Genomic DNA, 1,036,107 nt, shown 5'->3' on the forward strand with positions numbered 1-1,036,107 from the left:
TCTCTTTCTAAACACGCTTATATCCAATCAGTTGTAAATAGTCCTAGGAAGAGAGTTAATTTAAAATATGACAATTACAAAACAATGAACTCAATTTTCCCATTGCTTTAAATATCCTTTCAACACATCAGGACAATATTAAAGATATTTAGGTTTTTAAGAACTGTTAAAAGTGAAGATTCATTTTAATCTACAATGCCAAAGCAACTGATTTAGGTGCAAAATTAACTAAAAGAATGAGTTGTTTGACCATTTCAACCAGAGCTTGAAAGACAAGTAAAATTTAGGGTGTTGCCGAGGTCAAGAGGAAAGCAGAAGGTGAAAAGGAGAAGAAATTGAGTGAGTTACTCAAAGACCAGATAATGAGCTGCTGTCTCTTCCACAACTGGCTTTATCATCCCAGTTCTTACTCAGCTACTCAGTTATTCTTTTTGGTTACTGACCTCATTTAATCCCTCTCCTTTTTCCTAAAGCAATTTAATTCATATCCCATTTACAGTAATTTATCTAGATTGATTACCAGGCTTCTATCAAATAAAATTTCTGGAAAACTGAATTTCTTCATTGTTTATGAAAATAAAAAGGTTTGCTGACAATTTTTGTCACAATAAGAAAATGTTTGCAAGCTGCCTAGTCAAACATATTACATCAAAGTCCACATAATATTTTTATAGCTATAATTTCAGTTTATAAGTTGCATATTATTGTGGGAAAATATTCATCTCTGATCTGAGCTTTTATACACTTATTATTATTATTATCAATGTCTATCAATTATTATTATGCTTATCAATGTCTCAGAAAACACACTCAGGGCCCCTGACTCAGGGGCTGCCAAGCATCTCTCTTCACCTAGATAATGTGCCTTTAGTCTGCTTACTTTTTTTCTGATTTATGTTAAATGGATCCTTCTCCTGTTGGAATAATATTGAAAATAATGGAAACAGTCGTATAAATATAAGTTTTAAAACAGGGTAGTGTATGATGTACACTGCACAAAAACCGTGAGTAGTTATGATGAAGAGAAAGCTGAGGGGCTAAGTCACTGACCAGCCTGCATAGTGAGAAAGGCACCAACCAGCACAGAGTTCACATAAAAATACATATAAATGAAATATATTTTTAAATTCTTTTTAACTAGCTACATAAATGTCCATTACCAGAAGACTAAATACAACTTTCTATCATTTCCACCTCTAATAGATGTGCATATGTAAGTGAATATATATATTTGTTTACATTCACTTACATATATTTATATACATATATATATACACGTATGTATATATATATATATCTATTTCATATTCCCCCTTTATTATTGGAAGACTTTGGACAAATATACAAAGAAAATCTAATCACAGAAATTTAGAATTGGGGAAAACCAACGTTCTCTTCACCCACGCCATTTGGGAACCTGAAATTCAACAGGTTAAGGAACCCAGCCAAGATCAGGCAGCTAGTGGATGGCAGAGCCAGCATCAGAAACCCTTCTCTGAACAAACAGTTCAGTGTTCTCTCCACTTGTGGGCTCCTGATTTTATCTTCCCGGTTGTTATTAACTGATTAACCGTTGAGCATGACTTTAAGAATTCAGTCTATTAGTCAGGGTAAAATAATAGTGAAGTGATAAATCTTTTTCCCCTGAAGTCAGTGAAAACCATCTCTATATTTTTTTCCCAAAATTTCCCTTCCGCGTCAACCAGAACTGTAAAAATATTCAGAAGACTGAAAGATTATTTCTTATCCCAGAAGTGCCTAATATTTCCAGGTGTTTTTACTACGTGGGAGGAAAAAAAAATGTTTCTGGTTCTGCAGTAATGCCTGGAAAAGACGTTAACTAGACACCTTTTTATTCCACAACTCTGGCCCAGCTGAAAAGTTATTTTTGTTGGAAATTGAAACTTATTTTTATTGCTGCCCCAGAATATTTAGCCTTCCTGAAAGCTTTGATGTATCTTTTACTATTTGAAAACCTGGACATTTCTTTTTAGCTGCAAATATTATCCAAGTGAGTTTTGAGTGAAATTGTGATTTTTTTTTACTTCAAACTTGACTCTAAGTGATTGAACAATTAGTGTGGCACATGTATGGAGAGATCAGTAAGAGCTGTTGATTACCTGACTCTAGATTAGCTTTCTTGATTTTTTCATGGCAAATATAATTTTCTTGATGATTTTTATATTTTAATTGCCTTAATTTATCTCATAATGGTGTGTTAATTCTTCCCTTCCATTAAACCTGAAAAACCATCCTTTAGATCAAATTGTTGCATCTAATCAAGGTGTATCAAACTTTTAAAAGTCATTCATTCATTCATTCACTTAATCATTCTCTAGGCAAATATTTATTGAGATGCTACTCTGTGCCAGGCACTGGAGTGACAGCCAAGAACAAGGGAGCCAAAGTCCCTGCTTTCATGGAACTTGTATTTAATTGGGGAGAGGTAGATTATACACAGTAGGTGAACAAAGGAAAATCATAATGTTAGATCCTGGGAAAGGTTGCCAAAAAAATAAGACAGAATAAAGGGTGCTTGGTCTGGAGGGCAGCTTTAGACAGAGTGAGGAAGAAGGAAGAAAAGAAGGAAGGAAGCAAGAAAAGAGGGAAGGAAAGAAGGGGGAGAGGAAGGGAAGAAAGAAGGCAGGGAACAGTAAATAAATAAATAAATAAACAAATAAGTAAACCAATAAATACTTCTGAAAAATCTTGCTCAGCCTCACGTCTCACACATCTTGCTGTCTTCAATTTTTGAGACTTTTTCTGCCTTGTCGATGAGAATCACAATGATGGAGCTATCCAGCTCTACAATTTCCATAAGGGAGGTGTGTTAGGATGTCCATACTGTTGCAAGTGGGGATTAGGGTACCATCTTGGATCTGAGGGATCAGCCTCAGGGGAGGCTGTTCCTGAGGCCTAGGGCAATGTCCAGCAAGGGGTGCAGCTGTGAGCCATCAGCGGCTGATACTGCCGTCAGCCAGGGGATGGGTGCATAAGCCCTGGGGAGGGGATCTGGATGGGGCATCCCCCATGGATACCAAACATAAAGTGTCTTCTGTGAAATGCTAGAGTATTTGAGCTTTATACTATAAACAATGGGGAGCTATTAAATATTTTTCAACAGGGAGTGAATGTGATGAAAACTGTATGTTAGAAAGACCTCTTAGGGAGTGGGATAAGGAAAGACACAAAACTCTGAGACTGGATGCAGTGAGGCCAGTTTGGAGGCTATGGCAATGGTGTGCAAAATAAAAGTAAAAATAAAGATGTTGAAGCAGGAGGAATCAACATGGTTCAGTGATTTACTGGACAATCCAGGTAAATTGTAGAGAGGAACCAAAAATAATTCTCAGAATAAAGACTATAAGAATTCAGTAAAATGATATAATTAATAAAAATTGGGAATATAGGAAGAGGATCTGGTTTTATTCGGATTCGTGTTGTATCTGCATGATGGTAGGAGGATACTAAAGTTTGCAAATGCCACCTGGCAAATGATCCAGAATCCTCTACATCACCTGCATCCTTTGTTGACTCCTAGATCTATTATTCATATTGTGCATCATTTCCAATTAATTTATTCATGACAGAAATGTAATATGTATGGAGTATATAATATGTATTGGGTACTGTTTTAGGCCCTGCCAAAAACACGTAAAAGCCCAAGTTTTACCTGGTAAACTAAGATTAATATGGCAACTGATGGGAACCTTCATAACATTCTTGTGAACAAAATGAAGACATGGGCTGATTCCATACAACTCAGGACACTGGTAAGTGGTTAGATTTCATATTCAAAATGTGCTGATAAAGGAATTCTTATTGTCTTGAAGAAAGGTCTCTCCTAAGCTTGGTCCTCAGCCTAATTTTTTTCAACTACCTCATCAGTTATTTGGAGAAAGATACAGAAAGCATGCTCATCATATTTACTTTGGAAAGGGTGAGAGAAATATGAAATCTGTATCCATATTGATTCTGACTGTCTGGATAAAAGAACTGAGCCTAAATAAAATTTAACAAGGATAAATATTGACTTCTATTTGGGGCACCTACACTTGTAACAGCACACGACTGGAGTAATGAGACAGTCAAAAAGGTAATGTGATCTTCAGTTTATTAGCAGAAATATAATATATGAAATAAGAATGGTGAAAGCACCCAGCTGTTTCCAGTTGGTAGAGGTCAAGGTGAGGATGTGACCACCAGTTGACCTGTGAGCCGGACCTCGGAAATCAGAGGCCCCTCCTCTCCTCCTCTGCCCTTGGAATGTACCTTCTGTCCACTTTTCCACAGTGAGAGCCCTTTAGAAGGATGCAGCCTTGAGAGAGCAACGTGTCGTCAAGACCATCTGGACTGTATATGCTCCGTGAAGGCCTCTGCATAAACTTTTAAGATACTGGTGTGCAGGTGCGGAGATCTACTCATTCTGCATCATCCAAGACAAGCCTCATATGTAAGTTCCCTTGCTTATGACACCTGCCCCTTAGCCATCTGGAATGGTCTGCCTTTCTTCGGTCTTTCTCTGCCCTCATGTACAAGGGCCATTTTCCCAAACAGCAGTTCCCCGCACTTTCAACCACACCTACCTTATGGTCTCAGTGGTACCTGCCACGCTTTACAGAAGCATCCACACCAGACAAAGCAAAAACGCTCGGGAAACCAGGTTATTAGAGGCTTGACAGTGTAATACACAAGGGAGAGGTGATGGAAATGGTGATGTGTATCTTGAAAAGGGTAGAATTATTTGGGGAGTATGTGGACAGGTGGTGGGCCTGGGGAACACATATATTAGACATCTTAAAATATTTTAAGCAGCTCATGGCCAGGACATTATTTTAAAAGGCCTCTTAGAGCAGATCTGGAACTAAGGGGTAAAAACTTCAGAGCTGCTCTCAGGAAGGGTGTGTTTCCCTTAGTTTTCATTCTTACCGAGTAGACTCAGTACCTAATCATTTGGCAGGGGTGCTGTACATTGTCAATAAATTTAATTTTGGACTAGACGACCTTTAAAATATCTCTTGAACCCCAGATTCTATGAGTTTGTGACTTGATGACTCAGAACTATATTTAAGGATTAAGATGTTTTCAATCCCTTTGAGCTTGGTTTCAGATACTAGGACACCCCCCAGGCCTTTCCCCCAGAGCTGTCACAGGGTCTTTGGGGCCAGTGAGAAACCCAGGACCTTTCACACAGTAATTGGGTCCTTTCCACATTGGCCCTCAAGAGATGTGTGTCCTCCAGTTTTCTGCAAACTAGGAGAGGGAAGAAAGTAGGTCGTTCCAAGATATTTGGTACTTTGGCAGAAAAAAATTAAACCAAAGTTTGCTAAAAAGTGAAAATGTTAAGTTATTTTCTTTTATCTTGCCAGAATTTGTGTGGATCCTAGACTTTCTACTGAGTTACCAACTAAGCTGCAATATAACTATTTCAACTTTCTGGGAATGTTATTTCTGAGTCGCAGTGATATAATGATCTGAATATTTCAATACTTTCAGTCACCTAGAACATACTATCTCTGCTTCACAGCTGCACGCTGCTCATGATAATATTCCTCATTGCACGGTACACTGTAGGAGATTAAAAGAAATGTTTTAATTCCTGAAAGAAATGTTCAAACACCAGTTCCCTATTCCACAGCGATTCTTTTTTTCCCCTCAGAAAATACGCAAAAAGTAATACATGACTCATTTATTAAAAGTTCCATGTTTTCATTGCAAATTCCTAGTGAGGCTTTGGAATTGATGCTTCCCTTCTATGGTTCCCATATTCTCTGAGTCACCAAGGTTTTTAGATGTTGGCAGGAGAGCCTGTTCTTACATCCTCATAGAGTTACAACGTGGCCAGGAAGGAACAGGATGCCAGGAGTTGAGCTAGGAGTGAGTGTGGCTACCATCCTTAGATCCAGGCATCCGTGGCCCCAGCCCTGGGCCCCGGGGCTTGCAAAGCTTCCCAAATATGATGTGCAAATAGTGTTCTCAGCAGTATTGTTAAAATGTAGCTGGTGATTCTGTAGGTCTGGGGGTGGGGCTGAGAACTTTAATTTGTAGCAAGTCCCCAGGCGCTGCTGCTGCTGCGGCTCATTCACAGATAATCACACTTAGGAAATGACTGGTTTAGTGACTCCCTCTGTCTCTTCTCCAGACATACCTCCTCCCCTACAGGATGAGTAGCTCACGTGATCCAGGGCACCTGCCAATGAGCATTTGCGGCTCCTTCTAAACCACACTGTGGGTACCCATGACTCCAGAATTCCCTGCCCAGACCACTCTCTGGCCTTTGCACACCTCTCCCCAGTCTGTCCTCCGGATGGCAGATCCCTCCACCAGCGTGTACACGCTTGGGCCCAAGGGTCGACCAAGGGTCAGCCTTTGAAGAAGGCTTAGCTGCCTGGGCTAAGGATGTGCCCCAGGCAGAGCCTCTTCTGGTACAGATGGAGTCTGGTGAAGCAGGAGAAAAAGTGTGGGCTCTGTTCAGACCTCCTTTTTCCTTCTTGGTAAATGTTGGGGGTGGTCTTATATCTGTTCAGGTAAATGACAGGAGAGATCCCATCCTGTCATATGATCCTTGATTTTAAGACCAGGGCCACTGCTTGGATGGTTCTATTTCACGAGGATCCACTGCATCTAAAGGTCTTCTTAGGGCAAAGGGAGAATGTTTCTTCCCTTCCCTAGAACCTTCCGCAACACCTCTCCCAGATGACCGCACAATGGAGGGGACAATGTGGGAGCTTTGAGGGCTCACAGCTTTCAGCTGAACCCCAACTGCCTGTGTGAATTTGAGCAAATTAGTCACTTTGAGCAAGAGGTCATCCTTTGCCCTCAGTTTCTTGATCTTTATAATGGGAATAAGAATGCTACCCCACTCTCTGCCACCTCTTCCCCATTTCCACCCAACTTACTTCTATTCCTCCTTCAGCCTTCAGCTCAAATGCCATTTGATTAGATCAGATGCCTGGAGCTAAGCTAGAAGTAACTTTCAACCTTCCTTCCTTTTATATTTGTGATTTTGTTTTATGTCTGCTAGCCCAGTGGATTCCGAGAGCAGGGATCCTCTCTCATTAATTCCCTATCTGGCCCAGAGCCTGGTACCTAACAGATGCTAAACCTGTGTTTGCCTAATGAGTAAACGAATGTGTGGTTATTGTCACAATTGGAGATAAAATATATGAAGTGACTGGCACACAGTATGTGCTTCATAAATGACACTGATGATTCTTCAGTGCCATTGACACAAATCACACATTTTATTTTCTCATACTTGATCCATGGCAGAGAATAGGGTGAACTTGGGACAACTACAGTTTGAACTGTCCAAGTTAAGAAAAAATGTGGTGTGATAAACTACTGGCCCAAACAACTAGAAGCATGACACCCTTTTTAAAGGATTAAGAAACGAGAGACCCATAATTTAAAACAAAGGATCAAAAGTCCAAAAAAGTGCTATCTATCAATTTTGCTTGCCCCTCACAACTCATACCTCAAAGAGTCAAACAGTGCATCTTTTTGAAAAGCATGTGGTGAAACTAATTCCCTCCGCAAGTGTTCTTGCTGACATCACCAACCTCCCCCTTCCCCTTCCCATCGCAGGGATTATTTTATCTGTCCCTTTAACATCAGCCAGCCCAAATATCCTCTTGTCAAATATTTCTGGGGCCTGCACTTGAAGAAAGAAACGATTTTCTCAAATCTGTGAACAGGAATTTTTCTTTCTTTTTTTTTTATGGCAAAATAAACCATCTGCTTGTACAACTGTTTCTAATTACTTCCCTGCCTAGACTCTCCACTTGAGGGGTTTCGTACCAGCACCCCGCCCAGAGCAGTGCTGCTGACTAAATCCTAGCAGGCAGCTCACCCACACCCTTGCAGCTCCAGGGAGAGCCCCGGACCTGCACGCCTGGGTGTCTGTGGGTCCTTCTGCCCGGCCATCTGCTGGTGGCACCTCTGCCCCCCCGAACCTCCCCGACGCCGGCCCCGTGTGCGCCACCTTGCAGCAGCTCTGCTGGCCTCTGCAGCCGGGAAACTCAGCATGCGTCCCGCAGGCTTCGGGAACTTCTTGCTGCTGGCGTCCTCCCTTCTCTTCGTGGGGCTGTCAGCTGTTCCTCAAAGCTTCTCGCCATCTCTGAGGTAAGCCTGATTTGTTTTTCTTTCAGACAGATCTGCCCTGCTTTGCGTGGCAGGACTCAAGCTTCAGGATGGCTGCCCTAAGCCAAGAGCGGTTAGGAAGTTGGACACGGGATAAACTGTTTTCAACCTGTTCCTATTCCTTTCCTTACATCTACACTGTGTATTGCTTTACCCTTGTCCTTTTGCTTTTCCTTTGGAAAAATACAATCATTAAATGAATATATAGTTTCCTCCTATTCCAATACATATCAGGAGGGTTATCTGCCATCCTATGTGTACCTGGGTGTACACACCGCCTATAGGGCAGAGTTATTCCATGGGGTCTGTATTACATTCTGCATTACATTTTAAAAGAGAATTTGGGGCACATCACAATAACCAAACTTTTACATTTTAAAAGTATAGTTCATAAGCATCGCTTATTGCAACTTGAAAATGCATTAGGCACTATGCTATCATAACATGTAAAGCTCTTTCTATATATTCATCTCTTATTTTTCATAAAATAACTGCCCCTGGCCACCAGCTAGCAATGGGACTTCTTAAAGAGAACTGAAAAGTCAGCCAAGGGTCATACTTTGGGTTAATTTGTATTTAAATATGCATGTAAGATTCAGTGGCAAAACGCCAAGAGGCAGGGCCGGATCACCTAGTCCACCTGGAAGACGCGTCCTGTTCTCAGGTGGGCAGGTCACCACTTGGACATTTTGGGTCGTGGTCATTTCTTAAGGGATGGCCCGTGGGTGGTATCAGCTTGGTCCCTAGAGAAACGTGGGGTCCCAGAAACGTTGGTCCTATCCATGGGGTTGCACGTCTCCGTTTGGGATCTGGGATCTGGGTGGACCCTGGGAGGCAACGTGGGCCCCAAGCAGAAGGGGCAGTGTCTAGGCTTGACCGTGGCCCTGCTGTGGTTTGTCGCCCCTGCAGAAGCGGCCTGGGCGCCGCGTGCCGGCTCTCCCGGGCCGAGTCGGAGCGCCGGTGCCGGGCGCCCGGGCAGCCCCCAGGGGGCGCTCTGTGCCACGGCCGCGGCCGGTGCGACTGCGGGGTCTGCATCTGTCACGTGAGCGAGCCCGGCGTGTACTTCGGGCCCCTCTGCGAGTGCCATGAGTGGATGTGCGAGACCTACGACGGGAGCACCTGTGCAGGTAAGGGGGTGGCGCTGTCCCCTCCGCTTGGCCCACCGCGCCCGCTGGGGCGCGGACGCACGCGCACCCGGGGCGAGAGGGGTGGGGACGGCCCCTCCTACAGCCCTGGAAGTTATCGCCGCTGGGGAGGCCTTCCTTTTGCTCCCCAATTCTGGAATCATGTCTCTTAACGCTTGTCTCCGCCCTGGGGTCCAAACTTCAGTGGAAATAATACGTGTAAGATTCATTCGCTTAATTATAAATCTCACTTAGCTTCTACTTTTAGTTCCGTATTACGGACCAAATCTCCCAACTGCCTCGTAAATGGAATTATTTCGCTGGGCTCTCCTACTCTAATCACAAATATTAATCATAATATTTGCAGACTGTAAGCCTGTATTTATTTTATTTTAATTGAAGTATAGTTGATTTACAATCTTGTGTTAGTTTCTGGCCTGTATTTTATTTTTACCAAGGAAACACAGGGGGATATTATTTTCCTAAATTCCAGCGGAGCAGATTGTGTCTTTGAACGTGGACTTGCCCTCTCATACTTAGCATATAGTTCACAAAGAGAAGCACATATCAGAAAACTGTATCTGAAAAACAAGCAGGGCCCTACTTTCTTGGAAGCGATGGCTTTTGTATTGTTTTAGCGGCTCCAGTTTCTCGGCTGTGGTGCAACTTGGTATTTTGTAAGGGTGGCGTGAAAATACATTCATTTCCCTTGCACATTTTTAAGGAGTGATTTGGATTCTGATACTGGAAAGGGTCAAGCTGTTTCTTCATAAAGAATACCCCTAACCTCTAACCAGTGTCACATAACCGAGCTGTTTGCTTAGGGCCAAAGAACCTCAATCAGGTCATTGTGAATGATCCAGACACTCTGTCAGTAAAAGGACTACACAGTGCCTTCCCACCAGGGTTTGGCAAATACGTAGGAAAAAAAAAAAATCTACTTATTTTACCCACAGTGTAGCTGAGAATGAGAGTCCAACACTAACAGAGAGATCACGAATCAGTTTATTGCAAAATGTTTTTTTTTTTCCTTGGCATCTGGGCCCAGAAGTGCGGCGGTGGGGGGGGGGCTACTTAATATGCAGGCTGTTTGGCCATGAAAAAAATATAGTCGTATGAGTAATTTGGAGGGGCACAGGTGCTTCTGAGTGTTTGTTTAGCCTTGAAGACTGCGGCTCAATCCTTCAAACATATTGAATGCCACAACTTATTTTAGCTTTGTCACTCCCACAAGCTGCAGTGTTATTAAGGGCAACCCTTTGGAATGAAAGCTAAGTATTGTCTAATATTTCATTCCAAATTCAACTGCTACCTGGCTTCTCCGGCTTTGATTGCCTCTGGCAAGGCCTCTTCAATATCATGAGTCTGAACACATTTTTCGGGCCTTTTGTATCGCCATTTCATTGGAAAAGTAAGAAGCAAGATGCAGTTTTTCAGCCAGTGAGCTAGTTTTGGTTGCCAGATAAAACTCCCCTTTTGAGGAAGCTGATCGGTTCCCTTTCTGTGAAACTAATGGTGTGGTATGTATACTTTTGTTTACCTCCCATGGGAAATGATTCATTGTTTCCTCCTACCATCTTTGTCACTACGTTCCTTCCTCCTTGGTACAAAATGCGGCACTGAGTCATGCATGGTTTTGTTTGCTAGTGTGTGCATTCCCGTAGAAGGTGAAATGTGTCTCTTTATTTAAGGCTGAATGAAATAACTGTGTTCGTTTTCCATCCTCTTCTGACTGTTTCTCACTGACACCTACTCTCCAGGCCTGGTGCAGAATCTGCCCCTGTGAATGTGCTGGCTACATTTGCAAGGGCAGTGAGGACAGCCTTACACACAGCCTATCTGGTGGTCCTGCCAGCTTGCCTGCCTGTTCTGTGCTTCAAGTTTAGCTACTCAATTACGTCTTCAAGAAATAATTCCTATATTATAGCCAGCAAGATAGAAATGTAGCAGGTTGTCTTTTATGTTTTTATGTGCACCTGGGCCTTTACCTCTATGATAAGCCCCTATAGGTGATTTCCAGAAATAGAGTAGCTTCCAGAGACTTCCCCCACCTCCGTGAAGAGAACAAAATCAGGCTCTGGGAGTGTCTCGTAGAGTGGTTAAGACTATGGGCTCTGGGGGAGATTTTCCAGGATTCAAATCCCACACTTAACAGCTGTATGAACTTGGGCAGTTACATAAACTTCCTGAGCCTTGATTTCTTCATCTGTAAAATGGGAATAATAAAGTACCTACCTTATGGGATTGTTGTGAGGTTTAACACATGCAAAAGACTTAGAAAAGTGTTTTGCACCAAGTGCTCAATACACATTAATATGCTTATATATGTCTACATAACACATTATTTTGTGATGCACAAAAGGTGAGCTGGGATGGATAGATGGATGGATAGAAAGATAGAGAGATTGATAGATACATAAGCTGGCTTTGTATTTGTTGGTCATTTAATGCAGTGAAAGCAATTTTGTTTTGTTAATGTAGTCTGTGCCTGTTATTGATCCAAAGCTCAAAAGGTCAAGTAAGGATAACTATTTTGGCCCAGCCTCAGAGCAGCTGTAGGAGATGCACCATGCCCTTTTAAAGTCAAGTACATTGGGATCCTTACACTGTGAATCATAAGAGACATACTTATTTTAGTTGCGCTGGTTGAGAGTGATGACGTTTACGCTATCACAGGTGGTCTGTTTCTCCGAGTCTCCACTGGCTCCTGGCACATGAATCTTCCTTGGACTTCTGTAGCATAAAGGTCTGGCCCAGCGATTGTTCCTGTGGGTGTGATTATCTAATGAGGAGTACACTCATTTTGGTTCTCATTTCTTTGAGGACAGTCAAATGTTTGGATGCATAAAACAAACTTTCAGTTAGTACTTCAAGGCATCCTGGATAACCCTCTGAATACCTGTGATTACACTTAAATAAAATATAGGTTTCTTAAACATCTTTTAAAATCACTTTTGAAATATATCACTTAAAAGAGTTTCAGGGGCTTCCCAGGTGGTGCAGTGGTTGGGAGTCCGCCTGCCGATGCAGGGGACACGGGTTCGTGCTCCGGTCCGGGAAGATCCCACATGCCACGGAGCGGCTAGGCCCGTGAGCCATGGCCGCTGAGCCTGCGCGTCCGGAGCCTGTGCTCCGCAATGGGAGAGGCCACAACAGTGAGAGGCCCGCGTACTGCAAAAAAAAAAAAAAAAAGAGTTTCAGTTTTAGGAACTTGGAAGAGCTAATTGAATCCAATTTAGCAAATACTATGAAGTGCTGTATGTTTGCTAGACTCTCTGTTTGCTGTTAAAGGTGCTATAAAAGATGACGAATATATTACAGCTTCCCACTGAGTGGGAAGGTTCAGAGAAATACCAAATGCCTATAAAGCAATGCAGACTATGAGTTTCTACAGATTTCTATGAGGGTTCCATTAAGGTAGGAATTAAATATTGTGGTTAAAAGTTCTCTAGAAAAAAGTAGCATTGGACATAAATCTTTAGGTATAAGGAGGTTTTTAATCCAAGAGGTAGACTTTTGGAATTCTGAGTGAAGAAAAATTCAAGGAATGGTTTAGAAGCAGAAATGCACGTGGGTGTGTTTGGAGAAGAGTGAGGGGTTCTGGGTTTGGCTTCGCTGGATCTTAGGGCTGTGGGGAAAGTGGTAGAAGATATATTGAGAGTTATAGTTGGACATGGGGTAGAGAGCTTTGGACCTGAATGTGAAGCTTGTGCTCAGGTAAGTAGCGTATAGGAGCCATGAAGCAGTTTGAACATGGGAGCGATAGATGATTAATGCTTTTGATTCTTGAAAAGTAATATGGTGTCTGGGGGCCCAGCAGGTTGGGGTAGACACTTGATGGGGAGGAACTCAGGTTAGATGCTATTTAAATTACAGTCCTGGGAGAGAGAATAAGAATTATGAGGCATTTTAAAGACTTTTGGAAGGTAGAATCCGCATGCTTTAGTACCCAAGGATGAGTATGATGGTGTCAGTGAGCAGGCCTGTGGCAGAAGTGAGAAGAACCAGATAACTCCTAATCAATGGTGAAAAGTCCCTATTAAATTAAAAACACTTATTTTTATCTGGAATTGCTGTAAAATGAAGAATTATTCCTAGAAGAATGAGTCTGGACTGTATGGTACTTCTGGGGTTGGATAGGAATCTTGTCTGAATTGTTAACTTGGGTTAACTTGTTTCTGTCTGTCACCCTGAGAGTCATTTGATTTTTCTGAAACTTCGTTTCTTTTGCTGGAATGTCTTTATGGAGGTAAAGAACTTTACATTCTGCATGGTATTATTCAGAAGAAATTTTAATATTTATGTATAAATATATTTAATATAATTTATGCATTTATACATTTATTCAGATTATAAAGATCCTTGTAAGCATTGATTTATATATGTAAACACACATGGTATGAAAATAATTAAGATATGTGGAAATGCACCTAATATGCAAATATTAGTAACTTTTTTCTTGCAGATATTTCTGACTTCTACACTGTTAAATAAATAGTATAAGAATTGTATATAATTACTCGTGAGAACTGGACTTTCTGGCTCTTTATAGTCTTTCCTAGGACTGTTTGACCTGCTTTTTCATCACAGTTGCATTTTTCTTAGATTGTTGAATAATTGTCTCCAAGACTACTTTGTGGAATCACCCTTTGGTTTTGCCTTTCTTTGTCAGCTTCCATTTTTCACCTTCTCTTCCTTCCTTCATACCTTGTCCTGTCCTACTTGCCTGTTCCTTTACCTCTGCCTGGGCCCCCTGGTATTTACCACGCTTTACTTCTTTTCAATATGCCCTCTGCCCCTTCACTGAGCACCAAGCACATAAGAGCATTCACTGCTCTTTAGCGCTCTCTCCAGTAAACGAGTGTGTTGAACAGACAGGCTCCAGTTTCTTGGTTGCCTCTTTGCTTGTGTTTTCATCCTGGCCTTCACATGTCTTGAGGTTTTGGAGAACACATTCAAGGAGCCCGCACCACTAGCTTCCCCATGTCATGCAAGCTTCTTTTCTGAGCTCTAGCCTCTTAGGTTCATCCATTTTGGATAAATGCATCTTGTCTTACCCCAAGGGACACATAAAAATAAAAGGTTTTCATTCTCAAAGAAAGTGCCAGACCTGCACATGACTTTCTCTCAACTGTCTGGCTTTATTTGGACCGCACTCTGCAGCTCTACTGTAGACACCGAAATACCTTGGCCTTGGACCAGATCATCTGCACACCTTGATAATCCAGAAGAGCGTATTTATAACATCATAGTGTTGAGATCAAATAGTGTCAATGTGACAAGTTCAGCAGTTATCTTTTAAGTAAAATTTCACCAGAAGGAGAATGGAACATATGGGAACAAATTTATTTGTGATACAGATTTTAAATTTGTAGAGCGTAAACCGCCACTGTAGGGTTCTCAAAGACTTTCAGCATGTTTTGAGACTTGATGCTAAAGCTGCCATCCCATGCTTCTTGGTATCAGAACCCACCCCCTGCCAAAAGCTGCCCAGCTCCCTGGGCCTCAGACACAGATTTTTAAGTCTGATCTGGTGCCTCGTGATGCTCAGGGCCTGGAGGTGGAGGACCATTGCCATAGGAGCAGACATCCCTGATTTGGTCCTTTGACGAATTCCCTGTCTGAGGAGTTATAACGTGAGACCAAACATTTTCCTAAGTTCCATATCCTGCCTGCCGTTGTGTTAGTTTTCTGTCACTGCTATAACATTGCCACTCATCTTTTGACTTCAACAACACAAATGTCTTTTCTTATACTTTTGTAGGTCAGAAGTCCGACGTGGGTCTCCCAGGGCTTAAGGTGTTGGCAAGCTCTGTTCCTTTCTGGAGACTCCTGGAGAGAATTCATTTCCTGGTCATTTGACATTAAGAGAATTTAGTTTCATGAGGTTGTAGGACCAAGGTCCCTATTTCCTTGCTGGCTGGCAACTTAGAGTGTCCCTTATCTCCCAAAAGCCTCTCTTGGGTCCTTGCATACCCATCTGCATCTCAGAACGAACAGCAGGTGTCAGATCCTTCTCATGATGCCGCCCTCTAAGCGTCTTGCATTGGCACATCCCTCTTTCACCACAGCCTAGAAAAGTGCTTTACTTTTTTTTTTTTTAACATCTTTATTGGAGTATAATTGCTTTACAATGGTGTGTTAGTTTTAGCTGTATAACAAAGTGACTCAGCTATACATATACATATATCCCCATATCCCTCGCTCTTGCGTCTCTCTCCCACCCTCCCTATCCCACCCCTCTAGGTGGTCACAAAGCACCGAGCTGATTTCCCTGCGCTATGCGGCTGCTTCCCACTAGCTATCTATTTTACAATTGGTAGTATATATAAGTCCATGCCACTATCTCACTTTGTCCCAGCTTACCATTCCCCCTCCCCATGTCCTCAAGTCCATTCATTCTCTACCTCTGCGTCTTTATTCCTGTCCTGCCCCTAGGTTCTTCAGAACCCTTTTTTTTTTTTTTTTTAGATTCCATATATATGTGTTAGCATACGGTATTTGTTTTTCTCTTTCTGACTTACTTCACTCTGTATGACAGATTCTAGGTACATCCACCTCACTAAAAATAACTCAATTTCGTTTCTTTTTATGGCTGAGTAATATTCCATTGTATATATGTGCCACATCTTCTTTATCCATTCATCTGTTGATGGACACTTAGGTTGCTTCCATGTCCTGGCTATTGTAAATAGAGCTGCAATGAACATTGTGGTACATGACTCTTTTTGAATTATGGTTTTCTCAGGGTATATGCTCAGTAGTGGGATTGCTGGGTTGTATGGTAGTTCTATTTTTGGTTTTTAAGGAACCTCCATACTGTTCTCCATAGTGGCTATATCAATTTACATTCCCACCAGCAGTGGAAGAGGGTTCCCTTTTCTCCACACCCTCTCCAGCATTGATTGTAGATTTTTTGATGATGGCCATTCTGACTGGTGTGAGGGAATATCTCATTGTAGTTTTGATTTGCATTTCTCTAATGATTAGTTATGTTGAGCATCCTTTCATGTGTTTGCTGGCAATCTGTATATCTTCTTTGGAGAAATGTCTATTTAGGTCTTCTGCCCATTTTTGGATTGGGTTGTTTGTTGTTTTGATATTGAGCTGCATGTGCTGCTTGCATATTTTGGAAGTTAATCCTTTGTCAGTTGCTTCATTTGCAAATATTTTCTCCCATTCTGAGGGTTGTCTTTTTGTCTTGTTTATGGTTTCCCTCGCTGAGCAAAAGGTTTGAAGTTTCATTAGGTTCCATTTGTTTATTTTTGTTTTTATTTCCATTTCTCTAGGAGGTGCGTCAAAAAGGGTCTTGCTGTCATTTATGTCATAGAGTGCTCTGCCTATGTTTTCCTCTAAGAGTTTGATGGTGTCTGGCCTTACATTTAGTTCTTTAATCCATTTGGAGTTTATTTTTGTGTATGGTGTTAGGGAGTGTCCTAATTTCATTCTTTTACATGTAGCTGTCCAGTTTTCCCAGCACCACTTATTGAAGAGGCTGTCCTTTCTCCACTGTACATTCCTGCCTCCTTTATCAAAGATAAGGTGACCACATGAGCGTGAGTTTATCTCTGGGCTTTCTATCCTGTTCCATTGATCTATGTTTCTGTTTTTGTGCCAGTACCATACTGTCTTGATGACTGTAGCTTTGTAGTACAGTCTGAAGTCTGGGAGCCTGATTCCTTCCAGCTCCGTTTTTCTTTCTCAAGATTGCTTTGGCTATCCGGGGCCTTTTGTGTTTGCATACAAATTGTGAAATTTTTTGTTCTAGTTCTATGAAAAATGCCATTGGTAGTTTTATAGGGATTACATTGAATCTGTAGATTGCTTTGGGTAGTATAGTCTTTTTCACAATGTTGATTCTTCCCATCCAAGAACATGGTATATCTCTCCATTTGTTTGTATCATCTTTAATTTCTTTTATCAGTGTCTTATAGTTTTCTGCATACAGGTCTTTTGTCTCCTTACATAGGTTTATTCCTAGGTATTTTATTCTTTTTGTTGTAATGGTAAATGGGAGTGTTTCCTTTATTTTTCTTTCAGATTTGTCATCATCAGTGTATAGGAATGTAAGAGATTTATGTGCATTAATTTTGTATCCTGCTACTTTAGCAAATTCATTGATTAGCTTTAGTAGTTTTCTGGTAGCATCTTTAGGGTTCTCTATGTATACTATCATGTCATCTGCAAACAGTGACAGTTTTACTTCTTCTTTTCCAATTTGGATTCCTTTTATTTCCTTTTGTTCGCTGATTGCTGGCTAAAACTTCCAAAACTATGTTGAATAACTGTAGTGAGAGTGGGCAACTTTGTCTTCTTCCTGATCTTAGTGAAAATGTTTTCAGTTTGTCACCATTGAGAACGATGTTGGCTATGGGTTTGTCATATACGGCCTTTATTATGTTGAGAAAAGTTCCCTCTATGCCTACTGTCTGGAAGGTTTTTATCATACATTGGTGTTGAATTTTGTCAAAAGCTTTTTCTGCATCTATTGAGATGATCATATGGTTTTTCACCTTCAATTTGTTAATATGGTGTATCACGTTGATTGATTTGTGCATATTGAAGAATCCTTACATTCCTGGGATAAACCCCACTTGATCATGGTGTATGATCCTTTTAATATGCTCTTGGATTCTGTTTGCTAGTATTTTGTTGAGGATTTTGGCATCTATGTTCATCAGTGATATTGGCCTGTAATTTTCTTTTTTTGTGGCATCTTTGTCTGCTCTTGGTATCGGGGTGATGGTGGCCTCATAGAATGAGTTTGGGAGTGTTCCTCCCTCTGCTATATATTGGAAGAGATTGCGAAGGATAGGTGTTAACTCTTCTCTAAGTGATAGAATTTGCCTGTGAAGCCATCTGGTCCTGGGCTTTTGTTTGTTGGAAGATTTTTAATCCCACTCTCAATTTCAGTGCTTGTGATTGGTCTGTTTATATTTTCTATTTCTTCCTGGTTCAGTCTCTGAAGTTTTTGCTTTTCTAAGAATTTGTCCATTTCTTCCAGGTTGTCCATCTTATTGGCATATAGTTGCTTGTAGTAATCTCTCATCGTCCTTTGTATTTCTGCAGTGTCAGTTGTTACTTCTCCTTTTTCATTTCTAGTTCTATTGATTTGAGTCTTCTCCCTTTTTATTCTTGATGAGTCTGGCTAGTGGTTTATCAATGTTGTTTATCTTCTCAAAGAAACAGCTTTTAGTTTTATTGATCTTAGCTATTGTTTCTTTCATCTCTTTTTCATTTATTTCTGATCTGATCTTTATGATTTCTTTCCTTCGCTAACTTAGGGTTTTTTTTGGTTCTTCTTTCTCTAATTGCTTTAGGTGTTGGGTTAGTTGTTTATTTAAGATATTTCTTGTTTCTTGAGGTAGGATTGTATTGCTATAAACTTCCCTCTTAGAACTGCTTTTGCTGCATCCCATAGGTTTTGGGTTGTCATGTTTTCACTGTCATTTGTTTCTAGGTATTTTTTGATTTCCTCTTTGATTTCTTCAGTGATCTCTTGGTTATTTAGTAGTGTATTGTCTAGCCTCCATGCGTTTGTATTTTTTACAGATTTTTTTCTGTAATTGATATTTAGTCTCATAGTGTTGTGGTCGGAAAAGATACTTGATACAATTTCAATTTTCTTAAATTTACCAAGGCTTGATTTGTGACCCAAGGTATAATCTATCCTGGAGAATGTTCCATGAGCACTTGAGAAGAAAGTGTATTCAGTTGTTTTTGGATGAAATGTCCTATAAATATCAATTAAGTCCATCTTGTTTAATGTATCATTTAGAGCTTGTGTTTCCTTATTTATTTTCATTTTGGATGATCTGTCCATTGGTGAAAGTGGGGTGTTAAAGTTCCCTACTATGACTGTGTTACTGTCGATTTCCCCTTTTATGGCTGTTAGTATTTGCCTTATGTATTGAGGTGCTCCTATGTTGGGTGCATAAATATTTACAATTGTTATATCTTCTTCTTGGATCGATCCCTTGATCATTATGTAGTGTCCTTCTTTGTCTCTTGTAATTGTCTTTATTTTAAAGTCTATTTTGTCTGATATGAGAATTGCTACTCCAGCTTTCTTTTGGTTTCCATTTGCATGGAATATCTTTTTGCATCCCCTCACTTTCAGTCTGTATGTGTCCCTAGGTCTGAAGTGGGTCTCCTGTAGACAGCCTATATACAGGTCTTCTTTTTTTATCCATTTATCCAGTCTATGTTTTGGTTGGAGCATTTAATCCATTTATCTGAATTGTTTTGGGTTTGTTATTGTAGGTCTTTCCCTTCTGTTGTGTTTCCTGCCTAGAGAAGTTCCTTTAGCATTTGTTGTAAAGCTGGTTGGGTGGTGCTGAATTCTCTTAGCTTTTGCTTGTCTGTAAAGGATTTAATTTCTCTGTGGAATTTGAATGAGATCCTTGCTGGGTAGAGTAATCTTGGTTGTAGGTTTTTCCCTTTCATCACTTTAAATATGTCTGCCACAACCTTCTGGCTTGTAGAGTTTCTGCTGAAAGATCAGCTGTTAACCTTATGGGGATTCCATTGTATGTTATTGTTGCTTTTCCCTTGCTGCTGTTAGTATTTTTTCTTTGTATTTAATTTTTGATAGTTTAATTAATATGCGTCTTGGTGTCTTTCTCCTTGGATTTATCCTGTATGGGACTCTTTGCTCTTCCTGGACTTGACTGACTATTGCCTTTACCACATTAGGGAAGTTTTCAACTATAATCTCTTCAAATATTTTCTCAGTCCCTTTCTTTCTCTCTTCTTCTTCCGGGACCCCTATAATTCCAATGTTGGTGTGTTTAATGTTGTCCCAGAGGTCTCTGAGACTGTCCTCTATCTTTTTATTCTTTATTCTGCTCTGCAGTAGTTATTTCCATTTTTTATCTTCCAGGTCAGTTATCTGTCCTTCTGCCTCAGTTATTCTGCTATTGATTCCTTCTAGAGAATTTTTAGTTTCACATATTGTGTTGCTCATCATTTGTTCATTCTTTTTTGTGTTGCTCTTTAGTTCTTCTAGGTCCTTGTTAAATATTTCTTGTATTATCTCCATTCTATTTCCAAGATTTTGGATCATCTTTACTATCATTACTCTGAATTCTTTTTCAGGTAGACTGCCTATTTTCTCTTCATTTGTTTGGTCTGGTGGGTTTTTATCTTGCTCCTTCATCTGCTGTGTATTTCTCTGACTTCTCATTTTGCTTAACTTACTGTGTTTGGTCACCTTTTCACTGGCTGCATGTTCGTAGTTCCCGTTGTTTTTGGTGTCTGACCCCAGTGAGTAAAGTTTGTTCAGTGGCTAGTGTAGGCTTCCTGGTTGAGGGGGATGGTACCTGTGTTCTGGTGGATGAGGCTGGATCTTGTCTTTCTGGTGGGAAGGACCGCATCCAGTCGTGTGTTTTGGGGGTGTCTGTGAACTTACTATGATCTTAGGCAGCCTCTCTGCTAATGGGTGGGGTTGTGTTCCTGTCTTGCTAGTTGTTTGGCATGGGGTGTCCATGGAGCTTGCCGGTCGTTGAGTGGAGCTGGGTCTTAGCGTTGAGACGGAGATCTCTGGGAGAGCTCTCACTGATTGATATTATGTGGGGCTGGGAGGTCTCTGGTGGACCAATGTCCTCAACTCAGCTTTCCCAGCTCAGAGGCTCAGGACTGACACCCGGCTGGAGCACCAAGACCCTATCGGCCGCATGGCTCAGAAGAAAAGGGAGAAAAAAAAAAAAAAGAAAAATAAATAAATAACATAAAGTTATTAAAATAAAAAAATTATTAAAATAAAAAAATTAAAAAGTAATAAAAAAAGAAAGAAGAGAGCAACCAAATCAATAAACAAATCCACCAATGATAGCAAGTGCTTAAAAAGTATATGAAAAAAAAAGGACAGACAGAACCCTTAGAGAAACGGTAAAAGCAAACCTATACAGACAGAATCACACGAAGAAGCATACACATACGCACTCACAAAAAGAGAAAAAGAAAAAAATATATATATATTTATATATAACAAAAAAAAGGAAGAGAGCAACCAAATCAATAAACAAATCTATGAATGATAATAAGCTCTAAATACTAAACTAAGATATACAGAAAACCAGAAACAAATTAGATGCAGAAAGCAAACCCCAAGTCTACAGTTGCTCCCAAAGCCCACTGCCTCAATTTTGGGATGATTCGTTGTCTATTCAGGTATTTCACAGGTGCAGGGTACATCAAGTTAACTGTGGAGATTTATCCACTACTCCTGAGGCTACACGAGAGATTTCCCTTTCTCTTCTTTGTTTGCACAGCTCCCGGGGTTCAGCTTTGGATTTGGCCCTGCCTCTGCATGTAGGTCACCTGAGGGTGTCTGTTCCCTGCCCAGACAGGATGGGGTTAAAGTAAAGTGTTTCACTTTTCAGGGGGCTTGTGATTAGATTGGATCCAACCAGATATCCAGTATAATCTTCCCATCTCAAGATCTGTGATCTTAATTGCATTGGCAAAGTCCCTTTGGTCATGTAAGGTAACATACTTACATATTTATAGGAACAAGGATGTGAACATCTTTTGGGCCCTTCTTTTTCCTACCATAGCCATCCTTCTATAAAGCCCAAGAGGAAGGCCATGATGTGTGTACATAAGGGAGAGAGATTCCAAGGCCATTAATACCTGGCTGTTCTTATGCTCCATCCAGGCTATGCAAGTACTGTCTTTTCCATCTTTCAGAGCTTATCTACAGGATCTAATGTTCCTAGATCCAGACTTTTCCACACCAGTGATGATAAGGAATACCAGGTTTTGGGTCCAGAACATGAAGAGTGACTTAGAACCTCAGCCACTGCTGAGGTTCAATGCCTGAATTATCACTTGCCAGTTGTGGAGCTATGGGCGAGTTACTCAAATGCTTTTAATGTCTGTTTCCTTACCTGTGAAATGGGGACAATAATAGTATCAAACAGGGATAATAATCATGCCAAGCCCATATGAGTGATGAGTAGGTCACTTGAGTTATTACGCTTACTTTTGTCAGATGCCCCTGTTCTACCCTATTGTGATACTTGGTCCTAAGATATTTACTCCCAAAAAGTGATTTTCCTTCCATGTCATATCTTCTACTGGGTCTCAATCTATGTTTCACATTTCCTCCTTTGACTGTCAGTGAGTGTTTGGAACTATCTCACCTCAGACAACAGGCCTGCTCCATAGTGTCAAGTCTGGGTGAGCTTTCAGCCCTGGCCAGCTTGAGGAGACCAAGACTCACTGGGTCATGTTCCAACTCAGTGGACTTCTAGGTTTCTGACCCTCATTTCTGTCTTTATCTCAGAAGCTAACTTTTGTGTTCCTGTCCCTGAAAACTTCACCCCAATTTTCACCATCATAATTGACTTGGATGGAAGTTTCCAGAGCCCTCCCCTCAATACTGTGTGATTAGTCCATGAATCTGGAATTTTCAGTCTTTTTCTTTACTGGAAACCCCAAGATTTCTGCAAATTTGCAAGGCTTACACTCAGTGTGTTTCTGCTTCTGTCTCTTACTTCCACTGAGATGTCTGTATTTCCAGGCTGTTCCTTAATCTCCTCCAAAGTCTTGATCTCAAATAGGTTGATCCCAGAACCCACTCATTCTGCTTACAAAAATGGGAAAAGCAATACAATACAAAACAAAATCAAAATAACTCACTTTCACAGAGTTTTTGAGTGCAGCTGACCCTTGAACGATGCATGGGTTGCTGACTGCCACACAATCGAAAATCTGAATATAACAGTCAGCCCTCCATAGCGGCTGTTCTGTATCTGCAGGTTCAAGCAACCATGGTTCCTGGAGTGCTGTGGTACACGTTTATTGTAAAACATCCACGTTATAAGTGGACCTGTGCAGTTCAAACCTGTGTAGTTCAGGGTCAGCTGTATTTAATGAACATTACTAAATGTTCTAGAGACATTGGGGCGGGGTTGTTTAATCACAGGAATGTAAACACCTTAAGACTGAATAGTAATCATTCTAGTTCTTAAAACCCCCAGGATCCCAGTTGTGTGCCTCTGTCATCCCACCCCTCTTCAGACTCCTGTTTCTTTCACTACTCATAATTTTTATTTCATTTCCAAATTCTGCTCATTTGGGGCAAGGAGTTTAGCTATTATTTTTATCATCTTGTTTCTTGCTCATCCATGGTCTTTGAAGTCTTGGTCTGTATCCTGAGGGTTGATGTCCTCAGGTATTAATGTTATATGTACATTTACTTTTTTTCACATCTTGCTTTATAATGTATGTGTATTTCTAAATAACATAAATAATATAAATAACGAGGCCGGAGATGGTTCTCTTTGTACATATATATTCTGATTGCCCATACAAGCATATATATGTGTGTATGAATACGTATTTTCTACCTTAATTTTATACGCACATGTCATATACATGTGAATACATAAGTATGTCTTCAAACATGTTTACATATGTATGTGTTGGTATCACGTATATGTGAATATATAAATATGTGCACAATCACATTCACATGTATGTGTTTATGAATGTGTGTGCATCTAAATGTTACACATAGAGACACACACACATAACCCATCTTCCTGGGGGACTGCTACCTGCAGGGGGGGAGACATTCCATTTTCAAATCTTTGTAATGCTAGTACTCCTGATAGAAAAGGCACCTTGGGATTGTTATCACGTGTGTAAACCTGCTACAAATCAGTATCTTATTGGGGAATTCTTTTGGCGACTGCCTCTTCAATACATTTCATGAAGACAGTGAGAAATTATTTGGTTGGCTCCTAATTTGATTGTCTTTTTCACTATTCTGTCAATTAAATGCTATTAGGCTGCTGAAGTCACATTTGAATTACAATTAATACTTGGTAAAGTTCTCTTTTTTTTTTTTTTTCTTGGTACGCGGGGCTCTCACTGCCGTGGCCTCTCCCGCCGTGGAGCACAGGCTCCGGACGCGCAGGCCCAGCGGCCATGGCTCACGGGCCCAGCCGCTCTGCGCATGTGGGATCTTCCCGGAACGGGGCACGAACCTGCGTCCCCCGCATCGGCAGGCGGACTCCCAACCACTGCGCCACCAGGGAAGCCCTAAAGTTCTCTTTTTCTAACACTAAAACTTTGTTCAAAGACGGGAAAGATTAAAACATCTTCCTTTCCTATTTTTTATGAATAATAGTACTACTCTTGTCACTAACATATTTTTATCCTACGTACATTTTATGGAGAGTTTGGAAACTCCTCAAAGCCCCCTGTTACATGCTAAAGCCTTGAGTCTAGGTTTGGATGCAAAAACCACTCAGGATTTTTTTATAGCTGGCGGTCTGAAAAATATAAACCAAATTGTAAATTTTCTATATTCTCAAGGCAATAATATCTTCTTGTATGGTTTTGCATATAACAATAAATTCTACTATTACAGAAATTTTATTCTCTGGTGAGTTCATCTGAATTTTCTAATCATACCTCCACAGGGAGAAAAAAGGAAATAAGTACAATGATGAGATAAACCAGCTTTATATTTCTCTGGATTTAAGATCCTCTAACTTAAGAAGCAGATTGCATTAATGGGAAGACAGCTGGATTAGGAGACAGAAGACACAGGGGGAGGTGTTGTGGGAACCAGAAAGGGGCTAACTTGTAGGAGGAATTTGTTTTGCCTTTCCACCTTTCTTCCTGCCTAGATTGCACCTGGAGTTCCAGCAGCCCCCCTTTTTAAAATTGAAGTAGAGTTGATTTACAATGTTGTGTTAGTTTCAGGTGTACAGCACGGTGATTTTCGGATATATATATATGTGTGTGTGTGTGTGTGTATATATCTCCTTTTTTTCCATTCTTTTCCATTATAGGTTATTATAAGTTATTGAATATAGTTCCCTGTGCTATACAGTAGGTCCTTGTTGTTTACTTTCTATATGGTAGTCTGTATCTGTTAATCCTATACTCCTGTTTTATCACTCCCCATCCCCTTCCACTTTGATAACCATAAGTTTGTTTTCTATGTCTGTGGGTCTATTTCTGTCTTATAAATAAATTTGTATTATTTTTAGATTCCATGTATAAGTGATGTATAATATTTGTCTGACTTACTTCACTCAGTATGATAATCTCTAGGTCCATCCATGTTGCTGCGAATGGGATTATTTCATTCTTTCTTATGGCTGAGTAATATTCCATTGTATATATGTACCACATCTTATCCATTCCTCTGCTGATGGACACTTAGGTTGCTTCCACATCCTGGCTTTTGTAACTAGTACTCCAGCAGCCCATTTGAATCAAGGGATGAGTATATGGCCACCTATGAGGATAGCTTAGCCACAAGACAGGAATCTGGATTTTTTTGAGACTGTGGAGCCTGCCACACCTGTACTGGACTGCCTACCTCTGGATTGCTGTTGCACATGAAAATAATAAACTTTTATGTCTTTAAGCCCCTGTCATTTTGGGGTTTTCTGTCATCGGCAGCTAAATATAACCCTGTCTGAAACAATGGTTTTATTTTAAAAGTTCAAGTCTATTAACGTAGGGCGAATAGAATGCGTACAGTGGTTGAGAGCTTGAACTCATGAGACCAGTAGGACTGGATTTCATACCTGTTTACCTGCTCCGTGGATTTCAACAGTTTTGGTAAACTCTGCAAGGCTCAGTTTGCTCCTCTCTAAGATGGGCTCTGATTAACACTCTGGGGAAGGTTATTGTAAAGTTTAAGTGAGAAAATACACATGAAGCAGCTAATGGAATCACTGATGTTTAATGATCACTCTAAATGGTAGCTATTATTACTGTTGTGATTAAACCTGGCATCTCTAAGGGGATTATTTTAAGGCAAAAGGGAATACGTCTTTGCTTTTAAATGTATTTACTAGTAACTAAGTGACCAGTTATGGACATATATTCCCTGTACCTGTTTACATGGTCAACATATACTACTTTTTTGCCTCAAAGTATTTATGAGGTTATTATTTCCATGAGAAGACATAATTTTTAAATGTCTGGTTACCAGACTATAACTTACCAGAGAGAATACAAAAATTGTTTATGTATTTAAATATTTTAAAATTTTCAATTGATTTATCTGTATATTAAAATTATTAAGACATAATACATGTTTGCTACAAAAAGTAAAAAAAAATACTTTTATTGAATAAAAAATCAATACAGAAGTATTGCATCTTAGGCAGAGAACAGGTTCTACGTCACCGCAAAGATCAAACATCTGACGTTTAAATATTACCCTGACAAATCTCCGAGGAAGGCTCCATGTCTGAGTTTATTCCACCATACCTCAGTTAGTATAGCACAGTAAACACTAGTAAATGGGGGTTTACTCCATGGCTAGAAGACATTTTCAGGCTTTGGCTGGATCATTCTTTTGGGGCTCCTCAGCCCAGTAATATACTGACACTAAGAAACAGACATCAAGAAACTCAGCCCCCAGAGGTAATGTCACTTTTCTTGCTCCATTTCATACCCACTTGGGGCCTCCACTCAGTGGATGGAATGACAGAATTTCTATGCTTTTAAATTATTATTCCACCTCCCTGTATTGCCAAATATATACCTTAATTGCCTTGGCACATATAATGGAAATCAAGTAAGTTAAATATACGTGTGCTGTGACTCCCCTTTAGACTTACTTTTAATCATAGCCTCTGGAGTTAATATTAAATTAGGGTGTATACTTCCATATTTTCCCATGATTATATAAGTATGCGTGTTAAGAACACACATACACACACTCACACTCTCACACACACACACACGTAGGTTGTTTCCCTTCCTCTTTCTTGCTTTTTCTCTTTAGGAATACATCATGGCCCTCATTCTAGTTTTTATATATATTTATGATTAGGAATTTTCATAGGTATACGGTGTTCTATATAGTATGGATGTATTACTTCATTAAACTATTTGCCTATTAGTGAACATTCTGGTTGGTTGCGGGTTTTGTTATTTTTTGTGTTTGGTTTTTTGATATGGGAGACTTGAAAGAGCATTCGATTTAAAATTGCTTACACACGCTCACACTCATACACGCACACAGCTCTCTAGCACTCTGGCTCTTGCACAAGCATGTACACATTTCCACTAGAGTGAGTCGGGCTCCAAGACACGCAAGAGGGTATCACCAGTCAACAGAAGTGTTAATAAAAGTGTCTTCCTACGTTGAGGATCTTGGCAAAAGCAAACTTCAAACCGGGTGGAACTGGGAGATCTGAAGCCTTTGTCCTTTGGGAAATTTAGATTCCGAGCCTCATCTGGGATTCAAGGTCAAGAGTCACATCTGAGAAGGGGGAAAAGTATAGGACTGCTGGGACAGGGAGGACCAGGGGGACCTGCCAGGGCATTTTCTGAGCCTCACACAGGTAAATTCTCAAGCTATTTTCCATTAACTCTTAAATTGATAAAGATTGAAAGCTGCAAGAAGGTTGCAAATCTCATTTTCTTTGGAAAAGAGTGCTTTGTCTTTTCAAGGATCACATTTCCTGGCAGATAAGAAACTATATTTTGTAATAGAACTCTTTCTTCTGTCTACTCTAAATCATCTTACTTAAGGCTGGGTAGAATAACGGCTTTGTAAAGGGAAAAGAAAAATAAGACCTTGAGAAGAATGCTTGCTGGTTTGACCTTGTGTAACCTCAGTCCTAATTTATGTGGTAGGACAAGTTTCTATGCCAAAGGCCCTATCATCCTAATTGTACATAGTCACTCATTCAAACATCAAATTATTCCAAGTCAATAGTTACCCACTCCAATTTCCTGTTTTATTATTTTATCTGGATATTTCCTAGGAAAAGCCAGGCTAAAAATTTTATTTTAAAAAGGTCAGTGAGTTTGGTATTGCTTAGAAACTTCTCTCATAGCAAGGCGTTAACATTAATTTGTGATTTAATCAAATGGAGACAGTAAGAAGCCAAAATCAGAAAATCAAATCATGGTAAATGTATTTCCTAACTGGTCATTACTGCTCTTTCAGAGCTGTCATTTTCTGCTGTACAGAACAGTTAGACAAAACTAGTTATTTTTCTAAACAAAACGACTTGGACATTTAATTAAACCTTTTCTTCTCCAAAAGACAAGTTACAGACTGTTTTTTTTTTTTTTTTTTTTTTTTGCTTTCTTGGTCAAATTTTTAAGAAAGAAAGAAAGAAAAATTTGTTTTTAAGAATGAAAGAAAGAAAATATTTGATATGTTAGCTATGTACTGATAGACTTCTTTCAATTGCTTGCTTGGATAGATTTGAGCCCTAAAATTAGTGCTGCATTAGTAATACAAAAGAATAATGGGAAAATATCTATTTATATTTGAGTACTTTGCTGGAAAATATTTTCATATGTATGAATTCATTCACTTCTCATATAACTTGTAAGAGGTAGTCAAAATTATTATTCTCCATCTATCATACTGAGTAACCTGAGAAGAAATCTATCCCCCAAATCAACAGGCAGCTTCTCTTCAAGCATAATAAAGTTGTCCTAAAACCACATATTTAGGGAAAATATTTTCATGAATTTGGAGTCTTGAAACGAAAACATAATTTTCAGGGACCTCATTTTTACATTTAAAATATATCTTGATTTTTTTCTTGGAGAAGCAGATTTTTGACTCTCTGTCTTATGTCAGAGATAGTGGGCATAAAAGCTCAAATACTGGGCAGAAGAAAGAACACCTCATTCATTTAGCATCAAAAGAAGTCCAAGTAGCAGAAATCACTGGGACTAAAATTACTTGTCATACCAACAAAGAGCATTTCTCTTAGCTGTAACTGAAATTCTTAGAGTGATTGCATTTAGCACCAAGTATTATCCAAATAAGAAGGATTCTCTGGAGCCAGCAGTGGGAGAAACTCTTTTACAACCTTTGGTTTTCCTTTTCTATAAAAGTGAAAGAAAACATAGGTAGGAGAGTTGAATATATATTTGTTATTTTCATTGACATTAACTAGTGTTGTTTTGTGTATTACATATTTTGGCTATTATGAACAAATCACATTAGAGATTTTTTATGCTTTTATAAAATTAAAGTGTTCATAATATGAAATCCAGAAATTCAAATACATGTAATTTTTAATAGAGAGAGAGGCTTTTTTATAACAAAGAGATGTGAACTGACAGAAATGCACAGGGAGAGAAGAAAATTGTGTATAGAAAACTGAACAATTTTGATTAGATCATCATGAGGGTTTCCTTTGTGCCTTGAAGGTGGGTATGTCAACCTTTGGGTCATGATATGAGGCTTCTGGGGACATCCTGCATATGTCACTCATCAATCTGCCTGGCGTTCCTGCATGTCTATATCTCAAGTATCCATGCTTATATGCCAAATGAAGAATTTTAAGACTTATGAGTGGCAATACAGTGATCTGTTATTAATAAAGCCTTTGTTGAATTTAATAATCTTTCCTGGGCTTCCCTGGTGGCACAGTGGTTAAGAATCCACCTGCCAATGCAGGAGACATGGGTTCGAACCCTGGTCCGGGAAGATCCCACATGCCACGGAGCAACTAAGCCCATGTGCCACAACTACTGAGCCCTCGCGCCACCACTACAGAAGCCCACATGCCTAGAGCCCACGCTCCGCAACAAGAGAAGCCACCGCAATGGGAAGCCTGTGCACCGCAACGACGAGTAGTCCCCACTCGCTGCAACTAGAGAAAGCCTGCATGCAGCAAAGAAGACCCAATGCAGCCAAAAATAAAATAAATAAATTTATATTAAAAAAAAATCTTTCCTTTGGGAGAGCTAAGTGAGAAGGTTTGGATAGGATGGAAATGCAGAGGCAGGCTGCTCAGGAAAGTGCCTGGGAATTAGAATTAAAAAACAAAACAGGGCTTCCCTGGTGGCGCAGTGGTTGAGAATCTGCCTGCCGATGCAGGGGACACGGGTTCGTGCCCCGGTCCGGGAAGATCCCACATGCCGCGGAGCGGCTGGGCCTGTGAGCCATGGACGCTGAGCCTGCGTGACCGGAGCCTGTGCTCCGCAAAGGGAGAGGCCATAACAGTGAGAGGCCCGCGTACCGCAAAACAAACAAACAAACAAACAAGCTGTTCTTTCTTCACTATTGTCACTTACTGTGTGACCTTGTGCAAGTCACTTAACTTCTCTGAGCCTCAGTTTAATTACATTTAACAAGCATTTATTAAACATCTCCAAAACGATGTCTAGAGGAGGACAGGGCATCAGGAGCTGTGCTCTGCCCTCTCTACTCTGCGAGGTGGGTAGGCAGGAGGGCATTGAGGAGCTGAGGGCAATAATTCTCTCAGCCACAGCATTTAACATAAATATTTGAATATAGTGGCTCTTCAGTGAAATTAATGGATTGATGTGATTGTGAATATCTGATATTTAGATTTAATTGGGAGGTAATTTTGTTTCATTTTTAAGTGTAGCCATATTAAATTAATTACATGGAAAATTATATTGGCATCTTGAGGATTTTTATGAAGAGGCAAGAAAGTTAAAAAGAAAAAAATGTATCTAGAAACTAATATTCAATGAAGGAATTCATATGAATTGCACAAAAAGGAATTCCCTAAATATAGATGTAATGTTCTATGAGTCAAAGGGGGAGTGTTCCTTTCCACTGTTCTTAAATATACCAAATCTGTCATTTTATGGCACCTTCCAACTGATCTTTGGATAAATGCATGTTCCAAATGCCATAAAATACAGTGATTCAATGAAAACCAAACTATTGATCCATGTTACCATGCAAGGAAATAGGTTCAGTGGTTGTCTGTTTCCATGTGCATGTTCAGTAAGCCATTTATCTATATTTTTGTTAAATTACTCTCTTTAATGTTCACACTTATTCTACCTTAGAAGAATATTTTATGTAGCACAATGTGTTTGGCTTTTTGATAAACTATTTTGGGAACTTCTTTTATCTCCTGAGAACTTCAAAAAAGCATTGGAATCAGTCCACGTATTTGGTATTATTCAGATTTCTGTTTTTCAGATTTTTAAACAATGGAATTCAATTTACTTAAGAAGACAATGCAGACAGTTTTAAATTGTGTGAGTTGTCAATACAACCATTGGTTGGCCAGTCAACCATTGTAAACTTGTGGACAGCACTGTTATGTATGTAGTTCGTTAATTTAATGCAGAATATATTTCCTGTTTCTAATGAAGAACTTTAGGTCCTTTAGGGACTAATTTTAACATGAAACTTGATTGATTTTGAAATTCAAAATACAATTTTATTGGAAGTCCATATGAGTATAAATATTTTTGACAAACATGTGTGTAATTATTATTTCTAATGATTTGGAAGTTGGTATAAATTAGTCACTGTCTTTAAGTGTTGAAACTGAAAATGGACTGCTTTTTCATATATAAAAAGCCAAAGACTTACATACAAGTATAAAATTAGAGATACATATCATTTTGTTGTATGTGTCACTGTTCAATCACCAGCTATTTACTGAGCAACTACTATGGGGTAACACCCTGCATCAGTAGCTGTAGGGGTTATAAAGATTAAAATACATGATTATTTTCCTTGAGAAATCTGATAGTAGGTTTAAAACATAGTATAATTATATTATACTATATTATATAAGTATTACAAAGTGGCATGTAAAGAGCTGTTTGGAAAATGTGTAAGGTATATTAACTAGTGTATCTGAGGAGATCAGCATTCTAGCCAGAGGGAGAACATGAGCAGAATTTGAAGCTAGGGCATCGTGGATACCAGTTTTGCTTCTTTAAGTCAGTGGGGTCTTTCAGAAGGGTTCTCAGAGAGAAGCCTGCAGAGATAAGTGGGAGCCTTTCAAAGCCAAAAATATGACTGGATGGCCCTGGGCAAGTAACGGTGAGCAGAGAATTGGCTTTGCACATAGAAATTTCAGGGACACTGCTCTTAGGATGAATGGAAAGGGGAAAGTCTTATATGGAGGGAACATTGAGAAAGCTATTTTAATAGCCAACGGTGAAAACTAATCATGTTCTGAAGTCTGCTGATGACCATGGAAAGAAAGGGAAAGAATGACGCTAGGTACATTGTTATATGATGGAGTTGATAGAATTGAGGGTGGGGCTGGGTGGTGGAGCTAGACCTACCTGTTGAATGTAATCTGTTATGGTCATACTGGTTTTCAAATAAGCCCAAAGCTTGCAACCTCCCACCCCAGCCCCCATTCCAGAGACACCTGGGTCTCTTCATAATTTGGAATTAAAGGGCTAATTCCTGCCTGCCTAGAGAACCCTGCCCTGCTTTGGTGTTAAGCACTGGTTCTTCATTCCTGGTTAAATACTTCAAATACCTTCTACCTGGGAGAGTGGAAGGGGCTATGTTGGGGCCATAAATAGGAAATTGGGAAGGCAATAGTTTTGAGGTCAAAAGAATAAGGAGCAATTGTTCACAGAACAGCCACATCTGAAGGTGGCCAGTGGTGGCCAAAGGACACAGCAACCCCCAAAGGCTGCCAGTTTATCACCCAATGAATTTGTCTTAGGAGCCAGAAGACTCTGAACAGTTACGCTCTTGAGCTCAACTCATTTTCTCTAAAACATCACCTCCAGAGAAGTTTCTAGTTATTGAAATATGTATTTTTATTTGTGGGTGTCTAGGACACTTTCACTCTTTAGATACAGGTGACCATTTCATTAGGGTTGTGAAAGATGAATGAGAAATAAAATGATAGGTTGTATGTTAAACAAATACTAGTTGCAAATCTTGTTATTTTTACTATATCCAAAGTAAAATGAGATCTCTCTGTCTTGTTCATTATATTCCTTATGTAAAAATAGCTTCCATTTGGAACTTCCCTGGCGGTCCAGTCGTTAAGACCCCACGCTTCCAGTGCAGGGGGCGTGGGTTCGATCCCTGGTCGGGAACTAAGATCCCACATGTCACACGGCACAACCAAAACAAAAAGATAGCTTCCATTTAAGTTCATCAAAAATAATATTCCAAATGAAAATATCAGAAACTTCCTATTATAAGAAAAAGAAATCTAAGTATTAAATAGTTTTCATGCGTACCTCCAATATTTGATTACAAGATGTGATGAAATTTAATTGTAGCACAATATGAAGTAGGAATAAACCCTAAATATACTATTTAGGGTTTAAAGTTATTTTGTATAATAATTTCCTTATGACTTTCCTTCATATACTTTTCAGCATATAAATACTTAAATGAGTTGGAATAATTCAGGCTTATATGGGGGGGGCAAATGTATTTCAGATACTCATGGGTTTATCAGGTCGGACAATTTCCTTGGGTCCAAGTAATAGAAAACCCAACTCAAACATGCTTAAGAGAAAAAAAAAAAGACAATTTACTGGCCTACTTAATTGAAATATTTAACATAATGGTTCCCAAGGTGTGGTTCAACTGGGGACTTGTTAGCAATGCAGATTTTGAGGGCTCACCCCAGATTTACTGAATCCAAAACTCTGACTGTGGGCTCAGCCATCTGCTTAAACAAGTTCACCATGTTGTTCTGATACATGGTAGGATTTGAGAACCACTGGTCTAAGATTAAATCTGTCTTCGGGTGCAACGCAATTTAGTGCTCAAAGGATATTACCAGGATCTAAATGTGGGCTCTGCTACCCCAGGACAGCCCCATTTCCAGGCTTCACATGGTAGATAGCCAGTGATAGCTGGAGATACCTGTCATCACAGCACGTTGTCCAGTGGACAAGAGAAATGATTTTACCTCCACAGAACCTTTAATACCAGATGGAAACTTGGATCTACACAAAGGAATGAAGAGAACTAGAAATGGTAACCGTATGGGTCAATATATACGATATATTTTTCTTTAATTGACGTCTCTTTAAAAGAGATGGAGGGAGAAGAGTATGACTGCAATAAGGACAAAAAGATGAGGTACTGGAGAAAAACAGGAGGTTAGGTGACTGGGGATATGAAGTTTTTGAGGAGTCAGGGGAAATGGTAAGTAGTACAGGTCTGCAACATGGGTTTCATATTTTAGAAGTCTAGACCCCTTACAGCTTTAAAACTTTATAAGCTATTTAAATGTCATGTTTAATATTGTAAAATAATGATAATATTTTTTTGCTTTACAAAAGAAGATTTTATTTTATTATTTTATTTTTTTTACATCTTTATTGGAGTATAATTGATTTACAGTGGTGTGTTAGTTTCTGCTTTATAACAAAGTGAATCAGTTATACATACACATATGTTCCCATATCTCTTCCCTCTTGCATCTCCCTCCCTCCCACCCTCCCTATCCCACCCCTCCAGGCGGTCACAAAGCACCGAGCTGATCTTCCTGTGCTATGCGGCTGCTTCCGACTAGCTATCTACCTTACGTTTGGTAGTGTATATATGCCCATGCCTCTCTCTCGCTTTGTCACAGCTTACCCTTCCCCCTCCCCATATCCTCAAGTCCATTCTCTAGTAGGTCTGTGTCTTTATTCCTGTCTTACCCCTAGGTTCTTCATGACATTTATTTTTTCTTAAATTCCATATATATGTGTTAGCAAACGGTATTTGTCTTTCTCTTTCTGACTTACTTCACTCTATATGACAGACTCTAGGTCCATCCACGTCATTACAAATAGCTCAATTTCGTTTCTTTTTATGGCTGAGTAATATTCCATTGTATATATGTGCCACATCTTCTTTATCCATTCATCCGATGATGGACACTTAGATTGTTTCCATCTCCGGGCTATTGTAAATAGAGCTGCAATGAACATTTTGGTACATGACTCTTTTTGAATTATGGTTTTCTCAGGGTATATGCCCAGTAGTGGGATTGCCAGGTCATATGGTAGTTCTATTTTTAGTTTTTAAAAGAACCTCCATACTGTTCTCCACAGTGGCTGTATCAATTTACATTCCCACCAACAGTGCAAGAGTGTTCCCTTTTCTCCACACCCTCTCCTGCATTTATTGTTTCTAGATTTTTTGATGATGGCCATTTAGACTGGTGTGAGATGATATCTCATTGTAGTTATGATTTGCATTTCACTAATGATTAATGAAGTTGAGCATTCATTCATGTGTTTGGTGGCAGTCTGTATATCTTCTTTGGAGAAATGTCTATTTAGGTCTTCTGCCCATTTTTGGATTGGGTTGTTTTTTTGTTATTGAGCTGCATGAGCTGCTTATAAATTTTGGAGATTAATCCTTTGTCAGTTGCTTCATTTGCAAATATTTTCTCCCATTCTGAGGGTTGTCTTTTTGTCTTCTTTATGGTTTCCTTTGCTGTGCAAAAGCTTTGAAGTTTCATTAGGTCGAATTTGTTTATTTTTGTTTTTATTTCCATTTCTCTAGGAGGTGCGTCAAAAAGTACCTTGCTGTGATTTATGTCATAGAGTGTCCTGCCTATGTTTTCCTCTAAGAGTTTGATAGTTTCTGGCCTTACATTTAGGTCTTTAATCCATTTTGAGCTTATTTTTGTGTATGGTGTTAGGGAGTGATCTAAGCTCATACTTTTACATGTACCTGTCCAGTTTTCCCAGCACCACTTATTGAAGAGGCTGTCCTTTCTCCACTGTACATTCCTGCCTCCTTTATCAAAGATAAGGTGACCATATGTGCGTGGGTTTATCTCTGGGCTTTCTATCCTGTTCCATTGATCTATCTTTCTGTTTTTGTGCCAGTACCATACTGTCTTGATTACTGTAGCTTTGAAGTCAGGGAGCCTGATTCCTCCAGCTCCGTTTTTCATTCTCAAGATTGCTTTGGCTATCCGGGGCCTTTAGTGTTTCCATACAAATTGTGAAATTTTTTGTTCTAGTTCTGTGAAAAATGCCAGTGGTAGTTTGATAGGGATTGCATTGAATCTATAGATTGCTTTGGGTAGTAGAGCCATTTTCACAATGTTGATTCTTCCAATCCAAGAACATGGTATTTCTCTCCATCTATTTGTATCATCTTTAATTTCTTTCATCAGTGTCTTATAGTTTTCTGCATACAGGTCTTTTGTCTCCTAGGTAGGTTTATTCCTAGATATTTTATTCTTTTTGTTGCAATGGTAAATGGGAATGTTTTCTTGATTTCACTTTCAGATTTTTCATCATTAGTGTATAGGAATGCCAGAGATTTCTGTGCATTAATTTTGTATCCTGCTACTTTACCAAATTCATTGATTAGCTCTAGTAGTTTTCTGGTAGCATCTTTAGGATTCTCTATGTATAGTATCATGTCACCTGCAAAGAGTGACAGTTTTACTTCTTCTTTTCCGATTTGGATTCCTTTTATTCTCTGATTGCTGTGGCTAAAACTTCCAAAACTATGTTGAATAATAGCGGTGAGAGTGGGCAACCTTTTCTTGTTACTGATCTTAGTGGAAGTGCTTTCAGTTTTTCACCATTGAGGACGATGTTGGCTGTGGGTTTGTCATATATGGCCTTTATTATGTTGAGGAAAGTTCCCTCTATGCCTACTGTCTGCAGGGTTTTTATCATAAATGGGTGTTGAATTTTGTCAAAAGCTTTTTCTGCATCTATTGAGATGATCATATGGTTTTTCTCCTTCGATTTGTTAATATGGTTTATCACATTGATTGATTTGCGTATATTAAAGAATCCTTGCATTCCTGGGATAAACCCGACTTGATCATGGTGTATGATCCTTTTAATGTGCTTTTGGATTCTGTTTGCTAGTATTTTGTTGAGGATTTTTGTATCTATTTTCATCAGTGATATTGGCCTGTAGTTTTCTTTCTTTGTGACATCCTTGTTTGGTTTTGGTATCAAGGTGATGGTGGCCTCGTAGAATGAGTTTGGGAGTGTTCCTCCCTCTGCTATAGTTTGGAAGAGTTTGAGAAGGATAGGTGTTAATTCTTCTCTAAATGTTTGATAGAATTGGCCTGTGAAGCCATCTGGTCCTGGGCTTTTGTTTGTTGGAAGATTTTTAAACACAGTTTCAATTTCAGTGCTTGTGATCGGTCTGTTCATATTTTCTATTTCTTCCTGATTCAGTCCTGGCAGGTTGTGCATTTCTAAGAATTTGTCCATTTCTTCCAGGTTGTCCATTTTATTGGCATATAGTTGCTCGTAGTAATCTCTCATGATCTTGTGTATTTCTGCAGTGTCAGTTGTTACTTCTCCTTTTTCATTTCTAATTCTATTGATTTGAGTCTTCTCCCTTTTTTTCTTGATGAGTCTGGCTAAGCGTTTATCAATTTTATCTTCTAAAGAACCAGCTTTTAGTTTTATTGATCTTTGCTATTGTTTCCTTCATTTCTTTTCCATTTATTTCTAATCTGATTCTTATGATTTCTTTCCTTCTACTAACTTTGGGGTTTTTTTGTTCTTCTTTCTCTAATTGCTTTAGGTGTAAGGTTAGGTTGTTTATTCAAATAGTTTCCTGTTTCTTAAGGTAGGATTGTATTGCTATAAACTTCCCTCTTAGAACTGCTTTTGCTGCATCCCATAGGTTTTGGGTCGTCGTGTCTCCATTGTTATTTGTTTCTAGGTATTTTTTGATTTCCTCTTTGATTTCTTTAGTGATCACTTCATTATTAAGCAGTGTATTGTTTAGCCTCCATGTGTTTGTATTTTTTACAGATCTTTTCTGGTAATTGGTATCTAGTCTCATAGTGTTGTGGTCAGAAAAGATACTTGAAACAATTTCAATTTTCTTAAATTTATCAAGGCTTGACTTGTGACCCCAGATATGATGTATCCTGGAGAATGTTCCATGAGCACTTGAGGAAAATGTGTATTCTGTTGTTTTTGGATGGAATGTCCTATAAATATCAATTAAGTCCATCTTGTTTAATGTATCATTTAGAGCTTGTGTTTCCTTATTTACTTTCATTTTGGATGATCTGTCCATTGTTGAAAGTGGGGTGTTAAAGTCCCCTACTATGAATGTGTTACTGTCGATTTCCCTTTTTATGGCTGTTAGTATTTGCCTTATGTATTGAGGTGCTCCTATGTTGGGTGCAAAAATATTTACAATTGTTATATCTTCTTCTTGGATTGATCCCTTGATCATTATGTAGTGTCCTTCTTTGTCTCTTCTAATAGTCTTTATTTTAAAGTCTATTTTGTCTGATATGAGAATTGCTACTCCAACTTTCTTTTGGTTTCCATTTGCATGAAATATCTTTTTCCATCCCCTCACTTGCAGTCTCTATGTGTCTCTAGGTCTGAAGTGGGTCTCTTGCAGACAGCAAATATATGGGTCTTGTTTTTGGATCCATTCAGCCAATCTGTGTCTTTTGGTTGTAGCATTTAGTCCATTTACATTTAAGGTAATTATCGATATGTATGTTCCTATTCGCATTTTCTTAATTTTTTTGGGTTCGTTATTGTAGGTCTTTTCCTTCTCTTGTGTTTCTTGCCTAGAGAAGTTCCTTTAGCAGTTGTTGTAGAGCTGGTTTGGTGGTGCTGAACTCTCTCAGCTTTTCCTTGTCTGTAAAGGTTTTAATTTCTCCATCAAATCTGAATGATATACTTGCTGGGTAGAGTAATCCTGGTTGCAGGTTCTTCTCCTTCATCAGTTTAAATATGTCCTGCCAGTCCCTTCTGGCTTGCAGAGTTTCTGCTGCAAGATCAGCTGGTAACCTTATGGGGATTCCCTTGTGTGTTATTTGTTGTTTTTTCCTTGCTGCTTTTAATATGTTTTCTTTGTATTTAATTTTTGACAGTTTGATTAATACGTGTCTTGGCGTATTTCTCCTTGGGTTTATTCTGTATGGGACTCTCTGTGCTTTCTGGACTTGATTAACTGTTTCCTTTCCCATATTAGGGAAGTTTTCAACTATAATCTCTTCAAATATTTTCTCAGTCCCTTTCTTTTTCTCTTCTTCTTCTGGAACCCCTATAATTCGAATGTTGGTGCGTTTAATGTTGTCCCAGAGGTCTCTGAGACTGTCCTCAGTTCTTTTCATTCTTTTTCTTTATTCTGCTCTGCAGTAGTTATTTCCACTATTTTACCTTCCAGGTGACTTATCCATTCTTCTGCCTCAGTTATTCTGCTATTGATCCCATCTAGAGTATCTTTAATTTCATTTATTGTGTTGTTCATCATTGTTTGTTTCATCTTTAGTTCTTCTATGTCCTTTTTAAATGTTTCTTGCATTTTGTCTATTCTATTTCCAAGATTTTGGATCATCTTTACTATCATTATTCTGAATTCTTTTTCATGTAGACTGCCTATTTCCTCTTCATTTGTTAGGGTAGGTGGGTTTTTATCTTGGTCCTTCATCTGCTGCGTGTTTTTCTGTCTTCTCATTTTGCTTATCTTACTGTGTTTGGGGTCTCCTTTTTGCAGGCTGCAGGTTCGTAGTTCCCGTTGTTTGTGGTGTCTGTCTCCAGTGGCTAAGGTTGGTTCAGTGGGTTGTGTAGGCTTCCTGGTGGAGGGGACTAGTGCCTGTGTTCTGGTGGATGAGGCTGGATCTTGTCTTTCTGGTGGGCAGGTCCACGTCTGGTGGTGTGTTTTGAGGTGTCTGTGACCTTATTATGATTTTAGGCAGCCTCTCTGCTAATGGGTGGGGTTGTGTTCCTGTCTTGCTAGTAGTTTGGCATAGGATGTCCAGTTCTGTAGCTTGCTGGTCATAGAGTGAATCTGGGTGCTGGTGTTGAGATGGAGATCTCTCGGAGATTTTCGCCATTTGATATTATGTGGAGCTGGGAGGTCTCTTGTGGACCAGTGTCCTGAAGTTGGCTCTCCCACGTCAGAGGCACAGCAGTGACTCCTGGCTGCAGCACCAAGAGCCTTTTATCCACATGGCTGAGAATAAAAGGGAGAAAAAGTAGAAAGAAAGAATTAGTAGAAGTAGAAAGAAAGAAAGGAGGGAGGGTGGGAGGAGGGAAGGAAGGAAAAAAAGAAAGAAGATAAAGTAAAATAAAGTAAGATAAAATATGATAAAGTTATTAAAGTAAAAAAATAATTATTAAGAAAAAAAGAATAAACAAAAAACAAACAAAAAAAAAACGGACGGATAGAACCCTAGGACAAATGGTGGAAGCAAAGCTATACAGAGAAAACCTCACATAGAATCATACACATACACACTCACAAAAAGAGGAAAAGGGGAAAAAAGTCATAAATCTTGCTCGCAAAGTCCACCTCCTCAATTTGGGATGATTCGTTGTCTATTCATGTATTCCACCGATGCAGAGTACATCAAGTTGATTGTGGAGCTTTAATCCGCTGCTTCTGAGGCTGCTGGGAGAGATTTCCCTTTCTCTTCTTTGTTCGCACAGCTCCCAGAGGCTCAGCTTTGGATTTGGCCCCGCCTTTTCGTGTAGGTCGCTGGAGGGTGTCTGTCCTTCGCTCAGACAGGACGGGGTTAAAGGAACCGCTGATTCGGGGGCTCTGGCGCACTCAGGCCGGGGGGGGGAGGGGCACGGAGTGCGGGGCGGGCCTGCGGCGGCGTAACGTCGCGCCAGCGTGACGTTGCACCAGCCTGAGGAGGGCCGTGCGTTCTCCCGGAGGAGTTGTCCCTGGATCCCGGGACCCTGGCAGTGGCGGGCTGCACAGGCTCCCCGGAAGGGGGGTGTGGAGAGTGACCTGTGCTCGCACACAGGCTTCTTGGTGGCGGCAGCAGCAGCCGCCTTAGCGTCTCATCCCCGTCTCTGGGGTCCGCGCTTTTAGCCGCGGCTCTCGCCCGTCTCTGGAGCTCCTTTAAGCAGCGCTCTTAATCCCCTCTCCTCGCGCACCAGGAAATAAAGAGGGAAGAAAAAGTCTCTTGCCTCTTCGGCAGGTCCAGACTTTTTCCCGGACTCCCTCCCGGTTAGCCATGGTGCACTAACCCCCTGCAGTCTGTGTTCACGCCGCCAACCCCAGTCGTCTTCCGGCGCTCCGACCGAAGCCCGAGCCTCAGCTCCCAGCCCCGCCCGCCCCGGTGGGGGGCAGACAAGCCTCTCGGTCTGGTAAGTGCTGGTCGGCCCTGATCCTCTGTGTGGGAATCTCTCCGCTTTGCCCTCCCCACCCCTGTTGCTGTGCTGTCCTCTGCGGCTCCGAAGCTTCCCCCCTCCGCCACCCTCAGTCTCCGCCCGCGAAGGGGCTTCCTAATGTGTGGAAACGTTTCCTCCTTCACGGCTCCCTTGCACTGGTGCTGGTACCATCCCTATTCGTTTGTCTCTTTTTATTCTTTTTTCTTTTGCCCTACCCAGGTACGTGGGGGGTTGCTTGCCTTTTGGGAGGTCTGAGGTCTTCTGCCAGCCTTCAGTAGGTGTTCTGTAGGAGTTGTTCCACGTGTAGATGTATTTCTGGTGTGTCTGTGGGGAGGAAGGTGATCTCCGTGTCTTACTCTAACGCCATCTTCCCGGAAGCCAAGCTCTAATGATAATTTTATTCATTCTTGCTATTGCTGTTCTCAATGGCTACATTACTATTCATTTATTCAGTTGATGCATGTTTAGCACTGTAAGGGGTATAAACACACATCCAGTATTCCATACTTTACTTAGGTTAGTGTTACACACAAAAAAATGGCTATACTGTAGCTTTCAAGTGTCAGCTTTTTTTTTTTTAATGCTTTCGAAATTGCATCAACCAAATGGGGAAAGAGATCTAAAACTACGTGAAGAGCTACTAAAATACATTCTTAGAGGCAATATTTTACAATAAAATTTTCTTTATAATATTTCTTCATAAATCTTGAACTTGTTTTGTGGCTTCTAGGTACTCCCATTAATTTATTGACCTATCTTGTTTTTTGTTTCTATATCTTTCTTAGGTAAAAATAAATCCCAGATTTAGCATATTACTCAAGCACATCAGATTTCACAAGAGAAATGTGTAGTTATAGCTCCAAGGCAGGTGTTATGATCCTGTCTGATTGCTCAAGCTAATTTCGAGCCATGTCAGGGCAGTTGCTGGGAGACGTTTGAGGAGCGCAGGAAATTATATGGAGCCTGTAGATAACAGCATGTCCTGTACTGTGGCCTAAAATAATACCGAACCTGCCCCATTACCAACGCTCTGGCTGAAAGAAAGGCCTGGACTGGAGGTTTACCTCAACATCACTGAAAAAACAAAATTAGGATGCTTTAAAAATATGGTTGTAATTGTTGAAAAGTTGACAGTGAAAATATGGATAAAATTCGCAATTATAATTGTATTGGCAAAAATTTATTTTAAAACATATTTGATGTATAATTAAATTACTTTGGTGTGTTTTCCCAGCTTGGGTTATCGTAAGAATTAGCTGTGATGGCTTCCTGTCATCGGCTTCCTAAGCCCCTCTTCTAGAGAAGTACATTTCATAGATGTGTGTCTTTCATCAGTGTTCCAAGTAATTGTCAAGATCAGACTTATTGGCAAAGAAATGGCCTAAAGTAAGGAATTCGTTTACTTTTCAAGGAAATGAATGTGGGGAGCTCATAGAAATATATCCAATCTCAGCTTATAAAATGTATTTCCTTACAGATTATTCAGGTCAGAAAGAAGGGTTAACCCTCCCTAACTCCACTGGTGCCTAGGAAGATAGATGGAAAGTTAGCCAGGTGCATGTTCAGTGTGTAGTTATCACAGAAGGAGGGCTGCATACAGCTGTGCAGAAAGGTTGGGGCCTAGGAGGTGGTGATGATAGAAATCCTGGGGTTCAGGGGGGGATCATCACAGTGGGCCTTCACTGTGATGGGAGAGGGGACACAGAGGAGGAAATTGGGGCCCCAGTAAGTGGAGATATTGATATTTCCCAAAGGATGTCTGGATGACACCAGCCATGCCTTTCAAACTAAGGAGCCAGCCCTTGCATTGGCATTCGGGGGAGAGTGTGATTCCAGAAGAGGCCAGAGTCACGAGAGCAGTGGCTTTTCGAATTAGAAGGCATGCTCTTTTCAGAGCAATCTTCTCATTCTTCGTTGTCATGTTAAAGGGAGTATGGTTTTTAGCCTGACATACACATTGAACTGACTCTATATCCTGACTGAAAAGAGTGGATTGCATTTCAGAGTTCATTCCTTTACTTTTAAGTAGGGTAAGGACATACGGCTGCTTAGTTTTCCCGTGTCGATTGTAAAAGTGGGATGCCTTCAGGAATGGTCATGGGGGGAGATTCCAGGTCACAGGCTTTGGAACCAGGAAGACTTGAGCTGACTCTTAACTTTACCTTGTGAGAGCTGTGTCAGGATGTAAAAGCTACTAAACCTGCCTGACAACTACCCTCGCCTATAAACTGAAGAATAGGACAACTTAATAGAAAGTGCTATTTACTCAGTATATACTGTGTGCCCAGGCACTGTGCTAGGTATCCTATATATTATTCATGGAATTCTCAGTACAACATTCTGAGGTCAGAGAGAACACAATAGCAATAACTATTAATCTCTGTTACAGGATGTTTTGGGGGTGGTAATCAATGAGATTAGAGACGTTCAACAAACAAAACTCACGTTCCAAAGTAGGGATCAAATTCTACTTCTTTTGAGATATAAACTGTATACAGCTTTGCAATGATAGGTGTTTTTTTTTCCAACTCGCATCCATTAAATTTTTTTTTTTTTGGCCGTGTTTTGTCATCATTGCTGCGCGCTGGCTTTCTCTAGTTGTGTCGAGCGGGGGCTACTCTTCCTCGCGGTGCGTGGGCTTCTCATTGCGGTGGCTTCTGTTGTGGAGCACGGGCTCTAGGCGCGTGGGATTCAGTAGTTGTGGCGCGTGGGCTCAGTAGCTGTGGCTCGTGGGCTCTAGAGCACAGGCTCAGTAGTTGTGGTGCACGGGCTTTCTTGCTCCATGGCATGCGGGATCTTCCCGGACCAGGGCTTGAACCCATGTCCCCTGCATTGACAGGCAGATTCTTAAACACTGCGCCACCAGGGAAGCCCCCATCCATTAAATTTTTATGGAACGCTTACTGTTTCTCTGTTAGCATGTGGCATATAGGAGGTGCTCAATGTGTTTTAGTTTCCCTTCAATACTTTGGCAGATGGCTTGGAAAGACCAGATGATGTAGTTGAATATATATGGGCTTCAGGGTTAAAAATATTGGATAGATAGAATCTTGTCTGTCTTGGATTGGCTGTGCAACACTGAATGGGTTATTTCACCTCTTCTGAGTCTGTTTCATAGGAAGAATGAGAATCATCTCTCTTGTGAAGCTTAAATGAAATAATGTAAGGTGACCTATCACAGGGATTGACAAAAATTGGATCATATTTAAATGAAAAATGTCACACTTGAATGACCATTTGGAGAATAATTCTTTGTAAATGCAAGCCTACATTGTCAGATCTGCAGCAGAAAGATTCGTTTTCTGAAAAGCGTGAGTGGAAATAGTGAGTGGAAATAATGTTAGAGTAGCATTTGGTAAGATCCCTTCTGAAGGAAGAGAGTAAACTTTTGTTTTATTTTGTTTCACACTAGAGGAAAAAGCCTAAATGTACTGCTAGAGATGAGGTCACTGACATCAAAGGACACCAAAATACTGATGCACATGGATGAAATAGCGTTCAGTTTGTCTGACTCACTGGTGAAAAAATAGAAACCATTGAGAGGTGGACTAAAGGTCTTGGTGTGAGAATTGCTAGCTTTTAGAACAAGTGAAAAACAAAATGTTTTCATTTTAGACTTTGTTTCAAGAGCTTACTTGCAATGATGGAAACATTCAATAAGGGTAAACAGACTTCCTGATGGGCTGAAAGTTTGTGTCCCCCACTCCCCTACCCCCGCTGCCCCGTCCCCCAATTCATATGTTGAAACTCCAGCCTCTGGTATGACGGTGTTAGGGAGTGGGACCTTTGGGAGGTGATAAGGTTTAGATGAGGTCGGGAGAGTAGATCCCGCATGGTGAGATTAGTGCCCTTACAAGAAGAGGAAGAGACACCAGAGCTCTTTCCTTCTTCGCCATGTGAGGATGCAGTGAGAAGGCAGCTGTTTGCAAGCCAGAAGGAGGGCCCTCCCCAAGAACCAAGCACGCCAGCCCCTTGATCTTGGACTCCCCGACCTCCAGAACTGTGAGAAATATCAACGTCTGTTGTCTGAGCCACCCGGTCTATGGTATTTGTTATAGTAGCCTGAGCTAAGACACACTTAATGGGCAGCTATTACACACAGAGTTCTCGTAAGCAAAAAAGAATTGTCCAACCCTGAAGCCAACACTGATTAAAATAGTACTACTATAAGCAGAGGTGTGAGTAATTGTTCATGTACTGTGTGAGAAGCCATTAATTCTGCCTGGGATTATCATGTGGGAGGTGGTGCCTCTGAGCTGGGTCTTGAAGAATGAGAGGGATTTGTATCCTTGGGGTGTGATAACTTCAGAGGGGTGAGAAATTACAAATGAGTACAGAGAAGAGGCTAGACTACAAATCAACATATTGACAAAATAGGCCACGCCCAACAAGCGTGGGTCAAGTTAAACGCAGTAGCTCTGGCTCTGTTTATCTTCTCGCTTCCCGTTTTAGTGACAGATTTGCAGAGAAAGAGAGCAGAGTTTCTCGGTCATTAGAGAAATCATCACTGAATAACATGATTTTCTGTCGATGGGCTGGGAATCCCTTGGTATTCCCAGCACCAGCGTTGCCCCAAAGCCAAAGACATTTCCTGACGTTTAGTAAAGACTTCTCAAATTTCATCTTCATATTGACTCCATTGTTAATAACTGGTATACTAGTGTATTGCATATGTGAGATCTTTCTGTTTCTGGGTAAACCATTTGGCTGAAAATTCTATAAAATGATTTTTTGAAGGTTCTAATGACTTTTCTGCTCTGTCATTTGTAAGAGCTTATATACCTCCAATTTATAATTAGGTAAACCACTGTGAGTTAAATGTGTTTGAATTTTGTCGTTAAGGAAGCTCTGTCTGTTTCTCTGTCTCTGATGAAAGATTGTGAATAAAGTTCATGGGTCTCCTTTGCAGATGTTTTCTCCTCTTCCAGGTCAACAGATGGAAGAGCTGATTAGGGCCAAGCTGTCCTTCTGACCATCCTTTTAGATCATCTTACCTTCCCTGTCTCGGCCACAGTTTACCTTATAAAGCTGATAGCTTCCAAATTAACCCACTTTTTGGCTTTCTCATCAAGAGTAAGTTTATATAAACAGGTACAAGCTGTGACATTGAATTTGGATTGTTAACATTGCAAGATATTTTTTAAGGTTAGACAAATGGTAGCAGAGGGTCCATGTCTCCAAATGAATTCTGGCAACTTTCCTTCCATCATCCATGGCCACTTTCTTCTGCCACGCATTCCTTTGATGATTTTAAATATTTCACTTGGTTTAAGCTGAATTCTAAGATGGCAAATTCTGAGTCCCCTGGATGAACGTTGTCCTACAGGAAAATCTGGAGTGTAAGTAGTACCCTCTTTGTCAAGTTCAACTGCTTCAAATATGTGACTGTATTTGTGGTCATGCTTGACTCTTATTATTCAGTTAGGAGGTGATTTTGCTATTTTGGGAGAAGAGAGAAGTGGAATAAATGGGGTTGCATTTAAAGTCCAGATTTGACTCAATGGAGCTGACACACTTTATTGCAGTTTTTAGGGCCTCTTTGTAATTTACGGTGGATACTAATTTCCTGTTCAGGTTTCCTGAGGCCACTTCTGTTAGTCAGAAAGGAGGCTAGGGCTGGCAGTGTTACCAGGAATTTCCTGATAGGGGTTGTCAGAATTCCCCCTACGGATCAGATCTGCTTCCTCTGCCTTCTTTTCTCTGGTCCCTCTTTTCTTTGTCTTTCTTTCACCAGAATTCCTTAGAGCTTGAAAGGATGAGCTTTTCCTTTACTTCCCCTTCGGTGCTCCTGGGAAGTCCATTTAATAAAACACCAGGATTTAATTCAGCAGTCCCAGCGGGTGATAGGTTAAAATGTAGCCACCAAAGGAATTTAGAAAATCTCTTCTAAGATCCTGGCTTTCAAGTGTATTGTCTTGCTATACAATCCTCTTTTGAGTTTCAGAAGCCGAATATTAATTCTTTCATTCTCTTTGCATTGCTTTTCTAATAATCCTGAACCCTTTCACCCTCCAAATTTAAATGGAGATGCTTCAAGCTGCCTAGGGTATAAATGCATTTAACAGTATTAAACAATCTCTCTATGAAGGCATTTTCTGGGAGTAAATCCCAAGGTTTCTGGGATTGCTAAGCACATAGTAGATGCACAAATAAGTAAATATCAAAAAATAAATAGGTGAATGGGTGTCACAGAGATGGAAATGACAGGTTTTGTTGAATGAGCAGATTTCAGGTCATGCTAAGCATTTTCAAAATTTTGCTCATAGGAGTTTCTGTTTAGAGTTAAGAAAGCCTCCAGTAGTTCATAAATAAAGGGCTATTTGAATTCTCTAACTTCCTTCCCTAGCAAAAACAGCACTCTTTGCTTTTTGATCTTTTACCCTCTCTCCCAGTGATTTGATGAAAGATGATGACCCTAATGAAGGCTGGGCAAACTTTAAGAAGACAGCATGTTTCAATTACTTTTTGGAAAAAAAAAACTGCAGCTATTTCGCATTAAATCATTTTAATATGCCTCATGTCCTGTACTCTTTATTATGATGCTCAATGTTGCAGTAAACTGTGTCCTGAGAGTCTTTGACTGAAACGTACATTCTGCGTTCTCTTACTTGGACCGGAGTGGCTCTGACCTGCGGGTGGGAAATGACACCTGCACCCAGGACAGGCTTCAGCCACACGACTGTTCTCCTGAGTGGTATGTGAGCTGGGTCTTCATCACCTGTTCATCCTGCCAATGTATTTTCCACATCTGTCCTCCCAGTCACGCAAAGATTTATTTTACATGCCTGATGGCAAAATGTCCTTGCACCTGGGGGACTGAAGCCCAGGGAACAGCAATCTCATCTTCTTTCTTTGACACTAGTCTATTAGCTTCATCTGTCTCGAGGACAACCCTGGCTAAGAGCCTATCTGATTTTTCTTCTTTGGGGACCTTTCAGAGTTTTAAGGTTATAGAGAAATTGGCTTTGTGCAAAGCATGTTGCCATCTGTTGCTGGTTGCTAACCTCAGATCCATTTAAGAGATGTGCCAGGTTAGATTCATACAGACGTTTTAACTAATGATATTTCCTTGTTCTTAACCCGAGAGCACATATTTAGGTTTGTCCTATCAGTATCATTTATCTAAATATCCCACTACTCCGCCATTTTGGGGGGAACGTAGTGTTTATCTGCCATCAATTGTGACAAGACATAATATGCGGTGTGTGTGTATTGGGTAGTCATGAAATAATAATGCGTACAAATGGAGAGCCAAGAAGCAAGCAGGGGGTTTGGAGATTCCTGTTTTGTTTTGTTTTAATCGAGAAAATTGAAACCCAGAGAGCTTATGTGGCTTCCTCTCAAAGTCTCAAAATGAGCTCATGTTTCAGGTGAAATTTGCCTTCAAGTTTTAAATAGACGATAGCAATGAACTTTGGGTGACTGTTTACTTATTCCTCAGATTTTGTTTGACTCCTTGATTAATAAGTGGCAGTTTTTAAAAGTTATGAGTATAATTTTTCTAGTAAAAATTTGAAAGGGGCTAAAAATTATAACACTTCAATCAGAATATGTAACTATACAACTCTCTATATATATGTATATATGTATGTATACACACACACCCCTATATATATACTCACCTCTATACAAATAAATATAATATTAATATTCTATGTTATGTTTTATGTTATTATATTACATATGCTTCATATTCACTTTTCCTTTATTCACTTTTTCTAAGTTCTAACCTTAGAGACAATAAGGTCTCTTCTAGGAATTTATCCTAAGGAGATAACCCAGGGGAAGGAAAATGCTATATACATGAAGATGCTTAATGCATTGATGCCTATAAAAGCAAAAAGTCATAGGCAAATTATTTATCCAATAGTATAAAATACATGATAGCACATCAAATTAATATGATAATTTAAGTCATTGAAATGATAAGTATGAAGATTTCATGAAATATAAAATCAAGTTTGAAAAACCACAACCACTATTGTATGTCTCCTCTGTTGTCAGCTGTGGGAAAAGTATGTATACATACAGACAAACGTGAAAAATTCTGCCAAAAAACAGGAATAAGTAACAGGAATGATGACTGGGCCCCAAACCTCTGGTGTCCATTACTTAGAAATGTGTGATATTGAAGGGATGGGAATATTAGCAACTGAGCTTGCCATTGGCATAACCATGAAATAGCCCATCTTTGCTGCCAGCCCCCCACACAGATAACACCCAGTCTCTATCCCAACAGACATAACCATAGTTACCTCTTCCCCAGGCTTGATTTTCTTTTCCCAGCCTAGAGTCTTCTTGTCGAAACGTACCTGTCCTCATCCCATCATCTCAAGGATCCTCAGGGCTTAATCTGTGTATGGGTGCTGTTCCTTCAACAGCGCTGTTGCTATGTGTATAGGGGTCTTCGGGGAACACAGTTTTTTTTTGGTAGAAAGAAGTAATAAAGGGAAGATTTTTTTTCAAGCAAATAATTTTTGGTACTTCTCAAGTCATACTGTAGGAGGCGCCTCCCTCACATAGGGTGAGCCCAGGTTGGGGAGGTGGAAGAGGATTAAAAAGGTTTTTACTGGGCTTCCCTGGTGGCGCAGTGGTTGAGAATCCGCCTGCCGATGCAGGGGACGCGGGTTCGTGCCCCGGTCCGGGAGGATCCCACATGCCGCGAAACGGCTGGGCCCGTGAGCCATGGCCGCTGGGCCCGCGCGTGCTCCGCGGCGGGAGAGGCCCGCGTACCGCAAAAAAAAAAAAAAAAAAATAAAAGAGGTCTTTACTTGCCTCTGTCTGGAACATAATTAGGAATTAGATTTTCCATTTGGGGTGGGGGTGGTGGTGGTAAATTTACATGGTTTACATAACCGGCCTAGCTTCCCTTTGTCTTGACGCAAGGATTCTAGGTAAAAGGAATTCATTGAGGTAAAAGTTAATATCTTGTAGTTTACAGTGTGTATTTCATAATAGAGTGGGATATTTTCAAAAGCTTTATTGTCTCATGTCGGTTTTGTTAATACTCTTTAATTTTCCCACCAGCCTGTTTCCACAACTTATCTGCATGCAGATACCCTCCCCCGAAATCTTTGTGTTACATTCTGTATTACTCCACAGTTACTATTTTTCATAGAACATTTCTACTTGAATGATTTACTAACCTCTGAAAATTAACATATTGAAACCAGGATTTAAAACCTATTTCTGTTGCAAGACTACAGATAATACTCGGTATAGAATTTCACCCTCTAATCAAATCCCATTTACTCCAAAGGGAGATAAACTCCCAGGGAGGCCAGTGGCCAGCAGGGAGGGAGCCCAAGGCTGGGAGTCAGGAGACCTGGGCTGGGGTTCCCTCTGTCTGAGCACAGCTCTGTGACCCAGTAAATCATTTAACGTCTCACACTTCACACCAGGGAGTGGCTTGACCTACATAATCTGGAAAGCTTCTTCAAGCTTAAAAATTCTGGTTCTATGATTTTAATATGTCACAATATGCATAAGTGTGCTTGTGCTGCATGATAATTAGGCATGAATGATAAACGGCTCACAATGAATGGCTGTAATTAGTTATAACCTACAGAGAACACATCAATTTTTTCATCTTTCCTCTTCTCATTTTATTGGGTTTTCCAATATCAATAATCAGTATCAATGGTGTTTGATTTTCCCTTGAAACCTTGCATCCTTATATCATTGCCATTCTCAACTTCCTTCTCTCCATTGTTTTCATTATAGTGATCACACATGGACACATATGTTAAAGACTGTGAAGTTGGATATCACTTCCCAAATCCTCCCTCTTCTGATTCTGTGGTACAGTGGTCCTCTCCCATGTCCTTCCCTCTCATCCAGTGAAGATCCTTTGGCGGCAGCTTCCTGCCCTTTCCTGAACAAAGGTTAAAAACCTAGAGATGTGCATGGAGGAATGAAGAAACAGGGTCTGTGCTACAAGAGTGGACAATCTGGGGAGTTGGATTAACGAGCTGCTGGATCACTATCGCCAGGCTGGGTCTGGAGAGCCAGGGAAGCCAAGGGAGCGTGGCAGAGGGCAATGCCCAACCGTGGGAAAGGCCCTGGAAACTGCCTTCGCAGTTGGGAGGTCTGATGCAGAGGGAAAAGAGAGGGAGACTTGGCTTTACAGGATGGAGGGAGCTAGAATGGAGGCCATAGGATTAAGTGGTCTTCTGGGCTCTGTAAGTAAGTTTACCTCATAAGCACTGTATTCATTATTACAACTAATAATAACTGACCACTGCGAATGTACAAGGCACTATGATAAGTACTGTAAAAGGATTCTTTTAGTCCTCACGTTATTCCTTTTAGGTAAATTCTTTTTAAATTCCTAAATCAAAGGTCAAGAGTCCAAGTGCTTAGAGATTTTAGGAAGCTTGGGTTCAGTCACATGGATAGCAGTTGCTAGAGCCAGCTTTAGGAAATGTCTGTTTTAGGCACAAGGAGAAGACATTTGCTTTCCCCTTCTGCTTACCTTATACTACCCACCCCATCCCCCAAATGTATAACTGCCATATCGACTTTTCTTACTGAGTTGGGCCAGGACACTTAAACCAGGAAGGCATCGAGACTCTGGAAGTTCTATGTAATTGGGCAAACTAGTCATAAAGTGAAGACAGAAATGAAAGAAAAACTTTGATTCCACTTGGCATCTTTTAGTTGAAATTGGCCACACGGAAGTCCTGAGCAAAGGTGCTCTGTGACCCAGGTGGCTGGTACTTGTCTTCCTGAGCTGAAAGCACATCTTGTCCCTGGTCCCATGTGACCATGTAGCTTTTCTTAAGGGCTGTTCCTTTGAGTGACGACCGAGTGATCTCTAGAAAAATTATCTGGAAGTTGATTCAGATGCTAAGGAGTCCTTGAGAGAAATAGCGTGTCCTTTTTTTTCAAAGTAATTCAGCTGATAGATATTTTCATTTCAGGCAGGTACAAAATTCCGTGCTGCTCAAAGATGAGTGTTCCTTATGCAGGGTTTGTTACTTTGACAGTTCCAGTAGAGGTCGGGGAGATTTTGATGCCAACCTCTGATTGGAATGTTTTTCCAATAGTAGCATCTGGTTCTGTGGTAGGATTTCAGTTGGTAAGGTTTTCCGTTCAGTCATATGATTAGGTTCTTCTGGTATTTACATTCTCATTTAATGTATCTGACCCGTCATTTAAAATTTTTATTGCACTTTTTTTCTTTTAATTTAGTACCGAAAAAAATGTTCTCTACCTGAGACCTCATATGACTTCCATTGGGAGCTGTTTCCACTTTCAACTTCTATTTCCTTTGAAATTCCACTGGCTGGCCTTAGGTTCCACATGTGCAGATGAGAAGTCTCTTGCATGAAGCCTGGTCATTGTATTTCCTTTGCAGATGTGAGTGCACTTTTTTTTAACTTCTCAAATATGATGCATATCCAAGACGGTTAAAATAATCTGTGATGGTGTGTCTGCAGGTGGAAATTTGAGGCACATTTTTCTATAGGGATATATGTTACAATCATTCTTTTGTATATCATTTAATGCCTGTGAAATACCTTTATAAGTCCATATGTTTCCCCAGGTCATATGGGAAGGGGTGCTATTTGCACTAACTTATGTCTAGAGAGCTCTAGCAAAGTGTTCAGTGAGATTTATTTAGATTCAAGTAATTTTGGCTTATCAAGGCTTTAGGATTTTACAAAAATAAAAGAGTTATGGTGATGGATGTAAACTAGATTTTTGGTGGTAAGCACATTGTAGTGTATACAGTAGTCGAATTATGAAGTTGTATACTTGAAACTTATCTATATGTTATAAACAAATGTTACTGCAATTAAAGAAGGAATTAGATAAGAAGATGTGGAATATCTTTCAGTTTAAAAAATATACAGGTCGTCTAAATAATTTATTCAGATGAATCTGCATACATGTTTGCATGCATGGGTATGGGTATGGTATATATGTCAGCTTATTGAACCACCAATCTTATTTCCTTGAGCCTAGTAGCATACATGGCCCCTTGGTTCCCGAATGTCCTTTACCAGCACAATCTTGCTTTGCATCATCTGTGTCTTTAACTACATACTGGTAATTCCCTGGTTATCCGCAAAAAAAGAATTTCAGACTTCTGCATTTGCCCTGTATCCTTTTGTTATGGTATACATGCTCTACACCATGTATTAAAGAACAGCTGTTGCTAGATATTGGTTCCTACTTTGGTTCCTGCTGTTCTTTTAACTCTGTCAACTCTTACCCCAGATCTTTGCACTTAGAATTACACAGAGGCGCTGGATGCATAATTTATTGTATCAACAGCATAGAAGACTGTAATAGTGATTGCTTTACAGTGGAAGGTTGTACAGTTTTTAATGGTTTTTATCTGGAGAAAGAAAGCAGAGTGTTTGCTAGCACTGAAATATTCTTTTATGGCCTTTATGTTCATATTTTCTCTTTGACTTTCACTATAAAATGCCCCAACTCAGTTTTGGAACTAGATCAACAAGAACAAGGAGAGTTGTCCACAGTTGTCACTTCTGGCTTGGACAAGAAGTTTCTCACGTTGTTCCTATCCCGTTAATGTGAGTTGCCTATAAATAGACAGAATTTAGCAATTGATTTTTCTACTTGGAATCAGGTGTCCCCATAGGGATCATTAATGGATGGCTTTGAAAAAGGAAAACGTTTCTGTGTGTTTGACATGTTTTCATAACAGTAATTGGAAAAAAGAGAAAGAAGAAATGGGATGCAGCTCAGAGTTTGGGGGTCTCTGTGTCCTAATTTGCTCCTCAGATGGAACCTTGTGTCTGGAACACATTCCTGCCTTCAGCTGTTTCAGCTCTTGCCTTTGGCTCAGTTTGGCTCTCCCGGTGGCTGCGTGCTGACCTTGGCCTCCCCGTCACCACTCCTTCCTCTGATATCATCTCCTGGTGCCCCTGTGGGCTACAGGTGTCATCAATAGCACCATCCCACCTACCAAATTGGTCCCCTGGGCACTCTCATTCCCAAAGATCTCTTGGGATAAAACCGTAAGGATGAAGACAGTAAATTCAAAATTGCCTTTATTTGATTGACTGTGGTTAGAATAGTCTTTGATCATGGCCTGCAAGCTTCAACGTACTAGCAGAAAGTCCACTAAAATGTCTCATGAAGTATCTCTTGATAAACCATTTTCTTGAATAGTTATGAACGGAGTCCACTGGATTCCTACTTTTAACAGTGAATTTAACGTAGTGAAATTCCTGCTGACCCATATTGGAAATGAAAGTTTCATTTTTAAGGATGCATTTAAAGCACTGCCAAGTTAATGATGTCATGTCACTCTTTGTCAGTGAGGTTCATTATGTGATATTATTCTATTTGTACGAATCCTTTCTTCTGAGGGGCTTAATGTTCTCTCTGAATGTTAAACAACTGCCACAAAATTCTTGTGAGATTATTATTCTTCCAAATTACATAAAATTAAAAAATTATTTACTAATTAATCCTTCTGAATTTCTCCAAAATAGGGAGAACTCAAGCAGTCAAGAGCCTCCCCCTTTCCAATGTTGGGTTAGTTATTGGATCCCCTATACTTCATGTAAATCAGTCCTAGATGCAGAAGAGGCATTCTTTTGGGGAATAGCTTTTTCAGAACAAATAATAATCAAAACTGGGCACATGTGTAAGCCCTCTGGGAACCCTTTGTCTAGCAGAGGGATTTGAACTGACCCCAATATCCAGTCCGGAAGTGCCTTGGACTTTTCCAGGACAAAAGCAAATAAAGCTTGGCATCCTACCCAGTTGGTTACCAGTTGAAGTCACTCACAATTTATCTAGCCTTATTTTCTTCCCGCTTCCTCTTGACAGTAAATAGAATAATAATTAAAAGTTAGCTTTTTTAGACATAGAAAACAAACGTATGGTTACCAAAGGGGAAAGGGGAGGGGGAGGGATAAATTAGGAGTACGGGATTAATAGATACACACCACTATATATAAAATAAACAACAAGGATTTACGGTATAGCACATGGAACTATATTCAATATCTTGTAATAACCTATAATGGAAAAGAATCTGAAGCTGTACACCTGAAACTAACACAGTATTGTAAATCAACTCTAGTTTCAAAAATGAAGACTCTTTTAAAAAGTTACTTTTCAACAGCGAAGTGAGACAGATCTCGGTGGCTGTTGTTATGATTGTTACCAGGTGCCCCTGTTCTGTTTCACAGCAGGGACAGAGTTTGGTTTGACTTGGGTTCACCTCTCTTCTCCTGCTGTTAGGCTTGATGACTTTGGCCTGTCCTGCCTGGCCTGTATTATAGGTTCTGGAATCCTTTCTAGGAAGAATGCAAGTAGCCTGTATCTGATTACTCTTCTGGAGGGAAAGAGGGTGAGACGGGGAGATGGTAAGAAGACCTTCCACAATTCCAGTCTTTCTGTGGCAGCCCAGCCTTCTGGAAACGTCTGAGTTACATGCCCCCATTGAACACTCACAGCGGTGGTTGACCCTGGAGTGGGGAGTTGTCAGGCGCTGTCCTGCCGTCCACAGTGAGTGCCGCCAGCCATTCTCGGCCAGCTCATCCTCTCCTTCTCAGGGTCCTGATGGGGTGTGACCCTCGTGGCACGCAGTGCCCTGTCACTCTCGTAGTGATTCAGTTTCCAGGCAAAACCGAGGAAGAGTTTTCCCATGGAGGATCCGGCTGTCTGACACTGACATCCTCCCGTGAAATTCACTGATTGCAGGAAACCAAAACGAAATCTTGTGAAAAGGCAAATGACTCAGATATTACCCAGCAAGGAAACCAGAGTGTTCCAGAGAATCGTAATGCCCTATGATAACCCTTAAAGTCCCTCCCCACTTACGATTTGTGATTGAAAGATCTAGAAATGGTGTGTGACCTTAGGCTCTACCCTCCAGTGGGGTCAGTTTCTTCCACAAAATAAGTTGTACTGCTTATTGTTGGGTTCCCGTGAGGTCAAGATTTCTCCAAGGTCCCTCCCATGGATAAACTTTTGGACCAGTGATGAGCAAACTGTAGCTCGGTGGAGGGCACATACTGCCTAATGGGCTTCCTGAAGTTGCTTATCATCTAATTTTTGGAAATCCCTTATCATAAAGACGGAGAAACTGAGGACCAGAGGCTCAAACGTAAGCCAGTTACATCCTGTGTCCTCTGCATTCCTTCTCCCCAAGGGCTCCAGTGATCTGCCTGACCACCAAGGGATGCTTAGATTAGCCCCATTAGTGGAAGTGAATGGATGCAGGCAAAACAAAGTGAGAATGTGTGCTGGCTCCCAAGGAGATACCCTCATTTAAGGGTTGAAGGGATTTCATAGGCATAAGTACACACTTAAAAAAACAGAACTGATGCTCTTTGACAGATGCCCTTCTGTGGGTAAGAGAAATACTTTAAGCTCTTAGCAGTCTTTAATTTTTATATGAATTGGTATATTTATTCTCCAATTACAAAAAAACCTGTATTGTTAAATAAAACATAGATTAAGAAAACCACACATGACCATGTATGGCATAATGAAGTATTAGAAGATTGAATTCTCAGGCCAGGAAATTGAAAACTGCAGGCCCACCAGAAGCCATGTGTCCCGTCCCAAATTTGACCGCACTTCTTCCCTTCAAAAGTAATCATTGACTGGGTGCCCATTCCTTTAGTCAGTTACTCAGCATTTGACAAGCATTTATAGAGTACGTGGCATACACCAGCCTTTTCTCTTCCATCTGAAACATTTAGAATGGCATTTTAGATAGCCAAGACATAGTTCTAAATAAATTTGATTCTCCTGGCCTGGAAACTCATTCTCAAAAACTGCTATTTATGTGGCGACTCTGTAGAGGGGCTGGTTCACACATTTATTAATTATATATGCTTTTATTGATAACTTTTAATATTCAGCACCTTGTGTTGGCAATTATGAGAGAGACAAATATGATTAAATCACAATTTTATTTGTTTCTGTAGTACTTATACTGTAAGGGCAGCAGACATATTGCAAAGGAAATGTTAGTAGTAAAAATGTCAGGGACCCTTTTTCCCCTAAATTCTCATATGCTTTTGAGATGGAAGGAAAAAGAAAAATGTGTTTGGGATGTTTCTTTTCTCCACCAGCCATTTCCTGGGAGAGAAGAGAGAATGAGGCAAAATGAATTGGATTGTTCCTCAGTCTTTTCCCATTTTTCCTCTCCCATCTACAGATTCTATCCTCTAACAATTTCCTTCCTTCTTCCTTCTGATTTAAATGCAGGGCTCCTGGGATCCTGCTTTATGTACACCCAGTAAAACAGCGTTAGTCTGATAGTGGTTTGTTCAGACTGGCACAAAATTTGAAGCAAGTGCTATTTCCAACCTGCCAGGTGTCATATTTGGTAAAAGAAATATGCGATAATCTACTTTATAGTCTCCAGGGTCTTACCATGCTGTGAGATTTAGGGAAGCAAAAATCAGGATTCAGGCAGAAGGATCCAGAACATGAAAAGAAATAAAGTTGTGTGCATAGCCACATGTACATATTCTTAAATGTGTGAACCCACTGTTTTAATGCTATTTGTAGTCGGGGTTAGGGGTGAGGCTCTCATGGGCATGACCACTTCAGACACTGGGATATAATAGGTGTTCACCAGGCGTCAACCCCCCAGAAGGGGCTGCTGGACCTGCGAAGAAATGGTGACAAGAATTTGAGCTGATAGTCAAGGCCTAAAGAATGGAAAATATTATTCTGAAATAATGAAGGAAAACACACCATGTTCCTACCATGGGTGCTGGGATCAAGGAAAGATCTCCAGGAGAGTCAGGAATTCACCCTGTAGCTGGGTGGGTGCAGTGTCCTTTTTCATGGTTAGTAGAGAGCATGCCTTTGAATGTGACACTGATGGACAGCTCTGAAATGACCTCCCATATGGCCCCTGGAGGATGCACCTCAAATTTCTCAAAAAACAAGGAACCATAGAAATTGAGAGAACCGGTTTCCTTTTTTTGGGGGGGTGGGGAGTTAGTTCCTGGTGGGGAAAAATCCTCCCTTGGCCTCAGCAGGTAAAACTGTGGGGAGGTGATAAGTAACAGTGCTGAGACTGCCCTCTTTTGCTGTTAAAGGTGACAGAATAGAGTCTTTCGGCATCAGAGCAACCAGTAACTAAATAGCAGCACATCATATACCATGATGAATGGTCATTGGGAAGAGGAAGTGTATTCAAGTCTGGGTATTCATAAATCCTGAAGTTACTACCCTAACCTGATGGTCATCTTAGGCTAACATGACCTGGTAAAGCGAGGATTATGTGAAAAATTCAGTGTAGCTGAAATACAGGCATACCTTTCAATCTGTAACAGACAAAAGCCAATTGGAAGAAAACATCTGATTTTAAAAGAAAGCATATTTTTTCTGAATGTTGAAATAACTATTAAAAATATTTTACATTTTATAAAGAGTTTATAAAAGTGTATTCCCAGGGGAGCTGTCAAAAGCACTATGGTTAGGATAGATACATGTTTTTTAAAAAAGGAAAATATTTTTGTTATAAAACTGTTCATCCCTCAGTACTTGATGTCTCCATCAAGTACTTGGTCTCCAGGTAGAAACAAAATAGATGGAAGGGAATCAAGTCCTCTGATAGAGTCAGTCTAGTGAGGGATTTGAACATGACAGTATGACTGCCAAGCCCAGTAACTTAATTGCTATTTTATATTACATTCCAAATTTGTTTTGAAGATCAAATAAGATAATAGTACGTTGTAACATTATACACAAGTAAAATATCACTAACTAATAAAGCAAGTGTTCTGTGCATTTCTTTAAATATCTATGTCTAAGTATTCATCAAGAACATCAAAGTGCTACTGTCCTCACTGCTAGTGTTTACAATCAGCATTTTGACAAATTCATTTTAGATATACAACTCTAAGTATGTCCTGTATATACATTTTAATGAGAGGAGATATTAATAAATACTGAATTCAGAATGTTACATGAACATTCCACCTTAGCACCTGTTTTGCAGGAAAATAACTTAAAGAAGCCAAAGTAGTACATGGCAGATGACAGCTGGCTGGCTGGTTCATTGCTTTAACTTGCTCTGGTAGCGGCTGCTTCTATCTTGACTGTGTTTAAGGGGAAAATATACCTAGCACATTTGTCTAATGTGCGTTATACTATGCTTGGAGAAAATGACATCTTCACATAATGTCAAAAAAAACAGTGTCCTGCAGCGTATTTGTACAGTTAGGGATAATTCTATGTAAGTGGAAAACGGTGAGGACAGAATAAAATGTTCAGCAGGTCATCTCTCCGTGCAGTGTTAGTACTGAGACCTTTTGGGTGTCCATGCTGTGTTTTAAGCTATTACCAACTCTCAAGCTTGCCTACTTATTTATTATAAACATTAAAAGCTGAGACCTTCACAAAAGGCCAAAATTAACAGTGAGTGCATTCACACAAAGAAAATGTATTTGAGTGAGATGTCTCCACTGTTAGATGGATCGTCAGTAGGATTGTCTGAAAGGGTATCATCTGTGCTTCTCTCTAAATGACTTGACTTTGACAATCAAGAACATGTAGATACCTGTAGCAGGAGTGTGCACATACATGACATTTTTACCAATTTCATGAATACTCTTTGAGTGCCTACTATGTACTAGATGTTTATGTGTTTGAAGAACTCAGAGTCTAGCAGAAGATATAAATAAATGAATAAATAGAAATACTGTACTTGGTTCTGGGAATACACTGGTGACTAAACATACCAGTGTCAAGAACAGAAAGGATCTGAGACTTTTACCCTCTTTGCAAGCTAACAAGTTAGCCTGGCAGTATCATGAATGCTGCCAGAAGACACAAAATTCCTGGGTCAGAAGCAAAGGACTTTGTTACTCATGTCACAGCAGGCAGCATACATTTCATGTTCATATCAGTTCCTCTTGCTCTCCAAATCTTATGGGAAATTGCAGTAAGGGTCCACGTGGATACTATGTACACAATTGTGAATTTATATTTTCTACTTATTGAGTAAATCTTACTGATTTATACTTTATGTCAAAATTGCTTGTTACATTAAAATGTTTTGAATTGTATTACTATTTATAATTGTATGACAAGTTATCATTGTAATAATAATTACAATTATTAAATAGCCTGTATTATTAGTGAAAAATATTTTAATCTGTATTTACTTTTTATTTTCATCAAGAATTTTATTATTTCATATGACCTTAGTTTTTTGTTCATAAATATCTGAGTTTTACCTTTCCTTTGGTTAGATGTTAAATAACCAATAAATTTTAAATAATTCAATAAATTATTGAATTTATTGATTGATTTTACTAATTTTAATCAATTTATTTTCTATATATTTATATTTTCTTCCTCTGATTTTATTAAGCCTTTGTGTTATTCTTTTAAAATTTTGAGCTTAATTGATTTCCATTCTCCTGTTTTTAACTCATACTTGCTTAACACTGGATCTTATTGTATACTGATTTGTTAGCATGTATATAACAGGCCACAAGGGATGTATGAAATATCTGGCAGGCATTTATGTACCCAAACAGAGAAGTTTAACTTTTGAGCACTAACGATGACATTTCTCTCCTGCCCTTTGCCCTGATGAGTTGGTTTTTGTGATCAGAGAAATGACCTGCTTCTTTGCCCAGAAAGATGATTCTCAGTAAAAGATGATTAAAAAAAGGGTATAAATGGAATATTACTCAGCCATAAAAAGAAACGAAATTGAGCTATTTGTAATGAGGTGGATAGACCTAGAGTCTGTCATACAGAGTGAAGTAAGTCAGAAAGAGAAAGATAAATACCGTATGCTAACACATATATATGGAATTTAAGAGAAAAAAATGTCATGAAGAACCTAGGGGTAAGACAGGAATAAAGACACAGACCTACTAGAGAATGGACTTGAGGATATGGGGAGGGGGAAGCGTAAGCTGTGACAAAGCAAGAGAGAGGCATGGACATATATACACTACCAAACGTAAGGTAGATAGCTAGTGGGAAGCAGCCGCATAGCACAGGGAGATCAGCTCATTGCTTTGTGACCGCCTGGAGGGGTGGGATAGGGAGGGTGGGAGGGAGGGAGACGCAAGAGGGAAGAGATATGGGAACATATGTGTATGTATAACTGATTCACTTTGTTATAAAGCAGAAACTAACACACCATTGTAAAGCAATTATACTCCAATAAAGATGTAAAAAAAAAAGGGTATAATACGTTGAAAAAAATGTAATGTATAAGATATCTTCATTCTTGTATTTTTAAAAAATAACAACACAAATAGATCATTCTTAAAAATGGAATGCAGTAGTGTATAAAGAAAAAAAGTGAGAGTTTCCCCCATGTTCCCTCACTCACTGTGGTAAACTATATTCTTAATTCCCTGTTACCTCTCATGACCATCTGTGATGTGGACAAGAGGTCTGATCTCAGGGTTTTCTCTCAGGCTGAAGGACCATCAGTAACTGACTTTATCATCCTCTTCCCGCTTGCTAACACCCACAGAAGCAGTTATACCACAGCTTTACCCAGCTACTGAACAAGGGAAGTTTGGGGTGGCAGCTTTCCAGTTCTTCAGAAACTATTAAACTGAGGACAGAAAAGAAACTGTCCTTGCTGGACAGTTGGAACTAGGTCTGTAGATTTGAAAGTTGTTTCAAATCTAACTTGCTGGAACTAGGTCTGTAGATTTGAAAGTTGTTTTGGTAGCAGAGCATCAGCGCCTGAGTTCTCTTTTTTGGCTGCATGTCAGCCCCGGATGACAGTGCAGTAGTGACATGAGAGGAATCTATTGCCAAGAGGCCCAGCTACTTCTGAAGAGGTGGGTTTTCCTACCAAGTGAATATTCTTTTGATGGTGCGCCTACTGCAATGGGCTTACTGTGGAAGTAACCTAAGGACATTTGAGAAAACTTCGGATGTCCTAAAATGTGACCATGTCCTGCTGAGCTAAATAAGACATTCCTGATTGTTGAATTTTACTCCTTGGTTTGATTCAGGACAAAATACCAGGGGGCATAACTTTCTACTTTTATATAGCATTTGTGACTTTGAAGATAGAAGAAATGTTTTTTTTTTTTTGGCCATATCGGGTCTTCATTGCTGCACGCGGGCTTTCTCTAGTTGCAGCGAGCGGGCTTCTCATTGCGGTGGCTTCTCTTGTTGCAGAGCACCTAGGCGCGTGGGCTTCAGTAGTTGTGGCTCACGGGCTTCAGTAGTTGTGGTGCACGGGCTTAGTTGCTCCGCGACATGTGGGATCTTCCCAGACCAGGACTCAAACCCGTGTCACCTGCATTGGCAGGCGGATTCTTAACCACTGTGCCACCAGGGACGTCCAGAAATTTTACATTTTTTTATCATTAAAGACAAAAGTAAAATACGTCAACGTCAGTGCCATAGTTTCTTCATTTGTTTATTTTGGGATACATTTCTAGGGTCATGTGTCAGAATAGCAATGGGATTTTGATGGGAGGCATATTTTCCCATGGCAACTGTAAGGGCCACGTGCAGCAGGGTATTGGGATACTTAGAAGATGTGCCAGATGTTCAGGGTGAAGTAGCAGGTGCATAAAAGGGGAAGCAGGGCGGGTTCAGATTAGCAGTGCTGGGTGTGGAGTGGCTCTGCCTTCATGCCCTCTCCCCACCCTCTGCCTGCAGGCTCCACAGAGCATCCCCAAACCTGGAGGGGTTCCTGACTCAATAGGAAACACGAGAGACTCACTAACTGAGATGAAATTTGCTTCAGGTTCAATGTCTTCTTTTTGTTTTTTGGCCTCTGATTTGCATTTGATTTCTGATTTCCTTTGACTTGTGTGACATGTAGGATTCTTGTCTCCTGAGATCTCTCTTGACTCTGAACTGATTACCCAGGGTGACATTGAAAAAATGAAAGGCTTCCAGTTTCTAAGGATTGTGGATATTTAAAGAGAGTCATTTGTTTGTTCAGAAGAGATCGTACGTTTGAAGGTGTAATTGCGAGAACTAAAGTTTTCTGTGCAAGGAAAGAAAAATAAAGACACTGGGGAAGGGACTTCCCTAGCGGTTCAGCTTTTAAGACTCTGTGCTCCCAATGCAGGGGGCCCAGGTTGATCCCTGGTTAGGGAACTAGATTCCACAGGCTGCAACTAAAGACCCCACGTGCCGCAACGAAGATCCCGCGCGCCGTGCCACAGCTAAAACCCGGCGCAGCCAAATAAATAGTTATTTTTAAAAATTATATATTAAAAAAAAGACACTGGGGAAGATCTGAGAGAGGAGGGGACTACCGGGGTTGGGGAAGAGGAAATAAAGGAAACCTTGTTGCTAAAGGGTCTATCTAAAGAATACTCCCTCTCCATGCCCCAGTAGGCTTCCCACGTAATACAGTCAGCCCTCCATATCCGCGGGTGCTGCACCCTCAAATTGGGAACCCACGGATATGGAGTAACGACTATACTACACCATTTAATATTAGGGACTTGAGCGTTGACGGATTTTGGTATCTGTGGAGGCTTCTGGAACCAATCCCCCATGAACACCCAGGAGCAGCTGTATACAGAGTAAACCCTTTTCCTGCCAACCTCGTGAAATCGTTAGGAAGACATCGCTCTCTCATCAATCTGTGGTGAAGTCCGAACTGTCTATTTTCTGCTTTTCCCACCAGAAGCTCTGTAAGGGAGGAAGGACGGCCTTTTCTGTTCTCTGCTTCAGTCCCAACACCAAGGACAGTGCTTGGCACAGAGTCTTCCAGTACTTCTTGAACAAATGACTTATTCATTTAGAAATAAATCATTTTATTTTTATGATAGTATTGACAGGTAAACTATTTTTTCCATATTTATCATCCCACTTCAAATAATATCTATTTCTAGTACATATGGTTTTTAAATTTTTTGTGATTAAAAAATCTAAAAATCCTTCAGTATTTTTAAAATACAGAAAAATGTGGGGCAGGGAAAGCACAATTTCAACTGCCTTAGGAAACCATTAGCTCTTTTACATACGTTTTTCTAGTCATCTTGTGTGTTTTTATATAGCTGATGCTAACTGTAGCATCAGTCCTATAATTAACTGTAGCTTGTGTTTTAAGGAAATATGGATATAGCAAGCTCACAGACCCACGACACAGCTAAGCTTTTGGAAATAACTTCCCATTGATCTTATTTTCTTTCCGAATCTGCTTTATAAAGCTTTGATCTTGTAGAGGTGTTGCTTGCAAGGGAGTCTGGGAAATGTAGTTTTAACGCACCAAACTCTCTCCTGTGTATTATTCCTTGTACTTTTATTTCCTTTGTCTAGAACTCTCCTCTTGCTGCTGTTCACAGAACTGACCCACTGACATATTTTAAGCCTCGGTTCAAAGGTCACCTCTGCAGAGAGACCTCACCTGCTCAGTGACCCCCCCATGTGGCCTCTCTCAATTTATCCCACCACCCAGTTCATTTTCTCTGTAGCATTTCTGACAATCTGTAATTCTTGTGTCTCTTGACTCTCTCATCTCCTAGAATGTAAGCTCCAGGAGGGCAGGAGCTTTGTTTCATTTAGTGGTGTATCCACAGTACCTAGCACTTTGCCAAGACTTAACATATTTAACGTATTTTATCCACATTTGTTATCTGATGGAGCCACCCAAAGTTGTACCTTTGGTTTCTTCCCAGCTTACCACCTTAAGAACTGCAGTGATGGGCATCTTTGCACAAAACTGTCTGTACATTTCTGATCATTTTCTTGGCTTAAGAGAGGATGAGCTCTTGGATAGTCAGGTCTGGAACATTTTACATTTGTTGAGCCGTTTTATAAGAATACTGTTCCAGTTCCCTTTCCTGCCAGCAATGTGTGAGAGCTCCCATCTTATCACATCACCACTGGAACTGAATATGTTCATGTTTAAATCTTTGCTAATTTTTTCCCACTGAAGTTTAGAGGTTTTTTAAAAAAATTATAAATATTTTTCACGTTTGAGGGTATTATGCATATTCATTCATATTTTTAAAAATAAAATAAAATTTTTATTTTAAAATAAAAATTTACATTGTTTTGTTCCATGTTAGAAGTTTTAAACATCTATGTAGTCAAAGCAATTGATTTTTTCCTTTGTGATTTCTTTTACTGAAAGAGTCTTCATCTAGAGACCAGATGAATATCCTATTTTTAATTCTTTGATGTTTTCAATATTTCAGTTCTTTGAGATACTTCCTGTATCAAATTTTATATTCATGAATTATATTTTAAGGGCTTTTAAAATTATCTTCTTTATCAAATTTGAAACTGGCTTATATTAATAGGTAATAAAAAACATTGGCTTAGAAACCAAACATAAATCACAGACAAAAAAAAAGAAAGACCATGAAACTAAAGCTTTTATATCTTATGTATTTGTCTATTCTTGTACCAGTGTTAAGCAAGTCTGAAAATCACATTCAAACACTCATACCCCATTTTAACTGTATTCACAAACCTAAATTACTGGTGTGCCCACCTTCTAAATGGAATGATGCCATCAAACCTGGTTTGCTTAGCACAATGTTGTGATTGTTTCAGTATTAATTTATTGGATAGCATTATTGTTATTGGATGGTAAGGTTTGTACATGGACCTAATTGTAGCCTTGAAACGGATCGCAGTGACTTCCCATAAGTGAGGATGAATGGGGGAAATCTGATTTTAGCAACGCAGGAAGCCCATCCTCCTCAGTGTCTGACTCCCGAGTGAGTGAATGGAAATAGTATGCGCTCCTGTTAATTCTTTTAAAGTGCTAACATATCAGCTGAAGCCCTTGGATGAATCTTTTTGAAAATCCACTTTCTCCAATTTCCTGTTGCTAACTTCTGGTTGAAATTAAAATCACCAGTATTTTGTAACTGTGATTAGTTACTATAATAGTTGATTTCATTTAACAATGTGCCTGTCTAGACACAGATTATGCAGTGACCTTGAAAAAATGAAGAGTACTAAAACAATTAAATATGGCCCATGCTGATTTCTTAGTTTTCCTAATTTATTGGCTTTTTAAACTTTTTGGAATAGTCATTCTCTTCTACTCAATTTTGAAAAAACTCCAGGAATAGGATGGAAGATGATTTTAATTTGCAGAAACTATGGGTTTACCTATTTAGGTATTATAAATGAGAACTGTGAAAGGAAGTTCAGAATTGAATGTATAGGGAAAGTAATTGAGTGTCAGGTAGTGTGACAGACACACCCTAAAGGGAACCCCCAATGAGTCACACCTGTGTATAGTCCATTTCTCTTAAGTGGAACCTGGGCGTTGCCTTTAACCAGTGGAATATGGCAAAAGTGATGGGCTGTCACTCCAGTGATTATGTGAACGTATATGGCAAAGGTGATTTTGTTGATGTATTAGTCCCTAGTCTGTTGCCTCTGAGCCAATCAAAAAGGGAGATTATACTAAGTGGAACTGACCTAATCAAGTGAGTCCTTGAAAGGAAGATTCAGGCCATCCCTGAAGTTAGAGAGTCAAAGCAGCAGAGCTCTCCCCTTCTTCTCTGGCTTTGAAGAAGCAGGCTGTCATAAATCCTACAGCCACCAGGAAATGAATTTCACCAAAAACCAGAGGGAGCTTGCAGGTGGACCCTTCCGTATTTGAGCTCCCCGATGAGAACACAGCCAAACATACACCTTCATTGCTAGCCATCTGAAACTCTGATCAGAGAACCCAGCTAAGCTATGTTCAGACTTCTGATCTACAGAAGATCTGCTTCTGATCTTACATGCCTGTGAGATAATGAATGGGTGTTGTTTTAAGCCTCTCAGTCTGTGGTCATCTGTTATATGCTATAATAGAAACTTAAAACAAGCAGTCTCCTTGATGGCATCAGCTAAGGGAGGGAGAATTTCATTTCTCAGACACAGCAAGATGTGCAGTTTCTCTCTCTCTCAGTTTGCAGATTAATTTGAATATTGTCGTTCTAATTTGAAGTTATGTTCATGCCTGAAGAACAGTCTGGTCTGGTACTCCTATTTCTTTTTTGAGAGTTATGTTTTATTTGATGGACAAAACTGAGGACTTAAGCCCGGAACACAGCCTCTCAGATAGCTCTCCTGTGGACAATTTTTATTAAGGGATGCTGATAAAAATACCAAAGGACGATTCTTGAAATAATACCCTCTCTGACTAATAGTTGTTCTTGTTTCTGTGAGTTTTGAGTTTCCCTATGATTCTATTACTCTTCTAATTTTTGTCTATTCTCATTTAAGCCATTTTGCTTCCCAGTTCAAGTGGACACCCCCTTTCCACTTGTCATTGTGTTTGATGACCTGATCTCCTCTTCCCCTTGTTCTTTGTCCCTTTTCTTTTTCTGGTGATGCTGTGTTTCCCCTTCACTTGTACGTGGTCAGGGTGCTTACTTCAGTTTGCATCCTCTTTCCATTCCCATTCAGGGTCCACTCTTGACCCTTCGTCTTTGCATCTTACCTCTGCCACCCAGTATTTGAGAAATTTCTGCCTCCTTTCCTCCTTAAGGTTTATCTCCACTTAAGGATTTCATTTTCTGCTCAGCAAGTTTCAAATTTAGAAATGTGGAGCTTAGGCCCATTCTTTGTGAGATTCATGTTTATGTTTACCCTGCTCAAGAAGTGTACAAATCAATATGCAACTTAGAGTGAGCACGGGATTTTTCATCATCATTGGGTACACATATGAAAATCTCACCCAAGCTCTAGGATTGCGGACTATTAATTATACGTTGTGAGTGAGCATGAAAACCATTCACAGTGGATGTATGATCCTTTGGAGCTAGAAGTATTGCAGGGAAAGTTGGTTATTCTTTGAGAAGAGGACATCTGTATAGATTGAATATTTGTTTTCCCCCCACCCAAATTCACATGTTGAAATCCTAATCCCGAAGGTGATGCTATTAGGAGGTGGGGCCTTTGGGAGGTGATAGGTCATGAGGGTAGAGCCCTCATGAATGGGATTAGTGCCCTTGTAAAATAGACCCCAGAGCAACCTTGCTCTTTCCACCACAGGAGGACACAGCAAAAGGCAGCCATCTATGAACAGGATGTGGACCTTGTTCAGATACCAAATCTGCCGACACATTGATCTTGGAATTTCCAACCTCTAGAACTATAAGAAATACATTTTTATTGTTTATAAGCCACTTAATCTGTGGTTTTCTGTTACAGCAGCCTGAACAGACTAAGACAATCTCTTTTCTGGAGTATATGGTTTCTCACTCATGATTACCTTCCCTTCAGTTGATCTATGTGCCAGGGTCTCCCCTAGTTCTACATCTGTGCCTCATTCTCAGAAGCTGGGATTCAGAATATATTATAACAGAATACATTATAAGGAGTGCTTGGGTGTTTCCTGTACCAGGACATAGCAGTGGCTTGGTGTCCTGCCCATTTGTGTGACAGGAAATACTTTTATTTGTGCTGGTGAATTCATTTTGTCTCGGACTCTTCCTTCACTAAAAACCTTGCATTCTTTTACTTAACAAACATTTAGTGGCTCATTATGATTTTTCAGGGAGTGTTCAGAGGGCTATGGAGAGCTTATAGATGAAAAAGAGTTACCTTTTCCCTCCCAGATGTAACAAATGTGGAATATACTGGGAAGGTACCACTGATGTCTGGTGGGTACGCATCTGCTGCGGCATAAGGTTGGTACTTGGTAAGGCTAACTAAATGGAAATTTCTGGCTGTGGAGCTTGGGGATCCAAAAAGCCTCCCATGTGATTCGTGTGCACACAAAAGTTTAATAACACTATTACCTAGTGACAAAATAATATCATTGTTGATGATGATGATGATGATGATGAAGAAGAAGATAAGAGAGAATACCAGAAATTCCCTCAATTTCTTATTAAGTCTTTAAGATAATATAATTTTAAAAGAGAAATCATATACTCTTTAAAATTACTTTCACTTATCAAAATTAGCATTTGGAAAAAAAAGAAAAAAAATTAGCATTTGGACTAGAATTCCTGTACCTTTATAATTCTCTTGTACTTGTAAGTCTAAAGCTTTTAATATGGTCTTTTATAATTATACTTCATATTAATTGAGAACCATTGACCCTGTGAAATCAAGTTCTGAAATTGACCTACAAGTAATGAATTCTTAATAAGGATGTATTATTCACATCTGCAGTAATTTTTTTGGACTAATTATATTCTAGATTAAAATGATCTTGGAAAATACCTCACATGCAATACTTCTCAATCTCAAAACATAACTTAATAATGGATAATGTATAGTAACTTTTATTTTTCTGCAATAACTGGGAATGAGGTACTGCCCTGAGTACATATAGATGTACATATATAGCATTCATTTGTCAAATGTTTGAATTTAATCACATGTAATTAATACCCTAAATTAGAATACTTTCTCATTACTAATCATTATCTTGTATTGTGAGATTTTAAACATATCTAAAGTTTAGCATACATTCTTTGTTTTCATGTGATGATATATAAATGAGGACATATTCTAAAATTAGAAGCCAAAGAGCCTATATCTAAATATTCCATCCTGTACATACCCATCTTTTTGCACTGCATGAAGTGTGTTGATTGGTTTATGCCAACTTTGTAATTAAATATACATTTATTGCTGGAATGAAGATAAAAGGAAATGTGCATCTGAAAGTGTCAAAATGTTGGCATCTGTTAAAAACCTGCCAAATTTCGTCATTGACATTACCATGTCTCAGTATCCTCCAGTAAATAGAATAAATGTGTCCCTTGGAAAAAACAAGGCACTTAAAGCACATTAACTCTTCCAGGTCAGCAAGGTACTGTTTCATGAATCACATCTAATTATTTTAATTTTTTTAGTTAGGAATCATTTTTAGGAGTTAATTTCCTAAAGTGTCTCATTTCTCCTTTTGAGGTCATTTGTGTAGTGAGAGATACATGTTTATAAGTGATGATAAATATTAAAACAAATTGCTTATATCTGTTAATAATTACATCTGTTAATATTATGAAATTACAATTTTCCCTCCAGCTGTTCAAAATCACTTGCATTTAATATCTGAATTTCAATTCCTTTGATATTCCTTTTATATGAAAGTTTAAACTTGAGTCTAAAACAACCACTGAAAATATTGCCCTAAAAACTTGAGAACTTGAAGATATGTGAGTATAGTGCGTTTACACCCTCATGTATCTGAACTTGGGTGATTTTAGTTCCTTCCATCTTTGCTTCTGATGCCCCCGGGCTAGAGGAACCTGAGCTCTACTAACATGCACTTTAATATTGGCCGCCAGAGGGCTCCCATATTCCTTCCATCTAAGTGTAAAAATACAAAGTACAAAAACTAACATAAAATTCACCATCAAACAAAAAGCATTGTAGGTATTTATGATAAAGTTATCTTTGGGAGAACATGTTCCAAACCCACTGTGTTCTTATTCAAAATGATTTGAATGAACAAACTTGAGAAACTAAACACTTTCATTAAAACAAAGTGGTGAAATTTTGTGGTTGATTTTGTTTTGTTTCCAGGGACCATAGAACAGACTGACAATACTTAATACTTGGTAACTCCATTTAAAAAACATTGACATTAATTTGTGTATAAAACCATTCTACACTTACGAATGATGTAAAATATGATTCTAGTCATTGGAGTACAATTTGTTTTGTTTTGCTTTGCTTTTTAAATTACAAGCTAGCTTGTAGATTATCCTGAAATAAAACTCTGGGTATTTCTGTTAGCCCAGCTTTTGGTATTTCATGAAACTTTATAAAACAAGACGGTGGGATTTCTTTGGTTGGTCGTTGGTTGTAAGAGGAATAATGTCATAAGCTGTGGATATTTCCACTGAAGAGGAAGGAAAGGATTGCTTCCTTTGTGGGTCTTTACTGGTTCTTTCTGAGTTGTGTTTGCTGAAAACCAGTCCCAGGAGCTGAGGCTTTGCCAGGGTAATTCTAAAGGTTTCTAGAACCAGCAGATGCATTTGCCATTTTCCTATTTTCTTTTATTTATGGTCATTTGTCTGCCTTTGATAATCCAAGCACTGTCCACACATTTCTGCCATGAGATAGAGGGTAGGGTCAACATTTAAGGGAAATGCAATTTCCATTACATGCTTCGAAAGAAGCACGTTTAGGAACTCTTTGAATCCAGGTGAAACATTTCAAAATGAGTCGACTGATTGATATTCGCTGATTTTTTTTTTTTTTTTTTTTTTTTTTTTTTTGCGGTACGCGGGCCTCTCACTGTTGTGGCCTCTCCCGTTGTGGAGCACAGGCTCCGGACGCGCAGGCTCAGCGGCCATGGCTCACGGGCCCAGCCATTCCGCGGCATGTGGGATCTTCCCGGACTGGGAAACGAACCCGTGTCCCCTGCATCGGCAGGCGGACTCTCAACCACCGTGCCACCAGGGAAGCCCTTCGCTGATGTTTTTAAGCTTCAATTCTTTTATCATTAGTCACCGAAAACGCGGTTTAACCATTTTACCTCTTTCAATTACTTTTTTCTCGAAAACATTAGTTATTATTTCTGCACTTAAATGTGCCTCAAAGAGAATAACAACATGGAGGGCCTGATTAACTCAATTATACACCCACACCTCCATGCCGTCTTTTTCACTGTGCGACTGCAATATTGTGTTACAGAAGAAAATAAAAGAATCTGTTCCCCCTTTTATCCGTTATGTTCGTCTGGTCTAAGAATTATTTCGCTTTTTCTCTAGAGAAAGAGAATTTAACAATAGAGCTAATTTTGTTTTATCTTGTACTTATCGAAATAGTTTTAAAGCAGCATTGCAAATTCTGTTTTAATCTGTTTTTTTTAACATCATTAATGGAGTATAATTGCTTTACAATGGTGTGTTAGTTTCTGCTTTATAACAAAGTGAATCAGCTATACATATACATATATCCCCATATCTCCTCCGACTTGCGTCTCCCTCCCACCCTTCCTATCCCACCCTTCACCCCTCTAGGTGGTCACAAAGCACCGAGCTGATCTCCCTGTGCTATGCGGCTGCTTCCCACTAGCTATCTGCTTTACATTTGGTAGTATATATAAGTCCATGCCACTCTCTTCTTCGTCCCAGCTTACCCATCCCCCTCCCCGTGTCCTCAAGTCCATTCTCTATATCTGCGTCTTTATTCCTGTCCTGCCCCTAGGTTCTTCAGAACCTTTTTTTTTTTTAGATTCCATATATATATGTTAGCATACAGTATTTGTCTTTCTCTTTCTGACTTACTTCATCTGTATGACAGACTCTAGGTCCATCCATCTCACTAAAAATAACTCAATTTCAGTTCTTTTTATGGCTGAGTAATATTCCATTGTATATATGTGCCACATCTTCTTTATCCATTCATCTGTTGATGGACACTTAGGTTGCTTCCAAGTCCTGGCTATTGTAAATAGAGCTGCAGTGAACATTGTGGTACAGGACTCTTTGAATTATGGTTTTCTCAGGGTATATGCCCAGTAGTGGGATTGCTGGGTTGTATGGTAGTTCTATTTTTGGTTTTTTAAGGAACCTCCATACTGTTCTCCGTAGTGGCTGTATCAGATCACATTCTGACCAACAGTGCAAGAAGGTTCCCTTTTCTTCACACCCTCTCCAGCATTTATTGTTTGTAGATTTTTTGATGATGGCCATTCTGACTGGTGTAAGGTGATACCTCATTGTAGTTTTGATTTGTATTTCTCTGATGATTAGTGATGTTGAGCATCCTTTCATGTGTTTGTTGGCAATCTGTATATCTTCTTTGGAGAAATGTCTATTTGGTCTTCTGCCCATTATTGGATTGGGTTGTTTGTTGTTTTGATATTGAGCTGCATTCTGAGGGTTGTCTTTTTGTCTGGTTTATGGTTTCCTTTGCTGTGCAAAAGCTTTGAAGTTTCATTCGGTCCCATTTGTTTATTTTTGTTTTTATTTCTTTCCATTTCTCTAGGAGGTGGGTCAAAAAGGATCTTGCTGTGATTTATGTCATAGAGTGTTCTGCTTATGTTTTCCTCTAGGAGTTTGATAGTGTCTGGCCTTACATTTAGTTCTTTAATCCATTTGGAGTTTATTTTTGTGTATAGTGTTACGGAGTGTTCTAATTTCATTCTTTTACATGTAGCTGTCCAATTTTCCCAGCACCACTTATTGAAGAGGCTGTCTTTTCTCCACTGTATATTCTTGCCTCCTTTATCAAAAATAAGGTGACCATATGTGCGTGGGTTTATCTCTGAGCTTTCTATCCTGTTCCATTGATCTATGTTTCTGTTTTTGTGCCAATACCATACTGTCTTGATGACTGTAGCTTTGTAGTATAGTCTGAATCAGGGAGCCTGATTCCTCCAACTCTGTTATTCTTTTTCAAGAATGCTTTGGTTATTCGGGGTCTTTTGTGTTTCCATACAAATTGTGAAAATTTTTGTTATAGCTTTCTGCATACAGGTCTTTTGTCTCCTTAGGTAGGTTTATTCCTAGGTATTTTATTCTTTTTGTTGCAATCGTAAATGGGAGTGTTTCCTTAATTTCTCTCTCAGATTTTTCATCAACAATGTATAGGAATGCAAGAGATTTCTGTGCATTAATTTTGTATCTTGCTACTTTAGCAAATTCATTGATTAGCTCCAGTAGTTATCTGGTAGCATCTTTAGGATTCTCCGTGTATAGTATCATGTCATCTGCAAACAGTGACAGCTTTACTTCTTCTCTTCCGATTTGGATTCCTTTTTCTTCTCTGATTGCTATAGCTAAAACTTTCAAAACTATGTTGAATAATAGTGGTGAGAGTGGACAACCTTGTCTTGTTCCTGATCTTAGTGAAAATGCTTTCAGTTTGTCACCATTGAGAACGATGTTGGCTATGGGTTCGTCATATATGGTCTTTATTATGTTGAGGTAAGTTCCCTCTATGCCTACTGTCTGGAGAGTTTTTATCATAAATCGGTGTTGAATTTTGTAGAAAGCTTTTTCTGCATCTACTGAGATGATCATATGTTTTTTTTCCTTCAATTTGTTAATATGGTGTATCACATTGATTGATTTGCATACATTGAAGAATCCTTGCATTCCTGGGATAAACCCCACTTGATCATGGTGCATGATACTTTTAATGTGCTGTTGGATTCTGTTTGCTAGTATTTTGTTGAGAATTTTTGCATCTATGTTCATCAGTGATATTGGCCTGTAGTTTTCTTTCTTTGTGACATCTTTGTCGTGTTTTGGTATCGGGGTGATGGTGGCCTTGTAGAATGAGTTGAGGAGTGTTCCTCCCTCTGCTATATTTTGGAAGAGTTTGAGAAGGATAGGTGTTAATTCTTCTCTAAATGTTTGATAGAATTCGCCTGTGAAGCCATCTGGTCTTGGGCTTTTGTTTGTTGGAAGATTTTTAATCCCACTCTCAATTTCAGTGCTTGTGATTGGTCTGTTTATATTTTCTATTTCTTCCTGGTTCAGTCTCTGAAGTTTTTGCTTTTCTAAGAATTTGTCCATTTCTTCCAGGTTGTCCATCTTATTGGCATATAGTTGCTTGTAGTAATCTCTCATCGTCCTTTGTATTTCTGCAGTGTCAGTTGTTACTTCTCCTTTTTCATTTCTAACTCTATTGATTTGAGTCTTCTCCCTTTTTTTCTTGATGAGTCTGCCTAATGGTTTATCAATCTGGTTTATCTTCTCAAAGAAACAACTTTTAGTTTTATTGATCTTAGTTATTGTTTCCTTCATTTCTTTTTCATTTATTTCTGATCTGAACTTTATGATTTCTTTCCTTCTGCTAACTTAAGTGTTTTTTTGTTCTTCTTTCTCTAATGCTTTAGAGGTTAGGTTGTTTGAGATGTTTCTTGTTTCTTGAGGTAGAATTGTATTGCTATAAACTTCCCTCTTAGAACTGCTTTTGCTGCATCCCATAGGTTTTAGGTTGTCGTGTTTTCATTGTGATTTGTTTCTAGGTATTTTTTGATTTCCTTTTTGATTTCTTCCGTGATCTCTTGGTTATTTCGTAGTGTATTGTTTAGCCTCCATGTGTTTGTATTTTTTACAGTTTTTTTCCTTTAATTGATATCTAGTCTCATAGCATTGTGGTCGGAAAAGATACTTGATATGATTTCAGTTTTCTTAGGTTTACCAAGGCTTGATTTGTGACCCAAGATATGATCTATCCTGGAGAATGTTCCATGAGCACTTGAGAAGAAAGTGTATTCTGTTGTTTTTGGATGGAATGTCCTAAAAATATCAGTTAAGTCCATCTTGTTTAATGTATCACTTAAAGCTTGTGTTTCCTTATTTATTTTCATTTTGGATGATCTGTCCATTGGTGAAAGTGGGGTGTTAAAGTCCCCTACTATGAATGTGTTACTGTTGATTTCCCCTTTTATGGCTGTTAGCATTTGCCTTATGTATTGAGTTGCTCCTATGTTGGGTGCATAAATATTTACAATTGTTATATCTTCTTCTTGGCTTGATCCCTTGATCATTATGTAGTGTCCTTCTTTGTCTGTTGTGAGTAGTCTTTATTTTAAAGTCTATTTTGTTTGATATGAGAATTGCTACTCCATCTTTCTTTTGATTTCCATTTGCATGGAATATCTTTTTCCATCCCCTCGCTCTCAGTCTGTATGTGTCCCTCAGTCTGAAGTGGGTCTCTTGTACTACCTGGCCTGCAGGGAGAATCCTCAGTGCGACTGTCTGGCTAGGAGGGAGAACCCGTGGCAGCACTGTCAGCCCAGTGGGAAGCACCCCCTATGGGGCCATCTGGCCAATGGGGAGAACACCTGACTGAACCACCTGGCCAGCATGCAGAACCCCAGAAGATGCTGTCTGTCCTGGAGGGATAACCCCAGCAGGGGTTAATCTGTGTTTTTGAAATTATATTTCTCATTGCAGGCTTTCTCTGAAACCTCCTGTATTCCAACCATTCCTGTCTCTCTGTAAGACACTGGTGATTAAAAAACACTGCAATCCTTAGCTAGATTACCATGTCTGAATGAAAGGTGCTTGTGAATTATCAGAGTGTAAAATTTATTTTGGAAGTTCAGGTGGAGTTTGTTATATTTACAGCCACATAGTAACAAATGTAGAGCAACTCACCCCAGTGATTCACTGCATTTGTTTTGGCACAGCTTTTGCTCAAGGAAACTCACAATGTTGCAAGTGGTAGTTAACTGCATTTTCAACCCTGCTTGTCTCTAGCTCAAAACAGCCTACAGCAAAAGAAAAGATAAAAAAATTTGATAGCGACTGTATATCACCGTAGCCCACAGGCTAATTATATTATGTTTTACATTCCTTATGGATGTCTTTGAATTAAAAGGACTTGGTTAGATTTTGCTCAGGAAAGTCTGCTAATTGTCATACCATTTCTATTATTTAGGAATAAATATATCTTGAAATATTTTAATTAACATGTCCAAACAATTTTACATAACATGCTTGGTTCCTGGGTTTCCTGAATAATTACTTCAGTTCTGAAATTCTGTATGTTTAGATACTGTGCCAATTGTATGTATTTACCATTTAGAAAGTTTGTTCCTATCTGGACTCGATGAAATCAAATTGGCATGAAATGAGCTTTGGCTTCTCCTGACATTCATTGACAAAGGTTTCTGTGGCCAGTATTCCTGCAGCCGAGGTGAGGTGACATTAAGCCTCGCAGGTCACTAGGGAGAAATGTGGCTTTTCTCTTTACTCATTCCGGGTATGAGAAAAAAAAGGAACTACTTGAGGAGATGCTAACCTTGATTTTGATTTGGCTCTTTCTGCCCCAAGCAGTACTTGATATTTACATTTCAGCAAATGAGCAAAGAAAAAAACCCTGAATTCCCAGCACGGGGAGACAGTGATCAGGGAGAGAACTTACAATGCTTGGCTCTTAAAACCTACGTTGAGTCCCTCATCCTAAAGCCACTGATAGTATCTAGAGGGCTTCCTTGCTCAAGCTGTTGATGTGTATCATTCTTTTCCCAGGATTTGGGATGTCTTTAACAAAAAAATAAAATATCAACATTTATCTTAGAATATTGGGGCACAATCTTGACTGCCCATGACAGTCACCTGGGAGTACTTTTTAGTTTTTAATACTCAGGCTGCATCATAGACCAGCTGATCATGATGTCTGCAGGTGGAACCAGGCATCCATCTTTTTAAAATTAATTTCTATTGAAGTTTAGTTGCTTTACAATGTTGTGTTAGTTTCTGCTGTACAGCAAAGTGAATCAGTTATACGTTACATATCTCCACTCTTTTTTAGATTTCCTTCCCATTTAGGTCACCGCAGATCACTGAGTAGAGTTCCCTGTGCTATATAGTGGGTTCTCATTCGTTATCTATTTTATACATAGTAGTGTATATATGTCAATCCCAATCTCCCAATTCATGTCCCCACCCCCCACCCTCCCCGTTATTGGCCAAGCAGAAATAGAGTCACAGAGGCATCCATTTTTTTAAGCTCCCAGGTGACTACAGAATGGAGCCGAGTTCAAGAATCACTGTCTTATAAACCCACATCCCCAAATGATGTCATAATCATACATCCTGACATGTGTAGCAGATAATGATCTTACGCTACAGGTACAAATGTTCCAGAAATGCAAGGTATTTTCTTACATTCTAACTTAATTTTGATTATGAGGTGCACACTCCAACTTCTGTAATTCGACCAGTGTGGTAGAGTGTTGGTCTCGGCCAATTTAGGACTCTTTCTTTCCCTGGGATTGCAAGTGAATTGCAAGGGGCTTACATGGTACTAAAGTGACTGGAGAGAGAGCTGGTCTAGGTTGCTACTTAACCACCTGTGCTGGCCTTGCTGAAAGCACACCAGCGTGTCTGTCCCACGATGGGCCGGCGGTCCACCAAGTCCCCACAGCACTGCCTCCAACTGGGTTCCATCCCACCTGAAGAGCCCCTTCCTTCTCCCAGGCCCGGTCATGGTGTGAGACCTTGAGGTGAGCTGGCTGAGTCTGACTTGAAGCACCATCAACATTTCCCCTCTCCCATCTTCTGGACACTTGGGAAAATAGCTCCATGGTTGCTGTTTCGGACAGACTTTGTGTGATGTTGAATGAAAATGTTAAGAAAGGAACCAGAATTAAACTGGAGCTTCTTGTCAGCAAAACCAGAGTCTCCTCTTCTTCTTTAGACAAAAGCCCGTAAATTCCTTTTTAGTGTATAAGGGACTGTAAAATTATGTCTCGTCTTTTTTTTTTTAATATAAATTTATTTATTTATTTATTTATTTTTGGCTGCATTGGGGCTTCATTGCCGTGCGCGGGCTTTCTCTAGTTGTGGTGAGCGGGGGCTACTCTTTGTTGCAGTGCGCAGGCTTCTCATTGTGGTGGCTTCTCTTGTTGCAGAGCACAGGCTCTAGGAGCACAGGCTTCAGTAGTTGTGGCACATGGGCTCAGTAGTTGTGGCTCACCGGCTCTAGAGTGCAGGCTCAGTAGTTGTGGCTCACCGGCTCTAGAGTGCAGGGTCAGTAGTTGTGGCGCACAGGCTTAGTTGCTCTGTGGCATGTGGGATCTTCCTGGACCAGTGATTGAACCCTTGTCTCCTGTGTTGGCAGGTGGATTCTTAACCACTGCGCCACCAGGGAAGTCCTATGCCTCTTGTCTTGAAGCAATTTTTTAGCATGGGATTGTTTGATTAAAAATTATCACTGAGGGCTTCCCTGGTGGTGCAGTGGTTGAGAGTCCGTCTGCCGATGCAGGGGACATGGGTTCGTGCCTCGGTCTGGGAAGATCCCACATGCCGCGGAGTGGCTGGGCCCATGGGCCATGGCTGCTGAGCCTGCGCGTCCGGAGCCTGTGCTCCGCAATGGGAGAGGCCACAACAGTGAGAGGCCCGCGTACCACCAAAAAAAAAAAAAAATTATCACTGAAAAGTATATTACTCTAAAAGTTCAGCTCCAAATTGTTTTGCTAGATACATCTAATTTGTCTCTGTCTTCCTCAGGTACTTTTGTCATCTATCCAAACAGTATGAATCACCTTTAAAATTGTATCAGCTGGTGCCACCTCCAGTGGAACAGGGCAGACTTTTTTTAATCCTATGAGTGCTACCTCTCTTGTCATTCAGAACCTCTCCTTAATTATTGATTTGCATTAATTACTTCATTTTACTGAACCTTTGAAGCTGATTCAGGGGGAGAAGAAGAGTTTATTGATTAGTACCATTATTGTGAGTACATCTTTTCAGTTTGTCTAACTTTAGGGAAACTCTAGTTCTGAATAACCTTGGCCTTCAGAAAATATTATACCCCCTTACAAAGTCCAAGTCAAATACTCATAGCATTTATGTTACTATTATTGTAACCACAATATCCATTAATCATGTGCCCATTCTGTGTTGGACACCACTTTCATACCTTATAAAGATTGTCTTGTTTTGTTTAACAGTCTCCTTTTACAGATGAGGAAACTGCTCAAATCACTTCTCCAAGTTTACTCAGCTTGTTAATCACAGTTAGGACCTGCTTCATGCTCTTAACCATTTTATTGATACTTAGACATACAAATTGAAGGCCATTCTTGATGTTTGAAACTGATGATTGTAAACATACACACATGCACACACACACATACACACACACTAAAATACTGCTTTTCCTAGCAGGTACTAAACTTAGAAAATAAAGTTAGTGGCATGTACTAAAAATAAATATGTTCAAATTCATAATGGAATTTCAAGACAAGCTTGGAAATATTTTGGGAATAAAGCTTTTGAAGGTAATGTGATAGATGCTAGGCCTCCACAAAGTGTCTTGATACCTGTGCCTGATACAGGGGACTGTGCTAAGGGGACCATCGTCTAACCCAGAGCTGTCTGATAGAGCAGTAAGCTTGATGGGAACGTTCTTTATTTGCACTGACCAATGTGGTAGCCTCTCTGCTTTTCTTATCATTTCTTTTTTCTTTCTCTCTTTCTTGCTTCTTATTGAATAAAGCAAATAAATATAAGCTTTGGAGTCAGACAAACAAAAGTTTAATTCCTAATAATAATAATCTGAGTAAATAACTGAGTTTTTCCTTTCTGAATGCAAAGAGTAAATAGTAGCACCTACTTATATGGTTATTTTTAGGATTAATGGGATGAGGCAAGTAAAGCATCCAGTAGAGTTCCTGCTATAAATCATCTGTTGATGGTGATTTGATCATGTGATGGTCATACTGATGCTGATGGTGTGTCGTCCATTTAGCAGACGGGAAGAAAGTGTCATCAGTGTCTCCTGTGCTAAGTCATGCATTTCCGCATTAATAGTAACGTCTGACATGTTGTTAATAATAATGCCACGTGTGTATACAGTAGTTTCAGACTATGGAGCAGTTTATCATCCATGCATATGTACATGTGCTTTTTGAGGTAAGGGTTGAAATATTAGGCTCCTTTTACTAGTGGTAATGTCAAAACTAGTAAGAGAAGGATTTGCTGTAGATCACAAAGAACTTGCACTCATTTCTTTCTGCACTCTCCTATTGCCTCCTAAAAAATAATGTGAAAGACTCTAAGACCTGGTGAAAATAGAAATGTTTTGGGGCTTCATTAAACCTTTCTGACGTGAAAGAAAATAATAAAGTATTAGAATCAGTGGGTTTAGTATGATCAAAATTCCAGAGGAAATGATTTTTCAGTAGTCTCTTCTTTTTTTAACAGACCATTAGCAGTGCTTTTTAGAGAGCAGCATGTATTTTGTGTAATCTGCAATTGGAAAGTTTCAGCCCAGCGCCTGAAATGAGTGCAGTAGTGGCAAGTGGTAGAGGAAATCCAGTATCCTTAGGGGATTAAAAACTAAAGAAGTAGTCTTTTGGCCAGGAAACATGCCAAGTCATGAATCAACTTCCACCCTCCACCGCTGTCAAAGCTCCATGGAAGAGACGGCATGTAATCATGTTCCTAAAGGGTAAATCATCGTTCTGTTCAGGGTGTCCTGCTGACTCCACGGGGATGCTGGCAGGTTGCTGGCAAGGCTGACTCACTGGAACCGAGGGATTTAGCAAATGGCAGGAAAGGAGAGGGAGTTTAAGCTGAGAATACAAGTGATTTGCTGAGATTCCAAAGAAAGAAGAGTGAAACCAGAGGATCGCTGGTACATCACAAATCCATGGGGCTAAGGAAGGGAATACAGGATGTCAGAGGCCAAGATAGGCTTCCAGTCAAACAGGTTGGTGCCTAGGGCTTGAGAAGGAGGTGGAAATAAGGAACAGACAGGAGGATGAAGGATGATGAAGTGGCAAACTCACTGTCGTCTGTCTGCTCTGGTACAACAATCCTTTTGTATCTGACTCCTGTCTTAAATAAAAATGCCACTTGAGAGGTACGATTTTGGCAGAAATGAAAGAAGGGGTTACCAAATGAAGGGATGATAAAAAGTACTGGAATGGAAAGATATTTACAAACTTTGGGTGGACTCAAAAGAACAGAATTTTGCTAATGCTAATGTGGGAGCTGTGTTTGGTGACATATAGCTTGTGGTAATATTGGAAAGTTATCCCGTATTCATTAGTTCATTCATTCTTTCACTTACTCATTTTCAGACACTGTGTTAGAAGTGGGAGTCAAAGCAGCAAATAAAAACTGATAAAATTCTCTGCTCACTTTTAGCTTTCATTGTAATATGGGAAACAGTCCGTAAGCTAGAAAAGAAGCAAAAAATAAAGCATGTTAGATGGTGATAAATACTACAGAAAATTAGATGAAGAAGGGGAGTAGGGATTGTTGGGCTGAGAACTGTGGTTTTAAATCGGGTGGCCAGGAAGAGCTTGCAAATGCAAAGGACCTTCCTTTCTATTCAAGGACTAGCAGGGGGCAGTGCAGTTCCTATGGAAGGAGTGAGGGGGGAGGGGAAGGAGATGATGTCAGAGGAGCAGTGGGTGGGGCAGAGGATGTAGTAAAGTCTGATGGAGCCACAGCAGTAGACCTGGACAAAGGAGATTGCCCCATCACCCACGTTGGCATCAAGAAGGGCTTTGTCCTCCTAGGGATGCTGAAGAGCTTCCCTATCCCTTTTCCTGACATGTTGTCCCTCCACAATGAGCTCAAGTAAAATCGTAATCAAAACATTGTGTTAATTATGTCTGTCCCTCTAGACTAGTTATTTTTCATACAGAAAACTTTTTAAAAAAATTAGTTAATTTTAAAATTTATTTTATTTTTGGCTGTGTTGGGTCTTCATTGCTGTGCACGGGCTTTCTCTAGTTGCGGCGAGCGGGGGCTACTCTTCATTGCAGTGCGCGGGCTTCTCACTGCAGTGACTTCTCTCGTTGCCGAGCACGGGCTCTAGGCACGTGGGCTTCAGTAGTTGTGGCACGCTGGCTCTAGAGCGCAGGCTCAGTAGTTGTGGCGCACGGGCTTAGTTGCTCTGCGGCATGTGGGATCTTCCCAGACCGGGGCTCGAACCCGTGTCCCCTGCATGGGCCAGCGGATTCTTAACCACTGCGCCACCAGGGAAGCCCCCAGAAAACTTTTTAAAACTTTGAAAATGTTTAAAGATGACACTCCCACCATTCTATCCAATTTACCTCCATTGGCCCAGCCCTGGAGGTTATGATTTCTATGGCTCTAATGGCGTTATCATGGAGGAATTTGAGATCAGATGTGAGATGCCAGTAAAGTGCTCTCAAAAGTGAGAAGAGATAGATAAAGCTTCCCCAGAAGCATGATTTGGGAAGAATAATATGGACAACTGCTTCATGGGAGGCAGAAAGATTAGGAGCACAGAGACCATTAGAGCAGCTTTTAAAAGTACTCTAAGAAAAACATGGGGAGGCTCCTAAGTGGGACACTGAGGGAGGTTCATCCGGTCAGGAGAATTTATTGAGCATCTACTATGTCCTGATATCTATGGTGTCACATGTACAGGGTTCTAGGTGCCAGAACCAGTGAGGGCTCCTTGTACTCATGACATTTACATTTAATGAAAATCACAAAAAGTCAGATTTGAGGAGCTTTAAACCCAGGCATGTGAAGACTTTTTTTTTTTTTTTTTTTTGCTGTACGCGGGCCTCTCACTGTTGTGGCCTATCCAGTTGCGGAGCACAGGCTCCGGACACGCAGGCTCAGCGGCCATGGCTCACGGGCCCAGCCGCTCCGCGGCATGTGGGATCCTCCCAGACCGGGGCACGAACCCGTGTCCCCTGCATTGGCAGGCGGACTCTCAACCCCTGCGCCACCAGGGAAGCCCCGGGAAGACAGTTTTTTGATCCAGGCAGAAAAGTGGCAAAGAACAGGAGCAAAGAGTGGCAACGGCATGAAATCTTAGAGTTAGGAAAATGAAGTAATGTCTTCAAAGGAAAAGAGAGTGGTTGGTGATGCAGCTGCAGGCAAAATAGTGCTGGTGGACACAATACACATTCACTGCTCATCCAAAGATTTCACCTCCAATCATGCAGGGATTTTTTTTTCCTTTTGTATAAATTCAAAATGTAAACTAAATGGAAATAATGCTGCTTTATGAAAATTCACTCTTTAGCTACCTTTCCTGCAGCATATGTGTTCCATCAACCAAAAGTGATTGCCCATCCTAGTTGAAATAAATATGGTCCTAGATCCAAGATTTCTTAAGAAATAGGTTTTATTGCTGGAAGTGTTTCAGCAATCTGTGAATGACCCTACATTACCTATTTACAAGAAGGGAAGGCCAGGGCTGGGTGGCAAACAGTAGCCTTGCCGTCTTCCCACAACTTCCTCTCCTTGGCAAACCCTCTCAGGCCTCTTTGTGAGAACCCAATGCTCTGCTTTTCTGGCCAACCGAGTTGGCTTAGAATATGTCCTGGAGCGTGTAGCTTACCACCCACCATATTGGAAACTGAAAGTGTTTTTGCTAACTGAATGTCAAATTAATGAGATTTTACTATCTAGAGAGCATATTTTGACAAAAATTCCGTGTACCTTTATTGACAGGGAGCCTTCTGCTCTGGATTCATGCTCATCTAAGACTGCTTGTTTTTCGTGTCAGAAACCCATAAACTTGCGACTTCTGCAATGTCAAAACCTGAACACATTGCTTATTCACTAGGGGAGTGTGTATAGTTCATATTCAGGGTTGCTTCTTTCTGTTCTCTTGACAACACTTTGAACTTGAAATATGGAAGTGCATCAGACAGTTTGTAGCATGTCTGTGGCTGTAAAAAGAAAATAAAACCCTGTGCTCCTGTGTGGGTCCATCCTAGGAATCTTCAGTTTTGTTCCAGAAGCAGTGTGCATCACTTCCAGTGATTCAGGACCAGCTTGTGGGAGGGACAACCACTCCACGCTGCCATGAGCAATCGCTGCATGGGCCGTGATGACTTCCCCCAAAGCTTTACTCCTCAGACCAGGTCTGTTGTGGTAGAGGTGAAATGTGATGGCTGAGAATTATGGATATGGTCAGCTGAGTTGTCACTCCCTGGTCTAACGTGGGCAAGAAAGAGAAGGTGACAGAACCATTTCTACTGCAGTTAAATGTGATTAATCTTTGTCTTCCTAATGACATTAAGGGTAAAGAAAAACTATTTTCTTTTTTTTCACCACCTCTCCTCTATGCTACAAGTTAAAGTATTCTGCAGAAGTGATCAGCAGGGAACTATTGCTACCTTGCTGGAAATTCTCCCAATTAAAAGTATAGCCTGTCTATATAAAGCAAAAACAATGAATACCATTGATTGTAATACATGGATTATACATCTCAGAGTATATATAATCTGCTCACATTGCCCCAGTTGTGATTTACTTTGTAGAGGAAATAATTCAGTGCTTTTATTGGTGAAAGATAGATTGTAGAACACAACCTTGCCTCATTCATTCTTCTTAAATCAAAAAGTTAAAACATGACACTAGAGCTTGATATTTAAAATCGGGAATGTCAAGAAGAATGAATCCATCTCATGTTTGGGAAGGATGTGGATGGTCATTAGGCTATCATCATTTATTTTGATTTATTTATTTCGATAGCTATCATCACTGATGTAATTTTACTTGTGTTTGTGTGACTACTTGATTAAGAACTGACTCCTATACCAGAGTCTAAGGTGTATGAAGTCCGGAATCACAGATGTGCAGGCTCACTGTTCCCTGCAGAGAACCTAACACGGCCCATGGCCCAGAGCTGGCTCTCGCTTGAATGCTTGTTGAGTTAAAGACTGAAGGAATGAACTAACTACCTATAACTAGAGTTTTGTGCAGTTTCTGTTTAAGGGGGTTGTCTAAATGTTTTGGAACACTTCTAGCAAAGAGGAAGGCTTGCATCACAAGGGTGTCCAATGCATTTTAGACAGTTTTGGCTATTAGAAAGTTTTTTCCTTCATTGAGCTGAAATATGTTGATGTCTAGACTTTATTATTTAAAAATAGAACATGGTATTGTGCAGAGTAGAATGACTGATAGTGCTAATGTCAAAAAATGACTAAGGAAAGTAAACTTACATGTAAGTTACATGTTTACATGTTTGAAAGTATCCTGGGCTTTTTGTTTTTTTTTACTATTGGAACTGTTACAGGTGTTCCAATTCATTCTATTAAGATATATTACAGGACAATCTTGTTGACTTAAAAAACCTTTGGAGGTATATGAGATAAACTTTAAAGGATGGCCGAGTTCATGAAATTCAACTGAAATATTTAAACTATAAATTGATCTTTGTTGATTTTTGAAAATCTTATACTGGTTGGTTCAAATCAGAAGTATTACTTCATGTAATTAAAATGTGACTAAAAATGTTGCTAAATAGGAAACACGAAGAGTTGCTTACAAGGTAAGATTACAGGGCTCTGATAGTTCCACCACCACTGGACTGAAATTCCTTCTTGTAGCTTCAAGTTTCTCTTTAAGCTTTTTGTAATCATTAATATTTATTCACTTATTCAGTTGTTAAGTATTAATTAAGGTCCTCGTATTTTCTTTGGGTTAGATATTGTGCTGTTTTAAATCAGTACTCTGAAGGGATTAAAAAAATTAGCTGTTAACAATAGCTGTGAAGTCAAGCCCATTGAGAAGGTTTTCACAAAATTGGAAGGGTGATAGGTACTGGAAAAGATGCCATGCCCATTTGCTTCATGGTTTTATTGAGAATCTACCTTATCTATTAAGTAATTTAGGCACTTTATTGGTGATTTGGACTTTTCTTGAAGGTTTCATACTTTTTAATTTGCTCTCAAAGATTCAAGACAAATGTTTACATCTTAAAATAAGGCATGTACCCTACTTAAAGAACTAATCTTTCCAAATTATTCCCTAGAAGGCAGCTGTTTATTTGAAGACATGTTAATTTAAAAAAAATGATTCAGGTACTGTTAAGTGCATGTTAAAAAATGAAAAAGTAAATAAGCACTAGAAAATCATTTGCAGTAATTCTCTACTTTTCTAAGATGCTAATTTCTATTTTAAGAGCATACAGAGGATCAATATTCAGTACATTATCTGACAAGTGATATGTTTATTCATTGTAAATTAAAAATCATCAAGTTCACAATTGTTCTGCTTAATAGATGCTTAAATAATTTTAGCCCAAATATATATTCATGTGTATTTTTGGAATTCAGTATCAGTATATTTAGATGCTAATTGCATATTAATCTGTCTTCCTATTAAAGTGTAAGCTCCATAGATTATAAACAGCACCCTTATTGCAGATTTTCTAAACAGTGTATCTCCTGATAAAGTCCTCTTCACTTGCTGGCACTTAAGATTAGGAAAAGGAAATGAAAACTATTGAACATATGAAATTCTTCTCTGAATATGAAATTATAAAGTGAGAATGTACAAGTGCAAAATAATTTTAAACTGTTACCTTGAAAAATGTTTTGTTTTCCATAACACTATTGTAATAAAGTAAAAAGATTGATCAAACTAATGAATCTAAATAATAGCCTTTCACTGTCATAAAGATGATTACAGTTATCAGTAGAAGCCTAGAAGCATTAGGTCCTAACTCCTAACATTAGGTCCAATTTTTATTGCATGGTTATTTAAAGGCATATAATTAAACTAACCTAGGATTATTTGGAATAGAAAAATTTAAAAACCCTGTTTAAGCAGTATTAATAATGTATGACTGAGGTAACATGTTCCCAATGAGTAGGTGTTAATATCAACATTCAGCTGAGTTTAGGCCAACACTGAATACCATCATCATAGAGCAAACTTCTAGAATGACAAGAATAAATCTGAATATTGACTAGTAGTTTAATTCTATTAATTTTATCATTGAAAGGTTTAGTGGTCAAATTTCAAAAGACATACTAGGCAAACTAGCTTAGTTGGAACTTTTAGCCTCATTCAAAATATCTTTGAACCCCTATGAAAATCATAACTGGAGAAATTTCTCTAAACTTCCTTTGACTTGCTGGAATCTATGCTGCCTTGGAGTGTGTTTCTGTGGAAACTTTATCTAAGCTTTAGGTCCAGACTCATTCCGTAAGGGTAAGTGGAGCGCTCTCCTGAGCATCTGAGATCTGTCCAGCAGTGGAAACAAGTTGACACTGATTGTCATAATCTTCACAAACAACAACAACAACAAAACATGTCCCAGACTGTCCTTAAGCTCTTTGAAGACAATTTGATTCCTCAAAACGTTGGTGGAGAGAGTTATAAAAACATTTTCCTTGCAAGATTTCCCAATTTGAAGGCTTTCTTCATAATCATTCTATTAAAAGTTCCAGCTGAATATTTTTCATGTGACCCTGAGGAAGTGTACATCAAACATTGACAATAGGCTTAATTTTTGTTGAGAAGTTCCTAAAGCATATTTCTCATGGTTAGTTCTATAGTTTAGCTTCTTGACATAAATTCTGCCTTTGGTCCTCAGTTTATTTTATTCTCTTGTTCTTAAATATGGGTACCTGGAGAAGGCTGGTGGTCTTATATTTTAAAGGACTCTGCCTGGCAAGTAACCAGAAGACAAGGCTATAATTATTTTCTCTAAGAGCAATATTAATTGCTTTTCTCTCCCCCAAGTCAGGCTTACTATTAGAACAATGTTGCATTTTTTTTTTAACTTCTAGAAGCATTTAGTTTCCAGAAGAGAAAATACATAAACCAACATCCAATTTCTCTAGCATAATCAATCTAGGTAAGATTATATAACACATTTTCTTAAGACATTATTCTAAAATAACGAACCATGGAGTCATGTGTGTACCTGAAAGTTATGTTGGAAAGAGGAAAAATTGAGAGTGAGTGTTGAAGCTGAGAAGTATGGTAGAAATGGCAAGTTCAGGGATACTGGGTTTGAATCAGATTTTATGATTTGAGACAAGCCAGTCGGTCTCCATGGGCCTACATGTTGGCTTCCTCATTCTAAACTCATAAGGTTTTGGTAAATAACCTAATGCTAATGAACATGAAGTACCTAGCATAGAGCCTGACATATAATAAGTACTCAATGAGAATTAATTTCCTCCTTTCTTACCCTTGTTTTTACCTTATGAAAGTTTCTGAGTAAACTGATGCAAGCCCTCTATTATTTTCCCATGGTCATCTCAATAGCAAATATTGCCTTAATCACAGAGGATGGTTTCTGGTCAAATTTTCTTATTTTAATCACATGTTAATAATTGTTCCCTGGAAAACAATGAGGGCAAATGATATTTGTGCATATTCAAGGAACGAATGGCATTTAATAAACTTCCAATATATAGCATTTCTTTGCTTATCTCCATATTGAAGTAGACACTTTTTTTTTCCCTATGGGGAACATAATCTACATTTTCAATAAATTATTTCCTAAACCTATTCTGGCATCCAATGTTCCTTTCCCTGATTATGATCACACATTTTACTAGAACGGTGAGCGTATAGAGAAGACAGGGTTAAAGTGATACCTCCTGTGGTATTCCATGATCAGTCTCCTGAGATATGTGAAATTCATAATACTTTAATCAAGTTGACTATTACAGCCCTGACTATGAAAGAATTATATCAGCTGTGACTGCCAGAGAGCACATCTTGGTAGTCAGACTGGCTCTCCAGGCCCTCCTTGAGACCCCCTCCGTATCCTTTTTTTTTGGCCAAGAAATTTAGGCAATATTTAAAATAAAATACATATATTAAGTGATCAAAATATATTAGATTAAAATAATTTCATGTACAACTTAGTCTTTAGAGATACAGAGCATTTCAAAGAATGGCTTTGAGTTCAGCCATTAGGACTGAAAATATATGGCAGTTTGAGGATGCTGTTGCCCATGGTGTGGCTTTGGCAAAAGTTAAGTTGAAATGAAAGTATAAATTTTGACAACTGGGCAACTTATTTCATTCAACATAACAGCACTATGATAATCTCGCTGAATTTCCTAGATTCAAGAATCCTAATTAAATAAAATTATTAATTTAAAAACATACACATTTTTCATATAAAACAGAAATGTTCCTGTCCTGTCCGACCTAGATAATTAAAGTTGTCATATGGATCACAGCCTATTAAATTTTTATAATCGACTCCCAGGCATTTTACCATAGAATGGACTCTAAATGTTGTCTATATCTTATTTGAAAAAGAGGGATTCTATAAGAGTGTTTGTATTAGAAGCAGTTGAGTTTTAGTCATAATTATCTATAGTTGGTTAGTTGCAGCTTAATCAAAAAAAGAATTATGCAATACTTTTATGAGGGTTTATTAATCCTATGTCAAACTTTCGTTATATAGATAGAAACTACATTTGAACCAAGCTTTAAAATCTCATATGAATTAAAGCTTATTATTAATGTCTATGCAAGCCATACACCATAATTTTGCCAGTATTAGAATGAATGAGTCATTTGCAAATCATTTGAAGGATAATTATAATTTCAAGTATATAAAACAGGTTTTTGACCTAGGCTTGAGTCCTCTAATTTATATTCATGTAAATGAGGAAACTTATTATGAATATATGAAAAAGTATGATTTGCAGGAAGAAAAAACTGGATTCATATGCTACTTTTATTATTTACCAGTAGTGTGCCCCTGGACAGTAATTTGATGCTGCCTTCATTATCTGTGTGTTTGTCAGACTTTTGGCAATTACTGTGTGCCAGAAAATCGGATAGGAACCAAAGATATAAAATTAAGATGACACAGTCACGGTCCTAAAGAAGGTAACTGTTTAGTGGGGGGCAGAAAGCCATGTAAAGAGATAATTATGGGTTAGTGAAGTTATAGATACGTACATAGTATAATGGGAGCTTGGAAATGATTTCTCTTCCAGTTGAGGGTCGGAGAGCATTTCAAGCAGAAGAGAAAGCATAAACATTGCAAGTCAAGAAGAGGCGCTCACAACTGTTGGTGGGAACAAAGTCATTTACAGACATTTTGGAAAACACTATGGGCATATCTGTTAAACTTATATATTCATATAACATTTAATTCATCAAATTTACCTTTAGAAATTAACAATAAAATGTTTGCATGTATGTGCAAAGCAATATTCATAGAGAAGTTCACTTATCTGATTCCTTTCCACATTATCCTTTCAAAAATAATTGTTCCAGGAAAAATCCCTCTCATTCAGTGATGAATAATAACTAAGAAATTAGTATGAGACCTGTAAAAAAATAATATAAGAAATACAGAACATAAATAATAAAACTCAGATAATAAATCAACATCTGAAAGATCGAACTGTGAAGCTGATAAAAATTATGAACAACTTTTCATGTTATGAGATGAAAAAGAAAGGATTCTTTTTTTTTTTTTGTGGTACACGGGCCTCTCACTGTTGTGGCCTCTCCCATCGTGGAGCACAGGCTCCGGACGCGCAGGCTCAGCAGCCATGGCTCACGGGCCCAGCCGCTCCGCGGCATGTGGGATCCTCCCGGACCGGGGCATGAACCCGTGTCCCCTGCATCAGCAGGTGGACTCTCAACCACTGCGCCACCAGGGAAGCCCCAAAAGGATTCTTTATAATGGATATATTGCTTCCAGGCAATGAGCTCAAAGAGCTCATTTCTGTTTAAATGATGCAAGTACTCAAGGAGAAAACTATAGGAAAACAGAGAAAAAAATTTTAAGGATTTAATAAATATTTACATAATGTTTATTATGTGACAGTCACTATCTTAAATACTTTACAGTTGTCCTCTGATTTAATCCTTATAATAACTCTATAATGCAAATACCACTATTGTTCACATTTTACAGATAAGAATTCTGGGATATGTAGAGAGATTAAATAAGTTGCTGACGTTCACATAACAAAGCTATGTAGTGGGGATTTGTACACTAGCAGTACAGTGACAGAGTGCATGACTTTTAGTTTTATACTGTGCTGCCTCTAAGAAGGAGAAATGATCTGACAGTATATGGGGGAGTGGGGGAATATAAGAGAAAAAAATCACAGAAATGAATGTATAGAGAAGAAGAATAGATGCTCCCCAGGCCACTGAGGAACAAGGCACACAGGCTTGAGAATATTAACAATGAAATTAGAAATAAGTGTCGTATCAAAGATTAGGGAGAAAATGGTTTATGAAGAAGAAGAAAAAAAAATGACCCAACATAACCATAATTGGCGTATCTATAGAAGAGGAAAAAAACAGGCAACAGAATGATTTTCAAATAGATAATTCAGGATTACTTTGTTAAAATATTTGCACATTAACCTGTAGAAAGGGAAAAACGTGTCCTAGAAGAAAATGCAGATCAGCCGGCAGTAAAGTATGGTGTGGCAGAATTATTGGACTTGCAAGATAAGAAAAGAATCCTGTCAGAGAACCAGGATAAACATAAACAAGCAAACAAAAATCAACTTCAGCATTTTACTGAAGGTGCTAGCAAGTGAAGTAAGAAAAAAAATAGTATAAGAATTTGGAAGAAAAATATTCTCACTATTGTAGGGTCAATAGTTCTGTATAATTTTAAAAATAAAATAAAACACAAAAAGACCCTATTGATTATAAATTTAAAAAATTTCTCTTGAAACTCTTACAAAAAGGAAAATAAACCCAAACTGCAGCCTACCAAGAGTTTAAAAATAATCAAAATACTGGTTATCAGAATTTATTATCAGGAATATAGTATTTGATAAAGGTGGCATTTTAAATCAATGGGAAAGGAATAAACCATTCATTAATGGTGTTGGAAAACCTCTCTAGCAACATGGAAGAATAAATTTGAACTTTTCTTACCTTCTTACACCAAAAATTTCCAAATTTATGCATTAAAATCAAACTTTCAAGAAGAAAGCATGAGGGTATTTGATCGTATGATTTAGAAGTATGAGAAACAATATATGTCATAAAATATTTGCATTATAATGACAGAAAAAAGACTAAATTATTTAACATAAAACCTAATGCTCCTAAAAATGATGGAAATATCCAATAACCAAAAGAAAGACAAAATATATAAGCAGAAAATTTTAAGAAAATGACACAAAAATGATTTTGTTTATAAAATAAAAATGATTTATAAACCAAAGAAAATATGTTGAATCTCATCCATAATTGACACATGTCAACAAAAATATACAATGTTTAATTTTTTTAACATCTTTATTGGAGTATAATTGCTTTACAATAGTGTGTTAGTTTCTGCTTTATAACAAAGTAAATCAGCTATATGTATACATATATCCCCATATCTCTTCCCTCTTGCATCTCCCTCCCATCCTCCCTATCCCACCCCTCTAGGTGGTCACAAAGCACCCAGCTGATCTCTCTGTGCTATGTGGCTGCTTCCCACTAGCTATCTGTTTTACATTTGGTAGTGTATATATGTCCATGCCACTCTCTCATTTGGTCCCAGCTTACCCTTCCCCCTCCCCGTGTCCTCAAGTCCATTCTCTGCATCTGTGTCTTTATTCCTGTCCTGCCCTACTAGGTTCTTCAAAACCTTTTTTTTTTTTAGATTCCATATATATATGTTAGCATACGGTATTTATTTTTCTCTTTCTGACTTACTTCACTCTGTATGACAGACTCTAGGTCTGTCCACCTCACTAAAAATAACTCAATTTCGTTTCTTTTTATGGCTGAATAATATTCCATTGTATATATGTGCCACATCTTCTTTATCCATTCATCTGTCGATGGACAGTTTAGGTTGCTTCCATGTCCTGGCTATTGTAAATAGAGCTGCAGTGAACATTGTGGTACATGACTCTTTTTGAATTATAGTTTTCTCAGGGTATATGCCCAGTAGTGGGATTGCTGGGTTGTATGGTAGTTCTATTTTTAGTTTTTTTTTTTTTTAACATCTTTATTGGGGTATAATTGCTTTACAATGGTGTGTTAGTTTCTGCTTTATAACAAAGTGAATCAGTCATACATAAACATATGTTCCCATATGTCTTCCCTCTTGCGTCTCCCTCCCTCCCACCCTCCCTATATTTTTAGTTTTTTAAGGAACCTCCATACTGTTCTCCATAGTGGCTGTATCAATTTACATTCCCACCAACAGTGCAAGAAGGTTCCCTTTTCTCCACACCCTCTCCAGCATTTATTGTTTGTAGATTTTTTGATAATGGCCTAGGAATCCAAATCAGAAAAGAAGAAGTAAAGCTGTCACTGTTTGCAGATGACATGATACTATACATAGAGGATCCTAAAGATGCAACCAGAAAACTACTAGAGCTAATCGATGAATTTGCTAAAGTAGCAGGATACAAAATTAATGCACAGAAATCTCTCGCATTCCTATACACTAATGATGAAAAATCTGAGAGAGAAATTAAGGAAAGACTCCCATTTACGATTGCAACAAAAAGAATAAAATACCTAGGAATAAACCTACCTAAGGAGACAAAAGACCTGTATGCAGAAAACTATAAGACACTGATGAAAGAAATTAAAGATGATGCAATGTAATTTTTGGTGCTCAGATTGACACAGTTTACTTGATAATATTCTATGGTGTGTGTTGGCAAGTGTATCCTCACACATTGTTGGTGGGAGTGTATTTAGTATAGTTTTGGAAACAAATCTGTCTACATCTATTAAAATTTTAATGATATGCCTACCCTTTCATCCATAAACTCTGCTTATAATAATTTATCCCACAGATCTATTCACACTTCTGCTTAAAGATGCATGTTTAAGGAAGAATCATTATGACAACATTGTTTGTAGTGGTAAATGACCAAAACTAGTTAAGTGCAAATCAATGAGGGATGGCTACATGTTGTGGTGTATACAGTGGAATATTATGCATCTGTTAGAAAGAGTTAATTAGGTCTCCATGGGCTGGGATGTTGATATAAATAGGTGTTGGGAGACAATTCTCCATGGTCTCTTGTGTTACTGTACTTTTTGTCAACACAGGTACTGATCGCTTTCATTCAAGAATATCTTCTTATGGATGCTTGTACATAGAGCCTTGGAAGATAGACCTGGTGTCTCCCTCTGGAGCAAAGGGAAGTTTGTTTATAGCCTAGTGTAATAAGAGAGTGTATCCTTCTGTGGCAGGTTCAGGCATGCTTACTCCCCAATATAAGGGTCAGGATCCCTATCTGGGAAGTTTCTCTCCCACAGTGCAACCCACCACACGTGCAGGAATCCCCTGCTTCTCCTGTGTTGTTTTGTGGGAACTGGGGTTTAGGTAACTGACTCAAATTGAGATTTCAATTACTGCTACTGATATGAGTAATAAAGTCCTTTGACTCTGACCCAAGAGTCTCATGTCTTCTTCCAGAATCCATGACACAGTGTCAGGCTAATTTGTTAGTTTCAAATAGAGGAAAATCAAATCTCAGCCCCCCTTCGCAGTTCTTGACAGAATCTCTCCAAGATGTATTTTAGGTAGAAAAAATAAAATGAAGGGTAAGAACAAAGTACATCACGAATTTTAAGAAAACTGATAAATGAGTGTATGTGGCAGATTTACCTTTCCATTATTTAACTTGGCTTGAATATTTGGATAAGCAAAGGAAATATTGCTTTTAATTCCTTTTAAAATTTTCTCTGACATTCCTCATGAGCTTTCCTCCTAGTTTCCAACTGCTCACTGAATGCCAATGGAAAAAAAAAAAAAAAGAAAACAATTAAACATGACTTAGTTCAAGCCTGCTTAAAACTTAGTGTGATTCAGTAATGTAATGATGATCTTAGGTGTAATTAACTCTCTTCAGAATAACTATTCCAGTATTTTTTATTCCTCTTATTTTCCTTATAATGTGTAAGATGCACTGGGGAATATGATTTTACTGATGCTGTGTGTTCCGGCATGATGGAAGAGGGCAAGGAGGTGGAGAAGGACGAGGGGGAGGGTGGGAGAAAGAGGGGAAGATGCCAAAGGATTGAGAAGCAGCTAATAAGATAAGGACTTAAAAAAAGAAATAAGATAAGGACTTAAATGTTAATTGAATTAAGGAATAAAAAGCATATTAATTTTTCTTCGTTAGAAAAATGTTAGTAGAATGGTGGGTTTGAAATCGAATTGTAGATAAAAGGTGAGACTGGGAGTGAAAAACTACCTATTTGGAGCTTTGAATAAGGAAGGGAGAATTGACTTGGAATAGAGACTAGAAATAGGGACGTGGGTATAGTAGAGGGAGTGTTGATTACATTTTGTAAAGACCAGGAGACGCTTGTTGAATTTCATGGTATAAGAGGAAGGTGCTAACAATGAAGCTGAGGTTGAACTAGAGGAGAGAGAGGAAGCAGGGCCCCCAGAGAACCAGATGGCAAAGAAATCAAGGCTCCTTGAAAGGAATGGACCTCCACACAGCCTCTGGGGCTGGAGAAGAGGCAGAGTGGATGAGGGTCACGTAAGAGGAAGAAAGAACAGGAAGTTAGGGGATTTCATTCTTGTTCAGCGTTGTGGGTACCCAAGCTGAGTGGGCGACTTGAGAGCTTAGTTAGAAATTTGGAGGAATCATTTAAAGACATTAACCAAGAATTTCCTTTTCTATAAGTGAGGATGGTAATACTGGTTTTCTATTTTTTCATGCCATTTTGATAACCAAATAAGATAATATGAATTAAAGTGATTTGCAACTGAGAAGTTTAATATATATTTGTTATTTTAGGCATTCTGTTATAGTTTGGTAAAGCTATTTTCCAGGGTAAATATCTGTATACCAATGTAAAAAAGGAAGACAAGATACATTATCTAGAATGATTAAAATGGGATATTTTAAAATTGAATGGTAGGTTAGACTTTTCTATTATGAAAACTATAACCTTTCAGAATGGGGAATGACATAGCTCATGAGTCAAGAATAGGGAGGGGGTCCTGGAAGTCGGTAAGTTTTGAATTGTTTATATTTTCTTTCTTTTTTAAAAAAAATATTTATTTATTTATTTTGGCTGCGCCAGATCTTTAGTTGTGCCATGTGGGATCTAGTTCCCTGACCAGGGATCGAACCTGGGCCTCCTACATTGGGAGCATGGAGTCTTAACTGCTGGGCCACCAGGGAAGTCCCTTGAACTGTTTATGTTTTCATGTGAAGATATTCCTCCTGTTTGGAGCAAAGGCTACCTTTGTTGTTATTTTCTTTTCCAGTTCTCCAAATACCTTGACTTTAAATGGTTTCAAAACAAATGAGTGCACTGGCTATTACAGCAACCTTTCCTTTCCTTCTGATACCCTGAACACACTCCTCAGTAAAGTTTGCCCCTCCTCTTCCAATATATACGATTTCTAAAAGAGCTACTTGTCGAAGGAACTGTGTCTAGTTTCTTTTTTCTTCCCGAAATGAGGTAGGGCTATCAGAACAGTGCGACAGAGTATTATATCCTAAAAAACATTGCTTGCCCTCTGGCTTTATTTCCAATTTAATTTTTCTGTCTACTGATCTAGATTTAAAATTTTTTAAAAGGGAACCAAAAGTGACACCTCGTTTAAAAATATTTTACCTTGTCCACAAGTTCCTTTTTTCAATTTTCTAAATGACTTCATGAGCTCCTAAAAAGTTTTAAAAATGAATAATAATGAACTGAATTCAGTCTCCATGCCAACTACTGATATATATTTTTTCTGGTGACTGATCTTTTTATTGTAGAAAACATCATGATTTAAAGTCCTTTTACCTGCTTACAAGAGAGTGGTTTCATTTTTTTTCCAGTCAAGTGAACCAAACTGTCAGCAACTTTTATTCACTATCCACTTTATAATAGCTTAGATCAGAGGGACCCTAGATAGTTACTGAATTAACAGAAGTCCTTGCAGTTAGAGGATTTACATTAAAGTTGACTGAACATGTAAATGTTTGTTAATTTTTGAACTGAGAAGGAAATTAAAAAGTAGTTACCAGCTGCTCCTGTTTAGTTGGATGAGGAGAAAATAACCAAAGAATTGCTTGATCATAACATCTGAAGACCATAAGGTGATCATAATCTTTGATTTTGCCATTGCACAGACTTCTTTAAGGAGCAATAAAAGAGTTCTTTTTAAAAAATAGGGTTTTTAAAAGGTAGATATTATTAAAAGTCCAGGCTTTTTGTAAAGTCCACTTCTGGGCATATTTTGGAAGCTCTGTAGAGGGGAGGCTTTCCACAGCCCACTGGAATTTAATAATGCAACAGGGCTAACAGGAGAGGTGCGGTATTCTTTTCAGACAAAGAAAGTGGTTTTATTTTCTAGAAAACAGGGTTTGGGGAATGGAGGAATCCTAAGCAGAATGATTAGAAAGATAAGCCGTAGAGAATCATTTTGCCCATTTCCCAGTGATTCCATAAGCAGTGTGTTTCATTATATGGGGGTTTCTGTTGAATTCTTTTCCTATTGACTTTTGACACAAGGTGACAAAGAGAAATATATACTTTTGTTTAGAGATTTTTGCCTTCTAATGTCACCTTTAGGACGGTCCTGGGTGTACTAGGTACCATTCAGATTTAGTCATTTCTGCCAAGGTGCAGGTAAATGTCAGCCTTTACTTATGGAGTCATCTATTAAGCATGTGGGTTAAAATGTGCTGACTATGCCAGTGGGTGGCAATTACTTCCTCAGACCTTCAGCTCAGAAATGTAAAATGATACACCTTCATTTTTCTATAATTCTTTAAAACCATACCTTGAGCTTCTGTATTAGTTTGTTAGGGCTGCGGTAACAAAGTACCACAGACTGGATGGTTTACATGACAGACATATTTTGTTTCCCAGTTCTGGGGCCTAGAACTCCAAGATCAAGTTGTCGGCAGGGTTGGTCCCTCCTGACGGTTATGAGGGAGAACCTTTCCCATGACTCTCCCGAGCTTCTGGTGTTTTGTCCGCAATCAGTGGTGTTTTCTGGCTAGTAGAAACATCACCCTGATCTCTGTCTTCATCCTCACATGGTGTTCTCTGTGTGCAGATGTACCCTTTTTATAAGGACACTAGTCACAATAGATTAAGGACCCATCCTACTCCAGTATGACCTCATCTTAACTCATTACATCTGCGGTGACCTTACATTCTGAAGTATAAGGGTTAGGGCTTCAACATCTAAAATTGGTGGGGACACAGTTCAACTCATAACAGCTCCCATTCCACCTACGATACAAATGGTTTTTGGTTTGATTCTGGGTGTACCTGTAGTTGCTGCAGGACAGTGGTGGCCTGTGTCAGGAACTTGCACCTTCACAGCCATTTCTCTTCTATTGAAACTGTTCTAAGATGGTCCAGAGTCAAGTTACATCTCCTGGAATGGGCACAACCCTATCTCTCTGTGTCCTGTACTCGACCCCCCCTGGAGGGGGCAGGGGACAGTGCCTTCTCCTGGAGACCCAGACAGTGCATAGCTCTTCCCTGCACCTTGCTTCCTGGCTTAGCCTGTACCCTTCTGAATAATAGGGTCCTCCCATTCAGATTGGCAGCTACATTCTACCAGCTCTTCACAGACCCTCAGGTTGTAAAGATTAACCCTACTGTCTCTTCCATGCAGTGTTTTATGAATATGAGTCAGGGTGGTGACATCTCCTGAGTGCTGCTGGAGTCCTAAAACAACACTCCTTTTAACATCATCCCTTGTAGGAGTATTGCTTCTAACGGAGGTGTTTTTTTCTTTTTAAAATTTTTGGGTAAAATATGATCATAAAGTATAAAAAATAATTAAAAAGATCAATATTGTGTCTCCACCACCTAGCTTAAGAAATAGAATCTTTCTTATACATTTGCAAATCCATTGCTTAAATCATTTATCTCCAAACTCCTGATCACACTTCAAAAAATTGAATTTACCTATATTTGTGTATTCATTTATAATTTATCTAGAGATGAGCACCGCATTTTGGAAGCCACGAGCTTGTGTCAGGACCTTTGTTCTGAAGCTGAAAAAGAAAGATTAGGGTGGCCCTATCCACCAATCAACATGACTACTGTCCTCATAAGTAGAGAAGAAGAGACACAGGCACAGGGGGGAGAGGGCCATGTGATGGCAGAGGCAGAGGTTGCAGGGATGCAGCTGCAAGCCAAGGGACTCCAAGGACTGCCAGCCCCACCAGAAACTAGGAAGAGATGAGGAAGTCTTGTACACAGAATCTCGAAGTCCATGACCCAGCTGACACTTTTTTTTCCCCATTGAAATGCATTTTATTTTAAATATAGCAGTGTGTACATGTCAGTCCCAAGCCAACACCTTGATTTGGGACTTCCAGCCTCCAGAATAATGAGGACAGTAAGTTTCTATTGTTGGGAGTCACCCAGTTTGTGGTACTTCGTCACAAACCTAGGAAACTAATGAAAAGCCTAAGTATTTGCCCAAGCTTACCCAGCTAGCAAGTTCTGGACGTGGGACTTGAACCTAGGCAGTCTGTCACAGGAGGGCATTACACAGCCCTCTGGAGGACACAGGGCATCCCCATGTTGGCTGTGAGCCGTAAGGGCATAAACAGAGTTTGCTCTGCAGACAACCAGCACAGCTTGAGATGAAGAAGGCTAACGTAACCAGATGGAGCATATTATTAATATTTGTCAGACATACACAAAGTTCTTTTTTAAAAAAACATATTATTTTTATTGATATAGTATTTTTTATAAATTTATTTATTTTCATTTTATTATTTTTTGGCTGCGTTGGGTCTTCGTTGCTGCGCGCGGGCTTTTTCTAGCTGCGGTGAGCGGGGGCTACTCCTCTTTGCGGTGCACAGGCTTCTCTTGTCGCGGAGCACGGGCTCTAGAGCGCACGGGCCTCAGTGGATGCGGCACGTGGGCTCAGTAGTTGTGGCGCATGGGCTTAGTTGCTCCCCGCCATGTGGGATCTTCCCGGACCAGGGCTCGAGCCCGTGTCCCCTGCATTGGCAGGCGGACTCTCAACCACTGCGCCACCAGGGAAGCCCAGCACATGCACAGAGTTCTGAAAAAAAAATCTCGACATTGAGAGGGATGCTGATAAATACCATCCAATCATCCAGTGCTCTTGGTAACCACATTAAAAGACAAAGTTTAGAGTCTTGCTAAGTCCCATATATAAATATACATACACACATATATGTGTATTAATAAACACATACATACATATACACAGACATACATATACACATATCTCCATTGACCAGATTCCTTGACATACATATTTATCTATAATGAGGAGGAGGTGATGGTGAACAGGGAGTTTCATTTTGTTCTTAGTAAAACTGAGGAGATTTCAGTCACTTCTGATCTCCTAGTCTGGTTACAATATTCTGAGATTCTTAGATTCCAGTTCGATTAAGTTCATTTCCATCAGCTAAGAAATACTGTTGATGGATATTGTGTCTAAGGCTTGAGTGGCTTCTGTCATTTGGTGTATTTGAGATGAAGAGACACCCTTGAATAAAATACCCCAAGACAGGACAAAAGACCAAGACAGAAACCAAAGGAAGCGAGGGCTCCTTTTATTTTTCTTTCACAGAAGAAAATGAAGGAATCTCTGTAAAGATTTCTGATGAATAAACTTGTAGAACTGGGAGCTGGAGGAATAGAGGACTGAAAGATTCCATCATCTGGTCCAATTGTCTTTCCTCTCTCTCTTTTCCTTCTCAGGACATCTGAGAAATACAGCACATGCTCTAATTATGGGGCAGAGTAGGGAACACGAGCTTCTCGAGAAATGTGGATGAAACGGCAGAGAAGACAGTTCTAATCATTCCCCCTTAAAGACAGATACTCTGCAACCCTCGAGAAATACTGAGTTTATGTACATGTTTAACTTACCAGACCAAAAAAAAAAATTGAGTCTGAAAAGTTCGAGGATTAACTCACCTGTTGAAGGTCACAAGTCCAACTAGGGCAGAATCTGTATGAACACCTAGGTTTCCTGAATTTCCAAGCTAGTGCTTGTGTCTGAGTGTGTTTGTATAATTCTTGCCTGAATATGATATTATAGGTTTGACTTTATGAAATTTGCCACCTAAGATTCAGCTAAAACATTGTGTCTTGATTTGCTATAATTTATATTTTATGTTTTATAATTGTCTCAGGTTACCAGAATTCTAATGTTAAATCCCCCAATTGTAGCAGTATTCAACCCAAACCCACTTTAAAAATCAACATATCAGGATAATCTGTGGTATTTTAATGGGTACTTTGAATAACAGACAGGATTTTGTTTCATGATTGTTTTCAGTAGCAAACAAGATTTGGTAACAATATCCACCACTACCACCCTGATTTAATATGTTGAACGCCCCATTTGAAGGAACTACTTCGGTTTGTTGTAAGAAAAAGAAAATGATTGAGGCTATAGTATGGAATTTTCAAGATGAAAGGAATCTTTGGGTTATTCAGCCATTTTCTTAATTTTGCAGATCAGCACCCTGAGGTCTAGAGAAATTAGATAACTAGATTCCTGAATTCTTCTATCTGCCATCTTTAGCATTATTTAATTTTAAATAGTGAAATCTGATAATTTTACTGTTAGAATTCTTTCAACGTGTATTGAGTAATCCAGTTCTGAGCATGTGAGTTACAAAAGGAAACAGTGTCATCAAGCCTCTAATCCATAGATTTTACTGGTACCACTTTTCCTAGAGCAAGCGGGTGTTCTCACGTTTACTACGTTGCAACTAAATGGATAATGTTGGCTGTAACAGGAAAAACACAGCTTTTCAGCTAATAAACTGTGTGACCTTGAGCGAGCTAATTACCCTTTGCTCCTCCTATTTGTAAAACAGGGAAACAAAAATCTGTCTCGCTGGCTTCTTATGGCAAAGACTAGCCTGTATAAAGTACTTATCACTCTACCTGCAAACCAGTAATTGTTAGTTTTCCTTTCCTCTCTTCTTTTCCATTTTCCTGATCAAGGTTACGTGGTGGATTAGCATCCAGGCAGGACTAGAGCCCAGATCTTTCCATTTCTGGGGCAAAACTCTCTTCTACACAGAATTCTTCCATCATTCACATAGTAATGTTCTCAGAAATGGGAAACAGAAATATCTAAGAAGTCAGTTTGTAATTAGCCTGAGAAGCAAAATAGGGACTTGTACCTCTGTCTTGAAAACGGTCAAGTTTCTATTGCAAACCATGAAGTAATTGTAACGTTAGCTAAGGGATCCTTGTCTTAGAATTTTAGATGTGGCATTTTTCTTTAGTTTCTTATACCTAGAGAGGCTGGGAGATCTATAGTGGCTCAGAAAGAACAGGACAAAAATTGAGTGTGTCTTTTATTAAATGAACTTGTTTGAATCCACTGGACAATAAGACAATGCAGGTCTTGGGAGTTTACTTATTTGACCAAACCAAATAGATTTGCAGGGCCAACTGAGTGCTCAAATTAAAATATCTATTTCAGGATTACCATGTGGCTCTAGCAGTGGAATACCTAGCTTATCTGACATCCAGAGAGAATCACTTTTTAACATCCTCCTCCTCTAGATAATAAGATTGTTGTCAGTAGTAATCATGGAATAATAATTAATCATCACGATTTGTTTCCAGCTTTATTAAGATACAGTTGACATACAGCGCTGTGTAAGCTTAAGGTGTACAGCATAATAATGTACATATATTCCAGAATAATAACCACAATAACTTTAGTTAACCTCTGTCATCTCATATAGATACAAAAAAAAGAAGAAAAAGTTTTTTTCTCCTTGTGATGAGAACTATTAGGGTTTACTCTCTTAATGTTGGAATATGCTATACAGTATATTTGTATGTATATTAACTATAGTCATTGTGTTGTACATGACATACCTAGTACTTATTTATTGTATAACTGCAAGTTTGTACCTTTTGACCACCTTCATCCAGTTCCCCTCCTATTCCCGCCTCTGTGTTAACTACAAATCTGATCTCTTTTTCTATGAGTTTGGTTTTTATGCTTGTTTGGTTGGTTGGTTGGCTATTTTTAGATACCATATATAAGTGAAATTATACAGTATTTGTCTTTCTGCATCTGACTTATTTCACTTAGCATAATGCCCTCAAGTTTCATTCATGTGTCCCAAGTGGCAGGATTTCCTTCTTTCTTATGGCTGAATAGTATTCCATTATATATATATACTATATATATATATAATATATATACACATATATATTATATATATATATACACTATAGCTTCTTTATCCATTTATCCTATACCTATGCCTACCTATGTCTACATGTATCTATTATCTATCTATCTATCTACCTTTTTAAGACTTCAAAAAGACTTGAAGCCAAAAACATATAGCTAATCCAATAGGCATGTTAATTTTGGCAGTTTATTTGCATCCATAGTATCAGTAGACTTGGAGGAGAGTTAAGTGCCGTCCCCTTCAGCTTTTTTTTGTTTATTCGTTTGGCAAAGAAAGGTGCTATTACTTTTCATTGGTATATGCAAATGGCTAATTGATTTTTAAAAGTTCTTCAATACTGGTAAAGTATTTCCAATTGGAAACAGTTTGTTTTCATTTTTAAAAAAAGCATCAACTTCTCTTCCACCGTACACTAGTGTATCTTATCATCACTCCGAGTGGAATAGATGAGTGTCTGCATTACCCAGGTAAAAGGGATCACGGAGTAGTGGTGGCAGTGCTGCAGTTGCATTGTTTGTTTAAGAGTCACAAACCCCATTCTATTCTGTCTCTGTTGGAATGCCCTTCCTTGCTCAGTGGTGGTCAAGGCTTTAGCTCACCTCGGAAGCACTGGAGCCAGCCGACCAGGCCTCCATATTCTTACCCAAAAAGGAGACTAAACTACTGGACTTTACCCTCCACCGTGACTTGTCTTCCCTTTCCGGCGACTGGCGGCACTACTCACAGCCCTGGGAGCAATGCGAATAGCCTTTGGCTTTTTCATCCTTATTGCTTTGTGGGGGGTGGTTCTGGCATTTCTCTCACATTCTTGTTTTGTGTGTTTGTTTTCTCTTGACTCCTTGAGAACATATTTGAAGGGCAACAGATTTATTCTCAAGGATGTTGGATGGTTCGGTTTAAGACGGTATTTTGTAGTTGTGGAAACAGAGTTATCTGGAGAAGAGCCAGAAGTGGAGTGGTCTAGACAGCCGGGAACGGTGGATGTTCTGCTGGTTAGGACTTCATATTGCCCTGGGCAAGGGCCACCCTTCGAACTGGACAATAGGAGGGGTTCTGCTCTGGTCCTCCTCTGCCATCCTTTCCCAAGGCGGAGTGGGGTGGGATGCCCGAGAGGCCAAGGGGACATCGCCACCTGGAGCCCTGGGCCCTGCCACCTCTGCTCCCCTAGGCTGAGGTGCCTGGGACCCAGGACCTTCTACCCTGAAGGTCCCCAAATCTCTTCCAGAGCCTGCTGTGGCTTTCCCCCCAGTCAGTGGCAGTGCAGATGTCCTGAGGCTGGGCTGGTGGTCAGGGAGCAGCCACCGCAGGTAGAGGGCAGGGGAGGGGCTGGCAGAGCTGTGGAAGCACATGTGGACCTGGGCCGGGCTGTCTGTGGGAATTCTCAGGCCCTCCCTGTGTAGGATAGAAACGGGGATGAGGGGGCTTGCTGCCAGCTCTAGCCCATTTATTTGCATATCTAAGAGAGAAAAATGATCCCATCTCGTCCATGACTATACAGCAGGAAAGAGGCTAATCAGGGCTTACTGTCTGCAGCTGTAGAGGTTTAAATTGTGTGCCCCTAAAAGATGGGTGAAATCCCACCACCAGGCGCTTGTCAATGTGACATTTGGGAAGAGAGTCTTTGAAGGTGTAATTAAGATGAGCCTCTACAGGAGTAGGATGGGCACCAATGACTGGTGCACTCGTAAGGAGAAAGATGTGAAGACACAGACACACAGAGAAAAAAGCCACGTGAAGACAGAAGCAGAGCCTGGAAAGCTTTCACAGCTAACGAGCACCAAAATCACAGGCAACCATCCGTAGGTAGGAGAGAGGCATGGAAGAATTTCTTGCTCAGATGCTCCAGGAGGAATGGATCTGCAGACACCTTGATTTCAGGTTTTGGGGCTTCAGAGCTGGGAGAGAGAAAATTTCTGTTGTTTTAAGCCATTCAGTTTATGGTACGTTGGATGGTAGCCGTAGCAAACTAATACACAGTGGATAAATTATTTTGCAAAACGAGATGTTTGCCGAAGCCATGTTATTGACACTGTAATGGAGATTACCTTGCTTGGATAATACAGCAACCTCATTCCCTGAGGTTGGCCAAAGCTCTTATTAACCTTGGATAAAGAGTAGAAATAGAAGATTATTTTCTTTCTAAAAAAAAATTACACATTTATCTCCAAGTAAGGTTGTACAGGCTATTACTTGGTAATTCTTGACGGTAAAAAAAAAAATCGGTTCTCATTTACTTTCCTAAATGGAGGAAAGTGAATCAAGAAGGCCCTACTGGGCATGAAGATTAGAAAGAACATAAAGGCAGAGGACCCTGTCCTACATTGTCTGTCATCTTTGCCTCCAATCAGATGCTACAGGAAAAGCTGAAAACACACTACCTGACACAGTGTGTGCCCAAGATATTAGTATAAGTTGTAAGGAAAAAGGGCCCCCTAATCAAAAAAATTGTATATGCCACATAAAGTTAAATGGCTTTTTCATGAAAGGACCTCTGACGGGCTTCAGTGTGCTGATATATATCATGGCACGCTAAGAGAAGAATATAGCATGTCTCTTTCCATGTTTATTTTATCATAGAACCTTTTATGGAAGAAGTTTCTGAAACTGGACCTCCATGGACTAACTTTGGGTTGTAAGCACCTAAAATATTGCTTCTACTGATGCTTCATTAGGTCAGTGTGGGATGAATGAGTCTTTTCCTATCATCTGTGTACATTTTCCTTATTTTTCCAAATCTCCCTCCATTTCAAAAATCTGTAACCTTTGACCCACAAACCATTACCCACCTCTGTCATATACACCTTAGTTTGGAGTTTAAGATGTTCTATCCAATATAGAAGAAGCGCTGAGTATTCTTTTATTCTAGATACTTCATTTTCTTCTAAAGCATTTTTATTTTCTTTGCAGTTGATACGGAGCTTTTTTATTGGGATGAACCATGACTGACATTTAACTTATAGAAGTGGCTACTTCATGTGGTTTAACCTAATACACTAATATTATTAAAGAATCGTTACAGTTACTGAGATACTTAATTCACCAAAAGAGGCTTAGCCACCTCAAGAATTTGGCTTAATCCTTTTATAAATAGACTGGATGGTTGGCAGGAGAGATCACTTTTGCTTGTAAATGATACCAAGTTGGCTGAGATTGACAATATCATGTAGGACCAGACAGGAATGCAAGATGATACAATCAATTTGACAGAATAATGTGCACTTGATAAAATGAATTGCAATTAGGGTACAGGCAAGATTTTGTTTGTAAAATAGAATAATTAATTCGAAAAATGCAACAGGAATAGAAACACTTACATGGACTGGGCCCCATGCAGGGGAGTTTTAAAGTCATAGCCAATCACAGATCCAGGCTCTGCCAGGCATGCCCAAATGGCAGGCCTCTGAGCCATTCATTCTGACCGGCCATCTGGATTTCATCATGTGGATTTTGGCTGCCACCTCGAATGATTGTTGGCCCGAGATCAATAATTCCATTCCACTGTGGCTATGAATTTCAGCCATTAAGACGTAGTACTGTTACCTTGAATAATACAAGAATTTTCTCTCTGTAACCCATTCAAACTCTACTCACCTTCCAAGGCCCAGTTAAAAGTCAAGGAAGTGTAGAAAATCTTTCCCCTCTTATTTCTATAGGTTGTAGACTACCTCCCTCAACTTAATATAAGGTCCAACAAACATTTCTGGCTGAAGATAACACAATTCTCTTTGCATATTAGCCTCAACTTTTCAGTTTGTAAGGTCCTTGAAGGCAAAGACCAAGGCTTGTATGTGTTTTGTACTTCTTTCTAATATGTAGTCAATAAAACATTAGCAGGATTCTTCAAGCAGGACTTAATAAAATTAATAACCACAACAATAAAAACAGCAAAATGTTGATTTGAGAGCATGGAAGGTTGAGAAATTTTTGTGGCAGTAGATGAATATGGCTCTTATCCTTTTGACTCTTGAACCAGATTACCCCATCAAGAAACAAAATACATACTTATTTTTCATGTCAATCTTATCCCAAGGTGGTATTTAATATATCTATACAATTTTATTACATATAAAATTCAAATAAATATCAGGCCAATGTTTAGTTTAGTGGAATTTCATGTGTTATAAAATGCAGTTAAATGGAAATTGTTTTTACGGGGCTTTTGTGTCTTAAATATGCCAGTGCTAGGTGGACTTCTTTAAGTGCTAAATTTTCTGAGCATGCGGTTTTTCAGACCTTTGGTTTATTATCTATCCTAATGTCTCTATGAGTTAAGTGAATGTTTTTAGAATGATATATCGAAGTTGATTATGAAAATAAAATCCACATACTTCATTATATGGTATATAAATAGGATTACCCCTCAGTCACTGTCGTTTACCTGTGTTTGAATTGATTATAGCTCGGTCCAGAACCAACATCACTCTTAAGATCCTTAGTTACAGTAATGGTTTCCTTTGGAAAAGAATTTGAGTCTAACGGGATGTTGTTAAATTCTCAGGCCACGGTACGTGTGACTGTGGAAAGTGCAGATGTGATGGAGGATGGTCTGGGGACGCTTGCCAGTACCCAAAGACCTGTGACCTGACAAAGAAACAGAGCAACCAAATGTGCAAGAATTCTCAAGATATCATCTGCTCTAATGCAGGTAAGAATTCCATGCCCTTGAGAATTCTTAAATGAAATAATTTTAATGGTAATATGTAGGCGTTGAGAAATGTTGAACCTCTGAGTGGGACTGCTTTGAGCATGTTTTTTTGAAGTGAAATTCAGATAAATCAATTGGGAAAAATGTCCTCTTGCTGAGACTGGCAAGTCTGATGCTCTCCAGCTGTTCCAAATGCCTTCTTCAAGTAGGATAGTCACTGGAAGCAACACCCTGACAACATTTTAGGTAAATTGTGAGCCATGATTTTGAATGCTGGATTAATCCTTTTAAAAAGGATTTGTATAAACTTACTTAATTATCTTCTGTTACGGATCAAGGGTGCTTTGAATTTATACCTTGGCATCAAAAAGAAACAAACTCTTCAAATCTAATGGGGGTTTCCAATGCCCTGGATGTGAAAACCATTGCAGAATATAGTGATAGCAAGATTTTTGTTTGACTAAAATATTTGTATATCTGGTAGACATCATTTAAAAATATTTCTTAGAAATTTACAGAGGAGCTGTTAAAATTAATTACCAAAATCATATAAAACACAACAACTGTGGTTTTGGTTTCAATGGTGTTCAGCCAGTGTTACTATAATTAAATACTCTTTTAACAGTTGGGCACGTAGAACCTCAAAGTCAGTTTTTTCTCAGCCCTGGTTGAACTTGAGAATGCTCCTGTCCTACACTGGAGGCTCTGATTTAGTTGCTTTGGGGTCTGATATGGACTATAGTGGTTTTTTTTAAAAGTTCTCTGGGTAGTTCTTACATAGATCCAGGGGTGTGAGCCTCTTGCTCTGCATGCTGAAGGCCAGGGTTTGACTACATAAATGAGTATCTTCCCCCCTGAAGCTCCCATTGTTGGTAGAGTCCTTCTGCATTCAGAGCTGGGAGCTTTCCACAGTCTTTGATTGACAGGAGTTGCTCTGTGTAGATTCAGTGCAGTAGGGTGTTTTGCTAATAGCAATCAGGTCTACTGCCAAGGCAAGCTGTGAGTGGAGCAGCTGGGGACCGTGACGAAAGTGCTAATGGTCAGGTTACTTTCTCTGTTCACTGATACTCTCCTGGCTTCTCTCCAGCGCTTCCTTTTTTCTTTTCGTCTCAGTAGAATTTCTCTACTTCCGGTTCATGACACCCTCTAACACACACACACACACACACACACACACACACACACACTCACCATATAGCCGCTTTTGTTTTGAAAACTTCATGCTTTCCAAACTTCTTTCAGTAATAAGACTTGAAATCAATTTCAGTTTTGTTTCTTTGTACTCTATTTTCAGATTGATGGATGGATTAATTGATTGATTGATTGGTTTTCAAATCCAGGATTTTTTTTCTTTTTAATAACACATTATAACCACATAGGGGTTAGTTTAGGAATCCAAAGATGTTTCAGTGTTAAGGAATCTAAATGCATGATTCACCACATCAACACATCTTAAAGGAGAACATTTACAGAATTGTTTCAATAGATGATGAAACACATTGGATAAGATATAGAATACGTTTCTAAGATATCTCTACCTCTATTTTTTTAACATGGACACAATACTTTTATGTAATCTTACTGTCCATATTCCAATTATGTCAATTGACCCAACAATGCCCTTTACATCATTGCGACCACCTCTGTATAGGATCCAGTCTAGGGGCAGTGTTACGTCTGGCTGTCATATCTCTTCGACATCCTTTAATGTGTCTTTAGACAGTTTCCAGAGGCAGCACAATCTTTTTTTCTGTCTCTTACTCTCTTCTCAGTTTCTAAGCCTTTCAGGTTTACTTTGGGGATCTTGCTGTCACAAAGCTTTCTTTTAATGCCTACTTCTACCAGCCCTAGTTCAGGACCACTGCCCCCAAACTGCATTAGTGTCTGAGCTCTCTATACTAAATTTTCCCCCTCATATCGCAGTGTGATTTGCAGGAAGCAGCTTGGAACAGAAGGGGAAGAGGAGGTGTATGGAATGGGCAGAAGACTGAAGGGCAGGGGGAGATGGAGATGGAGCTGGGGACTAAAGGAGTTCCAGAAGTTGACTCCGTAGGGGCGCAGAATGGCAAGGCACAGTCTGCAGAGCAAAGCAAGGCTCCAGCACCATTGCATCAGGAGTATATGCTGGTGTTCAAGACAGGGAGTCATCCTGGAAAGAGGCAGCTATATTAGGCAGAATGAAAAGTCAGAGCTAAAATAATCTAGCATAAAACAGAAGACCAATCCTAGAGACTGAGTTAACTGGCAACCAAGAAAGAGATGCAGGATGACACAGCATGAGCACGCGAGTCTGGCACTTTTGCCTGGGCTTCCATATGCCGTATCTTGGAGCCTCAGTTGTGAATTCTACTTGATGAGTAAGACAGGAAGTCTCTGAACTGTTGTAAACTTCCTGCATCACCCAGGAACAGTTCAGATGTGTGGATTGGAGTGAGCCAGCCTGTGGGGGACGTCAGTGAGAAGTTGTAGAATTCAGAGGCAGAGGCTGTTCCTTCCCATCTTTCCTGAAAACAATGACTGCATACGTAGCCCTAACTATGTTGCACCTCTCTCCCTACCCATGAAGGGCTCCTGGTCTTCCAACAGATAAATTCTAAAATTCTTGACCAATATTCTTGATCCTATACTGTCTGCCTTTAGCCTACCCTTTTTTCCAAACTAAAGCCAGACTCTTCTCTGTTAAATCCTCCATCCCTATTCCTTAGCCCAGGCTCTTTCTTCAACATCACAAGTTTTTTCTCCATCTCCACTTGTTGAAATTCTATCTATACATCAAGTGCCAACTCAAGAACTTACTCCCCTACTGTGCCTTTCCTCCTTCACAGAGCCAGACTGAGGTTTATACTATCTTTATAGCATTTGTCACAAATCTGTTGCAAATGCCTTTGCGTCATCTGGTTTCATATAGATATATGTATATGTAAAAATTATCAATCACCTTGCTCTTTCTTCTTGGTCTATGATTTACTTAGTTTTAATTTTATCCATCTTATTATCTTCTATAGCACTTATGACTTCACCAATAATATAATAAAGCAATGAGAAAATTTAATGAATGGATACGTGGATGGTTGAAAGACAGCATAAATAAATGTGAAAATGAAAAAGATGGATGATAATTAGAGAACAAAATGAGATGACGCAATACCATGAATTGTAGCGTTAGATTGGAAATGACCTTTTATAAATTAAAATAGTTTATAAAACAAAGTTTATAAAAGTTTATAAACTATTTTATAAACTTCGTTTATAAAAAGAAGTTTAATGGAAGTAAAATTCACACAAGTATTCTCAAGGAAGAAAAATAACAAGCTCAAATTCTGCAGAATCACCATTTATATGTGACTGTGAGAGAAAGAACACTTACAGAGAATAGCAAATCACAAGTGACCTGTGTAACAGAATCATGCAGAGAGTATGGAACCAGGAAGTAGTGGGATCCATAAATATAAAATGTGTCTGGAGAAAATATTTGGGAATATGGCTGATACACTCGATGTCTTAATGGGAGATGACAAAGAACCCAACATTTTCTGAAAGTCTACAGTGTGCTAGACACAGTAGCATTTTTAGATAGGTGACTGGGTGATCTATTTATCACTTGATCCACCCAGCAGCTTTGTGAAGAAGAGCAGATAAGGAATTTGAGAGTTAGAGATAAAAGTAATGACCTCAGTTAAAGGTAAAAGTAATGACCTCAGATATGTATAGCTAGTGGGGATTAAGACCTGGATATGCCTGCAAATCTACCTCAGTCCTAAATCTGTGCTCTTCCTGGTACACCACATACAGAATTGCCAGTATCCAGTAGCTCATTTCAAATATCCATATTTCAAATATCCATAGTATCATCTTTGGTTCCTTCCCATCCTTTACCTCTCAGACCCAGTCACCGAGTCATCTTTTCTTTCTCCTGAAAATATCACCACGTGTGTTTGCTTTTTTCTAAACTCACAGCCATGACCTGGGTCAGCCTCTATTTTCTTTCCTGCAGACTAATGAACTAACATTCCCTCATATCCACTTGGCCTCATTTCATTTCATTCTCCATATGACAACCAGGGTAACAGGGTGGGAATGAATACCTGATCACATGACTCCCTTGTTGAAAATATTTCAATGGCTTCTCATTTTTCTGCTTGATTCAAGTTGGAAATCTTTAATGTGACCTCTTAGACTTCCGTAAACTGCATCTTTAGTTGCCTTTTTCCTTTCATGACATTTTCCACTTTATTTTCTGCTATACGCCAGCTGTCTTTTTCTTTTTTCCCTTATTCCCTCTTTTACCTCAGAGCTTTTGCTGTTGTTTCTTGCTGGAAGTGGGCTTTTTCACCTTCTCAATTCTCTTAGCTATTATTTTTACTTTGCTTTCAGTTCTCAGTTTAAGAGCCATTCCCCAGGGACTCTATCTTTGCCTACCAGGTCTCAGTTAAATCCCCTTATTATGTGTTTCTGCAGCAGTTTGCACTTCTCCCCTGATTTTATCACATTGTTTTTTACTCATATAAAACTTTAAGAGGAGGATTATGGCTGAATCCATCTCCTGTTGCATTTCCAGAGTCTAGGATGATACTGGTGAATGGCAAAGTCTCAATTACTCTATGGTGACTGCTGTGATGATCGATTAAAAATTTAAAAATAGGCATTAAAAAGGAAGCTCCTCAAATGGACATTCTACTTCTCAATATCCTTTGAATGCTGTTTTATTGTCAGTGAAATCACTCTTGGGGTTGTAGTCAAATCCTCAAACTTGGCTGGGTATGTTGTGTGTGGTAGACTAGATGACTCCAGTGCCTCTGTATCACCCTGAGCTGCCCTGAGGTTTTGGTGAGGTCCCAGGACTCTATGCATAAGAAAACCCACTCTGGTCCCATAGTCATAATGACATGGCTATCAGTTTAACACTGTGGGTATGAAATTATTAGGGACACCTAAGGTTTTCATTTATGCATTTGATAATGAATTCTACAAATATTCATTATATAAATAATACGTTCAAATATTGTGCAAAGCGTTGAATAAATAACTGGTGAGGAAGATAAGCAAGTTACTTCTCTCACAAAGCTTAGAATTTTCTGCTTTAGTTCACCTAAGACCCAGGTGTAATTAGAAGATACTCATTCATGCATTGATTAGATGGACATGTATAAAGTAGCTCTGCTCTTGGGAAGGTCAGATTCATGAAACTATTAGAGGTCAATCATAATAGCTGTGTACTATAAAACATAACTGCTGGGCTACAATAATCTCAAAGAATGTCATTATCTCATCATACCCACAGTAAAACCTAATTGGAATATTAAATTGATTTAAATTGGCTTTATCTATGAAAGAGATAGGTTCAAATTCATTAATTATAATTTATATGCACTTAAATAATTTTTGCTCTGTTTTAATGGTTTAGGTACATGTCACTGTGGCAGGTGTAAATGTGATAATTCAGATGGAAATGGACTCGTTTATGGTAAATTTTGTGAGTGTGATGATAGAGAATGCATAGATGATGAAACAGAAGAAATATGTGGAGGTATGTATATTAACTTTGCAGAAATTAATAAAAGTACTTGATTTTTTCACCTATTTCATTGCACTTTTATTTCTATGAATTTCTGTGCTAAGTTTACTCATTTAAGTTGAACCTATGTTTATTTGGAATACACTTCATATAGGGAAAGTTAGACTAAGGCGTTCAGAGCTAACTAGTACATCTTAAAAATTTTTTATAGATTTTATTCTTTAACCATTATTTATTGAAGTATAGTTAATTTACAATGTTGTGTTAGTTTCAGGTGTACAGCAAAGTGATTCAGATATATATATGTGTGTGTGTGTGTATATATATATACACACATATATATGTATATTCTTTTTCAGATTCTTTTCCATTATAGTTATTGCAAGATATTAAATATAGTTCCCTGTGCTATACAGTAGGTCCTTGTTGTTTATCTGTTTATACAGTGGTGTGTATCTGTTAATCCCAAACTCCTAATTTATCCCATCCCCTGTGGTAAAACATGTTTGTTTTCTATATCTGTGTATCTGTTTCTGTTTTGCAAATAAATTCATTTGTATAATTTTTTTAGATTCCACATATAAATGATATCATATGATATTTAGAGCAGACTAGTACTTTTTAAATGCAAAATCAGATTGTTCCCCAAGGAGAGCCAGATCAATATGGCGACAGGCCAACTGCATGGTTCTGTAGTGGTCCTAGCTGGACTCTGTCTTCTCTGCTCACCTTAACTGCTTTTATTCTGCTTCTTTTATTCCAGTCTCTCCATTGCATGTTTTAATTGCATTGTCTTTCCCGTTCTGAACCATAAAACTTTGAACAGTCTCATGTCCTACTGGGGACATTGAAGGCCAATAGGATTATTAGCCTAGAATCTATCCCTCCCCACCACACACTCAGATAACTTTTTCATGATTGTTTCTACAGACCACCATGACCTCAGTCCATTTTTCTGTTGTACCAATTATTGCGTGCTTGCTAATGTCAAGCACTGCAATAAGTACTTCACATTCATTGGGTAACTTACCAGCATTTGGAATGACTTACCAGGGTTGAATGGAATTTAGACTCCTGTCTGTCTGATGCCAGAGACTGTGCTGTTGACCCCTCACCACAGAGAACTGCCCTGGAGTTTGGAGCTCCGTGAGAAAAGCCTTTCTCACCACCCGCAGTGCCCTTCTCTTCTGCTTACCTATATGCAAGCTTGTGCCCAGAGAGAGAGAGTTTCAGTCGTGCTGGCACAGGAGAGGAAAGTAAACAGCAGTGAGAATCCCTTCAATTTAGGTAAATTCTTCTCTGCTGTTATTAAACATTTTAACCTGGTTACCTCTGGCCTCATCTCTCTATCCGGCAGTAATTGCTTCTTTCATTGAAATCTGAAAAGACTCCGTGCATGGAATCCTATCGTGCATACCAGATGGGTGATCAGAGGAGTATTTTCCCTTCAAGGATCCGGAGCAAATGGGGCGAGGGGGAGCCAGAGGGCCATACAGTGTCACTAAGCTGTCCTTTTGTTTACAAAAACAAATTGTGGCTTCAATTCCTGTGGTCATCCAGATGCTCTTATTTTAGGTCAGCTTGGTTTTTTCTCTCTGGTTTCCTTGCTGTACAACCAACCAAGATAAAACCAACAAACACGAACCTTCACTTTTCAAGCCAGTGACCTAAGCTGGATGCTGCTCAGACAATTCTGCTAAAGGGCTCATTCCAAAATAATTAGAAAAATTAGATAAGTCTACCCACAGATATTATGTGTTTGTCCTGATATCTTATTTCCAATTATTACAGATCAAAAAAGAGGAAGGGAACATGTGTGGAGTCAGTGTTTTCTGATGCACACCACCAAAGCAAAGTCCATTTGCATGTGTAAATATAAACATTGAACTGGAAACAACAGGAAGTGTTTAACTCTCAAGCTTTCCACTCATTATTTCCGTTGGTTCCAGGCTAAAGCAATTTCATGGTGCAAAGTCTCTGACCACAGATACTTAGCACTCCAGTAAACAGCCTCTGGGGATGACCTTGACTGGGATTCTAGATTTTTCCGTGTGTCATTCACATAAAACCAGTCTGTTGAGAGGTGATCCTGCAGCCCAATAATGGAGCAATTCAAAAGCAGATTTTCTTACACCATTAGTTTGCACAAAGCAGAGAATGATGCTCCTTGTCTGGAGTGTGTATTGTCCTGAGGCTTATATTTTATCTCAATTATTCAGATATGTCTTATTACAGTATTTTCATTTGAGCTATGAATATATCTGCTTAATTTTCCACCTATATCTGCATACAGTATAGCCTTACATGATTTATCCTAGTAATCCTATTCGCCTCTACCTCAGTGATTTTTTAGTAAAACCCCAATTCAATGCTGAATTTTATAAACATACAAAGAATTTGAGTTTGAAGAATGAAGATTTATGATCATTTGTTAATCTCATGGTAAGCCTTACGTAGGTAGCATCTTAAATAAATTTCCTACAATGACAGAGGAATAAATTTCTGAAGATTTCTGAGATTATAGCAGAAATTCTACTTTTTGAAGTTTAAAAAAAAAAACCTGACTCCTAGGAAAAGTTGTCTTGCTTTCTTCCAGTGTAATCCTCAAGTTCCTAAGGCTTGTGATGTAATACTGGAATGTGATTTTTTTTTGTGTGTATACATATAGAGATATTTTGAAGTTTATAAAAAAAAGTATAGCTTTAATATTTTATTATTGATGAACTCATTTGATAGCCTTTATGTCTGCTTAAGTGAACAAATTAAAATTTGCTGTAGAAATGATCATTGTCTATTAGCTTAAAAAGAGGTTTTCTGTGGATACCCCGATTACAGCTTATTTAGACAGAAAACATGGCATGGTATGCTTGGGTCCCTGTCTCTTTCTCTCTATCTCGCTATAGCACTTTCTCTTCATCTCTCGCTCTGTCTCTCTCATGTATGCTTGCTGGCAGGAAGTTTCATCTGAGAGACAAGAATGTCATGAGACCAGAATATTCTACTGTATTTCTCCCTTCATATGTGAGTGTCTCAGGCCCTACTGACACTCTTGCCATTGGCCAGATATGCCATAGTGTTTAGAAAGAAAAATAGCCTCACAATTAGTTTCCCATGGCCCTCTGGGATGATGACTGTTGGAGAAGAGAGAGACAAGAACAAAGACTTTAGCCATAGACTCTGATAAAACATAAATTCCTATAAACCAGAAAGAATAGACTAAAAACCAAAGTGGCCCTGGTTTTCATCAGATTTGCAAGAACAAGGACATACATTCATGGTTGGGTGGCATAACTACAAAAAGGGAGGATATAAAAAGTGATTTGGGATAAAAGGTATTGTCATCTTTTGGGAATTTGTAGGATTGCTGGACATGGGTGCAGGAAGCGATGAGGTGACTGTTCATTACAGATTGTTTGGACATAAGTACAAACAAGCAGAGTAACAGTTTACAGCATGGAGGGAGCTGAAATTGTGTGGAGGCATCTGGACACAAAATGATGGGCTGTCCTTACCTAGCATTTGTACCCTCTTGATAGATAGGAGGGGAATTTGATTGTAAGGCCAAGGGTCCGTGGTATTTTCTTTGTAATTAGTAGTTTAAATGACTACTAAACACTGATTTAGCTGAAAACCTCTTTTCCATGTGGTAAGACACAACAGCTTGCAGGACACAGTTGAATGAAAAGATGAAATATTTTCTCTGGTTTAAGCAATGGCCATTAATAATGTGCATCCAAGGAAGCATGCACCATTGCTTTCTCAATGGTTCATTTCAAATATCAGGAAATGCTCTCAGAGTGAATGCTTATATACATTTGAGTTTGATGTACACATCTGAGATCGGAACATAATAGACTTGCACAGTCTTTCATGCCATTTCTTTAAAATTCTGTCATTTTAATCAGCCACTTGGCTAGGACACGTTAGAGGACGCCTTGACTTGCTTTATGTGTGTAATTAGGTAGGTATAGGCACACCTATGATGTTTTGGGGGCAAACTATATAATATGATTATTTTAAGCAAGGGCTGTGGAGCAGGTGGATTATTTCCAAAGGCAAAAATGATCACCAAGAGGTAGAAAGTTAATTCTGCTTTTAAAAGTTGCTTTTTTCCTCACCGTATAAAATTCATTTTGGGTAAAGGCCACGGAAAGTGTTACTGTGGAAACTGTTACTGCCAGGCTGGTTGGCATGGAGATAAATGCGAATTCCAGTGTGACATCACCCCCTGGGAGAGCAAGCGAAGATGCACATCTCCAGATGGCAGAGTCTGCAGTAACAGAGGTGTGTCTTTCATACTCGTTACTATGTAATTGGGAAAAAAACAAACCTCTTTAATTATTAACCCAGCGCTTCTCTATATTTCCTTCCATGTGGAAGTCATCTTTTATAGTGTTTGATGTAAATCAACATTTCCTATACCAACAAGCTTCTCTTTCTTATTTTTTATTGGGCAGAAAGCAGAAAGATAAGAAAGTTGCTGTCATACTTTCAGCTTCACTGAACAGATAGTTAACACAGGGACTGTAATTTCTTTGGCAGCCATCCAGAAATGGCATAGTACAGGGAAAAGGCAATTCTTGTAGATATTTCTGTTGAATGTCTCTTGACTAACAGAACCATCTACAGCATGAGCATCTAATTATCCGGAGAGCATTCCAAAAAAAACTCTCATCTTAATTATGAGTAAATTGAAGGGCTGTGTTGCGATACAGAATTGATATGGAGTCATTTAACTTTTATATGCAGTAATAAAAATGTGATATTGAACAAAATATAGCCATGTGGAATTGAGAGTGACTTTAAGCAGGAATTTAAAAAATATATTAGTATTGCTAACATAATTTAACGCGAGTTAACTAAGCGTTTGATATCAAATCAAATAGTTTTAAACACTTTTAGGAAAATCCTTGCAAATACTTGTTCTTTTTCCCTTTGTCAGCTGTACTGGTAGATAAAGAGCCATGTTGGACTCTTCTGACTACTTGAAGATATCAGTGAGTGGTCAATTTCCTTCTATACAGTAGTAAAAACCTAGAAAGCTGGAAACTTATTTTTTTTTCATTTCTCTAAATGAATGATACACTTTAATAGGTAATGCTTACATGAAATCCTGGGCACACAACCAACTTTATCTTTTTTACAGGCTGTCATAGAAGAGTGAAATGCGCCAGGTTTCTGTACATAGAGAGAAAGGAAAGCAAAAGGCCTGACCTTGGGACCAAAATTATAAAGAAAAGTCCTCTCTTTAATTTTTGCAGAGTAGATCTGATTATATATCCTGCTAATTCACCTGTATTTTCCTTTAATATATAAGCTCTGCATGGGCCATGACTTCATGAATTCCCCATTGATGAACATTTAGGTCACTAGTGGTTTTTCAATAACATGAATACCACCATATTTAATATCCCTGTACATGTACTTTTCCTTTCCTTTAGATATGTTAATTGAAGTGTGCTGCTATGTTATATGTAACACACATTTAAAAAGTATATGTTGTGAAATTGCCACCCAGAAAGTTGGACATTTTGGACATTTCACCAACTCTTGATCCTAACAATCTTTTTTATTTCTGTCAGTCGTATGTCTGAAATAATTTCTAACTCACTATTGTTTAAAAGTCCCTCACCCCTTCATCATGGTAGCTTGAGTGGTAAACATTTTTATGTTTATCTATCATCATAACTTCTCTCCACAGAATTTCCAATTGGTGTCCTTTGCCTTTGTCTGTTTTGCTGTAGGCATATTTGTCTTTAGATATGAACTCATAAGAATTGTTTATATGTTTGTGAAAGTAGCTTTGTCTTGTACATACATATGACCAGACATATGACCAAACAGTTTTAGCTGTTTTTATCTTTCAGTTTGTTTCTGGTGTCTTGCCGCCAACCCAAATTTTAGATTTTTATGTCATTAAAGCTTTTTCTTTTTTCCTTTAAATAATTTGCTTTGAGGCTTTTGAATAAAAATAAATTTATTTCATATTTTATGGTTCTATTTTATATCCTTAAATCTTTAAGCTAGCTAGAATTTACTTTGATCTAAAAGGTAAGAAAGGGATTTAACTTTTTTTTTTCACAGTGATTAACTGGTTACCCTAAAGATGATTACTAAAATTCACACAAAGTTAATATGATTTACAACTAAGCATTTCTCCTATACAAATCTCCCAACGACCAAAGTTATATCTCTCCGTCTACACCAATGTCCTCTATAACCTGAGCTCATCTGATCCAGCCAACCTGACTTCTCAGTCTTCCTAATATGCACCTTCTGCTCCAATGAGTCAGGTCTACTTAGGATCCCCACGTCCGTTCCCACCCTCCTTTGCTTATTCTTGCTTTCTTGACTTCCCTTGAGTTGTTCTACCTTCAGTCCTCCTAGAACATTTCCCGTTCTCTATGCTTATCCAAGCCATCTACCTTAATTACTTCAGCCCACACTGATTTCCCCTTCCCCAAACTCTTACAGTATTTATGTCCTAGTTTACAAAACATTAGTACTTTAGGTGCTTGTTTGTTTTTCATTAGCGTTTTTTTGATCAAATAAATTATAAGCTTCTTGAGAGCAAGGATTACATCTTACGTTAATTGTGTTGGTATTATCTTGGAGTCAAACCAGCACGGTGCTCATTTCACATCCTGCGATCGCACATAAGTATAGACATAGATAATAACTTTTATTAAAGAATCTCTACTGCTAACTTTAGATGGTGTTTTCCTCTATAGAATATTTTTCCTGAATACGTGTATTTTCCAAATATAAAGTAACAACAGAAAAAAAAAGAGCAATGTGTAAGATGCTTTCTCTCATGATTTTTCTTCACTAGACCCATTTAAAATTATTTTTACCCTCTAGGGATTTGTGTGTGTGGTGAATGTTCTTGCCATGATGTTGACCCGACTGGAGACTGGGGGGATATTCATGGGGACACCTGTGAGTGTGATGAAAGGGACTGCAAGGCTGTCTACGACAGATATTCTGACGACTTCTGTTCTGGTAAGTGCTTGCCTAACTCCTGTTTTTAAATAAGAAAATAGTCATTTCCCCATTTTCAAGATTTATTCGGCTTCTCACAGAAACCGTAAAAGAATGGAATGCGCCTTCTAAAGCATTCGGTATCCATAGGGCTCCTAATAGCAACGTGGAAACTGTTAGAGGAATCACACATTGGGCAAAGATCTGAGAGGAAAATGCACCTGCTCTCTGAAAATTCGTCTAATTCCTCACCAAGAAGAACTATTACCTCCAAGTATTGAATACACAACCGTGAGAATACAAAGCTAGCAGACCTGACCGTGAACAGGAGAGGTACCATTATGGCAGCCATATCAATATAGTACGAGACTTAGGACAATATAGTTCTCATGGGTAGTTCAATGCATTGCTTCTTTGGTATGATTTATATACTAAAATTGTTCTGCAGTGCAGCCTACAATTGAATATCAATTAGTGGTTTCAAAAATTCTATTCCTGGCTTCCCTGGTGGAGCAGTGGTTGAGAGTCTGCCTGCCGATGCAGGGGACACGGGTTCGTGCCCCGGTCCGGGAAGATCCCACATGCCGCGGAGCGGCTGAGCCCATGAGCCATGGCCGCTGAGCCTGCGCGTCCGGAGCCTGTGCTCCGCAACGGGAGAGGCCACAACAGTGAGAGGCCCGCGTATGCAAAAAAAAGAAAAAGAAAATTCTATTCCATGAATTTTTATGGAACAGATACTATTTTCCAGGCTCTCGATACTATTTGCCAGTGGCCTCTGGGCCACTGGTACCAGCAGTGAAGGAGACAAACATCCTTGACATTATGGAGTTTGTAATCTAAATGCAAAGGAAAAAAAAAATACATCCTGCCAGAATTTCTAATAGTGCAAAGGGGAAAAAAAAAAAAAACAGGCAGTCAGATTTATCTGAAAAAGTGTCATTTAGCAAAAATAGAGTTACTCCTTTTCAGTCTGGTTATATTGGACAATCGAGAAGACAGAGACATGGGCATATACACGTCTTTATGCTTGACTGCTTGGTTGGTACAGGGATATAGAGAGGAAACGCCGCTTGTCTCCAGAAAGTTTGCCAGCAAAGGGAGATAAAAGAGCTGCCCTATTTAATTATGATTATGCAACTGCAAAGACTTCTCTGTCCTGGCTGAGGAGAGTCTGCTGCTAAAGCTTCCCACTGCAGAAGAATTTCCCTCTTCTGATGATCCCTTGTGCTTGGGAGAATTTCCTAAAACATTTCCTAAGCATTTTGTCCTTTGGCAGGGCACACCCAAAGAAATTGAAGTATACCATGTAGCTCGTGGGGGCCATATTCTCAAAAAGACACTTCACAAGGCAGCTGCTTTCATTTGTGGTTCCATCCCAGGGCTCTGTGCAGTTGTTGGTGGCACTGTCTTTACTGTCCCACCCCAGGAATGGGGTCAGTCCAATGCCAAAGGCAAGGACCAAAGACTATGCCCTTTCCAGGTTTTTCTGTTATTCATTCTGGGTAAGTGTTCTTTATTATCCTCATTGTCAACACCATGGGAATAAAACAGCTAACAACTATTCAGTGACTTCTGTATGCCAGACAATCTGTAAAGCACTTCCCAGATTTGCATTTATTCTTCATAAAAGACTATGACATAGGGAACATATTTATTCTCATTTTACAGCTGGGGAAACTGAGGTTCAGGGAATTCCATAACCTGCTGCAGGCTCCACCACTAACAGCTAAAATCAAAATGTTAACAAGGTCTCTGAATCTGAAGAAATCTAAAGGTTCGTTCTTTAGTGAATGAATCTTTGTTTAAACTTAAACTTCAATTTAATATAACATTGATTGAGTGCTAATTATGCTATAGGCACTGTGTGAGATATTAGGGGATTAAAATATAAAAAAGCCTAGGCTCTGACCTTAAGAAATTTATTGTTTAGCAAAGAAAACTGCCACATAAACATGCATTTCAATATACTATCGTGTGGGAGATTGGCATATTCATGCATATGTTTACTTATACTGGGGACGTAGCAATGAACACAACAGATAAAAGTCCTCTCCTTGGGGAGTTTACATCCTGGTGGGCCTGGAGAGACAAAAAAACAAACAAAATGTATAGTAGGTCAGTGCTATATATTTTCATGGCCATTGTGCTATAGACTAAAATGAGCAGAGAAAGGGGTTGACAATCTCAGGGCATGGGCTTGTTTGACATTTTAATTAGGAGGGTGAGGCTCTTCACAGAGGTGGTGATGTGTGACATGCATCGCATGATGCTTTTGGATCACTGTGCACATACAGTTCTGCGACGGGCATCCCAGGCAGAGGGGAAAGAGGCATAAGATCTGTGCAGGGGCCTAGAATCAACTTGGTTATTACCAGAATGTACAAGTAACGAAGGGTAAAGCTAGCAAGAAATAAGGACTGAAGGACTTTTTACCTTGCTGCTGAACTAGACTCTGTTCTAAAGGCAATGCTAGAGATGGTTTTAGGCAGTGGAGAGCTATAGTCACCAGGTTTCTAGTCTGGTTGTCTGGGTAAATGTTGGTGCCATTTACTGAAATGGAGAATATAGAAGAACATTGTCAAATTCGTTTCTAGACATATCAGGCATAGAGGACCAATGGCAAACCAAAGCCGATCATTTTTTTCAGCCTGTTGAATACGTGACTCTGAAGGATCAGGGCTGAACATGAGAATTTACAGAGTCATAAACACTGAGTTGTCAGTAGAAAACTATACCGGGGCTCAGGGAACACCATTTAAGGTTGTCATTTTTAAGATTGTGTGATAAAACATGAATTCACATACATTAAAATAGGAAAATAAAGAGATAATCAGACTACATATAAAAATCTTAACTTTGTGATTTTCTGATAGGATGCTTTTTTTTTAAGCATAGGGAACACTCTTTCTTGTTAAACCCATGATCCTGATTTTGGAGTGGGGTTGGAAAATTCAAATTACACTACTGAATTATCACTACGTCATAGTGATAATTCAGGGTCATGTGAGCTAGTCCCTCTCACCGTGAGGAGCGGGGCCGTGGGGTGAAGATGGGCATTGACACTTAGGCTGACACTTGGATCCTTTCATAAGCTCACAATTCCTGATGCACGTTATTTAGGCTTAGAGTTAGTACATAGGTGGGGCAGGTGGAAGCCATTGAGGAGGTCTCCTTGGAATCTGAAATTTTCCACTTCATCTAATCCATCCCTCCTTCCTGCTCCCTATTTTCTTCTTTCTCACATTTTCCATTCTTCCCTATGCTAGAACATTATAGAGAAAGTTAAGTGGTCAGGCAGTTATGGTTGTGTGGTTGGTAGAGTTTCTCATGGGAAGAGTTTAGGAGAGAATTTGTACGTGGTCTCTATGCCCTGGATGTAGACAGGTAGGGGTGGGAAGAGGTGATGGGGTAATAGGCTGTGATTTGAGCAATAAAACATCAGGCTGTGATTATGATTTTTTTATTTATTTATTGAAGTGAATTAAATGTGGACAGTTCTCCACAGCCTGTCTCCCAGACTTAAAATGAGAAATTTAGGAAAGAAGAAACACATTGACAGAGATCCTGCTCTATTAGATACCCATCAAGTTCGTTCACACACCTCATTCCATTTTATGTTCGCCCTAACTCAGAGAAGGAGACATGATTATCCACATTTTTTTTTTCTTAGCCACATTTTAACAGAAGAGGAAATGTTCAAAGAAATTAAGCAACTTGACAAAGTTCACACTGCCCTTAAGCGTCATCTGAAAACACATTACATGAGCCTAAGTACTCATGTAATTTAATCTCCGAGTGATACAAATAAAATTCTTCAATTTTACTTTATTTTGGTAAGGAAGAGCTGTCCTCTGGATGCTCAAAATTCTTATAAAACTAAGCTTCTCTGAACATCATTCTGATCTGGGGCAGGCATCAACCTCTGGAGTATTTCTTCATTCCCACTATATCTGTAGAATTCCATATATGATGCTTAGTGAATTATTAGCCTTCACAGTTTTCCTAATTGCCTGTCGAAGTTGCACCACAGGAAGGGAGCCATGCAGTTGATTACTGAATGTGTTAATACCTTAGTGATAATAAGACGGAAGTACGCCAAGTACATGGCTATTGTCTAGTGATTTATGCCGGGCTGGAGTGTGATAAGGCTCAGATGAAACGCAGCTTTATTTTTAGCTCCCATTCTTGCCCTCCTGAGAGTGTTGAGCTTATTTAAGTCCAAGGGAAATCTCCCATTGGATTATAGTTATCTTGTTTAATTGACCTTCTTATTTTATTCATTCATTCCCACTGTATGCGTTCACCTGTTCAAAAACGCACTTAAATGTAAATATTTTGTGCCTAAGGCATCATGGGTATAGGGGGTGGGATACAAATTTTGAAACATGTTCCCTGCTTCCAAATAAATCAGTTGTATTCATTCTTCGTTTCACTCCTAAATGTTGTTCACTGACACATGAATTCATCCACACACAAACATGACTCATATACCCACAAAAATACACACACACACACACACACACGGCTCAAAGATGATACTGTTGACAACTTTTGAGTGTGACTAAAATGGCAGGGGCATGACCAGCCATCCTGAAGTGAACCAACTACTCTATTACTTCGATTCTATGAGCTGCTCCCCTGATTTGACTTTCTGATTAGGAAGTAACAACTTTATTCCTGATGGCTGTTTATCACTCTGGTCTATTTCCCTAAATCCCTTAATAGGAAAAATATGCTGCAGTGTGACTTTCCACTTTTTCAGCTTGTTCCTGCCTATCAACATGATGAAAATACAAAGTTAGTCCTGGCTTAGAGTTCCTTTGGTTTGGAAAGTGGAATCATTTGATAGAACCATATTACGTGTGGAAATTAGCCTTTATGGATTACCAAAGCATTAAGGAAAGAAACTGAAGGAAATGATTACGTATATCCAGTTTGCATTGTCTTGAAAGGGAAAATAATATATCAAATGGATTTTTTTAAAAAATCAAGTACTAGTTAGATCTAACTTATCCCCCCGCCAACTTTTCTCTCTTGATGGTCTTCATATTACTTTGTAGGAAGCTACTTGTAAATATCAGATTCCAGTTCATGAGCATTTTTTGATCATTTTTAAGGCAAGAAATATCCTCTATGGAAGAAGAGTGTTCTGGAATGGATAGAACTACATTTGTCCTGCATTGATGTTTCTGAGGCTAGATAGCTTAATGCAAAAGAGCTCAATGATTACAAAGAAAAAAATAAGTTTTGGTGTCAGCACGCTCTCCTATAATGTCCTGAGAGCCTTTAAAGCTCAGCATGGGCGTGATGCCACTTGATGTGTCTCTTGCTGCCAAATTCCTGCCCTTGTGATGCAGTTCAGGCTGTGATCCCATTTACATACCAAAACTAGACACCATGTTCTTTCATTGTCATGGATGTGTGTGTGTGTGTGTGTGTGTGTGTGTGTGTGTGTGTTCAAACAATGCTCATAGACCTTTTGAAAGCAGTTCTCTATAATGTATGTTCTGCATATTTGCTATCAGGGATAAACAATAACATTCTGTACCTTTCATCTCTATTTTGTCGATCCTCTGCCTACAGAGTTTAAAGGAATCCTTGTTAGAATCAATGAAATTAACTCCTGCAGGCCAAATATATGTGTATTTATACACACCTAGATTTGACAAACTAGCACTGAAGCATGACATTTCAGATCAGTGTGGTAAAATTCACTTCTTCTAGTTCTCTCATTTTCAAGATAAACTGAGATAAAGGCCAGAAAGATGAACTAGTGACACATGTATTTATTTATTTAGTTAATTTTTAACATCTTTATTGGCATATAATTGCTTTACCATGACATGTTCGTTTCTGCTTTATAACAAAGTAAATCAGCTATACATATACATATGTTCCCATATCTCTTCCCTCTTGCATCTCCCTCCCTCCCACCCTCCCTATCCCACCCCTCTAGGTGGTCACAAAGCACCAAGTTGATCTCCCTGTGCTTTGCGGCTGCTTCCCACTAGCTATCTGTTTTACGTTTGGTAGTGTATATATGTCCATGCCACTCTCTCACTTTGTCCCAGCTTACCCTTCCCCCTCCCCGTGTCCTCAAGTCCATTCTCTACATCTGTGTCTTTATTCCTGTCCTGCCCCTAGGTTCTTCATAACCTTTTTTTTTTTTAGATTCCATATATATGTGTTAACATACGGTATTTTTTTTTCTCTTTCTGACTTACTTCACCTCTGTATGACAGACTCTAGGTCCGTCCACCTTAGTGGCACATTTAGATGGAAGACACAGGCCTCCTAATTTCTTCACTTATGCTTTTTTTCCCTACTTGTTTAGGAAAGACCTTGATATAGTATGTTATGGCAGTCTAAAGGATTTTCATGCTAAATAGATTTTATCATTTCTAAACTCTACTTTATAAATCAAAACCAAGCATTTTCATCTTCATTTTATCGCTATAAAATGATTCCTTCTCTCTCTCTCTTTGGCATAACTTTTATGCTGGAATTGAGAAACTTGTCACCTCAGAAAAGCAATTGCAGTTTCAATTTGTGATTTCCTGCCTTTTCTGAAAGGCTAAATACCTGCTTCAGAATCTGGTATCAATACATTGCATTTCTAACTGATTTTCCTAACTCCACTGATAAAATACCATGAAGGATTTTATAGAAAAAGTACAGTTTCATTTAAAGTGGGATCCATAACATATTTTTGACAACGTGTGACTTTGAGTTATTAAAAGATGTAGAACATATTTAATTTTTGTTACTGTGAAAGTAAAGTTATGTTTATGTTTTAACTTGTCAAATTAATCTCTGATCAACATTTAGATTAGGCAGTACCACTGTCGATACTATTTTTCGTCATGCTAGACTAGTTACTTAAACCTTTTCTCTGTTACTTTTACATTTGCTTCTTCTGTGATCTTCATTGGGGTCTTTGATTTAGGTATTCCTACTTTCCCAAAACGATGACACCTTCAAAAAAACTCTATATGCCACTATTTCATCATTTAACCTGGTTGCCATATATTCACTGACTCTCAGGAATTTCATTAGGGATGGTTTACTTTAAGTCATCCATATTGCCATAACCCTTCTTTCCTCAGCTTGAACTTGTTCAGTGGATGTTGGTTTCTAATGGCAAAGTGTAGAAGACACATAGTGGCTGATTTGAGGAGCAGTGGCCGTCCTGAACTAGGCGATGTTCTCCCACTTTGATACTTTCCTATTTAAAGGCCAAACCTTTTATCGCAAGCCAAACACAGCAATGACACGATCTCATCAGTTCTTTCCAGTGTGTGCACAATTGACTGCAGCTGTTTTTTTTTTTTTTTCGGTACGCGGGCCTCTCACTGTTGTGGCCTCTCCCGATGCGGAGCACAGGCTCCGGACACGCAGGCTCAGCGGCCATGACTCACGGGCCCAGCCGCTCCGCGGCATGTGGGATCCTCCCGGAGCAGGGCACGAACCCGTGTTCCCTGCATCGGCAGTCGGACTCTCAACCACTGCGCCACCAGGGAAGCCCCTGCAGCTGTTTTTGAGAGCATCTTTTGATCAAATGAAGCAGGGGCTGGGGTACAAGCCTGAGGCAGAAGCACGGAAGCTTAGGGATCATCACACACATGGTAAAAGTGAGGACACACTTTATATCGTCTTCCCAACTTTATTTGGAGTTGGTGATGCCTGGAGGTGACGCGGACACTTATAGGAGTAATCCTTGAGAATGTTTGTGATGCTGCATTAAATGCACAGGGAGTAGACGTGAAGACCTTACAGGCCACATTTACCTCTGGAGTTTGTAGTAGTGCACAGAAATAGCAAAGGGATAGAAAAGTGACGCTGCATAACATTAGCGGGGAAAAGCACAGAGATTAAAGACTGAGTGAGGAAGATAGAATAAAAAGAAAACAGAGTGAATATGAGGGCAGAAAGGGGAAAGACTTGCAGAGATTTCTTCTAGCTAGTGCATCTGTACATTTTGCAAAATTTGTTGAAGCACCCACAATTAATCTGACTTCTTTAGATATTAACTGGACCAGATTTTAATTCTAAAAATCTCTATTGATAGCTTTTGACCATGTTCACAGATTTGTTTTATGCCACCACAGTTTTTTTTTTTTTTTACAATGGTGTGTTAGTTTCTGCTTTATAACAAAGTGAATCAGTTATACATATACATATGTTCCGATATCTCTTCCCTCTTGTGTCTCCCTCCCTCCCACCCTCCCTATCCCACTCCTCCAGGCGGTCATAAAGCACCAAGCTGATCTCCCTGTGCTACGCGGCTGCTTCCCACTAGCTATCTACCTTACGTTTGGTAGTGTATATATGTCCATGCCTCTCTCTCGCTTTGTCACAGCTTACCCTTCCCCCTCCCCATCTCCTCAAGTCCATTCTCTAGTAGGTCTAGTAGGACACAGTCTTTATTCCTGTCTTACCCCTAGGTTCTTCATGACAGTTTTTTTTTTTCCTTAAGTTTCATATATATGTGTTAGCATACGGTATTTGTCTCTCTCTTTCTGACTTACTTCACTCTGCATGACAGACTCTAGGTCTATCCACCTCATTACAAATAGCTCAATTTCGTTTCTTTTTATGGCTGAGTAATATTCCATTGTATATATGTGCCACATCTTCTTTATCCATTCATCCGATGATGGACACTTAGGTTGTTTCCATCTCCGGGCTATTGTAAATAGAGCTGCAATGAACATTTTGGTACATGACTCTTTTTGAATTATGGTTTTGTCAGGGTATATGCCCAGTAGTGGGATTGCTGGGTCATATGGTAGTTCTATTTGTAGTTTTTTAAGGAACCTCCATACTGTTCTCCACAGTGGCTGTATCAACTTACGTTCCCACCAACAGTGCAAGAAGGTTCCCTTTCCTCCACACCCTCTCAAGCATTTATTGTTTCTAGATTTTTTGATGATGGCCATTCTGATTGGTGTGAGATGATATCTCATTGTAGTTTTGATTTGCATTTCTCTAATGATTAATGATGTTGAGCATTCTTTCATGTGTTTGTTGGCAGTCTGTATATCTTCTTTGGAGAAAAGTCTATTTAGGTCTTCTGCCCATTTTTGGATTGGGTTGTTTGTTTTCTTTGTTATTGAGCTGCATGAGCTGCTTGTAAATTTTGGAGATAAATCCTTTGTCAGTTGCTTCATTTGCAAATATTTTCTCCCATTCTGAGGGCTGTCTTTTCGTCTGGTTTATGGTTTCCTTTGCTGTGCAAAAGCTTTGAAGTTTCATTAGGTCAAATTTGTTTATTTTTGTTTTTATTTCCATTTCTCTAGGAGGTGGGTCAAAAAGTACCTTGCTGTGATTTATGTCATAGAGTGTCCTGCCTATGTTTTCCTCTAAAAGTTTGATAGTTTCTGGCCTTACATTTAGGTCTTTAATCCACTTTGAGCTTATTTTTGTGTATGGTGTTAGGGAGTGATCTAAGCTTGTACTTTTACATGTACCTGTCCAGTTTTCCCAGCACCACTTATTGAAGAGGCTGTCCTTTCTCCACTGTACATTCCTGCCTCCTTTATCAAAGATAAGGTGACCATATGTGCGTGGGTTTATCTCTGGGCTTTCTATCCTGTTCCATTGATCTATCTTTCTGTTTTTGTGCCAGTACCATACTGTCTTGATGACTGTAGCTTTGTAGTAAAGTCTGAAGTCAGGGAGCCTGATTCCTCCAGCTCCGTTTTTCGTTCTCCACATTGCTTTGGCTATTAGGGGTCTTTTGTGTTTCCATACGAATTGTGAAATTTTTTGTTCTAGTTCTGTGAAAAATGCTAGTGGTAGTTTGATAGGGATTGCATTGAATCTATAGATTGCTTTGGGTAGTAGAGTCATTTTCACAATGTTGATTCTTCTAATCCAAGAACATGGTATTTCTCTCCATCTATTTGTATCATCTTTAATTTCTTTCATCAGTGTCTTATAGTTTTCTGCATACAGGTCTTTTGTCTCCTTAGGTAGGTTTATTCCTAGATATTTTATTCTTTTTGTTGCAGTGGTAAATGGGAGTGTTTTCTTGATTTCACTTTCATATTTTTCGTCATTAGTGTATAGGAATGCCAGAGATTTCTGTGCATTAATTTTGTATCCTGCTACTTTACCAAATTCATTGATTAGCTCTAGTAGTTTTCTGGTAGCATCTTTAGGATTCTCTATGTATAGTGTCATGTCATCTGCAAACAGTGACAGCTTTACTTCTTCTTTTCCGATTTGGATTCCTTTTATTTCCTTTTCTTCTCTGATTGCTGTGGCTAAAACTTCCAAAACTATGTTGAATAAGAGTGGTGAGAGTGGGCAACCTTGTCTTGTTCCTGAACTTAGTGGAAATGCTTTCAGTTTTTCACCATTGAGGATGATGTTGGCTGTGAGTTTGTCGTATATGGCCTTTATTATGTTGAGGAAAGTTCCCTCTATGCCTACTTTCTGCAGGGTTTTTATCATAAATGGGTGTTGAATTTTGTCAAAAGCTTTTTCTGCATCTATTGAGATGATCATATGGTTTTTCTCCTTCGATTTGTTAATATGGTGTATCACGTTGACTGATATGCATATATTGAAGAATCCTTGCATTCGTGGAATAAACCCCACATGATCATGGTGTATGATCCGTTTAATCTACTGTTGGATTCTGTTTGCTAGTGTTTTGTGGAGGATTTTTGCATCTATGTTCATCAGTGATATTGGCCTATAGTTTTCTTTCTTTGTGACATCCTTATCTGGTTTTGGTATCAAGGTGATGGTGGCCTCGTAGAATGAGTTGGGAAGTGTTCCTCACTCTGCTATATCTTGGAAGAGTTTGAGAAGGATAGGTGATAGCTCTTCACTAAATGTTTGACAGAATTCGCCTGTGAAGCCATCTGGTCCTGGGCTTTTGTTTGTTGGAAGATTTTTAATCCCACTCTCAATTTCAGTGCTTGTGATTGGTCTGTTCATATTTTCTATTTCTTCCTGGTTCGGTCTCTGAAGTTTGTGCTTTGCTAAGAAGTTGTCCATTTCTTCCAGGTTGTCCATTTTATTGGCATAGAGTTGCTTGTAGTAATCTCTCATGATCTTTTGTATTTCTGCAGTACAGTTGTGACTTCTCCTTTTTCATTTCTAATTCTATTGATTTGAGTCTTCTCTCTTTTTTTCTTGATGAGTCTGGCTAATGGTTTATCAATTTTGTTTGTCTTCTCAAAGAACCAGCTTTTAGTTTTATTGATCTTTGCTATCGTTTTCTTCATTTCTTTTTCATTTATTTCTGATTTGATCTTTATGATTTCTTTCCTTCTGCTAATTTTGGGTTTTTTTTTGTTCTTTTTTCTCTAATTGCTTTAGGTGCAAGGTTAGGTTGTTTATTCGAGATGTTTCCTGTTTCTTAAGGTAGGATTGTATTGCTATAAATTTCCCTCTTAGAACTGCTTTTGCTGCATCCCATAGATTTTGGGTCGTCGTGTCTCCATTGTTGTTTGTTTCTAGGTATTTTTTAATTTCCTCTTTGATTTCTTCAGTGATCACTTCATAATAAGTAGTGTATTGTTTAGCCTCCATGTGTTTGTATTTTTTTACAGATCTTTTCCTGTAATTGATATCTAGTCTCATAGCATTGTGGTCGGATAAGATACTTGGTACAATTTCAATTTTCTTAAATTTACCAAGGCTTGATTTGTGACCCATGATATGATGTATCCTGGAGAATGTTCCATGAGCACTTGAGAAAAATGTGTTTTCTGTTGTTTTTGGATGGAATGTCCTATAAATATCAATTAAGTCCATCTTGTTTAATATATCATTTAAAGCTTGTGTTTCCGTATTTATTTTCATTTTGGATGATCTGTCCATTGGTGAAAGTGGGGTTTTAAAATCCCCTACTGTGAATGTGTTACTGTCGATATCCGTTTTTATGGCTGTTAGTAGTTGCCTTATGTATTGAGGTGCTCCTATGTTGGGTGCATAAATATTTACAATTGTTATATCTTCTTCTTGGATCAATCCCTTGATCATTATGTAGTGTCCTTCTTTGTTTCTTCTAATAGTCTTTATTTTAAAGTCTATTTTGTCTGATATGAGAATTGCTACTCCAGCTTTCTTTTGGTTTCCATTTGCATGAAATATCTTTTTCCATCCCCTCACTTTCAGTCTGTATGTGTCCCTAGGTCTGAAGTGGGTCTCTTGTAGACAGCAAATATGTGGGTCTTGTTTTTGTATCCATTCAGTCAATCTGTGTCTTTTGGTGGGAGCATTTAGTCCATTTACATTTAAGGTAATTATCGATATGTATGTTCCTATTCGCATTTTCTTAATTGTTTTGGGTTTGTTATTGTAGGTCTTTTCCTTCTCTTGTGCTTCTTGCCTAGAGAAGTTCCTTTAGCAGTTGTTGTAGAGCTGGTTTGGTGGTGCTGAACTCTCTCAGCTTTTGCTTGTCTGTAAAGGTTTTAATTTCTCCATCAAATCTGAATGAGATCCTTGCTGGGTAGAGTAATCTTGGTTACAGGTTCTTCTCCTTCATCAGTTTAAATATGTCCTGCCAGTCCCTTCTGGCTTGCAGAGTTTCTGCTGCAAGATCAGCTGTTAACCTTATGGGGATTCCCTTGCGTGTTATTCGTTGTTTTTCCCTTGCTGCTTTTAATATGTTTTCTTTGTATTTAATTTTTGACAGTTTGATTAATATGTGTCTTGGCGTATTTCTCCTTGGATTTATCCTGTATGGGACTCTCTGTGCTTCCTGGACTTGATTAACTATTTCCTTTCCCATATTAGGGAAGTTTTCAACTATAATCTCTTCAAATATTTTCTCAGTCCCTTTCTTTTTTCTCTTCTTCTTCTGGGACCCCTATAATTCGAATGTTGGTGCGTTTAATGTTGTCCCAGAGGTCTGTGAGACTGTCCTCAGTTCTTTTCATTCTTTTTCTTTATTCTGCTCTGCAGTAGTTATTTCCACTATTTTACCTTCCAGGTCACTTATCCATTCTTCTGCCTCAGTTATTCTGCTATTGATCCCATCTAGAGTATTTTTCATTTCATTTATTGTGTTGTTCATCATTGTTTGTTTCATCTTTAGTTCTTCTAGGTCCTTTTTAAATGTTTCTTGCATTTTGTCTATTCTATTTCCAAGATTTTGGATCATCTTTACTATCATTATTCTGAATTCTTTTTCAGGTAGACTGCCTATTTCCTCTTCATTTGTTAGGTCAGGTGGGTTTTTATCTTGGTCCTTCATCTGCTGTGTGTTTTTCTGTCTTCTCATTTTGCTTATCTTACTGTGTTTGGGGTCTCCTTTTTACAGGCTGCAGGTTCGTAGTTCCCGTTGTTTGTGGTGTCTGTCCCCAGTGGCTAAGGTTCGTTCAGTGGGTTGTGTAGGCTTCCTCGTGGAGGGGACTGGTGCCTGTGTTCTGGTGGATGAGGCTGGATGTTGTCTTTCTGGTGGGCAGGTCCACGTCTGGTGGTGTGTTTTGGGGTGTCTGTGGACTTATTATGATTTTAGGCAGCCTCTCTGCTAATGGGTGGGGTTGTGTTCCTGTCTTGCTAGTAGTTTGGCATAGGATGTCCAGCACTGTAGCTTGATGGTCGTTGAGTGAATCTGGGTGCTGGTGTTGAGATGGAGATCTCTGGGAGATTTTCGGCGTTTGATATTATGTGGAGCTGGGAGGTCCTCTAGTGACCAGTGTCCTGAAGTTGGCTCTCCCACCTCAGAGGCACAGCACTGAGTCCTGGCTGCAGCACCAAGAGCCTTTCATCCACACGGCTGAAAATAAAAGGGAGAAAAAGTAGAAAGAATTAGTAGAAGTAGAAAGAAAGAAAGAAGGGATGGAGGGAGGGATGGAGGGAGGGACAGAGGAAGAGAGGAAAGAAGGAAGGAATGAGGGAAGGAAGGAAAAAAGAAAGAAGATAAAGTGAAATAAAATAAGATAAAATATAATAAAGTTATTGAAATAAAAAATAATTATTAAGAGAAAAAAAACGGACAGATAGAACCCTAGGACAAATGGTGGAAGCAAAGCTATACAGACAAAATCTCACACAGAAGCATACACACACAATCACAAGAAGAGGAAAAGGGGAAAAAATCATAAATCTTGCTCTTAAAGTCCACCTCCTCAATTTGGGAATGATTCGTTGTCTATTTAGGTATTCCACAGGTGCAGGTACATCAAGTTGATTGTGGAGCTTTAATCCGCTGCTTCTGAGGCTGCTGGGAGAGATTTCCCTTTCTCTTCTTTGTTCGCACAGCTCCCGGGGCTGAGCTTTGTATTTGGCCCCGCCTCTGAGTGTAGGTCGCCTGAGGGCGTCTGTTTTTTGCTCACACAGGACGGGGTTAAAGGAGCCGCTGATTCGGGGAGGGAGGGGCACGGAGTGCGGGGCGGGCCTGCGGCGGCAGAGGCCGGCGTGACGTTGCGCCGGCGTGACGTTGCGCCAGCCTGAGGCGTGCCGTGCGTTCTCCCGGGGGAGTTTTCCTTGGATCACGGGACCCTGGCAGTGGCGGGCTGCAGAGGCTCCCCGGAAGGGGGGTGTCGAGAGTGACCTGTGCTCGCACACAGGCTTCTTGGTGGCGGCAGCAGCAGCCTTAGTGTCTCATGCCCGTTTCTGGGGTCCGCGCTGTTAGCTGCGGCTCGCGCCCGTCTCTGGAGCTCCTTTAAGCAGCGTTCTTAATTCCCTCCAGGTACGTGGGGTGTTTCTTGCCGTTTGGGAGGTTTGAGGTTTTCTGCCAGCGTTCAGTAGGTGCTCTGCCAGAGTTGCTCCATGTGTAGATGTATTTCAGGTGTATCTGTGGGGAGGAAGACGATCTCAGCGTCCTACTCCTCCGCCATCTTCCCGGAAGCCCTCCACAGTTTTTTTTAATGTTGACATGTGAATTAATCTCAGATAGAAGGTAATGGCTGCTCTTATACCAACTACAGAAGTTGAGGACGTTCTCCATTTAGTCCCCGTTTCCCTCCTCACAGGTTCCTACTTTATTCCACGTGCCAAGGGATTAGGACCGTCCCTGCCTGTGAATTCCAGGCACCTGCAGCAGCACGTGGCATCCTCTTGGGTAGTCACAGATTTCCTGGCATCCTCACCTACTGGATGTTTTGTCCTAACTTTCACAGCTATTTTGAAGTTTCAAGAGTAAAGCTTTTTTCCCCTTTCAATCTAACTCTGTTTTTCACTTTTATTGTTGAAGTGTCAATTTGTTTTCCACAAATGGCAGTATGTTTTGTACTTTGTCCAGCCTCCTCATGGTAGATCTAACTGCCCTTGAAATGAAACCTCTTGTCTCCAAGAATTTCAAAGCCACTGGCTCCCATAAAACAGCAGAATTGATTGTACTTTAAACGTTAAAGATTTTGTTTTAAAAACTGTTATTTATCTATACATTTGCAACATACCTCTGTTTGCAAATTTTGCTCTAAATTATTGGGTTAGCCAGTGAGAGGCCCGCGCACCGCGATGAAGAGTGGCCCCCGCTCACCGTAACTGGAGAAAGCCCTCGCACAGAAACGAAGACCCAACTCAGCCAAAAACAAACAAACAAACAAATAAATAAATTATTGGGTTAGCCAAAAAGTTCATTTGGGTTTTTCTGTAAGATGTTAAGTGAAAACCCAAATGAACTTTTTGCCCAACCCAATACACGAGGATTGGGAAGATGGGTAGGAACTTCTTAAGCCAGGATAAATGGCAAGAAGCCATGGAACCCAACAATCTCTGCGATATAATTGCTATTAAGTCAAACTATTGTCATAAAAATTCTTATATTTGAAAGTCCAAATGATCATAGTCACGTAATATGTATTTATTAGCAATCAGAAGTTTTTTCCTCTAAGATGATGAGCTCTAAGGCAAAGTATTAACAGCAATTTGTTGTATAGACTTTGTTACGTAGTAGGTGCTCAATAAATGTGCATTGAATTGAATTTAGTGTTAAATGAGAGATGTGGACTCTGTGATCCTTAATAGCTCATCCTACTTTGACCTATGGTTTTATGATTTGTTCCGTGAAGAACCAGATTTATAGATAGTGAAAAGCTTCCTGATAGGTGAATTGTCCAGTACTTCAAACTCAAAAGATGGACATCTGACCACAGACCTCATGGAATACTGATAAAACAGACCAGCCTTCCCTGAAGACTGGTCCATACCGGTTTCCATATTGTGTGATATATATTAATATCAAATGCCAAGTACAGAATAGCAGCGATTGTTATTCATTAGCATTATATTTGATTTGCTTAAAGAAAGTGTAATTCCACTTTCTTTAAAATTCTTCATACATTTTTGGAGAAATTATAGAAATCTACTTTACATTGTATCTGTAATGAGTATCTGAATGGTTATTAGGAGTTAGGAAAAGCTCAGCTAAATTATCGTGCTTTCCTTTCCTTTCTATTTCTACTTGGTTGTATATGTGGGCTCAAGTGAATAAAAATAAAAATTGCTCACTTCTATGTAGCATTTTAAGATATATTATGTACTTCCTGATAAATGTGGGTAGATAATCTGATTTAAAATGAAGAACTAAACCTCAACGAGGTTGTCATTTGAGCAGCCCTACTCTGTAGGGAACAGGGTCAGGATTTGAACCTACTTATTTGATTGATATCTTATGCTATACCATATCAGTACTTGTCACAGTTCTTTACAGGCTCTGTGCCCATGTAAATTTAATATCTTTCCTGACCTCTTTTGTGTATAGGAAATTAGTCTTCAAGGGTTGCGAACTCCACACAGGTTACTGGTTTTAAGCTAAGGGTCTATAGGCTAAGCATGTAATGTGTAGTAAAAAGATAATGAAAATAAAGTGTGAGGGACTCTAGAAACTAAGACCCTGTTTCAAAAACAAATTGTTTTCCATTTCCTATGGCTCTCCTCCACGTGAATTAATTGCCCAATTCATCAAATCCTCCTTTTTAGCAGACTAAATTAGCAGACTGATTCAATCTCATGCACTTGGATTTTGAAAGATTCAAGTTGATAGCCCTATGAACCTGTTTATCTGATCTGGAGTTGTTGTTTTTCTTTCCCCATGATCAATCAATATACCTAGATCAGGTTTTTAAGAACATTGAGAAAAATGGGCTTTTGCCTTAATGTTTTATATTGAGTTTAATTGAGATCGTGACTCATTTGTGACATTCACTGTTGAAATGAAAGTTAATTCTGGCTTTGGTATATTTTTCTCATATACATGTGCATATATATATATATATGTATGGCTCATAAATACAATAACATATATATATTATTACTCCCATTGTGAAGGTCATGGGCAGTGTAACTGTGGAAGATGTGACTGCAAAGTAGGCTGGTATGGGAAAAAGTGCGAGCACCCACGTTCCTGCCTGCTGTCAGCTGAGGAGAGCATCAAGAAATGCCAGGGAAGCTCTGCTCTGCCTTGCTCTGGGAGGGGTAAGTGAGGGTCTCAGGCCTTGTGACCCATCGCCTCCTGTGAGTCAAATGAATTTAGTTCACATGTATCTTATTTAAAAGGTAGTTGAGATTCCCGAATGAGGAAAGATTAGTCTTTTCAGAACTAATAATGACTCCAATATCCATGAGTGAAAGTACATGGAGAAATATAATCTCATTCTTTCTCCCTCTGTTACACACACACACACACACACACACACACACACACACACACACACACACACACACACACACACACACACACACACACACACACGCACGCACACACACACACACACACACACACACACACACACACACCCCATCAGTCTACTTTAGCTCTGAGGTCTGTTCAATTTCTATTCAGTTCAGTGCTACATTAAAAAAGAAAAAAACAGTTTGGATATTTGCTCAGAGCTTTCTCAATAACATCATCTAATTGTCCACTGACATTTCTGAAACTTATTAACAGCCTACTGAGTTGTACTGTTGGCTTTTGAAAATCTATTGTATAGACAGATAGCTCGGAATAAGCTTTTCTTGTCTTAGACGGCATGTAGCCTCAGGTGTGCTCTTGCTATCAGATCAGTACAAATTGGAGGAGAAGGAAGAATTCATCTAGGGGAAAGCTGGTTTCATTCTTTTTGATTTATCAAAATAAGAAATAACAATTTCACCTCTCACATGAAAATGGCAAAGTTAATGTGAAATTTGCTTTCAGAGGTACTGGTAATTGAAGTTATTACAAATTTTATTCATGAAAGAGGAAAAGGAGAAAGATTTCCTTTATCTGAATGTTAGATCAGAAATTTAATTTTATGTTGAAGGGAAACTTTTTTTTGAAAAGCGAATTTTTTAATTGAGATATAATTCAAATGTCATAAAATTCACTCATTTAAAGTATACAACTTAGTGGGTTTTTTTTAGTATGTTCACAGAATACCCAACCATCACCACTGCCTCATTCCTAAACATTTTCGTCATCACAGAAAGAAACTCTGTACCCTTCCTGGGCACTCCCCACTATCCTCTCCACTTAGCCCCTAGAAACCATTAATCTACTTCCTGTCTCTGTGGATTTGCCTAATCTGGATATTTCACATATAAATATGAAATATGTGTTCTTTTTCTCCTGTTTCTTTTTTCACTTAGCTTAATGTTTTCAATGTTGTATCATGTGTCAGTACTTCATTCACTTTATGGCTGAGTAATATTCATTTGTATGGATATAGCACATTTGTTCATCCATTCATCTGTTAATGAACATTTGGGTTGTTTCTGCTTTTTGGCCTTCGTAAATAATGTTCTGTGCATATTCATGTACAAGTTTTTGTGTGGACATGTGCTTTTGATTTCTCTTGGATATCTACCCATGAGGGGAATTGCTGGGTCATATGGTAACTCTATGTTTAACTTTTTGAGGTACCACAAAACTATCTTTAAAGTGACTACACCATTTTACATTCCCTCCGGAAGTGTATGAAGGTTCCAATTTCTCAACATCCTCACCATTATTTGTTATCATATGTCTTTTTCATTACTTATAGTTGTTTTTTTTTGGGGGGGGCTGCAGAAAACTCCTAAAGTCTCCAAGATTACTTGTAACATAGTATTTTCTCATACTCTGATATTCATCCTTAATGATTATAAGGAGAAGGGTAGGATATAGGTAGAAGGAATTTTTAATTTCAGAAGCATTTCTGAATTGCCCCATCTTTCATTAATACTCCCAGGCTGGAAGCAGTGTTCTACCAGCGTTAATAAAATATTGTGTTTATAGTGCTTGAGTAAGCCTATTATGCTCTTAAAATAACAAAGACTAAAAATCACTATTCCTCGGACTACTGGTATTATTTATTGCTAAAAATAACAAATTATAGGACTCCCTTGGTGGCGCAGTGGTTAAGAACCCACCTGCCAATGCAGGGGACACGGGTTCAAGCCCTGGTCCAGGAAGATCCCACATGCTGCAGAGCATCTAAGCCCGTGTGCCACAACTATTGAGCCTGTGCTCTAGAGCCCACGAGCCACAGCTACAGAGCCCGCCTGCTGCAACTACTGAAGCCCACGTGCCTAGAGGCTGTGTTCCGCAACAAGAGAAGCCAATGCAATGAGAAGCCCACACACCGCAACGAAGAGTAGCCCCCGCTCGCTGCAACTGGAGAAAGCCAGCGTGCAGCAACAAACACCCAACGCAGCCAAAAATAAATAAATAAATACATTTATTTAAAAAAATAAATAAAAATAAATTATACAATGGAAAAATTTTAAAAGCATATAAAACATATCTCAAACATAGAAAATGACTTTAAGTAGATATATATATACACACACATATATGTGTATGTATATATTTCCCAGTGGTTTCTCATTTATCTTGAAATTTTTTTATATAATGCTAGTGCAAGAGAATTATCTGTGGACTTTATATATCAGTGTTTAATAAACTCTGACAAACACATATTTGTCTCCTACCTTTCTAGAGATTCATTAAGTTATTTAGCTACCATTTTTAAACAATAGCTTATATTTAAAGTCTTTTATTAAAAAGGTGTTGATATGTATAGAATTGTATTTTTTATTTTTTTGTAATTCATTCAAGCCTTTTGAAGCACTTTACAGATAAATATAAGCTTCTCTAGTTTCCTCACAGGGAAACGGAAGTATTGATGAGTGAAGTGATTTTCCAGGGAACTGTAACAAAATATAAAAATTTTGAGAATGAAGACCAAGGATTTATGACAGGCAGTCCAATGCTCGGACCAGTGGTTAGAGACTTCCTTTTTCATAGGGCTACATCTGCAAACTCCTGGGCACTGGAGATCTTAAAGCAAATGGCCAATATGAAAACTTTCAAAGGATTAGTTTTGCAATTTATGAATGACAACAGCAGCTGTGGTTACATGAGTGAGGAAAGCAATTACAAGGCTCATTGGTTCTCCAGCCGGAGAGCCTCAGCAGCTCGCTAGCTGGGGCCAAGGAAAAAAAACAATTCTCCTGGTAGAATTAGATTAGATTACTTGCTTGTGCTGCTGATGACTAAGTGTGATCATTATGTCTTAAAGGTAGGGGAATAATTTAGAGGATCTTTTAAATTCTCTGAATTCCTGTGATTCCTTGATTTCTGTTCCTTCATTTAGTTAGATGACTCTCATAAAGACAATATTGATATACAGTGATTCATCCTGCCCATGGGGTTGGAAGGTGGGCACAGCTTTCTCAATTCTCCTATCAATGTTCTGCTTAAAAATTTTAAATGGCTTATGATAGTCTATTAGTTTTAAACTCTTCTTGATTAAAAATGCATTTTTTTGTTTTTTTTTTTTGCGGTACACGGGCCTCTCACTGTTGTGGCCTCTCCCGTTGCGGAGCCCAGGCTCCGGACACGCAGGCTCAGCGGCCATGGCTCACGGGCCTAGCCGCTCCGCGGCATGTGGGATCTCCCCGGACCGGGGCACGAACCCGTGTCCCCTGCATCGGCAGGCGGACTTTCAACCACTGCGCCACCAGGGAAGCCCAAAAATGCATTTTATTATTATTGAGGTTCTCCTGAGTATGTGTCTAACTTTGGCCAGAAAATGTGAGCAAAATGTGTCACTTCAGAGTAGAAGTTGAGGCAGTGAGAGATTTGCCATTCTCTCTTTTTCCCTGGCAAGGGGATTTGAAGTTTGAGATGGTGGCAGATCCATTAGCCTGGGTCTCTGAATGAGGATGATCAGCAGAAACCTCTGCTGACCCACCGGGTTCTGTCGCATGAGTGAGAAATAAACCTTTGTTGTTTTAAGCAGCTGAGATATTGGGGTTGTTTGTTATGGCTTCAGAACTCCTGGCTCATGCTCTCTTCTGCATACAAAATTAGGGAACACAGCTAAAGCAAAGCAAACAAACAAGCAAACGTGACAAAAATCACACTCAATCCAAAGAGATAAGCATAAAAAAGTTGAGGTTTATAACTATATATGTATATCATATCAGTATTAATATCTAAATCAACATAAATAACTATATATTTTATAAATGATGTTTTTATACAGTTCTATCAACAGCATTTATGTGCACTTATTCGACAAGTTAAATGCTAAGAGCATTGAATGTATTATCTTTTTTAATATTCCCCAAACACAATGAGACAGGAAGAAATAGAATTCTTCTTTTTACAAAAGAAGAAATTGGAAATTTGAACAGTTTACCATCTTACACAGTAGGTGCCAGATGTGCAACTTTTAATAGGAACTTTTAATACAGGCCCTCTGATGCCTGTATTAAATTTAGGTAATTTAGTTTAGGTTAGGTAATTTACTAACATGCCACAATTTGTTAACGTGTTCTTTTAACATGTCAATTTTCTGAACAACTTGTCATGAATATATTTTCTTGTTATAAAATATTCTTCTGCAAAATTATTGGTATGGCTGCATACTATTCCATAAAATGGTTGTAGCAAAAGAATTTAATCAACCCTCTTTTATTAGACATCTGAATTGTCTCTTATTTTATTCAAGTTATAATTTACATTCTTGAAGTGGAATATTTGCATAAATCCTAAGTATTAATTCTTAGATGTGGATTGCATAGATCTAAATGAATAAAAATATATTAAAACTTTTTAATAAAAACATTGCCCAAACAATTTATAGCCTCTAGAAAAATTGTTCCAGTATACCCTCCTACCAGGAGTGGAAGAGGGGTTCCCTTTGCCCACCAATAGTGACAATTTAAAATAATTAGTTCACTTTTCCTGGTGTATTTTGCTCTTCATGTTGTAAACTTTTACTTTATCAAACTCCTTTCACTGACTTCTATAATCATCAAAACAAATGATTTATCTGCAGGCATTAATATTCAGAAGCTTGTGTTTGCAGTATTTGCCTTCTTTGATCATCATTTGTCCTTATGTCTAAGTCATCTTTTTATTTGGTATTGTACTCCCATGTGTTTTTGTTGTCTGTCCTCTGTGCCCTTTGGTTTTCTTTCATCAGACTTGTTCTAAGAGGTATGGCATATGTTTTGGTCCTTCAACACACATACCCATACAGCTCCACAAGGGGAGGTATGGAGTGGAAGAAGAATGACAAATTGAAGCTAATTATTTAATATTGTGGCTTCCAGAAAATAGGAACCATGTCCTCATTTTTATCAATTAGTATGCTTTAATTAATTAAGCAAGTTGGTTCAATTCCTCACCTAGGAACATACTTTCAAAGAATGGTAGCATGCCAAATTCTCACCATCTGGAGATTTTTCAATTTAAGCTGTAATTTACCTCTCCTTTTTAGTGGCAAAGCACACCTTTAAGTTCTTTTGCTTTTATTAATCAGAGAAGTTTTCTATGATGCATGTATTTTTTTAACCTACGTGTTTTTGACTCTGTGATTTTTTTGGCAACTAAATCGTTTTTTTAATTCATGTATATAGAGATACAATTATTATTTGGAACATAACTTTTGTTCTTTTAATTGGAAGTCCTCTAAAATTTTTTTAAAAATTTTATGGGAGGAGAGTGTTTTAATTTTTTTTAAAATTTTTATCAGCTTTATTGAGGTATAATTGATATACAAAAACTGCACATATTTAATGTATACAATTTGATGAATTTGGACATGCGTATACACCTGTGATGCCATCACCATAGTTAGAGTGATAAGCATATCCATTACCTCCCAAAATGTCCTTGTATCCCTTTGCTTTTGTGTGTAGTGTATGTGTGTGTGTGTGTGTGTGTGTGTGTGTGTGTGTGTGTGTGTGTAAGAATGTTTAACACAAGAGAGATCTAAAATAGTCAAACCTATAGAAGCAGAAAATAGAATGGTGGTGGCCAGGGATGGGGAAAGGAGGAAATGGGGAAGTTGTTATTCAATGGGTATAAGTGTCAATTATACACGGTGAATAAGGTCTAGAGATCTGCTGTACCACAGAGTGTCTATAGTTAACAATTTTAACTTTTTTTGTGTGGTTTTGTGGACTGGAAAACATTTTTTAAATTAATTAATTAATTAAAAAAGTTTTTGGCTGTGTTGAGTCTTCGTTGCTGCGTGCAGGCTTTCTCTAGTTGCAGCAAGCGGGGGCTACTCTTTGTTGCAGTGCGCGGGCTTCTCATTGCGGTGGCTTGTTGTGGAGCACAGGCTCTAGGCGCGTGGGCTTCAGTAGTTGCGGCACGGGGGCTCAGTAGTTGTGGCTCGCGGACTCTAGAGGACAGGCTCAGTAGTTGTGGCTCACAGGGCTTAGTTGCTCTGCGGCATGTGAGATCTTCCCAGACCAGGGCTCAAACCCATGTCCCCTGCATTGGCAGGCAGATTCTTAACCACTGTGCCACCAGGGAAGTACCCTGAAAAATTTAAGAGGGTAGACCTCCAAACATTTTAGATTAAGTACAACACCACCTAGTGTGATTTTGATTATATTTTTAAAATCCCCAGTGGCTTAATTAGATATCTTACTGTAAGTTAACTGAAGTGGGAAATGTGTAGAGTTTTCAAGAGGCAAGGGAACCCAGTGTGTTCTTCCAGTGGTCCTTCGAGAAGGAGAGTGGGATTCAGATTTCCTCTCTTCTAGACATTCAGATTAATTGATCCACTCCATCTGTCATTGCTTGAGAACCCTGGGATGGTCATACACTGAATTATGACCTTTCAAACGTAGTTGTTAAGGATAACATCCAAAGAAGATGAAGAAATGACCCTGTAAAATTAACTGCTTTACTCTTCCTTATCCAGAAAGAATCATCCTGCTTTCAGTGATGTACAGAATGGGGATAAATCAGTGAATTGGGAAATCATGTCAGAAGCAAAAGTCTGTATTTTGTCATATTATAGACATTAGATGATGAGAAATCAGTCTGTGGATCCCAGGGAGTCTTCTGTGGATCTCTGAGCACATCTTAAACTTACAGTGCTCTCTGCTATGGCTCTTATGTGCTCTATTATCATGGAATGACCCACAATAGAAAGATGGTATCTAGGAAGAGAAAAGCCTGCTTGTTATTTGCTTCCTTTGTACTCAGAAAATACGTATTAGAATGTCTTTAAACTGTATATGCAATCCACACTTCACAAAACCTCAGGAATGTAAATGCTCTTTCTTATGACTTTATTGAAGATAGTACAGAGACAAAAAGAGTGGGATCAAGTGGGAGAACTAAATATGGGGCCTCTAGCATCCTTTATGTCCTCGTGATGTGTTGGGACTTCTGTGTGTTGGTGGGGCATTTTCTACCTTCATGAGGAAGCCAAAGGTGCAGGTGCCCAGAACTGGTGTTTTTCTGGATGGTCCTGATTCAATCCAGTATTTACCCTCTCAGTCATATGAAGAAGCAGCATTTACTAAAGGCATAATTTGTGTACATTGAAGGAAACTGCTAAAAATAATGGAAACAAGCCAAGAAAAGATCTCATGCAAGACGGTTATGTGGCACTCCCCTTTCCAGTGGGTAATTCTCTCTCTTCCTTATTTCACCTTCTTTTTTCATCTCGCCTTTCCTCTTGCTATTTTTATATTCAGCAGAGCACAAAGAAAATTCAGAAGCTGAATTTAATAATTTTGTCTATCTTTTAAAAAGACGGTGGAAAATAATTCAATGGAAAATAATAAACATAGTGGGTTTTTTTTGATAACCTGAGTATTTTCTAATCCATAGTCCAGAAAACTGTATCACTCCCAAGACAGAGTGAATATTTTTTTCGTGTTCCAGTCAGCGATCTTGCCTAAATGCTTTATCTATGGCAACAGAACACTTTGTGTCAAAGATAGGAATCGATCCAAATAAAAGGACAATTTTTATTACATTTTGCATAATTTTTATGTGGTAAATTGAAAGCTGGTGAAATTTTTTGGCTGAGAAAACTTCCTAGGAAAGGCTGCAATGAATATTGTCAAAATCTATTTGAAATGAAAGTAGAATATCGGACATGAATTCAACCCCGATTTCTATAAGGGACCTTAAAATGAAACGTGTGACAACTATGACAATTTTGTTACTTTAATTATATATTTCTTTCTATTAAAACATTAAGCACACAGTGAAGGATGTAATGTGGGGCTCTAGTGGTTATTTAATTGATTTTATTCAGTATAAATAAGCAAACCAGATATTCTTAGTGGGAAAAAAAAAATCTCTTCTGCTATCAGCCGTAATCTTCGTAGAACTACACAGTCTACAGACTTTCTTTTTAATAGAAAATCAATGAGGCAGAAGGTCATTATTTTGTCTAGGCGTTAGGGTCATGTAGATGATCAGAACTCTATGATTCCTTTCTTGGATACATAAGATGCCATTAAAAATTTATAAGGCTGGTCATTGTGTTATATTTGCATGATGAATATATATGCAAATATTATATTCAATGAAAATTAGTATGTACAATGTACAGTCATACTAGAGCACACTGACATCTTATGCATCGTATTTTCATTAGTGATGTTGCTCATCGAATTTAATAAATCTAATATTTATTGATCACCTTACCAAGTATCTCTATGCTAAGCTGGGGATCAGGAAACTAGGACCAGGAGGCCCACATTTTGTTTTTGTAAGTAAAATTTTATTGGAACACAGCTATGCTCATTTGTTTACATATGGCTGCTTTTTGGCTATCATGGCAGAGTTGCCACAGAGGCGTACGGTACACAGGGCCTAAAATGTTTACTATCTGGCCCTTTACAGAAGGAGTTTGCTGGTTCCTATGCTAAGCATTTGTGATAAAAGTGCCAAAGAACAGGTTGAGTGTCTTGAGGGTCAGGGGAAGAAGATACTATTTTCTAAATAAATTTGGGGGCATATAGGGCTTCATGAAGTGAGGAAGCTAAAACTGAGTTTACCTGTAAGTAGCATTAGACAGATACTGGTTTAGAAAAAAGAACATTCCCGCTAGAGGGAACACCATGGAGAGAAACACTGAGTTAACGAGGGAATAACTTTTTCAGGGGACAGGAGACAAACTCACTTTTGATGATACATGAAGAATCAGACAGTGGTGGGAAGCAGCCTGGGGACAAATGCCATTTCTCCCATCCCCCATTACCCTCTCTCCATGTTGTGATGGGTTTGAGACAGAAAAAACAACTTCTTTGCAGACCTCTTGTTCTCATAATTGTCATAGGAGGTTGATGTTAGTAAGAAGGACACACATTGTAAGTCCAGATTTTAAATACACTGCAATGATATCATAGAAATGCCAGGTTAACCTTACTTAGTGCCTACCCCAGTGCATCATTGCTAAAATACCAAGTTTAATGTAACTAAAGTGACCAAAATCCAACCTTCCCATACACAAGACAAGTATGCTAACATCCTCTCCTGTGCTTTTCTTCCTCTTTCCTATACCTCCAATCCTATACCTTAATCTACTGAGGGAATAGGAGAAGACAAACACAATTCTGAAGTGGCTGTTATATTGAGTCATTCATATTAGCAAAGTAAAATGACAGCAGTTTAGCAGTTGGATTGGTATTTTGAGGGTCATGTTATCTGTAACGTGATACCTGCATGTTTTAAATGGCAAAGGGACATTGTGTCGTAGTGAGGCAAGATGGTGGGTTATTGGTTTGGGCTGAGAAACCCTAGACTGAGTCTGGGCTCTGCCACTAACCAGGTGTATGATCCAGCAAGTCACAGGCTACCTTAATGGTGACTTTGAACTTAGCTTCTTCAGGCTACTTTTCCTCTCCTTCACTTCTCTCTGCAGCAAGTGAACTTGACTCTGTGTTCTGACTCACTTGGATCCGTAGATTCTGTATGCTCTCACGGGCCCCATGTGTTTCATTTATGACTCACCTTCCTGACAGACTGCGTCTCTGGTTTTGCATAGCTAACTAGATAGCTGACTACTCTTCAGGGGAATCAGGTAACTAGCCAAGCTGTTTTCTGGAGTCTGCTTTCTACCAAGTGACTGTTTTGGGTACAAACTAATATATTCTTCAGTTACGGAATCCTTTCATTTGCAGTGTAACAGTTAAGATGGATGAGATTTTGGTTCTTCATAAATATTTATTTCTTATGTGATGCCTTTCATTTGGATAAAGGAGGAAAGACAGGATTCTTTGGCTTCTTATTTAAGTTTCTAAATAATTTTGGCCTCTTTGCTGCTCAAAATATCCATGCCATGTGGATGCTTGTAAATAGTACCAAATGGTCTGGCATAGTACAGTCTGAGGTTTGAACGTTTGAGGTTTGAATGGTCCCAAGGATGAAACAGAAAATATTTGAGGTCATATGTAAGGTTCTTTGTAAGGACATTAAATCACTTGCCAGGATTTCTTTCTCTGGATTTTTTTCTTAAGGCCCTGTGTTGCACAATAGTTAACTGAAGGAGCTTAAAAGAAATGTAAAAAAAAGATCGCCAGCAGATATAGAGTATACGGTGACTAGAAAGGTGTCTCACACAGCTTCACTTGATTAACTTGCTGGCAGTGTGCGTATCATTAATGTTACTATTAAATTATAGTCATAACAGTGAGATGATTGCAGAACTTATACGCTTGAGTGTAGTTTACTGTAATCATAGACAGTAGCAAAACCCAAGAGGTGTAATTCGTGCTTGACTCTAAAGGCACTGTTCTGGATGCTTCTGCGACATGAAGAGAGAAGCCCAGAAGGATTATTAGTAGATGAGATCCTGGATGGAGTAGGAGGCCTGAAGTCTTGTGGCTGCACAGAGGTGTGACAGGGCTGGAACATGCTGACATTGTTCAACCCTGTTCCCAGATATCACTCCCATCCTTCACTTGCATGGTTGCTGGGAAAACTCTCGACAGGCATCTGCTTCCTGTTTGGGTCGAGAGGCGCACACAATGCTGCCAACTTGTGCTTCCTTTGAGCATCTATAGCCTCATCCAGTCAGTCACTTTCCAATCCTCAGGGCGTGTGCCTCTGCGGGGGCAGGAATTCGAGAGATGACCGTATGGTCTATGAAAGCCTCTCGGGGCAGAAGTGCTCACCCCACTTATTGTTTGTGTGGCGCTGGAAAGTTGTATTTTAGCTTTATGGACCCTCAGTTGTTATCTCTAAAAACAGTATTATTATAATGGCTGTTTGCTCTAAAGTGTTGTGAGGGGCGATTAAGATGGCACATAGGGGGCTTCTCTGGTGGCGCAGTGGTTGAGAGTCCGCCTGCCGATGCAGGGGACGCGGGTTCGTGCCCCAGTCCGGGAGGATCCCACATGCCGCGGAGCGGCTGGGCCCGTGAGCCATGGCCGCTGAGCCTGCGTGTCCGGAGCCTGTGCTCCGCAACGGGAGAGGCCACAACAGTGAGAGGCCCGCGTACTGCAAAAAAAAAAAAAAAAAAAAAAAGATGGCACATAGGAAATTGTTTCGTTAACTTTAAAGCCAGCATGCAGTTGTGAGGGACTGCAAGGGTTTAAGCAGACGACATAGCAGCTGAACTCAAGGCCATAGAATTTAAGAGAGAAAACAAGGTCACTCTCATTCATTCATACAGTCAACATATATTTTTTGGGATCCTACTATGTGCCTAGAACCAGTCTAGGAGCTTAGGATAGAATAATAAATAAGGCAGCCAAAGTCAGGGCTCTCAGAGAGCTTGTGGTAAGTTTGGTCAGAGAAGTTAAACAAGAAAACAAATAATTTTGGTTAGTGCTAGGAGAAGGAAATCAAGATAATTTGGCCAAGGTGGGGTATGGGGCCGGCCCCAGATAAGGTGGTCAGCGACCCTCTCTGAGGAGTCCTGCTTGGCCAGATCTGAGTATTGAAAAGGGGTCAAATACGAACTGAGGGAAGATGGCCGGAAAACAGAAAAAAAAAAAGGTTTATACCAGATTTCATACTCAAGTAATGAAGGTTTTCTGGAAGAGATCAAAGTTGGGTGGGCTTTGTTCTTTAAGAATCTAGAGAGGAGGGACTTCCCTGGTGGTCCAGTGGTTAGGACTCCATGCTTCCAGTGCAGGGGGCGAGGGTTTGATCCCTGGTCTGGGAACTAAGATCCCACATGCCTTGGGGTGGGGCCAAAAAATTCAATTAAAAAAAAAAGAATCCAGAGAGGAGACTTAGAATTTGTTGAAGAAGTATTTTAAAAGTACCAGTGTGAGCTCCTACCTGATTTAATTTGTCTGTGAGATGGCCTGGGCGTCAGGGATTTTAAAAGCTCGCTGGTGATTCTGCTATGCAGCCACATTTAGAATCCCTGCTCTGCAGAGTTGTGTAATGGGCATAGTCCTGCAGCAGGAGGACGGACACTTTTGCTTTTGCCCTACTTCCCGCAGAGCAAACCGGGCTTCAGGGAGTGCTTAAGAGTTGCAGAAAAATTACTGTCCTGTGATGTCTTTGCCTGATGCTCCATTGAATAGATGGGAAAGCAATGAGGCAGTGGGTGGGCGGGGGGAAGGTATGCTCTTGGAGAAAGGGATAAAGAATTTTCAAAACAGAAAGGCCCATCAGGAGGCACAGAAATATGAAAGAAGATGGTATATTTGTTCAGGGAATTGCTCCATCCCCGTTTTTGTATATCTGAGGTGGGAGTGAGAATCTGTATTTTTAAATAGATCCAGTGAAATTACGAAGCATTTGGGTATGAATGCGGGGGGTAAACCTCATTTCACAAAAATATCCTTCCATGGTCCTCAATTGTCCAGAGGCCTAGACCTGCTTTCAAGCTTCACAGATTGTTTTCTGAGAACTAATCTGTGATGTGTTTTTTTCAACCAGAATATTTGTATTGTAATGAGGGATTTTTGGAATTCTATACCCAAGGATTCTTTACCTGAAATTCACACAACTCTGGAGGTTTATGGTTGGGTGCCAGGGCAATAAGCACCTCTTATAATAGCACAAATATATTATACATACCTTTTATATTTTTATAAAGAGAGGGTCTGTGGCTTCTTTTACCAGATTCTGTTGATAAAAGGGCTGCACGATATCAACAAAAGGTGGAAGTGATTTAGAAACCATTGCATAAAATCAAACACTTTTAAAGAGATGTTACAGTAGATTATTAAGGAACGTATTTTGAGGTAGATGTGCCTTAACTAGACATTGTGTAGTTTAATAGTTGAATTAGTAAATTATCCAAATAGTAATCAAATATAGAAATACTTTGTGATATCTAGTTGTGTTTGTAACTTATGATGTGGCTTCTTTTCTTCTTTATTGAGGTATAGTCGATGTACAATATTATGTAAGTTTTGGGGGTACAACATAGTGTTTTACAGTTTTAAAGGTTATATTCCATTTATAGTTACTATAAAATACTGGCTATATTCCCTATGTTGTACCATATATCCTTGTAGCTTATTTATTTTATAGACAGTAGTTTGTACCTCTTAATCCCCCACTCCTGTCTTGCCCCTCCTCCCTTCCCTCTCCCCACTGGTAACCACTAGTTTGTTCTCTATATCTGTGAGTCTGCTTCTTTTCTGTTATATTCACAAGTTAGTTTTATATTTTAGATTCCACATATAAACAACATATAGTATTTGTCTTTCTCCGTCTACTGTGTTTCACTTAGCATAGTACTCTCCAAGTCCATCCCTGTTGCTGCAAATGGCAAAATTTCACTTTTTATTTTACGGCTAAATAGTGTTCTGTTGTATGTATGTGCATATGTGTGTGTGTGTGTGCAAATATATAGGTGTATGTGTGTATATATATGGGTGTGTGTGTGCATACATATGGGTGTGTGTGCATACGTATGGGTGTGTGTGCATACATATGGGTGTGTGTGCATACGTATGAGTGTGTGTGTGCATATATATGGGTGTATGTGTGCATATATATGGGTGTGTGTGCATACATATGGGGGTGTGTGTATATATATTGATGTGTGTGTGCATATATATGGGTGTGTGTGTACATATATATGGGTGTGTGTGTATATACATATGGGTGTGTGTGTGCATATATATGGGTATGTGTGTGCATATATATGGGTGTGTGTGTGCATATATATGGGTGTGTGTGCATATATATACACATACACCCCCCACATCTTCTTTATCCACTCATCTGTTGATGGACTCTTAGGTTGCTTCCATATTTTGGCAATTGTAAATAATGCTGCTGTGAACATTGGGGTGCATGTATCTTCTTGAATTAGTGTTTTCGTTTTTTTTGCGGGGGGGGGGATAAATACCCAGGAGTGGAATTGCTGGATCATATGGTAGCTCTATTTTTAATTTTTTGAGAAACCTCCATACTGTTTTCCATAGTGGCTGTACAAATCGACAGTCCCACCAAAAGTGTACGAGGGTTCCCTTTTCTTAGCATCTTTGCCAACATTTGTTACTTGTGGTCTTTTTGATGATAGCTATTCTGCCAGGTGTGAGGTGATATCTCATTGTGGTTTTAATTTGTATTTCTCTGATGATTAACGATGTGGTGCATCTTTTCCTCTGCCTGTTGGCCATCTGCATTTCCTCTTTGGAAAAATGTCTACTCAAGTTTTCTGTCCATTTTTTAATTGGGTTGTTTGTTTTTTGATGTTGAGTTGTATGAGCTGTTTATATATGTGGGGTATTAACCCCTTATCGGTCATATCATTTGCAAACATTGATATTTTCTCCCATTCGGTAGGTTGTCTTGGCTTTTTTAAAAAAAAAAGTGTTCACAAGATTCAAGTTTGGAACAAAAAGATGGACCAAACCCAAAACCATTTTATTCTAAGTCATGAGAATTTGTCACTGAAGTTTCTTATTAGGATAATTGGAAACACAGATGAAATTTCAAGCAGAGAATAAAAATTAAATTCCTGTTTTTCCCTCAGAACAGAATGACATTTCTTCTATAATGCTCTGGATTTTAGTCTCTGCTCATGACAGGTGTCCAGTCTGATTAATAAATGTTGCTGTCCGGAATGCTCATAAGAGTATAACCTGCCATTCTAGAAATAACAGGAGTATAGGAACAAGAACAGAAGGAAATTTAATTTGTATGCTAATCAAGTTCTATTCGGAATTTTATTAACATATGTAAAGATATAATACAGAAATACAATTGGTGTTTTGCAATACCTCCATGGCTCCAAACTAAGATTTAGCCAGTCTATAAACTTCTTTCTAATCAACATTCAGTCATATTATTACTGTTTTAACTTTGGCTAGTTAATATCCATACGAGTCTTAGAAATATGAGGGATAGGGATAAATTATCAAAGAAAATTTCAAGCAGTGTGACAGAGCACACAACCTGAGGAAACAGTAGAGTAGATAGAAAAACAGGTCATGGAGCAGCAATAACTTCTGTGATTATTAAGCTTGAATGATTCAGGCGCTACCTCCTGGGCTTGTAACTGTTTGTTCATCATATATCCATTCATGTATTCATTTCTTTATTCAATGCAATTAATTATATTGACAATATAAAATGACAAGGAGGATCTCCCTAATATTTACTTTAATGGAATAATTTGGGTAGCTGTTATTTTAATTTTGATGTTGCTTCTAGATTCTGGTTGAATCCAAGGGCTTTATTTCTATGTGTAAACTGGCTTCACTGAGAGAAATGATGCATAATGAGAATATTGGCTATTATCTGTTCAATGTAGGCAATACATTGGGAAGCGTTCACAAGACCCTGGTTGATGCTTACTGTAGATCAGAGACTCTCGGTAACAAAAAGGTGGAGCATTACTGCTGCCAGATTATATTTAAGAGAGATCCCCAGTTGTGGACATATTAAGAGTTGTTTGGTTTTTATGTCCTGAAAGAAATCTAGCTTTCTTGATTATGTTTTCAATTCCTTTGTCATTAATTACAGTGTTGAGGATATAACAATATTACACAACATCTATTTTAATTGAGTCATTTGGATGCAAATGGCAGAATCCCAGTTCAACCAGAAACAAACAAATGAGTTATGTGCTTACCTAACCGAGAAAGATGGGAGTACAGATGACCTTTAGGAGGAGTGGAAAAGGGATTTCTCTCCTTCTCTCTTTGCTCTCTCTCCCTCACACACACACACGTGTGTGTGTGTGTGTGTGTGTGTGTGTGTGTGTGTGCAGGCACATGTCCCCCCTCAACTGCCCCCAGCACACACATTTCTGCTTCTGTCAGAATTTTGCTCTTAATCTTGCCTACTGCAGATGAATTTTTCTCCATGCAGAAGGGTCATGGGTTTTAGCATCACCTAGGGTTGTATTTTTACCGTGCCCTGACCAAGGAAAATAAGAGACTTTGCCTTGGCAGTTCAAGGGAGGAACAAAAATAACTGGCGGATTACCTTAGCTTGGAACCATGATCAATTTTGAGCCAGTTCATATTTCCAAAGAAGGGGTTGATGGAGTATTAAACTTGGTTCAACTTGGGGGCAGTGCTGGAGTGGTGAGATGTAAGATTTTCAGACTTCAAAGAGCCCTTCTGAGCCAACAAAAGAATGTTTACTGGCCATAACTGCATTTCAGGCTGGTATTGGTCTTGAGAATCTTTGATTACATCTAGAGCCTTCTTGGTGTAGCAAGGATGATATATAGCATATTTTCCAGATTCATAACCTAGGGAGAGCACACCATGATTAGGCAATTCATTAATGATTGTGGTAGGCAGAATAATGCTCCCCCAGAGACATTCATGTCCTCATCCCTAGAACCTGTGATTATGTTAGATATAGATTATGTGGGAAAGGGGAAAAAGTTGCACATGGAATTAAGATTGCTAATCAGGAGATTATAGTGGATTATCTGGGTTGGCCCAGTGTAATCACAAGGGTTCTTACAAGGGGAAGAGGAGACAGAAGAGGAGTCATAATCAGAGGGATGTGACATGGTAACTTAACCTTCTGTTGCTGACTTTGAAGATGGAGGGATGGGACCAAGAACCAAGGAATGTGGCTGGCCTCCAGAAATGTGCAAATACAAGGGGATATTTGCCTTTAGAGCCAGAAGGACACAATTCTGTTGACACCTTTATTTTAGCCTAGTGAAATCCATTTAGACTTCTGATCTCCAGAACTATAAGGTTATACATTTTGTGTTGCTTTTAGCCACAAAGTTTGTGGTATTTTGTTATAGCAGTGATAGAAAACAGTGATCTATGGAAATATTCTTTGGCCTAGTTACTAGAATATAAATCAGAATTTTTTTCTGAGTGAATTTTGTATTCCCGTGAATTTTTTAGAGTTCTTACAGACAATCGGAAAAAAAACAATGTTAAAAAGGTATTTCTTTTACTGCTAGTATTTCATCTACCAGCATAAACATAAAAAGCTTAAAGTATAATTTCCTCATTGACTTTCCTCTTGCATCATTTTAAAATAATGGAAGCTAGTTTTTAAACACAACTTCATATCCTTCTTTTTGTAATTATATGAGATTTTACAGTTTATTCCATGTTGTAATATAGTCTGGATATATTGTTTTTAATGACTATATACTGTATTAAGTAAGATCTTTTGGGCAAGAATAATATTCATCTTTATTTCATCATTTAATGCATTATTCAACTTAAATGGCCCATGAACACAATTATACTATTTTAATATTATGGTCTGAATTTTTTTTCCTGTTTCTATATTGTAATTCTGGGTGTACATCATTATCTAAAGTAAATAGATCCAAGTTTTGTAGGGCCTACATTTTGGGAGTCTTTTTTAATAAAATGAATTCAAAATTACAAGAACAAAATTAGTTAAGGTGAATTTTTATTTAGGATGAAAAGGGAAATCAACATACTTTTTTTTTTTAAAGCAGACAAATACCACAAACATTATAAAGTCTGGAATATGATGGAATTATAACTTTATGCATCTTCTGTAAATGGCTCTATATACATCAAAATTTGTTTCTTCTCAACTTCCCTAATGTGGAAGTTGCCAAATGTGGGCTGGGCATTATGGAATGCATCACTGTTATGACTTGATCTCTGGCCTTACATTGTCATGACCCAATACTATTCCTAGTATTCCTAGAAGCCATTCCTACACCCTGAAAAGCCATGGAAATGACTCTCCCCCACTAATCCCAAAGTCGATGTACCCTTGATTCAACTTCGGTCTGGCTGAATCCCCAAAGTGCCACTTGACATGAGGGGAAGTGTGGCTGAGTGGAAGTTGGAATAGAAAGAAAGTGTGGTCTTAATCAATTCAGGTAAAATGTCTTATTTTTTGGAAAATTTCAAAAATATATGTCACCTATTACTAGGGTCCTCCCCAGCACTGTAGAAGGGACCCCTACGTATTTGGGGCTTGTACCCAAAGTAGGGAATAGTGGGTTTCTACGTCCTGTCATTGACTTTCTATGCTTTCCTCTCCAAAAGAATACTAAGCAAATCGTTTGCAAATGCGGAACACTTGCTGTGGCTTCAGCCCTTCTTTTTTTTTTTTTTTTTTTTGCGGTACTCGGGCCTCTCACCGCTGCGGCCTCTCCCGCTGCAGAGCACAGGCTCTGGACGCGCAGGCTCAGTGGCCATGGGTCACGGGCGCATCCGCTCTGCGGTATGTGGGATCTTCCCGGACCGGGGCCAAACCCCCGTCCCCCGCATCGGCAGGAGGACCCTCAACCACTGCGCCACCAGGGAAGCCCAGCCCTTCTTTATGTCACTATAAAAGATGAAGGCCACCTGTAACTGTTGATGATGCTCCCCAAGGGACTGTTGACATCTTTGTGGCCTGACAGCTGTTTCATGATGTTAATATCATAAATATTCTTCTGAACTATTAACAGGAAAGTATCTGTTTAGATAGTTCTATACAAGTAGATGCTTCCAGCCCAGGAATCTTTCCACTCCCTGGGTATGCATGGTATTGGAACTGTTTCTCACTTATCACCTTCCAAATACATTTTTTAAAAACCTGGGAGTGTGTAGCCTGACGCCTCAGTATTTCTGTTTTTGTTTGTCATGCAGGATGCCAATTCGCTACTCATCTCCTTACACACATCAAGATCTTCCAGCAAAATATAATCATGACCTTGAGTCTTGGTTTCACAGTCCATAAAAAGCTAGATTTTAGGTGATGGAAATTCAGAGTTAGAGCCCTTCTATTTTTTCCCCTCACTTAAGAAGAGATAAGGAAGTTGATCCAGCTCAGATTGATGCTAAGCCTAAAACGAGCTTTGCATACTCATTGAAAAGTGTTCCCACACTCTAGAGCCTTTATTCCACCTTTAAAATGCTCCTGTCCATCTCCACAAGACTTCGGAGACTGGAGATTTTCAGAGTCTTAATGCATTGATACGCAGATAATATGAAAAGAAAGCTTTTTCAAAACTCTTTTACTCTCTACGACTTCTCTGGGGGGAAAAAGCAGACCTTTATCTTCATCAAAAGGGAATAAGATTGTTGGTCATGACAAATTCAGGTTTGAGGGGATAATTGAAATCAGGCAGTGGAAAACTTTGGTGGATTATCCCCAAAGCCTGAATCAGACAAGGAAATCAACCAGAGGCAGCACAGATTTAAGTGAAGATGTGCACCCTCAGGTCAAGGGCCTGGGCTGCTTGGGAGTAAAGAAATCTAACAGAAGAAGAAGAAATGGGAGAAAATGTTTTACTAGATAGAAGATAGTGGTGTGTATGTGTGTGTGTATAGGAATGTACTAGACGCTTAAGTATTGATTGAATTAACCTTTCCCCATATGCAAAAATCTGTATGATTCAATTTTTGTTCTAATGCAGTGCATCCAATATTATATTGAAGATTTAATGAGTAATAGTAATTCACATTTGATGAGTATTTACTGTGTGCTGGGCACTGTGCTAGGTGCTTGATATGTTTCACTTAATAGTCTCATGACCTTATAATGGTCGTATTGTTAATACATATATATTATTTAATAAATAATATTTATTAAATAAATTATTTATCTCTACAAAGCTAATAACATCTGTCTTTCTCTGTCAGTATAAATTCTGTTATTTCTATTTTCATCAGTACTATTCTAGTCCAGGTTCTTGTGTGTGTGTGTTCTTCTCTCTGCCTAGGATATCCACGGACACATCATCTGTTGGGGTAAATCAAACCTCGCATGTAGTTGTGATCATATCCTTCTCCGTGCTACAGCTAACCCTGTGTACACTTTTATTTTTGCAACTACACTACTTTACTATAACTATTTGTTTCCATTGGTCTCTCTTATTGTTGTCTCCTTGAGTAGCCATGTTTTTCTTTGTATTTCTAGATTCTAGCATCAAGAAGTGCTTGGCTGAGAGTAAAGAGCAATGATTTGTGAAATAAATGACTAAGTGAACGCACAGACGAATCCAGTGTTTTCTCCTTTAAATAAATGATCATGTACAAGTAATTAAAGAATTGGTTCTTAGACGTATAACTGAATCACTTTGCTGTACACCTGAAACGTTGTAAATCAGCTATACTTCAATTAAAAAAAATCATCTGCAAAAAATAAGACTTCATTCTAAGCATGAGTTCCTAAGCTGTTAGAGAACCATGAATGGAAAATGTTTATTTCAGTGAATACAGGGCCTTCTTCCCATGGGTTTAGTTCTATATTCCTGGCACTCATCTGGAAGGGAAAAGAAAAATTGAATCTAGAATGAGGTTGGTGTGTGTGTGTATGTGTGTGGATTTTCCTGTACTTGTGACTTAATTCTAAAGTCAATTAGCAATAATATGGGAATTTCCCATTATTTATGATTTTTTCTCTAACTGAGAGTAGATTATATGTACATTTTGCAGACAGATGAACAAAATTTTAATTTGTTAATAATATGTTATTTCTATGTCACTGATATTAACATTATTAAGATGGATTTAATTCTCCATTTAACTTGTGTGTTTTAATCTTTGCTATTAAAAATACCTCCTCACAAATTTGAAGAAAACTTAAAAAATTAATACAATAATGCAACCTGTTGTTTATTAATTTAACTTGACCCTATGATATAGTGATCTAATATTTAGCATATGATCAATCTGTAAGAAATTTTTAGAGATTACCTCTTAAATTATTCTAGGGTGTTAACTACCTACTGGTTTCTCTAAAAAAACGTTTGTTTATTGAATCATCTCATATTTTCTTATACTGAAATTCTTTTCTTATTTCTGTCCAAATACCTAATGCAGAGTTCTATTTTATTTCTCACTCCACATAGAGAAACATTGTCATTATTTTTATAAAAGGTATATAAATGCATTTAGTTACTCCTTCAGGTATGGTTCCACACAGATTCCTGACAATATGATCCTATAAAATTATAAAACCTACGTCTCCTGTTGACTTTCATCTAACGACAGGTAATGAGTTCAGCTGTGAGTCATTGTAGTTCCAAAGATGTAAAGAAAATCATTGCAATCACATTTAACCTTCACATTGCGTGCATCTAAGGGGAGATGCAAGATTTTAAAACGGACAATTAACATAAGAACTTTCTCCTTCATGTTGGGTGAGATCATCAGGGCAGTCTAATGAATAGTCTGAATGTAGAACAGTTTATTTTTTATTGCAGTATAGTTGATTTAAAATGTGTTAATTTCTGCTGTACAGCAAAGTGATTCAGTTTTACGTGTGTGTGTGTGTGTGTGTGTGTGTGTATATATATATATATATATATATACACTTTTTTATATTCTTTTCCATTATGGTTTATCACAGGATATTGAATATAGTTCCCCATGCTATACATTAGAACTTTGTTGTTTATCCATTCTTTGTATAATAACTTACATCTGCTAACCCTGATCTCCCACTCCATCCCCTTTGGCAACCACAAGTCTGTTCTCTATGTCTGTGAGTCTGTTTCTGTTTCATAGATAGGTTCATTTGTGTCATATTTTAGATTCCACATATAAATGATATCATACTGCATTTGTCTTTCTCTTTCTGACTTCACTTAGTATGATAATCTCTAGGTCCATCAGTGTTGCTGCAAATTACATTATTTCACTCCTTTTTATGGCTGAGTAGTATTTCATTCTATATGTGTACCACATCTTCTTTATCCATTCATCTGTCGATGGTCATTTAGGTTGTTTCCATGTCTTGGCTATAATGAAAAGTGCTGCTATGAACATAGGGGTGCATGTATCTTTTTGAATTAGAGTTTTGTTCAGATATACGCACAGAAGTGGGCATATATCTGGATTTGTTGCTCTTTGACTACCCCTACCCCTTGCTTCTTCCAGGTAAATTTCACTGGATCATATGGTAATTCTATTTTTAGTTTTTTGAGGAACCTCCATACTGTTTTCCATAGTGGCTGCACCAATTAAAAATGTAGAATAAAGGAATGAGATATTACTTTTTTGAATATATACTCTAGCCTTTTGAGTCTGTTTTAAATTTCATTTCAAAATACCCCATTGCATAAAACAACTAACGGAACAAATTTCATAAATATCCCATTAGATTGATTAAACATGCTCATCTGCAGTCTATTGAAAATAGCAATATATACGGGGCCGTGTATTCATTCAGAGCAGTCATGTGTACAGGGTGGCCCAGAGCCCCCAGGGCTCCTAGAGATATCCTGGAGGGATCCTGGAAAGGTTACTTTGGAGAGAAAAAAAATCTGGATTTGTTGCTCTTTGGCTAGCTCTACCCCTTGCTTCTTCCAGGTAAATTTCACTTATATATGTTTTATTTAGTAAGGATCTATTAATGATTTCATTTGGAATAAAATGTTTCTGCTGGTTTCTTGTTGCTGTTGTTGTTCAAGTGTGAAAACCTTTGCTTTAGTGAAAGCAAACACCCATTTCTTCCTGAATTCATCTCCAGTCTAGGCAAACATTTATATTCTGTGCTCCAGTAACTACAGTGCATTTCATTTTCCCTGCTCTGAGCCTTTCAGTGTTCACCTGAAATTATTTAAAAATAGACTGTCACTCCAAAAGGAAGCAAAGTAAGCGTCTGTGCAAGAAGAGTGGGGAGGGCTGAGGATTATAGATTCACCTGGGGTCGGTCATGGATTGAGACCAAAAGCTGAGGAAGAATAAAATCAAAAGGATAAGAATGAGCGTTTGTGTCCAGTACTGACGCGTGGCTTGAAGCCGCTCTGCATTTTATTCCTCTTAAATCAGTGCCTCTACTGAGACTCAGGCAGGAGAGCCCGGCATCAAGGATTTCCTCTGCCTTCAAATCCTGGTCGCTGCAACCAGCTGGAGCCACCCACAGATTCCTTTGTTGATAAGTGGTTCAGGAAGGGAAGGGAAACCCTCCCCATCAGTAGGCTGTAAATGAACTGAACTGCAGCCGGTTCACGAGGTAGCTAACAGTTACCCTCATTTTTGTAAGGGGTGGAAAAGGCATCTTCTTTTATAGTAATAAGGTGCAGTCTGTGAATCCTGCCATATACCAGATTAAAAGAGCTGCCGGTACATCAGTCCACAGAGAGAAGAAGCAGGTAATTATTCAGAGATAATGCTTCTGGAACAGAATGTTGTCACCCCATAATGGTCCCCTGCTGATAGATAAATGTAGAGGCAGAGGCAGTGTACTTATTTTTTAAAGCCAGAGTTGTTTTTTCGGTGACACAGTTGCAGCTCTTGTGATTATCTTTCCTGTTTTACCAAATGAAAGGTTGTAGGTTTTTTTTTTTTGATATTTTCATCACTTTATTATAAGCAAGTTCAGTGGAGGGGTGTGTCTTATTTGTCAGGTCAACATTAGAGAAATGACGTGATTTCTTTCCAACGATGTACATCTAATAATCTTGGCTGAAGCTTCAATTCTTGTTTTGAATGCTTTTTCCAAGGCTGTAGATTTAATCATCATTGTGTCTGATGGAGAACTGATGTCACAAAGTGACAGAAGGTGACTATACCCTGCAGTGTGCAGACTGACTTAGTAAACAGTCTTGGTGCAGACTTGGAAGAACTGCTTAGTTATAAACGGGTAGATTCTTGATTATGCACCTTCTAAAATTCTAAATTAGTTATATTCCTACCAGTTAAGACTTAATATGTCTTTGCTTTGACAATGAAAATTCAGCTGGGTAGTAACCCATGAGATGACAGATTTCGTTTGATTTCAGGGGATGACACCATTTCATCTGTGGTTCGAGGGTTACCTGTAGGGCTAGATAACTCTATAACAGTATTCTCTGAATGGAGACAATCGCTTTCTCTGATCTTGTATTTGTTAAATAAATGACTTCACCATTATGTGAAGTGGGTAGAAATAAGACTCTGTATAACTTGAAATTTCTGAGCTGGCTGTTAACTTATGGATCAAAAATACTGGGTTCAAGAGGGTTCAAGAGAAATTTGGTGTGGTTTGTTCTCCTGCAATCTATTTGCCCTAACCCTTTTGTAACTGTTAGAACTGGTTTTGATTTTCTGGATGTCACCAATTTCTCCTTGATTTTATCAGAAGTTGCCTTTGCTTCCTGTGATTTTATCATATTTTATCCAAATCCTATTCTCTGTATATATATATATTTTTTTAAAGGAATAGAATATTTGTAAATAAAGGTTTTTATCTTGTGCAAAGCCAAAAAAAAAAAAAAGAGCTCATCTGGCCCATCTTTGTATTCATATCCAATCATAGTAATAGTTAACTTTTACTGAGCATTTACAATATGTTAGACACCGTGCCAAGGACTTCACATAAATTTATCATTAATCGTATAACATTTAAAAAAATAACTCAGGGCTTCCCTGGTGGCGCAGTGGTTGAGAGTCCGCCTTCCGATGCAGGGGACATGGGTTCGTGACCCGGTCTGGGAAGATCCCACATGCCGCGGAGCAGCTGGGCCTGTGAGCCATGGCCACTGAGCCTGCGCATCCGGAGCCTGTGCTCCGCAACGGGAGAGGCCACAACACTGAGAGGCCCACGTACCGCAAAAAAAACAAACAAAAAACTCAGTGGATATTCTCATTCTACCCAGGAAGAAATTACACTCAGAAGAATGACTTGTGCAAGATCTCATATCAGATAAATGGTGGAATTTTGACTGACCAGGCCTCAGCCATTGTACCTTTGCTGTTCAAAGTGTGGTCCTTGGACCAGCAGTATCAGCATCACATCATCTGGGAGCTCATCAGAAGTGCAGGATTCCAGACCCCACCCCAGACCTGCTTAATCAGAATCTACATTGTAATGCCATCCCCAGGTGATTGGTATTCACCACAAGGATTAATAAGGGCTGCATCGTTCCTTTCTTACAGGTTTGCCAACCTGTTTTGCTTCTGTCTAAGAGAGGAAGGGTTTAGGGTGTCTGGGTGAGTGATGACGTCTGCTTTGGAGAATCTGTGACAGATTATAGCAGTGCCTCGAGGCTGAGACTTTTCTCTGAGCCTGGCGGGAAAATGATTCTTCTAGTTTCAATGACAAGGGGCAAAAGAGTGCCCTGGGAAGTATCCCTATGAAACCCTAAAAGAAATTAATGATAATAAATTCAGGAAGATGTATTGAGGTACCCAAGCCTATTTTTTAAATCATTTCCTCTCCTGGCACCACGTGACATCTTTTGATTCTTGATCATTCTACTTCATGTTTTGGCACTATACTCCCTCCCACTGCAAACACATTTGTAAGGTCATTATGAGGGCCTGAATTTAGACCTGATGGAACCAGATTACTGACTAAGGTGTGCTGGGCTCTTCTAAGCTGGACGGTAAATTTGTACAAGAAATTGAAATTTGTAACTTTAATACGCCAGTAATATACTTAACCTTTACGGTCTGAAATGCTTTCTCAAGACGCAACAAAGTAAGGTTGATATTTAAGCATTTGACAAAGTAATGTTTAAAAAGGAGGTCACTTTTTTTTAATTTTGAAAGATTGCATTAATTATTGGAGAGGCCAGGAAATATACTTTAAATGGTTTTTCATCATGGGGTAGTATTTCTGTTCAGTATTTTGCACAGACCCTAGAAGTAACATTTAAATATCAGAAACTAAAGGTGGTATGTGCACATCCTGAAAAATAAGCCTAATTATTTTCATCATCTTTCATAGTATTATGTTTGTTTCACTTTAATTATTTGAACACTCAGTAGAAATTAAACTGATATTTCAGGCTCTGTGATGATTAAAGCTCCTGTCAGCTTTAATATCACCATCCTAATAGAGTAAATTTGAGTTGGAGTGTTCAATGAAATAACCACAAATTGAAACTTTAGAAACAGGTAGAAAAGGCTGGATATCAATTTCCTTGCTGTTGATAGTTGTCTAAAAAGGGACAGCGGTGGTCCAGAAGAGGTGCTTACATCCTGATATGCCTAGCATAACCTATTTTCTGGATCTAAGACATTCAGTGATGAAGCAGACCAATGACTGGCAGTATGTAAATAATGGTTTGGGGAGTAGAAATGTTATATAAAATGTACACATTAAAAAAATTAAAATTAGCAAATATTTATCAATTTTATTATCCACAACAAATCTAAGCCTTCTTCATGAATAGTACCTACAAATTCTTCATAACTTTTTTGCTATTTTAAAAGATGTATCATTATAATCCATACATTTTTATAGCCTTTCCCATAATCCTTGATGTTTTAAGCATTTTGAAAATGACACTCTAGTTTCATGGTGCAAAACAGAATAACAGAATTTTGTGGGCATTTCATTTTTTGAAAAAAAGTGATTGTAAGTGAATAACAGCTTTCTCCAAGACAAGGAGCTGACCTTAAAAGTTAGTCACTGACTGGTGTTAGTACTTGAGTGATGGTCCTTTTGAAGAATCAGTCCCATCTCTCTCACCTAGTTTTTTTTTTTAATTAATTTTTATTGGAGTATAGTTGATTTACAGTGTTGTTAGTTTCTCCTGTACAGCAAATCACCTAGTTTTTAAAAGTACCATCTACTCCAGGAAACCCGGCAATTTCTACAGTTAAAAGCAGTAGAAATTCAAACACATTATGTAGGTTTGAATCTCCAATGCTTTGCAAATAGATATCTCTGATTTTATGTCTCTGAATGGTTACCTTATATTATTTTTAAAACATAGTATAAATTTTTGCAGTTATCAAGGTCTCCAAGTAAATGGTATCATGTGCCCTTCATCTATTGAAAATGAAAGATTTAACTTCATTTTATTTTCCTCTCCTTTTTACTTACAGGAAATTATTATTATAACTTTGGATTTTAGAACTCATTAAATACAATTAAATTACGACTATTTCATAGTGCTTCTGTTTCAAGCACTAATTTTTTTAACATCTTTATTGGAGTATAATTGCTTTACATTGTTGTGTTAGTTGCTGCTGTATAACAAAGTGAATCAGCTATACGTATACATATATCCCCATATCCCCTCCCTCTTGTGTCTCCTTCCCACCCTCCCTATCCCACCCCTCTAGGTGGTCACAAAGCACCGAGCTCAAGCACTATTTTTGACATTTTCATTGAGCTGTAATGGTCATTAACTACTATAAGTAATGATTACAGTGCTTATAACCAGTCCCATTTTCCCCTTCTCCCATATTTTTGATACCTTTTATTCACATTTCTCTGTTATTCTCTTTGAAGTAAATTCTTAAATAATTTTCTTTTTTTAAAAAAATTATTTATTATTAATTTTTGGCTGCGTTGGGTCTTCGTTGCTGCGCGCGGCTTTCTCTAGTTGCGCCGAGCGGTGGTTACTCTTCGTTGTGGTGTGCGGGCTTCTCATTGCGGTGGCTTCTCTTGTTGCAGAGCATGGGCTCCAGGCATGTGAGCTTCAGTAGTTGTGGCACATGGACTCAGTAGTTGTGGCTCCTGGGCTCTAGAGCACAGGCTCAGTAGTTGTGGCTCATGGGCTTAGTTGCTCTGCGGCATGTGGGATCTTCCCGGACCAGGGCTCGAACCCATGTTCCCTGCATTGGCAGGCAGATTCTTAACCACTGCGCCACCAGGGAAGTCCCAAAGAATTTTCTTTGGGTAGTTTATTTTTCAAAACCTTGAATATCTAAGATTATTTTTCTATTGCCCCCAAACCTAAACATCAAGTTCCCTTTAGAAATCATTACCTTGAGTGATAACATTTTATCTCTAAATGTTCCATTTCCTTCTGATATTTTAATTATAATAAATCTGCTCCTTTGTAGGTGATCTACATTTATTTCACATCTGTATATTTAAATTCTATCATTATGTGAATCTCTTTCAATTGCTCTTTCCATGGAGCATGGTGAATTGTTTGTAGCTTCAATATGAGATCTGATTTTGGGGTCAAAATACCTTTGTCAATGATTTCTTCAATATCACTTCTGTACCATTGTACTTGATTCTTCCTAGGAAGACCCATGATTCTTAGATTGGGTAATCCTACAGCCAGCATCATCTTCCAGTAATTTTGTCTTTATTCATTTCCTAGGCATTTTTGGAAATATTGTCAAGTTTCTATTCCAAACCACTGATTAAACTGATCCCCCTTGCGAGTATTGCCTTTTATTGTTTTCATTAGAGACTTTAATATTACAAATGTGCTTGACTTTCTGTGTTCTTCTCCCATTCTTACCCAGCTGCCTTTTATCTTAGCTCTCCTGCATGGCTTTTTTTTAAAAAATTGAAGCTATATCTCTTATTGCAATCAACAAAGAAAAAAAATCTTGTAGGGCTAAAAAAGTTTTTAGAAGCATGTGTTTTTCTGAATTTGACTGTCACTATGCTTGTTCTGTAGTTATTGTTCCTCTGTGGATTACTCTGTCCTCTTTAGAAATACACAACAACCATCATTTTGCTAAAGGCACTGATGCATCCCACAGTAAGGACACTCCTCAACTCTCTCCAACCCAATATCTCCTAAAATTTTAATTGATCCTAGAACAAAACATCTCACAGAGCCTGTTTCATGAAATTATATTTGACCACAAATGGCTAAACATATATCATTATATAATCTGTAAATATCAAGAGAAATCCTTTGATTGCTATAATTATCCACTAGTACTCATTTTCACTTTAGGCCAATTTACTATGATTTTATATTTAGTTAGGGTTTCTTTACAAATGAAAAGAAATAGAGATATGGAGTTGCCCAATGTTTTTTCTTGTTAGGTAAAACTAATATGTAGAAGTTAAGTATATAAATATCTTACAATTCTTTAAATGATGAAAATCATTTAATGAGGTTGTTAGATATATTTTCAGACACCCACAAAGAGAAACTGCAGGAGAAAATTGCAAACATTTATCACACACATCATACTATCCTAGGTCACACTGAAATATTGCAAGAGTGCTAAGAGATGTCAAAGTAACTAATTACAGCACAGGTACAGCTGGCCATCAAGGTGAGCCAATGAGGAAAGGAAACCTTGCAACAAATGGTGCTGGAATAATGGAATAAATGTATGAAAAAGAATGATTGGACACCATACATAATCAAATGTAAAAGCTAAAACAACCAGTTTCTAGAAGAAAACATGAGACGGTTATTTTAGTGACCTTGGGTTAGGCTGAGATTTTTATAGGGAGTGCAAGAACAAAAACTATAAATAGTGATAAATTGAACTACCTCATGATAAAAAAAAAAAAACTTCTAGTTATCAAAAGACACTATTAATAAAAAGAAAAAGAAAATCACACATAGGATAACATATTCTCAATACATATGTCTGACAGTAACTTATTTGTATTTAAAATGTATAAGCATCTTTTATTACTCAGTATTAAAGATAAACAACTCAATTACGTAGTAAAAAGACTTGATAAGACTTCACAAAAGAAGACATATGCTTGGCATAACCATATGGAAAAGTATTCAACATCATTATCAGGGAAATGTTAATGAAAACCCCAGTGAGTTACCCCTGTACAACCAATAGGATAGATGAAATTGAAGAGACTAAAAACACCAGATGTTGGTGAGGATGTAAAGCCTGGAACTCTCATTGCTGTTAGGAGTATAAAATGGAACAGCTAATTTGGAAAAAGTAACTCTATGCCACTTAGGTGTTAACCCAAAATAAATATCTGCAAAAAACACTTATGGGTGAATTAAGGGTGGTAATTCATAAAATGAAATATTACTTAACAATAAAAAATAATACACACTATACATAACCATACGGGTTCTGTGGATGATATGCACAATTATATGGATCTATTTATATGGCTTTTATCTCCACTGAAAAATAATTTTGGGAGGAAAATGCATTATTTTCTTCCTTGAGCTTAGTTTTTCTTAAAACAGACTGTCAGGTTTTCAAGTTTGGAAGTAAAAATGCTGCTCTTCTAAAATATTGATTTAGAAAAGGGCAACTTCTGAGTCACAGACTAAATTCAGCCTTTAGTTTACTTTCCACCTGGTTATATTGTTTTTACATCTGATAATTGCTGTTAATGACAAAGCAGTGGTTCTCAAACCTTAATGTACATCAGAATTACCTGGAGTTTCAGATCCAGCAGGTCTGGGGTGGAGCCTGAAATCTTTCATTTCTCACAAGTTCCCAGGTGATGCTGATACTGCTGGTCCAGGAACAGGGGAGTACTGCTGGATAGTGAAGTTTCTTGGTACTGGTTGAAGAGCTCAGAAGAATCGTTAACTTTCAAATTTGTATTTCAAAGAGTACATGAATATCAGAGTATGATGGGAGAGCCTGCTGGGTCTTGAACTTCAAGGTAGATCACTGATCTGACTACTGTTTGAGTTCTTGTAAGCCACTTAAGGCACATTCATAATGAATATATCTACTTTTGGACGGAGTTTCCTGTTTTCATATCTACTTGGCCGGTGAGGAAGCGATTGTGAAATGTTATTAAGCCATGTCGTTGATGGAGTGGTAGATTTTATTACTGTGCCCAATTCTTCTTTCCATGTGTGTTGCCATGTGACTTATATTGCTGTATGGGGTGGGGACATGGGGAAAGATATATTCCCACTGGACAACAAGCTTAGTTATGTGAGTTGTCTTGGCCAACAAAAAGTGAGTGGGATGTACAGTTCTGAGGAGAAGCTTTGAAAGCCCTCTTGCGTTTCCCCCCCTCTGCCGTAAGAACAGCATGTCACAGATAGTGGCCATTCCGTTGGACAGAATGAGAAAAATACGTGCAGAAGAGTTGCAGCCAACATGTAACCTGAGCAAGAAATAAATATTTGTTCTTGTATGTCAGTGAAATTTGGGGGCTATTATCGCAGCAAAATCTAGAGAAAATTATTGAATACCCCATACCTCCTACTTCATGCCGGGTATTGGGCTAGGCTGATTTTGTGTATTACTTTAGTTTTAGTTACCGCAATAATCCTATTAGTCAGATATTTTCCCTCAAATTATAGGGGAGAAAATAAGGTTTATAGGGTTGACTACATTAATTCTGGTAAGAGATTTCTTTTAATTATACCACAGTGTGGTAATGCATAAAATATTGAACTATAAATAAATAAGATTATGTGGGAAGACAGTAAAGTTTATTAAGAAATATTATTAGTTTGACCTTTCTAATCCCAATATCTCAATCAATGAGCAACTATAGAAAATATAATCTCCTCCACCAGAATTGGTGTTTCCATTAAAAGCTGATTAAATAAAATCTTAACCACTCAATGCAAAAACCTCCAGTTAAAAATGTTCACTCTTCAAAACTCTGAGTAAAATTTAATTGGGTTTTTTGGAGTAGACAGGCTAAGATTTTGGTGTTTCAAAGTAGAAGATAGATCCCAGTAAGGAGAATGAATGGGGAGACAATATTAGCCAATTTAAGAAGCATTTAGTTGAATAAATAAACATGATAACTTGATAGATCATTGAAAGTTTGATTGTTAGTGAGGCAGTAAGTGAGGAATTCAAAGGAGAGATGGTAAAAGGCCTGGAATCCACGGTTTGTGCTTAGGAGGTGTGTGTTAATGGGTAAGCTTAGGGGTATTCAAGGTGAGGTACTTTCCCATTAAGATGGGAAAGATTCCAATCAAGATGTTTTACTAGGAAAGATTAGAGAATCTACTGGGCAAGTCATTTGGGATTAGCTCTCTCAAATGTTTCATTTTTAAAATAAGTGTTTATAGTGCACCTGCTCTCTGCCAGATGTGCCAGGTGTGGGTCATATGCAGCAAACAGGAAATAAACGTGCTCTCACAGAGCTCTTACTTTCCAGCAGCAGAAACAAGCAGAAGGGATGATCTTTTGGAACTCATAAATGCAATGAAGCGAAGATAAGGGAAGAGAGGATTGAGTGTGATGATTTGTGGGGGGCAGGTGGTATTTGCAGGAGGAGGGGGACAGTTGGGGTGAGCAGAAAAGGACATGCATGAGAACTTGATAGTTGAGCTGAGCTCTGAATGAACTAAGAAAACCAGCTGGGGAAAGATTTGGAGGAAGAGTGATCCTGGGTGGTACCAGCGATAGGAAATGCCTTAAGGCAGCAGTGAGGTTCTCATGTTCTGTGATGTCACCAAGGCCAGTGTTTCCTACATTTAAAAAGATATATAGATATAGATCCTTTTGAAAATAAGGGTGTGTGTGTGTGTGTGTGTGTGTGTGTGTGTGTGTGTGTGTGTGTGCTTCCATTGTTGGGCTCCTTTTAAATAATTCATTTTAGGGCTTCCCTGGTGGCGCAGTGGTTGAGAGTCTACCTGCCGATGCAGGCGACGCGGGTTCGTGCCCCGGTCTGGGAGAATCCCACATGCCGTGGAGCGGCTGGGCCCGTGAGCCATGGCCACTGAGCCTGCGCGTCCGGAGCCTGTGCCCCACAAAAGGAGAGGCCACAGCAGTGAGAGGCCCGCGTACCACAAAAAATAAAATAAAAAATTCATTTTATAAGCAAATAGGCTCAATTTCTATTTTAATTTCTTTTTGTCCTTTGTAGCTTCATGGGCATGTCTTAACTGTAACAGCTGTATTGGGAACATGTTAAATTGTATAGTATATAGTCAAAAAGAAAATGAGAATGTACAATTATTTGGGAAGTTTCATATCATTCATACATACTTTTTTTTTTTTTTTGGCGGTACGCGGGCCTCTCACTGCTGTGGCCTCTCCCGTTGCGGAGCACAGGCCCCGGACGCGCAGGCTCAGCGGCCATGGCTCACAGGCCCAGCCGCTCCAGCATGTGGGATCTTCCCGGACCAGAGCACGAACCAGTGTCCCCTGCATTGGCAGGCGGACTCTTAACCACTGCGCCACCAGGGAAAACCCCATACATACTTTTTAAAAACTAATTTTGGTTGCCTAAATTTTCTGTGCATCCTCTGCAAATAAGAGTTTCTCAAGGTTTTGTAGCACAAAATATTCTATGAAGCAAAAGATTTAGTCAATGGGCTATCACCACCCCTGACCCCCCTCCAAAAAAGCTCAAATAAACCAAATAAAAGAGCCCAAAGTAACTTCTATTTCAATAGAATGAATAAAAATATTATCTCTTTGAAATAAACTCCAATTTAGTCATAAGCAAATTACTTATGTTAGTCACAACGTTACTCCATGTCATATAGTTGTATGGAGTAAAAAAAAAAAAACTCTCAAAGCTTATTAAAGACAATATAATTATGTTATGTGCTCAGAGGGTTAGAAATACATAAAATGTGGCCCCATTTCATTTCTTGCTGTTGTATCAATACTTTATTAGTGTAGATGGTGGGAACAGGAGAAACATCCCTTAATCTGAATGCACTCAAGTAGAGAAGATTAAATGCACAGCTCTTTGTATATTTGGATTAGCTCCAATAATGTAAACCTGAACTACATAGAAGTTAGTGGTTATATATGAATAAAGATGGGCATATAAAGCCTTTTCAAATACTCTAAACAGTTCCTGCATTAATTTTCTACTTTCATGTGAGGATCTGAACTGAAAATCCAGACTAAAAAATGCTTCACCATTTATATTCATCATAACTTAATTTTGGCATAATTTGGCCAGTATCTAAAGAAAACTTAGGGGAACAATTATTGTTTGTCTAACCATCAACACCAAAACCAAAAATCTGCTTTAAGTGGCATGTTTTCTAGTGAGCTATTAGAAAATACAGAGCCTATAGAACTCTAAGAATTAACAATTTACTCAGTGATGAGATTGAATGTTTTTTCCAGTGGGTAAGAGACCACATTTTGATAATTTTTCTTCCATTTTATTCTTTTATGTAATACACTGAAAAAAATTCAGAATGTGTTTCCTTTTCAGTTTGTTCCTAATGTTAGCCAAGAGATTCCCAGTGGCAGTTCAGAATAGAAGAACCTGTAAATCTAGAAATATACTTTTGGGAATCGGAAACCTTTTACAGATGCTTTTCTTGTCAGGGAGAAAGGCGACTTCCTCGTTAGGCAGTGGCAAGTGCACCCGTTCTTTGAATCATCAAACATACATCTGCATAGTGGGAAAGTTACCTTAGTTTATTGCCATTTAATCTTACGATTCATTTTCAAGCTGAGTGAATCAGAAATGTGCATGACCTCTTGTTTAATGAAGGGCTACTGGGAGGAACTGGCACGTAGTACTCCCCATAAATATAGATTCTCCATATTTGATTAGAAACCTGTTCAAACATTTTATAGATTATAGGCTTTAAATATACTGCTTATATTTCCTTCTATTTAAAAATTAATTGGAACCTTTTCTTTGACTTTCTTTAGAGTCACCGAGTTAGCAATGCTAGGTTAGCAATTTTTAAGTGCATTGAACCACTTAAAAATAGCTTCAGCTTGTGCTCTCCAGAGATGGGAAGGAGAAGCTATAACGGATCATTATTCCTCACTTCCGCTGTGTAATAAACTGGTCATGATGATTTATAATACTTCAGTGTGTTCCAGTATTTCCGAATTGATATTGCTGTGTCTTGTGCCGGAAATATCATGTCATGGTATTTGTTTGGTTGCCAAAGATTCAGTCTACTGCCTTGATAAATTTTGTCCGAGCTCATTATACCAAATATGTTTTATGAAGGAATTTAATTAGAGTCATTTTATATATGGTATAATTAAATAATCACATCCAACTTAGTTCTGAAATTAACTCTTCACTGAGGCTAATGTTTGAATCTACTAAATCTAGATAATTCCATGAGCACTAATTAGAAAATTTCCTTTTCATAGTCATAAAGAGTTTTATGTATCGATCACCAAAGTAACAAAATGGGAAGATACATCAGAAGTTGTTTAGAGCAGGCTTTGCTAAACAAAAATTTTGGCATTTTCAGTGGCTTAGAGGTGATGATATTTTCAAATAAAATAATTTTAAAACATTTCAATTTAATGTGTGCTTATACATATATAAAAATGTGAATATATGTAAGCATATGTGTGTGTGCATGCATTGGCTTTGGAATCAAGTCAGTGATGGGCGAAGCAAAGTGAAAATGATTGGAACAATAATTTGTTCCATCAATCATTGTTATATTGGCTGTATCACACAGACAGAAGTACTCCCATTACTATATGCCAAGTACCTCTTTTACTCCTGGTTTTCATGGAAATTCCATGTCTGTGTGAAAAGAAGTACATTTCCTGGGAATTGGTACTATACTTTCCCATTCAGTATTGCTAGCACTTAAATTAATCTGATGTCATTTATCTGCTCATGACTCAGTTGAGTTGATTTTGTGCAGTATGACTTAGTTTTATAACAAAAACAAATCCTCACTTACTCGTGTCGCCCCATTTAATTATTACTGAATGAAAACTCATTAAAATAAAATAAAGCCCTTTTTCAAAGGAATATTACTAGTATACCACAAAATATATTACCAAATAGTAATGTAAGGTTAGAAGAAAGGAAGGAGCTGTAATGAAAAATATGTCAAAAAAGATTTTTACTTGTCATGCATGGTATACAATTTCAGGGTGCGTTGAGAGGTCCTGATGAAAGCGTACTGCTCATCATTAGAAGCTTAACTCCCCTCCTCAAAGATGGTCAGGGGCGTTATTTTATAGACAATTTGGTAGGAATGAAATGTACTTTAATGCCTTAAAAAAGTAAAAGCATCATATTTGTCATTGCTACATAGTGGGTAGATTATAAGCTGCTGCTGCCCTTGAGGGACAGCATTTGAAGAACAAAGGGAAGGGAATGTGGTGTCAGGTCTTAGCGTGAGTTGAGAATAAAATGAATTAGCACTTGGCTTCCAATATCCGTTTATCTTCTTACTCAAAAAAAAAAAAAAATCCGCCATTGCATTCGTTTTGCATAATTATGAAATACAAAATGTGGTAGAACTGAAAATCTTTCACAGTAATTTCTTTTGGAGTTTTGGCCAGTGTTCCCCTATGACAGAATTTTCTTTTGTTCTGAGAGTCATGGGATGAAATTGCTTGAACAAGTGGTATTTGAGGGTACCAATGAGTGTTTCACAAGAAGCAAAAATACACATATTTCTTTGTCACTGGGAGTTGAGTGAGTCATCTTCAAATTACTTCATATGAAATATGATCAAGTCAATTATTTAAAGTACAGCCTACAGATATTCCTGAAATTGCTATTCTTTCAAATATATTTAAAAAGGAATTAAATATTTACTTTTAATATTAATTCTAAAACAAAGCGTTTTAGAACAGTGAATAGATACAAGATTTCAAGTTGGGTTTTTAGGTATAAGGAAGGCTTTTCTTCCTGGCTTTTTAGTTTTCATTTTATTTAAAGTTGATTTTATTCTTCTGCATTTCATACACAATCTTCGTGCATTTTTAATTACAAGACATCCTTTCCTTGGATTCTTTTTGCTTTTTACAGTATTTTGGTTTTGTTTTTGAAATATTTTGTGCTTGTCTCCTCTCTAAAATGCATTAACACAATTTCATTTAAATTTCAGATCATCCAATTATCAGAATAGCACTATGTAGACAACACATGAAGAAATGAGTCATCCACCCATTTCCCATCTTTTGTTTCCTCTCCTGATTGAAGGGTTCAATAAATTGCTTCAGCTCATAATGACTATGAAAGTTAAATACTATTTTTATACATTCAGCTGGGTTTTAAATACAGCGTGTGGACCCATCATTCTGTCATGGGCAAAAGCTCTGGAACTTCTTGACAACTTGTAATCTTTCCTACTCATATTCACAAGTAAAAATGATTGTACTTAATAGCAGGAACTTTACACACTAATCTTTGAATCAACTTTCAGAAAGGCAAGAACCCCATGAAAATTTGTGCACTCATTTGCTTTTGGGAAAGTTCTTATCTCAGAGAACAAAGCATTCAGGGTTTAAGGATCAAATGTATTACTTGTTTGTCATAATTTAAAGAATAAAATACATGAAATCTAATTATTAGTGATAACACTTTTGATTTACTTATATGTAAATGTTCTAAGATGAAAGTTGAGTCAAAACATTTGGGAGTCTATATGGTAGAAAACATTATTTCCACATAAGGAAAAGAGTATAACATCCTGGTCCATTCAGTTTAATCTAAATCAAACCAAGCCCTCACACTGTTTATCCCTTACCCTGGTATATATTTTTTCATAGCATTTTTTACTACCTGAAAGTGTATATTTTTTGTTTACTTCTCGAAGTCTCTTTTAGCCATTAGAATAGAAATTATAGAAGAGTGCATGCTTTTCTTATTTAGCCCTGGACTACTAGTAAATGGCACATCAAGAACTGTGGTGTCACTATGGGGTCCCAGTAAATAGTTGATAACTGACTGACTGAATAAATGAATTTTAAAAATCCATTACTTAGTTTATTTAGTAGGAGTGTACATTTTTCTATCAAGTACTTTTCATACCTGGCACCTATGATTAAAGGTTTTGTAATAGTCACCGCAGGACATGGACCTTTATGTCAGTCAGTGTATTTTCTTATGCCTGTTTTCTGCATGTTATTATTTCATAGTTGTTATATATATATGTATGTATTATAGATTTTTTTTCTGCTCAACTAGAATGTGAACATGCTGAAGGCAGGAACTTGTATTATCATCTTATGAGTTCTGTAATGTCCGACATAGGTTAGGAGCTCAGCGACCACTATATGTCTGGATATATGGTGAGTGTCAAATGCTGGTTGTTGAATGAATGCATTTGTTCAATAATAACCTGTCAACCAGTTTATGAATAGAGTAACACTCTCTCCATGTGTATACACACACACGTATACATATGCTTTTGTAAAAAGAATATAAATATATTTCTTTTCATTTCCTCTTTATGTGCATGATAAAGGAGTTAAAATAGATGCTTCTTAAACCCCCTTCAGTTTTTCCATCATTTATTTATGTAATTCTGGTTCTTATTCTCAGTTCTGCACAGAACTCCTTCATACCTTTTTGTGTATTTCTCCATTCTGTTACCATATTTAAAGTCTAGGTCTACATGTGATTTCTTAGTCACCAGTGAGAATGATCTGCTTTCATCCCCCGAAATTATTGGTACAGGGTGTTCATAGCCTGGGGCCTGTGCAGTCACACATTCCCCACCCTCAGAAGGGCTGAGATTAGCTTTTCATGCTCTGCTATCGCTGTCTTGAAATTCCTAATACATTTTGAACAATGGGCCTTGCATTTTCAGTTTGCTTTGGGGCCTGCAAATTATGCAGCCTGTCCTTTTTGTACAATGTTGTAAAGATTAAATTAAATAGTACAATATTATGAAATATTTAGAACTGTACTTCATTAAAAATGAAATACACTTCCCACTTATTTCCTTCTTTTCATCCTAAGATGTATAGATTTGTGTATTTCCACAGACTATTCAATAATCCAATGACCAATAATCCAATCTGAATTAATAATCATGGACTGTATATAATACATTCCTCAATAAATTGGGTAGCTTTCAATGTGGAAAGAGCATTCTTTTATAATTCAGTTAGGTACTTAGAGTTTTGCAAGGGCCATTTTTTTCCTATAGTTAAAAAAACTGTAGAGAAAAAATATTCATCTTTCCTTTCTTAGGATAATGGTTAGTCTTAACTTTTCCCGTCAGACCGTTTCTTTTTGTTTTCTATATCTATTTCTGTTTCATATTACATCTTACACCTAATTATATAATTATATATTAAAGAGAATACATACAAAATAAATGGCTACAATAATACTACCAATAATAGCCAAGTCTCTGTTTTCCATGTTAAAATAATTTTATAAATTAAAATAAATTGGAAAGAAATGTATATTTTCTCTCTTTCTTTTTTTTATTTTTGGCTGCGCTGGGTCTTCGTTGCTGCATGTGGACTTTCTCTAGTTGTGGCGAGCGGGGGCTACTCTTCGTTGCGGTGCATGGGCTTCTCATTGCAGTGGCTTCTCTTGTTGCGGAGCACGGGCTCGAGGCGTGTGGGCTGCAGTAGTTGTGGCACATGGGCTCAGTAGTTGTGGCTCGCGGGCTCTAGAGTGCAGGCTCAGTAGTTGTGGTGCACGGGCTTAGTTGCTCCGCAGCATGTGAGATCTTCTTGAACCCGTGTCCCCTGCATTGGCAGGCGGATTCTTAACCACTGCACCACCAGGGAAGTCCCTATATTTATAAAATAAGTCTTCAGCCTGTAATTAAGCAAAACTAGACAAAATTTTAAAAGAACACAATTACAAATTGTGATAAATAAATATAAATAATGAAAGAAAATCAAAAATTTTAAGTCTATAATAGGTATGTAAGACTAAACCAGAACAAACGAATATAAGGAAAGTGAATCCAAACTGAGAAGCATGAAGTGTCGATAATACAAATAAATAATTCAAATACTGTAAAAATCCCAGAGAGGTTTGCTGTTGTAGTGCAATGAAGGACAGGGTACAGCAGCAGCCAGCCGGGAGAATTCCGAGGCTTCACACGGTCTGCAGAGGAGCCTTGAGCCCCAGGGCTTCAGTTGTCTCATGGGCTTTGGACACAATCAGCCTCTTTCATCTTTGGGGTGTGGCGAAGGGTCCCTGGGAGCTGCACTCCTCTCTGTGTGTGGCTAGGGGTTTGGGGTATTGGTGACCCTCAGGCTCTCATCCTGCCATTATGTGTTCAGCACTTCTTCTGGTTGTGCAGTGAGAAGCACGGTAACTTCTTAATCACTAGCAAGTTTTTTCCCCTCTTCCTGGGCTTGTAACCTAGTGATCCTCCAGATCAGCCCACAGGGTGTTAGCTCCATTTCAGCAATAGAATTGACATCTAGATTTCTAGAAACTCTTGAAAAAGCAGATCTGGCACCACTGAGCCAGATCCCTGACTGGCCGTGTCCACGCAGCTGAGTATGGCTGTATGGAAGGTCAATGCCCTCCCCTTTGGTCTAATACTCCTACCTGCTCGCTCACCTGATCCTTAGTGTGGCTGCCAGTAATCTTCACACTTGTTTAGTTCCATCAGGAGAGAAGAAAATATTTACTCTGTGCCTTCGCTCACTTAATTTACAGGCTTGGTCAATGTAGGTACCTGAATTTGTCCTTTCCCCACCAGAGTGCAAAAGCAGTGGTGTTTTATGTGTCAACTAGAGGAAGCTGGCTAGGTGAAATTCTATCCTTTTCATTGTATTTGGAAGCTGAGTGATATTCAGGGAGAGGACGACCAGGGGATTAAATATTAGAAGTGGTGTCTAATATTTACTACAGGTAATGATAATAGCAAATGATTGTGATATGTATAGATAGATAGATACTGATGTAGCATCAAAGGTATTAAGTAGGATATACTCGGATTTCTAACTACACCCACAAGGAGATTACATCAGGAAAAATAAAATTCACCAAGCCCACGTTGTAAAAGAAATTTTCAACAAAATCTGTCAGATAAAGATTAACATTTCTCTTTTAGGGATTCAGCAGTTACTTAGAAATCAGTCATCTTTGCATGTAAATTGGTAGTAGTGGGTAAACACAACCTTATAGTTTATAAAAGGCTCTGTCACTATTCTATCTTCTGGATATCTTCCTGATTATAACACCAATTTATCCTATATGTTTTTTCCATTTCTGAATTAACCATGCCTCTGATTTTCCAGTAACTCTTTTTCAAATGAGCAATAAGTATTTAATCATTTACATAAATAAGCAAATAAAGGAATAAATTAGATGATGTGAAGGACCTGATTAAAAATTTTAGTCTGTATAAGTAAGAGGGATTTCTAAGTCATGTGAAATGTTAAGCACCAGATTCTGGGAGAGAATATTTAGTCAGTTGCAGAGGAAAGGATGCTAGATAGAACAAAAAAATAATCAAAATAGAGGAGCAGCAGAGGAAAACAGAGATGAGGTAGTTGAAGGGGTACTTCAGGAATTCCATCAGTCAGGAATAACTTTTGCCTCTGATTAACAGATACCCCTACTCCCAATCAAATAGTAACTTCAGTGAATGTCGGGGGCGGGGAGTGCCTCATTTTAAAGGAGTCTGAAGATGGGCAGTATAGGGATAGTATGACAGCTTTACAATGTCATCAGGGGCCCAGGCTTGCTTTGGTTTTGTGGTTCTTAGGGTGGGACCACCTTTGCCCTCATGCTTTCAAGGTATCTACTGAGATGCCAGACATTATGCCTGCGTCTCAGGAATGATGGAGGTGAAAAGCCAAGGGCAAAAAAGGTTGTTTGCCAGCTTCACTTCTTTAGAGGAGTTTTCTCAGGAGCCTACCCATGGGTTCTGTTTTTATCTCATTCTACTATATCTCATTGGTTAATACCTTTTTAGACAGGATGCTATCATACCCAGCTACAAGGAAGCCTTGGAATAGAGCTTTTTATTTAGACACATTGCAAACATGGATAAAATAGTTTTGTCCGTAAGAAGTTAGGGGACCGTTCTATTGTATAGACCACTAGCATCATGTCACATTTCTCTCATTCAGGGAAGTGAAGTATAATAATACCTTGATGCATAATTGGCAGTCTTTTTGCAACCTTATCTGCTTTGAGCCTGGTAGTATCCATGTGAGTGAGTCAGAGAGTCTGAACACAGGCTCTTAGAGAGGAAGATGGGTTATAACATGGCCACCTCATGACTCGGACCTTGGGACTGCCTGATGCAGGAGGGATGAATGGTCGTTTCGGACACATGTATGAGGACATTGAATTTTGGTAAATGTGTTTTATAAGTGAATCTTTCATTTCTTGTCTTTTATTTGCTGGGATAGTTTCTTTTCATTTTTTGAAAATTAAATGAGAGGAAATCCTAGTGTTTAGCTTTCAATATTCGAGTTTTCTCTCTTCCTCCAACTGGACGTCTCTTCAGCCTGACTCCAGAAGCAGTCTCTAATTTTGGTGCAGGAGCGATACAGTGCTGTTCTCTGCCTAATGAAAGCAGAAAATAATGATTAATGCCAATGAGTGTGTGCTCAGTGGGAGGAACAGAACTACTGGGTGTGGTCCTCAGCTGTCCTTTAGATTGAGGTGTTTCCATTGGCTTTAACCCTCCATTTCCTTACATGCACAACGGTGCGAACTTTAAGCACCATCTGGAGAATAACTTGCCTTTTGTTGTTTGGCACCAATTTAGTGTGTTTTCTACCACTCCACTGAGTTTCTCAGTGAATGAAGCACTGTTATGGTAACTGGTGTAATTACTTTCCCTAGATGGAGTTCAGTAGGAAAAAAAAGTTATCATTTCTAATATGAAAAAGCCTAAATATTATATGAAAAATACAAATTCTACAAAATATCATCAAAGTATTTAAACAACTTAGCCAAAGAAAAAAAATAATGAAAAATGTATATATGAAAGTTTCTTTAAAATGGAAATTTAAAGAATTTGTTTACAACTTATTTACAAATTGGAAGAATGTTTTTATGCTATTCAGTGTTTAAGGATTCATTATGAGTAGCGTGCTGTAGCTTAAAGTGTCTTAGGGTAATTTGCCAATGAATTATAAGAGCCTCAAAAATTTATATCCCTGACCTAATACTTCTATTTCAAAGAATTTACCTAAGCAAAACCCCCAAAGGTGCAAAGATTTCATATATAAAAATAGTCTTTGCAATTTTATTCCAATAGTGGGAAAAAGGAAGACAACTTAAATATCCGATAATAGGATTAACTGGTTAAATGCAAAAGGATGAAAAGCCACACTAAAAAAAAAAAAAGTTTTCAAAGGATAAATGAAAGACATGGACAATGGTTGTGATATAATAAGTGAAATAAGCAAGATTTAAAATACATCCTCAAGTTTGATATTATATATATTGTATATAATCTGTTATAAAGAAAGAATGGAAACAAAGAAGCCAAAAATGTAAAAGTGATAAGCTCTGAGTGATGGACTTATAAATTTTTATTTTCCAAATTTATATTCACTTGGTCACTAAAATGTGATGAAATATCTTTGTTAGCATGATGTTTATTCTTCACTGAATGATTAGAAGGCAATTTCTGGAAATGATATTGAAAAATGCCACATGATTATGAGAATAATTTTTGAGACCTCTATTTGCCAAAATTATAGAAATCAATTAATGTTAAACAAGTGATTCAGTAGTAATAGAAATAGTTACCTAAATTAATATTTTCCATTTTCAGAATCCTCTGTGATGAAAAAAAAGAATATTTGCCTATAATTTATTTGTAATAAAATATAAAATTTTGTGTGGCAAAAATTCATTGTAAACACATTTTAGAAATTAATAAATTGTTCTATTTCTCACTATGATTAAATAGTTTTAATAGACCAATGCAGTGGCCAAAGACAACAAGAAAAGCTGCAGTGATACCAAAAAAAAAAAAAATACTACTACTATTTGAAGGAATTGGGATGCTGTTGAGACAGCCAGGGCTTGAGAAGCCAGGTTCTCATAGAGAAGTGATTTAGGTGTGAACCTGCTATTCTGTGCAATGCTTTCCCCTCAGATCATTTGCTGATTTTTACCTCATGCAGGGAAAGAGGGTGAGAAGCCAGCAGAGGGCTTGGTTACAAGAAGAGGAGACATTTGAACTTTCTGGAATCTGAAAGGGAAGGAGACAAAATACAGCAGGTTGAAACTGCCAAGACTGCCAGGACTTGAAGGGTCATGATCTTGGAGATAAGGGAGGTACAGAAAAGTGAGCCAAATATTCCACCTTAGCTTCTCTCCAAGGTGTTTACCCATTCATGAGCAGTGAAAGATTAAAGACTAAGAAGGCAAGAAGAAAGTGACTAAGAAGCTGATTAGAACTTCAGAGAGTCATGTGGTGCTTGGGAAACAAACACTGAATTTCAGGACCCACTGAGGTCATGGATCACAGAAGTCTACAGAGGTGTTGGGGAATTAGAGATCAGACCTAGCAAAGGCTGCAGCTTAATCAAGTCAGCTCAGTCCCTGATTGGACTGGCGAGATCTACCTCTAATTTTGGTACCTGCCTGCTAGAAAATAAGATAAATGATTTCAGGAGAAGTATTACACAAGAGTTTCTTCAGTGTCCTGCATTTAATAAAAATGTGTCAAAACAAACAAACAAAGAACAACCAACTAGGACCATTTGGAATACAGACCCAGAGATGCTACTGGAATATCAGATATATATGATCTACGTTTAAGAAAAGAGATGGCAAGATGTAGAATTTCAACATAAATTTAGAATCAATATAAGAATACAGTTACTAATATTGAGAACTCAGATGGTGAATTTAATAGCAGGTTGGGCACAACAGAAGAGAGGACTAGTCAAAAAAATGAAAAATATATTTAACAGTGAAATGTTTAAAGCAAGACAAGGATGCCTGATAGTACCTCTTCTATTTAGCATAGTTTTAGTGAACCTAATCAGTACATAAGAGAAGAAACTTATAAAAAGACATGAGGAATGAAAAAGAAGAAATAAAACTATCATTATTCACCAATGACATGAATATCTATTTAGATATTCAAAAGAATTTCAGGCTAACCATTAAAAATAATAAATGAATTTCAAAAATTCCTAGAAAACAAGAATCTAAGAAAAAATAAGTTTTAAATCTTTATCCCAGGAACAATGCTAGACACAAAATAGTGTATTCTATGTGATTCCATTTACATAAATTTCAAAAAACTACGGATCTAGTATAGTAGTAGTAGAAACTGGTAGTTGTGTTTGGGGGCTGTTGAGGGGCATAGTAGAGGAACATCTGGAGGTGTAGATAAAGTTATATGTCTTCATTTGCGTGTTACATGGGTCTGTTCCCTTTATGAAAATTCATTGAGTCATAGGCTCATGACTTGGGCACTTTTCTGTACGTATATTATGACTTTAAAATTAATATACTCCAAATACGAGACACCTACATAAGATTTTAAATATTGAAAAGAAGAGCCATAGTTAAAATTATGATTAACACATTTTTCCTCTTAATAAAGAGGAGTATACATATGAATCAAGAAATGGATAATTCTAGATTTAGAATCTTGTTGGCTTTTGAACATCTGTTCACTTTCATTGTTCACAGGTTTTTAATTTTTATTGAAATTCACACATGAAAATACATCTGTTTCTCTGATTCATATTTTTATGGTGAACTCTGAAATGAGATAATTGTTGTGAACCCAAGAAATCATTCAAAACGCAAGGGATGTGTCTTCATATTATTTATGGGGAAGAAGTACCCAGTAAAGTCCTGAAATCAGCAACTTGTATTGCTGGCTGGTTTACATGAGAATTTATATTAAATATTTACATTTATACTTGTGTATTTCTGTCTTTTTCAATTAGAGTATAAGACCAACGTAAGTAGGGTCCCTAAATAAGCAATTGAAAAAAAACGAAAGCATGAATAGCTGGGTTATCTTTTGAATTAGAAATAGATTTTAAAAAATATTTTAAGATATTGGCTCTGTGGATGATAATATTTCTTATGGGAATTTTATACTTCTGTAGTTATTTTCCTTTTCAGTCAAATGAAGAAATGTCAGATGCTCTGCACCCCTCTGTCATCCCCTCCCCCAGATCATCATCTCTCATTGCTCTAAGAACCTCTCACCTGGTTTCTCCATCATGTGTCTTATGTACTTTGATTCAGGTTTTCTCCATACCGCTGTCAAGGTAATCTTTCCAAAATTCAAATTTGAGTTTCTAATTTTCAAGCTTAATGCATATTAAACCTTTAGGGAAAGTCCTGACTCCCTTCCTCTCCCACATCCACTTAGGCTAACTTTAGACCTCACTCACGTGTTACTTTTTCTAAGAAGCTGCCTGCATCTCCGTGTTCCCGCACCTACTTTTATCACATTCTTAGCATACTGTGCTATAACGTGTAGGTTTCTTTGTCTGCTCTTCCCAGTAAAGTATAAGATGGCTGAGGAGTAGTGAGAGCCAGAATGACAGAGAGAGAGAGGGAGAGAGACAGAGAGTGTGAGAGACTGAGATACATAGTTGGCTGTTTTCCTAAAAATGCATGGCTCTCTTAAGTTCACGGTACCATTGAATCTCAATATTCTCATCAGATCCTCAAATGCCCAAAAGATTTTTCAATAAGGTAAATATAATCGATGCCCCACACCATGGTTTTATATTTTGTCAGATATATACTAATAGCATCGGAAGATGTGCCTTATTTTCTTTCCTTTAAGAAGAAACATTTAGTTTGTTTTCAGAATGAACAAACTGGTTTGCAAATGTGTTTTGTAAGCAGATGATACAAAGTTTTTTCCCCCAGGCCTGATGTTATTAGATACTGTTTGTGTTAGACCCTTCCCCAGTACCTCCCCTTGCGTTTAGACCCTTTCCCAGTACCTCCCCTTGCTTAGAGTAATTGTTACATCGTGACCCTTATTTCATTCTGAAAAGCAAGAAATACATTTTATGCAAACTGATAATATTAATTAATTGTGGCATTTGTCCAATCAAGAATAAGTATAACCCAGTGATTTAAACTATACATTTGTGAGTAAGCCAGATACTGAATTGAATCCTGACTCTACTATTCACCGACTGTGTGACTTCCAGTAAAGTACTTAAACCTTGTAAGTCCGTGGGCCTCATCTGCTAAACGGACAAAATCAGGAGCTTCTTCCAAGGGGTCATGGTGGAGAAGAAATCAAACAATGGACAGAGAATATTTAGTACAATACCGGGAAATGCGTTGAGTGGTTGTAATCACACAACTGCCTCAGGGTAGGACTGTTTTCTTGCAGACTTGTAGTCTTAGGACATTGTCAGGAATTCCAACCCCAAGGCCAACCAATGTGTGGAAAATCCAAATTCATTGCCTAAGGACAATGAAGGTCTCAGTGAATGTCTTATCCCCTGTAACTGCTTTGTTATAATTAAATGTATCTACTACTAGATGGGAAGAAATGGGAGAATGCTCAGGAACACATAGAATGCATGAGAAGGAAATGGACACGCCAAAATTACCACTTTGGTGGCATAGAATAGGTGTTTGGTTTATCTTCTCTATTTTCGTATATGGGAGAAGTGGACATATTGCAAAAAGCAGTTGTTAGACGTGCATATTTAAATGTAGCGAAACAAGGTGGTAGATGAGATAAATTTAGTCAAAATAGTGCACTAATAATTCATCCTCAGAAAATGCAGATCCTTGTTGTAGTTCCCTTCCTCTTCCTACATATGTAATTAAAGCACTCATAATGTAGGGAAACCACGGACTTGAGAGCAACCTGGTGTATAATGAAGGAAACATTGACAATGTTATTATAACTTTCTCCTCTGCTTCTTAATTAATATTTCTATATCTGTAAACCCAATTTTTGCATCCCCTTTCTATCATGCTAGTTGCTCAATCATCTCTTTGCCTACGTTTGAAACAAACATCCACTATTATGTCTAAAATTCATTTGCTTCCCTGTTGTTAAGTCAGATGGTTGCAACCTCCCACTATATGCCATGTTCAGGTACATGAGCTGACTGGATGTTGGCAGTTCTTGTTACAGTGGCCATACCTTTTCCCATCAATTGCTGCAATTGATAATTGGTAGCGCCCTTAAGATAAGCAGTTGGAAGCCTTAATATCCAGAGAATATGATGTATATTCACAGCGGAATTTAAGGGCCATCAATGTCAGTGTAACACCCTACTTTTCAAATTGAACTCATGTTTTAATTTGTTTATAATAATTGGCAATATTTTCCTTTCCTTTGTGGGTAACTAACCCTCACCCTTATTGAACATGTTTTGGGGGAATAGTTTAACATTCTTTGCAGCACCACGTGTACATAATATATTTTCACATCTTTCTTACTTTTTTTTTGTCAATAAAATATATCTTAGATATATATTCAGGTTCCTCTTGTGCTCAGATAGTGCTGATTAAGTTGATTAGACTGTATTCCCCATATTACCTCTGATGGGAAACTAGCCCAGATGCGGAAAGGAAAGTGCCTTGACGTGGCCTTAAACATAATGAAGCTGATGTAGTGTGTGTGGGTTAAAATGTGAGTATGAATATAATTGCTACATTTAGGTTGTATTAAATCAGTGAGCTTTAAAATTATGCTTAGCCCAGTGTACCTTCAGTTTTTAATTCGAGTTGCATAAAAATTCATCATTTGCTTTTTAAATAAATTATTTATTGTTAACATTTCATTTAATTCATTGTTTTAAGCCTTTATCAAACCTGCCACCTCTCTGATGATCTGATGATATACTGATCCTGGTAAACAGCCTAACACATACACCAAATCCATAAACAAATTACACCAAAGGTATAATTTTACTTTCCTCCTCACTTGCCCATCACACATAAAATAAAACTTTTTAAAAAACATCTTATGATACGTTCTTATCCCCATTCTGCATGTTACTGTGGGCCCCTTTCTTTCATTTTTATTTGTTTTATTTTGTATTACTCCCCTTACATGTTAGCTAAACCTGCCCAAAGTACAGTAGTAGTTTTCTTTATAGTTACAAAATACGTTGAGGTCAGTTTTCATTCTGTGGAAATTGGAATTCATATTGGAGGGTGACTTTCTCTTCCTTGGGGCCATCAGTCTTCATAGACTCATCTATTTGATTTAGATTTTAGTCTCTCTCCCTCTGTGTTCCATACAGCACCTAGAATGCTGTTCACGTGGTTGAATATTAATGATCGTCTCCACAGATTATGAAGCAGAGAACAAATGGTTCTCAATTGAATAATCTGCATTAGTACAACCCTGAGTGAAGGGGGCAAAGGAAAGACTTCCCCCCGACCTTTCCATCTCTTCTCATCCCTTGGGTGGCACGCATGACAAGGAAGCTCATTTGTAAGAGTTCATGAGAAATTTCAAAAGAATAGTGTAGAAAGATGAATTTCTTCTCCCACAGATGGTCTACTAACTGATTTTTAAGTGACTAAATCAGGATTCTGTCTCTACGCAGAGAGAATGCCCAATAAGTCAAGTTTTAAGTAAATTAATCTACTTGAAATTCTGACAGCAGGAGGAATTCAAGTGTGTGCTGTAGAGGTTTGGGCTGGTACCAGATATATCTGCTCTTTAAAAAATATAATACCATACTTTGGGATTAAGTCCAACCATAGCTTAGGTCATGGGAAGGGCTACTGGAAGAACGATCTTAATTAAAATGAATCCTTTACAACATGCTCCTAGCTAAAATATTTATGTTATAACTTGAGATAAAATTATATTGCCTTGTTTACTCATATATGTGAAAATAAGTGTAGATGAAAGTCGAGAAGGAAATTCATTACAATGTTAACAATAATTGTCCCTGGAGCTGAGTTCAACGGAGGATTTCCTGCCTTATATGTATTATTTTATTTTCATTTATCATGCATTGCTTTATAATTATGTATTGCCTTGATAATACTACATTTAAATCAGTTAAATCATAATTTTAAAAGTAAAAGGGACTTTGTGTTAGTGTGTGGTATTTAAAAATCTTGATTTGAAACTAGGGAAGTGATTTTTTAAATAGGGGATAATGGGAGAATACATTTAAAAAATATAGTGAGTGGGAGTCTTAGGTAATGGCATAAAGTTTTAACGATTTGCATAAAAGCTGAATACAGATGCAAATGAGCAGCCTAGATTAAAAACTGTAAAGCAGACTCAACACCATGGAGTATATTTTAGATCAACCAGTATCTGTTTAGATTGATCAGTATCGATCAGTATCAGGCTAGAGTGCTGCCAAGGTTCTGTTTTAAACATCATAGTGATGCCTAATCAAGCCTTCAGTGGTGGTTGTACATGGGGACTGAGGAAGTGGCAGACAATGCTTCTTAGAGGGGGTGACAATGATCAGTCTTAAAGGAGGAAGTATAGACTTGGGTGGGCTAATTTTCATGTGAGTGTCTATATGTGCACATGTATGTGTGTGCATGAGTGCAGATGCCAGTGTGTTTGGACCTCTTGGAAAGGGGAGGGGTAAACAAGGAATAAATGCAACTTAGCCTCAGGGGAGCTCATCTCTGTTTGGATTAAGGTGATCTGCCGTCACTTATCTTAGGGTTTCTCAATAGCAGCACTATTAATATTTTGGGCTGGATAATTCTTTGCTGTGGGGCTGTCCTGTGCTTTGTAGGATGTTTAGCAGTGTTTCTGTTCGTTACTTATAGATGTCAGTAGCACCTCCAACCCATCATTACAGTCAGAAATATCTCCAGACATTGCCAAATGTCCCCTGGGGGGCAAAATTTCCCCAGGATGAGACACATTGCTGTATCTGCTTACAAGAAGTGAACTATTTCTGGGGAAAAGGCTATCATCCAGAGGCTCTGTAATCTTTCCATATGCAATTTCTGACATTCAGTCAGAGAAATAAGAAACAAAACCAAGGAGACAACAACAACCAATAGAAATACATGCATAAATGACCCATTTATTGGGATTATCAGATACAGATATTAGAGTCACTATGGAAAATATATTCAAGAAAAAAGATAGCAAGACAGGCTTCTAGACAATATCAAGTCTTTAGCACAGAGCTAAAATTAATATTGTTTTTGCTGGCTTTCACTCATGGTGGTTTGTTTCCTTGTGTGTACCTATTTGTTGGTCTTCAGTTGTAAGCTTATAGATGGTTTATTCTAAACGCTAGAAAATCTTGAAGTGTAAATTCAGGACACTTTTCTTCAGTGAGGATTTGTGTTAGATTCTCCCAGGATATTACTGATCTTGGATCTCTTTAGCCTTCTTTCCAGAGTCCCCAATTTACTCAAGGAGTCTCAAATTCAACTTCTCCACTTTCATTGCTTGAAGTGCTGATGTAGGCTTTTACCCTCAGGACCTCTTTCATATGGGCTTATGGTAATTGCCCTTGTTCCAGCTCATAGTTTTTTTTTTTTAATAAATTTATTTATTTTCTTTATCTATTTTTGGCTGCATTGGGTCTTCATTGCTGCACGCGGGCTTTCTCTAGTTGCGGTGAGTGGGGGCTACTCTTCATTGTGGTGCTCAGGCTTCTCATTGTGGTGGCTTGTCTTGTTGCGGAGCACGGGCTCTAGGCTCGTGGGCTTCAGTAGTTGTGGCTCTTGGGCTCTAGAGCACAGGCTCAGTAGTTGTGGCGCACAGGCTTAGTTGCTCTGCGGCATGTGGGATCTTCCCGGACCAGGGCTCGAACCTGCATCCCCTGCATTGGCAGGCAGATTCTTAACCACTGTGTCACCAAGGAAGTCCCCAGCTCATAGTTCTTGAAGAATTACATGAATTCCCATAAGCCCAGCAATGGAACAGACACTTTATTTTAGGTCCAATATTTTTTTGTTTTTCATATTGCTGGAAGCTAAAGCCTACATACTATGTACTTCATTGTAATATATCTTTTGTAATACTATTTCAAAAAGTGAAAGTTAATAAAAACTCATATTTAAAATCATATCTCCCCACCAAAGATAAATAAAATTTAAAATTAAGTGGAGGATAAACAAGAAACTTAGATTTGGAAGAGAATAAGTTTAGAATGTTTATTAACTATACTTCCCACACAGCAGTTGTCATTTGCTAGAAGAAAAAAAAAAGGAATATGCAAATTAAAATTCCCAGTGGAATTAATGCAGTTTCTCATTACATAACACATCATGGGCAAGCAATCAATCCTTCGGACTCTCAGGCAATCGGATGTATTTAAGCCAAAGATGTCTCAAGACAAGAGTAATCAGGGTTCCTCCAACACTGCTTTTTGTGTGATGTAGAGTTTATCATTGTTTAAAGCATCTGATCTCATAGGCTTTCTTTGTTTTCCTTTATTACCTCATTTCATTCCCTGAATAGCTTTTGCAGTAGCAATGTTAACTATTATTGCTATAAGTGATTGAATGGCCTATTTCTTTTGATACATCAGGTGAAAGCAGAAGTCATTTCACTGAAGAGCTGATATTGCAATTTCCTGTTCCTTCAAAAAAGACATTGCTTTTCAAGCAAGGGCATAAATGTTTTTGACCATTAGCAATTACATGTGATTTTGTTTTGTTTTGTTTTTATTATTTTATATTCATTCCTTTGATTTTATTGAAGATTTGAATAAGAGAGACACATAAGCACAGATTAACTCATAATATGAAGGGACCCAAAGTAAGATCAGGTTTTATTTCACACAAACTACTATTTCTCCTACATTTCCCTATAGTCAGGGAGATGTGAAGGTTTGCATAAAAGATCTGCATTTCCAATACCTTTATTTTCTGACCTTCTTTTCCGTTGCTAGTACAAGCAGATAATCACAGGTATTTGAGTTCTTTCTCTTTTAGCACCCTCCTTCTTTCCTCTTTCCCTTAATTGGAGGCATATTTCTCTTTCTTCCTACATCTCTACACTACCATGTGATACTCTTATCAAAATGAAATGTTTCCTCTTATCTGGTAGTGTCCAAGAAATGTAGAGCACCCTCATCGATTTGGTCATCATTCAGTTTTTCTAGGTAGCTAAGATTAGCCATGAAGTCTCTATGGTCTCTGCTATGACTAAGTATTTCATTATCTTGAAATAATGAAAAAGAAGGTCAAGCAATTTTTCTCATACGTCTTCCCCCAGTCTGAACTGTTTCCATGACTTTTAACTACTGTCTTTTTGCCTTTACAGGCAATATTCATTAGGATATACTTTGAGAATATATCTGTATTTCCATCAGTCTGGATCACTTATGACCCTAGTAAGTTCCATTATTTGGAATTATGTTTCTATATTTAACTACTATTACTTTATAGCCAATGGTAGGAAGTGTTGGTCTTAGTTTCTCTAGAAAATGAATTGATTTGAAGGGAACCACAAGCAACTTTCTATTTGTGATGGAAGGCCATAATTTAAATATTTAGATATAAGTTATATAAATTAGTATGATTTTTATATTTGCATTGCATAGTAACAGTCTTAGAGAAGAATACTGCAAGTAATACCTTGGTAGCTGCCGTTAGAGTCTAACAAATTATACAACTTGACCAGTCATATTTGGAACATTTAACTAGAAAACAAGACTGGTAGCTACAATTGATGATTTATGAATCAAATTCTGTGAATACATCTGCGACGCTTTAGAGATCATTTAGTTCAAGAGCTTAGTGTAACAATATGTGAGAAGAGAACAGATAGCAATTTCTGAAAAGCAAAAGTGACTAGTCCAGGCTAGATAGAACCACTTATTGAAAAATCAGCCTTTCCCCACTGTACTGTGATGTCACCTCTGTCATAAATAAAGTGACCTTATATTGCATGGGTCTTTTTCCAGTGTTTTTATTCTGTTCCATTTGTCTATTTGTCTAATATTTTACCAGCAATACACTCTTAAATGCTATAACTTTATAGTATGTGTTAAAATCTGGTATTGTAATTTCTCTACCCACTTTTCTCTGACAATAATGCTTTGGCTATTTTTGTCCCTCTGCATTTACATACCATTATGTTATCAAAATTATATCTTTTAAAAATTCTTGTCCTTTTTGTTTTTGCTATACAAAATAGAACTAATTTTTTTATATTAACCAGTTGTGTCTCATGACCTTGCTGAATTTACTTCTTAATTTTAATACTTCATATGTAGGTTTTTTGGATTTTCTACCAACATAATCATGCATACGTGAATAATGACAGTGTTATTTCTTCTTTCTTTATGCATCTTCTTTCTTTCTTTCTTTCTTTCTTTCTTTTGCTTTAGAGCACTTGATAAGAAGTCTGTACAATGTTGTTTAGAAAAGGAGATAGTGGACATTCTTGTCTTGCTCCCAGTCTTGAGGGAAGTGGTTTCAATATTTTACTTCCAAATGTGTTGTTTGCTGTAGATTTATTTTAGATTACCTTCATCAAAATTAGGAAGTTAGCTTCTATTCCTTTATTCTTTCCTCATGAAGGAGTGTTGAATATTATCAAATATACAGTGTGCATCTATTTAGATTATAATATGTTTTTTTTTCTGTGAATGTGGTGAAATATTTTGATGGATTTTTAAATGATTAAACCAACCCTCTAATCCTGGACTAAACACATTTGGCAATGATTTTTTGAAAATGTTGGATTTAAAGCTCGTGAGAGATATTAATCTGTAACATCCTTTTCCTGTAATGTCCTTGTGTGATTTTTTTGTCAAGGTTATTCTAGCATTGTGCAATTTAAGTTCTAGACTGACTTTTACAAAACATTATTTTAATTTTGCAGAGTTTTTTTCATTTAGATTTCCCTATATTTACTTTCATTTTCACTATTTTCTTTATTTTAATGTTTATGTTCTGGATGGATCATTTTCTTTTTGTGTGAAGAAATGTTTTCTTTAATATTTATTCTGATAAGGCTCTTCTAGTGACAACTTATTTTAGTTTTTGTTTGCCTGGAAACGTTCTCATTTTGTAATCAAATTGGTAGGATATTTTTGTTAGGCATAGAATTCTAATTTGGCACTTCCTTTCAGGATTTTAAAGATGTCATTCCATTGCCATGTGATTTAAGCATTTATTTTGGTAATTCAGTTGTCAATCTTCTTGTTTTTTTCCTTTGAAAGTAATACATCTTTTTATCTCTAACTATTTTTAAGATTTTCTCTTTGTCTTTCAGCAACTGACTATGCTGTGTGTCAGCGATGCTGTGTGGTTTTCCCTTTATTTATTCTCCTTAGGCTTTATGAAGCTTCTTGAATCCATAACTTAAATTCTTTGGGCATGTGTATTAGTTTGTTAGGGCTGCCATAACAAACTACCATGCACTGGGTGGCTTAAACAATAGAGATTTATTTCCTCTGGGCCTGGAGGCTGGAAGTCCAAGATCAAAATGTGAATAACCTGGATTTATTCTGAGGGTCTCTCTCCTTGGCTTGTAGATAGCCATCTTCTCTTTGTGTCTTCACATGGTCTCCCCTCTGTGTGTGTCTGTGTCCTAATCTTCTCTTCTCATAAAATCACTAGGATTGGGGCCCATTCTAATGACCTTACTTCACCTTAATTACCTCTCTAAAGATCTTATCCCCAAATATAGTCACATACTGAGGTACTGGAGATTAGGATTTCAACATGTGAATTGGTGGGGGTGGGGGGACACAATTCAGTCCATTATAGCACTATTGGAAGTGTCTTATCTATGACCTCTTAAAATATTACTTCTGCTTCATCCTGTCTTTTTTTCTGGGTACCCAATTAGATGCTTTGGATATTATTTCATGTCCAGTGTATTTCTTAAGCTTTTTTTATTCATTCTTTTTGTTTTCTATGCTTCAGTCTGGATATTTTCCACTGACCTATCTTCCAGTTTACTAAGCCTCTTTTCTCCTGTGTCTAATTTGCCACTGACTCTCTTTATTCAATTTTTAATTTCAGTAACTGTATTTTTAAATTCAGAATTTCTACTTCATTTTTTATAGATGATTCTCTGAATAATTTCTCCATTTAGTAAAATAGTTTTTTGAATATATTAATCATAGTTATTTTAAAGTCCATTACTGACAATTCTAGTTTGGTCACCTGTATCATTTTTAGACCTTTTTGTATTGTCTATTTTTCTCTTTCCTTTTTAGTCATTCTGTCTTGTCTATTGATATAACTATTTTTTAATTGGGTATAAATATTGTTTAATAAAATTGGTAGAAATTTGTGAATGATGTTATCTTCCATGAAGAGATAATTTACTTTTTGTCTGGCAGACATATGTACAAAGGCAGATAACCTCAATCCAATCAGGCATTAAAATGATTTCTAAAGTGAAAACCTGGGATGTTTATGTTATGTTTATCAATGCCCTCCTTCTCAAAGGTCCCTGAGTTCCAAGTACTGTCTTTCCAGCCAGATGAAAAAACCAAAAGCTCTGTTTAGTTTATTCATCTTCTAGATGTTGCTTTCTGCTTAATGCTTTATCCTCTTGCCCTAAAAAGTTTCAGTCTTGACAAATGGGGATTATTTGTGTATTGGGTAGAACTCACTACCCTATGGTTCCTTTTTCTCTAGGATCTTGGCCACTTAAATCCAGGCTGCCTTAGGAGGCTTTGACTTATATAGTGACGTTTTGCTAGTCAAAAATTATTTCTGAGGCTAGAGACAAAACAGAGGTAGGACTTTCAGGTGCCATAGGAGTTTGTTGAAAAATAATGTCAGAATAAAATACCTTTTAAGAAGTAGCATTACTTAGTACAGAAACCATAAGTTATCTGAAATACATTGTTGGCAGAGCAAAAAAGGAAGTAGACATTCATATTGAGGGAGAAACAGATTAGCTGTGAAAAAATGGTGTATTACTTCCAGTTATATAAAATTATAATATGTGGTTCTATTTGTGGAAGCCTTTTACTCTTCAAGTTATACATTTATTTATTTTTTTCTTAAAGTTTAAACACTATGCCACAAACAGATATCACAGTGGTACTTAGGAAATCCAAACAGTAATACTTAAAACAATATATTTCTGTTTTGGTGTCTTTAAAGTTACTTATTAAGTAGGTATTGCCAATTTTGAAATTTTTAAAATAGAAAGGTTTAGTTATTTTCTAAGATTATAGAGCATATAAGTGGTTGATATTAAATTCTATCTTAGGTCTTTCTGAATCCAGAGCACAAACTCTTAACTCTTATCAAAGACGGCCTTCTTGGCTTCAATTCCTTCAGTGATGGAAGCTTACTCCCTACCATGGCAGCACATTCCATAATGGACTACTCTGATGTGTATTATGTTATTTATTACAGTATATTAAACTCTGTTTCCCTGTAACTCTTACCTATTAATCCTGAATATGTTAACTGTGCTATAAAATGACAGAGTTAAAGCAAGTCACTATAGCCTTAAATTTTAAGTTTATTGAATTTCTGACATTTTTGACTACATGATTCCCAGACTCTGCATATATTTGACATTGCTTTACTGAAAAAAATTGGCTTAAATCCTGAATATGACATTAAAGGATACTTTCCAAAAGTGAATGTAAAACATGTGGCTAAGTGTATACATAATTATTGATAAGACTTTATTTTTTAAAAAACATTTAGCTGCATAGATAAGTTATGTTTAGAATTTTACTTGCATATTTTTAAAATTTTAACTATTTTTATTTTGAGATACTTTTGATCTTAGAAGACTTAAGAATAGTACAAAGAACTTTTTTTACATGAGCCATTTGAGGATAAGTTGCTCACATGGAGTTACAATAGCTTCAAATTTAAATGTACGTATACTCATACATTCTGATATATGTATACATTTACATATATACTCAATGTTCTTTCTAATGTTTTATGATTTGGGAAAACTAATATTGGTAGATTCAGAAATAAAGACTAATTAAAAAATAAGTTATCAGGAGAAAATATTGCTTTATGGTGTATTTTTTCTTCATTTTAAAAGATTAGCTTGTTGTTGATGGAAATGTATTATTTATTGTTAGATGGATTTCATTGTTCAATTTGTAAAGTAAATTCTCTGATTATCCCTGATGTGGGAAGAAAGTCCACGCTTGTTTCAAATCAATTTAATTAGCACTCCTGAAATGTGTGTTAAGGAAGTGATATGTTCACTCACACTTTTGAATGTTTTAAAGTAACAAAACCAGCAAGAATTTAAAAGTGATTAAGGCCTGATTCTACCTTATCCCTTTTTTTCCCAAATATAGTTTATCTTCAAGAAACTTTCTATAGAAACGTTTCTCTGTATCAACTCTTTCACTAGTGAATAGCATTTGTTGTCTGTTTCTATCTTTGACATTTGTCCCATAGAGTCTTTCATGGTGAATTACAATTGCATGTGTTTATTTATGCCCTATGGAATCAATAATTCAATACCAGGCATAGGCCTGGATGTGATAGGATTTTTGTTTGCAGAATCCCAAAACCTTGTTTCTGAAGCAAGGTACTGCCCACTGTCCCGTGAATGGGTTTATCAGCCACAAAGAATGAGATTCTTACTCTAATTTATATTGACTCATTCAGGATGGGCCACATTGATTAATTACTTAAGCTCCACATTTCCAACCTCATTCTTTCTCTGATTTTTTAACCTTGGGTCTATCGCATAGTTCCTGAGTTATATTGGTAAACACGTATGATATTGCTACCTAATTTATAAAATGTTTATTAGAAATAAATGAATTGAGTAATTTTAGTTATTGTTATAGAAACTAATCTTAAGGTTGAAATAACGAGATACTCTTACTTAGAGGTCTAATAGACTTCCTCTGTGAAGTTCTGCTCAATACCTTGGAAAACCTTTAGAGAAAAGTGAAGCCTGCTACTCCCATATCCCAGTTTCAATTTTAGACACTCTAAGGGCAAACAACAGAAAACTATATCAGTACAACATTTGCTTAAATGTCTTATTTCCTCACAAAGGTCTGTGATTGATTACTTTAATCCTTGTATACTAAGAAGACACAAATAGAAGGATTGACATTTATCCATGTTTTGAAAAAGTTACGAGCATCTCTTCCTTGGCTAGCAAATGTAGTGTCAAAGTGTGGCTTGAATTATAAGAAGTCCCACTGCTCATTTTGAAATGGAAGGTGAAAGTTGCCTCTTCACTTTCAAATGTCTGATTACTTTATTCTCACACACAAAATATTTGTACTTAGATGAAATGGTACAGAATATTATAGTTCTGAAGTGTTTAATTCTTTCTCATAGAAATTTCAAGGGAACTTTGGATGCATTTGGCAGGAGCTTTTCCTAGTACAATCAGGTTGCTATGGTAAACCTCTTATTTTAGGCAAAGGAGGACTGTGTTAGTAAAGTGCTAATCTCTTTTCTGTTTTATGTGAGCCTCTAATTACTCTCCAAATATTGAGCATGTACTGCAAGTGTGGTTTTGCCCTTTTAAAAAGTGGAAGAAAATAAGGTTGTAGAGAGTGTACCTTCTGTTCCCAGGCTAGCAGGTGCATTTGATGATATGGTGTTCTTAAATAATCTCATTCTGGATCAGGAAATACAGTTGGTTTATTTTTGTAGAGAAATAGAATCAGAAAGTAAAGGAATGGATTTTATGTGAGTTACTGAAATTCAAGCCTCCCATTATGTTTTTTTAATTATAAAAATAGAAATAATAATATCTGTTATTTGTGGACCACTTACTATGTGTCAGGTCCTGTCCTATGTACTTGATACGTATAATAATATTTAGCCTAACCAAAATCTTACGTGATCAGTGTCATTATTATCCCCATCCTGTAGCCGTAATAAATGAGGTTTAACTTAGTCTTCCAAAGAATCACATTTAAGATTGGATGTGCCAGGATTAAAATCCAGATTTATTTAAAATCAGAGCCCATTCTTTTAACTGAATCTTACTTTAAAATTTATTTTCTTTCTTCTTTGCCTGATTAACATTTAAGACTCATTCCGAATTCACCTTTTCCAGGAACCTTCTGTAACCCTGTAGGGTGTGTGTGCTCATGTACTTTACCTGTATTCCCTCTACTATTAAAAGTTTTTAAATGTCTTTCTTAATTTTGTATCTTCAGGATAAACTAGATGAGCTGTAAACTGTGCTTTTTGTCCATGTTCTGACTTAAAGTTTTCCTGTATTTTGTAGAAGTGTCAAATTTGAAATGCTTAAGTAAAATCTGTTTTAATCAGAACTTCTACGTATCTGCTTTACTTCATTACCCTTCTTTGCTAGTGTATAATAGCCTTTAAATACAATTCATAGGGATTGCAATCCATTATAAAAGTATGTCTTTGGACTAACTTTTTGTATGTCCTTAAAGGTTAAGTTTATTAAAATGTACCTGGAGTGGGCAGACTCAGTGTAAATTTCAGTTAAGTTTTGGTTGGATGATATTGATGATGTTGACTGAATTAATTTCTTTTCAGACAGTTATTTCCATCCTTTTCATCCTGTTCCTGGATTGTCTTTTTAAAAATTACTTGGTTTATTTGCATTTTTGAATATATCTTTCTTTAGATTTTCCTCTCAATTTGTTATATATAACAGAGTACTTGCTAGTGCTAGACCTGCAAACTTCCATTATCCTTCATTCTTACTTATCAGAATACTAATTGGATAATCATTTGAGAATCCACAGTTACATCTCCATAACATTAAACTAATCATTGAAATACTACCATTTAGTAAATAAAGGAGAGGAGACTCAATTTCTTATATTTTTTCTTTCTGAATTTGTTTTTATTTTTTTAAGTGTTTTATTTTCACATCTTTATTGGAGTATAAATGTTTACAAAGTTTTGTTAGTTTCTGCTGCACAACAAAGTGAATCAGCTATATGTATACATGTATCCCCATATCCCCTCCCTCTTGAACCTCCCTTCCACCCTTCCTATCCCACCCCTCTAGGTCCTCACAAAGCATCGAGCTGATCTCCCTGTGCTATGCAGCAGCTTCCCGCTAGCCATCCGTTTTACATTTGGTAGTGTACATATGTCACTACTGCTCTCTCTCTTCATGCCAGCTTCCCCTTCTCCCCCATGTGCCCTCAAGTCTGTTCTGTACATCTTTGTCTTTATTCCTGCCCTGCCACTAGGTTCATCAGTACCGCTTTTCAAAATTCCATATATGCGCGTTAGCATAAGGTATTTGTTTTTCTCTTTCTGACTTACTTCACTCTGTATGACAGATTCTAGGTCCATCCACCTCACTACAAATAACTCAGTTTCGTTCCTTTTTATGGCTGAGTAGTATTCCATTGTATATATGTGCCACATCTTCTTTATCCATTCATCTCTCGATGGACATTTAGGATGCTTCCATGTCCTGGCTATTGTAAATAGTGCCACAGTGAACATTGTGGTAAATGTATCTTTTTGAATTATGGTTTTCTCTGGGTATATGCCCGGTAGTGGGATTGCTGGGTCATATGGTAGTTCTATTTTTAGTATTTTAAGGAACCTCCATACTGTTCTCCATAGTGGCTGTATCAGTTTACGTTCCCACCAACAGTGCAGGAGGGTTCCCTTTTCTCCACACCCCCTCCAGCATTTATTATTTGTAGATTTTTTGATGATGGCCATTCTGACCGGTGTGAGGTGATACCTCATTGTGGTTTTGATTTGCATTTCTCTAATGGTTACTAAGGTTGAGCATCTTTTCATGTATTTGTTGGCCATCTGTGTGTCTTCTTTGGAGAAATGTCTATTTAGGTCTTCTGCCCATTTTTGGATTGGGTTGTTTGTTGTTTTGATATTGAGCTGCATGAGCTGCTTGTATATTTTGGAGATTAATCCTTTGTCAGTTGTTTCGTTTGCAAATATTTTCTCCCATTCTGAGGCTTGTGTTTGCTACTACCTCAACAGAGAACTTTGCTGGCTGCTAACAGGTTACAAATCAGCCTGGACCATAAATAGATCACTATTTATGGTAGGGTTCTGGCATGTATTTATTTAGTATAAAGTGTGCATTCACTGATCTACTAACGGTGTGAACCAAGTACTGTGGGATCAGAGAGAAGGAACAGATCTTCCAGGTGACCATACAGGGATGGCAAGGAAGGGTTTATAGAGGATTTCAGATTTAAGCTGGCTATTGAACACTAGGTTGAATTTTATAGAGAAAGTTGTAGAGTGCATGGCAGAGAGAAGAAATGGAGCACAAAAACAAAGTCTCTGAACATGAGTGCACTGTGATTGTTGGGTATAAGCTTAGGAAGGTGAGTTGGATCTTGTGTAGAAAGCCCTGTTGAGAAATTTGATCTCTGCCTTAAAGATCATGTGGGACCATCACGGGAAGGGGAGTTCCATCATCATAGCTATGTTTTAAGAAAGTAGATTTTATGAAATTTGAAATTGAAAGGAGAAGAGTGGTTAATTAAAAGAAGGAAGGCATCAAGTATGTCATCAAGTTTTTTCAAGACTCAGTGACAGATTAAATGAATAGCGACCTTCTCCGGGATAAAAGAATGCAGGAAAAGGAGTAAGTTTGTGAATAAAGGTGATGAATTTGCTGTGGAACGTATTTCATTGATGTAACTGTGGAAAACACAAATGAAGGTATTCAGGTGATTGGAAATGCCTTTGCATTCCAGGGAGAAACGTCTTATTCTAAATTCAAGTTCTTCCATTAAAGCTCACGCTTTGTGTCAGTGTTACCAAACTATTTACATGTGATTATTATTTAGTGCATCTGTACAATAAATATTGGTTTAAACATTATGAGGACACATGAGAAGTGCAGTTAATTCTGATGTTTTTGTGAAGATGAGTGATTAGGGGGGTGCAAGTGTCATGGATTTGGTGGAATTTACTTTGGATCTTAAAGGATGAGTGGAAATTCACCTGGCAGGTCTATGTCCTGGTAGTGAATGGAGTGAAGTTGTGAACTGAGACAGCAAAATAATGCCCTTTAAAATGTGGACCACATGAAGAATTTACTCTTCTTTACCTTTCTGTGTGTGACAGATTAGCCTTTCTTAATGCTTTGCCATCCCATCAGAATCTTCTGTATCCTAAAAACTAAATTACAGCTACATACAAAAAGTTAATTTAGCTAGTATTTGCCTTAACATATTTTTAAAACACCAACAGACACACGGCCTAAAAAATGAATTGCAAAATGGTTAATTATTGTCTGATATTTTAAACAGATGCTTGAATTACAATCTATCAGGAAAAAAAGGTACCTAGGACCATATATTAACACTTTGCTATCCAACTGTATAAAAGGTGGGGGGCGGATAAATTGGGAGATGGGAGAAATAGAAGACCCTATCCAGAATGAAAACAGTGAAATGGAGATATTTAAACACATATGCCAGTAGTTAGTTCATCCATTTCAAAGAAGCCAATAATACATATTCAGGAAACTTCCTGTATGCCTCAAAATGCTAATAAAATGGTCAGCATAAATACATATGCCCTCACACTTAAAAAGTGTTGTTTCTTGGTAACTGGGAGTGGATTACCTGTCAGGAATGATGTGGGTGAAGTTTCCCACATCTGTCCACCATGGACTAGTTAACCATACAGGGCCACACTGCTGACGGTCCTATATTTTGCCTCTCTCCACGATCTGGATCGTTGTTGTCCTTCACACATCTCCCTATGAGAGAACCAGTGTGTTTATGCACAGCAGGGGATTAACCAGGGCTCAGAAAATCTGGGTTCTAGGACCAATACTGCTGACGTCTACTTTGCTGGCCTTAAGCACATCTTTTAGCCTCAGCATACTTGAGTTTCCTCATCTATTAAATAAACTGCAGAAAGTCATGGATCCTCCTGACATTTTATAGCAAATAAACACGTGCTGGTATATTTTTCCAGGGAGAGATCTGGGGTCTACCAGTCAGAGTTCTTTCTTTTTTTTTTTTTGCGGTACGTGGGCCTCTCACTGTTGTGGCCTCTCCCGTTGCGGAGCACAGGCTCCGGACACGCAGGCCCAGCAGCCATGGCTCACGGGCCCAGCCGCTCCGCGGCACGCGGGATCCTCCTGGACCAGGGCACGAACCCGGGTCCCCTGCATGAGCAGGCGGACTCCCAACCACAGCGCCACCAGGGAAGCCCCACCAGTCAGAGTTCTTGATTGCGTACAACAGAAACCGAGGTCATTAACTGGGATGAAAAATCATTTTATTAGAAGAGTTTAGGCTCAGAACACAAGCTTGGACAATCAGTTCATGCAGCACCCCAGCGAAGCAAGGCACTGCCGAGAACCAGCCCCTGCAGCCATCACGTTTAAACTTCAGCCTCTGTGTGCCGAGCTCTCCTACCCCTGGATGCTCACTGCTGTGCTGTTACACTTGGCGTTCTGCCACAGCCCTGTGCCTTGCTTTCACCCTCATGAATCCAAGCCCCGGCCAAGAGCGTCTGGCGTGTCTCTGTTCCGTCTGCCGGTCCATAGGAAGAGGGGGTATCATTGGGGAAAGAGGAGGGGCTCTGACTCCTGCTGAACTTGGCACTGCCTCCAGGTTGGAGGAGAGATGGGTTGAAGGGTGGCCAGAACAACATTATCTATCGCCATATCTTTCACTGGATTCTCAAAGGGACCATAACCCCGCCATTTCTGCCACAAAAGATTATGAGTCACTGCGTTAGATTATGTTTAATTACAACTCTGAAATTATATGATTCTAAATACTAATTTTTCTTTCTTCCATCATATCCCAGCTCAGAATTTCTTTAACGAGATACAAATGCAGCAACAGAATGACTAACAACATTGCAGGGTCAGCCCTGAAGTATCTTATGATCATTTCAGTGGGTGTGTAATTATGATGGTTGGGATAATGACAGAGAGTAACAGATGTCTCAGAGTAGTCACTCAGCTGAATTTCTGGCAAACCAGTACCAATTCCTCAGAAAAAAGAAATGTACTTTCTGGTGCTGCATTATGAGTATATTAAGATACAATATGGCTTAATGTTTAGATGCACAAACTTTAAGTGTAATGAGAATGGATATAAATTTTGAATCTGTCCCTTAAGAACTGGTTCACCAGGGAAAGTAACTTGGCCTCAGTATGTCTCCATTTCCTGTTTAGTAAAATGATAGTGATAATGCTAGTCAATGTGTGGTATTATGAAAACAAAATGACAGAATTGAAGGAATTATAGTGTTTGAGGCATAGTTACAGCTCCAGAAATAATAACAAATAACAAAAGACATAAAGATAAAGACTTAACTGTTTATAAACATAAAGATATATAGTTAAGAAATCCCCAAACTATGAACCAAACTCATTCCAAAACATGTTTATACTTTTCAACTTTAAGTCAAGGATAATAGATATTTAGGACATGCGCTCGGACATGTGTTCCATGTTGAAATGACTTCTGTGAACTCAAAAATTGATGCCAAATCATCACTAAAATATCAGGTTGAAATGTACCTATGAACATTTTTTTTCTGATGTGGCAGACAGACCCACACTAAAAATAGTTTTTTAAATGACCACATTATGGCAAATTATGTCAAAATATATAAAATTGACTCAGTTATGTTAAATGGTCTCATCATAAGTGGAATATGAAATACCCAGAGAGTTTAATAGTTGGATTATTCTTCAAAAATGAATGAAACAAAAAAATGAATGAAACAGAAAGTGGAAAGTAGAAGATGGGAACGACATGAGCCAGGAGTTGTCACTTCAGCTCCCACCGACCTCCTTGGCATTTGCGCCTGACCTTCAGCTTAACCTTAGGGAGGTAGGAAAAGGTATTTGCTGAGCTATTATCAGCCACAGACTAGAACTGGTCCAGGAAGTCTAATAGGATGCTTGCTTCCTTTCAAAGCCTTCCTGATTCTGTGAGCCTCCTACTGAGTGCACTCTGCCTTTGTGTTTTGCAGGTAAGTGTGAGTGTGGCGAATGCACTTGCTACCCACCGGGAGGCGGCAGGGTATATGGCAAGACGTGTGAGTGTGACGATCGCCGCTGCGAAGACTTGGACGGCGTGGTCTGTGGAGGTGAGCAATTCTCACAGCCCTCTGCTCCCTACGTGCAGTCTGCTTCACCTGCCTTTCTTATCCTACTTCTCCTTCTTTTTTTAAAAAAGTTCTGTTACAAAGACGATAAACAAAAAGCAATACACAATTAGACCTAAAAGCAGTATACCGTTAGGTTGGTAAGGACCTTGGCCTCTTGATTTAATCCACGTGTATGTATGTGACAGGATAAAGCATGCTATTGATAAAAGATGGTGGAGACTAAACCAAGTCCTCTGAAGACAGTGAAAGGGTTTGCTTCAACCAGTTTACAGTTTCGATTACTGATAAAAACGGATCGGGGAAGTATCACCTGAGACTTGGAAAATAAAGCAGTAAGACTATATTCCAAGTTAATTACACAATCACAAGAGATATACACTCAGTTTCCATGATGGCTCTGAGACCCCAAAACGAACTTACTGAAGTAATAAACAGTGCAAAGGAAGAATGAGGCAGATGAGGGTCGTCACGAAGGTTAACACAGCAGAAAGGAGAGTCCCAGGGGTAGAATGTTGCCAGTGTCCACCTGAGCTTCATCCAGGGGAGGGAAAGGGGGTCACCATGGTTCTAGTTCAGTCTTGCAAAGCTCCGTATTGTAGAGAGGGTGCATGCCGATTGCGGTTCCTTCCAGGTTTCCAGGACAATTGAGGTGAACTGGACATGGAATCACACTAAAATAATATAACTGTATCTCTTTAAGATAATTATCATAATGCAGTTGGGCACTATTGGGGGAGAAGCCCGCATATGTACATACAAGTGATGGAAGGCTGGTACACCACCCATCTCTATCATCTCTCTGACCTCTATGTATATCTGTCTAGCTACTCTCTCTCTAACCAACTATAAAACACTTGGAATTTGATCAAAAATATTTTCTTCTTTCCTTTCTCTGTGAGCCAAGGGAAAAGGCCCTTTTTAATAACTGTTGGGCTGGGTGGTTTCTCTCTTGCAGTTCCCATGACAGACATCCTCAGAGATAGTTCCTGCTTTTCTCATTTCACAAATGGAAAAGTGAATGAGGTTTGAGGTGTTAATGTCCCATCACTGAAAAGTGCCAGACTCAGGGTTGGAGCTGTGGAGTTCAGTTCACAGATCTCTCTCTAAACCACAATTTCCCCCAGAGTGATATCCCGCTGTTTTGACTTTATATCAATATTATTTTTAGTTTAGAGTCTCTTTTCACTCGTGTTAGTTATCAGACATATCTAAACAGATTATAGTCCTTTTTATTGTTGTTGTTAAGTACTTGACATTTTACAAACCTGTCATATCTACATACCCATTAAATGACCAGTCCTCCCTTCCCCCAGCGAATCTCTCTTTCTCTCTATCTTTGGGGAGGAAACCAAAGATGAAAGCAAATCTATATATCTGCTTGTTAGAAGAGATCAAATGTTTACTAGGTAAGTGAGAAAGCATCTCACAAAGGGATAATTTTTTAGACTGATTCTTGACTCTGCGTGTCTACACTCTGGATTTGTCCATCTACCCAGAGTCCTCTGTGTCCCAGAGGGCCATGACTCCCATTAGCCAAACTAGTAAAAGACCAATGTACAAACAAGAACACCAATTACTTGATATACAATCAGAAATATAGTTGCCCCAGAGACTAGAATTTTTTTTTTGTAGAGAAACTCTATGAGAAGTAAGAATCTGAGATAAGGATTTGGATGCAAGTCCTTGGAAAGGGGAAGGAGTTTCTGGTAGGAGAGTGGGAAAGTGTGGCATGGAGGAGGGGGCAGCCGATTAAGACTGTGCTGTCAACCCAGTTACTGCTGTGGTCAACTGGAGCTTCATCCCAGCACAGAGGATGGAACTCTAGGAGCCCGAGTAAAACACGCAATTCTTATATCATCAGTCATTGGTTGAGGAATGCTTCTAGGAGACGTTAACTGCCAGGCCACATCCAGCATGCCTCACAGGTACAGGATCAGAGCAGGCTTCTGTGGCTGGAGGAAACCTCGGGGCAGAGAACCCAGGGGGTGCCAAGTGAAAGTCATCATAACAGAAAGGATGACGTTGCCGGGGGATCCCTGCAGAATACACATGCGGAAGGACCGCAGCTCTCACGCCGGGTGGTCTATCCTCTCTGGATAGTGCAGATTCTTATTCTTTACCACTGGCTAATTTTCCTACCGACAATCCATCCTCTCTTTGATTGGATACAGGATGTGGCACAGTAGCCTAGGCAGTAGCCAGAGACAGGCTAATATATCTTATCCTCCTGGTAGAGCCTTGGCTACGATTTGGGAGATCCTTGCTTACACATTTAGAGATTAATTCTTAGATGGTTGATCTTCCCAAATATAGATGATATTGGAACATAATTATCAGAGCACAAACGTGTTTTCAAAGTTGGGAAAAACTTTGCTGCTTCTCCTGTGTCAGCTAGCAGCCAACAAATATTAGTACAATAGTAATCAGATAAGCAAAGCATCTTTGATCTCTATAATTGGATGGATTCTCTTGGTGTTTCTTCTTAAATTTTAGCAACCAGCTCTAGGAAATCATCTATGCATTTTAATTTCGTATTTTAGATTGTATTAAAGACATTTTACTGACCGAAAGATCTTGGAACATTTTTCAAGTAGGTAAAGGAAACACACCTTGGAAATTTTTCTTGAAAATATTTTGTGTTGTTATTCTTAAATTTCACTTTGACATTCAGATAATGTCCTTGAGAGATTTAGGGTTAAGATAATACCAGTAATTTCTTTCTTTTTTTTTTTGGCTGCATTCGGTCTTCGTTTCTGCACGCGGGCTTTCCCTAGTTGCGGCGAGCGGGGGCTACTCTTCGATGCGGTGCATGGGCTTCTCATTGCGGTGGCTTCTCTTTGTTGCAGAGCCTCGGCTCTAGGCACGTGGGCTTCAGTAGTTGTGGCACGCGGGCTCAGTAGTTGTGGCTCGCGGGCTCTAGAGCGTGGGCTCAGTAGTTGCGGCACACGGGTTTAGCTGCTCTGCGGCATGTGGAATCTTCCCGGACCAGGGCTTGAACCCATGTCCCCTGCATTGGCAGGTAGATTCTTATCACTGTGCCACCAGGGAAGTCCAATACCAATAATTTAAAAGGTTGTCGATTGGCTTCACTTACCTTCTCCTGCTTCATCTGAGCTCTGCAGCCCAGTTGACAGCCTGGAGCCTTAAATTCTGCCACAGGTTCTGCACTAGGGCCTATGCACACATCTGTACACATTTCAGTGTGTAGTTTTTTTTGTGACTCTTTACTCTGATAGTCAGTCCTATTGCTTGGAGGGAGATAGTTCCAGGAAGGAGAGGGAGAGAGATGTCCCCCTCAGTGGTCAGCTCATGTGTATCTGAAGCGACATGTAGCTAGAAAAGCTGCCCATAGCTTACAGTCCACACTGATGCTCTGTTAGTGTTCCTCAACAGGATAAGTCTAGTCTTGGTATTCATGGTGGCTGCGGTCTATAAAGTTGTCTTGAACAGGGATTTGGCAAATACTCACTGCTCCTGAGGGAAATACGGGCCTAGCTAGGTTCCTGCCCCTGTTTGCAGCATTTTTATCAGCCAATCAATACATAACCTTGTTTTATGTGTGTGTCTATGTAAAGACATATTGTGTCATATGTAGTTGATTTATTAACATTGAACTCGGCCAACAGCCCTATAACTCACGCCCGAATGAAGATTATTTGGCTCACGGATTTTCTCCGTAAGGCACATCGCAGCCTTTTTTGCACTTAGGGACACTGGATAGCACTTCAGCACTGTACTTGGGAGCCATCTAAAAACATTGAAATCGCCAACAAAAAGCACAAAAATGCAAAATGTACAGCACCAAGTATATTGGGAAAAGGACACTTGTTTACAGTGTAAGAGCTGAACAAAGAAGGCAGAGTGTGACCTTCTTTGATCTTTGCTGGGAATGTGAACCTCAGGCAACTCAATTTTTTTACCATTCGGCCCGTGTTCTCAAATGACCTGGAAAGCTTCTCGAGTGTTGATTTCAGGAATACAAATAAATTTTAGCGAGTAGGCAAGTTATCAAATATGAAATCTTCGAATAGTGAAGATCAACTGTAATTCATGTGTTCTCACTGGAAACATCACCTCCCACGTGAGTTTTGCACTTGGCCTCCAGTACTCAAGGTACTGTGATTTTTAATTTCTCTATTTTCTGAGCACTGCTTTATGGAAGGAATTATTTGAGCCTTGGCTATTATAGCCTTGAATTTCATTTATGTCTCAGCTGCTCTCTGGACAGAAATTACAAGAAACATGCCATTAATTAACAAGTTTGAATGTAAATAATTTCAGTGTTAAAGTATATGACATAGTAAACCCGCTGATAAGGGGATCACAGGTTCCTTTCACAAACATTTATATAAATGTACTTAACTATTTAGAAATGTAAATGACAATATAGTACAGTAGTTAAGACTACAGACATGAGGCTTTCTTGGTTCCAACCTTGGTTCTGCCACTTACTCCCCATATGACCTGAGGCAATTTACATAACCCCCATTTCTCACCTATAAAAGATGATTATAATATATGTCTCTTGTAGGGTTATCGTGAGATTAAGTGAGTTAATGTGTATAAAGTACTTAGCACATGTGTCATATGTTATATACATTAGATATTATTATCATTAGTGTTATATACCTATAGAGAGAATGATAGACATAACCTCTCAGGTGGAATTTTATGCTGTGGATTCCAGTAAACTCTATGCGACACAGAACAGAGCTCCACGTTTGCTTGGTTATTCCTTTTGTAGCCACAGTTTATTCAGAATTGTGACTGTCTTGTCTTCAATTTTGGACGGCATAGATGAATTCTCCTGTCTGTTGTTTTTGCATGGTGCAGTTTCTATCCTCACACTTGCCACTGAGCTACCAAATCAAAGTGGCCATGTGCATCTCAGAAGTATTTTTAGTGGCTCTTACTCAGCAGGGCACCTTCCATGGAGAAGCTTCTCATGGGTTTGCAAGCAGGGAGGAGCACAGGTAAGAAGACACTGGCCGTTAGGGCTTGAATAAGAGCATGCATCGCCGAAGTTTCTGTATTTCTCAGTCTATCTAAAAATATCCGTTATCATAAGAACATCTCTTCTTATTTAATAATATCCTATCATGTAATAATTAAATCAGTAAATACGCATTGCATACTTACTCCGTGTAAAGGCCAGCACTGCCCCTCAAACACAAGCATGTCCTTAAATATTTTTGATCTCCTTGATGCCTTTACCTCTGACCTGTATGTCTGCATTCCTCTTGGTTCAATCTTCAACCCATGGAAACTTGCTCTGTCTCCCACCATTCTGTATAACTGACTCCCTGGGGTTTTTCGTAATTCTTAGTTGCCCAAATCCAGGGTGCCATTCAGGTCTCATTCTACGTGACCGCTTTTCAGCATAGAGCTGTGGTTACTCAGAATCCCCCTTGACATGGTCTCCTGGGCCTCAGAAACACCTTCCCCCTGTTTCTTCTCTCACTTCTCTCATAACCACTTGATCTTTTTTCTTACTCATCTCTCAGAGCTTACCAGTAAATCTTAGCACTTCCCTAGAAATGGCCTTTGCCTGTCTTTTCTGCTCACTGTTTACTGTCCTCGAGTAATCTCCGCTTCTTTCTTCCTCTTTTATCTTGAGGTCAGTGTCTGCCAAGATGATTTCTTAGCATCATTCCCTCCTGGCTTCATACTCTTCAAATTCGAATAAATATTTCCAATGTGGAAATTCCTCCACATTCTGCATGGTTGAAACTGAGGTAATCGTTTATTTTTTTCTTTAATTCAAGAAATATTTGTTGAGCTCCAGCTCAAACAGCTCAAAAACTGTTTGCCAGCCCTGGAGATTCAGTGGTGAATCTATTGGAGTTGATGATTATGCTTGAAGGGTAACATTGAGAAAGGAAGGGTAATGAGGTGGATGGTCTGAAAGAAGAAGCACTAGTTCAATGGAAACATACATGATAGGGGCTTTGACATAGACTGGAGGCTACGGAAGGCTTCGCTAATGCCTTCACATTTGGTAAAAACTATATGATGCATGACATGTGCTTGACATGTATTAATCAGCTAAGCATCATGACCACCATACTTGGTAATTGAATGCATAGAACGTAGCCAGGTGAGGAGAGATGGGTGTGACCCAGGAGTCACAGAACAGTGTGCCGAGGCATATGCGGGAAGGGAGGGTGACATGTTCAAGGGGTTTTTGAGAACTGGAGAGAAACCCTGTGTGATAGGAGATGAGAATGCAAAGGGGAGCAGGGTATGACAGATTTTGTAAACCGTGTTAATGATTTGGGGCTTTACTCAAGCGATGATCGGAAGCCATACAAGGAGTTTACACAAGACAATAGCGTTATCACTCTGTTTAAAAAGTACCTCTGGCTGCCAGGTGAAGTTTGGATTGCTGGGAGGAGTGTGTATTTGTGGGGTTGGTGGGTGAACGTGGATTTAGGAGATGAGTGGTGAGAGATGAAGGTGGTTTAGCTAGATGGAGGACGGTAAAGATGGAAAAACTTGGATGTATTGGAGACAGTATTAGAAATAATATGGACAACAGGCTAACAAAACCCTTTACCTTGCTGCAAGAGACTCTGACCCTCTGTTAACCTCCCCACTCCAGCTCCCTGGAAACAGAAGAAGATGGTAGATGCCAATGTTACCAGGCAACATTGCTCATGGTAATGTGACCTATGATCGATAAATTTCAACTAGATTGGGAGGGATTGTGAATGAACTATGAATGTCTTATGGGAATGCCATGGTTTTTGGCTTCCATGAGTGCTGTGACTCTGCCACCAGGCATGTCCCTTGCAGGTTTTCTGGAAGCTATGCTTAAGGAATAGTTAGAAGAGATTTTGGGCTCCTATGGGGCATAAGACTTCTAAGCCACAGAAGCCTCAGCATCTGTGCGATACGGAGTTCATTGAAGTGTCCATCTCCAAAACAGGACAAAAAATTACATCTGTTTTAGATTTCTTGATTCACCAGCTACAGAATGTTTTGGAAGGAAGTTGGCATCATACGAATCAGCAGTTCTGTGCCTTGAGGAAGGATGGCAGCTACTTTGTTCAAAGCATTTGGTCTCCCCATCATGTGGCAGCCAGTGGGGAACGAATCTCACTACTAGGAGTGTGTGAAACACATTAACATCATCCCTCTGGTGTAGCTTCCGAGAACAAAATTGACATCACTAATATGGGTAATTTTCTCAGTTCACTGCCAGACACCGAGCCATAGTGTCTGTGACCTTTCACCTGGAGGGACGGACAAGAAGCACGTTTCTACCGTGTGGCCAGAGATCAAAATGCGGGTCCCTGGCTCCAAAGCAGGGACTCCCTGAGCACTTTAGCAAACAAGGAATAAGTAAAACCAAAAATAACTGTAAACCTACCGAATCAGCAGGCTCATGAGACCTAAGAGCCAAAGATTTTTATCCACCTTCCCAACAATAAACGCTGAAAGCGATTAAACCAATTCTGGGAGGCTGGGATAAATTAGCAGCTGTACCTGAAGGTGAATGTAAGCAATTACATAATTTTAAGCAGTTCAGTTTTGATTACACCAAAATTACAACCTGAAAATGAGGGTCATGACAGTGACTGGCAAAGAGAAAGTCAATAGGAAGTAAGACCATGCCTCACTTACTTACTGGTAAGTCATGTTCAATGATCATAGACCACATGTGGATCTTCTCAAAACATCCCTATTAACAATAAAAATTTTATGTGACCTACAAATGCATGGATTTTTAAAATCAGATGTCACTACTGAAAGAAAAACACACTTCATCCAGAGAGGTAGTCCCTAAGATGTATTCATTTTTAGGGTACTTGATTTTAAGATTTCATAAGGAAAATATATCTACATGTTGGCTCACGTGTGTTTAATTGTTTTGAACTAATATAAGCTAAACCAGAGATCTCCCTCCTGTACTCCACATACCCAGGATGAGACTAAGGAGTGGACTGGTTATTGCTTTTCTCTGCTTTGTCCTCTCTGCTTCTGAAATGAGACTATGAGTACAGTTTAAGAACAAGAAGGGATAATGAAGAGCCACCTATTAATTATACAATCAGTTCACATTTCATTTCTTCAGGGAGTTCTTTGGTTTGTAGCTGCAATTTGAAGAAGATCAGGCAGCCTGAGAGTATGAGTGCAGTGACCACCACCCCCTTCCCAGGCATTGCTGGAATTCTCACATTGAGGAAGGTTCAGACCACTCACTCAGGCCACGCCTTTCTTAGCTGGACAATGTGGGTAGCAGTGTGATTATCTCCAAATTACATCTTAAAATCACAAACCTCTTTCCTGAGTTTGTAAGTGTACCAGTGTTGGGATGCACCCTGCAGGCCTATAAGCTTTGTAGTTGCCCAACCTGGAGACTGAACAAAGAGACATCAGTCGTTTATCGGGCAGGGGATCTTACAAGTCTGCAGCAAAAGGTCCTGGAGTGACACCGCACCATTTATGGCCGACATCAGGACATGGCAGCAATTTTTGCTACTCCAGGGAGGAGGAGGTTACCATTTATGGGCGGAACTGATGTCAGGTTGGCTCATCAGTTACCAGGGAAACCAGTGGCTGGGGCAAGGGGCCAGTACATATACAGTATGTTTATTAAGCCTATAATTAAGAGGATTGGATGGTCAAGTGAGTGAAGGAGGGACTGGTCGAGCAGGGGATGTACAGAGAGCAGGGGCGCAGCCATCCTGAATGGCCTCACCACACAACCAGTTAGGACTGTGTTCAGCTACAGGCCTGCAGATTGTCACTTCAGGGATGGATGGATGGTGAGGTAACTACCTGAGAGCCGTCAGAGTCCCACACACCCTCTCTCTTCATTTCCTCTCTGCCCTTCGAGTATGACTTGTTGTCATGCTCCTTGAAAATCTCCCATTGTGCTCATCTTCCAGGAAAGAAGAAAGGGAAAATAGGACAAAGGGCAAAGGGTAACATGCTAGCTGAGTCTGTTCCATTTTCTTTGGAAGACAATAGCTTTCCTGGAAACCTCACCCAAGAGATTTTCTCTTATATCTCACTTATTAGAGCTAAGTCCTAGGGGCACCTCTAGGTCAAAAGGAGCCTGAGTAATCAAATATTTTCCAGATGAACTATTATCACCTCTCTGAAAAATAATGAGGCTTCCCCTAGTATTAACAATGGGAAAAGAGTATTGGGCAGGCAGTATGTAGTATCTGATGCAATTAGATACCTTCATGTGTCAGTTTCCTAATTGAGAACCGTCACTGCAGTGTATTGAGGAAGTGTGTCTCAGAGCCCAGGGATTCATTGGAAATGTCATTGTCTAGAGCATCACTGTTCAATAGAATTTTCAAAGATGATAGGAATGTTCCACATCTGCCTTATTCGATACAGTAGCCACTGACCACACATGGCTGTTGAACACTTGAAATGTGACTAGTGCAACTGAGAAACTGAATTTTAAATTTTACTGAATGTTAATAAATTTAAATGGTCACATTGACTAGTGATTACTACATTGGACAACACCTATCCAGAGCATTCTTGGTGAATATTTTGGTGTGGGGGAAGGGAAGAGAATAGGAAGAAAAATTTCTGTTGCTAGGGGGGAGTGCCAGATGCCAGGAGGTAAGTGTCAGGGAGAGGATGAATGGCAATGGAAATGAAAATTGAATGGAAAATTGCTCGCCTGTATGAAGAGTTGGGAAGTTACATGAAGGCAGATTTAGTGGACTTCAAATGATTCATTTAGGCTGGTTCTCTCTACAGGTTCATTCTTGAATGATCTATCACACACTTATTATACACAGATAACCTCACTGTGGATTCTACCACCAAGCAGAGATGTTGTTCTCACTGAATGGTGCATATAGATGATTCTCCCAGTTCTGCTACCCCTGGATGTTCCACTCATAGGCCTAAGAGACAACTTAGTAGGGTTGGTCTGGCAAAAGTTGACTGAAACTACTCTTCTGACCTTTATGGTCTTTTTTTTTTTTAACTCCAATTTTCAGGACCATTCTACTCAATAGGCCTCCTTTATGGAATATGCTCCTTGTCATCTTACAAGACAACACAGTCATCTCATCTTTCTTCTTCTTGACTGGAGGACGCTACTTGTCTGGCTTCTCCCCTCTATCCTACCCTAAATATTGGAGTTTCTCAAGACTTATCTCTCCCTAGGTGGGCTCATTCACTTCTAAAGCTTTAAATGCCATCTCCTTTTGGAAACTCCAACACATACAGACCTAGCTCCAACCTGTCCTCAAACGCCAGGTTTGTGTCAGCTGCTTACTTGGCCTCTCCTTGGTTGTCTTAAGAGTATCTCAGACACACAAGGTTCAAAATGGAACTGATTTTCTGCCCTCAAACTTTCCCTCCTGCAGCTTCCATATCTATTAGACAGCATCGTTATTCACAGGATTTCTTGAGTCAGAAAACTAGTCCTTTCTTTGTCTCACCTGCCACGTACAATCCAGCAGCAAGTTCCATGGGTACCCCCATTGACGTAGATCTCCAGCCACTTCTCCCCATTTGCACTGCCACCACCCTGCTTGAAGCCTGCATCACCTTTCACTTGGACTCTGCAATACTCTCTCACTTTCCCCATCCTCACTTCCTCCCAACACACCTTAATTTCTCCCACCCAGTTGCCAAAATGAATTTGCAAACCATAAATTATAACACATCCCTCTCTCGCATAACACCTTTCTATGATTTCCCCTTCCTCCTGGAATAAAATGTAGACGCCTTACCAAGAAAAAGTCATTTTCTATGTTCTCATTCCTAAATATTTCTCCAACTTTATTATTTTTTCATTTTTTCTTACTCATTACTCTTCAAATACATTGGCCTTTTTTTCACTGCCTATAACACGTGAAGCTCTTTCTTATTCCGAGGATCTTCATTAGCTTTTCCAGAACGTTAGCTATCTGGCTCTTTCTCAGCCGCTGGGTGTCAGAGAGCTGGCCACTGCAGTTAATAATGTTCTCTCTGCTGAATCTACCAACACCCTCCTTAATTCTTCCATAGCTCAAGTGTATTTGTTTCCTCGTTGTTATTTGTTTTCTCCCCTGGTAGCCTATAAGCCCATGAGAGTAGAGCTAGTAAAATGCCTAGTACATAATAAAAAGTTCTTGAGTGGATGACTAAATTATTAGAGTTTATAAAGAAGATATTATTGAAAGCCTTAAAAAAACATTTTTTAAGTAAAGAGGAGTCATGTAAATAGCAAAGCAAAACATTTAAATACCAGTGCATTTTGACCATTGTCTGGGCTAGATGCCAACTTAACTCTCTGGAAGGATGTGATAAATGAGCTAATAAGTGAAAAACAATCTCCTATTTCCTTGCATATAAATGTTACATTAAATTACTTGTGGTGAGGCATCATTTAGTCATTCTCAATGAGATCCTAAATCAAAGGCAGAATGTCTTTCTCCGCCATAGAGATTAGATTATTCCAATTATGTCAAATGATGGTAATTCTTACTAACCCAGGGCTCGTAAGAAGCATAAACATTTGAAAAGCCCATAGCTGGCTGGTATTGATGCTAAAAAGCTCTCTTTCTCTTCCTCCTCCTCCTCCTTCTTCCTTTTGTATCACACATTATCTGCCTCCAAAGGTGGATAACTTGGATAACTTGTTTTGAACTTCTTAAGTAGGCTTCACTTTAAGTGGACTTTTGTTTTATTGGAGAAGTCAAGATAGAATCAGTTTCATAACGATTCATCGAATATGTAACTCTTACACAGATTTGCTAACTTCATTCCACTCTAAGGCCATAGAAATAAAACAGAGCCATCTAAGAACAGTCCATTGACTTTGAAGGACAGTTTATTAGCCAGATGACCTGTAAACATGTCCTGTATTCAGTTTATGGTTGTCAGTTGGGATTTGTGGGAAAAAATAAGAAGGGGATTTTGTTGAAAACTAACCTTACTCTACAAGTGTTTTTTGAGGATCTGCTATGTCTAAGGCAGTGCTTGGCACTCTGGAGACTATAGTGATGGATCAGACGTGATTCCTACCATCAGAGAATTCAGTCAAGTAATGGGTCTATCTGATACATAACTGCATATTACGAGGTAGAAGACAAAAATGTTACACAAGAGGTGAAAAATAAGATAGTATAGAAATTCAGAGGAGGGGAAGATGAATTCCACTTGGGGATATTAGAAAAATCTTCCAGAGGTGTAGTCACTTTCCCTGAGTTTTGAAAATTAAGCAGGATCTCGTTGTGTAGAGTAGAAGGCATGGATTCCTGTCTCACCAAAGTCATGAAGTCTGCAAAACACCAGAACTATGTCGGGAAAGATGAGTGGGTCAGGAAGTGTATGAAGGGGAGAAGAAGTAAGACTGGAGAAGCAGCTGGGAATCTACTTCAGGAACCTAAGACATAAGGAAGGTTAAAGTAGGTGAACTTCATCCCATAAGCATTAGGGAGTCACACAGTCCTAGATCTCAAGGCTGTGATGTGAGTAGAGTCATGTTATGGGAAGCTGAGTGAGAATATTGGAGAAAGACGTGATAGAAGGTTTCTCAAAGGTCTCTGATGGTGATAGGAGTGGAAATTTTGAGGTGGTTTCAACACGATCTGGCAGCTCTTTGGGTGAGGGAAGTGAGAGAGAGTCAAGTATGATCTGAATCATTTTGAACTGGTTGGCTAGAAGGAGAGTTGGGCTGTTAAAAGAGATGGGTGATACAGAAGAGTAGCTTTTGGAAAGAAAATTATACATGCAGGTCTCAATGTATCAATTTCTGATGCTAGTAGAATACGAAGTATGGAATCACGGGAGAGGAATTTCAGAGAGATTGAGGGGCTGGAGATAGAGCCCTGCAATCATTGTGCTTATCTGAAATCCTATGATTTGATGAATTTTTCAAGAGAGAGATGGTAGAGAGATAAGAGAAGATGATTAAGGATAGACAATCAGGGGATTCCTACATTAATCGGGTGAGACAAAAAGTAGAGGAATAAGTAGATGAAGGAGGAGGGTTGAAAGGGTCAGGAAAGTCCAATGTCATGAAAACCAATATAGGAGAGACTTCTTAAGAAGCAAGTGCCCACGAACGTCAAATGTATACCTTCATACTATGCGCAGTTTAAAAAGACAGGAATTAAGAAAAGGCTCCTACGTGTCTCAGATTGATAGTCATTGTTTATTTTCCAAAATGAAATATACAGTCAGTGTGACGTGGAAAACGAGGGGACATTGAAATTAGAGAAAACTGGAGTCAGGTTCTGATCCTGTATGGTTGAGTTGTGTGATTTGAGGAAAAATAACTTAATCTCTCTGAGCCTTAGTTTCCTGACTGTAAAATGGTGATAATGCTTGACTCAAAGGGCTGTGGTGAGATGCAGTTCAATAAATCAGCATATGGACAAGAAGAGGCTGGCAAAAATAGGTCTGTTAATCCAGGTGTCTTCTAAGTTTGCCTCCCATTTGCTTTCCATTCGCTTCCAGATGGTCACGTGTTACAGAGAAATATCACTTGGGTCATGAGTACTTAGGTTTTTTAATCTTAAAAATGAATTGCAAACAATTAAATATTGGCCCCCAATCCCTCCTTGTGCAGAAATGAGTGTAGGAAGAGGCAGATGGAAGAAATTTACTATTGAAGATCCTGCCAGAGCAAATGGTCAAGGCAGAATGGTCTCAAAAGATGCAGTGGGGTTGAGCAGTCTGAATGACGATTTGATATGTCCCTGCAAGTAAGGCAGGGACCACCATGTCCATCATATTTGATTTTGCATCCCCTGATGCCTAGAAAAATGCTCTGTTCATAGTAATTAGTAAAATTTTGCCAAACAAATAGCTGTTTTGTTTGTTCTCTTTGGAGAGATCTGGCTGTAAGGTAATGCACATATAGAAAAAGAATAGAGCATTGATGGGAAGAAAGAGAAATTAACATGGAAGAGGATGCAATTGAATGGAGTGTTGGTGGCCAGAGACTAGTCAGATGTATATGCCAGTGTATAAGTGTCACAGATATAATGTTGCGTACACACCAAAGATAAACATCCCCAAACCAGGAGCCAATGACAGAAACAAAAGGGAGGAAAAGATATGAGTCTAAGCCTCGTGCTGTTTTTAACTTCTATACAGCGATAGGGAGACACCATTACTTACACTTATATCTGTTCTTATTAGCAAGCAGAGGAGCACAGGGAGAGAGTAATATAATACCAGATGCCATTTGTCTGGAGGTGAACCTTTGGTTTTTATTTGTAAGTGATAGGAGAGTAATCAATAAATGGGGCAGGCAGTGGTGACGTGACTAGCCTTGCAGATTGGTCTGGGTGTCAGGGCGTGCACAGTGAGGAAAAGCCTGAAGACTCCATCCTGATAAAAATGCAAATGGGGAAGTATTGTGTATCAAGAAAGGATGGTCACAATCCACTTTAAATTGATTCAAGCTTTCTTTTCTCTCTTGAATCCATCTCTGATGCAACATTCACGACATTCAAGAGGATTGTGTTCAGCTAGAACTCTGTTGCGAAGTTCTTTTAAACACTCACACGCCAAACTGTGCGTAAGGAGAAAGTGTGTTGTCTTGATAGGAAATGAGATACTCTGGTTTACATATTTCTTTCCTAAAGACTGTGACTCAGCTGGCTCTTTGCCCATCTACTCCTTTCACCCCACCCTGTGGTTGCCTCGCAGGCCACGGCACGTGTTCCTGCGGTCGCTGCATTTGTGGGCGAGGATGGTTCGGGAAGCTCTGCCAGCATCCGCGGAAATGTAACCTGACGGAGGAACAGAGCAGGAGTCTGTGCGAATCGGCAGATGGCGTACTGTGCTCGGGGAAGGGTGAGTGTCCGCTGCAGCTTTGGACAGAATCCCTGTTCTGACACGTGGTTTATACGGCAGCACGTACAACCAGCTTCTGCAGACTGCACTCTGCAGAACGCAGACCCCTCTGTCCTCTGCCCGGACCAGGCTTTAAGCTTGGAATTTCTCCCATTCAAACGATAATGGAAATTATTATCAAAAGGAGAGTCTCAAATATTCCTGTGTGCTGCTTTCTTTAGTTGTAAATGAATTCGTGATAGAAAAATGGGTTTATCTAAAGCTCCAGGGACTACAGCTCACATGCACACACCTCCTCTGCGTGTGTGGATCTAAATAAATGCCACTATAAATGAAAATGCCAGAGATAATAAAATAATTAAAAAAAAAAGTTGCCAAATGAAGTTCAGGGCCTGAGAAAATGAAATGCATGAAACAGGTTTCATGTGAAAAGATCCCTGGGCACTTGCTATGTTCAGCGTCACTGCTGAATAAAAAGAATTGATGATTGTATAAAGAAGAAAACCAGCAAGATAGACCGGGCACTGAATGGGCCAAAAAGGCAAAAGGATAATTGTTGGGTTCACCTGCGAAATGGCGCAGTCAAGAATCGCAGAGAAGTGATCACAAGCGTCTAAACTGCCAACAAATAGGCTTTGGGAATTTCAGAGGCTAAATATGTAGATGTGTGTGGAGGAGGGGAGGGTTAGGGATGTGAGGCTATAAAAGGAGACTACATATTTCATTTCATAAAAAGGGAAGGAAAAAGTACTCGGGTCTGGGCTTCCCTGGTGGCACAGTGGTTGAGAGTCCGCCTGCCGATGCAGGGGACACGGGTTCGAGCCCCGGTCCGGGAAGATCCCACATGCCGCGGAGCGGCTGGGCCTGTGAGCCGTGGCCGCTGAGCCTGCGCGTCCGGGGCCTGTGCTCCACAGTGGGAGAGGCCACAACAGTGAGAGGCCTGCGTACCGCAAAAAGAAAAAAAAAGTACACGCGTCCCAAAGTTCTGGTATAATTTTCTTTGGTCTGAAAATCACCAATTTTCCAATCACACATGTGTAATCTAATATAAAAAAAAATTAAACCTTCAAAGTGGTTATAATCTTCAAGTTGATTGAATAGGAGCCGCTAACTCAATCAAACATTTACTGCAGAAACAGATTCTAGAAGAAAAGCCACCCCACCAGTGCCCCTTCCCCAGCCCCAAAAGGGCAGAACAGGGTTTTTTTTCCTGAGCAGAGAAAGAATACTAATTAATAGATTGAATTTTAGCTATCTTGATGTTGATGCTTCTGTATAAATTCTCCAAGAGACTTTAAAATCCTGCTCTCACAGTGCCTATGGGCCCATCTAGGAGGCTGTCACATTCCTCTTTGCTAGTGGCTAGGAAAACACCTAGGAAGATTCTGGAAGTGCACGGATTCTCACTAAATTTTCCGGAGCTGCCCTGCAGGGAACTAGATGTCCTGGAGCTTCCCAGCTCTCTTCTTCAGCTCACTAGCCTCCTTGCAGAACAGATGATGCCCCCCCACGCCCCCCCGCCCCCCGCCCCTTTCAGACAGGGCAAGGCTCTAGCTGAAGTTGCACTTACCTTGAAACACCTACCCTGGGGCAGGATTAGCAGGTAAATATCTTTCTGAAGAAGACACAGGGAAGAAAGGGAATCTCTTAATACCAATGGAGGAGCCCTCAGAAACAGGATGTGCCTCGGAGATGTGCCCCTAAACAGTGGCTGTTGCTTCACCTCTCTCTCAAGGCTGGTGCTGCCAGGTTGAAGGGGGCTTCTTCACACAATTGCAAAGATAAAATCTGATGGATGATGTGACCACATAGGGTGCGGGGAGGAAGGCTGAAAATTGATACAAGCATGATCATTTCAATAGAAAACAATGTTCTTCGTTTCCAGGAACCCTGAATTTGTGTTTTCATTGTTCAGGCAAGGAGGCCATGCCCTCAACCTAATGCAGTGGCTCTCAAACGAGTTTAAAGCAATCACTGTGTACCCAGTTTGTTCTCCCGTTAAATTCAATCTAATTCCAAGTCCCGAACAAATCTCGTACCAGTTTGGTTCTCGGGGGGGCCTCAGCTCCTGGAAACACTTTGTTTTGGGTTCAGGCTCTGTTGGGAGAAACAAAAAGGAGGAAAGAGAGGTTAAAAGGAAGACAAAGGGAAGGAACTGAGGAGGAAGAGATTAATAAAGAAAACGGAAGGAGGTAGGGATGGAATTAACCTTCAAAGATGAAACAGGAAAGAAGAAAAAAATGCTATCAGATCAGAATGGAGGGTATAAAAGAGTACCGAGAATGACTAATTTGTCTGAATTGGATTTTTTTGAGCATAGGTCCAAACACAGCATCACAAAGTTTAGGTACTTTTAGTTGGTTTTCCATAATGGCATTATCCTTAGAATAAGGGTATTAGCTTTTCGTATAAACTCTACTGAATGAAGAAACCCATTCATATTAAAAAATTTGTGTGCTTCTTTATATTTATTTTAAAAACCAGCAATTGTGTGTGTGTCTGTTTACTAGACACACTATCACATCATTAACAGTGTCCCTAAGCAGGTCTTGGCTAAGTTATGTCCAGTTGCGGGTACTGGAAGAAAACACAAAACCATGCTCACTGGACTAGTGAATAGCACTCTGTCATTGCCCAAACTGAATTTAATTCCGAAGGAGGAGTTGTCCCTTTTCAAGAAATAAACATTCTTATTAAAGTCATTACATTCATAGGAGAGTGACTCATTTTTTAGCCTCATAAATGTAGAAAATGTAAAAAAAAAAAAAAAAATAGGTTGACTAAATATTGGCCCAAAGGCATTTCCTCAAAATGAAACAAAACAGAACAAGAAAATCTCTCTAGTTAATGCCTTTTCAAATTGTTTGCTTTGGGTGGTGGGAAATATATCCATGTATCAATGAAGAGTTGACAGCATATTTGTCTAAACTATTTTTTATCCTTCAACGGGTAGAGAGTTTTAAACTCGGAAGGAAATGTAAAACCTGCCTCGAGGCTGTACGTTTTGAGATTGCTGTTAGTGATGATACTGGCATGCCTAGTGTTGGCAGCAGCTGGCTGTGGGCTCCTTTCTTCTCTTCTATTCTGGAAGAATCCATGCTGGACTATTAAATCCCTTCCAAGTTATGTAAACTGGGGCCATAGACTAAGGGTCTTCAACATGGTGGCAGAGAAGGAAATCCCTTCTGAGTTATTTAAACTGGGGCCATGTATTTCTGGATACATCTCATGGACTTGCCAGAATGCCATGTACTTTGTCCTCAAATTTGTAAATGAAAACCCCTCACCCCGATTTTCACAAAGGGAATCGAGTCTTTTTCTTTCTCCGATCACGGGGCAGGTGTGAGTAGTGGGCCTGAGATCCCCAGGGCACAGCACTTAGCAGCCTAGACCCGGCTGAGTGTTTCCAGCAGAAAAAAACGAGGCTGAAATGTGTGCTCCCCAGGAGCTGTGAATAAAGCTGTCACCTCAGGAGACGATGAAGAAATAGCATTTTATTTCTTTACAAATTTATAGCCAAGACAATAAATCACTCCATAGAAAAATTTAAAACAAGATACACATTGTCGTGACCCTCATAACAGATGGAAGAGTTAGTACAATAGTGAAATCTGCCTGCTGGGATGTCGGGTTGCAGCATTTTGTCAGGCTTGATGGATGAAAAAGAAAGTCCGACTCTGTTAATGGGGCAGCTAACAAAGGTGCCTCGCCCTTATACTCAGTTGTTTGCGGGAATAACCAGAGATGATCTCAGAGCCAGGTCTCCCCTAAACTTAGCTACCTTTGCGGAATATGTGATATAATTTATAGGCTGTTTGTTTGGGGATTTATTTATTTGGATCCAAGAATACACAATAACCTTCTTACCCTGATAACTTCAACCCAGATCTAGGTGATCCACTCTGATATCCTTAAAGATGCTTTTGTGTGACAATGATTAACTGCATGTCTCTCAATGACCCCTTACACTCTTACGTTGATACTCAAGTAATGCATCGTCCAGATTAAGTCCACGGTACCTCCACCACCTATCCCTCCCCTCCACCCGACCCGTTCTCCATCTCTGGAAAAGAGAAAGGGTGAAAGTCATGGTTCAAAAACCAGTCTTCACTCCATGCTCTAGTTGCCTCACCGATATGGCTGTTGGGGCAGATCTGTAGGACACACAACTCATTTTTTGAAACTATATGAAAGTTTTTTTTGTTTTTGTTTTTTTTCCCCGGGAGAGGCATCACAGGTAGGTAGGTACAAGAGTAGATTGAATCAGATAGGAATCTTAGGTTAACTGATGTACTTTCATTTTCTCATCTTTGAAGGCAGAAGAATTTCATTTCTTTCCCCTTCTTGTGTCCTAAGGATGCTCTGAAGACAAATGAGAAAATGTGGCTGATTCCCGAGGAATGGAAGCCAGTGGGAAGCACAGAAGGGAGATCAGAGCACTCTTTAGGGTCCTTATACTAAGAAAGACAATAAATGGGTCAGTGATATTGTGGTCGTGAACTTAGTACCCTAGAGATCCTGCCAAGATGAGCCAGCTTCTCCCTATAGCTGGACTGGGTCTCATGGGTGTGAGTGGAGCCCGGCCAGCTGAGCTGAACAATTGCTCCCCTCTTGGCAGTCATGTGGCCTGTGCCTGACTGATAGAATCCTTTGCCTAAGTTTTTCCCTTTCTAGAGATGGGCAGTTTGACCCCCAGTTACTGATGAAAACAGCACTTTACAACCAAGGCGCTGCTATAAGAGGTCCTAATAATGATCACGATGTGTTACTATTACATGCTATTCCTAGTTTCACAAGCAGAAGAACTTCCTACCTCTGAGAGACACAAACAGTAAAGAACAACACAGCTGGGAAAACGCTGACTGAGAAAAGCTACTTTTTCATAGCACATACAAAAATCAGTCCCCATTTTTCACTTTAAGTATTTCAGTGACTAGTAGACTTTTGGAACTGGAATTTATTTGTCAAATGGTCTCTCCATGATACCATATTAACTTTAGCTGAGCTTACCAGTTTTAGGAAAATACTTTGCTATAGACTGAAGCTAAGCATTCCAGAAGCAAGAGCAGTAATTAAAATAGTTCCAAGGCCAGAGGTTAAGTTTAAAAATGAAATGTGAGATGTTTTCATGAATTGTGACAAAATACAAAAAAAATATCCTAGGCATAAGATGTGACTATCATGGACAGATAAAGTCATTTACTTCTGCTGCTTTGTAGAAATAATTTTGGAATGCAAAGGAAATACTATTTTAGAAACAACTGAAAACAATCCAGTTCTTCCAGTAATTACTCATGGAAATAAAGCACGAAATATGGTGCTTTCTGAGGAAATTTCAATGAAATGTCCCAAGTTGTTTTTTTGTTTTTTGGGGTTTTTTTTGCAGATATGTTGCTAACCATTTACTAAATGAGCAGTTGAATGGTGAACACTTCCATGCCTAGAAATTTGAAAGAAATCTTTAAAACTAGGATAAATCTCTAAAATAAGGTAACACTGTACCTGAATGAGACCGAGAGGGAGCCAGCCTTCCTCACAGACTGAGCCGGAAGGCCTCGCTCACTGGTTCCTAAGCAACCATCAGGCTGTCAGTCACTCATCAGAACTGAAAGTTGTCTAGATTTTACTCAAGAAAATGCAAAGCAACCAAGACCCTCAGGAAGGCAAGTCAAGACTAAATGAAATCATGCTGTGCTTAAGCAAGGACTTAACAAAGGTAAACCCAGCTCTGAGCACATAACTAGTACTCCCTTACTTTCCACATGACAAGGAATGTGGAAGGTTTAACTTGGCCATTGGGGATTTTTGCCACTAAAATGCAGATAGTCATTTCCATGATATGAAATACCACATAGTGCTTAATGCTCGAGATACGTTTATACAGATCCTTTCCTGATTCCATGGTATGAGGAAATCCTTTTCTCTAGCCACTTTACTCACTCAGTTTGTTAACTCATTTTTTAAGCACTGTGCTTCCTAGAGGCACTAATGATTGATTCCTGCCCCTCTCCGACAAATTTTGAACTTACCGAGTCTGGAATTTTGTTAAATAGGTCAAAGTACTTTTTTCTACTTCACAATCTCTTAAGGTGATTTTTGACCAGAACAATTTAGTGATAAGCATCTTTCAGTAGAAGGAAAGCATGTTTGGAAAGACTAACCCGTCCAAGGAAATAGAAGGAAGGGAAAGTCCTTTTTATGTGTTTTCCTTTAAATTTTAAAGGTGTCTTTACTGTGGTTGTAGACGTAATTTTGCCATGTGGGGTTTTATGGGCCATCAGATGAAGACATTTAGACTGTGAGAGCTTTCTTCCCTTTGTGACACCATTTAATCCATATATTTTCTCTTCTTTTAAACATATTTAAATAATAAAATTATTTCTCAGCAAACCAAAATGTTTTTAATAACTAGAGGAATTTTTTAATTAGTGACATTAATTAAATAATTAATTAAAAAGAGGGGATGTGTAAAGTAATGGAAAAGGTGGTTGGACCTAGAGCCTCATAAAAGATGAACATTTTGGGGAGATTAGAGCTATCCTTGATTATGGCAGGAAATCCTGAGAATGAAATCTGATAAGTTGAATATACATGAGTTATTATGTGTGTATTTTTAGCACTTTAAAGAGCTACCCAAGGGCTTCCCTGGTGGCGCAGTGGTTGAGAGTCCGCCTGCCGTTGCAGGGGACACGGGTTCGTGCCCCGGTCTGGGAAGATCCCACATGCCGCGGAGCGGCTGGGCCCGTGAGCCATGGCCGCTGAGCCTGCGCATCCGGAGCCTGTGCTCTGCAACGGGAGAGGCCACAACAGTGAGAGGCCCGCGTATCACAAAAAATAAATAAATAAATAAAAGAGCTACCCAATATACAGGTGTGTCCGTATTTTAAGAAAATCATGTAAACAAAAATCCAGAATTGTAAGCACAATAATTTAGTATTTCTTTTATTAATAAATGCATCCCCTCTTATTAGAACTTGCTATTCAATTCCTTTAAAAACAAGCACCTTTAAAGCATGATTCAATTCAGAAAATAAAAACATCTATTTTTGAATACCTTTTTTGGAAGGCCATCTATAAGAATCAACCACATTCTGCTCTCACTGACATTTCAACCAGGCTGGGCCATGGAACATTTGCTCAAGGCTAATTGCAACTGTCTAGATCCATAATGAAGCCTTTCCTGGATAACCTTTACGAATTACAGTAAGTCAGGCTCCCCTCTGAGCGACCGGCTATTTCAATAAACTTTTCCCTTTGGAGGATAGGTTATTAGAAGTCTGTTGTCGCTGCACTGATGATATTCTGTTCTAGACGGAAACCTTTAGTTAAGTGGTGACAGCAAGTAGTGCCCTTTGTGATTTCAGGTTCTTGTCACTGTGGGAAGTGCATTTGTTCTGCCGAAGAATGGTATATTTCGGGAGAATTCTGCGACTGTGATGACAGGGACTGCGACAAACATGATGGTCTCATTTGCACAGGTGCAGTATCAACCTACCCTAACTGTTCTATGTCACAGCTGGCAATAAAGACAGATGATACCCACCACGTACTGCCGTAGACAGCTGGGCAGGAGAGCGTCTGTGTAATCAAGACCCACTATTCACAGGAAGTCACCGCAGAAGGGGAGTGGGCATTGGCCGACAAAAGTAACCACGCCCTCAACTCACACATATGCAGTTATATGTTGAAAAGAGAAAATAATCGTCTGGACAACCATTTTACTTTGAGCCTGGTGTAGGGAATGGAGTATTATTTTAAACAGGACCCAGGTACCACTAATTCAAAGACGATTGATGTATTGGTTGGCTGCAAGGAGTGGGGTGTGTGTGTTGCGGGGATGAGGGAGACTTAGCAGTGTCATAGCTACTGCTCTCCCAAGTTATTGAATCCTGATAATTGGTTATAAAATACATCTGCTTGAACAAGTTACAGGGGAAAGGGAGACACGTTATGTTTGTTCTCCTTGTTTCTAGTTGAAGGTAAAAGATGAATGCTTGTGTATGTCATTAAGCTAGACATTCACTGTCTGTCCGTCCCTGTGGCACAAGGCTTCTCTTCTAGCTGATTCCTCAGCTTACCTCATTCTATGTCAGGAGACTTTATGGTTTTTAGCATTTATTCATAAGTCAGACATAACTTGCTCTCTACAGGAAAACAAAATTATGACATGGAAGCCACCTGGAGTGACACAGGATGGTCACTATTAGATGATACACAGATGGTAGCATCAAGCAGATGCCATTAATTATGTGAAAAATCACATTTCCCATCGCTGCTAAACAAGATAATGGTAAGATGGCTACAGAACAGAATAAGAAAATCTGCAGAGGATGAATGAAATGGTCTTGATTATGAACTGCTGTGGTTTAGAATAACATATTTTAACTTGGTGACTTTCGATCATGATAACGACTCCCCTGTGTACTTTATTGCAGGGAATGGAATCTGTAGCTGTGGAAACTGTGAATGCTGGGATGGATGGAACGGAAATGCATGTGAAATCTGGCTCGGCACAGAATATCCTTAATAATCCATGGCAGAGAACTGGATTCTTATTTTTCTAGGCCATTAGAACATATAAATGCAGAGGGAACCATATATAATCATCCCTAGGACAGGTCAAACAGACCATTGTATGTTTTTCTATTTCTGAATGCCTCAGTGAAATCTGGGTACCCATTAAAGATGAGTTAAGCAAATTCTGATGTAAATAATGCCAGAAAAATTTTTTTCTACCTTAATTTACATCAGTGGTTCTCAACAAGGGCAACTTTACCACCCAGAAGACATTTGGCAATGTCTACAGACAATTTTCATTGTCCCACTGGGTGGGGTGGGAGGGCGTGCTGTGGGCATCTAGTGGGTGGAGGCCAGGGATGCTGCAAACATCCTCTGGTGCAGGACAACCTCCCACAGCAAAGAATTATCTGACTTCAAGTATCAGTGGTGCCTGAGCTGAGAAACCCTGAGTTACACGGTTGTTAGAAATGCACACCCCTATACAAGAAAGACCATATTGGAGTCTAAGGAGAAGATATATCCTCACATAAATCCATTGACCATATTTTGCCAGTATTTCCTATGGAGACATGAGGTATGTGGTATACAAACACACATGGGCTAGGGGAGCAGGCAGAAACTACATAACCAGTGCTTTTGAAAAAAAAAAAAAACTGGTCATTTTAGCCATTAAGTCATTTGTCATTTGTCTAGTCCCACTTTAAATTCACAAAAGGGACTTCCCTGGCGGTCCAGTGGTTAAGTCTTCACCTTCCAATGCAGGGGGTGCAGGTTCAATCCCTGGTCGGGGAGCTAAGATCCCACGTCTCATGGCCAAAAAACAAAACAAAACCAAACAAAAAAAAAAACAAAACATAAAACAGAAGCAATATTGTAACAACTTCAGTAAACACTTTACAAATGGTCCACATCAAAAAAAAAAATCTTTTAAAAAAATTAAAAATAAACTCCAAAAAAGACTCTTAAGATTAAGGAAGATATGAAAAATGCAAAATTTGACATTTTTAATAAATGGTGACATAAGTTGCTTATATTCTGTGTCAGTATATATTTGCCTACTGAGGATTAACCCCCAAAATGAATTTTTATTCAGGGGTATCTATTTTCTGTTTCTAGAACATTTTTAAAAACTGGGCAAGGGTTACATATACAAGAAATACGGTTTTTTTTACTGTTTACTCCATGGTAACTTGCCTTTTAAAAAGACAACATATAGTTAGATATATGATGGGCCTGAAATACACATTCACTTCTCTTAAAAGATTCTTATTTATAAGGATACACGACTTACTGGAAAAGTAGGGACATGCAAAGAAATCAAGAAGAGATACTATAATAAAAAGTCTCAAAAGCTCAGAGGATTTTTAAAAAATCCAGAAATGGCTGAAATAGAAATTACAAATATTCACTCAATAATAAGAACAAAATGTTTATTTTCTTAATGGTGAAATTCTGCTCTGTATGAAATTCACATTGCATTATGAAAATGTACAATAATTTGGACTTCCCTTACATATTTACAGTTAAGTCTACTTATACACATTAGTTTAGGCAACCTTTAATTATTTAGAGCTAATAAAAACCCCACTTTTTTTCTAAATGTGATTTATATTTTGTAAAATCCTAGAATAATGTAACAAAATCATTTCCATATTGTTTAAGATGAAAATTTTTGCTTGGAAATTTTACTTGATGATGTAAATATTCTAGAGTCGTGGCTTGGACTTTTCTAAGTCAAATCACCAAAGGTAAGGAAAATATGTATCTGCTGAGTTACTTAAAAATTTGATATTGAAAATTATTTAAGAGAAAATTTAACTGATGCTGATTTTTATAGTACTAATAGTGTTCTCATACTTGAAGAGATTTATAAAATTGTCATCTCTATCCTGAGATTAAGGAATGCAACCATGTAAACTGTATCTCTATTATTAAGTATGTCAATTGATATATCAGTTTTTATAAAGTGAGGGGACCATAAGGAGTCAAGAAATGATAGATTGTACTCTTTCCTCTCCTCTATCTAAACACTTTAAGCCTCAAACAAATCTGTTATCATTGTTCAGTTGCAATTTTGATGCCTTATGTGATGATGCACAAACATTGGAATTCATTACCTTATCCAGCCATCATAATACAAATGACTTTCAGTTTCCCCTCTTGCAGAACCCTGCTTTCTATAAAGGACCAGATAGTAAATATTTTAGACTGTGGGTCACATACATCTCTATAGAAGATTCTTGTCTGTTCACGTTTAATACTTTAAAATGGAAAAAATAAAAAAACCTCATTCTGAGCTCCTGGGCCATAAGAAACAGATTGCAAGCTGTATTTGGCTTGCAGCTAAGCAGTAGTTTGCCATCCTGCTCTACTGGTACGGCCCTTAGTTTCCTGTCTCATCACGTTACCCTAGGTGTGTCTTATGTTTCTTCTCATTCTCTATATTTGTTATCCCTTCAGCAAGAATGCTGCTCTTTTTATATTTTCATGTAAGAAAAATGTCCTCAGCATTTATGCTCTTTAAGAAGTTTAAATATGGAGAAATTACTTTATTATAAAGTTCAGAATGTGATTTGTCCAAATTTTTTGACAAAATCTATTATAGTCAGCTATATTCTGTGGTTCATTTAGCCATGAATTATTGAACCAAAGCTGAATTATAGCATAAGTCACATGGTACCTAAACTCTAATGAATATTTTTCTTTTAAAACAGAAATATTTTCTTTTTACCTCTTTCTGTCTGCTATAACAGTTCTTGTGCGTGTTTTTATGTGTGGTTTTGTCTCTAGCAATGAAACATCAATAGATCTATTAAGAAGTGATTTAATTTACATGTTTAAGTTGGAGAAAAATAAACATAGTTACATGTAAAGACATAGATTCTAACCTTCTTAAATGTTATTTTGTACTTTGACTTTTGATTCCATTACTAAGATAAAAACTCCCTCTTCAAATAAAAGGCAGGGCAAGAACAAACTTGTAATAGGTGGAGGGAAAATATGCAAATTTTGTTGGCTTGTTCAAGTTGGTCGGCAGTTATGGTGGGATTAATGTCCACTGGGAAAGATGTGACAAGTTTGCAGATGGTGTTGGCACCAACCCTGCTTGCTTGGCTAACCATCACTGAGGAATTCTTCCATAAAGGACTTTTTAATAAGATTCTACTAATGTCCTAAGATCTAAGAGAATCACTATATCCTGTTGTCTTCCTGGACTCTGAGCTAATCTAGATTCCTACCGCGCATTGGAAGGAATGGCCTCCACGACCTCAAATGCAAACACAACGTGGGAATTAGACCAAATGATAGAGAAAACCAGGTAAAAACAAAAACATAACTCAGTCTTTGTTTGCAGATTCACTATCAAACCTTTGAAACCCTACTGAGTATTCGAGAGAGTCAGCAGGCCCTGTGTGCCACTTTGTAAGCTAAGAGAGCTACACTATGAAATGTATTTCACTCCAAAGTAATACTCTTCACACCTGGAGTTTGATATGCCTGCGTTTAGCTCAAAAGCTTGCCCTGGGTATAGTCTTGTTCTGAAATAACATTGAAAATAATTTTTAATGATTTTCAATTCCTTCTAAAATGGATTTCTTAGTCAATCTGGTCTCTCCTTCAAATGTTAACTCTCACTCTAATATTAGGGAGAAAACTTTAAATGAAGTGATACATGTCTAACTTAAAAAGAGAGAAGTTTTTTTCTTGTTGTTTTTTAAAAAAGAACCAAATCTGATGTTGGTCATCCTGAAAACAGCAGACTGTTGTAGTGCTTTAGGCATTCATTAAGCAACTGGCCAGGTGTGATAAAGAAACTCTTCTTACTCTCCAAGAGGCAAACAATTAGACGGACTGCAGCAGTCTTGTGGGCCCATCTTGAAGCCAGCCCTTACCCCAAACACTCAGGGCAAGGGAACATTTAGAGCACGAATCTCTAAATTCTCCAAGATTTGTAATGACATGACGCTCAGTTCCATTTTACTCTTTATATAGGCTGAACCATTTGCATCTCTTCTATAATTTTTCCAAGTAAAGTTGTAGCAAAGTATTTTAGAAAGCAAACTTACAGGAAAATAAAATGACGTCACCTGAAATATCAAAACAATGAACATTCCAGAGCGTTGTTGAGGAATGAATGGAACAGCTACCATAACAAATCAGTAGACATAACCCTCTCACACCAGATATGGATGCAAAAGGAATGTGATATTGGAAAGAGTTGATAAGATCGACATATGTACATGGAGGTACAGAACATGTGGTGTTCTCTAAATACAAATGAATTCCATCAGATTTACTGTACAGAACACCAAAGGTGACAGATTGCACTTACTTAAAACAGCAAACAGTTTTTGAGGGGAGAAAATGGTGGAGTCTTATCCTGGAAAAATAGCAAGAGAGGTATCATCAAAGAGCTAAAATTTTCTTTGGCATGGTAAAGGGGGAAAATGAGTTTACCAAACTTATTTACATGACATTTCTCTATGTGGGTGATGCAATGCCATTTCATTACATAAAGTTGTTCAATGTTTTTGAATATGCCGTCATATAAATATTTTATTCAATATGTTGTATTTATGAATACAACAAATGATATTCAACACAGAAACTGTACAATGCAGACAAACTCTTTGTATGTAGATTAATACACACCAATGGTTCTTGATACACAGGTCCTACAACATGCAGTTCATCAGTGCTGTCCTCGTTCCATGCAACAGGTCAGACCAGACACAGAGGAAATGATCTAACTAAATCACAAATAACAAGGACCCCTCTGCAATACGTCTAAACATATATTAGAAGAAAGTATTTTGACATCCATTCATAGGGATAAATGCCCTTATCGATAACTCATGTAAAAAAACAAAACAGAGATACACATTTACTGAAATCTCAGTCACTTACAAAAATAAATCTTGTCATAATTTTAACCAATAAACAAGCTTACAGGGGAAAAAGAAACCAGCAAGTAGGGCTGATTACCAAAAACATAGGTGGGGTTGTTTGTTTGATGTGTGTGTGTGTGCCTGTGCGCAGTAGGGTAAGTCCATCTAATTGGAATTTCAAGTTGCCACATATTATGGAATATATGTCTTCCCTAAACAATTGGTTAATGAAATTCATCTAATGTATTTTAACTTAGCCTGTTAAAAATAATAAGCTTTAAAATGGTGTAACAAGAAATCAAGAGAGGTCAAAAGAAGCATTTTGTTGTACTTTAGCACTATCATCGACAATAAATCTACTCAAACGTTTATGCTAACATTTTATTAAAGTGGAATTCAATACGAAAATGAAATAAGCATAAACAGTTAAATTGATAGTAAATCTTTAATCAGCTAAGCAGGCCAAAATTTTTAAATGCTGGGCAAGGGCTGTCATGGAGACTTAGGAAAGCAGTGACAAAATAATTTCCCAGTAAATACAATGCAGATGGGAGAAAATGGCGACTGGGTCATCCTTCCACATGGAAATAATAACAAGAGGCCAGTTCATTGATCCCACGTATAGTTTTCTATAAATGAGGTTCAGTTTGGTCTCAGTTAACTCTTCTGAGGAGAAAACATTGAAATTTATTAAGTATACACAGAGTTAACAAATATATTTCCAAACAGCTTAGTATCAAACATTTGAAACTCTTTATATCCAATATTGAACATTTTGCATGGTTTCTTCACTGTGGAGTCAGCTATTCATGGACTTTCTTAGTCGTTGTCTTCCCTAAGCTCAGAATTCAGCAGTATTAAATTCCAAAGGAAGTTAAGCAAAATCAAAGAACAGCAAAAAAAAAAAAAATCAGATGGACCGAAAACCTGATGTTTGAACATGTTGGTTTGTCTTTAGTTTTAATCTAGAATAATTCAACAGACTGCATTCTGAGATCATGGCAAGGCACCTCTAACTCAGCCATTGGGCCACAGGGGCCCGAGAAGCTGAGTCAGAGGTATGGACTGGTGAATTACACAGTACCTGACTCAGCATGCTGAGCTAAAAAAAATATTTTTTTCCTAATATGTCCAGTTTAAAAACTTGTTAAACACCAAAAATATTAAAGTCTAATTTATAACTAACGTTTGCATTGCTGCTGCAGAAAAGAACACAACAGCCGCCTTGCCCATGCTCTGCTGAGTATGAGTGGAATGCAGCCCAAACCAGGGATGGCATTAAGTTTGGTTCATTAAAAACAGGAAGGATTCTATCTGAAATGGATTTAGGTAGCGCAATTCTTGTAGGTTGTAATTATTGATTTTTTTTCCTTTTTTCCAAATAATGAGGATTCATAGATGAAAATGAACCTTAATCAGGCCTACAAGGCCTACAGAGTTCTTTGGACCCACTTTCTCAAAAACCAGTGGGTCTTGCTCGCTGGGCAAGGCAAATGTTACCATTACCAGTAAGCTTGTGATATGTATAAAACACACACACACACAAAGAAACTAAGGGGGATGTCAAACCCAGATCATAGAGCGCTTCCCATGACTGCGTTTGACCCCATTTCTCAGCCCGGCCACGCGGCCTTGGGAGCACAGTATCTGCTACTGGACAGAGCATATATGTGTGTTTCATCAGTAGTGTGAGCCAGAGACAACACTCTTAATCGTTATAGATGCAATGTGTCATAATAGGTTTAGAAGGCTTTCTGTTTCCCTGATCGCTCTCCAAACTAAGCCAACCGCTACAAGTTACGATTGAGAGGAACACAATCCCTGCAAAAGGTCACAGACAGTGGAGCCAGCAGCCCTGTAAAAACGGGAAGAAGAGAACTCCATAATAGCACAGGTTTACAGCATCTAACTAGAAATTACTCAAGAGTATCTGTGTGCTACAAAATCGAACTTAAACACATGGAATTCGCCGAAACGGGACTCAAAAAGGAATATGGGGAGCTGTCAGCAGGCAAGGTATCGAGTGGACTTGTGAAGTAGGTCATTCACGTGAAGTGTCACAGTCACAGAAAAGATATTAAAAAGGCATTCCATATCTGGTAGGGCATTCCATGGTCTGAGTTGAGCTGGTTATCCAGGTGTCTTATTGTTGTGAGGGCACAACACGTTGAGATTTATCCACTTGCGACCAAGAAGTTCGAGCCAGCGGGGAGCAAGCGTCTGCTTACTGCCAGCTGCTCCTGGGCCCCGGAACAGGAGGCTGTGGCCAGGATAAATCACTCAACGGTGCTCAGGGCGAGTCAGTCACAACACCTGTGAGGATCTGGCTATGTCGTCTTACTTTTGTTGACTGGTTTGCCTCCATTCATGATTGCAGACGCGCTTGTGCTTTTACTCGGCGTCACCCCGGCTTTTGGGACCGTTTCTCCGACGTCATGCAAAGATGGTTCTCGGTACATGGCAACTAGTGGCGGGGAGGGCAGGAGGAAAAGGAGATGTTACCTGGTTAGCTTCACACACAGACCTCAGCCGTTGGCCCAGTCCCGTTTTCCCTGAAGTCAAGTAACCCCATCAAGAGGGAATTCCTGTTTTAAAGCAGTAAAATCCGGTCCCCAAACAGAAAATATTACTTCCTTTGCATTTTCTGGTTTGTGTATCCAAAATACGCACCTGGGGGCACGTGCATGTTTGTCTAGGAGAGAAGGTTTAAATGGGGGATGTGGCCACACACACACACACCCCACAGGGACTATGTGAGAACGGCAAGCCTTTAACCTAATTCTCTTTGTTCAGCAAGAAAAAGACTTTCCTTCCACTGCACGCTGTCAACACGTGGAACTCATTCTCACTCATCTTTTCCATTCTAGGTATTTACACCCCAGGTCATTAAATAATTTTTCTCTCAAGTGCTTCAAAGGCAATATAATCACACTACTCTCAGCTTCAAAGCCATAAAAGCAATTCAGACAACTCCCTTTCCTTAAGCCAGGGTCTTTCAGAGATCATTGTTTAGATTTCCTCTCCCGAAATCATGCAAAGAGACCCTTAAATAATTGAAGGCAAGTGTGGGGTGTTTTATATTTTTTATGCCTCATTTTCAGGTATAATCATGAAAATCTGTCATTGATGTCATATAAGGCAGAAGTACAGAATGGCAAGAGGGCAAGTGGGAATGACGTCTGAGGAAGCTCTGGGGAATTGATCTGGTGATATCATTAATCACAATAGTTCATGTGGCTTTTCTGCAAGTGATTCCAGGGAATCCTGGGAAAGGATATTTCAGGGTGACTGATGCTTGGGGAACACTGAGTTAAAATCATCTGCCATCAGAAAGACAAGCGAATTAGAGCTGCCCAACCTGCTTTTTAGGGTTTTGAAAGCCTATATTTTACGAAGAGAACTTAAGCTTTGTTAGGAGGAACCACTATATGCATTCTCCATGTTCAAGGTGGTAGGATTTCACCTTTTGCAAATGCAGCGTGAGACCTTTCAGCAGCACACAGACTTGAAAGCACATGCGTATCAGACCTATCATAAAGGACTTAGCAAGTGAAGAGGATTAAGAGATTAATCCATATCCTTGACAAACTTTCCAGTCCCTCACTCCCACCAGGCGTTTAGTTAGGCGACAGCAGCATCAGAGTGCTAATCTTGATCGTCTACGCAGTGAAGCTGTGTAAGAAATATGAAGGCCCCAGAGCACCAATAATTCATCAAGAATCTAATTTGCCCTAAGAATTCCAATGATACAATTTACATCCTGTATGGGTTTTGAAAGTTTGAAATTCATTTTCCTTATTAATTACACTATGTGATAACCTGTCTTTATAATACCCCCTTGTCTTTAGAGTACTTCTGTCTGCTAGTTTTTTGAAAATTCTATTTCTCTCTTCTTCATGTATACATAAACACACAACAAACACATATACACACAACAGTTCAGTGTATTAATAAAATGCAGAGTGATATTACTACCCCATATCTTTAGGGTCTCAGATATTTCCTGCTGGATATACTAAATAGCTGGTTTCCAGATTTTGCCTGATTTTTGTAGAGTTGCTACGGACTTAGTTTTTAAATTTTTTTCACTCGCATTTGAATATCTGACGGTCTCAAAGTTCACTTGAAGTGGTAAAGCCAAATCATGGATATGTTATTTTGGAAGAACAGAGAAACCCTCTAATTTCTTATTTTTATTCTCATTTTCCTTATGATCTGTCGTAGAATGAGAATAAGTCACTCATATTTCAGACTGGAATAATTTTTCCTTTCCTAGATAGGCCCTGGTGGCTAATTGTTTGCGTTTCAATGACTCGTTGTAGAGGCAAATTTAGTTAAGAGTGATATAGTCAATATCACTGACATTATAAAGATGGTATTAACCAACAAGACTGGTTTTCCAAACCTAGGCAAACTGAAAGCTGAATTATATACCACAGATAATTAACTTCCAATATTTCAAATTATCTTATTCCTATAAAGACAATATGGATTATAAAACCAATATGCGTTTCTCTTGATGGCTAATGCTTTCCTGTAGGAATAAGAAACAAAAAGAAAAATCGAACCGTGTAAGCTGGCTTCAAACGTTTACTTAGTTATTGCAGGTCTGATTTTCTGCAAAAGGTAAACAAAAGCATTTGAATAGAAAAACACTTCTGAAAAGCCTCAATATCAATTTCTTTTAGTAGTTCCTAAACAAATGTTACACAGATAAAATTCCGGTAGAATCCTTAATGAGAAATGTGCAGATGTTTCTGATCAATTAAAATTTTGTAGCCTCCTCTCCAGAAATCCAATCAAAGTAAATCTGAAGGCTTCATTGCTTACAGCTGAGTGTAAAAGCAGGTCAAGCCACATTTGAATTTACTAAACAATTATGCAGCTTGGAAGGGAGATATCTAATATCAACAAGTTCTTTAAAGGCCAACTTATTAACTCTTTATATTTCCTGTAATTATACTAATTCACAAATACGTGGTTACTTTCAGCTAGATAATAGCAAAATGGGCAAATACTCAAACATTCCATAATACGCAAAACTTAGTTTTTCTAGTATACCTACTGTCATAGTCACAGCTTTATAATGTCATTGCAGATTTTAAATTTCTTAAATTAAAATTATTTAGGGGCTAGAGAGGTTGGGGTAGTGAGGATCTGAGACATGAGAAATGAGTATGGACACATTTAAATTAATGGAATATATGCGTATGTGTGTGTATATATACATATATACATAATATACACACATATACATATATACAGTAAAGTGTACAAATCTTAGATGCACAGCTTATGAAGACACCGTGAATCACCACTGAGATCAAGATAAAGAACATTTCCAGTGTTCCATGAGGGCTCCTTGTGGCCATGGTAGAGTCATCAGTGTGAAAGATAAATGTGTGATAAATCTGATAAGGATAAAACACCCATAACACTCACCTTCCAATGGCTTGGGTAGAAAATGAGCTGCTGCCTTGGTTTTCTTTACTCTGTTTCCTTTCATAACTTGCCCTTCCTTGTTCAATCCCAAAAACCAGGCTCTACCAGATTCCTGTTGTCTGTACAGCATCGATGAGTAGATTACATAATAGTTTTCAAAAACAGATTCTTTAAACTTGCATTCAGGGGTAAAAAGTTCCTGTTGAGAGAAAAGGAAGAAATGAAAGAGGAAGGAATGGGAGCTTCCTCATGCTTCCTCTTCCTTCTTCCATAAACTTGCCCACAATGGCCAACGAGTCAGCCCTTGGGCAGGGATGGCCAGATGTACCTCTTCCTGCAGGTATTAATTGTCCATATACATTTATCAACATACAATGAATAGAGAAGAAGTTGCTACTTTCGGGAATATATACACACACACACACACATATACATGTATGTGTGTGTGTGTGTGTATAGGCAAAAGTATGGATGTCCTTTAATTAGAAATTAGAATACAGGAGCAAACTCAAAATAATTTCAGTTGAACAGAATACAATTCAACCAGAGTATAAACAGAAACAACAGGATAAAGTAGCATCCTGTATTCACAACAAACTAAACAAAATAAAATATACGTGTAAGGTATAGCCTACTTTCAATATTTCCATAGGAGTAATTACATGATACCCTGTTGCCAGTTGTTCACTAGGTCACTGATATTACAGGGTGATACATTTTACCTACAAAGAGACAAGCTGACACCTCAAACTAAGTCCCTGACAATCAGCTGGCATACAAACTAGCCCCTGGAGCAGAGGCCAGGTGTCATATTAGCTGGTCGCAGTGACAGGAGCTCAAAATCACGACCTAATCCATGGTTCAGAGTCCCCCTGGAACTCTTGAAGAGAATCATCAACAGCTGCCCTGAGTAAAATTTTTGGAGGGCTTCCCTGGTGGCACAGTGGTTAAGAATCCACCTGCCAATGCAAGGGACGCGGGTTTGATCCCTGGTCCGGGAAGATCCCACATGCTGCGGAGCAACAAAGCCCGTGTGCTACAACTACTGAGCCTGCGCTCTAGAGCCTGTGAGCCACAACTACTGAGCCCACGTGCCACAACTACTGAAGCCCACGCGCCTACAGCCCGTGCTCCGCAACAAGAGAAGCCACCGCAACGAGAAGCCGGAACACCACAACAAAGAGAAGACCCCACTCGCTGCAACTAGAGAAAGCCCGAGCGCAGCAACGAAGACCCAACGCAGCCCAAAAAAAAAGAAATTTTGGAACGAGTACAATGAGTTAACGACTCTCAAAGCCATTATCTACACTGATTGATGAATAACACAAAGCTTGCTACCTTATGGTTATCATTAATAACACAAATATTCATAGATGAGTTTTACATACTTCTGAAATTTAACCTACAAAGGCATTTCAGATAGACCTTTGTGAAAAATAATTTTAAAATTCAGCCTTCCTAGTTACAGACCATGGAAGTCACTTAACTAGTTTTTGTGGCTATTTTAAATAGGCTCAACACTGTGCTCGTCCATGTTTATGAAATACAGGAGGCAAAACAGAACTTTATTGTCATTATCTTCTTAAAAATATCAGGTAGTTAATTTTTTTTTCACCTTAATAGATTTTTATGACTACAAAAAATAGTAACTTTTGTTTTTCTTTTAAAAAAGTTATTTTCTATACACATTCTGAAAAATATATCCTTTAGGGTCTAAAAATATAAAACCTTTAAGAGTTAAAGTTATGCTAGCCATAATAAGGAATGTGACATTATTGTCTGTAGAAATGTTCTTTCAGTATTTCCCATGAGAGTGTTAACTGCAGGATGCAATTTATTGAGAGTGCCCCATAACTTTAATTCACTGGAAGTTAAATTGTTTTCCAAGGGGAACAGGTTTTGTTAATGGCAGGTGCTTTTTATGACAAAGATGATAGTTCCAGTTATTAATTTGATGAGATTAAAACAGCCAGAAGACAGGTTTAGCCCCCTCCCAAAGGAATTTATGTAGACCTTCATTTCTTCGAGATGATGCTACCTCAGGTTTGAATTAGATACCATCCAAATAAATATTCCGGTCTTCCGCAAAGTTTTATTTCTCCAAATATCCTCCTATTAGTTCTCTGACTAATAAATGATAGTCTCGGTGAGTCAGTCTCCAGGCCCTACTTCAGAGGAAAGACTGATAAAAGGGTCTGTGTTCATACATTTGTGGTGAGGAAAATAAAATGGAATGCTCTAAGACTCATAAATATAAGATATTGGTTGAGCGTGTACCTTCTAGGACAAACAGATTAGACTTTGGCACGTCCTTTGTCTTTTTATTGAGACAAGCCAAGGCAGCTAAGCATACTATTGATTAATACTAGTTAAAACCGGTCTTAGAATCAGCTGGGAGTGGGTATGGTAAAGGCTGACCCAGTACGTCACTCAGTGGGGAGAGGAGCTGGCACCTGCTGACTAAGATATCAGGTCTCTGCCCAGAGCCTTACCTTATTAAGAGGACCACTGAAGACTGACCTTAATCTCGAGACAGGAAGGCCTCCAGCTTTGGAAATGCAGGTCCATAGGGTGATCAACCCTTCCTTATAATCAACGGATCCCCCCTGCCGTAATGTACGAAACATGGAGGATGCTGCCTGCCTTACCATCAGCAATTAGAAGTGTATTGTCTCTACTCTAAATTGACTAAGTTGAATATGAATGAGAATGAAGACCCTTGATGTGGAAGAAGTCGTTAGGTATGTCTCTGTCACTAAGTCTTTTTAAATCAAATGTTTGCATCTTAAGACTCCAAGCAAGTCAATAACACATCCCCTTTCTACAAGCTGTGCCAGTAACTTCAGAGGGAGGTGATTCTGTCTTCCACAGTGAGAGCCACTGCCTTCAGGTGGTTGTGATGGTGGAGACTGGCTGGTACTTTTTCACCCTTCTTTATTCTTGGTTAAATAATTAATGTGCATACACATGCTTACATGCATACACACTACATTCAAAGTTACTATTGTCTAATGCTTTTTGCTAGACTTCTCTAGACATTTCAAGAATACAATCTGCTCATGAAATACTGGAGTTCAAAATAATCCCATCATTCTCATGAGAACTGGTAGGACTAATGGAAGTTGAGATTGGTTACTACTTATTTGCTGTCATGAGGGACAAATAGACTTTCAATCTGCAAATGGGAGACAGGGTGACTATGAATGTCATCTGTGGAAACAGACCTCCTGGGGTCAACCCTGACCCCACTCCTTCCTGGCTGTGAGTCCTTGGGAAAATTACTTAATCCCTGGGCTTCAGTTTCCTCATCTCTAAAATGGGAACAAAAATCATAGGATAATATGGTGGTTGGGAGAATTGAGTGAATCAATACACGTTACATATTTAGAAGAGGACCTGGCATATAGTAAGCACTCAATATTTATTCTAAAAAGGCTTTCCATTATTTATAGTCAAAAATAACCCTGTATCAGTTATTTCAATTCTATCAACAATTCTGCAAACCAAAGTTTAGTTAAATGATTAGTCAGTGAGAACAATTTTGTATGAACTGTTGGGCTCAGCCTCAGATGTACCAAAATGAACATATACAAAATGAACAGGATTCTTCCTGGAAGAATTTTATTAAAATTTTTGTGCTTAAAAATGCTAGTACAGTGCAGTATTTGCTGTGGTAAACTTACCTTCCTAGAGGGACTATACGTGGGGTAAATGGTACTGTGAAGGACAAGATGTGGGTAATGCCATGATACATTTGGAAAACTATCATTAGTCCATTACTGGGACTCTGTGAGGACCGAAGTGCAGAATGATGTGCTAGGTTACAGAAATGTAATAAAGGGTCTTGGGCACTCTGATAAACAGGTTAGACTTCTTATTATAAGCAAGAGGTAGATATGCAGAGTTCTTGAATAAGCAAAGGAATGATAATATAGTCTGATTAGTGTTTTATATTCTGTTGTCTTTGTGGAGGATGGTTTGAGAAGTTAGTAACACTTATTATATACTGATGTGTTGAAGCCCAATCTCCTGCAAAATGGACTTGAAAACTGTTTGTAGGACATGTGCAGTTGTGTATTCATGTTAGTAATTAGTATTAATTTAATAATCAAGGGCGCATAAAATAAGGAGAGAAATACCACCAGAATTATGACACATTATTAAACTGAGTTCTGAACTTCCTGGTAGCTGAGACAAAAAGAGAAAGGCTTTATGTAATACAAATTATTAAAGAGAGAAAATCTTTTCTTTTTCTTGGCACTAACTTCTACAAGGTATTTCCTTGCAAGGAAAATGTGACTTTGACCAAATAAAGAAAACATAACACACATAACCCAAGCAAAAATGCTCTTGATAGTAACTGTACAATTGATAGAGTCATAGTTTTGTGTTTGAATCCTACAATATGCTTTAGAGGGATAGATTGAGTGAATAGTCCCATAGGTAGGATTGGAAAAAATTGTAATTGATGGGCTTCCCTGGTGGCGCAGTGGTTGAGAGTCCGCCTGCCGATGCAGGGGACGCGGGTTCGTGCCCCGGTCTGGGAAGATCCCACATGTCGCGGAGCGGCTGGGCCCGTGAGCCATGGCCGCTGAGCCTGCGCGTCCGGAGCCTGTGCTCCGCAACGGGAGAGACCACAGCAGTGAGAGGCCCGCGTACCGCAAAAAAAAAAAAAAAAAAAATGTAATTGATGAGATCCCCAGAGATCAGCTTTGTGGCTGGAGCCACAAACTCAAATGCCTACACTGACCAGGCAGATACGAGAGTGAAGCAGGCTGGCGGCATCAGAGCACCTAGCCTCTATGATCAGGCCCCCCCAAGATGGCTGCTTTCCTGCTCTCAGGACATTCCCCGCTGGACCAGGGCCTGCTTCACCTACACCCTACTCACCTGATTGACCTTCCTACATACTTGCCCCTGTCCCAGCTAGTGACTGTTCTAATCTTTAGATCAAAACATCTCCGCCCTGATAGCTTATCAAAGGGGCGGGGAGAGGCATGCCCCTCTGCTAGTTTCCCTGGTAACAGATGAGCCAACCGAATGTCATTTCCCCCTATAACTGGTAACCTCCCCCTCCCCCCAGGGGGCAAAGACTGCGGCCCTTCCTGCCTGCCATCTGCCAAACACCGTGGGGTGTCGCTCCAGGATCTTGCTTCAGAGGTGTAAGATTCCCCCTGTCCATTAAACCATTGATTTCTCTATCACTGACTCCGGGCTCTTTCCTAGGTCTAGAAGCTGAGCAAGTACAACAGGGCTTGCAGGCCTGCAGGCTGCAGCCCAACACAGCACCATGTGAGGATAAATGCCCCTTACTCAGGCTCAGGGCTGAGGGGATGGACAGAATGGCAGAAAGGATGACCGTTTTCATGGGAAAATAAAAACCTTAGATCTGCAAAATTTCTGCCTGGTTTTTCAAAGGAAGTAAAAAATCCAGATTTCTGGATAAAAATCTCCTTTGTATGGTGGCGGCTATTTCTTTGTTCTTTGTTCCTGTTTTTCAGTGTAGCACAGACCAATGGTCTGAGGTGGACCCCTGAGCACCCAGTGTGAGACCTCCAATGTAGAGTGGCAAGAAAAGTACTAAAGAAAGAAGGAACCCCAGGTGGCTTACCAACGCAGACCTAACCTAACTGATGGTATTTATCTATTTGAGTCATACCACGACTGTGCCAGTGAAACATTCTAAAACTGGCAGTGGTAATATGAGAAGACTTATTTAAATTTAAGCTCAAATATAAACTCTTTGAAACTGCCAAAATGAAATAGATAAGGAGTTTGATGTGTCTTTTTCTCTTCTTGCCCAGCCTATACTTAGAACCACCAACACCATCACAACAGAAATCAACAGCAGTTGAGTTCCAGCAGAAGCTTAAATATTAGTTTGTAACTTTGCCAAACTAAATCATCAAATAACAGAATAGAAAAACACAACAATTAAACAAAAATTTCATATCTCCTTTTATGTTGCGGTTGTTTTGAAATGAAAGGACCATCTGTGGTGTACTTATTATCTTAACAGTAGCAGCACAATTCCTCTTCTGAGGGAAATGTCTTTGTTTAAGAAAATACTGTGATGGGCCATTTGCATGCACCAAGCAGGGCTTCTCAGTTTAGGATGAGAGGAGGGGGTGGAGAGAATAGAGGACCCATGTTCCATAATTTGTAACCAATAAATAAGCCATAAACCCAGATAATTCGGCATAATCATAACCTAATAGCTAACAGTGACCTTGAGAATCTAACCCAGTGGTCGGCAAACTACAATCCATGGCCAAATTCATGCTACAAAGTGCAGAGGAGAGTTGTTGAGATTGTATGACCTGCAAAAACGGTGGTATTGACTGTATGGTCCTTTGCTAAAAAATTTTGCCAACTGTGATCTAAGGTTGTTAATCTAGTTTCAAATGTTCCCAAATTAAGCTTGGATTGCACTTATGTTCATGTATACAAATGCATACAATTTGAATCAGCATTTTCATCAGAGTTTCATCCCTGGAAAAGCCTTTACGGTGTGTTATGAGCCTGGGCTTTCCTGTAAAAGTAGTTAGCTACGTAGTAGTCCACAAATTCCATTTAGTTGCTACATCTCTTTTGTTTTTATCTACAACTACATGAAAATTATGTTTGGTTAATATCTACAGGTTTGCCTAGTACCAGCACCACCACCGTTTCGAAGGGAAAACATAAAAAGAAGCATTCCAGACAAATTTATATTCTAACTATGAGTCTGCCACAACTGGGACCCAGTGCAGCCAAAGCAAACAAACAAATAAATATTTAAAAAAATAAATAAAATAAAATTAATTATATCCTTTAATGATACTGTTCTGACACTACCCAGTTTTTTAAAAAAGAAATACAGAACACTCTTAAGATTACATATAAAGGGAAGAATATTCTGACCTTTTGTAAGATTTTATAGTCATGAATTTTGAAACAAAAAATAATTTGTAGTTAACGCTCAAACGTAGAAAATTTAGTTGACTAATGCATTTTATTTATCTGAAATTCTACATAATCAAATATGTACAGTATCAGGCTGTGACTAATGCCCACAGGGAGAAAAAAAGTATAATGTTTTACATGTTTAAGAGGCAGCTTTTATTTGATTATAGGACCCAGTGATTTTGAGTATATTCCCACCAACAAAACAGTCTCCACAAGTCCCTGTATTTATAGGACCAGAAGCTGTTACTTAGTTTCTGAGGAAACAAAATTGTAAATGAAGGCTTTGTTTTGCCAGTAAAGACCTTATTTGACATTTAGAGATGTTTGATATATATCTCTTTAGACATATTATTTCGTTTACTAAATATTATATTTTAATTTATTATGTTATATTTAATATGTATTTTCTTTTTATGACATTATGCTTTTAAACAATTGTGGCAAGAACAACTTTGTTATGATTCATATTAATTTATTTTATTTAATGTAAATATATATATTTTTATATATATTATACATACATATATATAATCTTAAATATGTCATTGCTACTTAAAACGTGGTATTCAGGGATCAATAGCAACTTCCTCACCTGGGAAGTTGTTAGAAATGCAGATTTCCAGTCCCCACAGCTGACCTATAGAATCAAAATTTGCATTTTAACAAGACCCCAGGTGATTCGTATGCATATGAGAGCTTGGGAAGCATTGGTATATGTTCCTGTTACCATACAGAACAAATTAATATCAATATATGATCACAAAATTTTAGTAAATATCAAATAATTTGGCATTATTCATAAGCTTTCTACCATCTTAAAATTAGTATAAAATTTATTAAAGCAAGGAAATGGAAGCAAAAATATAAAGTACTTGCAGTATATCTTTAAATAAGAAGCTTTAAGATTATAATTAAAACATGTGCCAACTAGTTCTATAATGTTAAATCTGTTTTCTCTAGAATATAGACATGTGTAATTCCTAAAATAATAATGCTTGTAACATGAACAGATGGTATCAGTGCTATAAATATTAGCAAAAAATCACAAAATAAATATGCTTAAAAAGTATTAATACAACCACATACCATTCTTACAATTTGTCAGTGCTTAACAGTGATGCCTCAAAATAATAATGATGATGATAATGGTAATAATAATAATGTTAATAACTACAGCTAACAGTCAAACTGTGCATACGTCTATACCAAGCACTGTTCTACACATTTACCTAATCAACTAATTATTCCGCACTATAATCCTGTGAGATTGGTACTATTATTATCCCCATTTTAGAAATGAAGAAACTGAGCCCAGAGGGTTTAACTAACTTGCCCAAGTACATTTATTTTCATCAAGATGAATAATTTAACTATTCCTACTCACTTGTCATTCAATGGAAGAGATGCACTTTTTTAGATATGTGATCAACTGCAAAAAATGGCCTGAATTCTTCACCCTCCCTGGATCAAAGCTCTCTTGCATGTAATGTGACGTGTCTTCCCACTATGAGCTAAGGTGAAGGAGGCAGAGGCTTGACAAGCACTTGTACAAGTGGGTTTGTCTTCTCAGCCTCATCCACTGCCCTGAGAGCACCCCTGGGCTAGCCTGCCAGAGAAAAGACACACGTGGAACACAGCCAAGTTGCCCAACCTAAACTAGTCTATTTCCAGACAGGTGATCAAGTCCTACCAAGATCTACAGAGCCACCTAGCCGATCTCCATATGACTCCAGATGCACAAGCATTAATACACTTAACTGCTATAGGCCGCTTCAGCACTCGTTGTTTGCTACATGGTGTCATTAAGGAATTGATAACTGATACAGATAATTAATTCAACTGAATTATTCAGTTAAAACTGTACCTTATACAGCTGCTCTTTATCTACACGTAACTACATATGAAAACAAACAGATGGAAAACAGTAATGAATGACATATGCTGTCATCTTGGCAAAAGTGTCACATGTCTTAGGATATAATTGTTAAGGGGGAAAAAGTATATTATTAAAAGAGTTTAAAAAAACAAGAAACAAGAATACATAGAAGTACTCAAAATGAATCTCTTCTCCCCTTTACCCAAGCGTACTTTCCTCCCCCCACCACTGATCAATTAAAGAAACACTGAACAAAACAGAAACTGAGTTGGCTACCCTCTGTTGCCAACCACCCCTCTAACTCACTGCAGTCTTATATTCCCCAGGGAAAGGTTGGAATGGGATGAGGATGTCATGGTGGGGCGTCTCGTGATTAAAAACTGAGCTCTTAGATCAAATGTGTTCTGGTGTTTTGTCATACATCAGCTCCTCAACAGAAGACTTCTCCAACATGTGTAGGGTCAATTGTATATAACTTTGCCTAAAAGAGAAACATAAAACTGATAGTGCTTTATGTGAAAGGAATCAGACTGGATGTATGTGATGAAACCCAGGAGAAGTGCTGCCATGACTTTTTAATAATTTTCTGAACAATCAGAGTGAATAATGTCATGATAATAGCAGATGCATACTGTAATATGCAAAGCGTTTCTTGGTCTGATGAAGCCTCTGAGAGGCTTCATCAGAGATTAGTAAATGTCTCGAAGTCGGAGTGTTAGCATTACTTCATCCTTTATTTTAAGGATTTTTCAGATTCAGTTAGTGACGTGTAGTTTTGTTACAGCACACGTATTACATAAAGTCAAATTTGTATATATATATATATATATGTACACTAAGCATGATAATACCAGTAAGCATTTGAACATCTTAGAAATGAGGTTACCTCATTCAAAAGGTAAATAATAAAGTCTACTGCACAGTCCACATCATAGTAATAGCTAAAGCATGATCCACGAACTGGTACCTATCTACAAATTATTTATTTCTGGTCTGCAATGAAACAAGTACAAAACTGAGCAAAGAACACTTACAAACTTCTATAGCAATTTAACAAAATATTTTTACTAACTGTTGAATATAAAAATAAAAACTCTGGACTTTTATTTTGTACTTAAAATATTTTCTAGTAACTTAATTTGATTATATTTTCTGAAAGTGTATCTCTGCAAAAGATTGGAAAATTAAAAAAAATACTATCCTTCACCACAAATAGTCTAGGGACCATCGCTCTATTATATACAGGGTTGGATGTGACTATAAATCTAATTAAAGGAGAACTAAAGTGAGAATTAGTGGCAATTATTATTTTTTTATTAATGTAAGCCAGTCACAATGCTAAATGCCTTACACAAATTACCTCATTTTATTCCTTTTAACAAAGTATGATGCTAAAGTTAAGTATCTTGGTGAGAATTTATATAGCTAGTAAGTGGCAGCGCAGGAATGGATCCTAGGCTGTCTGAGGTTTTGACCTCGGCTCGACCTCACTGGTTATACCTGGTCAGCCTAGTATACATAACTCTAAAACGGAATCAAAGACAGGAAATGTGGCTTGACAACAGGCAGGGCAACCGCAAGGGAAGTAAAATACTTCCAGAACAAAATTTCTCCAATGAATCACCCTCAAGGAAGGAGTAGAAAAGATGAATAAATCCACTGGATAAATTACTTAAAATTATCAGCCATATTAGTGTTTATTTTATTTTCCATTTCATTCCATTTCCCTAATGTCTTTTGAGTGTTGAGTTTGGATTAGGACTTGATCTGGTGTGACCTTCTACCTGGTCTAGGTCCCTCAGACATTTCATATACCAGAAATAGAAGGAAGAAATCAAGGGAGATAGCATTTAAGAAATGAGTGCATAATTAAGGGATTCTAAAGCTTTGGGGGAAAAAACCAAAAAAAACCTGTGTTCTTAGCCATCAGGGTACTAATGGTGGTGGTGATGGTGGGAGTGGGGAATGGTGATGCAACAAAGATTTCCTGAGTGGAACAAATGCTGCAGAAAATATTCAGCTCTTTTATATTTAACCAGACCAAGATATTATCACATACAGTAGCAAACATTTTCAATTCATATTGCACTAGAATTTTTTGTTAGCCAAAACAAGAGCAGAATTTGCTGTGCAAAAACATTAAGTTTGTTAGTTTTTGTAGTTAGATCAATTCAGTATTTTACCATGCCTACCCAAACTGAGTCTGGTTGCTTTATCTTCCTTTATCAACGTTTTCTTTCATCTCCTTGTAAGTTTTGGCCCGTGTTATCTTGAGAAACTGAATATAAAAATGCCAAATATTTAACTGTGACTTCCACTTTGCCAAATTCTATGAGTGAACATGGGCTTGTTTTCATCAGTTTTTTTCTTCCGCCTAACTCCTTGAACTATGTTTTAAAACTATTTTTACAGCTCTGCATGCTTCTCTCCTTAGGCCTATTTCTACATGCATCTACAAGCTTTTTCTACTTTCTTTTCTTTAAGCTCCACTTTAAGTTAGAACTTTCCATAAAAGCTTTTTTTGTGTGTGTTTGCATTGTGGATTTTTCCTAATAAAAACGTACCCAGTCAAAACCACTTATTTGTATAAACAAAACCAAAACCAAATAGATAATCAAAACCATCCATTTATCCAACCTATAAAATGCAAGCTTCCATAGAAAAATGAAGGAAGTACAAGTAGGTTCTACAATATTCCTAAAATGCCATATTCATTGAATAATATTAATTTGTATTGAGCTTTACGATTTTCAAAGGCCATTCACATATATTTTGTTTGATTTAATAATGCTGTTAAAAATGCTTCAAGAAGAACAGCATTATCCCATGTCATCGATGATGATTTTACATCTCTGAGAGCATAGGTCCTCATAAGGAATGGATTAAGATGTTTTTATTTCTATCCATGTGGTATTTTATGTACATACTGCTGCTACTGAGCAAGTAATTATTAATAATAACAATGTTGAAAATATGAACCAAATGTAAGAGGTTTAATTTTTTCCCCCAGAATATCAAATAAATCATCTTACTGGGATAAAAGAGGTCAGTATCTGATAAAGAATCACTAACACTAACGAAAAGAAAAAAAAGAAAAGGAATCATCATCAACACTGAACGTGTGGCATACAGAGGAAGCCCATGTGGTGCTGAAATGATAACCTGAGGATTGCTTTCCTTTGATTTTGCTTTATTAGCTAGAAACACATTGGCCATGACTTCCCAGATTCTGGTTGCAAGCTGTTCGATAATTCCAAAGGTTAACACAAAAGGACAAACATGGAACACTGAAGAGAAAGGTCAGGAAAGTAAGAAAAGAGGCAATAGCAACACTTCCTGGGAAGAAGAGTGACTGGGGAGAGGAAAAACATCAACCTATTGGCTAAATGACTCTACCCAGGTGAAGCTGTCACCATGAAGCTCAATTCTGCCATGGATTTAATTGTCTAATTGCCACTGGATTATTTTCATGTTGTATTATGAAATTTTACAGGCATTAATGAATTAAATGGTTTTACTTTCAGGTTGTTGGTTGAGAATATAACACTATGAAATGGAAAGAATTATATTAATTATAAATAATACTAATACTAAACAAATACTAAACATTCTGCCCCAGATATTACATAATAAATTTGAATACTGCAAACACATGGAAACATGTTTCCATTATTCTATACTTAATAATATCTAAAATTCATGCATTTATTTATGCATTGTTTATTGGTTAAATAAATGCATGAATTTTAGACATTATATACTTGCCAGTGACTGTCCTTGATCTGGAGATATAAACAATGAGCAAAAATGATATAGGGTTTCCCTGGTGGCGCAGTGGTTGAGAGTCCGCCTGCCGATGCAGGGGACACGGGTTTGTGCCCTGGTCCAGGAAGATCCCACATGCCGCGGAGCGGCTGGGCCCGTGAGCCATGGCCGCTGAGCCTGCGCGTCCGGAGCCTGTGCTCCGCAACGGGAGAGGCCACGACAGTGAGAGGCCCGCGTACCGCAAAAAAAAAAAAAAAAAAAAAAGATATAGTTGGTACTCTTGGGGCATAAAGTCTAGGGGAGGAGACAATTATTTACACTACTGATCATATCACTACAAAATAAGACAAGTTCCTACAAGAAAAGGAATGATTTCCATGAGAACACGTAACAAACATGTCTGACCTAGCCTGAGTTGGTACGGAAAAACATTCAAATCGGAGCTGAGGTCTACAACATCAGCATGAGTTCACTAGGCCTAGAGAGGGGTGAAGAGTATTCCTGCAGAGGGCAACATCATGTGCAAAGGCCCTGGGGCAGAAGCAGAGACAGACCATTTGGAGGACAGAAAGAAGACCAAACTGGAATGCAGAGTGTGAAGGAGACAGCAGTAGGAGTTGAGATCTGTGTGCTAACCACGTGCCAAACTAGATAGTCACGTTAAGAGTTTAGGTCTTTCCATAGAAACACTGGGAGAACGTTAAAAGTTTTTATGCAGAGCATGTCACAATCGGGTAGGCATTTGGAAAGACCACTCTGGCTAAAGTGTGAAGAATGGAAAAGAGAGCCAGTTTGGATGCAAGAATGCTGGTCTGTCTACCGCAATACCAGGCAAGACTTTGGTAGTGGAGTGGAGTGGAGAGAAGAGCGCAGACTGAGGAAATATTTAGGAGGTCAAATAGTCAGTACCCTGTGATTGTACCTGGCAGCTAAGGGAGAAGGAGTGTCAAGCAAAGTGTGTAGGTTTTTTGCTTGTGGAACTGGATGACATTTGGTGTGTGTTTATTGCTGTTTTTGAAAGGTCAAACACTGCAGTTCTGTATTCTTGGGCAAAATAAAGCTTACATGTATAACGTAAGTGTACATAGTACTTTCTGTCCTTTTATAGAACATTATTTCAAATATTTAGAGGGTAATTTTCCACAATGTTTTATTTAACTTGTTTCCCTTAAGTAGCTTGTGTGTGTGTGTGTGTGTGTGTGTGTGTGTTTTCAGGAGTTTCAATTTCCTTTTAGTAGAGGGGATCAATATTACGTTAGCAATCACGATACGGAGCTTCCCATGCTGTGCTGAAGACATAAGAGGCAGTCTAGAAGAGGAAATAGCTATTCCTGCCTTGGAGAAGGGGACAAGCTTTTGAAACATGATGTTATTTAGCTATAGGTTTTGGGTTTTTTTTTTTAACATCTTTATTGGAGTATAACTGCTTTTGAAAGGTGAATCGGAGTTTGTGAAGGTGAAGAAGAAAGAGAAAAAGCATCCCACTTGGAAGGAAAAGAACTGCCTTCTAGAAATTATGAGAAGCCCCTTGAGGTAGGAGTCTTAGACCAGCGTGGCTGGAAGCTAAGGTCCGTGTGGTGACGTGAAGCTGGGATACACGCTGGCCATGCCGTGGGGTTGTGACTTTCTGATCAGCAAAGATGAGCCCCAGAGATTTTCAAGAAAATGGATGAGGTGCTGAGATTGTGTTTTAAAAGATAACTGGGGACTTCCCTGGCCGTCACTGGTTAAGACTTCGCCTTCCAAGGCAGGGGGTGCGGGTTGGATCCCTGGTCGGAGAGCTAAGATCCCACATGCCTCACGGCCAAAACAACCAAAACGTGAAACAGAAGCAATATTGTAACACATTCCATAAAGACGTTGACAATGGTCCACATCAAAAAAATAAAAATAAATAAAATAAATAAAAAGAGAACCTATCGTATGATCTAGCAATCACGTTCCTTGCTATCTACCCAAATGAGGTGAAATTTGCATCCTCAGAGAGACCTGCATAGACTTTATTCGTAATTTCCAACTATTCGGAGCAACCAAGGTGGCTTTCAATAAATGAATGTATAGACAAACTGTGGGAAATCCATACAGTGGAATATTATTCAGTGATCAAAAGAAATTATGAAGCCATGGGTTATCTTAAATGCATATTACTAAGTAGAAGAAGCCAATCTGAAAAGGTTGTATAGCGTATGATTCCAACTCTGTGACATTCCTGAAACGGCAGAATCATGGAGTGAATAAAAAGATCAGTGGCTTGCAGGGGCTGTAGGGGGAGGAGTGAAGAGGTGCAGCACAGAGGACTTCGAAGGCAGTGAAATCATCTGTATGATTCTGTAGTGGTACATGTCGTTGTATATGTCCTACATTTGTCAATATCCATAGGAGGCACAGCACAAACAGTAAATACTAATGTAAACTATGGACTTCAGTGAGTAACAGTACACCAACACCAGTTCATCAATTATAATCTTTGTACCACACTAATGCTAGATGTTAATAAAAAGGGGAACTTTTGCGGGGGGAAGGGGTTTATGGGAACTCTCTTTACTTTCTGCTCAAGTTTTCTATCAACCTAAAATTGCTAAAAAAGAATAAAGTCTATTCATTTACAAAATGAAAAAGAGAGATAACTCACTCAGGGTAGAGGAGGATTTTAGTCCAGGGGCAGAGATCTGCAGCATCTGCATAGGTTCTCCCATTAATGTCTTAATAAATTCCACGGTACGAATAATTTGCACTTAGGCATTAAGGAAGATATATGTATCAACAATGCTCAAGAACAATACGTGCATGCCCAGGATGGGGAAGCAAAAATGGAATGTCTAGATCAGGGATGAGCAAACTACAGTCCCCAGGCCAAAGCAGGCCTGCCAAATACAGTTTTATTGTCACACAGCCAAGCTCACTAATTTACATATTGCCTGTGGCTACTTTTGAGTTACAACAGCAGCTGATTGTATAGCAATTGAGACCGTGTGACCTACAAGCCTAAAACATTCATCTGGCCCTTTACAGACTAAGTTTGCCAGCCCTTGTGATAGACTCTCACTGGGACTGGCTGAATATGTATAGCTTTCATAGGATTCCCTCATTTCAGAAGAAGTCATATTGAGATACAAAAACCTTCTCAGAAAAGGAAAAAAGAAAGAAAGAAAGAAAGAGAAGAAACAATTCCATCTATGGACAGATCCCTCTGAGAATATCTGAGATTTGGAGATATGATTCTGGAGAAGGTTTTCCACTTTGATCTATATAGATAATATAGTATTCATGTCGATCCACTATTACTATTACTATTTTGCTTATCACACCAATATACTTCAAATTCTATCAGCAAAGTTACAGAGGCACATTTCTAATGAAATCTGTGATTAAAGTATCGACAATTAAAGAGAAAAGTAGAAATCTGAAGCGTTTGCTTTTGCCTAACCACAAACAACATGTTTTTTTGTTTTTCTTTTTTTTGCGGTACGCGGGCCTCTCACTGCTGTGGCCTCTCCCATTGCGGAGCATAGGCTCCGGACGCGCAGGCTCAGCGGCCATGGCTCATGGGCCCAGCCGCTCCGCGGCATGTGGGATCTTCCCGGACCAGGGCACGAACCCGTGTCCCCTGCATTGGCAGGCGGACTCTCAACCACTGCGCCACCAGGGAAGCCCCACAAACAACATTTGAAAAATAGATTTATAGCATGTTTATCTTCTCAATGTTCTCATGCACTGCTAATCAGAGAAGTAAACATAAGATAGTTAGAATCTGATGTAAATAAATTTTAAAAATGTTTAATATAAACTTTAATCAGTTATATAAGGTACAGAAGGAGAGCAGTAAAAAAGCCAAACAAGCCTTATTATAATGAGTGATGATAAAATCAGCACTTATAAGAATAACTAAAAATACTTGGTAAAGTCAGTCTCTGTATCATTTCAGAATGTGTGCAGCTACAAGGAGCAAAGAACAGACTATCTAAATTGCAGTGGCTTAAATATTAGAATTTGAACTTCTCTCTCATGTGAAAAGTCTGTAAGGGTTTGTGCTTCCAGCTTTGGATCAGTGCCTCTGATTTCACCAAGAAAATATACATATATATATATTTTTTCTCTCTCTCTCTCCTTTCTGCCATGTTGAATGGATGTGTTGGTGATTTTCTCTCACAAAACATTGCTGTAGATCCAACCATCACATGTTCATAGAACAGAATCCCAATTAACATGGAAGAGGGTTGGGGGATAAAAGGGCTGTCTCTATTTTTTGAGGAAGGAAATATTTTCTCAGAAGCTCCTTAACAGAGCTTATTATTTATTTCATTGGTCAGAATAAGGGCATATACCCACACCTAGAATAACTGCTGGTTAAGTAAAATGGGGCTGCTATGATGGGTCTAAAATTTTAGCCTTAAATCAAGCATTATTAATTTCCTGGATTAGAGCATATGGCCCACTCAAATAAAAGGGGGATTTTGTTATCAAGGGAGAAGAAATTACTTTGGAATTGATTAACATTAAACTAAACTTTTTCTTTCTCTTGCAATATTTTAAATATATGAAGAATACATATTTAATGGCATGATTTCACTATGTCTAACCCAATTTTAAACATGATGTGCAAATGCAACTCAGTAATACCTTATATTGTGTATGTGCAAATACACACACACATACACCATACATTACATATTTGCACATATATAATAAATGGTATTATACATGTCTATAATTTAACCTGTGATAAAAGGGGACCTTAATTCCATTTTACTTCTCCCTTCTCAGCTTAAAATATTAAAGAATTTTATTTCTAAATATTGCTTTTGTTCCCTTCAATTTTGTGGTTTGCAAATTTTTATTATTGTTGAAAAGTTAATTAAAAAAATTCTTACTAGTGGTTTAAAGGATGCTAATTCCTAAGATATTCGGTGCACTTTGACAACATGAATCACTCTTTCTGGATACTATACTTAGTTCTACTCACATAAAAGATACAAACAGGAAGAATTCTATTATAAAGTTAAAAATCAGAACAACTCATACACTGCCACAAAACTTTTAACAAGTGTCGTTCACTGAAAGAAATGAAACATATGTTCATGGTTGAAAGTTATGGCCATGAACTTACTATTTGCTACTGATTGAATATTTTGCTCCTCTTGCCCCAAATTCCTATGTTGAAATCTGATCCCCAATGCGACCATATTTGGAGGTGGGGCCTTTAGGAAGTAACTAAATCATGAGGGTGGAGCCTTCATGAATGGGAGTAAGGCCCTTACAGGGAGAAGACAGAGACCTAGCTCACTCTTTCTGCCAACTGAGGAGACGGCAACAGTCTGCAACCCAGAGCAGGGCCCTCACCAGAACCCTAACCTGCTGGCACCCTGACCTTGGACTTCCAGCCTCCAGAACGCTGAGAAATAAATTTCTGTTGTTTATAAGCCACCCAGTCTATGGTACTTAGTTATCGTAGCCAGAACTAAGACACTACACTATTTGAGAAATCTCTGTACACGGGTGAATCCTGGTGGCATATGTATTTCAAATAATATCTAAATCAGTAGAAGTTGGTTATGTGGCATTTGTTTAACAATAGAAATACTCATTTACTCACTCACCCTTACAAACAGTTCCTGGGTATATTCTTTCAAAATAACTTTAATTAGTACATTGGTATTAAAAGGATTTTCTTTTTCCCAGTAATTTTCAGAAGATAATGCCATTATATAATACACAGAAGTCATCAGGATAGTAGATACTAATAAACTAAGAAGTTAGAGACCTAACTCAGATTATCCAATTTAGGAGTTGGCCAACTATTTTTTGTAAAGGGCAGAATAGTAAATATTTTTGGCTCTGTGGTCCATACGGTCTCTGCAGAAGTACTCAACTCCCTTCCAGCGTGAAAGTTGTCATAGACTTAAATAAATAGGTGTGGCTTGTGTTCCAAGAAAATTTTATTTATGGACACTGAAATTTGAATTTTATATAATTTCATGTATGACAAAATATTATTCTTTTGATTTTTACAACCATTTAAAAATTTAGAAACTATTCTTGGCTCTTAGGCTGTACAAAAACAGAGAGGGAGGCCGCAGTTTGCCAGCTCCTCATTCAGGTATCTCAATCAGGAGCGCTTAATTTGTCAGTAATTTGGGTTTGGACTGCACGTGGGAGTCCATGGCTACCTGTAACTTTCTAAGACAGGGAGAAGCTTGCCCTTCCCTCCTCTTCACTCCTGCTCTCCCACTAGAATCTGGAGATGCTCAGGAAAAACAAACTTGTGTCAGTATCAGTCTGAGCAAACAAGACTAGTACCTACACCTCTCCCCAGTTTTTGCAGGTGATGACTAGACATTGCAAAGCCAAAGCTATGAACTATATTTGGATTGTTTTCTGATACTTGCTTTTCTTTTCTACATCTCTCCAAGCTCCTGCCATTAACCAGGAGTTGACCTCAAGTGAGTGCTGCAAAGAGAATGTGAGCCCTATCCCGGTAAATAATTTAGGAAATGCTAAAGGCAGCCAACAGGGGGACACGCAAATATAGATGCTTCACATCACTCTGTGGCAGAGTAACTGAAAAATAAAAAATTGAAAATATTTCAAGTAAAGGGTGGACATCAGGTCAAATCAAATATGTTACTAAAAACAAAAAACAAAAACACAAATTCAGTGAGGTCTCCCCTGCACTGTTCCACTTGGGTGTCATAATTAGTGGACAATTATTTCACTCTAATTGGCTTATGCAGACACAGGGCAAGTTATGACAGCTTCCACTGCATCCAGTCTCCTCCCCGTACCTCACTTCCTGCTACTCTCACCTCCTTCGCCCCTGCCAGCCACACTGGCTCCCCTGATTTTCTTCATTCATGTCAGAGACTCTCATACATTAGGGTCTCAGCTCTGGTTATTTTCTGCCTGGAATGATCTTCCCCAGATACCTGGATGGCTCTCTCTCTACATTCTTCAAGTCTTTGCTCAAATTTCACCTCAAATTGGCCTGCCCTGACCACTCCATTTAACACTGCAACCCACTTATCGCTTCTGCAGCACACCCCAAGCTCTTTCCATGCTCTTTGTTCTTTTTCCTCTCTTTAGACTTTTTGCTTATTTTCTACCAGAATGTAACCTCCCTGAGGGATAGGACCTTTGTTTTATTTCCAAGTATGTAGGTGAGTTCCTGGCACATAGTAAGAGCTCAATAAACATCCTCCAATTATCAGGCAGGGAGCACGGCCAGGAGACCTATATTTGGAAAACCTAACAGTATGGTGACTCTACACCCCAATGTCTGAAACAATCCTGTTTCTTTGCCTTATATACCAGCTAGGTAACTTTTACTCTTAAAACTGCCTCTGGGCTTCCCTGGTGGCGCAGTTGTTGAGAGTCTGCCTGCCGATGCAGGGGACACGGGTTCGTGCCCCGGTCCGGGAAGATCCCACATGCCGCAGAGCGACTGGGCCCGGGAGCCATAGCCGCTGAGCCTGCGCATCCGGAGCCTGTGCTCCGCAACGGGAGAAGCCACAACAGTGGGAAGCCCGCATACCGCAAAAAAAAAAAAACAAAAAAAAACAAAACTGCCTCAGTTTGCCCACTGACAGATGATTGGATAAAGAAGATGTGGTATATATACACAATGGAATACTATTCAGCCATAAAAAAGAACTAAATAATGCCACTTGCAGCAACATGGATGGACCTAAAGATTATCATACTAAGTGAATTAAGTCAGACAGAAAAAGACAAATACCCTATGATATCACTTATATGTGGAATCTAAAATACGACACAGGTGAACTTATTTACAAAACAGAAATAGACCCAGGCATAGAAAACAAACTTCTGGTTACCAAAGGGGAAGGGGGGAGGGACAAATTAGGAATTTGGGATTAGCAGATACAACCTACTATATATAAAAGAGATAAACAAAAAGGTCCTACTGTATACAGCATAGGGAACTATACTCAACATCCAGCAATAAATCATAATGGAAAAGAATATATATATATATACACACACACACACACACACACACATATGCATACACACACACACACACATATATATTCCCTGCGCTGAAGCGCCTAGGGACCCAGGTCCTTGCTCAGGCTCCCGGGCTGGCAGGGGCTAGTCCAGGATGCTGCCTTCCGGAGGACCAGCATTCCAGGGCAGATGGTTGGTGACACGGGGCAATCTGAACACATGTGCCTCCTCCTGCCTCAAGGTAATTATGTATCAGGTAAAATAAGCAGAGAAGAACCGTCTTCTTTGTTGCTGAACTTTCTGCCCAAAGGGTATCTTTCCCTGCTGTCCTCTCTTTTTCAGTGTTTTTAATGCTTTTACACCATATAGAGTACACCTTAATTCTAATGATAAAAAATAGGTTGTCTTTTCTATAAAAATAATCTGGGCTCCTCTGGTGGCGCAATGGTTGAGAGTCCGCCTGCCGATGCAGGCGACACGGGTTCGTGCTCCGGTCTGGGAAGATCCCACATGCCGCGGAGCAGCTGGGCCCGTGAGCCATGGCCGCTGAGCCTGCGCGTCCGGAGCCTGTGCTCCGCAACGGGAGAGGCCACAGCAGTGAGAGGCCCGCGTACTGCAAAAAAAAAAAAAAAAAAAAAAAAAAAAAAAAAAATCTGACATTGCCTATAATTTCCATTCTGTAAATGGAGAAACTGAAAATCCAAAAGGCACTAATAATGGTGAAGAGGATGACGGTAGTGCTTAAACCTGGAGAAAAATCAAAACCAATTCTCCTCATTTAACTGTAAACCAGAGTTAAAATGCTAAGTGGAATACACTTCCCAGGATAAATGGAAGTTAAATAAAATATCTTTCTGTTTAAGTAGTTAGGCAGAAGATATTATATATGCCAGATCACCCTGGCTGGAATAAAACAAAGAAATAGATATCAAAGTCTACACATGTAAACCTAGACAAACACTGTAGAATCATTACTATTTATAACATAGAAAACATAAAAATGTCTGGAAAACATAAAAATTGCAACATAAATGGTTGAAATTATTTCTGAATTTTGCGCACAAAGAATGCAGAAGAGACATTATAGTAATATTAGGAATAGCTAAAGTTATCTATATTTTCTCATATAGATGGACAAGATAAGAATAAAATGAGAATAATTCTCACTCCACACTCCCCACCCTCTTAACCCTCATAAACTCCCTTCTAGCTAGCTTTCTTTATGTCTGTCAATTGCCTCTTAAACTTTACCTTAAAAAGGAAGAATCAAAACAGTTGGCTAAAAATGAATAAATGAAGCCTTCAACTTTCAAGGAATTCAGAAAAGTTCAGGAATCTCATCTTAAACTGGGGAGAGAATTGAAGATTCTGCCTGATGAGTGCTCTCCATATGCGCACAAGCTGTCAAAGCTTACCAGGTGATATAGACAATTAGGCAAATTAGTCATATAGTTTAGTCGTAGTTTGCAATCGGAAGGCAAGTCTGAGTGGCACCATCAGGAGGGAATTAAATCGCATGTCCCTCTTCCAATTCTAATTTGCAAATGAGAGTTTAGGTCCACATCATTCTTAGACTGGGGTGGTTATAAGAGTGTATGCTTATACATAACCCCACGTAATTTTCAAGAATGTCTTCTATAGTTTTAAAGTGGGAGTTGTTTAATTAATGGAGAAATACCTAATTTTAAACATAGGCTGCCTAATTTTAAAGATGGGGTAAACCTTTACAGATAAGTAATGCACGAACTTTTAATGTGTGAGAATTGTAAAAGGCATCAGAGCAGTTCTTAACGATTGTATATAAAAACATATGCAATTGCACAGAGACACTGTTTTATTGTAAACTCACAGCAGGCTTATTTTTCTGGGAAGGGAGGTTTCGATTCAGGCTGTGATCTCTTCTTCCAAGAGTATATAAACAATAAAAACACCCATCCTTCAAAGAAAGACTTACTTCTTCCAAAGGCAATCTCTTCTCATGAACTTAGATGCAAGATAAAAATGGATTCAGACTAATTCATGCCACAGAAAAACCTTTCCTCATGTTTTAATAGATATGCATTTTATAAGACAGTGTTTTTCTGGTTTATAGAGGTGGATAAAAATTAAAATCATTTGTATGTAGGAACCCAAGTTTAATTACTGTAGTCTTTTTCTGCATGAGGTTAATTGATTTTGTCAGTGCGACAGCTATCCTGTGCTCTAGAAACATCCTTTACAATAGTTTGAGAAAAGAAGCAAATAGTACAATCTACATATTTTAATAAAAAAATTGGCACTATCCTATGCTAAGATTTTCTGTTAAAAATTATTAAACATCAAAGTAGAAGAAGTCAAGTTAATATATAAAGGATGTAGAACACATTAAATATTACCTGAATTCATAGTGTTGCAAAAAGCTGAGTTAATTTTAAATGTTATAAAAAGACATTTACTAAGATAGTTTTATTTTTATAATTTTATTATTTTATTTTTGGCTGCATTGGGTCTTTGTTGCTGCGCACGGGCTTTCTCTACTTGCAGCGAGCAGGGGCTACTCTTCGTCGCGGTGCGTAGGCTTCTCGTTGCGGTGGCTTCTCTTGTTGCGGAGCACGGGCTCTAGGCGCACGGGCTTCAGTAGTTGTGGCTTGTGGGCTCAGTAGTTGTGGTGCATGGGCTTAGTTGCTCCGTGGCATGTGGGATCTTCCCAGACCAGGGCTTGAACCCGTGTCCCCTGCATTGGCAGGTGGATTCTTAACCACTGTACCACCAAGGGAAGCCCTAAGATGGTTTTTTAAATAACACTGAACTCTGATGTTTAATTGAAAGGTTTTTAGCAGAGTTATTGTTCTAATATTTACACATATTTTATTTCTTAAATCTAAACTATGAAAGCGAAACCAAATCTGGTGTTCAGTATTAATTTCTTAGGGTTTTATCTAAACTGACTCTGAACACAGTCTGAACATCTTCATTGCGCTGTTCTTTGGTATCTAGAGAATCTGTTTGTCATATTTTTAAATCACCAAATGGAACTTTAAATCCTACAGCCTTTTGTTTTATTTTGTTTTTACAAAACAGAGTTCTCTTTCTCTATTTTCAGTAGTGTTTTATTTGGTGGGGGGGACAGTGGGCATTTGAGAAGCAGAATCGAAACAGCTAAAGAATTTTAAAAATTCAGACTTGCATTTATTAAGAAGGAAATTCACCCTAAATACAAACTGAGAATATGCAACAGCTCAGTTTTCAATGTCTTCGGCAGACTCTACTAGATCATTTAGAAACGGGTTTGAGTCGGCCTGACGTGGTGCCTTTCCCTTCTCCCCCACCTTGAATAAATAGCGCAACGAGATGGCCACAGAGGATGCCCTTAGCTTATCTGTACCCTGACTCAAGATAAAGGTCACCCTCTAGTGGGGCTGACACGTATTTCAATCTCAATCCCCACTCTTGGAGAAGTGTCACTCACCATGCATTTGAGCTGCGAAACGATTCAGTTTGAAAATCTAATGCAAGCCCAGATTCAGCAAGTTTTATCTGGGTGTCAAGGATGACGAGGTAAAGATTATTGTACTTTGCCCTAAGAAACTGGCCCCCACCTGAGATTAAGAAATTGAAAGTCCCACTAAGCCTATTAATGCCATGTTAAAGTTACTCGTGAATAAGTCTTAAAATGGCTTTAAGTGACAATAGAAAAATGAATAGTCCTGTCCCTATTTTAAGAATGGGGAACGAAAAAACCCTCATTTCCCTTAAGTACCACAATTTTACAACATCTGGATTCCTTCTATAACCATCATATGTAACATAATATGACTGCTTATATTATAGGCAACCAATGGATTCACTGGGAAGTATGCAATGAGAAAATAGGAGCAGCTTGAAGAAATTAAACATAGACTCAATGATATTCCTACTATGTGTTCAACACTTTCCTTGGGCCGAGTCCTTTTTGTACATTAGCTTAGTTTCAGAAAACAATAGAAAATAATATGAAGGATAACTATGAGGTATGAATTATTATTGTTTTTATATTACAGGCAAGGAAGCTTAGAGCAGCAGTCCTCAAACTTCGGCATGCATCAGAATCATCCAGAAAGCTAGTTAATACATCAGTCTGGGGATGGCGCGGGAGAGAATTTGCATTTCTAACAAGTTCCCGGGTGATACTGATGCTTCTTGCCTGGGGACCACACTGAAAATCACTGCACCAAGTTAAAATGCATATGTGACTTTTGCAGTGGGAATTCCTTCAGCATAGATAGGATGAGTGCACAGTAGGAACTTAATATATTTTAGTTTTCTGCCCTTGCAGAGCATAAAGACATAGTAACCATAAAGACAGTAACTAAATAATTTCAGGGGCTTCAAACACTTTCTCCCACTTCTGGATCTACATGCAGAACTTTCTAGTTCCTTATGTGACTGGCAAGAAGTCGGCGGGGTGGTGGGGGGCGCGGTTGGTGAAAGTATGTAATGCCCTACAGGAACACAGATATGAGACCCTGAGTGTAGCTCAACGGTCCTCAGAACTCAGTGTGCATCCTTATCTGGGCCCTGCGGCTTTGGATGGGGTATCTGCTTTAAGCACCGAGATGATTCTGATGCATGCAGTATCCCAACATGCTTTGAGAAACTCTGACTTACAGGTTTTTTGTTTGTTTGTTTGTTTTTTGGCCGTGCCACATGGAGCATGCGGGATCTTAGTTTCCCGACCAGGGATCGAATCTGTGCTCCCTGCAATGGAAGCACGGAGTCCTAACCGCTGGACTGCTAGGGAATTCCCAGGACTTACAGGTTTAACAGACATCTGGTTGCTTCTGACATGAGAAAAACAGTAACAATGGCAATAACCACAAAAATGCCTTTTCTCTAAGGGCTGCAATTTTGAGCCACATCTTGGTTCAAGCTGCCTGACCAGTGACTGCTTTAGGAGTCACGTGAGAAACAGAGCTACATGCAAAAGTGTGCAGATCTGTGCTGGGCACTGGTCATTTGACTACTCCAGACCTGGGGAGAATCTCAACAGAGGCAAGAGGCAGGGACCCACCTGCCTCCCCTCCCCCGCATCTCCCCATCCCAGCCGCAGCCACACGGGCACCGCCTAGGATCTAAGATGGCCAGTCAGACACGCTCACGTGGGGGTCTGAATCTACAGGGCATGAAGCACATACTCAGTGTATTGGGGAGCCTGGTCAAGTAGAGATTGCAGTAGTGAATAGAGCAGGTGATGATCGAGGCCGCTAAGGACCGTAAGGACATCAGAGGGCAGCAGAAATGGTACCAGTTACCCATCAGATGCAGACCGCTTCCGGCTGGGCTGTGCTGCTCTTGGCTCCCATCAAAGCCTGGTTATCCAACATTCGTCTACGTCCTCTGAGAGCCCACTGCACTGCTGACACATTTCTATAATTCTTAACCTCTGATCTCTAGGTTGGAGAGGCAGGTTTACATCACCCATTTCAGTTTTACATAGGATCTTCCTACCCGTGTTCCTGTTGGGGAAATAATTTAATTTTTTGGTCTCATTGTGCTCAGCTGTGAAGTTAAGAGGAAGGACCCAATGATCTTTTTTTTTTTTTTTTTTTTTTTTTTGCGGTACGCGGGCCTCTCACTGCTGTGGCCTCTCCCGTTGCAGAACACAGGCTCCGGACGCGCAGGCTCAGCAGCCATGGCTCACGGGCCCAGCCGCTCCGCGGCATGTGGGATCCTCCCGGACCGGGGCACAAACCCGTGTCCCCTGCATTGGCAGGCGGACTCTCAACCACTGCGCCACCAGGGAAGCCCGGACCCAATGACCTTTAAGGCACTTCCCAGTCTTCATGATTTCATCCTATCCAGACTTAGAATAGATGCCCTTGGGTGGGAGCTACTACCGTGGAGGAAAGAGGACGAGATTTATTAGCTGGCTCTTCTCTGCAGAAGCAGAAATGAAATTTAGATAAACGAGAGCATCCGTCTGGAAGCTTCAGACACCGCTCCCATTTCTCCTTATAAGCTAAACTTAGGGGAAGCTAAATAACCTAATAAATTCCTAAGAGGAAAAAGGATTTCCCAGCTGACAGGGAAACCTCACATCTTTTCATCTGATACCGACCCCTGAGCCTACCAAAAATAAGGGTGATTCCAGTGGTTCTTTTTGCACAGACTACAGCACTAGCAGCTAAGGGAAAATCTACTTTTTTAGTCAAGGTAGGTTAACAAAGTGTCCTTAGATGAAACTGTTTTTGACAGAGATAAATCTGAGTGAAATATGAGCCAGTACTCAGAATGAAAGGCAAAACTCTTCCAACTAAATTGTTTGGAACCATTTAGTTCCCGGGAAATAAAATGTATCTACTTGGGGCTTACTCTACATTCACTGCTTCTTGTCTAGCCTGTATCCTGTATTAAAAAGCCCATTGTTTAAGACCTCAGGTTGTCAGATACTCATCCTATCAACACCTATTGTCAAATGTTGCCTCTTCACCTAATTTTCAGAGTCACAAAGACTGTCACAGGGAGAATTAAAGTGCTAACAAAATCTATAAAAAGTAAGCAAAAGTGCACTCTCATTGCCCTTTTTTCACTCCATATGCTTTAAGCTATCCATTGAAAGACTAACAAGAAATATAACCTTAAGTAACACATGTAAATATAATACCAATTCGTGCCTACTGTAGAGCACAGGGAACTCTGCTCAATATTCTGTAATAACCTAAATGGGAAAAGAATTTGAAAAAGAATAGATACATTCAGAATATAACTGAATCACTTTGCTGTACACCTGAAACAAAACATTGTTAATAACTATACTCCAATATAAAATAAAAATTAAAAAATATGTAAATATAATACCAATTCAGCCAGCTGTTGTTCACCTGTGTGATTACACAATATGGGTGAAGAAGTTATAAAATGACAAAACCAGAAGAGCTGGCCCATCGTGCACTGTTGTAAACGCTCCCCTAGTAAACCGGAGAGAACCACAGTGCAGTCAACGTAATTTTAACCCTTCTCTTTACACTTCGATGCCTGTACACGTTCCATACACTTAAATACCTGTCGGGAGCCGAAATGTGCGTCTTCTTTGAACTCCAAGGTATTAGCAATTGTCACATTTCATTTTCCCAAATCTGTATCATGTCAAACCCTCCCTCCTGCCTTGTCGTATTTCTCTTCTTGCCCCAAGGAATATTTCCATGCTAGTCCAGCAGTTGTATTTTGGCAGGCTGCCGACACAGCCGGGGGGAATAGCTTCTAGTGCTGCACTAGACACACACCTCAACTCCAGCCTCTAGCCTTCCATCCCATCGTGAACAGGTCAGGGGCTACCTTCTGGACTACCAACTGCCAGTTCCCCTCTCATCGAAAAGAAAGTCAAATGTAGGGCACTGAGTGTGTTGGAAGATTGTAAGAGGCACAGCTAAGAGCATTTGGTCTGATGGGTTTGGTGGGGTTTGAAGTTGAGAGAGTAGTGGGGAAATGGAAGGCACAGCACAGGGGCCTGTAATTACAATTATAACACATTATTTTACCTGTGACAAAATAAAAGACTCATAAAATTCCCCCGGCCAACTGTCCCCAGAATTGGTAAGGCCAGCAGAAAGGCAGGAAGAGCCTTCTAGATCACTGATTTGTAGAAAAAGGTTAGTTGACTCAGCTGTACTGAATGTACCAGTATTAATATGGAATCTGCCCAAACTATTTGGATTTAACCGTATTATTTATTTATTTATTGCGGTACGCGGGCCTCTCACTGTTGTGGCCTCTCCTGTTGCGGAGCACAGGCTCTGGACGCACAGGCTCAGTGGCCATGGCTCATGGGCCCAGTCGCTCCGCAGCATGTGGGATCTTCCCGGACCGGGGCACGAACCCCTGTCCCCTGCATCGGCAGGCGGACTCTCAACCACCGTGCCACCAGGGAAGCCCGATTTAACGGTATTTTAAGGGCCTAGTTCTTCTTTCCCTAGACAGTTACAAAACTTCAGTTATAATATTTAGACTGGGATGGTAAAGGAGCTTTGTGTATAAAGACGACAGATGCGGAATTTGATACTATATCTATGCACTCCCGTTTCCTCTCTAGTTTTCATTTGGGGTAAATGTACTCAATGTCCCAAAGCAGTGGAAGACTAAGACTGCAGGGCTAGGACAGGTCTGTCTCATGGGAAATAGTGTTTCATCGTTGACCGTGTTTAGAAGGATAATTCAAAGCAGTCAGTTTCAGTTGGTTTCATTATTATTACTTCTTAATTCTCTACAGACAGTGCATTGTCCCGCTGCTGGAACCCAGGGACCTCTCCCACAGGCTGCACACCCTCCCTTAGTGGGTCTCTAAGCTGTCTCTCCGCTTCAGTTCTCTAATCTGCATGCGACAAATTGAGGACCTGCTCCCACCACCACACAGAACTGTGAACATCACATGCGATAATGGGGGAGAGGGTGTGGAATTGTCAAGCAAATTGCAGCAGTTAAGCTCTTGATTATCTCAAGGTGTGGAGCAGAGAGAATATGATGGGAAACTGAAACTCACTGGTGAACTCCTAACCCCATCTCTGCTCCAGGTGTAGAATGGTCCTCCACCCCACAAGTGAGTAACAATGAAATGAGACTGACTAGCTTGAAAGCCAGCTTCTTCCTTCTCCCTCTCCCTGTTTATTCCAAAGCGGAGTCTCTCAACATGGGCACGACTGATACATTATGTTTCTTGATGGTGTTCATGGGAGCAGACTGGTGCCTTGCTGCTGTGTGCAGGTGAGTGACATGTACCCTTTTTTCTTTTAATTGAAGTATAGTTGGTTTAAAATGTTGTGTTAGTTTCAGGCGTATCGTAAAGTGATTCAGTTATACATATATACATATATATTCTTTTTCAGATTCTTTTCCATTATGGTTTATTGCAAGATACTGAATATAGTTCCCTGTGCTATACAGTAGGTCCTTGTTGTTTATTTTATTTATAGTAGTTTGTATCTACTATTCCCAAGCTTCTAATCTAACTCTCCCCTCCCCTTTCCCCTTTGGTAACCATAAGTTTGTTTTCTATGTCTGTGAGTCTGTTTCTGTTTTGTAAATAAGTTCATTTGTATCATTTTTTTAGATTCCACATATAAGGGATATCATGTTGTATTTGTCTTTGACTTATTTTACTTAGTATGATAACCTCTGGGTCCATCCTTGTTGCTGCAAATAGCATTGTTTCATTCTTTTCTTATGGCTGAGTAATATTCCATTGTATATATAGACCGCATCTTCTTTATCTATTCATCTGTTGATGGACCCTTAGGTTGCTTCCATGTCTTGGCTATTGCAAATTGTGCTAACGTTGCGGTACAGACATGCATCCTTTTCTTTCTCTCTTCCTTTCTTCCAGTGTTTCCATGAGGCTGAAACCATATTAGGTGCTCACATACAGCCTGAATAAGCCACTCCCCCTGCCCTCTAGGATTTCACAGACTGTGGGAGAAACAGTTATAGAACAGACTTTTGCAACATGGTGTTAGGGATATTATGACAGAAGTAAGCAAAAGATGCAATACATAGAAGATCTGGCCAGGGGGCGGTTTAGGAAGAGCGCTGAACGACATCCAAAGCTGCAGAGAAGTCAAGTAGTAACGAGCACTGTACTGGGCTCACAGTCTCCCCGAATTCACATCCACTGGGAACTTCATGTTGTGCCTTGACTTGGAAGCAGAGTCATCGCAGATGTAATTAGTCAAGTTAAATTGAGGTCATCCTGGATTAGGGTGAGCCCTAAATACAATGACTGACATCCTTATAAGAAGGGGTACATGAAGACATATGTGCCCATGGAGGGGAGAAGGCCATGTGAAGACAGAGGCAGGGATTGGGCTGTGGAATCCACAAGCCAAGGAATACGAAGGATTGCAGGCCACCAGCAGAAGCTAGGAGAGGGTCAGGGAACAGATCTGTCCTCAGAGCCTCCAGAAAGAACCAACCACGTGGACACATGGATTTCAGATTTCTGCTTCCAGAACCGTGAGGGAATAAATTCCTGTTGTTTTAAGCCACCCAGTTTGTGGTCACATTTAACAGCACCTTAAGGAAACTAATACTAGGACTAAGACGAACTTTCTCTCTAGTGACCCTATAGAGAAATATTCTGAATTAAAAGCAGAATTTTCCTATATTATACATGACAGTCCTTACTTTACTAAACTAGAAACACAATTTATCACTCTCCTGGAATTATTGTCTGTTTGTCCTCAATATATATCGACAGAAGGTAAAATAAGAGCTCTCCTCAAGTAGCCAAACTATCGCCGGCCTTCACGTCTCCCTTTGTCCCCAAAACTTTCCTAGCACCTATGTGATGATGAATTAATACAGACCATGATTAATATGTATAAGCAAGCAGCCTGTTGTATTGTCTGGAGCCATGGTTTGACACCATCACTACATTTGAGAATCACCTGGGGAGCTGTTTTAAATACCGATGCTGGAAGGCTGGTCCCTAGAGATTCTGATTTAATTAGTCTGGTGTGATATTAGGTCATGCTTTTTTTTAAAAGTCTCCCCAGAGTTTCAAAAATGCAGCCTGGCTTGAAAACCACCGATACAGAGCAAGACTTTCCTAGAAGCTGATATGCTGCAGCAAAGGATGTTAAATTACCTCCTGAAGGTACTAAACTGAAAATACAAATAAAATTCAAGAATAAGCTCTAAATTTGTGTTTATGCCTTACTAAATCTCTGTTATAAACTCATACAATATTTTACCCCAATATGATTTCAATAGTAACTGGGGAAATTAAGGGAAAAAAAAAAAGGAATGTGACCTGAATCAGAGAGATAGCAATATCATTGATGTGGGGACAGTTGGGGGTAGAGGGAGTGGTCCTCCCAGAGTTCCAGAAATAAGGGGGTGGAAATTTAAAAACAGTAATAAAACCATTATGGCCATGCTACCCTTTTGGGACAAACCTCCCCAGAAAAAGCAACTAAACATAAGAGAAAAATGGTCACTTTTGTTACCAAATGTGTTCTTCTAGAAATGACTATATTGACTTGTTTACATTTTTAAGTGTGGATTTAAATTTAAGTATCTTGTTACACAAATGAGATACTTTTGAATACAGAACTGAGAATACAAAATTGAATAAAAAAATGACAACCTAAAATATCTTTCTCATTTTCCTCTTTGATGCCCACATTTACATCTTAGTGTTTATACAATTTAGAGGAAAGCACTGTTGGTTCTAAATCGGAAATTGGTCAAAGGAAACCATAAAAGTCAACAACATGTAGACATCTTGGTGTGAGCAGGTAAGTCTCTAACTGCACATATGATAAAATATCTGTTATTTTGAGAATCATACATCCTAAAAAAAATTTTACTCCAAAAAGAGTGAATCAAGCATTAAAAATGTGCTGAACATCCATGTGAAATATTAGGAAGAAAATGTTTTTTAAAAGTATATTTATATAGAGGTTTTTATTTCTCTGAATTTTCCTACATTCATGATGACAGAATAACTTATGAATGGTTGAATCTGACCATAACTTTTGTCCAAACCATTTGCTAGGGACTAATTGGTGTTGACACATTCAGAATAAGTGATGTTAGGAATTTCCCCATCTTTGCTATGTATTTGTATTTCTGTCTTGTCACAGTACATGTTATTAAAACACTATGAAAGTACTCCAGTATTTTACCTGGAATATTAACTAGTGTTTATAAGTGGGATTTATTAAGACAACTATTTGAGTAATACATGACAGTTTAAATATTATCTGATTACTAATAAAGTAAATGTTATATTAAAAATATTAGCCTGAAATACTGATGTTAGTTCTATTTCCTAACCTCAGAGCTGTGAAGAGCTAAATTATTAATAATACAAAACTTAACCCTCTAATTATTTTCTTGTAGGATACGTCTGTAACTATAAGAAAAAAATGTAAGTCACATATTGATAAGTAATTACTATGAAATTTCACAGTCAAAAATACTAAGAAGCTTAAAATAACTGAAATGACTTAATTTAGTGGCTAGATATTAAATCTGATGCTTTAAAAACTTTTTTGTTGATTTGAAGAACGGATAGAACATACTACATTTCTAAACAACCCAGTCAATAGTATCAAAATATATAGTCCAGTGTGCCAAGAACATTATTTGGAATCAAATAATGACACAGAAACAACTATCAAGGAATTCACTGGGGAAATATGTAAGAAATACAGTCAGAAACAGACACAGATTTAAAACTACTTGAAAATTAAAACAGTGCATCAAATGTATTTTCAAACTGCCAATATGATATTTGTTGGGTCTATGGAATTTTAGGAGATGATTAAAAGTGCATAAATATCTCAACATATCTATAGTGAAGAAGGATGTTTTGGTGCAAATCAGCATGAATCTTCATGTTGAAAGACTCAAGTCTCCACAGGCTTAACTTTAGCAGGTAATATATTTCACTCACACATATAGTGCATTAGCATTCTGTCTCTATAGGCACAAGGAACAAACAGGGTTTAACAAAGCCTTGGCAAATACACTGAGGCTAATAAGACACATGATGAAAGGTTAATTTAGCACGTTGCAAGGCTTTAATTATTTAATGTGATAAATGGCCCTTTTTTTCAAGTATTGACCTGAAAGAAAAGATTTCTTCTCATTACAGTTAGGCTAACAACATAAAAGCATTAGTAGATAATTATCATTTATGTAAGTCTATTCATGCTACCAGAATGAAAACTTTGAACATGACATAGAGAACTTCATTGAAATTATACTGACTCAGAATTGTGGACTTTAGACAAATACCTTGCTTTTTACTTAATAAGGTTGTTGTAGTATTGAATACTTATTTGGTCCCCAATGTATAACAGATAGCCCAATTCTCTGATCTGTGAATTTAAGGCATGGGCTGACAGAACATTTTCATGTAAAACTCTCTAAAGATTTTCAACTTGAGTTTTATGAAACTCTAGGGATTCTATATATTTGGTTATAACTCCTGCTTTCAAACCACATTTTAATAATGTTCAAACTAAGAATATACATAATCTAAGGGGAACCAATTTTAAAAAAACCTCTTAAATTGCTAAGTACTTGTATCACCTTGACTTTGCACGTACATTTATTTAAAAATAATGCTATTGAACAGATACGATTTGAGGCCAGCCTTTGATACATTTCAATAAAATGCAGTAAATAAGAAATAATATATTTGAATACAGTAGCATTCACAGCTTCAAGGAAGGAAAGACATTATTGGAATAGAGCAAGGATTATTGTATTGACAAGGACACTGGGGAAGTTCCCTCAACCAGCAACAGCCTGGATACATTATGAGAAGCCTTTGAAGAACTACGTAACAGAAGAGTGCCAATCTAGCAGCTAATTCATTGTTATTTGTTATTTGTTAATTAGTCCTCCACGGTTTCATATAATTAACACAAAGTCATCTTTAAATGGAGAAATAAAATGTTTCCAATATTGCTGACAGATGCGCATTCCAAATAGTTTGTCTTTCAACCACAGTACCAGGATAGAACTTTCTACACTACTCATTACATCTTGGGGTGGGTACCCCCTTTATTTCCTCTCCTCTCAGAATAGAGAGGCTTTGGTTTCTGTAATAACTTCCCATTTATCTCTGGTTGAAAGTGGTGGAACTTTTTATTAATTAAATTTGAATTCTCTCTAATTAGCAAGTTTAAGATAATGACAGGAATTGTACCACATATTGCAACCCAAGTAGGGCTGATGTAAAACAGATACATTATGTGACTTAATGAAGCAATATTAAGAAAAAAGAATCCAGAAATTACTCAAGTTCAAAGACACAAATAAATTGTAGCATTAAAGTTAGAAGATAAGAATTTCCTTTTGTCAGGCAGATTTTGGAAAGAAGCCTGTGAGGGGCAGCTCCTGTAGAATCAAAGATAATTTTCCTACATAGAGGAGAAAAAGGGGACTCACTGAAGACCCCAAATTACAGACTATTCTCAAATAAATATTAGTTTTTATAATGTCTGTTCATTGTTGGTTTCTAAATATTTTTGAAAAATAGACAGCAGAAGAGACTGTTAGGGGCTTCATGAAGCCATTGTCTTAGATTAAGACAAGGTTTGACAACTATTACACTTTGGTCGTTTAGTACGGCTTTTGGGCCAGTATTTGCTGATTTGCTTCCTTTCATTAGTGAAGCGGGGGGGAGGGGGTGCTACCAATCAGTTCATATTTTGCATTTCTTTTTTTCCACACCAGAAGAAAAGTATTTTAAAACTCAGCATAATGCTTTAAAACATACTGGATCATAAAACTTTTAACACAGGGAAATCCTTTCAGCATTCTCTAGCCTAGTTTCTTCATTTCACAGATGAGTAATCAGATGCTCTGAGAGAGGATGTTGTTTGCCCAAGGTCACTTAGCTGACAGGAAATCTAATTTGCAACTAATGACAAATTTCTTTCACACAAGCACTTGTGGACATTTTTTCTGCCAGTGATATAGGTGAACACAATTTCATAAAACTTGCAGATAAACAGAAACAGGGAGAACTAATATGTTAGAGATGATTAAATAAAAGTTCAAAAGTATGTTGGCTAGTTAGAGTGATGAGAAAAAGTGGCAAAATGAGATTTGATAGAAAATTGATGTTAAATTCTCCTCTAAGTTGACTATACTTGTGTAGACCCCACCCAGTTCTACAGTTACAGAAAGGAGAGGATCAATCTAAAAAAGAGCTCATGCCAAAAAGACTGGTTGTCAGACACACTAGTTTAACTGACTTCATTAATATATACAAATGAATGTCCATTTCAATGAAGGCAATAGTCCTACTGAATGTGTTTAGAGGCAGAAGACTTGTACTAAAGTTCTACCTCTGTCCCAGTTGTGACTATTATCTGAGTATCATCTGTAGTGATTTTTTAAATGTATGCCATTTCCACTAGATTACAAGAGGTACAGGAGTGGCACCATATTCGTTTTATTCCCTCCTATATCCCAGAATTTTGCACTGTGCCTGGCATATAGTAGGCCCTCAATAAGTACTTGTTGAATCAATTATTAAGGTATGTGACTTATCCTTTCTGAGCCTTGGTTTCCTCATTTGTAAAATTAAGAAGCTACAGTTGTTGCTGTGCATGTTGCATAAGAAAGTATGTAGAAGGGCTTTGGAAACTCCAAAGTGCTATAAATAAATAAGCGGTCACTACTATTATTGATAAATGCTACCAATGATGCTTAAAGAAACAAACAATTTAGCTTGGAAAAGCCAGGGTTAGTGGAATGGTATAGCTGCCTCCAAGTAACTGAATAAGAATTATATTAAAAAGAAATTGGACCCTCTTCTTATGTTGCTGCAGAGGAGCCAGTTGGCCAGGCAGGTGTGTCTCAGTGTCAGGACAATCTGTAACCACGAGAACGAATTCTAATATCTTCCCTCTATCACTGGAAATCAGCTGAGATGTCAGAATTTCTCAATGTAGGGGCTTAAAGGGTAGAGCAACCTGGTAGACTGGGGAAGGGGACTTCAAGTGACCCCATCATGAAGCAAGCCCAATTCATCACATGATAAGCTCAGTATTTTGCTTTGCTTTTACATGTATTCATTGTGCCCAAAGTGGTTGAAGAAGATTAGGTTGATTCTGAAGTCCTGTCCACCCTGACCCTCACTCCTATCTCTGGCCACACTTTGACACCACCATTGGGGAAAATGTTTAAACAAAGGCTAATATAGATGATAGAAGGAATCACTCATTGGGCAAGAGAGTGGACTTTTGAACTTCAGGGTCACATCCAATTGCAAGTTTCTGGATATATGTTGGAGAAACTAAAAATTTGGATTTGGTGATGAATAAATGAGCTTAAAAAGGACTGGAAAAAAGGGATACAAAATCCTCTTTTTGCTTCCCTGTGATAGAGAAAACAAAATTTAAGCAATGATTTATATTGGCTACACCTTCTACCTTCCAAAAAAAAAATCACTATATAAACTTCTATATAGGAAACAAATATAATTTTGTATTAATGTATAAATATGACAGTTTGTATCTATAACACACATACCTACAAACCACACACACATATAATACAATTATATAGAACTGTTATCTAATTTACATATCTCATTTTGGCACTTATGTGAATTTAGTTTTCAAATGCATTAACCAACAGAAACTCTTAGCGATCTGATGAACCTTGAATCCACTTAGAATCTGTCTTCTCTGCTAGAAAAAAAAAGAGTATGTTTTTAGAAAAACATTTGGCCCAAAGATGATATAAGGAAAAGCTTTCCCCATTTAAATAGCTGCTATTTTTATAAATGGAACCAAATCAACTTCTCCATAAGGAGAAAACACACTTGTGAAGAGCTGAGAAACTCTGAGAGGCTGGGGAGAGGGAAGGAGGAGTTCGAGTTGCTAAGTTGTTTTCTCTTACATGTAAGCAACATATCTTAGGGAGGAAAAAAAGAGATGCACTGAGACCTATTTCCTTGCCTCTGTGTAGATTAGTATAGCAAAGAGTGAAGTCTTAAGGGAGGATGAGGATACTAGGGAAAAAGTGCAATTATGCCTAAAGGATTTCGTGTAAGTCGACAGGGAGTATAAAATGAAATTGGAAAGGCAAAGAGTCTGTGTTCCCCTTGACGCCAATATGTGCTTTCATTTGATATTAATAGTCACCGAGCCAAGGGGAAAAAGCACCTTTACCTTTTGCAGTTATTCCTAGCTACCAATTATGTACGTGAGCTGGAATACTCAGGCCACATACACAGACTTCTCAATTAGAAACACTATATTTCTAAGAGTAATTATAACATACATCGCATGGCAATATTTTTCCAGGATGATGGAAAGTTCATGAAAGCATTATATAATTCCCTGAAATGAAAAACCAGCTCAGTCAACAGGGATTACTGAACTTCTATCTTCTTATTCACATGACACATTTGGTAGTTCCATTAATATGGCTGGAAATTATGCACAGGTAACCAGAAAAGATGTCTCAGACCTTCCACGCCTTCCGTTATAATCAGTGGGGAAATCAGAAGGCAGTTTTCTTTCTGAATCGTTTCTCTGAGTGAAAGCTAGTTATTTAACTGCATATATCGGTTAATCAGTCAGAACCTGAAGATATTAAAATTTAAAATTTAGAACGGGGCTCCAGAAAGGTAGTTGTTTTGTGAAACACCAAAATGAAAATTGCTTGGTGTTATTACTGCCGTCTTAAGTTGAAGCCATAATTATTAGGATGCCTTTCTCAAGGGCAGTGTCCAGGGAGCACCCAGGTCATTATCAGAGTTTATTTTCTCCTGAAGCTTGCCATTCAGGGACTCTGTTTTCAGTTCAGGGACATTACAGTAAAACCCTCCCAATTTCTACAGAACAGTGTCAGATCTCAGCTGGCAAAAGGCAGCTTTCAAGCTGACCTCTTCAAGATGCAGAAGGCCATAGCTCCAAATACGGTCACTGACAGCTGAGAAGAGCTGAAGGAAAACTCAGCTCGTGAACAAACCCCACACTTCTTCAAAGCACATCCCTGTGTCGAGGTCTGGTCACATGCAACATGTCCTAAAGCTGTGCTTCTGCCTCCCCGCCGACCTCCCACCCCCATAGCTCCCGTGTGCTACCAGCCTCACAACCTGCAATACTCCTCCCATGGGAGTACCTGGAATTAGAGGCCAAAGAACAAGACCAGTGACAAAACAGCAGGCTCCACGTTCTTCCCCAAGCAGCTTGATGGCCAGGTCATTGCAAATCTCTCAGAACATTCTCATGAGTCCAAATGCTGCCCAGAAGAAATATGAGAACGGGCACGACCCTTCCTAGCTACACACTGTTGTGGAGGGTTAGCCATGCTTGGAGGAAAAAACTGACAAAATGAATGAAAAAAGTATGCACTGGTTCATGAGTCACCAGACTCCACAATTACTATAAACCAACAAGCTGAAGAGACGACTGACGATCTACAGCAGAATAAGGCAAACAGCTTTCTTCCTGAAAGGAGAGCACTGACAGCAAACTCCATCCGTCTCACACTTAGAACAACCTGGCTCGGCAAACTCTTTTTCTTTCGTGTTCCTTATCGTATCTCTTTTTTTTTTTTTTTAACATCTTTATTGGAGTATAACTGCTTTACATTGTTGTGTTAGTTGCTGCTGTATAACAAAGTGAATCAGCTATACGTATACATATATCCCCATATCTCTTCCCTCTTGCATCTCCCTCCCTCCCACCCTCGCTATCCCACTCCTCTGGGTGGTCAAAAAGCACCGAGCTGATCTCCCTGTGCTATGCGGCTGCTTCCCACTAGCTGTCTATTTTATATTTGGTAGTGTATGTATGTCAATGCCACTCTCTCACTTCGTCTCAGCTTACCCTTCCCCCTCCCCGCATCCTCGAGTACATTCTCTACATCTGCGTCTTTATTCCTCTGCTGCCCCTAGGTTCTTCAGAACCATGATTTTTTTTTAGATTCCATATATATGTGTTAGCATAGGGTATTTGTTTTTCTCTGTCTGACTTACTTCACTCTGTATGACAGACTCTAGGTCCATCCACCTCACTACAAATAACTCAATATCGTTTCTTTTTTATGGCTGAGTAATATTCCATTGTACATATGTGCCACATCTTCTTTATCCATTCATCTGTTGATGGACACTTAGGTTGCTTCCATGTCCTGGCTATTGTAAACAGAGCTGCAATGAACACTGTGGTACATGACCCTTTTTGAATTATGGTTTTCTCAGGGTATATGCCCAGTAGTGGAATTGCTGGGTCATATGGTAGGTCTATTTTTAGTTTTTTAAGGAACCTCCATACTGTTCTCCACAGTGGCTGTATCAATTTACATTCCCACCAACAGTGCAAGAGGGTTCCTTTTCTCCACACCCTCTCCAGCATTTACTGTTTGTAGATTTTTTGATGATGGCTATTCTGTCCTGTGTGAGGTGGCACCTCACTACATAGTTTTGATTTGCATTTCTCTAATGATTAGTGATGTTGAGCATCCTTTCATGTGTTTGTTGGCAATCTGTATACCTTCTTTGGAGAAATGTCTGTTTAGGTCTTCTGCCCACTTCTGGATTGGGTTGTTTTTTGATATTGAGCTGCATGAGCTGCTTGTATATTTTGGAGATTAATCTTTTGTCAGTTGTTTCATTTGCAAATATTTTCTCCCATTCTGAGTGTTGTCTTTTCATCTTGTTTATGGTTTCCTTTACTGTGCAAAAGCTTTTAAGTTTCATTAGGTCCCATTTTTTATTTTTGTTTTTATTTCCATTACTGTAGGAGGTGGGTCAAAAAGTATCTTGCTGTGATTTACATCATAGAGTGTTCTGCCTATGTTTTCCTCTAAAGAGTTTTATAGTGTCTGGCCTAACATTTAGGTCTTTAATCCATTTAGAGTTTATTTTTGTGTATGGTGTTAGGGAGTGTTCTAATTTCATTCTTTTACATGCAGCTCTCTGGTTTTCCCAGCACCACTTATTGAAGAGGCTGTCTTTTCTCCATTGTATTCGTGACTCCTTTATCAAAGATAAGGTGACCATATGTGCACAGGTTTATCTCTGGGCTTTATATCCTGTTCCATTGATCTATATTTCTGTTTTTCTGCAAGTACCATACTGTATTGATTACGTAGCTTTGTATATAGTCTGAAGTCAGGGAGCCTGATTGCTCCAGCTCTGTTTTTTCTTTCTCAAGATTGCTTTGGCTATTTGGGTTCTTTTGTGTTTCCATACAAATTGTGAATTTTTTTTGTTCTAGTTCTGTGAAAAATGTCATTGGTAGTTTGAGAGGGGTTACATTGAATCTGTAGATTGCTTTGGGTAGTAGAGTCATTTTCACAATGTTAATTCTGCCAATCCAACAACACGGTATATCTCTCCATCAGTTTGTATCATCTTTAATTTCTTTCATCAGGGTCTTATAGTTTTCTGCGTATGGGTCTTTTACCTCCTTAGGTAGCTCTATTCATAGGGATTTTATTCCTTTTGTTGCAGTGGTAAATGGGAGTGTTTCCTTAATTTCTCTTTAAGATTTTTTTGTCATTAGTGTATAGGAATGCAAGAGATTTCTGTGCATTAATTTTGTATCCTGGTACTTTACCAAATTCTTTGATTAGCTCTAGTAGTTTTCTGGTAGAGTCTTTAGGATTCTCTATGTATAGTATCATGTCATCTGCAAACAGTGACAGTTTTACTTCTTTTCCGATTTGGATTCCTTTTATTTCTTTTTTGTCTCTGCCTGCTGTGGCTAAAACTTCCAAACTATGTTCGATAAAAGCTGTGAGAGTTGGCAACCTTGTCTTGTTCCTGATCTTAGTCGAAATGGTTTCAGTTTTTCACCATTGAGAACGATGTTTGCTGTTTGTTTGTCATATATGGCGTTTATTATGTTGAGGTAAGGGAACATGCCTACTTTCTGGAGAGTTTGTATCATAAATTGCTGTTGAATTTTGTCAAAAGCTTTTTCTGCATCTATTGAGATGATCATATGGTTTTTACCCTTCAGTTTGTTAATATGGTGTATCACATTGATTGATTTGCGTGTACTGAAGAATCCTTGCATTCCTGGGATAAACTCAGGAATGATCATGGTTTATGATCCTTTTAATGTGCTAGTATTTTCTTGAGGATTTTTGCATCTATGTTCATCAGGGATATTGGCCTGTAGTGTTCTTTTTTGTGACATGTTTTTCTGGTTTTGCTATCGGGGTGATGGTGGCCTCGTAGAATGAGCTTGGGAGTGTTCCTCCCTCTGCTATATTTTGGAAGAGTTTGAGAAGGATAGGTGTTAGCTCTTCCCTAAATGTTTGATAGAATTCGCCTGTGAATCCATCTAGTCCTGGGATTTTGTTTGTTGGAAGACTTTTAATCACAGTTTCAATTTCAGTGATTGTGATTGGTCTGTTTATATTTCCTATTTCTTCCTGGTTCATTCTCAGAAGGTTGTGCTTTTCTGAGAATTTGTCCATTTCTTCCAGGTTGTCCATATTATTGGCATATAGTTGCTTGTAGTAATCTCTCATGATCCTCTGTATTTCTGCAGTGTCAGTTGTTACTTCTCCTTTTTCATTTCTAATTCTATTGATTTGAGTCTTCTCCCTTTTTTTCTTGATGAGTCTGGCTAATGGTTTATCAATTTTGTTTCTCGTCTCAAAGAAACAGCTTTTAGTTTTATTGATATTTGCTATTGTTTCCTTCATTTCTTTTTCATTTAGTTCTGATCTGATCTTTATGATTTCTTTCCTTCTGCTAACTTTTGGGGTTTTTTGTTCTTCCTTCTCTAATTGCTTTAGGTGTAAGGTTAGGTTGTTTATTTGAGATGTTTCTTGTTTCTTGAGGTAGGATTGTATTGCTATAAACTTCCCTCTTAGAACTGCTTTTGCTTCATCCCATAAGTTTTGGGTCGTCGTGTTTTCATTGTCATTTGTTTCTAGATATTTTTTGATTTCCTCTTTGATTTCTTCAGTGATCTCTTGGTTATTTAGTAGCATACTGTTTAGCTTCCATATGTTTGTATTTTTTAGGTTTTTTTTCCCCTGTAATTGATATCTAGTCTCATAGCATTGTGGTTGGAAAAGTTACTTGATACGATTTCAATTTTCTTAAATTTACCAAGGCTTGATTTGTGACCCAAGGTATGATCTATCCTGGAGAATGTTCCATGACCACTTGAGAAGAAAGTGTATTCTGTTGTTTTTGGATGAAATGTCCTATAAATATCAATTAAGTCCATCTTGTTTAATGTATCATTTAGAGCTTGTGTTTCCTTATTTTCATTTTGGATGATCTGTCCATTGGTGAAAGTGGGGTGTAAAAGTCCCCTACTATGATTGTGCTACTGTTGATTTCCCCTTTTCTGGCTCCTAGCATTTGCTGTATGTAGTGAAGTGCCCCTATGTTGGGTGCATAAATATTTACAATTGTTATATTTTCTTCTTGGTTTGATCCCTTGATCATTATGTAGTGTCCTTCTTTGTCTCTTGTTAATAGTCTTTATTTTAACGTCTATTTTGTCTGATATGAGAATTGCTACTCCAGCTTTCTTTTGATTTCCATTTGCATGGAATATCTTTTTCCATCCCCTCACTTTCAGTCTGTATGTGTCCCTAGGTCTGAAGTGGGTCTCTTGTAGACAGCATACATGTGGGTCTTGTTTTTGTACCATTCAGCCAGTGTATGTCTTTTGGTGGGAGCATTTAATCCATTTACATTTAAGGTAATTATCGATATGTATGTTCCTATTACCAGTTGCTTAATTGTTTTGGGTTCGTTATTGTAGGTCTTTTCCTTCTCTTGTGTTTCCTGCCTAGAGAATTTCCTTTAGCATTGTTGTAAAGCTGGTTTGGTGGTGCTGAATTCTCTTAGCTTTTGCTTGTCTGTAAAGGTTTTAATTTCTCTGTCAAATCTGAATGAGATCCTTGCTGGGTAGAGTAATCTTGGTTGTAGGTTCTTCCCTTTCATCAGTTTAAATATAAATATGTCCTGCCAGTCCCTTCTGGCTTGCAGAGTTTCTATTGAAAGATCAGCTGTTAACCTTATGGGGATTCCCTTGTATGTTATTTGTTGCTTTTCCCTTGCTGCTTTTAATATGTTTTCTTTGTATTTAATTTTTATAGTTTGATTAATATGTGCCTTGGAGTGTTTCTCCCTGGATTTATCCTGTATGGGACTCTCTGTGCTTCCTGGACTTGATTGGCTATTTCCTTTCCCATATTAGGGACGTTTTCAACTATAATCTCTTCAAATATTTTTCCAGTCCCTTTCTTTTTCTCTTCTTCTTCTGGGACCCCTATAATTCGAATGTTGGTGCACTTAACGTTGTCCCAGAGGTCTCTGAGACTGTCCTCAATTCTTTTCATTCTTTTTTCTGCTCTGCGGTAGTTATTTCCACTATTTTATCTTCCAGGTCACTTATCCGTTCTTCTGCCTCAGTTATTCTGGTATTGATTCGTTCTAGAGAATTTTTAATTTCATTTAATTTGTTTTTCATCATTGTTTATTTGCTCTTTAGTTCTTCTAGGTCCTTGTTAAACATTTCTTGTATTTTCTCCATTCTATTTCCAAGATTTTGGATCATCTTTACTATCATTACTCTGAATTCTTTTTCAGGTAGACTGCCTATTTCCTCTTCATTTGTTAGGTCTGGTGGGTTTTTACCTTGCTCCTTCATATGCTGCATCTTTCTCTGTCTTCCCATTTTGCTTAACTTACTGTGTTTGGGGGTCTCCTTTTCACAGGCTGCAGGTTCGTAGTTCCTGTTGTTTTTGGTGTCTGCCCCCAGTGGGTAAGGTTGGTTCAGTGGGTTGTGTAGGCTTCCTGGTGGAGCGGACTGGTGCCTGTGTTCTGGTGAGGCTGGATCTTGTCTTTCTGGTGGGCAGGACTGCATCTAGTGGTGTGCTTTGGGGTGTCTGTGAACTTACTATGATTTTAGACAGCCTCTCTGCTAATGGGTGAGGTTGTGTTCCTCTCTTGCTAGTTGTTTGGCATGGGGTGTCCAGCACTGGAGCTTGCTTGTTGTTGAGTGGAGCTGGGTCTTAGCGTTGAGATGGATCTCTGGGAGAGCTCTCACCAATTGTTATTATGTAGGGCCAGGAGGTCTCTGGTGGTCCAATGTCCTGAACTTGGCTCTCCCACCCCAAAGGCTCAGGCCTAACACCCGGCCAGAGCATGGAGACCCTATCATCCACATGGCATAGACAACTGTGGTAAAAATCTGACTGGTGTCTTGGATTATCTTTGCTGGGCGATTTATCCGAGCCAGGTTTCCTTTGTCAGGAACACAGTAGGCCAAAACGCTGAGACATCCAAGATTTGCAATGAAGACAGGGCTTATTCATAAGGCAGCCAAGGAGGAGACAGGAGAACAAATCTCAAATCTGGCTTCCAGCAGACAAGGGGCTGGGGCATTTATGGATAAAGAATAACGCAGCAGGGCCATCTGAGGCGTAGGGAGTGTGGGGAGCATCTCTTTATTGTATCTCTTCGTCTAACTTTTAGCTTCCCGGAGCAGAGCGCTACTGTTTGCAGCCCCTCTTCCACTGACACCTCTCTAGATCAGAGTCCGTGGAAACCTGCTTCGTTACAAAAAGGATTTGTTCTGCACTAGTGAATGCAGGAGGGACAGTCATTAAGAGGGGTCATTTGTTAAAATGCCAGTCTTCGTTAGACAGTCTTTGTAATATCCTAATTGGCAAAATTCAGAAATTGATGTGAGACCTAGTGTGACCATGTTACACTCCAGGGCTGTCACCAGAGTCAGGCTGACATCTGAATTTAACTGACACTGTTTGCTTGCTTTGAGGCTGCCTTTCCGTTGTGTCTCTAACTGCAAAGGAGAATGAATCCCTGAGGGAAACCTTTGGGATCGCAAATGCATAAACATCTGGGATTCAAATCTCTTTCAATTACATTAATGATCTAATATGTGCAGGAGAAAGTTTTGAGTCTAAAATAACATTAATTTAGTCTCAAGGTTAGAGAGAGAGATTTCAAACTTTCTGTAAACCCCACATGCCCTTTAAAAGCCCAGAGGGGAAAAATCTATATGCATCCTGTAATGAAAGTGTGATTAGACATGTGAAGGGAACCATATCCTTGAGCTGCTTGGTGAGAGTAGCCGATAGAGCAAATGGCTTTGACTCTTGCCTCTGTAAATCAAGAAAGTCCAGGCAGCCAAATTATTTACTTAAGAAGTGGTTGTAATATGTTATTCTACCTGAGAGCAATCGTCTGCCCACAGCACTAGCTTAATGATCAAATACAGTTAAATTTTGTTGGTCCTTTAAAATCTCACTTGTGTTTTACCGACCTAATATTCTCCATTGCCATTAGCTAAGCCAACCTATTGTCCACTTCTTGCCAATACTACCCACATCATGGGACTATTACAGCACCACTTCAGCATGGTTCTCCTTGTGCAAACAATTCACGCATCAGAGAAAGCCTAAACCATCAGCAACTGGCCTCAACTTGCAGCCAGTGCTTTTTCCCACTGTTCCTACAGGAGCCTCTTCCAACAGGCAGGCCGGCCTCCTTGCTGACTCACTGACATTGACCTACGATATGCTCATTGACTCCTATCTTTGCATTACCTATGCTCTGCTCTGCTCACTTCTTCCCTGCTCCCCATTATCAAATGTTCATCATTCTCAAGGCACAGTTCAAGTTCTTGTCCATTTATGGACCCTGGCTCTTTTGGTTCATACAAATCTCCCCTTCTCTATAGAGTGTCTATAGACTGTACTATGGGTTTTGAATATGGTTGCGTGTATTTGTATACATGTGTGAACACATGCGTATTTATGGATACACAGACAGTAATTTCTTAAAGAAAGTGGCTTCTACTCTTTCTGTTTCTTCCAAAATATCTAAGACCAATCTGTAAATTTCCTCTGTTCTCATAAGGTATCCCTGGCAACCAAGGATTAGTTATACGTGTTAACCCTACTGTCAATGAACAAAAGACGAATGACTGAAAAAGTCATAGAAAATGTCAAAGCGTCATCGTCTCTTCCCCTGGCCTCTTAATCCTGGTACCTCCCTTAGTTATCTCATCCCTTTATCTTTATATGTTATTAAAGAATCCTTTGAAAGGGCCAGAGACTGCAGCTGGGACCAAAAGTCAGGCAGACAACAATGTCATTTGTACATACTACTACTAATAAAAGTTTCTTCCTAATTCAGAACATGGCTTCACTATAATCCAAAAAACAATAGCAGACCCAATACTCAAAGCCTTAGAGAGCTTCAACTATTTTAATCTATTTCGGGGACTAATAAAACTTTCAAAGAAAAAACAATTGAGGGAAAAATGTGCCTCAACAATACTTTCAGATAAAAATATGCTTAAATTAATATTAATTCCATTTGAAATACTGCTCAAGTGTTTCTCATAAATGTAAAAAATGCTGAACATAAAAAGCATATAAATCAATGAATTTACATGTATCCAATAAGAAGCTATAAATATTTGGGGTTTGAACTGTTGGCCTGAATATTCCATGGAAAACACTCCTATCATTATTATTGTCTTAATATGCTCATTTAATGTCCAATGGTAATTTGATTTGAGTACTATATTTACAAAAAGAAAAACTGACATTTTCTTTTCTGTCAAATGATAACGTTTTGAAGGAGCAATGAGATAAATTATATGAGCTATGTGTTTCCCTAAGAAAACATTTTTTAGCACATAAAGTAGTATTTCTTTATTTTCAATAAATGTAATGCCCTGAATGACCTCCCACTCTGCTGTTCTGTGTAAGATATTAAGGACACAGACTTTGGAAGCTGATGGACTTGAGTTTAGTCGTGGCACAACTACTTATTAACGGAGTGGCACTGGGCTATTCCCTTACTATCCTGGAGCATTGGTTTTGGTATCTGGAATGGACTGAGTGACAGTGGTTCAAAACTTACTATTCAAAGTTAAGATGAAGCTAAAATAACTCATTGCTAATAAGTTGTCGCAGTCATTTGATTGAGAGAATTACCATTACTAGCTAAGAACCAAGCTACAAAATACCACCAACTGTGCGGAGTTATGAAGGCGCTTGGTTTCTTTGTTACCCTCTATCTTTCAGAAGCACCTGCCACAGTATCTCAGCAGCCAGAAATATTGTTGCCGATTTTGTGTTTTTTCAGCAAGCACTTGTGAAGCAGCATATGTTCTAATTTTTTTTCCTAAGAAATTCTTGCAACATTTCACAAAAAAGGATTCACTATGTGCAGGCCAATCTACAACTTAAAGTCTCTGCTACTTTTGTACTTAAACATGAAGTCAAAGTCTCCATCACTAACTTGTAAAGACTGGTGTCTGTCTAAATAAGGAAGCTGTGTATAATGACATATCCTGAGACTTTCTTTTGTTCGTTTGAAGTAGGGTAAAGGAAAAGTACGTGCCCTGGAAATTTGTTTCATCATTTCTTTTTTTTAATTCAAATCTTCTGAAACCCTTTAAAATTGTGCGATTGTTTTCCCCTCGCTTCAGACTTGGAAGGATCTTTGCTGCAGTTCACCGTGAACAGAACTCAAAGCACAGCATTGATACACAGGCCATGGGCTGGGGGAGGAAATGAGAGGCTTAGAGAAGCACAATGTAGAGACTTAATAAGCATTTCTCTATCTGAATTTAGGAACTCGAATTTTCCTTCAAAACAGATGATGCTACCGCCTTGCTCTGAAATCGCCAATGGCATCTCATCCCTCAGAGAAAAATAACGCAAACTCCTCATTCTAGCTCAGAGGACCCACATGATCTTACCATTGCCCGCAGCCCTGACCTCTGCCCTTGCCCATGCCACGCCAGCCACAACAGGTGTCTTCTTCCTGTTCCTCATATTGTCCACTCAGGGCCATCGCATGGACCCTGAACTTGCTGTCCACGCCCCGCACACTCTCTCCCCAGCCATCTCCCCAGGCTGATGCCCCCTGCCCCCCATTTCATTTAAGTCTTGTGTCCCTCGAGTATCGCATCTAAAATAGAGCTACTCCCACATAAATCTTGTCATTCTCTTCTGCTGCTTTATTTTAATTCAAAGAGTTTTTCACTGCCTGAAGTTATATATATTTTCAGTTTACTTGTTTAGGTCTCTTTCCGCCACTAGTCTAGGAACCCTAAGAAGATGAGAATCTGTCACGCTCTCTGATGTATCCTCAGCATCTGGAACATGTGTGATCATGGTAGCAACTTTAAGTCTAAATGAATGAATGGGTGTTACGCATGACTACTGAATAGTGGCCTTTTCAGGTTGCATTTTCTAAGGAAGTAGGGAACAGTCGGGACTAATACTTAGTTCCCTGGCATAGCCTCTTTATCTGCATTAGCACATTTACTTTATCTCTCTCTCTCTCTCTCTCTCTCTCTCTCTATCTATCTATCTATCTAACAATATTGTGGAGTATCTTTCATCCTCATTTTTTAGCTGAAGCCTCAGATTTTAGAATTTGCCCAAGGCCATATACTCAACAAGTGATTGCCAGAATTTGAGACCTGGTTTTTGGATTCCAAATTTGTTAATTTTGTCATGACACAGACGTAAAATAAGTCTTAAAGAACTTTAAAGAACTTAAAAGACTTTGTTAATTCTTAGGTAAGTGTTTAATATTATAAGGGAACTCTGATTCAGAAGCTGGGACGTGAGACAAATAATTAAATAAATGTTTATATAAGGAAAGAATCAAACCACCATGTGAGTTAATAAAACCTAAATATTCCTCATTCTTCTCTGGCTCTCCGTCTCTCCAATTTCCCTTGATTATAGGTATGTCTTTAAAATTTAGTATGTGTTCTTTTCAATCCATCGTTTGCCCTTTAGAAAATTCATCCTTTCATATGGCTTCACAACTTAATTCTGCATTTCTATGACTGACCTTGCACTTGAACTCCAGTCCTGTCTCCTAATATCTAGCGAACACTCTCACATTGTAATCTAGCCATCATGTCCCTGAGCAAAGTCAACAGACTTCCATGTCCCCGACTGGCTCCTTGTCCTGAATTTTCTCCACCAATGACATCATAGTGCAGACACTAAGGATTTGCCATATTTAACTACTTAACCAAAAAGGAGTTATATTCTATCAATTCTTATTTAAATTACATCTATGCCTTGTTTTCATCTTATTTTTACCATTTTCTTTGCCAATACTATATTTCAAACCTGTGTGGAATCATCTGGGTTATGAAATAGCTTCTTAATTGATTTATTTCTTGTGTCTCCCTATTAGAATTCATCCTGTACATCACTACACATTAGTATTCCTTACAGAGTTTTCAAAAAGTTACCGCCTACAGTTCAAAGTTTGCACACTGTAGCTTGGAAGTAGCCATGTACAATGTGGTCCCATTAATTCTTTTCATACTAACTCTTACTATCCTCTAGTTCAGGGAAAGCTTCCAAATATATGCCCTACTCAATTTTTGTTGCCAGGACTCTTCCCACACCCTCCCATTTCTTGGGATGCAGCCCCTTCTTCTCTCCATTTACGCAGATCCCTCAAGGCTCAGCTAATGACCTACCCTCAGGAAACCTTTCCTGACTGAGTTGCGACGTGGCTCAACTCCAGAAGACACCGTTGACAGGCTTGTGCTCTGGGGTGCATATTTCTTTTTCACTCTTGGACATTAACCTTTCTTCCTTTCTTAATCTTAGGTAATGCTTAATTGATGCCATTCTGAAGATCTTTCATCATTCTAACGCTTGAATTGCACCACATCCTGAATATAATCTTCCGGTTCCCCAACTACTTGCTCACTCCTATCTCATCTTCCCCTTGTCCTGCTTGTCCATTTCCCTCTTGGGTCACTTTCCCTCTTGGCTTTTGGGGCTCAGTGCGTGTTTATTAAACACCCGCTGCTGATCTTGGATTGTTTCAGGCAATGGGTATGCAGTGGGGAACAAATCAGACTGATGTGTGCATCCCTCACATCGTTGCACATTAGTGCATGCAACCTACAAGACCAAGTGCTGAGGGGCTGGAGTATCTGATGCTCGCGGAGCTGACCAGTGGGTTGGTGGGGTCACGGAAGGTTTAGGCTGGGTCTCCGCCATCTATGTCATAAATAGCCCTCAGGATCCCCTCTAGCTTTACTCATGCTCTTCCCCATGAAAAGAGAAAGGCAGATTCCACGTGTGCTGAAATATGTCCATTTTCCCCCATTGCCCCCAGGATGCCCTATCTGAGCAGGGGGACAAGTGAAATCATTGCTCCTCTACATAAAAACACAACTCTCCCCGATACCCGCATGCAATGTGCACATGGATGTGACACTGACATATCTGGAGTCTTCATCTTTTTTGAATTACGTATAGATATAGAAACTACTCAAAGGCAGAGAGCATAGCTTCTCTTTGCTTGGATGACACATTCAAATAGGGGTCAGCAATCACAGCTGATGACGACTGCCTCCACTCACATATTCACAGTTGCAAAGGTCAGCTTCCCTCACAAGCTAAAAGGAAGACAGGAAAATCAACCAAAAATATAAAGTAAAATGATATTATTTTTCAGGGCTGGGCAATTTGACGTATAGGTTTTTGCAAATTAAAACATCATTTTAAGCCCTTCTTGACAGTAGTTTAGTACCTGGGCACTGCAATTAAACATATCTACCTTTAAATTAAAATGCCTTATGTATTGCTACCTTATTCCATTACCCCATTCCGTTATCAAGGTAACTGACATGATAGTAATATTGTGTTAAAGGACTTTTTCCTCCTTTCGTAAATTGTTTCTGGGTCTTTTATAGGTAGTAGAAAGAATTGAGTGTCAAAGATTAAGTTAATTTATTGTAGTTTTGTTTGTTTGTTTGTTTGTTTTGCTTGGGCTTTTCTTTGGCTATCAGCATGTTCCTGATGTTCTAATAGTAATGCTATGAGAGCACTACTGCCCAGGCTTGCGAATGTAGACTAACCACAGCTTTTATCTAAAGTTTCATTATTACCTCTCGTAGAACTGTACCGGACATAAAATTGATCAGTGATCTGAAAGCCCCTTCTCCAATATCTGGCTCACTCCCTGAGTCTGTGTCCAGGAGCCTGGCTGATAAAACCAGCCACTGGATGTCACCCTTACCCTACACCAGCTGGACCAAACTGGCTGCTAATAATTCCCATCAACGTGCCATCATTGGCCTGATATCCCAGACCAAGGCATTGGCTCATGGCTCAGACTAGGTGTTTTACCCCATTTCACAGAATTATAAAAGTACCAGTATTTACTAAGTATCACGAACTGTTTATTCCTGTGTATTTCACCCATTTCTCTACAACAACAGGGATTTTACATAGGCAAAGACTTAACTATTTGCATATAGAGAGTTCCGTTGATTTTCACAATGAAGAGAAAATGCTTTTTGTATTCGTTTTCTGGGGCTGCCATTACACAGCACCACAGACTGGCGGGGCTTACACAATAGAAATTTATTTCCTCACAGTTCTGGAGGCCTGAAGTCTGAAATCAAGGTGCTGGCAGGGTTGCTTTCCTCTGAAGCCTCTCTCTTTGGCTTATGGATGGCTGCCTTCTCCCTGTGTCTTCACCTGGTCTTCCCTCCTGAGTTACTGTGTCATAACCTCCTCTTTTTATGAGAACCCCAGTCATATTGCTTTAGGACTCACCCTAATGGTCTCATTTTAATTTTACTTCTTCAAAGGTCCTGTCTCCAGATATAGTCACATTCTGAGGTTGTGAGGGTTAGGATTTCAACACATACATTTTGATGGGACACAGTTCAGCCCATATACTTTTCTTTTCCCAGTTTGTCTGATTCTTGGGATTCCTCCCATGGTAGCTGACTATTCAACCAAATACCATTTATACTGACTGCTAGAAGGTTGATGGTGTGCCTTTTGAGAAACTTAAATAAAAATCAACTGTCTCCATGATGGATACACACACCAGGAAGGTCAATGCTAATAGCTTCAGTTACATTGCTAATTAATCCTGTTCATCTGCAAATATGCAATCTGTTTTGTCTTCCTTATTATACTATGTTATGTACTATCTAAAAGCCAGAATCCAAGGATAATTCTGCTTTTGAGTCTCCAAGTAAATATTCAAAACATACAATAAACAGCGTGGAAAAACCACTGGACTACAATTTAGAAAATACGGCATCACCCATTTTACTAATTAACTGTGTTTTCTTCAATACATTGTTCAAGTGTATATTGTAAAACTAAGCCAATAACACTTTCCCTAACTTTCTAATACTGTTCTAACAAAGACAGTGAGAATCTATATGAATGTCCTCTGAAAGCCATAGGCACTATCTAACCTACTGGATAGCCATTATTATCGGTTTTTGTGATCATCATTGTACGAGTGAATGGATGACCTACTGTTTTTATACCTCAAGCTCCATTAGTTGTGCCTCCCATGTATTCCCATTATGCTCTCCACTTACCCTTATTATGGTATTCATTAGACTGTATTTTTTTTTGAATTTTATTTTTTTATAGAGCAGGTTCTTATTAGTCATCCATTTTATTCACATCAGTGCATACATGTCAATCCCAATCTCCCAGTTCATCACACCACCACCTCCACCCCCTGCCGCTTTCCCCCCTTGGTGTCCATACGTTTGTTCTCTACATCTGTGTCTCAATTTCTGCCCTGCAAACCAGTTCATCTGTACCATTTTTCTAGGTTCCATATATATGTGTCAATATACGATATTTGTTTTTCTCTTTCTGACTTACTTCACTCTGTATGACAGTCTCTAGATCCATCCACGTCTCTACAAATGACCCAATTTCGTTCCTTTTTTTTTTTTTTTTTTTTTTGCGGTACGCAGGCCTCTCACTGTTGTGGCCTCTCCCATTGCGGAGCACTGGCTCCGGACGCGCAGGCTCAGCGGCCATGGCTCACGGACCCAGCCGCTCCGCAGCATGTGGGATCTTCCCGGACCGGGGCACGAACCCACGTCCCCTGCATCGACAGGCGGACTCTCAACCACAGCGCCACCAGGGAAGCCTCTCTCCCTCTTTTTCTTGATGAGTCTGGCTAAAGGTTTATCAATTTTGTTTATCTTCTCAAAGAACCAACTTTTAGTTTCATTGATCTCTGCTATTGTTTTCCTTGTTCTGCTCTGATATTTATGATTTCTTTCCTTCTGTTAACTTTGGGTTTTGTTTGCTCTTCTTTCTCTAGTTCCTTTAGATGTAAGGTTAGATTGTTTATTTGAGATTTTTCTTGTTTCTTGAGGTAGGCATGTATAGCTATAAACTTCCCTCTTAGAACTGCTTTTGCTGCATCCCATAGGTTTTGGATCGTGGTGTTTTCAGTGTCATTTGTCTCTGGGTACTTTTTGATCTCCTCTTTGATTTCTTCAGTGATTTCTTGGTTATTTAGTAACGTATTGTTTAGCCGCCATGTGTTTGTGTGTTTTACGTTTTTATCCCTGTAATTGATTTCTAATGTCATAGCGTTGTGGTCAGAAAACATGTTTGATATGATTTCAGTTTTCTTAAATTTACTGAGGCTTGATTTGTGACCCAGGATGTGATCTATCCTGGAGAATGTTCCATGCACACTTGAGAAGAAAGTGTAATCTGCTGTTCTGGGATGGAATGTCCTATAAATACCAATTAAATCTATTTGGTCTATTGTGTCATTTAAAGCTTGTGTTTTCTTATTAATTTTCTGTTTGGATGATCTGTTCATTGGTGTAAATGAGGTGTTAAAGTCCCCCACTATTATTGTGTTAATGTCGATTTCCTCTTTTAGAGCTGCTAGCAGTTGCCTTATGTATTGAGGTGCTCCTATGTTGGGTGCATATATATTTATAGTTGTTATATCTTCTTCTTGGATTGATCCCTTGATCATTATGTAGTGTCCTTCCTTGTCTCTTGTAACATTCTTTATTTTAAAGTCTATTTTATCTGATATGAGTATTGCTACTCCAGCTTTCTTCTGATTTCCATTTGCATGGAATATCTTTTACCATCCTCTCACTTTCAGTCTGTATGTGTCCCTAGGTCTGAGGTGGGTCTCTTGTAGACACCATATATATGGGTCTTGTTTTTGCATCCATTCAGCAAGCCTGTGTCTTTTGGTTGGAGTGTTTAATCCATTCACGTTTAAGGTAATTATCGATATGTATGTTCCTATTACCATTTTAATTGTTTTGGGTTTGTTTTTGTAGGTCCTTTTCTTCTCTTGTGTTTTCCACGTAGAGAAGTTCCTTTAGCATTTGTTGTAGAGCTGGTTTGGTGGTGTTGAATTCTCTTCGCCTTTGCTTGTCTGTAAAGCTTTCGATTTATCCATCAAATCTGAATGAGATCCTTGCTGGGTAGAGCAATCTTGGTTGTAGGTTCTTCCCTTTCATCACTTTATCATGCCACTCCCTTCTGGCTTGTAGAGTTTCTGCTGCGAAATCAGCTGTTAACCTTATGGGAGTTCCCTTGTATGTTATTTGTCATTTTTCCTTTGCTGCTTTCAGTAATTTTTCTTTGTCTGTAATTTTTGCCAATTTGATTACTATGTGTCTCGGCGTGTTTCTCCTTGGGTTTATCCTGCCTGGGACTCTCTGTGCTTCCTGGACTTAGGTGGCTATTTCCTTTCCCATGTTAGGGAAATTTTCAACTATAATCTCTTCAAATATTTTCTCAGGTCCTTCTCTCTTTCTTCTCCTTCTGGGACCCCTATAATGCGAATGTTGTTGCGTTTAATGTTGTCCCAGGGGTCTCTTAGGCTGTTTTCATTTCTTTCATTCTTTTTTCTTTATTCTGTTCTGCCACAGTGAATTCCACCATTCTGTCTTCCAGGTCACTTATCTGTTCTTCTGCCTCAGTTATTCTGCTATTGATTCCTTCTAGTGTAGTTTTCATTTAAGTTATTGTATTGTTCATCTCTGTTTGTTTGTTCTTTAATTCTTCTAGATCTTTGTTAAACATTTCTTGCATCTTCTCCATTTTTGCCTCCATTCTTTTTCCAAGGTCCTGGATCATCTTCACTATCATTATTCTGAATTCTTTTTCTGGAAGGTTGCCTATCTCCACTTCATTTAGCTGTTTTTTTGGGGTTTTATCTTGTTCCTTCATCTGGTACATAGCCCATTGCCTTTTCATCTTGTCTATCTCTCTGTGAATGTCTAGACTATATTTCAACTGTACGTTTATTCATCTGTTTTCCCACTGGATTATAAACCCCTGAAGGAAAGGATCATGTTCGCAAGCAGCTTTGCTTCTTCAAGGCATAACTTTGCATGGTTTTCAGTAGAGACTCTCCGTGCCCTCTGCTTACTGACTGCATCTCCTCAGGACACGTCAGCCTTATTTTCATTCTGGGGAGCATGCATCCTGTCCTCTTTCCTTCCTGCTCTCCAGACAGCTCACGGCCTCTGTCCATCGGTGGTGGTTGTCTAGGCCCAGTTCCAGGGCTCTTAAACAGTCACTCCACCGTGTGTGGGACTGTAATTGGGTTTGGTGTTTGTTTTCACCCATTGCTCGCTTCTGCCCACTGAGAAGGTGAAATCACATAGAAATACTTGGCTGCTTCCAATTACCTTTTTGGCTCTGAAATCACCAGAGTGGTTGTGCTGGCAGGTAGAACATGGGGAGTGCAGGCACACTAGTGTTGGGTGCCTCAGTGATCTGGAAAAACCACCCAGCTAATTTGAGGTTGCTGAAATGTCTGCCTTCTCATTTCCTGTTTAGGTCGCTGCCGTCAGATTAGAGAAATTAACTGGTAATTAGGAGTCTGAATGGGAAAATTAATTTGGGTGACTGTAGTCATCCTCCTCCCTCTAGGAAACCTATACGTGTGTGTGAGCACTGAGGAAAATTGTGAAATATCTGCTAGTGTAATAAAAAGCAGCAGTCTTGAGATGGAACCCTTGGTTAAATTAACTTATTATGAACCCAACGCATGTAGTTATCAGAGACCTAATCAATTCCTTTAATGTGACTGGGACATTACATGCTTGCCTTCCTTTCTTACTTTGAATGTGATCAAATTCAAAACCAAATACAAGGGGGGAGAGACGTAGACATTGATTGGATTCTTCCGAGTGCATTTTCCACAGAATTCCCTATTTTGTGTTTGTCATATCAACCAGAAGGATTTAAGTTCTAGAAGTATCAACAGCCTCACCTGTCTAGAGTTTTGAATATTTCTTCACTTTTTGTTTTCCTCCAACATGCTCCCTGATTTAAGAGAAATCCTATTCCTTCATTGTTCTTTGCACCTTTTGGACTATATGTTTTCTGACTATATTCACTGTGAGACCTTCTTCCCTCCTATCGAAGGACCCATGATTTGCCTTGCCTTCTCCTCTATACACACCCTTCTTTTAGGGGTTTATTCGCCACCACATTTTCAATCACCATGACTCAGAAATGTCTCTGATTGCACACCTCCCTTCTTCTCTGTCGCTGTGGTGTAGTTGAACATGCCCAGAAGGTTTTCGATTCTAATGTCTCAGTAGCTAGAATGAAGTGTATCTGGAATGGAGCTCTCTTCCCTAAGAAAACATTTCTCCTAATTTTTATGCTTCCCATCATTCTCATTGCCCTGTTGTGTCCTCAGGCTTGTAATTCTGGAATCCACTGGGAGTTCTTTCTCCCTGCATTGCTCCTGACAGGCACCAAGTACCAAATATTATTTTCTTTCAATTTCCAATACTATCAGTTTTTCAGAGTTTCACATGTACCCTCATACCCCCTTGTCTGATCTCCATGTCTTCTAAGACTTTGCCTTCTTTTCCCAGCTCAAATCACAACTGGGAAACTGCCTAGAAAACCATGCTCTTTACTGTGCACCAAATGCAATCCTCTCTTCTACAAATCTTTCAGGTTCCCCAACCAACCTGAAGTTGATTCATATTCTAAACTCTTCTCTCGTTATTAGGATCACTTCAAAATTTAAAGCACCAACTACCATTCCCTTGAGATTAATGTGTTCTCCAGTTTTAGAAGATTCCTGTAAAATTCTAAGATTCATAGGAACTTAACATATTATATAAAACTATGGTGAAAGACTAATTTTTGGAATGAACATATGAAAGTCCTTACAGATGTTACTAGTTTCCTAAGATGGAACATCAAAGAGCATACTAAATGAAGAAAATGTAAATTATGTTTTATACGTACCAAATTTATGATAAAAGAACTCTAAATTTTAAAAGATTTATCATCCTGGATCATCAGATAGTTTTCAGAATCTCCCCACCTCAATGCTTCAGTGAAACACCTCCACATTACTACTTTAGTTTTATTACAAATAATATACCTTTCAAGGCTCCCCTTCCCTGCTTTTGGCCTTCAACCAAATGTTAAATGTCATTCTGATTTTATGAACCTTATATTCTGCCTCCTGAGCCCCATCTCCTTCATCTGCTCTTATAACTGTCTTAGCTTGTTCTCTGGATGAAGGTCTAATTCTAACATTTTCCTTTTGTTTTTCTTTAATTTTCCCCAAATCTCCTTTTTACAAAGATTTGTTTATTTATTTGCAATAACCTCCCTTTACTCTCTGCTACCCACTCTACCTCTCTTCTTTTCAATTTGTAATCCAGGAGTTCCTTCCTTTTTTTTTTTTTTTTTGCAGTACGTGGGCCTCTCACTGCTGTGGCCTCTCCCGTTGCGGAGCACAGGCTCCGGACGCACAGGCTCAGCGGCCATGGCTCACAGGCCCAGCTGCTCTGCGGCATGTGGGATCTTCCCGGACTGGGGCACGAACCCGTGTCCCCTGCATCGTCAGGCAGACTCTCAACCACTGCGCCACCAGGGAAGCCCCCTCCTTTTTCTAAAAATATCCAGTAGGAGTTACCACTATAAATGTGTGAGAACCAATCTGCTTCTAATTTCTGGAGAGTAGCTACAACTACATTGGAGGGACAGGAACTACAACATGGGTAGTGTTATTGGCTGACTTCATTAGTTTTCTTTTAAATATCTATATTCACTGCAAAATTAAATGTAAGTTCACCCATAATACATGAAATACCTATACTCCATAAGCTAGCTGTATTTCTCAGACTTCAGTGTGCCTCACTTTTGGGAAAGTGTTTAAAGGCTTAGCGCTGGGTCCCACCATGGACAGGTTGGTTAAATAGTTTGGGGCCTTATGGTCGGGAATAAGTATTTTAAATAAGGATCCAAAAGTTATTTTGATGTAACTTGACTTGGGATGTGTTATGATAAATGCTGATAAAGGATTAGAGGAGAACAATTAGTTGTACATCTTTAGAGTATCAGCACTTTGTCATATTTGTTTTCATTATACCAACTACAATGTGGATTTGGTATAGACATTTGTGTCAAAGAACTCTTTGCATTTGAAAGCATTTGCTATTTTTTCCCTTGCTCAGTCAATAAGCCAAATGAAGGGAAGGACTGACAGTGTTGATGGAAAATATTTGCTGTGACCAGCACACAGGTTAGCTATTCCTGAGGGTGGCTATGAAGGGGTGCTAGGTGTGCAAGGAAGTCCTGGGCTCCATTTCCAGCCCTTTCTTTTTCTATCTGGGTGGGCCTTGAAGAACACAACATCTCTCAAATCTCGTTTCCCCTGAGTGTAATATGGGAACAACACCCCTTCACTTCAAAGGGTTGCTGTGAGCATTAAATGAGAATGTGATACAAAGTTGTATGAGCAGGAAACACATGTTAGACATTAATATTTTAGAATGTGAAGCAGTGTGAAATTTAATATAGTAGATGAGGTCCTCTGGTCCTAGGGAGCTGACAATTTTACTCTCCTGCCATTCCTACAACCCCCCCACCCTGCACTACCTTTAAATTATAATTTTTGTAAGTTCAGAAATCTCATCTTACTCCTTGGGAACTGTGTGACATTTAGCAGTCTGTATAGAACAGTTTTTCAATAAATGTTTCAAGTGAGTGATTTTACAAGCACATCTGCTCTTCGGGAAATATCCTCTTCTCACTAGTATTATTTTCAACCCCTTTCTCCTACCAGAAAGGGGATTTTTATTAGTGTGTCTATCAAAACCTTCTGCAGCAGCTCAAAGACAGTAGAATAGCAGATTTCTAGAAGCCATGCTCCAGTCAAGAGTTGACCTACCCTCTCATTCCCCCAATAGTGTTAAAATTAACACTTTCACAGACAATTTCAAGCAAGGTTTATAAATGTTCAGTGAAACCCACAGTATAAAAAGGTATCCAAATATTAGGATTTGTGAGCACCAAGGGAATGAGGCAACTGAGTCCAACTCATCCATTTAGAAAGTAAAGTTCTCTGGATGTCAAATGACAAGCTGGATGTGTCCATACATTGGCATTTAAACTCAAAATGAACACAGCATTAACACTTCCTAGAGGATGAGTGCAATGAATTACAGCACCTACTAAAGGTAAGTAGAAAATGTTATTGAAGCCTCGTTTAGCCTTTATTTGTGACGAATGAGAAAAGAAAGTGTAAATTAAAATGGTTACAGATAAAAGATCTGGAACTGTCACAGGGAATAATCTTAAAACCGGAAGCCACCTTCCTAATAATACAGAGTCTAAAAAGAATTCGGGTAGAATAAGTAAAAAGAAAGAAACAGAATTGGTGAAGACGATAAAAAGATGACCAATTACAGTGAACTGTAAGCTATTTTCTTATTGTCAGATGAAATCCTTAGATTGCAGGTAAAGAGCCCTGATTCACATCCAGACACCACCATCTCTTTGGATCGCTGAAACAACAGGAAACAAAGCAAAGAGGTTTCTGGTACAAAATGAGAGCTTCTCAGTTTAGTGTCACTTGGGTTGACAAATGATATACAGGACACATGTCACAACTCATCACTGCCTATCTTGCAGATAGGGGCCTTGGAAGTTTCCAGCAGAAAAGGAAAACTCAGAACAACACAGTGAAATCTTATTTCATGAGCTGAGCTAAGATCAAGGCCATTTTTGTGAAGGAAAAGAAATATAGAAAATAGTTACTGATTTATGCCCCAGACTGCCATTGCAAGAGGGCCATCAAAAATCAGCCTTGTTGTTAGTTGTAAATCCAACATCATAAAACAAAGCTTGTGCACAAATATTTTCTTTTCCCTTTTCATTGTTTTTTTTTTCTAACCAATTGAACCCACATTTAAAAATCAGGAGAACTCACATAAAATTGAGATTTCTAGCTTCTCTTGAAAAATCAGAAGATTTCGCGGCACAGGCCCTATATACCTTTGACACACAATCAGATGGCGCTGAGAAGCTGCCCCTGTTGCCACTACGGCCTTTTGCTTCCCTATAGACAGACTGATTGGCTCATTTGCCTGCCTGAGGTTATGGACATTGCTAAACCATAGAGCTGTTCTGTGATCCGTTGACTCTACATTTTATTAGGAAAATGATCAATTCACTGAACATATTAGTGGGACTTTAATGTTAGAAGCTCTGTTGACCTTAGGTGATAAGGCTTCTTGGAAAGATGTAAGGAGACACATGGCGATAGGTAAATACACTGAGAGAGAACTGGATGCTCCCCATATTACACACACACACACACGCACACACACACCCCTCCAATGTCACATCGGCAACTCAAGCAGTTATCTCCTTGGAAGAGGGTGTAGTCTGCTTCTAACCACATCCACTCTGTCATTCTTTTGACTCAACTTCTTTCCTTGCTTCACCTGTTTCTGCTTTATTTGCTCTCTCTCTCCCTCCTTCCTCCCCTCGACTCCCCCTCTCCAGCTAGCCACTACCCAGGCTCTCAGGAAGCAGAGGCATGCTCTCCCTCTCGGTAAGTCTCTAGGCATTCCTGACACTTGCAGTCTGCCCTTTTCTCTCTAGTTCTTAGCTCTCCGGGGGAAGTGTGTGCTTGGTCAGCTGTCGGTCCGTCTCAGATAGAATGGTCCTCTTGGCAGACTTCTCACAGAGGCTTGGAGGAGCCTGGACACAGCTGCCAGCGGCCCAGCTCTTTCCTGCTCCCAGTCAGAGGCGGCTAAGATAAATGGCCACAAGGTGCAAAACATGGCGATTTATGTACAAGGAACTGCCAGTGGTCTTTTTTTCCTAGTGCCAAATAGCAAGCATTTTGACCCCTGTCCAGTGAATACATGGACTGTGTTTCTACATTTAATCAGCAGTTCAAAGCCTGAAGTTTCTATTCTGGTGCACATCTTTGAACCCCTGGGGCTTAGAGCTGCCTAGCAACAGGGCACGCAAACAACAACAACAACCCATGTTATATTCAACTCGATATTCTAATGTGTTTTTTGTAAATTTCAGCTCTGTTGAGGTATAATAGACTGTCTTACAGAGTGAAGTAAGTCAGAAAGAGAAAAACAAATATCGTATATGAATGCATATATGTAGAATCTAGATCTAGGAAGAAATATCTACAATAGTGGTAATTACGATGGGTGGATGCAGCCTAGAGGTATTTTGGGAATTTGTTGGTGTGTAGAAGTAAGTGCTGCTGGCATTTAGTATATAGGAGTCACAGATGCTGTGCCCCACAGTGGGTGAGATAGTCTCACAGGACAAGAAGGAATTATTCTGCGTCCTACACAACTGGACATTCCATAGGACATTCACATAGATGAAAACACTGTTTCTAAATATTGGCACTTAAATCACGACTCCATTACACATACACAGACATACTCACCTCCTTAAGGTGATTTATTTTTCTTTCTCTGGAATAAAATACCATTTATAATGTTCTGCATGAGCTTCTATCCAGCCTAACATAGCCCACTAAATTCAGAAGGAGGAAGAGGCAGGGAAGATTATAAAGAAAAGCAAAAAAGAAGAAATGGTGCAAGAAAAAGGACAGAGGAAGAAAAGGATGCGTCACGACCTTATTCACTCCAGACAGCACATCACTTGTAGTGGACTAACTGCCAAGGCTGAACATAAAATTATATTTTTTATCAGTTCCTGGGACATAACCAAGACTCATTCCCATTGCAATTCTTGAAGAAAACTAGAATTGCATCAAAATATTGAACTTATTTCTTGAGCAAACCTATAACCTGATCAATACCCCTCAGTTGCTAGTGCTGCAGAGCAGAATCAATTTCTACTTGAGTACAGAAAGTAGATAGACTCAATGGCTTTGTAACATTATGATTTTTCCTGGATCCTACAAACAGGTCTGGCTATCCAATAAACACATTTATTCCTCACAGCCGTCCTATAAGGTGTTTCCATTGTGATCCATGTTCTGTAGAGGAAGAAACTCTTGAAGGCCAGACAACTAGTCAGTTAGGAGTGAGTTGGCAGAGCTTGTATTTGAATCAAGAGTTGGACCTCTTAACTAATTTAGATTGTAAACTTCTGGAAAACAGAATCTACATCTTAATCATTTTTGTACACCTATGGTATTTATAAGTTAATAGGCCTTTGGTTATTGTATATAATTGTTCTAGGACATGATTTCAAAAATCCCACTTCATTATTATTTTCCAAATGTACGTATTATAATAATCACAGCTCTTTCCTTCCCCAAATTCATTTCAAGTGAACAAAACCATAATTCACTTTACATGCTGTTCATAGCATTAGATACAGCATACTTACTGGGCAATCTACCACCGCCAGTGACCGCATCATTGCCGTGCCCTGGATCTCCTACTCATCTAGGCCAGATCCCTGTCTCCTTAGCAGGCGTCCGCAGGACTTCAGCCCTCTCTCATCCCGGCCCTGTTCATCCCCGCTTACAGCCTTCTCCTCACACCCCAAGCCTGCTCCGACACTGGGGTATCACCAACCAACCCTCAAGGGGGCTCCTTCTTTAGGCTGGTTCACAGTTCATTCCTATAGACACGGATGCTTATTTTACAGTTTCCAAAGTATCCTGTTCTCAAATATTTCTGACTTTTTTGTTTGTTTGTTTTCAGAGAAATCTCTGAATCCTGTCCTTTTCGTGATGAGGTGCTGAAGGGCAAAATTGGAAGAGCCTGGGCCATCTCCTAACAGTGTGACCTTGGGCATGACACAGTTTCTAAGAGCCTCCCTTTTTCATCTGTAAAATGAAAGGATTGGCCTAAATATTTAGGCTTATCTTTTAGGTCTCAAGTTTGAAGGTCTCTAACAAGCAATTTTGTTACTATCTGAATTACACAGTGAAAGATGAACAAGTAAATTTGTTATTTAATTTCCTACATTGAGGGATGATATGAAAAAGGGTCCCAGAGATTGTTATTAGATTTGATACCAAACGATTTACCATTAGCCAGTTATACGACTGCTAAACCACTTCAACTTTATCTAAGTTCCCTCATCTACAATAAAAGTGATTAAAAGACACTCATCTTCCCCAGTAGGGTTGTTCTCTGTAAAACATGTGATAGCATTCTGAATTATTTAACGATGTTACGTGATTGGAAACTCTTTATATTATTACCCAAATCTTCATCAGTTAATTGGTAAAGTTGAGATCTTGGAGAGTTTCTAGGGAAGATGTTCTTAATCTGGGGACCACAGACTCCCAAGCAGTGAGTGAACAGGATACAGAGTCTTTGCAAACTAAAATGGGAAAGAATGCATCTTTCGTGTCATTAATCTTTTACTGAACTTTAACATTTTCTTCCACGATGCACATAGGCAGCAAACCACGGTGGTATTATCCATACCTAACATTTTGTTATTAATAGAAAGTATAGGTATTTTCATTTTGTAATTAGTTGCAGAGACCTCAAAATATTTATGCTCATCACTATTTAGATTGGCCACTAGATCTTATTTAATATGTTAATTTGAAAAAAACACATCACTATATCATTTTTTATATTTTGAAAAATGTATCAATGTAATTGTTTTCCTTAGCAATCTATGGACTTTTATTTCATGCATTTCAAAATGCTTTTCTTAGGAGAGGCCCAAAGGCTTTAACAGACTGTCAAAGGGGAGAGGTTCATGGCAAAAACATTTCTAGTTTACAGGTGAAGAAAGATGTGATACCATCCTCGCAGCAGTACATACAGGCAGCAGCAAAACCTCCAGCCGCACCCAGATCTCCTGAGTGTCAGACCAGTGTCCTCTGTCCCAGGCCATGCCTTCCCTCTAAGTCACCACTACAATGTCCTCGGTCTCTGAACCATAAACACTATATGGTCAGGAAAAAAAGAATTTCAAATTGACTCTGTATAAAGTCTTCTAGAAACTGATATATTTAAAATTAAAATAGAAAAGAATATAAAAAAGAACGTACATATATGTATAACTGCCTTTTCTGTAGAGCAGAAATTAACACAACATTGTAAATCAAATATACTTCAAAAAAATAAATAAAATGAAAATAAATGTTTCATGTATTTGAGTTATATTACCTCTAATGGAAAAGTGTATGTAGGTAAGTCACTCCTTCAGAACTCTATTCTCAGAGACACTTGCTCCTAAAACAATCTTAACGACAGGACTTTGATGAGGAATCAGAGGAAATAAGATGATCTTTGGGCTTAATTTAAATGGCCACTGAGAGCAGTACAAGGTAGCAACCTACATTTTAAAGGTCGAAGGACTTACATACTGACATAGCTACAGAATTTAATCATCAAACAGGTTCTTTCCATACCATAAGTTGTCGGATGAAATGATGAATGTTTCTGCTTATTTGTCATGGAAGTCAAGTAATGCTTAAAGGCCAAGCAAATGGAGAGACAACCAAACACTTCCTACAAAAGCATGGTCCCCCACCAGAAACACAGGCATCACCTGGGGGCTGGTAAATGCAGAATCTCAGTTCCCACCCCAGAACCATTGACCTAGAATTGTTTTTTAGCAAGATTCCCAGGTGAGTTGTGTGTGCATTAAAGTTTAAGAAACATTGTCCAAAGAAGGGGGATCTGAAAAAAAAAAAGTAAAATAGACCTACGCAAAAGTATAGTTTTGAGGACTTAAAAAATGTATCTACACCATTTTTAACATTTTTAGTAAAGTAGAATGGGTGAGATAGGGAGGGTGGGAGGGAGATGCAAGAGGGAGGCAATATGGGGATATACGTATAGCTGATTCACTTTGTTATAAAGCAGAAACTAACACACCATTGTAAAGCAATTATACTCCAATAAAGATGTTAAAAATAAATAAATAAATAAATAAAAGAAAAAAAGAAAAAGTAAACTGTAAAAAAAAAAAAGCAGAATTTATATACCATAACAGTTACCCATTAAGGGTGTAATTCAATGAGTTTGGTAAATTTAAACAATCATGCAATCATACCCACAATTTAGTTTTAGAACACTTCCATCATCCCTATAAGTTCCTCAGGTCTCTTTACAATCTATCCTCTTCCACACCTGGTCCTCGATAACTACTGATCTGCTTTTGGTGGCTGTAATTTTGTGTTTTGTAGAAATCTCATATAAATGGAGTCATATAATATTTAGGGCTTTTTTTTTTTTTGGTCTGACTTTTTCACCTAGCATGATGTTTTTGAGGTTAACCTAAGGGAATCAGTAATATGTTTAATGTGTTTCTTTTTATTGTTGAATAATATTCCCCTGTATGGATACATTGCATTTTGTTCATCCATTCACCAGTTGATGGATATTTGGATTGTTTCCAGTTTGGGACTTACTGTGAATAATAATGCAATGAACTTTTGCATATAAGTCTTTGTGTCTCCAAAATGGTTTTGATAACTATCAATCAGCAATCTGATTTATAAATAATGAGCAAGCAAAAAAAAAAAAAAAAAAACTAAACAGACTTATTAGTCTCCTAGACAGTTATTCTTACAATAACCATTTATACCAACAAAGCGGGCATCTCCTAATGTGGAGAGAGAGCCCAGGATGTCAAGTAGAGGAAAGAATGGAGTTGCTGTGTAACTCTACAGGAGGGTTAGAGGAAGACTGATTTCCCTACTAGATCTGGATCCTGATAATTGGGCTGGTAGAAAGAAGGTGAAAGTAGGAGTCTGTATTAAGCAACAATGTTTATGGGAAAGTCCAGTAATAAGATTGTTGTGGTGAGGAGGTGAAAGGGTGGAGTGAATCTTAAGTCTGGGAAACAAATGGTAGATGTTTGTGAAAGGCAATAGAAGAAAGGTACTCAGAAGGTAATTGTAAGATGAAAGGTAGGTTTATGAAGTGTGTGCAAGTCTTAGGTCTTGAAAGAATGCTCATGGACTGAACAATATGGTACCCCAGAGGGCTAATCATAGAGAATCTCCATCAGCTCATAGAGAACCACCTGCAATTCTTTCGTGCTGTTGCAGCTACCAGGGCTGTGACCCAAGGTACTTGAGGCTGCCCTTAACCTTATATTTTAAGAAGCACTGGAGACAAGGGAAGAGCAGGTTGGAGACACTTTGGCAAAAGCAGATGAATGAAGCCAAATGAGGGACATCACATTGTTAATGCCCTCCCCTCATTGACTTAAAAAGGATGTGTTTGTCTGCTAGGCAGCTCACCCAAGATACTAACCAGTTACAGCTGGAGGAAGAGGATGATGTAGCCAGTGGGGTAACACTCCCTTATGTAGATTTTTCCTAGGCACTTTTCCAAAAAACAAAAAACCTAGGTGTGAGCTGGGAGGAAAAGGTTCCACGTACCTGAGTATGCAAAAGTCAAGGCTGGCTTGAGAAGGAAACTAAGGAGAGTAGTGCCGACAGGTGGGTGGGGGGTTATTAGCAAGGGATGCGATAAGCTCTCTTAGCTACAGAACTCTAAAGGGAGATTTAAGGTTTAAAAGTTTTGTTTGACATATACATCTTTGACTTTTGGAACTTCTTGCTCTCCCTCCCCTACATAGCATGGCAAAAGAAAGGGATTAAAAATACATCTATAAGTGAAATGATACAATTGTCTAACAAATAACATAATATCAATTTATTCCCTAAGATAGAATTACCCGGGTCACCATTTTGATATGTCATTTATGAAGACAAGATTATGTAAAAGCCCTACAGCTACAGAGATTTGAAAAAAATTACAGAGCATAAACAGTACTTTAGTTTGACTGGATTAAAAAATTTAGTCTATCTCAGCATGATTTTTGCATATTTTAATAAAGAAAAATATGCTATTTTTATACTTCATTAACCTTCTTATACCCTCATTCATACGTCCTATTCTATTGTATATATGTCTCATTTCAAAACTCTAGGTTAAAACAGAGAAATCCAATGTACTATTTATAATACTTATTTTTATCAGAAAATAAAAGACATACATTCACATATAGAAAGTATATTTTTAAATTATCCCTATTCCTACAATGCATAGATAATCACTGTTAGTAACGGGAAACTTTTTTATTGTAATAGTAGGTATAATTGTTATTTTGCTAAACTCAAATTCTTTATCAATTCTGACTAAATGGGCAGGTTTTAAAAACTATGTAAAATCATTTTATCTTCTTTCAAAGAAACATGTTTAAGGTCACATCTCACCTGCTTCTTCCTCTCATCTTTAAAGAATTTCGTACGAGGAAGAACAGAGAATTCTTGTTCAATTATTCTAAGAACTTAAGTGGCTACTTCCAAACAGGTCCATGAGTTAACCCATGGTTATAATCTTCTCTCAGGATCCTGGTTTCTCAACGGGCATCTGGAATTCTGGCAATGTTCAGGCCACACTCACTTCATTTAATAATCAAGTTTCTACTCCCTTCCCCCACCTTGTTTTTCTGGTTCCATCCTTTAATCAATAGATGTGAAGTTTTTCTTTCAATTCATGAATTAGCAAAAGAAACTTTGAAGTGCCTGAAACATAAATTTTAAAAAACACAAAATAGGGCTTCCCTGGTGGTGCAGTGGTTGAGAGTCCACCTGCCGATGCAGGGGACACGGGTTCGAGCCCCGGTCCGGGAAAATCCCACATGCCGTGGAGCGGCTGGGCCCGTGAGCCATGGCCGCTGAGCCTGCGCGTCCAGAGCCTGTGCTCCACAGCGGGAGAGGCCGCAGCAGTGAGAGGCCCGCGTACCACAAAAAAAAAGAAACCACAAAATAAACCTTAAATACAAAATTTTCTCTAAAATATAAACACTGATTAATTATTTGGGACTTTTCTATACTTAAAAAATGACACATTATTCAGAAGAGCAAGGCACAGACAAGCTATGCTCTTTGCTTCTGTCCGTTACAGCCTCAGGCACACAATTTCATCATTACTAATGCTACTACTTGGTTTCGCAGTATCTTCTTTGAAGAGAAACTTAATCTTTTATTTTCCATTTGAATTCATTTTCTCCCTCTTACTAGCAAGGCATTGGAGAAATAAGAGGTTAAATTTACCCTCTTTAGATCTGAATAAGGATGTTCTATTAAGTTAAACTGCCTGCCTTTCTTCCTGCGCGTACTTAATCAGTACCCTGGATGCCATCAGGATCTAGCTCTTGCATGAGCATGAGTTTATGTACAATAGAGAAAACAGTAAAACTTGCCTAGCGAACATAATAGTCTGAGAAACGTCTTGAACTCTTTGGTCTCATAGAGGATTGTCAGCTATGGTCTTGGTGATCAAAACAACACAAGAGAGAGAACCAGAGACTGTAAAAAATCAGTTACCGTGCACAAATGTATAGAACATACATGATCTAAATAAAGTGTAGGTCATCCTCATCATTCTTCACTCACTTGCTCATTGAATCCCTCAGCCAAGATGCATTTATTGAGTGCTTATCATACATTAGGAACTGTATGCAAGGCTCCTGGAAAGTCGAGGTGACTAAGACATGAACCCTGACTTGAAAATGCTCTTTTTTTTCAGCTTCTAACCAAAGCCTTTGTCTTGGGAAAAATATCCACGGCCCCATGAAACCTTCAGAAGCTCAATAAAGCCTGAATCCACTAAGAATATTCTGTGTCAGAGTGTCAGCAGTGAACGATTAGTTTTTGCCTCTTTTGTTATTTTCTTAAAACTTCTTTAGATGGAAATATTCCTGGACCAAACCCAAACTTAGCAATTGTGATAAAGAAATCATTCCCGAACAAACTATTCATTTCTCTGTCAGCTTTGGTGCTTCCAAAGGACTTGAGCTTGGATGCCTGGCAAAGCAGGTCTTCCCTCTGCTGTGCAGGGTATTTTGGATAATACACTCCCATCCTAGTTCCTGTTAATCCTCTAGCTTTCTTATAATGGTGAAAAGCCATTGAAAAAGACATATATGTATGTGCTGTGGTCCAACTCAAACAAGACCGTCACAATGGGGGGGTCCCTGTCATACCACAACATCAATTTGAAACCCTCTTGGCTTCTTTTGAGGATCACAACTGTACTCTTAAGTGTTTGGATCATTTGGAGAGTTTCATCAGTATTTACGAAGAGGTATCTTAGGCAGAATTGCAATCTACCAATAACGTTTCCCAATAAATTATATTTCTAGCCATTCTAGAACTCTTTATAAGCTTTCAGAGAACTACACAACTTAATCAAATTAAGACGAACAAAGGTCTATTTTACCAAAGGAAGTGCAACATGAACCTGTAAAATATAAGTATCCCTGTGTAGAGCTAAGCCTACCTGATTTGTTTTTACTAATAGGATTTCCAGTCTACCTATCTTTCCCAACTTTGCCTTGACTAGGCACTGCCCATCTGCTACTCTAAGTCAAAAGGATGGATAACCTCTTTAACCTTTCTTCAGTTCACTTCCTGTGAGGCTTACTCTCTGGGTCATCTTGAGTAGTTATCAATTAAAAACAAATTGGAAACATGATAGCAGCCATTTGTTGTGTACTTACCTTATGCCAAGTGCTTTGTACCCACTTATTCCTCATAATAAGCCTATAAGGTAGGGAGTACTTATCCCAAACTGAAAGGAAAGGAAAGCAAAGCTCAGAGTTTAAGAAACTCATCTAGTACTTCGGAGCTCTTACATTAACTGAAGTGTTAAATTAATCCATGACAAATTAAATTATTGAGAAGGGCAACGAGAAGGAAGAAGGGTGATAGAAAAACAGCCAAGATCCCTCCTTTACAGGCAGTTATTTTTCTTAAGAAAAATCAAATAGACTCAATTGAAAGACCCAGAAGGGGACATGGATTCGCCCAGAGGCCCATTGTGAGAGCTGTGTGTAGCAGTGGGAAGGCTTGCATCAAAATTAAGTCCAAGGACTTGGGGTGAAGAAGAGAGAAATCTGTGTTTTAGTAAAGAAATAACTATCTTCCTATCATTAAATTTAGCTATCAATAATTTAAAAGTTAATCTATATTGCAGACAAATAGGAAAGGAATAATATGGTATATAATTCTGGTACTTAAAATAAGAATGTGAAATTGAATATTTTAAGTAAACTGCAAAGCCAATGATCTGCTTAATTTAGACTCGCACATTGGAAACAGTGCAGGTGTCTACATCTTTTCTAGTACTGTCCTCCATCCATGCCCAAATCTATCATAATAATGGATTTTTAAACTTTTCATGAAGAGACATGGTAGATCAACTACAGTCAGAGAGAAAACATGCCTTTACATCTTCCATCTGGGGACCTGAAATCCTTGCTTTGTAGACATTCATTTGTCCCTCAAATGTGGGGACGCCCCCTTGATGTGGGTGACTGACAGCTGTGCCAGGACACAGGTGTATAATTAGAAAAAAGGAGCGTGCTTGAGACTCAACAAGTACACTCATCACTTCTGTCGTCTAAAATCTACAAATTTTGGCAAATCAGCTTTTCATAGCTAGTTCTTGGCTGACAGCAGGTGAAAAGATTTAAGATGAGAATTAATTACACCCATATAAAACTACCAAGGGACACCCCGGTGGGAGATGCTCACTGGCCCCAAAGGATATAAAATGTCAGAGAAACAGCAGCTGCAATTTATCAGTGGATGGATGTTTCTGATGCTTGACAAAACACATTATGTCAATAAAAGACATATGTTCTGTCATGAGATTGTATAAGAAAAAAACAGCACTTTTCAGCAGATAGACTATTTAAAACAACATGGTTTCTTTATGTATAGCACTGGTGGCCAATCGATGAGTCCTATAAGGTTTTAATATTTTTGCTATTAAAAATAATGGAAAATAAATTAGAATAAAGTAAGCATTGACTAATAATAAAGTTAAAATTATGAAATAGGACCAAAATTAATATATCCAAGGGGTAGGTGAAGACTTGGTGTTCAGTTTATGATTCTGAGTTGAGCTATCATAGCAAAATCATATTTAACATTTTAGAAGGAAATCTGAATTTGAATTTTGAAAAAAATACTCTGTTCCCGATACCAAAACTTATCAAAATGTAGCCAGGTCATTTTTTTTTTTTTATATATAAGTGGAGAAAGAAGCTATGGCAATGCAAGGGTGATTGTGAAAAGGAACACTGAAAGTGCTTTCTAGGTCATGTTTACTCCCTCTTTTTTCTTTTTATTGAAGTATAAGTTACATATATTAAAGCATCCAAATAATAAGTTTTGTCTACAGATTCATTATATACACATACATATATACACATACACACAACAAAGACTCACACAGACACGCACATAGACACATGCATGTAACAAGCATACACACAGACACAACACATACACTACATATAAACATATATAAAAACCTACATACACACATAGCTACCAGATCAAGATATAAAGCATTTTTTGCACCTGAGCAGGCTCACTTGTGCCCCGTCTAATCAATAATCTCTCCCTGAAGGTAATTACCTTTGTGACCTCTATCATCAAAGACTAGATTTGCCTGATTTTCAGTTTCATATATATATATATATATATATATATATATAGAATCATTCAGGATGTACCCTTTCGTGTCTGGCTTCTTCTGCTTCTTATTATGTCTGTGAGATCTATCCGTATTCTAGTGAGTTTATAGTTTCATTGCTGTGTGGTATTCTATAATATGAATATATTATAATTTATTTATCCATTCTACTTCTGATGGACATTTAGGTTGTTCCAGTTTGGGGCTATTATTAGTAACATTGCTATTAACATTTTCATACACATCTTTATGCTATAAATAAACATTCCTTTCTCTTGGCTATCAGGAATGGAATTGCCATTCTTTAAGAAATAAGTATGTTTAACATTAGTAGACCTTGTCAAAATGTTTTCCTAAATGGTTGTACTAATTGGCATCCCAATAGCGATATATGAAAGTGGGATTTTTTGCTGTTGTTCTGTGTCATTGCCAACACTTGGTATTCTCAATAGTTTTAATGTTAGCCATTCAAGTCAGACAAGAGGCATCACTTTATCACTTTAATTTACATTGTTCTGATAAGTAATGATTCTGAGAGCCTTTTCATAAGCTTATTGGCTATTTGGATATTTTCTTTTGTGAAATGCTATTCATTTCATTTGCCCATTTTTAAGTAAATGATGTCATCTTTAAAAAAACAGATTTTATATAGCACTAGAAGATGTCCTTTACATTTAAAATGCAGATGGCTTGGTATTGATGACAAAACAGTTACCAGAGGTAATACAAACATTAATAAGTATTCAACTCTTAATTAATTAAGGATAATAAAATGTTGTATCAATCTCCCACTGTTCCAGTAGTTTGGCATTTCAAATGAAATGTGTTTTTGTATTTATATTTAAAAATGTATTGTATAATTCTTATTAATAGCCATCTAAGGCTTATTTTCCATAAATTCTCCTACAGGTGTTTTCTACACTTCCTTCAATCTCCAGAAAGAGTAAATCTCTTCATAAGATATGTATGAAAATATCTGTGAAAATATGAACTTACATTCATTATTCCAATTATTTCTTTGTAGCTTATTTATAAAGAAAAATCGAACAATGAAAACAGTATGCTTTAACCTAGACTTTTGTACAACTCAGATTGTCTATGAGTTTAAGACCATTCATGGTAACCTTAGTTATGGAATATGAAAATAATCACTGCACACTTAGTTGTAGTAACACCAAGGTACAATGTTTCACTTTAGTTGCACTGATTAAATCAAGCCAATATAGATCTTTACTATTATGTCACCCTCAAGTGCTCAGAGGCATTAACCTGAATCATTATAGATGAATTTAAACAAATCACCTGTAAATTTGACTACTTACTAAAGAAAATGTGGCACTGTGGTAGGCTCACCCTAGGAATGTCAAAAATACAGATTTCAGTGTCATGTCTGAATTATTATGAAATCTACTCTATTCTCCTATCCCAAGTGTAACTCGTTTAAATAAATCATTTGTATATTATAAATGAAACACATTATATATATTATACATTGTATCTCCTATATGTGTAATATTATGAATATTTTTAAAAGATTAAAGCCACAATGAGATGATCTGCAATTGTTTTAATGCAGTAGTTGCGCTACCTATGCATGTCAATTAGTGAACCTCAATGTGTCCAAAATGCCAACAGTTTTGCTCCTCCATGGCTGATTCAAAACACAGTACAGTAAATCATTTCCATAAGACGGACTTGGAAGCTGCTCATTGAGAACTGAATATCCCCACTAGATCCTCCAAACCATTTAAAATGAACACATTCATCCCTGGTAACTGTTGTTGTCACTGTATGACGCTCATTAACTGTTGAACAATTCCTAGAGCTACTTCAAAGACTTTAAAAATAAAACAGACTCTTTTATTTTTGGCAAGGAGATGAGGGCAAGCATGTTTACTGGGTAATCAATGTTATCATGAAGTTTCCAAACTGAGGATTGCAAGGAGGTCCAGTATCCTTAGTATTCAGCACAGGGCACTGAGCTTTACACAGGCACACAGCTAGCACTGAATTTTAGATTAGATCCGTAATAGCCATGCTATCCTGAATGGACAGGTTTAATCCATGGATTAATTCAATTCCTTACATGCTCTAATTTTATTCCATTTATGCTTGCTGGGTTGAGATAAAAATATCTCTGGCTTAAAAACAAAGAAGTAACACATTTTAAAGAAACCTCTACTGATTTGCTTTTGTTGCATTCATTTTTACATACACACTCAGGAAGGGAAGTCAAAGAGTGGAGCCTCTCTCATACCTTTCCTGTCTTCTCAGTGGAAACGCATTACCAGAATCACAGTGGGCAACAGAAACTCCTGATGGCAACTAAGTCAAGGTCAAGGAAGCTCATTTGTGGTCTCTGCCCTTCAGGGTCTGAACTGCTGTGTTCCTGGTGCTTCCAAATTCTAAGCTTTGCTATTTATCCCCGGGCTGAGACACAGATCTAATTGCAGGTGGGCATTGACATCAAAAAAGAAAAAAAAAAAAAAAGAATTGAGGAATAATATTATTTCCATCCAAAATTCTTTACAGAAAGCACAAATGAATTAAGTTGGAAAATGAACCAGCTAGCTCACAGCCAGCCTGATTCTTATACATCCCTGTGAGGGAACCACCTTTAAAAATGCAGATGTCCAAGAGCAGGGAGATAACAACTTTGACTGAAGCTCTGCAAAATCAGTTCCATGTAATATGACAAGGTGCTATCGTAGGGTTCTCCTCTGTTTAATTTATATAGAAATGCCAGCCACAATAAGAGAGAGAATAGAAATTATATATTTACAAACAATGAGAGCCTGAAAACAACGATTTTAATAGTGGTTTAAAAAGTAGTGAGTTAGGGCTTCCCTGGTGGCGCAGTGGTTGGGAGTCCGCCTGCCGATGCAGGGGACACGGGTTCGTGACCCGGTCCGGGAAGATCCCACATGCTGCAGAGCGGCTGGGCCCGTGAGCCATGGCCACTGAGCCTGCGCGTCCGGAGCCTGTGCTCCGCAACGGGAGAGGCCAAAACAGTGAGAGGCCCGCATACAGCAAAAAAAAAAAAAAAAAAAAAAGTAGTGAGTTACATGTCTTATACCAATTAAGAGTGCATTAACCAGTCAGCATTGCCAAACACTCTTCAGAGTGTTTACTATTCAATTGTTCTGGAGGTATTGGGAATAAATAAGAGTCTACCCTAACTAAAACCCATTTCTGGCATTATTAAAAAATCTGTGGTCTGTCAGGGAAACTGATGACCCAGGGCTAAAGTAAACACCAGGATCTTTCCAGGATGGAAGAAATTCAGAAATTACCGCCTTGTCTGAATGGCCCCATCACTAACCCACAGTAGATTCTAGATCCTCTAGAGGATAAGATTTCCAAAACTATTAACATTCAGCTAACTTCTACTACAAGGCAAACATTTTAGTGCATTACCCTATTTAATGCTCATGACAAATATACAAGGTGGGATCTTTACCTTCATTTTGAAAGTATTTTAAATGAGGCTTAAAATAGTTAAGTGATGTTTCCATGATCTTTAAGTATCGACTTAGAATCAAACCAGGTTTACAGATTCCAAAACGTTTGCCTTTTTCATTGTAGCACAAGGGGCTGGATGAGAAGAACAAGTGGTCCTTATTACCACCTCTCACTCCCTGGGGGGGTCTTAGGCAGGCTACTGAATCTCCTTGAGCATTAGTTCTCTTCCATGTTAAATGTATATGCCTGCCTATTGCATAGAGTTGTGGTACCTGAAATAAAATAGTGGCCATAGTAGAAACCTGAGAAAGCAAACAATAGCTACATAGAAGTATAGCATCACCATTTAATTCTTCCTCCACGTCAATACCATCATCATCATCATCATTTTGGAAGAGGCTCTTGTAGGCATCTTGTAGAACTGTATCTCTTGTAAGGACTGGGGAGGAGCTGGCAGTAAAGAGAAACTGCGATGATGAAGGACAGAAGGGGAAGAGGATCAGAGATGAGACAAGGTGTAGACAGGGCTGTTTTTTCTTTTGGAGACTCTAGGGGATAATCTGTCTTCTTGCTTTTTCCAGCTCCTAGGCTGCCTGCACTCCTTGGCTTGTGGCCCCTTCCTCCATCTTCAAAGCCAGTAAGGGCAGTCAAGTCCTTATCGTCACCTCACACTGCTCTCCTCTTCTCCTCTCTTTTCCACTTTTGAAGATTCTTGTGATTATACTTAGTCCACCTGGATAATCTGGGATTTCTCATCTCGGGGTCCTTAATCACATATGATATGTCTCTTTTTGCCATGTAAGGTAACACGGTCACAGGTTTGGGGAATTAGAATGTGGACATCTTGAAGGGAGCATTATTCTACCTCCTCCACCACCTCACGTGGTTTGGTGAGAATTAAGTGAGCTAATATGTCAGGCACTTAGAAGAGAGCTAGACATGGAGTAAGTGCTATGTATGTTGGTTACTACTGAATTCTCAAGAGAGAGAGTGACCAGATGTTCCTGTAATTGCATCTTCCATAGGATGCTTCCTAAACATTTCCTGTTGTAGAAAACCCAGGCTCATTAAAGGAAGAGCTTGGATTCAGGGGCATTGCCATGCACGTACAGGGAGATTCTGCAGGTCCAAGATCAACCTGGGATCCTAGGTCACTAAAAAGTGAATTTCCCTAGGAGACAGAAAGTGTCTGGTGTCCCAAGGATTTTCTGGATTTGGCAATTAACTCATTCATTTACTCATTTAATAAGCATTTCTTTATTTACTGTAATGAGATCTTTGCCTCAATTCACCTGTTAAGTAGCTAGAAAGTTGGAGGATCAATTCCTGGATTAAAATAAGGTCAATTATCAGTGCATTCTTTGCCAAACTCTAATAGAAAGGCTGGTCTGCACTAGAGTAAAATCTGCGGGATTATGCAGAAATGGGTAGCACTCCATTGCTGCCAGTGAAGGCTTGGTAGAAATTAACTCTCCCATATTGGGCATGGCCGTGTTTGCTTGGGCAATACAGTAAGTTCAGTAAAGGTCAACAGAGATATCATGTCCTAATCCCTGGAATTGGTAAATGTCACTTTATAAGGAAAAAAGGACTTTGCCTATGTGATTAAGTTGAGGCTCTCGCCATGGGGAGGTTATACTGTATCATCTGGGTAAGAACTGAGTTCCGTCATATGCCTCCTTGTAGCAGAGAGACAGAGGGAGACTTGATGCACACAGAGAGGAGGGGCAACGTGACCATGGAGCAGAGATTGAAGTGATGTGGCTTCAGGTCAAAAGATGTTGGCAACAACCGGAAACCAGAGGCGGCAAGAAATCGATTCTTCTCTAGAGCCTCCGGGGGAACGTGGCCCTATGAATACCTTGATTTTGGCTCAGTGAAACTGATATCAGACTTCCGGATTCTAGAACTGTGACAGAATAAATGCCTGTGGTTTTAAGCCACCAAGTTTGTGGTAATTTGTTACAGCAGCCTGGGGAAACTAATACAAGCAGTATTGATCAGATGGGGAATTTAGATGTTTACAGGGACGGGAAGTCATTAAATCTAGGAAGAAGGTCGAGTGAGTGATTTCTGAAGAAATTTTAGAGATCAGCTGGTATTTGTAGAAGAGGCAAAACAAGAAGAGAGACCAGGATGAGGTACGGAATGGTTGGCATCTCTTAACCACAAAAACTATGGGAAGAATAGAAGAATAGAGTGGAAGTAAAAGCAAGTAGACTTAAGGTAGCAGCCGAGACCAAAATCATACTACCTTCTCCGACTTCTGTGTACCCTGGAAATGAGACCACTGCTCCATGATCATGACGTTATGAGGAGAAAAAGTGTGCTCATTTTTTTTTTTCTCTTTCAGGTTCTTTTTTTTTTTTTTTTAAATTGAAGTATAGTTGATTTACAACGTTGTGCTAGTTTCAGGTATATAGCGAAGTGATTCAGTTATACACATATATCTATTCATTTTCAGATTCTTTTCCATTATAGGTTATTACAAGATATTGAATGTATTTCCCTGTACTATAAAACAGGTCCTTGTTTACCTATTTTATACAATATAGAGTAGTGTGTATCCACTCCCAAACTTCTCATTTATCCCTCCTCCCCTTTCCCCTTTAGTAACCATAAGCTTGTTTTCTGTGTCTGTGAGTCTATTTCTGTTTTGTAAATAAGTTCATTTGTACCATTTCTTTAGATTCCACATATGAGTGATGTCACTTTTAAGTAAACAGTATGATATGGAGCCACAGAGTCCCTGAAGGAAGCTTGTAGGAGTCCTGTGAGATGAGTTCTATCACAAAAATTAAGAGAAAGAAGAAAGATTGGAGTTATTCATAAAATGGTTTGGAATCTACATTCTTACAAAGAACTTCTCAATACTGCTGTTCTCCTGTGCTTTTTTTTTCACTAATTCTGGTCAATTCCATGTAAGTATTAATAAATGAAAAATTACTTTGCCCAATCTCATTGGCACTGCTGCCAGAAAGCAGTGGCCCACTGTCCCAGGGTTCCAGCCTGGCTGTAGTAGAGGTGTTTTCCCATCCTTGCTCTCACTCAGGATGGCTGAGTCAGACCAGTTTGGAGAGAAGATAGAACCCTTTCACACGGTACACAGACCCTTTTCTCACACTGTCCCAAATAGGCATGGCATTAAAAGCTTATTTGTTTTTAAAATATAAATGCAGCCTTGATTCTCAACTATCTTTATACAGAAGTACTTTTCATAATGGAGAACTTTTGGTAAGTGTTAAGTGCCCATAAAGACAAATATTTAGCAGGTCTGTTGTTATTTTATATATACTTTTTTTTTTAATTGTGAGAGAAAAGAAGCAGGATTCCCATTTAAGAAACATTTTCAGGGCTTCCCTGGTGGTGCAGTGGTTGAGCGTCCGCCTGCCAATGCAGGGGACACAGGTTTGTGTCCCAGTCCGGGAGGATCCCACATGCCGCGGAGCAGCTGAGCCCGTGAGCCATGGCCGCTGAGCCTGTGCGTCCGGAGCCTGTGCTCCGCAATGGGAGAGGCCACAGCAGTGAGAGGCCCAAGTACCGCAAAAAAAAAAAAAAAAAAAAAAAAGAAACACTTTCAGCTGTACTGACTGGATAGTTACTATGGGCATAAACTACTCAATGTTTGTGGATATAGAGATGAGGAAGTAGGATTCTTGTTCTCCAGAAAAAAATATAGTCTGTAAGTTTAGCTAATTTATAACTGGACAACTGGAAGGCAGTCTCTCAAAAGTTGTTCAGTTACATGAGATACTTGCATTTTTAAAAGGATTAGATAGTATACATAGTACATATAGGATTATATAGTATACACAGGACTATTGATATATGTACATCAATAGAGGAAACCATAGACTATTTGCTTTATGTTGGCTACTCTGCACACAGTTTAAATCTGTAAGTAATTCATCATCTCCACTGGTTTAATTACAATTCAGCACCCTGCCAATTGCCATTAAAATTCAAAGGCTGTTATTGTGTCTTGATGCTTAATTGTAGACTTGGGGAAACCAAAATTATGCTGAATGCACAAATAAACAAACCACCTAAGTTGATGAATGCACTTTGTTATATCCTGACATAAATTCAAGAAATTTAATGGAATGTTCCATCCAAACAAGATCATAGTCCTAATTCATATGTAGTGCTATTCAAAATTTAACACTTAGCTATTTTATTTCTCAAACCAATAATATATTTCCCTACTGATCAAGCAATTACCTCTAAGTGAGAGTATGACTCAGGTAGAAAGATGTAAAATATTGGAACTTGAACTGAAATGCTAAAGTGTTCCTAGCAAATTCTGATAGTGCATCTTTATTAAATATACAATCTCTTCGATTTTGCAAAACTCATTCATTCAATTTTGCAGTCGCCCATTATCACATCACCGTGTTGATCTCCAGATACTTTCCAAATTTGTATCAAAGCATTGTTATAATCTAAACATTTGGGAATGTGGGTAACTTGAAGCTGTCTTCTTTAACAAACAAAATGAGACATTCCTAATCAAACAATAAGCAAAAGGATGACAAATACAAGGTGGACCACGTTTACGGATATGCACTACTACAGATGAAGGCTTTTCATTAATTCACTGTTGATTCCTTAAATGAAGTCAAAACGTTTTTCCAAAGACCCACTTATACGTGCTAAGTAGTAGGCAGTATATATTATTATTTTCAACACTAAAATAAGACTGACTATCATTTGTCATAAAGTAGGACTTCAAAGAAAGATCTGGTCAAAAAACTGAGTACTTTAAGATCTCTGTTCTCAATGGAACAACCACATGCAATGTAATTCTTTCTTTCCATTACAGACAATTCAAGACAAAACAGGACTGGAAATGTACTGTAGGAGGCAGTTAGTCCCTCAAAACCTCCTAGATGTCAAGGTGATAAGGCACGAATAAATATATGAGAATCAAGGTTCATAATTTTACCAGCACAAGAGTCATATATGAGAAATGAGTTAGAGACATAAATACACTGGTTAAGATATCCTGGTACCATAACTTTCTTGCTAATTTTGATCAAGCCAAAGTAAACATGTATTCCTATAAATAGTACTCATATTCACAAGCCACACATGGACTAGGCAGAAAATATTTGTTGCTGGTTCCACAGGAAGAATCAAAGTTTAACTACAATGGCATATAGACATTTGGAAGCAAGAGAAAGAATTATGTTAATTGTGACAAAGAACTGTACTTTAAATCATTTACAATAAATCTATATTCAGCTTCTCTTATTGTTTCAAAATAAGAAAGCTTCAAATTTTCTCTTTAGATTGGCAATAAACTTTTCTGAAGATAAATAGTGTTGCTCAGCCTTCCTAGGGAGGTGGTGTGTGTGTGTATGTGTATGTGTGTGTGTGTGTGTGTGTGTGTGTGTGTGAAATTTATTTTTTTCTTTTTCAATATATTCAATATTTAAACAAACTTCTTCTAAATTAACCCAGCCAAGATCAACTTAGATAACAAACTTTTTGACTCCAAGAGAAACATAAAGCATTGCAAAACCAAATATGACTTCACAGAGACATATTAAAGCTTTCCAAGTTTATTAAAAAGAAGGGTAGAATTAGACAACAACTATGAAAATAGTAAAAGAAATGTACAACATTCTAGCATGTCGTAAATCAGCTGCACTGGTGATAAACCTTACAACTTCAGTTCTGATCTTCCCCTTGGGTTGGTGTCTCCCCACACCCTGTGTGCACACATACAACTCCTCGCTAGGACCCAAGGGTCTTAAGGACAGTGACATATGCCTATTTTGGTCACTACTGTATCCTCAACACTATGAGGAGTGTCTGACACGTAGTAATTTCATAAACACATAAAATATAAAGAAATATTTGGTGAGTGAGTGAGGGAACACATTTCTCTGTATAAAGTCAAGAATCTGAACATGAAAATTGCACATGTTGGTCTTCAGAAATACATGTTTCATTGGTGTTGACTCAATAAGAAAGACAAGAACTTATTTTGACTTGCTTAACTCCCTGTAACATAGAAGATATCTGAAAGGTTTTATATTTTTTCTTTCTCTATTTTGGTATACAGTTAATGAAAGTGTTTTTTTTTTTTTTTTTTTTTTTTTTTGGTGGTACATGGGCCTCTCACTGTTGTGGCCTCTCCCGTTGCGGAGCACAGGCTCCGGACGCGCAGGCCCAGCGGCCATGGCTCACGGGCCCAGCCGCTCCGCGGCATGTGGGATCTTCCCGGACCGGGGCACGAACCCGTGTCCCCTGCATCAGCAGGCAGACTCTCAACCACTGCGCCACCAGGGAATCCCCTGAAAGTGTTTTTTAAGACTATGTTCAAATGAATGTTGCCTAAGTAGTCATTTAGGAAGACAGTGGATTCATTCTAATCATGCTGCCATTGAGCTAATGTTTTTTTTAATGTCTTTCCTTCTCACCATCTCTCTGTCACTGTCTCGGTCTCTGTTTCTGTCTCTCATCTTAATGTAGGCAATTCTCAAAATACTCATCCAGTCCTGTCTTCTGATCGACCTCCTATTTTACATTCTCATTTCTTATAGCCGGGGCCATGCTACTGCATTCTAAGTATATACATTGCAAAAATAAAACATCTGGTTGCCCAAGTGCAGGTTATTCATGATCTTATTTCAGTCTTAATTAAGTTAAAGTTTCTGTGCCAGGTAACCAGGTTCCCTCTCTATTTATGCTATCTATAGCTGTTCTGTCTGTCTCTGTCTCTGTCTCTCTCTCTCTCTCTATCTATTCTGATTGAATAAATCAGGTATATCAAATAGATCTTATGTAAAATACTGACAGATTGCATTTATGGGGACTGTGTGCACTTTAATATGTTTTATAACAAAGTAATCTTATATTTATATGGGAAGAACCCACAAAACTTCAACAAATCTTATATTCTTGGTTCATTAATTACTTTATGCTAAGATAAAACATCTGAGCTCACATTTTTTATCAATAAAAAAATTACACTGCATATTAAAAAACATGCAGTGAAAGTCAATACAGACCTCTATGAGTATACTATGAACCACCGAAGTAATTAGAGATCTAAGGAATAGTTCTCAATTTATTGCCAGCTGGGACCAATAAAACCTTTTAGGTTCCAAACAGGATCAGCTACACATTTCAGAAAAGTTTGTAGCAAAAAGTTTGGGTATAGCCTGCCAGAGTTCTTTGTGAAAATAAGCAGGATTGCTCTTTACCGCATTTAAGAAGAAAACCAGAATATTTCATCATTATGTGCCTCAAAACAAAATACAAACAATAATACTATTAAAATAAACAGTCCAAACTATCCCATTAAATCAACCATCCATTTTTTTCAGTAATATGTATTTTAATAGTAATTGTCTTTAAGCACTGGGTGCTTCTAACATTCTCCCAACTGTAACCTAATTTGCAGAAAGGTGGACAAAGGAAGAATACAAAAATTTCCCTCACTCCCCTCACCCAAACAAAGGAAACAAACAAAAACAAAACAACAGGGCTTCCCTGGTGGCGCAGTGGTTGGGAGTCCACCTGCCGATGCAGGGGACACGGGTTCGTGCCCCGGTCCGGAAAGATCCCACATGCCGCGGAGTGGCTGGGCCCGTGAGCCATGGCCGCTGAGCCTGCGTGTCCGGAGCCTGTGCTCCGCAACAGAAGAGGCCACAACAGTGAGAGGCCCGCGTACCGCGAAAAAAAAAAAAAAAACAAAAACAACAACCAAAAAGAAAACCAAACAAGGAAATGTGGAAAGAAATATAAAATTCTTAGTGTTGGATCAAAGATTCATACTAAGTCATTCTTTTGATTTCCAAATTTCTTTATTTTCTTGAATTATTTAATCACTTTAAACCACATAATCAATTAAGAACACACTTGGACTGCCTTCTTTGTATAAATTGTTTGGGGGGATACAAATGATGTGTTGGACATATTTAAGTGAAAAAATCACAGATTTTCGGAATGGAAATGACCTTACAAATGAAACTTCCTAATGTTGCAAACATATAAACAGCCATACCTAAAATCTGCATAGCACTTTGCAAATTACACAGTACTACCACGTATTACTGCCTTATCCAAATCACAAACCTAAGAGGCCAATATTAAAAACTACCATTTCACATATGAAGAAAGCTCAATTAAGTAACCTACCCAAGGCTAGACAGACAGTAATTGTCAGAATGTTAAATGTTCTGAGATAGTTTAAGAAGCTTACCCCTACACCTCAGTTATTGATTAAACACTGCCAAGCGATTTAGTAGCATATGTAAAATTACAAACCACTTCTGCTCTACCATACTATCTCAGTCCTAATGGAGAAGTCAGTGGAAACAGGAATGCCTAGTATATTCCTGAACCTACACAAAACAAATAAACACATACGGTGGTTAAATTTGGAAAAAAAATAGTGCCATATTTACACCTAAAACACGAACCATGGAGGCAAGGACAAAATCGTCAAATAGTAGAGACAATATTTCTTGGAAGAAAATATCACACAGTAAAACCAGTGGTTATCAAACTTCAGTGTGTCTAAGTATCATCTGAAGTGCTTCGTGAAATGAAAACTATAAGATTCCACCCCCATCTGGAGATTCTAATTCAATAAACTGGGTAAGATTTAAAGCAATGGTTCCCAAATTTTGCTGTAAGTGAGAATAACGTGGGTTGCTTTTAAAAGTCCTAATGCCCAGGCTGCATGCAGAGCAATTAAATCAAAATGTCAAGGGGTAGGAACCACGCAGTATTTTTCTTTTTAGGTATTTTTCTCATGGATTAACTCAAAATTAGTATTTAAGAGTATCTGTTTTGAATAAAGATGAGAAAATTATATATATAATTATACCAATATATTCTGAAATATATTCTAATTTTCCTCAATAGGAATTTCATATTAACTGTGTTCGTATTTCATTTTAAAAGGCCATATCTGTGACCCTGCAACTTTTTGCATCTCTGGAGAGTTTTGTTCAATAATGTCCTACTTCTCCTACATCTGGAATCAGCGGGCTCCCTGGTGATTCCTGGTTGCTCCTTGGATGCTCTGCTCCATCCCCGACAAAGATTTTGCTACAGGAACAGGGATTCATCCTGAAGCCTGAAGCCAAAATGTGTGTGGAAGTCACTATTCGAAGATTAACATTTATATTTGAAAGAGAAATGCTGGTAGGACTAATGAGTGCTTATGCAAAGAATTTTGGTTGCTTGGTAATCACATAACTTTCAAAAAGAACTCTTCGAAGCTAAAAGTACTTTCAAGCATTCTGCTCTTATAAGGATATAAAGTAAATAGACAAGAAGTCTGGTGCTGTGCAAAGTAGACAGAAAGGAAAGTCCTCACATAAATACATTTTGGCATAACGAGCTTAAACTAAGCAAGCAACTCAGTAAAAACACAGTTATTCAGAAAAAGAAGCTGCAGATGGCACACATGATTTTTACCTAATTACCACTCTCAAATAATGAGAAAGTCGATAAGTAAAGAATATCTAAGCAAAATATCCAAGGAACATGGATGATCAGTGGAGTGAGAATTTATATTTTCCAATTGTTCTCAAATAATTTTGTTTGTTTGTTTGCTTTTTGGCTTGTCTACTGTTAGAGCCATAAGCAGATAAAACCTGAGATATCTATTAAAAATTAGTTAGAGAGCTTTCAAAATGATCAACTGAAACACCCATACCTTTTCCCAGAACAGTTATATTCTCAGGTGGTGCAGCCAGGCATTAATATATTTTAAAAGTTGCCCAACGTGTAGCCAAGGCTGAAATCCACTGCTCTATAGTAATGTGAAAGATACGATAATACTAATAATGGTGTATATCTATTAACAAATAGAACCTAAAAATTAACACTTCTCTATTGCTCTGCACTTTGCAGTGTCTGATGAAATCTACAATTTTAATTTAGTATTGCAAAGGCTTTTATGAACGTTAAGTTGAATGCAAAGGTAGATTCTCTTTGGTTGCTTCTAGTGATAATGGACCATGAAATACAATGTGAAATTTAATTTGTAGCCCATATAGCACAAATGCAATACAGAGAAGAGCCTTGGCTTTTGACTTCAAAGAAATTAAAAAATTCAATATGTGAAGAGGATATTTAGAAATAAAGAGAAAGATGAAATTATGACTCACAATGAAGGTAAAATTAGTGTAAAACTCAACTCTTAGAATTTCCAGCTTAATAAAGGCCACAACAAACTGTTAGATGAGCTCAGGATAGTCTCAAAAAAACAGAATTTGAACATAAGGCTTCATCTAAGTTTTGGCCACTGTGTTTTCCCAATTGCTCTCTTTTATTGTTTAAACTGAATTACAGTTCATGATATATTAAAGAAAGTCCCAGGTAAATAACACATGATTTAGAATATCACTTCATGTGTACAGACGCAAAATAAAAAAAAATTAATGTTTGTTCTAAGCTTGTAAAACCTAACAGATAGTTCTTCTTCACTCTAGAGATGTTTATCTAAATAAGAACCTAACCTCCTGGACAGAGCTGGGAGCAAATAAAATAAGTTCTACTCAGGAGTAACAGCTGATATGTTTTTGTGTCCCTTTAACACTGGTAGTTTTATAAATACTTGTCAAGTTCAATGCCCAATGAAGACATTATTGAAGGAAAACCAAGCCTCAGTCTCTTCTTGGCAAAAGAGAAATAATTGTCCTAAAATGTAGATACCAGTTCAATTAACTCCAAGGTAAAGTGCATTCCCATTGATATTTTGAATCTGATTTTACAGAAGAAATATTGACTATATCTATTTAAAAAGGATTCTAAATTTGTTTTAAATTGTGGAATGATCTGCAGTTCCTCTAGTCTATTCTTTTCAATTCACAGAAATTAATGCAGTCATTTTATATATATATATTTAAAACTCATTATGGAGGGGCTTCCCTGGTGGCACAGTGGTTAAGAATCCGTCTGCCAATGCAGGGGACATGGGTTCGAGCCCTGGTCCAGGAAAATCCCACATGCCGCGGAGCAACTAAGCCCGTGCGCCACAACTACTTGAGCCTGCGCTCTATAGCCTGCAAGCCACAAGAGTCACAACTAATGAAGCCCACATGCTACAACTACTGAAGCCCGCGCGCCTAGAGCCTGTGCTCCACAACAGGAGAACCCACCGCAATGAGAAGCCCGCGCACTGCAATGAAGAGTGGCCCCCGCTCGCCACAACTAAAAGAAAGTCTACATGCAGCAAGGAAGGCCCAAGGCAGCCAAAAACAACAACAACCACAACAAAAATACAGAAAAACACATTATGGAGAAGAAATTCCTAATTTCTTATATCTTATCCTATTGCTTGAAGGTAACTTTTCCTTACTTCTTTATTACTTAAAATAGGCATCTTAAGTGCCAATTATTTAATTTCCCTCACAATTTAAAAATATTTATGAATGTCTTTTCAGTGAGGTGTAGTAACTCTCTTAATCCACTAATATAACGATACACTTTCTAGTAAGTTGTCTGACCCTATTATGTAAATAAAGATGCACATTTACAAACTGATAGTTAAAAGATGCACAGAAGGATATTATTGAAATAATACTAAAAGAAATCATGGATTTAAGTCAAAGAATTTGTCACCTGTATTGAGGTCTTTCATGCAAAGTAGCAAATGCAGTGTTCTGTACCATGTATAACAACCAAATAAATATTGGCTTAAAAACACACAGGTAGGGCTTCCCTGGCGGCGCAGTGGTTGGGAGTCGGCCTGCCAATGCAGGGGACGTGGGTTCGTGCCCTGGTCTGGGAGGATCCCACGTGCCGCGGAGCGGCTGGGCCCGTGAGCCATGGCCGCTGAGCCTGTGCGTCCGGAGCCTGTGCTCCACGACGGGAGAGGCCACAGCAGTGAGAGGCCCGCGTACCGCAAACAGGTAATTACGCATTTTTCTCTAAAATGGCTTATACATTTCTATTGTCATAACCTTAACTATTCAAACCTATCTATATCTGAAGACAATCAAGGATATGTGCCTTTATGCTTTAATAAATATTCTAACCAGGGGCTTCCCTGGTGGCGCAGTGGTTGAGAGTCCGCCTGCCAATGCAGGGGACACGGGTTCGTGCCCGGGTCCGCGAAGATCCCACATGCCGCAGAGCGGCTGGGCCCGTGAGCCATGGCCACTGAGCCTGTGCGTCCGGAGCCTGTGCTCCGCAACGGGAGAGGCCATAACAGTGAGAGGCCCATGTACCGCAAAAAAAAAAAAAAAAAACGGAAAAAAAAAATTCTAACCATAGTTCCGTAGTTAAATTTTTTTTTCTCTAGATAAAAGATGGATTGAAACAAATCTATTATTATTTGTTTATCATCTGGATTTCCGTGTAATAAAGAGTTTACACTTTCAAGTGTGGGGCTGTTTGCAATTTCAGGTGTGGGCCTCAAGTGTCAAAGTCCTACTGGGTAAATATCATGGGATACTTATATGTCCCACTGTGGACACTATTAAATCAGGGAGTCCAAATAATATGTAGAGACATTGCACCCTATTGGTATTTGGCATCTCTGTCATTAGAAATAGTTATCCTTTGATTTTAAAAACAATTCTCTGTGGCATACACAATAAGGACTGATAACAATTAAAAAGACATTAACATTGTTTATTATACTATTTTGGTCTCTTTGCACGATGTTATCCACTAAGAATACTCTGTAGGGGACTTCCCTGGAGGTCCAGTGGTTAACACCCTGCGCTTCCACTGGAGGGGGCACAGGTTCGATCCCTGGTTGGGGAACTAAGATCCCACATGCTTTGCAGCGTGGCCAATGAAATAAAACATAATAAAATAAAGTATTAAAAAAGAAAAAAGAGGCATGGCCTATGGGGAGAGTGGTTTACCAGGAAATACCCCAAGGGCCACTGATTGAACTGAGGAAGGTAATTCCATAGACTCTCATTCTAGTTTCAAGAAATCAAAAAACATGTATGGATTGTTTTTGGTTCCATAATCTGAACTGCCTTCCAAGTCAAAGGAATTATGAGTTAGTCCACTGAAGTTAGATTTTAGCTAATAGATTTCTTCTCTAACATAATTTATTATTAAGCATACATACTATTTCTTTAAAGCATACACAATGCAAAATCCCATCATGTTAAACTCAAACCAACTGAGCCTCTTTCCATGAAATTATGCAACCCAAGACTAGGAGCAAGACAAGTGTCCAGGGAGGGAATCAGTGGCCAGAGTTTACTGAGCATTGGAATGGTAGAGTGTCCGTAGAATTAGGAGCTAGGAAACCAGTGGTGACCCGATAGAAGCTGCAGGGTAGCCATGTTCCCATGACTCCTTTTCCTGTAGAGCACACCAACGGTCATTACTGTCAACTCTCTGAATCACACTCAGACTCTACATTGGACCAGTGGATATTTTGATAACCTGAGTGCCCCTGGGTCACAAACAAAAGAATTTCTGCTTCTTCCAGGTCTCCTCTGAACTGCCCACCTTTTTCTACAGCAGACTCCAGAAATGTACTGTTTTGCGTGTGAAAAGCATACTCACTATAGTTAGTTGTGTGAACAACTGGGTTACTAAATATACATACAACTAAATATACAACCAGTTTTTATTATTTCAAGTTTTCCTTGTAAATATTATGATCTGCTTATGGTAACTCAACTATAGATTTTATTGCTCTTTTGGTGTAGTTTTAGGATTACATCTCACCTTTTCTGAGGAACCTTGGAGGCACAGTGGTTGGAAAAAAGCAATTAAGTTCTGTCAGGTGCCAAATTCCTCCTGTCCCTCTTCCAATATTCTCCTCTGCCCTCAGACAACAGGCAGGGGTGACTTTTCTGGCATCCTCCTTTCACCCTTGTGTTTCTTCTCTCTTTCTCTACTCTTTTCATCTTGATAAACCATCTGGTACTTTTCTCCCTTCTTACCAGCACATTAGCAATTCTTTTCATAAGGTAAAGCTTTACTTGTCAGTGTTATTACCTGTGAAACATTAGTTTTACAAATGGTAAATGGAGCAATAAAGATGCTCCTGGACACAGAACCCCTCAGGGCAAGGTTACTGATAACTTCAATAAGTCAAATCCAGACTCAGAAGAAAGGACAGGTGAACAGATGCCAGCACATCTTCAGGAAGCCAAAGGGTAAATGCTACTTGATGACTGTGTAGGAGATGATTAAAATGCTCTTTGGAAAGAAAAGGGCTGTGAAAGACTATTGTTTCAGAACTGCCCGTTTTATAATACACGGTACTCTGGGCTTAGCATGGGTAGTGCAGTTATGCTTCTCCCCTTTTATAATTCCCAAACATTAAGTGATGAAATCTAATCAGTACATAATTCTCAAAGCACATCCTTACTAACTTTTGTTTTAGGAGGAATATACTTTCCCTAAATCATGTGCAGCTATTTGCTTGGGTGATATTTCCATAGAGGTACATGTGCGTTCTTGAATATACCTTGGCAAATTCAGAACAATTAACTCAGAGCAGAGTTGTGATGTTGAAAATCCAAAAGATTGTACTGCAGGTGCCAGAAATCAACATTCCCATCTCCTCTGACATTGGAGAAATTTACAGGAATGGATTCAGATCAAGAAAATCTTTGTTTTGGCTGACTCTCTCTAGATTTGGTAGAATAATGGAAAATCTCTATGATCTACCTAAAATGGGAAGTCCCAGCCTGGAAGTTCTTGTTTTCGGAGATCCTTATCACCATATTGCTGCTGGTACTTTGTAAATGTCATGTAATGGCAGACATGCAGAAGACAGAAAAAAAATTTATAAAGAAATTCCTTAGGCAGTTATAAATATGATATTTTAAGGTACAGTGACTTTTTTTAAATGTCTGCAATAAGAAAAATTGCTATGGAACTTGTAAGTAACACAACCTTCATGAGTGAAAACAAAATTTCTTTAAAAATGTAATATCGGTGGAAATTTAGCTATGTGTTGGATTTTCCAATAATCATCACAACAGCTTTCACAAACTGTTGCATGTTGAAAGCATCTCTAATCCAAGACCTTAAGTGTGTTGCTTTAATAAGTCTTTATGTGTACATAACTTACAAAACAACAAATAACAGCTCTAATCTGATAAGAAAACTTGGGGAGCAATTCCTCTAATTATACAAGCTGGACAGGGAGAATTACTGCTGGCATGGAAAAGAACAGACTCTAAAGTGGCCATTTACAAAGATACGTGTGAAGGTGAATGATTAACTTGAAAATATCCAGTGGCAGAAACTAATTATGATTTGGGGGTAGTGGCGAAGGTCACAATACAGAGACAGGGAATCAGAGAAACAACAGTGCAGGCATGCTGAGAGAGACAGGAAAGAAATCAAGGGTGAGAAAGAAAGAAAGTGACTTTTCAAAAAGGTAGCTTGAGAAAATCTCTGTCTCTAAGCAAAGAAAAATGGCATCAGAGCCATTAGTGAGGCGCAGGTAGCATGTTACAGGTGTTTGAAGAAGAGAAAAGATTTCTCCTTGTTCGGGGGTGTGATGGGTGTAGGGGCAATGGATCAGGGAGGCTTCAGAGTTTAGGTTGGCAGAAAGCTTTGAACTCCAGTGCAAAGTGTCCTGACTGTCCCTCATGCGGCAGAGGTCAGTGTATAATTATAAAACAGCACGGAGAGTGGACATCTCCAGTCAACGTGCCAACAATCTGGTCAGCACGCAACCATGTGTGTACGCAACCATGTGTGTCTTTTCAGCGTTTCCCTAGAGTGCTCTGTGCTGCTCCCTTGCAATTCTGTGGACAGCAGCTTGATCTGATAGGAGTTGTGTCTAATTTATTTGCCGGGTGTGCACAGTTCATTACTAGTGCTGTCATGATACCTAAGACAAAAGTAAAAGATTAAAAAAAGGATACTAAAAGTAAACTATATGGTCCAAGAAGAATGACATAAACATACACAAGCCGAAGTAGTGCCTTATTTCTCCTGTAAATATTATGATTATTTAAAAAATCTATCAGCATCTGGAGAATCAATAATGAAGGATGTAAAAGTAGAAATCTGTACAAAGACTAAGTATCTAACAAGCAACCTCATCAAGGGTCTTAGCAAGAACAAAAATGGAAATGGACTGAAATATTATTATCTGGGAACCCCCTTCCACCTCGAAGGCAGTAGAGCTGAACCAAGGACATGTTTTTCCCCTTCATTTTTTTTCAGTATCTTGGACAAAGAAAACATTAACGTTTCATTCATCTTGGCAATCTGGATATCCAGAAATATCCTTGGTTGTTACACATACATTAAATAGGATAAAACAATTATATACTTCTTCATTATGACAGCATTACAAATGCTAAATGGAAAATATACTGAGAGCAACCTCACAGCTAAATATGGATGAAATGTTTTTCTCCTAATATATACATATCAGCACCTTGAAGGCTAGTATTTTCCTTGCAATGGTGTTATTTCTTTCACACGAATATGAATAGGAATATGGTTAACTTTTCAACAGATGGTCACTGTTAGACGCAGAAATGTATCACAATTAAATAAAATATATTTTCAAAATCATCAATGTGATGACACACATTGTAATCATGTGTATCTTTCCAAGAAATTAAGTTTGTCTTTTCCAAATAAGGTGATAAAATGGCCCTCTTAAGAATATGACACAGGATACATATTACTGCAGGTTGAAAGAAAAGTTTTCCTAAAATCATGACCAAAATGAAGTTATAGTCTGTGTTTAAAAACTGTAAAACCCACAGAATGAATGAATTTAGTTTTCAAGGAAATACATTTAAAAATCAGTAACAAGTTCCCCTTAGAATCATGCATAAACTGTTTATTTTTATTACATACTTATTATACTGTATTGACATTTAATCTAGTTTTAGGACATAAAAAGGTGCCATGGAAATGTTATTTTATGGGATCTACTTTCATGGGATTGTTTCTAGGTCATTTCAGTGACAGTGTGAAAGCAATGTGACATTAAGAGAAAGATAGTAATAACAGTTGTAGGCATGAGATAAAGAAACCCTGAGGGCTACCAATGAAGTGAACTGAGCTGTAAATCCTTAAAAAAAAAAAAAAAAAAAAAAAGAAGAGAAAAGGAAATATTTTTACCCCAAAGCTCCAGATTTTCCTTCCTACGAGCTTGTTGCTTTAATAATTAGAAAATGACCTCAGAAAGGTTATTTCATTTCTCTTTAAAACTCATTAGACTTTATGAAACTTAGAAAACCAGTATATTTGCAGACCTCTTACAAGAATTGACACTGTGTGAGCACGAATCTGAAGAACCATGTACTTAAGTGTAATCTGCATTTGAGGTGATGACAAGTATGTACATACACTGATGGATCAATAGAAATGCCCTTTGCAGGTATCATAATTTTAGTCTTTTTAAAATTTTGAAGAGAGATCCTGGGACATAAGCAGAGAAGAGGAAGAATGCCCCCCTCTTTCCCTGCTAACCCAGCGCTTCCAAAATGGGATCTCTCTGCGGCAGAAGAAGTGTCAGAGAGAGAATGTCGCTGCTGGCACTGTGCCCACCAGGCCAACCACACAGCTGGGGAAGTCCCGACTTGTTCGTGATGTGTCTGTGATAGGCATGTCGATGTCTGCTGACCTTACGTAATTAGTTGTCATCATTCTGCCAGAACATAATCACAATATCTGAAGATCAAAGAAAACAGGACTGAGTGTTCCATCTATTTCTTGGAAAGCGTTTCAAATGTCATCATCATGTTATAAAAAGTCATTCAGAATTCTCAGAGCCACCAAGAGGGCCCAAATGCTTCAATTAGTGCTGGTGGCATTGACAGCCCTCAGTCTTCTGAACTGGGTATTTTCTCCTCCCATTATACATGTCCACCTACCAATCCCACTCTGTTGTCCATCTAAGAAATGAGTTGTAGAAGAAGAATTAAAAGAAGAACTCTTTGAAGAATTAAAAATAACTGGATTGGGCTTCCCTGGTGGCGCAGTGGTTGAGAGTCCGCCTGCCGATGCAGGGGACACGGGTTCGTGCCCCGGTCCGGGAAGATCCCACATGCCGCGGAGCGGCTGGGCACGTGAGCCATGGCCGCTGAGCCTGCGTGTCCGGAGCCTGTGCTCCGCAATGGGAGAGGCCAAAACAGTGAGGGGCCTGCATACAGCAAAAAACAAAGCAAAACAAAAAAAACTGGATTTGTGAATTACAAATTCTATACACTATCCATAAAGATTGATTTTATGTTCATAGGACTTCACAATGAGTATTCAGAAAAATACCTAGATGAGAACTAAGAGAAAATAACCACATTTACATATCAGAATACTAATTTCTATGTGTGTACCCTTTTCATCGTGTAGGAAAAGAGTACGTGTTAGTAGTTTGTGGTTATAGAACAGCTAGACACAAACACACACACACACTAGACAGAGCCCCCAGTACAATAATTCTATTTTTCCCCTGTGGTAACATATACTCAGGTATGATGCAGTCATCCCTAAAGATTATTGAGTTACCCTTGCAAAACTCACTTTGAAGTGGGATTAACAAGATTAGTTCATTAATACATAAAACTCGGGGGCTTTGCAGTCTGTGCATTTCCAGGACTTGGGCATTATGTTTCTACACCTTTATCTTGCTGTTCTCACCGTTACGGCCTCAAATGTAAAAACCTCTCAAGTAACCGATAATGCATTTCTACCACTTTCTTTCCAAAGTAAAAAATTATTTTAAAGGACAAAATACTTCTAGGTAGAACACTGACACCAACAGAAAATACAATTAAGTATTGAGCAGAATGGTTGAGGTAATTTTAACATGCCACTGGATCAATTAGTACACAGTAATTTGCCAGATATTCAGTGTTTCAGCAAACCCTTGGGCAAAGTCTCTTGTTAAGCAAATGACTGGAATATTAAATAATTGAAATGAAGTGCTACAATGTACCACATTCCATAGTTTTCCCTAGTCACATTAGGAACAGAATGTCTAATGAAGTTATTATTCATTAAAAATTTAAATAACATGGTATTTTAGTCCTGGTGGTTAATGGTTTAACAAGTCTGAGGAATTTCTAACTGGTCCCAAAGACTGACCATCAGGAATAAAATAATAAAATCAGGGTATTTCAGGTTTTCAGGGCTCAGAGAACCGAAGTCTGACACAATCAAGTTTTCCTGACATGGTTCCTTTTTCCTTTTCTTGGTTATTGTTATTGCATAAATGATGCATAAAAATTAATAAGAACTTTGCATTCAAATTCCTACAAGGTGTTCTTTGGTTTTTTTAGATAAACACAAGGGAACTACTACCCAAGGCAATTCTTCTGTCTACCCATTTCAATGTACAAGCATTCTCACATAATGTAATTTTAAATTAAAGGCTCACTGCTATTTCTCCTGGGTATACATTTGGCTTTGCTAAGTCTATAAAAACAGTCTTGTAAAGGACTCAAACTGCATTAGAAAAATAGTTAACCCATTTATGGTACCTGTGGAACAATTTCTTAATAATTTCCTCCTTTATATTAATATGATATTTCACATTAGAGTTTATTTCTCCATGGACATTAAGAGAATGCCTCTTACCTCATCCCTAGGTAAAAGTTGTCTAGAGAACTTTTGAACAGTTTGAAAGTTGATTTTTTCTGTTATTAATATTGCAAGAAACATAGAATTCTAATTGAAATTGGAATAAAACCAATGTAGGAGTTGGGTATATGGTAAGTAGAGTTATCTAAATTGCAAGTTCTTAATACAAAAATGTTTTTCCATTGCTTCTATCGATAACGTTAATTGCTGGTTATAGGATAGAAAGCAAAACGTTAAATGGCAATATTTAAATAATGAATAATGCAGGTGTCATTATTCCTTCTGAAGTTACATAATTTTTTTTTACCATTTAACACAATAGCAAAAATAATGTGAGTAATAAGTACTGATTGCAGAGGAGGTGCTTGCAAATGAATGTGCATCTTCGCACTGTGAGCATTTTACGTGCCTCCTAATAAATACAGTTGTTTCCATACCACAATAAATATGCAGCTCTTAAGGGAAAATAATTGGCCATGACAAGGATCTGGATCTCTTATGCACTCAGCCTCAGGTTTAGAGAGTGGAAACAGTGTTATAAAGGGTTCAGAGTTGAGAGACAGATGAGTTAACTGGAGAATGTAACACAAATGGGGAGTCAGTGAAGGTCAACCCCCTGTCACGATGCCCTTGTGAAAGGCATTCACAGCTAATTTCTTGTGTGACATGGATGCAAGCTCCTCCTCTCATGACATAAACCAGTATTCACCATTTGTCAGGCTAGTACCTTTCGGTACTATTTGTACCAGCATAAGAGTAAAGTAGAATAATGTTTCCTGGTTGTCCAAATACCTATTTCTGCTAAATAGTGCCCTGGATCCAGGATTAATAACCAAATAAAATATCTCCATCTTGTCAGAGATGTAGCAATTCCAAAGCCTCACAAAAATATCTCGTTCCCATTCAGTATCTTTCTCTACTGGGACAGCAAATAACCAATTATGATGCTTTTGCATGGGTTGAGATGTACCTATTAACAAGTGACTCATCTCTTCATTTCATGTAGTTGTCAGATCTTAAAACCAATATCTAACTCCAAATAAAACTCTCAAGAGATCTACTATGTCCTTACTCAGAGGTACACTATGTACCTTTCCACGAACTTGCAATCCAAATTGAATACATCACCTTAAGACAAACAGCCAACATTCAGCGAAACCCTAAGTAGCTCAGAGCACAAAACACCCTTCCATAATATAGAGAAATAATTCAAAGTTAAAATGTATGGAGTTCACATATACAAAAACTATATATGTGAACAATATAGTTTTCACTATAGGAACAATTTTTCCAATTTTAGTAAATAATGTGAAGAAAAACAGCCAATTTGGTTTTTCAGTAATGGTAACTATAGTAGTTTCTCTGGAAAAAAATGAGTCATAGTTTTATGAATTATTTTCTAAATAATATTTCTTTTTTTTTGCAGTACACGGGCCTCTCACTGTTGTGGCCTCTCCCGTTGTGGAGCACAGGCTCCGGATGCGCAGGCTCAGTGGCAATGGCTCACGGGCGTAGCTGCTCTGCGGCACGTGGGATCTTCCCGAACCGGGGCACGAACCCGTGTCCACTCTCAACCACTGCGCCACCAGGGAAGCCCTAAATAATATTTCTTATTAATTCCCAGTAACTAAGAAATGGAATGTAAATTACTAAGAAATGGGCTGCATTGAAGAAACTGATAGAAACACCCAATTTCTGTTCAGAGCCCACCCTGAACTCATGGATCATGGGTTCTCAGAGTCCCTGGCAAGTAGCTTACATACAACCCCATTCCCAGAAATAGAATTCTCTAAAAGTAAAATATGTAATCAGAAACAAACTCCTTCAACTTTACTTGGGTGGATGGTGTATACAATTTCAATAAGGAGGCATTCCACATACACAATTTTTTAAAGAATCACAATTTTCCCCCAATTTTAGTAGTATTAATTACTGCTTTAATGTTAGAGCTGATTTGTCATTCATTATATGGTATATCGGCCTTCTTAGCATTTATGTATTTGGGGTTTTTTTGCAAAAGTTTTTTCATGGTGTGGAGAATGAAAACAAAGAGATAGTTCGTTCTCAAATATTATCTATTGATTTAGGACTCAATTTTTCAGGTAGTGTTTGAAATTCCTTACATATAAAAACTCCTTTCACCATCTACCATCCATCCTCTACAAATAACAGGTTTTTAAAAAATTGAAACATTTAGATCTAACCTAAATTTTGTTTCTATCTACAGTATTTTATAGTTTTCACCCTAGAGTAAAGTAGGATAAAATTGCAAAATGCAATGATATTTTTTCTTTGACACTACAAGTATATCATTTATGAACATATAGAAACAATGAAGTCCTTTCTCTAATTATCATTATTCATGCTCTTGCTTTAAATTGTTCAAGTGGTAGCGACAATTTACTAGAAATCAGGGTTTACTTTTTTGCCTTGAGATTCTTTTTTAAGGTGAAGACAGCATTACCACTCACCCATTAATGTAAATATGACCATGTTACAGAGGCAGACATTGCATATCCGGGTTCTGCCTCTGTGAGTTTATCATGCCCTTTCAGGAAAGGAAATGTGTAAATAAGTGCTTTTCTGCAATTCTAACTCGAGAAATTAACAGACTCCTATCTTCTTTGCTGATGCTTAATGTTTTTTTGTGGGGAAAAAAGATAAGTGGAATGCATAATAAATAGCATGAACAAGGAAGGCACTCAAGGAATAGATTCATAAAATTTGCTGGTGAAACTGATTCCACCTTAACAATAAGCAATCAAGAACTACAGATTGAAGACGTGCTACGTACCCACCACTATCAAAGGAGTGATAGGAAATGTACAAACATAATCATGGAATCGCAGGTTCGGAGAAAAGACTCTTAGAATTCATCTAGTGAAGATGCCCTCTGAATGATTTCCTCATATCTATTGGACTTTAGAGGGTTTTGGTTGTTGATCTGTTTGTTTTTAAATCGGGAATTTTTCACGTATCTTTGAAGCTCCAGCACATACATACAGCACAATAGCTGTCAGTGGGAGGCATACAATAATACTGGTTGATTTGAATGAGCAAATAAATGAATTTATGATTATACACAACTCTACAGAGTGCTTGATTCTTCAGCCTATATTTAAGTGCTGAACAATTATACTGAGCAGAGATGATCTTCTATATATTTCTTGCACACTCTTGTTATCAGACATATGTGTTTAATTTTTGTGAAGTGTAGGGGCTTTGGTATAGTTAAGAAATTTATATAATGGTGGGCCCACATGGGATCACCCCACTCTCTTCACAGGACCCGGAAAAGAAGCTCCAAGCATCAAGAACCTGCTGATTGTCTAGGGCAGAAGGAGGCCTCCTTTGTTCCAGAAATGGGACTTGTGTGGGAAGGTCCTGCTTAGAGGAAAACAGACTTGTCTCCGAGGAAACAGGGGCTTAGGAAAAATACACAATTTATTAAATACAGATATATTTATTTTATAAGTAATTTTTTTAAAAAAATCCTAAAAAGAGTTCACTTCTGAAGCAACCCAGCTTTCTTGTCATTGAAAACCTGCTCTGACAGGATGTCCTTGTTCTGAGCCAGCCCTTCAGGTCAGCAGAGCACGATGGCCCCAGGCTGATCATCTCAGGGGGAACCCCTGAGCTTTTCACATGGTGAAGAGACTAGTTTTCTTTCAAGTTTGCAAACCAGCTGTTACTAGTTGCAAATTCAATGTCTTCGTTTCTATTTCTCTGACTTCATTTTCTCAAGTCTCAGCAAGATTCCTGTCTTTCCCTGTATTATCTTGGTGCTCAAGGACACATTTCTTGTCCTATTCTTTCCAGATTGAGCAGAGTGATCACAGCTGGGTCTTTTCTCTGTGCAGTTCCTCAAAGGCCAGCTCATTTGATCAGTGGGACAGGCGAGCACTACTTATGGTCACATCATTCTGCTTACTTCAAAGGGGCTTGAACTGGACCATGAATTTGTAAATAACAACAATAACAATCATCATAAAGCAATGGTAAATATAAAATCATGTCATCTCAGAGTCACAGCTCCTGAGACAGTGATGCAGACCCTTGTTTATCAAGGGGGACTCCTTCAGGCACGTGTGTTAGAAATGCCTGGGACACATATTCAAGATTCTGATTTTGAGGAGTATCGAACTCACTGAGTGGGAAACTTTTAGGTTAATGTCCTGGGATCTGGATATTTACAATGCTATCTGAGTAAGTCTTATGTATAATGAGGATTGCGAGTTACTATAAGAATCTCCAAAGGCCTGATACTTTGTTCCCATATTATTAGCAGCATTTCTGTAAAGGCACAAGTTATGAATTTACTCAGCTAGTCCACTGCTCTACTACCTGGTGTCCAAAATTGCCTCTATCGATTCCGTATATTTAGAAATCAAGCAAAATATACTAGAACGCTTTTTCAAGAAGTTATGATACTTAATAATGTTCTTTCTAATATCTAACTTCATCCATGCAGATGCTGTTGACCCTATTTCTGCAACTTGTCTGACATTCAGCAGGAAAAGGAAAACAATCACCATCCGTCACAGAACAATTCTTTCTCCATCTGCACACCATTCTTAAGCCAGCCCTTTGGTGTGATTCTTCCAGGATACATGAGTCAGCATCCAGCAGTGGGATTATAACCCACCTGGAAATCCTGGTTCCAAAACTGAATGCAGCATCTTCCTCCACCCAGGCTCCCTCCTCCTTCTGGGTTTTGTTTTCTTCCAGGGAAGCGTCACAGCTCACCAGGTTCTGAGTTAATCATACCAGAGTGAGCCGTGATTCCGTCACCTCCCCTACCCAGACAACTGCAGAGTTCTTCCCATAACTCCCCAAGAACCACTTTCAAATATCTCTCATCCTTTCCAGTGCCTTAATTCCCAGGTTGCCAACACCAGTGTCTCTAGGCCCAGAAACAAAGTTAACATGTGTGTAGAAACAAAGTTACTGTGTATATAGTGTCTTCCCTTAGAAATGAACTTATTTACAAAACAGAAGTAGAGTCACAGATGTAGAAAACAAACTAATGGTTACTGGGGATAAAGTGGGGGGAGGGATAAATTGGGAGATTGGGATTGACATATACACACTATTATATATAAAATAGATAACTAATAAGGACGTACTGTATAGTACAGGGAACTCTACTCAGTACTCTATAATGGCCTATATGGGAAAAGAATCTATGTATATGTATAACTGATTCACTTTGCTGTACACCTGAAACTAATACAACACTGTAACTCAAATATACTCCAATAAAAATTAAGAAAAAAAAGGAGTAGTTGTCATTGTGGCCAAACTGTAGACTGTAGCGTACTTGCCCAACCTAAAGGCATTCAGATCACAGTGTGTGTGTATGTGTGTGTGTGCATGCACAAACACACACACACACACACACACACACACAGTCTGTCCAAAGAAAACACATGTTTGCAGTTTGCAATTTCTACTTAATTCCCTCTTTTTTCTTTCTTTTTCTTTTATTCCCCCATTCCCCTACCTTCTTGCCCCTGGCAACTGCAGTTCAAGTCTCTGCTTCTATGTATTTGACTTGTTTAGATTCCGCGAGTGAGATCATGCAGCTTTTTTCTTTATGTGTCTGGCTTATTTTACTTAATATAATGCCCTCCAGGTTCATCCATGTTGTTGAAAACGGCAGGTTTCTTTCTTTCTTTAGGCTGATAATATTCCATTGAATACACTCAGCATCCCTCACCTGGACTACTGCAATGGTTTTCACACTGCCACTCACCTCTTTCCACTAATTCTTACAGGTATAATCCTTTGGAAGTTAAATACAGCTACAATACTAACCAGGCATAGCTACCATTCTGGAAGGGGAAATAGGTGAAAGTGGTTATGGGGATAGAGAAGAAAAAATATTTTAGGTGTGATTGGAAACTCCAGACTGTGCTTCTAGAAGGAGGATTTTGTTTTCTCCACCCCATAGTGGGAGCCGGAGCCAGGAGTCAGGTGGATTCCAGGCATGTGATGGAGGGAGTGAAGGTGTGACCTGCCCTCTCTCCCCTCCTTGTGATGTATCTTCCCCATTTTCTTCCCTTGGCCGTTTCCTTTTCCCATCCTCCCTTCATTCTCTTTCTTTTCTCCCCCTTTTCCCCAATGCTGCCTAACGCATCTTCCTACTGCTGATTTATTATCTCCTTTTCTTTTCACTTCTCTTTTTTTCTCTCTTCTTCCTATTAGTATCTTCTCCATCTCAACCTCAATTCCTTCCTCCAAATTCCACAAAATGGCACTGGAACTTGGAGAGCCTGAACGTCTATTTATTTATTTTTATTGCCTACTATCAACCTAACAGTAGAAGAAAAGGATGTTTCACGTTTTCCTTTTGTCCAAAGACGACTTAAAATTAGTTATATGTGGTCTACCATTTGCTTTTGTTTCTAAATTGTTTTTTCCTTCTGGTAAGTGACCTTAAGTAGAACGACGGCATTCTTGCCTTTGTCATAATCAATCATATTCTGTGCATCAGTATTCAGGGTCAGAGGAACTACATGAATGCTGGAGAGAAATTAACTGAAGCACTATAGTTGCTTTCTTATTACTAGAAATTATCTGAGCCAAAATACCAAGAAAGGATAATAGCCATTTTGAGCCTGGATGATATATCCAACTGAGTCATAATGTGGAAGAGACCATAGGAAAACTTGATAAAAAAAAGAAATATATATTCAGCATGGTAAGTAAACCTTTAGAATAGGTGTAAATTTTAAAACTATTATTTAACATTTCATACAAAGAAACAGAAACACTCTGATCAGAACTGTAATCATGGAAATAAATGTGTGTGTAATTTAGGCACAATGTGTAATTCCACTGAAACACATACAAACTAGATACACACAAATTATATATATATATATATACATACACACACACACACACACAAACACATATATACATTCTCAAAAGGTGTTAGATATTGTTTGTGCTGAAAAACATGCATATAGAGTCATAGATTCTTAGAATAACAAAGACATTAACAATCATCTCAAATTTAATATACTTTTAAGATAAAGAAATTGACTCATTCAGAGAGACGAAGAATGAAAGATGAAAAATGGAAGGGGCACCTCTGTGTAACCAGATGAATGGAAACCTGCTCAGTTATAGTTTTGCCTCCCAGCTCCCAGGGGTCACATCAAAGAACAAAAGGCTGGTCCCCAGGATGAGCAGTCATCAGATGCTACTGAGGCCCTTGGCTCACCTGCAATGGATAGTGATGGCCAGTGACAGTCACTGTAGCTCAGATTACATGATTAATCTCATGTACTGTCTGGTACCTAACGAAAATCAGAACACTGGGAGGCATGGCTAGGGTACCCCACCAGCACTGGGATAAACAGTGACCAGTTTCCTGAGGATGGATATCCAGAGATGCTATTCAGAGACAAGATGGATATCAGGGATGAGCAAAGAACTCACACATCACTCCATGGGCACAGAAATACAAGTGCACTATAAATGGTTTATAGTTGGTCAACATGCATTTTTCCTAAATATCATTTTAAACTAATTCTTTAAAAAAGTATTTCCTTGTCAGTTTCTGTTCTGTGACCATGCAGCCTGCATTCTATCTTCAAGCAAACTGTTTGTATCTAACATCAAATCTCTTGAGAGGCATCTTCAAGAAACATATTACAACCATTATGACCACAAAAGAAATGACTCTTGTCATGTTGAAGAGGAGATTCCACAGGGAACAAGTACCTTCAGCATCGGAAATGTGATTATTTACATCTCAGTCAAGATACCTTCTTTCATCCCCCTGAGGTGGAATTATCTGACAAATTAAATATCTTTATTTGGATGGCAAGGGATTATGAGAGTCACTTCCTGAAATACAAATAGAGGAATATACTCTCCAAGTCAGATCCCTAGTGTGACCTTCATTTAACGGAACTCACTTTGAATGATCTGAGTATTTTATTGCCTACATTCTAAATTTATAGATCCTCAATGAGAGCGGTCTCATATCAGACACTAGTCTAATTTGATCTTTTTAAAGTGGGCATAAGCTTAAAACAGATTCCTTTGTTTCTCGGACTTCAATCTTCATTAACTTTTTCCTTTAAATCTTAGCTTGAGTGGAGTTTTCCTTTTCAAAAAGCTATTCAGCTTAGTTCGAAACTTCTTAGTTGGGTTAACCACGTCGGCTTTAAAAATTTAAGCTCAAACGTTACCTGTGATACATTTTAAGAATATTAAGCACCCAGTATATAATATCAACCTTTCCTCCGATAAATATCGTTTTCTACGATTTTTTAACTTGAGAATCTCCAAAGGAAACAGATTATATTTCAAATGATACTTCTTAATAATTGAAATTAAGTTTCTTCCCTAGGTAACATTCTCTAAAGACTTTTATTACATCATCTTGTGTTTATAACTTCTTCTTAGAATGGGTGCCAGACCATATTATGAAAACTGTTTGGCGCATGAAAGCAGTACAGTGAAACAGTTAAAAATGTAAGCTAATGAGTCAGACTAATAAGGCTCAAATCCTGTCTTTGTCTACTCCCTGGGTGACTGCACAGATTCTTAAGCTCTCTGTTCATCAGGATTATCATTTTAACAATATTTCCTTAATTGGTTGGGAGAATTAAATGAGCTAAGACTGTAATGCACTTAGAACAGTGCTAGGCAGAGTGCACTAGATACATATTAACCATTACTATTATTACATATTATAGTAATTGTTCTATTGTGTTGTTCTAGATTATTATTTTAGTAGGCTCTCAGAAACTAATTATGGAATAAAGGACTGAATGTGGGAAAACATTCTTTTTCCCTGAAATATTTGAAGTTCAAATTTCATTACCTTGAAATAAACAGAGCACTTTAACCGTAGAATATTAGTAAAAACTGGAAATCGCATTCAATTTTTATCTAAATCCTTTTCCTACAGGATGCTGGGGATTCTAAGGACCTGGCCTGGGCAGGGGACGTTTTAGGGTAAGGCTGGGTGAATAGAGCGCTCCTTACCAGGTCCTGGGTTCAGAGCAAAGAGTCAAAAATAAGAAGAGGAGAAAACCAAGATCTGCAAATCAGAGAATCAAGACACCAAAAGGGAGGCACAGAAGCCAAGAACCTGGAGAATCTGGAAGGTGAGAGTAGAAAACAATGGGTCAGATAAAAAGCTTGATGGTGTTACTGGGACTAATCCTAGGGCAGGTGCTGCCCACAGATCTGATTTTTGGGTGGAAAGGCCATATTTAAGGTGCCGAGGACTGGACTGGGCAGCTAGCTCTGTCCTCACTCTATTCTTGCTGCACCACTTAGACTGCACTGAACAGAACCAGCACTTGGATTTTAAGCTAAGACACATACTCACGATGATATTCTCTACCTTTTAGAAAAACGGCATACATGTGCAACCTCATCACAAGAAAACAGAAAGCATCTCAGAAGCAAAAAGATCAAACAAACATTTACATTTCCCCTACATCAATGCATATACCTCAGCAGGACAACATGATAAAATCATCAGCAGAAACAGAACTAGAAGCTATGGCAGAAACTGCATCTAATAATTTTTAGGCATCTCAGAGATTACTTGCGGGTAAAAGAAACAAAAATAACAGAACAAATGTCAAATCAATGAAACTGACTTTTATCTGAAATAAGGTATCTCTAGAAAATGATCTTTATCTGAATCGAATTCTTCCTAAAGGGGAGATAGGGAATTCTAGCTTCCTCTTGCTCCCAGTATGTTGAATATTCATCTTGTGAAACAGAATGCAATTTGCATAATGTAGGGCCCAGGTCTGTGTGCAGGAACACCCTTCAGGGAAGGTGGAGGAAGGTTCCAAATGACAAGAGTATTTCCCAGCTCACCACGAAGGGAATCTGCAGCTCACATTTCATCTTCTTTGACAGATTCCCCGGATTTGCTGAAGAAAATATATCACATTGCATGGGAGGCCCCAGAGGATGCTTCTTCTCTGCTTAAGTTTTAGGTGTGTGTGTGTATGTATGTATGTTTACATGTGGTTTTTTTGATGATGATATTTAACAACAGAGTTTTAAAGAATTTATACTAAGATGACATGCAAACCTAAATAAGAGAATTTTCTTTGAGGCTCCATGATTTTATCCACTTTTGCTCAAGGAATAATGGAAAGAAGTATTTTCATCTAAGTCTCTATTGCTTGGACTTGTGACAGATATGAATTCTAGCTGCATTATAATATATGGATACAGTATACCTGGATATGAATTATTTGTAAACAGTAAATATTACAGAAGAGACTAGAAGGTGCCCAGCTACTAGCACACATTAACACAAAACCAAGACTTGCTTAAATTTAAATGCAATATCCATTTTGATAATAGAATTATTTTCCCAATAAAGCATTTCCTCAATCTGAATTCTCACTTTTAAAAGAACTAATCTCTCCTAAATTTACTTTTGTAGAATTCCCATTTATTCTGTTTCTTTTTATAAAATAATCTTTTACAAGAAACTCCCTAAGACAAGCACAATTCTAAACAGTAGAAAAAGATTATATCAATATCAACGCTTTCAAAATTGCTCAATTTTCCGTGAACTGGGACATATAAAAATATGCAAATGCACAATTTTAAGAGGTGATATAACTCTTCCACTTGATACACTGATATTATCAAACATTGATGACTAATGAATTAATAGCTCCTACAGCACTGCAGTAAAGGTCAAATACTAAAGCAAAAATGAGAGTCATGAGACAGAACTTTCTCACTTTTGTGGTTGATGCTCTCGCTATTTTGCAGACATTGAATGAACGGCCAATATCTTGGGCATGCTACTTACCGATGGGTAGAGGTAACCTTCTCCATTCATGGCTATATACAACCCTGTTTTCACTCCCTGGATGGCCACGACGCGCAGTCCCACTGGTATGAGGTTGAACAGTGCTGTTAAGAGAAAGATAGTCTGTCACCAAAGGGCAGGAAGAAGCGAAGCATCCCCATCACTTTTCTCTGTCTCATTTGTTCTATTTGAGAAATATTATGTTTCTTACAACCTTCTGAGAAGTTCCAATTCAGTAACTTTTATTACTCTATTTAAGAAGTTTCTGTTACAAGTAAAATTTGCACTTGAGCTCCAATTTATAGATCTTAGCAGTCTCCCTATAGCATTCTGAAGAACTGATGGCATAATAAACAGAATCAAGCCTGTAATTGTGATTCTAGAATCAAACCTGTAATCATGATTATAGTATCACAGTCTCTGACACCATTTGATACCAAAAGAAATAAACTACGAAGATTCTGAAAAAGCAGAATTTTAAGAGCCCAAGTTGAGTGTTTATTCTGGTCTTTTAAGTAGAAGGTTTGCTTCATCACTGCAATGTAGGACAGGCAAGAAGTTTAAAAGGTAATTCCAAAACTAAATTACTCTTGCAGAACCAACATGATATGCCAGCAGAGCCCAGAAATGATGTGCACCTGCCAATGTGCTAAATTTAGAAAGAACTAATCAAACTGAATGGCATGCAAATTTCATAGATAATTTTCTTTATTAATAGTTCATAAAACTATGAGTGAAAACTAAAACAAAGAGGGAAAAGTATTCAATTTTACCCACGACAGAGATAAAAACTCATGTTTCCATGTTCTGTTTCTTCTCTTATTGACAGAAATGTATTTTTACGTATATTTTACATTGTGCAGACAGCAATGTTATCACTGATTTTTTTTAAAAAAAGTCTTAACATCCTTAATAATGCATTTCCATGCCATGGTTACATGTGAGTGTGTAGCGGGTATTCTAGCACCATTCTTGGTGAGAATTGCTGGATGATTTTGGAGATTTTATCAGAGACACATTTATAAGATAACTGTTAATTATGGGAGGTTATCTGCTCCCATTCTAGTTCTTAATTCAAGTCTAATTCTAAGTAATAGAACCAGGCCAGAAGAGGCAATGAAAACACTAAAATGTCGCAGTAAATGTACAAGTAAAATATCTTAGGTTAAGGCTCTCACCTTTATTCCACAAAAGATACATAGTTTCAAAAATGTGGGCAATTTTGACTTAAATCGATAGGTTTACTCAGTACATAATTTTAAATGGACTTTCTAAATTGTGTTCTATTTAATTCCAAGGCACATGTTTTCTCTGAATAGGGTAGGGGAAAATTATGCCCTCTCTTCCAATTATTACCTATTACTGATCTTGAGATCTCAAGATGTCTATGCTACTCAGATGATGAAAGGAAAATGGCAGGCCATGGCCCTAGAAAATTATCCTGCAAGAACACTCAGGGGCATATATGGTTAGGTGGATATTAGCTTTCATGATGCAAACTAACACTGGACTGTCTTCTGTTGGATTCTAGGGGCTTATGATATCCTTATGGAGGAACAAGGCTTCTGTTTGCTTATTTCTATTAGTTAATATTAAACGTGAGTGTGGATTTATTGAGTATTTGTGTCATGGTAACTCTCAGTATTCCTTCTTCATGGGAGAAAGCCATTGGCCATTTTCACTGTTTTCTATAATACCTGAACTGTCCCATCTCCCTTACATTTTGAAAGGATGGGCATCATAGGGTAATTCCCGATTTATGTGCAAAAGTTTTTTTGAAAACCATAATTGTACATCTATCCATGCAAACTATTCTATCCTAACCTATTCAAACGTAACTATTCTAACCTTCATACATATCTAATGGTATTTGTAGGTACCATATAATTGATATAGGCCAGATGGAATAATCCTAGAAGGTAAGTGCATCAAGAACTCACTAAAATAATACAGTATGGGAAAGAGTAAAATTATAGAAGATAGTCTAAAATGACTGTACTAAAAAAAAACTGTCCCCCTCCCTAGGATTTTGGTTGTGACCTGAATAATAATTAAAATAATAGTTATTACAATTTACAGGATGAAAACGGAAAGTGAATCCACAGAACCACCGTAACGTGGAAGCCTATTCAGAGCTGACCATGACTGAACCATGGCGCTAATCAAAACCACAGATACCCACATTGAATGAAACATCATTACGTTTTTTTCCCTGTTTTTGTATATAACATAATTATAAAGCAATATCACAAGACCTAGGGGAGTAAGAATAATGAAGATGTCCATGCTACTTTGTTCATTCTGTGGAACACTCCAGTCTCCATAGAATAGTGAATTTCATTCAACCCTGGCTGCACTTTAAAACTAGCTGTATTCATAAAATAGGGTGGCCATGCCCAACTCCAGACCAATGGAATTAAATCAGTCTCTGGGAGTGGGTTTAGGGCACAACGAATTTTTAAAAACAAACGCTCCTCAAATGACCCCGACCTACAGCCAAGGTAAGAAACACCCTCCTAAGGCCTTTCGGGGAGTGGGCACTGTGAGTGACAGGCCATTTTCAAACAGCAAGTTATCAGGTTGGGAACTTCTAAGGTGAGAGGGATTGGTTTGTATGAGGCTTTGATCTTGCAATAGTTATTGCATATGGATATTTCTATAGTCCTCTTCTGCTTGCAGTATCTGGTAATGGGGACAAAGAAGTTTAAGAGCACAGGAAAAACCCCGGGGCATCCCCAGAAGCAAACTGGGGAAGCAAACCACTCCCTAATCAAATACCATAGTCATGGTAATGCTGACCTTTAGTAGATAGAAGGGAAACTCTAAGAATTTTAAAGAAACACACCCCGGAAAATGAGTGTGGTGATGAGGTAAGCCAGGTGCTCACTACCTTTTGTGAAAAATCTTTCCGGGGCACGTGCAAGCCTAGGTAAGCAGGTGAGTTGCTCCAGTACCTCTCTACTAGGACCATTTTCTTGCCCAGATAGTTCTAGATCTCAGGCTGTTAAGCCTGAGAGGACGTTAGTATCAGGTTCGCCTGCAGGCCTTTCTCCTTCCCAACACATTTAAATTTTTTGACAAAGGAAGCTGAGCAGGTTGGTTCGACTTTACCTAGTTTTAAGTAATCTCATATTTAGTAGTGGGCTATTTATTGAGCTCAAATCACGAAAATTGGAAGATTCAAGCCTCAGTTTTGTCATTTGATGACTTTTGGGATGGCATCAGGGTGACGTGTAGGTTATTTCTCTTTATTTTTCCTATCTATAGATGACTAATCCTTGTTTTGCATTCAGAGAAATATAAAAAAATGGAATGTGTTTGTGAATTATTACATCATAGCCTTCCTCAAGAAAAAAGGGCAGTGCTCTAATGAGGACCTGTCTGTCAGCATCTCTGATGCTCACCTCCATTTCTAAAGAACACTTTTCAGGGCTAACCATTTCCCTAGGAGTAGAAGATTACTGTGATAAACCAGAGAAAAGAAAATACCTTAAAATTCATCCTAAAAAACTGTGTTTTTCAATTAAGATGGTGATAGTACACAAAGTAGAGTTAATTAGTAATTCCCGTTGCTTTTATAAAGCTGCTACAATCTGCCAAGTTTTATTAAATTTTACAATCATCCAATTTTTATAACCTTTTGAGAAGGAAACATTTATCTCAGACTGTTTTATTCTGTTCTGCTTTGTCTTCGCAAATGTTGACATGGTGAAGAAACTAACCTAACTGGCTTAAAGGGCACATAAAATGCAATGGTAACTTGTAAGAAAAGAAACCGTGGGCCAGATCTTTGCATAGGAATCAAAATCCCTCTAGTGAGGTCACTCTGATTTGGTTCTGATTTGCTTGTCCACTGGGGCTCCTGTTCCTGCTTGGTTCCCAGAACTGTTCCTCACCAGTATCTGAGGGGATTAGAAAGGATTTCACGAGCCACCCAGAGATTCTTGTTCCTCCGGTGCAGTTACACAATAGGAGGAAAGAAGCCTCATACATTCAGGAACAGAAGGTCTAGTATCTTTTACTATCTCAGCTTTCCAGTCTAGTGTTTAATATTATGCAGATAACCAGCTATAATCACTTGTGTGTATAATGTCTACATCTGTACTTTCACAATTTAGGAAATACTGTGCTGCTTACTCAATTGTGAAGCAATATGCTTTTAAAAGACAGTGTCTACTTGACACTTCTTAACTCGATATTGAGTCCATAATGAAAAATAACCAATTTGTCTGGCATTACAAAAACAAAAGGAGAAGGTAGGGAAAAAACTCATAAACCATTTGTTTGAAGGAAATTATTTTCCCAGGAAGTCCAACTAAGCAGCATTTTCATACGGCTATAGTATATTTCCTTTCTTGAAAACTTTGTCAAAATGGATGGCATCAACCTCTAGTCTGATAGATCAGTGTCATAGCTCTTATCATAACCATAGTTATGGAAAACTTGTTCTTGTGCTCTACTAGACTCTGGCTGAAGAAAATCAGAGGACACTGAAGACATCAGAACTTAGGAGTCTCTAAAGTCCATGACCCCCATGACTGTAAGATGTAAGAAAAAGAGAATGCGTTTTGTCAAAGAATGGGTAAGGAGTTAAAAGTGGGGAAAGGAAAATGAGCAGATATATATGTATTAACATGAATCAGAAGAAACTGACATCTTTTGTAGGTCAAAGATGGTCAAGTGCTGATGATTTTAAAAGTTCAACCTAATATCAAAATCCCAAAAAGTAAACAATGTTTGACATCAGTCTTATGAATAAAAATGTCTTCTCTTTCTTCTCTGTATCTGAATTGCTTTACCTTCTCTTTTTCTAAATCAAAAGAGGAAATAAAGTGAACAAAAATCAATGAACAAATATGACAGGGAAAAATTTAAAGTACAAAAGGACGACATAATATAAACAAAGAGAGGAAAAGATTAAACATTGAATAGGAGGGGAATGTAGATAAACAAAGAAAATATTTAAAATTGAAAGAAAAATTAAAAATGAAGTGACATCCAAACTCTAAAATATAAACACAATGGCTGGGAAAATATTGATATTTCACTTAGCAACACCAAATGCAAAAATAGTCTATATCATTAGCTGCTCTCAGAATCAGTGCTTCTCAAAAGTTGATTACTAGACTTTAAAACAGGAAGAATCTATAATTTGGTTATATGTATTCAAAGCCTCCTTCTTTCCATAGAATGATGTTCTGTATATGAAGGATAAATGATAAATCAATGAAAAGATTCATATCTACTAGTAATATGGGATTAAATATTTCTAATAAAATCAATTTTTGCTTTTCACTAATTCTCCTGAGCAATAAAAAGTGTGTCTATTTTAGAACTGATGTGCTAAACTAAAGGGAATCAGAGGCCAATATGAACAGAAAATGGGAAAGGAAAACACAATTGAACAAGAGGGCTGGGCACCAGAATAAAAATACAAAGAAAAGTTATATATAAAGAAATAGTAAAATGAAGACAGACATTAAAACAAGGGAAAGTGGGTGGCTTTTTAATTTAAAAAAGTAAATAAAAGCACAGACCCAATTTTATCAAATAAATAATTTGTACAATGCATTTAAAAGCACACAGCCTTCATGTTCTCTCTATAAAGAAAGATATTATCTTTTCTTGTTGAACACAAAGAATTTTAAAAATAATATTTTTATTATTTGAAACATAACATTTCTATTATTTGAAACAACTAATCCTTGTAACTCTTGAATTTCCAGTTATCATTAAGAAGCTACAGGCCTAATAAAGATAAAACTTCCAAAGTAAACATGTAATCAACTTTCACCTGAATGTGTTAGTGTAGTTACTTGACTTTGATGATAATGAGATTAAAGTAACAATAATGCTGGATATGACAATTGTTTGGAAAAAAACCTGAAAAGATTAACTAATACGTCTCTTAAAATGACAGGTTTCTTTTGTGGCTCTATGAATATCTCCAGCCATGTGGTCCAAGTAAAATTGTCAATGGCATTCTATTGTGTAACATTTGTAAAAATGAATGAACATAACCCAATATTTGCAAGTGTATTTTTAAAAGTCATTTAAGTAGCAGTGTATCTTCTACCAATTGTGTTCACTGGTGGCCTGAGGTTGTCACTTACTAGAATTAGTGCTGTCATCCTTGGTTCCATCGAGAGCTCCATCGGGGTGCATTTGCAAGTAGTAGCCTTGCCTGCAATATAACCTGGTCACTATACCCTTGAGCTGGGGATCTGAAAGGCAAACATAGTGGTCATAAGCCTCACAATGTGTCACAATTGAATTTCTTTTTTCTTTTCTGTTTCTTTTCTTTCTTTTTCGAAGTAAGAGGGTATTTTATGGACATAGCACCTTTTATTTTATGCTTCCCAGATGTCTCTGTATTTCTCAAACCTGGAAGATGCTAATCACAGAAGGTGAAGAAACTGCAGTCATCAGCTGAAGCTAATAGGTCATTTTATGAAACTGATATGTGTGTATTTAAATGGTTGGTTACTTAAAAGATTAAACTACTTAATCTGTTAGTTTAGTTATTAATTAAGTCCTAAACTAACTAGCTTAATAGTTTAAACTAATATGATTCAGGATGGCAGGACAAGAGTTTTGCAAACTTCTGGCTTTAAGAAACCTTGTTAAAGGCTTCTTAACCTTGTTAAAGACTTCTTTAACAAGAAACATTGTTAAAGGCTTTTTACTTAATTTGACAAGGAATTCCAAAATGTGAAAAAGCTGTATTAAAAAAAAGTCACACTAACATTTGGTACACATTCTTAGAAAAAGCCCTGATATGGAGGGTGTTTCCTTGATGTCTAAATGGTCACCCTAACTTGCACAGAAACATCTGTGTACTGATGTGTGATCCATAGGAAAATGTGTAAATCAACTTCTGAACTCAGGGCAAGACACAATAACAAACCTAAGCTCTCTGGTCATAATCTAGACAAATTGAATGAATTAAAAAGATAATCCTATATAACTTATACAACTAAAAAGGACAGTAAAATTGTACAATATGGCTTTTGATTCTTGGCCCAAATGGCTTGAGGTTGAGGGCAGTGGAAGTTTATTAAAACCAAAAGGGGACAGATACACCAGAAATACATCTACACGTGGAACAACTCCTACAGAACACCTACTGAACGCTGGCAGAAGACCCCAGACCTCCCAAAAGGCAAGAAACCCCCCACGTACCTGGTTAGGGCAAAAGAAAAAAATAAACAGAGACAAAAGGATAGGGACGGGTCCTGCACCAGCGGGAGGGAGCTGTGAAGGAGGAAAAGTGTCCACACACTAGGAAGCCCCTCCGCGGGCGGAGACTGCGGGTGGCGGAGTGGGGGAGCTTCGGAGCCGCGGAGGAGAGCACAGCAACAGGGGTGCGGAGGGCAAAGCGGTGAGATTCCAGCACAGAGGATCAGGGCCGACCGGCACTCACCAGCCGAGAGGCTTGTCTGCTCACCCGCCGGGGCGGGCGGGGCTGGGAGCTGAGGCTCCGGCTTCAGTCGGAGCACCGGGAGAGGACTGGGGTTGGCGGCGTGAACACAGCCTGCAGGGCGTTAGTGCACCGCGGCTAGCCGGGAGCGAGCCCGGGGAAAAGTCTGGACCTGCCGAAGAGGCAAGAGACTTTTTCTTCCCTCTTTGTTTCCTGGTGCGTGAGGAGAGGGGATTGAGAGCGCGGCTTAAAGGAGCTCCAGAGACGGGCGCGAGCCGCGGCTAAAAGCGCGGACCCCAGAGACGGGCATGAGACGCTAAGGCTGCTGCTGCCGCGACCAGGAACCCTGTGTGCGAGCACAGGTCACTCTCCACACCCCCTTCCGGGGAGCCTGTGCAGCCCGCCACTGCCAGGGTCCCGTGATCCAGGGACAACTCCCCCGGGAGAGCGCACGGCGCGCCTCAGGCTGCTGCAACGTCACGGCGCAACGTCACGCCTGCCTCTGCCGCCGCAGGCCCGCCCCGCACTCCGCGCCCCTCCCCCGCCCCCCCCCCCCCCGGCCTGAGTGAGCCAGAGCCCCCGAGTCAGCGGCTTCTTTAACCCCTTCCTGTCTGAGCAAAGAACAGACGCCCTCCGGCGACCGACACGCACAGGTGGGACCAAATCCAAAGCTGAGCCCCTGGGAGCTGTGAGAACAAAGAAGAGAAAGGGAAATCTCTCCCAGCAGCCTCAGAAGCAGCGGATTAAACCTCCACAATCAACTTGATGAACCCTGCATCTGTGGAATACATGAATACACAACGAATCATCCCAAATTAAGGAGCCGTGTGGATGAAAGGCTCTTGGTGCTGCAGCCAGGAGTTAGTGCTGTGCCTCTGAGGTGGGAGAGCCAATTTCAGGACACTGGTCCACAAGAGGCCTCCCAGCTGCACATAATATCAAACGGCGAAAATCTCCCAGAGATCTCCATCTCAACGCCAGCACCCAGCTTCACTCAACGACCAGCAAGCTACAGTGCTGGACATCCTATGCCAAACAACTAGCAAGACAGGAACACAATCCCACCCATTAGCAGACAGGCTACCGAAAATCATAATAAGCCTACAGGCACCCCAAAACACACCACCACGTGGACCTGCCCACCAGAAAAAGACAGGATCCAGCCTCATCCACCAGAACACAGGCACTAGTACCCTCCACCAGGAAGCCTACACAACCCACTGAACCAACCTTAGCCACTGGGGACAGACACCAAAAACAACGGGAATTACAAACCTTCAGCCTGCAAAAAGTAGACCCCAAACACAGTAAGATAAGCAAAATGAAAAGACAGAAAAACACACAGCAGATGAAGGAGCAAGATAAAAAACCACCAGACCTAACAAATGAAGAGGAAATAGGCATTCTACCTGAAAAATAATTCAGAATAATGATAGTAAAGATGATCCAAAATCTTGGAAATAGAATAGACAAAATGCAAGAAACATTTAACAAGGACATAGAAGAACTAAAGATGAAACAAATAATGATGAACAACACAATAAATGAAATGAAAAATACTCTAGATAGGATCAATAGCAGAATAACTGAGGCAGAAGAACGGATAAGTGACCTGGAAGATAAAATAGTGGAAATAACTAATGCAGAGCAGAATAAAGAAAAAAGAATGAAAACAACGGAGGACAGTCTCAGAGACCTCTGGGACAACATTAAATGCACCAACATTCGAATTATAGGGGTTCCAGAAGAAGAAGAGAAAAAGAAAGGGACTGGGAAAATATTTGAAGAGATTATAGTTGAAAACTTCCCTAATATGGGAAAGGAAATAGTTAATCAAGTCCAGGAAGCACAGAGAGTCCCATACAGGATACATCCAAGGAGAAATACTCCAAGACACATATTAATCAAACTGTCAAAAATTAAATACAAAGAAAGCATATTAAAAGCAGCAAGGGAAAAATAACACACAAGGGAATCCCCATAAGGTTAACAGCTGATCTTTCAGCAGAAACTCTGCAAGCCAGAAGGGACTGGCAGGACATATTTAAAGTGATGAAGGAGAAAAACCTGCAACCAAGATTACTCTACCCAGCAAGGATCTCATTCAGATTTGATGGAGAAATTAAAACCTTTACAGACAAGCAAAAGCTGAGAGAGTTCAGCACCACCAAACCAGCTCTACAACAACTGCTAAAGGAACTTCTCTAGGCAAGAAACACAAAAGAAGGAAAAGACCTACAATAACGAACCCAAAACAATTAAGAAAATGGGAATGGGAACATACATATCGATAATTACCTTAAATGTAAATGGACTAAATGCTCCCACCAAAAGACACAGATTGGCTGAATGGATACAAAAACAAGACCCATATATTTGTTGTCTACAAGTGACCCACGTCAGACATAGAGACACATACAGACTGAAAGTAAGGGGATGGAAAAAGGTATTTCATGCAAATGGAAACCAAAAGAAAGCTGGAGTAGCAATTCTCGTATCAGACAAAATAGACTTTAAAATAAAAACTATTAGAAGAGACAAAGAAGGACACTACATAATGATCAAGGGATCGATCCAAGAAGAAGATATAACAACCGCAAATATTTATGCACCCAACATACGAGTACCTCAATACATAAGGCAAATACTAACAGTCATAAAAGGGGAAATCGACAGTAACACATTCATAGTAGGGGACTTTAACACCCCACTTTCACCAATGGACAGATCATCCAAAATGAAAATAAATAAGGAAACACAAGCTTTAAATGATACATTAAACAAGATGGACTTAATTGATATTTATAGGACAGTCCATCCAAAAACAACAGAATACACATTTTCCTCAAGTGCTCATGGAACATTCTCCAGGGTAGATCATATCTTGGGTCACAAATCAAGCCTTGGTAAATTTAAGAAAACTGAAATTGTATCAAGTATCTTTTCCAACCACAACGCTATGAGACTAGATATCAATTACAGGAAAAGATCTGTAAAAAATACAAACACATGGAGGCTAAACAATACACTACTTAATAACCAAGTGATCACTGAAGAAATCAAAGAGGAAATCAAAAAATACTTAGAAACAAATGGCAATGGAGACACGACGACTCAAAATCTATGGGATGCAGCAAAAGCAGTTCTAAGAGGGAAGTTTATAGCAATACAATCCTACCTTAAGAAACAGGAAACATCTCGAATAAACAACCTAACCTTGCACCTAAAGCAATTAGAGAAAGAAGAACAAAAAAACCCCAAAGTAGCAGAAGGAAAGAAATCATAAAAATCAGATCAGAAATAAATGAAAAAGAAATGAAGGAAACGATAGCAAAGATCAATAAAACTAAAAGCTGGTTCTTTGAGAACATAAACAAAATTGATAAACCATTAGCTAGACTCAGCAAGAAAAAAAGGGAGAAGACTCAAATCAATAGAATTAGAAATGAAAAAGGAGAAGTAACAACTGACACTGCAGAAATACAAAAGATCATGAGAGATTACTACAAGCAACTCTATGCCAATAAAATGGACAACCTGGAAGAAATGGGCAAATTCTTAGAAAGGCACAACCTGCCAAGACTGAATCAGGAAGAAATAGAAAATGTGAACAGACCAATCACAAGCACTGAAATTGACTGTGATTAAAAATCTTCCAACAAGCAAAAGCCCGGGACCAGATGGCTTCACAGGCGAATTCTATCAAACATTTAGAGAAGAGCTATCACCTATCCTTCTCAAACTCTTCCAAAATATAGCAGAGGGAGGAACACTCCCAAACTCATTCTACGAGGCCACCATCACCCTGATACCAAAACCAGACAAGGATGTCACAAAGAAAGAAAACTACAGGCCAATATCACTGATGAACATAGATGCAAAAATCCTCAACAAAATACTAGCAAACAGAATCCAACAGCACATTAAACGTATCATACACCATGATCAAGTGGGGTTTATTCCAGGAATGCAAGGATTCTTCAATATACGCAAATCAATCAACGTGATACACCATATTAACAAATTGAAGGAGAAAAACCATATGATCATCTCAATAGATGCAGAGAAAGCTTTTGACAAAATTCAACACCCATTTATGATAAAAACCCTGCAGAAAGTAGGCACAGAGGGAACTTTCCTCAACATAATAAAGGCCATATATGATAAACCCACAGCCAACATCATCCTCAACGGTGAAAAACTGAAAGCATTTCCACTAAGATCAGGAACAAGACACTCCCATCACTCTTATTCAACATAGTTTTGGAAGTTTTAGCCACAGCAATCAGAGAAGAAAAGGAAATAAAAGGAATCCAAATCGGAAAAGAAGTAAAGCTGTCACTCTTTGCAGATGACATGACACTACACATAGAGAATCCTAAAGATGCTACCAGAAAACTACTAGAGCTAATCAATGAATTTGGTAAAGTAGCAGGATACAAAATTAATTCTGGCATTCCTATACACTAATGATGAAAAATCTGAAAGTGAAATCAAGGAAACACTCCCATTTACCATTGCAACAAAAAGAATAAAATATCTAGGAATAAACCTACCTAAGGAGACAAAAGACCTGTATGCAGAAAATTATAAGACACTGATGAAAGAAATTAAAGATGATACAAATAGATGGAGAGATATACCATGTTCTTGGATTAGAAGAATCAACATTGTGAAAATGACTCTACTACCCAAAGCAATCTACAGATTCAATGCAATCCCTATCAAACTACCACTGGCATTTTTCACAGAACTAGAACAAAAAATTGAGGCTATGGGGAGGGGGAAGGGTAAACTGTGACAAAGCGAGAGAGAGGCCTGGACATATATACACTACCAAACGTAAGGTAGATAGCTAGTGGGAAGCAGCCGCATAGCACAGGGAGATCAGCTCGGTGCTTTGTGACCGCCTGGAGGGGTGGGATAGGGAGGGTGGGAGGGAGGGAGACACAAGCGGGAACAGATATGGGAACATATGTATATATATAACTGATTCATTTTGTTGTGAAGCTGAAACTAACATACCATTGTGAAGCAATTATACTCCAATAAAGATGTAAAAAAAAAAAAAAAAACCAAAAGGGAAGTTAGATGGTAACATACTTCTCATTTGATGATTCATCTAAAAGATAGCCAGTCTAGTGATCCGATGCCTCACAAAGAGCCAATTGTACCTTTGAAAATAAACATTTGCATGTGGCTTTTCAAAGGCCATCCTCATCTCATGACTAGATTTGATGGGGGGCATCAGAATCCCCGCCATGGCAACTGGCATCTCTCCACAACCCCTGAATAGGACATGCAAATGCGACCATGCTGTCAAAACAGGAGGATATTACAGAATGATGAAACAGAGCATCTTGTACTCAATCATAAAATGATGGACTTCAAACAGCTGAAAACACACAAAAAAAGCCACATGCAAAAACAAACATAAAAAGCTATTCAAAACAGAATATCCTCAGCCTTATGTTTAGTTCTCAAGAAATTAGAAAGTGAGAGCATCTGTTTCTATGTATATCTGAATTTGAAAAATGACCCCATGGTACACAGATTTTCTTCAAAGATACTATGATATTGAAGAAAACCTGGAAAATAATACATGAAAATCACAGCATTCATGTGATCAAGCATGTTAGAATACAGGTGTTTTTGGAAGAGCAGGATTTTGAAAAGAAACATCTACGTGATTATTAGGATTGTGTCATGTATGTTCCTTACTCTGTAGTATATAATTTTAAAAATCACATAATTCTAAGATGTGCATTAGTGGAAAAAATTACTCTTGTGCCTTAATCTGCCCATCATCCAATAAGACTTGGCTGGGCTACTGACCCTTTAAGTACTGAGGACTTTTCCTAGTTTTGCTGCATCATATTTTTGCTTGTCACTGAAAATAGGTAGCACAGAAAAGGAAGGGAACAAAGGCGCGGACAAGGGTAGGGATTGTTAGTTGCCATGAAAACATATAGAGCATTTTAGAGATTGACAGTTTTTCTGCAAAACCTTTATGTTCTGGATCACTTATTTTTAGTGATCCTATATCGTAGCAACTATATCTTCTGCACTTGAATTAAGTACATCAGGCAAGGCAGTGAGAAGACCCATAACCCCCGCAAAGTCCCTTTCACACGTACACAGCGAGAGCCCTTCTCTTTTGTTTTTTGTATTAAAAAAAGATAAGAGAGAACAAACATTGGAGAGGATGTAGAGAGGATGTAGATGCTGCATTGCTGGTGGGGATGTAAAATAGGTGCAGTCCCAGTGGAAAACAGGATGGAGGTTCCTCAAAAAATGGAAAATAAAAATATGATCCATTTGATCCAGGAATCTCACTTCTGGGTGTACATGCAAAGGCAGTGAAATCAGGATCTCAAAGAGATATCTGCACCCCCATGTTCACTGAGGCATTGTTCACAGTGGCCAAAGCATGGAAACAACCTAAGTGTCCATCAGTAGATGAAGGGATAAAAAAAATATGTGGTGTAGATACACAATGGAATATTATTCAGCCATAAAAGAGAAGGAAACCCTGCCATTTGTGACAACAGAAGCGAACCTGAAGGACATGAGGTTAAGGGCCTAATTTGTCATCATCACACCTCATGTCTGATACGAAAGTACCAGTAAAACATGAAATTGTGTTTTTGAGTTCTTATTTAATTTTAAGACAAGAAAAACCAAATTGATTTCTATTTACATAGTTTCACGTTATTTGTTTGTTTGTTTTAGAAGCCGTAATAACATCGACTGTGTTCTTCTCAGGTGCCAGGATTGACTCATTGAATTTTCACCACAACTTACTTAATAGGAAGCCCATTTTGATGATGAGAAAGTGAAGACACAGAACAATGAATTAATTTGACAAAGAACATATGACTAATAAGTGCAAAGCTGGGGTTGACATGATCCTGCCCACTTAACTACTAAATTATGTGGCCTGTAAAAATCGAACAATCGAATTAAACATCTTAAAAACTTAAAATACAAACTCATCTGCTTTTTTAAACTAGGTTCTCGAAGGTTATCTCTAGCTGTGTCTAACCCCTAACCCTGCATACTTGGAGCTGAATCTATAATATAAAGCAATAACATAAAGTTAGAAATGACCAAATTTCTTGAAAATCTCTTCTAAGATCTGCCCTACTTTGCCATTGGCCACATTTCCAATAAATCTCTACCCATAAAACCCTCACCAAAATTATAAATTTAATAATGTATACGTTTAAATTCCTACAGTATCATTTTCACTTTAATTCCCTCATCTCCACCAACTTCAGCCAGAAGTCAACTCCTGACATGACACTGATGTTAACAGTGTCAACCCCCTAAGACCAACACCACGCTTGCCTTTTTTATTCCACCTAATGGGTTGTCCAATTCCTACAGATGCTGTCTTCAAAATCTCCTTCACTCTTTTCCCTTTTTCTATTTTCACCGCCAGCAGCAGTTCAGCCCCTAGTGGCCTCTCCTAGGTGGTCTTAAAACCTGCAGTATGCCTGTTCCAATCCATCAGATGAGGAAATATGTAGCCACTCTCCAATACCCGCTGAATTACTCACACCCTGCAGCAGTGGGGCACCATCCTATCTGCCCAACCTTGGTTTCTACTGTTCCCACGCCATCCTCAGTGCATAGCCCAACCTGGGTCACTGTGGGCTGCCTACAAAGATCCCATAATCTCCCACCTTTATCCTGTTCCCTCAACCTTACGTGTCTCAAATACATCCACTTCCCTAGAGATGCTCCCCTGCGCACCTGTGCACACAACCCCACGTGCACATGACTTTGCCTAGTTACTCCTTTTTCTTCTTCCCAAGTTTGACTCCATCAATACTTCCTTTGGGGCACTTGCCTGACACCTCAGAAGACGTCAGACTCCTCTTTGGAATGCTTTTATGGCAGCATTCTTTATAGGTGTAACATTTTGTAAACATCAAAATGATTTCATTTTGAAATATTAATACATTAAAAGATAGAGAAAGCAACACAACCTACATCCATGCACCCACCGAGATTAAACAGACGTTAACATTCTGCTCTATAATTCATAACTTTAATTCCACGTTTATTTGTGCACTTGTATCACTGATGTCTGTCTCCAACCTGGACTGTAAGTTTCATAAGGAAAACTGAAATGTACTATATTGCTCACCATGGCATTTCCTGGGTATAGATAAATGAGAGCTATGCAATGTATATTTCTTGAATGAATATTGACAAAGGTGTAGTTTTCCAGTAATTTCATATTGCAGGTAAAAGTGAAAACTGGAACAACAACATGACAACTAAGACACAAATCACAGAAAAGCCTTAAAAATGTCTACAACTTTTGATCAGGTAATTGTACTTTCTGCACTTCTAACCCCAAAATAAATCCTCAGCGTGGTATAAAGTTTTGTGTAACAACATATGTATATATAACACGATCATGACTATGTAAAAAATACTATCCATAGAGAAAATGGGAGAGGATGTGCCAAAATGTTAAATATAACTCTATTTTGATGGTTATTGGAATATTTATCTTTCAATATTTTATTATTTGCAAAATATCCTATCATGATGGCATGCTAATTTTATAATGCAAATGCAGAAATTTTAATAAATCTATTAATGCCTTTGAGAAAGAATGAGTTAAAATAGCATTTTCTACCTACTTGCAAATAATATTGGATACATATATGCAAGTAAACTAAACACCTATTACTGTTGTAGATTAACTGGTGGCCCCAACTTTTCAAGAATTCCACTTAATATTTTCTCTTTGCACATAATCACATGTCCATAAAGCCTTTACTGTGATCCTTATTTATATAATTGGCCATTGTGCAATGTGGCCATTTATAGCTTAAAGTCAGTCTTTCAAATAATTCAAACGAACAAACAAAAAAACCTTTTCTCCCTAAGCCTAAAGTATACAACCAAATAATCACAGCAAAAACAAAACAAAACAATTTTACTGACAAAACAACCTCATCAGTTATGTGCGGTCACACAAAGGTATGACTAATCTTCTGGATCTACTGTGAATAGAAGGCTCTAACCCTTCATTTTCTCGCTCTACTTCAATACAAGTCTCAACTTCAGTCTAATATGTGCTGGACAGATAACTTACATGTATTATTTGATGACTCTGTGAGAGAAAAGTTGACAAAGAAGGACCAAGAAAATCTCACATAACTGCCGGAATGGATAGGACCCAGACTGTGCAGCAATTTAAAGCAACAGCGTCCAAAGTGGAGGGCCTCTCCTGGCCAAGGGGATTGTAGGACAGTGCACTGCAGTGTATGAAGACCCAGTATTAGAACTTACTATTTTATTATCTCCAAAAATGAGAAAGAACTTAAGCTTCACTAATACTTAACATGAATTGACATCAGTGTCTTCAGAGTCACATGTCACATTAGGTCCTTGAAGTACCTGAGGCAGGTGGGGCATCCCATAATGCTGAGGGGCTGGCCCTGTGACCCTGGCTCTCAGTCACTGTTCCCAATGAATGCTTTACAGTATGTTGAAATTTATGTGCTCCTGGTTAAGCGGGCTTATAAGTTATATTATTTAGTTTAACTAAAGTTAGGATAGTGTAGGGGAAAAAAATCCCAGAGGTAGTATGGATCAAAGGTGATACAAAAAAACAAAAAAGCAAGCAAAAGCTTAACATGAAGAAAATAACAAAGATGACATATCTTCTACATGGATTATGTGGTTAAAAATAAGCATGGAAGTATCAAAACAATGATAATCTATTCAAATCTCACATGAAGTCAGCCAAAAGATTTTTAAAATGTTTAGAAGATGATCTGAAATACATCTACTGTGATAAGAATGGAACCTCACCCTAAATGAATATTATGCCTTAGGATATAAAAGAATGGAAATATTGCTTGTGTGAAACAAACTTATATTGAGGTGCATGTTCACATTTTTCTCTAAACTAATGGGATAAGAAAGTTTGGTGACAAAGTGCTACAAAATCAATGATCTTATTTGCAATACCAATATAGCCCAAACTCCTACAACTTGGACTCTCAATTAATAATTGAAGGATGAATAAAAATATCTGAAGTCCCACACCTATATTTTGTTAGCCATATAAAAAATGCAAAATATTTTCCAACTTATAAAATTGTTAGAGTTCTTTATTCTCTTTTAAAATACTTCTGCATTCAGAATATCTACTCTGCTTAAGAAAATATGAAAACTTAGCCTGTCTTAATTATCCTTTTCCTTTTGTTTTGTCTTTTATATTTACTGTGGCTGCACATTTTACTAAAAATGTTCTGAGGATACTCCTTGAGTGAAACTCTAACTATGCTCTCTGATATTAATTAAAATAGAAATAATGAAAGCTAATGTGCATGTATATCAAGGAAAAAAAAAGATGTTTCATAATATATTAGCCTCAACACTTAGAACTGAGAGGAATGCAAATCAGTCCAACTGCCTTCAGGTACAGGGGAAAAAATACCCAACATTTTTAATTAAAACAATCACTTTCTCAGAAGTGGGTTCATTTAAATCAATCACTGTCACAAATTATTTTAATAAAATGTACAGACTGACAAAAGAGAAATCAGGATAACTCTTAGAATAATGTATACATAATGTAAATCATTAGTTAAACTGAAAAACATACACTATGGCATGGATTTTTATATGTCAAATACATAAATGTATATACACACATACTATGTTTATTTACACATAAATCTCAGTACTAATTATAAGCATAGGTTCTTTTTTTTTAACATCTTTATTGGAATATAATTGCTTTACAATGGTGTGTTAGTTTCTGCTGTATAACAAAGTGAATCAGCTATACGTATACATATATCCCCATATCCCCTCTCTCTTGCGTCTCCCTCCCACCCTCCCTATCCCACCCCTCTAGGTGGCCACACAGCACCGAGCTGATCTCCCTGTGCTATGCAGCTGCTTCCCACTAGCTATCTGTTTTTCATTTGGTAGTGTATATATGTCAGTGCCACTCTCTCACTTCATCCCAGTTTACCCTTCCCCCTCCCCGTGTCTTCAAGTCCATTCTCTGTCAGCGTAGGTTCTTAAATGTCACTCCTCTATTAGCTATGGGAAATCATATATTTTTTTAACAGGGTAAAAAGAAATTTTTGGAATATATATTTTTGTGGTAGCTCTAATTAGATTTTGGCACTCCTAGTAAGAGAAAATAGTATTGTGAATAATTTATCCAGTCATAAATTATCATATAGTCCAATCATAAAAATAAACCACGCCTAGGAACTCTTCTAAAGAGCTGAAAAAAAGGGTGAGACAAGGGCACTAAGGAAAATGATAAGTAAAACTAAAGGTGTGAAAATATGCTATCTCTTTCTGTTAATTTCTGAGAATGTCATTCAATTTCCTTCCTGCACTGGCCCCATGCTACCTCCAGAGCCTCATGCCTCTGGGAACCTTGTTTCAGCCATTTCAGAACTGTTGCTGAATCCACCACCCCAATCCAATGCATTATCATGTCTACTGAATTTTAACTGCAGATTCTACAGCCTACAATAGCCTCTCCACCTTTGCCTACCCGATCCTTTGCCTGTAGGTACTAGGGATACAATCTGGCCTAAAAGTACAGTTCTTGCTCTCAAGGAGCTTGCTGTCTATTGAAGGGAGAAGAAGAGAACCTGTAATATGATTTTATGCCAATGAATCATGAGTTAAATTATTGGGTTTACATGTCTATCTGCCTGAAAATAAATTATAAATCTTTTGATAATTTGCATCATTATTATTCAAAATAGACTGTCACTAGGCTTTACAGAGAACAGCTGCTCAACAAATATTTATTGAACTGAATTCACATTCTGTTTTTTTTTAAAATCTATATATGTTTTAAATGGAATTAAAAGCAAAATGCATTTTTGTATCTTACTTAAGAATTAGAGGAGCAGAGTATACTTGAGATAAAGATAAATGTGGGTTTTGAAAGGGAAAGATCAAAAAATTTAAAATTTATTTTCCAAAAGTTATTTTGGCCAAAAAATTCCCTCTAGGTAAAATATATTAAGAAAACAGCAGTAGGTAAAGCCTCTTCCTGGGGAAATGTCTGAGAAGATCATTACAGGAAGGCAAGCAGTGAAGATCCTGTTTAATATTTGACCCTAAGCTTCAAGGAGCAGACAGACCTTGAGCAGACCTAGGTATCTTGGGATTCCTGGTGCAGCACTGAACTTTTCAAATATTCAGGGTCTATAAGCTCCAGAAAGAAGCCTATCTTTGAAGCTCACTTAGAAAAGCACCCCATTCCAATGCTATTCAAAATCTTAGCAGTAGGGTTTCCCTGGTGGCGCAGTGGTTGAGAGTCCGCCTGCCGATGCAGAGGACGCGGGTTCATGCCCCGGTCTGGGAGGATCCCACATGCCGCGGAGCGGCTGGCCCGTGAGCCATGGCCGCTGGGCCTGCACGTCCGGAGCCTGTGCTCCGCAACGGGAGAGGCCACAGCAGTGAGAGGCCCGCGTCCCACAAAAATAAAACAAAAAAAAGAAAAAAAAATCTTAGCAATATAGTTGCAGTAAGCACATATTACTAAATATGTTAAATTGCCAGAATATTCCATGCTCACTTAGCCAGTGTCTCAATATTTAATAACAACCTTCTTTCTATTTCTTATTACAGGATTATTTTTAAATAAGAAAACCACTACGGCAAAAACTGCTGCAGACCTCCTTTGGAATGACAGATTCTGAAAGCAAACTGTAGCATCTTGAAATACTCACAGGTTCTTTTTTTTTTTTTTTTACATTTATTTATTTATTTACACAGCAGGCTCTTATTGGTTATCTATTTTATACATATTAGTGTATATATGTCAATCCCAATCTCCCAATTCATCCCACCAACAACACCACCCCCGCCGCTTTCCCCCCTTGGTGTCCGTGCGTTTGTTCTCTACTTCTGTGTCTCAATTTCTGCCCTGCAAACCGGTTCATCTGTACCATTTTTCTAGGTTCCACATATATGCGTTAATATACGATATTTGTTTTTCTCTTTCTGACTTACTTCACTCTGTATGACAGTCTCTAGGTCCAACCATGACTCTACAAATGACCCAGTTTCACCCCTTTTTATGACTAATATTCCATTGTATATATGTACAACATCTTCTTTATCCATTTGTCTGTCGATGGGCATTTAGGTTGCTTCCACGACCTGGCTATTGTAAATAGTGCTGCAATGAACATTGCGGTGCATGTGTTGTTTTGAATATGGTTTTCTCTGGGTATATGCCCAGTAGTGGGATTGCTGGGTCATATGGTAATTCTGTTTTTAGTTCTTCAAGGAACCTCCATACTGTTCTCCACAGTGGCTGTATTAATTTACATTCTCACCAACAGTGCAAGAGGGCTCCCTTTTCTCCACACCCTCGCCAGCATTTTTTGTTTGTAGATTTTCTGATGATGCCAATTCTAACTGGTGTGAGGTGATACCTAATTGTAGTTCGGATTTGCATTTCTCTTATAATTAGTGATGTTGAGCAGCTTTTCATGTGCCTCTTGTCCATCTGTATGTCTTCTTTGGAGAAATGTCTATTTAGGTCTTCTGCCCATTTTTTGATTGGGTTGTTCATTTTTTTAATATTGATCTGCATGAGCTGTTTATATATTTTGGAGATTAATCCTTTGTCCGTTGATTCGTTTGGAAATATTTTCTCCTATTCTGAGGGTTGGCTTTTGTCTTGTTTATGGTTTCCTTTGCTGTGCAAAAGCTTTTAAGTTTCAATAGGTCCATTTGTTTATTTTTGTTTTTATTTCCATTACTCTTAGGAAGTGGGTCAGAAAGGATCTTGCTGTGATTTATGTCAAAGAGTGCTCTTCCTGTGTTTTCCTCTAAGAGTTTTACAGTGTCTGGTCTTACATTTAAGTCTTTAATCATTTTGGAGTTTATTTTTACGTATGGTGTTAGGGAGTGTTCTAATTTCATTCTTTTACATGTAGCTATCCAGTTTTCCCAGCACATTTATTGAAGAGGCTGTCTTTTCTCCATTGTATATCCTTGCCTCCTTTGTCATAGATTAGTTGACCATAGGTGCATGGGTTTATCTCTAGGCTTTCTTTTCTGTTCCATTGATCTATATTTCTCTTTTTGTGCCACTACCATATTGTCTTGATTACTGTACCTTTGTAGTATAGTCTGAAGTCAGGGAGCCTGATTCCTCCAGCTCCATTTTTCTTTCTCAAGATTGCTTTGGCTATTTGGGGTCTTTCGTGTTTCCATACAAATTGTGAAATTTTTTGTTCTACTTCTGTGAAAAATGCCATTGGTAGTTTGATAGGGATTGCATTGAATCTGTAGATTGCTTTGGGTAGTATAGTCATTTTCACAATGTTGATTCTTCCAATCCGAGAACATGGTATATCTCTCCATCAGTTTGTATTATCTTTAATTTCTTTCATCGGTGTCTTATAATTTTCTGCATAGAGGTCTTTTGTCTCCATAGGTAGGTTTACTCCTAGGTATTTTATTCTTTTTGTTGCAATGGTAAATGGGAGTGTTTTCTTAATTTCACTTTCAGATTTTTCATCATTAGTGTATAGGAATGCAAGACATTTCTGTGCATTACTTTTGCACCCTGCAACTTTACCAAATTCCTTTATTAGCTCTAGTAATTTTCTGGTGGAATCTTTAGGATTCTCTATGTATAGTATCATGTCATCTGCAAACAGTGACACTTCTACTTCTTTTCCAATTTGTATTCTTTTCTTTTTCTTCTCTGATTGCCGTGCCTAGGACTTCCAAAACTGTGTTGAATAATAGTGGCGAGAGTGGACATCCTTGTTTTGTTCCTGATCTTAGAGGAAATGCTTTCAGTTATTCACCATTGAGAGCGATGTTTGCTGAGGGCTTGTCATACATGGCCTTTGTTATGTTGAGGTAGGTTCCCTCTATGCCAACTTTCTAGAGAGTTTTTATCATAAATGGGTATTGAATTTTGTCAAAAGCTTTTTCTGCATCTATTGAGATGATCATATGGTTTTTATTCTTCTATTTGTTAATATGGCATATCACACTGATAGATTTGTGTATATTGAAGAACCTTGCATCCCTGGGATAAGTCCCACTTGATCATGGTGTATGATCCTTGTAATTTGTTGTTAGATTCTGTTTGCTAGTATTTTGTTGAGGATTTTTGCATCTATATTCATCAGTTATATTGGTCTGTAATTTTCTCTTTTTGTAGTATCTCTGTCTGGTTTTAGTATCAGGGTGATGGTGGCCTCGTAGAATGAGTTTGGGAGAGTTTCTCCTCTGCAATTTTTTGGAAGAGTTTGAGAAGGATGAGTGTTAGCTATTCTCTAAATATTTGATAGAATTCACCTGTGAAGCCATCTGGTCCTGGATTTTTGTTTGCTGGAAGATTTTTAATCACGGTTTCAATTTCATTACTTGTGATTGGTCTGTTCATATTCTCTGTTTCTTCCTGGTTCAGTCTGGAAGGTTATACCTAAGAATTTGTCCATTTCTTTCAGGCTGTCCATTTTATTGGCATAGAGTTGCTTGTAGTAGTCTCTTAGGATGCTTTGTATTTTTGTAGTGTCCATTGTAACCTCTCCTTTTTCATTTCTAATTTTGTTGATTTGAGTCCTCTCCCTCTTTTTCTTGATGAGTCTGGCTAAAGGTTTATCAGTTTTGTTTATCTTCTCAAAGAATGAGCTTTTAGATTTACTGATCTTTGCTAATGTTTTCTTTGTTTCTATTTCATTTATTTCTGCTCTGATCTTTATGATTTATTTCCTTCTACTAACTTTGGGTTTTGTTTGTTCTTCTTTCTCTAGTTCTTTCAGACGTAAGGTTAGATTGTTTATTTGATATTTTTCTTGTTTCTTGAGGTAGGCTTGTATAGCTATAAACTTCCCTCTTAGAACTGCTCTTGCTACATCCCATAGGTTTTGGATCATCATGTTTTCATTGTCATTTGTCTCTAGGTAGTTTCTGATTTCCTCTTTGATTTCTTCAGTGATCTCTTGGTTATTTAGTAATGTATTGTTCAGCCTCCATGTGTTTGTGTTTTTTACGTTTTTTCCCTGTAATTTATTTCTAATCTCATAGCACTGTGGTCAGAAAAGATGCTTGATGTGATTTCAATTTTCTTAAATTTACCGAGGCTTGATCTGTGATCCAAGATGTGATTTATCCTGGAGAATGTTCCATGCACACTTGAGAAGAAAGTGTAATCTGTTGTTTTCGGATGGCATGTCCTATAAATATCAATTAAATGTATCTGGTCTATTATGTCATTTAAAGCTTGTGTTTCCTTATTAATTTTCTGTCTGGATGATCTGTCCATTGGTGTAAGTGAGGTGTTAAAGTCCCTCACTATTATTGTATTACTGTTGATTTCTTCTTTTATAGCCATTAGCATTTGCCTTATGTATTGAGGTGTCCCTATGTTGGGTGAATTTATAATTGTTATATCTTCTTCTTGGATTGATCCCTTGATCATTATGTAGTGTCCTTCCTTGTCTCTTGTAACATTCTTTATTTTAAAGTCTATTTTATCTGATTTGAGTATTGCTACTCCAGCTTTCTTTTGATTTCCATTTGCATGGAATACCTTTTTCCATCCCCTCACTTTCAGTCTGTATGTGTCCCTAGGTCTGAAGTGGGTTTCTTGTAGACAGCATATAGATGGGTCTTGTTTTTGTATCCATTCAGGGATCCTATGTCTTTTGGTTGTAGCATTTAATCCATTCACATTTAAGGTGATTATCGATAAGTATGTTCCTATTACCATTTTCTTAATTGTTTTGGGATTGTTTTTGTAGGTCCTTTTCTTCTCTTGTGTTTTCAACTTACAGAATTTCCTTTAGCATTTGTTGTAGAGCTGGCTTGGTGATGTTGAATTCTCTTAGCTTTTGCTTGTCTGTAAAGCTTGTGATTTCTCCATTGAATCTGAATGAGATCCTTGCTGGGTAGAGTAATCTTGGTTGTAAGTTCTTCCCTTTCATCACTTTAAGTATATAATACCACTCCCTTCTGGCTTGTACAGTTTCTGCTGAGAAATCAGCTGTTAACCTTATGGGAGTTCCCTTGTATGTTATTTGTCATTTTTTCATTGTTGCTTTCAATAACTTTGTTTGTCTTTAATTTTTGTCAGTTTGATTACTATGTGTCTCGGCGTTTTTCTCCTTGGCTTTATCCTGCCTGGGACTCTCTGCACTTCCTGGACTTGGGTGGTTGTTTCCTTTCCCATGTTAGGGAAGTTTTCTACTATAATCTCTTCAAATATTTTCTCAGGTGCTTTCTCTCTCTCTTCTCCTTCTGGGACCCCTATAATACGAATGTTGGTGCATTTAATATTGTCCCAGAGGTCTCTTAGGCTGTCTTCTTTTCATTCAGTTTTCTTTATTCTGTTCTGTGGCAGTGAATTCCACCATTCTGTCTTCCAGGTCACTTATCTGTTCTTCTGCCTCAGTTATTCTGCTATTGATTCCTTTTAGTGTATTTTTCATTTCAGCTATTGTAGTGTTCATCTCTGTTTGTTTGTTCTTTAATTCTTCTAGGTCTTTGTTAAACATTTCTTGCATCTTCTTGATCTTTGCCTCCATTCTTTTTCTGAGGTCCTGGATCATCTTCACTATCATTATTCTGAATTCTTTTTCTGGATGGTTGCCTATCTCCACTTCATTTAGTTTTTTTCCTGGGGTTTTATCTTGTTCCTTTATCTGGTACATAGCCCTCTTTTTTTTTTTGTCTATCTTTCTTTGAATGTGGCTTTTGTTCCACAGGCTGCAGAACTGTAGTTCTTCTTGCTTCTGCTGTCTGCCCTCTGGTGGATCTGAAACACTCACAAGTTCTCTGTTTAACTTATGATACCTTGTTACAGTAAAGACACACACACACACACACACACACACACCCCAGATAGCACAGAGTGACGAAAAAGTTTTCATTTCACCATATAATGTGGCCAAAATCACACCGCTTAATTTTAACAGACAATCTTTCACTTTCTGCTGCCCAACACTGACGCCACTTTATACTTATTATAATACAAAATATAATTGCATATTATAAATATTAATCATGCTTCTCCCTATGTTCTTCATAAAGTTTGAGGCTAATCAAATGTAACTGAATGGCTTAAGGAACAAAGGCCCAAGAGTATTATTAACATTTGCTAACATTTTGTAGTCAAACACCATAATGAGCAAATTTCAATGCTGGAAATATGACTGAAAAATAATGTGAATGCTATATGAACCATATACCACAATCTGAGAGCTTAATAATTATGCAGACTTTCTTTAAACGCTGAAATGACTTCTACTTCTGACCAAGATAGAGTAATGAGGACCATACATACTCTCTCACGTGAAACAACAAAAAATTGACAAATTAAACTTTGCAAGACACCGGACACCAAGAAATGAAAGGCAGAGGTCTCTGGAAGACGGGAAAGAAATAAGGTGAGCTCTACTATTGCCTGACTTTAAAGCCTGAGAGATATTCCAGTACACAGTGAAGGAAGGTGAGCCCAGTGGATTCTCTAAATTGAGATGGAGGTGAGTCCAGGGAGAGGAGAGAGCTACAGAGAGAGAAAATTTCTAAGATCTACAGAGGGTCCCCTCGAGTATTCAGCTGAGTACTAACGAAAAATTGCATATGAGGAAACCACTCAAGACTGGGGAAAATCATCTGAGAGGAACAGAGGTAACAGTGCCTCAAACACACACACACAAGTATGGGCACAGTGCCTATTCCCGCTAGTCAGACTGGAAGAATTTGTAAATCATGGGACATTGAGCAGAGTATAAATAAACGTCTTGCCTTAGTATGGGGGGGATTAGCTTAGTTTGAGCAATGCTTCAGTCTCACCTAACAAATTCTGAAAGCAAGAGCATATTGTTTCCAAGTAACTTAAGTGCATCCCAGAATAAGCTCGAGAACATTTATAGGAATACAAAAAATATCTAACATCCAAAAATGTAAAGTGAAAAATATTTGGAATTCAATAAGAAAATTACCAGGCATGCAAAACAGCAGGGAGGTATGATCCATAACAATGGGAAGAATCAATAAATCAAAACTGACCTAGAGCTGCTGGCCCAGATGTTGGAATACCAGACAGGGACATGCAAACAGCCCTTAAAACTGTATACATTCCATACACTCAAAAGTTAAGTGCAGACACAGACAATATAAAGCCAGCCCAAAACAAACTTCTATAGGTGAAAACTACAGTTTATGAAATGAAAAAAATACATGGAATGAGATTAATGACAAGTTAGATTAACTGCAGAAAAAGAGTGGTGACCTTGAAGACATAGCAATAGAAATGATTTCAAATGAAACCCACAGAGAAAACAGTTCTTAAAAAAAAAATTAACAGAGCCTCAGTGGGCTGTGGGATAACTTTAAATGACTGGATATATGTCTAATTGGAGACTCCAGGGGAGAGTGTCAAGAGGGCAAGAAAGAAAAAATTTGAAGAAATAATGGCTGGAAAATTTCCAAATTGGTGAAAACAATAAAACCAAAGATCCAAACAGCTTAACTCCGAAGACCAGAAACATAAAGAAAACTACACTAGGACACATCATATTGAAAGTACTTAAAACCAGTAATAAAGAAATAATCTCTTTTTTTTCCCCCAGATCTGTGACTGCTTGGAGAGTGGTAAAGGGTCAGTGAGGAGCAGAAGGTCGGGAGTACAAAGGGGCACAAGGAAACTTTTGGGGTGACAGACATATTGATAATGTTGAGTATGATGATGGCTGCATATGTTAAAACTTGTAAAATTGTACACTTTAAATATACACAGATTATTTTATTATCTTTTATACCTTAGCAGAGCTATTAAAAATGAAAGTAAAAGGACAGAAAACAATATACCATGCTAGCAATAATCAAATGGTATTAATAAAGGACAAAATAAATTTCAGGGCAAACAGTCTTACAATGTATAAGGAGGGATCATTTCCTAATGATAAATAAGTCAATTTACTAAGAATCCATAATGATCCTGGCTGTTTCTGTATCTACTGACAGAGCTTCAAATACATGAAGCAAAAACCAGTGGGACTTGAGGAAGAAATAGAAAAATCTAAAATTAAAGTCAGAAATTTCAACTCTCTTCTCAAAATATATATATAACAAATAGAAAATCTATTTTCTGAAAAAGAAAAAAAGTAGGAAAAAAGTCTAAGGCTTAGAGTATTATATGTTAACTTTAACACACTCAGTTAAAGCACTAGAAAGTATGATTCACTTCTCCTTCCAGAAACTAGAAATGGGATTCCCTAAATTTAAGGAATCTGAAAAACAACTACAATTTGACTCAAAGACTTTTTACAGCCAGTTACACCTATAGCAGACCATACTGAGTTGCTCTCCAGTCGTCCTTACATTATCAGAAGTTAAGACTTAGCAGAACAAAAGCTATGATATTAAAGAATCAAGGGCATCTGTTGAAATTAAAGTGCACTATTGTTTAATAAAATTCAACATCCAAAGCCCTTCAGTGCAAGTTAACATTGGAGTCGGGCTGCATCCTATTGCACGAACCATGAAAACAAGAATCAGAGAAGATGTGTAGTTTTATTAGCTTTCTTATGAGAAAGTGTAGAGCAGTAAACTGGGAACCTTGCCTGAAATGCAGTGTTTTCCACGTTTTAGCACACATTTGCTTTAGAGCCAGGAAACACTTCCCTCAATGTGTTATGCCAAGGCAGTAATCAGGACAGTGGGCAAATTTTTAAAATAACTGCAGGTAACAAGGACAGGTCAATACATTCGCCAGGCTGAGGCTTATACTTTTGAACAGTGTTTCACAGCAGGTATATAAAACCCACTTTGCCCATTCACATCCAGAACTATGGGGAGACCTCCACCCAATGGGTAGAACTGTAAGAACAGATGAAAATGGTACTGCTAAACACTTTGTTTACTTCTATTTAAGGAAGGTGCAAATATCGGAGGTCTGCTTCCTTTTAAAGTTTCTCAGACTTTGTCTCCCAGCTGCTTCTACGAGGAGATGAGCCTTGTAAGAACCCTTTTGCTAACAATGTCAGTCCTCCAGAAACTCCAGAGAAGCAGGCTAAGAGGCAGGAAGGGAAGACATTCAGAGGTACTTACTCATTATAAGTTGCCATTGTCTTCTTCAACTACAGAGGGAAAACATTTAAGCCAGTGGTTATGAAAATAAATTAAAACACACACACACACACGCACACACACACACACACATGCACCCTCCTGGAAGTCAATGTGGAAGTTCCATGAAGGATGATGTAGAATATGGTCTGGAACTTAGAGTGCAACTGGGACCAGATCTATATACACTGAAAACCCAAACCTGCGTATTTTATCACAAGAAGTGGTGCCTCTCCACCATTTTTAATTAAGGCTTAAAATGAATGGCAGTTTATAACAACTTTTTCAAAGAAGCCTTAACGGCACATCAGCCACTAAAGTTTGAGAATATAGCTACAGGAATATATCATTTCACATGGGAAAATAAGAGGAGAAATCCTTCCTATGTTCTGTTTAGGAGTATTCTCAAAAGCCAAGATATTTAGCCAGCATTTCTTGAACATGTACTCTGCCCCAGACTCTTTGCTGAGCTGAGAGGAATCTGTAGCCAAAGTAGATTACTGTCAATTATCCCCAGCATTGGTAAACCAACATATGATGTGAGTCCTGAAATAATGAGGCTGCAGGAACAGAAAGGTTATTCCAACATCAATTATAACAATAGTAAGAATAACAACTATCATTTGCTGAGCATATACTTTGGGCCAGGAGCTACTCTAAGTGCTTTACCTATACTAACTCATTTAATCTCATGGCAACTTTTTGAGGTAGGTGGCATTCTTAGTCTCACTTTACACAAGAGGAAACTGAGGCACAAGGTGGTATGTGACTTGCCCAAGAGAACACAGCAAGGAAATGATGGAGCTGGTACTGAAACCACTGGAGTCTGGCCTCCTAGCCTGTCCCTGTACACTGAGCCCTGCTCTGGTTGAGGACCCAAGTGAACTCAGACCACACAGAGGTCACAGTGACTTGCTGAAGGCACACAATGAGGGGACACTGATGGCTTAGAGCTCAGTGACTGACACAGTGAACAAAGAATGTTTAATCTGAAAAAGGCAAAAATCAGTCATTTTCCAATATTTGTCAATCTGTCATGAAAACAGTGGAATTTATTTGGAAGACAGAAGTAGGACAAATAAGTAGAGGGAAGCCTAGATTGAATGCCCTTAAATAAGGACTGTGATTGTCATATCTTTGGTCACTACTATATTCCAGGTGCCTAGAACAGTGCCTGTCATATAGTGGGTGCTCAATAAATATATGATTAATATATGAATAAATTAATCAATAAAGATGGAGAAGTTCCCAACACTCTTAGCTGTCCAGCGAAAGAGAGAACCAACTCTCCAACAAAGTGATGGGTTCCCTGGCCCTGACAGTGTCAAGAAGAGGTTGGATGTTCATCTATTAAGGGAATTGGGAAGAGAATGCTGCTGTGCATGCTCTAATTTCAAGCTTGCTTTTAAAAGAAAATCATTTAACTGAAGATACAAATCAAATAAGAGAAAAACTCAAAATTTATTTTTAGAAGAGTGGAAGTCCAGTACCGTTTGAAAGGACAGGTTTGGAACCACTACCCTCCCCCCATACAATGAATAAGGCAAGCACTGCCCTTTCCTCTCCCTACAGGTTGGGCCAAAAGCAATCAGGAAGTGAGGAAGAGTAGGCACTTGTGAGGTAGCAGGAAGGAGACAAGGAAACTACTTCTTACTAACTTGTTGAAGAAAATCAGACAAGCCTTGCTTATTAGAGCACAAGGTAGAAAGTGGAAATCTATAGCGGTGGAAAGGTTGAGAATGTTTGCATACCTCATGAAGGAAACTGTGGGGTGTGGAGCTGTAGACAAGCCAGGCGTATTTTTTTTAAATTTAAGTATAGTTGATTTACAGTGCTGTGATAGTTTCAGGTGCACAGCAAAGTGATGATACTTTTCCATTATAGGTTATTACAAGATACTGAATGTGTGCTGTGGTATACAGTAGGTCCCTGTTGTTTACCAAGCCAGGCATGTTTTAAAGGGAGTTTGACCTACTCAATTCTGGGAGAAAATTTGCACTAGCTTATGTATTCAATTTTCATTTTTTTAATTTGAATTTTCTTTAAGTTCTACTTTAACTCTTTCACAAACACAGTTTCAGAGTCAGAGTGTGCTGATTTAATAAATGATCTCGCAGTTTGGACATGTTTTTGGGGTGCCAGGTGGGCAGGAGGAAGAGAAGTGGGGAGCTGGTTGAGAGTCATAGCGTCCTTCCACCTCCCGCAACTCTTCCAAGTGCACACTTGAGTCTTAAGCCTTGATTTCCTTTGCTTAAATTGGATTTGGGGTTTGCAGCTCTGGCATCAGATCCATACTTTTAATTTCTAAAAAAAAGAAATAAAACCGCTGGGAAAGGCACTACTCAGTGTATTTTAGCACAGCTCCTTTAGAAATGGCACAGAGAATGACTTATTGGCTCATCCCCACGGGTTCTGCACCCTCACATCTACTCGCCTGCTCTCTTCGGGGCATAAAGTTCCTCTTCACCCCAAAGCCTTTCTGACCTGTAACTGACTTGCTACGGCCCCTGAAAGAAATCACAGTGTGCTGGAGAAGAACCAGAGAAGTAGAGTAGCCGGGAGCCACAAAGGAGGACACAATCTGGAAGGTTTGCAGTCACACCTCAGTGAGCCTGGTTTCAGGTAACAAAGAACAGCGCAAACAAAACGAAAAGTCAAGTTTGAAATCACTGCACTCAGAAACACCACTTAAGCATGTGCCTGCCCATGCCTGTTCCTTTCTTTTTACTTTTATAATTTCGTACAGAATAGAAATTCCAACATGGTTACCAATTTTTAAATCCTAGTTCAGTCTTTCAGCACACAGGTATGGAAACAAATGAAAAAGTCTTCATTTCATTCCAACTCTGTACAAAAGACAGTGTTAAGACCCAAATCTACTAGAAAGTTTAAGGTGTCTTCCTCCTTAAAGAATTTAGTTTTATGTGGACGTCAAGGTAGCTTAGACAGAAACAGATCAACAATAATTAAAGACTTGGGGACCTCCCTGGTGGCGCATTGGTTAAGAATCCGCCTGCCAATGCAGGCGACATGGGTTCGAGCCCTGGTCTGGGAAGATCCCACATGCCGCAAAGCAACTAAGCCCGCGAGCCACAACTACTGAGCGCACGCACCGCAACTACTGACGCCCGTGAGCCTAGAGCCCGTGCTCCGCAGCAAGAGAAGCTGCCGCAATGAGCAGCCCGCACACCGCAGCAAAGAGTAGCCCCTGCTCGCCGCAACTAGAGAAAGCCCGCGCGCAGCAACGAAGACCCAACACAGCCAAAAGTAAATACATAAAATAAATAAATTTATTTTAAAAAATAATAAAAGACTTAATATTCATTTATAAATGCCACTGGCCAAAGAAGATGGCCATCCTTGATAACTAGCTGAAAAATATGTGGTGGAGACATACACACTAAGAGCTGTCCTTCTAATCCACATGGTTAATGGAAGACTTCAGAGACAAAGCAAGGTGTGGGCCAATCAGAGATGGCCAGGATGTGGGGTATGGAAGGAGGCGTGGGCTTCCCAGGTCAGGGGAAGGTGATTATGGGGCAAGAGGTTTCTGAAGACCTCTTGACTGACAGGCTAGGTTTGGAGGGTGTGAGGGTGATGCTAGATAAGGCTGGTTGCAGTCTGCAGGCAGCTCTGGGCATTCAGGAAACTCAAGGTGAGCAGTTGGCACATTCAACAGTGGAGAGACAGTCAGCCTGTTTTGTCTGGGTTATTTTTTCCTTAATTGAAAAGTGATTTGATGTCATGACATTTTAGAGAACGCTATCAGCTGCAAACTATTACCTTACATACAATGAAAGCTGGGGAAAATAAATTTTAAAAATGTAACCTGAGAAACTTATTGGGTGTGTTTCTAAATTTCCAAATCCAAAATTCTAAGCTTTGCTGTAGTGAATGTTAGCAAGTTAGCAGTGTGTGTGTGTGTGTGTGTGTGTGTGTGTGTGTGTGTTTAAGGCTGGTTGTAGTCTAGTAATGGAAGACTTTTTAAATGCTGTGACTTTAGGTCATTCAAGATCATTCCTACTGACATTTCCACCGAGGATTATTTTAAATAATATTTTAAGCAAGCTTACTCTGTTGCTTCGTGAAGGGAGGGAATGTAACAAGATCATTAACAGAAAAAATAACGCTTTCAATCTTTATCAATATTTTCCTGAAATGTGTTCATATAAGCTAAATATATTAGTATCTCCCTGATCAACTCAAAGGGAGACAACTTTAAAAGTCCATGTCTTCTTTTGGATGAGAAACACCAAAAAAAATACATCTTAAGAGATATATTTCTACTTACTTATATACAATAATAGGAAAGCCCCACAGTATCAAATGACAAATAAAGTTTAACTATCGTGATTATTGATTTAGTGTAGAAACAGATGAAAAAAATCCGAGCTGCAATTTCCACCTCCCTGAATAGCTGTTGTCTTTTCTCATGTACTAACATATTTGAAGAAATGAATTTGATGTAAATTTTGTGTCACAATATCCATACTGTAATGCGTTTTCCAGAGTTTAAAGGAGTTACAGAATTATCTTATGCCCCCAAATTTAACCACAAGATACAGAAGTAGAGAGTAAAGACACAACTGAACATGTTTACAAAACCACAATTGAGGAAGTCCACCCATTTCTATGTTAGGAAACAAACCACTGATCAAAAAGAAAATGTTAAGGTGATGTTTCATCAGATGAAAGAAAAGGGGAATAGAGTCTTCCTATATGTGTACTAGACCTAGAAACTTGAATGCACATGATTTATTTTAACCTTTAGCCTAACCTGTATAATACACAGAGAAAACTTGAATCTGAAAATGTACAGCATTTGCCCACTCTTGTCCAGTTGGTGAGAGATGGAGTTGATTCTAAATCCTAAAATGTTTGGGGACCTGAAAATGTCTTTGCCTTGTGGTGCTGCTTTGGTTACACATACACATATTTATTATACACATCTTTAACCAAACTATTTCCTCTACTTCTATGCCTATCAAAATACTGCCCTACATCAAAGCCTTGCCTAGATATCCCACTGCTTTTGAAATGGTCTCTTACCCTCCCTATGGGGAAACAGTCTTTGTTTCCTAGATTTCGATATTTTAGTAAATCATCTTTGTTGAGTTTTTTTTAATTTTAATTTTATATTGGAGCATAGTTGATTAACACTTGTGTTAGTTTCAGGTGCATAGCAGAGTGATTCAGTTCTACATATACATGTATCTATTCTTTTCCAAATTCTTTTCTCATTTAGGCTATTACAGAATATTGAGCAGAGTTCCCTGTGCTCTACAGTAGGTCCTTGTTGGTTATCTATTTTAAATATAGTTTGTTGAGTTTTAAAGCTCAATTTATTTAGATAACACAAAGCAAAACAAAACAAAAACATAGCTCCTCTCCAGTGAAAAATGTTAGAATTAAGTTCATAAATCTTGACTTATGCCAAGGCCCTCACCATGATGTGCAGATTTCAGAGCCTTTCTGGGGAGGAGGTTTGAGGCATTCTTGTATGATGGCTTGTTTCTATCCTCATCAGCCTACATCTGTGGAATACCAGTAAGTTCCACTTGCAAAAAGTATTTCCTGACTTACCTGAGAAGATACTGATTTTATAAAATGGACTAGTGCCGATTTCTAGGATTCTGGTATGAAACCTTTATATCTGTTTTGCTCTGCCATGTGTCAGGGAGAGCCATTTGGTGATTGCTGTTCATTTAAGTCCCTCTATTCAAATGAGATCTGTAGTTTATAAGGTCATCCCAGAAAGGCAAAGCTTGAAATACAATTGGAACTAAAAAAGAACCCTCAAATCTCAGAGAGGACAGAATGCACTAAGTTATAACAATATGAGTTGTAACAACAATGCTCTACTCCTGCACAGCCTACGTGCTGGAACAAAATGTTTCCTAGTCAGAGAAGAGTCTACTCTTTTGCACATTCATGAACGCAGACCCCGTTAATGGGGACCTCTCCTGAATAAATGCCTAACCTTTCAGAGACTGTTTTCTCATTCATAAGAACACACGTGGAATAATGTCAAACCGTCAAGGTAAGACCACTAATGAGATCGGGTGTATATTGGTTTAAGAACCGCATCTGGCACTTAGGAGAGGCTAAGCAGAGGTTAAATTTTCCTTCTTTTCCACCATTTATTTCTTCTGCTCTTTTATAAAAAAGAATTTAAATTAGAATCCCCAATCTCCAAATCTATGGTGAAACTGGAAACAATAATACAGCAAGATGGGTAGTTTGTGTGGGGAAATGCTCTACCCTTTTTTCTGTGCCTCTTCCTCTACGAGAGCGTCTCTGGTCAGACACTCCAGACACCTGGACCCTCACAATGCCCTCACGCACCCCTCTCCCCAACTGTGTGGAAAATAACCCGATTCCAGATGCTCCCCCCTCGAGATGGGTCCCCTTGACTCCCAGCGTTCAGACGGGAGCATCCCAGAGGAATAATTCACAGCAAATACATGGATTCTCCTCTAGAGCTTCCAGAAAAGAATGTAGCCTTATTGACACTTTGATTGTAGCCCAGTGAGACCCACGTCAGAATTCTAACCCACAGCACTGTAAGATAATACATGTGTGTTGTCTTAAGCCGCCAAATTTGCAGTCATTTGTTACAGCAGCAGTAAGAAATTAATATACCTGCACTAGAGTGTTAGCATTTCAATGGGAGGGACTGTATCTCTGACCCCCTGAGGCATCACATAGTTGGCCCTCTGTGTCTGTGAAAGCACTTTCACTGAATCCCACAGCCTCTCCCAACCTCTTCTGTCCTTTCTAAAGCACTTTCCCCCCTTGTGGAGATATGGAAAGATATTTAAGAAAGAATCTGAACAACAACAGGCTCCCTTTGCCTTTGGGATGGCCCTACAAAAATTTAAAGGCGCTTTCATACACCTTAACTCAATTGAGATCTACTAATTCCAGCTAAGATTGGATTGTATCCACATTATGATTAAAATAATGTACAAATATGGAAGAGAATACAGAAAAATGAAAATGGTTGCATGAAAGTAGTAACACTTCGTTTTGTTTGCTGGTACTACTAATTGAAGAAACACCATCTACATAAGGCCACTGTGGTGGGAGACAGTATCTTAGGGGTTATCTCTTAGTGCAGTGAACCCCACAATTTTCAGAGGAACTGAGACCCATCCTTGTCTGGAGTACAAGGAAGCCGGATGAGAAATTAAGTACTTCTCCACACCCTGGGCTGCTGCTCTGAAGCTGCGAATAGGAATATCCACTCACACTTAATACCTGTGCCAAGATGCTCTTCATAACACATTGTGTCACTTACCATATACCTGTTGACGGACTCTGTTATTAATTGAGTTCAAGTGGGTATCAGTTGGGAAATTGAGCTTCTCAAATCTCCTATAACGGTTTTAGATATTTATAAGTTTCTCTTTAAGATTTAAAACAAGAAGGAATGAAAATGAGGAGGAATTCTACTCAGTAACAGTGATGTCAGTAATTGAGACTGTCAAATGTATTTGCACTTCTTTATTCTAACACTAGTCATCTTTTAACTTTGCATTTCCAACACAATTTGCATTTGCATGACAACCTAGTACGGAAAAAGAAAAAAATATTAACTCTACTGTAACCAAAGACAACAAAGTCAAGTAGATGATAAATTTTTTTTTCCCATTTAAGGGCCACATAAAGAATATTAATTTATCCAGTATGGAATTTTTTTTTGGACATCATTAAATCTGGGACTCAAAATACATTCTTTCCTTAATATAACTTTGATAAGTCAACTTTTAAGACTCAGTTAGTATTAATATCTATCTCTGAATTTCCTTAAATCAAAGTCTAAGTATACTTCCTTTTGTATGATTCAGAGATCTTACACACCTTTAATCTCCTAATGGCTGCTTGGGAAGGATCATTTTACTTTTTCCAAAGTACATGAAGTCATATTTTTAAAGAAGCCATTGGATTTTCAACAATTTTTGAAATCTGATGATTTAATATCCCTTCAAATGCTTTGAGTCCTTTACAAATACAAAGTAAGGTCATCAATTTCAGTATATAATTCTACCAGATGAAGCACTTTATACATTTCTTCTCCATTTCCTCCTTTATTTCCTCCCCCTGTTCATTCATTCAAAGTTGGTTTTACACAGTAAAAATGCTTCTTTCTTATCCTGGATGTGAATATAAGATATTCTTTCATGTTAGGCAAATTTGTGAAACATTTTAAAGCCAGATGAAAATTAATTACTCTCATTAGAAGGGCCATGACATACAAACACAGCTTTCCAAGAGAAGTAACTTTAGCAAATTAAAATGTAGAAGAAAAGAATGCATCAATTTGCAAAGAATCAACCATCTATACTTCACACTAGGAATTAGAAAGGGCAACATCTGACATTTGTTATTCAGAAGGTCAGAGAGTGAAAGGAAGGATTTGTGAGAACTATATAGGGTGCCTAGATATTCAACAACACAAATGTTCCAATGATTCTCAAACATTTTTACTTAAGTACTTTTAAGAGCAGAGCAAAATAAGTTGTCATATTTACTGGTGAGTCTGTGGGAAGTAGCCTCAAATAGCACCCAGTAAGCAGGAGTTTCTTTGGAATCATGTATTCTACTCAAAAATTTGAAATTTGTATTCTACTCAATAATCTGTTTTTGCTTGATATAAAATATTTTAAATTATAACTAAAACTGATGTTGCACAAAGATATAGCTATGGGCTCCCACACCCCCATATATTGCTCTGTTCCGCAAGAGTATCCGTACCCCTTTGCAAAGTATGCTGGCTAGCAGAAAACATTTTGTCTACCATTGAGGCAGAACAATGATGGTCCCTGAGCATTATCACTTTGTGTTCATGTTACCAAGTCTCATCTAAATATTTTGCCTTTTATTTTCAAATCAATCCTCCCCACATCCCGGAGTACAAAATGTAAAGCTCTGACACACACACTAAGGTGTTGTGCCTTTTCTTTCTGTACTTGACTACTTTCCAGAGCTTTCTTCTCCATTTTCACCCTCCTGTACCCTTTCACTTCTGCACATCTAGCATCACTCTCCAGCCACCACACTGTTCTTCAATAGGTTTATGGATCCTTTTCATAGACTTTGGGCTCTAATAATCAGATCTTAACACAGTGTGACTCCACGATGGAGAAAAATATGCCAGCTGAGAGTCAGCAAAAGATTCCAACAGGAAGAACTATTGCCTGAACAGAGGGGTATCTGAATGGAAAGGAAATCCACTTTGTAATGAAGGAAGAGATATGAAATGAAGTTAGATCTTTCAGCACAGCCTGAGAAAAGTTTTCGTTTTTTTTTGCGGTATGCGGGCCTCTCACTGTTGTGGCCTCTCCCGTTGCGGAGCACAGGCTCCGGACACGCAGGCTCAGCAGCCATGGCTCACGGGCCTAGCTGCTCCATGGCATGTGGGATCTTCCCGGACCGGGGCACGAACCCGTGTCCCCTGCATCGGCAGGCGGACTCTCAACCACTGCGCCACCAGGGAAGCCCGAAAAGTTTTTTTTTTTTCCTGTACGTACATGTGTGCACACAGGCAGACATGTGTGTATCTGTGTGTATGTTTTATCTGAAATGGTGCAATGCTATGTTATACTCATAGTACATCAACAAAACAAATTAAGATAATCATTTCTAATCTGGCTCTGACAATGACTAACCATGAGCCCATCATAGGAAAATTTACATATTTGGGCTTTATATTTGTGGGTTACCTTATCTATACAATAAGATTAATGAACTGGATGATTTTTTTAAAAAAATCCTTCTAGGAAAGACATAGGAAAATACACTATAGCCCAAATAAAGATAAGAAATGTGAAGGTAAGTAACCAATAACCTTTACCTTTTCCTCCCAGCCTAGATTTCCAAACTGATTTATGTTAATATTCCTGGGAATGAAACTAGAAACATAATGCACTAGGAGATGTGTTGTTATGCATGCAGAAGAGGAGTGCCCTGATCAACAGAGGTACTGAATGATTTTACTCAGGCCCTGGGTTTGCCCCTCATTGTACGTATACAGAGTTTGGCAATTTACAAAGCACCTTCACGTGCATGATCTCATTTGAGTCTTACTTTTGAGACAAGCAAAATTGGTATAATTATATTAACTTACTTCACAAATAAAGGTACTGAAGCATGGAGCGACTGAGTTATTTATTCAAAAATACACTTCTCTAATCTGAAAGAGCTCTGCAAGACCAAGGCAGTTCAGGGTGGGGCATAAGCTAGTACCAGCATCAAAGCGTCGTACCATAGGATTCAAGCAAGGATATTCTTGTCAAGTGTACTCCAGCCTTTCAAAGGTGTTTGTGAACACAAATAAAACTGTTTCCCAGAGTTATAGTAGCTGGGAGCATGGGATCTGCCATTTCATCTCTCTTGTAAACTTTAAGGACAAAGCCAAAATTAGAACACATACAAATCTTTATGTTATTCTTTGCAAGCCCACAAACTTTTAACATTCTGGAAGCTGGTTTAATGATCTACAACTTTGTTGCTGTTAGCAACTGCCAGGAAATGAATTTGGAAACTGAAAAAAACAACCCCATTTTTACAAGAGAACACTAAAGCCTTAAAATACTTAAAGCTGGCACTACAAGCAGTATAATAGCATGACACAAATAATACACAAAAGGTTTATATCCAGAAACAATTATTGACAAAAACAATCCACCATTGCTCCAGATTTTATTAGAAATTAGAACTGAAAATGAATTTAGTCAGTAGATAATGTTGCAAAAGAGGAAATAAAATAAAAAGCTGGTCAAGAATTTTCTTCCAACACAACGAGATGACTTAGAAGAAAATCTGTAACTGAATTGTTGATCATACCTATGTACCTCAACAACTCTGTTAATTTTTGTCAAGATAGTGATATTCTTTCTATATTCAGGAAACGGGAACCAAAAAGTGAAATAGTATTTCTGAACTGCCAGTTTCTCTGAGAGTTAGGATTTAAAATTAGGAAACCAATTTCACTGCTAGTTATGACCAACTCACCAGTACAAAACCAACTCTCTCATCATATGTGAAAGCTAGATACTTCTAAAAAGTAAAGAAAAGAAAAGAAAGAAATTTGGCTGAAGGCCCTGGAGAGCTTCCCAGGCAACCAGGACTTGAGGGGCCAACATCCCAAAAGGAAACATGGAGCCAAGCATGGTATTGTGCTTCAATTGTTCTCTTGGAATTTGCTGCTTCAGAAGCAGAGGGAGGAAGAAGGCTGAAAATCAGAGCAGGGCTTTTGGCAGTCCACAATGCTAAGGAGACAAAAATTGGAGCTCAGGGCTTGCCAATGAGTAGTAGCCTTGGTAAACGTCCAGGCTTTCGGTTGGAACCCCTATAAATCTTTGCCAAAATATAATCTAGAAATAGACAAGCTAACACACACACACACACACACACACAGAAACCCACAAACACACACTTGAAAATCAACTTCAAATATATTTCATACTAGAATAAATTGGGGTTTTCTGCCCCTACTCTAATTACCTGCAAAAAGAAAAAAAATATGCTCTCCAAAGAAGATAAAATCATAGGCAGCCTCTATGGTTTTCTACCCAAAATGTTCAAAATTCAGTAAAAATTGCCAAATTACCAAAGAAAATACAACAAGATCCAAGAGAGAAACAGAAAATAAAAAGATTCTTAGGTGTTCCAGATAGTAGAGTTAACAGACACAGACTTTAAAATAACTGTGATTGATATGTTTAAGGAAAGAGAAGAAATGATGACAATCTAACCAGAGAGCTGAAATAATCAAATGAAATTTCTAAAATTGAAAAATATATACAATAATGGAAAGAAAATCAATAGATTTCTGTCTAACAGCAAAAGAAGACAGGATTAAGTAACTGGAAAATTTGCAAGCTAAAGCACAGAGCATAAAAGTGTACAAAATCTGGAAAAGGGAGTAAGAACGTGTGAGACATCATGAAAATGACTAACATAAATGTAATTGAAGTCCTAGAAAGATGGAAGTGAGACAATGGTAATATTTGAATATAATTTTAAAAAATTCTGAAGCTGACATAAAACCTTATACCTCAGGCTCAGAATGTGCTGCAAACCTCATGCAAGAGAAATACAGATAAAACTATACGTAGGTACCTTGCGATAAACTTGCTGAAATAAAGGATAAGAGAAAAATCTTTTTTAAAATAGCCAGAGAAAAACGAATGCATATTCCCTTTTAATGAGTGACAATTAGATGACAGCTGAATTTTCAAGAGGAAATAATGGAAGCCAGAAGACAATAGAATGATATCATTAAAGTGATGACAGAAAATAACTTCCAATCTGGAATTCTATGACCAGTAAAAATACTATTCAAAAATAAAGACAAAATAGATAAATTTGCACACAAACAAAACTGACAGAATTCATAGCCAATAGACAACGTTAAAATACTACTACTACTACTACTACTACTACTAAAAAAGATGTTTAGGCAAAAGGAAAAAAATCACAGGTGGAAACACAAGAATGTAGGAAGGAATAAAGAGCAATGAAAAACACAGTTATCTAAATAAATATTGAGTGCATTAAACAATAAAAATAATTTCTTATGAGTTTTACATATACATAGAAATAAAAGCATGTCAATAGGAAAGAAAAAGCTAGAGAGATTAAGTGGTAAAGTATAATAAGATTCTAATATTTTATTAAAAGTGGAATGATTCAAATTTATGTTCGACTCTATTAAGTCAATATTAAATGTGATGATATCCAGGGCAATCACTAAAATATTTATAATGGATATATAAACCTCAGGCTAATAATGGTGGAAAACAGAATAGAAAATATTCCTGACACATTAAAAGAATACAAGAAAACAACAACAAAAAGAATATAGAATAGGTTGGACAAAGAGAAAACAAATGATGGGACTTCCCTGGTGGCACAGTGGATAAGACTCTGCACTCCCAATGCAGGGGGCCTGGGTTCGATCCCTGGTCAGGGAACTAGATCCCATGCATGCCACAACTCAGAGTTCACATGCTGCAACTAAAGAGCCTGTGTGCCTCAACTAAAGAGCCTGTGTTCCACAACTAAGGAGCCAGGGAGCCAAAACTAAGGAATCCTGGAGCTGCAACTAAGGAGCCCCCCTGCTGCCACTAAGACCTGGCACAACCAAAATAAATAAATATTTGTAAAAAAGCAAATGTTAAGATGGTGTAATTAAACTCAACTATATCAGCAATTTCATTAAATGTAAATATACTGAATATTCCCATTAAAAGTCAGAGACTGAGTGTATTTAAAACAAAAACTAAAGTAAAACAAAATAAACTTATGTTTATAAGATATCAAGATTAAGTATAAGTATATAGAAAAGTTAAAAGTATGAAAAATAATCACCATGCAAATATTAAACCAAAGAAAGCTGGTGTAGTTATGCTAATAGCAAACAAAATAAACATTAAAGCAAAAAAAACAAGATGTTATAATAAAATGGTATATCTATCAGTAAGATATAATAATTTTATATTAACCTATAAAGAAAAAAGGCAAAAACTGACAGGTCTAGAGGAAACACAGAAAAATCTACAATCATATGGGAGATTTTTAATATAGTTGCCTCTGTAACTGACAAAAGTGGAGAAAAAAATCAATTGTTAAAAGAAAAACTTTGAACTACATAATTAACCAAATGACGTAACTGATACAAAGAAAACGTTCTACTTGTCACCTGAAAAAATATAAACATTTTGTTTTCAATCTGCGTATTTCATTTGTTCTCTGATTACAGTGGCTTTAACCTAGAAATTTAGTGATTCACTTTTATAAAAAACTAGACAATCCCTAAATGTTTGAAAATTAAACAAGCACTTCTAAATAATCATGAGTAAAAGAAGAAATCACAATGGGAATTAGAAAATATTTTACTAAAAGGAAAATTAAAATATAACACAGCACAACTTGTGCAATACAGCTAAAGGTAAATGCTTACAGGTCCATGTTTACAGACAAATTTATAATCTTATACGTATGTTTAAATACTTAAAGCCTTAATGAACTTATAATTTATACTCTCAAGAAGTTAAAACAGCAAATTTAATCTATAGAAAATAGAAGGAAATAAGGTTAAGAACAGAAGTTAATGAAACAAAAAAGATACAATAGAAAATATCAACTAATCCCTAAGTGTCTTTTTTAAAAAAGACTAATAAAATATAATACATGTCAACAAAATGGGTATTTTGTATGTACAAGTCGTATGTATTTGAGAAAAAAGACACAAATTATCAATAACAGGATAAAGGGAGACATTGTTACCGATGTTATAAATGACTCCCAGAGATAATATTAATAAATTTTCAAACGTGATTTGAAGTAAAAGAAGGCAGACACAAAAAGCACATGCTGTATATTTTTATAAAGTTTTGAAACAGTGAAAACTAATATATTGTGTCAGAAGTCAAGATACTGCCTATATTTAGGGTTTACTGATTGGGAAGGCGTATGGATGGGATTTCTGGAGCGTTGCTTTTTTCTTGATCCAAGTGATCTTTACACAAGAGTATTCACTTTGTGAAAATTCATTAAGTTGCATGTGATTTGTGCACTTTTCAATGTGCATGTTATACTTCAATAAAATACTTATTTTAGGGAGGGAGATGCAAGAGGGAAGAGATATGGGGACATATGTATATGTATAACTGATTCACTTTGTTATAAAGCAGAGAAACTAACACACCATTGTAAAGCAATTATACTCCAACAAAGATGTTAAAAAAAAACTTATTTTAAAATTGAGATACCATTTTGAACATAAAAACTGCTATAAAATTTATGAATTGAATTAGATGACATACATATCATCTTCAATCTAAAGGTCATTAAATAAGCCTTTGGAAGTGTTTCACTCTAGGGATTTTTAATGCCTTCTTCTGTAGTATTATATGAGAAATACGGAGAGGATTTTCTAATCAATAGAAAAACAAATGTGTTTTTGAAAAACAAAACCTTAAGATGGACAAAAAGAAGAATCATGGTGTTCCCCAAAAGTTGGGGAAGAACACTCATTCTGTTGGATTGTCTCCTGGATTTTACAGTCTTGCAAAATTCATGAAGCAATAAAAGTGAAGAAAATCTGTCTGGAAAAAAAAGTGGAGTGGAATTGCCCATAATTAAATAGAAGCATGTAAGAGAAAGAAGAAATGGGAGAAGATGAACTAAAGCCACAATTCTTAGCATCTCCCTCCGACTTCCCAATGGGTAACTTCCAACCCTGGTTAGGAAGAATGTTCTCAGAACTTGCAATTGTTCTCTAGTTGCAAAGAAGGTTCTCTGTACATTTTTCTTATTCATTATGAAGAAACTTCAGGGGAGAAGGCAGCTGTATGATAAAGGAGCAGCCCTCACAGTAGAAATCCAAAAATACAGGGTTTCAATCCTACTACTCCTATAGTATAGACTATATCACCCTGGAAAAATTACTAATATCTGTAAGTTTCCATTGTTTCGCTTAAAATTAGGCATGATGTTGTCTACTTTGAAGAGTGTTTATGAGTTTCAATGTAGATAATGGTAAAGTTTGATGAGCTAAGATATTGGTTGCCTTATATTTATTATACTTGCAACAATAGGAGTATCTCAGGTTTATCAGTTTAGCAACACCCTTAAATTACCCAAGGCAACAAATGCTTAAAGAGAGCCAGACACTTATAGCCACTGTGGCAGCAGAACACCTGTAAGATAGTACGAAGTCTCAACCTTAAGGATTCTGCTTGCTGACTGAACCTTCTACATTTAGAGGGCTTTCTCTCTCTCACACTCTCTTTATATTCTCTCTTCTGTCTTTCTGTTCTGTCCTCATTTTTAGCTTCCTGATGGTAATTGTTTAAATTTAAGGCTTTCTTTATGGTGTACAGATGTATTTGAATTAATAGGGTTCATATATTTCTTAAGAATAAACCCAACAGACAAGTATTACAAATTCCGTTTTTTATTGTGTAGTTTCTTAGCTGCAACTTGAAATCCAATAGTGGGATATGCATGAAACAAGATGCTTGCAGCCAATATTGATACAGCAGCTGTTAAACCAGTACGTTTAATCAAACCACTCATGTAGAATGCACTCTTTAAATGGAATCACCTTGGATCCAAGTGCCAATAACCACAGAATAACCAGCTCCCTGAAGAACAAAGGAATTTTCTTGACTTATAGTTATTTTCTTCACTAGGAAAATTACTATTTACTGAGATTTTTACCAAAGAATGTTTTTTTTCTCTTCCACTCTGTCATGGTTTTTGAGAATCTTGAAGTTTCACCGGCTGATTGCTAATCAGAAACGCATTAGTCTAACCTACTTTCAAAACCAGCACTTTTGATACAAATCCAATAGCTTTAGTCCTATGTTTGACTAATTCAACTTCTTAAAATTGAGAACTTCACTGATTTAGTGTTTCTCCCTCTCCTCCAAAGAAAGCTTGCTAAAACAAAAACAAAAACAAAAACAAAAACAAAAACAAAGAAAGCTTGCTGCAGCGATCAATTTCAAGTGGTTACCATCCAATGGTCTTATTTTCTCTAGTCCATCCAATGCTACCATGTAGATTACTTTTTCCAGTTTTCTGTTTGCCTTTTCTTTCTCATTCTCTGTAAAGAGTTCTAGTTGCTATTTAGGGACATGGTATGCTGCTCTGGATGAATGTGTTCAATATTTAAGTTGCAGATCATGGTTGTGGGGTGTGTGTGTGTGTATGTGTGAGTGTGTGTGTGTGTGTGTGAATTTACTTTAGTTACACCTTTTTTCTTCCAAGCTTGTCATTGTTTCCATATTTCCTCATTGAAACTTCATTCTTCTCAAATGGGTTTTGGCTTAGTACCTAGTGTGACTGGGTTTTATCTATCAAAGCTCTAAATTAAAAAAAAAAATTCTGGGCAAATGTCAACCTCAGAAAAATATAATGAGGTTTGTTAAGGAAAAACAGAAAAAGATGTCTGAAAAAATTGAGTTCTAGAAGTACTGGGAGGCATTAAGCTGACTTTTAGTAGGGACCTGCGTAGGCTTCTTTTAAATTTTCTGTCTTAATCGTCACAAGTGTGAGCACGTCAATTTTAAGTGTATGTGTGTGTGTATATATATATGTGTGTATATATATATAAATTTAGAATTGAACATACTTAGTACTTACTTTGTTTTTATGCCTCACATGATATCTGCATCACATAGCTTCACATAGCATCACATAGATTAATGCTTCGCGTTAATCTTTTATTTACACACAGACACACACATACACCCAAAATATTTTCTCTCACAATCAAACAAAAAGAGAAAGAGAAAAGGAGGAAGGGAGGTGGAGTAGCTGCAACTGTCTCAAACCTGAACAACAGATAAGGTTGTAAATGTTTGGATTATAAGAGGCAAAATAAATATAAGATACACAGATAATTAACCAATTATCTTCAGGCTATATTTAGTGAACAGCCAACAGGAAACATGGGGCCAAAGCAATTGAGAAAGCACATGGGGTGGGGAAGTGTGAGGGGCTGGGATTCTGGGGCAGGAAGACAGACACTGAGAACAGACCATTGAGAGGACAATTCTGCTCTGTAGATGGCCTTTTAATATAAATATAATCCCTGTGGCAAAGGAACGTAGCTCTGTCTTGATTTTCTAAGGCCTACTATTGGGAGTTTGGGATTGACAGGTACACACTGCTATATTTAAAATAGATAACCAACAAGGACTTACTGTATAGCACAGGGAACTCTGCTCAATATTCTGTAATAACCTAAATGGGAAAAGAATTTGGAAAAGAATAGATAGATGTATATGTAATTTTTTTTAATTTAAAAAAAAGGTATTCATGCACCCCAATGGTCAGTGCAGCATTATTTACAGTAGCCAGGAAATGGAAGCAACCTAAATGTCCATCAGAGGAATGGATAAAGAAGATGTGATACATATATACAATGGAATATTACTCAGCCATAAAAAGAGTGAAATAATGAATGCCATTTGCAGCAACATGGATGGACCTAGAGATTGTCATACTGAGTGAAATAAGTCAGACACAGAAAGACAAATATACGGTATCGTTTATATGTGGAATCTAAAAAAAAAGGGTACAAATGACCTTATTTACAAAACAGAAATAGAGTCACAAATATAGAAAACAGACTTATGGTTACCAGGGGGAAAGTGGGGGAGGGATAAATTGGGGGATTGGGATTGACATATACACACTACTACATATAAAATAGATTAACTAATAAGAACCTGCTGTATAGCACGGGGAACTCTACTCAATACTCGGTAATGATCTATATGGGAAAAGAATCTAAAAAAAAAAAAAGAGTGGATACATGTATATGCATAACTGATTCACTTTGCTAGACACCTGAAACTAACCCAACATTGTAAACCAACTCTACTCCAACAAAAATTTTTCAAAAAAGGTGTTCTTCCAAATCACCTTGCCTGGCCTGCTCCTTGCAGAGGTCTCTGCATATCAGTAGAGTTTGCTCAGCCAGAAAGAGGCAGAGTGAGGCTCCGAGGCCCCAGTGTCTGAGTCCACCACACTCTCCCCATTACCGACCACACCATGGAGAGGGGTGTGATGTGAGGAGCTTGGGGCTGTATACTGGTGGTGGTAAAAATAGTGATGGGAGTGAATGAGAGAGGCAGTGCAGGGGAGATCTGGGGGATTTCCTTGCGTTCACTTTTTAAGAAAAAAATCTATGGGCCTACCTCAGAAGACAACAAAGGGCACTGTGTAGGGGGTAAAAGAAAAAAAGTCACAGCGGTACAATGCCAGCCAACTATGATGACATATTGCAAGGTGCTGTGTTTCCTTTTGAAAAAGTGAACAAATAGGAATATTTATAATTCATGAACTGAGGGAGACTGTTGAAATAATCCCTGGCTGCTACTATCTCAGGGCAAAAGAAAAACCCAAGCAGATACGAAAAGTTTACCTCTAGGCTGAGATGTTAGTGTAGATGTTGCCAAAAAGTGCTTATTCTTGTACAATAAGTCTCAGTTTCACTTGACCCTACAACAATGAACCATCCAGACAGTAAAAGGATGACAGTCATGGGAATATCTGGATACCAGGGACATTTCTAATGATAAAAATTGCATCAGCTCAGCAGCAGTAGCAGGGGAAGAGGAAACCTGTGCTTATTAACTGCATATTCTTGACACTTCAGCAACTTTTATTACTTTTACAACTTTCCAAAATGCAAAGGCCTTGGGATGAAAAATATAAAAGTCTGACATACATAAAATACTCCAAACCTTACAGGAAAACTTCATCATTGCCACACCATCTGGGATAGCTTACTCCAAAAGGAAAGTCTAAGAGATTATGGAATGAACCCATTACAGCTTAGCACCCGTTGTCCCAAGCATTGGAGAGAAATGGAAAAGTGGAGACAGAGCTGGGGACACACTTCTGAGTGAGGGCGTTATCCTGTGTGGAACGTCGCTGGTCACAGCGGCTGCTGGAGCACCCAGGAGAGAACACATAAAACCGGTAAGAATGAACAGGGGCAAACACTGTGGTTGACAGTCTAGCCCATCCCAGGGATGGATCCAGAAAGATACTGGAATATAATGCTGAATTTTATTGTTATTTAAGATCCACTGAGTTCATTCTAAAAATGTTCACCCTGTATCAGTCAGATCAGCATTCAAATACTACTTCTGCCAAGTACGAGTCTGTGGCAAAATTACTTCACTTTCTCTCATCCGTGAAAATAAAAATAATGCTCCCTATTTCCTGCGATTGGAAGAAGTAAGAGATAAGATATACAACGCCTCTCATCCTAGCAGGCTCAGTGAAGATGTTTGATTACTTTCCCTACAGTCTCCTTTAATGTGTCAGGCATGAAGCCAAGACAGATCCTTCTGTATTGCATAGATTTGTCCAATCTCTGCATCCCTCCATTCAAGTCCAACCCCACCCCCAGAGAGAAGGTCTTCTCTACGGCAGATGTGTTCAGTCTTCCCTACAGCAAGGTTGGCCTCAGCATGAAAACAGCAGTGATCTCATTTGCCGGAATAAGGATGAGGTAATTATTGAACAATCGAAGCCACAGAAATGATTAAGGTGCTGGTGGCATTTACTTATGCAGAAACATTAATAGAGTTAAACAATTGTAAGCTGGCCAAATGGTAAGGAGGATAAAAAGCCGTGAACAAATATTTAAAGGGCATAATGTAACTCAGGCTAGGCAGGAATTATTTACAGAAATTTAAAGAGCTACAATGAGGCATGTGGTAGAATAAAAAGACATCAGGCAATGAGATTCTGACTATTTTCAAGACCCTTTCAAAATGGAGAGAATTGTTAGATTCTGGAGAAAACAACTGTCCATCAAACATTCAAGATTTCCCTGTGAAAAGATAACATATTCACGTAGTAGCCACTGAACCCAGTAGTTGCATATCCCCCTGGAGAAACTAACAAGAAGAGATAATAGAACTCTGTCTATAAAATTATTCCTAAACTCTAATTGCCAAAACTTCACCATTTCCCATACCTTAGATGTCCTCTGTCACTCTAACAGGATATTTTAAAAATTCAAAAATGCAAATGTAAAAAGTTACCTTAACTTTGTCACCAGAGCTAATAATTATGTATCTTTTTTTTTTTTTTTTTGCGGTACGCGGGCCTCTCACTGTTGTGGCCTCTCCCGCTGCGGAGCACAGGCTCCAGACGCGCAGGCTCAGCAGCCATGGCTCACGGGCCCAGCCGCTCCACGGCATGTGGGATCTTCCCAGACCGGGGCACGAACCCGTGTCCCCTGCATCGGCAGGCAGACTCTCAATCACTGTGCCACCAGGGAAGCCCCTATGTATCTATTTTTAATAGAGAGATACATAAGAGAACATATTAGCATTACTTGAAATCAAATATTATCAGTGAAAACATTCCACATACAGAAAATAAATTTTGTTAAATAGCTCTCTTACATTTAGGACTGTTTCTTTCTGTACAGTGCTTGAATTTGATGTTGAGTGATTTTAGTTTGCCAATTATTATTGACTATGATAGCAATGAAAGAGTTTGAAAAAAGAGTGATTACCTAGTCACAAACCTGTATTTGACAATAAAGACAAAAATTTTAAAAACTAACTAACTCTTAGAAAGACCATTCAAATTCTTCTCTGTACTTTGTAGAGGCAAGTCACTCAGGCCCAATACAAATGCATGTGATGAAAAGGATCTTCTCCCAAGTAAGAAAACACCATTGCCTTCTAGTGGTACCTGAGGACCAACTGAGTACCTACAGTGTCTGGCAGGCCATCACGGGGCATGACGGCAATAGTTAACCCATTAACATATTTAGAAATCCAAATATGCCATAACTATGAAAAGATCACATGAATGGCTTTAGTGGTGTAAATGGCATGTTAAAAGTATTTTGATGCTAACTTTACCCACATTATAGTGAAAAATACAAATTTATTGTGTCAGTTGAATTCCAAATGCTGTACCAGTAGGATAAGGACTGAGAAGAAACCCTTGGATTTGACCACTTGCAGGTCCTTGGTGACCTTGACAAGAGCAGCTTATTGGTGGGGACAGAAACCTGATTAGAAAGGGTTCAAGACAGAGTGGGAGGAGGGAAACTGGAGATTTCTTTTTCAAGAAGTTTTGCCAATAAAAGATAATTGGTTTAATAACAAGAGAGGAATGCATAATCAAGAGGAGATTAACTTTTAAGATGAGCTATATTACGGCAGATTTATATGCTGATGAGAATAATACAGCATGATATAGAAATTATATGATGCAGAAGAGAAAGGGAAATATTGGATTGATGTCCCTGAGCAGGGGAAACGATCTGTTCCTCAATTTATAGAGGTCTTGACCTTAAATAGGAGCACTAAGAGTTCATTCCCAAGTTCAGTAGGGAAAAGGGGAAAGTGGATAGATCTGCAGATAGGTTTGTAAAAGCAGTTGTGGAGTATATGGAAATTTATTTTTGATAATTTCTGTTTTCTCAGAAAAATAGAAGAACATAGTTGACAGTGGGGATGGGGGAGGAGGTATAGATGTCTGAAGAGAAATAAGATAAGAAATATAATCTATTTAAGCGGAAATAGATTTTTAAAAAATGTACCAAGGGCCCACTTGATGTTACTGACTATGGATTTAAAGTAGAACCAATCCATGCATGTGTGTGTTTTTCTTCAGGCAAAATCAGCTGTGTAGGTGGAGGCACAAAGTAGGTGGGCAGTTGGATTAACCAGTTAGTTTTACCACGTAAGCAAAGTAAGAAGAAAAGAAGAGTCAGATAAACCAATAAAATATCTAAATAACACATAACTAGATTTGTAAGCCTGCCCCAGAAATAAACATTCATCCATGTGCAATCTCTATAAAGTACATAATACAATTTAAAAACAACTTAGCCTTGACTACATTACATTTTTCTGGTATTGGTATTAAGAATAAGATCTAAGAATTCATTGGAAAAGGACTGTGAACCAATGTGTTAACTCAAAAGCAGCATAAAACATACATTATCTAGATTTCTAGCCATCTATAATTTTTATGATTGATTTGTGACTCCATAACCTTGTTGGTTTGCTTCAGTTTATCATGTACAATAAAGCCAATAAGGAACGTAACAACAAGGCTTCCTAACAGAAATAAGAAATGTTGAAAATATATAATCTAAGAAAATTAATGAAAAATTAATGAAAGACCTATCACGGAAGTCACTACATGCTCATGAAAGCCCTCCAAATTAATCCTTTTCAGAATTTCAGGTCAATGCTGCAATTCATTAGGAAGATAACATCAAACGTGTCACTTCCAAACACTTGTTGGAAAACCAAAGCTACATTCCTATGTCAAAAATGGCTTGGTAAAATACAGCATTTATTTATTTACTGTCTCTTTCCCCAAATCCCACAAATAAGTCTCTAATTCCAGGCAAACTTTCCTACACCCTCAATTTTAAAGAGTAAATAACACATTATTACATGAATCCAATCAACAGATATATATGGTGAGCATCTACTATGTGCCTTGAAATAATGTGTCTTCCATTAATGTTGATGTCATGAAGAACTGAGAGTGTAAAGTAGTGAGAAGAATAGAGGACTGAAGGACCAATTTGCTCTTGAATTCCGGTTTTATCACTCGCTACGTGTAAATCTTTTGGCAAAACTCAAATTTTTTGAGTATTAGTTTCCTTTGCTATGAAATGGTGATGAATCTCAACTAATTGAAGTAACGAAATAAAACATGTGGCAATTGAGAATTGGCACTGGTTAAGAGTAGGGACCCTGGAGTCAGCCTGGAACCTGGCTTTTAAAACCAGCTCCACTCTTTAATGTTATGTAAACTTGGACAATTTACTCATTCTTTTCTTTGGTTTTTAGATACTTTATTTATAAAATGGATAGATGGGTAATATTTTAGTGTATCATCAATTAATGCATAATGTAGCGTACCTACTACATAAGCTTGTTGTGAGGATGAAACAGAACTCAAGAGCACAGTGCCTGAGTCAATTATAGCCGTTGCCATGTGCACACTGATCTCAACTGCCACTCTATGCTGTTACTTGTAAATCCTGAGAAATACAGGATTTTTCATTCATTCAGTAAATGCTGTGGAGTGTTATCTATATGCCAGGCGCTGGTGAGACACTGACTTTTAAGTGGCTGTCCCCCATCATCATACCATATGCGTCCCTATTAAACCTGATACCAAAGAACTATAAAAGCACAGGGTGAAACACATATTCCACAAAAAATATTTCACACAATACAGCTTTATGAAAATAACCTTTTCTTTCCTGAATGACAAAGTGGTAACTATCATAAAATGGTTTCTATAAAAGGTGGCTAGATTCCTACTACCATACCGTACTGCTAGCCTTCACCCCCAGGAAACAGTGAATGGTGATATATTCATTATTAGATAAAACTACTAAATTATAGTAATTTCTTAAAATGAATGCTGGAATCATTATAGATAAAATTACTAAATTAGTTTTCTGTTCATGTCAACACAGTGCAGTTGACTTTAAATTGCATCAACCCCCCTAAAATGGTCTCTTATATGCTTGAGTTTACCATTATGTTTTTGGTTTTCGTTTGGTTTTTTTGCTTGTTTTTAGCCCTTGAGTGCCAAAATGACAATATTTAAAACATCACACACAATTTGTATTATCTAAATATGATAGCCCTTTGTGGCTAAAATTTCTCACCATTTGGAGAGGAATTAATATACAGTTTACCTAGAAAGAAACCTAGATTTTGGAACTAAGTGATAAATCAGATTGAAAAATACTTCATCTACCTTTCCCTTTCAATTTCTGCCATTATTTTAAAATTAGTAAATAAAATTTAGAAGATATCATTTTACATTGAAGAGAGCGGAGGTTTCTGTCTATTTTAAAATAATTTTCTTATAGTAACATTATATAGACTAAAATTATTAACAGACAAACAGAATTTGGGAGGTAAATGTAGAAGAGTTGTACTAATAATTATAGTAATTTGAAATATAAAGTGAAATCTGTAACTGATAACAGTAACCTAGTGGGGGGTTTGAGAGGAATTGTTGCTTCCGAAATCTTATATAAAGAAATGTCAAAGGATTTCTTCACCAGTTAATAGTACTGACCATTTTCTCAATATAAGTAAACTCATCTCAATCAATGAATCTAACTTAACCCAAAGCAAACCATCTTACTTAACCTTACTTGCATCTTACCTGACCTACTATGCTCTCTTACACTTTCCATATCCACCACTTAATTTATTGCACCATAGTGGTATTATCCTTTTTCAGAAGCCTATAGCGAATGCAGAATGTTTGAAATCATAACAATTAAGCCACAGAAAACATATATACGGAAGCAAGGTCAATGTTTTTAAAAAAATCTTTAAAATTGTTTTATGTACCAAGTCAGTAATATGCCCATAATATCTCTTACTTAGAAACCCTACATTTGACAAAATAGCCCTTGTTAAAAAAATGAGACAGTTCAGATTAGAAAAACTATAATTTTGTCTTGCCTTAATAAACCTAACAAATAATAAAACTCTGATTATCAAAAAGTTAGCAACAGGTATTATCAAAAGATAGGAAGACTCCCACAGACATCACCCTAAAAAAGTAAAAAAAAAAATACACTTCTGAAAAGAAAAGGAAGATGATCTTTTGGGAGAAAAATACTCTCTTGTTTTATTTTGACCTAAAGAGCCCAAATAAGCAGGCGGTCTTTGCATTTTCAATGGTGATGGCTCAGAAGCAGTAGCACAAGAACGGTGGACTTTCGATAACTCTTGGCTGTTGATTATTTTCTGAGGGTGAGCATGGCTTTCCTTAGATAGTACCTTGTTAAGAAGGAAGACCACTTCTCTTTTATTAGGATAGCTGAGAGTTTCATTATCACAGAGGAACAAAATAAATATATATAGGCATATATATATATTTCTGCCTTTTATACAAAAGAGTAAGTTGAAAACAATTTTTACATAGCTCATTTTTCAGTCCTTGTTTCTTACGACATCTGTAATTTAAGTAAATGTGTCAGTAAGAAACCCACAAAACTACTGAGTAAACATACATGACACATGATACCATGGCTCCTATGACAGTAGCCAAAAAAAGAACAGATTTCAAAACACAATTGCATTAGCTATACCAAAGATTTTGAAAGGTTATTATCCTATAAAAATGAAAGATCTTGTTTGGTTTAAAAGCTAATAACAAAAATGCAACACTTTTAGGATAAAATGTTCATATACGTCATTGCACGTAGGTTCTATTTCAGTTTTCTTTTTTTCTTGTTGAGATTCCAAATAATAAAACTGTTTGCAAATTTTTGGTTTCCTTGTACCTTCTTATTTCTTTAGCTAAATTAACAGATATTCTAAGTATCTGTTTTCATACATTAAGCCTTAGAGTGAGGTTGGTTATATTCTTGCATTCTTGAGAGTAACTCACAAATATGTAGTCACATTCCAATCCCTGAAAAAAGGGATAGATTATATTGTGTATATTTAGGGAAAGTAAAAATGATATAAAATTTTGAAAAGTCTATTTACTTCTAAAATGGGCTAGTTAGAGCACTTTGGTTCAGAGACACTTTTTCAGCTTTGGAGATGTTGACATTCCTTATTTCACTTCAATCTGAGGGCAGTGACAAGTACCCAGGGCATGGCAGACACTCTGTCAAGATTTGAGGGCCTATGAGTGCAGAAAACAGAGACGCTGCTCCCAACTACAATCTGCTGAATATGTGTGCGAATTAATTATTATTGGGCATAAACAACAATCATGAGGTATAAAATGGAGAATTATTTTTACTTCTCTGCAATGAGGGAAGACTTCTCAGAGGAGTTGGCACTTTTTTTCAAGCTTCAAGAAATGGGGATAATTTCAACAGGTGAAGAGAGAAGAAAGAAGAATCTATGCACGGAGTGAAGCACAAACAAAAGCACAGGGATTTGAAACCATGTGGTTGAATTTTGTGGGGGTTTTTGGTTTTGTTTTTTAAAGACCAAGTCTTTTATTTTATATTTTAAAGATTTTTTTCTGATGTGGACCATTTTTAAAGTCTTTGTTGAATTTGTTACAATATTGCTTCTGTTTTATGTTCTGGTTTTTTGGCTATGAGGCATGTGGGATCTTAGCTCCCCCACCAGGGATCGAACCCGCACCCCCTGCATTGGAAGGCAAAGTCTTAACTACTGGACTGCCAGGGAAGTCCCTAGTTGAACTTTGAATGATGTTTGGAGTCTAAGGAGTTAGGGGAAGAGTAGAGGAAGATGAATCTGGAAAGGTAAGATAAAATGTGATGCTCACCACGACCACTAAGCCATCTTGCAAATTTCTGTCCTTTACAGATACAAAAGCCATCCTTTTATGGGGGTAGGAGGTGGTCAGAGTTGGGGGGTAAGGTTTGACCAAAAGGGATAAATAAATATGTCATACTCTTTATATTAAATTACTACTTAAAGGAGGATTAAAAAGAAAAAATCCTTACATTTAAGAAACGTATACTACTCTTTCCCAAAAGACAAAATATCGAGCTATTCCTTATTTTGTTGGCAAACATGTCAAATATATTTGTATTTCCTTGTCAAAATGCAAACTGCAGACAACATAGACATGATATAAAATAACAGTGTACTTAAAGTTTCTACACCTCCCTTGCTTCTCCCAACAGGCTAAGGTTATTCCCACCTCAGGGGCTTCACACACATTGTTCTTCTAACCTCTGCATCCTTCTCAGATGTCAGCATTCAACCTGTAGCTCTTGGTGTGGCCACCCTGCCTACTTGATCTAATTAGGTCCCTCTTCCTACCCACCCTCACCCCCCCACCCCCGTGGTTCTCTACCTCAGCCCTCTATGTGCTTTTTGGGACTTTGACTTTTGTAATTCATATTAACTTGTTCCTTGCCATATGCAGTGACTTTCTACCCCATGTCTGTAAGCTCCTTGATGGAGGGAGATTCGTCTGTTCTTTTCAACACTCCACATATAATACCTGGAACAGGACCTGACATATTACAAAGATTCAATAACTATTTGTCAAATTAATAATTTTCAAATACAAAGATATGTGGAATTGTCATACCTAAAAGTTATATCTTGAAATTAACAAATCAGACTTTTAAAATTTCCTAGGGTCAGTTCTTAGGCAAAGAGTGAGTATAGGAGGAAAAGGAAAATATGCTTATGCTTAAAAAATGTTTCCTAAAAGAATATTTAATTAAATAATAAAATAATTATGTATAGTTATATTTAATAATATATTGTAAAATCATGTAACTATATATCAATATATGATTTACATAACATAGTTTTAGTATTTCTTTGGTTTAAATTAATAATTAATTCCTTTCTGATACTCAAGGGATATATCTATATTTTTCTTCACTAAAGAATATATTTCTTGATATATAAGATATATGAGAAGGATAAAAGGAAAGGTTTTGATGAGATTTCCTCTGGCTTATCTTCTTTTCCATTCTCCCACCAAAAATAAGGTAGCAGAAGTGACTTCAAATATATCACTGCAAACTCATGAATGTCAAGAGAACAGTCAGGGTTGCAAATGTTGAAATAGACTATCAGAGAGCTCAGATGCCTTTCTTTATCTGGTAAAAAGTTAAAATTCATCCCCATCTTAAAATTCACAAGTGTAAAGCAAACCCTCCTCCATCACCCGATATGACACAGAACATTTATTGTTCATATATATAAAAGAATCTACTGGTTTATACTTAAAGAATATGTACTAAGTTTTAACCATCATTTATATTAAACAGTCCTATCTAGAAGAAAATATGTTTCTTTACTTCAAATAGATGGCAACACTGGAGCTCTACCTGGTGAAAACTGTGTTCTAAAAGATAATCAGATGAAATTAGGGGAGAAGCAAATATGTTAAGTCATGATAATGTGACCCTCCATGTGTCAACGATGTTTAAAACAGTTGAGTTGGTCTTATAATACCAAGGTTTGCTGGATCATCCTCTAGGCTAAAGTGTAAAATTAAAGTCCATTTTTCTTAATAGCTTCTACACTGGTCTGAAAATATTGTCCCCGAAGTTTTCATCATGAAGTTCCTTCTTTTATAGCTATATAATTTATCTACCTTAAAAATGCCATTCTGATTTTCCTCAGATGTTTGCCTTCTAAGCTAGATTCTAAGAGCAAGTAACTCCAATTTCTAACTGTGACAATGAGCGATTAAAAAAAAAATTAGTTCTAGTCTTTGTTTAAAGAAGCATTGAAACTTTCGGTCGTAAATCTGCAATTGTGTGGGGGACACACACACATACACACATTCACATAGATACACACGTACAGCATAGGCTTCTCTCACACATCTTTGGAACAACAGGAAACTTAAAATAAATACAGCTGGGCACCAGGAATACAATGTGCTGGGCAAACATATACTCCTATTAACGTAAATATATTCTTCAGTGTTTCCTGCCGGGCCCACTTAGTAATGAAAAGCAAGCAATCCCCATTTCTCCCACAAAACACCCCACATGCTCTCCAAACAACCACCCCTAGCAACTGGATGTGGAGAGGAACGGAAAAGAACAAAAGGCGCTGGGCTCCAGCTCAGGAGTGAGTCGCCTTCTCAGACCCTGGCATTTTAAAGGCAGCAACAGAAGGTCATGCTGGGCATTAGCTATGTCTCAAAAAATATGTATAGTAAGGCAACTATTAGAGTCACCCGTATGTAGTAACTGCTTCTTTGGCCTCACGTAATTCGCGAGTCCTTGAATCGAAACTACCACGTACAAGGGACGTCTGCCAAACCCCCAATGGGGACTCGTTCTCCGCCCTCTGCGCCCCTCTCCTCATCCCAAGATGCGACCCAAGGGCTTCAGAGTGACCCGTGCTGCCCGCGAAGCAGCCTTCCAGTAAATCTCCTGAACTGGCTCTCAGCTCCAACACACTCTCGGCTCGCTTCTCTTACCCCAGCCCCTGCTGAGCGCAAGGCAGGGGCCAGCCCCTCCGCCAAGGTCCGGGAGCCGAGGGGGCTCCAGGAGACCCGGGAGGCCAGACCCAGAAATTCCCGGCATCTCCAACCGGGCTGGAAGCAGCCGGCGCGACCCCAGGGGAGCCAAGACCCTCAGGGCAGAAAGAGGTTTTCCCTGGGAGCCGGCCCGCGTCGGACTCGGAGGGCGAGAGGCAGTGGCGGGAGCGGGCCAACCTGCCGGCGCCTGGCGGCTTGAGTTTTCAGTGGCTACAGGTTGCCTGGGAGCAGATGCCCAGCTCCCGAGGGCGGCAGGCGCTCGGAGCGCTCGGGAGCGAGACTTGTGTTGGGGGAGGGGGGGTGAGAGATGGAGGGAGGCAGGGGAGCCCGAAAAGGCCCCACGCAGGCGGGGACAGGGGAGAGATCCGAGGGCGCGCCTCCCAACCGGGACCCGCACAGACCTTGGCGCCGCAACCTGCGCTTCTTGCGGCCGAAGATGCGCACTTTGGAGAAGATGTCCACCAGGTTGCCGTTGCAGAGCCCGCGGTTCCTGCTGGGACTGCTCCGCCTCCTGCCGGCGGACGGCCGGTCCCAGTGCTGCTCCCGCGCCTGCCGCTTCTGGCGGATCAAGCCGCTGGCGATGGCCGCGGCCATGGTGGCCCCGGGACCGGGTCCGGAGGAGGGCGGGGCCGAGGGGAGGGAGCTGGGGACACAGAGCGGGAAGGGCCGGCGAGGAGGGCAGGCCGGAGGGGCCGGGCCGGGGGCTGGGAGCGCTCAGTCCCGCCTGGGACCCATCGCCCTCTCCGCGGAGCGCGGGGCCGGGCCCGCAAATGCGCCCGGGGCGCGGCGGGGCGAACGCCGGGAGCCCGAGGTCGTGCCCGCCGCCGCCGCCGCCGCGTCGGAGCCGGGACTGGGGCCGGGGCCGGGGCCGCGGGCGCCGCCGCTCGCGCCGCCTTCCTGCCCGGCCCGCCTCCCGGGCGGGAGGTCGAGCCGGCTGCCTTCTTCCCGAGCAAGGGATGGAGGGCAGGTGCCGGCCGGGTCCCGCGCGTCGGTCCGCCCAGAGCGCGCTGGGCAGGACTCAGCGTCGGACTCGAGCGGCCCCCCGGCCAGTGCCGCCGCTGCCGCCCGCTCTCGGAGTCCGCCGGTGATCGTCAAGTGTCTTGGAGATCAGCATCTGGAGAGCGCAATCTTCTCCCCGGAGATCTCAAATCAGAGCGCTTCGCTCCCAGCCCGCTACACTCCCCTCCCGTCCCCCTCCTAGGCCAGTCTTCAGAAGGAAAGAAAAAGGTATATATATAATAAGGACTTTAAAAAATATTAGTAATACTGTAAAAGAAAGCCAAAACCGATGGCAGGGGGTGGGGTGGTGAGAGGCTGAGCCAAAGCGGGTGGAATTGAAGGAATTATCAGTGCGCTTTTTCTTGGATGAAACTCGCAGGTCTCCGAGGCTTCCGAGGCTTAGCGAGGGCTTCTGGATCTTAATGTGCCTCCTGGTCCACAGAAACTCTCAGCCGTGGTTGGAACGCAAGGTGGTTTCCGCCCTCCCCGCTAATCCCTTCAGCACCAGAGCCTCTCCAGCCCGGGAAGGAGGGGGGGCGGGGGGGAGGGAGGAGAGTGTGTCCCGAGGAGGGAGGTGCCTCCACTCCCTAACTAATCCACCCAAACTTGCTGGACTCTCCCTTCTGCTCCCAGGAAAAGCAGGCTTGTCGTGTTGAAACCGTAGCAGAGCAAGAAGGAGAGAGGAGGGAAGGGGACAAGACGTGGAGAGGTGGTGCAGAAAGACCCCCTTCCCAAATTTGCTCTCTAGCACTTGGAGGAAGAGATGGCAGCAGCTGTAGCTGCTGCAGAACGGCAGCGGGAACGGAATGCTGAAGAAGCTACCACAGAATATTAAGGGCGGGCGGGGTGTCACAGTATTCCAGCGACAACAGAAAGCAGCCAGACTGAGGGACACTCCAGTCTGAGCTGCCGTCTTTGGCGTCCCTGGGTAGGGAGCCAGGGGGCAAAGCATATGAACTATGTCTGAAATTCAAATACAACAGCTGCTGCCTCTTCTCCTTGACTTCCTGTCTGTGTCCTGGCAGCATTCTGTCATGGATAACCAAAAACATGAAGGTCCAGGAGGAGGGGAACCAGTGCAGAGCACCCTAGAAAAGGAGGTTAGGAGAGAAACAATGAGTGCTTGGATGAATACAGATCCTTGGTTCCTAGGACACACTCCGAGCCACAGAACTATAAGTAGCTTTTGCTCCTATGGCTTCTTACCGTTTCCTCTTCCCTTTAGACTGTTTGCTTATCATTCCAAGAAGGTAAAGAAAAGAAACGCACAAACTAGACTTCTCTCAATCCAGTGTGAAGAACGGAGGAAAGAAAACTCATCTGATAATTAGTACTTGTAACAATCACTTTTCTGGTGACCGCTTTAGAGCTGGAAAGAGGAGAGACACACTCGGAAGGCAGCCCTGGGAGCAGTTCTGAACCAACACCCACTTTCTCTTTGCCTCAGGAATAGGCAGTAAAGTACTACAGAGACTTGCAACCAGGCAAGTGGGAGAAGTTCAGACAAGGGCTGATTACAGGGAGGCTAGACACCTTCTGCTCTAGGGAACTTATCCACAGTCTCTCCAAGGAAGCAATTAGTGCTCAGCTGTTTTTCACTGTATTTACCAATAAGCCTCTCTTGGGGAAGAGAATTTCATCTAAGAGGAGTGTGTAGATTTGGGTCCAATGCAGATATCATTGGATTTAGGATAATGTATATACTATTTAACATTAAAGAACATACTCTGTAAGCTTATTTTCCCCACCTTACCATGTTTTATATACATGAAATCTATATATATGTAATAACTACGATTATTAAAAGGAATATGCATGAATAATTTTCCCAGGAATTTGCAATCCTTAATCTCCTATGAGATAGAAAAAGTGAAGAAAAAAGGGTGTGTTAACTATTTTGCTCCATGTCTACCTTTTTTTTTCTCTCTCTCTTTTACATGTCTTTGTTCTTACATGTTTACTAAGTGTATTTAGTATTGCCATGCTCTTGCTTTAAAAGGGAAGGACATTTGCAAAGATGGATACATCTAATAAAAGGCTATTCAAGTGTTTCTTTTAAGAAATTCACCAAAATAAGTCGTATTGAACAGAAATAGTAGCTACTCCTACCTTCCATTATTGAAGAGTGGCTATCTGGACATTTCAGACAGTACAGATTGGAGTTTCCGAACGACTTTACAATTAAAGCAAACATATTTACCTAAAGCTAGTAATGAGTTTTTCAAAGAAGCAAAATGTTAAGTATAGTGACCTTTTCAATCTAGTACAACTGCCCCAAATTACATAACCTAGTTAGCTTCTTTTTTTTAATCCTCGTGATATACGTGTGTAGTATAATAATTTGAACAGAGTGAGATTAAGCTGCTTATTATAGCTGTGTTAATTCTTTTCTTTCCAGGCATTTTCTTACAATTCAGGGTTCTCCCCAATTCCCTGGATTGTATAATCCAAGGGAAGGTCGGTTTTTTGTCTCCTTCGGACCCCTCCCTTCAACGCCCAGCTGCGGTTCAGCACCACGGACAAGGATCCGGCCACAGCCAGGGCGCGCGGAGAGCAAGCAGGTTCCCCTGAGCGTGGGCGCGCTGCTGGCTTCGAGAGGCTCCGATACTCTCTGCCCTTAAAAGCAGCTTTCCGCTGCCCAGCCCAAGCCACCCAAGGCGGAAAGGAAATTAATCCTCACGGCTTCCACTGGCATTAGTAACCCACATTGGAGCATGAAGCTTTTCAGCTTTTTGAGAACCAAGAAATACTCTCTCCTGATGTATTCCAACGCCTGGCGCAGCGCCTGAAACAGCGGACTCCTCAGTCCCGGGGCGTCTACTCAGAGTGTGAATTTCACAAGCCTTAAACGCTTCTGTCTGAGGTGGTTTCTGGTTTTAAGGGAGCATGGGGTGGGGGGAAGCACTTGGGCTAATCAAGGTCTTTTAGCTTCATCTCTACGTTTTCCTTTTACCTCCCCAAAACGCTGTTTAGTTGTTTACAGATAGAGGTAAGCGAAAGAAAACGCAAGAGAGCCATCTGCTGTCTTAAGCTGTGATAAAAGCGTGTGCAAAAAACCAGAGTGAAAACCGTTCAGGGCGGGTGAATCGAAATCCGTACCTTGCTGTAATTCAGAAAATAATGTTACACTCATGAGAACCGCCTCGGTGTCGTTCATTTCACCTTTGAATGTACAAAAACAAACAATATAGTACTGATCAGGTAGAGTGGCTCCTGACCAACCTGTTAGGCGTCTGAACTCTGATTTCAGACAGTCTCGTTCATTTCTGGATTTTGCTCCATCCTGGCTGTATAATGACCTCCAGTGAGTTGCTTCAGTTTCTCTCAGCCTCAATTTCCTCACCTCTAAAACTGAGATGATAATAAAATCTCCTTCTTAATTCTTGCGAGGTTAAATTTAGTAATGTAAAGATCCTTGTCCATTGTCTGGTACATCCTCAGTGCTTAAAAATGACAGCTATTATTGTCATGATGTCCCAGATCACTCATTTCTATCTCGGAAATTCTTTTCCAATTTCCATGTCTTTTTCAAGATCAAAATGTATGTATTCCCATGTATATTTCCTCACCTCCGAACTGGGTACTTGAAAAGATTTTAAGTAATTAGAAATGTAAAAATTATTTTTTTAAATAAAGAAGCCCAAGGTCAAACTTTGGTTCATAATTGACTAAATTTGTGAACTTAGCTCTGTAAGGCTCTTTCCCTACTCACTGAATAGAGATAATAAAAACATTTCCCTCCCTCACAGAGATTAATATGTGTGCCTATGAGAAAAGAGTTCTAAAACTGTAAAGTACCACACAAGCATTAGTTCATTGGAAGCTGATTGTTCAACTACTTCCCTGTGCTCGCAACATCTCCAGAAGATGCCATGCTCCCTTTGGCCCCTCTACTTTGCATATGTTTTTCCTTCTACCTGGGACACTTTTACTGCCTCTTGCCCACACTCCCCTCGGTAATATAAAACAGTAGCTAAAATCACAATTGGAGTAAAGCAATCATAGGCTTGACTGTGCATCCTTGAGCAATTCATCTAAACCTCTCTAAGTTTCTATTTCTTCTTCTCTGTAAAATGGTCACAATAATGCAATAAGGTTATTATGAGGATTAAATAAGAACATGTATATAAAACACAGCAGTGCCTGCCAAATAGTGCAAATTCAATAAATGATAGCTACTGGTAATCATTTAACTCATCACTCAGGTCTTCATTTCTTCAATGACCAAGTCCTACATTGACACTTCTATGAAGATGTCTAGTAGGCATCTCGGGCTTAACATGGCCAAGATTAAACTCTCTTTCTTCTTTCTCAAACCTGCTTTCCAATCTGCCCCATCTCTGGAATGACATTTCCATTCTTCTTCTTCCTCCGGCCCCAAAACTTGGGCATCAAACTAATCTCATTTCTTTCTTTAGTACCTCTTATGTAATTCCTCAACAAAATGTATTCACTCTACCTTCAAAATAGATCTACCATAAGATCACTTCCCACTATATGCACTGCTACACACCACCACGATCTTTTGGACTATTACAATAGCAGCCTGATTGGTCCCTTGGGATTCACCCTTGATCTTCTTTGATATGCCTTCAACACTGTGACCAAAGTGTTAAAGGTATAAATCAGATTATATTACGCCTCTATTCAAAATCCTACACCTCAGTAAAAACCAAAGTCCTCACAGTGCCTACAAATCACGCTCCATGTGATTTGTATCTCTCATCTACCTTCATTTGTTATCTGACACCATCTCTGCTTCTCTCTCTTCATTCACCAGTTGCCTACCTCAACCTACCTGGCACGTTGCTATGGCAGGACTTCTGTGCTTGCTCTTCCATCTGACTCTCACCTCCTGCAAAATCTTTGCTCACTTATTATCATCCCAGTTGAGATCTTCTCTTACAAATCTAGCTAAAATAGCAACCTCCAAACACAGTCAATCCCTTCTTCTTTCCCTGATTTAAGGTTCTGCATAGCAGTCACAACTTTTAAAAATTCTATGTGTTTTTATATATGTATTTTAATATGCATCTTATTTATTTGGACTACCTTGCTCTTTTAAAACACAAGCCTAAGAGAGAACATATTTTGTGTCTCATTTGTTGACTGCCACATATCCAGTTCCTAAAATGGGGCAAGGCAGAGTAGGGGCTTAAAGAATTAAGAAGTTGGATACAAAGACAGCCAAACAGTTAACACCAAATATGAGGAACAGAAAATCTTGCTTAGCCCAGTCTGTCAAGGATAAATTACCCCATGGTGCTTGATCTCTTTAAGAGAAGAAAGAAATCTAAAATTCTATTTGGAATATACACAATCTCAACCCCGTAAATAGGATATACAGAGAGTCCTCTAGACTTTGCTTGATCATTTAGGTTCAACTTAACATGACATGTAATTTTTTTTAAACCAAAGCATTAGCAAAATATTTAATATGAAAAATCCACGACAATTCTATGTTAGATATTGGGTTGGCCAAAAAGTCCGTTCGGGTTTTTGTACACTGGTACGTGAAACCCGAACGAACTTTTTGGCCAACCCAATATAATCATATATTTATATACGATCTAAAATACCATTTCAATTATTTAAGACCTCAACCTTCAAGTAAGTTAATGTCCCAACAAGAACAATGACATTTATATTGTGGCTTCCTAATACAAGTTGTTCATTATCACAACCTTCCCAAATCACCATTCTATATCCGTAAGAGGACATGTAGTTTGAGTTCTTAGTTCCAACAGTGATTTGGGGCTTACTGAAGGTTGCGAGACCGACTTCACTTGGATTGTAGAGGACAATGCTACTGATCTTTGTGACTCATCCCGCCCCCCAATACACATCCTGTTTTCTCCCTTGCTTTCAGGCTGCCAATTGACAATATGCCCCCTTTTCAAATCTGTTACATTGAATGCATCATTGGAAACTAGATGAACATATTTGATCATCTATAAATACAAAAGTAAATAAAGCCTAAGGGAGGAGAATATATAGACAAAAAACAGTCTTATTGATACTGATTTCATTATTTAAAGAGCCTTTTCCCCTTGCCTTCTGCATTTTTGTTATATTCTAGTTTATTTTATTGAGTAGGTTGCTTAAATTCCAAATATGTAAGTCTTTGTAGGGTTTACTAAAAACAAGTGCATTATTTCAACTTCAAATAAACAAAAAACTCTAAAGAACATATTCTGTGACACTGATGTCATTACTAAATGTTAACACTTCTTATTTTCACAAAGTAACAGTCTACCTATGTTTCTTCATATATGTCATTGCCACAGCCATTATTTCAATGTAACCAAATTCATCGGATCTAAGAACCCATTGACTTTAAGATGCATCATTTAGCTACAAAGGAAAAAAAAAATTTGTTCAACTATGTCACATCACAGATTACAAGATGTATATCAATTTCAGAGATATTTATTTAAAAAAAACCTTTGCATCTTAGACTCAACGAAATGGGGTATAATGGGACTATGTAAGTCTATAAGTGGGACTGTACCCTTATTAACCCTGTCATGCTCTGTATTTTGCTTAGACATCATACATCTTTTGGTTAAAATAGATTTTAAGTGCTTCAGAGAAACTGTGTTCTGAAATATCTTTACTTTCATTATTATTCTTGTTGTTGTTTTAATTCTTTTATCTCCCTGTGAGTCTGAATTGGAAGGACAGGATGGAAACAAATATTCCTCAAATATTTCCTGCTTACTTATTTGATCATCTCTACACAATAAGCGACTCACTCCATTTTGTCACATGGTTCCCTTTGTGAGTCAATCACTTTTGAACACTTAAAATTAAGGATAAAATATGAAGGCCCAACATTTTTTCACAAATAAGTTATCATAAATTAATTTGGGATGAGCTTGAGTAGAGTTAAAAAGGATATATTGACATTTATGTTTTCATCCTTTGTTCTGGATTAAATGGGTTTTATTTGAAAATGTATGAGGTAATTCTGAGAATTTAGTCAGTACTGATGACCCTTTTCATTTTTTACTCATTTGGAAGAACATCAAAAAGTAATGTTAAGATGCACTTGGGACAAATTTTCAGGTAGTTAGTTAAGAATGAATGTGTATCCCTTCCTTATAATTCAAGTTCAAAACCTTGTTTTATTTTTTCTGTGATAGTATTATTGACCTTTATTTTAGATTCAAAGGATAATCGAAACGAATGTTAAAGTGTTTTAAGTTAGATTTTTCAAGAAGTAATTGATTGCATTAATGTTATAACAGTCTTGTTGATTAATTTTGCTGGATATATTTATTTCTCATAGGGAACAGATTTCCATCTATTAAAAAAAAAACCTGGAAGGAATTTTATTGTTACTTAATATTTTGATTCAATAAAGAAAAAGTGGAAACTATTGGTACCGAAAACTTGTGAACATTCTTACCTATAGAAGCAATACCAGATTGATATAAGCAGATGGCTTCGATTTACAAATCTAGTGTATTTTTAAAATTTGGCTAATATGTTGGAAAAATACTCTCAGTGGTTTCCAGCCTGCTTTATTAAAGTGAACTCAAAATGTGCATAGCATTCATTTCAGAGTTGTGAGCAATGACTTATCTTTCCTCACTCTACATGAGTTGTGGGAGATGATAATAACATCGATTTAACGATATATCAGTGAATCGGGTTTTTAAAAAGAATATTGAATATATGTGTCGATGGACACTTAGGTTGCTTTCGTGTCCTGGCTATTGTAAATAGAGCTGCAATGAACATATATACAATGGAATATTACTCAGCCATAAAAAGAAACAAAATTGAGTTATCTGTAGTGAGGTGGATGGACCTAGAGTCCAAATACCGTATGCACATATATATGGAGTCTAAAACAAAAAAAGGTTCTGAAGAACTTAGGGGCAGGACAGAAATAAAGACTCAGACATAGAGAATGGACATGAGGACATGGGGAGGGGGAAGGGTAAGCTGGGACAAAGTGAGAGTGGCATGGACATATATACACTACCAAATGTAAAACAGATACCTAGTGGGAAGCAGCAACATCACACAGGGAGATCAGCTCGGTGCTTTGTGACCACCTAGAGGGTGGGATAGGGAGGATGGGAGGGAGACGCAAGAGGGAGGGGATATGGGGATATATGTATAGGTATAGCTGATTCACTTTGTTATAAAGCAGAAACTAACACACCATTGTAAAGCAATTATACTCCAATAAAGATGTTAAAAAAAGAATATTGAATATTTCAACAGAAAAAATTATTCGATTTCCAAAAAAATGAGAAATGAACTTTCATTTATATTCTCAATACAAAGATTCTGTGTGCACTTATGACATAGCCTTATCTGTATTTAACATTGTAACCAATTTATATTCAATGATTACTAGAATAGTCACTTTCATAGCAATGGAAGGTTCTAGGTTAATTATGTTCTTTGTATGTAGTATAAATGGGCTAAACACATATATGAACATGTGCACCCATGCACATATGCACACACATATACATATGCATGTGCCAAAACACATAGCTAAATTCATAACTCTGGTAAAGATAATTGTAAAGCATTAGTGATTTCCAAAGAAAAGTGACTTGCAAATTCCCAATTCAAGAATCTTAGAAAACTATTTTCATTACCACCCTAAGAATGTAGACAATATCTACCTAAATTCACTTTTGAAATTTTTCTCAATAATAGTTCAATGGAAATTAAGAATAAATTAGAGTATAGGTTGTAGCCATAATTCTTTGAACACAAACTGAGACTATGTCTCTCTCAATTTATAAAGCACCTAAATAATATTTGTATAATAGTCTGTGAAGAACTTTTACATGTATTGAAGTGGGTGTCATGATTTCCATTTAAGATAAATGTTAGGTCCCAGAGTTGTTAAGTGATTCTTATGTTTACAATGCTAGAAAGTGGAAGACACAGATCTTAAGTACATCCTTTTTCTACCAAGCTATCTCCATCCAGCTATTTAAAATCCGACTACCTGTCACAGCACCAACTGTAGGATGGAGACTCTCACATGGGATTTGAGGACCCTCAGCAGTTTCATGGATGGATTTAGGATTATCTGTGATTCCCCCTGACATTTGTACTAAAGGAAAAAAATGGGGCGCATGTGCATTTTTATGGAACCTGGGTTCACAGTTTTCATCCAATTCTCAAAGTGACCTGTTTCCAAAGCAAGAATAAGAATCACAACTGTAGAGGGAGGGAAAGAAGGAACACACAACACCCAGTACTACATTTCTGACTATAAAAGTTAATACATACTCATTAAGAAAAAGTTGGAATATAAAAATAAATGATAAATAAAATCACCTCTAATCTTGACATTAAAAGTTTTGGTGTATTTCTTCTGGTTAAAAAAAATCATTACATGAAAATTTGCTCTCATATTTTTGGCACACTTTAGTGACTAAGAAACACACTGAGGTAAAAGCCAGTGTATCATTCATACACTTTAGCTACATGAAGTCCATCAGAAACTACTATATTCTACATTCTATATTCTCTAAAAGCTCTTTACAACTCAAAGATCACCTCCTTCTAAGTCATGCTCTAAGTGTTCTAACCTCTGGGGCCAATCCTTGCTTTAGTTTTCAGAGTTTTAGGAAGTCTAGCTAAATAACTTAAGCCTTAGGGTTCTGAAAAAAATTGCTATTTATCTCCTTCTAATCTGGGACTCTACTTCTAAAAACTGCATGTGAAAGTAATTTCCAAAGTGCAATGCACTTAAGAAATGTTATCATTATAAGTTGATGCCATTTTGCGGGTTCAGCAGAACGTAGTTCCTACTTTGTACTTAAGAACTAAACAATTATATCCTTAAATTGAGGCCCTGAGTCCTTCTCAGTAACCTACAATATGTTTCCTATTGCTTCTGTGACAATTTGCCACAAATTTAGTTGCTTAAAAACAATACATTTATTCTCTCTCAGTTCTGGACGTAAGAAGTCCCAAGTCAGTTTCACTGGGTTTTGGTCAAGATATCTACAGAGCTGGTTCCTTCTGGAAATGATGAGGAGAGAAACTGCTTGTTTTTTTAATCTTCTAGAGGTCAACTTCATTCCATGGCTCAGGGTCCTTTCCCTGTGTCATTCCAACCTCTTTCTTCTCTTGTCACATCTACTACTACTGATTTTGCCCCCATTCTCCCCCCCTCTTCTAAGGGCCCTAGTGATGACATTGGGCTCACCCAGATAACCCAGGATCATCTCCCAGCCCAAGACCTTTAATTTAATCACATCTGCCGAGTTCCTTTTACCATCGAAACATACAGCTGCAGGACTAGGGATTTACATGTATTGACCTGGACATCTTCTGGTGGGGGGCAGTGGGGACAGCTATTATTCAGTCTACCAAGCCTACCCTCTATCTAAAGCACATGAAAATAGAGCCCTGCCTAGAATTTGATAATCACCACCCCCAACCCCAAGAGCATGGACAAGGTATCTGCTCCAGGATGCCAGTTTTTAAATGAGAGTACTGTTTCCTACAAAATAGAATTCTTTTTAACAACAGCTGTTTACTTAATTGAACCTGACGAATGCCTGCTTCTGCACTCCCCATTACTTTACTCCCTGCTCTCAGTGATGTCTTATTATTGGCTGGGACTCTCTGATACCACCTGCTTACCTGAATTTCTTATGCCTTTAATTACTGCATCTCTCAGAAAAAACAACAACAACAACAGTCCAGCAGTTTTCAGACATTGTGGAAACAGAGCCATTTTGGTCCCCTGTGGGCTGTGAGGATGCATTTTCTGAGTCACACATAAATCCATGAAGAATTTAATTCCTTGAGTTTATAACACGCCTTTCATGAGATTTAGGGCCATAGAATTGAGCTGAATAAAACTAAAGCTAAACATGTGATGCTCTACAAGATGAGATTTAGGGCCTGAGGCTATCACCAAATGAAGGAAATAGATTCAGAACGTCTTTTTTTCCCCATTCCATTTTCGTTTTTATTTAGCTCTAGGGGTAGTAGGTAATTGCTGTTTCCTTTCAGAAATGTAGACTAGCTCCTTAGGTAAGATTTTGCCTTCACTCTAGATTTGACACTGACTACAAATGAAAGGTATCATTGAAGTTAAAGATTTTTTTAAAGGAATCAGAAATATTTTTCAGTGAGATTGATATGGACAGAGGGATAGAGAAGGAGGAACCTCAGAAACAAAGAATAATTTCAGGCAGAACGTCATGGAGAGTTTTAAATGAACAAATTCTGTAGCCCTGGTCTCTAAATGTCTCTTTGCTCACTCCTTTGGCCCCTTTTCCCTTTTTATGTTGTCACTCACTTTACCTTCCTCTGATTCCCTACAAAGGTTTGAAACTGGTTTCTAGAGATGAGAGTATCCAATGGTTACAAGAAGTCTTTTGCTTTGAGTCTGGAATAGCAGCTATTCTACTTTGCAGGCAAATATATATAATTTGAAACACCGAGACATATCAGTAAATGGGTCTCTTCCCAATGAACAGGGATAAAGGGTCCAAGCAGAATTATTCTTCCCCCAGATACCTAACTGGTGCAGCCACCTGGGCTGAGGAGGAGAGAGCCCCAGTCACGCTCATAGACCTGTGTGCACCTCCGCATAAAATGGGCTTAGTGATCTTCTCCGGGGATTTAGTTCTAGCAGGACAAGTCTCAGATTAGTTTATGTCAGGGAATTCTGACTACAAACCGGAGACAGCAATTTCACATGTCTTTCTACTACGAAGATTTGATTTTAGCTCTTGGTGCCCCGCTACAAGAGCCAGACAGATGCTCAGGCGCTGCATTCTACTTTTCACGTTACTTAGGCAGATAAACCAGGGGTCCTAATTCCCAGACCTTTATTGTAGCTTCTTCACGTGCCCTCTGAAGGGGCACTGTACCTTCTGCCTCAGTAAATGCGTTCCCACCAACTCCCAGCTTCTCAAGTTTCCGGGGATGATCTCTTTGCCTCCCAAACATGCCCAGCCAACCGAGTGCAGGGCTCCGGACCCGAGGTCTCGCCTTCCCAGGGCCTGGTACATGCGGACGCTTCCCAGCTACTCACTCAGTGATTGGGGAAGGAAGGAAGACAGTAAGAAAGGAAGACCCTTGGGTTCTGGACTTCTGGTCTCTTTACTTCTCCACCCAACAGTAAAACACACCTTCCCTCGGGTCCCATTTCCAGCCCTCACCTCCTTTCTCATCCCAGGTAACATTGTAACTTTTCAAAAGACTTGAAAAAAAAAAAACAAACCAGCACCTTCTCTGAAAGAAGCTACTCTCACGCTTGAAGCACTAAAAGAGGTCAAAGGGGCAGAGGTTTGTGGAGGTCTTCGGAGCCCCCGATTTTCTGTTAATTTTTTCTGAGAAAATCACTAATAGGTGCATCAGAATCATATCTTATTCCTCAATTCCAATCATTTCTAGATTTGAACTGGAATCTTAACTTGTTATTATATCATTATTCCCTATCTTTAAAAGTTACAACGAGAAGTAATCTTAGAGATGATCTAGTCTAATAACCGCATTTTACTGAGCAATAAACTCAACCCCAAGGAGGTTAATTAATTTACTTAAGTTAAGTAGTAAGTTAATTACAGTAAGTCCCCAACATACAAAACGAGTTGCATTCCAAGAGCGTGTTCGTAAGTCCAATTTGTGTGTAAGTCCAACAAAGTTAGCCTAGGTACCCAACTAACACAATCGGCTATATGGTGCTGTACTGTAATAGGTTTATAATACTTTTCACACAAATAATACATAAAAAACAAACAAACACAAAAAATAAAACATTTAAAATCTTACAGTACAGCACCTTGAAAAGTACAGTAGTACGGTACAACAGCTGGCATGCAGGAGTTGGCATCGAGTGAACAGGCAAGAAGAGTCACTGACTGGAGGAGGGAGATGAGGTGGGAGATGGTAGAGCTGAGGGATCGTCAGCAACAGGAGACGGAGGGCGAGCTGCGATGTCGCTCACGCCTGACGCTGATGGCACACACGTTTGCATCTTTGAAAGTTCGCAACTTGAAGGTTTGTACGTCAGGGAATTACTATAATAAGCTAACTGGAAGCAGCTCCAGGCCTGGATTCCGAGTCTCCTGATGTCAGATGCAATGACCTGTCCATTGCACCTCTTACTTCTCAGAAGAGCTTGGCTACACTGGAGAAGACTGCCCATTATATAGTCCCCAGACAATTCTGGAACACAAATCTCTCTCCTTTCTGTTAAGTGCAGCCCTTTTTTTTTTTTGGCAGATACACCGACTATTCTTAAAGAACCCGAGTTGTCTACGAATTACTTCATCTGATTTGCAGAATGGGCCCCGTTCGGTCAATATTTTCATAAAAAGATAGGTTTCATAAACGCATATGTCTTAAGTGACATTATCAGCCTCCATTCATTCATCCATCCATTCATTCACTCAGTTAACAAATCTATGGGGCACTAACACTCCATCACTATGCTTGACCCAGTATTCAGACAGAAATAAAAAGTGATTCTACCCTCAAGCAGCTCAGACTACAGGGGAAGATGGCTTCATACATAAGCGGGACTGAGTGTTAGAGATTCAGAGTGTAAAGCCTGCACAAGAAGAGTGGGAAGAGGAGCCAGCCTACCTGGTGTGGGTCCAGAAGGGCCTCCTGGAAATAGTAACACAGCAAGCTGAGATTTAAATGAATGAATGAATGGATGAATGAATAAATAAATACAAGATAGCAGGTGTTCTCCCAGGTACACGAGAGGGACTTGGGGATTCCAGAAGGAAAGTGTCAAGTGAGAGAAGCCCCAAGTTAAGACACGGTTTCACATGTGAAGTTAAGTGAAAACCGTGTCATACACCAACAGTGCCCAATCTGTGTTGGAGGGAAGGGTACAAAGAGCCTTGGCCGGTGACCATATTAGGAGTTACTGGGGGAAATTTGCACCAGCATTAGAACGAGCTGAGCATATAAATATTATGTAAGGATACACAGAGTAATGTATTTCCATGTATGTTTGCAATATGATCCACTTACTTACCTGACTATTTTCATGTCATGTCACAATTCTCATGCTGCCCTTTATCCACACTTTTCTATCAACGTGAGAGCCAGGGTCATTGGAGTTAAATTGTACACAAAACAGTATCTCTGTGACATATGTCATTAAACATATGTATATACACATAAAATAGACTGAAGGGGAGTATTAACAGCGTTTATCCGTGGGTAGTGGGTTATAGCTGTTTATATTTTTTATTCTTTGTACTTTTCCCCCTATTTTCCCCAAGGAGCATGTGCTAACTTCATAACTGTAAAAGGCTGCCTTTTTAAAAACAAAGATATTGATTTAGAAGAAATAGGAGGACAACACATGCAAAGGAGAAAGTCTTTACGTTTAGCTGTGGATATCATTAGCTGATTAGATTGTTCTCTCTTCTAAATTGCAATTAATTTTATTTCTCCTTTTAAGATGAGAAGATATTCTATTTAAATGGTATCAAAAGGCTTGTGTTTAGAATTTTTAAACATCAAAATCTTTCCCTTTCCCCTTCTGCTTTCAGAGATATAAAATTTTACTGTTCCAATAAGATCACTCGAAAAACACAAACAAAACAACAAAAAGAGTAACATCATTTTCCTTGAAAAATCAAGTTGCAATCTTTAAGGCAACCTTCAATATAGATTTTTAGGATATGAGGAATATAATTCAGGGTTGATAGTGTTTACAAGGTCTGGTGTCATAAGAGTAAAAGTAATTTCCTGCAGTAAAGTATTGCTCTTTCTATGGCCATTCCTTGGCTCCTAGATAAACAGACCCAATTTTAATTATAACACACTTATGCCCCATATCCCAGTATTAATGCTGTACTGATAAACACAGAAATGCAACTCTGTCATTGGAAGACCCAGTTCTCACGATGCTCTCTCTGTATGGTTATACAATCATTCAGTCATTTTCTTTTTACCTTAGAGAGTCTTAGTTACTTGCCAAGTTTTCTCCATCAACTTTCCTGGCTAGATGTTATCAACAGTTCAACCTCATCTTCCTCACAGAGGTAAATTATTTTACACTGTAACAGTCCTTGACAATTCAGTCTAGATTAAACACACACACACACACACACACACACACACACACACACACACACACACACACACACACACACACACACACACACACACAGAGTTAAATAAATACTGCTAAACCCTCTGGGTCTGTCAAGGAAATAAAAATTTCTTCCACACAGAGTTCCAGAGACTAGTTTGTTAAATTCACATTTACCCTTCTGCTCAGCATTTCCATCAAAGAGGCTTCAAATCATCTAGTCCTGCTTTATTCTACCAACACCATTCAGGGGATGCCTGATTTCCACTGGCACCCTCCATGGACTGAGGACACAATAGATCCAATGTCACCCTCTCCTTTCCAGATGGCTTGAAATTTAGAAGGTCCTTCCCAGTATTGGGCCTGAAGCCTGATTTTGTACTGCTCACTGGAAAAAAAAATGTTTCCCCCCTCCACACGACCATCTTTAAATATTTTATTACAGAACACTATTGATTTCTGTCCCTCTAGCTTTCATACTTTTTTTTTTTTTGCAGTACGCGGGCCTCTCACTGTTGTGGCCTCTCCCGTTGCGGAGCACAGGCTCTGGACACGCAGGCTCAGTGGCCATGGCTCACGGGCCCAACCGCTCTGCGGCACGTGGGATCCTCCCGGACCGGGGCACGAAGCTGTGTCCCCTGCATCAGCAGGCGGACTCTCAACCACTGTGCCACCAGGGAGGCCCCTAGCTTTCATATTTTTAAATGACATTGACCCACCCATGAGAGCTGTCACCAAGGTCATACAAAACCTAAAGGTTTTTTCTGCTTGTCTATTGACTTTTTCTGCTTGTCTCTCGAACTCAAGTGAACCCTTCCACTCTCGCCTCTCTGCTTCCTTGCCCGTGGCTTCCTAAGTCCTTACGTCTTCCCTCACGTTGTCTCAGTGCCAAGTCTTAACACCCATGTTTTCTCTAGACCTTTCGTTGACACTTCAATTAGTAGTTTACACTCACTGCCCTTGCCATTTCTTCCAAGGATACATTTTGATGTTCTCTTTAGTTGCAAACACTAAGACTTCAAAATGAGGCTGCATTTATCTTAACTCTCTTAAAACCTCTCCCAGAGAGATTTTCAGCTTCACTGAGTCAGGGACCTTGTCTGCTTTGCTCAGGGACCTTGTCTGCTTTGCTCACTCCTCATGCCTGATGCTCCCAGAGCCTGGCATCGTGTTTGGCCTCAGAAGTGATTCAGTGACAGTTGGTGCAAGGCTTTGGAAGGTGGATTTCCCCTGGGTAAGCTGGACAGGGTGCTGATGGCCATGTTAAACCTTCAGATCAGAGCTGCACACTGCAGAGACAAGTAGGGTCGAGATCTCAGTACCCTTCACTGTGCCGAGGGTCTGAAGAACAAGGTTGACCCAGCTTGGACTCGCCTTTAGCACTTCAAGTATTCTGCACATCATTTCCTATATAAATTAGTTTATTATTTTAATCCAGTGGAGTGCCACAGCTGCTGTTCACTGGAATCACATAAGAAACCTAAAAAAACAGAATCTTTGGGGGTGGTAGGTGGGTCCTAAGTATATAGAGAACCTTCTCTAAAAGCTCTCCAAGATCCATTTCAAATACTACAATATTATGTAAATGATCAGAACATTCCATTAAAATTAAGAGTATATCTTTCCAAGATTTTCTGGAAGCTTATTCTTTCTTTCATGTGCTGATCTGTAGCATTGCTCTGCAATTTTTCTCATATGGAAAAAAAAGTCCTTTAATGGAAGACAGTCTGGCCCATTGGAAAAGAGGCAGGTTCTTTTTCTGATTTTTAAAAAAGGAAACCATAAATACATAAATAAGCAATATCATCACAGAATTTCATGGGATGGTTCTGGGCAAACTTTGGTTCTTGGATCTCATAACTACCGGCTGAATTGAAATATGTTACAGGCAAGTTTTCTAAAACGAAGGAGCTTTTTTGTTTTGTTTTTATAATTGAAGTTATTTGTCAATCAGTTGCACTTGTTCACTTTTGCTAAGCTTCTCTTTTTTTTTAATTATAGCAAATTAAATTAAAAAAAATAAAGTACCTAAGAAGAATTCTGAGGGCAAGAATCAGGTTCTAAAATTCTAGTCAAAACATTTTTCCTCAGTGTTTAACATAGGGGACAAATTTAGAGGGAAGAGAAAACCGTAATCACATGATTTTGAGATCAGTTTTGGTGAGGTGGACAAAAGAAGCAGAAAGAAAGACGGGACAGCTAACCAGTTATCGTAACACCCTGAAGCCCTGTTTTCTCTCTTTTGTTTCCTTTTCCTTTTAAATCCTTTTTAGCCTTAATTTTTCACCGTATCCATCTCCATCTCTTTTCGTTGATCGTAACATGGAAATGACTGAATTATCATTAATAACATTGGTGATATTTTATATATTTTCTTCTTATTATTTTAAAGGCCAAGTTATTTTTATCCCTCAAAACATGTTCAAACAGATACATTAAAACTAACCAAAATTACTGATGCCCTTTTCCCGTAAAACACAATTTGTATGTGTTTGTAGTCAGAATGCACTCTCTGCTCAGCTCTAACTTCTCATTGTGTATAGAGGAAATGCTTTAATAGCAATAAATCAGAAATTGACTAACAGAAGATTTTCAGATTGTCTTTTGTGAATATGTCTGTTGAATCAGATTGAATTAATGTTATTAATTATATATTGGTGTATTATCTAATTAGTTTATGATTCTAATTTCACGTACTATTCTAATCTTCCCTACAGTTTAAGTAACTGAATATTAGTCTATGTATTATTCCTGCTTTTAGGTACATAAATGTGCATACTACATACATACATGTCTTTGGTTTCTACAACTATGCCTCAGAGTAGAGAACACATTTTAATTTCACAAGTAATTTACTTTGGATTACAATTGTTGGCAAAGCATGAAACCATAAACATCCATAACCAACTTGGTTAATATTCTCAAGTGATGACTTTTCTAGTAGCCAAGGGAAGATGAAAAACATTTTGAGTACTTGCAAGTTTCAGACTTTTAATTTGCTTCATCACTAAGGCAAGGAGGTAGACCTTGAATAAGTCAGTGACTCACAAGACAGAAGCCTTGATTTGACAAATAAATGCGGTCCATGCAACAGCAGAAGGCAGCCTCCAAGCTGCAGTGGTACCTGATGGCAGCTGGTTCTCCAAACACAACACAAGGAAACAACCCAAATGTCCAGCGACAGGAGGATGGGAAACAAACTGTGGTATATTAGTGGTACCTGATGGCAGCTGGTTCTCCAAACACAACACAAGGAAACAACCCAAATGTCCAGCGACAGGAGGATGGAAACAAACTGTGGTATATTAGTGGTACCTGATGGCAGCTGGTTGTCCAAACACAACACAAGGAAACAACCCAAATGTCCAGCGACAGGAGGATGGGAAACAAACTGTGGTATATTCACACCCCCCCAAAGGACTCCTCCCCAGGTAAAAAGAATTCCAAATCTCTGGTATACACAATAACAAATAAACCTCAAAAACATGATGTTGAACACTTAAGGAAGCCAATCACAAACAAGTACCATCACGACTCCATTTAAAAAGTGGAAAATGTTACCTATGGACATCAGACGAGTCTGTCTCTGAGGCAGGGGGTTGATTGGAAAGGACAAGACGGAACTTTCTGTGGTGCTTGAAATGTTCTTTGCCTTGATAATGATGATCGGGATGTGCGCACATTTGCCCCAATACACTGAGCTGTACCACTACAACATCTGCAGTTTACTTTGTGTATGTTACACTTCAATAAAGTTCTATTAGAAGAAGACAAATAACAACAGCAAAAGCACCTACTCAAAGGACCCTAGCGGCAGTCCTGTGAACAACCGTGGCTGACGGAGATTGTCTGGAAGACCACACTGCCCTACCCTCTACACCACTATCTCCATGAAAGATCCTCTGACACTGGGTGGAGACTGGGAGAATATAAGGTCCTCCTGGGGGTGGCTGGTAGCCCCACAGTCCAAACTGTGACAAAGGAAACTCAGTTCTAGCTTTTGTTTTCGACTGAGTGAGATACAAAAGGACAGTATGAAGCTATAGATACAGTACGATGAAGTAAAAGAAAAGAAAAGGCACTTATTCCTGAGAACATATTTTAATAAAACATTTCCTACTGAAGTTGAAATGGCAATGGGAAGCTTATCACTTTTTACAATTAGACTCAGGCAAATTGTGAGACTGAGTTGACATGAGGCCAGGATCTTCCTCTCAACCCCTTCAGAGCCGTCTCGAGCAGCCACTTGGTCCCCTGGTACCCGCTGATGAGCGCTCACTAACCAGGCAACCTACCAACAGACCTGCCCAGTGCTTCTTGGTCCTGACACCCAAGCTGCCCCCAACCACAACCGCGACACACGCAGATACATAAAACCCAAAAGGTATACAGATGTCCAGCAAAGTGTCTCTTCCTCGTGGGGCTTCTAAGTTGTCATCTAGCTACTGTGACCAGTTAATCTGAAAAAGCATTAAGTGTATGCCCTTTTCCTGCTCAGGTAAGGGGTTTTAATTCTTAATAAAATATTTTTAACCATATTGTATAATCTCAAAAGAATAAGATATTGGCAGTCCTGCATCAGGTAAATGAAGGGGAGATTCTGAAGGCTGGATGGCGGTGATGGAAAGGTCTTGCCAGGATCTCAAACATCCTGCGTAAACGAACATCTACTGAGTGCCAGGCTCAGTAGCAGACCCATAACATACATTATCTCTTAATCCTGAGACAGCCTCACAAAGCAGAGACCGTCCCTTCCACTCCCCAGTTGGGGAAGCGAGGATGCTGCAGGGTGACAGTGTCTCAGTCTCCTGAGACCAGCTCAAAGCTGCTTCTTAGTGCCCATGCCATGAAGGTTATGAGAGTTTATGTGGTAATGGAATGAAAAGAACTTCAAGGTGCTTGGAAGCTCACTTCTAGCAGCATTTTACTGGGAAGAGTTGAGTTTTGAGGGATGCGTTAATCCTGCCACTTTCCCCCGGGGCCCTGAAGGTCATGCTTCAGGCCTTGCCCTATTCCCTGACACAGTGCTGAGTAACAGGGTCACCACCATTTCCAGAACCAAAGTCAGCAACACCAGTCCCCAGTATCATCCTTCTCCATATGAGAGGCAGACCACTGGGGATAACAAAATGTTGGCAATTCACCTGGCTGTGGAAATCACGGGACAAAATATTTTAATTAGCGTCTGACCCAAAAGATCCAGACCCTTGGGCCACCACGCCAAATCAGCAGGAGAAGTCTATCCTCAGGGAGCTTAGCTGCTCTCTTCCTGCAGTTCTTCTGTCTTACGTTTCCCATTTTCCAGAGCAAAGTGAGTCATGTTGTTTGTTTACCACTAATCCTTAGTACATGCAGGAAATTGTTGATAATATTTGTTGGAAGAATAAATGAATGTCAAAACAAGAAAGAACCTGGTGTGATCAACTTACCAGTTCCACAGGACTGTAATTATGGCATTATGTCATAGTTTAATCGACAGCATTCTGTCTTCCTTAGTTGGACATAAAATACAGTGCTTCTTACCATCAATAAAATACAGTAATTAAAAAAAGAAGATGATAGCTATGGAAGGACAGGAACAGAGATTCAGCCCAAGAATTATGTTTCTAAAGAAGAACCCAGAACAATCAAAGAAGAAGCAATCATTGAAGATACAGTGAAAGAAAACGTTCCAAAAAGGGAGGGGAAGAGGGAAAGCTGAGAGAATGAAACGGGTCCACTGGGTTCCAGGGAAAAGTAACTAAGAGACTCATACCTAAAAATATCCTGAAAACTTTTTAAATTAAAATAAAAAACATGTTTTACACACACACACACACACACACACACACACACACACATCCATCCAGACCAAAAGTAGGCAGTATAAATATCTATGAAGGAATAAAAATCATGCTGACAAAAAAATAAATGAACGATTGAACGAATGAGGGAACACTCGCAGAATACATAATTGAAATCCTTCCCACAGAGCCTTAATTTACTTTCCAGGGATGTTTGCAAATGCATGTTCTTTTTCTAGACAGGAATATCACTGAGTACATGAGAATAAATCAGCTCAGAAAGGCCAGATTAAAAGGGTCCCTGGAACACCAGCAGAATAAAGAGCGTTTTATACAACTTGAAATACACGTAAACTCCCCTTGCTTGAAAGGATGGCACTTAAGTTTGTCACAGCACCTCCAAGCCTTCCTCAACCTTGAAGGACGCTTGAGAAGATTTGACACCCACTGTCACTGCGGATAAAGTTCTCTCTTTGCATCTATCTCCTTGTATGAATTAGTGGAACCAATTGAAGATAATGAATACATCAGAATAATTCTTCACTTACACGGCATGTATGTGGAAGCTTTCTGTATGGGCTGAATTGTGCTCCCTCCAGATTCATACGTTGAAACCCTAACACACAGCGTCTCAGAACGTGACTGTATTTGGAAACAGAGCCTTTGCAGACGGGTTAAATTAAAACGAGGCCCTTGGGGTGGGTCCTAATCCAATTTGATTGGTGGCTTATAAAAAGAGAAAATTTGGACAAAAAGAGAGACACCAGGGATGTGTGTACAGAGGAAGGACCATGAGAAGACATAGCTAGAGGGTGGTCATTTTCAAGCCAAGGAAGGAGGCCTCAGGAGAAACCAAATGTGACATCTTGACATCGAATTCCCGGCCTCCAGAAGGGAATTTATTATGAGAAGACAAATTTCTGTGGTTTAAGCCGCCCAGCCTGCGATACTTTGTTATGGCAACCCTAGAAAATGAATACAGTTTGAAAATAAACTCACTCTTCTGTTAAATGGAAAAACTCTGAAGTCAAGAAGGCCAGCCTTCACCCCTGTGGCACTGCTTAGACCAGGGGATCGCTTTATACCGGATTCCGACAAGTGCCGCAGAGGTCGGGTCGTTCACCGGTTCTGCCAGCAAGGTGTTGCTGTGTTGACATCCATGGAGGTAAGAACAGGCAAATCATCAAGTTTTCATTTGTGACTTCACAGTCTGGTGGAAACTAAGCCGATTTGTGCACATAGAGCACCATCCCCACACGACCAGAGACCCCTTTTAGCGATGTGCTGAATGCACAGCAATGAAGTTCAGTGGCTCAGAGAGAGGCCACCTTGTGTATTTACCAGGAATTATTTTTCTTAGTCAAGCACTGTTAAAATTAATTATGGGGCTTCCCTGGTGGCGCAGTGGTTGAGAATCTGCCTGCTAATGCAGGGGACACGGGTTCAAGCCCTGGTCTGGGAAGATCCCACATGCCACGGAGCAACCAGGCCCGTGAGCCACAACTACTGAGCCTGCGCGCCTGGAGCCTGTGGTCCTCAACAAGAGAGGCCGCGATAGTGAGAGGCCCGCGCACCGCGATGAAGAGTGGCCCCCGCTCGCCGCAACTAGACAAAGCCCTCGCACAGAAACGAAGACCCAACACAGCCAAAAAATAAATTAATTTAAAAAAAAAAAAAGATGTTTAAAAAAAAATTAATTATGATGAACATCTGGTGAAGAATGTCTTTGCGAAATTAATGTTTATAATTATTCCCTCTGCTCTTACTTCTTGGGTTGATATTGAATATGAACATGGGAAGGATATTCATTTAGTTCCTAATACAAATTGCTACTAAAATAACATCACGGTATACTTCTCCTAATAAAGTCCAGGCCAGAAAGAAAACCTCATTCAAATAAAACTAGTATTTATTTTTTCCTTTCATTTGTCAGCAAGATTTATGTAACTTATTTTCCTTTTAAATTTGTCTCCTTGGAATCTCAGCTTAATATATTCTTTAAATGTAATTGCTATCTTCAGCCTAGATTTCTGGTATGACTTTCTCCCTCATCGCTATATATTATTTAATCTTCAGTCATTAAACTAACAAATATGCCAAACTGTGTTTTTTCCCATAAGCTTCTTGAAATTCTTTTCTAGAATTAGATAGGACATAAATAGTAAATAAGAATTGTCCTTCTGAGAAAAAGGAATACCTTTATCCAGGAGCCAGGGGTTCTCCGCTGGGAAGATTTTGCCCCCCCAGGGCTTATAAGACAAAGTCCGGAGATGTTTTCAGTTGTCACAACTAGGAGTGACAGGGGCTCTGAGCACCTAGTGGGTAGAGGCCAGGACTGCTGCTAAACGTCTTATATTACTTCCCATAACAAGGAGTTAACCCCCCAAAATGGGAATAGTGCCGAGGTTGAGCACGCCTGCCTTGGAGCTGACGCATCTGCAGTAATTAGGATAGCTTGGTAAAGTCATGGTTGAACATTGAACGTTTGATGAGTTAACAAAGTCTGATGAGTTTCAGATTCTCCATCAATCTCTAACTTTTCCCGAGTTATACTTTCTAGATCCAGAGAAATAACTGCTCAGTATAATTCTGTGCATTTCATAGACCTCTGACCTTGACCTCTTTTTCTCTGAGTGTTGGTGGCAGGGCTTCTCCAGACTTCCTGGAAAAAGCTTTAGAGTTACTGACGGCACCAGTACACAGGCTCATTGAATGATGATTAGAAATGGCTCAACGCTGTAGCCAGCTTCCTAAGCCCTCTCAGTCCAGCCCCTCCTTTATTTTTGTCTGACTTTCCGTGATCCCAAGAGTGAAAGTACATCTTTTCTGTACGTTATCTCCTACTGTAAGCCCAACTCTGACCTTTTATAAAGGTTGAGTGAAGAAGTTAGAATTCGGCCAGGAAGGCCCCTGGAAGTAACTCAGGACACTTAAATGCACCACTGGGCCTGGCTGCATTTGCCTATTGAGTAACAAAGCTTTGTAAAAATCTCCTCTCCACGCACTGATGGAACAGTCTTCCATCTTTATTCCGGATTCACAGACTGCAAATGCCAGTGGTTTTTATACAACTGCACTACCCACCTGAAAGTCTCAATGTGAGGAGAATTCAACGGGGGGTATAGCCTTACTCTTTGTATTCAATCTATTTTATGGGGGAAAAAAGCTATTGGGTCCAAAGGCCACCAAATGCTCTCATTAAATGTAAATGGGGCAAAGAACTGTCACGCTTTGGAAGGAAACAGTATGAAGGGAAGGGTCAGAAAGTGAAAGAACCATGAGATCCAAGAGGAACGGGTAAAAGGTGGGGAGAGGGGAGAAAGGGAACATCGCAGAGGGATGTATTACAGCAGACAAAACAAGGTAACTCAAAGAGCTCTGGAATGTGATGTAGAATTCCTGGGCTCTTTTCCTCCTTAAAATGGCAAAATGGCCTTGTCCAAGTCACTTAAGCTCTCTGGACCTGCAGAATAGAGGACTTGCTTTGAATGATATTGATTCAAGTCCTTCCAGGCACTATGTGTGCCCTGGGTGGGCTAGCAAGAAACTCAACAATCAGCACGCCTAGATAAGCAGGCTTTCACACACAGGATTTAAAGTGCAGAAGGGGGGACTTCCCTGGTGGTCTAATGATTAAGACTCTGCGCTTCCACCGCAGGGGGCACAGGTTCAATCCCTGGTCGGGGAACTAAGATCCTGCATGCCACGTGGTGTGGCAAAAAAAAAAAAAAAAGTGCAGAAGAACAATGTAAAAGGGAGATTGGGAGGATGAAACGAAGTCTCCTCTTCCTCTGGGAGTGTGTAGGGAAACACAGGCATTCAAGGGAGCCATGATTCTCCAGTGGGGGATGAATGAAAACAGTACTCCCTGCGCTCCCCTGTCCTCTCCAAGGTGAATTGGAAAGCAGTAAAGGGAGATAGAGCGGCCTACTTTCTATTCTTCCAACGCACAAAGCTTGAGGCTATGGAATAAATTGCCTTTTTCCACCTGACATACTTGGTAGGGCCTAACCTTTCTTGTCATCCAGGTTTCTACCCCAATTATCACCTGCTCAGAGAGCTCTTCCTGACTGTCCGATCTAAAGCAACTGCCAGTCTCAAGTAACTACCTGAGCTCTTTCGATCACATCTAATTTCGTCTCTGGAGATCTGCTCTGAGTGTCACAGCTTGTCTTGATTTTTGTCTTTACACACTTGAGATGGTTCTCCCTCCACCGGAGCAGAGGCTTCGCAGGTCTTGTTCACTGCTCTGTTCCCAGCACCTGACACTAAAGCCAAATTCAAAACAGGTTTGTTCAGTGAATCAATGAATACATACATATGAAATACTGCAAATAAAATTTACATGTGGGAGAATCTGAAAAACAGAAAATGGTAAGAACAGATGAAGTCCTTGGGGAGATAAAATTCCCAGGAGAAGTCACGTGGAAGACGCAGAAAGGGCACACAGCCTGATCCTGCAGGTCAAGTGAGACCTTGAGAGTCACTAGAGAAGAACCTCTTGCACTGGAAGCAGCAACATTGTGGAGAGATTGATGTTATCAGCCTACCCAGTCCTGGTGCCCAGAGGCCTACAGCTTCAAATCTCAACAACCTGGGTTTCATCACAAAGCAGGGGACAGGGCTGCAGTATTTCCACATAATTTAACAACCTTCATTAATAGGTATAGTTGTCTCAAAGGGTGTATGCTCTCTGTGATAGCCGTAGCGATTCGATCTCAAAGCTAATAAATGCTGAAATTCTACACTAGCTTTTAACTATCCAAGCTAGATTTCTCCCACTAGAATAGATCTCTATTTGTTGATTTCCATAAATTCTACCAACATGATAAGACCATTTTATCCACGTATCTTAATGCTTTTTTTCCCTGTAGCATAAATAAATAAATAAATAAAACTCTAGCTTTTACCATACACAAATACAAATTTTAAGGAGAAATATAAAAGGAGCAAAAATCTGTCCTCAGTTTCAACGTATATTCTCAGAGTTACAATCTGCTGGGCCCTCTGCTGCCCGTTTTTGGCACTGAAATCCAGGAAGCCTTTCTAAAGCACATAGAAATCTTGGAAAAGAGGTCATTTCTAGTTAGGCTTCTATCCAACTGTCCAGTTAAATACATTAAATTCTTAGGTTACATACTGCATTTCAAAGGTTTAACAAACTGAGCTGTCCTTAAATATTCTGAATAAATTAAGAAAAAAATCCCATTCCAATAATCTTCTACTCTTCTTCTTCTAGACCTATGATAAATGTCCAGAAAAGAAAAAACCCAGGTAAATTTCTGGTGAATTATTGCTTGAAATGATAAAAAAAAAAAATTCAGTTGCATCACCGTAAAATAATAATTGACTTTACTTATTTGACACCACTAAACACAAACTTCTTTGTGAAAATGACATTTTCTACTCTTTTAATATATGAAACCTCAACTATCTTAAAATAGGAACTGTTACTACATTGTATTCTTAGATTTATAGAGGCAAATCATTAATTAATGACTGGCCTAGTAGAAAACTAACTTTTTTATTTTAAACCCCAGTGATGTCCATTCAGGATATATACCTTAAAACCCTTACCTGCAAACGCACACTGGTGAAGTCAACATGTTATTCCTCACATAGAGCAGCTCTATGTAAAAATATGGTGCAATTATCTGATTTACCAGCAGTGGACACTGTTTCTCTAGTTATCATCACAGAGTGACTAGGAAAAAGCCTGCTCAGTATCTCAGGAAATGCCTGCTCTTTAGTCCCTTAAATAGTAACATTGGCGACTATTCTAGAAAAATAATAAAATAAATTTTAGGAAAAAAACCTCAGTGTTACTCTTGGAAACCCAAAGATTATTAAGAAATAAATATTTACATTTAAAAATATGGTTCTCATTTGATTTTGTCTTTTTAATTTCCGGAACACATCTATTAGCTGCAGAATAGCTAACCATCGTCACTCTCAAGTATATCTTACGCGTCTACAAAAGATCTGTCTCCAAGAAGATGCTGACAATCGGCATGAGAAACACACTAAACTGACCAGCAGTGGCCCAAGTCCCAGTCCTGGGTTCCCACGAACCAGCTCTGCAACCCTAGACAGATCATCAGTCCTCCCTGATGTTGGTCATCTGTCTACAGAGAAAGCACCCAAACTTGCAAATTGCCAAAAACGCCTCCATGGATGTCCGTGTTTCTAGGACTCTCTCACGGTGGACTAGAGCAAAAAGCCTTCATAATCAGGTAAGCTGTTTGTTAAATCTCCACCAAAAACTAAACTTATAAAACAGCTATTCCTTCTGTAATGAGGCCAGAAACATAAGCTCCTGCCCTCAGGGAAAGCGTAATGGAAGTCAGGCAATGGGCTCAAAATAGAAAGCCTCTTACTCTCTACTTTCTTCCCTGCACAGCAGAGGAGTGCAACTTGCCATAACCAGGGTGTTTACTCTGGGCAAAGTAGGTGTTATTATTATTCCCATTTTACAGGTGAGGAAACCGAGGCATAGAAAATTAATAGACAGTCTATGGATAACAGCTAGTAAATGTTGGATCTGAATCTTGAATCTTGGCAGTCTAACTGGCAAGTCTATGCTCTTAAAAACACTAAGTTCTACTCTTCTGGGTTCCATACTAACTCTCAATACGATGCTCTCCACAGGTCTGCTGCCATTTACTAGATTGTGAATTGCTTTGGAATAGGAAATAAAAGCAGCATGGTGTAAAGATATGGGTATAGACCAGTGGTTCTCAACTCCAGGGACACTTGGGAATATCTGGAGACCTAACTGTCACAGTGGAAGGAGAGGTGCTACTGGCAGCTAGCGGGTGGGAGCCAGGGATGCTGTCACACATTCTATAGGCTCAGGATAGCCCTCCACAGTGAGGAATGACCCAGCTCAAAATGTCAGTGGTACCAAGGTTAGGAAACACTGCTCTAGAGTAAAAGACTGGGTCTGAATGCAGGCTCTGCCGCTTACCAGTTGTGTGAACTTGAGCCCCTGGCTTAAGCTCCCTGAATCTCTCAGAATCCTCCCTTACAAATGGTAAAAAATAATATCTACCTGACAATTACGGTTGTGGGAAATATTGAATGCTTTTCAACTGTGAAGTATACTTATACATTTTCAAAGACAGCACCACTTAGTAGAAAGAGCAGAGGTTTTGGAGTCAAAGGGTATGAGTTTGGGCTTCCCTGGTGGCGCCGTGGTTGAGAGTCTGCCTGTCGATGCAGGGGACACGGGTTCGTGCCCCGGTCCGGGAGGATCCCACATGCCGCGGAGCAGCGGGGTCCGTGTGCCGTGGCCGCTGAGCCTGCGTGTCCCGAGCCTGTGCTCTGCAACGGGAAAGGCCACAACAGTGAGAGGCCCGCGTACCGCAAAAAAAAAAAAAAGAAAAAAGGATATGAGTTTTTAAACCTTTCAAGCCCCAGTTTTCATCATCTAATTAAAAAAAAAAAGAGGAGGGATTCCTACCCACCCCCAGTTTTCCTCAAGGTTAAATGAGGTAATGCAGAGGTCCTCTTAAACTGTCTGACACACAACGCATCCCGAAAAGTGATTCTTACCACTCTCCAAAGTATGTGTCTATTATTTCTTGTCTCCCTAGTATGCAAACCTCCCTCTCCACAAACGACATTCCTTCCTCCCTAAACCAAATCCAGTTTTGTTCAGATGTCCACCTTAACTTGGGCAGCCAAGTGCCTCAGATATGACCCCATCCCCCAAATTCAGAAATAAGACTCCATTCAATCGATCCAAGGTCAATCCAATGCACTGTGCAAGTGACAAATTTAGTATCAGCCACGTGACCTAGTTCTGGCCAGTAAACTCAGGGGACTTTGGGACTTTGGTTTTCATTCCTTAAAAGTAGTCCCTGGAAGAGACAATCTCGTTTTTCCTCTGGAAGTATTTTTGTCTATGGTGCCAGGAACTTCTCTAGTCACTTTGCTACCAGCTGGAGGAGGAAAGCAACTCCACAGATGGCAGCACAAGGAAATGGGCAGTTCTGAATGATGTCATTTGAGGTCATAGTTGAACTGAGTTATCCATGTGAACTGCATTCTCTTTGGACTTACTGTAATATTTAAGAATAAATTTCCTTATTGCTTAAGCCAGTTTGATTCAGAGTTTCTGTTACCTGCAGTCAAAAAACATCCAAACTCTTACAAGTAGAGCCTGGGACCCTACCTCTGAGTCACAGTCTGCTGACACCATCACCGTGGTATAGGTTTCACTCAATCTCCTGCAATAATTGTATGTGGGCAACAAGTCCAAGAGCCATTATAAAGTGGAATGGGAAGACAGCAACAGTGAATGACTCTTGGCTCTTTTGTTCAATCATTTATTGTTTTTAAATTGTGGTAAAATGCACGTAACATAAAATTTACCATTTAAACCATATCTAAGTATACAGTTCAGTGGCATTAAGTACATTGACATTGTTATCCAAACATCACCACCATCCATTTCTAGAACTTTTTCACCTTATAAAACTGAAAGTCTGTGCCCATTAAAGAGTAACTTCCATCTCCCCCTCCTCCCAGACCCTGGCAACCACCCTTCTACTCGCTATGAATCTCACTACTCTGGGTACCTCATATAAGTGGAATCATATGGTATTTGTTCTTTTGTGACTGGCTCATTTTGCTTAGCACCATGTCCTCAGGGGCCATCCATTCCATCCATGTTGTAGCATGTGTCAGAACTTCTTCCATTTTTAAGACTGAATAACATTCCATTGTACGTATACACCACATTTTGTTTATCCATTCATCCACAGATAGACACTTGAGTTGCTTCTACTTTTTGGCTAGTGTGAAAAACGCTGCCTGGTTGTAAATAGCAAGTTTTAATATGGCAATCCATTTTTAATCTCTCATGTGTATTTGACAGCCTAAGTCAGGGACTGACAAACTATGACCCTTAGGCCAAATCTAGCCTGATGTCTGTTTTTATAAATAAAGTTTTATTGGAACACAGTCGTGCCCATGTGTTTATACATTGCCTGAGGTTGCCTTCACATTACAGCACAGAGTGGAGCAGTCACAACAAGACCACAGGGACTACAAAGCCTAATATATTTACTCTGGCCTTTTACACAAAAACTTTGCTGACTCCTGGTCTAAACGGTGTTTAATGAACAAGACTTTAACTGATCTCCTACCACCCTTATGGACCATCTGTCCTTCCTGCCCCCAGCTCATCATCTGCAAGACTGAAAGAGTGAAGTTTCTAAAATGCAAGTTTTATTCCATCAGTCTGCTTTAAGAACTTCAACAGTTTCCAATCACCTGCAAAGATGGCGCCCCAGCTCCCCGGAACCCATCCATAACATCCGGGATCCCTTCCCTCCCCTCTCCCTGCCTCTTCAAGCACCACTGGCCCTTTACTCAACCTCAAGGGCATGGCTCCCTCTGAGAAAGCCTTCCTTAACCCTCAAGAAACTTGCAAACACAAACTAGTTGTGCAGTCAACGTTTATTGAATAAATGAATGAATGAACTTTTTACCACATTGCAGCTACCTCTTGGGGAGGTTTGTTTTTTTGTTTTTACCTCTTTGTCACTTAGGTGTTTGGATAATGTCTAACCCTGCTGAAGGTGCCAGACAGGAAATGCATGAAAATGACTCGGAACTGCTGATGAATTTCATCATCCTCAGGGCTCCTAAATTCAGAATGGTCACTTAGAACGAATATTTTAGAGATGGTTGGACTACCGTTTTTGATAATTAGCTTACATTTTAATTTTTGTGTTTCAGAATTCTATGTTTTCAATACAAGTAATAAGTAACATACAGAGTGTTTATTCTATTTTGAGTTCCATTCATTGCCCTAAAAAGCAAACTGCTGTACATTAGAAATAAGAATTAATAGCCTATCACGTCAACATAGCTGCAGGCATATGAAACACAGATCTGATAAAATATTCTATATATCACTTTCCTTAAGCAGCATGGTGTCATTTATGATTGATAAATCACTATTATATTATCTAGAGAGCTTGCTTTTACAGACATTGTTCTATATTGAACCTAGTGAAATTACTGTATATTATACCTAGAGGAAGAGCTCTTTAACTCCCAGAGTTTTTAATCACTTAATGCTGAGATTTTCTAATAAAGTAATCCTAGAAATAAATCTTTCTTTAGTTGTCCCCCAGAATAAAAGTATTATGTAAAAGGCAATAATTTGGCAATTTAATGGTAGAAAAAGATTGTTTAATCTTTTTTCCAGGGCAATTAATGGATATTAATTCAAATATAACCTTAAAGCTTCACTTTTAAAGAGAGCAAAACTTTGTTGAGAGGCAATGATGTCCAAGTAGGCCTTTAGCATGCATTTCCAATACAGTTTCATCTTTTGTCAACTTTGAGAGTCGTATTCAAGAGGTCTTTTAAATATGCCAAACTTTAACAATGATGTATAGTAAAAGTCAGGAGGAAACAAAGACATATCTTTGGAGGGGCATATTATATATTACTACTGGAGTTTATTTTTATTATCAGTCTTAATTTATTAGCCATCAAAATGATTTAAAAGTATGCCAGGTTAATTGCCCAATATATAGCATGCCAAATAAACACTAAAATTTAGTGTTGTTAACCAATTCTATAGGAATGACTGAGAAAGAGAAGTGTGTGTGTGTCTGTGGGTGTGTCTGAGAGAGAGAGAGAGAGAAACTGATGTCATTTTCACCATCAAAGGGGCAGACTTCTAGGCTTCTCTAATGAAGTCAGCTTAATCACAAATACAGACATAAAATGAGCTTACTAGTAATGACATTAAATGAGTTCCCATGCACAAGCCTTCTTAATGACAAAGAAGGAAAAGTTAGAGAGCTTTTCTCTTTTATTAAAAAAAAAAGAAATAAAAGAGAAGTTTGACACAGAATTTTCACATCTGCAAAAAGTCCTTATAATTAATACAATCACCAGACATTTCTAGAATAGGACACATACCAGCTCTAATGTGCCCTGAAAGTTTGAAGTACAAACATAACCTTCTGCCAACTTTGCAACAGGTGGTTTTTTTTTTTTTGGACTCAGTATTCTATACACTAAGTCCAATTCAAGTGATAGGAGGCTCTCAACTGCAAGAACCTGAAGACACATGAAAGAGAGAAGACTGATTTCCTTTTCCTTTTGTGTGTATATTGGGGTGGGGGAGGGGCGCTGTTAGAGGAGCAACATGAAGGACACAAGGTAACGGCACTGTTCCTACCTCATCAGTGGTTCCACTATCTTACATTTATGTAAAGAGTATAGTAAATGCAGTATACCTTTACATTTACACAAGTCCTCTCTTCTGTCCATGAGTAGAGCTGCAGAGATTCTTCATACAGAACTATCACATCTAATAAATTTATTTCTAAGTATTTTCTAGTCATATTATTATTAAAAATGAAGTTTTTTTTACTATTAAGACTTTTTTTAATATATGAAGGGTGATGATTTTACATATTAATTTTATAACCAAGAGCTTAACTTAATTCCACTATTATTTGTACTATTTTTTCAGTTGGATTGCTTTATATTGTAATTTAATATTAAATCTTATAACCTAAATAAAAATATTTCTGAGCCTCAGTTTTCTCCTCTGTGAAATGGCCCATGGATCTCATACTGAGATTGAATTCTGGCCATAAATTGAGAGGGTGGCGCAACATTTTCCTCTTCCAGGAAACTTTCCTAGTTAGAATCCAGGGCGCTGCTCTATTCCCTGATGTAATCACTGACCAATGTGGACTTCGATGATGACACACTTCGATGAGTACGAGTTAGCAGTCCTGTCTATCTGTAAAGTTTCTTTAATACTCTTCCCCTATGCCTGTCACAGCTGCTCAGTTGTAGGTCAGCAGAAACCTGAGGGACTGCGTGCATCAGTAGTTCTTTGGGGCCACTTGGGTACTATTTAGCAAATGAATGCCATTTTCAAATACTATTAACCTGGTAAGTGCTAAAAAGTAAAAAGAAAAGAAATTCAGTAAAGGCACACTGGTGCTTAAAAATGTATGCCCTTCAGTTGTATTATGGGGATTTTAAAAAGCTCATGCAATTCTCCAAATGCCTAAATTTTCCCCCAGAAGGATGTTTAAGTATCTTAAAGGACCTAGAGAAGAGCTAGCAAAAGATTTTTAATTGCTTGGTGTAGGAGACACTAAGTTTTCACCAAAATGCATCCCCCATCCATTTTTGTCAAAGGAATCCTGACTGTTCACTGTGGAGATATGCTCAACCCCAAAGAATGAAACACAGTTGCTCTGAGCCCACTATGGCTAGCCTGCTTCCCTTTTATAGAAACTTATTTCCCCAGCTTTCCTTGGAGAAGGAAAAGTATCCCTTGCAGCTGTGGGATACAGTTCCTGGCCCATGAGGTGCAAAGGGAAGTCTTCTGGTGGGGAGGAAGGGGGTGTGATAGGAGGGGTGCTGGGAAAGATTTTTGTGTTTTTCCTCCTTGATAAAATGACAGCCCATTTTGCCTGGCCCCTTCCTTTCTGTTTGGGACATTGGTATAAGAAAGAGATGCCTGCAGCTCTGGAAGTCATCCTGTGGCTATGAGGTGCCCAATAAGGACAGGAAAAGCTGATATTCTAGGTCATCGATGAAGCAACTGAACAAGCCTAAAATGATCTCCCTCCAGACAGTCCAATTAAAAAAAGAAATCACATACTTATAGATTAAGTTACTTGTAGCTGAATATATCCTAACTGACACACTTGTATCTTCTAGGTGTAAATAAGATTATATTATCTTTATATATAACATTATAACATAACATTATATCATAATTATTATAATGTTATCTAGCTATCCTTAGAGGAGCTTAACTCAGGAACTCCAGGGATAGGAATATTGTTATCACTAGTGTTGATCTGTGCCATTTTCATCTTCTCCATTAGTTAGTGAAGTTCTTAGTGATCAAAAGCATGCCTTTTACTGACTTTTTAAAAATCTTATCTGTAAACACTACACCTAGAGTGAGGTGCTTGAGAAATACTAAATTAAAATTTGAGTAACTGTCAACCCAGTAATGTCAAACAACTTAGGATCACAGGACTCAGCCTCTTAGTGATATCTTTTTATTCAGTCAAAACCTCAAAATAGCTTGTAGTTCGAAAGGAAATGCTAGTTAAGCAATGTCTTTGCTCTCAGCAGGTTTTGTTTTTGAATGCTCAATTCAACTTTAAAAACATGTTTGATTATGAGATTAAACAGACATAGTTCTTGCTCTAAGGAGTCTTCAAGCTAATGGGAGAACAGATCTGCATAGTAAAAAGAAAATAGTGGCTTAAAAATGGCATGATAGCAGGAAGAGAAAGGGGTTATTCCTGACGGGCATGTTCACATACTCTAAATAGGAGGAAAAGGTTGAGCTCTGCTTTGAAAGTTAAGTAGCTTTTCAATATGTAAAACATATCTATCCAAGACATACAGATGGCCAATAGGCACATGAAAAGATGCTCAACATTGCTAATTATTAGAGAAATGCAAATCAAAACTACAATGAGGTATCACCTCACATTGGTCAGAATGGCTATCATTAAAAAAATCTACAAATAGGAGATTGGTTCAAGATGGCAGAGTAGAAAGACATGCTCTCACTCCCTCTTTCAAGAACACCAGAATCACAACTAACTGCTGAACAATCATCGACAGGAAGACACTGGAACTCACCAAAAAACATACCCCACATGCAAAGACAAAGGAGAAGCCGCAATGAGATGGTAGGAGGGGCACAATCACAATAAAATCAAATCCCATAACTGCTGGGTGGGTGACTCACAGACTGGAGAACACTTATACCACAGAAGTCCACCCACTGGAATGAAGGTTCTGAGCCCCATGTCAAGCTTCCCAACCTGGGGGTCTGGCAACAGGAGGAGGAATTCCTAGAGAATCAGACTTTGAAGGCTAGCAGGATTTGACTGCAGGACTTCGGCAGGACTGGGGGAAACAGAGACGCCACTCTTGGAGGGCACACACCATCAGGACCCAGGGGAAGGAGCAGTGACCTCATAGGAGACTGAACCAGACCTACCTGCTAGTGTTGTAGGGTCTCCTGCAGAGGTGGGGGGTGCAGCTGTGGCTCACCAAGGGACAAGGACACTGGCAGCAGAAGTTCTGGGAAGTACTCCTTGGCGTGAGCCCTCCCAGAGTCCGCCATTAGCCCCACCCAAAGAGCCCCGGCAGGCTCCAGTGTTGGATCGTCTCAGGCCAAAGAACCAACAGGGAGGGAACCCAGCCCCATTCATCAGCAGACAAGCAGATTAAAGGTTTACTGAGCTCTGCCCACCAGAGCAACACCCAGCTCTACCCACCACCAGTCCCTCCTATCAGGAAACTTCCACGAGCCTCTTAGATAGCCTCATTTACCAGAGGGCAGACAGCAGAAGCAAGAAGAACTATAATCCTGCAGCCTGTGGAACAAAAACCACATTCACAGAAAGATAGACAAGATGCAAAGGCAGAGGACTATGTACCAGATGAAGGAACAACATAAAATCCCAGAAAAACAATTAAATGAAGTGGAGATAGGCAAACTTCCAGAAAAAGAATTCAGAATAATGATAGTGAAGATGATCCAGGACCTCGGAAAAAGAATGAAGGCAAAGATTGAGAAGATGCAAGAAATGTTTAACAAATATCTAGAAGAATTAAAGAACAAACAGAGATGAACAATACAATAACTGAAATGAAAAAACACTAGAAGGAATCAATAGCAGAATAACTGAGGCAGAAGAACAGATAAGTGACCTGGAAGACGGAATGGTGGAATTCAATGCTGCAATGCTTTTCTTTCTTTTTAAAGAAAAAAGAATGAAAAGAAATGAAGACAGCCTAAGAGACCTCTGGGACAACATTAAACGTAAACAACATTCGCATTATAGGGGTCCCAGAAGGAGAAGAGAGAGAGAGAGAGAAAGGACCAGAGAAAATATTTGAAGAGATTATAGTCGAAAACATCCCTAACATGGGAAAGGAAATAGCCACCCAAGTCCGGGAAGCGCAGAGAGTCCCATACAAGATAAACCCAAGGAGAAACACGCCGAGACACATAGTAATCAAATTGGCAAAAATTAAAGACAAATAAAAATTATCGAAGCAGCAAGGGAAAAATGACAAATAACATACAAGGGAACTCCCATAAGGTTAACAGCTGATTTCTCAGCAGAAACTCTACAAGCCAGAAGGGAGTGGTATTATATACTTAAAGTGATGAAACGGAAGAACCTACAACCAAGATTACTCTACCCAGCAAGGATCTCATTCAGATTTGATGGAGGAATCAAAAGCTTTACAGACGAGCAAAAGCTAAGAGAATTCAGCACCACCAAACCAGCCCTACAACAAATGCTAAAGGAACTTCTCTAAGTGGGGAACACAAGAGAAGAAAAGGACCTACAAGAACAAACCCAAAGCAATTAAGAAAATGGTAATAGGAACATACATATCGATAATTACCTTAAACGTGAATGGATTAAACACTCCAACCAAAAGACACAGGCTTGCTGAACGGATACAAAACAAGACCCACATATATGTTGTCTAAGAGTCCCACTTCGGACCTAGGGATACATACAGACTGAAAGTGAGGGGATGGAAAAGATGTTCCATGCAAATGGAAATCAAAAGAAAGCTGGAGTAGCAATACTCATATCAGATAAAATAGACTTTAAAATAAAGAATATTACAAGAGACAAGGAAGGATACTACATAATGATCAAGGGATCAATCCAAGAAGAAGATATAACAATTATAAGTACATATGCACCCAACATAGGAGTACCTCAATACATAAGGCAACTGCTAACAGCTCTAAAAGAGGAAATCGACAGTAACACATTAACAGTGGGAGACTTTAACACCTAACTTACACCAATGGACAGATATACAAACAGAAAATTAATAAGGAAACACAAGGTTTAAATGACAAAATAGACCAGATAGATTTAATTGATATTTATAGGACATTCCATCTAAAAACAGCAGATTACACTTTCTTCTCAAGTGTGCAAGGAATTCTCCAGGACAGATCACATCTTGGGTCACAATCAAGCCTCAGTAAATTTAAGAAAATTGAAATCATATCAAGCATCTTTTCTGACCATAACGCTATGAGATTAGAAATTGATTACAGGGAAAAGGACGTAAAAAAACAAACACATGAAGGCTAAACAATACGTTACTAAATAACCAAGAGATCACTGAAGAAATCAAAGAGGAAATCAAAAAATACCTAGAGACAAATGACAATGAAAACATGACGATTCAAAACCTATGGGATGCAGCAAAAGCAGTTCTAAGAGGGAAGTTTAGAGCTATACAAGCCTACCTCAAGGAACAAGAAAATTATCAAGTAAACAATCTAACCTTACACCTAAAGGAATTAGAGAAAGAATTACAAACAAAACCCAAAGTTAGCAGAAGGAAAGAAATCATAAAGATCAGAGCACAAATAAATGAAATAGAAACAAAGAAAACAATAGCAAAGATCAATAAAACTAAAAGCTAGTTCTTTGAGAAGATAAACAAAATTGATAAACCATTAGCCAGACTCATCAAGAAAAACAGGGGGAGGACTCAAATCAATAAAATTACGAATGAAAAAGGAGAAGTTACAACATTCATGGCATAAATACAAAGCATCCTAAGAGACTACTACAAGCAACTCTATGCCAATAAAATGAACAACCTGGAAGAAATGGACAAATTCTTAGAAAAGTATAACGTTCCAAGACTGAACCAGGAAGAAATAGAAAATATGAACAGACCAATCACAAGTAATGTAATTGAAACTGTGATGAAAAATCTTCCAACAAACAAAAGTCCAGGACCAGATGGCTTCACAGGTGAATTCTATCAAACATTTACAGAAGAGCTAAAACACATCCTTCTCAAACTCTTCCAAAAAATTGCAGAGGGGGGAAAACTCCCAAACTCATTCTATGTGGCCACCATCACCCTGATACCAAAACCAGACAAAGATTCTACAAAAAAAAGAAAATTACAGACAAATATCACTGATGAATATAGATGCCAAAATTCTCAACAAATACTAGCAAACAGAATCCAACAACACATTAAAAGGATCATACACCATGATCAAGTGGGATTTATCCCAGATATGCAACGATTCTTCAATATATGCAAATCAATCAATGTGATACACTATATTAACAAATTGAAGAATAAAAACCATATGATCATCTCAATAGATGCAGAAAAAGCTTTTGACAAAATTTAACACCCATTTATGATAAAAACTCTCCAGAAGGTGGGCATAGAGGGAACACTAACTCAACATGATAAAGGCCATATATGACCAACCCACAGCAAACATCATTCTCAATGGTGAAAAACTGAAAGCATTTCCTCTAAGATCAGGAACAAGACAAGGATGCCCACTCTCATCACTATTATTCAACAAAATTTTGGAAGTCCTAGCCAGGGCAATCAGAGAAGAAAAAGAAATAAAAGGAATACAAATTGGAAAAGAAGAAGTAAAACTGTCACTGTTTGCAGATGACATGATACTATACATAGAGAATCCTAAAGATGCCACCAGAAAACTACTAGAGCTAATCAATGAGTCTGGTAAAGTAGCAGGATACAAAATTAATGCACAGAAATGTCTTGCATTCCTATACACTAATGATGAAAAATCTGAAAGAGAAATTAAGGAAACACTCCTATTTACCATTGCAACAAAAAGAATAAAATACCTAGGAATAAACCTACCTAAGGAGACAAAAGACCTCTATGCAGAAAATTATAAGACACTGATGAAAGAAATGAAAGATGATACCATCAGATGGAGAGATATACCATGTTCTTGGATTGGAAGAATCAATATTGTGAAAATGACTATACTACCCAAAGCAATCTACAGATTCAATGCAATCCCTATCAAATTACCTGGCATTTTTTTATGGAACTAGAACAAAAAATCTAATAATTTGTGTGGAGACACAAAAGACCCCTAATAGCCAAAGCAGTCTTGAGGGAAAAATAACAGAGCTGGAGGAATCAGACTCCCTGACTTCAGACTATACTGCAAAGCTACAGTAATCAAGAAAGTATGGTACTGGCACAAAAACAGACATATAGATCAATGGAACAAGGTAGAAAGCCCAGAGATAAGCCCACGCACCTATGGTCAACTAATCTATGACAAGGGAGGCAAGGATATACAATGGAGAAAAGACAGTCTCTTCAATAAGTGGTGCTGGGAAAACTGGACAGCTACATGTAAAAGAATGAAATTAGAACACTCCCTAACACCGTACACAAAAATAAACTCAAACGGATTAGAGACCTAAATGTAAGACCGAACACTATAAAACTCTTAGAGGAAAACATAGGAAGAACGCTCTTTGACATAAATCACAGCAAGATCTTTTTTGATCCACCTCCTAGAGTAATGGAAATAAACACAAAAATAAAAAATGGGACGTAATGAAACTTAAAAGCTTTTGCACAGCAAAGGAAACCATAAATAAGATGAAAAGACAACCCTCAGAATGGGAGAAAATATTTGCAAATGAATCATTGGACAAAGGATTAATCTCCAGAATATATAAACAGTTCATGCAGCTCAATACTAAAAAAATGAACAACCCAATCAAAAAATGGGCAGAAGACCTAAATAGACATTTCTCCAAGGAAGTCATACAGATGGCCAAGAAGCACATGAAAAGATGCTCAGCATCACTAATTATTAGAGAAATGCAAATCAAAACTACAATGAGGTATCAGCTCACACCAGTTAGAATGGGCATCATCAGAAAATCTACAAACAACATGCTGGAGAGGGTGTGGAGAAAGGAAACCCTCTTGCACTGCTGGTGGGAATGTAAACTGATACAGCCACTATGGAGAACAGTATGGAGGTTCCTTAAAAAACTAAAAATAGAATTACCATATGACGCAGCAATCCCACTACTGGGCATATACCGAGAGAAAATCATAATTCAAAAAGACACATTCACTGCAATATTCGTTGGAGCACTATTTACAATAGCCAGGTCATGGAAGCAACCTAAATGCCCATCGACAGACGAATGGATAAAGAAGATGTGGTACATATATACAGTGGATTATTACTCAGCCATAAAAAGGAACATAATTGGGTCATTTGTAGAGATGTGGATGCATCTAGAGAGTGTCATACAGAGTGAAGTAAGTCAGAAAGAGAAAAACAAATATCATATATTAATGCACGTATGTGGAACCTAAAAAATGGTACTGATGAACTGGTTTGCAGGGCAGAAATTGAGACACAGAAGTAGAGAAAAGGAATATAGTAGGATAAACAGATTCAAGATCATATCACAGAAGATCTTATAGCTCAGGCTCAGACCATTGTTTTTCATTAAGAAAAAAATGCGAAACTGCCCAAGGTTTGTGGCCAAATAATCATGTTAATATAATCAGATGCATGTTGTAGAACACAGACTAGTAAAGAGGTATTACTAGAACATAGTTAGACTAGTAAAGAGGTATTATTATAGTACAAGCTAAGAGGCTTGACTAGCCTAAGAAGAGAGTGAGGAAAGTCCAAGCATAGACCATGGCAGCGGAAACAGGAAGAGAAGGAATTTAATTCCGTTTTCTCAGTTTTCCCAGTACCCAATTATAACCTGTAAATTGAACCATTTCACACATTATGTTGATAAGCAAATTATTGCCTGTATATATTCAAGGGGGGTCTAGGAAATTGGAAGCATGAAGGGATGGAGGAGAAGAATTCGACTATTCCCAAGGAGATGAGTGCCCTATTTCTTCAAAAGAGAAGAATGTCAACATTTAATCATCTTTTTATGAATGCTCAAGCTTGTTGGTTTTCACATTTGTCAATTTCAAGCCTCCAGATTTCACCAGTACACAATTTGACATCATCCTCAAATAATAATTAGGATTTTAATAAGAATTACAATTTGGAATTCAACTGATAAGTATGTGCCCTGCCCTTACAGCAGAATGGTGCATCATCGTCACTATTCATTTATCATTATCGTTGTCAATAATACCGTTAATCCACCAGACTACGCTAATCCTCTTTTGGTTCTTCTTTAAATTACTTACTACCTGAAAGAGAATAATATGTCCTATTAAATTTCTTCGAATTGCCTATCAAATATTTGACAATGGCCAACATAACAAATCTACTACTTATATCACAGTTTTATTATGTTAATGTAACTGCTCCACTTTATTTGATAACTTGTGCTTCATAAATTTGACACAATTTATTTAATTAAATCCAGTCAACATTTATGAGGTGCCTACTATGCTAAACATGGGATGGTATTTTGTGCATTTAAAAATTTTATCTTTAAAATAAACATGCAAACCATATACTATTATTCCACTTCATAGATAAGGAAATTAAGAATGAGAAGATAACTTGTCCATAATCTGATAATAGTAAGTGGCACAGCTGCTGAGATGCTCCCAGTCAAGGAGAAAAAGAGACAAAATATTCTTCTTTTGTTCTTGTTCTTGTTGTTTTCTCTTCCTTTCTATTCCCTTCCCTTCCCTCCTCTCCCTTCTCCTTTCTCTCTCTCAATCTCTCTCTCCCTTATACATTTTATTATTTCATTTTAGATATAGAAAATTAAAGTCTTGCTACAGTGACACATTTAATTGTGAGACTAATGAGACCATAGCTAAATGTAATCAATATATTCAGGATAATCAAGGTAACATGTGGGAATATAATCAAGAATCTGCTTCATGAGTGTAGATGGTTTCCAAGCTATAAAGAAGATACTGAACCCTAAGAAGGCCCTGCATTTCCCAGTGTTTCCTTCCGGAGACTCAAATTTGCATTTAGAGATGAGATTTATAAGGCAAAACAAAATATAAACAAAAGAGGTATGAATCAATATCCCCTGAATGCTGTATCTAGTTTGACTAATTTCAAAACCTAGTTTTGCTTTTTAAATGAAGTACAAAAGTAAATGGATTTACTAAGGTTGTCCTTTTGAGGCAAAGAAAGTAGAGGTGAGGCTGGAAGAAAAGAACAAAGAGAGACTGTACATGTTAGACACAGGTAGTGGAAATGAGAGAAGAAAGAAAATACAGAACCATAGGAGAAACTGAATGAGAGCTCGTAGACTATTAAATGGTCAAAAAACTAAGTAAGTGCAGACAAACTGAGTCCTGCTACTGAAACTGTAGTCCCCAGACCAGTAGCATTGGCATCACTTGGTGACTCGTTAGAAACACAGCAGCTTGACCTTATCCAACCTATCAAATCAGAATCTGAATTTTAACACGATCTCCAGGTGACTCACATGCAGGTTTTTGCCTGTTATGATTTTGAGCTCCCCCGTTTCCTCAGTCTCATTGTTTCATAACCAGATAACCTTTCCCCATCGGTGATCTTTATGTATTTACACAGGCCTACCGTTGTTTAGATGCAAATTCATATGAGACTCAGTTCTAAAGTAGGAATGGATGTGAGGCACAGCTTAGGGAAATCATTTCAACCCCTTAATCCATATCATATACAACTATATGTATGTTCACAGGGCGTCATTTCCCTCCAACCATCCAACTATAACAAGAAAAAATATTGGCAAAGGACATAGGCTAGAAGTGCCAACTAGGTCCAGAATCATGAATTAAAATATAATAGATAAAACCATGCACAGGGCAAACCTGTTAACATCTCAAAACAACTCTCACTTGAAAACCTACGAGCTGGGAATGATGTCTTCTTTCTACCCAGCTCTCAGAAAAATGGAGAACTTCCCTAAAGCATGTTCTGCATCTGGGAGGTTGGCAATACACAAAATGAGGTGCTTCCTGCAGAATACTAGGATAAGCATTGACAAAGAAAAGAAGAGCATCCCTGATACTTAGAAGCCAGCCTGGCACTCAGAGCTCAGCCACAGTATCTCTTGTGCATAAATAATCTCACAGAACACCCACCTCTGATAAAGGTACTCTGAAACCATAACACGATGAAACAAAGCAAGGGTACCTCACAATTTTGCCTAAGCACTCACAAAAGCAAGGTCACTGCGCCACCCAAAAAATACCAAAAAGCCTCTCTTGGACCAAATGAGCCTCTGCTACTGCTTTACAATTGCAGCTCTATCCTCACTCAAGTCTCCCCTTCCTGTAGATCAGGCTTATTGAGATATGCGACCACAGACTTGCTCCCGCTTTCTGACAGCATCCCATCCATAGCATACCCCCCATTGCTTAGACCCTCCCCCAAAGCACCCAGCCAAACTCCAAACCCTGTAATAGGTTGCTTCCAGCATCCTCCTACCAAGACGCCCACAGTTCCCCACAGTGTGTGTCCTCTCTGAATGCAAAGTATAATAACACAACTTATTCATTTAAGGTGTTTTCCTGGAGGTCTTTGCTGAAGGGCATTGACAGTCTCTGTATGATGCTGAATGCTCTTCCTGAGTTGGTTCTATAGTACTGTTCTAGTCTCATATCCATCTCATTAGACAACTTGTATTTCCCTCAATACACACTATATTTTCGCATCTCTGTATGTGCTAAGATGTTATTTCAACTCAGTTTCCTTCTTCTAACTCCCAACTGTTGAAACCTTGTTTATCTTTCAAAGCTCAGGTTAAGTTCTACAAGCAAGTTTCTCTGATTTCTCCAGGCAAAACCCATCACTTTCTTCTTAGTGTTTTGTTTATATTTCATTTTGACATTTACTCTTTCTTGCACTATAGTTATGTGTGTACTTCTTTCCTTCTTCACTAGATTTGGAAGCTCCTGGAGAATTCGAATCATGCCTCATCCATCTCTCTCTTCTATCATGACTTCCAAGCTCTCTGCCTGGTGTATAATACAATTTGAATAAATATTCGTTGAATAGGATTGGTAATTGAAGCTCCAAATATTTGAGTTAAAGGTGAAAATTCTGAGAGGTATATGTAAGTTCTTTTAAGAATCTCAGCTGGCACCCTTATAAAAAAGGGACATTGGGACACAGAGACAGACATGATGTACTCAAGCAGAGCATCATGTGAAAATGAAGGTAGATTGAGGGGTGACTTTCAAGACAAGGGATACCACTGATCAACAGGTACCTCCAGCAGCTGCCTCCAGAAGAGACAAGGAAGAAGTCTCCACGCAGGAAAGGAAAGAGAATAGCCCTGCCAGTGCCTTGAATTCGGATTTCTAGACTCCAGGACTGTGAGATAATGAATTTTTAGTGTTTAAGCCACCCAGTCTGTGGTACTTTGTTAGGACCATCCTAGGGAATAAATACAGAAGGATCATGAGACAGTTGGTCATTGTTTGCAAATTGCATCAGGAAGCCTGCTCAGATAAGGGGCTGAAGGACTCAAAGAAATAAACAGTAAAAGGATAGTTGTCAGGGGGTTGGGGGATATGGGGAGATGCTGGCCAAAGCGTACAGACTTCCAGCGTTAAGCTTTATATTCTGGGATCTAATGTACAGCATGGTGACTATAATGAACAATTATTTTACACCAGAAAGTTGTTAAGAGAGTAGATCTTTTCTTTCCCCCAGCTTTATTGAGGTATGACTGATAATTAAAATTGTAAGGTATTTAAAGTCTACAACACGATGATTTGACATATGTATACACTGTGAAAGGATTTCCCTCCCCTGAGTTAATTAACACAATTATCACCTCACACATTTGCCCCTTCTTTGGTGAGAACATTTAAGTTTTATTCTCTTAGCAAATTTCAATTATACAGTGCAGTATTGTCAACTATAGTAACCATATTATACATTAGATCCTCAGGCCTTATTTTTTTATCATTGAAATTTTGTACCCCTTTACCAACCTCTGTTTAACCACCCCCCAACTCACCAGACCCTGGCAACCATTCTTCTACTCTGTTTCTATGAGTTTGACTCTCTTTGTTTTTTGTTTTCATGTTTTTTGTAGATTCCAAATGTAAGTGATACCATGCAGTATCTGTCTTTCTGTGTCTGGCTTATTTCACTCAACATAATCCCCTCCAGGTCCATCTATGTTGTCACAAATGGCAGAAGTTCTTTCTTCTTAAGGCTGAATAATATTCCATTGTGTATATATACCACATTTTCTTTATCCAAGTATCGATCCACAGCCCTTAGATAATGTTTCTGAACCTTGGTATTGTGAATAATGCTGCAATGAACATGGGAGTACAGATACCTCTTTGAGATAATGGTTTCATTTCCTTCAGATATATACCCAGAAATGGGATTGCTGGATCAAGAGAGTAGATCTTAAAAGTTACCACCCTCCCAACACACACACAAGGGCAGTTATGTAAAGTGATGGCAGTGTTAACTAACCTTATTGTAGTAATCATCTTGCAATACAATATGCGTGCAAATCATTATGCTGTACACCTTAAACTTACATATGCTATATGCCTATAGTAAAGCTGGAAAAAATAAAATTTAATTTTATTAAATAAAATTTTAAATAATATAAAATAAATAAAATTCCAAAATTTTAAAAAAGAAAGTAAGCTTAAAGGAATGCCTGAGAAAATTATTTATTCTAGGAATGTAAGAGTTTGGTTAGTCAGCTTAAACTCAAATTAACAGCTAACTAACCCCATCTTTGATTAAGAACACCAAGCATCAACACAATGCTGTAACATTTAGTTCTCTGAAAAAGGGCACCAACCTCGCACTTGTGTGACTTTCACTTGGTTTTTCTCTAGCAGAGCATCTCAGTGTGTGGCCGTGCGTTTCCTGCATCCAAGTCACACAGCATGAACCTTAAGACTCACATTTCCAATGTTCATCCCAGACCTACTGAATCACATAGAATATCTGAGGACTGAATAGCCTCTTCTATTGAATGGGAACATCCAGAGGGATTTTTAACTACTCCCAGATAAGACTTGTACATATTGAGTTTGAGAACTGCTGTTCTATATTTTCCTTGGCTGTTTTCATGATGTTTCCCCTCCGACCATGCTGAAGTTAAAATGTGTGTCAATATCAGTTTCTGCAGTGGAGGCAAAGCATGATCATTTCAAGGTCATGCGGTATGAACTTTTATGTTGTGTGGGAGGAACTTCTTGTGAATAACTCAAACTGCAAGAAAAACAATGGAAACACTAGAAGTCATTAAGTAAGCAGATCTGTTCTTTAAATGCTCTCCTTTCATAGCTTCTTCTAAATTAAGGTTGTTTCTTTAAGACCCTGAACATGGAATTGTTCACGTACCTGTGCTTTACCTTCTCTTGATACTGTCTTTGGGGGCGAGACCACGTCTTGGTCATGAAGTCTTTGTATTGCTTTTGAATCCTCTACAAAATCTATCTATGTATCAAAATTTTGTATCTTATGTAATCTTAACATATCTAAGCTTTAGATATGTTATCTATGGTATCTATGTATCTTAACATATCTAAGCCTTAGATATGTTATCTATGGTATCTATGTTATCTATGGTATCTATGTATCTTATGTAATCTTAACATATCTAAGCCTTAGATACATTAAGAGCCCAATAAACACCTGCTGCCTAATTAGAAGGAGAGGAAATCTGATAAATTAATGCTCTTATGATAAGATGGGGTGATGCCTTGAGCACACAGGTGACAGAAGAGAACAACTTTTTCTGAATTTGAAGCTCACCTACGATTGTAGTGAAGATGGGTCACTGGGTCAATGATCAGACTGTGAGTTTGTGACTCTGCCAGCATTTTAAGATATTTTTTAAAATGACTGTCTGCATTTTATTAGCTAAGATTGATGACTTGGAGGGGAAACTCTCATTGATTGCATACTACAACCAATTTCTGTTATTCAAACAAGTGAAAGTGCAGCAATAAGTAGATAAATATTGTCTCAGAAATGAAGATGAATGAATGTAAGTGAATAAAGGTGAAATTGTGATGTAATGGCTATGCGTAATTTATTAGGAGCGTTGTCATAAATCTGACAAGAAGGCTGAACAATGTTCCTTCAAATATTTTTTCTAACCTACCAAACTGTAGCGTAACATTTTAACTGTCGGATGTACTAAACGCTGTTTTCTTATAACAGCCATTGCACACATTTTTTTTAAATTGGAGTATAGCTGCTTTAAAGTGTTATGTTAGTTTCTGCTCTACAGCAAAGTGAATCAGCCACACATATACATATATCCCCTCTTCCTTGAATTTCCTTCCCATTTAGGTCACCGCAGAGCATTGAGTAGAGTTCCCTGTGCTACACAGTCTGTTCTCATTAGTTATCTATTTTATACACAGTAGCGTATATATGTCAGTCCCAATCTCCCAATCCATGCCACCACCCTCCTTCCCCTCTTGGTAACACCATACACAAAAATAAAGTCAAAATAGATTAAAGACCTAAATGTAAGGCTGGACACTATAAAGCTCTTAGAGGAAAACATAGGCAAAACGCTCTTTGACATAAATCGCAGTAAGATCTTTTTTGACCCACCTCCTAGAGTAATAAAAATAAAACAAAAATAAACAAATGGGACTTAATGAAACTTAAAAGCTTTTCACAGCAAAGGAAACCATAAACAAAACAAAAGGACAATGGGAGAAAATATCTGCAAACAAAGCAACTGACTAGGGATTAATCTCCAAAATATACAAACAGCTCATGCAGCTCAGTAACAAAGAAACAAACAACCCAATGAAAAAGTGGGCAGAAGACCTAAATAGACATTTTACCAAAGAAGACATACAGATGGCCAACAAACACATGAAAAGATGCTCAACATCACTAATTATTAGAGAAATGCAAATCAAAACTACAATGAGGTATCGCCTCACACCGGTCAGAATGGCCATCATCAAAATATCTACAAACAATAAATGCTGGAGAGGGTGTGGAGAAAAGGGAACCCTCTTGCACTGTTGGTGGGAATGTAAATTGATACAGTCACTATGGAGAACAGTATGGAGGTTCCTTAAAAAACTAAAAATAGAACTACCATATGACCCAGCAATCCCACTCCTGGGCATATACCTGGAAAAAACCATAATTCAAAAAGATACATGCATCCAATGTTCATTGCAGCGCTATCTACAAAGCCAGGACATGGAAGCAACCTAAATTTCCATCAGCAGAGGAATGGATAAAGAAGATGTGGTACATATGTACAATGGAATATTACTCAGCCATAAGAAGGAACGAAATTGTGCCATTTGCCAGAGACATGGATGGACCTAGAGACTGTCATACAGAGTAAAGTAAGTCAGAAGGAGAAAAACAAATATCGTATATTAACACATATATGTGGAATCTAGAAAAATGGTACAGATGAACTTATTTAAGATCTGAAAACAAAATCTTGATGAAGGCCTCACAGCTTAAGCTTTCTAGTATTTTATATTTAAGAATACCCCAAAGGCAAAAGGGTCAGAGCATACAGCTGCTAAATGAAGTTCCCTGCCACCCCGCTCCTTTATCTCTCTTCTCATTCATTCTTTAAGCATTCATTCATTCATTCCATTAGCAGACTTTTTATGATCTGAGCATTGTTTGAGCTGAACAGAGCTGGGAATTTGAAAGTGGTAATGGGAAGGTACTTTCAGGAAATGGATTTCTAAAGCCAAGTTGCTTTCCATCCACACTTTCAACTGAGGATCCCCTTGGTCTGGACAAAAGAGAAGGACATACCTAGAATTAAGTTACCACAGAACTCACCACCCGACAGGTAAAAGAACTGCTGATGGAAGAGAGGGCGGATAGTTGGCCAAAGGGCTCCATGTTTGGAGACATTCGTGGATCCTCCTGTGTAAACAGACGCACTGGGTCGGTCTTTTTAACGACATTTACCCAATACATGGCTCATAGTTGGCACTTATAAAGTATTGGTAAGTTAATAATAACACATTTATCTGGTCCTGTGACTCTGGCTGAAGGATAAGAAATGGTATAGCTTAGTGTTTCTGGCTGCCCTCATTTGGACAGTCATCAGTAAATCCACTGCTTTGGAAGTTCTCTGGTGCTTTGTAAATATGCTTTTCCAACACAGCAAAGGAGGAGGAGTTTAGATCAGTCCTTTGTGGAATCCTAAGCAATCAGCTCATGGTGCCTCCTCTTCATTCCTTATGCCACTACACACACTAAGTCCACATGACTTTTTATTATTATTTTCACCCTAAATTAAACTCAAAACTGGCATATTTCCACCTATTTTAAATTTTGGCTTATGTTAGTTTTTACGTGTAAGACTTTCTGCCTAGAGTAGAAAAGCGGCATTCAGTTAGGTACGAAGGAGAAAAAGGCACTGAGTTGTGATAACTGGGGAATGAAGTAGGGTTTGGGCAGAAGGTTGTTCCTTTGTCCTAGAGCACAAAACCCCCCACATCCTGGGAAAGAGTGACCTCAAAGGGCCAAAATGAAGCATTCTGTTTTTCATTGTTCATCATGTTACAGTCATTGTTATGGGTGCTCTTTCTTCTGGTTTTATTGTTATTTGCCTCATAACAGTCTCTTAATCTCCCTTGACTGTCTTTTGTTCAAAAGACAAAATAAATATCATATAACAGCTTTTTCTAATTGGCTCCATTGGCTGTCAATTCTAGGGGACCACATTTGGGTCTCATATTTTGAAGAGGAGGGAACCGAGGCTCACAGAAGCTACTAATTTGTCAACTCTTAAGGCATGATACATGGGAGACACAGACCTTGAACTCAAATGCTTTCTTTCTATCTTCATCACATCCAGAGAACACTTCTTCAATGCAACATGTTCCCAGTATATTTTTGAAAGTAATTCCCCCTGTACACCCTATATTTTACACTTTGCCTATGGCCGTTCGTGCAAAACCATTTTTGAGATTCTCTTGTGATTTTCTCTGCCTAGAGGATCCTCTGAGTGACATTTAAGAACTTGGCAATCAATCAAATACGCAGGTACTGGAATCCTCGATGAGAAAAATCACAAAACAACGATTTTATAGTTTTCCGCAGTGATGTCTCTAGCTACCTAATGGGGGTACGGAAATTCTCGATGCAAAATTAAATTTTAATTGATTTGAGTGTTTTTAAAGCTACGTAGCACTTTTAGTCTGGGAGGAGTGATGCTTTGTCGAGAGGGTCTAACACGAAAGTTACTTTCCATTATAAAGTGGCTTCATAAGGAAGGCAGAACTCGGAAGCCACAGTATGTTATACTTGCTTCATCTATAGCATTGACTCCCTTCAAATTCTTCCCTAATTTCAAAATGTTTAGGAGTAAAAGTGCCCTGAGGGGCCACTGAATCCAGCTTTCTCTTTTCACACTTCCAGAAGAGAAAGAAATTCTCCTTTCACCCTCATTACCCATTTCCATCTTATCGATAATGTCTGTCTTTAAAAGATTTTTTTTCTCTTGGGGGAGCAGGGTAAGCCAAACCCAAGAATAATGGCCTAGGGATTCTTTTGCTGGGGGAATGTTCAGTTGTATTGAGGAACAGCGGATCTGATGGATAGGCTTTGGCAAAGAAAACTGTTAACTGGAGATCTGATATTGATTTTCAGAAATATTGTTGACTTGCTAGGTGGGTTGGACAAATGACCCTTTAGCACCATAGTTTCTCTCCGTTTAAAATGGGAAAACTACCTTCACCTCTCTTATGCATACTATCTCTAGCTGATGGAACACACCAAAAAATGCATTTAATTTTACCTTCTTTATTTCTGTTTTTAAAGTTCTTGAGAAAGCATTTGACCAGCTGGTTTGGTATGTAATGTGAACTGAATAATACATATGCACGTTTAGAAAAAGTTATCCCCTTCCTCCAGAGGTTGTGGTCATGGAAACCTTCTAATACCTTTAAATAAAATATAGCCATTCTCTCAAAGGAAAACTTTAACATCATTTACAAAGATAAATACTGTATGAAATAATGCATTTGGCTTGGAGATAGTCTCCTTTGCCACACTAATTATTTTACTCTCTCTTTTATTCTTTTTTTTTTTTTTTTTGCGGTACGCGGGCCTCTCACTGTTGTGGCCTCTCCCATTGCGGAGCACAGGCTCCGGACGCGCAGGCTCAGCGGCCATGGCTCACGGGCCCAGCCGCTCCGCGGCATGTGGGATCTTCCCGGACCGGGGCACGAACCCGTGTCCCCTGCATCGGCAGGCGGACTCTCAACCACTGCGCCACCAGGGAAGCCCCTCTCTTTTATTCTTGATACAGAAGTCACAATTTGGTGGTAGCTGATGCTCAATTCATTTGCTAATTACTGTTATAATTACTTCCTTAGCTATCCTGTTAAAGGTCTGAATTTTTATTTTTACTTACCATTATTAAAAAAAATCTCATTCAGTATTGTTACAATCACTGAATCATTATAATCACTGCATGCTGTTGACAACCCTACAATCTAGCTAATAAATCATGTGCCTGTCAAGTTCTCAAAGTAGTAGAATAGTTACCACTTGAAGATTCACTCTTTGGACACACTCTCAGGACTCATACACAGTTCCTAATCTTCACAAGAACTTTCAGAGTTAGGTATTCTTTTCTCTGTTTTACAGATGAGGATGTTGAGACTCCAAAAGGTGAAGCAACTTGTTCCAGATCACACAGCTAACAAATGGCAGAGCCAGAACTCCCCAAGAATGTGTGCCTTTAAAGTGTACTATGCAGCACGTCTCTCATGTGAGACTGCAATCAGATACACCAAGCATTTAAAGTTCATGAATATAAACTAGCTTTAATGACTGCGGAGTCCACATATGACACTGCAATGCTGCCTAAAAATATTTTAAAATATCAATTACCCGAAAACAATATACCTCAACTATCTGAAACAGAGCCGCAATATATCGCAACTCCAGGGGGCACTATTCCCATCATATTCATAAGAATAATCCCTCTTGGAGTCATGCATTCCAGACCCTGAATAGCCATCCACGGCAGCCCTGATGATAAAGTCTTCTGACTCAGTGGTTAAAAAGCAATCCCACAGACAACAAAAAGGAAAAAAAAAAGATGAACAGCAACTAGTACCACAAAAACAATTGTTTTTCCTAATTCTCAAGCCAAAAGCTCAAATAAGGTACTGTAAGATATTTAACATACTCCTGTTGAGAGAATGTACGTCCAGGTCCAGACCAGGAATAAGAGATTTCTCGCTGAGTGCCGATGAGTAAACAGGCCAAAGTTCTTGAGGTAAAAGCAGAGAGATGCAGAAGTGTCAGGGAAACAAGCCCAAAATACAGAAAAAGAGAAGGCAAGAGACAGCCGTGAGAGCACGAGAGAGTGAGGGAGTGCCCCCAGCTCTGCTTCAAATCCTCAACTACAGAAGGAAACCCAATCTCCAGAAAATCATCATTAATATCCACCTCCATCTGGCTCCAGCTGTGTTCCCAGCCTCATTTCAAGTCACTCTTCTCCACCTTCCTACTCCTCCCGGCATCATCTGCTCCACACCAGCTACTTCAGCAGAGCAGGGGTGTGGCAGGGTTCGCCCTGCTTTTCACACCTGCCCACCCTCAGCCTCGGGCCCAGCTAACCCTCTCCCTTCCATCTCGGGCGGATGGATCCCACCTCCGCCTGGTGAAATCCACTCATGCCTCCAACCCCAGCCTTGGAGGCCACTTCTCCTCCAAGGACTGTTCTCCATTCAGAAATCATTCTCTTCTGTTCTCACTGCATTCAAAGCCTCCATTCGACCATCCTCCGCTTCCTGCCTTAATTACTGAACCACACCCCAGCCGCCTTTATTACCTGTTTTGGCATCTGAAAGACAGAGTAGTGTCTTCATCATAGTTTTAGCCTCCACGGGATTGAGCAGAGGTCGGACACAGGGTAGCTATATTATTATAAATAGTTTGTTTGCGCTGATGGCTTCTTAAATGTCTGCCACATACCAGGCTTCATGCAAAGCCTTTCACTTTGAAACATAGGCCTGCTTGGCCTTCTTTTACAGTAAAGATGCTGTGCTTCAGAAGGGCAACTTACTAAAATTGAAAGGCTAGTGTCAGAAGCAGAATCCTAGTACAGGCCCCATCGAAAGCCAATGACCCTTCCATTCCTCTATCCTGTTCTTCTGACAGGGAAACAAAAGCCAGTTAGAGGAAGTAGAGAACTGATAATATCAGCCCAGATATAAATATAAAAATATATATACCTATGTCAATAGCTCCCCAAAGCCATGTTTGGGCCCAAAGGCCTACCACATACAGCCTGGTTCTGTGGTGAAGCACCCGAAACCTGCATTAAATTTCGGAGGAATGTTTGGCATTTAGAACAAGGAATGTGGGTTATTAAAAAAATGTTTCATCTATTAAATATGCTCCGCTTTAGAAAGCAGAAACTTATACAGCACATCACTGATTTTTCTTACTTCATTAACTGTTGACTTGACTATACATACAGAAGTCACACAGTGGAGGCCAATTGGCCAATTATCCAAATATCGCATAATCCAATGATTCCCAAATTTTCTCAATTCATAGCACTCTTAGGTGTCTCAGTAGTTTTTTCACTACCCTCTAGGCCAAGGAGAATACCTTATGGTTACATTTATTAAGTAATTAAGTCCAAACAACTTAATAAGTATTGATGTGCTAACAATTTGGTAGCCAATTGAAAAAAACAATAGAATCATATTCTAATTTTATTCTTCCATAGCCACAGTGACTAATGGCTTGGGTGCTCCTGTTGGGCACTGCACAACTGCTTAAGCCTTAGAATCAAATTAGACACTGTGTCACCCCATTTCCTGTTTCTCACTGATTTTTTCATGCAGTACTTGTTTTTAATCAAAGCAACTGTCGACAAACAAATGTTTTCAAAGCTAGGACATTGCTCCTGGCCTGAGTGAGCCAGAGCCCCCTAATCAGCTGCTACTTTAACCCTGTCCTGTCTGAGCAAAGAAGAGACGCCCTCAGGTGACTTACATGCAGAGGCAGGGCCAAATCCAAAGCTAAACCCCAGGAGCTGTGCAAATAAAGAAGAGAAAGGGAAATCTCTCCCAGCAGCCTCAGGAGCAGTGGATTAAAGCTCCACAATCAACTTGATGTACCCTGCCTCTGTGGAATACCTGAATAGACAATGAATCATCCCAAAATTGAGGTGGTGGACTTTGGGAACAACTGTAGACTTGGGGTTTGCTTTCTGCATCATATTTGTTTCTGGTTTTATGTTTATCTTAGTTTAGTATTTACAGCATTTTATCATTGGTAGATCTGTTTATTGATTTGGTTACTCTCTTCCTTTTTTTAAAATATATATATATATTTATCTCCTTTTTCTCTTTTGGTGAGTGTGTATGTGTATGCTTCTTTGTGTGATTTTGTCTATACACCTTCGCTTTTACCATTTGTCCTAGAGTTGTGCCTGTCCTTTTTGTTTTTTCTTTTTAGTATAGTTTTTGGCGCTTGTTATCATTGGTGGATTTGTTTTTTGGTTTGGTTGCTCTCTTCCTTCTTTCATTCTTTTTTTTTATTACTTAAAATTTTTTTTATTTTTACTAAATTTTTTATTTTAATAACTTTATTTTATATTTTATTTTATTTTATTTTATTCTTTCTTTCTTTCTTTTTTCTCCCTTTTCTTCTGAGCTGTGCGGCTGGCAGGATCTTGGTGCTCCGGCCAGGTGTCAGGCCTGTGCCTCTGAGGTGGGAGAGCCGAGTTCAGGACACTGGTCCACAAGAGACCTCCTGGCCCCATGTAATATCAAATGGCAAAAGCTCTCCCAGAGATCTCCATCTCACCGCTAAGACCCAGCTTAATGACCAGCAAGCTACAGTGCTGGACACCGCACGCCAAACAACTAGTAAGACAGGAACACAACCCCACCCATTAGCAGAGAGGCTGCCTAAAATCATAATAAGGTCACAGACACCCCAAAACACACCACTGGATGCAGTCCTGCCCACCAGAAAGACAAGATCCAGCCTCACCAGAAGACAGGCACCAGTCCCCTCCACCAGGAAGCCTACACAACCCACTGAACCAAACTAAGCCACTGGGGGCAGACACCAAAACCAACAGGAACTACGAACCTGCAGCCAGGGAAAAGGAGACCCCAAACACAGTAAGCTAAGCAAAATGGGAAGACAGAAAAACACACAGCAGATGAAGGAGCAAGATAAAAACCCACCAGACCTAACAAATGAAGAGGAAATAGGCAGTCTACCTGAAAAAGAATTCAGAGTAATGATACTAAACACGATCCAAAATCATGGAAATAGAATGGAGAAAATACAAGAAACATTTAACAAGGACCTAGAAGAACTAAAGAGCAAACAAACAATGACAAACAACACAATAAATGAAATTTAAAATTCTCTAGAAGGAATCAATAGCAGAATAACTGAGGCAGAAGAACGGATAAGTGACCTGGAAGATAAAATAGTGGAAATAACTACCACAGAGCAGAATCAAGAAAAAAGAATGAAAAGAATTGAGGACAGTCTCAAAGACCTCTGGGACAACATTAAACGCACCAACATTCGAATTATAGGGGTTCCAGAAGAAGAGAAAAAGAAAGGGACTGAGAAAATATTTGAAGAGATTAGTGTTGAAAACTTCCTAATATGGGAAAGGAAATAGTCAATAAAGTTCAGGAAGCGCAGAGTCCCATACAGGATAAATCCAAGGAGAAACACGCCAAGACACATATTAATCAAACTATCAAAAATTAAATAGAGGGCTTCCCTATGGTGCAGTGGTTGAGAGTCCACCTGCCGATGCAGGGGACACAGGTTCGTGCCCCAGTCTGGGAAGATCCCATATGCCGCGGAGTGGGTGGGCCTGTGAGCCATGGCCGCTGAGCCTGCGCGTCCGGAGCCTGTGCTCCGCAACGGGAGAGGCCACAACAGTGAGAGGCCCGCGTACCGCAAAAAAAAAAAAAAAAATTAAATACAAAGAAACAATATGAAAAGCAGCAAGGGAAAGGCAACAAATAATATACAAGGGAATCCCCATAAGGTTAACAGCTGATCTTAAAGCAGAAAGTCTGCAAGCCAGAAGGGAGTGGCAAGACATATTTAAAGTGATGAAAGCGAAAAACCTACAACCAAGATTACTCTACCCAGCAAAGATCACATTCAGATTCGACAAAGAAATTTAAACCTTGACACACAAGCAAAAACTAAGAGAATTCAGCACCACCAAACCAGCTTTACAACAAACACTGAAGGAACTTCTTTAGGCAGGAAACACAAGAGAAGGAAAAGACCTACAATAACAAAATCCAAAACAATTATGAAAATGGTTAAGAGGAACATACATATCGATAATTACCTTAAATGCAAATGGATTAAATGCTCCCACCAAAAGACATAGAATGGCTGAATGGATACAAAAACAAGACCCGTATATGTGCTGTCTACAAGAGACCCACTTCAGACCTAGGGACACATACAGACTGCAAGTGAGGGGATGGAAAAAGATATTCCATGCAAATGGAAATCAAAAGAAACCTGGAGTATCAATTCGCATATCAGACAAAATAGGCTTTAAAATAAAGACTATTACAAGAGACAAAGAAGACACTATGTAACGATCAAGGGATCAATCCAAGAAGAAGATATAACAACCGCAAATATTTATGCACCCAACATACGAGTACCTCAATACATAAGGCAAATGCTAACAGCCATAAAGGAGGAAATTGACAGTAACACAATCATAGTAGGGGACTTTAACACCCCACTTTCACCAATGGACAGATCATCCAAAATGAAAATAAATAAGGAAACACAAGCTTTAAATGATACATTAAACAAGATGGACTTAACTGATATTTATAGGACATTCCATTCAAAAACAACAGAATACACTTTCTTCTCAAGTGCTCATGGAACATTCTCCAGGACAGATCATATCTTGGGTCACAAATCAAGCCTTGGTAAATTTAAGAAAATTGAAATAGTATCAAGTATCTTTTCTAACCACAATGCTATGAGACTACATATCAATTACAGGAAATAATATGTAAAAAATACAAACACATGGAGGCTAAACAATCCACTAATAAATAACCAAGAGATCACCAAAGAAATCAAAGAGGAAATCAAAAATTACCTAGAAACAAATGACAATGGAGACACGACAACCCAAAATCTATGGGATGCAGCAAAAGCAGTTCTAAGAGGGAAGTTTACAGCAATACAATCCTACCTTAAGAAACAAGAAACATCTCAAATAAACAACCTAACCTTACACCTAAAGCAATTAGAGAAAGAAGAACAAAAAAAAAAACCAAAGTTAGCAGAAGGAAAGAAATCATAATGATCAGATGAGAAATAAATGATAAAGAAATGAAGGAAACAGTAGCAAAGATCAATAAAACGAAAAGCTAGTTGATCAGCCACTAGCCAGACTCATCAAGAAAAAAAGCAAGAAGACTCAAATCAACATAATTAGAAATGAAAAAGGAGAAGTAACAACTGACACTACAGAAATACAAAGGATCATGAGAAATTACTACGAGCAACTCTGTGCCATTAAAATGGATAACCTGGAAAAAAATGGATAAATTCTTAGAAAAGCACAACCTTCTGAGACTGAACCAGGAAGAAATAGAAAATATAAACAGACCAATCACAAGCACTACAGTTGAGACTATGATTAAAAATCTTCCAACAAGCAAAAGTCCTGGACCAGATGGCTTCACAGGTGAATTCTATCAAACATTTACAAAAGAGCTAACACCTATTCTTCTCAAACTCTACCAAAATACAGCAGAGGGAGGAACACTTCCAAACTCATTCTATGAGGCCACCATCACCCTGATACCAAAATGAGACAAAGATGTAACAAAGAAAGAAAACTACAGGCCAATATCACTGATGAATATAGATGCAAAAATCCTCAACAAAAGATTAGCAAACAGAATCCAACAGCACACTGAAAGGATCATACACCATGATCAAGTGGTGTTTATCCCAGAAATGCAAGGATTCTTCAATATATGGAAATCAATCAACGTGATACACCATATTAAAAAACTGAAGGAGAAAAACCATATGATCATCTCAATAGATGCAGAAAAAGCTTCTGACAAAATTCAACACCCATTTATGTTAAAAACTCTCCAGAAAGTGGGCATAGAGGGAACCTACCTCAACACAATAAAGGCCATATATGACAAACCCACAGCCAACACTGTACTCAATGGTGAAAAGCTGAAACCATTTCCTCTGAGATCAGGACCAAGACAGGGTTGTCCACTCTAACCACTATTATTCAACACAGTTTTGGAAGTTTTAGCCACAGCTATCAGAGAAGAAAAAGAAATAAAGAGAATCCAAATTGGAAAAGAAGAAGTAAAACTGTCACTGTTTGCAGATGACATGATACTATACCTAGAGAATCCTAAAGATGCCACCAGGAAACTACTAGAGCTAACCAATGAATTTGGTAAAATAACAGGATACAAAATTAATGCACAGAAATCTCTGGCATTCCTATACACTAAAGATGAAAAATCTGAAAGAGAAATTAGGGTAACACTCCCACTTAGCACTGCAACAAAAAGAATAAAATACCTAGGAATAAACCTACCTATGGAGACAAAAGACCTGTATGCAGAAAACTATAAGACACTGATAAAAGAAATTAAAATGATACGAACAGAAGGAGAGATATACCATGTTTTTGGATTGGAAGAATCAACTTTGTGAAAATGACTATACTACCCAAAGCAATCTACAGATTCAATGCAATCCCTATCAACTACCAATGGCATTTTTCACAGAACTAGAACAAAAAAATTCACAATTTGTATGGAAACACAAAAGACCTCAAATAGCCAAAGCAATCTTGAGAAAGAAAAACAGAGCTGGAGGAATCAGGCTCCCAGACTTCAGACTATACTACAAAGCTACAGTAATCAAGACAGTATGGTACTGGCAAAAAAAGAAAACAGAAATATAGATCAATGGAACAGGACAGAAAGCCCAGAGGTAAACCCATGCACATATGGTCACCTTATTTTTTATAAAGGAGGCAAGAATATACAATGGAGAAAAGACAGCCTCTTCAATAAGTGGTGCTGGGAAAACTGGACAGCTACATGTGAAATTACACCATACACAAAAATAAACTCAAAATGGATTAAAGACCTAAGTGTAAGGCCAGATATTATAAAACTCTTAGAGGATAACATAGGCAGAACACTTTATGACATAAATCACAGCAAGATCCTTTTTGACCCACCTCCTAGAGAAATGGTAATAAAAGAAAAAATAAACAAATGGGACCTAATGAAACTTAAAAGCTTCTGCACAGCCAAGGAAAAGATAAACAAGACCAAAAGACAACCCTCTGAACAGGAGAAAATATTTGCAAATGAAGCAACTGAGAAAGAATTAATCTCAAAAATATACAAGCAGCTCATGCAGCTCAATATCAAAAAAACAAACAACCCAACCCAAAAATGGGCAGAAGACCTAAATAGACATTTCTCCAAAGAAGATATACAGATTGCCAACAAACACATGAAAGGATGCTCAACATCACTAATCATTAGAGAAATGCAAATCAAAGCTACAATGAGGTATCACCTCACACCAGTCAGAATGGCTATCATCAAAAAATCTACAAACAATAAATGCTGGAGAGGGTGTGGAGAAAAGGGAACCCTCTTGTACTGTTGGTGGGAACGTAAATTGATACAGCCACTATGGAGAACAGTATGGAGGTTCCTTAAGAAATTACAAATAGAAATACCATACAACCCAGCAATCCTGCCACTGGGCATACACATTGAGAAAACCATAATTTAAAATGATACATGCGCCCCAATGTTCATTGCAGCTGTATTTACAATAGCCAGGACTTGGAAGCAACCTAAGTGTCCATCGACAGATGAAAGGATAAAGAAGATGTGGCACATATATGCAATGGAATATTACTCAGCCATAAAAAGAAATGAAATAGAGTTATTTGTAGTGAGGTGGACGGACTCAGACTCTGTCATACAGAGTGAAGTAAGTCAGAAAGAGAAAAACAAATATCATATGCTAACACATATATATGGAATCTAAAAAAAAAAAGGTTCTGAAGAACCTAGGGGCAGGACAGGAATAAAGACGCAGATGTAGAGAATGGACTTGAGGACAGGGGGATGGGGAAGGGTAAGCTGGGATGAAGTGAGAGAGTGGCATGGACATATACACACTACCAAATGTAAAACAGATAGTTAGTGGGAAGCAGCCTCATAGCACAGGGAGATCAGCTCGGTGCTTTGTGACCACCTAGAGGGGTGGGATAGGGAGGGTGGGAGGGAGTTGCAAGAAGGAGGGGATATGGGGATATATGTATATGTATAGCTGATTCACTTTGTTATAAAGCAGAAACTAACACAACATTGTAAAGCAATCATACTCCAACAAAGATGTTAAAAAAAAAAAGTTAGGCCATTACTGAAAGGAAGACAGCATGATCTAATACAGAAGCTATCAATGACCCCAAGCTACTAGTTCATAGTGTTCAATAGATGTGGCATATTGTTATGTTTTGTTCAAAATTTTTAAATTGCACACAGCATCACCATGAGCCTGCGGTGGCAACGTGGGATGCCTCGGTACATAGTTTGGGAACCTTGAGTACAATCATTATACTTCATGTAAGGTATTTTACATAAATAACATTATAATCTCTTCTATTCCCAGTTAAGGTTTATATTTAATCTATTTATAGAAACATAGTTAATACAGAAGGGTATATAAATCATGAACATACAGCTAGAAAGTGAACAGACCCATGTAACCTCCACCCATGAGAATCCCTCAGGCTCCATTTCCAGTCACAGCCCCCATCCGTAAAGGTAATCGCTATCGTCACTTGTAACACCATAGGTGAGATTTGCCTGTTTATGAATATATAGTGCTTTTTTGAAACACAGCCATTTGGGAGTTTCAGTGAAGTGTATTTCTGGTTCCTTCTCCATCATCTTTGCCAACTCTCCCACACTGTGAAGTCGCTCTGAAGATTGATCCCAAGTTGGTCTAAAGGCTCAGGAATGGACTTGTTACCTGAACCCAAACCAATAACCCCATCCGATTACCTGGCCAGAGGAGGGGGGGGCAAGTGACCTAAGATGACCGATCAGAGAGAAGTCCCCAAATTTTCTTTCCTCCTTCTCTCCTTCCTTCCTTCCTGTCTTTTTTTCTCTCCTTCCCTTTCTTTTTTTCCTCTTTTAAACATGACACTTTCTCTGCTTCAGCTGGACAAGAAAGGAGGTGACTCTAGGACTGTTGAGAGCAAACCTGTACTGAACTAGCCTCGGGGCAGAATTAGCATCACACAGGCAGATGGGAGAAAACAAACAAAAATACAGAAACGACACATGTTCCCTGGTATCATCTTAGAGCCAGTGAGTCATGACTGCACTTTATGTAAACCAATCAATTCTGATTCTGTATACGTGAATTTGAGTTTACTTCAACCTAAATACTTATCGAATCATAAGATCAGCTAAATATCAACTAGCTGGAAACTTCAGTCATAGAAAACAACCCAGTTCCCAGGGTGGAAAAACTAGAATAGAATTTTCCCAACAGAAAAGAAAATGCTAGTGAACTAAAATTTCCATTTGAAAGAAAAATCAGTTAAGCCAGTTTCTGCTATAATTACATTATATTTCTAGGACTCAATCACTAACCCTCCACTCATGCCTCTTGCAAAAGAAGGAGGCTTAAGCATGTTAACCAAACTGGGGGTGCTTTCTGATGGGTTTAAATTATTCTGTTCAGTGAAATCGTCCATCCGCAATAGATACATCTCCTCTTTTAATAGAGCTGTCTTTTCAAAGAAAAAACCCCTTGCCGTCCTTATCTTGCTAATGAAGTTTCCGCTTACCTGTAATCTGTGTAGAAAGGAGATATCTGATGCGGCATTTTCTTCACATTTCTATCCTACTATAATCACACTCTCTAATTGTCTCTGCCTCATCTACATAGTAGAACAGACGTCCCAGCCTAGTTTCTGATTTTAATCATAATTCCATGGAGCCAGAAGTGTTACTAAACAGCATTCAGAAAACACTGTTATCAGAGACATTTTCCCAATGCTTTGAAAGACCAAAGCAAACTATATTTTTCTTTAAAAAAAAAAAGGGCATTTGCATATGTGGCAAAAATAAAGGGATGGCTTTTCAATTAAACACCAAATGGGCTTTCTAAGCCTTAAAATAGGATAAGTGCAAAACGAGACTAGGATGTACCTCTTAAATTACTGAGCTGATAACATCATCTGAAGTCATTAGGCATTTGTAGAAAACAATGATGAGTCTGGTAAAAGGTCAGCTCTACCTTCAGAGGATCCCTGTTGGATGAATTACCTCTCGCAGGCCACTAAAGGCCACCGTGGTCCCGGAAGGAAGACAGTACCCCTAGTGGATGAGCCCTCCCTGGAGGAGTATTCGCTCCCCTCCCCCTCCACAGGCCAGCTCTTGCTATGCATCACACCACACCTGCTGCAAAGTGATGTGGGGGCTTTCTTGGAAGAATGGCCACTGTGTGCTGGAATTCTAAACAGAAGAATCAGAGCAGAGAGCGGAAGGACAGGACCGGTAGCCAAGGTAGCAGCCATGAACAAACCCCCACGTAAGGAAATGTGTCACCTTAAACACTGTTTTTTGAGCAAAGAATAAAGAGAAGGCACAACCAGCAATTAGGAATCGTGGTAGGGTTTGGACCATGAACTCCCCAGACAGACCTCCTAGCCCAAATCCTGCTGGAGCAATCGCTAGCTGTATGACCTTCAAGGAGTTACTGAACTATTCTGTGGTTCCGTTTTCTTGAGTATAAAAATGGGGAAAAAAACAAGACCTATTTCTTGGGGTAGCTATGAGAATTCAACTAATATCTGTAAAGTGCTTATAACACTTAGTAGGCATCACACACGTTTGGTAAAGAAATAGATTAGAGAGTAGGACTAACATTTACTGTGGCTGTTTACCGCAGTAGTGCTCTTTTCTTGTTCCCGCAAAGGGGAAGGGAATGAAACGGTGTTGAATTTATTTAATAAAAGATATTTTACTTTGTCTCATTAAATTCCCTTGAAAAAATTTCAAAATAGGCATTATTAGCCCTAATTTACAGAAGGGAAAAATGAGGCACAGGGAGTTTAAGTAACTCTCCCCAGTGCTCTATGATTTGCATCCAGGTCTCTGTGGCCCCAAAATCTGAAGTGGTGTTTGTTTTTTCCATTGTACAACCTTATATCCAAAAGGTTGGAGTAAAATGGGGAAGGCCTGAAACTGAAATAGAAAGAAGATAAACAAAAGGAAGCAGATAAAGACAAATAATAAATAGGCTGAAGGCAAAAGAGGATGGTCTATCATTTCTATTCTCACAAAGTTAGCACATCCCATGGAATAACAAAGAAAACAGTTCTACATAGAACTGGTTAATGATGAACAGGAGATGCAGAAAAAGAAAATGAGGCGAGAACAGTACAGAGACTCACTCTGACGACAATGCAGAGCCATTTACTGCAGGCAAAGGGCAAAGTGGAACAAGAAAAAGCCTCAGAAGTGCAGAGACTTCCAGATTCCCTTCTCAGCTGTCAGTCAACATTTAATTGTTGGCTGCAGGGAAAGCAGCTGCCCTCCATCAGCAGTAAGTCAAGCAATGGACTTTTTACTAACTAGAAGCGCCAAGCCTTATGGTGTTATTGCTACTATTTATAAAGAATGAGAGGATTAGTTATCTGCAAGTAACGCCAGCTCATTGCTTTTGGCATTCTCCAGGGGAGAAAACAACCTGCTGTCCCATAAACAGATAGATGTGCGATCAAGTCTGATTTAATTAAATAAAACTGCAAAGGCAAGGTAACTACTGCTAACAATTTAGGTTACCTAAACAAAAACATAGATAGAATAAAGGTTAGTGTATTTATTTTGACTTGCATGGATTTAAGGGTTAGTTTTATAATATTACTCATTAGAACAAAAATGACAAACACCAGAGCTCAAAGACATTCTAAGGTTTTCTACTATAGGAGTGCTCTTAAGATCTCTGCTTATATGAGAATGTAAATGGAGTCTACTAAAAATGGAAAAAATGATAAAATTTAAACTAGGGCATCATAATGATTTTAATAAACTTGCTATTGGAAAGCAATTGATAAGGGAATAATTTCCAGATGTGGATTCACACTTGATTTGTCAAGAAGTTTCAGAGCCTTAGAAGAAATGACTATTTTCTCAAAAACATCTCTATGGACTCCAGAATATTCAAATACATTGGTTGCAATGGATCGAGTCATTGTGTATAGAAAACTCCCCTCCCCTATGAGCGCCAGCCTGCCATCAGGGGGGTAAACACATCAATACATAAGCCTTAATGTTATAGCTAAGTTTCACAGCACAGGGCAGGACTCAGAAGGTATGGGGTAAAGACAAAAATGTCTTTGGAACAAACCTATTCAGGACATGTGACTGAGACGGAGAATTCAGGCAGAGCCTAACACACACTCCAGTAAAGCAAGCACTGCAGGGGCTGTAGGTTTGAGAAACATCAGAGGATGGAAACCATAGGAGAGAACATTGTGATAATGAAAAAGAGAAACTCAAAATGATACTGGGGTGGGCAGAGGAATACAAACCACTGATTCTTAAGCTTACTTCAAGATAGGGTTTTAGGGCTCCACTGAAAATTAGGAAGGCTCCTTAAAAGAATAACGAAGTCCTCTGACTCTTGGCCCAATGGGCAAGAAGGACAGACACACTGGCTCCATCATTAGGTACAGTAGCAAGAGGGAGGCTGATGAAAGGCATCAGGCCAATTAGCAATGCCAACCTTTGAAGGAACCCACCTTGAGTCCCACAGACTTAGCTACCATGGTCAGTTCCACACACTATTTGGGGAATCTCAGGAAAGAAAAGATGGTTGGGAAGGAGACAGAGTGGCCTCAGGTATAAACAAGCCTCCTTAGTGTCCGGTACAGTCACTGGGTAAAAGATGGGTAGCACCCACCACATTTCTCTAATTTTACCAATTAATAGGGTGACTATAAAGTTTAGCATTCAGAGAGAACGCTTTAGAGAAGTGTTGCTGGTAATAATTACGGTAGAAGAAGAGATAGAAACAAATTAGTCTAACTCTTCTAATTCCAATGTTAATTTTTTTTTTTTTTTTGCAGTGTGCGGGCCTCTCACTGTTGTGGCCTCTCCCATTGCGGAGCACAGGCTCCGGACGCGCAGGCTCAGCGGCCAAGGCTCACGGGCCCAGCCGCTCCGCAGCATGTGGGATCTTCCCAGACCGGGGCACGAACCCGTGCCCCCTGCATCGGCAGGCGGGCTCTCAACCACTGCGCCACCAGGGAAGCCCCCAATGCTAATTTGATACACTTTTGCTCTATCACAGTTACAGAACACATCAAATATGTATTTCTAATTAATACACAGTTTGCAAATTGTGTCTTTCCATTTTACACAGCAGGTTTTGATCTAAAAGTATTTGTTTCCAAAATTAAATTCATCCTCAAAATATTAAGGTTTGGCACTACAAAATCTTCAAAAATGTGCCACAGTGTAAGCTAGCATTACAAAAGAGAATTTCCATCAAGGCTCTGAATACTGCAATATGCTAAAATAAGAGTGTACTCACCTTGCCATCCTGCAAAGTGATGAATTAAAAGGCAACAGCTTTTATATGGATGTCTAACTTGTAGAATATTCTCTAAAAACTAGATCACAACAATTCATACATTATCTAAAAGTGCAAATTTGCATTTTAAACATGTTTGGGAGCTAGACATGCTAGATCTCAGAGAAACCTAAGGAATGTGTTATAGAAACAAAAATCCCTATTACTCATGTTACTAGAGATACACTATGAATATAGCTGGGCTACTCTGTCCCAGAGAAGAGAAAGAAAAACTGGAAAAATAAAACCTTACTTACTGTCTGATTTAAACATCCTATTTTGGGTAAATCTGCAGAAGGCTCTTAAGTTAGTTCACCCAAGTCAATCTTCTAGCAAGCAGATGGAAAAAACTGGAAAGAATGTTTTCATGTACAAACCCGTATTACCTGAGAGATGTGATACACCTGATTTGCTCAGATGCAGTAATGTTATATAGAAGCTCCTCTCTGCATGAACCTTCTACCTAAAAATTATGGATACAGTCAACTTAGATGCCCACATGAAAGTATATCATTTGAGTACTACCAACAGCTGACATGAGAGGATGTTGTATCGTAGCTCTTTGGAGTTATAAATAAATGACCTGATCAAGAGCCTTCGAGAACTAACTTGTTAGGATGTAGATAAACTTTTGTGCAGCTACTTACTACCCAGAATCATTTGTATTCCCATATCCCTCCAAACCAGCGCCATCATTCAGTATTCCTGTCAAAGGAATTAACCCATGCACAAGGGTTAGTTCGATATCCTTACACCAGAATTATAGAAGATTCCACTAAATATTGAACTATCTTTGAAACATCATTTTACAATTAAAATATTTCCAATAATGTGTCATTGTAATTCACACTTTTGGCCAGTTCTCAAACACTGATTGAAAACTAAATTTAAATACTTAAAAGTAAATATGGTTCTTATTAGAAATGAGATAATACAATCAGTAGGGAATCCAGCCCTCCCTCTCCAAGAAAGGTAAGAAAACATCTTCATGTTTTTGATTGTTAACCCTGGATCCATCCAATAAAGTAGAAATAGCAGGCCCGGTTACTGCATTTTTCTGTGGTCAGTTTACAGTTTTCCTGCCCTTAGATTCTTCATCGGTTGGAATACATTATCTCTAGGACCCAAGGAGCTGACCCTCATATTGTCCACAGGTGTCCCTGAGGCAGCATTAACAGGAGAAATATTTCAAAAGATTCAAACCCAGAGCTGTGCTAAGCCATTTCTGGGCAGACATCAATTACCCAAAAAATAAGACAAAGACTTGTGCTTGGATAAAGAATGAGCCCTGCCACTGTGCACCTGTCCCACATGGACGCGGAAAGGCTCACCAGCTGGGTTCTCCGTGAGAGAACTTGATGGCAGGTGGCCACGCAGGTGATGGCATTTCCTGATGGTCTGGGTTCACTGCTTGGTCACAGAGGGTCGCCTACACTTTGAAGTCAGAAACATCTGAGTTCACTTATTATTGCCACTTCTTATTCTTGTGAACTCAGATAAATTACGTAGCTTCTCTTTTAGCCTGTTTATTCATCCATAGAATAGAGATAATATCATCCTCATGGCATTGCCGTGGGAATTAAGGGAAATAATGCATGTAAAGTAACAGGCCTCCCCAAATATGACTACCTTTTATATTGATTTCATAAAAGACCTGGGAAAGAAATCCCAAGATTGACATTGTGATGCTTTTCAGTTTTGTGTCTTGGCCATAAGTATTTCACACCTGAAATGCGCAAAAAATAATTGCATCTATAAGCCATTTTGTAGTCATAAATCTTCTAAGAACCAAGCTGAATTCAATCTATCATCTATTGCCACCTTGAACACTGAAACAGATAGATAAAAAACTTTTTTTTTCATCTATCTAGTTCATGATTTCCACTCTCTTCAATAAGATGGGGAAATCCTGTGGAATTACTATTCTTTGAAAGTCCTTCAGTTAAAAATAAATAAAATGGATTTTACTAAAACTCATTTCCAACTGCAATTTTTAAGAATACTTGAAAAAGGGGTTAATTCAATCCTACATTATTTCATTATTATTTAACACTAACCAACATTATATTTTAAGTCCATCAGAATCACCAATTCCTATAAAGTGTAGAACTCTCATGGGAGGGGGGCTATACAGGCAATTAGGATCTGTATTCCCCAAAGATATACACATGAATTGAAAAACAAATAATGACAACTAAATTGTATTGAACACATGTCCATAAAATTTTAAGAAAGGAAGTATTTGGGGGGAAAACATGCCTGAGTTGTAAAAATACTACAATTACATCTATGAGGACAGCATCATACAACCTGGATAATCTATAACAAGAGAAGTACAAAAATATTCTTAAAAATATAAATTTTTATAAAACTCATTTGGGCTATGGATTAAAATCTGTGATTTTATAGATTAGGAAAGACAATACTTAAAATGTAAAAAAATAACTGTACCAATAAGCCATTTTATTAGTCATGAAGATGTAAGAATTGATCACAAATTCAAGATTTTCAGCATAGCAACAACAAAATTATCTCAGAAATTTGCTTTAAAAAAGTTTTTCTAGTTTCCATGTAAACAGATCATCAGGTTACTTCTATTATCTTCCAAAAGGACCAACCTTGAATGGATACTTAAGCTATGGAGGGAGGTCCCAAAATGCTAGCAATTTTTAAGTTAGCTTAATTAAGTAAACCAATCAAATTCCCAAGTGTACATGTGATTTCTATTTAGAAAAAGAAGAGTTATATTTATGTGTGTGTTGTATTATTTTCATAGAACTCATTCTCGTGTTAAATAACTTCTAGAAATTAAAAAGATTAACACTCATAAAAAATATCCCATGCACCATGTGTTAAGATGATTGCATTTCTAAGATGCAGAAAAATCCCATTATTTCAGTATCTTGCTGAGTTTCACTGAATCATCAGCATTAATCATAGATGACACATTGTTAATGCATTAGTGCTGTCCTTCATGGTGTGAGAACACCTACTAGGCAAATAGCTTTTCCTTTGTTGAAAAAAAAAATCCATGGTTCAGATGAAGAAACCGGAAAATACGTGTTTTTCATCTTCATCTCTGGCCCTTTTTTGCAGCTCCAAATGACATCCTGTAAAATGCTGTGCATGGTTTTTTGAACAGTTATTACTATTCAGTTCTATTTAAAAGTAGAATAAAATGATATGCCAGCTTCCCTTTTTCTCCAAAGTTTTGTCAAAATGGCTGCTTATTCAGCTCTGCCATTTTCACCATTCCTGCCAAATCTGCAAGGATTCAGAAGATACTCAACTTCTACCCAAACACAGGGTCATATCCGTGGTTCTTAGTGACTGATCCATGCACACACAGAAGACAGACAAAGCAGAGAAAAATCCCATTTCAAGGTTAAGAAATTAATTTTGAGCCCATCCCCCAGTCCCCGCCTCCAAACTGCTAGGAAATTGTCAGCTCTACCTTCATAACACAACTAGGACTTCAACTGCTACAGCCTTAGTCCAAGCCGTGATCACCTCCAGCTTAGATTACTGTAAAACATCCCTAACTATGACCCTAATTCCACTCTTGTCACCTACAGGCTACAGTCTGGCCTCCACATACTATCTTCTTTCTTTGAAAACATAATTCAGGTGATATCGCTCCTCTCTTCAAACTCCTGCAATAATTTCCCATCCCACTCAAGGTAAAAATGCCACAATCTTGCCCTGAGCACCACTGTGGTCTCTTCTGCTAACAGTCTTCAAATCCCGATTCTGCTCCCAGCACTCTGATCTCCTTGCTGCTCTGCTCAAACACACCGGGGAGGCTCCTGCTTCAGGCAGCCTGCCTCTTCCTGCAACTCTTTTTCCCAAGATACCTGCATCTCCTGTGTCCTCACTTCCCTTAGGTCTCTACGCAAACATCACCTTATTGGAGACACTACTCCTGACAACCATATATGTAAAGTCTTTGTCTCATCTCTCTCTTCTCTCTTCCCTGCTTTAATTCTTTTCCATAGCAACTTTTAGCACTTAATTTTATTGATTTATCTTTTTATTAATTATTTTCATTTTCCCTTTACTAGAATCTTCGCCCCATGAGAGTATGATTTCATCTGCTTTCTTTCCCCCCACATTTATCCTCAGCACCTAGAACAATGCTTTGCGTGTGGATATTCAACAAATATTTGCTGCATTGACCCATGCAAATACATTTAGTCTATTTCTGTAAAAAAAATCTAAGAAGCTTTTAAATCTACTCTCATTAGTATTTTTAAGGCAAATTCGCCATAGACATTACCTGAGTCACTGGTCAAATGATCATCTCTTTCCATTAGACCATAGGGTCCATAAGGATAGGAATGAATTTTATCCTGTTTGTTGATATATTGCCAGCGTCTGCAACTGATCCTGGCACAACTGTTAAATGTTGAGCGTATTGCTGTGATTTACTTTCATTCCCACTCTAGAACCATAAACGAAATGCATACAAAACAATATTTCTTGAATAAGCAGCCATAAGCAAATTCCTTAGAGACACTTACATTTAGATGGGAAAATAAAGAAATTCAGATTTGGGAAGGTGAGAAGGATCCTGAGTCATTAGCAAAGACAGATGATGTATAAGGGTCTTAGGTGGTTGTAGCAGAGGTGGAAACAAATGGCGATCAAATGAGAAGTTTGCCCTATAGTATGAGGAGCAAAATAACTAAGAGGACAATGTAATTGCAGAGATGGCGACCACAGTCAGGAAGACACGTGGAGTAGTCAGTAAGCTGGGGCACAAGCTAGCGGAGGGTCAGTCAAAATAGCTCAGAAAGAAGAAATGAAGACAGGATGACTAACTACTGCCACGGAGAGCGCTCAACAAGCCGACATTTTCCAGTGGGCTCAACCCAACCCAAATTAATGCTTTTTATCCACAGAGAGACAACTTCTACCTGAAGGCTTCATCCCCTGAGACAGAACTTTATTGCTGTCAAAAGCTGAACGTATCAGGTTGAATCTGCCTTCCCAATGTCAGGGAAGTTTTGAATTTTACTGATTGCTGGAGAAATGCCTCTTGGACGATCCTTATTAGTCTTCTTTAGCCCTCTGATCCCTCTGATACTACATTGATTTAAAAAGAATCTTTTGATAATCACTTTACTTCAAAAAAACTTTTCCAAAGAGCTGTAGCTGCTTAAGAGGGTTAATAAGCTCTAAAATAATCAGGTAATTTACTGCCCTCTCTGGAATATACTGTTCGTTGTAAATTTCAGTGTATTGAATGTATAAAAAGTTGACAACTTCAATGTATAACTATTAAAGCCTCCAATTTCCAAAACTGTCATGTGAATTCTTACATCTTCGAACTTACCTTCTGCTCATAAAACAATTATCCACTAGTTCTTGTTTGTCTGAAAGATTATAGGGAATTCTGTGTAGATTATAAAGAAGGGTGATGTACATTTGATTCCCTATATCAAAACATGTTTCCTTCCACTTAATAAATACTGGACTATTCTTAGTTTCACAGTGGCCATTTCCTAAATCCACATGCAGGGGTAATTAACTAATTGATGAAATTCTATGGTTATTCCATTAATAAATAAAGCTTTCATAGACCGTGTCATATATGCATGCATATGTATTCTTTTGTGTGTGTGTGTGTGTGTGTGTGTGTGTGTGTGTGTGTGTATATATATATATATATATATATATACACACACACCCACATATAAAACTGATCCTGGCACATATTTTAAATATTGAGTGACCAGCTGGGATAATATATATGGTAATATATTATATAGAAATTAATAAATATGTTTAATTAATAAACATGTATTAGTCTTAAACTGCTTGGCGAACAGGTGAGCAAGCCTTAGAGTTTTCCCCATGATAGCATTTATCAGCTTTAACCGGGTTTTCTCGTATGGAGGCTCCTGTAAGTGTTAATTAGATAATATCTCATTGAACCTATTGTTTTTTATCCTTTTGGATACCATCCTGAAGTTATTTCACTGAGAACTTCTAACTATAAATTCTTGCCAAGTTCTCTCTATTACTCATCCCAAACACAAGCCAGCTTTATTATAAGATTAATAAGTTATTCCCTAAGAAAGCTCTATCTCACAGTTTCTTCCAAATATTTTTTGTCGACTTTTAATTTGAGAATAAATTTCCAAAATCGCAAGAGCTGTGGTGCTCATAAAATATTATGTCAAAGCTCAGAACATAAACAAGAAACACTCACTTGATTCCTACCTGCTGTCCCTGAGCTAGCACCTTGATTCAGAGCTTAGAGGCACTGGCCTATGTGGTTACAAAAGGGCATGATTTTGAACAACAATTTCGGATGGAGGTTATCAAAGCTCTTTTATTTGTTTACTCCAGCTTCTGTTTTAATTAAATGCCCATTCATATCTATATCTAATTCTGTATCTACAACTCTACTCTCCACTTCAAACTTATTTGACTTCTAAGAATGATTGTACTTCAAGGGTGATGTGACCTTGAGAACAAAAGGGTGACTGCCCTTTGCACTGCATTAGTGTGGGGCTCTGGGTGCCTGTACCGGATTGGCTGTGTATAGGTCTCTGGGGATGCTGACTTAGCAGCTAGGATGGTAGGAGTGGGAGAGGGGCAGCACCGCAAATTAACTACAAATAACATTATAACCAGAGAAAATGGTTACAGTCAAGCCTAGCTCTTTACCAGCTACATAATCTTATAGTATTTTCAGAATCTGTTTTTCACATACAGCATTAAGATAAAACATACTTCACAAAGTTGTTACAATAATCAAGAAAAGTAACAAGTAAAGTCAGCTGGGCACCTAGCACAACTGAATCTGAATTTCAGGGAAAAGAAACAATACTAATGGGCTCATATTAACGCTAATGCCCTTCCTTAACCCTGCAGTTACAAAACTTTGTATTGCAGCTTTCAGAGAGGTTAATTTCTCAGGATTAACCATAAACCCAATATATATTTTTAAAGATAAATTTAAGATGCAACCCATACCATAAAATTCACCCACTTAAAGTATACAAATCAATGGTTATTAGTAATTCACAGAATTGTGTAACCATCACCACCCAAAACACAATATATTCTTAAATTTCTTTTGCAACAACCTGAAGGATGCCCCCTCCATGAGGAAATAGTCTGACAAAATCATAACGAAAAACTTTTATAATTCAACTGGCAATGATGATGTTAAAGAAGTTTGAGTTCAGTTGAATGGTTTCTAGATTAAGGTGGCTACAGGGGCACAGCAACCAACTGAAATGTGTGACACTTGATTGGTTGCTGGGTTAAACACAGAAAAGCCATGGGCTTCCTGTTTCTAATCTGACATGTAAAGAGCTTAAAAGTTGTCACTCCCATCCTCACAATAAGGAAAAGCTAAATAAATTGAAAATCAACAACTTTTCTCAGTTCTGTCAGAGAACTGAGATCACAAGTCAAGCTGCTTCCCTGAGAACTGTAAAGACAGGTGGGTACAGAGAATCGTATCTTATCAGGAGCAGAAACCCAGAATCAGAAGCCACAGATGGAACCAGTTCTGTAGAAACACTTAAACTGTAATTGCTGAATTTCTGGAGGCTCACTGTGGACTCACTTAAGAGTTAAACACTCTGGAAGGGGTGGGGGGGCCATACTTCACACTTTCTTGAGTTTTACATGGAGGAGTTCCACTAGGTTTTCAGAGAAAAATACCCTTGGGCTCCAAGCAGGGAGAGGTTGCTCCAAAAGTAACCATTTTGAAATAGATCCAGGACCCTCTGTTCTCCTCACCAAAGCCTGCCCTCTAAGCAAACTATTTTACCACAGCCTAACTAATTTGGGTTTTACCAAATAACAACCAAGGTGGAGGAAGGGAAATATCCAACTCCAGCCCCCATGCCCTTCCCATTCCACTTACAGGGAAGGGGAGTTGCGAAGTAAAGGTCACAGGCCAGGGGCATAGGCTCACTAAACACTAAGTCCTAACCATAACATTTTATAATGCTTCCTCTCCCTCTACACCTTACCACGGTAATAATAGGGCTTCTATACATAAAGAGGGATTTACAGCTGAAAGAAGTACAATGTATTTGAGAAGTTTCTAGGGAAGTCCAATGACAAAAAAAAAAAAGGAAAAATTTAGCCCCTGACACCATAGTTACAACCTGAATCTTAGGTAGATGAACATAAAACCTCACATTAAAGAGCTACTTACTTAGTTCCTTTTACCTGATACATCATGTCTACTTTCAACAAAAATTACAGGCGTGCTAAAGGGCAGTCTAAAAGACAAAGCATGCATCAGAATAAGACTCAGATTTGACAGAGAACTAGGCATTATCAGACCAGGAATTTAAAATAACTGATTAAGAGCTTTAATGGAAAAAGTGGACGACATGCAAGCACAGATAGGAAATGTAAGCAGAGAGATGGAAACTCTAAGAAAGAATCAAAAGGAAATTGTCAGAAATTTTTAAAAAAGAAACTGAAACAAAAATGAAGAATGCCTTTGATGGACTCATCATCAAACTGGACATGGCCTAGGAAAGAATCAGTGAGCTTCAAAATAAGTCAATAGAAATGTCCTAACCTGTAAAGCAAAGGTTAAAAAAAAATGGAATGGAATATCAAAGAACTGGGGGACAATTACAAAAGATGGATTATACATATCTTTGAAATGTCAAAAAGAGAAGAAAAAGAGAAAAGAACAGAAGAAATATGTGAAGTAATACTGGCTGAGAATTTTCCAAAATTAATGATGCAGATTAATTTTGCACAGATTCAGGAATCTCAGGGAATACCAAGCAATATAAATAAATACCCAACAAACTACACCTGGGCATATCATAGTCAAACTACAGAAAAATCAAAGAGCTACAACAAATAATCCTAAAATTCATGTAGAACCATAAAAGACCCAGATTGCCACAGCAATCCTGAAGAAAAAGAACAGAGCAGTAGGCATAACCCTCCCAGACTTCAGACAATATTACAAAGCTACAGAAAACAAAACAGCATGGTATTGGCACAAAAAAAGATATTTAGATCAATGGAACAGAATAGAGAGCCCAGAAATAAACCCACACACCTACGGTCAATTAATCTTCAACAAAGGAGGCAAGAATATACAATGGGAAAAAGACAGTTTCTTCAGCAAGTTGTGTTGGGAAAGTTGGACAGCCACATGTAAATCAATAAAGTTAGAACACACCCTCTCACCATACACAAAAATAAACTCAAAATGGCTTAAAGACTTAAACATAAGACATGACACCAGAAAACTCCTAGAAGAGAACATAGGCAAAACATTCTCTGACATAAATCGTAGAAATGTTTTCTTAGGTCAGTCTCCCAAGGCAATAGAAATAAAAACAAAAATAAACAAATGGGACCTAATCAAACTTACAAGCTTTTGCACAGCAAAGGAAGCCATAAACAAAATGAAAAGACAACCTACAGAATGGGAGAAAATATTTGCAAATGATGTGACCAACAAGGGCTTAATTTCCAAAATATACAAACAGCTCATACAACTCAACAACATAAAAACAAACAACACTATCCAAAAATGGGCAGAAGACCTAAATAGACATTTCTCCAAAAAAGACATACAGATGGCCAATAGGTACATGAAAAGATGCTCAACATCACTAATTATAGGAGAAATGCAAACCAAAACTGCCATGAGGTACCACCTCACACCAGTCAGACTGGCCATCATTAAAAAGCCTGCAAATAGCAAATGCTAGAGAGGGTGTGGAGAAAAGGGAACCCTCCTACACTGTTGGTGGGAATGTAAGTTGGTGCAGCCACTATGGAAAACAGTATGGAGGTTCCTCAGAAAACCAAAAATAGAATTACCATATGATTAGCAACCCCACTCCTGAGCACATATCTGGACAAAACTATGATTCAAAAAGATACATGCATCCCTATGTTCATAGCAGCACTATTCACAATAAGCAAGACATGGAAACAACCTAAATGTCCATTGACAGATGAATGGATAAAGAAGATGTGGTACATATATACAATGGAATAACACTCAGCCATATAAAAGAAAAAATAATTCCATCTGTAGCAACATGGATGCAACTAGAGATTATCATACTAAGTGAAGTAAGTCAGAAAGAGAAAGACAAATACCATATGATATCACTTATATGTGGAATCTAAAATATGACACAAATAAACTTATCTATGAAACAGAAACAGACTCACAGACATAGAGGACAGACTTGTGGTTGCCAAGGGGGAGGATGTTGGGGGAGGGATGGAGAGGGAGGTTGGGGTGAGCAGATGTCAGCTTTTATATATAGAATGGTTAAACAACAAGGTCCTACTGTAGAGCACAGAAAACTGTATTCAATATCCTATGATAAACCATAGTGGAAAAGAACATATTAAAAAAAAAGAAAACGAGGACAAGGAAAATAAAGTCATCATCACCTTAAAAAAAAATCTTGATTAAAATCCTCAATTAACTTTTAAGGTGTCTTTGAAGAATCTCAAGACAGAGGACTTATTGTCAGTGAACTTGCTGATTTCTTTCTTTAAATTTACAAGTAACACAGTCTTTTGTGTATGATACTGCTTATTTTTACTCTAATTTCCAGAGAAATTGGTTTTGCCCACAAGAGGTTACCGAGTCATTAACTACTGGTTACTTAAACCCATAAATCACAAATTGTGAAATTTTTATTTCACTTCCTGAGTAATATAATAAAATTGTGTAATGAAAAGTAATCTGAGGCTTATAAGAACTGCAGGAAATAAAATTAGTAGCATGTGAAATTAAAAATGAGCTAATAAACACATTTTGCAAGATTTACAATGATATCTCATGCTACTCCTTATTGAAAAATGTATTTCCCCCTTTGTCAATTTCCCAGTTATTTGAAATATGTCATGCATTCTATACTATGATCTCACCACAATTAACAGACCTGTTATAGCACTATCAGGGCTTGTGTTATGCAATCAGGCATGACACATTAACATATGGCTAATCAAACTGCCAGGGCATTATAAACACCTATGTTTCTTCTTTAAATTCTTTGTACTGTATCTTAACCACAAGATAGGAAATAATTATAGCAATTTGAAGAGAACATCTGCTGGTTAGAGTAAGGATCATAATGTCTGTGATCAACTGTCATGTGTAAATGGTCACAAAAATGTCTGAAGGGCAGTACTTTTCTAAAACTTCATTGAAAGCTTCATTTAGCATTTTGCTTTTTCATCAACTTTTGAAAGACATACATTTGCATGTTTGTGTTTTGTGTCCGTGCTACTCTATATAACATGGATATATGAGGAATTTCTCTAAACAGCATGGTCCTAAACCAAAAAAGACTGCATTTTAAGGGAAAGAAAAAAGTTCTCAGTAAGTAGAAATTCAGAAACATGGTTATAACATGGTTTAGGAAAAAGAATTGTTTTCCAGCTTTGGTGGAGTGTGGCAGTTAAGTCAAATATTCTTCTTAAGGAAGAGCTAAGTCGTGTTTTTATTTTATAACATATACCAAGCCAACTTCCAATACTTAATTCTATTCAATTTAGCAAGTAATTACATGTATAACATTGTCCTAAGAATTGGAGTGATATAAAAATGACTAAAACCTCACTCTAAAATAGGTCACAATCTAATGAGAGAAAAAGGTCAACACATAACTGTAATACAAGACAAATCACTAAATAGAAATAAAACCAGCTGCAGAACAGAGAAGGGCAAATTTTCTCTTTAGTTGGAAAATCAGGGAATCCTGCATGGAGGAGCTGGCATTTGAGCTATGCCTTGAAGTGTGAAAGGGATTTTGAAAACTGGATTAGAGAGTGCCAGCTTCTTTGGGTTTTGAACTAGTATAAATTGTAGGGTATGTGGGAAATGAGAGTGGGAAAAAGCAGTTTGGGGCAGATTATGGAGGATCTTGATTTGGGGCTGAATAGACTGGACCTGAGCTTGTGTCAGTGAAGAAGCTTTCTGAGGAGGGTTGTGACTAATGCCCACGTTTTGGGAATCCAACTCTAGTAGAAAAACAGACGATGAATTGAAGTGGAGAGACTGGAGCCAGGGACAGTAGTTAGGGGCTGTGAGGATAATCCAGGTGAAAACTGATGGAGTAGTCAAAGATACATCCAGGAGACACAAATGACAAATTCAGATTCGGCTGCTGGCAAGGGGATAAAGAAGAAAGGTGAGATCACAGATAACCCAAGTTTCTGACTTGGTTGAAATCTTGCCCCTAAAATGGAACAAAGGAGCAGAGCTTAGAATAAAGAGCTGAACTTTATGAATCTATGTTTGGGGGCCCCTGCCCCCAAATGTAGTTTGCAAGTAGGTTAGAGATCAGTGATCAATAAAGCAAATGTACACCTAATGCGCCAGGCAATCCTCTCTTAGTTTCCCTTTGTTCTTCCCTCCAGACTTGCGAGTGACAAAAAGGACACTGGTTTACCAAATTACTACTACATGGAACAATTTCTTCTACCTCCTGAACAGAGACCAACAGCATCCACCAGACCCTAATTATAAGCAATGTAGTAAGTGTGTTGTCTGATGTCTAGCACATTCCTGCCTCAAGACATTTGCGTCTGCAGCTCCCTCTGCCTAGGACTCTACCAGGTATCTGCATGGCTCTCCCAGTCTCTCCATTTAAATGATCAGAGGGTTTCTGCAGCAGCTGAATTAGCAGTGCTCCCAACCCCGGGCACTCTTCCTCCTTTTAATCAACCTCAGAGCACTTCTCACCACTAGTCTTGATACTGTATACTACTCAACATGGGTGTACTTAATCTCTGTTTATTGTCTGTCTTTTTCCAGTAGGAAAAAACAAAAAAAAACCTGTTCCATGAGAGCAGGGACTTTGCCCACAACTGTATCCTTAGCTTCTAGAATAGTGCCCATTATGCAGCAGGTCCTAAATAAAAATCGACTGAATGAATGTTGCTTTCATTTTGGCCTTAGGACTATCAGACATCCTAACTTCAAGAGTTCTCAAGATGATTAGTTACTACATGTGGTATTCTCAGTCAACTGCCCGTATCATAAGGCAACTATGCCCTTTCTTATTTACTAAATTTAAATGAAATTCTTTTTTTTTTTAAATTCTATTTTTGCTGTGTTGGGTCTTCGTTTCTGTGCGAGGGCTTTCTCTAGTTGTGGCAAGCGGGGGCCACTCTTCATCAAGGTGCGCGGGCCTCTCACTATCGCGGCCTCTCTTGTTGCGGAGCACAGGCTCCAGACGCGCAGGCTCAGTAGTTGTGGCTCACGGGCCTAGTTGCTCCGCAGCATGTGGGATCCTCCCAGACCAGGGCTCGAACCCATGTCCCCTGCATTAGCAGGCAGATTCTCAACCACTGCGCCACCAGGGAAGCCCTAAATGAAATTCTTTTACGTGCATAATACTACTGTTTTACTCACAGTTGACTTGACAGTGGCTTGGCATTACAGCAGTGGTTCTCAGACCCAAGCGTGCCTCTGAATCACTTGCTGAAGTGGATTCCTGGCCCCAGTCCTAGAGATTCTGATTCAGCTGGTTTGGGGTGGGTCCAATAAGCTCCCAAGTTACACTGATAATTGCTTGCCAGGGACCACACTTTGGGAACCCCTGCATTACCAGCTATAACATAATTACAGCAGAAATATGCTGCAGAGTCAGGGAACTGAGATGTTTCCCTGTTTTGGTGATAGAAGAGTGGGTCCCGAGGGGAACAGATCACTGCTCCTCTGTTCACAAGGCTTACAGCTTTCTAACCTACTTTTAAAATACCTAGAAAACATCTTTGCTTTCTTAATTGGATTAAAATTTTACACTCCGTTTCATTCAGTTGCATTACACTGCTCAAAAGAACTAAATTCGCATTAAAAGAGCGTTGAAGATGTAACAGGAAACAATGAAAGTTACCATTACAAGGAGAATGCACCGTGCCACTTCTAAGTCCCCGTCAAGACAACATGAAGACAACATTTCAGGCTGTCAAAGGATGTCTGGATGTAAAAATGCACTTTAAGACCCTGGGAAAATTCCTCTTTCATGTGATCTCTTGGGCTCTTATTGATTCTTGACCCAAGACCATACAGATTTTAATTATTTAAGAGAAATGTAAATAGAAGGATCACATTATTTATGACACAAACCAGGCCACTTTTGAAAGAGAATGGGGTGCTATCAATTTCAGTGGGTTAATAGCTGTCAAACAGGAATGTCACGGTGGGGGGGTATGATCATCTATGTGAGGAAACTGTATTGAATATTAAATGAAAATTGGATAATTTCATTATTATTATTTTATTTAATGAAGAAAAAGTGAAGGTTGGTTTGTTGTTCATTGGCTGGTTTTTGTTTCCTCATTCCAAAGGGATTTCTGAAATTCATTTGCAGTTGCCTTTGCAGGGTCTTCAGAAAGTCTTCCCTTCCACCCTCATGCACTGCAAATCTTCAGATTAGCACATATGCTGGAGATTCCCATCGGTGTGTGCATATGATCATGGTGCAACAGATGAACTTGGGAGTTGGGCAAAATGCAGTTTGCACCCCAGCTCTGCTATGTAGTGAACCTTGAACCTCTCTGCACCTTTGTTTCCTCAGAGATAAGTGATGAACAGTAACACTTAATGCCACAGAATTATCTACACAGCATGAACCACCCAGAGAGGGCCTGAGGTACAGTCCATGCTTCATAAACCTTCATTTTCTTTTCCCAAAATGTACATAAGGCAGAAATTTAACCTTACTATTCTAAGAGATTCATATAATTTATTAACTCCAGTTAAGTGATTTCAACCATGCTTCTCAGAATATTTGAGAACAGGATGTGGAGGTAGAGATGGGTGGATGGGTGGCGGGTAATTTAGAAAGCAACCGATGAGAAAACCTCAACTTTGTAATCTAAACAGCTGCAGTTTTTGTTGTCGTTTTTTTGTTGTTGTTGTTTTTACAATTTGACATTTTATGAAAGGAGAATGTAACTTTTAAGATCTTCATCAAAGGTGACATGAGTTTACAAGCAATGAGAAACACTAACAGAAATCAATACATAATCAGTTGAATTCCTGGATAGGTTTCAAAGGAAACGAAGAAAATCTACCAATGTGTACAGAGTCATTTAGAGGCCAGGGAGTCACAGGGTGGTAAGTGGGTCACCCAGGGTCACCTAACAGAAGCTAGGTGCTTCTTATAGCTTCTGCTTTTTATAGCTTCTTTATTGTATTCTCCTCTTAAACACATAGATTCTCCAAGAGCATCAAACTAATTTTCAAAGTGATGCTTCTTGGTGGAAGCACCTGCTTGCTAAAGATAGAGGTGAGGGGTCGTTGGGGGACAGGAGAGTTCACCAACGGGTGGTGCTTTGTAAATAGGACAAGCTTTATTCTCATTCCAGGAGCTTAGCCCCAAGTTCCATATTTCTGGGCTTCCATCAGAATCCCTTGCTGCACAGCCAACTATTCTTTGTGCATTATCCTCAGTCATGCAGAGTTTTTAAATGTCCGAGCTGAAAGGACCTGAGAGGTGAACTAACCCAAGACCCTGATTACGTACATGAAGAAACGCAGCCCAGAGATGTGCAGTAACTTACACAGGGTCATACCGATGGTAAGTCATACAGATGGTGGATGGTAATGGCCTGGAAACCCATTCCTGTCTCCTGGAACTATGCTCCTTTCAGTGGATCACTCTTCCTCTCCTCTACCTTAGCCCTTAAAGGTAGACTCAAAGGGGATTTCTCCATGAGTCCTTCCAATGGGTCCTTGGAGTTTTTAAAAGTTGCTCTTAAATGACTTAGACATCCAACAATAGGGGATTTACTAAATAGATTATATAAAACCTATATGCTGAACCACAGTTTATCCATAAAGTTCATACTCTAGGATATTCCACAGCATGTCAAGATGTTTATGACATACTGTTTAAAAAGCAGGTTATAAAGGTGATTATATTATGACTTGGGAGTATTTATACATGTAAAAGGAAGGGTACGGAAGATTATACACCAAAATATTAACAACCACTAACTCTAGGCGTTGATATTGCTGGTGAACGTGTAGTTTGCTATGATTTCTGCATGTTCGTCAAAAGAACAGGTTATTTTTGTATCTATGATGTAAAAGAGAGAAAAAATAGCTGGAGAGCAAGTAAATATTTCTATAAGTAAATATTCTGAGCCTTTTCTGATCTTCTGTTCTTGGCTTTCTCCCTTTTTCCATGACTCTACCTTTCCCCAGATTTTCATCTGAGACCCCTGATAACTGCCCTCAGTGTCTCCAAACACAAATACGCACATTGGTCTTCAGCTCACCCGCAGACTGCACCTCCGGTCTCCATTATGCTCACTTATGATTCCACTGTACTAGAACATTCCAAGGAAAATATTCTGGAACCAGGTGAAACTACAAGTGAGAAAAGAGGGCTGGAGATGAAGGTTGAGGAGTCATCTATCATCCACAACACAGAGAACAGCGAAAGCCACGAGGGCAGAAGCCAAGGAATCCTTAGAGGGCCAAGAGACTAGGACAGACCTTCAAGGCTGGAGTTTAGGGACAGAGCCACCGTTTGGGGTCGGGATGAAGAAGAGCATCAGGGAACAAAGAGGAAAACCAGCAAAAAGCAGCATCATGGAAAAACCAAGAGGAAAAATCAACAGTACTGACTGCCGCTTATTTACATATAAGAGCAGACTCAGGACAATTAAAGAAGAAGTAGAAAACAGTTAAAATGAATGATGGCCAAGACATTATTTTGATCATTTAAGAACATGGAAGAGTAATTCTGGGGAAAGAACGCACTGAAAATTTTCCATATGTTCTTTTATAATTAGAAATGAGGAAAATCATCCTTAGCATAATACCTGGTCTCAGAGGAAAGATAAAATCCAGGAAAGAAATTTGTTGGTGACGGATGCTCATCAGAGAAGCCTTACAACAGAAAAACCAGCACACGTTAGGCTCAGAGAGACATCTGGAAACCATATGCTGGACCACGGAGATGCTAATGTAAGACACTTCTTTGCAAAGAACAGTCTCAGCGGTAAGAGATGACTGGCCCCGCTCCTGTCTCTTAGCCACCAGGGAAGGGCTCCAAAATTTTTGAAACTGACTAGCAAAACGGTACTGAGCCGTCAGTGCTTATAGGGAACAATGACCTCCTCCCAGGCTTTGGACCAGCAGAGGACACAGCAAGTCCTTTTCCTTTTTCTATTTGTGCCTTCCCCTCCCCTCCCCCACCTTTTTTCACCTTTTGTATCCTACCCTGACAATGAAAGAGTGGTTAATGATGGAAGACAGTCAAAGCATTTTTTTTCCTATTAAGGTTGAGATGATTTTTTAAGAAACTAGAATTTAAAACAATTCAGAGATTTATTATCGCAAATAGATTTTTTTCTCATGTAATCATACTATAACTTGTGGCATGGAGGAGGTATGTGTCTTGAAGACATGCATGCAAAGGTGACTCTTTGGCCGGTATTACTATGAATCTAAGTTCCCACAGAAAATGCCTGGAGCACAGGTGCATTAAAAGGCAGCCTTTCTATTACAACCATGACAATGATCATGCTGACGTTTGATGAGTGTCAGGTGTTGTTTGAAACACTTTGCATACATTGACTCATTTAATTCTCACACAGCCTTACAAGGTGGGTGCTACTATTGTCTTCATTTATAAAAACCGAGGGGAGAAAGTTTCAACAGCACATGCAGGGTCCCAGAGCCGGTGACAGAAGAGCCAAGAGTTTTTCACATAGTCAAGCTTCAAACCATCACCCTATAAGCTGTCTCTCAACAACAGCAGTTCATGTTCATTTTTCACACCCAAGTAGACTGAAACTATGAATTCATTTTTATTCATGAATTAAAGTCCGGAAAAGCATTCCCAGAATATCAACTGGTTGCTAAATTGTCATGATCATTTAGCTATTGTCTCTTCAACTTTCTGTTTTCCTACCCACAGCCCGTGAAATAGACTTGTGATGCTGCGTACCAGAAAAGATTCAATCTCTCTAGAATGACCTTTTTTTTTTTTTTCCAGTAAGTATTTATCAGGTTCCTGTTATATGTCTGTCAGGCACTGGACCTGGTTCTGGGGTACAGTGATAAAATAACCTGACATGGGTCCTACCCTCAAAGAGCTATATTATCATGGTGATTCCCAAGTATTTTCAAACCTGGCCTCAGAGAAAAAAAATGATAACATTTGTACTGGAGTAAAGAGATGAGACCATGAACCAGCAGTTGATCCACTCTGCTACCCCGCTCTGCCGAGTGCCCTGGGGCTAAGGTATCAAATGGCCCACACATCTGATCCCTTCTAAACACATGGGTGTATCCACGCCCATAAGAGGAACTTTGGAGGAGAGAATAGAAATAAATAGATATACTATTACATAACGGGGACCGAAGTCCCATGCTAGGGAAATCACAAGGGACTACAGAACCACTTACAAGGGACGCCTAATTCAGTCTAGGGTAGGTCGAGGAATGATTCCCAGGGAAATAACATGTAAGTTAAAAACCAATGAATGGGGGCTTCCCTGGTGGCGCAGTGGTTGAGAGTCCGCCTGCCATTGCAGGGGACACGGGTTCGTGCCCCGGTCCGGGAAGATCCCACATGCTGCGGAGCAGCTGGGCCCGTGAGCCATGGCTGCTGAGCCTGCGCGTCCAGAGCCTGTGCTCCGCAACGGGAGAGGCCACGACAGTGGGAGGCCCGCGTACCGCAAAAAGAAAAAAAAAACAACAATGAATGGGTTGGCCAGGTGAATAAAGAAGACAGGGAAGAATGCTCCAGGAAAGCAAGAGAATGGGGGAACGACCAGATTGACTTTGAGTGACTGAACTCAGTTCCATGTGTGAGCTGATGTGCGTCGTGGTGGGCAGGGGAGTGGAGAGGATGAGATGACTGAGGAATCATGCCTGTTTCCTTGGAAATACGATGCTAAGCTGGGAACATTCACATGTTGAGACCATGGGCCACAGTGGAAGCTTAATCAGTTATATCAAGGATGTCAAACCAAGTGGCTGGTTTTTGTTGCAAAGGGTTGGCTTGCGTTTGTTAATGTCAGGGGAGCAATTCACAGAGGACACATCCAAAGGGGAATGCATGCCTTTTCCTTTGCCAGCTCTCTTCTCGTTTCAAAAATGGCAGCCTCCCGCAGGGACTAACGGATTTGTTCAGTGTTTCTAATGCCCATGTGTAGAGCCAAAATAGACGTTAAACTTGACAAAAGAAACTGAAGTCATCATCCTGTTAGCGATCAAGTGGAAAACGAGCTCAGCCTTTCAACTCACTGTCTGGTGCTTTAGTTGTTATCCCAAGCATCCCCTCTGCTTGCTCATTCCTCTCCCTAGAGAGTTAGCCCTGCGTCATCCCCACCGACAGAAAAGCTGCCAAGTTGAATCAAGTGCTGTTGAGTCTCAGAATTCATCAGGGAAGTTGCAGCCCTGGCTTCTGCATCGACTGGCATTATTCAAACAGTATTTGCTCGTCAAGTTGGAAGATAAAGCATCCAGTGCCTTCAGCAGAGGGGAAGGGGATTTCTAATAGGCTTATCGTTGAAGAGGGACTAGATTATTCCAGACATTTTCTATCAGCCTGGTTATGCTTGGGGAGAGAAAAGAGATGAGTCACTTTAGAAGCTTTGTTTACGTGATTCATTCAACACAGGAGTAGAAAATAGATGTTTCATCAGATCAGATGGAAACTAAGTCCTGGCATAAGCAGAAGTATGACCTGGAGCCCCCTTTTGGACCCTTCAGCTCAAGTATTCCTTAATGTCCACCTGAACACCTGTCAACTTGAGTGATGGCCTCCCTGAAGGACAGGTTACCTATCTAGAGTCATGGCTCCTCCCCACATGGCTTAGCCTGATTAACTCCTGGACCTGAGGTTATCACATCCCTCAGTAATGATCTTGGCTGACTTGCCTTTGAGAAACAAACATGTACATGGTGGTATCAATTTCTTTCCAAAGAAGAGAATGCCTTAGGAATGTCAGGCAATGAATGACGCTTTGGCCTTTTGGACATTTGATTTAATTTATTCCTGGGACTTATTCTCTAGGGAAGCAATCCAAAATTTAATACAAATTGTGCAAGTTTTGCTTTACTATCTATTTTCCACAGAGAGGGCTGCTTTTTAGTTCTTATATGCATTTAGTGATGCTGTTACAAAAATCCCCACATAGATTCATAATCAAGTGCAAATAAGCCCAAGAAATGTTGATTTTGCTCTTGAACGACATAATTCTCTATGCAAATAGTAGCTTTTAAACTTGCACAGAGCTTTCTCTGCTCGATGCCAGCACCAGACAAAATATCTTAATGTGGCCTTGGCTTCAACAGTTTATTGCTTTTCATCTTTTTCTTTACACAGAGGATCAATGTCAGTCCGCAGGTCTTTCCAATACGCTATGTGTGTTTCTTTGATTGGTTTTTGAAGGGCAATACACTTCAAGACATGGTCCATCTAGCTGACTTGGGTGATGACAATATTTACAAAGATAACCCCCTAACAAAGAACTTCAAAGCCAGCTGAAACAGGACTTTGGGTGATACCCCCTTTTCAATGGCTTCTCATCACTAATCAAACTTGAAACAGTCTGGTCATGTGAATTAATCTTATAAAACTAGCTTGTAAAATACATTATTCATATATAATATATGAAATAAATGTCAATCTTTCCTAAAAGATTATTCCTGTGATAACTTGTAATCAATTTGGAGAAATGGACCCACTCTTATCTCTCTCAAAGTTTCAGGTAAAACCTTTGTAGGACTGAAGCTGCCATTATAATCCCCTAAAAAGACATAGGAAATTTTAAATAAATGACAGCTTGCTCCTGAACCTGTGGTTACATTGGTATTTGTATCATATATTTAGTAAATACAACAACCACTCCTATTTACCTATAAAATATAAATCAGCTAAAATGTGCTTCTTCAGTTGTCTATCTCCCCTCAATGTATTAAAACACAATGATTAAGTCCTAGGTACATGATGAGTTCTTAGTGCTGTGAATGGCTTTAGAGACAACTAGGACACGTTCTTTGTCAATAAGAAGTTTAAACTCTTATTGGGGAAAATGGGGGAAGCTGAGGAAAGCTTATAGAGAACCTCTCTGTACTATCTTTGCAACTTTTCTGTAAGCCTGAACTTCTTTCAAAATAAAAAGGTTATTAAAAAATCATACTGGGGAAAAGGAGCACTCCTGCACTGATGGCGGGAATGCAAATTGGTGCAGCCACTGTGGAGAACGGTATGGAAGTTTCTTTAAAAAACTAAAACTAGAGCTACCATATGATCCTACAAGCCCACTCCTGAACATGTATCTGGAGAAAACCATAATTCGAAAAGATCCATGCACCCCAGTGTTCACTGCAGCACTATTTACAATAGCCAGGACATGGAAGCAACCTAAATGTCCATCGACAGATGAATGGATAAAGAAGATGTGGTATATTTATACAATGGAATATTACTCAGCCATAAGAAGAATGAAATAATGCCATTTGCAGCAACGTGGATGGACCTAGAGATTATCAAACTAAGTGAAGTAAGTCAGACAGAGAAAGACAAATATCATATGATATCATCTATATGTGGAATCTAAAAAACAATAGTACAAATGAACCTATATAAAAAACAGAAAGAGACCCACAGACATAGTAAACAAACTATGGTTACCAAAGGGAAAAGGGGGGGAGGGATAAATTGGGAGTTTGGGATTAATATATACACACTACTATATATACAATAGATAAATAACAAGGACCTACTGTATAGCATAGGGAACTATACTCAATATTTTGTAATAACCTATAAGGGTAAAGAATTTGAAAAAAATATATGTATGTATAACAAAATCACTTTGCTGTACACAATACTGTAAATCAACTATACTTCAATAAAAATGTTTTAAAAATTGTATTTGGGAAATAATATATGTTCGTATGCGATTATAAAAAGACATAAAGACAGCTGAGGAAGGTTAACAGAAGGTGGTTATACTTAATTGTTAAATCAATTACATTAATAGTAGGTCCTGGTGAAGCTCAAGGCAGTCTAGCCACATGGTAGATTTTTTTTTTTTTTTTTGCGGTACGCGGGCCTCTCATTGCCGTGGCCTCTCCCGCTGCGGAGCACAGGCTCCGGACGCGCAGGCTCAGCGGCCATGGCTCGCGGGATCCTCCCGGACCGGGGCACGAACCCATGTCCCCTGCATCGGCAGGTGGACTCTCAACCACTGCGCTACCAGGGAAGCCCCACATGGTAGATTTTTATTTTAGAATAATAATTTTTTTATTTTGGAGTAATTTCACATTTACAGAAAAGTTTCAAAACTTCACCACATGAGGCCACCTATTTTCAATCCATTATAATTTTGTAAGTGAAACTCTGAAAGAAGGCTGATTTTACAAATACCACGAGTTAGCACAGAAATTCTACAGAAAGTCCCACCTTCTAAAAACGTGGCTCCACTTTATTCTACCTGAACACAGAAACAAACTAGCCAAAAGTAGCCAAGTTGAAGTTTTCAATACACAGACCTTTACTGAAATAAGCCCCAATGAACAACCAAAAGCCTTGGAAAATGCCACAGTCTGGAATATGAGTCATAAAATCTTACTTCTGAGAGGTGGACAAATATCAAAAGGTCAAAAAGAAATCAATTTCCTAGAAAACAACAGATGTGACACTTAAACCAAAAGTTTTCAACTGCAATTCCCAGTGCGGTTATCTCAGCTACACAACCCTCTGAATCTGTTTCAGAGGAAACGGAAGGAAAAGGAAGGAAGTAGCGTTCTCGTGGATAATGATTTCAGGTGTCACTCCCTCTGAATCACGAGACGGTCTAAACCGGATGCCACGCACAGTGGGTGGTAGGGTGTTCACACAGGTCCGAGGTATATTAACGGGTTTCATCTTGTGGCAAACGTGCTCAGTAATCAAAGTGCCATGAGTGCTTTTATAATATAGTATAGATGTGAGAAATAGGATAAAAGTAAAAATGGGCAAACTCTAAAACTATGAGCATGTTTCTGAACTAACAGTTAGTGAACAACACTTATCAAGGGTGGATGGGGAGATGTGAGCTGCATCACTGCTCTGAAACCGTCTAGTAGGTAGTGACATTCAGTGACTCAGTGACTCAAATCTTTTATTTTCCAAACTGTGTTAATCAATCTCTTCCTACCAATCAAATATTGCTGCGGTGAAATGCCTGAAAGCTCTATGAGAGCACATGCTGAAAAGGGGCGACCTGTGAAAATGCCTGTGATTTTGTGACTCTTTTCATAATAACGAACGGTGGTTAACTGATCTTTCCTCTATATTGTTACATTCCAAAGACATGACCCTCCCGGTGATGCATCTGAGTTAACACAATAATGAAAAAAACTATAATGAGGTCCTACTGTACTTCCAAGACATTTCATTATCCGTTAGAATAAACTGGAGCAGAGGAAGAAGAAGGATATCAGAGAATCCGGGTAGAAGATAATGAGCCTTAGATCCCACTGAGGATCGAGGTAGGGAAGCAACTAGACTGCAGGTCACAGGTGAGTCATCCGATCTCACAGCATCTATACTCGTAATTTATGTAGAAATTACCACAGAAATAAAGGCAATTTTCTAGAAGCTTAGACATCCTCCAATTCCATCTTATTAGACAACACTTTTATGATCACCAAGAGAAAATTAAAAGAAAATCAAATTGCCCCTTGCCATCTACTTGGTGTGTATGTGCTGCTGGGGACTCTGGCACAAATCTTGCATACGTGAAAGCTACTGGATAGTCTTCTGACCTGTCTGTCTTGAAAACATATGGATCCATTCTTCATTGCCCACAGTTATTGAGTTTCTTATTATTTCCCAAAGTGAGGAAAAGCCTTTCCAAATCACTCCATAGTTATTAAAGCCATTTCTCCTGAACGTCCATTTGATGAACAGACCTCAGTACTGAATGGCGCTGTTCTGCACTTCCTGAGGCATTTTTGTATTGGGGGATTACCCAAGTCTTGCCATTTTAAACTATGTGTATTGTAGGGCAGGCACTAGAACGACCCTACATCTTACACTGGGAAACACAACAATGTTGACGCTTAACCAAGTAAGTGTCCCGCTGCTTTTAGGTCACACCCTAGGACAATACACTGCACACCAGGACAATAAATAGCAAAATGACAGATATATTTCTCAGTCCTTTCCATGTGATGATTTGATTGCTCTGTTGAACAAAGAAACTATAAAAGAGGATGGAAATGTTAATGCTTTGAACTTGTTATGGGAGCCAACCTGTCTAAAATAAATCAAACAATTTTCAATTTTCAATAGGGAGACTTAAGACCAGTGAAACTGGTGATACGTGATCACAACCTAACTCAGTTGTTGGGTGGAAAAGATTAAGAGTCATTTGTCAGTTAACTCTCTGCTCTAGGGTCTAATTTCCCAAATTCTATATCTATATTATTCAATATATCATCAATTAGAATCAAATATCTCCACCCTGATTTGCAGAAAACTAATTGAATATTTAGGTCAATATTGATCGATTGTGAGGAAGGAATTACAAAAAAGAAAGTTCTCTCAATGCAAAAGTCAAACCTGCTCTTTGAAACATTAAAAGTAGAAAGAACAGATTAATGAGAAAAAATATAGTTCCATGTATATTACATTTTTAACATCTTGTTGTATATTCTTTCATACCTTTACCATATATACTTGTGTGTTTGGATAAGATCATATTGAACATATTTTGTAACCTCCTTTTTAAAATAATGATATATTGTATATAAAATAGTTAAACAACAAGGACATACTGTATAGCACAGGGAACTACATTCAGCATCGTGTAGTAACCTATAATGGAAAAGAATCTGAAAAAGAATGTGTGTGTGTGTGTGTGTGTGTGTGTGTGTGTGTGTGTATATCACTTTGCTGTACACCTGGAACTAACACAACATTGTAAATCAACTACACTTCAATAAAAATATAATATATTTTAAGCATCTTTCTATGTAAATAGATTTGATAGATGATAGTTACAACATCATTTTTGTTGGCTAAATAGTATTATATTCTATTGGTAACTTTTCTAACCAATTTCCTGTTGTCAATTAGTTGAAATGTATTCTTCATGGGTTTGATGTTCATGAGTTTGTTGTTTCACTGGGCCTTGCAATAAACATATTTGGAGTTTACATCTGTATGCATGTTCCAAATTATTTCTTTAGGATATGGTTTTAGAAATAGAAAATTTGTGTCAAAATAGATGTTCTTTTAAATATTTTTAATAGAGGTTTCAATATTGTCCCTCAAAGAGTCTCCACCAATTTACACATCTACCATCAGGAAATGAGCTAGAGAAAACTAGTTATATCTTGCTTTAACATTCAAATACATTAATAATTTTAATAAAAGATTCACCTTGTTTATAATGAGGTATACTATAGACTGATTACCAGATTCCTGAGAGAAATAATTTAAAGAAGTCAGAGTACCTCCTCTGTTTTTTTTTGTCTTCTTCCCCAATACATATGCTATATAGTAAGATAAAGTTTATTAGTCAAGTTTCCCAAAGCCAGAGATCATGAAAGAGCACTGATCCTTTCCAGTTCTTTACAGAAACTCTGACAAAGTTGACTACAAAATTTCAAATTCCAAAAGTCCTTGAATTTTGAATAATGAAAAAATATACCCAGACTAAAATGGAGGAAAGAGTCAAGTCATTCTAAAATTAAGCAGTAGAGGAAAAAGAAGGTGGTATGGCTGCTTCCTTGGGGCCCTATTTAGTTACTTTCACACTTTAAATGAACCATCTCTTTTTACTAAGTACATGGTTGAAATAGCATAACTCCTCACTTCAGTTTAGAAACAGAACATTCTCTCACAGTGGGTTTATATTATATAACAGGTTTGAGACAGAAAATAAAATTGATGTGAAGCCATTAAAACAAACAGTTAAAATGGCAGCAGATGGCACCAGCCAGGAAGGCAGGGGCCATTCCTACAAAGAAGGAAAAAGCCCTGAGGACAACTTCAACTTATTTTGGTCCACATTTCAGAGTAAAGAGATGTGCATATTCCACAGAGATAACAACTAGGTCTAATCAGCAAGTACTCTGCCCAGAATCTACTTCCTGTTCTTAGGTGTAAACACAAAGAAGAAAAGGAAAATGTGTTTATCTTTTATAAAGACAGAGTTTCATTCATGTATTTATTTACACGATAAGCACTTATTAAACATTTTTATGTCGCCAGGGCACATTGAGATCCTGAGAAGACAATCACAGCTCAGTGTCTAGAAAAAGCTAGGTTTTAAAATCAAGGAGACCTAAGTCCAAACTTGGTTTTCCCACTTACCAACCGTTAATACTTGCATATGTTAACTTCTCTCATTTCAGCTTTCTCTTCCGCAAAATGAAGATGATAATAATAATGCTCTCTTGTAGGATTACTGTATTATAGATAATTCATCCGACAACACAGGGTAGAAGGGTGAATGGTAAGACGTAATGAGATGCTGTATCAGAGTGACAACCACTTGCTCAATTTCAGTCATCAGTGAGCACAGATGAAGGATAAGAGAATGTGGAGAAAAGGACACTTCAGAAAATCAAAGTGGGCTTTTGTTCTCTTTCAGAAAATCAAAGTGGGCTTTTGTTCTCTTAACACTGCATAAATAAATCAGAATATGCTAAATCTAAGAAGTGAATATACTTAGACTAGGTTTTCTATTTTTAATAATGCCATTAAATGGCATTCACTAAAATGTTCATTTTAGTGCATTATTTTAGTGATGTGCCCTTTACAAGAAGCTGAGAGTCCCATTTCCATGGGAACACGGTTTAAAAATTTGCAGACATTGTCTTTCTGATAGTGTATTCATTTGGGAATCACTTAGAATGGCATTATTACAAAAACATTTTATTAATTGCTCAGTCGTTCATTATGTTCTCCTAAATACTATATGGAGAGGATTACTATGGTGACATACCTTGATCTTCCTCTCAAAGAGTTTCCAATAAAATTCGCCAAACACATTAAAAAACCTTCACCTGTAAGTCACACTCCTTCCCTCTTCTTAGCTTCTCAATACCCAGGAGAAAGACAAGATTTAGGTGTATTTTCCTTATGCTGCACGAGCACTGAGCTGAGCCACAGAGTTTAAAGAACAGCTCAAACAAACGTGAGCAGCATTACTTCAGGATGGTGTTTTGAAAACGTTCTGCCATCCAGATGGGGTAAGCCATGTGACAGTGTTTCTGGAAAGACTGTAGAAATGCATAGTCTTTGGTTCCCCAGATCACGAGCATTCTCTGCCGTGATATGATTGGGCACACTTATCCTGTAAATACCCATCTCCAGATGAGTCCTCCGCCCAGGGAATAGTTTTCCTGCACCTGAGTTAAATGGAGAACTGTCTCACTAAAAAATGGATGAAGCAAATCATCTATCTTCAGCTGTCACTCACAACTTGGTTCATGAATGAATTTGTGGCAATGTATTTATTGTTCTCTTGCTACCAAGAATAAACATTGTTTATTGAGATTTTTTCTACGTTTAGCTTGGAGATCAAACCAGGAGCAGGGGTAAAATAATCATAATCTCTTATGCTGCCACTAGGAGAGGTACCACATTAAATCAATCTTGAATAATCTCTAATTCTTTAATGTAAGGTAACTCATCAGTTTGCCGGTCTAGTGACCTGACAATGCCCTGTGGAACCATAGAGAAGACAATGATCCTGGGTCATAGGAAAGACCATGGCCTCAGCTACACAGTACCATGAATATTATAAAAATTAAAACGTGGCTACAATCATATATCTCACTCTTCATACTTGGGTCTGGAAAGAAAAACTGAGTTCTTTGAGGCTAATGTAACAGGTAGTTACTCTCATAACAATTTAGATGTCTTCACAGGGCTCCCCCCTCTGGGGGACTTTTCTCTAGATTATTTTCTCTGCACGTGGAGGGTTCATACACACCCTCCTGCCAAAGTTAGTGACCTGGAGAAGTAGTTGTAGTCACTGGTGCAAGACAAACATGAAGCCGTTGATAAAAGACAGGCAAGACATAACCTCAGGGTGTTTCACAGTAGATTGGTGTTTGCGGTGAAATAAAATTGTCTTAAGAGCAAATGAAATAAAAGAAGTTAAATAGATTAAAAATAAAGTCACGCGGTAACATAACAGATGGGTTTTCAGAACTTGACAAAGTTAAGATGGTAAGAGAAAGAAGAACCACTCCCAAGCTGGAGTTTGTGAGGGTAAAGAGAAGCTCCCCTGTGGTACCACCTCCCTCTCTATTTCCAGCCTCTCCATCCAGGGCTCTGGCTCTGCCTCTTCTGGGTGCCCCATCCTCCTTATTAAGCCCTCTCTGCTTGTTCTTTCAAAGTGATGCCAAATAATCAACTCTTGGTTTTATATATAAATATAGGAAAGAATGAATTATAATGGTGTGATGAAGCACCGCTTCAAAGTATCTTATCATTCCTTTCAGAGGAAGAATACGGATATAAAACAGAATCACTTGAAAACATATCCACACAAAAACCTGCATGTGGATTTATAGCAACTCCATTCATAACGGCCCAAACCTGAGAGCAACTAAGATGTCCTTCAGGAGGCGAGTGGATAAGCTGTGGTCCATCCAGACAATGCAATATTATTCAGTGATAAAAATAAATGAGCTATCAAGCCATGAAAAGACATGGAGGGACCTTAAATGCGTATCGTTAAGTGAGAGAAGTCAATCTGAAAAGGCTACATGCTATTTGATTCCAACTATATGACATTCTGGAAAAGACAAAACTAAGGAGACAGTAAAAAGATCAGTGGTTGCCAGAGGCTGGGGAAGAAGGACTGAATAAACAGAGCACAGAGGATTTTTAGGGCAGTGAAAGTACTCTGTGCTGACCGTAATGACGGACATGTGTCATTATACGTTTGTCTGAACCCACAGAAGGCACAACATCAGGCGTGAACCCTAATGTAAACTATGGACTTTGGGTGATTATGACGTATCCATGTGGGTTCAACTGTGACAAATGGGGAATGTTAATAGTCGGGGGGGAGGCCATGCGTGTGTGGAGGCAGGGGGTGTATGGGAAATCTCTGCACCTTCAGCTCAATTTTGCTGTAAAACAGAAACTTCTCTAAAAATATAAATTCTTAATAAAAACTTTAAAAAACTGTAAACAGGGGGAGAAGGAAGAGGAGGAGAGGAAAAAGAAAGAGAAAGAAAAGATAAAAAAAAGTTAAAAGCACTATTAGCCCTTCTTAGTTAGAATTGCCTACTTAGGTGTGCCAAACCTTAATTTTTAAAAATTGACGAACCATAAGCCTTTCTGAGAAAGTCATTGGAACAAATGTCAAAAATAAAGAGATTTCAAGAAATATTACTGATTGCTTGTGTAACAGTTTTTCTAAGGATCATCTTCTTGGAAGGAAACACTCTCAAATGGTCTTTTAAGTTTCTGTCACAAACTCTGAGATGCTCACAAACTATCTGCTGTCTTGTGAAGGGGTCCTTTGAAATTTTCCATTGAAACATGAATTTGTAAATAAACAGGTTCTTAAACCCAAAGGAGCCGCGCAATTCTTGAATTACAGAATCCATCAGCGGCGCAGTTTGACAACTTAAATACAATAAACAAGTTCTTAGATTTAGCCATCTTCCCTCCTAATTCCACTGCAGAAACACAAGTTTGCTTGGAAGGATTTATCTCTTTGTTTCATAGCCGCCTACCATATACCAGGCCCTGTCACTTATTCCATTTTATTCTGTCCCTAAGACGACTGTGCCAGGTCAAGATGTGAGAAGACTTGCTTAGAGCCTAACAACTTAATCAGGTTTAGAGAAGAGGTCTCCCAACAAAAAAGGGCATAAAGGAAGGTCAATAGTCAATATTTATTGAGTGCTTTCTATATTTCAGGTACTTTTAATGTATTTATGAATTTAATCTTCACAACAATTTAATTAAGCATCTATAAAAGTTCCATTGTAAATGTGAAGAAAATGTGGTAGTTAAGAAACGTACCTAAGGTCAAAAAGCTAAACGGTGGAGCCAGGATTTGAACCCCTTGAATCACTACATATCCTGCCTGAACATAGGTGTGGGAAGAGGAAAACACAATCAATAGTGAACATTTAAATACACTGTGTTGATCTCTACACTCTCTCCTTATCTCCTCTCTTCTGACTTTTTAAAAATAAATTTTATTTATTTATTTATGGCTGCATTGGGTCTTTGTTGCTGTGCGCGGGCTTTCTCTAGTTGCAGTGAGCGGGGGCTACTCTTTATTGCGGTGCGTGGGCTTCTCACTGCAGTGGCTTCTCTTGCTGCGGAGCACGGACTCTAGGCACGCGGGCTTCCATACTCGTGGCACGCAGTCTCAGTAGCTGCGGCTCACGGGCTCTAGAGCGCAGGCTCAGGAGTCATGGCACACGGGCTTAGCTGCTCTGTGGCATGTGGGATCTTCCTGGATCAGGGCTCGAACCCGTGTCCCCTGCATTGGCAGGAGGATTCTTAACTACTGCGCCACCAGGGAAGTCCCTTCTCTGACTTCTTTTTGACTGACATAGATAAAATGCCAAAAGCAACTTTTAGTTAATTTTTCAAATGAAGCATTTCTTTCTACCAGGTTAACAACTCTATAACATTTAGTGTAATCATAATTATGTATAGATGGAGCGGAAGGAAGCATAATCTCAATAGTGCATGTAAAAAATCTGAAAGTCCTAGGGAAGAGTCCCCTGCAGCAATGCAGTGGGGTCAGGAAAGAGTGGGGCTGTCGCATTCAATGGAAAGACAAGCTCTTTATAAACATATTTTATGGGGACCTCTGGGCTGGAAAGTGCTGTGTTCCAGTACAAGTGGTCAGAGCCGTGTGCCCTTCCTAATAACTCCTTCTCTGAGCATGAGCGTTGTGTCCATAAAGTGGGAATCACAGTGTCATAGGGCTGTTCAGAGAACAAAATGAGATCTTATATTCAAATGTACTTTGAAAACCATAATATGCCATAAAAATATAAAACGCTGCTCTAAGTATTCAGTTGGCTTCATACAACGCCGTCAGCACTCTGACCAACACAGGTAATAACAACCAGACCTAACAGAGGAGCTAGAAATGTAGCGTATCCTTCCAATAACATTGTTCTTTGAGACTAGAAATTCTGAGCAGAAGTTGTAAATATGGTTACATTGCCTATTCTAGGTATTAAACTCTCAGTAAATCATGAATTAGGGAGAAAATGTATCAACACAAAGTCTATAATTTATACAAAAAATAAATAACTCCTAATTACTGAAAATGTGGTGATGCTTTAAACAAAAACAGTCAACTGTAAAACATTTCCAGAGCTTTCAGATTCTTTAATATGCTAATATGCATTGTGAATCAGAGAGAGAGAGAGAGAATAGGAAGGAGGGGGAGAAGGAGGAATAAGAGGAGACAAGGGGAGGGAGGGAGTCAGGACAAGAGATACGGATATGGTGTGTGGGATTTCCCAAACATAACATCACGGTCCCTCAGAGAACCATGTCCCTTCGTTAACAATGAACGTTCTACTGGAGAGTTCTAGCTAAGTAGGTAAGCATGAAAACTAGCCAAGAAGTCATGAAGATGTTGTCCGTATTGTATACATCATGGCAAACGCATTGATTTGGATCCCAGGTCAACCAAAGCAAAGAAAAATGAGAAGTGCAGAGGGACTGATCATCAAAAAGAAATTTATAATTAAGTAAATCAAGAGCTACATTCTTCACCTCTTTTCTCAGTCCATGAGCTGATAATTTGAATTTTAAAAATACATAAAATGGCTGTTGGTGATACCAAAATATGTCCCCCATTTTCTCTTGTATGATTACTTATTTTATAGGTTAACAATTTTAACATACCAAACAGTTAAAAAGCACAATGAATAAAATAGCGCAATCTTCGTTTTTCCAAAAAAAATTGTAATTGCCATGATTCTTTGTAGCAAAAGAATGGAAAAAAGGAATCAGAATTAAGAAAAGTCATCGTGTGTAAAATATGGTGGAAGTCCAGATCCATTCAAAAGAAGTTTTTTTCTGCTAAAACTCATAATGAGGAATACAAGCAAAATATGGACTTTGTTTACATTTCCAACTACTTTTATTCACCAAAGATTTATTCATTCCCTACTTTGTGCTAACCAGTAAAGATCTCTTCCTTGGTATCACCATAAGAATTTTTTTTAATACATTAACTTAGGTCACATCATTTACATGCCCAATAATTTCAAACACTTAGATTCCAGAAGATTCATCATGGAGGAATAAGTTTAAAGAACAATTACCTTTAAGACTAGTAATAAAAATATGTACTACCAATTATACATTGATTGGTCTTCTCTGTCACTGTTCTTATGCACAGAAGCCCTTTAAAATAAATTATTTTGAAAGGAATTTGTGATAGGCTGTTTCTAAGTGTTTTGTCCCTGGATATGATATGCAGACTGATTATCACAGATTTCTATGCATACGTCAATCATGGATACAATATATGTCCAGATGTAAACTTCCTGTGGGGTCAGGACCTGGAGGACGGTGTGATGAGGACACCACCACCTACTTCCGTGCTGTTTTCCAAAGAAACCGAATCAGCATTCTTAATGAAATTAAAAGCCCAATGCATACTGTTACCTGAATGTAAACAAATTTGACTAAGAAGCACAATTTTTATTTCCTCCCCAATAGACTCTGAAAATAGTCTTAGTTCAAGTTTATTTTTCCAACTTCAATAGCAATCTCAGCAAGCAATGTGCTATCTTTTCAAAAAAACTCACCAAAACGAATGGAAATATTCTCTCAAATTTGCTACCTCATTAGTCCTCAAACCTGAGCTGTTGGAAGGTAGAACTATTAGTCCCTCATTCCAAAGCTCCCTTTGGAAGAGAGTTACATGGATTTTGGCATAAATAATATGTTTTCTAATAAAAGAAAACCATTATTGTCATGAATAACAACTAGCACTTGAGTGACCAATATAAGTCAAAGCATCATTTTAAGTATTTTAAGTGAATTAGTTAATTTAATCATGAAAATTACCCTGTGAGGTAATTCAATTTTAATCTATACAGTTTTCGTTTCACAGTTGAGAAAACTGAAGTTTAGGAAGGTAAAGAAAACTCTCTGTTCTCTCCACATCATAATGTTTATGACTATTTCTAAAATGTAGAAATTTTAACTAACCTGATATTGGAATAATATGAAAAGGTTTTGACATTTTAAACATAATGAAAAATATACATTTTTAAATTAACAAATTGAAAGGTCCACTGACAAGAAACAGGGAGCAACGTGAGAAACTGAGGTTAGTTAATTGCTTACAGATTATTTTGCTAGGAGTTTTCATTTTTGGACCAAACTCTATACAGATCCATAGGCCTAAATATAGCATGACCTGTAATGCACAGGTTTTAAAGACATAACATAGTGAATAATATTTTCAAATACTGTAGCTCTTTTAAAATGTGGTACATCTGAATCAATTGTGGAATTTACAGAATTACAGATTCCCAGGCGACATTCCAGATTTGCTCAATCGAAATCTCCAAGTATGGGGCTTGAACATGTACATTTCACAAATACCCACAATGAGTTTTATGCTCAAAGTGAAGGAAATATATCATTGTAATTTACCACATCTAAAATGCTTCCTGGGGCTTCCCTGGTGGTGCAGTGGTTGAGAGTCCGCCTGCCAATGCAGGGGGACACGGGTTCGAGCCCTGGTCTGGGAAGATCCCACATGCCGCGGAGCAACTGGGCCCGTGAGCCACAATTACTAAGCCTGCGCGTCTGGAGCCTGTGCTCGGCAACAAGAGAGGCTACGATAGTGAGAGGCCCGCGCACCTTGATGAAGAGTGGCCCCCGCTTGCCACAACTAGAGAAAGCCCTTAAACGGAAACGAAGACCCAACACTGCCATAAATAAATAAATAAATAAATTTAAAATGCTTCCTTACGTACCAATCCACTGAAAATGCAAGATGCTAAGAAAATAACGCTAAGTTTTGACTCAGCAAAGACGTTTTGCAAGGCATTATAACAATATGCTTAGCTTTGCGATGAGCTCACCTAACACAGTGAAGACAATTTTAAGAATACAGTCAGCAGGTCAAACCCTCTCCTCATATCCTAACCCTTCTCAGGTCTTCATCTTGAGGCCAGGTGAATTAGAGGCCACCCAACCTTCCTCAGAAGAGGACATCGGTAACTCTTGCCCTACCACCCAGTAGGGTTTATGAATCATCTCTGCTGCTCCATAAACCTGAAGAATCAGATTCTGCAGACCCTCCTTCTAGGCATGAGCACAACCTCCCACGTGCCTAATCACCGGCCTTCCTCTACTGGTCAAGACTTTCTGGAACAGGGTTCCATTCCCTGGAGTCTTTCATGCCATCCTTGCGCACGTCTTCCCTGATTCCTATGAGAGATAAACATCCCACTTTCCCCTGATGGTCCTGCATCTCCCTTGGAGAAGTTATAAGTTGCTTAAATTCTTATAAGTAGCAAGTGATGGAGCAGGTATTCAAATTCAGGTCTGCGATTCTAAAGGTCATACTCTTTCTACTTCATAGCATACTGATTAAATGTTTCTCTCAAGATTGAGATGTTTTAAGCAAGCCCGTGGCAGCTGCTGAATCCCAGGACATTCATAATTAAATTTTCTGTGTTGTACTTTGACGGCAGATATGCTCTTTTGTTTGTTCACCTAAGAACTGAAACACTTTAAATGCCAGAGCTGGCAGAGGCACAACTGTCCTTCTGTTATAAGAGGATAAGAGCTGGACTTGTATTCTTGCCCAGAAAGGGGTCATCCCATTTCAGCACAGGTGTGAACATTGCAGATACCTTCAATTAGAGATGGCATTTAGTTCAAGAAAAAAAGAATAATTTTATTTCTGTCAGGTACTTGCCTACAGCAAAACAAAAGCATGAGAGACTGTATTACATTAAAAATATTTAGGAAAAACATACACACTTAAACTTCTCATTAATTTATAGGAAGCGTCATCTGATGATCGTGATGTTGGTGATGATGAATAGTGTAAGCATAGCAGCATAGTAGTGTTTTGAGAAAGGGATGGAATCAGGAGGAAGTATGGAGCGAATGGCCTTATTGGAGGGAGGGATGTAGGAGCGAACGGCCTTATTGAAGGGAGGGATGTAGGAATAGGTGCAGATATGCCTAGACTTGTAGACTCCATAGTGAAAAGTTGAGGGAATTTATTTAAAAAAAAAAATTTCTCTGGGAAGCAGGAGAGTTTGACAGAGCATAGCAGAAAGGTCAGGTATTTGAAGAGTAGAAAAGTAAGACGACTAGAGAAACAGAGCAGGATTTGGGACAGTACTGAGGGCACAATTGAGGTGGGTCATAGTGAATTTTATTTCCCCAGTGTTTGTGGCTTTCTCTAGTAGAATTAGCAACCTGAGTGCAGGAATGCTTAAATAGGACGTTTGGGGAGCTCCACAGTTGGAGTCTTTCCTGACAAGAACAACGGGTTCTCAGAGTCAAGTGAGTTTAGGACACTGGCATAAGGATCAGTAAAATGGTGCATGGGAGGAGAATGGGAAAATGAGGTATCAATGAACACAGGGGTTCAAATGAGACTGAAGAATGGTCCCAGTGGGAGAAGATAAACAAAAGCTGGAGGGAGATATTAGGGTCAGAACACATGATATTTAAATTAGTGGTTTTGGAAGTTTACAGTTCTCAATGGTCACAACGCTAAGGGTATGACCATTGGGTGTGTGTGGCTTAAGTTGAGTGGAGAAAGACACTGCAGATGAGGGAATCGAACAACTGAAGGACCAGGGGAGGATGGATTGTACATCATTAAAGATGATGCAGGATTTAGAGTTAAGAAGACTGCTAGTCTGGTGCCAAAGTCTTGGATAATTGAAGGGCAGAAGATAGTCTGAAGGTCTGCGAATAGGAAGGGAAAACAATGATACACTTAAATAGCAACATCCTTGAAGGAGCAGAGGATTTTAAAAGAGGGTAAGTAGTAATGGTCGGATGGCAGGGGAGTTCAAGGTTGATATCATCTCACTTTGTGATTCTGAGGAAATGTGATGGGGAGAGAAAGAGCGCCTTGAGAGACTTGCAGGGCAACTCAGCTTTTCTAAATCCCATCCTTTCGCGTTTCCGTCCTATCATGAGTAGCTCTTTCTGTTTCTCACTCAGCAGCAGTCTTGAGTCACAAAACAGAGATGCCAGATATCCTGGCATGGCTGAAGCTAAGGGAAGGACAATCGACGGAGGAGATGCAAAACTGGTTTGCTTTGGACCATTCAGGGAAAACTGTTGATCAATTAAATTCAACAGATATTTATCAAGAAATTACCTTGACTAAGAATCCACAGATGAGACAATTGATACCACCTGCTAGAAATGCCAACTGTTTCTCTGAGCCCACCATCCTCAGAGTCTAATGCATTCATCTGATACAGAAGGCAGTGTGTTTTCTTTAGTCTCCACAAACCAGGAGCTATGACTTCTCTCCTTGGTTCTTTTATTAATTGTCAGACCTTGAGCAACCTCTCACATTTCCTGAACCCCAGACTCCTCACCTAAAGAATGACTGATGATGGACTAGAGAATAACTAGTGACCTTTCTGGTTCCCAGGATCAAGGACCCCATTCATGATTCACTAGGAATCCCGAGTCAGACCAGTCATGTCTGCTTGACTTCCATCTTGGCAACTACCCTGGCTGAATTCCACACTACTTCATGGGTCCCCCTCCCACAAACATTGAGAGTCCCATTGGGTAGGGACTTCCTCACTTAGTGGTCTTGCTACACAGTCAAACAGAGGCTGATTTGTATTACGGGCAAGGGAAACCTCTCTGTTATTTAGGGGACACCGTGGGTTGCCTCTCCTGGAACTTCAAAAAAATGACAAACGGGAATTACATCTTTCTAGTGCCAGAAACCATCTTTTTGAAATAAAAAGCAGAGGAAGGGGAGGGGATTAAGAACAATGGGGGTTTTCCTAATAAGCCTGTATTCAAAGCCCAAAAAGATAAGTGGTGCCTTCAGATCACAAGAGCCTGAGTCCCACTGAACTGAGATGAGGCACTAACGTCTCCCAAACAGACGGTAATATCAACCTCTCCTTTCTGTTACTGTTTATTTTTTTTTTGCCCTAACTCCATCGGCTCAGAGGAACCAGATCTTCTCCCTGGATTGGCATGAAGACTGCTGGAGAATTAAAAATAAATGGGAACAGACTTGGAGAAGATAAATAGATGACACAGCCTCAGATAGCCAATAATATTGCCTTTGCTCAGTTCAATATCCAAATGAAAGGCAAGAAGTCTTTTATTTAACATATTTTAAAAGCCACAAAACGCTAAGAAGTAGCTCATAGTAAAATAATATTCATATAAAATATATGTTAAGTTCCATTTTAAATGAGAAAAAAGAGGAAATCTTTGGATAAATGTTTTTATGTTAATTTTGGGTTCTATATCAAGGCTTTATGTACCACTTTTCACAACGTACACTCAAAATTACCTGTTGCCATCATCACAGCATTTTTAAGCAAATTTTTCGTCTATTAGCAAATTGGAACAACCATTTTGTGAGAAACCTTGTGCTGGGCTCCCTAGTGAACATGAAAGAGCACAAGGCAGGGCATCTGATCTAAAGTAACTTACAGCCTAGTAGGGAAACTATGCATGTGTACAAAAATGTTTTCAAACACACACAGGCACATACACCTACACAAAATAAGTAACAGATTGATATTGCCAGGTAATGCTTAACTGATGGCCAGATAACTAGTAAAGAAAGCAAGAGTGATATTTCAGAGATGGGATAGATCAAATTGGTGGGGAAAGTTTTTAGAGAAAGATTTTAAATAATTATACCAATTAACCATTGACCTTTTTTATTTAGTAGTCGCTATGTGAGGAAGGACGGATAGATAGATAGATAGATAGATAAATATACATTCTTATCTAATCTTAATATCAGACTTCCAAAACTCACTTGATTTGTAAGTAGATTATATCTCCAGGTTATATACCTGGTAAGAAGCAACAAATATTTGAACTTAAAGTAAATTTTAACCCTTCTTTCACGGCACTGTGCGAACAACCTAACTTTTAATAATGGGAAGGACAAAACCATCCATAAACCATCCATGTGTTTAATGTTCAGCACACGGATTAACTTTGCCCAACTCCCCTCATTAATTCTCAGGTCAAGACAGGACCTAAAGTCAGCCTTTCAAATAATATCAATCAGTAAACCAACGTCCTAAGTAATAAGAATTCACTGAAATTGAAAAATAAAATGAATACACACACATACACACATATAGACATATATATGGTATACACACACATACTTATAAAACAGCATAAGTGTGACACACATTTATTATACTTATTATAGTTCACCAGGGGAAGAGGTTTTCCCTTTTAAGCTTTAAATCACATATATTCCTCTTTTTTCAGAAAAAAAAAAGATTAAAGGAGGAGAAAAAGGGACATTTAAGCAAATTTCCTATAACATTGGTCTCTGTTAATATCCTCAATAGCTAACAGGAAAGACAATTCTAATGATACTTTAAACGCTCACCATATTCCAAGGGTTGAAACAATTTTTTTGAATTTAACATCTTTATTGGAGTATAATTGCTTTACAAGGTTGTGTTAGTTTCTGCTGTATAACAAAGTGAATCAGCTATACATACACATATATCCCCATATCCCAACCTTCTTGCAACTCCCTCCCACCCTCCCTATCCCACCCCTCTAGGTGGTCACAAAGCACCGAGCTGATCTCCCTGTGCTATGCAGCTGCTTCCCACTAGCTATTTTACATCTGGTAGTGTATATATGTCAATGCTGCTCTATCACTTACCCTTCCCCCTCCCCATGTCCTCAAGTCCATTCTCTACATCTGTGTCTTTATTCCTGTCCTGCCCCTAGGTTCACCAGAACCGTTTTATTTTTTTTTATAGATTCCATATATATGTGTTAGCATACAGTATTTGTTTTTCACTTTCTGATTTACTTCACTCTGTATGACAGACTCTAGGTCCATCCACCTCACTACAAATAAATCAATTTTGTTTCTTTTTATGGCTGAGTAATATTCGATTGCATATATGTGCCACATCTTCTTTATCCATTCATCTGTTGATGGACACTTAGGTTGCTTCCATGTCCTGGCTATTGTAAATAGTGCTGCAATGAACATTGTGGTACATGACTCTTTTAGAATTATGGTTTTCTTGGGATATATGCCCAGTAGTGGGATTGCTGGGTCATATGGTAGTTTTAATTTTAGTTTTTTAAGGAACCGCCATACTGTTCTCCATAGTGGCTGTATCAATTTACATTCCCACCAGCAGTGCAAGAGGGTTCCGTTTTCTGCACACCCTCTCCAGCATTTATTGTTTGTAGATTTTTTGATGATGGCCGTTCTGACCGGTGTGAGGTGATAGCTCATTGTAGTTTTGATTTGCATTTCTCTAATGATTAGTGATGTTGAGCATCCTTTCATGTGTTTGTTGGCAATCTGTATATCTTCCTTGGAGAAATGTCTATTTAGGTCTTCTGCCCATTTTTGGATTGGGTTGTTTGTTTTTTTGATATTGAGCTGCATGAGCTGCTTATATATTTTGGAGATTAATCTTCTGTCAGTTGCTTCATTTGCAAATATTTTCTCCCATTCTGAGAGTTGTCTTTTCATCTTGTTTATGGTTTCCTTTGCTGTGCAAAAGCTTTGAAGTTTCATTAGGTCCCATTTGTTTATTTTTGTTTTTATTTACATTACTCTAGGAGGGGGGTCAAAAGGATTTTGCTGTGATTTATGTCAGAGCGTTCTTCCTATGTTTTCCTCTAAGAGTTTTAGAGTGTCTGGCCTTACATTTAGGTCTTTAATACATTCTGAGTTTATTTTTCTGTACAGTGTTAGGAAGTGTTCTAATTTCATTCTTTTACATGTAGCTTTCCAGTTTTCCCAGCACCACTTATTGAAGAGGCTGTCTTTTCTCCATTGTATATTCTTGCCTCCCTTGTCATAGATTAGTTGACCATAGGTGCATGGGTTTATCTCTGGGCTTTCTATCCTGTTCCATTGATCTATATTTCTATTTTTGTGCCAGTACCATACTGTCTTGATTACTGTAGCTTTGTAGTAAAGTCTGAAGTCAGGGAGCCTGATTCCTCCGGCTCTGTTTTTCTTCCTCAAGATTGCTTTGGCTATTCGGAGTCTTTTGTGTTTCCATACAAATAGTGAAATTTTTTGTTCTAGCTCTGTGAAAAATGCCATTGGTAGTTTGATAGGGATTGCACTGAATCTGTAGATTGCTTTGGGGAGTATAGTCATTTTCACAATGTTGATTCTTGGTATATCTCTCCATCAGTTTGTATCATCTTTAATTTCTTTCATCAGTGTCTTATAGTTTTCTGCATACAGGTCTTTTGTCTCCTTAAGTAGGTTTATTCCTAGGTATTTTATTCTTTTTGTTGCAATGGTAAATGGGAGTGTTTCATTAATTTCTCTTTCAGATGTTTCAGCATTAGTGTATAGGAATGCAAGAGATTTCTATGCTTTAATTTTGTATCCTGCCACTTTACCAAATTCATTGATTAGCTCTAGTAGTTTTCTGGTAGCATCTTTAGGATTCTCTACGTATACTATCATGTCATCTGCAAACAGTGACCGTTTTACTTCTTCTTTTCTGATTTGGAATCCTTTTATTTCTTTTTCTTCTCTGATTGCTATGGCTAAAACTTCCAAAACTATGTTGAATAACAGTGGTGAGAGTGGGCAACCTTGTCTTGTTCCTGATCTCAGAGGAAATGGTTTCAGTTTTTCACCATTGAGAACAATATTGGCTGTGGGTTGTCATATATGGTCTTTATTATGTTGAGGTAAGTTCCCTCTAACTTACTTTCTGGAGAGTTTGTTTTATCATAAATGGGTGTTGAATTTTGTTGAAAGCTTTTTCTGCCTCTATTGAGATGATCATATGGTTTTTAACCTTCAATTTGTTATTATGGTGTATCATATGGACTGATTTGTGTATAGCAAAGAATCCTTGCATTCCTGGGATAAACGTCACTTGATCATGGTGTATGATACTTTTAATGTGCTGTTGGATTCTGTTTGCTAGTATTTTGTTGAGGATTTTTGCACCTATGTTCATCAGTGATATTGGCCTGTAATGTTCTTTTTTTGTGATATCTTTGTCTGCTTTTGGTATCAGAGTGATGGTGGCCTCATAGAATGAGTTTGGGAGTATTCCTCCCTCTGCTATATTTTGGAAGAGTTTGAGGAGGATAGGTGTTAGCTCTTCTGTAAATGTTTGATAGAATTCACCTGTGAACCCATCTGGACCTGGGCTTTTGTTTGTTGGAAGATTTTTAATCACAGTCTGAATTTCAGTGCTTGTGATTGGTCTGTTTATATTTTCTATTTCTTCCTGGTTCAGTCACAGAAGGTTGTGCTTTTCTAAAAATTTGTCCATTTCTTCCAGGTGGTCCATTTTATTGGCATAGAGTTGCTCGTAGTAATCTCTCATGATCCTTTGTATTTCTGCAGTGTCAGTTGTTACTTCTTCTTTTTCATTTCTATTTCTATTGATTTGAGTCTTCTCCCTTTTTTTCTTGATGAGTCTGGCTAATGGTTTATCAATTTTGTTTATCTTCTCAAAGAACTAGCTTTTAGTTTTATTGATCTTTTCTATTGTTTCCTTCATCTCTTTTTCATTTTTTTCTGATCTGATCTTTATGATTTCTTTCCTTCTGCTAACCTTGGGGATTTTTTGTTCTTCTTTCTCTAATTGCTTTAGGTGTAAGGTTAGGTTATTTGAGATGTTTCTTGTTTCTTAAGGTAGGATTGTATTGCTATAAACTTCCCTCTTAGAAATGCTTTTGCTGCATCCCATAGGTTTTGGGTCATCATGTTTTCACTGTCATTTGTTTCTAAGTATTTTTTGATTTCCTCTTTGATTTCTTCAGTGATCTCTTGGTTATTTAGTAGCATATTGTTTAGCTTCCATATGTTTGTATTTTTTACAGTTTTTTTCCTGTAATTTATATCTAGTCTTATAGCGTTGTGGTTGGAAAAGATACTTGATACGATTTCTATTTTCTTAAATTTACCAAGGCTTGATTTGTAACCCAAGATACAATCTATCCTGGAGAATGTTCCATGAGCACTTGAGAAGAAAGTGTATTCTGTTGTTTTTGGATGAAACGTCCTATTGTAACCCAAAATACAATCTATCCTGGAGAATGTTCTGTGAGCACTTGAGAAGAAGTGTATTCTGTTGTTTTTGGATGAAACGTCCTATAAATATCAATTAAGGGGCTTCCCTGGTGGCGCAGTGGTTGAGGGTCCGCTTGCCAATGCAGGGGACATGGGTTCGTGTCCCAGTCTGGGAGGATCCCACATGCCGCGGAGCGGCTGGGCCTGTGAGCCGTGGCCACTGAGCCTGCATGTTCGAAGCCTGTGTTACGCAACATGAGAGGCCACAACAGTGAGAGGCCTGTGTACGGCTAAAAAATATATATCAATTAAGTACACCTTGTTTACTGTATCATTTAAAGCTTGTGGTTCCTTATTTATTTTTATTTTGGATGATCTGTGCATTGGTGAAAGTGGGGTGTTAAAGTCCCCTACTATGATTGTGCTACTGTCAATATCCCCTTTTATGGCTGTTAGCATTTGCCTTATGTATTGAGGTGCTCCTATGTTGGCTGCATAAATATTTACAACTGTTATATCTTCTTCTTGGATTGATCCCTTGATCCTTATATAGTGTCCTTCTTTGTCTCTTGCAATAGTCTTTATTTTAAAGTCTATTTTGTCTGATATGCGAATTGATACTCCAGGTTTCTTTTGATTTCCATTTGCATGGAATATCTTTTTCCATCCCCTCATTTTCAGTCTGTATGTGTCCCTAGATCCTAAGTGGGTCTCTTGTAGACAGCATATATACAGGCCTGTCTTGTATCTATTCAGCCAGTCTATGTCTTTTGGTTGCAGCATTTAATCCATTTACATTTAAGGTAATTATCAATATGTATGTTCCTATTACCATTTTTAAAATTGTTTTGTAGGTCTTTTCCTTCTCTTGTGTTTCCTGCCTAGAGAAGTTCCTTTAGCATCTGCTGTAAAACTGGTTTGGTGGTGCTGAATTCTCTTAACTTTTGCTTGTCTGTAAAGGTTTTAATTTCTCTGTCGAATGTGAATGAGATCCTTGCTGGGTAGAATAATCTTGGTTGTAGGTTCTTCCCTTTCATCAGTTTAAATATATCCTGTCAGTCACTTCTGGCTTTCAGAGTTTCTGCTGAAAGATCAGCTGTTAACCTTATGGGGATTTCCTTGTATGTTATTTGTTGCCTTTCCCTTGCGTATGGGACTCTCTGCGCTTCCTGGACTTGATTGACTGTCTCCTTTCCCATGTTAGGGAAGTTTTCAACTATAATCTCTTCAAATATTTTCTCAGACCCTTTTTTTTTCTCTTCTTCTTCTGGAACCCCTGTAATTCAAATGTTGGTGGATTTAATGTTGTCCCAGAGGTCTCTGAGACTGTCCTCAATTCTTTCCATTCTTCTTTCTTTATTCTGCTCTGTAGTAGTTATTTCCACTATTTTATCTTCCAGGTCACTTATCCTCAGTTATTCTGCTATTGATTCCTTCTAGAGAATTCTTAATTTCATTTATTGTGTTGTTCATCATTGTTTGTTTGCTCTTTAGTTCTTCTAGGTCCTTGTTAAACGTTTCTTGTATTTTCTCCATTCGATTCTCAAGATTTTGGACCATCTTTACTATCATTGCTCTGAATTCTTTTTCAGGTAGACTGCCTATTTCCTCTTCATTTGTTCGGTCTGGTGGTTTTTTATCTTGCTCCTTCATCTGCTGCATATTTCTCTGTCTTCTCATTTTTTTTAACTTACTGTGTTTGGGGTCTCCTTTTCGCAGGCTGCAGGTTCATAGTTCCCATTGTTTTTGGTGTCTGCCCCAAGTGGGTAAGGTTGGTTCAGTGTCTTGTGTAGGCTTCCTGGTGGAGGGGACTGGTGCCTTTGTTCTGGTGGGTGGGGCTGGATCTTATCTTTCTGGTGGGCAGGACCATGGCTGGCGGTGCGTTTTGGGGTGTCTGTGACCTATTATGATTTTAGGCAGCCTCTCTCCTAATGGGTGGGTTTGTGCTCCTGTCTTGTTTGGCATGGGGCATCCAGCACTGGAGCTTGCTGGTCGTTGAGTGGAGCTAGGTCTTAGCGTTGAGAGAGAGATCTCTGGGAGTGCTCTCACTGAATGATAAAACGTGGGACCGGGAGGTCTCTGGTGGACCAATGTCCTGAACTCGGCTCTCCCACCTCAGAGGCTCAGGCCTGACACCCGGCCGGAGCACCAAGACTTTTCCCCTCCCCCCACCACCGAGGACCACTCTCTCCACTCAGCCCTCTGGACTCATCCTCGGCTGCAGCAGGAGAGGGCGAGGGGCCTCCGCTTTTGTTCCCTGGGGCTGGTAGGTCCATTTGGGGCCAGGGCACGCAGGAGATGCTGTGAAGGTGGGTATCCCGGATGGGGGATACTCACTTGCAGCAGCTCTGCCAGCAGCAGTAGCGGCGGTGGCAGCGGCGGCAGTAGTAGCAGCAGCACCAGTAGAGATAGTGCTGGGTTGAAACTATTTTGAATCCCTCAAATTTTCCCATTCTAGGCACACAAAAAGAAATGCCCAAAATGGCAGGTGTACTTTCCTAAATCTGTGAAAAATGCCAAATCTATACCAGAAGTTTAGAAACATTTTAGCATATGGCTATCTCATTTATTAAACTACCCACCTTTTGCTTGCTTAGTATAATTGAATTTGCCAGTTATAGCCTTTAAGATCAAAGATGGGTTTAGATATAGATGGAATGTGTGTGTGTGTGCGCGCGCACACACGCACGCGCATGCACGCGTGTATTTGACTTAGTTTATTGGCTCATCTCCCTCAAAACTTACATGCATTTATTATATGCCAGGCTATTGATATTTCTAAAGCAACATCTCAAAATGGTTTTGATTTTTGTGTCACTAAAGAAGGTCATAATCTTAGGCACCCTTTTTCTTGCAACAGAGAAACTAATAGAAGCAGTTATGTTCTCTGATTATTCATCATTCTTTATTTGGAAAATAATACTCCAGGTTTTGATTTGGTATCACTTGATCCCAGGTATACCCAAACTTCTCTCCTACCTGTTCTCTAAGGTACAAGACAACTCTGCCAACTGTCACATTAGATCTCCCTCAAAACAGAAAGGAAGATAAATTAAGGGAGGAAGAAAAGTAAAGTGTGCCTTAAAGGCAGCTGTGCCAACGCCTTTTCTCTCTTCCTCCCTCCCTTCCTTCCTCAAGCATTTATCGAATGCTTACGATGTAAAAGCAAACACTCCATGCACTGAGGACACTGAGAAAAGTAAGCATTGCCCTGGCCCTTGAGTCTTCACTGCAGGGGATTTATTTTTTCCTTTTTAAAGCTTTAAATAACAAATATCCTTCTGCTTTCAGAATAAATGAAGATTGAAGGAGGAGAAATTCGAAGGTGTAAACAAATTTCATCCAATAAACCATGTTACCTAAACCCCTCCCTGAAGGTTAATGCTGAGCACAGTGTCCAGGCGTTCCAGGCTTTGCAAGTCTCCTGCTTCGCTGGCTCTGCATTTTATGAAACAGGAAGAAGCCATCTCTGCCCATAGGGGAAGAAGTGCTCAGCTGGAGACAAGGCTCACAGAACACACTCCCTGTGCATGCTAGAAATCCACAGCTCATCAGTGCAGAAATCAAACATGCCTCATTTATATACAAACAGTGGTGACATGATTGTCACAGCACACATGGTGACTTCACTGGCTTGGGAAATTATCCAAAAATCAACTAACAAGCACTTCAAAGAGGAGGGCAGAAAAGGACTCTTGTGTTGCCTGCCACGTGTGTCTTTCTTCAAAGTCAAGTGGCCAGATCTCTTTGGAACAGATGTTATTAGGTCTAAAAAAAAAACGCTGATTTGGTGAATTCACTGCCGTTATGCATAATATCAGATCTCTTTCCTTTTATAATAGTATAACTTAGAATGCAAAGACTTTCTCCATCTCATCCTCATTAACTAAAAATCCCATATCTACAAACTACCCCTCTTACAGGTTCCCTCTGACCATATTCAATCCTTTGAGGAATACATTGGTGAAGTGACACAAGCATTCATTCTGAGGTCTGACAGAGCTTAGCTGATTCCAGAAACGTCTGGATCCATCAGATAAAGAGCTCTGTTACTATGTTGTGAAAAGCTCTGGGGAGTAGGAAGAAGGCAGTTAATTTAAAACATTCATTCCTCATCCGATCTTAAGATCATTATGAACTTCTGGGAACAAAAAGAAAAATTCTCTATTTTACTATTGATTCTGAAAAAGGGAGGAAGCAACACAGAAAGCAGAAGATTTTATTTACTGATCAAATAGGTACATGATACTTTATCTTACACTAGATTTAATCAAATGAACAAAATGTCTTGAAGTAATAAATGCATTTGAGAAATGAAATAACCTGAACCACTGTAACACTGTGTATGTAGGTTGACATGAATTGTGTCATTAAAAACTCTCAAAGCTTAACAAATTAAACTAGATCACTAATGCCTATTGTAGCTCTTCATTTTATGATTTTAAAGAACCTAACCCAGAGTAGAAAGCTATAGGGATAGTTGACTTGGAGATTTTTACAAGAGAAAAAATTGGAAATCTTTGGAATGGTATGATTTATGAAACAAAATTATTTTTTTCTCTCTACTCCCATCATTTATCTGTATAGGACAATGACCAAAAGAGAAACAGAACTAATATGTTCTTTGGGAATCAAGACAACTATTTAATAATAATGATGGGGAAAGGCTCTGGATTATTCAGTTCATTAGATTATTTACCATATATTAAGCCTCTGTTATGTCGTAGGCTTAATGATAAATACTAGGAATATAGGAGTAAACAGAAGACGGATGACTTTTCTTGTCTTCAGAGCTTATGATCTGGTATGGGAGGGAGACAGTGAGTTAACAAGCACACACTTTATGAACTCTCCTTGTTAGAAGGTGAGAAAGAGGTATTATGTGTCCAGTACACTTTATAATTTTTGGCAATACTAGGTCAACTACATGAGAGATTTCCATTCAAACCACCATTATTGATTGAGCCTCCAAATCCCTAAGAAAAATAATATACTTTAATAAAAGGAATATATCTTTGTCTATGGATGATTTGTTTTCAGACAAACTTATTGGAAGCCAAGAAAAACAACAGACATCTTGACTTTGTAAAGTCTACTGGTTGGTAAAAATCAATGGGCTAATCGAACCACTCTGCCCCAGGTTGCAGAGATCAGTGTTCTGGGGAGGACATGCCACCACATGGCTTCAAAGATGAAGCAAGGAGACCAAGGAGTTAGTTTGTGTCGACACGGCCCTGAACATAATCACTGTGAAACAGCTGCAACCAATCAACAAATCTTCAACAACAAGAGGTATCAAGGCACAGGGAGAGCAGTTAGCTAGGGAAGGTCAGCAGGCAACGAGAGAGGGCTGAAAGGGATGTATTCAGGGGAAAGATTAACCTAAACTTTGTGGTTCCAGACCAGAAATGGTCCTTAAGATAGTTTCTGCTCATTCTGATTCATCTGATCCTTTTCTTTGCAAAATATTGAACAGGAAGAGTCCATTTCAAGGAGACCTCAGGAATCAGCTTCACTGATGTCTTTGGTTGATTCCTATCTCACCAATGTCACAGGTTCAGTCTGAGTCCTGGACAGGAATTTTGGGGAAGCCTGGAGGAAAGGTGTGGAAGCAGATATAAAATGCTCTCCAGCTCTCTCTCCTATCCATTTCTCTTCCCTCACAGTAACTCTCTTGCCTTTGTAGCCATAAAAATCCAGGCTCCTGAGGTTATTCTCAATTGAAAATATAAGTGAATACTCAGTGTAAATTTCAGTGGGTTCACCTTGCAATTCTGATATCACAGGGGAAAATTAAGATCCACATTACATAGAAATGCACTAGGCAATACTATCTCCATGTGAAGCATGACTTAAGCACAGGGTGTTTGGCAACAGCTTTATAACATAAGTCAAAATAAAATTGGTTTCCATGCCACCCATATAGTTACATAAAAATCACAAGTAGCAAAAATGTTCATGCTTTACATTTATGGCTTTTACATTTATGTACCAAGCATTTGTGCATTGTTGTATTATATAACTGCCCACAAAGAATATATAAACTGGTTAATTTTCTTTCCTTCTATATAGTCATTTACATCTTTTATAACTGGGAGTTTGATTGGTTGTGGAAAAGATCCAAGCATAAAGTTTTCTGTAGTGAAAAATGAAATCTAAATTGTGCTATATTAGAATGAGATTTGGCAATGCATTGCACCTCATTTATTCCTCACAATGAGATAAGTATCCTTATGCACTGATCATACTTGAGGCTCAGAAATGCTAAGTAACTGGCCCACATTTGTGTAGCCAGTTCTGGGATTAGAACCCAGATCTGAGTTTCTAGGAAGCTCACAATCTCTTCAGTAAAAGTTCTTCTAATTCCTAATTTATTAATAGTTTGCTTAATTTTTGCACATTAAACTCTTATTATGAAATTAGAAATGTAAATATCCCTCCAGATGGGAGACTGAAAAATCTATATTTTCTTATTTGATTGAATTCTGGCTATAACCCCAATAAGGTACAATGAAAGCACAGGACAGCAAAACAAAAACAAAAACAGGTCTAGCAATATCATCATTCTTTATCTTGGACCTCTGAATAGCTTTGAGTCTATAAGAGAGTCTCAAATGACCTTTAGAAATTTATTTCCTTGAGACTAAAAGAGCATATACATACAGCCCATGAAAATAGCTATAGCTGAATCTATTTATGTGAATATTTAATAGAACATTTTGTAAAAGAATGAAACATTAAATCATCATTATGATGAGACTTCTATTCACTTATTCATCAAGGCTTTTTTGACTGTAACAATGAAATTAACATAGTGACCTGCACATTTCTAAAATTACAAATCTGTTAAGTAGCTTCCTGGAAACAGAATCATGAAAATGATGGGGGTGGGGGAGTGCGACTTGAACTCATAACATCAATATAAAGGTTATAAATCTGCTACTCTTGATATTCTAAATAAAGAAGACGAATGCCTGACTCCAAAACTCCTGCCGGTCCACAGCTCTGTATTCCCTTTACACAGCCACTGGCAGCACAAGAACCCTGCCCGCTGGAAGCTTCTATTTCTGACGGATAAAAGTTACTGAAATGCAACTGTGTTCAGCTTTTCCTCTCCCCCCTGAGCACTAGATATGATTGTTTGACTTTATTCATCCTCTTCTTTCTCCTCCCTTCCAAGGAGGGTCCTGCTTTGTCTGCTTGTTGCCATGCTCTGTGATGAAGAATCAGAAAGAAAGAGGAAGAAAAAGAGGATAAGACAGGCAAAAGGAAGAGGACTGATGGAATTTTACAGAAAAAAAAAAAAAAAAAACTTGGGAGAAAGGAGAGAGAACAGCCACAGGGCATGAAGGCAAAGAAGGGGAGAGAAAATTAGTAAGAACTTAAGATATTTTGAGAAACTATGTATTTATTCCCTTCAGGGTACTGAGGGATTCCAGCATAGATCTTGAGTTATTTTGAAATACGATTTGTTCCGCTGTGCTCCTTTATGCTCGTACCCTGTAGGGCTGCACCATGGGGTTGCTGGTGTATGAGTGTTGCACAAGCTGGGCAGGGGGAGCCAGGCATGGGGCAAACACTGTACTGATGTTCTGCTTTTCCCCAGGAACAGCGCTGCCCTCAGAGTTGCACTGTCACAGCCCTATCACGACAGCATCGTACCGGAGCAGAGACCCATGAGGAAGAGTCTCAAGGGAAGACATCAGGAACCCAGAGGTGTCCTCCTCATCCCCTTCTGGACGTTCGTCTCTTACAGGGCAAGATTTTATTCCTTGGGAGTGTCCTTTAGGAACCTGAGAAGGAACAGTGACTAATTGCTCGGAGGCCAACTTTGCTCCAAGGTTCTTCAGAAGAAGAAATCTAATGAGCTTTAGTGAACATTCAAGACCTTACTTGACCCAAACTATGTATTTGCTTTCTGGAATTTCCTCATGTGCTAGAAGAATGCCTGGCAATTTTAAAAAAGTTCTTTGATACTCTACACACAGACGTTAGAAGTTGGAACTTCTTTCCATGAAAACTCATGCTAGTTTTCATAGTATCTTCATGATCTTTGTTACTTTTTCATTGCATTTCAAGCATACTCTGACTTACAGAATATTCTGAATCACATCTGATTGTAATGAACTGTGTAAAACCATAAAAGTGTGCCAAACAGTAGCAAGGTCATAGAACAGAGCACAGATGAAATAAAATCGTTCTACAATAGGATCAGCATGAATAAATGACTGGTTAGCGGGGCACTGAGCAAAAAAATGTTCAGGCTAGACCAAATCCTGGGAGAAAAGAGGAACATTCTATATTTTAACAGAATACTCAGTTTAACAGACCCATCCAAATCAATATTTCAACCTATACACACACACACACACACACACACACACACACACACACACACACAAAGGGCTTATATACTTAGGCTTCTTACCTCAGTGTCACATTATCTTGATTTTTAAAGCCCTTTCGGTACAAGATCTGAGCTACTTGGGCTTAAATAGACACTCAAGAAAGGGAGGAGGGCCTGGCACTAGGCTGTATTAGGATGCAATGTCTATTCAGCAAGAACTCCTACCGGCCTAAGGAATTTATGCCAATTTTAAAGCTTATATGCAAAGAATCATTTGGTTTAAGCAAAACACAGACACTGAAACAATTTCGCAGCTGTAAATCAATGCACTTGAACCGACACTTCTTATCAGCTCTACTTCCCCACACTTGGCGGACACGTACTCAATGGGGAGGTGGGGTCTGTATGTTGCAGGGTGCCGGTGCTAGCCATCTGCCTGAAAAGCAAAATGCTGCATCTCTGGAGAACAAACCTAGAACAGTGAGGCTCTCACATCAGAGGAAGATGCAAGTTTTGTTTTCCCCTTGATTTCAACAGCTGTGCCTCCCTTTTCTCTGGGATCAATGCACTCTCTTCTCTAACAGCAGGAAAGGAGATGACTGTGTAATGGAGCAGCAGATATAAAAGCAGAGGATGTTAATGCAGAGGCTACAGCTCAGCCTCCCTGGAGACTGTACCCACCAGGAGACCAGAACTCCAGGATCCGACAGAAGGAGATGGAGCCGGCTCAGTGGAGTGTGACAAGTCATCACATTACGAGTCAGCTGGAGCCTCTGATGGAGTCACAGTGTTTTCTGGTTGCTGGGGAGAGACCAATGGATGAGAAGGCTCTTAAAGAGTTAGAAGCGTAGCTGCGAGACAGGTGATTTGTAGAGATAACCCCTTAATAATGCCGGGTGTTCACACAAACAGAGGATGCTAGTTGGCAGCGAAAGTCACTGCATCTAGACTTTCTATCTACAAAATAAGGAAAGCATCATTCTCCTGTTTACCCCCCTGACCAGAATGAATGCAGCAAGTGAGACACTAGCCTTAGGCACAGAATTTAAGGGAGTGCCAAAAAACTCAAAATCAAGATAATATTTCAATACAATATTTTAAAATAAATATTAATGCAGAAATATCCATGCTGAACAAAACATCACATTTGTAATTAAAATAGGATACGACCCTGCTTTTGAACCACCCAACCTACGTGCCTCACCATGGCCCTGGTCCTGCTCTTCAGAGAGATGCTGAGATCATTATATGATGGATATGACAGAGAGCGCTACAAAGAAAGAACAGCACCTACTAAGCACTATTACCCCTGAGCACCTACTAAGATCCATGCCTGAACCTACTAGGCTCTTTAGAAACAGTATCCCATTTAATCCTTGTTACTTTCTGAGTTCATCATTATTTTTCCATCGTACAGTTAATGGAAATAGGGTCTCATACGTACCAAGGCCAGGATTTGAACCATGGGTGTCTAACTCCATCTCCTGTGCTGTTGCTACACCCACGGTGCATTATCCACTAAAAATAAAACTTTTACTGAAACTTGTTTGATGCATTCTAAAGACTTGAAGTAACACAGAGAGGCCAGGCGGTGCTCTCTGTTGCCTGAGCTGATAGTTAGACAACTGGGTACTCCTCAAAGAGCCCTGTGTCCCAATAAATGAGACTGTCAGAAAAATCCATGTCAGAATTAAGGTTCTAAGAAGATTTGAGAGTGAACTCTGATCTGGACACGGGAAGAGAAGGTTGAGGTGAATGTATGTCTTCCTTACTGTGATTTTTTACATATATATTTCTCTTTTGCTACAATGCATCTGGATGAAGATTGGTTCAAAGAAACCAGGTCACTTTATTTAAATGTGAAACCTCCAGGAAGAGTCTCTCATCCCTGCCCCATCTGTCCTGTCCTGAAATACTTTCTAACAATCATCAGCAATTACCCGTCTAGTTCTCCACTAGGCTGGTCTTGGGCTCTGCTACCCCACAGGCTAATGATTTTACAGCCAGTGGTCTTAGGGTCACTGTACCAGGCCACCTGGCTGACCCAGGACGGTCAGTAAATCAAATCGCGGCCCCTAAATCTTTACCTAACATTTTCACATGCTTTGCCTTGCTGACTTTAATTTCTCACTGCCAGAGCTATTCTTAGTCCCTCTCGATGTCACAGAGAAAGAAGCTCACATTCTTTCTTAACATCTTAATATTGTTTAGCACTTTTTAATTATTTAGGTTCTTTCCCTCCAGGATCTTTCTGTTGAGTCAGAGGATGAATAGTCCACTCGCCACCTGTGCCTTGGGTGTCAAGGCGGTTGCTCTACTCATGGACATTTGCACCATCTGACCTGACAGTCACCAGTGGTCCTTCTAGCTCTCTAGATCTGTGTCTGTATTTCTAGGAAGAGACACTCAAGACAAAGACAGAGGAAGCAAAAATCGGAGCACATAAAGGGGAGATGAATCAGAAAGAATGGCCTGGGGGAGAGAAGATCAGGTTCAGAGGAAACACCTTGTATGTTATAAATTGAGAGTGGAAAGATTAATTTTTAACAGGGGCAGAAGAGGAACAGCTGCCAGGTTGGGGTGTCAGAGGTAGGCAAATAGAGGGAGAGAGACTATTCTAGATATTACAGACACAAGGAATGTGTTTCAACAAGCTCTTCAGGTGATTCTGATACTCACGAGCTTGAGAACCACTGGGCAAAGCATAGTGCCAATGCTTTCCAAAGATATTTCCATTAAATGACCTGTCTCAACACCAAAACGACTGGGGGGAAAGCCAGAGAGCTCTAAGAAAAGGTAATAATGTGGTATGAGTTCTTGGGAAACAGGGATGTGACAGCCAGACTGCACACCCATTTCACAGATGTCCCTAGGAATGTGGTAAGCACGATACTCCTCCTGCCCTTATGATGATCAGATGCCAAGCTACTGGTATGTCCCAGAACTGTGACCCTGTAACCAAAAGGAGGCACACAGTTTACCTCTAACTACTTGAGAGCCCCCCTGAAGACAGAGGAAGGGAAGCCACTCAGGTTCAGGCTAGGCTGATCGGGGTGAGAAGCAGAAGCTTTGAAAACAACAGCTTACAATGCTACTAGTGGAACTGTCTGATGCTGTATTATAACGTATGCAATTTATCACAAATTCCTAGAGAGATAAGGAGAGAATAAGAAATTAAAAGACTGGATCAAAGAGAGGGAAGAAAAGGAGAAGAAAACTAGGTCCTCGTGATTCCATACTGAGCAAAAACAAGTATAAAAACACATTGCACCTAGGATCAAAGTTATGGACTTCCGGGACTTCCCTGGCGGTCCCGTAGTGAAGACTTCGCCTTCCAATGCAGGGGGTGTGGGTTCAATCCCTGGCCAGGGGGCTAAGATCCCACATGCCTCGCAGCCAAAAAACCAAAACAGAAAACAGAAGCAATATTGTAACAAATTCCATAAAGATTTTAGAAATGGTCCACCTCAAAAGTTATGGACTTCTATATTCAGTTTATGAGAAATGCAGAATTCTAGGTCACAAAGACAGTTGAGAGCAATGAAGAATATTAATTTGGAAAAAGAAAAAAATGCTAATGTTTGCTTTTATATTTTCATAATCTTGGAAAGATGAGACTGAGGAAGAAAAGGAGACATCTTGCCCTCCTACCAATCATAAAATCTGAACGAGACCACAGCGAAATACACCGAAGAGCAAGTTCCCAGAAGAGTCTACTGTCTGAATTCTATACACTCTGCACCCGGGTGGGTGACCATGCTGGCCAGGAAGCGTTTGGGAAAAGCCACGTGTTGGGCTCTTAAGAGTTTATTGGTGCGTAACTATTATTGTGGATCAAAAACAAAGACTCTGTAACTCTTTACTAGTTTTCATTAGTGAAGTATATCCCACAGTCTTACTCTATTGCACTAAGTTCCTGTTTTTGCTGTAACAAGTTGCCACAAACTTCGTGGCTTAAAGCAACACGAATTTATTATCTCACAGTTCTGTAAGTCTGAAGTCTGCCACAGGTCGCACTGGGCTAGAATCTTGATGTAGGCAGTGCTGTGCCTACATTGCTGTCCGAAGGCTCGAGAAGAGTCTGTTCATTGCCCTTCCCGCCTCTCCTGGCCACCCGCATGCTTTGTCTCCCTCCTCCTTCCTCCATCTTCAAAATCAGAAACATCACATCTCTCCATGCCCTTCTTCCAAAGTCCCACTTCCCCCTCTGACCACAGGCAGGGAAGGTTATCCACTTGTAAAGACCCATGGGATTAGACTGGGTCACCTGGATAATCCAGGATAATCTCTCTATATCCAAGTCCTTCACCTAATTACCCCTGCAAAGTCCCTTTTGCCATGGGAGGTAACACATTCACAGGTCCGCAGGTTCCATAGGACATGGATATCTCTGCAGGTGAAGGAGGCACATTATTCAATGACCACACAGAAGTGCTTTTAGTCATAACAGATGAGATATTTAGTTAAGCATTATTTGTTATAGGAGTAAAATGCTTTAAAACCTCATCCCCAAATGTTCAAAATTGTAACTTCCTAAAGAAATCTATCCTAAAATTTAAAAAGGGTGAAGGTGGGCTTCCCTGGTGGCGCAGTGGTTGAGAGTCCGCCTGCCGATGCAGGGGACACGGGTTCGTGCCCCGGTCGGGGACGATCCCACATGCCGCGGAGCAGCTGGGCCCGTGAGCCGTGGCCGCTGAGCCTGCGCGTCCGGAGCCTGTGCTCCGCAACAGGAGAGGCCACAGCAGTGAGAGGCCCGCATATAGCAAAAAAAAACCAAAAACAAAACAAAACAAAAACCGGTGAAGGTGAAGAGAGAGCATTCATCAAGAAATAGGAAAAAGTAAGAGAATGGAAGAAAGATCATAGTAATGACTACAACTTTTTTTTTCAAAGTGTGTATTTTTTCTTTTTTTTAATTGAAGTGCAGTTGATTTACAATGTTTCAGGTGTACAGCAAAGTGATTCAGTTTTATATACATATATTTTGTATATATATAATATATATATATTCTTTTTCAGATTTTTTTCCATTATAGGTAATTAGAAGATATTGGACAGAGTTCCCTGTGCTGTAGAGTAGGTCCTTGTTGCTTATCTGTTTTATATATAGTCATGTGTATCTCTTAATCCCAAACTCCTAATTTATTTTCCCCCTCCCCCTTTCCCCTTTGGTGACCATAAGTTTGTTTTCCATTCCAGAGAGTCTATTTCTGTTTTGTAAATAATTTCATTTGTATCACTTTTTTTAGATTCCATATATAAGTGATATCATATTACTCATCCATAAAAAGAATGAAATAATGCCATTTGCAGCAACATGGATGGACCTAGAGATCATCAGACTAAGTGAAGTAAGTCAGACAAAAACAACTGCCACTTCTAACAGGGGAGAAGTACCTAGTGCATGCCAGATTCTCTGCTTGTCAAAAGTCAGTAGTTTGGTAAATTGATTTAGAATAAACACTTGTTCCAAAATGGCTACATAAAACTAACTAAAGAAGTAAAAATTAAAGCAAATCAGTTGCACATCAACCACATTACAAACCAATATCCAACGAGTTGAGTTTAGTGATGCACTCATGTCCTCAGTGTTGGACTCACACTCCTGTTCAACCACTGAAAGGCAAGTAACTCCCTAACCAAGATGAAGATCTCTTCTTTTATACCAAACATTTGCTGTTCCTCCATGTTATACCTGCAGTATGAACAAGCAACCAAGCAGTAAAAAAAGAGAATACGAATGATGCAGAAATATGAGTACAACTGATTTTCTGCACTGGTCTAAGAAGAGTGGGGTATGGAAGCTAGAAAGACTCTAGAGCTAGAAAGATGACTGAGAAGCCAGTTAAAAACTTTTAGGCTGGGGATCCACAGTACACCTTCATTATCTTGCAAAAAATACTGCAATATTCAAGTTCAGAAATACCCGTGTTGAACTGTATGTCCATAAATTCATTCTAAAGCCAAATACCAATGGGTTTAGGCCAACCACCATTAAAAGTTTCCTAACTTCTTTTATTCCAAAATGGAAAATAAATAATATTACTTAAGGTAACAGTTTGTTTAAGATTATATGTTTTAGTAAGCACAGCCATTTCAATGAACCATTAAGTTGCTCTACACTATAATTACACATACAAAAGTACAGCACATTGACTGAAGCCCTGCTCCTAGGTCATGCAAAACTGGAAAAATCCCTATGAAGGGCATTTGCCAGTGGGCAGTTGAGAACAGTTATATTAGCCATTTTTCCTAACTCTAATTTCCTGGATGTTTTAAGTTCCTGATTATTACAATGTGAACCATAAATTTTCATTTCATTCATCATGGATAACTTGTGTTCAACAAATTTACTGAGTAGGGACTTGGTCTGTTCCCAGCATACAAGTAATTTCTTCTTAATTTGATTTATTCTTTATCCTATTAATATTTAGTTGACTCTATTTGGTATGTGCACTAGTTTTGTACCCTTGAATGGAAGTGACTGAAAGATAGGCCTTCTTATGTCATTTATAAAGCAAAGGCAACATATTTTAATCCAGCGTGAAATTTTTAATACTGTATCTCCAAATGATTAAGTGAAATGTATATTTATTCTAATTTATTAATACTTATTCTTAAGAAATAAAGTGATTTTTTCAAAATACTACATTAGCAGAAGTCTGATTATAATGTCTTTATAAACATTGCTTTAAATTTACAAGTCATTTCTCTTTCCATCAATATAATGTATTTTACATGGAATCTTCATCTGAACTATTTTATGTTCATTTAAACTTTTTCACCCTGGTATTTACAACGTTAAAAAAAAAAAAGATAAGGATAGACTAAATAGTTATCCTTCTCAAAGAGTGATCGCCAGGCCAGCAGAAGCAGCATCTCCTGGGAGATGTGAGGATGCTAATTTCCAGCCCCTAAGGCAGCCCTACTGAGTCAGCAATCACCAAGGGTGACACCTATTACTTCATTAATTTATTCACACGTTCAGGACTAACATCTTCTTTGGCCAGTGTTAGTGTATATCAGTGATCCGTGAACTTGAGAGAACATCAGAGGTCACCTGGAGGTTTTGTTAAAACAGATTGTGGGTCCCCACCCCCCAGAGTTCCTCCCCACAGGCAGGGAGCTCTGTGTCTGTGGGCGCAGTGTGTACACTAGTGAGAGGCCTCCCTCTTCTAGATCCTTCCTCCTATTCTCCTCCCAGGAGGAACCCAGAACCATCAAGGATTCTCTACTGTCTTATCCCTGTGACACTAGAAGTTGCTTTGGAAGTTGCTCCTGCAATTTAGACATAGTGCCACCGCTTGGCTGTGTATGTCAGCACTGAGTTTTGAAGCATAAAGGCAGAAACCATAGGGAATCTGAGGTTACCAAGCCTTTCTACCTCTTCCATAAATGGAAATGATTCTGTTTAACCTTCCCTGGAAGAGCCATGCCTGGGCCACTGAAAAGTTTCCTTAAGTTGTGACCCAAATTCCCTGAAAATTCATAAGTTTTGATGGAGGCATATCAACGAAAAGCTACAAAATGCATTTTGGTTACTTCATCTTCCTTCTGGGTGATCAATCCAGATGTACCTGAGAAAATCATAGCTCCTGTCTACTGTTTCTGCGAGATTCACTGGCTCTTCATTTTATTAATTTACACTCTGATTAATTTCATAAGGGCTGTGAGTTAGCTGGCTCTGCCTTAAGACTGAAGGTCAGCGACTATCCTAGTTATTATAACCTCCTTTATCTTGTATTTAGAGGTAAGTAGCTCCTCCTCTTAGTAAACTAAGAGAAAGTTCCTTCAGACTCTGGTTTCCTGCATGATTTTCTAACCTTTCATCAGCATACACAATGAAAGCCTCTCATTTCCTCCCCATTTCTTCTGAAGCCTTATCACTGGAGGGTACACATCTTTGCGCCGAGAGACCAGACAAAGAACTAGGGAAACGTACCTCGATAACCAATACAACAAAATTTATGATAAAAATGAACGTACCCAAGAAACGAAAACTTCTCTTCATTAGTCATTCCCTTTTGCATAAAATATTTTTCTAAAACACAGAATTAATTTTCACATAGGAGTTCTGGTTCACACACTACCAGTGCACTGTAGGGGCCCATGTGTGGAATAAAGGATGATGATGAGGTAGCTCACGTCTGCAGGACAGCAAACATGGAATGCAAGGGAAAGTACGGTATTATTTAGTAAACCACTGACCTAGGAAATGCGTGCGAACTCATCTCATTGCCAATGAATTAGTGCAACTTGCTCGTGTCTCTCTCACTCCTTAGTGAACTGCAGTCTAACTCAGTGAATTTAGAAAGTCAACATCATTGCTTCCTTGTGACCTTGTCTATTCTCACACGTATTGCTAACTCTGGCACATTTCTTAATAAGTCGTTACACCTACTAGAGTAGATTCCACCAGGACAAGGATGCTTGGCATGTCTGTCCAGATATATATCCCCAGAATCTAGAAGAGGGCCTGGCATATAGTGATGCTTAAAAAAAGGTCTGAAATGAATGAACAAATACATGAACTAATACTGTCCGGAATGTATGAAGTATCATGATAAACAAAAACATTTAAAAAAAAAACTCTCATATGGAGAAAAAGCAACCCTCCTACACTGTTGATATGAATGTAAACTGGTGTAGCCACTATGGAAAACAGTAGGAAGGTTCCTTAAAAAACTAAAAATAGAGTTACCGTATGATCCCGCAATCCCACTCCTGGGCATATATCTGGAGAAAACTCTATTTCTAAAAGATACCTGCACCCCAGTGTTCATAGCAGCATTATTCACAACACCCAAGACATGGAAGCAACCTAAATGTCTATTGACAGATGAATGGATAAAGAAGATGTGGTATATACATACAATGGACTATTACTCAGCCATAAAAAAGAATGAAATAATGCCACTGGCAGCAATATAGATAGACCTAAAGATTATCATACTAAGTGAAGTAAGTCAAACAGAGAAAGACAAACACCACCATATCACTTATATGTGGAATATAAAATATGATACAAAAGAACTTATTTACGAAACAGAAACAGACTCACAGACATAGAGAACAGACTTACGGTTACCAAAAAGGAAAGTGGGGGGAGGGATAAATTAGGAGTTTGGGATTAGCGGATACAAACTATTATAGATAAAATAGATAAACAACAAGGTCCTTCTGTAGAGCACAGGGAACTATATTCAATATCCTGTAGTAAACCATAATGGAAAAGAATATGAAAAAGTATATATATACCTCTCTGCCCTCACAGAACTCAGTCAACTGGGGAGATTAACTCATAATATTAGTGATATGTTTGCTGATACATGTTTTGTAGATTCTCAGGAGAATATCAAAAGCAGAGAACTAATATTTCCTGTGGCTTAAGAGACACTTGATAAAATTTTCTTCAAACAAAAGCGGTATCTCACCTTCAGCATGACTGACATTCTGGGCTGGATAACTGTTGGTCGCAGGGGGCTGTCGTGTATATTGTAGAATGTTTATTGTCATCCCTCACCTCTACCCAGCAGATGTCAGTAGCAAACCCACAGTGTGACAACCCAAAATGTCTTCAGACATTTTCGCTAAGTGTTCCCCCAGAGAAGGATCACTGCTCTAAAGAATATGAGTTTACCAGACAGAGGAAAGGAAGAGGAGAAAAACATGATCTCCTGTATGAGACAGACTGAGCTGTTATCTACCTTTGCATTCTAGCAAATAGCTTTGTGTTGATAAGAAGAAATAATAAATGCCTTCTACTTATATTGTTTTTCTGAAGTTCATTCATATATATGTGATCCTAACAACGGCCTTGTGGGAAAATACGGTTGATATTTACTTCTTTTATAAAATAAAAATGCACTCCAGGTAAGGAAAGTGATGTGCCGAAGGTCAACCTGAGATTTTAGTGCTCTTTGCTGTCTTCAGGCCTTTCCTGCAAGGATTATTGTGTTTGAGTCACTCTAACCACAGAGATTACTTATTCTTCCCTCTGTGCCTGGGTGCATCAAATCACAATTGTTTAATAACATTCAAGCAACACGTCTCACTTATTCCTTTAGCAAAGTGTCTGACATAAAGTAGACATTGTGTATTCCACTTTATTCCATTGTATTAGGCACTTTGCTAAATGCCAAGGCTAAAATTCTGAACAACAGGTTTCTTTTTAAAAAGGCAAATGCTTCATAGTGTGTTGAAAGTGGGGCAATTTTTTTTTTTTTTTTTGGCGGTACGCGGGCCTCTCACTGTTGTGGCCTCTCCCGTTGCAGAGCACAGGCTCTGGACGCGCAGGCTCAGCAGCCATGGCCCACAGGCCCAGCCCCTCCGCGGCATGTGGGATCTTCCCGGACTGGGGCACGAACCCGTGTCCCCTGCATCGGCAGGCAGACTCTCAACCACTGCGCCACCAGAGAAGCCCAAAAGCAGGGCATTTTTTTTCCTAAAGTAATAAGACTGTGGAGTGAAGATGAAGGTCTTAGAACTCTAAAAGCAGGTTTGGGGGAGAAATTAAAAAGAGAGAGAATGCAGTTTGACACATGCAGTTTGAGATGCTTTTCCAATAAAGCCAGAAAAGAACACAGCAGGATACAAGTGAAGGCTGACCAAGAATGGCCCACATGAGAAATGTGACACTGGATGAGGAACTCAGAAACCTGGCTTCTCTTCCTGTTCTCCTGTTTGAGTGGTTAACCTTAAGCATCTCATTTCACCTGTTCGGGTCTCATTTCAGATTATCTCAAATGCTAAGGACAGCTGAACTGACATGTTTTGGTGATGTCACTGCGGTTCCCGGATATAACCCAGCTGCTAGGCTATAGTCGCTGCTGCTGCATTGTACTTGTACAAGTGGCAATCAGAAGGATCTCCAGGTTTACAGTTTCAAGTTCTATTAAGCTTTGACCTTGGGATGCTATGAGTGGGTTGCACAGAAATAATACCGGGATGGCAAAGTCTAAATTCAAGGCCAAATGGCTCCGGCCAGCTGTGTTAATTGATCTTGAAACCCATTTCCACAGGGGGGACCTGCAGAGCAACTGTACTTCCCCCTCTGAGTGTCTCCTGGGGCTGGGATCAGGATGGCCCACTGATATCGCTTGTGGCTCCACAGGGCGCCGCAACTGCAGGCGCTTTCTAACCGGATTCTCCACTTTCACAGGTAGCCTCCTCTTCCTGACTTCTCTAACTGCTAACTACCCAAGAGAAGATTCCCCTCTGTGTGCTGCTCCCCCCAACTGCAAAAAGAGATCAAAACTATGAAAGCTGCCTTTGGTAAGTAAATTAGATGAATGCTCTATTCTGGGGAAGAAGGAAATGTGTCAATAAATTTATAATAATCCATGAAAACCTGGGCTACACCTTCATCATCCAGTGGTAATTGTTTTCCAGATCATAGATTCTGTTGAGAAAGGAATGAAAGCAAAGACTCCTCTTCCTTAAAAAAAAAAAAAAAAAAAAGCATATGCAGCAAATTTTGTGTCACTTTCCGGTCACACGGGGAGGCTCTGAAGCATTGAGTTAAACCCAGTTTGGAAAGAGCTGCCGTAAAATGGACTATGGCATTAATCATTTCCAAACCCACGATCCCTCAAGGCTACGTCATGGCTGCACAGGCACTCTCAGGCGGAGATTGGAAGCTCAGATGACTCGCCAGCATCCAAGAAGGGGGAAGAAATACACTGTTAGACCCTACACCTCTCTCAAAGCCCATACTAAATCCCAAACACATTATCTGACCAGAAAAATGCAGACCACTTAAGGTTTAATGAAAATATTGATGAAATATGTCAAGCAAAGTAGTCCTGGCTTCCCTGGTGGCACAGTGGTTGAAAGTCCGCCTGCCGACGCAGGGGACATGGGTTCGTGCCCCGGTCTGGGAAGATCCCACATGCCGCGGAGCGGCTGGGCCCGTGAGCCATGGCCGCTGAGCCTGCGCGTCTGGAGCCTGTGCTCCGCAACGGGAGAGGCCACAACAGTGAGAGGCCCGCGTACCACAAAAAAAAAAAAAAAAAGTAGTCCACATCTACTGGAGAAATGTCATTGATGTGCTCTGACTCCGCACCAGGGCCTCCAAACAGGGATGTCTTCTTGTCATCACGCTTGCACAAGAAGAGAACAGCAACAGTGCCAAAACTACGTGGCTGTAACCTCACTGTAAACCTTCTACATCCGTGTCAGTTAAGTTGACCTCAGCGTCTGAGGTCATCTGTTGGCTTTTGCTCATCTGATAATTTTGACGCTCAGTTCAAGCAGTTACAATGGACGCTGGAAGATGAAGTTCCAAGTAGCATCTCAGATGCTTCCAATCAAGACCCTGAGTGAGCACACAGATAGACTGAGGATGTCACAACAACAGCTAAATAGACATCTTTAGGAATGATTAAGGGAAAACTGCTGTACAGATGAAAGAGAGCCTGTCACACAGACGTCTCAGTTCTCACAGGATGCCGGAAACAGGGATGCTCGATCTCTTCCATAAACATTAAGTTTTTAGAATTCCATAAAGGGTGATGAAGATATGCAGAAGGGCACAAAAGGCTGAGATAGGAGGACTTGGTTGAGATATACAGAAGCCATCATCACAACTCAGTTTTCTGATGTGGATTTCTATGCAGAGCTGTGATGTCTACCATGAAAATTTCTTAACAATCTAGAAAAGAATGGAAAGGAGCATGCAGGGGCAGGGTGATGGGATGTAGAACACGTTGTCCTGTTCGTAGGGACCTCCTGAAAGGAACAACTGCATGAAGAGGGTCACTTGTGCAGCAGTGTCCAGAGTCTGAAAATCATATTGAGGGCCAGAAGGGCAAGATGATGAACACCCAGGTTCCTCTCCAATGTGTCCTCACGAGAGTCATCACCAAGTCATCACCAAGTCACCCCTTCCCATCAAGGGTCTCTGTTGATGTCACCTCTCTAACCCCCACTCGACTCACAAGAAGCAAAGAGGTGCCTTTTATCCTTGCCCCAGTCAAGACACCCTGGCTGTCCAGTTACCCAACTCCTAACTCCTTCTTCCAAAGCTTCTTTCTAGTCTCTAGCGGATTTCCAGAAAGATATTCAGAATAAGATTATTAATGTGCAAAAAGATACTTTGATAAAAAAGAATTATAGACACAAATGGATGATGTTTAGATGTACCCGCAAACAAATAAATTTGCCCATCCATGATGGCTGGGAAATATCAATGCATATTTCCAGGAAATATTTTGAGTTTTATTAATATAAAGAACACTAGTATAACAGCTCTTACAAGTTATTATTATTTTACAGCAACATGAATTAAATATGAAGAAGCACAGACAGCAGGAGTGTGATAATGCAGCAAAGATGACAAGTGAGCACAGATGCTCAGGTTTACTTACATTTGGAGTCTTAGTCACCAAGTTTTATCAGACAGTTCAGCTCACTGTTGTGTTAAACTACCATATTGCTTTCCTTAGCCCTCCCTCAAATGGCGCAATTAACAAATTACAAGTGTTTTTTTGATATCCAATAGAAGGTGGAATATCTTGAAAAGGTTTATTAAAATTATTTTATCTCATCGTCAGATAATCCTTGAAAAGCACAACACTGTGTCAACAGACAGAAAGCCTGAATTTCTTTTTTACCATCAGAAGGTGAGGATTAAAAAACAAAATGTAAGTGCATGGATTTGCTAGACTGAAAGTATGATTTCCACATCCATAAATTAGTTCAGAATAAATGTTGCTACTACCCCACTAGTTCAGGTCTCTCCATGGCCACCACTGTCATATTTAATTTGAAAAAAATGTATTAATTGGGCCACAAAACCATCAGATGTAGCTTTTCGTGAGGTGTTCAGTTAGTGTTACACTTTAGCATAAAACTATTAAGAGTGTGTTACTTTTTAGCATTCAAAGAGCCAGACACATGCAACTCTGGATATGAATTAAAGAGCTATATTTAGAATGCAAAACCCACATATCAAAGCAAGTAAATATTATATATTCTTCTTGTGTGTAGCCTAAATGAGAATGACATTTAAGTGAGAAATTTTAGTAATAAAATACATGTACTATCATGAAATATCATCCAAAGATTATTTTTGCTTTACTAAACAAAATTAACCAGTTCATAACCCCCTTTCACATACACACATGCACGCACACAGAGGCATGTATCTTGTCATTTCACATTTTTGGTTTGCTTTAGGAATACTTCAGATAATAATGCAAGCTTGAAAGATTTTTATGGTAATCATTTCATCTCTTGAGAGATATTTAGAGATACTTATTTCTTAAAAAATCATTAGCTTATTAAGCATAGGCTAAGAGTTGAAATATTTTAAACATCTGCATCTTTACGTGTATTTTTGTCAGCAAAAACATATTTTTATTAAAAAAAGAGAATGGATCTCTTTGGTTGGTCCGGTGCACATTCCTTTGTAATGAGACTTTTTTAAGCCTGGTTTATCATCTTGGCTATTAAAAGAAGCAGCAACTGATAAAGAAGTTTTTCCTTTTAACCAAAGTTTACAAAGAAGAGATTAAGAGAGTTTCTAGTCCATGAAATGATGTACTCTAGGCTGATATAATCAGATTTTTTTTCTTTTTTTCTGCAGAATGGTCCAGCACAAGCTGTTTAATGGTGCAGAAGAGTGGGAAAAAGTGAAGCTCTTATGTCACACTCTGGCTCTGCCACTTACAAGCTGTTATTTTCTTAGGAAAAATATTCCATCTTATTTTTCTCTTCTGACAAAAGAAGGTAATAATAAATACGTACACTGCGTAGCTGCTGTGAAATGCTAATGGGATGATGGACGTGTGCAAAACAATTAGCAGAGTACTGGGTACTCTGTAGATAAGTGTGTGGTAACTACCATTGTTTTGTTGTATCTTCCATGTGGTTTCCCAGGTTTTACGCTCACACCACCACTCTGAGATAAGATTATAATCTCCGTGTTAGAGTTGAATCATTTAAAGCTTAGAGGTTCGGTGACTTTCCTATTGTCACACTGAACTCCTCTGCAAGTCTTCTGATTCCAAATCCAGAACATGCTTTCCCCGACTTGTCCTGCCTGGACCGTACCTTAAAGCAGGTAGGGGGCAGCCAGGGAACACTGTGTGGTGAGCATCTGGGTGAGAAAGGGCTGCTGCCCATGTTATTTGGCAACTAATCCAATAAGAAGAGGCTGCCAGGGATATGAGTGGCCTTGGCCATGGGAACCCGTGGTAGCCAGAGCTCAAGCCCAACTGCAGAACTGAGGTTGTCTACGCTAAGGCACATTTGTAATACGAATTGGCCTTTGCTTTACCGGCTCTGGGGGAAAAGCAGGTTTTTCTTATTCATTGCTCTGGATTCCAAGTCGAATTCCTCAGATACCATCACGTTAATTATTTAAATCTGAATAACTCCCTGCCCTGAAACAGCAGTCTTTGACATTTGCTGTCTTTTAGCTAATAATGGAGGAGAAAGATGTCGGATTCAAAGAAAAGGCAAAAATTAAAAAAAAAAAAAATTATGATACAAAATAAAAAACTAAAACCTGTGTCTCCTGAGAAAACAACGTATCAGTAGTCAAAGGAACGCCAGTCAACTACATGAAAGGAAAATTGTAAAAGAAAAATGCAATCCATACAAATTTGAGATGATATTAATCTCGAACATGCCAGAAAATCCTCCCAGGCCATACATAATTCATAATAAAGGCACAGACTTTGGCCTGCACAATCTGATGCCCTTACTTTACCTCCACATATTTGAGCGGCATGAATCAATAAATGTGCTCTTTCTCCATCTAAATGAATCAGAGAATCCAATTTCTTATTGACTCTAAAATCATTATTCCAGGACAGAGCAACCAGATGGAACAGATTTTCACAAAACTTCACTGTCACCGTGAACCTTTCTTTCTCTTTTGGATGGGTTTAATAATTTTGAGCCTTCTAATTATTTGCTAGGTTCCAAACAGAAGATGCGAATAATTTTTTAAAATTCCAAATCATCATAAATATCCATTGTTTGCCTGCCTGAGTGTTATGGTTTGAATTGTGTCCCCCCCAAGATTCATATGTTGTGGCCCTAAGCCACAATATTCAGAACGTGACCTTAACTGGAAATTGGGTTGTTGTAGATGTAATTACTTAAGATGAAGTCATATTGGAGGAGAGTGGGCCCCTCCTCAGACATCAGACACCAATGTCCTTACAGAAAGTAGAAATTTGAATACAGATACACATGTAGGAAGAACACCTTGTCAACATGAAGGGAGAGATGGGGAGAGGCATCTATAAGTCAAGGAAAACTGAAGATTGACACAAACCACCAGAAGCTGGGGGAGGGGCATTGGACAGATTCTCCCTTGCGGACTCAGAAGTAATCAGCCTAGCTGACACACTGATCTTGAACTTCCAGCCTCCGGAACTGGGAGACAATAGATTTCTGTTGTTGAAGGCCCCCAGTTTGCGGTACTTTGTTACATCAGCTCTCCTAGCAAGCTAATACGTTGAGGTTGTCTCAGCAACATGCTCCTAGAACTTGGTGGTCTGTTTTCCAGTTTTAAAAGCTTTAAAAACAAATGGGAATATATGTATATATATAACTGATTCATTTTGTTGTGAAGCTGAAACTAACATACCATTGTAAAGCAATTATACTCCAATAAAGATGTTAAAAAAAAAATCCACAGTCCATTAAAAAAAAAAAAAAGGAAATACAAAGGCAAAGTCTAAGGGAGTTTATTTCCTTTCAAGACCAAGTGTGGATGATTCAAACGTTTTAAGAGGAAAATCAACAAGAAATGCCTGTCAAATACCTATACTTCCTTCTGCTTCAGGAGCCAGTATAAGTCAATAGATTAATAAACTCATAAAATTAAAGGCTTTCTAGATCTTATACATCAAACTACCTTGGGAGTTGAGGGAAATTCTCATAAGCAAAGCAACAAAACCATGTAGTCTGGGAACCACATGTCATGGTCCTTACACCCTCCATCACCATAACCACTGACTTTTACAGATCACTGTAGAACTTGCAGAAATTGTAGCTACACCTAGCTCAGTATTGACATCCAGTAACTGAAAGCCATCAATATACCCATCTTAGAAATAAACTTATGTTCTGACTGATCATGGGGATTGGGAAATTAAATTAGTTGATAAATGCATCTGTATCTATTCTTCATTTTAAGAGTTAAAGCATTATACACTGATTGGGAAATTAAATGAAAATGAATTAATTTGTAACCAACATATCATTATGATATCTTTTCCCAAATATATTACACTAAATGCTTCTCTTAAAGATTCATTTCAGAGTAATTTGAAAATTTTCAAATCAAAACCTGGTTCAAATCTTTTATCAATAGATACCTGGTCCTCTTAAAAGTGGATGATTATTTAAAACCAAATTTAGTTAGCAGCAAATAAACACACATATTGTCTCCACAGCGATATTTTAGATGATGACAGTTTCATCCAACAACCTGTGAAATTAAGTATTTTCAAGTAACTCTTATTCTGATTGACAATACTTTCAAGAAAGTCTAGCATTTTGATGCTTCCTTTTTTACTTTCTGTTAAACTATTTGGATGGAAAAACTCCAGTCTCATATTAGAAATCTTTACCTCTGCTTGATTTTATACAACAAAAAGCAAACAAAAAATAGCTTTCAAGACGTTTATTTTCAGAAAGTTGATGTGGTATATACACATGTAAACACCAGAATAATACTTGTCAGGATCATCCTATATCTTTCTAGAAGTTTCATAATCCCATATCTACCATCAAAACCCTAAAATATTTGAAAACCAAAAGTTTATTTGAACACATTTGGTGGCAAAACCTGACCTGAACAGATATGTTGGTCTTTGCAGCTCTTATTTATCCCACTTGGTATAAACAGTCATAGTCTTCTGCAGATATATTAAAGTGCTGAGGTGCTGCCCAGATCCCAGTAGTTACAGACAGTACATGACACGCTATATATACAATAGTACACGATATTATATAGATACAATACGATAGACATCTAAAATTTTTTTAAATCTTAATTTTGAAATATATCTTCCTTCCCCAAGGATTTGAGGTAAGGGATTATGAATTTTATGTTGTTTTAACACATTCTACCTCACACCAATAAAAGAAATTAATCAACAAATTTTTCTTAGATACCGATTGTGTACTAGATTATGCAAATAGGACAGTCTTCATTCCTTAACAGTTTATAACTTAACTGAGGTAATAAAAACATACATCCACTAAAAGAAAAATTATTCTATAACAAATGTCACAGATTGTCCAAGATTAACTGCCAAATCAGAGATATAAAATCCTCCATTTTTCTATTCCTTGCCCAAGCAGGCATCATTCTTTCCCTCTGAGAAAGAGATTGCCTGAAAACACTCCTAAACCAGGCAATCTCACTTGGCACATAAGAAGAAACTGCCTGCCACACCAGGCAAATAAGTGCAGAAAATAAGGTCATCAATTCAAAACACAATAAATGTATTAGGTTGAACTAAGCTTAACGGAGACCCATAAAGACCCTGCAGTGCTTAGTGAAGTTTCCCCACCTTGAACCAATACTTATTCTAGCACTTCTAAGTGTCAGATACTTGATCAGTGCTTTATAAGTGTTACATCATTTAATCCTCATACAAGCCCAGGGGCAGATATACATCTCTCAGAGAAAAAACTTCAGAGAAGTTAAGTGACACATACAAATGGCCTAGAACTCCTAATTTGCAGAGTTGGGTTTTGGAAGCGGATTCAGATATCTGACTCAAATGTTTTCTACCAGTTTTCTACCAACTCTTTCTACCAGTTTTCCTTATAGGCGACAGTCAGAGTATATCACAGGGAAAGAGACTGAAAGGATCCACTTTAAAAAATTATACTTGGGACTTCCGGGAAGACGGCGGAAGAGTAAGACGCGGAGATCACCTTCCTCCCCACATATACACCAGAAATACATCTACACGTGGAACAACTCCTACAGAACACCTACTGAACGCTGGCAGAAGACCTCAGACCTCCCAAAACGCAAGAAATCCCCCACGTAACTGGGTAGGGCAACAGAGAACAGAATAAACAGACACAAAAGAATAGGAACGGTACCTGCACCAGCGGGAGGGAGCTGTGAAGGAAGAAAAGTGTCCACACACTAGGAAGCCCCTTCGCGGGCGGAGACTGCGGGTGGCGGAGCGGGGGAGCTTCGGAGCCGCGGAGGAGAGCACAGCAACAGGGGTGCGGCGGCCAAGGCGGAGAGATTCCAGCACAGAGCATCAGGGCCGACCGGCACTCACCAACCGAGAGGCTTGTCTGCTCACCCTCCGGGGCGGGCGGGGCTGGGAGCTGAGGCTCGGGCTTCAGTCGGAGCGCCGGGAGAGGACTGGGATTAGCGGCATGAACACAGCCTGCAGGGCGTTAGTGCACCGCGGCTAGCCGGGAAGGAGTCCCGGGAAAACTCTGGACCTGCGGAAGAGGCAAGAGACTTTTTCTTCCCTCTTTATTTCCTGGTGCGCGAGGAGAGGGGATTAAGAGCGCTGTTTGAAGGAGCTCCAGAGACGGGCGCGAGCCGCGGGTAAAAGTGCGGGCCCCAGAAACGGGCATGAGACGCTAAGGCCGCTGCTACCGCCACCAAGAAGCCTGTGTGCGAACACAGGTCACTATCCACACCCCCTTCCGGGAACGCATGGCGCGCCTCAGGCTGGCGCAACGTCACGCCGGCGCAACGTCACGCCGGCGCAACGCAACGCCGGCCTCTGCCGCCGCAGGCCCGCCCCGCACTCCGTGCCCCTCCCTCCACTGGCCTAAGTGAGCCAGAGCTCCTGAATCAGCAGCTACTTAAACTCCGTCCTATCTGAGCAAAGAACAGACGCCCTCCGGCGACCTACACGCAGAAGCGGGTCCGAATCCAAAGCTGAGCCCCTGGGAGTTGTGAGAACAAAGAAGAGAAAGGGAAATCTCTCCCAGCAGCCTCAGAAGCAGCGGATTAAAGCTCCACAATCAACTTGATGTACCCTGCATCTGTGGAATACATGAATAGACAACGAATCATCCCAAATTAAGGAGCCCTGTGGATGAAAGGCTCTTGGTGCTGCAGCCAGGAGTTAGTGCTGTGCCTCTGAGGTGGGAGAACCAACTTCAGGACACTGGTCCACAAGAGGCCTCCCAGCTAAACATAATATCAAATGGCAAAAATCTCCCAGAGATCTCCATCTCAACGCCAGCACCCAGCTTCACTCAACGACCAACAAGCTACAGTGCTGGACATCCTATGCCAAACAACTAGCAAGACAGGAACACAATCCCACCCATTAGCAGACAGGCTACCGAAAATCATAATAAGTCTACAGACACCCCAAAACACACCACCAGACGTGGACCTGCCCACCAGAAAGACAAGATCCAGCCTCATCCACCAGAACACAGGCACTAGCACCCTCCACCAGGAAGCCTACACAACCCACTGAACCAACCTTAGCCACTGGGGACAGACACCAAAAACAACAGAAACTACGAACCTTCAGCCTGCAAAAAGGAGACCCCAAACACAGTAAGATAAGCAAAATGAAAACACAGAAAAACACACAGCAGATGAAGGAGCAAGATAAAAAACCACCAGACCTAACAAATGAAGAGGAAATAGGCAGTCTACATGAAAAAGAATTCAGAATAATGATAGTAAAGATGATCCAAAATCTTGGAAACAGAATAGACAAAATGCAAGAAACATTTAACAAGGACCTAGAAGAACTAAAGATGAAACAAACAATGATGAACAACACAATAAATGAAATGAAAAATACTCTAGATGGGATCAATAGCAGAATAACTGAGGCAGAAGAACGGATAAGTGACCTGGAAGATAAAATAGTGGAAATAACTACTGCAGAGCAGAATAAAGAAAAAAGAATGAAAACAACGGAGGACAGTCTCAGAGACCTCTGGGACAACATTAAACGCACCAACGTTCGAATTACAGGGGTTCCAGAAGAAGAAGAGAAAAAGAAAGGGACTGAGAAAATATTTGAAGAGATTATAGTTGAAAACTTCCCTAATATGGGAAAGGAAATAGTTAATCAAGTCCAGGAAGCACAGAGAGTCCCATACAGGATACATCCAAGGAGAAATACTCCAAGACACATATTAATCAAACTGTCAGAAATTAAATACAAAGAAAACATATTAAAAGCAGCAAGGGAAAAGCAACAAATAACACACAAGGGAATCCCCATAAGGTTAACAGCTGATCTTTCAGCAGAAACTCTGCAAGCCAGAAGGGACTGGCAGGACATATTTAAAGTGATGAAGGAGAAAAACCTACAACCAAGATTACTCTACCCAGCAAGGGTCTCATTCAGATTCGATGGAGAAATTAAAACCTTTACACACAAGCAAAAGCTGAGAGAGTTCAGCACCACCAAACCAGCTCTACAACAACTGCTAAAGGAATTTCTCTAGGCAAGAAACACAAGAGAAGGAAAAGACCTACAATAACGAACCCAAAACAATTAAGAAAATGGGAATGGGAACATACATATCGATAATTACCTTAAATGTAAATGGACTAAATGCTCCCACCAAAAGACACAGATTGGCTGAATGGATACAAAAACAAGACGCATATATTTGCTGTCTACAAGAGACCCACTTCAGACCTAGAGACACATACAGACTGAAAGTAAGGGGGTGGAAAAAGGTATTTCATGCAAATGGAAACCAAAAGAAAGCTGGAGTAGCAATTCTCGTATCAGACAAAATAGACTTTAAAATAAAGACTATTAGAAGAGACAAAGAAGGACACTACATAATGATCAAGGGATCAAGCCAAGAAGAAGATATAACAATTGTAAATATTTATGCACCCAACATAGGAGCATCTCAATACATAAGGCAAATACTAACAGCCATAAAATGGGAAATCGACAGTAACATATTCATAGTAGGGGACTTTAACACCCCACTTTCACCAATGGACAGATCATCCAAAATGAAAATAAATAAGGAAACACAAGCTTTAAATGATACATTAAACAAGATGGACTTAATTGATATTTATAGGACATTCCATCCAAAAACAACAGAATACACATTTTTCTCAAGTGCTCATGGAACATTCTCCAGGATAGATCATATCTTGGGTCACAAATCAAGCCTTGGTAAATTTAAGAAAATTGAAATTGTATCAAGTATCTTTTCCAACCACAACGCTATGAGACTAGATATCAATTACAGGAAAAGATCTGTAAAAAATACAAACACATGGAGGCTAAAAAATACACTACTTAATAACCAAGTGATCCCTGAAGAAATCAAAGAGGAAATCAAAAAATATCTAGAAACAAATGACAATGGAGACACAACGACTCAAAATCTATGGGATGCAGCAAAAGCAGTTCTAAGAGGGAAGTTTATGGCAATACAATCCTACCTTAAGAAACAGGAAACATCTTGAATAAACAACCTAACCTTACACCTAAAGCAATTACAGAAAGAAGAACAAAAAAAACCCAAAGTTAGCAGAAGGAAAGAAATCATAAAAATCAGATCAGAAATAAATGAAAAAGAAATGAAAGAAACGATAGCAAAGATCAATAAAACTAAAAGCTGGTTCTTTGAAAGGATAAACAAAATTGATAAACCATTAGCCAGACTCAGCAAGAAAAAAAGGGAGAAGACTGAAATCAATAGAATTAGAAATGAAAAAGGAGAAGTAACAACTGACACTGCAGAAATACAAAAGATCATGAGAGATTACTACAAGCAACTCTATGCCAATAAAATAGACAACCTGGAAGAAATGGACAAATTCTTAGAAAGGCACAACCTGCCAAGACTGAATCAGGAAGAAATAGAAAATATGAACAGACCAATCACAAGCACTGAAATTGAAACTGTGATTAAAAATCTTCCAACAAACAAAAGCCCAGGACCAGATGGCTTCACAGACGAATTCTATCAAACATTTAGTGAAGAGCTATCACCTATCCTTCTCAAACTCTTCCAAAATATAGCAGAGGGAGGAACACTCCCAAACTCATTCTACGAGGCCACCATCACCCTGATACCAAAACTAGACAAGGGTGTCACAAAGAAAGAAAACTACAGGCCAATATCACTGATGAACATAGATGCAAAAATCCTCAACAAAATACCAGCAAACAGAATCCAACAGCACATTAAGCGGATCATACACCATGATCAAGTGGGGTTTATTCCAGGAATGCAAGGATTCTTCAATATACGCAAATCAATCAACGTGATACACCATATTAACAAATTGAAGGAGAAAAACCATATGATCATCTCAATAGATGCAGAGAAAGCTTTTGACAAAATTCAACACCCATTTATGATAAAAACCCTGCAGAAAGTAGGCAGAGGGAACTTTCCTCAACGTAATAAAGGCCATATATGACAAACCCACAGCCAACATCGTCCTCGATGGTGAAAAACTGAAAGCATTTCCACTAAGATCAGGAACAAGACAAGGTTGCCCACTCTCACCACTCTTATTCAACATAGTTTTGGAAGTTTTAGCCACAGCAATCAGAGAAGAAAAGAAAAGAAAAGGAATCCAAATTGGAAAAGAAGTAAAGCTGTCAGTATTTGCTGATGACATGATACTATACATAGAGAATCCTAAAGATGCTACCAGAAAACTACTAGAGCTAATCAATGAATTTGGTAAAGTAGCAGGATACAAAACGCATGCACACAAATCTCTGGCATTCCTATACACTAAGGATGAAAAATCTGAAAGTGAAATCAAGAAAACACTCCCATTTACCATTGCAACAAAAAGAATAAAATATCTAGGAATAAACCTACCTAAGGAGAGAAAAGACCTGTATGCAGAAAACTATAAGACACTGATGAAAGAAATTAAAGATGATACAAACAGATAGAGAGATATACTATGTTCTTGGATTGGAAGAATCAACATTGTGAAAATGACTCTACTACCCAAAGCAATCTACAGATTCAATGTAATCCCTATCAAACTACCACTGGCATTTTTCACAGAACTAGAACAAAAAATTTCACAATTTGTATGGAAACACAAAGACCCCGAAGAGCCAAAGCAATCTTGAGAACGAAAACCGGAGCTGGAGGAATCAGGCTTCCTGATTTCAGACTATACTACAAAGCTACAGTAATCTAAACAGTATGGTACTGGCACAAAAACAGAAAGATAGATCAATGGAACAGGATAGAAAGCCCAGAGATAAACCCACGCACATATGGTCACCTTATCTTTGATAAAGGAGGCAGGAATGTACAGTGGAGAAAGGACAGCCTCTTCAATAAGTGGTGCTGGGAAAACTGGACAGCTACATGTAAAAGTATGAGATTGGATCACTCCCTAACACCATGCACAAAGATAAGCTCAAGGTGGATTAAAGACCTAAATGTAAGGCCAGAAACTATCAAACTCTTAGAGGAAAACATAGGCAGGACACTCTATGACATAAATCACAGCAAGGTCCTTTTTGACCCACCTCCTAGAGAAATGGAAATAAAAACAAAAATAAACAAATGGGACCTAATGAAACTTAAAAGCTTTTGCACAGCAAAGGGAACCATAAACAAGACCAAAAGACAACCCTCAGAATGGGAGAAAATATTTGCAAATGAAGCAACTGACAAAGGATTAATCTCCAAAACATACAAGCAACTCATGCAGCTTAATAACAAAAAAACAAGCAACCCAATCCAAAAATGGGCAGAAGACCTAAATAGACATTTCTCCAAAGAAGATATACAGACTGCCAACAAACACATGAAAGAATGCTCAACATCACTAATCATTAGAGAAATGCAAATCAAAACTACAATGAGATAATCTCACACCAGTCAGAATGGCCATCATCAAAAAATCTACAAACAATAAATGCTGGAGAGGGTGTGGAGAAAAGGGAACCCTCTTACACTGTTGGTGGGAATGTAAATTGATAAAGCCACTGTGGAGAACAGTATGGAAGTTCCTTAAAGAACTACAAATAGAACTACCATATGACCCAGCAATCCCACTACTGGGCATATACCCTGAGAAAACCATAATTCAAAAAGAGTCATGTACCAAAATGTTCATTGCAGCTCTATTTACAATAGCCCGGAGATGGAAACAACCTGAGTGCCCATCATCGGATGAATGGATAAAGAAGATGTGGCACATATATACAATGGAATATTACTCAGCCATAAAAAGAAACGAAATTGAGCTATTTGTAATGAGGTGGATAGACCTAGAGTCTGTCATACAGAGTGAAGTAAGTCAGAAAGAGAGAGACAAATACTGTATGCTAACACATATATATGGAATTTAAGGGAAAAAAATGTCATGAAGAACCTAGGGGTGAAACAGGAATAAAGACACAGACTTACTACAGAATGGACTTGAGGCTATGGGGAGGGGGAAGGGTAGACTGTGACAAAGCGAGAGAGAGGCATGGACATATATATACTACCAAACGTAAGGTAGATAGCTAGTGGGAAGCCGCCGCATAGCACAGGGAGATCAGCTCAGTGCTTTGTGACCGCCTGGAGGGGTGGGATAGGGAGGGTGGGAGGGAGGGAGCCGCAAGCGGGAAGAGATACGGGAACATATGTATATATATAACTGATTAATTTTGTTGTGAAGCTGAAACTAACATACCATTGTAAAGCAATTATACTCCAATAAAGATGTTAAAATAAAAAAAAAAATTATACTTGGGAATCCTGATCTTACTTATGCCACTTTACAGATTCTCCCCTACCATGACTTTATTCAGTGATTATATCATTACATACAAAAGTAAATAGAATTTCGGTTCTACTTTCTTTATATGTCATCTCCTTTGTTTTTACTAGATTGCCAGTTGCATGAGAATAGAGGCTCAACACTTAACACAGTACTGGCAGATAGAACTCACTCAACAAGTTTTATGTGAATGAATGAAGCTGTCAGTGCTCAAATTCCTTTAGACAGCAGGCATGTGGGCAACATTTATCTAATGGCTGATATGTATGTCTCCACAGTTATGGACATTTCCTCATGGTTTTCACACCATCCTTAGGAACAAGGCAAGACAGAATAGACTAAATGTAAAGAAGGAAAAACCAATCTGTTGTCACTTATGCAAGACACTACTGAGTTCTTTTTTTAATATGAAGCTTAAGGAGTAAGATTACATTTTGAGAAATAGAAGTTAACCATGATATTAAAAGGCTGAAACTTTTGACCATACTTTTCTGGTAGGAGATACCATACTGATAATTTCCTTACAAAAATAAATTAAAATATTAGTGTATTTAGAGATTTTCTTTCCTGGTGTTTTAGCACCCCTTTTATTTATTATTTTTTTAACATCTTTATTGGGGTATAATTGCTTTACAATGGTGTGTTAGTTTCTGCTTTATAACAAAGTGATCAGTTATACATATGTTCCCACATCTCTTCCCTCTTGCGTCTCCTTCCCTCCCACCCTCCCTATCCCACCCCTCCAGGCTGTCACAAAGCACCGAGCCAATATCCCTGTGCCATGCGGCTGCTTCCCACTAGCTATCTACCTTACTACGTTTGTTAGTGTGTATATGTCCATGACTCTCTCTCGCCCTGTCACAGCTCACCCTTCCCCCTCCCCATATCCTCAAGTCCGTTCTCCAGTAGGTCTGCGTCTTTATTCCTGTCTTACCCCTAGGTTCTTCATGACATTTTTTTCCCTTAAATTCCATATATATGTGTTAGCATACGATATTTGTCTTTTTCTTTCTGACTTACTTCACTCTGTATGACAGACTCTAGGTCTATCCACCTCATTACAAATAGCTCAATTTCGTTTCTTTTTATGGCTGAGTAATATTCCATTGTATATATGTGCCACATCTTCTTTATCCATTCATCCGATGATGGGCACTTAGGTTGTTTCCATCTCCGGGCTATTGTAGATAGAGCTGCAATGAACATTTTGGTACATGACTCTTTTTGAATTATGGTTTTCTCAGGGTATATGCCCAGTAGTGGGATTGCTGGGTCATATGGTAGTTCTATTTGTAGTTCTTTAAGGAACCTCCATACTGTTCTCCATAGTGGCTGAACCAATTTACATTCCCACCAGCAGTGCAAGAGTGTTCCCTTTTCTCCACACCCTCTCCAGCATTTATTGTTTCTAGATTTTTTTGATGATGGCCATTCTGACTGGTGTGAGATGATATCTCATTGTAGTTTTGATTTAGCACCCCTTTTATAATGGACATCAATTAGAGACTATACATTTATATGTAACTAAACACAAGCCATTTTGTAATGTGAGGGAGAGGTTCATACACCTCTGCTTGGCCATCTCCCCTGTAAAATTATGGACAAAGCATACTGAGCTGCAGAATTACTTTCAGGATTAGAAAGTGTCCGTTTCATTAATCTCCTGCTCTCTACTGATTCCCAAATACTTCTATATCCCTCACCTTCAGCATCCTGCTAGACTCTGCACCTGAATGTCCCAACCCGGTTCAACTTCTGTGTCACTCTGTTTCTCCCCTCCTTTTCCATTCCTCCTCTCACCGCAAGTTATCAAGGTCCCTCCTTCTACATTCCCTAGGTCATTATCAGAGTCATCCCTCCTTTCAACTTATCCCCACCATAAAACCAATCACCAAATCCCATCAGTGTTACTTCCAAAGTATCTTCTGAAACTAGCTTCCCTGTCTGTCCCCACGGTCCAGCCTTCACTTTTGGTTCTCTTCACCTTCTACTTGGATTACTGCACAAGCAGGTGACAGCTTCCCTCTACTCCAGTCCAATATCCACACTACAGTCCCAATTTTCTACCTAAAAATAAAATCTGACCTTACCCACTTAAGACTTGGCCAGTTCCACATTTGTTTCTCATAGTTCAATGCCCCATTTGCAGCACACAAGGATCCAATCTAGTTTTTCAGCCTATCTCCTGTCTCACACATGTGTTTTTCTAATCACTTGGATTTTTTGCATCATCTCCAATATATGCTGAGTCCTTTTTGAGTCTCTGCTTTCGCACACGTTTTTCCCTCTGCCTGACTTGCCTCTCCCTGCCTCAATGTCTGGCAAAATCCAAGATACCCTTTGCGACCCAGATCAAATGTCATCTGCTCTGTAAAGCATTTATTGATTTCCCCAGGAAGGACTAATCTCTTTTTTCTTTCTGTGTTTTCACAGTACTTCATTCATTCTCCAAACAGCAGTTAAGGGGATCTTTTTGAAACATAACTAAGATTATAACGTATTCCCGTGGAACATGTGCAATTTCCTCTTTATTCCACCGAGAATAAACTCTAAACTCCTTACCCTGTCCTACTCAAGAGCTTCCCTTAGAACTAGGAAGTAGGCCTCTGCCTTGGGCCCCACCATTCAGCAGATCAAAAACACACCCATGATTCATTTATTAATGAACACACGGGTGCCTCTGTCACTTGGATCTGGAGTTCAGTGATGGCACTTCGTGGGGGGCAGGGGGTGGGCAGCAGACCACAGTTCAATGGCCAGATCCAGCCTGCCTGACTTTGTCAATAAAGCTTTATTGGAACACAGCCACGTCCGTTCATTTACCAGTTGCCTAAAGCTCCTCTTGCTGACTACCTGTTACAAATTGTATGGCTCGGAAAGCCAAAAATATTTGGCACTTTACAGAAAAATTTGCCAGCCCCTCACACAGCCTGTAACCCTGAGCATCTACTCTTGTGACCACCCACACTCAGGCCCAAAGAAACACTTCTCAACGTCTGTTGACCTTTGTTCTCAAAACAAAGGCTACTTTTTGTCCAAGTGATAAAAAGGTCCATAGGTTGTGTCACCAGCATCAAAAATTGACATTTCTTTGGGAGCCAGGGAGGATCTGAGTGCTTTAGATATAATTAGGTATAGTAATTATCCCGTCAAATCCTTCCTCTGAGACAATACGGATGTGGTAGACACCTATGTAATAAAATATTATTTCCCCAAAATGCTAAGTGTCCATTTTCTTACTTTTCTTCATGTTCTTATTTGTGGTTCCAAAGGTACTCACAATTTATCACATTGTATTCAACAGTGGTGCATGGCAGTCAAGAAACATCCTGTAATATTAAAACATTCATTTTTGTCTTAAATTGAAATATAAGTTGGTCTAGATATAAAATGCATGAAGCGTGATCCTAACTCTACCCTCACAAGTATTCAGCACTGAATACCAGCAATGAATGACATTTATAAAATATAATATAGACATATAAAAACTAAAATGAACATAATTTTATATTTATATAAAATATAATTAAATTTTTAAAATAAATAATTTTGACATACATGTTTTATAATTAGTATTTCCCTTTTAGTATAATACATAATTTTGAATATCTTATTTTTTTATGTTTTTAATTTTTTTTGAATATTTTAGAAAAACAACGATTTTTGAAAATATATTTAAACATTTTTCAACTTTTCTGATTTGCCTTGACTTGCATTTTTGGTGACGCATTTAAATTTTGTACACTTCGAACACAGTTACATTTTATTTTTTAATCCTTTAGGTCATTGCAGCCAATAAAATATGTTATGGACTGTTATTTATTTAAGCTTAATTCGTGATTTTGCTAAAATGAAAGCAAGAAAAATAAAATCTAAGGAGCAATGATATAATTGTTTCTACAAATTATGAGTGTTTTTCTTACCTTATGCATACACGATCACTGACCCATTTACAGAACATCAAAAAATAAGCAGTAATAAAGAAAATCAGTCATCTTGAATCATTTGCTAACATTCAATCATACAAATCTTATCGTTTGATGGGTATTTTAAAATCTTGCCTTTGTGAAGGCATATTTGTCAAGGCAGAAGAGAGAGAATGTAGTCCAGTCCAGTCAACGCAGTCCAGTGATTCTGATCTATAAGGTTAGCTCTTTAGACCTATGGCATATGGGTCTCCATTTTCCCTCCTGCCTGGGTCCCACAGCTGGAGGGGGTGGGCCTGCTTATGGGGCTCAGTGTCTGGCCCCTAGGTTCCTAGGTTCCTGCCTCACTCATAGCTGCTTCCCCTGGGAGCACATGCACCCCCGTTCTCTCTATAGGAGGTACAGAGATTCCTGAGGCCAGGCTCATTTGATATTCGGACCCCAGGTTGCAGCTTGGCCTGCTGGACCAACAACCTAAGGGAATTTCCCAGATTCCTTATCACATCGGTTGTCTTGTTTTCCTCACAATGCCCTTGGCAACCTGATATCTCTTTATTAATTTGTTAACTTAACATCTGACTCGTCCAGATATTGATGATCTATGCCATTATAATAGAAAATGAAGCAAGATAGTAAAAGAAGAATGAAGAAATCAAGTTATCAAGGACTAGTAGGGAGCACGAAATCAGTTAAATACAGAGAAATAAATCCTGACAAACATTCTAAGCAGTGTTACAAAATTAAGGCCTCACAATATTTTGATAGAGATTATCTATTCCTTACAAAAAGTTTTTATCACTTTAAATTAATAAGAAAAAAGAAATGAGCAAGAAACATCAGCAAAAAGTCCTGATTCCAAAAGGAAGACACAGCCACTAGAAATAATGTTTTTCAATAATTTTTAGACTTTATCATTTAAGGAAAAAGAAAAAGGTTAGAAAACTATAGTTGCTGTAATTACAAGTTTCTTTTTCAAGTAAAATTTTAAAAATCAAAGCAAATAAAATTAATGGTGATCATCTCTAGTTCACGAAGCTATTGGTGATTTTAATTTTATTCTTTATGCTTTTCTGTACTTTTCATATTTTCTAAAAGGAGCATATACTATCAGTATAATCAGATTTTTATCTTATTTTTATTAGTACAAATATTTCAATTTGGCCTTTTATTATCTCCAACAACACTTTAAATGTAGTATAGCCTACGGGTCCTTCCTTGGTGTCCTACTATCTCACTATATGGGCTAGAAGGCCTTTTTCAAATCCATAGCTTCAAATGTCATCTGTGTACTGACAACACACCTAAATATATTTAACTACTTATTAAACATCTTCACTTGTTGATGTGGACGAAGCTTAAACAAATAATGTATGTTCAAAATGGAAATCATTCTTCTTCAACAAGTCATTCCTCTTTTCTAGAGTTAACTATTTCATCAAAGGCATTTAATTTACCCAGCTGCCCAGATTAGCAGAAGGATGTTGAAGAATCATAGTATTTGAGTGAATGATGGTTTTAGGGGAGAAATGACATTTGAGATGGGCCTCAAAAAATTACTAAGGTACCACCAAGTGTAAAACTAGGACATGATTTGCTCATGAAAAATCACATCTTATCAGAGGTCAGAATGAAAACTGAAGTCATGCAAATAAAGCATCTTTAATTTGAGACACCTAAAGACAGAGACGATCGGCTTCAGATGAGTTCCTACTTAAAGGTATACTGAGCTGATCACCAACATAGTTGAAAAAATTATTGTTTGTGCTTTTGAGACACAAAGTGCAAAGTAAGCCTCTGCTGATAGTGGCCTAGAGAGATACTGGCTTCCACCCTTCCTTTCAGAGATCTGAAGACAATATGTTTCATGCATGGACTTAGAAGTGGTTTATGTGTTTCTTAAAATTTCAAAGGAGATGTATTGCTTTGGTTAAGTCCAAGAACATGACAAATGAACACCTGAATTTTGATGTCAGAAAATGTTCATTTATGTTGCATTTTCTTGTATCACGTTTAATACAAATTGAGGACCCTCTTCAAATCAGTTTTAAACAGCTCAGAAGAAGAAAAATCTACTGCCTCTATTATGTGAATTTCAAAAACCAAAACAGTATATGTAAAACTTAATCTAAATATATGTTACATTTATGGGAAAAAACAAAATGAAAATAAAAGGTAGCCTTAAAAATCAAGGCATTTATATAGCACACAATTCAAATATGTATAATTATTTCTTTTAACAAGCTATAGAACATAAAAAGAAAACTGAATGCTAATTTCTATCATATATATCAGATAAGTGATATTATAATATCACTCTCTTTTCAAAACGAAAATGTTTTCATGAGAAACAATTCCAGAAGTTTATACACTGTTTAACTAAATATCATTATTATTGAAATAATCAATCAGTTTCAGCTCGGATTCCAGATCTATTAGGTCTGGATGGATGGATGTCATATGAAGGAGAAAGGAGATTGGACTTGTAGAAGTTTCCAGCACAGAAATACCCCTTTCTTTAGGGATATATATAATCACTGAAGAAGTTTATAATGTCTAACTTGTGGCTCAAGGTAAATCATTCATATGTGATCTGATAAGAGGTCTACGTTCTGTCGCTAGGAATCAAGGTCAAATGGAGCCCGGTACCCTGGCTCCTTCGCTCAAAATTTAACTTCAATCAACAGCAAAGCTCAGGAGTTTCCGGATACGTAACAATATAGTTTAAAACACCCCTTCAAAACACTTCTCCCAAATTAGCGTCTCTACCATTTTGAAAACGTATTCCAGAAGTATCAGAAAGATAACATTACTTATTTTAAAATACATGAAAGAGCAATAAATAACACACGCTTGCAAAAAATTAAATACATACAATAAAAAGGCCACTGTTATTTGACCAGGGATTTACCAAATCATCAAGTAACTTAATGCCTATCGATCATTTTTCAGTCATAATCTATGGTTATCTAACCTAATAAAAGAGTATTCAGGCAATTCTGCTTTCAACATACTAAAAGTCATTTTCATGATATAGATTTTGAGTAGAGGAATGTAGCCCTTGGCTCTATTTAAGCATATTTCAGACGTAACTAGTTAAGAATGTCAGTGCACAAGAGTACACGTTAAGTAATACACTAATAATAACATTTGGCTTAAAATACACCCTGATTTTAAGCAGGGGATCATTAATGTATTATGAATCCATACTAATTATCATGGTAGAATGCCCAGAATTTTAAATGGGAAACTAATTCATAATAGTAATTTCTATTTTTTAAAAATTAAGCTTAGTTCAATGTGTAATAAGTACCTTACCATTTGCCCAAAATTATCATTGTTACTGTAGCATATGATTTGAGAACATCTTTAAAAGTTATTACTTTTTCTGACATCTAATTTGCATCAAGTTCTTAATTTTCAACTGAAAACCAATCAGGCATCCAGAATAGAAGAACCAGTGAGATTACCTTCTCAGTAACAGCGCTATTTTACCAAAGCCAGTGAGCAGAAAAGACACTGACAGGCCTGAGTTTTTTACCATCAAATATATTTCACTCTTTGAAGTTCATGTTTACAAACTCCCATCAAAAACGCTTATGGAGCCAAATAAATAGCGCAATGCTTATCCCCTCCAATTTGCTTCGGACTTTCCAGATGACACATTCAGTGTTTCTAGTTTCAAGAAGGAAATATTCCTCTTCCACACACATTTCTCCCTTTATTCTTATGAGTCCTAAGTCCCAAGTGTCTTTCTCTAATTATGGCCTAATTATTATAGAATCCTAGTTACTCTTCCAATAAAATCTCTCTTGAATCTGCAGAATACCTGTCGCCTCTTAGCCCAAATGTTTATCACTTCGTACCCAGACTATTGCAGGAACCTCCAGTCCTCTGCTCAGATTTTATTCCTCCCCACCCACACCATCCCTAGGCTCATGCCTGCGTCATGAAATACATATCTTAAAGCTTGCATGGGTCCCCCATGGCTTGCAGAAAAAATATATATATATATACTCAAAGCTCTCCACCGTCTGACATTAACTTATCCACTCACCATATCTCCTACTGTTTCCCAGCAAAAGCTCTTGTCCCCCACTTCACCCATTGAAACTATGCCTCCAGAGCAAACCTTGGTCTACGTTGAAGTCCCATGTTTCCTGAGGTCTCCAACAGAAGTTCCCACAAAGTAAGCAATATGTATGTGAAGCTTGGAGTTATTTCAAGTCATGGGATCATCACATTTTCATGCTGAAAAGGTCATTTGAAATCATCTGGTTCAATTCTCTCATTTTATAAACACGATTCTAAGTTGCAGTGAAAGATAATGAAGTAACTTGCATATGCCCACCCAGCTGGATACTGATAAATCAGAACAAGAATTCGCCTCCCAGAGAACTACCATTTTTGGTTATTTCATATCATGCAAATGATTTAGAAGCATTGCGAATGGTGATGAATGTGATGCAATGACATGCTTTCACTGCCCGCTGAAAAACTGTCTTGAGACCCTATTCTCTCAAACCCCAATCCCTACATTTGAGCTATTACATAGACAATGTTTCCATTTTACACTTTAAGATCAGTATTTTGACAAAGAAATTGAACTGTACCAATGAGTTTTCATGGCCTATGAGACATGTTTTTTTAAACAATATTTAATTTTTCCTCTGTGGACTACCGTATAAAGACCTATTTTCACCTCCTGTCTTCACGCATAATGCCATGAAGTCAAGCCACATACATATGTTTACTGCAGTTGGTAACTGGTTCTCTAAGGACTGCAACATTATTGGGCAGAAAAAAAGATGATGATCAATAAAACTTTTCTAAGCAAGGCTGAGGAAAAAGCAAGTGTGATCAAGTAACTTACAACTTTGAGAGCTTACACCACCAAATCTGCTAGCCTAGTTCCTCTCTAAATCATAGGTAAACATCACAGGAGGAGAAAAAGAAATCAAACCCAAAAATTATTTCCTGCCCTTGGAAGCTCTCCTGTGTAGACAGTAGGTGGCAAAACAACAGGGGATAGAGCACTGGATCAAGGTTGTAGGGAAAGTTTAAAAATAGTGTCTTTGTAGATAAGCAAAGAGAAAACTACCAAAGCAAATTTTCCGTTATCCACAGAAATCATAGTAAAATGTCTTTCAGAGAGGTTTGGGGTTGATGATCTGACACTCCAGCTGTCTTTGGTGGGTATTCAGTTTTTAAGTTAATTACAGTAATCTATCTGATATATTACTTGCCTTATTTTAACTTTCTACCGGTCTCCCTCTGTTTACTATTTGTTGTACTTTTCCTTCCTCTTCTTGATAATATTTTATTACCATCATGTCAAGACTCAGTAACAATAAAACCATCCCCCTCAAATGCAAGAGTAAGCTGAGCTTCATCACTGTCTTTCTTGTGTAGATGTGTACAAGCAATTTTCTCAGATGTAACAGAAAGAGATCAATTTATTTTCCCCCTTTCTGTCTCCCGTCTTTGTACCCCAATAGTAGATAACTAGGTGCAGATACATCCAGTCTTTCCCTACTCTTCATCCCTCCTTAGAAGATACCTACTGGGTAATAATATAGTGGCAATAGTTTCCATTTATTGTCATTGAAGTGAAACTTGAATGCAAGAGATCTGGGTGATAGGGATAGGAGGAAGTCCAATTTCAGTCCTGAAAAATACTAATAGGTGAAAATCTGCTGTGGTAGGTGTGGGCACTGAATGCTTATAAACGGACTCAGTACTGGAAAAACGTAAATTGGGCTAAGACCATCCCCAAACACACAAAACAGAAATGGGAGATACAAATATCACCGTCTCCATGCAAACTACTGCAAAGTAAGAGAAAATCATGAAAACTGAGGGGCAAAGCTCATTTCCGTGATAGGACGCAAATAAGTATAATCTTTGTGGAAGAAGAACAGAAAACCACAAAGCAGGAAAGGTGGAGAATAAAGGTATTATAACCGGATGGTGGCGAGAAGGTTGAATTTTAGGACATAGAATTGCTATCCTTACTGAAGGCAGCAAAGAGAAGCATTAACTTTGGGGGCAAATTGAATCACTGATGTAAGGATGACCTGCAGAAGCTTTCCTAGAAGTTATAAGAAAATAAAAATCAATTTGTAGACAATAAAATAGAAGAGCCTACAAAAACAAAGGAGGGAGAGCAAAATATCATTCTCAGAATTAAAGGATTACGGAGGAATCATCAAGAACAGAAGCAGTACTTTTAAAAAGCCTGAAGAAGGAAACGTTTCCTAACTAATAAAAGTAATCTGTAGTTCTATTTTTTTCAGATATATATCCAGGAGTGGAATTGCTGGGTCATATGGTAGAACTACCAAGTGTTCATCAACAGATGAATGGGTAAAGAAGATGTGATATATATATTATATATGTATACACACACACAATGGCATGCTACTCAACCATAAAATAGAACATTTTGCCATTTGCATTTACTTAGCATTAAGCTAAGTAAAATAAGTCAGACAGAGAAAGACAAATACTGTATACTATCATATATATGTGGAATCTAAAACAATAAAATGAACTAGTGAATATAGGAAAGAAAAGAAGCAGACTCACAGATAAAGAGAACAAACCAGTGGCTACCAGCGGGGAGAGGGGAGAGAGGCAATACAGGGGCGGAGACTGGGAGGTATAAACTACTGGGTGTAGGACAGGCTACAAGGATGTATTGTACAACACGGGGAATATAGTCAATATTTTGTAATAACTGTAAATGGAGTGTAACCTTTAAAATTGTATAAAAAATTGTAAATTTACATTTGTAAAATTTAAATTTACAGTTGTAAAATTGTAAATGTTTTAAAGCCATCTGTATACAGGACTCCACAAGTATTAAACAAAATTAACAATAGCCCCCTCCCCAAATCCTGCCAGCATTGTCAACGAATATAGCACAATGGAGGGATATTGTACAGAGCTTGGCAGCAAAGCTCTTACGACCTGTTAATTTTACTCACAGTCGAGTTGCTTTACTGCGTGAGGAAACTAGAAAGACATTTTTGGATAAACAAAAACGGAACAGCATATCACTCATTTACACTTCTGGGAAAAAAATCACCTGAAACCTCAGATGACAGAATAGTAACAAAGAACTTGGGGAATAGGGAAGTAAAGTTGTAAATTGAGGTCTCAAAAAGCAAATGTCTTACCAGAGGAAAACCAGTAATATAAATGTGCAAACTGGCTGATGCAAAGTCACAGAAGTAGCAGTATCTGTGGCAAACGTGAAATTTTACACCCCACCATTGAAATGCAAATGCTGAAATACATCCACTGCCTCCGTCCAGCCGGAGGGGCAGCAGTGTTCCACCTCTACTGTGAAAACACATTAGAGTTTTCCCTTCGTGGCTTCCCATCCCAAAACAGCTGCCCCTTGGATATCAGGTGGATTTTGAGGCCATGAGCAATCTTGGCCTTGCAGGGTTTCCTGAGTTTGCCCCTGTGCTCTACCCACACTCCTCTCTATTCCACCACTGGGCATGCATCACGCCACATCCTTTACCATATAGTTCCTGAGGAATTTAGCACCGCTTTTGATGATGGTTAAAATAACCACAGGTTTTGTTCTATTCCAGTACTAGCTAAGAGAGCTTAACGTGTATACATGACTGAAACGCTGCATCCAGAAACCAAAATTCACCCAACAAAACACATTTCCCCTTTTTCCAAGTTGCATAGAGAAACACTATTGCCAGTTTCATTGCAAGATATTTCTGCAGTACATTTAAAATCAGTGTTTAACTGACTCCTTAAATTTTACATTAATTGGCTAAGTCTTTCATGCTAATTGGGAAGAAGCAATAACTACCAAATGGAAGATATCGCTGGTTGCACAATATTCTATATCAAAGGCCTGATTATACCTGCATTAACTATGCTTAAAAATTCACATTAACTGTTGAACTTAAAGTATGATAACCAACAAGGACCTACTGTATAGCACAGGGAACTCTACTCAATATTCTGGGATAACCTATATGAGAAAAGAATCGAAAAGAGAATGAATATATGCATACGTATAACTGAATCACTTTGCTGTACACCTGAAACTAACACAAAATTGTAAATCAACTATACACCAATAAAGTTAAAATTTTAAAAAAGCTAAGAAAATACAGCAAAGTATCTATTTTATAAAATTCTGGATTATTTTCTATATTTCTGTATTCAAAATTTTCTACATATATGGTTTTCACATAAAGCAGATTAATAATTAATAATTTAAAGTATTGTTCTAAAATGTGGGCAATGAATATGGATCATATTAAAATGAGAAATTATCTTTCAATAATTTATTTATAACAATTCATTATAAAATATAATAAAAGAAATAAAGTTGTAATCTGGTCGTTTGGCATGCAGATACATCATTTTCTCAGAACAGGCTTTTTTGAATTAATGGCATAATTGTTCATACATTCTGAATAACCCAAACCCTAATTACCAGTCAACGGGTGAAACACATTTTGTTCAAGATCATTTTCTGAAAGAACACCAGTGAAAAAGAAAGTTAAGATGAGGCCTTTCCTCAAGCCTTTTGCAAAAATTAATTCTAAGTTGTTAAAAAGGTAAATGTTAAAATAAACTGATGTAAATAAGAAATAAGAAAAGGTATATCAGTAAATATATGTGGAACTAGATTACACATTCTAAGTGTAAACCAGAGGAAAAGGATGGAGAGTGAAAATATCAATAGTGAAACTACAAATACGAAAATTTTGCTACCATTGTTAGGTAAAAGTAAAGATCAATAAGATACATATCACTATAGAAAAAACATGCAAAGAATGTTCATAAACATGAACTCAGATATTCACCAATTCAAACCTCAAATTAAACGTCAATACCAGCCTCTTTCTATTTTTAATTTTTTGGCCTAGAAAATTGGCAGAAGTTTTTTTAATTTTAATATCTTATTCTGGTATATATGCAGGGAGTTTGATCAGTGCCTACTGATAAGAGCAACTTGTTATTTTTATGAAAGCAATTAGGCATTGAGAGTCTCAGAGGTTTTTTTTTCATAGCTTTGGTTTAACAATTCCACATCAAGGAACTCCTACTAAGGATATAATCAGATCTATATCTATATCTAACAGCATGTTCATTGTGGTCTTATACATGGTTTACAGAACTAAAAATCACTTATTAAGATAATAATTAAGTTCTTTTTGGTAGTCCGTGTGTTATAATAGTATACAACCATCAAAGTGTTCTCAAAATTAGTTGAATAATGGGAAAATCTTCACAATAAAATGTTAAGTGGAAAAAAGTGTATGATTTTAATTATATAAGTAAATACTTCAAAATCTCCATCATGGTTTTCTCTCAGTCATGATTTACTAGGAAGTTTTTATTCTACATTTTTTGTGTATTCTTAAATATTCTACGATGAGGACACCCAACTTCCATAATTATAGGCTATTTTTCTTTTGTAGGGTAGATCTTTTCATTCATTCATTCATTCATTCACTCACTCACTTTACAAATATTCACTGAATGCCTAATATGGGTAGAATTGATATTTAACACCAAGTGCTAGGTTATAAAGCTCATTCTTCTGTGTCTCTAAATTAAATATCACTAAATCAGCAGTCTCAGTTATGACATAATTAATTCAAATTTAAAAAATCAATATGATGATATGTTCATACCATTGAAAACCACGCAGCAATAAGAGAGAGAGCACAAACCATAGATACGTGCAACAAAATGGATGAATCCAGCTCTGTGTATTTGTAATATTTACTTCCATCAAAATTATTCTATTGACAATAAAATCAACACCATGAAAAAGTCTACTGTTTAGAATGAGTTGATTTAGGAAAAAAACTAATGGACTGCAGGAACGGTCATTTTAAGCAGTTTTGCACATATTAAAATTTGTCTTTGGCCATGGGTGATGCTTACTAACAGAACTTCCAGGGTCCAAAAACATGACCAAGAAAAAACACTTTCAAGGTATCTGAAAAGAGATGAATCATACAGCTTGAGATACTGAAGAGAGGTGAGAACATCCTTGGCAGATGTAATATGCCGCCTTTGCCTTGGCGAACTGCCAGGAGATGGGGCGGGAGCTCCTTAGGCACCTGCTCTGTTCTTGGTCCAGGTGTGTTGGTCCAGATCAGGGCTTAGAAAGCAAATAGACAGTGGAAGCCACATGGGAAGCCAGAAGATAAACTTTGGGGCCACTTTCCAGCGTGTGACTTTCCTGAGATATAAATTATTTTAAGATATTTTAGAGTCATATGGAAATGGGTATATTATAAAGTATAATCCATGCATATTTTTTGAGTAGAATGTAAGTTTTCAGGTAGCTACTTGTACTCACTATCCGAGTCCCTGAAAAGGGGTTTCTTTCCTTTTCATCAGCTACTGGGGAAACTTCACAGAGAAGATGTGGGTCACACTCTCTGCAAGAGGGGCCCCGAAGTCCAAACCACATGTGATGCTCTGAATAGGGTAGAGGGTCCCTCTGAGGAAGCTTCATGGAACTGTCACAGCCCTGCCCACAGGTGCCCAAGCCAGCCTCGGGGAGCCTCAGGCTCGTGTGCGTGCGTGTGTATGTGTGTGTTTGCATGGCCATGTTGTGTGCTGTGCGTGTGCCAGTGCGTTTGTGTCACATAGAAGCATCTCAGTGCACATCCTCTAACAGTGGCAGTTCAGAGGTTGCCAAGTCCTAGGTTGGATAAATTTCCAGGTACAAACAACTTCCCTGCTCCTTGATACTTAGCCTTCTGGGGCAGGTGGCGGGGAGTGTCTGCTGGGGTCTGACGAATGTGGCACGTGAATGCTGCATGACTAAAACTACCTTAGGGGGTGGCCACCAATTTATTAGACATGGTAGCACTTACAGTTTTTCAATGGTTTTATTGTATCCCTTGAAAGCAAATTGCAATTTTTCACCCTATTAGAGAACATGCATAATTGTAACTTATGTTTCAAAATGTATGCATCTGATTCCATGCAGTTTTGACAATACAGCCACAAATCTGACTATTACAACCTTCTTCCCGCAAGTCACATATTAGGAAGTTCTGTAAGTTTCAGTGGTGGGGAAGGAGGAAGACTGAGGTCCTCCTGCACAGCTCCACCCTTGCTGGCTGTGTAGCCTGTCATGTGATGATAGAAACTTTGAAGCACTACAAAGTGTTACGCAAGGCGCCTGGTACCACTTCATTTTTTGCCTCTCTCTTGGCTGGAAGGCCTAAGTGTACTCACGGTGTGTGATGAGTCCACCCAAGTAGGGTGGCCAGATAAAATACAGGACACCCAGTAAAATGTGGATTTTAGATAAACAATGAATATTTTTTAGTGTAAGTATTCGCAAATTGCATCCTGCCAGCCCCATCAAGGTGGCATCTCCAAGACTTGCAGAGGGTCTTGATGGTGACCAAAATCCAATAGTACAAATGTACTTATTTACAAAAGAGAAACAGACTCACACACATAGAAAACAAAGTTGTGGTTACCAAAGGGGAAGGGGGGGATAAATTGGGAGTATGGGATTAACAGATACACGCTACTATATATAAAACAGATAAACAACAAGGATTTACTGTACAGCATAGGGAACTATACTCAATATCTTATAATAGACTATAATGGAGAAGAATTTTTAAAAAGAATATAGATATATACATATATATGTATGTATGTATAACCGAATCACTTTGCAGTACACCTGAAACTAACACAATATTATAAATCAACTATACTTCAACGAAAAAAAAAAAAAAATCACTGGTTCTTAGAACTCCAGAAAAAAGCTCAGCAGGTCTGATTTCCACCGGGTATACTCGGCTTCCCTGTAGATGGAGCTCTTGGTGTTGTAGGAAGCAGCGGTAAGGAATGGATCTGAGACCATATCAACTCCTTGCTCATCTCCAGCCCCTGCAAAAGTACTGAGCGGTCTAGAGGGTGGGCTGAAGACCCAGCCTCTCAGAGCATGATCCCTGGTCAGCAGGGCACAGGCTCCCTTCACATGAATCAGCTGCACTTTGCAAGTAGAGCTGGACCATGACACGTGGGAAAAATTGGGGCTGTGCTTCAGTCATGGCTCTTAACAGGGATGGCGGTGCGGGAGGGTGCCGAGGACAAGGGGCAGAGGCAAAGGCCTCTGGGAACTAGACCCTCAGAAAACGATACTCAAGCTGTTCTGCTAGACAAGTCAGAATGTGGCGTGCCTGATCACGCCAGAGAATCTTCCCTCTGGGCTGCAGAGCACGGAGCCGAGAGTGAACAGCCGAGTTGACTGTGCTGGCTCTCCGTCTGCCCACACTCATCCGTCTCTGCTCTTTCTGCTCTGTTCTATGCCCACGTGGGCTGTGGAGAGAGCCCCATGGGTTGCAGCACCCGGGATTCCTTGCCCTCTGACTGCTAGGTGGGTTTGGCCAACGGTAGACAGTTGAAGGAGACCAGACAGTAGGAGGGAGAGACTGGCGCAATTCTTCCGCTGCTGTCTCCTGGCTGTGGATTCGGCAGTGGTGCTTTCCTCCAAGGCTCCTGTTTCTACAGGGTCGACCCTCCGCACAGCTCCAGCTCTCTCCAGCCTCTGGGAATGCCAGTGCTCAGGCCTATGGCATAAAGGGTCTTCGCTTGGCTGCTTTCAGGGTGTTTCCTCAATACTGCCCACATCCCTGCAGACAGGATCTTCATCACTGAGCTTTAAAGTCCCAGCTGAGTAGGTTTCTGTTCTCTGTTCAGAGCATGAGTGATACACCATCTCTACTGAGTCCTTGATCTGAAGGGCATGGAGGATTTCCTGGAGCCGAAGAAAGATCCTGGTGGGAATCATCCCCAAAGGCAGGATGGCTATTTCTATCATTGTCTCTCTGCTCCCCCAACAAGGTCCAAGACAAAGTTTCCCCAGAGAAGAGAGGGCCACTACCAAAGGGCTAGTCTCTATATAGTTCTACACATTTGTTAGGGGGAACGTGTGTTATCTTCTCCACCTAACTCCCTACCTGGGGAACATTCTCCTAGACTGTGACTCCCAGATATCGACATCTGGGGAGACTAAACCATCATTCAAATCTTGAATACCTGAGATGTGGCAGGCATCGTGTCAGGCACTGAAAACACAACTGTAGACAAAGCAAATTTCTCTACACCTTCAAGAAATGTATAGTCCAGAGGAGACACCAGTATGTAAACATGGAATTCTAACACCAGGTGATATGTGCAATCTGTACTGTAAAGCAGGAGCCTACTGGACCCTTACAGAGACATCTAGCTCAGCTAAGCAGGTATCAGGACAAGTGTCTCATCCAGACTGAGATATGGGAGATGAACAGATGGATGCAGTCTTACAGAGAAAGAAAGATTTCAGGCTGCAGAGAGATCAGTGTCCCTGAAGGCCCAGTGGTCTGAGAGAATGTGGTCCAGCCAACGAGTGTTAAAAGCTGTAAGGATGGAGAGCCATGAAGTTGCAAACACCTATGCAATGTATTAAGAGCTTAAACTTTATTCTCAGATCAATGGGGAGGGGCTATTACAGAGTTGTAAGCAAGGACATGATACATCCACCTTTCAGAGTTCTCCAACCATGGGGATGAGAAAGAAGAGGCGACATTGAAGTCTAGGAAGCCTGGTGGTTAGAATCCAGACAAGAGATCATGCAGACAGTGAGAACGGAGAGAACAGAAAAGGCTACAGAGATATTTAGGAAAGAGACCTGAGAGGTTCAGTGGTTCTCTGGACACCACTGGATCTGAGTAATGGTCAGAGTTGTTCCTGCCCCTCTCCTGCCTTGACATCTTTGCCGACAGTCACCCGGAGAGCCCTTGGGTAGCTCACCTTAGTGTCCCTTCCCCAGAGACATAAAGGGACTCTGCCACTGACTCCTGTCTTATGTTCTCTTTTCTGTTAAATTCTTCCTTTCTCGGCACTTACTTAGTGTCTTTCAAAATTCACTGTTTTTTCTATGGTATGAAATGAAACCAAGTCTGAACTTTCAAGGTGCCACAGAAAGAGGGGAATAGCATGTTTTCTTTCCTCGAGGAACTTGTATGAAAGATAAGAGTTATTTGTTGGTCTAATCAATAAATAATTATTGTTCAAACAATAAATAATTATTATTTGATCACAGCAGTGATCAAAACAGATAAAGAGTCTATCCCCATGGAGCTTACATTCTCCAGGTGAGAAATAGATGATCTATCACTAGATCTAGATCGTTTTTACAGTTATATTACACTTGTCACATATATAAGTCTAAATATGTTTAATAAGTCAACATGTAACATGCCAATATACAATGCGTCAGGAGGTGATAAGAAAGGCAACATTGCTATAGAGTGCCAGGGCAAACTTCATTGAGGAGGTGGCCTTTGAACAGAGACCTGAAGGATGTGCTAGAAGAAATCCATAGCTAGCTGGGAGGAAAAGAGTCTGAAAGCAGGATCAGTAAGTGGTGACTTGCCTGGCATGTATGAGAAACGACCAGAAGGTCATGATAACTGGCACAGAGCAAGCAAGAGGCGGGAGGCTGGGAGACGGACTCAGCGAAGCTGTGCGTGGGGTGGGGAGCTGGCCATAGGGACTTCGGCTCTTACTCTTACCGATTTGGGAAGACATTGGAGTGTTTTGAGCTGAGGTGTGATGCCATGTAAGCTGGGTTTTACTAGGCTCCACCTGGTTTCTGGACAGAGAATAGACTGTGGAAGGACAAGGGTGACAGAAAGACCAGTTAGAAAGCTCTTGTAATAATCCAGGAGAGGATGGAGATGGCAGCTTGGGCTGGAGAGGGTGAGAAGTTGTCACACTGGGGTCCATTCTGAAGAAGTGTCCATAGACTTTGCTGAAGAACCAAGGACCAACCGAGGTGAGAATGAGAACTCGGGGGGGCTCCCAGTGTTGGCGCTGCCGACGTCTTAGGCAAGCCTTTTAGACAAGTCTGCTGGGACCGTCCTCAGTTCCTCTAAATATGCCTCGTCAGCCTCTGACTGCTGGTTCCCCTACGAGCCATTTTCTTCTCTTTCAAGACTGGTGAATTTAAACATCACTCTCTCAGTTCTCTACCCCAACTCCTTCCAAAAATCAACGATCTACATTCCAAATGCTTACAATGTTTGGGAAGACTAAGCTATTTTTAAAAGTGTTATAAATGATTAAGACCTAAAAGGATAAATGTTGGTGTTTTGTCTACATGGCCTCTTTCCCTCCCTCTAGAGCTAATTCTCAGTATAGAAACAGCAGAATGGGGAATGAGCTTGGTTCCAGAAGAGTTCATCATATCCTATAGGTAATGATCTAATTTACCCACAGGTTATAGAAGTTCATTTACTAGATATATCATATTGTACCATCAAGTTGAAGACCAAATAAAAGTTGCTTCTCAGCAGAAATCTAGGAAAGCAGAGAGCACCAGGAGACCACCCAGGGGAAGTCACTAGGCAACCAAGGTCGAAAAGGACCTGATTGTCCTTCGAGCTCCAAGGCCCATTCCTTTGGGTGAGGATGCTCTGATGAATTTATTCTGCCTGAAACCTTCTCCTCATTTTCCAGGACCATTAAAAACATTTCATAGAGAAGACTGAATAGCAGGAGGCAAAATGGTAACTCTTGTAAAAAAATTTTAAAAGCTGAATTAATGTTTATGAGGATAAAAAAGGCACCTCATGCTATCTGGCGAAAGTCAAGTCGTTGTTTCTCCTTCCCATCACTCAGCCAAAGCACGACCCTTAACCAGGCACAAGAGAGAATTGCTTCATCTTGCTTTTTGGTACCTGTGGAGGTCCACAGATTCTTTGAAGCTCTTAGTAGAGACTTGGCATGTTTAAGTATGTACCAAAGGCTTCAGGTAAAGCAATAAAACTCTAATTACAGAGTTCAGGCATCAACCAGTGAGGGAGAATTGAAGGGGATATCAAGGAATCCCCAAGACATTTGACATTTTACTTTGCCTTCACTCAGGATGTGACGGGTTGCTCATTTCAATTCCACATTTTCAGCTCTGTGTGACTGCTCATCCCAAGAATCTCACTGACATTTGTTGAAATATTATCAGCAATATTTTCTACCATCTTTCTTGATTTTTAACCACATGCAACTTTTTATCCTTTTGTGCGTTCATTATGACCTAATTATTATTTTGAATATACTCATGTTCTAATTTTTGTGATTGTGACACTGACACATAGCAATCATGTAAGTATCTTATAGATTTTTAACTTATTTACATTACTCTGAATACATGCCTTTGCCTTCCATGTGAAACTACAAACTCCCTAAGTCTAAGGATAATATATGATTGCTAAGATGTGCCAAAACTCTGAGGTAGTGTTATACAGACTTATGTATTAATTGCAAACACGAATGGTAAAACTTGTAAAAGCAAAACTAAAATGAGTTTCCAAGTGTAAAATTATAATGCTTCAGATTTAGTATCTATAAATGGAATCATATGTATACAGCAGTATATTATTGCAACTGTAATTCTGAAAATAACAATTATTTTTTTAAATGAGCTATAACTGTTTAAGCAAACAAAACAAATAGAGAAACCAAAAATTCCATATCAAGATATTAAATTTACCCATTCTGTTATTACTATACAGTGACTACATTTAAAATTACCACCGAGAAATTTATGGTGTGAATCCAAAACGGAAAAGGAAGAATCCAAATTAAGACCATAACGTTGTGTCAACAGCACCCTGAAGAGATCACAGTGCAGATAAATGTGAAAGATCACTGTGAAATGCTTCACCTCATAAAATGGACTTAAAAGGAAAAACCTACATAGTTATGTTTCAGTTCAGCTGGAATTCAGAAAGCCTTCCTCAGAGCTATTCCTTAGTCTTATCTAAAAAATCCTGAAGCCGTGTCTTCTCTTGTTAGCTTGTGTTCATTATAGAAGAGAGAGCCGTGTTAAGGGACAAAATAGAACTGGCATTTGCCAAACGCCTCTAATCCACCTTCCCAAATGCTGGTACTCATTAGTTTCAGGAACAGGAGTCACAACCAGAAAACCAACAACAGCAATAAAAATGGATAAATGACCACTTAAATGATGGACTTTGAACCCTGTTCAATCCAAAACTCAGAGGGATGGGAAAACATTTAAGTGAGGTCAATATTAAACATGAATACTGATGCATAAATTCTTGTGCCTTGAATGAAAAGTAACATACTCTAAACTCAAACTCCTGGTTAATCTCTTAGAATAGACTTCAGCAACTTATGTCATAATTTAAATGAACCCATTTTCCCATAAAGTCACTTGACTTGGTTCCTTTATCCAGTTTCATTAACCTTCCATCTGTTGAAGAAACTTGGATTCATCCTTGATGCTTTTCTACTCTCAGTGCAACACCAATTCATCAGCAAGTTTTGTCCGCTCTACCTTCAGATATATCAGGGCTACTTGACATCACCCCCATTACAATCACTCTCGTCCCAGCTTCCATCATCTTTCATCTGGATTACTGAAAATGCCTCTTATTTCCAACTTGTTCTCCGTTATTCTCCGTTATTCTCCGTTATACTCCGTTATACTCCGTTCTCTGTTATTCTCAAACGTGAAGTCTTTTAACAGTTAGGGAGATTGTCATTCCTCTGTTCAAAACCGTGAAATAGAAAAATTAGTTTTCCATTTCAGTCCAGGTAAAAGCCAATTCCTCTAACGGCCTTGAGATTAGTCTCTCTTACATCTCAGAGCTCATCTAGTTCTCCATCCCTCTCTACTGTAGTAACTGGCCTCATTTTTTGTATAACTTATGCTCCAACTTGAAACCTTTGCTCAGGGCGTTCTCTCATCCTGGAATGCTCTTTCCTCCTGCCCACAAGATGAACTCTCGCATGGCCTCCAAACGTTTGCTCAATATCATTCTCCCAATGAGGCTCACCCTACTGCAAATTGCAACATCCCCACTCATTATGTCCCTGACTCCTTGCTCTGCTACATTTCTTTCCTCTGCACTCGTCTTTTAACATATACTCTATATTTTTCTTATTTATTGTGATCGTTCTTCTTCCACTAGAATATAATAAACTCTATGTTGATAGGGTGTTCTGGTCTGTTTTGATTCACAGGCATATCCCAGCATCAAGGTTTAGTTGTCAGTATCACAGACACAGAAAACAAACTTATGGTTACCAAAGGGGACGGGGGGAGAAATAAATTGGGAATTTGTGTTTAACAGATACACACTACTATATGTAAAATAGATAAACAACAAGGACCTACTGTATAGCTCAGGGAACTATATTTAATATCTTGTAATAACTTTTAATGGAAAAGAATCTGAAAAAGAATATATATATATGTATATAAATGTATAGCTGAATCACTTTGCTGTACACCTGAAACATTGTAAATCAAATATACTTAAATAAAAAAAGAGTGAGTTGTCAGTAAGTGTTTGTTGAAAAAAATCAATGAACGAACTTTTTTTTTTCTTTCTTCCATTTAACTTTCCTACTAACAAGGCATTTTTAATTACATACTTTCTTTTCATTTTATAATAGACATCCAGGGAGAAAAAAATTATAGACTAGTAATTAAAATGACTTGTATTACTTGCTGACCATTTCAAGATAAGGCATAAAATTAAGGCTGGCTCAGATACTTAGAGGTAAATATCATTATAATAATGGTATGAATTATATATAGTCAAAGGAAGCAGGAAGTTTTTGAAGCAATCACACTAAAAAAAAGGCAACAGGAAGGGCTTTGAAGATGTATTCCCCAGACAACTTACAATCAAAATCAGCACAAGAGAAATGCATTTTGCAGGAGCGCCACCCCGTGCAGGTGTGCATTTTCTCATTAACATGCTGGATGGATTGCCTTTTAAGTGGAGTGATTATGACAGTCCCAACCACAAAGAGCTACACTGGCAGAAATGGCTCCCCCCAAAACATTCATTAATATTGATTCCCAATGTCTCCTACTATCACAGTTTCTGGTCTTTATTCTTTAAGTGGAAAGTTCCCCCCAAATTCCCAACATTTATCCTTTTACTGTACTTGAAATTTTCGCAGGAAATACCATTGACCAAATATGAAACAAAGAAAAGTTAAACAAAAGAAGTTAAAAAGTAGTATAATTGGCCTTAACCCTCACCATCTCTCCTCTGCACACTCTGCCATGCACTTTGTATACATTTTTTTACCAATTCAATTCTATTTTAATTAAGGCTAAGTTTCTCTTTCTTTCTCTTTTTCTTTTCCCCCACTCCCTGTGTGTGTATGTGTATGGGGTGTGTGTGTGTGTGTGTGTGTGTGTGTGTGTGTGTGTGTGTGTGCGTGCGTGCGGTGTATGGTCTGGTGAGGTAGAACAATTTATCAACCTCTCGGTATGTACCAAGCACCATACTTAACCCAAATTTATTTAATCCAAAAATAATCCTTAAATGAAAGTTCATTTGTCCATAATCCTTCAACTGAAAAGGGCTGGAGAAATTATTTGATCTAAGTTTTGCAACTTACAATTTTATGTTATTTTTCTAAACAACACTATTGCTTCTGTTAGAAAAAATGAAGGTGATGACACTCCATTTTCTGATTAATTATTAAGAGAAGAACTCTGATGGAATAAACAGTGACTGCGACACTATTTAGGAATGTAAGACATGGGCAATTTCCTGATTTGATATCCAGAACAATAAAACTGAGTTCACTCTGACAATATATAATCCTAGGGAGTTAGTAATTTATTTTGATTAAGGTGAGAATAAATGTCCTCTGGTAGGATGAAAAGCTTGGGTACCCAGAGACCTGTGCAGTAAAACCAATCACCCTACTTGTTCTTTGGTATTGGAAGGTCAGAGGTGCTAAAACAGAATTTCCTCAACTGAATCTTAATGCAGATGTAAGCTGAAAATATTGAAAGGAAAATCACTCTACCTCACGTATAAAGGAAAAGCTGAAGACAAGATAAAGAAGAGATAAGAAAGTATCTTTAATTTCTACTCCTGGAATTTTGTTTTAGTAGCTATCTTGACAATCAAGCTTCTGATATTTTCCCAGACCCATTAAATTATGGCTAAACATAAATTGTTGTTTAGTATGTGTTTATTATCCAAGGTCCCTAAAGCAGGTAAAAGGACAGGTTACTATTTTGCAAACCCATGTAGAGATTAATCAATAGTTAGAAGGGCTCTGAATGTGGAGCTGTGCTGAATGACAAGTCTTGACTAAAAACTAAAGACAATGCTTTTCTTAAACCCAATTTTCATGAGCAGTGGTTGATCTCAACTTTAAATGCAATTTGCTAGTTAATTTCAATTCAAATTAAATATAGACTTTTAGAATTGAGTGGTACTGCACACCTTATTTCATCAAATCTCGTCATTTTACACATGAGAATGCAAGTGACTTTCTCAAGAAAATTAAAAATCAACAGCAACAACAACAAAAAACAAGGATATATATGTATCTTTTTTTTTTTTAAATCTCAGAATTCACATATGCGAAGACTGCTGTATATCAGATAATAAATTCGTTCTTTTACTTTCCTCCCATTCTGATTCCAGGCCCAGATAATCTACCTACTTTGATTGAAATTCAACACGTGCAATTGTAACTACCTTTGAAGATGGGTTAACATACATGAAGCTGTGTGTTAAGCTTTTGAAACTCTGCAGAGTTACACAGGGTGAGTCAAGGCAGCTTAGACAGGGGTTGGTCTGATGATGTGGGGTAAATTTGGAGTCACAACACTCCCCAAAGACTTCCATGGCTGCCCTTCTGTGCTATCTGAAAGTTCCTCTGTGAGCCTGACTTGTAGGATCTGAGGCCAAAGGAGCCAGTCTTTAGGAGGCAAATGTGTCATTTCTGGGGGAGGAGCACACAGACCCAAAAATAACCCTGCCATAATTCAGTTCATCAGATTAGGTGGCTCACGAACTAGGCCACAGGAGTGGCTCAAGTTGATGGGACTGGAGTTGGAAAACATCATTGTGCATTTCTGGAAATGATATACACTGGTGGGCCCTAAAGTGTGAAAATCTGTGCAACCAGAAATAGTATGCAGCCCAGTGTAGGTGAAACATCAAAGAAGGAAAAGAAGAGAAGAATTAATGCAATTTAAGGGCTTCCTAGCAGTGAGACCTGAGCAAGGTTTCCTCATGACTACCTTGCCTGGACCTAGTGAGAATTAGAGATTTTAGCTCCGAACACAGGGTCTGGCACAAAGCAGGTGGTAGGCAAAAATGGTATTAGAAGTTGTTTTTTTTTTTTTTTCGGTACTTGGGCCTCTCACTGCTGTGGCCTCTCCCATCGCGGAGCACAGGCTCCGGACGCGCAGGCTCAGCGGCCATGGCTCACGGGCCCAGCTGCTCCGCGGCATGTGGGATCTTCCCGGACCGGGGCACGAACCCGTGTCCCCTGCATCGGCAGGCGGACTCTCAACCACTGCACCACCAGGGAAGCCCAGAAGTTGTTTTTTTATATGCTCTACACCTTCTGTGCATCAGACACTACACACACTAAGCATTTTGCACACAACTCTTTTAATACTCACGACAACCATCTTATGGATGGAAATTTCAATTTCAGAAACAAGTATAGAAGATGATATTTATACAGATGTTTGATTTCAAAGCCCATGGCTTTGCTACTTCTCCACATGTGTGTAAAAATAATATGGAGAATTAACGTACACTGAACACTTACTCTGTATTAGATCTCTCACTAATATTCACATCTAACGTATGAATTTGAAACTAGTATTCCCATTTTACATAAAGAGGTACTAAGGCACAGAAGGAATGGGCCACAGGCCCAAAGCCACACTTTAGTAAGTGGGTTTATTTTCCATTCTTGTTTGGGTTCATTTCTCCAGAGCACGCAGCTAACGCATAATTTGTATATATAATAACAGCTTGACTCAACTGTCAACCTGAAATGAGCCAGAGACTAAGTTTCTCCTGATATTTTATCAAGTGTTAGAAACGCTGCGTTTTAATAAAGGCTCTCCCAGAGGTCCTCATCTCAGCATCATTACCTGGCTCTACCCAAATGCCTGCAAACTCCAGTGCTGGACGCCTCAGGCCAAACAACCAGCAAGATAGGAACACAGCCTCAACCATCAAAAAAAATGAGACAACAAAAAAATATGTTACAGACAAAGAAGCAAGGAAAAAACCTACAAGACCAAATAAATGAAGAGGAAATAGGCAAATTACCTGAAAAAGAACTCAGTGTAATGATAGTAAAGATGATCCAAAATCTTGGAAACAGAATGGAGGCACGGATCGAGAAAATACAAGAAATGTTTAACAAGGGCCTGGAAGAACTAAAGAACGAACAAACAGTGATAAACAACACAATAACTGAAATGAAAAATACACTAGAAGGAATCAATAGCAGTATAAATGAGGCAGAAGAACGAATAAGTGAGCTGGAAGACAGAATAGTGGAAATAACTATCAAGGAACAGAATAAAGAAAAAAGAGTGAAAAGAACTGAAGACAGTCTCAGAGACCTCTGGGACAACACTAAATGCACCAACATTTGAATTACAGGGGTCCCAGAAGAAGAAGAGAAAAAGAAAGGGTCTGAGAAAATATTTGAAGAGATTGTAGTTGAAAACTTCCCTAACATGGGAAAGGAAATAGCCACCCAAGTCCAGGAAGTGCAAAGAGTCCCATACAGTATAAACCCAAGGAGAAACATGCCAAGACACATATTAATCAAACTAGCAAAAATTAAATTCAAAGAAAAAATATTAAAAGCAGCAAGGGAAAAGCAAAAAATAACATACAAGGGAATCCCTATAAGGTCGTCAGCTGATTTTTCAGCAGAAACTCTGCAGGCCAGAAGGGAGTGGCAGGATATATTTAAAGTGTTGAAAGGGAAAAACCTACAACCAAGATTACTCTACCCAGCAAGGGTCTCATTCAGATTCAATGGAGAAATCAAAAGATTTACAGAAAAGCAAAAACTAAGAGAATGTCATAAAACTCTTATCATAGCAGATACTGTATTTAGAAAATACCATAGGTCAGGTACAAAGATAAGTGCTTCATGCATAAGCTCATTTAATTTTCACAATTATCAAATAAAGTACATATTTTTTGATTTATAGTTCCAGCTTAGGAAACTGAAGCTCTAACAAGAATTTGGACCCAAGTCACAATGATGTCAAGATTTTGCCTCCATAAAACATTAATGGTCAAACCTCTTTCAACTCTAACTATTGAAAATATTTGTAAAAGATAAATATATCTGCCTAAATAGATACAGAATTCAGAATACAATCTTAATTTTAGAGTGACGTTTTCAAGACTGTAGGGAAAACTAATTGAGTACCAAGGTAATATATTTTAAATATTTATTCACGTTCGCTGGAATGCAGTGAGTATAGTGCATCCTTTATGTTCACAACAAAACCAAATTGTATTCTATTATCATTTGTTTCCCTTCTCAAAGTTGAAGGAGAAATTGTTTAGTCCAGAGGTGAAAAAGGTAGATCATCTCTGTAAATGTATTATATTTTATCCAGAAGAGGGCAGTGGCAGACATTCAACCTAATATCTGATATTTTGGTCAGAGGAAAGCCAAGCTCAAATAAAATAAGTGCCTATTTCAGCAAGATGTGCTTCCTTTCACGCTCTGCAATGCAATCGGAAGGAACATTAATACATCTGGATAAAATGTTTTGAAAACTGATGCTAGTATTTTTAGTGGTTAGCTGATTTTACCAGCCAGCCAGAAGAGTGCGATTCTGGTAAGTGTTACTGCCTAAGCGTTCCACATTTTCCCCAAGCTTTACTTTCAAGGAAGTCTATATTTGGTATTCGATTACAAAAGTCCTCTCTATCTACAACTCTGTTCAGTATTATGTAAGGTGGCTATGAACAAAATGTTCATCATGACATCAAGTCTTCAAAAATGATTCTGCTTCACTGAAGCTTAAAAAAGAAATAGAAAACGATGGTAATTTTGATAAGTCTGATTTCCTGAGTGGCTGAGACAAGAGATTTATCAATCACATAATTGCTTCTGTTCATTTTAATGACTGGCTTTGTCTTCAAAGCAACTCTTTTCTGCACTATATAGATGTGAAAGTACTCTCTATTTTGTGGCCAAGATTTTATACTTGGAAACTCTCTGGGAATAACTGTCATGGGCAGGGCGTCGTTTCTTTTTCTCTTGTGTTTTGAAATTCCATTTGCCTGAAGCTCAAATGACAAGAGGCCCTCTTAAAAAAAAATCATTTTCTACTGTTGGGTAATTAGCTTTATTATGCACATCTGGCCTTTTAGAAAAACTGGATAGATGATGCGCTCAAGGTCAAAATGGATCGATTTGAATATTATCATTACAACAAACATGTTTTAATATACTCATATATATACAACAGATATTTACTGAGACTCTACTATGTATCAGGCATTTATATTATGAATTTATTGACTCTTTCAGTTAATTAGTGTCAATTAATCTGTCAAGTAATTGTACTGTTTGCAAAAATAACCTCTCACAAATAATGAGTTTGTGTCATGCGTTGCTACAGGGAAGCAGAGTGAAAGGAAGCTATAAGTTGTAGAAAACGGAATGGAGCTGGGTTGTCTTAGGAAAGTCCCAAGGTCTCTGCACCAATGACCACACCTATAAAATGGGGATAATATTTACTACTTAGAAATTGTTGTGGGTAGATAACATTGTGCTTATAACCCCTAACAGAGTTGCCAACTGCTGCAGAAGCTCAACAACTGGTAACCACTGTTTTTGAATATAATTTTCATAAAAAGCCCAGGCCCTGACTGCGATGGGCACTCAAAATTCTGCCACTGGCCGAGGTGGCAGTGGTAGAGAATGTCACTTCCCACGTGTGCCTTCACGACCTTTAGAAGTAGCCCTAAAAACCTGGGGACAACCAGAATGATGGCTGGGATTCACATCTCCATTACAGCATGCCCGTTCCAAAAAAAAAGATCCACGGATGCCAACTATGAGAAGGTGTCCGCAGTGTGGTCAGAACGTAAAAGCACATGAGGTCCTTTTCCTACACAAGCCTTGTAGCTGAGAGTAGATGGCCTGCCACGCTGAGCTCGCGAGAAGCTGACAGTCTAGAGTCCAAACGGATATTATAGCATCAAACCAAGACAGGGGGTCTTAACACTAGGAGACTCAATACCCACTTTTTGTAACAAATATTTTATAATGTCTCCTTTGCTCTCCTGAAATGAAATTACTATTTCTCTCCAAACATAATTTAAATCAATGTAATAGGATTATGTAATATAAAAGAACAGGAAACAAATATTGGGTTGGCCAAAAAGTTCGTTAGGGTTTTCCATAACATCGTATGGAAAAACCCAAATGCATTTTTTGGCCAACCCAAAACATACACTGTATGTATTTATATTTATGTATATTACATGTATTATAATATGTATATGTGTATTTAAATACATTTAATGTATTATAATACACAAACGCCTAGGTATAACTATACTAAAAGACATGATTATAATGAGCAAGTTTGGATTCAGGAGATGTAAGACAATCGCCAAGGGTACCACTTACTAATTCATTGTCTCTCAGTTCCAGACTTATTCGATCCCAAGTTCTGCTTTGTGTTGCTGGGTCCCCAAACCCCATCTCTGCTTGGCCAAGTTTCTCCCCGTTGGGATCTGCCTCTAGGGGCACTGGAGACCTCAGAGCTGGAGAAGGAAGAGGAAAGTCGCAGAAGGAAGATGCTCCTCCCATCTCCCACTGGGGAGCCTCTTGGCTGCCTAGGGCTCCTGTGAGCCTCACCCTGCCGTACGTCATCAGCTGCAGAGCCCTTCCTTGGTGGCACCTGAACACAGTTTGTGGATTTGTCCACACTTAGAGAAGCAGCTTCACGGGCCCACTTCCCTCAGACACCAGCCAGCCATCGTTCCTTCATCAGAGGTCTGGATCCCAGTTTCATGACCCCTCCTCTGAGCTCAGAAACACCAGCACCAGTCCCGCCACCCTTCTCCCTAGAGGTCTGACTTTGGGCTTCACAGGGTCTTGCCTCGAAGTTTCTACGTTTTCCCTTTGTTCCCTAGTGGTGGTAGCCGCTTCCTCTAGTTGCTATTCCCAGGGTACCTTAGCATCTCTTTTTAACCTTTTAGTTACCAGCTGACAGCTTTTTAGTAAGAATGCTTTAAAGTTTCTCTGTTCAAATACCTGTTGTCATTTCTCTTTCCTGACCAGACTCTGACTGCTACAACTACTGAAGATTGTTAAAATGATCTCTTTTTTATTCAAACACTTAAAATAAGGACTAACAGCGTGTTTATATATACACATAAAATGACCATAAATACAATCGCTACAGATATTGACTGATGAGAGGACGACACATCAGTGATCAAAAAGCCATGAGCAGCATTGCCTTTGATGATGCCACTTTCAAAGATGGTGAACAACTCGTTACAATGTGCTCAGCAAAACAAACTATCATCTCCCCTAATTTACAGTTTCATTCCTGGGAAATTCAGCCCATTTCTTAAAATGGTTAAAAAACACTTTGTGTTTCTACATAAAATACAGTCACGGGAGACGTTGAAAACTCGTGCAGGACAGTCAGGCTTTGCTGTACATCTAAAGCCTCCCACCCTAGACACTCAGTGCCGGTGCCCTTCTCTCAGCCGCGGGCAACCAGAACTACACCCTCTAAAGCCACATCTGTTGAGAACCAAGAAAGGCAACACAGGCATACCTCGTTTGATCGCACTTCACTTCATCGTGCTTTGCAGATATTGAGTATTGGTGGGTTTTTTTTACAAAATGAAGGTTTGTGGCAACCCTGCCCTGAGCAAGTCTATCAGCACCATTTTTCCAACAGCATTATTCATTTGTTTATTGGCTGCACCAGGCAGCATGCGGGATCTTAGTTCCCCAACCAGGGATCGAATCTGTGCCCCCTGAATTGGGGGCGTGGAGTCTTAACCACTGGACCACCAGGGAAGTCCCCAACAGCATTATTTTTTACAGAAGGTATGTACATTGTTTTTTAAGACATAATGCTATTGCACACTAAAGACTACAGTATAGTGTAGACATAAATTTTATACACACTGGGAAACATTAAATTCGTGTGACTTGCTTTATTGTGATATTTGCTTTACTGGGCTGGTCTGGAACCAAACCCACAATGTCTCTGAGGTCTGCTTGTAAGAGGCAGGCGAGGCAATTTCCTTTATGAAGTGAGTCGCGGGGCAACTCACCCAATTGGACTTCCACGTGGACAGAACCTCCCCTCATATTTCTTTTCACTTGATAGAAGTCTGAAAGTCTGAGTTGAAATGAAGAGTTTTTCTTGGAGGGGTAACACACTAAAATAAATTATTGACTACCTATAGATATACTTTTAAATTAATATATGTCAATTTCAATAGGAACTAAAACTAATACATAATATTAATATATTAGGTAACAGTAATAATATTAACGCATAAAATATTATAGTATGCAAACGCCTTGGTACAACTACATTGGATCCTGAGAGTGAATATGATTAGCAGTCTAGTCATCCTGGAGGGCCCTAACACAGGACACCAGAAAGGTAATGTATAGTTTGAGAAAGGAAAAGAAAGATATAGTAGTTCAAAATCTTAACAAAGGTGTTATATGGCAAAAGTGTTATGAATGATGGGCAGCATGAAAGCATAAGGCTAGGTCAGGGAGCCCTAAAAGTGCAGGTGGAGCTGAATGAGAACTCACACGTGTATCTATACATATAGTCAGTATACATGTGTATTTTCACTCTGGAAATCTACTAGTGTGGACACAGATATATACACATTGAGTACAAATTACACACATACCTTTACTTCTTTGGTATAAATTCGTTATTACCGTTTTTGTATCTTATTCAAAATTGTTAGAGTTGGGGTACGTCACTTTGTATATGAGTATATCAAATATATTAAATCAGAGTTACTAGGGTAAAGTAGAAATAACAATGTATTTTAGCAACGGTAGCTCAAGAAATATCTGTAAAACCAGAAACGAATGACAATTTATAGAAGAAGCCTTGTCAAGTGAAAAGAAACAAAATTATAAATGCAGATGGTCAGGTGAAACTTCTGTCCAGATGACTGGCAAAGATAAACTAACGGTGAAGCTCTCACTTCATGCAGACATTCGAAGTGGAGATCAGACCTCCTTGAAGAATGGTGATCGATGGCCTGGCATGTAAAGGAAAGTCTTGATTTATGCTTGTCATCCTGATGTTTACTAATTTTCATTCTAAAGCAAACAAACAAACAAAATCCAAAAAACCCTGACTTGGACGATGGTCACCCTCGTTTGAAAAGTTTGATTAAGAACACGCAACAGTCATTGAAAACCTAATATGAGCCAGGGAGTATACTCCCAAGTTTCCATCTGTGATTTTATTTACACGTCGGAATCACCAAGCAAGGAGGTGATTTCCCCTGTTTTACCTCTCAGGACTCTGAGAGACTCAGAGAAGGTACCTGACTTTTCCAAGGACGTGCAGTTTCCGGCTGTCAGTGGCAGGTTTCCAACCCACAGCTACTGGACTTCGAGTTGCCACTCACCATCCCTGAACTATTCTTTCTGAGCGGAGGGTGGGCGCAGAAGACAACTAACCAGGAAGTGCAGGCTTCCTCGGTGCCAGGAAGGGAAGAAACTGGACCAAGCGTAAGCCAGGACCTTGTTTGAATAATGAGAAATTTTAAAAATTAAGAAATCACCCACAAGATACACGTGACACTAGACTAATCTATGTCCACTGCCAGTGTCTATGCCTGCCTGCTTTTATAGACAATAGCATATGAGTACGTAGAGTCTGCTCTCATATAAACCCTGTACTTGTAGTAAAATGGCTTCTGTCTGCCTCAGGCAAACAATCGGAGAGCATAATCTTTTCACTGACTATGGAATTGGGTCATAAGACCAAAAAAGCTGTGTTCTTGAAAAAAATACCTCCCACGTGGAACTCCAAAATCCTGGATGGTTGCCTCAAAATGCCTAAGACAAACATTTGTTGCTTTGCAATTCTGACTACCTTAAATCTGTAGATGGTCGACATGTTCTTTTCAAAATATAGTCACGTGCTGCCTGTTCTAAAATGGCTAAGGTCTTCAGAACAGAAAGATTCAGAATTGAGCATTTTCCAAGTTTCCCCAGATGGTCAGAGCCAGTGTTAGAAATCTACTGTCACTTGGTGAATCCATCCAGGATGACTAGTTTTCCAATATGCTCCTAGACACATTTATGGTGAGCTTAATGAATTCTTTTGTCTACTTGATCGTAGTGCCAACTCAGATACATTTATCATATCCCCTTTCAGCGAGCAGCAAAACAGACTGGGCTGACACTGTGCCACATTCTTTATGATCCAAGTTGTTAAGAGCCTGATGTCTTAGACCAACCCGACAGTGCTCAGTTACTAAAGCAACTTTGGAGCTGAGGGCCAAACTGTTGACATCAGAAACTCTCTGTGGGATGGAAAATGACTGAAATGGTTTTCCATCTTCCCATTGCCAAATTACCCACCTCGCCTCCTTCACAGGAGAATGTTTTTGTCCTAGAACACATCTGTCAAATAACACTCCCAGGAGCGTTTGAAGCCGTGCAGTGTGAACGGAACAGAGGCAATGGGAGAATAACAACTGCCTTGTGTGTCAAGCTCACAGCCGACTGAAGTCTGGGTCCAAGCTGTGAGCCCAGAGCCCCACGTCCACTCATCACAATGAGCAGTCAGCCGAAAGGAAACTGCTGAACAGGAGCTTGAGCCTGGGACAGCAGCCACTTACTGGGATGCACTAGAGCTCCCAGTGTAGCCCAGATTGCATCTGTAGAGTCATGTGTTGCCCTCCCCCTCACTGGGGTGAGGCCTGACTTCCATCTCCAGCATTACCTGTGCTTTTGCAAATGAACCTGCTCTAATTCTGCACATTCGATGCAACTGCCTTAACGCCCCACCGACCCTAGCTCTGTGTACCAACATCGGCAACAAACAAGAGCTTCCTTTCCGCCTCACGCACCCTGAGTCTCTATGCAGAAAACAAGCAGACAGTCTGTCGCCAATTTGCTTTTTTTGTTTAATAACCCATTTCCAGAAAGGCATGTCCCTGGATATTCACACTTAGAATGATAATATGGCTGATATACCCAGATGTAACACTGAGATCATCTTCTAAGATTTGTTTCTTACAGAGCATCTATTGGTTTTTCCTGAGCACATGCCGCAGAATCATGTGTGTGGATTTTTTTTCAGCAATTTACAGATAACTTCCATGTTTTGATGTTCAGGCAGTATGTGAGTTCAGAAATACATTGCATTTACAGCAATTCAGGATTTATTCTTGCTACATTCTATTGAAATATTTCTACAAATACACTGTGCATGATAATTAGCTTGATGAAATTTAGATACTGAACCGTGAAACAAGCAAGAATTTGCTCAGAAAGCAAGAGATGTTAAAAATGTTGCTGCTGTTAAAAATGACTAAGACAAGAGGAGGTCAGACACAAGGTGTGAGCTGAATACTGACGTCTCCAGATGTTCCCCCTCAGCCCTATAAGATATACAATCTATATCTTTTTTTTTTTTTTTTTTTCGGTACGCGGGCCTCTCACTGTTGTGGCCTCTCCCGTTGCGGAGCACAGGCTCCGGACGCGCAGGCTCAGCGGCCATGGCTCACAGGCCCAGCCGCTCCGCAGCACGTGGGATCTTCCCGGACCGGGGCACGAACCCACGTCCCCTGCATCGGCAGGCGGACTCTCAACCACTGCGCCACCAGGGAAGCCCTACAATCTATATCTTAAAGATGAGTAACCCTCAGCTTAGAAAGGTAAAGCCATTGGCCCAAAGTCACACAGCTCACTCTTCTTATTTCTGTAACAGGTAACCTTTCATGTCCCTTCTACTTAGCCTCTGGCCTTCTAGCAATGACCTTTTTATCCAGAAAAAGGTTATTTGGGAACATGATAAAATAAATAAACCAGTAAATGTGACTATAGTTGGTCCTTTCCCTATAATTATATAATATGATAGGGTAAACAATTTCTTCTGAATGCAGAGAAATCCAAAGGTAAAATAAGCAAACAGACACATCATAGACACACCTGACAAAAAGGAATGTGGCCTAAATTCACAATTTAAGTCTTTTTTAGTTGTCTGCCAAACATAAGGATTATGGACAGTCTTTAAAAGGCAATAGAGCACACCTGCTGTTAATCTCAAACATACTTGTGTTTTTTCTAAAGCAAAGTGCATTTTCAGAGCATATAAAAATTTGTAGATGAATGAAAATCAGGCGTACAACGTAGTCCCTTAGAAGTAGTAACTGTCAACATTCTACCAACGTTTCCTTTGTGACAGACAACCCCCAACAGAAGAAAGTCGCCAAACCCTTATCGTGCAGAGCACCCTTTCAAGGGACAAAAAACAAACCCTACTAAAAACTGATCTAATAAACTGGGCATGAGTGATTTATTTTGCACAAATAACATAAGTAGCTATTTCCTCAATGCTCCCAGTTAAACCATTTTAAAGGAACTCTAAACCAGAAGTCGCAAGAACAAAAGGTAAGAAGAAATAGCAGTGAAAGGTGTTTCCTTGCCAAAAGCCACCAAGATATTTAATGGGGTTAGAAGTAGGTTCCTTACCATTATGACAAAATACTTGTGGTATTCTAACAAGCAATGCTAATGGGCATGCTCTTTGTTGAGAACTATTGTTGCCTTGATACTAAAAGTGGGAAAACTTTGTGCTAATTTCTTGTAAGCAGCAAAGTTGGGGCTTAGAGCTTTTGCCCAGCCTCCTCCTGAGAGAAAACCTTGAGGGGCAGAAGAGCACTGTTTTGCCAGTGACTTCATCATCCTTGATGATCAATTAAAAGAATTAGAAAATGTTGGGCTTCCCTAGTGGTGCAGTGGTTGAGAGTCCGCCTGCCGATGCTGGGGACACGGGTTCGTGCCCCGGTCCGGGAAGATCCCACATGCCGCGGAACGGCTGGGCCCGTGAGCCATGGCCGCTGAGTCTGTACGTCCAGAGCCTGTGCTGCGCAACGGGAGAGGCCACAACAGTGAGAGGCCCGCGTACAGCAAAAAAAAAAAAAAAAAAAAAAAAAATAGAAAATGTGAAAGAAGAAAAAAAGATCACATTGAACTCTGCTCAGCCACTGAATATTAAAATAATTCAGACAAGCCAGTGAGTGATGGAATCTCCGATGCAGCACAAATACTAATAATAATTAATTTGTATACACATTAATGACAAACTTTTATATGCATTTTTCATATTATCCTTCTAACCCCTGTGTAAGTAAAACAGGTGTTATTACCCCATATCACAGATGGGGGAACTGATATTTAGACAGTCACATAGTAGCAGAGAAGTAAGTCATATATAGGTCTCCTCCCACTTCCCCATCCCCATCTAGTGACCTTCCCAGGAAACTGTCTCTGCAATCTTAGAGAGCAACCTTTCTCCCTGCGGTGGGACACAGGCCAGCTCCCAAGCCTGCAGGTCCTCGTCCTAGTGCACTGCCAAGGCAGAGTAGAAGAACTACAGAAAAATATCTAAATCCCAAGGGAATCACTGTGAAATCTGCCCGGCAAAATATTATTTCTCCAAAAAAGTCAATTTTTCAGAGATACCACTGAAGGTCTATTTGCCATCCTTGAAAATCCGATGCAATTTGCTGAGTAGGAGGGGGCAAAATAAGAAGAGATTGACAGGAAGAATAGGTAAAGATCCTTGATTAAACTCTCTGTAAAACAACCAAGCAAGAGAATGAATCCCAGTGGTAAATCATGGGCTCACAGCTCAAGAACTGCAAAAAATACCTCTGCTCTGGGAGAAAATGGAAGCTCTAGAAGCAGAGAAACATTAACTTTCTCACAGGGTAAAATCACCACGCAGTTTTAGATCACAAGCCTTTCAGAGCAGAAGGAAAAGGTTTACCTTAAGATGGACTCAAGCATTTTGACTCATTTCCGGAGACCAAGATGCTGGTACTTGGATACGCTCTGAGGTCAGTACTCAGGATTTGTTTGTTATCAACTGAATCCATGCTCTTTGTCTAAAGGTTCAAAGAGCCTCAGGTTATGAGTAAAAACATGTTTTCAGTTCCTTCTAGACTTGATCTGCTCCTTTTAACAACAACAACAACAAAATCAGTGTTTTGAGGCAGAGCCACTCCAAGTGTGGTCCTCACGTAGGCAGCATTAGCATCACCTGGAAACGTGCTAGAAATGCGAATTAGCGACCCCAACTCAGACCTGCTGAAGTAGAGTCTGCGTTTTAACAAGGTCTCCACGTGGTCTACATGCACTTTAAGTTGGAAAGCACTGTTTTAGAGGTCCTTGACCTGAGTAGGCAGAATTTTAGGTCCTCACCTGCCTGTTGTATCCTCTTTCTGCCATTCTCAGCCATAGGATAATGCGAAAGTCACCAACCATCTTGGAATCCAGATTATTAGCTCCGTAAAGGTCCTTCTGCATCACTGGGATCCAGGGACATCTACTCTGGCCATCCAGCAAGTTGGTGACAGAGGCTAAGGTTCATTCTCTTTTCTCCAACTCCCTACTTCGGAGCTCTTCCCATTTACTACTTTATTTTTATTGTTTGTCATCCCTGTAATGCCCCCTCCCCTCCCACTGTCTCCTACCAAAAAAACAATAGGTCATCAAGCAGGAATGACCAGTCCAAACTGTAAAACAATGTGTTTATCTTTAACATACCCAAGTATATACTAAGGAACCTTCTGGTTCCATTCTTTCCCTAAGCCAGTCATTAGCACCACTATCATAGTTACATTCACCAAAAACACGATTATACCATGAGCTAAGCTCTGGACTTCTACTGATATTGCAAAGAAGTTTCAATAAGAATGAAAATGGTAACAACCAACTTCTACCGAACACGCAGTACTTGCAAGCAGTGACCTAAGCAAGTACGCATTTAATCCTCACAATGTTTCCATTAATAGTAACTCATAGTCATAGTGAATTCTGTCCTTATTACATTTTACAGGTAGGAAAACTTTCGGTAGAAAACTGCAGTAACTTGCTGTAGGTCACACAACTAGTGGCCTTTATTCATTTATCCCTGGCTTGAGGAGACTGGTAATTTAAGAGCTCTCTTTCCCAAAGGTATCTGCATTCTAGCAACATTAAAAACCTTAAGAGAAAGGGTGAAATTTCAGCAGCCACCAGCATGAGAGCCCTCTTTTGCCCCTAAAGTCACAAGCCCTGCACCAGTGTCCTATTTACAAACTCAAAGGGATATTTAGGGATTAAATCAAGAGTAAAACACATTTTCAGCATTCAAATTAGGTTACAGCAAGGATCTTATCCAAAACCTAAGAGCAGAGTGTGTAGCAAGATATAACTCATGCAAAGAAAGTATCAATTTTTTTTAATGTAAGGAGGTTCTGCTCCACCGAACTGTTGCCATGCTATTTTTATTGAAAGGACATTTGCTAAAGAACTTAGAAAAATGTGGCTAGTTGGCTCATTTCAAAATGTCAGTAAACTAATGGTTGTGTCCTGAAGGCACTGTATTATGATCTGCTGCTGGAGGTTAGAACCTCACATTTTGATCGAAAGTGAAGTATTTTTCCATTATTTCAGGCAAAGTCTTTGGGTCTTTTTTTCTAAGAGAAATGAAGAAAGTTGCTGCCAGTATTAAGTAGGTCTAGAGGAATAATTAGGTATTTTCCCCTGATCATTTAACTGACCATGGTTGACCTCTATTGGAGGCAATTAAATTTTTTTCATGAAGAACCACTGACCTATTTTATTCCATTTTCATGCCTCCCAATATTTGACAAGATGGTGAAAAAAATCTAGTTTGATTGTAAGTGTTTTTGAATCCCTGATTGCTAGAAATTCTAAAACATCTCCAGGTATTTTTACCACTGATAATCAGTAGCTTTGATGGAGAGCTTTTCTGCAATATTGGAGAGTAGATTTCTAAAAGTGTGAAATATTACAGTGTTAAATACAGCTAACTGGGACATGAAGCCTATTTCATTTATTTTGTTTTTCCAACAGGGCTTGGCTGACATGCTGGTTCTCACAATACATTCAGTCATCCAGAACCAGTAGTTTTTTAAGTGGAGGAAATTAAGCGGGAACTGCCTGTCATTTTGTAAACCCAATTTTCACAGCATTTCAGTGCGCTCAGCCAGATGAGTTAGGCAGTCAGAATATCACAATACTGGACTCAATACAGAACGTATTCAACTTTAAATGGTCAATGTCATCACCTATTAATAATCGTAAGTGCCAGCACATAGTGCCACATATTACAGTCAATAGTTTGCATCTTCAGTAAACATTCTTTGAAGATGGTGAGATTCCAGACTGTAGTAAATACATTGATTACAGGGTCTCTACCTTAGCATTTTACATTCAACCAGATCAACAGATTTGACACTGGATCACGGGATTACTAAAGAGAAGCATCTCAAAAGTGATGAGGTTCAAAAATTTTTTTCTAGAGAAACAGAACTTCCTTTACTAAAAAATATTTAACTTGAATATTTTTATGTTCAGTAAGCCAATGTAATGCAGAGTGATTTATGCCAAGATACACAAACCCATTTGCATGACCACTAAGAATATAAAGGATCTAAAGTTAAATCAATCTTAACAACTGATAAAGCTTTACCCCAAAGAACATGATCACAAGGTAAACAGTCGTATGCAAACATTTCCATTTGTGTTTATGGTAGCTTCCAATATTTCCAGCGGGGCTGGTATAAGAGAAAATATGCTTACATGCTTTCTTGAGAACATAGTCCCGGGAAATATGACTTTTAGTTAACAAGTAGTTAACTGTATATTCATTTCATCTTTATTTATGCCAAAAATCACGTTCCATTAAAGTAAGTACTAGTTGTGAGTGAGGAAAATGAGCCAGGTGGCCCACGCCTGTACTGAGGATAATCTGAAAAGCTCATAGAACCATTTTAAGAAATTCATCTATAGCGTGGACTGTTTCAAAATGGAAGCAACACACATTCATGTCCTGCTGATTTTCTCTCTTGATAGGCTCTAGCACACCTTGTAATACATCATTTGGGAAATTTAGCAGATTTTATCCACTTCTGAACTTCAGTTTGATGAGCACTCATTGTATTTTATGTAAGAGACACAGTTTAGGGACAACTTTCATAAAAATGAATCTGAAACAGAGATAGGTACAGAACTTTGGCAAACTGTCCTAGATGCTGACCGTTTTGAAATCTGGTTCCACAGTACTGTTGGCAAGTTGCTATGGAATTAAGTGAGTAGCACAATATTTAAAGCTCAGGTCAGAACCTATTTGCAGGGCAGGAATAGAGATGCAGATGTAGAGAACGGATGTGTGGTCACAGTGGGGGAAAGAGTGGGTGGGATGAATTGGGAGATTAGGTTTGACAGAAATACACTACCATGTGTAAAATAGATAGCTAGTGGGAACCTGCTATATAGCGCAGGGAGCTCAGCTCGGTGCTCTGTGATGACCTACATGGGTGTGATGGGGTGGGAGCGAGGTCCAAGAGGGAGGGGAGAGATGTATACATAGAGCTGATTCACTTCATTGTATGGCAGAAACTAACACAACACTGTAAAGCAATTATACGCCAATAAAAAAAAATATCGAAGTGGCAGGTTTGACCTCTAAGGAAAGACACCTGTAAAGTTGTTTTTGTTTGTTTTGATTTGCCTGATTCCATCTTGACACTTTTTATAGTGAGTAAAATTCAACTCAATTCAATACACGTTTTGAGCACTACGGGGTTTTCAAAGATGAGGAAACAAGGCAACTAGCCACGGAGGAAGAGAATAAAGGAAAGGGTTATATTTATTGAGCACTTACTATGCCCTAGACACTTCCAAACACTTGTTATGATTTAATGCATAAAAGGAGATACAAGTGTTAATGTGTGTTTGTGTATAGTTGATGCAAGAAAGAGAAGCAACAGTATCTTAATGAAATAGAGCTGGCATTTAGACTTACTTTAAAGATGGAGCTTAACTTTAGAAGAAGAAGAAGAAAAAGATGGCATTCCAGGAAGATTGAACTTCATCAGGAAAGGCACATGTGCAGCAGAAATTATAAGACATGCTCAGAAAACAGACTTACAGTTTGTCTGCATCGCAGGTATGCTGAAGCAAAGGGGGAATGTTTGCCTTCCTTAGAACTAACGACAGAGTTCCCTTGTGTAGTTTATCAAAAAGACATCTAATCTCATTTGGGAATTCAGTACATATAAAATATTCTTAATGACTTTAATGGACTATATAAATATATTTTTATAGCATTTATTCAGGACATTTTAAAATTATTTAGACTAAACAGTGATGTTAAATTGAATTACATTAAATAGTAATTCATTATTCATTAAATATGAATTCATTAAATATGAATTACATAGTGTATGCCGTGTTTTTCATCTTTGAAAATGATCAAACTTATTTTGTGCTCTAGATAGATTTTAAATTTTCATCTATTGTATCAATTTGGGGGAAAATCAGTAGAGTTTTCCTTATTTTCTTTCCACATCATAAATCTGTGTAACACATGTAACTTTCTTATTTACGAACCACCCCAATTTTCCTACTTATTACAACAGGTGATGTGGTTAGTCCCCTGTTTTAGCTGTCATCTGTTTACTTCTCATTAGTTTGCCTAAGTAAACTGCATCTTACACATACTTGTATTCCTAACACTAGATCTGGAAGACACAGAACTGTGTAGCAGTAGACAGCGGCAAAGGATTAGAAATATTTGCTGGATTGGAAATATTTGCTAAAAAGAGATTTGTGATCAAAAAATGAAATCTGGTATCAAATTAGATACCTCTGAACCATGCAGATATTTTATCAGCTCTTTGTAAAGATTATTAGCCCTGAAAACAGGTTCTGTGTTTTAATCTCCCCCACGGTTAGGTATATATTTAAACCAGTATGTATGTATAGGTGAAAATGTATAGATGAATAGCATTTGTGTGTGTGTGTGTAAGTTTATGTGTAGATGTATACATGTAAATTGCACATTTAATTGTATAACCCTTGTTCACATATGTGGGGTCTTCCATTCTTAGAGGAACGATTTCATTTTTACTATGATCTGCCTGATTTGTCAAGAAACAAACGGGACCAGAAGGTTTTAAAGAAAAGACCCTTGTTGACTTAATAACACAATAAGGTTTTCAATTTAACACAATATTGTTTCACATTATGTATAATGTCAAAGACCTTTCAATATGACTCATCTTTTAAATCACTGACAGGGGAAAGAAAGTTAAAACAGAGGCTTTTCAGCTAGACTCCATTATGGTCACGAATCCCCCGCAACTGTATGTATGTACATACATATGAATATGTATATATGTAAAGTTATGTGTCTTCATGCATGTGTACACATTTTTTTCTAGAGAAAAGGTCTTTCATCATATTCTCAAAAAAATCAGAGTCTCCAGAAAATTAGCCACTGTGTAACCCCAAATAACTTTCATTCAAAGTCAATTATAATTAAAGTTTAAATCATAAGATTTTTTGGTAATTTCTTTAAGCGAGAACTTTAAGAATACTTGACAAAATATCCTTTTGGAAATGTAAGGCACTCTACTATCAATTAGCATTACAGAAAGATAAAGATTTACATATCAGAATCCATAATCCTTTTTTTTTTAACATCTTTATTGGAGTATAATTGCTTTACAGTGGTGTGTTAGTTTCTGCTTTATAACAAAGTGAATCAGTTATACATATACATATATCCCCATATCTCCTCCCTCTTGCGTCTCCCTCCCACCCTCCCTATCCCACCACTCTAGGTGGTCACAAAGCACCGAGTTGATCTCCCTGTGCTATGCGGCTGCTTCCCACTAGCTATCTATTTTACGTTTGGTAGTGTATATATGTTCATGCCACTCTCTCTCATGACCTTCTTACTCTCCGACAATCACTGTTTTCTCCATATTCCCCAGCTACTACCACGTCTTGGCATGTACATGGAACTGGGCACACGCATCCACTGGTGGATCTAGGTTTGGGGTTCTGATTCTCTCTCTTCTACTGATTCAAATCCATCATAGCCACAACTGTGCCTCATGCCCTTTGATATCCTCAAAACTTAGCACAGTGCTTTGGGCAGAGTTAAATGTAAAATATACTCTTACTTGTCGTGAATAATAGCAATAATAATAGCAATTATTGAATGCTTACTATATACCAAGACTGTGTCATGTCTTAAGGATTTCATAGGCTCAACAAAAAATAATTAAAACAAAAGAGAAACAAACAAACAAAAATTCTCCAGGAGCTTACAGTCAGTCTATTTAGAACACCAAAAAAACCACAAGTTAAAATGAAACCAGTTGGACAAATATATCACCAAACCCAAAATGCTTAGGGCTTTATGTGTTGAGTAGAAAGAATGAGAGATCAAAGTAAGATGAATTTAGTTAGCAAAGATTTTGGTGGAGAAAGTGAAATGGGTGATGATCGTGGATTTGGGAGAAATGAAGTAGAAGAAAGCATCCTTAGTGGAAAATGGAGGCGGGGAGATTCAAATAAATTCCAAAACTAGAAGGGGTTGTTCAGTTGCTAATTGTATTAGTCAGGATGCCCCTCTCCAAACCTCAACTCTACATATACCAAAATGTAGAAATGCCAAAGTATTGAACAGATAAAGTACTTAACTGTGGTCTAAACTAGGATCCAATCTTAGGGATGCTTCTATAGTTCTTATTTTTGGGATAATGTATAAACTCTCTGGTGGGACATATTATAACATTATATATATGACATATATAAATTCTTCATTCTTGGTCATTTTTTAGATACTTGTTATGGTATAATGAGGATCTTTAAAATATAATTCAAAACTAATTCTAAACATGTCTGCATTAAACACATTAAAACACAAATCTATTATACTTTGGTGTGCTCTAAAATTGCTTGCATTGAGTGAGGCTGAAATTTGTGAGAATGCCCCACATAATTTTTATGCAAATAAAGAATCTTCCTTTGGTGTTTCAAACTCAAACAAATGTCAAGGGGGAAGGGTGGAGGTAAACCTCCAGAGTAGAACTTCTGCTTGATTTCAAGCTATACAACCAAGTCAGGAATTTCAATAACCTCGTTTTAGAGGCATCGTCTTATGTCTGGCAAAGAGTTTTAAAACATGATAGCAGATTTCTTTGAAAATCTTCATTACATATTTGGTTATTTTTCTAACAAAAGTCCTTCCTCCTCCTATTTTTGCTCTCATGCCTTTATGCCTTTTAACCACTGAATACCTTACCATAACTCCAAATTTCCTAGCAGAAATTCTTTGTACAGCAGTAACTTTTTCTGCCTTGTTCTACTAATAGCATTTTCGTTTCTGCTTTTATCTTTTATATGGGTAATCAGTTCCATCCAGTTTAGTATCAAACAAATGAGTAACATCTTTCTTCCAGATTGTTGTAATAAACTGAACCAAAGCAGAGGTACGGTTGTTCCCACAATTTATGCCTAGGGAGCATAAAGAATTCTAGGTGTAGTTCACCCATATAATTATTGCCATAAATACGGTATATTCAAAACCCCATACATATATAAAATATGAAATCATTTTGAAAGAAACTGTTTTATTCAACTGTAAGGACCTTAGCCTTTTTCTGTGTGTTAATACTTTTTCAAGATACTGATGGTAAATATTCTCTCTTTGCTTTCCCCGAAGGGCTGAGCATTTTCTCCAAATATTGATCTTCCCTAACTGAACATATAGCCAGTTCAGAAAGAAGACACAGCACATTTTAAGGATTTATATTCGTATTTATGAAAAAAAAGCTTTCAAATAAAATCCAAATGATTTTAGATCATGCATTTTTTTTAACTAGAATGAACTTGGTATAGCAAAAGTAGTACAATCTTGAAAGTTTTGAATATTGTCATTCACTAGCCCTGCTCTTGGAAAGGGTATTCAACCTCTCTGAACCTTCCCTTGTATGTACCTACCTAATTTGGGGATGATAACTTCCTACTTTATAGGTCACTCTGGGTATTAAATGACACCTGTATGTAATACACCTGGCACAGGATATCTACCATTAGACAGATAATCACAGCCTGACTTGACTCTTAATAACTTTGCATCTTATTATCTCATATGTCAGGCAAGAACTAAAAATTTCTTTAGAAATAGTCCCTACACTTAAAAAAATTAAGTTTGTATTTTCTCTATTTAATTCTCATGTTATCCTCAGTTCTGTAGTTTAGGCTATACATTTAGTCCATTGCACAAATAAAATCCAAGATAAGGCAAATCCAATTTGTAAAAATTATCACTACCCTTTATTGAGCACTTATTGTGAATTGGTACTGTTCTAGTACTTTATACTTATTATCTCATTTAATCCCCCTCAGCCCTGGGGGAGGTATTACTATTATTATCTCCTTTTCAGAGGTGAGGAAACTGAGGCACAGAAGGGTGACTTACAGTGACTGACCCAGAGAGTAGGTATAGAGGCCAGGTTTCAAGCCATGTGGTCAGGCTCCTGAGTTCAAACTAGCAGACATGAATCTACACGTTGGGGCCATGGTGAGGATCTGTGGGTCTCCTCTTTCACTCCCACCACCCACTAGTCCCAAAAAACCTAGAAACCAGCTTGGAGTCACACCTCATATGTGGAATTCCTACACATCACCTGCGAGTTTTTTTGTTTTGTTTTGTTTTGTTTGTTTGTTTTGCGGTACGTGGGCCTCTCACTGTTGTGGCCTCTCCCCGTTGTGGAGCACAGGCTCCGGACGCGCAGGCTCAGCGGCCATGGCTCACGGGCCCAGCCGCTCTGCGGCATGTGGGATCTTCCCGGACCGGGGCACGAACCCGTGTCCCCTGCATCGGCAGGCAGACTCTCAACCACTGCGCCACAAGGGAAGCCCCACACCTGCGAGTTCTGTACTGATTCCTTTCTCAGAAGATTATTAGATCATTTGAAAAGTATATTTACTCTACTTCAAAATCCAGGTCTTGAAATAAACATTCATTTATTCATTCAATCCACATTTACTGAATGCCTACTCTGCTCTAGGCACGTGGAAGTTGCTCAAATTATCTTGGGGGTGATGTTATTAAACAGGAATGGTTCTGGGTTATTTTTAAAACATCCTTAATAATAATTATTCTTATAATTATAATATAAATTGATGTGCTAAATTATTTTATTTTAAAACTTGTGCAGCACTTTATAGTTTCCGTACCTCATACTTTCATTTCTGATCCTCATAATAACCTACAGGGTAAGTATAACATATTCCTCATTTTCAGATGAGAAAACAGATTTATCAAACTTGAGCAATTTGGTCATGGTCCTCTCACTGAGGTCTTCCAACTTCGAGTCCAGAATTCCAGAGACTTGGGACACAGTGCCCTATAAGATATAGTTCTTGCAGTCTTACAAAAGTAGCTCACAGTTCTACAGAAAGATCAGACCTTTAGCTGCACCATCACTGACATCTATTTAGTTTAGGATGTGACATTCTATGGCAGAAAATTGTTTTGATTGACTTTCACCGGAAAATTCAATTAGCAGCATGAACAGATCTAATGACAAATAATTTTCATTTACTAATTGCAAGAATCTAAGTTACATTAACAAGCTATGTCTCTCCACTGAGGGATGAATGATATATTGTAAAAATTGAATTTGCTGGTATAACAATGGAAAAGATCAGAACTGGCCTGAGAGAGGATCTTTCTGTTTGGTCTGGGTACTGTGCTCATTAGGATTCTAGACAAGGGCTTCTCTTCATCCCTATCTCCACCCCCTAACCTGCCCCTCTGTGGCATGTGCACATCCTTCAGGGGTAGGACACTGGCAAATCCTGCAGCTCTGTCCTGGAAGGGGCATAGCAGAATAGGAACCCGTCCTCAAGCCACAAAGATCCCTGGGGATCATTTACTGTCCAACACAGCAGTTGCCAGATTATCATAATTAGCCTTCAATTGTGGATGTATCACTAGTCTACACTAAGTCTACCTAAAGTTTTGAGTCAGAATTACCTGTGGAATTTTTTCAAAATACACACATCCACATCCATCCCCAGACCTACTGATTCAGAATCGCCTTGCTGTTTGTTAAAACCCAATGGCTAATACCAATTTGCAGCCACGTTTGAGAACCACTGACAGAAGTAAATACAAGACCAGGAGATGAGTATCTTGACCCATGCACCCCATCACCCCAGAGCCAGGCATAAGAAGATGCTGACGGTAAAGTTAAGATGGATCTACACAGAAGAAAACTACTATATTTAGGCCCTATGTCTTCAAATTTCACCAGTATCAATAGTAAAGGGAATACAATTACAGGAAAGTTACTACCTAGGCTGCCACACTGCAAGAAACAAACATTCAAGAAAAGGCAGGGAATATCATTGGCACCGCAGCCAGCATGTTGGGGTTCATCTGACTGTGAGGACAGCTGGTTTTACCTCGAACTGAGAAGAAACCTGGTCCAGGCCAAACAGAACCCTGACCCTTCAACCATCAAGGGGCCAAAAAAAAAAAAAATGACGATTTGAGACTGGAAGTTTGATTGATCTAGAAGGGAATAAAAACGATACAAGTAATCCAGTCAAAGAAGGAAGACATAACTGGAAGGGGTGACTTGTATGGGTTCCACCAGGAGCCAAGCTGGAGACAAGGGTTCAGGTGCAAGTAGTTTATTTGAGAGATGAAGGAAGTAGCAAGTACAGAAAGGAGAAGTGATGTAGGGACAGGAAGGCATCTGATGGGGACAGTGTTCTCAGGACAGCTACCAGCTTGGAAGGCTGGAGCTCAATTCCAAAGGAAGCTCTGGGAAGCGGTGGCCAGCAGCAAGCCTCAAGCTGTCTTGCACAGGATCTCCAGGAGAGCCTGTTAAAACACAAACTCCCGGGCCCCATCCCCAGGCATCCTGAGTTAGCAGGTGTGAGGTGGGGTTCAACATGAGCATGCCTGACAATCCCCCAGGTGATGCTGGCGCTGCCGGTCCAAGGACCTCACTTTCTGTAACACTGGTGTCGAGCATATACATGCATCCCACCCAAGGAGTAAGGGAACTGGGGTTTCTGTACACCGATTCTGGTCCTTCATTGGTCCATAAGGGCCACTGGAGAAGAGGCAATGATACTAATTCCCTGTTGCTTAGAGAGGACCACCGAAGTGACCTTCCTCAGGCAAAGAAATGCAGATACTGGTCATTGGAAATTAGCCCTGAAGTGGTAAAACCAAAGGGAGATGAAAGAGCCTGACAGTGTCTGTTACAGCACAGGAGGAAATCAGTGTTTCAGCTGATTAGGCTGCTTAAAAAACAAGAGGTCATGTACCAACAATTTAATCTCATAAGTTGAGCTTCCCTCTCACTTATTCATTCATGCACGTATTTATTTAGCTACCATTCATTGCACCAGACACTACAGGAGACCTTATTGAATATTGTCTGTGTGCATTAGAACATTTCATTGTCTAGTCTGAATTGGGCAGACAAAAATAGCAGGAAAGGATACTATTGGAAAAATGAATGTGGAGAATACACTGCCCACCAGGCATGTGAATTCAGAAGGCTGTGCCTTTCTTTATTCCCAGGGTGACGACAGCACAGCTACTTAAGCACAAATGGCACACTGGATGAGGAGGCTTCCTCTTAGAGGCTGTCCTGGGGAGCAGATTTTGTTACATAGGTGATGCTGTACCTATGGTTCTTCCTTCCTGCCCCAGTAGCTCTTCCTCCTCCTCTGTCTGTGGACACGGTCTACCACGCGGTCTACCACGGTCTTATCATATCCACACCACTGCAGTGTTAGAAACAAATAATCAGGAATAATACCATTGTTCAAAAAGCAGAGTTTACCATCTCATACCCGATAGGATGACTATTATCAAAAAAATGGAAACCAGTAAGCATTGGCAATGACGTACAGAAATTGGATCTGTTGTGAATTGCTGGTGGGAACTGAAAATGGTACAGCTGCTATGGAAATCAGTTTGGAAGTTCCTCAAATAAATTAAACATAGAACTCCTATATGGTCAGTAATCCTACTTCTAGGTATATACCTAAAGGAATTGAAAGCAGGGACTCGAACAGATCCTTGGAGGCCAATGCTCATAGAAGAATTATTCACAATAACCAAAAGGTGGAAATGGATATGTGTGTGTGTATACCATAGACTATTATTCAGCCATTAGAAAGGAATAAAGTTGCGATACAGGACACAGCGTAGATGAACCCTGAAGACATTATGTTAACTGAAATAAGCCAGCCATACTGCATGATTCCACTTATATGAGGTTCTATAATATGCAAATTTAAGAGACCTAAAGTAAATTAGAGGTCACCAGGGCCAGACGGCAGAAGGAATACAGAGTTATTGTTTAATGGGAACAGAGATTCTGTTTGGGGTGATAAAAAAGTTTTAGAAATAGATAGTTGGAATGGTTGTACATTTGTCAATGTAATTAATGCCACTGAATTACAAAAAATCTCTTTAAAAATCCAGTTCATCTCTTCATGGGTCCACAGAGCCCTGCCTTACCTCCAAACAGTGACTTGGGCCTTTCCACTCAGCACCATCACCTCCCACCTCCCCACCTATAGGCAGGCTCTCCTACTTTTCTCCCACTTTTCTATTCTTGAGGAACTCACGTTAGCGAAACTGAGGGGCTGGTTACTCTCTTAAAAGAAAGAGTTTCTAGCTGTGCCAACTGTTTGCCTCCGTTCCCAAGGTCTTTTTCACCTTCTTTCAGTTTGGAGCTTCTTGTGTGTTTTTCTACTTACCTAGCCTGCCTTTTTGGTTTCTATAGTTTCTTTCTTGCCATGACTGGCTTTGTCTTTGCAGGGGCTGCTCTGCTCTCCACATTAGATCTTTCTGAGTTTCTTGTCTGTTTACTTGATTCTACTCTATACCTGCCTTCATCCTTACACTTCATGATGCCCTGTCATGCTCCCCTCTTCCCGGCTCACACCATGCTTTTTGCCTTTGATACCTGGACTGCAAATGTCTCTGTGGTTCTACACACCTAACTTTTAAGTCAGCCCATTTCCAATCCTAACTTTTATTCCAGGAATGCTCAACCCAGCTTCCCAGTAGCATCACTTGGAGAGCTTTTAACAATACTGATACTAAGGGTAGAAATCTACCTTGAGGACATAGCGCCACAAGTACAAAATAGCAGACGCTATTCACAAACTAATCAAAATGGTTATTAATGGGGAAGCAGGAATGAAGTAGAGAGGACTGGGGAAGAAGTAATTCTCTGTGTGGACCTTTATATATAATTTTGATTTTTAGCCAACTGGGTATATTCAAAATATAAAATATAATAAATGAACACAACTGTATGCCAAATCAGTAACTAATCGCAAAAGAAAATTATTTCAAGCAACTTTTTAACACAAGACTCTGAGTATACACTCAAGATAAAAGAAAACCTGATGTGAAAATATTAACCATAGTTTTAGTGTTGGTAGTATACATTGCAATTGGGATTTTCAAATTATTATATTTTTATAATAGAGTAAGTAAATATACTATTAGGAACCAAGATTGTAAATGTTAGAGAGAGAAACAAAGAAGTTAAGAAAAACCCTGTAATATTAAAGCATTGACTTGATTAAAAATAATTTTTTCTAATCCTGACAATTAATATTCCAGTAGAATGAGAACCTCCATCACCCAGATATTCGTTATTATCTATGTTCCACACTCAAAGGATCCTGAGATTCTTGGATAAACAGCAGATCTATCTATTTTGGGAAAAGTTAAAGATGCCACAAAACAAATAATTGCTCAAACACTAGTGGGGGCTTTTCAGAAGGACTCGTGGGTAGACTTAAAGGGACTCCCACTGAGCAAGTTTGAAAAAACAAAACAAAATTTTAAAGTAATGCTATATTTGATTATAACATGTAAACTAAATAAAATAGATGAACTCACAGTTATACCAAAAAAGGAAACTAAAAATCAATTCATTTACAACCACGAGCTATAAGTGTTACACACCCTTTCTCTGGACATTGGTAATAAAAGGAAGATAATTAAACCTTTACCCTACCTTTTTTGGAGTGAGTGTAGTTCATCTAGTTGGAGTTAATGAAGGTAGAAGAATCATAGAATTAGAACTCAAATTCTACAACCCTTAATGAAATCAATGAAAGAGTTGATTCAGGCAAGGATCATTATTGGATGGTGAGATCTATATTAAAGGAAGATCTGACAATCATCACCTTAAGCATCAATAATAGTGACCTCATGGGCCTCTGATGTGTTGCAGTATGAAGTCCACAGCATCACCTATGAGGCATCCTTGACAAAAAACTGAATCTAATTCATCTGAATCTAATCAAGCATCAGACTTAACGTCCTTCTTATAGGGAATACAAGGGTAGAGGAACAAATAAGCAAATAGTTTGAGAAAGCACTCAGATCAATCTCGAATGTGGGTACTGATCAAGACAACTGGAGAGTTCTTTTAAACAGACAATACCATGGGGTGGGGAGGAGTTAGGGAGACAGTTCTAGATTGGGAGAGACTAATGAGACACAATAACCAGATGCAATGTATGAAATCTGATTGGATCCTGGATTGAAAATAGCTAGGAAAAACAAGACAGAAATCCGAATATAGACAGAATGAATACTAGATGACATGGAGTTTATTAGGAAGACTAATGACATATGATCACATTAGATGAAGATATATATCATATATACATTTATATATAATTTATATATTTATAGATATATTGACAAGTTTATTTCTTGAAATATTTATAGATTTATACATGTAAATTTATACATATATAAATGTTATATATTAAATGTGTGTGTGTACACATACATGAGTTCCCATGCATGCATGTACATATCCCAAATAGAAGAAAATGTTAACGATTATCAAAACTGAATAGTGAATAAAGATGTTTATTTTCCAGTTTTTAAACTCTTCTGTATGTTTGGAATTTTTCATCATAAAAAGCCAGAAGAAATACAGACATGAGGTTCCACTCACAAAGATTCAAATTAGTTGGGATGAGGCTTGAGCATTAGTATTTTTAAGAAACTTCCATGTGATACTGTACAGACAGTGACTGTACAGCCAGCGCTGTGCCTTGCCCTCTCCCTCCATACCCCACCTTCCTGCCGCTCAACCTCACTTGACTTGGCATCTCCAAGTCCGAAAGACAGCTCCTCAGACCTCCTGGTGCCTTGCTTGGGTCAAATCTTCAGGCTGCCTTCCTGAGGAAGCCACTTCTTCAACTCACCATAAAGCAGACCTTTGGATAGACAAACAAAATCCCACCAGGAGATGATTCATCAAGAAGAGAGGTGAGGGCTTCCCTGGTGGCGCAGTGGTTGAGAGTCTGCCTGCCGATGCCGGGGACAAGGGTTCGTGCCCCGGTCCGGGCGGATCCCACATGCCGCGGAGCGGCTGGGCCCATGAGCCATAGCCGCTGAGTCTGCGCGTCTGGAGCCTGTGCTCCGCAACGGGAGAGGCCACAGCAGTGAGAGGCCCGCGTACCGCAAAACAAAAAACAAAAAACAAAACTTAAGAAAACCACCAAGAAACTAAAAATCTAGTATACTGAGAGTCCCAAGTGTATGGCTACGCTGTGAGGTCATGATTATGAAAATTATAATTTAAACATGTCAGTAAGTGTATAGTTTTACAACAGACAGATCTATCAGAGAGAGTTCTGTCTGTTTGAGGGATTCAGAAGCTGGGATCCAGGGGAACACGGAGAAAACGTAGATATGCTTGGTCCTATTGGACAGTAACTTTCACCAGAAGATAAAATAATTTTGCAAGCAGCACAGGTGTGAGTTCTCAGATAATCTTCTGCCTCACCCACTTCCAACAAAGACTCCTTCCAGAGCCCTGGTTGAAATGAGGCTTTTAGAACAATTGGTTAGTAGTAATAATAGCTGTAAGAGATTTGACAGTACAGCATGGCATTGCCTTGTGGCTTATGTACCATAGAGAAGTGATCTATACACACTACTATATATAAAATAGATAACTCATAAGGACCTACTGTATAGCACAGGGAATTCTACTCAATACTCTGTAATGGCCTATATGGGGAAAAGAATCTAAAAAAGAGTGGATATATGTATATGTACAACTGATTCACTTTGTTGTACACCTGAAACTAATGCAACATTGTAAATCAACTATACTACAATAAATTTTTTTAAAAATAAAAAATAAAAATAAATTAGGGAATGCGTATCCCAGGGCATACACAAGCACTTTCCAAGGTACTCAGGAATTGATGGTTTAAGGGAATCGGAGTCCAAATCCTCAGCCTCCATGGGAACTCCTTCTAAAATTCTCCTGCCTCAGACAGCACCTGTCTGGGAGGTCTCATGCCCACTCTAATCTGCTTGCCCACCTCCCCCTCCCACAAACGGGCTTCCCCACTTCACAAAGGAAAAGCATACCTTTCACTGACCAGGAACATTACTGTGGTACATTGCCTAGCAACAGAAAATCTGGTCAAGAGACAATCCAAAATACTGGTGTTGGCAAAATCTCCTTTTGCCCAAGGGACCGTACCTTCACCACTCTCACCCCATTCATCTTAGGAAGATATGAACACCTAACAAACTTAGTTTGTTATTTATTTATCAGTAATCACAATTTAGCTATTTATCAGTAATCACAAAAATTTTTTAAAGGATCCTATTTTGGTTCATTGTTTACTACTAATAATTATAATGATAAATTAGCACAGGAGAAAAATTGAATCCTTGGAATCTTATTTCCCAAGAAAATTTTTTAAATTTAATTTTCATTTGTGATCATATTTTGTTGCTGAAAACTATATGCTATAGATTGTTGAGTATTCAGGTAGAAATGTTTGCTTATGTTAATTAATACATCCTCCATTTTCCCTGAAAATTTTCTTAAATGTATAAATTGTACATACCAAATACTCCTATAAGACTGGAGAGGATGTCTTTGAATTCAGACCAAGAATGTAATGGAACCACTTTTGCTTTATCAGGTGGGTTCAGAACACAGCTAACGGACTGTGAATATCATCAAGCTCCTAATCTCTTTGGGCTTAAAGGCAACTAAACATCAAATTCTCAATGTCTAACATAAATAAAGTTGTCAGTATAGCTTGTCTTAGGGGGTCTAAGAAAACTGTTTTTTTGCCAAGGGAACCATTTTTGGCATTTAAAAGTTATATTTCAATTGAATGCGATCCAATGTAAATCGACCAAGACAAAATGAGAAGCCATTAATGACTGAAATAGTGTTTGCAATTGCAACAAGTCCACAGGCTATATTAGCGTCATGAGTTCTGTTCTCCTAGGATGTTTTTGCATTTCAAACAACAGATTTAAAAGCAGTTTAATTTATTCACAAGCTCACCCAAGCAAAATGTCAGCTAACACACTGATGACTTCTATATATTTTGGAATTTTCTAGTTTCCCAGTAATATACCAGGCTGTTATTTTTATATTCAGTCCACATACTGGTAGCAGGACTTCTGGTTTCAGTTGGCACACTCTCTTACCCATTATAGCTTTTCAAATTTCCTTCATTCTCTGGAAACTCTCAGCACATCCCGTCCCCACCATCAGACATACAGCTGGTACCTTAACCCTTCATCTCACAGTTTCCTGACAATGAGCCCCTAAATCTCATTTGCCTACATCCATTTTTTCCTCTTTTACAGATATGATGATAGCAGGAGTCTCTCACTGTACATGGTGAGTCTTTCCATATGTTCACTGGGGAAAGCACTTTTTACCTCTTAAGGTGATCTCCCTACAAGATTTCTAGTTTTTACCTTACTGCTAAATTCAATGGATATTTTTCAGTTGTTATGAACCTTGATTATTTGGTAGCATTTTACATTAATGAAAATCAAAACACAACTTTTTATAAGCATTTTGATGGTAAGAAGAAGATTTAGTAATATCCCCTAGATTGCATATAATCTGGCAGGAAAGTGAACATTTTGGTTTTAGAAAGATTATTAAAATTACTTTTGAAATAAATATTTTCAATAATGACAATGGCAAATATTGGTTGAAGACTTAAATGTTCCAAGTTCTCTTTTAAATGTTTCATATTTATTAATGCATTTGACCCCCCAAATAACTCTGAGATAGAGTTATTTCCACTTTACAGAAGCTAAGGAGAAAGTTTAATTAAATTGCTGGAGCCCATAGAGGTGGCATGTGTTTGAACTTAGGCTGTCTGACTGTAAAGCCCATCCTCCCACCTACCAAATGATGCTGACTCACCCATTAAATTCATTTAACCAGAATGCCTCAGGCCCCAAGTAACCAAATTAACTGTGATTTGGTTCTAAGGAATGTAGCCCTTACAAAAAAATTATATATAGAGATGATGAAGAGGAAGAATGAGGAGGGAGAGGAAAAGATGACAGACAGGTACATAGATAAGATAGCTGGAGAGCTGTAGATAGATAGAGCCTGGTAAGAATGAACTAATTAAGATGACACCTCTATTTCAAGTAGCTTATCGGTAAGAATACTGAAACCAAAGCACAGAAAGATTAAAGAACTTGTTGAAGGTCATAAAATCAGGTTCTGCAACAGAATTTTCTAGGTCATATGCAGCCGACCATGTCTGCTACTAGATTGAGAAGAAGCTACATTTTCTCTTAAGCACTTTGCTAAGTAAAATGACAAAGATGGTAGGAGGAAGAATGCAAGGTTAATCAATAATTGAATGAAGTTAGAACATGAACTTTTGCTTAAGAATAAGATATTAAAGAATGAGAGCAATTAATTTAAATGCATATAATGCTGCTGATACAGGAATCTAGTCCAGAGAGAAAGATTAAATAAAAATTGATTTTTCTCAAGAGACACAATCATTCAGAACATCATCAAGTGGTGGACAAAATAGAAATGGTAATAAACAAAATTTTTAATAGCCAGATGATCAAAGCTTTGCTTGATTTTCCAAATTCAAATAATATGAAGCTTTCAAAGTCCCTATATAGGATCCATGATCCCCATTATTTTTCTACTTTCATATTGCTCTACATTTTTAAAAGAGTTTTTACATCTTATGTAGCTGATGTCATCACCAGTTTTTGAGGTAACTGATTTTTGATAAATCCACCACCCCAACCCAAACCACATTTTAAATTCTTTGTACGCTGAGACTCACGGTGTTTGATTTATTTTTTAAAAACTCCTGCAAGCCTATACACGTAATAAGCATGAAACAAGAACAACAATCCTTTGTGTGAATTAAATATTTTAAAGTGGAAGTGCTTCAGACCTAGAAACATACACACAGTGCCCTTAGTTAATGAAAATACTGCCACACTTAAGATAACTCAAGACTTCTCCAGAATGCAAAGTACCTATAGAATTAGATGTAGATTTACATGTTGATAAAAGGTACTCTCCAGCCTTATTCTCCAAAATCCAGGGAAGAGCACTGGGGCAGGAATAAGAAAGAATGGCGACACGAAAATGGCAAGAAATAGAACTGTTCATCCTCAGGTAAGTTCTGGGAACAAGGTATGTGTTATAAAAAGAGCGAAGAATAGAAAGTAATATTAATTAACAATCACTAAGAATTAAAAAGCTGTCCCATTTGAAAGTACTAACTAGGTTACTAAAAGAAACCTGGAAAAATTACTGTGGACTGTTGAAGTGTGGATCTGGGACAAAAGATAGTATACGAAAATGTAATTTATAGAATGGAAAATTAGGTGGAATTTTTTAAAAGAACATTAATTTTGACCACTAAAATGGAGATAATTGGACTTCCCTGGCAGTGCAGTGGTGAAGACTCTGCGCTTCCAATGCAAGGGGTGTGGGGCTCGATCCCTGGTCGGGGAACTAAGATCCCATGTGCCATTCGGCACAGCCAAAAAACATTTTACATGACTATATAAACAAAAATAAAATGGAGATAATTATACTGTCAAGAAGAGAGAAATGTTGAGGTGTAGCCACACTGAGGTTCTGTTACAGAAAAAGTAGAAGATTATGGAACACCCAGCTATGAAATTAGGGAGGAAAAGGCCAATTTTCTATACTGATAGATTTTTTTGGCATTTGCTGAAATTAAAGAGATTTAAAACAAAAGGGAAAGCAGAATTCCTTTTACTCTTAGAGTACACCAGCATAGCATCAGATCTAGAAACATTTTGTAGTGGTCATCTGTTCAGTTCTCCGATATGCTGGACAGATTTTTTTCTCTTCTCTTCCAAGAGCTGGAGAGCTAGCATATTCCTTGCTTTTACCAGTTTGAGGTTTCCCATATTTTCCTTTTATCTTTTTTTTACCATCTCTAGCTTTCTCTTGAGCCCATTTGTTTTTGCTCCATTTTCTGTGTTTATAATGTGTTCAAAGAAAAAAAATTCTTTGGCATCCATTTTAGGAATAGAAAGTTTATGATGGTAGAGACTTCCCTGGTGGCACAGCAGTTAAGAATCTGCCTGCCAATGCAGCAGACACAGGTTTGAGCCCTGCTGCAGGAAGATCCCACATGCTGCGCAACAACTAGGCCCTGTGCACAACTACTGAGCCTGCGCTCTACACCCACGTGCCACAACTACTGAAGCCCGCGTGCCTAGAGCTCGTGCTCCGCAATAAGAGAAGCCACCGCAATGAGAAGCCCACGCACCGCAATGAAAAGTAGCCCCTGCTCGCCGCAAGTAGAGAAAGCCCGTGCACAGCAATGAAGACCCAACACAACCAAAAATTTAAAAAATAAACTTATAAAAAAAAAGAAAGTTTATGATAGTAAGTGTTATTTTTAGCTTCTTTTTCTCTGTATTTAAAAGCAATAATTCCTTTACCCTTTGCTCCAGAAATACTATCTTACTACTTTAGTAGTCAGAACATGCCTCAGTTTCTCCAGGTTAAGTTTATAAAGTTCAGCAAACTACATGAAATTCCCATAATTCAAAATAGAATATAATAACCATATATTTCCATGAGATGTTGCTATTGTTTTTAGTTCATCTCTTTTTAAAATTTTTAAACTATTGATTCCTTCTTCTTTTGGTAAACTAAACCCTCAGATATTATTGTTTAATATATGTAAACTTGATCAAACTACCCCCATTGTATTCTGAATAATAACTTCTTTTGCTAAGGTTGTCAAGCTAGTTCTCCAATTCATTAGCCAATTAGTTTTGTTTTTTTTTTTTTTGGCCACACTGGAAAGCTTTATTGACTTTTCTTATTATGGGTGGAGTCATATTATAAAAATAATTTATACTTACAGTAAAAATGTTAGAAAACTTAGAAAAGTATAAGAAAGTTATTCATAATTCCTCAGCCTACAGATAGCCGTTGTTAACATTCTGCTATGCATTACCATTTAGAATCGCAGCACTACTTCTCAAAGAGTAATAAACAAAACACTTCACTTACTGATGTGTGAAAACTAGTCCTCAAGTTAGTACAGTTAGAAAGAAAACGTTGGTTCATTATACCTGTTGATGTATGTGTGTATCCATCAGCCATTGGACACTAGCCATTCTGGCTCTGGAGATCTTCCCTCCAGAAGACTGCTGGATGGCAGGACAGGAAAGGTGGCCTTTGTACCCAATAAAGGAAATAAATACTTGAAAAACTATTTGCTCGATGAGCCCTACTTCCTATTATAGAATTATAAAATGGATTTGAACTGTTTCTTTGTATAATAGATTTCGCGTAGTATAGTATAATACGCATAACAGTATTTTAACAAATCTTTATTGTCTAATTTTCCTTTCGGCAACTAATGGTGTGGTGTGGAAGGTGAAACAGGTTAATATGAAACCTCTAGGAAATCGATCAAGATGGCAGAGTAGGAGAACTCAGAATTCACTTCCCTCCATGAACACATCAAAAATACATCTAGGGCTTCCCTGGTGGCGCAGTGGTTGGGAGTCCGCTTGCCGATGCGGGGGACACCGGTTCGTGCCCCGGTCCGGGAAGATCCCACATGCCACGGAGCGGCTGGGCCCGTGAGCCATGGCCGCTGAGCCTGCGCATCCAGAGCCTGTGCTCTGCGGAGGGAGAGGCCACAACAGCGAGAGGCCCGCGTACCGCAAAAAGAAAAAAGAAAAAAAATCTACACGTGGGACATTTCTCACGGAAAACTTACTGGAAACTGGCAGAAAGACTCCGGTACAACCAAGGCTATAAGAAAGATACACAAGTAATCAGGTAGGAAGGCAAGAAAAGTGATCTGGTCGGGACCTGTGCCCCTGGGAGAGGAATCAGAAGAAAAGGGAGATTACATGGGCAGAGACCCGTCCAGGGGAGTAAACAGTTCAAGCCACAGATTGGGTGTCCCAGTCCTGGGATCCTACACGGAAGACGAGCCCCCTTGGCTGTCTAGAGGACTGCTGGGACTAAACAGGAGGCCTGGGGGAAGCCTGGCCTCTACTTGTGAGAAGCGTGTACGCTGATTGGCCCCTGGCGCAGGGCGGAGAGTTTGGACTGAGGACTGCCCCAGTGGTTGCCGGCATCCTGTGACTGCCTCCAAGCCCACCCCAACCCAGGCCAAGCAGACTCTCCAGCTTCACTTATTCACGGATCTGGGGCTGCCATGACCAGGGAGAAAGCTCAGCCGTGGGAAGCAGAGGCGCCTGGGTCCTGGGCGGCATCTGGGGGCGGGGGGAGCGAGCGGCAGTGCCGTTATTGACGCTTACTCAAGCAGTGCATCAGAAGCAGCCCAGAGCTCTGACGGCGCTCAGTCCACCAGAGCTCACACACACCACGAGTCCACGTGGGCCCCAGCTGCCCTGTGGCGCCGCTCCACAACAGGGCTGAGGCAGCTGAGGCTGGGGGTGTGATCAGCTGCGAGGGACAGAGGGGACTTGGACCTGCGGCTGTGTCTGTGCAGAACGAGGGAAACAGTTGCTGGCCCCTGCACAGGCAGCACATAGGAGGCAGCTCAAACCTCTGTCTGCAGCTGACACAAGCAAGAGCCCCCCTTGCTTCAGCACTCCCCCGCTCTGGGGAAAGCGTGCCAGGGCTGGGACAGGGGAAAGCACACACTTAAAGGGAACAGAGCCAGCTCAGGCCGACCCTCAGGGCTTCTGCTCCTGCAACTTGGGATCAGACCCCGCCCCGATAGGGCAGTGATGGCCACTGAGCAGGGGGAAAGCCCCACCTCACACCTGGCTCCAGTTCTAGCCCCGCCATCTGCAGCCCTACCTCCTACCAAGGTGATAGTGGCCAGCATATCCTTAGGAAAGATGTGACTGGTGTCCACATCAAATCCAGCCCTCCCGCAAAGGCACTAGGCACACGCACTCTATATAGGAATGCTCCCACGTAAGGACACACCTTCAAGACTGCAATAGGTAACTGTCTCACCTAACTTCATAAAGTCAGATAAAGTTAAGCAAAATGAAATGGCAGAGGAACTGCTCTCAGTTGAAGAGCAAGAGAAAACCCCTAAAAAAAAAATAATAAAACAAAAAAAATAATTTACCAAAGAATTCAAAGCATTAGTAATAAGAATGTTAACTGAACTGGGGAAAAGGATAGATGAACACAGTGATAATTTTAACAAGGAACTAGAAAATGGTAAAGATCCAATCAGAATGAAGAATTCAGTAACTGAAATAAAACACATTAGAAGCAATGAATAGCAAACTAAGTGATAGAGAAGAATGCATAAGTGATCTGGAAGATAGAATAATGGGAATCACCCAAACAGAACAGCAAAATGAAAAACAAATTTTAAAAATGAGAACAGTTTAAGAGATCTCTTGGATAGCATTAAGCATACTGACATTCACATTATAGGGGCCCCAGAAGAAGAGAGACAAAAGGGGATCAAAAATGTATTTGATAAAACTCTGGCTGAAAACTTCCCAAACCTGAAGAAGGAAACAAATATCCAAGTACAGGAAGGAAGCACAGAGGGTCTCAAGATGAACTCAAACAGACCGATACCAAGAAACATCATAATTAAAATGGCAAAAGTTAAAGATAATGAGAGATTTCTGAAGGCAGCAAGAGAAAAACCAGGAGTCATATACAAGGGAATCCCTATAAGGCTATCAGGTGATTTCTCTGCAGAAATTTTGCAGGCCAGAAGGGAGTGGCATGATATATTCAAAGTGCTGAAAGGGAAAAACCTGCAACCTAGGATATTCTACCCAGTAGGATTATCATTTAGAACAGAAGGAAAGATAAAGAACTTCTCAGACAAGCAAAAACTTAAAGAGTTTATCAATATTAAACCTACTCCAAAATAACTGTTAAAGTGTCTTCTCTAAGTGGAAAATAAGTAAGAATCTATAGGAAAGGGAAAATCCCACCAGGAAAGGCAAATATGTAGTAAAGGCTGAGGATCAACTACTTAAATGAGCTAGTACAAAGATTTTTTTTTTAATGTAAAAGCAACTGTAACTGTAATAAACAGTTAACAGATAAATGTGATATATGACACTGAAAATGTAAATCTTTTAGAACATGTTTGAACTTAAATGACATAAATTGCATCAATATTTTTTTGGATCTGTCCTAAGGCAAAATAAATAAGATCAAAATTAAGCAAATAGGATTTAATTAAACTTAAAAGGGTTTGCACGGCAATGGAAACAATCAACAAAATGAAAAGACCACCTACTGAATGGGAGAAAATATTTGCAAATGATTTGACCAACAAGAGGTTAATATCCAAAATATATAAACAGCTCATACTACTCAATATCAAAAAAAAAATAAACAGAAAATCAGCAGGAAACCTGGATAGACGTTTTTCCAAAGACGTACCAATGGTTAACAGGCACATAAAAAGACGCTCAACATCACTAATTATTAGAGAAATGCAAATTAAAAGAAAGAGATATCACCTCCTACCTGTCAGAATGGCTATCATCAAAAAATCTACAAATAGTATATGTTGGTGAGGATGTGGAAAAAAGGTAATCTTTGTACACTATTGGGGGGAATGTAAATTGGTGCAGCCACACACGTAAACACTAATTCAAAAAGATACACGCACTCAGTGTTCACAGCAACACTATTTACAATAGCCACAATATGCAAGCAACCCAAGTGTCTACTAACAAATGAATGGATAAGAAGATGTCATATATGTTCAATATTACTCAGCCATAAAAGAGAATGAAATTCTGCCATTTACAGCAACATGGATGGACCTAAAGAATACTATACTTGGTGAAATATGTCATACAGAGAAAGAAAAATACTGTATGGTATCACTTAGTTTTAGAATCTAAGAAATAAAACAAACAAATGTATACAGCAAAACAGAGACTCACAGATACAGAATACAAACTAGTGGCTACCAGTGAGGGGAAGGAAGGGGGGAGGGGCAAGATAGGCATGTAGGATTAAGAGATACAGCCTCCTATATATAAAATAGATAAGCAACAAGGATATATTGTACAGCACAAGGAATTATAGCCATTATTTTGTAATAATTTTTAATGGCATATAATTGATAAAGAAATTGAATCACTATGCTGTGCAGCTGAAACTAATATATTATTATAAATCATCTATATTTCAATAAAAAATAAATAGAAAAAACTTTTAAATAAAAATAAAAGAAAGGAGAACAACAACAAAAAACAACATTTAACTTTTAACAAGAACTCTGAAGCTATGCAATTTTACGATTGTTCTCAGATCTCTGGGGAAAGCTTGCACGAGGATTAGGTTATTTGCTTCTCACCCAAACCTGCTCTTCACTCTCAATTCCCTGTCTCTGTGGCTAGTATCATCATTCCCTTGTTTTCTCAGGCCAGAGAGGTCTTGACACTTCCCTTTCCTTTCATCCCGACACATCTATCTCATCTGCCCACTTCATATATTTAGATCATATCCACTCTTCTCTCCTGCAATGCTTGGGCTCTGTGTTTGAGTCACGACTATCGCTCACCCAAGAGTCCTCAGTGCTGCTGGTTTGCCTCATTCCATTCTTTCACTACAAAGTATCCAGAAACTGATTTTACAATCTGGACCCACTCTGGTCATGTCACTGTGGCTTAATGCTAGACCCTGGCTCTTCATTCGTTGCTCTGTTCAAGATAAATTCCGAACTCCTTAGCAAGGTATAGCAGACCTTTTACCACCTGATCTCCAGGCATTTCCCCCTCTTTCTTTTTTCCACCCTCTAACCTTGTACTTATGCTCTGGCTGTACCACGTCAGTCCCTGAAGTGCAGGCTCTTGTTCGTGCTGTTACTCCTGCCTTGAGCATCTTCTCTTTCCTCACATCTTCTTTCTCCATGTCCTGCTTTGCTTTGCTAATTCTGTATCATCCTCAAGGTCTGTATTTAGGCATCACTTCCTCTGGGAAGGCTGATCTGACCGCTATTGTTTGGGGATCTGTGCTCCTGCAGCCCCCGACTCTATCCCCACTACTTTTTTTCCGATCATCTCCTCCCAAGATTGAGGCTCCTTGAGAATGGATTGAGATTTTGTTCCACTGGGTCCTTTCACCCACAAAGTGTTTAATAAATAAATTAAAATTATGACATTTCTATCCAATACAACTTTCATTATTAACCAGGATCACAATCCCTAATTAATCAGAAGGAGGCATTTCAGTGGAATGCAGAAGATGTGTCATCACTGCTCTCCCCAGTCTGGTCTGCTCACCTTCCCAGACATATGCTCACCTCATGCTCACCTTCTTGATCTCACTCATATTATCTGGCCTGTAATGAGTTCCTTTTCTCACAATTGTCACAATATCCAGATCCCATTTTCTATATGAAGCCTCAGTCAAACAATACAACACAGAATAATCTCATACTCCAAAATCCTATAGTATTTAAGGCCCTAGATTGCTAATTTGTTTTTATATTATTTTTCTGGTCTTCAAACATGTTCTCAGTTAGACGACATCCCACATCTTGTTCTGTATTTCTCCCAGTACTTAGGACAGACCTACATGCTCAAGCTCACTAGTAATCACAGAAACACAAATTACAACAATGATAAATAATGAAACACATTAGATCCACCAAAATAGTAGAATTTTTAAAAAGCTGACATTACTAACTGTCAGTAAAGATATCAGGAGTCAAGAACTCTCGTGTATTTGTGGATGTAACATTGTGTAGCCATTCTGGAAACCAAACTGGCAGGATTTATGAAATTAAGAATTTGTTTGCCTTAAGGTGCAGCAGGCACACTCCTGGATATATATCCCAGGGATAGTCTCACAAATTTCATCAGGGACATGGGTGACATGTTTGCCATGGCCTTTTATGTGACAGTGGGGAATTGGAGTTAGCCCCACGGTCCTGTTCTCAAAACCGTTACAATAGTAGGGAGCCGAATGGGAGAATATACTGGCAGCCCATTTTAGAATAGTACTCAGAAGAGAGAAGCAACATGGCAAGACATAAAACAGACAACAATGAAAGAAAACAAAGACAAAAATCTATAGCACAATACTAGTTCACAAAACAATACATATTGGCGTATTTAAGGACATTTAATGTGCATATTAGGAGAAAATAACAAGGAGTAAGTAGACAGGTGATAGATTGGATAAATTGGATAGATGATAGATACAGGTGATAGATAATGATAGACTAGATACATAGATAGATAGATAGAGAGATAGAGAGATAGATAGATAGATAGATAGATAGATAGATAGATAGATAGATAAAGGACCTTACAAAGACAGTTTTTCACATAGACCTAGTAAAGTCAAGCCATGATCATTTCAATCTGAGGTCCAAATTAAAGAAACAGATGACAGACAGATAGATGTATATACACAGACTCTAGGAATTCTTTATTTAAAAGTTATAAGCAGTTTTTCTGTCTCCTAAGAGGGTTTATTTGGGCTACAGATCACATTACTTAGCCTTTATTTAAACCTAAAAGTGACCAATGAAACATTTGGTAGAACTGTTAAAAAGACTTTCAGGTGTTTTGTTGACCTAAATACATTTCCATTTGAGCAGTTACATTTATCCCTGAAAACAGCCAGCAGGGAGCTTTGAAACATCTGCTATCAAAACCATCAAAACAGAAGCCCTTTCTATTCTATCCCCTACAATTACATTGAAATGAATCACTGACCAATATTTTCTACCCTCAACACATTTATTTTTCATCAACAATTTCCCACCGGTGCAGCATTATAATATTTTAATGGAAGGGTTATTTTAAAATAATTATTTTTATTTGTGATTCTATGTCTGTAGTGCTTTTAATCTGACAAACTATTCCAAATAGTTCTTTGCTCACAGTTATTATATAAAATTTAGAATAATATGACCAGGTTGAGATTACTTCTCCTAATTAAACAAATCTGTAAAGAAATAGATATATACATATATGGTTGTTTACACTTTAAGAAATAAAAGAGAATCACACTTATGCAAGTCTTATTACATGGATTATAATTTAGACCATGCCAATCAGTTTTCTATAAAATTTGTATATATGTGTCCATGTGTCCATGGGTATTATAGAAATGTATATATTATGGAAAAATATATATATATATTACCCACATATACTGTAGAAGATTGAATATATGATAAAAGACTCATATAGAGAATAACATATAAACTAAGAGGTTTATATAGAAATGGAAATTGAGAAGGCAGGATTTCCCAAAGAAAGAAAAGAGCATTAATTCTAATGTATCAATCGTGATTCCCTAGATTGATAATCTAGTTAAAACAGTCCCAACATCTTTAATCCATTAATCGTTAGCTGACAATTGACTTGAAGCAGGATTAATTAGTCAACAGTTTCATTCAGGCTCCTGAGAAGCGTGTTTTTAGCTTCTGTCATACAGCAGCATCAGCCAGGGGCTGCCTTGTTTAGAATTCCCTGGTTTCAGCAGGTGGAGGTTAATACCCATGTCACGAGCACAGGACAGCCTAGCCCGTGTACACAGGGAATGGACTGTTTACATGTTTCCTTACTATCTGTTACGGGAAAACAGCTTTCCTTGATCTCTTTCTGAAAGATGCGGGTAGTAAGCATATGTCTGAAGCATCAAAAACAAAACCATGAGCAAAAAATTCTGTTTATTTTGTCATCTTTCTTCTCTCGATGTAGTGTTTATTACATCTAGACACATATGTTGTCTGTAGGCCTTGAACAAGGCACCGGGCTAAACCTTGAGTTTCAAATACAGACAAATAAGACATAGCGCTGCCTGCATGAAGACGAAAATCTCATGAGAAAAATGCAGGTGCACTGCATTATGAAGGGGGCCATGCTGTGAGCTCTACTGAATGTGCTCAGAGAATGACACAAGCATATATCTGCCACCTCCAGGTAATCAAGTCTAATGGACGGAAAAGCAGCGCCTATGATTGGCATCTTCCCACAGGTACAGATATATACTCCCATGGAACTCAGTATTTAAAGTAATTATAGGCATCAAATATTATTTAGCCTGCCTTAGGACTTATGCCTTTGCACGTGACAGAGTTAATAATCTTAATCACCTTGGTGTAGAAATTGCGGGAACAAACTTACAGCATAACGTGGCAAAGAGGTTTCCTCTCAAGTGACAAGCTGGGCTAATTGATAGTGGCTGTTGGGGGCACCATGCTGAAACTCAGCAATAGGAAGTCATGAATGTTCCTTAATAATGACTGAAATGGCATCTGAAATGGAGGAACTCAAAATTAATGGTTTGTGATTACCTTTTTACAAAGTTGCTTAAATTAAGAATTTTAACATTAAATAAAAGAAAAATCTCTGTTGGCACAAATTTTTCCTGGACCTACTAAATTCTTCAACTCAAACCTCTTCAATGTATCCTCAGGCCAAGTGTCTCTGAACGAGCAAATCAGAGAAGAAAAGTCCTAGAAACTGTTTCCACACAAACCAGAAAAACATGACAGTTGTCTCTTCTTAGGATCTTTGCTTCCATCTGACCGAACTGAGACCTGGTGCCAAGTCATATCTAAAATGAAGCCCGGGCTTCCCTGGTGGCGCAGTGGTTGAGAGTCAGGGGACACGGGTTCGTGCCCCGGTCCGGGAAGATCCCACATGCCGCGGAGCGGCTGGGCCCGTGAGCCATGGCCGCTGAGCCTGCGCATCCGGAGCCTGTGCTCCGCAATGGGAGAGGCCGCAACAGTGAGAGGCCCGCGTACCGCAAAAAAATAATAATAATAAAATAAAATGAAGCCCACTTGCACCATGAAAAAGCTCCACAGCATTTAGTTTCTACATGTCATGTGGACAAATACTGCACACGCGGGAAAGTAATTACATGAAAACTTTATCTGAGCTAAAGCTGAATTTTCATTCGCATTCCTTTAAATGGCTGTTCTCATTACAAGTAGCATGACAAGAGTTAAAAATGAATAAGGTACTAGGACTTTGGATGGCAGCTCTATAACGGAGTCTATGATATTTGGAAAACTGCCTGTAAACAGTACTTTTCTACATGTGGGATTTGAAGCTCATTTCCAGGGGAATTTTAAATAAGACTTTGGCTGTAATTCTTTTATTTTACACGTGTCAATGCATTTGCTTTGCAGAGCTGTGTCCTCCGAAAGAACTAAGATCTCCAAAAGTGAAATATATCATAGTATGACCCAGAACTCTTTATCCAATGATAGTTTTTAAAATTCAACCCTCCATTTGTAGCATTTTGCATCTTAACAATAAAAATTTTACTCATATCTGGAATGCAAACGCTGACAGGTGGTACTTATCAGACTCCAAATACTGTATTAACCACTATATGTGTTTTAGGTCATGCAATACAGCGACCCTATACAATAGACACTATTATTATCGTTACTACTCCTGTTTTATAGATGAGAAAACTGAGGCACAGAAAGTTCAAGTAGCAGGCCCAAGGTCACACTGAGAGCTGAAGGCTGAACTCAGGCAGTCTCATTACAAGTCTGCGCTCGTGGCTGTTATACTAACCTGTTTTCTGTGTTAGCGGTAGGAAAAAAACCCACAGAAAATAATCAGCTCCGGTACAGCCACAGCTTTGCTTGAAAATGGGCCTTCTTACTCAAAAAGCTTTAACTGCAAAAAGCACTATAGCGACCAGAATGGTCCTTCAGGAAGAATTAGTTTGCTGAGGATCAACGTCGGCAGCAAGCCCAGCTATAAACCAGCCCAGAGAGTTAAATAAATAAATTCGAAGAAAAAACAGCTCAGGTTGACAAGGTGAGTCCACAGGCTCGAACACATGAAATAATCCAAAGTAACGATGACTGGTGTTAATAAGAAAACTTACTGTGTCCAGTTAGCCAAAAAGTAAAAACCAAACCACGAAAAACAAAAAAGTAACATATCCTTCTCCATGATTGCTATTTGAACGAGCTCACTTACATTGGGCTGATTCCATATAAAAATAAATTAATGCTTCAGAGTCATTCCCTTCCTGCCTCCCCTACTTGGCTAATGGACCAGGTCTGGAGACTTGATCACAGTGAGGATAAGCCCTGGGACATTAGATTCCTCAGGCAAACGACATTTACAAAATTTGTCACAATGATGAAGAATCTGAAATTAGGCCACTCTGCCCATTATATTTTAGAAACAGCAATGAGGTCAGTTCTAAACTCTGCTAAGTTTTTGGATGCTAATGTGCTGCCATCGGTTCACGGTGCGATTACACAGGTATACAGCCATTTCTCTTCTATCTGGCATTCTTTAATAAGCTTGATTTTTCAATTGTTTTTCCAATGGTCACAATGTATTTATGTTGAAGCAACCTCACCTCAGGCATCTATCTCTCTTGGCAACTAAATCAAGATAACTGACAAAGGCTAAAAACTAAAAGTTATGACCGAATAGTGCTTTCCCTGGATAAACAAAAAAATTATTTGAGCAGGGAGACCTGGAGGCATCATATAGTTGTCTAGATCGTGGATTGCTCCGTCATAATAAAATAATATGCAACCAAGTTATCTGTTCAGATGCTTGATGTGTCTGGATAAGACTGGACTCCATTCTTTTTAAACACTAAAGGAGGAGTTCTTGGGAAGGAAAGGACTCAAGTTTGGTGCAATCCCACCTGCTGTGGACTATTAACACCCCAAATCTGTAGGGTGATGCATACACCCCATTTTTTGTTTACTGTCCTGGCATAGTTAATAATAGCCTTGATTCCACTCTCAGAATGTCTTGATTTGGGGAATGGATTGTACAGTCACCACACATCAGTACCCTTCAAATCTAATAACACAAATCTTGAAAATTGTATAGATGTTGTACCATTGTGTTATTGTCTTATTAGGGCCGTAGGTCAGGTCACAACCCTCAGGCAGGGTGAGGCTTTTGTCCGAAAGGAATAATGGTGTCAGCGTTAATCAGTGAAATTTGTCAGTCCTGGGATAAGATATGGTGACATGGGAGGGGGGCCTTAGGCTGGGGTAACGAGGGACAAAAATACTTGGTCTGGGACTGGGATTTCACGTTGACCCAGACACTGCGATGCTGAGGGCTCCTTATGGTGGAAAGGGGACTGCCGCCGCCACATGGAGCAGGTCCCAAGATGAGCAAGGTAGCATGAAGGACAGAAAGTGTGAGATATTCCTTCTGCCGTCCTTCTGTCCCCATTACCCTGAAACACTTCCATAACTTCTCATTGTTTGCTACAATGTGGGAATTAAGGAAAAGAGCCTACATGTTTACAGGGAAAAAACATTGGAGAACTGGGTGCCTGCCCTCCAGAGCAGAAAGACACCAAACACTCATTTCTGAATAGAGTACAAGGGCCCACTTCAAAGGCAGCTGATTCCTAGCAGTAAACCCAAGGATGGCTTGTGCCATTAAATGAAGCATAGTTACCGTGAAACACGGGAATTATGCATAAAAGGTAAGCAGCTTACATAAATGGCTGTAACTGATATTGTTTTTAATATACTAAACCACTTTTTAGTTTTTCAATCCTTACTTTATAATTTTTCCAAGATCTATGATCAAACTCAAATCTTCCCAAGGTCCATGTGCTTCTGAATCATTTATCACTATTCATCTTGTAAGACAAAGGTCACATGGTTCTTATTCCCCAATATGTAGAATTCCCTTTGACAGCCGGACTGTGAGCTCCATCTATGCAGTGCGTTCAGATGTCACCTGTGACCTTTTTTGAAAGCAGAGGTGGGACTTCCCTGGTGGCGCAGTGCTTAAGAATCCGCCTGCCAATGCAGGGGACACGGGTGCAATTCCTGGTCTGAGAAGATCCCACATGCCGCGAGCAACTAAGCCCGTGCGCCACAACTACTGAGCCTCCGCTCTAGAGCCCGCGAGCCACAACTACTGAGCCCGTGCGCCACAACTACTGAAGCCCACATGCCTAGAGCCTGTGCTCCGCAACAAGAGAAGCCACCACAATGAGAAGACCACACACTGCAACGAAGAGCAGCCCCCGCTCACTGCAACTAGAGAAAGCCCACGCGCAGCAGCAAAGACCCAACGCAGCCAAAAATAAATAAATAAAATAAAATAAATTTAAAAAAAAAAAAAAAGCAGAGGTGGTTACCATTATCAAGACAGAACAGTCCCTGTGATGAACGGCCCTGAGTGTGAATCTTGGTTCTTCCACGTTGGAAACTGGAGGAGTTTGAAAGCTCATAGCTCATTTGAGTCTCAGTTCCCTCATCTATGAAATGGAAAAAGCACCTCCCTTGTAGAGCTGGTGTGAAAATTAGAGACAAAATATGTTAAATGCTTAGTAAAGTGATTAACAAATGATAAGATGATTATTGTTAATCCAGAGAAGCTGTCCGCTGTCATCACCGGGTATGTTCCAGGAGATATACCCCATGAGTGATGGCTTGATTATGGTTAAGGGGTTGGGGCAGAAGGATTCGAGGTAAAGATGGGAAGAAAGGAACTCAGAACAGGCTCTAAATGACCAGAGTGAGAGGGTACTGGGGCAGAGGAGTGAAACCACTGAAGTGTAGTTAGCTATGGGAGGAAATAAGCAAAGACTGGGAAGTCTCTGCCCCACAAAGCATTTAACAGCGGGCTGGCTCTCAGGGCTGGCCAGCTATGGGAACTAATTCATCCTTTCAGTCTCAGCCTGATAGCCTGCTATAAACCAAGTCACAGGTAAGCATGGCTTTTCTTTCAAGAGAATCTAATCTGCATAATAGTTTCATTCTATTGTAACTGCCTTGTATTAACTTTAGTGGAGTGACATTTTCACAGAAATTTTATTATATCCACATCTTAAAGCAACATCAACTTTATGGTGACAGCTTTAGGGCAAACTCTTCAAGACCCCTCTAAACTGATCAATCATCCACATGTGGTGCTTTGGAGGAAAACTATGACTGGGTAGAAATATTTGGAAACAGGGCTGGGCAAATTCTCCACATTTGCTTATCTATAATGGGGAAAATAATGGAGGCCTTGAAAAGATATTGTAAAAATTAAAACTTAATACAAATAAAATGATTATGCAGCATCTAGCGTATAACACTCAATAAATATTGCTCTATATTTCACCCAAACTTATCAATGTTATTCTCTGTACTAGACGCAAAGTGGGATGTTGGATCATTTCAAAAGCAAAAGAAGTTATGCCCTCAACTCACCCAAAGGTTTCTATACTTCACACAATCTACGTTCAAAAATTACTTCAAAAGAAGACAAAGTTTATCATTCCTGAATTTTAGAGATAAAAGGCTGGAAAATTACCAGGGAGAGGTAACACATTGCTGTGAATGGACTCTAGTGTGCCTGTAACTTAGTATTATGTAGTCTTGGTAAGCGAGAGTGAAAAAGTAGGAATACACTATATATTTAAAAAAGAGATAGGGTGCTTCTAATTAGGGGTAAAGGAGTAGAAATTAGACTTGATAAACCCCCATACTAAAGAAGAGGTCACAATTTTCTGCCACTTTCACAGAAACTCAATTTCCCACTCAATGCTCCCTCCATAAATTGGGTTATGAGAAAATTTGAGCAGAAAAACTGACAGTGTACCCAGTATTATCATGCTAGTCTGGTGAAAAGTGATCAAAGCTAAACTGAAAATCAAACTTACCTAAGGGAAACTAACAATTTATTGCATTACAAAATCCAAGGATGGATTTAAACAACAGAAAAAAACCCCAAAAAGCAGAAAAATAAAACAACATGCAGGATTATGGGAAGGGCAGACAGCTGGATCTCAGTAAAAATAGAAACCAGGAGTAGAAAAGTCACCCAGACTTTTTTCCCCATCTTTGACTCCCCATCTCTTTCTAAAATCTAGCGGTAAACATGGCCGTCGACATTTTCTCTATGTTGGAGGGCCTCCTGTACTAGAAAGAGACTTACTCCCTTTCTCAGTTCTAGTGTCAAAAACCCCAGGAGAGGATCCTAGCTGGCTTGGTTTGGAAAATGAGTTCGTTCCTGGACCCATCAACTTTGGTCATGTAAGAAAATGGATGTTCCAAGTGGAGGTAGTGGGAGTTTCAGGAAGAAGAGGAAGAATAAGCATCAACCCAGCAGAAGTCTAGTAGAGCCACGAGGCCAGGATCCAGTTCTATGTGGGTATTTTCTGTCAGAGTCAATTCTTGCCACGTTAAACAAGACAGTTTCCTTTTTCATGCAGCTCTTTAAGGATACTCATCAACACAAAAATAAGAAACAGGTTATGGATTAATGCCACAATTTAGAACAGTCTTTATAAGGTGGATTCTAAAAAGAGAAAATGCATTGGTGGAAAATGTGCTTACTTTTCCTCAAAGCATCACAGCATTTGCTGGACAAATGGACCATAAACATCATGGGGAAATACATTTTTGTGATCTAAGAACTTTCTCTAGCTAGATAAATGGTGGATTTATTTTTCCAATACATAATTCTGATGCATTTTGAAAATATATCAAGCTCAGTTACATGAGATTTTTCTCTATGTGTTAGCATTATTACTTAGTTATTTAGATGCTGAATCATTATACACTCAAAGAAAAATAAGTCAGGTTTCTCTAACTTACTGCAAAAATTTATGCATCTACCACTAGAGGGCACAAGTAAGACTTTCTGTGGGAAAAGAAAGGTCTTGAAAATGACGAAATTCCGCACTTGGAAGAGTGACTGAACTAAGATATGTAGATATCGCATGTTTTCCTTAAATCTGAGAAGAAAAATCAAAACATACTCACATGTAACCATGGACCATTTTGTTATGTTCTCTCCCCCTCCCTCCTTCTCCCCCCAAAAGTATTCATATACGAGGAGTATAAAAAATATCAATGGCTCATAAAAATTTAGACATATACAAAATTATTGAAGTTAAATGACTATCGAAAAATATGGTAACATAAAAATACTGCTACAGCAACATGGTAAAAATGTCACAAATTGGCAAAACTATTCATAGTTGCCTAAACCACACTTAGGATGCTTAGAGTTACTCCTAAAATCATCAAGCACAATACAGTTCACAAAACCGATTCTAAACCTTGTTAAGTCAGATATACATTGCCTCTCTTCTTAGCAAATGAGGCACTGTGGTAAAAATACGATATGATTTGGTTGCTATCTTCACACAGTACTGTGTTTGAGTCACACTTGCAGAATACCTCCATCTTCAAGAGCTGTTTTACTCTTTAAAAACAAAAAAGAAAGAAAGAAAAAAGAGTAACCCAACTTCTCCAGAAAAAGCAAACACTCCTTCCTCATCTTGACACCCTGGATGTTTGACAAGCACTAATAACTATGGATAGGTGTGATGTCTCCCTTGATTTGTTTTCGGTTATTTTATAAGGAAGAGGGCTTTTCTAGAACCAGTGATTCTACCGGAAATAAAAACAAGAAAAAAAAATATGACAAACTGAGAACAAAGTCTGCTGTTATGCTTTGAAGGTACAGAAAGGGTAGTGAAGTGACGGTATAATGATTTGACTTAGTGATGAGCGTGAAAGCGCCACTTTTGTGATAGGTTGGTAGTTTCTATGCCTTTTACATCTTAATTTTTCCTCCTGATACGTTTCAGGTCATTAATTCACAGGTAGCATCAAAAATGCATCAAAATATAGGTTGCCTTCATTTTACTGAAATGTCTCTACAACACAAATTTTAAAAGTTATAAACAAGGAGTTACAGATTTTCATAGAATCGCTCAGCTTAGTCCCTTCCAATGCTGCTCTTTGAAAAAGCATATTTTTATTCTTTGTTTAATGTTCTATCCCACAAGCAACAAATCTGATACCTTCTGAAAATGTTTTCTCATACTCCAATCTTGTTTCCTTTCTTGCTTCAGGTTTTGTTACTTTCCTCCTGATGCCACCTTAAGATTCCACCATGGTTCATCCCCATAATCTGGACAGATCCACAGGAAATGGCGATTATGACACAAATACCCATTTATCCTCCCACTGACGGGCATCCACGGAGTACTAAGTAAGTATCCTTTCTTAGCAAGAGCTTGTCTCCAAATCTGAGCCCCAGGGTAGAGTTTCCTCCACCAAATGCTTTGTCCTATAGGATTTCTTTCGTATAATGGTTTTCAGAGGTATGGGTAGGGAGGCACAAACTACTTCCACATGACAGAAGAAGAACTATTACTCCTCCTACACAGACTTTTTCACTTGTGTGTGTGTGTGTGTGTGTGTAAATATATGACACATATACCAGAGGGTATATGTATACATAATGCTAATAATGTTATATAGACAAACATGTGTTAATATATGTTAGTAAGTTATATATATAAGTGTGTATATGTATTGATATATATATATATAATGTCAACAAGCCTTCCAGAGAAACACTGAGGGGTACAGCAAACATTTGCAAACTAATCATGACCATCTACTAAAATATTACCAATTTCATCCTTCCTCAGGAAAAAAAAAAAAGAAAAAAACCCTCTTGTTTCTCATTCTACACATTAATATTATAAGAAAGCGACCCATTGAAGAGACCAAAAGAAGTTTCTACATGCCCAGTAGTGTCTGGATTTGAGAATCATCTTTAAACAGTCAAGCGTTAACCCATGCTTCTACTTAACTTGATATAGTCATATTGACCTCAAATGACCTCAAAATTATTTTTGAATCCCAAAGATCACCGTGTTTAAGATCTCTGCTCCCAAAAAGCAAGACAAAAACTGCCTCTCTTTTGCGCAGAATGGATCTCATGTGGCGGTAGAGGCCAACAATGCATGCGTTGGTGGAGTTTAGCATGGTTCTAGAAAAACGGGAGGACGGAGGACTTGGGATCTAATTTCCCTAACAAATCCCAAAGCAGAGAGAAGAAGGAGACAGGAGGACCCTAGGGAGATAACAGAGATGCCCATGGAGAGTGCAGCCAACAGGGGGCAGCATGGTTCCCTCCAGAGCCTTGAGTATCTAGCCTGGAGGGTCTTTGTACCTCCTCTGTCCTTGCTGTCACACCTGGAGCACCTGAGTTTATGGACTCCATAGGATTACCTAGGTCCTGTAAGACAGCAGTGTTTATTTCTAAATAGCTTCTTACAGAGTAGAAGTGGTTCAGATCATCATGAGAAATGCCCTCAAGTCTTAAAACCACAGCAGTATGTATCATGCATCTTACGATTAAGGAACAAAACAATCCACACTGATCTTAAGTTACAACTTAGTCTCTGGTGGGCTCTATTTTTCTTCACCATTATCCATGATTTTCTTTCTAAAACACTTGATTACATCAGGATATATATTGTTCTACACTGAAAGTTTTATTGAAAAGAAATCATCAGTAGAAGTCTAGCATATAAAATGGTTCAAGGATTTTATTAATATAAATTTATTGTGTATATACACATGCTTATGACAGGTATTTCTGAAGTTAAATGAAAATAGGGTCCATATTTATAAGAAAATTTGAAATAAACTACAACCTTCCTTCTGTCTATTCCTCCAGTTTATTTCTGTATTGGATCTTAGTTGTGGAGAACTGGAAAAATCCTGAATCATTCAAGTTAGTACTTGTAAACTGTAATAGTTTTTTAACAGTTTGCCTTGTAAACAGAATATTCTTCAATGATAGTGATCCAGGAGCCTCTGAGAAGACTGACGGGAAAATTTTTCTCTAAAAATTGATTCATTACAATATCCATCATCTGGTATAATTCTTTGTCATCTGCTGTGGATTAAATGTTTGTGTCACTCCAAAATTCATATGTGGAAGCCCTAACCCCCAGTGTTATGGTATTTCGTTTAGATGAAGTTATGAGGATGGGACTCACATGATGGCATGAGAGCCCTCATAAGAAGAAACACCAGAGACCACTCTCTTTTTCTCTCTCTCAACCCACCAGGAGAGCACACAGTAAGAAGTCGGGATCTGCAAGCCAGGAAGAGGGCCTTCACCAGAACCCAACCATGTTGGTTCCCTGACCTCAGACTTCCAGCCTCCAGAACCGTAAGAAATAAATTGCTGTTTATGCCACTCAATCTATGTTACTTTGGTATAGAAGCCCTAGTAAACTAATACATCGTCATAAACACAAAAGACAAATACTCGAAACCTTTAATATGCACATAACCATCTACATTGCAATAAGTTAATGGTATTACATAGCCTATGACACAAATTGCCTAAGCCTTGGCCGGCATTCAGTTAAGCAAGGCATACATATACTGTAGCAGCAATTGTACCATTTTTATACACATGACATGTGCAAGCCTAAGAAGAATGAACTAGTGTAAAGTCACAACTTTTGTAATTAATCACAGCTTATAAGAAAATCAATTATATACGGTTATGTCCGGGGTCATTTATTAAGAGGCTTGCCCCCCCAAATAATTTAACTGGCAGCACAAGCTGATGATCTCCAACACATTAAAATTGTATATATTACGCATTACTGTGATATTTATTATAGTTTTCAATACATTTTAAAGACATGCTTTGAAATATGTTCAAAAACAGTGTTAGCAGAATCTCTGAAGCATCTCCTCACAATTGTATTATTTCATGAAGCACGAATTGAAAACCTCTAAGTGAGATTATAAATATTGCCCATTATGGTCATTGGATGGTCAACATGGAATGATATCAATTTCCATACCCACTATTCTCTACCTACCTAAGCACCCTAGCTAAGGCACGTGTATTCATAAGTTCAGCATTCATCAAGTCAGTGCGATACTCAACCCATCACATTTTGTTCTCTACTCTTGATATCATGCAGCTCAAAGCTTAAGTAAACAACATCAAAAGTGCATGTACTTCCAACTGTTTTCATCTGAATAAACAGCACACGAACATAAAAGGAAAAAGAATTCTAAAAATATGATCTAAATCAGAAACATTAAATCATGTTAACAATGAACTCTCTCATCTACTATTTATTTTTAAGTCAAATAAATATATGACTACCGAGTAATTCCCCAGTAATATATGACAACAAAATCCCGAAATAAACAGTCCTGGATTTTGTTAGGTTATTTGACAAGTGTGACAGATGATCTTGTTGCCAACAGCCATTATCTCTTCTTTTCAATTCTAAAAGAACCTCGATTTTGTTCAAGATATTGTGAGTAGGAGTATGAATCGTACAGCTGGAGGAGATTAAGCCCTCCCTAGTGCTACTATGTGAATGCTGATTACGTCAAGACAATCACGATCATTACTTTTCCTTGCAAATGACTCATTCAGGAATGGGCATGAGACCCAATGCTGGCCAATGAGCTATGTGAGAAGTTCTACTAGGGATGGGTACGCTTTGGACATTGTTAGGTGACACCTGAATATGCTCCAACCATACTGCAATCACGAGGGTAGAGGCCAATCCACCCCAGGTGGCAGGGATGAAAGATGAAAAACTAGATCCTAGATGAATGTCAGGAAACTGAGGGATTAACCAACTCTAGAACTTCCCTGCTTCCGCCTTCTTAATTACATTTAAGCCAATTTTAGTTGGGTATTCTAATTTTTCATTTTGAAAATACGTTAAATCCTATGACCCAAATTTCTAAATGTGAAATTTCCCTCAATGGATCAGTTATAACTGTTAATGTCTTTATGCTCCAAAGTCATGAGTTTTCATGGTACTCATAAACAGTTGAAGTAATATACCTTCTCCCCAGAGCTACATAAGTCCCCCAAACCACCTCAGGAATTATTGGTGCATTAATAAAATTATTTGGTTACCCTGATGCATTTTTGGAACAGGAAACCCTGCCAAAATGGAGAGTGTTTAGAGAAATATATTAACATTATTTTATTTGAGTACAAGAGAAATGACATCCATTTATAGTGAAAGAAACAAATCAGAAAACACCCTTGCAAAATCATCCCTATTTATTTTTCAATAATGTTCTACTTAGACGCCAAAGGAAAAAGTAGTGAGTATGGCATAAAAGAGCAAGTCCAACCTAGCACTCTGATAAGCAAAGCACATTACTGAATTCAATGACTCATGAACTTTTTTATTCTACAAGTCTTGTTCCTATGAGTCATAAAACTCTTCCTGGTTGCTTGTCCAAAGTCACTTCATGTTGCCTATCAATGCCAATGGGGAAAAAGGGTTTTGTTCTGTTTTATTTTACCATTTACAGTGTGATGTGCAATTTATATGCATGCAGTACATGGTAGTTTAGATTGACCTAGTAGCTCTGGGTAGGGCCTTGCAGAAGTAGCTAGCTAACGAAGGTTACTGTTGATTTTTGTGGTTCCTAAGGCATTTTATAGGATGAGCACCAAAGTCATATTCGTTCTAACATAATCGTAAATATGGCACGATAACGGTATTGCCCGTTAACACATTAAGAAAGATGGCCCCTTTTCTAGGTTTGATGTCTGCTAGAGAACCCAAACTCAGCAATATCTCATTAATTCCCTAATTCCTTCAACAAATACTCTAGACACTGCCTCTATGACAGGATTATAGAGGAATAAGTATTGCAGCTAGAAAATACTCTTTTCCAAGCTCTTTATAAGCGAGAAAATGGAGGCCCAATGAGATGATGTAATTTACATCAGTAGAGCTATTTAGTGACACCATCAGAACCCAATTCTAAATCCCTTACCTCCCAGGCCACTGCTCTGTCAACCACAACATGCTGCTTGGATAATAATAAGAATCCTCCAAATGACTGCCTACGTTCAACTCCACAAAGCAAAAGCACGAGCTTCAAATAAAAAGAATAAAATATTTTTTCAAACCAGTCCTAATGACCTGACTCACTCGAGAAGAGTATTAACGAAAATGACTTGTGCAAAAGGCAGAAGAGACTATCACACAAAAATAACAGTGGCCAGGAGGGAAAAGAACAAAGTCCAAAGCACTGATGGAAACTTAATGACCAACACTTGGTTCTATTTTAGCTTCTGTGATTGGGTTTTGGTTTAAATTCTGACACTGTGTGGGAGGGATAAATTAGGAGCTTGGGATTAGCAGATACAAAATACTATATATAAAATAGACCAACAACAAGGTCCTACTGTATACCACAGGGAACTATATTCAATATCCTATAATAAGCCATAATGAAAAAGAATATATATACACCTGAATCACTGTGCTGTACACCAGAAACTAACACAACATTGTAAATCAACTGTACTTCAATAAAAATTTTTTAAAAAAATAAACTCTGACACCAGAAGAGTTACCCGTGATGCAAACTGACCAAACCTGAGTTGATATAAATAGCACCCACGAGCAAACCCCTAGAACGAATTACAGTACGATTTAGTGGCTATAAGATATTTTGTTGAATTATTTTAGATCACACTTAGACAAATATTTACTGAAAATACTTAGAAAAATATGTATTGAAAAGTATCTTATTCATATCTAGGCAAGACCCTTTATTAGCAGATGAGAAAAAGCAACTGACCCAAAATGAGCCAAGAAGTAACTGACAGGATTCAAATGTGGGTCTTCTGAACTCTAGGTCACATTTTCTTCTGCCCTGTGTTTGACCAGGTAAGATTCACAGACTTGTCGGGAAGGCGGGCCAGGCCTTACGAATATGCAGGTATATATGTTTACAGTGCAAATCAGGTATTCAGCATTTCTATGTGCCACACACTGGTTAGGGGTTGTGACATAAAGATGAATAGACAAGGTCTACTTTCAGGAAGCTTATGTGGCACAAAGCGAGACAGACCCATACCCAGACATGTCATTAGCATGTGGTCAATACCACTGCAGTGGAGTGCTTTGAAAGATTACCAAAAGGACAGCTTTTAAAAACCACCCCTCCTCGGACTTCCCTGGTAGTGCAGTGGCTAAGACTCCACGCTCCCAATGCAGGGGGCCCAGGTTCGATCCCTGGTCAGGGAACTAGAGCCCACATGCCACAACTGAGGAATCCCGTGTGCCGCAACTAAGACCCAATGCAGCCAAATAAATAAACAAATAAAAATAAAAACCACCTCTCCTATACATATCAAAAATATCATCATCAAAAATGTCCTTCTTTTGTACTAATCATTGGTCTACCTACCTAGACTTTTGAAAATGCAAATATTTCAGCATAGGAGCCCAGAGCCCTTGGGGCCCAGGGTGGCGGATCTGCCTGGTTCTCGGAAAGGGGAGGGGTTAAAAAGAGGCTGAAAGGAGTGAAGAAGTCAAACTTCACTTAATTTCCATTTATGTCACTAATCTGTCACTTGCTCTACTGAGAAGCTTTCACCAGACAAAAATGATTTTCTTGTTAAGTTTAAGGAAAAGAAGTGTGCAGGTTTTAGACCATCCTATATGCTAGGCTATGTTTTCCGATAACTGCTGTGCGCACACACCGTATGACTAATAAGTACTCTTCAAAACTTGGCAAATGCCCAAAATGCAGCAACTCTCCCACACCTGGGAAGTATGTAATTTTTAGCAAAACCTTTATTTAATATACCTGAATTAAAATGTTTTCCAAGCACAGTGCCTCCAAGGCTCTAACGCATAATGTGTCAACAGTCCTTGCATGGAAAATGAAAGTTGCACCGTATGTAAAGTATTTGCTTTTCTTCTGTTCAGTTGCTTTCTAAAGTCTCATACTTAAGTGTCCTGCAGTGTAGTCCCCTCCCCACGCACATTTTTATGTATATTAGGATGTGGAAAACGGATTATGGAGATACAGAAAATTGCAGCTCATAATTATTGAGCACCTACTATGTGTCAGGCTACGTGCTATAAGTGCTTTACTTCGATTATCTTACTACTTAAAATAATGTAATTTAGTCAAAATAGAAATGTCTAAGGCAGCATGTCATTAATTAAAACAACTGATTCCCAGATAAGTGTTTGAAACATTTATTGACATAAAGTGATGTCTCCTATGGTGAATTCTAAGAAACACGAGTTTCTTTAACTACTAATAGGTATTGCTTTTTAAAATAATGTTGTGATGGTTAATTTTCTGTGTCAACTTGACTGGGCTAGGAGATGCCCAGGTAGCGGGTAATACATTATTTCTGAGTGTGTCTGTGAGGGTATTTCTGGAGAGATTAGCATTTGAGTTGGGAGACTAAGTCTTCTGCCCTCATCAATGTGGGCATAATCCAGTCCACTGGAGGCCTTGAAGAGAACAAAAGGGTAGAGCAAGGGAGAATCCTCTCTCTTCTTGAGCTGGGACACCCTTCTGCTCATAGACATCACAGTTCCTGGTTCTCAGACCTTCAGACTCCAGGACTTACACCAGGAGACACCCCTTCCACCCTACCCACCCCATCCCATCGGCTCCCCTGGTTCTCAAATCTTTGGACTCACACTGAATTATACCACCAGGCTTCCTGGTTCTCCTGTGTGCAGACAGCACATGGTGGGATTTCTCAGCCTCCATATTCACCTAAGCCAATCCCCGTAAAGTCTCCTCTTGTATATCTATTTTTGTCCTAATGATTCTTCCTCAGAAGAACCCTGACTAATACAGATGGCAAATGAGTTCTAGAGAGGATAAGATAAAGCAAGTCAAAGACATCTCTGTACCATAACACTTCTTGAAGACTTTATTACACAACTACACATGGAACTCTGTGAGAGAGCGAGATTGAAGACGGACATGCATGCTCACACCAAGGCGCACACTACATCAGAGAGCATCTCTCCGACCTGGTGTTCTGCAGAGCACACTCTGGGAAACACTAATACAGAAACTCAAAACGCAACATCATGTTGGTGTCAAGTGGGCAGGACGCACGCCAGGGGGAGATTAGATTTGAAATCTGTTTGAAAGGAGACTTTCATTTGACAGCTGGAGGGAGAGGGGAATATGGGGGGTTGGGTGGGATGACAAGGACAAAGGCACCGTGGCAGGCAGGACAAGACAGATGGAGATAACACAGCAAAAGCAGCCCCGGTCAGGTCTGGGAAGGCCTTGTAAATCAAGTTATGGAATGGGGTAATGAAGAGAGCTCTACTCTGATATGTCTGCTCTTCTTTCCTTCACTGAGGATAATAGAAAATCACAGGCCCCCGTTCTACAACCTCTACTCAGTCATGATAAACAGTGTAGGACTAAAATGTGTAAACTTCCTTGAGAAGTTTATAAATCAACTCAGATACAAAAATCATCATATGTATACACGTAAAAGAACCAGCCTCGTTAACATGTATGAACTGGAGTATCTCACAACATTCTGAATTGAAGGGAAAATGCTTCCCTGGTTTAAGCAGCAGCAGATGTTGGAAAGAGCACTGACCAGGGAAAGTAGAAATTTTCTGTGGTCCTGGTTCAACCATGTGGGTGCCTGCAAGCAAGTCCCTTAGCATCAATGACCTTCCCAGGGCTCATCAGTGAAGGCAGAGGTGTGGCTGGATGGTCTACAGTCTTTGGGTGTCCTAACAGTCTATGCTCTCTAGAGCATATTTTGTTTGATCGTTTTTCCAACAGCAGCAGTAAATATTGTGATAGGAGGTAGGGAAAGTTATACCTACCTGGAAGAAGTGCTACAAGGATTTAATGTAAAGACTAATGACATAATGGAAACCGTTCCCTTACTTCTCTAAGGCACTGGCTTCTCCATGTGCCTGCCATTCTCACATATATTCTTCCAAGTCACCACTCTCCCTCCATGCTCCGTAGTCATCTTTGTCTCCTCGTTCCCCATTCTTCTTGTCTCCCTTAGATGTGACAGGTCAAGGAGTCAGGCAGTAAAGGACAGTGACAGCACTGGGCAGGGAGGAGGGCTGAGGGGCAGATAGAGTTTGTTCTCATCTCAGCAGCCTGCTCATCTCATTCTCACATTCTTCTCTGAGACTCCTCCAAGCATCATTCCCTTGATCTAGACCAGTGGTCTTCAGTTACGGGCAATTTTTCCCCCCAGAGGATGTTCAGCAATGTCTGAAGACATTGTTGGCTATCACAAATGGGGGAGAGGATTTGCTCCTGTGGAACCTTGTAGGTAGAGACCGTGGATGCTGCTAAACACCCCGCAAAGCACAGGGCAGTCCCCACAACAAATAATTATATAGCCCCAAATGTCAGGAGTGTCGAGACTGAGAAACTGCCTCGTTGAAGTTTTCAGTTTAGCCAAGGAAAGGCTGTGGAGAATGTAAGGGGAAAGGGTACATTAGCAGTGGGTAACAGAATTGGGGGGCAGGAGTTATACTTTTTTATTAATTGAGCGCTTTTGCATTTTAAAAGATTTTTTTTATGAACTTATATCAGTTAAAAAAATTTTTCCCTACTATGTGGTGGGGCAGAGAAAGAAACAGGATTGGAAAACTCCATGAATCTGAGGTTTCATTATGATAGAGCACAAAGAGACAGGTCACCATGTGGGGAACTGCCAAGCTCTGTGATTCTTCTCCACTGGAATGAGCTATAACTCATGGATCAATCTCTAAACCCAAATGGAAGTGGCAGCTGTGGGCCACGTGGATTATGTGATTCTGGGGTGCTAGCTCATCCAGAGCAAGGCTGTGGACCCCATTTTCTCTCACCTTTCCTGGGACCCTTCCACCACCTTCGTAAGCCTCAGTTAAAAAGTCAAAGAAAAGATGAGGGAATTTAACTTCCATACTAATGTTAAATCACACGCTGAAGATGAGTTGAGCTTCAAATGCCTCCAGCTCTACTTTTTCCTTCAACTAAAGGGTCCACGTGAAATAATGACTCACATTATTATATAACAGTGACATTTATATAACTCTGTCGTTTACATGGTGCGGAGTTTCATAGCCATTAGCTCACTTATTTCTCACAACAATCTTACAACACATTAATCAGCCCGTTTTACTAATGAGAAAACATCCAGGAAGTTCACACAGCTCACAGGGTCTTTAAGCGAATTCCGATTCCCCAGCGGCTACTTTTTCACACTGCCCAACACACAGCATGAAAGTACGGACATTTACATACAGCGTTAAACTCCACACTCAGGGACGCAAATGCTGGGTTTCTACCCCTGAGAATAAAAATGGCGGTTTTCTTCACCACAGCGAGGTTGGCGCTACTGCTGATAACCTTTCTTTGTCATTTCATTGGAAATTGAAGACCTGGCAAAACTCCTAAGTCCGCTCACTACTGTCTCAGTCTGCTAGGACTGACGTTAACGAAGAACCACTTAAAGGCTTAAAGGACAGAAATTTATTTTCTTAAAGTCAAGAGGCTAGAAGTCTGAGATCAAGGTGTCAGCGGGGTTGGTTTCTTCTGAGGCCCCTCTGCTGGCTTTTACGTGGCCATCTTTTCCCTGTGTCTGCACGCCATCTCCCCTCTGTGCGCCGGTGTCTTCATCTCCTCCCCTTAATAAGGACAACAGTCATAACTGAATTCGGGCCCACCCTAACAGCCTCACTTTAACTTAATTTCCTCTCTAAGGAAATTTTCTCCAAACCCAACTGCATTTCTGAGGCACTGGGATTTAGGAACTCAACGTATTAATTTGGGCATAACACAATTCAGACCATAACACTGATGTCAGGAAACTTTTTAGAGCTCAGATCTGGGTTCCATGAATAGCTAAAACACAATTCCAAAATAGAAAGATCTTTTTCAAGTTATGATGTTCTGCCTTCACCTATAATTTTTTTTAGTCTGTTAAAATATACCTAAACAGTGCCTTTTATTCTTAGAGCTTAGCTTTGTGCAGTGATGTGGAAAATGTATTGACATGCTAATCTACTAATGTTTCAAGTTCTGCTGAACATTTAATTTTAAAAGATGTGAGGGGGTTGTTCAAGAGGCCTATTTGGTGCTGCTTGGGAAACCACTTTTTGACTTTCTAGGTGACCTCACCCTCCTCCTTCACCTCTACCACAGCGGTCCCAGATCCCTGCTCACATCAGGCATTGCACGGCTCCAGCGGCAGCTGCTGTGAGCAGCGATGTCCCTGCTCGCCTTGTTTCCAGGTACATTAACCTGAGGTTCTCCTAAATAAGAAGTGATTAACTGTATTCAGAATGATCTCAAGAAAGACAAAGCCTTTCCAAACATACTTGACATTTTCTCAAAATCTAAGAGAGGCTGGAAGAGGGAGAAAGGGCATCAAAGAGAAGGGAACTGATGGAGAATGAAAAAGAACTCGAATTTCATATGTAGCTCCCCCACCAGATACACATGTGTATTTTTCCCTGAGAAAAGATGACAGCAACTGATCTCTACAATGATAGCACATTATAAAAATATAAGGAACTTTATTCTTGGGTCATAAGGTCTGGATTATATCCCCAAACCTGTCATTTGTTTCTTGCATGCTCTTGGACAAACTGCCAACCTCTTGGAGGTGGACTTTTCGTGTACAACAGGTGGTTAATCACCTCAGCCCTGCCTCTTTTACAGGGTTCATCTGGATCAGATGAGGCACGGTAGGTGAAATGGTAATGTAAACTATCACCAGCTTGAGAAGCAAGATGTTAAACAGCGACTCCACTTTAAGGATTCCAAGCTGGACTTGAGGATTTACAAGTTGAAACGTTTATACTGTGAGTCAGAGTGATTGGACTGGGGAAAGCACCATGGAAAAAGCAAATTCACTTTCTAAAGCTTTCTACTCATTTTCTTGAAGACAAATTCTGTCTTGAGGAGTTAAACATATACTGCTAGATTGCAAGCATTAGCCCAAGCCCAACTGTAGGCTAAAACGTGAATGAAGCTGATGTTTTCAAAATAGAATGCCGGGAGCGTTTGGTACTCTTTTAAGGAACACAGTTACCACTCTGTAGATTAGGGTTTGCAATCTTGCAGTGGCTTCCATATTCCTTCTCCATTGAGGGCACCCGGAGGGTGGGGAAAAGGGCATGAACACAAGTTTGCACACGGAGCACACCCGTGAACCTAGTTCTCCTTTCTTTAGTTGGAAATCCAACTAATCTCAGAGAATGAGAGAGAAAGAGGAGTCACAAATACTCTAAAGAGGAATTATAAAAAAACTGCTACTTAATGTCCAGGCACTATGTTAAGAATTTATGAGCACGACCTTACCTAATCCTCCCAACAGTCTTCTGAGGTGGGCATTGTTCTTCTCCCTATTCTATTCTAGTTCTGAGGAAATGGAACCAACCTCTAAAGAGTTAACAGCCAAGGCAGGATCTGTACAACCTCATCATCCCTGCTTTTGCTCCTGTGCTAGTTGGTGTCCGTGAAATAACAAGAACGTAAATACAGTTAAATCTCGGAGATTAAACAGCGACTCCACTTTAAGGATTCCAAGTTGAACTTGAGGATTTACAAGTTGATTCAGAACTTGTGTACTGTGAGTCAGAGTGACTGGACTGGGGAAACATTAAGTATCAATCAAAATTGTAATAGTTCCCATTAATAAAATTTAAGGAGTTTGCAAATATGTTTTCTTATGTACATATGCAAGACTAGCCATAATAGATTATGGCAAATGTAATAATTAGTGATGTGAACAAATACTACAAAGGCAAAAAAAGGCATTAAATGAATCTGACACCATCAGGGAAGTCTTCGTGGTTTTGGCATTTTAACTGGGCCTCAGAGGAGAAATAGGTTTTCTCCAAATGGAGAGAAGGGGTAGCAGGAAGAACATAACATCAGTACAGAGTAAAGGATTGAGGAATGGATGGTATAATTCCTTATTAATTGTAGCTTAAATTTAGTTCCCCCCCCAATTATAACTCTTCTCCATTATTCGTAAATGGGTTTGCAGAAAACCATGCCAACGATGGCATTGTAGAGCCTCAGAAGACACTTCAGCAATAAAATCAGAGATGTGGCTAATTGTTCGTTTCTCTGTTACAGCACCCATCAAATTGTAGCATAATTATGTGCTTATTGCTTTATGAGATCCTACCTTTTTTAGTCTGTGCACCAAACACCCTGCCTGGGACCTGACCCACAACAGAATTTAACACACATTTGATTAAGTACCAAATGCAAAATACAGTCAATATTGACGGAATTTCTATTAAGGCTTTATTTCCTCTTTTAAATTTTACAATTAAAAGTTTTCTCTGTCAGGTACTAAGAAAAGTAGAACCCATTTACTTATAACCAGTTTACTGAAGTATCTCATCTCAATGATATATACCCTTTAAACAGTTTTGTATTTTCCTAATCAATATTACTAAATATGCTATGTCAAATCCTCCTTTCCTGCTGGGTAGAATATTTGGTCATTAAAACTTAGTCCAGACCAATTTAAAACTTCAGTCTCACCTCCAGTTAAAGCTTTCCCTCCCCCTGCACAGGATGCCCTGCTCTGGGCACACCCTTTTCCTCCTCACTCTTTTAGGCTCCAATAGGAGGGCTCCAAGGAGGGACGGAGGGATGAGTGCATTTTTGGTCCTTTCCTTGTCAGTCCTTGCAGGCAACTGAAGGCAACACATATGCAAGCTCTTCTGAGAGATTCCCCACGCACAGCTCCCTGAGGTGGGACACCTGGTACCCCTCCGCATCTCCCCCTCTCCTCAGGTCCTGCCACGTATGGTCCACCCACTGTTTCTTGGTGCTATGGTCTCTTCTCCCAGGGACAGCCCCCTACATATTGTCATAGCAAAACAGCTCAAGCCTGGCTACCCCCCAACACCATCCAGTTCACCTCCAGGAAAATCAGCATCTTTGCCAAGACACATAGCAGGAGAGGGCTGGCTTCCCTGCTGCTGCACCTGACTTAAGCCTGTCCCTCCCCTACATCCAGCTCTCTCCCCCAACTCCCCACCTGAGGAAGATCTAGAGATGCATGAGCTAGTCTCCACTTTCACTGATACCCAACTAGGGAATGAGATATCATCTCTCCTATTTGGAAGACGTCCTATACTTGATGAGGGCTTCTCCTGGAACTCCTCCCACCTGGCTTTGGGAAGATGAAAACATACCCCACAGGCAGGGAGAGAATTCCCTTTCATTAGAAACACTGCAATCCCCTCAAGATCAACAACCCCAAAGCCACTAGAATAGGAGAAGGGAGAATTTGAGGGATGGCAGGGCTTGGAGAAGAAGCCCGGATGCTGAAAGGCAGGAAAGACACCTAGGATGCTCACTGTTGGGCACTGCAAGGATGTGATTCGGGATGTGTGAACATTATAATGCATATCTACTTGGGGTGGCAAAAAAAGTGGTTGCAAGGTGGTAGAACAACTGGTAAAGATCCTCTTCCAACCTTTACACCCAGCTCTAGCTTGAAGGGAGTTGAATTATGACTCAACAAAGGCACTTAAAACTAAACTTCAGTGCTTCAGTTGGACAGTCTTCAAAACCACATCAAACCATGCATGCATTTCTGCTTGGAAGGTATTAAAAGTGATACTGACAGTTAAGATCGACATACAGAAAAACAAGAGAGGAAAATCAACAGAGGGTATTCCTAAGAGGAAGAAGAGGACGAAGGAAGGAGAGTGTAGTAAAAACTATTCCTCATAAAACCCAAATGGATAACTAAGGCAAAGGTGTCTTCCACAACTTATTAGGCATTAAAAGTTTTGAAGGAATGAATTAATGAGTAAAAGAAAATATAAAAATAAATTAAGAGGGAAGAAAGGAGTAAAGGAAGGGCAGCTATCAGAACTCCACATCTATGTTTTGCGGGAGGTTTTCCTCACTCTAAGCAAAGAATTCCTACCATTCTCAAGGGAAGATTAAGCCTGCTGTTCCGCCACTCAGGTAACTGTGCCTTTCTTGTCATCACTGTATGCCCGCTCTCCGTCTGGCTAAAGAGATGGGAAAGCAGCAAACACGCCCTTCCAGGGAGCAAATCTTACTCAGGACAGACAACAGTTAAACAGTTGATGTATTCTTGTCTTCACAAATGAAGGAAAATAATTGAGGGGAGCTTCTCAGGAATTCTTTTTATTTAATAATGTTTTCATTGTAAATATCAATATTTGATGCAACCAACTTTCCATTAATCATATTATCCCAAGAAAAAGAATACAGATAATAGAAACTTAAGAATTCCTCAGTCAAGGTTGAAGGGAAATTGGGAATGACTGCCAATGGATACAGAGTTTCTTTTGGGGGTGATGAAAATGTTCTGAAAATTGATTACGGTAATGGTTGTGCAACTGCATGAATATGCTAAAACTCTTTGAATTGTATACTTTAAATGAGTGAACTATATGGTATGTGAATTATGTCTCTTTAAAGCCATTATAAAAGTCATTTGCAGCAATCGATCAATGTAAAAAAAAAAACCTCCTCAGTCAGACTCTAAGTTCTGTGAGGGCTTTAATTAATCACTGTATTCCCAGCACGGTGCCCCTAGAAGATAATAAAAAAATATATTTTGAGAACGAACGAATGAGTGAATGTTACTGCTCACTGTGGACAGTGATTTTCATCTGCTCGTCACGTAAAATAGTATTTGCCTTTTCCCTTCATCCCAAAGTATGGTGGTTTAAGAATATCTCTATGAGTAATTTCTGATTTATTAATACGAGGCTAGAACTTAGAATCTAAATGCAAAAGCTAAATGAAACAATGAATATCTGTCACATGTAAGACATCTTAATTGCAAGCATTTTTAGGTATCTTATCTCTTGTTTTTTAAGAGATGCTAACCCAAGGGGCTAGAGTCAGTTGCACGTGTCCTACCTCGGAGCTCTGTGAAGGCTAGTTACTGGCACATTTCAGCTTTTCAAACAAGTGCTGTTTTAAATGGCAACTGAAGTTTCAGCAAACGCAGAATCTCTTGATCAGGGGCCCAACAAAGCCTGCTGTTTTAGGCATTTTGTGATAAATTATAAGAATGGATCACAGGAATACATTTACTGGAAAGCAATTGAAGAGAAAGCTTTTAGAAAAACAGATTTTTGGCAAAAGCAGCCATGAGCTATTCTGGTCTTTGGCACTATGAAGCCCAGAGAGCACATTTCCAAGGCAATTATTATAAACGAACATTACATTAAAATCAATTCTTTTAATGCCAGGAGATAGAGACTAAAATCTAGTCTTACAAATGAGCACTTTGCATCATTAAAAGTATCCCAAAGGCTTGAACCAAAAGAGCTGATCAAGTTTATAGTCTTAGTAACACTGCATGTCTTCCTGGACAGAAGACCTGATCTCTGAATATAACCCATAAAGTTTCTGGCATCTCCCAATGTAACATGAGACTTTGTTAACTGAGAGTGAACTTGGATTAAAAAATGGAAATTATATACACTAATATGTATAAAATAAATAACTATTAAGAACCTGCTGTATAAAAAAATTAATAAAATTTTTTTAAAAAAGAAAAGAAAAATGGAAATAATAGAGATGTTAAATTACCTGGGAAGCCATAGTTATGGTTCCCTGGGTTTCTCTTGTGGGTAGAAAACAGTCAAAAACATGCCCCTATATGAAGTATGTTTGTGCCCCAGCTTTGTGTGTGAGGGGCTGCCCAGCTTCTCTCTATTGTATGTTCATTAAAGACTTTTCTGGGGGGATGTTATAAACCTGGGTAATTTTCCTCTGGCCAGTAGCTGTGCTTAGCAGTGTCTCTCCCATTTGTATGCAGGTTAATGGTAAAGACAATAAGGATAAAATAAACAATATTTCTAATCTTAGAGGAACCTATCTGCTTTGAAAATGCCTCTAAATAAATATCTATGCTGTTAACATACATCCACATATTTCATATGAATGGATTCATAAAACTTCCACCAATATACGAAACATTTGATTTTCTTTTTATAAAAAGTTCATCAAGTACCAAACCCACAGCCACAACTTCAATAAGTGTAAATACTTTTAAATGTTTCTTTGCCCAATTCCACAAAATGACCTTTCACAGATAAATATCTGTGATGGCAAATAAGAGCACCTGGATAGTTTATGGGTATTAAACTCATTCTACTTGAATTTTATAAATTACCGTCTAGCAAGGAGATATCACACACCAAGTACAAAATCCTGCGTCATATGCCATGTTTTACCCGATAAGGAATTTTGCTATTCGTCTCCCATAGAGGAAGGATATTTAAATTAAGCACCTGCTGTGACAGACACCGTACTAGGCACCAAGCTTATACACATGAGTAAAGCAGTTCCGGGAGTCTGCGATTAAGGGACTTTTAGAGCAAGTGGGAGGACGGCTAGTAAACCCATGAAAACGTTCAGTTTAAGCAATGCTATCTAACCAGAGATAGCATTTCTGTCTCACAGAAGCACCAGTGAGGGTACAAATCTCTTGGCAGGGTTGCTGGCAATAATCCTCAGAAGTCATTTTGGGCTGGGTCTCTGCAGGATGGTTATCAGGTACAAGCATTCTAGTAGGTGATCTGGCTGGGGCCAAACACAAGCAATTCAGGGGCACAAGAGCATAGCGTGGATAGTACGAACATGACCAAGAGGAGGCTGGATTATGAAGATTCACAAGTACCATGCTTAGGAGTTGAGGATTTTCATATACAAACAGGGGAGCCTTCAAAGGCTTTTGTGCAGGGTGATGAAACGACCTTTCACCCCTGGAGAACATTCTGGATGCTACCTAAAAGATAGTCTGGAGCAGGGAGAGACGCAGAGAGATGGGTTAGTGGAGCCATTCCAAACACAGAGGGAAAATAGAGCGTAATTTAGACATCTGATTCCTGCTGTAGATTACATGACTTTTTGCCAACTGTCCTGATGGCCTCCATGCAGAAGGGTCATATATTCCCTCCCTATTGACCCCAGCAGCAGCCAGGCGACTTGCTTTGGCCAAGAAAATGTCACATGTCACTGACTGGCAGAAGTTTTAAGATGCTGATCAATTAGCAGAGACCCTGGATAGAGCCACAGTCAGGTTACAAGGAGTACGGGGTGTGAGCAAGAAATAAATCTCTGTCTCTGTAGGCTAAAGAGACCTGGGTGTCTTTTTGTTCCTAGCCTATCCTGACTTCTACAATCCCCAAACAGCATACATTTTATTTATCCTATTTTCTTGTGCTGCAAAGCACTGCTGACGATTGAACAATAGGTATTTATTGGACATCTGCTTGAATATTAGACACTATGTTTATGAGGACCAGTTTTCACCCATAGAGACTTTGCAATTATGTTAGGAAGAGATGACATGAAACAAAACACTATCTTTGGGAATTCAGAAAGCATAGAAATCCCTTCCTCCGCCTGAATAGGGTGGTCGTGGATGGTGCCCCTCAAGGTGGAATGTGAAAAGGGAAAAATGAAGAGGGTAGGAAATAAAGACCAGGTTGGGGAACAGGGAGAGGGAGAAGCTATACAGGCAAAGGCGAGAAAGGAAATCTGCAAATCACCTTTGGGACATAGCAAGCAGCCCACTCTTAAGCAGTTGGTGTCTGTGCTGAGCCTGAGTGTTACCAGCCATAATAACCAGCAGTTCCTCAGCTACGCTAGCCATGGTTTGAGCGCTCAGCAGTCTCAGGTGCTGATTCAGTGCAGGTATAGAACATTTTCATCATTGAAGAAAGTTATATGGGACAACGCTGGTCTAGGAGAAGTGGGATATAAAATGAAAAAAGTATGTAAAACCAGAGAGTCCTTGAACGCCAGGAGATTTTATTTCATTTGAAAAATTTAAAATTTGAGAAAGGTGGTAACAGCAACGAAGAAATTGAAAAGTTAATCTGGTGGCAGCAAGAGGGAAGAATAAATGAAAGACAAGCAGGGGAGAGTAATGAGGGGTTTGCAGCAATCCAGCATTTACTGACCAGGACCTACATCAGAATGATGATGGTAAAAATAGGGAGGAAAAGGAATACAGTGGACTCTCATCATTTGCAGAGTCTGTATTTGCAAATTTACCCACTCACTAACATGTATTTAAAAATGTATTGGAACCCCCAGAATGAATATTGGCTTCACAGTCATTCACAGCCATGTGCAGAGTGGAGAAAAATTTGAGACACTGATGGCTGTGCTCACCCCGAGCTGAGGCTAAGCTGGGTTTCAGCTGTTGCTGTAAACAAGTGTCCTTTTCACAGTCTGCTTAGTGCCACGTTTTGTGCATTCTTGTGCTTTTTGTTGGTGATTTCACTGTTTAAATGCCCCCCCCCCCCGCGTGGTGCTGAAGTGCTGTCAGGTGTGTTCCTGAGCCCAGGAAGGCTGTGATGTGATTATGGAGAAAATAACGTGTTAGATAAGCTCTGCTCAGGCATGAGTTTAATGCTGGTGGCTGTGAGTTCAATATTAATGAACACATATTAAATAAGGTGTCTTTAAACGGAAACACACAGAAAGCAAGGTTATGTATTGATCAGTTGATGAAAATGGGGTGAGCAGAGGCTCACAGGAACCCTAGCCCTGTGTCTCCCCTCGACACGGGGGTGAAGGATTCCCTAACTCAGTGCTGGAAGCACCTAGTCGGAACATAACTACTGTGAATATGCAGAGTCAACTGTGTGGTGGCCTTCCAAAGGACGTGTGACAGAAGCTGGGCACTAAGAGGCTGACAAAGACAGAACAAATTAATGGATACTTCAGGCTGTACCTATTGAAATAATATGGTACCAAGTCCCAGGCCAGCATTTTCCTTTAATTAAAACATAAGATTTGCTCACATTCACTGGAAGGAAGCCACCCATGACTGGATTTTTTTGGCATGCATACTCAGACTTTTTTCTTTAAATCTACTGCTACTGAAAATCCAAGCAGAACCTTTCATAGTTTACCTTTTAAACTAAAACAAAAACAAACAAACAAACAAAAAGAACCACTGGGTCTGGAAGTTCTAATTTCCACGTGTCTGTGTGAATCATACACCTGGATTAATCTTTTTTCTATTTCTCTACCTGAAGAGTGAGTAAATAGGAAGCCTGAAAAATAAGTGACACATTGAACCCATTGATTTAACAACTATATACATGTGAGACTTCAGTTCCAAAAAGCCTTGAACTTTGAAAAATCTGTTCGAGAATCCTCATGAAAATATTAGAAACTTAAGTGGCAGATCTTTTTGTTTTTGTGTTTTCAAAATATGGTTTGGAAGATGCTGAACATATTTAAGGAGGAATCAATTTGTAAGAGAATAAAAGGTCATATATTGTAACCTTCAGATAATGGATCCACAGGGCAAAGATTTCAAACCCCCAATGTCTCATTAAACTGCACTCATTCTTCAATATCAGTGTCCAATCCCAACACCGCGTCCACTGGTCTGTCACCATGTCATTCATAGCTCCCTGGGATCACCTTTCAAGGTTCTCATAACTGTGAAGTTCTACAGTCTGCACCTATTTAATTAACAACTCTCTCCCTAATGAACTCTAAGCACCCCTCCTGGAGAGCTATTTGCTCACCACTGCATTCTTAGCGCCTAGCACAGGGTCTGCATACAGCAGGCGCTTGCTCAAGGAATCAGCTGTTAAGTGAGTGAATAAGTCAGTGAACCAGTGAATCTCTGTACTTTTCTAAAGTTGAAGGTCTGCGCCTCTCACTTAGGCACTCAGGCGGAAACAAAATGGCACACAAGGATAGCACATGCCTCTTAACGATCAGACTTAAAAAGCGGGGCTTGAACCTAACACTTGCCCTGTGTGGCCCCTTCTCCCCACCTCACTGCTACATGCACAGGTCTTAGGAAAGTGTGCAGACATTCATATTTACAATAGCTGTCTCCTGGGAACTTCGATGAACACCCACAATCAAAAATGCCCTCGCTTTCTGAGTGTGGCTTCCATCTCTGGTACCCAAGAGTAGGCTGCCTACTTGAAGCTTGCTTTTTTTTCCCCTGAAAAGAAAATATGGCTTTTAAGTACTCGGGAGGCTCAAGGAAACTAGTGTAGCAAACCAGTAAAGCACAATTGAGAGGATGATGCATGACAGTCATTTAAGGCTAAGAGGCTTGTTCCTCTGTACCAGGCTGGGAGGACTCAAGATTCAAATTTAGGTCTCAACAAAGTTCCAAGTTACCATATATCATGGGATTTTGAGGTCACGCTCAAAATGCACGGTAGGCAAATTTCAGTTTCTCAAATGCCAACCGTCTTCTCTATATCATAGTTAAAAGGAAAATTATCTGTCCTTTATTCTATGAGCGGTCTGATTTTAATGATATAAGCCACATTTTCAAGTACACAGGACCTGGTAATTTATAATAAAAATAATACTGACCTCTAACTCAGCAATCAGCACTTACAATGAATATTATGCTGGTCGTCTTCTCCCTCAATCATGATTCTCAGGAAACTGACATTCATGTGTCCTTAACTTTGACATTACTACTAATTCTGACACAATTTGGATACGCTGTGAGCAGAGATAAGGTTTTTTTCCTTTTTTAATGTGACCCAATTTTCCACCACATACTATTTTTCCTTTTGTGTAACCCATTCCTTTAAATGTTGAATTAGAGGCTTCGGCTCTAATAATCGATGTTGTTCCCTCCTAGGAGAACCGGGCTGCAGAAGAAGGACTCTGCACCCAGAGGAACTTGGGCAAAATGTGTTCTGAAAATCCGAGTGTCTAATCTGGCTGCAGAAACACTCGGAACTGAAAATCAGCCAGAATAATAAACTATCACCCTACTGCTGAACTAGGATAGGCCAAATGAGTGAAAAAGAAAAAGGAAAATGAGACATATTTGCTTGCATGGAAAAAAACAGCTGCCGTCTCTGTCGTGCCAAAATAAAAGAAAGAACGAAAGAAAGAAGAGGGGGAAAAAGGAAAACTGCGTAAAAGGGAGCCACAAACTGCTTTCATTTTATTATTTTTAAAGCAATGAGCACATGTTTGATAAGACCTCCACAGTGTGGGGGAAATATGGCATCGATGCAGTGCATTCTTTTCTTGGGGCTGCATCAGGACGGGCTATGGAGTCGGAAGAGTGAGTTTCAGAGCTGTCCTAGCTTAAGGTGGTGAAACTGTCTGTAGGAACTGAAGAATACTTTAAGAAAGCCTGTATGAATCCAATGCACATAGCACAAGAAGAGCTGGATTTCTTATTCTAACCTCCTTATAAACCACAGGCACAAATGCTCTCCCTTTAAAATAAATTAGTATTTTATTGCTGGGAAAATCTGTGTTAAAATTGATTTAGGCAGGATCTTATCACCTTTTGTTTGTTTTTCTCAGACTACAATGTTCTCCAGAGGGAGAGTCAGTCTAGCAACTTTTTAAAAAAGAATCCAGAGAAGAGGGGATGGAACTCTTAAGCTCTTTTTCCCTTGGGCCCATGGTCCTCAGTTTACCCTGACCAAGGCTGAGGGTACCAACATGATCACATATATGCTGAAGGCTGGCCCTTGCTAGTCACAGCTGGACCAGCATAGGGGGGCTTTCTAGATGAGCAAAGGAGACCAGCCACACCCAGTGAATACACTGCAGAGAGCCTCAGAAAGGAAACGGAGGAGGCTCCCAGGACAGAATAAGCCCCGGCCAAGTGTCTACTCCCTTCCTGAACTGTTTGTTGGCAAACGCACTCTGTGCCAAGGAAGGTCCGGGGCAGTGCGAGCTGCTGATGACCCATGAGCTTAAGGCACTTGGATACAGTCGGGAAAGTCAGATGGAGAATTAAAGAGAGTTCGATGCTCCACTGTATCCGGAACAACACAGAGACAGGGAAGAAAAAATACATACTCGCAGTTTACTCTCTTCTTCTCTGAGAGACTGAGAGCTCTGCTCTGTCATTCATCCCAAGTCCTACCTTTGGACTTAAGAAAGGTATATCATCTTTAGACAACTTGATTACGCTGAAGGGTCTATGCCTTTAAGCCAGGAAGCCTGCTCTCATTCATAGGCTGGGCTCTTTCACACCCTCTCTTGAGAGCTGTTTTGCCCTAGGTTTTGCTTCCACACATTTTCCTAATACCCTCAGTCCCAGAGCTCTCACTTCCTACTCTGTTTCCAGCCTCCCACTCACCCCTCCCACCCAACACCTGGTCACCCCTCCCAGCCTCCCTGTCCTTGAGTTAGCAGCCAGTTTCACTCAGGCCCCTGAGGACAGGATTGGAACTGATGATCAGACCAAACCTTACGTGTTTCTTACGTGTTGTACCAAGTGCAACGGAAATCATAAGCCCCAGATGGGAAGTTACAAAGGGAGAGGCAGTCATCGCTAAGCATCAGCCCATAAGACATTCCAGACAGCAAAAGTACCAACAAAAGCCCCACTGCTGAGAAAAGAAATAATTCAACTCTTTAGAGTTATAGGACCAAATCTGCAAATTCACACTGCTGCTCAAAGATGTGCAAAAAAAAAAAAAAAAAAGTAGTATTTTTGTTTCCTATTAACTGATCTAATGCTGCTTAAAAAGCCCCAATCAAAACTAATCTAATTGGGTAACCTTTCTCCCAGTCAATAGGAGGAAGTTCTTTCAGGAAATCCGCTTCCGCATGGGAAGAGTGTCACCATCTAGTAGAACTCTCGGTGATGATGGAGACGTTCTAGAGCCACTCCATCCAACACGGTAACCACTGGCCATAAGTGGCCATGGGGCCCTTGAAGTGCGGCAAGGGAGACTGAGGAACTGAATGTTTAAAATTAATTTAAATTTAAATGTACATGGCTACATGTAGTTAGTGGCTGCCAAGTTGAACAGCCACTAACTAACTCAAAACTAACTAGTTCTAGGCTATAAAACGTAAATGCCCCTGTGGGTGTGTGGCTGACACCATGTTATGGGTGGGCGGGGAGTCCTTGCCACCATTCATCCTATAACAGAGCCGGGGCCGGAAGCAGGCGGCAAGGGCTCTCCATCCCTTCTGTGGCATATCCTCCTCTGTCACTGAGCAGTCAGTAAAACGCTATGATACTGTCAGCTCATAAAGGAGAAGGTAAGGGTATTAAGATCGTAATTTTCTTTTCTGATAAATGATGGCTTTCAGGCCCATTATGTTGATGACGACACAAAAGTCCTATGTAGGGAACATCAGCTCCCCTTTTTCTCACTTCCTTCTTCTCCCTGCTGCTGTCCTCCCCCTCCCCCTCCACCCCATCCTTTTGCAGCAATGCTACTACTTCTGTCCTGCACCCAAGCAGACGGCTGTCCTGGTTTAGCAGAGAGAGAAAGCCACTTACAGACAAATGCAGCAGGCTCAGCACAGTGTGATATTTCTAAACACATCTCCCATCACAAAAGCATTTATCTTACCATCAGTTCAGCATTGAGGTTCAGTGAAAGAGTTACAGTGACCAAGAACATAGGGCATCTTTTGTTATCACGATACTATAGGTCGGCCAAGATGTTCCTCAGCAATTATTTTTAAAAACAAAACAAAAACTCTTCAGTGAAATTTAGCTACCAGGGGCTTATATTCTTCCAGACTGTACAAACCAAAGGTAAGCCTCTGCAGAAAGTGTGGACTGTTTTGCTTCTGTCCTCCTCAGAGCTAATCCATACCTGCATCTTATAATATGTTTGCTGTAACTTCCGGATTCTTGGCATCTACATTTTTTAACCACTTATCTTGCAGAAGTCTTTGTGTGAATAACTCACAAAGCACAGTGACTAACAAAAAAACAGAAGCATTGTTTTAAAATCATGAACCATGGAAGTTTTTTAAAAATGCAAACAAGAATTTTAAATGTGATTGGTTTTGTTAAAGTTATTTTAATGAAAATGAAACCATAGAATGATAGCAATTTAAAGCATCCTATAGTTCAAAAATAAGCATAAACTCAGGATATAAATACATATTTGAGGCAATGTGGACATGGACACTTTAAATAATACCTGCAGAAAGATGTAATGCATTAACTGACGCCCTCATTTTCAGACCGGTGTCCACCTGTGCTGTCCCTATGTCCGTCTTTAAAGAGGAAGAATCAGCCGTGATTCTTTGGGAGAACAGTGATTTTATGACTTGGGAGAGTAGTGATCACTCACTACTCCCGAGAACAGCAACAGAACAGCAACTGAGCTGATGAATGAATGATTGTACAGTGACGCGTTCAGAAAGATACTTGCTGACAGTGTCTTCAAGAAATCCAGACACTGAAGCACTTAAATTCATCAGAAATGACAAACGATAAGGGAGCTTCTAACAACAGACCCTTCATCTAGGTATAAAGGGAAGTTTCTTCATTCGAATTAAGTTTTCCTTTAGAAAATCTTTCCAGGAAGAGACTAAAAGTCTAACCTTCATTTTTAGCAAATGAATAAACATAAGAAAATAAAAACAGCAAGCCTTAATGTCTTTCATTTCTCATTTTAATCTTGCTGGAAAATATTTAATTATTTGTACAAAAATGAATAAAATCATTGCAAGCAACAATAATTTTTCAAAAGAAAGTTCCTTTGTTTATGCTCAAAATAATTATATGTGCTGTTGAATAAAAGATATTCATATTGGAAAAGATTTATGTTGACAGTCAGTAAAACATTTTTAATGCCAGTTTTTGATAAGGTTTACTATTCGCTGAAGAAACACTACAAGATACCCCCATATGTTGATGACTGGACATTGCCCACCCTCCAACAATTCTTCAGTAAATGAAAACACAAAATATTTCAGTTTTCTGTTTTTTCATTGCACTTTTTAAAGAGATTTCAAAATAAATTCTGCAAAAAAAGTGTTAACTGTTTATTTACTTTTTAAACTTATATGTTTCTAAGACATAATCATAAAATACCTATATCAAATTTCAGGAAACAGTTCATGCAGCTCAATATCAAAAAAAGGAACAACCCAACGAAAAAGTGGGCAGAAGACCTAAATAGACATTTCCCCAAAGAAGACATACAGATGGGCAGCAAACACATGAAAAGATGCTCAACTTCACTAATTATTAGAGAAATGCAAATCAAAACTACAATGAGGTATCACCTCACACCGGTCAGAATGGCCAGCATCAAAAAGTCTACAAACAATAAATGCTGGAGAGGGTGTGGAGAAAAGGGAACCCTCTTGCACTGTTGGTGGGGATGTAAATTGATACAGCCACTATGGAGAACAGCATGGAGGTTCCTCAAACAACTAAAACTAGAACTACCATATGACCCAGCAATCCCACTCCTGGGCATATACCTGGAGAAAACCACAATTCAAAAAGAGTCATGCACCCCAATGTTCATTGCAGCACTAGTTTACAATAGCCAGGACATGGAAGCAACCTAAATTTCCATCAAAAGAGGAACGGATAAAGAAGATGTGGTACATATATACAATGGAATATTACTCAGCCATAAAAAGGAATGAAATAGTGCCATTTGCAGAGATGTGGATGGACCTAGAGACTGTTGTACAGAGTGAAGTAAGTCAGAAAGAGAAAAACAAATATTGTATAATATCACTTATATGTGGAATCTAGAAAAATGGTACAGATGAACTTATGTGCAAAGCAGAAATAGAGACACAGATGTAGAGAACAAACTTATGGATACCAAGGGGGAAAGTGGGGGTGAGATGAATTGGGAGATTGGGATTGACATGTGTACACTACTATGTATAAAATAGATAACTAATGAGAACCTACTGTATAGCACAGGGAACTCTACTCAACACTTTGTGGTGACCTAAATGGGAAGGAAATCCAAAAAAGACGGGACATATGTATATGTGTAACTGATTCACTTTGCTGTACAGCAGAAACTAACACAACACTGTAAAGTAACTATACGCCAATAATAATTTTTTTTTAATTTGAGGAAGAAAAAAATGTAAATATTCAATATTCAATCAATTCTTACCAGTGGTTTAAAACAAATCTGTTCTACTCATATAACCCAGTCTCTCCCCAGTCTACCTTGGAATGATTGACCCTCAATATTGTTTTTTTAGGGTACCCATGATTACGAACCCTTAGAAGGTTGCTGGGCGGAAGGGGGCAGGCACAAGAAAAGGCAGAGTTTAAGAGATAGAATTGGGGTGTTTTGATGAAGAAAGGAGGGAGGATTGAGAGTAGCTTAGAATCTAGTCCAGTTACATGGTGATGTACACATATGCTCCCCTTGCCTGGATCTGAATCGGCTGGAGAACTTTGGTCAGTCATTCTGGAAATATGTTCCGAAACCTCCTAATATGCCTTTGCTCTGTCCTTGGACACTCTCTCCTTGGATCACCTCCTGTCTTAAGGGCACCCTGTGGCTGCTGCCCAGCCAGCTCAGCTTCTCTGCACAGCTCTCTCCCCTGTGTTCAACCCACAACTGAAGAGCATCAGTCTGAAAGGCCCTTTTTGTTCACACAAGAGGGACATTTTCTCCTTCAATACACTTAGACTTTTTGCCTGGAACTGGAGGTCATCCTGCTAATCTGGGGCAAAATAGCGAGGCTCTGAAACCCAAGGGCACACTTGGATAACCTAGCATGTAACCTGTAAGTATCATCAGGAAAATTTTTTAGCCTTTGTTAGTCAGTTACCAAGCATGAGTGATACTCACCGTTGAACAACAGGTAGACATGGAAACCAGCCAGATCTGCTGGCTGTGAAGTAGCAGGATGGTCAAACTGGGGCACATCAGCTGCATCCCAGCACTGGATAATACTTTATCTATTTGGATCTACTTAATCCAAAGCATCCAGTAGCTCAAACATAAGCAAAAACTGGGAATAAAAACATGTATTATTTGAAGCACTGCGTACATGAATATTTTTAAATAGTTGCAAACTCTCTGATGTATTGTCCCCTCATTTTCAGTGCTTTCCATGTGCTGTTGCTTTGTCAGTCTTAAAAAAAGAAAGGTCGTCTGTGAGCAAAGCATTCACTGTTTCATAAGAACAGCAATGGAAAAATGATGGAGTTGATGGATTAATGCCCACATGGTGACGTGTGCACAAGCCCTGGGATCTACGTAGCTCAAATCCAAAACATACCTGCCGATTCTTACCAAGGGACTCGTCCAGTGGGAAATATGCCTTTATGGAGTTTAGAGTCCAATAATAAACAAATTTGAAAGATTCAAATTTTCTAGAAAATAGATATTTTTCTCATTAAATTCATAGGGTAGAGAAGGCAGCCTGACCTTGAGTCCAGGTAGTGGATCCCTCAGGAAGCCATGCCACGTCTGACAGGAACCAAGCTAAGTTCAAACGATGTCAGTGGTTTCAGTCCTAGAGTCCTTTCTGCTGGTTCCTGGTGTGGCGGTCAGTCTCTAGATTGCAGGCTCCTCATTTTACAGGAAGAATAATGCAGTGATCCTTTCTTTTTCTCAAGGAAAATCACTAGCTTTTTCAATTAATATGTGCGACAGTGACCACCATTTTTCAGACACACCATTCCTTTTCTGTATTGCCTCTTTCTGATTTGGCATCTGCCAATGTCTGTGCACCAAATCTATTCTAAACTGTTCTGTCAGCGAGTTCTTCACAGAAAAAAAAAAAGCAAACTCCCTGCAGTCTGCTTGAGTTTTTTCTTAGGGACCTTATGGCTCATTGAAATCCTGCATTCACTGAAGGGGGAGTCTATTACCAAGAGCTATTCAAGGCTGGTGTGACACAGAAGAAATGATAAAGAAAAAAAACCCCATCTCAGAAGGGCCCATCATTTCACAATTTCTACATAAAAGTTGATATCACTGTACTCCTTTAAATCTGTTGCTAAAGAAAATAGACAAGATTTAATCATATCCTAACAAGCATATATGAAAATAACACAAGCCCTGATGCTGGTCCATCACTTCCAACACACAGCACGTGTCTCTCTCAGCTCATTCCCCAGGCTTCCCCTGATCACAGCGGACATCACAACTCATGTGGATGGCCTAAACCAGCAATCCCCCGGCATCACACCCTCGTCTCCAGCATAAATATAGGGCCAAAGCCTCCTTGACCAGCTTCCTTGGCTTCCCTGATGTCTTGACTGATCCATCCACCTAACCTAGCCCAGAGTCTTGACTTTGAGAATGCCCAAAGCCCAGCGCCCTGCTCTGCTTCAGCAGCCTGACGAGAGTAAAGTGAAACTGCAGCAAGGAAAGCAACTACCAATGGGGATTACGGAAACACTACTACGGCTCAGAAGGTTGGAAGACCAAAGCTCTGTAAACAGAATCATAATCCTCCCGTCGTGTAAAACATTGCCCCCATGGCCACTAAAAACTGACTTTGGTGATGTAAGACACCAGTTTCACTCAACCTCCCCCAGCTTTCCAATAAACTACTTAATACTCACCCATTAGTTATTTTAACTTTAATTTTAAAATTGCATTTACCATTATAATTTAAACCCAAATGCAAAGATGTTATCTGATTCCCTCTTTGTAATCAGGGAGCTATGTATCCCTTGGGGACTTGATATTGTGGGAACAGTAAGCAGTGATGAGGAAGAGATACTGAGGGAGCTATCTTAGGGAAGGACATAAAAAAAGAAAAAGAAGGAGTGAAGGCTAAAAGAAATCCCAAATACAGCCTGCAGAATGGAATTTGGTAACGCAGCCAATGGCAATAGTGTAACCACAGATCAAATAGCACAGAAGTGGGTTTGTGACATGAAGTCCCCACGCTCCCTTGGGCTTCCGACAGCAAGTGATAAAGAAATACGGTACCACTGCAGCCACTTATGGAAAACAGTATGGTGGTTCCTCAAAAAACTAAAAATACAGTTGCTGTATGATCCAGCAATCCCACTCCTGGGCATATACCCAGACAAAACTATAATTCAAAAAGATAAATGCATGCCTGTGTTCACAGCAGCACTATTTACAACAGCCAAGACATGGAAACAACCTAAATGTCCATTGAGACGAATGGATAAAGAAGATGTGGTATAAGACATATATACAATGGAATATTACTCAGCCATAAAAAAGAATGAAATAATGCCATTTGCAGCAACATGTTTGGACCTAGAGATTATCATACTAAGCAAGTAAGTCAGAAAGAGAAAGACAAATACCATACGATATCACTTACATGTGGAAACTAAAACGTGACACAAATGAACATGTCTACAAAACAGAAACAGACTCACAGGCATAGTGAAAGACTTGTGCTTGCCAAGAGGGAGAGGGATGAGGGAGTGAGAGATTGGGAGTTTGGCATGAGCAGATGCAAACTAGTATATACAGGATGGATAAACAGCAAGGTCCTACTGTACAGCACAGGGAACTATAGTCAACATCCTGTGATAAATCATAATGGAAAAGAATATGAAAAAGAATATATATATGTATAAATGAGTCACTTTGCTGTACAGAAGAAATTATCATAGCATTGTAAATCAACTATAGTTCAATAACATATTTTAAAAATTAAAGGAAAAGGGGCTTCCCTCGTGGCGCAGTGGTTGAGAGTCCACCTGCCAATGCAGGGGACACGGGTTCGTGCCCTGGTCCGGGAGGATCCCACGTGCCATGGAGCGGCTGGGCCCGTGAGCCATGGCCGCTGAGCCTGCGCGTCCGTAGCCTGTGCTCCGCAACGGGAGAGGCCCCAACAGTGAGAGGCCCCAACAGTGAGAGGCCCGCGTACCGCAAAAAAAAAAAAAAAAAAAAAAAAAATTAAAGGAAAAGAAAGATGGTGTGATTGAGAAATACCCGGGTTACCCCTAGACTCAGTGCTATCCCAGGAACTGCAGAGAATACCTGATCTCTGCCTCTACCTCCCAGCATGCTCCTGGTCCTGGTGACAGTGTGACCAGCAGACTTCCTTCAGTCCTGGTTCAAGTGTTTCCATGATAAGCCAGGGTTTCTCAAGCTACCTAATTGTATGCTTAATGGTTTGGGGATTCCATAATCTTATACTAGCCCTGGCTTCCACATTTCTTAACAGATATGTTCACTAATAAATGGCATCTTATTACTACCACCACCATCAACACTACTACTTTTAAACTACTGCTATTAATAATAATACTAAACAAACAAATAGCACTTATATAATGTTTATTACTCGCCAGACACTCTCCTGAACATGTTATACTTAGGGATTGTCTTTATACCCATTTTACAGCGAAGTAAATCAAGACTTAAAGAGGTTAAGTGACTTGCTAGGACAGAGTACATGTGAAATTTAAACTCATGAAGTCTGGCTCCAAAGACCATGTTATTTACCACTCTTCTATGATAACTCTCAAGAGTGAAACTTAGTAATAAATTTAAGAGTCCAAAAATATAACTGAAATTGTGAACAATATAATTCCTTCCTCAAGAAAGCCTTATGAATGGGATCAAGTAGACCATCGATCTTATATCCCCTTTCAAAATACCTCTATGGTTGGTGCATTTCTTTATAAAATATGGATTCTAAAATAGATCTGCTGGCGAAACTTGATCAGATTTATAAATATGATCACTCTTCTTCCCTACTTAACATTTCCCATCCCAGTTAGCTCCTTAACTTCTCATTTTATTACTAATGCAAAGAAAAACCAAGTGTGTTTCTGATAAAAGGTAATAGACTTCCTATGGAAATCTATTGAGAGAGAGGTTATTTAACATTGACCTCCAAGTCAATGTTGGAGGTCATGGGCTAGCCATTTAAAAGTCAACGGGTATAATTTCCTTATTTGGAAGATAACTTATTTGAAATTGATGATGTTTTTCTGTTGACAGTATGCGTGTTAATCATTAAGATTGTTTATATCATTTCCATGCTGTAATTCTGCTCAAATATTGAAGTTTGTCAATATCATTTAAGATGAGTCATATCATAAAAGAAATATGCTTTTACCAGTTAGTGTTTTTCCTAAATTAGAAGCCTGGTCATATTATCCTGCTTACTAGTAACTGCCCAAGAAGAATGCATGTAATATATGAAATAGGAAATTCTTTGCTGGGTTATATATATATATTAGCCTAGAGAAATATACACAGGCAGTAGGATACTAGAATTCCTTTGAAATAAATCAGTGATAAATATTAAGTGTCCTAAATCTGGAAACTTTGTTCAAACTACCCAAAACGTCCATTATACCGTGTAGGTCACTCCCTTAGATGTAGTCCATCCTGACTAGGACTATAATTTCTAATGTATTTTTCAAATCATATTTATCATTACACTGTATGGCATTTTTAGTAACACTCTAGTAGGTTTTGACTTATATAATATTTTGTTTAAAGGAAGAGTCAGCAAGATGCAGCCTGTAGGTCAAATCCAACTCTCTACCTGTTTCGGTGTGACTCATAGCTCAGAGGGATGTTTCCAGATTTGCAATCAATTTGATGATAGGGAACACTGATTTTGAATCCCAATTAAACCACATGTTAACAATGATAATTGAGTACAATTTTTTTATAGGTCTATAGGTTAACATATAACCTATATGTCTATAGGTTATTATTGTTATTGTTATATGATTTCACCAAATTTTGTGTAAATTTGTTTTTTCTCTTATACCTACATAATGTCTTCGATTTTTTTATCTTGGCTCATGAAGCCTAAAATGTTCTCTATCTGGCACTTTACAAAGTTTGCTGACCCCTAGTTTTGAATTTAGCAAGTTTCAAGTTTGTCAAAAGGAAAATACAGATGGTCCTGATGGTTTGACTTGCAATTTTTTGACTTGTGAAAGCGATATGCATTCAGTAGAAACTACTTCGAATTTTGAATTTTGATATTTTCCTGGGCTAGCAATACACGGTAAGGTCGTCGTGATGCTGGCCAGAGGCAGTGAGGCACGCGATCACAAGGGTCAACAACCAATACACTTACAGCCATTCTGTACCCAGACAGCCATTCTGTTTTTCACTTTCAGTAAACTGATCAATAAATTGCATGGAATGCTCAACACATTTATTATAAAATAGGCTTTAAGCTAGACAATTTGTCCAGCTGTAGGCTGATGTAAGTGTTCTGAGCGTGTCTAAGGTAAGCAAGGCTCAGCTATAACGTTCATCAGGTTACATGTATTAGATGCATTTTTGACTTAGAATATTTTCGACTTAGGACGGGCTGATCAGGACATAATCCCACTGTAAGTCAAGAAAGGTCTGTACTTAAAGTGTAGATCTTTCATTTCTCAATATTTCTTGTTGAGTAGTTTATTGAGGCTCAGATTAGAATAGCAGATTTATTGCAAAGAGTTGTATAATTGTGGCTCTCAAAAGGAATTAAAAGAAACATACCCACTCTTACTATATTTATTCATTTTTAAAATTCATTTGGGAAGTTTGTGATGTGACACCATAGTGCAGTTGGGACAGCAAACATATGAGTCAAGAACCAGAAGGAGATATTAGATAACCTGGAACAAAGGCAAGTTCTGACTTCAATTTCCAGAAACATATGCAAGCCCATTATCCCAGAGAGATGGGTAACACACTATTCCTACCAGCAGGTGGCTGGTAGCACTGACACTGCTAGCATTAAATAAAAGTCACGTGTTTGATGGGAATGTCCAAGACTGGGAATAAGTGTGCTCCTATTTGAAAGACGACATTTACCTATAATATGTTCAGAATTCATTCCTCTATGGATTTCTTCAGAATTCCAAATTAGATCACCAGTAAAGTTAAATAAAACACTGTTCTTCCTTATTAATCATCTGTTCAAAGAGTTCAAAACTTATTCAATCTTAATCACACCAACTGGAACTTGGTAGCCTCATTTTGAAGAACTGGAGGTTAAGAGGCATAGATGGATTGCCGAAGACAGGCTGAGTCACGAAGGAAGGGGGTAAGCATTACCAGCTTGTCCCTGCTCTACAGACTAGTTAACCCCGCTTTTATTTGCAAGAAGATGGTAGCTTAAAGAAAGGCATCTCTCATTCAGTAATCACTAGTAGCTCTTTGGTATCTACCACGGGCTGGGAACAGAAGACCCAGACTTGACCCTGGTCCTCAGTGAACTCAGTCGTTTGCGGTCAGAACAGAAGGGGCCTTTGGCATTTTCTTTCCTCCCCGCTCATCGCAGCCCACCCCACTCAATCCCACCCCACACGAGGCGGTTTGTGTACCTCTTGAGCAGAGAGCAGGCACAAGCGGAGAAGTCCTCCCCCACTGCCAGAGAGACGAAGAAACACAGCAGAGAAGCCGCGCATGGCCGTCAGGATCAGTCAGACTCAGGTTCAGATCCACTCTCCTCACTAGCTATGCGATGGTGGGAAAACAGGCTAACATAGGTGGCCCACGGTTTTCAAGATCTCAGATCCAACAAAAGGAGCACAGCTGCCCTTTGTGGGGCTGCTGGGAGGGCGAACTGAGAAAGCACACAGATGCTTAGCCTTCTTTGCACGGTTCTGTAGGACTCTTGTTCATCAGTGAGGTTTCTGTCCAAAGGCGGCTCAGTAAAGGAGCCCGTGCTATATGCACAGGCACCTTGTAGGTGCGCATAGTGGAACTGTCCTAGGACGGTGGAAACATGTAAGGGAAGGACAGCGTGACACATGAGACAACCTGGAACAAAGGCAAAGTACTGACTCCTATTTCCAGAGACGCACAGGAAGCTTACTAATCTCAGTTTACTACAAGGATGTCAACAATTTTAAATCGAGGGGAGAACAAAATGGTGAGGAAAGATGCATGGAAGAAAAGGAGAGAAAAAGTAAAAGGAAGGGTTGGGGGGGATAAAGACAGGCAGGAGGCATAGAGGCACATGTCACTAATTATCCAAAGCTTGTCGTCGAGATCCTTAATCTATCTAGACTCACGTGTATGGGAGCAGCTGGCCGTGCTCATTCTGGCTCTAAATCTCTAAGATTGAAATGATTCTATTTTTCTGAGGTAGAGTGGTGATAATTGATAAGTGAGATAAGAAGATGATTTAGACAGTTTTCAAAACAAGAAGATAAATGGCCAGTAAATACGAGCAAAACAAATGGCCCATCATTTGTTAACAGCACAGATTAAATCAATAGGATGCAGTGTTTGCCTGTCAAAGGAACAGAGAATTAAAAGGAGACCATCAATGCAGTTGAGGGCACAGCGAATAGACACATTCAGACATTACTGAAGGAAGCGTAAATTGGGATGAGAGTTTGAAAATTAATTTGGTGACAGTTATAAAAATAATTTAGAATGTGCATTATCTTTTGACTTATTAATCCTTTTTAGAAACTATCATAAGGTAATTAGTTATAAGGAGATACACCAAAATGCCCACAAAAAGTGATGTACAGAAGTCCAGTAACCCGGGGAGAAATTGGAAACCCCCCAAGTGTTCAATATTAACAGGATATTTTAAAAAGCCAGAATAGGGCTTCCCTGGTGGCGCAGTGGTTGAGAGTCCGCCTGCCGATGCAGGGGACATGGGTTCGTGCCCCGGTCCGGGAAGATCCCACATGCCGCAGAGCGGCTGGGCCCGTGAGCCATGGCCGCTGAGCCTGCGCGTCCCGAGCCTGTGCTCCGCGACGGGAGAGGCCACAGCAGTGAGAGGCCTGCATACAGAAAAAAAAAAAAAAAGCCAGAATATAGCCATATGGTGGAATACTCTGTAGCCATTAAAAATGAAGGTTTTTCAATAACATGGGGAAATTTAATAACATTAAAAGTGTCAAGTAAAGAAAGCATATGTTCTCACACAAGCTAAAAATTTCTTGAGAAAAACACACCAGATTACTATTGCTGGAATTATGAACACACATTTCCTGATTCTTCATATTTTTCCAAATTTTCTAAGAGCACATGCATTATCTTTAAGCTCAGAAAGGACATAAAGGTAATAATTACCATCATAAGAAAACAAAGGATAAAAGGAAACAGTTCTCCTCCGTTTTCTTTCACAGTTCTGAGGTCTTATGTCCTTGAAAAGATAAGAAAATGTTCGGTAGAAAAATAATTTTATTAATTTTTTTCAGAAAGGCCATGAGACAGTGGGAAGAGAAGAGGTGGCAACATAAATTATTGAAGAGGGAGCTATTTCTAGGAGAAAAAGCTTTCTAAACGTCTCTTTCAAACTATATGCCACATAATGTGGCATTTTTCATGTTCATTTTTCAGGCTTATTTTAACTGAATAGTTACCTAACAGAACTAAAGCTTTGCGATATACCCAGGTTACGCTTTCTTCCAAGATGCTTCTTAAAGTCATTCCACCTGAAATAAATATCTTAGAAGTTAGGGAAAGAAAAGGTTTTCTCTCTGTAAAAGTCTTTAGAGTTCCAACGCATTTGATTAAGTTTAGTTTCAGCAAACAATGTAGTCCTGTACATTAATGTTTGATTATATCTTAATATAATTAAGAACAAAATTTTAGGCTGTGGTCCTTTAACTTTTTCAGCAGAGACCTTTTAAAAATTTTATTTTCTCCTTATCTTCTTCCTCTATTACTTGACTTTTGTATTTCAACCTGAGTTAAAGGATCTGTTGTATAGTACTGTGTTTTATCTAAATCCTTTTTGGTAGTCAGCAGAAATATATATATATATATATATATATATATATATACACACACACATACACACACACACCCCCCAAGGTGATTCAGTTATATATATAGATATATACTCTTTTTCAGATTCTTTTCCATTATAGGTTATTGCATGATTTTGAATATAGTTCCCTGTGCTATACCGTAGGTCCTTGTTGTTTACCTATTTTATATACAGTAGTGCGTATACGTTAATCCCAATCTTCTAATTTATCTACCCCACCCCTCACTATCCCCTTTGATAACCACAAGTTTGTTTTCCATCTTTGTGAGTCTATTTCTGTTTTGTAAACAAGTTCATCTGTATCATTTTTTTTAGACTCCACATATAAGTTATATGATATTTATCTTCTCTGACTTACTTAGTATGATAATCTCTAGGCCCATCCATGTTACTGCAGATGGCATTATTTCACTCTTTTTTGTGGCTGAGTAGCATTCCATAATACTATACGTCTATTTTTGAATGAAACAATAATAACAGTACAGTAACCATAACAATAATAATGACGTTAACTAGACATATTGTGATGATCATTTCACAATATGTACATATATCAAACATGCTGTATACCTGAAACTAATATAATGTCATGTCAATTATATCTCAGTAAAAATATATATGTAGCAATAACAATAAAAATAATGATCAACAACCATGTCCAATGTAGAATAAGAAATTTATCTTCAAAGATTTCCATGTGTTAATATTATATCTTCCCTAGATAATTCAATTTCTTTTTTTTTTTTAATTTTTCTTTGTTTTTGGCTGTGTCTCGCAGCTTGTGGGATCTTAGTTCACCGACCAGGGATTGAACCTGCACCCCCTGCATTGGAAGTTCAAAGTCTTAACCACTGGACCACCAGGGAGATCCTTTTTTTTAAAAAAAAAATTCTATTAATAATTCAATTTCTATCCAAAAGTTAGTTTATATTTTATTCAATGAAAGGAGGCTTAGGTTTGAAACCAGAGCACCTGCATTCAGAGCTAGATCTCCCAGGTTTATGAAAGGGACAAATCACTCCACTCTAAATGTTGTACCATTATGTACACATTATGTACCATTTTAGCTTCATGCTAAGGCTGAACATCCAGTGGATTTTACATCCTCACACAACCCAACCTTGAAGGAGAAAGAAGGAAACTTTTCCTCCAGCAGTTTGCAGGAACCTTCCCTCATATCTCCTGTTCTTGAATTGGTTACACCTCCGTTCTTGAACCACTAATTGTGATCATGGAATTTCCATGTGTTTTAGAACTTAAGCCTTGTTTATCTGAATCAACTTTTGTGTCTAAAAGAATGAGACTATATTAATATGGTTAGAACGGTGTTCTCAACCAGGGCAGTTTTTCCCTGCAGGAGACATTTGGCAATGTCTGGACAACTCTGTGGCTGTCACACCTGGGAGGGTGTTACTGGCAGCCAGTGGGTGGAGTACAGGGATGCTGTTAAATACCCTACAAAGCACAGGAAAGCCCCCCACAGCTCAATTATTGAACCCCAAATCTCAATAGTATCAAGGTTGAAAATGCTGGATTAGAACAATCAGGGATTACCTCTGGATCTGAGGGTGGGATCAGCTCCAACCCAAATTCATATTCACAGAGAAGTATAAAATCAATGTTGGAGGGCTTCCCTGGTGGTGCAGTGGTTGAGAGTCCGCCTGCCAAGGCAGGGGACGCGGGTTCGTGCCCCGGTCCGGGAAGATCCCACATGCCGCGGAGCGGCTGGGCCCATGAGCCATAGCCGCTGAGCCTGCGCGTCCGGAGCCTGTGCTCCGCAGCGGGAGAGGCCACAACAGTGAGAGGCCCACATACCGCAAAAAAAAAAAAAAAAAATCAATGTTGAAAGAAAACCACAAAGTCCATTTAATTCATATTGTGGATGAAAAATATCACCTGCCATATCAATAAACAAAGGATGTTGAGGTCATCAAGCTGTCAGCCACTGTAGCCACCCCCAACTGTGCATCCTGAGGGGATTCAAGATGGAGAAAAACAGGATAGTGGCCCTAGACAGTTAAGGTGCATATCAAAGGAATGATTTCAGGGAGCCCAGACTTGCATCTTCCCATACATAGAAAAGTGCTAAATTCATTAACGTGAAATGTCTGGTTTTCTTTAATTAATAGTAATCTTTTGATGTTCCCACTACATGGTTTTTGTTGCAAAAGCTCCAATGTATCCTGGTTCCTCCCTCACCTCTTTAGAGCAGTCCCTCAGAGCTGAGAAGCTGTCTCCAGGGATTAAGTCCTCAGCAAGTCGACTGAATAAAACATATTCCTCAGGAATTCCCTGGCGGTCCAGTGGTTAGGACTCAGTGCCTTCACTGCCGTGGCCTGGGTTCAATCCCTGATCAGGGAACTAAGATCGCAAGCCGTGAGGTGTGGCCAAAAAAACAAAAAAACAAACAAAAACATAATTCTCAACTTTAGGGCTGTGCATTTTTTTCAGTTGACAATATACTCATTAAAAATTCATTAGGTGTGAGAGCCCTGCAGAAATGTTGCAGTAAAGACCTTTAAAAATATTCTCCTTCATAAAAGCAATGAGAAAACTAACAATAATGTTAAAATCAACTTTTTAAGAACTCTGGAAATTAGCCAACAGAGGAATCCAAAGAATGTTTCTTGAAGAAAATCAGCTGAATCTCAACAAGAACAGTGGTGTTTTAACTTGCCCTGTTCCCATCCTCTCTCCCCAGCTCCACAGTAGCCTTGCAAAACAAGAGCTTTGCACACATGATAAATGTGAAAACCAGCAGCAATTGGAGAGGGCAGAAAAGGTTCAGAGCTCCCCAGAAGCACCACTACCAGCTATTATTTGACCTGTCTGGTTTCCTGGAAACCTCCACTACCAGGACTGCCTTTCTTTGGCCTGTCTCAGAGATCATTCACTGCAAACAACCTTCCCTCAGGGCATTTGTCAAAAACAATCAAGGGTAATTGTTTAACATCAGAGCTACCTCAGAGAGTTGCAGCAAACAAGAAGCTGACCAAAGGGACATGTCTCACAGCCTGCTCAGACTGCCATTAAAATAGGCTGGGTGTTTTAACAACAGACATTTATCTCTCACAATTCTGGAAACTGCAAGTTCAAGATAAGATGCCAGCATGCTTAGGTTTTGGAGAGAACTCTTTTTCCTTGCTTGTAGATGGCTGTTTTCTTGTCATGTGCTCACATGGCCTTTCCTCGATGCATGCACACAGAGAAAGAAAGGAACAAGCTCTCTGGTGTCTCTTCTAAAAAAAGGCACTAATTTCATCATGAGAGCCACACCCTCATGGCCTCATATAACCATAATCACTTCCCAAATGCCATTTCTCCAAACACCGTCACACTGGGGAGTAGAGTTTCAATATATAAATATGAAGTTAGAGTGGGGAGACACAAACATTCAGGCCATAACAAGGACTTTGAAAAGTTCCAGCATATTACTGGGAATCTAGAAGTCCACACACATGTGCAGAAAGTGGAAAGACCAAAAGACCTGAGAAAGCCCTACTCTCTCCACTCTTGCTGACCTTGACGCTCTGAGAAAGCAAGAAGTGAAGGCTAAGTCAGAATTTTTAACTGCCTACAAGGAAATTGAAAGCATTCTCCAACACAGAAACCAGATTAATAGCTGATTTCTCATCAGAAATAATGGAGACTAGGAAATGACATAAACAAAATACTGAAGAAAAATACTATCAATCAATCATTCTATGCTAGCAAAACTATTCTTCAAAAATGAAGGCAAAATCAAGATATTACCAGATAAACTGAGATAATATACTGCTCATAGAGCTCCCTGTAAGAAATACCAAAGGGAGTCCTCCAGACTGAAATAATAGGGCACTAGACAATAAATAGAATCCAAATGTAGAAATATTAAGAGTAGCAGTAAAGTTAATATAGATATATAAATATAAAAGTCAATATAACTGTACTTTTGGTTTATAACTTTTTTCTCCTATTTTATTTGAAAAATATTTTATTTAACTCAACAATTATAGAACTGTGTTGATGGGCTTTCAGTGTATAAATATTTATATTTATAATGTATAAGAGTACAAAGATGGGGGAGGGAATGGAGCCATATAGCAGCAAAGTTTTGTATACTACTGACATTAAGTTGGTATTGACCCAAACTAAATTGTTAAGATTAAGATGTCAACTGTAATCCTCATTAAGAAAACAACTTAAAATATAATAAAAGAAACAATAAAGAAATTAAAATGCTAAAGTAGAAAAGATTTATTTAGCACAAAATAAAGTAATAGAGAAAAAAATAAGACATATAGAACACAAGTAGAAAAATGGTAAATCTACCTTATTAATTGCACAAAATGTAAATAAAATAAACTGCAATCAAAAGGCAGAGATTGGCAGAATGAAAAGACAAACATGAACCAATTATATACTGTCTACTAGAGACACATTTTAGATTAAAGTCACACATAGTTTAAAAATAAAAGGATGAGAAAAGATATGCCACACAAACTGTAACAAAAAGAGAGCTAGAGTGGCTACACTACTCTCAGACAAAATAGACTTTAAGACAAAAATTGTTACTAGAGACAAAGAAGGACATTTTATAAGGATAAAAGTGTCAATTCATCAAGAAGACACAACATTTATAGGAACATATGCACCTAACAACAGATCCTGAAAATGAGTGAAGCAAAAACTTACAGAATCAAAGGGAGAAATAAACAATTCAGCAATCATAGTTGGAGACTTCAATAACAGACCAAATTGGCAAAAGCCAACAAGGAAATAAAAGACTTGAATAATACTATGAAACAGCTAGACCCAACAGTCATACATAGAACAGTCCTTTTAAGAACATTAAAATACAAATTTTTCTCAAGTGCACATGGAACATTCCCCAGGATAAAATAGTATTGATAAATTTAAAAGGATTGAAATCATGTGAAGTATGTTACCTGACCACAATGAAATGAAGTTAGAAATTAATAGCAGAAGGAATTTGGGAAATTCACAAATATGCAGAAATCTAAAAACACATTCCTAAATAACCAATGTAGCAAAGACAGTTCAAGGACGTTAGAAAATAATTTAAGACAATGAAATGAAAACAAAACATACCAAAACTTTTGAGATTTAGCTAAATGAATGCTTAGATTGAAATTTATACCTGTAAATGCCTATATTAAAAAGAAGAAAGATCTCACATCAAAAACCTAACTTCCTACCTTAAGAATCTAGGAAAAGAAGAGCAAACTAAATCCAAGCCATGAAGAAAAAAAAAGAAATAAGAAAGGTCAGGTCTGAAATAAATGAAATAGAGAGTAGAAAACAAAGAAAAGCTCAAGAAAAACAAAGTTGGTTCTTTGAAAAACCATAAGACTGACCAAGAAGAGAGAAGACTGAACTACTAAAATCATTAGTGAAAGAAAGGGCAATACTACTGGGATTATAAGGGAATATTATGAACCACTGTTGTAGGGAATAAAAAGGATTATAAGGGAATATTATGAACCACTGTATGCCAAAAAATTAGCTAACCCAGGTGAAATAGGCAAATTATCAAAAGATACAAACTAATAAAACTGACTCAAGAAGAAACAGAAAATCTGAATAGACCTATAACAAATAAAGAGATTGCACTAGTAATCAAAAAAACTTTCCACAAACAATCCCAGGCACAAATGGCTTCCCCAATGAATTCCACCATATGTTTAAAGAACATGAATCCTTCACAAAAACTTTCAAAAAAAAAAAAAAAAAAGAAGAGAACAGAACACTTCCCAATCATCCTATAGGGCAAGTGTTACTAATATAAAAACAAAAAAGACCTCCCCCCCCAAAAAAAATTGCAGACCATATACCTTATGAATTAGAAATGAAAGGAACTTCCTCAACCTAATGAAGATCATGAAAAACCCACAAACAACATCACAGTTAAGGTGAAAGACTGAAAGATTCTCCCATAAGACAAGGAAGAAGAGAAGGATATCCACTCTCATCACTTCTACTCAACACTGTACTGGAGGTTCAAGGTGGTGCAATTACACAAGAAAATAAAGTCATCCAGATTGGAAAGGAAGAAGTAAAACTATTTCTATTCAGATATGACATGATCTTGTATTCAGAAAATCATAAGGAATCCACTAAAAATCTATTAAAACTGATAACAAGTTCATCGAAGTTGCAGGATACAACATCCAAATTAAAAATCAGATGTGTTTCTACACACTAGCTAGGAACACTACAAAAACTGAATTTAACAATAGAATTCCATTTATAACAGCATCAAAAAGAATAAAATACTTAGGAATACAGTTAACAAAGTGTAAAACTTGTTCACTAAAATCTACAAAGCATCATTGAAAGAAACTGAAGAAGACTTAAATAAATGGAAAGACATTCACTTTCAAGAATCAGAAGACCTATTATTATTAAGATTGAAATACTCCCCAAACTGATCTACAGATTTGACACAATTCCTATCAAAATCTGACCTGGTTTCCTTGCATAATTTGACAAGCTGATCCTAAAATTCATATGGAAATGCAAAGGACCCAAAAGAGCCAAAACAATCTTGAAAAAGGTGAAAATAGTTGAGGACTCACCTTTCTAGATTTCAAAATGTATTATAAAGCTAAAATAATCATGACAATGTGTTATTGGCATAAGGACAGACATAAAGACCAATGGAATAGAACTGAGAGTCCAGAAATAAACCCTGACATTTATGATCAATTGATTTGGACAGGGATGCAAAGACAATTCAATGAACAATTAATAGTCTTCTCAATATTTGTTCCTTGGACAACTGACGTCCACATGCAAAATAATGAAGTTGGACCCCTACCTCACACTACATACAAAAAACAATGCAAAATGCATCAAAGACCTAAATGCCAGAGCTAAAACTATAAATCTCTTAAAAGAAAACACAGAGGTAATTCTTCATGACCTTAGATTGGGCAATAGTTTCTTAGATATGACACCAAAGCACTAGCAGCAAGAGAAAAAAATTGATAAGCTGAACTTCATCAAAATTAAAAACCTTTGGGGCTTCCCTGGTGGTGCAGTGGTTGAGAGTCCGCCTGCTGATGCAAGGGACACGGGTTCGTGCCCCGGTCCAGGAAGATCCCACATGCCGTGGAGCGGCTGGGCCCGTGAGCCATGGCCGCTGAGCCTGTGCGTCCGGAGCCTGTGCAACGGGAGAGGCCACAACAGTGAGAGGCCCGCGTACCGCAAAAAAAAAAAAAAAAAAAAAAATTAAAAACCTTTGTACTTCAAAGAACACCATAATAAAAGTGAAAAGACATTTCTCCCATGGAACAGAAGAAAATATTTGCAAATTATATGTCTACGGTCTCGTATTTCTTGCAAAAAGAATATTGAAAGAACTCTTACAGCTCAACAATAAAAAGACAAATGACCTAAGTTTAAAAAAAAAATAGACAAATGATTTAAATAGACATTTCTCCAAGGATGATATAGAAATGATCAATAAGCACATGAAAAGATGATCAAAATCATTAGGCATTAAGGAATTGCAAAAAAAAAAACAAAACTTTACACCACTAGGATATCTCTAATCAAAAAGACAGTTACTAGCAATTATTGGCAAGGACGTGGAAAAATAGAAATCCTCACACACTGCTGGTGGGAAAATAAAATGGGGCAGCTACTTTGGAAAACAGTTTGGCAGCTCCTCTAAAATTTTAACATAGAGTTTATGACTCAGCAATCCCACTCCAAGTTTATACCCAAGGTAATTAAAAACATGTGTCTGCACAAAAACTTGTAAATAAATGTCCACAGCAGCATTATTCATAATAGACAAAATGTAGGGGAAATGCAAATGTCCATCAACGGATGAACGGCTAAATAAATAAAATGTAGTATACCCATTTGATAGACCACTATTCATCCATAAAAAGGAATGAAATATTCATACGTGCTACAACAGGGATGAACCTTGAAAACATTATGCTCAGTGAAAGAAGTCACACAAAAAAGACCACATATTGCATGATTTCATGACACGCAATGTCCACTGTAGGCAAATCCAGATATAAATTAGATCCATGGTTGCCAGGGGCTGGGGAATGAATGGGGGAATAAAGAGTGACTACTAATGGGGAAAGCTTTTTTTTTTCTGGAATGATAAAAATTTTCTGAAATTAGGATGTTTGCACAGCTTTGTGAATATAGTAAATGCCACTGAATTGTACACTTCTGAAAGGGTGGATTTTATGGTACATAAATAATATGTTCGTTTAAATAAAAACATTGGGGGGAACTGTGAGGTTGGTTGAGAAGAGAAAACATTAATTTTACTTAATTGAAAAAATAGTGTGTTAAATAATGGCAATAGGGCCATGAAAAAGACTATGGTTATGATGATGATGATGATAACAGTTAAGATTAACCTTTACAAAAATCTTATGAAGCAGATACTATTTTTATCCCCAATTTTCAGATGAAGAAAATCAAGCATAGGGAGACAAGGAAGCCTGCCAAAAGTTACCCAGCTAGGAAGAAAAGTAGCAAAAATAGAATTCAAAACCAGGACCTTTGATTTTTTTAGGCACTAGCAGTGTCAATGTCTCTACTCTTCAGATCACATTTTGTAACATAAAGAGCTGTGTGCAAGGTGCTTTGGTAAAATGGCTCCGCGTTCCCCAGGAAGAAAGGACAAGAACATTCTTTGCAGATAACTAGAGTAACTGAAGTCCTGCAACCAGGATCTCAGACACTTTCTTGGTGCCTTTTGGTATCTGCTCTCCCTCTCTACTTCCCTAACTCACTGTACTCCCCCTACACGCATGAGCGAGTGCTCGGGCACGCATGGTATAGGCAATTTAGATATTAGCTGAGCTTATAACTATACAATTAGCCGACCCACACATTCTAAGGCAAATTGGTTTCTTTCTCACATTGGTTTAAAGACTGTGCTTACATACTTTGGAGACAAGCCTTTAGGTACAGAGACCTGTCTCCTGAGCATTTTGAACTCTTTCAAGTTGTTCTTTGAAAAGAGTTCATTTAAACTCAGTTTTGCATAGTTATTAGCAGACTATTCAATGAACTATGAACTCTACCCTGAACAAAATATATGTTAACAGCTGTTAATCACATAAGAGGAACTGCACCAAAAATCTACAGAGGAAACAACCACTGTCTCAAACACAGAAAGAAGAACATCACATTTGGATAATGATTTTTCTGATTAAATTTGTTGCAGACACACAGAAGACAGAATTAGATCAGTAGTGAGTTTACACAGTAGCATTAGCAAGAGAAAGGAATTGAATCCACAAATGTCACTTTGGAGAGAGGAAGCAGGATGTATATGTCATCTCCTAATAGATTAATTAGGATAAACTAAACAGCATGTTCAGAAAGTTTGTAGGATTGGCAAATAATGTTTTGGCAAGGTCATTATAAACCATTCAATGGCCATTAGGATGGTAATTTACAGCCGTGACAATGGTCTAGACAAGAGAATTAAGACATAACTGGTTCCAATTTTAATTTGAAACAAAGCTAACTGTATCATGTTAAGTGTCCTGGTCTTGTGGCCTCCAGCCACTGGCTGCAAATGTTAAACTCATTTGCTGTTTTCCCCAGAACAGCTAACAGGTGTGGGCAGGGGCAGGAGAAAGAAATGAGTCAATTGTGAAGAAATTTGGACTCTAGCAAAAAGACTCAGGGAAGAAAAAAGATCCTTCCTGCACAGCACTGTTACCCAAACAGCAGGGTTGTCAGATTGCCTGGTAGTGGAAGACATCCCATAAACAGCCTCTCATAAAGGGAGAGATAGGGGTTTATCTTTGAAAGAGTCCATAACTGAGCACAGACTCTGTTTCTCCCGCCCTTACAGAATAACCTTAAAGCAAGGCAGGGGCTAGTGGTCTCAGGGAATGGGAGAGAAAGTAGAAGGGAAAGACCCTTCCTCCCCTTTCCTAAGGAACCTCTAGGTTGCTTGGTCAGGAACACAGTGATGGGTAGACCATTGCAAGACCATGTATTCATTTGCATTTGATAGCAAATTAGCCTTGTGTAGTTCTCCTACTGAAGTTTTATTATACTCTCTAGGCCAATTCCTTCTTTTTTTTATTTAGAGGAATGGGGTTGAACAAAATATTTTATGAACAGTAACTTTACCTGTTTCTCTTTACTTTTAAAGTCACTAGTACAAAATTACGTGTGTGGAGACTGCTGTATGCTATTGGAAGGCACTGAGCTAAAGCTTCTGATCCTGGTGAATGTGCCTATGACATAACCTGGAAGCCAGACACCGCTCAGAGCTGTCTTACAAGGCAGGCCCACTTGTCCCACTCTCTGTGAGGTGGCCAATTACTTCTTAACGTGTCTCTATTTGGTCCTTCCACAATGGACATCAAGTCAGAGTTACAGGGCGAACAGCTCAGAATCACCCTTAGGACGCACTGGCAAGAGCCCCAGCCTCGCACTTCCACTGACACCAGGAACCACTGCTCTAGACTCAGGATCGTGTGGGAGGGTGTCCGGGCTTGCAGAGAGCAACGTGAGTTTTAGTTAAGGTTCTGCCTTTTCCTAAGGCCTTGGCCAAGTCACTCTACTCTCCTGGCCCTCAGTTTCTTTGTTTGTAAAAGGAGGAAGGTAAACTTGTACCTTTAAAATTCTGTGATTTTAGATGCCCATCCCATATGAAATAAATCCCCCACTTCCCTTAAGATAAATGAATATATAATATATAAATATATGTTTATCTATAAATATACTTTATAGATAATAAAATATGTCTATAAACGATAAAATAAATAATATCCACTTATATGTAATTATACCTATATAGCATAGTGCACATACAGATATACTATATAAACGTTATACTATATAAACGAAATATATTACCGTAAGTGTGTTTTCAAAACAGTCTCCCGACAGCCCATTCCAAAGTAGCTTTAGGTCAGTAAGAAATTAGTTTAGGTCTCTCAAAATCAGAAGACAGAAAAGCCTCAGGGCACACAGCAGCCCACTCCTGATGGAGGGGGGTCTTTATCAATGGGAAACTTCTCAAGGGATAGGAGCCAACATTGTAAAACATTTGTCCTGGGAGAAATGGCCTCGGACATCACGGTGAGGTCAGCAATTTTTACTTCTCCTATTCCCCCCAGAGTCCTCTCACCAGCTCTTTTCTCGTTCCCAGCTTTCTCATCCACCCACACACCCTGACTCACAGCTGTCATCATCTTCTTTTCAATCACACTCCCTTCCAGTGAGGTTTTACTGAAACTCACCCATTCAAGGTAGACCTTGGGGGCAGCGGCAGCAGCAAACCACAGTGCTTTCTTGAGTCACCAAGAAGAGCCAAGGCTCAGTGAGAGATAAGAATCAAAGCAAAGAACACGGTCTTCCAAGGCTAAGGGTGTATTATCCCAACTGGAAGAGGAAGTTAGACTACAGCGGTATCTTCCAAGTATATAATTCTAGGACAAATCAATCCACATCAGCGTAAAATATGACACGTGAATTTTTTCTAGAAAGGATGACGCAGCCACTGTTAATGATTCAAAGAGTGGACATTTCAGGCAGGTGGGGCCTTTCTGCGTCCACCAACATTATATTCTATTGGCAGCAGTCTATTCCTCAAATCACCTTTAGCAAGAAGCCACAGAAGACAGAACTGCAAAACGCAGCGGGGCTATTCTTACTGAAATTGAACACAGCATCCTTCTGAGTGGAGAAATGGGGGTGTAGTAATTTTAGTTCTTCCTTCTGAAGACCAGAGAGGATTTCTGCTCTGCCTGACAGATTCCATATCCTTTTGGACTTTTTAAATAGTACTCCTGGAATTGACTGTCATTTAAATATTGAGAGGAAAATCTGCCAAAGTGATTCGATTATTCAAATGCTTTAAAGAACCTTAAAATGCCGACCCTGTGGGATGAGAGGAGCTGGCCCACCCTTCCTGGACGCTATTCTCATGCAGCCTCCAACACAACTAACAGACATCCTTAGCCTCTCCCTAGGGCATCAGGGTTTAAGCTCACTGAGCAACGGAAGGCACTTAGCCAAACTCTCACTCTTTGCGAAACTCTAAATCTAAAGTCTCCTCAGTGAAGCCCCAAATTATCCTCTTATGTCTAAATGTCGCAACAGTGACAAAGGTCCTGAAATATACAAGGAACTGACTCAAGAACATGAAACGTTATTATTCCACGACTACATACCTCTTAAGATTCGTAAGATGTGTAGGTGATTCTCAGTTTTATTATCTTTGTCATGAGTCACTAAGATTGCATCAGGTAGAAACGGCTCATCCAAATTAAGATAAGTCTTGTCCAAAGAGAAGGCAGGTATTGATTGCTTATTAGTGGAAACGGTCTAGTGTCTGGGTTTAATAGAACTTTATTCCTTCCAGGAATTAAAACTCTCTGTATAATATGTCATCCTTTTAAATCTCACCTCTTGCAACTTTACCTCTAATAATAGTTACAAATACAAATCTCACGTATGTTTAAGGAGTGTTTTCTAAATGCTAGGTACTGGGTTAGGATTAGCTCTATGTGGATTGTTTAATTTATCTTCAAAACAACCAGATGAAGCAGGAACTATTATCACTTGTCCGGGTCACAAAGCTAGTTCGCAGTGGAGCTAGAATGCCAATGCTTAACACTAAACTAGCTGATAGATTACCAAATCCTTCAAAAGGTTCTTGTTATCCAGCCTTATTTATTTTACACCTTTTCCCACTGCTGCAAAAGTCCTATAACTCATCTCTCTGACTCCAGGCTGTAACCTAGTCCATGGAGAGTCCCCCCAATCTTCCTAACGTGCTATTCACCCTGCACCGTAGTGTAGTCACTCCAATTCTTCAGAAAAAATCCAAACTCACACCCCCTCCACATTCAGACCCCATGTACTAAAACAAGAGATCTTACTATTTCCATTTAAAAACACTGAGTAAGTTTCTTTCTCCTTCTTCCTCAACATGTCACATTCCAAACTCTAGAGCATGTTCCTCTCCCTGTCCAAGATCCCCTTTTCTTCTGCATGTCCAAGGCTTTCCTCAAGCCCCACCTTCTCCAAGCAAGCCTTCCACTTATATTACACGTTGGAGACTCATCCTCACACTAGTTTAAGAGAAGAAATTATGCTTCAATAGAAAGACCACAGGGCTTAGAATCCAGAGACCCACGCGAAACCCTAGTTTTACTTACATGATGTCATGTGGCCTCAGGGTTTTCATTTACGATGTGGAGTCATTAAGGATGCTATAAGGATTAAATGAAATTATAAATACACACACGTACATGTATAAATATAAATAAATATATGCACATGTCTATATACATATAATTTCATAAGGTATACTTTATTTAGTCCTTATACAATATTTATACATGAGTATACATATACATATTATTTTGTACACACATATAATAGCTTGGAAAATTATAAAATTTTCTAAAGAGGTAAAAAAATCATTAACGTGTCTTAACTGTAGATAGAGAGACAGATACAGGGTTAGAGACACAGATACAGATAGCTAGACGCTGGATTCCTAGAGGGTAGCAACCTTTTTTGCTGATAACCTTCTTAGGTTCTAGCATAATGATATACACAATAAATAAGCCTCAAAAATACTTGAATAAGAATTTTTCCAGGTCCCCTCGGAAAAAAATCATTCTTCCCAGATTATCCACTGGAAAAATGTAAAGGCTAGAGAAATACACCAGCTACCAGGCAACTAGTCCAGGGCAAATGCAAATCTCCGAATTCTCATTTGAGACTTTTTTCAATCAAGCTGTTCTGTCAGCTTTTTCCCTGATGAATCGGACTTCATTTTTCCTAATGACACTCAGAGAATGTACTCACTGTTTGTGGATAGCACCAAGTGGGTGGAGTATCAACCACATTTGGAGGGTGTCACTGCAATTCAAAACATTCCTGACAACTTGAAGATGTGGGCAGATAAACAACAGCACTGAGAAGGCCACACATTAAGAAACAAACTAATGTCTTCTTTATCAAGTGTCTCCTCAGGAAAGTTTAAAATGCAAATGCTGAAACTTAAGATCTAGCAGACAATCTCTCCATCATAGTAAATATAACAGGTACCTTTGAATCCATCTCCACTTTAAGAGAGCGCCCAACTGGACAAGCATAGAGAATATGGAGAGGGTTGGAAGAGAATAATAAACACACCTAATGGATTAATAAACTATATTAGTGAACATACACAGTTCACAGGAAGAGACAATGCCTAATTGTACACACACACACACACACACACACAAGCAGCCACCATCTTTTTCATTTCCCTCCAAAAGACTTACAAATTCCTTAAGCATCGGGTTTGGCTAAAAAAAATTCTCTGAGGTGTAATATCATAATCTTAATTCTCTCTTCTGTTATCTCTGAACATCCTTTCCAGGGCAGATACTGAAATGTCTTTTGAACACATGCATCTGATTCTTTAGCAAGAGTTTAGGGGATACTAAATCTTGGATAGTACAGAGCTTGAATGATGAGCGATTGTGCAGGACTGTTAAGATAAAGTGGAGAAGATGGTGGGGAAAAGTGTTTACAAAAATATTAACCTGGCACAGCTGTGATCCCGAAACTAAAGAGAAGAGTGAGGGACAAATACAGAGAGGTAGCATTGAAAACTAAAGAGTAACACTTCCCTATGTCTGTCACTGGTGACAGACAACATGACCAGCTGTGCCTCCTCTAAGCCAATGCACCAGGAAAAGTTACCACGGTCCCTGGAACACTCAGTTGGTCCAAAGAGCCTGTCAGTGTGCAGACATTGACTAGCAGGGGCAGCATGGAAGTTGATAGCATTTGTTCTCACTCACCTACAAGGAAAGGAGTCTCATTAGCAAGAGGCAAGGTTATGATACTTCACATAAGTGTCTGGGAACATGATGAGTGAGGGAGGTGGCCAGAGGGCAGAAGGAGAAATCACGAACCTTCTTGTACCACCACTACTTTACTATTGTTAATATTACATGGAAAACATTTTTTTTATGCCAGACTGTATTCTGCTGCATTGGAAAAAAAAATCCTTTTTAGCTCTTTCCCAGAGTTAAACTTTATCATCCTAGCACTGTTGTTGCTAGTTGCTAACACTACAAGCTTCCTGGTGAGGGCAAACTCATCTTAGAAAAGGTCTCACCTCCGTGTTTTTGGAGTTATTGTTTTTCACTTGTAATTCTAGACCTTCAAAAATATTTGCAGAGAAGTGCTATCCTTAAGCAGTTGACAATTTGGCAAAATTTCCATTTCTAAACTCATGGCATTACTCGGACCACCAGCAACAGAAGGGCTCAGAGTCAGAATATCACAATGCTGATCATTTTTTTCACCCTCTTCCCAAAATTCTCTGAGAGTTGGAGAATGGGAAAAGGAGCTAATGGGCCTCTTTATCGAGCTTTGGGGGCAGTACTGACACAAACATTACCACAGGCCTCCCCGAAATTCCTTTGATTTCACCATAGATATCTAACAACCAGATTACGATCTCCCTAAGTGCGTCCAAGACTGGGAAAGCGCCCCCTTCCCAGCAAGGTTATGGAGACCTGCCCCCAAATTAATCCAGAGCCTGGGGCAAATTCTACTTCAGTCTGACGCTGTGAAAGGCATGGGTTTTCCTTTGCTCTGATAACAGTGTATCTGCCTACTGAGTTATGTTTTGCTTAAGCAAATACCGTAACAAATCAGTTTGCATTTCCCAAGTACAGATCGAAAACTAATGAAGTGAGGCAAGCCCCCAAAAGGGCTGGGTGGTGAGGAAAGAGAATCTGCTTTTTAAAATTATATTAACGAGTCTCAAATTGGATGACATTTATGCAAATTTGGGGTATAATTTTCAGAAGAAAAAATACAATTCTGCATAACTCTAGGAAAATAAAGCAATTAGGTCACTGCCTCTGCAGAGAGACACTGGATGGCTCTCTCTTCCCATATGCTTGTTACAATTTAACAGGCATCTATTACCTCTTTGAAATATATGACATAATTTATTGATTTTAATAAAGAATGAGACCAGTGAGAGAACATTAGTGGAATTAAATTATATTTATTATAACTGAAATCTAGAAGTCTCAAAACTAGGATGCTTATATTATTTTTGTTTAAATCCATTGAAACAGTTTATTTTAAACACTTGCCTGCTTTGCTTTTAAGTGTATTTCATGGAGTATAATTTTTTCTTGTGGAATTGGGTTGCGATTCCTTATTTTTTTCCTCCCAATTAACACAAGTTTTGGCACCAATTTACATGAGGACAAATACAATTTAGCTCAATGAGCCCATTTGCCCCTCCCCCCATTAAAGTTTGCACAACTGGAAACAACTGCTAATTAAAGCTTAATTCTTACCTACTATGCACTTTTCATGTTATTAGGTAAGTGGCTTCTGTTGGAACAACTAGCTTAGCTATGCTCAGTGGAAAAGACTAGATAGCCAGGTCCTGTCCATGGGTAAGGTCTCTAGTCTTGCAGAACATGGACTTCCACTGTGGCTCCAATTACAGCTCTCAGTTAGAACAGGGCAAATTGAATCTGTGGCAACAATAAATAAAAGTCAGGTTCCACAGGACGTACGTAAGTTTGGCAGGTAGGTAGTCTGACTCGCTCTGCCAAGCTTGTCCCACTACCTGAAGTTTGTCCCAGACGGCTTTTCTTTAACCCACTTAGTTGCATTTTCCCAGGAGGCACACACCCTCCCCTCCTGACTCACCTCTCCACCTCTCAGATGTCTCAGTTAAGATTTGGGGTGGATGAAGCAAACACCCCCACCTCCTACCACCTCTCTGTGCTACACCTCACTTCACTAGTCAGGAAAGCCTAGGAACAGAGTAGGCTGGTTTTGTTCTTCAGAGGAAAAAATGGATGCAAATCAGACTGGAAGTGTTTGCCTTCTCTGCAGACACTCCAGCCCCATCGTGAAGACAGTACAGAAGGGCTTCCTTCCCTCCTGTTTATGGAGTACCAGAAACTGAGAGAAGAAGGGCTCTGTGTGTAGCATTGGTGTTTGTGTATGTGTGTGTATATACACATGCATGTGCATTAACTCAAGTGAGTTATTTAATCTCTGTGAGCCTTGGTGTTTCCATCTATAAAATGGGGATTGTTTCTAATAGCGACCTTACAGAGTTGATGGAAAGACTAAATGAGATGATGCATGTGACATGCTTAACAGAAAACAAGGCACAAAAAATAAAAACCCTCAGTAATAACTATTACCATTGTCATAGTTAATGAAAAGTACCAGAAGTTTGGCACACAGACTTTAGACATTATATATGTAACATATATTGTGCTGTGGGAGATATAAAGTATAGTATATGATCTCTGATCTCCATTTGCCTTCCAAGGTCAGAGGGGGAGGAATCTATGTCACAGGAAGAAACTGGTGACCTGGACTTCATAGGAAAGAGTCCCCCAGTATGGGGGACACTAGACTAGAAAGGGTACAAAGGGTCTTCAGAAAGGGAGAGAAACACGACAGCATATTGCTGTCTCTCCCCCAAGTAAGGGTTGAGAGACCAAAGGAAATCTTCAGGAACAAACTGACTAAATGTGTATTGTAATCCAGTGTGTCTTCAAAAGACTGAAGGAGCACACCCAAAACGGGAAGTGGGAAGTGGGTACCTGGCAAGCAGTGACTAGTACACTCATGTTCAAGGCAGTGAGGATTACCACCCACCCAACTGTCCCACTGGACATACACAGACATCTCCGTTGGACTTTGCTTCCCCCAGAAAGTACTTAAAGAACCCACCTGTGGAGGCTACAAGGGTCAGAGTATAAACTCATTTAGGTGTTGGAATGACAGTAAAGTATTGAATTCAACCCAGTAAAACTTCAACACACACACACACACACACACACACACAAACACACACACACACTCCTACACATTAATAGAGCGTGCTTAATTTCTCAAAGAGGATGTTGCGGGCTTCCCTGGTGGCGCAGTGGTTGAGAGTCCGCCTGCCGGTGCAGGGGACACGGGTTTGTGCCCCGGTCCGGGAAGATCCCACATGCCGCGGAGCGGCTGGGCCCGTGAGCCATGGCCGCTGAGCCTGCGCGTCCGTCCAGAGCCTGTGCTCCGCAACGGGAGAGGCCACAACAGTGAGAGGCCCGCGTACCGCAAAAAAAAAAAAAAAAAAAAAAGAGGCTGTTGCTAGGTCTAAAGAATATTAGTATTTGCTATAATTTGGGGGAGGGTGGAAGAAATATTTGGGGCACTGTCTTATCTTAGATCACACTACAGACTACCTAAATGTCAAAGATTCACGACAAGCTGTATTTGATGAAATGGTCAGATACAAATCTTCCCCCCAACACCTCTGATTTCATATTTTCTCAATTCAGGTAATGTGAACGCTTCCAAGAAGCCCTCTTATGCCTGTAAGTCTCTCAACTCAGGAAAACTGTCATAAGACAGTCATCAAAGAAAGCCAGATTTGAAAATAAGCAATTGACCTCTTTCCAAGACTACTAGGATTAGCCCCGAAATGGGAGGAAGCAGGCTGCAAATTATTTTAACGATCCCTCCAACAAAAGAGAGAGGAACAGAGAGAGAAAAGGAGGGGGAGTCAAAACGTCTGAAAGACATTTAGATGAGGAAAAAATAACAAAGCATTTTAACCATTTTTTTGCAATATATCCCTTTAAGAAAGAAAGGAGAATCAGTTTTTATAAAAATTAGTGTCCATGGACCTAGAGCCCATAATGAAGGCTTTGAAGGTGAAAATCAAGTGTATATAAGATTCTTAAAAATGTCTGTAATGAAAGAATATTTGAAATCACCTAGTCCAAACCTTGCATTTTTCTAGTTAACAATGGTGAAGTTCAGAGAGGCTGAACTACCTGCCTGTAGTCACACAGTGAACTGGTGATTGTTCTCACCCAGTGACAGAAGCTGGTTCTGCTGTCAGGACTACTTCCCACTCATCACCACTGTGGTAACTCAAAAAATCTACAGATTATAGCGTTAACAAAATTTTCTTTGGTGGGATTGTGCCTTCGGTTTATGGAGAATAAAATGTGTCTTTCTGTTGTTTTCTCTAGGAACTGTCACTTCATTAAAACCTTAATTTCCAAGATAAGTTCCAAGGTTAAGATGGCCTTTGAAAACTATAAAAAGTTAACGCTCCTCATTCGGCTGAGTCAACACACAGCCATGGAGAAGCAGCGCTAGTGGAAAGGTGGAATCACTGCATTCACACCCATCTCTCCTTCTGAGCCATCTAACAGGCAACCAGAAACAGTGCTGGAAGTATTTGGAGATCCTGGAATGTGAGGAGACACAAATCAAGTGTCACTCATTAAAAATAAAATGCCTGGATGTTCAAAATTGTCTGTGTTGCTTGTGTTGCTGTTTTATTTCCTAATCCTCATATCCCTGGAGTCAGAGTACATGGCATCATTCTTCCATAAAAAACAGTAATTAAAGCTTTTAAAAATACACATATTAGCAGGTCACACGCTCCTATCAGTTTATCTGGTGAATATCATAAATATCATGCACACAACAGATGGAAATGGCATAAACAGCAAAATTTTGCATTATTCATAAACCGTAGCTAGCTTTTCCCCAGGCTCCATGCTACTGAGGATTACGTGTATGTTTCTATATGTTCTCTTTCAGAAAGCAAGTCTTTAACAACAACATAGTTGTTACTGAAGCATTTTAAATTGGGGGATTATCAAAGTCTTAAATTTGAGTATACTGCACACTCGAGTTTATCCTACCTCTCAAACCAGAATGAAAACAGATAATCCAAAAGACATAACCCAAGTAATTTTGGCTCATTAGGAAATTATCAAGGAGAGTATTTATTAAGGTAGGTCATATTTTCAACAGCTGTCCTCCTGTTGAATATAGATATTTCATACCATAAACATTACAAAAAAGATACCATCAAAAATAACCACAACGAGGAGGCTTCCTGGTGGCGCAGTGGTTGAGAATCTGCCTGCCAATGCAGGGGACACGGGTTAGAGCCCTGGTCCGGGAAGATCCCACCTGCCGCAGAGCAACTAAGTCCATGCGCCACAACTACTGACTGAGACTCTGCTCTAGAGCCCGAGAGCCACAACTACTGAGCCCATGTGCCACAACTACTGAAGCCCGCGCACCTAGAGCCCATGCTCTGCAACGAGAGAAGCCACCGCAGTGAGAAGCCCGCGCACCACAATGAAGACCCAACGCGGCCAAAAATAAATAAATAAATTTAGAAAAAAAATAACCACAGCAAGTGAAATAAACCCACTGTATCATTTCCACCCCAAATTGAGTGATTTTTAAACTGCCTTCTGCAGAATCACACTCTTAAAGTGCAAGTTAATGAATGTGTGTTTCACAATGAGTTTCCTGGGAACAGATTCAGAGAGTCAAGTGGAGCTTGAGAGTGCTCCCAGGAATACACCTACAAGGAAGTGAGGGAGGCAGCATTGGGCAGAACAAAAACTAAGCCCTCTGAAGCTCAGGCCAATTCTACAGGGAGCTCTGGAGCTGGGATGACCCTGCAGATCTGTCCCCAGTTGAAGGCAGGCTTTGCGTCTCTGCACCAGCCAGTCACTGGCTGCAGCTCGGCGGGCAGTTCCCCAGCAGCTGAGGGCAATTCCCAATGAGCTGCGAGCCATCAGTGGCCCACGTTGCCAGCACATCTGGGGATGGTACTTCTGATCTGAAGGAAGGATCTAGAAAGAACAGTACAATATTGCCTACAAAAAGGGTTTTTCATTGTAGTAAGCACCACCAAGCCAGATTTCAAACCATAGAAATCTTGATTCAAACTTGTAAGATCTCAGATACTCTTGAAGGGTGCCTAGCCAATGAAAAAGAAGCATCTATTAAACAAGAAAGAATAAGCATTTTTTTTAACGCAATGCAGGGAAGAGAAGAAGAATGGAGAAATCTTTTCATCAACTTATTTATATGAACAAGTGTTCTCAGCACTTAAAACTATAAAAATTAAAATAGAATTGACGCTGATCCTTTTCTCATTCTAGCAATAAGTAATAACTCACCCCAGATACAAGACCTAATTGAGTTTTTTTTAAAGCTCCATCCATTTCATTGACATGCATTTTAACATAATTTTATTTTTTTTATTAACCATAAAATCTACAAATTATGCTGTTTTGAACAATGATTCCAATGAGAACCCAATTTAGAAAAAATATTTTTTAAGTTATATAAATATTTTTATTACAGAGAGGTATGAAAGAGTGATCAACAAAAGGCTTTCAGGAATAGATTACTTTAAGTTCTGCAAGGGAAGTTAAATGAAAATACAAGTTCATGGAGGAAAGGAAATGATGGAAATGTTCCAAACATCAGAGAAGAGCTTGTTCGTGTGCTTTTTAAATGAAAAATGGTGATTAACAAATCACCGTAATTTCCAGGTGCAATTGTGACTCTGAAAAGAGAGATGTTATCTTTGATTTTTAAAATATTTAAAATACATTAAAAATTACATACTTTTCAACTATGATATAAAATTTAGGCTTCATCGTAAAATGTGCCAGGGGCAGAAAGATTTTCAAAACTTTTTGGGGGTGAGAGTAGGAAGGCAAAAGAGTTTAAAGAGCCTGTATTTTAACGTCTCTCCCAACACTGAGCTACTCATAATTATAAACTGTGAGCCAAAACTATTGCCTATGTAGCACCTCAGAACTACCAACAGAAACATGTTTCATTAAATGTCAAGAAAGCATTTTAAGAGCCCTATTCAACACAGCGAAGGAGTAAAAAGTGATCACATCCAAAACAATCTAGGAGAGACTATCACTGGAAAATGAGGGCTTCGCAAGGTAGAACAAAATCCAACTGGTGGAAATCAAGAGGGCCAAAATGCTGCATTGTATTGAGTCGAAACAAACTGGAAACCCAGTTCTGTGCTTTTTATTGTAATAGGTAACTCTTGCCTTAGGAAGTGGAGAACGTCTTGGGACAGAGGCAAACCCCTGAGTGATGTCACCCGGAGGAAATGCAGCCTCATCTCAGCGCTGACCTTTGTTTATTTTTTCTTACTGTCTTTACTCCTTTATTTCTCCTTCTCCTATTCTCCCTCTTCTTCTATCTCCTCCTCCCTTCCTCTCTCTCTTTCTCCCTCAAGACCCCTATCTCAGTAAAAAAGAAAAGCTTACGATTACAATGCAAAAATAACCAACATAAAAATCATTCATTGTTTTGCCATTCATTGTTTTGCCAAGCTGAGAGACAGATTGGTCAAAACTGCTTTACAGGAAGAAAGGGTAAATGAACAACACACCCAAGGCTCCAAGAACCTTATAACTACCTATTCCCCCCAAAATTCATTACCTATAATGTGTGATTCACCCCAGCCTTATCTAATAAAACATTTTAAAGAATGTCTTGCCCTATTTCAAATCTGTTTGTTCCCTTCATTCTAATCAGAATTTACATGTTAATATGACTCCCTTGAATTATTTTTCACGATTATTTTGGTGTCTGCCGTTTTAGCTTGAAACTAGTCAGACTTTTGGTTCAATTACTTGCGAAATTTTTTGAAGTTAGGAATAGAAAAACACACAGACACACAATGTAGGCTTAGTATCTCTTTTGCCATTTGAATGCAGTAAACACGTTTGACCCCTGTGTGCCAGGCACCTGCTAGGCCCAGAAGAAGCATGGCTTGCAAGTCTACTTTAAAACTGAATTTTGTTTAATAATTTTCCAATGAAATTTGGTTGCTCTTTTAAACTCTACTACCAAGAATTCAAGATTGGCAATGTTACACAGGACTCTGTTCATACCCCAGATCAATTTCCCAAACAGAGCTTGGGCTCTTGAAGGACGCACTTCAGGTGGCCAGCAGCTGAGGGTGAATTTTGAACTGATTTTCAGAAAAAGGACTTCAATTTTGAGACTTATTTTTGTCATTAATGCTTCTTAGTTCAATTTGATGAGCATATAATTTGGCCCTATTTTTTCCATTTCAGTCCTTAATTCCTGTTCTATTAAATCAAATACTCTGATTTTGCTTAAATTTCCCCTTCACCATTGCTCAGATGTTTTCTTCTTTTTGCGGTACGCGGGCCTCTCACTGTCGTGGCCTCTCCCGTGGCGGAGCACAGGCTCCGGACGCGCAGGCTCAAGCGGCCATGGCTCACGGGCCCAGCCGCTCCGCGGCATGTGGGATCTTCCCGGACCGGCGCACGAACCCGTGTCCCCTGCCTTGGTAGGCGGACTCTCAACCACTGCACCACCGCGGAAGCCCCCTCAGATGTTTTCTGAGAGCATATTTAGGGCCCCTTCATTTACAGAGTTTCTCTTGTTAGAGGCTATAGCAGGAAGTGAACAGATGGCCCCAATTCCAGTCCCCTAACTGGTTCCACAACGTGCCTCCCCAGAATCAGCCTCTGTGCATTTTATTCCACACCAGCTCCTGCTGACTTTCTTCTCAGCAGTTTCAGGCTTCTTCCAAAACTTCTGTTGTTGTTGTTTATTTAAAATCGTGTGTTTTTTCTTAAACCACTAATGGAGGTCAACCTGCTTCCCAAGCCAGAAGCACATGGAGGGAGAGTCTGCAGAACAGCCCACAAATCCCTCGCACTGTCAAGCCTAAGTGCCCAGAACTACACCTTCACTCGGCAGCGTTCCCCACCTGATACTTTCTGGGGTTGTTTCATCACATGCCTTTGCTCTACCGCCAGACCTTTAAGCTTCTGCAGGTCACAGGTCACGTCATCCTTCTCTTTCTCTTGCCAGCTTTATGTTACAAGTGACATACTCTGGGAACAGCTTTGAGAATATGCACTGAATGAAAAAAATAGGGCATTATGATCCTGACATTATTATCAGATTAACAAGAACTAATTACAACACTGACCATTACAGGGGGAAAAAACAAACTATCTTCGCCTTCAAAACGAACAGCACAGATATGTCGGTGTAGTGGAAGCAAGATGGGTTGGCACCAGACTGCCAAGCAAGGCTTGCAAAAACCTTTGCTCAGGTAAGAGTCTGTATTCTAACCAGGCAGTATGCTTCCACTAAATCCAAATAAAATCTGCAACGCCACTTCCCCCCGTGGTGCAAAACAGTCTGAGCTTTCGACGAAAAGGACAGAAAAGTAAGCTGAACAGTACCAGCTGTCAGCTTTTTTTTTACATATTGTTGCAACTGCCACTTTTAAAATTATTCAACACCTTGAAGAAAACAGTGACAAAGATGGAGATTTCTTAGAAAAGAGCTCTAAAGCAGCCCACTAAGCAGGAGATTCGTGCCTGCAGCCAGGGTTCACCCAGCCTGCTTTGCAATTTAAGGATCAGTACACATTAAATGAAATGAACTGCCTGGGGAATTCTACCATTACCTTTTTTTACAAACAGCATAAACATTAATAGAGCTTTACTTATCTTCCATTAACGGGTTCTATATGTTAATACAGTAATTCACACTGGGGGGAAAATACAAATGAAAGTGTTTAGAAACCTTTGCTTAGAAAATAACCTCACCCTCCTAGAACATTCCTTTCACGTGTGGATCTCAAAGCACTTTGCATTCCCCAGCTAGTGGCAGGGCTAGGAATAGGATCAAAATATTATTCAAGTGGTAGGTGAAAGAAACGTCGTGGAGCATACATATCAAGGTGATTTTTAGGGGTCCATGAATAGATTCATCAAGTGACTTTAAAGTTAAGAATCTGTTGGAGTAACTGCCCAGTAAATCAAGAACCAAAAGAAGTTCTTTGGAAACTCTGAACTACTGTACGTATTTAATCATTACTGTTGTTGTCAATGTTCATTTAAAAAAACAATAAATCAGAAGGATGGCATTGAAGAGTGAGAAGAAACAGGCTCCACAATTTAAATGGAATCATTCTTTATTCCCCTTCCCCAACAAGCAACCTCAACGGCATTTGCTTCCGCCTGCCAGCCGGCCAAGCCAACTTAGGGTCTAACACTCCTCTCTCTGTACTCCAGGCACCAAAGAAATGTGTAGGTAACCAAGCTTGTCTAGATGGTACTGATGAAGAACATCCCATAGTCTTCCCATTTCCTTTAATTAGAAGGCATTACTCTATTGCCTAAGGTACCAGTAGTCTTTGTTTAGAATGCCCCAACCTCAGAAAGGAGGAAAGACTGATGCTGCCTTTCACCTGAGAAAGACCACAGGTGAGAATTCAGATCGGTACTCGAGAGTCAGGTCCTGTAGACAAGATGCCCCTCTCCTGAAATGACTGACAAACTAGGAAACAAGCCTTGACTCCATAACGGTGGAATGGTTCAGCCTTGACCTAACCTTTGACTTCACAGCCTTGAGTTGCACGGCACAACCTCTAAATGTGGACTTAGTTGCAATCAGCAGGATTCACAATATTGCCCATTGTGGTCTCCTCGGGAAGACCCTTCCACTTTCTCCACTTGCTCATTAATTCCCTTCCTTTGCCATAAAGTATTTACAACCAAGTGATGAAATATTGTCATCAGAAAAGATTCCATTTATTTTGAAGCCATGATTGAGTCATTTCATTGTCTCTTTTTTATTCTTAATTTGAGTATTGGGCCCACCATTTAAGGTGCAGAAGCATTTAAAAAAACAAAAAAAAAAAGGTAGGTTTTCTTTCCAAGGGATGAGTCATTGGGTAGCTCCAAGAGGGGTCCACAGTCTTCTATGAAATCATGGGAGTACACTGGGCATCACACAGTAAACATGACTAAAACACCCAGTGTGCTAAATTCATCCTTCACACTCTCTGAATATCATTCTGAGCCCTCAGCTCTCCCCATGGAAATCAGGTAACCATCTGGAATTTTCTCCTCCCACTAAGTTGTTATGAAGTTCATTGTTTATCATATATACTTCTAGATCAGGGGTTCTCAGCTGGGAGTGTCTTTGCCTCCTTTTCCCCAGGGAATATTTGGCTACTGCTGGGGACAATTTTGATTGTCACCACTTGGGGACTGCTACCATGATCTAGTGGGTAGAGGCCAGGGATGCTACTCAACATCTTACAATGCACATGACAGCTCCAAACAAAGAATCGTCCAGCCCAAAATGTCAATAGTGTCGAGGCTGAAGAAGCCTGTTCTACATATTCTCTCCTGCCTGCCTTGTTCATACTTGGTGTGGAAAGACTCTTTTACTCAGCAGCCTGAAGAGCTCCCATAAATCCTGAAAGAATGACTCACCTATAAATAAAGGAGTGGGAAACAGATATATTTTTTTGGTGGGAACTGAATGTCACCACCCACATTCTGTGAAGGAGAGGCAGATCACTATTCACTCTTCTAGGAAAATTAAGTTGAAAGTTTTGCAATTTAATTCTTTTTGGTTCACATGCAAATTATAATACACTGAAAATGGAAGACACTGACAGGTTAATTGCTCCCACGCCTCTGGTCCAGCTGCACAGAACTGATGCTGAGGAATCACGGAGCAGGCAAAAGGCATCAGAGAGGGTCAGCCCGTTCCATGAAGCTGGGTGCATCAGTATCCCTTGAGTGTTGAGTTAGAATGACTGATAATATAAGATATACTTAACATTCGCTGGTTTGATTCCAGCTTTTTTAAATAGTCTTTTAAGAAGACGTTGGCACTGCTTTTACTCCTTTATTTTTTTCCTTGTACTTCTTAAAAAGAAAATATAAATGCAACATATGTTTCAGGCAAATTGGCTCAGAGCTCCAACAAGGTAAAAAGAACTCTCCTAGACAGCCAGTGCTCTCAAATAAAAATCATGCCCAGTCCCCAAGCCTTTCTAGTTACACAATTTTTGTTCCCAACAATCAGATTAAATGACCACACATTTATCTTTGTCCTGAGACCTTTCCCCATGACCAGCAACATATTTACCATCTGTGCTATACCGTTTGTGTATGTGTACGTATGTTCAGGTTATTTATATAATTCCAATTAGAACATTTTGTATCCCTCTTGAGATGATGAACTTTTCAAAAGCAAACTGTGAGTTTCTGAATCATCTCAAAGTGCTTTTTCAAGCACCGGGTTATATATACAATACTCAACACATGTTAGTTGATCATTTTTATTTCTGAGTGGAGAGGGAATAGGGATGGTATGTACATTATTTTAGCCATATGCCTCCTCCTCTTAAAGCACTGTTCTTATTCATGATTGAGTTTGAGTTGATATTGTACTGTTCAAGTTCTTAGAGCAGCCAGAAAGCGAAAAGTAAAAGTCAGAGCTGAAGGTTTAGGTTCCAGATAGATCCAGACCTGTGAACTGAAGGCACGAGAGAAGACGAGCTGAGCAGAAAGGAGCCAGGACACTAAACGGCGCATAAGTTAAGTAGCTGGAAGGAGAGAAACCATAAAAACCAGTGCAAGCTCAGCAGGAGAAACTGGGGCGATCATGTGGCTTGGAGATACACAGTGCTCTCTGGTGCTGTAGTCACTGTCTCAGTGTGGAACCCAGGTCTCCGATGTGCCTCATTCTAGGCTCTCAGTGCAGCTTGGAGGGAAAGCAGGATGAAGTGGAAGAAAACAATAACCACTGAACCAGACAGAACAGACTTCAATGGTTGCAACCACCCACTAGTCAAATGACCTCAAAGAAGTCACTTAAATCTCCCCAAACTCCATTTCCTCATCTTTAAAATGGGGACAATCGTGATTACATATCAGGGTTGAGGTGACACGTGTAACGAACTGGCCAGTGTTATGTGGTGCACTTCTCATCACATCACACAGTACTCTCAGTACTGGAGCCAAAATATATGAGTGATAGCCAAAGCAAAATTGGATTATGAACATCCTTAATCCATGGCAATTTAAAACTACATGGGCTAACCACAGATTCCCAAAGTAGAAAATATCGTGTTCACTTAGAAGACTTTAAAGCACTGAATTTACCATATAACTAGAAAAAAAAACCTGTTTTCCTGCTATTTCCTACCAGGGGAGAAACACAAGGCATTCCTAAAACCTTCAGAGCAAGACATTTCTCTTCTAAAGGAAACAGGAGTCTTTTACAGAAATTTCCAAGTCCAACATCCGTGTTACATCCATTGTGCAGAGAATTCCTCAATTTATTATGAGCCAAAAAATTATTTGCATCTTAAGAAATAATTTGCTAAAAATGAGATAAGTAGACATTTTATACTCAGGAAATAACATTTCATTCTCTCAACAGGTTTCAAATAAAAGCCTACTCTGTGTGTTGAAACTAGAATTTTTTTTTTTTTTCTTTTTGGCGGTATGCGGGCCTCTCACTGTTGTGGCCTCTCCCGTTGCGGAGCACAGGCTCCATACGCGCAGGCTCAGCGGCCATGGCTCATGGGCCCAGCCGCTCTGCGGCATGTGGGATCCTCCCAGACCGGGGCACGAACCCGTGTCCCCTGCATCGGCAGGCGGACTCTCAACCACTGCGCCACCAGGGAAGCCCTGAAACTAGAGTTTAAGTTCCTAGAAGAGTGGCAACCATGAAACTCAGGGAAAGAGAATACTGACTCAGAAAAATAAAGGTAATTCATAAATAAGTCAAAAGTCACCCCGCTTTCTCATACAGACAAAGCAACATGCTACCAGCACCAGCAAATTCAAGGTCCTACTGGTAGAGCCTTACAAGCTGAGCTGGCCTCAGATGAAGCCCATAGTTATAGGCCTGCCGGTGGGAGGGTCGGAAAACCATGCTCATTAGAGGAAGCTGTGAAGCCAGGAGGACTAAAGCGAGGGTTCAGGACCCGCTCAAGCCAACCACAGCTGCAAAGGGCAAATCAATATTGCAGAGTAAAAACTAATGTTCAAAAATTAGCACTTAAGATGGTTTAGGAAAACTCTCCTCAGAAGCAGAATTCTGATCCTGTTTCAAGAGAGCCCTCTCTGCCATTCATGTGTTCCATTTTTCAGTAGCACAATGTGCCTTTGGGCCCTCAACAGCTCCAGCTTTGCCTAACTCTGCAAATGCAGTATCGATTCCTGGGGGAAATCAATCCCAGCCTGAAGTCAGAACTTTCACCAAATCCCCATTTTTCTCCTCCATGCCAGAGCTCTGCTTGAATAAAAAACGTGGCCCACAAAGCAAGGGTTTCTTTCCATCTTATTTGTTCAGCAACTAGGACTGAGACAGAGATTTCTGATCACATCAGGATGGCCCTTGTCCAAGGTTACAAGAGGGACACCAGGCCCATGCCTGACCTGTAGTACTTGGTAGAGAATATCTGGGCGTGTGAAATTAGAATTAGATGTGAGGGTAGAATTTTTGGTTTGGAAATTGTAACTGGAATATGTAGAATCCCTAGCTGAATTTTAAAGAGCTCAGAATCTTCTGGGAAGGCACAAAAAATTGAAAACGAAAGGAAATATATATTAAGGAAAAAATCAAATCATTCAGAGCTTAGGCTTATTTTATGTTAAAAGGCATCAAGTTAAGCTAGGATGCTAATGGCCCTCACTCTTCTTCATCTTTTCCTTTCCTCTGCACCCATGGTACCCACCACCTCCTCTCCTCCCACCCAAAATTACCATCTTGCTGTGTTTTCATTCGTACCTTTATACTTACTGATAAGATAATATGCTGACATATATGAATATATACATGAGTATGTAGAAATATAAACATGCAGAATTTTTCTCTTTACTTTACAAACCTGAGATTATAAGCTGATCTTTTCAGTTAAGAGCAAATTCATGATTAATTCATTATTTGTCATGCCTGCGTAACATCGCAGTTGCCCTTCTTTTTCAAATTCTCCCCTGATTCAAAAGAGCTGTACTGGTTAGATTAAAGACCATTTTTCTCTACTGTGCTTTTTGTTGAGTGTTGCTTTAGAGACTGTCCATCCCCAGCACCTCTAGAATCTTCCCATTGCTAATTTACATGGAGGCATTTTCCCTCACAGTAACACCACAGGGCTGCTCCCTCCATGCAATGGGCATCCCAGAGACTGAAGAAGGAATTCTTAACTTAGGGCCTGATGCCAATTTGTGCCCTCCAGGGTTTCTACTGTCAAGTGAGATTGTTCCATTTCAAGTCTTGTTAAAATCGGTTGTAGAGTTGAACCCTCTGAACTTGTCGTGGAGATTGGCTTGGAACTTGGAGACATGATGTTCTCAATCATGAAAGAAGAAGTAATGTGTTTCAGGGAAGAATTTATAATGTTTACTTTTAACTTCCTCCTGTAATTGGAAGGCCGGATTACCATTTTGGTGGGCGGGGTTCAGCTGCTGAAATTGGAATTTAAAAACCCTCAGTTTATATATCTCAAGCCCTAACGCACAACCCACAGCTCTGGATTCTATAAAATGTCTCCAGCACAATGATCACAGTAGAATCAATGTAGTGTTGACTTTTTAAAAAATGAGCAATGCGAGAGTTGCGAGTTAAGTTTTATTTGCGGCAAAATGAGGACTGCAGCCCAGGAGACAGCGTTTCAGATGGCTCTGAGAAACTGCTCCAAGGAGACGATGGGAGGAGCCAGGATATATAGGAATTTTGCAGCAAAAGGACAGGTAGTCGGGAATGTCAAAAAGATTATTGTTAATTAAAGAAAACCAGATATCTCAAGTTAAGGAGTTTAGCACTCTTCTACATATGGGAAGATGCAAGAGTCTGGGCTCACTGAAATCATTCCTTGGATGTGCACCTCAGCTGTCAGGGGCCAGTACCCTGTATTTTCACATCCTGAGTTTCCTCAGGGCTCACCGGCTCACACTGGAGGGTTGCAAATTGTTGATGACTGTGACATCCTTTGTTTATTGATATGGCAGGAAATATTCCATTCCATTTATAAATATTCCATTTATCAATAGCAATCAAAGCAAAAGATTTCCTTTTGATTAAACTTGAGCCATGTTCAGAGCTTCTCAAGAAATATTTATTCACCAAACCTAACCCTAGGACACTGCCTGTACTCTATAGCTTGGCTATAGCTTAATTTAATCTTGTTAACAACATTGTTAATATAAATAATCATTTGAAAAGTACAAATGCATGGCTTTTGGCAAATGATCTTACATTTTTGGCTTTTTATTTTCAATTGCATAAAATCTAAAAGTTGGATGAGAATCTAAAGTTTCTTCCTACTTGGTCTTTTTGAATTCTAAACTTCTAAAATCAAATGACCCAGCACTGCAGAGAGAAATGTTTCTACCTGAGAAGTAATTTTAGTAATTCTCCTAACAAAAATATTTGGCTACATTTGTCATTTAAGAAGGTAAATAAAAGTGTTATACAAACAATTCAGAATCCAGATTGATTCTGAAAGAAAGAAAAAACAAAAAAACCTCTAAATATACCTCACCTTCAGTCATCTGCAGGAGAACTCTAGACCTACATATAAAATCCAAAATTCATTATTTTCTGTAGTCATTACTAAAAACAGATGCAGAAATTTAAGAAAGAGAGCAAAGTATCTAGAAGTTTCCAGATGTTAAATGCGTTTTTACTTATGGTTTTTGGAAAATACAATTCAGGTCACTAGAGATGGTTAATATAATTACCAAATAGCTCCTGTTTAGTTGTCTGTGACTAACACACAAGAGTAAAACATTGGATCATGTTCTTGTTCTAAAACACAGCAGAATTTTTCCAGGTAGTATATACATTTTTCAAAAGGATATTTTGTAAGTTGCTGTAACTTGGCACTAAGAGGCACTTCACACAGTGTTTGCAGCGACCATGGACTAATGTGTTTCCCTACTGAATTCAGAGCACGTGGACATTCCACAGCATAAGGATATACATGCTAACATCATGGTTTATGCATGGAGGAAGAGAGAGCCCAGAGCTGAAGCTTGCATGCTGGTCTCAGCTCAGCCCTTCTTTAAGCCATATAATCTTAGACAAATCACTTAATCTCCCCAACGTTCCTCCCCCCCTCTGTAAAATAAGGAAATGCACTGTGGGTGTTGAGATAACAGCTATAAAAGTGAAGACAGTTCTCTCCGTAGATGGGTTATGACAGCATTAACATTTGTCATGCTAGGAGAGCAAACATACAGTGGATTCTGGGATGAAATTTTCCGATGAGTCCTTAGTCTTTCATGTCCAAAATGTCCAATGAACTCTAGATACCCCAGCAGTGCAAAAATTAAAGAACAGAATTTTTACAAACGCGTCCATGGGATTCTAATCCAACTGTAGTATGGAAGCACTTATTATCAGAAGAGAACTAGATTTGGAGATAAAATGTTTTTTCCAGATGGAAATTTTATGAAATAAATCAGAACTCCCAACCACCTAATGAACCCAAACCCACTAATTACAAAGGAAGAATGTTAAACTCATAAAAATATAGTTCTTTCAAGACCACTGAGTAAAAGAACAAGGAAGTTTCAGATGCTAACTCTAAACCTATTGCCTATCACCGCTCTGAGCATTGAGGGGATCCCCCCAAAAAAGGCTAGATCCCTGTTCTCAACAGAATCTAAAAAGGTGGGGCTCGAAATCCATCAACGAGCCACAAGAAGACTGTACATCACAGAAACTTAACGCATGACCATTTCAGCCATTCGGAATATATACCTGAGTGCTGGGTTGGTGGGGATGGTATCTCACGGAGAAAATGGCTTATAAATGAAGATGTAACCATACGTTCTGTGAATTAACAGATAACTTCCAAAGGGGTGGAATGTTAAGTTAGTCATGGTTGGTTGAAGTTCAACTGCAAACATAGAATTATGGCGTAATAAAGAATTGTTATTTAATGATCTCATATCATTGCTTACTTTCCCAACTAGACTGCAAGTTTCTTGAAGGCAGAATGTGTATCCTTTGTTTTATACCCCACTACTAACTAGAAGATATTTGGCATCTAATAACTGTTGGTTGCTTGTCTATCCTAATCACTTAGTTGTGTAGGCAGCAGGAATTTTTACCACTGATTTGGAGACGATTAGGAGCTAGAAATGGTTTGTCTTTATCTTTGGCAATACACCCTTTTGTACTCAACAACTGGTACAACCCTAGAGCTTACTGTAGATTTCCAAAGCCTCCCCACCCCATAGTAACAGCTTTCAGAGTCACAACAGCCCTCAGAGTTACACTCTGAGCATGGAGCACAGTAAAACATGCGTCACTCATGTGGTAGGTGTGTAATAAACAGCTGTTAAATTCATTACCTGCTATTCCCTGGGTGCCCTCAGGACTTTGTTTACTCCGTTATTACACCACATTATACTTAGTCTTATGCATGTCATTCCCTCTGATTAGATTGCTAGACTTTCTGGCAGGGTCCATGCTATATTCAGCTCTGCATGTCCCAGCATCAGTACAGTATGTGGCACACATATGATCCACAAATACTGGCTTGGCAGGGTATACAGTTTCGAAAGTGGAAAGCTTTTTTTAAAAGACATGTGTTGCCGCCATGTACCCAGCTAAGAAATTCTGACCAGTGGTTTGCCAGCCCAGGCTTGAATACCTCCGCCTCCTGAGAGAGGGGAGGGGCCCTGGTTGTTAGAGAATCCTCTTCCGAGCTGAAATCACTCTCCTTGTGCCTCCTGCTTACTGGTTCTAACCTTTTATTAAGAGAAAAGCTGAATAGCTTCTTCTGCTACATCTAGAGGTTGTTCATTTGAAATAGAGGTCAGCAAGCTTGTCTCATTCAGGACGTTTCTTCCTCAGGATGTGTCCCGTCTTCTTTGAGTAATCCTTGTGGTATGTGGTCTCTGGATCAATGAGCATCTTAGCTATTCTCCCCAAATACTCCTCTGATCTATGCCCTTCTTGAAATACAGCATCAGAAAGAGAACACAGTCCTCTTAAAGGTACTGACTACATACCAAAATCCAAGCACAATTTCTCCATTAAGGCAGCCCAAGACCCTATGTGGGAGAAAATGGAGGAAACAGATTTAAACCATATTTGAGGGGGCTATGTAGCACTCAGCTTTCACTAGATCTTTCATCATCTATTGGGATGCTATCTGGGTCAGTTAAACTATCCTAGAATAGGCTAGTTTTCACTTTAAAACCTCATTTCCTACGTTCCAAATATAGGTTCCAAATTATCTAGAGAAAGACCAACTCTGAAAAACGGTGAAGCCATACACATTCACACATTTACCAGAATTCAGTATGAGTGGGAGTAGGGTGTAGGCAAGACCCTTTGCTAAAAGATGTGACTGGTGACTCAGTGCAAATAACATCAGTGATTAGATACAGAGACAGGTATTTGGCTGGGGGCAGAGGCAATGCATAGAGACAGGAGCTTGTAGACTCAAGAGTGACAGTTGTCATGGCTACTGGACATCAAGAAAGGGACCAGAATTATTAGTGGTTTTTCTATCTTTGATAACTTTTCTCTGTTTTTCTACTCTGCAACAGTGGCAACAGTGGCAGTTATCTATCATGCTCCATCACTTTCAAAAGAGTTTTAACCTATTTTTAAACATTTTTAAATCATCAGTGTTTTGCCCTATCTTTTAAAGCTATTGTCATAATTCACATGTATCTTGTTTCAATCTCCATCAACAAACATCTAGCCTACATTTCGCTTCTGTTGTTCACCAGCATAATGTATAAAATGTTCTACTTTGGGATACATTATATTAAATTTTTTTGATTTTTCGCTCTGTTGTAAATGATAGGATAACACAGCAGTAATGAGAACTTGCACTGAGCTACAGCTGTCAGGACAATGAAAGGTGAGGTACCATAATCCCTGCATGGGCACTTTGATTTTATCATCTGGCTTCTCTTTTCATATATAAACATACTGAAACTAAGAAAAATGTCTGGTTGCAAAATGTTATCAAAACTACTTTCATCCTGTAACTTTCCCCCACCATTATTAACAGAAAAAAAATTTGGAAGTTAGAAAATATATCTCTAAAAATGTACTCACGCATTAGTGCGCATTGAAACAGTCCTTGGATTAAAAGACACTCTCTTTGTCATATTGACAGGATCTAGACAGCTTAAGAGGAAACTCCAGATTGGAGGTTTTTAGTATTAAACAAATATTATTTAAGAATCACCTCTGTGGTGGTATCTCTATAGGAGAGTTCTTTTTCTAAATAAGAAATTAGTTGAATTGTGCTGTGTACAGGGCCATTGGGGTATTAACTCTTTCCTGCACCATCATATGATACGTGATCATTGCTTTGGTGAATGAATGAATTCCATTTGTCATTTCCACAGGTTGTCCTAGGACAAAGAGAAGGCAAGATTCAGGGTCCTTCCCAACTGAAACTGAGACAAAAGTAATTTTAAAAAGCACTGAGAATTGCTGAACACACTATCTGTAGATGGCAACTTGTGCTATATATATACCAAATAGACTTTAAACCATTAGATCAGCTGCTTTAAGCGTCCTCACACCTCTGAGTCTAACCAAACTACACTACGCAACATATCTAATACCAAAAATAAGACATGGCTCAACAACTCAAACACTAGCTCCAGTTTTATCCCTCTGAGCAAATACCTTGATGATCAATGATTATGGCTATCTTAAAAGATGCTTTAAAGCAGAAATGTTTTACCTCAATTTTGGCACATTCTCTATCTCCTAGTGACTATTTTTTATGCAGTTCTATGTCTTCAGTGACTAATAATTGACCATTTGTAGCTTCCATTGCTTTCCACTCTCCCAGCATCCACAGAGAAGAGTAAAAACTCGTTTCAACACATACTCATCGAAATTAGTGCTTTAGAACTGCAACTTGGCCATTCATGCTGAACAGAAAAACATTTTACTCTAATTGATTCCTTTTTCACAGAAAAGTTCCAAGTCTCTTCCCACTCCCAAGTCCAAATTCGGCCCCCAATTCCCAGCAGAAGAGCTGGCTCTTAAGTAGTAAGTGGTAGCACACTTACCACTATCTCCACCTGCCTTTCCTCTTGACTCAGAAAGCACGCCTCAGCCCCTGAACAAGCCCTTCAAGCCCAAAGAATCTTCCTGCAACCTGCCTTCCCTCAAAGTCCCCAGCACTTCAATGTACATCTCTTCAGTGCTACATTTCTAAACACAGAACTGTTACCTCCATTTTTACTACTTGCTCATCCAGGGCTGGACCAGATATGTGGGTACCCTGGACCAGCTCATAATTTCAAGCTCTTTATTTTATGATCTCCAAAGGAGACAATTTTCTATTAATGCAAACTGCATGCCTCTCTGTCAGTTCACAATAAGAGATTTATTTCCCGCACTAAACCTATGCTACTGTTAACTAGTTTAGAATTGCCTTTCATTTGGCACTTTTTCAATCACCTCTAACAGATGATGTTAGTCTCTCTGAGTACACGCTAAGGATAGGAGTAAACTACAGACTAAAAGACTGAATCAAAAACGTTTATAATGGTTTTTTTTTTTACTTTCAGATCAGCAAAGTAGGTCTTCCCTTCGGTTTTCTCTTGCTGTTTTACAAACCGGACCACTTCTTGAAGGCATATTGAGGAAATTCACACAGTAATAAAGTAAATCATCTTTCCTTGAAAAATAACGTTCTGCCATGCATTTGTTTGGTTACAGAATTTACAAGTTGTGACTACAACTTGAGGCAACTGTCACTGAGACAGCCGTGACTTTGGGTTGTAGCCTCACGTTTACACCTTTCAACTTGTGGCAGCAGGAGCCACGGAAGAGTGTTTTTGTTTGTCTGCTTTAAGCTCCTGTCAACTCTTACAGGTTCTGCCCCATCGACAGAGTCGATTATGCAAGAGCTCATGCGTGCTTTAATCTCCCCAAAGTAATAGCACATCAGGAAGCCACCTGGCTGATCCCCTCACCCCCGCCCCGGGCAGCACACCTGCACACACTGCATCTGACTTTAAGTCACTACAATTTGTGCTTAAAAAGTCGAGCTCTGCAGCCAAATGGCCTGGGTTTTAATCATAACTTGGTCGTTTACTGGCTATATGATCTTGATAAGGTTGTTTCATTTTTCCATGCTTCGGTTTCCTCATCTGAAAAATGGGCTAATGACTGAGGTGCTATTAGGATTGGAATGAATACACCAGACACCAAGAAAGGGCTCAAAGAATAGTAACTAGTTATGCTCATTTTAAATTTCTTAATCCTGTTAAAATAAATAAATAACAAAATAAACAAATAAATTTATTATCCTGTTTATCTGCTAAAACTACCCTTGCTATTATCTGTATAATGCCCAATATTCCAATGTTCTCTCATTTCTTATCCTATTGCTTTTTTTATGACATGTAATATTTTGGAATGTGATGTTTTTGAAATGTTCTACAACACTGCAGCTTCAATACTTAAGCAATAATATTTCCTTCTGGTTTTCTTTCTTTTAAAACTTCTATCCTCATTCCTGAAATGTACTTATTCCTTATGTTTTTGTTCTTGATCTTTTTCTTCTCAATGCACCTGATCTTTTAAGGCAAAATCATCTACTCTCAGGCTTACAATTACTGCTGTGATTCAGATAATTCTCAAATCTGTGTCTGCCAGCCCACTTAAACCTAATCTTTATTTCTAACTCTTTGAGAACATTTCTTCATAAATAGCCACAAAATTAAACTTATAATTTTGACCACACATCTTACCTTCATTCCTCCACTCCCTGCTCAAACCTTGCCTCTTTCTGAGTTCCCCATCTTGGTTAAAGGCACCGGCTTTCATCCTAGATACCCAAGCCAGCAACAAGAGAATCCTATTTAACTCCATACTGTCATTCACGTTTGCTCTCCCAGTACACATTCAGGAGCCAATTATCCTTTACTCCTATGTTCTACCATTTCCAGTTCCAGGGCTTGTTTTCCAGCCTTACTGCCTGTGTCTCCCTAGAGTTCAGCTCTGGTTATTTTCTATCTCCAGTTTAATAACATTTAACAGATTCCCATTTTTCTCAAAATAAAGTCTACATTATACAACACCATTCAAGGTCTGTCATTATCTTCCTCCCATTCTGTCCACCATGCAGCCCACACTAGGGTCCCTCCAGGCTGCTCCTTCTGGGGTGTCATAGAGTCTCTTGCCTCATGGAATTTTGCTTTTGCTTTTTCTCAGCTTGGCATGTCCTGGTCACTCCATCTGCAAGGGGAGATCTACGTATTCATTCCTCAATGCACTGCTCAAATGTCTAGTCTTCAGTTAACCTCTCATCCAGCCAAAATTAATCACACAGATTTTGGGTGTTTGCCAGTTCTGACGTTTTTCATACTGTCTTCCTATACTACGTTGCCATCTCGTTGAGGGCAGACATGATATCCTATACGTTTTTGTCTCCCCCGCGCCCCACCGCAATATCTATCACAATGTCTGACAAACACAATCATAAATTCGTGCCACCATGAACACTGGTCTACATCACACAAAACTATCTGATATCAGGCATAGATCTGCTTCTAACTCAAATGTTTTACTAATCCTTGTCTATTTATAAAATGATATTATTTATACTCTGCCTTATCCAAAGGACTTACTGCAACCTAGAGTAATAGATACAAGTAATAGAGAAACATTAAGTATTAAAAAAAATAAGAGTCATCAATGAAAGGGTTGCGAAAATCTAGGATTCTGCCCATTGTGTGCTCAGAGTAACAGGTGGGTACTTTCTTGTCTTGGGTGCCATTCAAGCAAGCATACCCACCATCTGGCAACTTGTCTGCTGAGCTACGTAAACCACACGCCTTTGTTTTACATCATATATTGCCTGCACCACATCTTTGACTCACAGACACTTCCAGATTTCTTTATTTGAAATACACTCATAAAGGGAAGCTACACATATGACACCCTCCACTGCTGATTAAGCAACAGCCCACCTTCCTTGTTGAGAGTTTACGTTGACCAACATTCTCATTCATGTTTATTAACTATAAAATGACTAAATGGGAACATACTTTCTTTGCTGCTTCCTCATGGCAGATTTTCCTATTTCAAAGATGTTTTTCATCAAATATGATGTTACCTTTATCCTACTACATTTATCCTCAGGAATGCTGGACACTTTTACTTCTTTACCGACACAAGTGTATTTTCTAGTTGTTCAAAGAGAGCTTAAAAAATTAAGATTCATTACCATGTGGCAGGGGTGCCACTTAAGAAATGGTGTAGATGACATAAATAGAATTCTAAGCCACTCAAGTCTCAATGTGTCCCTTTCTATTCTGACACTAATGGTGGTTTTGCTTACGCAGAAGTATTAATTGGATGATTTTTGTGATTAAGGAAAGTTAAGACTAGAAATGCCTAATTAGTACTTAATATATATTTTCCTGGGATTGAAAACAGGGTCTATTTATCTATCCATCCATCCATCAATCCATCCATCATATGCTATCATCCTGCAGTATCTATTCTGATGGATCCTCTCCTATGCCCGAGGCCCTCTGCAAAGTTTTTTCCTAATATTACACAATTTCATCCTTAAAGCAGTCCAGGGAGTTAGCTATTATATCTCCCATTTAACAGAGAAGAAAACCAATGCTTAGACACGTTAAGAAAGCACCCATGATCACACAGTAAATATGTCCTAGTGCTGGGATTCTTGTCTTGGGTTTTTACTGGCTCCAAAAGTGTGCTCTTAACAGCTCCACTCTGCTGTCTTCTAAACATAGTGCAACTGTCCTCTGCAAGCTGAATATTAAAATATAAAACCTCCCCCTCTGCCATAAGTGTATTTTTAGGAACAGTCTCAAATACATTTGGGGTTGATTTCAAAATGTTGTTCTCAAGATTGCTGACTTTGAACGTCTCTCCTTCACTGACGCCCGTCTCGTATCCCTTCGTTTCCTGCCCTTTACTCCTCTTGCCTGCACCTTGAATGGTTATGCAGCCCGGGTGAGAGCTGTCAGAGTCCGACTACTCCTGAAGCCTGGAAGATCCAGAGTGGGTGCTGCTTGGGCGTTCTCGCTCCCAGGAAGTTCTTTGCTTGCTAGAAACAAAAATCTTACACAATGATATCTAGTTATATTTTACTAATTTCATTTGGCTCACACCAACAACAACAGTATTAGTAACTAGTATTTATTTAGCACTGACAATGCGTAGGGCTCCATACAGGGAATTCCTTCATCCCCAGGACAAGCTAATGGCATAGGAATGACCACTATCCCCATTTCACAGATGAAGTGAGAGCCGTGATGATGTAAAGAGGCCATGAACTGGCACTTTGCCCAGTATTCCTTCCTTCCACTACCTCCTGCTACTGGTAATGGTAGCTGTAAAAGATTGTACAGTTGGGCTTCCCTGGTGGCGCAGTGGTTGAGAGTCCGCCTGCCAATGCAGGGGACACGGGTTCGTGCCCTGGTCCGGGAGGATCCCACATGACGCGTAGCGGCTGGGCCCATGAGCCATGGCTGCTGAGCCTGCGCGTCTGGAGCCTGTGCTCCGCAACGGGAGAGGCCACAACAGTGAGGGGCCCGCGTATTGCAAAAAAAAAAAAAAAAAAAAAAAAAAAAACATTGTACAGTTGTGATTAATCATGATTTACTGACTGGCAACTGTCTTTTCCTGAAAACACCCTGCTCTCTCGGCTTGGGGGACTCCACTTCTCTGGTTTTCCTCCTCTCTCTCCAATCGTTCCTTCTCAGCCTTCTTTTCTCGAATCTCTTTCTTTATCAAACCACAGGGCTTCTCAGGAGGTCATCACGCCCTTCCCACACCTACATGTGTGGTTGCTAACAGCCATGATAGGAGGCTAAGGGCTAAATAAAGAAAAGGAGTTTTAATTCCCAATTTGCCAGATGAACTTTGGGTTTGGACAGTGGAGAAATCAGAGGTAAACTTGGGGTGAATTGTTTGAGTGTGCTGTGAATGGCTTTATCACATGAGAAAAATATTGAATAGTCTTCAGTTATGCAATAATATGTTATTTATCTATTCTAGGCATTGTTCTACTCTCTGATAAACCAAAATTATTGAACATAACCTTTGTCTTTAAAACATTCACAATCTAACAGAAACACATAAACACATAATTACAAATCAAAATAGAAAAAAAAAAGACTTCTAAAATAGAGCTCTAAAAAAGACATACTGGGAGCGCACGGAGAGGGTGTGGAGCAAAGGGAACGCTCTTGCACTGTTGGTGGGAATGTAAATTGGTACAGCCACTGTGGGGAACAGTATGGAGGTTCCTTAGAAAACTAAAAATAGAACTACCACATGACCCAGCAATCCCACTCCTGGGCATATACCCGGAGAAAACCATAATTTAAAAAGACACATGTACCCCAATGTTCACTGCAGCTCTATTTACAATAGCCAGGACATGGAAGTGACCTAAATGTCCACCAACAGAGGAATAGATAAAGCAGATATGGTACATATATACCATGGAATATTACTCAGCCATAAAAAGGAACAAAATTGGGTCATTTGCAGAGACGTGGATGGACCTAGAGACTGGCATACAGAGTAAAGTAAGTCAGAAAGAGAAAAACAAATATTATATACTAACACATATATGTGGACTCTAGAAAAATCATATCGATGACCTTATTTGTAAAGCAGAAATAGAGACACAGGCGTAGAGAACAAATGTATGGATACCAAGGTGGGGGGGTTGGGATGAATTAGGAGATTGGGATTGGGATTGACATATATACACTAGTGATACTATGTATAAAATAGATAACTAATGAGAACAGACTGTATAGCACAGGGAACTCTACTCAGTGCTCTGTGGTGACATAAATGGGAAGGAAATCCAAAAAAGAGGGGATATATGCACACGTACAGCTGATTCATTCTGCTGTACTGCAGAAACTAACACAACATTGTAAAGCAACTATAGTCCAATAAAAATTAATAATAATAAAAAAGATATACTGGCAGCACAAAGGAAAGAGTGGTTAATTTACACAGACTCCCGGGTCCCAGCCAGCCCAACCCCACTGTTGGGGAGTAGACCTCAGAAGGCTTCATGGAGGAGGTGACTCAAGGGGCCCTTGTAGACAGTAGCAGGTGTTAGGGATGAAGGGCATTCAAGAAGGAGTGTGCCTGCACTTTAATATCTCTATTATTGTGATAGTTAGTCCAGCAGGAACTTGTGTTGGTTATTCCTGAAAGCCTCTAACTTTTCTCAAGTTCTGCGTGAGCAGATGGGAGCAGAGCATTTATTTGCAATCCATCAGAATACTTGTAGAGAGCATTAAGAATATATGCAACAATCTAAGCTAAAGCTTATTAAATAAATGTATAGTTAGAGATGGCTAAAGCCAGATTTTATAAATATTTCAGTAATATTCAAACCAAATGAGGGTACAAAGGTACCCCTATTCACCTGGTAAAGGAAGAGACTTTCAGAGTTAAAGTGACTTACTCAAGGTCTTAGGGGAACTCAGTGGTTAGAATCTGACCTTGGGTATATTGATCCAAAATATATTCTTTCCCTTAAATTATTTTCCTTCTTCTTTTCTTCTGTAATATCATATTTTGATGTCTGCCAATCTGGTGAACTGAATTGCCACTAAATGCATTTGTTTCTTTCTTCCTCTCTCAGATACCAGTTTAATATGTCGTAGAATATATGAATCATTCTTTAAAAGTCTTGAATTGTAAATTGATGGGGAAAACGTGGCAGACTGCAAATCAATAGCTTATCAAGGTCACATAACATAAGTACCCTACTTTGCATTTTCATCCGTTTATTTCTTTTAAAAGTAATCTTCCCTGCCTTTCCAGCACACTGTGAACTTGGAAAAATCTCCTTCATGAACAACAGCAGTGCCAAGAGGTGAGCTACAAGGATGAGCTAGAAATGTTTAGAAATGAGAGGAAAGAATTTAAAGCCAGAGCGGAAGGCAGAGTTGGGGTTGATGGAGGAGGTATCACCACAGACAGAGGTAAAGAACTGTAAGACATAATGTTTGAGACGTAGAAGCTACCCTAATTACGCTGCTTTAGAGTTTTGTTGCTTCTTAAGTATTCACTAACTGACAATCCAGCCAGAGAAATGCCCTTCTCACTCCTAGGATCAGTCCAACGGCTATTTCATGACTCAGGAGAACCTATTAGAGAATGAGCAAGGTGTAAGATCTCCTCCATCCAGTGAAGTTAAGAGGAGAGACTGAATTCAGATACCCATCTCCATCTCTTTCTGGCTCTAAGTCCCTGGGTAAATGACCTAAGTGCTACCTAACTCTGTTTCTCCATCTGCAAGTAGTAAGTATGACAGTAATTCCTCTCCTGAAGATACCACACTCATTCTCGGTACCAGCTGCCTGCCCCTCCTCTCTACCTGGACATTGAACAGGCTCATCATTTCAACAAACTCTGCATCTCCCCTCTCATGCCAGCTCTCTCGCAAGTTTCCCACCTTAGTGACTGACAGCTCCATCCTTCCAGGTGCTCAGGCCAAAAACTGCAAACTCAGCTTTCTCATCTTTAGCCAAGTCCTGCTGTCTCTACCTTCAAGCCATGGTTGACCACCTCTATTGCTACTGTCTTGCTCCAAGTCACTGAATATAGATCAACTGAATTTCCACAACAGTCTCCTGCCCATCACTCTTACTTCTGCTCTCACCCACTTCAGCAGTGAGAGTAACTCTTCCAAAACATGTCAGATCAAGTCACTGCTCTGCTAAAAACCTTTCAGAGGCTCCCATCTCATTCCAAGTAACAGTCAAAGTCTGTATAATTGACTGCAAGGTCCCATCCGCTTTGGTCTTCCGTCATCTCTCCGACCTCATCCATCACCTCCCACCTCCCCCTAGCTCCCAACTCTGCCACAGTACTGTCCTTGCTGTTCCTGGACAGGACCAAGCAGCCCCCACTCCAGGTTTCCACACGTGCTCTTGCATCTGTGGAAGACACCCACATAGCCCCTGGACCCCTCCCTCTGAGTTTCACTCCTTCTCTGGGCTTACCTCATACCATCCCCTTTCCCCTTTCCACTTCACTTTTTACCAAAGCATGCCTCACCACTGAATATGCGGTATCATTTTTATATTTAGCTTACTTTTTGTCTGGCTTCCCCCACTAGAGTGAAAGTTCCATGAGGGCAGGGATCTTTACCTGTTCTTTCTGCCACTGAACCCCCAGCACCTACAACAGAGCTTAGCAAAATGAAGAGCTCAAATTCCCGAAAAAAATGAATGAACCTGGAAGATCATCCCTGGTTCAACCCCCTGAGTTTGTAGATGAAATATACCTGAGCTCCTCTTAGCTGAAAGGACAGTCAGATGTGAGAATCTTCTCTGATATCATTCTGCCTCCACGGTTTCATAGAAAGTCTAGCAACTATGCTTAATGGTGGTGACACACGAAAGAAGGAAGTCCATGAGAAACTGGATTCTTGCAACCTTGCATTTACATCATGCTGACTTTTAATGTGTTTCTGATTGGTTTCCTGTTATGTTTTTAAACATCTTCAACCATTAGATTATGCAGTTCCATATGTGACAACAAAATAGTAGATAGTATTCTATTTACACTAGGTACCTAGAATAATCAAATTAATAGAGACAGAAGGTGGAATAGTAGTGGCCAGGGGCTAGGAGGAGGGGAAATGGGGAGTTGTTTAATGGGTGCAGAGCTTCAGTTTGCAAGATGAGAGGAGTTCTGGAAGTGGATCGTGATGATGGTTGCACACAATATGACTGCAGTTAATCCTATGACGCTGTACACATAAAAATGGTTAAGATGGTACATGTTATGTTATGTGCAGCTTAACACAATTAAACATTAAAATTTAAATTAAAAAATCAGTAGGTGATTTTCAACATTTTTTTCTGAAATGGCTAGATATTATATTTCTATCTTCAAAGAGTTCAGAATTATTCTCTCAAGTTATGTAAATATTTTATTGACATATACACATATATGTGTGTCAGACACATTAAATGCATATTATTCACAAATTATAAAAGTTAAAGGTTTGATATCTCCCCAGTGGTGTACAGTGGAATTTGGAATCACATTTGTTATAGTCAAACAGTGTGTAGAAAAGACTCCAAGAGTCAGTAAAGCTTTAAAACACTGTTTGAGTGCGAGAACTAAAATTTTCCAAGGTAAAAATTTCACAGTGCAAAACTAACAAAACTCTAATCTTCAAATTAACAAACAACAATTACAAATCTAAAATAACAAATCTTTTAAAAGTAAAATGTTGAATTCAATAGCAAAGTGATTTGAGTTACAATAATAGATTCATATGCAAATTTTTGAACCACATATATAGAGAAATCAGTGTGCTGGCATCCACTCTAAACTGGTATTAGGGACACATATTACCTGAAAAATCATGTTTTTAAAATCTACTTAAATTTTAATTATGCAGCTCTTTATACTCCCCCTAAATCAAGTTAATTACCATTTATGTGCCCGACTCGTACATAATAGGCAACATTTTCTTTATCATCATTAAATTTGTCTCTTGACTAAAGTGCCGTGCTTACTAAGTGAAATAACTGGGACATAAGAAATTCATATTGTAAAAGCTGCACCAAGTCAAAATATTCTGAGATATACTGAGGAGATTATTTAACAAGAAAATAAAAAGTGACGCTTTAAGAGAATGAGACAAAGATTAATCTGATGACTAACAAATGCCATAATTCAAGATAAAACAGGTTGCAGGCAATTTTCTAGAGACGAAAATGTTTAGAATATAATGAATGTTTCCATCTTCTGTACTATTTTGTATACCCTGTCATTCTACCTCCACCTAAGTCACAGAGATATTTCCTTTCTAGGATGCTATTCTAAATTACAAAAGATACGCATTTCATCAGCATGCCTGGCACTGTATCTTTTTCAATGAAAATTCATTTACATATCTCATATCTAAATCAGATGGTATTTCAGAGAGAATCTGAATAAGATATATTTATGGACACAGTTCATACTAATGTAAAAATTTTAAATTTGTCAGTGAGTCAGAGCATCATACCTTCATCAGAAATTTCTCCATATTGTTAGAGGGGGAAAGTACAGGAAGTCAAGTTAGAAAGAGGCAAGGATGAGACAGCCAGGGTCACTGATTCATTTTTACAGAAAATTGGCAGAATATTTAGTTGGAAACTTAGTAATGTTAATTTAAACTATTAAAATAACCTATTAGTGCTTAAACACAGATTTCCCCTTACGCCTAGCTCATTTATATGTCTATGTGTCTGGTTTATGTTTCTGCCCTTAGAAAGGCAGTACATAGAGAATAAAATGTAAGTTATTGAAAAGAATAGCCTGACTGCATATAATTATGTAGCCCATGAACTATTTTGCTTATCAGCCTGACATAGTGGAAAGCGACAGTGCAGTCAAAGTACTGTAGAACTGAGAACCAGAATGCTTCATTTCAGCTGAGGGCAGAGAAGACGTGAAATGATTTCCTGGTAACGAAACTGGTAAATCACAAAACCAGGATTCCAGCCCTGGTCTGCCAGACTGCAAAGCCCTGAGCTAGCTATTGCACTGAATACATTTCCATTTCCTGGTTACTGTAGATTTTTCTTTCTCATCATATTCTGGCCAAGCTAGGCTATTTTTTCTGTTCAAAGAGTATCTGATGTACTATTTTTCAAATGAGCTAAAGATAATAAGATCCAAGTGATGCTTGGTCTATTAGTGCTGCAGAACAGTGTTTCTCAAACATTAATCCTTTAAAAAAATGCAGATTCTGATTCACTAGGTCTGGGGTGGGGCATTCCCAGCAAGCTCTCAGGTGACACTACTGCCGCTGGTCCAGAGACCACACAGAGCAGCAAGGCTCAGGGAAGACTCTGATCTATTTTCTGCTTTGGGATTTGAATGAGGTTGACTAAATTGCTAAACTGGGTGTCTACATTTACAGCATTAGCTGCACATCCAACACAGTGATCACCTGCAAGCTGAAAAAAAAAAACAGATGAAGATATGAAATAAAGTTCTTAGCCAAAAGAGGTTTCTATGGTTTCTGGAACTACTCCAAACAAATGGAGCCACTGAATGAGCAAGAAAATCTGGACACACTTTTATTGTGTCCTATAATTTAGGATTCACTTTTCTTACTGCAGTCCCTCTGACATTTTCTTAATTATTTTTGATTCTTCACCCACTCAGAACAGGATATCTTCCAAAAGGAGGACAAGAAGCTCTTCTCCTCCAACACAAAGTTTAAGAAAATACACCTTTCACCTATTGTATAGAACAAGGAACTATAATCAATATTTTGTAATAACCTATAAGGGAAAAGAATCTGAAAAAGAATAGAGATAGATAGATAGATGATAGATAGACAGATAGATAAACTGAATCACTGTGCTGTACACCTGAAACTAACATGACATTGTAAATCCACTATCCTGCAAGAAAGAAAGGAAGGGAGGGGGGTGGAGAGGGAAGGCGAGGGGAGGAAGAAAGAAAGAAAATACACCTTTACAAAATGTCAATGGAAGCAAGAAAGTGTTCCAAAAGCACACCATTAAGATTGAAAAGTCTAGAATATAATTTCACAAGGAAAATACAAAAGATATTTTACTCTAATTAGGAAAAGACTCACTTTTTCAAAGAAACACTCCCTAGATGTGCTGTTTCACAATGGAACTTTAACACAATGCACTTACCTCACAGCACAGCCTATCTCAGGGATATTGCCAGAAATGCTGGCCATCCCCTGGCACCTGCATTATAATTTTTTTTATCAGCATCATGAGGAAGAAAATCCCTCTTATAGATAACATACCTAACTCTCAGCAAGATTATGAACTGGCACTCAGAGGTTACAAATAAAATATCTCAGAGGTTACGGCAATCCTAATCCAAGACAGAAGAAAAAGCATATGGCCAACCAAATGCAGTCATTCTGGTGCCCCAGCTACTCCCTGCTCCAAAAACCACGCTTTCCCCAGCTCAGCTTTACATAATAAGGACTCATCTGCACTTGAAAAGCACACTCTCCCTTCCTACCTGTCCTGTAACACTGCCCAACCAAAACCAATCTTTTCAGCAAGGTTGAGAGTGGATATCTGCCTCCATAGAAATAACAGACCAATTTTCTGTGCCTCCCACTGCATCTGTTTCCTTGTTTCCCTTTTTGCACAGAGCAGCGTCGTAGAAAACACACAATTTTCAAGCCTGGCAGCTGCAGCCCCAGTTCTCCCCATCTAGGGACCACTCTTTAAGAGTTGCTATGGAGGACACAGAAGCAGAAGGAAGGTAAACCCCTACCCCAGAATAACATATGGAAATTCCAAAAGGACTGAAGAATCAAACATCAGTAGGAAATAAGTGACACTGGAAGAAGCAACATGCAAGAAAAAATTTTACCCTCTTATTGGGGAAATATTATCAAAATATACAGTAGTGAAATGGCCAAGGTCTAGAACAGGAAAAGCACTTCTACAAATCATTAAGAGAAAGGGGACCAACATATAAAAATGGGCAAGGCTTCTGAAAAGATAATTCCCAGGAAAAAAAGAAATGCAAAGGCCTGGTGAACATGGGTAGAGATTTTCAATCTCACCAGTAATGGGGAAAATACAGATTAGAAGAATTAGAGTCTGTTTTTCCCACCAGATTGATAATAACCTACGGCTGGAAGATTGCAGAGAAAGGGACGCTCTTCCACATCCTGCTAGAAGATTCCATCTCTCAGGGAATCCAACATCTGTTTTTTTCTGTCACATAGAGAGGACAGACTACACACATGTATGAGCCATCCTTCAAAAATGAAGTACAACTGCAAATTCCATACGCCTTTACCCCAGTCCACGGAAATCATAGGAGTCACGTGATATCTTCACTGTCCCAGGGTTGTCCACACAACCCATGCAGCCAAACATGGAAGCCCTGTTCTTCCCCCGCCATAAAAAAGACTCTTTAGAAGAAACAACAATCAAGTTAAAAGATGCAGATTTCTTTGTTGGGGAGCAATCAAAAGGAACTGGGACAACTAACAAAGACAGCTCCAGAATCCCACTGGAGTTACACTACGGAGAAAATATTATTTGTCCACCTGCTTTGCTAATTAGAGCTCAAAAACTTCAAGATGAAGATAGTCTATTTTTTCCATTATTAAAAAAAAATCCTTTCCATGAGTAGCAGCCAAACTGTCCTCCCATTACCTACAGAACAATCCACTTAATGAAGAAGGAAAGTGTTTGTTTAGAGCACAATGAGGACAGACAAACCACTGGAGACAAGGTTCTGCCAATGAGAATCCCGAAAGCTCTGATCCAGCAAACAGCTCCTGCCAGGAAGTCTTATTTTTAGTTAGGAAATAATTTTCTACAAGCCATGTAAGTTTTGCTTGCTTTGTATTTAAGATTTAAATAATCTTTGTTCCTGGCAACCTCAAAAGGGAAAATATACTAAACGCTCTCTTCAGGCTCTAAGACCCCAAAGTGGGATACAGTGGCATTTGGTGATGGGAAACCAAACCCCTGCCCCTTCCATTCATTGGCCTGCATTTCAAATCTAAAGCATTTGTATAATGAGCATTATCAGAATAACCTAGTTTGGGAGGCTAAAATAAAATAAGATACATGTAAAAGATTTGTAAACTGCAGAAAGAAGTTTTGAGCACACAGAGGTCCTAGCCCGTCTTGCCCCCATCTCTTCTTTCTCCAGTATTCCTCAGGCAATAGAAAAAATATTACATGTAAGCACAATATTTAAATTTTTATTTATATCTTAAATATATTCAATATTTTACAACACGTAAATCTGTAATTTTGAAAATAGGCAGAGCCAAGCCCTGACCACACCATGAAGTGACATGGTAGCATCTCCTCTGGGTATATCCACTATGCATATTTAACCTTTGTCCTTTGCTCAGTATTTTGCTTGGAAAACTATTTGTTCAACCAATCGTACCTTTTTAGAATACTGTTCCTTCCAATGTGCGCCAGACTGCTAGCTTTCCCTCCAAATCAGTTCTCTACGCTTGCCCTGGGCACGCGGCTGCACAGCTAGAGACCATGCTTCCCAGCCTCCTTTGCTCTTAGGCATGTTGTGACTAAGTTCTTGTCAGTGGAAGTGAGTGGAAATACATGCCACTTCTACACCTTGGCCATTGAAGCTTGGTGATGCACTCTACCATTCTTTCTCCCATTTCTCACAAGCTAGGACAGAGTTATAACAGTGTCTCAGCTATAACCTTGAAGATGAGGACAAAGCCCAGAGGAGACAGAGCAACAATAGGGAAAGAACCTGGGTCTCTGAATGACCTCCCAAAGCAGAGCTAAGCTATCAAACTAAATTGGCTGGACTATTACATTAAAAAAAATAAATTTCTATCTTCTTTAAATGACAGTCATATGGGGTCTCTTTGTCATTGCAGTTTAATCACTACCTTAATAAATGCAAAAGAAATCAATTTGTTCAACCAAATTCTGCTCTTTAGAAATGCTACCTTTTCCAGCAGTAACTACATTTCAATATGAACTTCTGGCAACTCAAAAAAGTTTTAAAGTCCAAAACAGATTATCTAAGTTTTATAAACCCAAGCCATTGGTGAAAAATAAATGTCTAGGCCTGACATTTATTTATAACAACAACTGATTGAATTATTTAACTAAAACTAATTAAGGAGGGAAAAGGACCAACTTCCAATTATTGCTATAACATAAGCTGGGGGTATCAGTGTGGTAAAATGGAAAGAAGGAAGGCAGACTATGGTTTAAATACAAGACCTCACAAACACTAGGCATGTTAGTTAATTTCTCTGCGTCTTAATGTAATGTAATGCATGTAATACAGGGATAAAACAATCCAGCACATGATGTTATAATAAATGTTCAGCCTAGAAATGGTAAATAGTAGGCTGTCAGCAAGAGTGTAGCTACTAGCAGTAGTCCTTTAATTAATAAACATATTTATATACAAGAGCTGTAAAGAACAGCCCTTCTCACTGAAATAATAAAATTCTTTAACAACCACACTGATGAGAATGCTTTCATTTCAAGTCCCATTCTGGTTCCTCTTTTTGGATTGTCTAGACTCAGATGATGCTCTTGACTGCCTCTCTTGTATCTCATCCCATACTGTCTGCACTGAGATGTTTTCTTCCCCATAGAAGCCGCACATCATTATATTTAGAAAATGCTAATTCTTTATCTACAATTACTTCAAAGTTTCCTTTAAATTCTAAGTGTTTAATGAGGGTGCTGCTAAGGAGGTTTGCATCCTTCATGTGTTCTGTAAAATCTAAGCTGGTACTTATTACTTTGGGACAGGATTTCCTTGTAATTTGTGTAGTGTTGTAGATCTGCACTGGGTCGGAATTCTTCTGCATTTTGGGTTCTGTATTTGGTCCCGAGTTCTTCTTTAACCGAAAAGTGTAACTTGCGGTATGGGTGTGAGGTGAAAGCCTCACCCCCAATGCACAGGAAGAGGGAGACAATGGTTCTCCCTATGCAGCACCCACATCCTCCCTGCTTACTCAGAATTCTACTTTTTGACCAATTCACACACACCACTGGGTGAGCTAAAAAAAAAGAAAAAAGGAACTAAAACACAGAATTCTAAATGAAACAAAAATTCTTTAAAATTACATTATCGAACTAAAGAGTTTTGAAGCCTTATGCAAAACAACAGATGAGACAGCTGAGTGTAAAATTATCAGATGAATCTATATGCACTATCTTGAGTCCTTCAGATTTTTCATGCTATGGCATGCAACAAGCTGAATCTTTTAACCACCCTACAAATTAGGGTGTCATGTGATCACTCATTGATTAGTGAGGCACAACTGGTTTAAATATATTTTCTTCTCAAATAAAGGATAGTGAAAATAACAGTGAAATGTGCCTGATCTGGTGCAGTGAGGGGGACTATTCCCCAGTCCCAACAGAAGCTGAGGGTACTGGTCCATTATTGTGAATAACCTAAGAGTCCTCTCTAAGGAAGAAACATGTTTCCGTGAACACACAAGCGCACGAGGAAAAAGATTTAATGTATCTGAACCAGGGAATGAAATAACTTCACAGTGATAGCCCTTCAAAATCGTGGCAGAAAAACCACCAATTTGTCCTTATTATATAAAATGTAGAAACTATGAGCTATCTCTAATCAATGTCAAAGGAAAGAAAGAAAAGATGTTATCTCCTGCTTAGGGAATGGCACCAGAGATATTTATTTCATCTTCCCTTCACAAATCCCAACCAGTAGAGAAATCGGCCTTGTGTGTGTGTGTGTGTGCCCCTTCTTTAAGTGATCCCTAATGCTTTCTTCTGCCTGCCTAAGCTTGGGTGAGTTATTGAATCATGTCTAAAAAATAGACATGATGCTACCTGAACCACCTCTCTTAAAGGTTACTGTATGAATTGCTCCAGAAGAGTAATGCAGGTATGTCTGGTCAACCTTGCAGCAATATGTAAATATAAGCACTTTTGTTAGAACCTATTAAAACATAGTAATCTTGCGTAACTGAAATTTTATGCCCGTTAATTATCAAGATGAATAAGCTCTGGAGACCTGCTGTACAACATTGTACTCATAGTCAACAATATGTATTTTACACTTAAAAAAATGTGTTGAGAGGAGATCTTGTGGTTAGTGTTCTAACCACAACAAAATAAAAATTTTAAAAAGAATCAGTTACTTAGAACACATAGAGAACAATTATTGGAACTTTCTTTAAAGTATTTCTGGTGAGTGTTTACAAAACGTAGACTAAGTTGCCCCAAGGAAGGGACCATGTTAGTTTTATCCACATTTTGGATGACAAGGGCTTGGCAAAGTGCCCGGCATATAGCAGGCATCTGATAGAATGGTTACTAGATGAAGAAATGAATTAACTAAATAAGTAATAACATCTTAGAATTAGAAAAAATTTCCCATAATCTCTAACTTAACTACCATTAATATTTTGATACAGTTTTTTTCTAGCTTTTACTCCTACAGGGCCCTCATGAAAAATAATTTGTGTAAAATGAGAATAATAGCTAAGGTTTATTGAAAGCAAACTATCCATTAGACTAAATGAACACCTGACAGCATTATATCATTTAATAAACACAACTGCATGTGTTAGGGGCTCCTTTCATGCTCAGAAAACAAATATGAGATTTGAGATATGGATTTAAAGTGTCATTTGGTGTCCTAAATTTGGTTTTTGCTCAATATTCAGGGACTAACCCATGTGTACAAGAGATCCATTTTATCCAATTTAAAAGTGTAGTAAGGAAAACATTAATTTAGCAGCTTACAATCAATTAAAACCGTATGCCATTTTCTTACTTCTTAAAAAACATGCAATTGAACATAGTGTGTAAAACATTGTAAATATTTTGTTTTATTCCTTTCGTTTTAAAACAGATTATGTAACAGATGGATATTATCATTTTCCTTTGTCTTAGAAAAGAACTGAAGCACAGAAAAGTCAAGTAACCTGGCCAAGATACCCAGCAGGCTAAAGAGAGAGTTATTCCCAGGATTCATCTCTCCTTAATCTCTAAGCTACTACTTTTGCTACATGCCCTCTCAAAAAAAGTTACTAATCACACTAAGTGTGAGAATTGAAAAAGCAAAGAACCATCCACATTAAAACTTACACTACCTTGCAGTCCTGGTAATGGTGTTATTAAGATTTTCAAATATCAATTAGTCCTCAAATGTTGAACTAACAAAGGGAAGCAAACAATGTTCCACAAATGTGACTGCGTCACCTTTTTAAAATCAAGACAAGTTGGCAAACACTCATTTGCAAAGGCACTTGAAAGAGATAGAGTTGGCACTGGCAGAGAAGGCAAAGCAAATTTGTATACAGAAAAACACAAATCCCAGTTATCCTTGGGGAAAAGTGAGGAAATGCCATTTCCAACTTTCTTAGACAACTTATGACTGACTCTCATATGTTTTAATCAGTCAATATTAAATTGTACGTACTCCATTTGCAGGGCACTGTATTCAGCATTATGGGCTATAGAAAGGAGTAGAAAACATTGTCCCTGTCTTTTAGACTCTTAGAAATTATTAACGTGTACTTCTTTACCAACTAAAGTAAAATGAGGGAACAGATAAAATGAGGAAACGTTGCAGATGTGCCTTATTACAGAAGTTTAGGGAACATATACCCTCTTAAGATTTTCAAGCCTCAAACAAGAAGACAGAGCTGGGAAACTGACTTAATAAATTCAGTATAAAACCAAGCAGGCCAATGTGACTCTAGCCCAGGGCTTGTGAAAGGAATAAGTGGAGGCTAGGTTGGCAGAGGAAGGCTGGGGACAGATTACACAGAGCTTTGGACAGCAGGTTAGATTTGCACTTAATTTGTCGGGAAATTGTGAGCTCTCTATTTTGAACCAAGAACTAACAGAATCAAAGCTGTGTTTTAGGATGATTTCAGGTGAAACATACAAAACATATTGCCTGTAGAAAGACATACGGGAAGCAAAGAAAAACGTGCAGTCTAGTCTCTCGTGATGTAAAAAATGACTGAACAAGATGAGTAGTGGGAAGAAAAGAGAAAGAAGCATTAAAGGAAAGAAGCGTTGAGACCTGCTGACTGACCACATAGAAAGCAAAGCAGCTGCTGCCAAACATCGACTTTCAAGCCTAGATGATGAGGATGGGGCAGATAACAGAGCCACTGCTGCGACAGTGATCACTGAGGGGGCCCAGGCAGGAAAAGAAGCCTAGATGATGAGGACGGGGCAGATAACAGAGCCACTGCTGCAACCGGGATCACTGAGGGGGCCCAGGCAGGAAAAGAAACCATTTCGCTCTGGAGAAGAGTTCAAGGAACAGCAGCACATCTCTATAGACACAGGTACTGTCCATGGGACACAGATGGCTGGAGCTGTGGAAACGGAGGCCGGAAGGGAACTGAAGGCCTGAAGGTGAAGATGTAAGATTTGCAGCCCCTGAGATTTCCAAGAAGGGTAGGAAGAACTAGCAAAGGGCTGAGAGCTTACCCTCCTGTTATTTCCTTCCTTGGGAGCAAGGGAAAGAAAGAGACTGTGAAGAAGAAATGTTTAGAAAAGTAAAGAGGACCTTGATAGTATACCGTTGTTACCATGGAATGAGAAAATTCTGAGCCGGTCAGATTCCGCAACCAGAAAGAAACTGGTGATCCTGCAGAGAGCAGCTCTGCAGAATGATGGTAGCAATAGCTGAGGATCAAGGGTACAGCAGACAGTGAAGAATGGAGGCTAAGTGGGAAAAATCACCAACCACTCAGATAGTTACAGTACTGCAGCAGAGTACTGAGAACAGCGCGCGCGTGTGCGTGTGTGTGTGTGTGTGTGTGTGTGTGTGTGTGTGTGTGTGTGTGTGTATTAAGGAGCATATCCTGTGGTAAAATGCATGACACCAGATGTTAGAACAAGACTTCACCTGAGCCCATTTCAGGCGAGTTGCCAACCTGGAGGCGTTCACGTAGCCGGGGCGGGGGGAGGGCACGAGAGCCCCCCCCACCCCATCCCCCAATTCCTAAGCAGGGTTGAGGAAGACAAGGGTCCTGAGAAGCTCTTCCATGTCGCTTGAACTCCATGGTGAGAGTAAAGATCTGAAGAGGACTTCTTCAGAGTGAGAATGCAGTAGCATCCCCTCCTCTTCCTCGTGAGAAACCCGAAATGATTCCAGAACCCATGATTGTGGACGGGCTGGGAGAAGGGCTGACGGCCCTCTTTGAAGGCAGACCCAGGGTGACCTGAGCTCCCAGACTCATTGGGGCAGGGAAGCATGAGCGCTCCCCCTAGACCAGGCAGGAGCCAGGCAGGAGCGAGAAGGGGCCTTGGCCCGTCCCTGTAAGCCTCCCGGGGGAGCAGACCCCTGCAGAACAAGGTGGGAGCCATCGTGGCCCAGGGTCTGGGAAGAGACCACCTCCACGAAGAAAGAAGCACGTGTTCCACGTCAAGCCAACTCTGGGAGGGAAAGCCTGCGCAAGCACCATCGGGGAGGAGGGTGAGCTTGAACAAGGGCCAAGACGATGGGAAAGCAGCAGAGCTGGGCCACACCTGTCTTATTACCCTCTTACCTCCACCCCCAACCCTGCCAGGGAGGTAAGTGGCTGCTGCCAAACGGAGGAGCTGAGCAAGGGGGCAGCAGCCACCATTTCCTGGGACACAGGCGTCCAACTGAAGCACACCTGACCTGGGAGAAGTCCAAGACTGAGTTAGGGCGCCTGTTTAGAACTGGAATTATTCACATGTTGTGCACATGCTCTTTGAATTGTCTGTTTTTACAGCAAGAGGAACGCTGTCACCGGAGAGTGATCCAACATCATGGCCTCATCCAATCCTCCAGCCAGGTGAGAAGGAGATCACGCCACCCGATGTGTAAAGGGACAAAGCGGAGTTGAGTTTTAGTCATGAGCTTACATATACATATGGCACAGGTTACATATTATGTTCCAAAATGCATTTTAACATGTTAAAACTCCTGAAAAACCCTGCAATAAAGAAGCGTGTTTACTTCATTAATCCTAGTATTTCCCAAATTCACTTATCCAAGGAATATTTTTTTCCGAGAACTCCAGTTAACATCCTTGTGATCTAATATTTCATTGAACAGACTTTTTAAAACATCATTCTAGATATTTAGTATATTATGAAATCCCGACCTCCAAAACATTTTTGGAATATTTGATAATTTAATGGTTCACTCTAAAGAATGAGCTACACAGTGTTATTCCTTTATTTACAAAATGTTATGACAATATAATTGTTATAGTACTTTACTTTGCAATTCTCTGGTTAATTAATCTCATCAAGAAATTAAGCATAATAAATTCACTTATGTGACAAATACCTACATAAGTGAATTTTCATGATAACTAGAGCTCACTCCTATACATTTTAACATTCAAAACGTCAGCTTTTAAAAATAAAACCTCTGAAAATAATTCAGCGATTCTGTGACTCAGGGTATCCATTATAAACATGAATGTTATTGGTACAGCATCTAGGCCCTTGGAGACTGGGGTGGGGGAACTCGGTCCCCTCCAGGCTGCTGACGTTTGATGGCTTGGGCGCCCACTGTATACTTTCTTTTGTTACCTTGCTTGCAATCCATCTGTCAGCTGTCAGTCATAGTCGGCGAGCTCTGAGCGAGGGCGCTAAGGATCTGGCCTTTGTGAAAGCTCTGTTGATCACCCAAGAACCTTATCAGTTGGTGCTGGTTTTTGTTTTATTCATTTCCAGATTCAATCTTCTAAAATGTCAGGAAGTGGGATCTCATGATGAAACAGTATTTCCTTAGACCTCAGGGCTGCTGCACACGGTAAACAGCTTGTGCACCACAAAAAGGACTAAGGACTGAGGTGAGTGGGGCTAAAATCCAGTGCGGGGAGTGGTCAGCCAGTCATGAGCCTGTGGGGCTTCTCTACTGGCTAAGCTCTGCACTCACAGGCTTGCCCTACCAGGGCGGGCACCTTGTCCCAACCACCTAGGAGCACCCTGGGGGCAGGGGCATAGGCTGTAGTGACGGTCACCCCAGTAGCACTGGTGCCTCAGTCCATATTAGGTGTCACTCCCCTTACACGTTTTTTAGGCTTCTCTTCCAGCATCCTCCAAATAATTCAGCTAATTCTGTCCTTCTACCAAGCCTCTTTTAATCGCCAAACAATATTCCCTTTATTGGCAAGAGTGCACCATTATCTAAATATCACTGATAAATCAGAACTGAAATTTACCCACCCACAAAACTCATTTCACTTGTTCTTCTGCATCTCAGCCTACACAAGCTATGACCCACAATAGATAAAATTAAGTCAACGTAATACTAGACTAGCCCGGTCACAACTTATTACTGACCCCAGACACCTAAATATAATATCTACGAAGTTAATCCTGTCTGTCTGGACCACGTTAGGAAAGAAGGGAACTAGGAAAAGCATTATGCATATTTGCAATCAAATAGAAAAAAATGAGCCACCTGCTAAACGTAGGTGGCACTGAGCAGAGCTAGAGCGGGTTTGAGATAAGAGAAAATATATACATATTGGTCTCTGCTCCCAATTCCTTGCACAGAGCTCTTAAACCCTTGTAAATTCCAAGTGATAAGAGCGCGCTAGGAGCATCTTGTATGCTAATGCAGCGACTCTGAGTGGGCTTCTAGATGCCTCCTGGATGCAGGCTGCTCACCAGGACAACCAAGCCATGATTAGAAGCTTGAGAATTTTCAGCCCAACCCCCTACCCTCCAGAGAGGCGAGAGGGGTTGGATACAGAGTTAATAATTGATCATGCCTACGTGAGGAAGCCTCCATATAATCCCAGTAGTAGGGGGTTCAGAGAGCTTCCAGGTTGGTGAACATGGAGATGCTGGGAGAGGGGTGTGATCAGAGAGGGCTGGAAGCTGAGCGCCCCTCCCACACACCCTGCCCTACAAATCTCTCCCATCTGGATGTTCATCTGGACCCTTTATCATATTCTTTAATCAACTGGTAAACGTGTTTCCCTGAGTTCTGTGAGCTGCTCCAGCAAAGCAGCTGAACCCAAGGAGGTGGTCACTGGAAACCTCTGACCTAGACCCAGCTGGGCAGATGCCCTGCGCTACCAGCATCTGAAGTGGCGGTGAGGGGACCAGTCCTGTGGGACTGAGCCCGTAGCCTGTGGGATCTGATGCTGTCTCCGAATTGGGTTAAATGGCAGGACATCCAGCCGGTGTCGCAGAGATTTGCTTGTTGTGGGGAAAAACCTCCACACGCTTGATGACCAGAAGTGTTGTGAGTGTAGTGTTCTCTGGTAAAGGGGACAGACAGGAGAGCTGCTAGTTTCTGGGGGGGAAAACAGCACTTAGGTTCTGATTCTGCCACGGAACTCATCAATAAAATGGGGATGAAAATAATGATACCTGCTTCCTAGGGTGAGTCTTACTTGAAATAATAGAGATGAAAGTTTTGTAAACTGTATAAATAAATAAATAAAAAGTAAGTATCAAGTACTTCTTAAATCTGAAACCCTGGTGATTAGAAATAACCTGAAAAGCTTCCATTCATTGTCTTGAGACAGGTCTCTGCTCCCCTCCTACAAAAACAAGATGCAGATTCCTTCCCCCACCTCATGTTTTGACATCATGAAGGTCAGACGAAGGCAGACTATGAAACACTGCGCATGTTAACACCCCTGCCGAGCAGTAAGGACTTCCACCCCCAGCAGTAGAGGGCAAGGGAGACCCTGCTGGTGGTGGTGAATTTCTCCATTATTTGGAGAAAATGCTTATTAAATTAATGACCCCTCCCAAACAATCCAAAAACTTCCAAAAATACATAATGGATAGCTGCGTTCATAAAGTTAATCTAGTTAATATTGCTGTTAGTTAAGCTGGTACTGAGTGCCCACGACACACACTCAGAACCCATGGTTGCTGGGAGGGTTCTAGAATTGCCTGAAATGCAGGAGGAAAGCAAAGTTGACAGGGGCGATCTGCCAGAGCTCTGGATCTGTCCTAAGGCGACAGCTGAACATCGGTTACAGACAGATCTCAGGATCTGAACCACGATCCTAAAACTCCTCAGCATCGGGTTTACAGGAGCTGCCAGGAAGGCCCAGGAACCCCAAATATTAAATCACTCCAAATAACCCAAACCCAGGAGCAGTTTCATACTTTATTAAGATTCCTAAGGAGCAGTGATGATCACAACTCTCCAGAAGACCTCTATCTGAGCCTAGTAGTCAGGGACACCTAACATCTGGTCATAGCTCAAGGTTTCTCAGCTGCAGCACTACTGATACTCAGGGCCAGATGATTCTCTGTGGTGGGAGCCTACGCACTAGATAGATTCCTGTAGCACTACACCCCAGTTACAACAACCAAAAACGTCTCAGACATTGCAAATGTTCCCTGGAGAGCAAAATGGCTCTCAGCTGAGAACCACTGGCGTAGCTGAAGTCCCAGAAAAAATATAGTAGAGACTGCATGCTACTGACCAACTTGCTTTCTTTTTCAATTCATGATTAATAGACCATTTCAGCAAACAGCTGGGTGACACCTCTAAAATCACTGGTCATCTGAGATAGTTCCATTTAAATTTACCCAATGGTTCTTGCTTTGAAACAAGAGTTCAAATTCTAACCCCTTTTATTCTGTTCATCGTTCTCAGTGCTCTGTTTCCATCAATTAAAACTGAATCATTTTGTCCTTGTCAATCTGAAAGAGAGTGGAGGCCACCCCAGAACTTCTCTTTCATTTCTGCCTTCCTGCGAAAGCAAATGATTCTCCTGTATTCTGTAACTCCTTTGGGCCTTTATTCTGATCAAAGTTGAGCAAAATTTGAGCTTGAAAGGGACTGAATGAAAAACCAGGACCGAGAGCAAATACAAATGTCCAACCATCTTTGGGTATTAAATACAGTGATAGGAAAATTTTACTGAGCTACATTCAGTCAATTAAACACACACAGACACACACACACACACACACACACACACACACACACACACACACACACCAAAGAACAGGAAATAAAGCAGTGTTGGAAGGGAGACAATCCATTTAAGGAAGTAAATTAGGATTCTAAAACAGGAAAGAAAACACTGTCATGTACAGTCAGGTATCTTACTAACCCATAGGCAGAGATACCATCAGAAAGGTCTATGATGGAAGATTGACCCTTGCTTGTAAATGAGGCAAGATTACAAAGTAATGTAATTTCCTGGATAAACTGTGAGTAAGTAATTATCTCATCAAGGACTTCTGCTTCTGGTGGGCAATTAGATGGGAAAAAAAAGAAAAAAAAACAGAGCCTTTCCTCTGTCTCAGAAACTCCTGCTGGAATACCAGAGGCTATTACTGCTTGACGTAGTATGTGTCTACTTGGGTTAAAAACACAAGTCTTCAGAGAGGAAAACAATACCTGCCATCACCTAGTTTCTAAAGGGCTAATCTTGTGACTAAGTAAACTCACCTGGGACCTTAACTCTTAGTACATCAATGCACACGTCCCCTAAACTTTCCCACATCAGGACACCTTTACAAGGCATACTTGATGTGGGACAGATTCTGGTAGAGAAGGTAGGTTTTAGAAGATAAAACTGGAATCTGACAATTATAATAAAATATAATCATTGATTAGAGAAGGATCCAAGACCACTCAATTGCCATCTGGGAACTCAGGTTGGGTGCAGCACCCAACCAAACTCCAAATTATTACTGAGTGGTATTTTGATTGAGAACATGAAGGGATGGTACCAGCTGATGGAAGAGAGGGGAAAAAATGAAAAGAAGAATGAGAACCCAGATCACACCCATCCAAGAGGTCTTTTAAGAGTAACAGTAGGGCTTCCCTGGTGGCGCAGTGGTTGAGAGTCCGCCTGCTGATGCAGGGGACACGGGTTCGTGCCCCGGTCCGGGAGGATCCCACGTGCCGCGGAGCGGCTGGGCCCGTGAGCCATGGCCGCTGAGCCTGCGCGTCCGGAGCCTGTGCTCCGCAACGGGAGAGGCCACAACGGTGAGAGGCCCGCGTACCGAGGAAAAAAAAAAAAAAAAGAAGAGTAACAATAGAAGAAGTAAAAACAGAGGTGCCCAGCAACTCATCAAATTTTGTAGGAATGTTTCCCAAACTTTTCTTGGGAACCATTGCATTAGATGTTCTAAAGAGTTAATAAATCTTCCAGAATTTTCCACACCTTAAGCAGAACTTACTTCCTCCACAAGATCTTGTCTAAATTAATATATAACTTACTAGCAATTGTCCATGCTAGAGCATAAGGTAAGCAAGCTTAGTAAGTGGGCAGCATTTCTTGATTTAAAATTAAGACGATGTTAATAATACTATAAAATTAGCTTATGTAGAATGTAGTTTGATTTAAATTATGTGCTCTGCAATATCAAGTTTATAAATTAAATGTGGGTAGTTTGGAATAAAACAGTAAGAATGAACGGAAAATTTATTGAAAAAATAAATGGTATTTTTCCCAGCAAAATAACATTCCTTTGCCTTCGCATTTTAAATGAGATTAACATCTTTCTATCCGAATTGAGGGGTTTGTTTCAAACTCATTTCCTGGTATATAAGGAAAAAGGGAGGGTTGGCTTCTATGATAATTGGCATAATAAAAACAGTAAGATTACAGCAAAATTAAGCATTGGCTGGCTGGAATTGACATTTTTCTCATGACAACGGCATTAGAGTAAATGATGGTGAATATATACAATTTACTCATTAGAATAAAAATACCCACCACCAGATGGAAATTCATTACACCCAAGAATAAGTGTTCAGAATAACATTTTTCTGGGAGTAGATTCTTTCAGGAGTTACTGGAAGTGGATGATTTCAATAGTCTACTGATGGTTTTGATGTCATCTTGGTCTTTTCCTTTTTCCTTTTCCTTTTCATGTGCATCTGAATTTCTAAATAGAGTCCCCAACTACTTATCTTGTGACAAATGTGTATTTTTTCCACCTCTACTTCCAGTTTTCACAATTGCTTCCACTAGGCCACAAGGAAAGGATAGCTGCGTAAAGAAATAACGGATGCTGACCAGACTGCCGGTGTGCAGTGTTTCTGGGGAGATCCCCTTTTAGTCTCCTTTCTTCTCTTCAAGTTCAGTTAACTGGGGTCCCGCCCTGCTCCAGTTCCCCAGACAATTATGCCTACAGCTGGGGGCACAGCCGTGACCTCAGCCCCTGCACGGGGCAGGGGTGCTACTCCTTCGCTCCTGTACTCTCCCCCAAGGTGGCATCAGGAAGTGGGTTTGCCTCCCCACTCCTGCTTGCCCAGTCTGCTGTTTTCTTTCTTCACACCCTCACGCTGCCCTCAGCTCACTTACTCTGCCTTAGCTCCCTTTTGAGCCTAAACACTGGCCCGCCTGCCTAGGACTCTAAGAGCTGGCCTACCATTTGCCAAACCCCTGCTTCAGTGGCCAGCTCCTGCCTCCTTGTAGCTTCCGTCTGAAGACTGGGCGCATACGGGCAGAGCATGGTGGCATACGGCGGTGGAGTGGTGACTCCAGCTTGTCCTGAGCGCCTAGAGTGGCAGCTGTGTCTCAATGAATTATTTATTCCACCTATTTTATGCCATGATAATGTCAGAGGGACTACACATGAAATTGTGAGAGATGTGCTTGGTTTCATTAATTGAATGGAGGATAAGAACGATAACGCCAAATTTTCAGGATCAGTTCAGCAGGTTTGGGACAAATCCCACTGACGTAAAACTAATAAAAGTAAATACACGATGTTAGCGCAGGGAGTTTATCCACTGTGATCCTGGATGGTCTTCAGGGGGTCTCTCTGCCCCCTGCAACTATACAGATATAGATTCACCTGTAGATGCATTTTTCTGGAGATAATATTCTCAAAACAGAACATGATCTGAATAAGTTAGAAACCATTCTCCTCATTCACCTGCTCATTTGATAACTGTTGCTTCCAAGGCACACAGAGATTGTCCTGAAAGGCAGATAGAAGGATCGCACCCCCTTATCGGAAAGGTTTCTGTGGCCCAGCACCACTCTCCAGATAAGATGCAAGCATGGCAGACCCAGAACCAGCGTGCGGATCTGGCCTCAGCCGGCCGCTGCCTGTCCAGGTTCATCAACACACACAGACCCTGCGGACAGACTGAGGGCTCACAGTTCCCGAGGGCACCATGGCCATACTCCCCTTCATCAGCAAGGTGTCCCACCCCCACCTAACAGTGGAAGGCTCACCTAGCAGCCCTTCCTTTGTAAAACCTTCCTGACGCCAGTCTCCATCAGCTAACGCCATCCTTGTTCTTACAGCAACCTGAGTACACCTCTCTCACAGCACATACCCTCTCCCACTATCAATATATATTTGCTTATCTCTGGGCTTATCACTCCTGGGGAAGCCCTCCCCCTGCATAGCTCTTTTTTTTTTTTTTTTTTTTTTTTTGTGGTACGCGGGCCTCTCACTGCTGTGGCCTCTCTCGTTGCGGAGCACAGGCTCCGGACGTGCAGGCTCAGCGGCCATGGCTCACGGGCCCAGCCGCTCCGCGGCATGTGGGATCTTCCCAGACTGGGGCACGAACCCGTGTCCCCTGCATCGGCAGGCGGACTCTCAACCACTGCGCCACCAGGGAAGCCCTACATAGCTCTTTGAAGGTAAAATTCTTCTGCCTTCACAATCCTCAGTCCTAAAACTCCTCCCAAAACATTCTAGTTTCTCCACAAATGTTTGCTATATGAATGAACAAATGAATGAATGAAACTTGAATTACAGACTAGTAAAGAGAAACCACTGAACATCTCCTATAGTCCAATATTATATTTTATAGCTAAAACAGGTCACCCAGGATACCACATAGCTAGCTGGCTTGTGACAGAGGCCAGGACTAGGAACCTGCTTCTGATTCCAATGATATTTCTTTCATGCTCCAGGGCTTTATGTCTTTGCTCTGGGAAAAAAAAAAAAATCACAAACACTTTTTTCTTTTCAAAGCATAAAGTGTAACTGCTGCCCGCACAACAGTTCCGAGGGGAGGGAGCTGCCCCTCACCTCTCCACAAGGATTACTCTGCCCGACACCTTTTCAAGCGATCTATAATTCGCAGATTTGGTAAGAGTGAGTGCATCACCAGAGAAGTCCTTGATGTTTACTGGAGAGAGAGAGAGAGAGAGAGAGAGAGAGAGAGAGAGAGAGAGAGAGAGGAAGCAGAAGGAAGTGGAGGAGAGAAGCAGGGAAGAAGAGAGGGGGGTAAAGGAGGAAACAGGAGAAGAGGGGAAAGGAGAGGAGAGAAAAATTTTAAGCAAATTTTTAAGACACCAGTTGAAGCCTGATTACCTGAATATACATAAATGACACTCAAATCCTCAGTTATTTGTACCTCAAGTAAAAACTAAATCTCAAGTTATCTCAAGTACAAAATAAACCAACGATTATGGTAACCCAAGCACACTTTCTGGAAAACAGGAAGTTTGGTTCAGTATCCAGTGAAGACTGAGCAAAGCGATACCCCACAAGCACGGTGGTGGCCGCGAGCCAGTCTGCTGGGCTGTCCTGAGCCACTCTGCATTCGCTTTCTGGACAGTTCCAAGGGGAGTATCACAGTACCACTATGTTTTCATTCCCTCTGCAAGCCTGTAGTTGCTTCTCTTCTCCAATTCACCACAACACACTAAAGATAAAAATGTTTTCCCCCGTATCACACAACTACTGTCCATTGCACTAAAAGTGCCAAGAAGTAGAATGGACACCGGGATGGAGAGGAAAATAACTGTCCATATTCTAAGCCATTCTGTAAATAGGCTGAATCCTACCCAGCCACTTGATCTGTCCCCAGGGCAGCCAGTCCTTTCTCATCTCCTGTGGTTAGATGTGGGATACCTGTGGTTAGATGTGGGATACCTCTGCTTCCTGTGCTCTCCCCTGCCCCATTCCCCTTCTCTGAATACCACCTCTTTCACCTCATGGCTCCCCTTCCTAACTCCTGCAGAGATGGGAGCAGTCCCTCCCAGGGCTCCCATAGTGCCGGCATTGTAACTCTTTCCCTGTCTCTGCTCAATACACTGTCAGCTACTGAAGGGCAGAAACTGTGTTCATAGGAGACACTCAAAAATATCTGAAAAATGGATAATTTAGACTGTTTTACAAATAAAATGCATGTAATTTGAGTTTAGATCAGTATCTGGGGAAAATGGAAAAGGGCAGAGGGTGCCTGGTAAGATCCATCAGGGCTGTCCTACAATAGGGCTCAACTAAGCACCAAAAGCAAAGCACAAGTTCTGTAAGAGGCAATTAGAAGATTCTGCATAACATTTAAGGAGATTTACCCTTGGCTTCTTGGCTGGTATAAAAAGTTTTAATTCAGCCTCGGCTGCAGGTTGTAGAGAAAAATCTTTGAGATATTTAAACCAATCACTGTGCTCTCAGTTATAAAGAAATGAGAAAAAAACAAAAGTAAATGAAAACCAATATGAATGTAGCATCTTTAAAGAATAATAAATTTGCTGGAACCAGCACCCAAATAGCAGTTCCCAAGATGTCACTATGTAATTATAGCTCATAAGCGAAGCGTATGTCTTGCATATTCCAAAATAACCCGTTACACTACCCCCTTTTTTCCCTAACTTGGGAGAGAAAGATGACAGCAGGCCTCAAAAATAATAACTAAATGGTTCCTTACTAACAAGGGTGGCTATCAGCTTTCAATGTCCAATATTTTCTATAAATATATCACACATAAAGAAATCTGCAAGTGTATTCCTAGAATTCAAATTACCCTTAGTCTGTTTTCAGGGATTTTCATAACAAATCCCTGAAAATGATCTTTTCATTAGAGACAAAATGATTTTTTTTCTCTTGAATTTCAAATAAAGAGGAGATTATTACCATGCAAATAGACGGTAACCAACAGGTTTTGCTGGGTCGGGGATATGGCGGACTCTTTCTGCCCATGGCCTCGTAGGTGTGACCATCCTAAATAACTCACAAATGAGATGAACGGCTTCATTAGCGAGTGGTACCAGGAGTCGTGGAGGGTTGGTATTCATCTCAGTCCCCTGAGGTTAGGCTGCGTAGAAGCAGTGGGCTCATGCACTCACCCCGTATCAGCTGGGGCTGAGGCCTGGGTAAATTCCACTGGACAAACAGATTTGAACATTATAAAGCAGAGGCTGATCTTCAGTATGACATAGTTGGGGAAAACTGCCCTTCATGGATAGTACAAGAAGGACTTGTACTGTTTTTAATATTTTAAATACTCAAGATAAAACATTTTAAGGTTCATACGTCAAAAATAAACATTTTAAATGCTTAACATAAAATATTTAGATTAAACAATCTAAAACTTTTCAGAAGCAATAACTTACCATCTAAAATGGAAATAAAAATTCAAAATTGTTATTTTCCACCTTTTATTGTTTGGCCCTCCCTTGCAAGTGATGAAACTCAGAAAGTTTTACTTTTCATTCCATGTTCTTTCTGTCCCTGTGAGGAGCTATAATAAAGGGAAATGGTGCTACAATCCCTATTGCTGAGAATCTTTCAGCATTACTGTCTCTAAATAGGCAGGTGTTTATTTTAGATGGTCTTTCTAAAATTCCTCGGAGGGATGATCACTTGTGATAATTTTTTATGTAAATGTAGCTCTAAGAAAACTTCATGACTTCTTTTATTAAATCATGTAATAATAATCTAATATAGCCAATTATAGCCAAAATTTAGCACCTACTAAGAGGTAGGCATATGGTAGGCAGTGGACACGCAGAAGTAACACATTTTCATTGGTATTTGGGCTTTTTATGAGGACTCCAAATAGTTCACTTTTACATGTATTTTATTGATGCTTTCACTCCATATCATCTTAGGAATCAGTGATTTATTTTTTAAAAGGAGATTTGATAAATATTCCTTTGGTGTTAAGCAAAGAAGACTTTTCATTTTAAAGATAGGAAAAGGGAATATAGGGCTTCCCTGGTGGCACAGTGGTTAAGAATCCACCTGCCAATGCAGGGGACACGGGTTCGAGCCCTGGTCCAGGAAGATCCCACATGCCGCGGAGCAACTAAGCCCCTGCGCCACAACTACTGAGCCTGCACTCTAGAGCCTGCGAGCCACAACTACTGAGCCCGTGTGCCACAACTACTGAGGCCATGAGCCACAACTACTGAAGCCCGCGCGCCTAGAGCACGTGCTCCACAACAAGCAAAGCCACCACAATGAGAAGCCCGTGCACCGCAAGGAAGAGTAGCCCCCGCTCGCCGCAACTAGAGAAAGCCCGCGTGCAGCAACGAAGACCCAACACAGCCTATAAATAAATAAATAAATTTTAAAAATTAAAAAAAAAAAGGAATATAGGCGGTGAAAATTACATGGTACTATGATTTAAGAACATAACAAAAATTCGGTCCCAAGTGCTAAGGGTTTATATACTATCACGTTTCCTTCACTCTTCAAAAAACATGAGAGGCACTCACAGTGGAGATAATATCTGTTGTGCATGAAGATTAGAGAGATTATGAGATTAATAAATGCCGATATGCTCATTTTATGCCAACTTTTATTAAAACATATACCTAACAGCTTGTTAGTATTGATAGTTTGATGCTGTGGATTTTCATGGAACCTGAAATAATACTGTTTTTAGATAATAAGTATTGGTAAAGATAAAAATATTTCTAGTACAGTGCTTCAGGATATAAAATTGCCTTTAATTCATGAACTATTATTAAAATTCAGAATTCAAAAAAAAAACAGCCTAGAGGGAAAATCACAGTAAACACTCTTACACGGTATAATGATTTAATCTCTTGTATAGATGGCTCTGTTTTAGGTAACAGCAAAAAGTTCAAGAACCAGAAATGTTTGTCATTTACACGCAGACCCCATCAGAAGCTTTAACCCAGTCTTTCCAAATCTGGCTGCGATCAGAATCACTGGGGTGGGGGTGAGTGGGGCTTATAAAAAGATACCCACAGGCTGTACCCCTGCAGGGTTTTTTTTTTCAGTACTACTCTGGGTTACTCCTGGCCCTCCGGATTTTTAGAAGAGCTCCCTATGTACTTCTGAGGTGCAGTCAGTTTAGGGAACCAAGTTTGATGGATTAAGAAAGAGTTTGAATCAGCTCTGCCATTTACCATTCCTGAGACGTTGGACAGCTTAAGACCATCTAAACTTCATGACACTCATCTATAAAAGGAAGGAAAAAATACCTTTCTTAGAAGAGTCTTACTTGGATTACATAGGATAATGAAATGTAGAGTACTGACACCAACACAAAATCGATGCTGGGGGTAGTGGGGGAGGGATAAACTGGGAGATCTGGATTGACATGTATGCACTACTATATATAAAACAGATTACTAATAAGGACCCACTGTATAGTACAGGGAACTCTACTCGATACTCTGTAATGGCCTATATGGGAAAAGAATCTAAAAAAGAGTAGAGTATGTACATATGTATAACTGATTCACTTTGCTGTACACCTGAAACTAATGCAACATTGTAAATCAACTATACCCCAGTAAAAATTATAAAAAAAAATTTTTTTAATAAAAAAGGGAGGGATTATAGTGGTCTGCTCACTGGACTGTCCTCTGATGAAGATGTGGAAGTATCTTACACCATGCTCATAGGCTCAGGCTTTTATAAGAGGCAAATTGATTTAATTAATGAATACATCTGTATTAAATAAAGATAAGGTTGGCTATCTCCTTCTCAAAAAAAAAAAAAAGTCAATGCTCAGAAAAGGTTTGCATCCTTTCTTTCCTCTCTTTCCCTAAAATTAGTACCTACTATTGACATTGAGGCATACTTGCAGTTCTCTAACTTTGTGAAGTAATATTATGCAGGCTTCCATTTAAAGCATGAAAGGTGGCCAAAAATAAATGTCCTGCCCATTTCAGCTGATTGAGCTATATGACCACCGGGCCATCTGTGTTTGTTCTAGGGGAATTCCAGACACTATAAAAACACTTATATAAACCAAGTAAGCCCAAGGGCCTCTTGCGGCATCATTCAGGCTTCCAGCAGAAAACAACACACTTCAACTGGGTAATTTGAGAAGGGGGTCTATAGAGGCGTTGTTTACAAGAGTCCAGGCAGGACGTATAGAAACCACAAGGGATAGTAACAGGACCCTGGAACTGAAGATGGGGATCAGAGGGTTCCTACCACACCTGAGCCAAAGGGGCAAGGCAGCAAGTGATTATTCAAACCTGGAGTCAGACGACCCCTCTCACAGAAGCTATGACCTTTCGTCAAGGGACACAGCTGGCCCACAGTGACACTTCAGGATGACAGTATGAGGAAGAAGTCCCCAACCTCACTTCCTGCTGGTTGCTTGCTAATGCTGCCCATTGGTCAAAGGTCAAGATTGGCCTTCCAGGCAGGACGAAGAAGAGCTAAGAGGAGACTGGAGTGGAAAAGGGAAGGCATCCCACACAGTCCTATGTTCTTCTCTCAGTAATCCAAAGAAACTTGGACCCCCACCACAAATTAATTTAAAAAATAGCTCTTTTTTTAAAGACTTTTTTGATGTGGACCATTTTTAAAGTCTTTATTGAACTTGTTACAATATTGCTTCTGTGTTTCTATGTTTTGGTTTTTTTGGCCGTGAGGCATGTGGGATCTTAGCTCCCCGACCAGGGATCGAACCTGCACCCCCTGCACTGGAAGGCAAAGTCTTAACCACTGGACCACCAGGGAACTCCCAGAAAGACAGTTCTAATATTTACTTGTCTTTCAAAAACATTAAAAGAAATCCAATTCATAACCAAAACACAATTTAAAAATGGCTTTTCACTCTTCCTCTCCCGTTCTAGCAAATCAGACAAAATTAAAGGATAAAAGGATAAACACATTGAAGAGAAAATAATTGTCACAGAAGATGAAAAAAACCTTCAAATGTGGAAAGTTGATATTCCTGAAGGAAACAAAAAATGAAAAAGAAAAAAATTAATGAAAGAAATATTTCTTAAAATAAATGACTTGAAAGTAAACAGTCGTGCTTAATTTACAAAGAAATTACTCAGAAGTATAAAGACTGAATATTCTGGTGAAGATATTGGACCTCAAGGAAAAAGGTGAAATTTCCAGTTAAAACTATTGGGTTAGAATGATGCCCGAAAATTAGACAACTGACTTGGAACTCGACCACATCCTACTCTGGGAGCTTCTCAGTGAGAGTCAGAGAATTTTCCATCCTTGTACCTCCAGCACCTGACACTCTGCTTAGCACACTGTAATGTAGGAAAAGCAAATTCAGGAGCATTTCAGATAGACCTTAGACATGTCCATGTCAATTTTCAATGTCCAACACAGTGGAGAGGTGAAAAAATATATGACTCCCAAATTTTATACTCTGCCAGGATTTTGAGTCAAGTATATAGACAAAAGAAATGAATTTTTAGACATTCAAAGACATAAGGAATCTATTGGTGAGTCTTTAAAAAGTTATATACCATACATATAAATATTATATGTATTTATACATATATACACACATATATATCCAACCAAATGATAAATCATAATGTGTGCTATATGAAAGATTAGTGCTGAATCAATATAAATGAAAAAATATATCTGAATAAATATGGGAATTACAGAATAGAATGCAAATGTTATAATCCTTGACAATGTAAAAATAATAATTTAAAATCCTAAAATTATGAAGTAAAGGAAAATGTAAACATTAACGACTGTCTCATTTTTCAAGGCAGGGAGAAATTGTATGAAGTTAATAATCAAGAAATGATTATCCAAATTTATTATCTAAGAATATTTTAAAAACCACCAGAAGAGACCAGTTAGTCCAGCTGGCATTTTTTTTATACCCTAAAAAGCACAAAAAAGAATACAGTCAACTTAACTAAGAACAGATCAGAAGGGAAGCAATAAATCATGAAATGCAGCATCCTAAGACATTAGAATAGGACCAAATAAACTTATGAAAACAAGAAATGTAAACGAAAGAAAATCAATTCTTAAAAGAGAAAAACGTTGCAATAGTGAAAAACTGAAAGCAATATGTGTCCATCCTTATGGGCACAAACTGTATGCACTCTGAGGAAGAGATCTAGTCTGTGCTGTTTACTGCATCCCTAGCAGCCAATCTAGGTCAGGACATTGCAGGAACTCAACCTGACTTATAGGCATCACTCTAACATAATAATTTTGACTGGAAATTTCACCTTTTTCCTCTAGGTCCAATAACTTCACCAGAATATTCAGTCTTTATACTTCTGAGTAATTTCTTTGTAAATTAAGCATGACTGTTTAATTTCAAGTCATTTATTTTAAGAAATATTTCTTTCATTAATCTAATTAACTCTTTAAGGGTTAGTGGAATATTCATAATAATCCATACAAAGGAATAATGTGTAGCTGTGAAAAACAATAAGAAAGATCTAAAAATGACAAATGGGAAAAGTTTTGCATGATTTTGTAATTAAGTGAAAAGAGAACGCTGCAGAATAATGATCTCATTTGTCTAAAAACAAGATATGTAGATACTATATAAAAGTTATATAAGTAATACTATGTTATACACACATATAATGTTGTTTACATAGAAAAATGTCTAAATTATATATAAACTGTGTAAGAAAATCTCAATAGAGGTTCCAACGAAGGAAACAGGGAATAACGGAAGAAGGAGGAGAAGAATTTTACTCTTCATTCCTGACCTGTCATGTTTCAACTTTTTAGGATGAACATGTTAATTTTATAATTTAAATCATTTAAATTAAAAACAAAAACTACCAATGTCATCTGGAAATTTCTAGCACTGTTCCTTAGGTCACTAAAATATACAAGGAGAAGCACACTATATTATTCAAATAGAGACAAATTAAGAAAACTATTTACATCAAAAATCTGGCTAATCTTATGGTAAGTCTAATGATAAATTCGCCATAGCAACCAATTTAATTGCTTCCATAGCAAGATGGTTCAGTGGGTCACCAAGAAGATAGAGACGTCATTTATGTTACAGAGATAAGCTTTAGATTCTTATACTCTACCACCTAATAATTAACAATCTGGAGAGACAGAACCTTCTCTCTAAGTGTTCAAATAACATTCAACTGAGAAAAACATAATTCAAGCCTCATGTTTGGTTCATACAAAAAATGTGGTCTGAAACAGACAGTAAAAAGTTAGGCACAAATGTGCATTAAAACGAAAACCAACTCATCAGGAAAAACAAAAGCCCTGAAGTGCTAGGTAGAGTCCAACTGGACATATGTGAACTCAACAGTTAAGGCAATGTCCGTGAATATATCACAAACTGCAAGGATCAGCAATAGACTACAGGTGTAAAACAAAGTCCTTTTTATTACCTCTAAAAATGTCTCTCAACATGGAAAGCACAGGCAGCTTATTTTGGGAAGACAATAGAGAATGTAATTCTACTTTTCATATTAGACGGGTTATTATATGAAGAATGTGATCAACTTTTCAACATCTCTTATGAAGACAGTATTAGGAAAAATGAGTTTAAACTATATGATAGAGAATTTTGTTCAGACAGAAGTGGGAAGGTGCTGAGTTTCTAGGGTAAATCAAATGACCACCCTGGAAATCTTTTTTAAAAATGGATGGATAGCACTCATTTAGAACCCCAAGGTTATAATGGCGTCAATGAGCTAGAGACCTGAGCAGGGGTGTGCACCTGACCACACCTGAGTCTGGGAACTCCTCCCAGACAAGGAATGGTTTTCCACCGTCATTGGCCACTGGCACCTAGCACTGTGCCTGATCAAGTAAAAAAAATTCTCTGGTGACAAATTTGTACAAATTTGAAATAGAATTAATCTACCATCTGACAAAAGAAGGGTAAATTTTCAAATAAAACATGTTATAAAATTATTTGCTACTTCAAGAAAATATGGAACGTTCAAAGAAAAAAATGACCCATCATCTGTTCACCTAAAAACAACCACATACTAAATGGCTTTTATTTTAATCTCTCTCTGCCTAAGACAGTTGATATATTTTAAGCTTGAACATAATATTACTTTGATTTTTTACTGTATTTTATGTCAGAAGCTTTCCCCATGTTATTGCATATTTTTCACATATCTTATTTTAAAATCTCTATCATATTACATGAAGTGATTTTACCATTGATGCCCAAAACATTTCCTTGTAGCTGGAAATTTAAGCTGTTTTCAATTCTTTATGGTTGCAAAATAATTATTACACAGAAATATTTTTCTAGTTAGGTTCATTTCCTTAGGACAGATTCTCACCAAACAGAATTACTTAGCAAATATATGTAAATTTTAAAGAATATTTATAAATATTTTCAAATTGCTTCCTAAGAAGTTAATCTGATAAAAAATATAAGTTGAATTTTAACTTACACACTTTCAAGTGAAAGTTAAATATACAGACATGTAAATATATAAGTACATATGCATATATTATATATAAATACATTACATTGCATTATATGTCTTAGCTACTTGTTTTTCCTTCTTTCTGATTATCTGTTCAAGCTCTTTGATCATTTATTTGTCTTAATGTTTTTCTTATCTATTGTTATGAGTTCATGATAGAGCAAATACATTAGTCCTTTGTTATTTTACAGCAAATGTTTGTGTACATATTTTTTTGTAAAGTTCTTTCAAAAATTTTTTATCTTGAATAAATTTCATTTAATACCAGTATTATTGTTGTTACTATTGAATAAATACACTGAAGTATTCCTTCCATGCTTATGCTATATATTAAAAGAAATGAAGGAATACTCTTGTACAACAAGTAGTTGACATGATTCATAATGGAAAAACTTTATGTATTCATATTAATTAATTAACTCTACATGCCCTGCAGATATATTATCATTTTTATCTTTTTCTATGGAAGAATGATTTGATCAATTGCCCTTGATTTTGTGGTAAATTCTCATCATAATTAAAGTTAAGATATAAAAGTATTGGTTCATTTGGTATCTGGTTTACTTTTTTCTCAGATTAAATTCTGAATCTTTGTCAAAACCTTTTTAAATATCTCATATTTGTTTGCCAGTTCTCCAGTACTCTCTCTTTCCTGCAAAATAAAACTCTATCATATGCCTCCTTCTCTTCATAATCCTCACTCTTGTCCATTTGCTATATTCCAGTCACACTGGTTCATAATTCTCCTCCCAGAGGCATTTCTGCCCATTTCTCAATATGGCAAACTCCAAACTATCATTTGAAGCTGCAATTAAATACCGTTTCTTCAGTGAATTCTTGTGAATAACCCCAGACAAGTGAGTTCCTGTGAGCGCCTGTGCCAATGGTTCACAAGCACTGAAACTGTTATCACACTGTACCATAGGAATTCTTATGTGTCCATTTTCCTCACCAGACTAAAAGTTTAATAACTAGCACAGTATCCGTTGTTCAATAAATATGCGATGAATGACGACCGTCTTTATCAAGTACTTTTGGATGCCTGTCTGATAGGCTGTCAAGTAGAGGGCGTGGCATAAAAATAATTCTAAAAATTAATCAGATATTTCCTTTTCTTCCATCTCAACTCCCACCTCCTTAGACGAGGCTGCCATCATTTCTCACCTGGCCCCCGCTGGGGGTCTCCTGCCTGGTCTCCGCTTCCTCTTTTGTCCAAACCCAAGGGTCCACTCATAACTGAGAAGAATCGTTTTAGAACATAAATGTGATCAGTCTCTCCTCTCCAATGGCTTCCAGTTGCATATAAAGCAAAATCCAGATTCCTTATCCTGGCCTAACAGCTCTCCATATGCTAACTTTGGACAACCTTTTTGACTCTCTCCCCTTTGCCCACTCCTTCAAGCCATTCCTTCTTCCCACCACCCGCCACCAATGCTTTTCCCCTGTAACTTCTTTTGGCTTCATTTTTATTATTTAAAAATTTTGAGTTTATGTCACAGACTCATAGACTAAAGTATCCCACATCTTTCAATTAGATCACCCCATGTTAATTCATGCATTTCTATTGTTTGCTTATTTGATTTCTTTTTGGCTTGTATATTCTTGTTTATTATTTGTCTCCCACCAGTAAAATGTAAGATCTATACATTTTTTTCATCATTGTAAATCCAGTGCTTGGCGCAAACTAGGTACATAGTAAATATTCCTAAATGAGTATACACAGTAACAGCATCGGCAGTAATAATACTAGCCAGCATTTACTGGATGGCAACTACACACAAAGTACTGTTCTAAATACTCCATATGTGTTAACCCATTTACTCCACACACAAATACATGCACACACAAAACTATGCAGTAGAAAATGCACACATTGATTACCCCCCATTTTAGAGATGGGAAAACTGAAAAGGAATGTTAAATAACTAGCTCAAAGACACACATATTGAGTGACACAGCCAGAAGTTCAATTATGTCACACCGACAGGAGACCCCACTCCCTCAGCCATTGTACTACATGCATCTCATTTTAAAACAAGGTGACAAATTCATCAGAAAGATTTTTCTCCTAGTTTTAAATCTATTTTGATTTAATTTAAAAACATATCTGATGAGTTCAAAGAACATTTTTAAAAATAAAGCAGATTGAAATCATATCTTAAGACCTGTCAGGAGATAAACAAAAACCAGTGACAGGAGAACTAAATCCAACGCCTACCTACCCTTAGAAAAAGGGAAAGACTTTCTTTCCTTTTAGCTGAGGGGAATTGCACAGGACTCTGCTGCATTGCATTATCTTGACAAAAATGTAGCAACACGACATATGGTGTGGTTCAAACCCGTGCTGAGTAACTTTTGGACAAGGACACTCAAAAATACACCTAACCTGGTTAATAATAGCAAACCACTGATCCGTCAACTAATGGTGTTTATAGGAAATAGAATTCATGAGAACAAGAAATAGCAGCATGAGACTGAATTAATCCACAACAGGTAATTTCCTTTTCTGTGCACAGCCTTCACCAAGAGGAAATCTGAAGATGTACCACCTGTTCAAATGTGCCTTTCAGAAGATTTAGAATGCCCTACCACCAAAATGACCAAAGGCATTCATTTATCTCACATGATAAATTAGGTAACCATCGCATTGGCTGAAAGGTAAATTTTGTGATACAAAGAAGGATGGAGTAAAAAATAGTTACATTCTTAGTTCTTCATCTCTTCATTTTAGTAACAGATATTTTGTGTGTACTAACTTAAAACACCTGAAATTTAATATGCAAAAAGTAGTGATTTTTAATGCTTACCTATGGTCAAGCTATATTTCCAGGATGTATATTCATAGGAAATACTTTACTCATCTTAAAAGTCTTCAACTTTCCTTTCTTTCTGTACAGACCAAGCTTTAATACCCCTGTCAACACACACACACACACACACACACACACACACACACACACACACACACACACTCTCTCTCACTCTCTCTCTCTCTCTCTCTCTCTCTCTCTCTCTAAAAGGAGCTTTGGGTGGAAGAAATATTGAAAACCACTGCTTTAACCCATATCCTGGTCACGTCTGACTTGGTGTATTACATCTTTGATTCTCAGCTACAAGTGCAGGAAACATGCCTGTATACTTTATGCCCAATGCAGACGTTTTGTTTTTACTCATCGTTATTTAATAAATTTACATAATGGTAATCACAGCATTCAACTCATAAATACGTGTGAAATCCACAATAATTAAATGTATGTTGATCTATGTGAACAAGATTTTATGTTGCCTAGACAGAATCTCAGCATACCTTTGAAGCATTTTCTCCTGAGTGCTTGCTGGTATGTCCTCTGTCTTCACATTAAATGACAAAGGTGAACTATTTTCTCCATGGTGTGACCTCGTGGATAACACTCTCTGTAACACCTTGCAGAAGCCTCTGCCTCTTGACACATCTCTGTTTTCACTCTAAAATTATTAATGGTTTATCCTTGGTATTTTTATTAAACTAAAAATATACTGTCTAATGAATTTAAATCATGATGTCCGGACTAGGAGTTATTTACCTTCTCTTTTTTCACAATCTCTGAAAATTCTGCATTAAAACTAGAGGGATTCCTCTACTAATCCTCAGATTAAAAATAACTTGTGGAATATTCAAAAAGTAAAGAAGGTAAAAATGAATTTGAGACTAATGAGTTAAGCTCTCAGAGAGGAAGGCACTCCACTGGGAAACAACATAGCGATAATCCCAGTGCCTCACAGGGATCCTTGCAAAGAACAGCAGATGTAGAATTTGGGTCTCAGACTTCTGTGACTGACAAACTCCCAGATTTTAGAACAGAAATGACACTTCTAAAATCCCGCGCCGCGATGTGAAGCCAGATTCTGGACCCTCAAAGGAGATTTCCCTTCCCAATGACCACCTCTGCTTAGCCCAATAAACTCTTCTGCCTTGAATTTAACTCCTTGTAAAATCTTCCCAAGACTAGGAAAAAGGAAAAATTATTTAAAGTGATTTTTGGCATATTAACTTTTAAGTGATCTAAATTCACTTTGCAAATTGAATGGAACCGATACAATCCCAGCTGTGTATCAGTGACAATCTAACACAGATAATAATGACCTTGGCTGGGATAGGAAGGATGACAGACATATTCTGTCATCATATCATGTCAACATATTCTCAAATTGGATTTAAGAGCAATAAACGTTAAAAAAATAAACAAAACTTGCATCACACACACTTCTTGACCTACTATCTTACTACTGTGCAAATATGAACGTGGAATACATGTACTATTATTAAGAAGCACTGTGGGATATGAAATGACTATAAACTTTGGTATCAGACTCGATGGAATGGTTTTCTGCAAATTACTCGGACTGAGATTTTTTTTTTTCCCACTAGTAACATGGAGACTCCAGGTTGCCCTGAGGAAGATTGCATGGGATGATTTAAATTAAAACCATTGCATGGTTGAGGTCTCAATTATCATGCCTTTACTTTAACTACTGAGTTATACTAATTAGGGTTTTCTGGAAATTTCTGTCTGCCTAGCTTAGAAATATATGTATATATGTAATATTATATATAATTAATCATTGCTATATCAAAAGCAAAGATCTCTTAGAATCTTCTCCAAACTACTGAAATATTTAGATTATGGAGCCTTTCTTATAGTTTATTACATTCGCTGCAGGCCATCAAACAAAAATTCTGCAGCTCTGAAAAGACTGTTTGTTCACTGTCAGTTCAAAGCATTATTCATCCTTTTTAGAAGAGTTGTAAAGCCTTCGATGCATTATTCAAGTTGCCTAAAAAACAAGTAACTGTCATGGCATACATAGTCTTCTTTCTGAAACGCTACAAAGAGATGTATGTATCTGGCCTTTAATGTTTCTAGAGAATTTTCTATTTAGGCAGTACCTTACATAAGCAACTGGAAACACATGAATGATGTGCTTAGTTACAAACATGACATTTTAAAGTTGACAGTAAATGATGCAAAGAATTAGAGGTTCCAAGGTCTTAGAGGTGCCATTAATAATAGAAGAATGTGGCTTTGACTAATTTGGTAGCGTGTTTATGGGTATCTGCACTGCTGGTCACCCATATAAAATTAGTGGTTGTGCAAAAGCATAGATTATGAAGCCAGGATGCTTCCTAGAGGGTACCAACCTAGAAAGATGATGTAAGGGGTAATACTTCGTCTGACTTTTTTTCATTTTAATTATTTTATCTGTTCAGGTATTTTTGTAGCTTTTAATTTTATCGACTGCCACACTACCAGAACATGGCCAATTTTATCAACCTTATTTTTAAACAGATGCTAGACAACAGAATTTGTGGTTTATGAAGTTCTATTTTAGAATGACTGTCAAGAAAATCTATTTTAGAAATCATTATTGACTTTATATTCCCATTTTAAATAACCACAATGTCTCTTTGCCTTAAATTTATACATTCCTGTTTAATTCTAAAGTTGTATTTAAGCTGAAAGTTATTCAAAACTTAGAAAAGCCACACTCGGTGTCTTCTAGGAGAGACTGTCCCACTATCAACTTTCGCTCTCAATCTCCCCGCATCGTGTGGGCAACGTCCAGGGGCCTCGATACTCTCCTCCGAGTGCACACGCAGCATGTTGGTTCCATGTCACGCCCACCAGGGTTATTTAGAAGCTTCTTCACAAACTTAACTCACCACCGGTCTATTGTAGCCTGGAGACTCACTCTTCCATTCCCCAGGGAGAGGTACCGGGAAGAGGTCCAAGCGGAGGCCAACCCCAGGCTCTGCTCTGTTGCCTTCCATTATCCTGCTGGAAAGCATCCCACGCAGGGGAGGATCCCAGGAGAAGGAAGACCTTTCAAATCTTCAGTCATTTACCAGATCTCATCAAGGGAAAAGGGAAGGGAGTCAAATGCTGAATACCCTTTTTCCACTAATTTTCCAGCTGCTCAAATTCTTCGCTGACACACGTTTGCATCTGCTAAGGTGAACCCACAAAGGTTCTCCTGCACTCGGTGACTTCTTAGCCTACTTATGTAACTGATCTAATGTAAGGCATGTATCTTTTAAAATTTGCATCCTTACTATCCCTGTCCAGGTCATTATTATCTGTATTAAATGCAAATGGTACATGGCTGGGGTTATATCTGTCCAATGCACTTCGAAAAGTGACTGGCCCCAAACCAAATGGGACTCCTAGAGTAAATGCTTCTCTTGGGCTGACAGTCTTTGAAGAGCCCCTTCAAGAACTGTAGTCAAGGTGGGAACCCAGCCATCATTCAACTTAAAGGGCTCTGCTACCAGTTTCCATGACTGAACTCTAGTAAAATAACACAAATGCAGCTCAAGTCCCTTTGACATCCTACTAACGTCTGCAGTCCATTAAAAGAAGCTTCCTGGTCACAGGCTAAGGGTCTGAAGAGTCCCTTTTTTCACAGATGAAGAAACAGAGGCTTGGGAGGTAAAATGGTTTGTGAAGAAGGATAGCACTAATTGACAGCTGTCTCCTGACGCTCAAGGGTTTGCCCATCAGAGAATGAACAGTGGACAAGTTAAAAATTCTAAAAGGGCAGCTTCTAAGATAAGAGTGAACAAAATAGCAGTATATGTTGACATCAGCCCCTAGCCGTTCCTAAAGTTATTCTTTTATAAGCTAATGCATTTAATCAGCAGACTGGGTAGATTAAACAGTGGGTGGATGAGCATAGGTTCAAAATGCATCATTCCTTCAGAAAATAAGATCAAGATACTCTAAAATGCAGGATTTTAGACACGTGACCCCAAAAGTAAGCTTCATTCTACATACACTTTGTGTACAAAAAAAATTTTCATTAAACTCCAAGGAATGTATTACTCTGCAAAATTCTGCCCTGCTGCTATCATAATGTTCATTTGTTAATGTTTAAGCTAAATGACTGAAAGAAAAAACAACTGTGAAAGAGGGAATCACGTTCGACCAAATACAGAAGGTCTGGCCCCATGTGCTCTAGAGTGCAATCATGCACCCACTGTGAAGCCACATAAGCATAGGATGTGTCTGAAGCCCTGCTTCAGGGGCTGTGCATAAAGTGTCTATGAGAGAAGGATGATGTGACAATATACAGGATGTATTTTGTGGCTTATATACCATCTGGGTTAATTTTTATTTTATTTTATTTCAATGGTGTTTTATGACTATGAAAGTATTGGGAACTTGAGGAAGAAAAATGGGTGGGAGGGGGTGGGGAAATTACCTGTAATCACTTATTGAAAGATTACTGCTTTTAACATAAGACTGTGTTTCCATCTGGTCCTTTATATATGTATGTACAGAGATAGATGGATGGATGGATGGATGGATGGATGGATGGATAGATAGATGTAGATTCATTAAATACAATATCTTAATCCTTTGTGCATGGAATACATTTATGTGGAAAACATGATATCTTGGTAGCTACCATCATATATAAGCTTAATCTCTCTATTGTTGGAGGTTCAGGTTATTTCCACCTTTTGGTTATTAAAGTAACACTACAATTAGCAATATTTTAACAAAATGTACATGTTATATTTAATCAGTTCAGTTGCCAGAGTTTTCTTCTTAATGTTCCAACTGTGAGTTATGTCTTATATGAATGTCTTTATTACTATTGTCTATCGTTCCTCATCAACTTATAATACTAATAATAACAAACTTATTGATCCCTTACTGTATACCAAACACTCTTCTAAGCACTTTCCATATATTTGCACATTTTAACCTTCACAATAACTACAAGATAGAATTATTCTTGTATTTTACCATCTTTAAGGAGAAAGGGAAACTAAGAAAGAGAGAACCACGGAGAAAACCCTCTAATTTTTCTAAGGTCACACAGCTAACACAGGATGGATCAAGCATGGAAACCCAGAGTCCCTGGTCCCTGCTCTGAATTGTGTAAGTATACCATCTGCCTAAAGAACAAGATCATGTGTTTAATAAGCATGCTATTTTAATATATTTCCCATTTTTAGAAAGAGCACTTTAGGAATATTAATGTATTTGGATAACGAACAATTTTAAGGGAAAAAAATACAAAGGAAAACTGTCCCAGTGACTCAACTCCTTCACTGAGACAGTTTATTCTTCCTACAAATGACATTTGCCTTACCCCTCCTCTTGTAGGATTACACAGTGCCGTGCTCATATTTTTTGAGAGAAGACTAGGAATACAAAGTCGTTAAGTTCAAGAAGTGAGTAATGGAGAATTGTGATTTCCATATTCTGAACTGTCATGGTGACTTGGACCCGAGTTGAATCCGAACCCTACTTCTCTCTGGGTGCAACCGTAGCGGAGATGCTTAGCTCTTTAAGTGCCGCATTTCTAATCTGAGAACGGTGATGTTAGCCTCTCTCGCAGGGTTACTGTGAGTGAGGATGAAATCGAAGGCCAACATAAAGCACCTGGCACAGAGGCTAATGCGTATTAAGTAACTTTTCTCTCCTCTGCCTTGCTCACTTCAAAAGAGCAAATAAATAAAAATAAAAGCCTTCTCGGAAACAACACAGTCTAAAATCTAAGCTTTTATGATATAACTATTAACATCTCATTCAGAATAAAATCCTTTAGGAACTCGATTTGAAATGTACCTAGGCCTCCCCTGGAAAATATCCAGTCATCCTTTTTCCCACCAAAGGCACAGGATGCCTTCAGAGTCTGTTCCCAAATCTATGCTCATTGTTTACAGAGTTTACATCTTACTGTAGACAGAGTGATCTGGAGACACCTTGCTCAGGGGCCAGGCCTAAAGCAGTACTCTGTGCATGATTTAACATATCAGGGAGGAAGCTCTCCATATGGTAAATAACAATTACAAGCATATTTTGAGTATACTGTGGATGCAGGTCTGTACATATTAAATAATTATTATTACTTCTTTTATTCACTCTGTTCAAATAACAGTCCCTACTTAGACCACAGGCTGCAGGGAAAATAACGCAATTATTTCAGCAGTATCCACAAACGTCAGCCACTGAAGAATAAATAACATATTTATCTTTTTAAAATTATGTAGCATGTTGAACAAATGTCATCTTAACAGCTGGCACCAGTTCCCCTAAAGGAGAGAACTACCTTTGTTTAGGAAAAACACCTGGATAGACTGCTTTACGCAGGAAAGTGTGACCCAAGGGGAATGCTTTATGGGAAAACAGCAAAAGCAAGTAATAGCATGACTGCTCCATGAAATGTTAATAAAATCTGGAGGGTGGAGGAGGCATCTAGAGAGGAGAGGAGGCAAGTCATCAGTGAGAGTGGATGGGACAGCAGACAGCAACTTAATAGAAGGTTTGATCATGCAGAAACGGAGGTCGGTAAAAAAATTCCAAGTGGCAGGGAAGTCAGGGCATTCAGTTATTAACCAAGTCAGAGTTTGGTTCTTCGAGGTAAACTACCTTCATCACTGCAAACCTTCAGTAAAGCCATTACACACCAATGCATTCTTTGAACGGTGCTTTTGGTTTCACTTTTTTTAAAAAAAATAAATTTATTTATTTTTGGCTGAGTTAGGTCTTCGTTGCTGGGCGCGGGCTTTCTCTAGTTGCGGTGAGAGGGGGCTACTGTTCGTTGCGGTGTGTGGACTTCTCATTGCAGTGGCTTCTCTTGTTCTGGAGCATGGGCTCTGAGCGCACGGGCTTCAGTAGTTATGGCACGCGGGCTCAGTAGTTGTGGCGGATGGGCTTAGTTGCTCCGCAGCATGTGGGAATCTTCCCGGACCAGGGCTCAAACCTGTGTCCCCTGCATTGGCAGGCAGATTCTTAACCACTGCACCACCAGGAAAGTCCCTTGGTTTCACTTTTGAATATACATGGACAGAGAAATAAGAATAGCTCCAGGCACTGAGATAAAAATGAGATTTAGAGTCAGCAGAAATATGAAAACAGCTTTAGGGGTGGAAATGAGAACATGAGTCCCTGGGAAATAGCAGAAATTGTGGGGAGGATGTTGAGCTTCCTACAGAAAATGGAGTTGGGAGTTTGAGTCAACTCTGTGTAAATTCCAAAGGGACCTAACACCAGGGTTACATGAATGAATAGAAGTAATCTCCAGTCAACAGGCATAAAAGAAACAGAACAAAGAGGCACTTTCCAAGGTGCTTGGGGAGCTGAATTTGGATTTCATCTATTTTTGCTATGGGTTTCTATTTTTTTCCAAACGCTTGAGCTTTCAAGAGTGATATTTTCACAAAGGTAAATGAAAATAATTTTAAATGCATTCTAAATGAAATCAAGTCATTGTTTTGATGAAAAGTAAGACATTCCTTTTATTGGTTATAAATAGAGTAGCATCAAAACTGAGTTTCCTGGATGCAGGCTCTGAGTGGGCTCAGAAGATAGTAAGTGCCGCCCAGTGGCCTGTGCTGCCACTGTTCCTTGAAGCTTTTATGGAGTTAGAATGTCCAGTGAAGAGGAAGCCAGAGTGACCCTCCCCATGAAAACTCTATTCAGCAGCCCAGCAAAGTAGAATGTGTCCTGTCTGCATTCTAGCACGTTCTGGCCCCACCTCATCTCCCTCCTCACGGTCATCCATTCCTCAAAGCAGAGCAATCAAACCCCCACCCCTACTTCTCCAACCTGATCGACTCCACCATGGTCTTCAACAGCCTCCTAGTTATCCAAACTAACAATCTTCCCTTGTTGGAATCCCTGACTCTGTTTTTCCTATTCATCACATTATTACTCTGATCCTAACTTCTGAGTCATTCTACAGCTCTCCTTCCTCCACCAGTGCCTTAAATGCTTTGTTTCCCAAGTCCTATCCTGTGTTTTTTCTTTTTATTCCACATATACTCCATGCTTCAACTGTCACTGAAAATGACTTCCAAATCTACTTCTCCAAGACTTCTCACCTCTCTGAGCTTCAAACCTCTACTCCCAAAAGCAGGCAGCACACATCCATCCAAATATTTGGAGATGTCCCTCCAAATATCTCAGGGTCTGTATGTCTCAACCAGTGGAGGTAACAAGGGATGACCTGGCCAGGATTTACCCTTCCTCCACCAGGTATTTCTCACAACTACACCAAAGAAACGAAATCGTACATTTGCACGCAAACACTGTAACTTCTTCCAGCCATATGATGACCAATAAGCTCCACATATATAAATTCAGAAGACATCAGGGATCCCAGTCTTGTCTAGGTGTATCCCTATCTCGTTATAGGTCATCACATAAGCAACCCGAGCCACCTCTTATTTAGAAATTATTTCATCTATCTTAACATCATAGTTATAGTTATCATAGTGCTTCCAATAATAACTGATTTCATTTTCCTTCTAAAGTAATGTATCTCTATCTCCACAGCTCTTGGTGTTCCCTAATAATATGTTGAATTGAATGGCTCTCTACACCAAAACTTCCTCGTGCCTACCTCTACCCTCAACATTTACCTTAAGCTTAGCCACTAAGAACTTCCTAAAGTTGCAGTTCTCAAAATGCAGTCCACATCCATAGGATGTCCCATTTAAAAAATTATTTTCACAATAAAAAAATTAGAAATACTGCATAATTCGTTTTTGAGATTCACCCCTAACACTCATCCAATATAAGAGCTCTGAAAAGTCCTAAAATTTAAAAAAAAAAACCTTTCTAGCTTTGTTTATGTAAATTTTTGTCTATGGATCCCTTCTCTCAAGTCATACTTATTAGTATCTGAAAAGGTTAGGATATGGCTTGTCAGTGTAAAAATGTGCAGTGGCTTCTAGATGGAAGTTGATCTCTTTGAGAGAGATAAGCAGTCAGTCCAAAGTGGACATGGTGGTTCCAAGATGTGAGGGACCAGGCTCCTTCTACCATGTTGCTCTGCAGTCCTCAACAGGCAATATTTCATATCCTAAGATGACTGCTCCAGCTCCAACCCTCACACTCATGTTCCATCCAATGGAGAAAAGAAAAGTGGACATACTACAACTTCTATTTTAAGCAAATTCCCTGAAAATTTTCACACTATTTTCACTCATATCCTGTTGGGTATGGCTTGATCACATGACACAGCTACCTGCAAGGAAGGCTGGGAAATATAGTCTTTAAGGTCATGGCCCAGCGCTCAGCTAGAATATCTACTGCTGTAAAAGAAGGTGAGAATGGAGAGAGGAGAATTACTAGCAACCTCTGCTACAATATCTACAGAACCCATGTGGTGACATGTTGAATGTGAATGGTGAGGCCTGATGAATGTGAATGAAATTATAGGGGACATATATTAAGCAAACTAGAAGGAAGTGCTTACTCGCATTAAAAAGTTTACACTGAAAAACAACACTTTGCCGTAAGTTTTATTTTTCCATATCCTTCAGATTTAGTGTGGATTCCAACCATTCTTAGGAAATATAAGTTTTTTCAAAGATTTACATTGAAATATATCTCTGAACTCATTATCCACTTCAACCATTCTACACTGAAAATTACTTTTCTCTAATGCATATATTCATAAGGGAGACATTAAGTGACATTAAGTCATTTATTTTATTTCCTAATCCTTAATTTCAGAATGCCACTCACTGACAGTGTAAACTTGGGTGGGTCAATAAACTTTTCAAGTCTCAATTTTTCCACTGTAAATTGAAGATAATACATGCACACTGCAGTATTATTTAACTGGTTTAAATAGAATAATAATGCATATAAAACACCGGAAGATAGTCAAGAGTTGTTGATACTTTTACATGCTTAAAGTGGGTGTAACTAGATGATCTTTAACATTCTGTTTCTATGACCAAAATACAGTGAAGGGTAAAGAGGTGTTACAGAAACAGTCCTGGCACTGGAGCTTCAGGAAACACTGTAGTCAATTTTGCTTTTTCCTTTTCCAATGACAGAGCAGTACTCGGAAACAAGATGATATCCTGGTAGAATCTCAAACTCTAGGAAACAGCTCTTGTACACACAAAAATATATTTCAGGTAGCCCACCCGAGAGTCTCCAAATCTTAACTCTTTTACAAAGAACAATCACAAAACTTTCTAAGATTGTCTTGATCTAATCATCACCTCCATGAAGGAGTCTATAAAATGTAAATCCTCAATAAAATTTGTCAGCGTAAGGTAATGACTGAGGGTTGCTGGATAAAGGAGGAACGTACTAACGATAAATACGGCAAAGTCCTAAGGAAAAAAAGAAACACTTCAGTAATCTATACTTTGGCTAAAGCTTAACCCTTCATAATATGAACAACAGGAGGGTAAACCGTGCAGCTACCTTTATTACAATTCCTCATTTTAAAAATGGAATTAGACTAGATGCTCTGTAAAATATTATTCTCCTTTAAAATTTTAAGAAGTTAAGTTTCTGTGTTAATTTTAATGTGAATTTTTTTAGATTAAATACATATCTATGCATTGATTACAAGTACAGGTCCCCGTGTGAGTTTGTGCATCAGCTATAAAATAACAGAAACAGGGCTTCCCTGGAGGCGCGGTGGTTGAGAGTCCGCCTGCCGATGCAGGGGACACGGGTTCGTGCCCCGGTCCGGGAGGATCCCACATGCCGCGGAGCGGCTGGGCCCGTGGGCCATGGCCGCTGAGCCTGCGCGTCCGGAGCCTGTGCTCCGCAACGGGAGAGGCCACAGCAGTGAGAAGCCTGCGTACCGCAAAAAAAAAAAAAAAAAAAAAAAAAGTAAAATAAAATAACAGAAACATAAAACTAAAGCATTTCAATGGAGATTTCAAACACAAATGCTTATTCATTGTTTAAATGCAAACAATCCTATTTTAAAAATTTTAATGACATTTCCTACTAACTGATAAGTGTGGAAGACCCTAAATAATTAATACAAATATTGTTTCTATTGCAAACAATGTTTATAGGCCTTTACCTGTGTGTGCGTGTGTGTGTGTGTGTGTGTGCGTGTGTGTGACCATTTTGTTTGAACTGTATATATCACATATTTTGCAAAAAAGGCAGGGAGAGTCACCAAAGGCATGAAAGAAAGAAAAAAAGAAAAGAAATCTTGGAGGACCATAAAATTAAACACGTTTATTCATTTAAAAATTACTACAAACTTATACCCTCCTGATGGCAGAGGAAATTATTCATAGAGCAAAGATAATATTCCTAACTCCGTAATAATCCCTTTGGTGATGTGATGAGTGTTCTTGGTACCCAGATTAAAACTATGCTTTTGGTTATGAATGCTGCTTCAAGCGCCATGTCACTACTTCATTAAGAAGAACTTTCACATGGTGTGTGTGTGTGTTATATGAAATATATTCACGGTAGCTGTTTTCTGAAGATAATAAAAAGCCTAGGAAAGTAACTTCCTTGGAATGATTTATATATGTGCATTTCTAAAAACAGGAGGAACTAAGGATTGGTGGGATAAATGCTAGTTGGCATTTTTATCACATCAATAATAAACCTGGTTCCTAATAACCTGAGTTGTTACACTAAGAATTAATACCACACAATCTTTGCCCTGAGTATTCCTCTATTTTGTCACTATGAGAGTACACCACATTCCAATATTTCTGATGATCTCCTTCACAAATTCTCCACTCTTTCAGATCTCTATTTAGTCAGGGAATAGATAAGCCAAATCTTTGTAAACAAGCCAACATAATACTTTGACAGTTTTTTGTACTTTTATAGTGCTTAGCAAGTTCCAGGCACTGTTCTAAATGTTCTTAATACATAAATTCTAATGAGGTAGGAACTGTTTTTATTCCAATTTACAAATGATAAAATGGAGGAAAAGAGAGGGTAAGTAATTTGCCCTGCGTTACAACAGCCAGTTACATAGGACATGAAGCCAAGGCAGATACTTCAAGGCAAACGGAACTGTAGTTGCAGAATTGTGATACAAGGCAAGGTGTTGGTAACAAGGACCAAGGAGAGAGTATTCTTCCTGGAACAGGGTTCAAAGTAACACAGCTGCAGAAGGAAGGAAAACCACCCTGAACCCTTGGTTCTTAGAATATGCTCTGACTGAGGGCAAAATTGGTCTCATTGCATAGGGCAGGCTCCAACCTCTTAGATGGAGTTAAGTAATCTCATCCACAGATGTTTTAACGTAAGGGGCCCGGAATCCTAGACAGTTGTTGAATATTCAGATGTGTTTACATCCTCTCTCCTGAATGCATTGTGAGCATTTACTCCCCTGCATCGTCTCTGCTTATTCTATTCTCCCTACCACTGTTCATCTGCCTTCCCTTGAAAGAAATTTCCTGCTGCTCAAACCTTCCCCATCACACAGGAGCTGATTAAGTTCTTCTTCCCCCTTTTCCTTTTAAAGGCTTAAATAGCCACTGTATCTATTAACTGTATGTTACACTCAGTCAGCCATTTCACTGATATGTTTTGGTCTTCTGCATGACAACTTACCCCTGTGACCAAAGACCATGTAGTGTAGCGTCACTTCTCCCTGTCACTCATAATGCGTGAGGTTTGTTTGTACAAAACGCCTAATGGACATTTGCTTAATGAAGGTACCAATGAATATCATAATTTATGTGTTACCCTACTTCTTCCACTAACCTATTCATTTCTGGAGCATGAAAAGTGCTCAATAAATCTTTATTGATTAATTACTACACCGTTGAGTCAGAAATCTTTTGCAGTAGTATGAAAAACGATTATGAATATAATCAGTGCTTGTTCTTTTAAATAAATAACATTTAACAATATGTACCTAAGGTGCTTTCTGTAATTCCATAAAAGCCACACTGTGAACACAATCCCTGGGATTCATTTCTAGAGAAGGCAAATATTTTCTTCCTCCCTTCAAGCGAGGATGTATGGCATACCTTTTGTTCCCGGTAAGCTTTCCCTCTTTCTGAAACACAGCTGACAACAAGAGAGAAATCTGAGTTTCGATAGTGATAGCAATCAGGAAGAAGGCTTCTAACTCCAGGCTGCCAAGTCCCTATCATAAATATATTTTGGTTTTGTTTGGACCTCTCTGAAAATGTTGCATATGTAGGCAGCAACACAAGTGCATGTGCTCTGCCTGGCGTTAGGCTAAGAGTGTGAAGGTAAATGTGAAGGAGGCTTGGTTTATAACGTTATTTGGGATATAACAACTATTAACATCTCAATTTCATAGAAACTGTTTAAAAGGTAGACCTGCAAATCTTTCGGTAATTCTTTGCGAAAACATCTCTATTGATGTATATAATGCCATATCTTCTTTTTCTTCTCCCCCCACAAATGTTTTCTACTTGTTTTTATTTACATTTCAGACCAGAACTGTAGAGCAGATCACATAATTTATATCTCTATCATAAGAAAATATCTCAGTTGATCAAATGTCTAACACTGAATGTTTAATTTTTTAAATCTTCTGGCTCTTAACATAAATGGCTCTAGAAAACATATGAAAATTCATCAAATGGAATTTTTAAAAATAAGAGACTTGTAAAATGATTGCTGGCATGCATAAAATAGCACTCCCTGCCCTTCTGCTATTAGACCGCTCAACCCATTAAAAAAATTTATCTTTGGGAGGATGATTCCTTGGCCACTGGAGTTCCACTTTTTACATTTTTACCTTTTTGCACTTGAACATGCTGGGAACTCACTTTAATTGTCCTGTTATTCCGTGCGTACCAGGCACAATGCCTGGCACACTGTGGGCACTCAATAATTGCTGGATCAATGAATAAATGAGAATCTCTTGAAGCCACACAAATGAACTAAAATCTTTTGAGGATGGATGATAAGAAAAAAAAACACCTTTGCATCAGAGAATAAAGTAGCCTTTGAAGTTGAATCTGTCTAAGAATCTAACAATTCAAAGGCTCTTCTATGTTACCCTAGCATTTTTTTTCTATCAGTACCACTCTGGAACAATGATTTTACTTTATGTAGCTTTTTTCTCTCAGTTGTGATCAGGAAAGACTGATAAGGTGATCTGTGTTCATAAAAGCCTGCAAACTAAAGCCTATCGTGAACTTACAAAAACAATCTACCAGAACTGGGGGAACAGCCTTATTCTCACATATCTCCAAATTCTCAGTAATTAACGGTAAAACTGATTCAAAGTTCAAAGACGAATTCAACTGATTCAGCTTCATATTCATTCTAAATGCAGACTAAGATATTTACGTAGGTTTTTTTTGTTTGTTTACTATTCCATAATAACATTCAGAGAATTAGAACAAAAACACTTCGAATTCTTCAGAAGAAAAGTATTATTCTCATACATTTTTAATAGTCTCCTCATCACACAAAAATAAGCACCTTTGGCCCATTTATGGAGCACAATATATTTCTATCATTTCATACACATGTACAGGTGCTGTCTTCTCTTTTTTAAAAGTATCTATCCTTCAACATTTTTCTCAATATACTGTGAATTTGTCGGTTTTCTTTTTCAGTTGTAGTACCAGTAAGTGCCAAGGGTAGCCAGTGAAGGCCTGAGAATTACAGGATGTTGTTATTAAACTTATTCAATATTTCTGGCCCTTTTGCCTTACAAACCTGCAACACCAGATTGGAAGGTATTCAGTCAGAAACCCCTAAACACTTAGTATTACTAGAATTATGTTACCGATTACAATTTGTTTATCACCCCTTCAGTGTGGTCTCTTGTGAGCCCTGTAGAGAATTTCACAGAAAGTGATGAATGGGGACTTCCCTGGTGGCGCAGTGGTTGAGAGTCCACCTGCCAACGCAGGGGACACGGATTCGAGCCCTGGTCCGGGAGGACCCCACACGCGGCAGAGTAACTAAGTCCATGTGCCACGACTACTGAGCCTGTGCCCTAGAGCCCGCAAGCCACAACTACTGAGCCTGCGTGCTGCAACCACAGAAGCCCGCGCGCCTAGAGCCTGTGCTCCGCGACAAGAGAAGCCACCGCGATGAGAAGCCCACGCACCTCAACGAAGACCCAACACAGCCAAAAATAAATAAAATTTTTTTAAAAAGTGATGAATGTGTTAAAGCCACCGTGGGTCTGCTTTACCATCATTACATTTCTAGGTCCCATTATACAAGTTCATATATTTATACACCTTTCCTACCCAGCACTTACCACGTGTGTATTTTAATGGTGTGATGATCTGATGCATGTCTTTCTACCCTACTAGAAAACCCATTGACAAACGTTTTGGGGAAAGAGTCAGATACTAAATATTTTAGTCTTTATGGACCAAAAGGTCTCTAATTACTCAGGTTGGACATTATAATGTGAAAACAGCCATAGGCAACAGGTAATTGAATGAGTGTGACTATGTTCCAATAGAACTCTATTTCTATATCTGTATGCCCAAATTTGAATTTCATATAATTTTTCATGTACCACAAAATATTAGTCTTCTTTAGATTTTTTTTTCAGTCTTAGCTTGCTCTCCTTACAAAAGCACTTGGTGATGGGTCATACTTTGCTGACCTCTGCTTCTGACCATAAAATCCACAAGCACAGATTCTGCATCCCCTTTTCATCTGCCGACACAGCTTCAGGCCTTGCACAGTTCTCTGGACACTGTTGGTGCCTAACACATGTTTATTAAATTATTCACTGCTGAATAACTTATGGTTCTCACAACACTGTGATTATCTTATTTATGGTAAGCAAATTTATTGGCACCCTTTTTTTCCTCTCTCTTTCCCTAAGACTCTAGTGAGGCCAAAATATGCCAGCCTCACAGGGTTAAGTCATCTCCATTAAGTTCAGCATATTTCGAAAGTGACTGAGTTGTCAAAGCGAAGCTCGGTTAAATAAGTCAAAAGGTAATTAGCTGCACGGCTCATTATCCAAACTGTCACAGCTGCTCCCTTTCCAGGCCAGCTTCTGGATGCAGCAGTCACCAACCTCTAAGGTTCAGAGGAACCACACATCTTTGGCTCTCTGGACCTGATCTACTTTGTGCTGGTGCCAATTACCAACTTTTCCATTAAATTCTAGTGCTGTGCCTGAGCCCGGCCTCAATGTAGCATCATGCTCCTCTGCATACACAAGACTTGGCTGTAGGCTTGAACTTCTGTCTAGAGTGAGTGATAGGGGACAACCCTGAGCTAGGTCTAAGGCCACTGTCACTCTCGCCTAGCAGTTTTACTACCTTGTTCCTCCACATCCTACCTTTAAATCACATCGTTTTCATCCTATGCCATCATCACCAGCCCTTGCTGGAGCCACTGTGCCCCAGAGATGACGCAGCAGCAGCAGAGAGCCACCCTGTCTTGGTGAAACCTGCTCTATGTGCCTGTGCAAGCTTATGTATTGATAGTTTATAATTTTCCCTCAGCGGAACCTAAAATGTTGCAGAATTCAAATATAAGTTATTTAACCAATAACATTTTAAAAAATAACATTATTCTTTTTCACTTTGTATCACTTTCACACAAAAACATTAATAATCAAAACAAAGAGTACACTAAAACTCAGCAATAGTCTTTTTTCAGTAAGCAGCACATTTTCTTGTTCATGACCCTGAAAGTACTAAAAAGATGCTTTTGCTAAAAAGAGTAATTGATATAGATTCTCTAACTTTTTACCTACAAACTGTTGAAATTATTTAACTACCCGATAACTCAAAATAACATTATGAATTATCTTCTTTCCTATGTAAGCTATCATTTAAAAGTTAATATTAAGCATTTTCTTCTTTTGAAGTTTACAGATTTCAGATACCACCCTGGGGATTTTATACAATTGGCTTGACCCTTACTTTTAGAGCAGAGAAAGTGTATTTAAAGATCTCAGTGGAACACAGAGAGAGGAACTTGCTAGTGTGTTCAGAAAGTTTGGGAGAAAAAATGTGTGGAAGATTTCACAGCAGTACTAACAGAAGCCTAGTGGAGCTTTATTTCTTCCCTGTCTCAAGAAATTTTTATCTATTCACCAAAGTAAATAAATTCACAAACATAAATTAAAATAGATGGACTGATAAATAAAGCTTTTTAGAACCAGGTAATTATGCACGGAGCTAGGAGTCCTACATACTGTCAAGCTACACTGGGAAAACTGAGGAAGAACTTCAAGGACTTGATCTGAATAAGATGGATGAGATACTAAAAATGAAGCTGGCAAGAAAGACAGAGCTCAGAAACTAGCAGCTACGGTGCAGCTGGACAGATTCAGCAGGTGACCTCCCCTCCTCTGGTTCTGACCACCACGAATGGGACTGGAAGACCCCAGGCTGCCCCTCCTACTTGCCCATATGACATCCACTCAGCCTTCTCTCTGCACACATGTGGAAGCACTTAAAAGAGAGAAATGCTTCAGAGTCACTGCAATGAGTCAGCACATTAATGCTGACTCTCCAGTTACCTGAGTTAGAGCCAGTCTGGCTGGTGATCCTGGATCCCCTTTTCCCCAATCCCAACAGCTGCAGAATGGCCAGCTGACCAGAGCCAGTGCAGATTCCTCCTTCTGGCCTGCATTTAATTTTTTACCATGAATCAGTGGTCAATACTGAACTAGCCTTTCCATTCAGAAGTCTGTTGTCACACCAGAAACGTGCTGACGGATTTCTGAAAATGGCTTGATCATACTCCACTTAGGAAAGCCTAAGCCTTGTGGGGCTCTGTTGTTGTTGTTAATAAAAGGACTGCTTTTACGAATTTAAATGAATTGGCAAAAACTCATGGGGTTTAAAAGAAGTCAAATCTTACCTGCCAAACATTTCACAATATACATTCCAGAGCAAAATAAATATGGAAATTTATGACCATTTTCAAAGCAGGAGATTTAAATGTATTATTCTTCTTGACGGTAAGTCTTTCATGTTATTATCTTCCAGAATTTCAAATACAACAGGAAAATGTGAGATCAGTATCCTAAACCGTTTCCTCAGATAAGAGTAGATTATTATTTTTTTAAAAGACATGCACATCAGTTTGTTCTAGGCTTTCATATATAAAGTGTTTACTATGATATCAGACACTAGGTACTCAATAAACATTAATTCTTAGCTTTTCCTTTAAGGCTTTGGTAAGAGTTTGTGATTTCCAAGTCAAAAGTTAACAAAACCTTATGTACCAGACAAAAGAAATCACTTCACCTAAAACAATGGGCTTGACATGCAGCAGGATATAAGACATCTCTATATGAATACATTTTTAAAAATATGGATTCAATCCGTGTAAAGAAGGGCAGGGCAGGTAAAGCAGAAGGACAGCAAGGAGAGCCGAGGGGTGGTCTGGGCATAGCACCTCTTCTGAGTGCAGCAGACCATAGCAATGGCGCTGGTTAATTTCCAGTGACATGTGTGGCATTTGGCCCTCTTTGTTAGACATCGTGCAGAAACCAGAGATAAGGGAGCACTTGATACGTATTCACAGGCTAAGATGCAAACTACACGTGCCCTCCTCCACAGCCCTTTGTTCACAGTCTCTCCAGAATCAGCGAAGAAGGGAGGGAAGATTATTAGCCCCCAGTTTTTCAGGAAAAGAATCCACAAATTGCAGTCCCCTCACTAACCCCACTTTTCCATCTCTGGTAACCATCTCCCCTTCACCCCCCAATCAACAGGCTCTGTGTTTCTTCCTCCAGAAGATGGTGACAGATGGAGGTCAGGTATCCAAAAATGCCACTGAAGGCCCTCTCCTCTCTGCCATGACATTTTCTGGCATCTTGTCAGTTGGCTACCAGGTCTCAGCATTCACTTTGCAAAACGAATTCATGTATTAGAAATTTGCTGATGGTTGCAGGCTCAGCACTCTCAATATTAGGAAATGACAAACCTCACTTATTGAATTTGTTTTTTAATTGTTCTTCTTTAGAGAAGAAAGCCTCCCTTGCCTGCCATTGCCCTGGTCCTACCACGAGGACTACATTTGTCTTGACCAGCGTGTTAACATAAAGGGGCCACGTCTGAGGCAAACGTCAGCTCCACGTCTCATTTCCTGGTTCTCTGCTGAGGGTGTTGCTTACTTCCAGATGTGTAAATAGTCTGCCCTTTAATGTAATCAAAGACTGCAAAAACATGCCACTTGAAAACCGTTTGAGAAAAGAGAAAGAAAGGGGAGCAGGCCTCGGAGACGGTATCTCTAAAGCAGTACTGAATTTCACGACCTTCACGAACGGTGACTCGCATGTTTTACAACATTTGCCCATGGCATTATTTCCTAATAAATCTCCCTTTGTTTTGCATTCTTTCTGCTGTATAGTATGCAACAAAGAAAAGAATAATGCCTGGAAATTCCGCCTCTGTGGTTTGAAGTGCTCTCGCATGCTGAGAGGTGTTATAATGAATATTTTGGGCATCGGCTGCTGACAGCGGCTTGGAACTAGCAGCTCTTGATTCAAAATGTCATGATACAATAATATACAAATTGAGCACACAGAGGAGGGAAATAATCATGCAACGTGTCACAGGTGCAGCAATCTTTCATGAGTATTCAGGGAGGGAAATGCAGAAGTAGAAACCTGAAGTATGAAATAAATAAACAACATCTACAATACCAGGAAACAGAATTCTTAACAAATGGAACATAGCAATTTTTATGTTCTCATAACACAAATGGTTTCCTTTAGTCAAAATCTTATGACATAAAGTTATGGTCTGGTTATGAACTAAAGTACTGAAGCCAGTGAGAAAGTATATTTACTCAATATGATCACATGCTTTTCCTATTAAGAATTAAACTTAAAATAATAAGCCCTTTTCTCCACGACTTAAACTTTGTGTTCCACTCGTCTTTCCTCGGAAACAGATTAAAAAAACAAAACAAAACAAAACTACATATCCTGAATATGATTAGGATAACTACTAGAATGGCCTTATTTTAAAAATGTTTAAATATTTGCCATTCACTACCTAATATTAACTTTAAAAATAAATACATTCCAAATATTAACTTCCAGGATGTTTCCTTTTACACCATGGCATTCTCTTGTCTTATAGTCTGTCATTTGTCTTTGAACATTTAAGTAGTTACTGGTTCTGAATTGTCAATTGGTTAGCCCCTCTTCCTTTTTTATTTCCACTATTTTCCCAATTGCCCAAACAGCTATTTTGTCCCGAGTCTACTAGTGACATCTTCCCAATTTCATTTTTGTTTAATATGTATAGTTCAATGGCCTCTGTCCAAGTCCTGGTCCCCCAGAACCAGCTGCATGACCTCAGTCAAGTCATTCCTTCTTTGTGTCTTGGTCTCCTCATCTACCTCACTGGGTGGCTGTGAGGCTGCTGAATTAGGTTGGCACTGAGAACACTGTCTGGCACACAGTCAGCTCTCCATTAATGTTCTCATCTTAAAAGCTGAAGTTATTTAGATGTGAAAGCATATTATTCAAAATATTTTAAAATATTTATTTTTATTTGTTTTTCCCCCATTGGTCTATGGTTTACTTCAGCTTAAGTCATTGGTTTGATCATTGTAAGTGGCCATCCAGAGGATTTCAAAACCAGGAAGAACCTTAAAAGTCCTGTTGTCCAACTTCCAATTTCTATAGTGGATTCTTAATCATCATGATTATTGTCATCAGGTTTTTGTTAAACAACTAACTGTAATTCTCATAATTCTGATGCCGCTGAAGTACATTTGTAATCTAAGCTTCAGGCATGGGGATGTTCTCAACACTATGGATAAATTCACTCTCTTCTCTGTCCCTCAGGTCCACCTTTTTTTAACAGCACAGGTCTTCACCACACCCTGCACTGTGATACCTAATAGTGGTGTAGGTAGAAAGGATTCCTGTAGACTTTTCCTTGCCATTTAGCAGACTCCCATTCTTTCTTTTCCTTTGATTTTCCAGCACTGTGTGGTTTATAATGCATTTGCACAATTAGCATCCACTGGATCCTAAAACTACCTTCCTAAAGATAAGCAAAGCAGTTATAATTGTCCCCTCAATCTCCCCCAGGCAACTACAGGTCAAAGGTTAGGATCTTTAGATCTTAGAATTAGAAGTGACAGAGGGAACTGTAAAACCGATGTCTTAGGATTTCCCTTCCAAAGGTGTTTTCACAGTGCCATGCTGCTTCTTTCCAAAATGTGTCATTTCATACTATGGTATCAGTGGAAGCAAATACCCTGGCAATGGCAAAGAACCAAGACAACAACATAGGACGGTAAGATAACGTCTGAATGGTCAGTAAGCTGTTCACATCATTCATCTGCTCAAGGTTATTAAGTCCACACTGAGGTTGTCCACGTGGTGTAGATATTGGGAAAACAGGTGCATACATTCTGTATTCAGCCAAGATTAAGTTGAAAAATAAAGTCCTTTGGGGCTACAGGAGATTAAACCTTGAAGAGAATTGACCTCAGCCTTATTTTCCTTTCACATTGATAACGTAGGATTAAGTTTAAAGTGCTAGGACCAGTGTTTCTGTTCTTTTCTGAGAGTTAGAAAACCGTTATTATTTAAGAAAGGTAGATGAATTTCAATTCTAAAATGAAAAGTTTTCACATTCTCACCATATAACTCTGGGTAAAAGGAAGTTTGTGTAACATCCTCACAATCTCCAGGCCCACAAAAGGCAACAGATGGTCTCTGAGGTTTAGAGATCTCTTTGTGTTCTATATTAAAATGTTTCCAATAGATTAGCATAGTGTAGGCATCTGATTCTTTATTAAAAGATTGTTTCTCAGGTTTTGTGCAACTTCTTCTGTGAAGCATGAGAAATGAGAGGTCGTGGTTGCAGCTTGGGCCAATAGTGCAAAACTTTTCTCTACACCATATTGGAATCACTTTCCATCATAGGGATGGTTTACAATTGGACAGTGGACTTATCAATGCTTAATTGGCCTTGGTCATCCACTGATACGCTACAAGGTGATTATCAAGTACGCAATACATTTCTGCTAAATGCACCCAAGAGTTGTGAGGAAACTTTTAAGTTGCAAGAAAACGTTAACCACAGATTCAAATAAAACTGAACCAAGGAATGGCACATTTAATCGAGCTTGAAATCCTGAATCGTGCAACTGAAAAAGCACAACTGTACAACCAAAGTGTTCCATTTTCCTTCCAAACCACTGCCAAAAAAACATCTTTGGAGCCTGTGTTTCCCTCAGTTAGATACTAAAGCTCAAGAAACATGAAACAAGACAGCGAAACTGGAATTCAGTAGGAGTGCTAAGATGACATTAAGTGCATTCCTTTCAGCTACTCACAAAATCCTCATAAAGAGGCCAAACTATCTAACTCTATCATGAAGAGGACACGGTTGAAAGAATTCACCTACCTGCACATGTTCTCATTTCTCTGTAGCAAACCATCCGAGTGTAAAAATCACACAAATGCAGCAGAGGAGACACTTGACTGCACTACCTCAGTCAGGTGATCAAGGTCAACATCAACAGTGATAAATTATATTGATCATATTGAGAGGTGCCCTTCGTATGAGGTGACGAGAATGGTACTTTACCTCTGGGATCTTCCCCACAAAAACCCCTAAGCCCAGGCTAAACGTGAGGAAAATGTCAGACAAAACCAAACTGAGGAACGTTCTACAAAACATTTGACCAGTGCCCCTCACAGCTGTCAAGGCCATCGAAAGAAAGAAAAGTTTGCAAAACCGTCACAATCTAGAGAAGCCTAAGGAGACATGACTACTAAATGTCATGAGGTATCCTGGATGAAATCCCTGAAAAGATAAAGAACATTTCATTCGTTTTTCATTAGTAAAAACTAATGAAAGCTTAATAAAGTATGGACTTGGATTAATAACAATGCATCAGTATGAGTTCACTAATTGTAACAAATGTACCACACTCATGTGAGATGCTAAGTAAGGGAAAACTGGATGAGGGGTATATGGGAACTCCATGTACTACCAACTTTGCAACTTTTCTGTAAATCTAAAACTTCTGAAATAAAAGTTTTCTTAAAAATAAAAAAATCATTCCTTTTATTTTACTGATATCTATGGATCCAAATAATTGAATTAACCAACTATTTTTTATTTCTTCTGTTGTACAGAGGAATGTGATAGATGCCTACCGGATGCTGACCACATGGCTGGGATGCCCTCACAGACCGTCCATGCAATGGGGTTCTGTTCCTACTAACACAGTCCCCCAATCTTGTTTATACCAGTTGTACTTGTTATTTTAATTACGTAATTTAATTATTTTTAATTAAAATTTATTATTTTAATTATGTAATTTAATTATTTTTGAAAATAATTATTATATTTTGAATTATTTTAATTACATAATTTAATTATTTTTGAAGTCACAAGTATAAATGCAAAAGAGAGAGTCATTATTTCTATGAAAAAAATAGATTGAATGGCTTGAAAAAAACCTGATAAAGGCAAATGGCTAAAAATACTCCTTTGAAGATGTATGTTCTTGTACCACAAAAGATTAGGAGAAAATGTCAAGAAAGTCAAGAAGAATTCTGCACTCAGATTGCTTACATCCTTCAAGTTCTGCTCCACTTAAAGATACCAAAATTAGAAATCATAGATCATGGGTGTGATTTCTGCAGGAATTCAAATCAGTTCAACCAAAATCAAAGAAAACACTATGGGGCTATCTCCAAGGACTGTTGAATGAGCATTTATATATTAAATATAAAATAAAATGTTTAAGGTACACTTGTATCATTTTTAATAACTGCCCCGTTTTACTGCCTTTTTCATTAACTCATCTTTTCAATGAAACAATTATCACTGATCCCAATTGACTAGCCAAGGCATTCTACTGAAGATGATTTTTACTTTCATCTTTCATGCAGTCACTTACAGTCCATTTTGAGCTGTTTTCCACTTAACTGGTAAGCTCAGGTTTTTATTTTGCACAGTTTTATAATGAACCCATTGTGCAATTCTGTCACTTTTTCCCCCCAGTGGATTCTAGACGCAAGGGTAATTGCCTAATTATTCTGTGCTGCTCATAAGAAGCAAATTCGTCCAAGTTCCTTCTTAGATGAACAGTGTAAAGCATCCCGTGAAAGCGGGAGGAAAAATCCCTAAGAACAAGGGAACCTGAAAACGTTTGTTTGTTTGTTTTAAATTCAGTGTCTGGGAAAACAATATCATTTCCTCGGAATGAAGTGAGTCTATTTTTAAAGAACTCTAAATAGGAGTGAGGATGAAAACTGAGTAAATGTGAGGTGCTTCTCTCTTGGCTTCTAGGTAATAAATTCTGCACCAGATGAGTACACTAGATGTGAATCTGTTTCTTCCACTGTGCCGAAAGCAAGATCACTAAGACATACTTTACCCTTCCCAACAGAATCTCACTTTCTCGATGATGGTGACAAAGCTGTTTCCTTCTACATCGGTAGAAAACTCATTCTAATCAAAGTTGAATAGTACCAAGCTGTAACAATTTTCTAAGCAAAATGAACAGCAAAATGCTCTAAAGATACCACAAATGGAATTAAATGGTTATTTACAAATTCAGCTATGCAACCCCCCAAAAATGTTCTTTAAAAATTAGTGTGGTTTTGTCTGGGATACACTTCGGAGAAATAATTTTTTAAATAGGTCATTTATAAAAATACACTTGAGGAACAAACCGAGAGAGCCAAAACGGATACTAACTATCCCTTAGGAATAGAAAGCAGTACAGAGGATCCAAAATCGATGCTTCTTAGGATTAAGCAATATGCAAGTTTTAAAGGTTAGGATTTGCAGCGTGCACATAGGTCTGGCTGGACTTTTTACGTTTCCATTATGAGCAGACTATTGCCAGAAATACCAGCTGGCAAGTAGGCAAGATACTGAGAGGGAAATCAAACAGGAAGAGAACTGCTGGGGCTCCTGGGTTTCTACTCATGACCCGGCACCACCCCCCTCTCCCAGCTCTGGGGAGGAGACCAACTGCAGGGTGGGAGGTGAAGACAGAAGGAAAGGCGGCGAGTGAGTGAAGGGAGTGTCCAAGAGCAAAGTCTCAGGAAGGCAAAAGGCTCCTCCTATTTCCCCTCCTGCGCTTCCCACAAGAATTAACCTTGAGACGAAAAGTACCACATGAAAAGGAAAGAGGCAGACAAGATGGGCTGGGCAGCACAGCGGACATTCCCTAGGTCCGAGGAAGGCCAGATTTTGAGAGTACATCAACTTGGCTAACAAAATGTGAGTGTCCCCCAGCAATGTTTTAGGAACATCAGGGAGAAAAGCAAATACATAAACCAAACACAGAAATGCAGTTAAACTTGAAAAGCTCGCTGATCTTGTCCCTAAACAAACTGCTGTTGGTATATGCATTTCATCTTTCAAGTGTTGGAAATGAAATTTGATTTAACTGACATTTTCAGAGCTAGCTATTCTACCTTTAGAACATATTTCTATTTCCTGGTACATTCCCGTATAATTTCAAATCTGCTGTGTGATGAAAATAGAGACCTCATATTCAAAAACTAAAATGACATAAAGTACACTAGCACTGACTGTTTTATGGATGCAGCGACAATAACATCCTTCTCTTTACAGCCCGGCTCCTAACTCACCACTCCCACCAACCTTCCTGTTGCTTCCTCACAGCCTCCCTTCCCTCCACCTAGAAACTGCAGCAGCCGCATGTACGTGTCCTGGCTTCTCACCTAATTCCCACTGGACGTTTCCATACAAATCTCTGTACGGACCTCTCAACTAATCTCGCATCATCTAAATCAGCATCTTTCCCCAGACTCTGCAGTCCTCTCGGATTCCCGACATAAGTTAAGCCAGCATCTTCTCAGGATCAAGCTTCTGTGTGATTGTCTACAACCCTCTCTTCCTAACACCCCACATTTAGTCAGTTATCCGAATTTGCCCATTCTCTCTCTACAGGGATTCTAATTTATAGCCCCATTGGATTCTGAACCCCATGATAGCAAGAATCTTATCTTTCTGTTTATCTGTTTTAATTACTATGGCCCTAGCACCTAGCATAGCACCGCACACGAGAAAGTGTACAATACAGAGCTGATGATGAAAGGCATGTATTGCTTGACCTCAAGGCTACACTCTTGGGTGTTAGTCTTTAATGTTAGGCAGTCACACACAAGAGGATATTTTTGGACCTCCTTTGCCAATCAGTGACCTCTGACCTAACATTTTTCATTCCATGTTCTATTCCTGACCCCACGAACCCCTTACCAAAACACACACACACACACACACACACACACACACACACACGCCTAGCTTTAATAAAATTTCAAATTGATAACCGTTATAAAAATATTATTTTCAAAAGAAAAAGGTGATTGCCTTTTTTCATCTTCTAGGCTTTCCTCAAAGTAAAATGGAAAATTGGCAAGCGTTAGGTCAATTTGATTAAATGTACACAGCTCAAATCAAATAGTTCAGGCCAAATACTTCATTAAAATATTTCTTTTCATCCAACTACTTAATTGACAAAATTGATCATATCGTCAAAAGTTTAATTTACCTCAGCTGTGCTGATATATCTATAATCAAAAGTAGCGTTTTGGAGCAGAACAGTTCCTTATACATATTTATGTGGAGCTGACTTTTTAAAAGAGTTTTCAATAAAATTTCACATAATGCAACTGACATATAATGACTAAGAAAAATATGAAAATGCAAACCAAATGACAGTTATGGATTTCCTACTTTGCAGGAAAAAATTGCTACAGAGTATGTTAGAAACATCAAAGAATGAGACATGGGCTTATAAGCAATTGGGGAACATAGAGATAAATACAAATTATTAGAGGAGATAGATTATAATCACCGGCAAAGTGGAAAAACAGAAGGCTCTGATTTCTGAGCTTCCCTCACCCTCCTCCCGCCCTCTCATCTGGCCTCACCCACGTGGATTCCATGGGGCATCATCATAATCACCCCTCCCTGCCTTACCCCCTCTCACTTTGACCCACCAGCCAAAACCCGGTCTACCCTGTGCCCACGCAGCTGAACATAACTGGAGAAAAGCACCCAGCTTCCCCGGCATGCTCCCCTTAAGATCACGACTGCTAATCTCTAGCGGGTGGTCAGTGATGGAAGGCAAGCCTACAATATTCCCTGGAGATTATTTTAGACTTCCTTATTCCTCAAAACTCCACTCTCCCCCACTTTCACACGCTCCCACCACTATTTTCCAAGCACCTGCATGTGCGCCCAGATAGGCTGCCTCCTTCCGTGACTTCTATTGACATGTCCAAGCTTCGATGTAAAGCCTCCTCCACCTACAAGCCAGACCTTTCTCGTACTGCCTACTCAAGAGCATTGCCACGGCACGAGGTTCTCGTGCTTCCTCACCAGCTCATGGAGAATTCAAAAAGGTTTTAAAATATGATATCCAGCTTTTTTCATTGTTTCTTCCAGAAGGTCAAATGGAGTGCACCATGTTGCAGACCTATTAATGGTTAATCCTCAGTCATCATCTCACTCAATATGTCAGCAGCGTTGACTATAACTGCTTTTCTCTCTTTCACGCGCCTTCAGGAAGCAGGCTTTCTTCGTCCTCCTTCCTATCAGATGTTCATGTGTTCGACAAACACTGGCTCATCCTCACACCACTCCTCTTCCCCATCTACACTGACTCCTCAGCTATGGATTCAGTCAATGACTTAACCACTCCCAAAGTTAAGTCTCCAGTCCCCACCCTATCCCCTGAATTCTAGACGTAGAGATCCAACTCTCTATTCACCATCACCACTTAAACGTCTCTAAAAAGCTTCTCAAACTTAGGATGTCTGAAACCAGACTCTTGATCGCAGCTCCGACGTCCTCCCGCAAACTTCCCCATCCCAATAAGCAACTCCACCTTCCCATTTGCTCAGCCCCCAAATCTTGGAGTTCTCCTTGACTCTTGTCAACTCTACTTTCAATCTATGTCCAGAATCGGACCTCTTTTCTACCACCTCCACCAAAACCTCCCTGGTTCAAGCAACCACTCTTTTGTTCCTGGACCATTTCAATAGTGTTACTTTTAACTCTGGCCCCTGAAGTCTATTCCAACACAGTAGCTAGAGTGATCCTTGTAAAATGTAAGTCACATCATTATTCCTTTGTTTGAAAATCTCCAATGTCTTCCGATCCCTCTAGTAGTTAAAGGCAAACTCCCCACTAGGACCTTCAGAACCCTAAATGAGCTGACCACCCACTGTCTCTCTGACATCACCCCCCTACCACTCTGTTCCACCTGAAGCGGACTCCTTGATGTTTATCAACATGCCAAGTGCGCCACCACCTCAGGACCTTTGCACCTGCTGCTCCCTTTGCCTAGAATGTCTTCCCAGATACCTGCATAACTCTTTCCTTCACTTCTTCCAGTTCTCTGGGCATATGTCATTGAGGATTTCCTTGATGATCCTATACAAAATATCAATAGCATCCTCTTCCCAAATACAGCACTTGCTTTCATCCTTCTCTGTTTTATTTTCTATATAGAATTTACCACCATATTATACACTTTATATTTTTGGGCTTACTTTATGGCTATAAGCACCTCCCCATGAGGACAGTGATCTTGGACATTTTATTCACTTCTGTTCCCCAAAACCCAAAAATATGCCTGGCATATAAAAAGAAATCAGTAAATAATTGTTGAATAAATGAATTAATTGAAATTTGAGAAAGGATATTTATATGAAAACTAAAAGCTAACATGTACTGAGTGTTCACTATCAGGCATACTGAGTGCTCTACACGTTTGCCTTACTAAACCTTCACAAAAATCTCTGAGGTAAATTCTTTTAATCCCCAATTTTACAGATGAGGAAATTAAGGCTTGTAGAGGTCAGACAACTCACTGACACTCCCAGGGCCATGGGTGGTGGGCTTGAGATGGACACTCCAGCCTAATTCTCTCCACAGTCCATTGCTTTTCTAAGTTGACTCCACCCATCTCATAGCTGTGTCGCTGGGATGAACCTCAATAGTGACATTAGTGTGCATTAAGCACTTAATAAATGTCAGCAGCTAGTGTTATTAAAAATTAAACTCCACACAGTAGGTACAATACTAAATGATAAGTTATCAGGTTCAAAAAGCTATGTAAAAACAAACTTATGGTTACCAAAGAGGAAAGGGGTGGGGGAAGGATAAATAAGGAGTTAGGGGTTAGCAGATACAAACTACTATTTATAAAACAGATAAGCAACAAGGTCCTACTGGATAGCACAGGGAACTATATTCAGTATCCTGTCATAAACCATAATGGAAAAGAATAAAAAGCTATGTAGATTTCTAAACACTGCATTTCCCAACAGAGATTTGGTATAACTTCCCTGTCTTGCTAAATGGATACCACCACTGTAGGTCTGGAATTTTCCTATCTTCCATTTAGTTACCAAAAGCTACTTGGCCTTTGTGGATGCTCAAGTTCAGGTTGTTAAAAATCTATTTGCCAGGGTGCTACCAAACCCAATTCCCCATAAGCACATGCACAAACCAGAAAAACCCATTAGATTAAATATCCTCTCTGAAGATAAACAGCTAGGGGTGCTTCTTGCCCAGCTCTCTAGGACCCATTCCCCACAGTCCTGTCTTCCTACGTAACCCCACAAACTCTCTTGATCAAAGGAGGCAGCTGCCCTGAAATGTGCCTGGTTCAATACCTACTATTCTCTGACTTGTCTTCCTGACCCAGATTCCTGCGGCTACTCTGATTCTGAATCCAGCCCTACTATCTCCAGTACTGCTACCTTATGTTCTGGCTCCTCATGCCTACCTGACACAGGTTCTCTATTCAAACCTAAGTAAATGTAAATCATATTTTCTAAGTATGCAAAATCAGCAGTTACACAGTCAGACAGGCTTACAGAATAAGAAGGAAGGATAGGGGTGTGACAGCCTGCCTTCACGAGGACTCTGGTGATTCTTGCCTCCTGGTATTCATGCTTTTTTATAGCCTCCTTGTGCATTGAATAGGACATACCTTTGTGGCTAAGGCTAGGACCTAAAGACCTTGTGGGGTCTTCTTTGCACTCTTAGACCCTTAGCTCTGGAGGAAGCCAGCAATCACACCATGAGGACACTAAAGCAACCGTAGGAAGAAGTACACGTAGGAAGGAACTGAGGGCTCCAGCCAACAGCCAGCACCAACTTGCTATCCAGGTGTGTGAGCCGACTAAGAAGATTCTCCCCCCTCAGTTAGCCTGCAGATGACTGTGTCCTCAGCCAACATCTTAAATGCAACCTCATGAAAGACCCTGAGCTAGAACTACCCAGCTAGGATACCCCTGAATTCCCATCCCCCAGAAACTGTGTGAAAGATAAAATGTTTCTTCTTTGAAGCCACTGAGTTTTAGGGTAATCTGTTATGCAGCAAAAGATAGCCAAGAAAATATGCATTCAAAATCCATTTATAAGGAAGTAAATCTAAAAAGTCATGAGCCCTGTAACAAGAAGAATTGTATATAAATACAACTCAGCATCCAAAATACATGTGGAATATAAGACAGATAAAATAAGGAGTGTCTTTTTACAAAGTTGAAAGTTTTGATTATGGGTTTTTTTAAAAAAAAAAAGAAGGTTATGAGCTGACTTTTTCTGACCTTCAGTAAAGCCCTAAATGTCAGCGCTTCAATAAATGTGTGTAATAGCACAAATAGCTTAAACTATAGAAAATGGAGCTCTAAAGACTTTGAACTTTAAACTCTGAACTCTGAGAAATGCTAAGAAACATAATTTTCTGCTGTTAATGAAATAACCCTGACTTAAAATATAATAACCAATTGAATGCACATTTTCTAGGACAGAAACAGAAGACTGAAGTGCAATACAGGAGATTAAAGACAATGCCAGGCCATGACTATGAAGAAAATAACTAGATCAAGACAGAAACATTCACCTTAAGGTTGAATCTGGCATTAACACGAGAATAGCATTGTAAATGGATCTGTATACTTGCTGTACTTTCTTATAAAAACATAAGTTTGCTTTGGGTAACAAACTAGAAATCTGAACATAAATTATTCTGCACGTGACATCAGTCATTCTCAACTAATCCTCTGTTGCCTTGGACTGATGTTAAAGTGACCTGAAACAGGTGAACGCAAATTGCCAATTGCAGACAATATAAGAAATTCAAGTAAACAGATGAAATGATGTGCACCCAACTTATAGAGGCATGTAATATTGCCAATATTTACTCTGATCTTGGTATATTATGCATTAATATAGGGAAGAGGTGCTATAAATCTAAAACTGAAGACTGAAGACCTGAAATAATATTTGGTTTCTGTTTTGAAGCTCTAGGAAAGTATTTAATAGATAAGAGCTAGTAATTTCAGTGACCTCTCTTGCCCTCAAATAAAGCACTTTGCATCCATCTCCTCATGAGGAATGCACAGCTTGCTTTGTCAGAGATGTATCGCTTTGATGCTTCCCTAGAAATTAGGCTGCAAACCCCTAGGGTACCAGAACTGTGTCTATTTATGGCTCTGCCTCTGGTCCCAAGTTTTGCACCCTGTGTTTGGCCAACAGATAACCACTGAGGGACAGACAAATACTCATTTTCTAATCAGCACACTGGGATACAACCAACACGCTTTACATGCTTCTCTTCTATCAGGCACTGTATTAGACACTAAGGATGCAAAGCATTTTAAGGAACAATCCTAGCTGTGAAGGACCTCACAGTGCAGCAGGGGACCCAGACCTGCACACAGACACTGCTGGGGCAGGGAAAATATGTCACAGCTGAGGGAAGACATATGATGGAAGGAAAGACAGAGAAAAGAATCCTAAATTCTGGACAGAAGTACACCATAGACAGGCTGAACAGAGCACTGCAGAAAAGGAGTGATGATGACCTTTTTTTTTTTTTTTTTTTTAGCGGTACGCGGGCCTCTCACTGTTGTGGCCTCTCCCGTGGCGGAGCACAGGCTCCGGACGCGCAGGCTCAGCGGCCATGGCTCACGGGCCCAGCCGCTCCGCGGCACGTGGGATCTTCCCGGACCGGGGCACGAACCCGTGTCCCCCGCATCGGCAGGTGGACTCTCAACCACTGCGCCACCAGGGAAGCCCGAAAACAATGACCTTTGAGCTTGATCTTTAAGTGGAAGGTCTCCTGATGAACAGCTGACTTTTGACAAAGCAAGAACTGACAGAAGTATGCCACAAACAAATCGGAAGCTTCTATGAACTAAGACTGTGCTGGAAATATCGCTGAAAGAGGAATCAAATAAGTGTGTTCTAAGGGCCCACAAGACCAAAAGAATGAAGAGAGAAATCAGTGTGTCTTCCGGTGAGGTATTCTGGCTTTTTCACCTTCTGAACAATGAAATTTGGAGCTTGAACTATTCACAATTAACCAGGTTCACAGGCCAGAGTCATTTTTCGGTATTCTAACTGTGGTATGCAGAGCTATACCTCCCTGCAAAGATGTCTGCATCCCAATCCCCAGAGCCTGGGCATATGTCATCATACATTGCAAAGAGGACTTTACAGATGTGATTAAGGTTAAGGACCCTGAGGTGGCGAGAGAACCTGAATGATGCAGGCGGGCCCCATCTGATCACATGTGTCCTTAAAGGTGAGGAACATTTCCTGGCTGTGGTCAGAGAAACGGCAGCATTGGATTGACTTGGTACCCTGTTGCTGGTTCTGAGATGTATGTGGCTACATGCAAAGGCTGGAGAGAGGCCGCTCAATGCTAAGGGAGGCCTTTGAATCCCAAGGAGCAAAGTCCACCAAAAAACAAAAACAAAAACAAAAACCCCACACAAGCTTCCCTGTCTGCTGAGCCATTTGACAATACCACCTACAAAACTCGCCAGCATCATTATGAACAGTGAACAAGGAAATGGAAACCCGGACCCTCCAACCACATGGCACTGAGTTCTGTCAACATCTGGATGAGCCTCCAGAAAGGAACCCAGCCTGCTGACACCTTGATTTTAGCCAGGTGAGACCCATACAGGACTTGTAACCTACCGAATTGTAAAAGATTAAACTTACGTTGTTTTATATGACTAAGTTTATGGTAAAAATAAGTTACAACAGTAATAGAAAACTAATACACCAACAAATTCTGTTTTTAACTTAAAGGTGGAGTTACAAACGCAGGCTTGTAACTTGGTCTTATAAAAATAAACACTGTTCAAGATCCAGAAATGTTGTTAAAGTGAAACCACTTATTTTTATGGACCAGTTCTTCTAAAAGGGAGGAAAGAGTAAATAAGAAGAGCTACTTTAATGAGTAAATATCATGGCCTAGTTACTGCACTAACCTTACGTAGCAATAGTAATTGCTGATTTTTTTGAGTATATGTGTACGTGTGTTAGCAGGTGATAGGCACTGTCCTAAGCACTTTACACATATTGATTCATTTAATCTTCATAACAACCTTATGACTCAACTTCTAGTATCATCCCCCTTTTACAGATGAAGGAATTGAGACACAAAGAACGTAAATAATGTGCTAAGGTCACACAGGTCGTAACAACTTAATCTCCACAGCGGCACTCTAACAGAAGCAAGCACGTCTTAGGAGCCTGCAGTGTCTCAGGTTCAAGGGCAAGTTCTTCCATGCATCTGTGCACCACGGCCCCATAGCACCCTGTTTTGCAGATGAGGAAACTTACAAAGGCTTGGTAACTCGCTTAGTGTCACACAACAAATGAACAGCTCAGGATGGAACTGACCCCGGAACAGACCCTCCTACCCATCCAGCTGTTCTACAGAAGCCAGTCAGGCTAGGCCAGCGGCATAAAGGTACAGCTACTTGAGGATGTCTTTTCCTGGACAATCTTCAGAGGAGCATTTTAGTTAAAAGCTTTCCAAACACTCGAATCATGGCAGCTCTCTCCCAGAGGACACTGGAGATCCTCTCTGATGGCAAAGGGTGGGCCTCACAGATGCCAAGTGGACAACTGAGAATATTTGTATTTAACAACAATAACAGAAAGCTTTAGTCAACTTCCCACTTTTCATTCCATCTGATTACAAAATTGATTCAATATTTATTGAGCACCTACTATGTGCAAATCACTATGATGAGCATTAAGGAACACCTGATTAGATATAACTTAATTGAGTGTACTGATTTCAAACTTACAACTTTCAAAAGAAGTTAAAAGAGCTCCAGTGATCTGTTGGGTAACAGCCATGGCACTAAAGAAACTTAGAGGACATATTGGGGGAAATTCAACCTTCTCATAATCTTCTAGAAAAATTCAGTGCAATGATGTCAGAAAAAATAAATTGGACTAAAGGTCAGTAGTCCCAGGTTATACCTGAGTGACCTAGAACAAGTCATTTCATTTGTCCACGTCCATGTCCTCATTTGTGAAATAAAAAGATTGGTCTGTTAAATATCAAATATCTTCCTGGTTCTGATTTCTGTCCTTGTCTAGATTCGGAAAACGTGCTGGACAGTGGGACTGGAGTGGGGCCTTGTACCTGGAGTGGTACTGGGGGCAGAAGATGGTAAATATCCAAACCCCAGAGCCATTCATATATGAATTAGGAGGGTTTCATTCATATATATATATATATATTTATATATATATATATATATATATAGAGAGAGAGAGAGAGAGAGAGAGAGGGAGAGACCTTGGAAAAGGAGCACTCCAAAGTATCAGCAAAAATGTAGTGAATTTTCCAAGACCTGGATAAAAATGGGACACCAGAAATAGTAACCTTGCTAAGTAAGTAATCGCAGATGTACTTGACACTTGGTTAATGGGATTTAAAGAAAAGTAAACATGCACCCACACAAATGCATACATGCATATAATACACACACACCCCTTGCACAGAAGTGAGTGAGCACTTCCCACTCGCTCAGTGGAGCACAGAGCCGATGCAGGCATCAACACAAGCTTGCTGCACTGCACCAAACCCACGGAACACACAGTGCGCCTGCACACACCACCACGGTTTCCTCCAAGCACAGGGGAGGCCCTGGAACTCTTCCAGACCCTGACGCTTTTATCTGCCAGGTAAAGGCATTCATTTAAATCAGTGGAAATGACCATCAGCCTGAACTCGGCAGCCCCGGGAAAGGCAGCTTCACAGCCCACTCGGCAGTACTGGAGAGGAAAGGGGATTCTGCCTGCATCCTGCCAGGAACAAATCAAAGGGTGAAGAAAGTTGCTTTTTAGTGCCTGTGAGTGCTTTTTCTTGCACAAAAGGATCATGCAGTTTGGGCACAAAACCTAGAAAAGTGAATTCAAGAGTAAACAGCAAAAATAGGGAGAGCACTGAAGTGTTTAGTCAACAGAAGGCCAAAACGAGTGTTGTCTATTGCAAAACTGCAAGAGATGTTCCAAATGCATGTTCATCCATTAAAGGGATGATGCTAACGAATATTCTACAGAATTAAAGAGTAACAATCTTCTCGTTCCCCACTCTGTTCCGTATACGATGTCAAGGTCCTCTCCGAATCTTCATCATGCATTTTGTTTAGTCTTTGAATCTCAGTTACTCTTGAACCAGTTAAATTTCAGTTTAGTATTTAGTGGAAACCACTGATAAGGTCTCCACGACCTTAATTTTTCACACACGTGTGGATCCCTCTCACAAGACAGACAAGGTGCTCACTGCCCACACCTCTGTGTGACCCTATTCGTCACTGCCAATTAGAAAATGAGTCAATTTAGGACTCACTTTCTTACCCTATAAAATGAGAACTTTGCTTCCTTCTAGCTCCATGATTCTGGCATCACCTTTTACTGGGAAAACCTTGGAAGGGCTTTAACTCTAACAAGTCCAGATGACGAAAAGAAGGGGAAATAGGAGAATAGTTTTATTCCTGCCCAGTTTAATCTTATTAAGGTAAAACACACACACACACACACACACACACACACACACACACTCTCACACACCCTTCCCCTTCCCCTTTTTATCACTTGAGAGTCTTTTGGGGTTTTTTCTATTCTTTATTTAGATTATTAACTACTTAAAGTGAGGAATCCTGACAGACAGAATCCTAGAATTTGAAAAATAAAAGTGACCTTGAGAAGCACAAGGAAAGAATAGGGCTGATAAATATTAAAAGAGAAGGGAATTCACTTTTTTAAACAGAACGGAGTCTTTTCTCTTTGCGGAGAAGCTGTGCTTCCATATGTATCTCTGTTGCTTCTGTCCTCAGAATTCGTGCCCATAGGGGACAGAAAAGTGTCTTCCTAGGCCAGGAGATAGAGGAAAGGAAGGAATAAATCCTCCTTTTTTCTCTGGGTTTTTTTGGTTTGGTTTTGTTTTTCAGCTGCCATACAATGCCCTCTTCCTCTATCTGTGAAGTAACAAGCCCTAAGCTCCGGGTGAAGGAAGCCTGGCCTCCACCGGGCCTGAGGTTCCTTCTCTCAGGAGTTAACCAATCATTTGGGGCCAGATGCCAGACCAGATTGTTCCCCCTTGGGGGCAGGAAATGATTGCCAGGGTCTCATCTTCAGGAGCTGAGAACTGCATCCAGGGCATGACCTAATTCAAGCCTGTGTCCCTCTACTGTGCCCGCATTACCTCTGTTGATATTACCAGCTGTGTCCCATATGGCCCACGTCCGTTCATTTACACACACACGCGCGCGCACACACACACACACACACACACAATTCGGAAAGGTTTGGTCAGCCATTTAAATGGGCTTGCTGCTCTGACTGCCTCTTCATTTAGTGTTCTGCCATTCATTATGTCCAGTGTGGTCCAAGGGAAGAGGTTATTTCTTAAGGGTGTGAAGAGAGATGCATTTGAAAGTGCATTCCTCAGGGAAAACTGAGCTGTTCTTTTCTAAGAAGGTCATGAACAGATCACAATGCATTAGGAGTTTCTCTTGCCCTGGTTTCTGGGCCCTGGAGGGTTGAACTTTATGATCTCCTAGGTACAATTATCTGATTGGTGCCGAAGGAAACATCTTTTCTGTGTGAGGTTTTTAAAGCCAAGTTTTAAAGTCAATGATTCTCCCCAGAAAAGAAGGGTGTCTTTAATTTGAGCTCCAATGCCCCTGCTGGCAAGCATCCACACTTTCCCATAACTGAATCGGGCCGATTTAAAAGTCACCTCATGAATTTGGGACAGGTTGGAGGTGTGGAAAAACACTACCATCACAATTCAAAGTACTGTCATACTACCAGTAACTAAAAATAAAGCTGTAGATGGCGGGGGGTGGGGGGGGAGGTAAACAGAAGAGAATGAGCGCCAGGCAAGGCAAAGTGTTACAAGAAAGGCGCAGAACACAGGACGTTTAAAACACAAAGGACTGAGCTATTGTAAAGCACAACTACAAACACTGTTCTCAAATATCTGCGATCCCATTTAAGAACAGAACAAGTTACCCCCCTTCCTACTTCTTCGAAATACAGAAGACGCATCACAGCATCTACCGAATAAAACATAAGAACATAAGTAGAAAACTTACTGATGCACTAAAAAGTTTCTTTCATGTCCAAACCAAACAGAAATGAGTATTTGAATATTATTAGGGACTCATATTTTCCCACACTTGTTTAAGATAGCTCCCGCCCGGGAGCTTTCAGCAAAAAAAAACGGGGTGAGGGAGATTCTTCACTCCTATTTTCCAAAGTACTAACTACATTTTACTATTTCATATTTATGGGTTAGTAAAATTTGAATTTAGAAACCAAGGGACCTGAGTTTCAGTTTAGCTATGCTGCTAAGGGCTGTTTGGCTTTTTGTAAGTGACAAACTCTGCGTTTCAGGTCCCCACCTGCTAAATAAAGGACTCCGTTCTCTTTGAGGCTGCCTACGATTTACAGAACTACTATCGTCCCCTTTAGTACTCATGTTTCCATGTGTGGCATGATGAACAACGTACAAGGCCTAGAAGAAAGGTAAATCTGACTTGCTCATTTTGATGAAAGCAAAGAAAAAAGATCTTAAGTGGGAGAGAGCTGATAATAGCACCCACATCTGGACAATACTAATATTTTGTTTCCAAAGAGGTTTCATGGACATAGTCTCATTCGAGCGTGACAACAAACTTTGGAGGCTAATATTCACCACTGTTTTACCAATGGGGAAATTCGATGATTATCCAAGGTCAACGAAAAAATCTTTCTTAAAAAATAAACAGGACTGAAACTTGGGCCAAAGGTTTGAAATATCTGCAGATCCCATCACAACTCAAATCCACCAGCAATCCTATTTCCCACAGACAATTAAACTGCCAGCATTATGTCATTTTGCTATTAATCCCAGTACTGTTTCGGTATTCCAGCCCCTCCTGGATACCTTAAACTGATAAAGACGCTCAGCGCCAGCCCTAGGAACACTATAACAGTGGTTATTTATACTTGAAGGAGGTTTATTTTCCTTTTCAGGGCACAGGTTTGAAAGCTGCCTACAGCAGGAAGCTACTGCAGATTATTTTGGTCCCAACAATGTCCTCAGAAACAGAGACAGAATAAAGAAACCAGCCTTCCGTCCACAGCTCCCCTGGGATGAGGGAAAGAAGGTAGATGGGGAGAGAAGATGAAACCTGAGAAAGACAAGGGAGTCCCTCTCTTCCTCCAGGGAACACATGCAAATATGACGTGGGCACGTGTGCTCTGTATGATGGCATGCAGACCAGCCTGTCCCTTCCTGGGCCACAGCCACTGGAGCAAACTTAAATTTAGTTCAAGGACACTGGAGCCCCCCCTCAGAACACTGATAGCCTTACAGTTCTGTAGGGGTAAAGGAAGTTCCAAGCAAGGCTCCATAGCAAGGTTCCCACTGATCCAGCCAACAGGAAGTTTAACAAGTATTAAACCTCAAACTGTGAACAGAGCACTGTGCCTTGAAGGTACAACTCAGTGTAAAACACAGTCTTGAACCTGAAAGAACTCACAGGCAGTGAAGGCTGTTGTATGAATAGTCAAATCACAAGCATGTGCTTGGTCTCTTTGTAAGTTACAGCAGAATCGGAGAACTCAGAAATTGAGACCTGGAAGGTAACATGTGAGCTTAATCTTGAAAGATGGATAGGAGTTTCTCATCAGAGCTGAGGGAAGCCCATTCCACTCATGGAGAAAGGCGTTTAAGGGAGGAGCCCAGATTTTACAGGAAACGGTGAGTAGTGTGGGAACTGTAGTGAGTGGTCCAAACAAGAGATTCTTTGGGAGTTCTCTCAGAAACGCAAGGTGGAGGAGGGGCCAAAACACCTTGATTTCTTGTCTTTATTTTTAGATTAATAACACAATGACACTGAAAAGGCCTATTTCCATCTTCAACCCAAAGAGAAACATATTTTTTCTTTTAACTAAAGGAGATATTCACCAAACCCTTTCAGATTAAATAAATTATATGGGAAATCATCCCTAGTCATCAATCCCTTTGATTTCAACAGTCCAAATGAAAGAATAACAACATAGCCCAAACGCTTCCCAAATCCCTCCACAAAATAACACATAGTTGTTCAAGAAAGAGAAATAAAGTAAGCTTTAAAGGTCAATAATTAAACAACAAGGACTTACTGAATAGCAATTATCTACTTTGAAATCACCAAATCTGGTTTCCATCATCACTCAGAGGAAATGCAGCCATCAGGTAAGAGCTCTGCCAGATTGAGGCAGAAAGGCACAGCCAACACGAAACTACCAAGATGTTTACTGCGTTTAAGAAAACGCTCCTTGTGCCTTGCAAGTCATAGTCATGAAGCATTACATACTGAAGAGAAATGGTTCTTAATCTGAGAGGTCAAATGGAAATGAAGAGGGTGAAGTTCCTTTCTGCTACTTGCACAACAGAAAATCTATCTTGAGCCAAAATGAATTAACAGCATCATGGTTTCCCTGACACGGTGATCCTACAAAATGAAGTTATCAATAAAGTTACCGACATCTCCATTGGTGTACCATCGCATTTTAGTCAAATGGAACGGTTCTTCTTTCCACCGATTTCCCAAAACATCTATGATATGCAAAACCTGGCAGCATTTATCCCTTACTGAGCACTTATTAGTTCCTGATGAGTATGTCCTCAATGTGCCACATCCAGTTCCTGAAGTGAAGGAGCCGTGTCCATATGTCTTCATAGTGCAGGTCATTTCAACCAACCAACCATATCTTGACTGTTTTCCATACACAGTACCCTTTCCAGATAGTGTACTAGGTACAAGGATCCAACAACTAACGAGAAACCATCCCTCCCTGTGCGAGTTGGCAGCCCCATTTCATCATCGCAGTAACTCACAAAGCAGTTATTCATAGCAAGCACTCAAGAAATACTGGATGAAGAAACAGGTGGATGGACATGAAAGTGAATAAATGCCAACCACTGTTTCAAAAATGTTTAGGACAACAGAGTTGCTGTTGTTATTCAGAAAAACCATCACCTCTCATGTATTGACTGTCAGGGATTTCCCATTAGGCTCCAAACCAAGCTTTTGGCCACACCTGCCAGGAGGGTTTGGTGTTTGAGGACAAGGGAGCAAGCATAATGTTTTATTTATCTCATTTATATCAGCTTTAGCTCCAAAATTATTCACATATATAATGTATATATTAATATATAATATCCAAATAATATACATATATGCATATACATACTAACATATATATACATACACACACATGTGCCTTCCCTAATAGCTAGGTCAAAGAAATCAGTGGTAAAGAGAAAGTATTATAAAACCTGCTATTCTCCCCTTTTATGAAATTTCATTATGTTCTCAAAAAGAAACACACATTGCTCTAAAAGTTAGTCACACTCCGTGGACATAGGAGCCCACTTCCAAGCTGCCTCTCAGCCTGCATCCTGACTGAGCAGAGGAGACTGAGGACCATCCTCTGAAGTCTAGTTCAAGGAGCTCCACGAGCCCTCTCCTGTAAGCAGTACCTGTAACACTTCACCGCATCCTTTGCAGGTCTGTTCTACTTGACTTAGCTCCCTGAGGGCTGGCACTGTGACCCTTTCTTCCTTAAATGCCAGGTACTCAGCACAGCCCAGGTCAGACCCCACAGCTTCAGGAAAGGGGACTCAAAAACATATATTAGTTTATTAAAGTAAATTTTAAATGCATTTTATTTTGAGATATTTTGTAATCCCCCTAAAATCGTTGAGGTTCCCATATCATATCACAAAACCAGACTTGGAAATTTCTGTCCCAAATACCACGCCTCTAAAATATATTAGCTTGTGTCCTGTGTACCTTAGGGAGAACCCCAGGCCTGAAATAAACTAGGTAAGACCTCAAACACAGCAAGGCAGTGAGCCTAACACAGATTTATTAAAGCCTTAATTCCCTCTTCTTACCTTTCTAGCCAATTACTCCCTTTTACAATATCCCAGGATATTTAAAAAACTGTTGTGTATTACATTACACTCTTTCATGAATATACCAGCACTATGAAAGAGCAGAAACTAGGACATAACTACTTTGATGCACAGTTAAGTGCTATGCAATCCCATAGCTACATTGTTCAGGGAAGAATAAAGCATTTGGCCAGTGCAGTCTAATTAAGGGGAAGTATGCCCTGCCAGGACACAAGGGTCTAAACCAGAAGACCCTATGGAGTCTCATATTAAACCCAGGGGGGTGCAACACACCAGGAATTGAGCTTCGTGCCTGGAGAAAATTTTAACGTTCTTAAATCCTAAATTCCTGACTTTTTAGCCACAGTCACCGAGTTGTGATGACACCCTATTATGTTACAATCTGTGGCTCTGTCACAGCAATGTGGCTCTGTCAAAAGCAATGCTACCAATAACAGTTAAAATATTAATATTTTAAAACAATGAATTTTTAATAAATTAAGGCATATTCAAATTAACTCTCCAACATCATTTCTGTCACCTGCATACCCAGTAGGTTTTCTTGAGTGTGAGAGAGGAGAACAGACATGCACAAGCACGTCAAGGACTGAACATTCAAAGAGAATGCCATGCACTGTGCAAGTTCACCATCAAATTCAGCACATAAAACATGGAGGAAGGCTAAGGAAAATTTAAGCAAAATATATTTACAGATTGCATGAAGTAGCTCTCTTGGACTACCTGTGTCTGTGTTTGTGTATAAAATGTTACAAAAGCTGACACCCTGTTTTTCGGCCATAATATTACATATATATATATATATATATATATATATATATATATATATATATGTATGTATATAGTTGTTGTTCCGATATCTCAAGCAGACCTCTTTGAGAATCAGAATTTTAAAATTTTTAACTGCTTTTTATAAGGCTGATGTCAGTATGCCTGCCTCTGGTGAGGATGCATTTTTCCTAAATATGAATGAAATTCTTTATTTCTCTATAGCTTGGAGATATGCTGGTTTTGAAACCTCCTTTGTTTCTTTTACACACTTCCCCAAATGTAGGACCACATTCTCGATGCGCTCGGGAGGCTGGAAGTTTGAGAGGCACACATGACTTCCCTCTGGGGCAGGACCTGCCCCTCTATCGCTGTTGGGGAGAGAGCATCCTGCCCCATCTCACCTGCAGAGTGCCACCACTTGCCTGACTGGCCCTCTTCCCAGGCCCTGATTTCTAGGTCCATTCTCACACTCTCACATTCCACCTGGAGGCAGCTAGGCTCCAAATTCCAGTTTGACCAAATGGAAACCCTTGCTTAGTTCCTGATGGGTCCTTCCAATAAATCGTCCTATTTACAGTATCTCTGCTCAACTCAGATAAACCCTCCCCTGCCCCAATCTAGCCTCCTGCAAAAATCGCAAGATCATAAACCCCTGCAAGGTGAGAGTCTGATGCTATGATGGGCACTGGCCTTCACTCTGCATCCTTGGAAATCAAAATTGACCCCAATCATACTTTATTTTTTATTTTTGGTTGCTTAGACTAGCATTTATCCATTATTTTACCCCCATGCCACATATGAATATTGATGATAGCACTTGGCATTCTCAGTAACTGGAGGAGGTCCCTTCCAGTCACCTTGAGGGCTGAGAGGGTAAACAGGTCAGCACTCCTATAGGCCATTCAAGGCACAGAGGTGGGGAAGATTTAAACCACTGGAAGAAGCCAGAACTCAGTGTGGACTGTATCCCCAGGAGGACTCTATACCTGGACACTGTGTGAGCTGAATGTAACTCTTGCGCCTTAGAATGCCCTACCCAACCCAAACTGGGTACGTAGTTGTATTAGTCTACTGGGGCTGCCATAACGAAGTACCATAAACTGGGGGGCTTAACCAACAGAAATGTATTGTCTCACAGTTCTGGAGGCCGGAAGTCCAAATCTGTCCCATGCCTCTCCCCTCACTTCTGGTCGTTTGCTGGCAATCTTTTGCCTTCCTTGGCTTGTGGAAGCATCACCCCAATCTCTGCCTTCACCTTCACATGGCATTCTGCCTGTGTGAACTTCTGTGTCCAAATGTCCCCTTTGTATAAGGACACCAGTCATGTTGGATTAAGGGTCCACCCTACTGCAGTATAACCTCATCTTAGCTAATTAAATCTGCAGCGACCCTGTTTCCACATAATTTCACAGCCACATGAAACTGGGGGGTTAAATGGCAACATATGAACTTTGGGGGGGATACAATTCTACCCATAACACCAGGGATGGTATTGACCACTATCTGTGGGTTACCTGAGACAGCGCCTGGCCCACAGTAGGTCGGTATTCAATTCACGTGCTACATAAATGAATACGTGAACATACAGTCCGTGCTGAGTGCAAGGATTCAGTCAGCAAGGATCATTCACCTGGTCTGGGGTGATGAAGATGTACGTATCTGGTTTGGGCTGATGTGGTTTTCATGATCATATTGAACACTGTACACTATTGAAGAGAAAAGCTGCTGCTGTGAAAAAGTTTCTGAGACTGTTTCCTGAAAAAGTGAGGCGCTCTTAGCTGTCTGATCACAGCAGAAGGCTCTGAATTTGAAGTTAGAGTGCTATAAATAGCAGTTAATCTCATCCTTCCAAATGTCGTATGTACATATAAAAAAGATTTTAGTGTCAGATAAGAGTCTCTGAGTAATTCGATTTATAGGAAAAGGAGACCAGGGAGAACTAACTATACTATAATTAATTACATATGCAAACGGTGGACTAAATTTAGATGCACAATTACACGTCTAATCACAGCTGGCAAAGGTAGGAGATCACGTGCGTGGACCGAGGAGCATGCCTCCCGCTCCACTCAGGGGCTCGGACCCATCAGTCGCCTCTCTCAGGACCACTCAGGCTCCGGATGCTGAAGAGGAAACCTGGGAACGTGGTCCTGGAAGAGCCCAGGCTCCCGCCCCAGGAGCCTCGTTGATGTCACTCGGCCCCTGGGATGTGCTCTCCCCAGAGCAGCGCAGAGACTACACAGTGTGGGGTTCTGTGGTGAAGGCCGCCCCGAGACTGCAGCTCTCAGGAAGTGAGGGGAAAGAACAAGGAGGTGTCACTGCTACAAGCCAAACAGCCATGATTGTGTGCACGTGCGACTTAAATGCAAGCAATGTCAGGAAAGTCCTTCTGGATCCACAGGAGCTTTCCATTGCACTCAAGCCAAGTGAAAGGTCGCCTGTGTCCTCCCATCACCTCTGAAAGAGTCAGCTCTACAGGCTGATGTTGATGGCCACCCTGCGCGGAAATGGGAGACATTAGCTAAGGATAGTGATTGACCTATAGATATAAATATACATATGCTAAGCACTGTGTGTGTGTACAGAGGGAGACTGATGAAAGCCACTTTGCTGACATCCCCAAATAGCTTCAATGTTTATGAAGCATATTATAGGTGATTTTTCTGAGACTACCTACAAAAGTGTATCATACAGGTGTGTCCTGTACACACCTGTATGATACACACCTGTATGGTTTCCATATTCAAAATGTATGCATGTGCCTGTGTGTGCGTGTCTGTGTGTGTGTGTGTGTGTGTGTGTGTGCCCTCCCAAAGCAGCTGTAGGTACTGCAACGAATAACAGTTTGGGAGTTATTCAGGAATCTGAAGTTTGAGTCCCAGTCCTGCCACTGGTGAAAATGGAAATAATGTTTTCTACTACCTAATCTGTGAGCATGAAATAAAAAAGATTATGTGAAAGCACCCTATAAACTACAAAAAATAAAACAACACTCATGAGTCTCACAGGTCAGGGAAGGTAAGAAGCATGTGGGGAAAGGTTCAGGCAACCTTGCGATCCAGATGGAGACGTGCCTGACCCTCCCTGGCTTCTGGACACGTCCCCAGCATGGATTCAGTTGGTGCTGCATTAGAGCAGCCATATAATCTCACCCTGAGCCTTTGCTGTGGGACTGGAGGTATCTCAGGGACAACAGTGACTACACCAGGTTTCTCTTCAATGTTTATGCTCAGCCTTTTTGCGGCCATTCCCCCTTTTTCGGAGACTAATTCCCTCATGCAGTCTGAGAGGGAAGGGATCAGGATTGCTCGTTCACAATAAGAGGCCGAGGTCAAGGAGGTGCCCCTACTTGGAGCAGGTGCTCTTTGAAAGGGGACCTGCGAGGACAAACCCGGGCACACGGGGAGTTACGCGGACCGGCATCTGCCTCCTCACCACGGGCCCCACGCCTACTTAACCACATGCCCTCGCGCGGGTCTGAAATCCAGGAGACAGCCACACGAGATCTGATGAGGCCATGGTGTGCGTTTACTGTGAACCCTTTAGGGAGTGCGACCTCATTGCCTATTCCCTTTGCTCCTTCCACTAAACTCTTAGCCACTTCTACATGAAAGAGACTCCCTCTGGAACCAGTATGGCTGTTTTCTGAACGGCTGTATCCAACACAGGCTCAATTCGTATCCTGGGTAGTTGGTAGCAGTTCAAACAGAGAAAAACTTCAGGCTGTTCAAAAGCGTTCAATTTTCTGATTTCTGCTTGACATTCTGTAGAGGAAGGGGCACCAGTCTGCAAGGTACCAGGCCAGAGTGCAACCCCTCCGGGGCTACCAAACAGCTGGATGGCGCTGGAAAAACCCCTTCATTCCTATCGATTGCATTTTCTTATCAATAAAATGACTGAATATATATATATATATGTGTATATATATATATATACACATATATATAGCTAGAACTTCAGCTTATATGAACGGTTTTAATTTCCATAGTACAGATGAGATGGTATGCACGATATGATACTTTGGTTAACCTGGAGTCACCACATAACAATTCTCAATTTTCAAGGAATCACAGTGTAAAAAAAATGTATTTAACAATGCAACTATACAGAGTATAATTTTTAAATGAATTTGAAGTGTAATACCTCCCAGGGTCATTATAATCACACGTTTTCATTTACTAGTGAATGCTGAACTGCTAATTTTTGATAAATTCTTGTTATTAGACTTTTCTATACTTTATTTTTAAAAGTATGTGTGTGTATGAGATTACTATAGGTGAAGGTAACTGAACATTTGGACTATTGCCAAAATGTGCATATATTTCACTAATTTTGATCGGGCCTCAATGTGTTTTCTAAATTGGGGCAGGGCACACTCAACACAACAAAATTAAGATTCCACATCTGGTTCGTAGCCAGTAGCATTCCGGTCATTTTTGATTCTATAACGAATAAAAAAAATCACGGTTCATCCTTATTAACTGAGTCAGATTAATTTGCACCCCCCTCCCACCTTACATTTTAATTGTCTTCAAACCCAAAGGTTCAATGTGACCTTTAATTTCTAAAAATCTTCTCAACCCAAAGTACACCAGGAACAGACCAAATTTCCTCAGGCAGACCCAGGCCAGAGTGGGTCTGAGCCCAGTAACGTCAGGATCCGAGGGAAGCACCAACCACTGGAACACAGGGTGGCTCTCTGAGCACCTTCCCCTCCAGCATTCACTGGAATGAAAAGCAAATGGGCTGGAGATATGCCTTCTAGGAAGAGCTGAAGCACTACTTTTCTAAACACACCTACATATTGCTTTCTAAATGTCACCCTGAGATGAGCAGAGTACTGCCATGAACTCCTTGAGCAGTTAACTCAGTGGCTTAATACTTGCAGTTTAGCAACTGTAAACTGTAATTTCCTGAAACGAGCTTTACTACCAGGACTGAGGCCTCACCATGGTAATGGAGGAAATCAATAAAATACACCCTGGCATGGAGAACAGGAACACAGTTACTACAAATGGGAAAGACGTATTAGGCCTGTCCATCACCATGCCAGTACCTAATGTGTCCCTGCAGCTTCGGGGATCCCATAACTGCCATGATGAATGGTGGTGACTCACGGGCATTTATGAAGATGGAGAACATCAGTAACTATAGATTGGACTCTCGAGATGTCCATACTCTTAAAAAAATTATCCAAAACTTTGCCTAATATGTTGTCTTCTCATATTTCTAAATAAAGGTTTGGTTCAATATTTCCTTCCCTGCCCCCTACATGATTTCCTTCAGGTAAAATTGTCTTTTTTTTGGCCAAGCCACGTGGCTTGTGGGATCTTAGTTCCCCAAGCAGGGACTCAACCCGGCCCATGGCAGTGCGAGTGTGGAGTCCTAACCACTGGACCACCAGGGAATTCCCAGAATCATCATTATTAATTTTGAAAAATAAGGTAAAACAAAAGCCCACATAGAATTTTTAAAATTTCATAAGATCACTATGGTTATTGTTTCCTATTAAAATGTATATAAATCATTTCTAAAACAGACTATGTAACATGTGTTCTAATCCCACATACTTTTAAGAGATAAATATACATTTGTTCCCTTTATGCCTAATCTCTACCTCTTCCCAGTTTATCTTCAAACTAAAAAAAAATAAAAATAAAAAAGAAAGAAAAGAAAGAAAGAAAGAAAGAAAATTCACTGTGTGATACTAAAAACAACAAAATAAAAGCTAGAGAAATGTTCTATTTTGATCTCTCCAGTCCTTGCTTTTCTCACAAATTGATCCTTATGCCAGCATTTCTAAAACTGGCAAAAAGGTGGGATAGAAGGCCTTTGGTTTCTGCCTGTAACATAAATTTGGTTAGGGCTTCCCTGGTGGCACAGTGGTTGAGAGTCCGCCTGCCGATGCAGGGGACACGGGTTCGTGCCCTGGTCCGGGAAGATCCCACATGCCGTGGAGCGGCTGGGCCCGTAAGCCATGGCCGCTGAGCCTGCGCGTCCAGAGCCTGTGCTCTGCAACAGGAGAGGCCACAACAGTGAGAGGCCCGCGTACCGCAAAAAAAAAAAAAAAAATTTAGTTAGCACTGTCTCCAATGATTTTTTCCTTTTTCTGCCCAAGTGTAAGGTTAAAAAAGCTGCTGCAATGTCAATTTATAAATTATTGTTAATAATTTATAATTATAAATTATTATATTATTATTATAATATTATACTATTATTATAATATTATTATAATAATGTGTCAGCATTTGACACATTCCGGTATATAAGAAAAACTGCTACACGTTCGTCTGAGACCTTTTCAGCTGCATTAGTCACAGATTTCCCTAAGAATACCTGGAATTCTGAGTGTTCAGATGAAGGCAGGATCACATGTAGCTATGGATTTATAATATCATGTTTTCTATAGTTCATTAACCTGCTCCCTTTTATTTTGTTTCCTGTCTTTATCATTGATGATGTAAGCTAACTGAGTACCATTAAAGAGTCTGATTCATAATTTTCTTAGGAGTTATCTAACAAAGATACATAAAAAGCTGATATTCAAAAGGTATTAATATGACATCGGTAAGGACAAAACCCTACCTCAGAGTCAAATTGAAATTGTATTGTTCGTATATTAGTCCAGATTAAATTTAGCAAAAATATTTTAACCATAATTCAAAAAGACACGTGCACCCCAATGTTCACTGCAGCACTATTTACAATAGCCAGGACATGGAAGCAACCTAAATGTCTATCAACAGAGGAATGGATAAAGAAGATGTGGGACATATATACAATGGAGTATTACTGAGCCATAACAAGGAATGAAACTGGGTCATTTGCAGAGACATGGATGGACCTAGAGACTGTCATACAGAGTGAAATAAGTCAGAAAGAGAAAAACAAATATCATATTTTAATGCATATATGTGGAATCTAGAAAAATGGTAGAGATGAACTTATTTGCAAAGCATAAACTGAGACACAGATGTAGAGAACAAATGTATGGATATCAAGGGGGGAAGGTGGGGTGAGATGGATTGGGAGATCAGGATTAACATATACACACTGCCATTTATAAAATACATAACTAACGAGAACAGACTGTATACCACAGGGAACTCTACTCACTGCTCTGTGGCGACCTAAATGGGAAGGAAATCCAAGGAAGAAGGGATATATGTATACATATAGCTGATACACTTTGCTGTAGAGCAGAAACTAACACAACATTGTAAAGCAACTATAATCCAATTAAAAAACAAAACAAAACCCTTTACTGGCTCCTTTGAGAATATAAATTGTAAGGTCTTACCATGCTGGCCTCGATTTTTTTTAACCTTTGAGAACTTAAAAAGATATATGACCTACAATAACCAATAACCAATAACCAATCATCAGGGAAAAAAAGAACCTCCTAGTAGCAATAAAATATATTACCGGGGGGGGGGTGTGTGATTTAAATCCAGATTCTGAGTTTCATTTGCTGCTCTCCAATTTGTTACATACAACTAAAGGAAACAAATTGAGTCCAGATCAGTGATTGTTTCACTGAGAGTAAACTACTGCTCAAGGGATCTTAAGAGAGTTATGTAGCATAGCACTCCTCAAAAGATCCCAGTGTGCAGCCCATGTGTGTATGTTCTGAGCCCGTGTTGTCTGTGAGCACACGCACATGTTTGGAGGCATTACCATGTTCATCTTGGCTGAAATTAAGGGGAAAAAGGAGAAGGCATAACAGACAGACATGACAATACTTTTGTACCCAAGGACAATAATTGTAGCAATGAAATTCAGTGTGCCTAATACGTGATCTCATTCTAAAATCAAAGTGGAAAGGAGGGGCCATGGACTTAAAAGAATGGAGGGAGAGACCGCTCTCTCTGTTGCCCAACACACACTTACAAAAGCCTGCTGGTGTCATGATTAAGAGCTTGGGCTCTGCCCAGGTTCAAAGTCTGGCTCCATCATTTATACAAACAGCAAACCATAGACATGAGATTTCTTCTCTTGTGGAAGTGCGATCAGGCCCTGGGTGCAAAGGCTTTACACACGGACTAGAACAGAGCAGCCCTCAGTGAGTGTTGGGTAACAGGGTTTTTATTATTACTGGGCGCCAGACATCATGTGAGGCACTTATGAACATGATCTCTAATCTTCAAATGGGTAAAATGGTTATGAACCCTGTTTTACTTGTGAGGAAGCTGAGGCTAACTGAGGTGAAGTCTCTTGCCCATTCACAGTTCTTTTCTTCCTTTATTAAAGAAAGACATTACACTTTCATATGAGAAACTCTGTTCTAAGCACATTACAAATATTAACACATTTAAATAGTTCATTAAAATTCACAGTTTTTTACCACATTGTCTGTTAACCATTAATTGGTATTTGTTGTTATTTCTGTTGATACTTTTAGAAATGTTAAAGGTGAATTTTTTTAAACTTTACTGTCATTCTCAGTTCAATATCATAAACACACCACACACAGAGCAGTCATAAGATTTTTTTTTAAATAAAAGAGGATATTTTTAAAATCATAGTACACCAAAGAGAAAACGCTCAAAGGAAAAGGAAGGAACCTAAAGAGATGGGGCCAGATTTCCACAAATAGCTCTCAAATATCACCAGACAGAAACAAAGAATGAAGGATGCCAAGGAAAGATGAAAAGATTATACTGGTTTCTAATCATACCTGGAATTATTTTTTCCAAAGAATTTTAAAAAGAGGCAGAGAGTATCCAATCAGATCAAGGTTATCAACAAAAGAAAAAAAAACTTTGAGAAAAATATCACTATGAAATTATTTTTCTCTCTTGTTGAATAGAAAGAATATCTGCAGTCCTCACAATAGCCCTGTGGGCCATTTACAGACGGATCATTCCCTTCGGTGACCATTTCCTCCTGATCTTGTCTCCCTCACATTCCCTCTTATTCCCATCACTCGGCCATTCTGACCACCCTGGTATTATTTCGATGTGCAATAGACACTCTCTGGCTGTTCCCTCTGCCTGGAACTCTATTTTCCAGATAGCGTCATGGTTAATGCCCTCACCTCCTTGAAGGGACCTGCCCTGACCTTACTATTTAAAATTCAAGTTTGCAACCTCACTCCCACCCCAGCACTCCTAATCCTACCTTCCCTGCTTTATGTTTTTTCACAATGCTACCATCGTCTATCACACTATATACTACATGTATCAACCATGTTTGCTCTTTATCTATTCCCACCCCCAAGCCCCCTGCCTATCCTAAATTGAATATAAGCTCAATGAAGGCACAGATTTTTTTGTTTTTATCCATCTGTTCATTGATGCACCCTGAGTGTACATAAACAGTGCCTGGTATAAACAAAGAAAAAGTGTTTGTTCAATAAATTTTAAATGCCAATTTTTTTTTTCACACTTGCTCCAATGGACACAGGTGATGCTTAACAAAGCAAAATAAATCAGCAAATCAGTCCTTGTGCATCTGGTTGAGCATTCCTGAGAGAAAAGGAAAACTTATAGTCACTGTTATTTATGGGATTGAAATGTGAGATGAATCATAATCATTCTGATATTGTTTAATTCAAGTTTTAAATCACAGTCCCAAATAACAAACCAAATGTAAAGAATAAGCCCAAAAGCCCAAGAACAATAATCAAACTTCAAATGCAAAGGACTAGAGAAAACAAATTTCTCCGCTGAAAATATGGCAGCCAAAATTTTTTTCAAAAATGTCATTTAACATGCTAAAAGCCACAAACTGCACAATGCCAAATAAAACTGTTAATATAATCAGGCCAAACTTAGTAGAGAATTATCCCATAATCTAAGTTCAATTTAAATAAATCAAAACCAAAAGAAGAATGTTGACCCCCTTCTTATGATTTCCTTAGCCTTGTGAATTATTTCCTTGGGACAAATTAATGATTAGCAAATAGACAGTAAATAGCATATTTAGCACCATTTCCTCATCACTCACTGGAGAACAAAGTCCTCATCTATTACCACGTTGGTTAGGAAACAGGGTTGGGATGACAGGAGGAACAGGGGCACAAGAAAACAGTTCAAAATGATTATAAAGCATTTTAAAATCTGATATGCTACTTAAATCCTACATTTTAAAATAAATTTAAAGGGCAAAAAAAAAAAAATCCAGAAAAAATGCATGAGAGGAAATGAATGTTCCAGTGTCCTGGAGATTGTGCCTGAAAAGGAAAGGCCATAAAAGACCAAAATAGATAAAACTGTAGAATAAGAACGGAACAAAAAGTCAAGAAAATAATCCCAATTATTCCTCCACAGAAGGCAGACTTACAGAGAAGGTTCTGCTCGGCTCATGTGTTAAACAAGAGTAATAGTTCAGTCTAGTATAGGAGAAACCCAGCAAAACTCCAAAAATTCAAATGGAAAACAAAAGTTTAATGGATAATTAGCTTCCAGCAACTGGGCTCACATCTCCAGGTATCTTCATCAAAACAAAGCTGAAGAATGTCAGGTAATCACCTGCCACCTAGGAATGGCTCTCCAGTCCTCCAAAATTGCATGAACTATTTCAACTACCTATTTCTTTGCTTTCAGTAACATTAATGAAAATTTTTTTTAAAACAAGGAGGAAAATCTGCAGCTCCACAGCAGAGTACTCTCGCAAATGAAGAAAATGAGTTCCTTAGCAGAAGTGTCTAGTATGAAACAAGCGTGTGCCCTAGCACTGCTCACGTTCTCGGACTCAGAAGAGCATTCCAGATATGCTGGTGCTCAAGGTGCAACTTGCTCTCTGCAAGCCTCTGCACCATCACTTTCAGGAGGAGGAGAATCCCCAAGCCCCACACGCTCTTGACCAACCTCCTTTCCTCCTCACCGCGCATCACACCCAGCCTCGGCACCGCTGTCTGCCCAGCAAGCGTGGGCGCTCACTTGATTTTCCGCTTTGAAGTGGCCCAGGAGTTCCGGTCCATTCTACTCTCTCAGTCTACCATCCCGTGCAGCTCTTTACATGCTCCTCTCTGGCCCCGTCCACCGCGCCCCAGCTCTTAAAGTTCTTACACTGCGTCCGCCAAAGCCCATGCTCATCAGTACAACTCCTCCTTGCCCAGCGCCCTCTGTCTCCCCACTTCAGCTTCTTGCTGCGAGCCGAGACCTGGCTCTCCTCCGAGGACTCGGCTTCTTCTTGGCCCCGTGAGTGAAGGCTGCCTTCTTCTCCACACCACCAGGATGACGCGGGCTTGGTGTCCTCCTCGGCCCCCTCCTCCTCAGCAGGGGGTTCTCCCTTCCCTCCCTGCTCCCCAAAGACCCACAGGTCCTCAGTCCCACTGGTGGGCAACGCTCACTGCGAGCAGACTGTTCTTCCTTAAAACCCGCCAACAACTTGCTCCTTCCCGCAAGCACTGCTGACCTCTGGCCACAACCACTCCCTTGCAGGAGTTCTTCAATCTTAGCTCATCGTCAATCTCTAGAAGAACCCCAACACAAGAACCCCAGTTCTTGGTGGTTTTCCTCTCCAACTAATGGTGATCTTTCAGGTCCTCCAATGATCTCATCCTCTGGCCCCCTCAGCTGCTCAGACTTATGGTTACAGCCAAGACTTGTCACCTCATCATCAAGCATCCCACTCTCAGACCACCATCCCTGTTTTCCGCCTCAGTCCCTGCCTCTTGGACCCTCCCAGGGCTCACAACCCATTGATCTCATCACATGTCCATGTTCCTCACCACCCCCCATGTCCTCACTTCCCACCTGCCCAGCTTAAATTTCATGATTATTATCTTCCTTACTACACTCTTCCGGCAAAACCCCTTCCACCTCCTCTGCGCATCCTGACTTGGTGTGGGAAGCACGCTCACTCCTCGGAAATGGAACCCACAGTCACACCAACTGTTTCACTCTGAACACATAGCCACTAACCCCAAGTGGACCCTTAATGCTGGCAGACAATGAAACCGCGGAGATATGTTCCAGCCACTCTATCACTCTTCCAGTGAAAATTCTGCACCGTTCCGTCCTCGGATTTCCAACACAGCCTCGCCCATCTGCACCCTCAGCCCAAGATCTGATTTTGCTTTTTTGATGAGAAAATAGGAGCAATCTGAAGAGAATGCCCTCAACTGCCACAGGTGCAGCTCTTCACTGACCTGCACTGTGCGCCTACCCTCTGCCTTCCCTCCGATCTTGGTGAACCATTTTCCGTGCTCGGAAGATTGAGCCCTCCACTTCTGCACTGGGTCCCATCCATCTCACCTCCTCTGAGACATTTTGGTAAAATTCTCACGTCTCTCTTGTGCATTATCAATCAATTTTCCTTCTCCGCTAGACCATTAGCACTTAGCACTTAACCATGCAATGAAATCTTAAATCTTTAAAAAAAAAAAAAAATCCCATACTCTCCTAATCCAGGACCAGTTTCTGATACATGACTTCAAAGAGTTGTCTTCACTCTTTCTCTCTCCAACTCCTCTCTCTCTTCCTTTCTCTTGAGCCCTTTCCAGTATGTTTCAACTCCACCCCACTACCGCTTCAATTATGCCTTCACTCATGCCCTTGTTCCAGTGTGATCTTCTCAGCAAGGCCTCCCTGACCACCTTACTCAAAACTGCAAGACCCACCCCCTTGCTCATCACTCCCTACTCCCTTCACTGCTTTATTGTTCTCCAAAGCTGCCATTACTATATGACATCCTATACATTTTACCCATTTCTTCATTGACCATCTTGCCTATAAGAATGATAGTTCCGTGGGATCAGGATTATTTATCTATTTTATTCTCTGTTTCCCTGGCATCAAAAAGAGTAATATGCCAATAAAAGTGTGGTCAATGACTGGGTGATGTGGGGAGAATCACAGCATAGTGACTAAGATTATGGCTTTGGAATCGGACAGTCCTCGACTTGAATAGCAGCTTTGAGTGCTTAAGCATGTCGCTTAACCTTTCTGCAACTCAGTGTCTGTTTCTGTAAAGTGTGGACAATAAACTATGCCACAGAATTATTATACTCATTAAACAAAATGCTATACGTAAAGCAGTCAGCAAAATCCTTAAAACACGGCAAACAGCCAACAAAGGAATGGCCACTTGTACATTACCCCAGGTCAAAAGTTACAAAGCAGTTTAATGATTATATTCTGAACTGTTATATTCTCTAATATTTTTAATATTCCAAGGCCCCAAAAGACACAGTTCCAGCTTATGCAATTTACTATAGATTCCGGTACAATCCCAACACCCTGGGCCCCAAATGGAAGTGATGTTCTGCTCCATCACATATGTGTATCCTCAGCCTGCATCTATTAGCTAAATTTTGGCCTCGTTATTATACATTCAGTTTGCTAGGCCCTGGGCTCCACAGTTCACAGTGCTGTAATGTGGGTCTGCACTTACCACTGGAAAAGGCAGGGAGAATCATGACAGTGCTACAAAGCCCAGCTTGTTCACAACATAAGACCCAAAGCAAAATGTAACCAACTGTTTAAAATAACTGAACCCTTCATTTGAGCACTGTATCACCAAGGGGCATTACAGCACTATTTCTCATGCCATCTTTAAGACAAGGTGAAGTAAACATAAAACACAGCATGATGAATACAAGCTACGTGAAATGCACAATGAAGGATTTGCAGGGTTCAACAGCATTTTTCATGTGTAATTGATTAACGGATGATAGAATCAAGAAAGTCTGCAGTTGGTAGTACAGCATGCTCATTTCATAAATGAGGAAACTGAGGAGGTCCACTGAGTCTATGTGAAGAGAACAGGCACCAAGAAAATTCTTCCCGTGGAAACAAAAGTAAACTTCCATAGAGCAAATCCCGCACCGCAAAGATGGGCAGGCACCATAATGGAATAGGAAGGGCGCAGAAATAGCAACCAGCACAGCACCCAGCGCAAGACATATTTGTGCAAGAACTGAATTACGAGTAAAAGAAGTTACTTCACCTCTTTGGTCTCATTTTTCTCCTCTTTGTACTTCCTTCTCAGTCAATATTTTCTACCAACTTAAGGGCATGTTAGGTGGCTGACTGTAAGTTGTAAGGGTAGGAAAAAGAAGAGATACTTTTCAAAGTTTTCTTGTGCTAAGAGTCGTGGTGCTTCCCTGGGACATAAAGGCCTAACATTCTATTTCATACGTTTGAACACAAGGATAAGAACGAACAAATAGCTGACTGCCCATTTCTCCAAAGAAAATGCATAAATGAAGCAACTGAAGTAAAACAGTCATTCTTACGAGATGCCATTATATGTTAATATTTTTAAATATACCTTTAAGATAGCATTTTTAATTATCACAGATTTTATTGACTCTATGTGTGTGTGAAACATTAATAAGAATCCAAAAATGCAAAATAGTGAGGATCCCTGCTGCCACATTTGTAAAGCTGAGGGAAAATTCCATTTTCCCAGAATTTAAGGCTGCAATCCATGACTTCTCCAAAAAGAGCTTTACCGACATCTTTTTTATAAATTCAACTGCTTTGCATCACGTCCTCAAATACATCATCCACAGAGGATGACTAACTCACAGCAGACTTGTCGCCTCTCGAGGGCTGGCTGAAATGTTGCCATCCTTCCTGACAGTTTTAAGTATTTCTGTCATTAATAATTTTTACATCTGAGTGCCTTCACATTTATAAAGAACCCCTCCCAAAAGCCTTGCAAGTTAGACAGCTTTATTTTGCATACATATATTTTAAGCATCAGTGAAGAGACATGATAAGCAATATTTCTCAAGAAATAGTTATAAAGCTCAGTTATAAACCAAATCAGAAATAAGACCAGAAGTCCCACTTTTAATGCTCTGACCTGACTGTCCCATAATGCTTCTAGCTAACTAGTGAGACAACTTGAAGCAGATCACAAAGTAAAGGTCTTACGAAGATATTTCTATTTATGGTATTTCTAGAAACATTACCAGTTCTATGTGTCAAGCTATGTAAAATTTGGGAACTAGATTAACATACTGCACTAAGTAAGTCTTGGGATATCCAACATGCCACCCACAGGCCAGATGAAGCTTTCAAAATTGAAAAGCCTCATATATATATATATATATATATATATATATATATATATATATATATATATATCTCAGATTCATTCCAAAAAGTAGAACTTCCCTTCTACCTTAACCCCAACATAGCTCTCACATATGTACCTACGTGAAATGTTTACTGTTTGAAAACACATCAACGTCCATGACAACTAGAAAATCAGTCTGCATGTGTGAGAATATGACTCATAGATTTGTGAGCAAGGTTGGAGGGGGTCTTTATTCCAAATAAAGGGAAACTGGGTCATAAAACAGTCTAGTTCAAGGTCATCCTGTTAATATACTAATAATTAATTAATCATGCAATGATATTTCAAATCTTAAAAAAATAAAAGATCCCACACTCTCCTGATCCAGAACCAATTTTTTTGACATGTGACTCCAAAAAGTTGCCAAGCTCAGGGTCAACTTGTTAATATTGAAGATGAAACAAGAGTTAAAGCTACAGTATTGGTCTTACTTAAACTGAGTCTCTCGATTACAGTTTCCTCTGGACTCAGTGAAGTGACAAGAATATGGATGTGACACAAGAAGAGGCCCCTCAGCCTTCGGTACAGCAGGAACACAAGGGCACTGCCAGAGATACTGAGCAGGGTTCCTGTTTGTGATTTCCTGTGTTCTGAGGATGGGAGATGTAAACAGTTACCAACCAGTTACCAAAACTATGGAGCCCAGTCCCAAAGGATGCAAAGCATCTGGGAGTGAATAAACAATGCTCCCTCCAAACCTGCTTCTGTCCATTCAGTGCCAACTTTTGGCCCTGACAAAAAAACGTCCCTTCTGAGGCATGAGTCAGCCTCATCTCCCGTTATGTTCATCTCCAGTGTGTGAAGGGCTCCTTCTATCAGAGAAATCACCCAACAGCCACCACAGGATGTTTCTTATTTTGATGACTGAAAGGTACATGCTGGGTCTGGAGGAGGGAGCCATTGATTTATTTTCACCATTTTTCTCTGGCTGACAGCAATTTAAAAGAGAAGGAACAAGCCAGATCACTCATCTGCCTGCCTGGAATGCCTGGTAGTCATGGGAGCCCAGATCAAGGCCATCTGTTCAGGTCCCAGCCTCTCCAATCACACACAGAGAGATGATGTCAAAAGGGGTGTGCTCCAGCCCTCCTAGCAAAGCACCCGAGGTAAACCAGAAGACCCAGCCTGAGCAGCCCACGTACTCTGCTGGATTTGGGCTGACACAATTATTTTTAAGTTGATTTGCCTAAACAAATGTTAAGTTGATTTGAACATCCCTGGCTTCGTCCTATCTTCCAGACGTGTTGGGAGGTAGATCCAGTGGATCAACAGAAATGCGTGTTGCACACAACCTACAAAAGGAAACCCACCTCAGAGGACATCCTACTCAGTGCTTGCCTGATGGCGCAGTACTGCACCTTCAGACTTAGCTCTCAGATGCCCCTAAATTACTGCAGCCAGGAAGGCTGTTTGCAGCAAAGCATACAAATGATAGCCACGCTTCAGAAACAGCAGTGTCATGTAGCTCTACTCAGTGAAATAAAAGCAAACGAGACGTCCTCTCTTGCTTCAACGTTGCCCTGTTGCACCAAGATTCATGATCTATTATGCAGAACTGCCAATCATTACAGACGAGGTTGGGATAAAAGAATGCATTAGTACAAGGTTTCTGTGATTGGAATTCTAACTTCATGTTTCACACATGTTATAAACTCTACTGGAAATAATCTAGCTTTCTACGATATTTAGAATTTTGCCTTTTGTACTCTAAAATGTGCTCTGCTTTTTAGTTATCTTTGAGATGATCATGTGAAGGATGTCCTAGATTTTTCAAAAGAACCCACTATGGTAAGAAGGGAACTTCTGGAATCTAGGGCCATTCTGGCAGTTGTGTCAGTGACGCCTCCATTCCCAGGAAAGCACCTGTTTTCAACCCACACTGACACCAAGGCTACCAGGCAGCACCTTGGCCGACTAGAAGCCACAGTGTTAGAACCACCTCCTTTTTTTCCTCTCTATGACCCCTTCCACTTAAACCTACTTTCCCATCAATACACGTCCACAGCCCATTCCTTCAGAGGCCTTCCCATATCTCAATACAGGAAAAGTAATTCATGATCACATGTTAATATTTTAGGTCTCTCGGTTTATAGATCAGCATTTCCAATTAGGCTCCCGGTTTTACATAGCCCAATCTTGGAAGTAGCCGGAGAGAGAGAGAACAACATCATCACAGATACACTAAAGTACCATAATGTTAGCCTTCATTTCATTATTCTTTGATAATTTCCATATAGATTACATTGTTTCATTTTTCCTGATGAAATTTGCACAGTACTGGTTAGATTTTGGACCTTGTGGACTTTCTAAATTACTTTTAGTTGAGTTATCTATATACCTATAGCTATATACCAGTCTATTCCATACATAATGTAAGTCTTCTCAATAAGGCCAGCCTTTTTTTTTTAAACATCTTTAATGGAGTATAATTGCTTTACAATGGTGTGTTAGTTTCTGCTTTATAACAAAGTGAATCAGCTATACATATACATATATCCCCATATCTCCTCCCTCTTGCGTCTCCCTCCCACCCTCCCTTTCCCACCCTCCCTTTCCCACCCCTCTAGGTGGTCACAAAGCACCGAGCTGATCGCCCTGTGCTATGCAGCTGCTTCCCACTAGCTATCTATTTTACATTTGGTAGTGTATATGTGTCCATGCCACTCTCTCACTTTGTCCCAGCTTACCCCTCCCCCTCCCCATGTCCTCAAGTCCATTCTTTAGTAGGTCTGTGTCTTTATTCTCGTCCCACCCCTAGGTTCTTCATGACCATTTTTTTTTTAGATTCAATATATATGTGTTAGCATACAGTATTTGTTTTTCTCTTTCTGACTTACTTCACTCTGTATGACAGACTCTAGGTCCATCCACCTCACTACAAATAACTCAATTTCATCTCTTTTTATGGCTGAGTAATATTCCATTGTATATATGTGCCACATCTTCTTTATCCATTCATCTGTCGATGGACACTTAGGTTGCTTCCATGTCCTGGCTATTGTAAATAGAGCTGCAGTGAACATTGTGGTACATGACTCTTCTTGAATTAGGGTTTTCTTGGGGTATATATGTCCAGTAGTGGGATTGCTGGGTCATATGGTAGTTCTATTTTTAGTTTTTTAAGGAACCTCCATATTGTTCTCCATAGTAGGCCAGTCTTTTTTTTAAGATTTACTCATTTTAGCAGACAGACACCAAACCCAATTCCCACCAAGAAATGAGATACAGCCAAAAACGTTAGTAGGAATAAGGAAGGTGCCTACTGAGGAGGACACCAGTGAGATTCACTTCAATTTACCCTTCAGAACCTAGAAAAGGCCTAGGAGTTGGAAGTACAGGAAGAGTGTAAGGGAAGAGTATATTGGACTAAGAAGTTTGAAAATAAGAGAATATTTTGAAAGTCTCTATAAAGAGCATTAATTTTTCTGCATCTCCACATCCAACGCAATTATTATGTGATTACTCATCCCTCATTGCCACAGGAGTGTGAGGAAATATTCTACAGAGAAATTAAGCCTGAGACTATCAAGACTCAAGGACACCAGGGACAGTGGTGGGGGAGGGGTGAGAAAACACCGAGACACCCATCCCTCCTTCCCGCCAGCTCTAGGATGTCAACAGCCAGGCTCATGCTGCCTTCAAAGGAGACTGGAGAATCCTGCTCTAGAGAAACTGGGGGAAAATGTACTCAGACTGAATTTGGGGGTCCCCAGCCAAGAATGATCTGGCTGATCACAGAAAAGCTGATGAATGCACACACCCAACTTTCTCACAAAGCTTCTTATTGGTGTTTAAGCATGAACATGAGTAGAAAAGCAAGAATTACCAAACACTTGAGAAAAGTCTCCAACTGAAAGATAGAGAATGAAATCGGAGAAAAAACAAAAGAAACAAAAATGGAAATTTCAGATAATTGACAATGATAGCATCACAGATCAAAGACATTGCACGCATACATGAATTAAGAACAAAATGTCATACAAAGGATGATAAAAACACAAAAAAAGAGTTCTTTGAAATTAAAAGTATGTAAGTAGAAAATGTTTAAGTCCAATAATAGAATTAGAAGGTGCAAGCAAGAAAATATGTCCCAAGGAGGAACAAAACGACAAAGAAAGGGCTTAGAAACAAACAACACCAAAAATACTAGTTTAGAAAATCCATATGGTCCAAAATCTAACTAATAGCAGTTTCAGCAGGAAAGACCAAACAGTCTATCTAGAATTATCAAAGAAATAAAAGAACATTCCTCAAAACTGACTGATATGAGTGTCCAAATTGAAAAGTCCTTGAAAATGTCTAGAAAAATCAATAAAGATCCACACCATATACTTAAAAATTCTAGGCAGTGGAGTGAGAGAGAAGGTTGCATACAAAGAATTAGGAAAAAGGGGTATCGGATTCTCAATATTAACATTGGAATCTAGAAGACAAGAGAGTGATGCCTTCAAAATTCTCATGAAAAATAATTTTCATCTAAAAGTCTGTAACTGGCAAAATTATCAGCACAGCATGAACATAAAATAAAGACATTTTTAGACACGCAATGTCACACATTTCTCCTTTCTCAAGGAATCACCATAGTTAGGAGTGATATGAGATCTGTGAGATACAGGGTCCCACATATAAATTAAGGACATTTCCAAAATGATAGCATGGACTACATAACTCATAGTACTCAAGAATAAAAAGGAACACACCATATGAAGTGTGTTGAGCATCTATCACAAGTCATTTTTCATTTTTACTACTTTGCTAGAAGTCAACTGGAGGTGATAGTGGAGGTTAATGACACACTGAATAAGGAAGTTGTCTACTTGGATTAGGATAAAAGGTTAATAGATTTTCAAAGGCACTTTGATAAGTTCAGTTTACTTTAAAAAATAATAATAAAATAACAGAATACTTAATATCTTCAGATTTTTGGCAGACTTACAAAAAATCAACCAAATTCAGTTGAACTGCAATTCTGTCCAGTGAAGCATGGCTCTGAATTTCTTTTCAGTTGTATTGTTTTTACATTAAAATTGCTCCTACCCCCACCATTTTGTGCCATTTTGGCAAATCCCTTAGAGGGGAATCATGTAGTTTGGAACTGGAAGCAGTTGTATTTCACATCAGAAAGTATTTTTCTTTAAGAGGAAAGCATGATAGTAACATATAGTTAAAGCCTTGATTCTCTTTCTAGTTACCATCTAGGATTGCTAGCAATCCTTTGCCCTCTCATCCTTAACCCAGTGCAAAACACACACACACACACACACACACACACACACACACTCCAAAGAAGACTGTTAATCAGTCCTAGAAGGTCTGCAAAATATGTAAGCCTTTTACCGTGAATTCTTGTTATGCATCCCAAAATATCTTTAGTTTACAATCAGAGATACTCTATTACCTAGTCAGTCCCTTTGTCTATGAATCATGTTTCCTGATTCTGAAATAATAACTCACAACTATGATGAAAAGGAATACAGTAAAGTGTCCAACAAACCAACCTTAAAATCAATATATGGATCAAGAAGACAGTAATAAAGACGCAAAGGGCTTCTTACTTATTGTAATAGCTGAAGTTCCTGCAAGAAGAAAAGGTAATCAGTTAAATTACCACGATGAATGTACTTTTGTGGGCATTCAGAGTCCTTAATAAACTGGCAATCAGGTTTACTCAAAAGAGTGACTCCCCCATACATCTGTAATAGTTTAGTCAATTGAGAAGTATTTATTAATTACCTACTATGTGCTCAGCACTGAATTAGATGCTGAGAATTTTTTAAGTAAAATATGTGCTATTACGTAGCCTCATGTAATTACCATAAGAAAACTAAATAAGCAAATAAGCATCAAGTAGAAACAGGAGTAAAGTTGAATAACCAATGAGGAGCTTCACAGAGGACGTGCTGCTGGAGGGAAAATTAAGGAAAATAAGGGGGAAAAGAAAGGCTCTCCAAGCCTGGGGAAAAAAAGACGTTTCTTTGTGAGAACTGTCGACCCAAATCATCATAATTAGAGAAACCACTTCTCAATTATAAGTAGGCAGACAGTAAGCAAATATTAAAAACCACCTTGCCAGGGGGTACTACGGTTTCCATCTTAAGTGTGGGAATATTTATCCTCAAAGAGTTTGAGCTGAGCTGCAGAGAATTAAGAAGTAACTGGGAGGGAAAGCACTAGGTACCTACCACTCCTTTAAAGAGCTGAGTGTTGAACAAGGGGAAATGGTGTGCCAGAGAGTCAACGCCTTCTGAAGGGGCAGACGTTAGGGAAGCGAGAGAGACAATTAAGGGGTCAGGTCCCAAAGAAGGAGGAGGGGAGGTAATCCAGAAGAAAGGTGGGTAGCTTTACAAAGAAGGCTCTTTTTTTTCATGTGAGACTAGAGAAGAATAAGAGGATAATTCTTTTATTCATGCAAATAAAAAAGGAAGAAAAAGTATTCCATTATGAGGAGACAAATTTATTTTAGAGATCCTGTGTCATTCAAAATGACACAAAGTCAATGTAAAATATCTATGTCCATTTATCCTTCCATCATCCATCCAACACACCCATTCACTCGTTCAGCAACCACCCCAAAGTGCAGACTGCATGTTTAGCACAACTGTAGGCTTTAAAGGACACAAAAAAGGTCGAGTTCCTCCCTTAAAGTGCTCCTGATGTAGGCAGAATTAAAGGCTGTTCTTTCCCCCTCCTCCAACCCACGTACTGTCCCTATTATCAGCTCAAAGCAAGAAGCCTGACAGCGCTGCTATTTGAAATGTTTTCTGATTGAAAGGGCTACCTTCTTGCAAGGTTTCCAAGACAGGGCATTTTTCAAGAACTTTTTATGTCCTCTTACTATGAATAAAAGGCAGAAAGCTGACACAAAGCTATGGTATTACTTTTTCTTAACTCGAAATTGCAAAATGATTAAAGCCGCCTAGCAACAATGGTTGACCTATTAAGGAAGAACCCGGTCAGGTGCCAGGCAGGGAGTGGTGTGGAGATATATTTATAAAGGACTCCAGGACTACCCGCATGTTTCCCTGAGGCTGTTTTCCCTCCCTTGCCTCTCTTATTAGCTTATCCGTAGCTCCACGAGGCCATCCGTGCTGACCCAGCTCAACGTGGAGTCTTGCAAACCATAGGCAAGTAACAGGCACACTTGTTAACAGGAGTAATTATAATTTGAGATCTTCACTCACTAGTCAAAGTTTCTGCTAATTCAAGTAGAAAATCAGCTTTTTTAAAAAAAATCAGCTGTTTGGATACTTTTAGGGCATCACCTAAAAGTATATAGTCACTTTGATAAAGCCAGTACTTATAAGGCAGCTTTGTGCTTCAGTCTCTTAGTTCATTGAGGATTAATTATTCATGTGGCAGTCTTCTACAAAGGGACAATGAAAACACCAATGGAAAGCAAGCTACACTGTAACTCCACGCCTGCTACCTCCTGAGTAGTCTGGAATGGTTTTCAGATCCAAAAGGCAGGGGAGGCATTTTGGAAATACTTTGCGTGGGGCTCAGTGCTTCTCTGAATTTGCCATGAAATCCTAGATAATCACTTAAGATTCTAGACTTCAGCTTTCTCCACTTCAAAAATAAAAGGAAGATAGACAAAATTAACTCAACGCTCTATGCCCCAGTGATGGTGTCTACTTCAGAACTTACTTTTATGCCTACAGAGAACAGCAATGACTAATTCTATAACTACATATAATACCTAACATGATAATCTCTGACTTTATATAACTAAGATAACTCAGACGTAACAATAATCCAGCAGCCAAGATTAGTGACAGCTCAAGGAACAAAATAACACAGAATCACTCTAAATGGTTAGGAATCTAGCTAAAAATGGTGATGCCTTGTTCATGTTTGCTCCCCAGAAAATCCTAAACCCATCCAAAAACACCAGTGGAGGGCAAAATGGATCAACGGGCACATTTTTGGAAGACAAATTTCTATGGGGAGAAAAGGTCAAAATTGAGCATTTTTGCTGACTATGCTGGTTTTCTTAGCCAAAAGTATTTTCTTCTGTAGGAATCTAAGTATTTGAGTAAGAGCTGAAATTATAATCCAAAGCTACTCGTCTCTAATGTTTTAAACTACAACATGAAAACAAAATCGGTAAGTATAATAATAACAGCTCAGGAAAACATCCCAAGCTGGAGACCATTTATTTTGAAATTGTTGGCAAAACTCCCACGAACGATATTGTTTTCAAGAGAGAGCAATCACGTTCAATACGTCTCTCAGGTATGGGTGAATCCATTCATAAATCTAGTCAACCAAGTGCCACACAGACATAATAAAAGCTTAGAGTCAAAGAGAGAAGAGTAATTGCATACACAAAACGTTAAGAGTGGCTTGAAAGAACAGTGGTGTAGTGGTAAATTATGGGTGCAAGAGAGGGGGTGATCAATTCCCCTGGGAGAATGGACCAAGACCATCCATTCCAGGCTGACAGGGATGGTTGCATTAAAATAAGAAATAGTCAATGGCTGAGGTGCTCTGCACACTAGGAGTTGCTCCTTAGGGCTCAAGCATGGATTTCAAGGGCAGTTATTTTCAAGACCTGCTTTCAGAGGACCTAGTCTGCCAACCTAATGTGTTTAGATTCCACAACTAAAGGGCTTGCAACAGATGAACCACATAATCAGATGTGCCTTTAGAAAGATAACTGTACCAGCTGCGTGAAGAATGGATTGGAGGGTGTGATATTAGACAGAGTCACACACGAGTGTTGGCTTTCAAACTAAATTTAAGTGACCCCTTTCTACAAATTCTATGGGTCAAACCTTCTACTAAACATAGCTCTCAGAAGTCTCATATTGCCTCTTCAGAAGCATAGCAGAATCTAAACCTATTTTGAAGGTTAATATGTTTTTTAATATCCTGTTAGATTTCCTTAGCTGGAAAAAGAAAAGCCACTTAAGGCTGACATTAAGATACATTCCTTGGGCGGCTGTTTGCTCACTCGAACCCAATCTTTATCTGACTGTAGTATTGAATATAACATCATTAAGCTTTTGCAGGGAAGAAATTCTAATAACCATATTCTCTGCCTTGTGTTTTTTATACTCTGTCACAGAATGAATATGGAGTGCTTTTTAAGCTGATTATATAACTCACAGCAAGATCTGTTCCATTCTTAGTTATCAGTAAAATTATTAAGTTAGCAGCTGCAATCCACTTTTTTCTATTTCTACCAGAAAAGGAAAGAGATTCATCACGTACAAAATGATCCCCCATGAATAAATTATCCTGTGGGTATAATATTTTAAAATTCCCTCATACCTATTAAAAACTAAATTTAATCAAATCACTTGGATGTCAGAATGTTTTAAAAAGATAGATATTGTCAAAATGCTACAATTTCTGATAAAGATTCCTCCAACCTCTTAGGGAACCTGAATGAAAATAGAACTGCTTCCTTAAAGAACCTTCCTAAATCCATTAGCCATTGAAATATAACACAGGTTGCTTCTGGATAAAAAATACTCATGTTTTGCCCACTTGGGCAAAACACTAATTAGATGTGTAACAATATAAACAATGGCTATCAATAGAGTAGCCATTTGAAAATTGTATTTTCAAAAATCACACTAAATTTCTTTCTAAATAGAATATGGTCTAAGGACATTTATTTATTCATTGATTTAGATTTACTCTCACATCCTATTTGGTACAGACAACCTGTTAGTTTAGTCCACTTGAACAATATTTGAGCAGTCACTACATGTTAGGTTCTGAGTGTGCTAAGAATTTGTAGTAAAGAAGAGGCACATAGAGAGGTAAATGTAACAGTAAGAACCTTACAATGTCAAGTGCTAGGATGGCCACACATGAGCCCTTGCTGGAGGTTCAGTGAAGGCTACTTGGAGAAGAGGAGCTAGTTTGATACAGACATAAGAATCTTCCAGGTATAGAAAGGTGTGAAGGGCACTTTATTTAGATGGACTTATATTGCCTAAGACGCAAAGGCATGAAGCAGCCCTGGTGCAGGGTAGGGAAAACTACTAGCCGCTTGGTGTTCCTGGAACATGAGATATGCAGTGAGGAGCTCTGGGAGAGGAGCCTGTCAAAGCAGGTGAGGACTGGATCCTGGATGTTCCTCTAGAACGTACTACTTGAGTCTGACTCACTCTCCTAGAATAGAACAAAAGGAAATTTTACTGAATTCTTAGATAAGGATCCTGCTAATAGAACCTCCGGTTTATGGTTTTAATTCCAGTAATAACTTGCTGTGATCTTCTGGAGAAAATCACTTAGCCTTTCTGTCTCTTCTCCTTTTTGAGAGATCCCCTACCAACCTACTGAGGTGCACTGAAGAACTAAAAAAAGATACTGAAAGGCTGCTTTTGATAGAGAGGTGGGATAGGGAGGGTGGGAGGGAGACGCAAGAGGGAGAAGATATGGGGATATATGTATATGTATAGCTGATTCACTTTGTTATACAGCAGAAACTAACCCAACATTGTAAAGCAATTATACTCCAATAAAGATGTTAAAGAAAAAAAAGTGCTTTTGAGAGCATAACCACAATATTATTTAAAAGTATTATGTTATTTTAATAATAATCATTATTATGCATAGAGTGAACCACCCCAGGTGAACAAGAAATGGTAAACATGTACATTTCATAATATGCGTAGGCAGCATTTATCTATACGCATTTTGCTATGATGGCTTCTTTTAAGCATGGCACTACTTCGGCATGTCCTTTCCTTTTCTTAACATAGAGTGCTCTGCCAAGAAAAAAATAATGAAGCAAATAAAGATTCTCTCCATCCTCCGATTTATCTTCTTTCTCCTTTCTTTCCTTTCTCCCTCTAAAGCATACCTTCCCCCATCTCTTTTTAAAGTAAAAAGCTGGAATGGATCTATCTTATATTTTTATGTTGGTGTAGATGTGTTGCTATAGATTTTCCTTTTCCAGAGGTAGTTACATTTAAATCATATGTCCATAGCTCCTATATTATTAATAAAAATGTTAAAATTTCAAGGAGCGAGTATGAGTTCACTAAAACTTCATCAGACTAATCTAACCTTATTTACTTTTATGAAACTCTTACTGGAGAGGTAGATTATGAGAATGCTGAAAAGATAATATATTCTTATTCAATCAGGGCTCCTGACAGCATTTCTTTCTCCTTTCCTTGGGACCAGAGAGGGAAATTGATCAGGAATATACCAATCTGTTGGATTGATTCAACACTCAATAGTCTTAGCCAAAGTCTCTTGATCAGTGGATTCACAGCCCTAGGGCGATGGCGGAGGGGGTACTACTGTAATGATAACAACAATGGGACGTGCAGTTCTCTACTACATTTACTGTGCTTAACACTTCCATCTATAAATTGGATTAAATGTTGTCCGATTATCAAATTTATATATGATGTACAGATCCAAGAGATAAAGATTGAAAAGTATTTTAAAATTATTCCAAAGCCTGAAATATTGGGTTGAAGTCAACAAGATAAAGTTTAACAAGTACAAAAATATAAAATCCAACTTTAGGATTCAAAAATTAAATTGTAGGATTGGGGGGACCTAATCTAAAGATGCTATCAATTGGCATATCCATAAAATAGAATGCTATATAGCTATATTAACTATGTAACTATTTTAAATAGTATATGTTATATAACTATATAACTGAAATTTGGAAAGGTTAAGTAACCTACCCAAGGTCATACAGCTAAGTAAGTGGTAATGGGATGCAGAGCCCAGTTCCACCTGGATTCAAATCCTGGATTTTTAACTACTATACACATTACTTCCCAAGGCAGAACAGAACTATATTTACTGACATGAAGAGACATCATAATATATGACAGTGTACAGAGCCATAAAATATATATAAAATGAACATATGAGCTCATGATACACAAACATGCGTGTATATATATATATATATATATACACACACACACACACATACACATGTATATACTTATGTCAATATAAACAGCTCATGGGAAAAGTCTCTAAGATTATAAAATTTTAACACTGGATGTTTCTAGGTGACAGCATTATTTGGTGATTTTAAATTATTCGTTTTCATCTGAACTTTCTAGTTTTTTATAATGGTCATATATTGCTTTATTATTTAAATGTATCACGCAAATAGCTGAAGCACTGCAGTGGCCAGATTTTTTGCATTTGTCAGCAGTGTGATTCAGGGGCTAAAATCATTAAAGCAGTCCTGATGCGTATTAGAGAAGGACCATGCTTGAATAGAGGAAAAGAACACTTCCGTGTGTTTTGTGCTGATACCCAGAACATCCAAAAGTGGGCAGCCAGAATGGTAGGAGGTCTGGAGACCACATCCTATAAAGAAAAGCTAAAGAATTCAGCTCTGTCAGCAGAGCTTAGAGAATGAAAACAAAGAGGGTAAAAATGAAGGGGCGTCATATGATCATGGGCAGTCAAATGGGAAAGTTTAGAAGCAGGGTTCTTTTTTTTTTAATGTTATTCCAGATAGCAGACATGATGCAGGGAACCACTAGTCATTAAATATGGAGGTCCTTCAGGCACCAGGCCCTATGGTTGACAGCATGGACTTACAGTGACCCCAAAAATAGACACTGCCCTTAAAGAACTCACAGATGAGTGCGTCATTCATCATATTATTACAAATAATTAAATAATTACACTGTGCACAGTGTCCTGAAGGAGAAGAACAGGTGTTCCAGGGTGGCTTGACCTGGGTGCCAGGGAGGAGCTCTGAGGTTGTGAGGCGATCATGGGCAAGCTGACAGCAGAAGGGTGACCAGCAATTGGCCTGGCAAGGAGGGGCTAAGCTTTGCAAGAGTGGAAGGCAGCTTTAGAGAAGGTGCACGGGTGGGAGCGAGCAGGGCCTGTCGCAGAAATCAAGTGAAGTCCTCTCTCACTGCTGCTTAAGGAGCCATCGTTCCTAACAGTGCGAGAATCCAAATTGCCCCCTGCCGTGAAGCACACCTAAAGCGAGCGTACTGTAAGATCCAGAGTGACAGAATTGTCACCTTATGACGATTCACTGGGGTCAGCTATGTAAGTAGAATCAGGACCAGGAAACCAGGTGGTGTTAGAGGCAACAGTCTACTCTGTCCCCAAATTGGAGTAAGATGGAAGGGTAGCAGAATATGCCGCCCCAAAATATGCTGCCTGCCTTTACTGACTATTTTGAGCTGTAGGCACTGCAGAAGCAGCAAATGCAGAGAGCAGTTTTCTCTGAACTCCCGTTATCTGTTTAAAGACAGATTTTCCAAAAGGAACTCAATTGTCATAAGTCCCCTCCCCTGGAATTTCACCAACCAGAGAGGACTGACTCGTCACAGGAGAGGAGACCAGAGGTTGACACTACACTCAGCCAAACTTTGTCACATTGTCACACCCCCACAGCTTCTTCTTAGGACCCATTCATCTTTCCTAAAAACGATTTAGTCTCTCCCTTCTCCCCTTTCCCTTATTAAGATGGTATTGAAGTCTGGATTCTGATCCACCTCTGGGAGGTACTCACTTTTCCCTGGGTAGCTCCCATGTATACATGAGATATACATGTTAATAGACTTGTTAATTGTTCTCTTGTTAGTCTCTTTTTTTACAGGGGTCTCAGCTAAGAACTCAGAAGAGAAGAGGAAAATAATTTTTCCTCTCCTACAGGATCACGTGATTCTGTTTCTTGTGGATAGGGAGTTTGTTATCAACATGCAGCAAAGGGAATGCATCTGTAAAAATATAAACGGTGATGGTCTCCTGAGAGCCAATCTATATCTATTTAAAAATACAAAGCATTTTAATGACTAAGAAAGGACAGGACACAGTGATATCTCTAAGAATGCATATGACCCTAAGTAATCTTTCCTGGGTAATAAAATGCAGTCTGATAGGGACATCTCAAGAGGATGTGTGAGTGGGCAGGAAATTCACAGATAAGCTTTGATGTGGGCAGGTGTAAAATTACACATTTATGCAAAATAATTCAAATGTCCCTTGTAGAAAGATGAATTCCAAGAAATCACTTGCAGCTTAGAAAAGGATCTAAAAGTCAGATATTTCCTTAAAATGTGTTACTACAGTCAAAATAGCATATCAAATGCTGAGTGACCCCAGATTTTGGACAACTGTGGTGTATGTTTGTAACCCATCCTTATGGCACAGATGTCCTGAAAGATGGGCAACCCTAGGAGATGGTATAGGATGTAGAATGAGGGAAACTGAGTCTCATAGGGTTTGAAGCAAAGAAAAAAACACGCCCAGAGAGAGAAGAAAAGAGGAGGCATTTTCCCTTCATCCCTCAGTGCAGAATGTGAATTAAGGAAGACAATTAAGAACCATGGGAAGTAAACAACGCAAGGATTAAACAGAAAGAGCAAACTGAACAAGAAAACCTGAAGGTAGTAAGCCTGAGCATGAAGAAAATCACAAAGGTAATCAAGAAAGATCTAACACTAGATAACGGCAACGGTAGTTTACTCTAGAAAACTGGTTCTCAAAATGTGGTCAAGGGCTTCCCTGGTGGCGCAGTGGTTGGGGGTCCGCCTGCCGATGCAGGGGACACGTGTTTGTGCCCCGGTCCGGGAAGATACCACATGTCGGGGAGCGGCTGGGCCCGTGAGCCATGGCCACTGAGCCTGTGCGTCAGGAGCCTGTGCTCCGCAACGGGAAAGGCCCGCGTACCGCAAAAAAAAAAAAAAAAAATGTGATCTCTGTGATGCAACAGCATCCTCTGGGAACGAGTTAGAAATGTGAAGCCTCTCTCAGGTCCTCAGATCTATTGAATTAGCAACTCTGGGGGCCCAATAATCTGTAATTTAATAAACCCTCCAGGTGATTCTGTTGCACACTCAGATTTGGGAACCACTACGTCTGGGAGCTAACAGCCACGAAGATACCATGAGACTTAAGGAGACCCCCCCACCCCCCAGCTCTGGGTAGTTACCTGGGAAGTTGGGTTTGTAGGTGGCCTCACCAATCAAAGGGCCTTTGACATACCTTTAGCAAAAAGGTAGTTCATCAGCAATCTCCTCTTAACTGCAACCTTGAACACAGGTTGCTATCCTCATTCAGTGCTTCCCACAGGCATTATCTAGACCAGTGGTTCTCAACTTGGGCTATTTTGCCTCTCAGGGAACATATGGTAAAGTGAGGGGCAATTGCAGTTGCCAAAACTAGGGAAATAGGGGGTTCCCTGGTAGCCCGGTGGTTAGGATTCGGCACTGTCACTGTGGAGGCCAGGGTCGGGGAACCATCCCGCATGCCACGTGGCACAGCCAAAATATAGAAGAAAAATTTAAAAAAAAAAAAAAAAAACACTGGGAAAAATGGAGTGGTTCTACCATCATCTACTGGGTAAAGACCAGAGCTGCTGCTAAACACACAGCAATGCACAGGACAGCCACCGCAAGGAAGAACTGTCCAGCCCAAAATGTCATTAGAGCTGCTGCTGAGAAACTCTGAGGTGGATCAGTGGCCCTGGGAACTAAATTCACACCAAACATCGTCTATTTGCTCTTCCATTCCTCCAAGTTAGTTCCACTAAAGCTTGTGAAATCCTGGTTCCACTGATACAGTCAATTCTCCCTTTATACACAAACTTTCCCATTATCTGCCTTCCATCCCCTCATCTTAATTATACATGGCTTTTCTCAGGCAACACAACCCTCTCAGCTGCACCCTCCATGTCAATATTCATTCTACCATTTAAAAATCCCCAAAGAGAACTGATGTCCTGTTTTCAGCACTTCTTGTTTTCTGACTTGAACATGGTGAATAAAAACAGAAAGATAGTTTCCATAATAAACTATAAGTAAACTATAAGTTACAGTCTGATTTTCAACTACAGGGAGGGTCGGCACCCCAACCCCTGTGTTGTTCAAGGGTCAAACTGTATACACACATGCATATCCAACACTTGAATCCAGTAATTTAATTTGACAATTAAAATAACTATGGAATACCAATAGGGTTCTATAGAAAATAACAGGATTAGATGACTCACAGATGAATATGAGGGAAATTTTAACTACTAAGGAAACAAGTCGTTTTAATAGCTCATAAACATTATCTACATTTACTCATACATTAGGACAAGTCCATCATTAGCTGTCAGTGATCACATAATCTAGGTCTTCTTTTAAGATACAGGCAAGTAAAAGAACATTGCATCTTTAGGAATACGAGTTTTCCTCTCCAAATATTCTCCCTTATAATTGATTGCTCTAAGTCCCACCTCCTTCCCACTGCCTTTTTCTATTTCTCCTGTCCTTGAAAAAAGGTGTCTTGAACCGGAAGAGTTTGGATTTACTTTCCTCCTCCTCCACATGAAAGTATGGTCCAAATTCTGAAGTGCCTTGTGTAAAATAATTATAATTCAATGTCTAGTTCACAAGGAATCAAAAACCATTATATCTAAAAATAAAAGCAATATACCTGGTAAGAAGGTATACTTAACTCATATGAAAAACTATGAGACACAGCCCGTGAAAGCATGAGCAATAATACATTAGGTTACTAATAAAGTGCTTCTTTTTCTGTCTATGTACTCTTTCTCAATCTCTTTTGCTGGCTCTCCTTCACCATCCAGGTGTTCACTACTGGTGTTATTTAGGGTTCCGTGTATGGCCCCCTTACCTTCTTATCTAAAGTGCTTTCCCTGGTGGTCTTGTCAACCCCCATGGCTTCAAAAACCAGCTAAATACCAGGATCACTCCCAATGCTGAACCCCCAGCCTAGGAATCAACCAGTCATGGATCCTGTCATACTTCACTGTTTACTATTGAAAAAAATCCGACTGTAAGTGGCCCTGCACGGTTCAAACCCATGTTGTTCTAGGGTCAACTGTATACACCACTGGCTGGAAGCTGAGAGTTTTGATATAGTGGGGATGCTTGCTTAAGGCCAATTTAAAGAGCCTCTCTTGTGTGAGACAGAATGTGTGACATCCCAGTACCTGAATTAACACAAACTGCACATCCTCCCAAATTTAGACAAACCTGAGTGTTCTTATAGCAGGAATAGAACTTTAAGTATGTCTACTCTCTAATGTTACAAAACCATTATTTATTGACAGTATGTTCTCCATTGTAGTTTGTCTTCAGCATCTGAAAACCCTGTGCAGTACCCTTTAAATAAAATGTGAATATATTTATAACTCTTCCCTAAAATTAATTTTTATAAAAAATTACAGAAAACGCTCATACCAATTCAACAAAATGCAATAATAAGTTATCCTAAGACTAATTCAGTCCTTAGATCTTTTTTTTTTTTTAGTCCTTAGATTTTTGCTCCATCTCATTCCACTTTGCAGAGAGAGCAGGTAACAGCTGAGTTAGCACAATGTTCCCATCCCTCATAGACATCAATTTTATTGCCACGTAGAAGTCACTTGCTCAGGATTATTATTTTTGGAACTTTTCACAAAACATTTTTACCGCCTGAAGTGAGGTCATAACAGATTTTTAAGTAGAGGACTGGAGAAGAAGAAAGTGACGAACATTTCAACAAAGAAAGGAGACTCTAATGAGTCCTTGCTGGGAAGCAATTGAAATGTATTACCCTTCTCAGATGAAGGTAAAACCAGACCCAGAAATACACCTCTTCCTTAACACAACTCTGCTACTCACTACAAGTGAAACGTTTTTAGACCGAACCATGCAACTTTCAACAAGACCGAAGAGCTCCTTCCAGGACAGGAATAACTGAAGCAGTTACACATATACCTAGATCTTCAGGTTTGAAACCCTTGTATTTGCCTGATCTTTAAAAACACAGTACTCAGAAAGCTAATACCTACATCTCGCCTGACAAACGTAAACTGAGCATTAAAGAGTCAGCAAAACATGGAGAGTTCCTTAAGCTTCTGCTCCACAGAGTTGTGTGTCACATAAAATGCGTCATTATTAATGAGAAACCTTGAAAATCTGCTAGATGGAAAAATATCCAAGAGGCAAGAAAAACATTAGACTCAACACCTGAAGGCAAAATGATGTCCCTTTACCCTGAATGTCCCACATCCCACTGACCCACGTCCCACTGTCTGCTGATGCACTGAATCACACAACTGGGATACAACTCAATTTCCGTTAGTAGGGGATTGGTTACATAAATAATTTTATTACTTTAAATGTTACTTATTTTATTTACATTAAATAGATTCACATACGGGACATTCGGCAAATATTTCTTTAAATGAACCAATTCTCAATATACTGACATGGATTTATGAAATTCAAAGAATTATAACTTATTAAGTGAAAAAAGAAAATGTCAGAACAATATGTATGTAAAGTATGATTTTATTCTATAAAATGCAAATATGTATATATTCATTATAAACTATATATAAACACAGAAGGAGATTTATTTCTGTGCATACCTGTTAAATGTCTGGAAAGTTCTATTTCACACTGTTAAAAGTTACTACCTCTAAAGTAGTAACTTTAGTGTATTTAGCTGGTTTTTGGCAGAGAAAACCAAAAGACATAGACTGGCTGAACGGATACAAAAACAAGACCCGTATATATGCTGTCTACAAGAGACCCATTTCAGACCTAGGGACACATACAGACTGAAAGTAAGGGGATGGAAAAAGATATTCTATGCAAATGGAAATCAAAAGAAAGCTGGAGTAGCATTCTCATATCAGACAAAACAGACTTTAAAACAAAGACTATTACAAGAGATAAAGAAGGACACTACATAATGATCAAGGGATCAATCCAAGAAGAAGATATAACAATTGTAAATATTTATGCACCCAACATAGGAGCACCTCAATACATAAGGCAAATACTAACAGCCATAAAAGGGGAAATCGACAGTAACACAATCATAGTACTTTCACCAATGGACAGATCATCCAAAATGAAAATAAATAAGGAAACACAAGCTTTAAATGACACATTAAACAAGATGGACTTAATTGATATTTATAGGACATTCCATCCAAAAACAACAGAATACACATTCTTCTCAAGTGCTCATGGAACATTCTCCAGGATAGATCGTATCTTGGGTCACAAATCAAGCCTTGGTAAATTTAAGAAAATTGAAATCATATCAAGTATCTTTTCTGACCACAATGCTATAAGACTAGATATCAATTACAGGAAAAAGTCCATAAGAAATACAAACACATGGAGGCTAAACAACACACTACTTAATAACCAAGAATCACTGAAGAAATCAAAGAGGAAATCAAAAAATACCTAGAAACAAATGACAATGAAAACACAATGACCCAAAACCTATGGGATGCAGCAAAAGCAGTTCTAAGAGGGAGTTTATAGCTATACAATCCTACCTTAAGAAACAAGAAACACCTCAAATAAACAATCTAACCTTACACCTAAAGCAATTAGAGAAAGAAGAACAAAAAAAACCCAAAGTTAGCAGAAGAAAAGAAATCATAAAGATCAGATCAGAAATAAATGAAAAAGAAATGAAGGAAACGATAGCAAAGATCAATAAAACTAAAAGCTGGTTCTTTGAGAAGATAAATAAAATTGATAAACCATTAGCCAGACTCATCAAGAAAAAAAGGGAGAAGACTCAAATCAATAGAATTAGAAATGAAAAAGGAGAAGTAACAACTGACACTACAGAAATACAAAGGATCATGAGAGATTACTACAAGCAACTCTATGCCAATAAAATGGACAACCTGGAAGAAATGGACAAATTCTTAGAAATGCACAACCTGCCAAGACTGAACCAGGAAGAAATAGAAAATGTGAACAGACCAATCACAAGCACTGAAATTGAAACTGTGATTAAAAATCTTCCAACAAACAAAAGCCCAGGACCAGATGGCTTCACAGGCGAATTCTATCAAACATTTACAGAAGAGCTAACACCTATCCTTCTCAAACTCTTCCAAAATATAGCAGAGAGAGGAACACTCCCCAACTCATTCTACGAGGCCACCATCACCCTGATACCAAAACCAGACAAGGATGTCACAAAGAAAGAAAACTACAGGCCAATTATCACTGATGAACATAGATGCAAAAATCCTCAACAAAATACTAGCAAACAGAATCCAACAAACAAACGGATCATACACCATGATCAAGTGGGGTTTATTCCAGGAATGCAAGGATTCTTCAATATATGCAAATCAATCAACGTGATACACCATATTAACAAATTGAAGGAGAAAAACCATATGATCATCTCAATAGATGCAGAGAAAGCTTTCGACAAAATTCAACACCCATTTATGATAAAAACCCTGCAGAAAGTAGGCATAGAGGGAACTTTCCTCAACATAATAAAGGCCATATATGACAAACCCACAGCCAACATCGTCCTCAATGGTGAAAAACTGAAAGCATTTCCACTAAGATCAGGAACAAGAAAAGGCTGCCCACTCTCACCACTCTTATTCAACATAGTTTTGGAAGTTTTAGCCACAGCAATCAGAGAAGAAAAGGAAATAAAAGGAATCCAAATCGGAAAAGAAGAAGGAAAGCTGTCACTGTTTGCAGATGACATGATACTATACATAGAGAATCCTAAAGATGCTACCAGAAAACTACTAGAGCTAATCAATGAATTTGGTAAAGTAGCAGGATACAAAATTAGTGTACAGAAATCTCTTGCATTCCTATACACTAATGATGAAAAATCTGAAAGTGAAATTAAGAAAACACTCCCATTTACCATTGCAACAAAAGAATAAAATATCTAGGAATAAACCTACCTAAGGAGACAAAAGACCTGTATGCAGAAAACTATAAGACACTGATGAAAGAAATCAAAGATGATACAAATAGATGGAGAGATATACCATGCTCTTGGATTGGAAGAATCAACATTGTGAAAATGACTCTACTACCCAAAGCAATCTACAGATTTAATGCAATCCCTATCAAACTACCACAGGCATTTTTCATAGAACTAGAACAAAAAATTTCACAATTTGTATGGAAACACAAAAGACCCCGAATAGCCAAAGCAATCTTGAGAACGAAAAACAGAGCTGGAGGACAAGCTCCCTGACTTCAGACTATACCAAAAAGCTACAGTAATCAAGACAGTATGGCACTGGCACAGAAACAGAAATATAGATCAATGGAACAGGATAGAAAGCCCAGAGATAAACCCATGCATATATGGTCACCTTATCTTTGATAAAGGAGGCAAGAATATACAGTGGAGAAAAGACAGCCTCTTCAATAAGTGGTGCTGGGAAAACTGGACAGCTACATGTAAAAGAACAAAATTAGAACACTCTCTAACACCATACACAAAAATAAACTCCAAATGGATTAAAGACCTATATGTAAGGCCAGACACCATCAAACTCTTAGAGGAAAACATAGGCAGAACACTCTATGACATAAATCACAGCAAGATCTTTTTGACCCACCTCCTAAAGAAATGGAAATAAAAACAAAAATAAACAAATGGGACCTAATGAAACTTCAAAGCTTTTGCACAGCAAAGGAAACCATAAACAAGACCAAAAGACAACCCTCAGAATGGGAGAAAGTATCTGCAAAAGAAGCAACTGACAAAGGGTTAATCTCCAAAACATACAAGCAACTCATGCAGCTCAATATCAAAAAAACAAACAACCCAATCCAAAAATGGGCAGAAGACCTAAACAGACATTTCTCCAAAGAAGATACACAGATTGCCAACAAACACGTGAAAGAAGGCTCAACATCACTAATCATTAGAGAAATGCAAATCAAAACTACAATGAGCTTTACTCAGTTTTACTACAACTCACACCAGTCAGAATGTCCATCATCAAAAAATCTACAAACAATAAATGCTGGAGAGGGTGTGGAGAAAAGGGAACCCTCTGGCACTGTTGGTGGGAATGTAAATTGATACAGTCACTATGGAGAACAGAATGGAGGTTCCCTAAAAAACTAAAAATAGAACTATCGTACGACCCAGGAGGAGCATTAGCTTAAACATGATAGAATTTTTTTTATTTCTCAAATAACAGTCCAAGTGTAAGTGTTCAGGGCTGATACAGCAATATCATAGCATCAGGAACTCAGGCTCCATCAGGCTTCTTTGCCTCTTGAATTCACGTCCTCTTCTGCACTCCCAAGGCCACTGTCTTAGTTCAAGACTCCATCTTCTCTTGTTTGGACTATTGTCATGGCCTTCTTTCTGGTGTCACTGCTTCTGGCAGCTTCCTCACTACTTCTAGAAGATTCTAAATTCACTACCACCAGAGTCAAGGCCCTTCAAATTATGGCCTGGGTTTACCATTCCATCTCCATTTCCAGCCACTCTATCGCCATTTTCCAAACACTTCACAAACTTTTGTGCCTTCATGATTTTTGCTGGACTGGAACTTCCCTTCTCATCTCTGTTCTTTCCTTTTTCTGCCTCATCATTCTTCAAGGCCCACCATGAATGTTATCTCATTTGCTGAGTGTGAGCTGTGAGCTCTTCTGACTTCTGTTCACCAAACTGAATTCAATAAATATTTAATGAGAATAAAGAAAGGTAAGGACTAAATATACTGAGATAAATAAGAGTGCTTCTGCCCAAAGTGGTTAAATCATTAGCAGATGAAATGGGAACTTTACTCATTGTAATAAAACACTATCAACAGGATAACTGCAATATGAACAGAGTGATATGGGGGCACTTAATCTTGCCTGCAGAAAAAAGCAACGGTTCTACCTCTATGTACAATCCTACTTTAACTTAGTATTGTATGTTCAATAAATATGCTTGTATCTCTCTTCCTTGCCAAATTATGAGTTTGTGGAGAAGAGAAACCATGCAACTTTTGGGGCCCAGGGCAAGCCACCCCAAAATATGCCTCAATGACATATTGATTATTTTGAATTAAAGTTACTTAAGAAACAGCCAATGCAAGAGGGACACTTTTGACCCTCCTGTCTCCCTGAAAGCAGGAAATAAATCTCCCATGTGAAAGGTACCCTCCCTTACCTCTAGACATAGGGAGTTTGGGGCCTGAGAAACCTGTTATTATCAAACCTTGTTACTTCTTTACTAATTTACTACCCAAACTTTGCTTAAACTCCTTATTAATTAAGCACCCAAACTTCAATTTCTTTGTCTTGTCAATTCCTCTCAAATTGATTGTTTATTTGTCTAAAAAATATAAAAGTTGCCTGCATTAGCCACTCCTTAGGTCCCATTTCTAAAAGACTCCAGGCTAACCAGTTAAATTTGTTTCTTTTTCCCCTGCTAACCTGTCCTGTCAATTTGAGCCACAAGAACTCAAGAGGGGTAAATGGGGTAATTTCCCCCTCCCCAATGCTACCCACACCACTATTTCATTCACTGCCAAAACAAATAGGGAGGATTTCATTTTGACACTTATTTGTGAAGTCCGTACAAATATAGGAAAAAGAATTCAAAATAACTACATTGCCGTATAAAAATTTTAAAACCTGATTAAAATAATACTGAGTTATCTTTAGCCATATTATGAAGAATAAAAAAATTACATGTCAATTAAATCCAAGTGTTTACGTTCCATAGGAAAAAACTAATTGAAAATAATGAGCCTGTTAAGAAAACTAAACCATTAAAGCATATGCTTTTTATTCTACTACAGATTGAGTTAACTTTATTATCACATGAAATACAATAAAAATTGGTTATTTTAAGATATACGCACGTGAAAGAAAAACATTGAAATAGCAGAGATACTGAGATGTAATTCTGCACCAAGCTCTTCTAATCATATGTAAAAATTAATGTACTCCAAAGCTCAAATTAAATAGTTGATCCGACTTCACATTTAGATCAGTTGATTGTGACCTTCGGTTACTGTGGTTGCTAATTTATTTATAGAGGAAACACACTCTTATTAATCTATTTGGGAAAAAAGCCCACTCATTTAGGATGGCACTAATTTCCTCACTTTGCAAGTAAAAGAAAGTGAATCTGGGAGAGGTTTAGCAGTTTTCTGCATTTCACATGGTAGATCAGCTGGGAAATCAGAGATAGGACTCCAGCCTATTCAATGAGATAATAAATATTCAAAGAGCTTTGTAAACTGTAAAGAGCTATAAAAATGTATGTTCTGTTACAAGCTGGATTAGAACACTACGTGTTCAAAAGACGCTTCAACTAAATTCTGTTACAAAAGACTCCTTTTCCCATGGCGTGCGACTGCCAGTAAGATGAATGTTTACTGTTATTCCAAAAGGGAAAAGAAAAGGCATCTCCTCAAACTGAAGAAAATATGTAATATTTTATTTTTTTAAATATGATGCCACTATCAACCGTTGATGACGGCTGCCGGGAGTTCTCTGTCTTGTTGCCATTTTGAAGGGTTTGAATGGCTTCCTCTCTATCCACCCCCACAAATTTATAGCCGAGATTCTTTACCCTCGTATTTACCATTAAACGGGGAAATATTTGCATTTTTCATAGGATCTTTTCTTGAAGAAAGGTCTTAACCGTGATTTAACTGCATTTGAATATCTTAGCCCCAAAACACACTTTCAACTTTCTTGTCTCTACCCGAGAGAGACGCAGAGCCAAACAATTTTAGATCATTTGGATACCCCGGTTCATGGCAGTGGATCTGAAGGAAACTGTTATTGTTACCTTTTCATTAGAGAGAAGATACTGTGTTACAGGATTTTTCTCTAAGCTTTTTAAATTAGTTGCCAACAGCACAAACATGCACATCCATATTAATGTGATAGCACTGATTTCCTTGGTAAACATTCGAAGGCTCAAGAGTGGTTGTGCTGTAAATCGTTTCAGGGGGCCATGCTTGAGGTTACGAGCCATCAGGGATGCTTTACCCTGACGCTACTTTCATGTCAATTTGTTCTTATGGTTTCAAAGTTTTTATAACAGGCCAAAACTTCATGGTGGACTCAATTCAACATTAGGAAGTTGCTAGCATGTTCACAGTAACTCCTACCAAAGTATTCTTCTGTAGGCTACATTGGTTCACGCAGTTTCAGATTCCAGCCTCACCACTTTAGTCCTTCACTGTTTCATGCTTAAGAATGTTTCCTGTTTACTACTGCTGAGGGGAAAAAAAAGAATTGTGGCAACCAAAGAACTTCTCAATAGACATTTTTATATAGTGCCATGTAAGCCTAACGATATTTCACTTACAGAGTATAAACAGATCTATTGGAGGTTAGACTATAAAATGGCAGAGAAAGGCCCTTGATAACAAAATCTAAGCTTGTTTTCAACAAAAGGCACCCACCTCCCTCACTAGAACCATCCACAGCAGCAAGCTGACGGGGGTCAGGAACCACAGTCTCCCCAAACTTCCCCGTTCAGTTCCTCTGCGGGTGGTCTTCAGCCCGCAGCAGAGTGCTAAATCTACTGTCTGTAGGTGGAACCCCAGAAGGCACCGGAAACCCCATGCATATACAGGTGAGTCGCAAGTCCTTTGCCTAGTCACAAAATCTATGAGACCTAAGCTCTTAAGTCCGACCTGTTTTCCTAACTGGGATCCAGAGCCAGCTCAGTCCCAAGTAAAAGTTTTCCTTTAAAAATTCACTGAATTCAACAGTCTTGGTCTTTTCTCTTCATGCCACACTCAGGATTCTTCTCACCACGAGGTGCCTCTATTCTGGGAATGCACTTTTCCATGATCGAGTCATTAGGCAGGACTGCCCCTCCTACTTCATCATCCTTTTAGTCACGTTGGGTCAGACAGTAACCAAGGAGAAACAAAGTTCTTAAGTTCTGTTGAGTCATGACCAATTTGAAAATCTCGAAGTCTGAGCCCTCCAACCAAGAAAATTCAGACATACACTCAAGTATACATGACATTTTAGCACTTTATGGATCCCCAGAGAACCGTGCATGGACCCTGGACTGAGGAATCTCTGGAAATAGAGAGATCTAAGTAGATCTGAAGACAGAACCCCCAGATTCAACTTCTGGTGTTGTTCCTTATTCACTGTAAGACTTTAAGCAAGTCAATTAAAATTCTTTGAGCCACTGCTTTCTCATTCACAAAATGATGATAATTCCTGCCATAGCTACCTCTCTGGGTTCTATCAATAATTTTGTACTTATATATCCCTGTGTAGGTTAAAGTATGTCTTTTAATTAGAAACCTTGGAGTTATCTTTGAGTCTTTGTTTTTGTTTGTTTCCTAACATCTATTAGATGTTCCTTCAATGCATCTCTCATCAGCTCACTCACCTTGTTCAGGTCCTTATGCCTGAACCCCAATCTCTGCTTCCCAGCTGTTATATATGTGTTGATACCTATGAATAAATAAACATAAATATACATATATAATGTCTGTATCTACGGTTGTGTATGTAAACATACAAAATTTCATATGTGAATGTAAGGTATATTCATCTCTCTGCCTTTGCTATGCTGCTGTGAGATAATCATGTTTCCAAGAAGAATGCCTTGTTTGATCTAAATGACGTTCTCTCTAATCACTTCTGCACTGGCACAAGGTAAGCCAAGATACAAAATTTAGAGAGAAAGAGAGAATTTGCTGATGGGGTGGGGGGGCGTGGAGAGAAATGGGCATGAATAGCCAATGAGAGGCTTTCGTTAAGAAAATTTCTTCTCATCCAATAGAACAAAGATCTTGAAACAGATATTAGGAAGATGTTAAACAGAACAGTATAGCATCCTGTTGCCTTACGGGGCTTCAGAGACTCTGGCAAGAGGTGACTCATAACCTTCTCTCTCCTGGTACCCTGGGAAGCGCTGGGACCCCCAGCGTAAAGACCATTTCTGAAAGACTGTACAACACTCAAGAGTAAAACGTGAGTGATTAAAAGACATAAAGGTACATGATATCAGTACCTGTCATACTGGTGTTCCAGATGATACTATTCCTGAAAATAATTATATTTCTAAATATCACACGCTCCTTGATTAATAATCTAAGTATCAACAGTACAGAATCACATGAAAATGACGAGGCATGGCATCCAGGACGTAATTCAGTCTGTGATCCACATGTGGATTTGGTGAACATTTTGGTTCATCAGTGGTGCCAGTAGTAATAAGCCTCACACGTGGCTGTCTGCCCTCCACTGCAAGACTCTGTTTTTTATAAATCCTATCCTCCTCCTGCCCAGGCAACACAGCACCGACCAAAACACTGCAAACACTCCTCCTGCCAAGAAGCCAGCAGTTACTTCTATAACATGTCTTCCTCCCTGTTCATAAAAACGTCCTGGCTTGTCCTTTCTCCAAACTTCACAAAGTGATTTAAAATATAAAATAATCTCAAACAGATAATATCTTAAAGCAGAAAAACACACATTTGCTGGAAAACAGATTTTGCAAAAATCCTCTTCTCAACTAGCACAGTACATCATTTGTTAGTACAGATCTTTACAACGAATTTGCTTAGAACTACTAGATTGAATAAGACTTATTCAGCTACAATTTCCTTACATACTATTGTGTGACAATCACTGTGAAATGAACCACTTTGTAATTCAGCTACTTTTAAAACTCATGGTCATGAGCAGGAAGAATCCAGAGTTGAGGGAAAAACACAATGAAAGGAAGAAACCAAAAGGGTCTGTATTGTTACCTATTGCTATGTAACAAATCACCCCAAAACTTATCAACTTGAAACAGCAGTAAGCATTTACCATCTCACGCAGTTTCTGTGGGTCAGGAATTACCTGGGAGCATCTTAGGGGGGTGGTTCTAGCTTGGGGTCTCTCACGGTGTTGCCATCCAGGTGCTGGCCTGGGCTCAGTCACCGGAAGGCTGACTAGCTGATGCATCCACTCTCAGATGGGCCACTCTCACGGTTGGCCAGTTGGTTCTGGGTGTCGGCAGGAAGCCTCAGTCCCTGGCCACGTGGGAGCTCCACAGAGCTGCGTTAGCTGCCCTCACATCGTAGTGGCTGGCTTTCCCCTGAGCAAGTGATCCAAGAGAGAGCCAGCAGGAGGCCACTGGCTTTTATGATCTAGTCTCAGGCCATACTGCGTCATTTCTGCAGTAGTGTACTCATTACACAGGTCAGCCCTACTCACCGAGGAAGGAAACCACACGAGGGCATGAACGCAGGAGGCAAGGCTCACCAGGGCCATCTTGGAGGTTGGCTACCACAGACCCACACATAACTTTCAACCACCAAAATATTCAGTGTGGGGTGAGGTGAGCGTAGAGGGCATGGAAGGGTTCCCTGGATCCAGAGAGACCTAGTTTCAAGAACTAAGTCTACCAATTACTACGCGTGTAATTGGGGAACAGGCTCTGATTTCTCTGAACGTCGGTCTTCCGCCACTGTCTTCAATGGCAGATGCAGTGATGGTCACCATTCCCCACCTGCTTCCTTACACTTCCCATCCTCTTACAGGGTGCTGAGACCATGTGACCAGCTCTGGCCAATGGGCGATGAGGAAAAGTAATGTGTGAAACCCCCATGCATGTGTTTTCTGTTGCTTTTTCCCTGCCACAGCCACGAGGCAGCCCCTCGACCTGGGCAGTGCAACTGCAGGGTGACGGTGCTTCCCCTGGCCTCAACTGCCAAGTAGCTGCAAGGAGTCGTCGTCCCGGAAAGTCACCTGGCACCATAGTCAATTTGGTGTGAGCAAAAAACAAACCTTTACACTGGGGCTTCCCTGGTGGCGCAGTGGTTGAGAGTCCGCCTGCCGATGTGGAGGACACGGGTTCGTGCCCCGGTCCGGGAAGATCCCACATGCCGCGGAGTATCTGGGCCCATGAGCCATGGCTGCTGAGCCTGCGCGTCCGGAGCCTGTGCTCCACAACGGGAGAGGCCACAACAGTGAGAAGCCCGCGTACCGCAAAAAAAAAAAAAAGAGAAAAAGAAATAAACCTTTACATTATTAGGCCACTGATATTTGGGGTCTGTTTGATACCACAGTATAATCTAGCCGAATCTAATTCACATACCTAAAAGAATGAAATTGATTTTGAGGGTTAAATGAGAGAACACATGTTCAGCTCTTAACACACCATCTAACACATGGCAGGTGTTTTAAACCAGCTCCTCCACTCTGAGCCTGTTTCCTCATTAGCAAAAAAACCCACACGCACGTGCGCGTGTGTGTGTGTGTGTGTGTGTGGGTGTACACCTCATAGAATAGCCTTCAAAATTAAAAGAAATAAAATACATGAAAATTTTACCACATACAAATAAGGTAATAAACATAGTTTTTCCCCTTTTGGCCTCTGAATTCTGATCAGAGGTGATTCAGAAGATCTTTTTCCTCTCGTCGGAACTCCTCTTCCTCTGCATTCAAAGCTTCAGAGTCCCTGGGAAGCTAACATACTGAGTTTACTTGATAGTTCCAGCAAAAATATCCTGTTCTACTTAAGACATAAAATGCATGACAGAAATGATAATAGTTTAAAAAGATTTACCAGTTCTGACAATAATGCAATGACTCCATTTCAGAATTACTCTACATTAGCCATTGTTTCCTTACATGTAAAGAAAATGCTGTTCACTTGCTTTTTAGTGCTGATATTAAAGGCCCACAAATGCCACCTTTCAGGGTTTTTGTCCCCACAAAAGAACTATGTAAGAAGTGACTTGACCTGTCTCATCTCTAAACTCAGTAACAGGAAAAGCTAAAGTATAATTGGATCCTCCAGACCTAAATGAATAGGAGGAAGAGCCAATAAGGAGAATTCTTTTCTTTAAGAGAATCCAGCCATTTGTGTGACAACAGTCATCGCACCGTTTCACAGGACTTGTTCCACAGAGATTTCATCAAGGATGTACTGTGAGCTCTCAATCAACAGACCAGTCAACTCATCTGTCTCCTCACTGACAAACTAACCACATGTGTCTCTGCAACCTAAGCCATGGGACCACTGGCCCATCTGTCACACAGCCTGACCCTGGAGCCTTGGTGTCAGTGGAATGTGGCTTTTCAGCCACATGGAGGCTCTGGACACCTCGGTGTTCTCCTGTCACTGTCCTTCACAGAGAGGCCCCGGGGGGTGGCCACCAGGGCACCGCAGCACAGAGAAAGGAGCACAGCATGTACCCTGCTGCACGCCCTCCCCTCCGCAGAAGCTGGAACAGAAACTGCCCAGATGCATTCTGCTTTCTCACGCTGTCGTCAGAGACGCAGGGACGTGAGAGATGCACTGTTGAGAATGCAGGTGCAGTGTCTCAAACTAACCGCCATCTGACAGGCCAGCTCTGCTCTTCTGTGTGCTCCCCGTGCTGCGGAACCAATGTGTGAGTATGCTGAGTCATGGTGACACAGTACCTTGCTGCAGACGTTATCAGGCAGGATGTCACAAGGTCACACTGTCTCCCTACTCTGTGGCCAGGTGGCTCTTTACCTGTTCGAGGTTAAGCTTTGCCACCTTAGAGTCTGGGTGTCTGAGAACCTCGCTCAACACCTCCTCAACTGGTGTGTTTCCCTTAATGCACCCATGTGAACCTACACTTACAATCAAATAGCATTAGATGTCAGTAAAGTAAAAAAAATTACCCAGAAAAATAAAGAATTCACATGTAATAATATTTAAATAGTACATTATTGTTCTGTATATAAAGTAATACACTTCTTGGAACACGGAAGCCTTTCTATTAGCATCACTGCTTGCTGCTTCTTGGTCTCAGGATTTATGTCTTAAGCTTTGAGGCACAAAACTACAACTATAAATTCAAAGTTCATGATTTGGTCTGTCACAGACTTCCCTAGCAGAATTCTTTAACTGTAAAATGAGCAATTCTACAGACACATCAAAACTTAAAAGGATTAGAGACAATTACATTTAAAGTAAATGGTAAAAATTACAAGACAAAGACATTATTAAATACAAAGAGCAATTTTAATGAGATCGTTATGTTATCAGATACTGGATTATTTTATTTAACAAAAGCGGGTGAAGAATGAATTTTCCACTATGCATTCAGGGTTATTCCTGTAATACCCAATAGATTTATCAAAATAATAAGAAAGTACAGATATACAAATATGCCCCATCTTATACATTTTGTGTTTCTTGTTCAAATGTAACAAGAATTTTTTGAGCATTGTTTCATGTGTTGTGGGTACCAAACAGAAGTGTTAGGACAGGGGCCCTGCCTCTAATGACCTTAAGGCCTTGCGGAGATCACACACACATGCACACACACACACACACACACACACACACACACACACACACACACACGTGCGCGCGCACGACTTAACCCTATCTTTTATACTCAAAACTTCTGCCCCTATACCAAAAACACAAAAACAAAAAACAAAACCAGCCAGAAAAATTGTTCAAATCCTAGTAATTCTTAGTAATGTTTCCCGCCCAAGATCTCTCAGCTCCTGCTACAACTACTCTATTCCCATGTGATCACCCATCAACTATTGCAACGACAACCGGCCACCTGTCTTTCTATATTTCAGGTATATTCCTGAGACACAAACAGTTCGGTCTCACTGACTTAAAACTTTGGGTAATTCCCCGCTGACCAGACAATAAAATCAAAACTTATAACCGGATATAAAACACTCTTCATGGGCTCACCTTGCCTGTCCTTAAACCTAATCGCCAGCTCCACGGCGTCTACTGCTTCCAGAGCGCCCCCTCCCTGCATCTTCTTACAGTCAGCCAGTTCTGCCAGCTTCTTTCATAGGCTGGGGTACTGGAGTGATTTTCCATTCTCTCTCTCTCTCCCTAAAATGGCCTTAAGTCTCTTCTCCAGCAAACTTTTATTCATCCTTGAAAACCCAGTTTCAACGCAAACTATTTGGTGAAGCTCCACCAAGCTACTTTTCGTGGATCTAGAAGCAATTTGTTCATTGTTATAACACTTGTTACACTGCATTATAATATCAATGTTACCCCTCTCCTTCCAGAGCTATACTGTGAGCGCCACGTGGGCAGCCATTCTGTCTTATTTTTGTATCCCCAGCACCAAACACAATTCTTGGCACATTTCAGAAGATGCTTAGTAATGTTAAAAAGAATGAATGAATGAATGAATATCAAAGTAAGTGCTTTAAAAGTTTACAGAAGGGACAATTCAATATGTTCTGGAGTGAACAGGAAATGCTACATTAAAATATATGTAAATAAAATGTTTGTACATAACATGCTTTAAAAGCACTTGAGTAAGGAATTATTCAGAAGCATGAATAATCATACTTTAACCCTTTGTAACTTCAGACTTTATTAAAATAGGATACACTTATACTATCACACATGCTCTTTTTTTTTTGGCCTCACCTCGCAGCATGCGGGACTTCCCCAAACAGGGGTTGAACCCGTGCCCCCTGCAATGGAACTGTGGAGTCTTAACCACTGGACCACCAGGGAAGCCCGTATCACACATGCTCTTTAATATGCTGTAAGTATCAAGTTGGAAGAAACTTAGGTTCAGAATTAATTTAAATTCTTGGGATTAGAGAAACAGACATTCTTCTATCTGCATCATCATTGTCTAATTTTACTTATTAGTCTCAACCTGTAACAATTATAATATTTCAACAAATGAAGCCATCTTAATGCTATAATCTAGATTTTCACTTATATAAGCAGTATTTCCCTCCACTTCATTTGGAAATACTACCATTTTACTCCAGGATAAAACCTGCCTATCATCTAATCCAAAATATTCTTACATAGCATATAGGTAGAACTGCTCAATTTAGGGAAAAAAAATAAAAATAAGAAACCTACAGGATGCCCAGTTACATTTGAATTTCAGATAAATAATGATTTTTTTTCTTAGTTTAAATCTGTCCCAATTTGAGGCATACTTAAGATATTTATTTATTTACTTATTTATTTATCTGAAGTTCACATTTAAATAGGTGTCCTTTATTTTATTTGACAACTCTACACGTAGCAGACAAGAAGACTAGCAATAAATTGATGCTAGGAGGGCCTCAGATGACCAAAGAGTGCCATCTTAAAGACTAGCTTTCCTGGTAACCCAGAGGAAACCTAAGGACCTCAACCATCTCCTAGGCTACATATATGGCCTTAAAGAGACCCATCCTCACCCATGTGCTATGAGCATTAGGGCTCTCAACAGGAAAGTCAGTTTGGTGAAGGCAAAATCCAAGACTATGTCTGAGGGTAGCTTTTTCTTTTTTTTATAAAGGAGAGAAAAGATGATGTTCTTTACAGAACTAACCTCAGAATTTTGTCCTGCTACTGTCTTAAAAGATCTTATTTTACAACTATTGTAATCTGCCCAGTAATCCTGATGATATACAAAAGGCCAACAGGTATATGAAAAGGTGCTCAACCTCACTAACCATCAAAATGCAAATCAAAATCACAATGAAATACCACCTCACACCTGTTAGGGTGGCAATTATAAAAAAACAAAAGATAACAAATGTTGGTGAGAATATGGAGAAAAGGGAACCCAACCCCGGTAACACAGTTGGTGCGGATGTAAATTGATATGACCATTATGGAAAACAGTATGGAGGTTCCTCAACGAATTAAAAATAGAACTACCGTATGATCCAACAATCCTACTTCTGGGTATTTATCCAAAGGAATTAAAATCAATATTTCGAAGAAATAGCTGTACTCCCATGTTTACTGCAGCATTATTCACAATAGCCAAGATATGGAAACAATCTAAATGTCCAACAATGGATGAATTGATAAAGAAAATATATACAATGGAATATCATTCAGCCTTTAAACAGCAGGAAATCCTGCCATTTGTGACAACATGCATGGACCTGGAAGATATTAGGCTAAATGAAATAAGCCAGACAAAGAAAGATAAATACTGTATTGTCATACTTATATGTGGAATCTTAAAAAGTCAAACCCATAGAAGCAGAGAATAGAATGGTGATGGCCAGGGACTGAGGAGAGGTGGAAATGTCAAAGTGCACAAAGTTCCAGTTATGCAATATAAATAAGCTCTGGAGACCTACTATACAGCATACGCCTATAGCTAGCAATACTCTATTATATACTTAAAATTTTCTAAGAGGATAGATTTTATGTTAGGTGTTCCTACCAATAACAATAATGATAATAATAATAGGGATGAGAGGAAGCTTTGGGAAGTAATGGATATGTCTGGGGCCTTGATGGTGGTGATAACACCATTAAATACGTATACATTAAACATGTACAGTTGTATACAACTGTATACAAACTCATCAGTTGTATACATTAAATATGTACAGTTCTTTTACATGTCAGTCATTCCTCAATAAGTGGTATAAAAAAATTTAAGTTAATGAGCACTTCCTATAACCCAGGGGCTATTATGAGATTTCATATGCATTATTCATACTAATCCTCACAACATCCCTACCAGCTATGTGTCATTATCTCTATTTTACAAATAAACTGAGATTAAATAATAATTTTTGCCCTAGGCCGAACAGTGAGGAGAGATGGGGATGAGACTCAAATCCAGGTTTGTCTGGCTCACAACTAGTTGAGTATTTAATAATGATGCTGTATACTGACTTTTAGTACCTAGATCCTTCTAAAGGATTAAAGGAAATGCAAAAGCACTCAAATGAGTTGATATACAGGTAAGTGGTCTCAGGATAGATAAGTTCCTAAGCAAGAATGCAGGTGTGTATGTATCTATGTGTGGTCACATACAGCTTTCTCTAAAAATTCTTCTCTAAAATCAAAGAGCTTTACAAAACCAAACCCTCGCCATTCCCCTTTCAGTATATTTGAAGTTTCCTAGATGGCATATTACTCTCCTAAGAAGCTAGTACATTTCCAAAAGGGTCTACCTAACGGCTATGGGCAGGTAAATACAAAAATAATCTGTACATTTCTTCTCTGTTTCCCCAGGTACAAGAAATTGAAATGATCATGATACTCCAAGACAGAGCAGAATGTTCATCTGAGTCACACCAAGTAACTTGATTACTGCTAAAGTAAAATTTGAAAATGATTGAAGTGATTTTTATGATCAGCCTTTTGGAAGTCATTCAAAAGTGCTGCAGTACTACTTCAAAGAAGATAATTCAAATGTCACTCCCTCTTCAGTGTTGTTTATCAATAGTTGAGTATTAAATTGGGAAGCTTGATTTATGTTATGTAATTTAGCATATAATTTAAACACTCATAATTAAGTCACTATTTGAATAAATGGAATAAACGTAAGAATAAGTTTGGTAGTGAGGTGCTCATCTCCAGAGGAGTTCAATCAGACTGGGAAAACATTTGGTAGAGATTTTATAGAACAATGGCTCTGAACCTTGACTGCTGCACGCTGGAATCACCTAAGGCAGCGGTCCTCAACCTTTTTGGCACCGGGGACCAGTTTTGGGGAAGACAATTTTCCCATGGACTGGGGCGGGGTGGGGGGGACGGGAGGAGACAGCTCAGGCGGTGATGCGAGCGATGGGGAGCGGCAGATGGAGCTTGGCTCGCTCGTCCCGCTTGCCCACCACTCACCTCCTGCTGTGCGGCCCGGTTCCCTGGGGCCTGGGGACCCCTGACCTAAGGAGTTTTTAGAAAGACTGATGCCCAGGTCCCGTCCATGGAGATGCTTATAAAACTGGACTGAGGCGAAACTTGAACACTGGGTTTTTGAAGCTCCTCAAGTCGTTCAAATAGGTGGCCAAGGTTGACCCCCCTGCTACAGAAGGAACTCAAGCACTGGATGGAAGGTTGAGACAGGTGACATATCAGGACCCTTCCAACCCTGACAATCTAAGTCTGACTGCAGCATGACCCATGCTACAACATAGTACTAGATTAGACCTGAAGTTTCTTTGGATGTGCAAATTCGGAATAAACTGCTTCAGTAATATTGTTTCCTGGGTGTAGTTTCCAAACACAAAGAGGGTGCTACACTTATTTACACCTCCTCCTTATAGTATCCTATCTTCTCTAGATTACCCATTGAAGAGATATTAAAAATGAATAATTCAATCAAGTCAATTATTAAGTATCTTCTGAGGATCTACTATCCGCACGACACTCCTCTAGGTACTGAACATTAGATAATGAGTTACTGATCTCACTGGAGTCTCAGATCTTACTGGAATTTACAATTTAATAGACACAAATGGCTGTAATACAAAAATAAGGTAAGTATGTTTGAAGTTTAAGTGCACGATAGTTCATTTAAGAGATTATGTCCAGTTGTGAAGGAGGGGTAATGCAGGCAGAAGTATTTTCTTATCAGTGCAAAATCCATACCTTATGTATTTTATTGAAGGAGAATAAATATCAAAGTAAAATTTTAAAGATGTAGGTCAGACTTTAGGTATATCAACAAGTAGGTGTGTCAGACTCTTTCACCTCCCTAAACATTTACTGAAAGGGATTTTGTTATGCAAAACCTTCTAGAGGTTTTTTAAATCAAGGGCTAAAGTGAAATCTTCTAAAGTAACACAGATCTATTGGTAGTTTATGCAGTTTAAATTCCCAATAACTTGAAACAATTGCATAAAAATAGCCAGCTAGCTAGTGAAACATGCTGATCCCACAGTATAAAGAACACTTGAGATATGAGAGAATGTCAATTAACAGACATTTGCTGAATTCTATTGCAGAAAACTAAACTTCCACACACGAGAGTTTAGACAGGCAGAACAATGTACCAGAGCTGTAGTTAAAGGAAAACTTGGACTAAATAAATATATCATAACTACTGGCCAGTCATTTCAGCTGACCATACCCAGCAGAACTGGAAATGCAGAGAATGCTAGGAAAGGTCACTCACTCTGATAAAAAATAATACCTCTGCTACCACAGTCACACGGCCCAAATGAAATCCACATCCACATGTGGTTTTGGTTAATCTTCACCGCTAGACCCAGGATCAATCTAGGGGCAGATGCTCCGGCAGGAGCCAGGAGGAAACTGTGTTCTGTATCCCTAATTCCAGCACAGGGTACCAATCACAGCTGTGATCAAATCAGAGCCGGCAGACAGTGCAATACAGATAATAAAATGTTTTAGCTAAAGGGATAAGACTTTGGAGTATACTAATGACTGGAAAGTCAGCTCTTTGACACGAATTATAATTCTTTAATGATAATGATGTAGAAGACTAAGCAACGTTTTATCAATTTTAAAAAATCAAGTTAAATCTATCATATAAAATCTACCTTCTAAATGAAGAAAATTAAAGACCCGACCTTCAGATGGTAAGATTGTTTATATGGGAAGCTACATTTGGAAGTATAAACTGTAGTTTCTATTTTAAGACTGTGTCCTCCAAATTCCAGTAATGAAAAATATTCACCTGAATTCCTTTCCATACAAGATAACCACTTCTTAGTTTAAGAAAACCCAACCTCAACTCAGCAGATAAAGTATCAATAAAAGCCCTCTGGGCTTCCCTGGTGGCGCAGTGGTTGAGAGTCCGCCTGCCAATGCAGGGGACACAGGTTCGTGCCCCGGTCCGGGAAGATCCCACATGCCGCGGATTAGCTGGGCCCGTGAGCCATGGCCGCTGAGCCTGCACGTCCGGAGCCTGTGCTCCACAACGGGAGAGGCCACAACAGTGAGAAGCCCACGTAACGCAAAAAATAAAATAAAATAAAAGTCCTCTGCCTTCTTTTTTCAACCTTGCTCCTTAAAAATATCAACAACAGATTAAAAACTATACATATAAAACAAAAAAATCGTAACCAAAGGAACAGTGTGCCCTAATGAATCTTCTTTCTTTATTGAGTTCAAACCCTACGGAAAAGAAAAAAACTATTAATTCAGAAGCTGTAGTATCTAGAGTCCATTTTTCACATTGATTTGCAAATTCTAAGCAATAAGTCAGCTGGTTCTGCTGTCAATAGGAATGCCTAGCTGGCTTCTTATTGTATGCAGCAGTGGAGTCTGTAAGCACCCTGTTCCAGGTTGTCTTCTCCTTTCCCTCTCTCTCTCCTCTGTCCTACGTTTTCAGTTACCGGCCACACACTGATGATGCCAGCATGTCTGTATGTGGCCCAGGCCTCTCTTCTGAGGAGTAGCTACAACTGCCTACAGTCTACAGTGCTCTTAAAGATGTATTTTCCTCCTGCACAGCCTCTTCTGGAAAGAACTCCCATTACTATATAATTCTAAATAAATAAAGTAAGTAAATACTAAAGGAAGCACAAAGTAACTTTTAGTGAAACTTCACTGCTCCTGGTATCATATTAAATATTCAATGGGAAACCAGTTAAATAATTAGTAGTTGATGGACATTTTGAATCAGGTCATTTTCACTTGCTAGGTTCTCTAAACTATATTTTCCCAGCACGTTGAAATTTTGTGTTGTCCAGTGGTATTCCTAAGAAAAAGAGAAGTCTGTTTTTTGTTGTCACTCCCAAGTAATAAGTAGCTATCACAAGCCCAGTGGCTCCAGGTCTTAGAAACAGACCCCGTCACCTGAGTCCTGAAGTGGGAAGTGTGCTCATGGGGTCCAACCTCTCTCCCAACCAAGACGGGATTCTCATTTACAAGCAGAGCGTTTCCTACAAGGCCCCTGAAAGAGGCAAATTCAAGCTAGACTTTAAATATTAGGTTATTTTTACTCCTAAAGAAAATAAATGAATGACAGAGCCTAAAGTATTCAGGTAGGAACAAAGAAAGGGGCTACAATTTTCACAGATAATACAAAATTGGCAGGATAAGCTATTTATAGTTTTCAGGGTATAAGCAGCATGTCCAGTAGCAAAAGTAAGACTTAAATACACAATGGTGGGGGGATGGGTAGTGAAATGAAATGAAAGCTCAGGAGCAAAAGAAAGAGCTCAAAACTACAAATGAGATTCTTAAATCCAAAGAAGTTAAAAAAAAAAGTTGGGCAGTGACTCTTAGCAGAACAATGATAGGAAAGGTTGCTTTAACATATGTTTCATTAATTTATAACTAAGGTAAAAAGCCTCAGAGAATGGGAACAACCCATAAAATTTAACTCAAAATTTTTGAGGTAATTATTGTTAGGTATAAGCAATTAAGGAAGATAATAAAAAAATAAACTATACATATTAGAAAAGCATATAAAATATTTTAAAATACTCATTTTGGTATATACAGATGACTAAGACTCAACTCTGTAAGATACACAGGAAAGGCAGATACTGAAATATTCTATCACAGATATTTGACAATGTTCTTTAGCTCAAGAAAAATATATGAACTCCAAAACTGTCTGTTTGCAGCCAGTCCCACTCTGGGCAAAACACAAAATGTTCCAGGCTCCTTGAGGCCCTGAATGCTTGTGAGTAAAGACCTGGTTAGGCCCATAGTGTACAAAAGGAGGCTCAGCGAGAACACAGATCCTACTGGGCCTCTGAATCTGTCTTCGTTCAACCTTTACTTGGACACTTTTTTAAGAATTCATTTACGTATCCTATAGTATTAACTATAGGTAAAACTTTAAAATATTATATTAATTAACAAAAAATAATAATTTTAGCATAGGTCACCCACTGGAAAATGTAGGAAAGAAACTAAAATTGTTTCTGAAAAGGAAATGGGGTGGAAGGAACTGATAAATAAATCAATGTCCATGTGGTAGGTATTTTGTTAGGTGCTTTATTTATATATTCTCCTTTAGTCACTACAAACACACAAGGGAAGAATTCTCCCTCTACTACCAAAATCAAAATAAGCCAACAAACAAAAACAACTCTGAGGTACAGAGAAATTACAGCTACACTTCCAATCTTTATCTAACTCCAAAGTTCGCACACACACTGCTGTCCTTGTCAGTAAAAAAAATACATAACAGCAACCAAAATTAGTTTCAAGATATACACCTATCTAACAGTAGTTGTCAAAGAAAGACAGTAAGAACACAGAGGCACTGAGTGGTCTTCAGACAGGGGTCACAGAACTAGCCATCTCAATCAATAGGGCTGGGGACACCTTGGCCAGCACAAGCCAAAAGAAGATAAAATCATCTGACTTGGACTTGTACCAGAAGGTCCTTCTATAATATGGAGGAGGATATAAAAATCTGAGGTTTTTCTATGCTTCCTATTAAAGGGAAATACCCAGGCAAATCAAAATCCAGATTTTTAAATGTTTCATTTTTTAACACTATAATAATATCATCAAAAACCTCTATTAAAGTGGTTATTTGTACTCAGAGCTCTACTCCCCAGTTTAGATTGGAGATATCTAAATTAAGAACATTGGGCTTCCCTGGTGGCGCAGTGGTTGAGAATCCGCCTGCTAATGCAGGAGACACGGGTTTGAGTCCTGGTCTGGGAAGATCCCACATGCCACGGAGCAACTAGGCCCGTGAGCCACAACTACTGAGCCTGCGCGTCTGGAGCCTGTGGTCTGCAACAAGAGAGGCCACGACAGTAAGAGGGCTGCGCATGGCGATGAAGAATGGCCCCCGCTCTCCGCAACTGGAGAAAGCCCTCACACAGAAACAAAGACCCAACACAGCCAAAAATAAATAAATTTAAAAAAAAAAATTAAGAACATTAAGAAAAATATTATTTTCAAGTAAATCAAACTTATTCTGAACGCACTCATTCAGCAAACCCATGAGGCATCTGGAAGTATGTTTCACACCACAGAATAAGGAAATAGCAAAGAGATATGCCTATGTTTGATTCATCTGTATATCACATGTACACCTACATAATGTGGAGATATATACACACATATGCATATGCACACACACACACATGCACAGAGAAATCAATGGGCAAAAATTTACTATATGTTTCTGGATGTTAAATGTGCATATAGATTAAGGCAAAAGAACGCCAGCATGCTAACATGCTGTTAACGATTCCACCTGTTCTTAAAATTTGGGGGTCCAAATAAACAAGTTAGGAAGGTGAAGTAAAAACCAGCTCATAACTGCACTCTTCCCTGGCAATGTAATTAAAAATAAAACATTTTTTGATATCAGAAAACAAGAAATTTAGCTTTGAAGGAAAAATTTATTATATCCCTTAAGATAATAAAACCGAGATCTTCCAAAGTTTTCAAGCCAGGCCTTTTAGAGCCTTAGCCATGTCTCCTGAGCTGCATCTCCCCTTTGGGTATCTCACTAATGACGGCTACAAGAGAGGGAATATTGACACTGCTCTGAGTTTAATACTCTGGTTCAAGTAAAGGTGAACGGCCCTTCTCTTAATTCTCTAGTGCACAGCCAAGGCAGGGCTGCAATACTTAAATGTAAGGTAATTAAATATTTGGATATCACACAAAGGAAATCAACACAGAATATCATGGAAATGGATAATCTAGCATACAGTTTACCTGTTTTCAGCTTGGAGTTCAGTACATGGATGCCTCCCTACTCAGCATCCAACCTGCCAAAAATGCCTAATTACATCTAGCAACCTAATATCCAAACCCAAGAGAAGTATTACGGAGAGCATGAAGTTTCTTTTCCTATACAGTTAACTCCCACTTTCAGGGTTCAAGTTCATGTCTGACTGAACCTTTCCATGTATGATCGGCCCTGAGAAAGTCCACCTGCTGTAGGAAAGCCTCTGCACATTTACAGTGACAGGACTTTACTGGAGAATAGGGTGATTTTTTTTTTTAACAAAGCACAGTAAGATATAACAGGAGGGGCTGTTCTCTTACAACTTTAGATGACATTCATATCAAGGAATGTTTAGGTTTTGCATGAGATATTTAAGAGGTGAACCAGAGTAAATTTAAATATCAATAAAAGTAAAATGTATACACAGTGAATTCTGAGCTTCATGGCATTAACATTACAGCTAAGCAAACAAATTATATGTAAATATAGTATCATATTGTCAGTATATTAATGAAATGCCCATGCTTTCAACATAGATAAACATAGGTAAGAAGAGTCAGAGCAATATTTTAATCAGAGATAAATATATAAAAATTGCTCATTCCCTATATCTATAAATAGTGTTTTATTTTCACAATGGTATTAATTTCCTTAAAGTGCTTATAAGTTTTATGAGGGCATTAATTTTTTTAAGCACTTATAGGCTAAACTACAGTAAAAGTAGGCATTATTCATTAAATAAGTATACCCAGGGACTTCCCTGGTGGCACAGTGGTTAAGAATCCACCTGCCAATGCAGGGAACACGGGTTCAAGCCCTGGTCCGGGAAGATACCACATGCCACGGGGCAACTAAGCCCGAGCACCAAAAGTACTGAGCTGGCGCTCTAGAGCCCGCAAGCCACAACTACTGAGCCCACTCGCCACAACTACTGAAGCCCGCGCACCTCGAGCCTGTGTTCTGCAACAAGAGAAGCCACTGCAAAGAGAAGTCCGCGCACCGCAACAAAGAGTAGCCCCTGCTTGCTGCAACTAGAGAAAGCCCACGTGCAGCAACGAAGACCCAATGCAGCCAAAAATTAAAAATAAATAAATTTACAAAAAAAAAAAAGATAAGTATGCCCATTGAGAGCCAAGTAAACAAATTTAAAAGTACAATAAATGCACAAAGACCCCAAGGGTATTGCTAGTCGGTTTTGTGGGAAAATAAACCAATTTCCAGTCATAACCTATTTTACAGTTGTTGCTACCTTCACTGTATTTTTCAACTTAAAAATGTACCCATAGAGTCTGTCATAAAGGGTGAAGTAAGTCAGAAAGAGAAAAACAAATACCGTATGCTAACACATATATATGGAATCTAAAAAAAAAAAATGGTTCTGAGAAATCTAGGGGCAGGACAGGAATAAAGATACAGATGTAGAGAATGGACTTGAGGACATGGGGAGGGGGAAGGGTAAGCTGGGACGAAGTGAGAGAGTGGCATGGACATATATACACTACCAAATGTAAAATAGATAGCTAGTGGGAAGCAGCTGCATAGCACAGGGAGATCAGCTCCCTGTTACCACCTAGAGGGGTGGGACAGGGAGGGTGGGAGGGAGACACAGGAGGGAGGAGATATGGGGATATATGTATACCTATAGCTGATTCACTTTGTTATAAAGCGGAAACTGGGCTTCCCTGGTGGTGTAGTGGTTGAGAGTCCGCCTGCCGGTGCAGGGGACACGGGTTTGTGCCCCGGTCCGGGAAGATCCCACGTGCCGCGGAGCAGCTGGGCCCGTGAGCCATGGCCGCTGGGCCTGTGCGTCCAGAGCCTGTGCTCTGCAATGGGAGAGGCCACAACAGTGAGAGGCCTGCATACCACAAAAAAAAATTTTTTTAATAAATAAATAAAATAAAGCGGAAACTAACCTACCATTGTAAAGCAATTATACTCCAATAAAGATGTTTAAAAAAAAATGTACCCCATTTACCATGAAATGCTATCTAAGGACCGCTATGGACTCTTCATTCTATTTGGAATACTCCAGCCCAAATCCGTCCCTCATTTGGTCCAACAATCAGAATCTCCTGACCTAACTGGCAGTGGCAAAGGGAAAACGAAATGGGAGAGAAAAGGGGAAGGAGGGTGGATGAGTTTATTCCGTCCATCTCTATCAATATTCCTTCCTTAGCTCCAGGACCAACCATCCCCAGCAACTCTTCCACCTTTATCTAACCTTCCAAATCCCCTCTACTCCCCCTAGAAAGATTAAGATACCATATATTTGGAGGTAACAAAACTAACTTCTAAGTTACCTAAATGGCCTACTTATTTGAGAGAAGTTTAAAGTGCTAGTTAGACTGTACCAATCCATAATGTCCAACGCCAAGGTGCCTGACTAATAAGCCTGATATAGGAAGTAGACATACCTTACTGTTCAGCCATTCCATCCTATGCTGCAGATCTCAGCATCTAATTTTACTTCTTTTTTTTAATCTAATGGCATTTATTGAGACTAGTTCCCAAGTTTTACATCACTTGATAAAAGGAACTGACACAGCAGAAAGGTTTCCCTGATAGACCCCGTGGGGCTCAGTGCTTAACACAGAGGAAGAGACTTCCTTCCTTGGACTGTATCTAGGCCCCTGCTGTGACCAGAGAGACAACAGTAGAATCATTATGTGTAGCTAGGGTTATTTCTAACTCATGAACCTGCCACACTAAAGGCCTTTTCCTGGGCTATTGTTTCTTCATGTTTGACCTGACCTCTAACAAGGATGGTGCTAGTTACACTTAACATTGGTTGATGTGGTCAGGTAAGTGCAGCACTGTTCCAAGAGATGCAATGCACAAGTGGTGGTCTCAGAAGTAGACACCATCACAGACACACTGAACCGTACCATTTGTTGGTGCTCATTACGGCCCGTGAGGCTGCAGCAGGGCTTGGCCATGACCTTTAAAGTAAGAATGTATTTGTGGTAGCTTTCCTTATTCTAAGGAAATAGAATTTTTTCTTTTCTTATTCCTTACTATGATTTCATTATTTTTGGTATAGAAAATTGTGCTGGTGATAACCTACACACATGGACCCTAGGGTGTTTTTCAGTTCAAGTAACTGGAAAATGAGTGAAGTTTCTGTGTAATGAAATGGGAGGTGTATGTTGGCATGAACGAAGAAGAAACCCTCATTCGTACCTTTTATGAGAAGCGTGTGGCCACAGAAGTTGCTGCTGACGCTCTGGGTGAAGAATGGCAGGGCTATGTGGTCCGAATCAGTGGTGGAAGTGACAAACAGCGTTTCCCCATGAAGCAGGGTGTCTTGACCCATGGATGAGTCCGCCTGCTACTGAGTAAGGGGCATTCCTGTTACAGACCAAGGAGGACTGGAGAAAGAAAGCGCAAATCTGTACAGGGTTGCACTGTGGAGGCCAGTCTGAGCATTCTCAATCTGGTCATCGTAAAAAAAGGGGAGAAGTATATTCCTGGACTCACGAATATTACTGTGCCTCGTCGCCTGGGGCCCAAAAGAGGTAGCAGAATCCACAAAGTTTTCAGTCTCTCTAAAGAAGATGATGTCTGCCAGTATGTTGTGAGAAAGCCCCTAAACAAAGAACGTAAGAAACCTAGGACCAAAGCACCCAAGATTCAGCGTCTTGTTATTCCACGTGTTCTGCAACGCAAACGTTGGCGTATTGCTCTGAAGTAACAGCGTACTAAGAAAAATAAAGAAGAGGCTGCAGAATATGCTAAACTTTTGGCCAAGAGAATGAAGGAGGACAAAGAAAAACGCCAGGAACAGATTGCCAAGAGACGGAGGCTGTCCTCTCTGAGAGCTTCTACTTCTGCGTCCAGTCAAAAATGAGATGTTCTAAGAGTAACAAATAAATAAGATCAGACATCACGAAAAAAAAAATATATATATATACAATAATATTTAAAAGTATTTCTACCAATTATAAATTTAAAAGAATACAAGAAAGAAAGGGTCAAAGATCCGTCTTATGTTAAAATGGTAACAGAGAAAGCGAAAGCATAGTTAGGCAAAAAACTGTTACCAAGATTCACAGAGGTAACTCCTCCTGCTTTGAGTAATAAAAATAAGAGAGTAAGATTATGATGCACTGAGCGAGTTGAATGACCCTACTTTCCTTTCCTGAAGGTTCTCACAAATATTAGCGGGCACCAGAACACTGAGTAAGCAAGTGGATGTGGCAATAGCTGTGGCAATCCGTAGGACGCAACTTGGACTGTGGCATCTTTAGATGCACATTTTAATTCTTTATTCAAAACTATGTTAATGCAACAACATTCAGACCCTTTACTTAACTCTGTAGCATTCAGACCTTTTGCATTGTGCAGCTATTGCCTTTACACTAATTGGCACCCAAAAAAAAAATTGTTAAATCACTCACTCACTACCCACTGAAATGACAGAATTCAGGTTTATGCTGCTAATTTGCTCCCAGCACAGGGTGTCTACAACTGTTATCACCACCTAAAATGAATCCCTTCCCTTACTTGTATGAATTATGCTTGTGACCCTACAAATGTGCATTTTATAAACTTATAAACTAGGATCTCTAACAAGGATCCCAGTTCTAAATCAAAAAAATTGAAACTGCTGCTTACAAAGCATTACTAGTTATGTATTTGTAAGGTTTAAATGGCCATTGAGGATTGAATTAGTGCTCTCGTTTTAACAAGTGATATTCCTTAAAATATTATTTTATAAATTGTGTGGCATTCTTAAGTGTTAAGATAACCGAGAAATAGATACTGACCCTCTAAAACACAATTCAAATTTGATAACAGAAAGGAGCAGAAAATCAAAATCCATTTCCAAAAGTTGTGCTTTTAGCAAATTGTTCCTTAATGCATCTCTCCACTAAGCAGCGGTCATCAAGGGTTACTCAAACATAGATCTGCTGCTAGCGCCAGAGCAGTTTATCAGGATTCCCGTGTGAAGAAATTGTGGTTCAAATTGCTGGAAATTTCCCTGTAGCCAAAGAGCCTGTGACATTTTCAGTCCAGCGATGTTTCACTAGAAAACATCATCTTACTGGGAAATTAACTGCTGCCCCAAGTACCTTAGGTGCTACAAACAAAGTTGTCTTTGTTTTGTCTTCCCACTCCAGAAACATTCTCTAGTTCACTAATTTCTACCACATCCAGTCTAACTCCTCTGCCAGGCTTTTGGACTCCAAATTATGATTCCTCTAATACCCCAACATAAGATTCCATTAACACTCCCCAAATCCCCAACCATGAACCTTTCAGCCCTTGACTTTCACTCACATTGCTCCCGTTTTCAAGAATATACTTATCTCTCCTGCCAAATGAAACACGCTTTCAAAAGTCAGCTCAGGTCACACTTCTCGACAAGATTTCCCTTTCTTCCCGGCTCATCTTTGATGGGTCTCCTACAGACACCCCGTGGCCGTCCATCGTTCAAGACTCTCTCATTACTGGTGTTCTCTGTACACTGAACTTAAGTACTTTGGGGCCAGAGACCAAATCCTTATGGAATGTTTTAAATCTCTCCCAGTAACTAACATGGAACTTACCACAAATAGTTATTTAATAAATACTAATAGGTTTATTGTATAGATTGTATATTGTCTGTCTTCTCAAAACCTCAGGATCATTTTCTAGATAATTTCCAAATAAATTTTTCTCTATGTTAAGTGCATCTTTGGAACAACAAGAATGACAGTCCTGAAGAAACCAGAAAGGGAAGAAAAGGTTGCTGTGCAGAAACAGATTTAAAGAACAACTTATGCATGGGATTTCTGCTCTGTCTCCTAAGAGCTTTTGACTCAGACTATCTTCACGAGGATATCTGCATTGCAGACAACCTTGCACTCTAAAGATAGTGCTTCCAGGTTAGAGGGCGATTCCCCCCACCCCAGGATAATAAAGACCATGGCTCCCTGCTGGGCAAAGGTTGGGCACTTTTGAAAGACATTCCTTAAAAAAGAAGGGGGATTTCCTAAACTCAGAGGTCCTCAGCTGTGACACAAATCCGCTGTGTGCAGGCATCCACCTCGGCTACTCAGCACTGCCCCTGGGAGATGTTAGGACAAGGGAAACAAGAACGGGGCGCCTGTTGTGCCCTGAGTGATACAGTCCTTTATCTCTGACCCAGGAGCCTCCGTCCTCAGCCAGCATCTCTGTAACTAGGCCAGGTAGGCTTGCGAACCGTTTGTAGTTTCGGGCAACTTTTGGATTTTAACTAAAAGTGGGTGTGTTCAATTAGGAGTTTCTAGTTTACAAAAGACAACAGAAGTTACCGCATGGAAGTCTACACATCTCACGTGCGATGGTATAGGTGGATCTCAAAAACAACGTGTGGAGTGAAAAGAGCAAACTCAAGGGCATGAGGACTCCAGGATCTGATGATCTGAGGCTCTAGTACAGGCTAAGGTAAAGTCAGAGAGCAGAACGGTGGCTGCCTCTCACAGAAGGCACGGGTGGGAACTGAATCGAACTGAGAATGAGGTTTCTGGGTGATGAGAATATTCTATATCTTAAATGGGGTGTCTGGCACAAGGATACACACAATAGTCAAAAGACATCAAACTCTACAGTTAAGAGCTGTGCATTTTAATGTATGTAAATTACGCTCAATAAAAAAGCATTACAAATTCCAAATATCTGAACATGTTGCAAACACTGAATATGTTGCATTCCCCTTTAGTTTCAGGATATAATGATTCACAGAAACACTGAGACAACACCAGCCACTTTCACATATACGCTTTGAACACAGTCTTTAGGGCGGTAGCTGCAATACAGGAATTTAAGAGGATGTCTCTGGAGGAAGACTGCTTGGGTTCCAACCACTGGCTGGGTGCCATCAGGCAAATTCCTTAACTTCTTCACGCCTGGGCGTCATTCTTTTTCAGATAAATATAAGAAAAGTTCCTACATATGGTTTTTGAGGTCTAAATTAGGTAATATAGATAAAGTATCTAGTACATAGAAAGCATCCTATAAAGCTAGTTTTTTATTATTACTTAGAGCATAAATACTAATACAGGATTCAGAATAATTCAGGATATTTCTGTTCAAGTAGAAGAGTAATAAGTCTTTCAAAATCTAGTAAGTTTAAAGGCATTCATTAGTGGGACTATAAGGTAGAATAATTATAATACTATCCCCAAATTATTTAATTATATAACCTATTAAAGCAATAGATCCACATCACAGTGTTTTTAACATGTTATCTGAAGCACAGAAAGAGTCAAATAAATGCTGCTTTGGGTGTCTCTAGTTCACACAGATGTGTCTCATTTACTGTCTGACAACTGTATTGTTAGAATTTTTTGCCTTTTTCCCCTAATGTAATACATGTAAAAGTTGAAAAGCCAATTGAATACTAATCCCAGCCTTGCCTGAAGAGTTAAATTGATGACAAACCTTTCAAAAGACACAACTAAAGGAAAGATGTGAAAGGACAAAATCTCGAGTATGACAGTATAAATACAAGGAGAGCGGGACAAAGGGGGGCAATCCTCAGTGATGGAAAACAGAGAAGCAGGACTCCACAGCTCTGCAGATCAGGCCACACTCCCAACTTCAGCGCGCACATCAGGGGTTCACGTTCCTATGAAAAGGCACGTGTGCCACAGATGGACCAGAACCACCTGAGCACTGTGTTCTTTAAGATGATTCCCAAGATTTTAAAAGGAAATATAATTAGGAAAGATAAAATAAATAATAAACAATCATGATCCCCTAAATTTCTATATTTTTCAAATTTATTTTTTAATTTGTTACTGTACCATTAAAATATTTCTAACATTTAGTATCCATTCTATTAAAACATATTTCCAATATTTTATATCTATTATTATATATCTGATGTATGAGGAATTTTATGTCACTTAATTGGCATATGAGTAGAAAGTTTAAATGTAAAAGAAAAAATAATTAAGAAAATGTTGCGGCAGAATGATGGTAACTGCTGCGTGTTTAATTCGGAAAGTGACTCAGGTCTCCTAGCAAACAGAGCCCTTTCTTTGCTTACAAGCAATAACACCTGCGGTACAACAGAAACAACCAAAAAACATGAGTTTCAGACTCTGAAATAAGTGGCTGTTTAAGAAAAAAACAGAAACCCTACAATGTTTTAGTCTTTGAGCCTTCTTATTTTCACATTTCTTCTTTTTTTAAAGTAGTATGCCACGTGCTCCACACAGGAAGTGGAAAGAATAGAGATTTCAATCCGTCCCAAACTACACTTTATCTAAGTAAGAGGCAGCATTACAGAAGAGGCTAGCTACCACACACTTCAGTGATCCACTGTAATTGTGCAGACAACAAAATGTTACAGGGGGAAAAAGGCATTTTAATTACAACTACATTCATTGCTACCCAAGAAGCAGGTGCACAAACTTACATACGTAATTTCAATAAAGTTTACACTTCCTTCTCTTCTCTTGCCAGACCTGAATAATCTGAAAAATTGGCTTTTAATTGTACTATTTGACTCCTCAAATGGAACAAAGTATTGCACACAAATCACTGACTATCAACAAAGAACTGTATATCATTTAAAACAAAAAACAAAAAAACCTTGGACTTATCTTTATTGTAAGGCATTTTTTTTTAACCCTAAGGACTTTCAGCTTTGGAGTCAAGAAAACAAACCGTTTATCCCAGAGCAATTCTCCTAGAACTGCCTATTTAAATTATGATCTAGAAGGAGAAACTTGTCAAAGTTTTCTACTTGCTATTAAAAGTTGCCAAAGCCCCTCGAATACAAACAGTCTGGAGAGAGTCAGGTTTTTGCTCTGTGCTTTGAGGAGACAGGAGTGGTCTACTGGCAAATGGTCAGTGGCTCGGCGGCATCAAAAGGAACGGTCCACGCATTAAAAAAAAAAAAAAAAAAAAAAAGGAACGGTCCAAATCAAACACCTGTGGTCAGAACATCCTAGACACCTCCCTCTTTTCCCTTCCCAAATTCAAAGTGGCCACTGAGATAAAGGGACTCCACTTCCTCTCCAGCCACTGTCACTGCCTTATTTTTGACCTTACCACCTCCTCTGTGGCCTTTCTTACCTTCAATCCCGTTCCACGCAAAGGTATTTTCCACACTGTTGCCATAATGATTATCTAAAGGGTAAAGCTGACCAAAAGGCTTCAAGATTCCAAAACAGTTTTACTGAAAGATTCACTGCAAATGGCTCATGATAAATTAAGGACACAAGAGGCACCTAAAACAGAAGACACTAAGTAGTGACTTCTACTACTCCCGCTATCCGCCATCACAGTGCTCACAGTCTGTTCGTCCTCTATCTGAATTGCCTTTCCACTCTGAAGAAACTACAAGACCATAAACAAATTAGTGACAGTACAGATGCGCCCACACCTACCTTTGAAGGGTGGCCCCCAAATGCGCCCCTCTCAGAGTTCATGGGACTCCAAGGGATTCTCCAGGAAACCAGTAAACCACTACCAGTTATTCTCTTAAGCAGCCAATAGGAAACTCAAGTTAAAATTAGTGAAAAACCTTGCCAAATTCAGGTAGATGCCAGAGCTACACTCTACTTTAAACTCCACTTGCTCTGGAGCCTAAGAAAACTGGCAGATGCCAGAGAATTCTTACCAGAGTCAGCTCTCCTGCATCTCTGTCTGTAGTGCCCAGTTGAGAGAGGAAGGGAAAATCTCACGCTGTTCCTTCCTTTCCAAGATGCACTGGTTGTGGATCCTTTCTCTCCCAGGGACAGCTATTGCCTTCTTGGTTGTCTCATTTTGGGTCTTGAGAACTTGGCCTGGGAACCGTCAGGCTGAGGGCCCTCAAAATACGCCCGGACAGAAGTGTGGATTGCACTCCATTTGCAGCTAGTGTCCTACTGATCGTTGGCAGCACTCAGGGGAACTAAGTCTTTCTTTGGCTACCTTTGGATGTGGCTCTACATCTTGGGAGGGTAGGATCTTTTGCCCATTCTTTGGGGACACCTCTTGAGTCCAACAGGTTGTCCAGTACTGCCAGGAATATTTACTGTTTGTCTCAGCTGAAACCTGACAAGATATTTGAAAAAAAAAAAACAAAAAACACTTTTTTTTTAAGTAGCTCTACTGTGAGAAGTTGGCCAGACTGGAAGCTGATATTCAGAGCCTGAAAGGAACGTTTTTTGAGGCCTCCTCCCCTAACCTAAGTGAAACTATGTATACCCAGAAGGAAAGACCTTCCAAAACAAAAAGCTCTAAATCTAGAACACAGAAATCTTTTTATTTCCATATTAGTTGAAGACCTTCTCCCAGATCTAAAGATCCAAACAGAAGATAATGTAGTTGGATGGGTGATCAGCCCTTTGATGTCATAAAGGTTGCAACTCAATTCTTTGAAGAATTAAAAACAACTATCCCTGTCTCGGGAACTGAGTCTTTGTAAGAACACAAATGCAGCTACTGAAGCAATTCAAAGCCCATCTATCCTTTATACCAATCCCAAAACCTCCCCTATGCTGGCACATACTATAAAATTCTGGGTTTAGGAAACAAAAGTCCTTCCTGGAGGCACTTACTTTCTTTCCCTGTGCCTTGAGATGTGAATATTCTACCCAGTCTTCTTGAGAAACTGATGGCCAGTTCTTCGAAAAGCAAACTTCAGGGAGGTAATTCTTACCATAAGGGGAACAAAAAAAGGTTAAAAGACTATTTGGAAACTAGGCCAACAAAATGTCTTTAAAAAGTGTAAAGCCATCTGAGCAGGTAACCTTAACCTACTCCATCCGCCGAAACACAATTTGGATATAGCTGTTCTTTTATAAACTAGTGAGCTTGCCTTATCATACCCTCAAAATAGTCTTTTTCAACTTCTAAATATACAGTGAAGTTGTGTGTGTGGGTTTTCAGATGTGAAAATGCTTGTGATTCTTCCCAACAGTCCAAGATAACAGAAGGAAAAACAAGCCAAGGTAGGTCGAGTCCTCTCCAAAAAATGTTGAGACTGCAGGAAAAGACATCTGGGGAATACAACAGATACAAAAGAATGCCATCTGTTTCAGCACCAACCACACAACTCTGTAAAATGCATCAAGAGCTCTTGGTGGTGTCACCAGTAAAATACAACGCGTGCTCAAAGCTGTGTACTGTGCTTTCCCTACCACTCAAAACCGGCTCTTGAAAGAGTCACCTCTGCACCGGCAAGGAGTTGCCACACCTCTGCAAGGTCGGTCATGAGCCCGCAGGTGGCTTTCCATCTCCGATAGCCTCGGGTTTAAACTACAACTTAAATATACTCAACACAGTCCAGGAGAGGTACAGGGAAGAGGGAGAAGTTCATTCAGAATCCAGATCGGGTGGAAAGTTACGAGACGCTTGGAACATGAGAGCGGGGGCCGACCTGAGATTATTCTAATCAATGCCCTTGCACTGCAGTCGAAGAAACTGAGGCCCAGAGAATTTCAGGAGCCCTCCTCGGCCTCCCAGTAGCTAGTGCGGGCTGGACTCATGCTCTCCCAGTCCGGAACTTGGGCGCATCCGCCACCTACCTAGCTCCTTCCTACCGCCCCGTCCCTTTTCCTCTAAACCCTGCAGTGCGTCGCGGGGAGGCGGCCACCTGTGGGCTGGAACCAAACTCTTCCTTCGCCCTTCAGCCCGGGCACGCACTGAGGCGCGCGCGAGGTCGCCGGCCCGGTGCCCGCCAAGGTGCGCCGCGTCAACACCCGGCGCGGCCCGCGCACCCCGTCTCGCCCACCCCGCGGCTTCCGGCCACGTGGTTTCCATAGCAACGGCTGCGCCGGCCTCCGAGCCCCCAGAGGCGCTCCAGGGTCAGAGGTCATCCCTGTGGCAACGGATACCTCCCGCGCTACGGCGGCTCGGACGGGCCGCTTCCGCCGCATTGCGCCGCAGAGCCCCAGACGCCCCGAGGCGTGGAGCGCAGGTTGGCCGGTCCCGGGAGTTCTGGCCGCGGGTCACAGCGGAGGAAGGCGACGCGTCGCCTTTGCGCCTCCTCTCTTCGGGGCTCCATTAGGCAGACTCCGAGCCCGGCTCCGGCCAGATCCCCGAGGGGCCCGACTCCTGGAAGCAGATCCGAGCCGCAGAGGTGGCCGGCTCGTGGCTAGCAGAAAACAGTCCACGTCCCGCTTGCTGCTCTGGCGAGCGGGGCTCTGCCCCAGTCGTGCGTCCGCCTTTGACGGTGGCTCCGGAGGGCGGAAGCTGAGTAGCTGAGTGTGGTTTTGGGAAAGCAGGGCGCCACCAAGTTTGCAGATGACTGCTTTAAAACGGAAAGGAACAAAATAGGAAGGGAGGGGGCACCTCCTTTCAAAGCAAGTGAAACTCGAGGCTGTTTAGGTGCTGTCCACTCTAGAACGGAAACGTGCCACATCGGATGGGCCCAGTGACCATCTTCACAGAAAGGAGTTCAGACAGGAAGAGAGAAACAATTCAAGTTCACTCCACTGTTTTTCGGAATGCCTTCCTTTTGGAGAACATTAAAGATCAGAAAAGAAATGAAGGGGGGCTCTGGCAGAGGGAACCAAATGGTGTCCTAACACTTGTTATTTAAAGGGTGAGCGGGCCAGGAGGGGTGAATGCGCTTGTGTGTTTGAGGAAGGCCTGAGCCCAGGGGAATGTTTGCAAACCATGTTTCAGGATGCGCTGGCGCGGAGCATGAAGAGAAAGAAGGCCACTAACAGCTGTTTTTCCTTCTTGGTTTTACCATTTAGAAGCCAAATTCTTGGTTGGCACTGCTGGAAAGGAGTAGGCGTTAAGTGAACTTCACCAAGTAAATTGTATGACAGTGGCAGCTACAGTCCCACAGTTAACTTTCTCAGAAAACGCTATTTTTCACCGTTAGTTCATTTAATACAAATGTATTGAAAACCTGAGACTTGTCATAACCTGAGTTTTTGACAGGGGACAGCGATAAAGGCAACAGTGCTCAACAATTGTTAGGTGACTTTCTTCGATGGTGTTAGTAGGTTAGATAAACAAAAACGTCAGTGTTCCCTGTAAAACATGTCTGCGCTATGCCTCCATTTTTGCTTTCATGTTTAGGAAAGCCCTAAGGATTCCTCCTTTCAACTCCTCTTCCCTTCATCATCCTACCTTTTACTTCTGGCCAAAGCAGAAAATTAGTTTGTACCAACCAGAGAAATACACAGGGAGAACATCAAGACATACTTGGTCCTTCAAAAGCAGAATAGCAAAAAAAAAAAAGTTAGTGCATCTCTGGAGGCATATGGAGGAACTGAGAAGTCGCCCTCAGACAATTCCCTGCCGTTCTGTGCTCAAGTTCAACTCTTATAACTAAATGTAGTACACGGTACACAATCTAAAACCCTAAGAAACACCACACAGACTATGGCACCAGGCAGATAGACGTGTCTGCTGGTATTTCCCTGGCCCACTGTCCCTCCTGGAGGTGGTACTAAGTTGGGCTCAAAGGTTTTATTAAGAATATACACACGATGCAATGTCTCATTTAAAACTTAGTAGAGGAGCTTCAAATATACTGTTCAAACATCCCAACTGTTTCCCCATAAACCGTAAGAAACTATCTTGAATAAATGCTTCCATTTTGAGACATCTACATATTTATAGAAAGCTTATGAGTCAATTGAGTGAGTTATGATGCCAAAATGTACAAAGGAGCAAAACCTTTGGTGGTTGTCCTTGTTACAATATGTATAAAAACACTTCACAAAAGTCCTCAGTGTTTGTGTTGCTAAAACATGGAAGACTGGGTTTGAACATTTTTAAAGGAGTGGCTCCGCATAGGAAATATGAACTATAGAATTAGCTTTAGCACCTTCTGAAAGCAATGCATCATTTGAACGGATGTTCTCAGGGAGGCTGCCTAAGATGAGAACAGGCTGGATATGGGTACAACTAAAGTGATCTCCACTGTTAAAACCAAGTTTAGATGATCACTGATTGGATTTCACACTCGTTAACTTGGATATAAATTAAAACAAACATAAAACAAAACAGTGGACACTCCCAACAAATCAATACTTGGAAGCCTACCTAACATGTCATCCTTTGGTTCAGGAAGTGCTACTGCCTGCAAAACTCATTATGCTACTTCAGTAATGAAGCTTCCTAGATGGAATCCAAGGCCAACTCATATTACATGGAATCCCATGCTGAAGGCAAGCATACTAGAAAGAGAAGGACCTTACATCTGTTTGGTGTTCCAGCCATGCAGTCTGAATTTGATGTCTCCATTTTACATATGCTCAGTGTTTAGAAATGCACAGGTTATGTATGGCCCATTTGTGGCTCACCCAGCTCTACAGGAACCCAAGATGAGTCGGCAGGCAGAGGAGAAGGGGTGAAAAATGCTTTACTCCTTTTTCTTCTCCCTCTTCCTATTTTCTCACTTCTCAAAGCCATGACCGCCCCTAGATGTAAAGCAAGTAGCTTTAAAAGAATAACATATATTTAAATGAGTAACAGTGGCACACCAGATGTTTTTGGCACCTAAAACAGCTTAGTCAAAGGCAAAAGCAGGGCTGGAAGACACCCAAAAAAAGTAGGAAATAGAGAGTGACAGTGAATTCTACCAAGCCCTGCTTGTTTCATCTCAAAGTTTCATGGCAGAGACGGAGACAGTTCAAAAGAGGAAACACTCAGGGCCATGAGTTTGTGGGATTTTCTAAATGTGCTCTGCAGAACTAGGTCTAGGGCATCCGCTTCGTACCCTCCTTGCCACAAACGCTGGTACCCAATAAAATTACATCTGGTTACAATTTTTCTTAAAATCTCTGCTTTCCAAAATCCTATCAAGCCGTGGAAGTTTGTATGTGTGAGTAGCTGTATATATTTGAGGGTCTGTGGCTTCCTTTGCCTGTTGGACATTATGTATCTGAAGAGACATCCATGATACGACCTTCATATTTATCTTTAGTGTGGACTTTTTTTTTAATATTTATTTATTTATTTGATTGCCCTGGGCCTTAGTTGTGGTAGGCGGGCTCCTTAGTTAGTTGTGGCATGCAAACTCCTAGTTGCGGCATGCATGTGCGATCTAGTTCCCCAACCCTGGCCCCCTGCATTGGGAGCATGGAGTCTTAACCACTGCGCCACCAGGGAAGTCCCCTATTGTGGACTTCTTTTTTCCAACCATATTTATTTCCTTAGCAGCCATTGCTCAGATTTCAGCGACCTAGATTATTTCCCAAACTGGCCTGTGACACATGTCGGTCAGTCCAAACTCTCAGTACTAATTTAAAGAAACATATCAAGCCCTCCTCCAGGCAAAGTAAGTGCGTTGGACTCAGTATTCCCTATTTAATGATCTGCCTAAAATACAGTCACCTTGCATAACTCATGCAGTGACAGTTGAAGAAGGTAACATCTATTATAAACATATAGCTATTCCTCTACTGGGAAAATAAGGGAAGGTAGGACATGAAGCGCACGTGTGTGTGTGTGTGTGTGTGTGTGTGTTCTCTGATAATAGTTGTATTGTGAGATATTGGACATGTTTATGAAGACAGTAAATTTACTTTCTATCCAGGATTTCTAAGCTATTGCAATTTATTTTAAAAAGCATATATTGTGCAAATATATTCTTCATGCTCTTTTCCAGTTAACTTTTACATAAAAACAACGAAAAAAACCTACTTAATTAACACCTCTTATTTAAACATGAATTAAGAACTTTTGGGTAGATGAGTAACTTTGCCCTTAAGTTCATGACTCTATCATTTGCTTATTTCTACACCAACCTGATTATATAGCAGTACTCTGAAATTCCTTTCAGGAACCCCTGACCGAACTGCCTGTACTTGTTGACAACTTAAAGCAGTGGGAATAATCAGTAAATCATTTTATAACTTACAAAGATTGGGAAGAAAAATTCATCTAATAAGAAGTCATTACACCAAATTCATGGTCCTACTACTGGTACGTGCAGGTATTCTGACAAGCTTCTTAGTCTGAAACCACTTAATTGTCCTCGTTTTAGATTTAAGATAACGTAATAGGTAGTAGTCAATCTGTTCTTTTTGGTTTTAACAGTTACGAGGATTTTAGTCTTTGTTTTATTTCAATTACCCAATTAACTTCTTAGTTATACTGCTATCTTGGGATCAAAAACCTGCAAATGATTTTAGGCTTCATGTTAATAGCAGAAGGAGAATGGAATTTACCAACTACAATCCTGAAAGAGAATGGCTAGGCACAGGATGGTTTAAGCTCAAAAGGCAAAACTTTTAGAAGGTGAGATACATAGTGTGACACATTAATGTCCCATTTAAAAAATAATTTACAAAATGCTCCAACTCCAAGGTTGGAATTCTCACCCCTGGCAATCTAGGACTTAAACTATCCTAGTGGAGTAGTCGGAGCCGTTGTTAGACAGAGTTTGAGTTAACCCATCAATTCACCCCCGAGTACTTTAGCATTCATAAGCTGCAAAATAAATTGCTCTAAAAATAAGTCGTCATTTGTTTGACACCTTCCAAATGCCTCGGAAGGAAAAAAAAAATCTACTTTATTCCAGAGAGATGAAAGTGGGTGGGGTGGGGGAGGTGTAATAAAAAGATCTTGAATCGTGTATCGGTGAAACTTAGTGTTTCCAGTAAAACTGTTTACAAAAAAAAAGACATTATCAAAGGCAGTAAGGAAACTTACTGTTCCATGCTGAATTATTGCCCACTCTCCAGTACTATGGAGGGACTGACTTCAAGATCCCTAAACAAATGGCCAAGTCTAAAGAAATGCTTTTCTAGTAGTCCTGTCTCAGAGGGAGCTAAATCTTTTCAAAGAAGAGCACAAGAAGGTTTCAAAAACCAGTAGTTTTACTGTGTGAGGGAGGAACCCCACCGCAGCCCTTGGCTTGTCCCACTTTAGGAAGTCTTGCCAAAAGGGTCTTCGCGTGAACTTGAGATGGTAGTGTTGCAGATCTAGCTATGACCAAGGCATCAGCAAGTGCTGGGCTTGATGCGGGGTTAGGGTACACCTGACAGCCCAACTGGAGACGTGGTTGGTAAGGTGACCACACTGCTTTCTCGTTGGGTAGCTCTCAGGATGGTGGGATCATCTCAGAGCTGCTAAACGCTAAGTTAAGAGAGAGAAGGGTCAAAGGACCGGGGATGGAGGAGGTGGGGGTCGGGTTGGGGGGAAGAAAGGGGTACGGGAAGAAAGCGGGGAGAGCTAGAACACAGGGATGAGAACTCCAGGACGGAGGCACGGGGCCCGCTGCAGCACCGCGCCCACAGACTCAACAGCCATCCGAAGGTCCCAGCTGACGGCAACTGCCAGGCGTCCGCCAGCACGCGAGCATCTGCCCTTCCGGAGGGTCTCAGAACTTGCACTTTCCCTTCTGCCGCAGCAGAGGGGGCTGCAGGGGGTGCTCAGCATCCACACCCACCGCCTCCATCCCCGCCCACCCACACCTCCTCCCCCTCCTCCCTCCCCTCCCCTTCCTCCTCCCCCTTCCCCCCTCCTCCTCCTCCTCCTCCCCGGCACCCGCAGGCGGCAGCTCACTGGGAGCGCGCCGCCCAACTAGGCTGCATTAGGCAGCTTCGGAGGCAGGGAGGCGGCAGCCACTTGCTGCCCGGCCGCTGGGGCTCCGGGTGCCAGCGCGGCCCCTGGTGGAGCTCGGGGTGTCAGGGCGCCCGCGAGGAGCCGTGATCTACTACACCGCAGTGCCAGCGTCAGGAGCCTCGGACACCCGGGCTGCCACTGCAGGACGGCCAGGGCCCCGCCCCCAACAGGGCCCCAGACATGGAACACCCAGCCCGGGTCCCTCCCCGGCCTGAAGCGAACCGGGGGACACCACACACCCCCTGCCGCCGGCGCGCGCGGCTCCCAGACCCGCTGCGCCCAGCCTCCTCGCCCGTGCGCCGCCTCCGCCACGCAGCCCTCCGGCCTGGCCTCCCCGGGGTTGCTCGCCCACAGCTCCGCGGCCGCCCCTAAATGCCTCAGACTGAGATAGCGGGAAGTGAATCCCGGGGACCCGACTCCCCGAATCACCTGCATTTGCATTTCTTATGTAATGTACTGCAAGTTTCCCGGTTGGAGCCTTTTGGAATGGGGGCGCACGATCACCAGGAGGCTGAAGCAGGGACCCGGGGCCAGGCTCATCCCACCCGGGGGACCCAGACGCCGGGCTAGGACACTGCTTTTTAAAAGGGAGGTTTAAATTACATATACTAGAGAGACCGGGCTTGTCTGCTCCATCTGGGGTTCCCTCCCGGCATGAGCCCTGCTCAAGTTTTCCCAGAGCAGGAGTGTCGGAGGCAGACGGGGGAAGGAGTTCATACTTCGGCACGCGGAGCTAGACGGGGGCGGGAGGCGGGGGCTGACGGAGGAGCGGGGCCGCGACGGAGGGGGCCTCTTTCCTTCGGTGAAGGTGATGGGGTGGCGAATATTGTGCAAGCTACTCAGAAAGTCTAGAGCAGGTTCTCGGCACCGAGCTACGTCCCCGGACCTGCAGCACGAGTCAGGGGAGCTCGCGGTTCTTTCTCCTGGCAACTACCGAAGCTTCAACTGCCTCGGGCCAAACCTTAAGCCATAAACCCTTCAATATTCCACCAAACATCGTCAACCAGATACATTCCAAAAAAAGAAAAGGAAAAAAAAAAGTTTCCTCCTCCCTCCTAGTGATGGATTGTGTCACAGCCAAGAGATGCTGGTAATGATTTGGGGCTCACAGACGCCGATCCAGCTGTTACTTGTTTATCCACGCAACACCTCTATACACAACACTGTCCTGGTCCTTCTCTGTTTCCCCTGCCTTCCTGCATAGCCGAACTGCAGATCTAGCTCAATGAGCAACAGACAGGTTATTATGAGGAAAAACATAACATGATGCATGTTTTGCTTACCAGTTGGGTTCTTGTTTTTCTTAAGACTCTTGCCACAAAGACACTGCAGCATATGCGTTCCTTTGCTGAAAATGTTCCAAAGAAACCACATTGATTTGGGCGAAAAGCAATCCAGCAGCTTAGACACCCTGAGAAAGAAGAGATCCTTGTGGTTGCATAATAATAATTTGAAATCAGTTCTCCTGAAGAGGGGCACCGGTTTTACCATAGGAAAAACGATAATATTCCGGATCTTCTCCCAGTTTTTTCCCCTCACGTGGTATATTTCTTTGAGACTTCTCAGAGATTGTTTTTTTTCGGCCAGGGTGAATGATTTATCCCCTTGATCACCACTGGATTATTACCAAAGGGTTGGCAAAAAAATCCTTTTTCAGCATGAAGCCAAACAAAAAAGCAAAGAAATCCCAACTGAGACCAGAACTAATCAGGGAGAACAGTAATGCACAAAAGATCCCCAAAGAGAAAACCATAGCCTTTTAGTTGATCGCTATGAGGCTGGGTGAGTCTGCAGGAGTCAAAGCAGGATTCATCTCACTGAGAGAAGACTGCCATTGTGTAGTCCCTAGGAGAGAAGGAAAGGAAAAAAAAAAAAAAAAAGGAAAGAAAGAAAGAAAGAAAAAAAAAAAAAAAAAACCACCAGCACACATACACACACCAATACCACCTCCGAGTCTGACAGCCGAAGACACAGCCTCCCTTCTCCCAGTGTCGATTTTTTTTTTTTTAATAATCAAGCGGCAGTGCTCAGGGGGATCGGATTGAACCTGCAGTTCTCAACCACCACGAAGAAAAGATGCAAATCTAGGTGACCCCTCCCCTGGTCAGGCTGGTAGTAGGTAGAGAGCGCCTCGGATCCCCTGCCGCCTTCCTCTCTCTCTCTCCCAGTTTCCAACAACGGTGAGCATGAGGAAAATCTCCCCTCCGGATTCCTCGCCCAGCCTTGGATGTGAGTTACCGGCATTAGGGGGAGGAGGAGGGGTTGAAGTTTGCATTGAAAAGACTGGCTTTCCATGACGTAGCCACGTGCTTTCAGACCCGTCACCAGTGAGATGCTTCCACCCGCCCGGGGAGGGCAGTGTCACTGCAGTCTCTCCGCCGGTTCCCCTCTCGAAGTCCCCCACCACTAGCACCCAGCCACAGCCCCACTATTTGACCCTCTCCCTCCTCCGCCCGGCATGATTAGGCTTGCTGCTTGCTCTTGCAGCCAGCTAGCAGAGCCTTCTCTTAAAAGTGAATTTCGAAAAGGAAAATTAATTATAATTAGTAAACCTTAAAAAATACACAGGGTGGAGGGGAGGCAGGGGTTTAAATAGAAACGGTAGTTTAGTACCACACTCCTTGGCCAAAATTAGTTCCACCTTACATTTTCAAAAGCCGCATCTACAGCATCTAAAACATTAAGGACAACTCAAGTTCCTTTACTTATTATTTGAATCCTACTTAAAGCACTGTTTGAAAAATATACACTAGGCATATGACAAATATGTACTTGCAGAAACAAGTACTGTTCAAAGGGCAAGCACTAAAATCGGGGCGACAAACTCTTCTTTGCTGAGGAGGGTCATATGTCAATGAGAACATTTATGCCTTTTCTAGACAGACAACCTATTACCTTCAAATATTGTTTTGGTACAGAAAGCACTCTGCTTGATTCACACGCTAATTCATTGCCTGTTTCTGCACCCATTAATTGAACTAACACTGAGTTCACCCCCGTTCACTTAGCTACACTAATATACAACCTTGTCACCGGCCACTACGATCTAACCTAACAAAATGGACAAAATCTCTCTTTCATCAAGATGCAACCCAACTCCCTAATTTCCCAGAAAATCAAAAGATTTAGGGCAAAGCTATTGATTTCTCTTATTTAGGAAAAAATACAATGTACAAAATAGTACAAACTATTTCAAAGAATAATATAACAAACTCCAGTGTACCTGCTAGTCAAAATTAATAAATGTTAGCATTTCATATTTGTGAGATGAGCATTTTGGAAAAGTAAAATTGACCACTCTCACTGCTGTTAGGCAAATGAATTAACATTATGCCAGTTTATTTCCACTTTTATGGGAAAATTGACATAAAATGTTTAATTTTTTAAAATATATTTAGAAGTTCCATCTTAATTTCAAAATATTAAAACTACTAGGGCTTCCCTGGTGGCGCTGTGGTTGAGAGTCCACCTGCCGATGCAGGCGACACGGGTTCGTGCCCCGGTCTGGGAGGATCCCACATGCCGCGGAGCGGCTGGGCCCGTGAGCCGTGGCCGCTGAGCCTGCGCGTCCGGAGCCTGTGCTCCGCAATGGGAGAGGCCACAGCAGTGAGAGGCCCGTGTGCCGCAAAAAAAAAAAAAAAAAAAAATTAAAACTACTACCTCTACTGCATGGAATATCAAACTATCTTATAAACAAATAGATGTAGATCTATGTTGTTGAGGACTGCTTTTAAAGAAAATTAACTTCTTAATTATCAGTTATCAAAATATGAAAATGTAATAAACAACTTTCCCACTGCTAGTGTTTTCTAATATTTAGGAGGAATTTTGAGATGCCAAAATTTGTATCCAATATCTTGAACCCTTTGGGGAAATGTCAGTTGATTTTAAGCAAGATGGAAGAGGAATTTAACACAAGCAAATTTTATGAAAGTTAAGAAACTTGAAAGTTAAATATGGATGTCCTCAATGTGCCTAAGGCATCATGTCATACAGCTTAAAGAAATTACTAAGATTAATTGCAGCCTCAATCAAGTTTGGGAAGTAAGGAAAGAGAGAATAATAAAAGTCCACAGATTTAACGTCAAATGACTTAGAGTCAGGCTGAAAAAGAAATTGAAGAGCGGGATTCTTTTTTGAGAGAGGTAAAATGGAATAGCATTGCCAATTCATTAGGAAAGAATTTTTGATATCAATCAATCAGGGTCACTTACCACATGCTGCTTTTATAACATTCTGCTGTCCTGTCAGGGGTTCCAGAATATCCCAATATAGTACCACTGGACATATGCCAGAGAGACAGTCGGATAAAAAATATTCTCCAGCAAGGTCTTCTGAACTCACACAGCTCGAAGGTTCTGTAAAAGCTTGCTGAGTTCCCTGGGGTATTTCACAAGTAAAATCTGGGGATCTGTTCGGCAACTATTGTATCTTTCCATATGCTAAGTTTGTGTAGACAGAGTATTTCTCCAATGAGCTCTTCTTGCATTTCCAAATTGGACTCTCTTCTCTACGTTGTGATAGTGAATTTGATCCCTATTAAAATAGAGAATGATTGAATGACTGCCAGAAAGCTATGATTTGTTTTGTATTGGTGGAAAACTTATTACTTCTTTGTCCTGTGACCTAAGGAACAACATAAAAGGTAATTAATTGTGACTACTATTTACAGAGAATCTATCACGTCAGGCACTGTGTTGGTTGCTTCTCTTCTTTTATGCTATTTAAAGGAAGGAGAAATCTTTTCTTACAATGAATGAAATTTCTATAGTTTTTTTCTATATTTATTGACACATTATTTATTTACATTACATAGGCTATAAATCACATTATTAAACAAACAAAAAATACCAAGTACTTTTGTCTGAAAAAGATGGCCTAACACTGATTCAGGTCACCTTTGTTCCAAGGGAGTTATCATTTCTAATGAGCTCTGAGTAACCCAGTTTAATTATTCAACCAATATTTATTGAGCATTTACCCTGTGAAAGTAACTGTACGAGACTCCATGGTGCATGCTAATTCATAAAATTAAACCAGATTTCCAGTTACACGATAAAGAAGACCAAGGGTGGTTTGCCTCCAGTTTAGGGATGATCCAAAGATACTCACACCAATCCGAGTTCAGACCGTTAAGTTTTGTTTTGGAAGACATCAAAATATTTACTTACCCTTTGCCATGCTACATTCAAATCAATAATAGATGACAAAAACGGAAATTATTAGAAAGTAAATGTAAGCTTTTGCACTAAAGAAAATAAGGAAAATCTCATGGTAACTGTAGAATTGACAGTAACATCTGTAGTATATATAGGTAGAGAAAAAAAATCTTAAGACTGTGTTGTCATAAGGCTCAAGTAAAATAAACCCAGTACTTACAATCAAGTTCACTTAAAAATTAAATTTACATTCAGCATATTAGAGTAAGCAAACCTAAAGGTAAGTGTAATGACCATAACACAATAAAATATACATTTTATTTTAATATAGGACATATAAATTCATGAGATTAGTCACCAAAAATCTTTGCAACTAACTTACCATGCTTTTTCTAATTGTCCCCAAGTTACTTTTCTACTTCATTCTTCCTTTTAGCCATAAAATCCCACCCCCGCCACACTTTTGGAAAGGTACATGGATATCCAAACAGACACTAATTCCCAGCTCCCTTGCAGTTCAGTAGGGTCATGTGACTAGATTCTGACCAATGAGCTGTGAGCAGAAGTGCCGTGTTCAACTTCCGGGTCACATTCTCCAAAGGAAGCTGCTCGACTTCCACTTCTCTCTTTTCTCTTTCTTATGAGCTGAAAGGGATGGTGTGAGCGGCTCTGAGAGCATGGACGGGAACACACTCCAGGAATGAAGTACCGAGATAGGAGAAACCCAGGACCATGGACAGAGCAGCCAGCCTATCCCGGATTGGCCACCTGCCTCTGTTCTGTTAGATGACAGAAAAAGAAACTTTTATTTTGTTTGAGCCACTGTATTTTTGTTTGACTTTGTTACAGCATTTATCCTCCCTACTGTCTTATCGACTGGTCTGGTATTAGTAACAATACACCTAAATATTTGGCTTATTTACTTATATTAAAAGGATAAAGAACACAAGTACATCACATATAACCTGTGGATTGATTCACAGGTTGCCACTCTCCTTTCCAATCACTGTCGCAGCTACTGATCTCTTAGCTGCCTCTTACAAGCCACTCTTGCTTATCCTCACCAGCAGTGCAAACGTCCCATTGTCAGATCTTACTTCCCCTTGTCCCCTCTGCCCTGCTCCCTGCCCATCGGATGTAGCCTGTGACAGTTCAGAGCTTATGATCATGACAATAAAGGAGAAGGAAGACAGAGGGAAAAGTGATTGGAAGAAGAGTTGGTCAGAAAAGGAAAAAGAAGACCAATGCGTAGACAAGGATCTCAGTGTCTTTACCGTGGAAACCTTTTTCGAAAAGATGGTGCCTTTTGTGATTTGCACGCTTACTCCTTCCCTGTTGTTGATGTTAACAATTATTATCATGTTTTAAGGACAAATTCTCCATTTCACATCACTGAACTACTCAGTAGTACCGCTTTCTTCTTCTCTCCGTGTTCCTCCATTGGCTCCTGGTGTACAACCTCTGCTCCTCCCTCCTGGAGGGGACAGTCTGGAAAGGGAACTGCAGTCCCTCTCTCTGCCACCTCCCAACCTCTCAATGAAAATGGAACGACTTAAGTGGTCCAGCCTCCTCCCTCTCTCTCTCTCTCTCTCTCTCCCTGTCTCTCTTTGGATCTGCCTCTCTCTCTCTCTCTCCCTGTCTCTCTTTGGATCTGCCTGCCTACAAAATATTTTCAGACTGCTCTGCTTCAGCTTCTCGTTGCAGGAAGCATTGGGTCAGCCTGGAAGCCCACAGCCCGTCGTCTAGAAGCAGGCCTGGAGACTGATCTGCCTCTGAACTCTTTATGGAGTCTCGTAGCCGCCATCATCCGTGCCCCATGTACACCCCTTTCATTCTATCACATCAGTGTGCTCTGGTTGGCTTTCACCTTCCAGTATCTCCATCTCTGAACCTGAGGAATTTTTTCAAACCACAGAAGTCCCTTGTGCCCAGGCACTTACAGAATTAGCACACCCTAGGAGAATTCCTCCATTACCAAACACCCAGCTCCCTTACCCCTTGGGAGGGATAATGATGAGGCATGTGTTTTATATTCTTTCCCAAAGTTTTCCTGTGGAATTAAGACACAGTCTCTCACCAGGAGAGTTGGCTTAACACATCATTGGCCCTCTCCCCTTCCTTACACCATACATCCCTTGCTCATCTGCTGTGTTCTTTCCTAAATAAACTACTTGTATTAGAATCTTCGTTCTCTGTGGAAACTCAAACCAAGACAGGGTTGCAGAGGGAAGGCAGGGGTTCTGGGTAAATGTGCCTCTGCTCTCCAGATCCAAACTCTTCCTTGCGCAGTCAATGCAATATTCAGATGTGGGGGAAATGGTTAGCGAAACCAATTTTTGCCCACATGTTCAATTTCATTCCCCAAAGCAACCTTATCAGTAATAAAACTAGTATTTTTTTTTTTTTTTTTTTTTTTTTTTTTGTGGTACGCGGGCCTGTCACTGCCGTGGCCTCTCCCGTTGCGGAGCACAGGCTCCGGATGCCCAGGCCCAGCGGCCATGGCCCACGGGCCCAGCCACTCCGCGGCACGCGGGATCCTCCCGGACCGGGGCACGAACCCGCGCCCCCTGCATCGGCAGGCAGACCCCCAACCACTGCGCCACCAGGGAAGCCCTAAAACTAGTATTTTTATTTCCATCTTTCTAACTTGTGTGACCATGTTTCTGAACTGAATCTGAACTCAGAAGTGGAGGGAAGAGGGAGAATTAATTATCACCTCTTAAGACCCCCCTCACTGCTAGAAAGAAATATAAGAAAAAACCCTCCTCTTTGTTCCTGTTACGCTGGTGAGTATAACAATAAAACTGTGAGGAACCAGCCAACAGATACAGGCCAAAGCAGGTGAAACCCCTGAGTCCTCAGAAATATGAGCTTCTCTTGGCAAAATGCCACAAGGCTTCGTTTCTCACCTACAGGAATTTTATCTCAGTCCACACAGATATGCCTGACAGTACAGCCCTAATTTCCTGTACAGCCCGGTAAGAGTCCAGAGGACCCTTCTTTGCATCCTCTGAGGCAGGTAGGAGTTCACTTTATACAAGTAGAATTGGCCCTAAACAATTTGAGGACCTGTGCAGCCTGGCCCATTATATCAAAGTCTCTGGACATTTATAAACCATGCTTTCTATTGATACACATATTAAACCTTCTTTAATGTAATTTAAATTCAATATGAATTAAACATCTTTACTAAAACCAAATCAAAGCAATGGTAACTTTATACAACTACTTCAAACAACACTCTACTTTCTCCCACTCATCCCAAATTTTGTTATGCCTTATTCTAGGGAAGTATGCCCTCAGTTGAAAAGCATTGTCATCCATGATTTGAAATGTTCTAAGGAGAAACTACATCTTCTCTATGTGGAATCTGGTCCTTAATCTCTATAACTATTGAATAAGACAACTTTTAGGGTACCATTTTAAATTTACAGGAGAAATTTGTCCACTAAACTTTCTCATTTGGGCAGAGATTTGTATATTTCAAAATTCAGAATATTATTTGTCCTGAACAATAGTTCACTTTATAAAATGTAGATAACTGCAGAACAAGAATAACAGTATTGAATATGTGCCTGAAGAGAAGAGGTACATCCCTCATTCTCAGCTTTTCCATTAGCTCCAAGTCCCCAGTTCCCATATTAAAACGCTTTGAAAGTCTAATATATCAGATGGTTTCAGTTTTCCTTACTGATTTCAGATGGATACATTGTTTTCTCTGCCTAGATTCCGGGTACCTGGTACCCCATTGATAAACAATTCCCTTTGAGTTTGGAATGGTAAACTTAATAATACCTAAACATCTGGTGTCATAATGCAACCTTCAACTCAGTATCCACATGTTTTATTACACACTGTTAAACATGTAAACAGTATTCCCTCCTATAAATGTTTGCTGAGCACCCCACCCAACAATCCATTTTTTAGAGAAAATCAAGTTGAATCTGTAGCACATTTTACTTTGAATTGAACGAAAGTGACTTTGTTGGGCTTATTTATCATATTTCCTCAAAAAAGTGGTTTATAAAATCAAATTCAATGCTCACATAAGAAAATGTATGGAATTATTTTGCTTGTAAACCAAAATTTCCTGTCATTAAGTTAAAATATGTCATTCATAAAGCAATTTATCAGAATTAATGTGAAAATTGCAATTCAAAAAAATGTGTCATATGTTCTAACATTTAGGTTACAAAGTAAATAAAGAAAAATGCCAAGTCAGAGAGAATTTACATTCCAAAAAATAAATGGCACAAGTCTGTTGGATCATAAATTTCCAGAGGTCAAAAATTAAGGCTATTTAAGTCACTTAACTACAGCACCCTAATAATCTCAGATGTATGCCTAGCTAATAATTCATGTCCTGAATTTCCATGTAAACTTAGATTCTGACGATTATATTATGGGAAGAAAGTCCCATTTCTTTGTTCATGTCAACAGACAGCCTCATGAACATTTACAATATTGCAGATTTAAGTGCATATAATTGAATTACTGTCCAAACAGGTGTGAAAAAGGTTTAAAATATTGTGTTTGGAAACTGATTTTGTTTAACGTATTACTGGCATCTGGACAATACTGCATTTTACTTTATTACTTGTTTGAATGACATAAATAATAGAATACACACAGGTATAAAGGTTCAAGATAATTACTACTTAACATTGACTTTGTTTTTAAAAAATAAACATGGCAATAAACAATACATAAGTAATTAGTCAAGCACATCAAGACCAATATTTTAGGTTATATTTAAAGAATTTACGATTAGGATAAAATCAGAAAAAAAATACAAAAGTTATACTGTAACCTCAATATCAACCACTTTCTCTTAATCAACAGATATTTCTCAAGCTCTGATACACATTAGGATACTTTTGTTTGTTTCTAGCTTTTTAAATTAGCATGTGTTTTATATAGGCATTCCCAAGTGTTTGGATGTCTTTATTTTAAAGTTCCATTAGTAAATTGTGTTTACTATGATTCCATTAAGGCAATACTTTTAAGTGAGATTTTCAAATGTGTTTAGGTAATTGAAGGCTGGAAGTCCTGATATTCAAGGCAGAGCCATATGAAATACTGTTACAGGAAGCTTAAAGTTACTAAATATACTTTTCCGATAATAGTCATATCATCTTTATTACAGTATGAATATTAGCAACAGCAGGCACCAAAATCTGGGAGAAAAAAACAAAATTGAAAAGAAAATCCATCAATAATGTTTCAGTTTTATTTCCTACGATAGAGGAAAAAAATACCTCTACTTGCAGCAAAACATGGTCGTTTAATTCCAGACATTGCAAGTTCAAAAGCAGCTAACCCAGGGGGTGTAATTCAGGATTAAAATGCAAGCTGGGCTCCGTTTGTCAAGCCAGTACCCCGGGCATCAGCCTAGACTCGGAAGGACATCTTCTAATTGGTTCCCCCCTAGGGGCTGCCTTTTTCTAATTTGTCCTCCAGAGGTAGTGCCTTTTTCTAATTGGTCAGACCAGAGGCTATGATTTTTCTGACTGGTCAGCCTAGAAGGGGTGCCTTTTTTCTGATTGGTCCATGCAGAGGAGACCTTTTTTTTTTCCCTTGGTTTTCGCAGAGCACTGAAAGCTCGGCCTTCCTGCTAATGCACCCACCAGATAAAGGAGACCCGTGACAAGTGCCCATGAGACCAAGGGCATCCATCTCTAAAGACAAAGTGTATAGACACGAAAGATTGATCAAAGAAGATAGATTCAGAAGGAATGGTAAGTTTTGAATACAGTACCAAGTTTGATGTTTAGATTAATTGCGGCTTATTTTCCACCTTTTTCTAATTGGTAAGCCCAGAGGATGCCCGATGATATTCTAAATAAATTGTTTGTCGTTCCTTGAAATCTGAGTACTCATCACTGAACAAATGTCTTTGTACCAGAGTCCATTCTCAAGCACCACGTCTCTCCAACCTATTAAATGTCAATTTCTGCAGATGAAGAATATTTATCTCAAACATACAAAATCAGAACGGCATTCAACCAAAAGCAGAGTGGACCACTGGTCTGAATCTAATGTATTTGAGGATTAATAGTTCTATTGATTTAAAAAATGTTTGCAAATCTATATAATGCACGCCTGCTGATATTAATTCTGGCACTTAGCCAGCCAATTCATGAGAAATTTGGCCAGCTTGTAGGAGTGTTAGAAAATCTGTTTCCAAGTCTCCAGAGGATTTCAGCTTTGTCTACGTGAGACCAACCATTGAAAGTTTAAAAATTCAGACCATCTACATTAATTCTATGTCCCCCTCTCTCTGTCCTCTCTTATTCCTCTCTCTTTCTCTCTCTAACATGGAACCTGCATGAACACACACATAATCACAACTCTGGGAACTTAATTTTTCCTAAATTGACCATTCATTTTTGTCATGTTTAAAAAAGAAGGGAGAAACATGGTGCTACCTACAAAAAGGGCTTTTGTGGGCGTTTCTTTAAAAACACTGGCTTTAGGGACCTGAGCACGTGGTACAGGTTTGGACCACTTTCACAAAATGCGGCTGAGTAAAATCCTGTGAGGTTTTGCCAAGGCCAACACCTCCTCTTACCTCCTCTCCACCACTTCCATCCACACTGGAATTATAGATAATGAACAAGTTAACCAGCAAGCCATGAGCAAAAAGACTTCCTTAACCCCATACACTCCCCAGTGTTATGCTTGAATATCTAAAATTGGACTCATTTGTGAAATCATAAAATGTATTTTCATTTTAAGCTATTCTTCACAATAACTTGTAAGTGCTGTCTTTTAACTATACATCTATTATAATTTCTATCTTTTAAATTATTTTTCTCTTTGATTCTTATATTATTTTCTTTTTATAATTATTCTCATTTAGAAGTGCTGTGCTCTCAGAATATGGTGCATTGAGGCTTCCATAGCGCCTGGCACACGGTAAATTTTTACTCTCGGGTAACTCTTAAGATTTTTCTCGTTCTCTTGGATGATCTGCAGTTTCTCCATGGTGTGCTTATGGGTGGATTTATCTTTATTGACCCTGCATTCTAAGCAGTGGAGACTCTTCAAGTCCAAAATTCTCAGTCATTACCTCTTCAGATATTTATTCTTTGCCATTCTCTCCATTCTCTTTTCCTGGAAATTCTAACACAGAAATATCGATTCCTTATTACTTTATGTCTTGGGTTCATGATTTCTTGTTCATGCTCGATGTGAGTTGTGTTCTTGTTTCTCTGCTCAAGCATCTTAAGCATACATTAAAGTCTCTGTCAGATTGTTCTAGCAAGTAAATGTAACATGGATTGAATTCACATTCTGGTGGTTGATTTTCTTAGTGGTGTTTCTTAGCATGTGATTTGAAGGCGTGTTGGAATTTTGGCTTTTAGAAGGTGCATAAGAAGATTTCTCTTTAGATTTTTTGTTTCTCTCGCTTTCCTATTCTCCCTCACTCTCCCTAGTGGTTGCCTCTATCCAGCACTTCCCAGAATCACAGTCCAGACCAGAACTGATGGCATTGCTGGTACTCACAAGCTTCAGTGATACTCAGGATACTGTACATCCAATCCCCAAGGCAGTACTTGATCATGCCATGGCTGCCTTTATCCTTTCTTTTCCTAAGCTCATAACTTCCCAGGTCCCAGGGGGTAGCAAGAACAATGGTGTTTTAGAGTCCATTGACAAGACAGGGAGTCCCATCCCAGCTCCTGACCTCCAGATCCCATTACACCTCAAGAACCAAACCCCCAGCTGCTTCTGCCCTATCTGAGCCTCACTGTGGCTTTCACCTCCACCTTTGTTGAAAGCTTCTATTCTATTTCTGGTTCATGAAAATATCAATCTTGATTTTTGAACCTAGATATGTAACTTTGGTTTCTGGTTTTTGTAGTGTATGCATTACTGCCATGTGATTGGAGTAGAAAGGGTAACTTAATACTGTGCCATATGTATTAACTATCTAAATATCACCAACTTTAATGATAAGTGTTTATCAACAAAGATTACATGGAAGAAGCAACAAGGGGTGTGCATCTATTTTTTTCTGATTACTATGGAAAATAACAGCTCTTACTTCTCTATTGCCTTTTTTTTTTTTTTTTTTTTTTTTTTTTTTTTTTTAGTAATCTCTATGACTTTGCAAACTTTTCCTAAGCTCTGGCATCAATATTGGCTTACTACAGACTAGCTGAAATATTTTTTTCTTGTTAAAGACATTTTTGGTTGCAAGTGACAGAAACACAACTCTATTGACTCCAGTAAGTATGAGAAGAGCAAAAATTTCACTTATTCTCAAGGATGAAAGGAAAATGGGTTTTCCATCTATTATCTCTGTTCTTCTCAGTGTGTCCTGCATATTCTACCAGAGCAGCTTCCTCTACAAGTTCGGGAAAAAATGATTCCTGGAAGCCCTGAGGCTTCAGGAACAGAGAAGGTTTGAAACTTTTTCTCCAGACCCAAGTTTAGAAATTCCAGGAAATGTACTGATTGATTCAGCTTGGGTCAGTTGGCCACCTCTGGGCAAACTGAAAGTGGGTCATGGGTGTAGAGTGTGTAATAACATGGTAGCACTCATTCAAACCACATGGATAAAATGGCACGGTGCTGGCAGACCCATGGCAGACAAGAGAATAGATTTCCATTACGGCTTTTAAATAAACATAAAAGTAAAGATTATGTTTGAACTCTCAGGACACAAAGATTGTTGCAGTTAGTGTTTGATTCAGGAAGGAAAAATCACTCTGTCCTCATGACCCAATCACCTTCCAAAAGCTCCTCCTCCAAATACCATCACATTGGGGATTAGGTTTCAACATATGAATTAGGGGAAGACACAAACATTCCATGTACAGCAGGCATCTAAGTGGCCTCTTAGGTATCAATTGTCATCTCTTTAAGTCCAAGCTGGTGGCTCTTCGTGCAATACAGTTTGCAGTACAATTCTCTCAAAAACTTAGGCAGCTTAAGATCTATTTTATCCCAGTTTGTTTTGTCCCGTGCCCTACACCCAGTATAAATGCAGCTATCTTGTATTTGTAAGACATTGATGGGAGAGCCACACACTTAGTCTCTTTTTCTTGAGGTGTTTTGCCCAAATAAAAGTATTTACTGGGAAAATATTAATCTATTCAGAAATTTGAACAATCATTGTGACAACCATACTCTTCACTTGATCCTTACCTTAAAACTAAGTTCTAATTGGCCTTTGATATTCAAATAATTCCTCAATTTCATCTTTCAATGTTTGAGTTTCAGAAACGTTTCTATTTTCAACCTACGAGTCCCTGAATTTATAGACTGTCTCTATTCTTTTTCATTCTTGCTGGCAAAACAGCCAGTATTGTTCTGATCTTGTCTCTTCCTTGTAATAAGCTTTCCAATGCAGCCAACACACGCTACTAAGAGTTTGTTTTCCCATAAAGCTACAAATTTATTAGACATAAAATTTTTCTTTAATTTAGCACAGGCAACAATTTTACTAAGTAATTTGCCACTACATAACATGGATCACCATTCTTCTAACCTCTATTATCTGTTTTGTTGCAAACTAACGCCTCGCCCATAAACCAAAGCCACATATTTTAGGTTGTTTGCTACAATATCACTTCAATCCTGATTCCAATTTCTGTTTCAATCAGATAGATCTGATTACACTGCAGTAATAAACGACCCTAGAATGTCAGTGGCTTAAAGCAACAGACGTTTATTTCTGTCTCATGTCATTTGTCCATCACAAGAAGGATGGTAGCACTGATTCCCATCATTACTGTCCTCATGCTGGGTAGCAGGCTGATAGAAGAGTCACTCTCTGAAATAGTACCGATAACCGCAGCAAAAGAAAAGAAGAGCATGGTGAAGCATGTACGGGCTCGAAAAGCTTCTGCCTAAAAGTGATACTCATCACTTCTGCTCCCATGGTCACACACACCTGAGTTTCACATGGTAGGTAAGTATAATCCTAAGGTAGGAAGCAGAGCTAGATATTGGTGGAAGATGTTAGAATCTATCATTAAAATCTACCAAGTAAAAGTAACCTACTTACTACTACTAAAGGAGATCAAAGCCAAGCTTGAAGATTTCAGCTAATGGAAAATATGAAAAGAGACATAGGAAATCTATATCAAAGTAAATATACAGGATTCTAGAATTAAAACACGCAACTGAAATTATTAAAAACCAGAAGGACAGGTTTAAGAGCAGTTCAAGCCAGGCTTAAAGCAGAATGTGTGAACTGGAAAAAAATAACTATGCAGCCTACCACTAGACAGACAAAGATACGGCTAAGAATCAAAGAGGATGTCGTAGATTCTCCATTCACAAACCTATGTTAAAGGAAGCAATAAATACTCTCCATGGAGAAAGAAAATGATCACATTTTTAAAGGTTAGAGATGCTGGAAGAAATGAAGAACAAATAAAAAGTGATAAGTAAAAGAGTTAAACCAAGTAAATACTGACTCTAAACCAGTAACAGTAGTGTCTTATGGGGTTTATTTTCTATACAAAGAGAAATGAAATACATCTTAACAATAGTATTCGAGCAGGTAGGGGATAAGTGGAGAAAAAGTCTTCTCAGATACTTGCATTTCCTGAGAGGAAAGAAAAAAAATCAACTAACGTTAGACTTTGATACTTTAAGAATTCATGTTGTAATTTCCAGAGTAACAATGAAATAATAAAAATAGTATATGACTTCCAAAATAGTGGGAAAGTATGATCATAAATAAAAATGATCAGTACTAAAGGAGGTAAAAAAAGAAAAAAACATAAAATAGATTCAACAAATAAACTACACATAATAAGATGGAGAATTTTAACCCAAATATATTAATTATATACTAAGTGTAAATATAGAAAAAGATTCAGATAAAGACAAAGGCTTTCAGATTGGATAAAGAACAATAACAACAATGACAACTATAAGTTGTTTTTAACTTATAGTTGCACACTATAACTTCTTTACTTTGCACACTTGCAACATAAAAAATCAGATCAAGAAAAGCCAGCATACCAGTCCCACAGTAGCCCCTAGTCACAGTTATCTCCCTCCAAAAGCAATGACTCTCCTGGCTTTTAAGACACTCACTTCCTTGCAGGAGATTCCAGGAAAGGAGCCTGAGGAAAAGCTGTCAATTAGGGAGAAGGAAATCATGGAGTGAAGTGTAACAAGCCAAGACAAAAGAAGTGAGTATTCCTGTGGGAATGGTCCAGTTGAAAGAGAGAGAAGTACAGCTGGAGGGTGGAGAATTCATCACAGAGTATGAAAAGGCTAAAAGAGATGGGATGCAGAGCCCAAATGAAGGGTTGGAAGCTTTGAATTTTTAGAAAATGATCTCCCTCCCTCTGGAGGGAAGAAGTATGGGTAGGTTTCTGGACTTGGAAGTGAAAAGATGAAGAAATTCCTAGCTGATGATTCCAATGTTTAAGTGAAAGAAGACTCAAAGTTAAGAGTAGGGATGAAAGTATAGGCAGGGGAAATAAGCAGTTTGTGGAGAAAGGAAAAGGAACAAAATAGTTAAAGAGTGAGAAACTTACAAGACAAAGCCTGCTGAGTTGTTAGGCTGGGCTGAGTGCCACCTTGGAGTTTTATTTAATTTATTTAAAGGGAAACCAGTCTGCCTGGCTGCATTTCTCTTCTCCTCCTGCAACGTTCGTGTGTGTGTAAGGACAGAACTCATGGTTGGATGGTTGAGTCATCACAGACTGGGGTTTGATCACACAAAAATGACAAAAGGAAAGAGAAGAAGGTTAAGGAGATTGCAAGAGAGTAATAATAATGAGTAATAATGAGTAGTAATAATAATAACTAATAATAATAATGAGTAGTAATAATAATAAGCAAAGGGCTCTGAGTTGCACAAAGAAGAAAGTGAAAACAGGTGTGTATGTGGGGCTGGGGGAGTCTTAGGGAGAAAGCACTGGGCTAGGTTAACTGGAGAGAATTCATTGATAAGAATTTTTGCAGTAAGATTAATTGAGCCCATGAGCTGTTAGGAAAGGTGGTGGTTGCAGAATTGGGATAAATTGAAGATTTCAAAGGTGGTACCCTTTCTCCAAATGACAAGTTTCAGGTAGGACTGTGAGAGTGGTAGTCTGAGGGGGAGGGGAGGAAAGGATGATTGGGGAAATATTGGTTAAGGAACTGAGAGGCCAGCATGTCAGATGGGACCTGCACTAGGATGTCGAAGTCTCTGGGAAGGATGGTGTGATTCAGGGAGAAGGGGAAGGCTGTAGCGAGAAGGCTTTCTGGAATGAAGGACAGAGCCCGGAGCCAGTGGACGAAGCAGTGAGGGAGCGAAGAGAGTGATTGCACTGGCTGGCATCTGCATACACCGGAGACTCATAGGGAAAACCTCAACGGGTTCCCTTTCCCTCTGGTTTCTGGTTCAGCCATTGGAGAGCCTCTCAGGAGTTTGGAGGCAGGGAGGCCTGAGTACTTTTTCCCAGGTTGCATCAGGCTGACTGTGTCTCTTGGCTGAAGGTCACTAATAACTCAAGGCAGCCAATCCTACATGAGTGTCTTGTCCTGGGTTTTGATAACAATTCCCTCCTGTCTTTCTTGAGGCCACCAACATTACTAGCTCCAGGTTTCTGCACTATTCCATGTGGTTTCTCTACACCCTATTTATATCTTTGTAAATGCTCCCTTTTTAAAACCCTCTTTGGATTTTCCTACTTTGATGCGCCATCTGTTTCCTTGCTGGGTCTCTGAGTGATACCACTATAGAATCCAATGGCGCGCCATGAAGTTTAAAAAGAAAGGAAGCAAGGAAGGAAGGAAAAGAAAGAGGAAGCTTAATGTTCCAGAAGTGGTGATGAGAATTAAGGAGGATGCCTACCCCACCAAGTGTCTTGGAATCTTGTGGTGCGTGAGAGAGAAAAACAATGCCTCCAATTGGGAACAATGTCCTCAAAAACCTTCCAGGCATCTGTTAGGGCGACAAGTGGAAGGAATGACAAAAAAAAAACACAAAACTTGAGGATGGAGGGGAAGATGGGACAAAATGAAGGAAGGTGTCACACTTCTTAGAGCCTGTAGATCTATGACCATAGACGTATTCAGCTGCGAATATGCATGATTCTTCAAGACAAGGGAAGAATGACCCAGGAGGCAGTTCAGAGATCATCAGGGCTGTCTCTTCAGCTTCAAAGAGGGGGGGCCTCATCTCAGTTTCAACAGGCAAGATGGCAGTCACCTGGAGCCTTGGGGACGTGACCTCTGCCCAGCAGAGCGTCAGAGGCAGGACCTCCCCCTCAGTGGGTTTCAAAGGCAGAACATTGAACCAAAGAGGATTATTCTTGAGGTTTAAGAGCTAATATTTACTTTCTTGGGATGCATCACCCTTCCTTCTTCCCTTTCTCCCTTTTGGAGTGGGAACATCTATCCCAGGCCTGTCTCACCAGGAAGTACATGACTTACCTGGTCTCACAGGTTCGCAGCTGGAGATGAATTTTGCCTCGAGTCTCACCCACTTCTGAGTTAGATAATATTTAGACTTTGGACTTAAGATTTTAGAGTTGATGCTAGAAGGAGTTAAGACTTCAGCGCTATTGGAAAGGAATTAATGTATTTCACATGAGAGGTGAACATGAATTTGGGGGGCCAGAAGCAGGATGTTATGGGCCAAATGTTTGTGTCCCTCCCAAATTCAGGTTGAAGTCCTAATTCCCAGTGTGATGGTATTTGGAGGTGGAGCCTTTGGGAGCTAATTAAGTTTAAATGAGTTTATGAGCGCGGGGGTCCACGAGGTAGGATTTGTGTTTTTATAAGAGAAAACACTGGAGCTCATTCTTTCTTCCTTGTGAGGACACAGTGATAAGTCCACAAACCAGGAAGAGAGCCCTCACCAGGAACAGAATCTGCCAGCACCTTGATCTCGGTTCAGCCCCCAGCACTGTGAGATATGAATGTCTATTGTTTAAGCCCCCCAGTACTTTGTACAGCAGCCTGTACTTTGTTACAGCAGCCTGAGCTGACTAAGCCAGAGGGGATGTGGCCAATCACAGAGCAGGAACTTCAGAAAGCAGTGACAGGAAAGGAGGGAGGGTTGCAGGTTGGGAGAGATTAGGGGTACACAGAGAATATAATGGTGATTTGAGGTGGTAGCAAATGCCTGCAGAGGTTTGGAATTCTGGGGGGTGATGGAAGCAAATAGGGAATCAGGCACAATAGGATTCAGAGCAGATGGGCTTGGGGTTCTAGCATTGTATGATGGCCCCCAAACATTTCAAGTGCTGATACTGCAATTGGTTACTCAGGTCATAGCAGTTTTTTATTTTAGCAGGCAATGGGGCAAAGCCACTCCTGTAGGCTATGGTGAGTGGTCTAGCTACAGATAAGGGGCACTTCTCAGAGTACAAAGGTTAGGGAGCAAGTCGTAGAAAGGTTTTTTAAGATGCAAGAGACTGGGATGTGTTTAATAGCTGATGGGCAAGAGATCAAGGCAAAGCAAGAGGTTGAAGACACAGAAAGAGAGAGAGGGTGATCAAGGACGGGAAGTCTCAGAGGCAGCTGGATCCTGACAGTGGGTGACGGGACTGGTCTCTTTCATTCTGATGAGAGGGAGGTATTTTGCTAAGATGCCGCAAGGATCTGTCGAGAATGACATGTAATGCATTATGCATATTAATTACTCACTACGAATTAGTAATAACACACCGACGTAGCAAGCTCTGGGCTGAACAAGTTTGTATCCTCCTCGTTGCCCTATTGACTTGCCCTGGGATATCTGCTTCTTTTTTTTTTGGCCACTATGAGTGTCACCAGTGGCTCTCACCTGTGAGCAAAGCCGTGCAAGACTGCATGTCTTCCATGTATCTGAACACTCAAGGTAAAAAACAGGAGTCTCTTCTCTGCCCCTTTTTGGTCCAGCAGAAACATTCTCCATGCTGTGATGATGTTAAATATCTTAAAGCTCCTATGATAGGAGGAGCCCTTAACTGCTTGGAGTCCAAACATTTTTGCTATGATGCTTCCGGTAGAATACCGTTACACATGCCCAGGCTTTAGTTTAGCAAGGTAACTAGTTACACTAACCCCCATGGAAGTGGTCGCCATATAGCACATTAAGAACAGAGACAAGAAAGTCAAAATCAAAAGATCAGAAGGATGAATAAAAGGAAATGGGAGACGTAGCGGTGTTTGTGCAAATGATCTGAAAATCGGAAACCAAATCCGAAGTAAATCCAGACAGATCCCATCTCCAAGTCTCAGCTCCAAAGGAGGCAGAGTTCAAGCCAAAGGGAATATGAACTGAGCAAGTCTGTAATGTACAGCACAAGGTCAATGAGCCCATCCAAGTGTTGCGTTACAAAATAAGAGTGAAACATAAATGGGAAGGGGCCAGAAAGGTTTTCTCAGCCTGTCTGCTGCAGGCATTAGATCCATGAGGGGTAAAGAAAAAAGCCCCAAATGCCCAGAAAAAAGGGAAAAGAAATATTCATACTAGTTTGGGAAGGAAGAGTGCAGTGGGAGGGGTCACCAGCTGAGAGCATAGGAAATTGCCCAGCACCCTGTCTTGGGCATAGACCAGAGACTATTTCCAAATAATTTCTGGGACAAATGCTATTAATATTCTACCAGTGGCTCAAGGGAAACTTATTGAATAGAGGCTCAGGGACAGGGCTGCTATTCCATAGGAATGGTCACATTCCCATACAATAATGACCTGAGTGCAATAAATACATACAGTAAAACTTTGATGTAACTTGATTAATGTACATGACCAGGTGTATATTGCTTCTGAAGAAAATATCTCCCACTCAGGAGACAGAAAGTGAAGCTGATCTGAGAGAGGAAAAGGTTTCTTCCATCCTTGAAACTCAGAAATGCTAAGGTTGAAAAGATAAGGCTCTGGTTCCCCGAGATGGTGAAACTGATCAGGCAGGAGAAGGCTTGAACCTGGATGGGTAGTTGTATGCATGTGGGTAATTCTATTGAGGGTAATTCTATTGCGACTACTCTGCACTAGGATGCAATCTCACATCACTTTCATGTCTCCAAATTCAATTTAATCTGGCTTGGCACCCATATGCCAGATTGACATGAAGTCAGTCCATTCTCAACCTCTTGGGGGTTCTCCCCCTCTCTGCTGGATAGTCAAAGAAGCTGAATATCCTGTGTGTCCCCAAGGGTTCCCCACAAATGTCCATTCCTAAGAAAGGAAGCGGACATTTCCTTCTCACTTTGGTCTTCCAACTGGCCCTCCCCCCGTCAACAAAATAGAGCAGTCACCAGCTGCAGGCTCAGGCCCATCAGATCCTTTGAAAGCTGTGCTTCAGGTGCCCGGACCCGGCTGACCCAGTGGCAGGGCCTGGGCTTGGTTTTCCAGTTTGTACACCAGCGTTTCCCAGAGCCTGGGGCCACAGCGGAGATGTGCCGGAACGCGCGTCACCTGCCCATAATAACGCCCACACCCACCTTCCCCTTTCCAGGCTGCGGTTCTTTTCCACCCTGGAAATACCAGCTCCTTCCCTCTAAAAGAAAAAAAATGATTACTCAAAAGAAGGCCCTGGACTTTTGAGATACAAAGAAAACCTTCTTCCCCTCTCTGAGAGAAAGACTTGGAGCTTAAAAACATCAAGGCTTTTATGCCCGACCTGAGAGCAGGGGGTAGAGGCAATAATCTCCATCCTTCCTCCTTCTAGTTGAGTAAACTGGCTCCCCACACATCCAACAGCAAGAAAGAATTTTTGGCGGGGGCGGGGGGATGTCTGAAGGAAGAAAAGAAATGGGTAGAGCTGTCTTTATCAAATCACCCCTACTGTGTCCAAACTCAAAAAGCTGTGTTACCAACGAGTGAAGCTGAACCGAGATCACTGGTATGGAAGGTCCAAGAGTCTGTGGGCTCCATTTGCACACCTGAGACAGGTAGCTCAAGCACCTGTGTGTCATGTAGGAACATGTAATCAATGATGGTGACTCCGCCCCATGGAAGGAAGTATCTGATTGTTTAGCAGCACCAGAAAGCAGCCAGGGGTCGAATCGGATTTCCAGGTCACCAGGTCTTTTAGGGAGACGGTACCGAGGTTGGGAGGCCCGGGCCCAGTTCTGGGGACAAAGGAGACAGCACTGGGGCAGCTGGTCGGCCTGTGTTTCAACAGTGACACCATGTGGCAGCAACGGCTACGGGGACAGCGGAGGTCCATTAGACTTCTGGTTTTCTGTCTGACATTATTGACTGGTGACTACGTGAGACGACTGACACTTCCACTGAGAAAAGCCCTCAGATTCCCGCACTGCGCACGGGTGCAGGTGTGCATGCGTGCTCTGGGTCGGGGAGTTGATGGGAGAAAATGGCCAGGGCCAAGGAAGGAAAACCTTCCCTTCCTTTCTTTCCAGATCTCTTATTGTTAGGTTATCCCCATGTTTAAAAAAAAAAAAAAAAAGTGAAACTCAGGAGTTTGGGAGTTTCTTGAACAGGTGATAGTCCTGGGCAAAGCCTTAAAGAGTTCTCCTCGTATCCCAGGTAGATACGGTTCTACAACTTATAGTCTGACCCAGGAGCAGTTGTATGACCATTGAGTGGAAGGTCATTCTCTTCCCCTACAAAGAGGGATGAATTAATGTCCTAGCTATAGAAGAGACCAGATTGCCCGTGGGTGTGAAGGGTTAGGCTCCATATATCCTTAAGATATTGTATTCAGTGTTGAAGTTGTGTGTTTGTTGCATTTGTAAGACCACTGTTACTTCTTGGTGAATTCTCATGCCATTTCCCTGTGCTACAAGGTAGAGGATCTCAGAACGTCTGTATGAGAGTCTAGTACCAGTCTGTGTGATGCCATCTCCTCTCCCTCCCCACTCCTGGAGTCCACACATTCTCTGAAGATAAGCCAGGCGTATCTTCCCAGGCAAAACTAACAAAATAAAATCATTCTAAAGAAATTGTTTGAACTGGGAACACAAAGGCCTGTAGTCTGACGGTTGGTGCCTGTCCTTGAAGCTCTCCTCTTCCTTACACTTGAGGGCCCATGGTCCATGGTAGGCTATTGGCTCATCCTAAGAGAAGGGACCAAGATATGCAAAGGGCAGACCAGCTGACCCGACACCCAACACACACTCACACACGCACTCAAACACGTGAGGGTTTGACAGAGTTTTCCACACACGGTGGGTCCTTCACAAATTTGGTGGAGAGATGGGCACGATACTCACCAACAGTGGTGAGAAAGATTAATTTGGGGACAGGAAGAGGGAGTTCAGAAAAAAGTTACTATTTTAAGTGACAATTCAAACCCAAGCTGCCTTGGCTTCAGAATCCACAAGCCCACCAATCCTCTGTACTGAGTCAACTGTCATTTTATAAGAATAAGGGAGGGCTTCCCTGATGGCGCAGTGGTTAAGAATCCGCCCACCAATGCAGGGGACACAGGTTCGAGCCCTGGTCCGGGAAGATCCCACATGCTGCGGAGCAACTAAGCCCGTGTGCCACAACTACTGAGCCTGCGCTCTAGAGCCTAGGAGCCACAACTACTGAGTCCATGTGCCACAACTACTGAAGCCCGTGTGCCTAGAGCCCGTGCTCCACAACAAGAGAAGCCACCAAGATGAGAAGCCCGTGCACTGCAATGAAGACCCAACTCAGCCCAAAATAAATAAATTTATTTATTTTAAAAAGAATAAGGGGGAAAGTAAGAAATTTAGTTTTAAGCCACTCGCCTATGACTAGCGCAAACAACAAAGATTGTCACATCCTCCAGGCAACCCCAAGGGGTTCACACATAGAGATTTAGGGCCCAGTCTCAGAGTAAAACAAGTGCCTGTTTCCCTGGCAAGGTTCTCTGCATATAGTTCATTCGGGAACCTCAAAGGAGACAGTAGCTCGCCTAGGACAGAAGTGTATTCCTTTTTCCTCCACTCAAATGCCGTCTTGAACTCAGCCCATTCCTTCTCTGAAAAGACCTTAAGGTACAGGCTGTGAAAGGGTGTATGTATGGAGACAGCAGGATGTGCAACAAAAGCACAAAGGACTTGGACTTCTTTCTAAATTCCAAGATTAAGATTCTTTGCTGTGGGAGGAGTCGCAAAAGACAGGACTGAATGTGCATGAGTCCAGGCACCAACATATTGAAATCCGGTCTTCAAATCTAACAGATGGCCACAGCCAAGAGCCCTCGAGTGTGTGTTCGAAGTACACATTGTGAGCAATTTGGCAAATAAAATGTTGCCTGAGCCCGGACACTTTATATATGGCAGCCTGTGTTTTCAGAGTCACTTGCTCAAAAGCCAGTAAGGTTAACAGAAGTGATGAAACACTGTAAACATCAGAATTTCATGGCAGAAAGCGGGGGGGGGCAAGCAGGACTGAACTCCTTTGGCTAGACTCAAAGAAAAGAGGTACTGGAGTTGTAGAAATCCAAGCATTTCAGAGCCAGAAGAAACCCTATGTTTCTAATTCTATTCTCTCACTTCCAGGAAAGACTGTTTTGTTTGTTTGTTTCTTTTAATTTACACTTGGAATTTTCCAGAGAAGACTCTTCTAGTTTCTTTGTAAATGTATCATAGCTCCTCTCAAACTCCACCAGTTACCTGGGGGCTCAGAGGCTTTTATCTTTGTTTGTATACCTAGTTGCATACATTTCTACATTAAAAGAGATTTTTCTTTTTGCCCGAAGTATAAACTCAGCTACTGAACTACACTCAGGAGATCGCTGTAAATGTAAATCAGAACTGTTGATGATATAAACAATAATCCAAGGCTTTTAAAAGGCTTAGTTGAAACAGCACATATGGTTGATATGAACTTCTTCACCATGAACTAAACCCAGATCCATAGTTCTAAAAAGGTGGAAAGCCAATAAGCTAATACCATGTTCAGTATCTTCATTCCTTATGCAATTTCCATGTCTGTGGCGGTCACTTGGCTCTTAGAGATTTTAACCACTTCATGCATCCAGAGGTATTTGCGGGTTATAGTCTCTTTTTTTTTTTTTTTTTTTTTTTGCGGTACGCGGGCCTCTCACTGTTGTGGCCTCTCCGTTGCGGAGCACAGGCTCCGGACACGCAGGCTCAGCAGCCATGGCTCACGGGCCCAGCCGCTCCGCGACATGTGGGATCTTCCCGGACCGGGGCACGAACCCGTGTCCCCCGCAGCGGCAGGCGGACTCTCAACCACTGCGCCACCAGGGAAGCCTTTGCGGGTTATATTCTCGTAATCACTTTTGCTGCTTTTGCTGGGGTTCCCTTCTTATCTGAACTTGCCTCTTATAGCTGTCCTCTTATCCTTGTGCTGACGCACATAGGAAACAGAGCCCCTTTTCTTTTAAATGCTTTCCCCCAAACAATCCATGCAATGCTTTGTGGGTGGAGTAGACTTTGCTGAAGACAAGAGGGCAAAAGAAGGGTTTACTGTGTGGGAGTGTGATCAACTTAACATGGGAAATTAAACATCCCTGTTGTGAAAGTGGCTTCCTGTTCCGGGGATTACTCACCAGCTACATTCCCTGCAGGCCCAGTCTCTAGCCAGGCGGCAGCTTCCTGCCCCCTCTCACCACTTCCATTCCCACGTTTTCCCCTCTCTGCTCCTGAGCTCCCTAACTTTTGGACTATCTGCTCCTCTTACCTAGAAATTTAAATGAAGACATTCATCACCCACTATGAAACTCTGGGTCTACTTTTGCTTATCCTAAATGTTGTTAGTATTTCTGCTCAAAGGAAGGGCTTTCTAACCTGGGTCTCATCCAATAGCAATACCAAGGAATTGGCCAGAGTTTTGAAATTTTAGTCTTTTGTTTCTATCTCTTTTTCTCCATCTTTACAAAAGGCGAAGAGCAGTACAGAAACACATTTTCCCCCTGAAATGCCTTATTCCTCCTTGTACTTATCCCCAACAGCTGTTAGAACAACAGTCAATTTTAGTTTAGAATAACATTTTTCCTTCATTACATAGAAACTAAAACTGAAACAAAACAAGAGAGAGTGAGGGAGCTGCAGGTAAGTTTACCCAGTTTAGGCCATTTTCAAGTATGTCTCATATGGTTGTAAACCAACTCTCATTTTCCTAAAGCTGTCATACTCTATGCTGTTCAGTTGACCAGGGTGGTAGACACTAGCCACGTGTGGCTATTTAAGTTTAAATTTTCATTAATTAGAATTAAACAAAATTAAAAATGTTATACCAGCCACCTTTCAAGTGTTCAATAGCCACGTGCAGCTGGTGTCTATTCTATTAGGGCAGAATTATAAAACATTTCCATCAACACAGAAATTTCTATTGGATGGCGCTATTCCAGGTGGAAAAAACATGTTGTACTCTCTTTTGCTAACCTGTTCCACAATTTCACAACACATATCTAACCTGTGGTTAATCTGGTGGAAAAGGTATTGAATATACCGCAGTCGAGGAGATTCAGGTTTTAAATCATGAGCTACATAATGAACAAAATACTATCTTTGAATTTTGGAATACCCACCAGCAAAATTTGATGTCTTCTCACTGCTTCTGGAACTTTCAAAAGAATGCCAACTGATGACTTTGTTAGCTGACATAAATATGCTGATTGAAGTTGGGGGAGGTACAAGTAAACTCCATCACAGTGATCCAGGACATTCAAAATGAAGAGGTCAGGCATTTACTGCTTAACTCACCTCTTTATCTGAGGCCAGGTGAAATATAGCAATCTCAGTCCACTCTTACTCCAGCTGGTGAAATGTATTAAAAAGTAGCACATCAGTTAGATTTTTATCCTCTGATCAAAGTAATTCTAATGAGATAATTAAAAGAAAATATTAATGTCTCCAAAGAAATCTTAGGAGTTCTATAATTTATTCATAGATTTTAATGCAGGGACCTTCCTATCAATGAAAAAAATCACACATTAAAGGAAAAATGTAATTAATTAAAATAGATTTACAATAATGCCTACATGTATATGCATTGCACTTTTTCACATAGTATCTCATTTAAATTCTTGACAATTTCCTGGAGTAGGTATCACAATCCCATTTTACACATGAAGGCTTTGGAAGATTGAGATCATTCTTAAAGACCACATACCCAGTAGGTGCAGAGCCATGTTCCCCAAAGCTTCTTCACTCTACTGTGCTGCTCTAGAATGTAAGAGAGTTGGGCATTCAGGGAACACATGGAATGTCAACTCTTTGCTATTCATTAAAGCTCAAGACCAGCTGATGGCAACCAACAAGGAGAGCAGTCATCCACCTCCAACCTGCTGCTAAAGAGAAACAGAGGGTCCTGTGAGCCCCAGGATTGTCAGTGATCACACATTTGACGCTGGCATCCATGAATGATAACAAGCACCACATTGTTCATTTCCAAGTTCACTGTCAATAGAAACACACCCTTCACTCGTTCAACAAATATGCCTTGATCTCTCGTTCCCAGTGCAGGACCTCTGCTAGGCACTGCACTAGGCATATGCTAGGGTGTGGTCCTTGTATCACAGACTTAGTTGACTAGGGGCCACTAAGACTTGGTGTTCTCGCCATGTGATGCTTTAAGAAGATGCTTACTTAAAAAGTCAATGAAAGTTCAATATTGGCTGAGGTCTGTTGAATTTTAGGTGCTTAAAAATATACCTAACTAGTCACCTCACGAATCCATTAGGATGGCTACTATCAAAAACACAGAAAACAATAAATGTTGTCAAGAATGGGGAGAGGGGCTTCCCTGGCGGCACAGTGGTTGAGAGTCCGCCTGCCGATGCAGGGGACGCGGGTTCGTGCCCCGGTCCGGGAGGATCCCCCATGCCACGGAGCGGCTGGGCCCGTGAGCCATGGCCACTGAGCCTGCGCGTCCGGAGCCTGTGCTCCGCAACGGAGAGGCCACAACAGTGAGAGGCCCCCGTACCGCAAAAAAAAAAAAAAAAAATCCCTGGGAAGAACTCTGGCTTGGGTCACATGCCCATCTTTGAGGACAGAATGGCTGAATATTACATGATTGCCTGTTCCCCACAGAACAAAATTTTCAAGTAGGGAGAGGAATTGGTTCTTTCCACCCACCCCCAAAGCATGTTACTACCAGAAAAGGCCAAAGGTGGATTACGGAACAGGAACCATAAAATCCACAAATCTATGATTGACTTTGTATAAACCATAGTGGTTAGAGGCCAGTAGCAGTTTTTCTGTATAAGCTGTAGCCCCTACTCCCTGTTCTCAAGTCAAACCTTGGGTCCTTTGCCTTCTTTTCCTTTACCACGTTATTCTTGCCCTGAGAATGGCCTTACCATCTCTTTCCCCACTACACTCACTTACACTACCACCACTTAACCTATCTTGATTCTTGCTGGGCTTATCACTTTCTAATTTTTACAGTATTTCTCATATGCATCTTACGTCCTCTACTATACTGGAACCTCTCTGAAGACAAGCACCAATTCTTATTTACCAAGGAATACATTGCACATAGCAGAGACCCTAAGTAAGTGTGATGAATAAATAGTGAACGAGTAACTGAAATAATTACTAGAAATGATACATTTTAAACAGTGACTAAGATTTCAATAAAAAAACTCAGAAAGCCCCTAAATAATTAATAGTAAGTCTCCTGCCAACTCAAGAGTTACATTTAAACTAACTGTAAGTTTGCAAAATTCCTTCCCTTCTTATGCAATATTAATGCTCCAATTGAATGATACTATTAATTTTTGATCAACTTTAAAAAAAGGAAAAGAAAGAAAAGACTGTTAGGTAAAAGTAGTGCAAGATTAATTCAAAATAGTGACTTGCTTGTATACTTAGAAACAAGTACATCACACTTTTCAAGGAAAATTTGGCAGCCATCCACCACATTATTGGTACACTACTAATTTCTGTAGCAAATAACACAATTTCTTATTAAAGTTACCATTAAATCTGTATTGAATTAATTTTCGATTGTCAATCACACCCTCAAAACTGGCATCAATGGGAACCCTTATTGCAAATGGAGCAAGTTTGATTTTATTTTTCAAGAGCAAAGGTGCTTGTACATCTATTATACTTAGAGAAGATGGAAAATTAGAACAAGAAGAAGAGTAGCAGATACTTTTCCAAAATGACTTCCTTATGGGATTCCATATGACCTGAAACTCTCATTCTTCAACTCATTATTGGGACATATATCTATAGAGTCACTGTATATTTTTATTATTTTCTTGATTATAAAATACTGCATACCAATTGTAGAAAATTTTGAAAACATAACAAAGATAAGAGTTAATTTACCTCTCATGACCAACTTTCCCTTTTGTTCTATCCTGAAATTTGCCCTCAGCCACAAAGAGCTCTTTTTGCCCAAACACTGTTCCATCACTTAAACGATCAAATGCATCTAAGTTTTAACCATGAAGTTAAATAACTCTTTCCTGAAGGCTTGAGTGATGACAGGAGTAACGAATCCTCCTACTAGCAGTGGCCACATTAAAAACCAGGGCCCTATATATCTGAAGAAAAGTCTGATTCGAAAAGACACGCACCCCAATGTTCATTGCAGCACTATTTACAATAGCCAAGACAAGGAAGCAACCTAAGTGTCCATCAACAGATGAATGGATAAAGAAGATGTAGTCTATATATACAATGGAATATTACTCAGCCGTATAAAAGCATGTCATTTGCAGCAGCATGGATGGACCTAGAGGTTATAATACTAAGTGAAGCAAGTCAGACGGAGAAAGACAAATATCATATGATATCACTTATTATGGAATCTTAAAAAAAAGAGACAAATGAACTTATCTACAAAACAGAAATAGAGTTACAGATGTAGAAAACAAACTTATGGTTACCCAAGGAGGAAGGGGAGGGAGGGATAAATTAGGAGTTTGGGATGGGCAGTTACAAACTACTATGTATAAAATAGATAAACAACAAGGTCTTACATATATATCACTGAATCACTTTGCTGTACACCAGAAACTAACAACATTGTAAATCAACTACACTTCAATTAAAAACCAAGCAAACAAACAAACAAAAAATAGCCAGGGCTGTAAACCCAACCCAGTGTTTCTCTACCTTCCTACAGGCTCTCCCACCAGGTAGGAAGCAGCCCAAACCCACACCAGCGACATTTCTAGATTTAAATCCAGTTTACATTCATTCAGCTTCTATTAAACTTAATTTATATGAAAAGGTAAATCTTGATTAAGAATAGAAACCCAGTATAAACTGATGGTTAAATGGGGTAAGGGGCAAGGGAAGGAAGGAGAAATTGGGAGATTGGGATTGACATATACATACTACTATATATAAAATAGATAACTATTAAGGACCTACTGTATAACACAGGCAACTCTACTCAATACTCTGTAATGACCTATATGGGAAAAGAATCTAAAAAAGAGTAGGTATATGTATATGCATAACTGATTCACTTTGCTGTACACCTGAAACTAACACAACATAGTAAATCAACTATACCCCAATGAGTTAATACCCTCTCCCAGGGCAGAGGCCATTGAACAATTTGCACATGTGAAGAAACATACCTGACAAGAGGCACCCTTTTCTCAGCCCAAACTCATAACTGTGGCACATTTCCACACCAAGGAGAGGCTTGGGCGAAGTATCTCTGTGTTGAAATATACATGCTAAATTGTTTTCCTTATAGTAATATGTTCTGACCTTGTGGGACTATGATTTTTCCAAATATATTCAAGTTACTTGGTGCAAAAATAATTAGCTTTCAGAGATGTCAGTGTTTACTTAAGAGGGAACATAACGCTTCTTTACCTGATGCTACAATTCAGAATCTTCCCAGTTTATCCTTCCTGATAAATTAGGTTGTATTTCAATAGTTTTAACTTTTCTGAGATGACTGTATATTTTATTTCTGCAGCAAGTATGCAGTAACCCCAGATTTAGCATGCTTTAATCCATTAAAATTTTTATATGTTTACACTAAAAAAAAAAAAGAATAGAAACCTAGAGAGTTCAAAAAAAAAATAGAATAGCAGTGGCCAGCATAGGGGTCTAGCTGCTTAGAAGGGTGGGGTCCTCTGAATTGGGCTGGTGGAAGGAAAAAAGTGGCACAGACAGGGAAGCCTTACCAAGAGGGAGGGTGGTAGGGAAATGCTGAAAATTGTGTTCCTGGGGAATTGTATTGTGTGAGACCCTCCCTTATTTTGCCTGCCTGGGAATGGCCCGAAATGCCTTTGTACCTGTATCTGACAGTCCTGTATTCCAGAACACAGAAATGGAAACCTTTAAAAAAAAAAAAAGTGCACCTGGACAGATGGCCTTTTATAACTTGTCTCCTGGGGGAGACTCTTACTCACTGGGTCAGCAGCCTGAGTCAGCCCTGAAGAAAACGTGGCCTTAGGAAGTGAACAGCAGATTGAGGGTAATTGCTCCCTTGGGGCCTCGCAGATTTTAAGACTGACTAGGAGTCTGCATACCTCTAACTTGGGGAAATGAGCAGACAAAAAAACTAAACACTGAAATTTCCCATTAAGAACACTGATAAGGACCAGCTTCATTAAACAAAATCTTTTTTAAAATTTTGAAACAATCTCAAGCTTAAAGGAAAACTACAAGTACAATTTTTTTCCTGAAGTATTGAAATTGGGGAGTGGGTTGCTGACCTGATGCCCTATTACCACTGTATACTTTAGGGTATACTTCCTATAGAAAAGGACGTTCTCTTACATAATCACAGTTCAGTCGGGAACTTAACATTGATATCTATATATTACTACTTTAGTTTTTAGAGCAGTTTTTAGAGCAGTTTCACATTCACATGAAGTGAATGTGAACTTAACATTGATATCTATATATTACTACTTTAGTTTTTAGAGCAGTTTTAGGTTCACAGCAAAACTGATTGGAAGGTACAGTTCCCACACACCCCCTGGTTCCCACACACGTGCATAGCTTCTCCTACTGAGAGCATCCTGGCATTTGTTATAATCCATAAACCTACACTGACACATCATTATCACCCGAAGTCCATGGTTTACATTAGGGTTCACTCTTGCTGTTGTACAGTCTATGAGTTTTGACAAATGTGTAATGACATGTACCCACCATTATAGTATCAAATAGAATAGCTTCACTGCCCTAAACATCCTCCATGCTCTGCCTATTCATCCCTCCTACCAACCCCTAGAGCCCACTGATCTTTTTACTGTTTCCATCGTTTTGCCTTTTCCGAAACTGCCACATGGTTGGAATCATAGAGTTTGCAGCCGTTTCAAACTGGCTTCTTTCACTTAGTAATATGCATTTAAGTTGGTTTTCTCCATGTCTTTTCATAACTTGATAGCTCGTTTCTTTTTAATGCTGAATACTATTCCATTGTCTGGATGTACCACAGTTTATTTATCCATTCACCTATTGAAGGACACCTTGGTTGCTTCTAATTTGGGGCAATTATGAATAAAACTATAAACATGTCTGCACACATTTTTGTGCAGATGTAAGTTTTCAACTCTTTGGGGTAAATACCAAGGAAAGCAATTGCTGGATCATATGGTAAGAGTATGTATAGTTTTTTTAAAGAAGTCACCAAACTTTTTGCTTATCGTTGACCATTTATGTTGACTTCCTTTTTTGATTTTACATACAAGGTTGTAAAGAGAATTCTGACACCCAGGAGTTTCTCTAGAGTGTATTCTAAGAATGGAATTGCTGTCACACAGGCTTTGTGAATATTTAACTGTACCAGGTAGTACCTAATCATTCCAAAATGATTGTAGCAATTGGCATTTTTTATACCAGGAATGTGTAAAAATCGCCCGTTACCCCACATTCTCACTAATGCATATTAACAGACTTCTTTGCTTTTTCCAATCTAGTGATATAAAATGGTATTGCATTGTTGACTTAATTGGCATTTTCTGATTACTCATAAGATTGAGCATCTTTCCATAAGTTTATTGGACATTTGTATTTCCTTTTCTATACAATGTCTATTAATGCACGTTACTAATTTTTCTACTGAGTTGACATTTTCTTACTGGTTTGTAGCTCTTATGTGTCCTGATTACTGATACTTTATTGGTTTTATATACTGTAAACATTTGCTGCCAGTTTGAGTTTTTACTTTCATTTTCCTTGTAGTGTCTTGAAGTGAAGTTCTTGGCTTTAATTTCATCAAATTTATCAATCTTTTCTTCTATGTTGGTGTTTTGTTTTTTTTTTTTTTTTTCGGTATGCGGGCCTCTCACTGTTGTGGCCTCTCCCGTTGCGGAGCACAGGCTGCGGACGCGCAGGCTCAGCGGCCACGGCTCACGGGCGCAGCTGCTCCGCGGCATGTGGGATCTTCCCGGACCGGGGCACGAACCTTGTCCCCTGCATCGGCAGGCGGACTCTCAACCACTGCGCCACCAGGGAAGCCCTATGTTGGTATTTTTCGTATCATGTTTAAGAAATTCTTCCCTACCTCTCTGTCCTAAAAAGATTTCTTATATTCTAAAACTTTTCATACTTGAGTATTTAATTTTGTGAAAGGTATAAAGTAATAATCCAATTTCAGTTTTTCTTTAGATAACCAAGTGTCCAACACAATTTATTAATAGTCAGTTCTTTCCCCAGCAATTCAGAATGCCTGCACAATTATAAAGAAATTTGCATATATACCTTTTCTCATTAGGCCATTTGCCTATGCCTGACCATAATTACATGATACTGATTACCATGGCTTTACGGAAAGTCTTCCAATTTTGTAGAGTAAGCTTCTCTATCTTATTCCTCTTTAGAGGTATTTTAAGTATCCTTGGACCTATGAACTTGAATCTAAATTTTAGAATCAGTTTGTCACCATCCTCAACAAATCCCATTGGGATTATTATTGAAATTTTATTGGATTCTACCTCCATTAATATCTTTATGACAGTAAGTCTTTCCCTCCATGAATGTGAATTATCTTTCCATTTATTTAGTTCTTATCTAGTGTCTCCCAATACAGTTTAACAAATTTGTCCATACAGACCATGCATTAATTGCGTTAGATTTATGCCAATGTACTTTACATTTTTATTGCTTTAAAAATGACCTCTATATTTTGTTTTTAATTAACCTTTCAATTTGGAGATAATTGTACATTCACATGAAGTGAGAAGAAATAATACAGAGAAATATTGTATATGCTTCATCTAGTGTCTCCTAATGGTCACATCTTGAATAGCTATCTTTTTTTTTTTGGCCGCACGGCTTGCGTGATCCCCCTTCAGGGATCGAACCCATGCCCCCTTCCGGGGAAGTGCAGAGTCCTAACCATTGGACTGCCAGGGAAGTCCCTTGCATAACTGTTGTATAATAATACAACCAGGAAACTGATGTTGATAAAATCCATGCATCTTATTCAAATTTTGCAAATTTTACATGTGTGTGTATTTAATTCTAAAAAATTTTATCACATGTGTAGATTCACGTGACCACTATCATATTCAAGACAGAACAATTCCACCACCACAGGAACCCCTCGTGCTATCCTTTAGCTGCCACCACTGCCTCCTTCCTACCCACTCTCCAACCCCGCTCTAACCCCTGGCAACAACTAATCTGCTCTCTACAACGTTGCTGTGTCAAAAACGTTACCTGAATGGAATCATATACTATGTAAGCTTCAGGGATTGGTTATTTGACTCAACACAGTTTCCTTGAGAGCCATCCAAGTTGTTGCACACATCAATAGTTTCCTCCTTTTCATTGCTGAGAAGTGTTCCATGGTATGAATATACATATATTCAACCATTCACCCACTGAAGGACATTTTAGTTGTTCCCAGGGTGGGGCTATTATGAATAAAGGTTTCATTTCTCTGGAGTAATGCCCAAGAGTGCAATTGTTAGGTTTTATTGTAAGCGCACGTATGGCCTTATAAGAAATAGTCAAACTGTTGTCCATAGTATGTCTGCGCTACTTTACATTGTGTTTGTGAGATTAACCGAACTTGATCATGTTGTATTCTCATATTCATATGTTACTGGTCATTTTGGATAACCTCTTATTGATTTTTTAAAAAATTTTTACCCTTCATTTTGTTAAACAAATTCCAAATTGATTTTTTTTTTCCAAATTGATATTTATATTCTGTCTCTGATGATGCCAAAATCCAAAATATTGGAGTCCTAAACTAATTTTTGTTGTTTCTGCTGAATTTCATTCATGGTGATTTATTTCCTGGTGTGTTTGATTTTTTTTTTTATTAGGGGCTCATATTTAGTTGATCTTAATCTGTGGGGAAACTGGAGGCCATACTTGAGGATGATTTCCCTCCAGAAGGTTTGCATTTGTCTCTGCTGGGAGTCAGAGGTACAACCTGCCTGGGATGCTTTTAGCTCCTTTCCAGTGTCCCAAGTTTAATTTAGGACTCAAATTCCATTCCCCCAAGTTGCACTTATTTCACACCTTGGTCTCCCAATTAAAAGTAGGTATTGATAGGATGAAGTAAGCAGGGAGACAGCAGAGTGGAACCAAGTGCTGAGTGGCTTGGGATCATGGCATGGCACCAACAAAGGAGGGAGACCCAGTTGCAGTCTCTCAAAATGCACATTGAGCCCTGCATAGGAAGAGGCAGAATAAAAAAATAAGTATGAGGATTCAGTGTAAAAAGGCTTCTGTAAGATCCAACTTGGGAATGAAAGGTTTTCAGAGGCAAACTAGTACCTTCTTTCAAATTTTACCTAAGACCAACCCTGGAAAAAGCCCTTTTTGGCAACTTTCAGATATTTGGAAGTCTTCTTTCCAATCTTACTAAGAGTATTAAAATAATGAGACCTCATTTTGCTAGAATCCCAGCCCAACTAAACTGAGTCATGTCAGTTAAACAGCTACTTCAGGTAGTGAAGCTGTAAGTAATGTTCCCTGAGACCAGTGTGAACTAGAGCAGTCTCCATTTATGGGGTTTGTAGCCCAACTTTTCTATGAGGCCACAGTCACTTATCCTGAGCTAGGGGATATTTCCATGCACATAGAGTTAGCCAAACCTGGATACTATATTAAGCGGCCTATTTCCATGTCTAACATTCCTTTTTGTTGCATAAGGATTCTGAAACATAAACAAAAATGTAAACTCTTGGTTATATATCCCTCACCAAGCGGCAGAAGCCTGGGTCTACCAGTGTTTAAATATTTCTATTTTGAATATTTTCAAACATACATAAAAATAGAACAATATCATAAACTCCCATAGACCCACCACTCAGAGTTAAAATTTTATCAAGATTTCTGTCATATTTAGTTTACCCCTTTTGAGGTTCTCTTGTTTGTTGTGTTTTGTTGTTTTTTTGAAATGGGTTGTTGTTTTTGTTTTAGCTAAAAACTTTTAAAGTTACAGATGCGATATTTCAACACTAAATCATGCAATATTTATTACTAATATTACGAGTCAATAAAATTATCTCCCATAAGTACAATACCATTATTGTACCTAAAAACTTTAACACCATGCAGGCTGCATAGTAAGGATTTTTCATAATTTTTTCAACCTGTCCTCTATAGAGGATCATTTGGGCTATTTCTGGTCTTTTGCTTTTATAAGTAATTATCAGAACTTTCATGACTAAATAATTCCTAAAAGAACACAGAAGTTTAACTTTGCTTTGAGGCTCCTCCTTCGAATATATGCTTGTTTTACACATCCAAGTCCCCCTGTATGTAACCTGCTCTGGATTTTGGCAGGAAGAGTAAATACGTTTATTGAGAGTATTTCTTGAAATGCGCTAATGTGTTTTGGTTTCGTTGGGTGAAGGTGACTGAAGTCAATGTCAGACAGACAAATGTGGCCAAAAAAAACCATGTACTTTACAAATAGAAAGCAAACCCAGCCTCTGGTCATCCTAAAAGAAAACGTAGTTTGGATTGCTTCCCACTGATTTTTAAAAGAACAAATCTTGGAATGTTCTCAATTTCCTTACAATCTAACATTTATTGGCTTCCATTTCCGTGAGTTCTTTTTAATCAAATGAATCTTTTGAATATCTGAGTCAGTGTGAGGTCAAGTGGCAAATTTTTATATTCACCGTTCGTTCAGTGAAATGGAACTTCTAAAAGACAGTCAGTAAATCACTCTGTCATTTGAAAAGTGAGCTAGAAGAAAGATAATGGGAGTGGTAAGGAAGATTATAAAATGCCAAATATATTCATTGCAATTCATTCATGAAACAGAAGAGAACCAATTTCAATCTTTGAAGCATAATTCCAATATAACCTTTCTTTTCTTTCACTCGAGGAGCTCAGAGAACCAACCTCAGCTCAAATGTCTCTAAATATAGAAAATCAGTTTAACTTGGGAATATCGGCTTGTAAAATGCTAGCAGCCTTTTTTAAGGCTTCTGAAGTCCCAGTTTTCACATGTACACTCCATGTCTAGTATGAAAGGTGAATATCATCGACTCTCATTTACCCAGGGCAGGGCCTTCTTGCTCTCCCTGCCCTGCCCTCTAACAGAAGCCATCAGAGAGCAGAACAGCTTGTGGAAAAACCCAGGCCCTGGAGTTGGGCAGAGCGGCATTCCAGCCCTTGCTTTGAAACTTACTGGCTGCATGACTACGGATAATTTATTTACCTTCTCAATATTACTTGTGCCACTATATAAATCTGGATTATAATACCTGCCTTCTAAGGTGTGGGGAGAACTGAATTGAGTGGTTCTCAAACTTCACTGTAATTTAGCATCACCTGGGAAGCTTTTAAAAACCAAGATGCTCAAGCCTCATCCTAGACCAATAAAATCAGAATCTCTGGGGGACACCCAGGTATCACTATTCTTTGTTAAGCTCCCCCAGTGACTCCATTGTGCAGTCAAGTTCAATAACCCTATTGCTCTGGTATATATAAATATCTAGTATACTACCTGTCCCTCAGCAGACTTTGCATGTGGTGACTATGACTATTATGTCCTATCAAATTTCAAAACGCCTTCTTTCTTTACATTTTCTCATCTGGGATGTCTCCAGACTGTTAAAGTGGGTAAAATTTGATATTAGAGCTTCCTTGCTCTCACCATCATCCTGTTTTTCCCTTTGAGATTTCCCTTTCCTTTCTTATCACCCATTGACTCCTTTAATAAAACAGCCATCTAGGGAACAATATTCAATATCCTGTGATAAACCATAATGGAAAAGAATATGAAAAAGAATGTATGTATATGTATAACTGAGTCACTTTGCTGTACAGTAGAAATTAACACAACATTGTACATCAACTATACTTCAATAAAATAATTTTTTTAAGGCAAAATAAAAATAGCCATCTAATACCCCCAAAATTAAACACGCCAAGAGAGGATAGAAAGTTAATCTCTCCAAGTAGAATTTCTTACAGCCTGGCCTCAAAAAGTGAGATGGATATCAAGGGGTCATCTTGGTGATATCTCAATAATAATCCTTGTCACCACTTACTGTACTAGGATAAGCATGGGGTTAAAATTTACGATTCACCATTTCCAGCTCTATTCAGTGACACAGTATGGCTGTTTCGGTTCCTTTTTCATACGATTCCATATTTTTATTCCAGTTCTTCTTTGTGCAGTGCAGTAAAAATTGTCGTGGTTAATTTCACATCGCCATTGTCATGGGCACCATGGCACGTGGCCAAACCGACACTGCAAGCATCTCACTTGAGACACATCCATTCCCAGGGTTGCCAGACTGTGATTTGTTTGCTTTTAACTGAAATGAAAATATAAGTTAATTAAGATGAGATGATAAGTGATGAGTCTGTCCTTAGTCAGGGAATTATTGCTTCAAGAAAACAAGCTGTAGTATTGCTGCATGCATGAACCAACTCGTTTTTATACTGACGTGCTTTATAAATGTGTGTCAACCATCCTCAGTAGACTTCTCACACAAAGATGAATAATTTTCTGCAAGGCTTATTAAATCAAGGCGATGATTGAAAATTGACAGATGAAAAATTGAACCTCCCAAGTAAGCCAAACATTGGAACTGAGCAATATGAAATTTCAATCTCTGCCTCTTTAACATGTACAAAGTCTTCTATCAGTTTTTAGCTCAGACTAATAACACGAATCAATGAAAAAGTTTCATTCTTGTTGAACCATCTCCAAGTCCATGAAGATAAGGTTTTGAGGGAAGGTGTAGAGCAGCACTTAGTTTCCATTGTTCTGTGTTTGCTGTTCAACTGCTTCAAAGAGTAGTCGACATGTACACACTGCTATATTTAAAATATATAACCAACAAGGACCTGCTGTAGAGCACAGGGAATTCTGCTCAATATTCTGTAATAGCCTAAATGGGAAAAGAATTTGAAAAAGAATAGATACATGTATATGTATAACTGAATCACTCTGCTATGCACCTGAAACGAACACAACTTTGTTAATCAACTATACTCCAATATAAAATAAAAATTAAATTAAAAAAACATTAAAGTTGCAAAATATCTAAGAAAAAAAAAGTAGTCGACATTCATATCAACCATTTCACAGCTCAGCTCCCTGCAGTAAGTGGATATAAGGGGAAACCAAATTTTAACTCAATGTCTAAGTACCTTTGTTTTGATTGCCTCCTCTTTACTCCATAGGTGAGGGAGGGAATGTCACCCAACGATTTCAACCCAACTTGCAACACCCAAACTGGACAGGTGGGACTGGCAGTAGTTTATTAGTCACATATACTCCCAGCCCAAAAGAAAAGGACACCGTGCCATGCAGGGCCACCCTGGGGGTGCGCTCTGGAACAGGGTGATCAACTAGAGGCTGGGAGAGGCAGGTTTTGTAGTAACAAGAGGGTGGGTGACCCCTGGTTCCAGGGGGAGGATGAGATTGGCTTGTTTGAATAATTCTGGGGGCTGTCAGAAACCTGCTCCTGAGGGAGAAACAAGCCCCGTGCCTGGCTCCCGCAAGGAGTGAAGTTGTTTGGCTGGGGGACCCCATCCGGGGGAGCAGAGTAGGGAAACTTGCAGTTCTGCCACTCAAGGTCCTCCCAGTTTTCCCCACATGTCAAGCGCACAATACTGAGCTTTAACTTAAGGTCATATTCCAGGACCTTATACATTGAGGGCTGTCCAGTCACTTGATGGGATAATGAGAGGGCGAGGTGACCAGTGGTTGGCATGCTCAACGGGCACTTCCTTGTTTAACTGTGTATCTTTCCCATCAAGTTGGAAACGTCTTGTGGACAAGGGCTGTGTCTCTCTCGCTTCCCACTGTCATCCCAGCTCCGCACAGAGCACAGTACATCCATTCATTAGTTGATTAATGTCTTCATCAGCTCTCAAAGATCCTCTGCACTTCACCATTTTATAAATCTGATTCGAGGGCGCAAGTTCAGCTTCATGTTGACAGAAAGAAAACATATTAACTTCACCACCTTGTCATCTTCAATTTCGCAGCATTGCCTAATCCTATCCTACTTCATAGAGCTTCCAGGAAAACAAATACTAAGTTTCAATCTCTTAATATTGTTTTTTGACATGCCTGTTGAGACTCTAAGGGCTACAAAAGTATAACCTCGGCAGAAACAGAGAACAAAAAGAGCCAGTCTCTAGCCAGCGAAAGTGAGAGTGATTGTGTTGGCTGATATATGCCCAGAATCCTTTCCTTCAGTGCTCACTGCGGATGTCAGGAGTGGTACACTCCTTTGTGCTGCTCTCTTCAATGTGTATAATTCTGGAAAATGAGTCAGCCTGTTTGCTTCCCCCTTACTCCCTCTTTAAAATTCAAAGGCAAGGCCCAGTCCCAAATACTATTTCTTAAATGTTGACTCAAGAACAAAATATACTGAGAGACCATTGTTTAAAGTGAATCTAGCAAGAGCTGTCCAGAAAAGAAGTAAAGTAATGGACACCAGTATCCAGATGGCTTTTCTGGTGAATCAATTGGATTAAATCCTATCTAGTATCCACAAGCTTCCTTCTCATATATTGTAATTTTTCACTATTTTGGCTGATACAATTTCAATTAACAAAGTACACATGACACAGCAGCCACTTGAAAGTGATATCAGTGAGAAGAAAATGATCTGTAATGAACTGTTTCAACCGAGATTAGAAAATATTTCACTCTTCACAATTTTCCCCCTACTAATTAATCCTTAGTGGAAAGAATTCTGAAGCCTTGAATCTCCATTTTATAAGCTATCTGGGCTTGGAGATCACAATCTCTCCAAGCTTCAATTTCCTCATCTGTGTAAAGTGGGGACAATAATACTTGTCTTGCCAAGTCATCTTGCAAAATAAATGAGATAGCACCCCTGAAAACACTTTGCAAAGTACAGAATGTTATGTACAAATGTAAGATACTATCAGACCAAAAGTTCTTTGGTATTTTCATTTTATGCTTTTTTCCCCCTGAATCCTCCAGTTATTTTTTCTGTCAATAAGTGAAATAAAAACTAAAATGTTGCTATTACTACTGAAGCTGATCTCTGTAATTTCACTACTCCTATATGGGCAGCCCAAGTGCAATCTCAAACTCCAAACCCAGACTCCAAACAGAACTCGTCTATGGAATAATGGTTAGAAGCTTGGTCTCCAGACCCAAGTGCCTGGATTAGATTCTTGTTCTGCTGCCTCCTTGCTGTGTAGCCTAGAGCACATCATTTAATCTCTCTGAGCTCTGCTCCCTTTACCACAATATTGGAATCATAATGGCTTCTCCTTCATAGTTCTGATGAGCATTAAATGGATTCACATATGTTGTGTATCTAGACAGTGCCAGACATGAGGTAAGCCCTCAGTAGATCTGGTTGTTATTAGCTGTATTACCTCCAGACTCTTTCTATCTGCTTCTCCCCCGACCTGGTGCCCTACTATCCAGCAGCTTTCCTGTTTCCTTGGGGACCCGAGGGCTAGAGCCTCCTACGCTGCCATCTTTCTGATATCATTCCTCATTCCTCGATTTCTAATCCATTTTCTCTTCCGTCTCCTCTTTCTTCTTTTCTTTCTTTTTTCTTTTTTTAATCCCCTCTTCTCTAATCAGTGTCACCTGGCCCCAAGTACTTTTCAATCTAACAATGCTTTGTAAAGATACTCAGATACTTTGGGTGCACAAAAATATTGCTAGTCAAGGTTAAATGGTATTTAGAATTGATATGAAATGAAGGTAGTCAAACTTAAAAGAAAATTAAACTCTTCCAGGGTAGTCTCTTAATATTAGGAATCAATATTTAGAAAAACAGCATCTATTACTGAATGCTTAGCTAGATTTGGAAAGAAACTCTTAGTTTCTTTATGGTTTAATCCAGAGATGTCTCTGTATAACCAGAATACTCAGTAAGTAGTACATGAATAATGACACTAAAGCCAGGGCCAGCTATGTAATCTGCCAGGTCCAATGCGCATTGGAAACGCAGAGTTCCAGCTGAATGAGGGAATCAATCTTCCCTTCCCACTAGGTCCTCTGCCCCAACCCACAGCCGACCACCGACCCTCAGGGACTGCAGCCTCCTCCCAGGACACACTCAGTGCCTTCGTGGGCACTGGGCAGTACCTGGAAGGGGAGGGACCAGAGCACCCACTGCTGCTCCCCTCCCAGACTCCTCATGCGCGTGCGGACACTGTCCACCCAGGTGCCCACATCCAGGCCCCCGGCCAGGGAGAAGGCGATGGCAAAACGGGGGCTTCCTCCCAACCAAGCCGTCCTGTCAGTTGCTGCCTCGACTGAGAGTGAGCAGGGGCGGCCCAGGCACCAGGTAGCCAAGAACCCATCCCAGGAAGGGGGAAGGAGGTGAGACAGGCAGAACCACATGGGAGCCAATCTCGAAGCCCCCAGCACATGTTCCCTTCAGAACACAGGTTCAAAGATAAAAGTATTAAGAATTTCAAGACAGCAACTACCGAGCATTATACCCCAAGCACAGAGCTTTTCTGAGTCAGTTCAGTGCAACCGCACTTGTCACTGCCGAGGCAATGTAGTTAAATGTCAACTGAAAAGGAAAATAAGTATATTACCCATCAAAGCTAAGGTTCTCACTACTCAGCCATAAAAGAAAGAATGAAAGGAGGCCATTTGAAGCAACATGGATGGACCTAGAGATTATCATAGTAAGTGAAGTAAATCAGACAGAGAAGGACAAATATCACATGATATCACTTATACGGGGAATCTAAAATATGATACAAACTGACTTATTTACAAAACAGACTCACAGACATAGAAAACAAACTTACAGTTTCTACAGGGGAAAGAGCGGGGTGGGGATAAATGAGGAGTTTGGGATTAGCATATACAAACTACTACATATAAAATAGATACACAACAAGGACCTACTGTATAGCACAGGGAACTATATTCAAACCATAGTGGAAAAGAATATGAAAAAGACTATATAAAAGAAATGTATAGAAGAAACTGAATCACTTTGCTGTACACCTGAAACTAACACAACGTTGTAAATCAACTATACTTCAATAAAAAATTAAAATTAAAATTTTTAAAAAGTTAAGATTCTATTTCTATTCTTATCAGTCATTAACTAGTGTTTACTCAGTACGTACTGAGCCTTGTATTGGAATTAACTAGGACTGCTGCATTTTAGAAAGATGGAATCCAGGTACATACTTAATTGCATGAAACAACCTTTCTCGAATAATATTGGATTATTAGGATACTGATGATGCGAAAAAGGAGGAAGAAGATGAGGTGGGAGAAGAAGGAAGGGAAAGAGGGAGGGAGGAGAGAAAAGTGGAACAAGGTGGGAAGATCAAACAGAGCTCATGTTTTTAGTAAATCCCAACAGTTCCTACTAATGTCTTCTTGCTGATAAAAAAAAATCATATGTCAATTAGGCATGATTAGACAGAATTCAGACAGAATAATGTCAATTGTTTATGTCATTAGTCACATAACTAGTTTAACTTGCTCTGAGTTTTCCTATTGTAAAGCAAATATAACACAATTTACTGAAAGCATTTTACCAGGCTTTAAGAAAACCACGAGCTATTACTTTTGTTTCCTAGGCATGTATTTATGCAATTTTACTTCCACAGTGTGTTTAGCTTGTTTTTTTAAAAAATACTTAACAATGATGTTTCTGCAAATGTTCTTATTTACAGGTTGAGCTGTAGTTATAAAAACTCATTCTGTTTGCATCTGACTTTCAGAATTTGTAGAATGACATTTATATTAGCTACCCCCCAAAATGAGTTATGTTTTACTGTTGCTATTACTATTATTGGTTCTAAGCAAGACAGAAAATCAAAGTTAATCTAAAGAAGCTACAAAGATTTTTTTAAAAATTTTATTGGAGTATAATGTTGTGTTAGTTTCAGATGAACAGCAAAGTGAATCAGTTATACATATACATATATCCACTCTTTTTTAGACTCTTTTCCCATATAGGTCATTACAGAGTATTGAGTAGAGTCCCCTGTGCTATACAGTAGGTCCTTATGAGTTATCTATTTTATATAGAGTAGTGTGTATTTTTAAGGATGTCCATTTTATGTGTTACTTGTAATGATCTTCTTGAATACTATTAAAGTACCAGTCCAGTAGTCTGCTCTGCCTTTCCAGTTTTGATATTAATTTATGACATATAAACACATTTTTAAGAGACTTTTTTCCTTACCCTACAAAGAACCGTGACTGTTGGGTATATGGGATGAGCTCTGATGACTGTTTATTGAGTGCCTACCATGAGCTGTATATCTTCTAAATATCATGTAATAATATGACACTCACAAGAGCCATTTGATGTAAATGCTACTCATCCCCACATTTTCTTGTTTAACAGATGAAAAAACTGAGGTTCAGGTAGATTAAGCAATTTGACCAAGGATGAAACAATCCCTAAGTGGATTGAATCCATTCCTGAATGTCTCCAAAACTGTTGCTATTTCCTATCTGCGAGGCTGCCTTCCTTCTCATGGTGGATAACTTTATATTTCATCCTGTGAGACAGTTGTCAAATTTTTAGTGTGAAAAGAGGTGTGGTACACATTTAATAAGCTTCAGCGTTTTCCAAAATAAGCTTCCTAACATCCCTGATTACATATGCATAAGTTTTGACGTTCTTTCATTGAGCTTGAATTTAGGAGCTCTAATAATCAGTACCCTCAACTCAAAAACAACGGTAGTTTAAGCCTTTGAAGTCTCTGACGTTGGTTCTACTTGAGTCACAGTGGGGTAGGGTGGAGGGGGTCTTGGTCTAGGTTCTTCGTAGCCATCTGAGGGGCTGGGACCCTGAAGAGGGGAAGCTTGCCTGGCAATTGAGAGTGTCCTGCTTTATGAAGAAGGATCGGAAAAAGACGGGTGGTGCCGCTTCCACTGTTATCCACCAACAGGACAGTTGGATCTTTTCCCCTTGTTCCATAAGTGCCTGGGAGTGAGTCTTCAGATCTATCGGAGCATGGGAGCCAGTTAAAAGAGAACCAGAACGGGTGGTTTCTGATTCCCTTAGCTAACATAGGAGCCATCCAGAAGAGCTGAAGTTTCTTCATGTATAAAATAAATAATTTGGACTATGATGCCTTTAATTTTCTCTAGTCTAGCGTACGGTGCCTAATACAGCACCCAACAATACACTAGGAATTAGAATTTTGAGCAAGTAAATGTCTGAGATTTTCAATGTTTTGAAACGGAGAAATTTTACTTCCCTACGACTGTTTTTAAATGTTAGAAATGATCAGTATGTTCTACAAATATCTACTCTCCTAAAAAGCTCAGGGAAAAAAATTCTTTTCAGAAAAATCACTTGTATAGTTTATGTATTAAGAAAATCTATTTCGAGGACAAAATTGCCAGTCTTCCATTCCTGGCAACGTGAATGACAGAACCAGATAAACTGCACATACACTCTGACAAATGTTTCAGAGATCTATCACTGTATTATTTAATACAGTTAAACAACAAGGAATCTACCAGGAAATTGTGCAGTCAAAGCTATGAAATGTGTGGATGCAAACCCAGTCAGCTTTAGAGGAAATCTTGAGCTATGAAACTCCAAGTCTTGATCTATGAAACATCAACCACACACCATGAATACACAGAGGTACCATAACTGCCAGAAGACAGAGGATGAAAACATCCAACAGGATTTTTTCATTGTATAAGTGTTTATTACAACACAGATTTTAGGGCAAGACACTTTGTTTTTTAGCAGGAAAAACACGTTTTTCTTAATTATAATAATTCCTGTTAGCATTGTCTGGTAGGTCTCAAGGCATTTAAATACACTCTGTCAGTGTAAAGACTATATAAGCTGTTTTAAATATTTTTTTAATATAGTAATTAACCATCTTTTTTGAATCACAGATCCTTTGAGGGAGGTGATGAAAGCTCTGGATCAAATTTTCAGGAAAATAAGCCAGTTGTGCCCCAAATTGCAGGTGATCCGTGGACCTCCGGTTAACAATCGTGTAGCTGCAAATATCCAGGAGCTACTCAGATCTTTAAATATATGGATATTTACTATATATTATTTCACATAGTATAATATAATATATATTTATCTTCTGCAACAGAATAGTTTGAGGCTATTTTGCAAAGGGCATCACATTATATAATAATTTATTACAAAATTAAAATTACAGGAAATAAAAATGATTTAAACTTTATTATCTAACTAGCAGGGTTTCACTGATCTCTGATGGATAATGCAATAATGTAATAAAAACCAGTAAACCAAGAGAAAAACATTTTCATAATGAGCAAATCTAGAATATATTAGGATTTGAGGAAACTTCTTTTCATGGAGCATAATATATCAAATTACCATGAAACAAGAGAATATAAAAACTTTTTTAAAATTCAGTTTGCTTACTTTAGCAAAAATGACTTCAGGATGGTCATTAGTTTTCCACCCTTTGCTTGACGGTGACATTTGTCTAATTTTAGGGGCAAGGAACCAGTTTTTCGTTCGTTCACTTTGTCAAAAACATCCTGTTCTCTCCCACGAAAATATGGACCGTCCAGTCTCAAGACTCGCTTTGAAACCCGACCTTTACCTTGGTGCCATGTGCTGCTGCAGAAGAGCAAGAAGTCCCGCCGAGAAGAAGAAGCTGAGAGAGGAGGACCACATATCTGGCATGCTTGTGGGTGCAAACACAGGTTCTTCAAGGAGCTGCTTTATCTGCTTCATCTTTCTGTCTTTCCCCCATGACAACTCCATGGTGACTCATTCAGCAAGGAGGCTGACTGAAGACACACGCACACGCACACACACACACAAGGTTCCAGAACTTCAGCCTTGCACACAATGCACACTGTGTATAATGGTCTACAGAAGCCAGTGCTTTTTCCTGCAAAGAGCAGCTGCTCCATGTTTTTGCAGGGAAATGAAATTCTTTTCTTGTTCCTTTTTCCCCTGTAAGTTAGAAGCAAACACTTGCCACCTGGACTCTTTCTGGTCTTCAGCTTCTGTTTGATGCTAAAGCAAGCCTGGTAGGTCAATGGGTAAAAAAATATGCTTCTAAGACCCAGACTAAAAATAAGAGTTAGGCTTGTTCATGTTTTACTCATATTACTGAAACAAACCACATTACAGCTTTACAATTTCAGGACCAGCCTTTCAAAATCAGGGAGGACAGCCAATCGAATTGCCTAATCCTGGGTGCATATTTCTTCCTTTGAATTCTTCCAGTAATTGTACATATAGCACTTTAAGGTGCCCTATAACATCAGCGTGTTTGTAGCTGTGTGACTGATTAACCAGATTATATAACGCCTCTCTGATCATTGTACACATCCTTTCCTTCCTCATACATCCAAGGTCCTTAGGAATGTGTCCATCCTTTTGTTGAAATGAGCGTCAAATATGTGATTTGCTTTTAAATCTATTTACAAACAGCATGTAGATCATAGACTCTTTAATTTCTCAAGCTGCTTGAGCGGAATTCTTTATGGTGAGTAAATGAAAGGTCACATAAGACACTCAGTGTAGTGCGTGCAGGTACCCTGCAGGGCCTTGATCAGTTGCTATTTTGGTTGTTACAGTCTATTCATCAAGCTCAGCAATTTGTAAGTTATAGGAGTTCAATGAGCATTTGGCTGGATAGATGAGTCAATGATTGAAGAGAGAGTTATCTCAGCCCTGCAAACAGATCCTTTGAAAATAATTGCCTGGCATCAATAAATTAATTAAGGTTTGCCTGAGAGTTTTCCATACACATTAATATTAGAACAGAGGAAGATTTTATGGACTATACACTCCACTCTAGCGAGGTTTAAAAGTTCACACTAGTCCTGGGACTTCCCTGGTGGCTCAGTGCTTGGGAGTCGCCTGCCAATTCAGGGAACATGGGTTTGAGCCTTGTTCCGGGAAGATCCCACATGCCGCGGAGTAGCTAGGCCCGTGCGCCACAACTGCTGAGCCTGCACTCTGAAGCCCGCGAGCCACAACTACTGAGCTCACGTGCCACAACTACAGAGGCCCCCGCACCTAGAGCCCGTGCTCTGCAACGGGAGAGGCCACCGCGGTAAGAAACCCGCACACCGCAAGAAAGAGTAGCCCCCGCTCGCTGCAACTAGAGAGAGCCCAAGGGCAGCGGTAAAGACACAACGCAGCCAAAAATAAATACATTAATTAATTTTTAAAAAAAAGTTCACACTAGTCCTGATAGCTATGTGTCTTCTATTAATCCAGACCAAGACCTACTCTTTAAAAATCATTGATTAATATGATAGATGACTCAATAGGAAATGTGATCAATGGAAACTTCACTCCGGATTCTCAAGGGACCATAAGAAGCTCATTCACTAAAGGTGAGGTGACCCTAGACCCTAGTACACTATTTTCTCCAACTGATGAGAACCTGATTTTTAACACAAAAATACATGATATGCCTATGTCTGCATTCATTTAAGTGCAAGAATAAGGAAATATAGAACATATTAAGTATATATTGCTTACATTATAAGGAAAGTTAAGTATAAGAATAAGGAAATATATGCAACCTGGGTTGATGTAGGTCGTGACTAGAGACCAAGCAGTTGATTGGGAAGATGTTGAAAACTTAATTGCTATTATAAATAAATATTGTTAGTTTTATACTTCATTTGAGAAGGGCAAGCTTTTACCTCACCTCAGGTATTAGAATAATATTGAGTGGGCTTTGATGTCTAGAGAAAAAGATGTTTTCATTTCACTACCATGTGAAATTATAGGTTATTTTCCTTTATTCCCTGATCTATTTATTCGATCGATATTTACTGAGTACCTACTAGTTGATGGGAGGGTAGCTTGTAACCAGCCCCTTATATGTGTGGTTCTTATGTGCTGTGATTATTGAATTGGCAAGATCTTGTTATACCATGGGGGCAGAAAGATGAGCAGTACGTAAAAGGTAAAATTTCCCAGGAAACAGGAAGACATTCATTTTGAGAAAAGGGATCTTTCTGAGCCCAGAAATCAGAAACAAACAGGAGGTTTTAGTTGGGCAGAATTCAGTATAAAATACTATGCCTGGAAGACTAGAAAGGTCCCTTGGCCTGAATGTGCCACAAATCAATACAAAGGGAGAATCTACTTTCTTTCAGCAAATTCGTTGGTCCTGGTTCTACATAAGGATTCAGGATAAATGTTAGGGTCCCGTGTTGTTTATATGTCTGTCTCCTTGGAGACCTCAGCTTATCACTAGCAATCATCAGTTAGTAGGCAATGAGAGGAGACAATGTCTTGCATACAATTTGACCAGTTATATTTGGAATGCTGCTGGAACTCAGAGGAAAAGTAAGTGATACATTGGGTTATGTCGGGATGTCATTACTGAGATGGGATTTGAAGACTGATCAGAAGAAAGTAAAGACATGCTAGGAAGCAGGAACAGCGTCAGTAAAAGTACAGAGGTGTAAAAATATTTGTTTTATTCGGGGACCGATAGTGAGCAGACTGATGTGGCTAGGAAACAAGGAGAAGAAGTAATAGATTAGCAAAACCATTGTTAATGCCTTTAATAGTGGAAAAACACCTTCCTTAAAACAGAAGTTTTAGATGTGGGACCTTGAACAAGCACCCTAACCATTTACGACCTCAGCATCCTCAACTACAACAGAAACAAAGGAAGGTAGATAATCTCCAAGACTCTTCTCAATGTGAAACACTCAATGATTTAGGAGACAATCAAGTGAAAAATGTACCTTAATACAGTGCAGATATTTATTCAACAAGTTTTTGTTATGTCATAAACCACACAGCACAGTGGGGAGAAAAGAAATGAAACCAACACCGAGGATTTTTAGGGCAGTGAAAATGTTCTGTATGATTCTATAATGATGGATACAGGTCATTCATTACACATTTGTCCAAACCCATAGAAGGTACAACACCAAGCGTGAACCCCAATGTAAACTATGGACTTTCAGGGGATAATCACGTGTTAGTGTAGGTTCATCAGTGTTCTTTGAGGGGCCAATGGAAGGAAGCGCCTATTGTGCCATTTTGCTGATGTCACCCTGTCCAGAGCCCTGCATGGGCCCTTCTCAGGGTCCTTCTACAGCAACTAACATTTGAGTGCCCTTGCTTCTGGAATGGGGCCTATGAAACTGCCTTTTAAGCAAATATCTCAATTTACTCTGAGGCAAATAGCCTGTGAGCCACACGGTGCAAAACATTTCAAACACAAAGCCTTCAAGCCAGACATGTCCCTTCATTTTTGTGTATTTCCTTTTTTGATAGTACAATAATTCCTGCATTAAAGAGGAACACTGAATAACAAAACTACCCCTTATCTAAGATACATTAGGACATCCTGTCTTCAGCCCAAGTCTGAGTCCTCTATCATTAACTGTGATTGCTAAAGCAGAGCGGCCTCAATTAACCGAGAACATGCCAAAGCTATTATCAATACTAGATTGCTAAAATTGTTAACATCATTGGGAAGAGGAAAGAGAAATAAATGGGCCTTTTCAAGCAAAGAATTAATAAGGGGGAATGGCATCACTTGCCAGGAAAATAAAAGCTATTCCTTATGTCAAAAGAGGCTTCACAAAGAGGCCTGAAGCCAAAGCTTGCCAGCGACAATTAGATATCAGCAATTCTACCATTATCCAGTTAGCAATAGGGTAAGTTCTCAAAAATGTGTTCCCCAGGCCAATAGCACTAGCATCATCTAGGACCCTGTTAAAAAAAAAAAAGGTAACTTCTTGGACCCCTCCCAGCCCCACTGAGCGAGAAATCCTGGGGATTAAGCCCAGCAATCTGCACGGTAAGAGCCTTCTGACAAACACAATGAGTGCTGGTGAGATTGTGGAGAAATTGGAACCCTTGTGCACTAACAGTGGCAATATAAAATGGTGCAGCCACTATGGAAAACCGTGTGGAGTTCACTCAAAAAGTTAAAAGTATAGCTACCATATGATCCAGCAATCCCACGTCTGGGTATATATCCAGAAATAGTGGAATCAGGATCTCGAAAAGTTATCAGCACTCCCACGTTCACTGCAGTATTCTGCATAACAGCTGAGATGTGGAAACAACCTAAATGTCCATGGACAGATGAATGGATAAAGAAAACGTGGCATATGCATATAATGGACTACTATTTAGTCTTTAAAAAGAAGGAAATCTCACAATATGCAACACCATGAATGAACCTTGAGGGCACAATGCTAAGTGAAATAAGCCAGTGACAGAAGGACAAATACTGAATGATTCCACTCACATGAGGGATCTAAAGTAACCAAAGCCAAAGAAGCAGAGAACAGAATGGTGGTTTCCAGGGGGTTGCTGGGAGAGGGGAAAATGGTGAATTACTAATAAATAGGCATAAATTTTCAGTTAAGCAAAACGTGTAAGCCCTAGAGATCTGTTGTACAACATTGTACAACCTATAGTCAACAATGTATTGAATTGTGCTCTTAAAATTTTGTTGAGATTAGATCTCATGTTAAGTGTTCTTATTAATACAAAATAAAGATCCCCTGGTGATTCAGATACAGGCTAAACTTTGAGAACCCCTAGTGTAGAGAGAAGTCAGGAGCCAGCTATTTCGCTATCATGCTATGACTGAGAGTAAAACAAACAAACAAAAAACAAAGCTAAACCCAAGTAGTTACAGGAAAGGATGTAAAAAGCACTAAGAAAATAAATAAATAAATAAAAACTCCAACACAAATCAGATTTACATCAAGGAATCTGGCTGTTTTCAGACAGCTGAATCAGATGTTTAACATTTTATAACATCCTACACCTACCTCTGGTCTGTGTCTTCCTCCCACTGGAAAAATCTTTCAGTTCAATTTAATTAGCATGACAGTTTACAAAGTGGGTTCATACACATTATCTCATTTGATCCTCATACTAATCCATGCACTAGGCAGGGATTATTCCCATTTTATAAGTGAGACAACTGAAACAAGTTAAGAGATTTCCATGAAATCACACAACTTTTAATCAGCAGAGCCAGAACCTGAATTCCAGACTTTGTCTCATTCCCTAATCCATGCTGCCTTTCTGTCGACTCAACTTACCTACATTCAGGAAATTCCTCCTAAAGGATTTGGTACAGAATTTCTCAACCTTGACACAATGGACATCTGGGGCTGGTGAGTTCTGGGGTGCTGTTTGCTGGGGATGGGGGCTGTCCCGTGCATTGGAAGATGTTGAGCCGCATCCCTGACCTCTAACCACTAGATGGCAGTAGCACTCTTCCCCCAAGTTGTGGAGGGTAAAAATCACTCCTGTTAAGAACACTTGATTTAGTTTAACTAAGCCTCCATCAGAATCAGCTGAGAGCTTCTTAAACTTCAGATGGCTGAGCCCCACCCCCTGAGCTTCTGATTCAGTACGCCTGGTGCAAGACCCGAGTATTTGCATCTCTAACAGTTCCCAGGTGATGCCGATGCTGCCGATTCACGGACCACACTTCGAAAACCACCTGTCTGAACCATTTGTGAGGTCAAAAAGTATATCCCTAAAAAAGATGTTTGCTTTTTTAAATATTTCGTTACAAAACAGTGAATAATCAAAACAAGCAAAGATTGCGTTGATCCACAGCCAGCAGTTCTATATACAACATCTTCCTGTACACCCACAAGAGGTTTCCATGATTAATACATGGCCCTTGAATATTATTTAAACAAAAAGTACTCTGATGCTACTGACTGGAAAATCCCTCATACTTCTTACTTCCTACATCTCTAGATGAAATTTTAAAATTTATTAGATCTTCAAATCCCTCTTGTGACACAGGAAAGACAGCACTCTAGCTTATTTTTGCCTACAACAGTACTAGAGTTAGCAGGCCAGATCAAGAGATGAAATGAATAATTCTCTCTCAGAATTATGGGAAGGATCATATTTTATAATGAATTTAAAGTGCTCTCTGTGTGTGAGAGAGAGAGAAATTCTGTAGTCCTGGGTGTAGAACTTTTGATAGACGTTATTCAGAAGATAAAGCAAATCTGTTTCTGAGGATAAAAGATTCTTTCACATTGCTTCCTGGATTTTAAGGAACTATTAATATGTCTCATTCAAGATGTCAAAATCTACCCTTTTAGTTTCCTTTAAAAGTAGATTTCATAATTATTTTAAGGAGTTTTTATTTAATAACTCAGATTTATCTTTAGAAATTTGAATCTTAAAGTAAGATTTTTAAGAAAGTTTTAAGAGAATAAGTTGGCTTTTATTCAAAAATTTTAGAGTTTTCTAATGATAAGGAAATTGCCCATCGTAAATACTCCTGAAACAGTAGGAAGGCCAGGGAAGGGGAATTATCCCCTATTATGTGCATTTCATGGCCAGTCTACACAGGCAGACCTCAACTCTGTCCAGCAAGTTGGTTTTCAAGGAGTGCTGAGGCAGCTAAAGGTTTGAAAAGAAAACATTTCTCTAAGTCCTTGATGGTTAAAATATAGTCCATCGACCAGGAGCATCAGCATCCCCTGGGAACTTGTTAGCAATGCAGAGTATCAGGCCCCACCCCAGACCCACTGAATCAGAAGCTGCATTTTAACAAGATCCCCAGGGGGACTCACATGCATTAAAATCCGAGAAGCACTGCCTAGCAAAAGCTGGCAATTCTTCAAAATAGAGTTATTAAATGGGGAAAAAAAAAAAGAAATCTTGGAGGTTAGAAAAGCCCAGAATCGAATCCTTTTATAAAGGAGAGAAAACCAGACCTATTCCAGAAGCTCACAAATGTTTAGCTTTAAGCTATATTAGAACTGTTTTATTGAAGATGCAAAACTTCTCTGAATTTTTAGAAACTAAATAATTAATATGGGGGGGTGTCTATAAATAAAAGAATTTTTCTTTTCATATGTACTCTTTTTAATTAAAAAATATAAAGGCTATAGCTAAGATTCATGGAGAATATCATAGTTAACAGAATTTTTTAATTGGAGTATAGTTGACTTATTATATTAGTTTCAGGTATACAGCATATGATTCTATATTTTTCTAGATATTCCATATAAAATTATTATTAAATATTTTCTATATTCCCCATGCTATACATTACATCGTTATATCTTATTTATTTTATACCTAGTAGTTTATACCTCTTAATCCCCTTCCCCTATCTTGCCCCTCCTCCCACCCTCTCCTCACTGGTAACCACTAGTTTGTACTCTTCATCTGTGAGTCTGTTTCTGTTTTGTCATATTCATTCATTTCTTTTACTTTTTATATTCCACGTATAAGTGAAAACATACAGTATTTGTCTTTCTCTGTCTGACTTATTTCACTAAGCATAATACCTTCCAGGTCCATCCATCTTGTTGCAAATGGCAAAATTTCATTATTTTTATGGCTGAATAATATTCCATTGTGTGTGTGTATATATATATATATATATATATATATACCACATCTTCTTTATCCATTTATCCATATATATACCACATCTTCTTTATCCATTCTTCTTTATTCATTCATAATATTCCATTGTATATATACATACCACATCTTCTTTATCCATTCATGTGGTATATATATATATACCACATCTTCTTTATCCATTCATGTATTGATGGACACCCAGGTTGGTTGGTGCTTGTAAACAGTGCTGCTATGCATGTATCTTCTTGAATTAGTGTTTTTGTTTTCTTCAGATGTATACCCAAGGAGTGGAATTGCTGGGTCGTATGGGAGTTCTATTTTTAATTTTTTGAGGAACCTCCATACTGTTCTCCATAGTGGCTGTATCAATTTACATTCCCACCAACAGTCTATGAGGGTTCCCTTTTCTCCATATCCTTGTCAGCACTCGCTATTTGTTGTCTTTTTGACAATAGCCATTCTGACACGTGTGAGGTGATGCCTCGTGGTTCTGATTTACACTTCCCTGATGGTTAGTGATGTTAAGCATCTTTTCATGTGCCTGTTGGGCATCTGTATGTCTTCTTTGGAAAGATTCCTGTTCAGGTCCTCTGCCCATTTTTTAATTGTGTTGTTTGGTTTTTTGATATTGAGTTGTGTGAGTTCTTTATATATTTTGGATATTAACCCCTTATCAGACATATCATTCGCAAATATCTTCTCCCATTCTGTAGGTTGTCTTTTTGTTTTGTTGATGGTTTCCTTCATTGTGCAAAGCTTTTAAGTTTGATTAAGCCCCATTTGTTTATTTTTGCTTTTGTTTCTCTTGCCTGAGGAGATAGATCCAAAAAAATACTACTAAGGGGCTTCCCTGGTGGCACAGTGGTTGGGAGTCTGCCTGCCGATGCAGGGGACACGGGTTCGTGCCCCGGTCGGGGAAGATCCTACATGCCGTGGAGTGGCTGGGCCCGTGAGCCATGGCCACTGAGCCTGCGCGTCCGGAGCCTGTGCGCCGCAGCGGGAGAGGCCACAGCAGTGAGAGGCCCGCATACCGCAAAAAAATAAAAAATAAAATAAAAATAAAAAATAAAAAATAAATACTACTAAGACCAATGTCAAAGAGTGTACTACCTATGTTTCCTTCTAGGAATTTTATGGTTTCCAGTCTTACCTTTAGGTGTTTGTCAACAGAGTTCTTAAGAGCTGACGATTTTGAACAAAATTTGCTTTAGAATTTGAGTCTAGGTGATTTTTTGGTTAAATTTGTCTGAACTGAACAGCTAACTGACTGGATTCATTCAAATAGGCACACTGGCCATGTAATTTTTATTTCCTTGTTAAAATATTGTTTCAGTTTTCTTTCCTTCCTCTTTACTTTAAAAGTGATATTCAGTAGATCAATCACCTATACATAGATTTTGAAACATTTTGAAGTTATTATGAGAATAATTGATGAAGAAACAGTTGCTTATTTCTTCCACCTTAATAGAGAAAAAAAGTGATTTTGTGTAATGTGACTAGAAATTCTTTCGCTGTAATGGTGCTAATTGAAATACAAAAAATACATTTCTGTTGCATATCTTCCTTTTGAAAGCTAACTTGACATTTTAAAACTAAGCATTAACATTTTAACAGCCAATAATCATGTAATTATAGCCTGTATATTTTTAAATGATTGAAAGGGTAATGGCCCAGGACAAATGTCTTATAATTAATTGAATGTTTTATGTGAAAACTAGTAAAATGACTCAAGGCTAAAGCAGTGAAAATTTGCAAAATTATTTCTTTGCAATAAACTCACTGTATATTCCCCAGTATAACTAGGATATACAGGCACAATGGGTAATTCAATCAAATGCGAACTTTCCAAAATAAGAAGTGTGTTTTCATGGTGGTCTTCAATGGTCTGCACTAAAGGAAGTGCTTCAAGCGCCAGCCCCCCAGCTCTTCCCTTGAGTACTCCTCCCTCCCACCAGGCTGGGGCCTGGTTCATACAGACCTGAGCCTCAAACCACTTTGAAGAGCCAAAGAGATTCCTGAACCCCTGATGTTAGGAGGCTCCCGATAACAGCATGAAGACCAGTCTCACAACCATTATTTCCACTCAGGAGTTCGACAGCTCCTTTTTCTCCTGAAATGTCTGTTGTAGGATTCTCCCCTTATCCCTCAGCTGTTGACCAATTGGCTTCATTATGACTATCATTTAGTCATAGGAAGTGAATCTAATCCTCTGAAACTTATCCATCAGGAAAGGAAACCTAAGACAATTATCCAGGACTTCCCTGGTGGCGCAGTGGTTAAGAATCTGCCTGCCAATGCAGGGGACATGGGTTCGATCCCTGGTCTGGGAAGATCCCACATGCCGTGGAGCAACTAAGCCCGTGCACCACAACTACTGAGCCTGTGCTCTAGAGCCCACGAACCACGACTACTGAGCCCACATGCCACAACTACTAAAGCCCGCGCTCCTAGAGCCCGTGCTCCGCAACTACAGAAGCCACTGCAATGAGAAGCCTGCGCACCGTAATGAAGAGTAGCCCCTGCTCACCGCAGCTAGAGAAAGCCCACACACAGAAACAAAGACCTAACACAGCCAAAAATAAATTAATTAATTTTTTAAAAAAAGACAATTGTCCAGGTGATTCAAACAAACAAATGCTTCAGCTGTATCCTCCTAATAGGAAAAAAAAAAAAAAACAGACTTGGTAATTATTTGATAACAAAATAAAGGAAAATATCTGGGCATTGCAATACCCAAGGTGGATTTTATCTTAAATTAGCCATTTGTGCTGTGTTCAACCTAAACAAATATTTAATCTACATCTCCCCGTAACAGCTTGAATATACTCAGACTCCACTGTCTGAATATTGGAGAGAAACGTGTTTCTGTCTTAAACCATGCACACAATTCCCTTGCTTGCCTACTTCCCAATGGGGTTGTAGATGGACTGAGTGAGGCATTTCCTGCCATCAGTCTCCTTTCTAACACAGAAATTCAGCAAGGAGGAGCCAGCCACATCCCTCGCACTAAAGTAACCTGGAAATCCTGGTACTGTTTAACATGTAAATATTTCAGAGATAACCATGGACATTTTTAAAAGGAAAACTGAGTTAGGAAAAATATGTAATGCCTTCCTTTATTTTGCTTCCTCAATACCATGTGTCATTGTAACCTAGCAGGACCCTTTGGGGCCTTCCCAGGACAGGCCTTCCCCCATATCCTCTGCTTTAGCTCCTCTCTGAAGTACCTAGATAATAGTATCTGATAAACATTTCCTGAGTTGTTTTACAGATGTGAAAAGCCCCCAACAAACGGAAGATGTTAACTACTTGATGACCATGAACACATAGCCCCAGGTCTCCTCCAGTCTAAAGACTGATAATGGTAAGCCCCGTGACACCACCCTGTTACCTCACCATCAGCCAATCAGAGAATTGTGCACGAGATGATCACTTACCCTGAGACCCTCCACTCCCTCACCTGGCTTTTAAAAATGCTTTGCTAAAACCCTTCGGGGAGCTTGGAGCTTTTTGGGGCATGAGACACTTGTCTCCTTGCATGGCCCTGCAATAAACCTTTCTCTGCTCCAAGTTCCCACATTTCAGTTTCTTCAGCCTCACTGTGCGTCGGGCACGTGAACTCGAGCTAACAAACTGTGTTCATGATGGTGGGCATAAAAGTGAGTCAGGTACAGCCTTTGTCTTCAAATATTGCATGCTCCAGTAGGAAAGACAGACAAGAACATCACCAATCATTGTAGATGTTGACGAGAACTATACATAAAAATGTCCCGAGAGATTTAAGAGTAGAGTTCAAGGCCCCTAAAATGCAGGGGTGGTTGAGGGGAGTTAGATTTGTGTAGAGAAGTTGGGAAAGATCTGGGAGACCAGTGGTGTGAGATAGAAACTGTGTAATTAACCGTGAGGCTTTCACAGTAGTGATTACAAAGGGATGTCGCTTATGTACTGACATGGCTAATGCATATTTTAAGAAGGGAAAGTACTCAGTACTCATAAAGTGATTAAAGACAGCCTTAAACCTGAGGGGTGTTTAAACATGTTAATTTTACCCTTTTAATATTTAAAGCCCGAGTCAGCTTTGTTATGTGTTAAGCTTCTGTGTTTATGAATCTCCCAAGGAAGTTTCTATTAAACGCCTTATTTTTGAAATAGCAGATATGCTCCTGTGTTTACATCTCTCAGCCTCTCAAGAGCTCGCTCCCTTTACATATCGTTTCTCTACATTTCTCGGTTCCATGAGGTTAATAATAATGAGTCAATGTGAAATCTTCACAAAACACTTTAAATTGCCCTAGAAATGAAATTCTCAATTATTGTGATTAAATAAGCCCCCTGTGGAAAAATAGAGAATATTTTGGGGCTGCTAACAAATTTAGGCAAAACAATATCTCAAAATATGGTTTTCTTTTACATCTCTTCAATTCCTGTTAATATTGCCTGGCATTTTAACGCTATTCTTCTGAGTGAGATACAGCCACCTCCTTTGTCTCTTTTTATAATAAACAGGGCAACAAAGACCATAACAGCCTTAGGATATAGTCCAAAGAGAGAAAGCCTTGGGGTAGAGGCAATATTGGACCAGAAGCAACAGGAGGAACAATTCTGGACATATTCACGCAGTAGAAAACCAAAGCTTGCCGTGAGAGCTTTGTGAGAGAATAAATCCTATTGACATTCTAACGGACCTATAGTGATATATATATACAAATATGGATATACTCTCTCTCTATAGGAATACCTAGATAACTATATATACATTTGTATACTTACATAAATAATATACATTTATACAGATACTATATATAATACCTGTATATATAAATATCTTTATGTATACAAAGTATTTATGTATTATATATCTTATATATGTATATATTATGTATACATATACACACATACATGTATAATACACAATATATACACATTATATATATAGTATATATATGTGCATATCTATGTTTAGTATATGTAGGCATATACATTATATATAGTATATATGTGAGTATAAGTATATGTTTATTTTAAATAAATATATATATAAACATGTCACCAGTTGCACAGAGGAAATTTTACAGATTTGTAACTTAAACAGTGAGGTTCTTTCATGCAACAGCTATCAAAGCTTTGTGACTACAGTAGTAAGATGTTGTCTCAGTAAGCTCTAAGGTATTTTTAAATCACCTTCTCACATGAAACTTTCTACAGTATATCTTGACCCAAAGAATCTATTTAAAATTTTGGAAAATACAGCTGTCTTTTTCCATTAAAAAAAAAAACTTGACTATTAAAATTTTGATTTCAGAAGTTGTATGCTTAGCCACTTGTAAATGTCTAAGTAGAATATTTCCTTTTTGACACGTAGAGGATAACCTGAGAAAGGCTTGAAGCAGTTTCCAGAGGCATTCAATATGAAAAAAAATAATTAACTCTACGATGATCATTGTTGCCTGGCCAGCAGTGATTCCGCCATCCTTCCTCTCTAACAGGTCCCCAAAGAAACTCCTGTGCCCCTCCTTCCCTGGGCAGCCAGGAGCTGGGTCATCTTTGTGAGGCTATTATTCAGCAGAACACAAAAGGACAATCAAGATAAAGAAAAGAAAGATCACAAACCATAAAGGAACCTGGGTAAGACACTTACTACAAATAAACATGCCTGTACTGGTGACTTGGTGGCAGTCAAGGCCTGAAGAAAGTGTGATATATTATGTTAGTTGCAAGAACATGCCCAGAAGCTCAACAATTACAGAAGCAGAATTAATGTGCTTGTTTCTAGTTGCTGCATCCATCAGAGACACCTACATTAAAGGCTAGGATAGGAACTGTAGCTGGACATCAAATTCCCACACCCCATTCTTCCCACCAAGCCACCAGCCCTCTGCCCAGATGGGCCTAGAAACCAGCCACCCCTGGTGCTTCCCAGGCCTGCATGTCTGAGGCATGAAAGGGGAGGGAAGCCAGGGGAGGGTGAGAAGTTGAGCCTCTGTGCACCCCTATTTCCTGGGAAGCCTATTTCCCCTGGGGATCACAGCGGGCCTTGTGGGTCATTCTAACCAGTGAGGGTTTTATGCATAATGCACTGGGAGCCCCTGGAGGGTATAAGCAGAGGAGTGATGTGATCTGACTTATGGTTAACCTTCAACTGGAGAGGGAGGAGGACAGAGCATGAACAGCCAGGAGAAGCCTCCCCCACGCGGTCTCTGCCCTGTGTCACTCTTCTGTGCTTCAGCCCCTTCCTCCCCCATCTCTCTCCGGACCAATGCGAAGGTCCTCAAGGTCCAGGTGGCAGATCTCTTCCAACTCTGGTGAGTATCCCGTGTTCCCCGAGGTTTGCCTCACCCACAGACCAAACTCTCCTGTCCCCAGTCTCCTGCTAACGAAGGCTATGAGCTCCATGTCCTATTTCATTAAATCCTAACCTTCCCCTTTGTCATAGAAGGTTGTTTCCAGTCTAAGCTGAAGCCTCATTGCCCCGCGCTCTCTCTCGGAGCGCCACACCTCTGCCCCACTGAATTCTAAGTGTACCAGGCCTTTTCGGGATTATGTTTCTTTATCTTTTCATCTGTTACATAGAAAGATAATCACAGTCTCATACCTTGTTGAAAGGACTCCAAAATGGCAAGATCCCTATGGGGGAAATTTTTTTTTTTTTTTGGCTGCGTTGGGTCTTCGCTGGTGCACGCAGGCTTTCTCTAGTTGCAGCGAGCAGGGGCTACTCTTTGTTGCGGTGCACGGGCTTGACATTGTTGCAGAGCACGGGTTTCTCTTGTTGCAGAACACGGGCTCTAGGAGCATGGGCTTCAGTAGTTGTGGCACGCGGGCTCAGTAGTCGTGGCACACAGTCTCAGTAGTTGTGGCTCACGGGCTCTAGAGCACAAGCTCAGTAGCTGTGGCGCACGGGCTTAGTTGCTCCGTGGCATGTGAGATCTTCCCGGACCAGGACTCGAACCCATGTCCTCTGCATTGGCAGGCGGATTCTTTTTTTTTTTTTTTTTTTTTTTTGCGCGAGTAAGTAATGTTTTATTTGTGGCAGAGATGGTGGATTGTCAAGCACAATCTTTTTTTTTTTACATCTTTATTGGAGTATAATTGGTTTACAATGGTGTGTTAGTTTCTGCTTTATAACAAAGTGAATCAGTTATACATATACATATGTTCCCATATCTCTTCCCTCTTGCGTCTCCCTCCATCCCACCCTCCCTATCCCACCCCTCTAGGTGGTCACAAAGCACCAAGCTGATCTCCCTGTGCTATGCGGCTGCTTCCCACTAGCTATCTATTTTACATTTGATAGTGTGTATGTGTCCATGCCACTCTCTCGCTTTGTCACAGCTTACCCTTCCCCCTCCCCATATCCTCAAGTCCATTCTCTAGTAGGTCTGTGTCTTTATTCCTGTCTTACCCCTAGGTTCTTCATGACATTTTTTTTTTCTTAAATTCCACATATATGTGTTAGCATACGGTATTTGTCTTTCTCTTTCTGACTTACTTCACTCTGTATGACACACTCTAGGTCTATCCACCTCATTACAAATAGCTGAATTTCGTTTCTTTTTATGGCTGAGTAATATTCCATTGTATATATGTGCCACATCTTCTTTATCCATTCATCCGATGATGGACACTTAGGTTGTTTCCATCTCTGGGCTATTGTAAATAGAGCTGCAATGAACATTTTGGTACATGACTCTTTTTGAATTATGGTTTTCTCAGGGTATATGCCCAGTAGTGGGATTGCTGGATCATATGGTAGTTCTATTTGTAGTTTTTTAAGGAACCTCCATACTGTTCTCCATAGTGGCTGTACCAATTCACATTCCCACCAGCAGTGCAAGAGTGTTCCCTTTTCTCCACACCCTCTCCAGCATTTATTGTTTGTAGATTTTTTGATGATGGACATTCTGACTGGTGTGAGGTGATATCTCATTGTAGTTTTGATTTGCATTTCTCTAATGATTAATGATGTTGAGCATTCTTTCATGTGTTTGTTGGCAGTCTGTATATCTTCTTGGGAGAAATGTCTCTTTAGGTCTTCTGCCCATTTTTGGATTGGGTTGTTTGTTTTTTTCTTATTGAGCTGCATGAGCTGCTTATAAATTTTGGAGATGAATCCTTTGTCAGTTGCTTCATTTGCAAATATTTTCTCCCATTCTGAGGGTTGTCTTTTGGTCTTGTTTATGGTTTCCTTTGCTGTGCAAAAGCTTTGAAGTTTCATTAGGTCCCATTTGTTTATTTTTGTTTTTATTTCCATTTCTCTAGGAGGTGGGTCAAAAAGGATCTTGCTGTGATTTATGTCATAGAGTGTTGGCAGGCGGATTCTTAACCACTGCGCCACCAGGGAAGTCCCAGAAATTTTTGTTTTTAACCCAGCAATCCTATGAATAGTAATTCATACCTTACACACATACAAAATAACATATGTACAAGATTACTCAACACTGCGTGTTTTGTGATAACAAAAGATCAGAAGCAACCCAAGTGTTCCTCATTAGAGGATTGTTTAAAACACAAGTTCTCTACAAGGGGTGATTTATTTTTGGCTGTCACAACTGGGGAGGACTCCTAGCATCTAGTGGGTCAAAGTCAGGGGTGCTTGCTAAGCATTCTACACTGCAAAGGACAACATCCACAACCAAAAATTATCCTGCCCCAAATGTCCCTAATGCCAAGGGTGAGAAATCCTGAGTTAAAGAAGCATACATATAATGAATATTATGCAGCCATTTAAATAAGAATAGGATAAAAACACTGTCTATGTACATACAGATATAAAAAGACCTTCAGAGTACATAAAGTAGAAATAGCAAGGTAAGGATGGTTTATATGCTAACTTCTGTATAAGAAAAGAAAAATAAGAAAATACATAATATGTGTATTTGCCTGTGTCTGCATGAAGAAGCACTAAAAGGACACGGGATTAATTAATGAAGATGATTACCAACTGAGGATTGATTGCACTTGGAGGGGGGATGTTTACAGACATAAGTAGGAGCAGCAATTCTCAATGTACATCTCAGTATCTCACTTTAATTGGGAACCATGTGTCTCTATTACCTACTCAAGAAAAGCACAAAGACTTAGGACACAAAGATAAAAAAAGACATGTGAGGTCCTTGAGAATGAAGGGGTTGTATCTTATTTATCTTTGTGTTCTAATTATCTAGCATTATGCCTTTTCTAAAATGGACACAGCCATTAAAAGAATTTAATTCAGTTCAAGCCAATGGCTTTCACATCATTAAGTGCCTACATAAATACATTCATAAGTACAGGGCTAATTACAAAATAAATGATATTGTAACTTGTAGCCTTTGACCTCATGGAGGTTACAGTCAGCTATGAAAACAAACACATAAAACAATTAAAGAACAATAATCCAATTCTTTGGGTTACTTAATGGGGAAAAAAGAATTTTTCACTATAGATTTTCAGAAAAATGAAAATGAGTTAAATAAAGCTGAAAGTCAATTTATCAACTGCTTCTTCATTGAACATGCAAATTTGTCCTCTGTTCATTTACAAAGACATCTGACTTTGATTCATAGGTTTATTATTTTAGTTAATGGACTGAGGCAGAAATTAAAACAATGACATCATAACAAACTAAAATGGAAAAAAAAAACCCAAATAAGCCGACACTGATTCACTTGAAATTTAACATCATCTAGTCTGGGAAAATGTCATAAAGAGCTGAGGGATTGCTGCCCCCAAGAGGTTAATCAAAAAACTCCAAAATAAAAAGGATGACATTTAATTTCAAGAGCCAAGCAGCTGAGAAAGGAAGACATAGGACGGAGGCTTTTAAAAAATATTTATGTATTTATTTATTTGGCTGTGCTGAGTCTTAGTTGCAGCACGCGGGATTCTTTGATGGCATGAGGGATCTAGTTCCCTGACCAGGGATTGAACCCGGGTTCCCTGCATTGGGAGCTTGGAGTCTTGACCACTGGACCACCAGGGAAGTCCCAGAGCCTTATTTTATAAGGGAGTGAGACCCAAGCCCACTGATTCTGGAAGATTAAAGAAAGAGAAAGTTATCTGGAGCTTCTAAGCGTGGAGAAGGGTTTGGAGCAAAGGAAAGAGAGTGAGTACCTGCTCATGGCATCCAATGAACATTAGGGGCAACTTCTCTGGGGAGTCTTCTCAACTTGTGAGTTTTTTCTTTTGTCACTTCTGCCCATATTTCTCCGTAGATGCTAGTGATTAATAACCGTGACACATTCCCAAAGGGCTCTGTGCTTATTTCAGTTATCTAAGAAAAGCTGTGAGGTTTTGTCTTACTCAGCAGTAGGCCAGAGGAGGGTAACCCCTATCAGAATTAACTCTTTCATGCAGCGGAAGTGAAAGCCTGCAGACAAAATCTCTACACCATGGAACTCTTCTTAAAGTAACAGGCAGAAGAAAGGGAGCCTGGGGCCCAAAGGTGCGCGCTACGTGTCTAATCTAGCAAAAGACCATGAGAAACTTTGCATCTCTTTCATGACCTTAAGCATCTACCTCAGCAGAAATCCTACCAAGCCAAGGAGAACTTGGCTGGTTTCCAGTAACCTAGAGTTTTAAATTCCCAAATTCTGCTGCCTCAACTGGGAAGGATATATTGAAGTAAACTAAATCGTAATTCATATGCAAACATTTATCTACGGCTGTACATTTTAGGTTAAGTAAACATATGGGAGGTACTGCTTCTCTGAAAAAAAATATTTAACTTCAAATTACCAACTTAGAGAAATTTATGAAAAAGCAGATTAACCCAGTAGAAAGGCTTTGGACTTTGAGGTCAAAGAGATAGCGAATTTCAGTTATGATTCTGCCCCATATTACCTGTCAGTTCACTTCTTTGAACCTCAGCTTCCTCGTCTATAAAATATAGATAATTCTTACCTTGCAGCATTGCTGGAGGGTTGAGAAATGACATATATTTTTCATAATATATGGCTAAAGAAGATGTGGTACATACATACAAAGGAATATTATTCAGCCATAAAAAAGAATCAAATAATGCCATCTGCAGCAACATGGATGGACCTAGAGATTATCACATGAAGTGAAGTAAGCTAGACAGAGAAAGACAAATATCATATAACTTATGTGTGGAATCTAAAAAAAATTGATACAAATGAACTTATACACAAAACAGAAACAGACTCACAGACATAGAAAACAAACTTATGGTTACCAAAGGGGAAAGTGGGCGAGGGGAGGGATAAATTAGGAGTTTGGGATTAACATATACACACTACTATATATAAAATAGATAACCAACAAGGACCTACAGCATAGCACAGGGAACTATACTCAATATTTTATAATAACCTATAAGGGAAAAGAATCTGAAAAACTATATATATATATATATATATTTGAGATTAACAGAAAACAGATGGGTGCTTATGAGGAGGGGGCACAGATGGGCTCCAACAAGCCTGGAAGCGAAGGTAAATTGATTTTAGGACAGATGTACGGGTGGTAACGACGGAGCCAAGACAGTCAGAAGCAACAGCTGAGGACTCTCTAGGGAAAAAGCCCAAAATGAGTTTAAGAAAAAATCAGAACGTTTAAAGGGGTAGCTTAAGAACTCACTGGTCCTAACACGGTTATTTGATCCGAACTTCATCTTCATCTGACGGACAGTACCGACAAAGAATACAGCATTGGATGTGTTCTTATACTTAAATTAGTAAATTATCTTTGCCTTGTTGCATGAAGGATTTCACAGTGGTGATAATGCAGGTATCCATGCCAAACAGACATGATGTCTTAAGCTCCATCTTTCTGAGCCTCATAAAGATGTGTAATGTATCTTACATAGTTATTTATGGAAATGTCTAACATAGTATTAGACTTACACCTGGCCTTCAATAAATGTTCTTTGTTTTTTGGTTTACAGTAGAAGTTCAGATTATGAATAAAAAGTTAAAATCAGAATGAAAGAAATTTTAATTTAGAAAAGTCTTTGAATACCAGGGGGAAGTTGAATACAGATGTGGAAACCATTGGGTTGTAGTGGACACAATGATACACCATCAAGATCCCACTTCAGTGAAGAACTGGGGCCCAGCTGCTGGCAGTGATGTCACAGGCAGCCTACACATGTCAGCTCTTCAGGAGCAGTCAGCACCGTAGGTGAATGGTCAAAGTCAGGGAGGATGCACAGGAAACCAGAAAGAATAGGTATAGAGGAAGGGTAGTGACCAAAAAGACCCATAGCCTCTGACCACAGCTACTTCAGACAACAATGAGTTTGTGAGATAATGGGATCCGATGGGGTTTCCTTCGGACTTTTGACTGCCTGCCCCCAAAATCCAAATTACCCAGCCCTCTCTGACAGTAAAATCCAAAAGACTTTGGACTTGATACTGGAGAGAGCTAAAGGACAGCCTTTCTCTAGGGGCTGACACCATGAGATGTAAAACTCAAGAATTCAGCGTCCGTGTGTCCCACTAAGTGAAGGAAGTGTATGAAATGAGAGACTGAAGCCAACATACTGAGTAAAGCAGGGTCAAGAACTGGAAAAAGGCCCCTGGTGGCATGTGTGTCCCTGGTTCCAGTGGGTCCTCAGGCTCTGCTGCATCTTTTCTTTTCCAGAGTTGTGTATGGGCCTGAAGCTCTCAACTAACCAGTAGAAAACCATTGCATGTTTACCCTAACAGATTTCCTAAGTAACCCAGAATCCTGTTGTGCACACCTCCATAAACAGAGGCATAGCCTGGGGTATCTCCCATGGTTGTGACACCCGCAGGGTGGCTGAGGAAATCAGGAATGGCCAAAGGCACTGCCCACTGCAAAGGCTGTTTGTGCCCTAGCGCAGCCACACCAGCCAAGGTAACCTTCCTCTGCCGGCTTCTTCCCACAGACCCCAGCCACTGCTTCCCCTCTTCCTGACACACTCTCCTTCCCCTACCGAAATCATCTGCTTCTGGGCCTGGTTACTGCTGCAAATGGTCCCCACATCTCAACTCTAATAAGTGTGACACTCATCCCGATATTGAGGGAACATAGCTTCTCAAAAGGGGGAAATCATAACTGCCCCAAATCTGGCAGAAGTGCATGGAATCACCCACCACACTATGAAATGTAAGTCACAGTTCTATGTCAATGAGTATTTTCTCATGATAGCAAACAAACAAAAATAGAGGACTCTCAGAGCTGTCCTGGAGACATTCCATGGTCAAGATATTCATTATTCCGACACAATTATTTTAGCCACCATTTACACCTACAATGTCACCAGTTACCAGCTCATGGGCACACGGAATAGCCCTCATCTAGCACGAAACTCCAGCATTGCTACTGCAGATACCAATTAGGAGTGAATTCTCATCTATCACTAAAGCATCAAAACATGACCTGTCAATGTTCCCTTATCACAACAGGGTTACACATGCTAACTAAATGAGGGAATTAGTTACTTTATGAATACATGAAGAGCTTGGATTACCTTCCATTGTTTAGAAGTAAACTTTCAGCTTATTGTCAAAAACGAGCTATGAAAATCCTCCTTTTGGGTTCAACTTTGTTAGCTTATTTTTGGCTTATGGTAGAAGGTGATTTTTCTGCTGAACTAATGTACCCATGTGTCCTCATGATTTCTATCTCAGCGGTAAATTTTTTCAGATGTTTAGGTAAAACACTCTCCTCTCTGATCATTTCGCATTTTAATTAAAACAATGACTATTTTTAGCTAGCAAAAACACATCCTCGGGCTTCCCTGGTGACGCAGTGGTTGGGAGTCCGCCTGCCGATGCAGGGGACACGGGTTTGTGCCCCGGTCCGGGAAGATCCCACATGCCGCGGAGCAGCTGGGCCTGTGAGCCATGGCCGCTGAGCCTGCGCTTCTGGAGCCTGTGCTCCGCAATGGGAGAGGCCACAACAGTGAGAGGCCCGCATAACGCAAAAAAAAAAAAAAAAAAAAAAAAGAAAAAAAACCCACATCCTCACCTTTGTATTTAAAGTCCCTGGATCCTCCAGAAATAGATTGTAAATGTGAAATACTTTACTAAAAAAAGAGAAGTAAGAAGCGTCTAGTTTTGGAGTGTACATGTTCCAATAAACTGATTTAATGCCAAAGTGAAGACATTTTTAGCATGCTCTCCCAGCTGAATCCAAACAGACACCTTCCCATTTGAGGGGGTGGCACAGGGAATCGTCTGAGCAGTCGTCGCGTATGTATGCTCAACAGAATTCATCATAAGCAATGGGAAACTGCATTCTGGTAGGGAATTTACGATATTAGATTGTTTCCTTAGGGAGATTCATACTTAGAAATACAGGGCTGGCTTGTTTTCTCAAAATTTCCATTTCTCCAGTCGGAATGGTGGGCTGCAAAGACGGCATCCATAATGCTAGTCCTAGAAACCATTAATCCTAAATATCTATGAAGCACCTATTGTGCGCAAGACACTTTGCTCAGAAAACCTAAGAGGCTATTATATCAAAGACTTCTTGCAAGTCACCCAGCTCTTAAGGCAGTGCCTAGCTTTGCCTAGCAGCCAGGAAGAGTCTGGCACCACCACCCCAGGTTGGGGGCCTTCCTCAATCCTCAACTAAGGAGGTTGTATATCCTGGGGAATTCACTGAGATGTCAAATTTGGGGGAGAGGGAGGGCAGTCCCTCAGCGATGAAGGGCAGTAGAAGACGGAAAAGACACAGGAACTGTGGATGACAGTCTACAAAGGAGCATGTGCCAAAGCTCCACATGCAAGTTTCACTGCAGGGTCACCCTTCTGTGGTTCCAGGATGGTTCGTCCAGCTGTTCCTGACACTGAGCGCCTCCCCTCTGCTCAGGCGTGTGGGTACCACACGGCAGCGTTCTCATGATGGCTGGCCTCCCATCTAGGTCAGTCATCCCCATCACCAAACTTGTGAAATACTAAAATGAAAAGAGAGTTGCTCTGTCTCCTGCTTTCATGACTTCTCCCCCATCTCTCAGCCCCTAACTCTCACCTATATACCTGCTTTACAAGCGTCGGAGTGTCTTATTTTCAAAAGGAATAAAGTCCGTGCAAATAACACTTTTCCAGCCTATTTGCTGTATCAGAAAAAAGCACCTCCTCCAATCTGCACTCCCATTGAGCCTTGGAGCTAATTTCGCCAGAAATATTACCCATTCCTTTTTCTTTGACAGTCGTGCAAGGGAATCATTATACACATGGCATATATATTTTTCAGTCTAAAGATATAAGCAGTCTTCATAGTAGGGAATGGTTACTGTAGAGGCATGGCTGCCTCTATTCCATGATACTCAACCACTGAGTCTGTTGAGATGGTGTATTGAAAGCCCTTTCTAAACTGAACATTTTATTTGATTTGCATTTCCAGGGGGCTTTTCAATGCCAAATCTGTGAAGTATCTGTCGACTGGCAGAATAAATACAATGTGAGTAGTGACTTTTGAGGAAATTGTAAACAGGTTAATATAGAAATTAAATTAAGGCAAACCCCATGGCTGGCTGTGAAGTGGAATTAGAGTGCAGGCATAGATAGCAAAACTGACATTCTTCTGCTGCTGTCTTTGGCTGATAACAGGGAAAGGATGCTAAAAGAGACCTGCTGCAGACAGGATTGGAGGGAGTGGGCGGAAGACAAGCTGGCTTTGCTACAGCCAGAGCTGGAGACCAGGACATGACAGCCAGAGGTGGAGATGGAAACCAACCAACAGAATCCACGATGTTTTGGGGGGTGAGGGTGCCCTGGGAGGACTCAGCAAAGAGCCATAGATGGGATGGTTCACTTTACCAGCAAAAAAATTGTGGATCATATAAATATTCATGAGAAATCGTGAAGAAAATATTGGCAGAGGCAATATTTGAGGATAACAATGCAAGATAGGGAAACCAGATTTTCAGTTACAGAAAAGGATTCCACGTTAGTCACATGGAGCATTTCTAACAGAAAGTCAGAGTCACATGGAAGCCAAGGGACTAGCTCAAACCCTAAATCCCTTTTTAGGATAAAATTTATAGAGTGATTTTACTTGAAGCTGAAATGCAATTATATTAAATATAGCTCTTTGTTTTACAGTAAGCTAGGGCTTAGCACCAAATCTCTGCTCCTGTAGAAATGATTTATCTAACTGAATGAATTAAATTGTAGTTCTCAGTTTCAAAACGTAGAGTTTATGGGTTTTCAAAAGGTCAGAGAGGCCATATTGAGGTCAAAAGCCTAAACCTATTACCCCTCACTTTCCCCTCACTCTTAGTTGATGATGCTATGCTGTATATCATCTGCTCTGGTGATGCTTTCCAGAGACTTCCAAAGAAAGATCTCTTTAAGTCTATTAATTCACTTTTAATAGCTACATGAAGTCAGTTCATTGAAAACAGTTAAAGGAGGGTAAATAAGGAACTTGCTTTTCTTTCTTTTAATTGACATATAATATTGTGTAACTTTAAGGTGTACAACCTGTTGATTTGAGACACTTAAATCTTGCAAAATGATTACTACCTTAGCTTTGGCTAACATCTTTATCATGTCACATAATTACTGTTTTGTTTTGGTGGTGAGAACACTTAAAATGTTCTCTCTCAGCAACTTTCAAGTATGTACTATATGGTATTATTAACTATAATCTATTATAATCAATATTATAAAATATATATTTACTATTATCAACTCATTTTTCTTAAATAAAAAAGTCTTGGCTAACTTGAGCATCTGGGAAGCTATCAATTGAGAGCAATAAAGATTGATCAACCTTAACGCCTACAGACTTGGAAATACTTTAGTGTAGGAGTTGAAGAATATGGCTAACTAATGAGCTCACAAGCCCAAATATAACTGGTGAACCAGAGACGTCTACAGGCTCTTCCTTGTTGGGAACACTGCTCAGCTCCTAGCTCCTTAAGGGAAATCAAAATTTATGATCCACCATATCTGGTCTATCAGGTCGATTTTTAGTTGTGGTGATTGATGGTCCAGATAACATGAATAGGTTTTACAAGTGAATATATAAATACATCTGTGAGATTTAAGGGCTTTGCTTGCCATCAGATTTAGAGAGGGAATAAAAGGAAATCATCAGATCAAATTCTCAATACTCACATATCAATTCAAGACTAAGTTTTGGGTTGTTGGCTGCAAAAGTGATCAACAGGCACTTCGTCCGCTTTATTTTGTGTTGAGAAGCTCGGCAACTTCAGAAACCAAAACAAAAGAAGCCAGTTAACCTTTTTAGGTGCCCATTTTTATCTTAGAAAAGACCCCTGTATTATTTTCCATGACTGAGAATTAGGAGTATATGTCTTTTGCTTAAAAGTATCACTGTATGGGGACTTCCCTGGCTTTCCAGTGGTTAAGACTTCGCCTTCCAATGCAGGGGGTACGGGTTCAATCCCTGGTAGGGGAGCTAAGAGCTCACATGCCTCATGGCCAAAAAACAAAAACAGAAAACAGAAGCAATATTGTAACAAATTCAATAAAGACTTTAAAAATGGTCCACATCAAAAAAAAATCTTTAAAAAGTATCACCGTATGACAAGAATTTCATGCATCTGGATATTCATTTAGTAAGATGTTAGTGGCCTTGGCTGTAAGAAGGTTTTGCTTTAAGCACATTCTGAAAGGTTGAATAAATGAGAATAAATAGTGCACCCATAGTCATTCAATTTGGGACATTTAGGTGGGAGATTCTCAGCCTGACAGTCTTAACATAAGTTGTCCTGATCATGCATGTGGTTTGTCTCAAGTTAATTCTTGCTACTTACAAAGTGCCCCTTTTGTGGTAATCAGGGGCCGTTTGAAAGGTGCGGGTTTTCTTATCTTGACACTGGATCCAAGTGGCTAGTCCTTGAGCTTTATACACAGGAGGGAATTCATGATTTTTCCTATAATGGTGATCCTCACTCGCACCTACAAGCTTCCCTGAGTGAGAAAGTGAACAGTGGAACTGGGGAACTCTCTGTATCCTGGACCCTAATTTAGCAGGAAATTTAGCATCTTTACTACTGACTCTGAATAGTTGTGTTGAATACAAATTGCTGTAATGCATTATTTTTACCAAAATAAAAGAGGGAACAGCTTTTGTGAAAATCTGGGTATGCCTACGGCAGTTGTCTCAAATTTTAACTTCATACTTTAAACGGAAAAAGGTGAGGGGGCGGGGCTTAGGGTCTATCACTTTAGATGAATTCAAATGGCTACATTCAAAGGCTTAGATGAAAGATAAGCAGAAGCCCTTGTAGCCCAAAGACCTACCTTGGACAGCTCCTGATCCACGTATACCCACATTTTTCATTTGACTTTTTCTGCGACGTACACAGTTCCACTGTATCTTTCTAAAAGAGAATGAGTCAATTACAAGCAAAGAACATTGCAAGTTTACATGGTTTGTTTGTTTATATGCTTGGCATAACTTCTTAGTTCTCTCTATTTTTCCTGCATTCCCTATACTTTTTGTCCTCTAGCACCTAGCAGACCAGCATCTTTAGGGTTGTAGTCTGCTGAGATTGATTTACCACAGTTCACTCACTGGAACAAAATCACAATTTACCGAGCCCCGTGGGATCGTCTGGACAACACACCAGCTTGTAAAGGCAAATTCCAACCAGAAGGCGGCACTATTACAAAGCCAATGCTGAGTGAAAAAAACCTAAATGAATTGCTTTTGATAAAGAACATTTTCCAGGGTTTACACACACACACACACACACACACACACACACAGAGAGATATTGAATGAAATTTTATGTGAATAAAAGAATTGAGAAATTTTTACTCCTGTTAAGAATAATTATAATGGAATTATAATCGTATTTTAAGCTTGTGACCACAGCAGCATACTTTCCTACAATGTGTAGATTTGCAATTCACTTTCTTCTATAGCCAGTTTTCAGTTGTAAATATTACAACCATTTAATTACTTAGAAACTATTTAAATGTTCAGAAATTGGGAATGTTTCAAAAAATTTTGGTATATCCATTGAACTATATACAAATCATGTTTATAAAATAAGTTTTTAAACTCTGAAAATGAGAACAATATAATGCTAAATGAAAAGTTTGTACATGACATTCTAATCCACAGAAAAAGTCTAATTTTGGCTGTTGGTCTCTATTTCAGAGCAGTGGAATTACAGAGCTTTTAATTATAATCAAAAGTGCAATGAGGTATCACCTCACACCTGTGAGGATGACTACTATAAGAAAAAACACGGTAAGTGTTGGCAAGGATGTGGGGAAATAGAAGCCCTTGTACACTCTTGATGGGAATGTTTGACGATGCAGCTGCTATGGAAGACAGTATGAAGTTCACTCAAAAATTAAAAACAGAACTACCAAATGCTCCAGCAATCCCACTTCTGGATATATACTGGAAGAATCAAAATCAGGATCTTGAAGAGATATCTGCACCCCCATGTTCACTGCAGCATTACTCATAATAGCCAGGATATGGAAACAATCCAAATGTCCATCAACAGATGAATGGATAAAGAAAAGGTAGTACATACATACAATAGAATATTATTCAGCCTTTAAAAAAAGAAGGGAATTACCATTTTCAACAACAGGGATGGAACTGGAAGGGATGCTAAGTGAAGTACATCCCTCAGAAGGACCAACAGTGCCTGAGTTCTCTCATAGGAGGCACTTAAATGTCAAAGGTATAGAAGTAGACAATAGAACGGTGGCTCCCAGGGTGGGCGAGGGGAGGATGTGAGGTGGTGTTGTTCAAGGGGTATAAAGTTACAGTTATACAAGGTGAGTTCCAGACATCTGCTGTACACCAGCAGATATAGTTAACAATAAGGTACTGGTACTTGTAAGTTTGTGAAGAGGGTAGATCTCATGTTAAGTGTTCTTACCCTCCCCCCACCCCACCCTCACACACAAAGTGATATTTATAAGTTGTCCTCCAGTTGTCATTCTTTTGTTAAGGGAAAAAAAAAATAGTTCTACGAAATTGGAGATGTATTTATTACAGTTAAAAAAACCCATTAAGTTCTAGAAACAGTAAAATCATATCTGCCCATGTTATGTTTCACCACTAATGGAGTAAATTGTTTGATCTATTTACCTCAAGGAAACAGGCTTATAAGGTCTCTGTACTACATGCCTAAGTTGATTTTTAAAAACGATTTCTTGCAAACTGAATAATCCTTTAAAAAAAAATCAATTTGCCTGCTCTACGGAAGTCTTAACTTTAGATAGTGGGATCCAAATGATATGACCAGCCTCAGCGCATTGAATCGCTGCTGCATCCCAGCCACGATATAATAATAGCAATTACTTATTGCCACTGTGGAAGGTACCTTTTCTCATTTAACTCTGACGAAACCCTCAGACTTGTAGTTGAGGACGCTGAGGCTTTGTTAAAGATTGCGAGGCGAATTAGTGACAGACCCAGTCCCAGAGGCAAGAACCCTTAACTTCTAAGTGCTTTTACTCGCATATTCTCTGCCTCTCTCTCCATCAAGTCAGGATACTCAGGATCATCACCAGTATTAGGCTTTCACTGGAATCCAAAGCCTAACATGTTTTTCTGGCACTCCAAGTTCACGCAGGTGGATGGGACTTAGGAAATCCCACGCAGGTACTGCAAGTAGAAACAGCCACAGTGGCTGGGCAGATCCCGGCCTGTGCCCATCTCGTGGAGAGTCCCACAGTGCTGAGATGCTTCCTACAGTGAAACCACAGAGGGCAGGAACTACCTGGGGACAATTCCTGCATTGTACAATTTAATTCATGTCTGTCCACATAAGTGTGATTTACTGTCACGGAATTCAGTGGGAGTATGTGTTTGCTAACTAATACACATCAGGAATGGGTGAAACAAAATAAGCACCATATGCTCTGTTCTAGGTAAAGCTCTTTTGATTAAGGAAGAGAAAATTCCAAAGCTTATCAAATAAGAATGTTTAATATAAGGATACGGAGGGATCACGAATCAAACCAAAAGCAGCAGCTCGGTGCGCCGGGGCTTGTCTGAGAATAGAGCGGTTCTGGATTAAAGAGGGCTCTCAGTCCCCCAGCAGCGGGCCCCGAGGATCCAGCTTTCAAGAACCTCACTCAAACGCTCCATCACACACTACATGCTCATGGGCTCTTTCATCTGCCTCAGGATAAGAACCACTCCTGGTCCCATCACCTACGGCCAGAAAGGAGGTGGGGTATATCCTTCCTGCCCACTTAGCAGGGACTGGGGGCTGAAGTCCTCCAAGGATAGGAGTGAGACTTCTATAGTTATGCATGGAAATTTGACTTTGTCAGAACTAAAGGAACTGAAGATTTTTTTAAATTTTTTTTATTGGAGTAGAGTTGCTTTACAATGTTGTGTTAGTTTCTACTGTACAGCAGAGTGAATCAGCTATACGTATACGTATATCCCCTCCTTTTTGGATTTCCTTCCCATTTAGGTCACCACAGAACATTGAGTAGTTCCCTGCGCTATACAGCAGGTTCTCATTAGTTATCTATTTTATACATAGTAGTATATATGTCAGTCCCAATCTCCCAATTCATCCCACCCCCCTTGAAGATTTTTATGGCCTGAAACGTTTACATTTTAGAAACAATTGTACTGGCAAGGAAGTACCCATTTCCAATTTCAAAAACAAGAGATTTAAAAACTAACTTACTTGGGACTTCCCTGGTGGCGCAGTGGTTAAGAATCTGCCTGCCAATGCAAGGGACATGGGTTCGAGCCCTGGTCCAGGAAGATCCCACATGCCGTGAAGCAACTAAGCTCGTGTGGCACAACTACTGAGCCTGCGCTCTAGAGCCCGCAAGCCGCAACTAGAGAAAGAAGAAGCCACCGCAATGAGAAGAAGCCCACGCACCGCAATGAAGAGTAGCCCCTGCTCGCCACAACTAGAGAAAGCCCGCATGCAGCAACAAGGACCCAAGGCAGCCAAAAATAAAAAATAAAACTAACTCACATGTTAAATAAATAATGACACAAGCAAAGGAATAGTATGAAGCTATTAAGAAGAAAGAGAAATAATTCTCTGTACTAATATTCATCAGGAAATAGTGTAAAATGAAAAAAAAACCAAGGCACAGGACAGTGCAGTATGTTACCATTTATATAAAAAAGGAGAGAGGAATCATATATTTTTTCACACACATTTACACATTTATGTATGCATACATACATATGTATACAGAGTCATAGAGTATATGTACACATACATACACACATACATACACACATATTCTTTCTATGCATGCAACATTTCTGCAAAGATACACAATACAAAGAAGTCTAGAGAATTTTACACTCTTCAAGTTGAGATGTTTCTTGGGCATTCCTATTTATCCATGGTAGTAGAAACCATAAGGTTACTCTAGCTTTCTATTATTTTCTTTTCTCACTTATCAGAACCAAAAAAAAAAAAAATAGAGCCTGAGAGACAATGCAATCAGTAATAACCAAATAGTGTGCATACTTGAAGATTCAATTAGGCTAATACACAAAGGTTGAGAACTTATTCTGTATTAGAAGCCATGTAAGAAGCAATTGGCTATTTCAGAACAATTCTTTACCCAAGGAGGACCTGGTGTAGTTTAACTATTTATCGAGCACTCCTGTGCTAGGTGGTATGTAGTTGGAGGGATAGAACCATCTGAGCTTAGCAGTCATAATCTACCCCTTCTATTTCTTTTTTTTTTAACTTTTTATTTTATATCGGAGTATCGTTGACTAACAACGTTGTGTGAGTTTCAGGTGTACAGCAAAGTGATTCAGTTATACATATATCTATTCTTTTTCAAATTCTTTTCCCATCTGGATTATTACAGAGTACTGAGCAGAGTTCCCTGTGCTATACAGTAGGTCCTTGTTGGTTATCCATTTTAAATATAGCAGTGTGTACCTGTCAATCCCAAACTCCCTAACTGAATGTTCTATTTCCGAACCCTAAGATGTATTTCTAGCTCCCCTGAGACGACCTGGAGTATTTGCCATCCTGTACCTCCCCCTAGGTGGCCATCCAGGAATAGGTGTCCTCACTGTCTGGCTGGCAGTTCATATGGGATGCTGACCTTGGGAGACAGGAGCACCTCTGTTTGGGGTTTCACATAACCAATCTTTCACTACAGTGAAAACGTCTTGAACGTCAATGAGGTTCTGGTAGTAATTAAGACACTTCAAATATCCCAGTTATTGTTCCCTTGGGCCCACGATAGAACTGCGTTTCTCTTCCCCCTTGAACGTGGCCATGACCCTGGGATTTGCCGTAGCCGGTGGTGTGTGAGCAGAGTGACGGAAGCTTTAAGATCAAGTGCACGTTTCCCCATGTTCTCATTTTCCTGCTGTGGTGACCAGGAACATTCCAGAGACTGCCAGCTCTTCCAGCCTGACTCCAAGATTGGGTGGAACTTGGAGCAGAGCCCGCCGTGGAGCTGGAGTGGAGACGGAGCACGGCTGAAAACTGTCTTTATACCACTGAAATGTGGGCTTTCATGCTGCCACAGCAGAGCCTGGACTGACAGGTGTTCGGCAATCGGTGTTTTACTGAAGATGGCAGTGAACGCAGCTGGGGAAGGCTGCAGAGAGGGGCACGGACTTGCGCCTGTGGCCACCCACGGCTGAGCCCCTCATCTGCTTGTGCTTTGCGTGGAGGGCAGCCTCTCTGCCTAAGCCCCATCCACCACATTTTTCATGTGTCTGTAAGTCTACCAGCTCCAATGTCCTCTGGAAGCCAATGGATTTGCTATTCTGCCCACTTTCTACGGATTCTGTAGAAGGAAGGGATGGCCTCTGCTCCTAAGGAAAGCTGGTCAGAGCTGTCAGGAAGGAAGAAAGGGCAGCTCTGGTCCCACAGACGAGAGGAAAGCGGTGAGAGACTTCTACTGTGGCTTGGGAGGCACCTATCTTTGCTATGTGAAAAATTCACACTTCTCCTATTTATATAACATTGACTCTATTTCTCGTGAACTGACAACCCTAGCCTTAGTATGCTAAGCGCACATGACCTTTCTCTGCCCTGGGGGATATTTTGAAACTTTTTTAATATTAACTGACCATAAAACGTGCTGTTTTGAAATTGATTCAAATCCCTCCCCCACCCCCCATAGCTACCAAAGAAGTTCCATTAACTCTTTGCGATGCAAACAAGGAAACAGAGGTCCAGAGAGGTTCACTGCCTTGTTTAAAAATGACAAACCAAGAGAACTAGGACTAAAGCTCAGATCTCCGGATTTCTAAAGCCAGCTCTCATCCACCTGCCAGTACCAACTTTTGCAATGGTTAGACATGAATGGCCATCTGACAAGGCCCACCTCACTGGCTCATGACCTTCACTTTTTTATTTTTATTTTTTTATTGGAGTATAGTTGCTTTACAAAGTTGTGTTAGTTTCTGCTGTACAGCAAAGTGAATCAGCTATACGTATACATATGTCCCCTCTTTTTTGGATTTCCTTCCCATTTAGGTAAAAAATATGGAACACTTCAAGAATTTGTGTGTCATCCTTGCACAGGGGCCGTGCTAACCTTCTCTGTATCATTCCAATTTTAGTTTGTGTGCTGAAGTGAGCACTGGCCTTCACTTTTCTAATTTTTCAGGATTTTCTCCCCACTTCCCTTTGCCCTGAAAGGCAAGGCTGTCCTAAACATTAGGCTCAAGTTTCTGAGTTTACATCCACTCCAGAAATTCTTCACCACACTGTTAACCCTCTTTTGCCGATGAGTATACTTTTTCATGTGTTGTCCAGTTTTTCTGATTACTGTCAGCAGGAGTCTTGGTCCAAATTGCCTAGTTTATCATTTTATTATTGAAGGTTCAAGGACCTGGAACTGTGTTATAATGCTTAATTTAGTTTGGAGGTAGAAAGAACAGAAAGTGAGAGGATAGCAAGCATAATCTAAAGTATTTAGAATCATGTAAGTCTTAAGGCTAAATGGATATATTATAGATATATATATGTTGGCAAAGTGGCTATTCGGTACAATTAACAAATCTTTTGAATTAAGAGGCATCTTTTGAAAGGCCTTTCTATGTGTATAGAATTTCCCACATTATCAGTCCTGCCTACCCATGCAAGAAGTCAGAAGTTAATCTCCCAGCCTCTTTTACAGCTAAACGCAGGCATGTGATTTAAGCTTTGCTAAATACCTTTGTCCATCTGGCTTTGCACTGGAGAATGTCTAGGAAGCAGGCATATTCGATAGGAATGGTAATAACGGCCTTGGCCTCCAGGGGGAAGCAGTGGTGAAGTTTGAAGCACCTGAATCTCAGTTTGGTGTGAGCTAGTTTAGTCCGGGTCCTCCGACAAGCAAGTGCCAAGACTGGCTTAAAGAAGCAAGGATTCTATCGGGGGAAATGCCTCTGTAAGGTAAAATAGTGAAGGGTTCACCAAAGGCTGGGAGGGCCATCAGGCCGCGAGGCAAGTTAGACCCTGAGAAAAGAAGAGAAAAGCAAAGGGGAGTCTTGGCAAAGCCGGAGGGGAGTCTGCCAGCCCAAATCTGCTGTCACGGAAGTACCTCATCTCCCAGGAACGGCCCAGCCCTAGCGTTCCTACTTCCCTCCATCACCGCCTGGGAGCCGCCACGGGAGGAGTGGCCTCGCTGCTAACGCTGCGCAGGATTTCTACGCCCGGCATCTGGGACACGATGACGCTTTCACAATCTCTGCGCAGTTTCGGATACTTGATTAAAGAATATTCTCTAAATGATACGGTGCCGCAATAGCTACAAAAAAAGTGACTCATGGGAAGCGATACCTTTGCCCACACCTCTGCACTGGCGCGCAGCCTCCCACCCGGCAGGTGACGGGGAAGGGAGGTGGCGCTCGGGAACACCCTGCTCTGCCCTTCCCGCTCCGAACAGTGCTGTGTGGGAGGGTGCCTGCGTCCAGCCTGTTACTTTACCCCACATAGGATGCCCCGGTCCGCTGACCCCGTTGTGTCCTGACACCCCTTCCTCCCCCTCCTCCCCATTCCTAAGCCCTAGTTGTATTTATCTGTATCTTCATTGTTTTCTTCTTAAAGCCAATGAACTGTCAAACTGTTTGTCAAGTTGCACAAACGGACTTGGCATTGAGAGCGTTCCCTTAGCTGGCAATGTCATTAAATCCAGAGAGGAGGAGGTGTAAACGCAGAATGTGGAGAATACTGTGGCTTGAAGACAAAGAGTAAACGACTTCTTATTGACTTAAAGTGATTTCGGGGGTTTTATAAAACAGTGGTCTTCAAACTGTGATTTAAAGCCATGGATAATTTCAATATGATCAATTTCCAGAGGCTTACATGTCCTATCTACTCTTTTCCAAACTTATCTGCTTGAAGACGTGCCTGTGATGGGAGGACATATCGCCTCCCCTTCGCACCTGTTTCACAGCTGGGTCTCCAGCTTCCTAGAAAAAGGCATCTTACTATCGTGCATCACCTTCAGGTGAAATAGCTTCTTGGACATCAAATAAAGGGACGATTTGAAAAACTGTCAGCAAAACCTTTCATCAAAGCCCTGAAACATGCCTCTCATGCATCTTTTTAAGAACTGCATTTTCAATAAAAATTTTTTTTGTTCTGTAATTTTTTCTTAATCAAATATTTATCAAAGCTTAAGATTTATTTATGTCCTTTTGATCAACTTTCCAGTAATTGAAAGATAATCCAAAAGGAAAATTTTAACACTTTGATCCCAGGAAAAAATTTTAAATTAAATATTAACATACATATTTTTGTTGCAGATAATAATAAATGATCAATAGGACTTTCCATCATAGATGTAAATTACATTAGGATAAAATTCTGTGTAGAATGTTAATAAAATTTCAAGAAGAAATAGTGATGTCAAATATCTGATTTTAAATGGAATAAGTTCAGGTATATAAATAGAATGGCAGATATCAAAGAGTAACATTCAACTGGCTATATTTAAATGAATGATGTAGAGGTTTCATTAAAGAATGTCAATATTTATAAAATGCCAGATATCACATCCTTTATAATTTCTTGAACGTATGATGACAAATTTCAAAAGTTATATTAAAACTATACAAGAGGGTACGTAATTTTTCTAAAACATTTTTATGGGAGACGTAAGAAAAAAAAATTTTTTTTTAAAGAACATTGTTATAGGAGTCTAATAAAAAGTCTGCCACTTTGGTTTCACAATGAACAGTTCATTCACCATCCATTCACTGGGTGACACTCTGGTCGGAGAGCACAACAGGTGTGGTAGAAAATACTGGGGGCAGACTATGAGAACAGAAATCCAGCTTTTTCACTAACTCCATTTCATAACCCGTGGCAGCCAGTAAACCTGTCTACCTTTGCTCCTCATTTGTAAAATGAAGCAACTGGACTACTGGTTCCTTTGAAACTGAAAGCTATTCCATTCTGTCACTACATGTTCTATTTGGATATCTTCTGTATGTCTTTTCTTTACCATTAATTTTAAGCCCTTTTCTAGAGGTAACATAAACACAGTTGGGAGTAGGAAAGAAAACATTAACTATTCTCCATTTCCTCTCCACTAAAGAGAACATGCTTCTCTAAGATTTATGGAATAGAAGAAATGGACAAGTAATCAATTCAAAGAAATTGCACAGCCATTACAGTAATTTTTGAGATTTAGTGGAGAATCTCCCAATCCTATGGATTGGAAACTGGTGTACATAGAATTTCCCTTTACACCAAGCATTCTTAACCTGGAGTCCATAATAGAATCTGATGGGGTTCAAAAACTTGAGTAGGAAAAAAAAAATACATCCTTACTTCCACTAACCTTTTAATTAAATATTTCCTTCAATTATAGATGTAGGTAATAACCAGAGTGGTATCAGCTGTTACTGTTTGTTACTGTTTCACCAATAAAAATGTTTATCACAGTACGTTACAGGTGTGTCAAAATACTATTTATGCTCTTTACTATTTTGAAATTATGGGAGCTTATTAGATTTGGTGCTAGCTCCTGTTATTTCATGCACAGAAGCATACATATAATTATATGTATAAAACTTGCTATATAATAAAGTTGGTTTTCATATTTTGATAACTATTTCAACATAATTTCCGGAGTAATTCTATATATTAAATTTTATGAGTTTAAAATTGTTCTGAGGTGTCCATAAGCCCAGCCAGATTGCCAAAGGGGTCGCTGGCACATCCACACAAAACACTAAGATTACCCTGGCAAGAATACGGACAGAAAGATCATTAAGGGCCACTAGTGCAGCACGGAGCAATTGATAGTCGCCACTGTTAATCTGAAAAACTGCAAATTTTGGCTCGATAATTGAGTGGAGAACCTTCAGGACCAACCAGAAACATCAATTTAAAGAGAGAGTGACAAAAAAAAAAAAGAATGTTTTTCAGAAATCCCGGAAGCCCAGGGTGAGCAATGAGGATAGGAGGGGCCCACTTCAGCCTGGTATTTGTTACTGGCTACGAGGCCGACTGAACGGCCTACAACCCACTTCCTGTTGATGGCAGCTCTGGCCCATCCACACCCTATACGCCCCCACATCCCCCCCCATCAAAGGGACACACTCGAGAAAGGGGAACACAATCCCTACACCACTGAATCAAAGAACTCTCTCTCAAAAATTTTTGTACCGGCATTTCGCCAAAATCCACACTCCTAGGGGTTTAGCGAGCGTGAGTTGGCTCCCTTTCCTCGGGGCAACCGGGGATTCTGCAGCAGCTGACCGAAAAGTTTAGTCCACAACCACAAGTTCGGAAACCATCGCTTGCCAGCGGGAGGTACCTGTTACAACAGACTGGCAGCCCGTTTCCTTTCCCGTTCCCGGAGGAGTGTTTCGGCCCGGGACATGCGGACCCTTTGCTTGGGAGCCGGCCGTCCCCTAAAATTCCCAAACTCGAGTCTCTTTAAGACCCCAGGTTCGAGAACTGATGCCTCCAACAACGCCTCCGACTCCACCTCCTTCTCTGCGGCCCGGGCAACACTCGGGCCCAGCTCCAGAGAGCGGCACCGTTGGCTTACGTAGCAGCGCGCGATTGGCCGCCTCTCCCTGGCGGGCCTGGATTGGCCGGTGGCTGGCCCCGCCCCTCGCCCCCGCCCAGGCCCGCGGCCGCCCGGGTGTCCTCGCGTCGCTCGTCCGCGCGCAACCTGGCAGTTTGCCTCTTCTTCGCCCTCCAGCTTGCGTCCATGGCCACCGCAGCGAACGAGGAGCCCTTCCCTTTCCACGGCCTCCTCCCGAAGAAAGAGACTGGGGCCGCGTCCTTCCTCTGCCGCTACCCGGAGTATGACGGTCGGGGGGTGCTTATCGCCGTCCTGGACACGGGGGTCGACCCCGGGGCTCCGGGCATGCAGGTGCGGCAGCCGCCGAGGGCCCGGGCGCGGGGGCGCGGGCGGCCTGCCACCGGGCCGGGAACGCGGAGGGGACGCGGCGTCGGAGCCTCGCAGGCCGAAGCCCGCTCTGCGGCCGAGGGGGAGCCGCCGGGAGGAGGCGGAGGGACCGACGGGGGGCGGGGTGCGAGGGGCCGGCGGCCGGGCGCCCCGGCTGGGCCCTGATCCCGGCCCAGACAAAAGCGGCTGGTCGGGGCGCCCGGGGCCGCCGGTCGCCCAGGAAGCCCCTTCCTACCCAGGCGCCTCCAGGCCCGGGCCCTCGGGCTTCTGCCCAGCACACCGCCTTCTTCCGCGGGTGCCTCGTGTCTTGGGCACCAACCGGCGGGTGCCTGTTATTTGCAAAGGAGGATTTTACTGTTTTGTTATTCATGGGAGCGGGGGGTGGGAAGGAAACAGGGAAGGGGCAAATGACCTATCAGAACTTCATTTTTATTGCTGTCGTTCGGGAGGTTTGGTTTGGGGAGGAACAGTTTATCTTGAAACACGAAAGCCGGCTTTCAAGAAGATAACTCGGTCAACTTCCGGAATTGTTTCCTCTGGTAGTTTCATGTATTCTATTTTTAACTCTCTTCCGCAATGTACTTGTTAGGGTCAGTGAAACGCATGGCTTAGTCTTTGATATGAAGAAGAACCCAACTTTGTTTTTGGCGAACTCTTCAGACTGCATTAAATTATCCTTCCGTATTTTTTTTCAGCCTCAAAATGTAAGACAACATACTTCATGATTTTTTAAAGTTATTTTGTTTTGCCCTAGCCACCTTTGAAATCGTTAGATCAAGGTACCATGCCGAAAGGTAATTTTTTAAAATGTGTCTCTCTGTTGAAAGCATTCTCATTAAAGTCTTCAAAGTTTGACTTTTGTAAATTTAGCAGCCTGAGCCTTACACCGAAACCCAGCAATAAACAATTTCACAGTTTCAAGACTCATCTCCCAAATGTCTAACCTAATCCTCCTGTACGCTGATCTCTTCCTTGTATCAGTCTTTCCACTGTATTTCTTAAAACCCTGAAGTTTAATAATTCTCCTCCCCCATGCCTCTCCCTCCTCTGCATCCCTTATTGTGCTCTTGTATAACTGAGGTAGCATTTTGGAAGTTAGGATGTAATGCCGGGGGTGGGGGTGGGGTGGGGAGGGAACCGGTCCGGTTCCCAGTCCGGCCGACTCTGTAGAGAATCCCTCTGGGAACGTTGCTCCCTCCTGTTCATTCTTCAGCAGCACTCTGGAGCGCAGGACCCCTCATGGTGGCCCTGTCAGGCAGCTCTGGTGCATCAGAGAGGAGCAGGTGATGCGTTCCCTCCTGGTAGCTCTGGTTGTCCAGTTTTCTTAAGAGCTCCGAAGATGTACAGCAGTGACAGCTATCACCTCATTGAGGCTTCATTACAGTGCAGTAATGGTTTCCATTCTGGTGTGGTGTGTGTTTACTTTTTATAGGGATAAGTGGGAGGAGAACAGCTGGAGTAAGTGGTCACTGGCTCTTTTGTCCCGATAATAAGGGGATCAGAAGAGTTTGGAGGAGTAGTGTCTCAGTAAAAATGCTTTTGTAGAATTTCCCGGACCTGCTTATCAGATAATTCCATTACTCTCTCTATCAAGTAGCAGTAATTCTCATCCCACAGTGTTGCTCTGAAAATTGAGGCGATTAATTACATGTGACTTCTTAAAGTGCTCATGGAAAGTGTTAAACACTGATTTTTTTAAGCAAGGCTATTTAGTAGAGGGAGTTTATGCTGGATCTTGAATCACCATCTCTCTGAAGGATGAATACGCATTAGATATTATGTGCATGTAATAATAAATGTTTGAGCAACTACATATTTGAAGGAAAATGAAAACATAACTCTTCTAACAACTTGAACTCTGAGAGATTGACCTAAACATGGCCATTTGAAAGAAGTTCACTAAGGTGGCTTGCAAACATGAGTGAATTTTTAAGGTTTTTTTCCCCCCTTTACCTTTAACGAATGTATCTTGTAGATCTGTGTATATACATCATTAAGATGAGACGGTGGATAGAAATAAAGTGGAAGGAAAGAGTGAAATGGGAAGAGGAGGTTGAACTGGACATTTGGAAAGGCAGGTGGTGTCTGAGTAGGGGACTAGGGGTGCAAGGGAGAGTTTTCAGGAGCACAGTGGGGAGTCCCATTCTAGTCCCATTCTTCGGTGACGGCCTTGGGCCCAGTTCTCTTGTGATAGCGTGTAGGCTTCGTTAAATGTAGAGGGTGGCCAGCATGAGAGGAGGAGTAATTAAATAAATGATTAAGTCTTTTCCTCAGCAAATATTCAGGCACCTGCCAGGTCCCTAACATTCTGCGTTAAGAGATGATGTAGTCCTGCAGGTAACTGTTAACAGAAGTTGATCAGGGGACCAGTGAGAGCTGGAGCAATCAGGCTTCGTGGACAAGAGATGGGGCTTGGACTGGACCTGGAAATAAACCCATGGTAGCCAGTGGGTCTCCTGGCTGCCATTGGTCACCCTTCACATAGCCAAAGTTACTTTCCTTAAAAAACAAAACAAAACAACCCATCACACCTTTGCTTAATATAAAACAGAACTATTTGGGCATCCCAGTTGTCTTTGCGTTGAAACCCCCAGATTTGAACTTTGCACAGCTCTTTGCCATTCAGCTCCAGCTCTTTGCGTAGCCTTCTCATCCCACCACTTCTTCTGTCCACATCCACTCCGCCCCACCATTGAAGCACCCCGCCTGTGCTTCCACCAACAGCATTTCACAGCTTTGCTCTCACCCAGATGTTCCAGGTCTTTCCCCAACACATGCTTTTGCATGTGGGGTTTAATCTGCCTGCAGACCTTCTACAATCACCTGTAAACGCCTACTTAATCCCTTAAGACCAGCTGGGCCTTCACCTGTTACCTTTGGGGTTATCTAGTGATATTAATTTAGCCCCCCACTGTGTATTTATGTGTATGTGCCAACCGCTGTGTTAGGACCTGGGGGTTCAAAGAGGAGTAAGGCCAAGTCCCTGGTGACAGTTATTTAGTTTGCTCTCATAGCAATTTTTTCATATCCTATAGCACTTAAAAATTTTTTTTTTTTGGCCGCACTCAGTCCCTCAGCAATGAAAGCACGGAGTCCTAACCACTGGACTGGCAGGGAATTCCCTAAAATGTTTCATTTTAGTATATCGGGTTATATACCTTTTTCCTGGTTCAGTTAAAATTCCTTGAAAGCATATATCCAAATTCATTTTGTATGAAATGTGCTTGTAACATTTTGTGTTGAATGGAAAAAAAATGTATATATGTGATAATGTCCACAATTTCCTCATGGGAAAAAAATATTTTGGGAAGGAGGAAGTAGTCCTGTAAAAGTCTTTCTAATTTTACCTTCACTAAAATATAATGGAGTACAGTAAGGAAGTTATCATAGGTATGTACTTGGTTACTAATAGTGGGTGCTCTCCATTAATTTAAGTTTTATTACCTCCCTTTCAGTTAGCCTTTCCTGATTCCCCCAAGCTGGCTTTTGTGTTCTTACATGCTTTCCTAGACACTGTCCTTATCATTATTATTTATTGTCCTATATTGCTGTTCTCTCTTTTTTTTTTAAATAAATTTATTTATTTATTTGGCTGTGTTGGGTCTTTGTTGCTGCACGCGGGCTTTCTCTAGTTGCAGCGAGCGGGGGCTACTCTTCCTTGTGGTGCGCGGGCTTCTCCTTGCAGTGGCTTCTCTTGTTGTGCAGCACGGGCTCTAGGTACGTGGGCTTCAGTAGTTGCAGCACTTGGGCTCAGTAGTTGTGGCGCACGGGCTTAGTTGCTCCACGGCATGTGGGATCTTCCTGGACCAGGGCTCGAACCTGTGTCGCCTGCTTTGGCAGGCGGATTCTAAACCACTGCGCCACCAGGGAAGTCCTGTTCTCTTTTCTCATTTGTCTTCCCAACTGGATTGTAAGCTTTCTGAAAGCAAAGCCTGTCTTATTCATTCATCATTATGTTCTTAGAATAACAGTCATTTAATAGTGTTTGTTTATGACATACCATTCTTTGCTTAAAGGAGTATTTTCAGTATCTTCCCTGAAATTTCAAGTGGATGCTTGTGCAGGATAGTTTGCGAACCTTCCCCTTTTTGTTCCAATCCTCTACAAACCCTCACCAACTTCACTGTAACTGTTTCAGTGGAGATGCAAAGTAACGTAGATTCTTGATGTTTGGGGAGAATATCTTTGGGCCATTTCTGTTCTGTTCGGCCAGTGGCGCCCAGTAAGCATCTCAGTCTCCCACCCCATTCCCAGGGCTTATCACCTTAGCTCTCCTCATAGTAACTGTGCCTTCAGGCCCATGGTACCCCTCCCCGTCCTCAAAGATGAGGGATAGAGTTCCAGTGTTAGCAGTTCAGTTTCCTGGCCTCCTCCCAGAGCGCCTCTGCAAAATTCTCAGCTGATTTGCCTTTTTAAAACCTGTCCTTCCTAACCCTAACCTCCCTCTTGTATCTTCTTATCTCCAGTGGAGTGGTTCCCTTTACCTAATGGTTGAAGGAAGGAGTAACTGCATGTATGAGAATTTTTAATGAGAGAGAGAGAGAGAGATCCTAGTGAGAAAAGCTTGTGGCAGTTGTAGATGGTAAATAAACCACTAAATCCCGTTAGGCTTTCTTCCTTTGCTCACACTCATAATGAGGTTTCTAATGAGAGGGATCCGTGTCTGACTTGTTAGTGATCTCTTGTGATTCTCAATCTCAAGTCACCGAAGTTGTTTGGTCATTGAACGAGAAAGCGAAGACAAATGGTTTGTGTTCTTAGGGCTGTGGTGTAGCTTTCAAATTATGTGCTTATTTGGAATACATTTTTAAAATAGATTATTTGCTTATGGTCTTAGTACATGATCTGGCTAGTTTTAACTTTATAGGAGAGTATTAACTTCCTCTTAGTGGCTTCTATTTTTGTTAGATTTTCTTACATTTTCTTCATTCCTTTATTTTCATTTTATTTTATTCTTAAAGATACTAGCCAGTCCCTTCAAAATCAGTGTCTGATTTGTTTTTTTTAATAAATTTATTTATATATGTATTTATTTTTGGCTGCATTGGGTCCTCGTTGCTGTGCGTGGGCTTTCTCTAATTGTGGCGAGTGCAGGCTGCTCTTCATTGCGGAGCACGGGCTCTAGGTGCACGGGCTTCAGTAGTTGTGGCACGTGGGCTTCAGTAGTTGTGGCACATGGGCTCGGTAGTTGTGGCACGTGGCTCAGTAGTTGTGGCTTGCGGGCTCAGTAGTTTTGGCGCATGGGCTTAGTTGCTCTGCGGCATGTGGGATCTTCCCGGACCAGGGCTCGAACTCATGTCCCCTGCATTAGCAGGTGGATTCTTAACCACGTGCCTCCAGGGAAGCCCCTGATTTAAGTTTTATCATAATTTTATCAGGGTTGGTATGATTTCTGCAGTGATTTTTGTTTAATTATGATTTTGAGCCTTCTCAGTATGTTAGAATACTTATTACTAGTATAGACAGCCCCCCGAAATGAACATCCAGCTGATGAATTACCATACATAAAAATAACAGCTGTGCGGCCCCTGACAGAGCTGTCAGCCCCCAGTTGGTCGATGATTGGAGTGAGATCCGGGATCCACCAGCCATCCCCTAGTTTTGCCTTGTCAAAAAAAAAACAGCGTGTGTTTGTTTCCTCCTCATAGTGAATTCCCCCGCCTCCTTTTGGGTGCACCCTAACTGCAGAGCTCTGAGGACACTGCAGTTGGTGTTGGGGAGGAGGGCGTGAGACCAGAAAGACTCCTAGTGATGGACACTACACTTCGTCTTAAAGAGAGGGAATTCTCCAGGTGGAAAAGGAATCTGAAGGCTGTACTCTTGTCACACTATAGGCATTTTTTTACATTCCTGTTTCTCTCTTGAGGGTGGGGGGGGGGTCTTCATTTTTCTGTCTTTTTTGTGTCTCCACACCTGATTCCTGCTGGTAACTCAGCATGTATATCTTGAATGCTGCAAATTCCCTTTGCAAAGCTAGCCCAGAAAGAGCCCCAAAATAGTTTTTCCCACAAAGGCAATAAGGATATTCAGTATTACTGTTAGCTGTAGCAGTCAGCATGGCCCAAATGAAAGTCTGGGGCTGGCCAAGAAACCACAGCTGAGGAAAATCAATCTTAATGCTAAGTAATTTGTGTCAGGCCATCCAACAATCCCATATGCCTTGAGTACCTAACAGGCACTGCTAGGTTTGGGGTAGTTTGGTGAATAAAATAGACATAGCCGTTGCCCTTATGGAGCTTATCTTCTGACAGTGCAAACAGGTAAAGAGTCACAAACAGTAATTACGAATTGAGTTAAGTTCTGTGAAGGAAACAAGGTACAGTGAGAAAGAGTAATCAGGCTTAGGATGACAAGCACGTAAATGAGATCATCAGGGAGGCCTTTCTGAAGGTGGCGGTATTTTACTAGAAAATGGAAAGGTGAGACTGGGATACCTGTGGAACAACTGAAGAAACAGAGAATTCCCAGCAGAAGAACCTGGCGCAGAAAGTCATGAGGCAGGAGGAAGGTGGCCGCGTCCAAGGAGTTGAAAGGAGACCAGGTGGTCAGAGGCGGGAGTGACTGGCACCCTGGGCAGGGTCAGCTTCCGATGTCTGTGAGCCCACTGAGGGTGTTCAGTGGAGGACTGCCACAACCCAACTGGCTTTGCTGTTGCTTGTGGAGGGCCTCCTGGGAGCCAGCATTGTGTATGAGCAGGAAGTGGTGGTGGTGGAGAGGTTCAGGACACCAGGAGTGAAGAATCAAGGGAAGGTGGGTCTGAACTGTACTTTAGAGGTAGAAGGAAGAGGACTTCCTGAGAGATTTGCTGTGAGGAGTAAACTAAAGAATCTGAGGACTCTGTAAGTTTCTGGCTTGAGCAGCTGGGTGTGTGTTGGCTTCCTGAGATGGCAAGGCCTGGGGAGAGACAAGTTTGAGTGCTAAGTTTGAACTTGATTTAAGAAGTTTGAGTGTTAGTGTGACCTCCAATAATGAAATGTTATTGAACATTTTCCCCTTAAAGTTTTGTCCAACCAAAAACTCACTTTCTTCAGACCTTTTCTCAAATGTTAACCTTCTCAGTGATACCTTTCTTGACCAGCCTAATTAGTATTGAAAGCCCCATACCACCTGTCTCCTTTTCCAGCTTGATTTTCTTCCTAGTAGTGATTACCATCTGATGTGTTATATATTTGACTTGTTGATTGAGTCCATGTAACACAGAGTGTGTGAGGTCAGGAATTTTGTGTACTGATCATTGCTGTACTCCCGACACCTAACTGAGTGTGGCCTGTGGTAAGTGCCCAAGAAGTATCTACCTGAACACATGAAACCACTTGAAGGATTCTGTGCTGTTTTCTGTAACTAAATCTTCTCGTTAGTATCTGTCAGGCTTTTGGCTTAAAACTTCAGTTCTCTTTTTAAAATGAATGCAGATTTTATAGGATATTTTAGGTATGGGTACATGTGCATGCACACACACACGTACGGGAGCTGGCATTGCTTTAAGGATAAAAAGTAAAATCTATAATTCATATTTTAATTGTCTCTTAATTTTCAGGTTACAACTGATGGAAGACCAAAAATCATTGATATCATTGACACAACAGGAAGTGGTGATGTGAACACTGCTACAGTGGTAGAGCCAAAAGATGGTGAAATTATTGGTCTTTCAGGAAGAGTGCTTAAGGTTGGAGCTTTTATCTTTTTATTGAATTTTTTTCTTTTTTTTTTTGTACTATCACCTCAAAGCATTTTACGTTTTTACCTTACATTTCATGGTATGGTATTAGTTACCTATTGCCATATAACAGATCACCTCAAAACTTCATGCTTTAAAACAACAAACATTTGTTATTTTACAGTTTCTGTGAGTTGGGAATCTGGATGTGACTTAGCTGCGTGCCTCTGTTCAAGATCTCTCCTGAGCTTGCTAACTGTCGGCCAGGGCTGTGATTTCATCTGAAGGCTCGATGTGGCTGGGGAAGGGGAATTTGTGGTTATTGGCAGGCTTGGTTCCTCAGCACATGGGCCTCTCCATGCGGCTGCTTCACAGCATTCAGCTGCCTTCCCCAGGGCAAGCAGTCAGAGAGAGCCCAGGTGGGGGCTCTGGTCCCTTTATAAAATGATGTTGGAAGTGGTGCCTGTTGCCTCTGCCATGTTCTTTTCATTCAAAGTGAGTCAGTAGATCAGCACACGCTTACAGAGAGGGGATTTTACAAGGGCATGGGTACCAGGTGGTGTGGACCCTTAGGGTCCATCTTAGTGGGAGTTATTGTTTTTGTTGTTTGATAGTGGGCTTGGAATTGGGTTTTTTTTTTTTTTTTCCAGTATGGCTGCTGTATTCTAAAACTTTTAAGTTTTAAGTGGAAAGGTGGGAAAAGTGATGAGAATGTAGTTTTGCCTTCCACTTTTCCCTTCTGGGAACTTGAACTTGAAATATTTAGGCTTTAATATTTGTGGACTTAAATATCTGACCTTGTCTTATTCCATGTACTTGGCAGAAAGGCTGGGGTAAGCTAACATGAAAGATGATTAGGAAACAAACATAAAGCAGTTCATGAGATATTAGCTAATGGGTTTGTTAGATGGCAAGAATTTGATTGTGTTTCAGTACTCTTATCTTTTCAAACAATAAGCAGAATTAGTTTGGAAGGTAAATTTGTGGTCATTTAGATAGCTAAAGAGCTATATTTAACTTCCCATCTTTTACCATCTATCTGAATCATGTTTAGACCTTGTCTCTCAGGTAAGATTGTCACGGCAGTGTATTAGTTTTCTGTGCAGCACAACAAATTAACACAAACGTCAGCTTACCACATACGTTCCTACATTTACTATCTCACAGTTTCTGTGGGTCAGGAGTCTGGGCACGACTTTTTGTGGTCCTCTGCTCAGGGTTCCACAAGACCTCAGTCAGGTGTTGGTTGGGACTGTGGTCTCAACTGAGGCTCATGATCATCTTCCAGGTTCACCTTGTTGTTGGGAGAATTCGTTCATGACAGCGTGTTTCTTCAAGGCCAGCAGGAGAATCTCTGCGACCTCGGGGGTGACCCCAGTCTCTCTTTTAAAGAGTTTGCCTGATTAGGTCAGGCTCACCAGGGCACTCTCCTTTTGATGAATTCAGTCACCTGATGAGGGACCTTAATTGCATCTGAAAAAGCCCTTCACCTTTGCCATATTACTTCCCATAACATAATCACGGGAGTAGTATCTCCTTATGTTCACAGTTCCGCTGCCTGTCACAGGCAGATGGCAGGCATTCATATCCCAGTTTTGCTTCTTTTCCCGTGTGTTGTGGACTGCATGTGTGACCCCTGAATTCGTATGTTGAAGCCCTAACACCCAGTGTGATGGTAGTAGGAGGTGGGACCTTTGGGAGTTGATTAGTGTTAGTTAGATGAGGTCATGAGGGAGGGGCCCTCATGATGGGATTAACGCCTTGATAAGTGCCCTTCTAAGGGAGAGCTTGCTTTCTCTCTGCTCTGTGAGGACACCATGAGAAAGCCATGCCTGCAGGCCAGGAAGGGCGTCTCACCAGAATCTGACCATGCTAGCACCCTGATCTCGTGCTCCTTCAGAACTGTGAGAAAACAAATGTCTGTTATTAAACCACCCAGTCTGTGGTATTTTCTTATGGCGGCCCAAACTGACAAAGGCACCATGTGCTTTAAAAAGAAATACTGCAGGGAAATGACTTTCTGCACATCTGAATTGCTCTAGTTTTGCCTGTCTTTCCCAAGTCAACTTGTTATTTAGAGTATGTTTCAAAGAGAAACCTGGGATTCCTGTGAGTTAACAGTACTCTGGGAAACTAGAGAGCATTCCTAGTAAGTCAGGCAGATTTAGAATCATATAAAGTATCAATAGTATCCTCAAAAATCTATTTTTGAATAGTTGTAGCCCATGCTCTAGATAAACCATCCATACTTGTAATGTTACTAGTGCTTAAAGGTAGAATTAGTGTATTGTATACATGGCTGTGAAGTAAGATCAGAAAATCGATAGATCGGTATTTACATCCTTTCTCAACTTGGTGATATATTTCTTTAGCCGTGCTATTAACTGTTCTCAGCCCATCAGTATAGTGAGTTTTTTTAATTTAATTTTAAATTGTATCCAATATGTCTACATAGTTTAAAGAACCTTCTACAAGGCTTCTAAAGAAAAGTTCACTCCCCTTTCCATGGATCACCACCAATTCCTGCTCAACCAGGGTTAAGGCTTTGATATATTATCTTCAGAGTTTTAAATGACAAGCTAAAATACTTTTTATTCTAATTTTTACCCCCTAGTTTTAGACTTTATCTGTAGAATTAAAAGTGGAAGAAGAGGGTTTAGCTCTCTGGTCCTTCATTTCTGAGAAATTTTCTTGCATTGTCTCTTGGGTTACTTCCTCCCACTTTTTTGCTGTTCTTTTATCTGGGACTCCTGTTAAGCGGACACTGACCTCTTTAGTTGATCCTCCAGTTTTCTTATGTTTTGTACCTTTTCTTCATTGCTTTTGTTTGATTTTTTTCCTTCCTGAGAGAGTTCCAAGATGTTCTCAACATTTTCTTCTAGCTCATGTATTGAATTTTGCCAATTTTTAATTGCAGAAGTCTGTTCATGTTCCCTCAGAGCACATTTCTGTGTCATGTATACAGTGTTTTATCTGCGAGAATATCATTGTCTTGAAAAGTGCTGTCTCGTGACTTCTGTTCCTCTTCTTCCTCACCTTCTGCTTCCTCCCGCCCTCCCTCTTTCTCCTGATCTTGCTCTCCTTTTCCTTCACCTCCTCCCGACCCTCCTCCTGCTTCCCTGGCCTGTTCTTCCGTGTGCTTTGCTTTTGACCTGAGCGCTTTTCCTCGGGTGTCCCCTCACCACAGCTGTCTCTGATTTAGTGGCACATGAAAGGTGATTGGAAGTTCCCTGTTTGTGGAGAGTCTGTGGTGTGGGTCTCACTGTAGGGTCACGATACTATCATGGGAGGCCCCAGGATCTCTGTATATGGTATATTTTTTCCATTGAGATGCCCAGTTCCCTCAAAGAGGACCTTCGCCTGTTTGGCCTGGAGTTTGGGGGCAGAGGAATGAGAAAGGAGCCTGGCCCTCAGCATCTGGGGACCTGAGCCTTGAAAGGCACCCGGGGAGAGTTCTTGCAGACTCTTCACTGTGCGTCGTCTCTCCCATCCTCTCTAGAGAGGATATAGACCTCTCTAGAGTGTTCACATCCCAGCTGTCTCTCATCACCTTCATGCAGGATGTGGGGGTAGGCAGCAGGGGACTAATTGGTCCTCATACCAACTTTCCACCCGTCTTCTTGGTTACAGTTCCCTTCTCCAGCCATACACAGACCATAGTTACACACATGTTCAGTTAATTTTTTTCAAGCATGTGCAGGTGTTCAGATATTTTGCAGTAGTCATTAAAAAGAATAATGTTGTTAGTCACTGGGATTCTAGCTAGTGGGATCTCTCAGAACTCTTTAGTACAGAGTTTTCAGAAAGCAACACAGTAAAGTCTTCAAGTTTCTTTGATTTAACCGTGCTTTAAAATGAGTCAAATACCTGTATTCTACTTCTGCTTCTTCCAAATAGCCTGTAAACTGCTGACGGTTAATGTCTAATTCTTCTGCCAGTTTAAGATCAACGACAGTTAGGTGCTTTGAAGATTCCTGCCGTCTCATTCTCTAAGGATGCTGTTCTAAGCTGTCTTGAGAAACTGGCAGTCCATTACTTATGGCCAGCGGTACTCGTAGGAGCAGGTAGAAGCAAAAGAGTGAATAGAAGGATAACACCTTTCATGGTAAATTGTACAGGCAAGAAGAAAAGTGCATGAAACACACATGTTCAGTTTAATGAGTAATTTAAACAGACGCCATTTTATCCACCCAGATAAGACCGAGAGCGTTGCCAGGCCTCAGAAGCTTTCGTTGTTCTCCAGATCACAGTGCATTTTGACTTTTGTGATAATCTCTTCTTCGCTTTCCTTTACAGTTTTACCACCTCTATGTGGATACATGGAATATATTTGTTAGTTTTGCCTACTGTGACCTTTATATGAATGGCCTCATTTGTGTGTCATTTCATGTCTTCTTTTCCTGGGTGTTTGCAAGATTTATGAGGTTCAGCCATGATTTGCATGGAGCGATGATGTGTTGAGTTTCATTGCTGTGCCTGTGACATAGTTTGTATGTACCACATTCTGTCCATTCTGCTGGGGAACAGTTGAGTTGTTTCCAGTTTGGAGCTGTCACTAACAGTTCTTTAGAGAACATTCTTGCAAACAAATCCTGTGCACACATGTACAGATAGCTCTAGGATGTGTACCTCTAGGAGTGGAATTGCTGAGTCATAGAGATACACCTTTACTAGGTGATGCCGAACAGTTTTTCCAAGTGTTTGTACTAAAATACATTTCCACCAGCTGTATATAGGAGTTTTAATAGTTGCACTGCTAATAACACTTGGTGTTTTTAGGCGTTTAAAATTTTGCTTATAGGCTGGGAATCTAGCTGTATCACGTTGTGGTTTTAATTTGCATTCCTCTAATTACTAATATGATTGAGCACCTTTTCATATGTTGCTTAGACATTTGGATTTCCTCTTTGTGAAGTGCCTCTTCGAGTTCATTTGCCCTTTGTTTTTAATACTGAGTTGTTATGATTTGTGGGATTACCTGTCCTTGGGTTACATGTGTTTCGGGTGTCTTCTCCCACTCTGTACTCATATTTTCACTTTCCAGATGATGTCTTTTGATGAGTAGGAGTTCTTAAATTTGGTGTAGCTGGATATCAATCTTTTGCCTTTTTGTTGGGGGCTTTTTGTGTCTTAAGAAGTCCTTCCTTCAGCTGACAACCAGTGCGAATCAGTGGCCCTCAGTCTCACAGACAGAGGGAAGCGAACTCCATCACCAGTCAAGTGCCAGATGAGAGTAGGGCCCTGGCCAGCACCTCGGATGAAGCCAAGTCGAGGATCCAGCTAAGCTGTGCCAGCTTCCGGTTGATGGAATGTGTAAGATTGTAAATAGTGTGTTCTCTTAAGTCACAGAGTGTGCCGTATTTATAACACAGCAATAACTAATACACTCAGCAAAGGTATAGAAACTGTAAAAACACTCACATGGATATTTTAGAACTGAAACTTACAATGACTGAAATTTTAAGAAAGCATCACTGGGTGGATATAGTAGCAGAATGGAGATGACGGAGGAGTCTGAGTCAGTGGACTTTAAGATCAACCAGTGGAGAATATCCATTCTGAATACTGAAGAGAAAAACACTGAAAAATAGCTAACTTAGCTTTGGGAGCTTGTAGCTCAATAACAAATGGTCACATATTTGCATCATCAGACCCCAAGAAAGAGGAAAAGGAGTGTGCTGCTGGAAAAAAAATATTTGAAAAAATAGTGGCAGAGAATCTTCCAAGTGTGGCAAAGATATAAACCTACCAATTCTAGAAGCTGAGTGAACCCCAGGTAAGATAAACCAAAAGAAATTCATGCCCAGAAACATTCTAATCAGATTGCCAAAAATGAAAAACAAAGAAAAAAAATCTTGAAAATGGCCAGAGAGAAGGGACCCATTGTATAGATGGCAAAGATACTCAAATGACTTTAGCTTTCTCATCAGAAACCCTGGGGGCCAGAAGGATGTGGTACAACATTTTTCCAGTGCAGAAAGAAAAGATCTGTCGATTGCAAATTCTATATCCAGTGAAAATATGTTCGGGGAAAAGGTGAAATAAAGACGTTCCCAGATAAGGTAGATCTAAGAGTATTTATAGCCAGCAGATACACTTTTAAAAAATAGTAAAACGAGGCTTTTCAGACAGGAAGAAAACATGGAGCAGCAGAAATGAAGGACTAGCAAAAGAAGCAAAATGTCTGAGTAAATATGATGGACTGCTTTGAGTTCTTTAAAATCGTATTTGATAGCAAAAAAAAAAAAAAAAAATCCTTCCTGTCCCCAAATCATGAAGATATTCTCCCATATTTATTTTCTGAAAACTTTCATCGTTCTTCTTTTCATATTTGTTCTTAGAAGTCACCTGGAATTGATTTAATGCCTAGTTTGAAATAAGAGTCCTGTATCTTTTTTTCCATCTGAAGACCCACTTGTCCCAACACCATGTATTAAAATTCCATAGTTGCCCCACTAATTTTCAGTGCCTTCTTTTTACTTTGCAACTTTCAAAATGTGGTGACTTTTGGCTTCTAAAGCCTCATTGCCCATTCTTTGTCCTTTGGGTTTTTGGTTTTTTCCTTTTCCTTATTCTAATTTTAGTAGCATTTGGAAGGGAGCACAGCGCTTTGTAAAACTTTACCACATTTAACTTGAAGTCAGTTTTTAAAATCATCAATATTTAGCCTTACATGGTAAAAAAACGGTTAGTCCAGAGACCGTGAATGCCTTGGCCAGGTTTAGCACTGTAGTTAGATGCAGTGATAGCTGAAAGAAAGAGGGTCCATGTGTCCTGGCAGGACCATGAGGCTGACAAGTCTGAAGTACAGTTCTGAGGCAGAAACTCAGATTTTCCTGCATGGAACGTTAACAACTCATGATGACACTTGTCTTGTGAAGAGAACCTTCAATTCATTAAGCATCCTCTCTTTAAAGAAGAGTCAGGGGAAATGAGGTGTAATTAGAAATTAAAGAGATTCTGTTTCTCGTTTGAAAATCGGTCTTACCACATTGTGGTTACCACGTAATTAAAACTCTTTTTAAAGAGAGCAGCTTAAAATGGTCAAAATAAGCACTTTGATTCTTAAAAGAGACCAAAAGTAACTTCATATTATGAAATACTCAAATATGTAAAATGACATACTCCATAATTGCCTCAGAGTAACGTTAGCTTCACTCTGACTTGGTTAAGGTTAGCTGGCAGAGCCATGATTATACATAATTTCTATTTTCTGATTTTTTTTTGTTAGCTCAGTTTTTGTAAGTAACTAGTCTGCCTTTACTTTGAGGAAAATATATAGTCGTGATTTGAGAAGTATCTTGTTCATGGACCCTGCAGAATTTGGTCTCATTTTGATTAAATATAAGTTATGTCTGTTGGATTACTTTTATTGTATTATATACGTATTTTAAGTAATTGTGGTTGTCTTAACACCTGATTATTTTGCAGTCATTTTAATTAGTTATTCCATTTAATCCTTTGGCATTTCACAGCTTTTTGTAATCTCTTTGCGCAAAGAAGTTGTCGCTAGCGTATAGGGTTACAAAGCCGCCTGTGTCGTGAGACATCTGTGATGAAGTAGTCTTTGGATTTGCCAGCTAGTGACTACTTACCTTTTTGTTGTTGCAGCGCTTTATTTATTGTTGTGGTTATGTCACGGGCTGTTGCAGGAATGTTAGAGTTAAGAATCTCTATTCTCTAAAGAAAGCTGATAAGCTTTGAATGAAAAGCACTGGTTTGTGTGCCAGCATATTTGAAATTTCACAAACTCCAGACATCCAGTTGATTGAGCCAAGCTCGCCGATGAGCATGTGCTTTCTAAGTCAGTAGATCTTTGAAGTACTGTAAATGATTGTCTTCCTGTATTTAGTTGTGAGAAAATTTCCTTCAGAGGCTTCCTACCTGGGGAATAATTTGACGAAGAGGGACTTGAGGAAGAGTCGGTTAAAGATCCTGCACAAGTAAGAACCACCAGTCAGTCCACCAGCTCTGAGTGGTTGATGGTTCAGCTTCATAATCTGTACGCATTTGAAAGCTGTTTTTAGTGATCATGGGTCCTGTGATGACAAAGAGTATGAAGGGTCCCCGTTGTCTTGATTGACATTTCCAGTTAGTTGATGCTCATGCATCTTATTATTCATGCAAATCGGGAGGTAAAGATTATTTTCTTCCCTTTGCACATGAGGAAGCAGAAGCCCGTAGGTCCCACCTGGTTAGCGGCAGAGTTTGGGCGCACTGCCAGGTTTATCTGATTTTAAAATCCATATCCCTTACACCAAGTTTTTGTTTCTGTGATAGAACTAGATTCCAGTTTTCTTTTCAACCTTTCTGTTGTTTGGGCCAGCAATTTGATTTCTTTTTGCTTCTTTGCTTTCTCCGTTTGTAAACTGGGCATACTCTTTACATCATTCTGTTAATTAAAAGCTGGAAGTGTTAGTTTTAAATACTTTGAGATAGTGGGAAAAACTATTGTAAGATGTTATATGTAATTAACATGATTTTATAGAACTTTTTTCTTAAGAACTCAAGGAGCTCTTTTTTTTTTAGTATCTGGGCATATCCCTATAGTATTGTAGAGGAGAGAGAAGTTCTTTTTCTTAATGGGAAATCTAAGAGTGGAGAGGTTCTGTAAGTGGCTTCCCTCCCCCCTGGTTGATGAGCAGTGGAGTGGTGAAGGGGGAGGTGAGGTGTCCTTGATGCTTGGGAATTGAAGGTCTTAGTGGTTTAATGTGATGTTGAAAGCACTTTATAAAGCATTGTGTAAATGAAAGATATTCTCCTTAAACCATCTCATTGATGAAAAAAAAAAGAGCCAGAGAGATATTAAGTGGCAACTTAGAATATTAAAAATGTTACTCTAACATATGAGCCTGCTCATCCAAGTTGAGCCATTCGAATACCTTTTTCCCCAGTGCTATATTATTAGAATTGGGAAGCATTTAGTGAATGAGAAATTTACTTTTTATTTTTTATAGATTCCTGCGAGCTGGACAAATCCCTCAGGCAGATACCACATTGGCATAAAAAACGGCTATGATTTCTATCCAAAGGCTCTCAAGGAAAGAATACAGGTAACATGCCATCTAGTATCAGTGACTTCTTTTCTTCCTCAAATTTTATTCATACTGAAGAAAAACATTTCCTAAAATCTCACTAACTTAATTGTTTGGGGGGTCTGGGAGGCTTTCAAATGGTGACTGCTTAAAGCAAGATTCTGTTCAATGGAATGTCACCCATTCATGGTTCTTAATCTTGGATACATGGATAAGTTTAGGGAATCTGTGAGTACCTTGAAATTACATTCAAATTTTGTGTATTTGTGTTTTTCTGGGAGATGGGATATGCTTTCATTGGATTTTTGAAGGACTTTTTTTTAACTTCAGAGAAGTTAAAGACAGTCGATTTAAAGTGGATTGCCCTATTTATTCCCGTTCCTATTGTTTCTATGGTAATTTGTCCCATTTTCTTAGTCTTTACCTAGCTTGCTTGATCCCAGTCATCATTCAGTATTAGGGAAAGAATTACTCAGACCTAAAGCAGCTGAAGGATAGGAAACACAGTCTGTCATTAGAGAGATAAGAACTGTGAATTGAAAGAGAAGGAGCCTGCTTTAAGACAACGTAATAGACCTTTCAGTGACGATGGAAAGGTTTGAAATGTTCATTATCCATCCATCATGGTGGCCATGAGCCACAAGTAGCTATTGAGAACTTGAAATGTGGCTAGTATGATTAAGGAAATGAAATTTTAATTTTATGTAATATTTTAAAATTTAAGTTTTAATAGCAACATGTGGCCAGTGGCTGCCGTATTGGACAGTGCTGCTTTAGAGGACTGCTGACACTAGTAGCCCATACAGGTTTCAGCTATAAAACAAGATGTGATCCTGGCAAAGGGGCCTCACAGGTAAGACCTGTGGGCCCTTTTATCTAATCTAGTATTGTGATTTGCTTCTCCAGGGGTCAGTGAACCATAGAAGTTACTCAGTACTTTACATATATAACCTTGACTTATTTGTCAGATTCCAATCATTCTGGAAAAAAAAAATACAGAAAATAAATGCACTTAACTCAACTTTTATTGGATACTATTTTATTTTAAAATTTCAGGCTGAAATGCATAGTATTTTTATGCACTATATTAAATTTAATCAACCGTGTTAAGGTACGAATTAACATACAAATAGAGTGGTTAAATTAAAGCGGATCCCCTATCAAGAGGGTGGGGAAAAGAAACAGGCTAGAGAGGAAGGAGATTGAGGAAGCCGGCAGGTCCATCAAAATGCAACTGCAGGCACTCTTACTCCTGTCTTCTGCTTGCTCTTGGCTGAAGGCATTTCCCAATTCTGTAAGGGTTTAAAATAAACGTTTTCTTCAAATGACTGGGATTTCAGTCAGTTACCTGACATGGTATTAGTTATTCTCGGAGAAGGAAAGGATTTAAATTGGGACATATGATGTGTAAAAATACATTTGGTTGTGCCTTGGTAATAAACTTGTTCTCTTAAAACCTAGATGTGGTGAGTTAGCTAATCAGTTTTTTATAACTGATCCATTGCTTTATCAGCTTGAATATAAATAATTTTTTTAACCTTTATAGGAGAATTGTATAGCATCCCAGCTCATAACAACTGTAAATGACTATCTAGGTTTACCTGAATATTTGTCAACCTCATTGGAAAGTCATTTTTCTGTCTTTGCAGAAAGAACGGAAGGAAAAAATGTGGGACCCTGTTCACAGAGTCGCCCTTGCAGAAGCCTGTCGAAAGCAGGAAGAATTCGACGTTGCCAACAATTGCCCTTCCCAAGTTGGTGCTAGTCGCTTTTATTTAAACGTTACCATGTTCTCAGAGAATTAAGAGTTCTTAGAGAATTAATAGACTCTTTTTCACAAGTTTTATGTTGTTTACTTTTACTAATTTTTCTTTGCTTATTTTTCCTGAAGTCAGTTTACATATGTATCTATCAGTTGTTTAAAAGTTCTTAACAAACATAGAATACACACACGTACAAGTGCATAACTCCTAAGTGTATTGTCATGAATTGTCACAAAGTGAGCACCCCATATATGCAGCACCCCAGCCCCTCTCTTGCCTCTTCCTACTCACTGCTGCTTCCTCCCCAAAGCAGCCACCGACACTTATCGAACGGCTTTAACCTGTTTTGAATTTTGTAAAATGGAATCATACGATGTGTGTTCTTCTATGCGTAGCTGCTTTCGTTCGATGTTTTTTGTGAGATTCCTCCATGTGTGGGGTGTTGCAGTAGTTTACTTTCCTTGCTATATAATTGATGGACCACGATTTATGTATCCATTCTGCAGATTGGTACTTGCTTTGTTTTCAGTTTTTGGCTATTATGAAAAATCCTATTTTGAAAATTCTTGTGCCTGTCTTTTGATGGGTCATAAAGTGATCGTACTAGTTCCACAGGAAACGTACGAGAGCTCCCATTGTTCAACATCCTTGCCGTTGCACTTTTGTGAATCAGTTTATAAAATGAAAATAATTCTTGGTTTAGTATGAAAATAATGAGTGCTAGCTGCAGAAACTTTCGGGCAACACAGGTATGTAAAGTTTAGCAAGTGAAAGCCTCTGAAATGCCACCGCCCAGGGATGGTAACAGCAACCTGACATTCGTCCTTCTGAATTTTTCTTTTAATGCATGCATTTCTTTTCTTCTAATGAATTTTTTTATTGAAGTATAGTTGATTTACAATGTTTTAGGTGTACAGCAAAGTGATTTAGTTACACATACATATATATATATTCTTTTTCAGATTCTTTCCCATTATAGATTATTACAAGATATTGAATATAGTTCCCTGTGCTATACAGTAGGTCCTTGTTTATCTATTTAATGTGTAATAGTGTGTATCTGTTAATCCCAAATTCCTAATTTGTCCCTCCTGCCTTCCGCCTTTGGTAACCATAAATTTGTTTTCTGTGTCTGTGTGTCTTTTCTGTTATGTCAGTAAGTTCATTTGTATCATTTTTTTAGATTTCCATATGTAAGTATATCATATGGTATTTGTCTTTCTCTTCCTGATTTACTTCACTTAGTATGATAATCTCTAGGTTCATCCATGTTGCTGCAAATGACATTATTTTGTTCCTTTTTATGGCTGAGTAATATTCCATTGTATATATGTACCACATTTTCTTTATGCATTCATCTGTTGATGGACATTTAGGTTGCTTCCTTGTCTTGGCTATTGTAAATAGTGCTGCTATGACCTCTGGGGTGCATGTATCTTTTCGAATTGGAGTTTTCGTCTTTTCCAGGTATATGCCCTGGAGTGGGATTGCTAGATCATATGGTAGCTAAGTCTTTAGTTTTTTAAGGAATCTCCATACTGTTTTCCATAGTGGCTGCACCAGTTTACATTCCCACCAACAGTGTAAGAGGGTTCCCTTTTCTCCACACCCTCTCCAGCATTTATTATTTGTAGACTTTTTGATGCTGGCCATTCTGACCAGTGTGAGGTGATAACCTCTTTGTAGTTTTGATTTGCATTTCTCTAATAATTAGTGATACTAAGCATCTTTTCACATGCCTTTTGGCCATCCGTGTGTCTTCTTTGGAGAAATGTCTATTTAGGCTTCTAATGGCATGCATTTCTTAATCAGAAATGCAAGTGTATTAGTGGTTCTCAGCCCTAGCTGCATACTAGAGTCACATCAGGAGCTTTAAAAACTGTCAGTGCTTTTGCCCTAGAGAGGAATTAAATCAAAACCTTGCAGGGGAGGCAAGCATTTTTAAAACTCTTCAGGAGCTTTAATTAACATGCAGCTTGGGTCAAGGACCACTGGCCTGCACAGATCTACGTACACATTTAACTTTTATTAATCTGTGTACATCATCCTTTTTTAACAGCTGTGTAATCTTCTATTAGATCAAGATTTGTTCTTCAGCCTCCTATTGGAGACGTGAAATGTAGTATTTCAGGTGCTACATATAGACAACGAACTTTATAGAAGAGGGATCTGAATTTAATTATCCTTTTTATATTGTATGCCAGAATTGTTTATATAATTGTCTTTTTCCTTAAGGAGGAGTAAATGTTGAATATATTGGATAAATAAAAATGAAGCACAACTTCAGATTTTGGGAACGTGTGAAACTTAAATTTTTATTCATGAGGACTATTCAGGTGAATGTAGGGCAGTCTAATATAGTATGTCGTTTAAAAAAGTGCCTAGGTTGAAGCATATGAATTTCCCGTTTTTGTAGATGAAAGTGGTTGAATAGAAGCTTGTATGTACTTGGTCATGAACATAGTATGTACTTAACTTAGCGAATTCTAAAAGAGGTAAACCTCTAAAAGAGGTTCCTGTTATTTATTTGGGTTCTTAAGAAACAAATTTGAAATGGAAATGTTCCTGATATAAAAATCTAAAAGTCGATAGAGAACTATTTTATAACAATTTTAGCATTACTTTTGGAAATGAATTATACAATTATAGGTATGTGACCAACACCCTTGGCTAAATGATAGCACCACCGTGTAGCACCATGTCTTTCCCAAAGCAGCTGTAGGGAGTGACTGAATATGATAGTGAGTAAAAGAAGTATTTTTTACTGTTTAATATTTTAATTGTTACTGCCACTAAACTGGACTACAAGTTGCACAGATATAAAAAGAAAATTTTCTTACATTTTTCCATGGTAAAATGACTTTACTATTGGGTCACACTGTGTCTTTGGTGTCTTTGGTTGTATGTTAATATCACCTTTCAAGAGCACAAAATGTGCTAATATTAATGTCTGTTCTAATTGTTTAGGCAAATAAACTAATCAAGGAGGAGCTTCAGAGTCAAGTGGAATTGCTTAACTCTTTTGAGAAAAAATACAGTGATCCTGGCCCTGTATATGACTGCTTGGTGTGGCATGATGGTGAGACCTGGGGGTAAGCTGTGTGTTTCCAGTTCTTCATTTAAAAATCATTTTATCTGCTCTGAAGAACATTAAACCCTCAGAACTGCCCAGAGATTTGGTTTATGTGACATTAATATCTCCAGGCAAAGCTACTTGAGGGCCAAATTGGCTTTTGGGTAGTTTTAGATAAGCCTTTTGAACCTCTTAGTATTTTAGACACGGAAGCTGACCCTTAGCTGTTTTAAAGAATCTTATTTCATTAACCAGACAGTAGTCATTAAACAGATAATATTAGCAGGTTGATGATTGGTGTATGTAGAAATGTTCCTGATTGAAGCTGGGCAGTTTGGAAAGTAAGTGCACGAGGATGTTGCAAAGCATCTACTATAAAAGTTTTAAGGGCAGAGGAGGAAAGTTGTGTAAAGATTTACCAACAGAGACCTAGTAGCTAAGTTGAAGCGAGGCAGCGTGATGCAGGCGGCAGCGTTAGAGCTCAGATCTGAGACGGAATCCTAGCATGTGAGTTTGAATGCTTTATCTGCACCTCTCTAGGCCTATTTCCTCATCTGTTAATTGGGATAATAATCGTACCTCCTTAGAGGGTTTTGTAAATTTGATGTTTCTAGACATAGTAGGTACTGGATAAGGGTAAGCTGTATCTGCTGCTTCTACTACTACTAATAATGATGATTTATACCAAGTTACCTATCACGTACATTTTCTACTTTCTTTCTTAGTGAATCATACACTGAAGTTGTGTTCCTTTATGTCAGCTAGTATGTCTTCTTGAATTACGATCTGTGTAGAAGCAGGAATATGTTCTTAATACAGATATTTGGGCATGTACATATTTCAGGGTCGCCACAATAAACCAGGGACCCTTCCAGAAATTGTTTTGTAGTTTGAGTCCCTGCTCATATGTAAAGAATTGTTTCCCGAGATGTGGCAAACACAGAACAAGATACGGTGATTTGAATGCTGTCTCTTGTTATTTAGTTTATAATGCACCGACTTAAAAGGGGGCTTTCCTCTCACAGATGTGGGTAATAACTCATCTTTGATAATGGGTATATAAAATTGTCAGTTGAATCAGAAATCTCTACTCCATTTGGGCCTGAAAGTGGTAATAAAATATTTGCATATAACAATATTTCAATCTAGATGATAGTTGATATTCATGCAACTTTTCCATGTATTGTAGTATGTTTTGGTGTGTGTATATGTGCAGGTGTGCACACATTGTGAGCAGTTCTTTTCCAAAAGCTTTGCAGAAGCTTTGATCAAGAGTTTGTAATATTAAAAAGTTGTTCAAACATATGGTTTAGTAAATTTTGGGACATCTACCCCGTGGTATAACACGATACAGTCACTCCCAGTCATAAACCTTCAGTGATTTTTGTCATGGGAGAGGAGGTAAGGTTAAGTGTGAGGAAAATACTAGATACAAAATTCAGTGACACGGAAAATTTACTACAAAACACACAAAAGGACTTAAGGAAATACTTTAATGTTAGCGGGGATTGGGTAGTGGAGCAGTAGGTGGTTTCAATTAAAGTGTTTCTATAGATGCTGAAAGCACTGCGGACTACGTTGTCCTAAGGGGAATGGCTTGGGGTTAGGATGTCCAGGGGGCCAGTGTATGTTTCCAGAAAGTTTTCTTGGTCTTTAAGGCAATTGACAAAGAAAGTGATAAGTGTAATAGTTTGTCAACAGTATGCTGAGACATCTTGAAGAATTTTTGTGTTGGAAATGAAATTTAATCAAATATTAAGTGAAGTGAAATCTGTGATAACTAGAAAACATTTTAGAAAATGTTAGTATAATCAATGAAAAACACAGCAGAATCATGCTTTCAGGTGCTACTAGAAATAATCTAACTTGTTTTGCACAATACTATATATTGTATGGGACTTTGATTCCCCCACCCCACCTCAGAGTTAGATCCAGAATTTTTTGAAGCGAATCTTAAAGATCTTGAATCACCTTAAGGCAAATCTCGGCACTGTCTGCAGGTGTTCTCATGTCTCATGTCAGAAATGCCAAGCATTTCTGAGGGGAGGTAAAGTGACCTTAAGTATCTGTTTTGTTTCAAGAATGTCAGGTCTGCCCTCTGCTTGACACAATTCTACTAATTGTTAAACCCCTGTCTCTGCACTTAACCAGGTAACCTAGTATGACTGCACTCAAGTATTTGCCAGGATGCATAGTGTCAAGTGCTGTCCCTCAATAGGGAGCAAAACCTGGTCAGAGAAACACTATTTATAGAGGACGACATAAAGGAAAGACTATTAATTGGTTTCTTTTCAGTGGTTTTTGACCTCGTTTCAGTTTTCCTTTGAGAGTTTGATGAAAAGTGTGGATTCTTTTCACACACACGTACTCTAATCCTGTCCACAGGCCTTCTCTGTCTTCTAACAACTGTCCCTTGAGTTAAGCCAAACAGACCTTCAAAAACGTATACCCTTGCACCATGTTCACATTTGCCCTCTGTGGAGTTATTTAGTGAAGTCACTAAGTTCTGTATTTATATTTTGATATGGTGCTTGAATTGTTGAGTCCCTCCATGTAGATGGTGGTTATAAGAAGTGCTGTGAGAATGTTGTTAGAAGATGTTGATGCCTTCTTTCACCATTTGGCAAATAGCTTCTTTGTACCAAGCAGACTCTCTAGAAGCTGCTCCATGGACTCCAGACTCTGGAAGCAAGTACTCCCTGGGAACATCTGAACCTGACTAGGAAGCATCAAGAGAGATGGCATTGAAGGGTCAGCACAAGTTAGCTGAGCAGAGGGTAGGAAAGGGGGTTGAGGGTAGAGGGGAAAGATCCAGAGAATGATGGAGGAACTGTTAGCCGTTTAGTGTGTGATGGGCTGCGTGAGGGAAAGGGAGGACTGGAGAGTGATTTCCAGCATGGAGACTGGCCAGGTACTTAAATTTTGGCATCAACGGTGCTGCTTTTGGCATCAACGGTGCTAGCAGATGTGGAAGATTTGTTGGCATACGTTTTATCCGCTAACCTCAGCTCTGATTCCATTTGATGTGCTGCTTGTTTTCTCTATGCCTTACTTTCCCCGTAAGTGTTCATTCTCCTGTGTCTTGCTATATTGTACTTATTTTTTTGAAATGCCGTAAATCATTTTAGGCACACATTGGAGTATACATAAAAACAAACCGATGATTTCAGAGATTCTTCTTCCCAAATTCTTCTTTTGTAGTGTGTTAATGAAATGTATGCCTTAGTATTTATAATAACGCCCTCTCTACACTATACTAGTGGACTTCCATTAATTCATTATAGCGATTGTGATTGATGTACTTAGCTTGTTAAAACACAGTTGTTCTTATTTAGAAAATGAGCAGAAAGGTCTAATAGCTAAACACATAATGTTGACCCTTAAATGACGTACGTTTCATTTATGACTGTTCTAGATTTATTTAGTTTTCATCAGTCTGTCTTCTAAAGTGTTTGGAATATATATTTTAAAAATTTAAAAGTTAATAAAATGAGGAAAGAGCAGACAGGAGGACAACCATAAAACTGTAGAAAATGCTTCTTGTGAAAAACAAATGTTTGCCTAAGGCTGTTATAAATGTGCGTCCGAGGCTCCGTATAGTTCATCTAGCTTCGAGGGCCCACCTATGCTGTTGGATTCATGAAATCAGTTCTAAAAGAATCAGAAGGAAGCAGGGCCTAAACTATGTTGTCAGAATCACCCTAAACTATTCTAAAGGTCGAGGCTAAGCTTTGGTCTGATTCCTTAAGCAGATAGATGGTCTTGTGCCTGGAGTTTCGTGAAGGACAGTTTCTAAAGCTCTGTACATGACTTCATTTAAGGGCTGGTTCCTGTAAGTTATTTTACCTTATCTTTACTGTCTACTCCATGAAACAGGCAGTTGCCATGTTTGTTATGGTAAAAGCAGATAGAGTGGTGAGAAGATATCTGAGAAACAGTATTGTGTGATTTTTTAAAAAGTAAGAAAATAAGATAAATTTCATTACTTACTCTTTATTCTCATCTTACAGAGCCTGCATTGCTTCAAATGAAGACGGGGATTTGAGTAAATCTACTGTTTTGAGAAATTACAGAGAGGCCCAGGAATATGGCTCTTTTGGCACAGCTGAGATGTTGAATTACTCCGTTAATATATATGATGATGGAAACCTGCTCTCCATAGTGACGAGTGGAGGTATTCTGCTTCAGATTTGCTAACTAGAGATAAATTTACAAAGTGGTAAGATGACAAATTCTTCTGGCCAGAAGCAGCCTTATAGAGAATTTAATCGAATGGTCCCTACTAAAGAACTAGGTCTGGAATAATGGATGTGACTTGATTCCCTGGAAATTCCCTGGCTTTTTTTAAAGCCATAACCATGTAGGCTCCATTCAAGGAGTATAAGCATGGGCCAACCATAAAAAATAGATCAGCATAATTCATCTTATGAACAGTAATTTCACCTCCAAATATTAACCCTTGAAAATTCACCCATGAGTGCAAAGAGTCAGGTAAAAGGATCCTCACTACAGCATTCTATGTAATTTTGAAAAAGTTGTAAACTTTTTAAATGCCCATCAACAAAAGAATAGGTTTTTTAAAAAATTTGTATTATTCATCCTGTGGAATACATTATATAGGAATGAAAATGAATAAATTTACATATTCCTGTATGCATAAATCTCAGATACATGAACTTTACTGAAAAAAATTATGCATGGTAAAACATTTGTGTAAAATTTTTAAACATGCCAAGCAGTACTATATTATGTTTATGCGTGTGTGTGTGTGTGGTAAAAATATGAAAACATAGGTGGGAAGAATGTGCGTACCAGCTTCAGGGTAAGGGTAGTTGTTACTTCTGGGGAGGGAGAAGGAGAGTGAAGTAGGAGAGCCAGCTCTTTCCCTCCCCCTCCCCAAGCTCTGTTGAGGTATAGCTGAAGTACAAGAAACTGCACATATGGATACACACGGTTTGGTAAGTTTTGATATGTGCATACACCCAGGACACCATCACCACAGTCAAAATTACGAACATATTCATCACCCCCAAAAGTTGGCATGTCTTCCTTTATAACCCAGCCCTGTCTCCACGCACATCCTCAGGTAGCCGCTAAACTGCTTTCTGTCCACTCTAGATTACTTTACATTTTCTAGAATTTTATATAAATGGAATTGAAGAAAAAATTTTTTTTGCCTGCCTATTTCAGAATCCATATTGTGACTGTAAACTAGCTTGTTCCTTATTGTTGAGTAGTGTTTCTTCATGTGCATCCACCATGGTTTGTTTATCCATTCATCTGTTGATGCACATTTGGATTGTTTCAACAGTTGCGTACAGGTCTTTGTAGAAATATGTTTTTGTTTAATTTGGACCAGTGTCTGAGAGAACTGGTTGGGTGTGGTGGTTGCCTATTTAAGACTCTCGGAGCTCCTCTTCACAGCAGCTGCTCCCTTAGCGCCCCGCAGCAGAGTGTGAGTGCACGGCCCCACCCACGGTTGCCATGTCAGGCTCAGAACTGTAGTAAGAGGCATCTCAGTGTGGCTTTCGTTTGTATTTTCCGGGTGACTAATGGAGTTAAACATCTTTTCATACATATATTTGCCATTTGGTTATTCTCTTTTGGGAAATGCTTTTTCAAGTGTATTACCCATTTTTCTTTTGAATTTGAAAGATTATGTTCTGGATATAAGCTCTTTGTCAGTTACATATGTTGCAAATATTTTCTCGCCTTTTTGACTTACATTTTCACTCTCAGTGAAACGGGTAGGATCCAGGATGGCAGAATAGTGTGTGTAATTCATTTTTTTGTGAATTATCGTTAAGAGACTTAAGATAATAATACACTGTTAGATGTTAAGATGAGACTATATTTTTATTCTGTGACTTTTATTGTGATTAATAATGTGCAAATTGAATCTAATGGTTAAAACTTGGAGTCTCTGAGGATGTTTTGTCATCTTCTCCCCTTTTTGCCTCTAGGAGCTCACGGAACACACGTAGCCAGTATAGCTGCCGGGCATTTTCCAGAAGAACCTGAACGGAATGGCGTGGCTCCTGGTGCTCAGATTCTTTCCATCAAGATTGGTGATACAAGACTAAGCACAATGGAAACGGGCACGGGCCTTATCAGAGCTGTGAGTATTTGTGAGCTGTTGACTTCGAAGACTAATGATTAATGATCATGGATGTTTTCAGGTTTATAAAGTGCTCTGGCTTTACAAAAAATATTGGAACTGTATTTGGTGTATAGGACTTTGTTTTTAAAAGCAAAAATGCTTAATTCATTTATATATTTTTATTGAAAATTATCAGGATAAAGTTTTTTGGAAACTATGAAAGTATTATTTACATTATACTCTCACTTCTAGTAAATCCCTTAGGAAGTTGTTTTGAGCTACTTTAAAAATTAAAAAGACCTCTTAGCCAGCTTGCTCCATCAGTGTGAGAAGAATTTATTATTCTGCATTTCATTTTAACATATGAATTATATTTTACTTCAGCAAATGTAGACTTCAATAAGAACCATTCCATCCCCCTTCCTCTCCCCAACTCCACTCTGCAAATGCTAGTTTGTTTCTTATTGACTACTTCCTGTACTCTGTGACTCCCTCCTACATTTTTTTAAGTTTATCAACCATATGCCTGAGGATAACTTATAAATTTAGATTTGAATTGGAATAGGATTGGTTAAGAAACTATGGGATTCCATGCCTTTATTGTACTGGCTCATCTGTTTCTATAAATGGCTGCCTAAACTGGACTCTTAATCTTTTCAATAGATGATAGAGGTTATAAATCATAAGTGTGATCTTGTCAACTACAGCTATGGAGAAGCAACTCACTGGCCAAATTCTGGGTGAGTGTTCTTTGGCAATTGTCAGCCATAGAAGCTTAGCTGATGAAAAGTATTAAATGCTTTTTAGAACTGGATTGGATATCACAACTGAAAAAGAGCAGACTCGGTGGGTAGATGATAACTGTCTGTCTCTGAGAACCCCGCCCCCATTCCCACAGTCACATCTTTGATGTAGTTTTCCCCTCCTAGCCAGCCAGGTGGACCCGAGGGCCCATCTGTCACTAGAATTCCTCATCCACACGCAGCCTGACCTCTTCCAGGTGTACTTTCCTGACAAAATCTAGACTTGTGGAAGCCCGGCAGATCCTTCAGTGATCCCACAACTCATCTGCCCGGGTCTGTGGAGGTCACACTGATGTCATACTTTGTTTAGGACCGCGAATCGGAGATGTTCATCAGCGTCGTCTTTGGTCACACTGCACGTGCCCTTGCACTCCTGGACGGCCATTTTACACCTCCTTTTCTCCTCGGAGCCTTTCAGCGACCTCCCCTTTCATTCCTCAGCTGATGTCCTCACGTCTTTCTTTCCCAGAGAAAACAGAAGCACTCAGAGGGAACCTCCATGCCCTTTCTGTGACCTGTCTGACCCAACCTTCTGCCTTCCCTTGCTCTGTAATGAAAGAAGTGCTGGGATCGAAAGCCACTCAGGCACTTACGATCTGGCTCTCATCTCCTCTTTCCTCAAAGACTGCTCCAGCATCATCCCTCGCCTTTCCTGGGTTGTCATTACTACACAGACATGCTCTAGTACCTGCTAGCTTTAAAATTAACTTACTAAAAAACCTCTTCATTTCACACAGCCTTCACTTACTTTCCCAGCAAAACTTAGTTATTACGTATGTTCACTGTTTTCCATGGACATGTCTCACTGCCCCACCCCATCCATGCCTGTGCCGTCAGGATCTTCCTGCTGCCAAGTCCACTGGCTTAGCCTTGACTTCATGTTGCCTCACCTCTTTGTCCTTCATAGTACTAACTTTGAAATTACCTTATTTAGAGTGTTTACTTATTGATCACCTCTCCCCCACTCCCCCACCACACCATCCCTATACACCCACCATCCACATACACCCACCATCCACATACACCCACCATCCACATTCACCCACCATCCCTATACACCCACCATCCCTATACACCCACCATCCCTATACACCCACCATCGCTATACACCCACCATCCCTATACACCCACCATTCCTATACACCCACCATCCCTATACACCACACCATCCACATACACCCACCATCCACGTACACCCACCATCCATGTACACCCACCATCCCTATACACCCACCATCCCTATACACCAGACCATCCCTATACACCCACCATCCACATACACCCACCATGCACATACACCCACCATCCACATACACCCACCATCCACATACACCCACCATCCACATACACCCACCATCCACATACACCCACCGTCCACGTACACCCACCATCCATGTACACCCACCATCCCTATACACCCACCATTCCTATACACCCACCATCCCTATACACCACACATCCACATACACCCACCATTCCTGTACACCCACCATCCCTAAACACCACACCATCCCTATACACCCACCATCCACATACACCCACCATCCACATACACCCACCATCCACGTACACCCACCATCCATGTACACCCACCATCCATATACACCCACTATCCCTATACACCAGACCATCCCTATACACCCACCATCCACATACACCCACCATCCCTATACACCACACCATCCCTATACACCCACCACCCACATACACCCACCATGCACATACACCCACCATCCACATACACCCACCATCCACATACACCCACCATCCATGTACACCCACCATCCATATACACTCACCATCCCTATACACCCACCACCCACATGCACCCACCATGCACATACACCCACCATCCACATACACCCACCATCCACATATACCCAGTCTTGTATATCTCAAGATTGTATTTATGTGACATGCTGAAAAAGACACAATGACTGGAATCAAGAATGTTGAGTGGTTGCCAGGGCTTAGAAGGGAACATGTAACTACAAATGGACAGATAACACCAGGGAGACTTTTTAATGAGGTGCTAAAATTATTACTGTGTTTATGGTGGTGGTTGCACAGGCTATACATGTGTTAAATCTCGAAGAACTGTACACCAAAAAGAAAGTCAATTTTACTCTATGTTAATATAAAAAATAAAAATTTTAAAAAGTTAAAAAAAAAAACCTTAATTTTCTCAGATCACTGGTACTAAGTCCCTTGTGGGGCAGGAAAGGAATGTCTCACAAGTACCCTCTCTCTCAGTTGTTTCATCCATGAAGGTAATCTCGCCCCTTCTTCTCTTGCTTCAGTAGCTTGATTACCTCAGTGTATTTCTTTCTCTCCTTTAACATTCCTTCTTTTAAAGTCTTCTTTCCCTAGCATTCTTTCCTTCACATTTATCACTTTGGAGTGTCCTTGGCCCTTTACCTTTTTTATATTGACCCCATTTTCTTCCTTGTGGTCTAACTTTGTCTCCTTTAATTAATACCAGTACATTTTTCTTATTTGCTGTCAAGCTCTAACCAGATTTCTTATATTTTAAATCCTACATTTAAGTTCTTCTTAGTGCCTTATTTCCACTTTCACCTTTGCCACTTGTCACAACTGTGTGTGTGGATTCCCAAGGAGTCATTTCTGAATACTTTAAGTGGTAGATGGAGGTGGACCCCTGTTGTCCCACCACCCAGTCACTGCCCAATGGTTCAGTCTTTGCTCTTGGTCCTTTTGTAGTTTATTTTCCCCACATATATTCAGTTTTGTATCTAGCATTTTCCCCATGTTTAACCTGGGGGCTCCTAACTCCTTCCCTCCACTAAAACCCAACGAGGGTGTATCTCTTGGGATGGCTGTATCGTGTTCCACCAATGGTGGATGTGCCGAAATTTACTTAACCGTGCGTTTGAGCGTAGTTTGGTGTTATAAACACTGTGGGCATAGGAGCTCAGCACTTGTAGTTTGAGGATGTCCTGAGTGATTCTAAAGCACCTCTCCTGATCCATGACCACCATCTTACTTATGCTACTTAGAACCCTTGTTTTGGTTTGTTTTTTCATATACACCATGTTTGAAAATATTTTCACATTATGGTCATATAGTTCTTGAAAAGTGGGACAGTTTTATATGTTCAGCGGAATTGTCTGTCTCTTTCAGGAGAATATGTGAAGTAATTAGTGAAGCTGTGTGGAAGCATAACGTAATTTATGTTTCAAGTGCTGGGAATAACGGCCCCTGCCTTTCTACAGTCGGGTGCCCAGGAGGAACCACATCAAGTGTGATAGGTTAGTTTCCTGTTTTAGAAATAGACTTAGAAACAAGCAGGCAAAAAACCTCAGTTCATCCAATGTTAACTGTATCTCTACTCTATGCAAGACACTGTGAGCCTTAAGTAGATCCTTAGGAAAGTGAAATCTAGTAGGGACTTGCTGATCTAGAATTTCCCCTACAGCAGCCTGGAGTAAGGGGTTTACTGGAAGTACAGATCCAGGGCTGTGGGATTACAAATGTGCAGTTACCTCTGCTTTGAGAATTTGGGCAAGGCTTTCTGAAAGCAGTGTGAGAATGAGGATTTTAATAGGTAGAAATAAGCAAGGGAAGGGCTTTCCAGGCTAAGTAAACAGCATAAATAAAGACACTTGCTTCACTACTTATTTATAGTGTAGGGCAATTTATTTATAGTCGCGTTTCCTCTTTTAATTTCTCTTGGAACATGCAGAAAGATTTAGATGTAGAGGAAGGGAGCTTCATTATTGTGAAAAGCAGTTGAATCACATTTGTTCTATGAATGTGGCTTTTTCCCACTCTTTGGTCTTCAGGATCTGATGCAGTGTTGTTTCGCTGTAATCTAACGGGAAAAAATGCCTGTCAGCAGGAGTTGTAGGAGCGCAAAATTAGTTGCAGTCACAACATGAAAATAATCAAATTAACTTCCATTATAGTACAGTAGCTGCCGCCTTGTGCAAAACCCCCCCTCCACAAAACATGAAACCCAGCCCTGATTTTTTTTACTAAGATCATGAATGAGGAGGATGAATTGAGAGATCCCTTACGTAGTAAATGAGGCCTAAAGTTTTTTGGTTTATTTTTAAATTTGGGATCAAAATAAGGCTTACACCTCTTAACATTTGTGATTGGATGCATGACTATAAAAACTGGTCCCAAACAGTTTTTCTGGCGTATCCATCAGTAACTGAACAGATATGTATATATCATAAGTGTTATTATAGTTGTAAAGATATTATTGATGTTATAGACACAACAAAATTTGGGCATCAAAGCTTAGAACAGAAACTGGTCCTTTTGAAAATGTTTCTGTTTTGAAATATCAGTGACCTTATGTTTATAGGACGTGCTTTTATTTATAGCTTGTAAATTTTAAGCAAGGTGTAGCTTGCTTTATATAATTTGGTTTTGTTTTTTTGCGGGGGCTGCGTCAGGTCTTTGTTGTGGCACCTGGCATCTTCGTTGAGGCATGCACGACCTTTTTCGTTGTGGCGCATGGCTTCTCTCTAGTTGTGCCATGCGGGTTCCAGAGCACGTGGGCTCTGTAGTTTGCGGCACATGGGCTCTAGTTGAGGTGCACAGGCTCAGTAGTTGTAGCACACGGGCTTAGTTGCCCTGCGGCACGTGGATCTTAGTTTCCAGGGATCGAACCCACGTTCCCTGTGTTGCAGGGTGGATTCTTTACCGCTGGACCCCTTTATTGTAGTTTGAAACCTTTTGATTCAGTAATTCTGTTAAATCATGTGTTAAGATAACAGTGCCTGCCAGTGTGATACATCCCTTGTGTATTCCAGATCTCTAGATATTTTTAAGTACACAAATTAAAATGAAACAGAAAATAGACCTCAAAGGTATCTAATGATCAAAATACACTGCACTGCTACAATGCTCAGTATTTTGTCATTCTTTTATCCCCAGTTTCACTGAAAATTTTATACTAAATTTTACAAAACAATTAGTTTTATGTGGCAGCATCGTTAACCTGAGTCCTCTTAACTCACCTATTTTATCTAGACTTCTGCTCCGAAGATGTGTGTGTTGTAAAGAAGAATGAGGAGCTGGTCGGCTTCGATTCTAAGTCTTGTCTCTGCCAGTCATTTCCTTTAGTAAATTTTTTTAATCTCTCTACGCTCTGCTTCCAAATTTCTAGAATGAAGGAACTGAGTTTGATCTCTATGTTCAGTGATTGCAGAGTCTAACTAGTTTGCATCTGCACATTTATCTAAAAGATTGTATGTAGGGCTTCCCTGGTGGTGCAGTGGTTGAGAGTCCGCCTGCCGACGCAGGGGACAAGAGTTCGTGCCCCAGTCCGGGAAGATCCCACATGCCGCAGAGCGGCTAGGCCCATGAGCCATGGCAGCTGAGCCTGCCCATCCAGAGCCTGTGCTCCGCAGCGGGAGAGGCTACAGCAGTGAGAGGCCCGCGTACCGCAAAAAATATATATAATACTAAAAGACTGTATGTAGCATGTTATATGCTTGTTATTTACTACAGTCATTTTTGTGGTCATTTAAAAATGAAGACCAATCAACTGATTCCTTATCTTTCTAAAGTTATATTTTTAAAATTTGAAACACATTTCTCTTTTACACATAGATACACTTTTAGATACATTATTATATTTAATCCACATAATAATCCTGGAAGGTATTTTTATATACAAAAGCATACCACCTAGTGTAACATCTGGCATGTAGTAAACTTGCCTTGGTTATTAAATTTTCTTATCTTTCCATTTTGTGAGAAAGAACTGTGGTATCGGGAGAGTAGGCGATTTACTAGGGTCACACAGCTGAGGGAGCAGTGGGTTTAGAATTAGGATCCCTGTCTTGTGTCCTTTTGTTAATGACCAGATCCACTCCACAGGTGTTGGTGCCTACGTTTCTCCTGATATGATGGTTGCCGAGTATTCTCTGAGAGAGAAATTACCTGCAAATCAGTACACGTGGTCTTCTAGAGGCCCCAGGTAGGTTGAGAGTTGTACGTGGGACTATTACAAATATTTTGTTAAACTGCATGGTGGGGAGGGGTAGAGTTTTGGTCATTTTACCGATTCTTTCTATTGGTTTTTGCATTTTCATTTTGATTAACAATCTCGTTTTAGGGAAACGGGTAATTAAAAAAATAAGTTACAGTTATTTCATTGTTAGATGTATGACATAACTATTCTGTTATAAATTTTATGCCCATGTCTACAGTCCTTCACTAAGAATATGTAAGGTTTATATAAGGAAAATTTTATTTTTTTATTTCAGTGAAAGTTTTATTTACGTTTTATGGAACCTATTTTTAGAACACTATTTCCAACACCAGAAATGCTTTATGATCAGCCACTTTAACAGACTAGTGGAAAATCAATAGAGAGTAAGGAAGTAGTCAGAATTCATGAGTCTTCCCAGTTATTTGTTCCAGTTACCAGATATCAAGGTTCAGTGCAAACATTGGTAGACAACATAGACAGTGCAAAGAGAAAAGTGGGAATCACCCTAAACCTCATCATCTATCGTATGTATGGGTCAGATTTCGAAGAACATCTTTTTAGTCATTACCGTGTGCGTAAGTGGAAGCACACGTGACTCAGGCACTTTTATAACCTACTTTTGTCACTCGGTAATACAGTGAGAACATCTTTACAGGTCAACAGATATTTACCCAATAATATTTGTTTTAGGATAGTCACTAGGAGGGCTGCTACCAACCTGTTACAGGAGTTGTTTGCATTGCTTTCAGTTCTCTGTTAAAATGTGAAACCAAATAGCCCCAATATTCCTAGCCAGGAACAACGATAGTTGTTGAGCTGGTGTTTGGTGACGATGCGATGGTGAACTCTATGGGCTTTAACTCAGCAGACCCTGCTGGCTCGAGTCCAGCATGGCAGCCATTGGTCACATGAGAGTCTGAACTGAGCTGTGCTGCAAGTATGAAATGAACACCAGATTTGCAAACTTGGTACAAAAAAGAATGTAAATTAACTCATTTTTTCCTATCAATTTCATGTTGAAATTATAATATTTTAGATATGTTGGGTTAAATAAAATATGTTACTAAAATTAAGTAAACCATCTTTTTGTTAGCTTTTTTTAAATATGGCTTTTAGAAAACTTTAAATGCCATGTGTGTCCCACATGCTTCTCCTGGACAGCGCTATTTTAGACTTTGTAGACAAGAGGGTGCTTCTGCTTATTACAGACGCGAAAAGTACATTCATCAGGCGTCTGAGCAGCGACCCTCATTTACTGTCCTTCTATAAAACATACTTAATACTGTGGCCTGCCATATGTAAGCCCAGATACGCACACACACAGACATTTTGTCCACTTATGAGGGAAAAAACTGCTGCGTAATAGTGAAATAGCCGTGACTGCGGATAGTTCGTGTGTTGTACTGTAATTTATTTGGCCAGTGGCCTTTCTACAAAGGCCCTGTTTATCCAATGTCCGCCGTCATAAGCAGACTCTAACTGCTTTCGTTCAGTGCTGATGGGGCCCTTGGAGTGAGCATCAGCGCCCCAGGAGGTGCCATAGCCTCTGTTCCTAACTGGACGCTGCGTGGAACTCAGCTCATGAACGGGACGTCTATGTCTTCTCCCAACGCGTGTGGAGGCATCGCCTTGATTCTGTCAGGTAACGACGTTGCTCACCTTACTACCGTTGCTCAATTTCCCAGTGAAGCGACAGTGAGTTGTTGGCTATTCCACGTGTACTTCAGCCACAGTTTCATTACTTTTCTTAATAAGATAGAAGTAACATGATAAAATGGATTTTAAAAGTAACATTTATACTTCATCTTGGTCCTGGTTCTAAAATGCATGGTTTATGTATAAGCTTAGTTAAGGAGGTGTGAAGTATCTAGACAATTTCATGTTCATAGCATAAAATAAAGTCAGATTGTGGCCGTGAAAAGTAATTGAATAAATTTCTCTTATTTCAGGCAGATATTTTTAATTCCTGAATTTCTCAGGGTGAGAAAATGTGGTACAACTGGGAATGTCCTGGCCCAAAGTAAAGTTTAAGGTGGAGAATAGTTGATGTGATGATAATGATTTGAATGTATATTCATTCAGCAAGCATATTCATTGGCTGTTAATGACTCTTAAGCATTATTTTAGCTCTGGGGCTAAATTAATGAACAGAGCATTAAAAATACCTGCCTGTGTGGAGTTGATATTAAAGTTGGAGGAGAAACAGACTGTGAACAAAATAAAAAATGGTTACTGTTACACGTAAGAAGACAGTGAATATCGGCGTGGAGCCAGCGAAGCCGACGGGGCGCTAGGCTGGCATGGGAGAGGCTGCTGTGGTGTTGGACGGGGGGTGTCGGCCCTGACCAGGGCTCAGCGTCCGGTCAGCCCGGCGGGCCTGAAGACCCCTCCCCTCTGGGGAGCGTCCCTCTGGTCAGATCCCAGGCTCTCCACCCACAGTCCTGGTCCTGTTCAACCTTGCCGAGTATCTCAGGGTCGCTCGCGCCTCTTGTCTGTGGCGCGCTGCTCTCTTTGCCTGGAGCTCCTTTCTGCCGTGTCTTGGCCTGTGTGTTCCCTGTGTCTCCTCTGATAGACACTACTAGGGATACCGACTCACGTATCTGTTCTCATAGAGCATCACCCTTTCGTGGATTCTCACACAACGGTCACCTTCTTGATTTGCTCTCAGAGCGCCGTAGCGTTCCCATGTTCGTTTTGCTCAGGGCTTACTCTCGTAAGTGTCTGCGTGTTCAGTTCTGGAGGGGTCAGGAGTGCGCTCTTACTCATCTTGCGCCTCTAACATCAGTCTTTATCAGAAGGTGGACAGCTTGGCGGCCTCCACATCCTTCCCAGAGGACAGTCAGCCCCAGCCTCGCTGCTCCCTGGCATTGCCAGGGAAGCTTCTAATCAGTGGCCATGCCTGGGATCCAGTCTCAAAGGTGCTGATTTAATTGCATCGGGACCTCACATCTTTCTGGCTCCTTCCAGTACCCTTGGTGTTTATAATGTGCACCCGGGTTGAGACCTTGTGCCAGTGACCATGTTGTTTGACCAGCAGTAGTTTAAGGAAGGTGTCATTCGAATGCCTTTTGGTACTTTTTGCTCAGACGTTCACATTCCCAGTGCAGAGCCTGTGTTCATGCCGCTGCCTAGTGGGCACACAGGAATTTTCGTTGAATGAAGTCTTTGCGTTAACACAAGCAGCTTGAGTCAGACTGTTTGTCAGTTTTTTGTTTTTTTTTTTTTAATAAAAAAAGATTTAAAAGTGAGTGTTGAAACACAAGACGTTAAAACCAGAGGATGTACGCGCTATCCATACTAGTGAGCAGAGAGTGTTTCAAGTAACCAGCTCAACTGATGGACACTACTTTCTTGTTTTCTGTTTTTGGCTTTTAGGTCTGAAAGCTAATAATGTTAACTACACGGTTCATTCAGTCAGAAGAGCTCTCGAAAACACTGCAGTGAAGGCTGACAATATAGAAGTGTTTGCCCAAGGACATGGTATTATTCAGGTATTGTCGTTTGTACGAAAAAAACGGGTTGTGAATCAGCAGGATAATATTTCAGTGATTACTGGATAATACTCCTATTATAATGACGATTGAGTTTTTCTAATTGATTATATGCCAGAGTAGTCTCTGAACTGTAAGCAGAGGGTATGAAAACAAATTTTGTACTTAAGACAGATTGGTGAGGCTAAGGTGGAGAAACATAATGGACATAGGACATGTAGAGGGTGGAGTTCACGGCAGAGCAGCAGAGGGCAGAAGCCGGCCAGTTGTAATGGCATGTGGAGGTTTCCTAGCTTCGTCATTTGGGAGTAAAGAGGGTGGAGTGGAAGGCGAGTCCAGTGGCTAGACCAGTGTTTTGTCCAGTGAGGTAGAATTGCCCTCCTAAATGGGGTTTCCATGTAGGTCAGAAAGGCGGATGGAGAAACTGACTTTTTGCTTGTACTTTGCTACAATGGAAAAGAAATTGGGGATCTGCAATAAAGTACTTTCTTGACCCAACCGTGTATATCTTACTGTTTGTATTCTCTTAATTAGGTTGATAAAGCCTATGACTACCTCGTTCAGAATACATCATTTGCTAATAAGTTAGGTTTCACTGTTACTGTTGGAAATAACCGTGGCATCTACCTCCGAGATCCTGTTCAGGTGGCTGCACCTTCAGATCACGGTGTTGGCATTGAACCTGTATTTCCAGAAAATACTGGTGAGTAATAACTGGACAGTAAGCTGATGTGCTCACATTTATGCTTTGAATGAATTGTACCACAATAGAGAAAATGCTGTTTAGGCTAATGTTCTAAAGAGAAGACAGGAATTGACAATGTTATTAATTTGTATTTCATAGAGGTGTAGGGGACACTGATGGCAATTAGGGATCCTGATACAATGGCAGTTCAGTTGGCAGTGTGTCTACCAGAAAAACAGTAGCATGGGCCTTTAGGGACCTGGAGCTTTTATTAAATTGTGGATAGTAAAGCATCAAATTCCTTTTCTTTCCCACTTTTACTACTTGGGTGTAAGAGTTTTTGGTTGGAGAGTGGGAAGCAGAAGCAGCCAGGGAGAACCCCAGCCCAACGACTGTGAACAAAATTGTCATCACTGTAAACTTAGGAGTCTTTTCTCTTAGTCAGATTCTGTTAACTGTATGCAGTAATGAAAAATATTCACTAAAATGGTTTGTGTTCAGGTTGTAGCCAGCCAGCCATGTTGGGTGAACACATGAACGGATTCCGAGCATCCTAAAATAAATGTGAGGGAGGTTCTGTGGCTCTTTTATGTAAGCTGTGTTTCGGGAGCCCGTGCCTACTGGATTTTACAGCCAACCACATGTATCTGTGGAATTTTCTTGACAGACGACAGAATGTTTTAAAATGGAAGAAAAGGAAAAAATAACTAATCTTTACTTTTTGGTCTTTTTAACGCCAGAAAACTCTGAGAAAATATCCCTTCAGCTTCATTTAGCTTTAACTTCGAATTCATCATGGGTTCAGTGTCCCAGCCATTTGGAACTCATGAATCAGTGCAGACACATAAACATACGTGTGGATCCCAGGGGCTTAAGAGAAGGATTGCATTATACGGAGGTATTTATTGGGATATCTTCATTTTTACTTTCTTTAGTCTTTAAAATGTGTAGAAGTCTTTGTGTAGCAGTCCATTTCCCCATCAGTCTGAGTAAGTCAAGGGTTGTCATGGGTGTATTTGTCCAGGCTGTTTGCCATTAATTATGTGGCCTGACATCAGAAAATTGATGCCAACTTGTACTTAGGACCTTTACATTTTAATCTTAGATTAATTTATTCGCTGAGTAGATTCACCCTTTTTTTCTTTTATTTTCTCTTTTTAAAAAAGTCTGTTTATGGATACTGACACTTATTCCTTTTTCAAGGTATGTGGCTATGATATAGCATCGCCTAACGCAGGTCCTCTGTTCAGAGTCCCAATCACTGCAGTTATTGCAGCAAGGTAAGTGCCCAGTTACCGATAGCTTGCTGTTACGTGTAATTATGTAATGGCTGTTTATGGAAATGGGGTGAACTTTTAAAGGATCCGTAGGCCAGAACCAGGTGACTGGGTTTTGGTTCTGTTCCTTGCTTAACGTTCAAGGTGGTGCGTAGTCAGTCACGGTGTTCCTTGTTCACAGTGAGGATAACTGACAGCATGTGTCACCTGCCCTCCTTACACCTGATTCAGAGGCTGTTTTAGCCTTCATCAGGCCTGATGCCTTGGCAGTGTTTGACAGTGACTTTGTCCCCTCCCACCCCCGGCCCAGATTCCCCCCTTATCTCTGGGATTACCATTATCTCCTCGTTCTTCCGCTTTTCCAGTGCCGTTTCCAGACTCTTCCCTTTCCATCTTGTCTTCTGCCCCAGAATGAAGGAACTCAGGACTGATCACACTGCTTGCTGTATAAAGTACCTCAGCGGCACGCCCAAGGATCGTGCTGCTTAAAATAGCAAACAGTGGCCCTTCACAGCCAGTGTTTCCCGCGGCTCCATCACCAAATTACACGTTTCCACGAGCTCACCAATGCTGACCCCCCCAGTTTCCTCAGGACGGGTGCATTTGCACAGCTGATTTCTTTGCTTCAGTTTCCTGTCCCTTAACTTAATGACCAGGTGTGTTCTTGGTCATCTCCGGGTGAAGGGAGCCCCTCCCTGCCGCTTCATGGCACTTTTCACTTGCCTGTGGTACAGACTTTAGCTAGTGTGTTGTCATTTTTAATTCACCACATTTGACTGTGAGCCCACGGAAGACACGGGGACTGCATTTTACGTGACCCCATATGGAACCCATTGTACAGAATGTACGAAACAAATTATTCAGTACATGAAAGGCAAGATGGAGATGAGAGTACTGGAAACAATAGAGAACTCTGAGTTAACAGCTTCTATTGAGTTAGTTGCACAGTAATATTTAATATGCAGTAGGTCTCAGCCCATATGAAACATAGGATGAAATTGAGGAGGTAACAAGTGACACACACGTGAAAAAATTGCGGAACAGTTAAATTCTCAGCCGCACATTCCCTAGAAGTCCCGTAGGAACTTCAACAAGGTAATGTACAAGATTCAGGAGTGGGCTGAGACCTCATGTGCTTCAGGAAGCTTTCCCTGACCGCTCCTCGTGAACCAGGAACCTTGCATCTTTTCCACTAATGCTTCCTGTCTCCCTAGAGAATATTACGTTCAACGTCCCTGTTGGGTTTTCCATCCCCGCTAGATTGGCTGGGGAAAAGGAAGACATTATATTCATTGTTGTAATTGTAGCACCTAATAGCAGTGCCTCAGGTATAGTAGGCACTCATTAAATGTTTGTCATACTGACTAGAATTTGTCCTTAGTATGTACTTTAGGTTTCTGGGTTGGGTAATTATACATTTGACCTTTATGTTTCACTGATCCCTTACAAAAACGCTATGAAAGTACTTTCTCTTCTTTACTGTGTCATTTATGGCATGGGTGCATTTTGAAGCTACGAAAGAGGTTAAATTTAATATCAGTCTCAACTATAAGGCAGTATCAGTGGCACAAAACATTGCCTTTGATTTTAATATTTTGGACTCACAATAGTCCAGATTCTGGTAACTGGAAAATCCTGTGAATGTTGTAGAATTCCTTTAACCAGAAAAGAGGGAGCTGTGTGTCTGACTTCAGACAAATTATAAAGCAAACAAGTAAACAGCAGAAAAAGCATCTCCACTGTGTATCTCTGCTAACATGTTGCAAAACTGAGATGACATTTTGCGTACTGTTTTGTTACCAGCTTTTAACTCCCTGTGTTCATTTCTCATGAACTGTTGAAATCTAGAGTACCAGTGGGCTTATAGTATAAAGCTTTTTTAATGAGAGTGTCATGTTTAATCATTTATTTTTATTAATTTTCAGAGTAAATGAATCAACCCATTATGATCTAGCCTTGACAGATGTACATTTTAAACCTGGTCAAATTCGGAGGCATTTTATTGAGGTTCCTGAGGGTGCAACGTGGGCTGGTGAGTAAAATTAATGTCTTGTCTTGCCCATTTACCTTTATGTGCATTCTATCTCTGCTCTGGTTATGACCATATAAAGTTCATATACCTGCAGTAGACTTTTCTCACAACAGTAATAGGTGTCTGGCACTGTAGATTTGCTGTTAGGTTCAAACCTTTTTAAAGATCTAGTTCTATTTTGCATTGGTTCATATGTCAGTCATCTATCTAGGCCAGGGGTCTCCAACCCCTGGGCTGCGGACCCGTACCGGTCCGGGGCCCGTTAGGAAGCGGGCCGCACAGCAGGAGGTGGGCGGCGGGCGAGCCAGCGGAGCTTCATCTGCCGTCCCCCATCGCCCCACATCTGCTCGCATCACCGCCTGAACCGTCCATCCCCAACCAACACTCCCCCGCACCCCAAGTCCATGAAGATATTGCCTTCCACGGAACTGGTCCCTGGTGCCAGAACGGTTGGGGACCGCTGATCTAGGCTATCTTAAGATGTTTTAATAGGATTTTAATTTGGTTCAGAATAATGCCTTCTCCGTTCATGATCAGAGTCAGAGTTGCATCGTGGTACAACTCAGGGCTTCCACTCACATAGGCCCAATGGTTGTGTAACATCTAACTGTAATAAAACGTGTGCTAATCATACCAAAGAATAAAGATCTATAGTTAATTCATATTGAACATGATGTCTGTTTACTGGTAAATGTCAGTGATTATAATGCCCTAATTATGATTTGTTTAGGTTGGGTATTGAAAATAATTAGTTCTTTGGTTTTTTTGTGTGTTTGTTTTTTGTTTTTAATAAGAATTGATCAGATCATCCAGAATAGAAGTAGCTCAGAGCATTTAGCAGTCTTTGATTAGATATATACTGTGGGAGGTGGAGGGGGTGGGAGAGATGTTGGTCAAGGGCACAGACTTTGTTATAAAATGGAAAAGTTTGAGGGATCTAATGTCCAGCATGGTGACTGTACTTAATAATACTGGGTTGTATACTTGAAATTTGCTAAGACGGTAGATCTTAGATGTTCTCTCCACCAAAAAAAATTGGTACCTATATGAAGTGATGTATGTGTTAGCTAACCTTTTTGTGATGATTGTTTCATAACATATACATACTCGTCAAATCATCACGTTGTACACCCTGAACTTGAAAATATTATATGTCAGTTGTTTCTCAATAAAACTGGGGGGGGAAAGGGTCAAAGCAGGGAAAAAAAAGAAATGCAGTACAGATGATTCCTATTTCAAATACTTTGACATATTGTCATAACACTAGATTCTGTATTCTTAGCAAGTGATTAGGTTCCCAGAGCCCTGTGCCCACTTGATCTTGTGAGGCAGAGAATTAAGCCTTGCTTTGGTTCCTTGTCTCAGGGCCAGGTATTCGCGAGATAAGCTGCTGACCTGGCTTCACGGTGATCCTGGCTCATCTGCTGCTCCGCCGCAGAGCACAGCTAAGCATATGTAGTTCTGATAGTCATACTTTCCAGAAGCAAACAGTGCAGATAAACCAAGAGCGAGAGACTAGGAAAAGTTATCAGTGAAGTTGGATAAATGGATACTAATGGGACTTAGGCATGCTAACAAATAGAGGTTTCTAAAATTAAAATCCTCTTTACCAAGAATTGATTGGTTTTTAGCTGAAGCAAGAGGAAAGGTTGAACTTAGTAACAGAGAAGGGAGGGATTTTAAAAATTACCTGATTAGGATAATTGTGTGTCCATCTGTGGACAGCTTGCTGTTTCCTGCTGTTTGCAGCGTAGCAGTTGCTTATTTTAATCCTGATTTATTTATTTTCCATAGCTAAATTTTCTACCCTCTCATCTTTATTAATACTCGGTCAGTTCATTGTTTTTAAAGAAATAGCAGATTTCATTTGAATATACCATTTCATTCTCTTGATATAGTATTTCCCCCTAAGTAGGCATTATGAAAGCCATTTTGTGTCTATTTTAAATCTCGTCAGTTAGAATGTTGCTTCTTCCCTTGTCGTTGTAGAAGTTATGGTGTGCTCCTGTTCTTCTGAGGTGTCTGCCAAGTTTGTTCTTCATGCAGTGCAGCTTGTGAAGCAGAGAGCCTATCGAAGTCATGAGTTCTATAAGTTTTGTTCCCTTCCAGAGAAAGGAATGCTGACTGAATCCTTTCCTGTCTTGGTAAGTGTTAATTAACAGTCTGGAATCCTGAAACAGTTTCCTTTCGTTCTGGGTGTGGACTAAGACTAAGTATTTGAATTTGATTTTATAGTTTGTATTCAGAGCACATTGGGACTGTATATTTTATTAATGCTGAATAATGTGGGAAGATAGGTCGTCTTACTAGGATACTTGCAACCAAGTTGAGGTAAATGTTAATCTCTTAGGAAAGTGCTGGTCTGCCAGATGCTGACGCCTCACAAAGTGGACCCTGGTTGAGATTGTCTCCTCATCGTACAGTAGATTATTTCCATGTTTAAGACTTCTCTACGTGTTTTCTACTTATTTTAGTTATTTTATTAATGCCCTGTTGCTAAGAATCCATGAGGTTAATTTGCTTTGTAGGTGAAACTGCTGCTCCTGCCTACAGATTAGCCTGGCAGCTCTCCAGGCGTATCTGTAGTGTTAGAAATGGTGCCTAGTCCTTCCTTCTAGAAGGTGAACGCATTGATGTTCTTTCTTGAACTTGCTACTCAGTGTTTTCAGATGGCTGACTCATCTTTCCTGTATCGCTTATGTTTCTGATAACTTTGACTTGTGTCCTTGTATGTGTTATAGAGTAATATGGTTCACTTTAAACTTTCTAATACACTGATTACTAGAAAACTTAATTTAAAACTCAAGTGTTCAAAGAACAGCTTTTGTTTTTACTTTTTTTAATAGGCAGAAACATGTGAGGGACCATAATTTCATTTGGCTTTGGTTGCCAGGCAGCTCTTGAGCCCAGAACTCAGCTGTGGCTATTGAATATGCCTCACAGAGTTGTCATACCCCTTCTCTTATCATTGTTCTTAATTATTTTTCCTTTGGTCCCAAGTTTTTATTCCAGTTTGTTTTCACCATTATTTTATTACATGTACTTCAGAAGCTGCCTCAGACCTCTTACGACAAGCAGTTTAGGATTATGAGTAAATAACTGTATATTTAAATACCTGCAGTCTGTCTCAGCAACTGTGATTTGTGTAACTTCAAGCATAACTAATGATAAGTTTCTTTGAATTTTCCTGCTGTACAAATAGAAAAAGTTTGAAAGCATAGAACTGCTTTGAAACACCTATTTATGTTTTGTAATTTATGCATTGATAATTTAATTTCATTTTTCTTTGCAGGGTGGGAAAGCAATTGAGTTTTGTATTGCTCGTTGGTGGGCAAGTCTTAGTGATGTCAATATTGATTATACCATTTCTTTTCATGGGATAGTATGTACTGCTCCTCAGTTAAACATTGTAAGTTCCACATTTCCATCATTTTTAATGTCAGTTATTTGTGTTATTGTGAAATAATTTCAATGGTTGGGTTTACATTTTAATGGGGAGATTATCTATGGTTCTGGAAATAACAATAGTCTTTGTTCATAGGTGCTTATAAACATTGTGTTTGACACATTTAGGTCCAAGTATTGTTTAAAAATGCAGTTTGTTTTCAGTAGAGTTTGAGAAACTAATTTGATAAATATCCTTTGTAGCATGCATCAGAAGGAATCAACCGTTTTGATGTTCAGTCCTCCTTGAAATATGAAGATCTGGCTCCCTGCATAACTTTGAAGAGCTGGGTCCAAACACTGCGGTATCTTCAATGTTTTGGGGCTGCAAATGTTGGGTATCAGTGTGATGGGGGTGGGGGGATGGGCGTCTCTTCACTCTTTGGAAAGGGTCTCTTTTATTTTTAATCATGTGAATGCTGGACGTGAAAATTCAGTTCATGACTTTCCAGCCCAGGGAACATGGTGGGTCTCTGAGAGGCAGCCGCAACAGCAGCTTCTGGCTTTAAGTAACATGTACCTAGAGCCCTTGCTGTGGCACCTGGCAGGACCCATCCCGTGATGAGGGCAGGGCTGTCTGCAGTCAGAGCCTGTCCTTCAGCACTCTGAGGAATTGTCACCTAGTCCCGGGATCTGATTCTGTTGAGACTGTCAGTTGATGGTTGAAAATGTTTTTATCATGAGAAGATTACCTTTGTAATACTGCAAAATTTAACTGTGTGCATTGCTATGGTTCAGTCAGTAAAGAATTATATAAGTTAATGATTAAAATATTACAAAATACATGGAAAAGGACAGCATCTAGGAATGCTCATTTGTCATTTATTGTGATACGTTATAGATTTTGCTGATTATAGTTTTCTCTCATTTCAATGAACTCTTATGCAATTGTCTGATTACAGCCCACTCAGTGCAAAAACAAAACCTTTAGGATCAAGGGATGTTTTGCCAAATAATCGTCAACTTTATGAGATGATCCTGACTTACAACTTTCATCAAGTAAGTGTTTGTGTAACCAAGTATACCCTTACAAAGAACTCTTGTGTTTTATGAATCATAAAATCAGAAATGGAAGGACAGTGTATTCAGAGTGTGTGTGTGTGTGTGTGTGTGTGTGTGTGTGTGAGAGAGAGAGAGACATACATGTATATGAAATAGAAACAAGTAATTAACCCTGGTTAATTTAGAATTATTCTTTGGGAAATTATGATATAGAACGATCTAAGTACCATTCAGATCTGTGAAGTCACAGATTCTAATTTAGTGGTGACCTGGCCTTTGAGCCTTAGTTTTTGTAATCACTGACACCTGCCTATTCTCTGATAACCTGTCCACTGGTTTGATGTCTTGTCAAAGCCAGATGCCTTCTGATTATGGAACCAGGCCTGATTGCTCTCTGTGAAGCAGGTGTTGGCACAGTGAGACATCAGAATAGCTCCTAGGTTGAATGGGTAGTAAAGGTAGTTAAGACGGGCATAAAAATCAGATCGAAGTTTATGGAGGATCAATAAGATTTTAGTAAAACTCTTACTGAAGCATAATATGAATTACTGTTGGGGAGATAATTGATTTCAGTGGGTTCTCTAATTTCAACTTTATAAAGAAATTTTTAGTTTTATTAAACAAACCAGTTAATTAGAGGTCCTGAAGATATAGGTATTGCTTTAGTAATGAATACAATTAGCTAGGTTTGTGTTTTTTAAACCTTGTAAGAGAAGTACCTTTTATTAGTCCCGAAATCCTGGATGTGTTCTGCATTTTTGAAATTGGTTACTGCAAGAAAATATTTTTAATACTTTAAATGTAAAAGTCTGATCAATAGCAACATTACAGGTCTACATTAGAAATCATATAAACCACATCAAATAATCATTCTTCCCCCCCCCCACAGCCCAAGAGTGGGGAAGTGACTCCAAGCTGCCCCCTGCTTTGTGAATTATTGTACGAATCAGAATTTGACAGCCAGCTGTGGATTATATTTGACCAGAACAAAAGACAGATGGGTTCCGGCGATGCTTACCCTCATCAGGTATGATTTTTAGAATTAACAGCTGTTTCTTGAGCTGATGAAGCCCGGATTCTTGCTCTGGTAACGTGCCTGCTTTTTAAACACCAGTGTGGTTGTGCGTTTAGTACTTGGACACACGGCTAGCAGCTCAGCTGTCTGTTGCAGGTCGGACCGTGACAGCTTTTCATCCCCATGGTTGGGCTGAATCCGGCTTCGGGGTAAAGGAGGGCCAGGAGGATGCTCACAGACGCTGGCCAGCAGAGCTTTTTATTTTTAGTACTTCTCCTTCCTACCCAGTGCTTGCTCCTATCTGCACGGTGAAAGCAAATCATCCAGGATATGTGAGCCCCTTGAAGTGATCCCAGGTCTGAACTGGATCCAGAGCACAATGACAGTGCCAAGTGTCTTCAGTTTATTAGAACTTTGAAATATGTTTCTTCTTGGTCAACTGTGTAGTGAGCACTTACTATATGCCAAGCACTGTGCCTGGCACTGTCATTTGGAAGGAAAAAAAATATTTTAATCATATAATTTATAGAAATCTTATCCCTGATTGAAAGACTGGGACAAAGAAATGAGCTATTTCCTGTAACCTTTATAATTTTATGCTAAATAATAAAAATAATTTACGCAGGGTTTTCAGTTAGTCATTCAAGGAATGGTTTCCTTTTTTTCCTCAAAGCCAGGCCCTGGCACGTCTCCTCAGTACAGACTGGGTTATTGCAGCCATTCCTTTTGTTGCTTTAAAAAATCTCAGAAGAAACTGCTGCTGCAGCATACAGCATTCCGTCCTCTTGAGCAGGTTGCCTGGATGGAGCGTGGCAGATCTGTACTCCTTTGTCCCCATTGGCTCCCTGTTTTTCCCATCTGCAATAAAGGGGGGTGGCATGGTGGTTATGATCTAAAGGTTACCAGTCATGTGCATACAAACACGTGTGTGTGTCTGTCTTAGATATTACACAGCACCTCAGTTTTGCTTATTCTTGGTGTCATTTTATCCGTGCCCGTGAAGACCCAGGAACTAGAAAATCATTGCCTTTTCCAGTCTTGAGCGGATGCTGATTCAGTTGGGCGCCTAGGAGTGGCCTGTTGTTGTGGGAGGGCTGAGGGCTGAGGGCTTGGCTGCCTTCAGCTCCCTTATCCTCTGCTCTGGACGTGACCTTGGCCAGCTCACTTTGACATCCAGTCGGGGCGTTGTGTGTGTGTCATGTGTGTGTCGTAACTTGCACTGTATCTCACATACTGTAAGCACTCTGTAAGTGGTAATTCTTAACTGTTTATCCTCTTACTGTAATTTTCGTTCATGTGGCTAAACCTTACTTTTCCCAAATGTTGTTTTTCTTTTGTAGTATTCTTTGAAACTGGAGAAAGGAGATTATACAGTTCGACTGCAGATTCGGCATGAGCAGATCAGTGATTTGGAACGTCTTAAAGATCTTCCATTTATTGTTTCTCATAGGCTGTCTAATACCTTGAGCTTAGATATTCATGAAAATCATAGTCTTGCACTTCTAGGAAAGAAGAAATCAAGTAACTTGACATTACCACCCAAATATAACCAGCCATTCTTTGTTACTTCCTTACCTGACGACAAGTAAGTGATAACATTGCTTAACACTCAACTATCCATCTTATACTCTGTAATCTTTAAATGCTAGTTTATAATATGAGGCTACACTTATACTGTGTTTTCATTTGCCATTTTAGACTAAGGTTATTTCTCCCTTTGGTTTTTGAAATCTTAGCTATGGAAATTATTTCAGAATGCAATTGTTTTGATGTTTTTCCTCCTAATTCACTTTGTGAAACTTTCTTTTTTGTTCCTTTTCTCTCCTCTTTTGAATCTTCTTCTTAGAATACCTAAAGGGGCAGGACCTGGATGCTACCTTGCAGGATCATTAACGTTGTCAAAGACTGAACTCGGAAAGAAAGCTGTAAGTACTAGGTTTTTTTACACTGAAAGTGCCTGTTCCAAAATTTCCATTTCCTTAAAAATGGAAATTAATTTACATTTCAGAATGAGTAAAAGAGAAGATCTCTCTGGAAAAAGAAATTTAATAGTTTTTTTCCCCCAAGTTGCTAGTAAAGGTCAATTAATATTTGGTTGTATTTTTATATATTTATTATTCTTTTTCCCAAGCCTAAGTACTTGGGCCTTGAACCTGTTCTGCCTTGCACAGCTAATATACTTGAACTTCCCGTGAAATATGTAGATCCAGATCAAACTTGGCTTAAGTGAATGGGATGTTTTTAAAATTAGAGAATTTATAGAGTTTTAACTAACGTAATATTGTGGATATAGGAATAAATCAGATCTTCTTGGGTGACTTCTAAAAACCAGTCAGGACAATTACTACTAATAAACAGTATTTTTTACTTGTACAGATCTTTCTCTTATTGGAATTTTGTGTAATTATCTACAAGGTAGTTATTTCTTTTGGCATTAAGGTTTATTTTATAATTTCAAAATTGTGCTTTTTGTTAAAAACATGTTTCTGGTTGTTATATTTTAGAGATAATTGTTATGGTTTGATAGTACCTGTTTTAGTTTTTCCATCTGTTTTCATTACAAATTTATTGTGAGAATAGTGTTTATATACATCTATCACCCTCTGTCATAATGTCATTTTAGCTCAATGCCAGTAAAAGTTGTCATTCTTATAGTTTTGCATTTCTCTTTAGCATTAGTTCTTACAAAGTAAGTCCACCACCTAACTCTGGAATTTATAAGTGCTGTTATCAAAATGAATAGAGCTCAAACATCTTAACAAGTATTCTCGTGTCTTACCACTGTTGAACCAAAGATGGTTTATTAGCTGTCATAGGAGCGTCATCACGTAGGACTTTTGTGCTTAGAACAAGTCGTTTGCCCTGATAGTTCTTGAGTCTCATTTCAGTCTGTACTATTTACTTATATGTACTTTAGTATAAGTTATAAGTACTTCAGTATAATATAGCCTTAGTAGAATGTGAAGTGAATCAGTAGTTACTGGAATTCATAGATGCACTGATTTAAGAAGTCCTGGTCTAGGTCCTTTTAAGTAGGTTTCATTTTCTGCTATGGGAAATATTGCTGCCTCTGCTATGGGGCTTCAACAGTGAGTCTTCTCATCCAGGTAACTTCTGAAGTGTCCACTGCCTGTGATGAGTAAGACAAGAAGAGCATTGTTATTAGAAGTATGCTTTTAGCAATTCAGAGATAGTGCTTCCTGGCTGCATTCTTTAAGAGGCAGTTGTGAAGTTAAGTTATAAACAGGTGGGATTGACTATAGTTATTACTTACCAGGGTAGATTTTCTTGAGAAAACCTAAAGCTACAGAGTTAATTGTAATTCCCAACACATAGTTTATTTCATCGGATCTCAGCCATGGTGCGTTTCTTGCGGTTCTGGCAGCTGCGAAGGTAACTGTTCCTCTTGCCCCTCTCTGACGTTCCCAGATTCCCTCGAACGATGCCGTTTCTGGCGCATGGGCGTGTGTGATCGTTGTGACAGCCTTGAAAATCTGACTTTGCGGACCGTCACCTAAATTTAATGTTTTTAGAACTGTTTGGATAACTAATGAATTTTGCTCTACAAACTTTTGAAATAAAAAGCTGAAAAACATTGACCCTTAGGAATAACACATTTGAGTGCATTTTTATTAAAAAAAAAAAATGAAAGTGGCAGTATTGCTTTCTTTAAAAACCTGCCATTTTGATGACAGACCTGACCCTTCTAAGTACTGTGACCCATACAGGTGGGACGGAAACTGGCAGAAAAATAGACAGAGGTGGTATCTCCATCCTGTGTAGATTACGCATGATTTCTTACAGAATGTTGTTCTAACTCCCAGGGGCAGTCTGCAGCAAAACGACAAGGAAAATTTAAAAAGGTACTGATTGTCAGTTCTTTAAAAAGATGTCTTAAAGCCTTATTTGCATATTAGTTAAACTTCTTTTTCTGTCACTATTATCTTTTTTTAAAAAATCTCTCCCTTAGTTTCCTTTCTTTCAGTTCTGCAGTATAGTGCTTTTAGCTTATCAGTGTTGACAAACTGCTTTCTTAAAGTTTTTTTTCCCTGCCATAAATTGCTTGAAGATCCCTGGTTTATATGTGTATAGAGAAAATTTTAATGCTATTCATTTCTTACTGCAGGTATGACCAAGTAATAATATTTGAACTTTGGCATATCTAAAATCCTATAGAAAGATGAATGATTTTTTTTAGCTATATATGACAAAACAATTATTTTTGAAGTCTAAAGTCATTCTTAAATTGGATGATTTGATTAATAATAAAATATTATTAAAATATTTAAAGTGAAGTTTTTTTCCCGCTCTTGCATCTTCTTTGTTCTGGAAAGGCAGAGATGAAAAGAGCAATGGGTGTAGCAGAAACAGAAATAAGGACTGTGGCCCCAAATTAAAACTTATACTAAGAGCAGGAGCAGGTTTTAAGACCGTAACTAGTAAATGATGTGACCAGCTTCTCTGCAACTTATTTGACAATCTCTGATTGACTGCTGGAGCCAAATTTAGTTTGAAAATCTGTACTTCAGGTCTAGTTTAGAGAAAGGGATACGTATTCGATGAGCTCTCTGGTGAGGACCTGCTGACATCATTCGTCATCGTAGTGATTTCTCTCCTGCGTGCAGCAAGCACTGTAGGGCAAGAATTAGTGTTTTAAGAAGAAACAAAAGAGAATTCAGTGTTTAATTCATAGTGATGTGAAACTGGGAGCCACCATTTTATAATAGATAAAATGTCTTTATTAAAATGACCTCTAAAATTCTATATGATTATGTAGTGGTAAAGACTTTGTTCAAACAAAATACACCACTGGGGGTTATCTTCCCAGGTAAAGGAATGTCGGCTTCTCTGTAGGCCGTATTTCTCAACTGAGCGTCTTTACCCATTTGAAGGCCATGTAAATTCATTTAATGGAATTTAACCAGCATTACAACAAAAACAGAAAATGTCAGTTCATCAGACTCATAAAACTGTAATTTCATTTTATGCACACATTATCTTTGATTCATTTTGAAAATAGCCTGAAAGCCGCTGCTTCAGAGAATGAGGAGCCCACTAGAAAGAAGGTGCGCGTCCCAAAGGCAGAGCTGGGGGTTCTCTTTCTGTTGTACTGTTTGGTGGATCTTCTGGAGTTTTGGTGCCTTTTGTTTGTATTAGATTATTTGAGATAGGAAACTATCAAATGAATAGGAACGTTATTGTTAATTGACGGTTAGTGAAGCTTCTAGAGCTGGGCATCTGGAGTCACTTCCTCCCATTTCTCCCCATCTTCAGTGTAAGTGCACGTGAAGCTCTTGTTTTAAAAATAATCATTATTATATATAGTTTTATAGTCACATTACAAAATATATAATTTATTGCCTGAACAAAATACCAACTTTGTATACATAATCCTCAATGGATTTGTCCTCTGGGTTTCAGTGACTTTTGAGTTGAATGTGTATGTTACCCTTTTTAAAGTTCATTGTAATATGAAAGAATATAGTTATTTTTAACATAAATAGCACTCAAATATGACATTAATTTTTTAAATAGCTATTTTCGTGTAAATGAATTAAAAATTTGAATTTATACTTTTTAATCATTTAAGAGCTAAGGGTATTATGTTTTGAACCGAAATTTAAATGGTGGTTTGTTAAATAGTTATTGGTTTGGCAGATAGATTTCATTTTCTAAATATCGTTCAATTCAATTCAAACACTGTTGAAATACTTTGTAATAATGGAGTGATTTTTTTCTTAAAAAATATGCTTACTGTTAAGTGTCTGCTATAGAAAGCTTATATCGTAGTATTTCTGCTCTGAAGATTCTTCTTTGACTGTCTTTTAAAATCATAAACAAGATTTCTTATGATTTAATGGTACAAAATCATTTCTGTTAAGTGGACCCTATGCTAAGCCCTTGAGAAGCTGAGTTGTAAAAATATTTACTGACAAAAAGAACAGATGACCATGATAAAATAACTGAAAAATAGGGCTTCCCTGGTGGCGCAGTGGTTGAGAGTCCACCTGCCGATGCAGGGGACACGGGTTCGTGCCCCAGTCCGGGAAGATCCCACATGCCGCGGAGCGCCTGGGCCCGTGAGCCATGGCCGCTGGGCCTGCGCGTCCAGAGCCTGTGCTCCGCAGGGGGAGAGGCCACAACAGTGAGAGGCCTGCGTATCGCAAAAATAAATAAATGAATAAATGAACGAATGAATGAAAAATAACTTCATTTCTCTTTTGGTTGGAGACTAAAACAACCATGTCCATAATATTTAGTAATAAGAAGTAGCTCTTGTCCTGAAGTATTTTATAGGATAATACTGGCCTTTATAATTACTAATTTGGTACAGATTTACTATATAAAATGATGATTACAAAATCTTGGTTCCCCCCCACCCCAAGGCCATTCATCGTTAACTTTCCCAGTCTCTTTTGCATTTTTAGTGATAGTTTATGGTTGCTATTATATATGGTTTCTCTCTATTTGCAGATCTTTGTTAGAGTTCATTGTTAATCATCGATGAAGTTTAATGGATTGTTCATTTTTAATTCAATTCTGTTTTCTCTCTTTACTAAAACATCTTAGCAAATGCCTTACCTCTGAGCCTCAGAGGAAGAATTGCCTCACAACAGAGAGACCTCGCCTCCTGAGGTTTGTCCCTCTCCCTGCTCAGGCGAGGAGGAGGGGACAGCAGTGGGGTGCACACACTGAATGCAGGTGCAGGCACATTCCAGCACACTGGGCGGTACAGGAGCCTGACTGCAAAGGGAGTAGGGCCCTATTAACAGTAAATGTTGGAGGCCACTTGCACCTTTAATTCTTAGGTGTGTTGTCTCTGCTAAACAGATGACACTGAAGTGGGCTGTTACTGTGAGAACTTGGTGGTCAGTTACCCACTCAAATGTTGCAGACCCTTTTAACTTGGCTTAAGCTCAGGGCAGTGTCCACCTAGCAGAGTAAACCTGGAGAAGGAGCGCAGGATGGGTGGCAGGGACTGGAAGGAAGCCTGCCCATGGGAGGGCTGTTTCCCCTTCCCAGGCTCACACTTCACTGAAGACCTTTGCTTGCAGACTTGCTCCCGGACCTCAAGGGGGAGTGGTGCTGAAATGGCTAAAAATGGCTTTCTGTGGTTCTCGTCCATCAGTGGTCTTCTGTGCTTTAAATGGGTTGTACTGAAATGGTGGTTACTATTTCATTAGAGCTCCTACAACAGTAGCTGCTTATATTTACTGTTATATCCCCAAATAAAGTTTAATTGTGAAAATTGTTAAAATGGACATATTTATGTAGTATTTACACCTCAGGGGAAGATGGGGCCAGTACTTGTTTGTGACTCAACCTGTGCAAAGTTTTTTCTGAAATTATGTGAATAGGGCCTTGACAACTTTGATAGTGTAATTTGTTCCAATTTTAGAAACTTTGTTAATTAAAACAAATACAAGATTTTAGTTTAGCAATGTTTTTAATGTAAACCTAAAGATAGAATTTTAGAAATTGTCTTAATAAATAATGATTTAATTAGGGACACCTAGTATTGTGCCAGGAACGGATCTAGCAACTATAACAGGTGATTTCATTTCCCAGATCCTGCATTACTTTTCACAAGACTCACGTGCTAATAAAATAGACACAAAAAGGTGTAGTTACACTTGCTCTCTTTAAAGCAAAGCTTCTCAAAAGGACCATCCATGCCTGTTTACTTCTCACCTCCCTCTCGGCCTTTACCCTCCACCCTCCGCCCCCCACCAGCCTCCCCTGCCACTCTTGCTCTGTCGGCGATCAGCAGCCACTGTGCTGTCAGGTTTGACAGTTACTTCTCCCGCCTGACGCCGCCTTTCAGCTAGCTGTCACTAGCCGCCCACGCTCGATCTTCGTGCTGGCTTTTCCCCGGGGCTGCCGTGACCTCAGACTCTCCCTCCACAGTGGAAAGCTTTGGACCATTCCTGGGCTTGCTCTTTTCCCCCTCCCCCACCCCTGCTGGTCTCATTCAGCCCCTCGTCTTAAATACCACCAGCAACCACCATCGGTCCTGCCTTCCCGGGACATCTCATGTCCCTTTATTGCTTCCTTTTCTATAGCCTGTCCTTTAGTTCCAGGCAGTGTCAGGACACCTGGGTCTGTGTCCCAACTTGTTTTCTCTTTTTCCACTTTGGCCTCTATCATCCATTCTCCACGTAGGTAGTATCAAGAGTTATTTAAAAAAAAAAAAACACCAAAAAACCAAAGTGTTTAAACAAAAAGCAAAAATCCTTAATCATGTCACTGCCTTGCATACAGCTCTTCCTGTGGCACCTAGAATAAAACCTGTATTTTTTTACCCGTACTCTGTCAGCCCTGCTTACGTACTGTGGCCGCTGCCCTTTCTCAGAACCTAACCCTGTGCTTGCTGCACACCCCCGCAGGTTTCTGCAGGTGCTCGTCTTGTCCCCGCACATCTATTCCTCTCCTCGTTTTGGTTATTCCGGTTCATTGACGTTTATTCCTTGAGATCACTGAGGCGCCATTAGAGTGTTTCCATGACCACTTTGTCTGCATGGGTCCCCCATTACCCACCAGTCACGCTCTATCCCCTTACTCTATTCTGTTGTCTTCGTATCACGTGTCGTTCCTGAAGTTGTTTATTTACCTACATGTTTGTTGGCTGTCTTCCCAGAGGGTGAAAGGCCCTTGTCTGCTTTGTCCCTCACCTCTTTGGAGCTATTACCTTGCACACCGCGGGAGCTCAGTAAGTCCTGTGGACTGAATGAAGAAAGAAATTTCTCTTTAAATTTAATTAGAAAAGCAGATCTTTTCTTTCTTTCTTTAAAATTTAATTATTTTCTCTTCTCAGATGTAAAATGTGAAAGCTCAGTACGTTTTTGTAGTCAGTCTGTCAAGTAAAACTAAGAATACCAAATAACACTTAAATGGAGAAAAGTTTGTTCTTATTTCCTTGTTTTAAAGGAGTTATTAGAAGCATTAGCTTTAAAGTTTGGGAGAAAATTACTTTGATCTCAGATTGGAACTTTAGATGTATTTTGGCCCTTAGAATCTGAAATACAGTGTAGTACCGCTCAAGTGCAGCTGATGTTACGTGCTGTTCGGCTATTGAAGATTTTTTTTTCTTTTTTGAAGATTTTTAAATAAGGAATATTAAGGATGTTAATCTAAGACTGTCTCTCCACGTTCATTTTTCACAGGATGTAATACCTGTTCATTACTACCTAATATCTCCACCAACAAAGACTAAGAATGGCAGCAAAGAGAAAGAAAAAGATTCAGAAAAAGAGAAAGATTTAAAAGAAGAGTTTACTGAAGCATTACGAGATCTTAAAATTCAGTGGATGACAAAGTAAGTTTTAAATGAGTTTTAATCCTCTAAGCGTTTACTTTTATTTTCCCAGTTACAACAATATTGTGTGTGTATGCAAAGGCTATGTATTCAGAAATGTTAACAGTGGATAGGACTGCAAGTGCTTTTAAATTTTCTTGTAATTATATTTAGTTTTTAATTCCCTTTTGTGATAAGAATTTTTAAAATTTTAATCCTTATTCTGATCTGCTCTTGGAAGAGAATTTTATTGGAAGGTACAAAAAAGAAAATAAATCACTTTTTGCCCCCTTTCCAAAGATAACCATTGTCCTGTTATTATTAGTTGTCTCTGTATTTATACATGTAGCAGGTGAGTGATACTGTGTCCTGGTTTTCCAGTTACTATTTGATTACGAGCAAATTTAAAACAAACCTTTTTAAACCTCTGGAAATGATCCTAAGGACATACAGCAAACGGAGAAACACCTATTTAAGAACATCTACAAAAGTTCAGTAAGAAAAGTGAGACTCTGGTATGTGAGCCAAGGTCACTCTCTTCCCACTCCCAGCTCAGTGAAGCGGAGCCTTCTCCAGACTGGCTGCAGCCAGGACCACAGGCTCCCCGTCCCCTTGGCTTGGAGGACTCTCCTGCTGGGAGGGGCAGGGGGTTGGCACATGTCGGCCGGCACCCCAGCCCCGCGGCCTGCTGCTGAGGCCAAGTTCTGAGTGAATTCCGTTGAGAGGCGGGGGCTCTCTCCTGCTCAGCCCCCACCGGCGACGCAGAGGGTCTGCCAGGTGGGCACTGCTGAGAACGCAGGCCCCGCCGTGGTTTCCCGCCAGGCGGGGCAAACCGCGGCCTCTGCTCTGCTGCTGTTCCTCCCACCATGGAGTCAGTAAGAACAGATGTAGTTTCTTCAGCTTCCCCAGCTGGGAACGTGGAACATCTGTCTCTTTGTTCATTCAAGACTTCAGATTCTTCCAAAACAGTGTAAATTTTCCTTCTTTGTAAGTCTTAGGCATTTCTAGATCTTTTAATCTTTCTTAACTGTTTTTGAATGTTTTTTTCCCTCCCGTTGATAAATCTAATTATAGATGGTATGTAGGAAAGCTGTCGATGCTTACTTTCATCTGACCATCTTACTGAACTCATAAATGAAATAATTTCCAGTTTGATTTTTTGTTTTGTTTTGTTTTCTCGGTAGCATATTTATACTGCCTGCAAATAAATACAGTCTTTGTCAGTAATTATATTTCAGATTGGTACCTTAGGTTATTGTCTGGAACTTCAAAACAATGTGAAGTAATAGGAAAGACAGAAATTATTTTCTTTCTAAAAGAACTGAAATAATGACTGTTTCTCTTTCTTACATATGTAGGCTGGATTCTAGTGACATTTATAATGAATTGAAGGAAACATACCCGAATTATCTCCCTCTGTACGTTGCACGACTTCATCAGTTGGATGCTGAAAAGGTTGGGCGTGTTCGATTTTACTCTGAGTCTCTTATTTTGTTTGCAGTATTAGATGAGGTTTGCCTTTGGAATAAGGGGGCAGTCTTTGTCTTCTCTTCTTGCCGACTGAAAACGTGTCACCTCAGATTGAATGCTCTGTTGAGCTATTTTCATTAAGCTGACTCAGGACTCACGTTTGGTCAGTGGGAGGAGAAGTAGATAGGAAACCCTCAGGGTGGCTTTTCTGACCTTGACCTGAAGAGCCGGGAGCAGAAGGCCGTGGCCGTGGCCTGCTGGAGTCCCAGGCGCCTGCAGCAAAAGCGGAGCTCCTCTGCACTACCTTGGCTAACTTCGTTTCTGATTTCTGAGAATTGGCTGTGTAGCTCCCAGCTGTCCTCAGTGGACCAGCTCTCACTGGGAGTCCTGGCTGTAGAAAGTGCTTGTGGCCATAACCAATCAAGAGTCACCAAGGGTTGAGTGTGAGCCCGCAGGCCCTGTGAGGAGCTGGACTGCTGAGGACGCCAGGACAGCCCGGGGCCCGTAGTGAGACTCTGTTGCTTCTGTTCCTGTTTACTCTCATTTCGGAGGTTTCAGTAATAAATTAGAATTTGTCTCATCAGCTGGTGCTTTTTTTTACTTCTGTTTTCATGTGCTGTGGGACTGGGGTAACATAGCTGATCACATTTCTGAACTTTTAAGTTACCCAAGGAAAGAGCTGCCTCTGTAGAAAACAGTTTATATTTCTGTGAACTTCGTTATCTTGCTTATTACTCCATTCAGCGCCAGTGGGGGGTGTAGGGTAGGTATTTTCCCGTCTGAGCTCAGGTTTTCTAGAGATGCTGACCGTCGTAAAGGTCACACCAGGAGCTAGTGCAGAGCCCCTGGGCTGCACAGCCTACCTGGTCCCGCACCACAGGAGTCCTAACTCTCACGGGCATGACCGACAGAAGTGAAATGCGTCAGGAGGCTCATGGATACATCCATTTTTTTCTTATTTCTTCTTTTTTTTTCCTCCCCAGGAACGAATGAAAAGGCTTAATGAAATTGTCGAAGCTGCAAATGCTGTTATTTCTCATATAGATCAAACGGCCCTAGCAGTTTATATTGCGATGAAGACTGACCCCAGGCCCGATGCAGCTATTATAAAAAAGTACCTAACCAGTAAATACTCTTTCTTGCATCTCATTTCTTAGTTACTTTTTTTAATTATTGAAAATATCCTTCTTTTCTGGTATTTTTTATATCCTTATCATTGGAGTTACCGATTTGGGGATACTCCATCCTTAAATATCTTATAGTAATTTTCTCCAGTCGTTTAAGATTAAGCAAAAGAAAAGTCGTTTGCTTCCTCCACCATCAGGTGCTGTCATGGTGGAGAGATTTGAGTGGCTGTGATCAAGCAGTCCAGCCATTTGGGGGATATGTGTGAACTGGACACATGGAGAAGGAAGCACAGAGCACCCTGTAAAATTAATTTTTCAAGTGTTGATTGACCAATAGCATGACAGGCTCCAAATTTAGTTTATATGCTTATTAGTAAAGTGATAAGAAATCACATTGGGTTAAAGCCATTATCTGGCAACTTCAGTTTATGAAACTGGGTTTACAGTACTACTTGAGAACAAGGGTGGGGGGATTATACTTTAGCCTTAGGAAACTGTAACGTGATGTGTACAACAGACGCGTAGCTGGGTTTATGCGTTTGTAAGGCTCCATCCGTGCGAGAGTGTGGTTTCCGCTTGCTGGTGTGACGGTCCGGCGGCTTTCCCGTTCACCCTTCCACGAACTCCTACCATCATCTCCTGATAACACTCCCACACTCCCAGTACCAGTCTCCCCTCTGTCACTTTGGTTTATTTCCAACCCTGGGGGTCCTTAACTTACAAGGGTAGAAGTTTCCTCCTCTTAGCGTTATTGTAACTAATAATAAACTGAAACCGTGCAGGCTGCCTGAAAATATGGTAGTTTCCCTTAAAGATTCCATTTGCTTCAGTCAGAATTTTTTTAATATACATATAAAACGCTTGATTTTAAACTGCTAGAACTCTTGACCTTGCATCGTATATACTGATATTACACGTCTTAACGAATCTTACAAGCAGCAGCGTTCAAGCGGAATAAAATTTGTTCAAAATACGTTCTTGGCCATTGTCAGCACCCTTTCACACTTTCCAAAGGAACCTTCTCAAAACATTGCTGTTTTATTGTTGCTAATAATAATAGTGGATGGTGCAGCCACCATTTATGAAATGCCAGTTATATACAAATGCCAGTTATATGCATTATGAAATGCCAGTTATATATATTATGAAATGCCAGTTATATACAAAGGATTAAATGGGGCATGGATTTCTCATTTCCAGCTGCTTTCGCTTAAGTCACTCGTTTCAAAAATTGCAAGATGGCCATTTTGTAATCTTAAAAATACTTTTTGTAGGGGATCTAAGTTTTAATTAAACTGCAGTTTACTTAGTCCACTAAAGTATCTAATTGAAGTTACTTCCTAAAATGTAGCTATTACCATCTTGATCAGTCCCTAACTAACTTTGATTCAGAGAGATTTATTGACCAAGCACTGTATGTAGTACCACTGAGAGGGATGTAAAAAAAAAATGAACAAGACACTCTCTACTCTTAGAAAACATACAGCCTAATACAGAAGATGATAATTGCTAGATGGAATGTGATTAACAGATATAATAGAGGGGCTTCTCTGGTGGCGCAGTGGTTGAGAGTCCGCCTGCCGCTGCAGGGGACACGGGTTCGTGCCCCGGTCCGGGAAGATCCCACATGCCGCAGAGCGGCTGCACCCGTTAGCCACGGCCACTGAGCCTGCGCGTCTGGAGCCTGTGCTCCGCAATGGGAGAGGCCACAGCAGTGAGAGGCCCGCGTACTGCAAAAAAAAAAAACAAAAAAACAGTTATAATAAGTATTTTAAACTGTGAAAGACGATGGGAAGGAGAGCAGGGAAACCATCATGGATTAATAGGTATTTAATCCGAGTAGGTCAGTTCAAAGTTAGAAGAGGGTAGGAAGAGAACATTCCAGATACGTGGAATTTAGGTTATTGGATCAGAGAATGCGGAAATAGAAAGGGGTCTTAAAGGTGATTCAATCCAGGTCTGGCGAGTCCAGCACGCCTGTCACCCCAGCTCGCCCTCCAAGCTCTGCATCCTGCAGCCCTCCTCTGGGCGGCCAGGACAGTCAGTCGGGATGCCGTAGGTGAGTGGATATCCAGACCTGCCCTGCCTGCCCAGTTGTGTTCCACGGCCCCCGTTCTCCCTCACAACGTGGGGATAACGCTTGACTGCTGAGGCTGCTGTAGAGCATGAGTGAAGTACTGCCGAGACATTTCAGGCGCCGCCTGGCATCTGAGAGGTGGTGGGGTAAGGAGGGACTCAGTAAATGAAAGCCCGTCCATCCTTCTGTTCTGAAGTCCACAGTGACCAAGCACTTCAAGTCCCCAGAAACGCTTCCCAGGAAAGAGAGTGAGAGTTGGCTCTTTTAAACTTTGAAACTCTTTGCTCATAAACTCTTGGGCATCTTTTAGGCATAATTTCATCTGCATTGCAAATGTATTAAGGTGGGTAACTTAGGTTGTAGCAGGTTATTGGCGTTGTGTTGGGGGTTTTTTTCCTCTTCTTATTTTAATTGTCTTTTGTACAAATTGTTGATTTTACAGTCCCAGCGGATTTCATAGGCGGCACGTTTCACTCTGGGTCCTTCAGAATCATGCTTACCGGTAGACAGTTTGTTCATCCCGTATCTGAGTGCCTCCTGGTCATCTTCTCAGCACTTGTAATCCTCGTCTTTAGACGTATCTGACAGGAGTTGGGCAGGATGCGTCAAATAAGCATTCGGGGGGCCGGTACTGTCCCAGGAGTGTAGGCTGTTACTGTATTTCATTCAGCAGCAATTTACTGAGTGTCTGTTCCGTGCCAGGCATTGTTCTGGGCATTGGAACACATCAGAAACAAAGCTGCCTGCCTGAAGCAAGGCAGGTGGCCCCGGCGATTAAGAGCAGGGGTTCCAGGACCAGCCGCAGAGCTCGGAGTCCTGGATCTGCCGCTCCCTAATTGTGGGACCTTGAACAGATCGCCTGATCTCTCTGTGCCTCGATTTCCTCCTTTGCAAAATAGAGGCAACTGATGGTCTCTTGCTCATAGAGTTATTTTGAGTATAAATGAGTTAATGTGTTAAAATGCTAGAGTAAGCCTTGTATTCCTTTGCTCTGTGTATGCGTGATAGTTCACGACTGCACAAGTATGTAACGACTGACATAAGAAGTTGAAACACTTAGAAGATACTGTTCTAAGAGTTTCTTAGCTGACAGAATTGACCCAACGGTCTTTCCCCTCTGTTGTGCATGGCATGCTGTTTCAACCGATTACAGCGATCCTAACTCATTTAATCTGTGTGTGGAACACAGCAGCTCTTGTGTTGCGCAATGCAGATGTCTCTCCATGGCTACACCACATTCCTGCATTGTGAATCTTAGGCAGAGAAGGCATGAGGTTAATTTCGGGTGAGGCTGTACTTTTAAAGATGCTCTCCTGATCTGTGGAATGTGTTGGTTTGGCACACAGTGACATGGACAAGCAGAAGTCGACGCTCGTAGACGCCCTGTGTAGGAAAGGCTGTGCCCTGGCCGACCACCTTCTCCAGACCCGGGAGGAGGACGGGGCTGCATCAGGCGACCTGGAAGGGAGAGAGGAGGAGGGAGAGAGCGCCCTGGATTCTCTGACGGAAACTTTCTGGGAAGCTACAAAATGGACTGATCTTTTCGACAGTAAGGTACCCTTTCTCCTTCTTGTTTCGCTGCAGTTCTTGGGGGTGCATCCCAGATCCCTTGTGCCCAGCGGGCCCGGCCAGAGAGGACGAGGATAAATGGAACGAGGCTGAGCTGGGCTCCGAAGAAGATGAGGTGCTTAGCGAGGCCTCCCTGGTCTTCCCGGCTTTGAAACCACTTGACCGTTGTTTGGTCTGTCCGCACAGTGGCTGGTGGACCACGCTAGCTGGGGAAACAGTTGGAGAGCGTGTGTGGTGGGCTTTTGGTTAAGCCATTTATGTATCAGCTAAAATTAAGGGCGTCTGAAAGCTGTCTTCGTACCTTCCCACACCTGTCCCTGTGCTCATTTGTCAGGGATGGAGATGGCGGTATTCTGGTTAGTTTAGATATTTGTTATTTCTCTCCAAACTCTTTAACTTCTAAATAACTATCATCTTGATTTGTACCTGATCAATTTTTAAAGCCCAGTGTAGAAAAAGTAACATTGATGAGCTTTTTGGGTTTAGATTATAAAAACATGTAAAATGCCTTCTAGCTCTCTACTATAATTCTTAACAGTAGAGATTATATAGCTACAGGTATTTGCCAGTCTTCCTTTCTTCTGGACATAAAGGAAGAAAAAAGGAAATGTAATCAGTGGAATTCTTCTTCCAGCACAAACTGTGGCAGTTTTTTAGGAGACAGGTGCTTGTTTTCAAGATTAACTATGGTGATCGGTAGTAAAGACTTCTGAAGTAGGAGAAAATTCTTCCTGTCTGCTTCAGGTTGTTCCACCTCAGTTCAGTAGTGCTTTTATAGAAGGAACTCAGTAATGTTCCAGAAACTGAAGGAAGCAGCACCAGAGGTTAAGAATTTGGATCTGAAATCAGGCCCCTGGAGCTTGGATTCTGCCCCTGCCGCTTTGACCTGTGTGACTGTAGGCGGGTGACCGAATGCTCATGTGGGACTGTGGTGCTGCGTACCATGGGATTTTATGAATGAGTATCACGTACATGGAAGGACGTCAGCAATACTTGCTGTTACTACTAACAAAGTTATCTCGTGTCTGCTGTGTGCCAGACACTGCGCCCGCTGCTGGGAAGAAGATGAATAAGAGCCTGGTCCGGCATCAAGTCGATAGACACTTGATGAGCATCACAGTAAAGCTGTTATAAAGAATTCTGTTCTTGCCGCAGCGCTCTTATGTTAGGGGTGTGCATTATATCACCTGTCTGTTTACTGTGTCTGTAGCAACAGTTGTTGAGCCCTTTCCTTGTCTCTAGAATACAGGTAAGTGTGACAGGATTCCTTTCTTTGAGGACATGCTGCACATTCTAAAAGTGGAGACTAAAGATACAAACAAATGCTTACGAGTATTTTTGACAAATGCAGTAATTAAAGGTAGAAAACTTGTACAAAAGGAATCAGTTGAAAGTAAGAACATGTTTATATAATATGACACTTCATTTGTTTACTTTTATCCTCTTTCGCAATTTTGGTAATTTATAGTGACTCTGTAGTTTTGTACGTCTAACTTGCAATTTTGTCATCACTTATGTTAGCTCTGCTTTCTTTTGCATAGAGGTATTTTGGTATGGATTCCAACAGCTAGTGATTTATCATAATAGCTTTCTTTCCCCAAATAGATTATCTGTTCTGTGGGATACCCAGCTCTTTTAAAGATGTTAATTGTTGTTTTAAAAAGTTGTTAAAATTTACTTGATGTAACATGTTCATTTGAAAAGCTACACTTCTGTTAAAGCCTCAATTCTTTCATTATTTTTCTTCTTTATTATTTTTTCTTTGATTTTTATTTATTTACTTTTGGCTGCGTTGGGTCTTTGTTGCTGCACGCGGGCTTTCTCTAGTTGCGGCGAGCGGGGGCCACTCTTCGTTGCGGTGTGCAGGCTTCTCGTTGCAGTGGCTTCTCTCGTTGCGGAGCACGGGGTCTAGGTGCACAGGCTTCAGTAGTTGTGGCACCCAGGCTCAGTAGTTGTGGCGCACGGGCTTAGTTGCTCCGCAGCATGTGGGATCTTCCCGGACCAGGGATCGAACCCGTGTCCCCTGCATCGGCAGGTGGATTCTTAACCACTGCGCCACCAGGGAAGTCCAGTTCTTTCATTATTAAAGCAATATGCCTTAAATTGTAAATATTTTGTAGATGAGCTGTATCTTGTTTTACGTTGTAGGTTTTGACATTTGCATACAAGCATGCCTTCGTAAATAAAATGTATGGGAGAGGCCTTAAATTTGCAACTAAACTAGTGGAAGAAAAACCAACAAAAGAAAACTGGAAAAATTGTATTCAAGTAAGTGATATTAAAATTGCCACTGTTGGGTATCATTTCAATATTGTAGAGTGACAAGATAGTTAGAAAGCCTTACGGTAGTGATAAAACAGTACCAACTTTATCGTGACTAATTATTAGTCTAGTTAACATAATGTGAACTATAAAATAAATGCATGAAATGTAGTCAGTAAGCTGTTTAAATTTTTAAAACATTTTTCACTCCTGTCCAGAAAACCTATATTTTTAGCTTCTAGTGTTTTCAACATAGGCAAAATGCATTGCATATTTTGTGTAGTTAGAAGACAGGTTTCCTTTATGAAGGAAGCAGATGATTTCTTTTAAATACGTGTTGGCTCAGTTCTAAAACAGTTGAACTTCTAGAGTTTATGTTTGATTTTATTCTTCATTTGACACGATAGGCCATTTTTTATTTTACCATGTATTATATGCAGGGAAGTTCTGTGGTTGAGCTCTCTGCACAAATTAAGTGTCAACTGTAAGAACTCACTGAACCCCAAGAAATTGTTTCAGCCTAGCCTTGTCTTTGTACACGTATAGTTGGTTTATGCTTAAAGGGTATATGGAGGTTGGGGTACGCTGGTCCTGCCAAAGGCGGCCGAGGGTCTGGTCTTCATATTGAAGGTATTCTTTGGACGTAAAACTCACCTGTAGGTTCCTGGGGCAATTTCTGGTAATTAGAGCACACTATAGGTTATCTTTACTCTCAGACCTTTTCTGTCAGTTCAAATTGTAAGACATTTCAAATTCACTTCTTCAGATCTTTGAGGAGGCTGAGAGAGCTCTTTCTGGAACTTAATGTCTTCTCATCACGTAGGCTGTGAACTGAGCTCTTACATTTGTGAAGCCCGCGATCCACCCAGATGCTCACACCAGGGGATGTTTCATAACTTGTCTCCCCTCCACTCTGCTCGCCTGCTGTCTGTTCTCCACACAGCAGCCGGAAAAGATGGCTTTAGACCCCTCCTGGTGAAGCTCCGTCACATTTAGAGTAAAATCCAAACTCCTCCCCGTGGCCTGTAAGGCCCGTGTGGTCTGGCCCCTGCCAGCGGCCTCTCCAGCTGCATCTCATATCACACTCCCGCGTCCTCACTCTGCTTCTGCCGTCCCAGCCTCCTCTCTGCTTGGCTGACACAGCGCACCCTTTCCCTCTCGAGGACCCAGCTCTTCCAGCTGCATGGAGAGCTCTTCCCCAGATTTTCACAGAGTAGGTTTCTTCTTGTCACTCAGATTTCAGCTTAAGTGTCACCTCAGAGATCCCTTTCTTGACCATCTCACTTCCCAGTCTGTATTATAGCAAGTTTTATTTTTACTATATACCTGATACATTTCTTATTATTTACTTATTTATTATCTGTTCATTAGCTTGCTGACTTTCTGTTTGGCTTTCCTGCATAGAACTTAAGTTTCCTGAAAGTGGGAAGTGAGTTCAGTGCTTTTTCCTAATGCCTAGAACAGTGTTTGACTACCGTAGCACTCAGGAAGAGTGAGGGAAAGGAAACTAGGGTGGTCGGAAGGAAAGGAGCCAGTCATGTCAAGTCGATGGGAAGCCAGGAGGACAGAGGGAGGGAAGGCAGGAGGGTTGGCAGGGGTGATGATAATCGCCAGGATAGGCGGGTCGGGCGGAAGGAAGGTTGTGGGTGAGTTGATGGAAGGAAAGTTCTACCTGCTGCTTCTTTATTACGACTAAATATTTAATACAGAATTTACCCTAAATGCTGAGCCTGAAACATCTGTTCTTTAATAATTGTGTGTGTTTTATTACAGCTGATGAAGCTGCTTGGATGGACCCATTGTGCGTCTTTTACCGAAAACTGGCTCCCCATCATGTATCCTCCTGATTACTCTGTATTCTAAAATAGGAACCAAGACTTTAAATTTTAAAAAAGTTTTATAGTGAATGGATATAAAAACAAATTTGTGGCATTTTTAGTCTAATGCATGTTTTCATCTGCTATCAAATACTGATTATTAAAATGATGTGTATTTATCAGAGAATTTGCTGGCGTGTGGCTTAATACATGTAAATCTAGACCTCTGACATCATGGTGTTTTCTTAATGCCTCACATTGTTGGCAGCGGGCTGTGCCCTGGCTGCCAGCACCAAGGACTTTCAGTTGGGTTGCAGCTGTTACATGCATGAGAGGTTTTGAACAGTAACTTTTAACTGCAAACCTATAAAATTCTATTTTTTATTTTATAAATGAACAGGGTTTTAACATGCGCGACTTTAATTTTTTTCAATTGTATGAAGGCCTTAAAAAAGCTACATTAAGCGTAGCTAAAATTATTTATTAGACTAAAAAGTAACAGAACTTCATTTCCAGATTTTTTTTTTTTTTTTTTTTTTTGGCAAACGTTTACATTCAATTAAGGGGAGAAAATAAAACCGGCACAAATAAATTTGTGGCAAACGCTGGAGCATAACTGCTTCAATCAGTCTTCATCTTGGAGTTATTTCAGGCCAATCATTTTTAACATCTTCTTGACATGCAGAGCATCAGAATGAACTAATAATACATGTATAAGTGCCAGACAGCTTAAATCTGTATCAGGTATTGTAAAGATACATATATGGTATGTTTATTAAAGTTGAAATAATGTAAACACGTGAATAAATGTGCAAACCCAAGATCGCAGTACACCATATGCACTCTCATACCTTAATTTTTTTATAAATAATAAAAGTGAATATTGAAGGTTCTTAAAGTTGGTCTTAATTTTTCATAAATAAAATTTGGGGTTAGAACAGAAATGAATAATACATTAAATCCATAGACAAAAAATTCAACATGAAATAATTTATAATGTTTCTTATAGGCTTGCAATTATTTGAATATATTTCCGAATCTTATTATGTGATTAACTTTTGTGTAGGTTTAATTTTTTATTTTTATCTCTCTGGCTACTATACTTCTTTCATCCTTCCTCCGTAAAATAAGCACACGTAGACAATATTAAAAGGCCTCTACTGTCTTATAGCAAATATGTTTGTGTGTGTATGGTTTTTAAATCTTCCCTTAGAATTTACTACTGTAAAAGGCCTACCAGAGATCTGGCCTTAGTCATTCGTGACTGTTTTTTGAGTAATTGGCTCCTTTATCTGATGAAGACGTTAGACCCTTTATGAAAAAGTGCACATATGCACGCAGACATTTTGCACAGTTTCTGAGCCATCTAGAGTCTAAAGTGCACCCATGAACAACTGCATGCATGTTCTCTGACAAACACATGCTTTCACCTACGCATGGACAGGTTCAATCCAGTCAGGGAATTGAGATGCTCAGAAGGGGTAGGGTGGCTCCCCAGGGTCGTGCTGCTGGCTGGCTGTTAATTAGAGAACGTGTTTTACCACCGGGTTTGGCATCTCTGATAGTACTACCTGCAGCACAGAGCCTCAGGGTCAGCCAGGGGTGAGCGCTTGGGTCCTCCCCAGGTCCTCCCCGAGGATGCATTCAGCCCCGCGATGTGCGTGGCTGGTACCCAGGAATATGACAGCTTTCTGAGCCCCTCTGGACATTTCCCAGCCTTTCCCTTTAGGCTTTTTAATTAGTCCCAACGGTTAGCCATCATCTAAGGCAGCCGCAAAATTGTACAGTTGCCTGTAATCCTCTAGACAAACCCCTGGGGAAAGGCTTCTCAGCCTGCGAGAGATCTGAGTCCAGTCAAAGACGGCCTTGCACGTGGTGTTTTCTGGGGAACAGTCTCCAGGGATTGCCAGGCTGCTGGTTTTCAAGGCTGCCGTGGAGCGGGAGATGGCATGGGGACAGGGCCATTGAAAACGTCACAAAGCACACTGCTGTCTTAGCTGAGGTTCAGCCGTTTTGAGTGAACATGCTTCAGATTGCTACATGCCTTTGGTTAAGATTGCTACATGCTTCTGAGAATTTTTGTCAGTTTTCTCATGACTTTAACGGAGGAGAGAATTTTCGGAGGTGCTTTTTCACTGACAAAAACTTACCAGTTTCACTGAAATGACACCTTTTTTTAGAACATGCCTTTTAGTATCCAATTTTAGTGTAATTTTAAGGTTAGAAACTTCCTAGTAATAGATTGATTTTGAAGTACTACCTTCTGAGTTATGTCAAGGTACAGTAAATTCCGGTATCCTTCAAATACCAGAAAATCACCATTGTTGCATTTCGCTAATTTCTCACTTTATTCTTCAGGGTTTGGTCTTTTCGCTATATTTTTTAACGTGGAAGGAGAAGTTAAGTTCATGGTGGGTTTTGGATGTACTCACAGTCCTGACTGGTAGTGAGAAGCAGTAGAGTGAGATACATGTCTGCAGGGGGAGGTGGTGAATAACAGCGCTTTTTAATAGGATGTGCAGTACATCGTGAAAGTTCACAGGCAATTTTTTTTTTTTTAATCTATGAGCCACATCCGGCTCTCTGTTGTAACAAGGACTTTTCTATCCGTAATTACTACTTCTCTCTTTCAGTGGGGTGTAAGTCTTTCTCAGATAATGAAATTTTAGAATGAAGATTATTAAGTTTGCTGTGGAAATTAGAGATACAGCCACACACTGGCAAAGTCTGCTTTGAACTGTGATTCCTAGAAAGGTTGGTCCATCAGTGGTACCCGTGGTGAGTGATGCCGGGATCTGGGGCAGTGACGCCAAGCTGCCTTGTCAGCCCTGCTTTCAGGCTAGATTATTCTGTGCCTCCATGCCGACACATACGTTCCAGGAGAAGCCATCCCCGGCAAAACTATGACGTTTCTGTGTGATTGATACAGGAGACAAAATGGTTCTTTATTTTTTTATTATAAAGTGGATTCTTTTTTTTTCTTTAACTTTTTATTATATACTGGAGTAGAGTTGATTACCAGTGTTGTGATAGTTTCAGGTGGACAGCAAAGTGATTCTGTTATACATGTATCTATTCTTTTTCAAATTCTTTTAAAAGTCGGGACAGTTTTCCTACTTCAGGTAATGGTGACCAATGTCTGCACCACACCACTGAAAACAGAAAGAGCTGGATAAAATAACTTAACTTCTGAAGGAAGCACTAGGGCTGGTGCAGAGTGTGTGCTCAGCACTAGTTCTGGGCCCCTGAGGTGACATCCGTTTTCTCATTCCAGCACTGTTTCCGTATTTTTCAGTTTTAATCAGTGTAAAGCCTAGAACTTGTTTTCCATTACTCTTTATCCTCTCCCTTTGCTACAGTTAAAATCTGTACAAAGTAGACTCTTCCGATTAAGATACACGGACCCTGTCAAGCTTATTTTCAAAAAGCAAGTGACAAAAGTATATTGACAGGTTTAAAACCATGCTTTCCAGCAGAAATAACGAGGGGAAATCCACTTGTTTGTTAATTTATTTGTGTAAAATTTATTTAACACTTAATTGAGACTCTCAGAAGCCAACAGAGCTACTTTCATGTTTTCATGTTGGTTGTGTGTATTTAGATGAAGCAGATGATCCTAAACTGCTTGCTTTGGAGAGTTGCTGTAATATTATGTTTATTCTAGTTATACAAGTTGTTTCCGTGCACTACCTTTGCAATCTTATAAAATTTCTAACACTGTTCAAAAGACACACTCATGTTTCGAAAGGTATCTTGTTTAATTTAGTCCCATTTTAGCACTCCTTTAAAAAGTTTGATTGATGACTCTTGAAATTCAGCCAAGAGTGTTGTGTCAAAAACCTGCTTGAATTTATCTAAAAATTCATAATCGGTGCTGAATCTGAACTTGTTTGCCCAAAGCAACACCGTTCCCGGCTGGCAGAGGTACGCCATGGTGGCAAGCAGCTTGTCCAGGAAGTAATGGTGGTAGACCACGTCAGAAGCCAGCAAGTAATCATAGTAACATGTGGACTTGGGGAAGTTCTGTTCCAGGCCCTCTCCCCACACCAGCTCTTTCACTTCAGGCAGATGTGCTGTATGGTTTCGTGTGTTCCTTAAAAGATTGTATTGAAGGTTCCCTAGGACGTCAGGCAAATCCGTTGCTGTGACTTGAGCTCCTAAGAGAGAAAGAGGAAACTTGTACGAATTACCTGGAACATTCGGGCAGCCACAGGGTACATATACTCTCAGGGAGAAATCGAACTGGGCTTCTCACCTTGGCCCTGGACCAGGGCCCTTCTCACCTATGTCCATATGGGCTGGATAATTCTGCTGGGGGACCCTGCCCTGTGCCCTGTAAGATGTTTAGCAGGGTCCCTGGTCTCCATCCACAAGATGCAAGTAGCACCTCCCCACCCAAACCCCAAGTTGTGCTGATCAAAAACGTCCCCCGACACTGCCAAATGTCCTTCATGGGGCAAAAATCACCTTTGGTGAAGAACCATTGAAATAGAATAACGTTCCTGTCTTTTAAGAAACTAAGTTAAACGGCAGTGCAGTTTTGAGAGATTTCAGAATAATTAACTAAACATACCAAGATTCTTAGCGTTTGGTTACTGTCATCATTTATAATGTTTTTCCTTCCCAAACTGTCTTTATCTGAAGATTTTGGTTTTCTCTTACGTGAGGTGTCAGCACCTAGTTTTCTTTCCTAAGGGATGATCTAATTTGAATGACTCTCCCCCCTACTAAATGCATTAAGTTAATTTTTAGGCATTTTAATGCTAGTGATAAAGGTTCACAAAATCATAATTCCAGATTGGTTTTGATAGAAGAAGATCTGTAATAGTGTAGGCTGAAGTAGGCCACACATACCCGCCTCTTGCCCAGCTCCCAGGACTCACAACTGGCATTTTGGGTATAAATCTGTCTTCACCTTGGATTCACTCACTTATTTTTTGTTTTTTTCCAAAACATCAGTTGTTAATAGTTGCACTGAAAAGCAGGGGACAGCATAACAGAGCTGTTTACAACAGGAATTCAAGAGTCACACCTTCAGAATTTCAACTTTCTCACGTGCTAATAATCAATGGATTGGACGAGTTAGCCTCTAAGGCACAGTTATCTTATCTCCGGATAACAGCAGTCATTCTAGCCTGGACATCTGGGTAGATTCAGTGAGTGCGATCACGGCCAAGCACCTAAACCACAGCCCGTCACACAGTAGTAAGTGGTTATTATCACTGTTGTCACCGTAACCATCTTTTGAAACAAGGCCGAGAATAGACAGACAAACCTAGAATACTGGCCACGATGGAAACGAGGCCTGGTCCAGCACCGATTTCGAGCATCTTAGCTCCTTGGAGACCGAGGTCCTCTGCGTGTTCCTCCAAATACTGGCACAAAGCCATGGCCTGAAAAACATTCACAGTTGTCACCTGGACACTGGAAACCGAGGACCCTGTTCCCCACCGCAAGTTAAATACTCAAAGACATGTTAAAGAGTTTCAGCTTACTGGGGGCTCACAAGAATCAAAATATATGTGCAACGGCGTGTTTTGACCTCTGGAATATGAACGCTGTAACATGCATCAGAGGAACTAGGGAGACAGACTTGTGAAAGCGCCTGTACCAGAAGACCCTTGGCCAGCCTCCAGGAACAGGAAGGTCAGCTCAGCTCTTCCAGAACCAGGAGACAAGGGGCCGCAGGGCAGCAAGCCCTTGCTTACGTCGTGTCGGGCCTCCACCTGCTGTAAGACTTGCGCTGTAAGCAGCTCCATCCCCTCCCTGCTGACTCCACCAGCGTTCAGGTTGCTCTGGACTTTGCCTGCTGCACTGAACAACTGCGTAGGAATTTTTCTCTTAAAGCAGTTCATCTAAGAAACGCTCGACTGGCTGGGCAGTGCTTCCCAAACCCTAGCGCACATGTAGGTCACCTGGGGCCTGGTGAAAGACGCCCTGGCCACGTGTGGTAGGGCTGATGGAGCTCAAGGCTGCATTTCTAACAAGCCACCAGCTAATGCCAGTGCCGCTGGCCACACTTTGGGGGGTAGCAGCAAGGAGGTTACATCCTTTACACAGTAAAAAAAAAAAAAAAGAAAATTTAGATCGATTTCTGTACAGAAAATCAAGGTCCCTTCCCACGTGAGCCAATGGGCGTCGGCTGGTGATGTCGCGGACTAGAGGGACTGGAGAGAGTTACTAGGCGTGAGGGCGTTACCGGAGTTGGGAATGCGAACCCTGCAACCCTGCGCTGAAAAGGCAACGTGAACGCTCTCGTTTGCACACACCTTTAGCCCTTGTCTTCGTGCAGGTGCTCTGGGCTCGCTGTGACTCACTTTCTGTCTGGGGCCCAGGCTGGAGTAGGGGGCGGCCTGGATCATATGAGACAGCCGCGCTCACGATGGCCTGCGCCAGGGTTGGTGGCAGCTCCGAGCCCGTGGGTCCCTCCCTTTCCTCCCCAGCTCCTCTCAAGGGACTCGGGGGCCAGGGACGGGGGTGGGGGGAGGACGGAAACTAATTCCCAATGGCACGGTAGGGAGGTAAGGGGCGTCAAGGGGCCCTGGGCGCTGGAGGATGAGTGAGAGGGGGACAGGCGGGACGGCACGGGTGCGGGGTGGCACTGGCATCCAGCCCGTGGCAAGGAGCTCCAGAGCTGGGGACGGCAGTTTTGAGGAAAGGCCTTCTTCGGTTCTTGAGGAGAAAGGAGCATTATTCACTGTGTGGGATTTCAGGATTTGGAAGAGTGTCACCCAGAGCCACCAAGACGTGTGCTCTGAGGAGTTCCTGAAGGGGTGGCTGTAGGCGTCCTTCCTGAAGGGCCCTGCCCTGTGACAGGCTGGCCCGGTGGATGCCATCTGGGGACGGATCTTCTCTCGGGAACAGCTACATCTTTCAGCAGACACTCCCCCGCTTCTTAGTCCTATTAGCAAACTCCGAAAAGTCATCTCTCACAGCTGCTCTTGAAGTCGCACAAGGAAAGGGTGAGGGTGCTTCCCCACACGATACGGATCCTTCTGCCGCCTTCAGAAAACTGAGGTCCCGAGAAGGGCCAGGGTTTGGTGCATGAAAGGCTGAGACCTTATTAAGAATAAAACAGTCCAGTGGACAAATCATCTTTTTCCACTCCTGATTTCTGATCACCCAGCTCTGGGTGTCTGTTTGCCAAATACAGTAGGAAGCTGTGGAGAGGCGCTTGCTGGTTTCAAACTTGTTAAGCCAAAGAAAAACATTCAGCTGAAGGAAATCATACTTACATTAAGCATAACGGGTAAAAATCGAGCTTCCTTGGCTGGGGTCAGTGAGGGGGCAGCTCTAAGAGCCTGGAGCCCTTGGCTGTCCCTCCCCTGCCCCCCCGCTCCATCTCCCCCATCACTGGTACCCAGACTGCAAAGGGCGCTCCAAGGAACCTCTGATCACAGCCACGCAGCGGGCCAGCAGGTCTGCGTCACCCGGGAGTGAGTCAGAAATGCAGCCCCAGTCCACCTCCCCCAGCCTGACCTCCTGAATCAGAGTCTGCATTTAACAAGAACCCAGGAGGATTCCCATCTAAGCTAACAGTGGGGCATTTAACAGGAACCCAGGAGGATTCCCATCTAAGCTAACAGTTCTGATCTGGAGCCCCTCCAAGCACAGGCTGAGAACCTCTGCAGTGGAAAGAACGAAGGTGCTGGCCTCCGAGGTCCATCGTCCCAGCCTGGTTCTGCACTGCGCCGCGCCAGGGGAAACAGTGCACTCAGCCAGGACATGGCAGGTTTTCTGGCTCTGAATTCTGTGTTTTCCCCCATTTCAGCTCCATCCTCTGGGGACTGTTGCAGGGAGAGCATGAGATGAAGCACCACTTCCTAAGCGTTTCCACTGGACTGGCCGCACTGTAGAAGGCGAGTGAATACCCGAAGGTCTGTGGGAGAGGCCCAAAGGTGGCCACTACAAAATCTAAACTCTAAAGACTTTTCTTCTGATTTTTTAACAATTCATATGAATTTTTCATCCTACTTCCCAATATACTCAAGTTTATGTTAATGTGAGAAAATAATGTCTCAAGAAACATAGCATAGAGGAAAATCGTTGTTTTTAGGAAAGATGCCGTGTTTCTGCAGCATCTAGGTACACCAGCAACACCCCTGGGGGGGCATCCTTGGACCCTCAATTTGAGAAGCACAGAACGTTAGAGCACGTGGCAAGTCGTCCAAGGCACCACAGTTGTACAAATTTGCTGTTCTCATCCCCAGAATCCCCGACGCCCCAATGTGACAGCTCCCTCACCCCTGGCCACACCACCGCTCCGTAACTCTCGATCGATTCTTGAATGACAATCCTCTTGCCTGCAAACCAATAGTACTCCTGGGTGTAGCTGGCGTAATTCATGGGAACAAATTTCTGGAGGCTTTGAAGCGATGGTTCTATCTTGTTAGAATCTGTGGGACAGAAAATTAAATCGGTTTCATTATTTGTTGATCCAGTGCAAATCTACACTCGGTACAGTTAGTCAGATGGGAAGAGACTGAGCAATCTTCCAGAAACAGAGGGGGGAATGCCATCAGTGAGACAGTGGCTGCAAACTAGCCCAAACTGAATGATATGGGGTGACAGGGACATAACATTTCTATGGGACATTTTTATCATACGACGAAATGCCAAAGGATGCCCTGGGCCCTTCCCTCGATCTAGGAGCAGACAGTGCGGTGTCGATCCATCCCTCCCTCTGTTTTGGTGAGAGGAGGAAGCTAGGCCACCGCACAGAATGGCACGAATGAGCCATCTGCATAAGGAGGACCGAGGCAAGCGTGGACCTGACTATTTTTGGGTCTTGAAGTGATGTAACATTCCCACATGTTGGCTGGAACATGTTCCTTAAGTCCTTCTACAACTGCTTCTCAAAAGGTGCAGGTCACCCAAAGACGAGCCAGCTCCGCAGTCCTGGGGGAGGTTGTCAGATGAGCTCCAGCTATTAAATTACTCTTCCTTAAATACTCCTTTACGCTCATGACCACTCAAGCAGCTCTCAGATGTCATATAAAATGAGAGGAAAAGAGCACCTGATCGGGGCTGACATCATGGAAGCCCAGAATGTCAAAGGTTTCGCAGGGGGTTTCAGCATAAAAAGAACAGCGAGTAATAAGGTCAGAATGGGGACCCTGAGCACACGGAGGGGTCGTGCGCAGAAGACGGGGGGCTGCTGGTACCCTCGGGGAGAGGCGTTGGCAGCGAGGAGTCTGGGGGGGAACTTGCATGAGACCAGCCTTTGCTGCCTGAGCTCTGCCTGCGGATGTGTAACCAGGGATGGACTAGTGGAAAGGAGCATTCAGTGAACATCTGAAGGTCTCTAACCAGAAATATGCACTCAAGGAGGCAGGTGAGGGTGAGTGCAGGGTGAGTGCAGGGTGAGGGGTAGGGGGCCTTTGAAGAAGCCTAATCAGGGGTCCACCCCTCAGAGTTCAGGTTTCACTGATCTCCACCCGCACTGGACGGTTCTGTGCCACGGCTCTGCAAACGCTTTGCAACAGGGTCACAGCCAGAAGAGTCCAGAAATGTGGAGTGAACACTTAGAAACATTTACAACAACTTGACCATATCTGTTGAATCTGATTACGAAAAACCAAAGCTTGTATTGTGTATGTCTTTGTACTTCTTTTCATGTTGTTCCTCCAGAAATTCATTTGTGTTGCATTTTACAAAAAAGTATCCAAGTGGTCTTTGACCACAGTGTGGGCCAAATGACCAGTTTGTAAGTTTGCACAGTGACGCCTGCAGCTCTCAGCCGTGGGTTCTGGTCTCCTGGAAGGAGAATTCTCTGTCCTGACCACAAAGGCGAGCTTCCAGAAACCCAGGACTTCCTTGAGCTTGCAAGAACCTGCTGATGAATAGTGGCCAAGTCCTGAGATGTCATCCTTCCCTGTCATGTGCCCCAGGAGAGGCTGTGGGGAGAGGAGAGGACCTTTGGTCCTCACCCACCTCTTATAAGGGGAAACAACCAACATCTAAAACCATGAACCTGAAATTTATCACTCAACAAAGGGGACCCAGCTTCTCCCATAGGCTGACAGGCTGACTCTGAGTTCTGTTTCAGAGAAAATAAGAAGGTAGAGGAACAGACCATCTTGTGCCCAGAAACTTTAACAACCAGCCTGGGGGCGGTGAGGAAGCACTGACGTGCAGGATTTGGCCATCACCATGGTGACAGCGCTCCCACAGTGGCCATCCCTAGGAAAGGGGTGAAGCAGCTCAGCACCACAAGCATTTCTACCACACGGATACGACACCCCTCAACAGCCTCAAGGGCACAGGTCATCGTAAAATGTAGGAAAAGAATTCCTGATGAGACGTGAGTATTTATTACCTAAGTTTTTTCATATACCTTTACTTTTACATAATCCATTTCATTGTACGTTTGTATGACTTAAATTTTAACAATGGCCATGTTTAACAATCAGCTCGCAAAATTCCTGAAATGCAGGAGCTGGTACAGGCCATCTGGAATGAGGAGTGGGTACCGGGCTGTCCTCCTTACCTCTGAGCCTCTCATCACTGGAGCAGCCAGACCGTCAGGGACCCAGGCCACCTCCTGCCAGCTTCCGTCCCCTCGATATCACCCAGACCGTTCCTTCCTCCCTTCTTCCCACAAATAACCACAAATAAAGGCTAACTTTTCTCTCAAGACTGTAGGAAAAGTCTATGTGCTGATTTTAAGTGGCTCATCCTTTCACAAGATGACAGATCGTAAGCTGATGGTTGTACTCTCTAGATCGACATTGTAAAGAAACATGGGCATATAAATGTCCTCCATAAGACCATTTTTCCACGCTACAAAGATAAAAGAAATTTATGTTGATTGCACATGATTTTCAATTCTTGTATCTATGCTCGTCTGACAGTTTTAGAGACATCAGATTTTCAAGATAGGCAGAGTTGCATTTTTATGTAAACAGTTTAGGAAAAATGAATTACCATCCTGGTTTAACAGAGTTGGAACATAATTTTCCACTGTTGACTGTTAACGTTTTGAACGTTACATCTTGGCTCTTATGACATCATTTGTTATGTCTGTTGTTTATTTACTACTGATTCCCTGCCCAGAAAAGCAACACTAAAGGGTTCTGTTGTCATAATGGGAAAGTACACTTGACTTTACACTGATCCACTGAAGGACGCAGCTGCTAGGAATACATTTTGGCGAAAAGCAGGAAGGAATCTAGATTTCATTTCTCTTTTAAAAGTTCTTGTTACAAAAATCTAACCCTCTTAGATTTGGATAAAACAAAGTTTTGGTCTTTGATAGGTAAATAATAAAAACATAGGGATTACCTTTAGTGTCATGCTTCTGCTTGCATAAAGGCATTTTTCTATTAAGCATCATGATAAGAAAAAGATGTAGGGTTAAAAGGAAATGGATATTCTTGTGCCTGGGGTTCACTGCAAAACGCCATGCCAGGGAAAGATGGGAGAAGATGTGGAGCTGAGGAAGGAGGTTACCTCCCGGGGGTCCGCTGCTGCCGTCTGTCTGTAGACCCTCCTCATCCGGGGGTCTCGGTACCTCGTCCACGGACTGGGGCTGCTGCCCTGAGCGCAGACACGCATCCATCCCAGAGCCGCCAGGGAGGAGAGAGCTGGCCTGGACTGAGCGCTCCTCCGGGTCTGAATCGCCCAGAGCCTCTGCAAGGTGCAGCTTATCGCCTTAGCATCTGCTGAGCTGGAAAGAACACCTGCATTTCAGCTTAGTTTCCCGGGGCGGGGGCGGGGTGGGGAGAACAGCCGCCCTGGGCGCTGCCATCCTGGTTTTGCAGAGCAGAGTGGAAGGAAACCCTGACACATCATCACCCCACCTTTCCATCGCCTGGAGAAATGCAAAAGCAGAGCCACTGTAGCCAGACAGGTGCTGCCTTGCTGCAGTCTAAGGTGTATTTCTAAGAGCTTTTGGAACTGAATCTCCATGAAGAAGGTCTGATCCAGACGTACATATCTTTAAGGGTACCTTGTGGATCCAGGGTTAATGACATCATGGATTTGTCCCCAATGCGGGGCTGCTCCCTTCTCATCTGAGGCTTTAGCGCAAGACAGTAGAAAGCGCTGGGGGCTGAGAGCCGGGAGGCTGGTCGGCTGCCCCCTCTTCCTCTTGGCAACTCACTTAATCCCCTCCACACCATTTCCTCCTCAGCAAAAAAGGGAAGGATGAGATCTACCTAGCCCCTAGGGCTGTGGGCGAGAAACGGGAGAGCAAAAGTGATTAGTGCAGCTCAGGAAAACTACTGATGAAGAAAACAGGACCTGGCTGTTGGGATCATTGATCAGCTTCCAAACAAGAACACGTGACATCGCTGCGCGACTTGGCGTGTTTTTGCCAAGCACCGTTCTTGTGCTTTTAGTGAATTGATTCATCTAATCCTCACAACAAACCCTATGAAGTGGATGCTATTATTATGCCTCTTCTCAGATGAGAGAAATTCAAGCACAGAGAGATTCAAAAGCAGCCCAGGAGCACGCAGCCGGCCAGTGGCAGGGCCAGGAGTCAAACCCAGGAGGTCCAGCTGCAGGATCTATGTTCTTGACCATGAGGTGGGACACGGCTTGAGCTGCCTTGCTTCAGCGGTGGGTTTTCTGGCTGAGTTTGCCCTGAAATGACTCATAATGCTTAGTTGTCACAGTGACGTTTTCTAGTCTTTTTTTTTACAAAACGTAAATCGTTTTCCTAATTTGTTTTTATGTACCAGAGTTGCCCCATCATATTGTTTTGGCCAGCTGGGGACAGCAACCAGCCACACCATTACTAACTATTCCACACCTGGAGGGGTCATGTGCCTCTCACATTAATGTGCAACAGCATTTCAAATCAGTGAAAAGGAATTTAGCATTTTCACTGGCTCTAGAATCAAACAATCAAATATTTACCCCAATTCTTCAACTCAAGGAGTTTTTTTTTCTCTTGCAGATACTTACTTGCTCCTTCTCTTCAACGTGCCCCCGACTCCAGAAGTGAACTGTTCCCCTAAAAGACAGCTGACTGGTTGTTGGTGAGTACCCAGAGCATCTTCAGGGAGGAAGTCTCAGCGCTGCGGTGAAGGGCCCTGCATTTGAATGCTGGCTCTGCCATGTGCTAATTTTGTTGAAAATGTAGATAATGGTGATTCTGACCTCACATGACGGTCGTAGGAATTAAGTGAGATAACCTGTGCAAAGCCTCTTGCGCAAACAGTATTAACTTATTCTCATCTTCAAAGCCAGAGAGTAGTCAGGCAAGACAACACTCTTTACAGGACACCCACCCAGCACCACGGGACTCTGTGCATTAAATTTAGACACTTCTTCATTTTGCATGCAAGAAAAGGAGACCTGTTTTCACTCCAATAACAGGTAGTATTTTTCCTTGTGAAATGAAATGACTCCCCTCCCCCATCATTATAGTTGACGTGAGACATTAATTTTTTTCCCCAAAAAGCAACCTAGAAAATAACTACAGTAATCTACCTAGTGTTCATTATTAGCTCAACACATCATATGATCTATATCATATGTTAGTATTTAATAAAGAATTGGGAAGTTCTGAAAAGGACTCCTTGTTAGTACCCTCAAAATAATTTCGAACGGTTAGTTTAAACATATCTTTACCTTATGCAGCAGAAGAGATTTGAGATTTCTGTGCAGACTTTAATCCCCAATGTTTTATATAGGTCTGCACCTGAGAGGATTAGCATTTTATGAACAAAAGCCAGCCAGTGGAAGTCCAAGTTATTTAGGGTAGCATTACCCACCAGTACCCATGCACATTACTTTGCTAGAATTACTCTCTCTCTTTCTATCCCTTTCTCAGTTCTCAGTTTTCTGTCTTACACACACACACACACACACACACACACACACACACACACACTTCTTTCAACATGAAATGGAATCACTCTCAAAAGATCCAGAAATCATTCCAGCAGAATAGAGGCTGTCCTCTGTGGTATCCAGTGGCTGTGATGTGGTTTGAAATGTAGACTTACGTTTCATTTTAAAAAGGAGTGGGCGGGTGCACAGGTGGGGTTTTGTACAAACCTGGAAGCTGGGTGCTTATCAGCCCAACTCCTGTGGCTGAAGGGAGGGGCACGACTGACGTGGCCTCTGTCCTGGACCCTGATTCCAGCAGCCAGAAATAACATTAAGACTCTGCTGAGAGGAGGACGAGAGAACATCTATCCACAAGAAGGGATGTGTGTCAAAGGCTTAAAGTTGCGTAAGGGGTAAAGTTAGTTGGGGCAACAGTGAACAGGAAATCAGAAAACTCTTCCCAGAAAAAAGCCAGCCATTGTCATTAATTTCATTGAATAAGGAGCAGTTAAAAAGGAAGGAGGAAAATCATGTGCTCGTTTGGGAAGACTGGAAACCCTTAAAATAGAATATAGGGCATGTAAATTAAAGGCTTAGGCAAATGAGAATTGAATAATCCTTCACATTTATGAGGGACTACGCTTACCCAGTGAGCTGAGTGAGCGACTTAGCTTGAGTAGATATGAGCCTATTTTTATTTATTTCTTTACTCATCTTTGGAAATCTCTTCTCTGCTGTCACTTTTGTTCTTTAGTCCATTTCTTTTAACTCCGGATCTTCATCTGGACACGCTGTGGTCCCATGACTATCCTCGTTCTCACTCCCTTAAATGAAGGGAGGTGACCTGCAGTCTTTTCCAAGCCTGTCATTCAAATACTTTCTTATTCCCCAGATGGTCCAGTCCTGTGACTGACCCTGCTCTCCTGTGACTTATTTCCACCAGGTGTCATCATCCCTTTAAGAAACAGCAAAAAGATGGTCATCATTACAATTTAATAAATAACTCAAAAACTGATCGCAATTTATACGAATATATATACACACACACACACACACACACACACACACACACACACACACACACACACACACGTTTATTCTACATGCCTTAAAATGAAGAAAAGAACCAAGGAGAAAAATGTTCTGAATCTCCTTTAATCCCACTACCTGGGGAAGGAAACTGAACCAACATTTTTGGGTGTCAACATCTGGGCTTTTTTGTATAAACCTTATCAAAACTATTTGGCTGAAAATGAAACTGGATAGAAATATGTATCTCTCTTGACCTAGTATGGACTAGTCTATTATTTTAAGAGTTTCTTTTCAATACTTTCTTCAAAAACCATCTTTTCGGTAGCTGCTTTAGGAAACGAATCAGAACTCTACTGCCCGGAGCTGGAATGAGTTAGTCCGAGGTTCCTAAACACTGCGCTGTGGTCAGGGTACCTCACAGTTAACTGCAAGCTTTAAAGTACATAGACTCTGGGCTCTTGGAAGTTCTTTTGCAAGATCGAAGAAGGAGTCTAGGACTTCGAACTCCCCGTCTGACAACTGTTCCCGGCGTGTCTATAGCACGGGCACGCAGTAGGTGTCCATCTATAGGGCAGGGGACGTGTGGGTTGTTTTCCCATAGTTGAAGTGCCGGTCCACGAGGAGGGATTAGCCTCCTGCCGGGCTCCGCAGGGCACGCTGATGAAGTAATTTCCCAGGAGGCAGATTTGGGTGCAACAGGAAAGAATTTTGTAACGAGCCGAGCAATGGAACAGTTGGTCTCGGGGAGCCTAGCAGGATGGAAAGTGGGCCAGATTTAGAGTCAGAGGATGCAAGACTGGATAAAGGTTTATGCAGGGTCAAGGAGAAGGCTGCGTACATGCCGCCACTCTGCATATCTCCATCAGTGTGGACTCCGAGGTATCACCGGGCTTTCTTCCAGCTCTCTCACTGGTGGTCCTCAATGAGGGGGAATCCTCCCTCCCTGCACGGCTGTTTGGCTATTTGGAGACAATCTGGCAATTTTTGCTTGTCACCGCTGGGGGAGGGTGCTATTTGCACCTAGTACAGAGAGGTGGGGATGCTGCCGGACGTTCTACACAGGACAACCTCCCTCCACTGCCCCCAGCAAAGAACCAGCCCAAAAGTCAGCAGGGCCCAGGCTGAGAACCCCAGTCTAGGCAATGGGTAGGAGTTGGATGCAGGGTAAATTCTAATTGCCATCCTGCAAATACCATCTACCAGCAGGCTGATTCCTGCCGCCTCCGTGTCAGGGTCCTCATCCATAAAATGGGTGGGTTGGCATTCACAGAGTGGCTCAGACACGCCAGGCTCTGAGCCACATCCTCACAGAGATCCAACACTGCAGCCCCTGGCTTTGTCTGGTTTCTCCCAGAACCAGACCCAGAGACAAGGATTTGAGAGAAAATATTTTATTTGGGGAAGTGAAGAAGGGGGAGAATAATCCAGGGCAAGGGAGGCCACCAGCAATGGGTGTTTATGAAGCAAGACCTACCGCAGAGGGTGATAAAAGATTTAATCCCGTGGGGGAAGACTTGGAAATGAGGCAAAATACAGACCTCAGAGCTATTCTACTCCAGGTCCAGAGGGTTTCTGGGCTGTCTTTATACCAACACATCGGCACAGACGCAGAGACAGGAGATGGAGCGCCCTAATGTGTCCGAAGGATGTGAGATGGTAGCAGTCCTCTTCCCACGGTAAGAAGCGAAGTTTTATACATCTGAAGGAATCTGGCCCAGCATCTGGTGTCCTAGAAGGTCAACAGTAATATGTCTTGTATTAAATTGTATGCCATTCAAGTCGTGGGTCGGACAAGCAGGGTTCTTTGGAAGGGCTCTGGGTCATTTCTCTGAATCAAATGGAAAGGCTGAGCATTGGGGCTTCAGAAATAACGGGCCCAGGATGGCTCTGGTCCCACATATCCCAGCAGCAGCAGGTGTTCATGGCCTTCTCTTTGAACAGTGCTCTGGGGGCCTCACTGCCGTCACCTTCCGCCTTGTGTAACTGTAGATTCAAGATCTGGGGGACGTGACTCTGATTGGTCTTAACTTGGTCATAAGCCCTGCCTCATAGTCAGGGCTGGTCGGGGCGAGAGAAGCATCTGACCACATCACAAGGAGTAGTGCAGGGAACTCCGGGAGGGATGCTGAGCCCATAACAAGCAAGAGTTGTGTGTGGCCCTCTTCCTCTCCCTGCCACCCTATGTGTACACACTTTCTTATTTTCATAAATACAATTTCAAAATGGGGACCCATCCTCTCTATAATGGAACATAATCTTAGTCTCATTGGCTATTGCATCCGGAGAGAATGGAGCCATTCTTCAAGTTGAAACCTCTAGACAATGGCATTTCTTCACTAGTTCCATGCTTGTCCCTCAATGGACAAGCATTCACAGGAGACCAGAGACAGTAACTTAATTGTTTCATCACCATTTACCACAGGCCGCTAGTCCCATCCCAGAATATGAACGAGAGGCTCACTGCTTCTCACGTGACCTTCCCCAAAAATTCTACAGTGGAAGGGTTGCTGATCAGACAGATATATGTCCACCATCCTTACTTATAAGGGAGACTACGGTGGTAATTCACTTCCAGGGAGGTGAGGGTCTCAGCGGAAAACTAGAAGTTCCTGAAAAACCCTGGTAACCACTAACATTCCCAAAGTGTGTGATTTTCAGTGCGTTATGCAGAAAATATTTAGTCACAGTGAAGTGCAATTCCAGAATTTCTGGTCCCTCAACTATTTGGTAACACAGTGGCTCAAAGTTCATGATCCGTTCTGTCAAATGATTTAGGGCTGCTGCAATGCCCCCTCATTTGCCAGATTTCTCGGGGAGCCCCTGAGGGTGCCAGAGGAAAGGGTTCATTGATGCTGCTATGGGAGCGGTAAAGATTAGACCAGCTAGCACTGTGGAGGCTCCGACATGGGAAGCCTGCACAGCAGGACCTTAAAATGGGACTCTTCTTGTCTTAGTTTGACTGAGACATGAAGATGATGGATTACTTGTCTTGTTAAAGAGAGACCACCATGAGACATTTTAAATTAGGAGTTCAAAACACATTCAGGCAACACTTACATTTTGTCAAGCTTGTGGACATAGTAGAATTTGCTTCTATTTCATTTTAAATGCCCTCTATATAATGACAAACATTACCAGTCAGCATGGAAGAAACAGTGTGAGTGAAATCATCCAATACATTTGGAAACAGCAAGTGAAGTTATAGCCCTTTCATCTTAAAAAATAGCACATGCCTGGTCCTAAGCATTTGGGTCCGCATTTGCTCCCCATAATTTATCCGCCTTATAAAGTGGCTCTGACAGGAAACCATGATGGACTTACATGCATTTCGAAGAAGGGATTTACTTGGTTGGTTGTTTCTATTTTTAATTTTTTCTCAAGCCAGTTCTTAAAACAGATTTCCCCTCAAACAAATTTCATTGTTGTTTTAGAAGAATCTTCGACTGCAACCGTGTGTAAATCACAATTGGTAATTGCCAGGGTTCATGTCATCAAAAGAGCCAAGAATGCTTTGGAGCTGAGCTATGAGCCTGTGATATTAATCACGTGGAGGGACATAATGCTTGGGCAATAGGTTTAGATAAGAAATTCTGACCGAAATGTCTACAAAATAAGGGTCAGTTCGCTAGTAACATTCCTCTTAACATTTAATAAACACTAGCTTTCTGATGCTCACCTTAATCCTAGGATAGATGGAACCAAATGAATCTATCAGTATGGAAAAAAAAATCCCTTCACAATAATTCAACTTTGAGAATGAGGATGGGCCCTCAGTTCCAGTTTTATTACCCAGGAAGCAGAAATGACTACAACAAGCCTTCCAGCTCCCCGCCAGACGTGGATGCCTCCAATACCATCTGTTCTTTCCATATTGCCATCAGCTGCTTGGAAATGGCACTTTTTAGAGGGACTGTTTTTAGTGGTAACTAATCATGCTCCAGTTTTAGCAACAGCAGTTGACCTGTGTTCAGAAAGATAATTTTTTCCCAACAGATTTCTACTAGGAAAGAATGTTTACCTGATGGGACTCTTCTGGGATGGGCCACAGTGGAGAATTCCTTTCATTCTTTCCCCTCATTCTAGGGCAGACTCAATTTGAGAAGCACGGGTTCTCATCTAGGGCTGTGCTGTCCTGGGTTTGGGGAGATATGCTGAACGATTTCAGTACCAAGCCAGGTGAAAGGAGTGAGAGGGTCGCGGAGGAGCAGAGAGGGACAGGCAGTTCCATGGGAGCCTAGCCCTCCCGATTTCCAACTGTGGGATCCCAGAGAAGTCACATCCCCGGGCTCCCTTTCCTTCCTCTGTTAGAGATGATAACACCTCTTACATACTTACTGCATAGATCCTTATAGGGGTCAAATGAAACAAAGTATATGAAAGAGCTTTGAAAATTACAAGGCCTGTTCAGCATTATCATTAGTTCTTTCAAGAGGAATTTGGATCTTATGTCATGTGTACCTCAATAACTTACAAAAGAAAGCAAGTGTTCACTTCTGGTCACGGACTGATGAACATGGTGCAGGCATTCCTTTCCATTCCCAACACATAAAATACCCAATAAAGGATTTCCAAAGATGCTTTAGAAATGCATATCCAAGCTTGAAAGAAAGGGAAACCCCTAGATGCCATAAATGAAGGGGGAAATCAAAGCCACAATAATAAGTGAACTAATTTACGCCACCGCAGCGTGGGGTGTATTAGACTTGGGTGCAGGCCTGGCATCCAAAGGCTTTGGGGTTTTGATGCTTTTGGAGGACAGAAGATATGTCCTTGGGCAGACAGGATATGCGATCTGGGTAAATCCAGGTTTGGGACAGGGCCTGATGTTTATACAACCTGGGGGGAGTGTCCTCTTTAAGGAAAAAAATTTTAATTACAAATACAAAATTTGGTACAAAAGTAATATTTATTTAAAATGAGAAATCACCCAAATTAACAAATTTTAAAAGATGTAAAAGAGTATTTTTAAAATAATATGTCAATCATGATTTACTATATATAATGAATATAATTATTATAACTTTATAATGCATTATATAATTATAACTATATAATATAATAATTATATATATGGAATCTAAAAAATACAACAAACTAGTGAATGAAACAAGAAAAGGAAGCAGAGTCATAGATATAGAGAACAAACTAGTGGTTACCAGCAGGGAGAGGGAAATACAGGGATAGGAGAAAAAAAAAGGCTTATTATGGGATTATATAAAATCATGTGTGTGAAACTTTTGAAAATTGTAAAGCACTATAGAATTTAAAGAATCATTCAATAAAAAATTTTTTTAAAGAGAAAAATAGAGTACATAAAAATAATATATTAATCATGATTTACTGTATATAATTTATAATTATAACTATATAATATAATCATTATTATATAATAATATATTAAATACTCTATCAATATATAAACTTCCTACCACACTTTAAGAATATTTCCTAAATTTTTGCCTGCCTACTTTTTGATTACTTTATATGGTAACAATATAATATCATATTTCTTAGAGAAGATAAAACATTAATAAAGTTTTTTTCTTCTGGCATGATTAATTTAAATATGTTATAATTAATGATATTTTGATAAAGTTTCTTTTAGCTTTGTAACCCATTATTGGTAATGTCATGTGAATTTTTAGGTTATCAAATTTGCTTCTTTCATACATGACTTGTAAGATTACAGGGCAATTATGAAGAGACTGGCTGTAAATATTCTTTGAATTGACAACACTTGTTGACCAGATTGTGATCTATGCCCTTGTTTTTTGTTTTTTTTTTTTTGCCACGTTGGGTCTTCGTTTCTGTGCGCGGGCTTCCTCTAGTTGTGGCGAGCGGGGGCCACTCTTCATTGGCGGTGCGCGGGCCTCTCACTGTCGCGGCCTCTCTTGTTGAGAAGCACAGGCTCCAGACACGCAGGCTCAGCAGTTGTGGCTCAACGGGCCCAGTTGCTCCGCGGCATGTGGGATCTTTCCAGACCAGGGCTCGAACCCGTGTCCCCTGCATTGGCAGGCGGACTCTCAACCACTGCGCCACCAGGGAAGCCCTATGCCCTTGTTTTTGTAGTGAATTCTATGTTTTATTTTTATCTCCTTCAGTGTCAGTATTTCATATTAAACAGTAAGAAGTTTAATCTTTTTTCCCAATGTGTTCATATTACTCCTTCCTTTTTATTAACTGGTAGGATAATTATGCTTAAGTACATGAACTCCAGGCATCTGTGGACTTGAACTTCAAGACGCAGACAGAGGAAAAATTAACGCACTTAAGGGGACATACCTGACGAAGAGAGAAAAGACACGTATCACACATGCGCGCGCGCACACGCACACACTCTCATATATAGATGGAGAGAGACAGTCAGTAAAAATATTGGAAATGAAGATATTATTAAAGAAAAAACAAAATGGAAGCCCCAGTTTGAAAACTGCCCTCCACCAAATACTCATAGTCACATAACCAAAGTTTAAACTGTCCTGATTTCCCCACTATGCTGACTCTGACCTTCAGCAAAACTCCCATTTCAGTGGGTTAGAGGTAACATGAACTGTCATAAACCACCTCGTTAGGACTTTTGCCAATGATGACCTTTCTTCCTACAGTTGTTGGCTGGAACTTCAGCAAGAAAACTCAAGTTGAATACAAGATCTCCCCGTGTCTGGGTAACCTTCCAGCATCCTGGCCGGTCAGCCTGGAACAAGCAGGCCTCTGCAGTGTGCTGCCCTAGAAGAGACGTAAGTTTCTGGGGACCCATCACAACAGAAAGCAACAGGCTTCCTTTCTTCTTTGCTCGTTACTAGCAGAGCTGTAGCTGGCGAGAGCTCAGCTTTGACCACTTTTCCTCTCCAAGTCTCCCCACTTGTAGAGAGTTGTTTTCTCGCTTAATAATAGGTTCCTAAGCTGTGACAAAGTGAGAGAGCGGCATAGACATATATACACTACCAAACGTAGACTAGATAGCTAGTGGGAAGCAGCCACATAGCACAGGGAGATCAACTCGGTGCTTTGTGACCACCTAGAGGGGTGGGATAGGGAGGGTGGGAGGGAGGGAGACGCAAGAGGGAAGAGATATGGGGACATAGGTATATGTATAACTGATTCACTTTGTTATAAAGCAGAAACTAACACACCATTGTAAAGCAATTATACTCCAATAAAGATGTAAAAAAAAATAACAATAGGTTCCTATCAAGCAAAGCTCTCTGAACTTTCTCTTGATGATGTAAAGCGACCCCTTGGCCTAAAGAAGCCCAGGGTCAGGCAGCAGAGAGCAGGAAAGCATGATCTGAAGAGCCACACAAGGCGTGTCTCATACACACTCACATACTGGTTGAATTTTCTCCAGTGACTGCCCATTATTGAGCTAACCAGAAAAGAATTCTACCTTCATTGCTGGAAAAAACATCTATTTGTGTAAGTCTTCCCTTTAACAGATTAGAGGAGAAAAACCATATGATGTCCTTAAAAGATACACACACACAAAAAAAGATTTGTTATAAGTCAACATCATTCATGATTTTTTTAAACAAACATAAAAGAAAACTTCATTAACATGATAAATGGTATCCTCTGAGAGCCCTCAGCATGAATTATATTAAATGGAGAAAAATGACAAAGACAGGAAAAAAAAAGGTGTCTGCTCTCACTCTTCATAGTCAGTGCTGTGCTGCAGGTCTGGACAGTGCAATAAAAACAAGGAAATAAGTCAGAGGTATAATGATTAGAAAGGAAGAAATACATTTCATACCATAGGATTTCCTATATGGAATAGTCAATAGATTCCATCAACAAACTGTTAGAACTAATGAAAGAGTTCAAGTTTGTACAAGATCATGTACAAAAACTATATGATACACAACCACAACATTTTAGAAAGGATAATTTTTAAAATATGCCATTTGCAACATAATGAAAATTATAAGGAACCAAGGAATAAATCTATTGAAGATGCTCTAAGAAATTGTCTTTTTTCAAGATCTTTCCCTCTAGTTAGTGGAAAGACAGCTCCAAATATATACTCTCATTACAGTGGGATAGAGGTAACATGAGCTGTCATAAACCACTTCTTTAGGACATTTGCCAATAATGACACTTTGTCTTTCTATAGTTGTTGACTAGAATTTCAGCAAGAAAACTCAGAAACTTTTGGAGCGTCACCTATTCTCCCTCTCTCTCTCTCTGGTTTCTCTTTCTTGTCTTCACTTATTCGGTTAAAGTGTACTGCACTTTTATTTAGTTATACCAAAATAAATGGAAAGAAAATCCTGAAGCAGGAGATGAATGTAAACTGGGAAAATCTTGCAAAATCACAAAATAATTCTTGGTGCTTCCAGAGACAGAAGAAAGCACTGAAACAGACCCACTCTCTCTGTAGGAGAGTGAAAGTTGACAACCTCTGGAATTAAAGATGACATTTGCTGCCTCTTATTTCTTAGATTCCAAATGGTATTGTCAACTGTAATATGAACTTGATCTCTTTTTAACTGGTATCATGAATACAATCCATTGGCCAAAGAAAAAATAAAAGTGTGTTTGCTATCAAGAGACTAGTAATGCTACCTGACATGGGTACACGTGCTTTTCAGTTTCCAAAACCTGTTCATCAACATTGTCTCATTTGATGCTCACAGCAATTTTGTGGGATCCACAGAAACAGCATCAACGTGTAGGAGGAAAGTTTCAATTAATCGTCTCTATGAGGGCAGCAGCAAGATTAGAGGACAGTAATGTTTATCAGGGTTAAAAGTAAAATAATGAGTCAAATAAAAATAAACTTCATCCATGAAAGAAATAATTGATAAGGTGGACTTCATTCAAATTAAAAACTTCTGCTCTGCAAAGGACAAATATATGTCAAGAGAACAAGACAGGCCACAGGTTGAGAAAAAATATTTGTAAAAGATATATCAGACAAAGGACTGTTATTCAAAATATACGAAGAACTCTTAAAATTCAACACTAAGAAAATGAACAACTGATTTAAAAATAGGCCACAGCCCTTAACAGACACCTCACCAAAGAAGATACACAGATGGCTAATAATATGAAGAGATGCTCCATATCATATATCATCAGGGAAATGCCAATTAGAACAACAGTGAGATACCGCCATCCACCTGTTAGAATGACCAAATTCCAGAACACTGACAAGGCCAAATTCTGGTGAAGATATGGGGTAACGGGAACCCTCATTCACCTCTGGTGGGAATGCAAAATGGTCCAGCCGCTTTGGAAGACAGTTTGGTGGTTTCTTACAAAACTAAACATACTCTTACCATACGATCCAACAACCTTGCTCCTTGGCTTACCCAAAGCGGATAAAAAAGTACGCCCACACAAAAACCTCCATGTGGATGTTGATAGCAGCTTTACCCATAAACTCATAATTGCAAAACTTGGAAGCAAACAAGATGGCCTTCAGTAGATGAATGCATAAACAAATTGTGATCCATCTGGATAATGAAATATTATTCAGCGCTAAAAAAAGAAATGAGCTAAAAAAAGACATAGAGGAATCTTAAATACATATTACTAAGTGGAAGAAACCAATCTGAAAAGTCTATGCACTGTATGATTCCAACTATACAACATTCTGGAAAAGGCAAAACTATAGTAAAAAGATCAGTAGTTGTCAGGGGTTAAGGGAGAGTTAGGGATAAAAACGGGAATTAAGCACATAGGATTTTTAGGGCAGTAAAACTACTGTGTATGATACCATCATGCTGGGTCCACATCATCATACATTTGTCAAAAGTGATAGCATGTGGGCTTCCCTGGTGTTGCAGTGGTTAAGAATCTGCCTGCCAATACAGGGGACATGGGTTCGAGCCCTGGTCCGGGAAGATCTCACATGCTGCAGAGCAACTAAGCCCGTGCGCCACAACTACTGAGCCTGCGCTCTAGAGCTCGCGAGCCACAACTACTGAGCCCACGTGCCTAGAGCTCATGCTCCACAACAAGAGAAGCCACGGCCATGAGAAACCCGCGCACCGCAATGAAGAGTAGCCCCCGCTCACCACAACTAGAGAAAGTACGCACGCAGCAATGAAGACCCAAAGCAGCCAAAAATAAAATAAATTTTTTAAAAAAGTGATAGGACGTACAACACTAAGAATGAAACTTAATGTAAACTATGGACTTTAGGTGATGATGATGTATTGGTGCAGGTCCATATATTGTAAGAAAGATACCACCCTGGTAGAAATGTTGATGGAGGTTGTGCATGTGAGGGAGTGGGGGTGGTATATGGGAACTCTCCGTACTTACTGCTCAGTTTTACTGTGAACTGAAAACTTCTCTAAAAAATAAAGTTATTAATTAAAAAAGTAAATGAACAATAAAAAGCCTCAAGATTTAACATTTCAGTTAAGAGATTTTAATCGCGATACAGGATGGGTTCCATTTTAGTGTTCCGCAAGAAACAAATTTAACAAGTCGATCTTTTTCTAATCCCTTACAGAAAACCCTGAGTAGAAATCAGAATTCAGTCGAGAAGTCAGTGCAAGCTGAAACCCCGAATGGCAGGGCAGCTTAAGTGTTTTACACATGTGTCAAAAGATCAGCTGATTTAGTTAGAGCCTTGGTCCTCTGCCCAGCACAGCAATGACAGTGGCATTATCAGTGGAACCGGTTTGGGATCGTCTTTTCATTCCAGACATATGAATCACTCTAGGTATTGGAATAACAGCACAGTGGCTTCTCCCGAAGGAAAAGATTGCAGGATGCCTCAACACATAGACAATAAGATCGGAAATACTCAGTTGCACATACACGGAAAACAGCGATCTTATCTTGCAGTATCTCTTTGAGAAGCCCAGGATGGGCAGGAGAGAACATGCAAATGTTATTTCACTTAGAAGATGAATGTGATAAAATGCACATTTCATGAAAGGTGTATGTGTTACCTGTCCCAGAATGTGTTGGTTCTAGTCTGAAATGCATGCTGAGTTATCCCAACCATTTAAAATCTTTAGCATTGCAGATGGTCAGAAAATTGACTGACCCAAATGTAGCCTCTCTGTCTCTCTTAACTCTTCCGGCACAATGAGAGCTGTAGGATCACAGATCATTTATAAATGCTTCAACTCCATCAAACTTATTACTCACTTTATTTTGACTATATCTCATTTTAAAATGTTTAGATGTTTCTTATTTAGAGTATACATTTTTCCATTCTCTTGGTTTAATTAATTTATAGGTGAAAATTGAGCTAGACTTTTTACTTTTTTTCAAACAATTGCTTTTCCCTCTGAAATATTCTCTCTTGGATAATTCTTATTATTTCCTTCAGCACAACACAGGCATCACTGTACCAGGTGGACTTCCAAAACTACTTCTGAGTGTAAATGTCGCTTACATTCTCTTCTGTCCAGTTTAACTAGCCAAGATTTTGTCTCTCGCCTCCTGGATGTGAAGAACTGGAGGGTTGGGAGCTGGTATGGTTATCAGCATAGAAGAGTTGCTCTTAAATGTTTAATGAATAAATTAAAGTATGAATAAATGATGGGAACAAGTTATTTCTTCAACAGAATTAAGATCATACAAGTTAAAAAATTTCATGTAGATCAGTTTCTTTAGATGTAGAGGGATTTATCTACCAGCTCAAGGGTTCTCAAGCTTAAGTAATATATCAAGCACTTTTTCTCACCAAGATTAGATTTAAAATATCTAGAAAGTTACAAAATGGATATAATAAACACCGAAAGTCCTGCCACTTACAATTTTAACTTAACATTTTATTCTGTTTTTTTTTTCCAAAAGATCGATACAAGCAAAGGTCCCTTTCAACAGGTATATGGTGCCAATCACGGGCTTCCTGGCTTTATGCTCCATATTCACCCTTTTTTGCCTGCTCTGCGAAAATAGGTGTGGTTCCTTTAAAGATTTTTCCTTTGCCAGATGGAACAATGCTAGATTTTGTCAGTAGAGGGCGCAGGAGGACAGGGTTCAGGTGTGTCCCTCAGCCCAGCAGACATCCCAGGTTAGCCTCCTTTGGAGCCGGTGGCTTGCCCAGGACCCTGCTTCCCCAGAGCTCACTGCTCGTCCACTGCTCTGCATGCAGTACCTGGCAGCCAGCAGCACCAGTGGCAGCAGCGTGCCGCCCTTTCCCCCGGCACCCTTGGGCGGTTTTGTAGCTCCGTCCTTCCCCATGAACACCTTTCCCTGGTATCCTCTAGGGCAGATTTCCAAGGAATATGGCCAGCACAACACCACAACTTCTCAGCAAGCCGCAGCCTGCCCTCTCAACAAGATGTGGATTTCAGCCCAACTGGTGGGGTAAGTGGAGAAAAGGGGGTTCCGTCTCAGCCCTAAGTACAATGGCTGCTCCCTGTTTTTGCTCTTTCTACATGCTTTCGTTCTCTTTTTAATAGCCAGTGCCTCATTATTCCAATCTCCTGTTACAGTTATTAGTTCTTTACATTCAACTTTCCCTCTTAAATTACAGTGTGGTTTCTTTCTCTTGACTGGACCCAAGCAAAAATAGATACCAGCAAGTGTCCCTTTCAGCAAGTATATTAAATGTATATTTCTCTAATAAGGTGTGAGGTTAGTGAATATGGCTGGCGTGGCTGCTTTCACATATGGACGTATGGCACGGATTGATGTGTTGTGTGCTTGTGCTTCTTGTCCCATAAGTGCCAGAGGGAATGACTCTGGTCATGTAGAGAAGTACTACCACCCTTGGGGACCTGTCATCCTGACTCGTCCGAGCTGTAAGTCACTGTGACTAACGATTATGCCCGTTGGAGTCTCGGGCAAAGAGAGGCAGCCTCTACTCAGACGCACCCCGAGGCCTTGAACTTGTCGCCCCCCGATGCGATTGCTCCCACTGGCACTCCCGCTTTTGAAAAGCAGCTGCTGGGCTCCTGGGCTCTCATGAAGGCCAGGTGACCCTCTTGCTGGATATTCCCATCTGAGGTGGGTAAACTTCAACTCAATGACTAGAAGGTGCGGAGAACCCAACAAGCCCTGCTTGTGAAGGTTTCAGCCCACCTGAGCCAGCAGCATCACAACTGTCTGTGAAAAAGTGGCCGCTAGCTCTCTCAGGGAAATTTTATCCCCCGCCTCTTCCATGAAGCCAAGCTTCTGGCTCTAGGGGACCCTCAACTCACAAAGGGGCACAGCTGGGGAATTAATAAGAGTCATGTATTCTTTCAATTAATTTAACCAATTGAATATATGGAAGAGAGAAGAAGAGAGAGGGAGAGAGAGAGAGAGCGACCCAGCTCATTGGACATCACTGGAAGTACCAGGGAGCCAATTTCATTTGGGTTTTTTTTGAAGTATAGTTGATGTACAACGTTGTGTTAGTTTCTGCTGTACAGCAAAAAAGCAATTCAGTTATACATGTGTATATATATATATATACTTGTTCATATTCTTTTCCATTATGGTTTATCACAGGATACTGAATACAGTTCCCTGTGCTATACAGCAGGACCTTGTTGTTTATCCATTCTATATATAATAGTTTGCATCTGCTAACCCCGAACTCCCACCCCATCCCTGTCCCCAGCCTTGGCAACCACTAATCTGTTCCTTACATCTGTGAGTCTGTTTCGTAGGTAAGTTCATTTGTGTCATACTTTAGATTCCACGTATAAGTGATATCATATGGTATTTGGTTTTCTCTGTCTGACTTACTTCACTTAGCATGATAATCTCTAGGTTCATCCATGTTGCTGCAAATGGCATTATTTCATTCTTTTTTTATGGCTGAGTGATATTCCATTGTATATGTGCCACATCTTCTTTATCCATTCCTCTGTCAATGGCTATTTAGGTTGCTTCCACGTCTTGGCTATTGTTAATAGTGCTGCTATGATCATAAAGGTGCTTGTAGCTTTTTGAATTGTAGTTTTGTCTGAGGACACCAATTTCTTTCTTTTTTTTTTAACATCTTTATTGGAGTGTAATTGCTTTACAATTGTGTGTTAGTTTCTGCTTTATAACAAAGTGAATCAGCTATACATATACATATATCCCCATATCTCCTCCCTCTTGCGTCTCCCTCCCACCCTCCCTATCCCACCCCTCTAGGTGGTCACAAAGCATTGAGCTGATCTCCCTGTGCTATACGGCTCCTTCCCACTTGAGGACACCAATTTCTTACTCTGAAAATTGGCAATTAGAAGGAAAGAGTTATCTTGCCTTTCAGGATAATCAAATAGCCCTAACTGAAGAGTGACAGTTCTTATTTACAGAGGAATTCCAGCTAATACATACGAAAGAAATGATAGGAAAGTATCACTTAGCCACCCCTAATGAAATAATTGAATCAGGCAATAGTCATCAAAGGATAATATCACTTGACCAATGATTGGTGGGGAGCTATGATGGAGAGATCAGGCTGTCACCACCCACACCCTTTGATCAGTCTTAGCATCACTAAAAATAGAAACCAGACATTAGGTGCCTCCAGATGTAATGCGATATGAAGAGCACAGCACCAGCTGTAACATATTCTTGCCAAAAAAAAAAAGTTAAACCTGAATCTAATCAAGTCTCTAGGGCGAACTAGAAGACAAACAGGGGATAGGAAAGAAGTTAAATAAAATCACAGAGGTACGAAAAAACAAATCAGAATGTGGGACATTCTATAGGACAACTGGTCTGGCTTATTGAACAAGCCAGTTGTGGAGGAAGGGGGAGGACTCAGTTTGATGAAAAGAGCCTTAAAAAGCACAACCAACAAATGTAATGAGTGGGCCCTGATTCCATTCTATTTTGAATAATGTGTACAAATATTTTAAGATAATCAGGAGAACTTGATCATAAAATGGTTCTGAAGAATTACTGTTAATTTTATTACATGTGATAATAACATTGTGATTAAAGAAGAAAATGTTTTTATATTTTAGGGACTAAAATATGCTGGAGGGAAATGACATGTCTAGGATTCTCTTGAAAATACTTTAGCAAAGAAAAAGAAAACAGACATGCATAGTTGAAATAAATGTGGAAAAATCTTGTTAACTGTTGAATCTGGGGAAATGGTATATAGGCATTCATGGCACTGTTCTCTGAAATGTGGGACATGTTTTATAATAAAATCATTTAAAGTCTTTTAGACAATAGATGAAGTCATACAACAAAGTAGAAATTAGAAACCATTAAAATGAGCAGAAAAGGAACAAAGTATCAAAAATTCAGGGGACATGTAAAAAAATATTCACCAGAAAAATTGTAGCCTTAAATATATTTATTATTTTTTTTAAAGAGTGACAAAGATAAAAAAGAATTTAAAGCTTAGGAAAAGGTACACTTCTGCACATGGTTGAGATGGGACTGGGTTTACCCACCTGCCTGAAACAACAAAAAACTAGGCAACATGTAGAAAACAGTGGTTGCCAACATACTGAACATCAGGCAACAAAAGGAAGTGACCCCAGAGAAACAGAAAACATGAGAGGTGAGCCCTGTGATTAACCCATTTTCTTGCATCAAGATTCCAGGCCATAGAGAAGTGGGCGTGAACCCAGGACTATGTTCCAGAACTGTGGCTCCATAGTTGAGTAAAAAGTCAAACAAAGGTCTGACATAAAATCCAGCCATTCACTTAGGTGTTTACATAAATGAAATGAGGGAGAACATCTATACGAAGATGTGTACATGGATGCTCCTAGCAATTTTATTCACAGTAGCCAAAAGCTAGACATTATTCTATTGTTTAACAGTAGGTGAATTGATACATTATGGTATATTCATACAACGAAACGAAGTACTACTTAGCAGTAAGAAGGAATGAGCAGGGCTTCCCTGGTGGCGCAGTGGTTGAGAGTCCGCCTGCCGATGCAGGGAACACAGGTTCGTGCCCCGGTCTGGGAAGATCCCATATGCCGCGGAGCAGCTGGGTCCGTGAGCCATGGCCACTGAGCCTGCGCGTCCGGAGCCTGTGCTCCGCAACGGGAGAGGCCACAACAGTAAGGGGCCCGAGTACCGCAAAAAAAAAAAAAAAAAAAAAAAAAAAAGAAGGAATGAGCAATTGATATATGCAACATCATGGATGAATCTCAAAATAATTATGTTATTTATATAAAATTCTACAAAATGCAAACAAATTATCGTGTCAGAAAGCAGACCAGTGGTTTCCTGCAGAATGAGGGTGGAGCGGGTGAAGAAAGGCAGGATGGAGACATTTTTTTAAAAAGCACAAGGAAATTTTGGGGAGTGATGTATATGTTTATTATTTTGTTTGTGGTGGTGGTTTCATGGGTGTCAAATGTGTTGAACTTAGAAATTGTACATTTGAAGAATATGTAGTTTACTGTGTTCAACTCTATCTCAATAAAGCTATTTAAACAATAACAATGAAATACCATTTAATATTCATTAGATGGAAAATTTTTTTTAAAGATTGACAGTATCTAATCATTATGAGGTTGTAGAAGAAAGAACATGATCATATATCATGGTATATGAGTAGGGAATGGCATCGTGGAGGGTAATTGGTCAGAATTCTTCGAGATTTCACAGGTGCATTTACAAAGTGCTGTGAATGTAGGGAGCTCTCTGGGGAGATGGTGACCCAAACGCTTCTGTGCCCCCTTCCTTGCCCAACTACTACTTTTTTTTTGCGGTACGTGGGCCTCTCACTGTTGTGGCCTCTCCCGTTGCGGAGCACAGGCTCCGGATGCGCAGGCTCAGCGGCCATGGCTCACGGGCCCAGCCGCTCCGCGGCACGCAGGATCCTCCCGGGCCGGGGCACGAACCCGTGTCGCCTGCATCAGCAGGCGGACTCTCAACCACTGCGCCACCAGGGAAACCCACCCAACTACTTCTTTTGAGCAAAATAGCTGCTGGGCTTCCAGACTTCCATATTTTGCCTGGGGATCTGCCAGGATTCAGGTGCAGAGGACCTTGCTAGCTTCCTCCTCACTCTCTGCTGGGCTCACCCGCTACAAAGCAGAACAGCTTCTGAGCTAAAATATAAGAAACTTAACCGAAGAAAAAGATTTGGAGCAGTGTTGAATGTCTCATTTGTCATTACTCGAGGCTGGGAGACAGTTAGATGGTATTTACAAGCTGCTGCTAGAAAAGGCTGTAATCCAAGATTCCCACATCCAGCTGAAGAACCATACATCCAGGTAGCAACAGAAACACCTACGTGGACATACGTGGTTTCAAAGATTGAAACGCCGATATTTCATGTGATGAATATACTAGAGAAATCTGGTTACAATAAACAACAAGTAAATTAGAAAATCAACTTCAAGATGAAGTGGAGAGGAAATAGTTTTGAGCGATGACTCTAGTGATATATAGTTAAATCCAAGTGGTTGATGGTAGATCGGGTTTCTAGAATTCTGTATAAATGTTAAGTAAGGGATCTTGCAAGAGAAAAGGTGTTCTGCAAAGGAAACCCTGTCAATAGGCTGGGAGTACAATATCCAGTTCTCTTACCTAAACCTGGTACCCACAGGCAGCAAAACTGTCTAAAGATCTTATCTGAGAAGAGGAAAATAAGGGGAGCTAAAAATCAGAAAGCATGAAAGGAATGACCCTCTTGCCTTCAGCAAGAGGGTCTCCTGCTCTGCACCCCTGCCTTGGTGGGCTTGGCTTTCTTCCGTACAGAGCCCACCTTCCCGGGAAGGAGTGTGCTGAGTGTGTGACAGGGGAGGTGTCCACCCACCTTCTTAGGGACCGTGCTGTGTGTTCCTAGGATTCCACCCCATCCCAATCCTAAGGTCCTGAGCCAACTCTCAGGGTCTGAATGTGTTCTTTTCCAAGTCTCTTCCCCAGAGAATGAACACACACGGTAGGACCCAGCAGGGGGCAAGGGACAGCTCTGTGTGTGTGTGTGTGTGTGTGTGTGTGTGTGTGTGTGTGCATGTGTGTGTTGGGGAAGGTTGATGGAACTTGCATGCGTGTGCTGCTGTGTTCACACCCGCAAACGTGATGTCCTTCCTTGGGAGAACGGGCCAAGTTGGGAAGGAAGTGGGGAGGGCTGTGGGCCAGAGTCCTGAGACAAGATTACCCCTCCTGCACTGTCACTTTCCCGTGCAGATCTCCAAGAGGTCTGAGGATTCTAAATTTGAGCCCAGGCTCCCAGTGCGTTATGAAGATTTAGTTGTCACCTTGAAGGATGGATAGAACACGTTTTATATAATGGCTTGTTAGTTTATTGATAACTTTTGCATATTTAGACAAATGGTATGTGGGTCTCCCTTTGCATTCTTGCCCTGGGCCCTGTAAGTGTCAGGGCATCCTTGTATGCGCAAATGATGAGCCATGAATTCAGAGAAGGAAGAGATGAGGACGGGCTGGTGGGAGCCGTCAAGAAAGGCTTCATGAGAATTCACTGCCGATCGCGGTATTTTAGGCTAGGAGACAGCTGAGATCATCCCAGCTAAAAAGTCAGGTATCTTTTATTTAGGCTCACATAGGGGAAACCATTAACCTAGCACAGCGCTCTTATTTTACAATAGAAAACCCAGGGAGGTTGGGCAGATAGTAACAGAGCTGGACCTGATCCCATGGTCTCCTGGCAGGAAATTCTGTGCCTCTCCGCTTTCCTGTTTGCTTCAGCTGGCCAGTAGGGGAAGAGTAGCAGCTTTGGAAGAACGGGAGTGCGGAGAAGTTCAAGGAGGGGCAGAGAGGAGACCGAAGCTTCCGAAAGGGGGACCAAAGAGTGCCTCCCCTCTGTGTCTGGAAACACAGCCTAAAGTAGCTGCCTCTGAAATCTCACACCCGATCTTAAAGGGAATGTGAATTGTGTATCCTGCTCTCTAATGAGGCTTTGCAATTAGACTGGGGCTAGAACTCAGATGTTGCCCCTTAACTGGTGACTTTGGCCAAGTTATCGAAACTTTGAACCTCAGTTTCCACATCTGTAAAATGGGAGTAATAACGCCAGGGTCCACGTGAAAAGTCAATGTTAGGATGGATATCAAGCGTGCCTGGCGCTTGATCAGTGTTGGCTGATGAGCTCTCCCCGGCATCGGGGGGGAACAGAACTTCCCTAAAGAAATGGTCACTCACGGTCTGGTCACATGGCTCTGCATTGTGCCTCAGGATGGTATCATTCACTGTTTAGAAGGTATATTGAAATGTATTTACTCCTTTTGGAAAATGACATGGCAGTAACAGCTGAGTTTTGAAGAACTGATGACATGTTAGCTTAGAATGAATGCAGAGTAATGCCGAGTCCTGATAAATTTACTGTGCAGCGGCTCACAATCAGTTGAGATTCTTGGATGAAGGGCGAGCTTTCCTTTCCAGAGTTCCAGTCTATTTTTGTCAGTAAGGAGAGGTGATATGGCTTATTTTGTAATAATTCTTGTAATCCTATGATGATATGCATGTTCTAAATCTACTAATGAGTTGGCTAAGATGCAGTACTATGCCTTGCTGGGTATTTAGGGGGAATGTCTATCTGAGTTGAAAACCATGGAATTGTTTATATGTTGTCCAGAGGAATCAGGAAAAGATCTTAGACAGTTGTGTTTTTTTTTAAACTAGAAAACATCTTAAATATGAAATTCATATGTCTTAAAATGAAATTAGTAAAAATATAGGAATTTGGTAGTATGTTCTCCCTGCAGGGAACTATGAATTTTAGAAGAAATGGAATGTTAAGTTGTATCAAGGCATCACTGTTGCTGCAAGTAATAGAATTGCTTCCCCCCATCTCCCTCTCCCTCTGGATTTTTTTTTTTTGATCCATTTCATGCATTTCGTCTACACCCCACCCCATGCCTCAGACAACCACCAATCTGTCCTCTACATCCACGAGTTTGGGTTTTTTGTTTTTTTGCTTGTTTTTAGATTCCACATATAAGATCATATGATCATATCTTTTTCTGTCTGACTTCTTTCACTTATTATAATGCCCTCGAGGTCCATCCATGTTGTCACAAATGGCAAGATTTCATTCTTTCTTTTAATGGCTGAAAAAAAATATATATCAATCACATCCTTTTTACCTATTTATCCATCAATGGACATTGAGGTTGTTTCTGTCTTGGCTATTGTCAATAATACTGCAACGCACATAGGGCTGCATATATCTTTTTGAATTAGTGTTTTCATTTTCTTTGGATAAGTACCCAGAAGTGGAATTATTGGACCATATGGTGGCTCTATTTTTAAGTTTTTGAGGGACGTCCATACTGTCTTTCATAGTGGCTGCACCAGTTTACATTCCCACCAATAATGCACAAGGGTTGCCTTTTATCTGAATCCTTGCCAAAACTTGTTATTTCTTGTCTTTTTAAAAATTGAAGTATCGTTGACTTACAATATTGTACTAGTTTCAGGTGTACAGCAAAGTGATTCCATTAGATTTTTGGCTATTGAGTTGTATGAGTTTTTTATACATTTTGGATATGAATCCCTTACCAGATATGTGATTTGCAAATATTTTCTCCCATTAAGTAGGTTTGCCTTTTTTGTTGATGGTTTCCTTTTCTGTGCAGAAACTTTTTTTTTTTTTTTTTGTGGTACGCGGGCCTCTCACTGTTGTGGCCTCTCCCGTTGCGGAGCACAGGCTCCGGACGCGCAGGCTCAGCGGCCATGGCTCACGGGCCCAGCTGCTCCGCGGCATGTGGGATCTTCCCGGACCGGGGCATGAACCCGCGTCCCCTGCATCGGCAGGCGGACTCCCAACCACTGCGCCACCAGGGAAGCCCGTGTGCAGAAACTTTTTGATGCAGTCCTCCCCCTTCTCCTCCTCCTCTTTCTTCTTCTTCTTCTTCCTGTTTTCCTCTTGTTTTGCTTTTGGTGTCAAATCCAAAATATCATCAAGATTGATGTCAAGGAGATTACCATCTGTGTTTTCTTCTAGGAGTTTTATGGTTTCAGGTCCTGCATTCAAGTTTTTAATAAATGTTGAGTTATTTTTAGTGTGTGGTATAAGATAGTGCTCCAGTTTCATTCGTTTGCATGTGGCAGTCCAGTTTTCTCAACAGCATTTATTGAAGAAACTGCCTTCTCCCCTTTGTTTATTCTTGCCTCCTTTGTTGTAGATTAATTGACCACATATGCATGGATTTAGTTCTGGGCTCTCTATTCTGCTCCATTGATCTATGTGTCTGTTTTTATGCCAGTACCATATGTTTAGATTACTATGGCTTTGAAGTACAGTTTGAAATCAGGGAGTTTGATGCCTCCAGCTTTGTTCTTCTTTCTGAAGAGTGCTTTGGCTATTTGGGGTCTTTTGTGGTTTCATACAAATGTTAGGATTGTGTTTCTAGTTCTGTGAAAAATGCCATCGGAAGTTTGACAGGGATTGCATTGACTCTGTAGATTGATTTGGGTAGTATGAACATTTTAACCATATTAATTCTTCCAATCCATGAGCATGGATATCTTTTCATCTATTTGTGTCTCGTTCAATTTCTTCCATGAATGTCCTATAGTTTTCAGTGAACATATCTTTCATGTCCTTGGTTAAATTCATTCCTAGGTATTTTATTCTTTTTGATGCAATTGTAAATGGAATTGTTTTCTAAATTTCTCTTTCTGGTAGTTCATTATTAGCGTATAGAAACACAACAGATTTTTGTATATTGATTTTGTATCCTGTAACTTGACTGAAATCACTGTAGGTCCATCTTGCTCTCCCTGGCACAGTACTTGGCAATGACTATTTCTAAAAAATCCTACTAGTTGCTATTATTGAATGATAGTACAAGGGACAATAATCTGGACACTAGAAGTGCATATCATTCAAGACAACACCTGGATGTTATCAGAGTAACACCTGGGGAAGCCAGTATAGGACATTTTAGTGAAATAATGGAAGCCTTTTAGAATGTGTGCTGGTAGATATTCTCATTTTACCACTCTTGTCATTCAGTTAATTCAACAAATATTTGGGAAAAGAGAATTCTGAGAAGGGGAATAACTAGAGCAAGGACCTTAAGTGGAGGCATACCTAGTATATTCAAGGGACAGAAAGGAGGCCTGTGTGGCTGGAATGTAGTCAACGAAAGAGAAATGTAAGATGAGCTTGGAAAGTTAGTAAAGAGCCAGATCACATAGTGCCTTGGAGGCTGTTGTATGGACTTTGATTTTTTTCTTTGAGTAAAACGGGGCTTCACTGGAAGGTATTGAATAGCAGAGAGTGCTTTCAATATCTTTCTTTTTCTTTTTTAACAACTTTTTTCCTATGTAATGATTTAAAAATTTTTTTATTTATTTTTGGCTGTGTCAGGTCTTAGCTGTGGCACGCAGGATCTTTCATTGTGGCGCGTGGGCTTCTCTCTAGTTGTGGCATGTGGGCTCTGTAGCTGCAGCCTGCGGGCTCTGTAGTTGTGGTGTATGGGCTCAGCAGTTGATCTGGTGTATGGGCTCAGTAGTTGATCTTTCACTGCGGCACATGGGCTCTTCGTTGGGGTATGCGGGTTTCTCTCTAGTTGTGGCACACCATCTCCAGAGTGTGTGGGCTTAGTTGCCCTGTGGTGTGTGGGATCTTAATTCCCCAACCAGGGATCGAACCCACGTCCCCTGTAATTGGAAGGCAGATTCTTAACCACTGGACCACCAGGGAAGTCCCTTCTTTGTTTTTATTTTAAAAAATTTTATGGTGATGTATCTTGGCATGAATTTCTTTGGGTTTATCCTGTTTGGGAGTTTCTCACTGATTCTTTTGTCATTTCCATTTTCTGCTACTGAGTGCATTCAATGAGCCTTTTATTTCATTTTCCAGCTTGAAAAATTTCAATTGATTCTTCCTTTTACCCTGTATTTCTTTTCTGTGTCTTTATTATTTTTTTTCATTTGTTTCATGAGTATTCATAATTGCTCATTGGAGCATTTTTATGATGACTGCTTTAAAATCTTTCACAGATTCTTGTCTTTTCTCACTGAGGTGAGATGAGATGTTCCTGGTTCTTGGTGTGATGAGTAATATTTGAAGATATTCTGGACTTTTTTCTAGTTCCACTTTAAATCTTCTAACTGGCCAGCTAGTTACCTTATTTGGTGGAAGTCTGGGCACCACCCTCAGGCTCTGTGGACACTTTAACCCTGGGCTGGTAGGATGGGGGCCCTGTGTCAGCTCATAGACAGGGAACAGTCCACACCCGCACTGTTCCCAGGGGAGAGAGGAAAGGGTGTGATTTATTTGTGATATTTGGAATAGAGCAGGTATTGTGAAAAGGGTTCTGTACTGCTCAGCTTCCCATTCCCTGGTCCTTTGGGTACAGAGATCAGTCTTTTCTTGGGGCTTTTATTTCGCCTGCTCCGTTTGTTAGCGTTTCTGGGCAGTCCCAAACCTATGCCCTGTGGCCACGTGGAATTGGTTTAAATTGTGGGGGAAACACAGCGACATCTGTTGGACACAGCGTGAACTACTAGCTCAAGGGACTTCACAATCATTCAATGGTGCTACATTCCTTTCCATTATGTAAATTCTTTGTGAAGCTGAGGCTTTTAGCTGTTGCGAAAAGAAAAGAAAGTACTGCACAAAAATCAACGTGAAGTGTCCAATCTGATTCCCAAAGTTTGAAACGTTGTGCAGGGCCCAACAGGTATACACATCCAACTAGTAAGTGTGGTTATTTAAGAATGAAATAAAAATATTTTTTCTTTTGATTTATATTGCTTTTTTTTCAAGCAACTCCTAAGTGATTAAGATATAAATCATAATTAAGTTGTTTGGACCTATGCTACTTAATGTGCAGAATTGTTGGCTTATTTATTTTGCCCTAGGAGTATAATGAAAAAAACCAGAGGCACTGAAAGCCCTGAGAAAGTTTGGTAACCTCTGACTCAAGGATGAATTCCTGCTGCTTTCTCTATTTCTTCCAAGTAATGCGTCAGGCCTTGCAGGGGTGTAGTTGTGTGCAGTAGAACTAGGAAATTCTCAGACCTAAGTGTACATCTTGCTTATGACAAACACTGTCTCTGTCCTCCCAAGTTCCCTCATTACCTCAAAACACAAGCCTAAATCTCTCTCCCCAGTTTTAACGGCTCATGGCTACACCATCACCGTCTATTGTAACTTGGGTCTTTAAAGCCAAGAGGAAACACATGCCTTGGTTCCTCCAGAGTCTTGTGTGTCTAAAAGAAGGCAGGCCATGTGGGTCACCAGAAGATTTGGCTTGGGGGTTCATCATTTTGCCAATACCCATTCAAAATGGGTAATTCTTGACAGATGGCTTAGGACAAATAATTTTGGCCTCAGAACTGCTTTTGTTTTCTCCAGCAAAGATACCAGGAAGATATGCATGTGCGTTGGGGAAATTAGATGCCCCAGGCTGTGTTTGTGTACGTATGCATGTGTCTAATCCTGTCCTGTCACAGCGCTTTGCAAGGACTGTCTCTTCTCGACCTGCTAACTGTGAGCTTCCCAAGTTGAGATTGTGCTTTGTTAGGTCCGGCACCCAGGACAAGGCCTGGCACATGGCAGACACTGAATAAATGTTTGTTGCTAGAATATGGAAATTAATTAATTAATGTAATCTGATTTGCATAAGCAGATGTACCATAAAGGCTAAAGAAGCTTGAACTTCAGGGCCCCAAAGATTTGTGAGAGTGAGACGTTTTAACTCCAATTAGTTAAAAGTATTCTTGCTTTCCACTTTGATTTACACTTTGTCACATCTGACTTCGTGTTTGCGGGTTTAGGCTCAGGGGAAGTTGAGTCAGGATGCATTTAGTTTGGGTTTAGTGGGCTACATGTTTATGTGATTGACATTCACTGTTGTCTATAACTATGCTGGCCATCCTGGTATAGAGATAAGTTCTAGGAATCCTTCTGCCCACTGGGAAGGACACATCCCAGGTTGGGACTTGAGGGTGCAAGGCTATATAGCTTCCTACAGTGCCCAGAGCAAGAGGAATATGTGTCATAGAGGAGAGACAAGACTTGGAAGATTTGGATAGGAAACTGGAAAAGTCTTCCATGCATCAGGTGTGTAAAATTATAAGCTATAAATCATTCTCTACAACACCTAGTCAAAAAGGACGTTCTTTTCCAAACGGAAGAGAAACGAAAGAGTAGATGCATTCACTATACTTTCTTTTTTAATGAGGATTCCATGACATAGAGTTTATGATATTTGTTTCTGGAGTACACACCTATACTAGTACCACAGACAGCAAGGACATCTGTGGGCAAAGTAACACATTTATGCACCTCAGCTTGCCAGCTTTCATCTTACAGTACTTTCTGCATCCTGTTCGGATGAAGTCTGGTGGTTCCAGGTGAAATGGTGTACTAAATGATCGCTGAGTCAGCAAAGGTGCTTGAACTTTCTAAATTGTTAATAGTAAACAACAAGTGTTGATCAAGCCCCGGAAGACTGGTTCACTTTTGATCTCTATAGGAAAAATTGTATTACAAAATTGTTGTTTTATGAAGAGATGATCAAAGAGCATGCAGCCAAAAAAAAAGTAGGAAAAAAGTGTACTAAGCAGTTAATAACAAGTATAAAAAGCAGTTATCGTTTTTGGACTCATGATGGTTTTAGTTTGATCAGCTTTATACAATTTGAAATGTGTATTGATTTCTCACTCTACATAAATATTCCCTTTCATATCTAATTTGGTATTCAAAATTTTGTAATACTTTTCAAATAGATTGACAAATAGACATTTGATGTCTCA

The 1,036,107-nt window shown here is 39.5% G+C and overlaps 4 protein-coding genes, 2 long non-coding RNA genes, 1 other non-coding gene and 1 pseudogene across 22 annotated transcripts; 4 read left to right on the forward strand and 4 right to left on the reverse strand.

Moving 5' to 3' along the window:
* The first annotated feature begins 7,872 nt into the window (after positions 1–7,872).
* On the forward strand, positions 7,873–320,751 carry ITGBL1 (integrin subunit beta like 1). Of its 5 annotated transcripts, XM_060129216.1 has the most exons (14): positions 7,873–8,124; positions 9,052–9,269; positions 107,741–107,887; positions 113,292–113,414; positions 117,546–117,686; positions 120,264–120,404; positions 137,622–137,768; positions 202,903–203,019; positions 217,672–217,818; positions 225,183–225,296; positions 226,254–226,334; positions 229,564–229,657; positions 248,504–248,538; positions 248,691–249,029. In XM_060129216.1, the coding sequence occupies exons 1-14, from the start codon at positions 8,027–8,029 to the stop codon at positions 248,843–248,845; spliced, it is 1,758 nt and encodes a 585-aa protein (XP_059985199.1). In that variant the 5' UTR covers positions 7,873–8,026; the 3' UTR covers positions 248,846–249,029. The 5 variants fall into 5 exon arrangements, with proteins under 5 accessions (XP_059985199.1, XP_059985202.1, XP_059985201.1 ...); XM_060129219.1 differs by lacking the exons at positions 248,504–248,538; positions 248,691–249,029 and adding an exon at positions 320,634–320,751; XM_060129218.1 differs by having other exon boundaries at positions 248,504–248,826.
* On the reverse strand, positions 233,555–846,340 carry FGF14 (fibroblast growth factor 14). Of its 2 annotated transcripts, none has more exons than XM_060129221.1 (5): positions 846,109–846,340; positions 348,156–348,266; positions 342,043–342,146; positions 236,670–236,868; positions 233,555–233,691 (listed from the first exon to the last, which is right to left on the reverse strand). In XM_060129221.1, exons 1-5 carry the CDS (start codon positions 846,314–846,316, stop codon positions 233,555–233,557), a joined length of 759 nt encoding a protein of 252 aa, XP_059985204.1. In that variant the 5' UTR covers positions 846,317–846,340. The 2 variants fall into 2 exon arrangements, with proteins under 2 accessions (XP_059985204.1, XP_059985206.1); XM_060129223.1 differs by lacking the exon at positions 846,109–846,340 and adding an exon at positions 400,504–400,696.
* On the forward strand, positions 830,484–831,207 carry LOC132508640 (small ribosomal subunit protein eS6-like; annotated as a pseudogene).
* Positions 846,341–850,252: 3,912 nt separating the features above from the next.
* On the reverse strand, positions 850,253–928,336 carry LOC132508921 (uncharacterized). Its single transcript, XR_009536821.1, has 4 exons — positions 928,169–928,336; positions 917,714–917,793; positions 916,562–916,653; positions 850,253–850,763 (listed from the first exon to the last, which is right to left on the reverse strand). It is a non-coding gene; the product is annotated as an uncharacterized LOC132508921 (long non-coding RNA).
* On the reverse strand, positions 923,893–923,996 carry LOC132509054 (U6 spliceosomal RNA). Its single transcript, XR_009536874.1, has one exon. It is a non-coding gene; the product is annotated as a U6 spliceosomal RNA (small nuclear RNA).
* A 173-nt stretch (positions 928,337–928,509) lies between the features above and the next one.
* On the forward strand, positions 928,510–996,628 carry TPP2 (tripeptidyl peptidase 2). 8 transcript variants are annotated; one of them, XR_009536713.1, is made up of 30 exons: positions 928,519–928,735; positions 936,309–936,437; positions 945,386–945,481; positions 947,113–947,217; positions 950,194–950,318; positions 954,310–954,473; positions 956,263–956,417; positions 957,063–957,139; positions 960,344–960,471; positions 963,059–963,158; positions 964,667–964,815; positions 966,549–966,664; positions 967,199–967,367; positions 968,090–968,247; positions 968,553–968,629; positions 970,552–970,658; positions 972,648–972,802; positions 973,951–974,067; positions 974,307–974,407; positions 975,005–975,101; positions 975,994–976,131; positions 977,460–977,704; positions 977,966–978,044; positions 979,944–979,982; positions 985,284–985,435; positions 986,773–986,869; positions 987,868–987,998; positions 991,435–991,637; positions 993,806–993,925; positions 995,693–996,628. XR_009536713.1 is itself a non-coding variant. In XM_060128953.1 (30 exons), the coding sequence occupies exons 1-30, from the start codon at positions 928,571–928,573 to the stop codon at positions 995,780–995,782; spliced, it is 3,789 nt and encodes a 1,262-aa protein (XP_059984936.1). In that variant the 5' UTR covers positions 928,526–928,570; the 3' UTR covers positions 995,783–996,628. The 8 variants fall into 8 exon arrangements, 7 of the variants coding, with proteins under 7 accessions (XP_059984938.1, XP_059984941.1, XP_059984936.1 ...); XM_060128953.1 differs by having other exon boundaries at positions 928,526–928,735; positions 991,435–991,642; XM_060128954.1 differs by lacking the exon at positions 979,944–979,982 and having other exon boundaries at positions 928,528–928,735; positions 991,435–991,642.
* Positions 996,629–999,230: 2,602 nt separating this feature from the next.
* Positions 999,231–1,009,394, reverse strand: METTL21C (methyltransferase 21C, AARS1 lysine). Of its 3 annotated transcripts, XM_060128907.1 has the most exons (6): positions 1,009,318–1,009,394; positions 1,008,649–1,008,805; positions 1,007,188–1,007,404; positions 1,003,981–1,004,132; positions 1,001,012–1,001,129; positions 999,231–999,893 (listed from the first exon to the last, which is right to left on the reverse strand). In XM_060128907.1, exons 3-6 carry the CDS (start codon positions 1,007,294–1,007,296, stop codon positions 999,499–999,501), a joined length of 774 nt encoding a protein of 257 aa, XP_059984890.1. In that variant the 5' UTR covers positions 1,007,297–1,007,404; positions 1,008,649–1,008,805; positions 1,009,318–1,009,394; the 3' UTR covers positions 999,231–999,498. The 3 variants fall into 3 exon arrangements, with proteins under 3 accessions (XP_059984890.1, XP_059984892.1, XP_059984891.1); XM_060128909.1 differs by lacking the exon at positions 1,008,649–1,008,805 and having other exon boundaries at positions 1,009,318–1,009,392; XM_060128908.1 differs by lacking the exon at positions 1,009,318–1,009,394 and having other exon boundaries at positions 1,008,649–1,008,810.
* LOC132508610 (uncharacterized) lies at positions 1,004,860–1,006,367 on the forward strand. 2 transcript variants are annotated; one of them, XR_009536703.1, is made up of 3 exons: positions 1,004,860–1,005,076; positions 1,005,785–1,006,039; positions 1,006,149–1,006,367. It is a non-coding gene; the product is annotated as an uncharacterized LOC132508610 (long non-coding RNA). The 2 variants fall into 2 exon arrangements; XR_009536704.1 differs by having other exon boundaries at positions 1,004,860–1,005,070.
* Positions 1,009,395–1,036,107: the final 26,713 nt, after the last annotated feature.

Source organism: Lagenorhynchus albirostris, chromosome 18 (genome assembly GCF_949774975.1).
Source record: "Lagenorhynchus albirostris chromosome 18, mLagAlb1.1, whole genome shotgun sequence".
Lineage (NCBI taxonomy): Eukaryota > Metazoa > Chordata > Mammalia > Artiodactyla > Delphinidae > Lagenorhynchus > Lagenorhynchus albirostris.

Excerpts from the sequence above, each read along its gene's own strand:
- FGF14 (XM_060129221.1), bottom strand. The coding sequence starts at position 846,316 with ATGGTAAAACCGGTGCCCCTCTTCAGGAGAACTGATTTCAAATTATTA. Across the intron at positions 236,869-342,042 it reads AAGGTTACCTCTACCCATCG|GAACTTTTTACCCCTGAATG; the intron begins GTAAGTAGCATG and ends TTCTCTCAACAG. Across the intron at positions 233,692-236,669 it reads TCTACCCAAGCCATTGGAAG|TTGCCATGTACCGAGAACCA; the intron begins GTGAGTGTTATG and ends CCCCGCCACTAG.
- METTL21C (XM_060128907.1), bottom strand. The coding sequence starts at position 1,007,296 with ATGGATGCGTGTCTGCGCTCAGGGCAGCAGCCCCAGTCCGTGGACGAG. Across the intron at positions 1,004,133-1,007,187 it reads CAGCAGCGGACCCCCGGGAG|ATTCTAACAAGATAGAACCA; the intron begins GTAACCTCCTTC and ends TCTGTCCCACAG. Across the intron at positions 999,894-1,001,011 it reads CATCGTGGCCAGTATTCTAG|GAGCTCAAGTCACAGCAACG; the intron begins GTTTGTCTGTCT and ends TTTCTCTCTTAG.
- ITGBL1 (XM_060129216.1), top strand. The coding sequence starts at position 8,027 with ATGCGTCCCGCAGGCTTCGGGAACTTCTTGCTGCTGGCGTCCTCCCTT. Across the intron at positions 137,769-202,902 it reads TCTGCCTTGCTCTGGGAGGG|GTAAGTGTGAGTGTGGCGAA; the intron begins GTAAGTGAGGGT and ends TGTGTTTTGCAG. Across the intron at positions 203,020-217,671 it reads GGACGGCGTGGTCTGTGGAG|GCCACGGCACGTGTTCCTGC; the intron begins GTGAGCAATTCT and ends GTTGCCTCGCAG.
- TPP2 (XM_060128953.1), top strand. The coding sequence starts at position 928,571 with ATGGCCACCGCAGCGAACGAGGAGCCCTTCCCTTTCCACGGCCTCCTC. Across the intron at positions 956,418-957,062 it reads GCACGGGCCTTATCAGAGCT|ATGATAGAGGTTATAAATCA; the intron begins GTGAGTATTTGT and ends TCTTTTCAATAG. Across the intron at positions 963,159-964,666 it reads TGGTCTTCTAGAGGCCCCAG|TGCTGATGGGGCCCTTGGAG; the intron begins GTAGGTTGAGAG and ends GCTTTCGTTCAG.